Source organism: Drosophila kikkawai, chromosome 3L, assembly GCF_030179895.1.
Source record: "Drosophila kikkawai strain 14028-0561.14 chromosome 3L, DkikHiC1v2, whole genome shotgun sequence".
NCBI lineage: Eukaryota > Metazoa > Arthropoda > Insecta > Diptera > Drosophilidae > Drosophila > Drosophila kikkawai.
In genome coordinates, this window is record NC_091730.1 from 25,210,055 (window position 1) to 26,300,209 (window position 1,090,155).

General features: G+C 41.7%; 73 protein-coding genes, 21 long non-coding RNA genes, 2 other non-coding genes and 3 pseudogenes across 161 annotated transcripts; 59 read left to right on the forward strand and 40 right to left on the reverse strand.

The window, feature by feature from the left end:
* Positions 1-6,800: 6,800 nt before the first annotated feature.
* Positions 6,801-13,640, forward strand: LOC108084807 (uncharacterized). Of its 5 annotated transcripts, none has more exons than XM_017181166.3 (2): positions 6,801-6,823; positions 11,323-13,640. In XM_017181166.3, the coding sequence occupies exon 2, from the start codon at positions 11,334-11,336 to the stop codon at positions 13,470-13,472; it is 2,139 nt and encodes a 712-aa protein (XP_017036655.2). In that variant the 5' UTR covers positions 6,801-6,823; positions 11,323-11,333; the 3' UTR covers positions 13,473-13,640. The 5 variants fall into 5 exon arrangements, with proteins under 5 accessions (XP_017036655.2, XP_017036656.1, XP_070141998.1 ...); XM_017181167.3 differs by lacking the exon at positions 6,801-6,823 and adding an exon at positions 10,507-10,881; XM_070285897.1 differs by lacking the exon at positions 6,801-6,823 and adding an exon at positions 10,912-10,970.
* Positions 13,641-15,470: 1,830 nt separating this feature from the next.
* Positions 15,471-18,331, reverse strand: Liprin-beta (liprin-beta). 2 transcript variants are annotated; one of them, XR_011444821.1, is made up of 4 exons: positions 17,923-18,331; positions 16,902-17,845; positions 15,741-16,843; positions 15,471-15,679 (listed from the first exon to the last, which is right to left on the reverse strand). XR_011444821.1 is itself a non-coding variant. In XM_017181160.3 (3 exons), exons 1-3 carry the CDS (start codon positions 18,121-18,123, stop codon positions 15,946-15,948), a joined length of 2,043 nt encoding a protein of 680 aa, XP_017036649.1. In that variant the 5' UTR covers positions 18,124-18,331; the 3' UTR covers positions 15,471-15,945. The 2 variants fall into 2 exon arrangements, 1 of the variants encoding a protein (XP_017036649.1); XM_017181160.3 differs by having other exon boundaries at positions 15,471-16,843.
* A 51-nt stretch (positions 18,332-18,382) lies between these two features.
* Spt20 (transcription factor Spt20 homolog) lies at positions 18,383-30,120 on the reverse strand. Of its 8 annotated transcripts, none has more exons than XM_070285143.1 (9): positions 29,738-30,120; positions 29,454-29,643; positions 28,375-29,382; positions 26,251-28,302; positions 25,938-26,190; positions 24,281-25,876; positions 23,489-23,746; positions 23,040-23,424; positions 18,383-18,419 (listed from the first exon to the last, which is right to left on the reverse strand). In XM_070285143.1, the coding sequence occupies exons 2-9, from the start codon at positions 29,487-29,489 to the stop codon at positions 18,383-18,385; spliced, it is 5,625 nt and encodes a 1,874-aa protein (XP_070141244.1). In that variant the 5' UTR covers positions 29,490-29,643; positions 29,738-30,120. The 8 variants fall into 8 exon arrangements, with proteins under 8 accessions (XP_070141244.1, XP_070141242.1, XP_070141243.1 ...); XM_070285141.1 differs by having other exon boundaries at positions 23,040-23,427; positions 29,738-30,119; XM_070285142.1 differs by having other exon boundaries at positions 23,040-23,427; positions 29,454-29,630; positions 29,686-30,119.
* Positions 18,768-20,641, forward strand: Vps36 (vacuolar protein sorting 36). Its single transcript, XM_017181165.3, has 3 exons — positions 18,768-19,025; positions 19,082-19,807; positions 19,860-20,641. The coding sequence occupies exons 1-3, from the start codon at positions 18,930-18,932 to the stop codon at positions 20,235-20,237; spliced, it is 1,200 nt and encodes a 399-aa protein (XP_017036654.1). The 5' UTR covers positions 18,768-18,929; the 3' UTR covers positions 20,238-20,641.
* Positions 30,121-33,086: 2,966 nt separating the features above from the next.
* Positions 33,087-48,934, reverse strand: Tgi (Tondu-domain-containing Growth Inhibitor). 4 transcript variants are annotated; one of them, XM_070285147.1, is made up of 4 exons: positions 48,788-48,934; positions 48,086-48,224; positions 34,292-34,600; positions 33,087-34,235 (listed from the first exon to the last, which is right to left on the reverse strand). In XM_070285147.1, exons 2-4 carry the CDS (start codon positions 48,144-48,146, stop codon positions 33,415-33,417), a joined length of 1,191 nt encoding a protein of 396 aa, XP_070141248.1. In that variant the 5' UTR covers positions 48,147-48,224; positions 48,788-48,934; the 3' UTR covers positions 33,087-33,414. The 4 variants fall into 4 exon arrangements, with proteins under 4 accessions (XP_070141248.1, XP_017036633.1, XP_017036631.1 ...); XM_017181144.3 differs by having other exon boundaries at positions 48,824-48,842; XM_017181142.3 differs by lacking the exons at positions 48,086-48,224; positions 48,788-48,934 and adding an exon at positions 39,636-41,052.
* Positions 48,935-50,657: 1,723 nt separating this feature from the next.
* Abp1 (Actin binding protein 1) lies at positions 50,658-53,437 on the forward strand. Of its 2 annotated transcripts, XM_017181156.2 has the most exons (6): positions 50,658-50,738; positions 50,812-51,319; positions 51,394-51,845; positions 51,911-52,087; positions 52,144-52,601; positions 52,670-53,437. In XM_017181156.2, the coding sequence occupies exons 2-6, from the start codon at positions 51,065-51,067 to the stop codon at positions 52,900-52,902; spliced, it is 1,575 nt and encodes a 524-aa protein (XP_017036645.1). In that variant the 5' UTR covers positions 50,658-50,738; positions 50,812-51,064; the 3' UTR covers positions 52,903-53,437. The 2 variants fall into 2 exon arrangements, with proteins under 2 accessions (XP_017036645.1, XP_017036644.1); XM_017181155.2 differs by having other exon boundaries at positions 50,663-51,319.
* Positions 53,420-59,259, reverse strand: stv (BAG domain-containing protein starvin). Of its 5 annotated transcripts, none has more exons than XR_011444754.1 (4): positions 58,375-59,259; positions 54,529-55,865; positions 53,944-54,468; positions 53,420-53,876 (listed from the first exon to the last, which is right to left on the reverse strand). XR_011444754.1 is itself a non-coding variant. In XM_017181151.3 (4 exons), the coding sequence occupies exons 1-4, from the start codon at positions 58,624-58,626 to the stop codon at positions 54,150-54,152; spliced, it is 1,836 nt and encodes a 611-aa protein (XP_017036640.1). In that variant the 5' UTR covers positions 58,627-59,258; the 3' UTR covers positions 53,420-54,149. The 5 variants fall into 5 exon arrangements, 4 of the variants coding, with proteins under 4 accessions (XP_017036640.1, XP_017036643.1, XP_017036639.1 ...); XM_017181151.3 differs by having other exon boundaries at positions 53,420-54,468; positions 54,529-55,693; positions 55,766-55,865; positions 58,375-59,258; XM_017181154.2 differs by lacking the exon at positions 58,375-59,259 and adding an exon at positions 56,116-56,280 and having other exon boundaries at positions 53,420-54,468; positions 54,529-55,693; positions 55,766-55,865.
* Positions 59,260-65,516: 6,257 nt separating this feature from the next.
* LOC108084785 (tyrosine-protein phosphatase vhp-1) lies at positions 65,517-73,801 on the forward strand. Of its 2 annotated transcripts, XM_017181118.3 has the most exons (7): positions 65,517-65,828; positions 70,714-70,798; positions 71,557-71,673; positions 71,740-72,190; positions 72,627-73,142; positions 73,217-73,412; positions 73,481-73,786. In XM_017181118.3, exons 2-7 carry the CDS (start codon positions 70,778-70,780, stop codon positions 73,509-73,511), a joined length of 1,332 nt encoding a protein of 443 aa, XP_017036607.1. In that variant the 5' UTR covers positions 65,517-65,828; positions 70,714-70,777; the 3' UTR covers positions 73,512-73,786. The 2 variants fall into 2 exon arrangements, with proteins under 2 accessions (XP_017036607.1, XP_017036608.1); XM_017181119.3 differs by lacking the exons at positions 65,517-65,828; positions 70,714-70,798 and adding an exon at positions 71,353-71,501 and having other exon boundaries at positions 73,481-73,801.
* Positions 73,802-74,354: 553 nt separating this feature from the next.
* LOC108084784 (speract receptor) lies at positions 74,355-90,352 on the reverse strand. Of its 3 annotated transcripts, none has more exons than XM_070285133.1 (15): positions 89,586-90,352; positions 80,246-80,957; positions 79,880-80,189; positions 78,692-78,942; positions 78,489-78,560; positions 78,279-78,424; positions 78,055-78,220; positions 77,797-77,887; positions 77,548-77,735; positions 77,113-77,292; positions 76,948-77,052; positions 76,801-76,872; positions 76,563-76,737; positions 75,183-76,503; positions 74,355-75,121 (listed from the first exon to the last, which is right to left on the reverse strand). In XM_070285133.1, the coding sequence occupies exons 2-15, from the start codon at positions 80,672-80,674 to the stop codon at positions 74,914-74,916; spliced, it is 3,714 nt and encodes a 1,237-aa protein (XP_070141234.1). In that variant the 5' UTR covers positions 80,675-80,957; positions 89,586-90,352; the 3' UTR covers positions 74,355-74,913. The 3 variants fall into 3 exon arrangements, with proteins under 3 accessions (XP_070141234.1, XP_017036604.1, XP_070141235.1); XM_017181115.2 differs by having other exon boundaries at positions 80,246-81,001; XM_070285134.1 differs by lacking the exons at positions 79,880-80,189; positions 80,246-80,957; positions 89,586-90,352 and adding an exon at positions 79,009-79,062.
* Positions 84,215-85,302, forward strand: LOC108084786 (pancreatic lipase-related protein 3). Its single transcript, XM_017181122.2, has 3 exons — positions 84,215-84,325; positions 84,383-84,500; positions 84,564-85,302. The coding sequence occupies exons 1-3, from the start codon at positions 84,229-84,231 to the stop codon at positions 85,255-85,257; spliced, it is 909 nt and encodes a 302-aa protein (XP_017036611.1). The 5' UTR covers positions 84,215-84,228; the 3' UTR covers positions 85,258-85,302.
* Positions 90,353-92,193: 1,841 nt separating the features above from the next.
* On the forward strand, positions 92,194-97,986 carry Csp (Cysteine string protein). Of its 5 annotated transcripts, XR_011444941.1 has the most exons (8): positions 92,195-92,361; positions 93,699-93,837; positions 93,901-94,053; positions 94,115-94,246; positions 95,340-95,402; positions 95,907-96,114; positions 97,015-97,186; positions 97,533-97,986. XR_011444941.1 is itself a non-coding variant. In XM_070285717.1 (7 exons), exons 1-7 carry the CDS (start codon positions 92,327-92,329, stop codon positions 97,535-97,537), a joined length of 735 nt encoding a protein of 244 aa, XP_070141818.1. In that variant the 5' UTR covers positions 92,194-92,326; the 3' UTR covers positions 97,538-97,986. The 5 variants fall into 5 exon arrangements, 4 of the variants coding, with proteins under 4 accessions (XP_070141818.1, XP_017036621.1, XP_070141819.1 ...); XM_070285717.1 differs by lacking the exon at positions 97,015-97,186 and having other exon boundaries at positions 92,194-92,361; XM_017181132.3 differs by having other exon boundaries at positions 97,015-97,986.
* Positions 97,987-100,631: 2,645 nt separating this feature from the next.
* On the forward strand, positions 100,632-112,501 carry Srpk79D (Serine-arginine protein kinase at 79D). Of its 6 annotated transcripts, XM_070285713.1 has the most exons (9): positions 105,898-106,791; positions 106,910-107,131; positions 107,200-107,651; positions 107,710-108,068; positions 108,282-108,404; positions 110,241-110,345; positions 111,171-111,441; positions 111,506-111,723; positions 111,788-112,501. In XM_070285713.1, exons 1-8 carry the CDS (start codon positions 106,127-106,129, stop codon positions 111,700-111,702), a joined length of 2,394 nt encoding a protein of 797 aa, XP_070141814.1. In that variant the 5' UTR covers positions 105,898-106,126; the 3' UTR covers positions 111,703-111,723; positions 111,788-112,501. The 6 variants fall into 6 exon arrangements, with proteins under 6 accessions (XP_070141817.1, XP_070141816.1, XP_070141814.1 ...); XM_070285716.1 differs by lacking the exon at positions 105,898-106,791 and adding an exon at positions 100,632-100,785 and having other exon boundaries at positions 111,506-112,501; XM_017181128.3 differs by having other exon boundaries at positions 105,901-106,791; positions 111,506-112,501.
* Positions 112,502-113,430: 929 nt separating this feature from the next.
* Positions 113,431-117,267, reverse strand: Hem (Nck associated protein 1 Hem). Its single transcript, XM_017181159.3, has 2 exons — positions 115,870-117,267; positions 113,431-115,809 (listed from the first exon to the last, which is right to left on the reverse strand). The coding sequence occupies exons 1-2, from the start codon at positions 117,047-117,049 to the stop codon at positions 113,609-113,611; spliced, it is 3,381 nt and encodes a 1,126-aa protein (XP_017036648.1). The 5' UTR covers positions 117,050-117,267; the 3' UTR covers positions 113,431-113,608.
* Positions 117,268-120,468: 3,201 nt separating this feature from the next.
* IleRS (Isoleucyl-tRNA synthetase) lies at positions 120,469-124,578 on the forward strand. Its single transcript, XM_017181158.3, has 5 exons — positions 120,469-120,703; positions 120,768-122,019; positions 122,074-122,924; positions 122,989-123,481; positions 123,541-124,578. The coding sequence occupies exons 1-5, from the start codon at positions 120,561-120,563 to the stop codon at positions 124,489-124,491; spliced, it is 3,690 nt and encodes a 1,229-aa protein (XP_017036647.1). The 5' UTR covers positions 120,469-120,560; the 3' UTR covers positions 124,492-124,578.
* Positions 124,579-126,948: 2,370 nt separating this feature from the next.
* On the reverse strand, positions 126,949-474,464 carry Ten-m (teneurin transmembrane protein Ten-m). 6 transcript variants are annotated; one of them, XM_070285182.1, is made up of 14 exons: positions 474,431-474,464; positions 452,563-452,601; positions 438,276-438,632; positions 174,355-174,534; positions 141,566-142,222; positions 140,055-140,909; positions 138,837-139,655; positions 138,094-138,377; positions 137,554-137,965; positions 136,908-137,453; positions 136,634-136,841; positions 135,747-135,773; positions 131,865-135,192; positions 126,949-131,797 (listed from the first exon to the last, which is right to left on the reverse strand). In XM_070285182.1, exons 1-14 carry the CDS (start codon positions 474,447-474,449, stop codon positions 129,506-129,508), a joined length of 10,023 nt encoding a protein of 3,340 aa, XP_070141283.1. In that variant the 5' UTR covers positions 474,450-474,464; the 3' UTR covers positions 126,949-129,505. The 6 variants fall into 6 exon arrangements, with proteins under 6 accessions (XP_070141283.1, XP_070141284.1, XP_070141285.1 ...); XM_070285183.1 differs by lacking the exon at positions 135,747-135,773; XM_070285184.1 differs by lacking the exons at positions 138,837-139,655; positions 140,055-140,909.
* LOC108084758 (uncharacterized) lies at positions 163,610-164,503 on the forward strand. The gene is made up of 2 exons (XM_017181073.3): positions 163,610-164,017; positions 164,163-164,503. Exons 1-2 carry the CDS (start codon positions 163,661-163,663, stop codon positions 164,421-164,423), a joined length of 618 nt encoding a protein of 205 aa, XP_017036562.1. The 5' UTR covers positions 163,610-163,660; the 3' UTR covers positions 164,424-164,503.
* LOC138928493 (uncharacterized) lies at positions 233,057-233,959 on the forward strand. Of its 2 annotated transcripts, none has more exons than XR_011444913.1 (2): positions 233,057-233,535; positions 233,733-233,959. It is a non-coding gene; the product is annotated as an uncharacterized lncRNA (long non-coding RNA). The 2 variants fall into 2 exon arrangements; XR_011444914.1 differs by having other exon boundaries at positions 233,057-233,346.
* Positions 257,649-320,227, forward strand: LOC108084792 (putative phosphatidate phosphatase). 3 transcript variants are annotated; one of them, XM_017181135.2, is made up of 2 exons: positions 257,649-257,743; positions 318,745-320,227. In XM_017181135.2, the coding sequence occupies exon 2, from the start codon at positions 319,129-319,131 to the stop codon at positions 320,164-320,166; it is 1,038 nt and encodes a 345-aa protein (XP_017036624.1). In that variant the 5' UTR covers positions 257,649-257,743; positions 318,745-319,128; the 3' UTR covers positions 320,167-320,227. The 3 variants fall into 3 exon arrangements, with proteins under 3 accessions (XP_017036624.1, XP_017036625.1, XP_070141289.1); XM_017181136.3 differs by having other exon boundaries at positions 257,658-257,729; XM_070285188.1 differs by lacking the exon at positions 257,649-257,743 and adding an exon at positions 317,048-317,181.
* On the reverse strand, positions 260,721-280,745 carry LOC138928321 (uncharacterized). The gene is made up of 3 exons (XR_011444836.1): positions 280,644-280,745; positions 278,051-278,127; positions 260,721-261,089 (listed from the first exon to the last, which is right to left on the reverse strand). It is a non-coding gene; the product is annotated as an uncharacterized lncRNA (long non-coding RNA).
* On the forward strand, positions 284,930-285,802 carry LOC138928534 (uncharacterized). Its single transcript, XR_011444951.1, has 3 exons — positions 284,930-285,075; positions 285,382-285,638; positions 285,695-285,802. It is a non-coding gene; the product is annotated as an uncharacterized lncRNA (long non-coding RNA).
* LOC138928539 (uncharacterized) lies at positions 295,519-297,436 on the forward strand. 2 transcript variants are annotated; one of them, XR_011444961.1, is made up of 2 exons: positions 295,519-295,681; positions 295,739-297,436. It is a non-coding gene; the product is annotated as an uncharacterized lncRNA (long non-coding RNA). The 2 variants fall into 2 exon arrangements; XR_011444960.1 differs by having other exon boundaries at positions 295,756-297,436.
* On the reverse strand, positions 297,387-298,355 carry LOC138928540 (uncharacterized). The gene is made up of 3 exons (XR_011444962.1): positions 298,219-298,355; positions 297,602-298,156; positions 297,387-297,519 (listed from the first exon to the last, which is right to left on the reverse strand). It is a non-coding gene; the product is annotated as an uncharacterized lncRNA (long non-coding RNA).
* On the forward strand, positions 299,626-301,269 carry LOC108084790 (cilia- and flagella-associated protein 45). Its single transcript, XM_017181134.1, has one exon. It carries the CDS (start codon positions 299,626-299,628, stop codon positions 301,267-301,269), a length of 1,644 nt encoding a protein of 547 aa, XP_017036623.1.
* On the reverse strand, positions 302,638-304,009 carry LOC138928319 (uncharacterized). The gene is made up of 2 exons (XR_011444830.1): positions 303,877-304,009; positions 302,638-303,817 (listed from the first exon to the last, which is right to left on the reverse strand). It is a non-coding gene; the product is annotated as an uncharacterized lncRNA (long non-coding RNA).
* On the reverse strand, positions 304,397-306,801 carry laza (lazaro). Its single transcript, XM_017181140.3, has one exon. The coding sequence runs from the start codon at positions 306,144-306,146 to the stop codon at positions 305,136-305,138; it is 1,011 nt and encodes a 336-aa protein (XP_017036629.1). The 5' UTR covers positions 306,147-306,801; the 3' UTR covers positions 304,397-305,135.
* LOC138928635 (uncharacterized) lies at positions 308,466-312,459 on the reverse strand. The gene is made up of 3 exons (XR_011445032.1): positions 310,997-312,459; positions 310,532-310,931; positions 308,466-309,202 (listed from the first exon to the last, which is right to left on the reverse strand). It is a non-coding gene; the product is annotated as an uncharacterized lncRNA (long non-coding RNA).
* On the forward strand, positions 313,087-314,599 carry LOC108084793 (putative phosphatidate phosphatase). The gene has a single exon (XM_017181138.3). The coding sequence runs from the start codon at positions 313,178-313,180 to the stop codon at positions 314,207-314,209; it is 1,032 nt and encodes a 343-aa protein (XP_017036627.1). The 5' UTR covers positions 313,087-313,177; the 3' UTR covers positions 314,210-314,599.
* Positions 314,923-315,864, forward strand: LOC108084795 (putative phosphatidate phosphatase). The gene has a single exon (XM_017181141.2). It carries the CDS (start codon positions 314,947-314,949, stop codon positions 315,862-315,864), a length of 918 nt encoding a protein of 305 aa, XP_017036630.1. The 5' UTR covers positions 314,923-314,946.
* LOC108084760 (putative phosphatidate phosphatase) lies at positions 321,359-322,531 on the forward strand. The gene has a single exon (XM_017181075.3). The coding sequence runs from the start codon at positions 321,565-321,567 to the stop codon at positions 322,471-322,473; it is 909 nt and encodes a 302-aa protein (XP_017036564.1). The 5' UTR covers positions 321,359-321,564; the 3' UTR covers positions 322,474-322,531.
* Positions 354,376-355,158, reverse strand: LOC108084762 (uncharacterized). The gene has a single exon (XM_017181079.3). The coding sequence runs from the start codon at positions 355,156-355,158 to the stop codon at positions 354,580-354,582; it is 579 nt and encodes a 192-aa protein (XP_017036568.1). The 3' UTR covers positions 354,376-354,579.
* Positions 370,119-371,009, forward strand: LOC108084780 (uncharacterized). Its single transcript, XR_001771072.2, has 3 exons — positions 370,119-370,286; positions 370,530-370,781; positions 370,929-371,009. It is a non-coding gene; the product is annotated as an uncharacterized lncRNA (long non-coding RNA).
* Trxr2 (Thioredoxin reductase 2) lies at positions 405,811-407,566 on the forward strand. Its single transcript, XM_017181074.3, has one exon. It carries the CDS (start codon positions 405,928-405,930, stop codon positions 407,482-407,484), a length of 1,557 nt encoding a protein of 518 aa, XP_017036563.1. The 5' UTR covers positions 405,811-405,927; the 3' UTR covers positions 407,485-407,566.
* Positions 409,478-560,690, forward strand: LOC138928320 (uncharacterized). Of its 5 annotated transcripts, XR_011444833.1 has the most exons (5): positions 409,478-409,530; positions 409,584-409,859; positions 412,702-412,890; positions 560,415-560,486; positions 560,558-560,687. It is a non-coding gene; the product is annotated as an uncharacterized lncRNA (long non-coding RNA). The 5 variants fall into 5 exon arrangements; XR_011444831.1 differs by having other exon boundaries at positions 560,415-560,690; XR_011444834.1 differs by lacking the exons at positions 560,415-560,486; positions 560,558-560,687 and adding an exon at positions 517,863-518,112.
* On the forward strand, positions 462,726-463,270 carry ND-B14.5AL (NADH dehydrogenase (ubiquinone) B14.5 A subunit-like). Its single transcript, XM_017181988.3, has one exon. It carries the CDS (start codon positions 462,820-462,822, stop codon positions 463,198-463,200), a length of 381 nt encoding a protein of 126 aa, XP_017037477.1. The 5' UTR covers positions 462,726-462,819; the 3' UTR covers positions 463,201-463,270.
* On the forward strand, positions 503,259-504,771 carry LOC138928600 (uncharacterized). The gene is made up of 2 exons (XR_011445001.1): positions 503,259-503,572; positions 503,629-504,771. It is a non-coding gene; the product is annotated as an uncharacterized lncRNA (long non-coding RNA).
* LOC108072805 (uncharacterized protein PF3D7_1120600-like) lies at positions 515,755-517,584 on the reverse strand. Its single transcript, XM_017164100.3, has 2 exons — positions 515,982-517,584; positions 515,755-515,923 (listed from the first exon to the last, which is right to left on the reverse strand). Exon 1 carries the CDS (start codon positions 517,412-517,414, stop codon positions 516,284-516,286), a length of 1,131 nt encoding a protein of 376 aa, XP_017019589.2. The 5' UTR covers positions 517,415-517,584; the 3' UTR covers positions 515,755-515,923; positions 515,982-516,283.
* LOC108072577 (uncharacterized) lies at positions 519,137-519,604 on the forward strand. Its single transcript, XM_017163787.1, has one exon. It carries the CDS (start codon positions 519,137-519,139, stop codon positions 519,602-519,604), a length of 468 nt encoding a protein of 155 aa, XP_017019276.1.
* LOC108072587 (uncharacterized) lies at positions 520,016-520,483 on the forward strand. The gene has a single exon (XM_017163799.1). The coding sequence runs from the start codon at positions 520,016-520,018 to the stop codon at positions 520,481-520,483; it is 468 nt and encodes a 155-aa protein (XP_017019288.1).
* Positions 520,599-521,202, forward strand: LOC108072596 (uncharacterized). Its single transcript, XM_017163811.1, has 2 exons — positions 520,599-520,661; positions 520,747-521,202. The coding sequence occupies exons 1-2, from the start codon at positions 520,599-520,601 to the stop codon at positions 521,200-521,202; spliced, it is 519 nt and encodes a 172-aa protein (XP_017019300.1).
* On the forward strand, positions 521,424-522,105 carry LOC108072601 (uncharacterized). Its single transcript, XM_017163825.2, has 2 exons — positions 521,424-521,471; positions 521,530-522,105. The coding sequence occupies exons 1-2, from the start codon at positions 521,424-521,426 to the stop codon at positions 522,004-522,006; spliced, it is 525 nt and encodes a 174-aa protein (XP_017019314.1). The 3' UTR covers positions 522,007-522,105.
* On the forward strand, positions 522,177-522,775 carry LOC108072698 (uncharacterized). Its single transcript, XM_017163937.1, has 2 exons — positions 522,177-522,245; positions 522,305-522,775. Exons 1-2 carry the CDS (start codon positions 522,177-522,179, stop codon positions 522,773-522,775), a joined length of 540 nt encoding a protein of 179 aa, XP_017019426.1.
* On the forward strand, positions 522,926-523,289 carry LOC108072610 (uncharacterized). Its single transcript, XM_017163837.1, has 2 exons — positions 522,926-523,000; positions 523,059-523,289. The coding sequence occupies exons 1-2, from the start codon at positions 522,926-522,928 to the stop codon at positions 523,287-523,289; spliced, it is 306 nt and encodes a 101-aa protein (XP_017019326.1).
* LOC108072709 (uncharacterized) lies at positions 523,569-524,155 on the forward strand. Its single transcript, XM_017163949.1, has 2 exons — positions 523,569-523,637; positions 523,697-524,155. The coding sequence occupies exons 1-2, from the start codon at positions 523,569-523,571 to the stop codon at positions 524,153-524,155; spliced, it is 528 nt and encodes a 175-aa protein (XP_017019438.1).
* LOC108072761 (uncharacterized) lies at positions 524,879-525,477 on the forward strand. The gene is made up of 2 exons (XM_017164038.2): positions 524,879-524,947; positions 525,007-525,477. Exons 1-2 carry the CDS (start codon positions 524,879-524,881, stop codon positions 525,475-525,477), a joined length of 540 nt encoding a protein of 179 aa, XP_017019527.1.
* Positions 525,628-526,234, forward strand: LOC108072753 (uncharacterized). The gene is made up of 2 exons (XM_017164026.1): positions 525,628-525,702; positions 525,761-526,234. Exons 1-2 carry the CDS (start codon positions 525,628-525,630, stop codon positions 526,232-526,234), a joined length of 549 nt encoding a protein of 182 aa, XP_017019515.1.
* On the forward strand, positions 526,368-526,959 carry LOC108072619 (uncharacterized). Its single transcript, XM_017163850.1, has 2 exons — positions 526,368-526,433; positions 526,486-526,959. The coding sequence occupies exons 1-2, from the start codon at positions 526,368-526,370 to the stop codon at positions 526,957-526,959; spliced, it is 540 nt and encodes a 179-aa protein (XP_017019339.1).
* On the reverse strand, positions 528,483-529,149 carry LOC108072743 (uncharacterized). The gene is made up of 3 exons (XM_017164014.2): positions 529,069-529,149; positions 528,697-529,014; positions 528,483-528,641 (listed from the first exon to the last, which is right to left on the reverse strand). The coding sequence occupies exons 1-3, from the start codon at positions 529,141-529,143 to the stop codon at positions 528,483-528,485; spliced, it is 552 nt and encodes a 183-aa protein (XP_017019503.1). The 5' UTR covers positions 529,144-529,149.
* A 2,261-nt stretch (positions 560,691-562,951) lies between the features above and the next one.
* Jhbp6 (Juvenile hormone binding protein 6) lies at positions 562,952-564,434 on the forward strand. Of its 2 annotated transcripts, none has more exons than XM_017163862.2 (5): positions 562,952-563,103; positions 563,406-563,498; positions 563,556-563,709; positions 563,771-564,054; positions 564,125-564,434. In XM_017163862.2, exons 1-5 carry the CDS (start codon positions 563,016-563,018, stop codon positions 564,322-564,324), a joined length of 819 nt encoding a protein of 272 aa, XP_017019351.1. In that variant the 5' UTR covers positions 562,952-563,015; the 3' UTR covers positions 564,325-564,434. The 2 variants fall into 2 exon arrangements, with proteins under 2 accessions (XP_017019351.1, XP_070141854.1); XM_070285753.1 differs by having other exon boundaries at positions 563,409-563,498.
* A 6,681-nt stretch (positions 564,435-571,115) lies between these two features.
* Positions 571,116-571,895, reverse strand: LOC108072735 (uncharacterized). Of its 2 annotated transcripts, XM_070285851.1 has the most exons (3): positions 571,698-571,895; positions 571,462-571,639; positions 571,387-571,405 (listed from the first exon to the last, which is right to left on the reverse strand). In XM_070285851.1, the coding sequence occupies exons 1-3, from the start codon at positions 571,773-571,775 to the stop codon at positions 571,395-571,397; spliced, it is 267 nt and encodes an 88-aa protein (XP_070141952.1). In that variant the 5' UTR covers positions 571,776-571,895; the 3' UTR covers positions 571,387-571,394. The 2 variants fall into 2 exon arrangements, with proteins under 2 accessions (XP_017019491.1, XP_070141952.1); XM_017164002.2 differs by having other exon boundaries at positions 571,116-571,639.
* Positions 571,896-571,965: 70 nt separating this feature from the next.
* LOC108072667 (uncharacterized) lies at positions 571,966-573,021 on the forward strand. Its single transcript, XM_017163906.3, has 3 exons — positions 571,966-572,176; positions 572,238-572,552; positions 572,677-573,021. Exons 1-3 carry the CDS (start codon positions 572,111-572,113, stop codon positions 572,890-572,892), a joined length of 597 nt encoding a protein of 198 aa, XP_017019395.1. The 5' UTR covers positions 571,966-572,110; the 3' UTR covers positions 572,893-573,021.
* Positions 573,022-578,894: 5,873 nt separating this feature from the next.
* LOC108072726 (protein new-glue 1-like) lies at positions 578,895-579,290 on the reverse strand. Its single transcript, XM_017163990.2, has one exon. It carries the CDS (start codon positions 579,273-579,275, stop codon positions 578,895-578,897), a length of 381 nt encoding a protein of 126 aa, XP_017019479.1. The 5' UTR covers positions 579,276-579,290.
* A 1,094-nt stretch (positions 579,291-580,384) lies between these two features.
* LOC108072638 (protein new-glue 1) lies at positions 580,385-580,806 on the reverse strand. The gene has a single exon (XM_017163871.2). It carries the CDS (start codon positions 580,766-580,768, stop codon positions 580,385-580,387), a length of 384 nt encoding a protein of 127 aa, XP_017019360.1. The 5' UTR covers positions 580,769-580,806.
* A 237-nt stretch (positions 580,807-581,043) lies between these two features.
* On the forward strand, positions 581,044-581,497 carry LOC121502264 (protein new-glue 2-like). The gene has a single exon (XM_041775467.2). It carries the CDS (start codon positions 581,047-581,049, stop codon positions 581,440-581,442), a length of 396 nt encoding a protein of 131 aa, XP_041631401.1. The 5' UTR covers positions 581,044-581,046; the 3' UTR covers positions 581,443-581,497.
* Positions 581,498-585,002: 3,505 nt separating this feature from the next.
* Positions 585,003-585,390, forward strand: LOC108072711 (protein new-glue 1-like). Its single transcript, XM_017163964.3, has one exon. It carries the CDS (start codon positions 585,007-585,009, stop codon positions 585,388-585,390), a length of 384 nt encoding a protein of 127 aa, XP_017019453.1. The 5' UTR covers positions 585,003-585,006.
* Positions 585,391-586,476: 1,086 nt separating this feature from the next.
* On the forward strand, positions 586,477-586,946 carry LOC108072717 (protein new-glue 1). The gene has a single exon (XM_017163978.2). The coding sequence runs from the start codon at positions 586,499-586,501 to the stop codon at positions 586,877-586,879; it is 381 nt and encodes a 126-aa protein (XP_017019467.1). The 5' UTR covers positions 586,477-586,498; the 3' UTR covers positions 586,880-586,946.
* A 19,261-nt stretch (positions 586,947-606,207) lies between these two features.
* Positions 606,208-607,725, forward strand: LOC108072677 (magnetosome-associated protein MamJ). 4 transcript variants are annotated; one of them, XM_070285375.1, is made up of 3 exons: positions 606,208-606,449; positions 606,573-606,764; positions 606,837-607,725. In XM_070285375.1, exons 1-3 carry the CDS (start codon positions 606,371-606,373, stop codon positions 607,622-607,624), a joined length of 1,059 nt encoding a protein of 352 aa, XP_070141476.1. In that variant the 5' UTR covers positions 606,208-606,370; the 3' UTR covers positions 607,625-607,725. The 4 variants fall into 4 exon arrangements, with proteins under 4 accessions (XP_070141476.1, XP_070141474.1, XP_017019407.1 ...); XM_070285373.1 differs by having other exon boundaries at positions 606,209-606,449; positions 606,822-607,725; XM_017163918.3 differs by having other exon boundaries at positions 606,215-606,449; positions 606,594-606,764; positions 606,822-607,725.
* A 1,894-nt stretch (positions 607,726-609,619) lies between these two features.
* On the reverse strand, positions 609,620-612,294 carry ArfGAP3 (ADP-ribosylation factor GTPase activating protein 3). 2 transcript variants are annotated; one of them, XM_017164086.2, is made up of 7 exons: positions 612,276-612,294; positions 612,047-612,168; positions 611,638-611,961; positions 611,298-611,414; positions 611,047-611,199; positions 610,113-610,983; positions 609,620-610,053 (listed from the first exon to the last, which is right to left on the reverse strand). In XM_017164086.2, exons 2-7 carry the CDS (start codon positions 612,125-612,127, stop codon positions 609,896-609,898), a joined length of 1,704 nt encoding a protein of 567 aa, XP_017019575.1. In that variant the 5' UTR covers positions 612,128-612,168; positions 612,276-612,294; the 3' UTR covers positions 609,620-609,895. The 2 variants fall into 2 exon arrangements, with proteins under 2 accessions (XP_017019575.1, XP_070141447.1); XM_070285346.1 differs by lacking the exons at positions 611,298-611,414; positions 612,276-612,294 and having other exon boundaries at positions 612,047-612,269.
* Positions 612,295-613,905: 1,611 nt separating this feature from the next.
* LOC108072831 (uncharacterized) lies at positions 613,906-616,167 on the forward strand. The gene is made up of 2 exons (XM_017164126.3): positions 613,906-614,254; positions 614,362-616,167. Exons 1-2 carry the CDS (start codon positions 614,180-614,182, stop codon positions 616,150-616,152), a joined length of 1,866 nt encoding a protein of 621 aa, XP_017019615.1. The 5' UTR covers positions 613,906-614,179; the 3' UTR covers positions 616,153-616,167.
* A 32-nt stretch (positions 616,168-616,199) lies between these two features.
* On the reverse strand, positions 616,200-616,885 carry LOC108072839 (uncharacterized). Its single transcript, XM_017164137.2, has 2 exons — positions 616,732-616,885; positions 616,200-616,665 (listed from the first exon to the last, which is right to left on the reverse strand). The coding sequence occupies exon 2, from the start codon at positions 616,641-616,643 to the stop codon at positions 616,257-616,259; it is 387 nt and encodes a 128-aa protein (XP_017019626.1). The 5' UTR covers positions 616,644-616,665; positions 616,732-616,885; the 3' UTR covers positions 616,200-616,256.
* A 31-nt stretch (positions 616,886-616,916) lies between these two features.
* LOC108072648 (zinc finger protein 668) lies at positions 616,917-617,896 on the reverse strand. The gene has a single exon (XM_017163883.3). It carries the CDS (start codon positions 617,821-617,823, stop codon positions 616,996-616,998), a length of 828 nt encoding a protein of 275 aa, XP_017019372.1. The 5' UTR covers positions 617,824-617,896; the 3' UTR covers positions 616,917-616,995.
* A 1,540-nt stretch (positions 617,897-619,436) lies between these two features.
* mael (germ-plasm component protein maelstrom) lies at positions 619,437-621,527 on the forward strand. Of its 2 annotated transcripts, XM_017164111.3 has the most exons (5): positions 619,437-619,556; positions 619,625-619,895; positions 619,948-620,149; positions 620,217-620,776; positions 620,841-621,527. In XM_017164111.3, exons 2-5 carry the CDS (start codon positions 619,776-619,778, stop codon positions 621,351-621,353), a joined length of 1,395 nt encoding a protein of 464 aa, XP_017019600.1. In that variant the 5' UTR covers positions 619,437-619,556; positions 619,625-619,775; the 3' UTR covers positions 621,354-621,527. The 2 variants fall into 2 exon arrangements, with proteins under 2 accessions (XP_017019600.1, XP_070141497.1); XM_070285396.1 differs by having other exon boundaries at positions 619,501-619,895.
* Positions 621,528-622,461: 934 nt separating this feature from the next.
* On the reverse strand, positions 622,462-624,094 carry LOC108072658 (uncharacterized). Its single transcript, XM_017163895.2, has 2 exons — positions 623,827-624,094; positions 622,462-623,769 (listed from the first exon to the last, which is right to left on the reverse strand). The coding sequence occupies exons 1-2, from the start codon at positions 624,009-624,011 to the stop codon at positions 622,842-622,844; spliced, it is 1,113 nt and encodes a 370-aa protein (XP_017019384.1). The 5' UTR covers positions 624,012-624,094; the 3' UTR covers positions 622,462-622,841.
* Positions 624,095-625,796: 1,702 nt separating this feature from the next.
* Positions 625,797-634,764, forward strand: LOC108072788 (transmembrane protein 64). Of its 3 annotated transcripts, XM_017164074.3 has the most exons (4): positions 625,797-626,677; positions 632,217-632,340; positions 633,298-633,459; positions 633,706-634,764. In XM_017164074.3, exons 1-4 carry the CDS (start codon positions 625,998-626,000, stop codon positions 633,823-633,825), a joined length of 1,086 nt encoding a protein of 361 aa, XP_017019563.1. In that variant the 5' UTR covers positions 625,797-625,997; the 3' UTR covers positions 633,826-634,764. The 3 variants fall into 3 exon arrangements, with proteins under 3 accessions (XP_017019563.1, XP_070141093.1, XP_070141094.1); XM_070284992.1 differs by lacking the exon at positions 632,217-632,340; XM_070284993.1 differs by lacking the exons at positions 632,217-632,340; positions 633,706-634,764 and having other exon boundaries at positions 633,298-633,438.
* Positions 626,598-628,848, reverse strand: LOC138928292 (uncharacterized). The gene is made up of 3 exons (XR_011444798.1): positions 628,098-628,848; positions 627,414-627,739; positions 626,598-626,688 (listed from the first exon to the last, which is right to left on the reverse strand). It is a non-coding gene; the product is annotated as an uncharacterized lncRNA (long non-coding RNA).
* Positions 629,915-631,918, forward strand: LOC108072770 (xaa-Pro aminopeptidase 3). The gene has a single exon (XM_017164050.3). The coding sequence runs from the start codon at positions 630,028-630,030 to the stop codon at positions 631,663-631,665; it is 1,638 nt and encodes a 545-aa protein (XP_017019539.1). The 5' UTR covers positions 629,915-630,027; the 3' UTR covers positions 631,666-631,918.
* On the reverse strand, positions 633,597-646,001 carry LOC108072778 (alanine--glyoxylate aminotransferase 2, mitochondrial). 2 transcript variants are annotated; one of them, XM_070284991.1, is made up of 4 exons: positions 645,584-646,001; positions 640,377-640,701; positions 638,538-639,612; positions 633,597-634,348 (listed from the first exon to the last, which is right to left on the reverse strand). In XM_070284991.1, exons 1-4 carry the CDS (start codon positions 645,603-645,605, stop codon positions 634,214-634,216), a joined length of 1,557 nt encoding a protein of 518 aa, XP_070141092.1. In that variant the 5' UTR covers positions 645,606-646,001; the 3' UTR covers positions 633,597-634,213. The 2 variants fall into 2 exon arrangements, with proteins under 2 accessions (XP_070141092.1, XP_041631380.1); XM_041775446.2 differs by lacking the exon at positions 633,597-634,348 and adding an exon at positions 638,054-638,358 and having other exon boundaries at positions 645,584-645,773.
* A 251-nt stretch (positions 646,002-646,252) lies between these two features.
* Positions 646,253-649,796, reverse strand: l(3)04053 (lethal (3) 04053). Its single transcript, XM_017177107.3, has 4 exons — positions 648,858-649,796; positions 647,999-648,801; positions 646,536-646,711; positions 646,253-646,477 (listed from the first exon to the last, which is right to left on the reverse strand). The coding sequence occupies exons 1-4, from the start codon at positions 649,516-649,518 to the stop codon at positions 646,366-646,368; spliced, it is 1,752 nt and encodes a 583-aa protein (XP_017032596.1). The 5' UTR covers positions 649,519-649,796; the 3' UTR covers positions 646,253-646,365.
* Positions 649,797-651,141: 1,345 nt separating this feature from the next.
* LOC121502258 (uncharacterized) lies at positions 651,142-651,692 on the reverse strand. Its single transcript, XR_005990901.2, has 3 exons — positions 651,582-651,692; positions 651,335-651,521; positions 651,142-651,281 (listed from the first exon to the last, which is right to left on the reverse strand). It is a non-coding gene; the product is annotated as an uncharacterized lncRNA (long non-coding RNA).
* Positions 651,152-657,172, forward strand: LOC108081866 (ras-GEF domain-containing family member 1B). 2 transcript variants are annotated; one of them, XM_017177106.3, is made up of 5 exons: positions 651,152-651,290; positions 654,003-655,492; positions 655,559-655,702; positions 655,771-655,973; positions 656,043-657,172. In XM_017177106.3, exons 2-5 carry the CDS (start codon positions 654,083-654,085, stop codon positions 656,326-656,328), a joined length of 2,043 nt encoding a protein of 680 aa, XP_017032595.1. In that variant the 5' UTR covers positions 651,152-651,290; positions 654,003-654,082; the 3' UTR covers positions 656,329-657,172. The 2 variants fall into 2 exon arrangements, with proteins under 2 accessions (XP_017032595.1, XP_070141091.1); XM_070284990.1 differs by lacking the exon at positions 651,152-651,290 and adding an exon at positions 653,702-653,848.
* Positions 657,173-658,056: 884 nt separating this feature from the next.
* SPoCk (secretory pathway calcium atpase) lies at positions 658,057-683,670 on the forward strand. 6 transcript variants are annotated; one of them, XR_001770969.3, is made up of 5 exons: positions 658,057-658,519; positions 675,199-676,912; positions 681,222-681,537; positions 681,593-682,583; positions 683,147-683,670. XR_001770969.3 is itself a non-coding variant. In XM_017177108.3 (4 exons), exons 1-4 carry the CDS (start codon positions 658,223-658,225, stop codon positions 682,290-682,292), a joined length of 3,027 nt encoding a protein of 1,008 aa, XP_017032597.1. In that variant the 5' UTR covers positions 658,057-658,222; the 3' UTR covers positions 682,293-683,060. The 6 variants fall into 6 exon arrangements, 5 of the variants coding, with proteins under 5 accessions (XP_017032597.1, XP_017032598.2, XP_017032602.1 ...); XM_017177108.3 differs by lacking the exon at positions 683,147-683,670 and having other exon boundaries at positions 681,593-683,060; XM_017177109.3 differs by lacking the exons at positions 658,057-658,519; positions 683,147-683,670 and adding an exon at positions 666,040-666,354 and having other exon boundaries at positions 681,593-683,059.
* On the reverse strand, positions 672,788-673,290 carry LOC138928291 (uncharacterized). Its single transcript, XR_011444797.1, has 3 exons — positions 673,161-673,290; positions 672,991-673,085; positions 672,788-672,936 (listed from the first exon to the last, which is right to left on the reverse strand). It is a non-coding gene; the product is annotated as an uncharacterized lncRNA (long non-coding RNA).
* Positions 683,671-689,802: 6,132 nt separating the features above from the next.
* LOC121502265 (uncharacterized) lies at positions 689,803-695,112 on the forward strand. The gene has a single exon (XM_041775468.2). The coding sequence runs from the start codon at positions 689,803-689,805 to the stop codon at positions 695,110-695,112; it is 5,310 nt and encodes a 1,769-aa protein (XP_041631402.2).
* A 917-nt stretch (positions 695,113-696,029) lies between these two features.
* Positions 696,030-696,560, reverse strand: LOC138928384 (uncharacterized). Its single transcript, XM_070285454.1, has one exon. The coding sequence runs from the start codon at positions 696,558-696,560 to the stop codon at positions 696,030-696,032; it is 531 nt and encodes a 176-aa protein (XP_070141555.1).
* A 39-nt stretch (positions 696,561-696,599) lies between these two features.
* Positions 696,600-698,107, reverse strand: LOC138928385 (putative leucine-rich repeat-containing protein DDB_G0290503). Its single transcript, XM_070285455.1, has 2 exons — positions 698,104-698,107; positions 696,600-697,432 (listed from the first exon to the last, which is right to left on the reverse strand). Exons 1-2 carry the CDS (start codon positions 698,105-698,107, stop codon positions 696,600-696,602), a joined length of 837 nt encoding a protein of 278 aa, XP_070141556.1.
* Positions 698,108-708,374: 10,267 nt separating this feature from the next.
* LOC108072864 (putative nuclease HARBI1) lies at positions 708,375-709,924 on the forward strand (annotated as a pseudogene).
* A 148-nt stretch (positions 709,925-710,072) lies between these two features.
* On the reverse strand, positions 710,073-710,727 carry LOC138928648 (uncharacterized). The gene is made up of 2 exons (XM_070286015.1): positions 710,521-710,727; positions 710,073-710,457 (listed from the first exon to the last, which is right to left on the reverse strand). Exons 1-2 carry the CDS (start codon positions 710,527-710,529, stop codon positions 710,089-710,091), a joined length of 378 nt encoding a protein of 125 aa, XP_070142116.1. The 5' UTR covers positions 710,530-710,727; the 3' UTR covers positions 710,073-710,088.
* A 19,375-nt stretch (positions 710,728-730,102) lies between these two features.
* LOC121502266 (putative nuclease HARBI1) lies at positions 730,103-737,086 on the reverse strand (annotated as a pseudogene).
* A 5,917-nt stretch (positions 737,087-743,003) lies between these two features.
* Positions 743,004-746,728, forward strand: LOC138928386 (uncharacterized). The gene is made up of 7 exons (XM_070285456.1): positions 743,004-743,554; positions 743,619-743,708; positions 743,776-743,814; positions 743,880-744,070; positions 744,133-744,286; positions 744,358-744,452; positions 746,312-746,728. Exons 1-7 carry the CDS (start codon positions 743,530-743,532, stop codon positions 746,726-746,728), a joined length of 1,011 nt encoding a protein of 336 aa, XP_070141557.1. The 5' UTR covers positions 743,004-743,529.
* A 19,078-nt stretch (positions 746,729-765,806) lies between these two features.
* On the reverse strand, positions 765,807-767,436 carry LOC108084384 (putative nuclease HARBI1). Its single transcript, XM_017180576.2, is given in 5 exon segments — positions 765,807-766,298; positions 766,354-766,692; positions 766,694-766,781; positions 766,836-766,980; positions 767,421-767,436. Coding segments are annotated over 5 exon segments (1,080 nt in total).
* Positions 767,437-779,373: 11,937 nt separating this feature from the next.
* On the forward strand, positions 779,374-780,662 carry LOC138928387 (golgin subfamily A member 6-like protein 25). The gene is made up of 3 exons (XM_070285457.1): positions 779,374-779,542; positions 779,658-780,134; positions 780,196-780,662. The coding sequence occupies exons 1-3, from the start codon at positions 779,374-779,376 to the stop codon at positions 780,660-780,662; spliced, it is 1,113 nt and encodes a 370-aa protein (XP_070141558.1).
* A 1,479-nt stretch (positions 780,663-782,141) lies between these two features.
* LOC138928628 (uncharacterized) lies at positions 782,142-783,306 on the forward strand. The gene is made up of 5 exons (XR_011445030.1): positions 782,142-782,259; positions 782,312-782,455; positions 782,518-782,693; positions 782,751-782,907; positions 782,963-783,306. It is a non-coding gene; the product is annotated as an uncharacterized lncRNA (long non-coding RNA).
* A 7,232-nt stretch (positions 783,307-790,538) lies between these two features.
* On the forward strand, positions 790,539-795,974 carry LOC138928388 (golgin subfamily A member 6-like protein 26). Its single transcript, XM_070285458.1, has 4 exons — positions 790,539-790,809; positions 794,681-794,854; positions 794,970-795,446; positions 795,508-795,974. The coding sequence occupies exons 1-4, from the start codon at positions 790,539-790,541 to the stop codon at positions 795,972-795,974; spliced, it is 1,389 nt and encodes a 462-aa protein (XP_070141559.1).
* A 3,800-nt stretch (positions 795,975-799,774) lies between these two features.
* On the forward strand, positions 799,775-800,668 carry LOC138928389 (uncharacterized). Its single transcript, XM_070285459.1, has 2 exons — positions 799,775-800,092; positions 800,207-800,668. Exons 1-2 carry the CDS (start codon positions 799,775-799,777, stop codon positions 800,666-800,668), a joined length of 780 nt encoding a protein of 259 aa, XP_070141560.1.
* Positions 800,669-809,472: 8,804 nt separating this feature from the next.
* On the reverse strand, positions 809,473-810,182 carry LOC108085284 (uncharacterized). Its single transcript, XM_017181840.3, has 3 exons — positions 810,003-810,182; positions 809,825-809,946; positions 809,473-809,769 (listed from the first exon to the last, which is right to left on the reverse strand). The coding sequence occupies exons 1-3, from the start codon at positions 810,017-810,019 to the stop codon at positions 809,552-809,554; spliced, it is 357 nt and encodes a 118-aa protein (XP_017037329.3). The 5' UTR covers positions 810,020-810,182; the 3' UTR covers positions 809,473-809,551.
* A 55,319-nt stretch (positions 810,183-865,501) lies between these two features.
* Positions 865,502-868,304, forward strand: LOC138928589 (uncharacterized). Its single transcript, XR_011444993.1, has 3 exons — positions 865,502-865,828; positions 865,898-866,079; positions 866,136-868,304. It is a non-coding gene; the product is annotated as an uncharacterized lncRNA (long non-coding RNA).
* An 18,666-nt stretch (positions 868,305-886,970) lies between these two features.
* Positions 886,971-887,501, reverse strand: LOC138928266 (uncharacterized). Its single transcript, XR_011444771.1, has 3 exons — positions 887,384-887,501; positions 887,188-887,331; positions 886,971-887,125 (listed from the first exon to the last, which is right to left on the reverse strand). It is a non-coding gene; the product is annotated as an uncharacterized lncRNA (long non-coding RNA).
* A 21,617-nt stretch (positions 887,502-909,118) lies between these two features.
* LOC121502268 (uncharacterized) lies at positions 909,119-911,482 on the forward strand. Its single transcript, XR_011444940.1, has 4 exons — positions 909,119-910,104; positions 910,165-910,234; positions 910,292-911,169; positions 911,225-911,482. It is a non-coding gene; the product is annotated as an uncharacterized lncRNA (long non-coding RNA).
* A 28,623-nt stretch (positions 911,483-940,105) lies between these two features.
* LOC138928279 (putative nuclease HARBI1) lies at positions 940,106-940,861 on the reverse strand (annotated as a pseudogene).
* A 72-nt stretch (positions 940,862-940,933) lies between these two features.
* LOC138928512 (uncharacterized) lies at positions 940,934-942,474 on the reverse strand. Its single transcript, XR_011444929.1, has 3 exons — positions 942,285-942,474; positions 941,086-941,229; positions 940,934-941,029 (listed from the first exon to the last, which is right to left on the reverse strand). It is a non-coding gene; the product is annotated as an uncharacterized lncRNA (long non-coding RNA).
* A 21,276-nt stretch (positions 942,475-963,750) lies between these two features.
* Positions 963,751-964,421, reverse strand: LOC121502261 (mRNA export factor GLE1-like). Its single transcript, XM_041775456.2, has 2 exons — positions 964,348-964,421; positions 963,751-964,257 (listed from the first exon to the last, which is right to left on the reverse strand). Exon 2 carries the CDS (start codon positions 964,255-964,257, stop codon positions 963,763-963,765), a length of 495 nt encoding a protein of 164 aa, XP_041631390.1. The 5' UTR covers positions 964,348-964,421; the 3' UTR covers positions 963,751-963,762.
* Positions 964,422-970,072: 5,651 nt separating this feature from the next.
* On the reverse strand, positions 970,073-970,858 carry LOC138928257 (uncharacterized). The gene is made up of 4 exons (XR_011444752.1): positions 970,640-970,858; positions 970,463-970,580; positions 970,243-970,403; positions 970,073-970,183 (listed from the first exon to the last, which is right to left on the reverse strand). It is a non-coding gene; the product is annotated as an uncharacterized lncRNA (long non-coding RNA).
* A 1,702-nt stretch (positions 970,859-972,560) lies between these two features.
* LOC138928390 (uncharacterized) lies at positions 972,561-974,386 on the forward strand. The gene is made up of 5 exons (XM_070285460.1): positions 972,561-972,645; positions 972,704-972,885; positions 973,639-973,769; positions 973,825-974,217; positions 974,273-974,386. The coding sequence occupies exons 1-5, from the start codon at positions 972,561-972,563 to the stop codon at positions 974,286-974,288; spliced, it is 807 nt and encodes a 268-aa protein (XP_070141561.1). The 3' UTR covers positions 974,289-974,386.
* Positions 974,387-1,001,837: 27,451 nt separating this feature from the next.
* LOC108077159 (uncharacterized) lies at positions 1,001,838-1,002,469 on the forward strand. Its single transcript, XM_017170396.2, has 2 exons — positions 1,001,838-1,001,911; positions 1,001,996-1,002,469. Exon 2 carries the CDS (start codon positions 1,001,996-1,001,998, stop codon positions 1,002,467-1,002,469), a length of 474 nt encoding a protein of 157 aa, XP_017025885.1. The 5' UTR covers positions 1,001,838-1,001,911.
* A 7,767-nt stretch (positions 1,002,470-1,010,236) lies between these two features.
* On the forward strand, positions 1,010,237-1,011,282 carry LOC138928553 (uncharacterized). Its single transcript, XR_011444971.1, has 3 exons — positions 1,010,237-1,010,512; positions 1,010,567-1,010,698; positions 1,010,753-1,011,282. It is a non-coding gene; the product is annotated as an uncharacterized lncRNA (long non-coding RNA).
* Positions 1,011,283-1,018,470: 7,188 nt separating this feature from the next.
* On the forward strand, positions 1,018,471-1,020,091 carry LOC138928532 (uncharacterized). The gene is made up of 3 exons (XR_011444949.1): positions 1,018,471-1,018,775; positions 1,018,830-1,018,961; positions 1,019,016-1,020,091. It is a non-coding gene; the product is annotated as an uncharacterized lncRNA (long non-coding RNA).
* Positions 1,020,092-1,035,505: 15,414 nt separating this feature from the next.
* Positions 1,035,506-1,036,248, forward strand: LOC108083311 (uncharacterized). The gene has a single exon (XM_017179049.3). The coding sequence runs from the start codon at positions 1,035,587-1,035,589 to the stop codon at positions 1,036,187-1,036,189; it is 603 nt and encodes a 200-aa protein (XP_017034538.1). The 5' UTR covers positions 1,035,506-1,035,586; the 3' UTR covers positions 1,036,190-1,036,248.
* A 6,656-nt stretch (positions 1,036,249-1,042,904) lies between these two features.
* jim lies at positions 1,042,905-1,055,291 on the reverse strand. 5 transcript variants are annotated; one of them, XM_070284987.1, is made up of 6 exons: positions 1,054,543-1,055,291; positions 1,047,973-1,048,903; positions 1,047,140-1,047,905; positions 1,046,051-1,046,248; positions 1,045,601-1,045,989; positions 1,042,905-1,045,503 (listed from the first exon to the last, which is right to left on the reverse strand). In XM_070284987.1, exons 2-6 carry the CDS (start codon positions 1,048,450-1,048,452, stop codon positions 1,044,913-1,044,915), a joined length of 2,424 nt encoding a protein of 807 aa, XP_070141088.1. In that variant the 5' UTR covers positions 1,048,453-1,048,903; positions 1,054,543-1,055,291; the 3' UTR covers positions 1,042,905-1,044,912. The 5 variants fall into 5 exon arrangements, with proteins under 5 accessions (XP_070141088.1, XP_070141086.1, XP_070141085.1 ...); XM_070284985.1 differs by having other exon boundaries at positions 1,045,598-1,046,001; positions 1,054,543-1,055,290; XM_070284984.1 differs by having other exon boundaries at positions 1,047,056-1,047,905; positions 1,054,543-1,055,289.
* A 23,865-nt stretch (positions 1,055,292-1,079,156) lies between these two features.
* Positions 1,079,157-1,079,239, forward strand: TRNAL-CAG (transfer RNA leucine (anticodon CAG)). Its single transcript has one exon. It is a non-coding gene; the product is annotated as a tRNA-Leu (tRNA).
* Positions 1,079,240-1,084,822: 5,583 nt separating this feature from the next.
* TRNAE-CUC (transfer RNA glutamic acid (anticodon CUC)) lies at positions 1,084,823-1,084,894 on the reverse strand. The gene has a single exon. It is a non-coding gene; the product is annotated as a tRNA-Glu (tRNA).
* Positions 1,084,895-1,090,155: the final 5,261 nt, after the last annotated feature.

A 1,090,155-nucleotide genomic window follows, 5' to 3' on the forward strand; every position in this document is an offset into this window, starting at 1 on the left:
ATAATTATATACAACAAATACAAATACATATACAAGTACATATACAAATATGCAAAATTATCAAACTGATTTTAGCGCCTATTTAAAAGTAGTTCAGCAAGAAACACCCAAGAATTTTGACAGCTTTGAATGAAAATGCTAAGCTAGAATTTTACTTCTGACAAACTCATCCAAATACGAACACACACACACACACTATATGTATTTACGATCTTGTATGAATCGATCTAGTCAAATTCAAGTTAATTATTGCATAAAATAACGAACTTAAAACTTTAATAAATAATATGAAATATAAAGAGAAAGTCCAACTATTACGATAATAATAATTTAACATTATCATGTACTATGATTACGATTACCAACTATGATTTCTCCTGTATTAAAAATACGAACACAAGTATTGAAATGAATATATAAAATTACTATTACAGTTATTATTACTATTATTATCATTATGATTATTATGATTATTATTATTATTATTATTATTGTCTGCTATTATACCAAATATTTTAAATCATATATATACAAAAAGAATCAAGCAACTAATAAATTTAGTGAGATACTGATTTTGGCAAAATATGCAAATTATATTCCAAGAGGAAAGATACTAAACCCCGAAATTATAGTAACTATTATTTCCAACGCATAACACACAATAAACTAAACTAAACCTAAATAAGCAGAACAAATAAAAGCGAAATCCAATTAAAAAAGAACAAAAATACAAAGCAACCAAACTTGTTTTATTTTCTTCTTATTTTCCGAGCCCGTGACGCAACGGTTTTTGAATTTGAATTGGCAGATACCAGGACAGAGACTAGGTCACAAACAAACCCAACTCACCACCCTATCCCATATCACAGGACTGAGAATTTGGCATAACTCCCTTACCTCCGATTCTAATATGGTTTACATATGTCCCCTCCCCCCGTATGAATCATTTTCTAAACTAAAATATGAAAACTAAAACACATGAAGGGCTGTGACATGAACGTTGAAAAATGTGAACAAAATCAAATTTATTTATTGCTTGCGCTTATTTTGTTGTTAACGATTTCATTTTGAAGAGCGGTGATAACGAGCAACCACGAAGCCAAATCAAAAATAAATCGATAAACGAATAAAATACAATATAAACGATCGTTGAAGTCGCTTAATTGAAATTAAAAATGAAATGTGATGAATGAAGAATAAAACAAAAACAAAATAATTAACATAAATAAAAAATAGAAGAAGACAATTGTACCTTGAGCATAAAGTGTAAAAATTGGAACTCGTAAAAATTAAAGCATTCCTAGAAGTAAAAACCATAGATCAACCACCAGACTAACCGAAAATGGATAGGTTTCCCCCATTTCGATGGAGAAAAATTCAATTGGCCATTTCTTTGCAAATTTTGCCAAAATCAATAGGTCTACAATACGCACTTGGCGTGATCACACACCGTGTTTTTCCCCGTCTCCTTGCATGCACACACTCAACGTAACGTACACCTGTCATATCAAATAGGCGGATATCCGAAAGAACGTTTCGGAGCTTGGCACCCTTCCCGGTGATTCTCAGGCTGTTTGGCTGCCAGCTCGGAGACATGAAATCGAAGGGACCCCATTGGCTTTTTACGTTCGTTTCTTCGTTTCCTTCGGATTTCAATTAACGGTTTGAAGTCAGCTAAGAATAGCGCTAAGCTAAGAATAAGCATTGTACATTACTAATTGAAAATGAAGTCTCTTATCGATGATCGTTCCTTAAACTTAATCTGTGCGTAACTCATTTATAGGTACGTACAGATCTATAAATATATGCGAATAGATTTTGTCCTGCGCATAATGTATTTTTATTGTACAAAATGCGAGGGTGGCATTCTTATAGAATGTTTATTACACTATGCGAACCATTACTACTAATACAACCTAACTTCTTTATTTATTATATAAACTATACACAAAAATATATTATACTAGTCAAGGACAAGGTTAGACAAAGTAGTGAATGAAGCTTACGACACTGACACAAGAACAAGAACAAAGAACATGAAGAACAACCAAAAACACTGGAGTCCAAGTTTAGAACTTACTAATCAAAAATATATTTAGATACACTTTTCTGCAGGTATTTAAGAGGAGGTAAACGTATAGCCTATACTAACGATAATGCTAACGATAATTAACTATAGAGACAAGCACTTAACCCCACCATAACCAAGGACTTACCAAAATTGCATACACTAGTTTTCTAACTACACCTACACACGGACACCTAAGCCACTCTTAAAGCAACACAAGGACACAGTTACACGGGCCCAACAAGTGGGGGAAAGTAGGGGGGGACAACGCGTGGGATGTGCGATTGATTAGAAGGGGCGGGAGCAGAGGGCATTTTTTTGCTAAGCCTTAAGCACTTTGCTTTCAACATTTCTTTTGGTTTTGTTTCTAACATAAACGCAAAGGACATATTGGATACAGGGTAATACATGCAGTTAAATTTAAATAGAAAACCGAACTTATCGATATGATGATATGTATATGATAACTCAAACTGATACTGATACATAATTCCTACTCATTCGATATAATTTCACCAAAAGCTTTGCACTGGCATCTAATTCGGTACGATACTTTTAAGCTCGAGGCACATTTTTGAAGCTTTGCTTACCAACTAGATTTTGCTTGGATAGGCTTAGAGATAGATCACTAGAGTATCATCAACCAAGGGCATAGTCGGGACAGGGGAAGGAGGCAGTAGGCAGGTATACATATAAGATATTTATATACACCCATAGGAATATAACAAAACAGCAACAATAATTGGCGGCGCTTGTAAGAAAGCTCAGAAAGTGCATTTAAAATAAAACAAAAATATAAAAACAAAAACAAAAATGAGAGAGTGGAAAACGAGGAAATTTAAACATTTTTAAAAGCAGAACATATTATACTATTATTATGACAATTATTACTATTACTATGGACAAAGAAAGATTTATTAGCGAGCTAAGGTCAACCGAGAATTGTAAACCAATTTTGCAATTAAACAAATCGAATCGGAAGAAGAAGAAGAAATGGTATGGGAAGAATTAAGGGTACGGTCGCAGATATTGGTGTTGAACAGGCCCAAAGTTATTTTTTGTAGATAAAACTGTTATCTTTTAGTACTTAGCCAAATGTTAGATCGAGGTACGAGATACAAAGATATAACCCATGCAGTCGGCTGCAGGCTAAGCTAATAAAACCGAATGGTCAAAGCGAATTTATATTGTATATAGAATATTGCCCCTCAACAGAGCCTCGAACCAGAGGGTTCAATTATTGCATATTGAATACATACATACTGAGTAAACGTAAATAGTTGCTAGTATAGATTTTAGCATCGGCACACATCATAAGGACACACACTTACACCTGGACATTTCTTTGTGTAGCTTGGGATGCGTCTCGGAACCTATTTCTCAGATGCAGCAACGACAGCTTTTTTGTACACTCTATATGCGTTCCGTTTAGAAATCCGTCCGTATTTAGCATTATGCAAACACACACACACTCACTCACTCACTCACACGTAAGCAACTGCATGTAGTTCGATTCCGGTACTCAACCTCACTTTTAATTGATTTGCAATGGTCAAGGTTTTATGCAATAAGATTAGACTTTGCCGCTCCGAAGCCAGATGAAAAAACCCACACGAATACAATTAAGAGCCATTACTACATCAATCCATTATTTGAGATTTTTGAAGAGCACCTTTAACGGAAACAATAAGATATTAGCAGAACAAATTAAATCTAAATCAAAATCGGAACGTTGAAATTCAGAAGAGGAAACGAAACTTTACAAATAAGAGAACTTGCACTTCATATTAGTAGCCTAAATGTAAAAACCAAGAAGCAGATAAAGGATTCCCATTATACAAATATCAGTTGAAGCGAAACTAATTTCAAAGCTCGTCCTCACACTCAACGCAATTAGCAATCAGTTGCTTTGAACACTTTAAAGAACGACTTCAGAAGTGAAGAAAACCAATCGATACGAAATCAATATGAAGAACTCATGATTAAATGTTAAATGCAAAATGGTTTCAGAATCAAAAAAGAATAAAGTATAAATAGAGCATAAACAGGATCACTTAGACTGTGAGCCAGGAGCCGTTCGAGAGTTTTTCTCAAGATTTCCCTTACTTTTTACATTTCTCATTTCAAACATCCCTTCAAGTACAGACATTTAGGATCAGACATCAGCCATAACACTCATTCTTAAATTTTATAATAAATTGTAAAGTAACATAACAAATGTTTATTTACACAAATCAATTGCCGAACTAACGGGAAAGGAAATGGAGAAATGGAAAATGGAAAAATAGTCAAACGTAGTTGATCGAGACAGCAGACAGATAAGAAAATTAAGTACATTATTTATAATACCAACAAATGGTCTTTGTATAACAATATAAATAAATATACGCTATATACAATACATAGGTGTACATTAAAATCTATGAATAATGAAAACCAAAATGGCGAAAAGTGTAAAATTGTGCATTCGTTCATGAAAAAAAAGGATGAAAGTAAACACCGAAAAACATTACAGATATATATCTTATATACTCAATCGGCACTTTCCGCGCCCCTCCGCCCCGCGGAAGGCAGCCGGATGCCCACGACACAAGTAAATGCTATTAAACAAGAAAACTATTAATTAATTATGAACAAAACTATAAATATTTTAATACTCAAAGCATTATTACAAGAAGGTATATTTTAACATTATTTATGCGACATACTGCAAGATACAATATAAATAAATCCAGCGTAATAATAGAAACGTACATACTACAGTAACAATAACTACCGATCGATTAAAGAAGCCGCCGCCATCTGACACTCCCACAAACACAGTAACAGACCCACAAACGGATTTTTTGATCAATTTGTTTCCCCAAGAGCTATTATGTACATCCCAAACCCCAGACACACTGAACCAATGACTACTACTATTGTAGCTCCTGGATTAACACCGCGGCTAACACAACAGCTAACAATAAGAAAGTCAAAGTATAAATCATGATATCGAAAATATGAAGCCTACAGCAGCCCTAGCATTAATTATGGCCAATTTCAGATATGGCAAGCAGTGTATATTTAGTTTCGATAGCCAAACTGGGCGTCGCTAAGGAGCGGCGTACGAGACGGGAGTGGGAGATTAGGGTAGAGGTAGAGGAGGAGCAGGTAATGGGATTTAGACAACTGCAGACGAATGTAAACCACGTTATAATTACAACAATTAAATTATTATTAATTAATAATTATTATACACAAAAACTTATGCAAATGTGTAATAGATATATAAACAAAAAACAACTGGCAAGTTAAATAAAAAATAAAAACAAAGAAAAAATGATGAAAATTAAAAAAAAAAAAAAACAAAAAAAAAACAGAAATATATATTATATATACTTTATAGACATTTAAACATGAAAACAAAACACAAAGAAGAAACTAAAAAATAAAGTTGCAAATAATAAACTTTTACCATAAAACTATTTATTATATGAAGTATTACTGCTGGAATTACCTTGCAGCCTGGCCTGATGAGACTATATTAGCTATGAGCCAGCTTGGTCTGGAAATATCGGGGTCATTTGAGTTGTTGGATTCGGATTCTACGTATTATAATACCCCGAAAGGGTATAACAACGGGTGGTTGCTGGATGCTAGGTAATTCTTTGTGGTACTTGAAATAACAATTTCTTCATACTTTTTTTTAAGCATTTTGTGTATTTCGCTTCAGCTAAACTATAGCAAAATATGTAACATAGGAAGTTAGTAAAATGCTACTGCTATTTGTCAAACTTTGGTACTTGATGGAAACTCTTCAGTCTTAAGTAAGCAATCTAAAGGTGAATTGCATTCAGATTATTAAGCGTTTAGTCTCCTGGGTTCTTTGTCTGTTTAATATTAATATAAATCTACATACTGTATTCTTTTAGTATCGCGTTATTTTACATTGTTGTTTAAGGAAACCATAAGAACGGATATAATTTGGCTAACATAAGCATAGGCTTTTCTGTTTTCACGTATTCAATAATGTATTCAGTACCATAAACAAAGTATATCACCATTTTTGGAGGGTCTTGAACTCACTTCGCTTTCACTTGAAAATACATGACGCTCGTTAGGAGGTTTCGTTATTATTTTGTGGTAAATATTTTACCAACGGCCTACTATTAGAACGGGAACAAGCTGCAGGTGTAGGGTTTCTTTTTTCAGTTATCAATGAAAATAGGGAATCAAAATTTCCCACCGCGTCGGCGCTTGGTAGTGGTGAACTTAAGGCAAGGCCAGAGCTACTCGTACTTAGAAGTCGCAGCAAACATCATTCTGTGTGTGCCTCGGGCCAGTCAAAAGAGTGTGGGCGTCCGAAGTGGCAGTTATGGCCATAAATACAAATATGTTCGTTCGCGCAGGCAGGTATTGATCGAAATTGCCGCTGACTGAGAGTGTCGCTCAATAACATGCTCGCAGATAGCAGCAGCAGCAGTCGCACAGTCACAGCTGCCGAATAGATGTGCAATTTTCAGAGCTCCGCAGCCGCAGGTTGGACGCCGCTTGCCGGTGATGTAAGCCCCGATTCTAGCTCGCCGTACCGCCGTCTGACCGCCGTCTACTTGTAGAATGTAAATCGTCTGCAGGTCGCGCAAACTCGCCCACCCACTGCCACTGGTCGCTGCACGGTGAGGCGAGCTGCGCGAAGTTCTGGCTTGCACGCGATGCGAAGCACCAGTCGAGAGCCGAACGACGGGGAATGTCATTCTATCCAACTCGATACGGGTAGGTATTGCGCGATCAACAGGGTGCCCCATCGACTGTGGAAGTCCAAATGTGTTGTTAGAAGAACGCTGCCCCAGAAGGTGTGTTTTCGCTCATTGACAATGGCTAACGCGAATTGTGCTTTGCATTCCGGATTCGAGTCGTGCCGCCAGTCGTCTGCGACTGCGCAGCGGGAAAGTGATCAACAGTGACTTAATACGCTTCGTTAAGTCATTAAATTCGTCATGAATCATAATTGTTGTGTTGATATCTTAAATATTATGCCAAAATCTCTATATGCAAAAACTTCGGGTTTCAATTTCTCAACACAAAATCTATAACGATTAATAAAGAAAAGTGAAGTCTAATAAAATATGACAAATTAGTGCTATAAAATTGTTCCGCCAGAAAGTATGCAATGAGGTCCGGGTATTCCAAGGTCCGGTATCGCGACTTCCATTTCAAGTCTTTTGCCTGAACTACTCACATATCGGAGAAATATGTAGTTGTAAAGGGATCGACCCCCCCTCTAAATTGTGAACCCAAGCTCAGCCGCAAGACATCAATTTTTTTAAAAATACTTAAGGGGGGACATCTGAGTAACTGGCAAAAAAAAAGCCCATTTTCTAGAATTTTTTTTGGCCAAATGAAGAAGCCAATCGAAAAATTTTAAAGTCGGTTTGATAATGTTAGATGTGAACTACATAATAATTTTTTTTTTTATTAATCGAAAACAAAATGGCGGCTGTGCAGCATTTCTTCGTAGGCCCTATTTTTTTAAAAGGGGTCCATGGCCGAAAACCTAACGTCCTTAGTTTTTGATCTAGAACAAAAAATCAAATTTTGTTAGTTTCTATATCTCAACCGCTATCGACGTACGTAGGATTTTTTCGATATTTTGATTTTTTGCAAAATGGTGAGTGATTAAATAAAAAGTTCAATTTTCATGAAAAAAAAAACGTCACAAAATTGTGGATAAAAAAAAAAGTAAGCAAAAAAAAAAAAAATCCTACGTACGTCGATAGCCATAGGTATTTTGGATATACTGTCAAAATTTCAGATCGATCGGTTAAGATTTGTTCGAGTTATGTTTTCGGCCAACTCAAAAAAAGTGGTTTTGAGAAAAACGCGTTTAAAGTTTTAAAATCGTATATGATTACATGTGATGCATCGCCGCAGAATGGAAAATTTCGACACTTAGAAACTTTTGCCGGACTCTATCTTTTGATATGTTATTTTTAAGACCCTAAAGTATTTTTTAAGCAAAAAAAAATTTTTTCGATTTTTAAAAAAAGTTACTCAGATGTCCCCCCTTAATCATTTAATTAGCAATCCAAAACATTGATGTACTCGAACTTGAGCCACACTGGCTAGCCGACCCCCAGGTAACTCAATGAATGATAATATTGAAAGCGCAATTTTTATGGGAACTTCTGTTTTCAACTGCGATATTTAAAGTCATTCAGTCGTATTAGGAATATCCTGAATATACAAAAAAACAAGAAAGGAAGCTAACTTCGGCACGCCGAAGTTTGTATACCCTTGCAGATTGGTTTTCATATTTATGTCATAAATTATAATGCCGAAAACAGACACTAAACTGAGTTACATACCATTTTACCTATACTTATTATGTTTACAGTTTGACAGTTACAGTTATACATTCCCAGCTTTACATTTTCTCTACATCTGCGGATCGCTTCTATGGCTGCTATATGATATAGTTGTCCGACTTTCATAAAATGTATACCAAAATTCTATAATAATAAGTAAAGCTCATATCTCAGAGTAGATGAAAATACGTTGAAAAACAACGAAGTTATAATTTTTTCTATTACTTTCCCTATCGTTCCTATGGCAGCTATAAGATATAGTCGTCCGATTTTCATAAAATTTTTACCAAAATTTTCAAATAATACCAGAGGCTCATGTGTCAAAGTAGATTAAAATACGTTGAAAAACAACGAAGTTATAATTTTTTTGATTAATTTCCCGATCGTTCCTATGGCAGCTATAAGATATAGTGGTCCGATTTTCATAAAATTTTTACCAAAATTCTGGAATAATATAAAAAGGCTATATCTCAAAAATGATGGAATAATATTGAAAAACAGCCAAGTTAAATTTTTTTTTTTTTTAATTTATCGAACATTTGTATGGCAGCTATATGATATAGTCGTCCGATCCGGCCCGTTCCGACATATATAGCAGTGAGAGTATATAGAAGACTATATGCAAAGTTTCATTCAGATAGCTTTAAAACTGAGGGACTAGTTTGCGTAGAAACGGACAGACGGACAGACGGACGGACAGACGGACGGACAGACGGACAGACGGACATGGCTAGATCGACTCGGCTGTTGATGCTGATCAAGAATATATATACTTTATAGGGTCGGAAACGTCTCCTTCACTGCGTTGCAAACTTCTGACGAAATTATAATACCCTGCAAGGGTATAAAAACGGTGACTTTTTAGGGAGAAAATTAACTAAAACTACTAAATCTAAGATTCTGTTTCTATTCTAACTGTTCAGATTTGGTTACATTTAAAGATCCCTCTAAGAAAATTAGGCCTGAAATAGCGTCAATGTGAAAGGTAACATTGACAGGGAGCCAACTTTCTGTCAAATCTTTTCCTACTTGACAAAAGAACAACTGATTTCAGAAAGCCAACTAACCGGAAAAGAGGACCTTAACTCTGTTTTATAATTTGGGGCTTAAGAGTCTTTTAAACCCAAGAACCGGAATTCGATTTTTGGGTAGTTTTTGAACCGCTGATCTCAAGTCAAATTTAGTTACAAAAATATGAATATATTGTAACATACAGTTTATTCTATGGTCGGGAAAATACTCAACAAATAGATCATTTAAATCAAAAATGTATTATTAAGCCCAAATTAGAATCCTCCGACCTAGTTTCTAGAAAATATAGTTTGTACTCGTATGATGTATTATTCAAAATATGACTGAATACCATTTCGTAGAAAAAACATGCAGAGTTTTTTTATTCAGTATTTATCTTTGATGGAAATTTAATGGTACCGCTCTCCAGGGAAAACGAAAGGTGACCCATATTTGAATGAGATCTGCCCAAAATAGAGGGCCGCCTCTATCAGTTGTCTATTTTGGGAGGTGTTTTTCTTTTCCTTTCCCGAAAACTCATAATCCGAAAGAGGCGCAGTCGATTCTTAGTTGCCCTAACCCGAAGTAGCAGAGAACTATAAATAAAATGCCATCAAACACGCGTAATATAACGAAAACTGCCGGGAAAACAACTCGCACACCTTGGTGGACTAGCGGCCGAGAAAGAGACAACAAAAAAATCGAGGTGGCCGTTATCGGCAAGGCGGAATCCTCAACCCACCCATTATTTCGAATTAATCCCTTAAAATTCGGTTCACAGTGGCCTCTATCCGGAGTGAATGCCAAGCAGAGACTCATTTTTACCCTGATCTGCTGGCAGCCTGAGGGCGGGAGTACGAAGAGCTCATGAATGAAAAACAGCGTATACGTTTTCGAATTCTCCGAGTTTCTGCGGATTGTGGGAATTGGATGTGTGGCCGATCGACCAGAAGGCGGCTATATGGCCGGCAACAAGTTGAATTTTTCTAAAAATGAACGCACACGAAATAGCTTCGTCTTTGGCGTTAAATACAGACAACGACACCGAGAAGCGACAACGCATCTCTGCCGAAGAGCGGAGGAATTTGATTTTCATTTCTGCTGCTCGTCGTGCCCGCTGTTTTCCTCTATTGTGTGTGGGTCGTGCTCTCCGCCGCGGTCCATCTAAGGAGCATATTCCGAAGAAGCGATGCTTTCCGCGACTCGGCTTCCCGCAACTAGTTGCGTTTTGGATGTCAACACGATGTACACGCGTACAGTGGCAGTGCTGGTGATCCGACTGCCAGGGGAGCGTGAACTGAATTGCAGACCTCAACTGCCACTGGTTCGATCTGAGGGGATCCTTTGAGAAGCACCAGCCAGCAGACTTGACAGCCAAAGACTGATTTGAAGCCGGGTCCAAGGCCAATTCCCATTTTTCTGGGCACCTCTCTGTACAAACACAAGCACACAAAGGTAAACTGAACTGCCTCCTACCCACCTCACTCAGCAATCGGAAGCCTCCGGCTGAAAATTCAAAGTCGTTTTCCATCCAATGGGGCCGAGTAATTAGACCATTTATGGGCATTCTTTTAGCCCGAGGAATCGAATTTCATGCACAAAAACAACATTTCTGTTTCGGAGCGAAATTTCCCAGTGCATATGTGTGAGAGAGCGCCACTGGCTGGCCACGTCCCTCTTAGACATTTAAATAGAATCACCGCTGCTCAGGAGAGCAAGCGCGTGCTCTGTCCCCGTGTCCGTCCCCGCCTTCGTCTTCATCTGCCGGCGACCACGATCAGCAGAACAACAAAGCTGAGGGAAAACGTGTGTCTGCCTTGTCACGTATACGTATACGTTATATTGCAACACGGTTTCCACTCTCTCTTCTAACTTCTTTGGCTTTCTCTTTCGCAGGCAGGATCAGCATGCAGGAACTAGCGAGGGCGTGCGAGCTTAACGGCAGCAGTTGCCAAGACGAGTTGGTGCCTGTAGCTCCCGCTGCCAGCCACCTGGAGCAGCTGCTGCCCACCATCAAGCTCGAGCACCACGACCTGGAGTGTTGGCTACCCACCCCGGAGCACGCGCATCAACGATTAGACCTCAACAGCACCCACTTGCTTCTGCAGGGCTCGGACGACCCCCTGATCTCGCATGGCGCCTCTAATGACGCGCACGACGAGGACCATCCCTTCAAGACGCTAATGGCGCGCAAAAGAAACGTCTCTGGGCAGCCCCATAACGGCACCTGCAGCCAACTGACTAAGCAGCAGCTGAAGGCCAATCTTCTGATGGGCAGCCGCAAGTTGAATAAGCAACCCTTGTGTCCAGAAGATCCCCCTACTCCGTCCTCACAAAAGACACCGAAGCAGAACCAAAGCCAGGCCTCGAACAGGTCTAGGAAGCGGAACACCTCCACGGGGGCCATGAAGCTGCGTTTCCATCACCAGGCCTTGCCCGCAGAATATGCCGCCCACTACGAAGCCACACAGTCTCGTCAGCAGCAGCGGTCAGTGCTCCCACAACCACCTCCCCCGCCCAGTCAGGCCCACGAGAACGTACGCAGCTGGCTGCGGAAAATCGCAGAAATCCAGCGCAGTGCGGAACGCCAGCAGCAAAAGCTGCCGCCACAGGCTCCTCGTTCCGGACCGCCGGCCTCACGATTGTCGCCCTTCCCACCCGTGACCCCGACAAAAAGCGCCGAGCTACCCGCAAACCCGAAGCGGAGCTCTCTTAAGTACGCCGATCTGCCCTACATGGGGGAAATCACTCTGGACAACTACAAGCCAAGGCGCGGCCGAAAGCCCAAAAAGGCGGATATCTGCCACCTGATCTACAAAAATTATGGTACTATTGTCCCGGCTAATGTGGCGGCGATGCCAGTGAGCGCCACTCCGCCAACATCTACTGCCACGATTGTTTTGCCTCCAGAGGAGCCTTTGAACCTCTGCCTGCGGGACCAAAGCGGAGATCGGTACTCCATCTCCAGCAGCGACAGCGTAAAGCCCGCCACCACGGCATCAACAGACTGCGGCCTCTCCTCCCACCGGACATCTCCGCTAGATGCAGTAAAGCCCTTGACCCTCGAGCTTGCCGAGAGCGAGAATCATCCAATGTCCACCGCCAAGCTACTTTTCCAACCAGTGGGCCTCTACTACCAACAGCTGGTGGAGTCTTGCAGCCTAGGTGGGGTTACCCTGCCCCTGGAGACCATAGAGAAGGACAACCAGCTTTCTCTAAAGATTCCCATACCAAGCGGGTTCTTTGCCAACGAGGCCACGCCGCTTTCCATGCGCAAGAGAAAGCGCTCGGCCATATTTATACCGCCCGTGCCCGCCGAACACTCGGCCAGCCCTCCCACTGAGGTCAGCATATGCAAGTTTAAGTTCACGGGAGGAGCCAAGCCGACGCTGCAGGAAAAGAAAATGCTTTCGGTGGACGCGGAGGGCAACTACCGCTACTACAACGGCACCGGAGACAAGACCATGCGGGGCTATGAGTTCATCTCCCGAGATCAGCAGCAGCATCTGCAGCAGCATCAGCTTCAGGGCCAGGAGAAACTGTTCGTGGACATACCACCACCATCAACGGACCTAAGCCTGGAGCAACTACACATACCCCCGGAGTCGCCGACTTCATCGATGCTCCTGCCTAGCAGCAACCACTTGGTGCCCGCCGTGGCACCGCACAGTCCCGTCTCGCCGCACTCCAGCTCTCAAAGTCCGATGCCAGGTGCGGTTTGTCCAAGGCAGCCACCGGGAAATCCGCCGACAGAGAGCGAGCACAAGAGGCGATTGTCGCGTCGTTCGAAGCAGCGAGAAAAGCTGGAGAAGACCTTCAAGGAGAAGGGCTTCCTTATCCAGACCCAGCAGCTACAGTCCGCGGAGGGAGCCACCTACTGCAAGTTCAGACAGCTGAAGAAATTCACACGCTACCTTTTCCGGAACTGGAAGGACCACATACCTGAGAGCGATCTGGCCAAGCACCAAGGCGGTGGTCGGGAAAAGAGTGAGGCTGTCGGCCATCTGCTGAGTCAGGAGAGCCATTCCGCCAGCCAGGCCATGTGAGGCTCCTTGAGGACACAAAGCACTGCCAAAGATTTAGTTTAAGATCAGACATGGTTGTGATGGGGTGGAGAAAAGTAAGCCATGCCAATTCCGTCCATGTAGGCTGCCCAACAACGCGATCAATGATCAGCCACGTTTCCTAGTCGTTCATCAGTTTCTCTAGTGCCTAATAAAGTGTTTTTCTTAACAAATAAACTGAGTGTTTGCATGTACAATGGGTGCAGAACTTTGAGAGGTTACAAAATGTCTACTTATGATCACTTCAACACGTTTCGACTGTGTGTGTCCACGGTGCCCATCAAAATCCAAACACTATCAATTTTAGTTGCCAAATATAAGAAATATGAATCCAAATTATAAAATGTCTTGAATGAAATTTTTGGTATTATTTGTTATATTTAATTGTAATTGCAAAACTTTTTTGTTGTTTATCAGAGAAGTTTCTTTTGATTGTAACTTGGCAACTTGTATTTCATTGAAAAGGTAAACATTTAATTTACATTCAAATTAATTGATTCGATTTTTTACCATATATTGAAAATTTCGGTATATCAAAGATTTACAATATTTTATATTCTGTTGTTTATATTTTGTCGAACATTTCCCTTTGATAAACCCCATTTTTATTCATATTCTGCCCTCTCAGAATATTAATAGCTTTAGATGCTATATAAATCTGGACAGAAAATAAAAAACTATTAATTTTGATTCCCTATTTTCCATTCCATCAATAACAAACTCTAACAACTAAAAAAGAGACCACAAAACCTATCGCATGTATGTATTTGTCGTCCAACTGTTATTACCAGATTGAATATCCTAAAGGAAGCTAGTTCTTCCTGTCAGGAAGACCACCAGGGTGGGTCCTTGTTAGTGTTCTTCTCGCTCTGTGCATTGGGCAACACGTTGAGATACTTGAGCTGTAAAAATTTAGACACTATTCGTAATTTTTTTTTTAGGAAATACTCAAGCAATCATCGTGAAACTTCGAAGATAGTTACTAAGGAAATCGGAGATAATAAAAATAATGTTTTTTAAAATATTGTTTTTTGAATAATATTGCAAAATGGCGGACATATAGGTTTATTATAGGTTTATATATTTTATTTGAACCAAAAAAACCCAAAAGAAATTCTAACAAACAAATTAAATTCAATTAAAAAAAAATCGATTTTCAAAATATTTGATGTGAGGAAGGAAGTTGGAAAGGAACACCCTCTTAAAAAGTAACAATACTCATTTTCATTACTACCATTTAGGTTCCAAAAAAAGATAATTTCGTTCTGATGATAACAGTTTTTGATTCACTCCGTATGTTGCTTATTTTTTGAGAATGGTGTCCAAAACATAGACAAAAACGCAAAAATTTAAAGTGGAGAAAAGTGCATACTTGATTTAAGGCCCGCAGAGTTGAAATTCGATAATGAAAGTTACACATATGCGGATATCGCATGAACTAGGATCTTTTGGATAGGTCAAGGAATTTTTTTTTACACTGCAAAATAAAAAAATTCTAAGTAGCGTCAAATTTTTATTTTTCAATATTTTCAAAATATCCTAGTCCGCATTTATCCAGATCCATTCATCACAATGGCATTTAAATTTTTGAAATCGGGCCAACCAATTCGCCAGAATATTGTTGACAATGACAGTACCTTTTTTTTAGTCTAGTACATTGGCTTCCTATATCTCGAAAATTTTGCAATATTTTGAATTACAAAAAATTTTGAAAAATACTTTACACTTTACTTAATAACTGTTAAAGAATTCAAATTGCTGTCTTAGGCGCTTTTCAGGAATTTTTCTAAAAAACGATCCAAAAAACGGCCGTCACATGGGTCAACCTCCTTAAGTAATAAACTAATTCTAAAAAATTTGCTTTACATGTATCCCCCCTTAATAGTTTGCTTAGCTGTGTAGTTGTTTCCTAATTGATTATATCCAAAACAAAAGCGAAAGCATTGCGGATTAACCACGTTGGTCCCAACATTTTTTGTTTCGTGTACATTTGTAAAAGGCATCGTTGTTTTTATTTTACAAAATATCCGTTAATACAGTTACGGGTTAGTACAAAAGATAAACTCCAATATGGGCTTTAAGTCTATAATGTTAGGGTCGCTCTTAATTCAATGCCATAGAAAATACTTCTCGTTTCCACCGTTATGCTGGATGCTAAAAATGTCATTGAGTTCCGGATCCAGATTAGCCTAATTTTTGTTACAGTTAATTTTTAGTTACAGAAGAATTTCCCAAATGATGATAACATACATGGTTGGATTATAGGCTCTGCTCGAATTCATTCGATAGACACTTGGAAGTTTGGGCGTGCCCAGGTTTAGTTTTGCTAATATTGTCGCTTGATTTGTAGATTTGGTCACTTGCTTCGTTAAGTTGGCAGTTCAATTGAGCTTAATTATCTTTTGCATATCAGCAACGTGGCTTGAAATTGATTTGTGCGTCTGCCGGCTGCTCATTAATTCGAACTCATTGAGCCCTCGTGATCCTTGGCCGCATCCACCAAAGAGGATTCCGGCACCCTGGCGTTCATGGGGCACACATACTCTGTCCAGTCAATGTCGCTTTGGCTCTTCGAGCTCTTGCGACGCTTCAACGAGAACTGTGATCGCTTAACCGGCTTTAGCTTAGCAGTAATGCTCAGCGGTTGATAACCAGGCGCTGACTCGGCATCCCGTTTACTAAGAATAACCGGACGACCCACCAGCTCCTTGAAATGCATGGCCAGGTGGCGGCGCAGCAGTGACTTGCTCGGTGGTATCGACAGCAGGTCGGCCAGCAGGTCCGCATTGAAACGTGCTTCGTAGAGCATTAGAGCCCCATGGACGCCGGCACCGCGTAGATTTGGCGTGTACTCGGACAGGTCTATGGTCTGAAGCCAACCCATGATGCGGTGTGCTGTCCACAGCTCCACATTGTCCCTGTCGGGACTGCCCGCGGCCTCATCCTCGCTAGCCGCTTTAAGGGACCGTCGAATCAGACCCTCGGGGTTCCAGGACATGCGACGCATACACAATATGCCTGCTCGCAGCGAGGCTATGTGCAGGCAAGAGCTCACATGCAACTGGGACAGATCCTCGAGCGTAAGGCGGTGCAGCATTCGCCCATCAACCTTGGCCTGCATAAAGTAGTCCTTGTACTGCGGTAGTCCAATGTCGTCGAGCCATCGCAGCACCCAGGCCACATCCAAGCTGGCTGACTTCAAGGTTAGCTCATCGAATTCCTTCCCCGTGATGTCGTCGATGGCCAGCATGATCTTCTTGCGGTGAAGCGGCAGCTTCAAATTAAGCTCACGTTCAATGTCCACAGGCGAGGCGGTGAAAAACGACACCGATGGGTTGGCCCTTAGCCATTTCCTAAGGGAAAAGGTCGGTGAAAATAGCCAATATATGCATCCTTATTTGACCAACTCACCGGCAATTGTCCTCGTAGCAGCCCAAACCCATGTGTCCGAGCCAGGTGCACACCTCTTGTGCTCCCCAAGTGGTCCAGTGCTTTTCATTCTCACCGAACAGAGGCGTCTGAGCACTCCATTCGATGCGTCCGCCTGCGGTGGCTCTGGAGCCGCCGCGTCGAAACTCGGGTTCTGCCTGCTCCAAGGCTGTAAGCTCGCAGTTGCTACTGTTGCTGCGCCGCAGCTTGCCGAGAATGTTGCGCAAGCCGCGGGCAGAACGTTCCCGCAGCTTCGGCGAAGGAGTGAACTGCGACATGAAACTGGATGTCATAGTCTCGTCGGCGTGGTGAGCATTGTCTTCGATCAGAATCTGCTCGTTCGAAGCGAAGGCCACGTTCCGCTGTTTTCCGCTACTATTTGCGTTTACATCCAAGATGCGACTGTTGTTGTTGTTGTTTCCCAGCTTGCCGTGCGATCGTGGCAGGCTGTGGAACTGCGGCTTGATCTGATGGCGCAGCGCAGAGGGTGGGGTCTTCGGGGACCCCATGAAGGCCTTCTGGTTTATATTGCTCAAACTGCCATAGGGCATATTGCCACCTACTGCGGCCCCATCACTGGCCTGCTCCAATGCCGTGCGATGTAGTTTCAGTTCACTTAAGGCACTCATCAGCTCGAGCTTCTGCGTTTCGAGGGCGGACCTGGAAATCATTTGGCGCTGCAACAGCTCCTCCTTGCTGCACAACTGCTGGGTCTTCTCCGTGATCAGCCCCTCCAGCTCGATGATCTTGTCCGCCTGCTCCGAAACGCGCTCTGCCAGCATTTGGTACTGCAGAGCCAGCCCCTCCTTGTCGCGCTGCAACCGCCGCATTCGCTCGTCGGAGTCCTGACGAGGTATGTGCGTTTCCAACCAGTCGCTTATGATGGCCGCGGTGACAGGATCAGGGGCCGGAGCAGCCAGTCCCACCTACGGCAGTAAATACATTCATATGCATGTAAGTGAGCTCGGCCGTGTATAGAGGCGTTATCTCCACCGTGACTCACCTGTTGCAGGGCGAGAGCCAAAGTCTTGGCCGTCGATAAGACATTGGTGGCCGAAATCAAGTTTCGCTCGCTCAGCGTCAGAGAAGCCCCGGCAGCTGCCGCCGCAGCGGAGCCAGCCTGGGTCGCTGTGCTCGATATAAGGCCATCCATTTGCTGAAGCGCCGCCTCCAGCATTTTGCTGCCCTCGGCCACCGCCGCCATTTAGTCCGACTTGAGCTTCGCTAATCCCCGGTAATCGATGTGCGGTCTTATTTCGCGGCCTGTGCAGCGTTACATAAGCAGCTCAGGAAAGGCACGTCATTTCGCATAATTGTTTGAAATTGCATTCATAGTTATTATATTAATTTTAGCACAAATTGGGGAAAAAAACACTATCACAAAAATAGAAGAGCTATGTATTTAGTGTGGCCGTATAGTTTAATGTCCAGATCGCAGTATATTTTTTGGTATTTTTGACTCTTTACTCAGAGCTGACAGTATTTCGAGGTTTAAAATAGCTAAAAATAGTTTTAAAAACAATTTTATATACTTAAACATATGCTAAAAAAAATCATAAATAATAATATGTTAGTAATTCAAAACATAGTTCGATTACCTTCGAGGTGTGAAATAAATAGAAAAACGTTCGGAAATAGTGGGGAAAAATATATCAGTGGTAGCCTAATGACTTTAAAATAGCTATACATTTAGCTATTACCATTTCAGCAAATAGCTTAACCTAGCAATAAAATACTTAAAGTGGCAAAACTGCTTCTTCATGTTGACAAATGGAAGAGTTTCCCAGAAACCGCCGGAAAATGTAGATAACATATATTATACCCTGCAGCATCCACGTATCTGAACACATAGTGAAAAACCTATTATTCCCGCTTGATTACAATATCCAGCATTTTGCTTTTGAAAACCGCCAGATCTAGCGTGCAAAAAGCTAAATCGGCAACGCTGCAGCTGACCAATATTCAGCGATTAAAAAATATTGGGAATAACCAGGAATACAAGTTACCAAAATGAACCGCTTTGAGTATGTGGAGGCCCGCCTCAGTCCCAACGAATCGTTCGTCAGCCGCGACAACAAGGTGAAAATATACGATGGGGACAACAAGGTAAGTGCCGAAAAGCCTTCCCACAATGCCATTCAAACAGTGGTTTTACCTTTCAGACGGAGTTTGAAGAAGGCGAGGTTGTGCTCACCACGCACAGACTGTTTTGGGGACGTCCTGGCGAGATAGCCCGAGCCGCCGTGACCCTTTGCCTGCCCCTCAGCTATGTGATATCGCTCAGCGAAGAAACGACAGCCTCCAACTTCTTTGGCAGAAAAACCCGCATAATAATGCACCTGCGACCGCCATCGCCCGCCAAAGGGCCTGGCCCGCTAGACACCAGCCGTGCTACCCACATCAAGCTGTCTGGAAAGAACGGCTTGAGCGTTGAGTTTCACAGTGCCCTTAGGGAAACCCTCAGTGCGCGCGTCTGGGAGATCTCCCTAACCAGCGAGACCATCGTGAGCAAAGTGGCCAGCAGCCCGAACTCGGACACTGGCAACGACCGGCTAGCTCGCATTCAGAAGAGAACAGGAATCGGAGGCATTGAGCGTCATCTGGAGGCGAAGGCCAAGGCCACGGATGAGAACATAGCGCTGGCCTTTCAGGATCTCAGTGTATTAATGGCCATGGCCAAGGACATGGTTGGCATCTCGAAGGCAATCAGCGGCAAGATTCGCGAGCAGAAAGGCGAGATATCTGATGATGAGACGGTGCGCTTCAAGTCCTACCTCATGAGCCTGGGAATCGACGATCCTGTTACCCGTGACAACTTCACCAGCAATACCGATTACTTCTCCAGCCTGGCGCAACAGATTTGCGAGGTGCTTCTGGACCCGCTTGAGGTGAGAGTTAGAACTAAAAAGACTATCATCCCCACTTATAGTAGTTTCTTAGGAGCAAGGAGGCATGATGTCTTTGGCTGACGTTTACTGCCGCATAAATCGGGCTCGGGGACTGGAGTTACTGTCGCCAGAGGACTTGCTGCACGCCTGCGAGCAGCTGAGTGGACCAATACGCCTTCGCAGTTTTCCGAGTGGCGCTAGAGTCCTGCAACTGGAGTCACACGATGATAGCCTAATTGCTGTCGACACTTTGGAGAAGGTTCAAGCAGCCGAGAGTCTGGCAGTGGAGGAACTCGCCAAGCAGCTGGGAATCTCCCTTCTACTGGCCAAGGAGAGGCTGCTGGTGGCCGAACGTCTGGGCAGCGTGTGCCGGGACGAGTCCATAGAGGGTCTCCGTTTCTATCCCAATCTTCTGTTAAACCGCGACTAGCTAATTGAACTGTGCTAACTACGATAAGCTTGATAAATAAAGGACTTGAATCAAACCTAGCAGCGGTTGCCGAAACCACAGGCCGACAAAAATTGAAAAGGACTTAGAATCAAGAACCGAAATATACTCTTACGATAGTTTGTGATGCGCTGAAGTCAAATCTGGTCTTTGAAAATTTCCTATGCCCCAAGTTTTTAAAATATTCTATCTTAAAGGTAATAAAAAAACGGATTTCGTGTACGCTATCATAAAATATTGTCCTTAGCCTAAAAGTATTTTTTTTTTTAATTTGAAAAAATATTTATTTATCTTTGTTATATTGTTATTTTTCCATGTGCATTGCCCAATTCAAGACACTCAGAAATATATGCAAATATTGATATAAATTCTAGAACCGAACCCAATAATTTTTTCAAAATCTAAAAACTGATTGTTAACAAAAAATAAACGTTTTAAAGATAAATCACCTTAAAAGTAAGAAAAACAAGTCTTTTCTGCTCTTTTAAGGGGGTTGACCCACGTGACGGAGGTTTTTTGAAAAACATTTTTGACTAAGCAATTTGAACTTTTTAACAGTTATTAGGTAATGTAGTATAAAGTATTTTTCAAAAAATGTTGTAAGCCGAAATGCTGTCACGGAATACACAGTGATATTTTGAAAATATTGAAAACTAATATTTTGGAGCCACTTTGTTTTATTTTTTTTTATTTTGCAGTGTAAAAACACTTCTTGACCTATCCAAAAAATCCTAGTCTAATCCACGTCCGTATGTTTTTTGAACTTAAACTGCAAGTTTCAGGACAATCTGCTAAGCCGTTTTTGAGAAATCGTGTTGACCAGTTGGAAAAAGGTGGTTTTAAAGCTGTCGACCTGCGTAGTATTCCCTGCGCCGAGCAGAATCAAATTAAAAGATGCGTAACGTCATACGCAGCGCAATTACCCCGTAAGACACATTTTTAGCCCAAGTTTTTATAGTATAGATTTCACACTTTATTGATTAACGGAGATTTAGCTGACTTTGTCGGCTCTTCATTTTGTTTAGTCGTAATTTGTTTTATTTCCGCTTCGCTTCGTTTCGTCTCCAGAGTTTTCATCGATATCAGTTTAATGAAAAGTTTCTACAGTCAGGTATTTTGATAAGCAGTTAAGTTGTTCAATGGAAATTACACATTTATATTAATAGTGGCTTCGTGTTTACATGTACATATAAATAGCTTATGCGGCTGCTCGGATGCTCCGCATTGCAGTAATAAATCTTTGAATTGCGTTTCAATAACCATTTGATCAGACCACACGTATATCGTTATCAAGTTAAATACAACTTCCGTACTCAGGTTTTCTAGACCAGTTCCTTGCTGCGCTCTGCTTGAGCAACATCTCCCATTCTGACTTTAGATCGTTCGCTGTGCTGGTTACTGCTTACTGTACGGTCTGCAATGTCTTCGTTTTATTCTTCTTAAATCACATTTATTATTTAATATTAACATTGAGTAAATTATGCTTGAGTGTGTCGGGTACTGTGGGGACATCGGGTTGTTGGTGAGGTTAGTTTGCGTTCGTTTTGGGTTTTACAGCAGAATTATCGAATCGAATCGAACAATGCCAAACGAGTACAGCAAAGTTGTATAACATAAATAAAATCGTTGCTTAAATAAATATTTAACTTTATCCTACAAAACTGGCGTAGTCGAAAAACGAATTTTTAGTCAAACAAAGCGTCACGTCACTCTCTACAATCACTCGGCGGCGACTCCGATCCTGTCTCCGGTCTCTAGTTTAATTGTACATTGCGCTATTTAAGAATAAGTTGTTTAAATAAGTGTTGACTTTTGCATAATTGGTTTTGCTTTCGGCTTTTAATGTTTCTGCAATTGGAAGTACTAAATTGGTTGAGGCTATGAATTGTACATTACAAGCTAAAATGTGTGTTCTCCTCCTCTGATTAAATAATTAGCAATAATAGTTTTAATTTATAGTTACAATATACGTATGATTAATTACTAAAATGAACCCCTAGCCTGGTTCACATGCTCTTTCTAAATCGTAATCGTAATAATAAGAATTTCTTTACAATTAATTTACGTGTTTTGTTTTCCCTTCTTCTCCTCGATTATTGCTTTGTTGTTTTCGCCGCCCGACTTGCCCGACAGCTTCGAATTAGCACTGCTGCTGGCCGATCTTAGGACCTAACGAAAGGAGGTTGGGAGCCAGATTGGCAGCAGGACAAATTGAAACAATTTTCATATATATCTGTACATATATGTGTGTGTGTGTGTATATACAACTAGATAAATATGTATGGTAGGAGCTCTACTACACCTAATTCGTTCGGTTAACACAAGCAATGCGAACTCCTTTTCGGGCCATATTTCGCCGCCATGCTGCTGCAGTTTACACTTACGATTACACATCAAAACAGATATATATAGCTATGTATAGGGGTATACAATGTATGTACGATAGTATTGATAGGAGGTAACCATAAAAGACCCTAAAATAACAAGATGTACTCCCTTCACGATCTCCTGAAGTTTTGTTCAAAAGCCCTAGGCCTGACTCACTCCTATTTGCAGCCTACGAGAGTTCTAGATCTCTGCGCACCAGCTTGATCAAGCGCTCTCATCTAGCTAGAGGGACGAACATTTGTCGCCTGCAAAGAAAATGCCTGGGCATGGCCATTCAAATGCATGGCCGTTACGCATCTTGTTATTATAGGGTCTTTGCATAAACTATAATATCAAGCAATGCACATCGCGTAGCACACTCAGTCCCGTTTCGCATATGGCAAATGGCACACCTACTTCGTCGCATCAGTGGTGGAGCGCCGGCGATTGACTGCAGCCTGCTGCTGCTGTTGTTGCTGCTGCTGCTGCTTGGCTGCCGCCAGTGCCGTCAGGGTCCGCTGGCTGATGGCACCCGAAGCGGTTGCGGTCCGTCCCGCGATTTGTATGTGCTGCATCTGCTGCTGCTGCTGCGACACTTGCATCTGCACTTGGCTAGGGCTGTGCAGAGTCTGCGACGATACCGTGGCGGTGCTCTGTTGGTTGAGTATTCGGTGTTGCTGTTGCAACTGCTGCTGCTGCTGCTGCTGCATGGGCGCTTTCACTGTTTTCAGTTGCAGCTTCTGAGTAGACATCACAATGGACGCGGCGCCCAAGTTGGCGCTGCTAGTTACAACATTGGCAGCTGCTGGCAAGAGAGAGTGTGGGGTGAGCTTGTCAAGGACGGGCGGAAGGCGAGTGCTACTAACCATTCACGGGCGTGGTGGCTATCTTGAGCGTGGAGCCGCCTATCTGTCGCTGAGCGGTGATCAGCTGTCTGTTCGGCGCCAATTGCTTGGTGCCCACCACCTGGACGTTGCGGGTACGCGGCGGTATGGTGCCCACCAGCTGGATGGCTGCCGTCGTGCTGCTGCCTCCCGACTGGGCCTGCCCTACACCACCACCAACACCTGAGGTACGTATTGTTTGAGGATTTAGTTTTTGGACACCCGCACCGACTATTTGAGCTGTAAGCAGAGAGAGCAGAACGTGGGTGTGCGGGGAGATTTTTTGGCTGTTTGGTTGTTTCTGGTTGCAATGAGACATGTCGAGGGTCGAGGGTGGTCGGAAGACGGACGATGGACGACGGACGACGGTAGGGTCGTGGTTATATGAAGACAATGGACTCTCCGAATTCAAACTGATGGCATGGCATTTCGGGTTAACACACACAAGAGACACATTGAACGGTTCGGTTTAGTGGCATGAGGGGATCGGATCGAATCGAGTGAGTGGTTATCGGGTTTGTGTTGTGTTATGTTGTGGTTTGTTGGAAACGAGAAACGAAACGAAAACAGAAACAAAAGAGAACCAAATTAAGCATGTTCAATCAAAAGAAACACAAATTACTGTATACATAGATAATATTGTGCAAGTATAAATAAAGATCTCAACGAGAAACCGGATCCCGAGTCACACACATCTTCGGCTTGGCCGAGACACCTCCGCACGGGGCGGAAACTGCACTAAATGGTTTACCTCACCCCTGAGTTTGTACTCACCAATGGGAAGGGTCAGCATGGCGGTGGCTGCGCCTGCTCCTCCTCCACCGCCGCCGCCGCCGCTACCACCGTTGCCACTTGCCCCACTACCGGCAGCACCGGCGCCGTTGTTGGTGATGACCACCGTCTGGGTACCAGCCACTGTCGAGGGCAAACTCACGATGGTGCCAGTGGGTGGCGCGTGTTGCTGCTGCTGCTGGTGCTGGTGCGTCGCCGGCTGGGTTTGGAGCGTTATGGTGTGGGGCAGCTGCTGCTGATGGCTGGAGACCGGGACCGATACAAGGACGCTGCGTTGGTGACCCTGCGTGGTGCCCGTGCCCGGGGTCACGCTTCCCGCCTGCTGCTGCTGCTGCGGCGGCTGCTGCTGGAGGCTGTTCCCCGAAAACTGCAGGGAAATGGGTTGCGTGAATCCCGGGATCTGCACTTGGACATTTTGCAGGCCCGCAAAGTTGGCCATGGCCCCCTGCAGCTGCGAGAGATTGATGCCCTGCAGGTTCAGAGTGGCGGTGGTTTGCGGTTGCTGCTGCTGCTGTTGGGGCGAGGCAGAGGGCTGCGGATGCGGACTAGACATGGGCGAGTGTATGGAGGAGGTGGCGGGGGAGTGGACTATGGTTTTGGTAATGAACTGCGGCGCAGCTGATGGTTGCTGCGGCGACATGTGTGGCATAGACACTGCGGACACGTTGGAGGTCACATTGCTGAGACGTTCCAGCAGCGCCTGATTCTGGTGCGTCTGCGACGATTGCGAGTGATCTGATCCCGACGGCGAGGGCGTGGCTGCGTTGGTCAGCAGAGCGGACAGGGTTCCACCGCCACCACTTCCACCACTTGAGGTGGATGCCAAGTTGTTGGGCACCGCGAATCCGCTCGCATTTGAGGCATTCGAGTCGCTGCCCGGCGATGGTGCGGCCATTCCCACCACAATCGCGTTGGGCGGCACCGTGGTGCTGTCCCTCCTCAGCGAGCTCAGTATGCGCTGCTGCACTGGCCCAGTGGGACTCTGAATCCAGGCCGCCGCCGTGGCGGCATTATTGCCCGAAGAGATCACCGTGTAGCTGGTGGTTGGATTCGTCATTACCGCCGGCGGCGAGGCCAGCTGCGAGGCCAACGCCGACATAGACACGCGGACGGTCTGCCCGCCATCAGCCGCCTGTTGGTGGTGCGATTGCGCCGCTTGGTTCAGATTGACTGCTATCAAATTGCCGGCAGAGTTTGTCCGAAACGTCGTCGTCCCACCACCTATTTTTCTGTTGGCGTTCAGCAGGTTCTGCAGCACCTCGCTCGACTGCTGCTTTCGCTGGGCACTCACCAGCGTGGGCGTGCCCCGGGTGGCTTGTACGTATGTGGCTGTGGCTGCATCGGCTGTGGCGGGAGTGGACTGCTGCTGCTGCACCAGGGTCAGCGTCTGCTGCGGCTGCTGTTGCTGCTGCCCGGTGGTGGAGGATGTGAAAGTGCCGCTGGCCACCGGAGTGCTGGTCATGGCGGCCGGCGCACTGTTGAGCAGGTTCAGAATCGACGCGTTGCTGGAGTTTTTAAGCGTGGCAGTGCTGGTTCCATTGTTGCCGCCCGAGGCTCCTGCATTGTTGCTGATACCCGCTGAAACATGGGAATGTTTGTGAAGACCATCTAGCGCAGGGGGAAAGCGACATTGACTTACATTGCTGTTGTTGCTGCTGCTGCTGCTGTTGTTGCTGGTACTGGTTGGCAGAGTTCATAATGCTGTTGACTATGGCATTTATAGCAGGATTCGGATGTATGGCCGTATTATTGTTCATGTTACTATTATTATTATTGTTATTATTATTAGTAGTAGTTGTATTATTGTTGGTGTTGCTAGTGGCAGTTGTCTGTTGCTGATGTTGCTTCGGCATGATCTGCTGCTGCGGCTGCTGAACTTTCAGCTGCGATTGCTAAAAAACAGGATAATATAATTAGTAAACAAGTCTTGCATATCAAGGTCGTGGTCCTACCAGAATTGGCCCGCTAGAGTTGAGCTGGGCACGCAATGCGGAATTCGCTCCCACCACCGGGGCAGCCTTCTCCTGCTGCTGAATGGTGGCCGGCTGGATGGTGATGCCGGAGTGCTGCAGGGCCTGCGCCACCTGCTGCTGCGGCTGCTGTTGTACTAGGACCAGGGAACCGTTGCTCAGGCTCACTTGATGAGTGGTTGTGGAGGAGTTGCTGAGGCCGGTGGCCAGCTGTTGGAGCTGGATGTGCTGCTGCTGCTGCGGGGCAGTTTGTGTGCCTGCTTGCTGCTGGCCTGCCTCAATGGTGTACGTTTGCTGCTGCTGGGCTGGCTGTTGCCGGAAATTTTGCTGCACGCTTATGACATTGCCTCCGGCAAGATTCAAAGTCTTTTGCATGATTTGCTGACGCGGAAGCGCCACATGGTGCACTGTGGCGGGCAACTGCTGCTGTTGCTGTGACTGTGGCTGCTGTTGTTGCTGTTGCGGGGGATTACTCACAACAGCCACGTGCTGCTGCTGCTGCTGTTGTTGGTGCTGCAACTGAGCTTGTCTCTGCTGCTGCTGCTGTTGCTGCTGCTGCTGCAAAATAATCCGCTGCTCGTTCGTCAGCCCCGTGTGGGTCACAATTGGCACATGTCCGGGCACTAAGTGCGTGATCTTGACCGCCTTGCGCCCCTCCTCAGTGAAGATCTCGCGGAACTGTTGAATGTACCGGTTGGCATGGACTCGCGTTCCCAAGGCAAAGCGGCACGACTCTCCATTGCGCTCGCCCTCCTTGTAGTCCCGGTCCACATAGAGCTCGCCCAAGTATTCGGCATCGGACGGACGCTGGAAGATGGACAGCTTGATGTGGTACAGCGCCCGCCGGCCTTCGGTTGCCTCGCGCTCCGTCTCGAGCACATACTCCTCAACGAGCTGCGGTTGAAAGTTGTGCCGACAATTGGGCTGGCAGCCGTCCTTGCACGCCTCGCTGAACTCGTTCAGGGGCTCGAAGGTCTTGGCGTACTTCTCCACGCTGATCACGTGCTCGGGCACCTTGAGATTGGCGGGATAGTCCAGGCAGGGCGGTCGAATGGGCCGGATGACCTCGTGGGGTCGCCGTGGCACCTTCGAGGTGAACGAGGAGAGCATGGCTCCAACCAGCGGATTGTTGGTGGGCGCAGTTGCGGGTGTGGCGGTGCCTGCGCCGCTGCTGCTCCCCGCACGCGGTCGTTGGCGGAGGCGGGCCAGGTAGTCGCACAACTCCAGGCCATGGTGATGTGTAAACTGGTCGAGCTTGCGCTTCCGATTGATTGCCGTCTGGGTAAACTTCTTCATTTGACGGCGCAGCTCGTGCGAGTTGAAGAGCTGCCGCTGGTGCTGGGCGTTGATGGCCTGCCTTCCTATGCTTGGATCCGGCTCCAGGCACAGCGGCTCCGCAGTCGCCAGCACTAACTGACTCTCCAAGGCGAGCTTGTCCTCCGCCGGCAACTGGCTGCCCATTTGCTGCACTTCCGCGAAGAGGGTGGCGTTCGTGGGCCTGAGCAGGATGTGCTTCATATCACAGATATTCGTTGAGGTGGCAAATGTCTGGCGGAAGTCTCGGATTTGCGCGATGACGCAGCCCGCGTAGAACACGCTTGGCTTCACGAACACCCGTGTCCCCTCGCCGCCGTCCGACAGACTGACAGTCTCCGCGCTGAGCAGATCCATGAGAAACTCGGGTAGCATCTCGCGATCTATGCACTGCAGCAATAGGTCGTTCTCGTAGGGCCAGCGCAGCACCTCCACCAGACCGTAGTCATGCTTGGCCTGGGCGGTTTCCGCCTTGGCTTGGTTCTCGTCGGCACTCGTCGCCTTGCTGCGTCCGCTCCGCTGTCCTCCCTCGCCGAGGCCCTCCTCCTTCGCGCCGGCGGCAGACCATTCGTTTGTTTGCGGGTTCAGCATCAGGTGCTCATCGTAGTGCAGGGCCAGGGAATATCCCTTGTTACCCGGATAGAGGTTGACAACGATTGTGTTGAGTTTCTCCCGCTCCACCAGCCGCTCCAGGGTGAAGGAGCGCGTACGCTGTTTCAGCTGTAATTGGGCAAGGAAAGAGTTAGAATAGTAGCATGGGAGCAAACACGCGTTATGGTAATGGCAACTCACCCCGGTCTCGGCGAAGTAGTTCAGGTCGTTGCTGAGCAGCTGCAGATACAGATCCCTTATTTTCTCGTGCAGGTTAAAGAACTTGCTGCTGCTGCTCGGCTGACCGACGGACGAGGAGGGAGGCTTTGACGAGGAACCGCTACTGATGTGGCTATTGGAGGAGACAGTGCCGGAACGCGCTGTTTGTACCGACAACGCGTTGGCGCCGGAGGATAGAGCTGAGCTGCGACTAGAAGAGCTGCATTCCTTGCTACTGCTGTTGGACTTTTGGCGCTTGTTCGGTGACGACGTGGGCGAGGCCAGGACGTGGTGGTTATGCGACTGGTGGAGATGATGATGGTGCGAATGGTGACCGCCGCCACCGGATGATGAGTTTGCAGAGGAGGGTCGCTTCTCCGACTTCTTACTAGATGTTGCTGCTGCTGTGGCAGGAGTCGCTCCTGTCGTGCTGCTACTCAGGCTCAGGCTGGAGTTGACTCCAGGCGGCGTGGACAGAAGCAAGTCGGGAACCACTGGTGAGGGTGACGTGATCGAGTTGAAATTCGACAGCGTCGTGGTGGATGACGAGCACGACGAAGGCGACGGAGCGATCGCTGTGGGCAATCCGGTGGGCGTGGCCGAGGTGGGCTCCGTGAGTATGCCCAGGGAGCCCCCTGCCCCCACCCCCTCGGTGGGGGAGTCGTCGTCATCGAAGATGCAGATGGGCGGTTGGGCAGGAATCTGTGGTATGGCCTGTAGCAGGCTGGCCTCCAGGTACGACTTGCTGGTCGTCGCAAAGGTGACCGTGACGGGAGACTGCTGCTGCTGAAGCCCAGAGTGTAGATGGTGGTACGACTGCGTCTGCTGCGCCTGCAGCTGATTGTTGGGGGAAGACGCTGTCTGGAACTGGACGAACTGCTGCTGGTGGACACTCGAGCCGTGAGCCTGGACCACAGTGTGCGCTATTCCCGAGGCATGGTCAGCATTGTTGGAGCCCTTGAGCTTCTTGAGCGTGTCATTTATAATAAACTATTGGGGTCAAGAGGTTGGGAGAGTTAGTCGGAGAACTAGTGTCGCTCCAAAGGGAGTCAGGTTCTTACGTCGGCTTCTTGGCATGAGGAGTCCAGGCTTTGCATCGTGCCAGCGGATTGCGAGGAGGGTCCCAACTGAGGCAGCACCAATTACCGACGACATCCAAGCCAACGCTGGGGACTGAGTTTAATCGCAGGGCTGTCCAGGATTGGCGTTGTTCGCATTGCGCTCGCAGGTGTCTGTCCCTGTGAATTACAACTGCAGAACAGAAGCAGAGCAGAGCCCGTTGTTGTCTCTTACTTTCGCTGTTTCGCTGGATGCCCGTACCAGCACTCGCACTCGCAACTCTCACCTGGCTGTGGACCATTCCAGGGAGCGTCACCCCGGCTGCACTGTTTTCGGTGAGCTCGACTCGACCGCCGATGGATTCTGATATTTCTTCACTCTTTTTCTGCTGCTGCTGCTGCTTTGCGTGACATTTTCTCTCTGCGCCCCTCTGCCGTCGACGACCCTTTTTCTGGCGATGCTGCTCGGCGAAACGGAAAGGTCGCTCGCTCTGATGCGGTGGGGAGGCGAACGCTGGGCTGGTTCTCTAATAACACGCCGTAAACTGTTCGCTTTTAATTGTTTAAAAACTTTGTTTTAGGGTTTTTTGCAATGTAAATGTACAGTGTTACCAGATGTACAGTGTTACCAGATTCTCCCTAAAAAAATCTCAAAATTTCCGCTTTCGCGTCAAATATCAGTGTGGCCAGGTGAACATTTGGCTTAGCAGTTCGTGCATGGACGATCTGGTACTTTTGGTCGCTTGTGAACCCAAAGTCTGGCAGTACTGGTGCGTTGCCAACAATCGTTGTCGTTTTGATGCGAATGGTAAGTCCGGTAATCGATATACATGTAGTAAAAACAAAATGAGTGTGGGTACACTGAAAAAATGAATGAAAAAATTAAGGACTTTCTGCCGAACGTGATGAAAGCTTTTAATACAATCAATTTTAATGTATTATGCATAGATTAATCTTCGTAATGTATTTGGTTTGACTTAAAAATATAAAGTAATTCTTTTTAGAAGATGATACCAGCACAAAAGATGGCATTTTTTTTATGATTTTTCTTCACCAAATAATGAAAAATCGCGTTTTCTCTAATTCCCATTTGAATATTTCGAAATATGCTTAAGAATATGCTATATTCTGTCCATGTTGATCAATGGGAACACTTCTAAATATGCCTGCATACATTGAAAACAAAGAAAGACAAAGAAATAATCCAATTGATCAATATAGAAGAATTTCGTATAGTGGGCATTTCCAGAAAAGGTCTACCGCGATGCTAAAATTTAAAGCCGCAAAGTTTACGTTAATTTAATTTATATATAATATGTAAATTTAATGAATATTAATATTTTACGGTATATTTTGGTTTTTGTTTTGAAATATTTTATCCGAAAGTCACAGGTATGATTTTTCCTCTTTTCGCGACCATAAATGCTCTGCTTTTCGTTTTTATTTATTACATATTCGTTTTTTGCTTAAATTTTTGTCTTAATATTTTTGTATAAACAATACAGCAATTGGATCATTAACCAGAATGGATCTATTCTTAAATTAATAGAAGAAAATAAAAGGAAATATATAAAAGTAGTATATTTATACATAGAACTTCGTTGTTTTTCAAAGGTATTTTCATCTACTCTGATATATGAGCTTTTTTTTTATTTCAGAATTTTGGTATAAATTTTAACTATACAACTATATCATATCGCTGTCATGTAAACATAATAAGTATAGGTAAAATGTTATGAAACTCTGTTTTGTGTGTGTTTTCAGAATTTAAATGTATAATATTCATTATATTAGATATTATGCCGAAGTTAGCTTCCTTTCTGGTTTCAGACAAGAATTGCAAACTACAATTTGTTAGGGGTATACGTCTCTGAGAACCTACAGAAGGACATGGCTAGTGTGCTGATCAATAATATTCAGAGGTAGTCAAAAGTATTTACACAATGAATCAATTTCGCACATCCCCACTTCTTTTAGCTTTTATTCTTGCTGACAAATTTCACTAAAATAGCTTTTATCGCGTAGCTTGACCTAAGCATATAAAACTTATGTGGCGAAACGACTAAAGTTAGCTTTATAAATTAAATACCATATAATAACACAACGTTTGAACTTTTTTTTATTACAAAATTAAACAGGTGTACGAGTAACAAGGAATCTCCTGAGCCCACTAATTGTCCACAAAAACATCAAATAAAACAAGAAAGGAAGCTAACTTCGGCACGCCGAAGTTTGTATACCCTTGCAGATTGGTTTCGATGTTTATATTATAGATTTAAATGCTGAAAAGACTCACAAAACAGTGTTTCATTACATTTTACCTATACTTATTATGTTTACAGTTTGACAGTTACAGTTTTACATTCCCAGCTTTACATATTTTATATATTTACCGATCGCTTCTATGGCAGCTATAAGATGTAGTTGTCCGATTTTTATGAAATTTATACCAAAATTCTAGAATAATAAACAAAAGTTTATATCTCAGAGTAAATAAAAATACGTTGAAAAACAACGAAGCTATAATTTTTTTCCTATTAATTTCCCGATCATTCCTATGGCAGCTATATCATATAGTCGTCCGATTTTCGTAAAATTTTTACCAAAATTCAGAAATAATATAAAATGGCCACATCTAAAAAATGGTGCAAAAATATTGAAAAACAGCAAAGTTATAATTTTTTTTCGAAAAATATATCGAACATTTGTATGGCAGCTATATGATATAGTCGTCCGATCCGGCCCGTTCCGACATATATAGCAGTGAGAGTATATAGAAGACTATGTGCAAAGTTTCATTGAGATAGCTTTAAAACTGAGGGACTAGTTTGCGTAGAAACGGACAGGTGGACAGACGGACAGACGGACATGGCTAGATCGACTCGGCTGTTGATGCTGATCAAGAATATATATACTTTATAGGGTCGGAAACGTCTCCTTCACTGCGTTGCAAACTTCTGATTGAAATTATAATACCCTGCAAGGGTATAAAAAACTATGATGCATTAGTTAAAGGATAAGTGTCTCCATGCACTCACGTGGCCTTTTTATTTTGAAAAATTTTCCAAAATGTATTAAAATTGGAAGTCAAACCCCTAATTTTTGACTAAAAAATTAAGTTAAAAAGTTAATTTGTTAGATAAAAAATATAATAAAATGAAAAATTTAAAAAAGATCGACGTGAGTACCTGGAGCATTAATTAAAGAAGTTATTTTCCATATTTGGTCCAGTAGATTTTGAGATATCGTTTACACCGATTTTCAAAATCGCATTTTTTAGGAGAGCGATTTAAATTTTTTGATACTCATGCATTGCACACAAAACGACCTCCGTTTAATTATACATATCTTCGGGAATTATGCTATGATCGATGTAAAATTTTGACCAAATATTCTTAAAATATTGAGCCTTTAAAATAAAAAATAAAATAAGAACAAAATTAAATACCAACTACATATAGGAATTGTAGATGACTCTGTGATGTAGTCTATCCTCTTGATCAACAACAACAAAAATAAGAACCAAAAGGGGTATGCAACAATTCTCTGGTTGTTGAAATACTTTTGACTACCTCTGTATCCAACTATCCCTTGTATCCGACGGGTACCCGTGTAATAAAATGAAAGACCGCCGCCTGTAGGATTGTTCACTTATTTTTAATAGGTGTATATTATTAAGGATTAGTTTCTACCAACTAAGCATTAAGAATACAAAATTTTGTCACTTGTACGTATACACTTTGCAATATACATATATCATATATCCGTTTGATTACCGATATCATTATCGATATAATCAATATTCAATAAAATCATATTTATCAGAAACTTGTAATACACTCGCAGTTGAAGAATTTCCGTTCACATCAGCATGAGATCTATAAACATTAATTGTGTAGTTTGAAATATTTATAATAAAAAACAGCTCTTGAGTTGGGATCGGGATCAGTATCCTGGGGAACTTTTACTCCTTGTGCCCGCCCTGCAGCTTCTTCCAGGTGTCGCCCAGAGCCTTGGCAAAGTGGTCGTCGACAGAGGCTTCAGTCTTGGTGAATATCGAGATGTTCGTGGATGATGTGGGCGAGGCGGGCGGCGTCTGCGTCGAAGAGGCGGCAGCGGCCGCAAGTCCTGGTTCTGCCTTGACACGAATAATCGCCGGCATAGAGGGCGTCGTAGGAAGCTGAGTGGTCGGCTGAGTCGGATTCGGAGTTGCAGTTGGAGTGGGAGTCAGGGTCGGGGTCGGGGTCGGGGTCGTTGTTGGCGTCGTGGTCAAGTTCGGCGTCCCAACGGATCCGCCTGGCACGCTGTTGGCTGCATACGCCGGCGACGGAGTATTGTACCTGGGCGGCGTGTGGTGAGGTGTGGCCGGCTCCATTACCTCGTTGTCCGTCATTGCCAGCGCTGGTCCCGCTTCCTTTGCCGAGGGCGGCGGGGACGGAGGCGCTTGGTTGCGATGCAATGCCAACGACAGGGGCAGCGGTTCGTCCTGCGGCGGTGGAAGCTCCAGTTGCGGTGACTCCGGTCTCGACCTTAGAATGGGCGAGTGCAGCACGGGCAAGGCTAGTGGTGAACGGTGCTGCTGATAAAGGTGCGAAGCCACTGGGGCTGCTGTGCAGCTCACCGAAGGCGGTCCGTGGGCTAGTGGAGATGCCTGCTGCTTAGGGGTCACGCCGGGCGATGGTGTTGGAGTTGGCGTGGGCGTTGGCGACTTCTTGGAGAACAAGGCAGCATAGTTCTCGCCCAGCGATCGCCGGAAATGCTCGTCGATGTCGGACATCGCCACGTCTGCATGATAAAATATGTAAGCTCACGACGGCACCGCTTCGAAGGAGTTCTCTTACCTGAGGAATGGGCCTGCTCCGGCGGCTCCCGCTTCGGAGGTGCCTGGGTGATGACGCTGGGCCTGCTGTTGGCCGCATAGTTGGTTCCGGGCAACGGCTCGCGATAGGGCGGAGGAGGCGAGGCGCGCAGCTGGTGCTTCAACGTCCCGGATGACACCGACATGTCAATAGGACTGTCCATGTCCCGATCCTCCCGCTCCCGCTCCCGGTCGCTGCTGACGGCGTCGTGGACCTGGTATTCGGCGGTACGCTGGCGCCGCTCCCGTCGCCACTTGGTAGTGGGCAGCTCTTTGGCTGTTACACGCATCTCTGCAAGAAAAAGCATGGACAGGACGCGGGGGTCAGACATCGATCGCCGGATAACACGTAAAAATAATAGTAAATATATTTCTAAAGCCGAAATCGCGACTCGATTAATGGCCATAAATTTGTGTTGGCTTTTGCGGTCTATCATCTCGTTTTATTATGCTCCGCCATCGACGAGTGGGCGTAGTGAATCACATGGAGTAGAGGCGAGGCCAACCATACAAAACTCCATCGTTCTCCATCGAGCCCTGCCTCTGTCTCCCAGTTGCCTGTGCCTTTCGAGTTTGTTGCCTAAGTTTTTCGCTTTTTGAATGAACTTCTGCCAAAAGCTCTGCGTGGAACTGGCCCAGAAATTATTATACCAAGACCCCGCCATCGCCGTCGCCGTCACCAGCTAAAAAAGCACGGCGCACACATACAGATACCCAAGCAAATAAATAATAACAACAGAAAACTCACAATCATCGAGAGTCCCAGGTCCCAGTCACAAAAATAAAAATTGGTTTGAGAAAACTTGTTTTGTCTATGCCTGTGTGTGTGTTTGGCGAGTGTGTCAGAGTCTGGGCCTGGTGTACACTGAGCGAAACATCGGGTGGAACGTGCCCGGCCTGCCAATGGGCGATGCCCGCGAGCTGCTGGCCTGGCGTGGGAAGCGGACAACCCGCCGAAGCAACTCATAGCCAGCTGCGTGGGCTGCGGGATCTGGCCACGTCGAATCGGGATGTGCCGCAGTGCTGCAGCGGCGGAAGCGGAGTAGGAGATGGCTACCAGCAGACACATCCACACGGAGGCAAACGTACAGGAAACCAAGTATATATAAATAAAGCAGCAGGCGGCGGGAAGCCAGGTCCCAGAACCCAGTTTTTAATCCCCATCGGCCGAGATCGAAGGGACAAACCAGTCGGACGACTTCTGCACATTTTGAGCAGCGCAGAGAGCCAGAGCCAGATCATGGTCGGGGGCCAAAAGACCAATGCATGAATGAATCAATGAATGGCGCATTGGCCGTACCGTGGATGGACGCCCCGGAGGCTGTAAAGCTAAAGGAGGAGGCGAAGGAGGAGTAGGAGTACGCGGAGGCGAGAGCGTTGTCCTGTTTTCGGCAACGTCACTGCGAGGCTGCAATTTATTATTTCTGCGCCTGCGTCACGAGAGGAGTCGGACCACAACAGTGCGGTGTAGAGAACCAGAGGAGCACGATTGAGAGAAAGAAGCTGGGCAAACTGGTCTGTAGAGTGCGGAGCCCGGAGTGGGAAGGAGTGGCGGGCCGAGGTATAAAAAACCAACAAACAGCCGCAAAACAGCACGGAGGCTGGGAGCGAAGCACGGGCTTGGGCTCAAGCTGCTGCTGCTGCTGCTGCGGATGATGATGAGGATGATGATAATAATAAAGAAACATTCAAATTTTATTGCACATTTCCGGTCGTCGGTTGTCGGCTGTCGGACGTCGGCGTCTGTTGGGGATCGGCGGATAGACGGAGCTTTCTTTTTTAGGCTCCCCCTCTTTTCGCATTCTGCTCTGTTTCCACCTTTCTCCTTCTCACCTCCGTTACCCTTGCCCTTTTGTTTATTTTGCAGCTTTTACTGCAGGCACAGTACCATTTCTGTATGGGTTAATTGGTCAGCGGGAAGCTGGGCTCCATCGATGAGAAGACGACTTGAATTCGGGGGAGTTTCAAACAATTCTTGGAAAGGTATACATTTTTGGTTGGTGCAAGTGTCGTTTTGAGACTTTAAGTATGTAAGACCTCTAACCGGTACCCGTTCGGTAGAGGGGTATTATAACTTATTGGCAACGGATAATGGACTATACGTAACTGCCAGAAGAGGGCCTCTCAGAACCCATTAAGTACCATATATTTATTCTTATAGGGTTTCCAAAATTGGTAACAACAACCCGAAACATCTTCTGTAGTCATGTAGACTATGTAATACCTATATCTGTGCAGGCACTTTTATAAAAAATCGGTTCTCAGATAATTAGCATGAAAGTTATTACACAATAAAATTATTTAATCTCAATTGCGCTTGGACACGGACTAAGAGATGTATATCGAGGGGAAAGTCCGATTATTCATGTTAAAATATCGATAATATCGATAATCAAAGATAACGCAACAGTAAAATATCAATTTAAGTACAAATTGTCCAGTAATTATTTGCAAAATGCTTCAAGACATTTTTATACCCTTTCAGGGTATTATAATTTTAGTCAGAAGTTTGCAACGCAGCGAAGGAGACATTCCCGACCTTATAAAGTATATATATTCAACAGCCGAGTCGATCTATCCATGTCCGTCTGTCTGTCCGTCCGTCTGTCCGTTTCTACGCAAACTAGTCCTTCAGTTTTGAAGCAACTTTGCAGATAGTCTTCTGACTACTCTCACTGATATATATGTCGGTACGGGCCGGATCGGACGACAATATCATATAGCTGCTATAGAAATAAACGATAAATTTTTACAACAAAAATTATATCTTCCCTGTTTTTTAGACAATTTGCATAGACTTTAAAGAAAATTTCATTTTGTATTATTTTTGTGTGTTAATTTTATGAGAATAGAAACAATCGCGAAAATTTGTAGAAAAAAAATTATAACTCCCCTGTTTTTCAACTTATTTTAGCTTTCTTTGAGATATGGTCAATTTGTATTATATTATATATATATAATTATATTACACATATTATGTATATGTATATCTCTTGTTACTTTTCCTTAATGATCCAATTGCAAACTGCAAGGTATAAAAACTTCGCCAAACTGAAGTTCCTTTTCTGTTTTATTTCACAGACAATAATTATAAAAAATTGTATTTTAAATATTTTAAAACAAACATTTAAGAAATGTGTTTCTATGGCTTATAAAAGTTGTACATTTAGTATACAAATATGGTATTTTTGTTTTCTAAAGGGGATTGACCCATGTTGCTGCTTCAAAAAACAAGGACGGCACTGATCGTCAATAGGATACGTCAGAAGATTACAGTTCCAAAAGAAATCTCAATTATGTCAGTACCAAGGCTTGAGTTAAAGATAACAAGAATATGTGAAAGAAAGGAGAAGACCCGGATCAAAGGTGGAAAGTGGGATAGTCATACAACTCAAGTCAAACTTATTTACATCTTCAAGCTTATATGACGTAGTACGAACTGCTATATCTATAAAAACAAAATGGGAGGCTCGACTGTGAAATAAAGTTTTTTTAACTAGAATTAAATGAAGAATAAGAAAAATAAACCATAAACTTCTACTCGAATTATATAATATTTTATTCTACATTTCGGATCGCAGAATTGAATCCTTCATATCTGATCTCTTATCATTCAAGACTTTTTTTATAGGTTAATTTTAAAGAACAACCTTCTTTTGCTTGTTACATACGCATTTACAATACTCGTGTGCCGAACGTAAAAAGCTCAATCTACATTAAGAACCAGCCACATTTGCTGCTTATGCAAACAAGTTGTTGCTGCTCCGGTTGTTGGAGCATTCGTTGCTAGTCTTATACATATTTATTTTTCTATCATCGTCGCTAGCGATTTTCCTTATTTATATTATTTCTCGTGCCGGCTCGTGAGTCATGCCCGAAGCTACGGATCCCCCATTGCCCACCACCATTCAGCGCTATACCCGCATTACCCGCTGCCCGAGTTGATTGCAAATCTGGTTTTAATATGTCAACAAATTAACAAAAGCAAAATAAAACCGAGTCGAGCCAAGCACAGCAGCACCAGCCTCGGCTCCAGCCCTACCCCCTTCCGCTGCAGCACTCCCCAACCATTTTTTATGGAGGTTTAATGTTTAAACAGGCGCTCATTTTTTGCTCTTTCTCTAGCCGTTTTCGTGTTTGCCTGGCGTCGCCATGTAATTGAAAGCATTTGTGTGATTTGTGCAATGTCGCCAATTAACACGAAGAGCGGGCGACGGGGAAACCAGGCGGGGAGTGTGTGACGCCTGGAAGTTGGGAGTGTGTGTCAATTGACGCCAATCGAACGCGACGGAGCCGGTGCGGAGCGTAGTAAAAGTGTTGCCAATTTCGTTACCAATTTTCCAGATCGCACAAGCGAAATGAAATGAAGAAATGAGACGGACGAAAAGACGGACCCTGCTTGCAGCCGGCGTGACCGATTGCCGCTGTTGCCAATACCCTACCCATCACGTCCTAGCCACACGTTGCCCACCGAAGATAAACCGAGCCGAATCAGAGCAACCCGCTTCCGAAACCCGATCCCATACAGCAGAAAAGTGAGTACTTATCATGGTCAGAGGCAAACCTCACGTTCTCCGATCCATTGAACTTCAGCACTGTGTTGGCACCCACCAGGCTCCCTTCACGTGAGCAGCAGGTGCATCAGCTTGGGCAACACCAGAACACAGAATTGAACTTTGTCTGTTCAACTTCATAGAGCTTTAGAGCCCCCAATATTCTTCGTATTCTAGAATAGCTGTGTACTGATCTTAGTCTTAACTTTAACACAGTATAAATATATCCGTTCCTCCAGATTTTAACTGGACCTTAAATTTTCTGGTTTATTAGAAATTACTAGAATTTAAATTTTAGTTTTTCAGTCTTCTAGCTTTTTTTTGTCCAAATTAACTCACGGATTAAGTCCAAGTTCATATTTTGTTTTCAAACAAAGATTATTTCAGGTTCGGCCACCAATAATATCTCCTTTCCTTAATTTTCCTCATTATTTTGGTCAGAAGATTGCAAGACATGTGACATGTGCGACAATATACAGGTTATTCTTCGAATTTCAACAGTCGAGATAATCCAACTCAGCAAACTTTATTATTTAAAACAAATTTCATTTAATTTTAAGCTATTTTTTTATTTTTTATTTATACTCAGGAAAATGGGATTCTACTGTTAATGAAATTTATGAATCTCAAAATAAAATCTGCACTATTCATGAGAATGATGAAACTCGAAATCGCTACATATTGCAACCAATAAAATAGGCTTTACTTTACCAGAGACTTTTCAAAGTTAAATTTTACATTCCGCCTATGTCAGAGGTATGAGGAAAAACGAACCTTTCTGGAACTGCTGCTGCTGCCTGTAGAGCTGGTGATGCATGGCGGCAGCCTGCTGAAGATCGCGCCAGGGCTGCCACAGTAGGCTGTTAGCCATGTTGGAGGAGTTTGGATCCGAGGCTGGCTGGGACTGGGGAGTGACGGAGCCAGATCGTAGTGCGTGGCTCTGTTGGAGCTGCTCCATCTGCTGGCGGTGGTGCTGGTATATCATTCCCTGCCCCTGTCCTTGTTCCTGGCCCTGATAAGCAGCCAATCTTTGAGAGGCAGCGAGAGCAGCGGCTGCATGGGCCACCTCGCGCACAGACGTACTTGGCGAGCTGCCCGTGGAGGAGGCGGTCGAGGAAGTTGACGGGCCATTCAGACAGGATGCGGAGGATGTGGAGGCTGTGGAGGAGGCGGGCGAGGCGGATGAGGCGGGGGACGACGAGGAGGCGGCAGCTGCTGCTGCGGCCAAGCGTTCTATTTCCTTGACGCGGTTGTAGTAGTTCTGCTCGAAGGCATTCAGTATGCAAAGATAGTCCATGGCTCGAGGCTCAAAGATCGCACTCGCTTCCCGCTCTTTAAAACTGCTTCCTTCCTGATTGCAGGCCCTCGATTGCTGGTTGGAGAACCGCTTACATTGCTGCCGCCGAAGCCGACTCAGCTGACTCGCGGCGAGTCGTAAAGCTCTTCTTTTCGGTTTCGTCGGCCTGTCTATCGGTACTCCGCGGCGGCGGTTGGGAGCGGTAGACTTTTTATTTATTTGCTTATCTTTCCCTTTAGTTTATGATTACTTTTTGCGCTTTGCCGCAGACGCAGACGCGGGCACAGAAACACATACAGATGCAGCGAAACGAATGTGCGCACACGAACCGCAAGTCGCGACTATAGATACAGATACAATCTGTTTCTGTTTGTCTGTTTTTTTTTTATTTTTTAGCTTTTTGTTTCTTCCCTGCCGTGGACGGCGACTCGGGTTACAGTCTCTCGCAAGTCTACGTCTCCGCCACCGTCACCGTCTCTGTGTCCGCTGATTTGCTCCGTCGACGTGAGCCTCGAGTCGACATTTAGCAAAATAAAAATAGCACGCTCTTTTTCTGGCCGTCTTTGTTATGGCGGCGGCTCTGGCTCTGGGTTATATGTGTTTCTTTTCCGAGGAATGATTTGCATAGAAATCGACAAATCGCCAACTGAACTTGAGCGCCAGTTTTCGCTTTCGGAGAAGAAACCTACAAACTCGTCCGTAGAGCACGGCTCACACACACTGACACACACGTACTAAGCTCGGCGCACGTTCCACTGACGACGACAGCGACAGCGACACCGCGAGCAACAGCAAGAACAGTAGCAGTAGCTACAGCAGTAACAAGGCAACTGGAACTGGCGACAGCAGCACCAAGACGCACTGGCGGCTTCGACGGACAAACTCAAACTGATCAACGGCGAGCGGCGACTTGAAGACTGCGACTGGGGCCAGCTTTGATCTTCGAAAGCTCCAGGTTTGGCTTCGGCTGCGTCTTCGTGTTCGCCTTCGTATTCTGTGGCAGCCTTCGTTTGCGCTCATTCGCCGCCTCTCGACTCGAGGGCAAGTCTCCACCGGACTCGGCTTGGTGTAGACTTGGGGCCTCAAGAGCCATTTGCACTTGCGCCAACTTCCCCTCGGCCTCTGTCGCTGGGGCTCCTGTTGTTGCTGGTGTTGCGCTCTCGGCCCATTCTGTTGTTTTCTTCTTTTTCTCCTCTTACCAATTTCCGTTTTGGCTCTTTGGCTGGCCCTCTCCATTCGTTCTCGGCGGAGCGACGGTTTTCGGATCTGAGCTTGCTCGCTGATTTGGTAATTGAAAAACTAAAACTGAGCGCTGGCCGAGTACCAGGAAAGGGGTCCATGCCTGCCCGTAGGATGTGGCAGCCAGCCACGCCCCTCCCGCGGTTCGCCCATTCAATTCAGGCTTGGCAAATTGGGCAAAAGGGTAACGAAATGGCAGAAATTGGGAATTGGCCACTGTCGGTACGGTCGGCGCCCCGCAGTTGAGCCTGCTCGGCTTGAATTTGGATTTCGGTTTGGGTTTCTGCTTGGGCATGGAACTGTGAGCTGGCACTTGGGTTGGGCTGGATCCAGGCAGCACATGCAGTGGGCGTTCTTTAATTTGTCTTTCCCGCTCTTTTCTTCAGGGCTCATTATAATGTTTACCCAGACTTTTGTCACAACAAACATATGTACATATGTATATGTTTTTTTTTAACTGAGCAAAACTCCATACACACATATGTATATGTATGTTAAGTATGCTTTTTTTGCGGAAAAGTTCGACGGAACAACGGAATAATTCGATGTTATGTATACAAATTTGGTATTATTAATAACTTATTAACAAACAACAGACCCAAAACGTAAGAAGTTTTATATAAATGTATTCCTTTACGATGAGTAACCAACAGTCAGTTTATTTAAATATGGTCATTATATAATATAATGGGTTACATATAAAATACCGCATACCGGAAACTTTAGCAATTTTCGTTTTTTTTTTATAAAACCGGACCCAATATAGTAAAGGTGCCTGATATATCACAGTTGCAATAACACTTTTTGTGTATTTTATTTGCAGGTTGAATGTGTCGTTGGTTTATTTATGATAAAACTAACTGTTCTTTTTACGATTTAATATATTATACAATATAGTATCAAGTTCGGTAAAAACTAAAGAGAACGTTTCAAGAAAAATGTAGTAAAATTAAAAAATATACATGGGAATTAGAGCACTATAAATTTCCTTTCTTCATCTTGCTCCCTTTATTGGTTATTGTTTACATTCGTAGCCATTCGAAGATTGATTCAGTTCAAACTATATCCATTTCTTTCTTTTTAAGCAAACCATATTCAATTTTTATGTACCAAATATAATGTCAAATTGTTGATCCCTTAAAATTGGGAAAACCGAAGTAACTGCGGCATAGTGTGTCTATCCATTCTCTTGCAGTGTGCCTTGTTCATAGCTGCTACCCGTATTGTTATAGGTCGGGTGTTCTGCACGTTTGCGGCAGTTTTTGGGCTTGGCTCGGCTCTGTTTGGCTTAGTTTGTGGGTCTGTCACTGCAGCAGTTTGGTGTGTGTGGGCCTGATTCAGAACGGCAGCCACAGCAGCTACCATTGATGCAACTGCACCAGCAACAGCAACAGACCCCTACAACTACAGATAGAAAACGGCAATAAAGCGCCGCATACACAAGCTGCCAGAGAGCTGAAAGCAATAACAATAGCAAAACCAACTGAAACATGGAGCATAGAGGAAACTCGTTTTTAATTCAATAGCAGGCCCATGAAATTTTACGCCCGATTTGTAGTACAACTACTACTGTTGCGAGCGAATGAATCGCTACTGCAACTGCAACAGCAACAGCGGCATTAACAGCACCATCGAAGCAACGGGGAGGTGGGATAGAGTTGATGCCAGGCCTCGTACACTCGGGTGCTGATCATATGGCCTGCTTGGCCTGGCCTGACTTGCACAAGCTCAGCTGTTGATCTCGCGCCATCCGCCAATCGATCGATACTTCCCAGCTCATTGTTTTTCCTTTTCTCCATACATCTGTACATACAAACGTACACATTTCCCCATCGTCGTTTGTTAATCCACGTTAAAAATGTGCAATTTTCTGTTGCACGTCTCTGCGAGGGGAAGAAACCGAAAATTAAACAAAATCGAGCTCGAACCATTGGCTGGCTGAGTAATGGACAGACGCACGGATCGAGTGGAGTGAGCTAGCGGGCACAGCGCTCCTAGGCTTTAGCGCGCTTACTCATCATCCGGCGAGCTCGGCCCGTGGTTATTGTTAATGTTGTTATTGTTATTGTTGCTGGTGCCGCGCTATTGTTGTTTTGCGCGAAAATTTGTAGTGTAGCGTGAAACATGCGCACGCATGCGCAACGAGGTCAATCGAATGGCAATCATGGCGAAAAATAAAGCAGCGAAAAACAATGACAACAACGGCATCGGCAACAACAAAAACCAACACTACTAGGGCAGAAGAGTTCACTGGCGGGCCAACAACAATGGGTAGCCAATTATCGGAATCCAAACATTGTAAATCCAAGGGGAGCTCTAATAACCACTCACAAGGTGGGGAAAACTATGTACATACATTTGGGGAAAAAAAGACGGGCTAAAGTCTGTAACATTGGAAATATGTAAAAATATTTAGCAGCAATCTCTGATGAAGTCTGACCTAATCATATTTATTGAGCCGAGAAATTACACTTTTCACCTGATTCTCATTTGGCCAAGAGGTTGCTCAATTCGATATTTCCTAAGCTATTACCCTTCTGGGTCTTCTAGGGAGTTGGCTGAATGACAAGCTAAGCAGCAACCTAATATTACTGCATCGATTGGATACATATTCAGTTTACAGCTTGGCGACTGACTGTGCAGAGCTGAAAAAAAGAACAAAACCGAAAATGCTTCGCTAATTGAAATTTGTTTTGTTTGGAAATCGGCCGTCGGTAAAGTAACATGAGATCCCCTCCCGGCGATTTGGGTCACCGTAATGGCAGTGCGGAAGTAAGCGAGATCTTCGCCTCTATATAGAAGCTTTGCCACCTTATGGATCGTAAAGATGATGACACACAGACGAGATGAGTTCTGTCCAGAACTCGCCGATACCACCAAAGCATATTATGTTATAACCTAGCCGCACTTCCAGTCCCAGTCCCCAGTCCCAGGCACAGTCTGGGCTTGTTGCTGTTTGTGAAATCTAACAATCTAATATATGTATATATCTAGTGGGTACATAATATATACGCAGCGGAGACAACACAAATCAGCGGCAAACCAGTTCAAAATTTAAATAAAACTCGAGCGTGCGCGCGATTTGAAGAGAAACTGGTTTTTGATTGTCCAGAACAGCAACAAAAACAATACGAAGAAACAGCAACATCGACATCAGGAGCGACGGCAAATGGCAAAACTAACAATAACATAAATATAGTTGTCATTATAAAATATCATCCGGTGCTAAATCAGGCGTGAGAAAAATTTCAATTCATTTTTCCGAATTTTTAATCGGTTGTTAACGACATATATGTATCTATTTTATGCATATGTATTTAGATTAAGAGTCTGAATTTTAGAGCCCAACGCTTCCCCGCCAATCTGAGACAACTTAGACACACATATTCGGATATTGTACGCCACCAGTGGACTCTGTCGCTGCACCTTTGCTGCCTGGAGTCGCTGGGAAAGCGCGCAAATAGGCAAATGTTACATTTGTAAATAAATAAAAGTCGGTGCAAAAGTCTTCTCGGCAGTGGCAGCAGTAGCAAAAAGAAAGGTGGTGCTCTAGTCCAAATCTCAGTGCCAGTCCCCATCCCCATTCCCACTGCCATCACCAGTCCCGTCCCGTCCCGATCCTACCCAATCCCATCCTATCCCAGTGCCAGCGTCCAAACTGGTTTCGCTGGCTGTTTGATTTTCTTCTGGGCGAGATTTACGGCAATTATGCGCACCGTTTGGTCGCTGCAAGTAAATGGAAGAGAGTGTTGGCCCACAGAGTTGGAACTGGCGAAAACGGAGAATCGAAAGGCCATGTAAATTACCTGATGAGACCCCAGTCCCCAGTCCCTGATCTAACCCGTAAGTACCCCTTCAGGGGTCGGTGTCCGTCTCCAGCAGTGCCTGGCCAAGCTCGAAATTGCCACAATTTTTCTTTTGTGCGGCGGCCGGTGGAACATACTAACGCACGCTGGTACAGGCCACAATTTGTGTAACTATTTGTTTATTAATTATGGCCTAGAGTGGGCTCTTTGGCGGACAATGGAATGGCAGCTTAATTAACGGCCGATCCGCGCAGATCGGGCCCGCTCTTCTACGCGTGATTTATGAAGAACGCCATCCGTGCCGTAATGCCGTATTCGATTATGACAAATTCATTAATCATGGCCAGGTTAACGACACTGCACTTCGAATCTCTATGCCGCCGATCAATCAAATCGGTCCGAATACAATCCCATTACAGCAGCTAGTAGCTCATCTGCCAACATAACAAAAAGTCGGCAGCATTGAGCATTGGGCACTGGGCCCTGAGCAGCAAAGTGTTGGCCACAGCGGACACCTCAATGAATAAATCGCATGCGATGTTCAAATATTTATTTGAGCATTGGAAGCATTTCTCCTTCTGGCTGACTACGGGAGGGAGCTGTCACATAAATCGCACTCGGTGTGTTGACAGCTGTACGCATACACATATGTACGAATATATGTATACTGGCCGAGGAATTTGTCAAATATTCAGAATTATGGCTGATAAAGCCATCTCCCAATGGGTAAATAAACAATCATAAATTGGGCTTATTATCGGAATTCCATGTTCCCGCTCGCTCTCCCTCTCTTTTTTACTGATTTGCATGCAAGTATAAGGGGAAGTGGGTGAGAAGCCCCGCGTCGGCGCACTATCAGCTGCCCCGCCCCGCTCCGCTCCGATCGGGAACTGGGTCGAAATCAGAGCCCAAACAGAGCCGCCGGACAAGCCGCGGGCTTATCGTCCATTTGTGAGTTGTGCAATTACATTGCTGCCCAGAGAACATGTCTAATCAAATTGTTTTTTGTTTAGCAATTATACACATATTTACGCCCCAGCACGCCAAATACTATACGGGCTCGGAGCGAAGTCTTCTCCGCCGGGAATTTCTTTGGCATGTCACGCGGTCGCGTCGCCTCGCTTCGTGCGCTTGTTTGTCGCGCTGGGGGCGGGCGGTCGTCGGGATTGCTGCGGAGTGGGGTATGCGGTGACGGACGGAGCAGCGAGCTCGGAGAATGCAAATTGCAAGTATTAAAGATATGTCGCGAGTGCACCAGCGAAAAATATGCAAAACCCGTACGCCACACATGTGTGAGATGCGAACATCCACGATTCGTGATCGCCAGCCGCAGTGGCAACTACGGCACTGGTTATTGATAAGAGTGTTCCCGCCCTGCTCCCTGCCTCAATCCGTATATCGGACTTACAATTCAAGCCGTGCATACAGCAGCACTCAAAAAAAAAAAAAAACTTAAAAAAGAATATTTTTAATTTTGTAGAAAATGAAAAACCATAGAATTTCGATAAGATGATAGTAGATACATATAAAAAAGCAACTTAATATATATTTATATATTTTATAATTATTTTCCGATTGTTTCTATTGAAGCTATTAGCTAGTTTCAATGGAAATAAGACTTTTTGGAAAGTTTTTATTTTCAAAACTGAGAAACTAGTTCGCATAAAAACGGACAGACATGTCTAGATCGACTCGACTTGTTATGCTAAGTCAGAATATAGATATATATATAATATTGCATTCTTTATAGGTTCGTACATGTCTCCATAACTATAAAATTCACGTTTTTTTTAACTTGTAACTTTTTTTCAATTACTTAGATTTTGTTTTAAGTAATCAAAATTAAAAATACCCAAAATATAAATATTATGAAATTATCTTATAAACAAGTTTGATTATAACAATAAAATAAAATTGTTAAATTATAACTTAAGGAAACAAAAGCGATTGTGTAAACAATTTTAAAAATGGAAAAATTGGTTTAAAAATGTTTATACTCAACATCAGCTGAATATCTATCCTATGGCTCTAAGAAAAACGGTTAAAAAAAATGTAAATTAAAATTTTAATGCAAATTTTAATAAACAGATACAATTACGTAAAAAATAAAAAAAATTAGAGCTGCAAAAAAAGTTCAAGTATATTTCAGAGCTATTATTTTGCCCGAAGTTGTATTTATTTATGTACATATGTATGTATGGAGGGGCTGACACATGTCTGTGTGTCGCGCTGTGGCCATCGAAAATGCGGCATTTGACACATTTATGAAAATCGGAATCGGAATGCGCCACAAATTCATTTTGTTGGAATGTTTTGTTGTCGTTTTTTGTGCTTTTTTTTTTTTTTTGAAAAAAAAACATATTTCGGATTTGTCAAGTATTTACGCGATCGCACAGAGTCCGACGAGAGTTTTGCATGCCCCAAACTTAATCCTGTGCTGCCCTGGGTGTTTATCCAGCGACCCCAATATCGAAGCCCCGGCCCCCGAGCCAGTAGACTTTTTCTGGTCAATGTCTGAGTAAGCGATCGCAGTTATGCACGAAAAGATGCCCTCCATGAAGGGGCTTTGTTGCAATCGTGAGTCATGCGTTAGGAGGAGAATGGGGTTCAGGGGTAGGAAAGCAAGGAGGACTGAATAGGAAGAAATTCTTTCTTCCTGTTTGACACACTGCTGAATACGACTACGTCTTTAGGTATTTCGGTTTTGTGCGCTGACGGTAGCAGCTTAAAGGTGAAAGCCATATTAGAGTTAAAGGTAACCTCGGGCCAGATCCCTCGAGTGGCCACATTGGCGTTGTCAGTGGTGTTAACTTTCAACAACGATCGCTTCTCTTTCAAATGGTATTGGTTAATGATCAGGGCTCACCCGCTAGTTCACTCACCGCTCGTGTTGTTCTGCACCATGTTCGCCGCTCTGAAGAGCACATCCAGCGCCGATTCCATGCTGGACCCTATAAACGTGGGCTTTGTCTGGTGGTCTGCTGCTGCTCCGCCTGCGACCTGCACCGCATGAGTTTCACACTGAAAATGTAAAGAAATTGACCATGAGCAGGCGCACACAGACGGAGGCAATGGGATGGCTGTGGCTGCTGGGGAACGGGGGCGGTCGCAGGCATGTGCACACACACACGCGCATCGGAGAGCGGTCGCAAACTGGATACTGTGTATCGCGGAGCCTGGCTGCACTGGCGTATATGTAAATGGAACGAAACCAAGCCAATCCCCACCGAACCGAACCGAACAAAGACTGACGCTGGCTCATCGCTCAGATTCTCCAACTGACTTGAAAACAAGTACGGCCAAATCCTGCTGCCAAACGGTTGCCATCTGATGACGGTGGGGGAGGGGCTGGTGGCGCAAGCACGATGCAGTTGGGACAGGTTTAAGAGACCGTGCCGATGACGAGCGCGGTGGGACGGCGGAAATTTTGGCAATGACCAAGTACAGCAGCCAGCAGCACAAATACTGCCAACTGTGATATTGTTGCCAAGCAGGCCGCCAGCCAGATAGCCAGGTCAGCGTCTGCGGCTACCAAAGCATCTCAGTTCCCACATCCACTCGAACCAACAACTACAACTCTTTACCTTTTGACGCTTCCGAGTGGTCGTGGTCCTACTCACAGCTGATTCTTGTTTTTCCTGATCAATCCAAACTATTTTCGCTGGACAGAGCAATTTTTATTTATATACGAAATAAAAATAATCCAAAATACATACTATTAGAGCTGTTAAAACCTCGATGGCACTATCGATAACAATCGGGGGACAGCGTGAGCGAATCACGCCGGCACGTCACTTCATGCGAAACTATCGCCAAATCGAAAAAAATACTGGTTTCTAGAAGATTTCCCTTAACGACTGAAAATATCGAAAAACTATCGCGGCACATCGTGGATATTTTCATTAATTTCGGAGTGAATAACTGAAAATATCGGCAACTGAAAACAGCTGTTCCCGTATAAATTGTTAATACGATATTTTCAATCATTAATACTGTCTTCACACTTAGCGCATTTGAGAGGAACGGTTGGGATTTTTCGCAGATGCGAAACTCGTGTTCCCACAGAGCTGCGTTAAAGTGCATCCGCATCCGAACAGCTGATCGATCAGCTGTGGCTCAAGAAAACGTTAACAAAGGCTGTGTTGCAAAATTGAAATGAAGCATTTACCAACTATTTTGGCTGGTGTAAAACCGCAAAAGCACAGATTGCGTCAGATTTTATCCGCACAAACTTAAAATTAATTAGATGACGAGGAATTTGAGTTTCTCTAATGATTTTTCTCTAACAAAGAGCAAATTCCGAAGAGTGTCTATAGGTGGTATAGGCATCCAAAATCTTTAAAATAAGGTAGAGGTAGGCGGTTTATATTAAATAGTAACAATTGGGGACGTATTGGGGCAAGAATATACAGAAAAAACGCCAACAACTATTTTGGGCATGCTTGTAGCTTTGGCGCCACATTTTAAATACCATATTTCACCTGTTCCTCGCCAAGTTTGTTTACATTTTCGCGGTGTTGGGGGGGGGTTAATTCGATGCAAAAAAGGCCACTTTTCAAAAAATTATTGTGGCGGAATGGCTAAAGTTAGCTTAATGAATTAAGTACCATATAATAACACAACATTTGAATAATTTTTAATAAATTTTGTATTGAAAAATATTTAGAGGTAGAGAAGTTATAGGGAATCTCCCGAGTCGCCTCCAAAAAAAGTTGTTTTGCGGTGTACATCCACAGTCCACAGGATCATCCGATCTAAAAAAAATTATACCTCATTCGTTAAAGGATAAGTGTCCCGAGGTATTCACGAAGAGTTTTTATTTTTAAAATGTTTTCTCTATTTTTTATCAAAATTTTATCAAAACCCCGATTTTTGACAAAAAAAATTAAGTTAATTTGTTAAATAAAAAATATAAGAAAATTAAAAATTAAAAAAAGCTCGACGTGAATACCTGTAGAATTATCCAAAGAAGTTAGCGCTTTAAACTTTGCGATTCTCATGCATTGAACACCAACCGACCTTCGTTCAACTCCGCATAACTTCGTCAATTTTACTCTGATCGATATAAAACTTGGACACAATATTCTTAAGATGTTGATCTTTAAAAATAAAAAATAAAAAAAAAATTTACGAAAAAAAAAATTAAATACCTTACCACCCCCCCCCCCCCCCCCCCCCTTAAGAACATATCCACAATAGGTTTGTCAAAATACTTATGCCACGTTAAAACTCGATGCCGCATGCTTTCCTATTAGCAGAAAGTAAATTCTATCGTAACCAGCATAAAATTTGGCATGCATTTAGATAAACCTACCTTCTTTATTTTGCTCATCGATTATCACCGTTATTCGAAGATTTTGAGCAGGGCGGTTTTGTCAACATAATTGTGCCGACTAGTGTAATCACTGCCTGTATTTTTTAGTATTTTTTTAAGCGGACGTTGGTATATTTAATTGATTCAGGAGCGGTCATGCTGGTCCAAAAAATTGTGTAGGTCGCCGCCCGCGAGTAGTTAATAGAAAATTAATCCAAATTGTATGAATAATAAAGTGCAAATTCGCCCAATATTAGAAACCAAGTTCAGGCGTTGATTAAACACTTTTTGCAGAGAACAGAAGTTTTGGACTTGTCGCCAGTTTCTGGGAAAATCAATCGCCCGACATTCTTTTGTTGTTCTGCTGCTGGTTGTGTGTGTGCTTGCGAAGCGGCTGCAGTAGTCTGGCTTTCAATCAAAGACTGGGAAACATTGGGAGTTGTCGTGGGACATTGGCTTTCACTTGAAGTCGAAGGCACCCAAATACGGCTGCTAGTGAAAGCTGGCGAAGATTTCTTTGCTCCAGGTCGTTGTTTAGACGCGTGCCATGGCCGTTAGCTTCGAAAAGAATCGGTCGCAGATCGTGGCCGCTTGGAAGGATGTGCTGGACGACAAGAGCGGTACTAACTGGTCTCTGTTCGGCTACGAGGGTCAGACCAACGAACTGAAGGTCGTGGGCACCGGCGACGGCGGAGTGGAGGAGCTGACGGAAGACCTTAACAGCGGCAAGATCATGTACGCCTTCGTCCGCATAGAGGACCCAAAAACTGGCCTCAACAAGTACTTACTCATCAACTGGCAGGTGAGTAAGCGCGCAATCTTATCGCCGCACGCGTAATCTCACTCTGTTTGTTTTTCCCGATATCCCATCCAAAGGGAGAGGGCGCACCTGTGCTACGCAAAGGCACCTGTGCCAACCACATCCGCGACGTAGGAAATATGCTTTCAGGGGCCCACCTGACTATTAATGCCCGGAACGAGGATGACATCGACTTGGAACGGCTCCTCAAGAAGCTGAGCACAGTGAGCTCAGCTTACAGCTTTAAAGAGCCGCGTGGAGTATTGGAGGAGCAGAAGGCGCCGGTCGGAACCAACTATACCAGAGTCATTCCCACCAAAGAGCTCAACGCCAGTGTCATGCAAGACTTTTGGAAGAAGGAGGAGGCCGAGGAAAAGCGGCGCCTGGAGGCGGAGAAAGAAGCAAAGCGCGTAGAGCTGCAAAAGCTGGAGCTGGAACAACGCAGCCGCGAGGAGAAGGAGCATAAGGAGCGAGAAAAGTTGGTTATAAGTACCACTAAGCTCCAGCCGGCCCATGTCCCCATAAAAACGTGAGCAAAACATTCCTTAACATGTCTAACATTGATCTATGTATAATGCGCGGTTTTGTTCACAGCTCCCCGCAGCCACTTAGTCCGGAGAAAACTGCACCAGGATTTGCCAATAATCTGACAGACGCGGAGCGCATGCGTCAAGCAAGAAACCAGGAAGCCCGCGAATTGATTGGCTCGCGTGTCGGTGCTGCCAAGGCCATGTTCACCAAGCATACCAGTGAGGGCCAGCTCCAGTCAAAGTAAGATGGCATTTTACCTAACTTATCCCTAACTAAGCTATTCATCTGGAGTACAGGCTCAACACGCAACCACCAGCGAAACCCGCACGCAACTCTATTGCCCAGAGGATAAACGTATTCAACCAAAATCAGCCTCAAGACGCATCTGTGCCTTCGCCACCACGCGCAGTGTCTCCCACCCAACCGCTGCCGGTGGAGACTCCCGCATCAGTTTCTGCTGCTCCTGTGGCCGCCGAGGTTGTCTCGACAATTGCCGAGGCGGAGGAGACCCAGCCGGTGGACGACTTGCCGCTGGCCCACGAGAGCGAGCAGTTCTCGACCATCAAGCGGTCGCCGCACAGCAAAACAAACTCACTGCAGTCGCAGTCCCCCGATGAGACCACGTCTTCCAATGAAACGGACACGGCTGTATACCAGGAGCAGGAGGAGGAAGTCCGCACCAAAGTGTCGGTCACTGTGCAGCAGTCTCAATCGACGAAGACCAGCGGCCTTACCACGTTAGAAAGGAATGCCCGTGAGTTTCGCGTCCCCGTGCGCTGCTATTCAACTAGCTACTTCCCAGCTACTAACCGTATATTGCAGTGACGGATCTGGTGAACGAAGACGATTTTATTTGTCAGGAGAGCCTCGGCGATTTGGGTCTGCGAGCCCGCGCTCTCTACGACTACCAGGCTGCCGACGAGTCGGAGATTACGTTCGATCCGGGCGATGTCATTACACATATCGATCAAATCGATGAAGGATGGTGGCAGGGCCTGGGCCCTGATGGAACCTATGGACTGTTTCCGGCAAACTATGTCGAGATAATAAACTAGGCGAGTTTCCAATTGCCAAGCAGCTGGGAAATCTACACCAACAGCAGGCAGCTTTTAGCCCCTGCATTTTAGATCCGGACTATAGCTACTTAAACACTTTGCCCGTACTACACACTCTTGAACAATAATGGGATACACCTAAAAGAGATTCAACGATGACTATATGCGACTATAAGATTTTTATCGTACATCACGCCTCTGTTTTTTACCACATATACATACATACATATATACATATATCGTATACTCCTGCCAACCATACCATTCATTTGTTGTTCCCACTTGTGTATACATACATATTATACCATTGTTTTGGCTTTGCTTGCAGAAGCCGTGTTGCGTCCTTTTAAAATGTTCTTAAGATATCTAATATATAGGGTCTCGCCACTCAGTCAGTATTTAAGATGCGCTCCATCCCAGATCCGGGGCTTTTTGTATGCATATTGTAATTGGAATACCGATAAACATTATTTAACCTTTCGATAATACATTTTGGTAATTGTGCAACAATAAAAAGTTTGGTCAACAATATCTACATTTATTCTCGCATTAATTAGTAGCATAAATAGTTTAATCTTAGTTGTTCCACAAGTTTTTGTTTTCTCCTTTGTTTAACAATTTAACTGCAGCAAAGCCGTAAGTGGTGCCCCGTTGGTGATGTTGGTGTGTTTTTGGGTGTAAGTGGCGGTAGCAACCAAGCACAATTGCTGTAGATTTGTATGAGATCATACGGCCACTTGCTGTCCCTAGGCGGCTGTCTGACACAAAATACGTATAAAAACTGGACTCGGCTTCAAAATTATCATCATGGTGATATATCGCTTAATCATAATCAGCTCTTTAAGATGCATGTGGGGCAAACGAATTACAACAAAATCACTTCGTTATGTTAACTTCCGAATTACGTTTATGCAGGCACTTTTCTCAATATCAAATTCCTTACTAGCCTATTCTACATATGGGGTGCATGACGCCTGAGGATGAGTGGGATGAGTGTTTGTCGCACTCAACACTGCTGTCACATGAGATTTGCATGCTTACATAGTACGAGTGTGTCGCGTGTGCATCCTGCTGCGAATTTCTAGCAAGGACGCATATTGCTAGCTCCGTTTTCATTCTGATCCACTCCGAATCCTGTCAAGTCAAGTCTGTCCAAATGAGTCGTGTCGATCTCCTCCCTGTCACTTAAATTTGGTTAATTTTCGTAGCTGCTTCGAAACGGTTGTTTTGTAGAGGCGCTGTGTTCATCATTCCGACGTCGATGTGGTCGTCCCTGTCTGGGCGACATTCTGGCTAGCGGCGACCTGCTCTGCAGGCACTGCTCCACTGGTCTCTGGCACTGCGGTGTTTGGTGGCGGCGGCAGGGGGATGGGCTCCTGGATCTTCGTTGCGTCCTGCGGCTGTGGCGTCACTGGCTCCGCAACTTGCGCCACAGAGTCTGAGGTAGCAGCTGCCTCCGTCTGGACCGGCTCTTCTGCGGTGGATGTTGCAGCTGCTGCCCCCGACGCTGCCCGCGCGTTCTCCTCGGCCTTGGCCTCCAGCACATTAATCGACGCCTGAATGCATCTAAAACGAAAAGGCTGCGTTAGTCAACAAATATTGACCATCGTCGTTGGGGGGACTTACTTGATGGCTTCTTTTCTGGCTAGGCGTATGCTATCCTTTCCGTTCGTGTCGATGGTGTCCAGCTTGAGCAGGTTGCGCGTCAGCATCTCGTCTAAGTAGACGTATTCCTTGTCCTGGCGGGTGCCCTTGAACTGCTCCACCTTGCCCATTAGCTCCAGTACATCGCGCTGAATGTCCTGGATCTTATTGATTGAGTCTAGGGTATGCGGTGTCTGCGGCGGCAAGCCAGCGGCTCCCTCAGCAGCAACTCCTGCCGGCAACTCCTGATGAGTGTTCAGTGGCGTGGGCCGCTGTTGCTGCGCGAAGTGAGACTGGGCCTGTGTCTCAGCACCCTCCTGGGCACTGGGAGGTGCACTTTGGGTGGGGATCTCCTTGTGGGCGTTGATAATGGGCTCCGTGCGACCTTCTACGAAGATGGGAATAGTGCGTATATTTGTGCCGCCAGGAGTCTGTGGGGCCGGTGGAGGAGTCTGCTGCTTCTGTTGGGGATGTGTCTGTTGCTGGGGCGCATAGTAAGACTTGAGCGGCGGCTGCGGCTGCTTTTGCCCTGGATATTGGTGTCCCTGAATTGGCGGACTGGTCTGGGTTGCGAATTGCTGCTGCTGAGCTCCAGGCGAAGGCATTGCACGCTGATGTTGTTGCTGCTGCTGGTACTGCAGGTTCTGTTGCTGCTGCTCTGGTGGAGGGGCGGAGTGAGCCCGCAGTCCCATGTCCTGCTCGGCGGCACTCTTAACGCCCATGTCGACAGTATTGCGCAGTCCATGTTGGCTCAAGTTGGCCGACGGCGCACAGTCCACCTCCGAGCGCCCAGCGGGATCCTCAGTCTGGATGGCAGCATCGCAGAGCCGCTTGGAGGGGGACTGCGGCACTTGTTGCTGTGGGGGTACACCGTATCCCGGCTGCGGCATTTGCTGCGGGGGCACATCGTATGCGCCGTATGACTGTTGGGGATATTGCTGAGGGTGCTGCTGTTGCGGCGGATGTTGGGCCACATGACTGGCGCCCGGAGCGCCTCCACGTCTAGCCCCAAATCCGTCAGGAATATACTGGCGGAACTCCGATGGCAGTCGGTTGAAGAAGTCGTCCTCGTGCTCCATGTGATCGTTGGTGCCTCCGGCCATGCGGCCACGTCTCCCCATCGTCGAAAACCTGGGAAAACCGAAGTCTGCGTCGTCGAAATAGGATTGAAAGGCATCGTCAGCATGAGCATTGGGACCGTGTAAACTGCTCCTCTTACGTGAGTCGCCGAAGCCAGCAAAGGGGTCATGCATCCTGCCCAGGTGGGAGCGCGGAAACATATTATCCATGTCCATGTCCGGTTCGAATCCAAAGGTCGGCTGCAATCACAGAGAGACAGAGAGAGAGAGAGAGGTTGAGCTTTATAAGTACGAACGTAAGGGAGGGCAGGAAAAGTGCAAATTGTTTGGCAAAGTGGGCGAATTGTTTATAAATAACAGGTGACTCAGAGCCCCAGGCGGTGTGTTTGTGTGGGCAAAAAAGACAACAACTAGCTCGAATGGCGAGTGATGTCAATGCGAAGTGAATGAACAGCTGTTGGAGAACGATGGAGGAGGGAGTGGAGCCTACCTTCCCGTCTTTTCAAGCACCCGACTTAATTTGTTTATTTTATCAATGAGCACTGCTGCTCGACAATTATTTCGCTACTCGTAGTTTTGCGGTCAGTCCGCTTTGTCTGGCTCTCAGTTTGCGATTTCCGTTCGCTTACGTGACGCACTTTGTCCGATTGTTTGGCTGCGAATGAGGCGAGTAGCCGGCGCAGAAGGTCTTTTAAGGCGGCTGTCGCCCACTCCCGGACCTGCTGGCTCGTTCTGGCTGCTTCTCGCAGTTTCTCTCTCAGAGTCAGAGTTTTGTTCAAGTCTCACTTGGAGTGTCTCCCATGAAAGGGCATTGGGTATGGGGTATGAAGCACACGATTTCTGGGAAACCACAGCTATGTACATACATATATGTGTTTATTGTAGGAAGCAAAAAAAGGTTTTATTTTAACTTGTATTTTTTGATGAACATTTTATGCTCGATCAAGAATAGATTTATTTTAAAAACATAGATTAATAGGCTGTAATATGAAAATGAAAAATTTATTCTTGAGAAAATACATTCATATGGTCTAATTAGCTGGGAATTGAGTAAATTTTACATATTTTGCCTTCTTCACGGTTCTTCTCGACCATCCCACTGTAAAAGCTTGCGGATGACGTTCAAAGTAACGTCAACGTCATCGACGCATCTCGTTGGCCCCCGCATAGGTTGGCCAAAAGTTGAGCAACAAAACACCGCCTACGATTCGTATTAGACAACTCAGAGATGTGCACACACATGGGCAGCTACATCACATATGTCTGTATATTACTGTTCGCCTACAGTGGAAATCACAGTCGTACACAGAACTTAGTCAAGAGCGACACAGACTGAGAGACTCGACGCCGAAAAAGAGGAAAGAGAACGCTTGCCAGAGCGAGCGCCACTTGTGTGTTTTCTTCTAGAAATTTTCAAATATTTTCAACCATTTGTTCTTGATAGATTTGGATGGCTGACTATTAGATTAGGCCCCCAAAAACAGCTGTACTTTTTGACTCTGGTAAAATTCCGCAAGTGTTGCGGCATTAATCATACGCACCGTTGGCCGGTCCAAGAGAGAAAGAGGGAAACAACTTTAGAATTCACCCCCCCCCCCCCCCCAGAAAGACTGACAGCAACTGCTTTTCAGATTTTGAGTAAATTTACGCAATTCCTGCCTTTTATTTGGCGTTGTTTAATGATGCTTTTTTGTATTTATTTATTATCTTCAGCATTTCCATCGCGGTAAGTGTGCCCGCCAGTTTATATATATGCATATATGTACATATATTCTAGAATATTCAAGAATTTATATAGATATTCTGCTCAGTGTCGCAGCGAAATAGACGTACATATATACATAAATACATAAAAGAAAGCATTTTCAATTGCTGATTCGAAATTGGTCAACAAAGAGCTCCCGACATAAAAGCTTTTAAAGTCATACAGCTAAAAATCCAAAAAGTAACTTGATGTCCATGGGTATCGCCAAATTCAAAACTTAGTATTTACGGCCTCTGATCAAGAAAATATAAACTCATTCTTACATTCAAAGTAATAATTAGTAATTATTAATTACTCTACATCACCGTACATATTCGAGAAGATTACCAGAATGGCAAAATGATTTTATAAGAGGCCAAAGCTAACATTTTTGACTCAGTTCATTTTTTATATAATTTTCTGACAATTTTATGAAGTATTTAATTTTTCCTAAGATATGAAGAATTCATTTTGCTTGACTCTTTAAGATATATTTAGCCGAAAAGGCATTGATTGATACTTTATCTGCTCATAATTATTGGGAATATTTTCCCGCTCTGATTCTTAACAATACAACTTTTGCTCCTTTTTTAAAATTGGCTGGACTTGAGGAATAGACAAGGCTATAAATCAAGTATCAAGTAAACAATAGAATTTTAAACTTAGTTATCCTGATAAAACCTTTTTTTAACTATAAATATATTGTGAATTTTATTTTTATTGCCATTATAGTAATTTGATGGCAAAGAAAATAAAAGGTATGCCTTTACATTGCTTTCAAGTAAAGATTTTAAAAGGGGAACCAAGCGATTTCATAGAAGGTGTCCCCTTTGGAGAAGCTCCACTGTGTGAATTTCCGCACCAAAAGCGAGCAACAAAAACAATGACACAAACATGCGATCGAGGTCGAGGTTGGGGCCGAATCTGGAGGAGACGACCTTGCCTGGCGCCAACCTTGGAGCTCTCTCATTCCCCTGGCCCGAACGGCCATTGGCGGCTACTCACCTGAAAGTGCTGCTGCTGCTGGCTGGGGGGAACCTGCTGGAACTGCTGCCTGGGCGATCCGTACGTCGCTTGGGGACTCTGGAAATGGGGGTGTTGCTGATGCGTCGCTTGCTGCTGGGGAGATCCGTAGGCGCCGCCGACGTACTCCCGGTTGACGGGTATGTTGACACCCGATCCGGCGCCTCCACCAGGGGCCCCGTTGGCGCCGGCGTTGCTCTGGGCCTGGCTGGGGGTCATCACAGTGGGCTTCATCTCGCTGCTTCTGCCGTACCTCGTCCACTACCGAATTCGTTTTAACAAAGCGCCTCGCTGCGTAGCGACAATTTTTTATTTATTTCTTTCGTTGATACTTGGCTCTGACTTTTCGTCGGCGACTATTTGTCGTGCCAGTTGTTGAGATTAATTTTTGGACGGGACGCGTCGACGACTAGTAAGCGGGGGCGGGGAGCGGGGTGGTGTGCGGTTGCGCGGGCTCACCTTGAGCGACGACGCGTGCGACTTGTTCTCGTTCTGGTATGTTCCGCGAGGCGGCGCGCGATTTCTCGCTGATGTACTCCTGTTACTCCTGCTATCGCAGCTCTGCTGCCCCGGAGTGTGATGTCACTTTTGGCCACACTTTCTAGCGGCCGCACACAGACACAGGCACTTTTACTTCCACTTTGCCTTTCAGTATTTCCGCTGCAAGCTTTTGCCGCGCGCTCTCGCTCTCTCGAGTGTGTGTGCGTTCGCTTTTCTAAATTCAATTTAAAATATATATAGATTTTTTATTTATGCACATTGCCGCCGACCCACACACACTGGCGCACACACTATGATTTGTTGCTGTTCGCTGTTGTTTGCCACATCCACGGCGATTGCGTCCACGGCGTCTTCACGCTGCCAAAGTTGTTCGTCGACTGAGCGCCATCGTCTCCATTCGCCATTCGCCGTACGCCTTTAGCAGTTAGCCAGCCCCAATGTGGCGCTCTCGGCGCTGCTCTCTGGGCCTCTCCGAGGGCCATGTCAGGCCAGTGTGGCCAAGTGTGTGTGTTCCTGTGCCCGTGTAAGCTTTGCTTGGCTTCCTTAAGGCCTTAATTGGTAAATATTCCACACTGTCTCACGGGTCTCGGGCCTCGCTCCGCGCTCTCCGGATCGGGACGGCGCTCCAGTTCCCGCTCTCTGGGTGCTCCGATCATTGCAAAGATACACACACATCAGACTTATAAATAGACGGATGTGGCTATTGGGCTAGAAAGTTGGTCGAGAGCGGCTCTCTGAGACGCATTCCTCGGCGGCATTCGCATGGCTTCTAGAACCGTAAGCCTGTCGGGCCGCCTACATGTTCGCCAGCACACGTATTCTCGTGTGTACACGTACTGATGTACAGATGTATGCAGATACATATGTATCTTCATCGTCATTGCCGCCAAAGTGCAATTGAAAAAAAGAGATACGATACGAGAAACAAAAGCAGAGCCAGTAAGCAGTTGTCGTCGCCCACTAACGAGTCCAATCAATCGATCAGTGACTAATGATCCACGTTTTGCAATACTCTGCGCGCACTTCGCCAGCGACAGAAAGTCTTCTATAGCCACCCAGTGTCGCCCACCAATCAGCTGATTAACGTCAGTTTGTTTGGCCAGCCGTTCGCCTTACTTACAAATTTATGTTCGTATGTACATACATATGTATGTACATATCTTGTGAGTCATCCAATTGAAAGCACATTTGGGAGACTAGATAAATAATCTATATATTTTTTATATGTGGATGTGTCATAAACAATCTATATTTTAATATGTGCATGTGTATTTATTTTAAACATGATCTTCAACACTCGACATTCCTGATCAGTATCCATAAATATGTAAATACAGCAAAAAAATATTAAAGGGTATAAAACCTTCGTCATGTTAATTTTCTTTGTCGGGTATTTCCGAATCCATACAGTGGCTCAAAGGTAATTCGCTCAAGAATTTCAAAAAATTTTTAAATGTATTTATTAAATAAACTAAAAGTTCCATTTAATTTAACAACATATTCATTAAAAAATAGTGGTTTATATAGGAGTTTATATGCCCTTGCAGGGTATTATAATTTCAGTCAGAAGTTTGCAACGCAGTGAAGTATATGTATGTACATATATTATAAATTTAAATGTTGAAAACACACACAAAACAGAGTTTCATTACATTTTGACAGTTACAGTTTTACATTCCCAGCTTTACATTTTCTCTACATCTACCGATCGCTTCTATGACAGCTATATGATAAAGTTGTCCGATTTTTATGAAATTTATACCAAAATTCTACAATAATAAAAAAAACCTTATATATCAGAGTATATGAAAATACCTTGAAAAACAACGAAGTTAAAATGTTTTTTCATATTAATCTCCCGATCGTTCGTATGGCAGCTATAAGATATAGTCGTGCTATTTTCATAAAATTAAAACCGAAAATCTGAATTAATATAAAATGGCCATATCTCAAAAATTGTGCAAAAATGTTGAAAAACAGCCAAGTTATAATTTTTTTCAAAAAATTTATCGAACTATTGTATGGCAGCTATATGATATGATAGTCGTCTGATCCGGCCCGTTCCGACATATATAGCAGTGAGAGTATATAGAAGAGCAAAATTTCATTCAGATAACTATTAAACATTTTATTAAATTAAAGTTAATCTAAACTCTCTTTTTAGTTTAATTTATGAGGCTATTTTTATACCCTTCCATGGTATTATAATTTTAGTCAGAAGTATGCAACTCAGAAGAAGAAAAATTGTAACAGTCGTATTTTCATCTACTTTGAGATATGGCCATTTTGTACTATTTCAGGATTGGATCGAAGCTGTGAATGTAAAACTGTAAACCCGTAAAAATGAAAAAATATAATTTATATCTAATTGAAAACTGCAAGGGTATACAGCATTCGGCGAACAATAAGTTTCACATTCCAACTTCTTTTAGTTGTTATTCTTGTTGTTTTTGATCGATTTCGAGAAGCTTGATCTTATGTAGAAGCAACTCAAAAAGTATTTATACACGTTTACGTCATAAGTATTTATACATAAAATTAAATTTAGTTTTGCTTAATATTAATCTTCTGTTTAGAAAAAATCTCGTAATAATAAAAAGTATAACATTTAGCCTGGTTAAAAATTGAGATGTAATCAAATTAAAGAGTTAATTTGGACAAAGAGCCTGCTATTTCGAGTACAGGAGCTCAATGTTTTTGAACTTTTCAATAATCTTTCGACCTATAATATAGCAAACTGCTTTTAATAATGTTAATGTCAAAACTAGATAAATGCCATTATAAAACTACAGGAACAGATTTCTTGAAAAGTTTTGTAGGCATCCATTCCCTGTGGTACTGAGTATCATTACGTTGCAGGATCCAAGCAATATTTGGAAATAGTCTAATTCCAAACAAAAAACCATGAACATTCAAAATATTAACAAATCCAGAGTGATTTCAAGTGATATTAACGAGTACCACATCAACAAATCGAAAATTAGATAAGACTACTAAATACTTGACAGAGCCACTGTGCGGATTCAGAATAAATCCTAATGCTGAAATGGTTTTAGTTGCGTGCCTCAGGTTCAGTACCAGTGGCAATGGTCGCCGCAATAAGTACAATACAAATTGGGCTGCGGAGAAGTGAATACGCAAAGAGTTCTTTTCGTACTGATTTTATTGGATACTGCATGGGGTTTATATACATGTTTTCGGGTCAAAGGGTATTTACTTAGGTCTACTTTTGGGTTACATGGGTTTATCCTATAAAAACATAAACAGCTGGATACAGCCATGGGAACTACTTAGATAACTAATTCCTGTGACGTCTGCATGCAAATGGTGTGAAGAACGTGACCGATCGCGGGATTCTTGTTTATGACCCGTAATCACACATGTGTGCGCGGACCTGCGTGACCCGGGTATCGCGAGTTTCCCGAGTTTATTTAGGTAGATGGGCAGCGTCCAGATGCAATCTTATCAATAGATGGCTGGTGGCAGCTGCGAGCAATTATCTTCTTGACGAAATTGTACATTCTCCCGCCCGTTGAACGGATGTTCAACAATCATCAATGTTGACTGTAAACGGTTGACTTGCGAGAGTAGCCATAGTTGCAGACGTGGTATGGCCTCGTTGATTTTGGTGAGTTACTTGCCATTTTTTAACGAAATGAATGATGCTAATAACCATTATGAATATTAGTCCAACATAAATGGCGATATGATGATGCTCAATAGGTGCAAGACTATGTGGTAGCCTGAATGTGTCCTTCGGGAACAGTTCTATTTTTCTTTGTAGCAGCTCATTGACATTTAGAGTCCTTACATCGATGGAATCCGTAGTATTGGAGCTCTTTGTCACAGTTTCTGTTAAGTCGATGTCTCCAAAACGAGCATCTGATGCTTGAAGTTTAATTTCTGTGGCTTCTCGTGTCGTAATTGTCATTAATGTATTTCGAATTGTACAGCCACCTACAAATCTTATAGGTAGTTGGACCTTTTTCTTATGTTCTTATGGTGTATATGTACCATATGTTCTAAATGAACATTTTTAATCATCTAAAGTCAGCCTTCAGAATATTTTGTAGAATTTTAAAAACATTAAAAAAAAAAACTAATTCGTATAAAACACAATTTTTTTTATGTTTAAATATCTAATATAATATAAAAGTTAATTATATATGCTGATCAAAAACAAAGTAATAAGTTATAAATTATTTCTAATAACAACTTTAATATCTATACAAATTATAAATTAATTTTACAAAACGGCATTCTCTCGAAGTAGACAAAAATAGGATGAATAAAAGCAGAGTAGTTATAATTTCCTTTCTATAAATTTTCTATTCTTTTTACTATATGGTCGAAACGGACAGACGGACATGACTAGATCGTCTGTTGATGCTGATTAAGAATATATGTACAGCTGTGTTCACTGAAATAGCAGTGCCCACGGACCTGCACGTTCAAGATTGGAAAATTCTGTTACAAACGCTATTTTCATAAACAATTTTTTCATAAAGGCTTAGTGTATTTAATTATTAACAATACCACAATCATTTAATTTAGGTAACATAAACCTTATAGAAGATATAGCTAATAACAACAAGAAAGGTCTATATTATGCCGATCATTGAAATAGCAGTGAAAAACTAAAATTCTTCATAAATTTAAAAATATCGTATAAGAAACCTATTTCTTCTTAAATTCTAATTAACTATGATCTAATATTTTGTTAAATAGCATTTCGAAGCTATCACAGCCTCATACCTGGGTGGCATGGAGTCCACCAAGTCTTAGCAACGCTTGAGGGGATTATGGTCTCATTCCTCCTGCACAAATCGCCAAAGCTGCGGCTTAGAAGTCGGAAACTTCTTTAATACGTAGCCCTTGATGTCCCCCATAAGTTTTCGATCGGAATAATATCCGGGGACTGTGCAGGCCATGACAGTGCATCCACTTTTTCATTAAGAACCCACTCCTTGGCCACCTTGCTGGTATGATTAGGGTCACTGTCCTGCTGAAATGTCCAAATTAATGGCATATTTTCATCAGGATACGTCTGCAAGACAGTTTTTAATATTTGGACATAAACATAATGGTCTTTGATCCCACCGATCATATATACGGGACCTACAACGTTGTATGAAAAGTATACCCATACCATGATTTTTAGGCCACCGTGTTTTACTGTCTTCAGCGTATGGTTTGGGGGGTACTATGTATTTGGAGGTCGACGGACATATTGTCTTGTCCAATTCCACCAAATAAAACCAGTTTGGAGTCATTTGTCCAAAGGATATTACGCCATTTGAATAGTGGCAGTTCAAGTGGCTATTGGCGAACTCGGATCTGGCCTTGATATGCCTGTAACGAAGCAGTGACATTTTCCATGGACTTCGCGAATCTAAAATTTATTCAATAAGTCCCCGGCGAATGGTCCCATGACTGATTCCCATGTCAATTCCCGCTCATATATCCCTGTAGGATGCAAAAGGACGAGCTTTGCTGAAGCGAAGTACGCGTCGAGCCTATATAATTGTGGTTTTGCGAATCGTACCTCGGTTTTTTTGGGTTCGGTTCATATTTTATGACTTATAAACTATTTTAAAAGAACAATTTGAAAGATTTAGGTGTATTATAGTATAAACTATAATAACGACCGTAATTAAACTCATTTTGCACAAAATTAAAAGAAATTTCTGCACTTTTTGCGAAAGAAAATTAAAAACTGCTATTTCAGTGATCGGCCAAAACGAGCTGCATATGTGAAAAAATATCAATAAAACATAAAAATAGAACAAATCTAACGGAATTTTTTCTCGATTCTTATCTTTATGTTCCATTTTACAAAAACAATGTGCAATAGATCAGCTTGCAAAAAGGAATATGTACAAAAAAAGGTTTTGAAGTTGTTCCTCTTGTCTGGAAAGGTAATTACAAAGTGACAGGACTGCTTCTGTCCCCACTAAGCGCTAATCTTCGTTAGTAGTAAATATATAAGTGCTATTCTACCCAACATCGGCCCAATTAACCGTCCCATGAACGTCTCTGCAAGCGGTGGTTATGGATTTTGGGGTCATACTTTGATTATTGTTCGAGCGTTAATTGCCCACCGCCAGGTGCCACACCATACACAAAAACCTTGCCATTCGCCCCCTCCATTATATAACTGAATCAGAGGTTTTTACGCACTCTCTCGCAGCTCCTTTGTAAGCGAATTACTCTCGCGGCTCTCGTACCACGCTGGGCTTTGAGTGAGTTTTAATTTTGGCGCCCAGGCAAGGCGCAGACTCGGCGCATTTCCATTCATACCCGCGGCCATCGCTGCCGCTCAAGTCCGACTCCGAGTCCTGGCGAGCGCTTTCGTGGCCATGCTCAGCGGGAGCCGTGCTCAGTCTGTGACCAACGCTCGAGCCGATTTGTTTGGCGCCCGTCTCCAGGACACTCAACTCTCGCGGCGGCTGCAGCTCGTTTTTACTTTCCTTCACAATTTTCACTGCGTTCCTTGCGGCCTGGCTTTCCTGTTTCCTGTTCCGCCATCGCTACTGATTCCGTACCTTTGCCGCCCAGCTCCCGTTCCCCTCCGACGAGCTCCGCCCTTCGCTACGGCACGCAAAAATGGCCAGGCCGTAGTCAGCGACAGTTTAACTGTCACACAGTTCGGTTTTGTATTCACACTGAAAGAAAACAGGCGCCGGAACGAAGCCGCGGCAAAGGGGAACGAGTCCAAATTTCGCGTTTGCGGCCGCCGCTTAGGGGGCTCTGGTGCCGTGATATAACAGGAGTTGCCACCCACCTGCTCTGTCCCTTTCTCTCTCTCTCTCTCTCTGGCACCATCGAAGTGAAAGTGGAAGTGGCAGTCGTCGGTGCCCCGTGCCGGGACCCTATTGACCATTGACCAGGAGGCGGGCGAAGGAGACACAACCGACCGCAGTGCCGAAGTTAATGTAAGTTGAGCGATTCCCTAACGGACTAGGTGACTGACCCATGCCGTATTCCCCGTAAACGCAAATGTCTTGAAAATTACAGTCGTATATGGCGCAATTTGCGGCTATTTCGAATATATTTTTTGTTGGTTCTGGCACGCAACTTGGGAATTAGCGGGTAGACCTCCAAAAATCTCCCTTCCGTTTCAAGAGCTCATAAGTGTTTTCCTTGTAAATCGGGCGCCAATGGCCGTGTGAGCTCAGGGCGTATGGGTAATGTGCCGTGAGGGCCAGGTCGTGGTCTGTCAGCCGGTCCTCAAAGCCGAATTGGTGTGAAAGTGCCCTGAAACGTGACTGGGGCCAACTCTGGCAGCCAGACCCAGCTCCGTGCCTGCTCATAGATGCGTTCGGGCTTAGACTAGACTAGATTGGTGGAACTTAATATTAACCAATTGAGATAGCTAAGGTTCTCGAGCAACAAAGTCCCAAAATATTGCCTACTTTTCAGAAGAAATGTCCGAATTGCAAAATCGAGAATGCAAAATCTTTTTAAAATAACTTTATCTGAGTGAGGACTGCATGTTAAAGGTCTATTCTTTAGACTCTTTCCTTTCCAGCAAGTCAACAAAAACAATGCATTTGAAATTTAAGATCACAAGTTTGTGTGTTTTGCGACGCATGTTAAGATCATTTGTTTGCATATCTTGAGTCTCGAACAATATAAAAAATACAAATTGTTAAGGGGAACAATCTACTTAATTTCTTCTTATCATATGAATTGAGATATACATTATTTGTATATGCATTTGTATATGAGATAAGTGGCTCGGGGTTTGTTATTATTACATAATAATTATAAACACTGTCCCATTCCAATCTGATTTCAGTGACAGCCATCAATTCGAATGTCCCATTCGTTTTAATTTCCCTTGTTGCACACTAAAAACATGGCCGACCTTTTTCCGCCACTCTCATTGCATATGTAAAACGAAATTAATATTCTGAGTCATGCACCTCACCCTCCTCCACCTGCCTAATTATTTATTTAAATTGAGTTTTGTCAGCCACGGAAACTTTCCTGGTCGAGTGTGGTTCATTACGCTCAGATTGTCACAATTCGGCTTTCCGAGGCACACGGCTTGGTCGTGAATGCAGTTAATTAGCTGCGACCTGTGCAGAACAGGTTCCGGGGAAAGTCGTACTTGAAAGCAGGATGCATTGGGAAATCAAGGCTGATGTCCCCCGCTTGGCTCAGATTATGTGTGCCATCATGGGTAGAGGTTTACGCCGATGGTTAAAGGCATCGGCGGCGGCGTAGAGGTCAAAATGACTCGGCGGCGGCGGCGTAGTAGTCAGAAAGAACCGGCGGCGGCGGCGCGTCAAATAAGGCAAAAAGGCCATTTTAATGAGTTATTTTTTTTTTTTTAAGTTTTATAAAGAACAATGACACTGAAGGCCGCGCTGAAGCTGCGCCGATGCCGCACCAGCGGCGCGCCGCGGCGCGCCGTTATTTTCATAATTTGGCGGCGGCGCGTCAAATAAGGCAAAAATCGGCGGCGGCGGCGGCGTGGCGCGGCGGCGTATATGTCTAATCATGGGGTAGGTGATGCCAGGCGATCCAATTTCAGTTTTATTGCCTCGGCGATTGCAACACTTTGTCTCTGTCATGCCCGGCGGCGAAAAAGGGTGCGGAAGGGTAGATAGGGGGTCGTGGGATAGCCATGCTGGATGGCCAGATAGCCAGTGGCCAGCTCAGAATAGTTGCTGGTATTTGTTGTGAGTTTGTTTAGGAGCCGGTCCAATGTTTGCCTCGAGCAATGACATCTTTGAAGCTTATGAAATCAACCAACCAACCAAACATCTTTTCTGAGGCCTGGCTCGAGTTCCTATACATGTTAATAAAGCATTTTATGGCAGCACGTGTCCTCCGGATAGAAAGTTTTGCTTGGTCGGCTTCTGGCTCCTGACCCATCTCCACGATTTTTGCCGCCTGTCCTTTGACATTTCCGCAGACAAAGCGGCGCTATTTTCTCGGCTCGGCTTCCCTATCCTCTCAAAAGTGGCAATCATGACTACGCACATCCCGTTTTAGCTATGCTGCTGTTTTTGGGAGTGAAGGAACACCCCTTGAATTTATTTAAAACTGCCTGTCTGGCAGAAAATGAAACACATATTATCGCTTGCCTTTACATACAGCAGCTATCGGTTATTAAAAACCTCAGCTTAAATAAAATTGAGAAAATTCTGGGAATGTTGATATTAATATTTCTATTAAAAAAGTTGAATACCCTTGGTAAGATATAATAAATCAATGGCTTATATCTTACAAAATTAACAGTTTGAAAATATTTTAAGCGTGATAAATTACATGCGTGATATGAATACATTATCAATCATTTTTTCAGGATCAGAGATAAAATTTTTTATTATTAATATTTACACTTTTCACATTGATGTTTCATACATTTAATTAGCTCTTTACTTAAGTTGATTTACAAACTCAGGATCAGGACATAGAAAATTTTGATCTTTTGAATCCGAGAGAGGGATATCGGTATAGAGTCATAATTGCTGCATACAAATTTGAAACAATTTTGTTTAAATGGTGAGGGTTTTTTTCTTGATCGAATTAGTAAGGATAGCTAATCGATTTAATTTATATCTAATTATCTGGTATTCATCTTCTTCGGCCCTAAAGTTGTCAGGGACTTCAACGGTCAAAGCCGAAAGTTAATTACATGCGAATGGCGAGTTTCTACTTTCTGTGTCAAAATTTCACGTTCACATTCCTGGCTAAGATCATTTAGATTGCTATCGTGCCTAACAGCGCTCTGTTCATCTTACACGTTCGGATAAAGTACAGGGAAGGCAGGAAATCGATTTGCTTTATGATAACTTTATCTGTATAGAAACCAGGATTCCAATAATAGTGGTGATTTTGTAAGCAAGTTGACAGATACAATACATATAAATATATATTTGTGTAGGCTTCCTTGAGCTTGTACAGTTTGTGCCCAAAGACAAAACTCCACACAAAAAAGGACTCAATTTCGCAGTCGTTGAGCTCCGCTGTGTCTCCTTTTACCACGTACCCATATGTCGCTTCGCTCCACCACCATTGACTCACCGCGCCAAGTGATGGAGTCATAAAGCGTCACCAGCCCGGGACTATCCTGCCGTGGAAGGCGCGGCTTCTGGTGCCGCTTGCATGTATTTTATTGCTCATGTAGAATGTCTAAACGATATAATTGACTGCCAGCCGTAGGAGGCGGAACACGAAATGGGCTAGGGACAAGGACGAAGAGCCCTACAGCGGCTAATTTATATGCATACACTATACGTACTTGCCCTGCTTCGGACGACATTGAGAGGGGAAAAAAAGCCCGAATTATAAGCCGATTGATGGGAAATGATAGTGAAAAAGTATTCGGAAAAACTCGCCATTTGGGGAAAGCGCAAAGTGAAAAACTTGGCAGCGAAGGCAGGTCCCACCGGGCAAGAGTAGGCGAAAGCGAAAGAGAAAAGAGCGGGAAATGATTTAATTTGATTAAAGTTTTCCATACATTCGGCTCGCTAACTGTCTGCGCCACTTTTTTTGCTGCCGAGCTTAGAAAAAATCGCCTTGGCAAGTGGCCCGGAAATGCAGGAGTGCAGAGGGGCGATCGACCACAATGCGATTTCTGGAGTCGGTCATGAATTGAATGGAAAAATGTTTTTCAATCATGGCCCCCAAATATTTGACCACTGGCTAAACCAATACGCTTCCCCAGACACAGGGACGTCCTCCGCGCACAAGCCAGACGGTTCCAGCTTGCGATTTTCCAGCAAAGCTTTGCTAATCCCAATATGCACAGGGTCCGCCGTGCTGCAGATAGAAGAAAGCGTGGGTGGGAACGCGGTGGCATGCCGAGGCGAGCCCGGTGTCACTGGTGCTCTATTCAATCGAATGCTGGCAGTTGGCGCAGACTATTTATAGGCACTGTGATGCTGATTGGATGCACTTGAAGTCCATGTCGCCGCTGTCCAAAGGATGCCAAGCAGTCATTTGGGCTGATCAATTGCCTCCGATAGAATGTGGAGAGGATAAGGCGATGCATTGACTACTCCCATTTAGTAATTTTTGCCGGCCAGGAAGCGGGGTGTGGGCATCTATTACTTGGCCAAGACAAGCTGACTGGGAAATGACAGCTCTCCTGCTAGCGCGGCACACGTGCCTTATCTGCTCCTGCTCAAGTGTGTCAGTCAATTTAATGGCCGTGGCGCGACGACAACGTGCCGGGAATGAAATTACAACAAGGCAACACTCTCCTCAGTGCCTCAAAGCGAGACACTTATGCAAATGAGGCGGATTCCAAGTGAGCCCATGGGAGGGGGGCGGGGCTCGATGCCCACGTCTTGGCTTTGTGACGAGGCCTTTGCCTTTGTCCTGAACCATAATGGAGAGCGAGCCTAACCAACTGTTGCAAGGCCCCAGCTCGACTCTAGTCGGCTCCTCTGGCCTTGCCTACTTTTGGGGGCCAAACAAGCACACGCCAGGTGGTGGCCTCTGGCATTTCGGCCTAAAGCTAATCCAAATCCCAATACCAGGACATTCCCCGGCTAATTGTCTGTCTGTCCCACTAATGAGATGCAGCTGAGCCACGACAGAGTCAACGTCAAGGCCGGCTTACTTCCGCGACGGAGGTGGCGACAAAGACATCCATTATGTCTCGGCTGCGGCGAAGTGGCGGCCATGGCCGTGGCAACAACTTGCCTCTTGCACTTGCACTTTCACCAGGGGCCCACAACAAATGCAATTCGGTGTCTCGTCCCCTCACATTTCCATTTCCCTCTGGCCTTCGTATGAATTTCCGACCTGAACTTGTCAAATAAAAGGATTCTCTTCCTCTCCTTCTTCTCGTTGCAGCACTGCTTTCAGGCCGATTCGTTTGACAATTGAGTAACCGAGCCCAACCTTTAAATGAAGAAACATGGGGAATGGCATGAACAAGGTAAGAAACAGATTTATCAACAACTCAAAATCAACTTAACTGGCTTAAAAGTTTTCACTAGCAACTACTTCATAATTGTAGCTACATTATCTACAATGCATTTTATCATACATCCGCCTACAACTAATTAAATCTGATTACATTTTCGGTTTTATTTCATTCGATTAAGAAAAAGAGTTGAGTTAGACTACCTAATAGTTAATAGGAACTTGTAGGTCCGAAGAGAGTAGCTCTGTGGGTCAGACAGAGATCGCACATTCTTATATATCTCTCATCTAAAAATAAACCATTTAATGCATTTTCACGCTGACAAACACGAAACTATCGCAAAATATTCGTAAACAAACTTAAAAATAATGTAAATCCAAGAGCTTAGATACGAGCGTTTAGAGTACTTCCAGTGACTTTATTCCAACTCAAAATATTCAAAACTCCCATAAGTATAGTTGTGGATTGAAATACATTTAAAGGTTTGCATATTTTGGGGCTTTCCAATTGATTTAAATCCAATGCCAACCCCGAATAATGACAGTTTTGCCAGAGTTTCTTTACTCTGGTACCACCATTTCTGGTCCGATTGTTGTCACGGCAACTGAAACTAAATAACATGCAAGGCTAATACTTTCACGAGCCTATAAACAGCACTCAAAATCAAACTCAAGCGGTATCTGATCGCCCCAAAATGAACTGGCACATGGGCCAGGTAACCTCGGAGCCTGGAATGTTCGTTAAATATTACCCTGTCCCTTTCATTTCAGGTCTTGCCGGGACTATACGTGGGCAACTACCGCGACTCAAAGGATCACACACAACTGGAGAGGTTCAAGATCTCGCACATCATCGCCATACATGACAGTCCCCGACGTCTGCTGCCGGTAGATATGCCTCTTTGCTGTTTGCCCACCAAAATATTAACGAATTTTACACTCAATTCCTTACAGGACAAGCACTACCTGTGCGTGATGGCCTCGGACACCCCGGACCAGAATCTTTCCCAGTACTTCTCTGTCTGCAACGACTTCATTCATGCCGCCCGCCTGCGCGAGGGAAACGTGCTCATCCATTGCCTGGCGGGAATGTCCCGCTCAGTGACCGTGGCCGTCGCCTACATTATGACGGCCACGCACCTCAACTGGAAGGAGGCGCTAAAGGTGGTGCGGGCAGGTCGCGCTGTGGCCAATCCCAACACGGGATTTCAGAACCAGCTGCAGGAGTTTGAGCAATTCAAGCTGTCCGAAGAGCGTCGCCGGCTGCGGGAGCGCTTTCCATCCTCGGCCCTAGAGCAGCTTGACCGAACGAAGGTCGCCACAGCGCTGGATAACTACCAGGAGCTTCTGCAGAACCGTGACATCTGCGAGGGCAACTGCTCCCGCGGCGAGAAGTGTCCCACAGGTGCGCATATGGTGTTTGTCAGGAACGGGGAGGGAGAAGACGAGGGCAAGGAGGATCCATTGGGTTCGGTCAAGAGGAGCGTGGCGTACACGCTGAGCTTTGCGGCGGAGAAATGGAAGGACAATACCTTTAATTCGGCATCCAGAGATTTGCACGATCCGTTAAGCAGCAGTTCTGGGGAGGACTTGATGGCAAACGTGCGGTACTACGAGGGATCCAGTAAGAACAAGGGCCGGTTCGTCAATAATATTGATTCGGAAGAGATGTCGAGTGGCTTTTTTTGTAACCCCCCGCCTTCGCCGCGGAGTGCTCAGAGACTTAAGAAACGACGCCAACCGAAATCCAGCCCAAAGAAAGCATAATTACAGATAATAAAACTCCAATGAGACCCGCAAGCTTTTAAATCTTTCTCTTTGATTTGCTTTCTATGTTGCAGGCGTCTGCAACATGGACCCCAGCAAGGGCTTGTTCCGACGCCGTCCCTCCAGCGCATCGACCCACTCGCGTCTGCGTGCTCAGTCCTCCAACACCAACGCTTCATCCAGCAGCCTCAGCGTGAGCAGCTTGGCCGCCCAGTCCTGCCCGACATCTCCCAAGCACTCGCCCCTGCCAATGGCACGCCGCTCCGTGGGCAGTGATCGCATCCCCGAAGACGAGATTGCCCTTGACCAGCCACCCAGTACCTCTAGCGAGGCCGCCGAGTATGCCGCCGCCTTCGAGGACGCCCGCCGAGAGCAGGAGCAGCGCTGCCAGCAGCAGGGCAAGAACCAACGATCCCCGCGGCCTGGTGGCTCTGCGACCGGAAACCCTCGTGTGAGCAGCGCCGGGAATCGGAGGGAGTCTACGGCGCGGGAGGATCACAGCTCTGCCCAGTTGCAGCGGAGTGCTAGCACGGTGAGCGGATTCGGAGTACGCCCACGGAGCAGTCCGGCGGGGCTGCACGCCTACACGGGTGAGTAGTGCTTTCATGGGCGTCGGAAGGGCATCTCGAGCCGTTAAAGATAATAATTCCTAGTCCATCGATAGGCTCAGTTCCTTCCTCCGTCCATGGGTCTCGGGTTGATCTCCGCGAGGCCGACAAGGGGTCGGCTATCTACCTGGGCTGCTCGGCGCCGAGGGCCTCCACACTGTCTATATCATCGTCAAGGGGCTCATCTGGAGGTTCAGCTCCGCCTTCCCCCTGCAATACGCCCCCTGCCAGTCCACGTCATGGCGTCAGAAGGTCTGGGAGAGAAGAGTCTCGACATTAATGAAACTATTTTTAACGAATCGCATTGAATTCTCCCACAGATCAACCAGCATGGTTAAGAAGTCAAGATGAAGACATGAGCATGTATTTCCTAAGCTGGACTTAACCTTTAATCCTTGGGCTGGCACACCTTCGCGACCAGCAGACTTGGTGCGAATCAGAGGACGAACTCCTTGCCGGGATTCAGTAGCTCCTCTAGTAAAATAGCTTACAGTTGTTAGACGCCACTAGCCACGGCTGCCGGCCCCTTCGTTGCTGGCTTTGGCTACCTAAAGTTGTTGATCAATTTATAAATGGCACTCGGCACTCGCCCTCGAGTGCAGCCTGAATTATAATCAAATGTTGCGAGTATATTTTTCAGAGACGCATTTAACAAGTACCGACATATATATACACATATTTACTGTATATTATATAGCGTATTTATTTATACGAGCAGATTTGTTGTCGGTCCTCTGGGCAGGACTGCTCCCAGTGGCGAGTGATTGCGGAGGCAGTCGAACAATAACTAAGAATTGTACATTGCGTATTTTTGATTAGATCCATTGTTGCAAGTATTTTGATAGCAAAGAAACCGAAGGGGCGAGACCCGAGAAAAGCGTTATACATTCATACCTAGTTGATATAATATTGACATTTATGAGATTTGAGATTGTTATTTAGAGTTGTTGCATTGTGTAGCATTAAAAATATATAAAGAAAGTTTATTAGCTCACTTCCCACCCTTTCCTCCACGAACACGAACACTCCACAAAATTGGAATCTCTCACGACAAGCAATACAGATCGGACTTTTCTACATTAAATCGTAAACAAAATTGTAACCCAATTAACAAACCGCATTGAAGTGTGCTTTAAAGCTTGTGGCTTATCATAAAAAAGAAAAATAATTAAATTTGTTATCGAATAAGGGCATATAATTATTTACAACCATTCCTCGAATATCGAAAACAATCTTATGGACATTTTCGACATTTTGCAAGCTGGCTTTGACAAAAAGAATTGTTCGGAGATACAAAAGTGCGAATCAAATACTGTATTTATAATGCCTAGAGAAATGCACAAATCGGTTTTAGACTAAAGTTATATAAAGAAATCGTTAAGTTTGTCGAATGAACACAATTACTATACAATAATAAAGGCAACTGTCTCCAAGACACCACTAAAATAAAGTCGAATTGCATTAAATCAAGTGCATAATGCTCTTCAATATACAAACACTTGGCTTTTCTCATTTTCATCTTTATTGATGCCGTTGAGTGCTTAATCAGGCCCTTGACTAAGTGGATTGGCTTCAGGTTAGCACATGGATGTGTTTAAACAATGACTAGATTCATAATCACTTTCACAATATGCTGATGTCGCTAGTTGCTGATACTACAGACCACACTAAAAGCGTTGCAAATACTTGGCGAGATATACTGAACACAAATATTTCTAGATCCCTGTATATGGGTTAAGTACTGACTCTCGCATTACACCTCTACGTGGTTCATCAAGAGCGGCGTGTTGGCAGTGGGATACGAGGAGGGGCGTCGTTTGCTCAGCTGGACGCCCAGCACCTCGATACTTTGGCATGACAGGGTTAGCGAGAGCGTCGTCTCTTCGTAGCGCGATTGTGTGGATCCCCCGGAAGAGCGTCGAAGGCCAGTGTAGGAATCAACCTCCAGCAGAGCTTCGTCACTAAAACAGTTTTGGCAATTTGAAGTTAATTTTAAATCTGAAAATAGTGTTGTTTGCTAACCTGTGATAGCGATGGTGCTCCAGGAGACTGCCAGCGGCGAAGCGCAGCTTCTTGGGAGACTCCAGGCTGGAGGAGCGGGCTAGGGAGTTGCGCAGGAGATTCTTCTGCTTGAGCGAGGAGCGTATACCGTAGTCGTTGCCCTTTTCCTGGGCCTGCTTAATAGTGCCCTGGATGAACTTGTTCAGGGCTCTCGAGCCTCGTCGTTGGGACCGCTCGTAGGTGCGCCGGTCGCGCGCCTCCTCATCCTCGCCCAGCAGCCAGTAGGTGCGCTGCTCACCCTTGCCCTTCATGGAGATTACGCCACGCTCCTGAAAGTGGTAGCCGCCCAGACGCTCCAGTAGTTGCCTGCATTGCCAACTACAGTGTATCTTCAGCGGTACGCCGCTTGACTCCATGCGCGAAGCTGTGTTCACAGTGTCCCCAAAGAGGCAGTAGCGGGGCATTTTCAGGCCGACAACTCCAGCGCAGACGGGACCCGAGTGTATGCCAATGCGCAGGAGCAAGCGGTTAGTTGGCCGGTGGCGGATTTTAAACTCGGAGACGGCGCTTAGTAGGTGCAGCGACATGGTGGCAATCTCGGCGGCGTGCAGGTCACCGTTGCGCAGGGGCAGACCGGAAACAACCATGTAGGCATCGCCGATGGTCTCCACCTTGTAAACGTCGAAGTGCCCGATTATGGAGTCGAAGCAGGTGTAGAGGTCGTTCAGGAAGTCCACCACCTGCAGCGGCGTGCACTCGGCGGACATGGCCGTGAATCCTACAATGTCGCTGAAGTAGATGCTGACTTGCTCGTAGTGCTCGGGGTCCACCTTGTGGCCCTTTTTGAGCTGGTCGGCCACACAGCGCGGCAGCATCTCGTGGAGCAGGGCATCGGTCTTCTTCTTCTCCTCCTGCAACTGGTCCGTGCGGTCGTCGACCAGGGCCTCCAGGTTGTTGGCGTACTTCTCCATCATGGCCATCATGTTGTCGAAAATGTTTGGCCGCATCCCCTTGCGCAGAGGACGCAGCTTGGCCCGTATGGTCTTGAAGTCTGGTCGATCCTCGGGTCGCTCTGCCCAGCACTCGCGCAGGCACTCGCTAACGCAGTCGAAGGCCGTCTCCAGGGGCTGCAAGGAGGGCCTATACGGATGCAGCTGGTCCTGCGGCTGCAGCACCTTCTGCAAGCATTGCATGGGAGTTAGGCCCGTTTCTCCGAAGGGACCGCGACGCACATGCATCTCGTACAGCAGGATGCCAAAGGAGTAGGCGTCCCCGCGCTGGGTGCCCGTGACAAGCGAGGATGGACCTTGTCGGAGAAGCTCTGGGGCGCGGTACAGCAGCTCTGAAACCGAGTGATTACGTTCAGGGAGGATACATAAAGGGGGTGTAAGAGGCACTCACTCAGGCACTTGGCCGACATGTGTTGCATATCGGTGAAACTGTCCTCGATGCCCTGCTTGAAGGCGAACAGGCCAAAGTCCGTCAACTTGACCACCCATCGCGAGTCCACCAGACAATTGGAAGTGCACAAAGCGCCGTGGAAGCGAATGGGAGACTCGTGTAAATAGATGACGCCCTGCCCGAAGGACGAAGGAGGTCAGTAGTCGGCTCGCCATTAGTATAATGTTACAGCACTCACGCGTATAATGTCTGCCACCATGGAGGCAATGAACATGTTGTCCAGCTTGACGTCCTCGTTTTCCAGAATATCCTGCAAGAGAAAGGATGGGTGAGGGAAGGGAGTGAAGGGGAAGGGTCTTCGCTTTGGGTCTTGGTCACAACTGACCTTAAGGCTACCCCGGGTGCAGTACTCGCTAATGATGCAAATGTTGGGTGGGTCCGTGCAGGCGCCAATAAACGCGCATATGTTGTCGTGGCGGGCGTCGCGCAACTGTGAAAAGGACTCGCAGGTTAAGAGACTTCCGGCTGCCATCAGAGCCCACCAACTCACCAGCTTCAACTCCTTCTTCATCTCGCGAGTGATGTCGACGCTCTTTTTACGGACCTTCTTAATGGCGTACAGCTGTCCCTTGTACAGGCCGATGGGCGTGAAGATGGTCGTGTAGCGGAAGTCGGCGTCTGGATTGGAGCTCAGGCTCACCTGGCTGGTCCGGATTAGGGGGTGGGTAGACTGCGAAGGAAGACGACGCGGCATACAATGGCCAGAGAAACGGTTCAGATGGAATAGGGAAAGCGACTACCTTGGTTGCCGACAGATTGGCAAGAAAATAAATTCTTGCAGCAAAAGCACATGAACTTACAACCTCGAACAACCGCATGAAGTTATGCATCTTATTAATTTATATCGTCCTTTGCCCAAACGAGTATACCAAGCACCTAGCTGCAGGATCATTGGGATATAATATGTCAAGGAAGCGAGACTTACGCGCGTTTGCTTCTGAGCCTGCTGTTCCCGCTCGTTCTCGTGCATTTGCACCTCGCGGAAGTCTATCTTCCAGAGCAAGCTGTCTAGTTCCTGCTCATAACGCCAGTTGCGGTAAAGAACCAGTAGAACCAAGCCCAGCAGCAATAGAGCGCCTCCGGCAATGGCCGCCGAAATCTCGCCAGTGTAGTCTGTAGTTCAGATTAGGAAAGTCGGTCAAGGTGCGACTTGGACACCAAACTCTCTACTCACTGACGCACTTCTCGCCGCCAAAGCCACAACTAGGGGCAGCTGCTGGGCGCGAACCACCCACCCAGTCAATAGGCCTGAACAGATTGAGATCCTGCGGAAGGAGGAACCGGATTACGACCAAAGGCAGAGGAAAAGACGTGTTCGATTAGTGGAACCAGGCAGAAGCGCTTACCTGTGGCTGCGCGGTTGCGAGTGGGGAGTAGCAGATGGCAAGTTACAAAGGAAACATACATACCTACAAAAAAGTGTTTTACTTACTGGCAAGGCCTCGGTGCTGCTGCTGAGGCTGCTGTTTCTGTGGCTGAAGGTGCCTACGGGGCGCAGTCCTAGCACCGTCTGGTTGCGTCCGTTTCGGACCTTCCCCCTAGCTAATACTGTGTAATTGCCGGCCGCATCGCCATTCTCGTCGATGTAGACGTGATAGCTGAGACGGACTCGATTTAGAGTGATAGCCGGATTAGATGGCCACGACGAACACTCACCCCATTGCGCTGCGATAGCGCGAGCCCTTGATGGCCGCCACAATGGCGCTGCCGTTTCTCGGCCTGCCGCCCGAATCAAGGACTTCTAGCAGCGCCTTGGCATACAGATGCACGGCATCGTAGAGATAGGCGGCCTCGGCGCTTATCTGGGGAAGACAAGAAATGGAGCCCAGTGAATGGTTTCAGTTTCATGCCATTGGGTGGTCGAACCTGCTTAACGCCACCGAACAGATTCAGTGGATTGGGGAAATTAAATGGCGGTCGCTCCATATATTTGTTAACCTGAAAGCGAACAGCAATGAAATGGGTCAGATACTGTGGTCAATGTAGTGAAAGATCCCAAGCTTTTAAGCAGGGATGATGGCGGATGCAACGCATCAATCACCACCCTGTCAGGCGTGTCAGCTGTTTACCTCGTTGGCGAACGTGGCGAAGGAGACGGACGCCGTGGGAACAATTCCCAGATAGGACTGGAAGGCCTGCACGGCCAGGGGCTCCACATCCTCAAGCAGCAGTCCGCGCAAATACTTCTCAGGCTTAGCCGGCTCATACTGTTCGATGTCGATGCCCACCACAAAGTAGTCGCCTTCCGACAGAAGTCCCCGCCTTTGGAGACTTACCATGAGGCCGACGTGCTCATAGTAGTGTCCTAAGATCAGATAGACTAGTCGGAAAATAAAAAGTGTTAGCTTTTGTCTTTCCTTAAGGAAATGACTAAAATGCAGCACACTCCCAGAGTAACTCCACCTATGTTAAAGTCACTTTTTAAATCGTTTTAAATAAATGTAAATATGTATTACAAATGTCATAAAATATCTATATATCGATACTGTAATGATATTTGATGAGGAATTTCAAATATAATTCGATATTTTAACGTTACAATGTGTGCGTTAAGGCGTTATTTTCGATAATATCGATATTTTGACGTTAAATTCGATATTTTTCCTTTTTAAAATATTGATATAACCAATGTGACATTGTGGGTAATACTTATAATTTTAAAAAGATACGATCCAATTAAGGCAGGATAGGTTTTATTCCTTACTTTTTCTTAAGTGTTATTCTTTTTTGTTTAAGAAAATTATGAAAGGTTAGACAACTGATGTCATCATGATACAATCATATATATCATGATTGTATCATGGATGTCATCAAACATATTTTTTTGCGATCTAATTGCTATAAGGAACTTTCAAAGCGAAAAGTTAAATTTTTTTCAATATAGACTTGTGGTGAAAATGAAAGTACTTAAATGTATTTAAACTGTCATTGCAAGGATAAATTAAAGTTAAATTAAAGTTAAACTTGCCAAAATACACTTCCACAGGGAAGTTTGTCCGATATGTCTGTCTCTTTAGTTAATTTACTTGCGAATTTTAAATTTGTTTATTTGTTTATAAATCCATTTCTGTATGCAGATCAATTGCTACTATAACGTCGACGTGTATTCAAAAACTACACTTTCACTATTCTATAAATAACTTATTCACTAAGAAAACAAGGTAGACAAATGTGGTGGATCGTCTTAACACTAAAGCCATTTCACTAAACGATCCGCCAGATCATAAAAAAACACTTTAATTTGATGCCCGACTTACTCCTTGTGTTGACATAGGTCTGTTCCACCAGAGCATCAAAGGGATTCGCCATAAATCCATGGTGGTAAATGGTGTTCCAGGTGCGAACGTCCCTTACGCTTACTCCAGCCACAGTTATTGTGCTCAGAATCGTCTCAGCCACCGGTTGATACTGACCACTCGAGTCGTCCAAGTACAAAAAGCTTACTTGGGTCCAGTTAAAGGCCAACAAAAGGGCAACCACCGACTTTGAGATTTGCGTGTCCGGCGGTCGGGTCCTTGCAAATGTGGGAAAATCTGCCTTGTTTGAGGGATCCCGGTGGGTGCAGTACTGCAGATGGGATTATCAATAATTGTGCCGTATTGCTGCAAGAATCAGCTACTTACATAGGATATCATAGGGAGGTTGAAGGCGGCCGCCATGCGACCCTCATGTACGCACGTCTCCTGTGGGCCAATGTAGGCGGCCACCTGCTGGGTCCACAGCGCCGCCGTCTGCCGGATGCTGGCCACTTCCTCGCCAAATGTTTCGGCTACAACGAATTGCAGCGAGTGACCTCGGTCACGGAGTGGGCCGGCGTTCACTTGCTCCACCGCTAATGAGATGGCTCCGGAAATAGTGATACCAGGGCGTTGGTAGTCCAGGTTTCCCGGGCGTCTTTGCGAGCCAGTGAGGTAGCCGAGAGTGAAGACCTCTCCATGAACCTGCCCACACTGAGTGATGGCAAGCAGGAGGAGCAGAAGTAGGCGAGGCAGGAGGTACAAAAGTCCTGAGAGGTCGATTCCAGCTGGAGCCCGACAGGGGTGCGCAAACATTACGCGAAGGAGGAGATTGAAGGGTGGCTGGCTGCTCCTTTGGCGGCGCTTAATTTAAACGGACCCGCGACGAATATCGGGTTTGCTCCGCGTTGCAGTATCCTTGGAAACAGACGTTGATCCTTTAACGCGATGCAACATTTTTGTTGATTTTGCATTTATTCCTCCTCGTCTTCCTTTCTCTGTTGTACACGTGCCCTCTCGTTCTTGGTTAATTACGTTCTCGTCGTGGCCAGCTCTGGACCGTCTCTGCCATCATCCGCTTCCTGTTTCCGACTGGATCCTTTAAGTAAGAGGACTTTAATCACGAAGTCGTTTGGCACGAGTCTGTAACAGGAGAGGAACAAGGACTCGGTCATGAAGGACTGCCTCTCACTCCCCCATGTGTACTTTTATATATCCGCCCACTCCGAAAGCTAACACATAAATTAATGCACGCTACTTTGGAGGAGGCTTTCTCAAATAAGTCTGCAGTAATGACGTAACAGATTACTTTAACAATCACGCGTATATTTTACGCACTTATATGTACATTAACTTTAATGCTGCTAAGCCAGACCACCAGAACTCTTTCAGAAATAAGTATGAAAAAATTACTTATATTATTAAATTTTAATTTAAACTAAAAATAATTTAAGGAATTTAGAAATTAAACCCTAGAATAAGAGGCATCCTGGTAGCTTAGCTCCATACAAAAAATAAGGAAATACTAACAATAAAGAAATTAACTTTTCGGAAGAAGCGAATCCTAAGTTTGAAGTTGTTTATCATTGTTTCTAGGGCCTGACTAGTGCTTGATACAACGTGTGTATAAAGTTATTTTATTGTTTCGCAAAGGTCTCCGTGTATATGTTTCAAACCTAAACAATGTACTAAAATGGTCCGGTATTAAACTTCACAGACAATACGGCCAGCGTAATGAAATTTTTATGAGAAATGGGGACGCATTATGTGTGATTTTGCCAGGACGCTGCATGGGAAGTTGCTGATAGAGACGCCACCCGATATCTCACCCCCCCGGCTCCTTTCGGAAGCCTTTGTTTGCCCTTTGTCTAGCCCTCATCTCGCACTCCAGCCACATCCAACACTGTTCTGCTGATTGCTTCTTTCACACGTCCTTCGGATGGTTCGCCCCCTCGAGCCGCTGTCTCCAAGTGAGTACCATTGAAGCAGGGAGCTGGAGCAGGGCGGCTGCTGCAGTCGATACGAGACTCGTATTGAGAGTATTGGCAGAAACTTCTTGCAGCTATCCGAGTAATTTATTATATTGACTTAGTAAGGGCCTCATCTCTTCTCTCTAAAAGTACTTGGAACTTAGGCTGGCATGTTGACTTTCCCTTTGACCCCAAGACGGAACTCGCTGCAGCTGCCGCTGTTGCTACTGCTGGAAGGGATGTTTGTTGGTCGTACTTGGAGACCCCTATTTGGCTTACAAAGCGCTGCGTGCTGACATGCTGTTCTATTTATGCATATACGAGCGACTAGCCCCGCTTTCACCCTCTTCGCCAATTGCCCTCTTAACAACAACTTTATAAATTGCTGCCATCAGCGTTGCCATCGTTTAATAACGCTTCTTTGGTCATAAATCTAGCGTAACCCCGTGACGTGCTCATTGAGCCGGCAAGGAGAGTTTTCGGATCTACGGTTAATTGTTGTACTCCTTGGAACCGAACTCCAAGGGATGGGTGGGAACACGGACTGCACTTGACACAACATTTCGCTTTCAATTTATACGCACTCCGCAGGGCCCCCGCTAGGTTCGAGTTTCCGCTCCAGTTTTCCCGAATACGAGGGACAAACGTGGCCAAGGATACTGTGTCAGATTGTCAAGCGCCTTAAACAGCAGCCACAGGTTCATTCACATATTTTTTTGGATTATAAACTTTACTTCCTTGCTTTTGTTCATCTAAGGTTTGATTGTGCAACAAAAACCCCCATTGCCTGGGAAACTTATTAATCTGTTTATTATTAAAATGTCACATGCAATATAACTTAAAGAATTTGTGCATTTTATAATATAATTTTATTCAACATTTTGCAACGCAGTCAGAGAGTCATTTCCGACCCTATAAAGTATATATACATACCATATATATATTCTTTAAAATATGCATACGTAATAGTGAAATTATTCAGAAGTCTACTAATTTCACTATGACATATGGGCATCGCCAAATGGTAAACCAGGGCCAAAAAATATGTTCGCAATCATGTTTTTTTTTTTGAATGCATCCATATCATATCTCTGTTGGTTTATAGAAGAAATTAGCCTAAAAAAAAGTAGGTAAAAGTGAAAAAAATAAATTTTTTCAAAAAGATCAATTTTTCACTTTTAACTACTTTTAAAGGCGTTTTTTATTTATTACGCTAAAAAAACATATGGTAGTAATAAGAAAAGAAAAATTAAAAAAACAGCGAAATATTATTCAAATAACTGTTAATTTGAATTTTGCAGGTGGATGAAACCTCTTGTATTGTCATTTTAGTAGTTCTATTTGAAATATACAAAAACTTTTAAATTACTTCTACTAAATTACCGAGAGTATATGGTACATTTATTTTTTATTGTTAATGTTTTTTAAATTTTATTAAAACCAAATAATTAAATTCTATGTATAAACATAATTTTAAATGATCCATTTACAAATTGCACGGTATACAAACTTCGGCGAATTTGGAGCAATGGAGCATGCCAGTCTTCAATCACTATGCACGAATTGTGATCTATGAACTCCAGTTTGGGATCTACGCCAACACATAATATAAAGGAGTATCAGGTCACAGGCATTTAAATTGTTTAAGAGTGGAAATTCCTGCACATTAAAAGAGGGAAGGCTAAACCCCAACCAAAATAAAAATGACTTGATTTGCTTAGCAATTTGCAAAAAAAAGCAATATTTTTTAGGAATAAATGTGGGAAAGATATCAATCTTTCTATTGTTGCACTTGTATTATTTTCCAATTTTCAAAATTGATTAAACCCACATAAGATTTATTTAAATGAGGAAGTAAGAAAATTCCTGATTACTTCTTCAGAAATTTACGTTTACTTTTATTATTTTCACTCAGACGCACTATTTTAGCTCGAACTTGGTTAGGCAACGTTATTGTTCTGCCTCATGACATTGACGGAGGCGTGAAGGCTGCAGGCGGATTGGGGAGTGCTAAAAATTTTGCAAACTGCAATCCACTCCGCGTGCCAGCAGCACTCGACTCTTGAGGCTGTCAGGCAATTAAATGCAATTTGTCTGTCATGCAAATACGGCTGCACTCGAGCAGAGACCAACGGGGCGAGGCTGTGGAAAAGGTGGGAGTGGTGATGTTGACTCTGGCTGCGTTTGGCCGTGCTGCCGCTGAATAATTCGACAGTCTATTAGAACCATAAAAACGACTAAGGCGTGAGGGGAAATACGAACGGAATCCGAGCGTGTGAAAATCAGTGGCAAAGTGGATTGAGTGAATTGCCGTCTGTCGATCCAACAGCGATCGTGAGTGACCATCGATAAGTAATCCCTTATCGTCCAGCAATCGCAATCTTATCGAGCTTTTGAGGAATGTCCGAGGCAAAGGGTTGCTCACCCAGCTCAGTTTTATTTGAAATGCAGACAGGAGAACTTCTTGCTTTTTTGTTGACGCTGGCCGTCGCCACGGGTGAGTGATCTCTGCTTCCAGAAACGCAGTTAAAATGGACAATTAACGTGATTCCAGTCCACGCCGAGACCGGGTTCTTGCTACATACGCAGCGCATCAGGGACAGTCCGCAATGGGTGGAGCCGGAGGTGGAGGCGCTGGTGCGCAGCTCATTCTACGCCGCGGATCCCATTGTGTGAGTCACTGGTTAGATTGTGTGTTAACCTTTCTAGTAATGGATTCGCTCCTGCTCCTGCAGCATCTCCATTCCCCGCTGGCAGGGAAACAGCTCCTCGCCCGAGCTATCTGCTGTGGTGTCTGCCAGGCTGGATCAGCAGGCCAGCAATGTGATCAGCGTGGATCTGGAGAACGCCACGAATGAGGCCGAAATCGTGGAGAACGTGGCCAGCTTTGTGTCGATCTTGACCAAAAACTTCGACGTACCCCTGGAGCGTATCCTGCTGGTGGGCTTCGCTGAGGGCGCTCATCTGGCGGGTGAAGTGGCTGCCCAGTTGCACCAGGATCTGGGTCGCCAAGTGCCGCACATCACTGCCCTTGATCCACCCGCAGGAGATTTACTGGAGCACCAGCTCTCTGCATCTGACGCCGAGTTCGTTGAGGTCGTGCACACAAATGCGGGAAAAATGGGCACCTGGGAGCGACTGGGGCACGTAGACTACTTCCCTAATGGAGGCGAGACGCAACCTGGTTGTTCCGGCGACTCCTGTTCGCACGAGCGCGCATTCGAGCTGCTCGCCGAGATGTGGTCCTCTGATAACGACTTCGTCAGCGCACTCTGCGGCTCTGTCGAAACGATGAGTGCCGAGAGCTGCCGCTGGTCCACCCTCAAGATGGGACAAAAGGCACAGGGACAGCCCTCCGGCATCTATTTCCTGGAGACACATCAGTCAGCCCCGTATGCCAGGGGAGCCTACTACATCAGCTTTTTGTGAGGAGCGAAGCCAATAAAGAACCAATCGAAGAATGGTAACAAAGGAGCAACTTTGTCATTAGTCACTGTACTGTTGGGTGCAAATGGGGACAAGGGGCGATGAGCTACTTCCAAAATTTATGAGCGTCAGGCGTTTGGCTCATTCATTATTTTAAAATCAATTTAAAGGGTCTCTTCGCCCAAAAGTTTGACGCATGAAGCTGCCATGACTGAGAGCTGTCCTCGTCTGCGTCGTTATCTCGTTTCTCATGCAAAATGGGAAAGCGGAGATAGAAGAGGCTCCCAAGTTTTTCATCTGCCAGATGCTGTCCAAACCAAGCAGCACTGCCAACGGATGATAAAAGAAAAGTTCATCGGGAATCGGGTTCCTTGGCTTGCCCAGATGGATGGGTGCCATCTTGCATGTACATGTACATTGTAAGGAAATACATATATAGAAATTGTTATTAAAAGATAAAAGTAACAAATGCGTACTAATTAGACCAATAAATATGAACTAGGGGCTTTATTATTTAGCAACCTTTGATCATTTTGTGTCTCGTGGTGTTTAACCATTCCTCCTAAAGGATTTTGTTGTGCCACATATTTCCATTGGACTTATGGAAAATTTCCTTTGTGCTCAACATGCCTTGACTTTTCCCCAAGCGGATAGCTTCGCGTTTAAAACCCTCAACCCACCCACCGCCTTTGGAGCTCTTGCTGTGTGCGTGTCACTTGAAAGTCGCGGGAAAGGCAAACTGTCACAAATTGCATTTAAATGCGCTGTACTTAAGTTTATCTTTCGGGAAAGTGTAAGCGGATGTCTGAAACTACCTTTGACCCTCCTGTTTTCCTGACCCGAAAGCAGACTTTACGGCGAAACCAATTTGCTGCGTGCCCAATAGAAGTTACTGGGCCAATCCTCTCAAGCAATTTGCTCACGTACGGATTTTGTTTTCCCCAAGCTGAGGGACAGATCCATTTCATTGCGAAACCAACGACCAAAACGCCGCCTTTATGACCCTTTGCTCGCGGATATCAGACAATCATCCAATTACGCTTGATGATGATCAACCGTTGACTGATAAGGAGTCACAGTTTCGCGATAGCTACCGCCCAAAAGCATGCCACTAAGTGAGCACTAGCTAAGTTTTTCTCGCGATAATTAGGGCCCAATTAGCGGCAGGATAAGCTTTCCGCATCATGACATGTTTTTTCCCCTGTGATTTATGTTCAACATTCTGTAGAGAGAACTTAAAGTTGCACATTTTTCGCAGAAGCCAAAGTGGGCTAAGCGTGCATTTAGCCCAAAACGTTGACTCATCTGGCCCTCTTCGGGTAGCCTCAATCTCAGTTTCGGGTTTGGATTTGCGCTCTTGGCATTAAATATCAGGCCATAAAGTAGAAGCACCCACCCAACACCAAGAGAACTCCATGTAGCCAATAATGGCTCTGGAGGTGGGCCATTAGGTCGCAAGTCCTGCTATGCGTTCATTGCTTCTGCACTCCGTACTCACAGGGAGTAAGGGTATATGGTATTTGCGAAATCTGAGGAGAGGGAAAATTGTAATTCTTGTGAACAAAATATTTATGGCAGTGTCGCTGATACTACGTTAATACAATTTTTTGCGCTACGCATCTTATGCTTTAAATTGTTTTTAACAAGCACTAAGGTTTCATCAATACTGACAGCGGCATCTTTATAAGGGCTTGGGAATTTGTACATACACAATATTTCAAGATAGGTAAAAGTAGAAAAGCATGTAGTAAAATAAATAAAAAAAAAAATGTATACGCAAAATAGGTTTTGAACTTTTTTGTCTGTCAAAATATTAAACTAAAGAGCCATTCCCGTGCTTTATCAGGTATCTAACCGTCGACCACTCGACACTGATTTTTCCTCTTGTGTTTTTGTGGTTTCCTACGACTCCAAGAGAACTTTGCAAGCAAAATATAGAGCCATTACGGAATGTATAACAGAAATTAAGTCGCAACAATTTCATTTTCATTTCACTTTGTTTCGCTTTGAGCGCTCCTTCGCATTTCAGCTCCCCCCTATTGGCCTGCCTTTCTAACGTTGATGTTAATGAGCACAGAAATGCGTTTGCATTTGGGAAGTTGGAATTGATAAGGAATCTCGCGTCCCAGCTGCCCTCTCTTCATCAATTAAAGTTCCTTTGAGATCCGCACGCACGTTGCCAAGGTGCCTTCCCACTTCCACGCTCTCTCCCCCCTGCCGGTGAGCTTGCGTTTATTGCTATGTTAATTTTTGTACAACAATTTTATGGGATGCCGTTGGAACGGCTCACCAAGCAGGGCCCGCTGCCGCCCCTTGCACGACCACTCTTCCTGTACGAGCCCCATGCCCCATGCCCATAACTGTGCCAACTGTGGGTGCGGCTTTTTGTCGCCAGCTCAACCTGGTGGCTCATTGTTGGGCTGCTTGTGCTGTTTGTGGCTGTGAGCCCTGATAAGCGACAAGCAGAGTGTAACATATGTCGAGCGCCCACCCGCTGCCCCAGAGAGGTGCTTTACATTCGGAGCTGAGTCAAGTGATACGCAGGCGTTTCAACACCAGCGCCAACGCCCACCGGGTGAAGTTAGGGAAACCGATTGAAAAGCCATCTGCATACAGGTTAATTAAATTTACATGACCCACCGCCAGCTCCGCCGCAGGTGGGAATAGCATGCAAGTGCGGACCGAGATGGAAAGACAATTTTGCGGGTAATTTGCGTTTCGCTGAGGGACATCCTCTGCGCGAGGCATAATCTCTCGACCCCGTTTCGCGGCTAATCAGCATTATTAGTTTTATATATTGTGGGTACTTAGCTTTTTAAAATAAAGTGCGAAAGCGGTGACGTGACTGATAGCGCTCTGCTCGGAGCTGGCCAAAAATTTCCAACGCCACAAAGTTCGGGCGCCACCTTAAGGCCGGCTAATGCCCGACTAATGCGAATGCTGGCCAAGAGCATTAATCATTAATCATTTCTGCGTTTGCCGAATGCAATTGCAAAAAGTCACATGCAGTGCGTTCAATGTGAAGCAGATATGCAAATATACGTGTGTATCTATATGCATTGAAATTTAAATTTGGATATATAATCCAACAGTGGGCATTATAATAGTACAAATACATCATTATTCATTATTCAATTTTCATTATTATCATTTTTATACTTACAATTCCCTGAATATTTTATAGTAATAATAATAATACCATACCCATTTCTGTGATAATTTTTTTAAAGCAGTGGTGCCCAAAGTCCTTACTCGCGAGTCGCAGTTAGGTACTTTTAAATTTAAGAAACTATTAGCATAATTTTTTATGTTGCAATATTAAGGAAAATAGTTGCTACACATTGTGTTTCTAATTTCTAGCCACTTTTTTCTATTACTTACAACAATGCCAATGTGCAATCCACTGCACTATGGGGTTTTGACCACATTTGTGGCATTTAGTCATTTTTTAAAATTGTATTAATTGTTTAAATTGTACGTCTTTATACTAACATTTTGTCATTTCATAAATGCACCTTAAGCTGAATTTTGAGAAACAAATTTTAACTTTGGGAAGAGTTTTGAAATAGAAGTTTTACCAAAGCCTAAAAGTAATGACGATAAGCAAAGTTTCATGACAATATCTCCAAAACTGACCGAGTTATTAAATAATGCCACAAAAACAGGTCAAAAACCCCATAGTGCACTGGCTCAAAGTATTTGCAAATCTTAAAATAGAGAAAATCTAATATTCGGTTATTAAGCGGCGCTGTTCCGTTGACCTCAGCTGTGCGGCTGTCGATTCGCCGTTGAGTGTGGTCAGTGACAGAGGAAGGGGCAGCGCAGCCAAATGCAGAGGCCAGGCCAGGCAAGAAAAACTGCACGCCACCGAGGCAGTGGGCCAATGACAGGCCCCCGCTCGCTCTGCACCCCCCTCCCAGCCCCCTCACATTCACACGCACACCAGGCGATCCGCAATTTGACAGCGGCGTGCTTATGACAGCAGCGCAGCCTCTGCTGTACGCGATGGCATGCTGCTGCACCGGCCGCGGCTGCAGCGACGACGCCACGCGACTGAGTCATTCTGCAGCAGCAACGGCCGCTGCCAGCAGATGAAATTTAAATAAATTGTGGAAAAATGACAGTGCTCTGTGAGCCTCTCATTGTTTGCGCTGGCTTTGACTGGGCCACTGTTGCTGCTTTTTATTGCGCTTATCAATTATTTTCCCATTGCATGGGAATTGTATGCAGATCTGGCGGCGGCGGCGGGGTGTGATGCTTTTGTAATTGCGTAAGAACTGTCATACGCACTGTGTGCGCTCTGTTGAGCTCCTAACGGGATTCGGACTCACCTCCCTCGCTCGGCGCTTCGCTGGAGCTCCGCAGCTAATTGAACTGCAATTGGATTTTCTAATTTGGAGGACCGGTATTTACGAGCCACGGAGTTGGCGCTCTGCTGTGGACAGAGCGTGGTTCTTGTTGTTCCACGCGGAACCAGCACTAGTGCTCAGGGAATTTGGTCACGTCCAAGGCGAAGTAAAACAAACGCAGCCGGTGCAAAACTAGATATTTTGCTTCAGTGGCGAGTTCTGCATTAATGAAGCACTCTCGAGTGCGCCCGCGAATGTGCGATAATTTATTAGTGCCACATTTGCGACACAGATTTCGATTTCGGACTCGGACCGCCACGGCGGGGCGGGGGCCAAGTCAATTCAATTTCCCCACGCGCACACTGGCTGACCCCTTTCGGCCGTCTGCAAACACTAATAACGGGCCTATGCCAGTCTATAAACACAATTTCGCCAAATTCTGCCCATCAACACGATCCATTTGTCGAGCCGTCAACGCACTTGCCTCCGCTCGACACCTGTTGCTGAAAACGCGCCAATATTGGATATTCGCGGGCAGCGCGGCATCCGTGATGCAGATGGATGTCAGCTCTGGCATGCAAAAGAGTTCACCGCGCTCCTCCTTTCTCGTTTACGAAACCAATTGTGTTGTAAACAGTCAGCACGCGCCGCTTTATTTGCTTTTCAGTTCGCCTCAGTTCCGACAGTCTGCAAACTCCGCGCACGTCTTGCGTCTCGAAACTCCCGCACTCGATTTCACACTCGCGTCGCCTGAACAGTCAACCGCCAAAGTGCGACCATGCTCAATCAAAAGAAATTGCCCTCAAAAATGTGCTGCCAATAGGGTTGTCGAACATTTAAAAAAATATCGTATCGATGATATATTTTTATCGAAAAATATGATGATAATATTTTAAAATATTACTGCAAAATATCGATATATTATCAAGTTTATGCCCTCTTCTGCAACTGAGATGTTTATACGTTCTATTTTACAGTTTAGTTTCAGGGTTTCAACTCATCTTAAATTAATTGCTTCCCCAATGTCGGATCAGATGTTTTAATAATACTTCTGAGATTTGTCTCGTATGACGTATTGACATTAGGGTAAATAATTTTGTTATTTAATGAATATTTTGCAAATACGGCGTTTGGATGAGTCTTTAGTGCTTGTTAAAAAAATTGATGATACTGCATTTGATAATTTGTGCAAAATTTGTGCCTTGAGACATATTTTATTTGTTGCAGCAATGTTGAAGTGAGGTTGCATATCAATTTTGGTAACCGCAGCCTTAATTGACAGCCTCATGTGTCGCAAACTCGAGAAATTTGGAACGGTTTTTAGCAAGAAATACATGTTAATCATGAACAAGATATAGATATGTACCCTTAACACATAGTACAGACAAACGAATGTTAATTAGATCTCAACAAACAAAAGTATTAAAGTCGAACAACACAAAAACATATTTATGTAGGCCATCTTTAAAATTTCACAAAACAATCTTAAATAATCAACATTTAGCTGACGGATGACGGGCCTATTACTGGCATATTTTTAGTAAAAACTTTTTACAGAGTACAAACAGTAGTAGTAGCTCCGACATCCTTGAAAAAGCAGATGACGAAAACTTACTAGATTTGCGATATTTGCAAAAGCACTTCCCATCATCATCCCCACGCATTCAGGCATGATGCTGTTTTTGCTATAAATCTAAGTCATTTAAAATGTCACTCGCGATCGATTCAAAAATTGTGAAATACCTCGTTAATTATGGTATACATTGGTTTCACAAAAATTTTTATTGTCATTAAAAAAAAATGTATTTACAACATAAAAATGTTAATTTCTAGCCGCTGCTAACATATTTTTCTGCATTACGCATTTGACAAACATGGTTGAGTTACGCCGAGATATTTTAAAATCCTTTCTGTCACTGCTTTTAGCGAAGGTTCAAACCCAAGAAAGGAACTTAAAATTGGTGAAGAGACAACTACAGTGAGTCACAAAAGTATTCGTTGTAAGGGAGATTATGAGAATTTTAACTAACAACTTCAAAATGTGAAAAAAATGTATTTCTATCCCAAAGATGTATATTTTGTTGAACATATGAGGAAAAGAAATTACCTTTAGAAAACGTTTTCAATAACAGGCTATAGTCAAATATATATATACAATTAAGTAGATTTTTATGCTCACAAAAGTATTCTTTTCTGATATATATATATTTTTTTTCGTGGGTTAGTTAATTTTTTTTACGGATTTTGATAGGACTTAAACTCCTTCACAGAGCCCAGACGTTAGCCCTACTGAAAATCTATGCGACCATCTGAAGCTAAAATTCCAGAAATATCGAATTACTTCCAAAAAAGGAACTGAAAGACATAATGCGGAAGAAATGGTTGACTGTAATCTAAAGACATTAAAACATTCATATAATACTAAATATATTTTATGAATTTTTCAATTGAAAAACCGTATTCTGACATTCTGAATTTTTTATTAAACTATCGTACATATCGCTATTGCTATCGAATTCTAAACATCGATAACATTGATGAATTGGTATTGAAGAAGCGATAGTATTGGTTGTGAAATATTTGGGGAAAAGTTTTCATCTGGTAACACTGCAAAGAAATATCAGAATTGGCAAAAACAGTTCGTTTCGGGCGTGTAAAGGCAATTCGAATTTCTAAGTAGCCAGGCAGTGACCCCGCGGCGGATTCGCAACACAGGCATCAGAATGAGTGCACCTGGCATGGACAAGAGAAAACTCTCGTAAGTAGACTTCTCAACGCTGCACTCCGTCGCGTTCTTAGTTTTTTCTTCCAACGCGCACGCACACACATTCTGCCGAGACGTCGGCAGAATACACACACAGCCTTTATGGGCAGCAGCTGCGCGCAGGCCGGGCAGCGCAGTCGTCGTCAAATTGATTTTTCGCGGCAGAAGTTGTACAAGTCGGAAGACATTCCCGCAGATGCATTGGGATAACCATAGAGCGGGATCATCCCTGGCGAGAGAGGGGAGAGGCTGGGCAAATACACAAGAAGCGAGAGAGATAAGGGAAGGGAAGGGGAGAGACAGCTGGCAGGTCCTGGGCAAGGCCAAGGACGTGCCGCTGCAAACTGCCATTTGCAAAATCCGTCAAAGAGAGAATTCAATAAACGCTTGTTTCGTGTTTCGTGTTCCGTGTGCCATGCAACTCAAATCGCGGGATCTGCCGGATTGTGCGATAAGAGCCAGTGCGATCCACTCGCTCGCCAACTATTTCAGAGCTCGTTATCGACAAGAGTTTTATAGCCGCTTCGGCCAACTCGCCGCCGCACCCTTCGACGCCATATGAGTAATGGCAACAGAAGCCGTTTCTATTTGGCCCAGTTCTGCCTGCTGCCCAAGGCAAATGCGAATTGGCGCTGCCTGCGCCTTCGTGACGACTTCCCGCGTCCTTGGCCCTGTGCGGGCGCCTCTTCGGCCCACTGGCCCTGGGCTTCTCCATCCGCTCGAGTCCCTAATCGGCCTCATCAGCAGGCTTCTCATCCACTTCCCCAAGCATTTAGGCAGTGCTTGGGTCCAAGCTCATGCTGCCTTATCAGCTCTTAGATTTCCCTCAGCCCAAGTGCGGGTGTAGACGAAACCCAACCCCCCAAAGCTTATAAATAGCGCGTCACCTGCTCAAAACAAAAAATCCATACAGTGTGCAAGCGAAAGGGTGCAAATTATGCTGCACGCGACCCCAGCTGCCTGCTGCGGCGCCACCAATCCAAGCTGCTTCCGATCTGGCTGCCTCAATGCCATAGCGTTGCCAAGCAATCCCACAGAGCAGAGTTAAAGCTCCCCTTGGAAGCGCTCCCATCGCGTGCAACGTCCCAGCTAACTGTTGCTTTGGTGAGTCATCACCCTCAGGAGAACTTGCTGCTCTGTCTCTGTCTAGGCCCGAAAGTACTATGCGCTTGGTGTGTTGAGGGAATGTCGGCGTCCAAGTATAAGAACGCATGTATTTACGCTGAAGATCACACATGAGTAATAAACAGTGTTATCTGGATGTGGCTTTATCAGCCGCAAGTGCTTCGCTATTATGGACACTGTATTAATAAGAATTTTCCTTCGATTAGCACATCGGGGGACTCGCTTTACGAAATCCTAGGACTTCCGAAGACAGCCACCGGAGATGACATTAAGAAGACATACCGAAAACTGGCACTCAAATACCACCCCGACAAGAACCCCGACAATGTCGACGCTGCCGACAAGGTTATGTCTTGTTATAGCATTAATTCACACAAAACACTTCTAAAAGTCCAGTTCCATTTGCAGTTCAAGGAGGTGAATCGGGCTCACTCGATATTGAGCGACCAGACCAAACGCAATATATACGATAACTACGGCTCGCTGGGCTTGTACATCGCCGAGCAGTTTGGCGAGGAAAATGTCAACGCGTACTTCGTGGTCACGTCGCCGGCAGTTAAGGTGAACCGGGCTGTTTTTTGCCATTAATAGGCAGGTGCTATAGTTCTCTGATCTCTTGCAGGCACTCTTCATCTGCTGCGCCGTGGTCACTGGATGCTGCTGTTGCTGTTGCTGCTGCTGCTGTTGCAACTTCTGTTGCGGCAAGTTCAAACCGCCGGTCAATGAGTCGCACGACCAGTATGCGCATCTCAATGTGAGTGATGTTTGAATTTGCCCAGCCAAGTCCCCCACCCTGTCCTGTCCCCAACTACTAACGGAACGCATTTTGATTTGGTTAAGAGAAACAAAGAACACAAGAAATTCAATCTGGTGCAAAGTCCCCACTAAAGCTCCACTAACGCATGCTTCTATCCATTCACACTGTAATACACCCAACCGAGCACCGAGTCCATGACACATTTTGATGATTTTTGTGAGGAGATCCCTAGCGCAATTCGTTCAAGCAGCTAGTGTTTAGTCAAAAACGTGCTCCTACATATAACATTAACGCTTGATCAATAAATGCCTAACCATTATTTAGTATATGTGGCTTATCAGCTTTCTTTACCCGCTACCTTCTTAGTTTGGGTTGCTTTTTAGTCCGTACAAGCCCTCGAATCTCCGCACTGTTTCTTATTTGTTTAACACTGGGGTAAGTATGTATGGAGTGTGTTTTTCGGCTCGCAGTACCTCATGCGCAGGACAGACGTGAGTGGCTACCACACATAAACTTGTTCGATCAACTCGGGTTATGTTCTCCCTCTTCAAAATTTTATCCCAACTCTATTTGTTTTATAATGTGTACTTCGCGAAAATCATCAAATGCTTCCGACGTCTCTCACTTTCCATCCAATCTTATGTAAACCACAGACCTTGTAATAACAATTTGAGTAACGCCATACTATTTTTTTGCTCTCAAATATCGTAATGGCTCCAGGCTCTCTTGATATTGAATGACGATTCAAACGTATGGGCGCTATGAATCTTGTTATTGTTGGGTCCTTGTGTAAGCAGTAATAACAAATGTTAGAAACTCAAGCTACCAGTTCCCAGACGGAAATTTTAATTTGATCCACGATTGCTTCTCTTGTTTTTTAAGTACTCCATTTCGCATTCATCTTAAGTTTGCACCAACCTCAAAGTGCTCTTCCTTTGTTTGTTTAGTTACAAGCCCCTAAAGAAAAGCCGATGATTTACGTTTATATTTTTATTTAACGTTTTTTTCTAAAAATTCTTTGCGATCGACTCATCATATCCACTACCCACCACCCACCACCACACACTCGCTCTCGACCCGCGTCGACCAGCGCCCCGATGGCAATCGAGATGTCAGCGATCTGCCGCCACAAATGGGACAGCAGCCACGTCTCGTAAGTATACAAATCGAAAACGACACCAGCACCAGCACCGTATGACCTGCAACCCCTGCAACTAAGTAATAAACTAACACGAAGCCACTAACCAAGTCCGAGGGAAGCTTAAACCGTAACCAATCTAAATTTAAATGTTCCGAGGAGGCAAGTTATTTGTTCAAAATTTAGTCGAAACTGAAACCGACGAGTGAAAATTAGCCAAAACGGAGAGATGATGATGAATGGGTTGAAAGGGTTGCTGTAATTGCTTGGGTAATTGTTTTATGATTTCTTGCTGCCACGCTGCTTTCATCACGCTAATTTTGTTTTCGTAGTGTTTGGCAAAAGCCACAATAATAACACTAGTTGCTTAAGTGTAGAATTGTACATATCGTAGACCCGCTGACGACCCACAACACGTTTTTGACTAAACATTGTCGAAGGACAAACTGCTTTTAGCTCTGTAAACAAGAAAAAAAGAAGACATATTTGCTTATATACCCACATTTTGTGTGCCCCCAGGAGGATGTGGATCTGGACGACGTGAATTTGGGTGCGGGCGGCGCCCCCGTAACAACACAGCCACGCGAACAGGCCGGAGGACAGCCCGTGTTCGCAATGCCGCCGCCTAGCGGAGCTGCTGTTGGAGTTAATCCCTTCACCGGAGCACCAGTGGCCGCCAATGAGAACACCTCGCTGAACACAACGGAGCAGACCACATACACGCCAGGTATATAAACAGTCAGTCCAGAAGACAGCCCTAAGGAGAGGTTACCCAACCAACAAAGCGTCTTTGACCATCGAACTTGTTATCTTTGTGCATAAATTGAACCAATATTGTAACCTTCGGTCGGTGTACTCTGTCAGACCTCGGCCTAAAAACACACCAGCAACAATTGCTTGGATCACCAAATTTACTTTTCCACGTGTGTAAAATCTCACAGATAGCTAGCCATACCGACACGTCCAGACAAACAAGGGATCTACCACAATACTCAGATCTCCGATTTGCATATTAAGTCTTTTGTTAACACCTTGATTGACTCAGTCCTCCGCCCTTGAGGTTGGCTGCAGTTGTTCTCAAATCTCCTTAATTAAGGATCCGTATGCAGTCTCACTTTTCTAAGCGAAAAAATAATAATTATTCTTTGAGTGATTAGATGAAACAAAAAAATTATTAATTCAAATTGGTTTAATATATCAAAATATAGATTTCAGCATCCAAATTATACCCGATTGGTATAATTCGTCTTTTCCAAGTGGATGATTTTTTTGATTAAAGAAAACATTGATAATAATTATTTACGGTCCCTGGTATTCATTAAAAATGTAATAACAGGAGTGATTTGTTTTAATTATATTTTAATTTGAAACGATAACGTAATATAATATTCAGACATAATTGTTTCATTATGTAATATATGGACAGCCCCTGAGCCAGTCAATCAGTTTAGTTCAGAGATCAAGAATCACTGCCATGACATGTTCAATTAATTCTGTTTATGTTTGATTGGTTGCTTTATTTCTACCTGTCTCTTCCTTATTGTTTGTTATGCAACGCATGAATTTTGCTTTGTTTTTCTCACTTATCACCGTGTCTTCTATTCTCTCTTTCTTTCCTCGCCTCTAGATATGGTTAATCAGAAATATTAGGCAAGTGCTGCGAACGATTCAGATACAGACACAGAGCCCTAACCCGTAACAGAAAAACATAAAAGCCCGATATGTTTCGTAACTATTAAAGTTGTTTTTAAGATGCGCGATATGTTGAAGCAGTCAACATATGAACTTATGTATTTATTGTAAGCCGTAGCACTTAGCTCTATCTTTAAACAGTCTTATTTTGAGGTGGGCTCTTGGCAGCCGCCCGTCAGGTTGATCTTGGTCCACTTCGAGTAATCTTGTCACCAAATTCCATTATTCAGAAAGCAGCCACCTAGCAAGATCTATTAAGAACTCGACTTCACATCCTGTTACGCATGACCTTGTCGCGTCGACTAAGTTGAATATCCGAAGTTAGTCTCAATATTTGTTGTTTGATCGCTCTCCTTCCTGCGTATGGATTCAGTCGTAGTGGACAAGATTGTAATGATATATGTGTATATGATATGTGTTTCTAGTTTGCATTTGTGTCCTCGCCCAATCTAGCTTAATTGTTCGCGAAATCGCCTCAATCGGTTCTGTTAATGTGTCGGAACTACTTATGTAAAGAAGATGAATTGTCGAGCGACTCCCAAGCAGATTGCTCCGATCCGATCCTAATGCAAATGTAAATAAGTCAAGTTATACAAATAAGCATCACACAGACAAGCAGAGGAGGACGATAAGGAGGACACTAAATACAACATAGGGCGGAACTTAATGGAAAGATAAAATATATATATAAATATAATATTAATCCCCTATTTATAAATATTAAATACAATTAATCAAAAGTTCAATTGTAACCCCCAAAAGTATTGCACTTGCACATGTATTCAAAATTGTTTCAAATTAAATTTCATCCCGTTCGGTTTAGTGTTTTTGTTAACACCCTTAACTGCTTTTAAATGTAAATGAATGCGTGCTTAATCCAACAGTAATTAAATGTTATATCCTAATACCCTGCCCCATTTTAAATCATTTACATCAATTATACAAATTATTGCATCTGGGCTGGCACGGGACTCGGATCCGTCGATCTGTTTTGAAGGCTTTTAAAGGATGACCAACACCCTGGCCCAGCCATGGTATAAACAAAGACCGTATAATAACAAGATGCATAACGCCCATACATTTCAATGGCCATATCGCGCTCCCTGTGCTCGCAACAAGTGGAGAGCGTAAAAATCTAAAAATATATAGTGCTCCCATTTGTGAGGTAGAGCAGGTGCGTATATGTGCTTACAGATCTAGAACGCTTGAGAATTCGTCTGTTGGCATACACTTGATGTTGACTGTCGCGTAGAAGAGGGTGTGTGGTTCTTAAGCAAATACGAGTGCAAAATAATCGTATGTCGTTACTCATCTTGTTATAACGGGCTTGGTATATTAGTGCATACTTACGTACATATATGAAATTCAATTAAAGGTGATTACATCTAACGGTCTTGCGTGTGTATTTATTGTTCAAGTCAAGTCATAAGCAAAAATAATTAGTACTCTACATTTAAACAATTGTTTCCAAATTCCAATTGTATTCTGTATCTATAACACGTTGAAAGCGAAATCAATAAATTTACTATACAAACTCAGCCGGTATGTGGTGTCTTGGCTTCGGGTTGAGGGTATCCCTTAGTCGATGGACTCTTCTGTCAAGCTCAAGAAAGCTCTCGAAGGATGGTAAACAAACCTGACGCCAACCCGCCTGTCGCGCTTCGGGAGAGAGAACTTTAGACGGCGCCAGCTGACTGCAGTTAGCTTTCACTCCTCGCTCGCTTTCTCTCGGTCTCCGGCTCTCCTGTTGTCCGGTTCTCTGGCTTTGTTTTGTTTTCGGGCAGTAACAGGCAGGCAGGCACATGCGCTCTGGCCAAGAGCTCCCCAGCAGCTCGCTTCCGCGGGGGCTCTCTCGCGTCGGCTCTAAACTTCGCCGCAGAGTTGTTCTGGTGCTTCAGAAACCGAAGGGCAGTCGGAAAGTTAGTGCGAAGTGCAGACAAAGGGAGGAGACTTTTCCTGGCTGCTGCTCCTGCTCACCTACAGCTCCAGCTCCAGCTCTAGCGCCTGCTCCTGCCAGCAACATAAAAGTGGAAAATGTGATGTGTTCGCTTTAATTGTCGGGGATAAATCAATTCCGCTGTTAACTAGATTACTGAACAGACCTGGCCGAAAGCAGCAGCGGAAGCGAAGGGGCCAAATCAAAAGCAGGCCGTGGAAAAATATCCGCACTCTTGTGCGTTTGCGTGTGTGTGCGACAGTGTGTGCGTGCGTGTTCTTGTGTGTGTTCGCCTTACTTTTTTCATGCGCAATTTGGGTTACAAAGCGAGAAAAACGCTGCTTTAAATGCATTAAAATGTTTTAGGCACGGGCTTCATTGATTTTCCCACGAACAAGAGTATGCTGCTCGGAGCGAGCCAGCCACCAAGTCCACTCCCGGAACAAAGGAACCAGGCCAGCGATGTGGACAAAGACGCCGCAGCTCTAGGCGCCCCGGAGTCGTAGTCCCAGCACCTGTTCTTAGGGCTAGGACCAGTCCGCCCGCGGACCAGGACCCTCAGGAACACAGGCGGAAAGCAGAACAGGCATCCTGGCTCCCGTACTGCCGAGCAGCGGCTTGTCCGGTCTCGTCGGCGCCGCCAATGGCAAGCACCAGCACCAGCCTCACCTCCTCTCGCCCACGCACACGTCCCTGCCGGCCGGCATATGCAGCAGTGACAGCGGCATTTCCACACTGAGCGCCATCTCGCCGCCGCTCTCCACCGCGACCACGGCTGCAGCTAACGCCGGAGGCGGCGGCAGTCCCCAGCTTCGCACCTCTCCGGCGTTGAGTATGCTGGGCAGTGCCACGGCGACGGCCAGCGCCAAGTTGGCCAGTAGCGGCGGCGGGACTCTTACAGCTGGCATGCTGGGCCCGGCGGCTAGCATCGACCTGGGCAGCTCGCCCCTCTCGCACCGCAACTACAGCAACTCGCTGAAGGGCTTCAGCTTCCGGCGCAGCTTCGACGACAAGATCATCGCGCCGCCGTACTTGTCACGCGCCCACGCAATCCCCTATCCGCACTTTCATGCGCCGCAGCCAGCGCCCACCACAACGCACCACCACCATCTGCATCAGCATGCGACCGCAAATGGCACTGGAACGGGATCATGTGCCGGTGCTGGAGGACTATTCTCGCCGGCACACCAGCAGCCGCTCTCCCTGTCAACGATGGCCGCGGCTCTGCCTCTGGCGCCGCTCTACGGGTCCCCACTGGCGCTGCCGTTGACCTCGTCTCAGTCCACTACAAAGCTCTCCTACCGCGATGACTTTCTTCAGCAGATTGGATACCTGCCAACCACGCGCATCTACAGCACCCCGACCAGCATCGTGGACGAGGACAAGGCTCAGCAGGACTTCCTCTCGCTGTCGCTCTCCCCACCGCTCAACCGGCGCCGGGACATGCCGGCCCTGCGAGGACCCTTCGTCAGCTTGTAAGTATGCACAGAGTTTAACCGTAAGGATTTGCATCCGTAGCAATCTGGGAATAGTTCCCAATGGCTTGGTATCCTTGTAGGCTACAGCACACCTATCCATATCAGCTCAGAGACATAAAATTATTAGATGTTTTCAAAATTTTAAATTAAGGTATTGCTCAACATGCTCTTGGCAATACTTGTCAATACTTTGTCGGTTTTAATTTAACAAAAATCCGATAACTATATATTTCATATACCTGTCCCAGGAGCGATCGGAATTCAAGAAAGGAAAATATTTCGTGATGCTGAAGTATGTAGATCCTTGCAGTTTGCAATCATGTCCCTAGTTCTTCTAGGAAAGTTTATTCTGTATTTTTGTAGAGAAATTTATCTATATTTATTATTATTAAATTATAAGGCTATTAAACAAAAATATTGTTTAATAAATATGAACAAATTAATTAATACATTTTATATTTAATAGTGCTGAAAATATCCATTATTGAACAGAAAAATTAAATATCCCAAATTTTCTTTTTGTACATCGTTAAAATGTGCTTGATTCTAGGGTATATATATCTACATATGTACATGCATATGTATATTGAGTTATGTATATGTATATATGTATATATGTATATGTATATGCGAATGCAATAATTCTCTCCATTTAGAGGATTTATTCCTAATATATTCTTATTATTTTCCGATCGTTTATACACTGCTGGTCTTGGGTTAGACGCACTCAGATTTCCAAACAAATTTGTTATATATTTTTTATTTTAATGATTATTGAAAAAATGTTAATATGCAAAATCATTGCTTATTTAATAATACTTCAATTATAATATTCAAAATTTTATAAAGATATAACATAAGCTGTGTTTTCAATCATTTTCTTCAAGCAACTTAAAATAAGGCACATTTTTCTTGGTCAATAGAATAGACGCACTTACGCATAATATTTTTTTTTTCAGAAAGTAACCTATTTTTAGCTTAAATTTGTAGTTGGTGTTAATATTTGATTTATTAGAAATAAAAAAAAAACATTTCAGTAATGAGTACTGCCTCCTTTGTTAGTAATAACTTCATATATCCGGTCCTTCATAGAATAATACAGGGAATCTATGTAATTCAACGAAATCTCGCTCCAAGCACGTTTAATAGCTGCAGTTAATGTTTCCTTATCTTCGTATTGCTTTCCTCCTTCGTATACCTTTCGCGTTAGCCAGCCCCAAACATTTTCAATTACGTTAAGATCTGGAGAATATGGTGGCCAGGTCATGATATTAACGTTTTGACTCGAAATAAACGACTTTACTACTCGAGCGTTATGAATATGAGCATTGTCTTGTTGAAAAATCCAAGGAATTGGTCCAAAGAGATCATTTAATTTTGGAAATACGGACTCCAACAATGTTTTGAAGCGATCGCCGTTCATCTTCTGATCGATACAAATCAAGTCAAATGTTCTATAAAACGTGATGGCACCCCACACCATTACTCCACCTTCTCGGCTGTGGTGGCGACTTAAATATATCTCGTCTTTTCGCAAATCGTGATAATAATATTGAAAACCATCGGGACCATCTAAATTAAAACGTTTTTCATATGATAGAAACTTAATACACTATAACTATTTTTAAAATTTTAAACGAGATTACCATAAATGAGATTTTGAAAAATACAATTTATTATTATAGTTATATTAAAGTTATATAGTTATATTGTCTTAACATTCTACGATCATTATTATGAGAGGTATATAATATGGTGTTTCAGTTTAAATTAATTTGAAATTATAAAAAATATATATCTCTGAGTTTTCTAATTTTATATACTACCGACTATTGACTATCTGAAAGATTTATAAACTGTAATACATAGTAGTTAGCGTATTAACAAAAGGTGGTCAGACAGAATATTTAGTTATATGTTGGGTCATAAAATACTTTTTCTCTGCGAGTGGGTACCGATGGGCTCCAGTTAGCAGTATAGTGGTATATAGTAACTCTCCAGAAACAGCAACCTCTGCCAAAGAAATAGAAGGTCTCTAAATTGATTTTGTTGAACATAGTTACCCTAAGAAATGCTTGTATTCATCGAATTTGATAAAAAAAAGGATTAGCATATTCTAAAACTAATTCTAACCAACTAATATTGGTAAAAAACCATAATTAAAAAGGTCATATTTTGTTCTGATAACAATTTCTAAAACATAGGCATTAGTTTTGAATTTGGTTTTCGAACATCACTCAAAAACAAAATTCTTGAAAAAGCTATTTTAACAAGTGAAATTATGAATCTAGTTTAACAATATTTAGGGGAACCAAATAAAAAAAAATAATAATAATAACTATAATAAAATATGTGCATAGTATTTTGGGAAATTTGGGAAATCCCCAAAAGTTCATACATTTGCGAGGTGCTGATTTTTTTTCTGGCCCAAGGTGTGTTTACATATGTACATGTCATATACCAAATTCAATTTCAGGATTTTAATACAAAAAAAATATTTCATAAAAACTATTAACAGACAATGAAACAAACGTTTTCATTTTGAAAAAGCCGTTCAAATACAGTTTGTTGCACATCTTTTAAATGTAGTATTCTGAGGTTAGTGATTGGATAAACGGCATTAAACTTTCCCCAAAATTTCCATTTTTCAAAATGTTTATTTTCGCACTTTCACTTTCATTTCACCCAAACTAATACGCCTTAGGAAACAATTTTAAACATCTTATCAACACCTTTTGATAAAGCAATTATTGGGTTTAATCGAAATTGTCATAAAAGATTATTAGTTTTATAGTCTCGTTGCTCACTACACGCATCGCCTCTATGTGGACTACCATATGAATACCGGGTATAAAAATGTCCTTGATTGTATGAACATTGTATAAATATTGGACATCTTGGTTTAAGGGATCTTTTATGATCTGTGAGGGCTTTCTTTTGATATTACTCCCAATTGTAAATCAGCCAGATACAGCGGGGTGTCGATTTCGCCCCACCATCCCCTATGTGTATTTACATAAGACGCCCGGTGCCCGCGCGTCTCCTCCCTGGGGCGTCCGCTTGGTTTGTTTACGTTTTTAATTTGGACTAACCGCAAGTAGGCGCCACGTGACGCCAGTCGCTAACTAACGACCATCCCCTCCCAGCAGGTGAAGTCAGCTTCACACATTCGTACTCACACCAGCGCAGAGGCACTGCAATTGACCGAAACGATGACGTTTCTCGCTGCCTTTCTCTGCCCTGCTTTTGCAGTGATTTTCTCGGTGATTTGTTGTTTTTATACGCTTCTTTGGGCGTCTATAAATAATAATACGGCGGGAGCGGCGAATACGGATTGTGCCATGGTGTGCGAAGGTCCGGAAAAGTGTGTGAGCACTAGAGTGGCACTTGGCGAGTGTTCTTCGCTTCAAAGGAGTCGTTAGCAGCTCCGAAATGAACAAGTATTGAACCCAGTATGTGAAGGGGGCGTGGAAAAATCAATTCACCCGGTTAGTCACTTAGGAACTTAAAACACCACATGTTCGGCAGTGCCATTAAACTATCCAATGGACCCCTGACACCCCAATACTAAAAACCCACTTTTTGTAAGCTTTCGAAAAATTCTGGAATTTCAGGTATGCAAAACCCTGTTGTTCAAACACCCGTATGTATGGTACGAACCAACTCGTGCATACATACATATGTATGTACATATAGGCGAGGAAAAACTTGGCGCTATGCCCAAAAATCTCGAGGAACTCGATGATAATAATGATATCCCCACATGTGTGTGTGATTGTAGTGGATTCTTTCCTGGTGTGGTGCAGTCCATGACCGGCAAAAGTGCCGACCAACATCGGCCACGACATCGACTTTATGAAGTACACATTGGATAATGACGCCAGCAAAGAGGCACAGAGAGAAAAAATTGTATATTGTCCAAAGTAATGGTGTATTATGTTGACGAGCGCCATAAATAGTCAAATACTACTGCCAAATAATTTGTAATTTATTTTGATTTATTTTGTTTGGTTGATCTTTAAGAGATGCAATTTTGCACAATAATACAGTAATTGTAATAATGAAACCTGAATATGGCTAATTCATTTTGTCTAGTTATGCTGAAACTTATTGAAGAAGAAACAAAAAAGGAAGCTAAATTCGGCATGCCCAAGTCTTTATACCCTCTCAGTTTTCAATTGGATCATTAACAATCGATCTAAGACTAACAGGAGATATACATATAATAGACTAAATATTATTAAATTAAATGGCATATAATTATTTTGTTTTGATAAAATTTCAAAAACTTTAAATTTAACAATATTTCTGATTTGAAATATTTATTATAATTTAAATTATAAATATATATACTAAATAAAATGAAAGTAATATCAACATTAAACTATATTTACCAATACAAATATTTACAGTTTTACAGTCACATTTTTTTTTAACCAAAATGGCCATGGCTCAGAATAGATCAAAATATGTTGAAAGACAGCAAAGTTATAATTATTTTTCTTTAAAATTTTCCAACTGTTCCTATGGCAGCTATACAATATAAAGTAGTAAGATAAGTCAGAAGACTATCTGCAAAGATTCACTCAAATAGCTTCGAAACTGACTTCGAAACTAGTTTGCGTAGAAACGGACAGACGGACATGGCTGGATCGATTCGGCTGTGCTGATCAAGATTATATATATATATTTTATAGTGTCGGAACCGTCTCCTATGGGCTGCAAGCTTCTGACAAGAATGTAACAAATTCGAAGACGACTGCACAGGTCTCATTGATCTATATACATTTTCCTTAGACCAAAATTTATTTTAAGTTTTATTAATTTAAAACATGAATCTTGTTACCAACATGTGCATAGTCCCGGTTGGCATTAAGCTGTAATACTCTTGTACCCCAAGACAACAAATGTTAATCCCAGGGTATGCCAAAATACCCATTTGGATGTTGCACATGTGGTTTTGAAACTTATTCTAGGGTATTCCATGCCACAAAAACCATATATTTTCGGCAGTGTAGACTCTCAGGCAAATCGTCTCGCTAACGGCGAACTTGGGTTCTAGGTGATCCGCACACAGTCGCACTCGACCGGACTCGGCTCGGGGGCAGTGGGGTGGAGATGGAGGCAGAGGTGGAAGACTAAACTTAGTTGTGACAAAATAAAAACAGAACAGAAATAACATGAAATACTCGCGCGAGTTGGAAACGGCTGCGCCTTGGCCCGCTCAGGAAGAGGCGGCGAAAACAAAAGTGAAAAGCCATTTCGACATTCTCGCAGACGCAACTGAACGAATCGGACGGGCGAAGAAAGACACTCGCGCAGAACAGATACAGATACTTTTCATAATTCAGATTTTTTCTCTGCGCGATATTTTATTTATTTACCCTGCTCTGTGTCCGGTTATGTAAGGGGTGTGTGTGAGAGCTCGGTGGGTGTACTGCGACCAAGCTTAGTTGGCGGGTGACCGTGATGCAAGTGGGGACTTGAGAAAGTCAAGGTCGCCACCGCTCCACGCCCGTTTCCGCGGCTAGCAGCGTTACTGCAGCGGGGCCATGTAGGCGCGTCGGCCAAAACAGAAGCAGAAGTGAAAATCCAATTGTCGAATTGAGCAGTGAAGCAAATCGGAAATCTAAATGGAAATGGACGGCTGGGGGGCAACCTGCCCCAAGGAGGCCAACGCCACGGCGGTCGTTGGGTGGCAAGAAACCCTTCTGGATCTTTGGCTAGACCTCTATCCCAGCTACCTGCACTACGTCGAGCTTTTCGCAAACGAGGGTGGCAGGGCTCACTTGGTGGGCCGGCATTTCGTGGCCACTCTCGCGCAGGACCAGGTCTTCATGGGTGTGCTTCAGGGCAGTCTGCTGCTGCTCTTCCTCTTCTTGATGCACCAGCTTCGGCTGTGGAGCTGGGGCAGTGCGCCGGAAACCCCGCCCAATGCAACGCCCGATGTGGCCAAGGAGCTAAGCTGTGACTTTAACTTTGTATCCGAGCAAGAGAAGCGCGCAGCTCAAGATGCAGCCACTGAAGCGCTGCTGGAAGTGGAGGAGAAGAAGAGGCGCAAGCGGTTTACCAAGAAGCGTAACTGCGTCTCTGCCGGGCCCATCCTCATTGCTCTTCGCCAGCAGTCCAAGAGACCCAAGCACCATGGCCAAGCTGCTTTGCTTTTTGAGCCTGTAACACCCGGAGAAGTCATCTTGGACACTTACTTGCCGCCCCGGGAGAAGCCTCTAACGATTAAGCTACCCCCGGTGTTATCCGAACCCGTAAAGGAGGAGGAGACTGAACTACTTGAGTTTATGTGGGTTTGATATGGGCTGGACAGGCCGAAAGGCCCTACTTCTAATCTTATTTATAATCCTCTGTTTCCTTGTGGATTCCTAAGAGAATTAACTTACGATTTTCATTTCTCGTTCCAGATCGGAGCCCCGTGGGACGCTGAGTACGACCGACGAGGTCTACCCGGATTCATCCGACAGCAGCCTCTACGTATCGGACGAGGAGCAGGAAGACGCCTCTCAGTATTGCCGTGGTGGTTACCATCCTGTGGTCATAGGAGACATATTCGACAATCGGTTTCGCGTGGTGCGCAAACTAGGATGGGGTCACTTCTCCACCGTCTGGCTGTGCCGCGACCTCAAGTGAGTTTTGGCAACAGCAATTTGCTTTTAGAAATACCGCTTAATTTCCTCATTTCGTTTCATTGCAGAGACGAGAAGTACGTCGCTCTTAAGGTGGTGAAGAGTGCCCCGCACTATATAGAGACGGCAGCGGACGAGATCCGACTGTTGGAGGCGATCCGCGACGCTGACCCGCTGGACGTTAAGCGGGAGCGAATCGTGCGGCTGATGAACCACTTCACTGTACGCGGCGTGAACGGGATGCACACGTGCCTGGTCTTCGAAGCCCTGGGCTGCAGCCTGTACAAGCTCATCGTGAAGAATAACTACCAGGGTCTGGCCATCGCCCAGGTGCGCAACATTATCCGGCAGGTGCTCGAAGGACTGGACTACCTGCACGGCAAGTGCAGCATTATCCACACGGACATCAAGCCGGAAAACATCCTACTTGTAATCGACAACGCCGCGGCGATGAATCAGCAAATCGACGACGAGATCAATAGTCTGCGGGTGAAGGGAGCTGACTTCCCCGACTCGTATAGTAGGTGCTCCCGTATCGATCCCTTTCTGCCGACTAACTGTCTTCCTTTCTCCCCCAGTCAGCTCCATCGAGAAGCAAACAAAGTCGCGTGCCAAGTGGCCGCTGATCGAACCGAATGGATCGACCAACACCAACACGAGTAACAGCACAGCGAACAACTCAACTTCGTCGACGCCACTGGCCGCCTTAATCATTACATCGCTGGACAAGGAGGACACCACCACCCCCTCGTCCACGCTCAACTCGAACACCACCTCCTCGCTCGCCTCTAAATACTCGAGCTTGCTGGGCGACAGCGAGTGCAACGGTGGCCTTGGCGGCGGGGGCGGGCTCGTTAGCGGCGTCGACAGTCCCGTCCTCGGTGGACCCGCTAACCTGAACAATCGCTACCGAGCCGAGAAGAAAATCACTGCCAAGGTGAGTCTGCTCACAGCTCCTCCCAATTCATACACACGATGATGCTGGATAAGATAAACTCCCTTGGTGTGCGTCCGTGGAATAGCATTTTCACCCTCGATATTGTTAACATCTCAGCCAACGCTCACTGCACACCACTGAAACACGTAATTGGTATTCTTTTAATTTCCCTCGTTTCCACATTATCTTTTCGGTTTGGTTTGAAATTCGAAGCAGTCTTCCATCGAACTAGAGGACGACGCCGGGTCCGATACGCAGTGGGAGCAGAGCACTCTGGCCAGCGACACGCCCACCGATCCCGAGCCCGTGGCCAGTCCCAGCGCGCTCCCGGAGAAGGTAACGTGGATGCGGGATAGTCTGGTAGTCGCTAGTGCTAGACCGATCCCTAGACTCGTTCGATGATGTACCTGTTCGTTCCCGGATTATGCTTTCTTTTATGTTTGGAGTAGAGCCGGACCCCGGGACAACTGACACCTTCGACTCCTCAGCGATGTCCGGGTGCGTCCGTGCCCACTCCGCTGCTTAGTTACTGTTACCTATTATAGCTCCTGAGTTATCGTTGATTGACCCACACACACACACACTGAACACGCTAACTCACGGCCAGTTAATCTGTAACCTGTAACCAAAGGCTAAATGCTCGAATGTTTTCTAGATGTTTGTGTTGTTACGGGGATTTCCCCACGTGCTTACCATTGATATTAACACCTATGTATCAACCAGCTTACCCACCCAGCCAAAAATTCTGACATATATACTACAAGATATCCTGCCTATGGATAGACAATTTCTAAACTTTAATATGGTCAAGGCAAAGAAAAAATTACACTTAAATTGTCCCACCGAATTTATCCTGCATGTCTAGTATTCTTAGAATAGATTAGGAATTCGTGATTCTTTTGAGGCGCCAGAGACCAGTTGGTTTACATTTTTAAAGCTTAATCGAAAGAGTTATTTCGTGTCCACCTGTAGTTAAATGCCCACATGCATTTCAAAATACATGTTTCTTAATGTACCCTTGTAGGTATTTTAATTTTATAAAATATGGTAACGCTGTGGACATATGCAAACCTATGAAGTACCTATGTATTCGTATAGCATAAACAGCCTAGTCAATCTAGCCATGTCGGTCTGTCCGCTTATTTGCAAACTAGTCTCAGAATTAGAGCTATTTACATTGCAATGCATTGCTGGTACTGTAGAAATGTCGTAACAATCAGGACCACTTATCTTATAGGTGTCATGGAAGCGATATAAAAATTTCATTTTTAATAATTTCAAAAGTGTGACTACTATATTTAGCTTCCTTTCTTGTGGTTTTTCTTTTAAAATATATACACAAAAAGGCAAAATCTTAAGGAAAACTAAATAGAAAGTACAAAATTAAGTGTGTTTTAAGCTTTTTACTTTTCAATTGCATTTACGCTAAGCTATTGCTGCTCTAACCGCTGTTATATTATTAGCTTATTTATATTGTGTATATCTTATCGAATCCCAGAGGAATATCGATGGGAAGCTTTTCGGTGTTAATCAAAGCACGGATTTCGGTGGACAGGTCCAGCTTTGACCCCGCACTGCTAGTTATTTGTTATATGGATGTACGCACAACCTGATAAACCAACAAAAAACCAACATTGTGTGTTCTTTTTCTTCCTTTCTCTCTTTCTTTGTGTGAAACAATTATATGCAACATTACGATATATCCACACCAACCAGCTGCCCACCCCCAACAACTCCTGCCCCTCGATCAAAACGAACACCAACAACACCTTGCCCAACTCAAATACTCCGAGCACGTGCACGACCTTGCCCAACGACCACACCAGCAACTTCACCAACACGAGCACCAACAGCGAGGCAACGTCCACTTCCGCCCTTCCAACTGCAACTCCTGCCTCCACATCCACACCCGCCTCCGCCTTTGCATCTGCCACGCCCCCTAGCACCCGCACGTACTCGTTCACGCATCTAGCGTCAACAACAACAGCTCCAGCTACCACTACAACGACAGCCGCAAGCACTGAGTTGTATAATGGCGATCATACAACAACTAGCACATCAACAACAGCCGCAAATGCGATCTCCACCGCGCCAACAACAATTACAACAACAACCACATCAGCAACCGCAACTGCTAAACTAAATGTCCATGCCAATACCATTCCTTCGCAGAACCAGAGTCAGAGTAGCCAGACTAATACCTATACGATACAATCGCTCATCAACAACAGCAACGTCCGGGTGAAGATCGCCGACCTGGGCAACGCCTGCTACGACGTAAGTACTCAAGGAACTCTCCACGAGGAAACTCGAAAAACCGTTTACCAACCAATTCACATAAACTTAAGTACACACATTTTATCTAATAAATAAAGAGATGCATAGTTCGTATTGGGAAAGTTATCTCTCCAAGCGGGACCTAGAGAAAAATATATTTGAGGTATATAATTAAGAACTCTGCAGTTTGCCAAACTAAATTAAAATTAACAAAAATGTATATCGCAAGATACAAATTTAAGCTGTACAGAGCGGAGCAGGTATCAGGACTTGTAAATCAAATATTTGACAAAAATTATATTATTATAATACAAAAAAAATCCCATATCCCTCATCAAAATTACAGTTTTTCATGAATGACATACGATCATGGACACATTAGTTTAGGATGTTAAGAGCAGCTCTACGCTGTTCATAATTTAAATAAACTTCACCTGAATAACTTAAATTGATATTAAAAACCAAAAAAGGACATAGGGCTTAGACTTATTTATGTGTTGCGCAACATTCTTTTAGCAACATTTGTCGTTATTTTTCAACATAATCTTCTGTCTTTCGCCCTGTCTAGTTGATGTTTTTCATACATTTTAGCATTAATAGACAGAGTGAATCAAGCCAAAACCATGTTCCTTTTAATATCAAGCACAATCTTTTGGGTACCCAGTTTCTCACAGTCGAGAACACTCAACTAAAGCTCTCTTATTGGTTTTATAATATTTAAAAGCCAACTATTGGAAAAAAAGTACAAATGCATACAGATACCACTCTTAAAGGCTCAATTTATGCGTATTCATAGTTTACGTCTTCTCATTTCTAAATTCCTAGTACCATCACTTCACCGAGGACATTCAGACCCGCCAGTACCGTTCGATCGAGGTGCTGCTGGGAGCGCCGTACAACTATACCGCCGACATCTGGAGCACCGCCTGTTTGGCCTTCGAGCTGGCCACGGGTGATTATCTATTTGACCCGCACGCTGGTGAATCTTACAGTCGCGACGAAGATCACTTGGCGCATATCGTCGAGCTGCTGGGCTCCATACCGCAGTCAGTGATCCTGCGGGGCAAGCATGGACTCAAGTACTTCACCAGCTATGGTAAGCCCGAAGGCAATACAATGAATAGCTAGAGATATAATCGCTTGCGGATTTCCCATTGCAGGCAGCCTGAGAAATATCACCAAGCTCAAACCTTGGAGTCTGATGAACGTGCTGGTGGAGAAGTACGACTGGGATCCGGTGGAGGCCAAGAAGTTCTCCGACTTTCTTCTGCCAATGCTTGAATATAATCCAGTCATACGCGCCTCGGCGGCAGAGTGTCTGCAGCACCCGTGGCTGGAGCAGGAGGAGTTCGTCTAATAGGGGACGTAGCGCTGCTAGGTAGACAGCACTCTTAAATAAAGTAGGCTTAACTTTTATATGCGAACCAGTTTGTAATAAACAGGCACTTCAGAGGAAGATCGGGAAAAGGAATCTTAGCACTAAAGGACTCGATAGATACCATACCCTATAAACATACAATATGTATCGGGACGTTTACGCGTGGAATTTTTTAAGCTTTTTAATTTAAAAACACGATTTTGTACTTGAGAGCTTTAAAATGTAATTGCTGAAGAGGCAATTTTATTTTTACCGGTAAATCAAAGGCGGGAAGTTACGAAAAATAAAATGTTTTTCAAGTTTTATTTGGACTACGTGCACATAAGTTAATACAAACATATATATATTTTATGATATGAGAATCAAGTGAAACAAAAACAAAAGACAATGACGACAATTTTGAAGTCAACAGATGCCTAAACTGACTGACTGAAAGAATAACATTTTCGTGCGAAACCAATTAATTCAAATCCAAACGAATGAAACGGGCTAAATAAATATAACTAGCAACATATTCAGCTGCACATAATTAAAGATATCTTCTATAGATCCAATAAAATGATATGTGTATAATTAAACAAACCTAATTGTAGATATTGATAATTTTCAACACGGATACAAATCAGAAGTAAACACAGATGGAAATTCAAATACCGACAGCTTTCTAGCAGCGTGTAGTGATTATGGTACATTTAACCAAAACAATTATTGTAGACCCCTAAGGCTATGTTAAACGCGAGCAGATTATACAAATACATATTGTTACCTTTCTGTCCGATTTAAGTTTGCCTTATCCATAGTTTCATTTATAGATATTCAACAAATCCATACAATTTTGTGTTGGGTTGCTCATGAGTGAATGAACACTGAGTCGGTGAACACGACCATTTCTAATTATTACTTTTTCTCAATTTTTCTCATTTTTGCTTGATCTTTTTAGCTTATTTGAACACCTTCGTTGTACTACTTATGTTTTCTCAGTTGTTCAATTTTTTCCCACTGCTCTATGAGTGCTGTTAATCGAAAACTATAGTTGAGTTTCAGGAACTTCAGTGAAATTGGAAAGTATTTTAAATCTATCCAGTTTAAACGTAATATATTATTATTTAAGTCTTTGTTTTTTTAAGCACGAGTAAGCAAGTGAGAAAGTAAGCGACCGAGCATTGAATTGTGCAACTTTGCAAAGAACAGTGAACATCTGAGTAGTGAACAAGTGAGCAATACGAGTGAGTTGTCTTTAAAAAAATATATACCAATCTAACATGTTCATCAATTAGCATTATTTACACAAATTTACGGACAATTTATACTTTTTAGTTTCATTTTTTTACAACACATTGTAGGCTTGAAGAAAAGTCTTTAAAGCGGAATTGAAAACCCATTATCGTGTCTATGTAACACAATTAAATTTAGTGAGACGTCGCATAGCCCAGAAGGAAAGCATATTTTACTATTTGCCTACAAGTATTTGTACACAAGCCTATAAGTAATATTGAACGTGACCAAATAATTTAATATTGCGGAAGATTTTTCCCCCACACATACAATATTTAATAAACACATGTGCGCATGTGTCCAAATGAAAGGCGACACATTTGAGCAGAGAAACTGCAGGCTCGACGAAGTGGATACATAACTCGATAAGCGAAAATAAAGAATATACATATATACGTCAAGAGATAATACATTATGGGTGGCATTCTTTCTAAAAGGTTTACATAAGCACTTTATTCGAAGTTTTACGAGTATAAAAATGCAGAGTCTAGAATACAATACGGTACGTTTAACAGCTTTAATATATGGTTTTAGATTAGCATAGTGGTCGACACTCGACCGGCGAATAAACTATATTAGAAATACTCGGAGGAGTACAGCGAGGGCCACCTTAGAGGGCCAATCCCAAGATCTGTTCCTGCTTGTAGACGCCGTGGTAGGCATTGCGAATTAGTACGTAGGGGAAGCAGGACTCCAGCAGATCCATTGTGAGGAACGGTGACTGCTTGACAATTTCATCGAGGAGCAGGTAGATGGACTCCCGATTGCGAGTGGCCTCCTTGTCCGACTCTTGGCCCAGGCGGAGCAGCGAGGAACTGGCCAAGGCCAGAAACTCCTTCATCCGGTCCTCCATGTCGTTCTGCCCGCAGATGGTGAACAGTGCGCCAAAGATGTTGTTGATGGCCGCCGCCATGCAGTGGGTGTTGTTCGAGTGACCATCGATGGTGGCTCTGTAGAAGGAGTTCTCGTTGCGGGCCAGCTTGGGAATTGAGACGGCTACGAACACCATCAGCAGGCAAGCTGTGAGATGTTCGCCCTCATCAAACTCGGGTTTCTTCGACTTCAGGGTGGTGGCCAGAGTGGGATCCACTTTGCAAAGCAGGCCGGCTGCCGAGGCCATATCGGAGGCCACGCGAATCTGGTCACCGCCGGGCAAGTGCTCCTGGAAGTCCTTTACCGAGCTGAGGAGGAAGGGGATGCGCTTGTCCAGCACATCCACGAGAGCCTCGTGTACGAGGTTGCGGAAGCAGATGATTACGCCAATGATCGTCATGCGCTGCAGCACACGGTCCACGTCCTGCAGTCGCTTGAACTGCTCCTTCATCACCTCCGGCTTGTCGAAACTAGTGCGCAGGGTAATCAGTACTTCCTTATTGGTACCCACCAGCGACTTGAGCTCCTGCACCTGGTTAGCTATATGCCACATCAGGGTCTCGTTCAGAGTTTTGATACCATAGGGTCCAACGAGTTCGGCCAGCGCTCTCAACTCGTTGAGATCTGAGAACTCCTGCGGGTTGAACGGCACCCATCCTTCAGGAGAGATCGGGACAAACGCCTTCTGGTTGATGGAGAACACAATGTTGCCGGCGGAGACCCGCCTGAGCAGGACCTCACTATACCAGGTGTTGTACAGCGCGGCTATTGTCTTCTCACCGTGCGAGTCCAAGGCCTGCGTCTGCTGCAGCAAGCAGTTGTTGAAGACCCGCGTTATGTCAATGTGCACATAGTTCTCCACAGTTTGCAAGACGTTCATGTAGGCTCGCACGCTGGCCAGCAGCTCCGAGGGCTTGGCAATTTCCATGGTCTCCTGATTAAACATCACCATGCCAACTAGGTCCCGGGAGAACCGGTGCTCCAGGTTCTGGCAGAGATACTCGCGAGGGGCGAAGGCAAACTCCCAGACGTTAACGGTGGGGCAGTAGTTGATGGCGAAACAGAGCTCGGTCAAGGCCATGTGCAGCTTGTCCATCGTGGTCAGATCCTCGCGCGTCTTCCTGTACGATTCGTCCCCCGGCTTTCGAATGTCGTCGAAATGCTTGGACTTGGACTTATCCTTCTTTTTGCGAGCCGACTGAACAGACAAGATCTTGGCGCAGTGCTTGGGCAACAGAGCATCGGCCATGGTGCACTGTTCGTCGCATATTGTGGTAATAATATTCTTAGCCTCCTTGGCCATTTCCTCCAGGAAGATGTTCACCACGCTCAGAGACCGCTCGCGAATATGGTGGCGCTCCTCCGGGCACATTTCATGGGTGCAGTTTTGAAAGTGGCTGCAGATCAACGGAAAGGCTATGATATACCGGTTTTGGGCGGGGAACTCCAAGCACATGTGGAACTGGTCGTCGAACATTTTGTTGTAGAAGCAGAAGATGCTCAAATCGGAAGTTTCCACCAGTATTTCGTCCAAGTTGTCCACCACACGAGTGTGAAACACCATCGAATCCAGCAGCCGAGCCAGCTCCGCGTGCTCGGTAATCCTGAGGGATGCCTTGCCAACGCTCATGTAGGTCTGCAGTCGGAACCAGTCAAGGCGGAATGGTCGGAAGTAGAAGAGCTCGTTGTCCTCCACCTGCTTCACAGTCAGGGCTGCAGCTGTGTTGTACAACGAGCTGAATATGATGCTCTCATCCTCCGGGCACATCTGCAGGCTCTGCATGCGTATATTCAAGTCCGTTGCATCGAAGCCGGATAAGTATTGCACGTAGTACCGCTGCATCACCTGGCTGTACTTCCGCACCAGCGCTCGGAGCTCTTCCATGTGAAAGAGTAGTTCCGGCAGTTGGCGGTCCACCAGATCCTCATTGCTCTTGCCTGTGAACCGAAAGTTAGTAAATAATACAAATATATTCGATATTTGATCGGTTTACGCACCCTTGTTTTTGAGCAGCGGCGGATTGTCGTTGTGCCGGAGAAGCCAAAGGATCTCGTCGCGGGCCAAGCAAAGGCCAATGAATATGAATATCGCCTTGGGCCCCAGCAGGCCCGGCTGGTCTGTCATTATCAGAGCCAGCTCCTTCAAGGCCGTTCTCAGGAACTTCCGCCTTTCGCGATGCATTAGAGCTGCCTTCTGGACAGCCGTGTTGTAAGCGTCCTTGACCTCGCCGATCCGCTTGCTGTAGCCTTTGATGCCATCGAAGGTGGCCTGGATGTACTGGTGGATCTGAAGAACCTCGTCGCGGAAGAGCGCCACCACCCAGCTGGATTCCAGGGCGGAAAGCCAGATCTTGTTCACCTCCGGGTACTGGCCCAGCATCTGGTGATTTAGTAGCAGGCCAAAGATTATCCAGCGATCCATGGCCTCCAGGGAGATGTACTCGCACGACATGGTGTCCGTTCGAACGGCCTTTAACAGAATGGCGGGGTTGCCAACCAGACTAAGCTTCTGCATTTCCCTCCATTTGTCGGCTGGCAGATTCCGCAGAGCGTAGATGGAAGTCAGCGACCGCAGTGCATTTGTTAGCAACCTTTGGTGGGGAATGAACTCCTCGGCAAGCTTTTTGAGGGGCACCTCGTAGTCAAGAATCATCTGGCCCAGGCGGGGGAAGCCCGTGTCCGCCTGGTTATTCTGCAGCTCGTATGCAGCGTTGTAAAGGCCGAGCACAGCCTTGCGATCCTCGACCCGGGACAAGACAATCATCAGGGAGACATAGGTCACCACCAAGTCCAAGTAGTTCTTGGTAAGCTCAAAATTCAGCGTGATGTCCAAGTGAATCTGACAGGCGTCCATTGTGGTGAGCAGCTCGCAGACGTTGTCCTTAAAGTCCAGGAGATCCACGAACGTATGATAATACAGGGACAGCGACTTTATTATCTCCGCCTTGATGTTCACAATAGCATTCAGTCCCTTGACGTCGATATTGGGGAATCGCTTCACAATGAATTTAATGCTGGACTCCAGCGACTTTTCGGAGAGGAATCCCGGCTTCGATTTAGTGTCGCCGCAGGCCTTCTTTATGTTGTATATCCGCGTGAGTATTCCCAGGCCGCGGTCGTTCAAGATGATTAGTTTCTCAGCTATCTTTTGCTGATTCGGAAAAATTGGGCGTGCCATGTCTGCTGCTTGTTTGGACGATGAGTGACTGAATACAAGTTTCCGGTGATCCCCAGAACACAATCGTGCGCTGGCTCACTGGTCGAAATGGCTTGAGAGTCGATAAGCGCTAATCTGTCCGATATTATCCACTTTTAAGATAGTTAAATTGACTAAAAATATGCGACACAAAAGTGTACACATTAGTCTTCTTCTTAATTCTGCAGTAGTGATGGAACAAATACCGATAAGGGTCTAGCAGCTATCGATAAGAAAAGTAGCTAGAATATATACGGCTGTTTCCACTACAGTTGTGCTAATCTTCATTTTGGGTTTACTTTTTGTATACTCTTTAAATCAAGCATGTCCTAGTTTTTAAGCAAATCCAAATTAAATTCGTATTATTTAAAATATGTAGCTTATCCAGTAATTGATTGCTAATTTATTCGACATTTCTGTCATATTTATTTCTAATAAACGAAAATTTTTGCTGCTGTGCAATAACCAAATGTTGGTAGTAGCACTAAACATACAACATATACAGGCCTGTTCTAGTTTCCACTTCCGCAAAATTTATTCGGATTCGGATTTCCCTGACCTGTTCTAGTGTTCACTTCCGAAAAATTTTTACGGATTCATATTTCCCTCTGTTAAGTCTCTGTTAATTTGCAGACGAAACGCACGGAAACTTTCCGTGTGCCATTTGGCCGGCGGATTCAAATCCGCAAAATCAGAAATTAATTATTTTAAAATACAATGCGATTATGTATATTACAAATGTTAATTGTAATCTATTCCTTGAAGTTTTGGGAACATTATTGCACAATTGAATTAATTAATACTAACTTACTTGATTTAAAAATAATTATTTTCTGGGTGCACCTTAAAATCGGTTCGATTCTAACCTTCAAGATTATTGAAAATCCGCCGCCGCTGTGTCGTATTTGAGAGGGACCATTTAAGGGTGGTCAGCGTTTCAAAAAAACGGCATATATTTAAGATAAATTTTGAACAATTACTTTTTATGTTGTTTTACAATTAAAATATCTGCTATTAGGTAAAGTATATGAAAAAGTGTTTTTCTTTAAAATACCAGCCAATTCAATCCACAAACTGAACTAAATTTTATGCGAAGGGAATTTTTTCTAAACCCTCGGCAACTCTACTTTCCAGCATTTTGCCACCTGAACAGCTGATTGCAATTACAAATATTTCAAAATGTTTATTTCCTGTCTTAATGCTTATTCCTTAGATTTTATTATTTAAATTAGTGCTTCATTACTATCTATGAGTTGGAGACTACAGCGGGCCAAAATTTGATCAGCCTCTTTTAGCAAATCTTAGACAAGGGAATCTCTTTTGTTGAAAGCGACCAGCTGATTTTGTTTGGGAATTTAAGGGAAATTAAAAAAAAATTCCTTAAATCACCAAGGGAAATTCGCTTATGTTAAAGGGAAATCCGCAAATGTTATCAAATTCACTTCCGAGTGGAAACTAGAACAGGCCTGATAGACTGGTCATTTCATACAACGAAAATGGACACAAAAATTTCTTAGCGTACGGTCCCATGTTAACTGTTTGCTGTTAGCGACAGACCGTCTGTTAGATTTGAGCTGTTAGCGACCCGTCCCATGTTAGCTGTCAGCTGTTAGCGTCAGGCCTTTACATGTATGCGTGTTCATGCATTCACGTACACGGGTGCATGTGTGCGACCATTTCGTTTCGGGCCAGCAAGAATATTTGGTCTTTTGCTACTTTTCGCGCTAGGTACCCTAACAATATGGGCATATTCGCTATTGGGTTAATGATACAAATAAGAATGTTATATGTTATAATATATTTCTTAATGTTTCAGCATTCATTTCATATATGTTTACAATTCAAATCAGTGGCAGCAGTGAAATGTGTTGCATATATGTACATATGTATTCGAATAAATAAAAAATCCATCTACTGAGATAGGAACAGGGCATATTGCAGTCGGTGCTCGCGATCAGGGAACCGTGAAGATTTACAAAAACAACGACGCAGGTAGAAAGCACATCGCTGCAATCTCGAGTTTGCGACCCAAGCGACCGAACTCGCACATCGTACCAAAAACAAGAACAATTTTAAAGGGAACTGCGAGGCTGGCGTTGACTTCTGCACTAAAGAAAAAAGTTTGGATTTCTTTTGTAGTCGTTTTTCTTTGGTGGACTTAAGTTCACGCAAAAATGGCTGAAGTTATTGAAAGCTCCAATGAGATATTTCTTTTCAAAAATTAATAATTTGGATCTGATGCAGTGCAATCGATTTTGACGAATTAATAAACAAATATAAATTTTTGACCAATTAATAAACAAATATAATTAATTCTACTCAAAAAGTTTTTGTCAGTGTATTTCCTAGGCTCGCACATTCTGTGTGGCGCGTGGATACCCTGTTCCTATCTCAGTAGATGGATTTTTATTCATTCGAATACATATGCACATATATGCAACACATTTCACTGCTGCCACTGATTTGAATTGTAAACATATATGAAATGAATGCTGAAACATTAAGAAATATATTATAACATATAACATTCTTATTTGTATCATTAACCCAATAGCGAATATGCCCATATTGTTAGGGTACCTAGCGCGAAAAGTAGCAAAAGACCAAATATTCTTGCTGGCCCGAAACGAAATGGTCGCACACATGCACCCGTGTACGTGAATGCATGAACACGCATACATGTAAAGGCCTGACGCTAACAGCTGACAGCTAACATGGGACGGGTCGCTAACAGCTCAAATCTAACAGACGGTCTGTCGCTAACAGCAAACAGTTAACATGGGACCGTACGCTAAGAAATTTTTGTGTCCATTTTCGTTGTGTGAAATGACCAGTCTATATGTTGTATGGTTAGTGGTAGTAGTTAGAGGTAGTAAAATATTTCGTATCAACTCCGTATCATTAACGTATGCTGAAATATTCAGAATTTTCCCTTGACAACTAAATGACTGAAAATAAAGCAAAGTATCGCGATAGTTAGTCAATATTTTCAGCAGTTTGTATGGAAAATTCTGTTTTCAATTGAAAACAACGGCAAACTCTTGCCATGCAACGACGAGGAAATATCCAGATTGTGTAAGTTTTATTTTCAAAGACTGTACTGAAAAATATTATAGATTAGTTAAAAATAAACATTTTTGAAGATTTTTAAACAGTTAACTGACTACTTATTATTCCTTCTAGTCTGCTAATTCTGCAATGTATTTTAATAACTTTCTAATGAATGCTTTTAATTAGACACGCTCTTTTTAAATTTAAAAGAACTTGTAATACATTTCCATTGCACTAAATCAAAAATGTTTACGCCGTGACACGACCTGCTCATTAGTGTACGCAGGACATAAGTTTGCATTTGTATTCGATTGTGCATTCTTATTCAAAACTTCGATTTATCGAGACTTATCGTGTTGTTGTTCCAAGCACGTTGTGCCACGCAAAATTGCCGGATAATTGTTATTTATAAATTAGCTTGCAGAAATACTAAACGTGTGGCATGGGGAAGAAACTGGAACGCAGCGATGTCTGCCGAGTGCCGGAGAATATAAACTTTCCGGGCGAAGAGGAGAACGTACTGCAGCAGTGGCGTGACGAAAATATCTTTGAAAAGTGCAGCCAGCTGTCCAAGGGAAAGCCCAAGTAAGTTTTTCAGCCGATTGCATCAGACTTGATTCCATTACTCATGCGACCTAATTGCTCCCAGGTATACGTTTTACGATGGTCCTCCTTTCGCCACAGGCTTGCCCCATTACGGGCACATTCTGGCCGGCACTATCAAGGACATTGTTACACGGTACGCCTATCAGCAGGGGTACCATGTGGACCGCCGCTTCGGCTGGGATTGCCATGGCTTGCCGGTCGAGTTTGAGATAGACAAGCTGTTGAACATCCGTGGGCCCGAGGACGTGGCCAAGATGGGCATCTCCGCCTACAACGCCGAGTGCCGGAAGATCGTTATGCGCTACGCCGATGAGTGGGAGAACATCGTGACGCGAGTAGGTCGTTGGATCGACTTCAAGAACGACTACAAAACCTTGTATCCCTGGTACATGGAGTCCATTTGGTGGATATTCAAGCAGCTGTACGACAAGGGTCTGGTCTACCAGGGCGTGAAGGTTATGCCGTATTCCACGGCCTGCACCACATCGCTGTCCAACTTTGAGGCGAATCAAAACTACAAGGAGGTGGTGGATCCCTGTGTGGTGGTGGCCTTAGAAGCCCTTACGCTGCCCAATACCTTCTTTCTGGTGTGGACGACGACGCCTTGGACCCTGCCCTCCAACTTTGCGTGTTGCGTCAATCCGACGATGACATATGTGAAAGTGCGTGATGTGAAGACTGATCGGCTCTTTATTCTTGCCGAGTGTCGCCTTTCTTACGTTTACAAAACGGAGGAGGAGTACGAGGTGAAGGATAAGTTTCTGGGCAAAACCCTCAAGGATCTTCACTACAAGCCCCTCTTTCCGTACTTTGCCCAACGCGGGGCCGAGATGAAAGGTTTTCGCGTCCTCGTTGACGACTACGTCACTGAGGAGTCCGGCACGGGCATTGTGCACAATGCCCCGTACTTCGGTGAAGACGATTACCGAGTCTGCCTGGCAGCGGGACTTATTACGAAGTCCAGCGAGGTCATGTGTCCAGTCGACGAAGCCGGACGGTTTACGAAGGAGGCCACCGACTTCGCTGGCCAGTATGTCAAGGATGCCGACAAGCAGATCATGGCGAACTTAAAGGAGCGGGGTAACTTAGTGTCCAGTGGCCAGATGAAGCATAGCTATCCCTTCTGTTGGCGATCGGATACGCCGCTGATCTACAAGGCCGTGCCCTCTTGGTTCGTGCGAGTCGAGCACATGTCGAAGAACCTTCTGGCCTCTAGTGCCCAGACTTATTGGGTGCCCGACTTCGTAAAGGAGAAACGGTTTGGCAATTGGCTTAAAGAGGCCAGGGATTGGGCTGTAAGTAAATCGTAACCGCATTTCCTTGGACAGTAACGCAACTCTTATTCACAGATTTCCCGCAATCGCTACTGGGGCACACCGATTCCTATTTGGCGGTCGCCCAATGGGGAAGAAACAGTTGTCATTGGCAGCATCAAGCAACTGGCTGAGCTATCTGGAGTTAAAGTCGAGGATCTGCATCGCGAGAGCATCGATCACATTGAGATACCGTCGGCCATCAAGGGCAACCCTCCACTCCGCCGGATAGCTCCCGTCTTTGACTGTTGGTTCGAGTCCGGCTCAATGCCGTTCGCCCAGCAACACTTCCCGTTCGAGAACGAGAAGGACTTTATGAACAACTTCCCCGCGGACTTCATTGCCGAGGGTATTGATCAGACCCGCGGATGGTTCTACACCCTCCTCGTGATTTCAACGGCACTCTTCAACAAGGCGCCGTTCAAGAACCTCATTGCGAGTGGACTGGTGCTGGCCGCAGATGGTCAGAAGATGTCAAAGCGCAAGAAGAACTATCCCGATCCCATGGAGGTGGTCCACAAGTACGGAGCGGATGCCCTACGACTCTACCTCATCAACTCGCCCGTGGTGCGCGCCGAGAGTTTGCGCTTCAAGGAGGAGGGTGTGCGCGACATCATCAAGGACGTGTTCCTGCCGTGGTACAATGCCTACCGTTTCCTGCTGCAAAACATAGTTCGCTACGAAAAGGAAGACTTGGCAGGCGTCGGTCAGTACGTTTATGACCGTGAACGGCACTTGAAGAATATGGACAACGCCTCCGTTATCGATGTGTGGATTCTGTCGTTCAAGGAGTCCCTGCTGGAGTTCCTGGCCAACGAGATGAAGATGTATCGGCTCTACACGGTCGTGCCTAGGCTGACGAAGTTCATCGATCAACTGACAAACTGGTATAACTTTTATAACTTTATTGTATGCACTTGAAGATTTAACGAAAGGTCTTCCCGCTAACAGGTACGTTCGACTCAACCGTCGTCGCATTAAGGGCGAGCTGGGAGCTGAGCAGTGCATTCAATCCCTGGACACGCTGTACGACGTCTTGTATACCATGGTCAAAATGATGGCTCCCTTTACGCCCTACCTCACGGAGTATATTTTCCAGCGTTTGGCTTTGTTCCAGCCACCTGGTGCCTTGGAGCACGCTGATTCGGTGCACTACCAGATGATGCCTGTCAGCCAAAGTACGTTCATTCGCAGCGATATCGAACGCTCGGTTGCCTGGATGCAATCGGTTGTCGAGCTGGGTCGCGTCATGCGCGACCGACGAACCCTGCCTGTCAAGTATCCGGTTTCTGAAATCATTGTCATTCACAAGGATGCCCAAACTCTTGAGGCCATCAGGAGCCTCCAAGACTTCATTCTCAGCGAACTCAACGTTCGCAAGCTCACGCTGAGCTCTGATAAGGAGAAATACGGTGTCACCTTGAGAGCGGAACCCGACCACAAGGTAAGGGGATATACGGAGAACGTTGCTGATGTAAAACTTAAATTCTATTTTCTTCTCAGACCCTAGGTCAGCGGCTGAAGGGCAACTTCAAGGCGGTTATGGCTGCCATCAAGGCCCTAAAGGACGAAGAAATTCAAAGGCAAGTGTCTCAAGGCTACTTCAATATCCTAGATCAACGTGTGGAGCTCGAAGAAGTGCGCATAATTTACTGCACTTCCGAGCAGGTGAGCGGCAACTTTGAGGCTCACAGTGATAATGAAATTTTGGTGCTGCTGGACATGACTCCCAACGAAGAATTGCTTGAAGAGGGCTTGGCCCGCGAGGTTATCAACCGGGTGCAGAAGCTGAAGAAGAAGGCTCAACTTATACCGACCGATCCCGTGCTCATCTTCCACGAGCTGACTGCCGACAAACAGGGCAAGAAGGACGTCCTGGAAGCTCAGGCTCAACTGACGAAAGTTTTGACCAACTATGCGAATATGATCAAGGCTGCCGTTAAGTCAGAGTTTGCTCCCTACTCAGCCCAGCAGGCTGCCAAGAAGCGGTTGATAGCCAGCGAGATCGTCGATCTGAAGGGAATTCCCCTGAAGTTGACAATTTGCTCTGCAGAGGAACTGCAGCTGCCACACCACCCTTGGCTCAATGTAACTTTGGCCGAAGAGCTTAAGCCACGATTTGGCAACAGTAACAAGGCATCGTTGTTCCTCCAGCATGGCGTAACCAATGATCTTATCACACTGCCAGCGCTGCGCAGTGAGCTCGAAAATCTGTTTGGCCTGTATGGCGTCAACTTCAACATCTACGTCATCGACCAACATAAAAAGATCAGCGAGCTGAAGTCCGTCGACAAAGTCCTTGCTGGCAGTTTGTTGGTCCTAACTCGTGGCCAGGACACATTGAAGTCGGTTGCGGGATATGAAGCATCCCCGTCTCCATACTCCAAATTTGTCAACCAGCCTTCGGGTTCATCCACTTTTACGGAAAATCCATTGGGAAACATCTTGTATTAGCCGCGGAATTTGCTTTGCATTATAATTGATTGATTCAGACGGAAATAAAATATATATTCTCAACTTTTTTAAAAAGTTGTAAACCAATTAACAAAAAAGTTTATTATGGGGTATTACAAATTTTTCCAAAAGTTCATTTTCAATCCTATGAAGTTTATTCGCCCGTGTGCCATTTTGTATGCAGTCTACGTTTTAGAGATATCTGAATGAACATTTCTATCTATTGCAGACAGTAACGGGGTAGGATGGTAGGAAGAACTACATGTGGGCAATTCACAAGAAAGAACAATCGCAACAAAAAGAATTAAAAGTTCTCTATAATGATTTCTTCAACCTATTTATGTACATTAAAAAATTCTCCAATTGATCAAATTAAATAGAACTTTGCATATTCTACAAAAAAATTCGATATATTCGAATCAGAATTAGAGCAAACGCAATTTTTTATTATTTTGGTAAAAAAAAAACTCATAAAAAAGGTTGTTTTGTTTTGATAACAATTTCTAAAACAGAGGCATGATTATTCGACTTTTGCTTTTTAACATCACTCGAAGAATGCAACAGTAGCAAAAATGTGTATATGTATATCATATGTACAGTATGTTTTTATAATTTACCTAAGAAGTAACAACCAACAACCATCGGAAATTTCGGCCTTTCTGTTAAAAAATGAATTTCAGTGTATGAAGTGGCCACCACAATCTCCAGATATGAATCCAATAGAAAACTTATGGAGTCATGTTAAATCGCAATATGCAGTTCCTCCGAATGGAATAATGGAGCTGTGGGAGAGGACAAAGGACGTCTGGTACGCTATTCCCCCCGAATTTGTGCTACGCTACACCCAGAGTATGCCAAATCGCATAGGAGAATTAAAAAAGTCGAAGGAACTATGGACTCATTATTAAAAAATTATAAATAAAACAAGAAAGGAAGCTAACTTCGGCACGCCGAAGTTTGTATACCCTTGCAGATATTATTTCATAGCATTTTACCTATACATATTATGTTGAGAGTTTGACAGTTACAGTTTTACATTTTCCCTACACCTACCGATCGGTTTATATAGCAGCTATATGATATAGTTGTCCGATTTTCATAAAATTTATACCAAATTTCTGAACTAATAAAGTAAGCTTATATCTCAGAGTAGATAAAAATAGCTTGAAAAACCACGAAGTTATAATTTTTTTTCTTTTAATTTCCTGATCGTTCCTATGGCAGCTATATGATATAGTCGTCAGATTTTCATAAAATTTTTACCAAAATTCAAAAATAATATAAAATGGTCATATGTAAAAAATAGTGCACATATGTTGAAAAACAGCCAAGTTATAATTTTTTTCTAAAAATTTATCGAACATTTGTATGGCAGCTATATGATATAGTCGTCCGATCCGGCCCGTTCCGACATATATAGCAGTGAGAGCATATAGAAGACTATATGTAAAGTTTTATTCAGATAGCTTTAAAACTGAGGGACTAGTTTGCGTAGAAACAGACAGACAGACAGACGGACAAACGGACATGGCTAGATCGACTCGGCTGTTGATGCTGATCAAGAATATATATACTTTATAGGGTCGGAAACGTCTCCTTCACTGCGTTGCAAACTTCTGACTGAAATTATAATACCCTGCAAGGGTATAAAAAACATAAAATTTTAAATATTAAGAGGTCTACGAGTAGTAGTTTTCGGTGTACATCCTATCTGTCCACAAAAACATCAGATAACAAAAAACTAGAATGCATTAGTTAAAGGATAAGTGTCCTGAGATACTCACGTGGCGTTTTTATTTTAGAAGTTTTTCAGATTTTTTTATCAAAAGTCAAAACCCCGATTTTTTACTTAAAAAATTAAGTTAATTTTAAAATTAAAAAAAGCTTGACGTAAGTACCTGTAAAATTAGAATTAGTTAAAGAAGTTATGTTCCAAATTTCCAATCGATTGGTACAGTAGATTTTGAGTTATCGTGTGCACCGACTTTCAACATGGCACTTTGCAGGAGAGCGCTTTAAACTTTTTGATATTCATACATTTAACACCAAACGACATTCGTCAATTTTGCTATGATCGATGTAAAACTTAGACACAATATGCTTAATATATTGAGCCTTTAAAATAACAAAAAAAAATATGTAATACCTTACCCACCCCCTTAATAAATGTTTTTTATACTTCTCCTATTTTTGTCCTATTTTTTCTTTTTCCAAATGAATCAATTCGATCTGCATGGTAGATTATACAACATTCGGTATACCAAGTTTTTTTTTTTTGTTGTTTTCTTTCTTGAGGTTAAATTTGAATATTGAAACCAATATCGGAGAAGAAAATCATTTGTATCAAGCTGCGAATCCATTCAGTACGTGCAAATTACCTGTTATCACATATCATGTTAATCGTCCTTTAAATTATTTTCCCAAATTCATTCAAAAAACCCATGGAAGAGAAACAAGTGTGTTTTTATATTTTCATTTTTATTGAAATCGCTTTTTACTCGTAATATTATTAGTTATTATATATATTGGTATGGATGTATTATCATGTATGTATATCGGCTTGCCATAATTATGTACTTTCTGTATATACGATTTCCTTTGCTGTCTGTAATCGATTTAGTTTATATCCTATCTTTACCCTCATTCCTCCTCGTAGTCTGTTCAATTTCAAGACAATTTTGAACATTGAACACAAGTTTTTTTGCCATTTATGCATGCTCGAACCGTAATTGCACACCTAAACGACCTGGCTGCATTGAACGTGGTGTGTTTTTCATTACAGTTAATGCGCCTAATCGCGATTTTAGTCAATGATTTGGGGTCAGCGTTGCTCCTTCCTGAATGTAAAGAACATAGTCGGGAGTCGGGTTTGCATATCGAAACACAATATAGGTTGAGGTCGAACACCTGTAACCGCAAACGTTTGGTATTCTGTAAATGTTCTTGTTTCAGTCACGATTTAATATGCCTTTGCAGTTAGCTCTATGCTGATTTCACTTTCTGTTGTTATTTGCTTTTTGGTTAATATAATGCTGCTTAATTTTAATACATACACACTCATATAAGTTTGTTAATTTTTACAATCTTCCCTTTCTGTAAGAACCCACTGTGTAAAGAACTAAAAATGACGCGATTTTATACTTTTACACAGCGCTGGCTTTACATCTCGCACAAACGAAAACGAGTTCAGATTCCGATGTATAGACTTAGGTGTAGAGTTAAGTTTTTATCCATTATTAATGATCTCTCGCTTCATTTATAATTTTATTTAATAAAATTACTAACACTTTAGCTAATTTCTACGCATTACTTTCTGCATTCCTATCTTCCGCCCAACATTGAAACAGAATACATCGCTTATTTTCACATTAGTTAGGTGCTAAATCATTCCGCTCTTGCGATCTTTGTCTTTAACCTAATCCTTATGACTATGTGTAGTTATATGTGGTAGTGTGTATATTACAAGGTGTGTTTCGTATGATTATAGGGGGTGTACGTTCTCCGCAAAACTTACATATGCGCTCTAAGTATTATGCTAGTTAATATCTCAATAGTCAATAGTTTAGCTTTTGTTATAAATAGTTCAATAATAATTATAAACACAAAGGGCTGACCGAATGACAGCAATAACGAAAGACGTTAAGAAAGTTTTTAAAATCGGGCAATTATTGAGTATAAATTGAGTATGAACCGAGCATAAAAAGCCAATTAAAGCACATAAAAATAAGAAGTAAACGCTATGTGACACTGCCGTCACGGGTAAGTATTGCTTATACAAAATAACATGGCAAATGGTAAGAACTAAATATTGCAGTGTAAAAACTAATCGTTAAGGACTAAGTTTAAAATGAGTAAAGTACAAGTGGTTGCTTTTTATTTTCACTTCGATTTGAGTTAATTCGATTTCTGTTCGGCACACTTCAAGCTGTGAAATGAAATGTTTAGAAATATATATCACAATTTGTAAAAAGTTTTTAATGCTTTTTGCCCTTGAATAAATTCAACAGTTTAACATTGTAAAATGAGTGGAAAGAGTTGACGTTAAAAGGGGCTGTCTGTAAGAGATTTCTTTTGATTTTTGGCTATCCAAATTAAGCTGACGCGACAGATGAATGTAAATTCGAGCATTCGGTTCAGATACCTGTTTCACTTAAAAGATTGTTAGAGGAAGGGTAAATAAGCGCTGATTCGTTAGTTAAAGCATAGTAAAGTATTCGTTCTTATATACACAAAGCAGTTACAGAGGTGAGGCAGCGACCGACACACCTTTCGTCATGTGAAAGGGGCTGGGCCGAACTTGGGTCCAAGGACTGATGACTGAGGACTAGCGGCATCCTCCTACAGAGAGTGTTAATCTTTTTACATTTAATCAATTCGTAAATTATCATTCATACTTATCGTATGCATATTTTGCTGTTTAATACTCATCGTTCGACTTCGTTATATATGTACCTGGCCAACACGTCGCGTTGGTGGTTAGGCCAATAGCCAAGTCTCCAAATAACCAGTGTTATTCGTTCGGGTTTGTCGGCTAATTCGATTCTTTTCTGATTCAGATTTACATTAAACATTACACACATGGACTAAACATACGCCTATTGTTAGCCTAAACTCAACATCAACATATATATTCGTGTTCCTGTGTACATACATATAAGAATTTCTTCGGTTATTCGAGGGTTGCATTGTGACTAATACTAAACTTTAAGCACGATTAAAGTTTATATTATTTAGAGTGTTTGATGCTGGGTTTTCTTGTTCGTGTTGGGTTGCTGTGTGCTGTGCTGCTGTTCTGGTTTCTTGTTCTCTTGTTTTTGTTGCTGTTGCGCATTTCACCTAATTACAAAATCTGCTCCTCGAGTGCTTCGCTGCTGTCCCTTGGCTCCTTCCTGCCCACGGCAATTAGGTAGTCCTCCTGCTCGCTGTATTCCTCGTCGGTCACTTCACCTCCCTCCGTCTCCGTCTGCGGCCGCTGCTCCGGCTCCAGATCCAGCTCCTCTATATCCGCCTCCACTCACGCACTCTGGTCACCAAATTTGAGCTGACGCCGGTTGGAGGCACTGCGATGGCTGCTGCCGGTCTTGCGACGCTTGCGCTTGGCGTCCCGTTGGAAGGCAACGTTTCCGGGGTCGTCGGCCAGCTGCGGATACTTGTGTATGCTGTGTATGTCAATGCCAATCCAGCCGTCGACGTCGCCGTGCTGGACGAGTTCCTCCTTCTCCTCCTCTGTCCAGTCGCCGCGACCCTGGAAGCCGGCTGCCACCAGCTGCTTCTCTAGCTCCCAGGCCCGCTCCACTGCGCGCTTGTGGGCGTGCTTAAGGATGCGGTGGCGCTCCTGTTCGGGGTCAACACCGTACTTGATAATGACCACGGCGTCGGGACCGTGTAGGCGCAATTCCTTTGCTGCGCTGCCACCGTGATCGCTGATTTCATGCGTTGATATGTTGAACATGCCGCCCAGACGTCGAAGCTCCTCGTTGTCATCGCGCAGCTTCAGAACATTGTCCTTAACGAAGTAGAAGACGTCCTGGTCATGTATGCTGAAGTGCAGGTCCAGGAAGTACGAGTTGTTGAATACGCTGCTCACCACATCCTGCACCACGCTGTTCGATCCGTCGACAACGCTGACCAACGCCCGGCCCCCGATCCGTGACAGCAGCACGCCCTCACCGAAGACCCCACGGCGATAGCTGATGCGCGGCAGCAGGTTGCGCATCTTGGGCTCCATCTTCAGCAGGGGTTTGGGCACAAAATCAAAGTCGCTGAACTTCTCGCTCGTCTTCTCGACGATGCACTCCAGGCCGGAGATGACCCCGAAGTCGGGCGCCAGTGTATTGGACTTGATGGAAGCGTGCGGCGTGTACTGGGCCAGTTTGGTATAGCGGGTGCTTTGCATGTTGTCCAGGTCATAGCCGAAGAGCTGCAGCCAGGAGTCCAGGTCGATCATGTAGTTCTGCGGCTTGTTGGGGTTGATTGGGTCGTTGTTGTGGTAGCGGTAGATGAAGACATCCGTCGGGTGCGACATCTCGGTGGCCAGGGTCTCCCACAGCGGCGTCATCCACTGCCCGACGTGGGGGTCATACTGGCGTTGCTCGGTGTAGACCAGTTTGGTGTGCGGATCGATCAGCCCTCCGTGGAAGTCGACGGGCACGAAAAAGTCGGGCTTGGTGTCCTTGATAATGCGGCCGAAGGGGGTTCGCTTCAGCTCCTTCACGATGCCTCCGTTCAGATCAAAGAAGGCAAGCGGCGAACCGTTCTGGTCGGTGGCAACATAGAAACGCTGGTCGGCATGCTCCAACGCGATCAGCATGTCGCGGTCGTCGTAGAAGAACTTCATGGTGCGACCCAGCTTGGGGAAGTGGACATGGGTCACGAGATGGGGGGTGCGAGGGTTGGCGTAGTAGTACTGGGTGGTGTTGCCCTTGTTGTCATGCCAGGCCACGAGGCGGCTGCGGTCGTCGTAGTAGTACCAGCTCTGGAAGCGCTCCCGCTCGAAGGCGTGGATCAGCTGACCCCTGTTGTTGTAACGATACTTCTGCTCCCCACGCCGCACAACGAAGCCGCGAGCGTCGTAGTTGTTGAACTCCACATCGCCCACCTTGATCACGCGATCGCCAATGTCGTAGCCCAGGTTGAACTTCTCCCCTTGGTCCACAACGCCGACCGTGTTGCCGTTCTCGTCGTACAGATATTTCCAGTTATTGGTGCCCAGGACTTCGATCACGTGTCCATCGGCATTATAGTTGATTTTGTCGAAGGCAGTGGATCGGCCAAAGGTGGTTTTCTGCGACTTGACACGGTTCCGCAGGTCGTAGTCCAGCTCCAGTCGGAACACGTCGATGTTCTTCACGTTCATCAGCACGCTCTTTACTCTTCCGTGCTGGTCGTAGTCAACGATAGTGAAGAACTGCTTGGCCGAGTCCTGGATCACTGTCCGGTTGAAGGCGTTGCGAGTGATCTTCAGGTCCTGCACCACCTCCAGCTGGCCCAGGTTCTGGCTGTACTTGTAACGCGTAGTGGGCAGCTCCTTGTCGTCAATGGCCATCTCAATGCCACTCAGCCGGGCGTTACCGTCGTAGGCGTACTTGTAGTGGGCCGATGCCAGTGAGTTCTTGGAGCCGAAGCGCAGCTTCTCGTCCTTTAGAATACCGGCGTGGTACTTGAACTCGCGCCGCAGCTCGAAGCCCGGCTCCTGGACCTCCACCGACTTGACCAGGCTGGTTGTGTCCTGATACGTGTAGTGGGTGCTGGACAGGCCAGCGAGGATCGTTTCCAGGCGACCGGCAGTGTCATGTACAAACGCAACCTGCGGGAGTAGAATCCAATTAGTTTATATAAAATTCAGAATGTTTGCTTTAATATCGAGCACTTACCTTGCCTGACTGGTGGGGATGGATCTTGGCTAGGATCTGACCCTCGTCGTTGTATAGGATCTCGAACGGATGGCGGTTAATGGGCGAGTAGTATTGGTACTTGAAGAAGCCGAGCGATGTCTGCAGTGAGAACGCGTGAATGTGGCCGCGCGGCGTGGTGAGGCTCTGCAGCGCCCCGGCATCGTCGTACTGCAGCAGGTAATCGGACCGCCTGGGCGTGGTCACCTTCAGCGGAAGCGAGCCAAACATGTCCTTGAAGGCGTACACCATGGTCGATCCATCGCCGTACTTGATTTCGTTGAGCCGGCCATTGCGATCGAAGGAGTAGGCCTCCTGCAGCACACCCCACTTCCAGCTGACCAGACGGCCGAATCGGTCGTACTCCAAGTCCACGTCCGCATAGTCGCCCGACTGCGGTCGGAAGCTTATTGGCCGCGAGGTGCGGTCGTAGGTCACGTTGAGCAGCTCCTGCTTGTCGTCCACCATCACCACGACCGACTGTGTCTCGCGATCGTACTCCAAGGTCAGAACGTTGTCGCCGTTCACCCGCAGCTTGCGACCCACTTCAGTGACGGGACGGGGTGTGCCCTTGATTTGCTTGCCCGCCTGCAGCGGCTGCTGGCGGCGCACAAAGTAGCGCCACTCGAACCGGTTGGCCAAGTCGCCGGCGATCTCAGTGCGCTGCTTGGCTGGCACAGGGTAGCTTTCGCCCAGCAATGGACTCTGCTCGGCCAAAATCGTGTAGGGAGCAACCTCCATTTGCAGGTTGTGGCCCCAAGGGGTGATGCTAGTGGTGGAGCCGTCCATGTCGACGGAGGTGCGGGACTCGGCGGCCCCGTTGCGCACGATCACCGTTGCTCCCTGGATCAGCAGCGACATTTCCTTCTGGGCGTTCTCCGACACCTTAACCTGGGCGCCCTTAACGCTCAGGTCGAAGCTCAGCTCAATCACCCTGCCAGTGGGCGTGACAGCGGAGGTAAGGCGACCGAACTCGTCGTAGTTGTAGACGTAGGAGCGGCCAGTGGAGTCCAGCTTGGTCTTGAGCAGGCCGGTGGGACCGTGGTACTCGTAGGTGACGTTGTAGTTGTCCGGAGTGCTCAGCTCGTGCAGCATCTTCATGCGCGTCATGCGCAGCCGACACTTCTGGCCCTTGGTGTTCTCTATTGAGTTGACCTGCGAGGTGTAGTCGCGCAGCAGGAAAACCTTGTTGCCGGCGGCATCGGTGACGGTGCTCAGCTTTCCGTTGGAGGTGTTTACATTGTAGGTGAACACGTACGTCGTCTCTCCGGTCAGGATGTTTCGCGTGGACACGTGCTGGCCGAAGCGGTTGAAAATGTATATTTCCTGCATGTCCGGCGCATAGATCTCGTACTCGCGCGAGGGACTCGCTTCCGGAATGCTGGACATCACCGAGCGGATGCGGTAGTTGGCTTGGTCCGCAATGTGCACATGCCCATCGGGAGTAACGGCCAGCGCGGCGATCGTGTTGAACTTGGCGCTAGTTGCCAGGTAGTGTTCCGCTTCGAAGCAGTCGCATCCGCGCTCGAGGCAGTTGCACTTGGACTCGGCACCCGCAAAGGGGGCGATCCGTCCGTCCGTTCCGATAACTCGCACTCGGTTGATGCGCTGCGAGTCACTTTCCGCGACGTACAACTCGCCCAGTGGCCCGAAGGCGATCGACTGCGGCATCACCAGGGTGGCGTGGGTGGCCAGGTCAGTATCGTAGGCTGTCGAGGCAGTGGCGCAGTGCAATGGCCTGCCGGAGATGACGCGAACCCTGCCATCGGGGGTCATGCGTAGGATCATGTGATCGTCAATGATGTGCAACGTGTTGTCCATGGGAGAGACGGCCAGCTCCGTCGGCCAGCGTAGGTGCATCTCCTCCAGCTTGAGCGTTCCCTCACAGGGAATGGGCTTCCAGTGCGACTTGTGCATGTGATTGCCGATGAGGGTGCTCACGATTCCATCCCTGTCCACCATCCGGATGTTAGTACCGTCGGCGAAATACAAGATATTGTCGCTAGAAATAGCAATACCCTTGGGATATGCCAACTTGGCGTCCTTGGCCAAGGCTCCATCGCCGCAGTGAGCTTCGTCGCCGGGAAGGCAGCGCTCTCCGGAACCCACAACCGCCTCCCAGTTAAGTTCTGGTTGGGAGTAGTCGCTGGTATCACGCACGCGAATGATCTGGTGCGACTCGGGGTCTGAGACGTAGAGTGTGCCATCGAGTGGACTGAGGGCCATGTGGTAGCGGTAGGAGACGCGGGTGGCGTTTAGTTTGACAACGGTCCGGATGCTGCCGTCGGTCATGATGCGGCGGATATAGTTGAAGTCACCTACAAACAGACTGCCATCCGGAGCCGCCGCCAAGGCGACGGGCGCCAGCAGGCGCTGCTTCGTGGCCAAGCCGTCGCAGTCGGGGCACTCAAGTGGACGTTGGTGTCCATCGCCCATGGTGGTCAGGATGATGCGCGGCTTGTTGCGCAGGTATATGTTTGAGCCATCGCCCTTCTGAAGTATGCCTTCGTGGAAGTTGTAGCGGTGGTGAATGTCCAGGTTCCACCCTCCCACCTCCGATATAGACATATCGTGGCCACTCAACTTTGTAGTCTGGATGTCCCACACGATGTCAGTGCAGTCGGTGTACTGGTAGCCGACCTTCACCACGGCTGTGGTCACGCCGTAGACGCGTTGCCGGTAGATGTTAAGACGGTTCCAAGCGTACGTGAATTTGATTCCCGGATCGGCCTCGAAGACGCGCTCAAACAAAATGCCCTCGATGGTGATACGCAGATGGATGAGGTGCAGCGAGGACGGAATAACATCAGGGGTCAGTTGCAACTTAATGGTGGACAGGTATCCGGCGGCTCGTGAGGAGTGGTAGACGAGATTGAGGCCCGTACCGGGTATCTGGAGAGACTCCTGGATAACCTGCGATTCAGCCAGGATGGCACTGCGATCGGGACAGGCGCCCTGGAAGCCGTGCTTCCATGATGCCAGCACAACGGGCTTCATCAGGTCGTAGTCGTGGGCGAAGCATGTGTGCGTCGCCATAGTGATCAGCCCCTTCTCCTCGGACATGCTCATGACCACGACATCGATGATCACCACTTCGTTCCAGGGCACTTGGACTATGCGTGACTGTGGTCGGAAGGGCGCGCGTCCGAATTGCAGGGTCACAGCTCCTCCGCCATTTACCATTAGGTCGAACCAGCCGTCGTCACGGGTCAGGGTGAATCCCTCCAAAAGGGTGGTGGTCGAGACTCGGACACCCACTAGGCCCATGCCCAGGGAGGTGACCACACGCCCTCTGATGACCGCTGATCGGCTGTTGGAAGGACAGAGATCATGGATTAGTCGGGTCTTGCAGGGATGGGAGCTTCTGTGGCGTCTCTAGGACTAGATTTCGCTAGGTCAGCAGGCAGTAAAACGAAATATTTGCAACTACTTGAGCAATAAATAAGTACAAATAATATAAATTCACACGCACAGAACATAAGACTCGTTTCAACACATAAATGTATTACAAGTTGAACAATATTTAGTATGGTATGTATGGTATATCTCGTTAAGGCTCATGTTTGTGACCTAGATTCGACCTAAGTACCAGTAAGAGTATGATTTTCCATAGCTTAGATTTATTATGTGGTAAACTAAAAACCCAAAGCACTTGGTCTGGTTGTCTGGAGAATACGGTTTGGGAATAAACTTAAAACAAACTACCAACTGAGCTTATAAGAATAAAAAAGTTAGCTACTGTATAAACGAAATGATAATGATAAGGGCAGTGGTCAATGTGTACCAAACAACCATTTAGAATAAGTAGTAGAGCAGAGTAGTATTTGTAGAGTATTATTTTAGTACCGCATTTCGCTTGCTTACCTTGCATTGAAATAATTCCAAAAAATGCTGTTAGTATGATTTTGGTTTCGTTATTTAGTTACAACGAGTGCGGGCAACGAGTACCGAGTACCAAGTACCGGGCAACGAGAGCGTTAAGCAGTCGTTAGGTAATGCAAAGCATTCGAAGATCGTGTTCGTGCCGCGTAGTGATCAGAGGGGTAGAGTTATTTACACGTAGTTATTAGTGGGTAGTAGTATCGAGTAGAACAGGAAAAATTTAGTAGTTGGCATGTAATATTTAATACACGGGTTAGGGAGCGCGTGTGGAGGAGAAAAGAGAGCAGAGAGAAAATAATTGAATTAGCATGGTTGTCTATGGTCTAGTTAGCTAGAATGGAATGCTGATGTGTTAATTGCCCCCACCAGTTAGTTCTGAGACCCTAGCTCCGTTTCGATCACACCGAAATCGCGAGGGACTGCTGCGATGTCGCGCTGCGCAGGACACTTAATCTACCTTATGGCGTTTACAATGCTGCTTAACATTTATGTACTTACAAGCTAACTTAGGATGTTCTGTCTGGGTTGGTTTCAAACAAAGGACATATAGGGTTTATATTTACAAGATTTTAATGGGATTTCGGTATGTGGTGTGGCGGGATATGGTTTTATTTCGGGATTTGTTTTAGACGAGGGCACGAAAACGAAAACGTAAATATTTAAACATAGAAAATCATTAATTATGCAAACTATTTGATTATTTTGTTAAGGTAGTATATGTACGGTTACATTGGAATAACCAGCTAGGCTCTCGTTATTGTACAGGATTTGAGCTTGTCTGCCAATCGTGAAAACTATACACAGCCAGTACGGCCTCGATTTGGATTTGTTACTAAAACGGATGAAATTGGCTACCAGGAAGCACCTACCTCTCGTTAAACGTCTCCAATTTGGCGTAGTTCTGCAGGCTGCTCTCGTCGATAAGGAACTTCATCCGTTCGAAGAACGAGGCGGTGATTGCCGGCGGCTGCTTGCGGAGCAACACGTCGATCGGCTTGGGAGCGGAGACGCAGAGCTGGGAGGTCTTGCACACGTGACTGGCACAGCACTCGGGGTCCTCACAGTCAACCAGGCCATCTAGAGGATTCGGTTGAATAATAAGTTTAGAGGTTCCTGCACCCGCATTCCCAAACTGAAACTCACCTTTGTCGTTGTCTTTGCTGTCTCCGCAGTTCAGCTCTAGAGCGATGCCGCAGTCCGGTCCATCCCAGCCCTCGTAGCAGCGGCATTCCCACTGGCCCTCACCACTTACGCGGCACTGTCCGTGTCCGGCGCAACTATTGGGGCAGCCCTCGATGGTGCAGTGCTTGCCGTTCCAGCCTGTCACGCACAGGCAGGTGCCGTTCTTGCATTGGCCGTGCTCGTTGCAACGGGCATCGCATAACCGGGTGTTGCAATATTCGCCGCCCCACTCTGTGTCGCAGGCGCAGGCGTCTCCAACGCAACGTCCATGCTGGCCACAGTCCAGGTCGCACAGCTCCTTTGAGCAGTCGTCGCCACTCCACTTGGCCTCGCAGGTGCAGGTCTGGGTGTCCAGGTCGAAGGTGCCATGCCCAGAGCAGTCGGGCAGGCATTGCAGAGCGTCCTGGTCCATGGTGGCGCAGTCCACTCCCTTCCAGCCCTTCTTGCAGATGCAGGTGCCGTCGGCGCAGAATCCGTGGCCTGAGCAGTTAGGATGGGGACAATCCACTGTGGAAGAAGAAGACGAAACGGGCGAGCATCAGTAAATTGCTGGAAAGGAACAAACCAGCTGTGATGGGGGAGAGGAGATCCAAGATCCCGTCGCTACCTTCTTCGCAAAACTTTCCCTTGTAGCCGCGCATGCACTGGCATTTGCCGCTGACACAGTGGCCGTGGCCATTGCAGTCGGCCACCTCGCACTCGTCGTGCCTCAGGGAGCACTCCTTGCCCTTCCAGCCCGGGTTGCAGATGCACTCTCCGTTGGTGTACTCACCGTGCTGCGAGCACAGCACGGGACACACGCTCTCGCTGCAGTCGTCGCCACCAAAGCCGGGATTGCACTGGCAATGGCCCAGTAGGCACTGACCGTTGCCAGAGCAGCCGTTGGGGCAGTTCTGGGTCATGTCCTCGGCGACGGCCGCGTAAAAGGTCAGTTCCTGTACGTCCCCGTCGTCATTGTAGAGCGACACAAACCAGTGACCCGGCTCCATGTAGCGCGTTACCTCCCGCGTTATGGAAAGCTGCACGGGATTAGGTGAAGCGAGCGATCGGTGGTGCAATGTGCAGTGGGAAGATGATAGAAACAGGCATGAAATAAACACAGGTTAGTAAACATTCAGGATGATTCCGTGGCTAGCGAGCTACTTACGTGCGTGGCCCGGGCCGTACGCGTGCTGGCGCTGAATCCGCTGAGCACCTCCTTGAAGTGATATTGCGTGTGGGTGGGCAGGGCGTTGCGTCGGCCGTACACTCCGATCGAGGCGCCTCGCGGAATCGTGTAGTCGAACTTGACGTAGGCCGGCTCCGACTGGTAGAACTGCATGTTCCAGTAGCTGTACGGCTGGATTTCCTTGGTCAGCTTCTGGCCGAGCGTGATCTGGCCAAAGGTGGTGCCGTCAGGTGGGAAGCTGCGCGCCGGGAATGTTCGGGCTCCTGGTATAGCAACGGCATGAATGGGTTCGCAGTGTTTCGAGTGTGGTGTGCAATGAGGGGGTGATAGAGATACAAAGATAATTAGATTCGGGTTAGGCCTAAAAGGTTGTGTATAAATATGTTGGGTGTATGTATGTGGGGTAGTGTGGGGCGATTTGTACAGGTCATTAGCCTAGATTGACGATGTATTCTTCCCCCAGATGGTGGAGTTATCACCGACAGCTAAATTATGGAAATACGAGAAGTATACAGTGGCACAGGCTGATGCCTCGTGCTGATGTGATGCCAGATACTTATGCTTGGAGGAGATACTTTGTACAAATGCGGAACTATGAAAGATGAGCAGGTTGGGTTACGAACGATAGGCTAGAGTTAATAAGCTGTACAGCTTTTAGTATGGTTAGATATCCGCATGTTAGACGAAGCGGGTTAGCAACGAATGCACTGTGCACAATTCACCTTCCAGTATCAGTACTGGCATCACATCGGGGCATGCAAGCGCCTCAACCACAGCAGCATCAGGGGGCTCAGTATTGGAGGCGGCAATGTGGTTATCGATCTCAGTGGGGTTAGTAGTAGTGGTGCTTGGGACAGGCATGGGCTCCCCGTTGTCCGGTGACACGTCCCCATTCCTAACCCCGTCCTCGCTGTGGAGGCGGCTCAAAACGGTCGCGCTCTCCAAAGGCGTTGAAGTTGTGGTGGCGGTTGCTGCCATAGTAGATACGCCAGAGTCAATGTCAATACCGTCATCCAGGTAGGTGGGCGCTGGGGGTGGGAGGCAGCTGCAAGGACAGTCAGGCATGCGGGGCGGCGGCTCCGGGACACAACTGTCCGCATAGCTGTCCGGCTGCTCGGCACGATGCTCGTGGGTCAGCACCTCCTTAATGTTGTGCGACCCACCGCCGGTGGGCACCTCTACGTGTAGGGTGTAGACGGAGTCGCTGCCCTCGTCTGTGGCAATTGTCAGGTTGAGAAAGATTCGCTTGCCCGGCTGATCAATGCGCTCACTCACATAGGGCTTGAGCGGCTTAAGGTGAAGGGGTATCTGATCATTTTCCTCTTGCTCTTTGAGCACCTCGTTCTCACTGGCTGAAGGCTGTACCGAAGACAATTTGGGCGGCGACCCCTTCTTGCCTGCCGTCTCGTAAATCTCCTCCTCAAGAGAGCTGTGTACCTCATCTAGTTTGACGATATCGATATCCTCCAGGCGAGAGTCATCGCTCATCATTAAATCGGATTCCGTGTTATTGCTATCCTTATTGAACTTCTGAGTAGTACCTTTGTTACCAAAATGTTGGTAAATAATTTGTACAAATTGAACACGATGGACCGGCTCAGGAAGTGTTTTGAAGTTTGTTAGCCAAGATCTAAATTAAGTATTTAAGAACCTAATCAAATATGTTTAAACTTAACGGGTTTTTGCACCCTTTTTTTACGAATCTTTTTTAGTTATACTCTTTTTGTTTTATCTGCGTATGTTGAGACTAGAAATTTTAAATTAAACATTTAAGTTTGAAATGACATAAAGTAAAGGATGATTTAATTGAAAATCCTTCACAAACATCAATCTCATCAGGCTGAACGCATAGTAAAAACACTTCCTGAGCCTGAACTTGGGTCGTAATTCCACACCACAGGCATGGCTCGTCTCCAAGTCGCCGTCGGCTTGATTTATACCTTGTGGTGGTGGCTCCTTGGTGTCTACCTCATAGTTGTCAGCTAAATCACGCTCATTATTGTTATCATCAGCGGCAGGTTTCTCCTCTAGCGACTTCCCCACCACCTCCGCCCTGATTTGAAAATCATTTTCAATGACGGGCTGAGCTGGGGTAGGGGTTGGGGAGGCGGGGTAAGAGCTCAGCGCCGACTCTGCTTGGGCGGTGTTGATTTCAACAATGTCATCGGTGTCACTCCTTAGAGTCGTCTCCGGCGCTGGGCCTGAGCTGCTGTTGTCACTTTGATTATCGTCATCAATAACAGCAACAAATGTGCTGGGCCCCGGCTCCACCGTTTGCGCCGTTGCCATCCCATTCACCGGGAGACGCTCCGGATCCTGCTGCTCACTGTGCTCCACGTCCTCCGCCTCGACCTCATATTTCCTCTTCTTGTTGACCAGTGTTTTAGCTGCGCTGCGTAAATTGCTGTTTAATGATTTGCCAAATTGTTGCCTAGACTTGGGCCTCCGGGTGGGCGGAGGACTGGTCTCCGGCTCAGCTTCGTCTTCATAGACATAGTCGCTGGAGTCCACCTCGATTCCTTCACTCCCCTGGGGTCCATCCACCTCGACATCGATTCCGCGCGAAGTTTTATCTGAAATGCTTTGCCAGGCGACGGCTGGCAGGCTCCTGGCCGGGGTCGTAGCCGAATACTTTTTGGCCAGCTGCCGGTTGAGGCTTTCGTTTGTAATTAAGTCGCTGAAAGTTTCGGTCGTAGCCACATCATCTTCGAGCCCCCTCTCCATTAAGCTGCGTCGATGTCGTAGTCTCTCAACGCCTGCCCCGCTGGATGACAACGGCGTTGACATTGCTCTTCCTACAGGTAAATAAAGCCAACAAATCGAAATGGAAAGGGGCAGGATATCTGCTGAGGAATACCATCCCAAACAACACCCGGTCCTTCACCTCCGCAAGTTAAGTGTTAAATGTGTGTTTAACCCAATACCGTCTTACTCTTGGCAAGTTTGGAAGCGTCTAAGTGAGCGGGACGCAGTAGAGACCGGGAGAAAGAGATTGATCTCCAGTTACGAGCGTGATTTAAACATTTAATAGAATAGCCTAGGCCCCAAGTATGAAAGGGATCCCTCTGGCTGCAGCTTTCCAGCGCGTCTGGCTGTCAATTCAAGAAAGTAATTAATGCAATATTTTAGCCCGACAAATCCCAAAGAACGCACTCAAGTTTAACTTGAATTGAAAGAAATGGGAGGCGCGCCGAGAAATAATGAAAACGGCATTCGCATAATCCCTATCCAGCGTAGGCGTCTGGCTGTCTGTCAGGCGCAAACTTTGAGCAAAAAACCTACAAAAACAATAAACTTTTTGTCTCCGCCGGAGGGCGCTAAGCGCTAAATACTCCGGCGTCTTGGCTTTCTCTTGAGCTCCGTCTCAATCTCTTCTGCGTCCCACTCCGTAGTTGCCCGGCGAAACTTGCGAAAACTCATTTAAAAATAATTAAAAGTTGTGCATAATTACCTCCATTATTGGCATTCGCCAGGGACGAGGACAGCGATGTCGAAGGCGTCAGCGAGGACTGCGAGGAAGACGTGGCCGCCGAGGATGTGGCCTCCGCGGAGGCCGACGTCGACTGGAGGCCCTGGGCGGTGCCGCTGTTTGATGTGGCAGTCGTCACAGTGGCCGTCGAGGATCCACCTGCTGCTCCTCCGCCGCCCGCGCCACCAGCTCCGATTCCAGCTTGCCCCTGGGCCATTCCGATGCCTTGTCCGTTCTTGGCGCGTCCCGAGTTGTGCAGTTTGGAGAGGTCCGTGTTCGTACTCTTGGCAGCCGTCACCTCGGCCGCCTCGTTTCCGACTAGAACGGTGCAGGGCGCCGACTGGGTCCAGTGCAGGCCCCCGAAGGTGGTCAACAGGATCAGCATGAGCACGCACAGCACCAGCGCCGATATGGCGCCGACGCTCACCCAGGGCGAGGAGCAGCGCGCGGCCAGGTCCTTCCGGAAATTCATCGGCGCCGAGTAGTGGTGCGCGGGCATTCCGTTCATGACGCTACGCGGCGGCAGGACGGGTCCCATGCAGCCCTGCGTGCTTCGCTCGTAGCCCTTCAGCGTGTCTTTTGTGGGTGTGGAACAGGCCGATCCGCTCTTGAAGTCGATGGGTGAGCCCTTGTTGATGTCTGTAAGGAGAGAGTGGATAGATTGTGGTTAATTTTAGTTGTGATTACTCAGATTAGATACTATATGGTAGTGTTATATATTGCAAAATTCGGGGCTAGTATCAATTAGACATTCGAACTTTTATTTTTCCATTTAATTCTCCAAACGAGGACATGGCATGGTTGCCCCTGAATTCCCCCGATCGCTTTCCCGGGAAACCACAAAGCCGGCCAGGGGGAGGGACAAGGAGCGGTCTGTGCACACTATTGTATTTTGCTTATCGCCATTTGGCGCAAATTTCATTTGTATAAAAGGATTTGCACAAGGATAACAAACTGACATTCAACATAACCTCAAACAAACGAGTCGACAGACGGAACAAAGCTGAAAAAACGAACGAACCGAACGAAACGCAACGAAACGGACTAACGGCGAATGAGTGGATGAAGTAAGCAGGGAAAATGACCAGCGACAATGACGTTGGCAAAACAGGAGCCAGCGGGAGAAATCGTAAAAAAGCGATGAGAATGGCGTTCCTGCGAAAGGTTTGCCGGCCGTTGATGGGTCTGACGCAGGGTGAGTGTGGGTGAGGATTTGCCGGAGTGAAGTGAAGTGAAAAAAGGCAACGCTGCGGGGCAACCCGAGCGGTGACAGCGCCAAGAGCGGCAGGACAGCCAGATAGCAGGATAGCCGGACAGCCGGATAGCCGGACAGTCGAGGGGAGCAGGAGGTTGGCGCAAGTTGAAATCATTTGTTGATGCCATGATGATAATTCGATTATGTGACATGGAGCGGCCGCACGGGGCTGCCTTAAATGGGGTTCAGGATCCCCAAGTGGCGAGGAAATGGAAATCGACAACGGAATGCTGCTGAGCTGGACAGGGAAGTAAACATAAATCAACTAGCTTTGGTCCGACTGAGCTGTGTTTTACGTTTTACAGCAATCAATAATTGTCATAGATTCATTTTTAAATTGGCCTTGGGTAAGGTGGGGATAAAGACACGTCCCCATGATATGTGACTCTTTTCTCAGCTCTCCGAGATCGGGGGTTCAACAACTGGCTACTTTCATCATGGTCCTCGCAACAAAGTCCCATCCAACATTGTGAAAATGGTCAAATGCTAGGCTAAAAGGGTCAGTTAAGTAAGCGCCAGAGCAAACTGGTTCTAGAATCTCCTTATTCCAGGTTGCACCCTCTGGTTAATTCCCTGATACGTAGCGGAAACGCTTGTTATCAATGCTATCAATGCCAGACTCGCTCACACATTTCGAGGTCGACGGTCCAACTGGTGTGTGTGGCATGTGGCTTGAATGCGTGCGTGTGAGGGCTGGAAATCAAAATCATTTCCTCGTCCTGCGACAAACGCTCGCGTTCACGAAAAATCGTTGTAATTTCTCGCAAATGGGGCAACAGCGCGGCGGTCGGGAACCTCCATCTTTATAAGAGCATAGTTTGCCACGGCTGCTGGCCTTTTTGCGGGCTAACCCACAATGGGTCTGGTCGTCCTCCTCTTACTTTCTGACCCTGTCCCGGCCGTCGTGTGTGCCCAATGATAGCGTGAATAATGTCTGCGTCATTTTTTTATATATACACACATTTGTATTTGTGTGTATGTGCGGATGAGTATTAAAGATGCCCACTAAGCGTATACGGGATGTTAGATTTATTTAATGTCAAGATCTCGCCATATGTGAGCGGGGAAGCGGGGCTTGGCGGTGAGATGTGGGCAGATGCATAAGTGTCCAGGGAGGAGATCCCCAATCCCCAGTCCCCGGTCTCCCTAATCCCAAATTTCCAAGCTCCGCACCCGTGGAGACATTCGAAGGGGGCCAAGCAAAGGTTAATCCGAGAGTTCTGGGCAAGCTCCGATGTTAGTTGCCTCGTTAAGGGGGCGTGGCAGGCGGGATTCGGGCAGTTTTTATGACCGAAACGTGTGGCAGGGTTGAGGGGTGTCGCCGCCAGTATTTGTGTGTGAATAATTAACGAACGCATAATAGCAGTCAGCAGTCGGTAGTCAGTAGTCAGTAGTCGGCGTTCGAGCTGGGCCAACGAGTGATATAAATTCACACAAGTTAATGGGCGTTGGATGCTTTTAAAAAAGAGAGGCTCCGCTCCTCGGAAGTGTTTGCAGGCTGATGAGATGAGAGTGCTGCGGGGTCATTAAACGTAATGGCAGACACGACAAAGTATGCCACGATAAATGGGAGTCGCCGCCCACCCTGGGTCAATTTATCGGCGAAATAGATCACAAATATGCATGCTTTTATCGTATCTTCCCGCTAACGACCTCAATTGCAGCATCCCGATTTCTTGCTCAATTGGTGCTCGAGTTTTCAGAATATTCAGCTTAGCTGGAGTCGAGCACGTCCAACGATCTACAGCGTTGAATTAGCTAATGTTAGGGCAATATATGTAAATAAATAAAATCCGTTTCGCTTAGGGCTTTTCAAAAACTTCAGGCTCTCTTGGAATTTTGTTAAAATCGAAGAAACCCCTTTCAGCAAACGTCTCTCGCGGAAATGTATATTTTTGCCCGTTACGCATCTTACTCATGTATGTTATCCTGGCTGTCGGTTTATTAATTCCTTTCCATTTTAATGCTTTGACATTTTACACAAAATCTGGATTACGCCTGCGGCTGCCGGTTTATGAACCTGAGAGTAAATCGCTTAAATTAAAATAACAGCGGCCCATCTCTGGGCGCAATTTTAGCAGCAACAGCAAAGGCGATAACAATAAAAAATATAAATAGTGTGGCAAACGCAGCTGGCAGTAATGGCATCGGTATAATGTGTCGCTGTGTGTCAACCCCTGGGCCACAAGTGATGGCAGCAAGCTGACGCCACCAACAACCCTGCCCCGCCAGTGCAGCACAAATGTGATTTATGCTCCGTGCAATTTAACATTTTTAATAATATTAAAATTACAAATTTATACACATCCCACTTGTGTGTGTGTGTGTGGCGGGCCCAAGGTGTTGTAGTCCAATAAACACTAAGCCGTGCCTGCGAGAGAGGTGCCGAGGGCTGAGCAGTGGGCGAGGCCCGGCTTGATTTCATTTTAATTGGCTTTCCAGGCGGCTGACTTTCGTCCCTACTCCGCCCACCAGACAGGGAAAAATATGAGCTCTAAAGTAGGCAGTGGTTCCACTCCTCTCGACGTAATTAAAAATCATTTCAAGTGTGGAAAAGACGCAAAGCTATCAGACCGAGGAATTAGGCGTAGGCCGGCTGAGCTTAGGTTAACCTTTGGCCCAGAAGGAAGAATCTCAATTGGGATTCAATACGTAGTTGCTTTCGAGACTCTCGGCCCAACTTTGCCTCCCTGGGGCACACGCAACAATTGTGTGTTAAGTACTTTTTGAGTAATTGCCTTTTTCGGACTCGGTCCGACCCCGACTACGGCCGACTACAACCAATTTGCATAGCCGTTAATGAACATTTGCTAATATTTTGAGCACTAAAAAACATCGCCATTAAGTGGAGGGTGCCACGCCCCCGCCCCTCCCTGCAGGGCCTTCTGGCTGGGGCGCCAAAGCGTGCGACAATCAAATAAAAGTACATGAAAAACACATAAAGGCACATAAAAGGGGTATCCACGGAGCACGGAGCACGGGCTACGTATTTTTTGTTATTTCTCGCATTTTAATGGCAAAGCGCGACGATTGCTTGAAACAAACAGGTGAGCTGGCAGGGCATGGAAGGAAAGGAAGCTCCCGCCATGTTGGTAATGGAGTTTGCAAACAAACATGGCCGCCGGGGAAAAATCACATAATTTACACGTTTGCATTTAAGTATTAAGTGGGCAGGGGCAGGAGTTGGACAGGGATGGAGTGGAGTGGAATGGGTGGCAAAGTGTTTCGTTTACTTTTACCGCGTTTGTTTGCGAGGCTCAGCAGAGTTGCTCCGCCAACATACAATATATTCGTGTGTGTACGGGTATTTTAGGTTGAGCTCGGCCCGGGCCCGCCCGGCTCAGTTTTATGTGCAGAGGAAGCAATTTTTGGGTCGACTTTATTGCCCCTGTCGCCGTCATCGGTGTTGATGTTGATTTTAAAGCGTTTAATGGCCTCGCGTCTCTGTTTCTCCTCGGCTAAATTGAAAAGAAAACCCCCGAAAAGGGACGGCTGAGCGAAAGATGAAGATTCAGAGGCCGAGGCCAAGGCAAGATCTGGGTTTATATGTTTGAACAAAGTGTTGGGATTTCCAGAGATTTGCCTTGGAATTTGACGGGGTTGTTGTTGCCAGGAGCTGGAGCTGGAGCTGGAGAGCCTGCCATGAAAGGGACGCGGGAAAGGGCTTATGATGGATTGACAATGGGCCGGGGCCGGATCGTTGGGACGGAATGTAGAGCACGGAAATACGATAAGGGCTAGGCAACCCCATTAAGGGATGGCTAAGAGTGTAAACTGTCATATCCACTACACATCTAATCCCGCATTCATGGACAGGTTATTATACTACATAGGCATAATGCAGGAATGGTTGCCTGGTAGGCACTCCGCTCAAATCGCTACGTCCGTAATTACAGCCGTAAGTGGGCACAAATTGCGATACGCCGAATGGCTGGCTCTTCCTTCTGTCCCAACCCATTCCGGCCTCGGCTCAGCCTTGCCTTCTGTTGTTTCGCCGCTTATAATCAAAAATTCCATTTAAAACTTTAAACTCATTACTAAATGTTTAATGTGCGCTCGTTTCACGCTCTCCCTGCTGTTGTTATTTTTATTATTGCCGCTGCCGCTGCTCTTGTTGTGCGATAAATCAACACAAAAAATTCTGCAATTTGTTAGGCGCGCAAAGACAGGGAGACAGTCGGACGGACGGACAGACGGCAAGACAGGGACAATAAAGGTCTAAGGGCGGGCCTGGGGACTGAGCTCTCTAACGATGCGGCAACCTGTCGACGTTCCCGAGGAGACCCAAAAGGGTCGTAGTCCTCGGCGCCATATTGTTTCAAGCAGGCGGCACACAGCGGGCGACCTGAGCACCGCCTCAAGCTCTAATCAAGTGTGTGTGCAGATGAGTGGCTGAGTCGCGGGTTTAGGACTGGATCCGGGTTCCGTATTCCGTATTCTGGATTCCGGATTCCGCATGCCGCTTCCCGCGCCATCGTCTTTGCTGGTGCTTCAAGGCAAAGCCAAGATGAGTGTCACTCGGGAGGGGGAGTAAACTTTCGGCACGATTTGCATGTAAATTAATTGCCCTTGCCCTGGCCGTGCCCTGCCCTGCCGTGCAGCGAGATTTTTTCCCGCTTAAGCAACCCTCAGGGCGAGATAAGTCGTATAAATTATAGCAATTTAATAAGTTTTAAATATACGCATCCGGCTGACTCTCTCTCTTTGTCTGTTTCCCGAAAAGTTGGCTGAATCTTTGCAGCAAAGTTTACCGAATGCCGAGGGGGCGACACTCCAGAGCCCAGACTCCCGCCTCCAGACTCCTGACTACAGGTTGTCCCCGGCTTCGCCCTGCTTCTGGAGCTATAACTCCAGACAAAAACTGTTGCCGATTAAAATTGTCGGTTGGGCATTAATTTTATGTCACGATGCGCTCGCAGCCAACGTGCCGTGTGATAAGGTGGCGACTCCCCAGCTCAGCTCAGCTCAGCTTGCTCCTTGGGGGTGACTGGGCTCGGGATGGCCCGGCATCTGGGTGTTTTGGTGTCTGGGTGGCTCTTCGCAGTTTTGTTCCAGCTCTAAATGGGTTTATGCAAGTGTGAAAATAAGTCTCTTAATGGCCGGGGCGGGCAGTTAATGAGTTGAAAGTGGCGAGGCACGTGGATTACGCTCCTTTGTTCGCCCTTCGCCACCTGCCTTGGGTCCTTCCATTTTTCTTCTCCTTTCCCGGGTCAGGGGAAAACAAAACTTAATTTGTTGTTGCAGGTGAGACGAATAAATTATTTGATAACAGTTTCAGTTTTCCCAGCATAAATAAGATTTCACGAGCGCCACCGTCGCCGCCGTTGCCGCCGTTGCCGCCGCCTTTGTTTGCCGAAGGGGGAGGGCGCTCTTGGGGATCGGGACCTGTTTGCCGTTAGTCGCTTAATGCCCGGCTTAATAGTGTAGCTTGTAGGGTAGCTGCAGACTATAGGTTTCGGTCTATTTTGATTCCGGCTGTGTGCCCTCGCCCAATATTGGTTCAGATTAAATTTTGTGCCGTCAGTCGACACCCGATTCCTCAAGGTCTGGCGTTACCAATCAGCATTCTCACATGTAATTGGACACGTAGGGATGGCCTTTTCGGGGCTCCCAGGCCCGGCAGGACTGCCAGGACGACTGCATGTAATTACAAAGCAAAAGTTTCGCATATAATTTAAACAAAAAACGAAAAAGGAACGAACAAACTTTTTCAATAACAAAAATTTGCACAAACAAAAAGAAAAACGACCCGGGTAGAAAGAGCAATGGGGACGGACACAAATGGCAATGCCAAAAGGCAACTGTGAAAAAGTTTGCAATAAAAACGCCAATGGCCAAAACGACGTCACACAAGTGCACACAGAGGTACGTGATGTGCCTGGGCAATGCAAATGTTTAATAAACTTTTTCAAATAAAAATTTATCTACGTTGACGTGCAATTTTTAGACCAATTAAACCGCTGGCCAGTGCAATTCCATGCGGGGGAGTGGGCCTCTTTGGTGGGAGTTGGCAGACAGGGATCGGCCGTGTGCTACGTGCTCTGACCGGGTTCTGACTCTGACTCTGTCTCTGCTGTTGATCCTCTTTCAGGAGCCGAAATTCGCTTATAATTACGACGCGTGTAAATTAGTGCTTAATGGCACGGGATGCTCGCCTTGTCGGCTGCTTGGCATTTCCGGTTTTAAATTTAATTAGCTCGGTATGCTTGCATAATTCTCACCGCGGGGTCGAGGCGAAGCCCGCGCTTTTGGCAAACTAATAACAATAATTGCGATAAAGCCAGCATTAAATGCAGTGCAATAAACACGCGCGAAAAAAGTCGATTTTAATTACGCATTTAAATTTGTTTGTTTGTTGGTTTGTTGTTATTCGTGGCGCGGAGAAAGGTAAAAATAAATGCTGGGGCTGCCTTTTGTTTTCGATTTAATGAACTGTAAAGCGCAGCCATATTTATTGCGTACTTTTTGCGTTATTGTTTATTTGCACGTTTGCATTTTTTGTTGTCCTTTTTTCTTGGTTTCGCCATTTTTTGCCCTCTGCGTTTTCACCTTTATCATTTTAATGCATTTCATTTAAATTACTATACACGTTGTTTTACCAACGCCATTATTGGTATTATTTTTATTTTGTCCCCTGATTTCCCCGCAAGCGAGGCTCCATTGCCTATTTTATAGTCAATAAACATTGTCGGCCTTAACGCCTTTAATTGAAATTAACTTTTGTCGACTGCCGGGTCCCGCCCATTTCATGGCCACAACTAGACGCGGATAAATGCTATATAGATATAGATCGCTCAAGGTGCCGGTGGCATTTGGAAGCAATCGAAGGCTTAAAACAAGACAGAGGAGTTGCGAAGCTCGTCATATCCATGGCTGGCATTTAATCATTAAACGGCAGCCGCCTGTGCGGACATCAATTATTGTCTCATAAAAAGTAATTTATATTAAAATCAAACCGCTTATAATTTCATTATGTTGATATATACAAGTGAGCGGCGGAGTTGCGGGGCAGCTGGGCGTTGGGGGCGAAATGTGCGGCCATTAAATTTTGCCGCGGCAGACATTTTGTAATAAAGTTTGTGTTAATTAACGCACACAGCTGCAAAAAACATTGGCGCGTACGCATATCTCGGCAGTGGCCACCCCCCCGGCCCCTTTTCCTGCCCAGGACATGCACTTGCAATATTTAAATTCAATTGCATACTTTCGAGCGCACTCGTTTGTTTGGCCGGCCACATGGCGCATACTTAATGAACCATGGCCTGTTCCGCTGCATATTTTATTTGCTCTCTGGCTTGTGACTGAAATACCTGCATAAAAACAACAACAGTAACAAAAACAACAACGGGGAGCAGGAGCAGCAGAGCACAGAGCTCTTTTTCCATCCATAAACGGCGCACTAATAAAAATAATAGCGAAAAAATTGGTTTGCCATTATATTTAATAAAGTTAAACCGACGGCGACAACGAGTTGGCCGACTGTGAGGAAAAGCGAAAGGAAAAACCTGGCAAATCTCTGGCCAGGTGTGAGCGAGAGTGTGAAATCGGCGATTGCCCGCCTGGTGGCGACCGTGATGAGGTCAATTTTAATTTTAATTGGGTGAGCCGCGAAATCAGGGGGGAAAGCCCTGCCGTCTGCCGGACCAAAGTTAATTCCTATTTCGATTCGGCAGCTCTTCCCCTTCTGCGCGTTAGTAAACAGATTAAATTTTGATTAAAATTGTCATTAACATCTCCCTGGACTTTGGTATGTCAATTAATATTGCCTTAATGTTATTGCCAATAATTGTCATAATTCCTTTTTTCTTCATCCTGTTTTACACTAAAACTGCCATTATTTATGACGGCTAGTTGTTGTTGTTGTTGTTGGTGTCGATTTTGTGCCATTTTTATGGCATTTAATTGTTTTAATTGTATGCAACAATGGCCATTAAATATGCGCAACAACAGCAATAAGAGCAGTCCAAGCTGAAATGGATTTGACATTGCGGAATTTATGAAATTAATAATTTTTCTATGCGTGGCTCTAATTGTCAGGCGAATTAATTATATTACAATATGACTTTTTTAGGCCCTCGGATAACGTGTTCACCACTCTAACCCCAAAAAACCCTTTAATTGTGGTCGCACGTAGAGTTGATGGCTTTTCGAATTGCCTTTGAGCCGGTGGCCACAGGGTTATGAGCTCAAATAAATTAATGTAAAATTATTAACTGACAAACGCTAAAATTATGGCAATTTATGGCGGCCATAAAATGGCGGCATTTATCGGCCGATAACCGAGGGAGGGTCTTCTCGCAAGTGTTGGCATATATTAATATTAATTTTAGGGACACTAATTTGGATTATGAATTGCAACGTTAATGGACTTTAAGTCAGATAAACGCTTTAATGTCAAGTTCTCTGATTTTTTTTAATAAAAAGCCGAAAGGTTTTATTATTCGATGAATTTTTTACAACTTGAATGTATTACGGCTTAGACAAGTAAAAATTATTTTATTACCTTTAAATTTGCATTTTTCCAAGCTACCTCTACACCCAAAAAACACGTCTGATGCAAAGAAAAAATCCCCTGATACGGTTGCCTTTTTGTAAACTTATTTATTACGATCAGGGCATGTTCGCCACGAACTAAGCCCCAAACCCAACAGCCTTCCTTTGCACTTTAAAAGCCATTAAAATGGCAAACTGGCTGCCGGAGTTGTCCATGGAACCCGTGAAATGTTTCCCTTCCAAAGTGCTGCCCCCCAGCTTATGGCTAGCGCTGTTAATTTCATCAGAGCTACTGGTAATTGCGTGTATGGAGTTGCAGTTCCCGGCCAGGACGGCATCAGAGGCGCAGCCTCCTCTGACTCCTTGTTTTGCTTTCCGTTTTTGTGCCCAAAATATATATGCATTAACTGGGGGAGAGCAGGGTGACTCTGGCTGAAACTGGCACTGGGCCTGGCCCTGGTCCTGGACTTGGACCGGGCCTTGCGGTCCTGCGGATGCCATTGCCCACCGACTGGCTACAATTTATTATATTAAGTATTTATGTTGGCCGCTGTGTGTGCGTCTCTGTGTCTGTCTCTCTGTGTGTATGCATAATCCGAAAGCCAAAAGTAATTATATTAAGTAATTGATGAATTTGCCTTTTTCCGCGACGAGCAACGCCCACCCCGCGCCCGCCCACTCAACGCGAAGAGCCTGCGGGATATAGACGGCCACTGCCAGACGATTGGCAGACAGAAGGATGTTCAGGGGGGATAGTGTAGATCCAGAACCGAAGGCAAATAAAATTTAATAAAGCGGCAAATAAAAATTTATTGTGTGTCATTTTAGGCGCACTGCGACACAGCGCCCAGTGACATCCCCATCGCCATCGAGCGACAATGACCGACAGTTTTTTGATTTGCTCATCCGATGGGCGGCAATTTCCGGTCGCCGGGGCAGAGGCTTTGCGCTAAGCTTTAAGAGCGTTCGGATAATATGTATCCACGCACTTTTTCGGCGCGCTCTCCAAGATTTATTTGCACATTTTAAATTTGATTGAAATGAATCGGTCTTTTTATGGAGATATGCACTCGCGAGTCGCGAGGGATGTGTGTGAGAGGCAAGCTATTGGGGGTTGCATCTAGGATTTTTGGGGTTGCATGCCCCCTTGATGGATGGCGCTCGAATAGCCTTAAAGTTTAGAAGCAAAAAAAGTGGGCCCGTGATAAATGGAGTTCAGTGTGCACGCCTTGATAGACCGCGCCGCCTCTTCCATGCCCATGCCCAACGGAGTAGAGGGATCCAGTGGAAAAGTCATTAACGAATCGAAACTTGGGAGCCGAAAGTACACACTTCGATAATGGCACTTTTTATGGTCACTTATCGGAGGCGTTGAAGACAATAAACGCTAGTATAACAGTGAGTGAATATAATATTGCCGAGACCAAAGTTTTGGTCGCCGCTTATCGCAAAGGAGTAAAGGCAATAGCCAGACTCGATACCCAGGACCAGGCAGAAACAGAAACAGAACCCAAGCCCGAAGCAGCGGCAAAGCAAAGTTGCGAAAATTTATTGGGGAAATTGGCCAAGTCGAAAGAACTTTAACGAAACGATACCAAAGTTTATTACTCAATTACAAAACCATCAAAATGAAAACGAAATGAAACGAAACTCGCCGAGAGCAGAGCGGAATCCGAAAGATAAATGAAATTGATAAGCGCGTAATTTATGTTTGGATTTCGTTTTATTCTGTCATTAACGCGCAGTTGCCTCGCCCAGTTAGAGTCCGTGGTCCGTAGTCCGTAGTCCACAATTGTGCCCTGTATTTGTGTTGTTCTCAGCCGCGTTCTGGCGCCCTGGCACGCTCTTCACTCCTCCTCCTCCATTTGGGGCAACTTTAGGCAGCGAGGGAAACTTGGTCAAGGCGAGTTGAGGTGGCCTCCGCTCCGAGTTTTCCTCGACCATTCGGGCTTCCATATAATCGATCAAAATCGATGCGATTGCCAAGCGCTAAACGGCATTGAGTATTCAACATTCTATAAAACCGATCGGAATTTTGCATTTTGCGGCGTACGGGGTGCGGGGTGCGGAATGAGAGCATTATGTGGCCCCGCCCCCACCAGCATTGTGCATAAATAATATCGGAGCAACAAAGGCCGCCGCTCGTTGCACATAATGAAAAATTGAAACATGAAAATTGTCAAAAACAGCGAAAAGGGGTTGGTGATGAGCAACGATGATGAGGCGGGGTGTTGGCGCATTACCTGTCGGTCCGGGCCTCGCCGGAAATGAAATTTTGCAATGATAGCTGGGGCAGGGGGCGGGTTCGACCACATCCATACATCCATGCATACATCAATGAATGCATGTTGGGATTGCAGCCACTGGAGCGAGCAAGGCAGGCGCAGTGGCTGACAATTTTGACAATTTTCGTTATGCAATAAAAATGATGTGCGGCAACAAAGCTGTGCTACCCACTCACCGCTCGTGGCCCACGCAAACTGTTATACAGCCATGCAATCGTAATGGCCAGAGCCATGTGACATGTACCCATGTGCCCGGAACCCCGAGTCTGCACGAAAAAATCGGAATTCAATGGGCATTTCATTAATGCTAAATGCGGGCGACCGAGCTTTGGAACTTGGACTGGAGGAGGAGGGAATGGGATTGGGAAGGCGGTCGGCTCGAGCCGGAAGTTAATTGAAAATGATGATAACACATATGGAAATGTAATTGTTTGTGAACTGTAGCATACAAGCCGCGGGAGGATTGAATTAGTCTGCGTGCTGCTGCAGAATTCATTAGCGGCACGTCCGGCCTGCGCTGTTAGCACCTGTCCCACACGAAGGAGGCCGCCAAGAGCCAAGAAGCTATGCGTCCGCGGAAATCCACTAAATCAATTCAATTCAATTACAAAACGCTTTCACCCCCGCTAGCCCGCCAAATGGCAGCAAATTATCCGCCCTGCTTAGCTGGAAGCGCGTTTTGTGTAACATACTTCTGTGGGAAAAAAAATTGGCTTTTAATCAGCGCCCCCGATGTCGGCTTAGCGGCTGATTGGATTGTGGGAGGGGCGGGACGAGGGCAGGAGCCCTCTCTGTTGTCTTTGTATAATTAGAACGGAGCCAAGGCAACCGGCAAATCAAATCGACGACAGCCGAGACGAAGGACGGAGGACGACGAACAAAAACCCAAAACGCTTGCCAAATTAGCCGAGTGCTGAAAAAATCCAGCGTTCTGCGGTAATAAATCTTCGCTACGCTCCCGTTTAAGTAATTTCAATTTCATTTTCAGTTCCAGTTTCGGCGACTTCCGCAACCACATACAAAAGTAATTAGGAGGCTTTTTTCACGTTCTGCTCGTGTTTCTTCCGAGGGAGTTTAATTAAAATGGATTTATTCGTGGCGCGTTATTTATTTATTTGCGCGTTTCCTTGTGATTTGAGTGTTGCGGTAATTAAAATGACATTATTCAAAGTTGCCATGGCGAAAAGGGTCGACCCGGGTCCGGGTCCGGGGCCCAAAGGTCGTTGTCGAGGCTTGTTTGTCCGCCGGATAGGCGTTTATTGCTCAGCGCCAAAGCGGACTATCTAGATGAAAGGGTTGCTGCCTCGCCCACTTTTCTATGCCACTATGGAGAATCAGAAAACGATTAGTCCAAGATTTGACTTTGATGGGGCCACGTTGAGATGGGTTCCTCTCTGCTTTCCATACGGAAACAAGGAAGGAGGGAAGGTTCCTCGAGACGGGGCGTAATTCACGGCTCAGACGAATTCTATTCGCGCCCACATCGGCGACTCAGTTCAATAAACTCTTGTCTAGTCCAGAAATCCATTAACGCCCTGCAGACGTGATCGATGTGCAGCGGCGAGCAAGGGATTCAGTGCCTCGCAAAAACAAACACGCACCGAAGTATGCCAGGAAAAAAGTGCACAGCAGCAGGGAGTGCAGTTGGGAAGTACTATTTTTAATCACTTCAAAAGTTTCATTTTTTGCCGCTGTCGCTCTGTTGCTCCTCTCCATTGTGTGCCTGCCTAAAGAGCCAACACAATGACAACATTTAATAGATTGCCAAAGCGCAGGCCGATGGGCGTAGTGTCTGTCTGGGGGTGGGGTCTTGGCCTGGCCCGGCATAGAAAAATGCCCAGGAAAAACAAACACACAGAGAGAGAGCGCATAGAAAAAGCTCCTGGCGCAGACAAAGAGCCCGAGCTGCCGCCGCCGATTCCCCTGATTTCTTCTCTGAACAAGGGTTAACTGTGCTGTGAGTCACTCGATGAATGACTTGTTGTGGAGGCGGCGTGGGAAAGGGGGTCTGGCCTTTATAAAGATATTCCTCTGCCGGCTGTTTGCTGATTTCGTACGCTGATAAGCACGAAAAGAGCCCGGAGTAACTGCATATCAATGAGGTGAATTCCTGGGGTGGCCAAAATGGGGTTGGGCGCCATTTTAAAGACGTTTAGCGGCATTTTTACAGTTGCATGCGTCATCATCCGAGTAACCTTTCCGTGTGCTCGTGCGTGGCTCCAAGTGTTACACATTTGCATTTGACGTGTTTCCAAATCCCAGCTCCCTCCTCCCATTCTCAGCTCTGCCAACGGAGTGCAAAAATAGTTTGCCTTTTAGTTATGAAAATTGCGCAGTTTTTCCCTAACAATTTGTTGCGTGGCCTTTCCAGACGCTGCTTATAATTGCTCCATTAAAATTTGTTTATGGCTAAAGTTTATGCCGTGCGTCGTGTCCTGTCGTGGCTCGGCTGCCGGTAATTAGAATGTCAGAAGGGCTGGCTGGCATAGTTGGGTGCTATTTTTGGCCCACTTAGCAGTACAAGGTGAGCCGTGCTCCAAATACTGCGAGTGTGTACCGAAACTTTACCAATAAAGGTGCCGGTTGCAGGGCGTATTGATGGATTGCCTTTTTCGACTCAGCTTCACTGACTGACTGGCCTTTCGCTTTCACCATCGTTTTCCGGCTCGCTCCTGTTCCGTCACTCTCCTGTTATTGGCAAAGATTGAATGACCCAAAGCGGTCGCATCATTTGCTAGATGACTCATGCAAAACGGGGCCCTTCAGGGGCTGGGACCCATTCCGGCCCAGCGCCTCCATCAATTGGCAGAGGTCAGCAAAAATTAGCCGGGTTCGGGTCGGGTCGGGGCCTAATGGAGTTTTATTTTAAGCCGTGCCTAAAAGCATGCTGTAAAGCTCTGCTTCCCTTTGTTGTTTGTGCGTTTTAGGAGGAAATTTAATATCATCGTCCTGCGTCCTGCATTGCACACTAAAAGGTTTCCACGACGCTTTTAATTACACTTTAAACAATAGCTGCACGCAGTCAGCCCCTTCAGGGGGAGGAAGGGAGGGAAGGGTGTCTCCACCAGAGCAACCCCTTTTCCCCCGGAAAATTGCGAACGCTTGCGATTTGCGCTTGATTAAATTCTAATTATAAAGCGTGCGTATTTTCGGTTGGATCCCCGCCTGGCCTCCCTCCGCTTTCCGTTTTCCGCTTCCCCTTTTCCCTTTTTTCGCATTTTCGGTTCTGTTTTTCGAGCTGGTTGTTGTTTACCATTTTCCTTGATTTTTACGACTTTTTAATGATTTTCACTGCCAGTCACTCATTTGGCCACCATCGCGTGCCCTGCGTTCGCCGTCCTTCGCCTCCACCAATTTTCTTTGACTTTTGCGTTTTGTGTTTCGACTGTTGGATTGCTTTTTGGGTTTGGTTCGGTTTTGGTTCGCTTCAGTAATTTGCTAGCTTCCTCTCGAACCACTGGATGATCCCTTGCCCCTGCCGCTCCCCGTTTCGTTTACTGCTAATGCGACTTTTAACGCTGATTAATGTTTTCTTTTTTACAGTTTGCCCATCCATTTTCCACTCCCTCTGCTGGGCTGGGCTTCCTACCTGCGTCCGTCCAGTTGCAGGTTATTAAATTCGTTTAAAACGTCCATTGCGACCACAAATAACATTGGCAGTCAAACAATTCGGCTTCGGGGCAAACAAATTGTTTGTTTGGCTGTCACATGTCAATAAAATTAACACTTTAACCGGAGAAAGAGAGAGGGAGTGCACACATACATTACACAATTCACAGTCCGGCCCCGAGAAGAAGTCGTGTTCTCTTTTGTTGTTGCTTAATTAAACCGACAACGTATCAGGACTTGGCCTGGCAGACAATAATTTCCTTGACAGCTGCAAAATGCATAGTTTTCCAGGCCAAATTGAAATTTATACAGGAGACACACAGAGCCAGGCAGGATAGTTTCGGCTTTTATGCAAAATGCAAACACAAAAACATCGGAATGCAAATTGCATTAAGTGCTCTGTGTCCTGGCACTAGAGGGAGACAGCTGTACAAAGCCAGAGAGAGGGAGAGAGAGAGACAGATGACACCGCTAGGTGAGGTCAAATCATTTGCTAGCTGCAACAGCAAAAAGTCAATTTTTAATTGATTATAAACATTGAAATATTCATTTTGACATGAATGCTGAAATTCAGAACTGAAAAAGTTTAAATTCGATTTGCATTCTTTGTGGGCGGCAACCGGGACCCAAAGGGGGATGGCGCCTAAAAGAGTCCTTTGCAATTTTTCGCCTCATTTCCGTGCCGTTTTTATCGCGCTAATTTATTGAGCCGATTATAGGGCAGCAGCCCATGGCAGAACGGCGAGAAGGGGTAGTAATTATTATATTTTCCATAATTTTAATTAGTTGATAGTGCAAAATAATCAAATTGCATTATCTGCGCACGCTGTTCCGGCCAGGCGGTTTTTGTTAAAGCGAATTCGGCCTTTTAAAGCCTTTGTCTGCCCGAAATGCCTCGGGGAGGCACAAAAGCGAAAGACAAATGCAAATAAACCCATTTATGCACCCGAATGTGTGCGCTCATAAATGATATATCAAACGTGCATAGAAATTAGGCAAGTATCTCCATCTGAATCCGTTGGAGGCTTTAATTGATGGCCAGCTTTGGTTTTAATGCCATCTCCAAACAGATATTAATCAACTTTTAGATTATTTATTGGCCCCAAGCAACGAGCGGAGTGGGGCAGAAGAAACCCAAATCAAAGTCGAAATCGAAATCTAAAGGATTGACTTTTGGACTTGTCCCGCAAATTGATTTTCGCAGGGTGCGAAACTGCTTGGCCAGGCGGCACCTGTACACCTGTACACACATGCAATCACATCACATAATGCACATAAGGCCACAAGTCCATTGTCAACACACACACAAGCCCCAAAGTATGTGCAGGCGGCTCTCGACTGTTTGGCAAGAGTTTAGACCATGGCCGTGGCCACTGCCAGCAGAGGATGTGCTACTGGCCTGGCCAATAAAATATGAATTTATGGCCTATTTGCTTGGCTTTCTGCAGGCGAGTCTGGCAAGGCTGTTGACCGGGCATCGCAACAGAGCCAGTGTTTTTATATGTGAAAGCCACATTAGGGCCCCAAATCTTGGAGCTTAATGAGCTTGCTCCACTTGGATATTCTACTCTAATGGATCGACAGAACCAGCTACCGAAATGTGTTTTAAAATTCAAAGACCCACCACACCCCACCACATCACATCGCATCCCTCCATATCCCTTTCAATATGTCGGCAGAGCTTGTTTAGAATCTTGAAGCCAGCCGCATGTTGTTGCCTTCTCATTGGCAAAGCGTTTGCGGTCTTAACTTGGTTATGGCCATGGGTATTTTCGGGGCCAGAACGTTTTATGAATATGTCTGATGGCAAATGCATGGCAGACAAAACTGGGAGAGACTGCATCCAACGATGTCGAGACCAAGTTTGTGCCAGCCCGAGGGCGCCGCATTCCATGTTAATTGTCTAACTCAATTTCGGGCCCTGCGAAGGCTGCGTAAACAACCACCGGAGGAGCTCTGTCAGTTCTTCTAAAAGTTTAGTGTCAAATGCGTAAATTTGATTGTGTTTCCTAGTTGGGTTATGCTAATCGAGTTTAAAGTACTTCAAAGTTTCGATAATAGCGGGGCTGCCATTGAAAGGCTTTCACTTTGTGCCACGGCGGCAGTCGTCATTATGAATGGAACAACCCCGGGTCGAGGCTGAGGTTGGGGCTGAGCCCGAGGCTGCTTTTGGAGCTGCTAATAGCGCGCAAAAGTATGCCATGAAATATGCATAAAATCACTCGCAAATGCGCTAAGCGAGCGACGTGTGGCGTGGCGGCTGAATCGTTTCAGTTTTTGTTGGCGCTGCTGCTGCATTTTGGCAAACGAGCTGCCAAATCAAAAACCGTTGAGCGTGCGAAGTGTCAGTTGGTGGACGAGGGCGGGGGGAAATGCACATTAGACAGCCGACGTTTGGGGAAATTGCCTGGAAGCAGCTCTGCTTCGAGTGGTGGCAACTGCACTTGCCTGGAGCTCCTCCATTCGTTCGGTCTCTGGCAACAGAATAAAAAATTCAGTCCCATAAATGCTGAATGCTGAATGCTGCTCGAAATGCTCAAAATGCTTGTGTGTGCTGGCCCCACGTTTAATTGGCCCGAAGCCTCAAATTATGCAATAGTTGCAGTCGAAATTGACCGCAAACAAGCCAGCAATAATTTGGAAATCATTTTTGTGTGCCATAATTTATGCAGAAATTCAATCTAAATTAAACATCAAACAAAGGCCAACAACGACCAGCTCTCCCTCTCTCGGCTTTGCGTGTCTGGAGGGGCGTGCAATGCTCATTGCGACACATTCGCACCTGCAATTAGCTCAATGAACCTGCCAGTCGCCAGGCGTCCGTCACCCGTCACCCGTCGCCGCCCCGTAACCTGCCACGATGTCAGTCAATGCAGGCGGCAGCTGTCCAAAATGTAATATTTAACGCCATTTTATGCAAATTGAAATTATGTTAATGGCCACCGGCCACCGGATAACGGACCACCGGCAATTGATGATGACGTCTGTCAGTCCGGCTGCAAAAACTGGCACTGGAATGATGACAACAGTTCGGTGCAGCGAATCGCATGTCGATTGGCTTAAAGCACTTTGCATGTTTACTGCTCAGTGTGCATCTTCAGCGCTCGCCGCGATGCTGTCTCTGTCCCCATTTAATGCTTGACAAGTCTGCATGGCTCATTTGCATTTTAATAATAATAATCACAATAATGCACAATAGCAGGCGCTGGAGCTGGCGCAGGAGCGGAGCATCAGCAGTAACGATGATTACAATAAGCACATGAAATCACACATTCATCGGGAGGCGATGCGATAAGCTGTCAGATGCGAGGAGCTGCAGTTCATCAAGTTGCCAGTTGCCAGTTCCCACAGTCACGTTCCGCCTCCTCCAGCGTTTACATCTTGCTTTCCACCCAGCTTCCCCTGGAGTCGTCGCCCAGATCTACTGCCTGTTGTCGTTAGCATTTTGTTTATATTTGCTTAAATGTGCGGCGCATTCTCATAATTAGTATGCATGTGTGCATCTGGGGGGTGCGTATTTGCGCATGTCTCTGTGTGTGTCCGTGTGCAGCCATTGCAATTTACTTTTGTTTGGTTTAAAAAGCGCGTTAAACTTGATCATTGTTGCCGGCGGCATTGTTTGCCTGCTCGTTTGCCGCGCTGTGGGTGTGAAAGAGTTAAGGCCCAGTCCCGACTGATTATCCCCAGCCCCATAAAACCGCAATATCTGCCGGCGTTTCAATCGCTTGCTCACTCACCCGGGGGCCCAGAGTCATAAAATTGCGTATACGTACCTGGAACGAGAGCAAGAGCAAGAAAAGGTTGTTAATTTAGTCGGCAATACTGAGGAAAAAGGGTTGTTTAACGAAAGAGTTTTAGGTTCGGGTTCGGTTCGGGATACCTCCAGTGACAACGCCTAAGTGGGGCTTAAAAATTCAATAAAAAATCACTTAACATTTCCATAAGAAGCTTTCAACGGTTCACATGCCGGCCTCGCATACAGCGACTTAAGCCCAGAGAGAGACGAACGGAAATAGAAAGAAAGAGAGTCGCTGTCAAGTCCTGCACAAAAACTGCAGGAACTAAAGCAATTTCACATTGAAAACTACTGCAAATTAATCAAATGCCTTTGCAAGAGCTGCAGAACGGCCAAGAGGCAAGACTGGCAAGCAAACAGGAGAATGCCAGTTAGTCAGTCACAAAGACAGCGGGGAACGATAAAGGCCAAAGGCAGCCGTCCCTTTTCGAATCCAACCCTGCGACCTCCACACACACACACACACACACACACACACTGTGGCTGGTTACATACATATAAACCTCCTGTTTGTGTGTATCGCAACGCATTAAATCGATAACACGATTTTTCAGCACGCACACAGCCTGAGCCCAGACTGGATCCCAAAACAACTGGCTGACTGTGAGTTAAATTGTCAGTTTCATTACGTGGCAGCTTTCCCCGTTCGCCGAGCTTCCTCCTGCGGAATTTCCTTGCTTTTTAAAGCCAAATCACTACGTCTGCGCGTGAGTCTACCCTGCCACCTCACTACCCTCGCAGTGCGACAAGCGATTTTTCAAGTTGGCGCTTCATCGTTCTCCGGAGCTGGTGTTCCTTCAGTTTTTGTTCGGTTCTGCGGATCTGGGCTCCAAGCAAACTCAATTTTCGATGAGGGCAGAAACGCATCGAGAGCGAAGTGGCGAGGACTCCTCTGGGGACTCCTCGAGAGCTCGAGGACCTCGGCGCTGGTGAGTTCAACAAACATTTAACTGATTGCCCGGGCGTGTGTTCGTGCCCGGCCCTGCCTGATTTTTTGATTTGCAATACACCTGGGAGCGAGACAGCCCTCGGCCACGAAAATGTTTAGCTTATTTGTTAGCGCTGGAAAATAAATTGTCTGTGCGTGCGGTAATTGTAAATTACGTACGGACGGGACGGACACGGCTCCTTGGCAAGTCAGTGTCAGTAAGGCAGCCAAGTTATTGACACCTCTCCGAGCTACGCCGTGCATTTTTGATCGAAACTATCAGGGGAGCCATGTTATGGGAGGCCTGCTCATAACATGCCTGAATAGATGAGAGGCAGAGCACTAAACTAGGCAGTTGATTGGAAATCTTCATCCGTTCCCCGGGTCAATACAACCCAGATTTCGGTGCCTCCGCCCCAAAGCAATTCAATCAGTGGGCTCGCAACTATGCGAGTAATCCACTTTGGGCGCCCAAAAGTATTCAACAATTTCTTTTAAACTTCCTGCTGACACAAATCAGCCCACGGCCATAACTCAAACTATCTCCACCTCCGCTCCACGCCCGTGTCCGTGCCCATGCCCATGCCCAGGCCCAGAATCAATAACCATAAACAGAAAATCCTTATGCTCACGTGTGGAGTGGAGGAGCAGCCGCATAAAAAGTATGCCACATGCTCTGGGAAATCACTAAATTCAGCCCAAGGCAACGTGTACCTCATCATTTATGGAGGCAGTAGAAAGGCAAGCTCGAACACCGAGCACCGAGCAGAGAGCACCGAACACCATGCAATGCCCCCGTTGATAACTGAGAGTGCTTATCACGCCCACTCCGTCCCCGTCTCCATCTCCGTCTCCGTCTCCGGCTCCGACGACTGCATGTGACATTTGCATGCTTACTTAAACAGCAAAAAGCAGCCTCTACGTCAGCGACTGCGGGCTTCTGCCACGTCGAGCTCGGCACGTCTGCGTCAACTATGCTTTACATTTCGGCCAGACTCGGTCTCAGGCTCAGGCTCTGGCTCAGGCTCAGGTCGGGACTCAAACTCAGTTTCAGTTTTGCCTGGCCCGCTGGTGTTGTCAGTAGGCAGTCGCAATCCTGTCGACGTCACATCAGCACACGTGTGTAGTAAAAATCAGACGTGTGGGCGCTCCTCCGGAGTCGGAGCTGTCGTAGTCGGGCCGAGTCCTGCCTCCATGTACTTTGATTGCTTGCACGTTACCCGTACAATTTTCGGTATGATGGCGGCAACATTTCATGATTTCTTGTACGTGTTTCAGTCTGAAAGCACGCGTCCTCCGCCTCGCCCTGTGCTTCTTGCCAAGTTGCCACTGCGCGACCCAACCCCCCAGATCTATTCCGGCTCTGGGGTTTCGGAGTAATGTATGCAAGCACTTTTTGTGTATGACGCCGTTGCGCTATGGGTCGTCGCCGTGTTTGTTTGCCTGGTGACTGATGATGGTTTTGCTCAGCTCCCATTTCGCCATCAGCCACAACCTCGGCTTCCACTTGAGCCACTAGTTTCTCGGAGGGCAGCGATTCGGGGGCTCGTTCTGCTAATAAATCAATGACGCCATTCCGAGACGAAGTAGGCGATGATTTATGCCTGGCGAAAGGGTTCCAAGCACTTTCGGGCCTAATTGAGTTGCCCTTGATGGATCCGTCATTCCTATATACTCCCTTATTTCGGTAAGGAATCCTTTCGGTCAGCAAATGCATAACAAATTGTATAGAAATAATCACAGTTTTATCCCAACAATTTTGAAATATATATGTGTAAATTCATTTGTTATTTGTTCAATGGGAGAATCTGATATAATCGTACCGCCGTTGAGATCGCACTGGTCACTGCGAGTTGTGGACATCATAAAGCCCTTTCCCGACAATGTTCCGGCCAATGTCACCTTCAAGATTGTCCGCTTCTTCTATCCACCTTTCGCCGTGGAATTGGTGAATTTAATCCCTGTGGTCGACAATCCTGAACTGAACCTCATTGACGTTGGACTGTTTCTGACTTTCGTCTTCCTCACATACGTACTCTGTGCCAGGTGGAATTATTTCCTAAAAGCGGTAAGGGTTTAGCTAACCAAAGGCAATATAATAACTAGACTAGGGGAACATTCTGGATACATGATTCTCTGCGTTCTCACATTCCATTTCCTTATCTATTCTCTCCTGAATTTGCTTATGTATCTTATTAATTGTTACTCTACAGAAGCCCTATCGTCTGCCTGAGCAGCAGGCCAAGAGTGCGTCCGAAAAGAAGCAGTTGGCGGGCGACATTAATCTGCCAGACAACGCAACCAATGTCATCATGGAGCCCCAACAGCTGACCGAGTCGGACGACCACTTCATCGACACTGAAGAATACGAGGAGAATGATGATATCTGGTACCGCAGTCAAATGGATCTAAACGGTGACAAGCAGCACGATCTGGCGGGACAACTCAACAGAGCTGTCCGGGAGAGCTTCTAAGAGGCAGAAAGAGTCTAGCCTGTCGGCATTTTCCACTCTTTGTACTCTATACCCAGTAAAAGTTTTGTATCCTTCAAACCAAACAACTCGATTTAAGCTCCTTCAATTTCGTTTAATGATTGGGCTCCCTTTGCCGGCTCCGGAAAGTGTCGGCTTTGGGGTTTTCTCTGTGGGTGCAATAAAATGAAGTGATTTCCCGGTTTTATGCTCGACGCAGACACAGGGAGCCAGCGAAGAAGACACTGCACATGGGATTAGGTCGGGAATGGGGCTGGGGCTAGGGCTGAGGCTTGGGGCGAGGACTTGGGCAATCATTTTGGCAGCGCATGTGTCGGATTATTTTGTTGGCTTGCGTTTTATTTAAATTTGCTTCTTTCGGATGCCTTTTTGCTCGTGCGGTGGTTGTTTGTCGCCCAAATCTGACAGCAGCTGAAAAGCAGGCTAAGCTTTTGCCGCCTCTTTTGGCTTGGCTCTGAGAACAAATTAATGATTTGCCATCAAGCAAATAAATCAAAAGCTTCAAAGCAGATCTCCGGCTTAGCTCAGCGGAGTGGGAATATGTTATATACATATATATTCAAAGGCCTTTCATCTCGCTCTCTGCTCCACTTTAAAGAGCGGACAGCGTACATACATAGTTTTATTTTGCAGCTTTTTCCACTCAACTAAGCGCATGCATTGATGATATATCCCCGACCGTTTGACACCCCTTCCCATTGACATGACATAAATAACCGTGCGAGGCTGTTATAATTTATAATCCTTGCTGTGGGCATCCCGGCACAACAACAGTAACGGCAACAACAACAACATCAACGAGAACAGGAGCAGGAATAACATTGGACTGCCACGGGGAGTGCAAATATTTTTGCTTGCTCTTCTCTTTCTCTATGATCCGGGCTTCCTCTTTCATTTTTGTTGTATTTTATTTATTCGAAACCTGCCCAGGCGGAATCTCTCCGGCTCAGTCCGCCTCACCCAGGTTGCCAGCACAAATATTTTGTTGGGTTCCCTTCCTTCTACACATCCCCAGATCCTGTGCTTGCATTTAGTTTGTGTTTACTTCTTTTTTGGTCGGTAAAATGAGGTCAAAAGTTTATTGGCCAACAACTGTGTGCGAGCATCCCCCTCTGCCGGTGCTGTTTTCGTAGGCATTAATGTCAGACCGAACAGCTTTAATGCCAATAAACAAATTGCATGCACTTAGCTACAGGCCTCGCGGGCGCGAAGGGAGGGATTAGGCCAATCGAAATGGGTTTTAAATGATCGTGCAGCACTCTCATTGGCTAACCACAACAGCGAGTCAGCCTCTATGTGCTGTCCCACTGCCAGCTAATTACAAACCAATCAGCCAACTAATAAATTTCAAATAAATTATGGAAAAATAGATTCGCTAATGTATGGCACAGAAACTACAAAACGCAATAAAGCCAACGAGCACGGAACTGCCAAATGCATTAAATGTTTAAATTATGGGTTTAGAGCAGCGCTGCCTCCGGTGCGCAGGTTAACTATTTTAATTATTTAGAATAAATCTCCTAACATCTTTGTCAGATGCATAAACTATTAATTTTCCCTGCTCTGGCACTTTTAGAGATGATGTGAAAGTACGGGAACTGCTATCGACCCATTCACATGCGACTGAACATCAATCGAAGTTCTGAACATGGAAGCGAGCCGAAGGCTTCGAGTTGGTTTTGATCGGCTCAAGGTGGTTTATCCTTCCCCCAGTTGCCTTGGGTTTATTCCCTCCCCCATAAAAGCATTTGATTCAATGTTTAATGAGGGTGAACTGAATAATAGAGAAGGGCTACCTTAGTCCCGCTGGGAAGCCAGCAGCACCCCTTCCAGGGCACACTCCCTGCTCCATGATTATGACAGCTTCTTTGCCAAACCCTGCTCCTGTCAGGGAGCACCAGCACCGGCTTCCTCTGTGGCTCAGCCAGATTTCCAGGCTGTTCGGGCTTTAATTAAACGGCAATTGTGGTCATCAGTTGTCGGGCTCTCTGGTGCCTAATCAGTTTGTGTGATGAAAGACTAAGCCGGGATTACGGAATGTCTGCCATGCGGGTGCGACATTTGAATAATGAATGTCAACTCGATGCTCGCCTTGCAGGGCAAAAATATAAGCCTGGCCTAAGTCCCCAATGTCACTCAGCTGTCAATTGTGAGCAAACCTAAGGCGCAGGCCATCTAATTGGGGCGTGGCGAACTGACAAACTAACTGACCGGCTAACTGACGTAACCAGGCAAGGCAATTGGCCTGCCTGACTGCCGGATTGTCCGTCTCTCCATCAGTCTGTCGGGCTGTCCATCTGCCAGTTTGGCTGTCCCTTTTGCCTGACCATAAACTAATGCACCTAATTGCTGTGATTATGTCGTTTGTGATTATCTGAGTTTGTGTGTCCTTGCTCCCGTTTAAGCGGGTCCTGCGTTGCATACAATTAGACGCAGCGAACGCTAAATCTCATTTATCAACCGGTGCCCGATGCCCCTTGGCGCGACAATTTTCGATAATTTGCCAAAGACATCACGTAAATCTCAGCTGGCCGGATTCCTCTGCTGATTGGGTTAACTAATAACCAACCACACATCCCCCGTTCCAGTTGCTTTGGCTTGGCTCTGGGAACTTTGACTACCCTTCCTCTGCAACTGAACCGAGTCTGCCAGATTCATCTTCTGGCTGCCGGAAACTTTTTGCTGACAAGTGTGACAAGTTTTAAGGCCCATAACTAAGGCGGCAAAGCAGCCGATCACCCGCCCCGCCCCGACTGTCAACTCACCTTGGGTGAACGGTTCCAAGTGCAGGACTCCCCCCTACCAAGGGCTGTGGTTTCCTTCTGCCCCCGTGCTCTGCCCTGGGCCACATTACACATGTAGAAGGCAGAGCAATAATAGTAAATTTAAGCCCAGCCAACAGGGCGGAAAGGGAGAAATGGAGATGCGGAGGCAGGGGGACTTCACATGACTCGTTAAACTTTTTGCCATTGTAATAGTTCTGCTTGGTTGGTTTCTCTTTCTTTTGAGACAGAGACCGAACAGAAACCGAACCGAGCCCTGGCGAATGAATCCCACAAACCGAAGGAAGGATCCTTGGCTCCATGAGGGTGGTTGCTGTTTTACATGCTCCTGGTTTCTCTGCCACTGGCTGCCGGCTCCTGGCTCGGGTTTCTCTGGTTATGCGCATAATTTATAGAGTGCGACAATATGTTGCCCTCTGTCTGCCTCCCGGCAAACTTTTCCACTCTCGTTCAAGAAAGTAAGATTTCTCTGACCGATACAGCTGCCAAGTCTGGGTGTCCTCTGTGTGTGTTCGGTCCACTTTTGGGGGTCAAAGAGCAGTTGGAAGTCAAGGCTATTACCATAAGGGTACATCCACACATCTGGAAGACGTTCCACGCGGCTCTCTCTTAATTCTGCGCTCCGGAATGGAAGTCCCACGAACACAACTCCCTCCGGAACTGGACGAAAATAAAACTCTGGCACAAGCCTCAACCCCACGCGTTGCTGACGTTTTTTCGCCAAACGTTTGGGGCGATAAAAATGCAGAAACAAAAACATTTGGTTAGCTGCATAAATTTCGTTATGTGTGTGTGTTTGTTGTCGCCGCCGCGGCGGTCCGCTGATAAAACAGCGTCAAAAAAGTGTCGTCGGGGGAGCAACTTAAGTAAAACTGCGCTGTGTAGATCCTGCCAGATAGGAGAACGAGTTTGTTGCGTTGCCTAAACAAGCAGCGGGCCGGCAGGCAGCAGGCAGTAGGAAGGACAAACAAGCGAAAAAGTTTTAAATACACATTTACGTAGGGCAAAGTTCGCCCCTGTCTCTTTCGGTCTCTGTCTTGAAATTTAAATATTTGCCGCCTTGGCATACTTTTGGCTTTTGGCCGCACGCCCCTTGCCACTCATCGGATCCCTTTAATCAAGGACCTCCGGTTCAATGGCCTTCTCAAGACATCGCGTTTGGAGGAGAGCTCGTCGCATGTTTCCTGCACGCCTCATATTCCTGCCGCAAATCCCCTGCCGCAAAATTACACACACATGCAGCCCGGTTGTAGTATCTCTATTTACAATTTATGCCCCACGTAAAGGTAAATAAAGTTGCAACAAGCGCTGCTGTTGCCGCTGCAGCTTGCTCATTGCATGCCACCAAAGTGACGTGCGTCCCCTGCCCTGCCCTTGGCCCTCCTAGGCTTCTCCGCTCATCGGAGCTGCCTCGGCGCGCTTTGGTGGTTTGCCTTACAAATCCCAAAACCATTTCACTAATTGAAATGAATTTTCATACACGAGAAAGAGGAGGAGCAGGATGTGGGGTAAACTTGGGCCCGCATGCATTTGCGGGTGTGTGAGCACCAGACACTCTCGTGTCGCAGCACAAAATTGCAATGACCTCGGGCAACCACAAGAGCGTTGCAGCTAAATATGTGGAATATATATGGCAAAAAGCAGCAGCAGCAGCCGGTGTGCAGGCACGTCACAAGATCCTACGTCTCGCATCGCAGTTGAATGACTTATCATCCGGAGAGGACGAAGAGGAAGCTTTAAGACTCGCAAAGTGTCCCTGGCAAAGCTGTCAAATGAAATATGAATTCGGTGCGCTCTTGGGTATACATATATAATTTATCAAAGTTTTCCTTTTGTGCCACTGACTCTCACTTGCGTTCTAAAAATATTCCAATTAAAAATGCATATACAGTAATTTGGCTGCTGCTGCCTGCTGGGACGGGGAGTGGGAATGAGACTGGGACTGGGACCCTCTGTCCCCAAAAGGATTAAGCCACTCGACACGTCTCAAGATGTCGCCGGAGAAAGTAAATGGGCGGTGGATATACACGGCGTCTTTTTATTATTTAAATAATTATGCAATACCCACGCCGGCAAGTCGGGCATCTTAGCGGCCGCATGCAGGAATTTTCAAGTTCGTAATTATGCGATGGCTGACTGCATTCCCTAAGCTCTCGCCCCCTCCCAGCCGCACTTCCTCTTCCATTTTTAATTTATTTTGAATAAGCAGAAAAGGCACAAAAGACGTTGCCCAGACACTGCCGGCATTTCCCACAACGGAAGTCACTCCTTGTAGCTGCCGCTTGTTTGCATTCCATACGGCTGCCATGCTCTGCTCTGCCTCCGTTGCGTATACGTAATGTCGGGTAATGTGTGCACTGCTGTGAGTTTCTGAGAGGGAAGCCGTCCATTGAAAGGCGTTGAGCGTGGCTTGTAAATACAGAATGGCGATAAGGCGAGCCTGCAGGGAACCCTCTCCTACGACAGAATGGCTATCCTAAGCCATTTTGAATTTTTGTCTTGTGCTTCTCGGGGTAACATTATTTTAATTAACATATTTATGTGGGGCGGGGATAAGCGGCAACAAAAGCCAAGTCACTCGCCCCCACATACGGTTTGAGTGCATTGCAATTTTAATTACACACGGAGGCAGGGAGGCGACAAGAGCGACTGCGGGAATTCTTAGGGAACATGCACTGCAATGTTGCCATCTGAAAATCATTAAAAATTGTTTGCGAACGGCGAAATCATTAAAAGCATATAAATTATGCAGACGTCCTCCAACCAGCCCGCATCGCATCCTTGCAGCCAAGTCGATCCGGGCCTCATAATTATGCAGCATATAAATGCCACCAGCAAGGACAGCCACGAAGGATGAGGACAAACATTGTTTTGTTAATGTTTTGCATGACTTAGTTGCATACTTTCGAGGGAAGCGGCCCAGGATGAAAAGGGTTCAAAGGAAAGCGGGCCTGGGCCAAGTTATTTCGTATGCGCACCTGAAAGTATGCTTTAAGAAATTCAGAAGCCCAGACTTGGCAACTTATGTATAGCAAGCAGCGCCGCCTAATTAAGTCGCAAAAGAAGTGAATTGCTTGTACTTTTGCCAGAGTTTTGGCCCGGCTGGTAGTCTAGTAACCGGAAATTTCAGGTATCTTGGTCAAAGACCGAGTGGCTGGGCAGGCCCCACTGGGGTAGTCCGGTTCAATCGCACTCAATATCAATAAATCCCGCAACAATCTCCATTCAAAAATCAAAGGATACACATGCACAGAGTGCTGGCGGAGCGCAGGGAAGGCTGCAGGCCAGACAGTCGAACATAAAATGCCAATTTCTAGTTGCCAAATGGTTATTGCCTGGTCTATAAATGCAGCAGCAGCAGCAGCAACAGCAACAGCAACAGCAACAGCCACAGCACTGGCTGGACTTAAACCCACGTACGGGGACTATCCAAAATGGCCACAGCTCTTATGTTACCTATGGCCAAAGTCAAGCCCACAGCCAAAGCCATAGAATAGCTATAGCCACATGCACATGTATGCATAACCCCCCGTATGCATATATGTACGTCTGGCAAGTTAAGTGCCAAACGGAACACGAAGGCAATTTGTTGCGTCACAAAAAATGGCAGCCAGAACGCAGATGGAATGGATAGGGGCTTGGTTCCGGGCACGGCTTCCCCCGTTAGGAGATAAAATTAAAATTGTGCGTGAAAACTGTAGAGGATAAAGGATAGCCACATATCCATTCAACGGGCTGGCCCGACTGGCCAAGGAGCAGCGAGAGGGCTCCGTACTTAGCAGGCATAAAATATAAATTACAATGCTGCGCCATAATAAATTTCAGTTTACGTAAAAACGTTAAATTTATATACACTATATGCGGGGTGGGGGCTACTACGGCAAAGGGGTGCTGCAGCCACACCGGAATGGGGCAAAAACCCATTATGAATGAATTTAGTAGCAGCGGCAGTAACCGAAACGTGCCCGCTCTCACTCTATCCATATCTCTTGGCCCCTCCTCCCCCGTTTGCCTTTATATTTATACAAATTTAAAGCACTTTCGGGGGATCCCCAGAACCAGAAGCAAACCGAGGAACGAAGTGGGAAAGGAGGTTAGTTGAGGTTTCTGAAAAATGCCGGCAAATTTACGAGTATTTCCATGGCTGGCAGGAGCGATAAACCAGAACCAGAATGAGAGCCAGTCGAAAGCAATAACGACCGGCCAATAGACACTGAACTAGACTCTCGACTTTGGACTCCTGACTCTCGAGCTGGGCCTGCGACTAGACTGGACAGCACATAGAGAGAGAGAGAGAGTGAGAGAGAGAGGAAAAAGTTGGCTGAAGGACACCCAGGACGGAGGGCTAGGCGCTTGAAATAGGCGCTCGGGCAGGGGAGGACTTTGTCTGGCCTCCTGGGCGAGTTGAAGCGGTCAATGACAGTGGAAAGTTTTTCTGCAAGCTAACCACCAAAGCGATAAAAAATTAAAGCAACAGGACGGATGGGGCAAGGTAAGTAGGCAAAGGCAGCACAGACTGCCGCATCAAAATGCCGCAACGGCCTGTTATTATAATGAAAACGTGGCTCGGCATGGCCAGCGACCACACTAGCCGAGATGTGGCGCTAAAAAGTTGTTAAAAGCGGGGCCAGGCGGCAGACAACAGCGGAAGCCAGTTACATTTGCATGGCCAATGCTCAGTCGTCCTTTTCAAGTGCAGAGCAGAGCACGGCACAGGACGATTGTGTCTCTCACGGGTCATTAACAATTTAAGGTGCCAAGTACGGCCCAATCAGAGCTCGAATCTGGCTGGCTGGAGTTCTATTAAAGCTTTAAAGGGCGCAGCTTTGGGATCGGGATCGGGAGCAGCTGGTGAATCACAGCAGAGCAGGGCACAACCCCGCGGCTCCCCCTTAACATATAGACTTGGCCCCTCCAAATGTTCGCTTTTTAAGCGCTTTCCGTGGCAATTTATACAATTTTTGTTCTGGGAAATACATACACTCGTCCCCATACCCGTACATTTTCAACTCTGGGCCAACTTTTGTTTTGCTCAGCGATAACTCTGGGCGAGTATGCGCGACTGCACCGGGGATTGTGTGCGCGTGTATCCAATCGTGCAGAATGCCCATTTTTATATGTATTTGCATATGGTGCATAAGCATTTTTTCATACCCCATCCATCGGCCGGAGCCGCTCTGCTCCTCATCGCGAAATTTTAAGCCAAAAGCAGCATTGGGTGCGGACGCGGACAAAGTTTTCCTGAAAAATAACGTAGGCTGTCGCACCCGCCGCCGATTCATTCATTCATTTGCGAGTTCTGCAGGCTCTTCCCATTTTTCCAGTGGGTGCCAGAAGTCAACAAATAATATTTTCCATAAAAATTCGCACTGCTGGAAAAATTGAAATGAAAATATCCCCGGCTTCGGGAGGAGAAAGGAGTCAGGGTAGGACCGCTGCCAAATGTCATATGTACATATATACTCGCATGTGTGTGCTTATTCTCCTGTGCGGCTGTGTGGGTGCGGGCAATCTGAATCTCAATTTGATGTAGAATTTAATCAATATTTGTGTTACGATGACAACGAGGACCCCTGCCGGGCATCCCCCTCTGCAGACTGGGCACAGTGTGCGGCAGGCAGGTTAGAATGTTTATCAATTTATGCATAAATGCAAATAGAATTTCATAAATAGTCATTTAATTGCACTTTGGCCAGAAGCAGAGGCGCCGCACGACGGACGCCGGCCTATAAACGATATGCAAAATGCAAATTGGCGGACAGAGAGAACACTTAGGCAGTGTCACATGCAAAATCCATCTGGCGCATTGATGGGCCGGCAAAAGTGTGCAACTGCCAGATTAAAGTGCTTCGAATTGTGGCCAAAAGCCTGAGCACTAAATGCAGCCAAAGCGGCTGAGAAAGTATGCCAAATGCCCGGCACTAAAGTGAATGGTTTCTCTGAAAAAGAGGGGCAAACAGGGGCTGCTGGAAGCTGGCAAAAATTATTTAGCACGCAGCAAAATCAAGACAAAGCTTGGCATAAATACGAAATATGAAAACACGGGGTGGGCGAGTGTGTGCCTGCGTGTGTTTGCACAATGCAAGGGGAAAACAAAAGGCAGCACAAAGCAAATACAGAGGCAGCAGGAGCCCGAAAGTGTGCTACACAAATGTATACACACGAGCCCGGCTGCTTCAGGGAGGGTTGGCATTTTCAGCAGGCCTCTTCTGTGTGTGTGTTTTGTTACTTTCTTGCATTTTGTTTATGCTTCGAAAAGAGAGCTGCCTCTAAAAATCGCTCAAAATGAGGACTGCCTTCGAATAAAAACCCGCTTCGGCTTCATTCAATTAATAGACCCATAAACGCCCCCTTCCTTTCCATCAACTCTTCGTCAGCCACTCTGCGCCGTGTGTGTATGTGTGTGTATGTGAGCCGCAGTTGTTTGTCCGCAGTGGTTCTTTTTTGCCGGGTTTCTGTTTAGGCCCCTGCGGTCGTTTGGCTCTTTTTTTTTCGTTTCCGTGGCCGCTGCCAACTATTTTCACTCCACTTTCGAATGTTTTTATCCCTAAAGCCTGCTTGCGGATATGCATAGAGCGAAAACACAAACAACGGCCAACTCTAACCGAACTGAACGGAGTCCGCAGGAAAAAAGAGGCCAAGAACATTGTTGGAAAAACAATAAATGGCAAATGTATGGCGGCATTTTAGGCGCATGGCGCATCGGAAACAAAAGAGCTGAAAATTTGCAAAATGCTGCGGCCTTTTCCCCCTATTCCGTCGTCCGGTTCGATTTTTTTTTTTCAGTATTTTGCATTTTTATAGCAATATGGCAAATGGAATTTTTGTGCCCGATGCGAGCGCTAAACATTTAAATGAGTCAAGTGGCTTTTTGATGGTCGCCACGGAGCGGGAAGGGAGGTTTTGGGTTGGGGTTGGGGTTTGAGCTCGCTGCGGGTTGAATTTGCATATGGCTGCAAAAATTGCTTTGCGGAGGCTTTTAGTGAGCCAGAATAGTGGGGAAGAGGCGCGGTCTGCCGAGCGGCACACTTTTCAAATGGGATATATATGTAGATATATGTGGGTTGTGGGGTTGTGGGGATGTCGGGTTGTGGGGATGTGGACATGACGATCTATCGGGGTTTACTCACTTAGATTTCCACTGGGAATGTAAACGTTGCCCGATGGCGTTCGCACCAAACAAGATGGCTCAAAGTCAACGTCATTGGGATTGCTGGCGGTTAAACGACCATTTTGCATGCGACTCATTGTCGGATTACGCGGCGGAACGTCCGGCGGAGCCGTTGGCGTGACTCCTTCCAGGAGGAAGCCTGAAAATAGGTGCAAAAATACGGAGTATTAGTCGGGGGCGTGCCACAAAATATTTTCGCCCAAGCCGGGAACCTCTTTTTACCCTAATTGCATTTCGCTACCAGGCCCCGTGAAACTAACTGATGTCAAATCGCGTATTTTATTCGAAATCACTGCGCATAGTCCCCACTAAAAGTATTTCCTGAATTTTTCAACAGCTTCAAATGGATTTAGTGAAGGGGCGGGGACGTCTGCTGCAATCAGTTCGCATTGAATGCTGGGCACAAAAATCAGGCGAAAGGAACAAATCGAAATGAAATTATTTAACAGCATAGAAAATTCAATTTGTCTCCTTCCCTTCCCCATTTTCCCGTCCCCCCATCGAGAGCGCTAAACAAACAAACACGGAAACTTGAACACAGATGCAAAAAAGGCAGAGGAGGCGGAGGAATAGATACAAAACTCTAAAATACCGAGAATTACCAGGCAAAAGGCAATTGCCAAAACGAGAAACCAGATATATATATAAATAAAAATAAGAGGAAAACATAGAAAATGAAATTCAATTTGCGCGCTCAAAAATTTCAATGCCGCTGAGAGGGCGAAAATGAGAACGAGAAGGAGGAGCATGGAAATCGGGTGCCAAAGTGCCTTTGAAACTCATCCCCACACACTCGGGGCGTCGAAGTGTGTCTATGTGTGTGAGCCTCCTCCCTTATCCTCTTCACTTCTTGTGCTGTAATAAATTTCAAAAGCATTCGCATTCACTCGCATAGAAAATTTTAAGCTCATTTGTAGGCTTAAAAAGCATTTTCAAGAGGGAGTGCTGGGTGCAAACAGGATGCCCGACAAATTCAAACGCCAAAAGCGAAAAAGGACACAACAAATGCCTAATAAAAAGCGGCAACGGCAGCGAACGGAAGCGCCAACGGCCAAGGAACAAAATTTCAAATTTGTTGAGATTTGCCGGGCGCGAAATTTATATCCTTCCCCTCGCCCTAGTCCTCGTCTCCTCCTAATCCGCCCTCTGAGGATGCCATGTACGTGTGTGGGCTGCCGCTGGCTTAGTTAGTTAGTCCGGGAAGCTGCTTCTCCTTGGGAGCCCCATTGCCGTAATCGCATTGCGCTAGGCCGAGACCATTCTCGTTTCTCCTGCTGCCAATGTCCTTTTTTGCGCTCTGCTCTAAGCTGGACCAGAGGGGCAGCAGCAGCGGCAGAATCTGGGCGCACAAGTGGCCACTGGCCTGGCTGTGGGATGTTAAAGCTGCGGAAAATATGACACCAACTTGTCTGCCTCGGACGAGCCACGAGAACTCGGCCTGCTGCCCGGATTGCCGCAGGGCCTGCGCATTATCGTAATAATGAAACGCGACCCCCTCTCCCAGGGCAACGGCGGAAACAACAACAAAAACAGGCAGGAAGAAGCCCGGCGACTGCCTGCCAGCGAAGATTATTTCACGCGGTTAAACACAACGGCAAGAGCACCAAAAGTTGCCCCAAAAATGTTCAGCCAAAATTGGCAGCTGTAAAGTTGCTCTGTCGCTCGGTCGCTCGGTCAGCTGTGATTAAAATTGGGCGGAGAATATTTGTGGACTTTTGTCTTTGGCCTGCGTGTAATTAGATTTGAGATTTAAGGCGCTTATGCTCGATGCGGGGTAATTTAAATTGAAAATGTTCGCGGACTCCAGGTCGTATGGGTGATGTGCCGCCTCTAGGACTCGGAGTTGTGCTGCTTCTCACCAATTCATTAGCCAAGGATCTCTTATAGTGCTGCCGTGCAATGCGCTGACCTCCAATTATATCGTCATCAAGAGCACAAGTTAAGCTAAAGTAGCCAAGTGCAATTTGCATGGACAAGCGCCATGGATGGCGTCATTTAAATACACATAAGGCGGGGCGGGGAGTTTGTGACGTGCTGCATGCATTAGTTTAATATTAAGCAAGAGGAGAGCAAACTGTCAATTGTGATACCACTTATTTTGCAGGAATATTGGGACATTTTTTTTTGCTTAAAAGGATTGCTAATTTTCCTAAAATTTGACAGTGAAATTGAATGACCCAGAAGAAAGATCCTTGGACATTTATGATCTACACAAATATACACTGAGGATATTTTTTAAAAGTTTCCCAATGATGGGCATATCCTCTTCGTTCAGTTTTGATGGACCAAGTCAAGGGCTTAGCCAAATGGCAGAAAAAAAGAAGAAAGAAATACAAAAACGATGACAATGGCCACGTTGGGAGCCAAAACGAAAGTGGCTAACAAAGAGGATTCTCCACTAGTCGTGGTTGCCTGCCTGCTTGCCAGTTGGCATCCGCATTCGCATCTATGTACATCCGCATCTACTTGCACATACACAGGCAGGCATGATCTGGGGGCCAATGCGAATGCCAAGCGACCACTTAAAGCGCAGTCAGAGGCGGGAAGAACAAGACCTAGATGATGGACCAGGAGCAGCAGAGGGAAGGGGGGAAAAGGAGCAGAGCCAAACGAATGAACAACGGGCAACTACTGGGAATGGCGCTGATAAGCAGCTTATCTTCATTTCTACAACCCCCAGCGTTTATTTTTCCACTGCCTCGATCTCTGTGTGAGTGTGTTTGTGTGTTGTTTGCTTGTGTTGTTGCTTGTGAAGTCGCTGTTGTTGGTGTTGCTCCTCCTCTGCTGGCGCTGCTGTTGCCATTGTCGTTGTCATTTTGAATGTGAATGCGCTGCTGCTGTTTTTAGGGTACGCAAAATGTGTAATGGCATTTCGTCAGACGGAGCATGAAAAAGCGAGGCGAGCTTAGTGATAACATGGGACAAGGGGCATGGGCAGAGGCAGGACAAGGGTGTGGAGTGGGTGCAGCATTTGTGGCGGTTTTCCCCCAAATGTGTGTGTGACAAAGCGAATTTTCCTGCTCGTGGCCCACTGTTTGGTAAGTGCTCTGCTTTTTTTGGCTTGCATTTAATGTTTTTATAATGCACTCAGCAGCTAAAAAAAGAAAAGGAAACTAGCTACATTCGACAGAATGGAAAATCAGCCAAAATGCTAAAAAGTATTCCCGCCAAATTGAAGGGATTTTAGGGACATGAGGTATAAGTCGGTGGCTGGGCAGCTTCGGCTTCAACTTCAATTAGGGAAACGGTCGGGCCGGGAATGAAAACATTCAGGCGGCATGGGCACGGCATGCGCTGCCGAGTGAAATATGTTAATTAAATTAAGAGATAGAGGAAGAGGGGGATCGAAAGGCGACACCAGCTGCTTGTGGCATGCCAACAATGGGCAATGAGAGCTGGCAAGCGGGGGCATGCCAACACCTTCGGAGGCAGCAGCAGCAGCAGAAGCGGCAGCAACAGATTCTTCCTCAGCTCCTGGCTCCCTTGACGAGAGAGAAATGCAAAACACTTTCGGTATGACAGCTGAAATGTCAGTTAAGCATGAATTGCTGCCAGCATAGGGAGGACGAAGGCGAAGGCGAAACTGGAGTAATGAAAATGAGGCATCCCGAGCCCGTCCGCCTGCCCGACTGCCTGCCTGCCGGCGTTCCCAGGTGGGCAGCAGGGACTGACAACTGCTGAAGCGTTTCTTAACTACAGCTCCGTGCTGCTGCCATGCTCCTGTTTTCCTTTCGCCCGAGTTAAGTGAGTGAGAAACGAAAGATAAAGATGCCAACCGGGAAATTGCATTGCAGTCGTGGCCCGGAAGCGGCGATGACATTCGCTTAATCGATGGAGATCTCCGTTTTCTAGCCCATTAAATTGAAGCACAGTCCGTCGCATCCCGGATCCGGCAGCAGCATCGATAATAACAATAATCAGGGGAGACAGCTATGATGACAGGTGGAGCGAGCCCTGCGTAAATCCAGGTGCCCATGTGGGCCACGCTGCGTATACGCAATATATAGCAGACAGCATGTATGATTTTTTGCCGTCCGCTGCTACTGCTGCCATTTAGTTGATAAGGGATAGAATTGTATAGCGGCAGGAGGGAACGGTGCATGGAGGAGCAAGCAAACAAAAGGCGCCTAAACTGACAATTGGGCGCTTTGTTTGTAGCGTGTCTGTGCATTAGGACCCTGCCAAACTGACTGCATTCAGTTTCAGGCCTCAATGCTCCTTCCCCTTTTCCCTGAAAGGCGGCGGCAGGATAATGCGGGCCATCTGTATGCGTGTACGCATGTCCCTGCCAATGTTTGCACTAATACAACAGCCACACAGAGAAAGAAACAATAGATTAAAAGAATAATATAAATTCTTAATATTCCTGGGTTGGTAGTACATTTGCTTCCTTACATAATCATTTTATATATTTTATAGCTACCACTTCTCTTAAAGGTGGCTGAGGTATTGTTTTTAGTATCAGGAAAGATACTCTTCTGGGAGCAACTGTTTCATGTTAGTCTATAATATTTTTCGCTGTGCATATAGCGCTGTATCTGGGGTTGTATGTTTACGCCGCCTGCGCCTGACATATAAATAGGACCCCGAGCTCACACACTCTCACAGAGTTGTCAAAGTTTAGTGGAGAATTGCTTGTCCTGGGCCGGTCAAGTAATTCCTTTGCATAGGTGAATGTGTACAGTTTATTAAATGTGAGTCCTGGCCGAATCCAACCCAGGGCCTGCCCAACTATTTATGTCGCCTGTCGTGTACCGCCCAAGGACCGCCCACACACACCAGCAGCAACACTAAACACACACCCTCTCACGTGCAGACGGGCCCATTGTGCGTCATTTGCAAAGCCCTGCGCATCCACAATCTTTGTTTGTCAAAGTTTGCGTTCGCCTAGGAGATTTATTTAGTCGGGCTTTGGCACAACTTGGATTTACTTCGACACAATTGTCAGCTTAGTCACGTTTCATGTGTCGACGGATCCGAGCGGTCGGGATGCGATCCGGGGAGAAGTGTGAGTTGCAGGATATGTGGCTGGGAGCCACGCTAATGCTAAACACGACATAAAGGTAAAAAGCCAGAGACACGCGATGCGAATATTTTTACGGGCCGCCAGTGAGGTGGAGCCTGGCGAAGGAAAGCAAGAAGTTTACGCTTTGTTTGCTTGATTTTTAGTTTGTATGCTACTTGGCCTCAACCCGAACTTCGCTGTTGGCGAGGATCAAGCTTTGACTCGAGCCTGTTTCTCTCTGCCGTGTTGATGCCTCGCCGATAAATCCTTTTGCTGCTGCTGCAGCCTACTTTGCGATGGTTCTAATCAAGTCTCAGCAGTGACCCGGTTTCGCCAGAAGCCATCCTGCACCGAAAACTAACTCTGACAGTTTCTGATATGCTGACTTTTCTGCCCCGGGCTTTGTCCCGGGCGAAGCGACACGACGCGACGCGGCTTAATTGATTTTGCGGCATGCAAAGTTCAGAAGACGACGGCCCCAAAACCGCAAGCCAGCCGATTTGAGTTCGTTTTTTCGCCGCCTCTTAGCCTGCTTAGCAGTGGCAAGTGCAGTGCCGGTAGTTCCCTCTCCCCGCTAATCCTATTAGACGATACTTTGTGGTTTCTCCTTCGAGGTAGTGAGTAGTGAGCGCGGCGCCACCCTTTTCTTGCAAACTCTTTAAGCCTTAAAGCGCCCGCTCGAGCGGGTCCCTGGCATAACTTCGGGTTCTTTGTCAAGCGCGAATGTAATAAACGTCAACTGACAGTTTCTGGCAATAGCAAGTTCTCAAGATTTATTTGCTCTGACGCAGCCCAGTAGTCAAAAGTTTTCGGGCAAATGAATGGTTGAACAAGCGGCGAAACTGAAATCTAATTTAACGCTATATTTGGCGCATTTGCCAGTTGCCATTGCTGCGAAAGTGGGTCGACCCTTCGTCCTTTTCCATTTCGATTCGCTGGAATTACAGCCAAATTATAAGTGCTGCTTCTGTGGGTGTAGGAGAGCGGGTGTACGATGTGGAGGAGTAAATGCAGCGAAAAGTTTTCGCCGTATGCCGTCCGAAAGTAGGCTATAGATAACTGACATTTGCTTGCGGATCATTAACATTTCAAAGTGGCAGCCAAGGGGCCAAAACACACACTTTTCCCACTTCTTCTACTTGCTCACCACCCCCTCCCGCTGCCGCTCCACTTTTCCGCGTCTCGTTTTCTCGGCTGGCCATAATTCACGGCGTGTCAGGCGTGCTTAACCTTCTTCGCCTTTTCTGTACGTGTCGTAATGCCAGCCGAGGTGCTTGACATTTTTCGCGAACGCTTTCAGTTATGCAACACATTTTCGCGAGGCACCAGGAAACGGGGCAAGGGGAAGCAAAAGAAAGTGAGAGGGGCAACCATTGTGGCAGGCAGCCACGACACAAAAGCCTACAAACAAATTAAGCAGAAAATAAAAGCTTTATCTCCGCGTGTGTGTGTGCGAGAAGATGGAAGAACAGACCAAAGCCAATGTAAAAGCGAGGAAGAGGAAACTGGCGCAATCGTAGTAGTTTCTTCGGAAAAGTGCAGGCAGTTAAGCACTTTTGTCTCAATGAGTGTCAACAAGCGACCCGAGGAGGCGACGCGACACAAGTCAAGAGTTGGGCGCATACACACGTCGCAGGGTGTACAGCAGAGGTCACAAAACACAAGTTTTACAGACCTTTAAACTATACTAATTAGAGTAGGAGCTCAAAACCAGTCTGAAAAAAACGATATGTATTCGTACGTTTCGTTAATTTCTGTTAATTTCTTAAAAAATATATTCTCCAGAAATAGCTATATACTTAGATGGTCAAAAACTCTTTGATGAAGCTTCGGTCGGATATGTATAATCGAAGACCATATGTAGAATTAGAAGCTTGATAAAAAATCCTAGAAAGCCTGCGTCAGCTTAAGCCACAACAATTCGAGTTAAAACAAGAAAGGAAGCTAACTTCGGAACGCCGAAGTTTGTATACCCTTGCAGATATTATTGCATTACATTTTACCTATACTTATTATGTTTACAGTTTGACATTAACAGTTTTACATTCCCAGTATTATATATTGTATACATCGCTTCTATGGCAGCTATGTGATATAGTTGTCCGATTTTTATGAAATTTATACCAAAATTCTAGAATAATTAAAAAAGCGTATATCTCAGAGTAGATAAAAATACATTGAAAAACAACGAAGCTATAATTTTATTTCTATTAATTTCCCGATCGTTCCTATGGCAGCTATATCATATAGTCGTCCGATTTTCATAAAATACCATACCTAAAAAATTATGCAAAAATGTTTAAAAACAGCGAAGTTATAATTATTTTTCTAAAAATTTATCGAACATTTGCATGGCAGCTATATGATATAGTCGTCCGATCCGGCCCGTTCCAACATATATAGCAGTGAGAGTATATAGGAAGCCTATATGCAAAGTTTCATTCAGATAGCTTTAAAACTGAGGGACTAGTTTGCGTAGAAACAGACAGACGGACAGACGGACAGACAGACAGACGGACAGACGGACAGACGGACATGGCTAGATCGACTCGGCTGTTGATGCTGATCAAGAATATATATACTTTATAGGGTCGGAAACGTCTCCTTCACTGCGTTGCAAACTTCTGACTGAAATTATAATACCCTGCAAGGGTATAAAAATCTTTCAGAGCTACGTATCTCATTCCTTACATTACTTCTAGTTTCATTCTAATATAGAACAATTTTCAAAGTGTCCCAACATAGACCCCAGTTCTATTTTTTCCACCACAACTGTGCATGTGGGTGTGGAAAACGAACAGGAAAAAAATAATCGCTCTATTAATGAGCCCCGGGCCAAGTGCAACAAGCTGACAACATGACCTAACATAACCCAGCTATTTGGCTCGGCTAGCTTGCATCTGTGTGTGTGTGTGTGCTTCTGCATCTGTGTGTGTTTTGGCCACTCAAGGGTTTAGTTTGCGGCCAGATTTGCCGTCTTCTTCTTTTTCTCTCGACTCTTTCTTTTGTTTCCACTCAAACAATGGCAGAGAGAAGGAAAAGCAAAGGAGTGAGTGGGTGAAATTGAGCCTCTGCTAAAGACAAAAATGAGTACGGGTGCCTTTAGAATTCCCAACTGGTTGAAGCAATTAGACAGATTTTAATGCTCTCGTGCTCGCATTTTTTCCGCTGCTGGTTCAAAGGAACTTTTCTATTTTGATTCAAATTCTAATTGGATTCCATCTTTGGCAGGAATCTCATTCAATTTGCCAGCTGACAAAAGTTGCTATGCAAACGCGAAACATGAACTAGAACAAATCATTATCGAAGTCCAACAACAACAGTATAACAGCAGCAGCACCAGCAGCACCAGCAGCGGGAGTGGAAAACTTCTCGTCATGCGAAGGTCGGGGGAGCTGAAGGGAATAATGCGAGCGCACATAGAAAACTTTTCGGTTCCTGCGGGGTGAGGTTATTTTTTTGATGGAATGTCTGCCATGTATACATTACAAGTTTCGCGTTACGAATGTGGGAGCATCTGGGGGTGTGGCGAAATATGACGGAAAGGGGGTTGGGCGGGGATCCATCGTGCTGCTCCCAACTCTGGGCAACTTTAATTGGAGCGACTTGAAAGCGAACTTTTCATTCTATTTCCATGTCGTCTTTCCACTCTCAATTGCCTCTGCCCTGGTCAAGTGGTTCTTTGTGTGGATTTTCAGCTTTGAGCTTTGTCGTTTTGTTTATTTATTATTCGCACTGATGGCAAGAGTCCGAGGAGACCCAGGACCGCGGTCCGTTCGACTCGAAGGCTCTTCATGTTCCCTAATATAATTTAAATTTCCTGCACTGCTCTTTTTTTGAGAATTCATTCCGCTTCGGCTTTTAGTGGACTTTGGAGAGCCGTTAAATTCTGAAGTTCCTTTCCAGCTCCAGATACACACTCGCACTGACCCTGCCCTGCTGGGGTGGAGTTGAAGTGCTCCCGAAATTGAAAAGTGGCGAAACTTTCAGTTTCTTTTTTCCTGCCTTTCAGGGGTGGAAACTTGCGGTTTTATTAATGCTTCTGCTTCTGTTTCTGAGTCCTGAACGTCTTAAGGAACTTTTGCTCCTGCCCAGCATTTTTCGAGTCTGCTCCAGCCTGCTGCCGCTGCTGGTTCTGGTTCTGGTGCTGCTGTTATTCTGCCTGATCCTGTTTATGATGGCGGCAGGAGGCAGGAGGCTGGAGCAAAAAGTTTGTTGCTGGTAATTATGCTGCGCACAGAGCCGGGAAGTTTGCCCTGGAGAGGCTGCGAGGCATGTGAATAATGATGTTGACGAAAGCAACGAGTGCAGCGTGGCAGGGCTGCAAGGCCACACAATTTCCCTGTAATTTGCCTGTCCAATCGCAACACTCAATTCAAGAGGTCTGCCATGGCTTTGATTTGCGTTTTTCATGAAATTAATTTAGCAATCATTTCGTGGGGTTCTTGGTTCACTACATTTTAGTGGCGGCACACACGGCTGCACAAACAATTAAAAATAATGAAAAACTGCAGTGCAGAAACATTAAAATGGAAACAGCAAAAGGCAAAAGGAAGCAGGGCAAAAGTTGCAGCCCTCGCTGTTGCATTATGTAAAGCAATTAAAATGTTGCAGGGGCAGCACAACAGCAACAGCCGCCAAATGTAGCATAACTTAAGGCGTACTAACACACACGCACACACCAGCAGACAAAAAAAAAATAGAAGAAAAACAGTTGACTTTTAATGGCATTGCAGTCGGGGAAAAGGGAAACGGGGAGGCGGGGAGCAGAGCAGCTGTGCCGCTGGGGAGGGCCTGGCTTCTAACCCGTGATTAAGGAAATTGTTGAAAAATGTTAAACAAGCCAACGAGACGGGGCCCGGGCTCCCTCCGCTCTGCCACTTGTCTGCTCCGCTGACCTGGTAAAAAAATCTATAAAAATGCAGCTAGGACGGGCGCCTGCTGTTAGGCAACATATTGCAGTCAAGGCCTCCGCTGCGTGCATTTTTTAAATGCTCTCCGCTTCCTTTCCCAGTCCAGCCCTCCTGCCCTACTGCTGCATGCCTCTGCCAGCCGCATGTGGCACAAACGGAAGCTGCTGTTTGGCTCGCATAAATAATAACAATAGCAGGAGCCGGCGGGCGGTGGGCGTTGGGCTAGTGGGCGTGACAAGCCACCAACACGTGTAGCAAGCTTGTTTGCCGCCGAAGCTGCTCCTGCTGCCTTTATGGCAACTATTTTCACAGAGTTTAAGTCCGTGTGCGGGTCTGTGTATCTTTGTGTACACATGTTCCCGGGTGTTTTCTATCTTGTTTAAAAATTGTTGGCCATTTGGGCGCCAGTGCTGGGACATGTGTTTCCCCAGTTACTTTGGCTTATTGGCTTTACCTGGAAGCCTTAAAGCGAAAGTGAGATCTCCAGGGTAGGAGATAGTTTGCTTCTCTATTCATTAATTATTTTGGAAAATGCTGTTTGTGAACACAATTCAAACTCACGCGTCCCAGAAAATGAGGAGACCATCATCAAACGTACCTGGAATATAGAAGAGAGAGAATTTGTGAGTTTAAGCTCGATTTGAAAATTTAACGTTCGCCGTCATGTCACTTAAATTGCTTTGTCTTAAACACTGTCAAAATGCAGTGTTGCTGATTGCTCGTGCAATAATTTAATTTGTTACACACTGCGGCTAACCGCACTCGGTTTATTTATATTATTTTGCTTATTTCCAGCATTTGTTTCTTTTCGGGCGTTTTTGTGTTACTGTCAGTTGCAGAACTCGCTGTGCATTACAAACAATGGCTGTTTATTTTGGTGAACGTGTCGTCTCTGCACATTTAAAAATATGAACATTTTTTGACGAATTTTATTTTGCAGGCAGGAACTGTTTTTGGCAGCAAATTTAATGGCGAAGTGACAACAAGGATCATAGATATTGAAATTTAATGGGAAGTTTTAAGGGACTCAGTTTTTGTGGAATTTTCTATCAATCATTAATCAATATAGAAAATAAGATGCGCCCTCTCTCATGTGGCAATTATCGAGCGATAATGAACGAGGTCGTCCACTTTCGTTTCACTATCCGGTGAAAATTTAAAAATTAATTTAAATGTCTTCCTAATGAATGCTTACAGCCTTCATAACTCTTCTGCCGCCATTGTGATGCTAACGATGGAAAATTCAAATCAGGCTTACACAACCAAGCCGAGAAGTGAGAAGAAATTAGCTGCAGCGAACAAGATGCCCCGATGCGATATCGGATGCGACTGTGATATGTGAAAGATGTCAACTGTCATGTTGCCTGACACTTTCCGCGCCACTTTTTTTGTCTCAAAGCCCTTTTTTTTTTGCCTCCACGGGCCAATTATCATCTATTTATACTGGAATCTGTGGGTCGCGCAGCGTGAAACTGTGAAATGGTTTTCGAATTGATATGCAAATAGCATATTGGTGGGGAGAAATTTGACTTAGTTATGCATTTGATAAAAATGCAGTTTTCTTCCGATTTGGCGCACAGCAGGTGCTCCCGCCTCTTGGGCGTTGCATAAGCCCAGCTCAACCTGTTGGCCGCCCAGAAAACCAATCAAGAGCAGCAGATTCGGCCAAACATCCATATCAGGTCTCGTCAGAACATAAGAGCGGCCTTTTTGGCAGCCCCTACGAAATCACCAGCTTTGCGTAGGAAACATCCCGCCTTCCTCTTTCCTATCCTCGTCCAGTCGTGCCCAGTAGCCGCAAGCACATGTCAGACAAGGAACAAGCAACTGGCAGCAAGGAACATCGGTTGAGGTCTCCGGCTAATGGCTTTCTGGCTTCGAAAGCCGCGAGTTGCAGGTTGGTCGTTGCCAGTTGCCAGTTGCACAAGTTGCCAGTCCAACAATGAGAGGCGGACTCGCATTTTTTCTTTGTGCTTATGCAATGATAATAAAAACGCAGCATGAGAGAAGGATATATAAATGAAATAAATTACTGCGCAGGCGCAGCGGTTGCAACGGAGCTTCAAACAATGACCACGCCGGGAGGAGCTGCAATTTGAATGAATGTGAACGTGCCTCCGCGTGGGTTCCCCTTCCCAGGGCAGTGAAGATGCGAACGTGAGGAGATCGGGATAAGGCGTTCGTGTGGGGCACTCTTCGGAGCCTGGGTCGACCGTGTCACGTGGTCATCTGTGCTGTTGCCTGGATACCCGCTCCTCATTTGAATGGATGCCTGAATGCAACTCCTACGGCTTCATTTGCCATTATCTCGTTGTTGTGCTGGAGAAACTGCAATCTCCGCCGCGCTGCGGTTAGTTAGTGTGCTTTAATTTATCGCTGCAAACATTTCGCAGACATCTTCCCTGCCTGCTCCCACTCCTGCTCCTGTACACCTACTATGCCACGGGGCAAGTCAATTGTCCAGTTCCCCTGCCATCGTAAATTGCGACTGCCCCGCCCTGCTCCTGCTCCTCTTTAGAGTGCATGCAAATATGACGTGGTTTCGTTCCGTCCCCCTATGCCGCCCCCTTCACATAGTTTATTCGCTTATTGAGTTTTATTGTGCCCGTCGTTATTGCTTGTTGTTGCTGCTGAGGGTTATCATTATGTTCATTGCTGCCATTGCCATTGTTCCTCCCAAGGAGCGGTAGAGTGGGCTCAAGACATGCTTCTGGAGCAGCCTAAATTGATCTTTACGAGGTGCGATCGTCGTGGGCGAGTGGATGATTGGCCTAGGTCCTATAGCTGCCCCAGATTTAGCTCGCTGCCACTTCCTGTCCATGTTTCTCTGTCAATTTCAGAGTTCATTTGTATGCCAAAACAGTTCCGATAGGAACTCCCCACTACCCCTAACCCCCAAGCCAGGCTTATCTGCACATGCCAGGACTGCACCGAGGACTCCGACTAGGTCTCCCAGGCTGGGCATTACTTACTGTGTTGACCAACTTCCGGTCAACGAACTAAAGCATTTCCGAGCAAGAGAGAGGTTCTAGGATTTATGCCTTCTGCTCAGTCCGGGCACGAGCTTATAATCTTGCCACTCGAATCGCTAAGCAGCAGCAGCAGCTGGGGCTGGGGCAGGAGCCGGAGATCCTTCACTCGACCACTACACAGCTGCACTTAATTTAGCCTTAATTAATTGACCTGCAGTCGAGTTGAGTTCTTCCTTCTTCCTGCGGCCCCGCTCGCTTCCCTCCACTCTGGCTCGGCTTGCACATTTTTGCTTCCCGGTTCTGCGCAAATGTTTTGTGTACATGCAAATCGTTCATTCCCCCACTCATTTCATTCATTCATTGAGTCGGTCCGTGGCCAGCTCCATTCAGCTCAGAGTGGCGGTGCCAACCACTCGAGAGGCCCACTTGAGCAGGACCTGGCCCGAGCTCATTTCCTTAGAATGCGAACTTTATTTCTATGTACCCTTACCTCCTCTGTTTGCCGCACGCAGGGCCAACGAGGGTTCAGATATTCATATTGATAAGGGCCAGCGCTACTCTGCTCCGCGGTAAGTAAATCCAACTCGGATAGGTAGGAAATCGATAAACAAATAGCCACCATTTGTTCAGTTTTTTGCCTCTCCGGGACTTTAAACCCTGCACTCTTGATAAATAACGTGTTTAATTAATAGCGGAACCGAGGCTGCGCACAGGATGGGAGGCCGCGGAGAACTGGGTCAACGGTTCCGTGTGAATGCCGCATTATGGCCAGCCGGACAGCGACTAATTAAACCAAGGGCAGAGCTCTGGAAGACAACCAGCGAACTCGGCAACTCGCCTCCAGCTCCAGCTAAAGCTCTGGCTCCTCTTCTTCGTTCAGCTGTTCAGCGAGCTCATCGTGGTAGACAACGATGACAGCGCGCTGCTGTTGAACTCATTCGCAGAACACTTAATGCTCACTAATGAAATGTCAGCTTAAGTCATAACTCAAATGCAGGCCACAAAGTGAACCGGGGAGCCGGGAGCGGAGACTCTTTCTCTTTAACAAGAACCTATGACAAAGCCAAGCCAAGGGCGCCCAGTGCCTTTGTGCGAAAACTCTTGGCCTGGCTATTTGTGCCATTGGCTTTTTAAATATGACACGCATTTGGGGGTTTTAGGCGTGTGTAGTGCCCCCGTGGCGTCCATTGTAATTGATAAGTTTTGTTTCCTGTCCGCCATTTTTGCTTACCCGGCTAAGGGAGATTGATGATGCTTTGAAGGACTCTCAAGAGCGCCCATTCCGCATCTGAACTTGAGCTTTTTCGGATAATTGTAGTCGGGCAAAGTGAAATGATGAAAAGTTATCGCAAGTCCTAGCCACTGCCACCCATCTGTCCGCCGTTTGATTGATGAAATGATAAATATCTAGCCGAGAGCCGGCTCCGGGAGTCCGAAGTCCTGCCAAGATTGCTACAGGCCGACAGATAGAGGCGTCCTTATTATTATTGCGTTATTATTAAAGCGTTTTTAATGCTAAATGTCAAATGCAGGACAGATAAGCAGACCCAAGCTGTCAATGCACAAGCATTCAGGATAAATGGTGCTCCCCAGGACGAAGAAAACATTACTAAATGAGCATGTTCAGGGGAGGACGACCCCTGATAGAGTCCTGCACGAGCGGGAGATACCACGCCGTCTCCGTCTGAGCTGCAAATCCCACTTAAAATCCGCTCCGTTTACGAAAATCTAATGATGATTAATTACCGCCACAGAGTTCGGCCCTCTCCGGTGGCATGCTGGTTGAGGTTTCCCCATTCGGTGGGGCGAGAAGTGCTAAGTACGTCGTCCAGGGATGGGCACGTGACGAGTCACGAGTGGCCAGCTCCATTCTGGCCAGAGCCCGAGGCTATCTCTGGCCCGGGGCGGAGGTCTGGCTGCGGCCTGCGCCTTTCACTCCCGCTGGCCTGGTCATTATCGCAGGGTGTTCTCCTCGAGGAACAGGAAAGTAATTAATATGCCGAACTTTCGATAGCTGTTACTGTCAGTTGGAATGCCCGCCCTCCCCAGTCTCTTCAAGGTTAAGTCAAAGTCAAATGCCCCAGAGAAGGATGTTGGACAAAACTGCAACAAGGGCGGCTAATTCGCTATTCAGGCGAAATAAAATGAGGACGGGGTATGGCCACAGATCATCATTGTCGGGGCCAATCTGCAACTGCCCGCGGAGTGTAACTAACCGGCTCTTTGGGGCTGATTATGTGTCAATTAAAACCCATTTTCATGCTAATGGCAGTGCTAAAATTACTAAATTTATCAAATTTAGCTTTCCCATAATATGCATTCGTTTTACACGCAACCGAAACTAGTATTTGGAATCATAGCGGATATGTGTACATATGTACATACTATATGCTCCCTCCCCGTCGCCAGACGAAACAAATGTTGGGTACAAAACGCTAATTTGTTTTTAATATGCGCCATGAACAAGAAGTAGTGGAACATCGGGCAAGTTCGATTGGCTGATGCGTTGATTAGCTTCTCAAAAATTCACAGACCGAAAAGTGTTTCGTCGTTAACACCCGACCCTTTCAGCCGGAGACTAGATTTTGTTCGACCAAGTCTTAAGCGTGCTCGGGCTTAACAATGTTATTAAAATTAATATAAATGACTCTCCACAGGCAGGGGGTTTGGCTGGGCTCGGTTCGCAGGTAGCGGTGTCTTGGAAACCGTTCAATGTTCGCCTGCTCTCCCTCCGGACGACTGACTGTCTTGCCGGCCATAATAATTAATTATATAGAGCTTCAACCGCAATGGTCTTCTCTTCGGCCCCAAGTTCTACGCAGAATGCGTAAAAAGAAACGGCTTGCTCTCGCGTTCTTCTATTGTCGAAACAATTCTTACAGAACGCTGACTTTGCCTTCTAATGAACATGGAGAGTTCGGTTGTAACGAGTTTTAATAATTAAAATATAGACAGTGCCTAAGTTAGCGCCATTTAAGCCGATTTTGCCAAAGACCGGCGTTCTTTGTTATGTTAACGAGTGTAAATTTCAGGGCAATTTGTAGAGACGTTGATAGATTACAGGTGCAAAGCGCTCGCTAATCAATCGAAGAATCTCCCAGGGAGAAAATCGATAAAGAAACCTCCGAGTGGTGACCCCGACTCCCAACGATTGTCATTTATATTTCCGAAACATTTGTCCGCCTTTGTTTCGGCCTCACCTGCCCCTCAGCACACTCACCTTTAATTAGTCTTCGGCTCGTTCCCACTGCTCCTGAGAATTGCTAATCAGAGATGGAACCCCAAGGGATTGTCCTTGGCAGAAATGGTTAATATTTGAGTGAAAGACCCGATAAAAAGCATACGAAATGCATATACCGCACTATTAATAGCAATAAATTGAATGTGCCTCAAGTGCGAGTTGGTGTACGGAGTGTGTGTGTGTGTCCCTGTATCTCAGCAGGCAATATTTGCCGGCTTAAATATTCATGTGAGATCAAATAATGCCAAGCCATCCAAGGCATCGACGGAGGACAGACAATTGACGGGGCGGCCGCACAAGGAAACCCCCTCCAGCTGTGCTGACGCAATGGAAGACGGGCGGACGGGGAACCACAAGTTCTAACTTCTTATGCAAAGCCACTTAACAAAAAGCAATTTATTTGCACATAATTTGTCAGCACTGCCGCAGGATATGCGAAAAGATGGCGGAACAAGGGACGGCGACGGATCCAGGGATTCAGGACTCGGAGTCACTAAAATTACAAATTAATTTTACCGAGAATTTGCGCAAAAACTACGTTGAAAATATGCTTAGATGCGATTACGATGAATACCAATCTTCCCCAGATTTCTTCTTTCTCTGTCCCCTGTCCCCATTCTCCGTCTCGTCTCCCATTCTCCCTTTCCTTGGCTACATAAGATTTCACGGAGTAAATGAAATGTATTGAATTGACATAAAAGTCGCTCAAGTTAATTCCTCGGATACGTAATTGGTAGGTTTTCCCGGACTCCACCCCCGGGCACCCCTCACATGATTACAGGGTTGTTGTTGGTTGTTGTCGGCTGCCATAAACGGAGCACACTGAAATCCATAGAAACTTCTTCGTCCTTTCTTTGGGCTTTTGGACAATGTCAATTTGTTAGCATTTATTGAATTGTGAATTATTAAAGCGAACAAATTGAAATCGTAAGTGTATGTATGGGCGAGGGTGCTGGCAAAGCTGGGGGTGAAGGTCTCCCATGTGGTCTATAGGTACACACCGTGCTCCCCAAATATCCAACACAAAATACATACATACATGTGTGTACTTATCTCTGCTTATAGAAATTCCATATTGTGTGCGCCGCACAAAGGCAAAGTCGATTTAGTTGGCCAAATAAGCAAGGGCAGAAAAGAAAATTGAAGGCCGAAGGCAGAAGGGAAAATGGGGAAAGCAGGAGTATAGAAGAAAGTCGTAATCAGTGAACAGAGATGGGGAGTTGGGGTAGAACGAGATTGAGTTAGGACCAACAGCTGAGCCAGCTGAGATGCCAAAGGAAAGTCGAAGAGTCTCCTCAAAGGATTCCCGAGCTGGGTTCTTTAATTTTAAGTTTCTTCTGCCATTTGCAGGGACCCTTGAGGACATTGCTTCAAGATTGCCAGCGAGAATGTCGCCCCCCGCTGATGGCAGTTGGAACGCCCACAGCACTTAGCCTCTCCCGCCGGCCTGGCTAGGGGGGGTGGCCAAAATAAATGCCAATGAAAGCGAGTAATAAATGCAAACACAAGCACACGCTCTCGCACAGACACACACATTCGAGGGAATTGATTGAAAAGGAAATTCCCAAACAAAATGTGTTAGTTATGAGGGGCGCGACTTGGTGGTGGTGGCTGCCTCTCTGGCTGGTATAATTTCAACAAAATGTATTAAGTAAATATGAGCGCAACAAAAAGTTGCTAAATAAACCGTTATTCAGAGTGTGTCTCCAGCTTCTCACAAGACATCCCCTTGCCAAGCCAGTGCCTCTCTGCGGCTGGTAAATCGATATCCGAAAGTGGTGGATGATGATGGTCCATCTATGGGTGCCCCGACCCCCGATATTAACAGCTTTTATTTTCTTGTGCAATTTCTCAAATATTTGTCTTTCAGTTTTTTCCCTCGTTTCGTTTGTCCGTCTTCTTCTGGTTCTTGCCAACCAAAACAAATGGCAACTAATGGTGGCAGGGCGGGCTAGTCGCATTCAAGGACCGGCTAGGAATTTGTCACGCCACCACCACCACCGAAGCTCCGTTTCCATTATCAAATCGTTGACATTTATGCCGCTGGCTGGCATCACTTGATTATGATGAGACATGCGACGTGCCTCTGACTCCGGCTTGGACAAGGACCTGATGTCGGACTGGGGGCTGGACCTGGACTTGTATTGGACTCGGACTCGAACTTGGACTGGTTGACTCTTTTCTCGTACGTGTTAAATTATCACTTGCTCCTCGCTGGCTTGTATGACCCGCGGCTTTGTTTGGTTTATAAGTTCGTTAGTTAGTTAGTGGACTTAGCTCATTGTCTCCCATCTATCACCCAGCCCCATTGTTGGCAACTCTCTCTGTTTGTGGGCAGTCAGTGGAGCTGAATCGGTCGATAGTCCTGTGCTGCAGGACACAACTCTGTGGCGCCTAATTGCCAAAGCAGCTTAAGACAATTGAAATTATGAACCCAACAGCAATTGATGCCTGTGCGTCCAGTCAAGAGGTCACTTAGCGATAAGACCCGACGTCCGACCCAGGGTCTGTTCACGGATGGCTTGATCCTGGGCTCAGGACATCTGCCGAATTGAACGTACCTGCAATTAGAATAAGCAAACGGAATAATTTGGTTAGTCGTGTCGCTCAAATGGGTTCGCATGCGGCTTATTCCTAAGTGCTGGCCTATAGGGATTCTTGGCGAGGGCCTTTGGCGTCTTGAACGACTGCCAAATGTGTCGAGGAAATGCGACGAAAGCAATTTTTAGAAATCATGTTTACGATTCTGTTGTCCACCATCCTCCCTTAGAGGCGATTGCCGCATTTTTAGGATGGAGCAGCCATTGAAAATGGATTTGGCTGCCAGGACCCGTTTCGGAGCCAAAACAAACCGAAAATTGCATAAATTATCGCCAGATGGAGCACCCTTCCTTCCTTCGGCGCACGGTTTTTCCACTGCATTTACCGTGCAAGTAATAACAGGCCATAAAAATCACACTCCACCGGGGAGGGACTGAATCATAGAGAAATTATGTAAATATTGGGTGAGGCGGAAGTCACATATTCTGTAAGCAGTTCAGCGAACCCTCTCAAGGACTCCTCTGCAATTGATTGGAAGAAAAAAGAAGGGAAACTATTCGTCCGGTGACAAGGGGAAGCGATATCTCTCTCTCTTTGTCCCTGTCCATTCCTTCTCAACAATCCCTGACTTTGTCGTTATGACAAGTGAAGTGACCGAAAAAAAAAGAATCGAGCAGAAGTACCAAGAGAAATGACACTGGAATGAGCGAAAAAAATGGAAAGAAATAAAGAAATCTGGAAGAAACTGAAATCGTCATTTTGTTGGCAATGCTTCCTTACAGTTCAATTGCTGCGATTTGATGTCCTTGACATCCTTTATTCCAGCAGTGAGTTCTCCAATTTCCAAGCTGGACACAAAAGCCCGTTCCCATCGAAACTCGAATCATATTTTGTATATATATTAACGTCTATATGTCGTGTCCGAGCTTACCTCCAGCCCTGGTCTGTACAAAAATTGCTCCGATTTTTAATCAAGGAGAAACTGTTTATATTGCTCTATAAATACTTGTCATTTCGGCTCTTATTTATTGTTTGTGTTTCTGCCAATGCCGTTCGAACTGCTCCAGTTAGGTAGCAGCAAACAACAAATTGCAGCTAGTAAAATATAAATTTTATTATCTCAAATTTTTGCACTCATCAATTTCCATTGTGGGGGGCTGTGCAGCGTTGGGGGTCCGGGGCATCCATCAATTTTTATGACACCCAAGCGAAAATAAAAACTCGAATCAGAAAACCAACATCCGAATTTTGAATGCACACGGAACCGCGCCAGCCCCTGCCCAGTCCCTTATCAGTTACAAAATTGCAATATATTTTGCGGAATAGAAGGGGCGCCGGAGCGATGCTCCACATTGTTAGCACCAATTTTATGGCTTTTGCATTGTTATTGATGCTCCAGTTAATTTTTATTGTTCACTGCACATGGCCAAAGCCTGGGCAACAGCGAAATGCTACCCATTGTTATGGTTATTGCGGGGATTTGCCCACTCGCCCCAATCCCATCGCCATCGCCATCGCCATCCTGGCTGCCATCCCATTTGGACAAGTTACAGCGTTTAGTGTAATGCAATTATTTAACTTGTGCAACTTTTCCTTGAAGATTTCCAGTGAAGCGTCTGGAGCTCAGCTGCGTTGGAGGAAACTCAATTAAAACATCAGCGCTGCAGCAATAGCCCCCCTTTCTGCTCAGTATTTGCAACATTGCGCTGAGCACAGATGCTAACTGATAATTAAGTTGAAAATCAACTTTTAGTTTGTCGGCGGAGCCCGTTCAAAGCTCAATTCGGAAGCTTGAGACGGTTCCAATAGTTCCACTAATACCCAATAAGATCCTATCGACATAATATTATATATTTAACAAACCAAGTATATACATATGCACATATCGGAGGGCGCTGCGCATATTATTCTTTACATTCTATGTGTGATTGAACTGTAGATATCCATGCATCTGGATTCGTTGCGGTTCCGTGTTCCCAGTTCCGAGATTGTCTCCCACCCGGTGTCATCTCAAGCGCAAACCGTTCGAAAACCTAATGAAGCGTCCCATTTTTTGTTGTGGTCGTAGGTTTCTCTTTGTCTTTCTCACCGAATTCAATTTGCGTTTCGGGTTTTTGTTGTTGCTCCCAGAGTCTGTCTTTTGTCTTGGCACGCCCCATTCTCAGTCAGAGTCCGGCTCAGTCCGGAGCCTCGGTTCTGTGGGCTTTTGACTTTTGGCCTTTTCTATTTTTCCTTTTTTCCCCGTAATGCTCCATCGCGCTTTATAACCCGTTTGTTTGTCTTTCCGCCAGCGCTTCATTCAGCGACGTTCAACCTTCATTAGGGCAGCAATTAATTGTCATTTGTCAGTTTTTGTTAGACGATTTCTGTTGCTCTCGGGGATTTGGTGTGCATATTTATGAATGAGTTTTGACATTGTCATAAAAAATGATGTAAGACCAATCGAGAGGAGCCTTCGTATAGTGTTTGCCCCACAGCTGGGACGGCAGAAGCCCAAAAGCACGCATGTTGCTTGCCTTGCTTTAAAAAATGTATGCCAAAAATGTTCTGCCAGCAAATGGAATGGAAATCGAACGTATGTAAAATTTAGATGCTGCCCGAAAGGGTTGTGGCTGCACAGCTGCAAAAATGGTTGGGAGCCTCGTTATTGTTGCCACTGCAACAGCTGCCACACTTTCTGCGCAGCAGCAACCCAGCAATGTTGCATTGAACTTGGTGCCCCGCCTTCCACGCCCCACCAAGGCAACTAGGCAGCTAGTGGGTGCTGCTTTTGTTGGCATAAAATTTTGCGTATAATTAGAAAATTGTGGCAGCCTTCTCTCGCTCTCTCGTTCATCGTTTTCCATTCCATAGGCAGCTGTTGCAGCCGCCTTGTCTTTAGCTGCATCTGCAGGACGGAGTGTGGTGGATAGAGAGCTCGGCCTGGCACATCAATTAGTGCCGCCCAAAGCCACAGAGGCATGTGGTAGGTGCCCCCACAGCCGTCACCCCCTTCCTGTCAGCTCGAGTGTAAACTCTACGAGGTGTCACCTTCCCCGGCCCCATCCCCGAAAACGCATCCTTACCTCGGTTTGGTTCAACTCTGCTCAGCTCAGCCCAAATTCAAGTTCCCCAGCCTGCTCCCCTTTGTGGCCGCCTTTTGACTTGCGTCGCCTGTAATTGCTTGGGGTTTAATTAAAAAACATTTGTCTCTGTTTGTTGCCATACCGTAAAATTCAAACACGAGAGGAACACTGCACGACCAAATGGATAATAAGCGCAGGCAGCCCAGAGCAACCTCCAGGGACACCTTTCTGGCTAATCATTACTAAAGGTGCATTGAATATACAGAGGAAATGAATGAAGAAATGAAGTAATTAACTAACAAGCAAATCAATGTGCTTCTTATTTTTTACTTCTTCTTATAAATAATGCTATTCAAGCAACCTTGTATATTATAATTATTTGAATGTAACACTGGCAATGTATATGTCGGAGATATCCGTTATTTTATTTAACCGTAGTCGAGCCAGCGAGTTCTGTTCGCCTGCGCAGTCAAATCGAATCTGTCATCACGCCACTTTTCCTGTGGCCCTTTCACCTTTTCTTACTTTTCACTCAGATGTCATTCCTAGACAATCTCAAGCTGTCTCTCTCATTCTCTCCTATTGTTGCGACAGACGAACAGACCTCACTCAGTAACACTCCTGTTACCGACTCAACTGTCATTGCGCCTGCGCGCCAGCGACACCTACAGGCTACCAATACCTGAGCATGCCGAATAGTTCTGTTGCCATAGCAACAAGCTTTCCAAATTTGCACTTAGCAACCAACTCGCCGACACGGCCATCCTGACAATTCACGCGTCCTCGCGTGACGTGTCTTCTAATAGCTCTAAACATAACTGTCATTTTCATTTATCATTCTCTCTTTTTTCTCTCTTTGGTCTCAACTTAACATTTCATTTTATCTGTTTTATTCATGTCAAATAAGCTTTACTTTTATTTCTTCTCGCCACTTCATTCTCTTCTCGTACCAAATCTGTATCTTCTTTCTCTGCTCGTACCACAACTCTTACTCAACATCTCTTCATCAATTTATACAGGCTCTTGCTGCACACTTTGCAACGCTCACACGCACCTCTTGCGTCACGGTCTCTCTGGACCCTCACAGCCTTATAAATGATTCCACCAACGAGTGCCTCAGTCGGCGATCTCTCGCTTACACTTCTAGTGTCTTCAAATGTTAGTTTGGCAGGATAACCTTTCGAAACCATAGAGTACAAGCTCTTTTCGTATTTCAAAAGGCTCCGCTTCACATATTCTGACCATAGGAATAAAGTAGGCCCTGTTTCATGTGATCCGACACGGCCTTCCTGACAAATCACACGTCCTCGTGTGTTAACTTTAAATCACAGTATTCTAAAATTTCGGTACTCGTTACATTTTATTGTCAACAAACATTTAATTAATTTTCTAAACATAAGTATTGAGGCATTTAGACAAAATAAGCATCTTGGTTTCATGATAACATAACAAATTACATCTTCATTTTAATCATAATTTACAATTCAGACTTCTTTAATTACATAGCTTTATCAACTGGTGTATTTCCTTTTACACCCACATACTGACCCCCGCCATAACAATTCCTTCTGTTATGGTGCGGTCTCCACTGACCCCCGCCATAACAATTCCTTCTGTTATGGTGCGGTCTCCACTGACCCCCGCCATAACAATTCCTTCTGTTATGGTGCGGTCTTTATATCCCCTCTTGGGATTCCAAGGCATCAACCGTGCCATCCATATCATCATTCCCCACATGGGAATCAGACGCATCTCCACTTGAGTCGTCTAAATCTTTAATCAACTTTAATCTTTAATCAATCAACGTCATTGCTTATTTTGTCTATTTGGCTATGCCCTCAAAAACTCATGCGCATACTTATAAAAGTTCGCTTACTTGACAGATATCTCAAAACATATCAGCCACCATCAAGCTTTTCTATAAACTCTGTTTGGTGCCGATCTTCATTTTCATTTTCCATCTTCATTTCTTTCTCTTTTCTCTCTCATTCTTAACATATTTTCCATTTTCATTTTTCATTTTAAATTAATCTTGCCCTATCAAAATTAGTGCTCTTCCGAACCAGCATAACGTAACTTTAAATTTCTCTTTCTTTATACTTTTCTCTGTGTCATGTGGTGGTATCAAGCCCAAAGGGTGGGTCCGATTGGCATCTCTTAAGGGCTTGCATTGGTTGCACTACTAACTGTGCAGTTCGCCGCAAGTTGCACCCCGCCAAGAGCATCTTCCCATCACCTCTGCGGTCCTGGTATCCAGCCAGATGACTACTTTACAACTTTACACATGATACAATTTTCAACAATCTTTAAACTTAGTCATTTCCAACAATTCTGATAAATATTGCTGAGTCTATTTTTTCCAACCCAAACACATAACGGATTTATAACCTTGATTAATAACTATCCAACAAAATTTAAGGGACACTACTGGCAGATAACATTGCCTCACACCTCTCTGTATTCTTTAAAATCCCTCTTCGTAACTCAAGTTAATTTCAATTATTTTTAGTTGTTTATAAACTATACCAATAAATCCTGAATCCTGAAGTTGATCAGTCGGTCATTTGAGATTTCCATTCTAAGTTCAGACGTTTTTCTGTCAATTTATTTTTATTTATCGGAGTTAAATCAGTCATGTGAATTCTGGACACAAAAAGAATTCCACAATTGCCTTGCGCTTTCTCTTCCTCTACTCTATGATGCACTTCAGTTAATTTTTTTTTTTAGAAATGATTACATCTGCAATAAGTATAGACTACAAACTCTCATCTGAGCAAACAATGCCAAAAATGTCAGAATAATTGCACGCCAACCAATATTTCCAATTCATACAAAGGCTACTTGGACTCCACAAGACACATAGTTCTACCAATATATCCACCAACATAAGGGTCTCCATTAATTAGGTGTATTAGCATTGGACCATATCCACAAGAGCTTATATCTGTTTCAAATTTGATCAGATGTTTCGAACCCACAAATAACGATTACAGGCTCATTTGTAATAATATTAAAAACGTTCGTTCCAATTTCTGAATATCGTCATTTCACTTAAAGATACTTGAAGCCGAAGAATCTGTCTCATGATCTGAGAAAATCGAGGCACACGTTTTTGAAAATAAGGCACCAATTCAATAAATGGTCTTACGACGGTCTCTTAATTGCACCGATTAAAAGGACGGACCTTTAACGTAAGGATTTTCTAGGAATTGGGTCTGATTTCTCCACCGCACACCTCATAGCTCAGATACTGCGTAGTAGGTTCAAGAAACCCACATTTGGTAACGTTAAATGGCAACCCTGGTACAGTCAACACATTTAATACAACCTTCAGCCTTCGGAAAGCCTTTTCTTCCGAGTTTGCCATGATTAACACGTCATCTATGTAAACTATCGCAAATAATCATGATAAATTCCAAACGCCTTAACAATTGCATGATGAAGGTAGAAGATGCACTCTTTAAACCAAACGGCACGGCAGACCAAACAGACGGCAACTCGTAATTTTTTTAAATTAATTATTTTTCAACAGAAACATTTTTCCTTCACAGGGTCTGACATAAGCGGCAAAGGCCACTGTCCGAAACCATTTTCGAATATTGCTTCCGATAGTCTAAGCACAACCTATCGTAGCACAGGGCTCGCCAATGGGAAGGCAGATGTGCAAACAACACTGCAATCAAACACATCTCTATTCCCATCTTTTAGCCAATTCAGCTCCCAAATCAAAGAATAATTGGAAAGGGCTCACCCGATACTGTCACTGTTGAATCACACAAATCAACTCGCTTCTACATGCAGCTGATGCTGCCGCTCGCAGCCGCTGATACCCATCTCGTGCACACAGATGCAATGTGACCACCGTTATCACGCCTGAAGTGCGTCACTCCAGCTCTCCGCACTTCAGCCGCAGTTCCGCCAGTGTGCTGTTGTTGTTGTCTTCCATTCTTCCCCAAATTTTCTGGCCGACACTGATGACACTTGCAACCGTCCGGCTCAACACGCGACCAGTGCATTTGACTGCCTATCACGACTCCGGTGTCTCGCACCACGCGGCTGCGCAAGCCTTCGATGCGCCACTGAATTTAATATCGACCGAAAATCACTTTATCAGAATGCCCGCGAGGCTATGGTGAATCCCACTTCTGATGTCGGAGATATCCGTTATTTTATTTAACCGTAGTCGAGCCAGCGAGTTCTGTTCGCCTGCGCAGTCAAATCGAATCTGTCATCACGCCACTTTTCCTGTGGCCCTTTCACCTTTTCTTACTTTTCACTCAGATGTCATTCCTAGACAATCTCAAGCTGTCTCTCTCATTCTCTCCTATTGTTGCGACAGACGAACAGACCTCACTCAGTAACACTCCTGTTACCGACTCAACTGTCATTGCGCCTGCGCGCCAGCGACACCTACAGGCTACCAATACCTGAGCATGCCGAATAGTTCTGTTGCCATAGCAACAAGCTTTCCAAATTTGCACTTAGCAACCAACTCGCCGACATATACAAATTGATTACTTTTTCTATAGAAGATCATGGAGAGATCGATGCATTGAAATAAAGGAAAATCGAATGGTGGACTACTAGGGAGAGAAACAAAAACATGTCGCACAATTTAGTTTCTAATCCATTGTGACTTTTGCTCTGTCTGGAATGAAACTCTGACCAAATGTGGGCGGACTTGGGCTGACAACTTCCGGGTGCGATATGCAAATGAAGCTCCAACAACTTTGCGCTATCGAAAGTCTAAGTCCGTTCCGAACCGAAATTCCACCAGTGGCACCCAGTCCAATCCCAATCCCAAAAAAGTGCAGCGTGATTAATGTCCCAACTTTTTACCATGTGGCTGAAGAGGATGGGGTATGTGCTAATGGCCACCTAATCGTGAAAACTTTTGTCTGATTTTAAGCTGCTCCGTACGTGGAAATTTGTTGGCTGACTGCAAAATTGAAAATGCGAGGGGCCAACTTTTTAAGCCATGGAGAGCAAATTAAGGGCATTAAAACAAAAGTTCCCTCCATACGTGATAAAGTCAAAATGTCGAATGCAACTGTGAAAACAATCGGTATCCACCAGACCACTCGCAAGCTGTTAAAACAAAATTTGATGGGGCATTTTTTTCCAACGACAGATCCCTCGGGGATCAAGAAGAAAATGTCAATTTCTCTGTTGATCTTCCGTCCCCGAATCCAAATCCCAAAGCGACTCCGAGTACTGTGCGTGTTAATGACATGCTTTCCCAATTCTTTATGTTTTCTTTTGGCTAAACAATTGTTTTCCCATTTGCCTTTTCTCTTGTCTAATTTATGTCGTTGTCGTTGGCCCAACATCGTCCAGAACAACAGCGAGAGATGCTGCAGAGACAAGCATTAAGTGTCATTAATGCAAATAAATTGTACAAATTCCCGAAAACTCTCTGCCGCAGCAGGGGAGAAAGCTGTTACGAGTCGAATGCCTCGAGCGATTAAAAGTGCATTACTAGAAACGGGAAAGCGGGAACGGCAGTGTCTAAACATATCCATTTCCACGTTCATCCATAAGTCATTTGAAAGTCGCCAGCACCGAGGCAGCAGCGAGGGAAACCCTTTGTGTCCGCTGATTACAGTTCGCGTTGCCAGTCCCGTTGTTGTCATTACCAATTAAATTGAATTAAACAGACACACGCAACAATTTGTTAACAGTAAACGCTATATATTTATAGCCACATACTTATTTGAGGCAGAAAGCCGGCGCGGCGGCTAGGATAACGCTTTCCACTATTGCCGCCGCGGCGGCAATCGAAGCGCATGAAAAATGCATGACAAGGAAACTCAAAACTCAAACACCCACACGTGCGAGGCAAGGCGGGCGACCGCAGCTGGAGAAGGGGACCGCTATCTGATTGACAGCTTGACCGATTTCCATGGGCTCCTGCGGGAAGGTTCAATGATGTGTGTGGAACCAACGCGAGGTATTCAATTACAGGGCGCATACAGGCAGAACCGGCGCGGGGGGGCAGCGCGAGGAGGTGTACGAATGACATATCTGCTGGCCAGTTATATTGCGACTGCCATAACTACTGCGACTAATTACACGCATATTCCCCACAAACCGCCACCGCCACTGCCCACACTAGACTTAGTTGGGCATAAATAATTTCGTATGCGAGTCGACGACGTGTAGAGCCCTGATAGACATCGCGGCCCTATCGTATTACGGTTTATTAGTATCCCATTATGACTTCGACTCGTAGGTAGTATTATATGCCTTATCGCATAACGGGGATCGCAGGATATTCCACATGCGTTGGTAATTGCGTTGACAGCGACTCAGAGCTGGAGTGAAGGCTATGTCCCAGGGCGAAGTCTGCGGTTGCCAGTCCCGGATCTGGTTGCCTTCACTGTCTAGTCGTTCAACTTTCCCTATTCTCTTAGTCATTATATTCGATCAAAGGAGTCGAATATTATTCAATATTCACAAGCCCTAAGACTCACTACCTTATCTAGCGGGAGTCCGAGGCCTGTGAAGGTTCCTTAAAGCAGGTTCACTCGGATACATCCCCTGCTTGGTGGCAGAGCGTCAATAGGTTAATCAGATCGGATCAGTTGCATGTCGCGTTTCATTAACTGACAAAACGGAAGGGGGTTGTCAAGTCCAAAGCTTCGCCTACAACCCGGTCAACACCCACCACACTAGACACACGATGGTTGCATGTGATAAAATTGGAGCAGTTTCCACAGGCCGTGGTCCTACGCCGCTTGTGGCTATATTTAAGCCTCCAACGAGACACACAAACTGGGCTAAGCAGCGTACTCAGTACCCATTGTTTATGGTGTGTCTTGGCACGCTCCACTGGCTTTCACCTAACTCTTGACCCCACGCAACGTCAACAAGAACTATTGTCCGACTACAGCGACAGCATGAGGAGCGGTCTCGCACCTAAACCGTTTTTAGTACTTTACGGCTAATAAAATACAAAAGCCAGCAATGGAGGGCGCAATACAGGAACGATAACTGAACAAACAAATAAATAAGTATATAAATATCCAGCGAGGGATAGTTGACGAACTGTCGTTTAGAGTGCTGTCTTGGAGGCGTCTTCGATTCCGTAGGGGTTTTTTTGTAACCTATAATTTTCGTAAGTAACCGGAAAACGGTTCACGTTCGTCGGCTTCCGTTGACCCAGCTCGGCTTACCTGTTCGCCCTAGTTTTCGAAGCGTCTCCCACAACGTATGTTTTATTGCCGGTCTGGGTCATTTGTCTCCGTTTGGTTCTTACTTATCACCGAGCTGCGTCTGTGACTGCGTCTGTGCCCTTTGACCCGCTCAACAGTGAAATTACCCAGAGCATTGGAGTGCCTTCGATCAGCTTTATCTTGCAAGACGACCTGCTACCCTGTCCCAGCTGGGACTTGCTCAACAGACTACTGCACTTTCCCACTGCACCTACTTGTGAGAGTCTTGGAACAGTTTATTGCTGCTGGTGTCTCTTCAGCGCCCACATTTTAAAGGACTTAATTGAGGGCCTGGCATAACCAATTATTAGGCCCTGCAGGGGATGGATGGCTCCCGCTGAAAGCCCGCGACCGCAACTACGAGAACTGTCTGCCGCTTCCTCGATTTTTATGCCTTGTCACGCTCTGGCATGCCGCCGTAATTTCTCATATGTATGAGCTGTTCTTTTTGTCAGGGCTTTTCTCGCTGGCTTTCTTTGGCTATTTATTATTTAACATGGGACCGGCTGAGTGCGTGTGTAAATCTTGTAAATCTCTTGCTTTCAACACGGCGGCCACTACACCTACATGTAGTTGCTCCTCCTACACCCTCCACGGTCCGATTTTTTTGCTTGGTCACTGCTTTTAAGAGAATTCTTTAAGCGACTTTAAATGCGATTCATGACAGGGGATCGGGGCTTGGTTTGCCGGAGATTTCTCGCCTGAATATTGCATGTTTTAGTTACCGCTTTGTTTCGATTTCGGATTTAGTTGCCATTCTTAAGTGGCCCGTCTTGGCGGCGGCCGCCAAATCCCCACTGTCATCGCCCGACTTTGGGGGAGGCTCTTTTTGAAGCGTCATTAGCCGGAATTTTGTTTACGTTCCGCTCTGAGCTTTGCCCACATTTATTATTAATTGAACGCACAAATAATCTGAACAAATGTTTGGTTACGAAACAGCCCCGCGCCGTGCGCAACTTTTAATTATTGGTTTCACGAAGGAGGACTCGCGGGTTCCGTCAAAGTTGTAACTACAAATTAGTAATATGCATATGAAATACAAACTTTTTCTACATCGGCAGCCGATTACGTGCTCCCGGGGTCCCAATTAGCTCCACATTGATACGCCAGACCCGGCGGTTTACAGCTTTGGCTCTGCGGATCCACGGCGCAGAATAGCAGCTGATAGCTCTGGCGATGGTAGGGGGATTTTTGGGACCTCGATAAGCGGACTCACCCACACCGTAATCGCTCCAAAACGGATACGGATACTGGCCGCTGGATGCTGAACGCTGGACGAACCCGAGGCAATCAGCAGACCGAGCGCGTCGGCTTCAGTACTATGAACGGATGTGAGTCAATCAACGAAAGCGAAAAACGAACACAATTCGAGTAATTCGAGAAAAATAGAAATAATGTGAATATTTCTTGTTGCATTAACTGTTTGTCTGCGCGCTTGTTTGTTGGCCAACTAACTAATTAAACCGCAATTCAAATATGTTGGCCGGCAATTTGAAAAATGAGTTTTGGGCAAATACGCAAATATCCGTTTAAACCACACACGGGGGAGATGTGTATCATTGGGCAGGAAAATCAATTTTTGAATGCGCAGAATTTCCCCTACTCTCAGTCTCTGGGCGCCACGAATTTATTTCAAGGCAACGCGAAATGTACAACTCCGGTGTTTGCAGTGGCCCTCTTGCACGCAAAATAAATTTGTTGCCACAAAAATAAACGCCACACGTTATGTTTATTCGTGATACACCTGGATATTTTGCCGAAGGGTGGATCCTGCTCCTTCAAGTGACCTTCACAGCTTTTTTCCTGTGCCCGAAGCCTTGGTTTTCCCCTCTTCATTTTGACCTGTTTGTCTTACCCTGTTTGCTTTCAATGCATTTTAAAGTTTGAATTTCGGGGAAGAGCTCTCGCCAAAAGAATCCAAGTGAACTCACCAGTTGGAGGCAAGCAAAGTGGGTTGAAATATATGTGTACATACCTGGAAAATAAGAAGAAGGAAAAGTGACATTAGAATGGCGTCTCAGAGAAGTTCGGTTAAGTTTGAAATGTCTTCCCCATTACCCTACTGCTCCAGCTAAGATACTTTTGCTATTGTCACAACTTTGCCCACATATTGCGGCAAGCTCTACTACAGGGGGACAAGCCATTGTTGATGTAATCGATACTTCTTCGAGTTGCGAGCTTGTCGCCTACGACTAAGCTGCTGCAGAGATACCGATACTGAGTTGCTTTCAACTTTTCGATAAGTAGGTGAAGTACGCTCCACAATTCACTGCTGGCATCTGGCCTTACAGGAAGCCAATGCACTTGTTCCGCCATCCACCCACTGCCCCCAGGGCCTCATTGTGTTTCGTAATTAAATATTTTTCATGAGCCAGCTGCTCCACAGAGATTGCGACTTTCTAAAAAACACATTCCATTCATCGGAGTGGCGCACTATCTGAAGAGATGCACTCGCTTATTTTGCTTCGGTTTCCGTTTGATAAAACCCTTGGATTGCCTTCTATTTCTTATTTAATTTGTATTCTCCTCCGCATTCGCATGCAAATTCCGGCCCTCTCAAATTGGTTGCGAGTTCTTTTCAATTTCGATTTCAATTTATGCCAAAAGCGTACAGTGGAGCGGACAGGCGAAATTGTCATATTCCGCGGTGGGCTCTCAAGTCGCCTCCATTGTTCCGCGCTGATGTAGATTACGCAGAACTTCTGCTGCTCATCCCTTCTCCATACTACAGCGATTTCTTGAGATTATTTTTGCATTTCTGATTCGCTTCTCGGGAAATTATTCTGTCGGTGGCTACCAGCTCCCGATACTCGGGCCAGATATAGTACATATATAGAGTCAAGCCCTCTGTATTTATAGACTGGGGAATGTCACTAGCCAGCGATGCCGCAGCCCCCATCTCGGGGCTTTTAACGATGACACTTGAGTCATGTTAATGAGTCTAATATCGAAATTAATATAAATTTTTATGGCGCAATTTGAGCGGCAGAGTGCACTAAAAGCGATGCCAGCTGCTGCGGCAGCCTGTGGGTAAGGGTGTCCAGAGAATTTGGGTCAAAGCCTAGAGTGGCCATAAAGAAGACACAGGCGAGGGGAGTTGGAGTGGAAATGCTCCCCTGCTAATTGATATTCGATGTATCTTACAAATCTTCCCTTTCAAGATTCGCCCAAAAATGTGTTCAATACAGAAACGCATCTCTCAGCTGAGATTACTCATTTAACCTGCACCTGGCGAATGTACATATGTACTTTATAGCATTATTCGTTTTAAAAGTTCTCGTGTCGTTTATATTCGGGGGAAAGTGTCATAAAACATCGACAGGAAACTTATTATTGCCCCGTTGTTTGTCTGCATTAGAACACACAGACTATGCCATTTTTTACGACACTCGGCTGCTCAAACTAATATACTTTTTATGTCTGCGTTGCTTCAAAGTGTCAATAAAAGTGCTGCACCGAAAGTAGGACACGTTCCGGCCGAGATTGACCCGAAACGGGGAGAACCAGGGCACACTCGCACTCGCAGGCTGAGAGAGGGATTAATTAAGCGCATTACTTGGGCAAACTAATTCATCTAAACTGTCATCATCATTTCGAGCAACTGTCAGACATTAGACGTTGACGAAAAACTTAACGCATTACCCAACTCCATTGTGGTCCGGCTAGGAAAAGTCAGTTTTAATTATGTCGGAGAGCCGGGCAAGCTAAATATTAATGAGCCAACGAGGAGCGGAGCACGCACGCCACCCGACCTGGCAACCCTTATGAATATTGCATGGCCCTGGCAGCCCATGTGCTAATCAATCAATTTTTTCGACACTTGCAATTGGTCGGACAGTTCTGTGTGTTGTGTTTGCAAAACCACTGACTAACTACGCGAAGCCACCGCCATCGCCATCGCCGTCGTGCGGATTGTCCAATGGTTTTAAAAGTTATTCCTGGCAGCGCTCTGATTGAGTGGCATGACCTCTCCGCAGCCCTGCCCCCGGTGATGTATGACAGAGATTTGACAGCTCTAATTCAAATCTTGTGTACAATTTACAAGCGGAATAAAGAGCGCTCCGAGCGAAGCACTAATGAACTACATGTGTGCCAGCAGATGGAAAATTACAAAGTCTTGTATCTTCAGCTTTTTAAAGTGCAACATGGCCACCATCCCCGAACATCCTCCCATGCTGTTCCATCCACTTGATGTCAACCGCAATGAATAAATAGACGCTGGAGTTGGGATTCTACGAGTGGGGACTGGGGCACCAGGGCAGGTCTCTTCGCGGAAACATCTTCATAGACAGCGTTTCGGAATGCGGAAGTTGTGCATTGTCTGCGATATATGTATATATTTTTAAAAACAAAAAGCACCGCGAACAAAACAAAACTGCAACAAAACGCATGTGGCACACATTTTAAGTTATTCACCGTCACACACACACTGTGGCTCATGGAAATGGTGGCAACAAAAGGAGCCGCTCCGTGCCACATTTCGCCCGCTCCCTTCCTCTGACGATGGAGTCCATAGAGCTTTCGGGTAGGCCATACAAGAATTACCCGAATTATCTTTAATTGGGCTTGGGTGCCGTTTCGAAATAATTAATTTTGTCAGTTCAGTGTCAGCGAGCCAATTTCAAATGCAAATTGTCCTCCATAAATAACGAAAACGGCCGCGGCCGCGTGTGTCAATATTAATTGGACAGTTATCGCCTCGGGCGGCCGATTTGGTTAGCTGCTTGCTTAACCTCTGAGCCACAAATCCATATCCCGGACATGGCCGGACATGGCTCTGTCGTAGAATCCCCTTGGACTCGGCCGAGTCAATGACCGTGTTGAAAAGTCACCGCAAACAGTGGCTGCAAGGTGGCGGGCGGACAAAAGGGAGAGAGCAGAGCAGAACAGGGACCGGAGCCCGGAGCCCGGTGCCGGGAGCCGAGAACCGCGGTGCATTCACCTACATTTCGCACGCCATCTTGCCCATTCTCCTCCCGTCCAGACCCCCAGCTGGCAGCACAAAACAAAATGGCGTCAGTGGCGGACACAAAAGGAAGTCTGCGACGAATGGCGCACGGCGGAAGCGCGGCGAAGGCGATGGCGAAAAGGGATGGCAAGTGCAAAAGACAACAAAAGTCAACGACTAAAACACTCCAGAGCCCCGAAAGTGTCCGGCAGTGTTCGGGGTTAACTGTTATTCAAAGTGGCTAGGTGGCGCCATCCAGCGGCCAGTTGGGCGGCGGATCAGTTGCTGTTTACAGTTACTTAGCACGTAAAATATTTACCAAGTGCCGGGGAGTCCCCTTTTTTATACCCTTGCAAAAGATATTATAGTTTGGACGGGGAGGTTCGTAACGGCTTTGTAAGATACTTTTAAATTTTTTTATGGGCAGCATCAGACGAATTGATCTAGACATTTATCTATCTATCTGGTAAGAACTAATAAGTAAGCAGACAAATTGTGTCATCCCTATTCTATTATTTATCATATTAAGGCACATTGTCTTTTTACTAAAATAGATGCAATTCTATTATTTGGTTTGGCTTTAAAATATGACAATATCCTTTATATACATATTACAAACTTCGTTATTGGCTTCAACTTCACCTTCCACGACGAAAGGCTGACGCGTTCGGTAGCCACTCTATCGATGGGACCTCGAAGAGTCTTTTTTAAGTTTCTGCCCGATTTCGCTAGCAATTGAATGCATTTAATTTAAACTTTGCTCCCCACTCAAAGGCCAAACTCGGCGCACACAACTTTTCCGGACTCCACTCGTGCTCGCGCTCATATTTTCCCAGCGCTTTGCCTTTGCGGCTTTCCTCGCCCTTACATACCCCACCGCCACCACTGCCTTTTTGCATTCACAGCCTTTGCATTTGCTGTAATATCTCTGCCGAAATGTGGGCGGGTAAAGGGGGGAGGCTAGAGGGCAACCAGCATCGGGCAACTCTTTAGCAATTTTGTAATTTAATTAAAAATATTTTTTCAAGTGGTTTGCGCTGTAAATACAACAAACTATCCAAGGCCCCCTTGCCGGCACTATCCCCCAGCTTTCCTCCCGGCTTTGTCTGTGTGCGTGTGTGTGGAAGAATTTCAAAACTTCATTTTGAGCTTCTGAAGTTTCGAGTACTTCACACTCTGCATGTGTGTGTGTGGGGGCGTAGACTGTGTGTAAATATTTTTTTGCAATTAATTTTGAGCGGCTTATAATTTACTAATTTAGTTTTCCCTTTTTTGTGCGGCGTAAAGTTTCCTGCACCACCGAAATGTTGCAAGAAAAACACTAGTGGCGGAGAGTTAAAAGCTCTTTGCGAATGAGTTTTATGCGGGAAAACTGTCAGATCCTATCCATTTTTGGAATCTTAGGGAATCGACAACAAATTGGGCTTTGAGGGAAGGTCGCGAGTCGCAAGTCGAAACGAAATTAAATTAATCAAAATATATTTGCATATTTTAGCAGCAGCTGGCACAAAACGAAAAGTCCCATGCCCCAAAAGCCTGCTCATGGCAGAACCGAAATTCTAATTTACCAAATGTGGGAAAAGAATTCCGAGTCGAGTCGGGTCGAGTGGGGTTTGTGCGGTGAGCGGGAGAGCTGCCTTTTTGCTATTTATATGATGCATACGTATTACGTATACGTATTCACTCATTCTTTTTCGTCCTTCTTTTTGGTTGCTCCGCACAAACTAAAACTAATTTGCAAAAATCTACCACGCATGTGTTTGCTTTTGTGTGTGAGTGAGCGCTTGCTCATTTTTAGCGCTGGAACCTTTTTGTGCCATTTTATTTACAGGCATGTAAACACACAAGAGGTGCACACACACACACACACAGTCGCTCAAGTACACTGAGCACTTCAGCGGGTGTTTCATGCGTTGGTTTTGGTTTGCGAGCTTGACAGCATTTCAATAGAATTAACACAAACACACACACACCCGCACCCGCACTCACTCTCGCATATAGATGAAAGGACAGCGAGAGAGCGAAGGAAAATTAAATAAAATTATACGAGAAAAAACACACGGGCCGAGGAGGTGGAGGAAGCTGAGGAAGTGAAAAGCTTGCTGGCGAAAGGTTCCACATGAAAAATGCGCATAAATAGTTGGGGCTTCGAGGGGAAGAGTTGTGGGCGGAGGGTGGAGGGTGCAGGGCTACGGAGAGCCCCAAGTGGATCTGGGTCCCGCTCCATGTTTGTATTACACATTTCACCAGGGCTGTGTGCCTGCATCCGTGTTTGCCTGTTTGGTTAGGTTGGCACTTGACAAATTCTTACAGTTTTGCGAGCAGCATTATTTCCTACGCTTCCCCGACTCGCCACGAGAGCCTCTTCGCATCCAGTTGGTGAACCTAATTAAGCTCCCCGAGATACAAGTGCATCCCCGGAGATTGCCATCCCGTCCATTAATTATGTTTTAAGTCTGATTTCCATTTCATAAATAAACATATTTCTTAAAATAAAAGTCATTTCTAGGAGAAAAGAATTCTATTAGAATCAAAATTCTTCTGCTGGTTTAATCTCATCTCAGTGATTCGGAAACTATCCTAGAATTTTCCAAATTAGGTACACAATTGAAGATATTAAATCTGCTAAGGAAAAATAAAAACAGAAATCAGTTTACCAAGTAAATCAAACTTTACTCTAAAATATTTAATAAATGTATACCGAAAAATTCGTGGCAAGGCAACTGGAGTTTCCCTTTATCCAATAGTAATAACTGCAAGAACCTTTTAAAAAAAATCGGTAATCGGCTGTCCATCGACTAGTAACCGAAGGATGGCCAATGACTGACTGACAATCACTTAAGTGGAAACCGATAAAAATCTTCAAGAAGCGAGCAGAACACAAAACACAAAACAAGACAAGAAGAACAGGCAGAAGACCCAAAAGCAGTACCAGCAACCGGACAAAGCCGGCCCGAGAGAGCCAAAGTCATGACCAGGCCCAGACCCAGGCCCAGTGGCCGTCACAGTCCCGGTCCCATGTCCCGGTCTCAGTCCCCTTCCTCTGATCCATTCCCAGTCGAAGGAGAAACAACAGCAATGGCAACACATTCGACATTTATGGATATTGAAGCTTATAGTCAGCCAGTCGCATCGAGCCGACTGAGGGGAGTACGAGGGGACAGAGGCGTTGTGGTAGACAGCAAACCGGATTTTTGATTCTTGGCCAGTTTTTCTCTTCTTTCTTTTTCGAAAAAGAAAAAAATGTTAATACCCGGTACCCATAGAGTGTGCAAGGGAGTAATAGATTCTTTACTATGTATATTTTTTTTAAAGTATATATTTTGATCGGGTTAAACAGTCGAGAAGAACTAACATTACAAAACGATCTCAATTTGTTGTAAATGACTATTAACTAGATTTCTGGAAGAATAGTGAATAGTATTTATATGGAGTACAGGGTATCACATACTCGCAACACTTTACAATAGCGTTCTTTCTGGTTTCCTATGGAAAATTGCGGCCAGGAAAAGAGACGGAGAGATGCGCTTTGGTCAAAAGGTCAGATGACCAAAGCAATTTCGAATTTATTTATGAAGGAATTCATTTGTTTAATTAAATATATATTTCATGCCGCAGCGCAGCGAGCGGAAAATGCATTGGCGATACAAGTCCGTGCCACTTTCTTCTGGGTGTTTGCCAATGTTATTTCCTAAATGGCCTTAGCTATAGAATGAACTGCTGCATATTTGTTACTCTGGCGCATGTGTGTGTGCTGTGTGCTGCCCAAATGGCAAACGATTCTGTTGCAACAAAATGGCAACAATTGTTGCGGCAAAGTATGCAACGGCAAAATTGAAGAAAAAAAGAAAAGAAAAGAAAAATGGCACAACTCAAAAGTGTGGAGCAGGGGTGAAGGGTAGCAACACAACAAGAGCATACTTTTCGCCCCACTGCCGCTCCACCCCTCCGAGCAGTCGGCGGGGTACTTGAGGAATTCCTTTGCCTGGTTTACGCATCACCTGCTCCTCCCACTGCCCCCTAAGGCTGTGAGAAATGGTATCGCTGCACATGTATATGCACGCGATATTTGTCACGGCGGTTTATATATTCTTCGCTGGCCAGTAAACTTTTTCTTCCACAGCAACATCTTTTAAGCGTTTCCCTCCTTACCTTCCATTTCCGTTAAAAGGCATAGTTTACTGGCCAAGTAAGAAAAACGTTCCCAAACAATTTGTAGGCCATGATTTTCTTGCAACTGAACTAATATATTCCTCGTATTTGGCTGAGATTCGAAGCATTCTATTAAATCCTTTCCAGATTTTGTAAATTTCGTATATTCAACCTCATATTACAAATAAGATTCGTAACAGCGGCAGATTTGGATTGCCTTTTGCGAACAGTATTCCAGCTAGCAACGAAATATCGTTACTCATCTTTCAAGAGCAATTATATGTAGTACTCTTGATAAGCCCTAAATGTCAGAGACTTAAACGATAGGCTTCAGCCTCAGGGGATTCTTTAAATAAATACTGTATTAAATAAATATATAAAGAATACATAAGATGTAAAAAAAGGTGGAAGGGAGGTGAAGGGCAGATCCCGAAGATTTTACCACTGCGATCATTTCCAACAGCGAACAAATTGCCCTAAAGCATTTGCAAAATGCATTTCGAGCGCTGGCAATAGTCGCTGGAGAATTGATGTCATTACCAATGTGAATTCCTGCTAGAACATGTGTCCTGCCCAGCGAACGTGCTCCGCACACTGAATCGGAGGGAGCGTCGTTTGGCGATGGAGCAAATAAATTATTGACATAATGCCGAAGGAGAAGCTGCCCAGTTATGAGCACCATTGGTAATTGATTTTCAAAACAGCGCTCAGCCAGCCACAAGGTAAACTTTCGTCTCCAGTGTCAACTCGAGCAAATAAAATATAATTGTAATTGCTAAAGACAAAAGATCAAAGGGATGTGGCCTAGGACCAGGTCCCAGTGCCAATGCCAATCCCAGCACCAGTCTCAGTCCCACTCGAAGTCCAGGCGGAGGGAGGAGGGCGAGACACTTGTCTGTATTCCCAGACCGGCAAAAGTTGCCCATCAAGTCGAGAGCTGCGACGGAATAACCGTCATGATAATCATAACGTGGACGACGATGATGACGTTGGGCTGGTCCGGACCGCGCAGATACAATTGTACCTGTGTATCTTTGTGTCTATCGCATCTGTCGAGCATCTCTCAAGTTTGCGCAAAACACTCGTTAAATGTGCCAAAGTAAGAAATGTTCCTCCTCGTATTGATTTCAAGCCTTGCGTGGAGGGGCATAGGAGCTGGTGCAGAGCGCGGCGAAACGGAGTGGATCTGAGCCTTCCTCAGCTTCCTTTGTGTTTTATGTCGCTCGCCTGTCCCGCCGTACACCTTGCGACTGTCAACTCCGCCAAGAGCAGGACTAGGCCCGATTCCAGCCGCTGCCGTTGTCTAGTGTTTATGCTAAGAGCTGTCAAACAAGTTGTAGTTACACTGATTACATGCCCGACTTGGGGTGTATCTGGAATCTCTACGTGGAATCCCTCCTCCCTGTTACGATTGCATTACTAAGCGGGACAGCTGGGGAGACTCATTTGGGAATCGATACAGTCCCTCGTCCGGGATTTGAGTCCCAATTACTCTCGCAACCTCAAATCATATTTCCTCCACGGATACTTCGACGGTTACTTGGAGTACAGATGCGGGTGGGGTTTTGGGTGCTTCGGAGTTTAACCCTTAACCAGTTATCCAATCCAATCCCGCCCATTACGCACACCCACTGGGACGGGCAATTGCCCAATTTGGCGTGCCAATTATTTTGTCCAACAAACAGCTTTTGTGGCAGTTTGCAGACTGCGCAACTTGCATCAAATTGCAAATCCGCACAAACACATTAAAACACCATTAGAGGCCGAGTGGAGTGAAGTGAAGTGGAGCTGGGTTGAGTCAACTTCATTACTCCAGTTGCGCCCACGTCCCGAACACGGATAGATAATGCCTCAAGATAGTGCGGCGGATACAGTGATAATAAAAGTAGCTCGCTCCGCTCCTGCAGGCGGACACGCAATCCCCACCGAACTCCCTAATGAGACGAGGGCGGTTGCTCCAGGAGCGTGGTACGCGCTGTCGCCGGGCCAACCGGGGGCCCCGTCGCTACATGGGTTTCCATTTTCATAGTTTTTACGGGGCATGGGCATGGGTTGGGTTTTCTTTCCCCTACAACTCAACTTCAGTTTCCCCATTCGATGCCGAGGCAGCACAATGGCAATGTGTTATTTGGCTATCGATAAGCGCGAACCTCCAGAAATCCTTTGCTCACAGGCACGCACATCGCCCTCAATCCCAGCACCAGGTCCAATCTTAGACCCCATCGCAGTCCCGTTTTTCCGGTCTCCTGAAAACACCCACTCGCCGAGTACAATGGGGAGACACGCATGTGAGCATGCGAAAGTGGGCGTTGGATTCCTGTGGCCCATCCACGGATCGATAAATAAATAAAGCTGATAGAGAGAAAACCTTCGAGAGGCTCTCGCCGAACTAATCTCCCAGGTGAGGCCTGTGATCGCGCACTCAAGCTGCTTTCCGAGACCAATTAGAGCTCGCACGGGCAACGGTGTGTAAGTGACTTGTCATTAAAATTGAAACCTCGGGTCATTTTATGGCCAATGTACGCGGCCGTGTTTAGACCCATAAAAAGCATGTCGGCCCGGAGTCGATGCGTGGATAAACACCGCACTCCCTCCCATCAGCGCAATCTTTCCGGGCACGTACCAAGCCAAGCAAAGCACACAAAGAGCCAGAGTTGAACGACATTGGGACGCAGGAAAAATTTAATTTGGCTTTTTTCAGAGGCCTCTATCTCGCATGGAAATTAAAATAAATACACGGCACTCGGACTCGTGTTGTGGCTTTCGGAAAACCTCAACACACTGGGCGAACTGAACGATTTGTGCGCTGGAAGCTATTAACGTCTTCTCGAAGGCGTCACGTGGGTGGACGAGAAGGAGGATGCGAGCGTGAGGAAAGACGGCGAAAGGGTAAAGTTATGAGCGAGAATTATGGGACGACAGGCTAATGGGATCTGGGTGAAAAATATTTGCAAAATTGTATAAGCCGTTGGGAATTTTCCGAGTTGCGCCCGCTGCTTATAATAAATTAAGCGAAATCTATTACAATTCCGGGCTAATATGTGGAAAGCGTGGGCCGTCGCGACGCAGACTTGGGCTAACGGTTTTCCTCTGGCAGCAGCGGCGGCAGCAACAACAGCAATGATGGCCACAATCGATTACAATCTGTTTGCTTGTTAAATTACAAGACCCAAGGAACTAACCCGTTTTCCCCACAGCCAGAGCCACAGCGGAAAGTGGAGAGGGGCTCTAACAATTTTACCATTTTTGCCATTCTGCTGTTTGGCCGCCTCCAAAAGCGGCAAGCGGATGAAGGCCTCCATCTATGGACCAGACCAGGCCAATAAGCCAACCAGCCAGCCAGTAAGCCTGCCACTCAGCCAGCCTCCGAGCCATTCCCAGTTTTGCCGAGTTTCCTTGGCTCCCCATTCGAGGTGGTGGCAGGGCTTTATTCTGGCCAATTTCGTTTTGGGAAAAACTGCGTTCTTTTCGTTCTCCGGCCTGGAATTGTGGTGTGCCCCCTTGATTACGCTTCCGAGCCGGCAAAAAAGGACAGGACTGTGTGTGGGACTTTCGCAGCTGCGGTATCTGCAGTTCGACGCTCGGGTTGCATCAGAGGCAGGCGATCGGCTAAAGGCCTTATGACTGCCTCGCCTTCATCTCTCACGCCACCTCCCCTTGACCCCGCCGGAGGAGCTCATTAAGCCACTGCCGGATCATTTTGTTTTTCTGCTGCGATAAAGCCCACGTAAGTGGCTCCCTCCCGTTAATGAAGTGTTATTTCATTTCATTTTTGTGTTGATACTCGCCTCTCATATAAATTGCTCAATTCGATGCAAACACCGCACCTCGAAAATTAAAATTGCAGGCTGGTGAGAAGGAAGACGATGCTGCATGTGGCACTGTGCTCGTGTGTCGTTGGGTGCAGCACGTTACACGCAAGCGCAGTCGTTGATCCTACGACTCCTACGGTCACCTACGCAGGCCGAAAGTAAATTGTGACAGTGTGCATGGGACTTACTCTCCCCGTGGATGTCGCAATTAAAGCAAACAAGCTGCGGCATGCCACAAGGGAGGAGACACGTCCCACGGTGCAACTAGGGAAAGGCTAAACAAGCAATTTTCGCTCATCAGCGACAACGCCCACGCCAAGAGGCAAAGCGACTGCGGAAAAAGTGGTCAACATGACATCGCTGACATGCGACATTAGCAAAAGGCACAGCGCAGTACAGAGATTCCTTTGCCCGACGGAGCTCCTTTGCCGCCTCCCAGCTCCTCTCCCTTTAGATCGGTGATTCCTTGCGTGTGCTCCTGCCCTGAGAAATGCCCGCAGCACACGCAAAAAATCGCAGCACATTCAAATCTCTGCATGTGCGTGAGCACACGACCGAAGGGAGACGGAGAAAGAGACGGAGCGGAATTGCCGAAGAAACACGTTATCAAATGCTTCGAAGCATCGCAAATTGCCGACGAGGCTGGAACGAAGACCGCGGACCGTGGACCAAAGACCCTGTGCCAGGCAGTATTTGGGAAAGTCGCGACTGGCAATTTGAATAAATAATTAATTTCCAGCAATTAAGCGGGAAAGGAAGCGGCACAGCGAGAAGACGAGGCCACTGTGTCAAGTGCGATTCGAAAGGGAATTTTTGCAAAGATTTCCCACAAATCTTCCAATCACTCTGCGGCTTTCCATCTCCACCTGGCTGTATCCCTGCCATTTCCTATCGTCTTTAAATTGGCATAAAATTAACACAGGCCGGAGTTCGAGTCTCTCTGCCTACTAGAACCTTCTTTAGTCCTCCTTAAATCCGCCATGCAAAGCACATAATTTTTCGCATAGCCTTGATTCGGAGCGCCTTCCGTGGTCAGAGACAGGCTGAGATTGTACGGAGGAGGAAGAGGACCCAGACAGGAGTTGTATAGAGAATGGCTTGTCAAGGCGCTCTTCATGTCGGGATTCGCGAACTTCATCACTGCGGGCATAACCTGACGTTGACTGGATGTTCTTCCCCACAGCGCCCGCCGTCCCATCTCGGCTAATTTTAAATTCAATGCACGCAACAGTCGCCGTCGTTTAGTTTGGATCTCCTCCGACTTGGAGCCTTCTTCCACGAGCTCCGTTCTCCCCGTTCTCAATGGATTTTTTCTGCCTCTCCTTTGTCTGGGACTCTTTTTGCTGCCCCAAAAACTATTCGCGCTGCACATCCCACTCCCGCGCCTCATGCTTTTTTTCCCCTTTCGCACTAATTATGCAGCTGCATAATCCAAGCGGCGGCCCAATCCCAGTTGCCAACTCTGCAGCGTGGGTGGACTTGGCCAGCCGGGCCTGATGCCGCCTCCATGGCTGAGGGCCATAATTCATGCGGCGTCTGTTTTGAAATTGAAAGAAAATAATTACGAGGCAGCGGAAATTGAATTTCTTATTACTAGAGCTGAAGTTGTGCCCTGGAAGTGGAAGTGGAATTGCCTTGCAAATTAATTAAAATCCATAAAGCAAGGCGACCGACCTCGGCTTGGCCAGGCCTCCCAGCTCCTCGAGGCTCTAGTCATAGGTCAAGGCCTCGCCCGATCCATTTCGTTGTTCGCACTTAATATGCATTGTATTTTGATTTATCGAGCTGAAGGGGGCGTGCCGCCCATGCATATTTCATTAGGCAGCCAATGAACACTGAATTTCTCCCGGGGCACCAGCGTCTGCGTCTCATGGTGGGGCTTATCGATTCGATATAGGGTCCAAAGTATTCGGCCCTAATGCTTTTTTAAGTAATTTTTCCCTGTCCACTTCCCCAACAAATTTCCTCTTTCAACTTCTAAACAATCCCCGACGAAAACTTTGCTTACAAGTGCATTCCAAACGGATCCTCCTAGTCTCTTTCTTTATTTCCCTGGCTTTTTCCTAAATTTCTCTCCTCAGTGGAGGGACCGAACCACTGTGGAATTTCTTTGTCTCGACGAGCGGCTGTTAATCATGGGACCTCAAAACCGAAGGCACCCCCATCCATTTACGTCATGGTAGTCCCAGGCGCTGCTTCCCGATTCCCCGATTCTGTGCACTTAACGACACTAAACTCATTAGTATTTTCCATTTTTCAATTTTGCTACCGCAGCAGCAGCCCGGCAAAAAATGGCACCGCCCGAAATAGCGAGTCCTTAACACCTAGCAGGGCTCTCCGACAGCTCTCAGCCCCCAACCCTCTGGTAGCCCTCTGGCAGCCATAGCCACAAATTACAAATTGAAAGTAGTTTGTATCTGCTGTCTCCTCTCTGCCGCCGTCGCTCCCAAAGGCAGTAAAAAATTTAAGTGCATAAGCAAAGTAGCTCCTCCTGGACCTGCTCCCCGCCTGCGGAGGGGCATGTTATGCACTTTTTCCTGCGGCTACCGAAAAATATACAGCAAACGAAACAACACGGAGAGGCAAAAACAACTTCTAAGTGGACGGACGACGGACGGACGACCGGCCGAAAGGAACGAAAGCCAACTGGGCACTTGAAATGCGGATGAACCGAGGAATAGCCACATTCAGGGAGGAAAAGGGCAACTCCGTCATTGTCTTTGGCCCGGTCTGGGCTATTGTTTCATTCATGAAGACTGGCCGGGCTTTGTTTCTTTCAGACCAGGGCTTGCCGCAAAGATTTTTCGTGTCTCTCTCTCAGCCTGGTTGTATTGTATGTATCCAGCATGGCCTAAAGCGAGGAGCGCAGTATTTGGGGACTAACCCATAATTTGTGTTGCTTTCGTGAAATGAGGAAGCAGCCGAGTGAAACATATGCGATGTCTGATTATCTGCCACGACATAGAACGAAAATATCGGAAATTCGTTCAGAGGCTTCTGGCGCACCCCTTCTAACATCCATATAAAAGGAGCCAGTGCCAGTCACAATATTAATGCCACTACTTTGCTTAGCTAATCGCCGATAGTTTGTCTTGCCCAGCGACTTCCGTCCTCGAACATTATTTTTGGGTCATTTGTTTCGGCGAAGCCCCGAGTCCCGTCCCGGTCCCACATAAATTTGTATCCCGTGCTAATCCTTTCTGGTGGAAATAGAGCTGTTCGCCGGCAAACGTCGCATCCATCAGGGCAACCTCAACGGGGATTAGTTGGGTACCGAAAATACCCCGTTCCTGGCAGACATGGCTGAGGCTGCATTCGTAAATGATTATTAATTGCAATACTTATGCGCTGCCAACTTTTATTAATATCGAAGTGCAGCCGCAGTCCGGGGACCCCACACACTCCCAGAAGTCTGACCCGGGTCTCTCTTCTGCTCACTCCCCGTCATCCCTATTCCTTGTAGAATAATACGTGCTATAACTGACTAATTCATTCATTGTGTCTGTAGTGATGGTCGCCCCCGCTGGCAGTAGTTCCCCCATTCCTGTCGTCATCTTTTGTCTATTTTTAGTGGCCGCCACTTTTGTCTCGTTTTGTCAATTCATTCGCTCATTCCCGCCATCAATTGTCTGGCGATAACTATCGATGCTATACATGCCCTTGGAGGATATAAGTCTGGAGGGGATTAGCTTGGGGTCGCATTGTCACAGATCTTTGTTTCATCTACCAATCCCTATTTCGAGCATGTGAGAGAGCCAGTGTAAATATTTTGACAATTTATTGCCGCTCGTTTTTGGGAATTGGATTTCGGGTGAGAGACACTTTTAATGCTGTTTTGCTTAAAATTAGTATTTCACAGATTTCCGGATAAAATCAGAGGAGTAGAGGGAAGGGAGTTTCTCGTTACTCACAAGTCTATTTGACGGCTGGGATTTGGTTTCTTGTACATACCTGAAACAGAAGAGAAGAATATTTGATTAGCATAAACTCACACAGATATTCGCTCATAAAATACATACATATATCAAAATATAATTTATTCCAAAAAGAATCCATTAAAGTTTCATCGCTGGAAGTCAGCGAAGGCGAAATTACCTCAACAACTGTCATTTTGACAGCTCGCTCAGCTGTCAGCCCAATGGAATGGAAGGGAATGGCCGGAGGGCGGGGAAGAACGGCACAAAAGGGAACAAGAGGAAGCTGCGCAATAAAGCCAATAACAAAATGCAAGAATAACAACAATGGAGGGCCAAAGTAACGACGTTTTTGTTAAATTAAAAGTTTATGAGGCATTAAATGGTCAACAACAAAGCGGAGTTGCCAAAAAGAAATACAAGTATATAGAGTCATACGCGGTCGACGGGGCAAAAAGTCATTAAGCCGGCGATGACGACAACAATATTAAATTGTCATGCCAAGCTTCAGCTGCTTCCTCTCTCTGCACATCCTCGGCTTCTCGCTCGGCCACAGGTCATTAGACCCGCGGGCATCTAAATTGCATTATCAACGCCAATAACGGGACACGAGCTACTGGCCCTATGAAGAACAACTTCCCTCCCTCCAACCCTCGAAACGTTCATAAAAACGACATTATTTGTCAACGCCAAAAGCATTCAAAGCATTGTCCAAGGGTTGATGCCACAACAGCATACACTACACACTGTGTGCAACGCGGGGTGTGAACGTTGCAACCATATGGCGATCGCCCTCTGCCGCAAATCTCTTCGGTGCCAAAAAATCGCAATTAATTACTTTTTATTGAGTCTTCGGTAGCGATGAAGTCTCCGATCCTTCCGACTCTACCACTGCTCTCAGTAGTAATCACCGAAATTTGTTAGGTATTATCGCCAATGGCAACTGCATTTGTTTAATTATGAAGACATGTGGCGTCGACAGTTGTGGCTAATGGCATTACGGGCTGCCTGGCCAGAGATCAGACTGAACGGAAGCCCAACATAATCCCCGGCATTTGCGGCCGAGCATTTAGAATTGGATTTATTTTTCAATTTTCCATTGCTTGCCACCCCTTTTCGCCCAACTCCTCCCCAGGGACGGGTTGCGGTTTGCGCTAAACCCGAAAAGGGGAAAACTATTCGAACATATTCAGCAGGTGAGTGCGGCGGGGATTAGCATTAGTGCGGTACCCGGCTCCTAGCTCTCCCGACATTTTGTTGGGGTTCTTGTAGCCTCATTTTGAAGTTGAATATATCCATGACATTCCATAAATTAGGCCTCACACGATGATATATGTGTAGGCAGGCAAACACGACACGACGCCATTTATTTGGGGCCCCTAATAGTGTCTTCGGTTTTGGCACATGACCCATTTACGCACCAGCTGGGCCTGTTGGTAGTTTATAGTTATGGTTATGGCCCAAATCTGTTTATATGGCGTGTGAAATGAGCTGCTACGTAGCCGAAATCAAATCGAAGCACAATTAAAGGCATACGCATATCTCCTACCCGAGACAGTGTTCCAAGAACTGTCCATACAAGCCGTGGCCAATGCATTCGGAACCCCTCTCAGCCCCAGTCAACTCCCGGGAGTGTGGAAACTGAGCCGTGGCCACAGCAGAAACGGATACCGACCAGGAGAGAGGGCACAGCGAAATGAATATGAGTTTGACTGATTAACCAATGCGAATCGATTGTCTGCACTCAATCCCCGGATTATCCTTGTCCGTCCCACGCCGCTGCCATCTTTTGTAACGTAAATTCATCGGGCCAAACAAAAAATAAAAAAATAAAGAATATTCCACATATTTCCCCGGTCCTCTGCTCCGCGGCTCCTCTGCCTTTTTCGTGGCTGTCAGAACTGACAAACGCAAATGATTTATGTGTGTTTGCATGCGTGTAAATGTCATTAAGAGGGTGAGTCCGCTTTGAATGCGGGGGCTCCGGCTCCTGAGGAGCGAGTGGCAAGTAGTAAGTAGTTGGCAGCCAGCTTGGCGCATCGATTTGCTGTCTCTGACTTTCGAACTGCAAAACCGTTGACATTTAACGACGACTATTCGTTCTCGGCCCAGCCCTGCTCCGACCCTCGACCAGATTTGACATTAAATAATGAGTTATGCCGCTGACGTTTGAGAATTTGCAACATGTTTCAGCTCCGCCCCGACGATGGGTGGGGCAGCTGCTTTTCCCTTGACATGTGCTGTCTTAGTTTCGGGATGCGAATTAGTCATCGCAGTAGCTATCTACTCCATTAACATATCGTTAAGGTGGGGTGGGAGCTGCTCCTGCAGCGACTGTGCTGCTTAAATTTGCCAATTCATCATCTGTCTTGGGTTTGCATGTGCTCTTGCTCCTTTCCGCTTGGCTGATTTTTCCCGCCGCTGTCCAAATACTTTCCGCAGATTGCTGATCTATCTTTTGCATAGTTTTTGTCGGTTCCCCTAATGCAAGACATGTGTTTTCCCTGCTACTCATCAGCAACTGTCGCTCAGCTGTCCAGTAGTCGGCTGAGCATTTTGCACAATTCTCAAAATTAACATTTCTTCGACTTACAAGTGTGGCGCCTGCGCCATGCCATGCTTAATTAAGTTGCCCCTTCTAGTGGCTCCACTGTCACCTAAGCCCAGCCCAGCTTGATGTTTACCTTCTATTATGCACCTTTGGCACGCCACATCGCAGCGGCCACAGCTTTTCCTACTGGTTTTCGGAGTGCACACATGTGTTCGCGTTGACAGTCATCTAGCTACCTTTTGGGTGCAGTTTCTTGATAGTTTACTTAACTTGGCTCGGAGCATGGAAAAGCTCTGGCTCCAAAATGGAAAAACTGCTGCGTTTACTGCGAAATCACAGGGATTGTGCAAGCCAATTGTGCAAGATGCGATCCGATGGTGCAGCTGGATAAGTAAGCGTCACCGGATCCTAATTGCTAATTGGCCATGGTCCATCTGTTCACTGGCGCTCCATTCATTTGCCATATCAGTTGCTCATTTGCATGGACTTAACACCCAATTTCAGGTTTTTACCCCCTGTGGCAGGACTGACGTCTGTTTTACCAGCCATTATGTGATAATTTACGGGACACACAGCCACAAAAAGGGGGGGAGAGGGGGAGAAATGTATTTCATATTAGTATCCTCCGCAGTTGTGTTGTTGTCAACTTAATGTCCCTTTCAGACTTGCGCGCCTTAATATCCTTTTTTCTCCAGCCTTAACACATTTAATTAACAAAGCAATTAAGCATGACAAGGCATAAGGCAAAAGCAATGAGAATGGAAATGAGAATGGGACCGAGAATGAGAATGGGAAGCGAGTAAGGAAAGTCTTTTAAATTTAATTTATACTTGTATGGATGTCCCATCTTCCTTTGTACTCTTCCAAGGCTCGCTCTCGGCTCGGTTCCGTTTCGCTCCGTTCCGTTATTATTATAAAATAATGCGTTGAAATAGTGTTTGTGTATGTGAGTGAAAGGACGAAGGACATGATGACATTTTTATTGCATCCCCGCCGCCCGGCATAAAACAAAGAGCCAAATTTATGCATAGCAAGGAATTTTTTAATTAAACTTAACGCACAAACGCTCTTAAGTCAAGGCCAGGAACAGCAAAAGCGGACCAAGAAGTGAACCTCAGCCTCCTCGGGGCTGTCAGCAATTCCCAAACACTTTATCGGGTTACAGCGGCGACCGCCAAAGGTTCTTTTTTGGCCTCCGAGCTGGAATTGGTACTGGGACAGGGCCACAAAACGATCTGTCATATTCTGACAGCTTACAATGTGTTCGACACAGTTGGCATGAGCAGGCGATTGCGTTGGGATGCATGGGGATTGGGATCGGGATATGGACCGGGGTGTTAATTAACTCTGCTCAGAAGGCATAAATCAAAAATTATGCGACGCTTCTTTCACAATTCCAGCGCTGGTTACATCTTTTTGGGTAGGAATTTATTTTTTATTAAGCCAATCTCAAGTCAAGCGCAAAAGTGCAGCTCATATCATCATCGGCGCTCCGCCTGCGAAACGCTGGAAAGTGCAACCTCACTTTGGTGCCATCATCGATCACACACACACAGCTTCCAGGGAGGGCACGACGCAGCACATGTGCCTCGCCGGGCACGGCACCCTTCCCATGTGTTATAGTTTAACCCTTCTTCTCACAGCGATCAATCATAAAAAACGCTGCATATTTCATTTTCCGTTTGTTTGTTTTGTTCGGGTGGGGAGATACTTTTGACATTTTAAATACTGATGGCGAATAATAATGAAAATATTCAGATAATAATGGTTTTCTCTGGTGTGGGCTGCCTGACGGAAATGTTTGATCTGCACTAATCGCGACTTAACGATTAATTATCACGGATGATGGATAGTACCAAGCGCTGAAAATAGAATCTATGTGGGTTCTGTCAAGGCAATATAAAACACTAGATGCGTAACGCTTGCCTTAGCGTATGACTATTGCAAATTCGATGGCCGCAATGACGTGCTGCAAGCTTAATGCGAAACTATGTCAATTGCCAGACCACTCACTTTCACCCTCTGTGTTCGCACGCACGGATAACGCAGCAAGAACGAGAAATCATCAATGAAAATATTGCCTTTCCCACGTCATAGACACACGCAAATCCTGATCCGCTCGCAGCTCTCAGCTCTCACAACTCGCAATCTCCAAGCTGCAAGCTCACAGCCAGTGCAATTGCGGTCTCAGGCCAGCAATCAAGTGAAATATGAGTCGCGTAATTGCATGTGTGTGCGGTTGGAGCGAGCGGGGACTGTAAGCGAATTAAGGCGCGGCTCCGAAGAAAGACGTCGTAACCCCACCTGAGAACCCGTCTCGCTGGGGTTCAGTCTACAGTTAACTCTCCGACACCGCCGGTTCAGGCTTTAAGGTCAATCAACGGCGGGCAGGGAGTGAAAGCCACGTTTAAAATTCTATTTGGCGCACAGCAGCAATTTAGCAGGAGCAGGAGCAGGAGGAGCCAGAGTAGCAGCTTGGCATGCTGATGCACTGCCTGAACGCCAGACCAGACTAACTGCTGGGTAATCGCATGCGGTGCAACTTAAGCATCTCCAGGCAACCTCATCTCATCTCAGCGTCGTGTGCCATCAATGGACTCTGACAGAGCCCCGGACTGTGGACTCCGTAGTTCGAGCCAAGAGCCAGCACCCGATGTATACAGCAAGATAGGGCTGGCAGAGTTCGCTTTCGGGTCCCATCCTCCCGAGTGGAGATTGCCAAGCCAGATATGCAGCAGGATGCAAGGGAGAGGCTGCCCAGGAATTAGGTTCTATGCGGAACGGGGACGGCCGACGCCGAAAGATGCCGCAGCACATGTGTCTCTGCATTGGCATCTTCTTTTGCTTTCCTTTCGCCTTTTTCCCCAACACTATCACTATTTGTTACTCTTGGCTCCACCCCTCCTTGGCATGCGTCGCATATATCACAACTCCCAACTACCGACCGTCAACATCCCTGCTCACACCGAACTTGTGGTTTTCGTGAGCTCCATGAGGATTGGGGACCCGGGACTGGGAACCGGGAATTAGGGAGGGGCCTCGGGTGGGTGGAAATGGCCACGTTGACGATGATGATGCCTCTGATCCCCATGTGCAGTTTTTGTGTTAGCTGGCACAACATCAAGGTTAATGGCTGGGAAGAGAGCAGCAGTCGGGCAGGCTGCCATGGAGTTGTGCCTCCGCTTTGCTCCTGGCCGGCTTTGGTTGGGAAATGTACACCGCTTTACCGTTCGGCTAAACATTTAAGCTGCTCATTTCCTAGGAAATCAACGAAATGGGCACAGCTACAGCTTCAGGTTTGGGTTTCAGCTCGCCAGCTCCAGCTCCGGCACCCATAGCCTTCCGCTGTCCCATGTCCATTCACTCGGATGGCTATTTTTGGGCTAATGATGCTCTCTGGCCATGCTGCAGCATCGAGAACCCAAGGCATCGGCGGCATGGACGGATAAAGCCACTCGATGTCCATCATTCATTTGGCTTCGATGTACGAACCATGTTTATGTTTATTGACTGTTATGGACATGAGTCACAGTTAGACGATGACGACGACCACGACGACTACGACGACGACGAACGATGGACCATGCGATTTTAGCGGAAGTGTTACAATGAGATATTACGAGAGGAGTAGCCAAGGGGACTGACACACAAGATGACACAGGGTGCGAGGAGAAGGGACCTGCCCAGGTCTGGTCTGCAGGTTAAGGTTGTCCGTTGCCCATTACCAGTCCCAACCCATCCCGTCCATGGGCGCTGTCAGTGTCAGTTGCCGTGAGTGGAGCTCGGAGTGTGCGTCCCAGACCCCGGTTATTTGCTTAAGTGCAAATATGAGCAACTATTTGCTAAATGACAGTTATTGCTGATTAGCTGTCAGACATTTTGACAGCATGAAGAATGATTCGCAATTTTCGTTCGGTTGCGAGGCGAAGCCCAGCCAGGTTCGGGCCTGGTCTTGCAGTTAATGATGTAGCATATGGTTAATTAGAACATTAGCCCCCAGCCTGGCCAGCTTGGCCAACCAGCCGGTAGTAAGAGCCAGTTTAAATCATTAGCAGAGCCCGGCTGGCTGTCAAAATCTCCGGCTGCCGGTCTGGATAATGGTTAATGGATAGACGAAATTGGGTGGGTGATATATGGAGCCTGAGTGCGGGTTAAGCGACTGCTTTCGCTCTGCCTTCAGCTCCGATGGAATGCAGTCGGCACCAGCACCTACAGGAGGCTCCTGACTGATCTGACTAGAGCCATACGGTTGGGCGATCAAACCAAAAACAGAGCTGAAAATTACGCATGCCTAAATGGCAATACACAAATTATGAGCACTAAAAAGCTATCGCTTTGCAGCCAGAGATGCTATTGTGCCCAAAGGCGCAGGCCGGTACCTGCATCGATGCCACTCAGGACAGTCTAGAGTCGAATGTGGCCAAAAGCGGCTCGCAGAAAGCTATCACAGAGGACGGGCCGGTGCATTTGCTCCTTCTTCTTGGCTATTTCGCCTTATAAGGTCGAGCACATAAATAAGCGCAGCAAAATGTATTGCGATCTGCGGCTGGGACTGCATCGGCTCTGAATTTGAGTTTAACTCTGAGCCAGAGTCTGAAGTCGGGAGTCTGCGGCCTGAACTTGGGCATCGGCATGCGGCATCTTGACAAGAGAAGCTGCTGTGGGCTATCGCCGTGTTCCAATGGGCAATGGCCCCGGCAACTTGCATCGAGTACCATCAACAATTTCAACAGTCAACTGATGAGAAAAGGAAATGAAAAGTCAACATAGGGCACACAATGCGCACAATGCACGAGAGGCGGGCGCGGAGCCCAGTTGTGGATGAGTCCAGAACGAATCGAGCCCGAAGCCGGAGCTGGTATAAGCTGACCGCAGCGACTGCGCCTCAACCCCGGAGTCAGCTCAATTGGAGGCTCAACGAGCGGTAGTTGAATCGAAAATTACTTCGACCGGCGCGCCGGATTAGAGAAAACCCGAAGCTCTGGCTGATGGCTTTCAATAGAGGGAGGCCCCAAGTGGCGCGTCATTGAGCAATTTGAAATATGGTGGAGGAAAAGAATTAATATCAAGAGTTTGTGAAATGGTTTTGCATTTAAGATCCTATATTATGAGGCGGCCCCACTTTCTCCGTTAGTATCTACCCGAAGCTTTGTTCCGACCCATTACGCTTTGGCCAGCTATCAATCTCTTACCACTACGAGCCCGCATCTCTTTCCAAGAGCTAAACAGGCACCGGAGCACCGGTAGTATCTGCTTCGATCTGAACACTGCACTCTCTGCGATCGGGGCTGCATCTTTTGTCTACTGCGTGATTCGCCTTCTTTGGGATCTTCGAGGGCATCTTCGACGATCGTTCGATTTTGCGGCGCGCTATTAAATTGTAAATTGCTCGGGCAGCGCTGCTGCTGCTGCGGCAAACGTGTCTGAATGCCACATCGTATCGAGGCATAGGCACCGAAGCCGCGAAACCCCGCAGCCGGCTTTCCCTCGATCGTGAGTCGTGGGTAATTTGCTGGCCCAACCCGACTCCAGTCCGACCACTTTTGCTGCTGCGCATGCGCGTGGTGCACTTTGGTTTTTTTGTGGTTTTTGCCGATTGTCGTGGCTACCCTTGCTCCTCCTGCTTCTCGAACTAATCAATTCCTTCTTTTCATTGCCCTCCGCATCCATTTCTGTCTCTCTTTTGCTGCGGTTTATCAACGCTTTATTACACTGACGTTTTGTCAATTTGATTGCCATTGATTTGGCTGCTTTTCCAGCTCCCTTCGAGACCTTGAACTGTCTCCTCACTGTCACCGCGACGACTATTTACTGTGGTAATGGTAATGGCTCTGCTCGAACTCTTAATTGCTTCCCGGTAACGAGGTACGAGCCAGCACTTTCGGTTTTTGACTCCGACTATTTCACTTTCGCAGAGGCAGTGCTTGACTTTTATGCAATCGATTGTTATGATTTTATTTTTTTGGATTTTTTTCGTTTTGCTGGTGGCTGGTGGCCAGGTATCGAAAAATTGTTTCGTATGCTGTAAATTTATTTTGTTTGCCGCATTGTGGGTGTTGGCAGGCAGCTGGAGATTGCAAACTGGAATTGGATTTCGATTTGGAAATGAAAATGGAATTGCTGGCCCGGGGGTAGCTGGGAGCTTTATGTATATGCATCCCAGTGGAGCCGTCGGCGGGCGGTTCACACGCTTTCCTCAGAGGTTCTTCAACCCAAAACACGCCCGCGATGATGCCTTGACTCCGATAACCCAAATGACAACTTCATTTCCAACCCATTCGATGTCCATTTCTATCCCCATCTTGAACCCGTTCCCTGCTCACATTTCATGGCCCTCAGTCGGTCACTTGTAGTGGCCATCATCATCACCATCATCATCGCCGTCAGGGCAAGCAGCAATCGAAGAAACCATCGAAAGCATGTCCAATCTTCTACCTGTCCCAGCCGAAGAGTGTCAGCGAATTGACAACTTTATTGCCTCTAAATATGGTTAATGACAGCGATCCACTCCGACCAGCCGAAATTCTTGTCAACATATCGAGGGCCATTAACAAAAATAATGTCAAAAGTCTTTAATTGTTTCCAAGTGGTTGCCCTCTTGGTTTCCGCCCACTGCCTCCTCACCCCTGACCTGGCCTAGCCTCGTCTGTCTGCGTGGGCTGGAGAGACGCCTTTGCTGATTTATTTAAATTATAAACAAAAAGGCCACAAATCGACGGAGCAGGGGCCCCGAGCTAAAGACCCGGGGCCTTTGAAATGCGCCGCCATAAAATTATTGCTCTTGGCATGGACAGTTGCCACATGTGAGTGCCCCACGCCACATTGCTCGCGTCGCTGATTAATATCTCGCAGATTTTTTGGACTTTTGACGGATTATTTCCAAACTCAGTCGTCGCTCTCGCACACTCTGGCGCTGCGATTTGTTCCACAAAAGCCAAAGAGCAGAACAAACAAATAAAAATCAGCATTTTGCGCAGCATTTCCTTGGACGAGTAGACGGTTTCGGGGTTTTTCTGGTGTTTCTTTTGTTCTCGGTCGGTTTTATGGCTTGCTTAAGTGCGCTGCCGCAGATTGATTGAGTTATTTGCAGACCGGGATCCAAATATAATTTGTGGACTGCGATTTCGACGGCGATAGCCATATCTATGCGCGTATTTCAATTCTGCGAAGTAGCGCAAAATGGTCGTTGGAACCCCATCTTCGGTGATAGCTCTCTGCGTTCGTGGCTAATCAAGTTATCTATGCGTCGGCTCATTTTCATTAGATTCGATTAGAGAGTGTCTGGGTCGCGTTTATGAGGATTAATGACTCAAGTGGGCATAAATTTGCCCAGACTGAGGCCCAGGCCTAGGCCCTTTCCCATTTCCCGGCTAGCAAGCAGTTGCCACAGCAATTTAATTTCCATTTAAAAGGAGAAGCTGCTAGCACTCCAAGTCGATCCATGAGTGGTCTCTTGTTTGCCCCACCAAATGATTAATTAGTCTATCTCCACCCGGGGCTATCTGTATCTTTGTCTCTTGTGTGGTTGCGGATTCCATCTGATGGTTTAATAATAAGACAAAATTGTCTATTGTGCAAAGAGTTTCAGCTCGCTGATGGCCCGAATGAGATGAGTTCAAAATGCAAACTAAATCATATTTTGTTCAAACCAGATGGAACCGTACAAGCCGAGGTGGTGGGAGGGGACTAGGGCAACAGAAATCGCTAATTGTTTGCTTTTGTTCATCTTTCTCCCTGTGTATGTGTGGAGTCACTTTCTACAATTAAACTGAGATGGTCGTCTACGCCTTGGTAATCTGCGACTCGTTGTGGTCAATTGCAAGGGTGATTACCTCACCAGTTGGAGCTTAACTATTTTTGGCCAGGGATAGGAAAGTGAAAGCACTCGGTGGGTGGGAAAATACGTTGTATTACAGTGTCAGATATCGTAAGAAAAATCGAGATATCGATCAGGCTCCAGCCCCTTTCTCCTTACTCCGGTGACCCAATGTACCGCCCATTAGCGTGCCACAATTAAGACCTCACAGCTTATTTAGGGTTGCCAATTTTATTTAATTTCCACTCCAGCTGCCCCCGCTTCTCGTGCTTTCCCCAGAGCCAAAGACCGTCGTCAAACATTTGCACGTAAATTGTCAAGAAAAAAGAAGTAGAATAAATATTGACATTGCGTTGTAATAACGCAGCATTAACAGCGCAAGGAAAACCCAAAATGGCGGCTAACGACGGAAATGAAAAAGCAAAGCCCAGAAAGAACGAGAGCGAAACAGGAACGGAAACAGGAGCAGGACCCGGACCGGGGACCGGGACTGGGACCAAGACCACTCAGCCAGGCCGAAAGCTTAATAATGTAAATTTCGCTCTAAGCTATTTCCAAAGACTAATGGTGCGTTTAGTGTGGGGCACAGCAACCCCTGAAAAAATCACAACGCGGAGACGAGCCAGAGGAAGAAGAAAACTTTCCCTCACACACGTGTCAAGGTGGGGCCGAGGAAACCGTCATAAGGCAACCGCAAGTTCGCGTGTAACGTAGCCACCTCCACCTCTACCTCCTCCACCTCCTTTACCTCCTCCATGTTGTTATTAAGCGCTAAAGATTATGCGGAGAAGCTAACAAGAAAACCAGCATTCAAGTGGAAGCAGCTCGGAGGTATAAGCAGTTCGAGAGGGCACAGAAAGGTCCACCAAAGGCCCACCGCGGTCAAAATATTAAAAAATATCTAAAATAAACTCAACCATTCATCATAAAATTAAATAAAATTGCATTAAAATATTGCTTCTGGATTCGCAGAAATTGGCGATTGAATTGGTCGACCCCAAAAACCACTTTGGTTTTTTGGCCCCTGCGAGTCACTTGAATTTTGCAATTATCTTAAAAATTATAAATTATCTAATACAGATCTTTGCACCAATGAAAGAGCTAACAAAGAGCTATATGTTTAGCAGGAGTTTCCTTTTGACCGTTTTTTTTTTGCTTTGAATGCTGACTAATGACGACTGAAAATGCCCAAATGTATTTTAAATAAGAGTACAGTGTTTAATGATTATGGTAAATATACTAAGCAAGCTAATAAATTATATCAATACTTTGTCAACGTACATTTTAACAGAAGTTGATATATTGACAATCCTGAGTTAGCATCGATTATATATCTGAGGGTGTTTTCCGGATCTCCTGCTGTGTGTCTCACCACCGTTTGTCTTCCTTTTTTTATTTTTTTTATTAAAAATAAAAACAATTGACGGGCACACGCCCTTGGAGCCATTCTTTGAGCAGCTCCTTGCTTTCATCTTTATGTCATCGCATCGATTTTCCTGCGCATCTTCATTTCGCATTTTTCGTTTGCCGGGAGATGCTACCTCCCTCATAAGGATGCCACTTAAGACAACTTGCAACCCCCGCTGGCAGCCCTTCCTCCGGCAGGCTCTTCCTGGCTAAAATTGTTTGTTTGGGGATTTGCATGTTTTACGAAACGTTCACGCCCGCAGCCCGTAGTCCTTTACCCTTCTATTCGTTGGCTCTATGAGAAGTTAACGCATATTTATTTCAGGGTTTTTTTGCACCTTTCGCTTTCTGTTTTCTTTTCCCCTGCTGGCTTTCATGCTTCAATGAAAATGTTAATAAAAGTCGGTGTTCTGTCGCCCCTTTTTCTCCGACTGTCTGTCTGTCTGTCAGTCTGTTTTTCTCTTTGTTTTCCGTTGCAGCGAGTGCCAGGAAAAGCCTTTAGCGCCTAAAATTAGGATTTCACTCAAGAGAAAGTGGCGAGCAAAGCAGGGAGCAGGGTCTGGGTGTGGGTGTGGGAGTGGGAGTGTGTGTTTGCCGGGGCCTCGACAACTCAATCAGCTTGATTAACATTTCACTGTGCAGCCTTGGCATTCGCCTTGCATTAGCCGGCGACGTCTCAAGTGTTTGTTTTTGTTTCGCGCCCTGCGCTGGCAGAGAGAGGATGAAGTGGCTGTCGAGTGAGAGCTGAGCCTGATTTCACTTTGGCCACAATGGATTTATTGTTTGCAGAATACTGGGGAGAGCGAAAGCCCTGCTAAAAGGCTCTTTAGCGGAGGAGCTTAAGCGGAGGCGAGGCGCTTCGATTGCCAAGGATTCCGTTCTGAGCTTAAATAATTTAAGGGCTGAATGAGACAGAGAAATGTGTACGTGACATGCAAAGGAATCCATCCACCATCTGTTCTCCCCGAAGAACAGGTCCCGTAAAACTTTAGGAATCCGAGCCGCCTTCTTCTCAGCAAGGTCAAGATCGCCGACACTGATGACGAATTCCAATGTCAAAATAAAGATTGGGAATTTTATAACATGGCAAATACATACAAATACAGACTCTAAAAGGGGAAAAAAGTGTAGTAGGTTGTTTTTACAGACTGAAGTTCATTAACAAATTTTGCCTTTAACCTAAAACTTGTGCCTTATCGTAAACAAAGCAGGAATGAAACCAAAACCTCATCCACCCAGTGTCGAAAGCCTGAAAACCCGAAACCGATCCCCATACTCATCGATCTTGGCGGACAAAAACTTGACAAGCAATTTGCTTAAGGGAAAAGCAACAAATATGCACCGAAATATATGGACAACGGGAGTTGTATTTAAATTTAATTTCAAACACTCCAACGGTGGTAAGAAACTCTCTTACATTTACCGTTAGCAACAGCAACATCAACATCAACTGAAAAGAGCCCCAAAAGCAGGAGGAAAATAATAAGAACACACGCGTTCCTTTGCAGACCCCGGAGTCCCGAAAACACCGAGCCCGCGGAGGGAGTCTCCCCCTATCGTGACTCCCTTCACGTGCGCTGAAATTTTAAGTGAGTTTTTCTCTGGCGACGTTGCTGCCTTTTGGCTTTTAATGACGTCGACGACGACGACGACGACGGCGACTCTGGGGCATGCTTATGCACATTTCAAGGCACACACAGAGCCGCGCACACACGTGTATTTATACAGAAATTTAAATTTTAAAATAACAACCTTCTTCTTTGCTTCCCCATCATCTTTGGTCGAGGTCTTCGGTCTTCATTCCCTCCCCTGGTTGCCCCATAGTCCGTCCACCTGAGGGGACTGTGCAGGCAGGAAGAGGAAGTCAACGGCCGAGTGGGTGGGTCATGTCTGGACCTCTTTGCTCTGCTTGCTGGAAGCAAAATGTCATTTTATCACGCAGCGGACGAAACTTCATCAGTGGCCCCCTGTATCTGTCCTGATCATTGTGTTTATTAAATTGGTAGTCTGAGACAGCTTTTTATTTTCATGCGACGCAACAAGATTTGCTGTCCTCCTTCTCCGCGGCATAACTTAGGTCCTTGGCACTGCCAAGTTCTTCGTGTGCCAAAAATGATTCCTGTTTCCATTCCGTAGCCCAATTTGCATTTTTCGTGTGTTTGTAGGGCTCACTGTACCTCCCGCACACGCACACACCACAATTGTATGCAGTGGCGCTTATAATGGCTGGCCGACAAGTCAATTAGTCTGGCAAAGCCCCACAGTAAAATAATGTACTGTAGAATAAAATAAATTACGATTCCTGGTAGAGAACGGTTGCTCGGGTTAATAAGCGTTTTCTGGGAACTGCTTTGATTTGATTTTAGCCCGAACCAAGAGCTGAGGAATGTCCTACTTAGAACCCCAACACACATTCATAGAGCTTTCTTATGTTCCGCAAGTAATTAAAATTTGTCCCTGGGTCCCATACCTGCCCACCTGCCGCGTGTATCGATTTCCCAATCTGTCCCCTCGTTCTTCGTGTCAATAAAGTTTTTACAGTCAAAATAAATAAATCTATTTTATTTATATTTCGCCCCACTTGAAGAACTGGTCTCGAGGGGACGCTCGCTCGCTCGCTCGTCATAATTTGCATGTGTCTCGTGTTTTTATAGCTCAAAGGCAAACACCTCCACCTTCGGGCTCCTCGGCGGAGGAAAACAGAAGAAAGCAAATAAAATTCGACTAAAATTTGACAATATCTTTCGCTGGCTCCCCTCCGCAGTGTCTCATTTCGTTTTATATATTTATGTGGCGCTGATTTTCACACACAGACCCCTCCCCTTCGTTAACCCCCTGCAGATGTGTTGTCTATGTTAATTTTTATTTATCTTATTTATGTATTGGCTTCTGCACACACACACACATATGTGCGGATCTAACAAGAGGGGCAAACAGGCCCAAGATATTTTCATATTTTCCGCACAGATTTCCCCGTTTTTTCCACTTTGTTCTGTGGCGTTTTGTTTTGTTGTCGCATTTTATGTTGACATTTCCATTGTGGGCCTTGTGTTTTTTTGACGATGAAGATACTTGGTTATGGGGTTGAAGTCTCTCTGGGAACGCAGCTTCTTTACCAAAGAATACAAGAATTATAACGCACACGTAACCATACGGTTTACATCTTTAAGATGTGCCTTGCAGTCCATTTTCTCACGCGGCTTTTCGGGCAAACCGCAGGGCAGCCACGGAACCGAAACCCAATCAGCCAGCATGCACTCTATACGTATTCTCCGAGTCGGGACTGACCGCAAATTTCAATTAGCATTAGAGGGCGGAGGGCGTGAGAAGTTTGCGCGATTTTTTGACACATTAATTGATGTGTCAATATTTGCATAAATCAATAAAACGACAAAAGTGACGATACGCTCGGCTGGTGACCACACACAAACACACACGCTGACCAGCCCGGCCCCTGCCTCCGCTGGGTAATTGTCATTTTCATTGAACAGCAGCGCTTTGCGCTTTCGATCAATTAACACTCCGAGAACCGTGGCAGTCCCACACAACTCGGAGGCCAAAACCAGACGCTAATTATAGACCTCACACGTCGCGGAAGGGGGAACAGCGGCCAAGTGTTCGGGCCAAATTAAATGTTTCGTTTCACTCGTATAATTAAATAGAAGTTGTTGAACAAATTTGTACAGTAGTAGCTATAAATTTATCAGGCCTGGCAGTCCGAATCCGAGACAAAGTTGCATGTCAGCCCTAATTGTTGGCCCAGGTCGGCGGCTCCACTTGGAAGCGGGCAGGTGTCAGTCCACCCACACGGCATGGCCCACAGCTGGAACGGGCCCCGTGCCGGGGATGATGATTTATGAAAGTGGTCGTCAGACAGAGTCGCGTGGCAAGCCGAGTATTTATATGTATTTACACAATGGAAATAATAATTAGAAACTTGGGGAGGCTCCCTCTATTAAATAGGGGTCCCTTTTCTGAAGTGGAAATCGAAATCGCAAAGTATTTCGACTAAATCGCATTTGGGCACAGCTTGTGGGCCATTTGAGCACGTGTCCTGCACAGACTTGATGATGACGATGATGAGGATGCTGGAGGAATTGTCGCCTCGCCCTGACCCCGGATTTTCGCCGCCGCTTTTCACACTTTTCACACGTAATAAACGAAGCCGTAAAGCGCTGTTCGACGATGACTTTGGCCCAGGGCCTGGCGTAAAAGTTTTTCCCGATTTCCCAGCCCACCGCTCCTGCCGCTGGCCAGTACGCACGATTTGTAGTCGTTCGTGCTGCGCCAAAGTTTCCATCTTTTATTTCGGTCGCCTTTTTTTTATTTTGCTCTTTCTATTTTTCGTTCGCCATGAAATATAAATAACATTTTGGGCGTTGAAAAATTTATGAAATACGCCGCAGCAGCTGACCCCGCTGCCGCACAGCGCCACCCGATCGATTTTCAGGGCCAAAACTAAAACTTCATCTAGGGGCATTTCACACTTTATTAAAGTCCCACTTTGGCGGGCAAAGTAAAAGTCGAAAGTTAGTTTGGCAGTTTTGGTAGTTTATGGAGCAGATTCAGCTCAGTCTCAGCTGCAGGTTGGGACTGTGAACCGACTTTTATGCTAATAAATACGAATGCCTGGGACACAACTTGCGATTAGACATGGAATTTGGTTTATCTTATGATGATCTACGCGCCTGTCATTAGAACTTGCTGTTCCAAGGACGTTGCGCTCTGGAAGTCCCAACCGGAAAAGTTATATTCCCCGGCAGAGACGCCCTTCATCTGCCTCCTGGCGCTTTGTTCAGCCAAGAAATGCAATTGTTTAGCTTGCTGCGTTTCCTTCTGTTTTCCGGGTTTTCGGGGGATTCGGGCTTTTGTTGGTCGTCTTTTTTCTACATTGTTGCCGCAAAATGAAATTGGGGAATTTACTTTAATTTGTTTTTCGTGCCGCCGCAGCAGTTGTGCCACTGCCACTGCCCCTGCTCCCTCCTGCGCTTGCTTTTTAAAATCAATTTCATCTACTTTTCGTCTTCCTCCCCCTTGGGTTTTTTTCTTTTTGTTTTTTCTTTTTTTGTTTTGTAGTTTCGAGCAAATTCAATTTGGCATAGAACTTCATTGCTGACATGGGGAGGAGCGGTGGCTAGTGGCCTTTGTAAGCTCGCATGTTTCAATTGCAATTTTATTTTAGCTCTGCCAGCTTGTTTTTTCCACTCAACCACAAATTGTTGCCTTTGTTTGTTTGTCAGAGAAAATTCTATTAAATTTCTCATCGGTTTGCATATGTGGATGGAAGCTACAGCTGGAGTTGGAGCCGAAGATTGGCGCCGGGAGCTACGCACTCTGTCCATCCATCCATCTTTTTGCGGGCATCGGAGACATCGCTTTAAGGTGCGAAAACATGGCCAAGTCCTGCCCCGCACCACCCAACGGAAGTGGCCCCCAACAGGGTCTTCCCCCGCCACAGGCCCGTTCGGTGCGTGCTTTGTTAGCACAAACAACGGGAACAAAAAATGGCTCTCCAGGTGCCATCCACAGCCACATCCAGAGCCAGGTGAGCGCTGGTGAGCGGTGTGTGCGGAAGGACGAAGGACAAACCGAGAGTTCTGCTCCTGCCTGCGCCGTCTGTCTCTCCACACGACCAACACGAAGTGTTTGGAATTTCATTAATATTTTATTACTTTTTTCTTGCTCTCTTCCTGGGCAGCAGCCGCCTGTGCTGTGTTCTTGAATTTATTAAAAGCAAGAGCGAGGCGAATCGCTGAAAATTTGCCCGCTACTTCAAGTGGTTTGAGGGATTTAAAATGCTCGAACAGACCCCCAGATTCTCACACACATATGTGCATAGGGGGGTTTTCGCCAACTGCCAAGGATAAAAGTTATTATGTCCCGCACTTATTGATGACCGAACCGAAAATGAAATGAAAACAATCAAATGACAACTGTCGGGCATGGAAGGAAAGAAAGAATTCCATCTCAGCTGGAAAAGTTTACCCCGCAGCCAGGGAAATGTTCAGCGGAGCCAAGTGCATGAAAATAGTTGGCGAAAAGTTTTCCCAACAGTCGCAAGAGAGGCGGCAGGAAGCGACAAAAGAGTTAGAGTAAATCATTGTGGGGAAAATCCAGCTGGCGGAAAGGCAGCACAAGTTTTCTGGCTCCAGAGGCTGGGGAAATCTTTTGTGCTCTTCCCATTCCCTGCACCCACCCACTGCGGAGTTCTGGTTCTGGTTCTGGTGCAGCACCTGACAAAGCTGCCATTGTCTGAGACTCCGAGCGTGGCTCCAGAATCAGCCTTGGCACACATCAACTGAATCGTGTGTGTGCCTCGGCACAATGAAGATTTTCACTTTTACAGTTCCAGCAGAAAGAGAGAGAGGAGGGAGCTGCCTTTGGAAGAATTTAATTATTTACCTATTTTCTACATTGACAAATGTTTTTTCCCACATTTATTTTACATTCATATCTGCATTGGACTTCTTGCACTTTCACTTTTGGAAAATCTGAGTTGCCTTCCATCCCAATTTTCATTTTCTTCGGCCAGCGCCCTCTAGCACTTAGTCACTTACCATGAAAGTGTGTAAAATCTCATAAAATCATCAGTTACTCACCTGCAAGAAAGAGAGATGGAGAAACAGATTTATTAGCGAACATTTCCAATAGTAGGCAAGCTCCCCTGGCAAATCACGAACAAATTGTCTGGGGCCCCTCTCACCCGAAATGAGAAATTCCGAAACGAAACGTTCTCCCTATCCCCACGGACATAATCCCAAACATTATTTCCACGAAATTAAAAAATTTACGCTTACACAATTAATCTTGGCAGCCAAGCGATGATGATGGGAAGGACGGCAGGCGGAGTGCCTCCATCGGGGAGGGTCAGCCGCGCAGGGAAAAAAGTAAAAGAAAGAAAATTCCTAGGAAAATGCACGAGACACAAGATGCTCGAACGAGAAAGGAGAATGCGGCACGTAGCGAGCGCTAATCAAATAAAAACATTCAACATTTACACATTGATAGCTGCCCGAAAGAGACGGAGTGCCGCTGCGAGAGCGAGAGGGTCGAGACCTGTTTCGGCCACTATTATTGCTTTACGACACCCGCATGTTGCGATGCTCCTTTGGTCGGCCAGAAGTCCTTTCATTAGGCTCGCCACGAGGGTGGGCGCAGGATATACGATATGGACAGGAGTGCGTTAAAAAAGCGAGGGTACAAGACCAGTCCCTGTCCCGTAACCTGACGCCTCGTCCTGCCGCTCCCGGCTGCTTCGGCCATTGTAAGTCGATATCCTGAAAATGTGCTAAAAATGTGCGGTCGTTGGCCGTCGCCCCGCTACCCGCAAATGTATCTGAGCTGGTGCGTATCCGAGCTGCGTGTATCTGCGTCTCCATGCAGGCGGGCAGGCAGGCCGGCGCCTTCTAATGCATGACTCGAAAAGATACTTTGCCGGTCTTGGCCCGTCTTGTCTTTTATTTCGGCTGCATAAAAATTGTCATCGCAACTATCATAAAATTTCCATTAGCGTGGAGTATCCAAGAGATTCTTGCGCCGCGGGACGATTATGCTGCCACGAAATACGAAATACGGAATACTCATTTCCCAACAAATAAACACAGACGGAGCTACACGGAGAGACTCTTCTCAATTACGGTTAGTCGGTGGCCTTATCTAGCTCTGAATCGGGGCTGTTTGATGAATCCACTCCCTGCCATCCGCTGGTTCCTTTGCTTTTTCTTCCCTTTTCAGCCCGCCCCGCCCTAAGCATTCCCACGTAAATTATTTTTCGCATCGAAACTACTTCAAGTGCTTCAAGTAGAGCCATAAAAGAGGAACAGAGACGGAGGAACCCAAATATCCTGCTCGGTACAGCTGCGACATTTTCCCTACTTTGTATCTTTCCATCTCTGTATCTCGCCTATTTCGCTGCCTATTTGTTTTGGTCTCCAATGTATCTTAAATTTTATTTTATTGTTTTCCTTCCTTTCGCTGTTCCCTACTCAGTTTGTTGTTGGGTTTTTCTCATTCGGTCGCGCTGCGGCATAAAATGAAAATCATTTTCCGAGATTTACTTCGCTCTCATCCTCAGCAGCTCCCTCTCCCAGGCGTTTTTGTTTTGGTTTTCCCGTCTCATTCTGTGTGATAAGGCAAACGCTGTTTTGCTATTTTTATCGCCTTCGCTCCTAATGACGAAACGGCCCGGAGACGGCTTGGTCCTGCCAAAAATTTTATTACTGTTTGCCTTTTTAGTGGACCGACAGATGTCTCCAGTTCCCTCCGCCTTATCTCTTATCTCTGTCTCCTAATTTTGGGCTGTAAGCCGCTTTAAGGTGCCAGATTTTGGGGCATTAAAAGTTTGCTTTCCTTTTCGTTTTCATTCCCCAGGTCTTACGCGTTTCGTTTTTTATATAGTCTTTGCATATGCATAGATACATTCCTAAGGGGAATGCATAAACATAAGTATATCGGTCAAAAGTTCCTATGTAGCCGCGTGATTCTGTGGCCTGCCATTGAGCACTTCCGTCCCGCTGATAAACGGAATCATTCAGCGACTCTGGTTCTCTGAGCCGAGCCATTCAAGTGGCACACATTATGGTCAAAGTATTTATAGAGCCTGAGATATTTTATTAGCGATAGCGACAGCTGCTGCCGAGTGGAGTGTGGGTCGGGGGCGATGACTGAAATGCGGCGACAAGTGCATCCCCATACTGATGGATCGCCAGAGATCTCGTCCAGCCCCAGGCCCAGGCCCATCTCAGAGTCGAACCCGAGTTCATCGCAAACCCCATTAAAGAGCAGCAACAAAATTTGTCATTACGCTTAGTTTTTACAGCTTCTGGAAAACCCAGAAGCATGATTTTATGGTGCGTCTAGGGACCCTTGGGCAACCCTTTGTGCAACGCTGGCAGATGCAATTAAGAAGCAGCCGCAGAGCCGAAACGGAACGGAACGGAACTGGAAAAAATATGTAAAGTGCTCGTAAAGATTGGGGGACGGGGACTCTGAATTTGCATTCAGTTGTGAAACATTCTATAAAAAATAATAAATTTAATGTTCGACAATAAAAGCCAGCGAGAAGTACAGAAAGCATTCGCATATTTTTTATGACTTTTGCGTGAATATTCCTTCGACGCGAGTGGGTGGGGCAAAGCGGGACAGGACTCTTTTTTTCTCCCTACATCAGCAATTGTGCAGCAATTACTGTAAACAACAATCACCAAGTCGGGGCCAGGACGTGCCACATGAGCAAGCACCGAGACAATGTGGGATTTCAACAAATTTGTATGCTACAAAACAGTCATAAAATAGAGCCGAACTCCAGCTACCTATAGAGGATGACGCAGAGTCAGGTTCGACCAGATCATACCATACTGCAAACTGTTACCATCCACGGAGGATATACCATTAGCTACTCAACTTTAAATTTATGTTTTAATGTGCCCTTAATTAATAATTATTTAAAAACTATTGATTCATGTTTTCATAATTCGATTTCTGAATATACTTATACTACGGTTTCTGGGGATATGAAGCTCTCAGACATTCAGAACTAACCATTTGGAACCAGATTGTTACTCTGAGGTGGCAGCCAATACACAAACTCTACTTAACTCAGTATTTTAATATCTTTGCCTTGGGATCGAACTCTTCTGGCTATAAGCCGCTTTTGTGAGGGACGGAAATCGAATTATAATATGAACGGGTGAGTTCTTTTTGATTTTTTTCGGTCGGGGCCAAATGAGGCATGTCGAGCTGGAAAAGGAAAATGCTCTCGCTCGGTTCCCTAACTAATCCCGGAATGACAAAACGGGGCAGCTGATGCAGCTGAAGCGCAGAACAGGCACGTAGTGCGAGCGAGAGGCAGCGAGATTGGGATTTGCAGCCTGTTGAAGCGGGCTCGCAGCAGGTACTCCGACGCGGGACGGGTTCTGGCCAGGTCGGGTCAACTGAACACCTAACAAATTTCGAGACCTGACTGCTTGCCTGCCTGCCTTTCGCTCGTTCATTTGCGGTCCATCCTACGCGCTGCGGCATCATTATCGCCTATATCCCGTCGCCCTCTCGAGTGTGGGCTTATGGTCTTTTGTGCGTCCTCCTCTCTCGTTCCCTTTGTGTGTTATTTCGCAAAAATAAAGAGGAGCGAGAGAACGAGGAGGCATTGTTGGCCTCCTGCTGTTTACATGTAATTTTCCCAGCATTCCGTTGCCATCAATTTCATCCGCTCCTCAGACTCTCGCCATCTCATTCTGCTCTCGACATTTTGAATTTCCCGACGCTGTCAATTTTTCTGTTCTACCTTTTCCACTCCTTTTTTATTTTTTGCCTTTTCGCAGGCTACAAATCGCTTTGATTTACATAATTCTGCGCACATTTCGACGCATAGTTTTTCCAGCTTCGGCTGTGGTTGCCTTTGCTGCTGTTGTTGCTGGGGGTGTTTGCATATTTTTTGACAGCTGTCAGGAAGTAATAAGTTGGAATTTTGCCCGGTGCCGGCGCCTAGTCTGCATCTCCTGACATTGACAGTTGAGAACGGGAGCGGGAGAGTGCAGAGAAATCGGAAAAATCCTTGCAGACATTTTACAAATGCTGGGTGGATGGCCTGCGGGGAGTCCGGATACCGGTATCCGGGAAACCCACCAACAATGGCCACGTCAACGAGCTGAATCAGATTCGAAATCGTAAAGTTTTATTCGATTGGCCCAAAACAGGTTCTCTAAATATGACAGCTGGGCTTTGTGGTGTCATTAAGGGCCTAACGCCAGCCGAGGTCCTCGCTCAGGTTGATTTTGGGGATTAGCCGATGAGCGGCTTAGTTGCCGGCGAAGATTAGCGAAACTGATGGGCTGCTTAGGCTTGCCTATGTCAACAGGGAATCTGGAGCTGAAGTCCTGTGGCAAACCTTCAGTTCGGGAAAATCTAAATACGAATCTCAGGGGTGGCTTTTTTATAACGATTCATGATCACAATTTTCACAATGCTAAATCCTGCTTATATCATAAGCACTATTCTGCTAGATATGGCAAAATAAATGACATATTTTGAGATATTGCACTAAAACTAGTTGTGTCTAAAAAATACAATATACTTAAAGAAAAACGCTATTTGTCGCAACTAAGCTGAGCAATTTGGTGCATCAGGACTTTGGGTACCCATGAAATTATATTTGTTAATTAAACTGAATTAAAACTGACTCATACAATTTATATAAACATAAAACTCTTAAATTATGAAACGTAAGGGCAACAATTTAACCTTTAAATAGTTAAATACTAAAGATTTAAGAATTGAAAAGAAATGAATTTCGAAATAGAAAGGACCTATGCAGTGGTGGGCGCAAACAATCTCTTTCCATATGTATGTAGGGAAATCAAATTGGTTTATATTTTGAATTTCCAATCAAATGCTACATTGGCGTGCAATCCAAGGTTCCCGCTGACTCAGTATTGTTCCTTTCAAGATCTCAATGTCCAACTGTCTATGACGCACAGGAAGCCCCGGCACCCACTCGAAAGCACTCCTGCCCGTCCATTTATAATACTGCCCCCCTTGTACGAAAACCGAAAATAGACGGCACGTCGCGGTAGAGAACAAGTGGGAGCGCGCCGCAAGCACAAAATTGTTGAAACATGCCCATGCCAAGATCCAAGAACAGAGATCCGAGATCACTTTTGGAAGCGACCGCACCCGTGTGAGTGCACCGGCCAACCCAAACAATACGGAATTGCCTCGGTTATGGGCCCAGAAGCAAGTGTTGGGCTGTTCGAAATAATTGTCCGAATGAGATTTCCATTTTGCAAAATTGTAGCCAAGACAAAAATAAACAAAGTGGCCTCATTAAAGCGGCCATAAACTAATCGAACGCAGCGTAAACAAATGATATGACTATCCGCTCGGCTTGGTTATGCTCGGTTCTGCGCTGCAGGAAAAACTGGAAAACTCTGTGTGAAAATAAGGAAATCGCCTTGTACACACTTTAAATAAAAATTAGAACTGAAACTTACAAATAGGACAAATAAAAGAAAACTCCTACAACAAATTAATGGTCCCAAAAAATTTAATAACAAATTTTAAAATCTTTTTAAACTTTTTGAAAAGGTTAGATATTAGGAAGAATCTCACCAATTAATTTTCTTTTATTTTCAAGCAAATGTCAAGGAAATTTCAAAATATTTTCTCAATATCAAAATAGAGTTATTCTGATTTCAAAACCATTTATTTTTCCTAATTTTTGTTCTGAGTGCAGCGTTCCAATCCCAATCAAAATCCAAATCGGAGTCAGATTCCGATTCCGTGGGTGACCTTGTTGAGCTTCCATTTTCGAAATTAGTTGCGTGTTTCTCGCTCTTTTTTCGCTTTCAGCTTTTGCATTGTGATTGGGCTTGCGATTGGCTGTGGAGGCCATCTGGAGTTGGATTGGGATTCGGATTCGGATGTGGCTGGCTGTGGACTTGGTCTAAGTTCAATAAAGCAGAGTGATTTTTTTCCAGCCCAATTTGGCTAATTGGCGGCTGACAAATCGAGCATTGAGACATTTGAAACTTCTGTTTCGAGCAGATTTTCACACATCAACACAACGCCCCCTCCTATTCGCGAGAGAAGGAATTTTCCGCTGCTTTTCCAGGCCCTCACTTTTTTGCTCTTTTCGGTTCTGGGTTCCGACTTTTTGGCCATTTTATGACAGACTGGTGGCGTAGAAAAGCAGGGGAGAAGCGTGTAAAGCGGGAAAAGCTGGTGCCTGGTGAAGTGTTGAAAATTTACGAGCTGCGCCCCTCCCCAATCACACCCCCTTTTGGCCCACTTTATTGAATTTCATTTCTTGCGCCAAAACAGAAAAAAGAAATTCTCCCAAGTCTTCGGGTCTCAGGAATTTATTGTTTGCCAGTTACGAAATTTATTTCTTGCTGTAAATTTACAATTTTTTCGCTCTTCTCCCAGGTAGCGCACAAACACAATAACACATACACGTACACACCCAGGTCCCTCTTCTTCTTGTTCGATTTCCATTTGATTTTTATTTCGATTCAAAGCTTCAATTGTTTGGCAATTGTTTTTATAACACCACAAAAACGCTGATAGGGAGAGGAAGACGAAGACCAAGGCGAGGGCGAACGCGAAACAGAAGCAGAAGGAGAAGAAGAGGGCAGGGAGAAGGAGGGCGGCAAAAGCGCAAAGAGGAAATGCCAGAAATAAAGTTATGTAAATTCCGTTTTATGTGCGGCTCCTAGCCAGCGTGTGTGAGTGTAAGTTCAAATGCCAAAAAGCAAAGGAGGAAATAATAAAACTGAAGCATGTCGGAGTATGTTTGTGGTTAGTGTGCTTGTCCTGGCGAGCCAAGGGATCCGTGAAATGTAGGATAGGTCTGGCAAGTAACTAGCAAGTGAGCCGCGATGCAGGTGCTAATCACCTGGCTTGGGGATAAATTTATAATAAATATACATATGTATGTATTTGTATGTACATATGTATGTATGCACCTGATTTTAACTTCAATATTAAATTTTGTGACGAAAAAAAGTTATGTACAGTTATGTATGTAACTGATTATTTATTATTAGCAAAGTTTAATATTTTTGTATACATGTACATATGTAATAATTCGCCAGGTTACTTTTACCATTACTTTAATTAAACCGCTTAAATTTTTTAGACCGAAAATAAAACCTTTAAAAAAAGGAACATTTTTCCACAACAGCTTAACATTTGAATATAATTTAATTTTTTCATTAAATCCATACATATGATGTATGTATGTATGTATGTACATATGTATACTAGACAAACCTTTATTAAGAAAAAAATCTGCTTTAATTGGAATATAAACGGTATATTTGCTCAAAATAAATGAATAAAATTTAAATGTATGTGTGCCCAAATTAAAGAAATAATATTTAAATAAATACATATGTATGTATGTATGTATACAATGTGTTCAACAATTAGTAATGTATTTTATTCATAATACGGCTTGCGAGATTTCCCGCAGTGTATTTAAGAATAGGCAATTGTAACAAAAAACCGTCAGAGGACTCTCTTTTTCTATTCCAGCCGCAGGCATTCTGGAGGGTTGGGGACACGTCTGGGATTCTCCTAATTCCTGGACTGACTGCCTGACAGAGAAAGTATCCTTTTCAACTTCGCTTTGTGCGCTTGCTATTGTTGAGTTCGCTTTATTAATCAGACAAATCGTGAAAAAGCGCGCTCAGTCGGAAAAAGGGAAATTATGAAATATGAAACGAGAGCGGGCTCAATGTCGGGCCCGGCCCGCTCCACACTTCCAGCTCGGGATGTCGCCTTAATTTGTTTAATTTATGCAAAATGTTTGGCCGCAGTCGGCGATAAGCGTCGTAATTTGTTCAAACTTGTCGCAACTTGCCGGCCCTTCCTCTCCTTCAGCGATTTTAATCGAGAAGCCCAGTAAAATTCCGTACAAGCAAGGAAGATAATTCCAAAATGTACAAAGCTTACTCCCTTTCCTAAACTTGGACAAGTCCCTTTTGTTTTAATTAATTTAAATCGGCAATTGTATACCTTAAATACTTTGTGTTACTAATCGTTACTTCAAATACAAGCAAATTGGCAAAGAAATTGTTTTAAAAAAATGTTCATATACAAGACAATTATTTTCAATGAAACTTTGCAAGATTTTCAATTTAAAAACAAGTACATTTGCAAAGAAATTGTTTAAAAAAATGTATATGCTACTATTTAGTTTAAAATTACTGCTAAACACGCCTGATTCAAATGTAATTAAGTTATTTATTAAGAATATAATGAAGTAGCTGTCCTAGGCCTCCCACGTATATTGGACTAAAGCCGCCCATGGATTCTATAGTTACTGAATTAAAGGGTTATAAGTGAAATCCATCCTGAACACGACATATTTTTAAATACAAAAGGCGAAAAGTCTTAGAGTTTCCTAAAATCCTAGAGGGCGGTAGAGCCTAATTCCGAGCTCCGACTCACCTTGTCTTCCGTGTGTCCGCTGCGCCGTGTTGCTGGCCGTGTCCGGCGGACGGTGCGGCAGGTGCTGGTACTCGTAGTCGTAGTGCGACGACTGGGCGGCGGCGGCGGCCTGCAGATTCTGCAGGTTCTGCTGGCTGTGCTGGCCCTGGTGCTGCAGTGTCTGACTGCCGTGGGCGCCGTGATCTGCCGAGGGGGCGGAGGGCCGCCCGCTTATGGGCAGCGTCCGTCCTTGCGCCTGCTGATGGGCGAGGGCGTGGGCATGGGCGTGGGGGAGACCGCCGCCCGCGTCGCGGCAGTCGAGCGTGGACTCATACTCGTAGGGATTCATGGCGGTCGCCTCCAGGGGACATTCGTCGTCGTCGGTGTCCGTGCCGCCGTCGTATATGTTGTCCGTGTGGCGGTACGCGTGGTGGGCGTGCTGCTTGGAGAACTTAATCTTGGCGGCTTTTGCGGGCCGGGCCGTACAGCCAGACAGCCGGACAGCGACGGAGGAGGAGGAGGAGAAGAAGAAGAAGAAGGAGAAGAAGAGGGGGCGCGGAGCAGAGAAGCGAAGCCGAAGACAGACTTTTCACTGCACGCACAGCACTTCACTTGGCCATTTCTCGGCGGTTAATCAGGGTTACGCTTGCAATCACAATCACAATCGGGGAGCAATTTAATATTTATATTCTCGGGGACCGCAGCTCACCCGGATTCTGGGGGACACGACGGAAACACACAATAAACGACAGGGAGACGCGACGGAACGGATCAAAAAACTTTATCCCTCGATATTTTCGTTACTTGTACAAATGAGCCGAAATAAATTCACATTGCTCGGACTCTGGCGCGGAACAAACACAAGCGACCGACGCGGCTGAATATTTTCGTTTGGAAATCCCCGAAGTTTTTTCCAGTTACGACTTTTCCGTTTTTCCGCGACGGAGCGGCACAACCGCCTTCGTTGAATGAATTTTTCGAAAAAAACTGGCCGATTTAGGTTTGGACTACGGTGTCTCGTTATTCTCGTTTCTTAACTAACTCAGAGGGAGGTTTCTCGCAATTCGGTTGTTGCGCTCTCTCTGGCCCAATGAGACGGTTTTTTTCGCTCTCCGCTCTCCGCTTCTCTCTATGTTTGTGCTCTGAGAGAGCCTCATGAAGAGCGTAAGCCATAAGCACAGCCCGATGAAACAAAAACTAAAAAGGAATAAGCGCTAGAGAGCGTATACTGAACGGGTTCTTCTCCTTCGTTCAGTTTTGAGAGCGCCTCTGCTGGAGGCAGAGAGCGCAAGTGTCGTGGGAGGAGAGAGCAAGAGCAGTGAACGCACACTAATGCATTGAGCGACGCGCTCGCGCATGCTCGCTGTTGCCATCGGCAGCGCTGCTCGGCCGCAGCATCGGGGCAGAGCGCGAGAGAACTGAACGAACCTTTAGTTTGAAGGTTAAACGTGCGTATTTCGTTATCTTCCGGAGGGGAAATACAGGGGTAGCAGTTTCGTTTACATTTATCTTTATCTACAACCAGTAGAGCTGTTAGACGCGGCTACCAGAGCTGTGAAATCGGGATTTCACCAGATAATGCATAGAAATTATATCAAGTATCAGGTTAAAGAAGCTGGGTTGGGAAAACTATTATTTTCAAATTTCCCATCTGGAATCGTTTGCCCACCCTTAATTATTATTATTACTAATTGCAAAAATATGACATTTCAAAATTTTTATGAATGAAACTTAATATTTTCTTTAATTGCAATAAAATGTTTGCCCACCCTAAAGAATTATTAAAAATAATACAACTGTTGTGTATATGAAACATCAAACATTTTCTCCGTTGTACCCACTTCATAAAAGTAAAAATAATCTTTTCTCTTTAAAAATAAATAGTTGACCAAAAACGTTTGCCCATCTCTACTGTGCAGAGAATTCAAATTTTAGTCAAAAGTTTGCAACACAGTGAAGGAGACATTTCCGATCCTATACAGCGGATTTTCGTCGTCAGAGTACTAGGTTTTACCTTAAAAAAAAACAACATAAAAAGTACAAGGGGGAAAAATGTCGCGTGCGACAGGGATTAAAGATCATTTAAAAAAAAAACTGCTTAATATTTTTAAGCTAAACCAAATAAAAAATTAAAATCTTTCATCACGTTTCGCCAAAAACAGTGAATAAACATTTTTTTTAAGGACTTTTGTACGGTAGCGTCCGAATGCCTTACATTTATGTCATTTTCTTTAAAAATAAAATTGTCCTAAATCAATCTTAGCACCAATTATAGGACAAATAAAGAGCTACACATTTTAAATTTTGTAAAATAAAAACTATATAAAATAAAATAAAGTTTTGGTACATGTTTTCTTTTCAGTTTGAATCCGTTCAAATATCGTGTTCGACATCAGAGAATTGACCATATATGGCACATATTTATGTAAATATGCAATTTGTATATTTAGAAGACCAATAATTTTCCAGCTTGGGTGAGTTATTAAAGTTATGGAAAGTAATTTCTAACACATAAATAAATATAATTTTAGGGGTTCCCAATTTCCAAGCGACCACTTTCGAAGGAAATACACAAAAGCCGATTTTCATTTACTAATTAGGCTGTCAGGGTCACGATAAAAAAATATCCTTCGACTTCATTAGCGCTGAAAAGTTCGCCATCGCAAGTTGCGAAACGCTGACAGTGAAGTTGTCATTCGGTGGGCACACAAACCAGAATCGCCCCGACCTGGACCAAAAAGTGTCCGAAACAAATAGTGAGCTGGCGAGTGGAGGGGGCGGAACACATAGCCGAGAAAAGAAGCAGAAAATTGCGTTATAAGCAAAGTAAAGGACATTTCGCTAATGGCTTAACTTTTGAGCGCAGTTCTCCTCCTCCGCCGAGTCCACCGATTCCACAAATTCCCTGCCATGTAGCGGAAGTTGTTGCTGAAGCTTTTTTGACAGCCTTTCGCCGGTCTGGGAAGACGCCGAAGAAATTGTCATTTCTTTCAGGACTCTCGTAGTGTGGCAACGCTGCGTGAAGCAAATTTTTTGAAGTCTGTAAGTATTTGCATCCGACCATGTACTGTCGGAGACTGCGTTCTGCCTGCTCCTGTCAATAGAAAATCAATTTCCTGTTGTACGCAAAATGTTTGAGCCAGATTTCGGTACAGAGAGCAGGGCAAGAGAAAAAATCTTCCGCCTGCATTTGACACATTGCACATTATCTCGGGACTATAGAGTTTGGAAAGGCCTCAGCAACACAGCTCGTTGTCGCCTTGATCTTTCGCAAATAGTCAAAGAAAAACCAATCGCAGACTATCAACTAAAAGACTTGGTTAATTTAATTGACATTTAAAGACTTATTTTTAATTTATGCTAAGCAAAACAAAAGCTGACTATAAATAAATTCCCAAAAAATTGAAGCATTACCAAATAATTAATAGTATATTTTTGCCTTTGTTATTAGAAATCTAGTCAAAAGTCTACAACGCAGTTGTCCTTGTCAGCAACAACCGCCAAGTCGATCTAGCCATGTTCGTTTGTCCGTTAGCTGTCCCTTTACTATATGCAAACTAATACATAAGTTTTCAACATATTTAAATTTACTTTGAGAACTTAATTAATTTAATTTAATGTTTAGAATTCCAATTTAACGTTCGCTCAAAATGCATGAGAAGATAAAAAAATCAGAAAAGATGAAGTGTTTTGTTTTTTGTATCGTTTTTTAATGAGTTTTTCCAATTAATTATAATAGAACGCATTGCTTGCATTCTTATTACGTTTGTACAAAAATATATATAGTTAAATATTTTTAAAGCCTTATACCTATTTAGCCTATTTACCTTACAAAATCAAACGCTTAGAATTTTGTATCCCATATTCTTTTTTTGTATTTATTTGAAAAAAGAAAAGCTTGAAGGCACACATTGATTTTTTCTAATATCCTTGTCTTGGAAGATTTGCTTTCAATTTAAGTGTGGAAATTGTAGATCAATGACATTTTTGGGAGATATTGCTCTCAAATGCAAACCCTATATAGAATCTCAAATAGCAAAAGTATACAAATTTGGTTTTCCCAATAAATGTGGCGTTGTTTTTGTATTTTGCCCTTTGCGGAGTGCCGTATAATTGGTGAATAAAAAGAGTGCGTGAGCTTAATGCTGTTTAAGGTCTTTAAGGACTTCCCAGGCCGAACTGGTATCGAATTTCTATTCCGGACACTGAACTTCCTCCGTTTGTTGAATTTTTAGCTTCAATTTTTGCAATTACCCCCTTCTTCCATTATCTCGCTGTGGGTCATTTGGTGTATCCTGTTTAAGGGCCAGCAGCTGCAAAATGCCTTGCACTCGAAGCTTCAATCAGGAAATTTGATCGCCACTTAAAAGCAGCAGCTCCAAAAAATAAAAATAAAAAAACACCAGCAAATGCGAAGCGGGTGGGGACTGTGGCGGCAACAACAAGTGGCTAGTGGCAAGTTGCCGGCGACGTTGTTGCTGCTGCAGAATAACTCTTGACCTGAAAATCGTCAACTTTGAACCCTCGAACGGCATTTCCTGCCTCGATTTACACAGTGCCGGGCGAGGAGGGCTGCGCTGTCCCACATATCTCCCGATTTTACATGCGTATATACTGGGTATACATCGGATATATGTATGCAACATCGATCGGAGTGCACGCAAGAATGCCCGACCCGACTTTGTGCTGGAATAAAAGTTGAACAGGACCCGCGGACGGCGGACAACGAACAGCGAAGAGCGTCAATGACTGCAGCACTTTGTGTCCTGGCCCACAAACAGCCACGCCCTCGGCCACCGCTTGTAAGTGGTTGGGGTGGGCGGTAAATAAAATTACTCGAGATATTGAATTACGCGTTTTAAATTAAAAATATTTTTTCGCGATTGCATTAAACGAAAGGCGAACTAATTAAAGGCGATTTCTCGTCCTTTCAGCTCTCCCTGTTTCCATAATTTCATCTTTCTCTTGGTCTCCTCCTTTCCCTTGAATTTCCAATGCAATTTGCAGTCTTAAAAGGAGGTTGGTAAGCTGGGAAAGCCTCACAGAGTTGAAGCAACTGCTTTCCTTGGCTGCCTTATATGTCCAATTTAACTAAGGAAATTGTTTATTTGAGTTCTTTTTATGACATCAGACATCAGAGTCATGGTATCCCTCGGAAAGCATCTGCTCCGAATGCGCATCTTGTCCTAGGTCGCCGTCACAGTTTTCGGGAAGTCACTTCCTCCGGTGGGAACACGTGTCCCGCCCCCGTCCTAGGTCAACGATGTCTGATCGAATGGGTTACGATCCGAGCTGTAAGTGCTTTAGCACTTTGCACTCTAATTCCCCCGTCCCTCAGGATGTCCCTCGACACCTCCTGCTGCAGACAATGCGGGCGGGCGTGGCAGGAGTCACAGAGTCGTCCACAAGCCAAAACAAACAATGCATCAATCAATAAAGATTTCCGCACCTAATAAGCCGCAGACAAGCGGCAAGGCAGCATCTGGGCTGGCTGCAGCCTGCAGGCTGAAGGCAGCCAGGGGTGGCCGGAACCGTCATTGACGCCGTTCACCAATTAAAGGCCAATGGTTGCCTTCTCCCCGCCACCCGAAAGGTGTTAATCGAATTACGACCTCGGCATCGACTTTAACTTGTGGCCCCCCCAACTGCATAGCTGCAGGCTCAATGGAGCACGCACGCGGGACAAGACGGAGGGGCCAGGGGCAGGGACAACATCAGCTGCCTCAGTCCATGCCCAATGTCGTTGTTGGCATTTCCATATTTTCAAATTTGAATTTTCTATTCCGACGCTGTTGCCGAGGACGTCCTCGACTCTCGCCTCGGTGTTCGGCTGGATGTTGGTTGGAGCGGGACACTCTGCTCTGAAGAGCAGACATCGTTTATCAGGCAACACTTTGGATCCCTTCACCAGGCCCCTGTACCGCAGCTCGTAAAGAAAATTACACACATGTGTGGCTTTTCCTCCGGAGTTGAGGAGTCGAGGAGCAAGGAGCAAGGAGCCGGAGGCAGCGGGACTGTCGCTCCGTTCGGCTGGCTGCGTAAAATTTGAAAACACGTTAATGTCTGGCTGCATTTGAGCAATTTTGTGGCGCGCTTCGTTTTGGCAAAAGATCTCGTCGTAGCACAGTGGCCGATTTTGCTGTTCTAGCGGCAGATTAAGAATATTTTCAACTGTTAAAATTAATAAAAGTTTTATTTTCTATCGATAGTAATATAATCATATATACAACAAAAAATACTAAAACCGATCATAGCGATTAAATAGATCAGCTGTTAACAATCAAAGTCAACATATGGTAGCACACTATTTTTCAGAGCTTATACCTCGGTTGCTGCACTCTATTTTATATTTGCGACATTTTATTAGATTTCACCTTTTTTGAAACAAGTTCTCTATTTTCTTAAAGCTTAAGGTATGTAGAATAAGAAAATTAATGTTTTGTGACCTGTGAGTCGATGTTGTATTTGTAGTTTATGTTTAAAACCATCAATGTTTGTAGCCCCCTTTTTAAAAGCATGTTTCAGCTTCTGTAGACTAAATCTTTGTGAAGCTCGTCCCGGCCCGCAAAAACTGTATAACTGTGCTAAACTATGGTTCGTCTAGTATGTAAATTAACCAAGATCAGCTGCCCTTACGTGCCCCTGCTAAAGTTTAGGATATTTTTAGCAAACATTACTTAAGAAATTTTCGCTTGAACCATACTCGCAAAAACTCTCGGTCTAACAAATGAAGGATCTTTTGCACTTATTGTTGGTATAGTCGGATCCACTAATAACAAGTTTAAACAAAAGTGCGGCTAATAGTTCGAGCAAAGCAGTTTCATTTGACATTAAAGTTCAAAATCTACTTGTAGACTACATATGCAAGAAGAAAATTCCGATTCAGACTCGGAAAATTGAAATATATTTGTTTGTGGCTTTTTTTTAAATAACATCTTTAAAAACAAAATACAAACTCATTCAATATTTAAAAAAAGAAATTATAAATTAAAAAAAAAATTTTTAAGTTAAAAAAAAAATTTTTAAATAAAAAATAAAAAATTAAATTAAATTAAAGGTGTAAAGTTTAATTTCTTTTTAGGTAAAGATTTGATAAAAATTTCAAACTTGGTAAATTTATCGTTACTTTTTATGAAATTCCATTTCTGCCGCTAGAACAGCCAAATCGGCCACTGTGCGTAGATGCGTCAGGAGACTTTGAGCCGGGGGAAACCCGGTGGTTGAGGGAGAAATTCCTGGAAAATGAGCAATTAAGTTCTCCTATGCCAAACCTATTACGGAGACCTAAACATGCCAAACCCGAAACACAATGGCTAATATACCAGGATGTTCTATATCATTTTAGTTATATTATTTTGAGTTTATATACCCAAAATATCTATAAGAAATAATAAGAAATACAAATAAAAAACTTAAAAAGGTTTATACAGATGATATGCCTTTTCGTAATAGACAAATATAGACTTAATCGTTCTTCCTTAATTTATTGTTAACCTTTTTAGATCGTAAAGCTTTCGGAATACAAAAAACACTGCTAAAAATGTTACACTTCTTAAAGTCTCTCAATCGAACTACATCCCAGATCGACTCCTTTGAGACCTTCCGCGAGGCTGTCGTCAGCTTTGCAATTACGAAACAATTTCGACAGCATGCTGCACCAATTGGAGGACTGAGAACGGAACAGAGCGCGGCTCCTGGCTGTCAACAAAAGATGGCATTCAAAAAGTGGAAATGTTTTGGGCGTAGAATTATGCAGATGCAGCCGGTGGAGGAGAGCCCAGTTCAATGCCAGAGCTCCGACTTTGCGTGGTTCCTCGGAAGGCCCTCATACACGTCTTCAACACCTTTCGGGAACTCACGCTTCATTTGCATGTAGCCATGACTCGGCGGTGGCACGACATATGGAGCCAAGACCACAGACCACCGAAAGAGTAGAGCTCCCTTTGGGTGAGTGACAACCGCAGAGTAAGACCGCATATATCAGAAATAATAATAACCAGCAATGCAGGGCGTCGGGCGCCAAACCAAAACTCAATTGACTGCCTCCTGCTCTCCTTGCCAGTGACTGTGGATCCGAATGTGAATGCGGATGCGGTTGGGAGTGGGTTGGGAGTGGGCGCGGGGGTGTCTACACAATCGAATCATGGCAAATATTTCCAAATGCGAGATGTGTGGAGAGTGCTAACGACGCAGCTGCATATTTTGTCAACTCTGAATGGGGCAAAGGACGTCGCAGGCGGAGTGCTAACGAATGTGTCTGCAGCGATGGCGATGGCTGTCAGTGCCACAAAGGTGATAAGCAATTGGCGAGGATTCGGAAAGGGCTTCCTTTCGCCGCGCAGCACTTGACTCCTGATAATTGCCGGTAAAGGCGAGGCGGTTTCACAATCAGCAGACAAACCGAGACTAATCAAGAGCTCAGGTAAGAGACCTTGGAATAGGGTAGACTCGTCCTGGCCAGATTCGTCAGAGCTTAGTTTTGTTTACTAATTATAATTTAATTGTTTGCTCCGCGCCGGCGAAAATTCAATTTTCACTTTCCCCCAGGGCCACCGGGGATGGTGGTGCTGTTTGTCATTCGACTTTTCTATTAGCATAAGTCGGGGAAAAGTTGAGTTCTCTTTGTGCGAGAAAAATGCGAACAAATATTTATGCAAATCCAGGAGAGAACTCTCGCGCAGCCCCATTCCCTGCCATCGCATGCATCTGAAGTATATCAAGTCATCTCCCACGCCGCCTCCGTCGTCCCAAGACAAATGACCAGCCGCGATCATCAGCGAGTTCATCAGCGGCAGCCGTAAGCGTTTGTTGATTACCCGCAGCCTTGCCACAGTTTTTCGTGCCACACCGAAAGTGAAAAGGCAAGGGGCGACTGCAACTGCACGTTATTTGCATTCGCCGGGGGATCTGTTACACTCCAAGGGCGTTCTCCCCGCTTTTCCACTTTCCAGAGGTAGAGCGATGAAAGTGTAAGGCAGCCGTCGCTGATGGCCAAAGGAGCAAGAGCAACTGCTGTGCTTCCCCACCAGGCCACTGGCATTAAGTCCACACCTGCCCCGGCGTCGTCGTTGCGTCGTCCTTCCTGCTTCCCTGCTGTCCGTCCTTCCGGGAAAATACGGAAAAAGGGGATAAAAATGAAGCTGCTCACAAAATGGAATAGAATTGCAGATTCATTTCACTCAACGGGTGAAATAGTTGGCAAGGCGGGGAATGGCGGAGGATTGTATAACCTTTTAGCTGGTTTATGTTTGCCTTAGCCAAGGGAAAAAGGTCAAAGGCCAAATCAGTTGCCCAGCTCCCAATTCCCAAGGCGACCGCAGATTGGAAAGGAGCAGGAAAAAACCCATTCGGAAATCATCTAAGCAGCGGCTTATTAACCCCACCAAGCTCCAGATGAGGAAATCGGAACGTACCTCACCGGTAAGCCAGGAAAAGCTAGCGCACTTCTCTCCTCCATTATTCCGTACCCAGCAATCCGCTTAAATCAATTAAAATTAGATTTCAACGCAAATATACCCAAAAAGTAGACAGTAAAAAGATCTCGAGGGTCACTATGGGGCCTAATTAAATATTAATTAAAATTAGTTTCAGGACTCTGACATGGCAGGGCATAGTATTTCGTTATTTTCACTAACTCTTGACTCGATTTCCATATTCTTTTGAGGGAAATCTCTGCCCTTTTAACCTTTCCATAAAAAGCTAAGCAATTTTAATTTGCGTATTGAAAAACGAAACATAAATCTAGCAATAATATAATATTAAAATGTGAATATTTTGTAGGTGATGCAAAATAACTTATTGTTTGAAAGATTAAAGCTAAAGGCACCCAAAGAACGAAAGTTAGATGTCAGTGGGAATATTTATCTATATATCCAAATTCGAGCTATCTTATCCAAGAGTATTATTTGCCTCGCAGTGGAGCTTTAAGATTCTCAGCCTGTTTTTGGTTTCCTTTTCATAGGAAATTCGATTTGTCTTTACCCGAGATTTTTCTCAACTCAACTCAACGTCTCCTCTCTTCCCCATGATTCTTTCTGTAGCTGTAGCCTCCGGCAAGCTACTTTATCAGCTCGTCCCCCACATTCCGCAGTCTCGCACTTTCCGCTTTCTCTGGTGGATTCCCCCCCCCCCCCCCCCCCCCCCCCCCGGACTCGCTTGTACTCCTGTCGCTTTGGCTGACTGTGTCTTCTGTATCTTTGTCTTGACGCCTTGCCTAGCGGCAAAGTTTGTCGCGTCTTCGAGTCCTGCAAACAGGGTCCCTCCTTGCCTGGCGTCCCCATGTCCCTCGCTCTGCCAGTGTCCTGTTGGCTGATGGCTCCCGGCTCACAATAAACCACTTTACAGCTACTAGTTTTATTTGCAGCAGCTCCGCTCGTATTTTTCGCAAGCGAAATTGAATTAAAATTTACATTTTTAATCATTTTTCCACAGCGTGACTTTAATTCGTCCGTATTTTTTCATCCTGTTTCCTTGTTTGAAGTGCAGTGCAATTCATTTGTCACAAAGTCCGTCTCTGTCTCATTCGCTATTAATTAGTGTGAAAAGCGCAAATTATTCCCCACCGCCACCCACCCACAGGCGGAGGCTACCAAGTCGCTAATTGGCTTACAGCGAATGATGAGTATTATATATGCAGGCATTATATTTATAATTATCATCGCCCTGTTTATGATCGACTTTTCTCCGCACCTCTGCGTCCCACAATTTACGAGTCTGATGCAATATCCCTAGCCTTTACACCTTCTCTGGTCATATCTACAAGCTGGCACTTGGCTTTCAGTGTTCTCCACGCTGGCGAGCTCGGTGTGTCTCGCCATCCCAGGCAGCTGCATCCGTTTGTCTTGAGGGGATTCAGGTACTCGGAAATGGGTGAGCGACTGAGCATCACATCTCTTCAGATGCAATTCCAAAAGTGTTTCCTCGGAATTCGTAGAATTTTCCATTATTCATCTTTCACACACACACACATCTTGCACACGCACAGTTTCGATTAAATATTTAAGTGAGATTTCAATTATATTGTTAATTCATCATCCCTCCTTTTGCCTTCATCAAATTGCGACTAAACTTGGCAATTTGGAGCGGAAAAGCTTTGCCCAATTCTCTGGAGAATGTTTGCATTGTTTGTTGTTAATGCTGTCGCTCTACACACAACACACACAAGCACACTCAGCGACACAACCCAACCGAGGTTAGTTAATAAACTTAACGTTGATGAGCGCTGAAGACAGAGGGGAGGAGTGCAAATTGGCCATCAATCGGGACTGAGGCAAAGGGACAGGCCGAAAGTAGGCCTCGAAACTGTGGAACTTCCGAACTAAGGGACTGACAAAATGGCAAACTGACAAACTGACAGATGGAAGCCGGAGCCTGGCCCCGTTTGCATTGTTGCCGTAGCTGGTCGGGGCGGCGTCTCTCGTGAGCGCAAATTAAATGCAAATTCAATTAATTTGGAGCAAACAATTTGCTTAAATTAATTAATTGAATGTGAATCTAAAGTGCTTCCAATTTAACGCTGAAGAGACCGGCGATGGTGGCTGTGGGTAGGGAGGGGGCAAAGGGTAAGGTACTCTGTCTGTGTGTGCGAGAGCACGGCATTTATTGAAATTATTGGACAACGGACCAAAGGGTCGACGGGCGGGTGGGCGCTGGACGAGGGCGCTGTGGCAAGCCACAAACTTTGGCAACGTGGCGTATGGGTAATTCTGCATTTGCTTTGCGTTTCGGCCCGACATCGTGCATTAAGCAAACTGTTCACTTCAAAATCAACTCGAAAATAAACAGCAGCAGCCAAAATGCAAATACAGCGATGCGCATTACTGTATGTGTGTGTCCGTGAAAATCGGAGATGGCGCCGTGACTCAATAAAGTTTTCGGGAAAATCTATAATGGGAAAATTGAGGTCTAGTCGGTTTTTTGCTAGTTTTTTTTGTTAAATATGTTACTGATTTTATATTTCCAAAGGCGATGTGGCACTTCTCAATTGAAGGCACTCGATATTAGTCACAGAATCTTATATATAATTACTAATATAAATCATAGCTGACTAATGATGGCTGATAATGCCACGAGGCTATGTGGATTTGGTCATATTTAATTATTAAAAGTTTTCTGTTCGTTAAAATGGGAAAAAATTTACAAAGGGGGAATAAACTTAAAAATGACTGCATAATATATAAAATATTTTATATTTAAGTGTCAGCTAAACAAGTGAGGTATCTTTCTGGTAAAGATGATGATTCCCAAATTGAACCAGAGTATTCATGGAAGATTGGTTAGTTACGGCTCACGCTGACATCTCCCATGGCAGCCGCAGCCATTTTTGGAAGCGCTCTCTCCGAAATGGCTCTTCGTCGGTTAACCGGCAACCAGGCAACAACTGTCGATTGCCGATGACTAACAGCCATTACAGCAGGTCCTCGCTGCCCCACCGGAGACCCATCTAGCCTCCAAACCCACTCCCGCTCCCGCTCCCCGCCGCGTTGGCAGTTTGAATGTTGTTTGCATTTTATATTTGCCAAGTTTTTATCGCTCGTTATTCACGTTGCTCGGATTCGCTTTTTGGCCAAAGGAGGTGGAGGTGGAGGTAGGGGAGCTGCCACGAATTATGCGCTTGATTAATATGCGAGTTCGATCTGAACGTGCCACGCCCCCTACTGCACGCATAACTGTTTATTTTGATAGTTTAATGTGTATGCGAGTACGCGGCTGTTTATTTGCTTTTTGGCCTGGTTGCTGTTGTTGTTATTGTTTGGCCAGCAAATACACACACTAAAATGGCAAATTTGCGCATTGCCAAAGTCAACGAATTGTAAATGATTATAATTGTCTTTTATAATCGCGCAGCCCGAGCGAGTTAAAGCCCAGCGAATGCAGGAGAGCATTGAATTTATTTCTTATATATATTAGCTGCAAAAAAAACAGTTCCCCCAGTAAGTCCGACGATTAATCATCTCATTGAACTCACGAGGAAGGAGCGGAAAATAAAAGGCTCACTTGGCATTTGACAAAAATCCCAGCCCCAAAACAGATTTTCACTTTCGCTGGACAATACCAGAAAGGGGAGCGAGCGGGGTAAACTGGAACTAAGCATAATAAACAGATGCGGTAAGGAAAATATAGCCAATGATAGTTTCATCCAAATTGAGTATACTGTTTCTTACTATTTAACAGAACCTATTTTTGAAATAAATATACAAATAGTATACTATATACTAAAATTAGATTGTAAAGTCAAAAGAAGCTTCAGACCAATATCATTTGGTTGAAATGTTTTAAATTGATTTCCGCAAGGGAAGCTGCGGTAAATAGCTAGTCTATAATATACAATTATATTTCATTAACTTATAATATTATGTGTATATATTTTTGTGTTATTTTTTCGATCGCAACTGTATGCCCAGAGTCTGACCAGGCAATGAAGCAGCCCGAGCGATAATAAATTTTAAATCATTTGTCATTTGACGCATTTCGGGTTAACAAGCAACTTCGACTTCGCCGGCGACCCTCGAGAGCAAATACGGAGACAAAGGCAAAGACAATGGCGGGCCGGCCGATATCGATAAATATCATTTGTTTGCCTGGGACCCGACCTGGCCAACAGCATCTTGGGTCAGTTTTTTGGGTCGCGGCACGGATAGTTTGCCTTTTTGTTCCCCGTTTTCTTTATTTTGGGTTCGCAGTCTATTGACAAATGCCCTGGCCTGAGCTTTAATTGCCACAAGCTACTCCCCCCGCATCCCATAGATTTTATCGGGCCTCATTCAATATACATAATTCTTGTGTGAGCTTGGAGGGAAAACAACAAAACTCGAGCTGATAAAATCGGGGGAAGCTTGAGTCGGAATGCAGCTCGGAAAAGAGAAGAACTTGGGGCTCCCCGGTTTTTCATACACACTCTCCCAGGGCCGAGGCTTCTGAGCGGCAATCTAACTGTAGATAGGCCCCGCTTTATGATTGTTTCTTCTAGATTTATTTTACAGCCCGCCACGGGTTGTTGCTGTGTGCACTATGCCTCATTGCGCGATAATCACAGAATAGGAAAAACACTAAAGCATAGTTGTACAAATCCATAAAGAACCATAAAAAATGTAGTTGCTTTTGGCCTTTGAAGTGACTTTTAAATTGTCTTTGGTTTCCTCTAATGAAGTGAAAATGAATATGTTCTCGGATGATATACTTTTGGCTGGCAGCGGAAACTCCTTGCGAGACTCACCTGAAAAGAAAAGAGGAGAAGAGAACGATAAGTTTCCATTGGATACTCCACGATATTCCACTCCTAAGTGTGGCCGAACCTAATTCTCGGCATCTCCCATCATTCATATAGATTTCTTGGCTGAAGTGCCTCCCCCAGGGAATTGCCATGCCGACAGAGACGGCGACTCTCGGCCATAAACAGTTATTACGGCCGTCATGTCCGAGCCATATGCCAATTAATGTTTGCCTCACGCACCGAGTCGGGCAGGAAGCCGAGCCTAAGTTTGGCAACTAACTGCATCCAACCCAAATGCCACACGGGCGACAAATATGGCTGAAATGCCAGCAGACTTCTCTTGCAGCTGCGCTAAAGACGAAGTCGCTGTGGATGTAGCCAAGGCAATAAAGGCCACATCTATAGCCATAATGGCTCATTACGCGACCCGCTGATGAGGAGAGCGGGTCCGACGTCCCATATCGCGGCAATGAAATCGTTTGTTCCCGCTCTCCATCCTTTTTGGCCAACTTATTAGACGGGCGCAGTCGCAGCGGGGGAGAGGCGCTGCCAACTGCAACTGCAACAGCGATCATCGATAGGCCCACGACGACGACGACCAAAAGTTGGCTGGTAGTTGGCCAACTGCCTGCTAGCTCCAACTGGCCAATATTATTTATTTATTTGGTTTTGGAGGGAACACTGCACAACCTCTTTTTCTTATTATAAAATGTTTTGGAAATATGAAAATAAAATATATAACTGTTTCCCCCATTGGATTCTATGATTCCAAACCTCAATTTGTAGTTTATTTGCTTAAAAATTAACTAATTAATTTGTTTAATGATACAACATAAACTATAAGCCACTTTGCTTTAGACCTCTCTGGAGTTCAGTTTGGTGTTGCATAGTGTGATTGGGTAAATGCTTACCACTCGACTTGACCCTTGCGTGGTTCGCTCGCAGATCTCTCAAGGCTTGTGGCTTGCGTGGTCCCTCCGCCACCTAGGAGTGCTGGACACCTTCTAATGTTGCTAATTTCCCAACAGAGATTTGATCCGCACGATTGGTGAGTGGAGGTGGAGGGCGGGAGCGGTGCTCCGTGGGCAGCTGCGTGTGTTGGCGTTCCCTCCGAAGTTGCGGCTGGTTTTCGGTATCGCTGGGTAATTGGAATATCAATTGCGGTCTCCATTGTTCGCCTCGCGCATGGCGAAATTTACGAGTTTGTCAATTTGGAAATTTGCCTTATATGCGGCACAGCGCAGGGTTCAATTTGCATTGCAAATAAATGCCCAGTGGAAAACGCCTTTGCCGGCGTTCGTCCGGGTTTTCCTCCGCCCGTGCTCCAAATACTCGAACGGACATACGTATATATGGAAATATGGTTGATCTGGAATCTATGGTCCCGGTTCCCCCCATTCGAATTGAACGATTACAGGCGGTGGACGAGAACAAAGAAACCAGCCATAAATGACGCCATAAGCTCTTACGTGTGTGTCCAGGAATGGAGGTCTATAAAGTTATGTTTGAGTGCATCCTAAACAGTTCGGGTCACTAAACAGTTCGTTATGGCTAAAATAATATTTATCATAGGTGGAATGGAATGGCCCTCGTAAAATCGAAGGCACTTTAACGATCACTTAAAAACCAAGCTGATCTAAAAGTCATAAACCCTTGAGCAAAGTGAGGAAGGAAGGAAAGCTTAGGCTTAATTTTAAATGCTCGGGACTGGTGCAATCAGTGAGTAGAGAAGCCAACGCAAAGGTTATCTCTGTAAGCGGAGAGGGAGAATCTGTCGCCGGCTGGAATGACGGGTTATCAATTTCGTTGGCGGGTCAGTCGGCAGTGCCGTATAAGAAACAGTTCCATTGTTCCAGCGGAATTATGACTAAGCTCCGACCACATTGCGATTGACCCCCACACAGCCCCAAATGAAAACCATTGCCGGCCGCTTGCATTCATTCCGCGTTTGTCTTGGCAGTTGTTTGGTTTTTGTTTCTGTTTTTTTTTTCGCGTGTTTACTCATTTTCCTATTCGAATTCATTGCACGTTCTACAAATTTGAATGTGAACTTTGGATGTTGTGCCTCCTGCTGTTGTATTCGTTCTTGTGGAAGTCGCGGGGCAGCTGCAGGAGCGGCAAGTCCAGTGACTCAATGCAAGGCGTTGAGAGATTTAATCGCAGCCAGTTCTTTGGGAGCTGCGGAGGGGAAGTCCCTGTAAATCCAGTTTCTCTGCGGCATTCCAGGCGCTGGAGTTCTTGGTTGCATTCAGTTACATGTAATTATTACTTCTAGCAGTTCATTTCTCCATTAATATTTATATTAATCTCAAAATCAAGAGGTTCTTTACTTCAAGGCAAACAAGCAAAACTTATTTATACAGAACCATGAAATAGCGTTCAATGAAGTGAACTTGAGGTTTGGCTGCTTGTAAACAATTTCCATTGACGTAAATTCATTCAGGCCTTTTGTTTACCGCAAACTGACGAGCGGCAATAGCTGCTTTTCTTGTATAAGTTCCGCGAAATTGGCGTAATCAGGTATTATTAGGGATCTCACCTCGGGCAGGTGGAATTTAAAAAGTTCATTTCGCTCATGACTCATCCCACTTGATCTCGGTTGAATCTGCTTCGCTATCATAAACAAGGATAATCTCTAAGGTAGTGCTCCACAACACACACATAGCCAGCACAGTCACCTTAAGACAACACCAACAATCTCATCAGCCAAAGCTCCCGCCCTCAGAAGTCGCCCCTCAAGGAAAATGTGAAATATGAAAGAGGGAGAAACCAAATAATGAAAAGTGTTTTCAGCATCGCCAAGGAAAATGAAAATATTATGTCAGGCAGCTGAATAAAAGAAGTTGGCGCAGGATGGCGCTCCTTCGCTTCCCTGGCAGGTGACATAAGCCCCGAACACACAAGAACCACCTCCGGGACGAAGTTAAAGTTCCCAGCTAGCAGCTAGTGAGCTGCAGGACTGAATGCAGGCGCTCCAGGATCCGCGGTGTGTCCAAAGCCAAGCTGGCAAATGTCAACACAAACAAAGGAGCAGAATGGAAGTAGCAGAGGCATCAGGGGTGGTACAGTGGTTCAATCTGCTCAGGAAGTGCCCGAAGTCGGCTCAAATTTGTGTAGGACAAATATTTTTTAAATGTAATCTAGTAAATAGTTTTGAGATTCGTTCCAAAATCAGATCAGATTCAGAAAGCCAGGTGTCTAAACCTCATTTATTTCAATCAATGACATTTTGAAATAATAAGATGCGTAGAGCCATAGCACTTTTTTGCACTTATAATTTCTCAGCTTATCTATTTATATTCTCTTCAGTTTAATTCGATTTCCTCATCCGCTGATGCTGGAACCAGTAGAAAAGTCTACTTTGGTTTGCCCCACTGTGCCACGCCTCTGGCTGCCCATGGCTTGCGGCTGGGACTGGCTGTCAGCTTGCCGAGGACAACACTGGAGCATGTTAACTCTGGCGCCCGCTGCTTAGTTAACCTTACTTACGAGTATGTGAGCGGCGGTGGACTGAGGCTGGCGGACGGGACTGTGGTGGAGGGCGGGTCATTGGCAGGTGCATTGCAGCTTTCGCTATCAGCTGTCGCCACAAGGCTGTGGATATGTCCTGGGCGCATCCTTTGTCGCCCGGCACACCAATCCGAACCAAACCAATCCGAACAGAACTGAACCGCCGCCGCCGTTGTCGTTGGTCCTGGCGCATGGAATTTTGCAATTTCTTTGGGATTTCGAAATTGCTTTTTCTACTTTTCGCAGCCCCGTTCAGGAGGCAACCTTTCATCCCCCTCCTTTCAGCCCTCCCTTTGGCAGCCCATCGCCGATTCCCCGCGCAGGACCTCAGCTTTAGCGCCATTTCACCTTTGTGGGGATGCGGCAAGGACTGTGCTCAGCTCAGCTCAGCGCTGTGCCGGCATTGTTGGCCTCTGATTCTTTTGAGGGCGTCCCCACCGATGGGGGCGAGAGATGGAAAAAGCTGCGGAGAAAAAAATCGATCAAGAAAAATGACTTTTGTGGGTTTTCGTAATTTTCATTGCACGCGTAATTGAAAATTTTCAAATTCCTGCTTGCATTTTCTCCCCTCCGTCCGAGGCGAGCTCCCTTGGCCTCGCTCTTTATCAGACTGAAATGGAATTTATATGATGATAAAGGAAAATATCGCCAACGCCGCCTTCCTCTCGTCCAGCTCTTTGGCTTACTCATCTATTCGGTTCGGCGCTCACTTCCTTAGCGGATGTGCCCCGTCTCGTCTACCCCGCCCCGTCCATTCATTACGCTTTCATTATTTGTCGAAATTGTGTTAATCTTTGAGCTTATAAGTTTCCGACTCTCTGGTGGAAAATATTGCACTCAGCGACGAGAAGAGAAGCCGGCAAATTGATGGCAATTTGCGAGGAAAGCCCGATCTGGAGGAGGTCTTTACGATTATTGAATTGGCCAGCATCGTTAGGACCTGAAGGGGGTAATCGAAGTGCTCGGGATTATGCTCCGGGGAAGTTATTCCTTGGCGTACTCCTTCCCCACATCCAGCACTGCAGGCTGATTTTTTTTTTTTTTTTTTTTTTTTTGGAAAAAAAAAATAATGAAATTTTATTTGACTAGTGCACTGTTACCTAGATATTTGGCAACTAAACCTAATTGGAAGTTAATTCTATGTTTACAATGCTTTGTTATGGAGGAGTATTAAGTTAAGTTATGTTTACATAATTTGAAATGATTTTCATGTTTTGTCTGATATTTTATGTCAAGATCCTGTCGGGGAGGTCTTGAGGGTGGTGACGTTTAAGTCTTCTCCTGACTCGTGTTCTGTGTTCAGCGGTGGCTAATCTTCTAGCCAGACTATTAGGGTGATTGATAAGTTTTTCCATGTACTTAGTTGAAACAGTGTGAAGTTTGTCTCCAAGCTTGGGCACCTTTAGGTCTCGTTCAATGTCTCTAGTCCTCATATACCAAGGAGCCCCAGAGATCCTCCTTAATGTTTTTGCTTGAAGAATCCGTATCTTGTTCAAATGACATCTTGCAGCAATTCCATAAACTTGAAGGCCATAAAACAGGGAGGGGGCTAGTATTGACTTATATATCATGACCTTGGAGTAAAGCGATAGTTTGTTGCGGGGTGCCAGGAGCCATGCCATCCGGGAAACTTTAGCCTTAAAAGCATGCTGAATGTTCGCAACATGCCTGCCGAACGTAAGTTTACGGTCCAAGGTAACGCCAAGGTATTTATAGGCTCTATGGTGGTCAATGACTCTACCATTAAGACTGACCCCAGGACAGCTAGCTGCACGGTTGGTGAAAGTCACATTCGCACATTTGTCCGCATTGATGCGCACATTCCAGTTCATAGCCCATTCTTGGTAGGCATCCAGATACTCCTGTAAACCAAATGAAGCAGCCAAAATACTTGTATTTTTCACTAGCACAGCAGTGTCATCAGCGTACGTAGCTATTAGTAAATCATCTTCCGCGACTTCAGTTACTGTCAAGTGACTAGGCATGTCCGAAGCAAAGACCGAATACAGAGTAGGACCTAGAACACTTCCTTGCGGAACTCCAGCTTCAATTGTCTTGACTCTTGACTTATACCCATCAGCCGATACATGGAATGTGCGATCATGCAGAAAACTTTTCACAATCATGTATAGTTGAGGCGGGAAGAGTCGCTTCGCTTTGAACAGCAGCCCAGGGTGCCAGACTCTGTCAAATGCCTGTTGAATATCTAGGAAGGCAGCTACAGCATACTCCTTCTTCTCCAAGGCTTCTAAGGCAAAGTTAACCACTCTATGCAGTTGCTCAGGAGTACCGTGCTGCAGGCGGAAACCAAATTGAAATTTTGGGATCGCACTAGAGACTTCTTCGCAAGAGAGCAGCCTGTTTAGAACCAGCCTCTCCATAATTTTTCCCAGAGATGGGAGAAGGCTGATAGGCCTGTATGAATCCACATCCGACGGCGGTTTTCCAGGCTTGAGAACCATGATTATGCTGGCCGATTTCCAAACTTTCGGAAAGTATCCAACTTCTAAAACGCCGTTGAAAACAGACACAAGGAATTGCAGGGCTTCATCAGGTAATAAACGAATGGTTCTATTGTCAAGAAGATCCTCACCGGGGGTTTTTTTGGGAGACAACTTGGCTACCAGAACTTTCACTTCTTCCAAAGAGACAGCGCTAGCAGGAAGGCACATTTGAAACGGCGACTCCAAATACTCTTCCACTTGAAGACACAAATTATCAGGGGCATAATCAAAGGGCTTAAAACGCTGCTCAAGGTTATCAGCAAACACTTCAGCTTTTTCTAGGCTAGTGCGACACCAGCCCCCAGCCTGATTTCTGATTGCTGACTTTGGGGAGGACTGCGTTTTGAATCGTTTCGTGACACGCCAAAGCGAGTAATTTGCACTCATATCAGGACCCAGGTCTTCCAAAAAGTTGTCTATTTGAGTCTGTTTTCTACGAGCAAGAACTTTATGCAAGCGATTGGCAAGTCTTCTGTGGATCTGTTGTATACGAGGATCTCCTGTTCTAGCATATTCACTACGAACTCTTCGTTTAAGTCTAAGCAGCGCTAAAATTCTGGGAGGGAGTTGGGGAGGTCTAGGGCCCACTACTCCATGTCTATTTCTGGGGGCAGCAAGCTGAGCAGCCTCAGATAATTTCGACATAAAAAGACTGATTGCATTATCAATATCCACCTCCTCCTGAATTTCTAAATTTACATCGCTTAGCTGTTCAAGATGGGATTTAAAAATGTTGATGTTAGCATTATGGGCAAGTAGTCGTGGGCGATGAGGTTTCCACAACGGATATCTCACATATTTTGCCATTCACCCCAGTGGCAACAGCAGAGGTGGCTCTGCAATCATCATTAAATCTAGTTTAAGTCATAGTCCTCTCCCTCATACCGCTAGCAATGATAGACAGATAGCGAGTGTGCTTCTGCACACTTCTGATGGAACAGTCACTGTAGCTGCTATATATCTTCCACCAGCAGAAAGTTGGACGCAATCTAGCTTTATATCCATGTTCGCCACCTTGGGTAATAAATTTATTGCTGGTGGCGATTTTAATGCCAAACATGCATGGTGGGGCAACTCAAGAGCCTGTACTAGAGGTAAACGCTTGCAAGAAGTCATCGCAAATGGGCATTACCAGGTTCTGGCTACTGCAGGCTGATTGCCTGATACATCAGAAGCTCACACACACAGGCGACCACTAAAACTGGAGCATTGTAAATCCCAACTAATAATTTTGTAACCTTATCTGCTCCTGATGTTGTCACATGCCCACAGGACAGGGCAGGAGAAAGGCTGTCTCCGGGTGGGTGTGGAGTGGAAGCGCTGAAAGGACACTGGTAAGCCGAGGTCGAAGGCTGGCCACAGAAAAGCGCATATCCCACAACGATAATGAAAATGTTACACGAGCCTCGCATTTTCCCATCACCCAGCATCATGAGCAGGACGACAACAGCCACATCCCGGCAGAGGATACAAAGACGGGGCACAGTGAGCTCTGGCTCCACCTTTATAAACGACCTACTACGACACTGGGGTGGAGCTGAGTGGAGGGATCCAAGCTCGGCCCCAGCCTCGCTGATTGCAGCGTAGGAACAGGAGCCAGCAGCATCGGCAACAGCCGGAGCACGAGCAGCATCGCCGACAGCGGCAACAACCACGCTGACAACAACATAAAGGTAAATCCTAAATAATGCGCTGCGCTCACTTCACAGCATCTGAGAAGCGACGACGACGACAACGACTACGGCGTCGCGGGAATAGCCCCTACGGGGGCGGTGGCTGGAAGGCGAGGCCCACAAGGAAAACCATGCCGAAAGAGTAAATACTCTGCCCCAGAATGGCTACGAGCAAGGCCGTAATTGAATGATTAAATTCAACTTAAATAAAAGTCAAACTTAAGTCAACTTAACTTAAGAAGAAATAAACAAGAAATTTGCTAATTGAGTTGATTCAATATAAGAAAAATTGTGGAATGACTCTAAAGTTATTATTTCAATTCAACTAATTTATTGTTATCGGTTTTTGTAACTAGTAGTTAGTACACTCTCCCTCATCAAGCTTTGGAAGTAAGAGATGGGATTACAGATCTCAAAAACTAATTAGAATTGATTTTCTGTGATCGTCATCTTTTAGTTCTGTTCAAGCTGAAGTAGGCCTAGTTGCAACGGATTGAAAAACGGCAACCGAATCCATTAACCAAATTAAATGCTATGTTTATTTTAAATCCACATTCTTATTTTGAAGAAATGAGAATTATTTCTTAGGCTGCCCTGAAATTATAATTTTGTGGTTCTTCAACACGGTTTGTCCAGTGCCTTCGACAAGTCGCCAAGTCCTTATCTAGTTCTCTCCAAACCTGTATACAGGTTCCACTTTCCATGGCAATGGCACCTGCATCTCTTCTTGGGTCCAGACCCCATTAGGGTCCCTGGAGTAGGTCTTGGCCAGGTGCTAAGATACAGAAGCTCAGCGCATCCCACGATTCCATTTGCACTGCTCGTCCTGGCATCCGCCCATTGTAATCCCATTCCATCCGGTGCTATCCCCACTTGGCAGGACATTTTGCGGTTAGCTTAAAGTTCCTTACCCGGCAAAGTACAAGACGATTATAGTCCTGGGCTCTGCTCCTCTCCCTGCTCTTCTCTGGTTGCCGCTGCTGCTGCGGACAGTCTTAGTGGCTGTCGTAAGTTCTAATTTCTTATTATTAGGCGTGGCTGGGCGGGGGCGTGGCCAGAACCGCACAAGTTTCTCTGCTGTGGCATGAAATTATGGCACAACTTGCACGGAGCTGCTGCTTCATATGAAAATGGCGGCCTGGTAAATAGTTTTGGACGGAACTATTTCTTTGCTGCAGCCCAGGCAGCTCCTTCGCCTCCACCGACAGATGGTGGCGGTGATGCTGCGGTTGACTTTGCTATGGGACGGTGGTTCTGGTGGTCCCAGTCTGAGCGTTCCTTTCGCTGGCCTACAATTGCTGAGCCTACTTTTTAGCGTAGACCGGCTGGCAAAACTTTTCCATTGCGGCCAAGGAGTTCCGCCTTCGCTGGAATGGATTTAATTAAAACATTCCCACCGGCAGCGGGAAGCCCGAGTGGCCAGGTGGGGGCGCTTACCGACTGCCGGCAAAGTAATTCGTCTGTCGAACCGGAGTCAACCGGAGCCACTAAGAAGGGATTGGCAGCAGCAAAGCTCGTCGAATGAAGAGTGAAAAGTGCAGGGCAATAATCGAAATCAAGTGGGAAACGCAGCGCTCCGGCTCAAGAGCTCCGGCGGATGAACGGAGTGAAGCCCCAGCTCCGTCCTGGCCAACGCTGAAGCCAAAGCCCCAGTCCTACTCAAGCCAGCCCGAGCCCATTATTGTTTCCATTTAACTTACAACATTTTGCACTTTGGCCAAAGAGCTTGGAAGAGCGGCTGTGAAGGGGGAACTCAACGCGAGAGAGACGAGAGATGGATAGTCCAAATAGATAAACGGCCAAAACCAAAAAAAGAAATGGCTAAGAAAATTGTGTGTGAAAATGAAACTGATTGCAGGGAAATTGATGGAGCAAAACAAACAATGGGAACCAAGCCAATGGACGAAGGTGAAGCGCATCCACAAAAAAGGATATGAAGGGCGAGCATTAAAACGGATTATAGCCAATGAAAGGAGTAAACTGGGTTTAGGGCAATTACTGAGGACTCTTAAAGGGCTTTGAGTTGCATTAAAATGCACAACAAGGATGTTGATCTTAAAACTACTAATTGGGAATAAAGCTTCCTAGACAAAAATTATAATCTCGATTTGAAGAAGAATCTGTGGCCTTCAACTCTTCTCTAGAACTAAGATCCTCAACTGAGTTTATCTAAGCTCCTTTGCCTCTTCTGAACTTGCTACCAACAAAGTTTTAAAGCCTTCTCTGCCAGCTGAGCTCGCTTCACAATGCAACATTCGTCGCCAAAGAGCAAAACAGAAACGAAGAAAAAATGGAAAAACTAAACAAATAAAATTGTTTTGCGTAAAAATTGCAATCATGCAATGAAGTGGAAAAGTTTGCACAACGTGCGACGGCAACGGCAACGGCGACGGCTACGTTTGTCTCTAACAAACTTGCTCTTGTTCGCGTGGCTGCTGCTGTGAGCACTAAAATTTAACATAGTATCCAAGAGTGTAGGCCCGAGACCGTTGCTGCAGGCCAGCGCAGGCAGTAACAATTGCAAAAAATGGCGGCGGCGTCGACGTCAGAAGCGGAAACCGACGCCGCCATCATTGTCATGGAAGCAGTGCAACTTTTAATACACGGTACTCGCACAGTGCGAGGGTATACGGCAATAGTAAGACAGAGAAATATTTTTATATTTAATTTAAAGATACATTCTTTTTGACTTCAGTGATAAGATTCCCTTAATTTGAATGAGATTGACATTTACGATCGCATGTAAGGATCATTTTAAGAGAACTGCTTCTTCACCGTAATGTTGCGATCACAAATGTTATCTTAGACTTGGGGAATACCAAGGGTAATTGTTTATTTATTATTTACAATTTACAAACTTATTTAAATAAATAATTATTCAAAAAGCACGCATAAGGTAAAGGAAATAAAGTCATTCCTCTGTCATCCAGTTTCTGCGCAGATCTCACTAGAAATTCCCAAGTCTTAGTAAATCTCTTGGGTAAGTTTAAGTAGTCTAAAGTAGAACCGCTTGTCTAAATTTGACTCTTTCGGTGATACTGATAGAGACCATCTATCCTTTCCAGGCACGAAAATATTGCCGCAATGGTTATGGTTACCCAGGAGTAGTTCAGATTTATAAAGAGGGATGGAAAACTCTATAATGGATGATTAAAAACGACCCTACTCAGTATCTCCTAGTCGAGCGGCTCTGCATTTCTTGTTTACTTTGCCCTGCGGGCGTGGGTAGTTATGATTGGTGCCAGGGGTGGGGGCTCCGGCTGTGGAACCTATCGCCCCAAGGGCGACGCATTGCAGGCACAGACACAGCTCCTGCTGATGATTATGAATAATGATGATGATGTTCATGGCGGCGGTAAAGTTGTGACATTCGGCGCGATAAGCGGAAATGGCGGCGGTCTGAGGGGATGAAATAGTACCCCATTTACAAAATACCCCTAAAAGTTGGTATGCAATTGTAGAGCTCTCCGAAGAAAAAGCAGGTCCGTGGCTGAATTAGTTTTGGCCACGACTTGATTAACACATCCGTAATTTTTTCCTGCCCTGTATTTCCGTCTAGCCTCCGTTCTCCCTTGATGGCTTATTCTTTGAGGACCGTCAATGAATTTTAAAGGCTTCACACTCTCCGTTCTACCTTTTGTTTTTTAGGAAGGTCCAGACGATTTTTCTCAATTTGCATTCTCTGAGTTTTTTTGCCTTCCCATTTTCACTTAGTCCTTGGAGCTAGCTCATTGTTTATTTAATTATCTTCTGTATTGTCAAGTGGTTGATTTTGTCGGGGTTGCGTTTGGGGCTCGAGAGCTCCTTTGTTGCCTGGAATTTCTATAATTTTCTTTATTTTAACTTCTTTTTTCTTGGTCTCCGGCACGTGCAGCTTAAGGGTTAAATTAGTGGAGTGGAGGGCGAAGAAAACTCTTTGAATCTTAATTGACGAATCGCTTAAAATTTCCCTAGATTGAGCCACCCCCAGATCTCCCCACAGGCCCTGGCCAAACTATTCCGAATAAAGGGAACTCTGAGAACTAAATAACAAGTAAATAAAAGAAGGGCAAAAGCAATTTAAAGCACAAAAATTGAAACAGCAACAGAAATGAGTGAGAATTTTCACTCGGAAAAATCATTAAAATGTCTGAGGGCCGCCGGCTCCGGCACAGTCTCCGGCTCTGGCACAGGCCAAAAGATGCCCGGAAATGTGGCAACAATTGTATACAGCACGTGGAAACATCAACAACAACTGAAGCAGGTGAGGCAGATCCTTAGCGAAAGGATGCAATTTAGAGCAAAAGAGCATTAAAGTGAATGGGAAGTGGGGCGAGGACGAGCGAGGCGAGGAAATTAAAAAAGCCGACAGAGAACAACTTCCGGCGTATAGCCCCTTGCAAAGTAGGTCAACGAGGCTGAAGCTGAAGTGCTATATGTCCACACCTCAGCTAGAGATGGTAGCGTGAGGAGATCATCACAAGGTTTGGATGCCGCACTCTTTTAGGGAATACTTATTTTACAGCTGCACTTTATATTTCTTTAATCTATAAGATTAACCGTAACTATTGTACAATCATTTTGTCTTGATTTCTAGTACAATCTTCACGTAGCCCAAAAGGTTTTTTAGTTTAAAAATCTCTGTCAAATATTATGAGGCTCCATAATAAGAAAACAAGTAATTTCTCTCACTGTTTTCGTATCACGCAACTATCTTTAAGGGAAAGTGGGTGAGCAGACGCTTGGGCGACGGTCGAAATTAAATTTTCACCAAGCCAAAGGATAAGTAGATGTGGGGCCAGGGAGACAATCCTTTTGCCTTTTTACGCCTCAAAACTTTTTTAACAAATATATTCGATTAACTGGCAATGGAAAAGGGGGCGCAAGGCCCTGGTGGTGGAGCCAAGGGATTGCTTTTCCTTTTTTGTTTCTATTTATCGAAAACCACTTGATTATGCAGGCTTATCCTTAGTCCTTTGCGGGCCTTGTTTTCTTCGACTTCGTTTTGTTTTTTCTATAATATTTTCCTCGATTTTGCTTGACCACGCGGGGGGGTGTGGAGAGTTGAGTAGAGCCAGGCTTTAGTTTTCATTGGACCGTGAAAATTTGTTTTGAAATCCTTTTGCTCTCTCGTTTTTCTTCTTCTGCAATATTTATGGGTTTCTTTGGTATTGGTGCCTTTTTTCTTTCCTTGAACTGTTTGGCTAATTTATAAATTGTGTTTCTCTTGAAACTTACATGTTTGCTTTGAAATTACATTTTCTTTTTCGACGATTCGGGTTATTTTCGAGGAATCAATTTGCCGGGAATTTATGTCAATTTATGCTAATTTCATTGGGAGGTTTATCGGGTCCAAGTCTGGACTTCAATAGAAAAACAGAATTATTCTTTCTTGTATTACATTATATAAATGAGATTGTAATTACTGGACGAAATCAGTTCAAAGGAACCTTTTGAGCCCTTCAACTTTCGGTAAAACATACGCAAAGATTTATATTCTCTTTGGCTGAATGAACACTGGGTTGCCCCGTCCCCCGACTATATCATGGCTGAGTACATGAAATAAACTTGTTAAAATGCAAACAAAATGCAATAAATTGTATGTTCTTTGTCGGTGGTTTTCACTATTTGCTGTTGTTATCCTGGTTGTGCCTGCTGCCGCTGGACAAAGTCAATCCAATTCTGTAAATTAAATTAAATTTATTACACTTACCCCCCTTAGACCCCCTCGCCGACGGCCTTTGGCAATCCAGTGTGTCCCTGTGGGTCTTGTTTTTAAAAGGATTGAAAAAGTGCATTAAAAAATTAATTTTTATGCAGCTCTGTAGTTGAGGCCAATTTACAATATGCAAAAAGCTTTTGTAATGAAATTTATTAGTCCGGTCGGCTCTCAGGTGAGTCCATAAATCGTGCGGATTATTATTCATTATTATTAGGCTGAGTGAAATTTTTATCGGCTTCTATTTGTGCTTTGATCAACCGCAATTCGGCTGCAAGAATAATGGAATTGTCGCTGCTCAAAGGGCGCGTGACTAAGGCATAAAAAATGACAATTCGGAATTCAATTAGAGGGGAGAGGCAAAGAAAACTTATTGGAAATCCAAATGCGTTCCTAACAACTCGTCAAAAGAGTTGTGTGAGCCCAGACAGCAAATGACAAAGAATACATTCAAATTTCAGCTGTGCCGGAGGAGTGTCAGAAGAAAGACACAAACGCGGAGCGACATCAGTGTCGGTCGAGGGGACGGAAAGGCATGAAATGCAATTAGACACGCCCTGCCATAACGCGTGGCTCTCCTTGGGCTTCTTTATCGCCAACTCTTTATCATCTTCCATAAGTGAAATGCATTAGCCACGAGAACGAAGTATTTCGCTTCTAAATCCTCCCCCAAAATGTAGAAATGTAATGGTAATAGTTTAATTACTCCCTGTGTCTTATCTCTCTAGTATTTCTGGTTTAGTTTCACGGCTCATTTTGAAAACTGTTTCTTGTTCATTGATTTTAGACTCAGGCTTATCTCTTCGCCCGGTTTCAACGAATGGGAATTGCCTTGACAATTAAGTTATTGCAGCTGGGGCTGGTTCAAAAAATTATGGATTCGAGGAGGAGAATCCCAACCCGATGAGTTCCAGTCCATTTACGGCTTGCATCTAATTTTTGTTGCTTTTCGAATGTCAGCTCGGGGAGATCAATCAACGATTGACACCAGAATGTGGGAGACCATCTTGCATCCCCATTTACCCAAGTTACCCCGTCACAAGTACCCTTGCCTTACACCAAACATGAACCCAAACAAGAAACAAAAAAATCCATATAAATGTTTATGTACAAACTGCTGGGCTGCCGATGAAAGATCCGGGGTCTGTCACATTTGCTGCCTAATTTCAAAGGCGCCTCCTCCTTCCTGGGCATCGTTAATCATAATTGAGTAGCCCAACGGGTTAACCGAACTCGGAGTGGAACGATTATTGATGAGGAAGAAGTTGCTGAGGAGAGTAATGCATTTGCAGCTGCATTGATAAGATGCTGTGGGAGATGGAGGTGCCACAGCTGCATTTATCCATTTTCCAAAAATTTTCTAAAGTTCAATCGCGCGTCGTCGCTCGGTAATTGAGGGAAGTCGGGAAAATCGATTAGATTGGATTTAATTTCCTCTCCTGACGCCACTTGAACCGTTAATTGCGGATCTGTGCGGAAAAGTGATTGAGAACAGGGAGTATGGGCTACAGCTGCCCATTGAGTTTTTCATATGTAGATTAGCCTTGAATTACATTAATAAAATTTGTTTTATAACAGGCTGGAATATGGAATAGGAATGGAGTAATATATGATGAACTTAGAGAAGTGACTCATCTTTGCTTCCCCAGCATCACATTTTTATTTCATTTTATTCAGTAATAATTCAAAACGAAATAATTTTATCTTGGGAGGGACGCTGCGTCATAGGAATAGCAACAAAAAAATTATTTCTGGAGGAAATTGTAAGCTTGTTCTGGAAACAGTGGGCTATAAATTTATTAAGAATTGGACATTCAAGTGAATTATCTCGGAATGGATAAAGTTTGTATAACGGAAATTACTGAATAGACTTCAAATTATTTTTAAATCGTTGAGTTACTATTAAGAATATAATAATAATAATAAAACAATAGGAAACTAATATAATTTTAAGAAGATATAAGTAAGAAGATATAAGTAATTATTAAAAGTACTCCAGGACTTATGCATGATCTTGGTACTATGCTTTAAATTTGTGTCAAAGATATCAAAAGAACTTTTTTTGATTAATTAAAGAATTAGATATAACTGTTTCTGAAAAAACAAATAATAGTTGTACAAAATTAAAAGGTTTTCAATCTGGGTGATAGTTAATTTCGGTTTGGGCTTGTCAAAATCAGCTTGAGATAATTTTGTTTAAGTTTTGAACTTTGCTTAAAATTGAACAAATTGCTTATGGAACATTTAAAATAAAAAAGATTCGCCTGTGCAAAAGTTTTTCTCTGTGCAAATCCTTACATCTCTAAAGGAGGCAAAAAACCTTGGAAAGCGAAACAGAAGGAAGGCCGTCTGTCGCTGCTGGGCCTGCAGTAAGGATAAGGCAAGAAGGACTCTTGTAATTCTTGCCCAACATGTGTGCCAGCAGCAGGACGCGAAGGAAGCCGACGAGGGATGTCTGGAGAGTTTATGCCCAAGGTCTGGCCGGCGTTTCAATTGCGGCGAGGATATGCATAAGTGCACTTGAAAATTCCAATTTTTTTGGCCTGTGTGTTTTTCTCCTTTGTCAGTTCGGGGTTATGTTTATGTGGCGTACAAGCAATTTTAAGTACACATTTGGGCGCAGGGACAAGAGGCAGGCTGCAAGTCTTCCCCCCGACAACTATTTACACAACTGCAATAATATTTTTGTCGCCAGATTTCCCATGCGCAGATTCACTTTTCTCTGACTTCGTTTTTGGGGCCTCTCTCTCTCTCTCTCTTCCTCACGCCGATTGCCATTGAAATGTTCTCCGTGGGCTGCCAGCTTGCTGGAGAAAGTGATTTATGGGAGCGAGGAGGAGCGCTTGTCTGCTTCAGGAGGTGACTTTTCCTCTGGCCAGTTTTGCCTTTTCTTCGGCTGGTGGCTGTTGTTGTTTTTGCCGAAATGTGCAATAAATTAGTGTTTTGATTTTGTGCATTGCCGGAGAGATTGCAAAAGAAGTTTGTCGCCATCAGTTGCATGTGCGAAAAGTTTTATCGCCCGCTCTACGGAGTTTTTCTCCTGAACTTTCCGTTCATACAGTGGGCCGCAAAAGTTTTCCCTCGCCGGAACAAAGGCAGTTGAGCTCGTCTGGATGAAGTCTGCGACAGCATACTGGATTGGTCATTAGGGTCTGGGGAAAGGCCGCATAAACACTTGAGAATTATGGTTTTCTTTTCCTTGGGCTCACTCCCCCGACTCCGGTTATGGTTAATTTAAGGCATTTTCCCAATGTCACACAGATCGCCTGAGTGAGCACTGATTTTGTGCTAACAAGCGTGTCAATCCCCGGATCACACACGCAGTTTCCTTCAGGGTAAGGCAGTTCCCAGAAAGTCCCATGAAACTGACTGATCTTCGTGGTCTTCACTGTCAAAATTAAATACCTTAAGGTTTTCTACCATATTGATTCAATTGAAATGAAATTGTATTTAAAATGGTATAAGAAACTATGCTATCTATATGTATCACTGTAAGAATATTATTTATATACCAATTTAAGACTAATATAGACAGAAACAAAAGATGACCTTAGTTAAATGTAAACATGTTTTAAAAACCTTCTAGTTTGCAGTTGTGTCTGAAGTTTTTGCTCTGTGTGGACGTATTAGATTCGGGCTTGGGTCCGCTGGCTTACCTGCAATGAAAGAGAGTAGGAAAAACACTTTTAGTACAAAGGCGTATTCAAGGGCGGGCGGAGGCTGAGCCGTTCCATAACCCCAAAGCCAATAGGAGAAGACTCTCTCAGCCTAAAGACAATCGCTAAATGCGCGACCCAGCACATTCCCCGGGACGGAAGAGACTTGCAAAGAAGGCAACCAGGCAACCCGTCTCCGTGGATCTTGAGGCAATTGTTATTCGGGTCATGAGGCAGCTGTGTCTGCCGCCAGTGCAGCTTCTTCAGCAGAACGAATCGAAGAAAGCCAAATAGGCAGCCTCGTGCGCCGATCACAATGAACGCGATGATGAAGAATGAGAATGGTGATGGTGATGGCGATGTCGTTGGCGGTGACTGTGCCGCTTTGTGGTACACACGACTGCGCATATTTAATTGCTCATTTCGAGTGATTCAGGCGGGGGAATCGGCGGTTAGTTGACTACATTACTCTGACAGTCGGCACAAATTGCCAAGCGACTTGCAACTTTCTTTAACCCGATCCGCAAGCCCTGCTGCATCCTCCTACGCCCGTCGCATGCCTCATTTGCATATTTCCTGCCGTCATGCAGCATTCCCTGCTGCATCTTATTGTCGCCTGTCATACACTCCCGTGTCGGTCAATTGCCGCCTGCCGCTACTGTTTAGCGTTTGAATCCGCCATCAAGGAGGGAAAAAGAAAGATGTTGTACGGAAGAGACAGGCGACTCTTTCCCCATAGATTTTCAGGGGGACAACTTTCTTAAACTTGGCCTTCGAGACCTCTCACTCCCTATTCCTGAGATACAAATCATAATTGTTGCGTAAATATTTGGTCAAGTATAATTGCTGCAACAAAACTATATACTGCTGACCGTTGTGAACGATAATTTACATAATATTTTTCCAAATCACTCACACAATGCCATGGCTTGCCCTCATTGATTTATTATTCACAACATTGTGCCGAATCACGCTGCATCATTATTTCAAATCATCGTAAAAGAACCCCTTGCGTACTGGCTTTCCCTGTTTACATTTCCTTGGGGTATATTGCTTGATGCTTGGATCTACATATGTATTTACTTATTGGTTTTATTTTTTCTTAAATTAGTCAATAATACCTTTAGATTTTTTATTGTACATAAATCGTGTGCGTTTTATTGTTAATTGTAAAGTGATTAGTGCTTTATAGTATTGAATTACTGATTAACTATAATCAAATTGTAAGTCCCCCTAAAATTTTCAGACAATTCATAATTTATAAGTTACTGGTCTTAAAAACTCTACATAATATAAGTCTGTTAGACAGAGTATCTTTCCCGGCGGTGTTACATATGAGGAAAGTGGTGTTTTATCATTTATTTTTCATATCAACGCTTGGCATCAGTAAAGAGTTGATTCAAGGAGTAGATGATCTCCGCTGTTCCTGAGCAGCATCATTAAAGTCAAATGGAAGGTCAGCTGGCAAAGAAGCAGCGAGCTGTGTATGTAAATTAGTCAATGGAACTGGGAATGGAGAAGCAATGGGTATCTGAAAATGGTATCTCTGGTTAAGCATGCTCTTCGAGGGAGGAAACGAATTAATATATTAAAGCCCGTCTAAACACTCAGCCTCTCATATGCGATAGTTCGGGACTAGGCACATTACCGTAAACGATTTCACGCCTCCTCTCGATGTCCCAGCTATCCGCTGCACTCTCTGCTCTGTCTGGGACTGCACATTATCCTATCTAATGCGGAATCCCAACAGTCATTGCCCATTAACATAACTCCGCCATGGCCCACGTCCGCTCATCGACCGTCTCCACTCGCACGGCACTCAACAAGTTCTAATAGGTCGCTCATCTCAGCCGCCTACGTGGACTTTCGTCCACCTCATCGGGAGCCCGAACCCACGCAGAGCCCAGGGGCTCCATCTCGCCACTCTCTCCTTCCCATGCCCCATACGAGTGCGCATTTATTGCATTTATGCAATACGTGGCTTGTTATTGTTCTGACGCTAGCAGGGAACCGCGAATTGAGAATCGGGCCCGAGTGCAGTCGGAAAAACGGATGTCGGACGAATGGTCTGCACTCCTGGAATATGTGTTGACTTCTCTTGAATTTTTTCCAGTGCAGAACACTCCCACTGCCAACTGCCCAGTGTCCACTGTGCGGGGAGCACAGTGGAGCTTTGGCTCTTGCATATAATTTATATGCATTTGACAGCTATGACTGATTTATCGATGCAGGAGCATGGCATACATAATGCGTGTGGAGCCGCCAGCTTTTCCTGGAAATCGAGGATAGTCATGCACACAAATACACCTATACAGCCGCACTAATTTAGCATAATGTGCACACAAAACTTTTCGGGCTTTGACGGTTTTCAAAAATTGACCCGAAGCCTTTGTTCCGGATCACCAAACAAAGCCAGACAAACCATACAAGTAGTCAGTGCTTTCCTTCAGTCGAGAGTAAAGAGTTTTACTTGATGGGTGAAGAAAGAGAAAATATATGGCGAAATTCATACTGACCTCTTTCTTCTGTCTGTTACGTAAGTCAGCCATGATTACCGCTATTAGTGACAACTTGATTTTAGTTATTTATTTTATTTTTACACACCAGAATTTGCTAAACTTTTGCACGACAATAAGTAGAGATCGCAGATCCCCGATATCCTTCTATCGATTTCCCTCGCTTACTATCGATAAACATACATATGTGTCCACTTGTTCGTAATTGATTGCTTACACTTATGCTACATTACATCTTCTTCCTACTATGTTCCTACAATAAATTAAACAGGACACAGTCAATAAGTCAGAATTTATAAGGCTTCAAAGGCGTTGGGGTCAGAATTCTGTTGCTATGATCTTATATTTGATCACCTAAGTGTCAATAACAACCAGACGATGCCCAATCTGTCCAAAACCAGCAAGATAGTGAGTTAAAGTCTTGGTTTATTTGACGCAGGGCGCGTCGGGATGCTCTGTATCCAGTTCCAGGTTGCTGACCATCGTGGCGTGTTGATTCAACTCAGATACTGCCCGACGTTGTGTCCCTACGCGTCATTGTTTCTCGATTTGTTTTTGATTCCTGCTACCGTCTGCCCCTGTCCAGTTTCCACGAGCAAGGTCCCTTTACCGCAGTAATAAACAATCAAAACAAATGCAAAGGCGACGTTTTATTGGCCACGCTTGGTTAGGCGTCCCTTCACGTCCCCAGTTCGCGCCACTCTACGCCTCGTAGATCACGAACTCAATCTGGAGCGGAGTCCGGAGCCAATTCAGCGAGTGGCGTCCAGTTCCGTTCAGGACGATGACTGGACGAGACGTGGGAGTGGCGGAGTGTGTGCTGGCTTATATTTATGGCGTCTGCTGCAACTTTGCAGCCGAAAAGCCAAAACACACAATTCAAACTGTTAATGGCATAATGCCAAAAAGTATTCAAAACAAGAAACAGTTTCCCAGCGTTGGCGAATTACAGTTACTCTTTCATTAGAAGGTTACTTAAAACCTATTGTCTAAGATTTTTCACTACTAATTTTGTCTTACTTACAGTTGGACTGATGGATCTTATATGATTTTATACAATATTATCAACGTGATAACTGATTTCGCACATTGAAGATGCATATCCTCCAAGCCGGTTAGGGTATTTATGTGTTTCGCGTCAACAAAAAAGTTATAAGAAAACATGTTAATAGAAACTTTGCTTGCATTTTTTACCAAATGTCAATAATGAGAAATGAATGCAATGACGGCTAAGGGCGGATGGGTGTCCTGTCGGGATCCGTAACTCAGGCGGCAGAGCCATATTGCAAAAGTTACCGAGTTCATTTTCGATTGCGGGTGCGTAAAATGATTTACCTGCTGCTTCGGATTCGGTTGGGATACTCGCTCTTGGCTCCTGCCTGTCGAAACTTTTCTGGGCTTGCCGAAAGTTCAAGTTTTAATCTCATTATACGCTGACTTTTGTTTTTTGGACGTGGCCCCCCTCCGTCCTGCATAAAAGACCTTGTCTGTCTCAGGCTAGAGGTGTCGGTTGTAGGGGATTTTTCGCATTTCGCATTGCGCAGTTGTCGCAGTCGCAAAGTTGAGACCGTAAAGTTGAGTTGGCAGCCTGGACCGCAATCCAATTGCCAAACGGCCGGCTGTAGTGGGAGTCGGATGGACTTGGAGCTGCAGCTGGACGACGGAGCAGGGCGAGACGTAAATCTGTCTGCGGCGTTCATTAGCAGGAGCAGGAGAGCAAGCAAGCATTATGATGACGACATGGGACGGCCACACACTCAGGTGGTGCTGCTGACGATGATGATGAGATTATGCCAAGGATGCCCCAGTAGAAGAGGAAAGACAGCCGGCTCGGCATAACTTGGCTAACTTCCCACCACCTCGGCGTCCGTCACTTTCGTTTCCGACTCCATTATTTCCCGATTACGCAATCGAACCCAGCTCTCTTCCAGCCGCTAAGCCCTATCAGATTACACAACTTCTCGCCTCTATAGAGCTGCTTTTGATGCCTCCATGGGCATTGATTGATTTTCCCCAGACCGCTAGCCAGATTAGCATACGGTCGGAAAAGTGTCAAGCCCCGGACTGGGCTTTGTCACCCCGGCAAATCCCCGATTGACGCTCCAAGTGCCAAGGTTTGGATGTTTATTACTGAATAAACAGCGCAGATGATGTAAAGAGTTCATTATTGATCTGTCGGTCTGTCGGACGACTGTCTGAAGAGATTACTCATAAACACAGATCCCCCCTGCCGCTTTATGCACCGGAATTAAAAAACAGTTTCGATTCAAATGGGGCTAAACGCAACAAAAGCGGCTTTTGTCCGGCCAGTCGTCTAATAATCCATTAAATGGTCTGCTGTTGGAGATATTTTCGAACGTAAATATTTGGACTGTCGCCGCTTAGTTGCCGATGGCTGGGATTGTTCGAGGAAAAGTCGTAAAGCAGTTGACGACTCGCTTTGATGTGGCTAGTGATGGTGAGTGAGTCAGCCGAAAGAGAGCTCCCACTCGTCCATTCGGCACTTCCGCAAATCTACGGGAACTTCCCCAGACTCCCCAGTAATTCCTGCTATTTTCAACTCGCATTTACCTAAAAGAAATACTGTTAACCCCATCTCGAGCCCAGACGCCTTGACGCTGTGACCTGGGAGTCAGGCAACCGTCTGCTGGCTCCTGCTAAGGCTGCACTTCACATTGACTTATCAATAAAAGGCCGCAATTATTTATGAATTTCCGATTTTCATTCAACTGACACAGGGCAAAATCAGAGGCGAAGCAGAGACATCGTTCGCCTTAAAGATCAGAGAGCAGACTAAGTGGCACCTATTGGTCGAAGACGTTATAAGCCTTAAGATGCGTAACGCTTTTTCGAAAGCTTCATTCCTTCCAGAAATTTGTTGAAATATAATTGGCCGTTATTTGCCTTATTATTTTCTTTACTATCTAAAATTCTGAAGCGCCTTATACAGTAAAGCTGAAGTTTATTAATGTCTCTTACAATTTTAATTTTTATTGAATTTATAAAGAGACTGACTTCAATTTCTTCTGTAGATATAGAGAGACAATTAATAGTATAGGACAGGATATATGTATTCTCACATTACTGCCAGGTCGCAGCATGAGAGCAGGGGCAGACAGGTTGTTCTGATGCGACGGAGTGGCCCCCGGGCTGAATCGGTACAGGGAGCAGGGGCATCTTCTTTGTGCTCTCCACGACTTGTGCGGCGTTCCAGTAATCATGATCAATAAATTCAGAGCTCCGCTCAGCATCGTGATCGCTTTGACCATCGCTTCTCAATGCTATGGGAAGATTTGTGCCTCTTTTCGCGCTTACTTTTTTGGCAGTCTCTCGTGCAACATTAGAGCTTCATACTGGCTTGAAGAGTCGCTGAATGAGCTTCGAAAAAGTTCATTATCATTTTGCGGGTAGAAGTTCATTGCCAGTTCGTGTTTGGCAATGCTTACTCTGCTGGCTATCAGATTCAATTTCAATAAAAATCTCTCAAAATGGGTCGTCAGTGGCACACTGTGTCTAGGAAGATGTCCCGATCAGCTGTGACGAGGGAACCGTTATTATGAACAGGAAATCGTAGACGTATAAGATGGATCCTCCACATTCTGGCGGCACCTCTGCAATGCCCATTCACCTTCGCCAAAGAGTCTCAGAAGGGCTAGGGGAAAGAGGCTGCTACTCGCCCCAAGTGGCAGGTAAGGTTAAGCTATAAAGAATTCATTGTCTGCGGTTCAAAGATCGCAAATTGAAAAATGTATCCAGCCAGAGTGCGCCGAGATGGGAGGGAGGGACGCATGGTGGACGGGGAACCGAGTGGAATATTAATAAATTAAAGGCCGCAGATAAGTCCGAAAGGACAACACAAATAACCCGCGAAGGAGAGGCTGCGGGACGTTTGCAAACGCACGATGCATGTTGCACTTGATGAGATCTTTATTCTGCGGCCAGCTCTGAGGCTCCCAGGTACCGAAGCTTCTTCGCTGCCTGTCTCCACTTGCCCGGTCCCAGAGTCGTGGCCTCGAACCGGTCGCAGAGTGTGGGCAGAGATGGGAATGTGTTCTGGGGTCGCCAGTTGATTGCCTGGGTGCCCCATTGGAACATGTGTGTCTGCCTAGGTAGCGATTAGATGGGCGCGCTTCGGAGCATCGTCCGAGAAGGTGATGCATGGCCGGGGCTCTTGGCCAAACTCGTAATGAACTCTCTTGGATAAATCTCAGCTAGACACGTTCTCCTCACACAATATTCTGATCTGACCATTCCCCGAGTTAGACTTCGAAAGTCCGCAAGTCAAAAACTTTCATTGAATCCCAGAAACGCACAGAAAACAATAAAAATTACATTTTTGGCATGGATGCCAAGAGTCTAGACAACAAGTCCAGACAATACCAACTACCAGCTGGATAACAAATCCGGCAAAGGACAGTTCCGCACAGCAAAGGTAAGCGCAACGCACCTTGAGACATGGGCATGCAAAGAGCTTGAAAGTCGCAGCATTCCAGGGACCGAATCGAACGAATCCGCAGCCTTAAGATGGCCCTTCGGGGCGTGCCAGTCGAAATGAAATCGTGTCGCAATAATTTATAAAGGCGGATTGAAATGGAAACTGAATCTGAAAGGTTTTGTTGGTTGGACCCTCTCCTCCTCGCTTTAAATCGGTTTCTGATGTAGAGGTTTTTCTTGGCTTGTCGACAAGTTCAAGTTTATGTTAACAGCTATTAAATGGCAGCGTATATGTTCTACACAGTTTCGACCGAATGCGCTGTTGTGTGTGGCCTCGACCCATCCTGCAGAATCCGGCCAGTCGGGGGTCCCCTCCGAAGAACGACATCCGAAAATAAACAAACCGACAAATGATAATGAGACATTTCATATTACACCAGACAACGGACAACTGGCGGATGTGTTTTCCCCATTCAATGGGCAATGAAGTGTCTCTGAAGGCTTTAAATATAAAACCAGAGCAGCGACGCGCTCAGAGAGAGAGAGAGAGAGAGGAGACGGGTCGGAATTGGAGGTGGAAGTAGAAGTTACGAATATAAATTTCTTTATTTTTACAGCCGTTGTCGGAGAACGCCGTGATTTTGTGTTTTTTATTAACTCTTTATGGATTCGCAAGTGAGCCTTGCCCGAAGAGGGCTGCAGATAGAGATGGAGACGGAGACGGCGGCGATTAAAGCGTTTTTACGACTTAATGAGCCACTCGCCGCGTCGTTTACTTCGGTGGAGTGGCGCAGCATGTGGGTGCCAGATTGCCCACGAGCTCCGGCTCAGCTCCTTTGACTCGAATCTGGATGACAATAAAACGATAATAGCGATGATATGACGCGGCCCGCTCATCGAGGTGACAAAATCGCTGTACGGACAACCCAAGAGCAGCTCAAATTGGTCTTCAAGAACTCCCCTTCTGGCTATCTAGAGAAGCAGTAGATTAGCATGTACATTAACGAATGAAAACTGAAGAGGTCCTTAAAGGCAAAGTTTTCTAAATTTACCTTTGCAGTCTCTTTTGAAGGAGCAAGAGGGAGTAAAACGTCCTTAATTTTGTTTTGGAGTGATGGGCCAGGTATTACTTATGTAATACTACTTCGTATTCTGAGCAGTAGGTCCCAGGAGATTATTTTCGTATAGTACCTATACCTTATTTTCATATGACTGCAAACATAGATCGTCAACATTTCTATTCTTCGTGAAGGCCTTATTGATTGTTTAAAGGATAAAGACGTTTTTGCTTAGGTGGGGAATGCACTTAAAAGGATCCCTTAACAGGGACCACCCGGCACCTATGTATACGATCCGATCCCCCAAGACCTTTCCCAGTCCCGCAATGCCGGCTTGTTTCGTAGTTGGTTCCGCTTGGTGCAAGTTTAGTTGCTTCAATCAAATCAACGAAATTTCGCAAACTCAATTTAAATCAAATGCTCTTGCGACGCAGACAGGCACACGCAGACACATGTGCACGTCGAATGGAAAGATGCCGGGCTGGCTCTTTTCAGATGCTTTTCGGCTGTTGTTCGCCGCAGCAGTTTTCACTGTCTTTGAAGACTTTGATTGTCAATTTGCGATTGTCTCGAAATTGAAGCCAGCCAGCCAGCCAACAGCCAGGAGGCGTTGGAAGCGGGGTTGGGGATGAGGATGAGGTAGCTGCAGCAGCATTCGACAATTTCCCATCGCTGCTCGCTCTTCCTTCCCATCCGTCCTCCGTTGAGCGTTCTGTCTTGTTCCCTTGTCTATTTTTAAGTCGTTTTTATTCTGCCATTGAACGACTGTTGTGTGGTTTGGTAATTGCAGCAAAGGGCGGCCTGGGCCAGGAATGCCAACTTTAAAATTGGTAACGCACCAGGGGACTCTCTGCCACTTTCAGGACCAAATGCGGAAACAAATTTCCGAGAGTTACGACTTCAGAGAGAAAAGAGAAACCTAAAAACGGGCTGCACTAGAGCTCAAGCTCAGGCTGATTGACAGGCTGGAGGAGGGAGTGTGGCCTGTCGATTGGCACTTGCATTAACTTTGATTTCGCTGTATTCCTAGATTGGGGAGATGCCATTGGAAAATCGTATCCTGCGGCCACGATTTCTCTGCGCTTACTCGCTCAGCCAATTAATAGTGGCCATTGACAGGATGATTTGCTTAAATTGTGGTTGGGCATTAATTTAAAGCCAGTGTGGGGGAAATTGCTTGGGAAAGTCATGCCAAAGATAAGTGGAGGTGCTAAGTGGGTGGATGCCTCGGCCTTCTCAGCCTCCCCGCCCTTTTTCCGGACACAGGCCGAACCAGTCAGGCGGTACTGGGAACCCATAACACATCCGCTTGCAATAAAATTGATGGCCCAAAACCGATCTGAAAAGCATCCCAAATACACAATTTTCATCTGGGAAAACAAGCAGGAAAAGTACTAAGACAAAGTACAAGTTTTTGAGGGGCAGAAGGCCATAAAAGCAGGGGCAAACTTCTCAAAACGAACCGCATTTAATCACACATTTTCCAATGAAACTGCAGCAAATTGTTTATTTAATTTTTAATGTGTGCTCCAGAGACCGGAGTGGGCTGCTGCACCGACGACTGAAGACTGGGGAGGACTGTGGAGCATGGAGTGTGGGGCGGGGAGGAGGCTCTTGAATTGCTTTTTACGGCGCACACGTTTCGCGTTCGCGCATCGCATGGATGTGCGGTGCTGCGCTCACTTCGCTTTATGGCCATTAGCGTATGATTTGTCTTAACAATTAAGCGCGGGACTATTCCGTCAGTGGAGCAGATCAGAGCGGGCTCTTCGCTCTTTATATCTAGTATCTTGTAGATGCACAGACGTTCTCACCACATATGCACTGCCATGTGGCTTGTGGCTGGCACTTCAAAAGGAAAGGAACGAGGGACTGATCCATCTACGACTCCTCCCACAGAATATATGTTTTATTTTCACTTGGGCTCCGGTGTTTTATGGGTACTCCCAACTGATTGATGTGCCTATTATAGGAGTCTCCATTCTCCGGGCACTATTTTGAAGTTCATTGGATTAGATTCAAGTGGAGCAATCGCCAGGGTGTTGGATATTTAATTGAACAATCATTTAGAGTCAACTTTTGGCCAAACTTTTCAGATCTTAACGCGCTTGGCAGCCAAGGGGTGTCTGTGCCAGACCGCAAACAACTTTCCTCCCTACGGCAGCGTCATGTTTTATTAAAGCATTTAATATTTTTGGCAAATAAAGGGAACTCTGCAGTGTACTCCAATCCCCCCTCCGTCGTGGCCCAAACAAATTTCATTAACAAAAGCAGCACACAGACCGCCGTAGTTGCTGTGCCCTTTTTTCATTAAAACAAATTTCCATACAAAAACCCAAATGACATCAAAGATTCATTTTTATCATGCCGAGGCCGAGCCGAGGCTCGGCTGTGTCTGGCCACGACTATAGTCGACTATAGCTACGGCTGTACTACACCTATAGCTATGCCTGTGGTTCTGTCTGGGTCTGGGTCTAGGTCTGGTTCTCGATTCTGTTTGCCCAGCAGCCTGCAGACGAGACGAGCAGCTGTCCCATCTCGTCTATCATAATACTTAAATATTTATAAATTTAAATTCACGTGAAAACAAAAGCGTCTATCCGGGCAGGCGGCGGGGAAGCCTGGCGACTGGCGACTGCTGAAGTTCAGCAGAAATTGAGAAATGCCTAAAGGAAATGAAGTAATTTTGTAATTTGCACTCGAGCAAAGAGCGAATGAATTAATCTTTGGGTTGCCTGCGGGGTGGACTGAGGAGTGCCCACATGCGACACATGCCGCCGGCGGGACCCATGAGCAGCCCCATCTCCAGCCCCAATTCCAGCCCCATCATCGAGCCGGCTTTTGATTTACGTGAAAAATCGCTTATGTGGAAATGTTTTCGCATTAAAATCGCAAAGCGCTGGCAAAAAATACTGCGCGAATAACTGTCGCCGGTTGCGAACTCAGGGCTCCAGATTCTCCCTCGGCCTCCTGGACGCTGTTGCGGATTTGACTGCAAAATTTATTGAACGCATTTCACGACTCCCCGACCATCCAAGCACCCCCTCCCCCGGACGGATCCGGCAGGCTTTGTTCTACGCACTTGCACTGGCAAGAAGAAAAATTATACATTTCCTCGTTATTTTTATTGAAAATGAAAATTTATGGCGTCTTTAGGGCGCGACACATTTGCGCATGCATGTTAAATGGGGATTAGGCCCGGTGCTGAAAGCTGGGGGAAGAGTCTCCGGCTGAAAAAGTCACACTGTGGCACTGTGGCACTGTGGACGCCATAAAAATTAGCTGTCATATCCAGATTAACCTACAAGATTTTCTTAAATTTATGAAGTGCAAGCGAGGGATCGAAGATGGCATTTGATGCTGAGTTTCCGTTGGGATGCTTGACCCATCTTGCCCTCGGTGGAATGCACCTGACAGAGGCTGAGCGCTTTGGTTCCCATTCACATTCCCACTCATGATCTGGGGCTGAGTCATCAAGACAAGAGTCAACATGGGCCCGCATTCGCGGCCTCAGATCCAGGTCTGGGCCTTGTCAGGAAATTAATTGCTAATTCTGTGGCAAATAAAAATAAAAATTTTGCGGATGAATCGATCGAGTCGGCGTCATAAACCAGGCTTAAAAGATCGTAAACAAAACCCCTAACAAACCGCTGTATTTTACGGTTTTGATATTAAAAATTAAAATCAAAGAAATACGAAGCCATACATATATGAGACACATATATGCAAAAATAATCCACATAAAAACAATCTCAGCGAGGGGCTGGAAAGTGTGTCTCGAGTATTCTCGGAATTTCTCGCGAGAATCCGCTGGGACAGGAGGAGCGTGACAGTTTGCCGCGCTCCAAAATTAATTGGCATTTAAAGGCGTTCTTCGGATTGCTGGCGAGCTGAGCTATGACTCGGTCCACTCTGGGTAACGAGGGTTCGACGTCGGCTGTTTGTGAGGCTTAAATGGAGAATTATGAAGTGCTTATATGGTTAGATAGGGAGCGAACCAGGTAAAACACATGTGAGGGCCTGTAATAATCAATATCTTCCGTTCTACAGATCACTTTCCTACCTCACGCCGGCATATATCTATATCTGTTCCGAGTTTACTCACTTTATGGGCGCGGTGAATTATGTCGGCTTGCCATGCAAAATCTTAAGAAGGATCATTAATAAATGTTTCGCTTGTCTCTCTGCTGGAGAGACTACTTTGTACGGCGTCCATTTGCTTTAGCCCTACTCAACCTCCACCTTCTCCTCTGTCTAAAACTCCCGCTTCCACTCTAGCTCCTTTCCAATCCGAGTCCCAATCTCCTCCCGCCTAGCTGTCAGAGCGAGAGGCAGATGCGAGGCCAGAGACAGAGGGCTTAGCGGATCCGTTCGTTGTTCTTGTGCCTGCCGGGGCCTCTGTCAGTCAGCTGGGTGAGCTCCAGTGACGGGACCCACCGAATACCAACCTAACAGAGTCTAAAGTCTGCACCGCACCGCGCAAATAACATGCAAAATCCACTTCTACGCTTTTGGTAATCCGCATTTTAATGACTTATTTTCTCGGCTTGCCTTTTGGCAACAAGATTCCACACATGAGCTCGGGCCGGCTCCTCAGACGAGGCTGGAGCCGGCTCTGGCAGTGGATTTGGGGTGGCATCCTCTTATAAGTAGACAACACCTACAGGGGCGGCCCAGACGAAGCCTGCTGGCAGAGGAGGGCCCACCCCATAAAATTGTCATTTATTATTTTTTTGAATTATATTCCCTTCGAACGGAGTTTGCCGCAATTCGTATTTCGCTTAAAATTCATTTTACGACTCCGAAGGGTCCCTGCCAAGTCTCGCTTAAAGCAGCATACATCCAGTCTCTTCCTGCCACACTTTCATTATTCATTGGGCTGACTCTAATGCAGTTTGCCGTAGAAGTAAAATCGGGAGCTGGCGAATGTGAAATAAATTAAAGCTCTCACACTGTCCGCATGATAGGGTGGCTATTAAAATACTTTACAATATTAACCCCTTCGGACATTAGCTTGAGTTAATTTATGGGCCCGCGCCATTGGGTTTCTATCAATGCGCCGCGCGGAAAGTATGCAAGTGCAACAGTATCTGTCTGCCTGCGTCTTGGCCGGAGTTAATGCAGCCGGGCTGTGTTTGCCTGTTTGCTGATTAATTGCAAATTGCAGGGGTGTCTGCCAGGCAAACCACATTAAAAGGCACACAAAGGTCACGGAGGGAGCCACGTCCATCGATCGCGCACAGTCCCCCTCCACATGCGTATTTCTAGTTTATTATTTTCATTTCTGCTCTGCAGTTCGTCCCCCGCCATTTATGCAAAGTGGCACACCAGGAGCTGCACTCCACGCGCCACCCATCACCTTTAACCTTCCACCATCCACCACGCGGTGACCCAAGCCCTTCGAGTGCCAATCCAAAGCCCTGCAGCCCAGGTTGCACCTTTGATGTGCGCTCCACATCGACGACGACAACATCGAGGGCGCTGGAACGATGTTGCGATGGCAGGAGGGGAGCCCAGCACTTTCATCATTTTGGCTTTTGCCATTTGCGCTCCGGCGCCACTTTTGACCACTTGAGGGTAGCGAAGGGGTTGCCACTTGGCCAGCTCCCGTTTGCCATGCAGTTGCCCTTTGCCGTGGCCCCTTTTCCCAGTCCCAGTCCCAGTCCCAGTCCCAAACAGTGCTGCAGGTCACTCTGTCAGCTCTGTTCTGGTGGCTTTGCTAGCCGTTTCTGCCAAGTGTTTTGTTTTGGCTGCTATCCGTCCATCAGTGCCCCCCGCCCACCTATATGTGTGCAATCCCCTTCCATTGGTGCGACCAGAGCCCCCTTTCCATCTCCATATGCAACCCCTCAGACACAGTCATTTGTTTCTGCTGCCGTTCTCGTTTCGTCTTATAACAGTGGTGCCTTTAAAATTCGATAAAGAGGAGCTGGCCTATGCCTGGCTTTGAGGGAACCGGAAATTAGGATTCAAGCGAAATGGGGCGAGGACGACACGGGTTCAAAAGGCGGAACGTATATATTTTGGTGAATGAATAATCAAGCCCGCGGTCTGACGTATTGGGATACAAGCTAAACTTTATAAGATACTAAACCCATTTAAGAGATGCATTTGGTATCTTATAGGTTCTGAAGATATTCCAGAAACTACTATCGAATAGTGAGTTGTTTCTGCTTCTATTAAATATTCTCTATGATACAATCGTATACCAATTCCAAGCAATTTAAGTTCTAGTTTTTTTTTACGAGTTTGTGAAGCTAAAGCCATAACTATTATATATTTTTGGTATTTGCCTGATTGATTTGAATGTTCACGCCGTTCTCAAATATTTGCGTGGTCGGAAACGTTCGATAACCCCCGATTTGCTACTAAAACCAAATTCAGGGGACTATTTCCTCCACTTGTGGCAATCTAAGCGTCATCGGCTGCTAGGCAGGGGCCAAAAAAGAGGCAGGCGAAAGCATTCATTAATAAATTATCGGACCAGGCCAAACCACAAACTAAAAGCGAGTGCAGAGCACACACGCTCAACGAGGGAGAGCGATAGTGGGTGGAGACTATGTTTACAAACCACTGCTGCCACCATCAGGAGCAGGGAGCGGCGTCTGTGTCCTGGCATGTGAAAGGATGCGAAAGGACGAGGACGATATCATTACGTAAACGTAAAACTTCCGCCTTAGAAATTCAATTAAACTAATAAATTTTCCATTATCCTTATCGATGGCAACGAAGCGAACGGAGAAAAGGGGCTGCAATTGATTGCGTGTGCCCCCTCTAGGGGGAGGGGCTGTGGTGAACGGTGAGGTCCTGGGGCCTGGATGAGACAGAGAATTTAAATTCGTCTAAGGCAAACATTAACACACAAACAAGGGAGCAAAGAGAGGCGGGAGTCTGGCAGGAGCATGGGGCGGAGACAAGCACACATGTAAAAATAACAGCAACAAGGACAACAAAAGCAACAATTTGCATAAATTAAAACTTGAAATCAATTGACGGAGGTCGGGAGGTACCAAGACAGTGGACTGAAAGTCGACTAATTGAATAAAAATATATGCAAGCTGATAAAGGAGTAAATTAATTTAGCATTGAAAGTACGGAGCACTGACTAAGTAAGCAATGTTCCCACTGTATATTTGAAACATCAATAAAATACTTTGAAAGAACTTTTCACTGACAATCACTAGAAGAAAGATTATTTAATATTTAATTACTCTATTTTATATTTATCTGTACGCTCTTGCAAAGGGTATCTTATTTCTTAGTCAGGAGTTTAAAGGGCAAAGAAACTGTACAAAGAATACTTTTCCACCTAACAACATCAACAGACGAGTTGATCCAGCTATGCTTGTCATTTAGACTTTGAAACATTTAAAAATTAATACAAATATACGCTAAATGTAATGTCTTCCCTGAAAAATAATAAATCTAAAGATGCACTAATACTCCCATGATTTAAATTCTGAATGATTGCCCATATTATAGATTTTAAATAAGTTTTGAAATAAAAAATAAGCTACTTAATATTTAGAATGCTTGCAAACCCTTTGAAAATATCTTTAATGGCAACCTAAGGACCAAAGATCCTTTCACCCCTTCGCACAGAACTCCAATTTGGTCTGTCAATTGAAAAATGCCAAAGTATACGGCAGGACGAGGAAGTAGAGGAGCCAACACCCTGAACAGGCGACGTCGGGTAGGCGTGGCTGGGCAGCCAGAAACATCCCTGGGAATATTAAAGCACATTTGCATGGCCACCTTAAATGAAGGAAGGGAAAGCGCTGTCCATTTAAATTTTGAGCATATTAAAGGACACAGCATTTGCATGAGCAGCTTGGATAGGAGCGGCTGGGACGGGAGCTCGGCCTGTGTGGTGGCCACTCCAAGTAAATGCGACGGCGACATGCCTCGGCTCCGGCTTTTTGCATGTGCAACACCGCAGAGGCGGCAGCAGCAACAGCCGCAGCAGCTGATTTCTTTGTCTGGACACACGCAGGGCAAAGGAAGTGGGACTCTGGGTGGCTCCTTCCGCTGCGACGGCAGGACAAACACGTAAATTAATCTGACAAGTGATACTTCTGGCCTCAGGCCTCGTGCCATGCTCCCTGCCCCGTTGCTCGTGCTCCTTGCTCCCTACACCCTGTTCCAAGCTCCCAGAGCCCGTCAAAATGTCGCTACCCCGGACAGCAGCCATGTGGCAAGCATGAAAGTCCTTTGGTCGTCACATGCACACACTTTCGCAGGACAATGGCTGTCTGCCGACTGCTCCCGAGCTGACTTTTTGCTCGCCTGCCAGATGATGAGACGCTGACGGCGGGCAGACACGGCGGAGCACCCAAGTAGAGTGGTACCCCAAGGACTCTGAGCCGGCTGCCTGCGGTGGGCCCTGGCTGCTCACTTTTATTTACATGTATTCCAGTTATTTTGTATGTAATTTATTTTGCAGCGACCCAAGTCCTCCGAGTGCGTTTCCTTTACCCTCCCCACGGCTTGGTTTTTGTTTATTGGTTTTTCCACTCGGGGCCTTAAGCGTCTCCACTTCCCTCCGCCTCCTTTGCGGGAATGTGTGTGTGTTGTCTGCGAGGCGCTTGACGTTGTCGGCTCTGGCGGTCAAGTTTGAGTCTCGGTTTTAATGGCCGGAGATGTCGGGCCGCACAGTGAGATGCAGTGACCACAGCCGTGCTTCAGGCAGGCGACAGCTGCGGCGCAAGGGAATTCGTTGGCCCCTTAAGACTTCAGAAAGCGACTATTTACAGAGACACGAATCCCCGTTACCGATAAACTAATATTTTTAGCTAATTTATAGGGAATAACCGTTACCAATTCCAATGTAGATGTTGCAGAACTTAAACATACACAGAAACTGTTGTCTAATAACATCCGTGTTTGTTATAAAATTTTACTAATTTTAGCTAATTTATTATGTTTCGAAATCAAAGTCTTTTGTATGATGTATGTACTTTACTTTATTTTAAGTAACGCAATTCCTTAATTAAAATTTCTGAATAAACCCCTTCGTTGCCTGCTTCGTCTGCCAATAATATATGCTTTTGGGCGATTTTTTTTTAATATTCCGTCGAATATGAAATGACAACAGTGAAAATAAAGGGAGAAAGGGAAACGGGAGAAGGCAGAATGCTGCCCGGCACACTTCTCCGCTCGTTAATCAATTAAGGCATTTGTGAATTTGCATAAACATTTTCGCCGGCGCTTCTGCCATCATTTTTGCACTTGCCAGCCTCGGTTTGTTTACATGGAAGCGTTCCGCCCCCTACCCCATCCGTTTGTTTTCTTCGTAAATTTGCAAATGCGGCGAAGAAAAATTGATTAAAACATCACGTAATCGCATTCGCAATGCCGGCGTCGTCATCGACTTCGGACTGGGACTTGGAACTTGGGCCACGAGCGGCGCCAACGTCAACTTGACATGGCATCCACAGGCGAGATATCTCCGGAGTGCGGACCCCGTCGGAGCACCGCACGTACGCATGTGGTCGCGTATGAATATGAATTCAAATCGATTCAATTGATTCGAATTCTGCGAACGCAGTGAGTCATCTGGCAGGCTATTCGAATCGGGGCAATTATCCATTACTTATAGCCAAGTCTATTACGAGCCGCAGATTTTAATGACAAATTGCACATCGATGAGGTGGATGTGGACCAAGTGACTCACTGTGAGGCACCGAACCTGACATCTTATCAACGCTGCCATAAATAAGCCAAAGGGACATCCAACGAATGCCATCTGGCAGTTGGGGATTCCGTGTCCCGACAGAGACACCGTAATTCTTTGTTGCAGTCTTCATAAATTTCGTTTTTACACGCGGCACACTGTGTGCCCTTGGTTTTGGGCCATTCCAGCCGCGACCCCAGCCCCCCGTCTTCTTAATAACATGTTTGTGTGCTGGATTAAATATAAATTATATTTTTGCGCTGTCCGTGCGAGCGAATCTTCCCCGGAGAGAACAGAAGGAACGAGTTCGCCTTGCGAAATTAATACAGTTTTATTCCAATGAATTTTTGGGCGCGATCCCGCTGGAGAAGGAGCTGCTTCATGGGAGAAGAAATGAAGCTCGCCAGCCTCCCACGCGGGTCTCGATAGATTTCCATAACCAGAGGGCATGTGGATCTGGGCCAGAGTGCTTAATGGACAGTAAGTAAAGAGGGACAGCTCGAATCAAGTCAAATCATATTTTTCCCGAGCGGTACTTGAGCATTTTAATTAGTCGTCTGTCTCCTCGAGGGGCAGAGTAATTGGCTCGATTGGGGAACTTTTGATTGGATCTGATTGCCGGGCAACTGCTCTAGTAAATAAGCCCATCCAGAGCAGAGTTCTGTGTGTCGTTTGGATCAATCAATCATGACATTTGGGTTAGCGTGAGCTCTGGCCCAGAAATATGCCACACATAAATCAACCGAGGAGCGGCAAAAAGGTTGTCCATAAAATATATGGCAAGGCCCGAATTAATTTGCAATGAAAATGTGCGAAAAGATGCAAAGTGCTGGGATTTGGTGTAAAAAATTGACCAAAGCATAAGTTTAACTGGGCGGCTACGAAATATGTATTCAAATAAATAAAAAGAGCAAATGCACGAAAATAAAATCCAGGACGAGGGCCGTGCATGTGTGCGACTCCTCCATGTGATACAAATGTGAGGTTGTTTGTCCTGCCCGGCCTCAGACGATGACAGGAAACTGTATGAAATTGCTTTGCTAGCAGGCAGGCAAAGGGCGGGGAGCGACGGCTGGGCTGAACTTGAAAGCTAGCAGCCGATCAATATTTCATGCAAAGTTTGAAAAAATCTCTCTCGAGCATGTTTATGAAAATGCAACCGGAAATCGAATGCCTGTCAGGGCAAATATTGCTTTAAGCTGAGCTGGGAGTCCCGAGATAAAGGAGGAAGCCGGCAAAAGTGGTGTCTAGTAGCTTACTCGCTCCTCCGTGAATTATGCAAATAAGTCAACACTAGGCGAGAGGATGTGAGTGTGTCTGCTGCAAAAGTTTCCCCAACGGACCTCAAATGAATCATATGCCAAAAGGCATTTGAAGGCCTCAAGCTTTGTAATGGGCCCTTTGGGTCCTCCTCCTGACAGTCGCCCTGCTGCTGATGCGTAACATGGCGTATGCGTAACGTGGCATTAGACTCCCGTAAATGCATATTGGGACGGAGAAAGTTTTGTGCTCTGGTCTGAGTCCTGTCAATTTCAGTTGCCATCTTCGACTCCGTCTTGCCGGATGATTTTGCGAGATTTTCCCAAGTATGGCATTTGTCTTGCCTGCACTTTGATGTGATTAAAGAACCAAGTGCTGTGTTGTCCCGTAACAGCGCTTAAAAGTCCTCTTTTGGGGACTTCATGTGGAGAGTCACCTGCACGGCTACGGACTGGGATAGAAACTTGTTTGAATCCTGGGAAGACTTAATCTATGCGTGGCTCTAACTAATCCCAGGCCACAGGCCGACTTACAGGGTTTAATTAACGACGAAGGCGTGCTGCGAAGGGGCGGACTAAACTTAACCGGAACACAACTTGAGCGCATAAATTACAGCCCGAGCTTGGACTTAGGAATGCTAATGACGCCCTCCGGCTGTCCCTTCTCCATGCGTTTCCCGGACCGGCTAATAATGCCCTGCATATAATCAAGCCCATGCATGACTATTCCCGGCTCCGGCTCCGTCTCCTTGGGAGGCTCACGGTGCTAATCCAACAACTTGACTGCCATTACCCCCGGATCCGGCTGGGTGGCCGTAGCCGGAGTCAGCGTAGGAGGAAAAAAACGTTCATTTGCTCAATCGTGCACTCGAAAATGTCAATTTACATTTGCGGACTGGCTGCTGGCAGCGGATTCTCCCAGTGGGCGAATCGGAATCTGAGTCCAACCAGCTTAAGTTGACTTTAACGCCCCAATGCATCCAACTAGAAGAGCCATCTGAAGGCGGGCTGAAAAGCGAAGGCAACGAGGCAGTTCACATAGGAGAGAGTTTGTATGCGTGTGTGTGTGAGCAACGGGAAAAAGGAAAACTTTTTATTAAAGTCAGCAGAAATGACTGGAGCCCGCTTCAGCTTCGGATTTCCATGCTCACCGAAACTAGCCCCAGTCCTCCTCCGAATACAGAATACGGAATACGGAATACCTCCATGCCCCGTGTGGGCGTGGCGCCGGCTCTGTCTGTTGCTTTGGTCAAGTTAATTTGTATGTGTGGCCGTAAACTTTGGCCAGCTTAGACTTTCCAGCACGCCTCGCTGGTCAGTGGGCGTCCTGGTCCCAGATGGATGGATGGGTGCACCCAAAAAAATAAAGAGTATATTTTAAGAAACAACTTGTTTTAATGTAAGAAGTTAAACATATAGTTTCAGACAAAGGCAACTCAATTACATAAAAAAAATTTATAAATATTTAGACATAATTGAAACTATTCCAAGTTGGAATTCTGTTATGTGGGGGGATATTTATATAATCCGGGATAACGGATCTATATGCTATCCAGAATATGAACCTTATAAATATAAATATAATAAAATGGAAAAAAGTTGTCAAGGAACGATGGAAGAAAGCCACCACCTTCATCTACTTTCTACTCAACCCAATGCCTGACGATAAGTTGATCTCTAAATCAAGTAAAATTCAACATAATTTTAAATTCTGTTTTTTCAATTTTTAAAGGGATTCGATTCGCTGAAATGTACAAGCTTTTTCTGAGTGTGGAGGGATGCTGCCGCAGCGGACAGCTGAATGGTTGGGTACCGGAGCGGGATTTCCCCTGATATCTCAAATGTCCAGTTCTGGACTCCGTTCACAATGTGTGAATTTTGTTGGCTTATTGCTTTTCTATGCCGCATAATTGCTGGCTTCTTTCACACATTCACACACATCATTGGACCGACCGGTCCGGTCTGAGCCTTACTGGCCAGGATGAGGGTGGGGGCGGCAGAATGGGATGTGTTTGCGACGTTTTGTCCTTGAGCAGGGGGCATAAATCATTGGGGACTGCGGCCCAGCTCGAAATTTATGCTCGGTTGCATTTTTGATCCTCTGTGGTGGTCAGGAGGAACTCGGTCCCTCCGGCTCTGACTCTTTAAATGTTTGTGGCCCAGTGTGCGGGAGAGATAAGAGCAGGAGCAAGCAAATATAAGGAAGCGCTTCCGGCAGAGCGTTTTTCAATTCAAGGCTGTCGGATGCTCAGCCCGCTATCTCTATTTTGGCAACCCCTCCCCTACCCACTCCGTCCATCCGTAGTTGGGGCCATAGTTACCCAAAGTGTTTTTTAAATAGTTTCGCACTTCGTTTGGGGCTGGGCCTAGCAACTCGACGCGCCACCAAGGCTACCGGTGCTTGTTATGCAAACACACTGGAAGAGTCGCCCAGCAACGCCGAGTGGTGTCGCTTTCTCGATGGCTCCACGCAGCTACGAGCCACTCCGAGAAGATAGTTCTCCTTGTCTGTTCCCGCGATTGTCGCACACCTCATTACCCCGATCACTGTACCAAGGATGCCCTGCTTCTCCGCCTCCAATGTGCGGTTCGTCAGCGCCGAGTCGCAAATGCAGCAGAAGTGCCAGGAGCTAAGGGCTCGGGCTCGGGCACAGACTGCTGCCTACCGCCCACCGGCCGGAGGCTTCCGGCCCTTCACCTCCACTTCCACCCCAATGGGGATGGGCTACGTCTCCTTCAGGACACCGGCCTGCGACCAGTCGGCGGCCTACGACCAGAAACAGCTCAAACGCAACGAGCGGGAGCGAAAGCGCAACCAGGGAACCAAGCATGCGGTGCTCCGCGCCGGTGAGCTGCGGCGCCTGAAGGAGCAGGGCAAGATAGCGACCGTGAGCGAGAAGCTGCAGGAAATCGAGCGGCAAGAGGAAGAGCACCGCAAGCAGTTACAGATGGTGGAGGAGACGCGGAGGCACTTTAGGGCCATTGACGAGTCGAGAGGAAACGGCGAGGAAGTTGGGGAGGGCAAGACCAGCTTGCTCAAGGAGATTCTGGAGGAGAAGGACTCGGTTTTGAGCCGCGCCTTCTTGGCTCGCCAGGAGCAGGAGGAGGAGGTAAAGCAGATCAATCGCATGATTCTCGATGCCAAGTGCAAGGCGGTGCGGGAGGCGCAGATCCAGGAGAAGCACCTCCTGTCCAAGGCTCTGCGCGAGGACGATGAACGGCTGGCGCGCATGGTAAACGAGCGGGCGCAGAAAGCTCTGTCCGCCGAGGACGAGCGCGAGCGCCAAGAGGTCGAGAAGCGGAACCGGTACGCCCAGGAGATACGACAGCAGCTGAGCGAGCGGGAAAACCTGCGCTACCTGGAGGCTAAGCGGGTGGCCGACGAGGCCAAGGACATTCGCCAGGCTACTGAGCTGCTGCGCGAGCAGGAGGAGCAGCAGCGCTCCTTCGCACAAATGCGCAAGCAGCGCTTCCGCGAGGAGCTGCAGCGCATCAGGGACATGTCCAACGTATTCAAGACCATGCTGAGCGAGCAGGAGCGGCTGGCTGACCTGCGGGTGATGGCCTACATGCGCGAGAAGCAGGAGAAGGAGCGCCAGTTAAAGGAGCTGCAGCGTCTGGCCAAGAAGGAATTTGAGCGCCGTCAGCAACGCATCTTTACGGTGGCCGCAGAGGCCATTGAGACCCGCCAGACTAACGAGGAGCTCAAGTATCTGAAGGAACGTGACCGCGTCGAGCGCGAGTACCGCCAGCGGGAAAAGGAGGCGGTCATCGCGCGGCAGGAGACAGAGCGGGACCTTCTCGAGTCGCGTGCCCAGCAGGCCAAGGAGATGAAGCACCGCCTGGCCCTGGAGATCGCCCACGCCGGCGAGGAGTTCGCCAAGGTCATGGACCGCATGCGAGAGGAGGAGGACAAGCAGAAGGCGCTGGATCGGCAACGCGACGCCCAGCGACAGCTGTACCGCAAGGACTTGAGGCAGCAGATGACCGACAAGCAGGCGGAGCGCCGCCGCTTGGCCGACCAGGAGGCCGGGCGTGTCCAGAAGTGGCTCGACCAGGAGAAGCAGCGCGATGCGAACATCCAACAGGTGATCAGCGCCAAGATCGCTGCCATGCGGGAGAACTGCCTGCCCGAGAAGTACCTGCGGGAGGTGGAGAAGCAGCTGAAGAGCATACAGGGCACCCGCAACCGAATTCGCTAGACTAATCACCTTGTGGTTGCATAGGTCCAGGCTGCTGAGAATGATGGTAATTGGGTCCCATCTTGCCCCCGAAAGTATGTCTGCTAAGCTGAAAAGATAGTTAACTAAGCAACGTAAGTTGGGAAAAATAATCAATATAGGGACCAACAAACTGTTCCAATTCGTGCTTTGCTGGATTTTTTCTTTAGATTTATGCTTTGTTTCAAATATATTTACGGCCTACCGAGTAATATTTGTCGAGAAAATGATGTGTCTTAGCCATTGGGTTTACTATTACAATGTTAAGCTTCCCCCCCTTACTTTTGAGTGCACTGTATCCGATATAAGCATAGACTAAAGTTAATATTCAATAAATATCCTTTGAATGGATTTCTAGACTTCTTCATTGACCACTATCTTTATTTTTTACGGCTTTCGGTTGTCGTCCCTCAAGGTTCGGAGCTGATCCACCGCCATTCCCTCGGCAGCCTAAAAGTATGCCATAAAATTGCCAACTAAAAGTAACTGGCAAGCGAAATCAAAGAACCTCCATGATGACGATGCGACATTGTTGCGCGTGTGGCTGAAATGCCCGCCCACGCGTCACGCTAATTTCCAACTATGTGGGCGTTTAGGCCACCTATCCCGCCTTTAGTTCTTTCCCCGCTTATCCCGTTTCGCCAGCGGGTGGCAGCCGCCCAAAGGCAACGCATACCGCAAACAATTACTTGGGGGATGGAAGACTGGAGACGGGGAACGGGAAAACTACGGCCTCAGTGCCATGGAAAAGGTGGTAGCCAACTTTTGGCTACAATAAAATTTTATTATGCCGCACACACGCGCGCTGCACACACACACACAGGCAAACAATGGAGCTGACGAAGATGAAGCTGAAGATGCCACCGACAACGACAACGGCAACGACGAACTCTTGTGCATGGTTCAATTATCGTATTTCATGATTCGTTAAATTTTCGCATACGCCAAAAAAATACGAAAGACAAGCCCCACACCTCCTACCTCCCACCGCCTGCCGCCACCCACCAGGTTGCGGGCAAAGAAAAGCCAAGGCAAGGAACAGGTTTTCCCCTGGCAACCATTGTGATGTCTACCTTTACTGGGACCCGTGTTTCGGAGATGGACGGACTCGGGTTGGGGATGGCCTAGCATGCACAGAACAAAAATCTAGCTAAAACAGATTTCTGGTATTTTTGAAAAGTAAATAAGACGTTACTTTAGGCATTCCAATTTAAATATTAGGATCATAATATAGATGACCAATTTATTTGAATACAATTTAATTTTAAAGGTGTTTCGATTAAAGTTGTTAGAGGTTTTTTTAAATCATTAAATATATACGTGTTTATTACGCAAATAAAAAGGAAACCATTTTGTATGTAATCCCCTATTATATTTTTATTGAGCAATATATACATAGTTGTGCAGAAATCATATATAGTAATGCCATGAATGTTTACAAACTTGAACAAATTTACTGAAATATTAATTTTTAATCTCTATTAATCACATTTTGCTTAATAAATTAATTCACGAAATATTATCTTAGCAACGTTTTTCGCTCCGTGTGCGCCTGGGATTGCCTGCCACTCGCATATGGCTGTAATAATTCCAATGACAATAAACGTTGTCGTATTTACAAGTACCGGCACACACACTGCGACGTGAATTGATGAGAAAAGTTTTTGAGGAAATGTCAATAGCGGAGCGGAGACAAACTATGCTCCGATGTGCTAGGGAGTCTGCGCGCACAGTGGAGCGAACCAACCTAAGCGCAGAGCCGGAACGATCCAGCATTTCTGACTGCTCTGCAACACCAGTGGGCCCACTGTGTCTGCTGCGGCATCTTTGGCATTTATAAATATCGTGCTGGAGAAAAGGTAAGACGGCAAAAATATCGATATTGTAATTGGAGGAAAGTAAGACGCAGCTGCCTCAGCATGCACTGCATTCCCCCGCCTTTCTGTGCCCCGTGCCGCCCTATTCCACTCCGTACCCCCCTCAAGATGTATCTGCAAGATTGCACACAATTGTTTTGTATTAGCAAAGTGATTTCTTGCCTCGTTCTGGCTTCCTTGTGCGCTACCTCCGATATGTGTGCTTAAAAATAAATTGCGCGGCTTTAGTTTTGCGTTTACTTCAATGGCTTTCTTTTGTAGTTGCGGTAGGGTTTATCTGCCGCAGAGGCACTCCGCCTTCTCGGGTTCCCTTTGTTGTGCTGGAAGGTATGTTATGTGGTTCAAAGAGGGGCCAGGCAGGGCAGATGCGCAGAGTGCCTTCGGTATCTGTATCCGCCAAGAATCCCTCGCATATCTAGGTGACTGGGTAATGGGCCTCAATTGCGCCTCGAATTTAAGACATCAATCGTGCCCCTATTCGCATACCAATGCGCTGTGTGGGCGGCAGAATCGAAATTGAAAATCAATATAAATGAGGAAGCCGCTTGATTGGACCGCCGCGCGTCGGGGAGGTGTCGCCGCAAAATGGATTTGTGGAGGTCACTGGCAGGAAGCCGCGCATTGAGCGGCAGATTGAGCGCAAAAATGCTGCACTATAAATAGACGAAATTCGGTTTAATTGAACAAGGTCGATCAATAAGGCTGTAGCTACAGATGGAGGCATGATTGATGGCCTGCCAACTGTCTCTCTGCCATCCGAGGAACCCTTTTTACGTTCTAATCCCGCCGATAAGGGGCAGCACGCCCTGCCAACTCACCTGCCTAAATAGGCGCCAAGTAGTAATTCCCAGGGAGATGAAGACCAAGAAGCCGACACCCGACGAACCATGCGAATCTTGGGCGTGACCGCGCGAGGGAACAATTTCTGCGATTAGGAAATACATTGCTCCGATTAGATACGGGACACGCTTGAGACCTGTACAATTAGTCGGCCCCAAGTCTTTTTACTTCGCATTCTGCTAGCCGGAATGTGTTCGAGTGGAATTATGGCCACAATTACATATTTATTTATCTATCTATCAGATAGGCAGTGTTATCTGGCCTTTGTTTACGGACAATCCACGCCAGAAGTCGCCACCAGACCCTGCCTCGATAATGGGGCTTCCTGGAATTGTGGGCGTGATCCGACTGGAATGTCGGGAACCGAAACTTAAAAAATTCCAACTCGTAAATCACTTGGGCAATAAATATTTAATCAGCCTGCAGAGCAAACACTTAGATTAAGCCAAACATAATTAACATAAAGCAAGTAATAATAATAAACTCGACTCAATTGATTTGTTCATAAATCTCGCGCCTCGCTCTCATCCTCGCATGCGAGCGCTAGCCGGGACCGTAAGCTCCCCCTCATTATTTATATGGCATTATCGGCCAGAAAGCTGTGCAGTCGAGCAGCCGGCGTCGCTGCCAAGAGATTGTCGCAGCTGATTGGGAGCGCTGCGAGCTCCACGTTGGCGGGCTGCCCACTTCAAAAGCGGCAGCGGCGGCGACGTGACTGCGGCATTGTTTACAAACAAACTGCAGTTGGAGTCGGAGCCTGCGCCAGGCGGGATGGCGGGTGGTGGGGTGTGGAGTACCAGTAGCCAGCGGAAAGACACAGTGGCTCAATCCGTCTCTGAAATTGCCTCCGAAAAGCGAACTCCCAACTTGGGCTGGTCCCACTGTGCGTTGCACAATTGATCGCCGCACGCCGCTCGCCTCGGATTTCGTAAATCGCTGGCGGTGGAGGTGGAGGAGGAGCAGGGGTGGACAGTGGCATATCAGGTAGAGAGTGCGCCGCGCGCTTATCACATATTTCTGTTTGCGTCGATTTCTAAATGGAAAAATAGTCGAAATAGCAGCCGCCGTCCGATAAGTCCCTGATTAGTCCCTCCTGCCCGCGCCTTTCAGCTTTGTGGCTCCACAGCTGTCTTAGACGACATGGGCCAGGTCTTTGGGAGGCGGAGAGGGGCGTGTTGCAGGCTCCTTGTAGAAGTCGTCGTCATCGTCCTCATTGTGGGAGTCATGGGAATCTTCAGAGTCGTGGGAGTCCTCGGAGACCCGCGAATCCTCCTCCTCAGAATCGTGTATGTCATCCAGCGGGGTGGTGGTGGTCATCGAGGCCGAGGCGGTGGTTGCCAGGAAGTGCACCTTGGCGGAGCCTGCGGAGTTGTTGTTCTCTGCCATTAGCTGGTGATGGTGGTGCATGTGTTGGCAGGCTGTGTAGCCTAGCGGGGGCGGGCATCTGGAGGAGCCTCGAGGTCGGTGGCGCAGCAGATCTCCCACATAGACTGCGGTAAGGGTGGCGTAGGTGGCGCCCAGGATGGCCCCAGCCAGGACGTCGGACCAGTGGTGCCAGTAGTCGGCAACGCGACTTAGCGACACACATAGGGCGGCCATCAGGAGCAGGAATTGCAGGACGTGCCGCAGCACCCGCACGCCGCCTCGCCCCCGCCACACGCCGTGGACGTAGAGAGCCAGGAGCAGCATCGAGTAGAAGCTCAGACTGCTGTGAGCGCTCGGGAAGCTCACGTGCAGCTCCCGGATCTGGCGCGCCGAGAGGTTGCGGTTGGTGCAGAGGAAGTGCTCCATGTAGAGGCCAGCGTTCTGGGGATCTGAGCAGCTGGTGCCATCGCTCAGGCTGGGCAAGCAGCCGTGGTAGAAGTGCGGCCTTAGGCGCCCCACCGCGTCCTTGGCCAGCTCCGTGGTCAGGTAGGTGGCAATGAAGCCGAAGCTGAAGGTGGCCTCTGCGCGCCACAGGTTGCGCAGGTAGAGCCTGGTGCGGAAGCGCTTGCAGATGCGCATCACCTCCACCACGGCCACAAAGAGCATCGGCAGCAGCAGCATCATCAGCAGCAGCATCGGCACCGTTATAGTGCAGTCCTTGTAGGGGTAGCGCAGACTCAGGTCCGCGCAGAAGAAGCCGCGCTTGAAGGTGTGCATTGTGGCTGTCCGCCTCCCGGCTTGCGATTCTGTTTGGGTTTCTATGTTTTTGTTATGACTGGACCTATTCCCACTCAAGTGGCGTTCTTATCGCGTGGGCCCAAGCCGATCGCTTGACACTTGGCACTAGCCGTTCCGACAGTACATTTGTCTCTGGTTCTGCGCGGATTAATCAAACTTCACGCCCAATCTCTGGGGCCATGTGCTCACTCACTGTATGCTGTGTGCTGTTTGCTATTTATTTTCGGCTGTCACACGAATTGCGCACTTTCGAAAAGACCGCGCACGACTTCCCAGGCCGGGTTCAAAGGCGATTTTCTTCGCGGGAAATTAGCGAATTGCGGGCAGCAGCCGTCACTCAGGGGGCCGTCAGTCTGCGCCGCCTTGCAGCCCATGAACCAATGGCAGCGGACTCAGCGAACCACGAACGAACCGCCTCGACCGCGCTCTGATCGGTGTCTATAAAGCGCTCTGGGTCGCGCTGACGTTTTCTTTGGGATCGGCGATGAATGTGACTAGCTCGCTGTGACTGCGACCGAGACTGGGACTGCGACTGAGAGCAACTGCGAGTGCGACGATCGCTGCCGAGCTGCCGGTAGCGACTGCCCGTCGACTTCGAGGCAGGCGCTTGCCTCTGGCCCGGTGGAGTGTCTACGGTCTCCAGCCTACGGTCTTCGGCCCGGAGAACCCACCGCGTCGAAGGTTCCCAGCGCTGTGTACATTTCGCATTGATATTGGATTTCAATGGTACTTGTACTCCTTATCACGACCGCTCTTCTCTCAGTTGGCCCGTACACTTGAAAACAAATTTCGTACATTGTCGACAGCAAAAAAAAACTATATTTAAATAAATTAAATTAAATATTCTAGCTTTATTTCAAAATTTCTTTGTATGTATATTTAAGAAGTTTTTTTTCTTCTATTTGGGCTTATAAGAACATTTTTTCGTATTTATATTTTAATGAAACTGAAAGGGTATGCAGTCGTCGACTTCGGTAATAAAGATTCCTTACTTGATTTTTATTCTAATTTTTTTTTTTTTTTGTGTCTTAAATTATTTTTTTCTTTTCTAGTATAGCAGTGATGGCTCGATACAACAAGCTTATAAAACCAAAAGTGGTAAAATAAAGCTAACTTCGGCGCGCCAGAAACCGTTCTAAAAGTTTATTTAGATAACTAAAAAACTGAGGACGAAACGAACGCTAAATCGACTCAGCTGTGGACGCTGATCAAGAATATCTATACTTTATAGGGTCGAAAATGACTCCTTCACTGCGTTGCAAATGTCTGACTAAAATTATAATACCTTGCAAGGGTATAAGATTATCCATTTAATTCCCCATAATACACATATTTTAGTTCCTGCACATTGCAAGGGTATAGAAACTCCGGCTTCTCGAAGTAAGCTTCCTCACTGGTTGTTAATAAGTTCTTTAATAATTTTCACAATTGTAAATCAAGTCCCTGGGGACCCAGAATAGTTTATTGAAAAAAAAAAATGGTTTTCTTTTTATAAGCGGCAAAACTTTTTTAAGTAAAAATGTTATCCAAAAGCGCAATTTAAGTTCGACACATTGCTTCGATATAATAACTCCTTGGGGATTTCAATTCCCTTAAAATAGTTTTAAATTTTAATGTAATGTTGTAATTGAGAAAATGAATGAGAAATCCCATCGGACTTGGTTCGATTTTTAATGTTCTGTAATCTGATGAAAGAAAAAAATGTAAAATGCCTAAAACGAACGATTCAACAAAGCACCTTTCCCAAGTTCAAAGTTAAGTAATCAAATTCTGAACTCTTGTTAGCAGCATAAAAGTGTTTGGCGAACATGATTGATTTCCGCATCGTTCGTATGCCAGTTATATGATAAGTTGTCCGAATTTCAAAAATGTAATATTTTAATAATACAAATTCTCAAATCTCAAAGTAGATGCAAATATGTTGAAAAAAAAACAGCCAAGCAATCCTTTTTGTTTTGTTCTAAAAATATTTAATCTGTCTTATGTCAGCCAAATCTATAGACGGACATGGCTAGATCGACCCGGCTGTTGATACTGTTTGCGTGGGGCAAATTATTTCGATTACAGGATTTAAAAAAAATTAATTTTAAATCTCAAAGTAATTTGAAGATCATTTGTTTACTATGGCAATGAAGTATATATTTTATGGCAATTTTTGTATAGTATATGTAAATGTCAAACAATAATCATAACCATGGTAAAAATAATACAATATGGAAGTAATATTTTATTAATTTCATATAATAATTTTGCAAGTTCCTAACTGTTCTTTAAAGTGGACCTCGTTCTGCGGACGCCATTGGCTGCGGCACGAATGTTGCTAATGAGGAAACTATTGAATTGTTTCAAGGTTTGCTCTGCTCAGTTTGTTTAGGTTTGTTTGCCAGCGACTTGGCATTTGCGCATAATGAAAGAGTTGCATTCGAGTCGCTCGAAATGCGGATGCCCAGGCAGATGGATGGGGATGTGGTGATGGGAGATGGAAGCGGAGTGGACCGCAGGAGTTCCTTCGGCTGCCTGCGGTGGCCATTGGAGTAGGTCATTCCAACGTGACTTAAGACGGTTGCTGCTCCGCTGCGTGCCTTTGTGGCATTTGCGTTGATGTAGGTCGTTGCTCGGGCCCCAGTGAGTAAGCGGAGCTCGAGGGGGCCCATGGAGAGGGTCGGTAATGGAGGCGAAGGCAAACACTGGCCGGACTCCGAATGCTGGAGCTGTGCTGGAACTGAGGCTGGATCCGGCCAGAGTGCATAAACTGCAGTCAGTTTATGGCCACTTCGTATTTGCACTACGAATCGGGCTCTTTATGGCAATTTTCAAGTGCTCAATTTACATCGGAATTGCTGGCTTGCAACTATTTGCTGTTAATTTATGCTAATTTTGGAGTCCCACTGAAAGGAAATTACTCCGCATTGGTCGGACAATGGACAATGTGTCCCAGGTTTATGCAAATGGCCAAGGCGAAGAGAGTTCCTTGCTGAGTGCATACAGAGCCGTCACCTTGGTTTGTTGGGGGGTTGCGGTATATTCAAGCTATTCTAAAATAAGAACTTTCATGATTTCATCATAAATATAAATAGTTTTAATGAATAATAATGAATAATAATAAGTAAGTAATAATAAAGTAACGTTAAGAACAGAAAAACTCATGTTGTTCCTACTATACGCATAACTTTCTTATCACGTAAATATTTTTAACAAACTTAATCAAGTTTAAATGTAACTTGTTAAACAGAAAAAGTAAATCAGCTGTATTCTAATGACACATACTATTTTAATTATAAATATTTATCGGTATCTGGTAAATTTAATTGGACTTTTGCCTTTTACAATTAGAATATGACATAAACATTTAAAAGTAAGCTCTTTCATAGTTCAAGTTCATAGTCAACGCGCAAGCACTTTTTACTAGAGGGTCACCGGATGTCATAATGGCAGAAAAGTAAGTGAAAAGTAAGAATTCCAGAATATTTACGGTAAGAATAAGCAAATAAATGTGTACATTATTTTTTTGAAACTACAACGAAAGTATAATATATAACAGGTGCTTATACACATGGTATGTACATATATTACATTACTTGCCTTTTAATAATCGATCTAAAAGTGATCTGGCACAACGGAGTGTTCATTTATGTCTAATGAACAAAAAACGAACTAATTTAAATCAGAACAATTGCGAAATGTAAAAGGAAATGTAATTTATGTACCGAGTGCTTAACCCTAGACGGTCATGCTTATTTTTCCTACGTTAAGGTTATGCTTCGTCGAATCGACGACGCCAATTTTAAAATAACTATAATTGTTAAAAAACAAACAATATTGTAAAAAAAAAATTGTACAGCTTTTAATTCATAATTATAACAGTTCAAAATTAGAAATAATAATTCATTCTCATTTTTCGATTATATGTGATTTTGCGTCGTCGAATCGACGAAGGATGGCCGTCTAGGGTTAAAAGCTTGTTTTTTTAAGTAAATTATTATTGTTATTGAATTCAGAAAGATATATGCAGCTGCTATACCTTTGATGCAGTTGAATACATATATTTTTTTATTAAACCGAAAGAGTAATTCATAATTTTAAAATGGCTAAAAAAATAAACATTTTCAAGTATCTATAATTTATTTCTACACAGAGAGAATTACAATTTGTTCAGATAATAAAAAATTTAATTTTCAAGATTTGTTCAGAATCTTATTTTTTACCTACCGAACGTTATACTTCCTTTGTGTAAAAAATCTATCAAGTTAATGTTTCTTTGGGTTTAAATTCGAATAGAGTTAGTTGTTCATCAAATTATAATGATAATTTAAAACCGTCAAATAAATAAACATAATCAAGTATCTATAATTCATTTCTCTTACATCGATAGTTAATTGGTCAACCTACACAGCGCAGTCTGGTTGCACTGCCCCAGTTATGCGCTTCGTCGAACTCAGCTCAGGTTCCCTGTAAGCTGGGCCAGGTGCGCCCCTTTTGCCAATGGCCCCCTGTGCCCAGCTGTATCAATGACCGACCGCAGCACGCGCCAAGAAACCAGTATTCGATGATGATCATGATTATCATCTTTGCACTGAGAAGCTGACTGGCGATCGTAAGGCTTCTGGTTTTATTAGCTAGTGGGATGTCCCCTCCAGTGACACCTTCGACTGGGGCGACCGTAAATCCAAATTTATTATTGGCATTATTTGTTAAATACGCAGATCCAGCGGGTGTTCGCAGATTACACAACCCTGCAAATAGTCTCAGGCCTCAGGCCCCTCACTATGAGGGGTAAACAAGAAAATCTGACTTGGCACATATTCAAAGTTGGCTCGGATTTTACGAACCTAAGAAGCACTTCCTGTGCTGTCCAAGAGTCAAACCGCTGACACAAACGATTTCGGAGCAGTGTAAATATAATAATTTTCTCTTGTGGATCGCACGTTTCCTGGCCGAGTCGCCAGTTGATGATAAGCCAAAGGTGCTGAAATCAGCCGAGCGAGGTGTGAGGAGGGATCGATGCCCAGCTGATACCGAGACGGACGCCACTGCGGCGTAGTAAGCTAATGAGGAACTACTCGCGATCCGATCCGCTGGAGTTTGCCAGCACCTCCTCTCATCCCGGGGACGCACTTGGCATTGGCGTTCCGCGATTAGCATGGAACACTGTTCGTTGTTTGCTGTGTGACAACAACCCGCTGTTGGCATACCCCGACGCCGCGAGTAATCGCGAATTCGATTTGCGGGGGACCTTAGGTATGCAGCTGCAGTCAGGTGTAAGGAGTGCGATTGCGACAGGAAGTAGACCTGGTTGGTAACTCGTTGGAGAGCAACAATTAGCTATCAGCTTTCTTCAAAGTCTACGAACCTATCCTATCCTAGATGCTCTGGGGACGGACCAATTTAGCTGAGATCAACCTGAATTGATTTTAATTCTGTGCACGTGCAGTGCACTCAGAGCGATCGAATCCCAGAAACCCATTTGCGGATAACACTTTCTGTGAATAATGAATGTGTAACGAACAGTAATTAGTCACGAGATATTCTTTTTATAGAAGCTGTTAAACCCTTTTGTAATTCTATATTTATAAACGATGTATTTTCATTCATCATCGAAGATGGGAAGTATGGTTTCTGTTTACGATTACATCGCCTTTGTAGAGGCATTGCCAAACTCTTCTCTTTTGAACATGAATGTACACATAAAGTGTTTACCTGTGATGGAATCAAATTATCATAATGACTAAATTAACACGCAAATATCGAAAAAAAATTGCTTTAAAATAAGCATTGAATTACGGCTTAAGTCTGGTGTTGATTTTACAAGCTAACGAGCCGCATCGCATCCCGCTTCTGACCCGCTCCAGCCCTGTCTGCCGGGCGTTTCAATTAGCAATCCCATAAAAATAAGCAGCGGAAAGAATCTCGACGCAAACCAGTTTCGCCGCGGCGTTATCACTGAAAAAGCTTTAAGCTCCGGCCGAAGTCACAAGCGTCACAGCGCGAGGAATGCACTCAGTAGCTACATACGTCACGGAGCGGGGATCGAGCAGGTGCGGAATCACCTGCCTTTGTTGAGGGCGCTATCAAAGCCTTCGGGTGAATCACTGGTCGAGAAATCCCTAAAAGTGAAAACCCCAGCGATGGACAACTCAGCAAGCCAGCTTCAGGCTTGAGTGGTGCCCATTGTGGTTTGCATCGACTGGGTTTTCCATCGCTTCTTGTCTCGGTTCCAGCCGCTGCTCACTAGGAAATTATGCACACGCATCCCAAAAGGAGCACAATCTGCAGCGAAGACTCTCTCCGCAGAAACCAGTTTCCATCGGCCCGCCTCTCCGCCTACGGAGCCTTATCCGAGTTGGACTTTGCCAGCATTTTCTCTTGGCTCATGAGCAATAAGTGAAACCAGTTTCTCAAAGTGTGCACAATGGGGTCTGCACTCCACCACTCTTTAACACTTGGCGGAGGTGGGTGTGGAGCTGCGCGATCCGTTTGTTTTCGCGCAGATTATGGATGAAATACGAGCACTGGGGGAGTTTGCATTTCTGGTACCTGCAGCGGGAGAATATCCGTCGCCGTTTCGCAACCCCCTGCGGCTTTATTGGCTTTTGTCTGCCAATTAGCCAGAGGTTTCTCGGACTGTAGGCGCAATGAGAGAATTCACTTGTTTGTAATTAATAAAATAAAAAAAGCAAACATCCAACAAATGTTTATGGCATGGGAGGCTCCGTCGTTGCCCGGCAACACCAGCAATAACAACTGTCTGCTGGGGAGCGGGTACTGGCGCTGCCGGGGGCGTGGCACGCACCGCCTGTGACTGACGGACCGCAGAGCGCTGCGAAGAAAGAGAACAGCTGGCTGGTCTGGGTGAGCTGGGCGAGCTGGGCGAGAGAGAGGAACTGAAATCACGGCCAGGTTGGGCGACTCACCAGCTTCGCTCGGTTAGTTAAGCGCGGCTTTTCAATCCGTCGAGTCGACTCGCTTGCCATTCGTTCAGCAGCCATCGCGGTGCGTGAATCCCGTGTATCATGTCCAAGTACACGAAGCTGGCCCGCGGGCTCTGCGACCTGCTCATCTGGGCGGCCCTCAGCGTGGCCAGTCTCCTGTTGCACAAGCTGGTGCGTCCGTTCCGGCGTGGCTTCTTCTGCGGCGACGAATCCCTGGGCTACCCGTACCGCGAGAGTACCATCGGCCACGAGCTGCTCATTGCCATTGCCCTCGGTGGACCCACCGCTGTGATCGCCGTAGTGGAGCTATTCAAGCAACTGCCCGGTGCGCCGCCGCGGGACTCGGGCGAAAAGCGCGATGGCTGCCGGATTGGACACCGCCTTGGCCAGCTGTATCGCCAGGCCATTTTCTACCTGTACGGCCTGGCAATGGTCACGTTCACCACGATGCTCTCGAAGCTGTGCATCGGACGTCTGCGGCCGCACTTCTACGCCGTGTGCCAGCCCATGCTGCCGGACGGGACTGGCTGCCAGGACGTCCAGAACCTGGGCCGATACATCGATAGCTTCACCTGCAGCAACGCCAACATGTCCGACTTCCAGTTCAAGCAGCTCAACCAGTCCTTCCCCAGCGGCCACGCCAGCATGGCCATGTATGCCATGCTGTACCTGGCCATCTACCTGCAGGCTGCGCTTAGCACACGCGTATCGAAGCTCCTGAAGCACCTGCTGCAGTTCCTCTTCGTCATGTTCGGCTGGTATGTCTCGCTGACGCGGATCACGGACTACTACCACCACTGGAGCGACGTGCTAGCTGGGGCGGTGATGGGCGTGGTGTTCGCCTGGCTCACTAGCGCCTACGTGGCGGACCTCTTCGCCGGCAGGCGCTGGGTCAAGGCCGGCTACTCGGCCAATACTCTGCGAAAGCCGCAGGTGTCACCAAAGAACTCTACGAAGTCGCAGGCGGGAGCAGCAGCGGTGGCCTCCGGCGGCGGCCAGCCACCACCTCTTCCGGCCTACACCTTCGGCACTCTGCCCTATCTGGCGGCGCATCCGGCCCAGGCGCAGGCGCAGTACGCCCAGACCTATCACAACTACGGCTACGTGCCATGAGGCTGGCTGGTGCTTAGCGAATCTGAACTGGGATAGCCTCACAATCACTCACGTTCAAACCCAGACTTGCACGAAATTCTTGTTCTGTTGTCGGTATTCTAGCAAAATAAATATTAATTACGATACGATGACGCGACTAATGACTTATCGAAAGCTGGCGGCGTAGAATGTGCTTCATCGGGGGCGATTATCAGATATTTTCGAAAGTTGCGGCATCCCATCTTCGAGCCCCATTAGTTGAGTAGCAGTAGCACCTTGCTTACCTGGAAAGAGAAAGACACAACTGTTAATTTTTGTTACAACGACTTTAGCACACTCCAAGGGTGTTACAACGGAGGCAAAAATAAATGACAAGGTATATGACTTTTCAATAAAAATAGATTGCAAAGATTTACAGTTACTCGTGCTATTCTCCGGAGGGACACAACAAGTTCATAGCGCGCAAAAAACCACCTCAACACCTGCCGGAGTGGGTCGAACCCCCCGCCCGATTAGTGGATTCCAGCTTTAGAAATTAGGAATAAATTATCGAGACCTTAGCATATTTGAGCTGTCTATAGACGAGAGAGACGAGAGCCACGGCCAGATCAGGGGAAAAGCAAAACAAAGGTTTGTGAAACAAGTTTGTGTGGCAGTAACCTCCAACAATACTGGGCCGATGGAGATGCAAATGAGCTCCGCTGCGAATGGGCCAGAAGAATCCAAGACCTTCCGTCCGCCCATTATTCAGTGTGAAAATGTGCGGCAATCCAAACACGCGTCTGCTCTCGCGGCTAGTCATCGACTTCCTCATCCTGCTGGGCATCTATGGCGTCGCCCTGGTGGTGCTGCCCCAGCAGCTGGCCACCGCTCAGCGGGGCTTCCACTGCAGCGACGCCAGCCTGCAGTACCCGTACCGCCAGCCCTGGCTGACCAAGGTTCACCTGACAATCGCTGTAGTGATCCTCCCCGCGGCCTTTGTTCTGGTGGTGGAGATGCTGCGCGCCGCCTTCGTGCCCAACTCGGCGGAGCTGAAGCAGCGCTTCGTCTTCGTGGGCGCCCGCATCCCGAGCTTCATCAGCGAGTGCTACAAGGCTGTCGGGGTGTATCTCTTTGGGCTGGGACTGACCTTGTTGGCCATCAGGCTGACCAAGCACACGACTGGCCGCTTGAGGCCCCACTTCTTGGACGTCTGCCAACCCACGTGGGGCGAGGAGGACGTTGAGAGCTGCTCATCCGTTTCGGGGGGAAACTCCACCGCCTATGTCGAGGAGTTTGGCTGCACGGAGTTTGCCGTCTCCTCAGAACTGCTGGCTGTAGTACGCCACTCCTTTCCCAGTGGCTTCGTGACCACAACCAGCTACGCCATGGGCTTCCTGATATTCTACGCCCAGGCCAGGCTCGTTGCACCCTGGCTACGACTCCTGCGTGCCACCCTTCAGCTGGCCTGTGGATCGTTAGCGCTAGTGGTTTGTTGGGAGCGCATCTCTACTTTCCAGAATCACATTACGGACGTGGCCGCAGGAGCCGTCCTTGGGGGGCTAGTGGCCCTCTTCGCGACTGTGTTTGTAGCCCACCTGTTTGCAGAGGTTCGGGTGAAGAGGCGACAGTGGCCTCGGAACGAGCAGATTTACGGGTACGCGGGATACTACAATCGAGCTACATATGGCTACTGAACGATATAGGGGATTACTTTTAAAATTAATAAAGTGCCTTTAAAATATACAGTTCATAGTTAATTTATTTAACTGCGTTTATGCATGGTTTTGACTGCTAGATTTAAAGAGGTCTTTGATGACGACTACAACTGAGGTTTTCGATATCAATTATATGATTGAAAATATTCAAAGTTCCTTTTGCGAGATTGATATGGAGAACAAAGGGGTTTGATTACAAAAAACTTGCAAGCATTGTTAGTAATATTGCTGAAAAAAGGTAATAAATAAATTAAATAATATATAAAAAAAAATTCGGTGGGTGTAATGGCAAAGATCGGGCAGGCATCACCTACTTTTATGAATAAAATTCTTAGTGCGTCAATAATATGTTTGTGTAAACAATTACAGCTATGCAAATATTTCCTATTTGGCACGCTGCAAAAAGACGTGTAAAAACTTAAATGTTATGTTGTGAGATAGAAGAAGTACATTTGTAACCATTTAGAGCACGTTTTTCTAGCCTTAGTCGTACCCGAACTGTCAAGCTTTTAGGGCTTATCCCGCGTAACTATCGTGGTTTTTGAATAGTGTTTAAATGACCGCTTTCTTGCTTAAACAATAAAGAAAACTAACAATAAACGAAAAGTAAGGGCCGCTTTGTTAATGTCAGGTTTATCTAAGTGACTGTGGATTGCTCAGATATTGTATATATTAAAGCGATATTTGGGGGCTACATTTACTACTATTTACCTTAAAGAGAAAAGTTAACCTGACATTAAAAAATCCAAAATGCCGGCTTTAATTTCTAAGAACTGGGGCTTGGCTGACAACTTCTTTGAATGATTAAGGGGATAGTATTAGTAAATATTTTACAGCTCACTTTTGGACACATTTCAAAACTGCCCGCTGCTAGCCAAGTTCAGAACCCAGCTGAGGCTAAGCGAGCCTCTGAACCCATGCTTGCGATCCACAAGTGGTTGCCATCGTCACTCGCTGATAAGAGCGCTGACCACTGCTCTCTCTCTCTCTCTCTGCCGCTTCTTCTCCGCTCGATCTCCTACCCTGATCTCTCACCGCAAGATCAGCTTCGATCTGTTTACCACGCCAGCGACGGACGCAGCCAGCCGTGGAAAGCGGGGGCTTTCGTCACTGCCTCAGTCGCGATCGGGAAGCGGCGCTTAAAGTTTGTGGATCGGGCTAGAACGGCTTGCGAAAAGCGTTAAATAAATAAACCCATAGTAAACAGCCAAGAGAACGCTTTATTTGTTTACACAGACGGAAAGCGAAAACGAGAGGCAGTAAAACTATAAACCGATCATAAAAGTTCAATTAAAAGTGAGTAAAGTGGCTCAGGAAGCCCATAATAAGGATTAAAGGAGTGATCCTGGGAAGCCTTTAACCGAACTTGAGGTTTGTGTGTGGACTTCGAAACGGGGCACTGTGCAGGGATGCACACTCGCAGAGACAGGCCGCCTTAATTCAATCAAATGTCGCTTATTCATTCAATTAAAGGTCGCGCCATTTGACGTCCCACTATTAAGGCGTCTGTGAATACGATTATGAATGCCAGAGCGAGTGCACAGAGAGAAAATATAAAGGAATCTGATCTACGTTTTCAAATTGACAGGGTTATGTCAAAATGTTTCCTATAAAAGAGGGATTGTGGGTATATTATAATTTATTAGTTTTTATTGTGTTTAATAGATTCGTAATAAGGCTAATAATGACCCTTTTTCCCGCCACTGCACAATCGATTTATACAAATATTTAATTTGAAATAAAATATTTTTTCAGATTAATGTAAAATATTAATATTAATGTCGCTTTGTTTTTTCTGCGTGCAAGTGGAGGGCGAGCGAAGGGCCCTCGGGAGCCCGCTTTGAATGTTTTCCATTTTTTAATGTAATTGACAGTTAAACTTTGTGCACATGCTGGACGCAGAAGCCCCTCTCTGCACCCCGGCGGGGATGTCGCGCAGATCACAGAGCAGCAGTCCAGCAGAGGTCCACAATGGGGGCCATTCTTGGGCGGGAGATTAGCGACTGCTCAAGTGTGGCGCTCCAGTCAAGCACAACAGCCAGTCTGCGGCCCCGATAGTGCGAATATCGCGGAGAGTGCCCTAGAACAATAGGGCTCCACTCAGTGAGTAACCTGTGAGTCACTCCCCTTGGAGCCTGCTAGGTGACCCCCTCTTATCGATGGCTTAAGGCTCCGTTATGGTCCATTACTGCGCAGAAAGCCTCTTATAATCTTCCGTAATGGAGACACTGAGTAATCACAAAAGCGCTGAATTGCAATGATTTGACACTAAGAAGAAGCTCGGCAGGCGTTCCTAGCTATCTCGTACACTCTAATTTATCTTATCAAAGTGATCTTGAGCTTGTTTGAGCTACTGCACTGTCAGAAATTATCAGTCAGTCGTTCGTTTCTCACTACAAAAAAATAAAACCAATCTTAGTATTTTCCGGAAATATTTCTACTATTTCACGCACACACAAGCTTATATTTACGAAACAAATTAAATTATAAAGAGCGGAAGGCAGAGGAAAATATTGGAAAATGAAAACAAATGAGGACAATTGCAAAGAACTTTTTCCACAAGATCCAAATAAAGACAAATTCTGCTATGAAAAGGTTGAGCACCACCAATTGACGTTGCCAAAACAAAATAGCTTAGATTTCCCCTATTATTAGTATCTGCTTACGCTTACGCATATAGCTAAATCAACTCGACTGGTGATGCTTACCAGGAATTCGTATACGCCTTTCTTCGCCTGATACAGGCATTCCCTGTTGCCATTAAGCTATAATAAATAGTTTTGTACCCAACGGGTTTCGGTATTCATCATATCAAATATTAATAGTGCATATTTAATGGAATTCTACTTTTTCTTTCAGTGTCCAGCGGCTCTTGTCTAATCTAGGCATATGCAGAAAACAAAACCGCAACCGTACTGAGATCCCCGCAGACGGCCAACTGCTATAAAAATAGGCAATAAAGCAATTCCTCTGACGCAGAGAAGCTTAAGATTGGGGAAGAGCGCAGAGCTCTGGGTGGAGAACGGAGAATACCATGCTCGGAGAGTCTCGCCCACCAAATGAGCGTTAAATTAAAAGAACGTTATCCAAACGAAGCAGACTCAGTCAGTCATTGACAACGAACCCGAAACAACGAACGACCGCGGCGGGTGAAAACCACGCGAAGCGAAGAGTTAATTGCCGGCGAGCATAGAGCCCATTTGGAATATTAACTAATTAAAGCCAACGCGACCCATCCCCGAAATGCGCGACGCCGCCGAAGATCAATCCGTGTCCGTCCCGATGCCTGCCTCCGCTTCCGCCTCCGCTGCAAGCTCTCCGCCGGTAGCAGCATCAGACCGCCGGCTGACCCAGCGATTGCTTCTGGAACTGCTGGTGATCGTGGTCCTCCTCATACCCATCTGCGTTTACGAGTTCGCGGTGGATCCCGTTCGGCGGGGCTTCTTCTGCGACGACGAGAGCATCAGCTACCCGTTCCGGGACAACACGATAACCCCGGTGATGTTGGGTCTGATCGTGGGGCTGTTGCCGCTGCTCCTCTTCGTCCTAGTGGAGTATGTGCGCCACCTGCAGGCTGGAGAGATTTCTACAACTGTTGACCTGCTGGGATGGCGCGTTTCCACCTGGTATGTGGAGCTGGCCCGGCAGTCCACCTACTTCTGCTTCGGCATGCTCCTCACCTTTGACGCCACCGAGGTGGGCAAGTACACCATCGGCCGCCTGCGTCCGCACTTCCTGGCCGTATGCCAGCCGCAGCTGACGGACGGCAGCCTCTGCTCGGACCCGGTCAACCTGCACCGCTACGTGGAGAACTACGAGTGCGCCGGCGAGGGCTACTCCATCGAGGATGTGCGCCAGGCGCGGCTCAGCTTCCCCAGCGGCCACTCCAGTCTGGTCTTCTACGCCATGGTGTACGTGGCGGTCTACCTACAGCGAAAGCTCACCTGGCGCGGCTCTAAGCTCAGCCGCCACTTTGTGCAGTTCGTGCTGGTCATGCTGGCCTGGTACACGGCACTCAGCCGCGTGATGGACAACTGGCACCACTGGTCGGACGTACTCGCCGGATCGCTACTCGGCGTGGCCGGGGCATTGATCACCGTCCGCTACATAGCGAGGCTGTTCGACCTGCCTTTCGACGGGGGTGTGGGCACCATACTGGGCGGTGGGCTGCGGCGGGAGAACACCGCGGCCACCCTGCAGGAGGAGGTGTGCCCTAGCACGCCGCCACCCTACTCGGCGACCAGCAGCTACAACGACGATCAGTATTGTACGAAGGTCTGAAAGAGGCCAGGAGCATGTCCGCTCGAAGCATTCCAAAGATAGCAATAAAGAATAGACCGAAGATCGGCCCGAGTTGAATATGTAGTATCTACACCGCGTTGCATAGTATTAGTTATAGAGCCCACCCGCAGCATTTGTATAATTCCCATTAGTGTGTCGTTACAATCCCATTCTACGTGTAAGTCCCCGTATTATTATTTGTATATTCTAACTTCTAAAAACAGCTAAAATTATAATAAATAAGTCCACCGCATTTGTTCACAGTGTTCACAGTCTTAACCTGCCCCATTGTCTGCATACTCGCTTATCAGTTTTCGTTCTGTTTTTTACTCGTAATAATTTCACATTTCAATGTCAGCCCACCCACATTCCCCTACCTAGGGTGCAGCTCACTTGACACAGTTTTTCGCGCAGTGTTGTCATACCTGGCTGGCTTCGGCTGGAATGTGTGCTGGCCATGCATGACTCATCAACATTTCGCACCGGCGGCAAGTGCCTCTTATGCTGCGTCACCCGAGAGGCCGGCCTCCCGAGAAACTCTTATTCGCCGATCGTGTGAAGGCGCCGCAGCTCCCCGAGTGGATTCAATTGGTGCGCTTCTGGTGAATCAAACGGGGCTAATCTGATTTTGATGGACCCCTGACCCATCAATTAATGAGTCTCCAGAGAGAGCCCCGAGAGTGATCTGGCGAGCTTTGTCGAGCTTTTCGGCTTCCGGGGCTTTCTCGGTGACTCCGGTCTACGTCAGCCGGGGATCTTGGACTCGGGAGCGGTCAACAGCTATCGCGTGTTTTGACGCTGACCGTTTCAGGGCCAGACGCGGACAAGGTAGCGCTATCGCCGCCAGCACGTGCGTGGCAACAAGTAGACAACCGCGCAGTTGTTTACTATATGTCTGTAGCGAATGCACAGATCAGGGGAAGCACTACATATAAGACACGCCCTCTAAGAGAATACTATACACGTATTCAATAAGCTCCCTGATAAATTTGACTTACTTCAAAATGAAAGGACTTCCCCAGAGTATTACTTCTATTAATATCGCAGCCTTAATTTGAGTTATATTTCTTGTTTATAAATGGTAAGTATATATTTCGGTTCCTATTTTTAGCTGATTTCACATTCACATACTCTCCGATCATTCAGTAGGTATCGCACATAGATCCGCTGACGGCGGGCAGAACAAATATTTTTGACGCAAACGGAAAATATTTCTGAGTATTATAATGTAATCAGAGGCAACAATGCGAATTGTTTATTAATAATCCCAGTCGAGTGGCTCTGAGCTCAGATTGCTGGGGGCTGTTGTCCGCTTTCGGCCCGAGTCGTAGATCAGTGACGTGTGAACAGTCGGACCGATCGCACAGATTCCGGACACAAGCCAGCCCTCAACCGAAAATGAGCTTCAGCCTGCGAATCCGGCCCCCCATCCGCCTGCTGGTGGACCTAACCCTACTGGGCATCCTGATTGTCCTCGTTGAGAACTTTGGCTTCTTTTGGGGGCCAACCACCAAGCGCGGATTCTTCTGCACCGACGAGTCCCTGAGGTACCCGTACCACGAGAACACCGTGAGCCCCACCCAGCTGCACTGGCTGGGCCTCCACCTCCCACTACTCAGTGTGGTCCTGCTCGAGAGCCTGCTCTGCTGGCAAGGCGGCGTCAGCCACTGGGGGCACCTCTGGCCGGTGTACAACACGGCCCGCTGGTACCTCTACGGCTATGTGGCCAACGACCTGATCAAGGGCATCGGGAAGCACACCATCGGCCGCCTGCGCCCCCACTTCTTTGCTGTCTGCAATCCGCACTTCCCGGATGGAGGCAGCTGCACAGATGGGGTGCACGAAGATGACCTAAGCTACCACGAGGACTACTCCTGCCGTCCTGAGCTCACGGGAGCCAGCGAGGAGGTACTGCGGGACGTACACGTATCCTTCCCCAGCGGCCACTCGGCCATGGCCTTCTACGGCCTGGTATTTGTGGCCCTGCATCTTCACCGCCGCCGCTTGCCCCTGCCCGGCTCTCTGCTTGGCCCCGTGCTCCAGCTGGCCTGTGTGGCCCTCGCCTCATTCGTGGCCCTCAGCCGCGTCATGGACTACAAACACCACTGGTCGGATGTTGCGGCCGGCTCGCTGTTGGGCGCCGGCGCCGCCTTTGCGGTTGTCCGGGCAGCCGCTTCTGAGGAGCGGCAAAGGTCTCTGAGTGCAAGGGAGGATGACAATGCCAGAGAGGCGGAGGCGCCCACGGCGAAGGACAGCCAACAGCTAGGTCGTGATTTGAGCATTGTTACTAGCCAGAGCCATAATTAGTCGAGCTGGCGGTTAAGTTGTAGTTGATAATAAATTTAGTGACGAGATAATCTCGAAACGTGGCTTTATAGCTGACAGGGGAAGGGTGGCTGGGTCGCTTATTAACAGAGACGCATCTCGTGCCGAGTCGGCGGAAACTGGTATTATCAGGGTTAATCAAGCAACTGCATGGTAATAACACAGCTATTACCAAAGCACTATGAGGCTCGTTTCGATTTTACTAAGAGAATGACAGACAAAAGTTATTGGCCCCGCAATAAAGTAAGTAATCGTACATTTTCCAGTGGGGATTTCTTCTAGATTTGTGTACAAAAATAGATTCCGCAAGAACGTCTGTGACTGCCGTAGCCTGATCGGGCAGAAACCGCCGCCGGTATCCGTGGAAGCACAAGTCCAAGAGGCTCGATTGTCGCCAACAATTAGCGGCTCCTTTGGATTCATTAGCAGCATATTTTCGAGCGATTTAACCCCAGTCAACAAGCTGGCAAGGACCTACTTCCATCGCCCCAATCACGGTCGAGCCGAAAAGAGATATAAATAAATTTTGCGCGCCGCCGAGCAGAATCCAGTGAATCTCCATCGCTGGTGATGATGCGCAACACCTGGACCCGGCCAATTCAGCTCGGGGATTTGCGAATGGGCCCCACTCCGCGCACCCTCATCAGGTGGGCCAAGGGCGCCTTTGGCCGCCGCTTAATTGGCTCATTTATTTTGATGGCAAAGAAAATGCTGGGAAATTGTGGTTATTTTTTCCTCGCCGCTTTGCCTAATTCCCGCGCCCTATTCCCCCTCCTCGGCCCGCATTTATTATGATTAATTATGGCCCGCACACACTGAGAAACTGACCCAAAGCTCCACTTTCTTGCCAACTTCGCAACTGTGTCAAGTTTTTGTTGCCGCTTTCCTGCTCCTGCCTTCTGGTTGTTGTCTGGCTCGAGGTTCGAATGATAAATTTCCATGCAATTTATTTTAATCTGCAGCGACGCTCCCTGCCACACTAGCCCCGTCCTGCGGCAGCTAGTTTTCATGCGTTAATTAAATGGAAAATATTTGCATGGCCGGCACCGCCAAGGGACGCAGAGATTGGATTCGCAAAGTTGAGCTGCAACCCAACACAATGACCTACATCCGGCATTAGGGAAAGTTTTGTTTTGTTTTGAGTTTGGCCTCCGAGGGAGGAGAGGATGCAGTGGCTCAGCTCCAACTTGGAAACGAAGTTCCTTGGGAGTTCATTAGGCAGCGGTAACTGGGGAACTTTTGCCTGTGACAGTCAGGCTAATTGCAGACAGTCAGGCCATCTGGAATTGGTTACCAACGGGGTAACCCGGACCTGTGCTGGTTAAATCCCACTCTCACCTCTGGCCGGCATCAATCAAAGCCGTCGCCCGGCTCGCACTTTCAATCAATTGCAGCAGCACGTGAAATTTAAGAGCTCCGTCGTCGTCGAGTGGAGTCTCTAATCGCCATCAGGTGCGATAATGCGGCCAGTCGGGGGCCCGGTCCGGTCCAGTCCGGCAGTTTGTCACTGCGCAATATCACCCACCCACCGCCGGGTGGCCATCGCTCCGAACAGGACTTCATCGTTCCCAGAACAGGAACATCGTTCTCGCACCGTCTGCTGCATTTTTGCATGGTTGTTTGCTCAACAAAATACCCCAAAGCATTTCGGGGCTTTCCACTTTTCCTGGCCCGTGCTCCCTGCCACATGCGCTTCATATTTCTGCGGTTGCCGTGTCCCGGACATCTCTCCTGTCTCTCCTGGACAGCAGTTTGCCATCAGCAGTCATCAGTGTCCCCCGGCTCAAGCTCTCCTCGGCACCGTTCATCTCTGCTTCAATCGTTGGCTTCATGTGTGTAAAGACAATTTGATAATCGCAAAATGCAGCATAGTTTGAGTTAATGAAGCTTGTGTGCCATGTGTGCCACCTTCGGATGGCATCCCTCGGCAGTCGGAGCCAGAGCGAAAGCCAGACGACTGGCTTCTCCTCTGACGTTGTGCCCGTGGTTGTCGTTGTTTGTTGGACAACAACCGGAGCGTTTTGCTTGCCAATTAGTAATTTGCCGTCCAGGGAACGGTTGGCAGACCAGACCAGACTAGACCAGAACACCTCGGTCTGTCCCTGACAACCAGAGGGAGTTTTAAAATGCTCGTGGTGGGTCCCAAAGACCAGAGCTCATTTAAGGACTGTCCGATTGGCACTGCTTTAATCCAAAAGTTGTGGCAAATTACGTGCTGGCTGTCACTGAAGAGAGGAACGTCACCTGGAAAGCCTGAACTCTTTTGCAATTCAGATTGATTTGAAAGACGACACATTGCCGGGCTCAAAGATGTTCGGCAGTCTGTTGTGAGAGTATTGCATCGTTCATTGTCCATCGAATGTAATGTGTCAGGACAACAATTTGAATGAAAGCAGCGGGACAGGATGCCCAAGGACTCGCTGCTGTCCGGCGTGAAAACAAACCGTTTTCGCTGCGTGCTCCCTTTGTGCAGAATGCGCTTTCGCTTCAATGTCCTGTCGTAGAAATCGCACGCAGCCTCGACACGTGACGTCGGGGAGCGAGAAGATGCGCGAAATAAAGGGTCGGCGGCCATTTTGTCGGCGCCATCATTATTAATAGGGCTACACAGAAAAAATGGTAGAACGAAAAAATCAAGAATATTTTTCTTGATTTTTTCGATGTGGTGGATTAAAATTTTTAAGTACTATTCGGGGTTAGACAGTCGAGTTAATCCCGTTTCGGGATTAAATGACAAATTAAGCCTAAAAATTCTTGAATCAATCCCGTTTCGGGATTAAATGACAAATTAAGCCTAAAAATTCTTGAATCAATCGCGTTTCGGGATTAAAATGACAAAATGAGCGTAAGAATTCTTGAATTAATCTCATTTTGGGATTATAGAGGCATAATAAGCCCAAACATTCTTGAATTAAGCCTAAATATTCTTAAAAATTTGGTGAGAGCAGCAAATCTATTTTTAGCTCAGAGAGAGAGATAACATTTTTGCTCTTTCCTTGAAACTGTATGTATTCGGGTTCCCGACATTAGCTTTTGATTTGACTCAGTGGCCCAGTTGGTAAGCGGACGGTCTGTGATTTCTGAGACATGGGTTCGAATCCCGACCGGGAACTAGGAAAAGTGAGTTTAAGTGGCTTTTAATAAGATTTATACATTAATATAATTAATTTAATAACCATTTGTAGCTTTATAATTACAGATTTAAATAAAAACTTCTTTCACTTCTCACTAAGAACTTTAGAGGGATTAAATCAAGGGTTTTTGGGATTAAAATAATTAAGAATTTCGGGGACTAAATCGAGAAAAAAAAATTTTTTTTTTTAATTAAATTTAAATTTAAATTTTTAAATTAAAATTTAAGAATGTTTGAGATTAAATTAAGAAAAATTGGGATTGAAATTTTTAAGGTTAGCGGGATTGAATCAAGAATTTTCGAGATTGAAAAAATTAAGTATGTTCGTTCTTATATTAAGAAAATCCGACCTTAGCTCGAAATCATGCCCACTTGGGATTGATTTTGGCGACTTTATCCCGGATTTTTTTTTCTGTGTAGCAAAGGACGGGAGCCAGAACCAGGAGCTGGACGGCAGACAGTAACATCCGATGCGTGGCATTCCCGTCGTGATTTTTTCGCTGCCATTCGCCCTTCCGTACTCTCTTTTTCGATGGCTCTGACAATTTTGATTGTTGTCCCCAGATCCAGGACCTCCGACTGCAGTCGAAACAGGTGTGCCCGTCAACTGGCAATCAACTTTCATTTAGCAGCATCATTTGTCACGCTTGTTTATTGCCCGGTTACGTGTTGGCCACACTTAATGGCTGTTATTGTCCCTCCAGCAGAGACAGCCGGATGCAAGACGCCACCAGAAGGAGTGCACCAGTCTGGTCCGTGGGTCCGTGAGGTGCCATTTAAGACGTATTGATTTAAAATCGGAGCGAGCTGCCAAAAGGAGAATGTTTGCCTGTCCGTATGGTTCGCCATTGCCCCACCTATGACACTATGGCCGAGTCAGCTCATAACTAAAACATAACCCCAATTATGCCGCAAGCTGCGATGCTGATTCATTGATGAGCTCCGGCAGAAGCCGAAAAACGAAATGAAAACGCAGCCATGGCTAATGCCGCGTTGATTATGAATATTTTAGGGCCCGAACCGCCGCAATGATCATTCCGATGCTGCTGGCGAAGGCAGCAACGATGGCGATGATGATGATGGGGACCAGGCCCTTTGGCTACGCGAGCAATAAATTTATACGCCGGGGCCGGGCCTTGCCTGTCGGGCATGCGAGAATTTACATTTTGGCAATTTCCAGCTGTCGAAGCCTGGCTCCTGCTCCGGCTACGGCTGCAGTGCCGATTGCAGATCTTTGGCGGAGTGGGCTCCAGAGCAGTATCCGTGTTGGAGTGCATCGCGTAAATTCCGTTACGACGCTGCCGGCTCGTTTTGCCAGCAAATGCAATTTCCTAATTTCTCACTGGGGAAATGGCGCTAAGACCTGGACCCCTGGACGGGGACTGCTGACCACTCAAGCCCGGGTCGGGTCGGCATAGCTGATTGGCCGGACCGGACCAGACCGGACTCCCCGGAGGTGGTTCAAGAGGTGTTCGCTTCCAAATTAATGACCCGACGCCGCAGACGATGAACAGCACAAACAAAACAGGAAGTGCAGCCGGAAAAAGGGAGCGGAGTGGCCGCAGACAAAGGCGCATAAATGCATAAAGCGAAGTCGGAAAATTGCTGCAATTGGAGAGGTCTCACCAGGAGTGAGGCCACCTGTCCCTCCTGCCCCCCTGTCCTCCTGGCCGTGCTTATGCCCGGCAAATTGGTTTATGCATGAGGCCAGGCGAAGCGCAGTAAATGGGATGTAAGGAGCTTCACACTAAGCAGCCAAAGCGGTGGCTGATATGATGGAAACACCGGCTGGCTGCCTCCCCCATCCACCACGATGAACCGGATTCACCGGGGTCGAGGGTCGAGAGAGCCGGGCTAAGTAAATTGTTGGCTCAGCCCTTGATTAGCTTAGTCGAGTTCGGAAGGGAGGGAGGTCAGTGGCTGGAGGAAGCTGTTGCCGTGGCCGTAATGCATTTTGAAAACCACACGAGCGGAATTTATGTATGTGCATCCGCTCTGTTCTGAAGAAGGGCTCCCCTGCCCGGTGGCCTTTCATTAAAATTTCAATATGCAGCTCTTGTTTTATGCCGCATTAAAGCTAAGTGCAACGCCCAGGCTCCCCCGGGGGCCATCCAACCTATCAATGAATACGCCAGGAAAAAATGAAGTGTTTTTGAATTTCCGTTAAAAGGCCATGCTTCAGGCCACGTTCCAGTGGCTAATGACAACCACATATCGTATTCTATTTTCCTCCTCTGGACCCAATCCCTTCCAGGGTCCTTCAGCTCGGGCAAAATCAATAAACGACTACAACGAAAATGTCGACGGCTTAGCAGCCAAATTGGATTCGAAAGGGATCGAGGGACTAGAAAAAAGAGTACCCTTCCTGGCCCGGGTCTAAGTAAGCACATAATATGACACGGACGGGGAGAGCAGGGCCGCATAAAAGTAAAAGTAAGGGCAGAGCGCAGATTGTTTTCGGACCCACCCGGCGGGGATTAAGATCTGCTGCAAACGGCAATCGATGATGGCACTTGGAGCGGGAAGGAGTCGCCCAGGCACAAAAGCAAGCCCCGTTAAATGTTATGGAAGCCGGCCGCTGCAATGGCCGAATGAAAGCGAAAGAGTGAACGCATAATCATCACTTTTAACGGCAGGAAGGAGGCAACGGAAGGGAGGCCACCACGGCCCCCGTGAGTGTGCCGTTCTGAAAATCGCGCGTATGACTTTTCAAATGAATGACAGCAATTAACGCAGTCAATGATGGCGCGGCCATTGTTTGCCGTAGCCGCGTCCTGCAGCTCCTGTTTGCCTTTCGCGTCGGCCATTAAAGGCCGCCAAATATGTCGGCGTCCATTTCTGTGTCTGTGTCTAGGTTTGCATTCTCGTCCGCTGCCACCATGGTTATGACACATAAAAAGCAACTGGCCCGGCCGGCCTAGCCTGTGCCAGGACAACAGGGCGGCGGTTTCGTTATCAGCGGGCTGCCTCATGGCTGTTGGGCGAAGGGCTCAGGGCTCAGAGCTAAAAACAAACAAACACAGAAGCCAGTCTGAGCGAGGACTGAGGCCACTAAATCTTTTATTTATATGACATCAACGGGTAGTCGCTGGCATGGGCGATGCGTTTGCCGGGCATATTTTAGACATTTTTATGTAACCGCCAGACTGCCACAGTGCCAAAGGATGTGTTGGCCAAGGGGCTGGCATGATAATCTTTGAGTTGAGTTCAGCCTGCGATCGAAGAGGCCAATATTTAAGAGTTTTTTTGAGCATCCTTTAAAGTAAATGAAAAGCGACAACCGCGCCTAAAACTCGTCCTCCTGTACAGGACTCCCTTTGACCACTTTGCCACTCATTTTCACACGCACCCGGTGCCGGAAACTAGCCTTTCGCTCTTTACCGTCACCCGTTCCCTGTCCGGTGCTATATGTCGATGGCAATATGCTAACCCCGTCACAAACCGAACGAGCCCACACGCGGATCTGTAGCCCCGGGACTTCGGCATCTGTTGACCCAAACGCGTAACCAATTTTGGCCAACGCCAGCGAAGTTCGATGCAGTAGTAGTCGCAGTGCCCGACGGCCATTCTCTCTTCTCTGCAGTCGCTGCACTTCATCATTACCCGGTCGTTATCGCTTTTTTGAATTTAAATAATGTGCCCTGGACAGGGCCGAGCTGTGGCCGTTGCGCCAAACTGATTTGAAATGTGAACCCGGCACGTATAGTGAGTGGGTCGCAGTCATGTCGAGGGGACAGCCGTGGTCCTATCCACGCTCCTTGCCGATTCGCCTGATTGTTAATGAGATGATGTTGTGGCCCAGAGACCCCGAAAGTCCAGCCCGGACTTCTGCAACCCCACCATGCATGCAGAGGGGGGCGGCACTCTGCGCCCAACCGCACTCGAAAAGCTCTGGGGGTTTTTATCACACATACGACCCGTGTGTCGACGCGGCCACATGCATAATTTGCAGCACGGTGGCCCCTCGCCGCGGTCTGCCCCGCCCACCCCATTTCCCGATTCCCGATGGCTGCCCCGAAAATGTTCATTAAAATACGCGTAATGTTGTAGGCGAAAAATGTTTTCGGTTTGCCTTTGAAATGTCATTTTCGGTTGCCGCCGGTCGCAAGTTTATATCGATGTGGTGCCATGTGAGTGAGAAAATGATCGGAGAGTGGGACAATGGTCGCCAAATGTCCATATTGTTGCGGTGGCTGTTAATATTCTGTATTTTATGCGTGACTTTTGCACAACTTTTGGGGCAATAATAGGCGCAGAATAATGTTGGAGTATTGATTTATCGACAGACATATAGAGTTGCATTCAGATAGCTGCGGAGTCATGACTTAATACCGAAGTGAAGAAACACGGCCAGTGCTTTTTCCTGCGACTCCCAACTGCTGCATCAGCAGAGCCAGCGGTTCCGCAGTGCTAACTGACCAGTTCAAGATGCCAAACACGCTTTTCCCACTCCGCCTTCCTCCACCACACTGCGAGCGTGTGTGTGGACACTCAAAGCTGTTAGTGAAGTGCCCATTGGCCGAACGTGGAAAAGGGCAAAAACGAAAACGGACAAATTTGAAAAAGGCGAAAAGCGCAGAGGCGAAGAATTCGCTGACTTCCAATCAGTTCGTCAGTCGGCTCATAAAAAGGAAAGCGAAAGGCGAGGGAAAAACGTGCGGAGGCACAAGGGACGCGGGCAATCGCAAAGGCCAAATGTCCATCATCTGCAGCGGCAATAAAACTGGCCAAAGGCAGGCGAAGGATTCACTGAGCAATGCAACGCATATAAAATATTTGCCGCAGAGCGGGGCAAAGTGGGATGGATGTCCGGGCTGGCGAATATTATGCTGAGTGAAGCATGGCCAGGGACCAGGTGGAGGACGCGTCAGAGGTGCAGATTATTGTTGCATACTTCTGCGGCCGCGTGCCCATGTGTGAGTTTCTGCTCGGCATACTTTCCGCCTGCCTGTGGCTCACAAAAATCCCGACCACCTCCCACACTCGATGCATATCAAAATCTCATAAAATGAAGCGAAAACCCGGGCGCAAACGTTTTGGAACCCTTCCCAAACCTCGGGCTCCCCTTCCATTGTTAATTGTTCCCCGCCCCGACTCTTTAGTATTTGCCTTGCTGCGCTTGCAGCAACTCTTTCTCTCCTTCTTCGCTTTTGTGCATGCCATTTTTTAAGGATTCCGGGCGGATTTATTGTTTCCCCCTGGCTGTGTTGTTTGGGTCCTTGAAGCCATTGTTTACACGGAACATTTGATGGGAATTTGATGTGTCAGTTGCTTAATTTATAACTGCGTAGATTTGTTGAACGGATCACTCCCGTTCCCATTCCCATCACGCCCCACTTCATCAATACTGATCCTTCAACTGGCAGCTTGCCCAGGACTAGTGCCAGGACGAAGACCAGGACTGGTGGCTGGCTAGTTTTATGCCTTCGCCAAATAAACTGTTAAAAATGCTGAGAACGCGCAATGTGTGCTGGCCAAAGAGGAACTGGAAGGGAACTGGAACTGCAAGTGGAAAAAGAGCAACAACTGGCGCCAGAAACAATAAATGCCGCTGAGCACTGCGCTGCCAGTGCATCCGCAGCGAGTGAGTGGCGAGGCAAGTGGGCTAAGGAAAATACAAAATAACAGCAGTGCCAAATGGCCAACGGAAAATGGAGAAAAAGTCGCAAGTAGCCGGGCAAAGCGACGGGGGCGAGGAGCCACTCGGAAGAGTGGGGAACCATGTTTATGCAGACTCGGTACGTGGAGGAGTGGTTCCTTCCTCGCAAAGGTTCGCGCAGCACATCGCAGCACATGTGGCAGCAGCGGCAGCGGCACAGATACAGCACTCGAAAATCGACGAAAATCCTTTTGCATGTTGCTTCGCAAGTGGGCAGCCTCCTGCTCTCCCCCTTGCCCCTTGTCATTTCGCTGATGCAGCATTCTCTGGCTCTGTGTATCTTGGCTCCGCTTGCTTTTATTTCGGCTGTATCTGTAGATATTTTTGCAACACTTCATAAACCATAAAGGCAACGCCAGACGGAAAATTTAATTTGAAGCTCATAATTTTCGGGTTAACGTGTTTTTGCTTCAAGGAAAGCAAGCTACGAAAAGAGTGACAAGGGGGAGTTTTTTGTGGGTATTTTTCTTCGCTCTAGGTTACGGAATAATTCTAAGGATGGAAGGTCTTACGTCTTAGTCAGCAGTTAGGAGATTTGGCTCTTAATCTAGCTTTTCAGAAATTGTGTCCATTTCCATTTTTATTATTTATTATTAATTTTTTAGGATATTCCTAGACTTTATTACATAACAGGCCTTCGATTCGCTTTAAAACGCCAAGTGAAGCCACACCCGGGAAAAGGATGGTCTCCAGTTTATTGCTGGATGCCGAAGCCAGGTGAAATTTAATTAAGACTAATCAAGGCGCAGCGTTCGGCCGGAAGCGGGAATGCGCTCCATTCAACGCCACTTCCGGTTGCCTTCCCGCGCGCCTCTATTCCCGCTGCTCGGACAATCGGATGCCGAGTGACACGAGTGGCGAGCAAACATTTCATTAGAGCGACTTTCGAGCGCACTTCTTTTCTTTTCTTGTCACTGAGCAGCTGCTAATGAGAATTTCTGGGCTGGCGTGCGAATCCTTTCAAGGCACCCGACTGCGGAAATGGCGTGAAAATTAATTAAATTTAGCAAGAGCAACGGCAATAAAATGGAAGCCGGCAACGTAAGGTGAGCTCAGCTGGGGAGGCCAGAGCTAAACCCGAAATTGGCGAACAAATGCTCGGCTAATGACGGCTGATTTTGTTTGGCGATGATTTTTGAGCACAGCTTGGGTCGCCGAGCTGTCTAGCAGTCTGTCTGTATGTCTGTCTATTTGAGGGTGAGTCTGTCAGCGCTGCTGTCTCCCAGTCAAATATTAAAAAATATATAAATCATAAACAGATGACGCCGCTTTGCATTCAATTTTTTGTCGTTTTTGTGTTGTAGCTTTTGCTACTTTGCGTATTATTTATTCATAATTTCTTTTTATTGTGTTTTATTGTCAGGGGCTCCGCTCTGTTCCTCCTTCCGCCGCTGGCTCTGCTCCTGTTCCTTCGTCACACGCACAACGAGGCGTATGCGTCACGTGCAGGAGTCGAGGCGAGCCGAGCCGAGTGGAGTCGTGTTTTTTACGCCTGCCTAGCTCAGCGCAATCAGTTGACACTTCCCTTAGCATGTCGTCATTTATCTCACAATGGTCTGCCCTGCTCGACGCTCTGGCCGGGTCTGCCCTCTGCTTATTTTGCAAATTTGTATTTCTTGTACAACTGTCACTGGAGGAGGCGTAGTGTGGGAAGCGGGACGGTACTAGCACTGGGACTGACAGTAAAAAGTAACATCCATGTCTCGTTTGGCTTTGGCTGCGTTCTGCTCCGTCCGTCCATCTCCATTCACAGTCATCACACATGGTTCCTCCCTGCTCCAGTCTCAGCTCTACTTTCAGTTACCGCTTGGCTGGCCCCACCAAGGCAGTTGTCATCAAACGGAGAGGCCCCAGATGCCCGGCCAGAGAGAGGTGGCGGCGGGGCGGGGACTTCGTCAGCAGTGAAATCATTGTCATTATCATATGTATCATGATTTCTTTCCGGGACGTCAGTCAGCCAGTCATTCACTCGACAGACTGTGATGACATCTGCATGGCCGTCACAGTCATAGACCGTGGGTGCGAGGATGTGGATGCATCATGTGCGCCCGAAGGTCTCCATGAATTGAAGAAAACTCTTTAATGATACTTGGATGGAAGGATCGGATCTTCAGCTAATGCGAAATTAGCAGCATGTTCACCCCAAAGAAGAGAATTACTCAAGGATTCATTCTTGCACGCTCCCCGCGGCAAGGGGCTGGGTTGCATAAGGAGAGCATTTCACAGCACTTAATCCATGTGTCGCAGGGCGACATCGCAGCCCTGGGAATGAATTATGTGCGACATGTACGAAAAATTACGCGCAGAAATTGCAATGATGAAAAATGAAATTTATTGTGAGCCGCGGTGGGCGGGGTGGCTTAAGCTCCTGGTGGCAGCAGGCGCGGATCCGCACCCCTTTTAACACGCTTTTTAAATTTATAATGACGCAGGATACGGGGATGCAGACGAGAAAGAGCAGAGGAGTCGGGGTCGGACTCGGCGCTCGGTTCCGTTCAGTCGAGCAGCCTAATTTTCCGGAGGTGGGCTAAAGTTTTTGCGCATTTCAGCGTAGAAAATGCAATAAATTAAGCAAAATACTTCAGTCACCTTGAGCCCTGAGTCCCTGATCCTTGAGCCCCCGGCAAGCGGCTGCTGAATGGATGGGCGCTGCGGCAAGGGGGTTGATGCTCGAACGTCGTCCTTTGGGCGACAACACGGCAGCCGTTGCCGAAACTTTTTTCTGCCCTTTTCAGTTTCGTCTTTTTGTTTGACTGAGCGCGTGATTAAATGTAAAATTGGATTTTTATTATTTGTTTGCAAAATATCCCTCGCTGTTGTCCTCGCCCGGCGCAGCCTTTTGGCAAGTTTTCAAATTGCGTGGCAAATGGCGAATACTGAAGTGCCGAGGGAGCGTTCTAGTGCGCATATTTTGCGCAATTCCCTCCAAGGGGTTCGGCAAAGTCCTTATAATTCGACTTCGAAGCCCGCTCTGCTCCGGCTCCTGCGTCAGCTGCTCAGCATGCTGCTGGCATTTGTAATGAGTGCACTTGGGCAGGGTCTCTGTCTCTCTACTCGGCCCTACATTAGTTTTGGGAATACATAGATCATAGGGTGGAGCACACGTCAGATGTGATGGGAATCGAAATTGAAATCCAGCCTTCTGGCTTACACCCCTCAGCGATTAGCAGGCGGAATGCATTCATTCACTCAGCCATTCATTTTGCGCTTACCAACTGCACAAGCACTTGGCGCAATAACTAAAAACCCCGCTAATTGACACAGCAAACAGGGATCCGATAATCATGGGCAGCAGACAACAAATGAATGGAGAGAGCTTCAAACTGCAAAAACATTTGCTGCGAGTAATTGCAACAAAATCGACAGCGGCCCAGTCAATACGAGTTGGGGTACAGCCCGAACCAGGCGCCAGTTCAGATTCTAACGCAGCTGGAAAAACTGAGCTCGAATCGGCCATCAATTGTTGCTGTGTGCGGCCGGAAAATTATGATTTTGCGTCCGCTGATTGGCAATTGGTAGCCAGGACGTAACCAAATATTTAGGCGCTCTAATCAATGCAGCTTCAGTTCGGATTGAGTTCAACAGCCAAACAAGATTGGCATTGAAGTTAATATGAGCTGGACCCTTGATGCCCAACTAATTCCGTCTCAGGGGAGTGCAACTGTCGTGGCGGCGCCTTGCAATCAAACTGTCGTATCCCTGATGTCCTGGCGTCGGGCGCCAACAACACAAAAGGCGTAATCAAATTTTGTCACATTTAAAGCACTTTTGACACATTTTAAAATCAAATTTTATGGCCAGCAAATGTTCGGCTATAAAGCGAAGCCTTCCAAAGCTGCCGGGGAGGAATACGCTCTGTTTCTCTGGTCCGATAATAGGCAAACAATTTCCCCAAATTTGCGTTGGGGGAGCGATGAAGGCAATCTCAGCTCCGACAACCAGAACCGAGATACAGAATGCTCTGCTGTCGGCGTTGCTGCTATCGAGTGTACTTAAATCCAATTGACAATTTGAAATTAAAATGCCAAAAAGTACAGCACACACGACCGCAAGCGAGCCAGCGAGCAACTGCAGATACGTAGATACAGATACACAACAGGCTTGTGTGTGCAGATACAAATGCAAAGGTACTTCCCCTTGACGGCGCTGGCAGGGAAGCTGAGGTATGTGCATATTAAACGACGGATATTCCAGAATATTCGAGTCCGTAGAAGGACAGGCTGCAGGTTGCGCAGCGCTAATCAAGCCCACTGTTTTCTTCCAGTGTATAATGAAATGCAACGCTGCACACTGCACACGCAGCACATCTGGGAGTGTGTTTATCTAGGGGCGTGCGTGTGTGAGCCCGGCAGGAATAGAAATTGCAATGTCAGCAATTGGCAGAAGCAAAATCTAAATAAACATTGTCACAAAATGCAACCGAACCCCCTCCTAGTCACCAGTTAGCATCGGCATCAGTTGGAGCGGGGGAGCGAAAAGGGTTGAGCCCCGTCCCACACTCCACTGCAGGGCTGTCAATAAAATTGCCAACAGCTACACGACTGGAGGGTCCTTCCTGGACGTATCTGTGTGTCCTGCCAATAGGTATGTAACTAGTTAGACAGCAAAACGCAAATGCAACTCCGCATTTGCGCCAGGTACGCGACACGGGACCGAGGAGCAGATGGCAGCGATACCCTCACAGATGCGCAATCGGATACGGATACCGATACATCCTGTTGCTCCTGCCTGCCCCGGCACTTGGGGCCTCCATCGTTCGCTCCACAAATAAATGCATTTTTATTTCAACTGAACGGTGTTAGGGTGCTGCCCTTCACTTTGCTTGATTTGCAAGCTTTACGCCCTCTATGCCTTCTACTTCCCAGCTCAGCTCCTCGCCAATTGAATCGGCGTCCTTCTTGGCCCATCCTCCCGTTAGAATTTCCATTCTGTTTGCCTTGCCAGTTTTTACACACACCCCACAATGCAGAGTTCTCGGTGGCTCCCTGCTTTCATTGTCATCTTGCACATTAGGCGACTCAACGTTCCTTTCATTTGATTCCGATCCAATACAACCCTTTCACTGCCCCACAGTTCGCACGACGAGTGTCTGCAAATATCTGCAGGACATCATTTTAATAAACTTACACGGTATCAGCTGGCTAGCGGCAAGGAGCAGGGGCAGTCCTGTATGTCCAGCAGGTTGATTAGAAAAGTTCTGTTATTACAACAGTTTTCTATTGTCAGAGTGGAACATGCAAACTGGCTGCCATAGGAATGGGGATGGGGAAGTGGAGGGTGATGACACCGTGTTGGAGAACGGTAAAGGAAAGAAGAGGTGGAGTTGGAGGTGACAAGCTCAAATTTAAGCTCACAATAAAAATGTAAAAAAAACCTTAAAAAATAATTATCTTATAATAAATATTAAGTAGAACTTTTATCATAATATAAAAACATTATCAAAATTATCTCCATATCATTATTATCATTAAATATCATTATTTAATTGTACTTTCGATCCTCGGAGGAAAATCATGAAGCATATTACGACAAAATTAAGTATGCAGAATTGAAGTTGTGATTAAAATTTTATTTTTTCATCTCAGATTGGATTTCGCTTTTATAAGTAGCGTTAATAAAAAGCACAAAAGCCTGATTTGTGGCATGCCTAAAACTATATCAAAACAATACGACATGTATTTTTTATCTACTCTGACATGAGTTTTTTTTATTATTTCAGAATTTCGGTTTTAATTTTATGAATATTTTATATCTGCCATAGAAACGATCGGTAGATCGATACTACACTTCATGATTTTCAAAAAGCACGGACTCCAATTTATAATTTATATATGCATGTTCTGCATAATGTGTCACGCCCACCAATTCGCCTTTTTATAGGGTAGCAATAGCCGAGACGATAGCCTTATTAGCTAGTTACTACCCCCTAAATTAGTTATTATGTTAAAAACGCTTTTATGCATTACATTTAATAAAAAAAAGGGTCGACAAGCTAAATAAATATGCGAAATTATGATATTTTAAAGCTGCTCACACACTGCTTAAGGTTGGGGTAAGGTTAATTCGGTGCAAAACGGAAACATTTTCAAAAAAAATGTTGTGGCGAAAGGGCTAAAGTTAGCTTAATGAATTAAAAGCCGTATAATAACACAACGTTTGGTCTGCGAGTAATAGGGAATCTCCTAAGTCCCCTTTAAAAATATGTTGGTTTTCCGTGTACATCCTAACTGCCCACGAAAACATCCGATATCAAAAAACGAGAATAAGTCTCCCGAAGTACTCACATGGCGTTTTTATTTTTAAAATATTTTTTTCGATTTTTAATCCAAATTGGAAGTCGAACCCCCCCCCCCCCCATTTTTGACTAAAAAAATTAAACTAAATAAATAGAATAAAATTTTAAATTCATATAAGCTCGACATTACCTTTAGAATTTGTTTTAGAAGTTATGTTCCAAGTTTCAAACCGATTTGTTCATTAGATTTTGAATTATCGTGTACACCTTAATTTCATAATGGCATTTTTCAGGAAAGCAATTTAAACTTTGTGATACTCTTACTTATTTTTGTTCAACTCTCCATAACTTTGTCAATTTTGCTTTGTTTGCTGTAAATCTTGGACAAAACATTCGTATGATATAAGCCTTTACAAAAATTTACGAAAATTCATTTTAATACCTTACCCCCCTTTAAGCTTGTGTTGGGTAGCTGGAGTAAGTGAACAAAAAAAGAGCGGTTTACTTCAATAAGCAAGTGAGCATGATCCTTTCTAATTGTTTTTTTTTATTTGTTCTAATTCTAAATTGTTCTAATTTCTCCAATTCAATTTTTCATTTGCTTCACTTATCCTCCATCCTTACTGTTCTTTTAAAGTGCTGCTGATCATCAAAATGATTCCATTCCGTATTACTTATCCAAAGTTACCATGAAAGGTATAAATGTGTGAATTTGTTCCTTTTTTAATTCCCACACTAACTTAATTTGTTTTAAAATGATTACTGATACTCGTTTTCTCTCTTCTGGTCTAGTAATTTCAAAATGTTTTTTCTGGTCTGAGACTGAAACTATTTATAAAGTTTAATTGTATTTAGTATTAATCTGAAATGTTTTAAGAATAGTTTTTAAAAACATAGAATATTTATTTTTCGGGATATTTATTGTAGTTTTTCATACGACCCTCCTTTTGTGTGGGCACAAGCATTGAACATAAGCAGATTAAGGAAATTACTTATTTCGGAACGTCCCAGAAACTGCTCTTGTGACTGCCACACGCATTTTCCGCTTGGAGGGGCGGCACTTAAGCCAGCGAGTGGCGGGTGCAATTTCCCAGCTTGTTACTATTACTTTTTCCACTCGCTGCGCTCTTGCATGCAGTAATTTCCACAATTAAAATGAAAGGCGAACACAAAAACAGAATCGAGGCCATGACAAAGCAGGTACCGTGGCCCCGGAGGGGTGGGGCTGGGACTAAGGGGTTAAATTTGTCACCCCTTCGCCTGTTTACACGTGTTCGTTGTTGTTTCGACAAACCAGCGACAATCACAACAGCAACACAAAAGGCATTAAAAGTCACCTTTCGTGGAGGGACATTTCTCGTTTTCGTCCCCGTCAACGTCCCCCTCCCCTCCGCCGTGGTCCTTTCCCAATTGCCATTCACTTTTGTTTTATGTGACTGCAGTTATTGCCGTTGTTGTTGTTGTCAAACTAATTGTACGCAACAAAGGGCAGGGAATGAACATTTTTGTGTGTAAAACATTTGAAAAATTCTTGCAAGGGGCAATTGTGCTTGCCGTGTGTTTTTTGTGCTTCGCATCCAGGAAGGATTTCAAGTATATGGAAATGAATTCGAAATGAGCCAGCCGAGCTGCAGATGTAATAGTTGTCCTGCGGACGTTCTGCACGCTCTGCAAATTAAGCCACATAAATAAGAATATATTTTTATTGTTCGCCGGCCATCATCTCCTTCCCGCTCTCTCTGCGATTCTGTTCTATTTTCATTGCTCCTGGCACGCTGCGAAATTTAAATTAGATTTTACAACGGACGGGAGGGGTAGGGGAGGCAGCAAATGAAACGCTATAAATTATCGCATCCTTTTCGGTGGTTGGTCCTGTTCCCGGATCCACTGCCTTTCCCATTCCCGTTTCGCCTTGGCAGGTAAATTTAAATGCGATTTGTTACGGTTTTGGCTTTTGTCGAACTTCGTCGAAAGTCGCGTGTCCTCGCAGGGGTTGCGGATTTAGATCCGCACATGGGTGTGTCTATTCCGTGGGGTAGCTACATATTGCGACAGGTTTTCTTAATTTGTATCTTATGGATGCCAGTGGGGCTCTTATTTCAGCCAGCGAAATTCTGTGGTCAGAGGGGCTGTCAGCCTGTTAGCTGGGATTATTCACTTCATGTCCGTCCAGCTAGCATTTCTTTTTCCTCGAAATGCTTGACAAAAAAATCGTTTTAGAAGAAATGGTTACAAATCTGACCCAAAAAGCCGCCGCTAATGACCCAAGGACCAGCATTTTGGCTTTAATCGCGGTCCCCAAACACACTTCATCTCACCCACTGTGCGTTCCACCCTGTTGGGGACCATCCAAGTAATGAAATCAACGCATGGGAAATGCTAGCTAAAAAAGAATGTAAAAGAAAAGAAAATGAGTTCTCAAAGGGCGCTATCGTAATGCCCTTTCCGAATTAACTTTAAACTAGCACTTTACTCTATATTTCATATAATATATATTTACTGTACATTGACTATCTCAGTTATACTGAGATAAAAAAAATATCCAATGCCATATGTTCATTTTCGTCATCGCATTTCCACCGTATCCCATAATTCGTTATACCCTAGCAAGGGTATAAAAATGGTAAGGTGATAAATTTAGAGCATAAATGACATAAAACCATAATGCCGACAACAACAACAAAATATACTTAGGGAGCTGATGACAGAAATTGTTGACTCTGGATGGTTGACCATAAAAAACAATGCTACAACTTAAACTTGCTGTGATTATGCAATAATAAAAAAGCACAAAACTAAGATATATTTGAATAAAGTATGATTTAGCTTAAGCACTTTAAATATCTCAAATGTCGCCTGTCCAAGCTCTGTGGGGAGTATGACGACGGGACCTGCTTAATAGGAGTCCTCGAGAAGTATTTTGCTAACGGAAATTTGTGTCAAGTCCATTGGTTAATTGCTCGTTTTTATTTTCATACGAAACCCGCGGCAAAAAAAGTCCCAAGCTGTATTTAATGTTAAGTATGGCCCTTCTATTCATTCATCAATAGCTTTTCAGCTTCAGCAACCACATAGATACTTGCTCTTGACACAAATCCTTAGTCACTTACCAGTAAACAAGTTGGCATGAGGAGCGACACTTACCTACAAAAAGAGAAAACAAAAATTTAATTTAATTAAATTTATTTAAAATAAATAACCGCTAGGATGCGTCTGTTTTATAAATCTCGAAATATTAGTTAAGAACCATTACAACTACAGCTATTTAGATATTTTATTAATGGAATTTAAATTTTATTAAGGGGGGACATCTGAGTAACTGGCAAAAAAAAAGCCCATTTTCTAGAATTTTTTTTGGCCAAATGAAAAAGCCAATCGAAAAATTTTAAAGTAGGTTTGGTAATGTTAGATGTAAACTACAAAATAAATTTTTTTGTTAATAAATCGAAAACAAAATGGCGGCTGTGCAGCATGTCTTCGTAGGCCCTATTTTTTTGAAAGGGGTCCATGGCCGAAAACCTAACGTCCTTAGTTTTTGATCTAGAACAAAAAATCAAATTTTGTTAGTTTCTATATCTCAACCGCTTTCGACGTACTTAGGATTTTTTCGATATTTTGATTTTTAGCAAAATGGTGAGTGATTAAATAAAAAGTTCAATTTTCATGAAAAAAAAAGTCACAAAATTGTTGATAAAAAAAAAGTAAGCAAAAAAAAAAAATAATCCTACGTACGTCGATAGCCATAGGTATTTTGGATATACTGTCAAAATTTCAGATCGATCGGTTAAGATTTGTTCGAGTTATGTTTTCGGCCAACTCAAAAAAAGTGGTTTTGAGAAAAACGCGTTTAAAGTTTTAAAATCGTATATGATTACATGTGAGGCATCGCCGCAGAAAGGAAAATTTCGACACTTAGAAACTTTTGCCGGACTCTATATTTTGATATGTTATTTTTAAGACCCTAAAGTATTTTTTAAGCAAAAAAAAAAAATTTTCGATTTTTAAAAAAAGTTACTCAGATGTCCCCCCTTAATGGAATCTTAAAATTTTTGTTTCAAACTTCTAATAATTCATTTATTCTTTTAAGTAAAAATGCCACAAATTGTACCATACCATCAAATACTTTCTTTGCTGCTGTAAAGAAAATTAGACTTACCTCTAGCAAAACCTACATATATAGCAAAAAAAACATCAGAGTTCAGACTATTTTATTAATTTATTTGTAACAAGAAAGGAAGCTAACTTCGGCACGCCGAAGTTTGTATACCCTTGCGGATTGGTTTTGATATTTATATTATAAATTCTAATGCTGAAGACACACACAAAACAGAGTTTCATTATATTTTACCTATACTTATTATGTTTACAGTTTGACAGTTACAGTTTCACATTCCCAGCATTACATTTTCTCCACATTTACCGATTTTCATAAAATTTATACCAAAATTCTATAATAATAAAAAAAGCTTAAATCTTAGAGTAGATAAAAGTACGTTAAAAAACAACGAAGCAATAATTTTTTTCCTATTCATTTCCCGATCGTTTCTATGGCAGCTATATCTTATAGTCGTCCGATTTTTATAAAATTTTTTCCAAAATTTAGAAATAATATAAAATGGCCATATCTAAAAAATGGACAGACAGATGGACAGACGGACAGACGGACATGGCTAGATCGACTCGGCTGTTGATGCTGATCAAGAATATATATAGTTTATAGGGTCGGAAACGTCTCCTTCACTGCGTTGCAAACTTCTGACTGAAATTATAATACCCTGCAAGGGTATAATAAACTAAAGTAAACTCATTTGTGATTTAAATTGATATTAATAAAAAAGTTTAAATAGTATTTTTATACTCTTGCAGGGTTTTATAACTCAAGTGAGAAGTTTGCAACGCAGTGAAGTAGACATTTCCGACCCTATAAAGTATATACTATATATTCCTTTTTATTTTACCAAAAGAAATTGATTCTTTCTAACCCAATTGCAAATTTTACGGGTATACAAACTTCGGCGACCCAAGTTAGCTTAATTTCTTGTTTTTTGTTTTCTAATTTCAGCATTATTTACTGGATTTGATATACATACATATAATCCGTAAAGCCCGATCTCGGACACGTTTGCCATTTGTATACCTTTGCAAGGGGTATATGAGGTAACTCTACCAAAACATTTTTTTTTTAACAAACTTTTAGAGCGGTGTTTTATTTTAGAAGCTATGTAATAACAACATCAAACCTAAGCAGAACAGTTAGCATACAAAACATACATATAGCGTAACCTACCTGCAACTGTCGTTAATTCTGTTCCTTGGAATTGTCCTTTGGACTTGACTTCTAGCTTCCAACAGAAAATGCAAATATTTACCCGTTGGCCGACTATTTTTACTGGCTGGAAGCCGGGAGGTTTTGCCCAGTAGACGGCAAGGACTACTCACTCCTTTTCCCTTTCACCATGCAAAAATGCTAATTAAAGTCAGAACGCAATGTTGCGGAAAAATGTTTACAGCCCTACAGAGGGCTCGGGAGCAGGGGAACTACAAGAATGAAAACTTAAAGGTCCGCCTGGGCATCTCCCGCTGCCTCTCCTCGGCTTGTTGGGTGCGGTGCTTTCGTTACTGGCATCAAAATTTAAAGCAGCGTGTCACCCGAAAAAATTATACTCGATTTAATTTTCCAGTTCAGTTCTTTTCTGCCTTCGGAAATGTCCTTCCTACGGCCGGCCATCCCCATCCCTTTTCCGCCGCTCCGTCGCCCCTGCCTGTGCGTCTATCTCTTGCTCGGGCTCTGTGTTTGGTGTCAGGTTTGACTGGCTCCGGGTCCGGGCTCTACGGGTATTCGGTTTTGAGTTTGGGTTCCGGTTTCACAGTTGACGTTATGCATTGAAATTAATTAAATCACAGCAAGCGCAGCACTGCTCCTGTTCCCACCGCCACCGCCGGCACTAGGCTTGTCCCCGGACTGATATCACGGCTCTCAACCGTACACCAAAGCAGGAAGGACCGCGTTTTAAGCCCTTTAATTAGCTGGCACTGTGCCCGGATCCTCGATGGAAAGCGGAGCAGGCCGGGCGAGAAGCTAGTAATTTGCAATCGTTGACTTATGGACCGTGGAGTGCCGGCAGCTTTAAGAGCCCTCAAATCCAATTGGAGTTTAAGCACATATAGCCCACAATCATTTAACCAGTCGAGGACTGCCCTGAAACTCTCTATGCCGGACGAAAATGCAAACAAATTTCCACATGAAAATCATTTAAAATGCAGAAAATGTATTGAAAATTCAGCCAGGCACTTTGGAGTCTACACTAAACAAACTAAACAAAGTGACAGAGGGCGTTCGGTGTCCGGGGGGAGCGGAAAAGTTGTCCTATCTATAGAAATTATGCAGGCAAATTTATTACAGCACAGAATTTAAATGAGTTGAAATCGTTGTCATTGTTTTATTTATACAAAATGTGCACTTTGTTGTTGTCGTTGTCGTTGTAGTTGTCGCTGTCGTTGTTGCTGCAATAATGAAACTTACTCAATCGGAATATTTCAACTTATGTGCTTAACAGTCTCGCAGCAGCCACACGCCCGAATACAAGGACAATGAGAATTGAGCATTTGGCAATGCAGGACTCTGCCCCGAGCCCGTGCCCCGTGCCCGCTCTCCCTGCTGCCCATCGATTGCAGTCCTGTAGCAGTGTACCCATGGGAATCGCCAATTTATTTGTCACTCTCACTCGACCCTGGGGGCATTCCCCGCCCCCAAACCCTCCGCATGTAGTCCCTCAGTTCCCCTGTCCGTTGGTCCGTTGGTCCAGAGTTGGCATCCTTTGTTGACTTCATTCAGTTTTGCGGTACATTTGATTTGTATTTCGCTCTACTTCCCTCGCTTTGTTTCTTCATTGGCATTTTGTGCTTTCCTGATTTCCCCAGCAGACGACGAGAGCCAAAATCGAATTCCCTCCACCCCGGTCCACTCCCTTCCTCGACCGAATTGTCATCATTATTATGTCATTGCTATGTGTGAAGGACGTGCGAAAAGGGGTAATATGGGACAGAGATATTGGTCTAAGCATTACTGACACTGGCCAGGACGGGGAGGCTGGCATGTCCTCGTCATTGCCAAGACTAATGAATGAGGCTGGGCTGGGGCAGCTAACTGGAAGAGTGATGGGCGGGAGGGGTACTCGGACGCTTCCGGCGAGGAAATCAGTTCCCTGCTCATCTCTGGAGCAGCTCACTTCACGTTTAATTTCCACACAAGTCGCATGCAAAGACAATCGAAAGTGTCGCCCGAGAACTCTATTAAAAATCTTTTAAAGCTCTCGAGATGAAGCAGATGATGAAGAGGAACCTGCAGAGTCGCCTAACTGAAGAGGTGGGTGGCGCAGGCAACACAATGCCGGCTTTTGGCCCCACTGACTGGAGGAGCTCCAGCCAGAGCCCGGGAGCGGAGAGCGCCAGGAGCAGCCGGGGAAACAACAGGAGAGACGGCTGTGGATGAAGATATTTATTTTAGGGATAAAAGGAATTCAGTAGGGCTTAAAAGTGCGGATGAGTGCCACTTCACGAGCTGCGCAAGGAGCAAGCGACGCCGAAGGAGCGACTAAGGAGACAGGCAAGACGAGCAGGACACACACGAGCGACAATGACGAGGACCGAGATGGGACAATGGCCGCGTGGAGCGAGCGGGGCCCGGGGAAAAGGGCGCGCGAAAAGTGCTCAAGAAAACACCGAAGAGTTGAAAATGACGTTAAAGTAAACAAGATGAAAATTAAAAGCGCCGAGGACAACAGGCAGAGAGAAAAGCGGGAAAACAAAAGCGGGGCGTAAGCGGAGGCTCAGGGCCTGGTGTCGGGATTTGATTTAAAAATGGAGTGACATTTAAATAAAAATCTTGTTGCATATTTACGGGCGCACAACCGAGAACGCAAAAAGTGGTAGGGCGCGGGAGCTGGCCGAAAGCAATTTGAGTGCAGCTTAATTGTCACTGCCCACTGATGGGCGATGGAGGCGTGGCTACGTCGGCTTTTGACCCCGTCCCATGCCCCCTCAACCCACTTCCCTCCCACGGTCAAGGGAATTCTGTCCGTTTTGCTCGGCTTTTGTGTGCACTCTCTGAATAATTTAAAACTGCCAAAAAGTATGCAAATGCTTTCCTGTTTCGCTCGCTGCCTCTGGCTCCCTCCCCTTGGCGAGTGACCCCTCCCCAGGACCTGGCCTCGGCACCTGGCTCAAACGTACTCAGAGTCATAAGAGAAGTTAGCACTGAAGAATACCCCTGAATTCGTACTGGAATAGATGTGACCCGATTCGGATTTTGGGAAGTGCAATCAATTGAGCTAAACTTAAGTCACATTAAAGCTTTAGTAAGCTTTAAAAACTTGGGACAATTGTTCCGCAGTCTTGGTAAAGTACACCGCACCCGAATTTTCGGCCACAGCTCGCTGCATTGGCCTGCAATCTGGACACGGAATCATACAACGCCCAGATCCAGCCACATCAGCACATTCCATATCAGCAACTTCCACTAATGCCCTACATGCAACATGCCAAACTTGGAAATTATTATAATTTCAGCCCGTTTTCGAAGTCCTCGAGGGTCGGACGGCCTTCAATCAGACACGTGGAGCTCAGCGCCGTGGCAGTAGCCGTAGCAGTTTCGCCATGTCATATTCAAATGCAAATTTATGCAAAACGTGTCAATGTGCTAACAACAAAAACAAACGAGCGCCGCACTAACGTGTGACTAAGGCCGAAAAAAGTGCAAGGAAATCAGCACAGAGTAATCCAAATCCCCATCACGGGCCCTTCGACTGACTGACTGACTGACTGACGTACGTGGCGAGTCAACAAGGGGCGAAGCTACATGGCCTCGGCTCTCGGGGTTCTTCTGCTCGTGCCTGATTGACGTGGCCAACGCTCGCTGCGCTCTCTAATCCGTTAATAGAAACATTAACGAGGCATTTTCCGAAAATTATTTCGAGCACGCGATACGGCTAGCCATTCCATCCAGCTCGCTCCGCTCAGCCAGCTCAGACGGCTCAGCAGGCACAGGCAGCTGAGCTCGAATGAAGTCAAGTCGGCCCGTCAGTCAAGTTCAAAGTGCACCAGTGGCTGGTAGCTGGTAGTTCAGGTCAGGGAACAGGGAGCAGGGAGGCGGAAACTCTGGGGAGGTCTCTCGCCTCGCTTTAATTTCCCGTCGATCGTTAACCCTTCGTGTGCGTACGAGGTCCTGGGATGGGGCTGCTCGAGCACCCCGGGCTCGGGGTGGACGAATGCTACTCCACAACGGCGGCAATCAGTGCACGTCATGGACTGGTGGTTGCTTCCAGTTCAAGCAGCCCGAAATAATTGCATTGTAATGTGCAGTGTCTGCCACCCAGCAGCCGCCCGTCTTGGCCCAACCCTTCTGGCGGACCCAAGACCAGCCCTGTTGTAGAGTTTGCATGTCGGGCTGTTGTAATTTTTGCACGTTCATCTATGCCGGGACAGTGGTGGAGGTGTACTAGAAGGCACCGTGGACTGTAGGGGAGTGTGTGTGTTTATGTGTCGGTAATTTCCAATCTCACTGTGCAATCGTTTTACAACATTTTGCTTTTATTTTACGCCAAATGCCCTGCCAGCAACTTTTTGATAGCCACCTCTCGACCTCCGCGCTTCTGCTTCTTTTTATGGCTCCGTCCGCTCCCTGCTCCCGGTTAGCATTTTATTGCAGCTCACTATTTATGTGTCTGCTGCAATTATAACGGAAACTAGTTGAGTGCCACAGTGGGACCATTCGGAGGCAAGTCTGCTCCCATGCCCTGCTCCCTCCCTTCACTCTTACCTCGTCCTCGACTTTCGGAATGCAACTTACTGCTAATTAGCCTTAGATCGATGACCAGTGCCACAACGAACGTACAGGGCCATGGTCGTGGTCGTCGAACGGAGTGAAAAGTTTCCAGGGCTGCAGTCAGTTATTACACCCTTATGTAGTTTTCATTTATGGATTAATTTTATTTTGATGATGTGTTTTAAAGCGCATTCTTCTTTCGTTTCGTGCCAGCTGTGAATATGGATTCGAGGACTTCGTCAGCCTTTGGCCCTCCTTTATGGCCATGTCGAGTCACTTGCCGAGCCGCACCAATAAGTCCTAATAAAATAAAGTGTCGGGACTTTTCGCCCGGCTTCCGCTTCAGTGGCCCGAGTTTTGAGTGCACGAGCAGACAGGTATCAGTATCCACCTGCACAGAGTGTTGGTGTGAAGAATGCAAAAGGAAGCCTAAGCGGACTACGGAAAATCGATTCAACAAAAAATGGGCTCACCTAGAGGAGGAGGATGTGGATGAGGGTGGACTGCGCGGATTCGCAATCCCAACTGGTGCTGTGCACAGTATCTGCTGGTCCGTTCTCCCGGGCGAGACTTGTGCTCACTTGTGTTTTATAGATTTGCTTTTATTGTGCGGTATTTATTGCGGTATTCGTCGGCAGGCCTTTCCTCGCCCCACATCTCTGGCGGGAGAAATCGCGTGGCTAGCGAAGGACTGCTGGGGTAAGCCGCTTAAATTGGCTGGCTGGCCCTTTTTGCGCCCCAATTTTTGTGTTTTCCTTTCATTTTTGCGCTGTGCTTTGGATTTCGACGGCTGTAAAAATTTCAGCCGCTCAGGTTATAAAAATTGTTAATTAAGTTAAGTTTGAAATGTTGTTTTATGGCTCTGTTGCGCCCCTTTTTATGAGTGTGGTTTGTTCGATAATGAAGGCAATGAAGCGGGAATGCGGTTTCAATTTCATTTTTGCCCGGATTTCCTACTAACACGCCAGCCATGGTGGAGTGCCTATCAAAATTGGGTTATTTGGTTATTTGGCCAGCGCCAAGACCTAAGATCCCGCAAATATGAACAGGATATGCCCCCTTCCTTATCACTGTGATTATTTAATCCCTTGAGCACAGAGCTGTGTGCGGGATGATCTCGGTGTGGGTTGTGGCAACATCATTAGAATCTTCTTTGTACACTAGCAACACATGCCGTGTGCGTGTGCATCTGCCTCTGCCCGCGCTCAAGCCCAGCTTTCATGGGCGACCATGTCTTTGTTTGCTTGTTTACCCACGACGGCACCTTTTCCCGACCAAAGCGGGCGAAATTCTCGCAAATGGCGTATTGTGCTCCTTATCTGGCGGAGAAAGGCAGCAACGCATCTTGGAGAAGTGCTTACATTTGCGCAAATGCAGCACAACAAACACCGGCAAACAAGAACAAACACTGCGAGCTGAGAAAGACGTTGGCTCTGTTATTTAAATAAATCGTTGCATACTTTGTGGCCCGCTTAGGGTGTGAGGGCGGTGGCCCGGAAGGGAGGGAGATGGTGTTGATGATGGGAGGAGACGCGAAGAACCGGAGGGACAGGACGAGGAAGGGGAGCCAAGTGGATCCGGACTGAAACTTTAAACCTCATTTGAATTATGATGGCAGAAAAAACCACCCGACAGTTGTGATGTTCGCTCTTTGTCTGCATTCTGTTGCATACTTTATGGCGTTTTAAGTGCTGCGACTTTTTCGCAAATGCTGCAGAATGCGTTACTGTTGCCACTGTCGCCTGTCGCTGCTGCCTGTCAGCCGTAATGCGCCCGGCTCCATGCAGCTATGCAGCACTCAGCATTACAGCCCGCTCCTGACCCAGTTCCGCCCGCCAGAGAGCGAGCGAGTAATTAAACGTGTGGCGATAGGCCGATCCTTTGGAACACGAGAAACAGGCTAGTTTCCAGCGAGAACGCTAGCCGGAATGTCGGGCCCCGCCACTGAAACCCAAGTCCTGGGGGATAGTTAATTGAAATGATATGCATATGGATTCCAGCTCATAAAAAATTCGAGTGGCAAAGTGACACCTCACCCGAGCCCTCCTCTGTAATTTCATCCAGAGGCCGTCACTTGATTGCCGTGAAAACAAATACCCTTAATTTTATGGAGTGCTCCTCACCATAAATTATAAAATTCCGCTTCGACTCTCATTGATTTCCACGCGCCATTACCTGCCCGTGTGACCCCAAAACGGTCTCGGGCCACTATCCGACTGCTTTAAGCTTTCGGCAATGGCACGAAGCGTGGCGGCACAAGTCAGAACGCCACTTGATCATTAGCAGTAAACCGTGGAAAGGAGCGAGGCTCCCAAGAGCTGCGCTATTTAGCGGCGCCGAGCAATTGCCAACGTAAATCAAATGCCATTCTGCACTGGCAGCGTAGCGGTGCCGATTCAACGCTCCCTCCAACGCATATTTTACTTTCGCCATTTTTAAGACATGAAATTTCTGCTAGGTAGCAGGGCAGAAAGGCGCTTCAGCAAAGGGTGCGTGACCAAAGACGTTCTTCGGCGATCACGGACCTTAAGGTTAGTGCTGCCAACACAGTCGATAGTACTACCAAAGAAAATAAAAACTTAGAGGATATGTAAGGGACATATGTACCTTCTCATTAGCAAGATACTAATAGCGATCTGGCACAAAATTATAAAATAATAAAAGTGCGTACAGATCTAGAATATGCGTGAACATTTTCAGTCTTCGGTTAGGGAGCAGTTGACTCAAGAGAGGACTCTCTCCTGGCCTTTCAGCAAAATTTCTACAGAGCAATTTGAAACTTTAAGCTTCCATTGAAGTTTACTTATTCGTTGGGCTAAGAAAATTATTCAATTTTTTAGAAGACATAATGTCGTACCGGTTTGCTATTTCCCATCTCTAGATTTCTACAAATATAGACAACAAATTTGAACTACTTAAAAAATTAAAGAGACAAACTCTATTTTACTGTTTGGGGCGTACACTGTCAACCTTCAACGTGTCACGATTGCAACTCCGATGCCCCAAGAATGGTACAGTGTTGGCAGGGAAAACTTGGCTGGGAAAAGCAGGAAGCTGGAGGAGTTGCTGCCAACTGTTGGCTGCTACTTGCTGCACACATGCACAATTTTGATTTATTATTTTGATTCCTGTTACTTTACTACCTGCTAGGATGCAGCCCGGACCGGCAACTGCGCTTCCCCCAGCCACCTCATTGTATCCAGAGCTCGGTCGTCGTCGAAGCTTTTCTTTATTTTTATTCACACGGTTTCTGGTTTTATTGCTCCAATTACTTCATGTACTACTCGTTTTTCCGCCGTCCCTCTCCTACCTGGTTGATGGGTGGCACTCGAGTAGATTTAATATTTTTCTTCCGCACCTCGCCAGTTTTCGTTTTACTGATTTAATTTATCATGTTTGCAGACTCTGCGTTGATTTCTGTTGCCCAACATTCAGGAATATTGGTTTAAGCATAGCGATAAGCAATTCAAGATTTCCGTGATAAATATTGGGTCTTCTTATTTTAATCTTACTTCAGTCAATAGAATAATATAATATGTGTTACATATGTAACAGGGCCCTTGGATTCGTTTTATGCTGACTTCAGGCAATCTTTGAGAGTCCTCCATGCAAGGAACTCCTGTTTCCGGCCAACCACGACTTGATACCAATTAAGCACTCACGATCATATGCTGAAAGGATGGAGCTCTTAGCTGGCATAACCCCAACTCCTTCACATTGGTTTTTTATGCTGGGTTTTTGCGACCCACTCGACACCTGTTCCTGCCGCTGCTCCCCCCTCCTGAATGCGAAATGCAAAACGCTTAACTGCACATAAAATATACAAAACTAACTTAGTTCGCGCATATCGCAGGACATAACTCATGGCCACCCGGCGTCACCTTCTGCCTCCCCCTCCCGAGCGCCACTTGCCATTTGTAACTGACTGCACAAAAACAAAGCCAGTGACAATAAAAGAGCGAGAAGGCGCAGCAGCGCACAGTCAGCTCCTAACAAGCTTCGCCGGAGCAGGGCGCCAGAGATCGTCCTGAAGCTGAGGTGAGGCTGCCTACCTGGTGAAGGGGTGCAATTCAGGACACAGATAGCACTACCTCGAAATCTCGGAACTATAATTTAATTTTAAATTTGTTCTACAAACATTGAAGGAAGTGCTGAGATCTTTGTTTATTAATTTTAAATGTTTAAATAATACTCTCCCTTAAATCTCAAAATTACTACTACTTATCTAAAATAACACAAAAATATTTTCAGTATTCAGAGTTTTGAAAACATCTAACAAACTTGGCTTAAAAAAAACAAAGCTGGTTGCTCGTGGATCTCTTCCATTGTTCCTAAGTAAAAAAATTTAGGTTTTACTATGACTTTTCAAAGATTTCATTCGAATCATTCGTGCCGTGGACATAGCTCATATCACCTGTGCATTACCATATCATATGTGCGAGTATTTGTACCTTCCCACTTAGCTTGCACGCCCTTTGCTGCACTCCGCTAATGGCAACTGCTGAGTGGATGCAACAAAGCGTGTGTGCTTCGCGGGGTTTGTGGGCGGTTGAACGGCAGAGAGGGCGGCTGGGCGGATGGGCGGGTGCAGCTGTGGCGGGCGGGCTATGTATAAATTCATAAAGAGAGCCACAGTGCAACGGGAAAGGCAGCGAGAAGGGCGACTGCGGCAACATGTTGTAATTGCGTATTTTATAGATATGCGCGGCCCTTGCGAAAGATGGAAAAGGGGACTGGGACTGAGACTGGGTGGTTGTTGTATCTGCCATTCGCTCTGTTTGCTTTTGTTTGGTGCGGAAATGGCAGCCGGTGTGCAGCGAAATATGCCAGTAAGAGCAACAACATCACGCATACGCCATGTTGCGCCATTTGAAGTTGTTGGCGTATACGTAATTTTTATTTTACAAGCAAGCAAAAACAAAAAACAAAGAAAACAGAAAACATTGAGCGCTGAAAAATGCATTCAGAGCCACAGCAATAACAAAAATGGCACACAGAGCACAGAGAAATTTTAATTGCTCAAAAAGCGTCAAGAAGGGTTCGAGGCGGGGAAAGAGCACATATACATGAGCATATGGATGTTGGCCATAGGAGAGCGAGGAGCAAAAACTAAATTTGCGTCCGTTATGGCGACTTTTATGACTTTTAATTCAATCAAAGTTAAATCAAATTACAAAAATGGGAAAAACGTACAGCTGGCGATATATGTTTATATTTCTGTTTGACAGAGCTTGCTTTGACAGATTTGGGTTCGAAATGAAAGATCAGGACTGGGATCCAAACTATATCTCTTAATTCGGTTAGCAAAAAGGACCTCTAAAAGTGTCCTTTTCCATTCTAGAATGTCATGTCATCTCTGCTGGTGCATTTAGCACAAACAGGCGACCCATTTCGGTTTTAAGTTTCCGAAGCTATAAAAAGGGAAAGGCTGCTTCAAAAAAATTAAAATGAGTTCCACAAAAAGTCGCACGCAAATGCGCACTTTGCTTTGTGTGTCCTTTCTAGGTCCTGTTTTGTGCGCTGTGTCGCGTGGGTACATTATCAGCCATGCGTGAAAATCAGGACATGCGCGTGAGAGGAAAGGCTTTGTTCACACGATGCCACGAACTAATGATGATAACGCAGACCCGGCGGAGGAAAACTCCCCTCTTGCTTTCCTGAATTTTTAATATGATATTCATCACTGGGGCTTCTTCAGGATAGACATTCGATGTGCAGCGTCATTTGAGTGTGAATGTTTTGATAAGCATTTGGAATTGGTTCTCTATGTGTTTCACTTTAAATGTGATTTGGGCAAGTATTTACGGCTAGAAAATAGGTTACTTTGAAAATAGTTTCAGTTCTGTGTGTTTATTTTGGATGATATGTATGTTGACTTTTAATGTTCAAATACTTTTTATCATAGTAGCTATGACTTTACGGTATTTAGTGGTCGCAAAGAACTGGCAACATCACAAGCGCTCTCTTATATACTTTACAAATCTGCATGCCCCTGGAGTTTCAAGGACATCCACTTTCTGCTACAGTGCTTCAATGGGTTGTCATTGTTATTGATGAACTCTCCCTCTTTGCACGAATTCCCAGACTTCTATGTGACGAAGTTTTGTGCGACTGCACCAGAGTCTTCAGATCCATCGCCCAACACGATCAGATATCAAGCGGGAAATAAAAGATGACCTTGAGCCTTCTGTGGAGTGGTCTCGTCAAGGAATCTCCGTGCTCTACGTGTTATTTTTCGGACTTTGGAACTTTCCGGGCTATAGTCTCAAATTCTAATTCAATAACCAGTAGAAAGCAAAATGCGATTCTGTTCCATGTTCGTTCTTATTTATATAGTACGCAAAGTGGAGAAGCCCACGGAAAGTCGCAGCCTTGAGGGGAGAATGGAGATGGAAAGATCCTCGACTGGACTGTCGCAGATCGGTCTCTCCGCAGGGCGACGAAATAGGGAGCTTTTCCGTCTCGTATTTAAAATTTTCCTTAGGTGATTCGACGTGTGCCTCTTGGCTGTGTTTCTCAACCAATAAAACATTCAATCCGTTTTTACTCCATAGTGGGTCGTTAAAGAAATAACTGGGCTTAGCTTAAAGCCTCCTCCGAGCGCCCCTGCAGCTCATGGGCGGCCAAAGGACAATATGGTGTCAGTCCATATAAGCACATAAATTACACCGACGCCAATGACAATGATGACAATGAAATGTGACACTCCCGATTTTAGCCCCAGTCACCCCGCTGGTTACGAGCTTGAAAATGCCAGTTGGATGTGCGACTGCCTATGCCTGCATCTGTCCGGCATTGTTGGCTGTCTAAAATTTCATGGCACAACAGCGACACAGCAGCAGTTGGCCAACTACAATGGCATCGGCTGAAGTGTTTGTTGAAGAATACGCCCATTTTGTTAATCCGAGAAAAATAATATGCTTTGAGATAATGCACGCAATCGCAGGCCGATAAGGAAGAGGTGTTGTCATCGACGGATATATGCTTATAGCAACGATGTCTGTTGGACCAATTACATACTCTTAAAAAACATATTGAGTGTTTATAAGGTTTTGCTTTTATATAGAAATCTATGCAGAATTTTTTAAGGGCTTTCATTAAGCTAACATTATTTACAAAATATGAATTTACACTTTGTCGGTTTGCCGCCAGTAGACTCTAATAAAGTTGAAAATTTGATTTGACTTCACTTGACTGATCAGATCCATTTATTTACATCGTCAAATACCAAACAACCGCTACTGCAGAATTGTGACCACTAAAGCAAGGACTAGGACCGCAGTGGAGCACTTCGCGCAGACCCCCGCCTCAACCGTCATCTTCACATTCTCGTTCATGTAGGCGATGGCCACCGATAAGGGGGGCGAGTCTGCGTCGCACGCCGAAGGCGCACAGGTGTTGTACAGATCGGTGGTGTAGTGGAACGGGAAGTCGATGCAATGGAGCTGGGCAGGCATCGTGTCAGGCAGGACATAGTTGCGCCCGTCGCAGTACAATTGCTGGTTGCTCAAGACCACCGTGTAGCAGCTGAAGAGCGGCGAGTCATAGAAGGCGATAAGCAGGTAAGATGGGCGGTTGGTGTCCGTTCGTCTCCAGATGGCGTACGGTGTACCGATGGCTGGGATGCGGTCCTTGTGCTGATAACGGATGTTTTCTGCGTAGGTGCTGTGGCAGACGTACTCTAAAATATGTCCCTCGATGAAGCTACAGCTTGCGTTCTCACAGGCAGCCGGCGTTGGTCCCATTAGTATCAATGTCAGCAGCAGCAGCACCGCTTTATTATTCAACTTTTGGGGGCTGGAGAGGCGCACTGGCATTGCTTATAGTCAAATGATTCTGGATCATTTTAGAAAAATTTGACTGGGACGTCTAGGAGAATAATCCCAGAGCTTGTTTGACAGGAGTTTCTTTCGTTTACCCCGAAACCGGCGTTACCTGATCTAGCACCGCCTCCGACTCCGACTCATATCACAGTGCCTTCTGTGGCTACTGCACATTGATGTTATAAGGTGAATCTGAAGCAGGGGATGCTCTATGGCCTGATGTAGATGGCAGGCTCATCGGTGTCCGTGCAGTGCAGACAATGATTCGAGGGCGACGTTGACGCAGAGCGAGCTGGGCGATTCATAAAGGAAGATGATCAACAACTGCGTGACAACTGACGGCTGCAGCCGCCTCCAAGCCCAGAAGGGGCGCGTTTACCTTTACCCATCTGTCTCGGAAGATCTGCTTCACCTCGGTTCTTTACTGGGCTTTGGGCCTTAGGCTGGTTATAATACAGAAAGAATTCGCTGTTGTGGGAGGGCTCTCTGACGTGACCAGAATACTTCGGAGTCGCATGGAATTAGTTTTGACAGAAAACACCTGGGTCAAATCATGATAGAATTATAACATGAAGAAAATAGTCCAGAAATATGTTCCCAATTCCTTTATGACATAATATTATTAAAATCACTTTTTGGATTCATCAATAATTAAAACAACAAAGCTAGTTTATTATTAACTAAGCTTCATTGTGGTGTCTCGTCAACCAAAAATAAAATACTACCGTCAACAGCCTTTGCAGAGTTTCAATACCAATTTGTAAGTTAAAGCTACTCATTCTCATTCTCATAATATTCTCATTCGTCTTATTCCACTATTCAGTATTCAGTAAAATATATGCTTTAAGCCTCCAAAAGTATATCTCGGATGGCTCTGGACTCAATACCAATCGCTTTGGCATCCAATCAGTTTCTCAGGCCCAATGCAGCAACTACGTGCCACGGGAGATGCTCAATCGAGGGCAACGCTGAGAAAAGCTTTCGGAGGAGACCAGCGAAAGTTAAGAAGAAAATTCCACATTAAATTGATTTACATGCGGGTACTTGTGTGCGCAGACACTGAAGGAGACTGCAGCAATAAAGTGACGAAGAAAAGCGAGGACGAGAAGCGCACAAATAAAATAAAAGATGCCGACGTATGAGGAACGAATTTACTTTCAATTTCGCCTCAATGACAATTTTTCTGATTTAACTCCTTTTTATGAGAGCCGAAGGACCGGAGTACTTGCCAGGCTCTGCGTCCTTCGTTACCTGCCTTTATTACGTTTCAATAATAAATTGTATTAAGTATGTTTGCGCAATGGCGCTGCCGGCACTAGCATGGGGCCGGGGTGCTCGGGTGATATCGGAGATTGTGTCGCAGGTGTTTTGTCTGGCCCACAAGAAGGGCCAAAGAAAAGAACTGAATTAAGTGGGAAAATGCCAAAACAGTCCCTGAATGACATTCTTGAACAGAACCCCTTCTGGCACACATTCAAAGCTGAAATTACAATTCCATCTTGCCATTCGCCCGACTCTGCCGCTGGCAGAGCTCACCAATATACCCGCCACCCTCTCTCATGTCTTTGCCATCATGCATTGGGGCGGCCTTTGTGCCAGCTTCATTGTAATATTAATACATGTCACGTGATTTACAGCTGATGCTGCCTTCGGCGCCTCTATCGCGCCACAGCTCCACCAGGTGGTGACAGCGTCGGCTCTGCGTGGTCCTGACACATTGTCAATAAGTGTCGAGTAAAAGAGCTAGAGTCGAGGGTGTTCGACTGTAAGATACCCTGTACAAATTACTCTGCACATTCTATTATAGGATAAAAGCGTTTTCAGTAGCATGTCCTGGATAATCTTCCCAACAGTCTTCAATACATTTACTCCGATGGAAACTTTTAACACAATCTAGAAAGCCGACAGTTGGAGATGGCTATTATTCCCGTATACCAAAGACTAATATAAAAGTAAAAGAGACTTGCTTGCATATGACAATGCAAATGCATGGTCGTTGTTGATCTTAAACAGTCTCTATAGGTACTGGATTTGATAAAGCTACGACGGCAGCCAGATACCTTTAATCGCCGGGTCACCAGTCACGCACTCATCGACCCTCTCTGGTAAGCTATGATAAGCGACTTGGCATTGAACCCCTTTCCATCGACATTAATTAGAGCTAATCGCAGGGTACAAAAGAAGGCACGTTAAACGAATGCTACTCAATGTTAATGCACGGACGAACCTCCGCATCCACCAGTCTGAGGATGACGGTTGAATCAATGCTCGGCACTACTGGTGCAAGAAATAATTCCATTAGTAAAATAAATATACGAATGAATGATTGAGCAGCACCAGGGGAGTTTGTCGGGGAGAGAACTCAACCGCCCCTCCGCCGAACAAGGCCTAAACCTGAAGAAGAGGAGCGCTTCAACCAAATACGAAGGGCCCGGCCCACAAAAGCACCCACACCGGGGTCTCCGAAGATGTCACTCGACTGCGGCTGGCTGTATACATATTACATGAGCCGCTCGAGTACAGCACACATATTGACCCATTTCGATGTCACAGACAAGTCCCCACACCACACAAGCATAGACACCACGCCACCTGTCCTGAGGAGCCTCAGAGTAGTTCTGGTTAATAAAGTCAAATGCCACCAAAATCAAAAGGAAGACGCCACTTACGCCTAATGGCATCACGGCATCGGAGGTAAGATGCCAGAAGGACCTTCTCCTGTCACAACTGTCCTCGCTACAGCAGCCACAAGAACAATAGCCCAGGACATCCGCCACAATCGTGGGGCATTACTCTGGCAGGAGGGCAATCGGTGGATTTTTAATTGTATTAACATCCCTAAACAGCCGTCGATCCTGGAGCACCTCTGGCCACCTCGATGGAGTCCGCTCTATGCGGCACTTAAGTGCGTACCGAAGCTGCCAAATATTTGATTTGGCTCGCAGCTTGAGTGTGGCTTTTAGGCAGCTACGGCTATGGCTGTCCTTTGCAGGAGTTCAACATCTTGTGAATAGTTGACGAATTTGAGCTCATAAAATTAGAAAGATAGGAAAATGGATATGTTGGCATGCTCCAGTACAGTACTATCAGCATCAATAGTCGAGTCGATTTACCCTTGCAAACTAGCTCCTCAGTTTCAGAGCTATCTAAAATAAAACTTCCTTTCTTATTGGTAAATAAGTCGGTAAGGGTCAGTATAAAAATCTGCATTACCAAGAAGTACTGGTATATGTTTTTTCCCAAATCTCCTAATAATTTTCAGTTCACCTCCGGAAAATTGGGCAAGTCGGGGGTAAGCTCACGTGCTGGGGCAACGAAGGAGCCACCAAAAGTCAGCCCGAGACGGAGAGCAAGGACGTGGGGTCCTATATAAACGACAGCAAATTATTCGCCGTCAGCGCAGGACAACGGAGTAGCAGTCGTAGCAGTCACAGGAGTCGAGTGTGCGTGTGGGAGATTCCGCAGGACAGTGCAGGGGATTGCGTGTCTGGCAAGTCGGCGACCGAAAATCAAAAGAAAATTGATATTAAGAAATTGCACGGAATGAGTAAATGGAGCGTGGCCGCCTAATGGACTGACGTCTGAGCCGAAGGAAGGCGGTCGGTCGTCTGATTGCCACCTCAGAGAAATATGTATTAAAAATTCCACGAAAACTAATCAATGTCAAATGTCGGTTGATTGCTCCACGCCGACGGCACAGATAGATAAGGCCCGAGTCCCTGGTCCTGGGTCCTGGGTGGTTTTAGGCAACGCGTGGTAAGCTGAAATTAGAAAATAATTTGCTTTGTTCCAGGTAATTTATGTGCTGCCATAAATTGGCCAGGGCGTGTCGTGAGGAGTGTCATCAAATGGGTGGACAACTCCGATTTTAGAGCTGGCCTTTTAAAGCTTTTGCTAATCCCGCAAACATGTATTCCATGTCCATCGCGACTGAAAACTTAAGTAATTACTCATCTTTTGCTCAATGAGACAAAGTGCAAAGCACTGGCAATCAATGTATGTGTATTATATTTTGCAATAATCTGTTTATCACTACTGCCAGAGTGAGTTAATAGAAAACTCAGGGCAAAGCTCTACTAATGGACAAAGGGCATAATTTCTGCTCCTTATCCCGTCATAACGCAAGCTATTCACCAGCTGTGATCTCTTTCGAATGCTGCACCTTTCCCACAGGGATAATGTGCGGTATTGACAAACAAAGTTGAAGCGGTGTCCTGGGAAAGGCACTTCACACTCCATGCAACGCACAGCGTGCTCGCTTCATCCACCGAGCAGATGTCATATTGACATTTCTACTTAACATCCTTGCTCGCTGCTCAATTTTTAATCGGCCTTTCAAGCCGCTTTCACGTCCGCAGAGAAAGCGGCAAACTCATTATTTTTATTAATATGATTTCGCTGCACTTCACCTCGCTGCACTGCTGCTCGTCAGTGCAGTTTGTGCATTTTGTAATTTTAATTTTCATATTTAAGGGCAGGGCCTGCGAGGCTGGTGCGATGAAGCTGACAGAGGGCGCCGGTGTCAATACATCTCATTGTTCCCTCCAGTGAACAGCATTTATTTGCAATTATTTGTTTTAAGCCTTAACCCAGGAGCCGGCAAGGGGGTGCGGTGCGAAGGAGTCTGTCGAGCTCTTCTGGGTAAATTGCTTTAAGCCCCTCGGGACCGAGCCGAGGCTGAGCGGCTCAAATGAGCAGACGACCCGAACCGTCCTCCCACCCCGACGGTCTGTATCGCATTGCGATGGAAATGCGTTTTTAATTGCTGTCAGAAAGGTTCGCGTCGCCGACTGCGTGTTGAATTATGTCAAACAAGTTGTCAGCCGAACGGGCGGAGACCTCGTTGACACACTTTACGGATTTCGCTTAAACCACTCTTTATTCTCTCGCCCTGCGGCGTTATTGTAAGTTAATGCTGCGGACCGGAGGCGTGGCCTGCAAAGGGCAATTTGGGTGTAAAGTGGGAACCGTGTGCAAGATCGAGGCGGACTGCTGCATTTCTTGCATTTCCTGGTGACTGGCACAATGCGAAATAATTCCGGAGCCAGGTGAAAAAGTCGCCGGAGGCCCTTGTCAGACACAACACTTGGGAAGCTGCCCAGAGTTGACCAGCAAAGCTCACTCCCTGGAGTTGACAGGCTACCTGCTCGGCACCTTAGCACCTGGTGAGATGTTGCTAAATGCTGACTGTCAACTGCTAACTGAATAACTGACACGCTTTCGGGCCATTCTGACTGGGGGATGTCAGGAGCAGCTCCAGTTCACCAATTGCATACGGAGTACGGCTGACGGCAGAGAGTCTTGCCTTTTAAAGGCAATCAATTTGACCATTGGCCAGGCCAGGGTCCGACTGATGCATAATTTATGCAAACTCCCACTGCAATGAATAATAATTCGCTGCCAAGACTCCCAATTCCCGGCGCCAACTCCCCGGGCTCTAATCCGCCGGGCTCGACTCGGGCTTATTGAGCTGCAATCGAGAAGCGACATCAGAAATTGAATAAAAATCGAGAGCCAAAGGAGCGAAAATATGGCAGCAAAGGTTGAAGTCGCCGTCTGGTCTGATCGGGCCGCAGCCAGACAAGGGCTGGGAGGACGGGACAGGACTGGAAAACATGGCAGGAAAAGTTTTGTGCAGCTTCCTTGGCCATGTCACTGGCCTGTCCGTAAATCTTGCCGTTGTGGTTTGCAGTCAAAGTAGAAAATTGACTTGATAAAAAGTTTACTATTTTCCTAGTTTCTTTCTGCCCTTTACGGTTGCTCCGTTAGCTATCCCTGAATCCTTTGGCTGCGTCAGTTGTCAGACGCTCTTTTGTGTCTCATCCACACGCCTTATGAATTATAATAAAATTTCAAGTCAGGAGTCTCTGTCTGATCCCTGCAGAGGCCTAAAGAAGCAAAGCTGTCCAGGAAATCAGGAAACCTAAGTCCTGCAGGTGTTTGTGGGTATACATATGTACGGGTTCCTTGGTACTTTTAGATCTCAAAATCTAAAATAACACAGGCAGACTAAATTGAAAAAAAAAAATCGCTGAACCAAGAACCGAAACTATAAGAACCTTTTACAATAATCAGGTTTTTGAGATATTCCATCTTAAAATGCTGTAAATTCAATACTTTTTACTTTTCAAAACTATGGTTATGCTACCATGAATTACTGTTCTTGACCGTAAAATTATATTTTGAATATCAAACTTATCCTTGAAAAATCCAAATTCGCTGAATAAAAATAAACGGGAAAAGAAATAAATCGTTTGTCTGGAGCGTATACAAATATTTAAAATGGGTTTTAACCGATTTATGGCTTTATATGTGCCCTTTGTACGACTTTCAGACCCATCTGCACTTATGCCTCCTCGAAATGGCGACCACCTGCAGTTATTTATATATGTTTGCTTTTTATTCGACGTTGGGGCCCTGCTACAAATTGATATTTATTCACCGAATGCGGACCGAGCGAAAGTCATTTCATAAAGGCTCAAAGCCAAATCCCCGCAACCTCGCATAGGCTTTAAGGCAGTTAAGGTAAGAAATAGCCTGCGGCTGGGCATGAGTTAATTGGTTGCATTTCAGTACCAGTACCAGTAGGGGAGCCCTAGGCACACAATTCCTGGCTGAGAGCCGCCGTGGAGTCCAGCCAGATTGCCGGTGTATGTGTACCGGTTGTTTTCACAACTCATTAGTACTTTAAGCGCCTACAGTCTGATAATACTTGGATTACTCGGCGTTCAGGTCTACTTATACTGGTTAAGTGACATTTCTCGACATGCTAATACACTCCTGCCCACAATTATACGACACCCCGAAAACTTTAGTTTCGACCCTCGTAGGAAAGTCGGGAAGCATATTACAACAAATTCAAGTATGCAGAATTAAAGCTTAATGAATTCTGCTTAAAATATGATTTTTGTATCTCTGATTGGACCACCCGTTTTTAAATAGCGTTAAAAAAAGCAGAAAAACCCGATTTTTGCCATGCCTGAAACTGTATCATAGCTATACGACACATGTCAATTTTAACGGCTAGAGGTAATTATTTGGATTCAAATAATTTTTTTTATGTTTCTGGTAACATTTTAATGATTTGGAAATAAAATGCCAAGTGGATGTTTGTTATCCGACGAAAAAAAGGGAAGAATAAGGGCTTACAACGATGCTGGCTTTAATGTAAGCGAAATATCGCAGAAAATGTATCAAATACGTTGTTTTATCCCAAGTTTTTTTTAAATTCGGATTAATATGGAGTGAAGCAAAGCTCTGGAAGGATCCCAAGTTGCCCGACCGCCATGAACGTCGCATAATTCTTAGATTTAGCTATTCGATTGCTTGGAGCGCCACACTTGCCGCTAGTTGCAGTCAGCCTGTGTCACGAATGACTGTCTGGCGGACACTGAAATCATCGTAGTACATAGTCAGAGTAGTCTTAAAGACGGCTCCATTCTTAAAAATGAGCTACAAAGCAGAACAACTTAAATTTTTAGGAAAAAGTCTTGGAGACACTGGCCTCAGTATGACATTTTAACTTATTTTTGATTATACAGTTTTTTTTCCATATTTTTTTAGGTAGATAATTTTTTCTGACGAAAAAAATGTTTATCTTGACGGCCCAGATTGGTTTTGACACTATTGGACAGATTTACATGAGGTTAAACTTATTTTTTCAAAACGCTGTTTTGGGGGAGCCTTTCATGCGTCTTAAGCGCTTGATCTGTGCTTCCCAGATCCAAGATGAATAGTGGAGAATACAAAAAAGTATTTCATGATCGTCTTCTAACATTTTTGGAACAACATATGGAAAAATATCATGTTTTTATGCAGGATTCACCAAGTTAGAGAGACCCAGCGCTTCATAAATAATCACAATATAAGAGTTTTGGGTTGGCCACCGTGCTCCCCTGGCTTGAATTTAATTTAAAACATTTAGTTTACTTAAGTCAGGCGAGCTTAGGCCAATAACAAGAAATTTTAGAGTGTCAAGACCCTTAAAAGTGATATTTTGGGTCAAAAGTTTCCATTACACCAATATTTACCAAAAAAGTTTGTTAATTCAATGCCTATGAGACTTTTTGAGGTTGCCAAGGCTTAAAGTGGCTCTATTAATCATTAAACAATTTTTTATATACCATTAAAATTATAAAATATTAAGTAAATCGAAAAAATTGACATGTGTCGTATAGCTATGATACAGTTTCAGGCATGGCAAAAATCGGGCTTTTCTGCTTTTTTTTAACGCTATTTAAAAACGGGTGGTCCAATCAGAGATAAAAAAATCATATTTTAAGCATAATTCATTAAGCTTTAATTCAGCATACTTGAATTTGTTGTAATATGCTTCCCGACATTCCTACGAGGGTCGAAACTAAAGTTTTCGGGGTGTCGTATAATTGTGGGCAGGAGTGTATATCTCACCTGCACGCCTTTAACTTCCTGCATGAAATTTACTTAAACTTTTTACAGACTTTAACATAACGAAGTTAGCTTCCTTTCTTGTTTTTAATTCATCAACTTTCCATGTTGGATCTCCATTGAATGAAGATAATGTAAAGGTTCCTGGCAAATATATAAGATCTAGACTTCCGACAATTTTCCTACTCATATTTATTATTATTTAAAATATCCAAGAAGAAGTGTACCATAACTTTTGATAGAATAAAAGATTATAACTGATTACTGATAACGTGGCGCTAGTGAAAAAGAAGTTAAGGAAATAGATGATTTAAAAGCTCACATAACGGTATTGTGAGAATTTGTTGTTCATAGTTTCTTTCATAGTTTATGTAGTTATTATTATGAACTTATTTATATATAGTTAATTTATTTCATAAATTGTTTCCCTTTCTTTTTGCTTTACATTTTAAAATAAGTTCTTTAAATTTAAAAAATTTATTTTAAATTATAATGAAACCACAATGAACCATTCCTAAAAACTAGGAGTTAAGATATTATTTACCTTTATTTTATACATTTGCTTATCTTGAGGTGCTTCTTTTTATAGATTTAGGAGATTAATTGTAAATAATTTAAGAAAAAAATTACCTTAATATTATATATTTATAAATATTTTAACTCGCTTATAATATCTGTATGTAAGCTACAATTTAAATTATATCCACTTTTTAGGGGTTTTGGCGTTTAACTCATTCCGCCTACCCCCCGATCTTAAGTACCCCGTTGGGCTTGGCCCATGGACTGACGTTTTGAATTGCCTGCTAGTGCCGCCTTCTGTCAGGCTCAAGGGTTTCAGGACTCCGGGAGCACAGGACCCTCGTCGCCGGGCCTTACCTACGCTGCACTTCATTTTGCAACTTTCGAGTGTTGCATGCACGCCGCGCTGTGTGTGCGTGTTTACAAAATAGTTTTGTACTTACTTCTACTTGAACTTTTCAGTTGGCTTTCTTCCCCGCCCCCACTGGACCCCCTTTCGGCTCCTTTTCAGCCGGAGGGCTACAAAAATGTTGCCGCAACTCTTTTGCCTGCATTGTTTTTGACTGCAACCCCCTTTGCCGCTGCCTCGACGGCTTTTACTTTGCGTTAGTTCCTCCTATGCAGCTGTCCCTGCCTAGCCCGGCTCTGTGCCGCCTCCTCCCTCTATCTGTGTGTCCCGCTCCGTCTGTCCCTCTCGCTTTCTCTGCCAGTGAAGCCTGTAATTTATTTCTTGTTTTGATTGAAATATTGCTTTACAAGCAAAAAGACACAAACACACACACCAAGTGGGCTCTACTCGGGCTGAGCAGCAGGGCTTAGCAAATACGCAGCACGGGCTGGATCAAGGGGTATGCCGAGGTGTAGAGGAGTGTCAGCCTGTCTGCCAAACGCATACACTTCATTACACGGCGGAGTACACTGAGGAAAATACCGTCCGACTGCCAGTGGGCGGAGCAGGGTCCATGCCATTCCATTTCTCCCGGTGCACCCGGGCCAACTACTCGTAGAAAGTTATTCGTTTCAGAGCACGAGCCCCCTCCGGATCCCTGGATCTGCTTGTCTCCCGCCTATGCGTCTTTCTGGATGTGTGTACCAGGGCTGGGGCTGGGGGCTTCGCAAACAGGCATATTTCAATCAAAATTACATATTGAATTCTCACAGCAACCGACCGAAAAACTCCCACCGAAAGCAAACTTTCGGCCTCAAGAGTTGTTTTTGTTTTGCTCTCGCTGTTGTTTTTTGATAGTTTGCAAGTTTAGAAAATGTGCAATTAACTACAGGAAATTAGTGTTTACAGTTAAATTTTGCTACTGTTTTGGGCTGTTGCCAGGCAACCGTATTCGGTTACTTGTTTAGTAGTATAGCAGCTCGGGCTCTCTTGGAGTGTCGCCTGTGAAGGTGCTAGTGCTATCTCCCCGGTTGATTTATGCCAATAATCATGCTAATAGTAGTCTTACGTCTGGAAGCCGAAGCCGTCGCTCGACAATGCGAAATTAATTCCGAGTGCTTGTCATTTTAATACGTCCTCAAATCCAAACGATTTTCAACGGCTTTTGTGCGGCAGATGATGCCGGCGATGGCAGGACGAGCTATCCTTGCAGCAGAAGTCAAATTGAATCAACAATATTAGCAACAAAGGACGACGCCCGGCTTTGCTGGCTGTGAAACCCTTGCACAGCTTCATCATCATTATCATGCTCAATATCTCCGAGGCGGCGGCTGCCATTTTATATTATAAATTGCATTATAATTCAAATTCTGCAATAAATCTCAATTTCGAGCACAAAGGCCGGGCGCAGGACGACGGGCCGGGCGAGGGCTCTGCGCAGGAGGGCAAAGGCAAAAGTTTACAGCCTCGAACGCACCTTGAAGACGTAAATCGGACGGAATCACCGCCCAGGCAAATCAATCGATTACGCGACTTAACTTTTCAATGGCCTAAACGACGGGCGAACAAGTTGGAAATGGGATGCGGCAGGTGGGCGAAAGGGTGGCCAGGAAGACGAGACTTCTTTATGTTTATCATAATAATGGCAGGGCCTGAACGCCCGGGATGGACTGTCAGACGCGCTTGCTCTCCCCGGTCTTCATGCCGGATAAGGAATATTGCCAGGGAAAACCCGTTGTCGATGTTCGTCCAGCCCAGCAGCCGGGATAAGTTTATGATTGTGTTACTAATCGTGGCTGGTTGGCTTTGACTTTGAAATGACAGCGAACGGAGCGAAGCGCCTTCGTTATGGCCAACTTTAGTTGATAAGAGGTTTAATTTAGCATACCGTCGAGAGTCCAACCTGGACAGAGGCTCTCGGAGCGGGTAAGCACCAACTGGATTCCTTCTTTAATCATCTGCTTTTGAGGCATAAGCCGCTCCTTTCTTCCTTTCGACACTAGGATGCTTTCTAATAAGCGATAAATCTGTGCCAAAGCTCGCAAAAGAAAATTGAATCAGGCACAGCCCGCCCCAGACCCTGCTCCACCCTCGGCAGGCAAGTGCCAATGGCAACGATATATATTAAATATTTAGAGAGACACAACAGAGCACAGAGCACAATGCTCATGTATGCCGTTGTCTCTGGCAGGGTTGCCATTGTTGTGTCTGAAGCAATAACTTTTGCATGAGCCCGGCACAAAAAGGGGTCACGGAACAAAGACAGGCTTCCTGGCCCCAAATCGAGTTAAAGTGCAAAAAGAAATGGTGAGGCCTCGCTCGGTCCTTCCCGTTTCCCGTTTCCCCTTTCCCAATTCCCAGCTTTTAGGCTGCACACTCTGCCAAAACTTTGACCCGCCTGGCAATTCCTCAATCAATTTCGGGGACAACGGGCATAATGATAATGGCAGGTGGCAGGAGTAGGAGGAGGTGGTGTGGGTAAAATATGCATTAGAGCTGCGAGCCAGCAGGCCCGGCAACCTTTCAATATTCCTACCCAGAGGAGGTGTTGGGGGATTAACATAATTTAGCAATTTTCATAACCTCAGAGGCGTCCTTAACCCTTGCGCGCCAAGGTAATGACCATTTGGCAATTTAATTTCTCGCACGCACAATCGACGAACAGTTCGCTCCAGTGCCCCCCGTGCCCCCTTCTCGCCTACACCCAAGCACACACACACAGGCGGGATGCTTGGAGAAAATCTTGCTCTTCGCAATATTGCCAGCCATAAATCCTGCTTAAATTGTGCATGCAGAGGATTTTTGTTCCAGAACAGGGAGTCCCCGTCCGAGCCCCTTCAGTCCCCTTTAACCTCCGAGCCACTTAGCCGCCTGCAAATTCCTTCCCTGGCCCATTCACCCCCTCGCTCAGCCGCACGTCGGCTTGTCTTTGGTTCGTGCATATGTTAATAACCGTTAGCTTTGGCCCCTGTTCCCCACTTTTTATTTGATATTATTACGATAATTTATTTGGGCAATAAATTTGGCAAGGAAAAATGCATTTACATTTCCCTTTGTGCCATAATTTCCAACTCCCCTCCGCCGCGGCAGAGTTACGAGATTACGAGGGGTTAACCCACTCACAGCCAGATCGAAGCGAATCGATGCGAATCGGCGATTCGGTGCGAAACTATTTCCGCCATAACTCTCTATTAAAAGCTCATTTGAATCTTCAACTTTGCCATGACTCATTGAAAAACGGGTAAACAGAAGGAACTGGGAAAAAGTGCGATTGAAAATAAGCTTCGGTCGTAAATTTTCGATGGGGTTTCCACACAATTGCAGTTGGATGCATTTTTACGATTATCACCGTTATTAATATTATTACTGCGGATATTTGATGGCCTGCAAATCAGGAAGTTTGTTACAGAGTTCTTTGCAGAACCAGAAAGAAAACAAAAAGGACAGCTATCTTTGGGAATCTGAAGTTTGGATTCCTTTGGAGTTTAATCCCCGATTCTCACATATAGTCCTATAAATTGTAAAACAAATGAAAAACTTAAATTCATAATTATTATGAAAAACATTGAAGTTATGTTTCTTCTCTATTCCCGTTTGGAAACGCTTACAACTGTAACGGGATAGCTTTTCCGAGTGGTGGAGTAATTGTATTGAGTATGTTTAACGGAATTTAACATGACGAAAACATATAGAATTATCTCTGCGTTTTTAATCCAGACCGCGTCTCGTTGCTCATCTTCTTCTCTTCTGTACCGGTATCGTTGTCGCATCGTTTTCGAATAGTCGATCGCCTAATTATCGCCTATCAGCTATCGGTATCGTATAAGACCTATACTATAGGTAGTCTCCTGGACACCAACCCGCTCGTCATACAACTATCTAAAAAAAACTAGAGGAATAGTGTGCCATTGACATGGCAGATCCATTCCATTGATCCATTGATGATGCAGAAACTTCAAACGAATCTTATTATTATATCCTGTGAAGGGCTTAAAGTACTATAACCATATATGTATGTATAAATAAAGACCGTTTCTCGTTGTCACGAGATAACTTAAGAGCGGCTTTACCGACTAGGCTGACATTTTTTTTAGTTTTCTAATACTGTCTTCCCACTCAGTGCATTTGTGTGGAACGGTTGGGATTAAAAAAAAAAGAAACTCGTGTTCCCACAGAGCTGCGTCAAAGTGCATCCGCATCCTTTTACAGCTGATCGATTAGCTGTGGCTCATGATAACGTAAACAAAGATGGCTGAAGCGGCCGATGTGGGAGTAAAATGAATAGTTTATCAACTATTTCGGCTGTTTAACAACAGAAATTTAAATGAATTAGATGACGAGGGATTTGAGTTTCTCTAATGATTTTTCTCTAACAAAGAGCAAATGCCCCGAAGGCTGAGTATAGGCTTCCAAAATCTATAAAACAAAGTAGAGGTAGGCGGTTTATATTAAATAGAAGCAATTGGGGACATTTTAGGGCAAGAATATACAGAAAAACACCAACAACAATTTTGGGCATGTTTGTAGCTTTGGTGCCACATTTTAAATTTCATTTTTCATTTGTTCCTCGCCAACTTTGTTTACATTTTCGTAGTGAATGGTCTAATTTTCACTATTAAGAAGAAGTAATCAGAGTTGCACCGAAAAACTATAGCCTAACTATCGTAAACAAACGGTGATTAAGGGGGTCTTCTCATTGGGCAACTTTTTTTTCGATTTTTTTTTTTTTTTTTGCATTTATTTATAGCTTGGGATGGTGTGTATATGTCCCCAAAAGGATTTTTAGAAATTCGAAATACTTTAGAAGATACGGCCTTTTTTGTAAAGCAAGATCTATGCAAAATGAGCTTTTTTCAAACTTCAAACGCGTTTATCTCGAAACCACGTTTTTCGAACTGGCGGCCATGATATCTCCAGTTCAACTCAACCGATTTTCATGAAACAAAGTGGAATCGACGCAGAATTGTCACCATTTTCGGGTGACGGAACAGATTTTTTTTTTAATTTTTTTTAATATTTTTTTTTTACACTAAACTACAAAAAAAAAACCCCGAAATCGAAATTTTTTTTTTGAATAGCCGCCATTTTGTTTAAAAAAATTAAAAAAAAATCTGTTCCGTCACCCGAAAATGACATCTATTCTGATTATAACCCCGTTTTTATTTTTCATTTCGGACGCTCTGGAGACCCGGAATCGTGGCCGCCAGGACGACACCTTTTTTTTCGACCACCAAGTTTGAAGTCTCATTACTCTTTGAACAACCCTCGTATCGAGGAAAGAATAACTTTTTTAGTTACTTTGAACATTTTTGAATACAATAAATAAAAAAAGTTTTCAATTATTCTTTGCGTTTTCAAATAAGAATTTTATTAAAAAGGGTCCAAAAAACGGCTTTTGAATGAGAAGACCCCCTTAAGTTTAGATGCACTCTAATGCCGGTCCAAAATGAGAAAATTCGGAATGGCAAAAGCTTATGGGCAGTTTGTTCAACGGACGGTGGATGCAGATGCAAGCTCAGTGGGAAGACCCTATAACTATTATTATTATTAACATTGCGGTGTGGCTATCCCATTTTATTCGATTCCTTTAATTTCTTGAGCAAATAAATAGCAAGGATTAAAGCTATCGATGACACATCGAACCAGTAGACAAATGAAGGCACAAGTAATAATGTATATTTTTTGCCGATTTCTACTTGCCAAACTCGTTCCGCTCAACAATTAATATCCTCGCAGATTCGAGCACACTGCAAGCCAGAAGGGGACAGAGCACATGCACATAGAAAAACAAGAAACGTAAAACAAAAACGTACGTAACAGAACGCTAAAAAATGTAATTTAACAGAAACGGGAAGGATTTGATATATTGAATGCATATAAATTTAAGTAAATAGCTTGCAAAATGCATAAATCAAAGCGTTAATGGCAGCTTCTTTTATTACCGCGCTGTCCCCGCCAACCACGGTTCACTGTACACCTAGCAGAGCTCACTGTACACTGCACACTTTGCACTGCCAATTTATCACTTTTCACAAACACTTTTTGCCGACAGCTCTCCGGTTTTTCTGCTGCCCGGTTCCGGCACTGTTGACACGCTAATTTAAGCGCGGGCAAACAACGTAAATGGTTCGGAGTTGGAATGCCGTTAATAAATCATAAAACAAAACAGGACGGTTCCAATAATAAAGAACGAAAGAGAACTCTGTATTGCAATGTGATCGAGCATTTGTTTGCAGTGTTGTGTTCTATTTGCGAAATTTAATTCGCATTTTTTCTGTTGCATTGAATTTCTGTGGTATATCGGGTAAGTATATCGAGTAGCTTGTTTATTGGTTTCGAATACATTCGTTTTCTGCATTGTTTCATTTGTTTACTTGTTGTGGTGAAATATGATGGCGAATATCCTTGGACTTCGTGACGAATCAAACAAATACCAAATTACTTGAACAAGAATGCACCAAAAACCAAAGTCAAAATATAAATAATCAGTTTTTTTTATGTGAGAACAGCAATAAACATGAATTAAAAGGAACGCGCTGCGTGGTTATAGCTTTTTACTTGGTTTGGTAGACGCTCACGCCTCACAGTTGGCCTCAGTTTTGGACGGTTTCAATCGGAATAGAACTCCCCAGCACACCAAAACACGTCGAAAACTAAGGTTCATTGTGGACATCACTCTGTATGGAGATTTGTTTGGATACTCGGACCGAGAGGCACTTTATTTGCACGGCTTTGGGGACTTATTGGTCGATTAGTGACTAGAAAAATAATAGAAATAATACTGGGCTACTGAATCATGCAAACCGAAACACAGCTCCCCTGACATGCAACAAGCCAGCGACCGAGGTCCATAGACTGCTTGGATTTCAATACTTTACCCTTCCGCAAGCTCATTAAAAGTATTCAACGAATGTTTAAGGGTAGAACTCACCTGCAACGAAAGGTAAAAACAAATTAATCAGCAAATCTGGCACATTATCCGCAATTAGCTAGGCACCAACAAAGCAACCGCACAAACTGCGTTCGGTTTATCCATAAAACTTGTCCAACTTTTTAGCATAACGACCCCCACAACCACCAACCGAAAAAATCAACCTCCCACTGTGCAGCACTCTCTCCGGCTACATCCTGGTAACATAAAAACTTTTTTGCTTTGTGGATATTTACACTTATAGGGTAGAAAATTACTGGGTTATAATATCGCAAAAAAATATTAGTTTCATGCAGACACATTGGATAGAAACGGACAGACCAGGCATGGTTAGATCGACTCGCCTGTTAAAGATTATAAACATTAAATTATTAATTAAATTCAAAGGGAAAATCTGGATGAGGAGATATATTGTTTTGTAGAGGTTTCACGATTTTAAAAGACTTCCTTCCTTCTCGATCAAGATTGACATTTTAAAACGTATAAGTGTTACTCCTATTGTTTTGTAGACGACTGCTTTATAGGTCGAATAGCTTTAGGCTTTCGATTATTTTTAATGGAAATATTGCAATGGCCTTACAGCATTGAACTAAAATCCTTAAATGGAATCACAGAAGACACACAGGTGTGAGATTCAGGGAGAACTCGTGTATAGATGCCAAGAAAACCACATCTGATGCAGGCACTTAGAGCCGATTAATTAATCAATGCAAATTTTTCGACGCTTGGCGTTCGCCTGGCTGAAGCTCTCGGTTGAGGGCAGCACTCCACACGGCCCCAAGTGCCATCGAGCCTCACCTAATACAGCTCCCCACCGCCAGCCTACTCGGCATTCGCAGCACTCAAAAGCCACACAGCACTTTTGGCCAAACGAACCCATCCCGGTGCCCCGACATCGGACTAAATTAAAAAGTGAATTGAATTATACAAATGTGTGTGCCCGGCAAAGAAGCACGGAATGCGAGCTTCGGCTGAAATATGCACGTGGAAAAACCGCACAAGAGGCCACTCTCCGGGTAAGTTGACCGTATTTAATGGGCTTGGTGGGCCGAGGCAGACCTCTTCAGCGATGCCAGTGCATGCGTTTATGCGATGCCCAATTCAAAAAATGCAAGTATTCGAATAAACATGTCCAAAGAGCTCAAAAGGTCGGTTCTCTTTTTACTGAGAGTACGAAGAAATATGTTTTCCCTGGACTCAATTGAATATGGAATCAAAGAAACTTTCCATTTACTATCGTTAATTTTTAAATTTCATTTCATCTTCTACACAATAACGAAGCCAAGTAGTAATGAAATTCTTAGTAGCGATCGAAAAAGATTTGTTGGGTATTTTTTTAAGGAAATTACAGACAACACAAGTGTCGGTTTTGGGAAAGAAAGATAACTAACCAAAAGGGTTGAGACCAATGTCGTAAAACGTAGCACCTTGGATCTCATGAATTGAGTCAACGCTTCATAATTCATAATTCATCAACGCATAAACTTAGGAAGTCTGCGAGTGGAACTTGCTCATATTTTCAATAGCTTAGAATAATCACTCGGCGGGGTGAGCAGAATATATGGCACACACGCACAAGTTCTAATTAAACAAACATTTTGTAATTTTCGTTGAACGGCAAAACGACGACACGTGGTCCACCGAGGAGGGGCTGGGGCACGGCCAGTGGCTGAGGGATGCGACAGAGCACAAACCACTTAAGTACCAAAGCAATTTAAAGCCGAGGCCAAAATGCCAAAACGAATTTACCTCGCAGACAGAGAAAGGAGGTGGGAGGGGGTGAAGGTAACGCATGACGGCTCTATACTCGTGCCGGGCTGAGGCTGAGTGTGTGTGAGTGTGCGAGCTGCGCTTACATATGTACTTTGTGTAAATATGTGCCCAGCATATTTTGCAAAAATAAACATTGCCTCAAGCTATAGACCGACTGTGTATAAACAACGCTCCCCTCCCAGCCCGCTTCGCCCATCACCTTTCACCTTCACCCTGTACCGAAGTTCCCGATTCTGCCGGGTCAAATTTGCACTGGGCAACCGTGCTGGGACACGTATTTTAAATTTATTTGTTTATTTATTAACTGCATTTTATTTATTTCTTCATTTGGGCCGCGGGCTGTGGGTTGATTTCCGGCATTATAACATCCTCCGCCCACAGATGGTTCCGCTCCCCGGAAAGATGAGCCAGTTGTCTCAGGCTTGGCAATCTGGCCAAAAATCGAGCACAGAGGGATAAATAAGGTATGTATGTATTTAGCAAAAGAACTATTGAAGCATTTTAGTTCGATAAAAAAACGGTTATAGATATTGTAAAAAAAGACAGTAAATATTTTCCACTTATAGGTGCCGAGATCTGAGAAAGAGATCTGGAAAAAGGACAGTGGCAGCTGTGAAAATGGACTTTCCTTATCATTTAGTTCCTTGAGTTGATGACTCGACTTAATGAACCCCGCACATCGGTTTACGGCCTGTCCTCGATGCAAAACAGTAATTGCTACTTCGTCATATTGCCAACCAAAAGGTCGCCCCCTTTCTCCCCTTCCCCCACCACACCACCACTACCAATCAATCAAATTACTCGCAATTATTGCACGGCAACTTCAATGCAAAAGGCTGACAGCTGTCGTTAAAACAAAACGAGGACCAGGGGCAACGGGACAAATAAACAAACGGACACAAGGACAATTAAAACAGGGCCAACAGGCATGGCAAAAGGCTGCTTTTGTCCCGTTGCAATAATTATATATGTAAATAAAAGGAATACGCATAAAAGTCATCATCAAGTTGGCCCGAATGGCGGTCGAGGTAGAACTTTCGCTTTGGCAGCGCAACTGTACACAGTGTGTTACACAGTGGTTGCCCGAAGGAGTCCAAGGAGTCCTCTGGCCGGCGCAGTTTTTAATAACTTGGAAGTCATCAAGGAAATTAAAAATTATTAATAAGGCAAGAACTCGCCGCCCATTTGATAGTTTATTGCACTTGCTATTTGCTCCACGACTAGCTGGTAACTTTGCTGGCGCTGGGCACTATAATTTTACAGTTATAGCTTTTTAGTGTGCAACTATTTTTCGTGTAAAACTTTTAATGGAATTCAGCAGGACGCAGCTCCCCGGCAAAGAGCAGCCGCCCACCACCCCCAATTCGATAGTGTGAAGGGAGAAAGCGCATCAAAAAATAGACACCAATTTGTGAGAGGGAGCCCGAGTGGGAGTGGGAGTGGTTCTGGGTCGAAGCCCGGCGAGGAAGTCATAGTAAAATGAGCGGAAATGAATGGTTTTAAATAACAGCAAATTATGAGTTAAGTTTTCCCAAGTAGAAGCACAAGAAATTGGGCGAGTTGCTGGGGAAAAGTTTTCGGCTTCAGTTGGATGGCTTAATAAATAATTTCTGAGGATGCTTTGAGGATACTTTGGCCACCGAGTTGCACTCGAAACACGGACCTGAGATGCCTTGGTTACCCCAAATATGCTGGGGCAAACGTTGATTACTATCTTGTACAGATTCCGGATCTTCTTTAAAATTGTGAAATTAATTATCGCACGTGTGCTCTGTCGGGACCAGCAAATTGACAAGCTGGGGTCCAGAAAGATCTCGTCGGGCTGCAAAAACTTTGGCAAACTAACTGCAATAACTCAAAAAATAATTTCGATTTCCCCTACGGATCCCCGGAAAAGTCGGAGGACAGACAGAGAAAAAGATAGCGGCAGCCCTGCGTTGATGTTGCACAATGCCAAAAACGTCATTTGTCAAATGCAAACAGCTCTAAGAATAAACATCAACGGAAGTAATGCAGCCACAAAATACATAAAACAAGCTGCAGAAAGAACGAGGCCCTGCCAGGAGGGGCAGCAGATCTTGTGGAGCCCTTCTGGGGCAGGAGGAGCAACAGACAACAGACAGTGCAGCTAATTATCAGCAGCCAGAAGAACTCGACAACTCGTTGGCCAATGCAAACACGGTCAGCAAGGGGCTCCGAGGGGATGCGGCTGGGCAGACCAAGGAGGTTCGAGCAGTTGCAAAAACTAAGAGTATTAATGAATAGCAAACGACTTTGACTTGGCCCTCAGCAGACCGCTCCTGGAAAGTCCTGTGGACTGTTTTGGCTGTGTTGAGTAATTTACCCAAAAAGCTGACGATGAAGCTAACGATGATGAGACCGCCCCGTTCCCTCTCAAGATGATGATGATGATAATAATAATGGAGATGATGCTGATAATGGAAATGCATCGAGCTCTGCATCCAGCGACATTGGCTATTAATCATCTTTAAACAAAAGACAGGCTCCTACAACTACTCCGGCAAAACAACTAAAACATAAACAACGGGTTAACCCTTTCCGACGTCCCTGCATTATCGTTAAGTAAAAACGTAGCTGGCACAGTGGGCCCCGCTCTAGTTAGGATTGAACTTCAAGAATTTATGTATTAAAATATTTTAACAAGGTCATTTTTCCGTTGTTTTCGGGTTAGCTTGATTAGTTAAATTGATTTGCAAAAATATTAAGGCATTCAAAATTAAAAAAAATATAACATATATTGTAAATTTATAGAACAATAATTATTTTTTAACAATTTAGATGATAAAAGGAAGTTTTCGTACGTTTTTCTAAAAGAAGAGAGAATTTGTTATTGGAATGCTAAAATATTGGCAAAAAGAGAATAAGGTTCATGTGATATTTTGTTGAAAAGCCTGGAAGAGCGCCCTAGAGTCATCCGTCAACGTTCTCAAGCATTCTAGATCTGTATGCACACATACGCAGATGCTATTTTGATGCGTTGCACACATGGAAGTGTAATCAATTTAATTTTACCCGAGCGAAAAGTTCCTGCTAGTGACCGTTCTCTGGTCCCACTGTAGTTCAATGCGCTCGCCGCCTGCCCGTGAGCACAACAAGTGCAGTCAACAGTGACAGACGAGCAAATGGTCTGATGTACGATGGCAGCCTTGCCCCCTGCCTTGGCCGGGATGCACCGCTGCCGATGCCGGTGCCGGTGCGATCCAAGGCAGGGCTCTTCTGGCTGCTGGGGGCTCTGCTCTGGTCTGTTGATATATGTGGCTTGGCTGGCTTGTTTGTTTGTCTCCCCTTCGATGGGGCATCCCATGTTACTTGTCCTTGTCGTCGTCGTCATCGTTTGTCGCATTGTCAAGAAGATGCATGTTGCTTGTCTTGCCAAAAGTGCAGGCCTCCTGTCCTCTCCGTCCCACTCCCATTTCCCTTCCTCCTCCCCTTCTCCTTCCCCATCCCGTTCACGTTCCCGTCAGGTTCACTCCCTTGGGGCGCCGCATTAAATCAGCAATTGAAACAACATCACTCATGACACGTTTTGGTTGGCCTGATGTCTCGAGCCGAGTGGCTGGGTGGTGAAGGGGTGGAAGCAAAAGTGGGAGTGGGTGGTGTCCTGGCGGGAGGGCTGCCATTTTGTGTGTTCGTCGTGCTTAATTTGCGTATAGCTCAAACACACACTCACGTCGACGGCCCCCTAAAGTGCATTTAGTTGCAAGCATTTATTGTTTGCGGTCAGATGTGCCGTCCGTTGTCCTTCGCTCCTGCGACCAGGACGAGGCCCTCATTGTTATAGCTCTGTGGAAGTGTGTGTGCCTGAGTGGAGGGCGTGCGGGCGGATGGGGGACATATTGCAACGACATAAATGCATAATTAATTTGGCTTTCCCTGCTTCAGGGTCCGATCTGGCCCTTCCCCGACCACAGTCCGCTTCTCGCTTTGCACTACTTGAACCCCGGTCAAAGGTCCCCCTGCCACTTCCTGGCTATTAACTGTTAATTAGCCTCGACATGGGACCTGGGCTCGCAGATATGGAACAAAGATCGCGGCTGTCAACTCTAAAAGAAGCCGTTTGATTTTCCGCCCATAAATATCCGCTGCAATCGCAGTCTGCCGCCAGGGCCAATTAAATTTTTAGCCCGGTTTGCCGAGGTTCTCCCCATGAGAAATAGCAAAATTTATAGAAATCACAGAGGGCAGAAAATGCTTTATGACTGCACACAGAGCTCATTAGTATCCATAATTTATGACAAACTTCTTTATGTGAAGTGCCAAAGACTGGAACGGAGTCGGCAGCCATTCCCACAAATAACTTCGCCGCAGCAGTCGGGGGCAGGGGCTGCCTCGTAAAGCCGGGAACCTCATATAATACTTCCACACTCGCTGGGGCAAGTTGCAAGTGCGTTGCAAATAAATTTTCGTTATGACTTGAGATCGCGCTGTAATCGTTCCATTTAATGGGAAGCACGTGTGAAAACTGCAATTTCCCGGCGCAGACGAGGAGCTGCCAAACTAAAATTACTTTCTGCGGAGCGGAGCGGGACGAACTATGTACATCAGCAGCAGCAGCAGCTCATTAATGTCGCGGCGACATCTCGCCGGCGAGGTGGATGCGAGTTCGGTAGGGACTCGGCCGTCTCCTTGGTCACCTCCTCGATTTCCGCCGGGAGAAGCGCTCATGCAACAGATTCGCCAATGATTTAGCTGCAGCCAGGCGTCGAGTAAATCATAAGCCAGGCAGAACCAGAACCGTGGCCCCCGCCTCGGCAGTCTGCATAATTTATGCGCTTCGCTTTAAAGTGTCACAAGTCGAGGGAGCGCACAACTGTTTTTCAATTAGGGCGGTGCAAATGCAAATTTATGCAAATCCTTGGCCAAAAACTAAGCAACATCGTTCTATGCGGATGTTGCTTAGTTTTTGGCCAGCGGCTGGGCTCCAGCGGTCTCCCGCTCCGCTCCCGTTTTCCGGAGCAGTTGTGGGAAGGAGGCGACGCCATTTTGTGTCATTGTTTCTTGCATAATTTGCACCTCGAAGAAGCCGATGGCGAAGTCGAAGCGGAAGCGGAAGCAGGAAACGAAGCGGCAACAGAAGATGGCTACCGGCAAGCCACCGTTACATTTCGCAGTTACTCTTAGTGCCGGCACTAAATTAATAAAACGTGAAATTTCCCATTTTAATATTTATGAGACTCCGCGTTGTGCCCAACACAATTTGTGTGCTGGGGAAATTGCACAAATACCCAGCTCTCGGAAGGAGCTGCTGGTCCCGAAAGCGTTTAAACTATCAAAAATGTTGTGAAAGCTACCTCAGAGTCGGGACCATTCAAGCAATGCTCCTCCGGAGGCTTCGAGAGGTGGATCAATCATCTTGCCCAGGCCAAGTCTGAACCACAATCGTTTTGGCCCGTCAACCAGAAACCCAGAAACTTGCCCTTTTCCCAAACTCGATTTGCTCTGTGCCATTCGATTCGTCAGCAATGGAAGACAATCTCGGCCTGGGTTAAAAGGAGAATGCCAAAAAAAAGCGAATCCAGAAAACTAGAACGAATTCACCTGCCCGGCCTTCGGGGCCATCGTTTTTCATCCTTCTCTTTCATTCCGGCCTGCCTCTGCGCGGCTTTCTTTGTGGGTTGTGCCCATTGAGAGATTGAAAGTAAACGTGCGAAAATAAAAAGTCATTCCCACGTCGGCGCCCGAGGCAATGGACACCGCCTGGACCTGGCTCCTCGACAAATGCAAGGAATGCACGCAACAAGACAGAGTTGGCCGGAAAACGGGGCTGGGCAGGAGCAGGGGATGCTGGCGCCCGACTAAGGGCTTTCAAAGTCAGCCCCAATCTCGGAGCTGCTCAATCCAACTGATTCGCCCCTCTGCGACTCCGGCTCCAGGTTCGGCCCGTTATCGTCTGTGTTATGTTTAATTGAATGCGATTTCATTACGCCGAAGCCCCGCCCTCCTCCATGCCCTCCTCCATCGTTGAACGGTCGAGTTGGCCTGCACTCGAGGATTCGCAGCCTCGGACCAACGGAAATTGAGGCATTATTGTGATTCAGTGATTTTGCTCTTTCCCCAGCTCAGCTGCCAGAGTGACTGCACTGGGGAGGAGACGGAGTGGGGCTGTGGAGAGTGGGACACTCGATGGTCCGGTGGCCCGATGGAGCGGCGGCTCGGAGGAGTGTCGTGGGTGAGGCACACTGCCCTGTTGATTTTGGCATTTCAATGGGTTTTGTGTGTTGGCGATTCGATCAGGTTATTAAGTGCACACACGCATACAGAGCGGACGGCGAAAGAAAAGCCCGACTCCACCCAGGCCCGCCCATCAATCTGGACGGGGGCATTCCGCTCGCCAGTCGCCATCCGCCATTCGCCATTCAATTGCTTTGTCGTGTCGTTCTATGAGGTGCGAAACTAATTTGCGCCGAAATTAGTTTTCTTTCTCTCGGCACAAAATTGCGCTGCAACCCCAAAAACGGGTGCTGCGTCCGTGCAACGAAGCTCCGGTCAGTTCTGGCCAGCTCTGGTAAGCCTTGGTAGCTGTGCGATTGCCGGATTCGCACATTTTTTGCAGCCAGCGCCACTTTAATGAGTCGCACATGTCCGGCGAGTGCCGCTGGCCTTGCTGAGCATTTGGATGGGAATTAACGAGGCGTGTGACATCATCGGATGTCAGTGATTAGGGGCATACGTTCAGGGATTTGCCAATGGACGTAAGGTGGGGTGTCGCTAGTTCCTGAACCGAGTCTTAACAGTTGCCTGGCTCATCCAGGTGGAGCAATTTAAATTGTCACATACAATATACCGGAGGCAGCGAAGCGATCCCCTCATTAATGAAGACACTCCCGTCACAGCTCTGGCAGAGGAAATCCATACGCTCCCAGCCCTGAACGAAATCCAAGAACACTCAACTCGGAATCGTACTCAGACTGCGGGTCCCGCCCCATCTGGAGACAAAGGAAACGGAAGCGACTGAGCACACTTAAGTGAAGCGCGTAATCCGAGCCACACAACAAATGCCACAGCAGCAGCCAGTTATGCAGCGGGCTGGGGGGAGGCAGCCCCAGCAGGAGCAATGAAAATGCTAAGGAGAAAAAAGGATCAACGACAGCTTTGCACGTTGCCTGAAACCAAATACACACTCACACTCACACACCAATGTCGAACCCAGGACTGACCAACAAGGCGAGGTATCCTTAAAGGAAGCGCCGGTTACGTCACTCGCTGGAGGAAGAACTCCTCCGGTAGCGCATGTGACAAGGTTGAGCTGGAAATCATTGCACGGTCACGTGTCCATCATTAATGGCCATTCCCCAGGCATTGGCCCATCCACCCTGGACTGTCATAAGGCATTTGACTTGCCCGGCTGCTGGCCACGCTGACGAAGTGATTACCTGGGAGAGCCAGGAAATATGGCTGCTGATATGTGAAAAGTTTGCCGAGTTTTGCTGGAATTTTGCCCGGAGCTCCTGGAACTTCGAACAGAACTTTGAAATTAAAGGCAATGGCGCAGGAAAGTCAACCTAACTGTAAGACACCCCAAGTCCTAGTCCGTTAATCCATTGAATATTTAACAGCTGAAATCTCCCAAGATGGCCTCATTAGCATTCGAAACAGTGGGGCTTGTAATCCTACTCCTCTACCAGATCCCTCCAGCACTGTGATAGCCCGAAACGAGGTTATAAATGGCACGGGCGATTGTCTCTCCACTAAGACCCCACCCCAAGAGTTGGCCGAAAAGGACAAACACTTAATTTCAATTGCTGCAATTAAGAGCAACCCACACGAGTGGCGAGCGCCCATAAATATGCCTTAAAGAGTTAAACCGAGAGACTGAAAAAAGCGACCCAGACCTCTCCCCCTCACTCACGTATCTAATTAAGCAGCCCGGCGAGAGCAGGGGCCAAAGGTGGCACACATGTCACCGACGAAGCTGGCCGACCAACTTTTGCCGGATGACCTTTTTTTCTAAATCACTAGCCACAAAAGCCGTGGCTCTCAGGGCCACCGCCACCGCCACTGACACTGCCATGGCCACAAGGGCCAGACGGCGCTCCCAGTTAGCAGCAGACAGCCACGCCCCCTCCTGCCAGAGCAGCCATAACCCCATAGTTGGAGGACTCGCCAGGTCCTGCTGGGCAAATCATTCAACCCTTAAATTGGTACGCAATGTCAGCGATGAATTATCTGCAACCTGCTAAACAAGCGCAAAGAGCCGGCTGCCGGGCAGCCTTTGAGCCATTTACATAACGTTGCTGCTGGGTGGAGTCAGGGGCAGTCGGGGAGCTCGGAGCGGAGGAGAAGCGTGGGCAGAGTAGTGCTAGCAGAGCTCTTGTCAAACGTCGGACGGTGTCAAAGCAGCTCGCGACGCGGCCATAAATCACAAGCCAGCCCGGTCCGCCGAAAAGTGGATGGTTTAAAGAGGGACTAGGACGAAAGGGTCGGACGAAATGGCTTTAAGGTTCAGTGAACTCGACAGGGCTTAAAGTTTAAAGCCGCTGACGCCCATATCGATTAAAAGGCGATGCATGGGGCCACATTGGCTCTAATTTACTGATTTTGGCCTCGGCCGCTCTTCTTGGTAGAGAGGTCGACTGGCCAGGGTGAAGGGAGCAGTTGCTCCGTCGGACTCAACTCAAGTGTAAAATTAAAACTCGAGCAATGAAAAATCATCAACGTCAGACCCACGCCCACACTTTCGAACGATTGTTGGGGAGTACGAAAATATAAAAACAGTGGCAAAAATACTTCTTAGCTGCTAGCCGGGGTAGAAAATGGCCGGGACAATACGTCTGCTGACGGAGTACTGGGGGGGACAAAATATGAGCTACAAAAACGCCAACGATCAAAGGCAGCCCACCAGCTGCGGGCATCTCAGCCATCAGGCATCCTGCCAGCCTGACACGCCCCTCGCACCGCTTGATGAATGGTGAAAAGGGGACATAGTCAAGTCGAGGAATCCAGGAGACAGGCAGACGATGACAATGTCAATGCCGACATCGAAACCGGAAAATTGCTGCGGGTCTTTGCCAATTTTATCAGCTCCCCGAATTCGCAGCCCCTTTCCGCACTCGCATTCCGTATTTCGCATTTATTGATAATTTTTTAGGGCGGGCCGGCACGGTGGCTCGGGAGAAATCGAGAAATCCATGCCTAATTGAGACGATTAGTGGGCCGACTCCGCAGAAAGTGTCGTGTCAGGCAACCTCTGACAGGAGAGCGTAGTGTAATTTGTAAACTAAATTGCGTCTTGCCGGGCGGCGGGCGGGTCCCTCCCTCCCGGGAGATCTATTGAGTGCCAGCAGGCTTCAGCCTGTCATTGACATATTGTACATCATCACAAAAATATTAACTGTTCATTGGCAGTTGCCTCCTTGCCCTGCTCTGCGCCGCCTGTCAACAGCTCCTTCCTTCCAGCACTGGCCGTTGTCCGTAAAAAGTTGAGAAATTGCGCTAATAAAATTTAAGTCTCAGCTTCCATCCTTCGCTTTTTACTTACTCCGCCTCCTGACAGACAATCGACGATGGACAGCGACAAGTGGAATCGAATCTGTCCGGACAACAATTTAATGAAACGTTAAATTGCTGGCCAGTCGGTGATCGGAAGTTTATGTGTCACAGGATGTGATGAGTGAGGGGTTCTGGGCCTGAGACTGGTCCGGATACCACCGACAACTACTTAGCCAACAGTGCCAAATGCAGGCACCAAATGCAAACCATTTTCACCCACCAAAACTTAATTAATCCGCCCAGCGTTCGTCTTTGTGCCGTGTTTTTCAGCACTCTCTCCCGTCGTTATTTTTTTAGGCAAAGGGAAAATGTCAATAACACGAAACCCGCGACTCGATCCGAGGCAAACGGCAGAAAAATATGCGAAAACTAAAGCGGACTGGAAGACGCAAAGTTTCGCTATCGTCGCTGTCGTCGCCGTCGCTGGTTAGGATATTACAAAATCCATTAAAATTCTATTTCCTGCCATCAAACTGCCCAAAGTTAAATAAAGCGCAGCTTGAGAACGGTTAGTGGGCAGTGGATGGCGGGCAACCGAAATAATAATAATAAACGACAAACAGCCAGCCAGAAAACAAACAAGCGGCAAAAGTTTTCGCTTCTTCTCGATTTTGGCTGTTGACAAAATGGCACGAGGACTGTGCCGGAGCTCTCCGGCTCGCAGAGGTCCTTGAGCCGGAGCTTGAGGCACTTGGCGATGCAGTCGACAAGGGCTGACTGCATTTTAAAGCAGCAGCTTCCGAGGCAATACGGACGAAACTAATAATCCCATGGAGTGGTCTAGCCCGCCCCTGAGCATTATGGAGGTATAAGGCGCAGTTAATAAAGTTGCAAGTGGTCTTTCAGTCTGGCTCCGAGACCTGGCGATCCGCATCCGCATCCGGATCCGGATCCGCTTGACTCCGCTCTGCGGGCGTAGCATCGTCGCTTATTAATCCCGCGTGCAAATCCCGCCCAGGAGCTGCGGTGGGGTGGCGGCCATAATGCCAAGCCAAGCATCAATAAATGTTCAACAACCTCGCAACAGAAGTGGCGGCGAGGGGCGATGCAGTTGACCAAATAAAGCATAGTTTAGAACATAATGAAGGCAGCTTAACTTGGCTAAAATGAGCTGCCAAGCACGACCTCTCCGCATTTTGCTGTTGTTTGCAGTTAGCCCCCAGCTCAGGCCCGCCCGCGAGTGCATGCGTTTGGCATAATTTCCATTGCCATCGCCATTCGGTTGGGTGCGGTGCTGCAGAGTTTCTTTTTTCGCCAGAGCACACGGGATTTATGTTTTAATTTTCGCGGATTTGAGCGAATAATTAAAAAATGCTGCCTTGGCCGGAGCGTCGCAGAGTTATTGCCGAGCGTTTCAGAATTTATGGGATGCAATAAGCAGCTCATAATGAGGCGGCTAAATCGCTTTCCAACCCAATAATTCCGCACTCCGCACTCCAGAAAGGTCCCACTCGCGGCAATCACCGAACAAATTCAATTTGCAATAAATTCGCCGGCAAATACGTGCTTTTTGAGTAAATTCTGCATCAATTATGGACGAGGACAACGACGACCCTTCTGGAAAAGCGCTCTGTTCACTTTGGCGCGTAATTGTTGTGAAAATTGTTTTCAATCGTCGCTCTCGTCGATTCTGTCGCAGGCTTATTTGCGCCACACTCGTAACTTATTCAAAAGCAACTAAATGTTTCCGATTGATTTTATCCCTCCGGAGTGGTAGGTGGGATAGTTTCCGAAGGAGCTCCTCTCCCGGCTGCGATCGATCCCCGGCCCATCTCTGGCTATTTCAATTATGCAATTCTCAGCATAAGCACACACATTACTCAATATGAAGGCCCCGCTTATCCTCCTCTGCATTTATTGTTTTACTGTGGAACATAAAGGAGGGATGGCGGCAGAGGGAGACGAAGATGGAGCCGTATGGATAACAAACAACAAAAGCGGAATCCTTCCGAGTAACTGTTGAAATGAATTAAAAACATGCGCCATCTGCAATTTGTTACGACAACGAAGGACACGGTTGGGCAGCGAGGGTGCGGTGGAGCTGGGAGCCTGCATCCTGCCCCATCTCTTCCTCCTTCCTTCGTTATTTGGGCTGGGTTCAGCCACCACTTCCCGGCCGAGTCCAGACTGGAAAAACTGCAATAATGTTGGATTACGTGTGGAAATTACTTAAAAAGATTTTCAATTGTTCCCGGAGGGAGCTGCATGGGAGATGTGCAACGGCTGCTGTTTATTTTCGGCTGCCCGGAAGAAAAGTTGCCCAAGACTGCAGAAATAATGAACTTTTGTTGCGACAAACTATGAATTTATGGCCGCAGCCAAACCAGCTGCCCGACCGGCTACAGGACACACTTGGGGGGAATTTATTAACCGAACAGGCAATAAAAGACGGACGCCGGATCCTCTGCTCCAGATCACCCAAGGTTGCGTGCATTTATAATCCCATTTTGATCCAGGGAACCGAAGGTCGCCCCTCAATTTGTCTAAAAGACAGTGGAGGAGGCGGATCAATATTTAATGTCCAGGACAGGGGCACCTCCCAGCCACTGCCAAGCTCATCTACATTCACCACTCCGCTCAGCTAGCCGCCCTGTTAATTACGCTTAACTAGCGCCATTGCCGGTGGAGCTGAGACTGCCGGCGAATCCAGTTAAGAAGCGAAAATTAAACATGCGGAGCTCGGGGAGTGGAGCCTCAGGATATTCGGAAAGTTGATAAGGCCGACCAACAGGTACCCATTACAATAGTGGCATCGTTATATTGTACTCGTAAAAATACTTTATCAAGTCAACTGCCCAGTTTTTCATTCCCAACTGCTTTTAAACTACAGCCATGTACTTGCCCGAGAGAAACTCTTAAGCTATGCACACATCCAAGACACCCCTAGATATCTTGACTTCAGGGTACCAACAGACACCGGAAAGGCCCAAGAAGCTGCTACATAAACTTAGACACGTCGAAAACAATGAACCCATGAGACAGCCAAATGACACTTAATTTTTCAAAATAGTCGACGACACCTCTTCCACGACGCCAGCGGGTCCCTGGAGAGACTCAGGGTCGTCTCCAGCCGAGTGTTATCCTGTCGCCCAGCGCAATTTGTCGCCCAAGTAATTAGTAAGATTTAAATTGCTTCCAGCTACCTTGCAGCCCTCCTCCGTTCGCCGTTCGCTCGGCTTTATTCACATGTTCTTCCCTCTCCGGCAGTTGTATTAAACACATTAAGTGCTTGTCGCTCCTAACTTTTGTCTAAGCGTTTCAATTAATTTTCATAGTCGCAACTTTTCCTTCTTTTTATCCTGTCGCAGTTGCAGGTGTTTCCGTGATTCGCCTGTGCCATCTCTAGGCCCGTAATTAGTTGCTGCTATATGGAGCTACCTTCTTCTTCGAACGAATTCGCTCTCAGCAACAATATTTGTCGACATCCTTTGAGGATGCTGGAGGTGGAATGGGCGAGGGCGTGGCCCGTAATACGAAACAAACGCGCCAAATTAGCACAAATTGGATTTTAATTACAATAAATGTAATGTCTCTTTCAAGCCAGACGGATGCTTAAAATCACAAGTAACATCGTACCTTTGAATACAGCTTGAATAATTTTTTTGCTTACTGTACAAGTCACAAAATTCAGACCTAGAATTTTGTAATCTTTCGCTCACGTTAATTAATAGTTGCTGAAGGAGAAATTTTTATATCCACGCTCTCATATGTGTTTTTTCTGGACTATTCCCGTTTGTTTATAATAGTAAGAGTGTTTTGTTTTCACATTTATGACTCTAATTCTTCTTTAGATGACATTTATTACGTTAGGAATATTAACTTTAGATCATTATAGAAAGTAAGGAATATGTTTTTATGAATACAGTCTTCTAAAGTTTGAAAAATTTGTCAAGGACAATGCGTCCTCTCTTCCACAAGTGAGTTTTCAACTGCGCAACATATGTCCTATACATATTAACCACCTTGGGAGAAATATTTTCTAGGGTAGGGGTAAGGAATTGATGACGTAGGACTCACACACGTGCCACCTGCAGCTACGCAAATACAATCATAGCCTGTTATCGGGAGTTTTTGTTTTACCGTGCCACGTGCTGGTTCGCAAATATTTTCCTAATCTGAGCCGTACACTTGCCCTGCTCAAGGGTTAATGGCAAGCGGACCGCAGTAACTGCGTCCTTAATAATTGATACCTATATATTGGGCTTCTTAAAATTTGAGCGCTTGCGGTGGCAGCCTTCAATTAGGAATCCTGCAGGGACCCTTTGCCGTCACTTTAATGAACTGCCAAGATGTCCATGGACCCAGGGGAAGAAGGCACCGGGCGCGGACTGCTCGCAATTCGGTTTTAATTGAAAGCGCGTTTAATTAGTAAAACTTACTTTGCCCGATTTCATGTTCGGCGAAAATGCTGCGCTAATTTGGCCATTAATTTGCCAAATTGCGCATTCGCTTTCATAAATGCACAAGCAGTGAGGCCATGCATAACCGTTTCGCATGAAATGTTGATTTGGGCCAAATCGCCGGCCTTGATGTCGAAGCTGTCGCAAATGTCGAGGGTCCCGCTCCCGCCGCACACTTGTCAAAAATCCAATTAGGCGACGCTCTCGACATTTGCAAATTTGGCCATGATGAGCTTGGCAGCTGGGAAAATTACCGCCATTTTAAACATTCCACTAATACGAAATTCGGGTTCATTAAAGAATATGAAAATATATTATTTGGTGTTATGCTATATCACTTTTTGTACCAACGAGGCCTTTGTTATGGCTATCTTAAAATCATTTTGAAAACTTCGTTTTGAAAGCTCCTTCACCATTTAATATTAATGTACGGTTGCGGAATTATTAAGAGGGCCTTGGGTAGGCGAGGCGACCTACTTTTCAAGCATTTTTCCGCATTCGAGGTTTCAAAAGAAGCTGGAAAGAGTGCCAACTGTCAGAAAAGATACAAATTGCGCAATTGCCAGGCGCCGTTGAAATATTTAACTGCGACTGGGGGAACGGAGCACAGGGCAGTGAATCGAAAAGAAAGTTGCATTCAAAGGCAAAAATGCAAGATGTAAGCAGTGGCCCGGGAAGTGGTGAGGGAAAGTTCGTGTCTCGTGTCGTCTGTCTATCATTTGGTCAATCAGTGGCAGCAGCGGTGCCACGCCCCTAAACTGACTCCCACCAGCAGCCCAGCGGAGCAGCTAAATGTTAAACGCAATTGCTCAAATCGTCTTGGCGGGATTGGGAACGACGCAGAGGCGGGCGGCTGGCTGGTCTGCGGATGATTTGGTGGCATGGCGCGTGTCCAACGAAATGCTGTCATTTGCCAAAAGCTGCTGCAAAGTCGCCGGGATCTGGGCTTCTGTCTCTGCGAATTCAACTTCTTTCGGCTTCTTTAGCTTCGTTTTGGTCATAAACTTTGCTTACGTGACAACTTTAGTTTATATCTTAGCGCGTTGCAGCAGCAGTCGCCGGAACTCTTGCAGGACCGAGGTTCGGACTGTTGGGGAGCACTGAGAGCCGGAGGGAAGCCAGCAATTTGCGCCAATGAGCCTCGGCATAGGCGGATCCTCCAGCCCCTGCCGTATCTTGGGAGACCGGCCCGACGTATCCCAAACCACTTAGCCGGAACAGTGCTATCCCATATGCTGATGGCAGGCCAGCCTGCCCCGGGTGTTCAATGTCACATTAGCATGGCAGGGATAACTGCCCCACCGCACTCACCCTCGATCCTCTGACGGGACCCATCTGCCCTGCCTGTCCTCGAGGATGAGCAAACAGAGCTGCTGCGAATGGGGAAGAAGCGCTTGTATAACCTAGATTTGTTGTGACATAAAATTATTACGAAAAATGGTTATTACCCCGTTTACGTTTGAGTGAACGCATTTGTACGTGTTGACAATTTGTTAGCTTAGATAATGGTACAAGCAGCTACGGAATGGACCACGGATGCCTGGCGGGGAAGTCATCATCTAGCTGTGTGTGCCTTTAATGTTTGCGTTCGCCTTGCTTTCCTGTGCCCTTTTTTCTCCTGGCAATTTCTGAAAATTTTACTTCGCAAAGATTTTTGCAAGGGTTAGACGCACACACACATGCTCAGTGGGTGTGACAGTTGGTCTGTGCGTGTCACCGGGCTGTCATTTTGTTGGCCACGCCCCGGCCCATTCCCCGCACCGCTTCCGTTCCCCGCTGGCAGTCTGACATGTTGGAATTTTAAAATTCTTCCGTCGCACTGCGGGGTCATGGAAATTGTCAAAGTTTTAAAGCTGCCCCAGTTCGCCGCCCTCCCGATGCCAGCTGTTGCCAGCGTTTAGCCTCGATTCCAATCTCAATCCCAAGCCCAGGCCAAGTCCAGATCCCCTTTGAGTCCCCGAATTCGAATCCGAGTCCCAGAATCCCAGCATCCCAGCTCCTGGGCGCCAATTTTATTGTCACGCTGATTGTCACAATCAGTGGTATTTGCCTTTGACCAGAGCTGAGCTTCATTGTTTGAAATTCTTTGGGGCAAGGCCTGCCTGCCCCACTTGCCCGCCCCAAATTGGCAGCATTTGTGCAGCAGCTTTCGTTCTTTTTCCCCCGTTCGTGCCTCAAGTTTTTAAATAAATTTGGTTATGGTTATGCGGACTGTGGTGGTGGGGGCTATGAAAAGACAGAAGTGCAATGGGAGCTAACCCAAATCTGTTGTGAAACGAATCGAGTTTAATTGGCGGTTAGGTCTCCCCACCCGTCACAGCCGGACTGTGGACTTTGGTGCACTTTAATGAGTTTTCCGATCGCCAAAAGCAGTCCCGGTCGGCAGGAAGAAAAGTTTCAAGGGCTCGTTTCGATTTCATCTCAATAATAATGCCACGGAAAGTTCTCCTGCTACGGAAGGGCGATAGACTGAGCGTGGCATGGCGGCGTCTCTGTCCCGCGGGCATCGAATTAATGACAAATTATACTTCAAAATGCGTGCAAATTTTACGCGCGATTTCAAATGAAAATTATACCAGAGGAAAAAACAGACAGAGGAAAACCGCAGCATCAGCAGCAACAACAATGCTACAAATTATAAACCCCCAGGGGGCCACCGAGTGGGATTCGGGCAGGGGCTGCGGGGATCCTGTCAGTTCCCCGCCGACTCCGCTCATCACGCAGCATTTTTTGCTGGCCTTAGGCCAACTTTGGCGCTCTGCAACAGAAACAGAGTTTCCCGGGCTCAGTCCGCAACGAAAGCCCTCCTGCAGCCATGGGCGGCCGAGTTGGGACTGGGAGCGTGCAGTTTTTAAAGTGCTGCCAGTTTTGAAGCTGCTCCCATTTTTTCTCGACTTTGCCTGCTTCTGCCACTTTTTGTTTCGCTGCGTGTCTGATGTTTTCGGGATCATTATTATCCTCCACTCCCGCCCTCGACGGGAGCCCTGCGGCCTTGTTGTCATTGGTAATGTGCAGGCAAATTTCCCGTCACTTCGCCCTCCATGCTATGTTGTTCAGTGTAGTGAAGTGTAAATCTGCGTGTCGCCCGCTCCTTTTCTTGGCTGCGGGGGTGTGGCTGTGTGTGCTCCAACAAGCGTTTCTGCACTTGTTGGGTCTAGCCGCTGATTAGGCTGCAGGCAGAGCAACAGTCATCGACGGGCTGTGCAGGGACGCAATTAGAGACCGGTGATCCACCTTTTCCAAAACTCCTACTTTATTTTACACATGCGATATTTTAAAAGTAAATATTTAATTTTTAGTATTCCCCCTTCAACAAAAAAACTCTTTTGATGTTTATGTTCTTATTTTAAAATAAATGTTCCAATGTCTATTGCCAGTAGATTTGCCACTTTGGAAAGTAGCTCAAGAGCTCTGAAGTAAAATTCCCATAAAACAATAACACAAGTTTATCGGCTTTATGTCATGTCATTACCAATAAAGTGTAGATTTCTAAATATTAATAATAAATAATTAATAGTTTATTTTATTAATAGTTTAATATTGCTAACTGATGATTTTCTTATTTATTGATATTTTTTTAGTTTTAGTTTAAGTCGAGCAATTAAAATAATCCAAGCAAAAGCCAAGCGCTCGTGGTCTTGATAATAATCCGAATGAAAAGCTAACAAAAATTGCATTTTCAATGAGCCGGGAAAACTCAGGGAAGCCAGCTAAGATGCCTCAATCCCGACGTCAGGACTGGCGGGGAGGAGCGTTGAATGACAGCAATGTCCCAAAACGAAGACATTCGAGAAGCATCTGCACGGAGGATAATGCTCGGGTCCTGGGGAGCAAGTCAGTGTGTGAGTGGGTCCCTGTGTATGCTGTGTGTGCGCGGTTACCAAAGCTGCAAATGCGCTTTCAGTTGATTAAATTAAATCGCTAAAGCAGCAGCGGCTATGAAAAATGCAGCTGGAGACAGCCCCTGCCCCTCCGCGGCTCCATCATCATCCTTTTGGGAGCGAGTGGGCGTGGCCAGGGCCAGTGCACTCAGCGTAATGGCGACAAAAGGCGAAAGGAGGAAAACCACAAAGTATTTACCTATTTCTTTTCGGCTCCCAAGCATGAGGAAGACATAAGCCAAGCGAGAGCGGTTGCAGCTTGAGCAGGATTCACCTGCCTTCCGATTGCTACACACACACACACACATAGGTATGCATACGGAAACAACATTTCTCTCCCGGTCCCCCTTCCGTTTCCGCCGAGCTTCCCTGCCCTCATCTGTTATTCCAGCTCAATTTCATGCATGTGTCCTCTTAGAGAGAGAGAGAGAGAGAGAGAGAGAGAGATACAAGGACCCAAAGATTCAATTTCTGGCAAATGACTTACTTTTCCCCTTATTACTCATCAATCTTGGGGCAAACTTTTAACTTTGACTCCCGGCGCATAGTCTGTTAGCCTTAATCCCATAATATTTTAAATGATTTTTGACAGCCATTGATACATGTCCAATTAAGTCAATTCTTTTGGATCCTAATAGCTCAATGAAAGAAAAAATAAATGCGTAGAATAAGATCAAGATTATTAAGATTACCGGTTAAAAGTCAAATTTTTTATTCTTATGCTGGAATTCTCCAGTTTTTAAATAATTTAACGTTTTCTAAAAATACTGCAACTTTATTATTGTCAAAAGCATATAAAAGCTTTTCTTAAAGCTCAAATAGTTTTGGTTGCCAAATTAATTTTTATTCGACTGCTTGAAGACAAAAATAAGACAGCAGGAATCTTTTATTTTTAAAAGGTTTTTCAACAGTTTTTCACATAACTTTCGCTATTTAAATATTGTCACTAATCTAATTAATTTATAAAATGTATGTAACGAAAAGATATTTCTGAATTTTATTATGTCGAAGAGGATTTACATTTCATTTCGCGTGAACCGTAGCACAAATTGTAAACTGCTAAAGCAAATACCAGAGACAAGCTAAAAACTCTGGTTTATTTTCATGGTATCTTAAGGGGGGATATACATGTAAACCAAAATTTTTTGTGCAAATTTTTTTTTTGGTTTAAAAAATAGTTTATTATTTAAAGAATATAGTGTGTAAGTTTCATTATCGAATTCCAACTCTAAGTGCCTCAAATCAAGTATGCACGCAAGGTTCACAAGTGTTAACGTGGGCGCATCAAAAACTTTAAACGTCTTTTTCTCAGCTTCTAATTTTTGCATTTTTACCTATGCTCTGGACACGATTCACAAAAAACTATGTAACATATCGGAGTGAATCAAAAATTATTATGATCAGCATGAAATTATCTTCTATTTGAACCTACATGGTTGTTATAAAACTGAGTATTACTATTTTTTAAGAGGGTGGGAAGTGAAAACTGATCACCTGAAAATGACATTTTTTCCTTCAAATCAAAATTTATTTTTTTTTGCCTTGATTTCTTTTTGGTTTTTTAGGTTCAAATAGAAGATAAAGGTGTAATGAATACAAAAAAATTTAGTTTACGGATTTCGGACAGGAATTACGAGCTCCATCGTGTCCATAGCACGGCAACTCAAAGCTCGAGGCGCTACGGCATATGTTCCATAAGTCCGCCATTTTGTAAAATATTGTTTATAACTAATTTTTTTTATCATCTCTGATTCTACTTTTAACTATATCCAAAGTTTCACGACGATTGCTTGACTATTTCTTATAAAAAAAAATTCACGAAAAATGGCCAAATTTTGACCGCTTACATGTATATCCCCCCTTAAGGCTAGACTCGGTTTTGCTGAGAAAAGTTCCACATAATGTCCGTATTTGAAAATTGTATTTAAGATGTTTTTAAGGAAAGCGAAATTAACATTTTCAGTTCCTTCATCTAACTGTTTTCTTAAAAAATCCCTTGGTTTATCTTCTGGACATCTAATATGTGCAAGACATCTAAAAAATGCACTATAGGACGACAACAATATGTTAATCAGAGCTGCGCCCTGCATTTAATCCGAGCACCTGAAACTGATCCACTTAATGCAAAGATGCAAATTACTTTATTAACTTTGCCCATAACGCAATCAACAACTTGCTCGACGGCAGGACCGGAAACAGACAGAAGACGAGTAGCAGGATCAGCGGCTGGCAGGAATTAACTTTCATCTACATGGCCACAGAAATGGAAAAGGAAAAGGCTGAAAACGAAAACGAAACTAAAGTTCGAATGGGGGTGGGAATGTGGGTGAGCCGCGGGGATTATCAGTTGGTTAAATTAATGCTAATTAGTTAAAAAATATATGGGAGTCGGTTGGTCTTCTCCGAGTGGAGGAAAAATGCCAACGTTTTGTTGCATTTCCGTTTGGCGCAAACAAAAAAATGTATGAATGCATAAAATATGAAACAAATGCGGCGCAGACATGACAAACCCGGAGTGGTCACCGTGCTTGTGGTTGTCCATAAATCAGGTAAAATTTTCAACGATTTTATTCGAAGCTACAAAGAAAGAATACTTTCTTATTATTGAAAATATAAAAATATAAATATAAATAAAATGAAATACAAATTAAAATATCAATGGATTTTAATGATAATTTTTTCATTATATTCGAAAAATAATTTTTTACTTCCTGCCCTTTGTTTGTGGCTTCCTTTGGCTCTGAGCGTTTTCCCTGACTCGTCCTAGGAATCAAATGGCACACATGTAACGTAAAATACTAGAAGCATATCTAAATCGTTTCGCCTGGTGATGCCTATTGACGCCTTGTCAAAGCTAGATTACCTTTTAATAATGCAGAAGAGGTCCTGCATTTAGTTTAGCACATATTGCGGCCCACTGTGCAAGCTGAGTTTCCTGGCTCATAATGAATAATCATAAAAATTGCATAAATTATGTGCCGACGCCGTCTTGCTTAACGCCTGCCTGCGGCGGCAGCGACGGACAATAATAACGCAGTCAGAAGAGGCTGGGAGGCGGTGAGGCGGGACTAACAGAACGGGCAGGACGAACGAGGAGCAGCGAGCACAAATGAAATGCAGAAATGTAAATCTAAAATAATTTACGCGTCTTTGTTGACTGCAGTTGCCGTGACCATAAAAACCTGCCGCCTGCCCCGTCCTTGCGCGCCCTCATCGCCCCATCTCCTGGCACCACTTTCTTTGTTGTTTCTTTTTCCAGCCACATAACTGTTGCTACACAAAATGGCGTCATCGTTGGTAACTGCCTGAGCCCTGTCCGCTGCTCCCGCTCACCGCTTTGCGCTCCTAGCCAGCATGTTGCCAAGAGAGAAGTTATGCGCCCTGGCCTGCATTTGCATTTATGGCATGGAATAATCCATTATCAGGCATTTTGCAGGTTGCCTTGGCAAGTAATGCAGCATGCTAAACCGGCAGGAGCAAAAAGGAAACGAAACGGGATTGGTCCTGGGACAGGGAATCCTCCGACATGTAAGGGTAGCTAAGCCTTTTGGCTCTAGTTTAAAAGTGGCTCGGACGCTGCAGATTAATTTGCCCTCAGCTTGCTCCTGAACGTGGATTAAGACATTTAAAGTTTGCTGCAGTAAAGAACGGGATACGGAAACACGAATGAGAATTAACTGAACAATGCCATGATACATATCGTGATTACTGTGTAAGCTGAGCCCCATTCACACACACCCGACGAAAAGTTGAAACAGTTTGGCTGCAAGGGTATTCTAGTCTTAGTATACCGAAATAAGTCTTTTGTTAATTTAACTATCATTTTATAGTAATAACTCGTTGTTGAGGATGAAGAAATATAACTTAAACCATAATATATTCCTTTATATACATATATACAATATATCAGTCGGAAGTTTGAAACGCAGGCAGGAAGCCATATCTGCAACTTAACTTCAATAGGTAAGCCATACCTTTGACTCCTATATAAAGCCGCTCTATTTTATTTCAAAATAACGATTGGAATTTTAAGGATAACCTAAGATTATTTTGTATATTATATTCAAAGAGATTAATTGTATTTTTATTTTATTTAATTTACATTTAAATATACCTGAATGAAGTCCATACTTGAAATAGGAATGAAACGAATTGATTAATTAATAACAATAATACCTATTAATAACAGCTTTTCATCAACTCAGAAAAAACATGCCCCTCAAATCACTTTGACGTCAAGGCAATATCTCTAATTTAGATTAAACTACCCAACAAATGGCTTTCCAATTAAACTCAATTAATTTTAGTTAATACAATCATAAGGGATTTCTCCGAACAACTTTGTATCCTCTGGCTAGCAGGTATAAATAGGTAATGAAAAGGCTGGTATTTAAAAATTATCAAACGATTTGTCATTTAAATCACCCTGCTCAAATTGAATAGCTAATATTAGAAGCTAGTGTATTCTTAATAAAGGAAATAACTTAATACTGCTAGTTTCAGTGAATTTCCAAAGTGCCCTTACAGGGCACACACCCCGCAATGACCAGTGGGAGCGGAACTAGCGGTGAAGGGAGACAAATCCTGTGAGAGGTTTGTGTAATTATTTTAATTGTTTAATGTCATGCGGTCAGGTGTCTGGCTGTGCGTGCGTGGCTGTGTGTGAAAAATCTGTGCAGAGGCAAGCGCCGCACCAAAGGCAACACGTGCTACACCTGGGATTGTGGGGCGGGGACTCCGCAGTGGATGTGGGAAGGGAGCGACTGACGATAAAACAAATTGCGTTCCACTTGCGTTTGTTTGTTTGCTTTAAATGATTAATGAGACAAGAAGCAATGCACCACCCTCGCCCACTTCCTCCTTCTTCTTTCTTTTACTCCGCTAGGTAAGTTGACACTATGTGAATTTTCCCATACATGAACGGTACTGCCGGAATGTGGGGCTGGGGAGCCCGCATAAATAGTTTCTTTGGTAAAAGTTTCTGGAGACACAGCCAAGCGAAACCCTAATGAGATGTCATTAGTTGGCCAGCGATTTATAAACGAGCTCAAGGTCTGGAGGTCTGAGTTTCGCTCAAATAAATGCCAATAAACGGTCATAATAATCCCCAGTTTGCCTTGGCTTATTGTATACCCCGGTGCCCTTGGCCGCAATCACAGAATGCCGCAAATTCTAATTACTGAATCCTCTAAGATCAAACCAGATGGAGGGAGAGAGCGCGAAACACAAATGATTTTGGTTTTCATTTTGCCAGCGAAATTAATTATCAAAAGCTCATTTGATGCAAAATAAAAACATATTGTGGGCGGCTGGTGGCAAACTTTTAGAAAAATTCTAAATATTTTCACAGCGGAGCGGCAGGGGGCGATAGGCGTACGAGCACATGCGTGGGTATGTCCTTGACTAGCTTTTGGTGCCATGAGCCGCATGTCCTCGCCGCCTTCTTCCTTCTTCTCCGGCCACTTTCGTCCTCGCTCTCATTTCGGGCTGTTGGGTTGTCAATCATGCAAAAACTGCAACCGCCGCATAACCGCTGGTTTATAATAGTTAGCCAGGAGCACGCAGCACTACGAAGGAGAATGCAGGAGGGGGGAGCAGGCTTCCCGGTTGTTGCCTGGTTTCGGCAAAAGCTTTTCAAACTTTTTAATTATGCAGCAAACAGAAAACTTTGTGGTAATTTCGTTGCAACAGTTGGCCAGGACTGCAGGACGCTGGGACGCTCAACGTCAGGGACGTCAACGTCAGCTGCAGCAGGACTCGCAGCAGCAACAACAACAGCAGCCGGCAGGTTGACTAATTGAGTTAGGCAGGGGAGCGGTGGTGCCAGGTTAGGGGCTGGCGGCCCCGTCATGCCTTTTGGCAATAATAATTTGCCAACAATTTTAAAGTGCATCAATCACAATTAGTGACCGGAATGTCCTCGTACCGGGCTGCGTGGGTGTGTCCTTAGAGGAGGAGCAAAAGCCAGGCACAAGGACAATGAAAATTCATAATAAATTGTGTCAAATTTGTAGGCGTTTAGTGAGTGACATTTGGAAAATGCCTCAAATCGGTTTGGCAGATAAGTTCCCGAAGTTATCGAGTATTTCTCGGAATCTGAGACTCGATATTGCTTACTCTGTTATCCTCTTCATTAGATTACAGATGATTATCCTTCTTCCCACCGGCTGACCCTTTCCCCCCAGAAGCAATCTATGCGACTATAAGCAAAAATTTGCTTTAAGACCCATAAAGGAATTTTCCTTTTCGCATTTTCTTCTCTCGAGAAAAGGTTTTAACTCATACACACCCAAGTTCGTATATATACATACACGCACACGACATGTGTATACGTACATGTTCAATAAATCTAAGCCGATTTAATAAAAGGCATTAAAAAATATCTATTTTGCCCAATGAAAAATATGAAATCGGCACAAAGTCAGCATCAGCAAGAAAAAGGACAAGGGAAAGGACTCTCAAGTTGATTGGAAAAGTGCCCATCCCTGGCTGGGAAAGGATAAAGAAGCCCAAAAGTGATGTAGCCCCCAAATGGACACACATCCCTCGGCGCCAGGCAGGCTTACGGAAGCGGGGGAGGAGACCATCCTTTGCAGATGATGAGCAAACACGAATCAAAGGCTAACTGACCACCCCCCACGCATGATTAAAAACTGGGGTTTTGGGATCTTCTCAGGGGGAGGCACATGGACGCAGGAAAGGGTCGGCCAGGGCACCTTTCAAGATGAGTAAATGAGCACTGAACCGTTCAAGATTATCAATATGCATGAATGGGGCGACCAAAATGTAGTTAAGTTCAAGTGGACACCCCATGGGGAATGCGATAGTATCTGAGGCAGCTGTGATATGGGTCTTGTGTGATTAAGTACGGCAACTAAAAGTGGGCTTTTTAGTTGGATGTGCAATAGCCAAATGAAGCGTTTAAACGCTGACTTAAGGTAAAAGCACAATCAATAAGATTTCAAAAATCAAATACGATATTTTTAAAATTTGTGACTGCTAATGCCGTCGTACAGAACTCATAGGAGACTAGTAGTAGTAGTCGGTCTAAGGAGGTCCAAAGCGTCACTTTATTGTGTGGAGGCAATGTCCCTGGCCCACGCATATTAAACTTCAGCACACCTGTCCATTATCACATCGGTAGTTGGCTCCAGCACTTCGCCATCACATTTGGCAGCGGGAAATTTGATAACCACAGAAACATGCAAAAAGCATTTCAACTTTTGCCTAGGCAGTCAGGTAATTCGGAAAATAGGTAAACTGCTTACCAGAAATACATACAAATTCCCTCTGGTTGGACGGAGAGGAACACTCAACTACACATCGCACTCTGTGTCATTTACACGGAAAACTTCTTCATGTAGAGTCTCTTCCTACAAGGAAACTTTTTCAAGTTTTACGATGATGTAGATGCCAGTGAAAATTATTAAAGTCCTCCGAGGAAGTCCCAAATTATGTGAACAGAATGCGAATCATATTCCCATGCAAACTTTGCCAGTCTGGGTATTATTTATTCATGGCAATTGACCTGCCTTGCCAAATCCGATTATGCGATTAGTCGAATTGGTATTTTGCGGCTCGGGTTCAAAAGATACGGAACAAAAACTGCAATTGATTTTTTTGTGTCAATTAATGGCATTAAATGCGCAATTAGAGCAACAACATTACAGCCTATCAACATTAGGCATAAAAACTGGGATAATTAAATGCCTGCCAAAACACTTCGCTGCCTAAGTCCACATAACCAGCAGACAATCAAAACCGGTGTAATTAGCCATTGAATGAAATTCAAATTATATGTAGTTTATAATTGTTGTAGAGGACGTTAAGTCGTGTCTGGCTGACCTATTAATGCTGGTTTTATTAGAATCATAACTAAAATGTTTTGTTACTGGCATTTTTATCGTGTGTATATGACTATTTATAATTATAAATTTTTCATCATATTAGCGGATTAACTAACGATATGTAGCCAACTTAATTATTATGACGTGCAAGAGACATTTGTTTTCTTACTTGTTTTTTGGATGCTGTTCTTAGCCACAAGTCCTTTATGTCTCTTCCACATCTGGCTTAGTCACAACTAGCTATGCATACCCAATGAGCAAAGTTTCAACTCGATTTGATTTACATTATGCAGCTATAATTAATAAATCGATTGAAAATTACGATTGAAGCAGCTCCATTCAGTTCCCACCTCGAACATCCGACCAGGGCATTTCCACTTCGTCGGTACACAAAGCAAAACAAGGTTTTGGTTGAGTATCGTTCTCCTAAAAGAAAGCCACAATCGAGATCCCGGCAGGAAGTGTTGTAATTCGCACTTTACCACACACATAGAAATGTGGCCATCGTGTCGTATACTTGATATCGAAGAGACTAGAGAAGAGGGAGGGTAGTATCTACGCACAGCATTTTGCCGAGCTTGCCATGGTTTAATTGCGGCTGCTGTTGTTTCTGGCTGGTCCTAACAGAAAAATATATGCAGGATACGAAACGGTTTATGTGGCATTATGGAACAGATATCCCACTCTCTTTTTTTTTTTTTTTTTTTTTTTTTTTTTTTTTTTTTTTTTTTTTTTTTTTTTTTTTTTTTTGTATTCTTTTATTTGAAAAAACATAAAACATAACATTTAAGACTATAACTACATAAGTAACACAGGGTTGATGGGAAGGACAAACAGAAACAGTGTAGAGGGCCGTATCGCGCGGTACCGCCGCTAGGCATTGCTTCGCGCGATATGCAGGCCGCCTACTCCGCTCGCGTCCTCCTCTCGTTCTCCATGGTCCTCAAGGTCTTCAAGACGCTGGCCACGAACATGGCTGTCGCGTCCCAGGTCACCTGGCTGACCAGCATGGTGGAAACCAGGTTGTCCACTGAGATGGCCGTACCCACGGCTTCCTCCAGCGCCTGCCGCTCATGGTGGAAACGATGGCAGTCGAATAGTACGTGGTGCGCATTTTCTTCCACCCCGGTCCCGCATTCTGGGCAGTGATCCTCGGTGTCGTGACCGAATCGCTTCAGGTAGCTTCTGAAGCATCCGTGACCACTAAGAGCCTGAGTCAGGTAGAAGTCGACTTCTCCGTGCTTCCGACTTATCCAGCTTTTGATGTCTGGAATCAGGCGATGGGTCCAGCGGCCTTTGGTGGATCTGTCCCACCTGTCCTGCCACCTGGCAACGCTTCTGCTCCTGGCACTCCCCCTGGCCTCGCGCCTTGCCGTTGGATTGTCCGGTACGCTATGGAGGCGGGCTTCCTGGGCTTCCTGCACTAGGTCGCCTAGCGGCACCAGCCCCGCAATGACCAGGGCCGCTTCGTCGGAGACGGTCCTGAAGGCGCACGCTACTCTCAGTGCGCTCAAGCGGTAGGTTCCTTCCGCGCCCCTCACGTAGCTTTTGACCTTCGCTGCCTCTGCCCAGACTGGGGCTGCGTAGAGAAGTTGCGAGGTTATCACACTCGTGAGGAGCTTCCTCCTGCACTGCTTAGGGCCTCTGGTATTAAGCAGGATTCGGGAGAGAGATCTTGCTGTTTCGCTGGCCTTTTTGTGTATATACTCCAGATGCTCTCTGAAGCAGAGGCGTGTATCCAAGATGACGCCCAAGTATCTTATCGCGCGCTGCGAGGTGATTGGGAGGCCGCCTACCCGTATCTCGGCCGTCTCCACGCGCTTCCTGCTGGAAATCAGTACTGCTTCCGACTTATGCGAGGCAAGTTCTAGGCCGGCGACTGCCAGCCAGGACTCGACCGCTCTGATCGCGCTGTTTGCCGCTGACTCAGCCTCTGCCAGCTCTTTCGCTACGACCACCAGTGCCACGTCGTCGGCAAAGCCGACTATGGTGGTGTTTGCGGTTAGCGGAAGGTTAAGCACTCCGTCATACATCGTGTTCCAGAGCAGAGGACCCAGGACGGAGCCCTGCGGGACTCCGGCTGAGACCTCATGCGTTCTGGAGCCCGAGGAGGTATCCAGGATGAGCGTCCTTTCGCTGAAATAGCTGCGGATGATCCTCAGTAGGTAACCGGGGATGTTGAAAGCTTCCAGGGCCTCCAGTGTCCGCCTCCAATCCGCAGAATTAAAAGCGTTTCGGATGTCCAGTGTTACCACTAGGCAGTACTCTTTGGCGCCATTTTTCCATCTTGTGCCTGCGATGGCGTTCGCGGCCAAGTTGGTGACCATTTCGATGGCGTCCAGAGTCGATTTACGTTTCCGAAAACCGAACTGTTTTGACGAGAGTCCGCCCGCGCGCTCTATTGCAGCCTCCAGCCTCGCGACGATCACCTTCTCGAAGACCTTCCCGATCGTGTCCAGCAGACAGATGGGTCTGTACGACGACGCCTCTCCCGCGGGCTTCCCCGGCTTCGGCAGAAGAAGGAGCTTCTGTCGCTTCCATCGCTCTGGGAACGTACCTTCCGCCAGGCACTTGTTAAAGATCTCGGCGATCACGTTGGGATGCAGGGAGAGCAGCATTTTGGTCGCCCTGTTAGGGATCGAGTCGGGACCCGGTGCCTTCTTGTTGTTTAGGGACCTAGCGGACAAAACAATTTCCTGCTCCGAGACCGGGCAAATCTCCAAGGACTCTCTGCTCACTGGGTAATGCAGCGGATGACCAACTGGAAAAAGCACCCGAACTATGCCTTCCAGGGCCTCCGGGTCCGATGGTGCTTTGCTGCCGGCGTTCACGCGCTTCACCACCTTTTTGTATGCCCCGCCCCATGGGTCATCCTCGACGTCATCGCAGAGCTTAAGGAAGCACTCTCTTTTGCTGGTCCTTATCGCCTTCTTCAGGGCAGCCCTTGCGATCTTATACGCCTCGCTACGGGCTGGAAGATCCGGGGAGCCGCGCGCTCTCTGGGCTTGCCTTCTAGCTCGGAGGCAAGATGAGCGTATGGTAGCTATGTCATCGTTCCACCAGTAGACAGGTTTGTGGTGCCTTCGGAACGTTTTCCGTTGCCGCATGCTTGCGTCACATGCACGCTCGACCGCTACCGCCAGCTTGAGCGCAGCGACATTGGCACTGTCCGCTTCGTCGGTGGCTAGGCCCGCTAAGGCACCCGAGAACGCTTGGGCGTTGAACGTGTCCTGCCGGTACGCCTTGTTTGCGCTAGGCGGAACCGATCTGCGGGGTGGGTTATCGCCGAGGGAAACGAGGATGGCCTCGTGGTCGCTGGCTGTGTAGATTTCGCTTATTCTCCACCTGGCTTGGCAGGCTAGTGCGCTGCTAGCGTAAGTAAGGTCGATTATGGACCCTGCTCCCGCCCTATTGAAGGTTTGCTGGGTACCCTCGTTGAGCAGAGCAATGTCCAGGGAAGCGAAAGCCTCCAGGATGGTGCGGCCTCGGGCGTTGGTTCCCACTCTCTAACCATTTGTGTGTGGGCGAAGCATTTTACGAGCGAGGGCCAGCTCTCGAATGCTAGTTATGTAATCTGCCCAAAATATTCCTCTGCAATTAAAAACATTTTCAAGTCATTTATTCACGCTCCGGGCCCCGGACTTTGTGGAGGGTTCGAAACATGAGAGTGAGGAAGGCTCGTAAAGACAGCGTTTGGGCAATGTCTGGCCAATTTTGAGGATTTGGGTTTACGCATTTATTGGAATTTTTATGGCCTACATTTATAGTCTCTGCAGAATAGAGAACCGAACGGGGAACCCAAACGGAGAATAGGTTTATGAATATTAAAAACAAATGAGTCTAGTTTATTCTAAGATAAGTCCCTGATCTTGACTCCTTATTAATTGAAGTCAACGCCAAAGGGCGTTCTCCAAATCGAGCAGACCCAAGCAAAATCAATTAAAGCGGAAACTTTCCCGCAAACAAATTTGGATTTGAAAGGCAGCCTCGAAATCAAAGCTATCCCTTGCACCTAGTTTGTTTCAAAATAATTTGCCTATAAAAACTAATCGAACTCGAAGCCGTCCCTAACTGGAATCCTTTTTGCTGGCGCAGCCAATCCTGGACCCCGCCACAACAGCGTCAACAGCAACCATTTCAAATTAATTAATAAAATTTTTGTTCCAAGTGGGGCCAGTTAGCAAACAAACATTCAACTGCAAATAAAGCCCGAAACCGGCCCAGGCCTTCCGGATTTGTAAAGACTTGGCTCGGAACGGAATGTTGGTCAAGAAGTTGCGTGCGGCCAGGCACGTGTGTGGTCCAAGTCACCCCCTTCCCAGTATCCCCTCTAACATTCACCCTCACCTCATAAACTGGTCGAAAGCCAAACCAAATAGCAAATACTTCAATAAACGAAATTAAATATTTGTGCATGGAATGAAACATTTTGCTCGGGGAGCGAGGGAACGGCGGACACAACAGGGGGAAATTGAAAAAGAATCGAACACTTTATGTCCCACATTGGCAACAAATTAAATAATTGCTGCGAAAGTTTGCTTTCTGAAATATATGAGCAAACAAACTCAAATAAACTATTGATTTTCATTCGAAACTTTTTCAGTAATGTTCGATTTTCTGGCCTTTGTTAAGTTGCTATGAATATTCGATTTATCCTAAGATCTGGCCACCCACTTGTTAAATATTTGGCTTGTAAAATTGTTTAACTTTTGACCCGAGCATATACATTTACCTTCTCGCCATCATTAGACGTTAATTGGGCAATTGTGCCATCACAGGGGTCCCTTCCAGAGATGAGCCCTTTGCTCGCGATTTTGGCAGAATTGCGCCTCGGGCCCGGAGCCAACACCTTTTTGATGTCCGTCCCCGGGCAAAAGGCGGCTGAATCAAACTAATTAGGCGCAAACTTAATTAATATTTGATGAATTATTTGACCTTTTGTCTGATTACGCTTCCAAAGGGCGGGCGACTCGTCCAAGAACTCGTCCTCCATGGGGCCCTCGACATTGGCCTGGCAACAGACAGAAATATAAAGATAACTTTTCGGGCTTTTCCGAAATTGAGCTTCATTCGGTTTGATAAACTTGTCGCTAGGCAGGTGCCACCACAAAAAGAGCAGGCCTGGTGCGTGCGGAGCGATTCAAATCATAAAATGGAGAGGTGGGTCGAGGCGCAAAAGTTTTTTTTAATGTTTATTGGCGAAACTTTTTCATTTTTTACAACTTTTTCAAAAGTTTTCTTGCTGATTCTCCGCCCAGCCTAGTGCCATTCTCGTTTCCCTTTGCAGCATAGGCCCATTTCTGGTCATTCTCAAGTTTAAATTATACCAAGAGCTCGGTCCAAGTATGAGTACCTGGAATCCCACGATTGTCAGCACATTAGGTCTGCCGGCCAAGAAAGCCTTACTTTGAATTAAACTTTTATCGCATCAATTCCAAGAGTTTTCCTCGTTTCCTTGGCAAAGTTTCTTTGTTGGATAATTTTTAAATTTTAATTCGTTTATTTAAATTGCTTCTAGCCCCAGAGATATTGTAAATAATCGTCATTGTACTCACCCAAATGAGAGTGAAAGTCACTTACCTGCAAGAGAAAGCAATCAAATTAGTTGGTAGTTTATAAACTCAAATGTGTGTAAAGTAAGTAAGCAAATGTGAAATATAAAGGTCACCATACCTATCATTACCATACCAAAATTGTTTATAGGATTTTGTTATACCCAACATATAATTACAAGGTCTATGTGTTTATATCTATAAAGATAATAAAAAATTACTGAATATAGAATAGGTTCTTAACTTATCTCAATGAATCATTTCACCCTATCATGTACAAAAATGGGAGACTTCAGCTACAGGACGACTTGGTGGTCTCATCCGCTGTCTCATCCGCTGCCGGGTGTCCAGTTCCCTTCAATGCCTCCTACTCAACAGCGGAAACAGCAGCAGATTCCCAGAGCGCTGGAGGTCGAGCTGGATGGCGATGACCCGGAATGTTGGGCGGGAAGAATCGGGGCACTAACTGCTGCAGCTGGCTGCTCTGCCGCCTTTAACTGGGTCGCCATCAGTCAAGGACTTAACCTTGCCGCAGCTACAAATACTGGGTCGTTGGGTTCAACTAATAAATATGCCACAGAACAGCAGACGCATAGATACCCAGCACGCTCACACAGCCGGGCTCACTTACACACTCGCACTCCAGGACATGTACAAATGAATCGCAGCTGAGGGCTGTCCAGGCATCGGAGAAATAAAACCATTAAATATTTGCGGTTAAACGCACCAAAAACAAACCGCAAAAGTAAATCATAGCCAAAGCAGGCGACGGACATGGCCGAGCATCGGAGGCAAGGAATTTCCTAGCAAGCCCGCCCGTTGCCCCGGCGCTCGTAGGCAAAAATATTAGATTAGAAATTAGGATAGCCATGGACATGGTCTTGTATTGGGTGAGAGTGTGGGTTGGGATTGGAATTGTGACTGGACAGGCAGCAGACCAGAACGCCATTTACTTGGAGGGGAGAGAACAGGAAACTGGTTACCAACGGGACTGCCAAAAATTCCAAATGGTCCATGGCCGAGGAGCATAAATCATTGGAACTGACATTTCACCATTTCACTGGATTTGTATATGTGTGCTGAGGCACGGTCTTGAAGGCGGAAGGAAAGTGTTCTGGCGGCTAAAGAAAATTTGAGTAAGATATTCGTCGATTGAGGCCGAGAAACAGTGGAGTCCCCCAGCGCGAGCTATTAGTTTCGCTGAACTAGTTCCCCGATGAGCCAATCATGGTAGCAGACTAACCCCACTTTTCTGGCCCAGAAACCCACATAAATCATTTTGAAATTGAATCGCCCGTTCGTCCGGCCAGATTCCTGACGGACTCCACAAAAACTCGGTGGCCGGCCTCATATAGGGGTGGAATCGCGTTTGGTTCCATTTCTATTTCAGATTTGACTGCCAACCGAGGTGTGCAATCGTTCAAGTGGGCTAAGGGAACTTCAGTCGATTTAAAGCTCTCACCCGCTGTCAGTGCTGGATCCAAAATTTGAAGTTTTTCAAACACTTATCAGTAACTCCGAACCCTTTTAATCGGAACACACCCCAAAAGGTAGAAATGTCGCTATTGAAGGTGCTGCGAGCTACCGACCTCATACGGAGCCACTCCGCCCTCCGCTGGTGCCGCCACACAGGCTCTTTTCCGCGTTACGACTACGACCTGGTGGTTCTCGGAGGTGGCTCGGCTGGCCTGGCGTGCGCTAAGGAGGCGGTGGACTGCGGAGCTCGCGTGCTCTGCTTCGACTACGTGAAGCCCACGCCGGTCGGTACAAAGTGGGGTATCGGCGGCACCTGCGTGAACGTGGGCTGCATCCCCAAGAAACTGATGCACCAGGCATCGCTGCTGGGCGAGGCGGTGCACGAGGCAGTGGCCTACGGCTGGAACGTGGATGACCGGAACCTCCGACCCGACTGGCGCAAGCTGGTGCGCTCCGTGCAGAACCACATCAAGTCGGTGAACTGGGTGACGCGCGTGGACCTGCGCGATAAAAAGGTGGAGTACGTCAACTCTATGGGCGCCTTTGTCGACAGCCACACCATTATGTACTACCCAAAGCCAGGCCAAGAAGGCGACAGGCGACAGGTGACCGCCAAGTACGTGGTGGTGGCAGTGGGAGGGAGGCCGCGCTACCCTGACATTCCCGGAGCCATGGAGCTGGGCATAACGAGTGACGACATCTTTAGCTACGAGCGGGAGCCGGGGCGCACGCTCGTGGTGGGCGCCGGATACGTCGGCCTGGAGTGCGCCTGCTTCCTCAAGGGCCTCGGCTACGATCCCACAGTGATGGTGCGCTCGATCGTGTTGCGCGGCTTTGATCGGCAGATGTCTGAGCTCCTGGCCGCCATGATGTCTGAGCGCGGCGTTAGCTTCTTGAACACCACCGTTCCCAGCTCAGTGGAGCGGCAGTCGGATGGGCGGCTGCTGGTAAGGTACCTAAACACCACGACGCAGACCGTCGGCAGCGATGTCTTCGACACAGTGTTGTGGGCCATCGGACGACGGGGTCTGATCGACGACCTCAACCTAGGGGCCGCCGGAGTGAAGACTCTGAACGACAAGATCGTGGTGGACGCCTCGGAGGCCACCAATGTACCACACATCTTCGCCGTGGGCGACATCATTCACGGGCGACCAGAGCTCACACCAGTGGCCATCCTGTCGGGCCGTCTTCTCGCCAGACGCCTATTCGCCGGCTCCACGCAGAGGATGGACTACGCAGACGTGGCCACGACGGTGTTCACTCCTCTGGAGTACTCCTGCGTCGGTATGTCCGAGGAGTCTGCCATCGAACTACACGGCGCAGACAACATCGAGGTTTTCCATGGCTACTACAAGCCCACTGAGTTCTTCATCCCCCAAAAGAGCGTACGCCACTGCTATCTAAAGGCGGTAGCGGAGATGGCAGGAGACCAGAGGATCCTGGGTCTCCACTATATCGGCCCAGTGGCCGGCGAAGTGATCCAGGGCTTCGCCGCGGCGCTCAAGTCGGGCCTGACAGTGAAGACCTTGCTGAACACGGTGGGAATCCACCCGACAACAGCCGAGGAATTCACGCGACTCTCGATCACCAAGCGCTCGGGTCGCGACCCCACACCCGCCTCTTGCTGTAGCTAGGAGCTACTTACATACATGTGTAATGTTTGTAAGTACATTGTGGATCGACATTGAAAATATAGCAGATCGGTTCAATAATCAATTAATACCGTTTACATTTAATTTTTTTTTTCAATTCTCGAAAATTCTCAAAATTCTTAAAAATGATTGAGATTTGGTCATTTTTAATTTCTTAACGAGCCAAGTTAAACTATTATAAATTTATTGATAAGTGCTGTCAAGGCGAAGCCCATAATATGGGATTTAACCCACAAAGGCCATTTTAATGCCATATTTATTAACACATTTGTTTAGAAATCTAGTGAGACCATGGTCATGGTTTTTGCTTAATTTCTTTGGTCACACTGGTTATCGAGCAAAATATATAGCGGTTGTGCTATAACAATTGTTACAGCTGATTTTCGTCGTCTCAGTACTAGTGAAACATGAAGCTGTCAGATGTTTTTTCAAAAGCGAAAATAAAATATAATTTGCTTTGAAAAAAACCATATTGCCCGCTAGCCACTAGTTTTCAATTTATCCCGGATTTTGCGTTAGAAAACAGCCAGATATAGCGGAAAAAGTCTAAAACGGCAACGCTTGTAATAAGCCTGATTAGGCTATTAAAAGTAAAAACTTTCAGATTCAATTTATTTGCGTGGCGCCTTTATTTGCAGTCAATCCGGAAGTGCCTATTCTTAGGGATGGTATTTCTAATACATACATGTCGATAGTTCTTATTCTATATTAAACAAAATAGCTTGTTTGCACTATTATTACAACGCTGGTCTCTTTTCAGCAAGGTGGACCTGGCAAAAAATCGATGTTTTCCACTATCGATTTTTCAATGTGTTTACGAGCGAAACATCGATAGTATCGATTATATATATATATATATAGATATAGATATATATATATCAAATCATTTTAATCAGGGACCGTAATCATTATAAGTAATATTTTAAAAAATTACTTTGTAATGATTACTTATCGATTTTTAGTTTTTTAAATCAAGTCTAATAATTATTTTTGAGCAAAAAAAAAAGTAAAAATCACAAATAATCATCATTGAGCTTGAGCAAAAAAAAATAGAGCTCAAAAATAATGATTATTCGGGATTTATATTCTTTTTTGTTCAAAATAAAACTCACCTTATATTAAATAATTGCAACAAACACAGGTAAAATACATTTTGTTGTTGTTGTTGTCAATTGTTGCTCTAGGGTCCCTTTATAAGGACATAGGGCAATATTGGCAATATCCTTAAAGGATCAAAAGTTGTGGCTTGGGGAGTTTTATTTTGAACAAAAAAAAAATAAAAATCACGAATAATCATTATTTTTGAATTTTAATTTTTTTGCTCAAGCATAATGATTATTTGTGATTTTTATTTTTTTTGCTCAAAAATAATGTTTAACAATAGAAGAATTTATATAACAATTAAAAATTAAAAATCATCAAGGATATTCATAGTGTATCCTTAAAGGATAAAAACGTGCTAGTCATGCTTGTCCTATGTTGATTGGAAGTGATTGATTTACTCATTTAAAAATAGGGACAATAATCATCATCCCTGATTTTAATAGTTTAATTCTCTATTTTATGACAACAAATCGTCTGCCTTATTTAATTATTTTAATGGTAAAAAGCTCGAGTTTGTTTGAACATTTTCAATATCCGGATTTTCCTACTTTTTGGAGGCTCCCTTCTTCGTCCGAATTGGTGTGGTTTTCTGCAAGCACACACATTTATTCACAAAAGTAAATTTGCTGGTTCTAGACAAAAGTAGTAAAATTTTATAACCCTTTGCTTTTTTCACAAAATAAGAATTTCGCTAATATATAAAGAAATTCATTTCAATTTTTGGTTTAATTTAAAGACTTTTACGCCAAAAAATATCGATAGTGTAAAAACACAAAATCGATGTTTTGAAAAAAAAAAATGTCAAACATCGATAGTATCGATAGTGCTCTGATGTTTTGCGAGCACTACTGCAAGGCGTGCTCGGGTTCAATTATTAGTTCCCGAACTTTCTGTCGAAGCTATTCGTTTTTGAAAGGCATTTTGGTTAGTGCTTATTATACTTAACTTTTTACTGTTAAGTAAAAGTGCAATTCCAGATTTCTTCTGTCTGACTCTTATTGTCAGCACAGTTTATGCAACTAGCGTTGCTTTTACCACCAGCATTGAGGAGCGGCGCGATGCCCCGCGGCCATTCAGTGAAGCTGCCTCAAAATGATCAATTGTGTTTTTACTTGACGATTAGTAGATGGGACTTGATTACTCGTTAATTTGTTTTAGGCTGTGGAAGACTGTATACACTATTTTACTCCATTGAAATTAAGATTGTCAGCTTGCAATCAGTCATCAGGCCTGCTGACGGCGATGGATTCCTGGTAAGTACGGCATAGAAATTCCACAGTCGTTTAATTTTATAAATTACGCTCATTTATAATCGCATTAGCTGAAGCTAAAATATAATCATAATCATAAAATAATTATCGTAAAAAAAATTTATTAACCAAAATGTATTGGATATTAATCCAATTAATCCACAAATTATTCGACACATGACAACGTCAACTGTGCAATATCTTATTAAATAGCGCCTAGGAAGGAATGTAGATAAATATTCTGTCACTTGGGTTCTTGGCTGAGTTCTGGTTAAGAATTTTGAGTGCGAGCACTGGTCCCACACATTCCCAAAAGACTCTGAACTGCATATTCTTAAGGACATTTCTGAAATTTGATAGTTGAATATAAATGATTCCAAAGAGCGCTGGGCGCTCGGGTCCTCAGACGTTGCCATTTCTGACGTATGAAGCTTTAATTTATGAAGTTCGTGGTGAAAAACACTTTCTACGCCTTTCGGAGGTGGCCTGTGTTTCCGTTTCCGATTTCGGTGTCGTATCGGTGACCCAGAATCTAGCGAGTGGCGCCAGAAGCTAGGCCACTCCCACACACACCAAGCCTGCACGTGGCACAGGGCAACAACAAGCAACAAAGGATAAAAAATTTGATTAATGTTTACTTCCGATTTGCATAAATCTTACTTTAGCGTTTTTGGGACCGCTCCGGCAGCCTCTTTCTCCTGGCCGCTTTGTTATAAATTATTTTTTTATTGCAGCCTCCCGAATGCTCGTCCTCGGGGGACCGTATGCTCCCCGGCTAAATTGCTTGCTTCGGCGTTATTTATTCGTTTGTTTGTGCCGGTCATCGTAGTGGACACGTCCAGGTGGACTGGGAACCAGGTCAAGGCGGTGCATCTGCCGAGATCTCTCGCGGCAGCTCCCAGAGTGTACGCCGTAACTTTTCGATTAGCTTTGCCAACTCATTTAACAAATGGTCTGGCTGACAGTAAGAAAATATAACAAATTTACCCCAGCAATCGCAGCAGAGGGCGGCGGGCGCTCGTGTTCGTACTTTCATTGCAACACCTTAGAATCATAAATTGTGACCTGACCGCCCAGTGGCAGCTGGGTGCAGGCAAAGTTTTGCTCATCCGAAAGTTCGGCTGTAAGTTAAAGCCCCCGCGGGTAATTCGATAAAGCGTAAAATTTTGCACTTAAACTATTTTCTTCTGCTGCTGTTCCGCCGTCTGCCACCTGCAACGGGCATTTGGCAGTTGCATTGTTGCTCCCCTTATTATTGTTCTCCGGTTTTCGGTTGTTGTCAGCTTGACCTGCTCGGGCCAGTCTTGAATTACAGCACCGGCGAAGCGCGTAAAGTTTCCTCTGATTGCGGCTGAGTCAGAAGTCGCTGCTCGATTGAGAGCTTTCGAGTTTCGAGGCAACACAGAAATTGTTTTGGCACTGCATTCTAGAGGTCGGACAGTTGGACCATCGGAGGCAGCCAGGCTGTTGCGGGGGTGTTATGAGGGGCCATAGAAACCCAGGTCCTCAGCCATACCTCTCCACAGTACACAAGAGCGCACAAATGGTCTGCAAGACAGAGCCATTGGCGGGAGAACAAAAGGCCCCCGTCAACTGCCTCAACAGACTCCAGTAAATTAAAAATATGATTTAAATTAATCCTCGTTAAGGGCACTTGTGACCCGCTTTTACTGCGCCAGAAATGCTGTCGTTCCCACCGACGCATTACAAACAATTCCACTTTGGGCTCGCAACCACAGCAACTTGTGGCTACAAGGATGCCAGGCGCCCAGGGGCGAGCACACACACGAACACAAACCCCTTCGAGGGGGAGTCTTAAGTCTTGTTTAGCAATTTAGAATTTTTAAATCCTATTAAAATTTGCAATCACTGTTTGATTTGCTCTCCCAGCCCATGCAGGACGAGGGAAATCTGAGAAATCGGACCTGGACACGTTCCACGCATAGCCCGAATCAAAGGGCCTTCAATGATTCAATAGTTTAATTCCGAATTTCCATGCAAATAAACAAATATCCATTGGAGAAGGAGACCGAGGCAGAGACAGAGACACAGACAGAGACAGGAATGGCTTTCTATTTAGTTTAGTTATTAAACGTATCCATTTCCATTTGCCAAATTACGCCACAATTGTTGTTCGGTCTGTCCATCTATTTGTCAGTCAGCCCTGTTTGTCGATTCGCATTGTTGGGCTTTGTATGGGCTGCCTCCGCATCTGCCGAGATCCAACTTTATCTGCATCTGCATCTGAGGCTCCATCTGCATCTGTATCTGCATCCTGCATGTGTAATTACGTAAAAGTTGATAATGTGTTGATTATTTGAGGTATTTATGTAATTTTCAAGTTCCTTTAGCGCCCGTTGCTCATGTTTAATTGCAATTATTTAATTACATTTGCAGCTTTAACTTTGGCATGTGTCTATTGAGTTTTGCGGTCATTTCAGTCTCGGAACCAAGGGAAAAAAGCAGGCGTAACTCAAAGGAAAGCCGAATTTCAGCTTGTGTTGATTGCATTACAAAGAAGCCTCCAGTCTGGGCTCCTCTCTCCCAGGCTGCCAGACACTTGACGATAATTTTATATGAAATCTTCATTCAATTACTCGAGTAATTCAAATTAAAATGCTTATCGATTGCGATGGACATTAATTGATTACTTTTGGCCATTTAGGAGTGCTTCCTTTCATCCAGGACTTTCTTTAGATTGCAGGATCTCACCGGGTTTATTACTTCCCTGAGACCGCATAAGTTGCCAGTTTTCTTTTCAAACCTGCCCCTTCCCCGACCCCTGTTCTGAAAGCTTAAATATGTGTGTTGTAATTTAATTTCATAAAAGCAATTGTACTTCTAGCCGTGCACCCTGCCCGCAGCTCCAGACCCACGGCAAAGTTTGGTCGCATTCACCGAATGACAAAATCATGTGGCTAGCAGGAATGTGGCACGAGCTCAACTGACGACAGTAGTGCGTGGCAGCGGTGGCCTCGTGATTGGCGATTCCTGGACACAGTTCACTAGAAGCTGTCTCGTAATATATCCCAATGTAAGTAATTGAAATGCTTATGTAAATAGCGCTAATTAAATTAGTTTGAGTCCAATACCAACTTGATTTTGAAGACTAGAAAAGCAAGTTAATCTTTTCGAGAATGATAAACTGATTCACCCGTTCGCAGTTCTATTTAATTAACAAATATAATCAATATTTTAATTAGTATTTAAAATAGAAAAAGTTTTCAAATTTGTCTATTGAAGCTTATTTTATATCATCGGTTTGTTGTTACATCTAAAAACAAACAAGTAAACTGTAACAGTAGCATTTTTGACGTAATTTTTGTATGTTAAAAACGCTAAAGATCTTAAGAATATCAATACGAAGATTTATAGTCGAACGACTGTACATATTTGTACCAAGATGTGCTTGATTGTATAAATCATTTGACTTTGACTTTAGCTATTCTAACTTTCGATGTCTCGTGGCTAGCCTAAATGTAGGATTATATTAATAAATTAGGTAGAGTATGGTATCTCTGGGGCAGGACTCGACTCGCATCACGCTCGCATCTCTGGTGCGTCCGAGCCAGTTTACTTTGTTTTTTAAAGCCAACGCCGAGGGCTGACGCTGCCGCCGGCAGACGAAGCAAACATCCAAGGGAACAACTGAGTGGCGGAATGGCGGACAGGAGACAGATGGGGAAGTATTTTCATTGTCTTGTTTGCCAACGTCGTGAGTCGAGAGTCGCATATTTGACATTGGACTTGTGTGCGCTCTGATAGCGTGCCAGCCAAAACATCACAAATGGCTGGCAACTCTGCAAGCCGGCCGGCAACCGGGCACATGCACATGAAGCCAGTTCCAGTTGCGACACATAATTGCGAGTGTTGACTTTGTGCGTCTGTGTGGGGCTGGATTTTCCTTCGTTTTTGCGGTTTTTTGCGAGGAGCCAACGCGGCGTATGTGCAACGTTCAGTAAATACAATGGTGCACTCGCACACAGGGACAGTCCCATCATTTATGCACAAACGTTGCCAACTTTGCTTGCAACAAACGCAACCAAGTCGCGACTTTCGACTGCCTCCTCACTTGTCTGCTCAGTTTGCTCAGTTCTCAGTTCGGGGAAAGATATGCTCCAGCCTCAGCTCGGGATTTAGCCCCGTGCTCACTGGGAATGGGGTGCCACAATGTCATGGTATTCTAGAAACAAAGGGAAACGCGTAGACAAAAAGAATTCAGCATTTTAAGCATTTTCAAATGAAATTAAAAACTGCACCAAACTGCCGAAAGCCCTAAAAAAGGCCGGCTGACATCGAGGAGAGCTTTGGCGGTGGTGGAGTAGGAAAAGCCACCGTAAACGAAAAAAGATTGAGTCGAGGGGGAATGGAAAAGGAAAAGCCGACTTTGAAGTTTTTTCTGATGCTTGAGCACTTTCAGTTCCTTTTGATTGTGTGCAGCGGCTGGCTCTTTGGCTTTCAGTTTTTGTTTTGTCGCTGGCTGAGGTTTTTCCTTTTTTGTTTTTTGGCTTGACAAAAGAGCGACTCTGAAGCTGCATTTTCAAGTTGCCTGCCTCAAGGTTTCAAATGAAATATGGATGCGGCAATCTGATTTTCGCCCAAGAACATCCGCGCCTTCCAGCCCTTTATATACGATTTATGCACCGCAAAGCCCCTCAGAAGCGCCTGGTAACATCAAACTAACCAATTAAATAAAGCAATCAAATATAACAAAAAATTTAGAACACAAACAAATTTGAAAATAATGAAAAGTTCACCTTAATAAATATCAATATGCGAATTGTTAGATATTTCTTTTCACATACATATCTTTACAGTAAGTTTACTAGAATAGTTTTTAAATATAAAAGTCCTGTTTTTAAGGCACTTTTACTTATAGTTTCAGACTTTAAGATCCTTTTTATTTCGGTAAACTACGACCTTGCATTCTTTAGCCTCCCATTCACACATTATTATTAAAGATAAAGGCAAGCTCAAGTCATAGTTTAAAGCCGAACTATTAGCGAAATATACGGGATTCCCTTTTCTCGACAAAATAATAATGCCATTAGCAAGGGTTCAAAAATATGTCTGCATTTAAAAGCTGGTGTTATTCAAGTATAGAACTCTTTTTTGTCCTTTATCCTTTGTCCGACTGAATATGCTCTGTATTATTGCTGCTGATGGCTGCAGTTTTCCAAGCGGAAAATTTGTCATTGTTGCCATTGCGTTTATTAATTAATTTGGCCGGCTGTCTGTCTGTGTGTGCGGGTAATAAAATATTTGCACATGAATGAAATTGAATAGTTTCTTGCTGTTTTGGCTGCAATTCTGCATAATTTGCAATTGCCATGGCATCGTTCACTGAATTATGCATGGAGGGGTCGAGGCGGAAGCAGCTAGGGCTGGGTTTTTTAGGCCTGGCTTTAAGGCCGGTGTCCTCGCCCGGGCTGTGCATAATTTAATCAATGCGACAGTCGCCGGAGCCTGCTGCAGCGCAGGATACTAATTGAAAGCCCCATCTTGTTTTCCATCAGGCATGTCTGCCAATCGAAAGTCAACAACCTATTAAGTCACATTGCTGCCAACTGTAGACAATGATCGCTGTTGTCATGTCATCAAAACTTGCACCGCACACATGGTCAAAAAATCCCTGCTCAGTTTCCCAGCTTCCTCCTTTTTTTCCTCTCTTTTCCCTGATGAAAGGACCACAAAACAGAGCAAAAATAGAATCCTTCGAGTCTAAAAAGTTTCACCAACTGCCCCTCTGACCCCTGCTGCGCCTCCTTCCATGCGGACTGCGAGCAAGCCTTTTGTTACACGAGAAGCCCAGACACATGGTAAACATGTCAAATTGACGGCCTGCGAAGTGAAAGCGACGACAGCCAGCCCCCGATGACAAAGGCTCCGATGGCCGCCCATCCGCAAGAGGACATTTCCCTCCTCCGCTTCCGTCCCCATGTCCAGCCCTCGCCGTGGCTGCTTTCCATTTTTTAACCCATTTTCCTACCGTTGCCACCATTCGGTTGCTCGTCATTGTCTTCGGGGTGTGAATTATTAAAAGCCACAGAGCACAACGTCTGAATTAGCAAGGCCGAGACTGCCGGAGAGCGCTGCTTTCAGCTGTTTCACTTTCAGCAAATGCAATCATCGTCATCATCCCCGCCGTAATTATCGTCATCAGCGCCGTGATTATCATTGTCATAGGCCCCCATCGCGCCCCTTCGCAGCCCTTTTGCGCGACATCCCCATGTCCTTTCGCTTGTCACTCATTCGCATAAACAGTTAATTATGCATAATATGCATTTTGCTGTCATGTTGTGCAATTTTTACCCCCAAGTTGGCCCCGGCCCCCGCCCGGCCCATGCACTTTTATTACTCGCCCTTTGTTGTTGCTGTCGCCCAGCGCGGTAATGTTTTTAAATGCGCTCATTTGTGTTGGTGTTGGTGTGGCTGCTGGTGTTGGTGTTGGTGCTGATGTGGATGTGGCTGCTGATGTCGCTGGCGGGGCCACCAGCAGTATCTGCGTGTGCCTGCTTATCTATGGCCGTGTTTGTGTGCTTTGCGGTGCGCTGGGTAATTGGCAGCCGGTAATTTAATGTAAAGCGATGCAGCGGGAACAGCAGGACCAGCATCAGGAGTAGCGGGGACAGAAGGACGATAGTTGAAGGAGTTACCAGCTTAATTAGAAGCGAGCGACGGACAAAGGACCTGGGCAGATGTGATTAGTAAGACCGATAATCGAACCCTGCTAGTCCCTGCGGATCCGGAGATCCACCCAAAAGCATTTCATATGCCAACACGCCGAAATCTATTCCGGAAAAAATTCAATTGGCACAGCGATTTGCATAACGGGGAGCGGGAAACGGGGATCGAGTGTGTTAGCATAAAATTCACTTTAGCATTTCCGATGGCTGGCAGTTTTTGCGTGGGTTGCGTTTAAACTAGCACCGCAAAACTGCTGCTGACAATTATTACATCCGCAGGACATTCGCCCGGCCAGAGACCGAAGGACACAGGAAGAGGGAGCACATGCATATGCGCACAGCGGAAGTGGGAGTAGAGGAACGGATCGGAACGGAACGGAGGAGAATGAAAGGGGGTGGCTAACAGCTAACACGCCAGGACACTCCCCTCAAAAACGTCGGAGCATTGGAACGAGCAAATTAAAAAGGAAAAGGAAACGCATAAAAAATGGCGACGATTGAATTTAAATGCCCGGCCACTTGAGCCAGAATTCGGTCGTCCTGCTGACTGTCATCATACGTACGGGCTCATAGTCAGTTTCCTCCATTTGCTTATGCCTCCCAGGACCTAGCCCCCATCTCCGGCCATCCTGCCAATGTCCATTTGAGTAAGTCACGAGCCCGGGCTCGCTTTGGCCAGTTGGGTCGCCCCGACATTACGTGAAAGTAGGTTGTTAATATGCATGGCCGTATCCTTTCTTTCGTGCCGGGCAGCCCTGGTCCTTCCCTTAAGTCCGTTTCCTTTCAGGTCCCTGGGTGTCTTCTCCTTTGAGGTGAAGCTGACTTGGCAACCAGTCCGAAAGCCAGCTTTCCCAGCCCGCCTCGCCCCCAAAACAACCCAATTAGAAGTATGTCAAAGCAAACATGTGCTCGCATATTAAGCACTCGCCACTTCCACTTTCTACGCGCCGGGGCCAATCAAGCAACGTCCTCAAAACCAGGTCCCTCCAGGCCCCACTCGCTTTTCGGAGGCCATTCATTAAGTGTCGGAAAGTTTTGCGTTTTGGTCATTCCTCGTTCAGCTCAGCTCTGTTCTGTTTCGGCGTTTCTTTTTCAATTTGCATACATCGAGAGTGGGGTTGGGCTAAGTTAGTTCTCGGCTGAAAAGCCAATGAAAGCCAAAGGAGTGATGCTTGAATGGATCGCACATGGAGCTCAGCTCAACCTTGGCAGAACAATGCCCGGGCCTGGTAGCTGGTTGATGTGGGGCGACGGTGTCCATTGTATGAATGACTGAAGAGACATTGAATTAAATTTATTTGAAAACGCCAAGCAAAGTCTCCGAAAACTAAAGTTTTGCCACTCCCCGCAGCCTGATTTTCCCTTTGGCTGACAGCAAAAGTTGGACCATGGCTTCGACTTTTAGCCAAGACCCGTGTCCACCCTCGTTCCGTGCTATTCCTCATGTTCTGTTGTCGCATGAATGTTTGGATATTCTACGCTTCTCTCAGTTGCAGTTTCTGTTTTTACTGTTGCATATTTGGCTTGTAGTTTTCCTTTCCGACGCCAGGGCGAAATTAACTTTGACAATTTTAATTAAATTTTTTGGACATTTTGGTTTGCAGATACATAATCAAGAAATTTTCGCCGGACATGGCACGAACATTTGTTGTGGACTCAAAGTATGCCGGCAAACATGTTTCTCAGCAAATAGTTGGGTATTTTCCCATTTACCTGATCAGCGGGGAGGCCAAACCGCTTCCCGGACTGGCTGGAGACTCCCATCTGCGCCAGGGTCTAATTAACTCATTGTCAGCCGTCAGAGATTACCGTGAGCTGCACAAATGCGACTGGCGAGAGGGGGAAAAGTTTCCACTCATATTTCCATAATCAACTGGGAGTTGAAAGGCTCGCAGGGAGGCTCCATTCGAGATGTAATTTTATTACTTTTCCTCTGAACGAGGCACTCAGACAGAGCCTGCGACTAGCCACGAGGCTTCGAACTCTCCGCCAAAGGAATGAACCGAGAGGGCAAAGAGGGCTAGTTACGGAAATAAAATAAAAAATATGTTGCATAATTTCGAGCTTTGTTCCGACTTAGTACCTTTCCGCACGCACACTCACATGCCGGGCTTGCGGGCAGATCCTGGAGATCCTTTTGCGTCAACTTAACAGCGTAGAAAATATCCAAGGCAACAATAAGAACAATAGTTCCCCTGGGAGCATCGAGTCCCGAGACCCGAGTCCTGGCAACCAGGAAACCCACACTGACGTACAGATACACGCATGCAAATCCTTTTGGCTCTGCTGCTCCTGCTATTGGCTTTTCTTTATTCCTTCTCTGGCTGTGTTTTTTAACATTTTTATTTTATTTTCACGACGCCTTTTGTGAGCGTCTTCTGGCCTCTGCTCGTGCCACGCCTTAGCGCCTGCTTTGCCAGCTTCATGCGCCACATGCCTCGTCCCACAGCACACACACTGCTACTGCCGCGCTTGCGATGTGGCGGGGGATAACATTTTTACATATTCTCCTTACCTTTAAAAGATAATTTTGCAGGCACTCTTCCGTTGCCTTTATTTTTCACCCGCTAACTTGAAACGGAATTCAAATGTGTATTTAAATGCGAGGGGGCGCGGGCACAGGAGAGGGTGCAGAGAGGGAAGCGGAAGTAAACTGCAAGGCAGACGACACAGCCCAGACAAAGGAACGGCAAATGGCAGCAGGAAGAAGAGACAATCACAAGAGCAACATCTCATTCGTGGCTGCGGCCATCTCTGCTCTGCCAGCCCACTCCGCCACTCCCAGCCCGATGATGCTCCTTTTCCTATGCAAATCGCATGTGGGCTCCGGCCCAGGTTCCCCTGTCATCCCGGGCGGCTTAGGCGTGCGTATGAATACGTCTTCATGTGGGTTTTGTATACGTAATATGCGAGCGAATAAAATGAAATAAAGAATATGCGAGCGAGCTGCAAAATTGAAAAATTCCAGCAGGCGACGCTCCTGTCCCGCCAGCCGCCATCTGGAAGGGGGATAACCCTTTCGAAGCCCTAGAATAGGTGCGGAAATAGTCTGACAACGAAGATCGGGATGCAGGTTGAATCTTCAAGTCGAACCCATAAAAACGGGTGACCACAAACTCCTTGCCAACCCTCGGGTTCCACTTCTTTTGCAATATCATCATTGTCAGTGCTCTGCCCTCTTTGATAAGTAATGTGCGGCATGAGGACTTTCAAAACAATAGAGGAAAATATGTAAATTGTGCACAAAGGAAAGGCTGTGCAAAGGCGTATATATTTATTCACCATACGGGGCGTATGTGTAATATGATTATCATAACGCCTCTCCAGTCGTTTGCTGCATGGTTTCTTAAATTCATTGTACGACTACTTCCACGAACCGGCAACGACGGAGCAAACAAGAGAAACCACTGCCAGGAAACCCATTGCCACCCAGCCAGGACCAGGACCAGGCACCCCAGCAGAGGTTTCCCATGGCTTTCCGAATGTTTTCTTTGCTCCTCGGCATTTGCTTTCCTTTTATTCTCAGCTGCATTATTGACAAAATATTTGCAAGCATTTCCTCGTGTTTTCTTTTAATATATAATAGCTCCCAAGGAATGCTCCAGCTGCATCCACACTGCGGCCGTTGAAAGCCATCTCAGCCCAGTCCACACAAGAGCCAAGTCACACGTGGTATGGATTCTTATAACTTAAGAGCTCGTTTGCAAGGGGACACTTCAGCAACAAGTGAGTCCCCGTACCGATGATTGAAAATAATGCTTTCAGATAATGCTACAGAGATCATAAGGACGTAGGCCTGTGATTATATTGTGTGCTGTAAAGCTCACTTACCTTTTGGACAGTCAATTTCATTGTACATTTAATCGCTACCATTAACGTAGGCGGCATTCGTCGGACTATAGCTACGATAATAAACTTGCTTCACCTTTTTACCGGTTATTGAGAACAAAATGTGGAGTTTAGGTAGTAATTTTCTCACTAATACTATTTGCTTCGTTTGACTGCTTCCGATATCGGTAGTCGATTCCAACTGCTGTCGCGGCTAGAGCGTAATGGAAGCCGTAATGTAGTATCTTTGCTGGCTAATTGTTGATTATCTCTGGCAATATTCGACTTATTCATCCAATCCGGCGGATTTGAAGTGTCTTCCCTTCACCGTTCTGGTTCCCCACTCTCACACATGTCCGCCCGGCAATGCGAGGCGTGGTGTTTGCATATTAATTTGAATTCTGGCAAATATTCGCGCTGCGCCGTCGGCTGTTTGGAACACTATTTGTGTTGTTTTAGTTTTCAAGTATTTTGGCCCGCCAAACGGTGCCAGAATTTGAGGCTTTCTTACAGCTCCCCGCCTCTCGCAGCTTGCGGCTGTTTATGTTATGGTGAAGATGCGATTTATTCGCAGATGCGCTCGTGAGCTGATTTGATTTACACTTTGCGTGGATGGAGTTCCTAGGGGGAGGTCTCAGTTTCGGATCGGACCACAGGCTGTTATTGTTTAATTACCAGCTATTGTCTTGGCTTGAGTCAGCCCCACTTGTCTATTTAACACGCACTTTACTAGTAGTGTTATTGGGAGTATGGATAATCGAAGTAAAGTGGTTTTAGTCGGCGGAAGGATAAATGATACAATGGAATTTGGTCAGCTCACCAGCTGTGAATGGCGCTGGCTGAGAGCAGTTGGCCGGCGATGGCGTTGTTTGGGCCACTAGCTTGCCAACTTGTTACACGCACATATGCACACACTCACAGATGCGTTGCGGACCTTTTGGCGCCAAAAGCGAATTAACTTGTGTTTTATGGCCCATTGGCTCACTGGCAGCTGCCGAGTTCGATATAAAGTTTCTGTGGCCGCTCACACAGGACATGCAGGCGGCAAGTGCCGAAACGCGCTGGCTGGAAAGGTTCGCTAAACTGCAGCTAAGCTGGTCGGCCGAGGCGGGAAACAAAAATTAATGCACATTGCATACACACGACCGACGAACGAACCACGGTAACGACGGCGACTACGACGAGGCCTGTGTCGATAGATATGGCGCAGGATATGAGCAGCAGAAGCAACTGCGGACGCAACAGCAGCTCATTGTTGCGCTTGCCACATTGAATGCGTTGCGTTTTATGGCGGCGTTAGCCAGATGCGACGATGCGACTACCGGCCGCATTGCCAGCTCCAGCTTTCAGGACACCGCCACAGACACAGATACACTCACAGACACGGACATGGACACGGACACATGCACGCGCACACGCATACCAGAGCACACACAGGACAATGGCGTCGTCGGGAGATGAGCAACAGTCGGCGCTGGCAGCGTCGAACGAGCGGCCTAGCTTCCGCGTTCTCCTCTCGTCGGGTCATCGAGTCCTCGGGTCGAGGACGACGACGCTCTCCAGCCGAGCTCGGAAAATTCGGCCAGCTGTGTTTTCAACAATAAAAGTTATGCAAAAGCCGAAATAGCGGCGCAGCGCCTAAAAGTGTGCAGCACGAGTGTAACAGCCGCAGCAGCCATCGCTCATTGTGTGTAAGTCCTCGGCTTCCGCTGGATGCGACGCCGGCGCCGACCGCGGCCTCGCAGCAGCCCTTAATGAGAGCCATTGTATAGCTCCAGCTGCAGCTCCAGGAGACTCTCCCGGAGGGGCCCTCCCTCCACAGAGCTTTCGGGACAGCTTTCCGCAAGGAGCTGCCCCTGCCAGTGCTGGAAAGGCAACTCTGTTGAGTAACAGGGTGCGAGAGCTTAAAGCTGTTGGTGAAACTCGGAAGCTTCGGGAACTAAGCTAGGCTCCAGAGGATACAGTATAGGGATTAGCTGGAATTATTTCAATATTTCGTTGAATAAATTCAGCATTTAAACTAGTTTCCTACTAGTCATACCTACCTACATTGACAGGCTTATGCCGATTTTCCGAGTTTTCCCTAATTTACACGCAGTTTGGTGTAGGAGATTGTGTAAAGGAATGTCGCTGTTGACGTTTACAGAAAAGCTCCAATAGCATAGGTAACATTCAAGCTGGAGGGTTTTCAGCTAAGGGTTTCTCCTTCAAAAAGTATCTCAGGGGAAGCGCTGTTAACTAGCATTATCTAACTACCCCTGAGCCGGCAGGGGCAGGCGAGAACTTGACGAAAGTCGCAGCAGAGAAAGCGGGGTAGTTTGCTAATACGATAAAAGTACAGAGTGCTTAAGGGAGGACACATTTGGAAACGCTGTTAGCAGGCGGGGTGGCTAACGGTAAGCGGCCAGAGGTATCCTTTAGATGCCCAAAAAATCGGCTGCAGAGCCTGAACAGAACAATGAGCTCATGTGAGTGGCGCGCAGCTTGCAGGAAGTAGTTCATAGTTAACTGTGAGCCATCCCCTCCCAGTGGCTGTAACGCGACTTTGTGGCAGCTGATATCAGACTTTTATGGCTTAGCTTTTCAACAACAGCAGCTAGAGGAGCAGAGCTTTGTTCACGGGCCCCCCGATTGCAGCTATCGTAAAACGCTCGTTTTATAGCCGAAACTTGCACCATAAACTGCACCATAATGAAATTTGCACTGAACTACATTAGGGTCTCCTTGGTGGCGGGAATTAGGAACTAGGATCCCCTGCCCTGTGCACCCCATTGGGTCAAATCTATTTCTCGTCGCGTGCTTAGCACCTTCCTCTCAGCAGAGCCTCAGTTTCCCTGCTCTTGAGGTATTCATGACTCCTGGGATTCCCCCGCTTCCGTGCCCGTTCCCGCCCTGCGAAGTCCCACATTCCTCGCAGGTTGCCGCCGTGCGAGCAGCTCACGTATAAATATTTTACGACGTCCTTCAGTCATTTACTTTTATTGCAATATTTGCTCACTCAACGTTTATGATGATCATTTTAAGCCATTTTTATGGCCAGCTGCTGCCGCTGCTGCTCTGCATGAATCACAGTCGGGCCGAGCTGCCATGTGAGTGGAGTGCCGATGCCCCGAGTCCCTTTCGCTCTGTGTGTCTGTCTGCGGGTAGGAGTGCGCCAACGTTGCTAAATATTTGTCTACCTCCAGCCATCTGCCTCCGGCTCCCCCGGCACTCGGCTGCTGGCACTTGGCTACTTTGCTGCTTTTTATATAAATGGCAGCTCATTAAATTGCTGGCATCGTTTTCGCCAAGCCAGCCGAGGGGTCAAAAGCGCAAATTGGCCAGGTGTGTTCGGCGAGTGGGGCGCTGCGTGTGGATCCCCACCTCCCTCCGGCCTGGCTACCCCGCCCTGGCGGCGTACTTAAGGTATTTCGGTCGCAAGGACTCTAATTTGCACACAATACTGCTGGCCGGCCACTTCTCACCTCGTTTAAGCTGCCGGCCACGTAATGAGCGGCAACTTTCGCACTTGCACGTGCTCTGTCCGGCCGTAACTATGTCAACGGCCGCAGCCCAAACGGAGCTCAGCGTTAAACCCAAAAAGTGTGCTAAAGTTTCCGGGCACTCGACTTAACGCTCGATTGCTTAGCCCCGAGCAGTTTGTCCTAGCAGAGGCTCTCGAGTGCAGCCGGCCTCCCAGGGCCCACAGCATGGGAGGGCACAGAGTGCACTTCATTTGATTTAAATTGATACTATGTCAGCTAGAATTTCATTTGCGAAATGGAATGACTAAAAAGCGGACTGCAGCAGGCCCGGCCGGACCAGTAAGTAAGTTATAATGGCCTGGCCACAACATCCCACTTGACAACGACCAAAAGACATGCTCAAGTGCTTGGCCGGCAGTTGAAAGCAAAATTTTGCCATCTCAATGGAGATTGAAAACTCACTTTGTGCAAGTGCAAGTGCATCTCCCTCGCACTCGCACTCCGTTTCACTCTTGGGCAAGAGTGTGTGGCGTACTTGAGATTACCAAATTACTGTTTCGCAACATTTAAGGCATACACTTAGGCGCACTTTGGGCCGGCAGTCACTTCCGAGTTATCGATAACCCTGCAGCTTGGGAACTTTGCCATCGTCGCCCGTTTGGGGGCCGCTATGGCCGTCGAAGCGCCTAAGAGGCGGCTGCACTTTTTGTCTATTACCGTCATTTTGTTTGTTTGCGGGCGCACACGGGGATTTCCGGGGCGTGGGCGGCTCTGCTCCGCTAAACTTCGCCGAATCGACAAAAGCAAAGAGACTGCCGAAGTAACACATGATTGGAGATGGCCGTGCTCGGATGGAAAAGCCTGCAAACTTGCGCCAAAGTTGAACAGAGAGAAATCGGGTTTTGTTTCTAATTCAATTTGTCAAGCAACTTTGGCCCCACGAAAGTTTGCCAAACTGTCCACAATAATCCAGAATTGACTAGCCACATAGAAATCACACACTGAGGCAGCAAAAGAAAAGCAGCAGAGCCAATGAAGCGTTTACCCATGTTATTCAATTGAACATTTGCGAAAAATTAAACACAGTCCGCACAGACAAATGCAAAGCGCGCCCCTCCCCCCACCCTTGGCCGGGCTGTATCGACAACAATTGCAATTGCAAACCCCAAACCCAAAACGCCACCCGAAACGCAATCCGGGGCAGGACCAGGAACCCCTGCAACGCACAGTCCATTGCACACACATCGACAATGACAACAATGACAAGTACATGGGCATAATAAAGTCTTGGAATTTATTTTTATGTGCATATAATGGAGGGCTGCACCCTCGACTCCCACCCACGCCCTCGCCCAATCACACAGGCCAGTGGTCCCCCCGAGACGCATTTCATCCGACAATGCGGAACATTTTACGAGCCCTGAAAAACACTGCAGCGAGGAACAAGCATCAGGCCATCGCCAGGACCCCGCTTCCACGTGTTCAATGCGACTAGACCCGTGCTGGAACGAATTTTCGATTTTGGCCAATATTTGCGTAGTCATTTGGAGATTATCCTAATTGGGAATCTCTGCGTTGAACTTGGATCTGGAGGGGTCGTTATGTCGTATCCTGACCCGCAAGGGGTTGCAGGGGTCGATGCCCCATGTCAAGACTGGACTCAGATAGATGTATGTCTTATTCTGAGACCATCCTGCCAATGAGGCGGATGCATGAAATTGTCTCAATCAAAAGTGGAGTACACTGCAAGAATGGGACGGAGGCCCTGTGCTTTATTCGTGGCATCGCCAACACGACGGTTATATACACTTCTTTCAGTGCTCTTCCGCCCCGGACTCCTGGCAAATGAAACTCAAACAAAGTCAAATCTTGACCACTTTCTCCCCATCTGCCACTCTCCTGTCACAAATCATTACGAGCCCTCATTGCCGGGCAAAAGAAAACATAAATAAACTTTTTGTTTTAGATTTCGTGACAAATGTACAGAAATGACAATTTCCATCAGCCGTAAGACCCAACCCTCTCAGTCCGGGCCCGGAATTATCGCTGGAAAGAAAATATTTGCACAGGCGAAAGGTCCGAGGACTCCGGTCAGGCCGACAAGTGTACATCGGCCTGAGACCCACACAGGAAGCCCAATGTCGGGGCTAAAAAGGATTACTTATCGCATATTTTGACATAAGTTAAGTTCATCAGTGAAATACGAGAGTCAATTGTTCGGTTCAAAACGGGGAGCGGAAAGGGGAACGGGGTACGGCGAACAAAGGGAGCGGGGAGCCCTAAACCAATGTCCAGACAGAGGACTAGGCCGAAGTCGTGTGATGGGTCAATTGTGATAAGCCGAAAGCCCGAGCCACCCTGACTGCTCCTTTGTTTCAGGCCCACTTCTGGGCGGCGTTTATTTGCATTCGGCTTTGTTTGTGTTTGCAGTGAAATCGAGGCAGGACGAACAGAGTGAGGCGAAAGCCAGGACGACTGTAAAATTGGCAAATATCTATCAAACAATTGACAGTTTTAGGGGCGGATCCCTTCAAAAAACCGACAATTGACGGACAGCATTCTGGACATATGCGAAGAACCAATCCCCGCCTGTGTTATTTACAATGTGATCTGGAAATAATGCCCAGATTTGATATAGGAGGAGGCGACTTAATTCCGGCATGTTTTTAGTCGGCATTCTATGGTATGTATGTATGTATATAGGTTTCTCATATCCTTTTCACAATTTCGCAGTTACCTACCGAAGATGGTGAACAAATTCAAAATAAAATGGTTTTCACATTACAAAAAAGAGATGATTTTTGTAGGCTTTAATTAAATGTTACACAATGTCCAACCAGTCTACCAATTAATCTGCTCCTAATCGAATTTTTCTACGGAATAAATCTCGCATTGTGCGTAATGCTTTCTAGAAATTTTAATAGAATCTGAGAAATATTTATATTCATATAATGCGTTATATATAAAATAAGCTAATTAGTGTTGGTAAGGCGTGCATTGTGCCTTGCGATTTGTAACTTGAAAAGATCCCTTGATATTAAAAAAAAATATTAAGAACACACCCGAAAAAAAAATTTTAAAGCCAATGCTCCTAATATGAAATTGATATTTTCTTACTACTATTCTACTACTCTACTTCTACTATTTGGGTAACAAAAGTAAGTTTTTTGAATAAATGTAAAATTACAATTTGGGTAAAAACTGATACCGTCAATTCTTAACTTTGGACAAAAAAATAAAAAAAAAGTTCATCTTTATTCCTAAAACTTACATTTACAAATTTCGGATTAAAGTTGTGCGATAGTGAATGAGTCCTACTGATGTGCAATACCAATACACCAATAGCAAATATAATTATTCGGTGGTTTTAAACTAAAATATTACTAAGTGGTCTTCATATTAAAACAAAGTTGTTTTAAGATAAGGCCTCTTGTTCTTAAATATAAGACCGCTTTATTCTTAGACTAACGGTATAAAAACCCCTACTTCAATTAATACCATAAGTTCAAAATATAAAATAAATATAAAACTAGATTTTTTTGGGCATATTTACATAAGCTTAAAACATTAAGAATCATTAAGAATCGAGCCATTCTAGTTAAACAACAAAAATAAACAAAATAAAAGATATTTATTTTATAAATTTAAGTGCTGAAAACACACACATAACAGAGATTTACAACATTTTACCCATACTTATTATGTTTACATATGGGCATATCCGCCAAAAGGTAAACCACGGCCGAAAAAAAAAATCTTCGTAATCCTGGTTTCTTTTGGTGTATTGTCATAAAGAAATGTCCAAATTTTCATAATACAATGGATCCATATCATATCTCAGTTGTTTTCTGGAAGAAATTAGCCTGAAAAGTGAAAAAATGTATTTTTTTCACTTTTTACTAGTTTTAAAGGCATGTTTATTTTAATTTATTTCGCAAGGAAAACGATGTTATGTTGGGACTTTTTCTACCAAATCTCTTTATTACAATCTAATAAGAATAGAAAAATTCAAAAGAGAGCGAAATATTGTTCAATTAACTGTTAATTTTAAGTTTACTTCTTATCTATGTTTAAATCGTACGTTCGCGACCCAAAACATCATGTTTTTGTCATTGCTTTGCGGTTAGTGCAAGCAGGTAGATAAAACCTCTTGTCTAAAGTCATTTCGGTAGTACTATTTGAAATATATAAAAACTTCTTAGTTACTACTAACCATCGATTTTTCAAAGTAGCGTACGTTCGCGACCGTGAATATTTTTTTTTTAACTTTTATATGTTTTTTTTTTGCTTAACAAGGATATAAATATTGTTAGATGGCTAAAATAAAGGACAAAAGTAAAAATGTATAAATTAAACACAGTTTAGACAGCCCATTATTTATTTAAAAAAATATGAATATATTCATAAAAAAGTCGTATTTAAAAAAAAATTAAACAAACACAGCATGTTGCTTATTTTTTGTTTAGCACTACATTTTTATGAATAACTTCATATTTCCTTAAATAAAAAATAGGTTTAACTAAATTTTATTTTTTTTTTTCCATGTTGGAAAAATCGTACGTTCGCGACCCGTACGTTCGCGACCAGTACTTAATTCAATTTAAAAAAAACCAATGGAGATATTTCTTTGGGAATGGACTCAATAGAAAGCTACATGATTCCATTTTGAAAGTAAAGTTATTGCTTTAGAATATTCCGTCCCAATTCGCAGATTTCTTCATTTTACTAGATTAAGCCAAAGTCGACTTCCATTTTTCGTACGTTCGCGACCGCATGTTTTTTGGCAATATTATGAAAATGAAAACTCAACGAAGCCCATCATTTTCACTAAGCAAAGAGCTAACAAAATACTATCGAATGGCAAAAAAAAAGTTTCGGAAAACATTTTTTTTATATTTTTTTTTTGCACTTAAAGCGTACGAACGTACGTTCGCGACCCGTGGACATGCCCATATATGTAAGGAGGTGTTATGGGCATCAGTTGGCAGCCCATACAAATATCGGCAGGAGTCGTGTCTTCAAGAGGGAGTCGCTATCGTACATCACTAGAGAGAGGGAAGCCGTCGTAAAAAGTTGCAGAAGTCGTAGCGTCGTTTATAGAGCAGTTAAAATAAGTTGTATAACCCTTCAAAAGTCGCGATAATAAGCTGTCAATATTCTAATCAATCGCCTAATACTTTGTAAACCTAAATATAATCCTTATAAACATATAAATATAATAAACAGATAATCCAATTATCTTACATGGGGGCTCAACCGAAGCAGCAATTGAAAGAGTCGAAAAAAGTACAGTTGTGTGTGTGAGCGTCAGTCGAATACAGAGGACAGAGACATAACAAGAACGATCAAGTTGCAGTTTAATAAAACGTTGTAATAATGATTCGGTCTGCAAAAAAGAACAAAAATCACAACCAGAATAATCAACCCAAAACCCGAAGTGGACAACAGCATGTATCTCAAGATCCAGTAAACGCAGAAGTCAAAGAGATGGATTTGAATACAACATTTTTCTTGCCGCCGAACGAAGTAGAAGACCAAAGCGAAAGGGAAGAAATCGGCAGGAATGAGATTGAAAACTTTGCAGGTGGCGGAGCAGCAAATTCAGAATTTCACCACACGCTGAAATTCACAACAGGCCATGGAGAAGTACCCAACAACAACGAACTGAGCGAAGTGCTCAAACTGCTTGCAGCGAAAATTGGACAAAGCGATTCCAACAGGAATGCCATTCCAATTGAAAGCTTCTCTAAAGTTGTGCCAGATTTTGATGGAGTTTCAATCCCAATTAAGCAGTGGCTAAAATGTTTTGACGAGAACGCGGATGCCTATGAGCTGACCACCAAGCAGAAATATGTGAACGCACGTATGAAGATGAAGGGCACAGCTAAGTTATTTCTCGAATCTACAACCGTGTCAACGTATGAGAATTTAACTGCTGTATTGTTGGATGAATTTGATAAATCGCTAAGCAGTGCTGAAGTGCACAAGCAGTTGGGAGAACGAAAGAAAAATGAGAACGAGAACTTTCATGAATACGTATTGCATATGCGAAAGATAGCAGCTCAAGGATTGGTTGAAGATGAATCGGTGATCCGTTATATTGCAGATGGACTAAAGCTGAGTAACGATCTTAAATATCCTCTTTACAGTGCGCCCAGTTTTAAGGAGTTGCGCAGCCGATTTGAAACGATCGAAATGATGACAAAACCAACAGCCGGACGAAAGCAAGTAGTGCAGCAGAGTGACGCCGGCAAAGCAGTAAAACCAGGGAGGCGATTCGAGCACCAACAAAACCAAAACAAAAGGTATTGTTTTAACTGCGGCTCACCCGAGCATATGAGAGCTGAATGCAAAGAGGAGACTAAATGTTTTAAGTGCAGCGGCAGTGGGCACACATCACGCAATTGTAGAGGAGAAAATCCAAACATCGGTGTGATCAGCGAGTCAAGGGAGAAGACCCTTACCATCAACAACAAAAGCGTTTCCTGTCTAGTCGACACTGGTGCTGACGTGTCCCTTATGCGATTCAGGACATATAAGGAGAAGTTCGCTGAAAATCCACTGCAGAAAAGTTTTGCTAAACTGTACGGTCTCGGAAATATTGCGACAACTGTACTAGGTGCGTTGAATGCGCAAGTGGAGGTGGATGGAATGGCTACTCATCATAAGTTTCTCATCGTCCCTGATTCCAAAGTCAATGTCAACGTAATCATCGGCTTTGATTTCTTGAAGAAGTTCACAGTTGTGCTGGAGAAAGGCAAATATGCTTTCACTGGAGGAGATGACGCCGAAGAAGCTCGTGTACAACATAATATCTACAATGTTGTAAGTCAGGATACAGAACTGGATGTTCCACACAAATACAAAGCAGTCGTCAAGCAGCTAGTTGATAATTACAAACCGTCGAGGGAGCTAACCTGTCCAGTAAAGATGACAATAATTCCGAATTGCAACAAAATGGCATTTAGGGAGCAGCCTAGCCGATCATCAGCAGCAGAAAGAGAGATAATTCGCAAACAGGTCGTAGAATGGTTGCAGCAGGGTATTGTACGTGAGTCCCATTCTGATGTTGCGAGTAAAGTTGTCCTAGCTAAGAAGAAGGATAACACATACAGGCTTTGCATAGACTACCGCGTTTTGAACACGATGGTTCTGAAAGATCGATTCCCAGTTCCACTCATAGAAGAAGTGCTTGATAAAATGCAAGGTGCAAAGTATTTTTCAGTCTTTGACCTCAAGAATGGTTTCTTCCACGTCGAAATTGATGAAGCCAGCCGAAAATACACAGCGTTTGTGACAAAGGAGGGACTTTTCGAATTTAACAGAGCTCCATTTGGATTTTGTAATTCGCCAGCAGTATTCGTGAGGTATGTTACATATATTTTCCAGCAGCTGATCAATGAAGGTATTATGGAGATGTACATAGACGACATTGTTATTTTTGGACGTACAGTCGAAGAATGTCTAAACAACATGCAGCGAGTCCTAAAGCAGGCAGAGCAGTACGGCCTCGATATTAAATGGTCGAAATGCCACTTTTTAAAAGAGCGTATTAATTTCCTTGGCTACGAGGTGGAAAATGGAGAGATTTGGCCTGGGAAAGAGAAGGTTAAAGCCGTTAAAAATTTTCCAATGCCGATAAATATCAGAGGTATTCAAGCTTTTCTTGGTTTGACGGGCTACTTCCGTAAGTTTATTAAGAATTACGCCCTCATCGCTAAACCCCTAACGCAGCTGTTGAAAAAAGATTCGGCTTTTAAAATAGAGGGAGAACAGAAGCAAGCAATAGAACAACTAAAAGCAGCCCTAATAGATGAACCTGTTCTCAAGATTTGGAGTCAAAGCGCTAAAACACAACTGCATGTGGATGCATCTAAGCATGGATTTGGTGGAACGCTGCTGCAGCAACACGATGGCAAATGGCACCCTGTTTTTTACTGGAGCAAGAAAACAACGCCACAAGAAGAAAGGCTTACAAGTTACGTACTTGAAGTAAAGGCAGCTTACCTAGCAACGAAGAGACTTCGACATTACTTGTTGGGAACACACTTTGATTTAGTCACTGACTGTGCAGCATTTAAACAGACAATCTCCAAGAAAGATATTCCTCGAGAAGTGACGCCGTGGCTGATGTATCTACAAGATTTTACCTTCAATGCAGAGCACCGAGCAGGAACCAGAATGCAGCATGTCGATAGCCTGAGTCGTTTTCCTGTGATGATCGTTACGTCGGAGGTGCACGCACAGATCAGAAGAGCGCAGCAGAATGATGAACATCTAACAACAGTGAGGGAAATTTTGAAGCAGAAGGCGTATGCAGATTATGTAATCAAGAACGACATAATTTTTAAACAAATAAATGGACAAGATTTGCTCGCAGTACCAAAATGTATGGAGAAGGAGATAATTCAGAATGCACATAACTTTGGCCACATGGGAACTCAGAAGACCATACACGCAGTTCAGCAGGATTTTTACATACCACACTTGGAAAAGAAAGTAAAGCAGGTAATTTCGAACTGCATTGAATGCATCACTCACAACCAAAAGCTGGGTAAACAAGAGGATTTTCTACACGCAATAGATAAAGGCGACATACCACTGTCAACATTGCACATTGATCATTTAGGTTCGTTGGACTTGACGTCGAAAAGCTACAAGTATATCTTCGCTGTTGTCGATGGTTTTTCGAAATATACTTGGATATTCCCTACTAAGTCGACAAACGCAGAAGAAGCTATCCGCCATCTGGAATCGTGGATTTTAATATTTGGCAGTCCTCAAAGAATAATCAGCGATAAAGGAGCTGCGTTTACATCACATTCTTTTAGAGAATTTTGCACTAACAACAAGATTGAACATATCGAGACTACAGCAGGCGTACCAAGGGGCAATGGCCAAATCGAACGGGTCAACAGAGTTATTATTTCTGTACTCTCAAAAATGTCAGCAGCAGAACCAGCAAAGTGGTATAAGTATACATCCCAAGTGCAGCAGGCTATCAACGCACATGTCCACGCATCGACTAGTTTCACACCCTTTGAAGTTATGTTTGGTCAACGAATGAGAAATAACTCCAGTCCTGAGCTAATGAGGATCCTACAGGATGAAATGCTTTTAAACCTACAAGACGAACGCAATCGAATTTGGCAAGAAACTAGGCTACAAATCGAAAAAGCTCAAGAAACCTATAAGAAGAACTACGACAAGAAGAGAAAGGGACATCATGGCTATCAGTTGGGTGATCTAGTAGCCATCAAAGCAACGCAGTTCATAACCGGAAGAAAGTTGGCTAATAAATACATCGGACCATATGAAGTAACTCAAGTAAAACGAAATGGCAGATACGATGTCAAAAAAGCAGCAGAATTTGAGGGTCCACTACAAACATCTACAAGCGTTGATTTTATGAAGCTGTGGCGCTATTCTTACTACGAAGAAGATGACGATCTGAGTGCTGAGGAGGATGATACATCTGGGGCAGATGTTTTGCAGGATGGCCGAATGTAAGGAGGTGTTATGGGCATCAGTTGGCAGCCCATACAAATATCGGCAGGAGTCGTGTCTTCAAGAGGGAGTCGCTATCGTACATCACTAGAGAGAGAGAAGCCGTCGTAAAAAGTTGCAGAAGTCGTAGCGTCGTTTATAGAGCAGTTAAAATAAGTTGTATAACCCTTCAAAAGTCGCGATAATAAGCTGTCAATATTCTAATCAATCGCCTAATACTTTGTAAACCTAAATATAATCCTTATAAACATATAAATATAATAAACAGATAATCCAATTATCTTACATATATCATTCATATATGTAATATTTTATTTATTTTTATATATCTCAGAGTTAATACAAATACGAAAAACAACGAAGTTATAATTGTTTTAATTTCCCGATCGTTCCTATGGCAGCTATAAGATATAGTCGTCCGATTTTCATGAAATTAAAAACGAAATTATGAAATAATAAGAAATAACCATATCTTAAAAATTATTAAAATATGTTGAAAAACAGTCAAGTTATAACATTTTTTCTAAAAATTTGTCGTTCATTTGTATGGCCGGTCTGGCTCGTTCCAACATATATGTATGTATGTATAGCAGTGAGACTACATAGAAGACTATATCGAAGCATTACCGCGAATGTATCGTCCCTGCAGTACCACAATTCATCAATAGGCCTTTTCATCAACAATTCATCAAAGCGCCGACTGCGACGTCGACAGAATCGACGCTCTGCCGACTGCTACTTGAACCCGAACTCCCTTCGGAGACCCGAACTCCCTTCGAGTCCGATTTGTCGGTGCATGCAAAAAAAAAACAAAAACAATTTGCATGGGCTTCGTTTTTTGAAGTCCGAAACAAAGTAGAAGACGCAATTAAAATAGATTCTCGAAGGTTCGACTCCATATTTTCGGAGCAGCGGTTTTCGGTTTCGTCTTGCTTCTTCTTATTCCCTTTGCATTACAAGTTGAAGTGTTCTCCACTGCAGAAGTGTCGTGTGTTAAAAATGTTAAGAAATCAAATAATTCAATAATTACGTTCCGGGCCATATTGGAATATAAAAAAAGGTGAGTAAAAAGATTGTTCTTAATGAAATAGAAGCCTATAAATGTACATATGTATATTATTTTATTTATTATATGTATATAATATATTATATTTATATATGTATGTATGTATTTTCTTTTCAGACTGCAGTAATGACCAATATATTGGGTAATTTTATTTAATGAAATTATATTTTCCCTGGATTAATTATAATTTTTTCTGTAGATGCAATTTCCCAAGTGACTAAAACTGAGCCTCCAGAGAAGATACTGCGCAATAAATTTGGTCTTCATGAATAGAAAGCGGAACACCAAGGATCAAAAAGACCTTAAGGCCTTTTAATATATGGATGTTTAATCTTAATTTTTAATATTTGTGTTTTAGTTTTGGTATAGAATTAGTAAGAATAAATCATATTAATAAAAATTTAAGAGTTTTATTTTTATATATGAAAAAAAAAATCATAAACAATTCATCGATGAATTGATGATGAATTGTTGATTAAAGGCTGATGAAATGTTGATGAATTGTTGATGATTCATCAACAATTCATCGATGAATCATCAACAATTCATCAACATTTCATCAGTCTTTCATCAGTAATTCATCAACAATTCATCGATGAAATGATGATTAATTGTTGATGAATTGTTGTTGATGAATGCCTATGACATGCCCATGTTAAATTCATCAGTAATTTGCATGGCCATTCATCGATGAATCATCAACAACACCCCTTCGGCTATTGATGAAACGTTGATGAATTGTTGATGAATGGTACTGCAGGGGTATGTTTAAAAATCCAATTTTACAGGAAAAGCTTTTTTGTGATTTAATCTCTTAGGAAGCACTATAGAAAAGACAAAATTGAAACTTAATTTTTATCGGAACTATAGGGTTTTCAGTTATAATATTTCACAGGGTAGTCAGACATTAGGTGCCTAACAATTTTGCATTAAAATCTCAATTTCGAAAAAAAGCGACACACGATACACGAAATGCGTCAATATGCAAAGATTCATTCAGGTAGCTTTAAAACTAAGGACTAGGTTGCGTAGAAACGGACAGACGGACATGGCTAGATCGACTCGGCTGTTGATGCTGATCAAGAATATATAGGTCGGAAAGGTCTCCTTCACTGCGTTGCAAACTTCTGACTGAAATTATGGCCATATCTAAAAGGATATTAAAATATTTTGAAAAACAGCTTTCATCCTATACCATCTGCAACGTTTTATTTAACTTTGGCAAATATTCAGGCCTGCTCCGGTAATCGTATAATTTTTTCGTTTTCGTTTTGGGCGAAATCGTTCGTTTTGGTTTTTAGCTTCTCCGGTTTTTGACAAATTTTTGCAATCGGAATGTTTCGTTTTCTCATCGTTTCTTACTGCTCAAGCAGTTGACTTGATTTTTTTGGTAGAAAAGCAAACAACGTGAAGAACTGCTTTTTATATTTACAATTGCTTATTTTGAAGCCAGGAAAAGGCAAAAAATGCTGAAGTTAAGCAATTCTAGGCATCTAAGATGCTGCTACAGTTTTCACATTTTTAATTCCGGTGGTCTCAATTTGGTCAATTTTTTGTCAATTTTGGCCATTTAAGTAATCAAATTAAATAGCATTATTTATAAACAACCATTTTCGCGCTCCTTTTAAGTTATTAATGTATTCATTTATATTTTAAAAGTATTTTTATTGGCTCTTTCGTTTTACTAACAGTAGCAGTCTTGGCGATAACTTTTTGCGATGGACTTATGGACCTATCGCCAAAACGAGAAAACTTGTTGTGGGGTCAGAAATACATTCTTTATAAAATACCTACCTGCCAGAATAATCTTGTGGTGGTGTGATTGGCCTGATTATTATATCATTTTTTTAAACCCGAATAAGTCAAATGTCCTCGAAACTTAATGCTTCATTCCGCTCTTCCCCAAGAGGTTTTCTTAAAGTTTGTTATAGGCTCACCTATCAGCAACAAAGAAATTAAGTATATGAGTTGCTGATAAGCTTAAATTTAATTGTTCAATTTACCAATAATTTTAATTACATTTTTCTGTTACTTATTAATATCTTCCTATTGATAAAGAGTAGAACCCACCCACCTATTTAAACATGTCGGTAATATAAACGACAGATGCGTATTATTCTGCTTGGGGAAGGCTCTTTACGAACCAACTGCTATTGAGTCATATAAAGTTAGACTGCGTTTTTTTCATAGTTATCTGCCGGCATCTCGCCTACATCTAGGCTGATATCCTGGAGTCTAACAACTCAGCCCCAGGCCACACAAAAGTCAAAGCAAAACAGAACCAAGCATCCGACAAACAACAGCAGGACGAACTCCCTTCTGGGAGGTGGACGGGGCCAGGATCTCGAAAGCGACTCTGTATGCTCATCCACAGCCGCGCCGGATTGTAAAGATATAAAATCAGACATTTGCAACAACACAACAGAACTACAACGGAAAAAGCACGGGAAAAGGAGCGGCGAGATGCCCAAGGACAGGCGCTGGCTGCGTCCTAGTCCTCCGGGTTGTCAGCTGCAGCGGCGGCGATTTGTAGCGCCACAAGGATAATCACACTTTTAATCGTGATTTAAGTTTATGGCGCTGGGCGCTCGTTTAGTTTCCTGTTACTTGTTACTTGTTCGTGGCTACTACAACGATGCATCTTGCTGCGTCTGCGAGGGTTTTTTCAATTCTGTCTCATGGCTTCATCAGCATCGTCCTTCGCCGGGTGGTGGATCCTTGTTAAGTTTGCCGCTTTCATTTTTATATATTTTTTAATGATTTTTATTGCATAACTGGCGGCGTCTGCTCGACCTACGGCCCATCTCTGGCCTGCCAGGCAATTGCACTTTGCCACATTTTATGGCCAGCCCCAAGAAGGAAGCCAGCCAACAATGGCTCGGAAAAGGCGGAGTCCTGATTTGATGTCGGTGCTCGACGGGCAAAGCCAGCGTTAGTAGCCGCTTCCCACATTGGGATGGCTTTAAGCTGCGGCCAGTCAAGCATCCCGAATGGAAACTAGATCCGGGGTTGCTGCGATTCAATTCAGCTTCGATAATCACGCAGGATCCCCACTGATCCGCTCGCCCCTAGCCCCATCTTCACTCCCTTCGCTGCTAACTGCACCCACATAAATCTCGGGACCGCACACCTTTTCCCAAGCGCCCGGCGTAATTTGTTGCTAAACAAACTCTCATTTACCTCTTGCCCGACACTGGTCCTGGTCTGGTTGCGCTCCGGTTCGTTTACTTTTACAAATTATAAGCACTCACATAAATTTCACTTACTGCCGCCGGACTGGGTGCTAAGTTTGAGCCTCTTTTCGGGCTCTGAGCTACGAGTCCTGAGCACTGGGCACTCTTTACGAGACGTAATTAGAAGGTAAGACCGGCTACTGGCCAACTTGAGGCGAGGCGGAAGGATGGGATGGGAATTGGCCACTTGAAATGCAAATTGCGTGCAAATTATGCCAAGCTGGCAGTCAACCGGCAGGTGAACAAGTGGCCCCTCTTCCGTTGCTCTCCTGATTCATTGCGAGGGCACAGGAAAAGGAAATATTACCTAGGAACCCCGGAAAGTTGTGTTTTTAATTTTTCAAGTCTTAATTCAATTTGTATCCGTGCAGTTTGTGCATCCAGTTCCTTGGGGATCGGATCTCTTATCTCTCATCAGACCCTTGAAACAGGCGAGGGAAGTCTACAATCACAGTTGATTAATTGGAGAATTCTTTCCACTTTTTGTGTTCGAATGTCATAACATTTTAAGCATTCTAGGATTAAGTCTGTGTGATAATTGATAATATATTCAAGATAATACCTAAACGAACCTTTAAGATAAAATCATCAAAGTACAAAATATAAAAATTGTAAAGTCAAGCTGTCCCACTTACCGTTATTATGAGTTAGAAAGGCGTTCTCCGCTTCCGAAGACGATGATCCCTGGTGGTCATTATTGGCGTTGGAGGAGGACGACGAGTTGGAGAAGTCGTAGGGATGGGTGAGACTGTTGCTTCCGGCAGCAGAGGCAGCCAAGGCCTTGAAAAGGTGCGCAGTTCGCTGCTGCTGCGTCTGCGTCTGCTGCAGTGGCTGCTGCTGAGGTGGAATGTAGGGGTTGTTGTAGATATTGCGACTGTCATTCGACGATGGCTGCAGGTTAAATTGCTGCTGCTGTTGCTGGTGCTGCTGCTGCTGCTGCTGAAGCGTGTTATTGGCACTGAGCCCGTTCACCGTAAAGTGACGAGATTTAGCTGAAAGGAGAAGATGAAGCGGTCAGAACAGCATTAGCTTGGTGCATAAGAGTGCCTGAAAAGTAGCAGAACTCTTTCAGTGGCATGGCAGTGGCTGCTCCTGCTCGGCCCGTCCTCCGCGCCACTTACGCCTAATTGCATACATTGAAATATGCAAATGAGGACTCTGCGTTTTGTATGTGTGCTCGCCTCAATTAAAGCATTTTCGTTGTCATCTCGAAGGGACTGTGCGGTGAGGTTTTCACTTTTGCTCCGCCTATTGTTGCTTTTCTCATATGAATTATGCATGGCAGTACCAAAAACAACAACTCAGCTCCTCCCACCCCCAGCGTGTGCTGTTGCTGCGGAAACAGCGTTGACGCGAAAGCTGTGATAATGAAGCTGGCAGAAAGCAAAGTGTCGCCTCGACTCCTGAACCAGCCCTCCTTCCAGCCCCCGGTCGATGGCCGCAAAAAATGACGCTAACCCTTTCAATTTTCCACAAGCAGCCCGCCCGGAAAAGTTTCTCCTTTCCGGCTGCTCTTTCGTTGTTGTTGCTGCTTTTTGCATATTAATTATGCATGTTTTGGTTGGTGTGAAGGCATCAACACATTGTTTGAATTTTAAACAACACAAGCGACAAAATTAGGGGTAAACTCCGGGTGGAGCGGAAGGGGTGTTGGTCTTCTTTCTGGCTTTCGGCTTTTGGCTTTCACACTGATTTGTTCAGCTTTTGGTAGCCGACTGTGTAAATATTAAGTGCAAAAGATAACGAGCTAATAACTCAGTTAATTCGGCCCTTTTGTCTGCTTCTGAGTGTGTGGGTGAGTGTGGGATGATTAAAGGGTATTCTGAACGCGGAATGTGGGTGATAAGTTATTGCTTTACTGGAATGTCACTTCTAAATGTTGCAAGTAGTAACCTTATGCCATTATATATATATATGTATATATAAAGATAACTGGTTTAATATAAAATCAGGATCACACCAAAATGCTATTACTCTGTTTTTTTTTTTTTTTTTTTTTCTTTTTGGATATATATTTTCGCCGGAAACGTTCAGTGCCATCTAAACTTTACCTGGCGTTTATGAGGTTTTGTAAAATATGGTACATATTCCTATGGACCTAGACTAACTATTACTCTGTGAAAAAGAATAGATGAAGTGATTTACTTGATTATATTTCTTTGCCTGATCTTTGTGTTCGTCTGAATATGATATTTTTATTTAGATTTAACGCGGGTTATTTAAGCAGCTAGGGTACTATGTCCCCCAGTTAAACCTTCCCTCCCTAATCATACACCAAAATGGTTTCACATTGTTGTGACTCAATCGCTCTCGCTCAATTACCCTATCGAAGTTGCGAGCAAATATCTTCCTCTTTAAAGGTCAGTTCCATCGGATCGAAGACAAGCCTTCAATGTCAATTTCCCGCCAATAAAAAAGTTGGGGCAACACGCGTCGCGGTTTAAAAAGCAATGCTCATAAATTTTCACTAGAACGAATTTATTGGTAAATCCCCACCGAAGGCGGCTTTATGACACGGGCCAAGCCAACTGGAATCAACTCGTTGAAGCCGGGACAAATCTGCGTCGCGTCTAAATGTCAATAAAAATCACATTCGGCCGCCCTAGGATTTCCGATGGGCGACGGGGAAGAGTCGCCCGTTTAGCGAGGAAATAATGACATGAAATCGCATAATTCGACGATGCAGAAGGGGTTCAGGCCGGGTCGACGACGAGGCCCACAACAATGGAGCCAAATTTGCGCCCCAGTGAAAGTCAAGGAAACAAACTCCAAATGGCCTGATTTAGTAGGCACTTGGGGCATCATCTCCGCAGAGGCGGCAAAATATTAGCAACAACAAAGGAATAAAGCATTTGCAAAGGAAAACTAGCGGCAACAAAAACAAAATAAATGTGTAAAAATTGTGCGGCAATAAAATTTGCGTAAATAGTCCAATTTGCATTGAATGTGGCCCTTATTTATGTGGCTATGGCGCAATCAGGCCGCCCTGGAAATGGCCGGGGTGTCTACGGAATTGGGGGATGTGTTGCCAGTAGGGTGCCGGAGTGGGATCCGTTGATGTGCTGTTGTTGTTAGTGGCCCCACTGGCGAAGTGTAAATTTGCCAAATTTTGTTGAAAGGAGAATAAATAAAAATGTGTATTCGGGCAATGGCTGGAAGTTAAAATGGAAAATGGAATTGGGTCTGCTGTTGGGACTGGGAGGGCACTGGGGACCGTGTCGAATGGGATTCTATTTTTCAGGATTATCGACGGCCCATTTTAAAGCGGAAGTGGGGCACAGCTTACGTGCAGCCCCAGAGAGAGAGAGAGAGAGCGAACTTCAAGTTTAGCCAGAATCCAACCAGGAGGTTGGGATGAACGGCCATGGGGGATTATGTAATCTTGCGCAATCCTCGCAATTAATTCACCAACCAATCAATCCGCAATCGAAGCTCCCTTTGTTTCGCCGCAAACTTTGGCCAGACGAAAGCACTCGAAACTTTTCACTCACAATGCCCCAATCAGGTCTCCACCAACAACAACGCGCACAATTAACAATCGATGCAGCCAATTAACAATTAACAGCGAACCGAAAATGGAAGCCAAGGAAAGTTTCAGTAAAAGTTTGTAAGAAATAAATCCCTGCGAGGGCGAAACTTTTTAAACCGCTTTGCCCATGCTGACAACATTTTATAAATAAATTCCCCAGGCCCTATAAATATTTGAGGACCGCCTAAATCCGGCTATTGATCCTCATTAACATTTCAGGACAGCCTGATGGCTTCGCTCTACACTTGCACGCACGCCTCAATTAGGGCCAACTAATAATAGTCACACTCTTTAAATGGCTTTAAATTAGGCATTCAAATTGCGGCAATTATGGGAGAATTAAGTGCTCGGGCTGCGGATTTTAGGAGAGCGGGAACAGGGGCCAGGAATCACAGCTCTGCAAGTTTCTCGCCACTCAGCAGCTACCCCAAACTAAGCGCATTAGCCTCGCATGGGGATTGGGACTGATCCCTGAGACACTTGAACAGATGTCCTGGCATTTGAAATTCACAAAACTAAAAGCAAATGGGGAAATTCGAGTGCGAATCCGAATACAAATGCCGCTGACTCATCCGCGCCGGCAAGACAAGGCCGAGGACTCAGCAGGGCCGGACCCAGAAGCCAAAACACCTTGTTGTCCCGCCTGGCAGTGACAGTTAGCTGTTGTCACCCCGGCGCATCCTCTGCAGCCGGGAAAATTCGCACAGCTGAGCGAAGACGGCGCAGAAGTTGGCTGACTGAATAATTCCGGGCCGGGCTTAGAGGTGAGAGGCGAGGCAAGGGGATAGGGCGTCCGTTGGGCTCTAATGCATGTTTGGCATTTACATAATTCCCAGCGGCGGAGATGGGTTGACTCGCCGGGGTTGAAGGCACTTGACTCGCACCAGCCGGAAAGCCCAACCATACCAAATATCAATTACAATCACGCAATCTGAAGAGCCCGGGCAAAGGATCGGGGCGACACAACAAGCAAATTAATTGAAATCAATGCAAATGCCCAGAGCAGGACCGCGCCGGGCTCGGCTTAAGGGTTGCTGCAGTCCGCTCGCGGGCTCTGTTCCTCCATTTCTATGGGCAATCGCATTTGTCAGCGGCTTAAGGCCGCCGTCCGCCTTCGTCCTCCATTGTTGTCAAACATGTCAAAGCAATTGCAAACATTTGGGCTGCCTTTCATTTATCAGCGCGAGTTAAATCAGTTTTATTTTTTCACTCGTTCGCTTGATCTATGGATTCGATTTCGCGGTTTGCTGAGCACCGGCAGCGGAAAGATAACGCTCCGATAAATAGAGTCCTGCCGGCAGCTCATCCTTTCCAGCGGCGGCGGCTTCCAGTGTGATAAGTAACCCATTTGGGAGGTGGCCTTTGTGCAATATGTCCTCGTGTTTCTGGTGGCTTTTGCGGGCATTCTCTGGCCTAGAGATCTGGATTGGTCCTTAAACATATGGCGTAATTAAACGTGTCCCTGAAGGGGATATTCAAACAAGCCAAGTGCGTTTTACAATACTTGGCTCCCTTGGGAGGACACACATTTCTCTAACAAAATCAAAACATTAAATTAAAACTTTACAAAAAGTAAGGAAGATATTGAAACTTTCTTCAAATAGATAACAATAATTTTTATACCCTTGCAGGGTATTATAATTTCAGTCAGAAGTTTGCAACGCAGTGAAGGAGACGTTTCCGACCCTATAAAGTATATATATTCTTGATCAGCATCAACAGCCGAGTCGATATAGCCATGTCCGTCTGTCCGTCTGTCCATCTGTCCGTCTGTCTGTTTCTACGCAAACTAGTCCCTCAGTTTTAAAGCTATCTGAATGAACTTTGCATATAGTCTTCTGTATACTCTCACTGCTATATATGTCGGAACGGGCCGGATCGGACGACTATATCATATAGCTGCCATACAAATGTTCGATAAATTTTTAGAAAAAAAATTATAACTTTGCTGTTTTTTAACATTTTTGCACCATTTTTTAGATATGGCCATTTTATATTATTTCTGAATTTTGGTAAAAATTTTATGAAAATCGGACGGTTATATCTTATAGCTGCCATAGAAACGATCGGGAAATTAATAGGAAACAAATTATAACTTCGTTGTTTTTCAACGTATTTTCATCTACTCTGAGATATAAGCTTATTTTATTATTCTAGAATTTTAGTATAAATTTCATGAAAATCGGACAACTATATCATATAGCGGCCATAGGAGCGATCGGTAGATGTAGAGAAAATGTAAAGGTGTGAATGTAAAACTGTAACTGTCAAACTGTAAACATAATAAGTATAGGTGAAATGTAATGAAATAATATCTGCAAGGGTATACAAACTTTGGCGTGCCGAAGATAGCTTCCTTTCTTGTTAAAAGACAAATCTGTTTAAAACTACACGTATGCAAGCTAGATTGATATGGAATAACTTTATTTTGTAATAACTCCAATGAAATGCGCTCTCCAAAACTTCTAAAAAACAAATTAAAAACATAAACATCTAAAGAACAATTAAAAGTAAAAACATATATATATATATATATATATATATATATATATATATAACATTTGAAATTATAACATATATAAAGAAAAAAAGTATATATTACATATATATATATATATATATATATATATATGTTTTTACTTTTAATTGTTCTTTAGATGAACCGGCAGGATTTAAGACCAGAAACTCTTTACTTAGCATTAGTTAATATTAATATATATATATATATATATATATATATATATATTATAAAAGTCATATATGCAGAATTTTAAAAACTATTATTTAATTAATTGTTTAATTTAATTTAATTTGATCAATACTCTTCTTCCAATTTGTTTTATGGCAGTGCATGGAGTAATCCAAATTGAATTTAGAATTTATAAAATATTGATTCTGAAATAACATTTTAAAATTAAGATAAAAAACATAATCTCCTTTCGTTGTCAAGTATTTATGGCCAAATACTTTATATTTATATACGTTTTTATTAGTTTTTGCAAAAATCCTTAATTTTTTGTATTTTTTTTTTATTGGCAATGTATGATCCCATTTGGGATCCCTATATATTTTCTAAGTGCAGCAATAAGGTTCTTAAAAACAGACTTACAAACAGATTTAACTTTTAACATAATTAAAGAGAAATTTGACTTTTAAAGCAATCTCACGTTCAAACCAGAAATGGATAAGAAAGCTCTCCAATTCCGTTCCTGAATTAATCGAAAATTTCATTAAAACTAGGCTACCAGGAATGTCATAGACATTGTGGACTAATATATCTGAAACATTTGTAAGGAAACCATAAAAATGCTACAATTTCTGGGTATGAGAACCAGGGCACAAAGTCGATTTTCTTCCACCTCATTTGCAACCTAGCCTGCGGCAGCCGCAGCACTGAAATGTCATTTTCTTCGCCATGTTTCATTTTCCTTTCTGCAAATATTTTTGGTAATTTTCAAATGCTAATGACTATATTGCAGCCCCTGTCAGAAGCACAGCATTCAGCAGGCACCATTGACATATTCAACTCATTAAACCACCATTCGCCGATGCCAGGCACAATAGAATCCAACTCGGCGCAATACGCAGTAGCTGGAAGGGCCCAAAAAGGATCGCCGGCTGCCGTTCCTGCCTCGGCGTGCGGATGTATTTGCCTGGCTAATAATAAACACCCAAACGAAAAAAACGGAGCTACGCAAATGATGAATGCGGAGTGCGGAACAATGGCCACAATGGGTAACAGGATCAAAAATCAGCAACAAGAGAACCCAGAACCCAGCCAGCAGGGGCGGGGTGCGTTCATTAAAACTGCGTCTCGTCTAGCGCGGGGTGTGGGGTGCGGACTTTTTGTGACCCGTCGAACTACCCCGGAGCGGAGATCAAAGCGAACTGCAACTGCCATCGACATGACCATGTGCTTCCTCTTTTTATGGTGTGTAGTAGCCGGCGTAAACTTATTTCCGAAGTTGACATTGTGTCAAACACGGCGTAACGAGCGAGCGAGAAGCGGCGACCACACCTTTCGGCAATTCCAATCCCAATCCCAAACCAAATCTGAGCTCCGAGTCCTGTCGAGCGCCGTGCGGTTCGCATTCGCAATTATTGCGTTTGAATTGTCAACACCCCCGTAGAGAGCTGGCAGAGTAACGGCTGAGGGGTTCAGGGAAGGAGTGGTGGTCAAAACCGAAATACGCCACGGGCCATGCGGGGCCCCGAACCCCGACCCCGTCCGTAATCATTCCGGGTGAATATGTGTGTTTTTAACGCGTCGGGTGTCGATTGTTACAATAACATTGCCCATGGCGCAGATTTGCGCCTCTAACGACGATGATGACAACGGCGGCGGGCCACGCCACCGTTCTGCCTTCCCGTCGTCAGTGTGTCATTACTTTTAAACATTTTCCCATGTCCGTGCGAACCTCGGCACCTTCTGTAATTTATGACGGACTTCTGGACTCTGACGCTGCTAATGGGGGTCAGAAGCTTATTGTCAGCACAGCAACGGACAGGTTGACCCCTAACAATTGTTGGTTTATCTCGCATCGATATCCACTCAAGCTGGATATCCACACCATAGTTGGTCCTATTCACCGGCTTTTAATCCCGTGCTTTGCGTCTATGCTCTGAAATTGCCCACAGAAGATATTGACAGAGCCGCAGTGTAAACCTTCCACCAACACTTCGTCATAATATACACCGAAAAAAAGGATCTAGGTTGCTGGCGATTTGGAGCGCAGAACAGGAGCAAAGCGAAGGCGGCCAATAAAGCTGATTTATTGGTTTTCAAAACAGATTTTCAGAGGCAGGAGACCGAAGCCAGAGTAGGACTACAGCGAAATGAATGCAGTCGCTCTGTCCGCGCGGCGAAAGTTGCCATGACACTTGCGACCATATGGCCCGAATGCCCGCCGTCCGAGGGACGGATACAGCAGCAAAATCCATCACAAGTGGCGGACGCAGTCCTCGCACTGATGCCACAAAGCGTGGAAGGATTAAGCCGCCGCAGTCCGGCGAGGGGACAATGGAAGTTCATCAGGGACGGAGGACACTGCCCGGCACTTGGTCGATGCTGGTCGGCAATTTGTCGCTCGTTTAGTTGAGTTGTGCGACAAAAATAGAATAAATGGCACTGATAATGGAAAAAATGGACAGCTGGATGGGACGGGATGAGCATAAACCGCCGTCCTGAGCAGCGGCCACGTCTATGGTTCTGCAGCCCTTGGTAATCCGACGATTAATTAAAAACGTTGTCCTCCGTAAAGGGCTTAAAAATTGAAATTGATTGCCAGCGTAGCTTGCCTCGACCTCGGCCATGCAAAGGTTTTTCCACTTCCCCCCGCTTCGAATCGCCGTTCTTTAGCAATTTAAGCAAAGTTCTCCGCGGTAAATAGGAATAAATATAAATACAATCGCAGTTATTACTGTGGAATTCCCCTGGGAGCCGAAGTAAACAGCGACGAGCGAACTCATCATCATCATCACCTGCGGACCCAGAAAATCGCTTAGCAAGCTCCAGAGAAGTCCCAGGGGCCAGTACCCGGGCGGGGAAATAAAAACAAAATAAAAAGAAAGCTAAAATGGAAGCACTGCAGAAAAGCCCGGGAAATTCATTTAGAAAAGTTCACAAACGCTGCTTGCAATTACCTACTTCAGTTATTACTTATAATCGAGTTTGCCTTGCTGTCCTCGGTAAACATGATAGCAAGAATTCACATGCAAATCGGAGTGGATCTCGGAACTACCCCGTGCATTGAGGCACACGCGTCCGGAGCTTGTCCAAGTCATACCCTCTCCCTGGAATCTGGGAACGGCGTCGCTTTCTCATATCAATTAGTTACAAGCGAGTACACTTGATTCATTAGAGTGATAATTACGACCAGACTAGCAGCCATAGCAGGCAAAAGGACGATTCTGACGAGAGCTTGACATGCTCCCGGAAAGGTTTCCCACGAGCGGACCAGCCAAAAACCGAAGCCAAAACATATGTGTCACAATGTGCGGGGAAGGGAGACGGCTGAGATATAAGAGTCGCAGGACGACAAAAAATAATGCCAACCGTCTGAAGCAGGGAAAGTCGAGCAATTAAGGCCAAAGGTTGGAAGTGCAAGCAGGAAAAACCCCAGAGAGCACCCAGCCGGAAAGGGGAAAGTGAAATGACAAAGTCAACTGCCGCGAAAACGAATTGCCGAGCTAGCGGAGCAGGAAAGTCATCTCGTATCTCCAGGTGGGATTGGGAATGGGACTGGGATGCTGAGCGAAAATATACCCTAAGCCAGGCCCCACACCAAGCGGCCATAAACTGAATCCTTTTGGCGGCAAACCCTTTTAATTGGACTACAAAGAGCAGACGGGGTGTAACTGTGGAATTCTTTCGCCTTACAGTGCAGGAGTATTGCACAATGGAATGGCGCGTCTGTTGTCAAGACAATTGATTTCGTCTGCCCCATAACTCATCGCCTGGTTCAACTGCCTACCTACCCCTTGCCTTTCCAGGCTTCGACGTGTTCGATTCGAAATTCGCCACACATTTTCCCTTTGATTTGTGTTAAATTATAACTTATTCGCGGCTCGAATCGATGTCAATCCGCCTCCAGCATCCCCTAGCAAAACTGCCATATTTAGTGCACTATGCGTTTGTGTGCGCTAATTGCAGTTTGTTCAGTTGTGTTTGACCCAACTCGGAGGATCAGGCTTAGGGTATTTGCTGGGAAGGATTTGTCAACTAGCTCAGGAGACAGTTGCCGATGTGTTGTTGATGCTTTGAAGTGATTCAAATTGAAATGTAATGTAGGGAACAAACGGGAAACTGGATAATCTTTTGGATAAACACCAGGTCCTTTGACCCACTTAGCGCCTAAGCTCGGGAGCAATCAATAGGAACTCCAATCGAATCGCCAATTATCACATAACAATTTCCCCCGACGCTCAAAGCGTCTCATTTCCCTCCACTCAATGTTTAATTTCCTTTCAATTTATGCTGCAAATCGACGACGCCTTCCCATCGCTGGCAGCCAATTTTCCAGGGTCAGCTACGGAGCTGTGCCAAGTCGAGGGCAGGCTCCCCGGAGCAGTGGAGTTATGTGCGGGTGCTTATTACGGGAGGCATGTCCCGAGTGGTGGGGCGCATATCAATGGCACCAGAGATGCGGGTGCGGCAGGGAAGTTGGAGCAGCATCAGCATTAGCTTCGGCAAACAGCAGCCAGCGAGGCAAGCACAAAAATCGCTTCAAGTGTCAATCAGTGCCAACACAGACGTCACACACAAGCACTCGACCCACACACACACATGAACTGAAGCACAGCCTGATAGAAGCTAATCGATTTATGTTGTAATATTCAAAAAGTTCCCCATAAGGACTTGGCCCAGGCGACGACCTAATCCAGTGCGACTCCCTTGTGAGCCATCGCCGCTATAATTTCCCAAGCCCAGCCAGCGCTCCTCTGGATCACACCCCATCCAGGCCACGTGTTCGGGCCAGGGGCTTCGGGCCATGTGTGTCCTCCGAGTTGTCGCCTTTTTATCTGCCTGCATTTGTCGCATTAAAATTGAATAAAAAATCAATCTCAATTCTAGCATAATTTGATTCCTGCCTTCGATTATCGGAGCGGGAGGGGGAGGGCCATGAACCTTGGCAAATGAAGAGCAGAATGCAAAGAAAACAGCAAATAAATAAATAATGATCTGTAAGGGCTTTTGCCTGTTTAGCCGAGATATTTATGCGACAAGCTCTCGGGCCAACGAGGTCAGGGGAATCCCCTCGACCCGTGCTGAGGCTTCCGCGAGTGCATTAGCAATCCGTTTCTTGCTGGCGACGAATCTCTTACCCGGGCTTAGCACCAAATTCACTTAGCTCAAAGTTTGTCCCTCAGCCGCTGCCATATGTGTGGGGAAACCGAGAGCCGAACTTCCGCCCAGCTCCCGATCCGTGGCCACGCTTATTCCAATGCATTTAATAAAGTGTTTATTTCGGTTGCAACAAATTTGCCAGCTCAGTGCGGCGAGCGTGGAAGACAATGCCAGCCGAAAAACCGAAAACCTGGGCACGACACAAAGGAAAATTGCTTTTCCGCCGCGCAGACACACAGTCAACCGAGGCAGACACAGACCCAGCCACATCCGCACCCGCACATGGGGGAAATACTTCGCACGCTTCGTAGCAACGAAAATATGTGGCCATTTCCACATCCACAAAAAATAGAACGCCACGCGCTCCTGGCTCAGCCATCGAAGTGCTTTCCGATGACGCACGGCCCTGTCTTGCAGGCAAGGATGCGTTCGGGCCACCACATTTTCCCCGGGTTGCCCCGCCCGAGGGCCCTGGCTGGGGAGCACTTCCTCACGGTGCCATCTCCGGATTCCAGCGAATTCGGCGCCCAAACTTTTGCCATCCACCCAGCTTAGTTTTATTCCGCTCCCAAGTTGCCTTTTACTTTTCTTTTCTATTTGTCTTTCCGAGGATTCAACTACTGTTCGAGGGGCGGGGCGGGCTTGAGTGGCACATTATTTGATGATGCTCTTCGCGATTTTTTCGCACTTGAATGCCTGATTTTTATTAGTTGAATTCTTTACGGTTTTACGGCGCTGCTCCCGCCGTCGAAAAGTTTCAGTTTCTTTGCTTTTCCGCCTCTCTGTCTGCGGGGAAAAACTTTGGCGTTCCGAGATTTTGAAATATGGCTGGAAAATCATCTCGGTTCGATAATCGAAAGTTCCTGTGCTGGGCAGTTGATCACTCGGTCCCGGCGCGTGGATAGAGCGAATCGTCGGATATTATCATGGCGGAATCGGCTCTTATCTCTCTGCGAGCGGGGCGTCACTCCTCGAAAAGCGTACAAATCCAGAAGAATAAAACAAACGAAGCAACCAGCTAAAAAACGGAAATGAAAGTCAATTTGAATACATTACCAATTCTAATTACGATTTTCAAGTACAGCGAACGGTGCCGACGGAGGACGGACACGACCGGAGGGGATCGTTAGAGGAGATTCCGCCAAACGCGATGGCTTGAATAATATAATATTGGCTGCTGGAAGGGACGTCCGAAGGGGCCCGGGGAGAAACCACCAAGCATTCAAATTGGAATTTCAAAAAAGCGAATAGACAACAGGGCGACAGACACAGCGGGCGGGGCGCAGTCAGAGTTCTCGCTGACCAAAGATTAGCCAGAAAATCGGAGGAAAAGCTGTGAATTTTCACAGCCAGTGACAGGAAAATGGCGGCCACGAATCGTATTTGAATATATCAGCTCGATGGCTGAGAGGAGCTCGGAGGAGGGTATCACCGAAGCCCCTTCTTGGCCAAAGCCACGCCAGTGGCAGATGAATTGGAGGACGGAGAAGCGCGGTATTCACATTTCGTTTTATTAAAAATTCAAATAATTTGCGTTATCGCTTTAGACGCAGCTTAAGCCACCTGCAAGAATCAACAGCCCCCCATCCAGCCAGAGGGGCTTCAGCATGAGTCCTGCCATCACTTTCCCCAAAAAAATTCGACTTTGTGCCCACAAACAGCCAAGTTGGCTGTGAGGCTTGCTTATTATGCGGGTTTTCCCAATTTTTCTCTCTGCCCCCGTCTGCCAGTGCCAAGGTCTTGGCCAACTCCTCGTCTCGAGTAGCGATTTAATATGCCTCATGCCCCCAGCCGAAGGAAGGAAAGGCGCCCGAATTAGAAATGAAAATTAAGTAAATATTATAATATGTTGCCACCTGGCAGTGGGATCGCCCCCAGTTGCCACTTCCTAGACACCAGCGGCTTGGCAAACAAATGATAAGCATTTCATTTGATATTCATTATTTGATATCGTGCAATATGAAATAAAAGTAAAAACGCCAGCGGAAATGAAAATGTAGCCTCCGCGCCTGCACTCGGAACGTGGTCGTGGTCTATGCCCAGGTGGGGGAGGCGGCAGCCAGACAAGTTGCCGGATTAAATGTTTGCCTAAGTGAAATATGTTAAATGTTATGATATGTGCCGTTTCCTTTGGTGCCCCTGTCCGACCTCGGAGGGCTTCCCCTGGCCCTTGATTTATGAGATTAAATGGAGTTTCCTGGCGGCGGCAGCAGGAGTTGGGCTTCTGAGTCTATGGCATGACTTGCAGCTCATCTCTGCAGGAAGCTCCAAGCATAATTATGAAGGGTTCAGCAGGCTTCGGCTTCGGCTTAACTTCAGCTTCAGCTCCAGCTTCTGTCTCCCGCATCCATTTATCACATTAGCCGGCCAGACTAATTCGCTTAAAAGCATATGAATACCCCGAAATGAATCCATTCAATGGCCCCCAAGCATGCGATGAGTATTATTTTTTGCGCTGCCTCTGCTTCGCCGAAAGTCAAATCGCAACATTCATCAGAAAGTAATAAAGACAACAGCGGACGGGGATGACCAGGCGAAGGACTCCGCGCCGAAGTTCGTCCAATCTCCTTGGCCAAGCCGGAATCGAATTTGATTTATTTTGGTTCCCTTTCAAAGCACAGCAAAGTCATGTGGGAGTCAAGCGCCTTGGATCGGGCTGGAGGAAAAACTGATTCGAAACGCAGTTCTGCCCGAATCCGCACTCAACTTTATTGCATTTCAGCGATATCCTTGGCGACCGCACTCCGAAAACTCTGGCTTGGGACGGGCTGGTGGCGAAATCGTCCTCGTGGAGGCCAGCAGTAAAGGTAGAGACGCGTGTGTGCTCGCCTAGCGTGAAATTATGAGAGCTCTCCAGGCCAAGCAGCAACTCGGCAAATGCCAATGACAAGCTTAAGCTCCTTAAAACAAGCCATTGCTGGAAGTGGAAGGGTTGGGGGCTGGCGAGGTGAATCGGCACTGAGGGGAAAAAGTGAAAGTGTCAAGGATGCGGCAAGCGTTTCATAGCCAAATTAAATTGTCCCTGGGAAGGAGGCAGGGAAAGTGCCAAGACGAACCGACGGCGCCGAGTGAAAGGATAATGCGCGCATAAAAACATTTTTAATGAAATCGAGACGACGACGTCTAAGACAGTAACAAGTGCGTTTTAATTTAAACCTTGGCTTTACCTTTGCACAACCCTTTGGCATCTAGCGGAGAACGAAGCGCTGCCGTCCCCCCTGCCACGCATTAATTTCATATCCCGCCTGAAAATTTTAATTAATTTTCAGCTTGATTGCGTTTTAAAGAGCCGCTTGGTTTATGTTTTAAGGGGCTGGGGCGGTATTGCGGTTGCCTGGGCCTGGGAATTTATAGTTATTGTGGCGAGCGGCTGGGCCGGAGCCAGTGTGTGGGCTGGAGCTCAGGAGCTGCAGTGAGGAGCCTTTGTTTCGGTTACTTTGTGTCGAAACGAAACAAATTTCGGTTTGTAACCATCACAAAATTTACATCTTCAGTGGCTTCTTAATTAATTTTTGATTCGAAAGCACTATCGGTGCCCCAAACTCACCTTTACTGGTGTGTCTGTCCAAATTTGGATCCTTGAGGCCTGCAACGAAGGGAAACGGAGTTGAAAAAGCGTTGCTCACGTTTAGAGTAACAAAACTACACACATGTATAGTAAATATATGTAAATAGGGTGCCTGAAATTTGAAATTAAAAACTAAAAGTACAAAGTACATCAACTGCTGGCCTCTAATTACAGTTGTTTGCTCAAGGACTTCAAAGTATGACACATAAATCCTCGACTTCTTCGACCCTGCCGAATCGGAAACTCTAGCTGCAAATAGATACGAATAACCCAAAAATGTTGGCGAATTGGCCAATAACTCGCAGGAAACGAGGGACCGAGGTAAAACAAAGAAAAGCTAACCCGCTCACGCTATCCACGAAGCCCGGTCGCGTGTGTCGGTAAACTTCTAATTAATTCCTCGCCTTGGATCTTAGCTCAGGCGGAAATGAACTTAAACTTTTAGAGCGGAAGTCAAAAGTTGCTATTTTTCTGCTGCAATGGCTGGCCAGAAAAGGAAGTTCTTCCATTACCGCCCACTCGTCCCTGGGTTTGTCATTGTGTCTCGAAGTTATTGTTTATGGCTTACTCGTAGGTGTCTGTCTGGGCTGGAAACTAAGCCCTGCTTATTCAATTCAACTTATCCTCTTATTACAAACCCTAATAAACTAACGACTTTTACGTTAAGCTACACTTATTTCGCATTAAGTTGCCCTCCAGCAGCTCTCGACGTTTTTATTTTAATTTCACTCGCCGCGGCATTTAATTAATTCCCAGCTATCGCCACAAAGCAGGAGACAGTCAGGCCCTTTGTTTCCTAAGCATCTTTCTTTCTCTCAATCCAAAGGATGTCTAGCCAATGGTGAGGAGAAAAAATACCACAAAATGTGTAATTTCGGACCAAAAAATACCCTATGAATGCGCTAAAGAAAATGAGTAATACGAAAAAGAAAAAATTGCTCCAGTCGAGAGTATGATATTGATTTTACATATTTTGCAATTATTAAATAAAATTTAATGCAAACAAAAAATAATTACTGATCCTGTAATTCTAATGATTTAAAAACAAAAAGATCGTTAGTCAGATTATGTGTACAACTATTTCTAGTAGAAATTTTCTATGCCAGTAAGCTTTTGTGAGAACTTTCTCGAGAATCAGTCTCAAAAGAGTGGTATTGAACCATTTTTACCACCTCTCTGACGTCAAATTTCAGTGAGATTATAAAATTAAACATTTACGTATCACAAATAACTATATTAATTATAAACTATCTTTGTGCTCGTTATGAACAAATTCAAATCTTTTAAATACTCTATAAATATATACGTTTATATATAATTACATTCTTAAGCAAAGAAAAGTGCAAGCCCTGATACACTCAGCACGAATTTTCACCCAAAAACGGATGTGCCTTTTTAACAGGACAGAATTGCAGTCTTATGGGAAAATTCCCCACATGCCGCAGACATTGCGGTATTGGTCGACCGAAAACGAAAAACTTGTAATGGGGATGCTGAATATCAGAGGCAGTTGGAGATAATGCGGTTAGGGTTTAATTGCGTTGAGTTGCTAGGGTCAGACAAGGCGTGGAAACGGAAAATAAATGAGAATAAACACACAATTAAGCTATTTAAAGGCGTACCGAGTTAAGGGCTAAATAATTTCGTAACTGAAACTATCAGTGTATTTATTGCCGTCAGAAATGACGCTTCAATGGGCCATGTTACAGATTTTATTAACTTTGTCGCGATGCTCATGTAAATATTCAGATAACTGTTAAAGTTTTATGTGCCCACTTTCCCTCCTCTACCCTTCACAACAAATCTCGATTAATTACGGCCTAGACATCATAAACTTTGATGTTAGCATCGTGTAAATCGTCTCGGAAGCGTGTTAGCTGGGGGAAGGCGGATAAGTAAATTATCACTTCATGCGGCAAAGCTGGATCCGGCAAATCCGTCTGAAAGTTTTATGTTGGCTACGTGCCCATAAATTTCGATGCACTTTTTGCTCGGGAATATTTGTGGGTGAATCATTTTATTGGCGTCTCAAATTAGCTCCAAATGGGGGGGATGGTTCTGAAGGCTTCAGAATGCGGCTGTTTTTGTTGGCATAATTAGAAATGTGGCCAACTCTCGGAGCTCATTCCATTCGGGGGTTCATCGAACTGGGAGGCTCTCCATTAGCTGCAAGTCCTTCAGCCAACTTTAAATATGCATAGCCCTCGCTGCAAGTGCGAGTTGTGCTTTCCCGGATCCCACAATCAGCTCATCTCAATTGCAATCACTTAATTCGTGCCACCGCCAGCCCACCCCCGACCAGGCCGTGGGCCTTTGGCAAACATTTTTGCGAGAGCTCTCGCAATCCGCACACTTAAAATATTTACGCAATCAAAATTAATGCAACTGTCATGTTTTTCCGCCCGCAGGCAGGATCTCTCCCGCCACTCGCCCACCGCAGGCCCTGCCGGAATGCATTTAGCGTTAAATGCAAATACACTTTAGAACTCTAGCCTCGTCCGGAGGCAATCCCGTGGACCTGCTTCCCCTGCCGGCACCGAGTACGTTTAAATTTAAACAGTAAAACCAAACTCATTACCAACAACAAGTGCAGCACTAGAGGCCAGGAGTGGATTTGACTCTGTGTGGTTATAACATTTAGACTTCTAGGTGCTTTTTAAATAGTACCAACTTTTAGTAAGATATAGCTTAAAGCTAATTGATTTGGTTCTTGTTAAAACAAAAATGGTTTTTAAATTTTTAATTAAATTAAGTAATACATATGTAATTGTTTATTTATCAACAAAAGACAGAAAGTCAAAATGATCGACAAATCAGGTCTTGCTTTGGTTTCAAACCTCTTCAGAGCAAAGTCCGCTCCTGGCTGCTGCAGAGGATGACGTCGTTGAAATTACCAAAATGTCCTTTTGCGCAATTTTGTGGACATTGGAAATCGCTTTGATTGAACCGCATGCCAGGGCAGACAACAGATACAGTCACATGTCCATGGGCCGCTGGACAATGGTCACACATAAAACAAACACGTACCGAGCCCCCTTCCCGCGGTCGCCCCCGCCGTGCTGCAGGAACAACTCCGAAATCCACTTGGCAATTGCAGCTGCAAATGCGCTTCACTGCACTTACAATGCGCATCAGGGAGAGCAGCGGTGCTGCGGGATGGGGCAGGATCCACAGTCTGTAAACTGTCCGGCGAATGCGGATTGGGAATTGGTTTTATGTCGCTTGCGCCTCAATGGAGATGCATTTTACACTGCCCTGCTAATCTCCGAGTGCGGCGAAAGCGAAAGCCGGCCGAGCCTCCCACAGGACCGCCCCTTTCCCCGCCCCCGACGCACGCAAGTTGACTTTGAAAATCAATTAACAACATCAAACAGAAGCCGGATGCTGACGTGGACAGCTGTCGGCCAGCGCCAGAGGACCCGGCCGCACCCACTCCCGATCCCGGCACTCCTCCCTCGGAAAGTGCGTAAATTGCAACTGTAAATCAAATATGACAACGCGGACGGCGGCAAAATCTGCATGTGTGTCAGTCACATTAATTGTCCACGCCCCCCGGCGGCGTTTGTATTTTATTGTTGTGTTAATGAGTGTGCATAGGCAGCTCCGTTGGCCGTGCAGCGGATTGCAATTTGCTGATGTGACATAAAAATGTGTTACCCCGGTCGGGCAGGGGCCGGAAATTTAATTAATTGTATAGAAAGTTGTTCAAAATATCGAATATTAATTGGATATTAATTACGTAGATAATAAATGCGCTCGCTGCACAAACTTCGCCGGCACTCCCGGGGGTGAAAAGCGATTGTATTCGATTTCCCTTGGCTTCCTCTCAGCCTCGGCTCAATTGTGGCCTTTAAACGCGGTACAAACAGAAAAGAAATACAAATAACGGAGGAGGCTAAAGCAGAGAAAAGCTTTTACTCAGCACAAGGACACATTAAGCTTGTTACTGTCTGCCTTTTAATTGTGCCCAGTTACCGAGGCATTGCCAATCGACCAATCAATAAACTGTTATAACTCAAGTTCCATATCGAATGCAATTTTATAAAGACAAAGAGACATTGACCCAAGGGGCACGGCAGCTTTCCTTTTTGTTTTAAATCTTGAGCGAACAGATTTTTCTCGTTGTGTGCGTCTCGTTTATGTTTATTAAATATTTATTCGGTGACATTTACTGAGCATCTGTGCAGGGCAAAAAGTAAACTTTGAATCCGCCCTGCAAGTCGGAACTAATGGACATTGGACATTTTATGTTAAATGGCGTAGGCTGACCTTGCTCTCGAACATCCTCGGGCTCTTCAGTATGCAGAGTCATGACCCGGACTCCACTGCGTATTCGTGATATGCAGTCCACTTCCGCCTGGGTTTGGGTCAGCACGCCTTCGACATGTTTTGCATATTGTTTACTTCTTTTCGAGTTCCGGCCCCTGCTTCTGCTCGTCTTGCTTATGCCAACGGGAAGGTAAGCAAGAAACAGGGCAGATTCCAGCTTGACCCGGGCCCCCATCTGACCCAATGGGCTTCAATATCAAATTGATATCACAGTTACCTTATTTCAATTGCTCTTACACAAATGGTTTTCTGTTACATTTTGTTGTATGCAAATTTTCTTTTATTAGGCCTGCCCCTGTCTCCTTTCAATTTTCGTTCAAGTGACATTAAACAAACTTAATAAGTAAATGAATTCGGAAAAGCTAAATAAACAAAGGAATTTTATAAATGGGCAACCGAAAGGTCCACCGCTGCCAAAAATTAAAAGTTTTTCTCGATTTTTCATTATTTTACATACCTATTTTAAGTCGCATTAAATATCTACATATATAATATGTTTATGCATAATCAATAAACCAAAAAAGAAGTCATACAGATAAAAAGAAGAGGAATAAAATAGCATAAGTTTCGAACTGACTAAATTTTTGAAAAGTAATATTGACATTTAAATTTGATACAATTACTATTATTTATCTATAATGTTTTTTAATTTGTATTATTTAATTATTATTATGTTTGATATTTAAAAAAATTATAGAGTAGTAACAGATTCTTGATACCTTTTTGATAAAAAAAATAACCTTTCTTTTTACTAAAATATTAAAATACAACTCGAAATACAACGCTTTGTTTTAAAATTTCAATCGTTCTAAACGTATATTGGAGTTTAAAAACTAGCAGTTTTTCTTAGCCTTGATAGACCCTGATTTATTGCAATTTAGGCAGCAAAGTGCATCAAATAGAGAAAAAGGTACGTAGCCCCGTTGTTGTTAAGAATCCAGAAAGAATTCGCTCTTTAGTGAATCGTATGCATTTTTAAGCATTCTAGTTCTGCCTTAATAACCATATTGTTCTACGCACTTTACGCACCTTACGATTTTGGCACTTCAATTTGGCTGCTAATTTTGTCGCTAGCAGAAAAAGAAGAGAACTTGCCAATTAAATTTAAATTGTGTGCTTTGTGTCTTTGATTAAAGTGTATTGATTAATATCAGTAAGCAAGCTAATGGCAGGTACAGGTACATCCACCTGTGTATTTTAATGTCCGTAGCAATCGGACAAAACAAAGTGACTATAGAGAAAGTTTAGGCTGTAGAAATCTTTCATGCTTTAGACAAAACGTGTGTCTGGGTGCGCGTAATGCCGAAAACCATTTACACGGGGATTGTGTTCGGTGTCGACTTAATTTCTAACAGCAACAGCAACACGGCAACATGGAAGTCGGAAACACCGATCAATTGTCAGATTGTTGCCTGCGAGCAGGAAGCAACTGGGTGCGCTTAAAACTTTTCCAACAGCCACTGGGAAGGAGGAAGCGAACCAGGACAGACCAGGCACCCAGCATATTGCGCAGGTGGAAAATTTATAATTTGCGAAATTGCCACTCCACCCACACACACGGCTCACGCACGTTGGGAGCATGTTAAATGGGCAGTCAGTTGGCCCCTCCCACCTCTTTCTGCCAGGAGCCGGCTCTGCTGCCTTAAATTATGTTAACCTCAAACGAGACGATCCGGCCTCCGACCCGGCACGACCCGTGTACAAGGTTCGATTTAAGGCCTCGTTTATTTTGCCATCCTTGCCTGGCTACCACTCACCAGTCGGGGAAGGGCGGACCGGTCGTCTGGTTGCATGTTGCAAAAGTTGTTGGCGTTGCACAACCGCATGCCACAACATGTAGCCCGACTGGACGACCTGCAGGCTGGGGTTACTCCCCGTGCCGGGAGTTCCGTCCGACATGCCCCACTTGGCAATTGCCAAAACTATTTGTTTACATATTTAGAGCTGGCCGAAGAAGAAAGCCGACAAGGCATGTTGTCAAGTCATGTTAACTGTGAAATATGCGCATTTAAATGAAGCGGCAGGGGTGGACAGGGTGGGGTGCGTCAGGGAATCATTTGTTAGCACCTGGAGCAGGCGGCGTGCATATATATGCATATATCGATTGCACAAGTACTACACCTTGGTGGCATATGCAACAGTGCATACAGGACAGTTGCCCCCCGGTTCCATCGGCCTTCATGCGTATAAGCAGCCAGAGTATCGGACTCCATCTTGAGTCCTGCCACCCCAGAAAACATCTGGCCATATCTTCGCGGAGCCACCCACACGAGTCAAGATCAAAGTTCATCTCTTCGGATGTAATTAAGCCATTTGCTGCACGTTTTGCCAATTCAAAAAATGTATATCCCTGGACCTCCCTGCTCGAGTCCCAGACATCTTCCTCTTATCGCTGCCAGCCGCCCAATGCAAATTCCTCGTTCAAATGCCCGAATAGGGGAGAAATATGAATAGCGCCACGCATTTTCATCCCCCTTCAGTGGGGGTGAGCGCCCGCTGGGCACAGAATTCGTAGAAAAATCACGCGCACTTATCTGGCATCGTAACCTTAACCAAACCAAGCCCCCGCAATTAACGCCCATTGGGCTGTCAGTGTGAAAAATGAGCGATGGGGGAAGTCCCCGGGGCCCGAGAAGGCAGTCTTGAGCAACTGCGAAATGATTTGCAAACGACGAGCCAACGCAATCGAATTCCGAGTGCCAAACGTTCCACTCCGCCAATAGCTACAAATTTTAATTGCTTCGCCGATATCTGGCTGAAGGCTAGAGAAGGAGGCAGGAGGCGTGGCAGGACAGCCCCCGAAAGAAGGCAGCGTCCTGGCAGTAAGTCGCATTGATAAGAGAGTCACGTTCTGCTCCTGGCGGAGTACGAGAATGTTGTTGCTGTCTTCATTATCATTGACAGGAGAGGACGGAAAGGAGTTGGGTCAGGAAACAATGGTTACTCTTTTATTGCCCGCGCCCGTGCCTGCGAGTCAAATTGATAAGATGCTGAAAATGACTTGGAAAACAATAAACGTGGGCATGAAAGGGGGCAGGCCTCTGTTCACTTGCCAGTGAAATCAATGCGTGAATGGAGAGGGAGGAGTTCTGAGGAAAAGGGCACACTCCTCGGTGCATAAACAGAACGATTGAGACATTTTAATGAGCGGCAGGAGGCGTTGGAGGATTCCTCGATAGGTTCGTTAGGTTAGGGAGAAGTGTAGCTTGCTGGAAGCTGAAACTTTTGTGTCGAAAACAATTTCAGGCACTCTCAGAATAGAAGAAAACTTTACCGAAGATATCTGGGTAAGCTCCTGAGCTGAAATATGAGCTGCATCGCTTTCCCCGTTTCCCTTTTACACTGTTACACTTCATGCTTCGAGACCACCGCTGGCTCCCCCATCATCGCTTTAAGGTGACCCATTTGCTTAGTCAGCCGAAGCAGGAGCGTCCCTCAGCAGGAATCCGCCAGCAGCACCTTGCTAATTTCACAGCCAAGTTAAGTAGCGAAGAACTTGACAGTCATTTAATAAAATTTCATTTCTACCCATCAGTTCAGCACCGAGAAAACCGTTCTGCGTCAAAGTCGGAGTCCGCTGCAACAAAATTTTATGAAATACTTGGAGAGCAAATTTTATGTGTGTTGGCGGCTATAAAATTTTAGCGCTAGCAAAAGTCTCCGAAGCGCTTCCAGCGGTTTGGCTTACCCCGGACTCCCGCTTGGCCTGTCCTGTCTCTCGGTCCCTGGGCTCGCCTTTGGCTAATAATACCAGGGCATTTACACCTTTATGGGGCGTACTTAGAAGCGTTTATTTATGCTAATGGCGGAGGTGAGCCGGCGGTGAGGGGAGGCGATGCCTGCCACTAATTCTACCCCGAAGCCCTGTAAAAGCTGCGGAGGCAAACAACAAGGGATAGTGAGCTTAAGATTTGAGCAGGTAAAGTTGGAGATTGTGCGAAATGCGTATATTTCATCATGGCGTTCCGAAACTTCTGGGCCCACCCTCACATCTTGACCCAACGCCCTGCCCTAGATCCTTCCCCTCGTCCGACGGCCAACGACTTTTGTGCTTCACATTCTTGTCTCGAATGTGTTTGTAATTTCCCTGGAGTGTGTTTGACTTTGACGACTTAAGTTGTAAAACTTTAACATTATCATTTTCACTACACGAGGCCCGGAGACGCGCACAGGACACACGCAGGACACCAGCGGATCCTTGGCACATGTGAGTGCTGCTGGCCGGGAGTCTGCTCCTTCAGATGTCTGTCCCGGGCCCAGACAGACATTTTGATGATGTTGACCTTCGCTACTTTTACTTTCGCCCCCGGCACCGCCATCAGTGCCGTTCGCCTTCTTTTAAAGTTTCCAGCGACCTTAGGATATTGTTGACATATCGCATTACAACAACTAGACGGACAAGGAGTCTGCGATAGAGCCCGACGAAGAGAGAGAGAGAGAGAGAGTTCAGGGAGCTTGCCACCTCATGTCTAACCTTGGCTCGAGTTACCAAGTCCCAAACCGATATTTTGGCTGGCTTTGCCTCACATGTGTCAATTAGTTCAATCAGAAGTCGAGCTCCCAGCGACCGCACAAAGCACCCCCGCCGAACCACCCCGATTTGGCTTGCAGAGCATCGAATGTCACTTTAAAGGTTTTCTCCAGCCCATTTGTCTCCCCAAAAATACAAAAAAAAAAAAGAAACATAAATTGGGTAAATCACGTCAGTAACAACCCTCCTTGATGCAGCTTTTCAGCAGAGCACGTAAGAATATATCAATTAGAAAGATGTGACGTGTTTGAGTCTTCGCATTTCAATCTGTACTATGACCTTATAAAAAAGTTTGATAACTTTTTAAATACATTTCGTATCATTAGTATTTAAAACTCTTTTAGCTTAACTTCTTGAAATGCCCCCTTACAAAAGTAAGAAAGAAAAACTTGTACAAACATTATTAGTATTCTTTTGCCAAACTAATCAGTATATACTTCATGCTCCATTCGAGAACCAAGATTTTTTTCTCACACATTCGAAAATCAATTTTCCCGGATGTGCTAGGCCATATAAATGTTAACCTGATATTTAGCTTATCGCGAACATTTTCAACGTGCGCCGTAAATTATAATCAAATTGGGAGAGCAGTCGAGCCTATTCATGCATTTCCCATAGCCAAAAACGTTATGCAACCGGAGTAACTACCCCCATTTTCCCGATTTCCTTCTGAAAGCCAAAAGGTAAACACATCAGCAGAGCACCCTTTGACACGCGTTGAAGGAGTCTCTGCCTCACAAAGACATAATCAGCTCGATTTCGTAAATCTCGACAAGCTGCTTATCTGATGAAATGTGAGCGGAGTTCCAAGGATCTGCATCCGTGATTAACATCTCCAGCCCGTGTTCCGGGGCAGGCATCCGGCCATGAGCTGCTCCGGCTGTCAGGCTGTCAGCCAAACGTGCTGTACCACTCTAAGTACAGTAAAGCCCGACGCGTGCTCCTGTCACTGCCCAGTCGTTGGGGGAGGTCGATCTGGGATCGCAGCCCTCGCGTCGGCATCGGAAATTGAAGTGTTTTTATTAATTCCAAAGTAGATTTTGCACTGTCTACTTGGCCTGGAGGATTGTTACGTTTCTGGTCAAGTTGTCAGTAGCTTTGTTTCCCTCATGCGGCCATAATTGAAATTCATCGATGGCAGATTTCGTTGCCAGGCTGATTGACAGCTGCGAGCGTGCAGAGATTGACGCTTATTGAATTGACTCATCCGGCGCGGCAACTGTTGCGCCGAGTCGTGTGGAAACTGCGGAAGGGATTGCCGGGATGTGGGTGGGGGCAGCTAAGTGTCAGTCGACATTGTAATCACTCAGGCCTGTCTAAAATTCAAAGTGCTCCATCGACCTACAAACGAAAAAATAAAAGAAGAAAACCCAGAGATGCCACCCAAGATCCAGCACCGGGACGTGGCTGGGTTCCTAAGCCGCGTTCGCGATTTCTTTCTGGGCCGAACTCACAACACAGCGCACCGCTTCGCAGACACTATCTCTCCACGCACCCAGCCGGCCCCCGATATACCCCGGGGTCCGTCGCAGAGTCTCTTCGCCAACTATTACTACATGAGGGATCCTCGGGGACAGCTGAAGCCGCTCGTCGACTTGATGCAGGAGCAAAAGCCAGAGCCGGTCAAGGAGAAGGCAACTGAGGCGGCCAATGATGCCGAGCTGGACTCCGATCAAGAGGATCAGGGAAAAAGCAATGACAAAGCTAAGAAGCTTCCCACACCCGGAAGGGTTCACTCCTGGGAAGGACCAGACTGACCTCTCTAATTTCCTAGTTATGTATTGGCATTCCGTCGAAATGAATTAAAGTATTTGTTTGCAAATCCGATTCGGACATAATTACGTCCTTAGGCAAAACAATTAAGAGGCTGCGCAGTGGAGTAAATGCAGGTGGTCGTAAAAATGTAAATCTAATTAGACGCCAGGGCGAAAATCATTTATGGCACCTGCATGAAAATTTAATTAAGCACACACAATTATCGGCATCAAGCTGCTGGGATAGCTGCGATTCGACGGCCAAAGGGTTCGTCACTGGCCACAACAATAAATTTGCGGGCTTAATAGCATTTAATGCCATCCAAATTTATATTTACAATTTAAACAGGCAATTTGCCTTGCGCTGAGTGGATTATGGGCCATTGTTAATGATGATTGCAGGTCGATTGTTAATTGTCTGGCACTGCAAAATTTATGCTGATGGCCCTGGCCCATCGATTTATTGATTGGAGTTTGACTTTGGCGCAACATTGTCCACCCTCCCCCGAAAGGACTGCCATCATTCAAACGCGGAGAAATGTAATCAAGTTTTGTGTGTTATGCAAAAAGAAATATTCTCCGTGCCGATGGGGGCGGTCCTCCCCGATTTATTGAAATTACCCTTATGAAGCGGAGACCCAGTTCGACAAGGAGGGTTGAGCAGCGAAACTGGAAAAGGGTGTCAATTGCCTGGAAACTTCAGAATGTCAAGTCAACATGTTGCCGGGCTCTTCATCCGCCAGCAGTTGGCGAAATATGAGATTCGACTCAATGCGAAACTGTAGCACATTTTTATGCGATTGTTATCCGCACTTATTTTCTCGAGTGTGTGTGGGCGTGGGGCCCTGCTTGGCTGGTTTTTATTACCTCATATGAATGGCAAAGTTCGGCACAATTTATGCATTACGTCGTTGCGACCACTGTGCCACTTTGGAGGCCAGCTTTCTGGCCAGGATGGGCAATCAGCAATGCTAATTCCCCAGCATTCCGTCTGGGCGCACTCAGAAAAATGTATCCTAAAAATCCGATGCCCACCGAGCACACACTTCCGCATCCTCTCAGCCCGCCCTCGAAGCCACATCCTCCCCAATGCCAACCATTGGGGGTAACCGAAAAATTGCCTCTCAGATGACGACAGCTGTGCGGCGAAGTCGCAGGATGTCAACGCTCCCGCCGCAAAATGCTTCCCAATCAGAGACGCGTAATTAAAATATGTACAAACAGACCGAAGGGAAAATTCCCATGTAAGAAAACACCGAGCGGAGCAAACTTTGTTTGCTTTGCGTGTTTTCCTATAAAACCGAGAGCAAAGCCAAAGCAACAAACAGCAGCAGCGACAGCGGGAATCACGGCCACGAAATAATAACAAGAAAAACATTTGCATAAAGAAACAAACAGTGAGTGGAGGGGAGTGGGTTCCGCGCCCACCTCGAGCTTCAAGCGGAAGTTAATGAGAGCTGGACTCTGAGATGGGAGCGTGACACGGGCTGCACGAGTTGGAACTGAACCTTTGATTATTTTTTAAGTATTGAGTCTTCTAAATATTTTGTGTCATTTTAAAAGTTTATTTTCGCAATTTAACTTACCTCTAATTAAACACTTTCTTATTCTATAGACTCTCCAAGTCCCGAAGCTTTCGATCGTGACACGGTTGCATCTCGGCCTAAGGCTGAGGGGCAATCTGAAAAGTGAAATGCTCTCATAGCAAAATCACTTCATTAATGCGACATTTGTAAGGGGAGCCTGACTGGGCCTTGGCCAGAACAGAACACAGCTATTCGCCATATGCAACGTGGGCCCCGAGGCAATACGGATGTTGTCTCCACGCCCGGCACCAAACTTTGCGAGGAACTTGCCGCCGTGGAGCAGGCCAGGGTGGGTGACAGTCGCGTAAAAGTTGATTATTTTTTAGCAGGCGTTGCGGGCTGGGAGAAGCGCGGAGTGAGATTGTCGCTAGTACAGTGAATAATGACTTTTGCCACCGTTCGCCAAGCGAGCTGCCTCCGGCCAAGTTAACGTGTTTTTTTATCTGTCGCCCGCCCGAAGTCGGGGGAAGGGCCTTAGCTTTTGGTTTTCCGGCTCCTGGCTCTCGGCTTCTGTGTCCTGGGCCGTGGCTCCCCCTCCACCTCGCATTCCCCCTGCGCTGTTGTCGCAAAGTTATGCAGGCTCATTAAGTTGTTGAACAGTTTAGAGAGAGAAAATTGTCAGCTTGCTTAATTTGCCCGAGTTCGGCTACGGGCCGAGGGCGGCAGGGCGGGGGACCGGAACTCGAGTATAAACAAAAGACTTTCTCGCTGCGGCCCGCCTTTGTCCTTGTCCTGGTCTGGGGGTAGTAGCTCACGGGAGTGTTTAATGAAATGAATTTTAAGAGAGAATTTATTATTTTGTCCTTAAATGAAATGGAAAGTGCCAGGCGCCCATTGACTCAAATAGAATGCGGATGTAATTAAGCCAGGATTTCCATGGGTCCAATACCTGATAAAAATGATATTTGGACCAAGTTGACTTTTAACCGCCAAGAATGCAGATATCAATAAACTGAAAATTTAATTAAGAAGTCTTATCGAAAATCTATTAAACTCCAGGGAAATGAGGTTGCATATGTGCAGATTGATAACCTGCAATCAGAATATATGGATTTCTAAATATTGCAAATGAATGCAGAGATGGTAAACAAACTCAATATGTTCAAATTAAGGTTTTGAGCCCTATTTTTTCCTTGAACTTATTTAATTTTGAAAATCATAAAATTACCAAAATGTACTACGTACATACATAGAAATACTACAGTAGAAAATCTCGGCTAAGACTCTGTAAAAAGCAAAATTGTAACATTAAATTTTAATTTAATGAAACACAATGTTATGGCGATAAACCACCACACCAAATAAAATAAAACACAATAGGGTATGTGTCCAAAATTGACAGTTTTCACAATATCGCGGAGCACAAAAACAACAATTAAGTTATGCCCATTCTAATGTAGTTTACGTTTTAATTATCTAGTAAATTATGATATCATTCGAAACAAAATGGAGTTTTTAACATCTCAAACAACCAACCGTATAAAATGTAAGAAATATTCTAGCAAGCTTTGTAGTATATTGTGTCAGGTTGTGGAATCAATTGCCAAGTCCCATAAAAATTATCAGACGCGCGCCACAATTTAAAATTCAGAATATAAAAATAACACGTCATAATATTTATAATATTATATATTTTAATTTAAATGCTAGCTTTTTACTTGGCTTCTTAGTTTAAGTGTAATATAAATCAATGTATTAATATAAGTCATTAATTTAAAATATAAATATGCCTGTGTCCGCTCACTTTCTTAAGTTCTTTTTTGATATACATAGTGTAACACTTTAAATATGTAAACTTTTAAAGATATATTCTTTCAAAATGAAGAAATTATCCAGCTTTTTTTAAAAAACAGCTGAAGGAGTTTCAATGCTTTGATTATTTCAGGCTTATAATACGGCTTCACATTTGTTCCAAGCTGCTTATTTTCTCCATCACTAATCCACCCCCGGATCTAGCATAAGTAATATTATCCTTCATTGGGATAACTTTGTGCGGAACTCTTACCCCGAAACGGTTGACCACATCAACTTTTTCTCTTCCGCTCTGACACAATTTCACCTTCAATTAAACTTGAGGTAATTGACAGCGATGCCGAGGAAAGAAATCCCCGATTGGTAACCACAAGTCGGGGGAAAGTAGTACAGGTCGTCCTCCCCTCTGCCGGTCGAAAGATAAATGGCGATGCCTTAAACTGATTGTGTGGATTAAATTGCCATATTGGCGAAATTGGTACAGACACAGTCTCTCTGCGAGCTCTCTCCGACAGAAGTCAGGCCAACAAGTATCGAAAACTTATTTTTGATAAGCGCAATTATAATTGGATTTGGGGGAAGTTGCTCCCGGAGCGAGCAGGTAATCGGAGTTGGGGCGCATAGGACGGGGACGGAGTCAGGGCAATGATTAATCTACCTCCCGAGTATTTAAAAGCCAAACCGAAGACGACAGTGGAGGAAGCAACCCGAAAAGAAAATTGGAAAATGCGTTGTTTGGCTGCGATAAAGACGTGTTCGAGTTGCCCCCGCCCAGCCCCACGGTGTTTTTCTTTTGTAAATGTTTGCTGTCAAGATAAGGACAACACAGCGTGTGGTTTGGTGCGATTCCCCGGCCCCTCGAGGCTTCTTGGGAAGTATCAGGGTGAAAAGGAGTTTGTCAGGAGTTTTGGTTGCTAAGCCAGGACCCGTCTTAACAGAGACAAATGAAGTTGTTAGCGGGTGGCCCCAGAGAGATGTTTTCCTTGCCGTCCGGTTTGTGGGGAACCGGGGGAGCAAAGGTCGCTGCATTTCCCCGTTGTCTTTGATGTGTTCTCGCTGTGCCAGTTGACTGGTCATTCGGCCATTAATTGAGTTTAATTATTGGGGCGTTAATGAGGGGGTTGACGTTGACCCGGCCCCCAGCCGAGTGCACCCCAGAGTAAGTGAAATGAGCCAGGCCCTTAAGAGAACCAGATTAATCGATTCCCAAACAGGCTTTGAAACATATATCCAAGACTTGATTAGTTGGTGAGCTATGTGAACTCTAAGGGAGGACTCTAGACCTCCGTGGAACGCATTGAAAAATGTCATTTAGCATGGAAACTAATTCAGATTTAAAATAAACATTTTGGTTCTTAGTTATAGTAATTTAATCAAACTAAATAATTGTATAATTCAGTATAATAAATACATAAATAATAAATATTTTGCAACAGATTTAATATTTTTTTTTTTGATAAGAAATAAAATGAAATTGTATACTTTTCTTTCTCTGTGATTTTCAACCTTCCACAGTCACCACCCGCCCGACCAGCCAACAATGTCAATAGCTCATTAAAGCCCTTCACATTACTCAAGGCAGGGGGAGTCCCCTGGACCACGCAACCCGAAATGATAGACATTTATTTACACCCATAATTAAACGCAGACAATGGCAACGAACAGTGTTTGGGGCCGGGCCATGCCTGCCCTGTCAAATATTTCAGGCCCGTGTTGGCAACAATTTACAAAATGCAAATGGGCGATGCTTCCGCCTCCGCCTGCGGCGCTTTCCTCCGAATCTTCTAATGAGGCCGCTGCCAAGTCGAGGGAAATTTCGGATGCCGTTGCCTGCGCCTTGGGCGTTCAAAACTCTGGCCACATGTGACTCGAGTTTGTAGCGTTTTATTGTTGATTTTTCTAAATGGAAAACCAACAATAACAACTTGCGAACGGAAGGCATTTCTCTAAATAATTCCCCCTTGAAGTCAATTAAAAATGGCCCAAGACTCCCCCAGCTCATAGTCGATCGACCCTTTTCAGGAGCAAAATGGGTTCGTCTCCAGGCAGCGCCCTTTGTTATATGCAAATTAATAATGGCGATGATTTGTAAACTTTTCCCTAAAAAGGTGTTTGAAATTTGTTTCATTCTTAGTTTCGATTGCAGAAGAAATTACCGAAATAACTGAAAGCAGAATAATTCTATTGAAATACTCCGGTTCAATTTTTAATATCCTGCTATCTGAAAAGCCCGACCGTAGCGCTAGATCCCACAGTCGAAGCTGCAAAGTTTTTTCGAGCCCACGCCCATCAATCCCCATCAAGACAGACACCCACGTCAAAGTTGCACACTGCGCTTTTATGCAGATAAATTGTCGGTTATTCCCACTCCGCCCCAGAGTTTCATTTGGTTGCCTCTGGATGCCGCCCCAGTTGCTTCGGGCCGGGCTCAGGACGGGATATGCAGGATGCCAATGGAACCAGACCCGAACCCAGAACTGAGAACCCATCCCACACCCTCGAAGAGCAGCCTTCGCCTGATTGTTTCATAAAACTTTTTGGCTGCAAGCCCGGCCACTATTGTTGGTGCCGTATTCGAGCCGCTGCTGTTGTTGTGATTTGTGCAAATTAATTTGCTTATAATTTTTACGCTTAGTTAAACACAATTTTGAGTGATTTTCACACAGAGCCCAGAGCCCGGGAGCTGAAAGTTTTCCCTTCCGGGGATGGCGCACAGTGGGTCCTGACAAAGTGGAGAGCGGTCCCAGTTGGGCACTACGGGGATTTGCACGGGAATCTGCTTTAAAGTCGCCCGGCACAATCCTCATTTAAACGGGGAGCACAGGAGAGAGCTTCCAGTTGCATTCCCCCGGGGGCTTCGTTAGGCGCAACTGGCGGCCATGCAAATGTAGGCGGATTCAAAATGTGGTGGTCGGGGACATCGGATACAAAAAAGGTACATTTAAATTTTATTTCCCGATGGCCCCCACAATGCCACAGACTTTTCCACCCATTTGAGCGTTTTTCATATTTTTATACCCTTGCAGGGTATTATAATTTCAGTCAGAAGTTTGCAACGCAGTGAAGGAGACGTTTCCGACCCTATAAAGTATATATATTCTTGATCAGCATCAACAGCCGAGTCGATCTAGCCATGTCCGTCTGTCCGTCTGTCCATCTGTCCGTCTGTCCGTCTGTCCGTCTGTCCGTCTGTCTGTTTCTACGCAAACTAGTCCCTCAGTTTTAAAGCTATCTGAATGAAACTTTGCATAGAGTCTTCTATATACTCTCACTGCTATATATGTCGGAACGGGCCGGATCGGACGACTATATCATATAGCTCCCATACAAATGTTCGATAAATTTTTAGAAAAAAAATTATAACTTGGCTGTTTTTCAATATTTTTGCATCATTTTTGAGATATAGCCATTTTATATTATTACAGAATTTTGGTAAAAATTTTATGAAAATCGGACGACTATATCTTATAGCTGCCATAGGAACGATCGGAAAAAGAATAGGAAAAAAATTATAACTTTGTTGTTTTTCAACATATTCTTATCTACTTTTAGATATAAGCTTCTTTTATTATTTCAGAATTTTGGTAAAATTTTTATGAAAATCGGACAACTATATCATATAGCTGTCATATAAACGATCTGTAAAAGTGGAGAAAATGTAAAGCTGGGAATGTAAAACCTTAACTGTCAAACTGTAAACATAATAAGTAAAAGTAAAATGTAATGAAACTCTGTTTTGTGAGTGTTTTCAGCATTTAAATTTATAATATAAACATCAAAACCAATCTGCAAGGGTATACAAACTTCGGTGTGCCGAAGTTAGCTTCCCTTCTTGTTATAAATTGCTATAAATTGAGATATTAATACGATACGCGACAAAAGTCACGGGATCCGGAGCCAGACCGGTGGCGGCTCGAATGGCTGCTACTGCTGTTGGCCGCTTGGTTCGCTGACTCTGTTGCGAACATGCGGCAAAAAGTGTCGGGACATTAAAAAATGTGCGCGCAAGTGTGGCGCAAACAAAATGCTCAGTTATTTGTACAAAATGCGATGCGACAACTTTTTCGGCGGGCAACATTTGGCCGCCAGAGTCGCCCGCGATAATGATGAAGTTTTGCCCGACCGGAACCTCGATCTGGGGCTGGCTTTAAGCCGTAATTTAAACAGGGACTCTCCCTCCGATTTGGGCCTGCAGTAAGTGCGTCGCCTCCTGGATGGCCTTTGTGGCAGCTTAAATATTCCGGGCACACGTTCCCCACACATTTCGCCAGCCGCTTCAATTGGACTGATTTAATTGAATCAGTTTGGTCGTCTACTGCCAACTCCGCTCCCCCACCACTTGGCCAACCAATTCCGTGTCTTCGGTCTTTCAATTTACTACCCCTGTCATTGTTGTTCCTCCGTAGTTTCGGCTCTACGTTTGACTATTCACTCCTCTCTAGTGGTTTTCTTTTTTGCACACGTTTGCGTGCCATGCACGGCATAAAAATTTTGACACAAACCCGTTGCATACGATTCGGCTGGGAGCAACGGCGCGCACCGGCGGCCTATTTGTCTGTGTCTGGTCCTGGTCCTGGGCCTCCCTCCTCGGTGGTTGAGTTTTTTTAAGAAGGAAATTGTATAGAAAGGGCTCGCCATAACCACGCAGAGATATAGAATTCGTTCGAACATTCCAAAACTTCTTCACACAAATTTTCCTTGGACAGCATACAAAGGTTTTTCTATTAATTGAAGTCGCACACAGACTCTACTTGGACCTACATACTAATAGAAAACACTTTCTCCGTAATCGATTTATGCCTGAAAAAACTTTGGAAATAATGCTAAATAAATTACCCCGCATGGAAAAACAATCATTACACTTCCGAGCCATAGGCAATTTCGATTAGGTAGGTCTCTACCCGTTCTGGGGCAGAAGAAAAACTAACTTTTGCTTTATTCATAAAGCAAATGAGTGCGGGGAGGGGCCCGAAGTCAGCTGTATCCCACGCACGTATGAGATTTCTTATTTACGATAAGGAGACACACAAAAAATAGCAAAACAGAAAAGACAAAGGCAGAAGAAAGCCCAGCTAGCCCCATCCTTAAGCCACCCTTGAACTCCCCGCAGCAAGTCAGGCAGAAAAAAGGCAGACGCTGCAGAGACAAAGCAGCCAGTAAAAAGGCCAAATATTGAATTGTGCGTAATTTACGATAAAAAGGGGAAAATTGGAAAAGTTTTCGCCCAGATTCAGTCGTATGTGCGCCGGAGGAACGGGACGGAGGCCTCGTCTTTCGCTTTCCCTTATTTATGTAGTTCGTGTTTGGGGCAGCCAGGCACGTGTTTTATACGACAGAACCATGTAAAAAATTCTGATTGCCCGAATTGAGACGCACAGTGGTTCATATACTTTTTAGAATGAGTCGATTTATGATATCAACCAAAAACACCTCTTATATAGGTTTTAAATCAGTTAAAGGTACGGTTATGGCATAAAAGGGTATAAAACGGTAACTGAGCTGGAATATGAAATTTTGGGTTAAAGTTTTAATTTGACAAACATGGGACTTAATTCAAAGTTTCTAAGTATGTAGGACTTCTACAATATCGAGAGGCATCACCCAATGGGTATTGCTAAACAAGTTACTAGCAGCATTTGGCATTATTTCAGAGTTGCGCAACATATTTCTAGCAACATTTTACTATTCATATGACTGCAGTACTGTTAAATTACATTTCTTTAATCAATTTTAACATAAGACAGAACAGGGAACTTAATAAAAAAAATATATTATATAATCCTTCAATAAAGAGAAACCTTTAAGAAATATAAACTTAAATTGCCAATGTTAATTATAATCATATAACATTTGTAATAATAATATATAATAATAATAATTTGTAGTATAACATAAATTTATCAGCAAAATGTTTAATTGTATATAAAACGTAATACTTTTTTTGACTTTTAATAATTATATTAAAATTCAATTCAAAATAGATACCTAGATTCTTATACAGCATAAACTTTTTGTTAACATAATGGAATTGTCATAGGCCAACATTAAGACATTTTTATACCGTTGCAGAGTATTATAATTTTAGTCAGTTTGCAACAGAATAGACGGTTACGACCATATTAAGTTTATATATTCTTGATCAGCATCAACAGCCGAGTCGATCATTCTATCCTCCTGTCCGATTCTACCTTTGAATATACATACATATGTAGTCTTCTGACTATTCTCTCTTTTATGGATGTCGGAACGGCCGACTATATCATATAGCTGCCATAGAAACAATCGGAAAAATTATAACTTCGTTGTTTTTAAGCATATTTTCATATATCTTGTATTCTTGTATGTATGTAATATTTCAGAATTTCGGTTTTAATTTTTTGAAAACCTTTGACTATATCATATAACTACCATTGGAACGATAAGGAAATTAAACAAAAAACGAACGATAAAGTAAAGCTGTGACTTTAAAAATAAATAATTAATATGTAATTTAAAGGATATTAAAATCGGTGTGCCGAAGTTAGCTTTCTTTTTTGTTTAAATTTGTTTTTTCTCATGAATATAGTTATAAATATATTTAACCCATTTAAAAATGAAATATAAATAATACAAATTTATAGTATACAACTTGAGTTTTATTGCTGTGGAACCACTGTGCAGCCTCACCGAGAGCGATTGTGTATATTGTCCTGCCTCTAGGACCAATTGAGACGTTTTTATTAAATATTACAAGTAGCTAAATAAATTAGTCAAAGGACGTTGTTGCGTTGCCTGGGAATGCGAATTGGCCTCTTGCTATGGAGCCCAGTTGGCTCGGTGATAAGGGGCCCTTGCAGATGTGTGAATAGTTTCCGGGATAATAACTCCTCTGAGCCCCGCCTACAATCATCGCCATGCCCTATTTTCCACCACGTTCTATGGGTGATAATGCAAATTTATGCCTTAATTGCGGACTCCCTTCGGAGGGCCCATTTTCCATTGAGCTGCAGCTGTTTCAGTGGGCACCATTAAGTCACATTCGGTTAGCCGACCGGGGCGGCTGGGTTTTTTGCATTGCAATAGGCCCGGCGACAGCTCAGACGCGTCCACCTCCAAACTGATGCCATTAAAACATTTATGTAATTGCTGTTATCGACAGCGGCTGGCTCTGCAAAATGGCCTGGCGGCCGCATCCAGGATCGGGAATGGCGGCGGGTCTGTAAACGGACCTTTAATACACTTTTGATTGGATTGTCGCACAAGTTAATTGAACGGCGCAACATCGGCTACGGCAAAAATTTCCCAGCCGGGCGAAGCCTAAGCCACTGAGCGAACAGTGCTTTTAGCCGGGTCAACGCGAAAACTGGTGGCAATTAATTTTGAAACTAGCTGGAGAGGCGGCGGCCCAACCCGCGGCTCCAATTCATGTCGATTCATGGAAGCTCATTAGTTGGCAGACTGGCAGTGGACAGCCCCCGAAAGTAGACAGCAGTGTCCTTTGTTCGATTGTATCGTATCCTCTCGCCCTCTGCTCGAGCTGCAACTTTTGCTACTGCCAGGGTGGCTGTGTATCGCAGCCGGACTCGGTTCCATTTTAATGCTCGAACGCATTCTTATCTTCTGTTGTCCTCGGCGAGCAAATTGTTTGAGAATGACCCGCGTAAACTTGCTTTCTGGCTGATTTACTGTAAATTGTATTGTGGCAGTGATTTGCCGCAATCCCATATAAATCGTACGCAACGTGGCAAGAAATGCGCCCGACATGCTTACAAATTGATTGACCTGCGAACGAGGTCGCAGAGCGTGGATTTGCCTAGTGGTTCCCTTGATTGTGGACCTTGCTAATGGATGGCCGGCAATTTGGCATGTGTCACGGCCAGAAAGGTAATGAATACATCCTCTGATTGGAGACTTACCTTTTTGATAACTCATCATTCCAACTTAGTTGCGCATAGATGAGGGGGATTAGACCGGGTTCAGTACAGCACAGCCCGTGGATATCTGAAAAACGAAGGGAGTGGAATAATCAGCTTTATGGATGACTTATGAGTTGCTATACATTCCCACAGTACCCCGATGCAATCACCGTAATAGGGGGAAAACTTCTTGCCAGCCCATCGGCAAACACGCCATCATCGTCGTCTTCTGCCACTTTAGCACATTTTTACTTCTGCGTCTACTCGAGTCAGTTAAAAACCTTTTGCATTCGTTTGTTTGACTTCCCCGCCCAGCCGAGAGATGGAACCATTCTGATGTTTACCGAGAACTAAGCCCGCATCCCAGGAACAGTTAGAGAAGACCCAAAGACGCTGTAGTGGGCCTGGAAGGAGGAGCGTGTAAACAATCTCAAGTTTTCTTCGCGTTAGTTTTGTAAATTGCAGGTTGCAACATTTTCATTAAATTAAGTCAAACAGCAAACAAGTGGAGAGGAGCTCGACCGGCACAGGCAAACAATCAGGACTCCCGCCGAGAGTCTTGTAAACAATAACAGCTAACTGTCATGCTCGAGCCGAAATTACGGCCGTAAAGGTGAGTCCTTGCGGAGGATTGTGCCAAAGGATTTCGGCGTTGCCAGGCGATGACTTTGACGAAATCCCCAATAACGATTTCAAATGCTCCAAAATTATGTCTCCTTTGTGAGTCTGCCCTCGATTAATCTGCGGAGCATCATCATCTGTCATGGAGAGCGGCTCCTGGAGCAGAAGCAGGAGCAGGAGCCGGTAGCCGAAAAACCAAGCGTCAGCTGAAGCTGACAGCGTGTCCTGGTTGCACATTTTTGCCTGGCTCGGCAAAAGTCAAGAGCTCTGAACCGAGTGGAGCAACCCTCCCTCCCCGGCACAGCGCAGCATTAATTAAGTTTGTAACGACAAATGCCAACACGACACGAGACGTAAACACTCGCTCAGAGACAGACACGCGCCCTCCCGTAAATCAGACAAGCTCCATGCAAATGCGGAGCAACAACGGGCTCAAAGGATATTCCAGAGAAGATGGACTGAGACCGGGAACCGAGACGAGGACCCCGAGTGCGAGTGCAGTGCAGTAACGGCGTCTGCGTGAACGTCATGACGATGTTAATTTTATAAACTCTTCAGTTTTTAGACCCTTTTCGGTCCCCGCACGCCTCAGCCAGCTTAAACTATTCCCCCTCCTGTTATTGTTGTCCTGCGTGTTTGTGTCCACGCTAGTTAGCGCCTGCGGTGGGTTTGTGTCTGTGCTGTGACGGATGTGCGTTGTGGGTGTGTGCGCCATGGACGTGTCGGTGTGTGTGTGTGTTGTAGCTGGAGTTTGTGTTTGTGGGTCTGGCGTGTTTATGTCCTTCGCTGTCTCGTTAACAGGATTTGAGGGCCGCTTTAGCTGTCGCCTCCGTTGCGGTTGCTGTCTCCCTTTGGATGCTTTAAAAGCGAAATTCAGACTTTAAATTCTAACTTGTGCCCAATTAAAAATTTGTATTTATATAAAGTGAATAAATATTTTTGGCAAAATGGTCACGTGACTTCCTTGTAAAGAGACTTTATACTTAATGAGAACTATGTAAAATCCTCAATCCCCGTGCATCGTTATTTAAAATTTATTAAAAGGCAATGAATGCATTTATCTACGACGACCTTAATTTTTGAGTTTACCTAACATACTCGACACCTCTTACATCTGTTTATGCCTTCAAGTTGTGGCATTTATAGACCTTTAATTGTTTCCCTCTATTTGTTTTTTAGGCATCTTTGCAGATCTTAAAGCCTTGCCAACTCTGATTTATTTAACATTTTCCAGCCACGTGCAACATTTTTCTATTTGTTTGACGCGCCGCATTTTGCAGGTCGGATTTTGTAGTTTTCAGCCAGGCGCTCTTGGCATGGAAAACTCGAGGAGCCAGCGAAACGTAGCCTAGCAATTGAGCCTTGGCATAAGGTGGAAAATGGGGGGGGCGGCGGTAAACGCCGACTTTGCTTTGTGCAACAGCGCGTGAATCTGTATAGGAGGTAAAAATGCAATGTCTAGGCAAACACAGAGACATTTGCTGGGGGTGGGGAAAATATATACGTACGTATGTATACGTACGATATATATAATAGATGGGGGGTCTGGAAAAAGAATTTTATTTGTTTATAGCGCAGCAAGCGGCCAACAAAAAGTGCAGCGTGGCAGCCGGGTAAAAGAAGCGAAGGAATAAAAAAAACTTTCAAAAAACCTGCCAGGTGCAACAGACTCAAGCATTGTCAATATGGGGCACGGAAAGTTGGAGACTGCGAACGCGCATGAGAGTGTCTATTGTCGCTAAAAAGGTGTCTGTGTGTTTGTTAAGGGTCTTTCCAACCACCTTGGCATGCATTACGATATGAGTAAGAGGTCCTTCTAAACAAAACAAAAATTACACTACATTTTTTAAAGATAATTTAGGCTGAAATTAAAACTCTACTGATCTTTAAATCGATTTGTTTTATACACATTTTAAAATTTTTTTTGGAAAATAGTTTAAGATCAATTTAACAAAACAAACATTTATTTAATTAATTAATCGGTTTATCTGCCACCGAATCTAAAAAACTATACAGTTATATTAAATAAAATACTTTTTGTTTAATTGCCTTATAAAATTTTGCTATTTATTTATATATACTCGACCTTTTTTGCTTTTCTGTTTTATTAAACTGTATTAAGCTATATATATGTATAAATTATACTTCATCGTTCCTAATTGTTTCTTACCAAAATAATTTTCGTCAACGTAAGGATATTCTGTATTCAATACAATACAATGATACCCCCCTTTGGAGCATTTTAGTTTACAGCAATTATAGATTTCATAATTCCATTCTGTACGCCCTAATCCGCAATCATAGTATTTGCCTGACTATTTGTCAGCGTTGGCCATCGTTAGCCGACGCTGGCCTCCACTCGCATCCGCTGGAAAGGCGCCACATCCGACAGCGGAGTACATAATTTAAATGGCAACTTTAAAATGTTTACCGAACGCTTCATCGTGGTTGTAACGAGAATTTACGGGCCAGCAGCTAACCAAACACACTCCTACACCCACCGCAGACCCTCTCCCACACGGACGCGGACACACAGACATCCTGCAGTGTCTGTTTGTTTCTATTTGCGCTTAACCCGCGAGGGGCGAGCGCTGAAAAGCAGGCACCTTTTTTCTTCTCGGATCCACAGGCGCGAAAAGATATGCGACGAGGGGACGGGGTGGTGGGACCGAAGCAAGTTCACCATTCGACACTCTGTCAGTCGGATAGACAGACTTTTGTGCTCATTACTGTGGCAAATTTTTTGTTCGCCTTCCCGCTGGATTTTAATTAAAATTAATTACATTAAGTGCAACCGGCAAACAACAAACATCAGCGTAGGAATCCGCAATCGCCGTCCGAGAAACTGAAAAATAAAATCATCCCTATATAAAGACCAAGAATTGCAAAGAATGAACTCGCTAGATGCAGGCTTTAAAGTGCTTTAATCGGCTTCCCTCAATAATGGGGAACAGTAAAAAGATTTGATACCCCTTTGCGGGTATTACAGCTTGAAGTCATCCTATACATTACTATAAGAATTTATTATATTTTTACTGTTTAATATGTTGATATATTAGATATAATATAAATTTATAGCATTAAGTATTCATGTATCGATTTACGTGTCAAATGGTTAGTGGAGCTAAGCCCGGTTTTTTCATTTTTTTTTAACTGGTGCGGATAATGAAAGAATGAATAAACCTTATGTTTGCTTTCATATATTAAATTTACGTTATTTTTATAACTTAAACTTTAAATTTTTCTTGGGTACCAAGTATTTCTTAGTCGAGCACCCTTGACTCTTGCTTTTCTTATTTGTTTTTTCAATTTTTTGGCATTCATACGTTGGGTCAAATGGTAATTTTTTCACACAGCATTCTCCACTCTGATGTTTATATTACAGCAGACGGAATTATTTTGGTTGCTAAATGGTTTGTTTTTTATGAAGCCTGGAATTGAACTTCCACACAGTGTAAATAGTGCATTTGGGATCGGATTTTGTAAATAATTTAAGATTTATCTTATTACTTTACAGATAAGAGTATTCCATATCTAACATAAATAGTTTAATGTAAATAGAGAGTAAAATAACTATGGTAACATCTAATGCACATTGAATTCCCTAACAAATATAAAAAGTTTTCAAGCAAACTTCAGCTGACTACGAAATCTAAAATACAACAAATTGCTGGAGTGCTTACCGAACTCTCCCCTCGGCTGATGACTTTTAAGCAACATCATAAAGTACAACAATTGACAACATTTTTATTATTTCGTCTGCGTCAGTTTTCATTTTTTGGGAAATATTTTTCTGAGCAATTAAATGTTGCCACTTGGCAGCAAAAGTTTAGCGTAGAAAAGTTTCGCAGCTGAAAGTTATAGCGTAAAAACTCTTCAACCAGAAGGGCAAAAGTAAAAGCAAAATCAAAGCCAACTTCCCTGGGCAGGGGCGGATCCGAAAGCACAAATAAATGACAATAAAAATAAGCCATAGGGAAACATTTGGTAATACCAGCGAAGAAAATCATAAATAAAACGCATGTAATCCTCGATTGAGTGCTTAACTTGATGCTCTGGCGGGCGAGGGGTCCGGAACAGGGCTGGAGGGAGGGAGTGGGAGTTGCGGGTGCGCGATAAGGGCGAAAGGCAAGTATTTACATTTGTGGCTGATGCGGTGGCCGCATTGAAAAGTCATCAATCATCCGGGCTCGCTCAGCCAGCGGAGCAAAAAATTTGTCAGTTTAGCAAAAATTCAGTGCTGGCTTGATATTGATCCGACTGGCTGAGGTACATCCACACAGTTAACGCTCCCAAGCACCCAATTTGCAGGGAACTTTAAGAGCCTTTAAGTTTGCGGCCCTTAAAAAGTGCGCCAGGGAGGAAGGTGGCGGCAAGCCGTGCAACAAAACATCTGAAACCGGCAAATGAATGGCTGAATAGATAGGAACCAGTCGAAGAGAGTGGCAGGAAGAGGACGAGTGGCCGTAGAGCAAAAGTTTACATAACATTAAACAAAGCGCACAATGGCACGAAAGCAGACTTAAGGACCCTGCTGATGAGTGCGAATGGACAGGCGGCCAGGCGATGGTGGTTCGAGCGGGGAATCGCAGGCAAGAAAAGAAAATTTGTTTAGACTTTCTGCCCCTGCCAAGTCAAACAAAAACGAGTTGCGCATAATGAAGCACAAATGCACAAAGGACTCCAAGGACTTGGGATACATTTTATAAATGTAGCCACCTCTCGAGCTCTTTGCTCTTTTTGCGCCCCCGGAATCTTGCGAGGCTTGGGAATCGAAGCGAAGTGCAGCAAAAGACCGTTGAATCTATGCCAAATTATCAGGCAGGCAACCGCAAACTTAAACGCTGAGTTTCACTTTCCCGAGCAGGCGGGCCGGCCACCCCTTATAAGAAATTATTTCATTAACAACTTCAATTGGCAGTCGTTAGCGGGAAGTTTCCCTCGGCCCGGGTCAAAGTTTTCGGGCAAGTTTGCGAGTTTTATTTGCAGCAAATGCTATAATCGTGTTAGTAGCCTAACTTGCGGATAACTGTTTGCCAATGAGTGAACTGCAGCGCTCTAATTGTGCCAAAGTTGCCAATCCCTGGCCCTCCCAATTCGCCCCCGGGTAGATCTCCAAAGCCCCGATTTGCATACTCGCAAGCAAAAAGTGTGCTGCGTCCCACTAATCCCTCTTTATGGCCGACTGAGCCATAAACTGTGCGCACTTAATATGAAACACGCTTAAAAGCGGCTCCCCTCCTCCGGGCGGCCATAAATAAATTATGAAAAACGCTTAACTACTTTCGACAGCTTATAAACGCCTACAAAATGGGACGCCCCCTCAACTATTCGCTGTCTGTGCGCCTGTGTGTGCCGTGCTGGGTGTTGATTTACAGTTGCATATTCCTTAAGCGGCCCCAGCGACTCACGTCCTGCCGTCGTCCTGGTCGTCGCTCGAGACTGCGGTTGCTCGTAAAGCAATTCATTTCCCTTATGCATTTTGTATGTGCGGGCAAAGAGCCCAAGGAGGCCAGGTATCCTTCGGCCCGCGAAAGGTAGCAAACGTCTGGAAATGGCGCAACGGAAGCGCTTTTCAATGAAATTTATGACGCATGGAAACATTAGACGATCGTTGACGTTTACAAGTCGCGGAGGCAGCTCCTATAGCCCCACGGCCCTATAGCTGGCTGGCTGGCTCCGACTAATGCCCTGGCACACAGCGATTTATGAGTTCAGCCAAGTTGGGCGCTGTCTCATTCGGCCTCCGCTGCCTGCTAATTTCGAGGGGCCACGGGTGTCGAAAGAATTTCAATTAAATATAATTTATGTAGCCCCAAAAAGTTGTCAACTTGACGAGAGCCACAATAGCGGCCCGGCGCGAACTCCATCTTGCCCCAGCTTTAAGGTCCTGCGCTCGTTTGCTGCTTGTTAGTAGTTAGGCCAACGGAGCGGAGGAAAGCCGAACCTTTTTCCCTTTTTTCGCTATCTCACTCGCAGGCGGAAGGGCTTTGTTTTTGCAGCCGTTTACCGAATGGCCCGCCCCCGAGCTCTGCTGGTCGTGTAAGCAGCCAAGCAGCGGAAATGATTCGTCGTAATTTTCCTTTGTGTAATCAACTCCTTTGTAGGGAATATTTTGTATGTTCATATGCCTTGCCGACGCCGTCACTCTTGAGTCCCGAGTCCCGACTCCCGAATCCAGACTTTTTGCTCCCTACTCCCTGCTCGAGGGCCAGAGGAGTCGCCTCCTCCGACGCCCTGTGAAGTGCGCTTTTAGGCGTGCTCCTTTATAGTTTTATTTCTCTCTTCTGCTGAAAACTTTTACACTCTGCCGCTGGATTTTACGCTCTTTTGAGTTTCCTACATTTTAGTGGATCAAGTCCATTGCGGGCGTTTGTGCAATTTAATGAGATTTCCCATCGCCAGCGGAGTTGATAATTATGCAAATATTTCAATTATTGAATGCCAGCCACTCGCTCTCCAGCCCGCCGGGCAACTTTCAGAGCCTGACAACCCACATCAAGTCGGGCAGGTGAACCTATTATCGCCCATCTATCCGGTTCTGATTATTATGAAGTCTGGCTGTCAGCGGGTTTAAGCAGCCCACTTAAAGCCCAGGATGCTGCCGTGGGCAAAGTTTCGCGCCATCAATTGATCATTATTCACTTTGTCAGGGGACTTGTTGTTCGTGAAAGTTGATTATGCGTAATGGATGTGTAAATATGGCTGTCAGGAATTGGAAAATATCTTTGCCGTTGACTTGAGTTCTAGTTTAACAATATGTAAACCGTTCAGCATAACCTCCCACAAAAATAATTTAATGATTTTGATGCTTCCAATTCTTTTCTACCGGCTTATTTATATACCCATTCATAACCGAAAGTCTTTCAGACAGAAGGACCTTCTCTGGGGTCCGAGAAGTATGTGTTCCGTTTTACTAATTGCCTCCCCTTTTCTTTATTTATACAAGTTCGGTTAATAAATCGGTTACTAGGGTAAAGGGCCATTTTTGGAGATAAACTATCATTAAAAGGATAGATGTATAAATTGATATCGAATAAGCCCCAAGGGTTTTTAAAAAACAAAGTTTCTGTGTGTGATGAACGTCTGCAAAATATGTATACTTTTGAGTTCACAGCTCCAAGTTTCTAGCAACTTTTTAACTTCTGTGAATTTTGCATTTTTACAAATTTAAGCTTAACTAGACTTAGTGAAATAGCCATTTACTTTGGGTATCAAGTATCTCACAGTCCAGCCTCTATACCTTTTGGCTGTCATAGGAAAATTGTTTTAATGCGAAATATTACATGTTTGTTTGAATGCGAACATAACATAGATTACATAGATTTTTTCAACTTTAATAGTGTTATTGTTTTAACTATAAGGGTACGTTAAATTTAGCAAGTCAATTTATTATTTCTGATTGAAGAATATTTCGAGCGCTTTCTGATTACGGAAAATAGCGTTAATGATAAGAAACACTAATAGGAGATATGTACAAAATACATATATTTATATATAAGCACATAACAATTTGCTTTTAATAAAATTTCAAAATCGTATTTTTAAAATCATATAAAATAATCGTATAATATAATAAACATTAAAATTATAACTGCTGAAAAAACCAAAGTAATATAAATTTGAATTACATTTACTATTCTTATTATATTTACAGTTTGACAGTTACAGTTTTACATTCACAGCTTTACATTTTTCGCGACATCTACCGGTTCTTTCTAAGGCAGCCATACAATAAAGTCGTTCGATTTTCATAAAATTATATTAGAAATTCTTAATTAATATAAAATGGTCATATCTCAAAGTAGATAAAAACATATGTTGAAAAACAGCGACGTTATAATTTATTTTCCGATTGTTTATACGGCAGCTGTATATTCGTCCGATCCGGTCCGTTCTGACTTACATAGCAGTGAAAGTACGCAAAAAACTATATCCAAAGTTTCATTCAAATAGTTTGCATAGAAACAGACAGACGGACAGACAGATGGGCGGACTACGGACATGGCTAGATCGACTCTGCTGTTGTTGCTGATCAAAAATATATATACTTTATAGGGTCTGAAATGTATTTTACTGCGTTGCAAACTTCTGATTAAAAGTATAATACCCTCAAAAGTAAAAAAACTTTATTTTTTTGTACAGTACTAATAGCACGAAAAGGAAATTATGCACGAAAATAATATAGTTCTTTTTAAAGTATGTGTGGGATATTAGTATTTGCTTTAAAGATTTCTAAGAATCTGACGACAATATCTCTAAACACGACCCACTTATTACTAATAATTAATTATTTTGTCTTATACATTTTAAAGAATAATACTGTTTGCAGAAATGTTTTCATCAAATTTACCTCAAGTTGTTGTACGTTTGCAACGCTTTGTGTTCTTTTGTATTTTATTATTGTATTATTCATCACGTGCTTTCTGGAACTCTTAATTGTGACTATGGCCGCCAGAAAATACAATTTCTGCGACCGTGAGAGTGCGAAAAAAAGTTGGAAAACCCAAATCGGGAGCTGACTGCAGGTTACCATGCTAACATCAAAGCGTTGGACAAACATTTGAAGATCAAAAAGCCAAAACCCCATTTAACCCTGTCCAATGGGAACAACACTCTGCAAGCATGTGTTTCTCCATGGTCAAACGGTGACCCATAGGCCGGGGTGGAGTGGCTGTGTAAGGCGTGTGCTGCCTGCTCGTCGGTTGCATTAATAAAAATGTTTCACCATATTGGTAAATCCATTATGAATATTACGGGGGAGCAAAAGGCAGACCGTTTACCAGCGGCAGCTGGATGTGGATGTGTATATGGGTGCAGGGATGGAGGGATGGAGGGCATTCGCCGAGGGCAGTGATGTGCTGGAGTGCAGCCTGAAAAGATTGAAATTGAAAATTGTGCTTCTGCATTGGAGGCTCGCTGGTCCTTTCGCGTTTTCACCGCTCCGGCCGAGCCTCTCCCCGTCCCACTCCCGCCCCGTAATTGTGGGCGAAAAGCAAAGCAAATGTTTACGTAATAAATTTACGTGATTGAAATATGTCGAGTTGGCAACAAAAATGGCCAATGACTGCCCCCGCCCAGCAGTCTGGCTAACGAGTCCCCGGTTCTCCCCGGCTGTGGTGTAAATTTTTACACATGTATGGAGTTGAAGCGAGTGCCCGAGGGGCGAACCGGGAAGTTGCTCATTTTTATTAGTTGCCAAAGCGCTTGGCGGCTGTTGTTGGTCGACGTTCGTTGCCTGAAAAACCGCAATTTGTGCAAAAATTATGAAACGAGACTTTGGGCAAACACAATCAGCGCTTGGATAAGTTTTTGTGCATTTAAATTAGTGGCTCCTTGTGCTGCGGCAAATAGCCGGACAGGATGTGCCGAAGGACACAAAGGCCTGCTGTCCATAAGTGGATGTGTGAGGCGGATTTGCAGTAATTGAAATGTGCGTGCGGCCTAATTGCTCTCTTAAATGAAAAGCCAAATCGGAAAAGGACCACACTTGCGTTTAATCGGGAGGCGATTGCCCCGAGCTGAAGGCATTTTCCACACATCCGCCAAATCCTTGCCGTTCGCACCTGTCAGACGTTCGCTTGGCCGTCATCCACTCCAAGTGCACACGCCCTACCCAGAAGGGATAAAGGATGGGCTCCAAAAGAAAAATCTAACCACGCGCAATTTGTCGTTTGTGGATGTGGAAATTGATCCGAGTGATTTTCCTACCCACTCCAGGGCTGTCTGAAAAGTATTTACTGCGTCGTCAGTCATTCAATTTATCGCATTTCTTTGGCCCAAGCCGGGCCAAACCGAACTAAACCAAACAGAGGAATCTGTCAGAGACCCCGACGTTAGCGTCTTCCCGGGGTTGGCTCTAACTTCGACCTCGAACCAGACTCTGGATAGGGCTTCCTTCACCGGCTCCGGGAACGGCGACAAGTTCATACGTCTTATGACTTCCCGTTGACGGAAGGGAGCTCCGTGTGTGTGCGTCTGCTCTCGGGTCTCGGGTGCAGCTTACATCGAAATCACTTTTATAATTGGCACGCAGCCAGCCAAAAGAAAAACTCCGAAAAAAAATCCTGAGAAGGGAACGAGGTGAGTCCAAAGATAGACAAGCCCAACCGTCTGCACGGTTTTTCCCCAAGATCTCCGGCAGTGATGTCTGCAGATACTATTTGTCAGATATGACATTATATTAATTGAAATTGTTTTTGGGATTGAAAATAAACCGTTGGACAAGCGCGCTTCAAAGTCTATTTAATTCGTCTATGAAATGTTAAATGACAAAACGGGGCGAGGCACAAAAAACTCACCCTAATTGAATTGGTAAATATTTAAATAAATATAACCGCAGATAATTAAAACAACAAAAGCAAAGCGACAGCGTCGGATGGACACGTCTAAATTAAGAGCTCAACAGCAGTAACAGAAAAAACTGTGGGTCGATAGGACTGCGCCAAGGTGAGCGAAGTGAACAGGTAAAAGGGCGGTCATGTCACATTGCTACCACAAAAGCAATTAAATTTCCAATTAAATTGCATTCACTTTGCAACATTTTGGTTTGCTGAAATGCGACGCGATTTATTTAAATTGTTAATTAGGAAAGGCAATTGCAATGACAAATTGATAGGGATGCCTCTCCGAGAGGACCGTAGCCCAAAGTGGGCTCTAAAACCCCCAACCAACTCGCACTTAATAACGTTAAAGTATTTAAAGCTTCATTCCGAACTTAATTTCCTTTTTGTCCATACATTTTTCACAGAATGCTCACATCCCGAGGCACACATACAATTACTGCGATTCCATGAGGGGAAAATAAACGAGGGGGAGAACTCCGGAAAAAAAGACATAATTTTTCGTAAACGTTTTTATAGTGTTGTCATGTACGATTAATTGCGGCTCATTAAACTTTATACGGCTGCAGACACTCAAACGATTTCCGTGCCAGCTCGAGCCTTCTATCTTGGGGTTTGGGTCACGATTCAGCCAACCGAATCGACCCTTGTCCAGGACTGTGCCTACTTTGACCATACCCAAAGGATTCGCCTAATTTATTTTTTCTCTGTGTGCTAATTGTAGCCTTGTTACGGGACTCACGTGTCTGAAGGTAGAACACTGACTCAAGAGGATATACGTATTTTCATTATAAAAATATATTGAGCTTGTTTTGTTATAATATTTAAAGTAATAAAAAGGTTAAACTTAAAAAATGTTGATTAAATAAACCACTAGGATTCACAAAGATACGATTAATAATTTTTTTTTTTTAAGATTAAAAAAACTCAAATCGTGTGCTATTGTTTGTTTGATTTTTATTCAAAATGTTTTTCTATATTTATAAATCATATGAAAAGGATAATTTGTAATTTGTCCAAACTATTATTATTCAGCTTAACAATATAGTCTTCCGATTTCGATTAAAGGAAAAGAAGAATAAGAAAAAGAAGAATTTTTGGATGCATAAAAACATACTGATTTTGCAGGTTTCATAAAACGCGGTTTCTAATGGTTTTCATGGCATTTACCTATACATTTTATATTAACAAATGTATACCTAGATTTTTATATTTCCTTATATTTACCGATCGATAGCACCTGCATAAAACATTGGTTTGATCTGGCCTGTTGTGGGTCACAACTTGTAAAGTTTTATTCAGATTGCCCAATATTTGGAATTACCAGTATCAATTATTATTATCAATAATATTAAATAGATATCTATTCTTGAATATGCAATTTCAAAATAATTTAACAAAGTTTTAAATGACTGAAAATATAAACCAGAAATAAAAAAAAAATGTTGAATGTTAAAATATTGATATGCAAATCATTAGAACAAGAAATACACGTATAACAAACTTGTTTAGTTTTAAGAAAGATGTGAAAATTTAACCCTCTAGTGCCCCAAGATTTTTTTTCAAAAAAAAAAATTATTTTTGGATTCAGTATGTATCAAAAGTGAATGTTTGTTTTGGAAAAAATTTTACTTTTGCTCGGATCGAGTTTTATATGACTAAAACCTTGGACCGCATGAAGGCAGTTCTGGGAAGATAGGCCAACAAAAAATTAGGTAAATTTTTTTTTTTGTTTAAATGTTTATTATAAATGTTATTGAGACTGTCAGCAACACAGTACAAATTTTTTTTCTAATTTTTTTCCAATTTTTAAAAAAAGTATTTACATGTATTTCCTACAAAATAATTATTTTGTCCGATTTGCACAAATTTTCAACTTCAAATGAATACAGCAGCTTGCGCTGGCTCTAGTATGCATTCCAAACGCAACGAACTTAATTTTTGGACTTTGGAATGAAAATAATAAAATAACGGTGTTTTTAACATTGCCCGTCTAGAGGCGGTCTTGGGCACTAGAGGGTTAAGAATCAACCCTTTGTAACTAGCGCACTAATTTATAAGTTTTTTAACTTGTTGTATTAGAAATATATTGACCAATAAATTAAATTAAATATATAGATCTTAAGCTAAAATTAAACAAAACAAGAAAGGAAGCTAACTTCGGCACGCCGAAGTTTGTATACCCTTGCAGATTGGTTTTGATATTTATATTATGGATTTAAATGCTGAAAACACTCACAAACCCGAGTTTCATTACATTTTACCTATACTTATTATGATCACAGTTTGACAGTTACAGTTTTACATTCACAGCTTTACATAGTCTATATATTTACCGATCGCTTCTATGGCAGCTATATGATATAGTTGTCCGATTTTTTTGAAATTTATACCAAAATTCTAGAATAATAAAAAAGGCTTATATCTCAGAGTAGATAAAAATACGTTGAAAAACAACGAAGCTATAATTTTTTTCCTATTAATTTCCCGATCGTTTCTATGGCAGCTATAAGATATAGTCGTCCGATTTTCATAAAATTTTTACCGAAAATCTGAAATAATATAAAATGGCCATATCTAAAAAATAGTGCAAAAATGTTAAAAAACACCCAAGTTATAATTTTTTTTCTAAAAATTTATCGAACATTTGTATGGCAGCTATATGATATAGTCGTCCGATCCGGCCCGTTCCGACATATATAGCAGTGAGAGTATATAGAAGACTATATGTAAAGTTTCATTCAGATAGCTTTAAAACTGAGGGACTAGTTTGCGTAGAAACAGACAGACGGACAGATGGACAGACGGACAGACGGACAGACGGACATGGCTAGATCGACTCGGCTGTTGATGCTGATCAAGAATATATATACTTTATAGGGTCGGAAACGTCTCCTTCACTGCGTTGCAAACTTCTGACTGAAATTATAATACCCTGCAAGGGTATAAAAATAATTTTGTTGAATTTATTATCCAGGATCCTAATCTGTTCCCAGAGTTTTAATGTAATAAACCAATAAATTATAAGATGACTGTACTATCCGTTGCATCCTTCGCTGTTCAATCAGAATTTTCTAAGAAATAAGTAGTAGTATAAATAACATACATCTAAACCTTTTTTTTAACAGTCTAATAAATTAAAAAAAATAAAATAAAATTATTATTTTTGCGCTACAATTTACGATTACTTTTATAATAACAACAAAAGATTGGAAAAAAAATAAATATTTGTATATGCTGAAAAAAAACAAGAAAAAACATCAATGTTACGTTGAATTAATAATTATTAAACTTAAATTTAAACTGAAATTAAAGAATACAATGAACAATAGATTCAATGAATATTTAAAATTAGTTCCATATAAGATTTAATTCTCAGAATTGTTTTTTCATCACAGAAATTTTGAAAATTTTGGGAGTTTCAACTTTGGCGTCGAATTCCAAAGACATGGGCAATGGTCCACGATTGGGACTATTTTTTAGTAGTGCCGTGATGTATTGAGAGTACGTCCCACCGAAAATAATAAAGGTAAGTCCGATTATATAGGCCACGTAATTCAAAATGTCGGCAAACATCGGTTTTTTGTATTCTTAGGTATACCGCGGAACCTGTAGGTGATGGAAAATAATTTTGTATGGGACTTTCACTCAGGAGCACCCAAATATCATGGAAAACTTGAAATGGTTCGTGGAAATTTTTGGCTGTGTACCTGTGTTATTTGTGTCACATTAGTTCTATATATCAGTTTTCTAATAAAAGAATAACCAAGTTATAAAAATATATATTCAACAAAAAATTTAAAAAATCTGAGACCAACCCCAAAATGTCCTGCTCACATACTTAAGCCACCTGGAAGAAAATGATCCGAAAAGTTAAAATTTGCCCAATATTCCTTATAATTTTAATAAATTTAGTTTAATATTGAGTGGGATGACCTTTCTGATTAAGAACAGCGGAGCAACGCTTTGGCATTAAGCCCACAAGACGTGCGCACTGTTGAGGGGTGATTTTCTTCAACTCTTCCTGCAAAATATGCCAAAATCGTTTTTTTTTTTTTGCTGTTTTTTTTGGCCAACGACTTGTTTAAGATCATTTTCTTCCAGGTGGCTTAAGTAGGTGAGCAGGACATTTTGGGGTTGGTCTCAGATTTTTTTAATTTTTCGTTGAATATATATTTTTATAACTTGGTTATTCTTTAATTAGAACACTGATATATAGAACTAATGTGACACAAATAATTGGAGCTGTGGAATAAAAACTTTTCTTAATTTTCGTTAAAATTCTTGGATGAAGTCTTGTGGCTTAAGCCCATGAGCACCACTGTAGTTAGCATAGACCAAACGGCAGATATAGAAAGAAAATATAAAACTGTGAATGTAACTGTAACTGTAAATCTGTAAAAATTAAAATGCATAATTATATATTTAAAATTTGACGTGTCGAATTTACCTTTCATTCTTGTTTTTAGAGAAAAAAGTCATAATTGATGAAACCGATTTTAATTTTTGAAAGACGTTACATGGGCCACAGTAACTATTTTATACGTTTACTGACTCCTACACTGCGCTATGAGCTTTATACAAAAATAATAATACACTCTGCAAGAGTTTAAAAATATATTCTTTTATTTTATAATAGTTTCCTTTTTGATGAGGTTTAAGCATGGGAAGATCATTTTATATCTCCCTCCTTGTCAACTTAGTCTGAAAAGTAATATTAATAATATTTCTGCTTAAAAGTGATCTATATAAATTATGTTTTTCTGATTATAGTGGCTGTTGCTCATCTCTAACATCGCAAAAAGAGCATTTTGTCGGTAAATAAGAACGAGTTTCTCAGCGACTATGTATAATTTTTCTTAATGGTGCAAAGTGAAATATCTAACCAACGAGAAAAGAACCTAACTTCGCCATGCCGAAGATTGTATACCCTTGCAGTTTGCAATTATAATTATTTGTATATTTTGGAAAACAAAGTAATTTCAACTTTCGGTAACTAACTTAACCTATAACTAACCATTACATATTAATAGTGTCAGTTTTACATTCACAGCTTAATATATTTTTTTACATGTGCCGATCGTTCCTATGGCACCTGTGTAACGTAGCCATACAAAGTCAATATAAAGTATTTGTTTGTATTAAAAAAGAAGTTAACATTGCTGTGCACTTTTTTATTAAGTCCAAATCCAGTATCAATTTCGTGCGCCGACCTTTTTTAAAATATTCTGATTTATTTATTAAAGATTAAACGATTTGCAAACTGCACTTGTGTGGGATAAGCATCAACTGCTCCAAGTATTTTGAAACACTATCTAAGCAACTAATAATGTATGCTGATGCCGGCTTCTGAATTCCTTTGTGGCCAGCCGAGACTCGCATCAGCATTGAACTGAAATGTCGCCCTTCAATTAAAACATCGAGTGACAAAGAGGCAGCAAAAATTACGAAAAAGGCAGAAAAATATCAAAATGTCTGCATCCAACTGTAATTGTTGTGCCGATGGCAGTCATTTATTTATTTGCAGCGATCCTTGAAGCAAAACGCGCCTGATGACGATGACGAGCATTCAAAATAGAAGGGAAAATGTATTCGGCCAGCGTTTTCGGAATGTTTTCAAATCAAATATCGGTAGTTGCCGGAGGGCGGAGGGCCGGCTGCCGGCCATGGCTTGCTAGCTGACGTTGATTGCCTTTGACTGCGTATTTATTTGTATGGTCTGTCTGTCGCGGGTCCTTCAGTCCGCCGGTCAGTCGGTTCGGTTGGATTTTTTCCGAGCTTGATGCTACTCTCTTTGTTTTGTTTCAGCCCTTTGCATGTTGCGTCATTTTCCTTTTTATTTTGTGCACTATTGAGTTGTGTGCTTTACGCTTTTTGTCAACATTTTGTTTCCAGCTGCTTTTGTGTACTTTTTCGCAGTGTGCGCTGCTGCCTTTAATGAAATGTTTTGACTTCGTCCTGCCCCAGCCCTGCCGGACACGGCCGGATGCAAGAGCTCGCTGGGCTTGCTGCGGGATTTGAAATTAATATTAAAGAGGAGTTAAAGTGCTGCAATCAAAGTTAATCGGTTTTTATTACATGCCCAGCAGCCTAATCAAAACATCCACTTGAGGAGACTTCGCTGGCTGGCATTGCAGAAATTTGAATTACGTCTCCTGCTTGCAGTATGCTTAACGTAATAAACACGTATGCCTCCGCCCGGAGTCCTGCACGGCTTCCTCAATTGATTTAATGACGCAGCAAAGTATGCAACAAAATAGCTCAACGAGCAGGCGAAGGGCCAGGATCCGCAGACACCGTCTCGTTCAGAGTCTTTCACTCGAAATCACTTGAACAGCTTGCACATTTATGCAACTCACTTCACACAAATGGGTTTGGATTTGGGCCCGGATCACTGCAAAAATCACTTCCCTGCAATGCATTCGGCCGGGCTCCCCCTTCTCGCCACCGCCCATTGCAATGCAGTCAACTCTGAAATTGCTCAGATTGACGTTTGTTTAGCAACTGTCGCAGGCCTTCTGCCCACTTCCCTCCTCTCCCGGCGAAAATTTGCCGATGTTGCACTTGACCAACTGGCAAAAAGCAATTTTCCTCCCAAAAATTTAATTGAATCTGAAGTGTCGAATAGGCGGAAAGAAAATCAATAGGAATTTTAAGCGTGCTCAAGGCTGAACAGCAGTTGTACTGATAAGCAACTGTTACTAATGAGAGTATTTTCCCATATTTTATTCATATTTCTTGGATAACCTAACTAGTAACTCTGCTTCCAGATAATGCGCTTTGATTTATTAGGGAGCAAATTAACAAAATTGTCAGCTTCAGCTTAATATAACCAACTTTATGAACTAACAAATATGGTCTGCTTAATATCATATAAATCATTCAATCCTGATTTTTTCATAATAAGTCCCCATTTATAGATGATTGTCCTTTTAGAGAATTAAAACCAGAGCTTGCAAATAACAATGGATTGATTTTATCAACAAAGAGAGAGAGAGGGAGTTGCACCGTTTATATGATCTTTTGAACCAATCGCTTTTCTCTCTGGTCTCAACCGTTGTCGTTAATCTATTCTTCTGGTTATTTAGTAACAGTTTGCACGCGAAGGAAGCAAATAATTTTCTACTTATTTCCAGTAATTCAAGCGTTTATTTTCTTAGGCGAACAAAAGACAACAACATGAATGACAAATATAAGAGATTGATTTTGTTGGGCATTTTTGTGTCGTGCCTGTAGATTCTCAATAAGAGAGCGCTCAAACTAATCTCGAATTATAATTATGAAGAATAAAACCAACAAGTTAGGAATAGAACAAAAACAAAAATAAACGAACTGTTTTGAAACTGCTGCTAACAACACTATATTTTGGCCAGATTTACATAAATGATTCAGAAATTTTATTTATGAAACGAAGAACGTTGGGAACTTTTTAAAGATTTAGTTTTCTTTATATTTTTTATTTTTATAAGGAAGACAACACCTTAAATTATCTAAAGAAGATTGTTTAAACTTTTTATAGTACTATCTGAATGTTTTGTTCACCAAGATCACTTAAGTAAACTTTTTTTTAATGCAATCCTAATATTTATTTATAACTATTATTTACTTATTTTTTTGCTGTGTGTATATATTAATTTTTGTATGAATCACAAGGATTTAGTTAACCTGGAAGCTCATCCCATATTTCCGGTGATTTATCTCAGTAGCTCATTTATTTTCATTCATTTTATTTTAAGTCGGTTCTTTAAATTAAACTAAAAATCAAAATAAAGTAGGATTTACTCGCTTACCATTTGATTTATTTCTTAAAGAGCTCAAAGGTTTTATTTTATTGATGGTTTCTTTCACATTTCAAACACTTTGGATATATTTAGAGATATGGATTGACTTTAGTGTTCTAATACACACTATTTCCATTTATTATTCGGAGATTCTTCAAAACTTTTCACTGCTCACTAATCGATATATAAATGTAAATACCACCTTCGATTTATTGTATATTCGTACGTCAATGTCTTAGCTTTTTATTGATACTAAATACTGGAGAAGCACAACGAACTATCGGATTTTGCCCTTTAAGTCCTGCTCAACCGTTTTGATTCTTTACATACTACAGTTCACAACCATTGATAGTTTAAGCGAGCGATATTGGGAAAGGTCTATGGGTAATTGCTGTAAGCTTATATTCAATAGCGTCCCGGAAATGGTGGGATTCTTGGAATGTTCTAAGCATGTACAACCGGCTTAAGAATTTCAACAAAAGAGCTTGCACTACAAACTAGGTTATCGCACTTCTACCACTTATAAGCTATTTTCACAAACTACGTAGTCTCTAAAAACGAACCGCTTTTCCGATACAAATCTATATAAATGTGCAAAAGTTAATCGATATTTGTCTGGTTTTGGTACCGTCTTCTTAGTCTTGACTCAGGTCAGGTTCATTCCCAAAATCTGTCCTAGGTCAGTTTCCGGAGGCGGTATGATTCCCATTCCTTGTTTTGGGTCTACAATAAAAGCTGTCAAAATCACGGAACATTCTCACACACACAGAGAGAAGGACTGCTTGATTTTGTTACTGGGAAAGTGTTTCTTTCGAACGCCGGCTCTTTGTCGTCAGCAACCTTTCGTGACCGTAATTCGCGCAAAACTGATCCTTAACGCATTCCGAAAAAAATCCAAAGCTTGCCATCGCTGGTGAATTGTGCAACGAACACGAACCTATCCAAATGCACGAGTCCTTGTGGCAGCCGACGGCACCTGCAAGCGAACACGATGACAAGGACGAGGACCAGGACGAGGCGAGATTTCACAGCCGACGAAGTTGCCCGAGGAGCAGGCAGCTACGAACCGCAAGCCGGCAAATAAGGAGGCAACACTAACACAGACAGCCAGGACCAACATGTCTTTGGCCAAGAGTAAGGTGCGTTTGCAACTAAGCAGTATTTGGCTTTTACCATATAATAAACATACATAAATGGTCAGCTTAGCTTGAGCGAGGTAATAAGATCGAATTAATACGCATCCCGTAATTTCATGTAACTGCATTTTAGGCGAGGAAAAGAACCCTCAAACATGTTGCGTTTTCGAATTCGCCTCAAACAACAACAACGGCAACAAGTACAAACCTCCCATCCGAAACTCTACACTGCCTGAGAGCTTTTGTAAGGCACTGTGAGAATGAAAGCAAATGCTGGCTGACTGCCAAAAGCAATCAGATAACCAAATATGAATATTACATTTATTGTTGGCTTTAAAATGAGTTTAAAATAAATGTGTATTTAAAATATATATTTACTTTTATAAGTCTACAATGACCAAAATGTATTAACTAAATTCAAAACAAGGAAAAATACGTGTCTTTTTTATTATTTAATTATTTTTTTTTCTTGAAACCTGTTAAAATATGTAAAAAAAAAAACTAACCTTATTTTCTCACAATGCTTGAAAGCTTTCGTTATTGCCAGAACTACGGCGAATTCAACCCCCCTTTGTGTAGACTTTTCCAAGAACAAAAGTAATACGACTGAGGGAGAGAGGCGATATGCGAACGAGAGCTCAGAAAGAAGGCAAAGTCTACACAAAAACTCGGCCCAAGGGTATTACTTGGGCTTGAAACAATAAAATAAGGGCTAAGCCCCTTTCATTGAACTAAAGTGTCAAAACGCTGAACACAGCTAAGGAGACGCCGGATGAAAAATGTAAATATAATTCAATGACCGCTAATGCATTTTCCAATACCAATTTAAAGTAAATAGGCTCTATAGAAAATTATTGGCGATGTCCCAATGAAACAAATTGCACTGCAGTCAATGCGAAACACCCGAAAAGAGAATGCAAATACAGACACACAGTAACAACAACGCCGAGGACGACGAGACAAAAACATTCCAATGCAATTAGTCCACACATACTGGTTCGCGTAAAAGTGAATGGTCATGAAACCACCACCACTGCAGAGCGGATCCCTGCCCATTTTCACCACGCGCAGAGCTTTAATCGCTTGAACACACACATGGACACACGGGAAAATGAAAATAAAATGCCATTGCATGCCGCACGGCGCTCTTCTATTTGCTGAGCAAGTCCCTGGCGCTCTCTCGCCGCGCAGGCGCACGAGGAGCTGCCCTTAAGTGTGCCCTCGGACCAATCCGGTCCGCTCCTGCAAACTTTATGAGCATGTCCGGCGTCGGCCAATCGCGGCGTTGCACATTTCCAGGCCGGCACTGCACTCTTGCCCCTACAAAACTGCATGTCGGTAGGCGCAAACTCGGTGCTGGGAACTCGAAGGGGGCCCCGAGTCCTGTTTGCCTCGCCCAAGTGTCGATTACTGGGAATACTCGTTGGTTGCATATCTGTAGGCTCCATTACACGAACAGGCGCATGCACACACGCACACTGTAGACTGCACTCGGAGGTGTTTGCTCTGCTAGGTGACAAATTTTCATGACAACGCCTGTAAATATGCAGGGATTTTTCCAGCTTTTCGCCCCCTTCCCATTCACACTGCAAAACGAGGGTAATTGGGGTCGTTCTCGGCGTTGTCCTGTGTTGATTTTTCGCATTCGCATTGCATACTTCCAGGCGCCTGTGATTGCGGCTCTTTCTTCTGCCCCTGCCCCAGCTCCTATTATCTTCAGAGTCCTTCCCTGGGCATTTATGATGACGTTTTCCTTCGCCTCGCACGAGTGCCACTGCACTGGCAGCTTGTTTGCTCTGAGGGGTCAGGTCAGCATATTTGCCAAGCAAAATATATTTCTTTCATGCCAAGTGTGAAAATTGTCTTCCTCCGCTGCACTTTTGATTGCCGTCTCAAATTGAAGTGGCAGGAGAGGGAGCACAAGGAGCAACCAGTCACACTGGAGGAAGCATTTTTGTCGTGCAAATCAGAGCAATGTGGTTGAATTCGTTGACGAGGCAGTCTCTCCAATGTGAGTCACAAGGAGCTCATGGGGCAATCAGCCTACACCAAGGTATGAAAGCAGATACTGAAGGATAATGCTACCAAGTATGACTCCCCAATGACGTGGTTAACTATACTTTTACTATAAAAACGACCATAAATAAGTTGTGTAACAATTAAAAGAGCATTTCGAGTTTTAGGAAGATCATATTATGAACAAAACCTTGTTTTTTAAGAAATCAAATCATTTTGGGTGCATCAACAGCCAAGTCGATCTAGACATGTCCGTCTTCCAGCTTCTACCCAAATTAGTTTCTCAGTTTTGAAGCTATCTAAATGAAACTTTTTAGATAGTCTTCTGACTATTCTCACTAGTCGGATTTGATGACTATATCATATAGCTGTCATAGGAACGGCCGGGGAATGTTGAGAAAATAAAATTATAGCTTTTCCTTTTTTTTTTTTACTTTTTTTAATCAAATATATTTCTAATTCATATTATATTATTATAGAGAATTCAAAAATAAAATATAGTTATTTTTTATGATTTCAAAATAATGTTTTTACTGATTTATTATGTCAATACCCGGTCGGGGGATCCTGTGTATGATGTCGCTTGAGTGTCCTTTTGACTCTGTTAGGGTGTGCCCTAGGGTTGTCGAAATATTTAAAAATATCGTATCGATGATTTTTTTTTTTTTTTTTAAATATCAAAATGATATTTGATATATCAAAAAAAAAATATCGATTTATCAAATATTTTTGATATTTTTGTTTTATTATTATTTTTTTTTAATTTCAATAACCACTAAACATTAACTCACATACGATCTTAAATTATATTTTTAGATTTTTATTTTATATTTATTACTAAATGAAAGAAAACTATATTTATTTTTACTTTCTTTTGCTTTTATTTATATTAAAATCAAATCAGAACAAAAATTTATCTTATATGAAAGATAATAAAAACATGCTTAAATAATAATAAAGCAAACGTTTTCATTATACCCTTGCAGGGTATTATAATTTCAGTCAGAAGTTTTCCAACGCAAGAAAGGAGACCTTTCCGACCCTATAAAGTATATATATTCTTGATCAGCATCAACAGCCGAGTCGATCGAGCAATGTCCGTCTGTCCGTCCGTCTGTCCGTTTCTACGCAAACTAGTCCCTCAGTTTAAAAGCTATCTGAATGAAACTCCGCATAAAGTCTTCTATATACTCGAAACGGGCCGGATCGGACGACTATATCATATAGCTGCCATACAAATGTTCGATAAATTTTTAGAAAAAAAAATTCTAACCTGACTGTTTTTCAACATTTTTGCATCATTTTTTAAATATGTCCATTTTATAATATTTCAGAATTTTGGTATGTTTTATGAAAACAACTTCGTTGTTTTTCAACGTTTTTTCATCTACTCTGAGATATAGGCTTATTTTATTATTTCAGAATTTTGGTATACATTTTATGAAAATCGGACAACTGCCATATATCTGCCATAGAAACGATCAGTAGACGTAGAGAAAATGTAAAGCTGGGAATGCAAAACTGTAACTGTCAAACAGTAAACATAATAAGTGTAGGTAAAATGTAATGAACTATACAAACTTCGGCGTGCCGAAGTTAGCTTCCTTTCTTGTTTTAGGTTCAGTTTCATTTTTTCCGCCGAACTAAGGCTTTAACAGTATCTTATATGAAAGATAACAAAAACATGTTTTCTTTCCTTGTCCCGATAAAAAGTGTAACCGCCTTAAACATCAAAAAATATCTCAAAAAAATATCGATAAAATATGATAATTTTTCAAAAAAAATATCACGATAAAAATATTTATTTTTTCGCAAAAAATATCGATATATTGATATTTTGATATATTTTCGACATCCCTAGTGTGCCCCTTAGCCGTTCCATTCATTTATGGAGGTAGTCGTCGAGTTAACAATGTAAAATATTGTTATGTTATTTTTGATACCTCTTAGGGGCTTTTTAAAACCGCAGAGGTTTAGGTAGCACCCACAAATAGTACAGTCTAATGAAGAGATGTTGAATGAATGGAAAATTTTTAATTGTTATAACCATTCAAAAGAATAAGGGAATTGAATTATTTAAAAATTGATTTTCGTCTTACTATTGTAAAGGTTTTTCAAATTTAATTTATGTTTTTAAATTGTTGTTATATATTTATGCTATAAATATGTATGTAGAATATAAATATATCTTAATATAATATATAGTGCAATTTGTGTAGTTTATAGCATTAAGTAGAAATACTAAAATACGAAATTGTGGAATTTTAGAATTAAAAATACTAATAAGAAAGATGTTTTGAATTACTAACCAATTACTAATCAACAAACTTACTTTTCTAAGTATATTTATATAATACCGACTGAATGGTCTTCGAAACTTAACATTGTTCCCATTAATTTAATTAATTTAGAGAGCTCCATTCAAACACAAGATTATCTTAACCAATTGTAAAGTGCAGCCATCCGAAGCATGTCATTACGGTGAATCTGCCAAGGAATTTTGAAAGCATTAAAGAACCAGCTCCTCTTGGGCAGCCCACATAATCCGGAAGCTTCAAGAAAGAAAAGTCACACATCAGACTATGGCCACGGGCCCAAGATCCTGGCCACCTGGCGACCTACAGAGGGGCTAAATGTGTATTCGAGAGCGAGTGTGCTATTTGCACAGCCCGCAAGAGGCGGAGCACGTAAATGCATCCGCAAATACATAAAGCGACACACAACCACATTCCCACAGACAGACACAGACTGCAACCTGTACCTGGACCCCCTGACAGCTGCGAGGACTAAAGCTTCACGGGGGAATTGAGTTAGAAGAACCAAAGAGCTTAAAATCAAAAGTCAGGCCAGGCCTATATAAATAAATGCAATATGCAGGCGGAGGCAGGGAGAGTGGAGGATAGCAGTCAGGCCAGGAGTGAAAGCGGAGCACAGAACAAACGGAACAGAAAGGGAGCACAGAAAAGCGAAGGCAAGACATTTATTTGGCCAACACCAGAGCTCAGGCAGGAAGTAGGCACAGTCCTGGGCTACCAATGGCTGGACAATTGTAAATGGCGCCTTAGTTTCGACAGAACCTATTCTGATTAAGCGTATAGGTCGTTGTCTGACATGTCCTCTGTGCTCCGTGCTCCGTGCTCGGTCCTCCGTCCATCCATCTGTCGGTGAGTCACTGCGTCTGGCCATCAGACTGTCGCAACCGCAGAGGGGCAGCTGAAGGGGTTTAGGGTAAGAGAAATTCAGAAAAAAGAAAACGCTAAAAAATGGCAGGGCAGGTCGCTTTTTTGTCTGTTTTTGTCGCTGTGCATTGTTGCAATGTAACGGCGTAAGCAGAATTACGTGCGATTGTTTTCTGCAGTGGTCCGTGCACATAAATGCGGCACTGGGAATCCGGGCTGAGTTCCACGCCGGGTAAACATAGGCACGTTGACTGCATCTTGGATGAGCACCACGGATGTCTGACAGCCTTGCTGTTTGCTTTTAAGAGCAGAAGTCAGTGGAAAGCAAACATCAGCCTCGGCCTACAAAACAAAAAGATAGCAGTCTTCAAAAGGCGAAATGGCTTCTTATTATCACCAAAACTTAAGGCACATCTGAGGCACTTCACCATTTATATTTAAACTCATCTGGATGGAGAGGTTCTTTAAGCAATTAAAGTTTATGTTCAGCTTGGCTTTTTTAATGTTCAATCAATACATACATAAATACATTTTTTCTGATTACATCAATTGAGATATGACCTCACATTCGATCAGAATTTCATAGGAATCCGACCCTAAGCTTCCAAGGTAGATGATAATTTTGCTTCTGTAGAGGCCGACGACCACGAAGGGTGGCATGAGATCTTTACTTAACTGCCAATCCTTTAGATAATATTCATCCACCTGCCAGGGGCAACTCTTTGGCATATGTCCGTGCTTGTCCAAGCTAAGAAGCCAGCGCTTGAATAAGTTGTTCCGATAGCTGATCACCTTGCAAAAGTCAATATCATATTTAAAGAATGTGTTGTAGGGGCCGGCACGGCTCAGTCCTCTCTCAAGGCTTATGTAAAACTTCACATCCGCAGGGATTTTTATTCTGGTTCGCATCGCACAATAAATTCTGTTCTCTGCCATTGATAAGTTAAAGCCTTCGACGTACTTCGTGTTATGCTGACATTTGTGACTCAGTAGGTCCAACGTTTTCTATTGTGGAAATTAATTAAATACCAGTTGATCAAAACACACAATACCCACAATCGCCATCGTGTCCGACAACACCAGCCACCACAGTGGCACGAAAATTGAGAAATACTTTTGGAGTTTCATACGGATAATTGGCCCAACTATTTGCGACTAATTCAAAATTCAGTTTTGGTTTTCTAAACAAGTTAAGCACCCAATATAAACCAAAATTAGTTAAGTTGCTGATTTCTCGTTCTAGCCGACTAATGATCCCCATCATTAACATAATCGTATCAGATAACTGCTTTGGCACCCAAAAAAAAAGTAAAATTACCCACTTTTATATATAATAAACTTATTTATTTATTTATTTAGGATAAGGTGGGGTAAAGCCGACAGTGTGGGTAAACCCGACCTCCCTCTGTTTTCGAAAATCGGAAGCACTACGCAAACTAATATTAGTGTTGTCGTGTAGAGCATTGAAAACAATCAAAATGGTGGCATGACAGCATTTTACTAGTCAACATTGAGATGCTCAAACGACAACATGTTTGTTTTAACAATTTTGACTTTCATTTTTGTGCATAATTAACTGCAGGATATTTCTTTTTGTCAAAGTTATCGCATGAAAAGGTAAGTGGATTTAGATTCTTTTAATAAAGTCCTACAAAGTGCATATACAGCTGTGTTCACGGAAATAGCAGTGCCCAACGACCTGCACGTTTAAGATCGGAAAATCCTGTTACAAACACTATTTTCATAAATTTTTTTTTCATAAAAGCTTAGTATATTTAATTATTAACAATACCGCAATCATTTAATTTAGGTAACATAAACCTTTTAGAAGATATAGCTAATAACAATAAAAAAGGTCTATATTATGCCGATCATTGAAATAGCAGTGAAAAACTAAAATTCTTCATAAATTTAAAAATATCGTATAAGAAACCTATTTCTTCTTAAATTCCAATTGACTATGATCTAATATTTTGTTAAATAGCCTTTAGAAGCTATCATAGCCTCATACCTGGGTGGCATGGAGTCCACCAAGTCTTAGCAATGCTTGAGGGGAATATGGCCTCATTCCTCCTGCACAAATTGCCAAAGCTGCATCTTAGAAGTCGGAAACTTCTTTAATAAGTAGCCCTTGATGTCCCCCATAAGTTTTCGATCGGATTTATATTCGGGGACTGTGCAGGCCATGGCATTGCCATCCACTTTTTCATTAAGAACCCACTCCTTGGCTACCTTGATGGTATGATTAGGGTCACTGTACTGCTGAAATGTCCAAATTAATGGCATATTTTCCTCAGGATACGGCTGCAAGACAGTTTTTAATATTTAGACGTAAACATAATGGTCTTTGATCCCACCGATCATATTTACGGGACCTAAAACGTTGTATGAAAAGTATACCCATACCATGATTTTTAGGCCACCGTGTTTTACTGTCTTCAGCGTATGGTTTGGGGGGTACTATCTATTTGGGGGTCGACGGACATATTGTCTTGTCCTATTCCACCAAATAAAACCAGCTTGGAGTCATTTGTCCAAAGGATATTACGCCATTTGAAAAGTGGCAGTTCAAGGGGCTATTGGCGAACTCCAATCTGGCCTTGATATGCCTATAACCAAGCAGTGACATTTTCCATGGACTTCGCGAATCTAAAATTTATTCAATAAGTCCCCGGCGAATGGTCCCATGACTGATTCCCATGCCAATTCCCGCTCATATATCCCTAGAGGATGCAAAAGGACGAGCTTTGCTGAAGCGAAGTACGCGTCGAGCCTGTACAATTGGGGTTTTGCGAATCGTACCCCGTTTTTTTTGGGTTCGGTTCATATTTTATGACTTATAAACTATTTTAAAAGAACAATTTGAAAGATTTGGAGACTCTTTACATGTTTTCCCCTTCTTTCTAGGCTAAATTATCTGATATCTTTCTCTCATGGAGCAGTGAGGTCCTGCGCCCACTAAAATAATTTTATTTTGCGTTGTAAAGGTGTATTATAGTATAAACTATAATAACGACCTTAATTAAAGTCATTTTTTACAAAATTAAAAGAAATTTCGGCACTTTTTGCGAAAGAAAATTAAAAACTGCTATTTCAGTGATCGGCCAAAACGAGCTGCATATGTGAAAAAATATCAATAAAACATAAAAATAGAGCAAATCTAACGGAATTTTTTCTCGATTCTTATCTTTATGTTCCATTTTACAAAAACAATGTGCAATAGATCAGCTTGCAAAAAGGAATATGTACAAAAAAACGTTTTGAAGTTGTTCCTCTGTCGCACTGCTATTTCCGTGAACACAGCTGTAAGTTTGGTTCATTTTTATACCCTTGCAGGGTATTATAATTTCAGTCAGAAGTTTGCAACGCAGTGAAGGAGACCTTTCCGACCCTATAAAGTATATATATTCTTGATCAGCATCAACAGCCGAGTCGATCTAGCCATGTCCGTCTGTCCGTCTGTCCGTTTCTACGCCAACTAGTCCCTCAGTTTTAAAGCTATCTGAATGAAACTTTGCATATAGTCTTCTATATACTCTCACTGCTATATATGACGGAACGGGCCGGATCGGACGACTATATCATATAGCTGCCATACAAATGATCGATAAATTTTTAGAAAAAAATTATTACTTTGCTGTTTTTCAATATTTTTGCACCATTTTTTAGATATGGCCATTTGATATTATTTCTGAATTTTAGTAAACATTTTATGAAAATGGGACGACTATATGATATAGCTGCCTGTGGGAATCGAGCCAGTGTGGCAACTCGATAAGTTTTATCGCCCACATTTTTCAAACAACCGGGCTGTTAAAGTTACGATCCTGCCAAATCGCTAATATGCGATAGGACCTAAAAAAGACCACAAAAATTCGCGAACAGGATTTTTGCAAGCCACGGTCACATTGGATCCCCTCACTTCCGTTCTCTTTCTCACAAGGCGTCCCCGAGTTCGGATTAATTTTTGTCGATCCTAAATCCGCAAGCATCGTGTCGATCCGACAGTATTTGTTAAAGCGAATCATACCCATATTAAGTAAATTTAGTGCTCTAACGTATATTGGTAAGCTTGTGTGAATAATCGATCGCCGGAGTGCTAATTTTGCCTTTTCAAAACAGCGTCAGCCGTATCGGCAGAGTCGTCCAAGCGACCGGCATTGTTTTTGCCAGCAATTGCCCACCACGTGAGGTGGCAGTCATTTGTGGCATTCATCGTTGGCATTGTCTGTGGCTTCTCAGCGGGATCAACGCCACGTGTCATCGGAGCATTCGCACGCACAGCGTGGGGCTGCGCTTCCCATTTCGGCGGCCATACACGTGCCGATTGCGGTGATCCTCGATTTGGATTTTCTTTACCGCCTCGCTAACGTGTCACCGTTCCCTCACACGGCGCGCATATTGGATCGCCGTTCCCTCACACGGTGCACATATTGGATCACCGTGCTTTTCTTCGGCGCACCTATTGGATCGCCGTGTGTCTTTTTTGTGGCCACATCGTTCTTTGCCACATCGCCGTGCATCTTTGCCACATCGCGTGCGCTCTGCCGCATCCACACCTTGGCGGGCTGGTCTCGTTCCGCTCACGCCTCACGCAAGGGATTGCGGCCATCCCTGTCGCACATAGTGCGTGTCATCTTCATCAGCGCGAACGACGGAAGTAGCATTACATATCCGTATTGAGAGCTGGTGGCTGATCCGGCCCACACTCTGCTCCAGGAGCGGATAAACATGAATGATAGTGTCTAAAATATAATTAATTTTGCATATAGGAGCTTTTGATTTAAGAATTCGTACTTATAAACCTTTTCGGTCGTAATTTAGCAATTTTTTTTGGGAGATTTGGCAATTATAATATCGTTTTGTCCCTCAAATAACTTAAAACACATACAGCTACACATCACCAGTCATCAGGCCTGCTGACGTCGATGGAGAAAGCGTGAGTACGGCCTAGCCGCAAAACAACAAAATAAAACTGAACCCATCCTTATAATTTCGCCAAGACTTCTGAAATAGTTTGCACATCTTAATTAATTAATTGATCCAAAAGAATATTAATAAGTTAATCTATTTAATGTAAAGTAAAAAAAGAAAAAGCGTTCTTTCTTATCTTAAATTTTATTTCCTTTCATTTGATCTAAAAACAAACTGACTCAATAAGAGGTCTCGTAACGTAAATAACGTAAACTTAGGCTTAAGGATTAGATTTAGGAAAATGTCTTTCAATATTATCTCAGCCTGCAATTATATGACTTTGAAAATGAACTAATTTGATATCTTGTTGGGCACCTAAGGGGATGTAGAGCATTGGTTGTATAAGGGTGGAGCCTGAATGGACTTCACAGGTTGGGAGGGTTTAGATTGAGGCCAATAACATCGGAGCCTCATCTTCAATAGGTACACTTCCTTCGTCTGATTCATATTATTTACCATATCCCCAGCTAGAGTATCTCTGTCTACAATATTAGTTATGTAGCACCATTGTTCATGTCAACACAAAACCCACGCCCATTTTCCCTGAGCCTGCCGAGCAGAAAAAGTAGACAGAGCGTGTTGAGGTGGACAACGCTCGGTGAGTGTGTTTGTTACATAATTAATTGGCGCCCAAACGTTAAGGCCAGCCCGATGCCTGATTAGGCACCTGTCGTTTGACAGCCGAGCTTCCCGTTAATATTCAAACCATCCACTTCTAGTTTCCGTTTAGTATTTCAAATTCTGTCCTGGAATTGATGGCATCTGGATAGGTTCGGAGCCATACCGGAGGAAATGTAATACTTTTAACTGTTTTTTTTCTATCAGTTCGGTAATAATCGAACATTATAGTTAAAAGAACATTCCAATTTGAGTAATTGATTCCTTGGAATTATAGTTCTGATTCAAAGTCGGTTCTATACCAGGATTTCAATATTCAAACACTACCTTCTTATCAGTTAGGATCGAGATTTTATCTGGCTGGATAGATTCGGCTAGTTACTCTTCTAATTGGTAAGACAAAATAAATTGATATTTATTTTACTACCCTTTATTTACATTCCGTTTACAACATTTGTACCTATTGAATTACACAACCAATTGCTATACTACCCAGGGTAAGACCTAAACTGCATTTCTCATTTATCGTATATCGTATTCATCTCGAACGACCAGTTTGTTTTCGTTATATCGTATCTTATCTTATCTTACCGTATCTCATTTCGTTTGTTTGTTTTATATTTCGAAAAGCGTCAAAAATGTTGACACACAGCAATGAAAATTTAGTAGATCTTCAGACTGATGAGTCTGCAAATTGCATCATCTGCAACGGACCAGTGAGTAATCTGGATTTAATTGAAGCCCGTTGCAAGCATTCTTTCCACAAGCTTTGCCTTGACAATTATAGCAAGAACAACGACAAATGCCCCAGGTGTGGCCAAACTTTCTCTCAACCCGAGGTAGGACCTCATTCGGCTCCTCTTAGTAGATCTCAGGGACACAAGGTACAGACACGTTCAGCGTCGCGAAATGCGGCAAAGCAAAACGGTGGTTCTGAGCAAAATTCACTGCAGGAAATTCGTAGCGAGGGTAACTCAGACTCGAGGGTGGTAACGGAAGATCACGTGGAAAAATTGATTCAGAAGTCAATGCAGACCTTCCAAGCTAACATGCTGCAGTCAGTTACAGAACAAATAACTTTGGCGTTCACACAATTGAATAGGTCCACATTTGCCAATAATGGACAAGGTGAGCCGCAGCGAGATTTCAGTCGAGACGGTTCCGATGCCAACTCAGATCGAAACAACATTCAACAGGCTAGGAATTCACCAGATTTTCGCAGTGATCGAAGTGATCTCTCTCTGGATCGACCAGACAGAATTTCGAATATTATATCCAATTGGCGTATTAAATTTAGTGGTTCAGCTAACGACATTGCTATAGAAGATTTTATTTACCGTGTCAATTGCCTCACTTCACAATGCCTGAACGGCAACTTTGAACTTCTCTCCCATTTTGCTAACTTACTGTTCGCAGGCCCTGCATTAGCCTTTTACTGGCGCGTTCATAGATCGGCAGATAACATGAATTGGAACTTGCTTTGCAGGCGTTTAAAGGAAAGATATCAAGATCAGAGATCTGATCGTGAGATTAAATGTGCCATGCGTAGACGCAAACAGGGTAACACGGAAAATTTTGATGACTTTTTGGATGCAATGCTTTCCATCGCAGATTCCCTTCGTGAACCAATGCAGGACAGTGAAATTGCGGTAGAAGTTCGTCATAATCTCAGACCGGAGATCAAGCACGAATTATTGCACATTGACACCCCAAACTTAGCAACATTGCGAAAGGAGTGTCACAGGCACGAAGAATTCTTTCTTAACACCCGAATGAAGCCCATTCAACGTTCGAACCCAAGCAAGCGTTTCGTTAACGCAATTCTGCAGGAAGAAGATTCAGAATCTCAGTCGGAGGAAGAACGTGAGGTCGAGGATGAAATTTGTGTAGTTAAGACGGCTGAGAAAATTAAGTGCTGGAACTGTGAGGAAACAGGCCACAGTTACCACAATTGCCTTAAACCTCGTCGTATTTTTTGTTATGGTTGTGGAACACCGAAGGTGTATAAGCCCAACTGTGCAAAATGTAATTCGGTTTCGGAAAACCCCAAGAAGGACATTCGTTACGCGAAGAAAACGGATGTCCGCCGCTAGCTTCGAAAATACCAACAGAACCAGATTTTGTGGCAAATGATGTTCATTCCATTTTGCCTACCTTTCAACCAGACATATCAGAAACCAAACCTTTTAACCCATACCATTTGCGGGTACAGGAGTACGCAAAGCGTAGATCCCAAATTTTGCAAGCTAATCCTGTTTATCGTCGCAAACAGCGATCTTCACGGCGAATTCGTAAATTTTGGACTCGTAAGCGATCATTAAATCGTTTTATGATTTCCTCAATCGCACAAAACAAAAGCGATATTCGGCCTTTTACAAACATAGAAATATTTGGTCAACCGTATTTAGCTCTCTTGGACAGTGGCGCCAACAAAAGCGTTATAGGTGGTGAGCTAGCAAAACAAATAATTTCAGCTAAGCCGTTTAATAAATTTAAATCGGTAGTGAGAACCGCTGATGGGCAATCGCAATATGTTGCAGGCACGATACACATTCCCCTGACTTATAACTCAATTAGTGACAACTTTGAATTCCTGATAGTACCTTCGATAAAGCATGAAGTTATATGCGGAATGGATTTTTGGCAAAATTTTGGCATTTCGATCAAGCAAACAGTTGCGATCAACGAAATTAACTGTGAACCGGAAGAACACTCGAATAATGTGAGATTGTCCGATTTACAAAAATCAAAATTGCAGAAAGTAATAGACTTTTTTCCATCATTCGAGAACGAGGGCTTAGGATTAACTAGGTTGTTAGAGCACAATATCGACACATCCAATGCAAAGGCAATAAAGCAACGATTCTATCCACTTTCACCAGCTAAAGAAAAACTTTTATGTGAAGAAATCGACCGCATGATTAAAATGGATGTCATCGAAGAGGCTCCTTCATCGCCTTGGTCTTCTCCAGTTATCTTGCACATCAAGCCTGGCAAGGTACGATTTTGTCTCGATGCAAGGAAATTGAATGCAGTCACGGTGAAGGACGCATACCCCATCCCTATAATGGATGGATTGCTGAGTCGACTTCCACCCGTACACTGCATATCCAAAATTGACCTCAAAGATGCCTTTTGGCAGATCTGTTTAGATCAAGAATCTCGTGCCAAAACTGCTTTTACCGTTCCGAATCGTCCGCTATATCAATTCAAGAGGATGCCTTTTGGATTGTCAAACGCTCCACAAACCATGTGCCGATTAATGGACTTGGTTATTCCCTATCAATTAAAATCGCATGTGTTAGTCTACCTCGATGACCTGCTTGTTTTGTCAAACAACTTCGAAGAACATCTTCTGCATTTATCCGAAGTAGCTACCCAATTGCGTAAGGCTGGATTAACAATAAACGTTCAGAAAAGTCAATTCTGCCTGAAAACTGTAGACTACCTTGGTTACCTGGTGGGTGAAGGTACTCTTCAAATAAATCCAAACAAAATCGCAGCCGTGAGCGAATTTCCGGTTCCGAAGACCCAAAAACAGCTCCGAAGATTTCTTGGTATGACTGGTTGGTACCAGCGGTTCATATCCAACTATTCCACAGTCATTTTCCATCTGACGGAACAACTACGTGGCAAAACACTAAGTTGGAACGATAATGCCCAAGAAGCTTTCGAAAACATCAAGGCTAAGTTATGCTCTGCTCCTTGCCTTGTTCATCCCAATTACGACAAACCATTCATTTTGCAGTGTGATGCTTCACTACATGGAGTGGGTGCAGTTCTAGCTCAATGCGACGATTCCGGTTGTGAGCGTCCCATAGCGTTCATGTCCAAAAAGCTAAACAAAGCCCAGCGTAACTATACAGTTACGGAACTCGAATGCATGGCTGTAGTGTCAGCAATTAAAAAGTTCAGAATGTACATTGACGGTCATAGCTTTAAGGTAGTAACCGATCACTCAAGTCTTCGATGGCTAATGAACCAATCGGATCTAAGCGGTAGATTGGCAAGATGGGCTATCAAGCTACAGGGTTTTTCTTTCCAAATCGAACATCGCAAAGGAACCGAAAATGTGGTGGCAGATGCTTTGTCTCGATCGTTCGAAGAGATTGACATCTCTGCAATAGACCTTGAAATTTATCCCGAAATTGACCTATCATCAAGCGCTTTTCAATCGGAAGAGTACTCCGCTCTCAGAGACAAATTCAAATCTCTGAAATCACCGGATTTCAAAGTCATAGATGAGTTCATCTATCATCGTGCAACGTTCCCCAATTCTTATGACGTTTCACCAGACGATTGCTGGAAACTTTTCGTTCCTGAGTCGTTGCGTCAAAGTGTAATTAGTTCGGCTCACGACCAACCAACATCTGCTCATTGTGGAATGGCCAAATGCCTAGAGCGTATCAGACGACGTTTCTATTGGCCAAACATGGTTATCAACGTTCGCGATTACATTCGAAATTGCGAAACATGCCAGACCACAAAATATCCTACCCATTCTTTAAAACCACCAATGGGAGCACAAGTGCAAAGTGAAAGGATATTCCAAAGACTTTTATAGGACCATTTCCGCGCTCCAAGTCCGGCAATATAGGAATATTGATTATTCTTGATCACTTTTCCAAATTCACCTTTCTAAAAGCTGTGAAAAAGTTTACGGCTAAAGTGGTCATCAATATATTGCGCGATGAAATATTTTCATGCTTTGGTGTACCCGAAACAGTCGTCAGTGATAACGGAACTCAATTTAAAAGCCGTGATTTCTCTGACTTCCTTTCGAAGTATGGCGTTCGTCATATGTTTACTGGTGCCTATGCTCCACAATCCAACAGTGCTGAGAGAGTCAACCGTTCAATCAATGCTGCTTTAAGAGCATATATTCGCACCGACCAACGCGAATGGGACACATTTCTCAGTAGCATCAACTGCTCTCTTCGTAACTCGATTCACCAATCCATCGGTTTATCGCCTTATCATGTTGTTTTTGGTCAACACATGATATCCCACGGTCATGACTACAAACTGCTGCGTAAACTAAACCTTCTTGCAGAAGGCGAAGTAAGCCTGACAAAAACTGACGAATTCCAAAGGATTCGTTCTAACATCGGCAAACATTTGAATAAGGCTTACGAGGCAAACCAAAAGTCTTACAATCTTCGAACAAGACCCCGTTCTTTTGAGGTTGGCCAAGAAGTAGTCAAAAGGAATTTTGTACTTAGCAACGCAGCAAAGGATTTTAATGCGAAACTCGCCCCTGTAGGTATCAAGGCCCGAGTGAAGGCAAGAATTGGACAGTCAATTTACCTCTTAGAGGACATGAACGGAAAGGAACTGGGTAGATTTCATGCCAAGGATATCTGGTGATTGCTCTTGATTCCTTTTTCAGCTTTTATTGTTAATCACAGGGACTAAAAATCAAAGCTGTGGTTGTGGGAATCGAGCCAGTGTGGCAACTCGATAAGTTTTATCGCCCACATTTTTCAAACAACCGGGCTGTTAAAGTTACGATCCTGCCAAATCGCTAATATGCGATAGGACCTAAAAAAGACCACAAAAATTCGCGAACAGGATTTTTGCAAGCCACGGTCACATTGGATCCCCTCACTTCCGTTCTCTTTCTCACAAGGCGTCCCCGAGTTCGGATTAATTTTTGTCGATCCTAAATCCGCAAGCATCGTGTCGATCCGACAGTATTTGTTAAAGCGAATCATACCCATATTAAGTAAATTTAGTGCTCTAACGTATATTGGTAAGCTTGTGTGAATAATCGATCGCCGGAGTGCTAATTTTGCCTTTTCAAAACAGCGTCAGCCGTATCGGCAGAGTCGTCCAAGCGACCGGCATTGTTTTTGCCAGCAATTGCCCACCACGTGAGGTGGCAGTCATTTGTGGCATTCATCGTTGGCATTGTCTGTGGCTTCTCAGCGGGATCAACGCCACGTGTCATCGGAGCATTCGCACGCACAGCGTGGGGCTGCGCTTCCCATTTCGGCGGCCATACACGTGCCGATTGCGGTGATCCTCGATTTGGATTTTCTTTACCGCCTCGCTAACGTGTCACCGTTCCCTCACACGGCGCGCATATTGGATCGCCGTTCCCTCACACGGTGCACATATTGGATCACCGTGCTTTTCTTCGGCGCACCTATTGGATCGCCGTGTGTCTTTTTTGTGGCCACATCGTTCTTTGCCACATCGCCGTGCATCTTTGCCACATCGCGTGCGCTCTGCCGCATCCACACCTTGGCGGGCTGGTCTCGTTCCGCTCACGCCTCACGCAAGGGATTGCGGCCATCCCTGTCGCACATAGTGCGTGTCATCTTCATCAGCGCGAACGACGGAAGTAGCATTACATATCCGTATTGAGAGCTGGTGGCTGATCCGGCCCACACTCTGCTCCAGGAGCGGATAAACATGAATGATAGTGTCTAAAATATAATTAATTTTGCATATAGGAGCTTTTGATTTAAGAATTCGTACTTATAAACCTTTTCGGTCGTAATTTAGCAATTTTTTTTGGGAGATTTGGCAATTATAATATCGTTTTGTCCCTCAAATAACTTAAAACACATACAGCTACACATCACCAGTCATCAGGCCTGCTGACGTCGATGGAGAAAGCGTGAGTACGGCCTAGCCGCAAAACAACAAAATAAAACTGAACCCATCCTTATAATTTCGCCAAGACTTCTGAAATAGTTTGCACATCTTAATTAATTAATTGATCCAAAAGAATATTAATAAGTTAATCTATTTAATGTAAAGTAAAAAAAGAAAAAGCGTTCTTTCTTATCTTAAATTTTATTTCCTTTCATTTGATCTAAAAACAAACTGACTCAATAAGAGGTCTCGTAACGTAAATAACGTAAACTTAGGCTTAAGGATTAGATTTAGGAAAATGTCTTTCAATATTATCTCAGCCTGCAATTATATGACTTTGAAAATGAACTAATTTGATATCTTGTTGGGCACCTAAGGGGATGTAGAGCATTGGTTGTATAAGGGTGGAGCCTGAATGGACTTCACAGGTTGGGAGGGTTTAGATTGAGGCCAATAACATCGGAGCCTCATCTTCAATAGGTACACTTCCTTCGTCTGATTCATATTATTTACCATATCCCCAGCTAGAGTATCTCTGTCTACAATATTAGTTATGTAGCACCCTTGTTCATGTCAACACAAAACCCACGCCCATTTTCCCTGAGCCTGCCGAGCAGAAAAAGTAGACAGAGCGTGTTGAGGTGGACAACGCTCGGTGAGTGTGTTTGTTACATGCCATAGGAACGATCGGGAAATTAATAGGAAAAAAAATTATAGCTTCGTTGTTTTTCAACGTATTTTTATCTTTTCTGAGATATAGGCTTTTTTTATTGTTCTAGAATTTTGGTATAAATTTCATAAAAATCGGACAACTATATCTTATAGCTGCCATAGAAGCGATCGGTAAATGTATAGAATATGTAAAGCTGGGAATGTGAAACTGTAACTGTCAAACTGTAAACATAATAAGTATAGGTAAAATGTTATGAAACTCTGTTTTGTGTGTGTTTTCAGCATTATAATTTATAATATAAATATCAAAATGAATCTGCAAGGGTATACAAACTTCGGTGTGCCGAAGTTAGCTTCCTTTCTTGTTTTTTATAATACCATTAATGTACATATATACAGTAGCCACTACAAATTCTAAGGATATAATAGATATACATATTATAGGCCTTTATATATTGCAGTCTTTATATTTTTATTTTACACCAAAAGTTGCGCACTTCTTTTAACAAAACGCCGACAAAAAGTAGAGATCGCAGTCTCTCCGTATATATCATTAGAAACTATCGATAGCCTACATTATTTACAATCGATATAATATATTGCTTCCACTTATTCTACATGGTGTTCCTAATATTTTTTCCACTTATACTACATGGTGTTCCTAATATGTTCCTACAGCTCGGCCGTCCTGACTTTTAGGATCTCCTGATCCTTGCCGACGTAGCTCTTGTTATTCTTTTATATACAATCTTTGTTTCTTTATCCTCTTATCATTTTTACAATTGTCTTTACATATATAATTATTCAGATTGCTTCGTAAATTAGGTTTAATTCTATAAATACTTTTTGTTCTTGTTTCTTTCTCTATTTCTTCATTGTCCCCATAATCTTTACATTTTTCACAATTTTAATTTACATTTAATTCATTATTCGTTACATCTAATTCATTATCTTCTATATTTAATTCATCTTCTTCTATATTTAATTCATCTTCTTTATTATTATTTTTTCTTTCTGTATCAATCCAAGGCTTCAAATTATGTACTGCCCAAATCCCCACATATGGTTTTTGTGTTTTCTGTTTTTTCTCTTATCAAATATCTATCATTCCCTATAGTCCCCTACTTGATACTTGTGTGGTTCTCTACGTTTGGCATCAACATATTTTTTATTATATTCTTGTGCTTTTATTTGTGCTAATCCCGCCTTTTCTCTAATTTCATCTAAATTGACCTTTTCTTTAATTTGTTCTCTCTCAATTATGTTTTCCTTCACGTTATAAATTACTTTCCCCTTTTGTCGTATCCCAAATAACATTTTACTCGTATATTCATTTATGCTTTTGTGAAATACATTATTAATAGCAAATTCTACATCAGACAGTACCTTGTACCATTGTTCATTCTCTTCCGTATTTATTAGTTTGCTTATCATCGGTCCCAGTTCTCTATTTGTTATTTCTACCTGGCCATCTGCGGTTTTCCGAAACAAAACTCTCAAACTCTTGTGATGTGAAACATGTTCCTCTGTCTGAAATAAGAATCTTTGGTCGACTTTACGCTCTGAAGTAATCGTATAATGCATCTATTGCCTCTTTTGATTTCGTAGTTTTTGTTGGATACAATCTTACAAATTTGGTAAAACCATCTATTACTACCAGAATGTGTTTTTTTGCAGCATTTTTGCTTTCAATCGGACCATAGTGATATATGTATAGAATGCAGAAAACCCTCCTGTCTCGTATTCTTAGCCGTAAATGCAATACATTTAAGACAGTTTTTAATGTGTTCCTCTATCTTACTTCTCATATTTGGAAACCAATAACTTTTACTTATTATATTTGCCACTTTTTCCGTTCCCCAATGTCCCATTTCGTTATGATATTTAAAAAGAATGTGAGTTTCCATTGATTCTGGAACATAAAACAATAAGTTATCATTGTTTTTTCTATAAACTACTCCGTTCCTCATTTCATAAAAACTATGCTCTCTCTCCTTCAACATCTCTTGTAGTCGAATTATTTGTTTGTCTTTACTTTGACAAAAATTGGATGAAACTTTCCGTCGCCTTTTCTTTGTAATAATATCGCCCCAAATCCAATTGCACTCGCATCGCAATGCAGCTCTGTTTCATCTTCTGGATTATATATTGCCAAAATTGGTGTTTCCATTTCATTTAGTCAAAATTCGAATTTTTTGTCCTTTTTCGTCAAATCGTGGAGCGGTTTTGCAATAAATGAGAAGTCTTTAATAAACCTCCGGAAATAGGAACACATTCCTTAAAAACTCTGAACTTCTTTGACCTTAGTAGGAATTGGAAAATCATTTATTGGCCGAATTCCTTCCTCATTTGCCTTTCTGAAATAACATATCCGAGATATGTTACTTCATTTTCTAAAAAACTGCACTTATCCATTCTCAATTCAAGATTGTTTTCTACCAAAAGTTTAAAGACCTCTCCCAAAATTTCTATATGTTCTTCGTATTCTCGTGTAGCAATCATTATGTCGTCCAAATATACTACAACTTTTCCTTCTCTTATCATTTTCTCAAACACTTTGTTTATAAATAGTTGAAATATAAATGGTGCATTTGTTAATCCAAATGGCATTCTTAAGTATTCAAAATGTCCTAGTGGAGTTTTGAAAGCATTAACTTAATTAAATCAGGATGCATGTATACATGGTTATAGCTATTTTTCAGATCTAATTTCGTAAATATTCTTTTGTTAACCAGGCCATCTAGCAAGTCATCTATCAACGGTATACGATATTTTACTTTTTAGTCAGTTTACTAAGGCGTCTATAGTCTACACACTCTCAGACCACCAGTTTTCTTCTTAACCAATACTGTTGGAGATGAATATTTGGATTCACTAACTCGTATAATACCATTTTCTAAACCCTCATCAATAATTTTTTGAACATTGGACTTCTCAGCGTAGGACAATCTTCTAGGAGCACTACTAAATGCCTTGTTATCTTCAACCTCTAGTTGCACTTCAGTTTTTATTTTCGGTTCAACCGGCCTTACGCATTTTATATAACCACTCTCAATAAGATTAATTAACTTTATTCTTTGCTTGTAATTAACGGATTTTCCAATACTATATTCATGTTTCTCATCTGGAATATCATACTCAATTGCTAATATTTGATTTTCAAAACTGTTTTCTTCTGTTTTTTTCTATACTTCGTTTTTGATTCTTTCCCGAACATTTTCCCTCACTTATAATACTGACTTTTTTATTCGTGTCATTATTTTCATTCAGTTCCATAATATTAATTTCTTCGACAGCTTCTTCGGTTCTCTTTCCGATAGTCAGTTTCATATTGCATTGTTTTAAGAAATCTCTACCCAAAATAATCGAAAAACCCATAGATTCATTATCCACCACCATTAACTCGCACAATACGTCTTTATTTGAAAACGAAATTAAACATTTTACACTTCCAAAAATCTTCGGTTATTCATTTTCCTTAAATGTATTTGAGGTGGAACGTATGCTTGTTTTATCAAACTTATGGGGCTTCCTGAATCTAAGAGTGTTTCTATAAAAATGGGTTTACAATGAGTATCCGATAAAAATATTACTTTCATATAACTTACATATTCATTTTGTACAACTATTTTCTTATACTGCTCACAATCCTTAGCTTGATGTCCAGGTTTTCCACAAGCGAAGCAAGTACCCATCTCTCGTTTCGGCTTTCGACATTCGCTTGATATGTGCCCCAAACTGTTACAGTTGTAACACTTAACATTTCGCCTTTGAGTTTTTCCAGTACCCTTCCGTTCCTGTGCGTTTCGTTGTATGAATGCTTCTAACATTTCGGTCTTCGTCGAGAAATTTTGTAGTTTCGCAATGTTCCGAAGATTTACATCCGGAATTCCCGCTATCATGTACTCGATCAGCTCATCTTCATCCAGGTCAATTTCATTTCCCAGAGATACCATTTCTTGGAAATATTCGTCGAAGCGTTTCCCTCATTTCCAGGTGCATAATTGAAGTTGATAATAAGTTTAGACCCTTTCTTTTCAAAATGTTTAGCCATTTCATCTAGCAGAAAATCTACAGTTTCTGCCATTAGTGTAGGATTTGCAGTCATCCATTCCAATGCTTTGCTTTTAACTTTGTTAAAAATTACTGCTCGCATCACATCGTCATCTACGTTGTAAGTTTTCCGAACATTGTTGATCATTGTACGCCAGTTGAAGAATTTATTGTCACATTCAAAAACGTATACCAGCTCTTTTAGCATTTCCAGAGATATTTTATTTCTAGCACCCTCTGCATAACTTATTTGATTTTTAATACTAGTCAGTTCTTCCTCCAGTTTATGTATTTTTTCATCTTTCTTAAAAATTTCAAAGCGTTGTAGAATAACATCTAAGTCGCATTGCTCTTTCATATTTCCTGGCTCGTTAAAATCTCCATTGTTTTTGCCGACCGCTTCCCTTACGTTGTTGTTCGGCCTTACGTTATCATCTTGCTTTATATTGTCGTTTAGCATTACGTTTTTATTTCCCTTTACGTTGTCGTTTCCATTTCCATCTTGCTTCGCGTTGTATATCTTCCTTACGTTTTCATTTTTCTTTACGTCGTCGATTTTCTTTACGTTGATTTTTTCCATTACGTCGTAGCTTTTCTTTACGTTGTCCTTTCCTTCTTCTTTGTCGTTGTACTGGTCGTCGCCATCTTCATTTTGCATCTTCTCTCGTCTCTCGCTATTCTGTTGCCCACTCTCGTTGTTTCTCTCTTCTCCTTCGCCGCATTTCTCTACGTTGTCTTTGATTTCTGTCGAAATGGCGGCGTCGTTTTCCGTCCCATCCGAAAGGTTTCTCGAATGTTCCATTTCGTCGAATTTACTAGATTCCCAATTCCTTTTTAATTTTAGCACGCTCTGCCCAATTTGTGGTTTCGCTATTCGTTGCAACCTCCAAATCAAAATGTTTTTGGTGCCGGTAGCATCCAAACTATTCCCGACGCACAAAAATTGCAATTCTTTTTTAAGCAAATTTTTTAAGTTTGTCGATGGCATGTATGTACATCCACACACATGTATGTGTGTACTTCCAGATTTGTTAATTTGATGATGATGACACAGTTCACTTAAGGCGTGTTCATGACCACTTCTGAATATTATAGGCCTTTATATATTGCAGTCTTTATATTTTTATTTTACACCAAAAGTTGCGCACTTCTTTTAACAAAACGCCGACAAAAAGTAGAGATCGCAGTCTCTCCGTATATATCATTAGAAACTATCGATAGCCTACATTATTTACAATCGATATAATATATTGCTTCCACTTATTCTACATGGTGTTCCTAATATTTTTTCCACTTATACTACATGGTGTTCCTAATATGTTCCTACAATATCTTAAGTATACTTTATTCTTACTTATATATATTAAACTTTCTTTGTATATAAAAGTTACATTTATTTTACTTTAATTACTACTTTACTTTTATTTTTACCTCAGATTATATAAACAGTTTCTTCCCAAAGTTTTTGTCCTCTTGCTTTTCCCACGAAAATCCAATCCATCTCCGAGGGAATCCAACAGAAGGAAACTCCAACAAAATAATATACTTTCTTCACAAAACCAATCTTATACACAACATTTAATTTATAACTTCAACATGTAGCATAAACACTTCTTTTGTTAATACACAATCGAGCGGTAAGCCACAGCAGCCAATGCTCGTTAATCTTTTTAAGTTTTAGTTTTAACTAATTGTTTAGCATTATATAAATAAATAAATGTTTTTGTTTGTACCCTATTTTATACGTTTTAATATTAAGAAACTCTAGAACTTTGCGTTCATAACTGACCATATTTAAGTAGACTTTCAGAATATTCAAGAAGTCTACATTCTAAGATTATTTATAATTAATTTAATTGTATTAAAACTACTATTGCTCAGAAATACAAGAACTGTGTTAGTATTTATTATAATTGTAAAATATAATAGAAGACGAAGTATGGTTCCCTTGTGACCAATTTGATCGAATGGGAAAGCGATCGATCTCAGTGGTGTATAACACATTTATATAAATAAAATTTAAACCTTAATTCTGAAATTGTAGAAAATGAATACACTCTGAGAAGTAACAAAATATTGTATGTTTATTAAATTATTTCTATATATAAGAAATTACCGATCTATCCCGTCTCGGCTTACGAAAGAAAAAAGTCTAAGTACTTGCAAACTTTCATTCAATTATAAAACTGAGAAATTAGTCTTGCGGATAAAAGAACTTAGCAAAATCAATTCGGCTGTTGATGCGGATCAAGAATAAATATTTTTCATTGGGAGAAAAATACCTCCTTCACTGGCGTCCCGAAGTAAGCTTCCTTTGATACTGTTTCAATAAAAGCGATGCGTTCTAATCCCCGGATGCTGATTGTTTTGAACTGCAAAGACTAGAGAAATATCGAGTGAATTCGACCGTTTAAAATAAAATAAAATTTAAAAAAACATTTGAAATTTTATTTTAACTGGTCACTTAACAGAACTCCTTTTTAATTGGTTGCGGCCAATTATGATAAACGGTTATTGCCAAAAACAAATATTTAAGTGTCAATAACTTAAAATCCGCGTTTAGTGAAGGTTGGCGGCTCCATCAAACTCAAATTTAAGAACTTCAATGAAACGTTGTATTATTTTCGTGTTCTGCGTTTTTATACCATCCGTGGTAAATATCACCAGATTTTAAAACTTTTGAACAAACGTCACTTCTGAGCCTTCCTAGATGGATAAAATCATAATACTCGAAAACAAATGTGGGGATTACAACCGGAGTTATTTATCCAACGTTTCACTATGGATAAAAAATTATCGGTTAAATTTGGAGATATACTTGATAAGTGACCTTTTCGCTGGCGTTACGATGGACTTGGAGTTCCTTATCAGCATGCCGAACTCAGTAAAGTATCAGAAGATCTTCCAGTACTCGCTAGATATGTGCAGCCTGCTGGCCCAGAGGAGGAACAACATATTCAAGAGATGGGTTTCGACCTTTTTTAATTCTGGTAACTTTAAAAAGTACTGCCCGGTGGAGCCTGGCTTATACTACCTGAGGAACTACAACTACAACACTCTATTTATTCCAAAGTTCTTGTACGCGGGCAAGTACCGAGTGAACTTCGACATGTTTCAGTTAAGGAACAGCGACCGAGACTTCGTTATGGAATGTACCTTTGAAGTTGAAATAAAGTAACCGATTTGTGACCTGTATTCTATTCATATGATGCTGATCGTGTTGACCAGCAAAGAAAGAATACAATTTTCTTGCTTTGAGACAAATCGAGTGAATCCGACCGTTTAAAATAAAATAATATAAATTATACATATGTATTATTATTTTAAATGCTCATATAACAAGCTCCCCTTTAATTGGTGCGGTCAATTATGTTAAGCGGTTATTGCCGAAAACAAATATTTAAGTGCCAATAGCTTCCAATTCTCTTTTAGTAAAGGTTAACTGCTCCATCAAACTCTAATTTCGAAAATTCAATGAAACGCTATAATATTATCGTGCTGGCTTTCAGCTTTTTGATCACTCCAGTGGTAAATATCAACAGATATTTAATCTCTTTATACATCAACTTTCACTCCTGAGCTTTCGTAGATGGATAAAATCATAATGCTGGAAAGCAAATGTGGGGACTATAACCGGAGTTATTTATCCAATGTTTCCCTATGGATAAAAAATTCTCGGTTAAATTTGGAGGTATGCTTAATAAGAGGTCTTTTCGCTGGCGTTACAATGGACATGGAGTTCCTCATCACCATGCAAGACTCAGTAAAGTATCAGAAGATCTTCCAGTACTCGCTGGATATGTGCACTATGATGGCACAGAGGAGGAACAACATGTTCAAGAGATGGTTTTCGACCTTCTTTAGTTCCGGCAACTTTAAGAAGTACTGCCCGGTGGAGCCTGGTTTCTACTATTTGAGGGACTACGACTACAACACTCTATTTATTCCAAAGTTCTTGTACGCGGGCAAGTACCGAGTGAAGTTCGACATGTTTCAGTTAAGGAATACCGACCGAGACTTCGTTATGGGATGTGCCTTTGAAATTGAAATAAAGTAACTGATGTGTGACCTGCATTGTAAGCTTCAATTAAAACTAGTTTAGTCAGAGTGCGAAAAGCGGCTGGGTGAATCGAGTTTAAAAACAACATTCTACTCTCGACATTAGCTTGGAAATGTCAAAAGCATTAACAATAGTTTTCGCACTCTGTTTCCACCAATTGGTGGCCACTCGAGCAGTAAGTGATTTTCATATAATTTCTCTAACGCTCAGAGGCCTCTTAACCTTGTGTCCTTGCGACATAGTCCTCGTTTATTTTTCAGACTGGACGATACCGTTTCGGTATCACACATTTTAAAAACTTCACCCTGGAAATTATCAACAACACTCTCTATATGGATATGATAACCGCCAAGACGATTCACCGCGGCCTAAAGGTCCTCATAGACGTCCAACTCAGCCTCGATAAGGGCAAGAGCTACCAGCGACTTTTCGCCCACATTCTGGATTGCTGTGCCGTAGTCTCATCGGTGAAAACCAACCTCTTCAAGAGTTCGTTTGAAAGCATGCTCAAGCGCGGAAACTTCATGTACAACTGTCCAGTGCCCGCGGGGGTCTACTTCCTGCACGACTGGAAGCTCGACTCCCATTTGGTTCCGCACTATATGCTGCCCGGTGACTACTGCGTGACCGCCCACTTCTTCTACGGCAAGCACAAGTCGAAGCAGGAGGATGTCGTGCTCGACCTTGATGTCTATGCTCTGTTACGAGCAAAATAGGTGCCGATCATCTGTACTCTGACTACAACTGATTCACAATCATGAATAAACCGTGAATTTTTACTCAAAATAAATATTCTAAAAATATCCGCTTTCCAACTGCGCCATTTCGGGGTAATTTAAAACCGATTAGCGGATTGGATTCGCGTGCAAGCGGTCACGAAGATCACCGCTGACGGTGGAAAGCAGTTGCATTTAGACCACGAATCAGAAGTCTAATGATGAGGGAAGCTCTTGTCCTTATTGCAGTACTTGTGCCGCTGGCAGAGGTAAGGAATTCTGTGGAAGCAAGCTGATCAATGATCTAATATACTCTGGCGCCGTCAGCTCAGCTCGATAAGCTTGACTCGCGTCGAGTGTGAAAAGAATTCCAGATACTTTAAAACTCTGAATGTGTCGGCCGTAAACAGTACAATCGCAGCTGATATTGAGTTGATTCAGACCCTTAAAGCCGGATTCCGGGGCCACATCGATGTGCAGCTACGCCTGAGTAATGCCAAGAAGTTTCAGAGCCTGGTCCAGACCGACACCGACTACTGCGAGCTGCTCTCGACCCTGAAGGACTCACTCTTCCGGCGCTGGGTGAAGAGCGTGACCAAGAACAGCAACTTTATGGAAAACTGTCCGATTTCCGCTGGCCACTACTATCTCAGAGCCTGGCACGTGGACATGGGTCTGGTTCCCTCATATTTGCTAAGTGGAGACTACCGTCTTAGAGCTCTGGTTTACTACGGGAAGTATCGCTCCAAGAAGCAGCTGTTCCTAGTCCAGTGCATCGTGGAGGCAACAATGCACAACAAATAGGTACGAACTTAACTGATTTGTTCGTCAGTAATTATCGAGTTCGAGTGGCTTCAAGCCTGACCGATCGCTCAATCAATCGCGCAACTTGAACGGTATAACAAACCCATTAAATGGCTTTAAATGGCACAATTCGTTGTTAGTGGTTGCGTTCGGGCTTACAACACCCTGCGATGCTTTGCGCAAGACTTGTACCCACGGTTGTGCGCTGGTTGGTTGTAACTGCCCTCATCGGTGAAAGCGTGGTAAGTGGTATCGATAATCGTTAAAGGGATGTGTTAAGAAACCAACTGCCAATTAGGCCCCCAAAATGACATTTAGGACCGGTGCTTGCAGATACGACAAATCAATTTTCTCCAACTTCACCATTCAAATTATAAAAACCAAACTAATGATGGACATGATTCTGGTGTCCACCCTGCGGCAGGGCCTGAAGGCCCACCTAAGCTTCGAGTTCCGTCTGTCCAAGGGTAAGCCGTACCAGAGCGTCTACCAGCACGATATGAACTACTGTGCGCTTATCAAAGGGGCTCAGGAGTCGATCTATCGGCGCTGGTTTACCTCAATGCTGAAGGTGGGAAACTTCGCCACGAGCTGCCCGATCTCAAAGGGTTACTATTACCTTCATGGGTGGACCCTAGATGCGAGTATTGTGCCATCTTTTCTCTACATTGATGACTACCGGATTGGAGGAACGTTCTTTTATGGCAGGTTCAAGAAGCAGATGGAAAATCCTCTGCTGGAGTGTTCGGTGGAAGCCGTGTTGGACTGAGGTCAGGATTATGGTGATAAGCTATCATGGGCAGTTAAACTGTACAGTCGCTGTATACAATCGGATGGTCAGGGTCCAATGCATTGAGTAATTAATATATTTCGTACAAAAACATTTATCGAACCAGTTTTCTAGTTTTTGTGGACAGCGATGGCACGGACATTGCAGCTTATAAGGTGTGATATACAGCTATGTCTGGCTATGTTTATAGTATTTGTCAAGGCGGTGAGTGAACAGAGACAAGTTCCTTTGAGTACTCAACTGTCTTAGCTGGTCTCCTTAGGAACGCAGTATAAAGTTCATCGCCGGAGAAAGCAGGTTTAAGCGCGAATACTTTAAGAACTTCACCTTCACGATCCGAGACGATCAGATCTTCCTGGACATGTACCTCCGAAAGCCGCTGGTTAAGGGCTGGAGGGCCAGGCTAGACTTCCGACTGCACGTGGGAAACTCTAAGACCTTCCAGAGTCTGTTCTCTACCAATATAGACGTCTGGTTCCCTCATATCTGCTAAGTGGAGACTACCGTCTTAGAGCTCTGGCTTACTACCGGAAGTATCGCTCTAAGAAGCAGCTGTTCCTAGTCCATTGCATCGTGGAGGCCACAATGCACAACAAATAGGTACGAACTTAACTGATTTTTTCGTCAGTAATTATCGAGATCGAGTGGCTTCAAGCCTGACCGCTCAATCAATCGCGCAACTTGAACGGTATAACAAACCCATTAAATGGCTTTAATTGCGTTGTTCACAATTCGTTGTTAGTGGTTGCGTTCGGGCTTACAACACCCCGCGATGCTTTCCGCAAGACTTGTACCCACGGTTGTGCGCTGGTTGGTTATAACTGCCCTCATCGGTGAAAGCGTGCTAAGTGGTATCGATAATTGTTAAAGGGATGTGTTAAGAAACCAACTGCCAATTAGGCCCCCAAAATGACATTTAGGACCGGTGCCTGCAGATACGACAAATCAATTTTCTCCAACCTTACCATTCAAATTATAAAAACCAAACTAATGATGGACATGATTCTGGTGTCCACCCTGCGGCAGGGCCTGAAGGCCCAGTTCTGTCTGTCGAAGGGTAAGCCGTACCAGAGCGTCTACCAGCACGACATGAACTACTGTGCGCTTATCAAAGGGGCTCAGGAGTCGATCTATCGGCGCTGGTTTACCTCAATGCTGAAGGTGGGAAACTTCGCCACGAGCTGCCCGATCTTAAAGGGTTACTATTACCTTCATGGGTGGACCCTAGATGCGACTATTGTGCCATCGTTTCTCTACCTTGGTGACTACCGGATTGGATTAACGTTCCTTTATGGCAGGTTCAAGAAGCAGATGGAAAATCCTCTGCTGGAGTGTTCGGTGGAAGCCGTTTTGGACTGAGGTCAGGATTATGGTGATAAGCGATCATGAGCAGTTAAACTGTACAGTCGCTGTATACAATCGGATGGTCAGGGTCCAATGCATAGAGTAATTAATATATTTCGTACAAAAACATTTATAGAAACAGTTTTCTAGTTTTTGTGGACAGCGATGGCACGGACATTGCAGCTTATAAGGTGGGATATACAGCTATGTCTGGCTATGTTTGTGGTATTTGTCAAGGCGGTGAGTGAACAGAGACAAGTTCCTTTGAGTGCTCAACTGACTTAGCTGGTCTCCTTAGGATCGCAGCATAAAGTTCATCGCCGGAGAAAGCAGGTTTAACCGCGAATACTTTGAGAACTTCACCTTCACGATCCGAGACGATCACGATGCACGTGGGAAAATCTAAGAGCCTGTTCTCTACCAATATAGACGTCTGGTTCCCTCATATCTGCTAAGTGGAGACTACCGTCTTAGAGCTCTCGTTTACTACGGGAAGTATCGCTCCAAAAAGCAGCTGTTCCTAGTCCAGTGCATCGTGGAGGCCACAATGCACAACAAATAGGTACGAACTTAACTGATTTATTCGTCAGTAATTATCGAGTTCGAGTGGCTTCAAGCCTGACCGATCGCTCAATCAATCGCGCAACTTCAACGGTATAACAAACCCATCAAATGGCTTTAATTGCGTTGTTCACAATTCGTTGTTAGTGGTTGCGTTCGGGCTTACAACACCCCGCGATGCTTTCCGCAAGACTTGTACACACGGTTGTTCGCTGGTTGGTTGTAACTGCCCTCATCGGTGAAAGCGTGGTAAGTGGTATCAATAATCGTTAAAGGGATGTGTTAAGAAACCAACTGCCAATTAGGCCCCCAAAATGACATTTAGGACCGGTGCCTGCAGATACGACAAATCAATTTTCTCCAACTTTACCATTCAAATTATAAAAACCAAACTAATGATGGACATGATTCTGGTGTCCACCCTGCGGCAGGGCCTGAAGGCCCACCTAAGCTTCGAGTTCCGTCTGTCCAAGGGTAAGCCGTACCAGAGCGTCTACCAGCACGACATGAACTACTGTGCGCTTATCAAGGGGGCTCAGGAGTCGATCTATCGGCGCTGGTTTACCTCAATGCTGAAGGTGGGAAACTTCGCAACGAGCTGCCCGATCTCGAAGGGTTACTATTACCTTCATGGGTGGACCCTAGATGCGAGTATTGTGCCGTCTTTTCTCTACCTTGGTGACTACCGGATTGGAGGAACGTTCTTTTATGGCAGGTTCAAGAAGCAGATGGAAAATCCTCTGCTGGAGTGTTCGGTGGAAGCCGTGTTGGACTGAGGTCAGGATTATGGTGATAAGCGATCATGGGCAGTTAAACTGTACAGTCGCTGTATACAATCGGATGGTCAGGGTCCAATGCATTGAGTAATTAATATATTTCGTACAAAAACATTTATAGAACCAGTTTTCTAGTTTTTGTGGACAGCGATGGCACGGACATTGCAGCTAATGAGGTGGGATATACAGCTATGTCTGGCTATGTTTGTGGTATTTGTCAAGGCGGTGAGTGAACAGAGACAAGTTCCTTTGAGTGCTCAACTGTCTTAGCTGGTCTCCTTAGGATCGCAGCATAAAGTTCATCGCCGGAGAAAGCAGGTTTAACCGCGAATACTTTGAGAACTTCACCTTCACGATCCGAGACGATCAGATCTTCCTGGACATGTACCTGCGAAAGCCGCTGGTTAAGGGCTGGAGGGCCAGGCTAGACTTCCGACTGCGCGTGGGAAACTCTAAGAGCTTCCAGAGCCTGTTCTCTACCAATATAGACGTCTGCAACATTGTGAACGCTGCCAAGATGAACCTGTTCAAGAAGTGGTACAAGAACCTGCTCAAGTACGGAAACTTCCTGCGCCAGTGTCCGCTCAACGCCAGTCATTACTATCTGAGGGGCTGGCAGTTCGGAGAGGGCTTGGTGCCGCCATTCATAACAAGTGGATCGTATCGATTGGAAACCTACAACTTTTTCGGAAAGTACAAGGGCAAAGATGAGGACTTCATTATGAGCTGCACGGCCGACGCCATTATACATATCTGATGGCACACTCGGTGGCTAATGGCTTAATAATAAACAATTCTTGTTAGTAATCGTAGCTTGTGGGCGAAATTTGTGACCGTAATTTGTAATTGATTTCAAAAGCTCTCATTTGAGTTTGGTCACGGGCATTGAAATGTGGAAACTGATCTTTTGGTCCGTGACTGTTCATGCAGCCTTTCAATTCAGTCCAATTGTGGCGGTGAGTAACTGTTTGACCCTAGTGGGATATTTTCAATCTGATCCTATTTCAGGAGCGCAGTGTTCAGTTCCTAACCGGCAACTGCACCTTTAACCCAAAATACTTCACGAACTTCACCCTGACCATTGTCGACAACATGATGAACATGGATATGCACCTGAACAGGCCCATTCAAAGGGGCTTCAAGGCCAACCTCGACATTCAGCTGCGTCTGGCCAACGCCAAGAACTTCCAGTCCGTGTTCAACCAGAAGAACGACGTGTGCGCCATGATTGCCAGTATGAAGAACAGCCTGTTCAATATCTGGTTCAAAGATATGACTAAGAACAGCAACTTCATGTACAACTGTCCGGTGGAGGTGGGCCACTACTACATGCACAGCTGGCGCATGAGAAGCTCCTTGACCCACAAGTTTCTCATACCTGGCGAATATCGCGGCCTGATAAACTTCTTTTATGGAAAATATAAAACCAAATCCTACGAGGAGGCCCTGAGTCTGTCGATTGATTCGATCCTTTCGAACTAGGTGCAACGAGCATAGGCAAATAAAAGAAAAAACTCCTCAAAAGAGGGATAAAACTAAAAACTCTACTCTGGTGCAACACTGTCTAACATTATGTTGACATTTTCCGCAGTCAAGCAGCTGGCAGATATCGGCTGCGACTCCTTGCAAGAAATAATCATATCCTGAACAAGGCAGCAACATATTGCAAGGCATGGCGTTTGCGTTGATTATCAGTTTAGCAGGACGACACTGCTTCTGGCAGGGGGAATTTCAATTTAACACTCATGTCCTCGTCGCGTATACGCAGTGTCTTACGGCAGAGCAGCTGTCGCATGCAGCAAATGAAACTTGCAGGAAAAGAATACATTAGACGATACATCGTCTGCCAACATGTGACTCTGAGAGCGTTTAACTTTATCGCTTCCTAATTGTCGCTTGATGTCAGCTGGCCTCACTCTTTCTTCCCGGGTGGCCTGGCTCTAACGTGCCTTACTACCAGGCCTCCCCAACGATTTGCCGCCGGCCTCGGGCTCGCCAATTTGTTTCGATTCCCGCTGGTATAATTATAGGATGTGTAGATGATTCGCCCCGCTCCACGGCAGCCCACATACAGCTAGCTGCCGGTTCTGACAACGCCTACGGACATGTCTGATGACTAATGAGAGTGTGACGGAGAATGAGTAAAAGTCAGGTGAGCTCTGCTTAATTAGCTCAAATGTCTATCCACCCACGTAATTGGGGCTCTTTGAAACAATACCGAAGAATGCCTGGCAGTTGATTTAATTTATTGAAAACCCATCTGGACTAAGGCAAAGCTCCTAAGTCCCACTGGATGTGTTTTGAGTGGCGACATGAATCCCTTCTGCAAATCAATTTCACGCCAAACAAACATTAAACGTTATTTAACACAACTCACGGCAACTGCGACAAGTATAATGATGGCAATTTCCTTGAGTACACGACGCCACTTCTTCAGTCATCCGCACTTGCCCTTCGCCTCGCCGTGTTCCCTGCATCGCTTCCAGAGATGCTCCACTGACTGCCCTCGACTCCCACTGCCATGGTCCGGCATTTGTTCTCCCGACAAAATACAAGAAATTGCTTTCTACCCCATCACTCCAGCAGCGGATGTGCAATTGATGGCAGAGGCGAAGAAAAACCCGGGAATCCTCAGGAGCGCGTGCGAACGTGTCGAGAGGAGTTGGACCAAGGACGCAGAAAAGCAAACTTCTTATAGAAAAATAGTTTGTCCGCCAACTATTATTGACAGTGTTTAAATTATTTGCGCTTAGATTGTGCACTCGCATAAATCGCAGCCTGCACTTCGGCCAGCCACGTCTGTGTCTCCATTCTAAGGCGGATCCGTGTCCTTGTTGAGGAGCTCATTAATTTATTTATGGGAAATGCACGTGCAACGGTTTACTCGGCTGGAAGTGAGAAGCTATGTTAGCCGGGCAGTTTTGAGCTCTTCAATGATTCATTGCATTTTAATGTAACCAGTTGCGCGGGCTCCTATTCCGGTTCATAGCCACCGGACCCTTCAATTACTTCATTTTGATTTCAACGTAGAAGACGGTGTTCGTCAGGTTGTCGTTGTGCCAGTCCCTCACGTAAATGTTGGAGTCTATCCGGAAGCTTCCGGAGCGGATGAACCGCGGAATGGTCTCCTTTTCCGATCGAATGTTGTTCATATAGTAGTGGCCCTGTGAAATGGGTTTAGAATCATTCACAATCACTACCACTTGAATATTTAGGTACCTCTTTAAAAGGGCAGCTCCGGGGCAAGTTGGATTGTCTTAGGATATTGTCCAGCCAGTAATTGATCAGGCTGTTGCCCTTGCCCCTGCCCATGACATGGCACAGGTTCACGTTGTAGGTGAAGATGTCCCTGTATGAGTCCTTGGATACACGCTGGGCAATGGTGGTCTTGAGCCACAAGTCCGCGGTGATGTCTCTCGCAAAGTGTAAGGTGAAGTTGATCGTGTAGTGGTCCTCACTGATTCCCACTTCATAGAGCGATATGTACTTGCTGTTATAGTCGGTGGTGATCTTCCGAAAGAGCAGATAGTTTAGGGACTGCAAGAGAGTTAAGATAAGAATAGAATTGTTAATTTGTATGGTGGAACTTACCTTGTGGCTCTCAAAAAGTCTCGGAGCAGAGCAGATCATGAGCCCGAAAAGAAGAGTTCTCTGGATCAACATCATTGTTTGTAGTAAGCCGTTTCGTTCGTCGTCAGACTGAGCTCGTTGGACTCGATTATGGTCAAGTTTCTCGCCCTAATGGATGTTCCATTAAAATCTCATCAGTTTTCCATTTGCAATCTATAGTAAAGAGATCCATTGGGGCCGTATTAACTTTGGGACCCATTTTTGGGCTGTAAAAGTGTGCAGATCCACTTATGTGGCTCTCAGGCAAAGACTCCCAGCGTAATTAAATTGCATCCTCAGTCCCTGCTTAAAGCTCTCTTTCATGTCCTTCTTCGCCCATACAATTTGTTAGAAGCAGACGCTAAAAATATGATAAATTACCGCTTTACGGGCAGCTGAAGATGCCTGCCCGGCAAGGTAACATAAATTAAAAAAGAGCCGCTATTTGCTGCTAACCAAATCTTAATTATAAATCAAAAGGAAGCACTTGCAACCGAAAAAAGGAGAATGAAATTACCGCAAGCGCAGTGCGCCGAAGGAAGCGCAACGGCTGGACGGGGCTCAGAGTGAAATGATGATTTAATAGAATGGTCTGCGGGCACCGCCAGCTGGCTGCCCTGCCGTCCGGATGTCCCGCTACCCGGCTGAGCCGAATGAATGGAAGCTGCTGGGCAGCGGGGGAAGCAGGCGGAAATGACTCCATAAGCTGCTGTAACCATAAACCGGAAGTTAACAGACTTTCGCTGATGTGGCACTTTTCATAGGGCTGCTGCTGCAGGACTCCGCCAGGACCAGGCGATGCGGAGGAAGGAGGACACCCGAACCCAGCCTGGACCCAGCCGACACGCTCGGCGGGCAGTCTGCGAAATTGTGACAGCGCATGGCCGCAGGATAATCAAATAATTTTTTCTCCACACTCTCCCATCCTTAGCCGAGGGACTTCAGCATTTTTTCCTACTTTCCTCTTTGCCAACTCCTGCCGGTCCGTTAAATTATTGTTGCAACATTGCCACAAAATGCTAATTGCCCCACACGATAAGATCGAGGCAAGCTAGTTTTGCGTCTGGCTTTCGCAGCGACCAACGAACTTTTTCAAATTGCAACTGTCATTGATTTGCCTCATTTTGACAGTTTCCATTTTCTCCTGCCGTTTTTTGCGGCTCTTGCGCGCTGCTTATCGCCATTTGTCAAACGCTGGGAAATTGCATTGGCTTGCCCATTAATAAATCACCCGCAAAATGTTCGACAAAAGTTTTCCCACCGGACGAAAGGTGCGCGTGCTCTTCCTGCAGCGTATGGCAGGCCGTGTGAATTATGATGTTCCCGCAGCAACTGATTACTGATAACCGATCCACTAGCAGACCACACTATTTTCTTCAAGAATAATAGCAAAATATTACGACAATTTATAATCGAATTGTTAAGAAATTTAAAATGCACCAGAAAAGCTTAAGCACAACTTTAACCGCTTCCCAGCTCGCGAAGAGTTAATGAGGAGCCAGCCACGTGCAGGACCCAAAAAAAATTGTTTCCAAAGTACCTTCTCCACGCCATTCCCACTTCGAAACATTCTTCTACAGGGGGAAAGGCCCTGAACGGATTGGCGTGCAGAGACGCCTGCTGTTCGGAATAATGACGATGATTCCGTTGATTTGAATTGTGATTAAAATGCAGCGTATAATTTCAGCACAGCACCCGTGCCACTCTCCAGCAGCCCGTTCCAAATTCCTGTTGCCTGGGTGTCTGAGGCGCTGTCTCCGGGCTGGCAGCATGTGCGCTGGGCGGGAGTCCTGGGACAAGTTTGTGCCTCGCTTCTCACTTTGTCTGACTGTGCAGAAATTCTACGGAGAAGAATTCGGCTACTTGGTGGGGGAAGTTGAAGAAAAATTGCAAAAACCGCAACTCGTGTCGACTTGATGTTAGAATAATGAAGAGGCAAAACTTTTGCGCAAGGCATGTAATTTTTCGCAGTGACAGCCGGCCGTGCCTCCACGAACGGCTCGGGCTGCTCGGAACCCCCTATGCCCCCCGGAACCGGAAGTTGTCATTCGTTTTGTGCATTTGTTAAAAAGTTACAGCTGAAAACAAAAACAGCAAAAAGATGCAAAACAAAACCACAACAGAGTGAAGCGAAAACTGCATGGAAACTTCTGTCGCAGGATCTCATTTGCAGCAGTTTTCTTTTCTTAATTTTTTCCCTGTTAGGCCTAACACTTGGACCGCCTCTGTCCTCCGGCCGGGCCGCAGCCTCCCACATAAATCAGGGCGGCCCGAGCCCCAGACAGACGCAGGATCAGAGCCAGAGTCCGAGAGGTCGCGTAATAAATGCGAACAATGACACAATTGATTGGCCAATTACGTGCGCTTCGGGGTGATTATGACGTTACGTACCGTTAGTCGACGGACATTGCCCGGTGGGTGGTCCTGGCTTCGGGAGGCGGCAGTGGCAGAGGGAGTGTGTGTCTGTCATGCCTGGCTAAATTTACACAATTAAATGCGTGAAATTGGTTTGAATAATTGAGCAATTTTTCGACAACTGTGTGGAAACGTAAGGCATTGGGGCACAGGGGAGCTTTAAGCGAGACCAGCTTTAAGGGCACGAATAAAGAAGTCATTTCTTTTGTTAACTCTTCCAATCGAATTTCGCAGCATGGCCATTAAATATGTAAGTAAAAACTCAACTAGCCGTCGAGATAAACTTGTCTTAAATTCCAGCACTGGGCGGCAACGATATCGTACTGTAAAAAAATTGGCGAGTCCGGCAACTTTATGGTCAGTGGCAAAAAGGCGAGAGAAAGCCGCAGCTAATTTATTTGCAACCCGGGCCATTTATGCGACGCAGCCAGGCCAAGGGCTTCGCCAGGGAACGGCAGAAGCAGCAGCAGGAGCAGGCACTTCATTGCGCAGTGGCTCGTTTAAAGCGGTGATTCAGTTTCATCATTAACCAGATTAATATGGCATGTCGTTGCCAATGACAGCCCTCCCGTCCGAAGACCCGAACGCCGTAACCCCTTGCCGGCAATGGTAATCGATGCGGATGCGGCGGGCCACGTTCTAGTCATTGCCCTTCCAAACGACGGCCATGTGGTCGCGGTCGCCCGTTGCAGGCACTTGCAGTTTATCGCCTGGAAGCTCTAGCGCTGCGCCACGCGGCGTATGCGCAATATTCGAGGACATGAAATTTTATGCGCCTCCTGTGTGCAGATCGAACGGGAGCTCAGAGGGGCTCTCGACTAATTTGTCGGACACATTGCGCTGCCTAATTGCGCCAGGAAACAGGACTGAGCACCGTTAGTCAGTTCGATTTAGGAATGGATCGATTTTCCGGTATTACCCTTCCGTATCCTTCGCTGCTCTTTGCCAGATTATGAATGAACGCCAAGAAGCAAAATCCGCTGCCCCAGCCCGCGCTCCAGTCAAGTTCTTTTTGATTGCACTTGCAAGATATTTCCTTCAGCTTCCTTTCCGACTGCGACCCAAGCCAACAGTTTATTTAGTATCTCTGCCAGCAGCCGCGTGGAATTGTGATAATATTTGCCAGGAAAAGTATTTACATTTGACTCAAAGTTGGTAGCTGAAGTAGTTTGTGTTTCTGCAACGAGCCGGGGCAGCGAGGAGTAAGCCCTTCTGCCTGCCACGCAATCACAGTTTTCGACATTTTACGAAATTGTATCGGCGTCGAAGTTTTCTTTGCCGCTTATTTGTTTGTTGTTGCCTCTGCTGCACACTCGTTTTTTCTTCATTCGTGAAAAAAAGCTTTGCGCGAAATAAGAAAAGTTTTCTTTTATTTAAACAAATTTTCGGCACAGACATGCGTGGCAACGCTTTAAAAGTTTTGGAGCCAGTTCTATATTGGACTCAACGAAAGCGGTCAAATGAGTTGATTTTCCCCTGCAAAACAAGCAGCCGCCCTCCACCGCCCTTTCAAGGGGTCTAATCTGACTGGGACGCTACGCCAACTCGTTAGTCTGGAAAAATATTATCTAATAAGCAGGCCGGCTGGGGCTGCAGGGATCTCATCGACAGACAGAGGCAGGGCGACCAATTAAATTTCACCCGCATCAATAATCGTGAAAGCAACAATTGCCAAAGGCTCGACATGCCCGAGAAAAAACAGACTCCACCCAGCCATTTAGCGGGCATATCCAACTGAAATGCCATATAAAACGGCAGCGCGAAATTAAACGCCAGAGGAGCAGCAGGAAGATGCCGCCGTCCTCGGCAGACTCGAAGTCGACAAGCGTGTAAATGATATAAATTCAATTTAATAAAATTGTTAAAATCGCAACGACGAACGGAACGAGCTGTGGAAATGCTTTGCGCGCAGGTGAGCTGAAAATTGCTCTGAAATGTTTAGTGCCCAGGCGGAAGAAGTCGCTTCCAGGACTGCCTTCAACCTGGCGGAAGGTGATGGCGGAAATACGCGTGAAAATTCCTAGCAATTATTTCACACAAAGTACAGAAGTGAGAGTCTCAGTCTCAGGCGGGCTGCTTGCTTCAAGGCAGACCTATCGTCCCTTCGTCTAGCTCGGAGACTCCTTCGTCGTCACTGAGCATTGTGTTGTCAGTTCGGGGGGACTGGGGCGGTTGGGCGGAAGCAACAGGAGCAGCTCGAGCCAGACGGAAGCCCTCGACCAATACAGCTTTGATAGCACTTTAAGCGGCTTGTGTGGGTTTTATTCTCTCGCCTTAATGTCACGATAATCGCATAATTTCGAGTCCCCCTGGACACTTTCTGGGACAGACAGAGGTTGGGCCGTCCTGGACCGAAAGGATTTCCTTCCTTCGGCCTATTAAGACGACTGAGGGGCATTGCCGCCACTTCCGCCTTATAGCATATTATTTTTCGTCGAATTGTCTTATTAAATTGTTTTTGAAATTGCGCACGTGACTTTTTCTATTTATTTCCTGTGGGTCACAAAATGAAATGCAATAACTGAAGTCTCATGATTACTACAAGGCAGGCTATTACCAATTAATTTCCAGAATATATTTTCAATTTTCCGGTTTCCACCCTTTTGGTTGAAAGAATTTTGAATTTTCTACAATGTCATTGTGAAAAATAACTTAACGGGGATCCCGACTTCCAGTCGAATATTTTCCCACCCGGCAAAATAACAGGTAATTTAAGATAGCTGCTTTTGAACACATTTCGTTGCCTAATAGCACTATCTTTCTTTCACTGACAAAGACCTTTTCTCATAGATTGAATTTGAGATTTCTCTTAAAACGAAGTTTCTGATCGTAACTTCATAGGCGTGGTTCAAAACTCAAACTAAACCTCTTAGCACTTCTATAGGAAGCAACTGGATAAAGCGTTCTTAGACAGGGTGAAAAGTCCAACTGATAAGGCCATTACTACAAGTTGGGGGAATTCAGAAGATCAAGCGGCAACAGATCCAGTGGTGCTTCACTAGTTCCCCGAAATATTCGATGTTGCCTCATCGGTGTCTGTAGGAGCAACTCTAAGTATTACTAGAATTTCTTCTAAGGTGCAGGACCTCGTAATTTAAACTGGCTGTTCGAATCCATAAATTTCATACCAAAAGACATAAATTTGTATATAGAGCTAGAGATTTAATATTTAGGAAAAAATTTTCTTTACAAATGGAACTGAATAGTCCCCGTTTTATACCGAATGCACTTATCGCTCCCACATACAATACATACATAGCTCAATTAGTTCGCCAACTCTACATTTATTCCTCCAAGCAGAACCTGAACTCAAAGTGACCCGTCCCACCACTTCCGTAGATTACACTGGCGTCTTCCTCCGACCCTTCGACTGCGGTTGTCTTCATGTCTAATTTAGCGACATTTTATTGTACTTTTCACCACAATCGCTTTCCATTGTTGTAATACAATTTTCTTGTCGCATTTTGGTCAAGTTATTCTATTCCATTCTGTTTTAGTTCATTTCATTTGGGTTCATTGTTGTTGTGCTTCCCGGCGCCCACTTGTGTTGGGCTTAATGTTGGCCGCAAAATGTTGTTTTTCTTTGCTCGGGCCCTCCGGCTGGGCCGCCTAAAAGCCTGCTACATTTTGCGAAATGTTTTGTGTCGCTTGCACATTTCGTGTGCTCCTTCGAGAGTGTGTGGCCGGAGGCGTGGTCGTGCAGCGCCCTCTGGCCCGGCCCGCCCATAACTCAACCGCAATAGCGAGCTGTGACTGTGGCTTTGTCTGCACTCCTCGGCAGGCGATGAGGTCGCTCCTTCGGCATGTCCTTGGGCCTTGTTCCTGCGCCAGATAGTGCCAGAGTTATTGGCAAGCGACAGGGAGTAGGAATGCCCCAGGTCGCAGGACGGTCTGTAGGCGGGGGCACCGCATATGCTTTATTAAAATGCGCTCACATTTCGCTTTCAATTTGCAGACAATTTTGTCTGTCTTTGCATGCGCCTTGCACTACTTTGGTCCTGGCATTGTATTGTTCTTTATGAAATGCTTTGTGGCCCACACAATCATTAAATATGCTTAAGCCAGACAAGGAAAGTTTTCAGTTCGCGCCTGAGTAGTTCCCACAACTGCGTTCGGGGCCAGCCAAATTCGGAAACTTGAGTTGGCCCCAGAAGAGTGAACTATATTTCACACAGTAATTACAACTTTTTCTAACAATTAAAGCACGAATTTCCCAGAACCACAATTCCCCTCCTCCCTCTGTACTCATTTGAAAAAACTATGCAAACTAAATCACAGTGCTGTCTGACAAAGAAACGGAGTTCATTAATATTTGTAACAGCATTCGAGCCCACACAAAAATACTCGCCCATGTGCGTGGCTCGGAATAAAGAACAATGCGGCCAAATTAATTTAACGCCAGCGGTGCCACAACGAGAAAAAAAAAATCTAAGAACTGCTAAATCGAACGGATGTTCATCCAAAGAAATCAACTGTGGCCAGGGATACAAAAACGTATCCTTTATTCCTTCTTCAAATTCAATGGAATCTACAGATGCGAGAAGAGCGGGCAGAGATGCTTATCCTAACTACAATCCAATACTAGTGTGCTGCCTACCACACTTGATTGATTTCATTCTATAAACGAAGCGATTTTCCAATTACAAAAGCGCTAAAATCAGCACGAAATGGAAGGTCCCAGACAGTGGGAAACGGATTTAGAGATTGAAAGTCTGCCGCTGCAGCCTTTTCGTTGCTTTTTACTGATGACCATTTTCTATCCTCAATGTTAAAGTCCCTGATGTCTATCTGACCAGATAAAATAAATACCAAAATAACTTTTTGTAAAGCAAATCGGGTTTCTAGACCCTTGCTAATTTATAAGAACGCTAATTATTATGAATTTGGTACCTCAAAAATTGCATTGGATACTTTTAGACACCTTTCTAAGGGTTCTACAAATTGTGCCGATTTTTGGAGCACCCTAGTATAAATTGAATATCATAAAGTTAATAAATTACTGAAATTAGTTATAGCTTTTCATCAAAATTCTTTTGCGACTTTTATATCACATAATTGGCATTGTTACGATCAGCCCAATTATCTTGATAGCTCTTCGCTGTTTAAAAGAAAATACTAGAGGATTTGAAAATCAATAGGGTTTTAAGACACTTAAATGTGTAAAATGAGGAAACCTTATTTTGTGAAGTAATAATTTGTAGACTAAGCTCAGCACCTTTTTACCAATTTCCGTACATTTTCAATTAAAATTGGTTAAATCATTCTATGAGGTGTGTATTTTTCCGATGAACTATTGTAAAATAAAGTTAGAACAAATCTACGATATTTTGTTAACTAGCCTTAAAAAGCCCCATCTTAAGTGAATATTATTACTGGCTAGGACCTGACCTTCGCTCTAGCTGGAGAGATCCCTGAATTGACAATGTGGCATTTCGTATTCGCAGTCTCTCATTTCACCCCACTGTGCCGGGCCAGAGTGGACTACCGATGTGGGCGTACAAAATAAAATCATTTGGGCACAAAGAAATACGGGAAGGGCCAGTGCTAGCCTAATTGCGGAGGCAATGTGCCAGAGAATTAGTTTCTCTATCACACGGGCTGTACACGTAATACGTACTCCGATGATTTTAACTTATACTCCTGAAGACCGTCCGGAGCTGCCTCAGTTGACTGGAAAACGGCATTAAAATGGCAATTAGCGTCAAGTCTCCGCCAAGACAGTGGGCGGGTCAAGGCTGAATTAATGAATTAACATGGCCAAATGAGTTTGGGCAGTACTGCGAGTGGAATTTACACTGGCCTAAGTACAGCAAGGAACCTAGCCTGCTTGCTTTATGGGCAAAGTTCAGCGTGGGCAAAGTTTTGCAATAAAAATTCAGCAGAGCCACGTGTTCGGCATGGAGAGCTCAGACAATTAGTTGCAGAGAAAGGGTAGATTGTGGGGCCCCTCCCTCCCATTGCTCCATTTCAAATGCATCCGCGCAATTTGGGGAATCAAAGGCCGTTAAATTGTACGATGGCGCATAACAAATTGGTTTTTTAGCCGGCAACATGCGCCCAGGCACTCCACACAGTCCTCCTGGCAGGCACAGAGTTGCGTTGTGAAAACTGTCAAGCCAGCCGCGACAAGCGCCGCCTTTGTTGTTTGGTGGCTGCTGGAGTCTTCTTCGGTGGCCTCGCCTCGCTGTTCGTGTCGTGTCTGGTTGATATATTGTTATCATTTTGGCAATGCAAATTATTTCATTACATTGTTTTAGTACCCTTTTATTATGTTACACATTCCTACCGTCATCAACCGCTACTTGGTAGGTGGCAGTAAGGTAGTAACGCCACCCTCGGTCGTATTCTGCTTTTCCAGATGGAAAACCTTTCACAAGTTAAGAAACCGCTTAAGCGAAATCTATTTTTTGTCGGGCCTCTTAAATTCAATAAATCTTTTGAACCTTCCTTTGAAGTTCTCATTTTGCAAGCTGTGCCAAAACACAAAATAAAAACCAGGAAAATTTATATACCCACAGATGGAAGGTGCTCAACGATTCGCTTGTGAATTCGTATTTATCTCATTTGCATTTAAAATGAAACGAAAATCAGACCAGCATAAAATTATGTACGCCGTTCTGGGCCGATATATTTGGACATCATTAAAAATGCCACATTTGAGTGGAGACAACTTGATCGGGGCGCCAAAGACGGCTAAGATGAAGACAAGACCGATGTGGCTGGCAAAGTCGTTTCGCCTTTTTGCTTGATATGCATAAATGTCAAAGTGATTACAATGCAGGGCCCGCAATGTGTTTATCGTTTTGTCCTCCGCCAGCCCCCGTTTCCCAAAAAGGAGCGGAAAAAGGACAGCTCGGAATAGCCCGAATAGATATTCAGTCATTCATTCGCTCACTCACTGCTTACACGCTCATCGAGCACGAGGACGTCGAGGAACACTGGGCCGCAGACCGCATTCCTCATCCCAGCTCAAGTCCTTGAGCACCCGCAGGGATGGAGGCGGGCTGTGATACATCTTGATGTACGCAGGTGCGCTTATTGACGCTCGACTGCATTTTGTTTGAGGACAAGCCGAAAATCTCAGGCAGACAGATCAAAGCGAGAGGACCTCGTCCGCCCTCCGCCCTCCGCCCTCTGCCTTTTTCCTGGTGACGACAGGCTGTCTTCATCGCTTTGCATAGAGCGAGGGAAAAGGCTGCGTTTTCATATTTTTGTGGCCCTTGAAGAAACCATCCCGGCCCATTCTGAGTCCGGCTACAATTGCGCCACAAGTATCCATTCGTGCTGTTCGTTTGCAGTTTTCACGGTGAATTAAGGCGATAGCTGTGAGTGATTCGGTGACTAACACCACCTTGAGTTTGGAAGGCAACGAAGGATGCACTGAGACTCCACTCAATCCGCTCAATGACAGCGAACGGAAAGCAAGCTGAACAACGGACTCGCTTGGAAGCTCTATTTCCATCAGAGCACCCTACATGGTCTGCAAAACACTTTGAACTTTTTAAATTTTTAATGAATCAAAAATGTTTTCACACTTTTTCGCATTCCCCCGTCCACCTGTGCATGTGTGCTGCCTGCTGCTGGGCTCGAAAAATGCTGCCGTGGCTGGGAGTTCATTTCCATTTTCACCGGGGTGGCGGCCAAAAAACTGTGGCAGACTCTCATCGAATGGGTTAGCCCCAACCCCACCCGCCTTTGCTGAAATGTAATTGAACTTAATTCGATTTGGAGCGAGACAAGTTTTTTGACAGCTGCTCAAGTTCCCAAAGCTCCCAGGGGAGAATGCATCTCCTTTGTCTCTCATTAAAGGCCCACGAACGGGCTTTAATCGAATGGCAGTGGGCTAAGGGACGCGCACCTTGTTTCATTCTCAGATTTAGCATTTCTTTTAGCAATTATATTCCCAATTCTGCCCCAATCCAATCACCCAGTTCAGCTTATTTTATTTGAGTCCTTAGTGCCCAGGCTGCTGGGCTACACCTTCTTTGAAGTGGAGTCCTGGTCAAGAGTTCGAGCCAGCCCAGCAGTGCACAGTGGCCCAATTCTGAGGTGAAAGCCACATAACTGTGAAACTAAGGTAGAGCATATCAACAAGAGTTGAAAGAATTCGGATTTCATTAAATATATCGTATCTTTGAGTAGATTGAAGTATGTATGTAAAGTAGAAAATATATTAGTTAATTTGAGTAGATAAAACCACGAAAAGCGTAGAAAATATCTGCGAAGTTTTATTCAGATAAATCGAAATCTGAAAGACTAGTTTACATAGTAATAGACGAACAAATAGGCAGACTGATATGGCTAGATTGACTCGGATGTTGGTGCTGATCAAGAATACCTAACAAGATAAACGAAAGGGTCTTAAAAAATTTTTTTTTGTTTTCCATTGGGACATTTTAACTAAACTTAAAGGAACGGAAGGAAGAACATATTTTTACTGCCCGATTTTGGAAAACGTCACAGTGTGCGGTGGAGGTCAATTTTTTCGCATATGTTGCCTTGAAGCACTAACCATACAACATATAGACTGGTCATTTCATACAACGAAAATGGACACAAAAATTTCTTAGCGTACGGTCCCATGTTAATTGTTTGCTGTTAGCGACAGACCGTCTGTTAGATTTTAGCTGTTAGCGACCCGTCCCATGTTAGCTGTCAGCTGTTAGCGTCAGGCCTTTACATGTATGCGTGTTCATGCATTCACGTACACGGGTGCATGTGTGCGACCATTTCGTTTCGGGCCAGCAAGAATATTTGGTCTTTTGCTACTTTTCGCGCTAGGTACCCTAACAATATGGGCATATTCGCTATTGGGTTAATGATACAAATAAGAATGTTATATGTTATAATACATTCCTTAATGTTTCAGCATACATTTCATATTTGTTTACACTTCAAATCAGTGGCAGCAGTGAAATGTGTTGCATATATGTACATACATATGTATTCGAATGAATAACAATCCATCTACTGAGATAGGAACAGGGCATATTGCAGTCGGTGTCACTTAAAACAGAGTCGGGCACGAGATCTAACGGTTTGGGTAGCAGCTCGGCCAAAAAAAAAAAAAAAACAACAACCCCCAGCGTCTCGACGCGTTGCAGCACACAGAATGTGCAAGCGATCGCGAGCACCGACTGCAATATGCCCTGTTCCTATCTCAGTAGATGGATTGTTATTCATTCGAATACATATGTATGTACATATATGCAACACATTTCACTGCTGCCACTGATTTGAAGTGTAAACAAATATGAAATGTATGCTGAAACATTAAGGAATGTATTATAACATATAACATTCTTATTTTTATCATTAACCCAATAGCGAATATGCCCATATTGTTAGGGTACCTATCGCGAAAAGTAGCAAAAGACCAAATATTCTTGCTGGGCCGAAATGAAACGATCGCACACATGCACCCGTGTACGTGAATGCATGAACACGCATACATGTAAAGGCCTGACGCTAACAGCTGACAGCTAACATGGGACGGGTCGCTAACAGCTAAAATCTAACAGACGGTCTGTCGCTAACAGCAAACAATTAACATGGGACCGTACGCTAAGAAATTTTTGTGTCCATTTTCGTTGTATGAAATGACCAGTCTATATGTTGTATGGTTAGTGCTTGAAGTGAGCACTCAAGTACAGCAGCTCGAGCTCGGCACAACAGCTGCAACAACTTCGCGCAACAATGCCAAGTACAACAATTTTACATTTGGCCAGAAAGGGCAGGCACTTGGAAAATAAAAATGAGAATAACATCATCTAAACTGCACCCCGAGGCAACTTGGCTGGCTGCGTCCTAACAAGTTCGGTTTTCTGCCAGTCAGCCCAACAATTGGCTCGCTGGAGTAGGAGCGAACTCGTGGTACTTGGATTGCTATAAATTGAAGAATATGAAGAATATGATTTTACTTAACAATTACAATTGATTGGATCTCACGGCAGCAGGTAGGATAAAGTTACCTTCCTTTTTAATTGGTAATAAAAGATTGCATCAGATCCTTATTCACCATTGAGTACCGAAGCTCCCGTCGTGTGGGGTTGGTATCAATCGATGGCGGCTTTAGGTGGAAGACACAATAAACATAAATCTGGAGAGCTGCACTTAGGTTGAGTTTATTTAAATACCCACAGACTTTTTCGTCTGCTCCTGTCGGCATTTAAACCCGCTCCTTGTGCAGGAGCCATCCGTGGTAACTGCACCCGAAAACGTCCCCGACAGCGAGCAATATTTTTGCATTTAGCAATATTTTCGAGAGCGTTGTTAATTTCATGCCCGAATGGTCCGTGTGAGTGAGTTAGAGTAGCTTTTCCAACTACTCCTGGATGAATGCTGGCTGGTGGAGGGGGCTCGGGGGTACCAAGTAACTGAAAACGAGACAACGAAATGAAAATTGCGCATAACTTTGCATTACTAATCTTTAATTCTCTGGCAACTTTTTTAATAATTTCCTCACCTCAGCCAGAAAGAAGGCCTTGCCCAGTGCAGATAAAGAGCTTCGACTAAATTAAAAACTTTTCGCTTCAGTCGGGCGATTTATTCTTTTACTTTAGTTGTTTTTCGCCGCGCTAATTGCAATAAATTTGCGTTAATAAGCTACAAATGAAACCGAAACCGAAATCATGGAAAATTGCCAGTAGCAAAAATCCCAAATGCAGGGTACACCTAAACAAGGGCTTTCTAAAGTGGCTTAAAACACAATTTTGGTCATAATTAAAAATATATTAAAAGCAACTCTGGAATTGGAAAGCGCCACAAATAATTCTGGAAAGTTGTTCTCCATTAAATGGGTACGTATGATGACAATGCTAATGAACTCTTAACTGGGAAACGGACAAAATAAAAGTTTGCATGCTATGAATAAGCTGAGTTATGCCGACGTTCGCCCCGAAATCCTTCACCCCTGATTAGTTGGACTAAAATGGACAGCTTCAAGGGCCAAGGGAGAGTCCAATTACAGCTTGGCAGCTATTAGCACAGAGGACACTAACGGCAATTGGTTGACTTTTGCGCCGAGGCTTTCAGAGTGATTAAAATCGCACAATGGACGTCCACAAGATGACCAGCGAAGACAGGGGGCTGAGGACCATGGACCACGGACCTCGGGAAAGGGACTACGGGACTGCGAACGGTGAACGCCTTCCGGCAAAAGTAAAACCACACAATGCCTCACATTTGCATTCCACTTTGAACTGGCCAACGGGGGAGCGCACGTCGGCAACAGGGGGTGGAAGTGTTAACCCGTTGACTCGACAATTTTGCAAAATTAACCCCAAACTCGACAACGGCCCCAGGTCACGTTGCAACGACCACGTAAGTCACTTGGGTCCTTGGCGCCCTCTCCTCGGCCCCAGCTGCGGCGTTGGCATAAATTTAAAGAGCGGACAATGGAGCGACGCTGTCCGGGGGCAGCCACTGCGGCCGTAGCCTCGTCAGCTAACTAATGATGCCCTAAATTGAATCTAATCATCATTAACAATTACACAACGTAGCTGACTCGAGTGATTAGGCCCGGAACGAGAAGGGGCCAGCAGGCGACCGAGTCTCACTCGACCATTAAGTCTAATCATATGCAAATAATTAAGCACGGGTGACATGGGAGCGGGGCGCCAGGAGGCGCTGCCAGTACATTTCAGGATTGCATGTCCAGTTCAGCCGTTGAAGCATTTCCCCTAGGTCCCCGGCGTGCACTTCTCGACCATACTTTCTCCGCCCCTGCCCACAGCCTAACCATTGGCTTTCGTATCTGCAAGTGCGTGCTGGGCGAGATAGGGAAAAGGACTGTCTGCGGCCTGTCCGCCGCCCCGCGCTCCTTTGTCCTGGACACTCCCCTCGGACGGTGGAGTGCCTGCTGATAATGCACACACTCGGTTCATAGGTGGCTAATAAATTTGAATATTAATTGTCAGTGTCTGCTGCTGCGGGTGCCACTGAGGCCCCATCCTTCTGAGATTAAAACCCGCTGCTGCAGTTGGGGCATCCGGGTCCAAGGATCCCATCGAATTGGTAATTACAAACGGAAATGGTCAGGTGAACTAATTGGATATTTTCCCAGCACATCAGAAATGATTGCCAGCGAGTGGGCACAGATTTCCTTTTTTTTTCAAGCTCAGCCACATTCGATTAAGCATTAAATTCGACTTAAGTGCGATGAAATCAGGTTTAGAAATAAATATAATATAGTATATAAATATATAAACTCATTAATAAACAGTTAATTGCCGAACGCTAACAAAAAACCTCCGCAAAGAACAATTCCCGCTCACTTATTTAAGATTTACATGGGCTCAAGTTAATAATTTAAATTTTGATGCCACCCCAAGGACCGACGACCGAAAAAACAACATTGACGATAAAAGTGCAAAAATTGCAGGCAACTCGAAAAGCAGGACATGGCGGAATATCGCATGGTGGTGTCCGTAAAAAATGGGCTCAGCATACATATCAAACCACTTCTCCTCCTGTTTCCCACCCACCGAGCTGCGCCTCTTCGACGATTAATTGTGCACTCCAATGTGCCAAGCTGTTGTTGAAGCACGGGCCAAATTTCTACACCGGAAACAAAGCGTTGAGAAGGTACCCGTGGCGAAATTGGCTCCAGAAAAAGAACAAATATAATCATAATATAAACATTGTTTTTTAAATTTTTTTTTAATTATCACACAATGCGAATATTTATTTTAACTATTTAAAAACTTAGACAAAGGAGATAGGTATTTTAGACAAAGTTTTATTATTTTCAATATATTGAAAATGTGTTATAGGGTATGTTTGTTATTTTTTACGCAAATACTTAATTAGCATTTAATCTTTATTTTCTACCATCATCAATACGTCGCCTAGTGGGGTTTAAAGAACGAATAAAAATTCAGAATTTTAGTGTGCACTTATATTATTGTTGGACGTCCGCCCACTTACTGAAAATAAGCATCGAAACTGTTTGAAACTACTATACATAACGCAGAATTAGTTTGTCAGATTGTAAAAAATCCATTGGCTTGGGGGAAAAGTTGGTGAAAACACCAAAGAATTTTTTTAATTGTAACAAAATCCTTAGGTTCGTTCTATTCTTGTTTACAACATACAGTTTTAATAATTGAATTAGTTTGGTTTTGGAACTAAGCTGCAAATCATCTAGCCTTGAAATGCTGATAGTTTCAGAATATTATGTATATCACATAACGATCGCTAGATCTTAATGTAAAACTGTAATAAACTGTATTTGTCTTTTTTCCTGCTTTTTTTAAAGTTGTAAATAAAGGTACCAGTTGTTATATAAGTATTCCATGACATCCATTTGGTAAAGTGGGAAAACGTCTTGGCATTTCTAAATTTTGGATCGAGTTTTACACGTACAAGGATTCTGGTGGCAACTGGAGATTTCTTGAAGTTGCATCTTATCCTTACAAAAGTTGTGCTTGCCGTGGTCCAACGCAGAACGGGTATTTAGGCAACATTATTTTGTAAAGAAATAGCATTCTTAGATTAAGGTGTCAGAGGTTTTACAGATTTTTTGTGCTATTTTACTCTACAGATATGGCTTGCAAAGACTGGGAGAAATGCTGTTTTAATTATGAATTGCCTCAAATTTTGTATGTATGTACATATCTCCGGTTTGTTTTTCTTTTCATTTGACTCATTTCGTGATTTCGATTCTTAACGATACAATTGCAAACTGCCAGGGTATACAAACTTCGGCGAGCCGAAGTTAGCTTCATGTTTTATTGTAAATTAAGTGCTGAATTACGGTATGTTATTGTGATTTTAACTTATTTGTATTCCTTAAACTTTGCGACTGGAAAAATCTCAGCCTGTGCCTTTTAGATTGCGGTGAGGCCAAATTCGAGTTCAAACTTTACCTTCTGCGGTTCCCTCTACCCAGCGCTCAAATAAAAGTTCTAATTAATAGCTAAATTACGAAAACGTTCGGCGAGGAGGAACGAGGGTTCTAAAGGAAGAATGCGGAATTGAACGTCTCTGCTGCAGTAGGCAACATTGTGCATACGTCCACCACCAGTACTCTCTCTTTGCAGCTTTCCACTGATTGCAGCGTCCACTCGTGCGCCGATTGACAAGACCATTGTGAGGGTGTGGAGCGTGGACAGTCCTGCCAACCAAATATGCAGTAAGGTCCACCTTTAACGCGGCTTAATTGCATTAAATAATAAAGAAACAATTCAATTCAAAGACAAAATACATGGATAGGTTTCTAAGTATCCTGCAACTATCCAAGATAATAGGTAGGATGCAACATCATTTTATCAGGGAACTATTAGTATATTATGAGGTAACAATTTCAGGCAAACATTTACCATTTGAAATCATTAGCCTGCACCTCATTGGAAAAACCATGCAGTCCGTGGAGTGGACATAATATAAAAAGCTCCTATACTGATTGATTGATTTCCTAGCACACTCTTTTCTTGTTTTTTATTTAAAGTATATATTTTCAGCCTTGGCGTAGCATTTTTAAACTCCTGGCATTTTTTCCGTTCCCCTCTTTCATTATCTGAGCCGCGTCCTTCTAACCGACCACTAAATTGCATTCACTGCATGCTACCGTTATCGCAGCTCTCAATTTTGCTGTACCAAAAAATATCCCATAGAAAAAGTCACCGGAACGAAAAACAATCTGAAAAAACGCTTATAGAAGTTGACAGGCGTGCAGCGGACAAAGTTTACGACCAACTCAACTCGCTGGGCGCGCCACAAATTTGCAACGGGAACGATGCTCTAGCAAGGCACCCACCAAGCCACCAACCAACCCATCAGCCCAAGGGCCGCAGCCACCGCCCGGGCAACAAACATTTACAATTTATTGCACATTTGCCTACGAAATATCACCCAATTGCGGGCCAAAAGAGGGGCGCTTAGTGAAGAGAAGGACTCCGCATGCGAGCACACGGATGGGGCCGTGGGCGTGACATTACAGCATGTTCCATTGCACATTTGATGAATTTATTGCAGTTTAGAATTTTTTGCACATTCTGCAGCAGTTGCAATAGCGTCCACATAGCGCCTCACACCCCCTCCCCGCAGCGCACAAGGAGCGGCAAAAAACTTTGGCTGCGATGCGACAAAGTCACCCGAGGCGGAACCGTACCTTCTCCTCCCCACTTCCTTCACATTTTGAGCCGATGGAGCTGTCAAAATGAATGTTTAGGAGCATATTTATTGCTCGGTCCGTGATAAGCGTCCCATGAAATGAAGTTCGGGCTCCTAGCCGGTTCCATCCGGTGGCAGGCCTCTCCCTCTCCCCGGCCCACGTATCCTTCTGCGCGCAGTCATTAAATCAGGCTGCACAAATTAAGCAATTTCAAGGTGTGCTGCTCACTTTTCGCTCCTTCGCCTAATTACCCACTGATTACAGACAGCCAGCGCGGGCACTTGCTTTATAGCCCGGCTAAGTGGTATTTACGTTTTAATTTAACGCTTCTCTCGGCCAGCCCTATAGGGCTTCCACCGTCCTTTTCGGCAGCCTGGCGAGTGTCCAATGCGCTTTCGGTTTCAAGAAGTGCAGCGCACAGACAGCCGCATAAAAGCAGCCAAAAGGAGCCCGGAACCCGGCCAAGGCGAACAGGAAGCCGGATCCAAAAGACTTTAAGCCAAATCCGAAGGTCCAGGACATTAACGTCTGTAATTGCTGCGGCTGGCCCAGACTACCCCTAACGACAGGGCAGGACACCCGGCGGGTGACTTGTGACGCCTGCTTCCGGCTGCGCGGATCCCCATTCAAGTGGTTTTTTATGACAAAATGAAAGGTAATTTCAGAGCAGCTTCGCTCTGATTTTCGCCGCTGAAGGGTGTCCGAGGCAAATGACAAGTTATGCCAGCGGCAGGACCTGCCGTCAGGAAGCCCAGACGGAACCGTTGAGTAGGCCTTTGTCTCGCCAGGAGGCTGTGTCTGCCCGAATTGCCCGCGCCAATGAATCCCAATCAGAAGTGGGCAAAATGATTGTGAAAATGTTTTTCGGACAACAGGAAATTGTGGCCGCATTAGGGATAAGTGGATGGCTCAGGCCAAGAAAAGAGGAAGCGTGCTCTTACCCCCATTCGCCGATCTGATATTACTTTGTGTATCTTAAAGTAATTATTTCTTTTCTGCCTTATCCCTCATCGACGCTGCTGCAATACCCGGTGCATCCCCTCTGCGGGAGCCGCCTGATGCAATCCCTGGCTTTAATCAGCGAGCCTGCGGCCAGGCGGAGTGCTCCCATTAGGAGCGAAACAAAACAAAGGTCCCTGGGGTCGGGGGCACTCGCATCTATATCTCCAACTGTCTAACTGTTCGAGTGTGTGTGTGTGTGTGTGCTGGTCTGGGGCGGTAAATCTGTATAAGCGCGAATAATTGGTTTCCTCATTTAATGCGAATGGCTGGCGCTACTCGGCCGTAAGGGCAGAGGGCCACTGCAATCGCCATAGAAAATGCTCCACAATAAACATTTCTTTTGCCGCTTTTCGCCCCACCCCGGACTCAGCCGGCTGTCGGTTCAAACAGCAGGAGTCATAATATTGCAACAGCAATGTACGAGCTAGAGTGGGCCGGTGGAAGCTGGCAGGAGACGAGCTCTCGGACGAGGCGTCAGCTTTTACTCTACCAAGGCAGGGGTCGGAGCTTGGGGCTGAAAAGAAATGGCTGGAAAAAATTAATTGCATTTTCATTATGTTGACTGGCAGAGTCAAAGGGGAGCGAACGGCAGCGAGTGGAGCAGACAGACAAATGACATGGATATAGGCGCTTATTTTTTATCCTGAAAGGGGGAGGACTAAACTGTCGTTAGCTTCAATTTGGTATATGGCATTGAGTAAACGAAAGTGGACCATATGCAGGGGTCCACCTACGTTTCGCCTTAGCTTAGTTTTCTTGGTTAGTTTCTTCTGTACCTTACATAAGCAAAGAATGAATTAACGTAGACATTATATATGTACATATACTCAAAAAAGTCTTATCGAAAACCCCTCGAAGTGTTCAATAAAGTACGTGAAGAAGTGCGGTTACTTATCTATGTATATATAAAATTGATTTCATCAGTACAGGTTCCTATAAAAGCCGTCGCTATAACAGTGATAAGCGGCCCGGCCGTCACATGGTCCCCAAATAGGGTTATGTGCACGACAATGAGATCAGCGGAGAAGCAGCTCAATTCGACGGGTTGCGACCCCACCCTGATGGGGTAATAATGACTCAGCCGAGTGCACGAACTGATAGGAGGAAAATGAGCCACAACCTCGGGGAAAGATAAAAAGTTCTCGGTATGAAGCGAGATATGAGAGAGCTCTCGCGTTCACTCGCAGTTAGTTACCTGGAAGCCAGCTTCGTCTCAGCCACACCTGGGTGATGTTAGCGGGTGTTTGTCGAAAGTAGAATAGAAGAATCTCACAGCAGATTGAATGAAACATGTGATAAGCCTGCTATTCTACTTGCCAAAGACACACCGTTCGCGGAAATATCCTTGGGGATACCACTGTACGCAACACTATAATCCACCGAACCAAAAAGGAACCAGAAGCCACATATCCACAATTACCAGACACACGCATCAAACGCACTGCACACTCTGGAGTTCAATAACGAAATAATGACATATATTCATAGATATTGCTTTTTATACGATACGCCTTATCTGGCCAGCGGTTTTTATTTGCTTTACCTTTCAGGTGCGAGTGTGTGAGTGCTGGCAGATAACTGGATTTGGATTGGGACCTCTTATCGATACCTCGGCGAGAGCATGAGTAGTGGGAACCATCGACTGCGCTTCGAGGCAGATATGACGAACTTATGACGAATGTGTGCTGGACAAACACGTCTAATACACCCGGCAGATACGGCAAACAGGTTGAGGAGTCCTCTAGGGGCCCAAGGGACGGGTTGAGGCGACCGTCAGGAGCGGGAACCCAGCCGATAAGCGAGGTCCGAGAACCGCGCTCCGTAAGTTTCTTCATCTTGATATAGGCTGGGATCGGAAGCAAGTAAACAGAAACCCGAGAGAACAAGCGCTGCTCGGTGATAGAAATTGTGTAAAAGGTCTTCGATAAGAGCCCCGAACGAGGATGTGCAGTCGGTTGTGTACATGCTTCCACCGAGGCACCTACCAGGCATACTTCCGAGATAAGATAGTGACGGGCACCTTCGATAAATGCCAATCGCATGAGCGCCCGCCGTATTCGGGTATTGGAAATTTGATTTCATGGGATAAGCAAATATTGTAAATTTCCAATGCGCCCACGTTGCTGGCCATGATCCTAATCTCTCGCTGTGGCATGTCGCGTCGTTCCTGAGGAATCGTATCAGCTTGGGTCTTTCGATCCATCGCCATGACTTTCTTCTGGCCCGAAAGTATTAACCCACATTTCTTGTCTTATCAGCTGGCTTGGCTATTTCCGCCTCCACAAACTTATACTGTAACTATGTCGTTATATAACCCACAACTTAAGCCACATGGCCATCAAATACGAATTCCAGGTACGCAAGCGACGAATTTCTTCATTTATGATTTCGTTGCGAACCGATTTCGGGTGTACTAAAAGTATGCGGCCCTATCTTATCGCGATTCGAAGTAAAAATATTATATACCATTTTATTATTGGCTCCCCGTCAAAGTTTCACCGCCCCGATAAGCCGCAAGTAAACTTCTTTCCTAGGTGGAACCTAACCGGGTCATCGGTGTCACAAAACCCAAGGAAAAAGAGGCCAGATTTTGAGGCCTGTGTTTGGACATTTCTCAAGCATTTATTTTCTTTAATTTGATACTGTATTTAGTAGAAAGTCATCATTGTTTTGTGATATTTCATGCAGGTTGTAAGTACTTTTCTATCGGAAGTTACAGCCGCTTACGTCTTTAAGACTCTAGAGTTTAGACCCTTCCTGAATGACGAGCTTTTCGGTAACTAATTCGAGTTCGTAACTTATCATCAATATTGCAGGGCCTTTGTCCTTGTCACCAAGAATTTAATTAAGTTTTTTATGGAGAAGGAAAGCCCGCTTATTTTCGGCAATATTCGCACGTAACATTGATTAAAAACTACGTGTTCCTATTGCATAATGAGTGCTGAAAACTGCGCTGGCTACGAATGCAACATTCATAATGCAAGCTCTGGGGGAGTGGGACGGCTGCCAAAAGTGGGGCCAGGGCCGGTAAGGAAAAGTCGTCAATAAAGAAATAATAATTTCCGCTCCAGGTGAGTTGATTTTCAATTTCCGGGCAAGTGGAGAGCAGAAGAGAAATGTTTCGCCTCCCGCATCACAAATGCGATTCAGGAGGTTAAAGTGCAAAAGGTCGTGGACCGATAAAAAGTCACACATACACACAGCCCGAGCACATTTCACCTGCGGCAGCTTGCAGTGAAAAATCGTTTAATGACACCATTCACACAGTCAGCTCGGCTCTATTCGGCTCGGAGGGGTTTCGAGGGAGGCCGGAGATCCCAGGCTCCCGGGGGGCCGAGCCTTCACATCCAGGGCCCTTTGACTAGGCCGCTTGGCGCAGTCATTTCGACAGTGTCAGTCTGTCAGCCGGGCGAGAAAAAGCCTGCAGGCAGTATTTGTGTGGACGGGAAAGGGACCGGCGAAAGAGCTGGCATGGGGAGGACATTCAACGGCGGGCAGCATCATTTGTCAGGTTCATGCCACGGCAATTAGATCTGCTGCGCGACTGTTTCTATTTCTAGTGCGATTACAACGCAGATGGAAATCTGGAGAGAACGGCCTCAGAGAGAAGCCTTGCCCATTCAATCGCATTTTAAGTGCTCCTTGTAGGGCCCATCAATCATATGGCAGGCTTCCTGACCTGATCGAGCCATCAATCAGGAGGCTGGCCCACTGGGAAAGTTCCAGGAACACCTTGCCCCGGCCACTTTGAGAGCTTTCCTGCGATGGCGACACCTGTGGGTAAAGCTTAACCCTTGAGGGACTGTACTCGCGGGCGCTGTCTTGCTTATATACCTTTCCAACTTATATTATATGCGATCGGCCGAAAGTTAGTTTAATTTAGAGCCGTCCGAAGCCCCCGATAAGATATATGGGTATACAATGTGTCGCCGCGTTCTACTTTTAAACAAGTGATTTCGATTTATGATTAGGCATTTAGACATAGGCAAACAACTTATGCACCCAGGGGAAGATAACGTCGGGGCCTCGATTAGGGTGACAGGCCCAAGGGACCGAGGGGCCGACGGAAGGAGGGCCCGCACAAAGGTCGAAAGGTATAGCCACCTCCACCTCCAGAATGGGGAACAATCTTCCTGGATATCGCCCTGCAAACGTTTGCTAATTGTCCATGCATCTCGTGTGTCAATTTCGCATTTGGCCAGCCATTTTAATCAATACACAAAACCGCACGAAAGTCAACCGACGTCCACAACGAGCTAATAGGCGTGGTCACGGGGAAGTCCGGCAGGCTGCCGCCCCCGGGCTGGATGGCCGAGGTGGGAGGCAGACACTTTTGAGTGGCGCAGCACGTAGAGCTCGTTAGACATTTTCTTAAGCTAATATTTTCACAGCGAGCACGGACATCGACGGTATTGAGGACAGAAGATGGAGGCGGATATGGAAATGGAGGACAGGACAGCCATCCAGGAGGAGATTATTCAAATGAGTGGAAATTATCATGTGCTCGCATCCATTTTCGGGGCTGCCAGTTGCCGGGCTCTATGCTCCTGGTCCAGGTTCGGTGTGCAAACAACAAATTGCATTTGTCATCTGCTGCATAAATAACGAGATAATACCGTAACATAATAACTGTCAATGGGTGGCCCTTCTCTAGCAGCAATGCAATCGTGAAATGCGGTCGGACCGACCGAGCAAGTTGCCAAGAATCACAAAGCCGTGTCACCAGAGATGAGTAAATCGAGGTAACTGGTAAGTTATAGAAGTACCATAATAGGTAAAATTAAAATAAAAAGTAATATTCTTAATTGCCAAATGGTGGAAATGAATAATAAGAAGCTTTACATTTCTAAATACAATTGACAATACTAAGCTAATAATAGCTAGTATAATTTTGTATTTTAGCCTGTGTCAATTTCAGTTAAATTCTGAGAAAGGTTCGTGTCACGCTCCCAAATCTTCGGACTTACCCAGCGACCCTTTCCCCCCCTAAGGTAATCTACTCGCACGTGAGCGGCCGTCTCTCCCTGCGAGTGGGCGACAAATGCGAATTTGTATCGTCGATTTGCATATTTAATCAAAATTAACATGACCGATAAAATCAATTACACCCTCAGACACATGCGTGTGTGCTGCACTGCATGGACGAGATGCAGATACAGAGGCACACACGGACACAGGCTCCGCTGCCGCACCTCGCACACACGAGCAACAATTGCATTAGAACATTTCATACTCCGCCGCTCATCTCGCCTCATGTCGTGTTCGCTTTTCGGTTCGTTTGGCTCCGCAAATCCCTTTTGCCGGGAATATCTACGACCATGTCCCGATGGCAAACTGTGTGTAAACTGCAATGCCCCGCCTCAGCCCTGCGTCCTGCGCCCTGCATCTGCATTGCTGCATTGTCCCAGACACCTTGGCATTCTATGGGTCTCTCTCAAAAGGCTTATCCTGTCCAACATGCTTAAATTGTTTCTTCCTGTCACACTGATTTTACTCGATTTATTTCATTTCGACTTGGCTGCTGCGCTTGCTGCTAGCTGCGGACTCTGAATTTATTTCTACTCCCTGCACTTACGGGCTTTAAAATCTGAATAAATATCTGAAGGGTGCTCAACGAGAACGGAGATGGCATTTAAATTTATTTAATTGCATTTCACTTGCAAGCAGTCCGATGTATGATATGCTATTCTCGCAGCGGAGTCCTCGAAGATTGTTCGAGAGCCGTTAACACGCATAAATATTCATTGGGGGTTACGGTTACCACCGAAGTGGCAAAGACCTTTTTATTAACCCTCCACTCCTGTCCAAAATGTCCGACTGCGCATTCCGTGCATTTAATTACGGCTTTTGGACCCTTTTCCTATCCCCGGACCCCCCTCTAAACAGTTCCCTCAATTGAAATCCGAAAGGTAAAGTTGATTTTTCTTTTCAGTAATTTCTCGTCAGACAAATTAACGCCCATAGCCAGAGACCTTTGGAGCTGGTGGAGCCGAAGGCACGCAGGTGGTGGATCGGTTTGTGGGAGGCACATCGGGAGAGTTATGAGCTTTCATAAATTCGCATTGATTGTGTTCAATTAAAATTCAGTTATGCTCCGACGGCGCTTGGCACTTACAAGGGAATATTTTAATTAAATTTCCCGCGCTCAGCACAAAATTTTCGATGCCAACCGAGAGTAAATCTTGTGCGAATTGCGTTTTAAATTCCACATTTCAGTTTGGTATTTAGTACACTCTTGAATACCATTCCACAAAAATAAGCAACGTAGATTTTGTTGATTATTTAATTTAAAAATTAAGCGATCTCTGCAATTATATTGCATCAGAAGGTACTTCCACTGGAAAACAGCTACGAGCTTAGACTACCAATATTGTTCAAATATTTATTCCCAGAAAATACATTTTTAAATCTTTCAAACCATTTGATTTTCTATTTTAAAATTTAATTTTTTTTTAATTTAAAAATCTAGTAATATCGGATATATAATGTGTTTATTATACATTTACTTATTTACAATTTGTTAAATGTTTAATGCTGTGTGGGACGAGGAAAGATGTGGCAACATTTGTTAACAAAATGGATTTGCGTGCAAGAGTTAAGAACTTCAATCACAATGTCTGATATCTGATGTTACCCGGTGATGCTAATCAAAATATATACATAGCTCGAGAATATGGGATAATATATCTCCAAACATTTTTGTTATGTTCATTCATTCTCGGTTGGGACAAAATTATAATACCCTTATAACAAACCTATGTATATAGGGTATACAAGAAACTTGAACGATAATTAGAGAATAATAATTATTTAAACATTTTTTTAGATGTCTGCCTTGCCATTAGCTTCAGGAGAGGAATCTTCGCTCTTTGGTTGTAACAATTCATATTTTATCTTTTACTTTAAAAGCGTCAAACAAAGTTAAAATCTTTAACCACTGTTAATACATGCCAAGAACTACATTTTGACTCCTGTTCAACAAATTTATCAAAGTTACATTTGAGCCTAGAAATCAGGTCGGAAAGATAGTTAATTAAATAAACTTTGATTATTTCTTTACCCCATTTTCTTATCATATTTGATTGTGCTCTACAAATTTCTCATAAAGTTATATAAAACCTTTATCAAACAGTTGGGATCATAAATAAATAAATAAAACTTCAAGACAAACCTTAAATTCTAAATGTAAATAGTATTTAAATCTTTACGAATCGTTTCTATCTTTCCCCTACAAAGGTAATATATCTTGTCGATTTTAAAATATAAACTTTACATTGGATTTATTCGAAGTTATTAATTCTATATTTGCCACCGTATATTTTATTTATTTTAAGTTATTTATTTGCCACACACAAATTTAATAAAACTATGTACATAAGCAAATATTTACGTCGTTGCAACGAAAAAATCGAATTTCGGCCTTTACGAGGTTAAGAAATTGTGTTGCACACTTTTGGGCCTTCAATTTTACACCCTCAACTGCGTCCTAGGACTTTAAGTTTAACTAAGAGTTGGTTTAACTCTTGAAAAGAGCATTGATTTGCTTTGAAAGTATCAACAGATCCCCTGCGAGACACCCCATTTATATCCATCATCTATCTGTGGCAGCCCCCACAATCATCGTCAGACCCCGTCGAGCCGCATGAAGATACTTTGTCTAGCCTTCAATTGGCAAACACAATTGAGCTTTGGGAACTACACGAGCTTGAAGCCGAAAGGGAGCACAGAGACACCGCACTCGCCGCCAAAGCAAACAGCATCCCGCGGTATGGGCTCAGGTCTACGCACCGGCTGAAGCCAAAAGCCTTTTATCCACTTCAATGCTCAAGCAGCAACAATTGCACGATACACAAACAAAAACAGAGCAAAGTGCGATTTTCGAAATGGCAAAAGTATGTTTTCAAATCTGACTTTTCAAGGCCAACCCATCGCTGCACCAAGTGGGCAATGAAGTTTGCGTTTGGCAGGGTAGGGGTGGATGTGAAAGCCAAGCAAACTTTCACGCAATTTCGGGCTTCTGGTGAAAATTGTCGCCTGCGTCGTCTGGATGTCAGATGTTGATTTTTCAAATTATTTGCCTGGGCTTGCCGAAAATGATGATGCACGCCTTGATATTTCGCCTCCCTCCTTCCCAGGCCATCACAAGTCGGCGTTGATGACTTCGGGAAGACATTTGCAGGATGCTCTCCATGAGGCAAACACACATATGTATGTTTGCTTGCGTGTATATATCATATGAATTTAGAGACATAGAAATCTGAGCCCTGTTTACCCGAGCTGCAGTCGGTGTTTATTCTAAACTTTCCCTGCCTCGGCTGGTCTTGGGCCGTCCGTCTTTCGCTTGTTCCAAAGGGTAAATTTAAAGTTTTAGTTCTCAGTTCAGCCCGACGGTTTCATACAACACACAACTAATAGGTTTTCTTTAGGAATATACTTACAAAAACTCCATTGTTTGGTCTGGAAAATTTACTTAGCTTTCTGGTTTGGCTTCTGTTTGGACCAGAAGGTTGGCATCATTCTTGTAAATAGTTTATGTGTACATAATGGTTGGCCTGAAAACTTAACAATGTTTAAACTGACAAGTATGAGCTCTTTATATTTTTGTAATTTTTTGTTTACCAGAAAATTCCTTAATAAATTAATACGTAACCTAATATACATATAACCCACAGTAGGCGGCCGAAGAGGCGATGAGCACCGAAAGTTTCTATTTACGAAGAATTTAAAATCCAATAGAAATAGGAATATGTATATCAATTTGTCTAGCGTGGTCGTTCATCATCTTAATCTATGTGAACAGTTTGAGCATGAAAACTTTTTTCCGCCATTTTTATACCCTTGCAGGGTATTATAATTTCAGTCAGAAGTTTGCAACGCAGTGAAGGAGACGTTTCCGACCCTATAAAGTATATATATTCTTGATCAGCATCAACAGCCGAGTCGATATAGCCATGTCCGTCTGTCCGTCTGTCCGTCTGTCCGTCTGTCTGTCTGTTTCTACGCAAACTAGTCCCTCAGTTTTAAAGCTATCTAACTCTAACTGCTATATATGTCGGAACGGGCCGGATCGGACGACTTTATCATCTAGCTGCTATAGGAACGATCGAGAAATTTATAGGAAAAAATTTAACTTCGTTGTTTTTCAATGTATTTTCCTGTATTTTAAGATATAAGCTCTTTTTATTATTTCAGAATTTTGGTATAAATTTCATAAAAATCGGACAACTATATCATATAGTTGCCATAGAAACGATCGGTTGATGAAGAGAAAATGTAAAGCTGTAAATGTAAAACTGTAACTTTCAAACTGTAAACATAATAAGTATAGGAAAATGTAATGAAACTCTGTTTTGTGTGTGTTTTCAGAATTTAAATTAATTATAAAAATATCAAAACCAAATTATTATATGCTATGTATGTATAAATATACAACTTTTATATATATCCTTTTATCTTTTCTACTAATTTAACTAGAATGGCTCGATTCTAAATGATCCAATTGCAAACTGCAAGGGTATACAAACTTCAGCGTGCCGAAGTTAGCTTCTTGTAGATAATTTTTTCAGTAGCGATGAAATGGTGTCGATATAATATAATATAATAATTTAATTGACTGGCACCTCTTTGATACCCATATACACATCCGATCATAAGAGGCGATATACCAATCAAACGGTGTTGCTTTAAGAAATGCTTGTGAGTTCTTGAACTTTTAAAATATGGTTTAATTAAGAGTAACATTAACCAAAAATAAATTGCGCTAAGCTACCAGTACCTTGCCTTGAAACTAAAGCCATTGACAAGCCTGCTTAAACTAATTAAATTATTTGCAATTTATTATTTGGCTACTTACCGTTACTCATCGTCGTTCCTATCTCACCTCGTTAAGAGCTACTTTTGATTTAAGAATGTATCAATGGCCGAACGATTTACATATGTTTGAAAAGATTTCGTCTAGCTTAGCTCAAGCGTTACCCTGGAACTAGTGCCCCATTTTTTTGGGTGTGCTTTATTATTTTACAGCGAATTAACTCACTGGGAGGTTCTTAGTATTATATTGTGTCATAATTAGATAATAAGACAATAGCTGTCGCAATATAAATAATTATTTTCACTTGAAAAAAGTCACTAGGGTTCCTTTTGGGCATCCTTCGAACCTCATATCTCTATCGTCTGGGTTGGGTCCAATCCGCAGAAGGGTTTCCAGCACATCCGACGAAATTTCTGGCAAGTTAATTTGCATGAAGTGGAGTGGCAAACAGAAAAGGGCAGCGAGACAAATAAAGGCGCAACCGGTGAGAGAAAACCCCGACAGGGAAAGCAAATATTAATCCGCAAAAAGGAATTGTCACAAATTGTGTGTTCGGGCTTTGCCTTTGCCCAGGGGCGTAGTCCCTGTTGCTTTCGAAGGGGTCGTATAATCGAGTGCACGCGCCCCCTCTTTGGGCAGACTGCTGTCTTTGGGGTTCCGGCCCTTCTGTCCCTTTTGCTGTTGAGGCAAACAACAGCTGCAGCTGGTCCAAAAAGGACAAAAGGACTTTGCAGCTCTGCAGAGTGGGTTCGAGCTCACTGATTGTTTCAAATCGCAAGTTTGGCTTACCTTTTGGGGAATTAATTTGCCAAATAAACGCTGACAAAATTCAGGAAACTGGACAAGGGCAAAGCCGGGAGCGCCGGCCGTGAACAGAGATCCAACTAATAGGATTTTGATGATAGTGGCCCTGTTGTGCTTCCCTTTGGCCTAAGCAAGGTCCTCATCCTGGCACTGCAGTGTGGCCGCCGCAATCAATTTTTGGCCAGTTTCTCTTGGCTCTGCGGAGCCGCAACGCAGAGATGATTGTAGCTCGTGACCCATGAAATGAGTTTTGCCATGTGTGAGAGCACCGAGGGGGGTGAGTGAAAATGAAATGGGCAAAGAACTGCCAACTGAGCCGAAAAACCAAAAGCTGCGGCACATTTTGTATTCATGACTTTCTTCCCATTCCGCAGCGCAGCCCTTCAGAGCACGAGTGCCAGGGATGCGAGCAGTCATATATTCATTAAAAGATAATTTTGATAGTCCTTGTTATAGTGTGAACTAAAGTTGAAAGGTTTGTAAATAAAGGTTGACCTAGTCATTTGAATTATTGCCTACTATTAAATACTACCATAGTTGTACTAAAATTCTAAAGCAAGTATAATTTTTTTAGTTGTGAAGGTATCGATATCGGTATAGCCTACTACAATACGTACATAGTTCGATACTCATAGATATACTACTCAAGATCATTTACAATTGACATTAGCATGATTTGTCCATATGTGTTTCAACATTTTGCAACAATCGACCTTCTCACACCGGAGCTTTTTACCCCGGAATCTAGACTTGAGAATTTTAAAATAATTACCTTAAGTTCAACTAAAAACCACCCAAAATAAAAAGTTCTATTAGTTACATATCATAGCAACACCCATTTAGTACTGGAAAAAGCAATTCCAGCTTGGAACAATTATATTGGAAACTGTTTGGACTGTTGTCCTGCAGCCCTGAAAATATGTGCTCGTCCCATCCCTTTCCATTCTTTTCCGCTTGCTCTTTTATGTGCCTGAGATTGCGGTGGCATTATAATTAATTTCGGTACCCCAAATATGTAAATTTTTGATTACGAGAGCAGTAAACAGAAATGGAAAATAATATGCATAAATATTTTGCATACGCACTGTTGCCGAATGCAGGTTTCCAAAAAAAAACTGTTTCTGCTTCCCTAAGCGGCTTAAATTGACAGGTTTCCGCCAAGTGAGGTACAGGGGAGGAGAGGTCAGGAGATTGACTGCTCTCATCCAGGGCATGTGTGACCATGTTCCGGTCGGCGTCCGGCGTCCGAGTTCATCAACTGAATTGCAACTTTGACTAGTCGTGGCCGGCAAAACTTTCGTCTGTTCTCTTTCGTTAGGGGTTTTTCCGCGACTTTTAGACTTAAACTTTCTATGAAATTTCATAATAGTTTTTGTGAGCGCTGTCCCGTCAACTTTGCATAAATTAGCTGCAACCGGAAAGCAAAAAAAAAACTAAAATAAATCACACTAACGAGAGTGAACTTTTTTCTGGCATAGCGGAATGCTGTTTGATGGTTTATCTTACTTCCCCCAACGGATTAACTGATTAATTAATTTTTTTGTTATATGTATTTTTTTTATTTTCTAAAAGGGGCAATATTTACTACGGTGTCTATAGATCCATATCCCTAAGAAAATTCTATGGTATCGTGTTCTATACAAAGGTGATAATGGGTCTAAAAAACTCCGAGCAGTCCGCATTGAACATTTCTCCACATTATCGACTATGATGTTTTTTTCGTACAAGCCAGAACTCAGATTTACAAATGGAGCCAAGTGAACAGTGAACCGGCCAGATCTGGTACCCAGAGGACACTGGAGGTTTTTTTTCTTGGATCAGAAAATGGGCAACGATTGGGGAACACTACGTTCTTCAATGGCCATCCCAAACATTTCCAACGATATCCGATCCGTTTTCATGTTCCACATTAGTCGAAACAATGCTGTTCCAACTGTGACAGCCTTTTTTCAACAAAGGCAGCCGTATGCCGTGTATTTCCCGGAGCCAAAACCCCTCGCCCAGCTTGTTGCCTTGTACGATCCGATGAAGTCTTATATTTTGTTCGCTGGGGCCGTGAGCCAGACTATCGGGGCAGGATATAGTTAACTGTGCTCTATTGGGGGCAATCAAATGAAGCCCGACGAAAGATATATATTACCATTTATTACCATTTTCATCCTTTAACTTTATTTGCCCCAGGTCGCGACTACAACTGGATTCTACTCACCTAACCGCTACCGCCCACAACAGAACGGCCACGAATCTCTGGAGGTCAGTCGACATTTGCATACCACTCAGGTGCCATTCCCGTTCGCTTTCTTGCTGAAGTCTCCTGCTTGCAGCGGATCGTGTTGTGCGCATTCTGCTTCTCCGCCTCCCTGTCGTAGAATTCGTCTTAATGTGAAGCCGTGGCAAGTTGTTATAGCTCGAACTGATTTTACTGCTTTGAACGTCTACCGATTTTGGTTTCTTATCGCCGCCGTTATGGCAAATGTTCAATGAATTTTTAGAAAAAAAAATTATAATTTGGCTGTTTTTCAACATTTTTACATAATTTTTGAGATGTAGCCATTTAATAATATTTCAGAATTTCGTTTTGAATTTTATGAAAATCAGACGACTATATCTTATACCTGCCATAGAAACAATCGATAGATGTAAAGAAAATGTAAAGCTGGAATGTAAAACTGTAACTGTAACTGTAACTAAACATAATAAGTATAGGTAAAATGTAATGAATTTATTTATAATATAAATATCAAAACCAAATTGGTATATGCTATTTATAAATATACAAATATTATATATTTCCTTTTATTTTTATACCCTTGCAGGGTATTATAATTTCAGTCAGAAGTTTGCAACGCAGTGAAGGAGACGTTTCCGACCCTATAAAGTATATATATTCTTGATCAGCATCAACAGCCGAGTCGATCTAGCCATGTCCGTCTTTCCGTCTGTCCGTCCGTCTGTCCGTCCGTCTGTCCGTTTCTACGCAAACTAGTCCCTCAGTTTTAAAGCTCTCTGAATGAAACTTTGCATATAGTCTTCTATATACTCTCACTGCTATATATGTCGGAACGGGCCGGATTGGACGACTATATCATATAGCTCCCATACAAATGATCGCTAAATTTTTAGAAAAAAAATTTTAACTTTGCTGTTTATCAACATTTTTGCACTATTTTTCAGATATGGCCATTTTATATTATTTCAGAATTTCGGTAAAAATTTCATGAAAATCGGACGACTATATCTTATAGCTGCCATAGGAACGATAGGGAAATTAATAGAAAAAAAAATTATAACTTCGTTGTTTTTCAACCTATTTTTATCTACTCTGAGATATAAGCTTATTTTATTAGTTCCGAATTTTGGTATAAATTTTATGAAAATCGGACAACTGTAACTGTCAAACTCTAAACATAATAAGTATAGGTAAAATGTAATGAAATAATATCTGCAAGGGTATACAAACTTCGGCGTGCCGAAGTTAGCTTCCTTTCTTGTTTCCTATTCATTTAAGCAGAATGGCTCGATTCTTAATGATCAAATTGCAAACTGCAAGGGTATACAAACTTCGGCGAGCCGAATTCTTGTTTTTCTTGTTTTTTTTGTAATAAATAATTGTTAATAAATATTAATAATAATATTATTTTTTGTCGTTGTATTACAATGAAAACCATATTGTTATTGTTTATTAACAAAGGCGGCCAAAATGCTAATACTTTTGGTGTTGCCAAAAGAGACTTGATCTTACTAAGATTTGGCCGGCCACTGACACACCATGTCAAAGATGTTTGAACCATTTGGGAAATTTATTCGGACGCGTGCGAAATTTGTCTCCCCAAAATTTAAACCGAATTTAAAATAACGAATTTCGCGCCGTGCCCTAAATTTAAAGAAAATAGAAAAGTTAACCGTAACCATTTTTATTTAATGTGGCTTTTCTTCATTTTTTGGTGCCTGCCTTAAATTAATATAAACGTTTCCGTAATTTTCGTAGTTTAGGGCGATTTTTCTAAAATCTAGCAAAAAATTTAAGAAATGTAGCGGAATCAGAAGAAAGCCCGAAAAGCTCGATCAGGATGTTGACATTTTTTACTTAACTTACTCGACTCCGTTCAAAAATTGGATATTTTTTTTAAGTTTTATGTATATTTTCATGGATAAACCGTACAGCTGTGGCACATATCCTGATCTTGGCTTGACCTCGTAGACACAAGGCTTCCAGTTGAAGGACAGTAATTCCTACAGTCTAGTTGGCCTTCTCCCCATTACCCTTTCCAAAGGTTACTACTTGGTATATGTCCAAGTCAAAGTCACCTCCCCAGTCGATGCTCCGTGTTGCAATCGGCAGACATTGCAGCAGTCAAGTGTCAACATCGGTTCAACTCTACACTGGCGCGATTAGTTTTCATTGAAGACTTTCCCCCTGTTTTCCTCCGCAGCCACCCGATCCGATCGATGATGAAACTAAACCGGCAGCTTCGACTGCTGCAGCAGCAATTCGACTGAGACTGCGAGTGCTCAGCTACTGTTCTCTTGACTGACCGACAATTGGCCAACTTGCCAACTGGCCGACTGTGTGCGATGGCGATGACGACGGCGGCGGATTGCGAAATTATCGCAAGCCACTCAAATCAAGTTTTCCCGCCGAACGAAAGCCGCGCTGAAAATATGGAAATGGCAAGTGGGGCTTACTTCAGTTTTTATTTGTTACTCGGCGACGTTGGTCGGCATTGTGGTCAATTCCCCAAATATTTACCGCAAAAACGGATAAGTTTGACTCGCAACGAGATGGGATTGCTCTTGGAACAGATTTCGCTGCTGGTGGCCTTGGCCATATGTGTGGTTCGAGGCGACGATGGGTTCTTGACAGAGCCGCGTAAGTGCTGAGGACCTTCTTTGGTCGTCCATGAACAACAAAATCTTTAAATGGTTGCGGAGCCATAAGTAAAATTGCCAAATCATAAGATTCTCGGGCCTTGGCTAACACACAATTGTAACTAACTATTTGGAATTTGTTATTGAATTCCTCAAAAAATATTGCACCACTAAACCGGACTTTTTTCTTTACCCTCTCTGTGTGTATTTTTGTTTGCCTTACTCGCACTCGAATCGATCCAATCGAACCCAAATCCAAACTGATATGAACTGAGCTGAACTAAACTTCTAATCGAACCGCAGCAGATTACATCAAGGAGTGTAGGATAGCCGACAAGGACTTTGTCAACTGCTCGACCCACAGCATCCAGCAGCTGTTCGACAAGCTCAACGACGGTGGGTAGGGCCTTCCGATGAGTGGGTCTTCGCTAATATTCCGGAAATGATTCTCAGGCATTCCCGGGCTCACCAGCATCAAGAGCTTCGACCCCTTTTATCTCAACCGCATCCGGATCACGCAAGGCAACAGCAACGCGATCAACCTCAAGGTGGAGCTGGCCAACGTTAAGATCATCGGATTTGGGCATACGCACGTGCTGGAGAGTCAGTGAGTCTAGTCCTCGTGCGACCCTGTGCCTAGTTAGCCCTGAATCTTTCTGCTCTTTCAGGGTCTTTAAGAAGGACTACAGCTGGAAGACTACATTCACACTGCCCGTTATGAAGCTGCAGGGCGAGTACAGTCTGTTTGGTCGCATCCTGCTCATTCCACTGAACGGAAAGGGGCAGGTGTTTCTGGACGCAGAAAACATGACAGTGACGATGCACACGAAGACGCGGCTCTACTCCAAGGGCGGATTCACGTTCTACAATGTGACCAGCCTACACGTGGACTTCAAAATGGATGGCCTCAAGTCGTACTTCTCCAATTTGTTCAATGGCAACAAGCAACTGGGTAAGTTAGGAGCAACTTGAAGTTCTGAAAGGTTCCATTATCTACCTGTGACTCCGATTTCTGTGCACAGAGGACAGTACGAACAAGTTCTTCAACGACAACTGGCGGATGCTGGCCGATGCCCTGTACACCGTCATCACCCAGACCATCGAGGACATTCTGCTGGACGTGCTGAAGAAGATATTCCACTTTATACCGGCCAACTACTTTGTCAGCGATATTCCAACGCCGGAACAACTGTACGGGAGAGCCAAGCCGAAGCCCAAATGAGAAAATTCTGGATAGGAACTGGTAATGGGTGGTGCATCAGGGAATGGTAACGCTATAGTCCAGACAATAAAGAGTGTGGGAAATCTTCCACCGACCGACCCTTATTAAGGGAGCAGCACACATGACACATTGACTGTGGAAGCTAAAAAAGCATAGGAAAAACCTTTCTGTGGGCGGTCCTCACTCTCTTCGGAGGCATTAGTGTCGTTCAACTGTTGCCTTAGTCCCCGGCCAAGTCTGGCCAAGAAAGCGGACTAAAAACTAATGGCGGCACCTTAGTCAGACATTGTCCGGTCGTGTTCAGGAGAATATATCAGGATAGACGTCACTGCGCAGACAGGCGGACAGGGAAGGCCAGGCCGATAAAAAAGCGGCCATTGCACAACTGCATTCTGCAAATAAAGCTGTCGGCCGACGAGGGGCAGGGGGCTTCCGCTGAGGGTAACCGCACATATGGCAAAGTCAAAATCGGAACCGGAACCACAAATAAAGGCGTCGCCGCGTGTTCGAATTAATTGCCGCAAAAACAGACCCAGACCCCAAATTAATTTACACTTTTTACGCATGCTTTTTCCTTTTGGCCCGCTAATAATTCGCCGTTGTTTCTGCACTTGCTGATGCTGCAGCCATAATTAAACCGTTCAGCGCAGCGCCGGCCATTACAAATGCCAAACAATTAGTTTAAATTTCATGCGCAATGCGTTTTCGGCCTTTTAGTTACAACATTTTGCGGTTTGTGGTGCTTCCCTCACTCCCTGCCTGTGTCCAGATTTTCCTTTTTTTCCAGCGAGGCGGGCAAAAGCCAAAGCGACAAATCCCGTGCGTGATTGCAATAAATTCACTAACTCCTGGACCGAAGGCAGCTCCAAAATGCAGCTTGCACACAAGGCAAACAAACAATGGCATGAGTCCATGCCAGAAAGGTAAAGGGGTTTCCCTGGATGAAAGCACCGGCAGACAATGGCGGAGCTGAAAAAAACCAGAAGACAAACACGAATCGCAAAAACTATCCTGAAGTGGGGTGAGGTACAAGGGCTCAAAGTGCGGAAACAGTCGCCGAAAGTATTTCAATATTCGCAGCCAATGTTGTTCAATATTTGCAGTGACTGTGCACCAGCCTCAGCCCCATTCGAACGCCGCCGCGTGCCCTGTGGGATGGCCTCTGAAGCACCACCATCGTAGTAACATGACCAGCCTAAAAGTATGCGGCGAGTCTTTAAAAAGCCCGCCAGAGTGTGCGACTTAATAAGCGGGATTTGCATGGGTTTCATAAAAGTCTGTAATCATTTGTAATTTAACTATATTTCAACATACTACTTATCACTTACTCTTCACTAATATCCTCTTCGATTTTATCTTAGAGAAGCAGGCCAGCCATCGCAAGGATTTTCCGAAAAGCACACATATTTAAATAAACGCTAATTGTGCAACTATTTCTGCGCTTCGCTTGACTAACGGCCCCATTAGAAGCCATAAATTAAATATTTAATTATAATGTCCACTGCTTCTGGCCAATTAATTAATACATAATTTCAAATTAAATGCTGTCAGTTGACAAGGGTTAATTCCCATGCAGCACAGCAACATCGGAGACAACAACAGCACCAACAGCAGGGTAAAAATGTGCCGAACAGAAGTGCATGAACTTTAAGGCCCGAATAATGCGAATTTATGACCAAATAATTGCAATCTCATTAGGACACTCGGCCGCCAAACCGAAACACGGACATGATACCAGCTCCAACCGGGCCAATTTGCCGTGTTAAAATAAATATGCGCATTTTGTGAAATATTTAACAATAATTGAGCGTAAAATAATCGCCCAGCCCCACGGCCCGCCCCATCGAAGATACGGCTCCCGAACGACCGGACACGCCAGCCCCGATACTGCGCTCCCAGCGAGAAACATCCTGAATACTGCATTTAACAGCATCCACCAGGCAGCTCCCAAAGGCCGAGTGCGTTAATTGCAGTTGCCGTTGCACAGGACACGGATTGCGGCGACAGCGACAATTGTAATTAAATAGACACCACACATGAGCTTCCCCGCACTCGTCGTTTCCCCCAGCCGCTGTAGGATTGGATGCGGATGCGAATGCGGCCGAGGATGGGCACAGCCGGACGACAGTCGGTTGTACAGAGTGCAGTGGAGTTGCCAGGATAAGGATTCCCCAGGGAGTTTTCAAAAAGTATTATTTATAAACGAAAAACAAAACTAAGTAAAAACAGTGCATTCAAATACGAAGCCAAATGCTGAAGCAATACCAAATAATATTTTGTTTTAAACTTTATAAGAAAGAGCGTTAGTTAACTCAAGGTCTCATCGGATTGATTAAGAACTCTTCTTATCAGCAGGAGGAGAGAATTCATTTCCCACCTGGACTTTTATCGTTAAACTCCTCATCTAAGGATAACCTTACAATAACTACATACATTTTTTATGGACTCGATTTTTGTGTATTTCCAGCATTTCTAGATTTTGTACTAGGGAATAATTGGTGGCATATGGAAATTAAAATGTATAAGCAAGATTTCCATTATATTTAATTCCTAATAATTTTAGATATGTTTACATTAGACAAAATTTATCACTAATTAGTAATTCCTTAGGTTAGCCATTTTTATACTCTGGCAGGGTATTATAATTTTAGTCAGAAGTTTGCAACACATTCTTGATCAGCATCAACAGCCGAATCGATCTAGTCAAGTCCGTCAGTCTAGTCCCTCAATATATAAGCTACCAGAATGAAACTTTGCCGATAGTCTTCTGACTACTCTCACTAGTATATCATTTAGCTGCCATACAAATAATCGAAAAAGTTTAAGAAAAAAAGTATAACTTCCCTGGTTTTTAACATATTTTTATATACTTTGAGATATAGGAGGCATTTCTATAATTTGTTTTGTTCAAGTAGTATACATTTCAAATCAAAAATGTAGTAATATTATTCGATTTAGAAATAATTACAAAATACTTTTGACTAGAACCAAATTATTATACATATGCTTTGTATTAATATATATATAGTTTATATATCTCCTGTTAGTAATTCATTTGGCCAAAGTTGATTGATTCTTGATAATCCAATTAAAAACTGCAAGGTTATACAAACTTCGGTGCGCCGAAGTTAGCTTTCTTTCTTTATTGTTAGAGTTTATTTTATAAAAGTACTTTGCCCGCTCTTTTTGCCACAGAACCCACTGTGCACTTGATCCGTACCTATGCACATATATTGAAAGTTATGGAATTGTTGGCATTAATTAAGCATACACGCATAGGTGGAAAATAGAAGCCATCAGTTGTGGTTCATTGGCGATTTCCGAGCCAGTTTAATGAGTACTTCCGCCTTAATGGCAGCCTCGTAAAAATAAGCACCGTTGCGCGGAAAACGATGGCGAGCCGCCCGTTAGGCCCAATTTATGCCAATTTGGGCCCGATACGGATTTGAACGAATGGGAATAAGTCTTCCCGAAGCCAGTTTCTTCTAAATTCAGAAAGTTCTTTGCTTATTTGCACAAATTTGTTGACACTCAGATCACCCCAATCGCTAAAGGAACAAACAATCAAGATGCTGCAGCAGCTTACAGACTTCCGCAGCGAATACAACAAAAAAACGCCAGGGATGCCGGAGGCAGTCGCATCGCTTTACAAAATTTTATTTACACCTTCTGCGAAAATGTTTACACTTCAGCAGGCAGCGGCAATAAGCAGTGGGGCCTGTCCCGTTCCGCCCGCCGTAACTCCCACGGCGATGAAATGAGCAATATGTAAACCTCCAGAACGCCGACGGCAGATCCCCAAACAATTGAAAGTGGATTTCCACCTGGCAAAAAATTACTCAAACAGAAAGCCAAAAAAGCTCATAAAAATAGGGAAAATGATAAAGGTTCTGCATAATGCGAAATAGGGGGAGGGTGAACTAGAACTAGCAAGCGGAGTCCTGGCGGTGGCAGGGCGAGGAGCCGGAGTGAACGTTGTCGTAGCGTAAATTTATGTAAAAATTTGTAGCAATTGCAATAAGTTGGTCGTTGCCGCCGGCACTAAAAAGCATCAAATTTGTGTGCAGGAACAAATAAATTCTTTCGATTCAAGCTAGTCCTTTATGCGCATTTTAAGTCCGACCCACTCGAGTCCCTGGGGGAGGGCTTACCTCAGGCGGGCGCTGCGTTGAGGACTGGCTTAATCTCATAAGGCCCGAGATATCACTTTATTTTAAATGCATTAAGAACTTTAGGAAAAACTGATTACGAAATTTGCTTAGCCTTTGTTTACCGAGCCCTTCATGGTGTCTGAAGTCGAGCCAGCCAATGATATACAAGACGAAGATGCTGGGACTGTGAAAATTATTGCTCAGCTGGAAAACGCTTCGGATTGCAAATATTGAGCGGAGTCGCAGGCCTTTGACTGACTCAATTCCGTCCCATCTCCGTCCAACATGACGTCGCGCCAAGCGGGGTTTCACAGTAGGAAAACTGCAATTTTTGGCAATCTGTTTGTTTGCCGATTGTCTGCCAGTTATGCTACTTAAGCCCCACCCTTTGTGGAGACTCGGCCAGTCTGATTTAATAAGATTTATTTTCCGGTCTCTCTCTCTGTCTCTTTTTGTTCTTTGCAATTAACATAATTTTTGTAAGTGGATTTTCATAGAAGAACAGATTTCTGCCAGCGGCCTTTCGGAAAACTTTAAATTTGAATTCACTAAAGCCTGCGCGCGATGGAGAAACTTTTCGCCAAGCCATTGAACCCGCAGCAATCCAAATTCGCGCAATAGGTCTTCGAAAAAACTGCGCGAAGACCCGGAGAGACTTCAAATATAGTTTAATACCCCTTTGCCTTTCTTTTTGCCGATTGTGCTTGCCGCCGCGAGGGCAGTATTTGCATTCCAATTGTGTGTGGCAGATTTGTGATTTTGATTTTTATTTTGGATCGCCCCTGAGCAAAGTCGGCCAGAACTGGCTAACCCTAAGAACTGAGTGAGACTCCACTCTTTTTCGGGGTTAAGGTCTTTGCTGAATCTCAATTGAAATGTAGCGATCGTCGTCGCAGGTACCGTGAGATTGCTGTACTGGCGTAGAAGCCTTTGAAGAGCAATGATGTAAGCGATATAGTAGAGAGCTTTCGCCATCACACTCTACGGAGTTCATCGAACTCGCCCAATCATAACTGGGAGCGGTTTTTCCCATAACTTCCCATAACTGAAGAAACTGAAACCAAGCCCAGACAGGCGTTTATCATGTTTCCATCCTATTTTGCACTCACGTGCGGCTCATCAATATTCTTGCCCCTATTCCCCCTTTCGATCGATTAGCATTTGTAATCCGATTTCTCAGTCTCTCGTCGAGTTTTCTCTGGCTCCGATCGAGTCTTTGGATTAGACGGACCCGTTTCGTTTGCTCGCATAATGTATGCGCCGGTAATTCCAGAAGAACTCTATTTAAATGCAATTTGGAAACGGATTTCAATCGCCAATGCCAATAGAATCGGGTTGTTCGAGGGCACCTGATGGGAATCGAAGATGCGGATGAATAAAAACCCGTCCTCGCGCCTTAGAAGCTCCCACCCGAGAACCCCATCAATCTGCGACAATGTGACAATAATAATTGATAACCTTTTAGCAGAAAAACCGCGAACTCTCGATTCCATTTCATTGGTAAGGCAGGCGTTGAACAGACGCCGAAGGTGAAGCGGCCAAATAAATTCAATAAAAGTCACTCAAATGTCGATAATTGAATTGCGTATACAATACCAGCACTGCAGCGGAGGAGAAACAAAACGGAGCAGGAAAGTAAAAATTACCATTTTTATTTAACAAATTTCATTTGAACATTTTCATAAATTTTATTTGCAGTGATGGAGGCAGGTGCGAATTCGGGCGCAGGCGAAAGGGACGCGCCAAACGTGATTCGCTTTAATAGGCCTTCACCTGGCCGAACAGAAAAAGAAGCTCAAGTGCGCATGGGAATCTAACAGCGATTTCCAGCCTCTAAGTAAGGCTCTGACGTGCCCTGTTGGAGCAATTAAGATCGCGCCTCGGAACCTTGGACGATACTACACACTTCAAAGGAGCCGCTGCTCTAAATTATTGCACTTTTCTACGCAAGATTTATGGCCCTGGTAGCGTGAGCTCCGCTTAGATATACAGTGTGGGTAAAAACGCCTCTCATCGAGTGACTCAGGGGACTCGTCGAGTCTGTGGCTGCTGTCATCGACTCTCAGCTCGAGTGATGTGCAGCGCATCCTTAATTACAGTTGCGATATGATGAGGGGAGCAAGCTCAGAGACATTCTAGGACTTGAGATAGGGAAAAATGTAAAATATTCTCAAGAATTTATTGTCGCCTCCTTAGTTCTGAGTAAAGTTCTAAATAAAGTTCCAAGTTCTGAAAATGTACATGCTTCTATCGCTCTACACAGATATCAGTCCAATCAGCCCCGACAGTCTTCACATGCACTGGAAGTGCGAGGAACTCCAGCTAACACATACCACATACCTTACCCCTAAATCATTGTCGTCTGTTGCTCATCAGGCAGCCATCCCCATCACCTCCATCGTCGTCATCAATTGCGCTACCGCTGGCTGCCTGCAGACAGCTTGTCACCGTCGGGTAAACATGCGAATTTCGCAGTCGAGCAGGCAAACACGTGACGAGGCGACGACGGTGGCGGAGGAACTGGGGCGACTGGGGGATGCCGAGCTGGATGCCGAGGACAAGATGAGGCGACAATGACGACGTCAATCGTGCGACAAAAGGCAGTTTGCATACTAAAACACATCAGACTTGGACGCGCATTGTGGCTTTATTGGATCTCAACCCATGCTGAACCGCTTGAGGTTGTCGAATCCCTTGGACTTATCTATGCGGCCATAGATGACGGCCCTGACGATCCTCTCATTCTTGGGCCTCGTAATTAGTAGCCTGAAACGGAACTTTGCTTCCGGAAGAAAGCTGGGCAGCATTTCCTCGTCTACCTTATATTTGCTGAGACTGAACGTCCCGCTCCTAATGGGACACTCCTTGAACAGGTTGCCGTGCTTCAGAAGGTCGTCGTAAATGCCGCGGACCAGGGGATCAGAGTTCCGCTGCTTCATAAGTTTACAGAAGTTGAGGGTGCGGTTGATAAGGGTGGAGAAGTTACCCTTGTCCGTTTCCAGGCCCACGTCGACCGCCAATTGGACATCCTCAATGTCCTCATAAACTGTGATGTCCACGCTGAGCTTTGAGTCGCCGGCGTCATTTTGCAGATCCATTGTGAGGTTCACAATCTTCTCGTTGGCCTCGAAATCGACATGTGTAATGATGACCTTGAACGACCGCTATTGGAACCAATAAATTAATTAGTTAATCTAGCACACGCTTTTAGTTTGAACTCACCCAAGCCCCGGTCATGGGGATGAGCACCACTAGCATGAAGCCCAGGGCACAGCAGCTTTGGGTGAGTACTTCCCGCATCTTACACCAATAAGCCAATGACCACTTTTTCAATTAGTCGGTTTTTATATAAATACTCCTATGATTAGTCAGGCCCCAATGGTCGACAAAGTGCCCAGGGCATTAGGCCCAGATGGGCGATAGAATCAGGCCAATAGGGTCAACTGGCAGGTGGCTATGGTGAATTGAGTCAGCTAAGTGGATGGACTTTGGAAAAGCACTCAGGCAAAGCAAAGTCAATACAATTTCCGATTAGATCTATCCCAAAATTACCCGTCCGCAGGCTTTAGCGATATAAATAGAGCTGAAACTTCCGAAAGCAGACAGTGAAGTCGTCCCTTGAGCGCCGGTTCATCATGCTGCTGCACACCGTACTGCTGGCTCAAGTTCTCCTGGCCATCTGCCATGTCGGCTTGGCTGAGGTAAGCATCCTAGAGTGGGCCAGAGACTGCCAAGCTGATCCCTCGACTGACTCTCCTGCAGAAAATGATGCGTCCCAAGTTTAAAGACATCAAAATATGGAGCGAAGAAAAGTTTATCAGTCACAAGGTGACCTACGACAGCGCCGATCCCCACCTGAACTTCTCCATGGAGGTTCACCAGGATCTGCACGACGTTGATATCCACCTAGAGGTGCGCATTACCAATAAGCAGGACCCGCTTTACACAACCACCATGAACACCACGCTCAACGTGTGCCGCATCCTGGGCTTCGCGAACAAGTCCCCGGTGGGTCGCTTCGTGCACGGCTTCATACGCGAGTATGGCAACATCGTAGATAGCTGCCCGATCGCCAAGGTGAGTAGGGCGCCAGTTCAGGGCTTCCAGCTGACCACCACAAGCATCCACCATCTCGGTCACATTCTAGGGCCAATACCATTGGCATCGAAACCTCCGCTTTCATATTCACCGTCCATTACAGGGCTCGTACTTCATCAACAAGTTCTGGTGGCCCGAGGACCCGACCACGGCCATCCTGCCCGAGCTTGAGTTCGAGATCATCTGGCAGGCCATGCTCCTGGACTCTAGCAAGAAGCGCACTCTGATTATGAACGATCACTTTGGCGGAGAGTTCGTCGTGCAGGACGTCAACAACCTCAAGCCCGGCATCTTTGCGATGCTGCCAAAGATCGCCTAGAAGGGCCGAAAGGGGTGGCTTGCTGCCTTGCCCTAGGAGAAGCCATTCTAAGTCGTCGAGTGTCTCAATGGTATTTAGTAATATTTATTCAATGTCACCCGCAAGCAAATAAAGTTGCCTCAGAGCGCAGTTATGACTAGATTCGTGGGAGGTGGGAACGGGCTTGCCCAGAATGCCCCAGAATTGTCTATTGGCCGCATCCATCAGTGTCAATTTGAATTAAGTCTCAGTGTTTTTAAATTCCGGAACCAATACGTGCTCGAATTTGACACTCGGCACTTGGCGTTTTTGCAGAATAACAAAATTGAATTAAAATTAGCTGCTACTGCGATGTTGATGGGGAAAACAAAAAGGCCACAGCAGCAAATTATTATTCAATATATTCGATTTGAAATGTTTGTGACTTGTGTCGTGTTTATTGTGATCCGGCAGTGACAGCTTGCGAATTTTAAAAACGCATTCGGCTATTTTTTAGCCCATTTAAGGTGCCACTCGATATGATTTATGGGAATTTAAGCTTGGATTTGGTTATTTCGATATTTTTGATTGGCACATTGACGCGATTTTGGGATTCTTGGGGAAGCAGCAAAACGGAACAAATAATGGGGAATGGCTGAAAGCCTCTCGTCACATTTCTCGTTAATTGGCTATAAAAATTTTAATTTCAATTACCGAGCACAATGGACCGATAGGAAAACAAATCTCTGGCCAAATCTGCACCGAACAACTTTTATCAATTACTAGAGCCGAGGCCACGAAAAAGAGGTGTAAAAGGTAAATCCCGTCCGCACAATGCATTTGTTTTCACTTTGTTAAACTTGTAAAACTTTTTCCCAGCCGAGAAAAAGTTCAAGGGTCAAGCCAACGGCCATTTAAGGTCCATTAGACAGGCACACAAAGCGACAAAGCCCTGCGCTGCTCAGGGAGAAATAGGGAAATCCATTGTCCACGTCGCCCTGCCTCGACCCCTTTCCGCTCTTCCTGCTTGCACAAGGATCCCGAAAGGGTTGGCACAGTAAATCTTTAAAAATTACTATTCAATGCAAACGTTTTGAAAACATTTATCAATAAGTTGGCTGCGACACAGCCCAAGCACGAGCAATTCTCGAACATGGCGGTGGGGGCTCCACTGCCAGAAAATATTTACGTTCAACTTGATTCGCAGAGAAGCTATTTTCGCATATTATTTTCCACAGTGCCAAGCGGAAACCTCACATATGCTACGGGCCACTAGCCAAGCCCGAGCCAGCCAGTCAAATCTGTCCATTTGGCTAATAAATCCTTGAGCAGCTTATTGAGCAACGTCTGCGCATAAATATCCAGGCTAGCAACTGGTCAGGGAGCAGGAGGTTTCCCAAGGACCACGAACGAGACTAAGGGTTTAGTCACATTCACTTTTCAATTGAATAGGTCCCGTCTGCTTGTGTTTTTTATTTGTCTCTGGTCTCCCCGGTCAATTTCTAGATTGCCGTGAACGTGTTAAATAAATGGAAATATGACATTTAGGACACACTACTTTAAAATTTAAAAAAAATGTATATCTAAGACCCTTAAACTCGATTTAAAAATATTCATCAAGGCTTTTAAAGGAAAACGTCAACGATAAACTGATTTATTACGGATAGCCCAGTGCAAAACCACAGTTTAAGACTCGGTTAACAATCTGACACATCTGAGTCCCAGCGTGAGTGAAATGAAGATAACAGAACTTTATTGTGAAAACAGCAACACAATAATATTATACATTTTGGAAAGTATTATAACTTTGGACAGATATTTATACCCTTTCGGACTAATTTAAATCAAAAACATAGCATTGAAAACTTTAATAAAACATTGAGTTACAACTAAAAATACTTCATACAAGACAAAAATTGAATTGTTCTTGATCACATTTTTCATAGGTCCTGCAAGTCGTTCAACCCACTTTTCTGATGCTCCTCTTCACTTTTTCTGGTTTTCCTTTGGTTGTGTTTATAAGCAAATTGTCATCCTGGAAAGTCATTCGAAAATGTAAAAATGTTATATCAAAAATGTAATTTATTAGTGAGCATCTTTGACCAAAAATAAAGCATTAAATAGAAACTCAAGTTGATAAAGTCAACGTCATAAGTAGGGACTTTAATACTTCAAAAAAGCTTCATACATTTTTGTTTAGAAATTACATAATTTATTCAAATTTAAATAAATTATTAAAATTCTATTACAATTGATTTAATATTTTCAATCTATTCTTCTCAATATGATTAAAATTACTTTAAGTTTTATAGGTGTTTTGAAGTGACAGCTTGACACGTCAAGCAAGACCTGATCACTACAACATTCTTGAGCTGCCATTGTACCTACCAGTTGGCTGTCGCGTTGGTATGCCTTTCCAGGACACTTTGGCCTGCTGCGATGGAGGTTGTTGATTTTTTAAGTACACTTCTTGCACTAAAAGGATATGCAAATTGTTTGAATAGCCAAGAACATGCTAAGCCATTCCAGAGCCCCGAGTCTATAGTTTAACAAACAAAAAACGAAACTAAGCTAAACTAAACATTTCTCTTCCCAGCTGGGTGTATGTTTTTTTATGGCTTTACTTTCTGTTCCTTTAGTTCTGTTCTTTTGGTTTCTGGACGGCGGCTTGTTGGCACGCATTAAGTTGTTGCTATTTCTACTGTATGTATGTTACTACAAAACAGGACAGAGCAGCAGGAAAATTGTTTTGTTGAACGTTGCTTGAAATAAATCACAGAGTCCCATGTTATTAGGAATCCAACTGCCATTTTTATTTTCGTATCCATTCCCTGGCACTGTTGTTCTGCTGTAGGTTTATTGAATTACTTGATTATGTCTTGAAAAGCACAAGGCCATTTTGCCTTCCCTGTCGGAGCAATAAATCTCTTGTTGCCATGGCTAACTCTTACGATTTCAAGCTAATTTAAATCTCTAACAGGGCCGATGTCATGTCGTGTTGCGGTGGAAGTCCGTTCCTGTAATTGGTGGAACTCCCTTCCTTCCTCGCTCACACAAGACCAAAATAGTTTCTTAAGTTTCTTTAGTTGATAAAAAAAACAAGAAAGGAAGCTAACTTCGGCACGCCGAAGTTTGTATACCCTTGCAGATATTATTTCATTACATTTTACCTATACTTATTATGTTTACAGTTTGACAGTTACAGTTTTGCATTTCCAGCTTTACATTTTCCCTACATCTACCGATCGCTCCTATGGCAGCTATATGATATAGTTGTCCGATGTTTTTCAAATTTATACCAAAATTCTAGAATAATAAAATAAGCTTATATCCCGGAGTAGATGAAAATACGTTGAAAAACAACGAATCTATAATTTTTTTTCTATTAATTTCCCGATCGTTCCTATGGTAGCTATATGATATAGTCGTCCGATTTTCATAAAATTTATACCAAAATTCAGAAATAATATAAAATGGTCATATATAAAAAATGGTGCAAAAATGTTGAAAAACAGCAAAGTTATAATTTTTTTTCTAAAAATATAACGAACATTTGTATGGCAGCTATATGATATAGTCGTCCGATCCGGCCCGTTCCGACATATATAGCAGTGAGAGCATATAGAAGACTATATGCAAAGTTTCATTGAGATAGCTTTAAAACTGAGGGACTAGTTTGCGTAGAAACGGACAGACGGATAGACGGACAGACGGACGGACAGACGGACATGGCTAGATCGACTCGGCTGTTGATGCTGATCAAGAATATATATACTTTATAGGGTCGGAAACGTCTCCTTCACTGCGTTGCAAACTTCTGACTGAAATTATAATACCCTGCAAGGGTATAATAAAAGCACCTTATAACACTCGTACTCTCCTTCCCTCAAAAATATATACTATAATTCATCATTAATTTATCAACATACGGATCGATGTTGTTAATGAAACATCGATGGCAGTTCATACAAATTACTGGTGAAATTTTCATGGGCATGTCATCAGTTAATAGGTCAAAATAAATGTTTTGACTTTTTTTTTAATCTAAAAATATACTGTAAACTATGTATATAATTAAGCTCGTTATTTGTATGCCCTTGCAGGAAATTATAACTTTTGTCTAAAGTTTGCAACGCATATAAGCAGGCGGTTTCGACCCTATAAAGTACATATATTCTTGAACAGCCGAGTCGATCTAGCCATGTCCGTTTCTACCCAAACTAGACCCTCGGATTTGAATGAACCTTTGCAGACAGTCTTCTGACTATTCTTACTACTATATACCGGATCGGCCGACTATATCATATAGCTGACATAGAAACGATTGGAAAATTTTAACTTCGCTGCTGTACTTTGAGATATGGTCAATTCATATTATTTCCGTATTTCGGACGACTAGATCATATGCTAAATGTAGAACAAAATTGAAAGCTGTCAATGTAAAACTGTAACTGTAAACTTGTAAAAACAAAAATATATACATACATATGTACTTATGATCCAATTAATACATGCAAGCGTATACAAAACTAGCGGACAAAAGTAAAAGAAAGGTTTATTTCTTTAAAGAAATTACAGAAGTACTTGCAAATGGAAGACATTACTTTTATTTGTTTTCCATTTGCATTTGCTATAAAGCGAACACTCATACTCTAATTATAATTTATTTAAAGAATTAAACCTTTAAGTTGTTTATACATTTTAGCATATTTAAAGACTGTAAATTAGCCATATTCATGCCAAACCTCATCCTCTAAATTTGCTATTTATATCTCCTTTGAGGAAGGAGTCTGTCAAGGAAATATGGGAACATCTCCAGAAAATATATTTGGTCTTTTTTTACGGCGTGTTTTTTTCATTTATAAATTATGTGCTACTTATCAAATAGATAACTATTGCTGTTCTTCTTTAAATAAATTGATCAATGGTTACTTTTCTGTTTATACGTAGCACATAATTGACTTTATCAGTTTACTAAGCAATCAGGCTAAAAGTTCCCCAAACTTTTCAAAACGCATTCCTAAGAAAAAAATGTGGGAAATTGTATACATTATTTTCTGTCTCGTATTTACAATTGCCTACAATGGCAGATTGCCAAGGTCCAGGAAATATGACAACAATAAGGGATGACCTCCTCCCCTGCTGTCTTTCACCTTTTTGCCGCCGGCCTTTATTTTTTTCAAGTTTCTCCACGGCTGTCCTCTCTGCAAAATAAGTTTTCTGAAATGCAATTTGGTAGCGAGCAAATCTGATAACGCAGATCCAAGGGAATGCAAGGACTAGATATTGCGAAGGAGGACGAACCAGTTCGAAAGTCTCTAAAGCGGAGGAGCTAAGCAATTAACTCACAACAGGACCATACAATTGGAATATAAAATTGTTAGCTGAGCGCAACTTAACCCTAATACTGAATCCCATTCCCTGAATTGTCTGCTCCACTTAATCTTGGATTCGAATCACAATAAGCCAGCCCACGGAAATCGCTTTCCTGCCCCTCCTCTGCGATTGCTGTCTGTCTGCGGGTACGAAAAAGATGATGAAGTGCCGTCGTCAAACCGCATCTTTTATATGTGCTCGTTTACTTCTCAATTTTGTTCGCATCCCACGGATAAGTATGTGAAATCTGGGTGGTTGACGATGCTCTGTCCGTCAGGCAGCAGGCTACATATTTATGCACAGTTCAAGGATCAAAATGAATATTTTATTTGATTTGATTCCCCAGGCTGCTCACTACTGAGCTCGGCTACAAGAAAAGCATTTTTAAGCGTTCAATCTCTGGCATAATAAACTCCTTGGGGAGGGCCAATTGTCTGCCGCATCAGAAACCCCGCCTTCGTCTTTCGCCTCGCTGATTGAATATGGATATCTAACCGCCATGGAATGGCGATGTTCGAATGCGCTGTAGCTGAGCCCAAAGAGTTTGTGCGGCTCTACGCTTGAATCATTGCAGTCATTCATTCATATTAGTCAGAGTAGCACCTTTATTTTTAAAATTTAGCTACTAATATTCTATTATACATAATATAACAATTTCCTTTTCGCACTTATCCCTGGAGCTGCCGGATCAGTTGGCGCTGCCTTTGGAGCAACTGCTGCATCCTGCGCCTCCTACGCTCCTGGCGTTGCCGCCGCTCCTGCCGGCGACGACGCTCGCGACGCAGGCGGCGGCGACGGGCACGGCGCCTGGCCGCCGCAGATGAGGACGAAGAGGAGCTAGTGGTGGTGGTGTCCGAGGAGGAGGAGGAGGAGGCGGTTGTGCTAGTGGTGTCGGAAGTGGAGGCGGCGGTGGTGGTCGTCGTGCCAGATGAGGCAGCAGTCGTCGTCGTGGCTGCCTCTGTAGTCGTGGTGCTGCTAGCACCGTTGCCCTCCTGGGCCAGGAGGAGGCACCCGAGCACGCCAAAGACTAAAGCGAATACGAAACGCATTGTGATGTGTCTGATCTGGGTAATTGTACCGGCTTATATACGCAATCTGGCTCAAGAATAACTAAGCCTTGTAATAGGCAAATAGTTTGGCTGGTTCCATAATCGGATATGTTTGTACAGCTTCTCGATATTGACTGAAATCGACTTCAGGCTTGATAAGGTCATTAAGACTAAATGCTGTTGGTACCTAGTTTCTGTTTTTAACCTATTCAAGGTCGTAACCTTTGAAAATGAGCTCTGAAATTAATAAAAAATGCAATTCTTGATTCCCATTTCTAGACTTATTTGAAAACATTCGTTCAGATAGCTCCAAAACTGCGAGACTATTTGCGTAGAAAATGTCAGGCGGACGGACAGACGGACTGAAATTAGAATACCCTGCAAGGGTATAACAAGAAGGCTTAATATTATTTTCTATTAATTTTCCAATACTTCTATGACAGGCTTAATGTATGGTGATCCGGTCAGACCCGATTTGACACCAACCGCGACACAAAATGCAAAGTTCTCTAAAAAAAATTTGCATTATGAAAGGCTCCAATTAATCAAATTTGAAAGAATTAAGCATTTTCTACAACAAATTTGTCGTTTAAATTAGAAAAATTGAAAGTATAAATCGGATTATTAACATGGGATTTATTAAGTAATTAATTTTATACATAATACTGAACTTTAGCTACTTCCACATGTGGGTTGGCAGCACCAACTGGTGTATCTAGCAACATTGTCTTTATTTGGCTTTTGCGCAATATGTTCTAAGTGAGATTGTTGGATTTCGGCCGAATACGCTTAGGTGTAAAGGTTGTTATATAATTGGTAATTTTTTTCGGATTTCATAAGTACTATATTTTTTGTGCAGGAAAGCGCAGTACTCAAGCTCGCGCTTGGTTGCCTACTCTGACAGCGAAAATTCGTACGTTATTGTTTAGTAACTCGCATTATTTTTGTAGAAGTGAGCGCAGCATAAAAAAAACTGGATCTGTGTAAATTACGATCTTTTAACTCAGATACCATCTTCTAAGCAATTAAGAGAGAGCAAAACATAATTCTCAATATTTATTTTTTAGTTCAAAAGTTTTACTTTACTAAGGTTAAGCAGCGCCTCGCTCTCAGCCACGCAGCTGGTTAATACGACGTCGCTGGCTCTGGAGCTCCTGGCGGAGCCTCTGTGTCTGACGCTGCCTCCTGCGCTCACGGCGCTGGCGTTGGCGGGCAAGACGACGGCGGCGGGCACGCCTGCGCCTCCTGGCAGCGGCAGAGGAGGACGAGGACGAGGACGAGGAAGAACTGGTGGTGGTGGTGTCGGAGGAGGAGGAGGAGGCAGCGGTGGTGGTGTCGGAAGTGGAGGCGGCGGTGGTGGTCGTCGTGCCAGAGGAGGCAGCAGTCGTCGTGGTGGCCGCCTCAGTAGTCGTGGTGCTGCCAGCACTTCTGCCCTCCTGGGCCAGGAGAAGGCAGCCAAAGATGGCGAAGATCAGTACGAACGAGAAGCGCATGCTGAATATCTCTGACGGATTCAATTATGTGTCTGGGCTTTTATACCCAACTTATAAAATTCGGCTTGTTTTAATTGTTATTAAGTCAATAAATAGTCTTTTTTTATTTACTATTACTTGGTATTGTTTGTATAGCTTGTACGAAATGTACTAAGCAGAATTTTGATTACATGTGCACATGTATTTGTTAACCTGCGTCACACTGGCTGGTCTTAGTTTCCGGTAAAAATTTTATTTAAAATGATTCGCACACGGTTTGTCGTCAGAAAAGACTTACAATGCGCTTGTCGTGTGTCTTGATTTTGGGCCTTTTGGGCTGCTTACTGCTCGCCCAGCAGGGATATAGTCAGACTTCGAGTTCCACGGAAAGCACAACCTCGTCCGATTCCGACGCTACCTCTACCACTGCCGCCTCTTCATCCTCCTCCTCGGACACAACCGCATCCTCCGCCGCCTCCTCCTCTGACGATGACGCTACAACGGTGGCGTCGTCCGCCACCACCACTACCACAGCGTCGTCCTCTTCCTCTTCAAGCGCGGCTGCCAGGCGGCGCAGGGCAGCTGCCCGACGACGACGCCTAGCCCGCCAGCGACGCAGGCGTCAAGCGCGCCAAAGACGACGCCGCCAGGCGCAGAGAAGAAGGCAGAGGCAGCGTCAGAACAGACAGGGATGAGCGTCTGGCTGTGTGTTGGGCTCCTCGCGGGAGCTGCAGTCTGCTCTTCTCTAAGGAACGGAATAGTAGATCTTAGAATTACATAAAATAAAGAACATTTAAAAGAACTATGAAAATTGCATATTTTGCAACTAATATGTGAACTCATTTGGAGAAGAATCAATATGGAAAATCGGATTAAAAACTTTATACTAAACAAGGAAGGATGCTAATTTCGACACGCCTAAGTTTGTATACCCTTGCAGTTTGCAATTGAATTATGAATCGATCCATTCTGGTCAAATTAATAGAAAAAAATTAAAAATTAATAGAAAAAAAAAGAAAAGATGTATATTTATACATAGCATATAATAATTTGGTTTTGATAATATTAAAAACAAAGAAAAAGTTTATCGTATTAAAAAAAACAATATTTTAGTATCTAAAACAATAAATATTATAAATTTAAATGCTGAAAAACACACAAAACAAAGTTTCGTTACGTTTTACCTATACTTATTATATTTACAGTTTGTGACAGTTAAAGTTTTCTGTACATCTTTACATTTTTCTGTACATCTATCGATCCCTTCGAGGGTAGCTTTAAGATATAGTCGTCCAATTTTTATCAAATTAAAACCCAAACTTTAAAATAATAAGAAATTGCTATATCTCAAATATGATGAAAATATGTTAAAAAACGGCCAAGTTTTATTTATTTTTCTAACAATTGTCGATCATTTGTATGGCAACTATGTATATGATATAGTCGACTGACATATAAAAAAGTATTCCGAAGAATATACATATGCAAAGTTTCATTAAGATAGCTTTAAATCAACGGGAATAGTTTGCATAGAAACGGAGAGACGGACATGGCTAGATCGACTCGGCCTTGCAGTTTGCAATTAGATCATTGAATATCGGGCCACTTAAGTAAAATTCAAAAAAATAAAACATAACAGGAGAGTTAAAAATACATACATATGGGCATTTCCACAGAAAGGTCCACCGCGGCCAAAAAACTAAAACTTCCATGCATATTCGCGCAAACACGATTTTTCATTATTTTGATGAAAAACATCATGAAAATGGGCCTGTTTTCTTTTGATAATTACATCCAAACCGAGGCATTATGCTTTGACTGTTGTTTACTAACATCACAAGAAGAATGCAAAAAAGTCGAAATAAAATGAATATATGCTCGTCCAATTTACTTATAATACTAAAAATTACATGCAAAGTATGATGATAAACAAGAAAGGAAGCTAACTTCGGCACACCGAAGTTTGTATACCCTTGCAGATTGGTTTTGATATTTATATTATAAATTATAATGCTGAAAACACACACAAAACAGAGTTTCATTACATTTTACCTATACTTATTTATATGTTTACAGTTTGACAGTTACAGTTTTACATTCCCAGCTTTACATTTTCTCTACATTTACCGACCGTTTAAATGGCAGCTATATGATATAGTTGTCCGATTTTCATAAAATTTTTACCGAAATTCTGAAATAATAAAAGAAGATAAGATAGATAAGAATATGTTGAAAAACAACGAAGTTATAATTTTTTTCCTATTCATTTGTCGATCGTTCCTATGGCAGCTATAAGATATAGTCGTCCGATTTTCATAAAATTTTTACCAAAATTCTGGAATAATATAAAATAGCTATGTCTCAAAAATGATGCAAAAATATTGAAAAACAGCCAAGTTATAATTTTTTTTCAAAAAATTTATCGAACATTTGTATGGGAGCTATATGATATAGTCGTCCGATCCGGCCCGTTCCGACATATATAGCAGTGAGAGTTTATAGAAGAGTATATGCAAAGTTTCATTCAGATAGCTTTAAAACTGAGAGACTAGTTTGCGTAGAAACGGACAGACGGACAGACGGACATGGCTAGATCGACTCGGCTGTTGATGCTGATCAAGAATATATATTCTTTATAGGGTCGGAAACGTCTCCTTCACTGCGTTGCAAACTTCTGACTGAAATTATAATACCCTGCAAGGGTATAATAAACTACTCTATATTTCTGATTGTAAATTAAAGCATATGAAACTGGCATTATTGCATCACATTTTAAAATTTGTTTCATTAAAATAATCCCTGCCGTTTCGCTGAAATCAGTGTTTAAACAGCTCGCCGCGAAAGTGAAGTCACTTTTTGTCGCGTGCGAATCCTTCAGTTTTTTTTTTTAATTTTCTTAAAATTGAGCAAACACTCGAAATCATCATTTGCACCAATTATAGTCCTAGGCAAGAGCTATAAGTTAACATTTATAAAAAAAAAATGAAATGTAACATACTTTTTTTTTGTTTTGATACGAATGTCGCGTGCGACATTTTGGAAATGCCCATATGTTCAATCACCGAGCTTTTGTTGATTTTCCTAGGATCTTATATAATTTGGCAGCTATAAGATATAGTAATCAGATTTTGACAGAATCTGAAATCATAAAAATTAACAATATCGCATATATGTATGTACATAAATACAATTTTATATATATTTGTATCAAAAAATGAACGAAATAATTTAAATTTTCATTAAACCATTTTACATTTTTATATTTTAATAGATTACAAAAAAGATGATTTAAAAACTGAAAGAAAAGTTTTCATAAAATCGAACATGGCTAGATCGACTTGGTTGTGGATGCTGTCAAGACTATCTTTACTTTGTAGGGTCGGAAACGTCTCCTTCACTGCGTTGTAAACTTCTGACTGAAATTATAATACCCTGCAAGGGTATAAAACAATCAACATTTTTGCATCATTATTGAAATGAAATGAACGAACGGGAAATTAATAGAAACAAATTATAACATCTTTGTTTCTCAACGTATTTCCATCTACTCTAAGATAAGAGCTTTTGTTATTATTTCAGAGTTTTGGTATAAATTTTATGAAAATCGGACAACTATATCATATAGCTGCCATACAAACGATTGGTGAATGTAGAGCTGGGAATTTAAAACTGTAACTGTAAACATAATAAGTATAGGTAAAATGTAATGAAACTCTATTTTGTGTGTGTTTTCAGCACATAAATTTATAATATAAATATCAAAACCAAATTATTATATGCCATGTATAAATATACAACTTTTATATGTATATTTGCTTTTATGTATTTCTATTAATTTAACCAGAATGGCTCGATTCTTAATGATCCATTTGCAATCTGCAAGGGTATACAAACTTCGGCGTGCCGAAGTTAGCTTCCTTTCTTGTTTTATTCTAAACTCAAAGGCATTATAAACCAGTGTTTAAAAAATAAGGATCTTAAGAACATTAAAATATAAATCATACAATATCCGAAAACCCCTTAATATTATGTAAAAAACATCTAAAATACATATGTACAAGTGCGCACAACTAACAAGTATTTCGGCTATGAAAGAAACTTTTGAAAACATTTGCTCAAGTTCAGAAAACAAATTTTATCAAAAAGCTGTTCAAACACAGTCGAATGTCAAGTGTAAGATGGCGTAGTTACATTAACCACAATTCTGTGGATATTGTAGTATAAAAGCCCTGGCGTACAGCCAGATTAAACATACAATCATGCGCTTCTCGTTCGTACTGATCTTCGCCATCTTTGGCTGCCTTCTCCTGGCCCAGGAGGGCAGAAGTGCTGGCAGCACCACGACTACTGAGGCGGCCACCACGACGACTGCTGCCTCCTCTGGCGCGACGACCACCACCGCCGCCTCCACTTCCGACACCACCACCGCTGCCTCCTCCTCCTCCTCCGACACCACCACCACCAGTTCTTCCTCGTCCTCGTCCTCGTCCTCCTCTGCCGCTGCCAGGAGGCGCAGGCGTGCCCGCCGCCGTCGTCTTGCCCGCCAACGCCAGCGCCGTGAGCGCAGGAGGCAGCGTCAGATACAGAGGCTCCGCCAGGAGCTCCAGAGCCAGCGACGTCGTATTAACCAGCTGCGTGGCTGAGAGCGAGGCGCTGCTTAACCTTAGTAAAGTAAAACTTTTGAACTAAAAAATAAATATTGAGAATTATGTTTTGCTCTCTCTTAATTGCTTAGAAGATGGTATCTGAGTTAAAAGGTCGTAATTTACACAGACCCAGTTTTTTTTATGCTGCGCTCACTTCTACAAAAATAATGCGAGTTACTAAACAATAACGTACGAATTTTCGCTGTCAGAGTAGGCAACCAAGCGCGAGCTTGAGTACTGCGCTTTCCTGCACAAAAAATATAGTACTTATGAAATCCGAAAAAAATTACCAATTATATAACAACCTTTACACCTAAGCGTATTCGGCCGAAATCCAACAATCTCACTTAGAACATATTGCGCAAAAGCCAAATAAAGACAATGTTGCTAGATACACCAGTTGGTGCTGCCAACCCACATGTGGAAGTAGCTAAAGTTCAGTATTATGTATAAAATTAATTACTTAATAAATCCCATGTTATAATCCGATTTATACTTTCAATTTTTCTAATTTAAACGACAAATTTGTTGTAGAAAATGCTTAATTCTTTCAAATTTGATTAATTGGAGCCTTTCATAATGCAAATTTTTTTTAGAGAACTTTGCATTTTGTGTCGCGGTTGGTGTCAAATCGGGTCTGACCGGATCACCATACATTAAGCCTGTCATAGAAGTATTGGAAAATTAATAGAAAATAATATTAAGCCTTCTTGTTATACCCTTGCAGGGTATTCTAATTTCAGTCCGTCTGTCCGTCCGCCTGACATTTTCTACGCAAATAGTCTCGCAGTTTTGGAGCTATCTGAACGAATGTTTTCAAATAAGTCTAGAAATGGGAATCAAGAATTGCATTTTTTATTAATTTCAGAGCTCATTTTCAAAGGTTACGACCTTGAATAGGTTAAAAACAGAAACTAGGTACCAACAGCATTTAGTCTTAATGACCTTATCAAGCCTGAAGTCGATTTCAGTCAATATCGAGAAGCTGTACAAACATATCCGATTATGGAACCAGCCAAACTATTTGCCTATTACAAGGCTTAGTTATTCTTGAGCCAGATTGCGTATATAAGCCGGTACAATTACCCAGATCAGACACATCACAATGCGTTTCGTATTCGCTTTAGTCTTTGGCGTGCTCGGGTGCCTCCTCCTGGCCCAGGAGGGCAACGGTGCTAGCAGCACCACGACTACAGAGGCAGCCACGACGACGACTGCTGCCTCATCTGGCACGACGACCACCACCGCCGCCTCCATTTCCGACACCACTAGCACAACCGCCTCCTCCTCCTCCTCCTCGGACACCACCACCACTAGCTCCTCTTCGTCCTCATCTGCGGCGGCCAGGCGCCGTGCCCGTCGCCGCCGCCTGCGTCGCGAGCGTCGTCGCCGGCAGGAGCGGCGGCAACGCCAGGAGCGTAGGAGGCGCAGGATGCAGCAGTTGCTCCAGAGGCAGCGCCGACTGATCAGTCAGCTCCAGGGATAAGTCCAGCTGAGCGGTTGTTATCCAGCTAAAGCAGCAAAACATAAATAAATACAAAAAAATAAGTACAGTACCGAAACAAAGTGCTGGCATTTTTAACAAGTCTACGTCAGGGCGTGGCGAAATTAAAATGTTGGGCAAAGGGTTCCCTGGCATCCTCGCTCTGGCCCCGTTTGGGGCATGAATCCATCAAAGAGGCGCTAGCTTCAAGGCCTAACTATGCTGTGCCGCATTTCACACGCTTCGCTGGAGTTGTGCAACTCGAATTGGCACAAAGGCGGTCGGGCAAGTGGAGACAGTGACGGGGGACAGACTGGAAGCCCGATTCCACTGCGACCGAGGCGAAAGTTTTGGTCTGCAGCGCTGGCATAAAAGTTTTCAAGCCGGCGCTGAGGCAGCATAAAATTTGTGCCCAAATATGATTTCTGTGCATGAATTGCAGTGAAAGGCTTTAAGAAACCATGCCTGGATTTGATTTAAACGCTCGTTGGGCATACTGCGATCTCGTCCTTTCCACTAACTGCCGCCTAAATGCGCCTAAATGAAATTTTGACTAGTTGGAAAAACTTTTCTTTGCCTTACCTTTTAGGCAAAAGTTTGCCTCAAGTTCTGCCTCGGCGCCAGACACCGCCAAAGCCAACAAACATGACTCTACCCTGAACTTTTTATAATTATTTGATTTGCCAAATGGTAGGGGCTGTTGATAAAAATAGTAAAGGTTATTCTTTATGTAGCTAAAAATGCATTATGCGACTCTGAGCGTTTACCATAATACTAATGATAAGTTTATACCGCACTAAAGCAGATAGGCAATGAGAATACAATACAACAATTAATTGCTTGCACTTGGCAATTCATATGATCATTCTCCATCTTGTGATCAAATAGTCTTTGTTCAGTTCTCTAGAGTTTGCATGCTTTAAGGCTCCTCCTCACACTGCTTCAAGTTTACGGTGGATAAAATATTGTTCAGCAAAAAAGGTAATAACTGCAACTTTAAACATTTTTAAATTAACGACAAGCCCTAATGCATTTTAGAAATGTAGATGGAATTAAGTACCTAATATCTGTTGCGTAGATAGATATTTAACCACCTCGAATTTCTTCAAGCAATTTCAGCATTGCAATGCTAATCATCAATCAAAACCAGCAATGCGTTGTTGATTATGTAGCATTGAAGTATTAGGTAATTCTAGGTAGGTAACTTTGAAATTGTTCATATAAAAGAAAATACATTTTTTTTCATAGAGTGAACTATTTTTAAAAGCCAGAACACAGAAACAATAAAAAATGGCTCTTACAAGAGGAGCTATTAAAAATATACGTCAATGTTCCACCACGTCAGCTTTCGTAATAAGACGTCATCCTATTCTATTTATCATATTATGCTACTTTATTATATGTCATATGTACATCTGCTAGCTTAAACAATTAATTTTAGCTAAAAGACCTAAACTGAATTAAGACTAGCGTTCACGCCAAAAAGGCGCTTAATTTCAGGAGGTAGTGTGATCACGTACGCTCTCTCTTTTTTTCCCCACCGGACTTCTAGTCCATAGAGCTTCCAAAAGTTCTCTGCTAGGCCTCAGCCTAGTACATAGTAGTAGTAGTGTGGTAGAAAAGAATACCGAAGTCATTTGTTTACAGTTCAATTAATTTAAGAAAACAAAATTATTTTAGCAGGTATTTGATTTATCTTAATTAATGTTGATTAAATCTTTAAATCGATTGGACAGCTTCTTGATTATCCATTTGAATCATATTTATTGTTAAACTGCAAGGTATTTAAATTTCAAATAAAACATATAATACTAGCGGACCCGGCGAACTTTATCTCGCCCCAACTTCGACTGATTAAAACAAATTAAATTGAGACGTTCCGTTTCTACTTTGACGTACATGTCGAAACAGTACTGTTGAAACATCATCAATCGATACGCATAAAAATTCATAGAGCTGACCTAATTCCTATCTTCCCCTAAAAATTGTATTCAAAATTAGTTGAAAATCAAAAAGAAGTGATGACTTTTAAACAAACCTGTCGTTGGATTGACAAATTTTTTTGACTTGAAATCAGTGGAGAGCGATCTGATAAACCATATTTTTTGTTTTGTTATCCGGTGCAAAAATAAATAATGATGACGGCTTTCCCACACGCGAACAGGCTACGTATAGCTGGCCATGTGAAAAACATGGATATTCCAGATTTATCCCGCAGACTTCCAACGATTGGCCTTGCGGTTTATTGATTGTCATCGCAATCGCCAATCGAACTGGGAACTTAATCCTCTTGAATTGGAATGGAAGATCTGTTGGAATAATCGGAATTCGTGGGATAAGAACTTCCTCTCCTTTAAATTTGCCCTTGCATATAGCACGGACTTCCAACATAAGTAGCTGGGAGATTGGTCAAACAACCTATGTTGGCCGCGTGTCCTTCAGTAGCGATGGCGTCACGCAAGTGAATGTACTCATCTGACCGCAACTTCGACTGATTAAAACGAATGAAATTGAGACGCTCCGTTTTTACTTTGACGTACATGTCCACGCAGTACTGTTGAAACAAACGGCGGTATCTTAAGAGATGATTGTCAACATCTAGTCAAATCATCAATCGATACGCATAAAAATTCATAGAGTTGACCTTATTTGTTTCTTCTCCTAGAATTTGAATTCACACTTAGTTGTAGAATCAAAGAGAATTGATGACTTGTAAACAAACCTGATGTTGGATTGACCATCTTTATGTTGAAGTGATACCCATCTTTTCCACGACAGAACATCAACGGGTATTGAAGAGCATTATATGACCGATGAGTCTCATAAACTCGCTGCAATTGGCCATTATCCCGACGCTTCAAAACAATATCGCGTCATTCCACATTCTCGCCAAAAATCACCACTGCGACTTTATTGATGGTGGGAGCATTAAATTGTCTTGCATGGCTACCAGTGGGTCTTTTGTCAGCGCTGATAATGATTTTATGTTCGTCATAATGCATTATATCCAATGAAGTTTTGAACAATCTGACCAATTCATTATGCACATAGAGAAGATTTTGCAATTGTTCGACAATTTCACGTTAAGTTTCAGTAAAAATTGCACAGCGGTGATTTAGTTCAACTGCCGAATCACCAATGAAATAGATCTGAAGGAATTTAAGATCTTTGTTTTGTGGTGATAACAAAGCGCCCGCTCGGTGTTGAATTTGCCCATGAATCTGAATGTTGGAATGCAATTTTAAAAAATGTGAGTTGTTATTTTTGATAATTAAGAGACGCCATTACCTTATAACTTGGATTGTAGCCTGATTGATGAAAAACCTCGACTCCAAATGACGTAATTGGAAAGCATCCGTTATATTTTTGTGCAAGATTTAGGAAACTGTTTGATTGGGCTGAATTTCTATATAGTAGCGAATACAATGGCCCTGGTGGATGAGCCAAAACGGGCAATTTAATTTTGCCACCTGCACAGCATAAGCCGGGGGTTTCCAACCGAAACTTCAGTGCATTGCAATCCTAGACAATGAACCAATAACAACGCAGGTAAGATCCTTGTAGGATGTTTCAGGATTGTATGCGAATGCAGCGCGATTCAAGTTTTCATTTGCGGCTCGTCTTTCTCTATTATTATGTCGGGCTTGAGGTGATCTTTGTGGAGCGAGAAGCTGTGCCATTTGGGCACGTATCGATGCATTTATTTCTGTACGTTCCTCTTGCGTCCGACTATTACGGGAATTCTGAATACTTATTGCATTGCGTGAACGCCGTCCAAGTCTTGATCGTCTAACAGCAGGCATTACTTCCAATTGCTTCGTTAGCTCGATTTTTTTGTTTAAATATTTTTTTACCGAGTTCATTGATACACAATTTCAACGCAGCTATGATCTTTGTAGGGTGTTTCAGAATTTTACATACAACAGTGTGTCCATCTGTTGAGCCGCTAGCGACTTTTCCGGAAGGTCTTCCCAAAATTTTCTTACCTTCTTACCTTCTTACCTTCTTCTGACAATTACAAACAACTGAAAAAAATTTGAGCCAAATCGGCCCAGCCGTTCTCTTGTGATGCCATTAGTAACATTTTTTGTCTCCATTTTTATATATATAGATAATAAATTTATTTTAAAATACACCCCTTCATCTGTTGTCAGTGTAGTTCCTTGACACATCACTCTAGAAATTCATTTTATAAAAACCGTATCGAGAGGTCAAGTCATGGGTTTAGCAAAGGGCCCTCAAACTAGATCCAGAAACGAGCACAGTATCAAAACATCTGTGAGGTATGCAAACAGAAAACAGAGAACCCGCTCTCTTTGGGTTAGATCATTGCTCGCTCCGCCGCTTCCACAAAAGACGTTCTCCAGTTGATCTCACACTGCTGGCCAAGAATAACACTCTGATGCGGGAATGTCTTTAGTGTGGCTCTTCCTACTGGATCTGATGCTTTTGTCCGCCCTTGGCGGCGCATCCTCAGCTTCGGAGCTCCCGCCTATGAAAGCTCCTGCCTTTGCCCAGGTCACATCACGCAGAATCGTCCACATAAGCAAAGGGCCATCAGATGGAGTAGCGGTGGATCGAAAAATTAAGTTTATCGAGTCTTTGAACTCCTCGATTCCGGACCCGCATTGGAGGAAGTACAACATGTGGCAGGCGCTAAGAGCTGATGGCAGGACCAACTTCTGCATACTGTTCTTTGCCGTTTATATCAGCTACCTAATTTATGTGTTGTTCTAGGTGGATATTTCTATGATTACAGATCCAAGGAGGCTGTTATCAATTTTTCATTAGATTTTACTCCAATGATTCCAGTCAAAAGTTTTTAAATAATTTTAGTACTGCTAAGATGTATGAAAATAGTGAAGTTGTGAATAAAGTTGCGTGGTAGCTTGTGATATAGTCGCTCGATTGAATGCAATTATATATTAATTACTAAAATCTAATAAATATCAATCCACAACTTCAACCTCAAAAAAAGAAGTATACCAATTGGCTACAATTAGGACGTGTCAGTTAAATTTGTTTTAAAGTATGCCCTTGCTCAGTAGACATTAAATTACTGTATAAAGTAACCCAGAATATACATTTATATACAATCTCTGAACATTTCGTTCTATCTCTGTACTTAGACCCAGATGCTGTGTTTACCCGAAATCTCACAATAAAACATACTCAGGTGAAGCTCTAATCCATTTTTTTAGAAGATATCGTGGATTTTAAAGATATCTCTCTTTGCCACTTTATCTCTTTACTTTGGTAAACATTGATACATACATATATCGTATTCAACTTCCATAATATTTCTCTAGTTTATATATAATTTCGAAATCCTTTCCTTTTGAAAAGGCCTCTGTTTACACATATGCTAAATGACCTCGCAGTCTGAACCCCTGCCATGGGAGCCCCGTTCGCAGACGGAAGCTTCGACGTTGCTTTCGTCAACTACAACATAATTTATGACGCTTTCATTAAAAGCGACAAGCGAGACAAACGCCCACACAATCACGGCTGGGTAACGAATGTCCGAAGGAGTTTCTCGACTGGGTGTCCTTGTGTGGGCGGGTGTTTGGATTTAAAATTTGTTGCGGGGCGCAGGGAGCTGACAAGCGAAATGGCAGGGAACCCGGTTACGTGTGCCAGACAGTTGTCAGAGGCAAAAACATAGGTCTGGCGAGGGTGCGAGGCGAAGATGGAGGGGGCCGGAACGTCGCCGACATTTCACCCCAAACGGTGTCAATTTTTTAATGTCAAGCGTTTAACTGGCATACCGTTGAACTCAGGCTCTGGTCGGAGGCCTTCCGTCGCGCTTTGACATAATTAAAGGCCATTAATCACGTGTGCTGATTCAAACACGCCCACGCGGTGAACAGACCGGCAGCAATGGAGTGCCGGGGCGTGGGGATCCCCGACGACCTCTCAAGGGGTTAATAAAGCCACTTGAGCCTCGCTCTGGCTTGGCTCACCTCGGATCGCATCGGCTTGGGTCGCGGGAGCGTTTAAATTCACCGAGCTCAGGAAGGACACCGAGCCGTAGTGTCCAATCGGACCATTTCTCGTTTGCGCTCCACCGGGCAGATTCGGTTTTTATGTTTTTTATGGAGCAGCATTTTGGCGTCAATTAACGTTCTTTGTTGTGGCGTTACATCGGACCAATTTTTTGGGGTTAGAGACATGGCCTTGGTCACACCGCTGGACATGGCCCTGTGTATAGATGCCGCATAAATTGGAAATGTCGCGTGGACGTTTCGCTTCATTGCGCCTCAGCTTGTGGTGATTTCCATGCAGAATTACGGAAAAAATGCAAAGCTATCGGACAAGAGTGACTTGCCAATGCCCTGCACACTTGGTTCAATATACATTGGTTGGTCACTTGCCTGTCCAGGAACTCTTTTTCTTGTTTTGGGTTTTCTTGGATTCTGGAGTATAATATTTATTGGACATACCCTCCTGTTGAACAACAGAACAAGCAGGACATGTAGCGGAACGGAGGGATGCACAGATATGACAAAACCATTCCCATACATCCACAGTAGCATTCGGACAAACACATACAGCCTGAAGCCTGACAGTCCTTTAGAGAGGGGAGAATATATATGTACGTAGATACCAAAATGACGGCTGCACCGCCGCCTATATGGACTTATAGTCGCGCATATTGACCACGAAGGGCACAGGCCGCCGGGACATGGCCAGCGACACCTACGCCGAACCGCTCGCCCCACCGGGGGATTGATTTTTAACGAGCCTGAACTCGTGCGCTATCAATTCGTATTTTCTCCCCATTTTGCACTTCAATGCTGACAGTAAAAAATTATGGAAAACCATTTTTAATGGAAAAAATTGCGCAAACTCGAAAGCCATGTGTACGGTATTAAAGGGTTAAGAGACATAAAAATTGAGAAATTATTTCCGAATAGTCTGAATTGAGCGCGAGTTTGGTTTTTAGTGTTCTTTTTGCAAATAAAGAGCTCTGAATTGTCAACTTTATTAACTTTATTTCAAAATCAAAAAGGAAGCTAACTCCGGCCCGCCGCAGTTTTGCATACCCTTGCAGCTTGCAATTGGATCATTAAGAATATAAACATAACAAATAATATTTTGGTTTTGATAAAAAAAGAAAGCAATGTCAACTTTTTGAACTAACTGTTATTAACTAACTACTAACTAACCTATTACTAACCTATTACATTTTTAGTTTTACAGTTACAGTTTTACTATCACAGCTTTATATTTTTGTCTGCATATTCTAAATATCGTTTCTATAGCATAGTCGTCTGATTTTCCAAAAATTTTAACCGAAATTATAAATACTGATACCAAATGGACATCTCTCAAAATAGATGAAAATATGTTGAAAACCAGCCAAGTTAAAACTTATTTTATAATATTATTCGATCGTTCCTGTGCAGCTATAAGACATACAACTGTGACACGGTGATGATTTTTAAGAGAATTGTTTTTAAATTCCCCTTAATTTTGCCAGCGGTTTTTGCAGCCCCATAACAGATTCGAGATTCGGGATCAGACGATAGTTTAAATTTCGTTATTCTAAATTAAATAGCTTAGCTAACTCCAATTCAACCATTTGAGTGAATTATTGAACTTTTTTAAAGTTCATGGGCTACACACTTTAATTTACAGGTTCAATAATCCGAAATTCAATAAATAAACAGGCGACCCTCATAACGAGAATATTTAAAGGCAAGGATTTCCCTATCCCAGGACAACTGATATTTTAATTTTAATACAAACAATTTAATACGATAAAACAAATGCAGTATTGTATGATTTTGCACCCTATTTTTCAAAGAAACTAACTGGAACACCTGTTTTTCAGAGGTTAGGTTATGTCAGAGGTTAATACCTTTAAAATTAAACGTCAAAGAAAGTGCACACAAGTTACAAATTACACATTTCATTACACAGCTTATTTAAGATTTTTCCTGCATTTAAAACTTGCAGAATAAAGAAGTGATATAATAGCTCCTAGGAACATTTGTCTTCACTTGAATGTTTCGCATCATGATCCTTTTATTCTCCTTTAGCACTGCTTAATTTAATTTTTTCATAAATTGAGCTTACATTTTTTATTTGTTTATGCATAGTTTATTATTTTGTTGCTTCACTTGGAATTTAATTCAGATTTAATTCTTTAATATTTATGCTCAAATGTACAGATATTATCTGCACAGGATTATTTACAAATTTCGGGGTACGAAATATTTCAAGTTTTAAAAAAATGTTCATTTATTTAAAAGGTTATTACATTTTTTAATTAGGCATCTGTTATTGCACATATGTTGGAACCAATGAAGCTTGTTATTCCAAAATGCACTATTTCAAAAGTCTACAAACAAGCACCTGAATGTCCACAATTCGACTTAGGAATCCCATCCAGAACCAGGCGCTCCCGAAGCAGAAGTGACACAGAACCATAATCTCTAGGCAAAACAATCAGTTCTTGAAACAATACACTAAACACCCAAAAGTATACAAGGGGCTTGCCTAGAATGTTCCTCGGACTAAGCCAGGCCAAGCCAAGCATTTAAATTTCCAGCAAGCGAAGCCACTTTGCGGCTTTAAGCAACAACAATGGCCCTAAGTAGCAAAGTAAACATGGCATAGATGTCGCACCCTGTCCAAAGGAACACCCGAGTGAGATGGGGCAGCGAGCCGGGCGGACTACCAGCCGGGATCCTGGTCGCAGAAGGACCGCCCAGCTAGGAGGAGTCTGTGTGGAGAATGCCTCGCGGCCATCCACACACCCCCCTGCCTTGCGCCCGGTGTATGTGTTAATTTGGTTCGGCGAAATTGTAACTTGACATGCACACAACGACGTTGGGCGGCAGCTAGGGGAATTAGGGGGCGAATGGGGGAAACCCCAAAGCTGGGAAAAGTGTTTTAATTGAATTATTTTCATTGTCGCCCCAGCTCGACTTTGCCTGCTGGCATTATTAACTTTTCTTGTTGCTAAAATTTATGCAAACTTTACGCAAAAAAACTCACTTGCCCCCACATATACACTGTTACGCTAACACAGCCCGAAACCCAAGCACAAAAGTTAAATGAGTTAAACGAGCAATTCTATGAGCCCGACGAAAGTTTCGCAAATGCCCCCAAACATAAGAAACAAAAAGAAACATCGAAGCGTTCAGTAGCAGTTCGTGGTGGAAGGCAAACATTTTGTCAGGGTTTAAACGTATTCTTTTCGATACATTTAGACCTGGACGACAATTATAAGACTATGTAAATCTAAAAAACTTTCTATTATATTTCTATAAGATCAGAATCAAGAAACTAAAACACAACAAAATTTTTGGTTTTTAAAGATTCCTGGGAGTTTATTGTATAAGAAGTTTATCTTGTATGCATTTAAAATTTAAATTTATGCAGGATGACTTCAGAAATTCAATCATCCAAAAGGAAACTCATGAGTAATAGTTTTTTTCCAAAACGTAAAACAAATGTAATTTCAAAGCTATAAACTTCCGCCTCTCGGTCAAACTCTTCTAACACAATCGTACTCATTTTTATCGCATCAGTCAGAAAACATTTTCGATTTCAATAGCCATAAAGAGTTGTGTTTCCATCGGGGTGCTCCCTTTTGCTACGTATATTGCCTGAAGCAAGCGTATGAAAGTGTTGGCTCAAAAAGGCCAAATACAAATTTCGAAATTCGGCCAAAAAGGCAACACGGAAATAAGCCATTTACACTCGGCTGATATGGAGTGCCAGAAAGGGAGAGGGCCAGGACGTGTACGGGCTCTAATTCAGAGGCCAAACAGCAGCCACAATGCCAACATCAACACTCCCACACACAGAACGGTCTCAACCCAGAAAAAAAATGTTGGCAATAGGAAAAGGGGAGCGCAGTTAGAGCAGCGCACAGAGGAGCACGATGTGCAAAAGGTTCTTAATTCTCAATTCATATGCAAATTTATTTTATCGGCAACGCTAGCGAATGGCTGCCTGTAACAACAATGAAGGTTTGTGGTCAGGAGGAGTCCTCCGAGTCCCCTCCCGTACCGCCTGATGCCTGTACAGCCATTTCAATCATGCAACCCCTGTTCCGATTGGAAGTCTGCTGAGCTGTTATGGCCTGGTCAAAGAGTTCGAAGTTCGAGTTTGCTTGTAACAGCGAATTTCATTGCCAGTTTTAAGCCAGCACGTGATAATCGCATATACTGTTTGTTTAGACCTAAACTTACAAACCTATTAGGAAACGTAAAAACTTATAAAAACAAAAACTTAAAAAGTAGGAGGCAGGGAAAAAAAGATAAGTAATTATTTTTATGATATTTTTAGTTTAGTTTTGTTTAAGTATTACTTTCAAGATTAATAGTGCGATTCAAACACATAATTGCATTCTCTGGGTATTTCCATATTTCTTCATAGGATCTGCTATAATGAAAATGTTATAATTAAACGTAAGAAAGGGAGATAGCTTCGGAAAGCATACCTACCTACCTTACAATAATAACACTCGGAAGATACAGTAGAAACAATAATCAATGTAACATGGATGGTAGTTTTTCAGTACCCTTCTTTTCTATAAGGTATCCAAAGTATGAATAAAATCAAACTTAAACGCAAGATAAGGCGATAGTTCTTAGCTCGTAGCAGGAATTTATTTCTGCTATAGGGTTGGTACAGAATAACACTCACATTTTCTTTGTAATTCAGGGCTCCGAATCTTTAGGCTTAACAGGCCCCTTTCGATGCTTCTTTGATGAAATATGTATAAATAAACAGTAAAGTGTTCTCAAAGACTTTTAAAATTTTAGATATTAAAAGGAACGGGACCCAGAACAGAAATCTGTTGTTGGTAAGTCATTGTTTTTCTGGAAGCCAACTCGTGTATTGGATCCTTTCTTATATATAAAAACTCTGATGGTGACAACGCCTATCCATATTAGCTGTCTGGAAGAAGGTAAGAATAAAAACATTCGTCACCAGAAAACCGAAATTATTATTATAATATCTTGAATAACATACAGCCCGCTTAAAAATTAAGAGAAAACATTTCGAAAATAGTAGTCTGTGATTACTCATTTTCGCAGCAATAATACTAGTTGGAAAGGCGGGAAAGGATGAAAGGATGATTAGGGTGTTCGGAGAGTGTGAGCCAGAAAAGGCACTTGAAGAGCAGCTGTGTCCGTGGCACTGGGCTGTGAATTGATTTCTCTTTGGGGCCTCCATGCCCCTGCAAGTCGAATCGGAAGTCATGTCGTGCTGCAATGGCTGCCGCCGCCGCTGGCAGACAATTTTTTTCCCCATGAGCTCCGGACCAGGTCTGGTCACGGTCCCTGCACGTCTGCGCAATTTCAAAGCAATTGCAACGTTTATCAAGGCGCACACAAAAATGAAACGAAGTAAAGCGGAAGTGTTTTCCTGCTTTCCTTTGCCGGATTTTCTCTGGCTTTTTGTAGTGGGTGAAAGTCTTTTTAATTGAAGTGGCTCCGTACACACGCCTGCTGGACGTTTTGAATTCAATGATGCGGCAGGCGGTCAACGCCTTTGACTGTTTGCAAGGAGTTGGCTCCTTCAAAAGGACACCATCCCAGCCGACACAAAAAGGGCAAGGACCGGGCGGAAGCAACTATGCCGTATATGTCATTAAAATTTACTACAATCTATTTTGCTTGCTAATTGGCACTTGGCCATGTCCTTCGTCGGCTCTTTGTGCCTGCCGCAAGATCCAACTCCTCTTTTTCCTGGCCATAATCGTTACTTGCACTGACAACTCAGGCCGGGCAATTAGTGCCAGGCCTAGGCCAGACATGGCAAATGCAACTCAATCCCCTTCAATGCTCCGTGAGCGTTTAACGTCGCCACGGTACTTAGCACTTGCAGGGCCCATCCTCACCCACAGTGCAGCCTCCGCGTCTCATATGGGCTTCGAGATCCAGGTACTTGCACTCTATATCCATTTCAAATTCTCACTTGCATTAGCCAAGCACGGGCGTCAAGTGTAAGGCCGAGAGCGACTGCTAAAATATTTGAAGAGCAGGCATCCCGCTACTCGTCGCTAAGTTTGCGGCAGAATCTTCCAGAGGATCAAACGAGTCGTAGGACAAATAAGTCATGAAACAGTGGGACATGGGAGTTCTAAACATTGACTTCAGGTACTAATTATAGTTAATCTAAGACAGTTTAAGACACAGCAAGAAAGCTACAGTCAAGTGTACTCGACGTTGAGATACTCCGGAGCCCAAAGCTCTGAGCATTAAGTCAAAAGATATATAATTATTATCTTTCCAAGGGATGTGGCTAGCCGAGTTTATCTTTGACAAGAAGAAGACCATCATCACGGAGCAACTGATTTTCCAACCCCTATCCCACCTGACTGCTTTTGAATCCGAACGCTTCACTTCCGGCAATGCAGGAGCCATCTGATAAGTTCGCTCAGAAAAGGTGCACGACAGTGCTCAAAATATCATTTGATTCCGCTTACCAAATGTCAGCATGGCTCCCATCCGTGGTCTCTGTCTCGTAAACTACGCCATCAGCCTAGCGTACACGCCTGCAGAAGATGACCCTGCTGCACGCCAAGTCAATGGAACCGCACATCCTCTAAAGCAGGATCATCGATAGCTTCCTGGAGACGGGCAGCTTCCTCAAGAGCTCGGGTGTGCAAGAGGGGGCGATATACCAGAATCAGCCTCGGCTCTATTCTGTATTTTTTAGTCACTTCTTTGATCTCCATTCTAGGTCTTTTATACTTTTCAGCAAGACCCATATTAGCAAAGGCTTGAGCTTTAGAGCCAGATCTGTCACCATGAAGTCAAGCTCAAAAGAACATTCAATTTTCTGCATTTTGTTTTGATTGTTGACGAAATCGCAATTATATCGATATGTGACTTGTGAAAAGATAGTCCTCACAAATTTCTATGCTATAAAAATGATTAATAAAAGGACCCCTGGTCTGAACTGCACTGAATCTAAAGGACTTTTGAAAAAGTACAAGTTTATGGTTACAAGGTAACTCCCAAACACTGGAGATATCGATATATGTAGTTGGTAAATGTATACCTATGTGAAAGTTTCATGATCGATATGATCGATATTGAATTTGGCGAGCAATTAAATTAAACAATAGTATGTGAAAAAATTTACGCAGTTTATACAATACCTTAGGCGAAATGTTACTAGTGCATGTAGTACATTTAGATCGGATGACTTATCAAATATCTGCCATAGAAACGTAACGTATGTAAGGGAAATGTAATAAGAATCGACAATCCTTTGTTGTTATTAAACATATCTACATAACCCCTGATATATATATTATTACGATAAAATATCTGTGTTATGATTATAATTTGTGTCATTTAAATAATCTGCAATAGCTTGATGATTTATAGATGACTTTTTTACCTCTATGGATCGATTTTTAATGACACCATTAAACACTTTAACGGTGCCCCGCAGTTATTTTCCTTTCTTGTTCTTTATTGTGTTGTATAAATTTGAATACCTTGGAGCAGAAACTTTAACAATGCAATTCCAAATAGTTGTCAGTTCCCCCTAGCTTATGTCCCCGCCCCCACATGTGGCTAAACATTAGCGGTCACTTGTTGTTCCCGCTGCCCCGGGGGGCTGGGTCTGCGGCTTTTTGGGTAAGTTATTTGTTTTGTGCCAAAATCGGCATCCGTCCGTGGTCCTTGCCGCCGGCTTCTGCTGCATGGGTTCTCCGGGGACCGGGACCTGCCACAAACCAGCAGCCGTTGGGCAGGGCACTTGCCGCAAAACCGATTGCGACTGTCCCATTGTTGTCACACTGCAGTTGTTTTGTTTTTTGGTGCGACGACTTCTTCTATTACTCCACCTGGCCATGCTTCCTGACCGGCCCTAAGTCAATTTATTTCGAGTGCACTCTCTGAGGCCTCCCAAAAGCAAAAAAAGTTCCTACGGATTTGCGGTTTTAATAGATGGATATTCCCGGTTCCAATCTGTTATTCCCAGGACTCGAGCTCATTGTTGGCCCTCAAATTATTTACACATTATCTGCGGCAAAGGGGCAAGCAGAGCACTCAGTGTCCTCGGAGGACATCCCCATCCATGGCGCAAGGAGTCAGACATAGCTATTTTAATAGTTTAAGTAACCATAATATGTTGAGGACTTTTTAATAAACTCGAGGCGTGTGCAAGCGTGCGCTACAAGGACACCAGGGACCGGGACCACTACAGTCGGGCCAAGATTTATGCAAACCAAAATGTTGCCAAAAATTACAGTTTAATGGAGTAGACTCGGTGAGGCAGAGTGGCCCGCCCATAATGAGCAGCGAGAAACTCACAACAAAGCTAAGGAGACGGCTGTGAACAAAGACGGGGCAGAACCAGTTCGCGCCGCCAAGTTAGAGCCCAGGGCCAAGAACAACTCGAACTATAAGCAAAAGTAACTTCTCTAATTTTGCAGGAAATATGAAGCCATTAAAGTGCAGCAGACAAAACATGGCAACATCTTGGCTACTGCGGCACTCACATACTTAGCAGGGAGGACAAGGCCCGTCCCGGTGACTGAGCCACAGGCGCTGGGGAAACTGGAGCAGGAGTTAGGAGCTAGGACGAAATGGACGGACACAACACTCCTGGGCCATGTGGCCGCCCAGCAAAAGTTGTCCTCGGGAGTGTGAAAATAAATTCTGAAAAAGTCGCAGAAGTGAAAATGGCAACTGGTTTGCATGTATTCCGTCGGTGCAGTGCCAGTGCCCTTCTCCGAGCCACATTACCACTTCGGCTTCCCGTTCCGCTCCGGGGAAAAGCGGTGCACGGCGAACGGTGAACGGTAAACAGCTGTTGCACGTTTTTCCCTATTTCTACAATTTATTTCCACAAAAAATAGAAGGAAAGGCCCAAAGCGGCCAGAGTCCCGTATACATATCTTTAATTGCCAACTTGGCCAGTGACAGCCGGCGAGAAAAATGAGCACTGGTGAGGTCAGCGCGGGATTCTGGGCCAGCTGGTGTCACATGTACGGCTCCAGTTGCACTTAATCACTGCCGAGGACAGCCGGCAGCCTGAAGTCGGGCATTCATGGGATGATCTGCAAGGGAAAGATGCGAATATTCGTTACCTTGTAAGTTAACAAGGCATCACAGGTGGGGGGTAAAAATGAAAGAACTTTGAAAGCACCGCATAATCACTTTTTATACCATAAAATCTAATAAAATATATTATGCTTATGATTTCGAGACCTGAGAGCTTTATAGGATAGATAGTTAGAATATCAAATTGAGTGTACAAATATTTAAGCAATATCTAATCTTCTGAATTTGTATTTCAGCGAGAAAGAAGAAAAAGGAAATTTAAACCATTGCATAAAATTAAGCTTAGAAAACCTTGAATGTTGAATGTTTAAAGTTCTCCAAGCATTAAAAAATCATCACAAAAAATGTTTATTTAATTCACAAACATTATGAAATAAATGTTTAGTTATAATCTTCGATGTGAACAATTTTTAAAAAATTTTATTAAATCACATATGTACACAGAAAAAATGGTAGAACGAAAAAATCAAGAATATTTTTCTTGATTTTTTCGATGTGGTGGATTAAAATTTTTAAGTACGATTCGGGGTTAGACAGTCGAGTTAATCCCGTTTCGGGATTAAATGACAAATTAAGCCTAAAAATTCTTGAATCAATCCCGTTTCGGGATTAAATGGCAAATTAAGCCTAAAAATTCTTGAATCAATCCCGTTTCGGGATTAAAATTACCAATTAAGCCTAAAAATTCTTGAATCAATCGCGTTTCGGGATTAAAATGACAAAATGAGCGTAAGAATTCTTGAATTAATCTCATTTTGGGATTATAGAGGCATAATAAGCCCAAACATTCTTGAATTAAGCCTAAATATTCTTAAAAATTTGGTGAGAGCAGCAAATCTATTTTTAGCTCAGAGAGAGAGAGATAACATTTTTGCTCTTTCCTTGAAACTGTATGTATTCGCGTTCCCGACATTAGCTTTTGATTTGACTCAGTGGCCCAGTTGGTAAGCGGACGGTCTGTGATTTCTGAGACATGGGTTCGAGTCCCGACCGGGAACTAGGAAAAGTAAGTTAAGTGGCTTTTAATAAGATTTATACATTAATATAATTAATTTAATAACCATTTGTAGCTTTATAATTACAGATTTAAATAAAAACTTCTCTTTCACTTCTCACTAAGAACTTTAGAGGGATTAAATCAAGGGTTTTTGGGATTAAAATAATTAAGAATTTCGGGGACTAAATCGAGAAAAAAAAATTTTTTTTTTTTAATTAAATTTAAATTTAAATTTTTAAATTAAAATTTAAGAATGTTTGAGATTAAATTAAGAAAAATTGGGATTGAAATTTTTAAGGTTAGCGGGATTGAATCAAGAATTTTCGAGATTGAAAAAATTAAGTATGTTCGTTCTTATATTAAGAAAATCCGACCTTAGCTCGAAATCATGCCCACTTGGGATTGATTTTGGCGACTTTATCCCGGATTTTTTTTTCTGTGTAGTATGTAAATAAATTTCATTAAAAGCTTAATAGTGTTGTACTCGCATAAACTTTATTCCCGAATCAGAATTTATTTAAACATTTAATCCGGAATACACACTTAAAAATGTATCGCATGCTTACATCAAGAATAAAATTCTTCTCTTATTTCAATCCGCTTCGCGGGCAAAATGGCCGATTTGGAATATGACCAATATCGGGCCAGAAGCACATCTTTCGAAAGGCAGCATCGGGGGACCCGCGGCATGACCGCAATGTCGAGCTGCCTTGAATTGAGTTAATTTTAATTTGAGTTGATTAATTGCATTGTCAGGCTGGGTGAAGTGTCTTGGCCCTTCTGGTCAGGACCAACTGAAGGCACGCTGGTACCGCATGCCAAGTGTTAAATGTCAGATCAACGCGTTTAACCAAATTTGGTGACACATGAGCGGGATGGAATTAAGTAGAGCTGAAAAGCGACCATCATGCATGGATGGTGCGGAAGTGCGTTTCGAAAATATAATTACTCGCCGTATGGTAGAAATTCGTATAATCAGCTTCGCTCTTTGTACGGTAGCTGGATTGGCGATGTCCAACGCCAATCGGTCACAAATTGCCTTTTAAGCAAAAATCATTAAAATTCCGTTGGCATATCGGCACTAATGTCGAGCATTAGGTAGTTTGTTTTTTCCTTGGGCTACTCTGGGGTCTTCTGTATCGGATTTCGTCTATCTAGTGCCGTGGACATTCGATTTAATGGTCTTGGGTGTTCCAAATTAGGGAATTAAATGGAACGTAAAAAAATAGAAACGAAAAAAGCCACCAAAAAACATCTCACAATTTGCATAAACAGCCGTAGCCGGGAGCTGATAAACAGGTGTCGAACAGGATATAAAAGTCGATTGGGTTTTATTTTTATTTGCTTGGTTTTTTCCCCATTTTTGAATGGGTTCTTCCTTGTCGGGTATGCTGATAAAAATGTGCATTAAAAGTTTAATGTTTGTTCGCCTTTACAATAATTTAAAAAATGATGTTATTAATAGCACACTTCAGAAAAGTTAAGTCTTACAAAAAAAAAATTACAAATAACTAAACCAGAAGTCAGAAAAAATTATATCATCAAGATGACCCAATTGACACAATTGAGTAGTCAAATTTAGTTTTATATGATTATTACTAACTATATATGTTTAAAAATATATTATGTTACTTTTCGGATGTATAATGTTATACTCAAAAAGATCAATAAGCTCTTCCACAATATTTTAAATATTTCGTATTAAAGGAAAAATATTTCATAATTTATTTAGTAATCTGTTTTTCTTCTCTTATAGAATTAAAATTATGTAACATTTTTGTTGTATCAAATTGATCCCAAAACTTGTATAAAGACAGTATTTGTATGTGCAAGTGAAGGAGAAGAATGCACACAAACCATCGAACTGTACTCAATTTTTCAGAAAATGTGTGCACAAGTCTATCTACAATCTACATATTTTTGTATAACAATTGTTTTTAGAGTTACGATGGCTCCTGTAGAGGTGAAACAATTGTAAAATAAATTGGATTTGCGTGGGATCTATACACATACATTTTTCTATACAGATTTTATAGCTCCGGTACCAATGGTCCCGAAGATTAAGGTATACGAACCGATGGATACAAAAACATTGTAATTCTAATCTTTTTTGAGCTTATTTATTTTAGGTTGTCGCAAAATTCTACCCCCAGGATCCTTGGCTTGGCCACTAGAGTAAAAAGGAAATCGGTTTTCAAATGCTGAAGCCAGAGCATCCAAAGTTCGCTACGTTAATGTAATTCAGCTTTGTTTATTAGTAAGTGAGGGCTATTGTCATGCGAAGCACAGTCATTTTTGGCCCAAGAATTATGAGGCATTTGCATATAGAATTGATATTTTGGAATATGTTTTGGATAATTATAAATCCTTTTGGAAAAAATACAAAGTGTGAATTACCAATATGAGTGGTCCCCAACTGGCTAAGCTGGATGAAGTCATTCCCCTAGTAAGCGCTTGATACACTTCCTCATAGGCTTAGAAATACTTATCTCAAAACACTGCTTTTTGCTATTCGAAAAATGAAGTCAATTTAAATTGCAATTCTGCTGCAGATGACTTTTCCATCATTCATCCGGGTCTCATCAGAAGTTAACAGCGACAGTTGAAAATATTAAACAAAACGGCATTTTGACAGTCTGCGCATCCGGGCGTAAGATTAATGTGAACGGGCGACAAACGGTAGGAGCTTCACGGTGGCCGATGCAAGGAGAAACCCCTCCGTAATGGACATTTAAGAGGCCCATCTGGCACCCCCACAGGAACTTTAGCTGACGTCAACTATCTTCTGAATCACCGCCTGGCTTCATGCTGATCTACTCTGGATTGCTCATGCAGCGCATGTCTTGGGCTGGCTTTTTAATTCACATTGCGGCGCACTTCTATCAGGGCGATAAGGCACACACGCACCCATAAACCTGGGTCCGCCTTTCCTGGCTGTGGGGCTTCGGAATGACCTTAAAATTAAATTGCCAATTGAGATTTTATGGCCCACATGTGTCCTCACGGCTGCATGGATATTTTTGGCGGTCCGAGTCCGATCTTTGGCCCAGTACCACTGTCCAATTCGGTCCACCGGTCGACGGGCACTTTGGTAAAACGAACTCCGCAGTGCGACGATCAGCGTCGCCAGCAATTGTAGTCGCTAGGCGGATGGTTCGCACGTTCCCGCGATGATCCCCGCTGCATATTAAGCAGTGATCGGTCGCTGCCTTTGGGTATATCCGATTTTTTGCGAGCGTCTCTCATTATGCTGGCCTTTTTGCGCCGCGCCGCCTATATAAATCTAACTCGCTGCCCTGAACAGACATCACTTCTTTGGTGGAAACTTCAGTGACAAGTTTAGCTCCTGTCGTGATCAGTACCCGCAACCCCGTGTCCAATCTCTCCGACCCCTCCAAGGATTTAATTCAAATTCGTTCGCCCAACCGTATCTTAAAGCAGCCCGAAATGAAGTTCAGTGTGGCCCTGGCTCTGATGCTGATCGCTGGGATTGTGGCCAGCCTCGATGCCCTGCCCGCCAGGAAAAGTGAGTCTACCGCCAAAAGGATTACGCATTCGCAGCCCCTTGAATCACTCACAAACCTCACAAATTTCACAAATCCCACCCATCCCCGGTTCCATTCCCATTCCATTCGCTCCACTACTGAAGACCGGCAATTCCTCGTTCCAGGAATGGTTTACTACCAGCAGCCTGCCGCTGCCGAATGGTACGGAGGAGCGCCCCAGCAGAGATTCATGTACATGCAGTATGTGCAGCCTGGCCGAACCCACGCTCGCTCCACCCAGGCGGCCAGCGCCCTTGTGGCCGGCGAGACCGTCGCCACCGGCACCTACCTGAAGGGTAAGCAGTACCATCATCTATGCCGGCCAGCACTAACCATACACTCCCTAACCAAAGATTGCAATCACGCAGAGTCCGACCTCAGCGCCGAGGGAGTTCAGGGCGAGGACGTTCTGGCTGCGGCCGGAGCCCACGGCGCTAGCTCCGTGGCCGAGGCCTTCCCTGACCAGGCCCCTGTCGTCCAGGTGGCCATCGATGCCGATGTTGTGCCTCAGGCCGAGTCGGAGGCCGAGCCGGAGCCCCAGCCTGAAGCTGCTGATGATGCCGCTAAAGTGCCGCGTGACTTCAACTTTGCTGCCGAGGAAGCCGCTGTCGCCGCCGTTGCAGCTGAAGACGAAGCCGTTCCCCTGCCAGTGGCCGAGGCCGAGCCCGCACCCGCTCCGATTGCTCCGGTTGCCCCCGTTGTGCCTACTCGCTACTTGCCAGCCAAGAAGAAGGTGATTGTCGAGCTGGATCAGTCGCCCGAAGAGGAGGAGCCCCAGGCCGCCGCGATCGAGGATGATGAGGAAGCGGAAAACGCCGTGGCCGACGATGTCGAGGAGGACGAAGAGGAGCTGGCAGTGCCCGCAAAGCCCGTCAACCCTGTCCGCGTGCCCAATGCCCGTCGTCCAGTTGCTAAGAAGCCGGTGAAAGCCGCCGCTCCGGCCGGAGGCAAGCCATCAAAGAAGCCCGCCGCCCCACTGCCTGCCGGTACCTTCTTCCCCATCGACTTTGGAGGCACCAATGGTGGCGCCATCGCTATCGCCAACTCCTTTAGCACAGGCGAGGGCGGATCCGCCACTAGCCACGCCATCGCATACGGTTCCCCCGACTCCGCCAGCCGCCGTGTTCGCCCCAACCCCAGCAAATTCCGTCACTAAGCATCTCCTTGACGGCCATCCCCATCACTCCGGGCCTCAGCAACTCGCAATCAAACCAGTCTATTAAGATTCTCTTGTAATTAGTAGGAAAATTGTCCATCCTTGAGAGCATTCAAATAAAGTTCTATTTCTGTTGTTTTCAAAAGTTATGTCTAAAGTAATTGACTCGGGGATATTTTCGGAGTACAAATGCACCACACAATGGGAAGGACAATGCAGAGTTTCGATAACATATTTAGGAAATATTCTCCAATAAAGGCTGTCTCAATAATCACCTTTCAACCAGGTAAGATAATCAAGTGATTACAGACATACGATATATGTTCAAAATAATAAAGCTGCGCATAGATGAATTTGTACCAATCAAAATATGAACTTGTTTCATAAAGATATTTTGATGTTTACCTTAAAAGTTCCATTTTACCTTTTATATAGGTGTTTTGATGTTTTTATTTTTAGACAGCATTTGTAATATTCTTGAAAGCAATTATAACAAATCATAGGAAAATAAAGGTCCTATATATGTTACGCTCTTAATGTTCTGAAATACAATACCTGCAGGTAGTCTATGAAGATATTTAAGCATGTATAAACCATCATCAGTTGGCATCGAATGCTAGTCAATTATATTTTTGCATGCCGTGATAAATGAAACTCAGTTTTAGAAACGTATTTCTAAATTTTTTACAAAAATTGTTTGAAAACGTAGCATCAAAATCCAAATCTAAAGTCTTGTTTTGAGAATCGTTTGAAATGCCGAAATTCCTGTTGATGTTTTGCATATCACCACGGTTCAGGCGGATCCTGTAAATGGACCTAACCTTGCAAGTCGACAATTTTTAACCCATTTGACAAAACTATTTGTCTTAAGAAATACTCTTCATTAGTAAATTAATATCATAATTTCTATGAGCATTATTTTCAGAAAAAAAACCTGATAATAAGAAGATAAGTAACGCAAACAAATTTTTTCACATAATGAATTCATATAATGAATTCGGGTGCAGAGCTCCCTCCTGCTTTGAGCAGGAAGGTGCTCTTACGAATTGAAATCGTGACTGTGTTTGGCGCTTCTTAAGGCTCGTAAAAGTAAGCATTTTCGCATTCTAAGGGTATTTGATTGCCCTCCTGGTGAATGCAATGACAGCGTCGGCCCTTTGGATTTGGCCTCTACTTTGACGGGGCGTCTGAATGTTTCCCTGGTTTTTGAGGTAAGACGGATGTGCCGGATTTTCCATCTTGTTGAAGAGGCAGCTCTTGGCAGCTCTAGGTTAAGCGCCCTAGGAACTCGTGATTCACTACGACCATTCATTTAACCTGGGAAACGGGTGACTAATAATTCCTCTCAGCTTCTCAAGGGCTATAAGTACCTTTTGTCTGTGGTTTGCTGGGGTCCCATTAGAGGTCTGGTACAGGCGCCTTGCTCAGTGAGATTTGTCGATGAAGCTGTTTCACCAGTAGACAGGATGGCTGCTTATTTACTTTTAAAAGTCCCTTGACTGTTTTTAATTAGGATAAGGAATAAAATACCTACTGCTTGCACACCGAACGTTTTCTTGCACCCGTTTCAAACTTTTGCTATATTTAACAAAACAAGCGTCCTAATAGGCTTCAAAAGTTAAAGGTTATTAAAAATAAGCTCGATAAGTATTTTAAATTTTGAAATGCCTCTAAAATTCGTTTTTATTACTGAAATTTTATACGTATTGATTTTAAGGCGATTTATAGTTTAGCTAAAAATAGTTCCAATTCAGATTTACGGGCCGCAACAGATACAGCTTTAGAAATATTCATATTTACACCGTCAACTTAATTACTGCAAACCCGTGACTTTTAAAAAGCAATAGTATTGCACAGCTAAGTTGAATCAGTCACCCACGCGCCATGAGAATTGAAATGAAATTGCCTTAAGACGCTTCTTTCTCCACATATACATAATATCTATATATACCATATATATGTTTTCATGATTGAATATTTAAAAGACACTGGGCGTATTTTTACAGCTCTTTTCACTGCATGGATTTAGTTTCATTTTCTGCCGTTGTATTTCATATATTTAAGAACGATACGTGGTAAGCAGAATGCATACTGCTCCCCTGATGCTAGGCTAAGTTTCTAACTGCTTGGAATCCTTCATAACTTTCTGCATATTTGCTAAATGTGTGACTAATATATAAAAACGTTAAAATTAGTCTGCCCTCCGGCTCCGCTAGTGGTCTTCTTCGCGATGCCGCTGTCTCCTAGGGCAGCACGGGCATCTAGCCGATATCAGTAGCCGTATTTGTCCTGCCACGAGGTCATCACGTCGTTGGCCAGATTGCTTAGTCGACCAGCCACTTTGTGCACGCCTTGGCGCACGCTCTCCTTTACGCTCTCCACATCCAAGTCAGGAGCACTGAAATTTACCGATGACGAGTAGCCACCGCCTGCAAAAGTACAATTCTCAATCTGCGTCCCAGACGAAAGAAACTCAAGTGTGACTCACCCCTAGTGCCAGCACTGCTGCCCGGAGTGCCGTCGCCGAAATAGTCCGACGATGATATGGCTCGCGATCCCTGGAAGCGGTTTAGGCTAGCGCTAATGTCAGCTGGTGACTGTTCGCTGGCGAAGTACTGGTCGGAGCCGAAGCCCTTGGAGTTGCCGAACTTTTGCTGGGCGATCACGGGATCATTGCTGACAGGGCCTTTACTTTTTCCAGTTGATTTCGTGGCGGTTGTGGCAGTAAATCCACTGCTAGATCCGCTCTTTCCCGGAGCCGACGCCTTGGTGTTGTCATAGGCATTGCTGGTGGCGAACATAGACGTTATGTTGCTGTGGGTGCCGCCAATGGGCTCTATTGTCTCGTAGCCCAGTGAATCCAGTTCAAACTTATCCAGCTTGCTGGATCCGTTAGCGGAGCTTTCTCGCTTCTCGCTGGAACCAACTGCCCCACCGCTGCTGCTGTTTCCATACAGGGAATAGTCGGTGAAAAAGTTGTCGTTCTCCAGGGCGGAAAGCTTGCTCTTAGGGGCCGCCGTTTGCTGTATGGTCTCCATGTCGGCAATGGCTGAATGGGCCACGTCTGAGCCACGCAGGCTAAAGCCCATGCCCAGGCGCTCCATCTGCTTGGCCTTGGCTGGATCCATGTTTTTCAGCTTGGCTTCCTCACGAGTCTTCTGCAAAGAGAGCTCCTGGTACGCTAGTCGCATGCTGGCCACCGTCTCCAGCTCCTCCTCGGCCGTCTGCGGTTTGTCCGCGGGCACTGCCTGGGCGATAGATGTCTTCATCTCGTTGGCAGCGTTTGCACGTGCTTCGATGTCTGCGAAGTTGGTCTTCACCTTGGTAGCTCCCAGGCCTCCAACTTTACGAGCACCCAGCTAAAAGGTTAAGCAACAAATCGTTATAGATGGTCTGGGTTGTTATGCAGCATAGAAACGTACTCCTCCCTTCTTGGGCTGAATCTTGCGAACCCCAATTGAAGATGGAACTGTTGGGGCCGCGACCGAATTGAGCAGATCTACGCTGGGGGCACCTCCACACAACTGTGCCTCTAAGTCGGCAACTGGAGCAGCGGTTGTCGGCTTTCGATCAGGCTGGAAATAAATGAAAACGTCAGTCCTATCCTGGTCCTGGGCGTCCGGAAAAATCAAGAGAACTTTGAAGGCAAGCGGGTGCGTGTGCGTCCTCCTACCTGGCTGAAGTTGTTGTTCTCCACATTGAAGTTATCCTCGCTGTCGCACTGTGCAAAGAAGTCCTCTTCCTTGGCGGCCTCGTTGCCTTCGCTCTTGTCTAAATGCTCCAGATGCAGCTGTATTGTATTGGACATGGCGGGGGTCGAATTGGAGATTGGAAATCAGGAGTGGGTGGCAAGCAGGTTGGGTAAGCAGAAGTCGGGGCAGCAAAGCAAATGTTAATTAAGTTGTTCGGTCTATAGATCTCCATGCAAGAGCATAAGTATGTAACGGGTAACTCAACTTCATCATTTTTGTATCCCTTTTTCAGACATACAATAAGAAGAATACAAAGCTCACCTTGTTGCTGTGCACCTTCATGGCCTGCTGGGCCTGAGCTACCAGCTTGTCCCGGTAGAGCTGCGCCGCCCGCGAATTGTACTTGACTTGGGCGTCTGTGCTGCTGCAGTTGTGCGCCCGGAAGAACTGTGCCGCGTTCGCATTGCCGCCCAACTGCATCTGGCGCAACTGCAGCCATGTCCAGTTAGTGTCCAGATTGGTGCTCCGCACAAAGGTCAAGTGCACGCCCAGATTGCGGTGAACTGCCGAGCAGTCGATACAAATGAAGATGCCATAGGTAACCGATGACCAGGTCGGAGCCTTGGCCGCGCAGTCGAAGCAGGACTAAACGTCGGAACGGCGCAAAGTTGAACAAAGTAGGATTAGCATTGGAGGCCCAAGAGCAAACAGTTCCAAACGTGGCACTCACTTTGTTGGCTGGCTGGGAGCGCAGGCGACTGAAGACGGACTCGATCTCCTGCTTGGTTGGGGCAGCAGCTGCGGTGGCCATAACGAATCGTTGGATCTGATCGGAGTGGCTGGTACAAGGCACTAAAACGGGGGACGTTTATTTATGTATCTTTAACGCGCTTGTTTTGCACTTGACAAAATACTGGCCACAATACCAGAAAAAAAGTCTATTTTTTTTCAGAACGTACGTGGAAGTGTTGTCAAAACATCGATGTTGCTATCGATAACATCGATGTTTTTTAAGTTGACGATACACCGATGTACATCAAGAACTATCGATAACTTCAAAAAGTCGGCGCTACCTTGAATGAAATGTCTCGATCTTACTATACAAGCATAAAATAAATATCCTTTCGAAAAGTTCAGAGCGAAATTGCTACATATTTATAATATGCTAATATTTTAAAGAAATGGCAGAAAAAGGATCACAAAGGGAATATTAATTCAAAGTTGTTCTTATTTTTCTCTGCGCTAGGTTTTTTATATAAATTTTTGCTGCTTTTAGAAAATTTATCTTCTGTTAGTACCAGCTTATAGGAACATGTATAATAATATATTACATTAATATTAATACTGGCATGACACTGCCGCATTAATTAGAGACTTCATTAAAGATTTGACAGCGCTATAGAGTTTTACACAAGTGCGAGCAAGACGACTATATGGCGCTCTAATGCATTAGAATAATGCATTAGCTACTTCATTGGCGCGATAATCGATAGATCTACATATTATATACTCGATAACAAAATACGGGTTTAATGAAGAAAATTGTAATTGAAAAATGTATTAGCCAGTTCATTGACAGTATGGTCTCACAATGAGAATTTTATTTTTATATCATTTCGCTTGTTTTTTGAACTGAAAATATATTAGAAAATTAGCAAAAATAATATGTTTTGCGGTAGCAAGGTTCTTGCGCTGTAAAATTAATTAAAATTATTTTTTTTGTAATAATTTTAAAAAATTTAAGCATTATAGGTTAAAAACACAAATTTAAAGGATTCTGCATTTATTTATGCAAGAATACTTCGACGAGGAATTCAGAAATTCATAATAATACGTCGCGAATGGCGGCCGTTTTTTTTGTTTACCTTTTACGGTCGGTGTGACCGTAGTCGTATTACCAAAATAATCCAAGCAAAATCCAACCAAAATGACAATATAGTTGACTCTTTCAAGGTTTTAATGAAGTAGCTAATTAATGAAAACTGCATTACAGTATCATATGGGCATAATCATAATAATTAAAGATTATTTAGGATAATACAAAAGGTTATTTCCGTGTATTTTGACTGTGTTTTGGTTGATAGTTTAGCGTCCGACTGAAAATATCGGATAACTATCGTGACACATCGTCGATATTTTCAGTAAAACAGTCATTCTGTCCTATAGAGAATTCCCTGATGGATATCCCTTTTGTATTCCCCTATATAATCTTTAATATTTTGAAACTACGGGACATTTAACAATTCAAAACGACTATATGACTAAACAACTGAAAATATCGGCGATGTATCGCGATAGTCAGCTGATATTTTCAGACGCAAAGGGAACAACACAAAAACTGAGCCGTTTTAATTTAACAAAAAAAATCGTAGTTGCAAGACAAGAATTAACATTTTGTATTCTCCCATATAATCTTTAATTATTTTAAACTAATAGATCTTTAATTTACTAAAACTATTTAGCCATTCTGGCTTTTCTGTCATTCAGTCGATATTTTCAGCGACATTTGAGTCGCTAAATGATATAAAATATCGTATAAGCAGTTTCTATTGGATAATTTGTTTCAGCTGCCGATAGTTTAAAGACATACATTTTATTAAGGCAAATATTCTACACTCTCCACCTCCACCCTTTTATAAGACTAATATTGGGTATAATTATATTAAAAAAAAGGGTAAACCGATATATCTGGCTGGTATAAACTTTAATTCCCTAACCGAATTTGAGAAAAGGCTAGATTTGACGTGAAAGAGGACGAGGCCTCACAACTAGCAACAGATGCGTTTAACGGATCAAAAATGTGCTAACGCCAGCGCTATTTTGCGGCCCATCAACTAAATTTATTCAAATATATTTCAAAATAATGAAAAAGGACGATTACAAAGTGTTATCTAAGGAGGATCCTGCGCTCCAAACCACAATAGCGTCCCCTAGGCATGTACGTATTTTGAAATATTCAGCTACTGTCGGCAATGTGTTTTCCAGCAAATGCTCAGTATTTTGAACCCATTTGTGTTCTTCTTCATATGTATGTATGTTCAACAGCTTCTCCAGCCTAACGGACACACGCTCCTCCGCCAGGGCTTTGAGCAAACACCAGAAACATGTGAACAGAAAGCGCACGTAAAGGAAGTTCACATCAAAACCGAACCGAACTTGGAGCTGTTCTGCGAGGATCTGTCGGATGTCTTGGACGAGCTAGGAGAAATCCTTGAAGAAGAGCAAGCGGACTCTGCGTTTGACACAGAGATCGCGCCGCCACCACCTTCTTTCTGCCTGCAAGATGACACATCCCTGTTTACCAGAAGAAGTAACCCTGATCACGATCGTTCCCCCGTGAACATCGACGATTCCTTAGAGACCTCGTCAAACGACAGTGCAAATAAATCAAAAAAAGATGAATTCTTTGAGAAGGGAACCACTCAAATAATTCAATCGCCTGACTCGAAGAGCCCCAACAAGCCTAGGAGTGGTACACTCATCCCTTTCCAGGAAAGAAAGCCTAGAACCCGAAAGAGTTCCTCAAAAGACACAGTCTCAAATAAGGCAAACCGGGTAATCGAGGCAAATCCTCAGAGTCCCCGGCCAACGCCCGATGATCGTAGAAGTTCTTATAGAAAGTGCAAGACTCACGGCTCAAGCAGCGGTGGCCACAGGCTTAGATCTAAAGATGTTCGAAGTGGTTCCGACAGGCAGAGAAACTCCCGGAGTCCGTCCAAGCACAAAAAGAGCCCAGTCCGATCTAGAGACAGGAGGAGAAGTGTGTCCCAGAACTCTAAGTATTGTAAGCCGGATCAGAAAAGGCACCGAAGTAAATCCAGCGACCGGGTAAGAGGTCGGACGCGGCGAAGAAGTTCCCCGCGGGAGAGGCTGGACCGACGTCCTAAATCGAGGTGCGGGTCCCGAAGCCCGCATAACATGCGCAGTTCCGATTACATAAGGTATCCGCACAGAGAACGCTCCAGAACGAGAATTCATCATCGCCGAAACAGTTCCTCTAGTCCTAGAAGATCCTATGACTTTCGCAGGGGGCACTTCAGAGGATATTCCCCATCAGACCTGCCTCGATACCGTTCGAGAAGTCGATCCAGTTCAGGAAAGATCTCAAGGAGTCGTCGTTCCAGAAGCAGATCCCCTCGATTGAGGGGAATCCGGAGGTTAAACCAAGCAAGGATCCTGACTCGCGGTCGATCTAGGAGCACAGAGCGCTATAGAAGCAGGTCTGTGTCCGTAACGAAAAGTATTGACCGACCATCGAACACCAAGAAGGGTCCCCGACTCGGAAGCAGGCCTCCAAGTTTGAGAATTCAACTCACCTCCTCAAGAAAATCCCCGTCTGCACAGAGCCCGCCTCTGCTGGATGGGACGATGACAGCCGTACATGTAGGTAGCTCCTACCAGGCCAGTCAATCAAGAGACCAAAGACTTCAGCCTATGGAAAGTGTTTCCCCTGTGAGCATCTCGCCCCAACCCATCTCCCCAATGGTTACACTTCACGACAATAGAGTGAGCCGAAGGCAACTACTTCCCACGCCAACGCCTCCTCATATGTTCCACATGCAGGCACATTTCTCAAACATTGAATACAGGACTTCGCTTAGCTACCAGGCGCTTGGGCCGCCCTATAACCCAGCTCCGGCTAATTTGGGTCCCTTTGACTTGCGCCACCGTCTAGATACATCGCGCTCCCTATGTTACCTAGGGCCGAACGATCTGCGCCACCGGATCCAAGGCCTTTGCCTTCAGAATACCTACCTACCGCCTCCAGAATTCGATACCTATGCGCAGTGGCCGCCGGACTATACGATCGATTACAGCTCCAGCGGTTACTACTGAAAAATATACGTATAAACAGAATATTCTGTCCAATTTGTATTGAATCTTTTTAATTATATGTACGTAAGAATCATATCGGACATGTTTCTTCGGATGTTCTTAGCTTAGGGAGTGGGCTGCCCCTGTTGTTCGCGAGACAGTCCGCGTCTGTGACGCCCAAGTCCTCGCTTGGGCGTTCGGCTTGGCTGAAGCGAAAAAATAGAGTGCTTGAAGTTGCGCCCGCAGCACCTCATCCAGGGGTGGGGATCGGTCTGCTCCAAGGGAGGCTTATCGTCTTCCTGGGCGCTTTCAGGGATCGGAGTTGCATCGTGATCCTCCACTGACTTGGCACGCATGAACGCGATTAGGGCACCGTTCATGCTGAAATCACTGTCCGCCGGTGTTTTCATATGCGGGGGCTGGCCGTGATCCATGAAAGACCGGTTGATGAGCATCTCAAAGGGGCGCTCCATTTCCGGCTGTCTATTGTCCTTCCCGTCATGGTTGCTCATAGCTGAGGTAGCAGCTGAATCGCTAAAGTAAGCGGTAGATTTAAGCCATGGGAAACAAGTTTTGTTTCGAGCTTGGAAAAAAACTTACAAATCAAAACAAACTTTGAACCTAAATGTAATTGACGAACATATATATGCAAATGGAATGTAAATGTTGTGTTTTGCAACAGTATGGTAGAAGATTTTAGTAATAAAGAGTATGAATTTAACACCCTTCACCCACGCTAACTACAAGCTCCGAAAAGTTGCCAGTGTTGAAAAACGCAAGTGCGGTAAATCGATAAATTCGTTTATTTAAGCGTTACATATAAACATATGTACATATGTATGTAGGGGGGAAAATGGCGAACGATCAAGACTCCTGGATCTCTTTGAGAACCGGAAGCATTTCTGCAAGTTCCTTGAGCAATGGTGGGTCACAAATAGTTCCGTCTTCTATGCTGCTCAGCAACTGAAGCACCTCATCCACAAAGATCTTGTCCTCCACCCGTAAGCTGTGCGTTGATCTTTTTATGTGAAGCTCCAAGGCCGATTTGCAGTAAAAGACGCGCCCACACTTTGGGCATGGGTGCTCACTGCATCGGTGGCGGACAATATACTTCCTCTTGCACTGGGTGCACTTCTGCATTTGTCTTCCATTGGGACTTGGTTTATTCTCCTTAGCATCCTCCTGGTTAGCATGTTCTTGGTCCACAGCCTTGGTGATATTTCGATACAATCGCAAAGCACTTGGTGAGCTGTATTCTTTTCCATCATGGCGCTTGGGGACTTCTTGGTGTGGAACGTGTTCAGGGATCGCACGTTGCTTAGCAGTGACTGTATTGGGCCGACGGCATATATGAAGGAAAAGCTCGCGCTCCAGCCCGAACTTCCGCTGACAGACTGTACAAATGAAGTTTTTGGACAAGTGACTTCGCTGGTAATGACTGCGAAGCTGGGCGAGCTCGCGGAAAGCTATGGCTCCCGGGGTATGCTGGTGGTACCGGCAATCGCTGCATGGGCAGTGGTAACAGTTGAACGAGCTTTTGTCCGGTTCACTGGTAATATGGTGGACACTCTTCAGATGGGCTTGATAGCGGGAGCGATTCTTATAGACCTTCCCGAAGCACCACTGGCAGCGAAATTCTCGAAACGGCAAAAGGTCGGCGCGATTGGCGACGGTGCAGCTTCTGTCCTCCATTTGGATTAAACCCCCCAACCGATCCTTTCTAACAAATAGGTGCCAGTCCCCAAGTTGGTAATACTATGAACAAATACAAAACCTAGTGCTGGATAGCGGGCTATGTGAAAAACTGGTGTTGGGTAATACAAAAAAATCGAAAGAAAAATTAACAAACTACAAATTTAATTTAGTAGATAAATGTTGAATACTTAAACCACCTGTGATAGTAAAAGTCGGGTTACATTTAGGGAACCTTGACTGTTTTTAACCCTTTTTTTTTGTAAGTGAAATGAAATCGGAAGACAATAAAAATAACGTGACTTCAGAGTATTCTTTTTAAAATTTATTTGTTACAATTCTTTGTTTTTTATTTCGTTTATCGCTACCTTCCTTCCTACTAAGCAATCATATTGAAAAATACTTTAAAAGCAATGAGATTAAATCAAAACTTTACTGTTTTCAATTATTTTAAGTATTGTTTATCACCAATCGCATTTATTTTAGTTATTAAAAAATGTGCATATGTTGCTATTGCTGTCAGCTTTTTCAAATTGACCCCGGATTGAATTTGTATTTTAAAAATATTAGAAAAACATATTGTACATATGGGTAACTCCTTAGAAACAGCAACCGCGGTCAAAACAGTAAAACATATCTAAAATCTTTGTTTGAAATATAGTCATATTTATAAGTGTTCCAATTGACAGAGTTCATGTTCTAAAACATATTTCTGAGTATACAATTGAGAATTTGAGCAAAACGAGAGAATTTGAAAAACATCATAAGAAAAGGTAACGTTTTGCTTTGATAACAACTTCTAAAAGAGAGCCATTATGCTTTGGCTTTTTAACATCACTTGAAGAATGCAAGAGTAGAAATAAAATGCTAACATGTTATTTTAATCTACCTAAAAAGTATCAACCAAAATAAAAGTTAGATATAAAAAATACCGCGTGCTACATGGATTAAAATTCAATTAAAAAAAAATACTTCATATTTTTAGGTCAAACCAAATACATAATGAAGATTAATCTTTGCATAATGCATTATAGTTGATTGCATTAAAATCTTGCATCACGTTTCGCAGAAATCAGTGTTCTTGTAATTATCTTGGCAACGAACAAGTGTCCAACATCGATCTCAGCACCAATTATAGTGCTAACCAAAAACTATGTATAATTTTCAAATTTTGTAAAATTAAAATAAAGTCTTGGCACGTTTTTTTTTTAGTTTCATGAGAGTCACATCACAGTTGCCCATATATTTATATATTTAAAACTTACTAAAATATACCAATTATTACTTTTTATATAACAAACAAATTTATTTTCAAATATTATTTTATTACAAATTCCCACCAGAACTTTACTTGTTTTTATGGTCGTTTGTTTGAATGTTTATAGTTATTATATTTATTTTTTAATTGTTTATATATAGTTCAAAAGAAACTAAACACAAATAATATTTTGGGTGCAATTTATTCTGTCAGTAATTGATATTTAGTCAAATATAAATAATTATAAATTATACAAAATATATTCAAGTTTCGATTCCGTTTCTGATAATACCGCTGGGTTGAGACGTGTCACCACAACTATCGATCGAAATGCCATAATGTATTGTTGAACGCGCCCGTTTCTTTCCTGCATTTTCGCTGCGTCGGCATCATTGGTCCCGTTTGTTTGATTCCCATTTTCGTTTCATTCTTGACTGGAGTAACATTACTCAAGGCAAAACATTTGTTTATAGTTGTGAGTTACAGTTGGATTTTTTTTGTCAATTTTGACATTTTAAAGAACCCGGACGATTTTCCATGCAGTCAGAGCTCATACGTTCGGATAATTCCTGCTCTTTTATTGGTCGTGCTCGTTTATCTGCCTTCTCGCTCACTCGCACGCACGTGCTCGGTTACCTGGCACCTACCCCGTCGAACACCTACATAGTTCACCACGCCCAGCCAGAGCGTCGAGATGGCTCCGAAGAAGCACAGTGGTTTCATGATGTTCGTCAACGAGTGGCGCCAAAACAATTCTCAAGGCAGGAACATGACCTTGGCCCAGGCGGTAACACACTGCGGCGACATGTGGAAGGTAAAAGCCGAGTTCGCTCTTCAATTCGCATGTCTAACATCCGCCTTTGCAGAACCTGACTATGCAGCAGCGCGGCCCCTACAACTCGAGCGCGAAAGACGCCGATGTGCAGGCACGCGCCACTAAGGAGCGTCTCAACTGTTGCGGCCAGGCGATCTCGGATGTGGACAAGGCTCAGCGGGAAATGACCGACAGCGTCCTCCAGATGAAGCGCACTATCGAGCGTATGGTTATGGACGCAAAAAAATCGCATGGTGAGCAGCAATTCCTAACCACATCAAACGAAGAACTGGTTACTACCTACACATCTTTGGTTTACAGATTTGGAAAACACCAAGTTCGTTTTCTGCGCGTTTAACTATTTCACCAAGGCCTTGAAAAGCGACGTCTACATGCCGGCCGAGTTTGCCGCATGCGAGTACTCCCTCAAGGAGGGTATAATGTCAGTTTACAGCACTTTAATAGATCCGGGTCACATCATTTTCGGGCAGGCCAGTGACGCCCAGCAACATGCATCGACTACTCACGGCCTACCACTTCCTCCCAAGGCGTTGGGGGAAAAGAACATGGAGAAGCTATATAGCCAAATCGTTGCATATTTGACCAAGTGCCATGGCAATAAGCCGCTAATTGTGTTCACCCCCACGGAAAATATGGCAGTGGTCAAGTCGTGCATGAGATTCTTGGCTTGCGAAAGTGACAAGGATGCTCTGGACGGCTTGAACAAAATTATAGTGTATGACATCCAGTACTTGTTCTTAGTTCTGAAGAAGGAAGTGTTGAGCATAGCCGGGCTGCCAGATGACAAAATCAACATATATGTGACTGATACCATTTTCCTTAGGGATTTTTTTGAATTTACACCTGAAATAGCTTGCCAGGTAAGCGAAGGCAGTTAAAATAACTTTTCCCAGAATGTGAACTTTCATTTGCGGCCCCTTTCAGTTTCACGAGGTAAACGACCGCGCCAAGTACTGCACCCAGAGCATGGTGAAGCGCTGGTGCTTCATCTTCAGCGATTATATGTGCGGGGATCTGGCCATCACCGTCAAGCCAGGGAAGCATATTCCGCCCAAGACTCGGCCCAACTACAAGGTCATTCCAGCAGACGGCTCGTCGCTCTCCCGAGAGTCGTCGTTTGACTCGTTCTACTCCCTTCCAGGCTCACGATCCACGCAGGGAGACAAAAACCGAAACGCCTCTCCCACCGGCAGTCAGCGTTCCACTGCATCAGCTTACGTACCCACGGACCACACCGTCTTTGCCAGCGGGTTAAATGAAGGAACTGAATTTCCAAGCCTCGGCGATCGTCGTCCTAAAGGGCGCCGTGCTCCAGCCGGTGGTGCTGGTCAGCGGGAGTTGGGTGCCTGGAATCTGCCAGCGCCCTCGCGCACACTCAACGAGTTCTCGGACGATGATTTTAGCGTAGTTGGCGCTGGCAATCGGAACCGTCACTAGTTTGCATAGCCAATCTCTTCCTTATTATAAAACTGTATTAACCCACTTGGAAAATTTGAAGAATCTCAAAATATTTTTGTTAACTTGGAGAGCAAGACTTCCTTACCAATGTAAAAGAGAATAAAATCAATGCAGTTTTCAGCACAGCATTTAGAACTTAACAATTCGCCCAAATTTAAACCTTTTCTTACTCCTAAAATTGGGAAAATTGAGCAACAGAAGTGTGGTCTAACATGTAGGTTTAACAAATAAAACTTTCATTCGGTTTCTTTTGAATTAAAATTTAGTTATTTTAATTATCTTATAAGACCCTTAAAGCAAAGGAAGACATGATTCCTTATCGAAGAAAAATTATAAAAAATTTCAGATTAAAAGTGAATTCTATTCTGGAAAATTAGAAATGTATTCTGTATTGGGAATATTGAGAAAAAGAAGTGTATGATGTAGGCTCAACAAATCAAACTTTCGGTTCCTTGGTTTAGTTTCTGCACTTTCATATGTACATACATACATACATAGTAACTTTACTCTTGTTACAATTTTGTAACAAAACAATTAAAACTTTTATAAACCATTTATTAATACTACAATTTAAAATATTGAGGAAAATAATGGTGTTCCAAAATGTAAAATTAATCAATAAAATTGTTGGTTTCTTTGCTTAAGTTGCTTTGTAACTTGGAAAGCCTTTGTTCAAAATCCACACTATAAACTTGTGCCTTGCGTATGTGTGGAAATATGTAAACTGTGCGCTAAATATCGAATTTATTTAAGAGTCGAAGAAGTACAAAATAAGAATAGAATGCAAACATGCAGTCAATGTTAATCACTATTCAGAATTACAATTGGAATGGTCAAATAAAGCCGTGTTCAATCACCCCTAAGCCAAAAAGTAACATTCTTATTACTGATTTTACCCTTGCACTCTGCAAAATGTTGACCATAAGACAGCTCGTCTCTCTATGAAACTTTGCAGATAGTCTTCATTATTCTTCTATAAGTATACAAGTCGGATCTATGCGTATCATAAAGCTATCACAGAAACTATAGTTAAATATATAGGATAATCTAAAAGAGTAATGTAATAAAAGTTTATTGTAAATAAAATAACTCTATATAGTCGTCAAAGGAACTATTTTTATAAGAGCATATCAGCTAATGTTCGAGGTTTTTACATGTAAATATTTTATATCTGTTGTTAGGTTCTTTTTATTTGACAGAAATGGATCTATTCTCAATGTTCCCATGGCAAACGGCCAGGGCGTACAAATTTTCGGCCTTAGATATATGCTTTAATGTTTAAAATAAATTAATTTATCATATTTTTTTTTCATGAATTCAATATTATTTATAGTTGAACATAGTTTTTAAATATTGTCATTAAAAAATTACATAAATATAACGATTTCCTCTCTTTGAGGAGTCTTTTTGGCGATCGATTAGATAAGACTATGCAGATCGTCCCATATGTATGCCCCTGCAGTCTATTTAACTTGCACGGGGACTCTTCGAGTGGCGGGACACAGAGGTTATGCTGGTGGGGTCTCTCAGGAGCACCAAACGAATAAAGGCTAGATTAAGCAGAAATGCTTGACCCAGAAAATCTCGTTGGTGCCGCGCCAGCTGCGAGAATAATTGGCGAAGATCGGCAGGAAAGTGAACTTGGTTGAGCAGGGTTATCGCCTGGGTGTCGGAGGTCTTATACTCAGAGTAGTTGTCGTTTCGCATCATGGCCAATATGGTTTCTTCAGAGGTCACGCGCTCCGTTCCAACCAGGTGGTTAAAGAGGCGGGCTGTGAGAAAGCGGCGCATATAGTAGACGTTTTTCGCTTTGTTGTCATCGGGGTACATGCGGGACATGAGGGCATAGCTCATTATGGCAGAAACCTGAGCCTTCTGAATATTTACGTTCTGCTGATCTATACTGCCGGGGTTGTTGCTGACCTGCGCCATTTGAGGGCTCTCTAGGACGTAACAGTCAGCCTGCGGTATCTGGTGCGTGGCATATAGACAGCGCTGGACAAGCTCGGCCAGGTGCATTTTCTTATCGTTCAGCTCATGATGTTGCCAATTGGTGAGACGGCAGGAGGAATCCTGTCTCCCGATCTCCATTCGCGCCCAGCTCACGCTGGTCACACCGATGCGAACACCAATGCTGGACACGATCTGCAAGCGCCGCTTATCGTCCATTGCCGGAGTTATAAAGGGCGCGGTGCGCGACGCCTTTGGCTCCTGCCCGGGAACTACCTCACTGCTGCGCACTCCGTCAACCTGTTCGAGTAGGCTCTTGAATAGTTTTGTTGCAACCTTCAGGCTGAAGCCCTCAATGTGCAAGATTTCACCAAGCTCCTTCATCGGACCATAACGTGTTTTCCAGTTCTGCAGTTTGGCGGCCCTTGCCTTCGTTATGTCGAAGCTGGAAGACACGTAGGATTAGGGTTTGATTCGTCACAATATGTGCATTCAAACCAACTTAAGCATCTGATCAATGCAGCTCCCGTTGATTGCTTCCAAAATCTTGAGGCGCTGATCATCGGAGTACGCCGGCAAGATGTTGTGGCTGCTGTCCTGCTCAGTGCCGTGCTGCTTCGCACTCGTGATTGATGACCATCTAAGGGACCGGCCCGTTACCGCCACTGCCCGACAGCAAGACAGCATATTTGCCCTGTTTTTGTTAAAACTTCAGCCGGCGAACTTCTTGACCACAACTTGTTGCTGTACACAGAACAGCTGAGCGGTTGGTGTGACCACGGCAAGGTTGCTGAAAAATACCGAAAGCGAAAAGACAGCGAGTTTTTCTTTCTCTATTCACACAGTATTTTTTATATGGAGTTTTGCTGCTTTCAAAAAATGTTTCTCATGTTAGTACCAGCTTTAACAGTGAAAATCACCGTATCGAGAGAGTAAAAGCTGTGAGAGAGAGCGGGAAGCAAATAGTTACAAACGGCTGGTTCGCGAGCGCCGTTTTAAAGGCCTGTATCGATACGCGAAACCAAAATACTAGAAAATTGCATGATACTAGGGGATTAGGCGAAGGCACATTTTTAGTATTTCCAGAGCGGTGATAAGGTGTTCTCGACTATTTGAATCTTGCTTTGTCTTGTAGTTCCATTTCCTTTACGTATTTAAAATTATTTTCGGAAAGGTGTAAACAATTGATTATATTAAACTGCGAGAGGCACATACAAAATTTTTAAATTGGGCAATTATATTATGTTTTTGCAAGGAAGAGAGGAATCGACCAAAGGAAAAATGTAAGAACAAATATTTTAGAGCAAACTTACTATGCTGTCTCCAATTAACGGACATTTAACTATTAAACAAGATCGTTTTACAGAAATGCTTATTTTTAAAACGTTTGAGTCTTAAAAATATATGTAACAAGAAAGGAAGCTAACTTCGGCACGCCGAAGTTTGTATACCCTTGCAGATATTATTTCATTACATTTTACCTATACTTATTATGTTTACAGTTTGACAGTTACAGTTTTGCATTCCCAGCTTTACATTTTGTATACATCTACCGATCGGTTTATATGGCAGCTATATGATATGAGTTGTCCGATTTTTTTGAAATTTATACCAAAATTCTAGAATAATAAAATAAGCTTATATCCCGGAGTAGATGAAAATACGTTGAAAAACAACGAATATATAATTTTTTTTCTATTAATTTCCCGATCGTTCCTATGGCAGCTATATGATATAGTCGTCCGATTTTCATAAAATTTTTACCAAAATTCAGAAATAATATAAAATGGTCATATCTAAAAAATGGTTCCAAAATGTTGAAAAACAACAAAGTAATAATTTTTTTTCTAAATATATATCGAACATTTGTATGGCAGCTATATGATATAGTCGTCCGATCCGGCCCGTTCCGACATATATAGCAGTGAGAGTATATAGAAGACTATATGCAAAGTTTCATTCAGATAGCTTTAAAACTGAGGGACTAGTTTGCGTAGAAACGGACAGACGGACGGACAGACGGACAGACGGACATGGCTAGATCGACTCGGCTGTTGATACTGATCAAGAATATATATACTTTATAGGGTCGGAAACGTCTCCTTCACTGCGTTGCAAACTTCTGACTGAAATTATAATACCCTGCAAGGGTATAAAAATGTAAAAAATACTGAATACAAGTTACTAAGTGCATGTACTCATACTAATGGTAAATGCGAGCATATTTATTACAGAAGACAAATTTTTCAGCTGTATGAGAAATTCGGTCGGGATTTCTTTTCGAAACAGGGCGTAAGACGACATTACCCTAGTGGAGTTTACGGTTTTGAACCACGCTTTTACGGTTTAAAACTTCGATTTTTTTTTGGTTTGAAACACAAATACTTGGTCGCTCATGAACGAAACGTCTGGCAACGCTAGCCAGTTCTCCCAAAAACAAAGCAGACAACGTTGCAGTAAGCAGTAGTTGCAGTGTCCCGCCAGAAACTGCTTGCTGCTGCTTGCCGTTTCTGCCGGCAAGTTGGCAGCCTCGCCGAGCGGCGGCACATATTGCAATATGTGCACATGTGTGTGTGCAAGCAACCACAACACCGAACAGATGTTTCAGCGCGGGTCATAAAAGTGAAATTCCGTGGCCTTATCGAAGTGGGAGACTAACGGTATTAGCCGGCAATGACGACGATGGACTACGAGTGCAACAGCAGCCACGCCAACTATTTCGCCAACATTTATGTGAACAACAACGGCAGCACGCAGAAGCCAGACCCCGCCACCACAGCAGTCTCCGCTCAGCTGATCCAGGGAAACAGCTCCAGCGGACTGCTAGAGACTGACATTATGGTCGGAGCCAATGGCCAGGCCACGCCTGCCCCCGATCCCTGCTCTGCTTGCCTGCCCACGAGTGAGCCGTGCCTAACTTTGGACGACGATGAATGCGATTCTTTCCTCATCAGCAGCTCCAGCAGTCGAAGAAATGTCCGCAGCCGAATGCGAAACTCCTGCTGGGTACGCGCCCACGCCTTTGTGACCCGCAACTGGTACCTCAGTTGCCTGGTTCCCGCGTCCGTTCTTGGCGCCCTGATTTTTGTGGGCTGGATTTCGCGCGACTACGCCCGCCAACTGCTCTTTTGGATAGAGACGCAGGACTCCTGGATGACCTTTGCCGTTTTCATGGCTCTCTTCACATTGGTCAGCTTCCCGGTGGTTGTCGGCTACTTTGTGCTGCTCATTACCGCTGGCTACCTGTTCGGCTGTCTGCGCGGGTGGCTCACAGTGATTCTAGGCGCCAATCTGGGCATAGCGGTCGCCCACGTCTCGATTCGGAGCATTCGTCACCGCATCCCTGTGCAAAAGTGAGTGCATACTGAAATAAAAACACCTTATTACTGTACATTTCCAGTTAATGGAACCTAGCATGATCAGGAGTCCTTAATATTAGTATTATTTTGTTACTAATTAAATTTTTAGTGGTCAGGGTAACAAAGATATGGACTGATTTGCAAATCAATGTACTACTACATAGAACACTAAACAGCATTGGCCCATTCCGCGGAAAGAAAATATCTCTGCGTCCAAACGCAATATGAAAAAGGCAGAAAAAAGAATCAATCAATCAAATCAGTCAATATTAACAATAGCCAGATAAGATCGAACATTTTGTCTTTTTGTCAGTTTTGATCAAACGAAATTTGATCATAGTTCGTCAACTAAATTATCGGTTAATTTTATCACACTGATTTTATTCGTAGCCACTGTATGCACTGTCTTAGATAAAATAATAGAAACAAGCAACATGCTTGAGTTTGGAGCTCGATTATTAACTTCTTAATAAAAAAGAACTATAAAGGTTTTTATAAAAATACTAGCGGACCCGGCGAACTTTATCTCGCCCCAACTTCGACTGATTAAAACAAATTAAATTGAGACGTTCCGTTTCTACTTTGACGTACATGTCGAAACAGTACTGTTGAAACATCATCAATCGATACGCATAAAAATTCATAGAGCTGACCTAATTCCTATCTTCCCCTAAAAATTGTATTCAAAATTAGTTGAAAATCAAAAAGAAGTGATGACTTTTAAACAAACCTGTCGTTGGATTGACAAATTTTTTTGACTTGAAATCAGTGGAGAGCGATCTGATAAACCATATTTTTTGTTTTGTTATCCGGTGCAAAAATAAATAATGATGACGGCTTTCCCACACGCGAACAGGCTACGTATAGCTGGCCATGTGAAAAACATGGATATTCCAGATTTATCCCGCAGACTTCCAACGATTGGCCTTGCGGTTTATTGATTGTCATCGCAATCGCCAATCGAACTGGGAACTTAATCCTCTTGAATTGGAATGGAAGATCTGTTGGAATAATCGGAATTCGTGGGATAAGAACTTCCTCTCCTTTAAATTTGCCCTTGCATATAGCACGGACTTCCAACATAAGTAGCTGGGAGATTGGTCAAACAACCTATGTTGGCCGCGTGTCCTTCAGTAGCGATGGCGTCACGCAAGTGAATGTACTCATCTGACCGCAACTTCGACTGATTAAAACGAATGAAATTGAGACGCTCCGTTTTTACTTTGACGTACATGTCCACGCAGTACTGTTGAAACAAACGGCGGTATCTTAAGAGATGATTGTCAACATCTAGTCAAATCATCAATCGATACGCATAAAAATTCATAGAGTTGACCTTATTTGTTTCTTCTCCTAGAATTTGAATTCACACTTAGTTGTAGAATCAAAGAGAATTGATGACTTGTAAACAAACCTGATGTTGGATTGACCATCTTTATGTTGAAGTGATACCCATCTTTTCCACGACAGAACATCAACGGGTATTGAAGAGCATTATATGACCGATGAGTCTCATAAACTCGCTGCAATTGGCCATTATCCCGACGCTTCAAAACAATATCGCGTCATTCCACATTCTCGCCAAAAATCACCACTGCGACTTTATTGATGGTGGGAGCATTAAATTGTCTTGCATGGCTACCAGTGGGTCTTTTTTGCGCTGATAATGATTTTGTGTTCGTCATAATGCATTATATTCAATGCAGTTCATGCTCATGGAGAAGATTTTGCAATTGTTCGATAATTTCACGTTAAGTTTCAGTAAAAATTGCACAGCGGTGATTTAGTTCAACTGCCGAATCACCAATGAAATAGATCTGAAGGAATTTAAGATCTTTGTTTTGTGGTGATAACAAAGCGCCCGCTCGGTGGTGAATTTGCCCTTGAATCTGAATGCAATTTCGAAAAAATGTGAGTTGTTCATTTTGATAATAAAGAGACGCCATTAGCTTATAACTTGGATTGTAGCCTGATTGATGAAAAACCTCGACTCCAAATGACGTAATTGGAAAGCATCCGTTATATTTTTGTGCAAGCTTTAGGAAACTGTTTGATTGGGCTGAATTTCTATATAGTAGCGAATACAATGGCCCTGGTGGATGAAACAAAACGGGCAATTTAATTTTGCCACCTGCACAGCATAAGCCGGGGGTTTCCAACCAAAACTTCAGTGCATCGCAATCCTAGACAATGAACCAATAACAACGCAGGTAAGATCCTTGTAGGATGTTTCAGGATTGTATGCGAATGCAGCGCGATTCAAGTTTTCATTTGCGGCTCGTCTTTCTCTATTATTATGTCGGGCTTGAGGTGATCTTTGTGGAGCGAGAAGCTGTGCCATTTGGGCACGTATCGATGCATTTATTTCTGTACGTTCCTCTTGCGTCCGACTATTACGGGAATTCTGAATACTCATTGCATTGCGTGAACGCCGTCCAAGTCTTGATCGTCTAACAGCAGGCATTACTTCCAATTGGTAATGCTTCGTTAGCTCGATTTTTTTGTTTAAATATTTTTTTACCGAGTTCATTGATACACAATTTCAACGCAGCTATGATCTTTGTAGGGTGTTTCAGAATTTTACATACAACAGTGTGTCCATCTGTTGAGCCGCTAGCGACTTTTCCGGAAGGACTTCCCAAAATTTTCTTACCTTCTTACCTTCTTCTGACAATTACAAACAACTGAAAAAAATTTGAGCCAAATCGGCCCAGCCGTTCTCTTGTGATGCCATTAGTAACATTTTTTGTCTCCATTTTTATATATATAGATTAGACATATAGCCAACTGGTCCCAGATAGCCCAGAAATAATGGAAATATAAATTAAAATAGAAACGCACTAAATTTTATACATATTTGACAATAAACTTATGTGCTTAATATGTTTAAAAAAACGTTTCACTTCAGCTCCTAAACATTACTTGGATTTATTTTAAGGTGCATAGTTTATTATGACTAAAACATTATAATAAATTATTCTAAAAACATTTTATATGTTATAAAGTATCTAAGTAATGTCATATTTGTACAACAACATAGCGCATTTCTATTTTATTTCCAAGACTAGTTTCTCATATCTGTCATACTTTTATAGCATCTTTTCATTTCAAAATTTGTATATATAGAGTTATTATGGAACATTTTTTAATAAATGTGCCCTTTAAGAATTTAAATATAAAGATATTCGAATCTTTCACAATTGTATCATGACCTGTCACAGCAAAGACGATTCAAGTCAAGGTAGCCCTTCGCCTAATAGTCTCCGGGTCACAGTTCCCTTAGTTTCTGGGTTTCGCACACAATCTCCTTTTATCCTGTGACCGCGCGCTTCTGCAACTCCCCAATGCTACGTTTAACAAGAAATTTAAAGTGTTTAGGCTTCAGTGCGGGAGTGCGCTGTAGATGTACCGCACTGGCAGAGGCTCAGCGTAGTGATGTCCATTTGGTGTTACCCACGGTCCTATCCTCCGAGTTTGCCAAGGAAATTGCTCCTCTTTCAGTACCCGTCCTGATCGATAAGTACTCCCACCATGCCCCTGGCGGCCAGTTTGCCACCGTAGCGGAGTACCTGCACAGCGATCCAAAACCCAGCGAAGCTCTGGTGCCGGGCGAGATCGATCTTCATCGGGCGATGACCCTGGACGGCTTCAACGCCTATATGCAGGCAAAGGCTGCATTCTATGAGCCGCGACGCAAGGTCCTCAATTTCGCCCACGTTCTCGTAGTGGCCGGGGCAGACTTCCTTCGTGGTTGCCCGTTTCGGCAGCGATCTGAATTTCTCTACCTCTGCGACTGCTTGAGGCCAGGATCGGCACTGTTGCTGCACCGCAGCCGGAAGCAAAAAACTGGAGCCCTGCTCTTCCTAACGGAGAAAGTAGACCCGGAGCTGGCCAGAGTTTTCAGCCGCATGCACCATGTGGACGAGGTTCTGCCCCTCGACATGCTGAAGAAGAGCTTGTCCTGGATACTTAAGGACCAGTCCCCCGAGCTGTGGCACACCTTGGAGCAATCAAGTGAAGTCAGCCGAATGGTGAGCGAGGTATCCGAGGAGGCCAACACCCCTCTGTCCAACCCTCGCTACATTCTACAGTATACCCGAACCTTTAAAACGGACCGAGAGCTGAGTGTCCTGCGTCGGGCCAATGGTATTGCCGCCGAGTCAATGGCGGAAGTGATCGCCTACAACTTATCACATCCACACAAGTGTGATCCTCGGGGAATGGCTGCACTGTTCGACTTTAACTGCCGGCGGCGACATGCTCACCCGGACCACCCCTTCTCAGCCAAGGTGGCATGTGGCTCAGATGGCACTGGTCTGTGGCATATGGATGCTGGTTGCCAATACGGGGGCTACCATGGTGGTCTGGTCAGGAGCTGGCCAGGCTCAGGCCGCTTCACACCACCTCAAAAAATGTTGTATAGCGCACTCTTAGATATTCGACGCGATCTCTGCGCACTGATCGAGGCTGCCGGAGACGGCGGTGCCGTGAGCACGCCACAGGAGCTGCACGCTGCCTACCTGATCCTCCTAGCCGGGCACCTAAGGGAGCTGAGGATATTGTCCAACACCAAAAGGAGTCCAGCCGAAACCGTTGAGGCGGCGCGCAAGTACAATTGTACACCGGTTGTCGTCTCTCACGTGGGCATCGAGCCGCAGGACACCAGTGGAAAGCTACTTGGTTATCCCCTTGCACCCCGAAACGTTTTATCGCTTCGGCTATCCATTTCCATACCAGACGACTGCTGTGAGGCCTACCCAGAGTTTAGAGGCATACTCTGCCAGCTGGGCGACACCCTATATATCCGGGATGACTACACTGTAGAAGTACTCACCGCCATTTGCCCCAGCAAGCACCACCCAGCTGCAGGCAGTGTGCCTGCGTCTGCCCGGTGGCTCGACTACCCACAGAAAAGAGAAACCGCAAGGACAGAGGGGCCTAACGAAATCTGCGGTAATGCAAGCCATTTTCACAACGTGTAACCTGTTCGTGTAATTATACAAAAAATATAATTACAATAGAATGTCTTGCTCTCTGGTCATTTTTGATATTTCAACGTCCGATTCGCCAGTTCACCAGAAGTACAATGTGCAAAACTTACACATTTGTGAGGGCAAAGACCTTATAATAATAAGATGCTGAAATCCATCTGGAACCGTCAACTACAAAGCAAGTGCTGAACAAACTTGAGATCGAGAAAACTAAAGAATAATATAAATTGAATGGTGCTACCTATCTTGTTATTAAAAGTTATTCGGTTATGGGCTTCTATTTATTAGGAGGTACTAGTCATTATTCGTGTACCGATTACACTATAATGTAGCCCATAGCACACCCATTTTGTTCCTTAAAACTCAGCGAGGGCTATTAATTGATTAGCCATGTCAATAATTGATAACAGTGCCCACCGTTTTGTTTATGGCGGCAGTCGGCCTACCGCTTTCTAATGTCATAAAAATGAATATGTTAGTACAGGCCAACTGAAATACAGTTCTATGAAATCTGATCACATCTTCTTTTCATATACTTTCAGGCTGATTAAAAATAAGACTGGACTGGCCATACTTCGCGTGATTTCTGGCCCGAAGGCCTTTAAGGTAGTGCTCTTCACACGACTTACACCCATTCCCTTCGGACTGCAGAACCTGATTTTCGGAGTGAGTGATTAAATACTGTACAGATTCTAGCCAGATTAGAAATATAATAAATTTATTATATCGCAGGGAAATTTTATTGTACAAAATAATGCTAGAACTCTAGAAAATGTTTGTTTAGCTATCAGACCACGTCTTTCCTACGCCCCCATGCTAATAAGAATCTATAGTCGTAATGTTACCATCGGTCCTATAACAGATATTATATATGATACAGATGTCCGTTTTTGATAAATTGGAAAGAATTGTTGTTTATATATTCAGAACAAATATATCTCGATGTATGCGCGTATATATTTAAAATCAACAAAGTTTATCATTTTTATACCCTTGCAGGGTATTTTAATTCTAGTCAGAATGTCCGTTTTTATGCAAACTAATTCCTAAGTTTGAAGCTATCTGAATGAAACTTTGCATATATGTATGTATGTTCGACTAAAGTTTCTTTTTTTAATTTTATCAAATCCAAATTATATCCTGTGTATAAATATACAACTTTTATTGTTAAATTCGTATTAAATTGAAGCTGAAAGTGCTCAGTCAAAAATAATGCAGATATATTGAAACCGACAAATTAATTGTCTTTACACCGGGTATGAGGCCTTGATTGGCCAATGAGGCTTTGATTGTATACAAATCGGACGGATATATCTTATAGCCTCTACAGGATCGGTTAAAGTATAGGAAAATGTAAACGTAAATATAAATTTTAAATTTTAAATATAAATAGAAAATAATTAAAAATACCTGAAATAAAAAAGCGATTATTAATAAAGTTTTATCCAGATAGCCTTAAGATGAGAACCATACATACAATTATTCAAATTTCGTCGTTTATTCTTATAAAACTTATTTACAGAATCGAAAGTCCTACGACCCTACTATAATTAATTTTCTAAAATTGAATGTATTAAACATAACATACTGCCGTGTTCTATAATAGAATCTTTTCGCTTTCAGATAAGCTCCGTCGGCACAAAAGACTACCACGTGGCTACAATGCTTGGCTTGCTGCCAGCACAGACTATTAACGTGTACCTAGGCTCCACGCTGAGGTCTATGCACGAGGTACTCAACGACAACGAGACCAAGCTAACCGGCTACATCAGCTTTGTTTTGGAGGTGAGTCTAGGGAATAGTCATCAGAATATAATATAATTACAAACAAGAAAGCGATCGTCCTAGTAGTCATAAATTGCTATATTTTACTCCCTAAACGAAACGTTGACTCGTCGGCAAAATAAAACGAAAGATAGATATACTATTGTAATACTCTATTGTGCACTTGATCATGGTGCTTTTTTATTTATTATTTTAATTATTTTAAAACTAAATACATACGTTCTAATGCCATTGGTAATCTAAAAGGTCATTTGCGGCGTGGTTCTGATGTTTTGGGTGGTGCAAAAGGCGCGAAAGGAGCTATCCGAAACGCTTATATCCGTGGACTACAACAGTGACGGGAAGCACACCGACATAGAAGTCTAGCACAAGCCATATTTGGATGAAACACTCTACGAAAGAGGTTCCAGTTCGACAAGCTCGGAAATCCCTAGCAGCCAGACAAGACTGCAACTGTGCATTAATTACTCTAAGATTATATTCGATTTAAGTTATTCTAAGCTCAAGGCATTGCCGTTGATACCAAACAATATGCTAGTTTAAGTAAAAAGTTAAACATCTCAATTTCCGAGTTAGCCCTACATCACTTAAGCTAAGGATTGTCACAGCTACGGATTGTCATCAAAAACTCAAGCCCTGACAGTATATAAAGGCGAGTAAACGAAAAGCAAGATGATTACAACTAAGTCACTCCTTGAGAGTGATTTGATTTTCGGTCAGAATGCTCCATAAACGCATTGGGATTAGATCTTGCCTAGACTGTCCTCTTGCTATTCCTCCAGCTGCGAAGTTCTTTGGTCATGTATTGCTTTAAGACTGTATCTAGCGTTTCCAGGACGAGTTCAACGTTCTTGGTATCCACGCAAAGGGGAGGTCTAAGGGTTAGAACCTGGTTTAGGGGAGAAGAGGTGGCAATGGATGCCGATTAGTTTAGGAAAGGTGCTTCTGCTCAATACATCGTCAAAGCTATGAGATCGGGTTAGTTAGATGATACTTGTATTATTACCATTATTTAATTATTAATATTAGTACTTATAATATTACACCTATTATTTTTAATATTGTTATTATTATTATGAGAATGGTAGCTGATGGTAGTAGTTGTAGTTAGTAATGATTGCTACTTACAGTTGTACTATTACTATTATTTAATTATTAACATTATTATTCTTATTATTGTTATTATTTTTATTCCTATTACTATGATGATTATTATTATTATTATAAGAATGGTTATTAGAATTATTTCTTTCATTGTGAGTTAAAATATTTTCAACTTGTAGAAAATAAAATATAACAACATTTTATGGAAGCATTTAAATGATGTTGAAACAAAACCGTGTTAAGTTTACAACACCTGCTCAGAGATGCCTTTTATCCACCGACAACTTCAAAGAGTGCCAAAAGTGGTTCAGTTTGTTTCCAGTTAGGTTCTGCAAATATGTATATTGGGTAACACACCGTGTAAAAAAGTTGATTGCAGAAGAAAAACATGTATTATCACCAGTTTCTATATAGAGACTGCCCTCATCTTCTTGAGAGGCACTGATTTTCTCGCCAAAAACCTGAACTAAATAAATAAATAATTTATAATGTAACATTAAAATTTGGTTTTTTATACCCTTTGGTTTTGGTTTGTATACCCTTTCAGTTGTAAGGCGACTGCTCGAAACAGTAAGGAAAAAAACATTTTTTTTTAAGTGGTTCCCTCATAACCCTGTGCATGTTTTAAAACATTACTTATGTGGCGGCGCACAGTAGCGCCTTTTCTCATTTTACGTTGCAAAAATCATAACTTTTGAACAAAACAAGATAACTAAATAATTTAAACGCCATTTGATAGGTAATTATTGTAAAATTAACATATGTATTGGAAAATCTGCCACGCCCACTCATTCGCCTTTTTAAAGGGTATCAAAGTGAAGAAATATTTTTTTCTCAATGAAGACCATTTTTTAAAAATATTTTTTATTTAATTTTTTATCTTTATTTTAATGTATTTTCTTAAATAAAAATAATTTGAAAACTGGAAAAAAAAATTTTTTTTTTGTTCTATGTTTAACCGCCACAGAACCGTGAGCGCTACAGTTAGTATTTTTTGTTGGTTTGTATGAAATTGTGTCCGTATTTTGGTATATTTTACCCTGAGTTGTTTCAGTGTTTTGCTTCGCAATGCCAGAGTCGCAGCTGGACGCAGACTTTCTAAACGGATTCTGATTCAGGAAAGATACACGCAGTGCGTAGTCATAGTGTAGTCGCCGGCTCTGGGCAGCTTCAGAAGTTATAGACTACTTTAGCCAGAAAAAGGTGAAAAAAATGGACACCTGGCAGGTAGCAATTTACCTGTACAAGCCCACACAAAACTACCCTTTCTTTTAATTTGAATAAGAGGTAATGAATATACCTGCCATTAAAAAAAAAAATCAAGACCATTGGTTATGTAGTTTTTGTATAATATTACCTGAAAGTCGACTAATTTACCTATTTTTTGTTGTATGACGCATACACGGAAAACAATTTCGACTTTGAATGCTCATATCTTCCTCAAAAAAAATCTGAAAATTTTTTTGGTTACAGATTCGGAATCCTTGGGAAATTCTCTGTCGATTTCTTATGGTTTAAATCGATTTGGCGATTATGACTTTCGATTTTTGCAACGGCTTTTGTTCGAGAGGCGCTACTGTGCGGCGTTTCAAATCAAATTCAATGAGCCAATACTTGAGGTTTCGCCACAACTTTTGAAAAAAGGTTAGGTTTGCACCGAATTAAGATGTAATACTCTCTTTGGTGTTAGCCAAGAAGCACAAAAAATCGATGTTCCAAAACTAAAGGAAATTTTCTTTGGTTAAATGAGAGCAACGTTCTTGTTTTCAGCAAAAACCTTAATACACCACACCGAGGCTAACGTGTAATAAAATAGAGTAGGCAAAAACCCATCACCGATCAAAACATGTACATATGTACATACATACTTCACAGAAAAGAATGCTTACCTTTGCAAAGTGTAAAATAGTACATATCTTATTGATATTAGTCCCACAGAACCACGCAGTGGACCCAATCGAATCCTTTTGGAAAGCAGTTAAAGAGTGTTGAAGTAAGAATACTGAAACTTTGTTGACAACACGTAAAGATGCTATGTCGCTAACGAGATAAAAGGATACACAACATCATATCAGGTTCGAAAAATGGACTTATCACTGTGGACAGACGTCATTGTGGCAATTAGCCACGAGAATGTGCTCAAACAAACAATTATATATAGCGAAATTAAATTGGAACTGGCCGATAGTAAAAAACGATATACTTATCAAAAGGTATCCCTTTTCATAAAGGTTTAACATACATGGACTTTTGAATCGATTAGTTGAGGATGAATGCGAAAAAACAGCAGCACAAACAGACTACTAATGCTACAAAAAACAATGCAAAGGTAATTAAAAATGCTAATCTGCCTTAAGATAATGTATCTAAATATAATAATTTGTAATTTATAACTAAAATTATTCTGAAGTCACTTGAGACTTGATCAAATTGTGGTATATAAAACTTTATAGACATTATCCCATATAATTATATTATTAAAAAAAAAACCTTGCAAAGTGTTTTTTTTTTATTTTTACAATGTTATTTTCAAACAACAAATTTAATTTTAAGGGTATTGTCCCATATGACGGCCGTTTTTTGAACCGTGCTTTGAAGAAAATTTCTGAAGAGCGCTTGAGACTCAGCCATTTTAATTTTTTAACAGTTAAGTATAATATAAAGTATTTTTCAAAATTTTTTGCAAGTCAAAGTATTGCCAAATTTTCGAGTTAAAGGAAGCTGGAAGATTTCAAAAATTTAAATGCAATTATGATTTGAATGAATGTGGACACGGAATAGACTAGGATATTTTGAAAATATTGAAAAAATTGGGTGTTCTTGAAACACACTTATATTTGTCTATTTTGCACTGTAAAAAAAAACTTCTTGGCCTATCGAAAAGATCCTAGTTCGTGTCCGCATGTATTCTAAACGGTTCTGCAAATTTCAGAACAATCGGTTAAGTCGTTTTTAAGAAATCATGTTGACCAGTTGGTTTCGAGAAGAACGCAAAAGAAATAATCATTGCAGGAGTAAGCAGATCTGACGAGCATGTCTTTTCAGCGATGTAACTTTGTATCGACATCGAATATCGAAAAATCCTTTCAAGCACTTATAGCAAATAAGTTAAGGAAACGATTTATGTAAAAAAAAAAGTTTTTGGTTTTTTTTAAACCTTCCCCTTAATATTAAACAAAAACACTGCCTAACGATGTATGGAAAAAGTGAAGATATTATTTCAAGTTGTTGAGATTAATAATTAATTCGAAAAAAAATTGATCTAGTTTCGTTTCATTTTCGGCACTAAGCTGCAAAATATCTATGTAGCCTTGAAACTAAAGAATTATAAATTCGTGAAATTATCTGTAATTTGTAAATAGGTATTTTTTATATGTTAATGTTAATTAATGTTTAATACCCTTATGTAAATATGTTTCACCCTCAAATATATCAAGTGCTTCTAGAAGTGGAAAATGCACTTTATAGTTTAAAACAAAAGGCTTAAACGTTTCCAGTTCGTATGGCAATACTTGTTTTGCCATTTACTTATTTACTTTTATATTTCTTAAAAATTTTAGTATTAGTTTTGTTTCGTAACTAGATTACCACCTAGCAAGACGGTTGGGGAAATTAATCGGTTAGTAAATGCATGAGACCATCCACAAACGCTCTCTCTCCGATCGATGTACTTTCTCCATTTAGAACTTCAATATTTTACTTGTCCAGAGAATCAGTGATGGCCCGAGCCAGCACATCAACCGCGAACTTTACGTCTTGCCGGTTGATGCACATGGGAGGCTTGATGCGTAGAACCTGTGAAGATGGACGAAAGGATGCACGGATGAGATAAATAGTAGGCGAAAGGACCTCCTGAGAGACTGGCTCGCCTAGAGTCCCCAGTGGACCGATTTCTTGTTAGTTGGATGGGCGCGCACGTGGACGAAAGACCCCAGATGAGGATGTACTTAGCCACACGAAAGACTTCTACTTACATTGCCGTGCAGGCCGCCACGTCCGAAGAGCACGCCCAAGTCCTTGCACGTCTCCCAGATTTCCAGCACATGAGGGGTGGCCAGTGGAGTGCGCTTCTCTCGATCACCAACCAGCTCGACGCCAATCATCAGGCCCTTGCCCCGGACGTCGCCAACAATATCAAAGCGCTGCTGAAGGTCTGCCAGACTCTCAAGGAAGTAGGTGCCGACCTCCAGGGAGTTGCGTTGCAGTTGTTCCTCCTCGATGACATCCAGAACGGCGATTCCGACAGCACTGGCCATGGGGTTGCCGCCGTATGTGTTGAAGTGTAGCGCCTGACCCAGGGATGCAGCGATCTCCGGAGTAGTGACCACGGCGGCTAGGGGAAAGCCATTTCCAATGCCCTTGGCCATGGTAACGATGTCTGGTACGTAGTCGTGACCCTCGAAACCCCAAAAGTGCTCGCCAGTCCGGCCAAATCCCGTCTGGACCTCGTCGGCCACGAACAGACCTCCGTTGGCGCGGACTAGGTCGGCGGCCCGTTTGAGGTAGCCCTTGGGAAACTGGACCGTGCCACCCACGCCTTGAATGGATTCGGCGAACATGGCCGCAACCTTGCCGCGCGGCAGCGAATACTTGAAGGTCTGCTCCAGCTCATTGTAGTAGGCGTCGCCCGCGTTGCAGCCTTCCTGGCATTCGCAGTTGCGGGTAGTTTGCACGGGCGAGTCCCGACAGGCTGACCCGCCCCATATGCCCTGGTAGGGGTCAGGGTTCATCACATGTACCAGTCCGTTGTTGACTCCCGGCAGCGGGAAGCGCCATGTAGAGTGTGCCGTCAGACCCATTGTGTACGGCGACATGCCGTGGTAGGCATTTCGGAAGGAGAGAATGTCCTGGTTGCCTGTATGCAGCCGTGCCATCAGCATAGCCAGGTCGTTGGCCTCCGAGCCGGAGTTCACGAAGCACACGCTTTTCAGGTTGCCAGGGAACTTCGCCACCAACCTCTCGGCGTACTCGTGGATCTTGGGGTGCATGTATATGTTCGTTGTGTGCCATAACTTGGCGATCTGCTCGCTCAGTGCCTGATTTACTTTGCTGTGTAGGAATAAAACGGATATAGGCGATAAGGATCTCTGAAGTAATCATTAAATCATTTCTCATTCATCCAATAAAAGTCAAGTAAGAATGCTTTAATCAATTGATCTCGACTGCGAGATACTCGGTAACGAAAGCAATGTTTTTTAGTAGCAACACCAGCCGAAATTGCCTTGAAGGACGAGGCTCTCCTGAGCTATTACTCCAGGCTACTTTATAAATAAACGTTATAGTAATAACTTGGTTCTATTATTTAATATTTATTTTAGGAAGCAAGGACTAATTAGCAGTCGACTCGTTTTTAGTCATTATAAAACACATATATTTTTTTTTATTAATTTGGCCTGTTGATAGTACTACATATTCATCCTAGCCCAAACGAACTGAATTTTCCGGGTTCTTCCTCCTGTTTTTCAGATGAGTCTGTTATACTGTAGGTTTGATTCGCATTGCATGATTAGGAGGCTAACGAATGTCGAACATCTTAGTATAGGGAAACATCCCTTGCTAAATCAAATAATCGTTCTAAAAATAATTACAATATAGATTGTAGATTGGTCCGATGCTTTGCTCCTGTGTTGGCGTTTAAAATGAAGGACTACTTTCGGGTTTCGGGATGAAAAAGGATTTCGCTGCAAGGCAACAACGCAACAAATTACTACACTCACAGTCCCGAACATTGCTCTTCAAACTATACTCAAACATCTTTCGAATAGATCTCAAATCATAGACTACAGCATTTCTTACTTGCTTATGTTGCTTACGGGTGACAATGTCCCACGGACACAGTGACTATGCCGCCAAACATGTCCAGGTATCGTCGTCCCTCGTGGTCGTAGAGCCATTGCATATGTCCTGCATGGATGACGAGAGGTTTCTTAAAGTGCGCCAGCAAATTGGGCGTTAGGTGGGTGCGACGCGTTTCGAGTATCTTCTGGTAGCTGGGGCCGTCGTATGCGGCCTGATTATGATCACACTCGGGCATTCCGCTCTGGCCATCATTCCTCGTGACTGCAGCCGTCGTCGAATGCAGTTTGGAGCTCCAGCTCTGGCCGGTAGTGGATCGCAGAAGGACCCGTTTAGTATGAGCTAAAAAATAATAAGTTGAATATTTAAAATGAAAGCGTTTCTAAAAAAGCAAGAAAATACTGAACTAAGTTTTAACGGAGTATATGTACATATCTTCTATGTATTGCCGAGAATTCGTTTTGGATAGCTTTCATTTTATGGAAATATCCTCGTAAATTAAGCGAAATGCTAATTAATTGGGACTGGGGCTTTGGCCTGTTGGAGTGCAAGAGCAAGGTTGAAAACACAAATGAAGGGAAATTTACAACGAGTATTGTGATTAACTAACACAAAAAAACTACATAAATAATTTGTTTGTCACCCGACACCCATTGAATAGGATTGGATGCTGAGAATCTGACTGGGGCTATCGATGTTTATGAAGGTGCATCAGTTTCCTTTTAATAAACTGCGAATTAAGAGTAATAGTCATCCAATCCGATCTGTTCCGTATATATGTGTGTATATTAACTGCACTATATTACATATGTTTATCCTCTATGGGCATTCTTATACCCTTGCAGGGTATTATAATTTAAGTCAGAAGTTTGCAACGCAGTGAAGGAGACGTTTCCGACCCTATAAAGTACATATATATATTCTCGATCAGCATCAATAGCCCAGTCGATCTAGCCATGTCCGTCTGTCCGTTTCTACGCAAACTAGTCCCTCAGTTTTAAAGCTATCTGAATGAAACTTTGCATAGAGTCTTCTATATACTCTCACTGCTATATATGTCGGAACGGGCCGGATCGGACGACTATATCATATAGCTCCCATACAAATGTTCGATAAATTTTTAGAAAAAATATTATAACTTGGCTGTTTTTCAATAGTTATGCATCATTTTTGAGATATAGCGTTTTTATATTATTCCAGAATTTTGGTAAAAATTTTATGAAAATCGAACCACTATATCTTATAGCTGCCAAAGGAAGGATCGGGAAATTAATCGAAAAAATTATAACTTCGTTGTTTTTCAACGTATTTTAATCTACTTTGACACATGAGCTTCTGGTATTATTTCAGAATTTTGGTATAAATTTTATGAAAATCGGACGACTATATCTTATAGCTGCCGTAGAAGCGATCGGTAGATGTAGAGAAAATGTAAAGGTGTGAATGTAAAACTGTAACTGTCAAACTGTAAACATAATAACTATAGGTACAATGTAATGAAATAATATCTGCAAGGGTATACAAACTTCGGCATGCCGAAGTTAGCTTCCTTTCTTGTTATACCCTTGCATTATAATTTCAGTCAGAAGTTTGCAACGCAGTGAAGGAGACGTTTCCGACCCTATAAAGTATATATATTCTTGATCAGCATCAACAGCCGAGTCTATCTAGCCATGTCCGTCTGTCCGTCTGTCTGTCTGTCTGTCTGTCTGTCTGTCTGTTTCTACGCAAACTAGTCCCTCAGTTTTAAAGCTATCTGAATGAAACTTTGCATATAGTCTTCTATATGCTCTCACTGCTATATATGTCGGAACGGGCCGGATCGGACGACTATATCATATAGCTGCCATACAAATGTTCGATATATTTGTAGAAAAATAATTATAACTTTGCTGTTTTTCAACATTTTTGCACCATTTCTTAAATATGACATTTTATGTTATTTCAGAATTTTGATAAAAATTTTATGAAAATCGGACGACTATATGATATAGCTGCCATAGGAACGATCGGAAAATGAATAGGAAAAAAATTATAACTTCGTTGTTTTTCAACATATTCTTATCTACTTTTAGAAATGAGCTTCTTTTATTATTATTTTAGAATTTTGATAAAAATTTTATTAAAATCGGACAACTATATCATACAGCTGCCATATAAACGATCGGTAAATTTAGAGAAAATGTAAAGCTGGGAATGTAAAACTGTAACTGTCAAACTGTAAACATAATAAGTATAGGTAAAATGTAATGAAACTCTGTTTTGTGAGTGTTTTCAGTATTTAAATCTATTATATAAACATCAAAACCAATCTGCAAGGGTATACAAACTTCGGCGTGCCGAAGTTAGCTTCCTTTCTTGTTTTTTATTAATTTCCCTATCGTTCCTATGGCAGGTACATATGTATATGATATAGTTTAGTTTTTTTCATAAAATTAAAACCAAAACTCTGAAATAATAAAAAATTACTATACCTCCAAGAAGATGATAATATGTTGAAAAATAGCGAAGTTATAATTTTTTTTCTAAAAAATTGTCAATCATTTCTAGCAGCTATTTGATATAGTCGTCCGATCCGGCCCGTTCCGACATATATAGCAGTGAGAGTATACATATAGAAGACTATGCATAGTTTCATTCAGTTTTAAAACTCAAAGACTAGTTCGCGAAAAAGCGGACAACCGAACGGACAGACGGACATGGCTAGATCGACTCGGCTGTTGATGCTGATCCAGAATATACATATATACTTTATAACTGTAACTGAGTTTCAAACTATTATATCAAATGTTATAATACCCTGCAAAGGTATAAAAATAGAGAAGTCAGAACGCTCATCGTTGCTTTTACATATACATATGTATGTACAGCTGTGTTCACGGAAATAGCAGTGCCCAACGACCTGCACGTTTAAGATCGGAAAATCCTGTTACAAACACTATTTTCATAATTTTTTTTTTCATAAAAGCTTAGTATATTTAATTATTAACAATACCACAATCATTTAATTTAGGTAACATAAACCCTTTAGAAGATATAGCTAATATCAACAAAAAAGGTCTATATTATGCCGATCATTGAAATAGCAGTGAAAAACTAAAATTCTTCATAAATTTAAAAATATCGTATAAGAAACCTATTTCTTCTTAAATTCTAATTGACTATGATCTAATAATTTGTTAAATAGCCTTTAGAAGCTATCATAGCCTCATACCTGGGAGGCAAGGAGTCCCCCAAGTCTTAGAAACGCTTGAGGGGAATATGGCCTCATTCCTCCTGCACAAATTGCCAAAGCTGCGGCTTAGAAGTCGGAAACTTCTTTAATACGTAGCCCTTGATGTCCCCCATAAGTTTTCGATCGGATTTATATCCGGGGACTGTGCAGGCCATGGCATTGCATCCACTTTTTCATTAAGAACCCACTCCTTGGCCACCTTGATGGTATGATTAGGGTCACTGTACTGTGGAAATGTCCAAATTAATGGCATATTTTCCTCAGGATACGGCTGCAAGACAGTTTTTAATATTTGGACATAAACATAATGGTCTTTGATCCGACAGATCATATATACGGGGCCTAAAACGTTGTATGAAAAGTATACCCATACCATGATTTTTAGGCCACCATGTTTTACTGTCTTCAGCGTGTGGTTTGGGGGGTACTATGTATTTGGAGGTCGACGGACATATTGTCTTGTCCTATTCCACCAAATAAAACCAGTTTGGAGTCATTTGTCCAAAGGATATTACGCCATTTGAATAGTGGCAGTTCAAGTGGCTATTGGCGAACTCCAATCTGGCCTTGATATGCCTTTAACCAAGCAGTGACATTTTCCATGGACTTCGCGAATCTAAAATTTATTCAATAAGTCCCCGGCGAATGGTCCCATGACTGATTCCCATGCCAATTCCCGCTCATATATCCCTAGAGGATGCAAAAGGACGAGCTTTGCTAAAGCGAAGTACGCGTCGAGCCAGTACAATTGTGGTTTTGCGAATCGTACCTCGGTTTTTTTGGGTTCGGTTCATATTTTATGATTTATAAACTATTCTAAAATAACAATTTGAAAGATTTGGAGTCTCTTTACATGTTTTGCCCTTCTTTCTAGGCTAAGTTCTCTGATACCTTTCTCTCATGGAGCAGTGAGGTCCTGCGCCCACTAAAATATTTTTTTTTGCGTTGTAAAGGTGTATTATATAATAAACTATAATAACGACCGTAATTAAACTCATTTTTTACAAAATTAATAGAAATTTCGGCACTTTTTGCGAAAGAAAATTAAATACTGCTATTTCAGTGATCGGCCAAAACGAGCTGCATATGTGAAAAAATATCAATAAAACATAAAAATAGAGCAAATCTAACGGAATTTTTTCTCGATTCTTATCTTTATGTTCCATTTAACAAAAACAATGTGCAATAGATCAGCTTGCAAAAAGGAATATGTACAAAAAAAGGTTTTGAAGTTGTTCCCTCTGTCGCACTGCTATTTCCGTGAACACAGCTGTACATACATATCCATACGTAAATGAAAGATCTTGCTATAAGACTAAGCTACTGGCTTAAGAGGTGCAAGTCTGTATCTGTATCTTCAAAAGAAGAGATTTAATCCGATTAAGTGGCTGATTTATATACCTATATATACATATATATGTACATACATATATATGTATATTGTTTTGATAGCGGACGCACGTCACGTTTCCAAAGTTTGTTTAGAGCTTATTGCATTATATGAAATACGCTATTAATAGGACAACTTCTGGTCCCACTCCAGCAGATAAGAACTGGGCCCCCCACTGACAGCCTAGGCCACTCGAATTTCTGGTGCGCTTACGACCCGAACTGTTTATTGCCACCTGCCGAATTATCAAGCGCCTTATCAGGGGATATACTAGGTTGGATTCAACGTGGTACAGGTGGTCACACAACACAACACAACACGAATAAAAGTATAAAGCTCTGATTTATATATATTTATATTTACTAAGTGCATGATGCTTCTCAATGTTGTCAATTTCACGCTATATTCTCATATTTGCGAGTGATAATCAGGCGAAGTTTAACAATATTAATGCTTATTATTATAGGTGATGAGGGGACGGATGCTTAGCCGCGGAAGAATCATTCAGAATCAACTGGAGATAAGGGGTCAACGGTGGATAAAGAAACCAGCTGATGTCAGGGATGCAGAAAAGTGCCTTCTTCGCCCAGTTAACTCACCTACAAGTCGGTTGGGCATCATTTTCAGTTCCAAGTTCCTTCCCGATGTCGGTCTCTCTAATAAATTTTCTTTACAATTCTTTGCTTGGCTTATTTGATGAACGAACTAAGATATAGTTGTCGATCTCGCACGCAGGCAGGCTAAACTGCGTCCGCGCGTAACCACGTCTACGAAGCAACTGGTCGAAGAGCCGCCGACACACGAACGACGGAGAAAGCTCTGGTAACGGAAAAAGCTTTCGAGCGACGTTATCAGGTGGGAGGGCAAAGTCAAGGCTGCGTGAAAGCGTGTGTTAGTTTACCCCCCGGCGTGGGGAAACGCTCAGCAGGGACGACCATGCAGCGGGTTATCTTCTAATGTTTTATTTCAATTCTGGTCTGCTATGTACTGAAGCACAAACTACTGAAGTGCACAGGTAATCTTTTGTTTACAACAAAAAAATATATATCGCGTTTATCGCTGCGCCGATCGTTTAATTCTTGGCCCAGTGCGTCGTCTGTTTTCTGTTGCAATGGCTCAACATTGTGGCATGTTTACCCGTAAATATTCTGCAGGCTTGTCGAATATCATTAAGTTATTTTATATATATTTTGCCTTATCAACCAACATCACGAATTTGCGCTTTGATTCTAACATTGTCTCTTTCCGCCCAGCATTTCTTAGCCCAATGCAACAGAATATATGTATTTGTATGGACACGAGCCCGCTAAAAACAAGCTCTAGCACAATGATTACACAAACAACAATAGCCGAGCTGAATTCATGAGTCCCCTTCGGGCGTTCAGTTTGAGTCGCTGTACAGATCGGGACTCCGAGGCGTTGTCGTTGGCTGGACTGGCTGCTCCAGATTGGCAGCCATCTGGCGCAGGTTTTCAACTCCAGTCAGCAGTTGCCTGCAAGAAATCGAGTGTTTTTGAAAATTCTCGGCTTATTATACCGACCCTGACTCACCTTAGGTTGTGCTCCGCGGTGTCGGCTGCCCGGACCAGATCCCTTGATAGCTGACGCGCTCTAGAAGATCGCGCAGAACTGCTGCCGCTGTTGGTTGCGCTGCCAGGATTGGCTGTTGAAACTCCGCCAGCAGCGCCATCGAAGCTGCCACCGCTTCGTAGGGTAATGAGTTCTGCCTGTAAAAAATTATATTATATTATAATTAGTAGCCTTCTCATGGCGCCGAAAATGTATGTAGGAGAATCAACCTGCAGCTTAACTCTTTCAATTTTTTGAATAGACTTCCAAGCTAAAGTTAAGCTCAATATCGACTGACATCAATTTCAGTGTCTTATGTGTCCTGGTTCAAGAACTACAGGCTACGCAACACAAAATTTAAAAAGTATTACAAAGGAAATAATATTTTCATGTGTTTCTTTTTAATTCACAATTACCTATTAAGTTGTTAAACTTGGTTTTAGGATAAAATAAATATTTTAATGCTTTTTAACACTTTTTTGAAACTACCTTTTTCCCTCAAATATTCCTCATATGTTCCTAATATATTCCTCAGATATTCCGCATATATTTTTCATATATTTCACACAAATATTCCTCATAAATTCCTGATATATTCTTAATTTATTCTTTATATATTCCTCATATATTTGTTGTTTATTTCTCATATGCACAATGAATTTGGGCAGCTGACTACCGGAAAATTAAGTGTAAAAATATATATATATATATATATATATATATATATATATATATATATATATATATATATATATATATATATATATATATATATATATATATATATATATATATATATATTTCTGCGAAAGGTTAAAAAAAAATTAAATAACGGTAGTTAGAGGCTAATAAATACAAGGTTGCGTATATGCAACAGCGGGGATGAGAATGTTTTTTTTGCCTTGTAAATGAAAAAAAAACTAATTCGCACTTTTATAAAGAAGAAGTACAATTATAAAAATATATAAATTCATGGTAGTATGCATATACTTTGGAGCAAGATCACCGCCATTCCCTCTGTAGGAAACAAACTATCTCATCTATCAGATCTTATAAGCTATAGCTATTACATTTCGTAAAAACATTCATATTTATATGTAGTAGTTTAAGATTGCTTTACATTTTTGAACTATATAAAATGTATACAATTTCAGTACAAATTAACTGCTTACAAAAAGAATTTGCAATTTAATTGAATTCACTAATTTTGTTCAAATTTCAGAGAAATTTATTATATTTGTGTGATTTTTATTTAAAGAACCTTTGCAAAGAAGCGCAACTTTACAAAAACGCACACTGTTCAGTTCGTACGCTCCAAAGATCGCCGCTGACACACATTTAGCCTTACTTTTATAAAATAAATAAAATAATCGGAATCTTCGAATTCAAAACCTTTAAAATATGTTGGTATTCTTAGCCCCAGTCACTTTTTCCCTCAGACTCACCTCTAATTGGGCTATTTGGAGCCTTAGGCGCTGCGTGGTCTGTGTGCTGGTTGCCAAGGTCAATGCTTCCCGTCGCTCGGCGGCTTCTGAGAGCTGGACCAACTGCTGCTCAAATTCACTGGCCCGTCTGGTCTGCGCATTTAGCTCCACGCGCACATCCTGCAATTCGCGCTGCAGGCGATCGTTCTCCTGACGCAAGGCAGACAGTTGCAGCGTTCCGCCAACATCCTGGGGCGGCGAGTCAATAGAATTGGAGGGCAGCCCAATAGCTACGTCAGCCAGGCGTTGTGACGAATGAATTATGGATCCATCGGACAGGAAATCAGGCAGCACTTTGACGGTGGGGCCAGCAGGCGGGTCGCCGAGAGGACCTGGGAGGGCGACAGCACTGGGCAAGCCCATAGACGCGAGGGCAGATGGCAAGAGACAGGCTGCGGCACTCGGTGCTTGCGCGGCGCCCAAGGGGGTGTTTGGGGGAGAGCTAAGCTGCGCGTCCTGGCCAACACACCAAGCGTCCGGCAGATGGTCCTGCACGAAGTCGGGCAGAGTAGCCGCACTGCCAGCGCCTCCACCAGCTCCCGCACCGGTCGCAAGAGGCGCATCTAAAGGCAGATCAAGTTTCATTTTGGAGCCGCTAGATAGAACTAGCCGGTTGGGGCGCTGGTCCCGGTTTCCAGACGGCCGACGTCGTGGCGAGGAGGAGGGACAGGACACTTGCGGCATCTCGTAGCTGGAGTAGGAGCGCGGTACGTAACGCGTCCCAGAAGAGGGCTGCAGGTTGGATGCGGCCGATGGGAAAATATCTTTGGAAAAACAAGTCGTTATTAATATTATCGAAGAGCAGCGCAGACACAATTACCGTCATCTATCCGTTCGTCATAAAGCCTGCTGTTGCGCACCTGCGCTAGTGTCACATGGTCATCATCGTCGTCGTTGTCCAGGGCGGCGTGTAACACTCCATGGCCCACTCCTAGCCGCTGGTCCGGTCGTAACCGGTGTTGAGTTCCTCCTCCGCAAGCCGCAAACTCAGCCAGACTCGCCTGCGAGTCGAAAGAGCTGAAGCGCGGAGAGCGCTTCATTTTTGATGAGGAGCTGCTTCCATTTACATCTGGGGGCTGCATGTGGGAGGCGGAAGCCGATTGAGGCACTTTGGGCCGCGCCCCGGTGGAAGTCTGCACCGCTGCTGTCGCATCCACAGAAGTCACGGTGCTCGAAGGAGCAGTCACAGTGCCTGTGTTGCTTAGAAAGTGCTTAAAGGAAAACGAGGACGTGGAGGTAGCTCCTGTCCCAGCTCCGCTCGTGGAGGCCCGCATGCTGGTGAAGTCTCCACTGCTTCGGTCGTTGAGACAGAGGTCCGCCACGAGATCGTTTACTCCCAGCGTAATGGATGCGGGCTCTTTTAAAGAATCGGTCGCCACAGTCAGGACCGCTGGCTGGGCGCTCTGTGGCAGCCGCTGCTCCTGCTGCTGTGGGGTGGTCGTGGCCGTGTCGCTTGCATTGCCGTTGTTCCCATTTGCCATTTAATTGAGAACGCTCTGGAGAGTGGGGAGCGCTAGGCGGTTCTTAAGGCCGTGGTTGCCTGCCCTGTTGTCGTCCTGCTTGGGCGGTGCGTCAATGTCCTAGCTGTCTACTCGACCTGCTGATTCTGTACCTTCGGTGTTTACTTTCTCTCTTCCAACCGAGTTATTTTCGCTTTTCACTTGGGCTTATTTATGCAGTGTTGGATAGCGGTATTAGGCGATATGTCATTTTACAATACAGGCTGAGTGATATAGTGCGAGCTATCGATTGGCACTCGAAGCGCCGAATTTGAATCTAAAAACAGGCAATAGAAAAAATGTAATACAAAGCTCGCAAGGTTTCCCCGTGATTTACATAAAGTTCAAAATATGTAACACGCACAGTCAAGACAAGATATTTTTCTACGTCGGTTCGTGTGTTAGTTATTTGTTGATAAATACAATAAATAAACAGATCTAAGATAATAAAAAATAAAAATTTTACAAAAATTGGAAATTATTTGTCATTACAGCTACTGTAAATAAAACGGAATGACTGAATGACCGAAAATATCGGCAACTGCAAACAATTTATATATTTTCAGTGTAGCTAAAGAGTTCTCTAAATCAACATCAAATATCGGCAGATATCGCGATACATCGCCGATATTTTCAGTAATTCAGTCAAGGGAATACCCTGATATATTATAAATTTCACACATTATTTTACAAATAAAATAAAACTTAAATACAATTAAAATAAATGCATGAAGTTTGTCAAAGCAAAAACCTTGAAAGAAATTTATTAACCGAAACTGTTGATCCCATTTTTCGAATTGTGCTGTAAAATGAGTCACAGATCACTGATTCTGGTGTTCTGTTGAACGCGGCCATTATTATTAGTATATTTCCGGTATATTTTACAAGTTCAATATACCATTTCGTTATCGGATACGCGGTCACACTTTTACCAGTGTTGTTAAGTTCGCAAAGCCCAGCCATAGTAAACAAAACGCGACGTTGGCTCAGCTATCCAATTAAACGCATTTTAACGTAATAAACGCAAACGAACAAGTGAAACCAACTAACTGGTTGCCGCACCGCGTATTGAGGCCAAGTTTCAAGAAGCGGAAGGCCCCGGGTCAACTGTATCCTAATATTGATACATGAAAAATTCTGCGTAGCAAACAAACCGGTCACGGCTCGTATATGTATATAGCCACAGACACCAGTGCACCCACGTACATACATGGACGGGGAAAAAGCGTCGCTGTGCATTTCGTCTGACAATTGCACTCCGTGTGTCTGAAGAAATTGTGCTTAATTGCCATATTCATTTATTTATAATTCTTCGTTGGCCAGCGGGCGGCCATATGTGATCGCTGTGTCCCTTTTCGGCCCGAGCCTCTGCTGCGGGGGTAACAGCGCACCACCCCGTTAACCTTGCCTGTGTGTGCGAAAGTGGTGGTGGTGAACCGAAGCCAAAAGCTGAATCTGAAATGTTTCCCGTTCTCGTATTTTGAATCGCCCGTGCAAACAGCCTTACAACGTTCTCTGCGGCCCGTTTACCCCGCACCATTCTTAACGTGTGTTCCACTTTTTATTGCAACCTCCGCCCACAACGCGGCAGCGACTCGACCCGCTGTCCTGATTTCCTCAACACCAAGGCAAGTGCAACCAGGACCGTTTTTTCGGGGCGTATGCTCAGCCCTGTCCTGGCGTTTGCGGGAGAGAGGCGGGATAGCTGATCGGAGGACACTGAGTATTTGCAATATGTTTGGGAGCTGTGGGAGGTAAGCACTGAAGCCTGTTCCGATTGGATATTCCTTTTACCCACTGCAACGTGTCTGCTGCGCTTCGAACGTGGAAAACAGCATTGTTTCGGTCGTGGTCCCATTTATTGCTTGTCTCCTCTTGCTATCATTCCTCCTATTTCTCGTTACCTTTTTCTCTCGTCGCGTATTTTGCTGGCCTCTTGGCTTTTCTCCCTGCATTTCCACATGCGTCGGGGGTTTTCCTCTCACCTTGCACATAGGAGCGTATAAAGTTGTGCTGGCTTAGCAATACGTAAACTGAAATCTTACTATATTAATTTATCGATCTCTGCACTGTGGCATACGTCCACGATTTTGTATCGCAAATATATTAACAGATTTGAAATCTGACAAATATATGTCAGAGACATTAAAATCAATAGTCTCCCAATTAAGTGGCAACATGCATTCTAATTGTATTGTTTTTATACCAATCCTATAAAGTATACATATTCTTGATCAGCATCAACAGCCGAGTCGATCTAGCCATGTCCGTCTGTTCTGGACAATTCTCTGATGCCAAAGGCGACATTTGTACGCAATTAAACTAAACACATTATTTAAACTTTACAAAGTTTGAAACTTATAGCTCTTGGTTATAATTGGTGCTAAGATTTTGGACAATTGTTCGTTTTGAAGATAATTACAAAGTTAGCTTATTCAATTAAATACCATTTTGTGTTTAATATTGTATTAATAAATATTTAAAGGTATATGCGTAATAGGAAATCTCCCAAGTACCCTCCAAAAAATTTGGTTTGTGGTGTACATTCCAACTGTCCACTGATTCATCCGATATCAACAAAAATAATTGAATTCTTTTATCAAAATAGGAAGTTAAAATCTCGATTTTTGACTCAAAAATTAAGTTACTTTGGAATGAATGTTCCAAATTTCAAAACGATAGTAGATTTTAGGCTATCGTGTACACCAACTTTCAAAATGGATCTTTTCAGGAGAGCGCTTTAAACTTTTAGATACTACGCATAACTTCGTCAGTTTTGTTTATGATCGATGTGAAACTTAGGCAAAGTATTCATAATATCTTGGACATTCATAATAAAAAATATACGAAAAAAAAGCTTCCTTAAATATTGAAAACAAGAGAGATTTTCCCATTTCTCCTGTTAGTTTTCTTTTATGTTGTCCGAATGAATCGATTCTTAATTATCCAATTACAAACTGCAACTGCAGTCCCTGCATTAATGTTGTTAGTCTTTTTATTAATTATTTTTCTTTTTGTACGTCGGTTTAAGATTTTTTAAATTTAAATGTAATAAAGAAAATAAGTCACTTACGCTTTAAGTAGTAGTAGTACAGCTTTCTTACTTGTTTGGGAGATAATTGTTCGATTTGCCCCATTGTACACCGGCCTTGCCTCTCCTTTTTTGCTTCTTGGCATTTTGTGTACAAATTATGGTGCTCTGCTCACGCTTGTTGTTGTTTTTAGCTTTTATGGACAGTGCATTCCCCTCGATTGTTTTTGCTGCCATTATATACACATACTGTAAGTGTGATAAATATAGACTTTAATTTTATTTTCGCTGAGGTTGGTTAATATTTTTGATGAATATTTGAAAATTGGATTGGCCTCCATTTATTAAATGATGATCCCGTCGCGTAACCCAGCTGTAAGCCGTGAAATGTGGCAGGAAAAGTAAAAAGTGGTCGGTGGTTCACGTGCTGGGACTAGTACTGCAAATTGCTACCCATATTAGCAATAATACCCTTGCAGGGTATTATTTAAGTCACAAGTTTGCAACGCAGAGAAGTATATAAATTCTTGATGAGCATCAACAGCCGAGTCGATCTACCCATGTCCGTCTGTCCATTTCTACACAAACTAGTCCCTCAGTTTTTAAGCTATCTGAATTAAACTTTACATAGTCTTTTGATTATTTTCACTACGATATATGCATACATGATACATACATATGTAACATAGCTGCCATAGAAACAATCAAAACATTTTAAGAAAAATATAACTCGCTGTTTTTCAACATATTCAACAATTTCTGAAGGAGAATCAGAATTAGTTTCTGGATTTAATGTAGAATATAGAAGAGAAGGAATTGCTTTAACAAATTATACTTTGAGATATGGTCGTTATGTATTATTTCAAAATTTCGGTTTTATTTGATTGAAAATCGGACGATTATATCAAGTAGCTCGCATAAAACGATCGGCAGGTAAAAAATTAAAAGGTGTGAATGTAAAACTTTGACAGTAAACCTTTATAATTATGAATGATCTAATTGGAAACAGCAAGGATATACTTTTTATACAATATAAACTTCGGCATGCTGATGCCTTGACCTGAGCTTTTGCTGCTCCCTAGAAAACTTTACATTTTTTTCGGAAAAACGTAGTCCCCTGTTGCTTTTTTATCTGATTGCCAAGTCTTACCTTGATCAATGCATCTACCTTGAGGTGTACATAGAAAAGGAAAACATTAGAAGACAAGATAAAAAATATTTACTTCAATGACATAATTAACCTGATATTTAAAAATCTTTTTTAAAACGTTTAATCTATAAGTACGTAATCCTCACGAAATGTAAATTATCACTAAATATTTTGATATATACATATTTGTTTCAGGACAAGAATTTAAAAAAGTGTTGTAGTGTTGTAGTATTTATTGTATTGCTTTCGCCTCACCTAATGTATCCTGTTTATTCATTGCATCAGCTCTGTGATTGGATCCCGGATGTGCCCCCGGCAGGACCAGAACGCTAACTGCCAGGCCTAAGCAATTGGACAGTGGCCAGATGTCGTCTAGCAACGGTGGACTCAGTAACGCCACAAATGGCCGCAGCGGCAGTACCGGCAGCGCGAACATCAATCTCAACTTTAACAGGCAGGACCGAACTGCTGGAGAGGAGACTGGTGCAGCAGAAGTCATCACATCCACGTCAATTACACACAAGGCATTGCCGGAGCTAAAGACCCAGAGGAGCAACAGTGCCTGTCAAGCACACGATTCGCTCTCCACCTTTCGCCGCAGAGGTCAGCCGGAAAAATCTCCAGAGAAGCCCTATAGCTATGCGGCTGCCCAGAGCCGGTCCTTGGACAAGTCGCCTAAGGAGGGCCACTTGGTCTACTGTGAGGGCCGGCTGCATTCGGGTCAGTTAGAGTCGCTGATCGCCCACATGGTGCCAACCCACGAGTACTATCCGGATAAGGGTTTTGTGTTTGCATTTCTGCTCAGCGCACGGCTGTTTGTACGCCCTCACGAGCTATTGGCCCAGATTTCGAATACCTGGGAGCAGCAACAGCAGGATGTGGGGGCCGGCAGCGATGTCGTGGACGATGTCGGACAGATACCCGGACGCCAGCAACTTCTTAGCATTAACTCGGCGTCGCCACTGACCCAGCGGAAGGGTTCTGCGCTAACGGCCGCGCCTGGTTCGGAGCTGGAGCCGCGACCACAGCAAAGGACCAATGTGCAGCGTTCCGCCCAGCACTGCATTCGGCTACTTTCAGAATGGATAGAGATCTTTCCGTATGACTTCAGAGATGAGCGGCTGATGCAGCAGGTGCGGATCCTGGCAAGAAAGTGTGTCTACATTGACAACTCCCTGGGCAAGCAAGTGTCTCGAATTCTTCAGCTGCTCGTCTCCCGGCTGACGGCCCTCGAACAGTATGAGGAGTTTCTGCAGACTCTTAGCTCTGAGGAGGCGCAAAGTCAGCAGCAGCAGTTGCAGCATCCACAGCACCACCACAACCACCATCATCACTTGCAGAATGCCTTCCAGTCTTTTCTGGGCAATTCATCTCATGCCAACGGGGCCGGAGGCATGCCTTCCAGTGGGGCCCCTAATTCCTCTTCTAGCGCTCAAACCTCCTCAGCCTCTGCTTCAAACTCTAGCTCCACAACGCCTCAGCCGGACGAAGTGTTCGGTATCATGGACATGTGTCCAAGTTGCGCCCATCTGGCGCACCAACTGACGGCCATCGAGCTGGAGCGTCTGTCGCACATCGGCCCAGAGGAGTTTGTTCAGGCGTTCGCTAAGGACTACCAGTCGCAGGGCAACGACGGTGGCAAGGAGGGCAGCCGGAGTAAGGGTAGTGGAAGTTGTGGCGGATCCTTGAACGACATGAAGAAGACACGCAACCTGGAGTCGTACGTGCAGTGGTTCAATCGACTCAGCTACCTAACGGCTACAGAGGTGGTAAAGGTTCGTGGGCAATAAGGCCTCATTTAGCTGGATATTAATGTACTTTTTTTTATGTACCCCTTTCAGTATCCGAAGAAGAAACAGCGTGTGCGGGTCATCGAGTATTGGATTGAGACGGCCCGAGAGTGCTTCAACATTGGCAACTTCAATAGTCTGATGGCCATAATAGCAGGTCTAAATCTGGCGCCCATAGGCAGACTCAAGAAGACGGTAAGCTGGTCGTCTGTATATTGCGACTCTGGGTCTTAATTTGCTCCAATTTCAATCATTCTCGGCAGTGGGCCAAAGTACAATCGGCCAAGTTCTCCGTGCTGGAACATCAAATGGATCCAACATCAAATTTTAACAGTTATCGCTCCACGCTCAAAGCTGCCATGTGGCGATCCGAGGGGGCCACAGAGGAGCGCGAACGCATAATCATTCCATTTTTTAGTTTATTTGTTAAAGATCTGTACTTTTTGAATGAGGGCTGTTCCAATCGGTAAGTAGTTGCTGCAGTTTCGTACGCTTCCTACGATTTGCTAATATCGTGCCCTCTTCACCTGAACAGTCTGCCTAACAATCATATCAACTTCGAGAAGTGTTCTCAGCTGGCTAAGCAAGTGATGGAGTTCAACGAGTGGAAGAAGGTTAGCTGTCCCTTTGAGAAGCTGGCGAACGTCATAGCCTATCTGCAGCACAGCGCAGTGCTCAATGAGAACACTTTGTCGATGGCCTCGTTTGAATGCGAGCCGCCGGAAAATACGGAGGAGAAGGACCGCTACAAGACGGTGAAGGCGGAGACGAAACAGCAGCTGCTGCAACAGCTGCAAGAGCAGCAACTCCAATCGCAGTAACCGCCATTTAGATGGTTGACTAAGCTACGCTTAAGTGCTTGCCATGATTATTTTTCAATTAGATTCGTAAGTCCGTTATACCGGTCGGAATTCGCTAGCGTAAGATGATGCAAAGGATGAGAACAAACTTGAGGCGACGAGTAGGAAAGCACTGCCTAGTGCTGGGCTCCTTTCTGCAAAAGAAAAGCTTCTGAAGCTTCAGTCATATATTGCCAATAATCTGGCTTACTTAGTGATTTGGTTTCCAGACTTCTTGCTAAGCTCGGCAGGTGCCCGGAAACAGCTTCGAAATGTTGCCAGTATTTTAAATTATTTAATTAGACTAGTGCAAATGGTGGCAGATAACAAATGTACTTAAAGCATCTTATTTTTAACAGCTAACGCAAGCAACTTAATTGTTAATGTGTATTTTGGTATTGCAAAAACATTTTTTATGTCATAATTTATGTTCAAAAACTTTTGACAACGCTGCCCGGGTGCGCGGTATTCGTAAGTGACCAGTATTTATATTTATACTTATATGTACACAATTTTATAGCTAAATGAAATATTTTTAATGCTCCCCAATAACCATGTATTTCCGGGTATATTCCGGCGGATAGTACGGTGCATCAGTCCCGAGGCTTTTTTGCATCAGTAACACTTAACACCAAGTAAGCAGTCGCTGAGCAAAAACACGTTCGAATAAGAAAGGCCGCACAAGTGACTTTTCACTATCAACATTGTGCGATTGCTGAGGAAATCAATGATATTTACTATAAAGAAACTAAATACAACATAATTGATTCAAAACTGCTTTCGAATAAAGAAATGAACGAAAAACATCTCATAAGTATAAAAACAATTGGCATTTTGTTTGATTTATTTGTAGTTTGTAAGTTAACGCAGAGCAACACGGGTCCGGGGCACAGACACAACAAATAAAAAACAATTATGCATATATGAATTCTCAGTAAAATGTATTCATTTATATTTTAAATATGTATATGTTAACTAAAAGCTTTTTCCCATTCGCACGCGACAAAAACAGAAGTCAGTTTCGCAGCGATCTGTTTAACAACGGATTTCTGAAACAGGCCTGTGAAAAAGGTGTCGAAGTGATAAAAAAAGGCATTCGGCAGAGGAATCTAAAATAAAAATCTATAGTTTTATAGTGGATTTTGAAGCTCCGCGAAGGTTGCTGGAGACATCCTAGCCAAATCCCTGAACTTTATCATGGTAACTTTAAGTTGCTCCATTGCTGATATAATCATTGTTCATTTTCGTAAATTTGTCAAGCTGTCAAAATTTAACGTTCTTGCGTTAATTTCGATTTCGATAGGTAACTCAGGTCGGTGTAAGTATGAAATTAGAAACAAAGTAATACCTCGTTTTGAGAGTTGTTATCCTTTTTATATCCTTGCAGGATATTATAATAATTATAGTGACTGTCATGGTACAATTAAATTTTTATCATGGTGACTGCTACAATTTTTACTGACAATAATCAAAACCATTGCATTATTATCGTCTGAGGGAAATGTATTGTTCGCTTTGGTGGAAACATACCATTTCAGACATAAAATGGGTTGGGACTTTGCTGGATTCTTAGTCGAACTGTAAACCAGGGAATGTGTTCCAGATAAACACGCCCTGCTTTTTTTATTAAAGTCGATTAAAGTCGTGCCTAAAAAGTTTGGTTTATCGATAAATCAGATCCTGACAGATGCGAACACGAAGAAACTCGCACTTTGTTGTTTCGAAAGCCATGTTTAGTGGTCCGGACCGCTGTTAACGCGGCAAAACGAGGCGAAAAAAATCGATTGTGTCCGTGTGATTATTTTTGTTTTGGTTTGGCAGCCGTTTTCGTCGACCCGCTCGGCTCCGGCCACATGACTCATGCCAGGCTGCAACAATGAAAAACCACAATAAGTACGCCAAGTTGCCCCAAGACCTAGATCTGAGTTTTCACAACGATTTGGACCTGCTGCCGGACACTGCGGCCGACATCGACCTGGAAATAAATGCGGACGACTCGGATGTAGCCGCCCTGAACCTGAACGTGCCCCCGGCTCTGGAGCTGGGCGAAGAGGAGACTGTCATCTTAACTGGCGAGTCGACGGCAGGGGCCGCGCGTAGACAGCACTTTGAGCCGTTAGAGTTCCTGGGCAAGAACAAAATCTGCGGTTTGGGCAGCGACAGTGTCGTCGAGGTGAGTTTGTTCTGCGGCTATCTGCCCTATGGCGGTTGCAACTTGTGGCTGGTTGGGATTCCATTTTCCCAAAAACGTCTCCAGCGAAATGCAAAGAATGTGAACCAGCAACAAAGCAAAACAAAGGGCAGCAGGCTGCGAACAAGGCAGCCATGGGGGTGGGTACTGAACGAAGGCGAAAAAATCGATAAGCGCCAACGAAATATTCTGCCATTTGTCGCAGCCCCGTTTGCCCACCAGGACGGTGGGCAGCAGTATGCGCGGACCGGGAGCGGGTTGCAAGTTATCGCTAATGCAAATGTGCTCCGACATTAATGGAATTTGTGTTGACGCGGTCGGGCGCAGATTATGTATGTGGAAGATAAGAACTATGTAGCTAGCTTTACAAGAAGGCCAATGTTCCGTAACGAAGGATTTCGGTGCCAATCAGTACATTTTTCAAAAATTTGTGACGAAACAGCTGGTAATAGCTAGATCATTAATGGAAATGCCATAATAACACAATATTTAGTTATTTTTTTTGTAAATTTGTTGCTGAGGGTCCTGTGGATTATAAAAAAACAGTTGGTTTGCGGGGTACGTCGGGTTTCATTCGGTTTGTTCAATAAATATTATAATAAATTAAAAATAACTCCCTATCTTTCAGTTTTAGAGTTATCTCAATAAAATTTGGTAGATAGTAGTCGTCTAGCCTTGGTATATATGTACATATGTATGTACATATGTATGTACATATGTATGTACTTATATATAAAAGTAAGGACCAGAACATACAACTATATCATAATGATCGAAATGAAATTAAAACTTTACCGTTTGTAACATATTTTCATCTATTTCGAGACATGGAAATATTTCAAATATTACATATATGAAAAATTGTTTTATACATATGTATCTCCTATAAGATTTCATTTTTATTTGACCAAAATGGATTAATTCTTAATAATCCAATTGCAAACTACAATGGTATACAAATTTCGGCGTGTCGAAGTAAGTTGCCTTTCTTGTTTTAAATGCCTTTTTATAACCGGTACTCTAAGGGTACAAGGGTTTTATCGCTAAGTGCCAATCGAAAATGTATGTAATATCCGCATCAGCATCACCACTCTAATAAATTTAGCCACGTCCTTCAGTCCAGATCTCAGAGACAATAATAGGTAGAGGTATATTTCATCGAGGATAAATTAATTATAAAAAAGTTTTTTTTAACCATAATTTAGCTTTAAAATATCTTAATATATTTAAGGGTTACGCTTAATTTATGTGGAACTAACAAACAAAAAATTGTCGTGACTATACCTTACGTTATCTAGTGAGATAAGGCTTAAGATGTAGTGAAAATTTCAGGTGAAAAGAGTAGAAAGACACGAAAATTCAACTTTTTAACAAGACCATGTATCTATCTATCTTGAATCTATCAAAAACATCAAAAAGATCAATTGCCGATTTTCTAAGTTTTCTTTTGCCTCCACATCGACGCTTAGAATTCCCAACGGGTTCTAGGTTAGGTCTAGTAGTTGTAGCTCCTATTAAGTACTGTGGTTATAAGAAGCCATTTATGCATTAACCTTTTGAACTGGGAAAAAAGTACTCTTCATTTTCTGATCGGGAAAGATACAAATATATATAATATGTCAATAGGTTGTGGGGCTGTTTGTGAGCTCGGCTCTCGAAACACCGCCTTTTCCGATCGCTGTAGTGCTAACAAATACTTGCACCAAGTACGGATGTTTGTATGTTCCTCTGACCTCACTCTACTTAGTCTATTTTGGCCTTCTTTCTAGGGCACGTTGACCTATTTTTACTTCTCGTTACCAATTAAAGTGCATTCATGCCCTTTCGTCTGGTACACCTCATTATTGTTGGGTTACACCGATATAACCCAAATTAGTAGAAACGAGCATTCATTGCTAGCTTAACATGTGTATATAGTATATACTATATACATAGTTTGTATATAGTATATACTATATACATAGTTGTTCTTATGGTTTTACTAAGTTTCATATTGAGGCCAAGAGACTGAGCTGAGGTGTACCTGGTGTTGGGCGGTCTTTTGAGAAAGGAAAAATGCTGGGGCCGATGTCGAAGCTTGGGCGCAACACTGTCACATGGCTCCGTTGCGACATGCAAATTTATTCACAAAATGCCTTTGTGCAAAATGAATTTATAACACGGCCACGGAAATAGAATCCAAACCCCTTGCAAATGAATTGTTGTAAAATGCTGAGATACATTTAAGAGCACTTATTTTAATTTTAATATATAGACTGCATTAAACTGAGCGTGCTGGAAGGATGTTAAAAAGGAAAGACGGAGGTCTGCTAAGCAAAAGAACGAAAAGTGTTCTTGCTGAATAAATTTATTTATTTGGATAACTTGACTATGTGTAAAGCTTTGCCAAGTTTAAGACGCTTTCAACAATCGATGGATGACAGCTATCAGGGTTTAAATTCACGGTTAAAAGGCCCTACCGCCGCCTTGCAAAGGGAAGACCATAGGATTCCTTGTTCTGGTTTCTGCAGTAACTAGATGATAAGTCAAAACCCACGGATGCTCATATTTTGAACATTTTTGCAACAGAATTCCAAAAAAATTTAACTAAAATTTCATTTTAACTAAGTGTTTATCCCCTTCAAGAGCAAATACAATCAAATAAAATTCAATGTAAAGAAATAATTTCAAACGTGATTTCGGAATGGTGATGCAGAAGTTAAATACTCTTCTATATTTCTTCTGAAAATTTATAAATGCGTGATCAGCAACATCTGACTAGCCGATGACCATTTCTAAAACTATAGAATCAAATGTAAATTCAACGATATACCGGTTATAAAAGTATGCTATTGACCAATCTTGACGAACATTTTTCAGTATTCCTTTTTCTCGTTTTTTTTTTATTAAAAAAGTTTGAGAAAATGAAAATATATTGAGATAAAATAAAATTGTATTTCTGTTTCCAAAAAGGGCCATGAAATGAGATTAGATTAGAACGGTCAGAAAATCATAGCGCCGTTTACAAGGGTATACAAAAATAATCTTTTTATTTATTTATTATTTAGAATAGCAAATATCTGCCATAAAAAACCTATATCCTTACCTCTGACCGGAGAAGGAGTGTTTCTTAACAATATGCTCCGACTCACATCAGGTGACCAGAGGCAAAGATAGGTGTCTTAGGATATTATTTTTATTAAAATCTAACAACAAATCTAACAAATCGTTGTAAAGAGAACATAAATCGCGAAAAGGATCATGTGCCTCAAAATTTGTTTTACAAATATCCAAAGCTATAGGCCGAAAGTAACGTGATGGCCTTGAAGGAAGGGATTAAGAAGTTGACTGGAAAAAATGTGTTCATTGATTAGTTTATAAAAGGAACATCACGCTGTGGTAGGTCCGACGATCCTTAAGAGAGGACAGTCCCCAAAGGCGTATTCTATCGGGATAAGAATGTCTGTCTAAAACCCGAAAAGCGAACATAAGGAATTGTTTCTGTACCGATTCAATAAGGTCTTGATACTTTGTATATGTAGAGATATATAGAAGTTTTGTGGTGTAGGGGTCATCAAATTCCTTAAACCATCATTTTACAAAAGCAAAAATCCCTTTAGCTTTACATACAATTATACAGATGTGATCGGTGAAGCTCAAGTTGTGGGTAAACAGAACTTCAAGATCCGTTACAGAATGGATACGTTCAAGAACACTCGTCCCAATGGAATAATTGGCATGGAAACAAACAAGAGTTGTTAAGAAACAACAAATTGTGAGTGCTACATATTAAAAAAAAATTACCTTTTTTATATGGGAATCATAGGTTATAGCCTTGTGTCTACTTTTCGATCAATGTTTTCAGATTGCAAGTTTCGTATCTTAAGATGCGAGTTGTGGGTTTGATATCGGTTGAGGCGATCAACAATTATATTTTTTATTGTGTATTTCTACAATAAAGTATATTGTCATTTATTATTTAAGTCAAGTAGAATAAAAAGGTATGAATATAGGGCCGTGGGAAACTTTGCATATTTAGGACGTTGCGTGTGTCTGAGACCTGGAGACATTAACTAAAAACAAACTTTAATCTTGCTTAATTTTGAATATCCGCGATAAATCTATTTTACAACGAAATCCTAGTGCAGTAGTCTTGTTTACCCATTGATTAATTAGTTTTCAGCATTGGCAAAATTACCTTAATATAAAAGTAGCTGAACTTATTTCAAGCCAAAAGAATAAAATACGCCCGGCTCGAGGACAGAAAATGGCAAGGCAAATGGGAAAGGTGTATCTGTGGCGCAACACAAGTTGCCAGAGAAACTTTGTTGACGACTAAAGGATACAAATGAATTTATGTTTGCCCCTCTCTACGGCCAATTAAAAGTGCAAATTATATTTGCCAAAGCAAATGTAAAAGTTACCACAAAAAAGCTTACGCTAAATTTAAGCTACAATTTACCTTGCAGCTTGCAATTGTTGGCCAACCATTTCGAGCTGTAAGGTACTGTACACAAATGGTATAGCTGTACGATTTTTAACCAAAAGTGTACTTGTTAAAATTTTAACTTTAAGCTTAGTAGGTATACTTATGTATGTATTACTTATATACATGGGGAAATAACTGGATTCTATTATAAATTCTGAATTGAAATTCCTAGTAATAATTATAAGGTATAATAATAAAGTGCATAAAATAAATTGCTGGTCCTTAAAGTCTATAAAAAAATATAAAAAAGACCTAGTAATCAATGTGGTGGGAATGTGTCCCAGTTAGAGCTCGTGTCTTAGACAGGTGACAGCTGTCGTCTTAACTGACATTTCACAATATTATGTTGAGCAATGAGAAGGCTGTTCACTCACTTCCCTTCGCAGGAATTCAATTGTGACGCACACATCAAATGAACACACGAAGGGAAGAAAGCTAACATCGGAAAGCCGAAATCGGCATACCCTTCAAGTTAGTAACGAACGATGGGCCAGTTCATAAGGAAATACCTTCAAAATGATATTAGAGTTCTTCTAATTTGTGGTTTCTGCAAATGTCACAGCACTAGCTAAAGTCTTGTATAGCCAATAAACGATTTCGTACTGTAAAATCGAGGAACTTGATCCTCAAAATATAGAGAATATTATTTTCCTTTCCCATTATCCAATATTTTCACTAAGAGGGCTAGTATTCCACCTTCTGATGTAGTCCCACGCTTTGAGACTATCTTATATTTGCTTCATTGATTTTTCGAGTTTGGGTTTTTCGTTAAGTGTGCCTCGAAAAATGTATTGTATAAAGCATCAATACGAAGGCAACATACACAAGGCACAGTCTTAACTGACGTGTACTGTGTTAGTTACCGTACCTAAATCAATTCAGCCCCATCCCCATAAAACACCAGTTCACTCTACTGCGTATGACAAAGCACGCACAAGGAATGAATTCTGCACTTCCGCTGATAACTTTTGGGTGATTCTGAGCCACGAAATAGTTCAAACGATGCCACTGGAATACATTAACATTTTGTTGAAAGCTCTTAATTTGTCCTATTTAATTTGCATTGAATTTGCATATTTTATTGACTGATTCTGAACAGTATTCAAACAATGAAATAGAGAATACTGTCTAAATTGTCCAGAAAACACATTGGCTGTCATCGAGGATGACAATGATTGCATGCTTTATGGGAAGTTGAGACTCAGTCGTATGGCAGGCCCTCTTTCCTCCTGTAAACTATGAGTATCATGTTGGTTAACGTTTGGAAAAAAGGAAAAAAAAACTTTTAAAATTGTGGTCGCTGAAACGTACAGAGAAGAGAGGATGAGTAACATACCTCTGCAAACACCGTTCATCATTTTTTCGCTTCGCAAAGCAGTCTGCCAGCTAACCATTCCCTCCGGTCCCAGGTTGTTGTTATGTGGCCATCTGGATCCGCTTGTGACAATAGCATGAGTCTCATCTCATGTGCCAGGGACAAATCGACCACTCCCCGGCTCTGTTTCACTCTTATCACCAACTGACAAGCACACGGAAAGCTCAGGCACCACCAGAGCTACAAGACCTGAATGAGTACCCGATCCTCGTGCACAATTTCTGGTGACACTCTCTGAGGGAATTGCCTGAGGGCAGTAGCCTCCCTTGTCAGCAAGAATTCGTTTTGGGCCAAAAGTATGCAGCAGCTCTTTGAACTGTAGCCCAACCTTAAAGCACGGAGTGAGTCTTGAGCATAAAAACTGCCATTTTATTTGTCTCCCCAAATGTAAAACTTGCCTTCCTACTAGTTCGGAATTAGAAAAACGAACACCGGATAGGGCACGACGGACAGGACGAAGCAAAGCACAGTTTATAAAAATAATTGCGGTTCGTATTTGCCAGACACATCACCTTCCTGTGGCCCCGACCTCCATAGAGGAAAATTCCACTTAAAGCCCGAAGCTTCCGCAATTTTTGTATGCACTAGATTCGGAGGGAGGAAGTGGTCGAATCCTGGGAGACGGAGGTATAAGCCGTGCTAATGTCGGCCAACCGCATGCAGTCTGGGAAACAGATACCAGTTCGGTTAGTCCTGTGGGGAGGAAAGCAAACTGTGCATGGCAAGATTTACCTCGTGTACAGGCACACATAATATTTGAAAACACTTTGGCAACGAAGTTTAGTTAGAGAGTCGATTATGAACACTGCCTGTTAATGCCCAAATGTATGCGGGAACAGCTGGCTTCAAACTCTCGCAAATTAGATGCTTTGCTACTTTATTTTTATTTTCGGGTTCCTTGAGCTAGGAAGAGGTCCATTCACACAGAAAAACGGTTACTTGTCACCACGCCCCTAGTTCGTGATTAAAAAGCATTAGGCAGCTTCGTCCGGAGATGGCCAACCTTATGTCGGTTTATAATTTTAAATTGGAAAAGTTATTTGGCAAAGTTATAACTGGCGCTGCTATTCTCCGCCGGCGGCTTAAAAGTTATTCTTCATAGCTTAAAAGGTAACATATAAAGCAGCACTCTATTCAGTGGTTGTTTATTTAAAAAGCAAAAAGATCCCACTGTTTATCAACCAAAAATAATAGTTTCGAGTTTTGATGAATGAAGTTTAAAAAATCGAGAATTTTATGTTTACTTTAAAATAGAAGTAGTATGATTTCCTACTTTTAAAATGATTACTTAAAATTAAGTTGTAACGGTCCCTGATTTTTGTAATCCCAATCGGATTATTAGATCAGTGGAATTATATGGGCGGAAATGGAGTCCCTGTTATATGCTTGAAATTGAGAAGTTCAATTTCGAAATGTAGGATATTCAAAGATATGTAAGAAAGTAAAACACTGATTGGAGACTGATTTGCTCGAAACATTTTATTTAGAAGTACTTGCTGGTTCGAATTGAATCGATAAACTCCCGTCCGAATAACAACTCTTACATGTATGATCCTCAGTTAATTGTTTCATTTCGGTTCGGTCTCTGAAAAATTATATATGCAATATCGACAGGACTACAAGCGCAGATGATTAATATAATGATTGGTTTCCCAACAGTCATTACTTCATTGAGTCTTACTTCAGTCAAAATTAGTTGAAATGTTCCAAAGCGCGCAGGCTCTCCGAAGAAGTCGCAGGGTTACGTTGGCAGGTACGAGCTCAACAGTTCAGCTTGACCAGGTCGAGGAAGCAGTTACTTCGAGTGGGCTCCGAAATCGCTGTCATAGTGCTAAGATTAAGGACGACAGTCAGCTGAGAGCGCAGCTGTCTAGCGAAAAGCTTCAGCAGCAGAGATATGTGGAAAAGGATAAGAATTCTGGTGGTGCTGAGGACATACATAATGATACCGATGTAGAGGACTCAGACGACCAGGTGAGAGGCATCGAAGAGCCAGCTGTATGGGGTTTGATGTGACGTAAGTCGTTTGACGAAGATAACTCGTTGGCCGTGTCTCTGCATAATTTAGTAAATAATATGATGGGGTAAGAAATGGATTTAAAAAGGGTCTTATAAAAACCCCTAAAAGACTATGAAAGATACCGAATTGTGTTACGTCTACTTCCGGCAAATAGAAACCTAAACATTTGATTAATAAATACCCTTCTGCCGACGTTTTCCTACATTGGAGACTAATTTAATTACATATAGACGGTCTCATTGTATTAATCCCTTCTTCTCTTAATTCGCCAATTACTTAACTAATTATTAAATAATTTATTATTTATATTTGGTTTATATAACCTATAACTATAATTCTTCACGAAAAATAATATCGGAAGTTCTTGGTATTAATGGTGCAATCTTCATTTTTATCTCGCCTTGCTAAGAGGAATTTTTGTTGTAATTTTAAAAGGAATGTCGGATTAAGATGATTTAAGTGTCGCACGACTTTAGTATGTTTAGACCGTTCGCAATGATAGTTAGTGAATATCATATCATACCTTTACTCCTTCGTTTACCCTAAGAACAAAGCTTCTGAGCAGTTCAATGTGCGCTTTAGGAATTAATTTGTTTTGAAGAGAACAAGACAAAAATGTTCTTACCTATTTTTTGATTATCGGTTGCTCTCACCCAAAAAGTGATCGCCTGGACCCAAAACTTGACAAAACTGAATGATAATATTGATTTTTCAATAATTTGTTTAATTTTGCAAGCCGCCAAATCATTATTTGCTTCTCGTCGAGGAATTTCTTTTCGGTCCGGCATCCTGATCCACCACTGTACTCTTTAGAAAAGGCCTCCTTTTAAACATTTTACTCTTTGTGGCTTTCCGCCTTGCTTCCCTAATGGAGAACTTGTGGATTCTGAGTAGGTTGCTGGGAACCACTTAACAGCTTTCGTTGCATTGAATGACTGACACGTGGGAACGAACTTTCTAGTGTGGCAAACATATTCCAGATGCTATAAGTAGCTGCAGCGTCAGGGCGTCTCGATTTGGATGTGTCTTCCCGAAAGAAAATTGATTTTTCTACATCTTTCTTACCTGCAATTCCATGACCTGGATTTAACATTTACTGCTTGGTTTGATTTTTATTCGTTTACTTTAATTAAAGCCTGGGAAAAATAGTTATCTGGTATACTTTTGCAAAGCGTATAATAATTCTAGTCAGAGGTAGGAATATTTTGACCTCAAAATGTTTATCATCGTCAAAACCCGAGTTTGCATTGACAGGACTTTTATTCATAAGTCTCTATGCCCTTATCTACGCTAATTAGTCTGCGTTTACAGCTACACATAAAAAATGAATACTTAAAATCGAAAGCAGCCTTTAATTTATGGTTAAATCGTAGACTTTAAAGTATATGTAGACGGCTTTATCATATAGTTGTCAGAGCAACGATAGGTTCCATTTCGTATTTCACCGGTGCGTTTTGAATATCTAAAAATAGATATTAGATCTGAATGTCTATTAGTATGCATACCCTGGTCTGGTCGCCTATGCGTGGCGAGAATGCGACCTCAGGACAAGACGAGACCAGGACCACACCACCCTTCTTGCCTCACGACAAGCAGTCTACAATTTTTATCTCGTTTCGACTCTCGAGTGTCAATGTGGGGACTTCCTCCCTTGTTGGGAGGCGTCGTAAACTATTATAATGGTCCTGTCCCTCACCCAGTTTTCTTTTTCGTTTTCTCTAAAAAAGCTTACGTAGAAACTTGTTTGTTTTTTTTGTTTCATTCAGCGTACAAACTCTTGTATTTGGACTGCAGCGCATGCACTAAATAGGTATTTAGCCTTCGCTTCCATTATGGCGGCTGCAGCGCATCTCACATGGCCCATGGGTCGGGTGTGGCTGCCCTTATATATGCAAATGCCATACTCACCCCATATCGAATTTGATCAACCCCAATACATTGGGTCTCGCTCTGTATACCTTCTTAGATATACATATATAAGTAGGGAAATAAGAAATAAAGTCTGAGTAAAAATGTAGTCAAAAAGAAACCAACGACATATTTTTGAACGTTGAGATGAGTTTGACTCCACGGTGTTCACTTCAATATGCAATAAGTACGGAGATAATAGAAATTGGAGAAAATTGTTTAAGGTCTTAAAACATAGTTAAAAAAACGAATAAATCCACAAATGCACCAATCTTAAATAATAATAAAAAAAAAGAAATCATCTTCATCATGAGACAACATACTATCTCAGAGACTATAAAAAATCCAGACCTTAATAATCTTAAATTCGTTAACAAGAAAAACGGATATCTAGTACATTTACTCGACTGTGGTAGGTTTCTTAGTTGCTTTAACAAGATTTAGTGTCAAGCCACCTGTTTTATCGATACTTTGATATGGAAACTATGTTATAACTTTCCTGTATTCGTCCGCTGCAGTTTTTTGCCTAAGCGCGTAAAATTGTTCTTGTTTTCAGAGTCAACGTCGCTTGACATCTTAAACATGACTATTTGCTCATCATTAGGGGTTAAGCTTTGGTGTCTCCTGTTAAAAAAATTAACAGTTTTTCCTCTTACGCTCACTCCTTTTGCCTTATTTTTGAGCTTATACAAACTTTGTGAGCATTCCTCTTTGTGCATCCGGAAAGCTCGTTAAAATTCTCATCGTCTGCGGAAGCTCGTTTTTGCAAGAATAAAACGAGGCCCTGGCCCTCAAGCACATAGCCCAAGAATAATGGCGAGCACTTGTTCACCATCTATGGCACCCACAGCAATGTTCTTCTGCCATTAACTAAAGTATTGGTCTACGGTTTTTGAAAACGCCCTCAGCTGCATCTACTGCTTCCCATCAACACGGTCGGAGTGGTCCGCTGACCATGATAAATGCGTCTCTGGCTAATAAAGTCAATATATCAAAACTTTTAACTTTTTAACTTTTAACTGGTTTAACTTTTTAATGCTGAACCGAAAGTTTTTTATCGTGCTTAAATAAATTACCTTTTTACCTTAATTAAAATGTATTTCAATTTTGTCTTCCTGTGTAAGGGCGTACTTCCAAAGTCAATTTTCTAAACACATGCATAAACACAACTGAATTCGGGTACATTTAACATTGCCTTCGAATTCAAACTAAATATATAGGAAACAAGCGCCAAAAAACAAATTTTACATTATAATTGAATTTCTCATTCTATTGTGTTTAATTTTTTAGTTCTTATTAGTTTTCAGCCTGGGCTAATGAATGTTTTGGTTTTTATTTAAAACAAATTAATTAAATGGAACACATATTATGTGCTTTATATTTGTTTCGGATACTAATTCAAATTCTATTGTTAACTTGAATTGTTGGGACAAAGATAAATTGTTATAGAAAATGTGACGCCAATTTCTGTTAAGCAGCTCCTGCTCTATTGTGTACTTTTTAAAGTTCAACATCGATTTAATGAAGCAACCAAGCATTTTTTATATATCTACGTATAAATGTTGAGTTTAAAACTTTAAAATTTTCAATATGTATAACATAAGAAAAAAAAAATAAGAATAATAATAATAAAAAACGAGCCAAGATCTATATATTTCGGTCCAATGGCCGAAGGTTCCGAGGGTCTTATAACTACTATATATTTAGTAACCCGTTAAAAGTTAAACCATAAATCGTAATTAAAAACTATACTTTTTTATTTTTATATGGTTGAAAAACAACGAAATAATTTAAATTTTCATTACACTTACATTAATTTTACATCTTCCATTTACATTTTCCTATAAATTTACCGATCGTTTCAAGATAAGATTAAGAGTATTGATCAATATATTTTACAACTTTCAATATCTTTTCATATTTTACTCACAACAACAAAAAGTTCCCCGCAGTTTTAAGAAGGGGCCCGGAGAGACTTTCCCCAAAAAACATTCACTTTAATGACTAATTTGCCTGTTTGCATAAAATTAATCAATATTATAAACTATTAGTACATTTAAATACATAAATTAGAAAAAAAATTCACCACAGTCGGAAACAGCTAATTTAGTTACAAGGAAGGGAGGGCGCCCGAATGTGGATACTTTCAGGCCCTCATTTTTGTGTAGTCTTATTAATTAATCAAATTCCTTATATCGATATTTAACGAAAAAAAAATTAAAGCCCATTATTTTGACCTTATGTGTATATATCCTTACGAACGTATTTCAACCGGAAGTCCAAAGATTGAGAAAAAGGTTTATAAATACATACTTATGTATGTACTATGTACATGTGTACTTACATAGAGTGACTTGGAAATCCGATCAGGAGTTCTCGCACTGGGGTCCAATTAGAACATTAGCATATATGCTAATTGAAGGGCGATACAATAGAGAGCGCTTACCGAAAATACCGCCCGAGCAGCGATCGCCGCAGATAACGATCATGTAATTGAGTAATTAACGGTGGCGAAACAATTGTAAGTGAAACCTCCAATAAGTACCCATCACATCCCAGTGAAAACTTCCGATAGCTGTGGGATCCGATCATTATCGTCTGAACTTGAGCCCAACAAATACATACATCCATATGCAAAAAAAGTACATCAATGAGAGTCTAATTAAAATTAGCGCGCTCTTTATTTTCTCTCTCCTGAACTTCAGGTCTCGCGACGCACTATGGTCAAGCTGACCACTTTTTTGGTCAAAATTAATAACTCTGTCAATTTAAGAGATATCAGTTTGAAGTTTTACCAATCGTAATATTTTAACTATAGGGTAATATTGGATCAAAATTATTCGGATCAGAAAACTATATCCCATAGCTTTCATAGAAACTACTTAGAAAATTTTCAGATAAATGCATGAAACTTCGTTTACTTCAAGATTATGTCATTTTAACTAAATTATAAAAATTTTATAGAAATCGAAAAAAGTGGAATTTTCTTTATAATTGAATAAAAAATGGGATATAAAAACTTTCTACCATTCTAAATTTTGTTTTGACAATGTATCCTATTAGAATAACTATATTTGATCAATTTTGTTTTTATATTTATCAGTTGGCATAAGTTTAAAGACGTTTTTACAGAATTCAAGAAAAGTGGTCAAATATGGCATTACTCACTATATGCTGTTAAACAAGAACTAATTACTCTACAACACATAATTGGTTTGGGACTAGGTGGGACTCTCTTTATCTACCTTTTAAAAAATTAAAAATTTTAATTTACGTTTTTTAATACTTTTCTTTTATTTATTCTTTATTTACAAAAATTGTGTTAATTGTGTTTTTGCCTAGTAAAGTGGTTGGCTGGACCATAGTGCGCCTTAACAGCACCATTCGTGCTGTTAGTGCGCGTCTCTCACTCTCAGATCGTACACGTCGCTAGATCGCGCATTGTTCTTGCATTTTTGCGCGTGAGTGCCACAAAAGCTTACAAAAGAAAACAAATAAAGGAAACAAGGGCACCGCGTTTTGTTAATCGAAACAACAGTTCTATGTGGCACAATCAATAAAACCTCCCTTCCAGTTGTTCCGTGAGTGAAAAGAAAGTGTGGCGCTCAACTGCTGTTCTGTCTCTACCGTTCTTTCTCGGTTATTGTTTGTGTCGCTGCTGGCGTTTTGTGTTGTTGTTGTGATCGTCGAGCTGTGTGTCGGCCCATCGTTTTTTTAATCTGCCGCTGTTACTTTACCTGTCCGCATATCTGTTGTCTCTCACAGCCACATCCACATTCACAGCCATATTTACATGCATTCAATCAATTCATTTTCCTAACAACTACCTGATAACTTTTTGTTTAGTCGTGTTCCGAACTTCCGACGCCGGTGACTTCGATCCGTCCTCTGCGTCCACCTCCACTTGACATACTTCATGCTAAGTGCACTGATCATAACTTTTCGGTTTTACAAACTCAAGTGTGTTCTTCAGATTGAAAGCTGACCATAACCACCGCCGCGCCCGGGCATCCATGGCCACGTTATCGTTTTCCTAATGAGAAATGAGAAAATAAAACTTGCTCACCGTTCTCCAGCAACTCATCTCCCCTTACACGCGTCTGCCCCTCAGTCTCGTTGAAAGAATTCATGATCAGTCTATCGGACAAGCGAATTACAGTGGTGTGATAGTGCTTTGGGTCTTTTAATGACCTGAAGCGAGACTTAAATCATTAGATGCTTAAGGCGAACTTGCACTTGAATGTATATTTTTAAACAGATAAGACATAAATTTGTTAATTAGATCAGGTGTTACTCTTTTTATCAGTACAAACATGGACACCGAAGTCGCACCTATAATTAATTTTCTGGTGCTGTAGGGAGAAGAGTGATCTTAAGAAAAACAACATTGTTATCCTACATTGAAAAATAAGAATAAAGTCTTAAATATTTATTATCCATGCTGAGAATCTTTAAAAATAAAAATAGTTTTTTCTTGAATACACTTTCAGTGCTATTATTTTGAGCACAACTGTGAATGTTTGTATGCGTCAACCGACAGCTTCTGGATTCTAATGAGCCACAATAAACATTGTGGCCAAGTTTTGATTTCCGTTTTAATAATTTGCCATCATTCCTGATTTGCCCATCTATCCATAAATAATAGTGCTGAAATATTATAAGGAAAAAATAAGCATACCTACTGGGTGACGAGGAGTCTGGAGATCTTCCCGGCTGTAACTCTGGGTCCCGTGGCTTTGGGTAGTCCGGCTCGCGATCCCCGCGCACGTCCCATGTGCTGTAAGATATTGGTAGCCAAACGTTAATATTCATGCTGACATCTCGAGCGTGACAGATAAAACAAGCCACTAACCCAAACTACCGCGCGAACGTCAAAGGCCGGAATCGATTGGCGTGCATTCCGGCAGGCATCCACTCCCGCGCGCTAATGATAAGAATTCACCCCGTCGTCGATTCTGTTCCACGAAAATGATAGTCATCAATGCTTCTGACGTAAGTGGTCCCCACTAACTTGTACATTGCACACATGTATGTTTGGGTTGGCTGGTGTGGTTTGAACCTAAGTGATTTTGTAGTTTTCTGATATCTATAAGTTCCCTCTCCTTACAGAAGCCCTGAATAATGCTCAGAGCCAGACATGCCATTTGTGTGTACATTGAAGATCAGGTACACATATAAATATTCGTTTTGTGAGCGTCCATATCCGATTCAGCTTTCCGCGGGGGCTGGGGAGTTCAAGTTGCTATAGTAGAGCTCGGGACTTGGACAATGCGAATTGTTGAAGTTCTTGGTAAAGCATTTGAATTGTTAATCGGACCAAACTTGTTAGAATTTATGGCCCAAGGCGGGATTGTAAATTACTTGCAAATTAGCTTATGTAATTTGTATCTTCGCTGAGAGGTTGAAGGGATTATCCGCTTTCGAGACGAGAACTACATTATAGAGCTGCAAACTGGCATAGCTACTTATAAATGCTTTAGACAAAGATTTAGTTTCTTTTCAAGTTTTAAAAATGATTTTCTTTATTTAAATAAGGCCGGACTGAAATATTTTTTAAATAAGATTATATCTTAACTGATACCTAAAAATTTTAAGATATAAGCAGTTTTTATAATTAAACAGTAATTTATTTAATTCTATAAAAAACGAAGCATTTAATAATTTAGTAAAAATCGGCAAACCTTTCCCTGTTTGGATTCCCTAAAATAATGTTTATAGATTGGGAACGACAGGGCTACTTTGCAAACTGCATGCGCATACAACATAAGGCTTGCCTGTATTTTTTATGTAAATAAGGCAAACTTCAATAAAGATTTATAAGAATTGGTATATAATCATATAATATGTAATTATTATATAATTATTATGTTTAAAATAAGTATTCTAAGCGATTGCAAAAAAAAAAAAAAGGATTGAAAAAATAATATGCAGCTGCCGAGCACATAATTTGTCCTGTTGCCTATGCAGGTCTGGGGCTCTGCAATGCCTTTGGCTGTGTGGATATTATTATAAATTATAATTAGCGGGCAACAAAATCAACAAAAAAGAATTATATTAATTATTTTGCAATTATATATGGATTATTTTCGTGGGTAACAACTGCTCATGTGCTTAAATAATGCATTACGTTTTATCCCCCATGGCACAAGTTGGCCAATTTGGATTTAATGAGAAATTATTGTCGTTTCAAAATTCCAACGTTACAAATGACTTTATAAGTCACAGGCAAAAGTTGTATCAAATTTCAGACCTCATGTCGCATTTTTGATCCCATTTAGGGTGAAGTAAATAAATCAATAGATAACATGGAACACGTTAGAAAAGTTAACTTAAAGGTGCCCTTAAGGATAAGGATTCAAATATATATATATAAACTTTAGTTGAAATACTCTTTCAATTAGAACAAATAAGAAACAAAACCTCCGAAACGAATGCTTTAAATGTTAAAAAATAAAACGATTCGATTGTGTCAGTTCAATATTCTGCACTTGTGGTATACTACTTTTAAATAGTCATAAAAGTGGAGTCTAACTCATTTTTTACCAAATATTTTACCTTTAGCTTTGGGCAGACTTCCAGCTACCATGTTGAGCATCTTTATATGGGCAATTCCTAATGCAAATGTAAATCCTTATGCAAATGCAAGTGTGCGTCTGCAAGAATGCTAATTACAACAAAACATTCTGAGCAACCAATTCACATTACATTTTAAGGTATCTTTCTAGCGGGTATGTTCGCAAGAAAATAAGATTATTCATTTTTCAAATTTAATTTACAACTAGTAAACAGTAAATAGGTTTTGCTTAGTTTATGCACTTGGTAATATAATATACAGAAAAGTTTCAATCGACTCTGACAAACACCTCTAATCTATCTTTCTCTTTTGACAGACGGGTCATACCCTCACACCTGAAATGCTGCTATCCACGTCGGAGTCATCGACCCACAGCGCCTCCGAGGTGGCTGGACGATTGCAGGTCGACGTGCGGACCGGCCTAAAATGGACGGAAGCCAAGTACCGGGCAAAGATTATCGGTCACAATGAGTTGCTGCTTGTCGAAGAAGACCCAACCTGGAAAAAGTATATTGAGCAATTCAAGAACCCGCTTATCCTACTGCTACTCGGCTCGGCCTTGGTCTCCGTGATAATGAAGCAGTTTGACGACGCCGTCAGCATAACCATAGCCATTCTGATCGTGGTCACGGTGGCCTTTATCCAGGAATACCGCTCGGAGAAGAGCCTGGAAGAGCTTAAGAAGCTGGTACCGCCCGAGTGCCACTGTCTGCGTGAGGGTCGACTTGACACGTTTCTGGCTCGAGAACTAGTCCCAGGCGACGTAGTTTACCTTAATGTAGGCGACCGCGTTCCTGCCGACATCCGGCTTTTTGAGGCCGTGGACCTATCCATTGACGAAAGCAGTTTTACCGGCGAAACGGAGCCGGCGCGCAAAATCACTGACGTCCTACTGAACAACACGAACGTCAAAGACCACAGCAACATGAAGAACATTGCCTTCATGGGCACGCTTGTGCGTTGCGGCAATGGGAAGGGCATAGTAGTCAGCACCGGGGAGCGCAGCGAGTTCGGCGAGGTCTTCAAGATGATGCAGGCCGAGGAGGCTCCCAAGACGCCGTTGCAGAAGTCAATGGACATTCTGGGGGCCCAGCTGAGCTTCTACTCCTTTCTCATAATTGGCGTGATTATGCTGCTAGGCTGGCTGCAGGGCAAGCCGCTCTCGGAGATGTTTAACATTAGCGTATCATTGGCCGTGGCCGCCATACCAGAGGGTTTACCCATCGTAGTCACGGTCACGTTAGCGCTGGGCGTTATGCGGATGGCTAAGCGCAACGCAATCGTTAAGAAGCTGCCGACAGTAGAGACACTTGGGTGCGTAAACGTTATTTGCTCGGACAAGACCGGCACCCTTACGAAAAACGAGATGACGGCCACGATTATCATCACTTCCGACGGCTACATGGCGGACGTGACTGGAGCCGGCTATAATGACCAGGGCGAGATTCACATTCGACACTGCAACAATGTGGAGATGGCCAAGTCGAACATCACGAACCTTCTTGAGATCGGGGCCGTCTGCAACAATGCCTACATCCAGAAGGGCACCTTGTTGGGTCAACCCACCGAGGGAGCCCTGGTGGCAGTGGCCATGAAGAACGGCATGTACGCCACAGCCGAGAACTATGTGCGCATCCAGGAGTACCCCTTCAGCTCTGAGCAAAAGATGATGGCCGTCAAGTGCATCCACAAGTACAACAACAACAAGGAGGAGATCTTCTTCGCTAAGGGCGCGCTGGAGACCCTGCTGCCGCAGTGCACAAAGTACCAGTTCGGCACACAGACCGTGCCGCTAACGAAGCAGAATGAGTCCGAGTTTCTGGCTGAGGCATACGAGATCGGGCGCAAAGGCCTCCGGGTACTAGCACTAGCTAAGGGACGGTCCATGCAAGACCTCATTTACTGCGGCCTGGTCGGCATTACTGACCCTCCAAGGCCCTTGGTGCGTGAGTCCATCGAAATGTTGATGCAAAGCGGCGTGCGGGTCAAGATGGTAACTGGAGATGCGCAGGAGACAGCGTTGGCGATATGTAAGTAACTGGGGATTAGTGGTGTCTTGGCTAAACTAGTAATAAAATTTTAGTTGGAGGTTTGCAATAAGCAAACGAGTAGATCTAGACATGTCCATCTATCTGTCCGTTTCTACCCAAGCCAGTCAGTTTTGGAGCTTTTTAAATTTACGTTTGGAAAAAGTCTTTGTTTTATTATCCATCGTAGTCGTAACAGCCCATTTGATGGCTAGAAAAAAGATATTACTTTTGTTTTTAGCATTTGGGCATTTCTATTCTGTCTAATGTGACTGATTAAAGTATTCGAACATGACACTTTCTCAGCGAGCTGTTTACACACTAGTTTCAGTGAAACACCAAGGAGTATTTTAATGAAACAAATTTTCAATTGGGCATGCGTTAATGTCCGTTTCTTGTGATAATAATTTCAATCAGAAATACAGATGATGTTTTTCACTAAAATAAAATTCAAATCACGTTTTCTGGAACGGTTCAAATTTTTTTAGAAATGCCATGTTTTTATCTACTCTGAGATTAGGCCATTTTAATAGGTAGAGAGATCGGATCACAATATAATGTGCCATAGAAATGGCAGGTAAATGTATAGGAAAATCTATGGGTAAATGTAATTTACTTTTATAAATTTAATAATTTGTATAATTTATATTATGAGGTATATTTTAACGCTGAGATTTAGATATTTTATATGATTTTATAAACATTTTTTTAATTTGATCAAAATGATATTTTCGTATGTATAAATGTTTATATATCCCCATGTTTGGAGGGGGTGGCTTTAAGTTGAAATGCACTCGATATTAAAACACGGAAATTTTCGGGGTTTTGCGCGTTGTGCGTCGGATGTGACTATTAAATAATGTAATTTGGAACTAAATACAAGAGACTTTACCCTGGCTTAAAAGAGCGGATTGGAAAGGTAACAAACTTCGGCTAGACAAAGTTAGCTCCCCTCTTTTTTTTTTTTTGCTCATATTTAATACTATGTCTGAGAAACTAAATCCTGTTTCTTTTCCGTTTCCGAAGATTACCCTGACTCAAAGTTCAATTATAACCTCTTTAGGGTGCTTGTTGTTAAAGATGCCTATGATAATTCATTTAAGGGACGAGCTTTACCTTTTACAAAAGTAGAAGTCCTCTTAGAGAGAGGGAGCTCGGGAAATACAGTAAACATATAAAAAAAAACATTGAATAATATTCAGTGAATATCGTTTCTACTATTTCTAGTCCCCAAAGTCGTTCGTGTTAGTCATGGTTTATTAGGAAATGTATTCCCATTTAAAAAGAATATACTGTAAGGTTGGGACTTAAACGATACAAATTTTAGCATTAGAAGGAATCTATAATAATTACTTGCTGAAATAAATGTGGATACGTATAAAGCTTTTGTGTACATAGCTCAAATGATTCCCTGAACGTGGAAAGACGAAACGGGAAGCCATGCCCAGGTGACTATTCCTCTTTGATTTTCAAAGTTGTGGGACCACATCTAATATCCTGAGACAAAGAAACGAGGAAATCCACATCATCGTTGTCAATAGTCAGCAGACAAGAGTGAAAATAATAAACTGCAAGGAGAGTTCAACCCCAAGTCCGTCATCTGCATCCTTCTCATCATAGTTGCATCTGTCGTGGACGGAGACCCGTCCTCTGCATCAACTGCGAACATTGTTCGGGTGCTCTTTATTAGGTAAAGGAAAATTAATTTCTCTCTGCTGCTTTATTGAATCCGGTCGGTTTCGTATTTTTTACAATTTTTACTTGTTTACTTTACCCGACTAGTAAAGGAGCCAAACTCCAACGCTAATTCAAGGAATCCTGTTCGTCTAGGAAGAAACACTGGGGCTGGGTGGGGATAGACATCATTTGGTTTCGCTCTGGGTATTCGTCTAAAATGGATATATTTTCCTGGGCAGTTAAGCTTAGTGATGTGCAGGGAAAATACCGAGAACGGATACACAATGGTTTTCCATTCATGAATTAAAGCTTAATCACGAGTTCCAGAATGAAACATCGTTCAAAACTGATATCAAAATGTGTATACTTCGAACGACAATTTAGACAATAGATACAATACAATACAATACAATAGGTACAATAGATTGAAAGCTTTTTATTATTATTATTGTCGTTTGTTACAAATTAATCTGTTGTTATGCAATATAGCACTATTAGCGGAGATTGTTTATTAAATATAAATTATTTTATTTATTTTCCAACAGTGCCATTTAATGCCTATGCGATAAAAATAGCTATAAATAGCTATAAATATGCGCTATAAATAGCTACAACCTCGGTTGTAATGCTCCTATCGTTATGAATTTTTGTGAGAGTATTCTCTATACTCTTGAGAATACTTTACTTACTTAAAGAATATGCAATAAAAAAATATTTTTTCATCTATCACAACTGTATATAACCCCTTAACGGCAAGACAGATAGCATTTTGAACTAATATTAAATAATAATATTAGTAATAATAAAAGTCCTCATCACCGCTTCAAAATTAGGGGCCGATAGCGATACTGGTGCTTGCCATCTTTGATATCTTTTGCCGGAGGAGGACCGTACCTGAATAACACCAATGGCAGTGACGAGCGGCTTATAATTGTCTGAAAACCGGGCAAAAGACGAAGCTGGGGATGCAAGTGGCTGAATGCGTTTTAATTACAATTTCCTTTTGCTCATTTTGCCGCGTATCTCCGTTGTGTTCACCCTGTTGCTTTTGCTGTTTCTGTTTACTATTCAGTGCCCGCGTTGACTGGAACAATATTCTACAAGGCACCTGGAATAGAATGGGCTCCCTGCACATTTCGGCGAGACAAATAAGCGGGCGCCATAATGAAAAATGGCGACGAAACTTTCACAAAGGTTATCATGGGGATGTTGTTGTTGCTTTGCATCTGCTGCATCCGGTTGAGCTCACTTAGCGACGAAGCAGGAAATTAAAATAGTACATCCAAACAAAAAGTCATAATCTTTAATTTTCAATAAAAAACTGAACATTCTAATCGAAATATTATATTTGTTATTCTTCTACCAATTTTTCAAAAGCCTATTAATTTGTAAATTATTTTTTTTTATTCGTAATTTTTTTTATTTTTTTTATTTTAAAGGCTCAATATCTTAAGAATATTTTTACATCGATCATAAGAGAACTGACGCAGTTATGAAGAGTTAAACGAAGGTCGGTTGGTGTTCAATGCATGAGCATCACAAGGTTTAAAACGTTATTCTGAAAAATGCCATTTTGAAAATAGGTGTACACGATAACTCAAAATCTACTGAACCAATTTATTTGAAATTTTTAACATAACTTCATTAGATAAATCTACAGGTACTCACGTCGAGCTTTTTTTAATTTTTAATTTTATTATATTTTTTATTTAACAAATTAACTTAATTTTTTAGTAAAAAATCGGGGATTTGACTTCCAATTTTGATAAAAAATCGGAAAAAAATTTTAAAAATAAAAACGCAACGTGAATGCCTTGAGACACTTATCCTTTAACGAATGAGGTATAATTTTTTTTAGATCGGATGATTCTGTGGACATTTATGATGTACACCACAAACCAACTTTTTTTGAAGGCGACTCGGGAGGTTCCCTATAAATCCTCTACCTCTAAATATTTTTCAATACAAAATTTGTCAAAAATGTTTCAAAAGTTGTAATATTATATGGTTGTTAATTCATTATGCAAACTTTAGCCGTTTTGGCACAAAATTTTTTTGAAAAGTGGCCCGTTTTTCACATAATTATTATAATTTTAATAATTAACAAGAAGGAAGGAAGAAAACACACACAAAACAGAGTTTTATTACATTTTACCTATACTTATTATGTTTACAGTTTGACAGTTACAGTTTTACATTCCCATCTTTACTTTTTCTCTTCATTTACCGATTGCTTCTATGGCAGCTATATGATATAGTTGTCCGATTTTTATAACATTTATACCAAAATTCTAAAATTATATGAAAAGCTCATATCTCAGAGTAGATGAAAATACGCTGAAAAACAACGAAGTTATAATTTTTTCTATTACTTTTCCTATCGTTCCTATGGCAGCTATAAGATATAGTCGTCCGATTTTCATAAAATTAAAATCGAAATTCTGAAATAATATAGATTGGCCATATCTCAAAAATGATTCAGAAATGTTGAAAATCCGTTATATTTCATAAATTTGAAGATTTATATGTCGACCTTTTCGTCAAAAATTAATACAGTATTGATATAGCGATATTTTCGACCAATTCAGCTTGTTATGATTTTAATACATTTTTTCTTGTTTTTTTTTTTTTTTAGCGAATCTCATTGGCATTGATACAATACACCACCAGACGCTGTCTGGGCAGGAGATAGACCAAATGAACGAGCATCAACTGGACAAGGTAGCCAACAATGTGAGCGTCTTTTACCGCGTATCACCGAGGCACAAGCTGGAGATAGTAAAGTCCCTCCAGCGCACCGGAAACATAGTTGGCATGACTGGGGACGGCGTCAACGACGGAGTGGCTTTGAAGAAGGCGGATATTGGTATTGCAATGGGCAAGAACGGCACTGACGTGTGCAAGGAGGCCGCGGATATGATTTTGGTCAATGACGATTTCCACACCATCATGTAAGTATAGTCATAAATGGAGTGAGAGTCTGACTAATATATCGACATTTTACAGTGCTGCTATCGAGGAGGGCAAGGGCATTTTCTACAACATTCGAAACTTTGTTCGGTTTCAACTGAGCACCTCAATCGCTGCACTGGCCCTCATCGCCTTGGCTACTCTGATGGACATTGCCAACCCCTTGAACGCTATGCAGATTTTGTGGATCAACATCATAATGGACGGCCCCCCAGCACAGTCACTTGGCGTGGAGCCCGTGGACCACGACGTGCTGAAGCAAAAGCCCCGCAATGTAAAGCAGCCCATGATAACCAAGTCGGTGGTGGTTAACGTGCTTCTAAGCGCCAGCATAATAGTCTTGGGCACGCTCTGGGTGTTTCAACGAGAAATGGCAGACGGGACGCTGGGCAAGACCAAGCGAGACACGACAATGACCTTCACGTGCTTCGTGTTCTTCGACATGTTTAATGCTCTTTCCTGCCGCTCGCAGACAAAGAGTGTTTTCACCATCGGCCTAACTACCAATCGCATGTTCCTGCTTGCCGTCGGCTTTTCAATTGTCGGCCAAATGCTGGTCGTCTATTTCCCACCGCTCCAGATGGTCTTTCAAACAGAAGCCCTAACGCCCTACGACATATTTTTCCTGGTCTCGCTCACCTCCTCCGTGCTGGTGGTTTCCGAAATAAAGAAGTGGTTTGAGCGCACCATGGAACGCAAGATGTACAGCACCCGTTCCGAGCTGGACTTTGTATGACACAGCGCAAGCGCTAGAGATGAGTTGCAAGTGCACCCCAAAGCCGAGTAACTTGAAAAACTTACCACGAAAAAACCCACAAAAAAACGAAAAACGAAAACTATGCCAAATAAAAGCGAGGTGCGTGGTGAATGTGTACATCTGGAGCAGAAGCATGGGCCGTTACGGATGCAACAGGGTACCGGAGATGTGTGTGTTTATCCTTTTGATTTTTGAACCGACAAGTCAATAAGAATTTAAAAACGAAAGCTGCTGAAGCTGAGTCACGACAAGTTTTTCCAAAGCTTTCAGGTTTGTTCTTAGCTCTCTGCTGCTTTTGCCTCTTAGTCGTATACACTGCAACATTTAATTTTCTTTAATTTTATGTAATGACACTGTATTGTGTTGATAATGTAAGTAGACAAATTGTGTTTCCAACTATTCTTTGCATACCTCACTTACTACGACTATAAAGTATTTACAAATTTGTCCAAAGGTGTTTCTGATATCTCAGCGTTAAGCGCCACACTGATCACTGGATCAAGTTCTCCCATTATTTGAAATTATACTTTTTCGCTCACTCCCTCTTTCCAATTATATTCTAAGTTCTCTTTTAGTTTTAATCGCTTCTTTAGCGTTTACAAATTAAGGCAATTGAAAGTGTTAATAATTTATGAAAAATGCCGGAAAAACAAGTTATTGTGATATTATTTTAAGCACATTGACCAGCTCATCCCATACGTTTATGTTGATTTGCATCCGAGCTTGTGGAACCGTATACATTTTAATTTTGAAAAATAAAAACTTAAATTTTTAATTCAGAACTATTTAAACATCGTTTTTCTGTATTAACACATTCTTGAATTCTTTCCCAGGAGCGAAGCAACCGATTAGTGATCGTTTAAGAGAATAAAGCTAAATTCAATGCTGAAGACTTTCCAGCAGACAGACGGCAAGGCAAGGACTATAAAGAGAAGCTAGGCGTAGTGGAGAATTTCCAGCGGGTTTTTTTTTTTTGGTAATTTTGATAACTAAGTTATTCGGTATTGTAACAGCAAGCAACAAATTTGTGTACACCAACCGCAAATCAAATCTCTAGCGTGTTATCAGAACAAATACTTTTTGGCAAAATCAGCTCCAGTTTATCATTAACTGGAAACTGAAGATCATTAAAGACGTAGTATACATGCAACAACAAATTTATTCATTTATTCAATTATATAATGCAAAATAAAGGCTACATTTTTACCATTAATTAAGCGATCCATTTTTATTTCTAAATATTTCAATTTTGTTTCATAAAATGCAATCGTAAATCATTCAAACAGGATAAACACTTCATAATTCGAATAACTCAATTTCCTTATTCCTTTATTTCATAAAATAGGTTCTGTTAACTGGTCTTTACGAAAGGCAATTATGGAACAACTGTCAATTTATGATTTCTTGATAAGATGATAATCTTAAAGCATAATTTATTTTTACTTTTACCCATAAAAATCTCACTCATTTATTTTTAGCCAGGGCATCTAATCATTACAAGTGAAAAAAAATAATGTTTTATTGATTTTAATATATTTTGCTTGCCATTAAAAATTATAATTTTATTTACTTTACTTCGCTCAAACAATAATTATTATTATTTTGAGCGAAAAAATATCGGTCAAAGAATAATGATTATTTTTTGAGCGATATCTTTTTGCTCAGAATTTACCTCAATGTGTATTATCTTCTTTCTAAGAGGTTTCTTTAAAAAAAATTTTACCCGATCCTATTAATCGAAAACAGACGAACCAAAAAACACATTAAGCGAAATTCGGATCAAAAATAAACAATTAAAATTGGTTTAATATATACAAATCTAGATTTCAGCAATCATTGGTTATCTTGAAAGAGCATTCAAATTGTAGCCGATTGGTATAAATTGTCTTTTCCAAGTGTATGATTTTTTTGTTTAAAGAAAACAGTGATAATTATTATTTACGGTCACCGTTTTTAACCATTTCATGTTTATTTTAATCACAATAGCAATATGCACACGCCCAGTAGATACATATACATAATTATAACGGAAATTTCTATAGAAGGACATGAACATATTGTGGGCAATTAAACTGATTCTTTTTATTTTACGTAAAACCCAAATACATATTGTTGAACTGTCAATGTCATGGGCATTCGATTCATATCATACCAGCTCAAAGGCCATCAAAAGAGACATTTCACATTAAAGAAATTTTAATGATTTTCTTGTAGCATATCACATTTGTACTTAAATCGCAAGGCTTTCTCACTCTCGACCAGCGTGTGTTGTTCTCGATCACACAACGTTCTATTTAGGGGAAATTTCAACATTTTTTCACGACGCTTTTTGCAACCACTAGGAAAATGGACCAATACAAAAATGAATTAAAACCATTTGAAACACATTAACATGAAGCTAAGCTCCACACAAACGCACGCTCATATATCAAGGCAAAAAAAAAAAAAAAATCGAAAAAAAAGAGAAACTTAAAAATAAAAAAAAAACTTCTTTAACAAAGCATCCTATGAACACAAATATGGCTCATTACTATACCCACTCATAAAGACATACTTAAAGTACTCAGTACAGATATACACAAATCTACACCTACGCGCATTCATACACATCACATCCACAATGGTAACAATAATTAGAACATTAAGAGTATTTAATATATAATTAAAAACAATCGTAAAAATATCACCGTACTTGAATGTTTTACTAAATACAAATCAACTAGTATGAATATATAGTCGAAGCATTAAATTATAAATCAAAATTACTTACTGGAAAAAAGTAAATAATAACTAATGATATTCTAATATCCCTGACACAGAAGTATTTGTAATCAGACTATGGAAAATATGTGGCCCTCATTTCTTATACGTATGCTTTTGTAAATGTCTATCCATATAATGTGTATGATGCCTATTTTCAAAAATCTATTGATCGTTTCCATAGGGTTCGATTACCCGAAATGTACAAACTGATGGAAAGCTTACAAATCTGTAATTGTTTATTTGAACAACGCTTAATCTAAAACTAATTAACTATAACTATCTGTGCTATTAAAATGTAAGCTGAAATAATATATATATATATATATATATCTACATATATATGTAGATGAATACCAAGCGTAGCGCTGGCATAAATAGTTCGAAAATATATATACATTTTTCCTACTTCTTTCGCAGCACGAGACACATTTAAGTTGGGACTTTTACCATTTCGTCTCTTGACTATTTAATATGAATAATAAAAACATTGCAGTTACAGGGTTAATGTCTCGATTTAGTTAAAGAAATAATATTAGGTCATAAAAAATCGTAAATTAAAATTATACTATGAAATTTACAATACTAATACATTTAATATTTATCTGCGGAATATCCCAATAGAAATATTTACTGAATAAAATAAATTGTATGTAGTATGTACTTAACTCCGGATTCACTTACTTTTCATCCGATAAATTGATTCTAACTTTACTGGTTTATGGCTATAAGAAGGTTTGTAATTAGTTTATTTGGTTATTAAAGCAGCAGTCGCTGCCGTCTAAGATCCCTTGCGAACAAGCACGAACGACATGTGTGTTGGCTTAAATATAAACAAAACAAGAAAGGAAGCTAACTTCGGCACGCCGAAGAGAGTTTGATAGTTACAGTTTTACATTCCCAGCTTTACATTTTCTATACATCTACCGATCGTTTCTATGGCAGCTATAACATATGGTATAATTGTCCGAGTTGCATGAAATTTATACAAAATTTCTGAAATAATTAAAAAAGCTCATATCTCAGAGTAGATGATAATACGTTGAAAACAACAAAGTTATAATTTTTTTCTATTAATTTCCGGATCGTTCCTATGGCAACGCTAAGATATAGTAGTCCGATTTTCATAAAATAAAAACGAAATTAGAAAAATATTTTAAAGTGGCCATATTTTAAAAATGTGTTGAAAAATAGCCAAGTTATAGGGTCTTCCCACACACCGTCAAAGCGCATCTGGCATCCGTTGAACAAACGGTCCATAAGGTTTTGCCGTTCCGAATTTTCTCAATTGGACATGCATCAAAGCGCATCTAAATGTAACGACCGTTTGTTTGGCGATAGTTAGGCGATAGTTTTTCGGTGCAACTCTGAAAATTTGACCATCACTACGAAAGTGTATACACACTTGGCGAGAAACAAATGAGATATGGAATTTAAAATGTGGCGCCAAAGCTACAAGAATGTCCAAAATAGTTGTTGGCGTTTTTTCTGTATATTCTTGCCCCAATATGTCCCCAATTGTTACTATTTAATATAAACCGCCTGCCTCTACCTTATTTTGAATATTTTGGATGCCTATACCACCTATAGACACACTTCGGGGAATTTGCTCTTTGTTAGAGAAAAATCATAAGAAAAACTAAAATTCCTTGTCATTTAATTCATTTAAATTTAGTGCGGATAAATTCTGACGCAATCTGTGCCTTTTCCTGTTGTACAACAGCCAAAATAGTTGGTAAATGCTCCATTTTAAATTTGCAACTGCCAATTCGACAGTCTTTGTTTACGTTTTCATGAGCCCACAGCTGATCGATCAGCTGTTCGGATGCCAGATGCACTTTGACGCTCTGTGGGAACACGAGTTTCGCATCTGCGAAAAATCCCAAACGTTCCTCACAGATGCGCTGAGTGGGAAGACCGTATTAATGTTGTGTGGGAACACGAGTTTCACATTTGTGAAAAATCCCAAACGTTCCTCACAAATGCGCTGTGTGGGAAGACAGTATTAATAAAGGTTCTGGCGGAGCAGGTAGAGAGCACGACTTTTCCTGCTGCGCAGCACATACCGGCCGTTTCATTCCGAAATTTAAAAGCCTGACAATATTGACATACTTTGTCCATTCCACCGATAGCAATTTTTGAACGAATGATGTACGAACTAATGAGCGACTGTTCCGCTGCCTTTGTCGTTCTTGTGCTCGTACTATATCTATGTTTCGAGCTCGAGCCGCCCTGATTCTCGTAATATTCTGCTGCAGACGTTCGCTACGCTGTTCCTGGGATTCTTGTGCACGACCTTCTGCTGTCCTAATTCTTTGAGCTGTATTTCTTGTATTGACTTGTTCTGGAAACTGATGAGCTCTTTCGAAACGTCTGCGTCGTGCCACTCTGCTGATTACGTTGTTGAGATTCGATCTTTTCGGTGGCATTTTACTGAAAATAATATCGTACCTTCTAATGTATTGAAAATGAGAATTTAGAGACTCACCACTTATAAACGCAAAACAATAATTATGAATGATAAATGACAATAATAGAAAAGACAATCTGACGAAATGCGATTTATTGAAATAATTTCTTAAAGAATATGTAATACGTGAAGAACCACTCGACCAATTTTGTGCAAATTCATCGACAAAATAGCCCGAGCAAAGCATAAAGATTTGGTTAAATAAGCACACTAAATTTCATGAGAATCGGTAAAGCCGTTTCGGCGGAATGCATAAAAAAAGACGATTCTCCTCCTTGTCCTGCCGAAACTGCCATGATGAAAAAGATCTAAGCTATCCTATCTCTCAAGTTGAACCAAACTGCATATTGCCTGCAAATTTGAACGAAATCTGTTAAGCGGTTTGGGAGTCTATAGCGACCAAACATAGTGACAGGAGATTTTTATATATTAAGATATATATATATATATATTAATTAATTATATTAAACTATTTTGTGCTTGAAAAGACTTATTTATAAGAATAATAACATTGCTGAAAATATTGGGTTCATAGTAATAGGCGTCGTGTACGATTAAAGATGCAATAATAGAAAATGTACCTCATTACTTGATGTCACTAATAAAAAGCCTTAAAGTAAAGTATCTTCAATAATAAAAAATATTATATGTTTAATGGCATTCCGCATCTTTCCAAATCTTAAAGAAATAATTTACTAAAAGCCAATCTTGAAAGGGATTAAAACAGGAATCAATAACGAGAATTACTAAATTATGCGGGTAGGTTTGGCAACCCAGACACTCTGTCATACTGTTGCATCGGCAATTAAGGCTTGCAGCCAAAACAAGCAACTCCATCGAAATAGTTTCAAAGTGACAGTCCTGCTACTGCTGCATTTGTCCAAAGAGTTAATGATTACTTTGACTGCTTGAATAGCTGAGTTTTAACTGACAAAAACCCCTTTGAAATGCGCACTTTAAATTGATAATGTTGTTTGAAATAAACTGAAGGAAATGCAGCATTACCTAACGAACGTGAAACTAATGAAGCTATGTTTGGACTAATCATAGATCTATTTAAGGACCACACGGATCACTTTGTCTTTTCAACTAGTCGAGTTAACCAGGATCCGCTTGAAAATATATTTGCGTGCGTTCGTGAAAAAGGTGGTAACTGTAGAAACCCCTCAGTTAATGAATTTAATATAATAATTGCCAAACTTATTTCTTTGCACATTTTTAAATTTTCCCAACTGTCAAATTGCGAATCAGATGATGTTGTCATGCTGTAGAGTTTGATTTAATTATATATCAGCCTGGCACTAAAAAAAAAAAGAGATACAGCAGCAAGAATATTCTACATCATTTTCAGAAATTGTACAAGACAATAAGAGGTACTTTGACCAAAACATAGATAATTTTTTTTGGCAATAATGTACCCATTAAATTAACCTCGAGTAGATATTCGCAGTGAAGGAGACGTTTCCAACCCTATAAAGTATATATATTCTTGATTAGCATCAACAGCCGAGTCGATCTAGCCATGTCCGTCCGTCCGTTTCTACGCAAACTAGTCTAATAGGGTCTTCCCACACACCGTCAAAGCGCATTTACCGTTCGTTGAACTAACTGCCGATATGGTTTGTCATTCCAAATTTTCTCAAATGGACCGCGGTTAGAACGCATCTAAGTCTAACAACGGTTTGTTGGCGAAAGGTAGGCGATAGTTTTTCGGTGCAACTCTAATTTCTTCTTCTTAACAGTGAAAATTTAACCAACACTACGAAAAATGTAAACAAAACTGGCGAGGAACAATTGAAAAATGAAATTTAAAATGTGGCGCCAAAGCTACAAGCATGTCCAAAATAGTTTGTTGAGCTAATGAGCTTTTTCAATAGCTCAACATTTGGTGACCCCGACGTGATCTTGGCTAGTAAAAACATTAAACATTTCGGTTTAATAATTGCGCCAAGCGCGTAAACAATTTCGTTTAGTGCATTGCTTGTGGCTGTACTTTGCCGCGCCGCGCTAGGCAAACGTACATACATACATACACATATATGCACCGGTACTTTGGCGTGTACTCTTTGCTCTCGTTCTCCTGCTTGCTGTTCATTTGCCGTCGGTAACAGCTATTCGAATTCGCTTCCCGCTTATTTTGTGCAGTAACTCTGACAAAATAATTTCGCTTGTGTGCGGGCATCATTGCGGTACAAAGAAAAATCTGCAGTGCATGTCAAACTGTTGGCTGCAGTTTATATTGTGAGCTAATAAAATAAAATGTCGACCCCAGAATCTCCTCAGATTTCGTCGCCCAATCGAGTTACGTTTTTTAAGCGTAAGGCAAACGCGATAGCTGCCCATGCTCAAAAAATTGCTTCTGGCCTTACTGCCGATAGGGTTAAGGCCGTTCCTGAGGAGGAGCTCACCCTGCAACTTGAGCTTATAAATAAAACCGAAGCCTCTTTCTCATTGGCTCATGATTCGTTGGAGGAACTCGATTATGAGGAAATTGGCAGCAAAGCGCGGGATGACTTTGAGGAGTTGGTGTTCTCCATGAGATCGGTGGTGCTGCAAGAGCTGGGAAAGCGCAAATTCCAAGGAGTTCCGTGTTCAACCATGCATCCAGAGGTGGCCATGGAGGCCGCTGCGCCTGCTCCAAGAAGATCGTGCCTTCCTGAGCTTAAGTTGCCAACCTTCAGCGGCGGCTACACTGAGTACGCCGATTTTATTTCAATGTTCCTGACAATTATTGATAGGAATAGTGATCTGGCTCCAATTGAGAAGCTGCAGCACCTGAAATCATGCCTGAAAGGTCCAGCTTTAGATGCCGTTCGTTCGCTGGAGATCACTGACTCTAACTATGGAGTAGCGCTGGAATTACTTGACAATCGCTTCAATAATAAACGCCTTATTTTTCAGGCTCACATAACAGATATTTTTGGTTTGTCAAAGGTGGAAAGTGCATCAGCTGTGAAGCTTCGTGAGCTCTCCGATAAGCTCAATGCCAATCTTCGAGCGCTTCAGAGTTTAGGAACCCTGGAGGAGATCGCTGGTTGCATTCTTGTTCATACGCTGCTGCAAAAAGTTGACCCGACTACCCAGGCTAAATGGGAAGAGTCTGCCTCTCTGGACAAAATACCCACCTGCGCAGAATTTACTAAATTTCTGGAGAAGCGATGCCAGAAACTGGAGAATGTGGAGCATGCTGCTTTATCCAATGGTGTCAATTCGCAAGCTTCAAGGCCCAGGAGGTTCAACAGTCATGGGAGAAGTTCGTTTGTCGCCACTAGCATCACAGCCTCGACCAGATTGTGCGTTATGTGCCAGGGTGCAAATCATGGCATTTATAATTGCGCTCAATTCTCCAGCCTTTCTCCTCAAGCTCGTCTGCGTGAAGCTAAACGGCTAGCCTTATGCCTAAACTGCCTCAAATCTGGACATCAATTGAGGAATTGTAGTTCGGGCTCCTGTCGAGCATGTGGATCTAAGCATCATAGCCTTCTACACTTTCCCGCACCGCCTGTAACAGCGCCCCCACAACCTGCTCCACCTAACGTGCCATCTTCGTCAAATGCTGTTCCAAATGTATCGTCAAACTTCTCGCTCGCTTCGTCGTCATCGCAATCCGCTGCTTTAGTCGCTCAGAATCTTGATACGGATTGTGTTTTGCTTGCCACTGCAGTCATCAGTGTGCAAAATCGCTCTGGTTCGTGGGTTCCTTGCCGCGCCTTGCTCGACTCGGGATCTCAGTTGCATATCATTACTTCTCGCCTCGCACACTCGCTTCAGTTGCCGAAAGTCAAATCCACGGCCACTGTATCTGTACTTGGAGACTCTAAATTTTGCTCGGATGGTTTTTCGGTAAATATTACTCTAAAGTCTCAAGCTTCAGATTTCGTCTCCAGTATCTCGGCTTTGGTTGCGCCTGCCATCACGGACGACCAGCCTAGCTTCACCGTCAGCCCAGAGGACTGGAACATACCTTCCAACATTCGCCTGGCCGATCCACAGTTCTTCAGATCACAAAGAATTGACTTATTAATTGGAGCAAGTCTATTCTTTGAGCTGCTATGCGTTGGCCAAATTAAGTTGTCTGATGGGCTCCCGTTGTTGCAAAAAACTCGATTGGGATGGGTTGTCACTGGCGGAGGATCAGCGCCACGCCAGTCAGCGGCCTTGGCGGTCCAAGCTACTGCAGGGACGTTAGTCGGAGATGACGCTCGTCTGGAGAGCGTTGTGCGGAAGTTTTGGGAAGTTGAAAACGTTGGAGAGTCTGGATCTCAACGTACCAAAGAGGAACTCGATTGTGAAGCTCATTTCAACGCCAACTTTACTCGGCTGCCGTCAGGAGAATACTCGGTTCGCCTGCCAACCAAGCATAGTGTTGAAATCCTGGGAGATTCATATCAACAAGCTTATCGTCGTTTCGTTAACCTGGAGAACAAACTGGATCGTCATCCTCATCTCAAAGCTCAGTACTCGGCATTTATTCGTGAGTACCTCGATCTGAATCATATGTCTCTTGTGGATTTAGACTCACGGAATTTATGCAAGTTTTATTTGCCGCATCACTGCGTCATTAAAGAGGATAGCACAACTACGAAGCTGCGTGTTGTCTTTGATGGGTCTGCCAAATCATCGTCTGGATACTCATTGAATGAGGTGCTCATGGCAGGGCCCACCTTGCAGCCGAGATTGTTCAACACATTGTTGCAGTTTCGCACATTTCCTGTCGCCCTAACCGGCGATATTTGCAAAATGTATAGATGCGTTCGGATTGCTGAGCCGGATAGTTACTTGCAGTGCATTTTGTGGCGTGATTCACGGCAAGAGGAAATTCGTGTTTATAGGCTGGACACTGTCACCTATGGAACTAAACCTGCCTCGTTTCTGTCAGTTCGAGCCATGCATCAGTTGGCAGAAGATGAGAAGGCATCGTTTCCCCTTGGCGCCAAAATACTTTTGCGAGACTTCTACGTGGATGATCTCATCACAGGAGGCAACTCGACACAAGACGTCTTGGAGATCATGCGGCAGACCACTGGACTTCTCGAAAGGGGCAATTTCAAGTTGAGAAAATGGTGCTCAAACGATCCTGCGTTGCTGCAGCAAATCCCAGAGGCCGAAAGGGATTCATTCTTGAAGTTCGACGATGGCAGCGACATTACAAAAACGCTTGGACTTGCTTGGGATTCGTCGTCGGACGTTTTGCTGTTCTCCACATCGCCAATGAAAATTATTGCCAAACCAACCAAGCGCTCAGTCTTGTCTACGATCGCTTGCTTTTATGATCCTCTAGGTCTTATTTGTCCTGTAATTACTAAAGCCAAAATATTTTTACAGAAGATCTGGAGAGAGAGACTCGACTGGGACGAAAGCTTGCCTGCAGCGCTTAATTCATCGTGGCTAAGTTTGTCGGCCAATATTTGTGAGACGCAAAAGCTCCAGTTTCCTCGACTAGCACTGAACCCAAACAACGTGATCGAAGTCCACGGATTCAGTGATGCCAGTATTGACGCATACGGAGGCTGCATTTACGTCGTGTCCATGGAGGATGACCGAAGGATTGCCCATCTCCTCTGCGCTAAATCTCGTGTGGCGCCACTGAAGACTCTCACGGTCCCTAAGCTGGAGTTGTCTGCTGCCGTGCTGCTGGCTCAACTCATTCAAGAAGTACAACAAATGGGGCTATTCTCGTGCTCCTACTACTGCTGGTCGGATTCTGCAGTTGTTTTGTCCTGGATTAGAGATGAGTCGTCACGTTTTCAAATATTTACTGCTAACCGAATCTCTTTAATTCAGTCTATTACAATTGGAATGGAATGGCGCTACGTCCCTACGAGCTGCAATCCAGCAGATATCCTGTCAAGAGGTGCTCTTCCCAGTGAACTGGTAGCTTCTTACCTATGGGCTCATGGACCTGACTATCTTCAAAAGGAAAAATCTCAATGGCCAGAGTCCTGCCTTGCAGTGAAGACTCTTCCTGACCTTAAAAAGATTGCTTTGGTTGGCATCTCGGCAGCTGCTGATGTATCCTTGTACTGCAAATTCTTCAACTCGTGGGAAAAATTAAAGCATGTCTTCGGCTACATCTACAAGTTTCGCCATCGTATCAGGCAACCAGGTCTCACTTCGGAACATGTTCGCTGTGGCACCCAACTGCTCATCCGGTCCATTCAGATGGTTCATCTTAATGACGAATATCATTGCCTGCTTCGAGGACGGCCAATAAGGGCCTCCAGCTCCATCGCATCGCTCTCGCCCATTATCGACGAATTTGGGCTTTTACGTGTTGGCGGCCGACTGAAAAACTCTGCTCTGGACTATGAGGCACGCCATCCACTGATATTACCTCGTCAGCATCCAGTAACTCGCGCAATAATCCTGCATTTTCATCGGCGCAACCTACACTCTGGACCTCGCTCCCTGCTCGCTTCAATCCGGCAGCAGTTTTGGCCAATTGGTGGCCGCAAGACGGTTGCGAGTGCTGTGAGCAAATGCATAATTTGTTTTCGGGCCAAGCCACATGTTGCTGGCCACATTATGGCGGATCTTCCGGAGGACCGCGTCAGCGCATCTTACGCCTTCCAGGTGACTGGACTGGATTTTTGTGGCCCTTTCTATCACAAGTCGGAAGTTCGGAATAAGGCACCCATCAAGTGCTACGTCTGCATTTTTATCTGCTTTTCCACAAAGGCTGTTCACCTCGAGCTGGTCCAGGATCTCTCCACTTCAGCGTTTCTTAGCGCATTGAGGCGCTTTATATTGATTCGTGGCAAGCCTGCCCGCATATGGTCGGACAATGCGACTAATTTTGTAGGCGCTAAGAACGAGTTGGCTGATCTAAAGCGATTGTTCCTGAATGCCAGCCACCAAACCGCAATAGATGAATTCTGCTTGACTGACAGTATCGAATGGCGATTTATTCCTCCTCGCTCACCCCACTTTGGAGGTCTATGGGAGGCGGCTGTGAAGACTGCGAAGTACCACTTCTACCGATCTGTTGGACCTGCGATACTGCCCGCTGATGACCTGCGCACTCTCGTTTGCCACATCGCGGCAATCATTAATTCTCGTCCTTTAGTCTCACTTTCAGAACACCCTGGCGATCTTGATGTGTTGACACCGGCGCACTTCTTGGGTACTGCTCCTCTGGCCTTGTTTCCTGAGCCTGACTACACTAATTTGAACCTCAATCGGTTGGATCGCTGGCAGAAAATTTCGTTTTACCAGCAACTGTTCTGGTCCCGCTGGAAAAAGGGATACCTGACGCTCCTTCAGCAGCGCTCCAAGTGGCGCACACAGAAGACGGATGTTCAACTCGGTGATGTCGTTCTGGTTAAGGACGAAAACCTGCCCTCCCTCAAGTGGCCACTAGCTCGAGTGGTCAACCTCGTCGCTGGATCCGACAATGTGGCTCAAGTCGCTGTGCTGAAGACCGCCACTGGCCTCATCAATCGCGCAGTTGCTAAGCTGTGTGTGCTGCCGAAGCAGGATGAAGTTGAAAGCCCTTGTCTTCCAACGGGGGGAGAATGTCTGGTTATGCAGCCCGCACCTGATGACCCAGCGGCTAAACAACAACAATAAATTTGCTCTGCGTAGCAAAGCTTTACCTCTCCTCCTGCCTTCTGCATAACATAAACTTTATCACTCTCTCGCTCTATTTGCATAGCTGCCCTTGGCCGTCCGCTAACTGCAGCAGAAATTCTTTTCTCAGTTCGTCTTCGTTTGTCTTCGCCTATGCCTGAAAACGATCAGCTTAAATATTTGCCTATAACCATTTTCGGACCATTTCGGGTCATAAATATCCGCAGCGGCAATTCGGCTGGCCTGCGCTGATAATTGATAGAAAACTTCGTGGCTTAATAAATATTGCATTTAATTTATAACGTTTTAAAACAAGTGCGTATTTTTTGGGTCAAAAAGAAATTGGACAATTCGACAGCTATTGAAAAAGCTCATTAGCTCAACATAGTTGTTGGTGTTTTTTTGTATATTCTTGCCCAAATATGTCCCCAATTGTTACTATTTAATATAAACCGCCTAACTCTACCTTATTTTAAAGGTTTAAAATGCCTATACCACCTATAGACACTCTTCGGTTTATTTATCGAATTTATCGATATTATTTTAATGAAGGTGAAGATGTTTGAATAGAAATTTATACAAGTTTGACAAGGAATTAAATTGCCTGGGAAGACCCCACTTTAAAGCAATGAAAGAAGAAGTACATATTTGTTCTTGAGAAATACATGCTCAACACGTCAAGTTTTTTAAGAGATGTACATAAATAGAACTTAAAAAAGGGTTTTCCAAAACCCACTGAACTTTAATGAGATTACCTTGAGGTAATCTGTAGTTACTTCTTACTAATTATTTAGTGAAATAAATGGAAAGTACATACATATTGTAGTCAAAATACTTCAGCGGCTTTCCTAAATGGTGCCCTTCTTTAAAGCGTCGAACACATCGTTTTGGGGCTTCACTACAGCCAAATTTTCACGTTAGGCAAATACCATTTTGAGCGGTAAGACATCAGCCTCGCTTTTAGTATCCGACGAGTATATACATATTTTGTCATTTGGCTCTTTGGCGGGGCTCGAAGGCTTATTGACAGCGGGCTTTGTTTCTGGCTGCGTCTGTCTTAGCAGCCTCTTCGAGTACTTTGTGGGCTGCGACGACTTGGCTGTAGTTGAGGCAACTATTGGCTGCGTGACGGTACTGCAAATTGTGTTCATTTTGGTCTTCAGCTGCTTTATGATGCCATCCTTCTGGTGCTCGAGAGCAATTAGCTTGGTATCCTTTTTCTCGAGGTCCTCCTGCAGGGCGATCATCTCATTCATTTGCTCCTTTAGTTTCTCCTCGTACTTTTCCTTAGTAGCTGCCAACTGATTGCCCATCTGCTTCTTGTCATCCTTGAGGCTGGTATTAACCTTCTTAAGCTCATCAAGTTCAGCCACAAGACTTTGCATCTTCGCTTGCTCAGCACTCGATGCTCTGTCCATATGTTCAAGTGCAGTTTTGAGGGCAACCATATCGGCCTGATGGCGCTCTTTTTCGCCATCTAATTCAGTTTATAGCCCCAGACTTTGATGGTTGACCTTAGCTAGCTTTTCCTGCTCAACCTGCAAGACTTGACCTTGATCCTTCAGCATGTTCTGCATGCTTTTGATTGTATCCTGCAACTCCAAGTTTTGAGCCTCGCACTTTTGGCGCTCTGCGCTGTGCAAGAAGGCCTGCTGGATGTTTGCAAATTCGAGCATCTCCTGGCTCTCTTTTAATTTCGTGAGATCCTGTGTTTTCTTGTCCAAAGTCCACATTAGGCTAGAAATGGTTTCTTTGTGGGCGTTATTTTGGGCATTCAGTTCCACTGATTCCCTATCGAACTCTTCGTTAACCTCAACCAGCGAGGTTTGAGTGGCCACCAGCTCTTCAATGCGAGCTGCCATTTCGTTGTTTAAGAACATCAGCTCTTCAAAGTCCAATGCCCGCTGGTTGAGCCCATCGCACTCCAGTGTCTTGACCCTCAATTCGGCATTGAGCTGATAACATTTATTCTCAAAATCTGCAAGTTCAGCAACTGTATCTTGCAGCTTAAGCTTTTGCTCTTCCAATTCTGCCGCTTGCTTATTATTTTCATTTAAGAGTTTAGTCGCAGTTGCTTCAGTTTGCTTAAATTTCTGATGGAAATCGGTGAATTCACTTACTATAATGCTCAACTCAGCTTTAAGACGATCGTTCTCCGATTGGTTCTTGTCGAGCTCTACATTTTGCAGGTCAACAAGTGTCTTGGCCACTTGAAATTGTTTCTTGTAGTTCTTTTTGATATCTACACGCATCTTTAGAGCGTTTATATACTTCTCGAGCCACTTCATGCCCAGCTGCTCCTGCAGGGCCAGCACTCGCTCTTTGTTAGAGAAAAATCATTAGAAAAACTAAAATTCCTTGTCATTTATTCATTAATATTTAGTCCGGATAAATTCTGACGCAATCTGTGCTTTTGATGTTGTACAACAGCCAAAATAAAGTGGTAAATGCTACATTTCAAATTTGCAACTGCCGATTCGACAGTCTTTGTTTACGTTTTCATGAGCCACAGCTGATCGATCAGCTGTTCGGATGCGGATGCGCTTTAACGCAGCTCTGTGGGAATACGAGTTTTACTTTTTTTTTTAAATCCCAATCGTTCCTCACAAATGCGCTGTGTGGGAAGACAGTATAAATATAGTCGTCTATATAGTCTCACAGCTATATATGTCGAAACGGGCCGGATCGGACGATTATATCATATATATCATATATATCAAATGTTCGATAAATTTGTAGAACAAAAATTATAATTTTAATTAAATATTAATTTTAATAAAATCGGAAAATTATATCTTATAGCTGCCATAGGAACGATCGGAAGATTAGGAGAAAAAAAATTATAACTTCGTTGTGTTTCAACGTACTTTTATCTACTCTGAGATGAGTTTTTTTTATTCAGGCCTGCTTCGGTAATCGAAACCCTGCAGTACTGCGCGCTGGTTCGTAGCTGCTGAAATAAGCGCTTACCAGCAGACCACCCCTACTTACCCATCGGGCCCTAGCAATGCGATCTTTCATTTCCGTTTTTGTATGAAATGTCCGCAAATAGGGTCAATCGCCACCGTGTCGTATACCCAGGAACTAGTGAAATAGTGCTCCATATTAAGGGAAGTAATGTAAGTACTTACATGGGACCCCATAGAATGGTTGGTAATGTAAGTACTTACATGGGACCCTATGGAATGGTCGGTAATGTAAGTTCTTACATGGGACCCCATAGAATGGTCGGTAATGTAAGTACCCATTATTAATTAAAAAATAATAGAAGTAGCCATTGTTGAAATGCATTATTAATGTACTTATTTTTTATTTTTAAATAAATTCATTTTCTTATTTTTTTTTTTTTTGTTAACGCTAGACTTTTTAAAGTGCCTCTTTTTTTGGAGCTGCAAAGCCTATCGCAGCTGGTCCTCAGCTGACCCAATACCTCCAACTGCATTTATGGAATCTGAGAATAAGAAAAAGTTAATGATTATTAATTTTAATTCAAATTTAACCGGCCTGATTATAAATACCTACCAATCATAACACCATAGAAATCTATTTCCTTTCTTAAGGCCGCTTTCCCCTGAACACCATCTATATTATAAGCCAAAACCACCTCATTAGCCATACGATTTCTCAGATTTTTTAAAATTCCGCCATTGACAATTATGTTTTTTATTGCATCAATCTGTTAACGAAATAAATACGAATTGCGGTTAAAAGAAAATTTTTGTCGGTATTTATACATACACAGAGCTCTCGGTTTGCAATGTTTATTACTGAGTTCAGGAACAGGAAACTTGCTAGCCACCTTCTGCCTTTCTCCTTGTTGCTTCGTCATCCCCTTGACAGTTTCTGTTTGCTCTAAGGAAGCTTCTACTAGTACCTCGATTTTGTCCTGCGTCACTTTTTGGTCGGCTAAGTATAAATATTGCATATATTAATGCTTATTTTATTAAGGGATCATTGACACGATCTTATACCTCTTAAAGCATGAACTTCATCGGCAATTTTATCAAGAGTCACTTTTGTTTCGGCTGCAAAAAAAAAAAAGAAAGAAACATTTTATTCAAAGCTCAAATTAAACAATAAATTAGACTCTTACCTCGTGAGGTGCTAACTAGTTCAGTTAGATCGACTATCATCTTCTCAAGGCGCGCGATGGTTTCCCCACATTTGCAGTCGGCTTTCTTATCTAAAAATGTAAGGTTTTAATACTTAATTTATTCAAGATCTTAAAAAAATTTTTTTTCTTCATTCGCTTAATTTATCTGTCTGGGCTGTCTTACATATTTTTCCTTTTTGCTTGTTTTGTGTTTCTTGGTGTCTTTTTTATTAAAATATAAGAAATAGTTTAAAAAATAAAATTGAAAATTTCTTCTGAAGATGAGGGCTCCGCATCTGCTAGGTAAATACCCATATCACACGAGTTTAAAGGGTCAGTATAAAAGCTCCGCAGATTTTGAAATCGTCTTGCCCTAAATTGATTTTCTGAATCTTGCATAATTGATACAATTTCTACTGGAACATCGCCTTTAATATAACAATAATTGTTAGGTTCCTTCTGCATTAATGTGCAACCTTTAAATATTATCAAATTTTTTCTTTTTTCATTTTTTTCTTCGTCAATTCTCCGGTGAATTTTCTCCAAAATTTTTTTTGGCTTTTGGACATATTTTTATACCATTGCAGGGTATTATAATTTCAGTCAGAAGTTTGCAAGTTGCAACGCAGTGAAGGAGACGTTTCCGACCCTATAAAGTATATATATTCTTGATCAGCATCAACAGCAGAGTCGATCTAGCCATGTCCGTCTGTCCGTTTCTACGCAAACTAGTCCCTCAGTTTTAAAGCTATCTGAATGAAACTTTGCATATAGTCTTCTATATACTCTCACTGCTATATATGTCGGAACGGGCCGGATCGGACGACTATATCATATAGCTGCCATACAAATGTTCGATATATTTTTAGAAAAAAAATTATAACTTTGTTGTTTTTCAAGATTGCACCATTTTTTAGATATGGTAATTTTATATTATTTCAGAATGTTGCTAAAAATTTTATGAAAATCGGACGACTATATGATATAGCTGCCATAGGAACGATCGGAAAATGAATAGGAAAAAAATTATAACTTCGTTGTTTTTCAACATATTCTTCAGAATTTTGGTAAAAATTTTATGAAAATCGGACGACTATATCATATACATAGCTGCCATACAAATGTTCGATATATTTGACTACAAAAAATTATAACTTTGCTGTTTTTCAAAATTTTTGCATCATTTTTGGGATATGGCCGTTTTATATTAGTCCAGAATTTTGGTAAAAATTTTATGAAAATCGGACGACTATATCTTATAGGTGCCATAGGAACGATCGGAAAATGAATAGGAAAAAGATTATAACTTCGTTGTTATTAAACATATTCTTATCTACTTTTAAAAATAAGCTTCTTTTATTATTTCAGAATTTTGGTAAAAATTTTATAAAAATCGGACAAGTATATCATATAGCTGCCATAGAAGCGATCGGTAAATGTATACAATATGTCAAACTGGGAATGTAAAACTGTAACTGTCAAACTGTAAACATAATAAGTATAGGTAAAATGAAATGAAACTCCTTTTTGTGTGTTTTCAGCATTATAATTTATAATATAAATATCAAAACCAATCTGCAAGGGTATACAAACTTTGGTGCTTCCTTTCTTGTTTTAAATGCTGTAAATAATTTTCAAAAGCATAAGCAGAGCCTTTAACTGGATCGCCAACATACTCCACAGTTTCTTTTACATGGAGTAAACTATGTATATTGTACGTTACACTATTTTCCCCAAATATTCTTGGAAAATTTTCAACAAAATATGTTAACATGCGCTGAGAGGTTTGCAAATTTAATTGTCGTTGATATGGACAGCACAGAATCCTATACGCGCAATGCAACAACAAAAATAAATAATATTGGTCATCAGACAATTCATTTTTAAATACGCAAATTCCTGTATAAAGTCCAAAATTGTCTAAATTCAGTCACTTTCCAGCTATACAGTTTATTTAGAGATCTTGGCTTCCTTACGAATTCTCAGGGCATTTTTTTGTGTAAGTCAATTAATTTTTTAGACATTTTTTTTTTGTCTTACGTCAATTTATTATAAGATTTATTAGTCATCAATCGAACAAGGAATTTGCGCATGACTTCTAAATCAAATAAATGCATGCAGTCTAATGGAATTTGCGTAACCATTTTAACATTTAAAGTTTCAAAGGGTGTAATTTTTGTCAAAAACTGTTTTAAATGGTGGTCAGAATACTTTCTATTTTTAAAGTCCTCGTCTGTTATTAAATCTCCCCTTGTTGTTTTGTATGTTAAAACACCATTTATTTTTCTGCCGACTTTAGATTTTGAGCATCCATGCGAAGATGTATGTCCTGGAGTCCCACTAATGTAAGCCCTAGTAGGGGCATCACAAACAATAGCTCTCAGTTTTATTTTTCTCTGTTATTTGTTTCTTTTAATTCCGTTATGAAATAAATGTTTTAGCTCAGAAGTAAATTGGCTAAGAAATTCGTCGAGACTATGAGGCTTAGATTTTCCTAAAAATATTCCAACAGGCACTACAGGGCAACTTGGAATATTTGTCAATTTGATTAAAATCGGCCAAAGTTGTGCATTGGAACTTTTAAAAAGCGGAATTCCATCAATATTTACGTCAATAATTATGTTTTCATTATAATTAATTGAATTCAAAAGTTTATCTAATTGTTTTTTAATGCCAATGTTTAAGTTACGACAACCATCCATTTGCGTTATTTCGGCTTTCTTTGGCGCACTGTATTTATAAAATGGGTCGACATGTAAATTATTTTTTTTCAGTATATGAACTAAGTCAATTACACTGTCACGGTTGGGCCTATGCTTTAGAAACCACATTTTCAAATCCTCGTAATAAGCAAACAACGTAAAGTACTGCCTATTATATTTACAATTGCCCTTTTTTTAAGCCAGAAAAAGGCAAAAAATGGTAGAGTTAAGGGGGACATCTGAGTAACTGGCAAAAAAAACCCATTTTCTAGAATTTTTTTTGGCCAAATGAAAAAGCCAATCGAAAAATTTTAGGATTTTTTCGATATTTTGATTTTTAGCAAAATTAAATAAAATGTTCAATTTTCATGAAAAAAAACGTCACAAAATTGTTGATAAAAAAAAATGTAAGCAAAGAATAAAAAATCCTACGTGTGTCGATAGCCATAGGTATTTTGGATATACTGTCAAAATTTCAGATCGATCGGTTAAGATTTGTTCGAGTTATGTTTTCGGCCAACTCAAAAAAGTGGTTTTGAGAAAAACGCGTTTAAAGTTTTAAAATCGTATATATTTACATGAGAGGCATTGCCGCAGAATGGAAAATTTCGACACTAGACACATTTGCCGGACTCTATCTTTTGGTATGTTATTTTTAAGACCCTAAAGAATTTTTTAAGCAAAATAAAAATTTTTCGATTTTAAAAAAAAGTTACTCAGATGTCCCCCCTTAAGCAAATCTAGGCACCTAAGATGCTGCCACACTTTTCACAGTTTTAATTCCGGTGGTCTCAAATAATAATTCGGTTAATTTTGACCATTTAAGTAATCTCATTAAATAGCATTAATTATAAACAACCATTTTGGCGGTCCTCTAAAGTTATTAATGTATTCATTTATATTTTATAAGTATTTTTAACTGGCTGTTTCGTTTCACCAACAGTATCGCAACCTTGGCGATAGTTTTTTGCGGTGAACTTATCGACCTATGGCCAAACCGAGAAAACTGGTTGAACACGGCAAAAATGTTGTTGTCAAATCTGAGGTGGGGTCTGAAATAAATTATTTATAAAATAACTACCTGCCAGAATGATCTTGTGGTGGTGTGGAATAAACATCAATAGACCACTGAGTAAACTATTTTTTGTAAATTGTAAATAAGATCTGATTTCATATAAAAAAAGCCATTTACTTTTCATTCCGACCAGAAAAATGTGCCCGTTTTTCAAATCGAAAAAATCTTTCGTTTTCGATTACCGGAGCACCAATTTCTCGTTTTCAAAAACGAAAACGAAAAAATCTTGCCGTTTTCGATTACCGGAGCAGGCCAGATTGTCATTATTTTCACTAGGTACATTTTGTACCATAATGTCACAATTTTCAATGTTCACTGTATCTGCTTTTTCCAGTATAAGCCTAGTACTCTGACGAGAAAAACCCGCTGTCTAAATTAGACAGCGGAATCGCTGTTTATTTCGCTACCGAGCTAGTGTGACCAAAAAAAATTAAGGAAAATCCTGAAATGCCATGAAAATGTACTTTTTATGGCGTTTAAGGATTTTCTTTGGTCACACTGGACAGCTGTTTGTAAACAAATATTAAAAAAAAATATTAAAAATATTAATAAATATGGCATTAAAAGCGTGGCTTCAGTGTGATCGCAACTTTTCTAAGAGATTTTTACAATTTTGGTGTGACCATCACCATCTGCAGCAAGTAAGACCGTAGGCGGGCGCACCCAAAGGATTTGAATTTGAATTTTCGTGGAAGAAAAATTTTATTTTTAATGGACACTTGTGTTTTGATTAAACTGACTAAATTTAAATCGCTTAAGATATATTTTTTTATATTGAAACTTTGTTGTCCCTTAAAACAGTTCTATCCCAGCAACTGAGGTGAGCAAACGCCAAAACCAAATAGGACAACAGCGCCCGATACTTCACCAAGATAATATTTAATTAAGGGGTTATATACAGTTGTGATGATGAAAAAATCGACTTTTTTTATTGCATATTCTTCAAGTATATACTGTTGAGAATATTCTTACAAAAATTCATAACGATCGGAGCATTAGAGCCGAAGTTGTAGCTATTTATAGTGCACGACCTGCACATCGGCTTGAACAAACTTGAAACTTTAAACGCGATTATCTCAGAATCTTGTTTTTTCGAAATTACCTTTGCGGTGGAGACGTCTACTAAAAAACTATAATTTCCGATCAACGCCAAATTTTGACCACATATTTATTATAATAATAGCTAGTCCTCTAACGAAGAATTTAAAATTAAAAAAAAATTTTTTTTTTAGAGCATAAAAATCGAAAATCGTATACTGAAATAAGATTGTTCCGAAGTTCCAGGATTCCCAAGTTTTTATTGATAAGACTTTGGTATTTAGGTTTTATTTGTTTATTAGTTTTATTTTAGTGTTTTTAATTGGAGCAGCTATGGTGCTGCTCCAACGCTCGAAGAGTTTCTGATTTTTACAATATTCCTTAAGTTTTACTTTAAGCTAGGTCTCGTAGCTGCGCTGCTCGCAGGCGGCGGCAGATATATTTTTTCTTTAAACATCTGCTGTGCAGTTTGTAAATTTTGAAAAAGAAGTTAGAGCACATAATAACGACAATGATTATGAGGAGTATATGCACCCAATATAGATCGATGTTACTCGATTCTACTTTGTTGATGACGTTTGCAGTGGAATCCACTGTTTTGATATCTAGCGTCATTTTTGTTGTTATTTCATATACTTTGGGTTCATATACTGTATTATTTTGACTCTATAAAAATGTTACTGATCCTATTAATTCCATTAAGACAGGTTTTTGGTTCTATTGGAAATTTGCAATTTTTATTGAATTTACTTTCGTCTTCTGTAAAATGTTTGCTGATCGCGTTATCGCGCATCTGGTTTTACAAAATTCCTACCTAATTTTCCGCATAGCTTTACAGTCTACACTTCTAATCGGGCAGAAGAAATTCCGCTCAAATGTACAAATTATTGTTAAAAAATAAGGTGCATCGTAGTGCACTCGCAAAAAAATATGCAACGCAGTGCAAAAAAGTTAAAAATATTTGGGCTGCGTCAGGGTCCAGTGTTGTCTGCGTCAGCTGGTCGTCGCCGGCCTGGCTTTGCTGACGCTCCCTCGTAGGTGTAAGAGGCGGCCTGCCACTCACACTGCTGATGTTTTCAGCTGCTGATGTCCTGGGCCTATGGGCTCAGGCGGTACCGGTGCTGGTCTTCGCACAGGTCTTCATACATGCGTATTTGCATGCCGCAGAGTTGAGTGGTCCGGGGCAGTCGATCGGGCAGGTTTGCGGTTTCTTTGGGATTGGCTTCGGAAGAGGAGGTTTTGTTGTTTCGTTATATATTGATTTTATTTGCTTGGTGGCGAGGTGAGTTTGGATTGGGCTTTTTAGTGTTGGCTTTTTCACTTCTGTTTTCAGAAAATCGAGCTCCGCTTCAAGTTTCTGGGCTGTAGCCCACGGCGGTCGTGGCATATTAGTGTATAAAAGCCACTTTAAATGGGCTATTCTCTTCTTCATGCGATTTTTCACGCCGGCCCTTCCCATCACAAATATTTATTATTTCACTTTTTATTGTTGCTGTTGTTGTTGTTTGTTATTGCAGATCCTATGTCACGGTCGCCATGAAATAAGATTGTTCCGAAGTTCCAGGGTTCCCAAGTTTTTATTGATAAGACTTTGGTATTTAGGTTTTATTTGTTTATTAGTTTTATTTTAGTGTTTTAAATTGGAGCAGCTATGGTGCCTCTCCAACGCTCGAAGAGTTTCTGATTTTTACAATATTCCTTAAGTTTTAATTTAAGCTAGGTCTCGTAGCTGCGCTGCTCGCAGGCGGCGGCAGAGAGACGGCTGCATATATATATTCTTATGTATAAAAGAATGTACTTATGTACATTGGCTATGCGCACTCAAGTGGTGGCGCGAGGGGTATGGGTGTGCAGTCCGTTCGTTACAAATAAGCCGACGCTAGCACTTTCTGTGTGCGGGCTAAGCCATAGCGATCGGTTCATATTTCGGCCACTTAAGGTTTATGACCGGGACATTGAAATACGAAAACACTGCAACAGAGTATTACAGTGCGCACCCTTTAAGTACAGTGCGTATTCGATATGTGTGCATACTACAATACCTTGAAGAAGTAAATTTTTTGTTAAAAGTGTCACCATTTTTTTTTATCAAAATTTTTACAATCCGTGGTCTAAACGACTGGACAATACAATATACTAACGAAATTTTTTTGAATTTTTGATTTCGGATGAACCGTTCTCGGGATATGATGTCCACCGCAAGTCACCACCGAAAAAAAGACGATCTTGGAATTTTTATAATTTTTAATTTTATTATTTAATATTTTAATATTTAATATTTTTTATTATTTAATATTTTTTTATGAAAAAAATTTATAAAGTACCCAGAAACATGTACTAATCAACGCCGGCAAAACATTTTTAATAAATATTTTTTATGATGTCAAAAAAAAAAAAAATCGACAAATTTGCATTTTTTTGCGCGGTACAACTGTATATAACCCCTTAAGTGATTATAGTCCAGAAATGCTTAATCTATTAAAAATTCACCAAATATAGGTAAGCATATATTTAGTAATAAGTATTTAAAATTAAACAACAAAAAATACTAAAAATTTTTTCAGTGTTCAAAATAATTTTATTTGAAAGAAACAAAAGTAAAGCAAAACAATTTATAACTTTAAAAATTCGTTTTCAAAGGAAAACAAATATTTATTCACTTTGATACCCTATAAAAAGGCGAATTTTTGGGCGTGGCACTTTATGCAGTACATATATACATTTTTAACAAGTACCTGTCAAATGCCGTTTAAATTCTTCTATTATCTTATTTGGTTCAAAAGTTATGATTTTTGCAACGTAGAATGAAAAAAGGCGCTACTGTGCGACGCTTTGGTTTGGGCTCATTATCAGTATCGTTTTTTTAAAAACGAAAGGTGATTAGGTTGGAAGTTACATTAAAAAAAAAAACATACTTTTTGAAATTGGCAAAATGAATTTAACTGGAAGCGAAAAAATATTGGCAAAAAAGCTTCTTAACAAAAAAAAAAAATAGAGCAAATATGAGATGGAATGATTTCGAAAAGTTGTTCGCTCAGAGCATTTATTACAGGTCTACTTCAACTTAAATGTTTTTGAGGGGCTCTTTGAAAATAAATCTTCCTAGTCTCTCATCATTACAAAAGTGGAATAGCATAAAAAAATTACAGCTGGGAGACAACGAATCTTTGTACTCAGCCCTTAAAGATACTATAAAGGAAATTCTGAATCTGAAAAAGAATGCATAATAACTTATGATGAAGTTGCAAAAAAAAGAGTGTAACATACAATTTCTCTGTTGACGTTATTGATGGCTTAGAGCATTTACTAAACGTCCAAATAAAATTGGAAGCGACATTTGCGTTTTTGTTATATATATATGTATGTATATATTTACATATACATATATATATAAACTGAAACTATTTTGTGTCTGAAACAAATATAAAAGGAGAATGCTTGAAAAGACTTATTTATAAAAATATGAACATTGCTGAAAATATTGGGTTTAAAGTAAGAGGCGTCGTGTATGATTAAGGAGGCAATAAAAAATGTACCTTACTTTATCTTCAATAATAAAAAATATTATATGTCTTATGACATTCCGCATCTTTTAAAATCTTAAAGAAATAATTTACTAAAAGCCAATTTTGAAACCCCTGACGGACTTGTTGATTTTTATGTTATACGAGAGGTATATGAATTAGAACAGGGATCAATAACGAGAATTACTAAATTAACAATAAGTCACGTTAATCCAACTATCCAATCCAAAAATTTTTATGAGTGTACCAGTGATTCTGTAACCTTTTTGTTGGAAAACACGTGCGCCGAATTTAAAATAGATCAAATTAAGTGGACAACTCTCACGACAGACAGCTCAAGCAACATGAAGTGCGCTTCCAAACTGTTTCTTGGATTAAACAAACATGTGCCGTGTTTCGCCCACAGCATTAACCGTGTAGTAGATGCAACTATTAAGGAAATAAGTTCATTTTCCACTAACGTTGATAAAATAAAAAAGGGTGGTCATGCATTTTAGGCACAGTCCAGCTATGATGGACCAACTACGAAAGGCCCAAACGAATGAGGGAACACTCCCGATGGAAAAATCAAAACCCTCATACAAAATGTAGACACCAGGTGGAATTCTTGCCTGGACATGATGGAGTCCTTTTCAGGCTTAGCGAACTAGGTGGCTCTTATTTTGCTACAGAAATCAGAACGTGTCAAATACTTATGTAGTCGAGACTTATGTGGTCTCATTCAACCTTTCCAAAAGGCAACAGGGCAAATAAGTGGAGAACATTACGTAACTGTAAGTATAGTAATACCACTTATTTCAATGTTAGCAGACAAATTTAAAACTCTGAAAATGGAGACGATGGAAGGTAAACGAGCCAAGGAAGCGCTTATCAGAATTTCTGAAAAGAGGTTTCAGCTGTTTCAGAAAAATCCCATTTTGGTTAAGTCAACCTTTTTAGACCCTAGGTTTAAAAAAATGTATTTGGAGCCCTTAACGCTTAAGGATGCCATTAAAGATATTACAATTGAAATCAATAAGCTTACTGTTGAGGGAAGGGTATGCCATCAAGTGAAAATTTTGTTTACATGAATAACTAATTGACTAATCAGTAAAACCAATAGGTTTAATATTATAACATTTAAAATTTTGCTAATAATCAGGCCTGCTCCGGTAATCGAAAAATTTTTTCGTTTTCGTTTTGGGCGAAAACGAACCGTTTTCGTTTTTAGCTGCTCCGGTTTTCTGCTATCGTTTTGCTAAATGTCTATTCTTACGCTCAAACAGCTGATTTGTGAGTTTGGTCAAGTAAACAAACTAAAAAAATGCCATTTCTATTTTCGATTGCGTGTTTTGAAGCCAGGAAGAGGCAGAAATTGCTTCAACTAAGAAAATCTGGGCATCTAAGATTCTATACATGTATTTTCAATGTGACCGACGAAAGGTAAATCACATTTACTGATATTGAACATTCCGCCAGTAAATTTTTGTTTTTCAGCTTTGTTAATTTCTATAGGATTGACAAATATATATTCAAAAGGATTTTGGAGACAGTCAAGCCACATTTGAAGGTTACGACATTGCCTATTTCAATCCAATTGGCTGCTGTATTGCGATAGCTAGATACTGGCTGCTACCAGCTTGCAGTGGCCAAGGATTATCAGATAAACTTTGGACGCTGTACATTCGGGAAGATTCTGCATGTATTTATTCCGTTGCTAGACAGGCTTCTCTGTCAGGATGCGATAAGCCTCCAAATGTCTAGGCAACAAATGCAGATATCTTTCGAGTACTTCTTAAGAAAATATCAACTGCCAAGAATAGTTGCCTGTTTGGATGGAACTCACATTAGAATACAAAAGCCGTTAAATAATTCCTCTGTTTTCTTTAATAGAAAGGGGTATTATAGTTTAAACGCCATGGTAGTAAGTACAATAAAGAAATCTGTTATAAAAACCTAAAAACCTTTTTAATTCCTAAGGTTTGCAACAGCAACATGGAGATCATCGCCATTGATGCCACTCACCCTGGGTCCTGCCATGACTCTTTTATATGGAATCTTTCCAGTGCCAGAGAATACCTCTCTAGCACTATAAACCGTCATTTTGTTTTGGCGGACTCCGTATACGCGCTAAAGAGCTTGGTTTTAACTCCCTACAGGAGCCCAGAGTATGGAACATATCGGCCTACAACGATGCTCAATATATGAGCCATTGTTTTGTTGCAGAATAGTAAATGTACGCTGTGCTTTGCACAACTTATGTAGAAGGCGAAATTTGAACATTTCGGAGGAATATCGATTTGACGACACACAAGATATTTTATACGACAATGAAGTAGAAGGAGATGATGAGGGAGAATCTGAACGAGATGAAATTGCTCATACATATATGAAAACATGAAAAAAAATAAAAATTTCTTCTTCACAACTACTTATTTACCTTAACAGATGTTTTATTTCTCTAATTTACTTAGAATATCATTAAATTTATTTAGAAGCTCTTTCTATATCCTCCTTCTGAACTGCAATTGACTCCTTATGCAGCTCCTCCATATTCTTAAAGTGCTACGTCATGGAAGAATTGAGCTGACTAATAATGTTTAGCTGAGCCTCGCACATGCTTTGCAGGTCGAGAGAAGCTGCAGGATTCGGGCGACGATGCTTTGGTTTCGGCTCATTATAAGTATTCAGAAGGGAGGGTGCTTCTGCAGGTTCTTCGGTTTCCTCCTCGCTTCCTTGATCCAGCTCATGCTTCATGGTGGGTGGAACTCCATATGCTGGACCGTCAACTCCGTAGAGACCGCATAACTTTGCAATCTCCTCCTCCACTTCGCTTATTGCGAGCTGGGAGTAGGGACCCCCACCTGTAGCCCTGATCTCGGCCTTATTTTTGGCAAGTTTCTTACGAATTGTCGCCTTCCAATCGCACCAAATCTGGAAAATATTATTATAATAAACAACTTTTCTTATATTCGTTGGACAATACCCTTTTCCAACCTCCAACATCTTTGGTCGGAGGGCCAACGTCGTTCAAGGCGCTGCAAAGTTCTGCCCACTTCGCCTCTCAAGCCACCTTGTCGCCCTTACTGAAACCCCTGGCCACGTCTGGGTTGCTCTTCATAAACCCCAGGATAATCTCATTCTGGAAAGTTGATTTGTGCTTTCCCCTGAAATTAAAAGCTGTTTAATTGAAAATAAGCAATTAATATTTGTGCACTTACATTTTAAAAAATGAACTCAACTTAAAACAGCTGATTTCCACAAGAGCGGGCTGCCACATTTTTCAGTTTTAATTCCGGTGGTCCCAATTACTTTTTTGGTCAATTTTAACCATTTAAGCAATCAAATTAAATAGCATTATTTATAAACAACAATTTTGGCTCTCCTTTAAAGTTATTAATGTATTCATTTATGTTTTATAAGCATTTTTAACTGGCTGTTTCGTTCCACCAACAATATGGCAACCTTGGCGATAACTTTTTGCGATGGACTTATCGACCTATCGCCAAAACAAGAAAACTTGGTAAACACGGCAAAAATTTTGTTGTCAAATCTGAGGTGGGGTCAGAAATAAATTTTTTATAAAATTACTACCTGCCAGAATGATCTTGTGGTGGTGTGGAATAAACATCAATAGACCACTGAGTAAACTAAATAAGATCTGATTTCATATAAAAACAGCCGTTTACTTTTCATTCCGGACAGAAAAAGGTGCCCGTTTTTCAAATCGAAAAAGTCTTTCGTTTTCGATTACCGGAGCACCAATTTCTCGATTTCAAAAATGAAAATGAAAAAATCTTGCCATTTTCGATTACTGGAGCCTGAAATTTATGTTCATTTTTTTTTTGTAAATTGTTTGGTGTTATGTTTTTATTTGAAATATCTATCAATTTTCATGTATTCTATTCATTTTCAGCAATAAATGCATAATTAAAAATTGTTAAGGTCACCAAGTTACCTTCCCAATCCACTCCAAAAAACAGTGGATTGATAACACAAAGATTGCCAAATTAAAAAAACGCGATCGAATTTGGCTAAAGCATTTTAAGGCAAAATGTATTGTGGGCACAATACTCAGAAAAGGTAGCTTGCCCACAGAATACTTAGGGTGGCCACCAATGCACGACAATGAATTTCAAATTGGCAAAATTTCGTGTTTTGTTGCATTAAAAAATGAAAGGGGAAGAAAATGACCAAAGTGGTAAAGGATGATATCATTACAAATATAATGATATCTCAGTCCTTAACCATAAAACAAAAATGTAGTTCAGATAATGAACTAAATTTTTGTAAAAAACATCGCGATCACCTCTCAAAGTATTGTAATATAGAAAATGTGCAAGACATTTATGAGAGTAGCGATGAAGCCTAATGTTCGTCAATAAGTACAAACTGGGCATCAGATGGAAGTGCCATAGAAGAGTCACCATCGACGAGTGCTATATACGCACCGTCAGGTCATTTGCCACTCAAAGACATTACGCCTGGTTTTGAAGGGCAAAATTTCTTCCAACTAAAAAGTTTGGTAGAAAAAATGAATGCATCCGACAGGAATTGCATTATAATATTTGATGAGATGCGCATTAAAAGCGAAGTCAAATATGAATATCTTACTGACAAAGCGGTGAGGCTTATTGATCTGGGTGATGGCAAGTCTGATAATTACTTGTATAGTAACCCAGCAAATAGAATGTTAGCTTTTATAGGCACTGGGCTAAACTGTGAATTTACAGCTTTAATAGGCGCTGCTGCATTCATTTGCAGTGTAAATCAAGGTAACATAATTGCCGATTTACTTGAAAAAGCACAAGGCTTATGCAAAGAAGCTGGGCTCTTAGTGCGCGCTGTTGTATGCGATCAAAATAGCTGCAACATTCAAGCGCTAGAGAAATCACACTCGAACAGAGATGACTTCAGAAATATATGCAGTACACAAGTATTTCATGATATTACACACTTGTTTGAAAGTGTTCGTAATAATTTAATTACCCATGCCGAAATTTGGCAAAACCGCATGGCATTTTTTCACTCTTGCGGACGTGATCAAAGATAAATAGTAAACGTGTGAGCGCACGGTTTACTTCGAGACTGTGAGTTTTCAAGTTCAAGTTCACGGGTGACAAACGGGACTTTGTCTGCGCGACGGAACCGGCGGCAAACGTGTGAAAATCAACAGATTGACAGTGACAATTATTTTGGATAACCCGAGACCAGCCAGGAGGTGGTGCTCGACGTAGAGTGGACAAGTGTGAGTGACGTCAGCAGAGTTGCGACAAATTGGTGACCAGCAAAGGCATCTTGGAAGCGGACGGAGACCACGGCGACGGAACATCAGCCACGTGCGTGTTTGTGTGCGGACAACTGAGACGGGCGAGTGATTAGGGTGAACCGCATTCTGGCCAGCAAGGGTATTTGAGAACTGTTACAATTTTACCCAATAAAATAACGGGTACACAGTCTCAAGCTATATGCATAAGAGGACTTATAAAAGCTTCCAATTACATAGATATAATTGGCAACAAGCTTTTTCAAAACGGCATCATCGTACCCTTAAGCCGTTTCAATAAAAATCCGATTGATTATTATTTTTATTTTATTTAACCAGTTTGGAGAAAAAAATTCCACAGTTTCCCAACTAATAATGAAGGAAAATAATTTAAACATAAATTTATTATCTAACGCTCCACAAGAGCGCCCATTTATCTATCTCAATCCAGTTGAAAGTGAGATCGCAGAAGATATTGGGTTAAAAAATGCGATTTCGCTTAAATTGGGTAAAATACTATATGATATTTTCCCGAATGGAATTCAATGCAAATGCGAATACAAAAGCGAAAGCGAAACTGAACAAAGAAAAAAATCAATTCAGTTATTTGAATCCGAAAAAGAGTCTGGAATAAAATTGATAAACCCTTCAGTTGCTTTAGTAGAAGTTACAATGTTACACACTAAAGTGTTTGATAGGGAGTTTAAAAAATCTCCCCATCAAAAAAATAGTTTAAAAAATATTGTTGACAAATGCTTTATTGAAATAAACGCAGAATATGGATACTGGTTTGGGCTATCCTAATTTTGCGCCACATATAGGCATAGTTTTAAAGCAATACATAAAAGAATTGCTTTATGAGCATTGTAATAGTAGATACAATGAGAGCTGGCATAAAAATAAAGCCAAGTCAAGAGAAATTGACAGAAAAATTAAAGACATATAAAGCCTTAAAAAATAAGCAATTTATCTTTAATGAAAGAAAAAACACGGATTCTGCCTTAATGGTACGCCACGATTACCCGGCTCCCGAAAAGCGACTTCCGCCGATTACTACGGAGCTTAACTCGACCTAATCGCAGCCGACCGAATGATTTCCTCTGGGCTGTGGCCCGCTTTATATAGATCCTGGTGCGATCCAGTGTGCCCAATCGCCTATGCTGGATTTGACGGTAGTAGTGTGGCCAGCCTTCGTTCCGTCCAGTTGACCCTCTGGTCGGAATCTGTGGCGCGCGCGCGCATTCTATTCAAATAACTTTATGATGTCGCTAATTCATTGTCCTATGTCGCTGTCGTATTCCTATTCTTTATACTGGTTCTTACATATTTGTGCGCGTATGCGTGTCACAAATTTACCAAATCTGAAAGACCAACGAAAAATTTCGAGAAAGTTACCCACACACCGTCAAAGCGCATTCACCGTCCGTTGAACTAACTGCCCATAAGGTTTTGCCGTTCCGAATTTTCTTAAATGGACCGCGGTTAGAACGCATCTAAGTCTAATAGGGTCTTCCCACACAACATTGATACTGCCTTCCCACACAGCGCATTTGTGAGGAACGTTTGGGATTTTTCACAAATGTGAAACTCGTGTTCCCACTCAACATTAAAACGCATTTAGCATCCGAACAGCTGATCGATCAGCTGTGGCTTATGAAAACGTAAACAAAGGCTGTCGAATTGGCAGTTGCAAATTTGAAATGGAGCATTTACGAACTATTTTGGCTGTTGTAGAACAGCAAAAGGCACAGATTGCGTCAGAATTTATCCGCAATAAATTTAAATGAATTAAATGACAAGGAATTTTTGTTTTTCTAATGATTTTTCTCTAACAAAGAACAAATTGCCCGAAGAGTGTCTATAGGTGGTATAGGCATTCAAAATCTTTAAAATAAGGTAGAGGTAGGCGGTTTATATTAAATAGTAACAATTGGGGACATATTGGGGCAAGAATATACAGAAAAAACGCCAACAACTATTTTGGGCATGCTTGTAGCTTTGGCGCCACGTTTTAAATTCCATATCTCATTTGTTCCTCGCCAAATTGATTACATTTTCGTGGTGAATGGTTAAATTAAGAAGAAGAATCAGAGTTGCACCGAAGAACTATCGCCTAACTATCGCCAAACAAACCGTGGTTAGATTTTAATGCTGAACTAACGCCGGGCCATTTGGGAAAATTCGGAACGGCAAAACCTTATGGAGCATTTGTTCAACGGATGCTAAATGCGCTTTAATGCTGTGTGGGAAGACCCTATAAAGCGCATTTAGCATCCGAACAGCTGATCGATCAGCTGTGGCTCATGAAAACGTAAACAAAGGCTGTCGAATTGGCAGTTGCAAATTTGAAATGGAGCATTTACCAACTATTTGCGTCAGAATTTATCCGCACTAAATTTAAATGAATTAAATGACAAGGAATTTTAGTTTTTCTAATGATTTTTCTCTAACAAAGAGCAAATTCCCCGAAGAGTGTCTATAGGTGGTATAGGCATCCAAAATCTTTAAAATAAGGTAGAGGTAGGCGGTTTATATTAAATAATAACAATTGGGGACATATTGGGGCAAGAATATACAGGAAAAACGCCAACAACTATTTGGGCATGCTTGTAGCTTTGGCGCCACGTTTTAAATTCCATATCTCATTTGTTCCTCGCCAAGTTTGTTTACATTTTCGTGGTGAATGGTCAAATTTTCAGAGTTGCACCGAAGAACTATCGCCTAACTATCGCCAAACAAAACGTGGTAAGATTTTAATGCTGAACTAACGCCGGGCCATTTGGGAAAATTCGGAACGGCAAAACCTTATGGAGCATTTGTTCAACGGATGCTAAATGCGCTTTAATGTTGTGTGGTGTTACGGAACTGCATATTCCTTGGGCAATGCCGGACTAGCTCAGTGGATGCCCAGGGGGGGGTAGGAACCTATGCCCGCAGTCCGCACAACAGAACACCGATTAATCGGACGTCTCAACAAAACTCCTCACTAACAGATAACACATCTCTAACAAACAAAAGTAAACAAACCAAAAATTGACGACTTTTGCGGAATGGTGGCATAGATGGAGTCGCCACGACGCTCCCGCCCAACCTGTGGTGCCTCCGGTGTGTCTAGGGGCACCACCCATCTATGCCACCATTCCGCAAAAGTCGTCAATTTTTGGTTTGTTTACTTTTGTTTGTTAGAGATGTGTTATCTGTTAGTGAGGAGTTTTGTTGAGACGTCCGATTAATCGGTGTTTTGTTGTGCGGACTGCGGGCATAGGTTCCTACCCCCCCCTGGGCATCCACTGAGCTAGTCCGGCATTGCCCAAGGAATATGCAGTTCCGTAACAGTATGGCGCCCAATGAAAAGGCAGCACTATATCCTGCTCAGAAGGAAAAGAGAATAAATATTTCTGGTCAGTGGGTCTGGATAGGAGCGGGTGATCGCTCGAGAGGTCTCTCGCCTGGAAGAAGGACCCACGAACCAGAAATGTGGTGGCAGCACAATTTAGATCATCTGTGGTATTTGCTCCTGAAACACTAGGACGACATCAGCGGCTGTAAAGAAGCTGATCTTGCGAACTGTGATATAGGGAACAATTTAACCATATGTGATATAGATCTGTGATATAGCCATAAGTAGAATAGTAATAGGATTAGATATTTGTTTTTGGATACAATTAATTAAATACAAAAAAAAAAAAAAAACAATGCAAAAGCAGACGACTGTGCCAGAGATTTTAATCTGGGCATATTGCGATCAGCAAGAAGGGAGGGGTCAACTGCGACATTAACCAAATTAAAAACTTGGAAAATACGCGCAGTATGACAAATGATAGGGAATAATTGATATAAAATTTTTTTTTTTTTGAAAATTAGTGTTCAGATAGCAGCTTGTTAGGAGGATGTTAAGAAACTAAATTAATAATTAAGGGGGGAAATAAAAAAATAAATAAAAATAAAGTACAATTACTGATTTTTCGTTTTTGAGTCAGTCAAAAAATCCGGTGACATCTGGCGACCCAAGGTGACATTGTCGTGAGCCTGTGGAAGCGACCAGATGAATGGGTGAGATGGCCTTAACTATCAAACATGAGGTAGGGAGTGGCATCTTATCCGTCGCAGGACGAGTCCGGCTGAAACAAAGAGGAAATAATTAGTTTTATGTTTTCTGGCGTACTTGACTACAAATCATCAATACAATTGATGATTGAAGTTAGTCGACAAGTCAGACAGCGTTTGTTTATATTTTGTTTGTTAGTTACTCACACATAAAAGACATGAATGTTTATTGTTACAACACACACATTCTCCAGTACCCGGGGAACTTCTTTCTTCCAATTAATGTTAAAATTTGATTGGAAATCCGTCGAGTTTTGTTTGTTTTAATATTTTTGTGGTATCTGTTTACTTTAGTCGCATTTTTTCTGGTTTACGTTTGTTGGCATTTCTCTTTTTTTTGGTAATATTGTTCTTCTCTCAAAAAAATGGCAGAACAGGAGAATGTTGAGGCAGGTCAGGGAGAGATAGGTGCTGAAGGGATGAGACCAGGGTCGGACGGGAGCCGATTAAGCGTCCAGCAGAGGAGGATAGTTCCACGCAGCCTAAACCTGGATCCAGAAGCCACTCCATTCGGATATTCAAACATCCAGCTAGACCCGATACAGGAGCAGTACAGCATGGAGAACGCTGAAGCGTACAAATCCATGAACAAGAGGGAGATGCAGGCGATGATTCATGCCTCCCAGGAGCAGATTCGGGTGCACATGGCACACCTGATGGACATTCGGATCGACCAGTGTATCCGGGCAGGCTTCGCAGAGATGAGCTAGAGCGTCGAGACGCTGCTTCTTCTTCGTCGTCGGTCGGATCTGGGGCAACACAGACTGGCCTAAAGGAAGGTCAAAGGCAGGAACTAAACCGGGAGCAGGACCAAGGACCCGGACCGGCCCAAGGAGTCGGTGCTGTCCAGACTGAGGGACGGAGCGACCCGCAAAGGAATTCCTGGCAAGCCTTCGGACAGAATGTGGTCCAAAATTCCACATTCCACGGAAATCAACGACTGCAAGGAAGACACAGCTACGGAAGGATGCAAGGAGCTCCACAGGCACAGGGTAACTATAACTTCCCAGGACCCGGGAACAGACACCGACCACACAGCGTTGACCCTGAAGGAACAGGTGGAAATGGGCAAGGAAGGAACAATGGCCAATGGAATCTGGATGGACGACCCATAATCCGCACCCGACACGATGTGCCATTGGACAAGTGGGGGTTCCAATTTACAGGAAATTCTCGGGGCATAAATGCTGAAGATTTTTTATTCCGAGTGGAACATCTCCAGCACCATTACGGGATGCCGTGGCCGGAGTTGTTGAGGGACTTCCATAGATTGCTAGTGGAGGATGTATCGGAGTGGTATTGGCTCCTAATCCGCACCAAGCAGCCAAGGTCGTGGGAAGAGCTGAAGCAAGCTCTCGAGCGTCGCTTCTGTGATAAGCGGAGCGACTATGACCGGATCCAGGACATAGCCGAGAGGAAACAGAGGCCCGGAGAGACGCTGGATGAATATTTCACGGCGCTCAGGAGACTGGTGGCTTCCATGGTCGGAGGTGTAGATCCGGATTGGGTTATAAAAACGGCCAAACGGAATTTAGCCGAGCCCGTCAGGCAATGGGTGTACCCGATCCGGTTATATACTCTGGAACACCTGCACGACGAGTGTAAGGAAGCGGAAAGAACGTTGGATCCGGAGCACGGGAGACAGCGGACGCGACTGCCAGCCTCCTATAGGCCCAGACAGGAACAGCGAGTCGAAAGAGTCGAGGAACTCCGCGGCACTTTGGGGGATCTCGAATCACAGCCGGATTCCGACGCAGTGGTGGAGGCAGTAGCCGGTGCAGCACCTAAGAAGCTCCTGGTTTGTTGGAACTGCCAGCAAAGCGGGCACACTTTCATGGAGTGCGAGGCAGTGCAGCGAAAGTTGTTCTGCTACAAATGCGGGTTGCAGAACACCGTGACACCGAAGTGCCCGAATTGCAGGGCGGGAAACACCGGGAGGAACACGGCTATGACGGGCGAACCGCGTTCCACGAGAGAGTCCGAGAGGAGACCCCGAAATTAAAAGATGAAGCCAAACAAAATACTCAACCAAGCGTGCAGGGACCAGGCAGGCTGTATTTAACACTAAGCGAACGAGTACGCCGATATAAAGAAGCACGCGAACGGATATTCGGGAACAACCGGCTAGCAGGGATGACGCTGGTATCGAGGAGAGTCAAGAAGGCCAGAGACCGTTTCCAGAAAAAGGAGGCAGGAGCGAGCGAAAGTTCAGCAGTCGGTAAACTCCGTAGGGAGATATCAAAGCGTAGCCGATCCACGACCTTATGCGGAAATTCAAATCTCTGGGAAGACGGTACGAGGGCTGTTGGACTCCGGTGCATCGGTGAGCCTCTTGGGACGAGGTTGCAGAGAACTTTTAGAAACGCTGGATATCACCTGGAAGCCATATTACGCACAGGTTAAAACCGCAAACGGAGCGACACAATCGATCCTGGGCAAAGTCAGCATACCGATGACGTATAGAAATGCCACGGTGATGATAGATTTGTTTTTATGCCCATCGCTGGAACAGGAGTTGTACCTGGGAGTCGACTTTTGGAAAAGTTTCCAGATAGCGCCGGAGGTGTTCGAGCTAGAGTCGATTCAGGAGGAGGTAGTCCAGGAAAAAGAGCAGAAGGAGGAACCGGAGCCGCATAACCTGACGGAAGAGAAAAAGCAAAGGTTGCAGGAAATCCACGAGTCCTTCTTGACGTTCGAAGCGAACGGTCTAGGAAGGACGAGCAAGATGAAGCACGCTATCGACCTGGTGGAAGGAGCCGTACCAGTAAAGGATCGGCATTATCCAGTGTCACCAGCAGTTCAATCCCTGATTTACGAAGAAGTCGATGAGATGCTTCGACTTGGGGTAATAGAGGAAAGCGACAGTGCCTGGAGCAACACGATAACACTGGTAAGGAAACCCGGGAAAAATCGTCTTTGTTTAGATGCCAGGAAGCTCAACAAAGTCTCGGTTAAAGATGCCTATCCACAACAGAGCATCGAGGGAATACTTAGCCGTATTAATACGACAAAGTATATATCCAGTGTAGATCTGAAGCATGCTTTCTGGCAAATTGAACTGGAAGAGAAGAGCCGGAGGTATACTGCCTTTACTGTGCCAGGACGCCCCCTCTACCATTTCGTGACGATGCCGTTTGGCTTGACGAATGCGGCGCAACGCCTGTGTCGGCTCATGGACAAGGTGATCCCACAGAGGTTGAGGGAGAAGGTCTTTATGTACCTGGATGACCTGCTGGTTGTTTCGCCAACGTTTGAGGAACATTTGGAGACGCTCCGAGAGGTGGCAGATCTTTTGAGAGAAGCTGGCTTGACTATTGGGTTGAAGAAGTCACATTTCTGCTTTAAGGAGCTACGATATCTAGGCTTTCTCATAGGCGGCGGAGTCCTGAAGACAGACCCCAGGAAAGTAGAGGCGATCCAGAACCTAGGGATTCCCAAGAGTACGAGGGAAGTGAGGAGCTTTTTAGGGACGGCAGGTTGGTACCGGAGGTTCATCCGGAACTTCGCGGACCTCGCAGCGCCGCTGACAGACACGTTGAAAAAAGGGCAAAAATTCAAGATGACAGCGGAGGCTGAAGAGGCGGTTAAGGCCCTTAAAAGTGCACTCATGACGGCGCCGGTATTGGCTCATCATAACTTCGCCAAAAGATTCTTCGTGCAGTGTGATGCGTCGGATTCCGGAGTTGGAGCAGTATTGTTCCAGGAAGAAGAAGACGGCGGCGAGCGACCTATAGCCTTCATGTCACAGAAGCTCAATCGGTGCCAGCGGAATTACAGCGTCACAGAGAAGGAATGTTTCGCGGCTGTTCTAGCGATAAAACGATTCCGGCCCTATATTGAGCTCATGCCGTTCACCGTGATCACGGACCATGCAAGTCTCAAGTGGCTAATGTCCTTGAAGGATTTGAGTGGAAGGCTGGCCAGATGGTCGCTGATACTGCAGGCTTATGACTTCTGCATTCAGCATCAGAAGGGGTCGGAAAACGTCGTGGCCGATACCCTGTCAAGAATGGTGGAATCAGTCCAGGAAGTAGAAGACGACTGGATGCTGGGGTTTCAGACCATAGAGTTTGAATCGGACGAGTACCGGGAACTGCGGGAGGCAGTGGAAGCGGAGAAGCGGCCGGACCTCAAAGTGGTGGATGGGTGTGTCTTCAAACGGGTCACAACAAGCAGCAAGCCAGAGCTCGAGGAAAACAGCTGGAAGTTGTGGGTTCCAATGTCATTGAGCCAGACGTTGATCGAGCCAGCACATTCACCACCAACGAAGTCTCACGGAGGAATGGCAAAGACCCTGCATCGTCTACGGCAAAGTTTCCATTGGCCAGGCATGGTGGCTCAGGTCCGAAACTTCATCAGGGACTGTGACGTTTGTAAAGAGACAAAGCCATTGTATGGAGGTCCTAAGCCAGGACTGGGTGGAGAAACGGTCACCTACCGACCATTCCAAAAGTTATATATTGATTTCTTGAGAAAATATCCGCGTTCTAGGAAAGGCCACGCATATATCTTTATCGTGGTCGATCATTTTTCCAAATTCGCATTCCTGAAAGCGATGAAGGAGGCGACGACGGTGGAAGTCATCAAGTTTCTGACCAAGGAGATCTTCCATACTTTTGGAGTGCCAGAAACTATCCACTCGGACAACGGGAAACAGTTCGTGGCGAAGCGGTTTCAGGAAATGATCGAACAGTACCGAATAAGGCATGTCAGGACAGCGGTGTACTCCCCTCAATCTAACGCGGCGGAACGGGTAAATCAATCGGTGCTGAACGCAATCCGAGCCTACTTGGAGGATGACCACAGGGATTGGGACGTATACCTCCCGGAGATAGAGGCGGCATTGAGGAGTTCGGTTCACCAAGCGACAGGTGTGACGCCGTATTTTGCCTTGTTTGGGCAGAACATGTTCTCAAGTGGGGCCGATTACCAGTTGGCACGAAAGCTGCGGGCACTGGAGGACAACGAGCTCGAGGGCTTAGAACCAGGGGACAGGATGGCGTTGCTGAGGGATACCATGAGGCGGAACCTGCATGAGGCGCATGAAACCAGCGCAAAATATTTTGACCGTCGAACACGAGCGGTAACCTTCCATCCCGGACAAGAGGCGTTCCGAAGGAATCATGTGTTAAGCGACTTTGGAAGATGCTTTAATGCGAAGTTCGCTAGAAAATTCGTGAAATGCCGGATTCGGAGGCCCATAGGGAATCACATGTACGAGGTGGAGGACACAAATGGAAAGCTCGCAGGTGTATTTCACGTCAGGGACCTAAAGCAATAGGAAGCGGAGGACGGATGGGGACAGCGGCCTAAAACTGAAGAAAGAATGGACAACCATCGAGGAGTACCTGAAAGAGATAGGAGGTATAAATCAGAAACTTCAAGACGGATCGCCAGCTCACGCCGATTTATGCAAGGCAGACGCCCATCGTCCTTCTGGATGGACGTCGAGAGGAAAGGATCGAATCCAGAGTCGTCAGTGGGCAGTCTCCCTCGTTGGGCGCTTTGTAGGCATCCAATATGGCCCTGCGTGGACGTCCTTCGGAAATATAGGTCGTTTAGGCCAGTTTTTCACTGCCAATTCAGGTTCTTGTAAACAATCTTTGCTTGTCAGTGTGGTTGTTATGGCCTCTCTAAAAAAATCCGGATAACCAATCGATAGATCGCATAGCGATCTATGCGAACTATCGGATCAGGGATGCCACCCGGTTCCGAAGAGAGGAGCTCCACATCCAAGAGAATAGGTTCTTGACCCGGAATGGTTTGGGAAGCTGGAATACGCGGGTGTAGGAAAAAAGAGAAGGAGAGAGAGATGGATATAAAGGAGGAAACTTAAAGGCGCGGAAAGAGTAACGGCTGGCGAAACGTTGAGATTAGATCGGGGTTCACGTCTTAAAAAAAAAAAAAAAAAAAAAAAAGGTTTCGCGGGTGACAGTGAAATAACATTTAAATTAGAAGACCAAGGAAGCCAGGAGAAAAAACCCACCCAAAGAGAAGGACCGCGAGGACGGGAAGCCGGATCGAGAAAATCCAAAGGTGAGTGGTCGTAGTCCGGAGGTGAAGACCTAATCCAATGGCTATCATTTCCAGGCTCGACGAGACCCAGTCCTCGCAGGACGAAGTTGGCCAGGTCACCAAATTGGCCTGGCCCAAGAATTTTCGGGGAATCCTAAATCCAGGTCAAAACGCCGGTAGAGGGCTGTCTGTCCCGCATTGCATGCGTATTGGGAGGCAGCACCTTCGCCATAACCCCAACGGCGACCTTAGTGTTGTTTTTGCTGGCACATTTTTTTTTTTTTTTGAGCCCCTTTATATCCACTCTGCCACTGAGGAGACAAGACTCCTCCCAGCCTAAAAGTTATATCCACGTCGACCAGGAGGACCGACACGCCTCCCGAGTGGCGACACCGGGAGCCAATAGGCTTCAGCCAAACTTTTTTTTTTTTTATTTTATTTCGTTATAATTTTTTTTGTTAAGTGTTTATTTAATTTTTTTTTTTTGTATATTTATTTAATTTATTTATTTATTTATTTATTCTATTTTTATTTCATCCATTTATTTATATATATATTTTTTTATTTATTTATTTATTATCTATTGTACCATTTTCGTAAACATTTATTTATTTGTGCATGTGCGAAATTCACTTATTTCCATATATATTTTTTTTTTGTTTGGTGTTTAGGCGAATTTTTTTTTGTGGGTAATTTTGTTTATTATTTATTTACATATCTTTTCGTCCCCTCGACCCCCTTGAGAGCTCTTACGGGTAGGTTTTTTTTTTTTATTTGAATTAAATAGGAAAACATTTAAATAATTTTATTACAAAAAAAAAAATCCGCAAAGAATCCGCCAGAAATACCTGTAATGGAAATAAACAAATGTAATAAACATAAGTGAATTGAAATAGACATGGAGTAATATATATTTTTTTTGGGAGAAGGAAGGGAACCGGGGAAATGAGTGGGTGATCGTGTGAGTGTGTGTGCGTTAGGGGCAGCTGCATATATATGATTACTTGCGAGCAGACGGCATGGTAGGGAAGGGATGAGCAGGTGACCTCCAGTCCATCAGGAGGAGAATTCGTGTCTGTTATGTGTGTGAGGAGATAGTAATGTGAGGAATTTTTGTGTGTTTAAGTGTAAACCGCGCGGGTTAGAGTGTTGTGACATCGAATATCGATATTTATTGTTATATGTGTGGTGGGCAGGGTTAGGGAGCCCACGGCCCGATGAGAGAGCTAGCCGGAGCCAGCCCGAAAACCACGCAGGTCCTTCGTAGGGACATAACAGTGGGAAGACCCTATAACCCTTCTTGCTGGAAATTCAAATGACTCCAAATTATTTTTGCGTAACATACGCAAATTTAATTCTTCCTTCCAAATGACGTCATTTGGGGCCACTAAAATTTGTGATTTTGCATCCGATGGACGTAATTCTCAAACTACATTCAAAATTCAAGGCCAGGTGTACCACAAAATTGGATCATTGATGCCAATGCCTGATGATAATCCGAAATTTCTTCAAATATATTTTATGGGTAATTGTGAAGAGCGCGTAACGACTCGGTGCCAGTATAATTTTATTGAACAAGCAGTGGAAGCGGTTTAGGAGTCTATAGCGAACAAACATAGTTACAGGAGATTTTTATATATAAACATTACTGTTCAAGGCATAGTAGAATTATACAAGGTGTCCAGTCGGAAAAAATAAGCCCTAGTTCGACTCATCAAAGTGTGCGTGAGACGGGTATAGTCTCAAAGTTTGAGTGAAATGTCAATAGTAAGTGTGTTAAACACACTATGTTTATAAGATTGTACATTAGGGCTTAAGATGTTCAATCTCTTTAAAGTTGTTGTTGAGGCAGCTCGTCAATTTTGTTTTGGTTTTTTTTATCATGATATCGGGTGCTCATAGGCAACCGTCTCCAGGGCAATTTTTTTTAAACGTCCCACAGTAGCGCTTTTTCTTATTTTACGTTGCAAAAATCATAACTTTTGAACAAAACAAGACAACTAAATAATTTAAACGCCATTTGACAGGTAATTGTTGTAAAATTAACATATGTATTGGAAAATCTGCCACACCTACTCATTCGCCTTTTTAAAGGGTATCAAAGTGAAGAAATATTTTTTTCTCAATGAAGACACATTTTTTTAAAATATTTTTTATTTAATTTTTTATCTTTATTTTAATGTGTTTGCTTAAATAAAAATAATTTGAAAACTGAAAAAAAAAAATGTTTTGTTTGTTCCAAGTTTAACCTCCACATTCCAACATATTTTATGTTGGTTTGTATGAAATTGTGTCGGTATTTCGGTATATTTTACCCTGAGTTGTTTCAGTGTTTTGCTTCGCAATGCCAGAGTCGCAGCTGGACGCAGACTTTCTAAACGGATTCTGATTCAGGAAAGATACACGCAATGCGTAGTCATAGTGTAGTCGCCGGCTCTGGGCAGCTTCAGAAGTTATAGACTACTTTAGCAAGAAAAAGGTGAAAATAATGGACACCTGGCAGGTATCGATTTACCTGTAGCCCACACAAAACGACAATTTTTTTTAATTTGGATAAGAGTTAATGAATGTAACTATCATTTAAAAAATCATGACCATTGGTTATGTAGTTTTTGTGTAATATTACCTGAAAGTCGACTAATTTACCTATTTTTTGTTGTATGACGCATACATGGAAAACAATCTCGACTTTAAATGCTCATATCTTCCACAAAAAAAATCTGAAAATTTTGTTGGTTACAGATTTGGAATCCCTGGTATTCTCCCTGGAATTCTCTGTCGAATTTGTATGGTTTAAAACGATTTTGCGATTATGAATTTTCCTATTTTTGCAACGGCTTTTGTTCGAGAGGCGCTACTGTGGGGCGGTCGAAAGGGAGAAATTCGGAACGGCAAAATCTTATTGGCAGTTGGTGTGTGGGAAGACCCTAGGTAACTTTCTCGAAATTTTTCGTTGGCCTTTCAGATTTGGTAAATTTGTGACACGCATACGCGCACAAATATAGAAGATCCAGCTTACGGAATAGGAACACGACAGCGACAAAGGACAATTAATTAGCGACATCATAGAGATATTTGAATTGAATGCGCGCGCGCGCCACAGATTCCGACCAGAGGGTCAACTGGACGGAACGAAGGCTGGCCACACTACTACCGTCAAATCCAGCATAGGCGATTGGGCACACTGGATCGCACCAGGATCTATATAAAGCGGGCCACAGCCCAGAGGAAATCATTCGGTCGGCTGCGATTAGGTCGAGTTAAGCTCCGTAGTAATCGGCGGAAGTCGCTTTTCGGGAGCCGGGTAATCGTGGCGTACCATTAAGGCAGAATCCGTGTTTTTTCTTTCATTAAAGATAAATTGCTTATTTTTTAAGGCTTTATATGTCTTTAATTTTTCTGTCAATTTCTCTTGACTTGGCTTTATTTTTATGCCAGCTCTCATTGTATCTACTATTACAATGCTCATAAAGCAATTCTTTTATGTATTGCTTTAAAACTATGCCTATATGTGGCGCAAAATTAGGATAGCCCAAACCAGTATCCATATTCTGCGTTTATTTCAATAAAGCATTTGTCAACAATATTTTTTAAACTATTTTTTTGATGGGGAGATTTTTTAAACTCCCTATCAAACACTTTAGTGTGTAACATTGTAACTTCTACTAAAGCAACTGAAGGGTTTATCAATTTTATTCCAGACTCTTTTTCGGATTCAAATAACTGAATTGATTTTTTTCTTTGTTCAGTTTCGCTTTCGCTTTTGTATTCGCATTTGCATTGAATTCCATTCGGGAAAATATCATATAGTATTTTACCCAATTTAAGCGAAATCGCATTTTTTAACCCAATATCTTCTGCGATCTCACTTTCAACTGGATTGAGATAGATAAATGGGCGCTCTTGTGGAGCGTTAGATAATAAATTTATGTTTAAATTATTTTCCTTCATTATTAGTTGGGAAACTGTGGAATTTTTTTCTCCAAACTGGTTAAATAAAATAAAAATAATAATCAATCGGATTTTTATTGAAACGGCTTAAGGGTACGATGATGCCGTTTTGAAAAAGCTTGTTGCCAATTATATCTATGTAATTGGAAGCTTTTATAAGTCCTCTTATGCATATAGCTTGAGACTGTGTACCCGTTATTTTATTGGGTAAAATTGTAACAGTTCTCAAATACCCTTGCTGGCCAGAATGCGGTTCACCCTAATCACTCGCCCGTCTCAGTTGTCCGCACACAAACACGCACGTGGCTGATGTTCCGTCGCCGTGGTCTCCGTCCGCTTCCAAGATGCCTTTGCTGGTCACCAATTTGTCGCAACTCTGCTGACGTCACTCACACTTGTCCACTCTACGTCGAGCACCACCTCCTGGCTGGTCTCGGGTTATCCAAAATAATTGTCACTGTCAATCTGTTGATTTTCACACGTTTGCCGCCGGTTCCGTCGCGCAGACAAAGTCCCGTTTGTCACCCGTGAACTTGAACTTGAAAACTCACAGTCTCGAAGTAAACCGTGCGCTCACACGTTTACTATTTATCTTTGATCACGTCCGCAAGAGTGAAAAAATGCCATGCGGTTTTGCCAAATTTCGGCATGGGTAATTAAATTATTACGAACACTTTCAAACAAGTGTGTAATATCATGAAATACTTGTGTACTGCATATATTTCTGAAGTCATCTCTGTTCGAGTGTGATTTCTCTAGCGCTTGAATGTTGCAGCTATTTTGATCGCATACAACAGCGCGCACTAAGAGCCCAGCTTCTTTGCATAAGCCTTGTGCTTTTTCAAGTAAATCGGCAATTATGTTACCTTGATTTACACTGCAAATGAATGCAGCAGCGCCTATTAAAGCTGTAAATTCACAGTTTAGCCCAGTGCCTATAAAAGCTAACATTCTATTTGCTGGGTTACTATACAAGTAATTATCAGACTTGCCATCACCCAGATCAATAAGCCTCACCGCTTTGTCAGTAAGATATTCATATTTGACTTCGCTTTTAATGCGCATCTCATCAAATATTATAATGCAATTCCTGTCGGATGCATTCATTTTTTCTACCAAACTTTTTAGTTGGAAGAAATTTTGCCCTTCAAAACCAGGCGTAATGTCTTTGAGTGGCAAATGACCTGACGGTGCGTATATAGCACTCGTCGATGGTGACTCTTCTATGGCACTTCCATCTGATGCCCAGTTTGTACTTATTGACGAACATTAGGCTTCATCGCTACTCTCATAAATGTCTTGCACATTTTCTATATTACAATACTTTGAGAGGTGATCGCGATGTTTTTTACAAAAATTTAGTTCATTATCTGAACTACATTTTTGTTTTATGGTTAAGGACTGAGATATCATTATATTTGTAATGATATCATCCTTTACCACTTTGGTCATTTTCTTCCCCTTTCATTTTTTAATGCAACAAAACACGAAATTTTGCCAATTTGAAATTCATTGTCGTGCATTGGTGGCCACCCTAAGTATTCTGTGGGCAAGCTACCTTTTCTGAGTATTGTGCCCACAATACATTTTGCCTTAAAATACTTTAGCCAAATTCGATCGCGTTTTTTTAATTTGGCAATCTTTGTGTTATCAATCCACTGTTTTTTGGAGTGGATTGGGAAGGTAACTTGGTGACCTTAACAATTTTTAATTATGCATTTATTGCTGAAAATGAATAGAATACATGAAAATTGATAGATATTTCAAATAAAAACATAACACCAAACAATTTACAAAAAAAAAATGAACATAAATTTCAGGCTCCGGTAATCGAAAATGGCAAGATTTTTTCATTTTCATTTTTGAAATCGAGAAATTGGTGCTCCGGTAATCGAAAACGAAAGACTTTTTCGATTTGAAAAACGGGCACCTTTTTCTGTCCGGAATGAAAAGTAAACGGCTGTTTTTATATGAAATCAGATCTTATTTAGTTTACTCAGTGGTCTATTGATGTTTATTCCACACCACCACAAGATCATTCTGGCAGGTAGTAATTTTATAAAAAATTTATTTCTGACCCCACCTCAGATTTGACAACAAAATTTTTGCCGTGTTTACCAAGTTTTCTTGTTTTGGCGATAGGTCGATAAGTCCATCGCAAAAAGTTATCGCCAAGGTTGCCATATTGTTGGTGGAACGAAACAGCCAGTTAAAAATGCTTATAAAACATAAATGAATACATTAATAACTTTAAAGGAGAGCCAAAATTGTTGTTTATAAATAATGCTATTTAATTTGATTGCTTAAATGGTTAAAATTGACCAAAAAAGTAATTGGGACCACCGGAATTAAAACTGAAAAATGTGGCAGCCCGCTCTTGTGGAAATCAGCTGTTTTAAGTTGAGTTCATTTTTTAAAATGTAAGTGCACAAATATTAATTGCTTATTTTCAATTAAACAGCTTTTAATTTCAGGGGAAAGCACAAATCAACTTTCCAGAATGAGATTATCCTGGGGTTTATGAAAAGCAACCCAGACGTGGCCAGGGGTTTCAGTAAGGGCGACAAGGTGGCTTGAGAGGCGAAGTGGGCAGAACTTTGCAGCGCCTTGAACGACGTTGGCCCTCCGACCAAAGATGTTGGAGGTTGGAAAAGGGTATTGTCCAACGAATATAAGAAAAGTTGTTTATTATAATAATATTTTCCAGATTTGGTGCGATTGGAAGGCGACAATTCGTTAGAAACTTGCCAAAAATAAGGCCGAGATCAGGGCTACAGGTGGGGGTCCCTACTCCCAGCTCGCAATAAGCGAAGTGGAGGAGGAGATTGCAAAGTTATGCGGTCTCTACGGAGTTGACGGTCCAGCATATGGAGTTCCACCCACCATGAAGCATGAGCTGGATCAAGGAAGCGAGGAGGAAACCGAAGAACCTGCAGAAGCACCCTCCCTTCTGAATACTTATAATGAGCCGAAACCAAAGCATCGTCGCCCGAATCCTGCAGCTTCTCTCGACCTGCAAAGCATGTGCGAGGCTCAGCTAAACATTATTAGTCAGCTCAATTCTTCCATGACGTAGCACTTTAAGAATATGGAGGAGCTGCATAAGGAGTCAATTGCAGTTCAGAAGGAGGATATAGAAAGAGCTTCTAAATAAATTTAATGATATTCTAAGTAAATTAGAGAAATAAAACATCTGTTAAGGTAAATAAGTAGTTGTGAAGAAGAAATTTTTATTTTTTTTCATGTTTTCATATATGTATGAGCAATTTCATCTCGTTCAGATTCTCCCTCATCATCTCCTTCTACTTCATTGTCGTATAAAATATCTTGTGTGTCGTCAAATCGATATTCCTCCGAAATGTTCAAATTTCGCCTTCTACATAAGTTGTGCAAAGCACAGCGTACATTTACTATTCTGCAACAAAACAATGGCTCATATATTGAGCATCGTTGTAGGCCGATATGTTCCATACTCTGGGCTCCTGTAGGGAGTTAAAACCAAGCTCTTTAGCGCGTATACGGAGTCCGCCAAAACAAAATGACGGTTTATAGTGCTAGAGAGGTATTCTCTGGCACTGGAAAGATTCCATATAAAAGAGTCATGGCAGGACCCAGGGTGAGTGGCATCAATGGCGATGATCTCCATGTTGCTGTTGCAAACCTTAGGAATTAAAAAGGTTTTTAGGTTTTTATAACAGATTTCTTTATTGTACTTACTACCATGGCGTTTAAACTATAATACCCCTTTCTATTAAAGAAAACAGAGGAATTATTTAACGGCTTTTGTATTCTAATGTGAGTTCCATCCAAACAGGCAACTATTCTTGGCAGTTGATATTTTCTTAAGAAGTACTCGAAAGATATCTGCATTTGTTGCCTAGACATTTGGAGGCTTATCGCATCCTGACAGAGAAGCCTGTCTAGCAACGGAATAAATACATGCAGAATCTTCCCGAATGTACAGCGTCCAAAGTTTATCTGATAATCCTTGGCCACTGCAAGCTGGTAGCAGCCAGTATCTAGCTATCGCAATACAGCAGCCAATTGGATTGAAATAGGCAATGTCGTAACCTTCAAATGTGGCTTGACTGTCTCCAAAATCCTTTTGAATATATATTTGTCAATCCTATAGAAATTAACAAAGCTGAAAAACAAAAATTTACTGGCCTAATGTTCAATATCTGTAAATGTGATTTACCTTTCGTCGGTCACATTGAAAATACATGTAATGCATCTTAGATGCCTAGATTTTCTTAGTTGAAGCAATTTCTGCCTCCTCATGGCTTCAAAACACGCAATCGGAAATAGAAATGGCATTTTTTTAAATTTGTTTACTTTGACCAAACTCACAAATCAGCTGTTTGAGCGTAAGAATAGACATTTAGCAAAACGATAGCAGAAAACCGGAGCAGCTAAAAACGAAAACGGTTCGTTTTCGCCCAAAACGAAAACGAAAAAATTTTTCGATTACCGGAGCAGGCCTGATTATTAGCAAAATTTTAAATGTTATAATATTAAACCTATTGGTTTTACTGATTAGTCAATTAGTTATTCAAGTAAACAAAATTTTCACTTGATGGCATACCCTTCCCTCAACAGTAAGCTCATTGATTTCAATTGTAATATCTTTAATGGCATCCTTAAGCGTTAAAGGCTCAAAATACATTTTTTTAAACCTAGGCTCTAAAAAGGTTGATTTAACCAAATTGAGATTGTTTGAAACGGCTGAAACCTCTTTTCAGAAAATCTGATAAGCGCTTCCTTGGCTCGTTTACCTTCCATCGTCTCCATTTTCAGAGTTTTAAATTTGTCTGCTAACATTGAAATAAGTGGTATTACTATACTTACAGTTACGTAATGTTCTCCACTTATTTGCCCTGTTGCCTTTTGGAAAGGTTGAATGAGACCACATAAGTCTCGACTACATAAGTATTTGACACGTTCTGATTTCTGTAGCAAAATAAGAGCCACCTAGTTCGCTAAGCCTGAAAAGGACTCCATCATGTCCAGGCAAGAATTCCACCTGGTGTCTACATTTTGTATGAGGGTTTTGATTTTTCCATCGGGAGTTCTCTCATTCGTTTGGGCCTTTCGTAGTTGGTCCATCATAGCTGGACTGTGCTTAAAATGCATGACCACCCTTTTTATTTTATCAACGTTAGTGGAAAATGAACTTATTTCCTTAATAGTTGCATCTACTACACGGTTAATGCTGTGGGCGAAACACGGCACATGTTTGTTTAATCCAAGAAACAGTCTGGAAGCACTTCATGTTGCTTGCGCTGTCTGTCGTGAGAGTTGTCCACTTAATTTGATCTATTTTAAATTCGGCGCACGTCTTTTCCAACAAAAAGGTTACAGAATCACTGGTACACTCATAAAAATGTTTGGATTGGATAGTTGGATTAACGTGACTTATTGTTAATTTAGTAATTCTCGTTATTGATCCCTGTTCTAATTCATATACCTCTCGTATAACATAAAAATCAACAAGTCCGTCAGGGGTTTCAAAATTGGCTTTTAGTAAATTATTTCTTTAAGATTTGAAAAGATGCGGAATGTCATAAGACATATAATATTTTTTATTATTAAAGATAAAGTAAGGTACATTTTCTATTGCCTCCTTAATCATACACGACGCCTCTTACTTTGAACCCAATATTTTCAGCAATGTTCATATTTTTATAAATAAGTCTTTTCAAGCATTCTCCTTTTATATTTGTTTCAGACACAAAATTTATTTATTTATTTAATGCTAACTAATAGTTATAAACTAAAAGTTAACAAAGGATAATGAGCAATGGCTACCGAGGCCTTCCGCTCTACAGTGTATTAACAAAGATATGTGTGTGGAATATGTTATAATTAAATTTTATGTATGAGATTCATTTTGTGTAGAAAGTATATAATTTTATTTGAGTTTGCTGCTGTTGGATTCGCAAGGAGATGGATTGGGTTATCATTGGAAAAGCAAATTGTTCTAACATGTGAAAGTGCAGTGCAGTCTATTAAAATGTGTTGGATGTCTATCGCTGAGGTGTTGCAAAAGGGACAGATACTTGTTAGGGATCTATTCATATAATGGGCGTTTGTGAGTTGTGTGTGTCCTAGTCGTAGTCTATTTATTATAATTTGTTGTTGTCGGTTGAGGTTTGTGGTTTTGAAAGAGAAGTTTGCTGGGGTGTTTAGTAAGATCTGTTTGTACCATTGGGTAGTTTGTGATTGAAGACTGTTCAGTTTATCGGTATAGTGTTTTTTAAGGAGTTGTGTGATGTCTTTGGTGTTGAAGTTGTCTGTAAATATTAGAGGGTATTTGTGTGTTTCTTTAGCTGCTGTGTCTGCTCTCTCATTGCCTTGTATACCTATGTGGCTAGGGATCCAAATTAGTCTGATTTTGGGAAAGAGTTTGATAATAAGTGATCTTATTGTATTAGGGTAGTAAGAGTAATTGTTTATGTTTGAAATGGATTTGATTGAGGAAAGGGAGTCCGAGCATATAGCATATTTGCCGGGTGAACCAGAGCAAATTTTTATAGCTTCATGGATTGCAATTAACTCACTAGAGATTACAGAGGAGTACTGGGGAAGGAGGCCATATTTGATTATGTCAGTATTGTTGGTTACACTGTAGCTTACAGTGTCATTTGTTTTTGAGCCGTCTGTGTAAATGAATTTGTGATCGTGTAGGGAGTTTTTAATAGAGTGGAAGAGCTGGTGGTATGTTATAGGTGAAGTTGTGTTTTTGTTGTATAGGGAAAGGGAGGTGTTTGTGGCTTTAAGAATTATTCCCGGATTGTATTTTTTTGACGTGTAGAATTTGGCGGGAGAGAATGGAAGGGAAAATGATTTGCAGGAGTCGATGATTCTGTCTAATGTGCTAGGGTATCTGTAGTTTCTTTTTGTTTTGACTATGGATTTGGATAGTTTGCCTATTGGGGAGTTATGAGAGAGAATAAGTTTAGTTCCGAGCTTGCTTGTTAAAAGTTTACATCTGTTTTCTAGTGTATTAATTTTAGCTTCAATTAGCAGGTTATAAATAGGAGTTGTTCTAAAGGCCCCGAGGGCTGCTCTTATAGCAGAGTTTTGGGTCGATTTAAGGCAGTTTAAGATGTTGGAGGTTGGAAAAGGGTATTGTCCAACGAATATAAGAAAAGTTGTTTATGCTATATGCTCGGACTCCCTTTCCTCAATCAAATCCATTTCAAACATAAACAATTACTCTTACTACCCTAATACAATAAGATCACTTATTATCAAACTCTTTCCCAAAATCAGACTAATTTGGATCCCTAGCCACATAGGTATACAAGGCAATGAGAGAGCAGACACAGCAGCTAAAGAAACACACAAATACCCTCTAATATTTACAGACAACTTCAACACCAAAGACATCACACAACTCCTTAAAAAACACTATACCGATAAACTGAACAGTCTTCAATCACAAACTACCCAATGGTACAAACAGATCTTACTAAACACCCCAGCAAACTTCTCTTTCAAAACCACAAACCTCAACCGACAACAACAAATTATAATAAATAGACTACGACTAGGACACACACAACTCACAAACGCCCATTATATGAATAGATCCCTAACAAGTATCTGTCCCTTTTGCAACACCTCAGCGATAGACATCCAACACATTTTAATAGACTGCACTGCACTTTCACATGTTAGAACAATTTGCTTTTCCAATGATAACCCAATCCATCTCCTTGCGAATCCAACAGCAGCAAACTCAAATAAAATTATATACTTTCTACACAAAATGAATCTCATACATAAAATTTAATTATAACATATTCCACACACATATCTTCGTAAAACTATGGCAGATTCTTTGGCAAATTTCGCACGCCTGCGCATACAATTCCCAACTGGTCCAAACGTCTCTGGCATGAGGTGACGGTGGCCGGCTGACGGCCAGTTTATATATATATGTATATGTAAATATATGTATACATATATATATAACAAAAACGCAAATGTCGCTTCCAATTTTATTTGGACGATTAGTAAATGCTCTAAGCCATCAATAACGTCAACAGAGAAATTCTATGTTACACTCTTTTTTTTGCAACTTCATCATAAGTTATTATGCATTCTTTTTCAGATTCAGTAATTTCCTTTATAGTATCTTTAAGGGCTGAGTACAAAGATTCGTTGTCTCCCGGCTGTAATTTTTTTATGCTATTCTACTTTTGTAATGATGAGAGACTAGGAAGATTTATTTTCAAAGAGCCCCTCAAAAACATTTAAGTTGAAGTAGACCTGTAATAAATGCTCTGAGCGAACAACTTTTCGAAATCATTCCATCTCATATTTGCTCTATTTTTTTTTTTTGTTAAGAAGCTTTTTTGCCAAAATTTTTTCGTTTCCAGTTAAATTCATTTTGCCAATTTCAAAAAGTATGTTTTTTTTTTTTTAATTTAACTTCCAACCTAATCACCTTTCGTTTTTAAAAAAACGATACTGATAATGAGCCCAAACCAAAGCGTCGCACAGTAGCGCCTTTTTTCATTTTACGTTGCAAAAATCATAACTTTTGAACCAAATAAGATAATAGAAGAATTTAAACGGCATTTGACAGGTACTTGTTAAAAATGTATATATGTACTGCATAAAGTGCCACGCCCAAAAATTCGCCTTTTTATAGGGTATCAAAGTGAATAAATATTTGTTTTCCTTTGAAAACGAATTTTTAAAGTTATAAATTGTTTTGCTTTACTTTTGTTTCTTTCAAATAAAATTATTTTGAACACTGAAAAAATTTTTAGTATTTTTTGTTGTTTAATTTTAAATACTTATTACTAAATATATGCTTACCTATATTTGGTGAATTTTTAATAGATTAAGCATTTCTGGACTATAATCACTTAAGGGGTTATATACAGTTGTACCGCGCAAAAAAATGCAATTTTGTCGATTTTTTTTTTTACATCATAAAAAATATTTATTAAAAATGTTTTGCCGACGTTGTTTAGTACATGTTTCTGGGTACTTTATACATTTTTTTCATAAAAAAATATTAAATTATAAAAATGATATGGCCAAATTCCAAGCTCGTCTTTTTTTCGGTGGTGACTTGCGGTGGACATCATATCCCGAGAACGGTTCATCCGAAATCAAAAATTCAAAAAAATTTCGTTAGTATATTATATTGCCTAGTCCTCTAGACCATGGATTTGTAAAAATTTTGATTAAAAAAAATGGTGCCGCTTTTAACAAAAAATTTACTTTTTCAAGGTATTGTAGTATGCACACATATCGAATACGCACTGTACTTAAAGGGTGCGCACTGTAATACTCTGTTGCAGTGTTTTCGTATTTCAATGTCCCGGTCATAAACCTTAAGTGGCCGAAATATGAACCGATCGCTATGGCTTAGCCCGCACACAGAAAGTGCTAGCGTCGGCTTATTTGTAACGAACGGACTGCACACCCATACCCCTCGCGCCACCACTTGAGTGCGCATAGCCAATGTACATAAGTACATTCTTTTATACATAAGAATATATATATGCAGCCGTCTCTCTGCCGCCGCCTGCGAGCAGCGCAGCTGCGAGACCTAGCTTAAATTAAAACTTAAGGAATATTGTAAAAATCAGAAACTCTTCGAGCGTTGGAGAGGCACCATAGCTGCTCCAATTTAAAACACTAAAATAAAACTAATAAACAAATAAAACCTAAATACCAAAGTCTTATCAATAAAAACTTGGGAATCCTGGAACTTCGGAACAATCTTATTTCATGGCGACCGTGACATAGGATCTGCAATAACAAACAACAACAACAGCAACAATAAAAAGTGAAATAATAAATATTTGTGATGGGAAGGGCCGGCGTGAAAAATCGCATGAAGAAGAGAATAGCCCATTTAAAGTGGCTTTTATACACTAATATGCCACGACCGCCGTGGGCTACAGCCCAGAAACTTGAAGCGGAGCTCGATTTTCTGAAAACAGAAGTGAAAAAGCCAACACTAAAAAGCCCAATCCAAACTCACCTCGCCACCAAGCAAATAAAATCAATATATAACGAAACAACAAAACCTCCTCTTCCGAAGCCAATCCCAAAGAAACCGCAAACCTGCCCGATCGACTGCCCCGGACCACTCAACTCTGCGGCATGCAAATACGCATGTATGAAGACCTGTGCGAAGACCAGCACCGGTACCGCCTGAGCCCATAGGCCCAGGACATCAGCAGCTGAAAACATCAGCAGTGTGAGTGGCAGGCCGCCTCTTACACCTACGAGGGAGCGTCAGCAAAGCCAGGCCGGCGACGACCAGCTGACGCAGACAACACTGGACCCTGACGCAGCCCAAATATTTTAAACATTTTTGCACTGCGTTGCATATTTTTTTGCGAGTGCACTACGATGCACCTTTTTTTTTTAACAATAATTTGTACATTTGAGCGGAATTTCTTCTGCCCGATTAGAAGTGTAGCCTGTAAAGTTATGCGGAAAATTAGGTAGGAATTTTGTAAAACCAGATGCGCGATAACGCGATCAGCAAACATTTTACAGAAGACGAAAGTAAATTCAATAAAAATTGCAAATTTCCAATAGAACCAAAAACCTGTCTTAATGGAATTAATAGGATCAGTAACATTTTTATAGAGTCAAAATAATACAGTATATGAACCCAAAGTATATGAAATAACAAAAAAAATGACGCTAGATATCAAAACAGTGGATTCCACTGCAAACGTCATCAACAAAGTAGAATCGAGTAACATCGATCTATATTGGGTGCATATACTCCTCATAATCATTGTCGTTATTATGTGCTCTAACTTCTTTTTCAAAATTTACAAACTGCACAGCAGATGTTTAAAGAAAAAATATATCTGCCGCCGCCTGCGAGCAGCGCAGCTACGAGACCTAGCTTAAAGTAAAACTTAAGGAATATTGTAAAAATCAGAAACTCTTCGAGCGTTGGAGCAGCACCATAGCTGCTCCAATTTAAAACACTAAAATAAAACTAATAAACAAATAAAACCTAAATACCAAAGTCTTATCAATAAAAACTTGGGAATCCTGGAACTTCGGAACAATCTTATTTCAGTATACGATTTTCGATTTTTATGCTCTAAAAAAAAAATTTTTTTTTAATTTTAAATTCTTCGTTAGAGGACTAGCTATTATTATAATAAATATGTGGTCAAAATTTGGCGTTGATCGGAAATTATAGTTTTTTAGTAGACGTGTCCACCGCAAAGGTAATTTCGAAAAAACAAGATTCTGAGATAATCGCGTTTAAAGTTTCAAGTTTGTTCAAGCCGATGTGCAGGTCGTGCACTATAAATAGCTACAACTTCGGCTCTAATGCTCCGATCGTTATGAATTTTTGTAAGAATATTCTCAACAGTATATACTTGAAGAATATGCAATAAAAAAAGTCGATTTTTTCATCATCACAACTGTATATAACCCCTTAATTAAATATTATCTTGGTGAAGTATCGGGCGCTGTTGTCCTATTTGGTTTTGGCGTTTGCTCACCTCAGTTGCTGGGATAGAACTGTTTTAAGGGACAACAAAGTTTCAATATAAAAAAATATATCTTAAGCGATTTAAATTTAGTCAGTTTAATCAAAACACAAGTGTCCATTAAAAATAAAATTTTTCTTCCACGAAAATTCAAATTCAAATCCTTTGGGTGCGCCCGCCTACGGTCTTACTTGCTGCAGATGGTGATGGTCACACCAAAATTGTAAAAATCTCTTAGAAAAGTTGCGATCACACTGAAGCCACGCCAGGCCCTATATAAAAAAGCCCAGCCCGTAAATTTTTTCCTGTTGATCGACAGCGGTCGATTTCCGGAGCATCAATTTCTCGTTTTCAAAAACGAAAACGAAAAAATCTTGCCGTTTTCCTGCAGTACTGGAGGTGGCGAATATGTATGCACACGAAAGCATAAACGAAAATTCATAATAAAAAAAGTAAGCATCGCCTTTGTTTTCGAAATTTTGAGCAAAAGGGCAAAGTAAAAGTTGAAAGCAAAACTTCGATTACAGTTAGTTGAAACGCATTTGTGTTTGCCGGTTGTCAAACTTATTCTAAGCATTGCAGTTAAGTGGAGAGATTAATTGTTAAGTAAAACTAATTATATTTAATACGTGTGTGTGTATGTATGGTATGTATTAATTGAATTAATAATAAAAGTACGACAACAAATTTAATTTTGAAAATGTATAGTGAAAGACATTTAAGGAGGCTGAAGCAGCAGCAAAAACAGAAATATAGGAACCAATTAAATTCTAAAGCCTAGTACTCTGACGAGAAAAATCCGCTGTATAAATTTAGACAGCGGCCAAACTCCATATAAAAAAACGGTGTCGAAAAAAGAAGAAGAACTTTTAGCCACGTCGTTTTTTCCGGTACTCTGACGACGAAAATGAAGCCTGCGAAAATTGAATGGCGTTGCCAGATCAAGATAGTAAACAGCTGATATCGCGCTGTCTAAATAATTCATTTGATTTATTTAGACACCCCTAATGGAGGGAAAGTTGAAGAAAAAAGGTGGCATCAAGGGGAAGCCCATAATATGGAATTTAACCCACAAAGGACATTTTAATGCCATATTTATTAATATTTTTAATATTTTTTTTTAATATTTGTTTACAAACAGCTGTCCAGTGTGACCAAAGAAAATCCTTAAACGCCATAAAAAGTACATTTTCATGGCATTTCAGGATTTTCCTTAATTTTTTTTGGTCACACTAGCTCGGTAGCGAAATAAACAGCGATTCCGCTGTCTAATTTAGACAGCGGGTTTTTCTCGTCAGAGTACTAGGCTTATACTGGAAAAAGCAGATACAGTGAACATTGAAAATTGTGACATTATGGTACAAAATGTACCTAGTGAAAATAATGACAATCTGTCCTGCTCCGGTAATCGAAAACGGCAAGATTTTTTCGTTTTCGTTTTTGAAAACGAGAAATTGGTGCTCCGGTAATCGAAAACGAAAGATTTTTTCGATTTGAAAAACGGGCACATTTTTCTGGTCGGAATGAAAAGTAAATGGCTTTTTTTATATGAAATCAGATCTTATTTACAATTTACAAAAAATAGTTTACTCAGTGGTCTATTGATGTTTATTCCACACCACCACAAGATCATTCTGGCAGGTAGTTATTTTATAAATAATTTATTTCAGACCCCACCTCAGATTTGACAACAACATTTTTGCCGTGTTCAACCAGTTTTCTCGGTTTGGCCATAGGTCGATAAGTTCACCGCAAAAAGCTATCGCCAAGGTTGCCATACTGTTGGTGAAACGAAACAGCCAGTTAAAAATACTTATAAAATATAAATGAATACATTAATAACTTTAGAGGACCGCCAAAATGGTTGTTTATAATTAATGCTATTTAATGAGATTACTTAAATGGTCAAAATTAACCGAATTATTATTTGAGACCACCGGAATTAAAACTGTGAAAAGTGTGGCAGCATCTTAGGTGCCTAGATTTGCTTAAGGGGGGACATCTGAGTAACTTTTTTTTTAAATCGAAAAATTTTTATTTTGCTTAAAAAATTCTTTAGGGTCTTAAAAATAACATACCAAAAGATAGAGTCCGGCAAATGTGTCTAGTGTCGAAATTTTCCATTCTGCGCAATGCCTCTCATGTAAATATATACGATTTTAAAACTTTAAACGCGTTTTTCTCAAAACCACTTTTTTGAGTTGGCCGAAAACATAACTCGAACAAATCTTAACCGATCGATCTGAAATTTTGACAGTATATCCAAAATACCTATGGCTATCGACACACGTAGGATTTTTTATTTTTTGCTTACTTTTTTTTTATCAACAATTTTGTGACGTTTTTTTTTCATGAAAATTGAACATTTTATTTAATCACTCACCATTTTGCTAAAAATCAAAATATCGAAAAAATCCTAAAATTTTTCGATTGGCTTTTTCATTTGGCCAAAAAAAAAATTCTAGAAAATGGGATTTTTTTTTGCCAGTTACTCAGATGTCCCCCTTAACTCTACCATTTTTTTCCTTTTTCTGGCTTAAAAAAAGGGCAATTGTAAATATAATAGGCAGTACTTTACGTTGTTTGCTTATTACGAGGATTTGAAAATGTGGTTTCTAAAGCATAGGCCCAACCGTGACAGTGTAATTGACTTAGTTCATATACTGAAAAAAAATAATTTACATGTCGACCCATTTTATAAATACAGTGCGCCAAAGAAAGCAGAAATAACACAAATGGATGGTTGTCGTAACTTAAACATTGGCATTAAAAAACAATTAGATAAACTTTTGAATTCAATTAATTATAATGAAAACGTAATTGTTGACGTAAATATTGATGGAATTCCGCTTTTTAAAAGTTCCAATGCACAACTTTGGCCGATTTTAATCAAATTGTCAAATATTCCAAGTTGCCCTGTAGTGCCTGTTGGAATATTTTTAGGAAAATCTAAGCCTCATAGTCTCGACGAATTTCTTAGCCAATTTACTTCTGAGCTAAAACATTTATTTCATAACGGAATTGAAATAAACAAACAACCGTTAAAAATAAAACTGAGAGCTATTGTTTGTGATGCCCCTACTAGGGCTTACATTAGTGGGACTCCAGGACATACATCTTCGCATGGATGCTCAAAATGTATTCAAGTCGGCAGAAAAATAAATGGTGTTTTAACATACAAAACCACAAGGGGAGATTTAATAACAGACGAGGACTTTAAAAATAGAATATATTGTGACCACCATTTAAAACAGTTTTTGACAAAAATTACACCCTTTGAAACTTTAAATGTTAAATGGTCACGCAAATTCCATTAGACTGCATGCATTTATTTGATTTAGGAGTCATGCGCAAAATCCTTGTTCGATTGATGACTAATAAATCTTATAATAAATTGACGTAAGACAAAAAAAAAATGTCTAAAAAATTAATTGACTTACACAAAAAAATGCCCTGAGAATTCGTAAGGAAGCCAAGATCTCTAAATGAACTGTATAACTGGAAAGCGACTGAATTTAGACAATTTTTACTTTATGCAGGAATTTGCGTATTTAAAAATGAATTGTCTGATGACCAATATTATTTATTTTTGTTGTTGCATTGCGCGTATAGGATTCTGTGCTGTCCATATCAACGACAATTAAATTTGCAAACCTCTCAGCGCATGTTATTTTTTGTTATTTTGTTGAAAACTTTCCAAGAATATTTGGGGAAAATAGTGTAACGTACAATATACATAGTTTACTCCATGTAAAAGAAACTGTGGAGTATGTTGGCGATCCAGTTAAAGGCTCTGCTTATGCTTTTGAAAATTATTTACAGCATTTAAAACAAGAAAGGAAGCTAACTTCGGCAAACCGAAGTTTGTATACCCTTGCAGATTGGTTTCGATGTTTATATTATAGATTTAAATGCTGAAAAGACTCACAAAACAGTGTTTCATTACATTTTACCTATATTTATTATGTTTACAGTTTGACAGTTACAGTTTTACATTCCCAGTTTTACATTTTCTCTACATCTACCGATCGGTTTATATGGCAGCTATATGATATAGTTGTCCGATTTGTATGAAATTTATACCATAATTCTAGAATAATAAAAAAAGCTTATACCTTAGAGAAGATAAACATACGTTGAAAAACAACGAAACTATAATTTTTTTTCCTATTTATTTCTCGATCGTTCCTATGGCAGCTATATCATATAGTCGTCCGATTTTGATACAATTTATACCAAAATTCTAAAATAATATAGAATGGCCATATCTAAAAAATGGTGCAAAAATGTTGAAAAACAGCCAAGTTAGAATTTTTTTTCGAAAAATAAATTGAACATTTGTATGGCAGCTATATGATATAGTCGTCCGATCCGGCCCGTTCTGACATATATAGCAGTGAGAGCATATAGAAGACTATATGCAAAGTTTCATTCAGATAGCTTTAAAACTGAGGGACTAGTTTACGTAGAAACAGAAAGACAGACAGACAGACAGACGGACAGACGGACATGGCTAGATCGACTCGGCTGTTGATGCTGATCAAGAATATATATACTTTAAAGGGTCGGAAACGTCTCCTTCACTGCGTTGCAACTTGCAAACTTCTGACTGAAATTATAATACCCTGCAAGGGTATAAAAATATGTCCGAAAGCCAACAAAAATTTTGGAGAAAATTCCCCGGAGAATTGACGAAGAAAATTATTTACCAGTCACACATATATTAGAAACTGAAAAAAGAAAAAATTTGATAATACTTAAAGGTTGCACATTAATGCAGAAGGAACCTAACAATTATTGTTATATTGAAGGCGATGTTCCAGTAGAAATTGTATCAATTATGCAAGATTCCGAAAATCAATTTAGGGCAAGACGATTTCAAAATCTGCTGAACTTTTATACTGACCCTTTAAACTCGTGTGATATGGGTATTTACCTAGCAGATGCGGAGCCCTCATCTTCAGAAGAAATTTTCAAATTAGACCAGTTAATTTGTAAGGCGATCGTTATTCCCTACTTAAATGGTTTAATTATAATGCCTTTTCTTCATCATATTGAAAATATGAATGTTTTTAAACTATTTCTTATATTTTAATAAAAAAGACACCAAGAAACACAAAACAAGCAAAAGGGGAAAATATGTAAGACAGCTCAGACAGACAAATTATGCGAATGAAGTTTCTTAACACCGGTAAGTTAAAAAAATTGTTGTTAAGATCTTGAATAAATTAAGTATTAAAACCTTAAATTTTTAGATAAGAAAGCCGACTGCAAATGTGGGGAAACCATCGCGCGTCTTGACAAGATGATAGTCGATCTAACTGAACTAGTTAGCACCTCACGAGGTAAGAGGCTAATTTATTGTTTAATTTGAGCTTTGAATAAAATGTTTCTTTCTTTTTTTTTTTGCAGCCGAAACAAAAGTGGCCGATGAAGTTCATGCTTTAAGAGGTATAAGATCGTGTCAATGATCCCTTAATAAAATATGCATTAATATATGCAATATTTATACTTAGCCGACCAAAAAGTGACGCAGGACAAAATCGAGGTACTAGTAGAAGCTTCCTCAGAGCAAACAGCCACTGTCAAGGGGATGACGAAGCAACAAGGAGAAAGGCAGAAGGTGGCTAGCAAGTTTCCTGTTCAGACAGTAGGCGATCTAATTGATCTGAACTCAGTAATAAACATCGCAAACCGAGAGCTCTGTGTATGTATAAATACCGACAAAAATGTTCTTTTAATCGCAATTCGTATTTATTTCGTTTACAGATTGATGCAATAAAAAACATAATTGTCAATGGCGGAATTTTAAAAAATCTGAGAAATCTTATGGCTAATGAGGTGGTTTTGGCTTATAATATAGATGGTGTTCAGGGGAAAGCGGCCTTAAGAAAGGAAATAGATTTCTATGGTGTTATGATTGGTAGGTATTTATAATCAGGCCTGTTAAATTTGAATTAAGATTAATAATCATTAAATTTATCTTATTCCCAGATTCCATAAATGCAGTTGGAGGTATTGGGTCAGCTGAGGACCAGCTGCGAGAGGCCTTGCAGCTCCAAAAAAAGAGGCACTTTAAAAACTCTAGCGTTAACAAAAAAAAAAAAATAAGAAAATGAATTTATTTAAAAATAAAAAATAAGTACATTAATAATGCATTTCAACAATTGTTACTTCTATTATTTTTTAATATATAATGGGTACTTACTTTACCGACCATTCTATGGGGTCCCATGTAAGAACTTACATTACCGACCATTCCATAGGGTCCCATGTAAGTACTTACATTACCAACCATTCTATGGGGTCCCATGTAAGTACTTACATTACTTCCCTTAATATGGAGCACTATTTCACTAGTTCCTGGGTATACGACACGGTGGCGATTGACCCTATTTGCGGACATTTCATACAAAAACGGAAATGAAAGATCGCATTGCTAGGGCCCGATGGGTAAGTAGGGGTGGTCTGCTGGTAAGCGCTTATTTCAGCAGCTACGAACCAGCGCGCAGTACTGCAGGGTTTCGATTACCGAAGCAGGCCTGAATAAAAAAAACTCATCTCAGAGTAGATAAAAGTACGCTAAAACACAACGAAGTTATAATTTTTTTCTCCTAATCTTCCGATCGTTCCTATGGCAGCTATAAGATATAATTTTCCGATATTATTAAAATTAATAATTAATTAAAATTATAATTTTTGTTCTACAAATTTATCGAACATTTGATATATATGATATATATGATGTAATCGTCCGATCCGGCCCGTTTCGACATATATAGCTGTGAGACTATATAGACGACTATATGCAAAGTTTCATTCAGATAGCTTTATACTGTCTTCCCACACAGCGCATTTGTGAGGAACGATTGGGATTTTAAAAAAAAAGTAAAACTCGTATTCCCACAGAGCTGCGTTAAAGCGCATCCGCATCCGAACAGCTGATCGATCAGCTGCGGCTCATGAAAACGTAAACAAAGACTGTCGAATTGGCAGTTGCAAATTTGAAATGGAGCATTTACCAATTTATTTTGGCTGTTGTACAACATCAAAAGCACAGATTGCGTCAGAATTTATCCGCACTAAATTTTAATGAATAAATGACAAGGAATTTTAGTTTTTCTAATGATTTTTCTCTAACACAGAGCAAATGCTGGCCCTGCAGGAGCAGCTGGGCATGGAGTGGCTCGAGAAGTATACCAGGTGTGTTAGTTGAAGTTTGCCGGTTTTTTCGATAAAGAAAACACTCAATTTTCAAGAGAATGTGATAAATTTGTTATTTAAAGTATTGACCATTGGCTTCTACACATTTCGCCTATCTTTCAGGCAAATTATGGATACCATTCTAAAACCACTTTTTTTCTTACGAGGCAAACCATTCGACGAGCCATTTTTCGACTTCTTCAAAATTGGCGAAGTGCTGCTCTGCCAGTGAGTGTCCCATCGATGCAAAAAGGTGATAGTCGGACAGGGCGAGGTCTGGAGAGTACAGCGGGGGCGATAATATTTCCCAATCAAGTCCTTTCAGTGTGTCCTTCGTCAGTTTAGCGGTATGAGTCGGCGCGTTGTCATGTTGCAAGATAACTTTGCCATGTTTTCGGGCCCATTCGGCCGTTTTTCGATCAACGCATTATTCAAATTGATAATTTGTCGTCGGTAGCGATACTTTTTAACAATTTGACCAAGGTTTTAATAACTCGAATTTCACGACAACACATGGGTCCCGCAAATTCGATTTACTTGGAACAAAACTCGACATACTCACTGAGGTAAAAAAGTATGAAGTTTTTATTTTGACGGAATGCGACTTGTGTATTTCTTTAGGTTAATGTCAACAGAAAAAAATGACACATATTCCGAATGATACAAATGTATATAGTACTGCTAGCGGCATCAACAGTAAAACCGGCAAACTTCAACTAACACCCCTGGTATAAACGCTCTAAAGATGCGTGTAAACTACAAGAACCAATTTCAAGTGGCCAAGACACTTGTTGACCTGCAAAATGTAGAGCTCGACAAGAACCAATCGGAGAACGATCGTCTTAAAGCTGAGTTGAGCATTATAGCAAGTGAATTCACCGATTTCCATCAGAAATTTAAGCAAACTGAAGCAACTGCTGCTAAACTCTTAAATGAAAATAAAAAGCAAGCGGCAGAATTGGAAGAGCAAAAGCTTAAGCTGCAAGATACAGTTGCTGAACTTGCAGATTTTGAGAATAAATGTTATCAGCTCGATGCCGAATTGAAGGTCAAGACACTGGAGTGCGATGGGCTCAACCAGCAGGCGTTGGGCTTTGAAGAGCTGATGTTCTTAAACAACGAAATGGCTGCTCGCATTGGCCACTCAAACCTCGCTGGTTGAGGTTAACGAAGAATTCGCCAGGGAATCAGTGGAACTGAATGCCCAAAATAACGCCCACAAAGAAACCATTTCTAGCCTAATGTGGACTTTGGACAAGAAAACACAGGATCTCACGAAATTAAAAGAGAGCCAGGAGATGCTCGAATTTGCAAACATCCAGCAGGCCTTCCTGCACAGCGCAGAGCGCCAAAAGTGCGAGGCTCAAAACTTGGAGTTGCAGGAAACAATCAAAAGCTTGCAGAACATGCTGAAGGATCAAGGTCAAGTCTTGCAGGCTGAGCAGGAAAAGCTAGCTAAGGTCAACCATGAAAGTCTGTGGCTAAAAACTGAATTAGATGGCGAAAGGTTAATACCAGCCTCAAGGATGACAAGAAGCAGATGGGCAATCAGTTGGCAGCTACTAAGGAAAAGTGCGAGGAGAAACTAAAGGAGCAAATGAATGAGATGATCGCCCTGCAGGAAGACCTCGAGAAAAAGGATACCAAGCTAATTGCTCTCGAGCACCAGAAGGATGGCATCATAAAGCAGCTGAAGACCAAAATGAACACAATTTGCAGTACCGTCACGCAGCCAATAGTTGCCTCAACTACAGCCAAGTCGTCGCAGCCCACAAAGTACTCGAAGAGGCTGCTAAGACAGACGCAGCCAGAAACAAAGCCCGCTGTCAATAAGCCTTCGAGCCCAGCCAAAGGGCCAAATGACAAAATATGTATATACTTGTCGGATACTAAAAGCGAGGCTGATGTCTTACCGCTCAAAATGGTATTTGCCAAACGTGAAAATTTGGCTGTGGTGAAGCCCCAAAACGATGTGTTCGACGCTTTGAAGAAGGGCACCATTTAGGAAAGCCGTTGGAGTATATTGACTACAATATGTGTGTACTTTCCATTTATTTCACTAAATAACTAGTAAGAAGTAACTACAGATTACCTCAAGGTAATCTCATTGAAGTTCAGTGGGTTTTAAAAACCCCTTTTTTTAAGTTCTATTTATGTACATCTCTTAAAAAACTTGACCATCAAAATGTTATTAACCAAACGTGAAAATTTGGCTGTGGTGAAGCCCCAAAACGATGTGTTCGACGCTTTGAAGAAGGGCACCATTTAGGAAAGCCGTTGGAGTATATTGACTACAATATGTGTGTACTTTCCATTTATTTCACTAAATAACTAGTAAGAAGTAACTACAGATTACCTCAAGGTAATCTCATTGAAGTTCAGTGGGTTTTGGAAAACCTTTTTTTAAGTTCTATTTATGTACATCTCTTAAAAAACTTGACCATCAAAATGTTATTAACCAAACGTGAAAATTTGGCTGTGGTGAAGCCCCAAAACGATGTGTTCGACGCTTTGAAGAAGGGCACCATTTAGGAAAGCCGCTGGAGTATATTGACTACAATATGTGTGTACTTTCCATTTATTTCACTAAATAACTAGTAAGAAGTAACTACAGATTACCTCAAGGTAATCCCATTGAAGTTCAGTGGGTTTTGGAAAACCCTTTTTTAAGTTCTATTTATGTACATCTCTTAAAAAACTTGACGTGTTGAGCAAGTATTTCTCAAGAACAAATATGTACTTCTTCTTGCATTGCTTTAAAGTGGGGTCTTCCCAGGCAATTTCATTCCTTGTCAAACTTGTATAAATTTATATTCAAACATCATTAAAATAATATCGATAAATTCGATAAATAGACCGAAGAGTTTCTATAGGTGGTATAGGCATTTTAAACCTTTAAAATAAGGTAGAGTTAGGCGGTTTATATTAAATAGTAACAATTGGGGACATATTGGGGCAAGAATATACAAAAAAAAAACACCAACAACTATTTTGGGCATGCTTGTAGCTTTGGCGCCACATTTTAAATTTCATTTTTTAATTGTTCCTCGCCAGCTTTGTTTACATTTTTCGTAGTGTTGGTTAAATTTTCACTGTTAAGAAGAAGGAATTAGAGTTGCACCGAAAAACTATCGCCTACCTTTCGCCAACAAACCGTTGTTAGACTTAGATGCGTTCTAACCGCGGTCCATTTGAGAAAATTCGGAATGCCAAACCTTATGGGCAGTTAGTTCAACGGACGGTGAATGCGCTTTGACGGTGTGTGGGAAGACCCTATTAGACTAGTTTGCGTAGAAACGGACGGACGGACATGGCTAGATCGACTCGGCTGATGCTGATCAAGAATATATATACTTTATAGGGTTGGAAACGTCTCCTTCACTGCGAATATCTACTCAAGGTTAATTTAATGGCTACATTATTGCCCAAAAAATTATCTATGTTTTGGTCAAAGTACCTCTTATTGTCTTGTACAATTTCTGAAAATGATGTAGAATATTCTTGCTGCTGTATCTCTTTTTTTTTAGTGCCAGGCTGATATATAATTAAATCAAACTCTACAACATAACAACATCATCTGATTCGCAATTTGACAGTTGGGAAAATTTAAAAATGTGCAAAGAAATAAGTTTGGCAATTATTATATTAAATTCATTAACTGAGGGGTTTCTACAGTTACCACCTTTTTCACGAACGCACGCAAATATATTTTCAAGCGGATCCTGGTTAACTCGACTAGTTGAAAAGACAAAGTGATCCGTGTGGTCCTTAAATAGATCTATGACGAGTCCAAACATACCTTCATTAGTTTCACGTTCGTTAGGTATTGCTGCATTTCCTTCAGTTTATTTCAAACAACATTATCAATTTGAAGTGCTCATTTCAAGGCGTTTTTGTCAGTTAAAACTCTCCTATTTAAGCAATCAAAGTACTCATTAACTCTTTGGACAAATGCAGCAGTAGCAGGACTGCCACTTTGAAACTATTTCGATGGAGTTGCTTGTTTTGGCTGCAAGCCTTAATTGCCGCTGCACCAGTCTGACAGAGTGTCTGGGTTGCCAAACATACCCGCATAATTTAGTAATTCTCGTTATTGATTCCTGTTTTAATTCCTATACCTCTCGTATCACATCAAAATCAACAAGTCCGTCAGGGGTTTCAAGATTGGCTTTTAGTAAATTATTTCTTTAAGATTTGAAAAGATGCGGAATGTCACAAAACATATAATATATCGCTATAGACTCCCAAACCGCTTAACAGATTTCGTTCAAATTTGCAGGCAATATGCAGTTTGGTTCAACTTGAGAGATAGGATAGCTTAGATCTTTTTCATCATGGCAGTTTCGGCAGGACAAGGAGGAATCGTCTTTTTTTATGCATTCCGCCGAAACGGCTTTACCGATTCTCATGAAATTTAGTGTGCTTATTTAATCAAATCTTTATGCTTTGCTCGGGCTATTTTGTCGATGAATTTGCACAAAATTGGTCGAGTGGTTCTTCACGTATTACATATTCTTTAAGAAATTATTTCAATAAATCGCATTTCGTCAGATTGTCTTTTCTATTATTGTCATTTATCATTCATAATTATTGTTTTGCGTTTATAAGTGGTGAGTCTCTAAATTCTCATTTTCAATACATTAAGAAGGTACGATATTATTTTCAGTAAAATGCCACCGAAAAGATCGAATCTCAACAACATAAGCAGCAGAGTGGCACGACGCAGACGTTTCGAAAGAGCTCATCAGTTTCCAGAACAAGTCAATACAAGAAATACAGCTCAAAGAATTAGGACAGCAGAAGGTCGTGCACAAGAATCCCAGGAACAGCGTAGCGAACGTCTGCAGCAGAGTATTACGAGAATCAGGGCGGCTCGAGCTCGAAACATAGATATAGTACGAGCACAAGAACGACAAAGGCAGCGGAACAGTCGCTCATTAGTTCGTACATCATTCGTTCGTCTTGCTTTTGAATATGCACCAGATATTAACTACTCTGCGCATTCAAAAATTGGTATAGGTGGAATGGACAAAGTATGTCAATATTGTCAGGCTTTTAAATTTCGGAATGAAACTGTCGGTATGTGCTGCGCAGCAGGAAAAGTCGTGCTCTCTACCTGCTCCGCCAGAACCTTTATTAATACTGTCTTCCCACACAGCGCATTTGTAAGGAACGTTTGGGATTTTTCACAAATGTGAAACTCGTGTTCCCACACAACATTAAAGCGCATTTAGCATCCGAACAGCTGATCGATCAGCTGTGGCTCATGAAAACGTAAACAAAGGCTGTCGAATTGGCAATTGCAAATTTGAAATGGAGCATTTACCAACTATTTGCGTCAGAATTTATCCGCACTAAATTTAAATGAATTAAATGACAAGGAATTTTAGTTTTTCTAATGATTTTTCTCTAACAAAGAGCAAATTCCCCGAAGAGTGTCTATAGGTGGTATAGGCATCCAAAATCTTTAAAATAAGGTAGAGATAGGCGGTTTATATTAAATAGTAACAATTGGGGACATATTGGGGCAAGAATATACAGAAAAAACGCCAACAACTATTTGGGCATGCTTGTAGCTTTGGCGCCACGTTTTAAATTCCATATCTCATTTGTTCCTCGCCAAGTTTGTTTACATTTTCGTGGTGAATGGTCAAATTTTCAGAGTTGCACCGAAGAACTATCGCCTAACTATCGCCAAACAAAACGTGGTAAGATTTTAATGCTGAACTAACGCCGGGCCATTTGGGAAAATTCGGAACGGCAAAACCTTATGGAGCATTTGTTCAACGGATGCTAAATGCGCTTTAATGTTGTGTGGTGTTACGGAACTGCATATTCCTTGGGCAATGCCGTACTAGCTCAGTGGATGCCCAGGGTGGGGTAGGAACCTATGCCCGCAGTCCGCACAACAAAACACCGATTAATCGGACGTCTCAACAAAACTCCTCACTAACAGATAACACATCTCTAACAAACAAAAGTAAACAAACCAAAAATTGACGACTTTTGCGGAATGGTGGCATAGATGGAGTCGCCACGACGCTCCCGCCCAACCTGTGGTGCCTCCGGTGTGTCTAGGGGCACCACCCATCTATGCCACCATTCCGCAAAAGTCGTCAATTTTTGGTTTGTTTACTTTCGTTTGTTAGAGATGTGTTATCTGTTAGTGAGGAGTTTTGTTGAGACGTCCGATTAATCGGTGTTTTGTTGTGCGGACTGCGGGCATAGGTTCCTACCCCCCCTGGGCATCAACTGAGCTAGTCCGGCATTGCCCAAGGAATATGCAGTTCCGTAACAGTATGGCGCCCAATGAAAAGGCAGCACTATATCCTGCTCAGAAGGAAAAGAGAATAAATATTTCTGGTCAGTGGGTCTGGATAGGAGCGGGTGATCGCTCGAGAGGTCTCTCGCCTGGAAGAAGGACCCACGAACCAGAAATGTGGTGGCAGCACAATTTAGATCATCTGTGGTATTTGCTCCTGAAACACTAGGACGACATCAGCGGCTGTAAAGAAGCTGATCTTGCGAACTGTGATATAGGGAACAATTTAACCATATGTGATATAGATCTGTGATATAGCCATAAGTAGAATAGTAATAGGATTAGATATTTGTTTTTGGATACAATTAATTAAAAAAAAAAAAAAAAAAAAAAAAAAACAATGCAAAAGCAGACGACTGTGCCAGAGATTTTAATCTGGGCATATTGCGATCAGCAAGAAGGGAGGGGTCAACTGCGACATTAACCAAATTAAAAACTTGGAAAATACGCGCAGTATGACAAATGATAGGGAATAATTGATATAAAATTTTTTTTTTTTGAAAATTAGTGTTTAGATAGCAGCTTGTTAGGAGGATGTTAAGAAACTAAATTAATAATTAAGGGGGGAAATAAAAAAATAAATAAAAATAAAGTACAATTACTGATTTTTCCTTTTTGAGTCAGTCAAAAAATCCGGTGACATCTGGCGACCCAAGGTGACATTGTCGTGAGCCTGTGGAAGCGACCAGATGAATGGGTGAGATAGCCTTAACTATCAAACATGAGGTAGGGAGTGGCATCTTATCCGTCGCAGGACGAGTCCGGCTGAAACAAAGAGGAAATAATAAGTTTTATGTTTTCTGGCGTACTTGACTACAAATCATCAATACAATTGATGATTGAAGTTAGTCGACAAGTCAGACAGCGTTTGTTTATATTTTGTTTGTTAGTTACTCACACATAAAAGACATGAATGTTTATTGTTGCAACACACACATTCTCCAGTACCCGGGGAACTTCTTTCTTCCAATTAATGTTAAAATTTGATTGGAAATCCGTCGAGTTTTGTTTGTTTTAATATTTTTGTGGTATCTGTTTACTTTAGTCGCATTTTTTCTGGTTTATGTTTGTTGGCATTTCTCTTTTTTTTGGTAATATTGTTCTTCTCTCAAAAAAATGGCAGAACAGGAGAATGTTGAGGCAGGTCAGGGAGAGATAGGTGCTGAAGGGATGAGACCAGGGTCGGACGGGAGCCGATTAAGCGTCGATCAGAGGAGGATAGTTCCACGCAGCCTAAACCTGGATCCAGAAGCCACTCCATTCGGATATTCAAACATCCAGCTAGACCCGATACAGGAGCAGTACAGCATGGAGAACGCTGAAGCGTACAAATCCATGAACAAGAGGGAGATGCAGGCGATGATTCATGCCTCCCAGGAGCAGATTCGGGTGCACATGGCACACCTGATGGACATTCGGATCGACCAGTGTATCCGGGCAGGCTTCGCAGAGATGATGGGAAAGCTAGAGCGTCGAGACGCTGCTTCTTCTTCGTCGTCGGTCGGATCTGGGGCAACACAGACTGGCCTAAAGGAAGGTCAAAGGCAGGAACTAAACCGGGAGCAGGACCAAGGACCCGGACCGGCCCAAGGAGTCGGTGCTGTCCAGACTGAGGGACGGAGCGACCCGCAAAGGAATTCCTGGCAAGCCTTCGGACAGAATGTGGTCCAAAATTCCACATTCCACGAAAATCAACGACTGCAAGGAAGACACAGCTACGGAAGGATGCAAGGAGCTCCACAGGCACAGGGTAACTATAACTTCCCAGGACCCGGGAACAGACACCGACCACACAGCGTTGACCCTGAAGGAACAGGTGGAAATGGGCAAGGAAGGAACAATGGCCAATGGAATCTGGATGGACGACCCATAATCCGCACCCGACACGATGTGCCATTGGACAAGTGGGGGTTCCAATTTACAGGAAATTCTCGGGGCATAAATGCGGAAGATTTTTTATTCCGAGTGGAACATCTCCAGCACCATTACGGGATGCCGTGGCCGGAGTTGTTGAGGGACTTCCATAGATTGCTAGTGGAGGATGCATCGGAGTGGTATTGGCTCCTAATCCGCACCAAGCAGCCTAGGTCGTGGGAAGAGCTGAAGCAAGCTCTCGAGCGTCGCTTCTGTGATAAGCGGAGCGACTATGACCGGATCCAGGACATAGCCGAGAGGAAACAGAGGCCCGGAGAGACGCTGGATGAATATTTCACGGCGCTCAGGAGACTGGTGGCTTCCATGGTCGGAGGTGTAGATCCGGATTGGGTTATAAAAACTGCCAAACGGAATTTAGCCGAGCCCGTCAGGCAATGGGTGTACCCGATCCGGTTATATACTCTGGAACACCTGCACGACGAGTGCAAGGAAGCGGAAAGAACGTTGGATCCGGAGCACGAGAGACAGCGGACGCGACTCCTATAGGCCCAGACAGGAACAGGACTCCTATAGGCCCAGACAGGAACAGCGAGTCGAAAGAGTCGAGGAACTCCGCGGCACTTTGGGGGATCTCGAATCACAGCCGGATTCCGACGCAGTGGTGGAGGCAGTAGCCGGTGCAGCACCTAAGAAGCTCCTGGTTTGTTGGAACTGCCAGCAAAGCGGGCACACTTTCATGGAGTGCGAGGCAGTGCAGCGAAAGTTGTTCTGCTACAAATGCGGGTTGCAGAACACCGTGACACCGAAGTGCCCGAATTGCAGGGCGGGAAACACCGGGAGGAACACGGCTATGACGGGCGAACCGCGTTCCACGAGAGAGTCCGAGAGGAGACCCCGAAATTAAAAGATGAAGCCAAACAAAATACTCAACCAAGCGTGCAGGGACCAGGCAGGCTGTATTTAACACTAAGCGAACGAGTACGCCGATATAAAGAAGCACGCGAACGGATATTCGGGAACAACCGGCTAGCAGGGATGACGCTGGTATCGAGGAGAGTCAAGAAGGCCAGAGACCGTTTCCAGAAAAAGGAGGCAGGAGCGAGCGAAAGTTCAGCAGTCGGTAAACTCCGTAGGGAGATATCAAAGCGTAGCCGATCCACGACCTTATGCGGAAATTCAAATCTCTGGGAAGACGGTACGAGGGCTGTTGGACTCCGGTGCATCGGTGAGCCTCTTGGGACGAGGTTGCAGAGAACTTTTAGAAACGCTGGATATCACCTGGAAGCCATATTACGCACAGGTTAAAACCGCAAACGGAGCGACACAATCGATCCTGGGCAAAGTCAGCATTCCGATGACGTATAGAAATGCCACGGTGATGATAGATTTGTTTTTATGCCCATCGCTGGAACAGGAGTTGTACCTTGGAGTCGACTTTTGGAAAAGTTTCCAGATAGCGCCGGAGGTGTTCGAGCTAGAGTCGATTCAGGAGGAGGTAGTCCCGGAAAAAGAGCAGAAGGAGGAACCGGAGCCGCATAACCTGACGGAAGAGCAAAAGCAAAGGTTGCAGGAAATCCGCGAGTCCTTCTTGACGTTCGAAGCGAACGGTCTAGGAAGGACGAGCAAGATGAAGCACGCTATCGACCTGGTGGAAGGAGCCGTACCAGTAAAGGATCGGCATTATCTAGTGTCACCAGCAGTTCAATCCCTGATTTACGAAGAAGTCGATGAGATGCTTCGACTTGGGGTAATAGAGGAAAGCGACAGTGCCTGGAGCAACACGATAACACTGGTAAGGAAACCCGGGAAAAATCGTCTTTGTTTAGATGCCAGGAAGCTCAACAAAGTCACGGTTAAAGATGCCTATCCACAACAGAGCATCGAGGGAATACTTAGCCGTATTAATACGACAAAGTATATATCCAGTGTAGATCTGAAGCATGCTTTCTGGCAAATTGAACTGGAAGAGAAGAGCCGGAGGTATACTGCCTTTATTGTGCCAGGACGCCCCCTCTACCATTTCGTGACGATGCCGTTTGGCTTGACGAATGCGGCGCAACGCCTGTGTCGGCTCATGGACAAGGTGATCCCACAGAGGTTAAGGGAGAAGGTCTTTATGTACCTGGATGACCTGCTGGTTGTTTCGCCAACGTTTGAGGAACATTTGGAGACGCTCCGAGAGGTGGCAGATCTTTTGAGAGAAGCTGGCTTGACTATTGGGTTGAAGAAGTCACATTTCTGCTTTAAGGAGCTACGATATCTAGGCTTTCTCATAGGCGGCGGAGTCCTGAAGACAGACCCCAGGAAAGTAGAGGCGATCCAGAACCTAGGGATTCCCAAGAGTACGAGGGAAGTGAGAAGCTTTTTAGGGACGGCAGGTTGGTACCGGAGGTTCATCCGGAACTTCGCGGACCTCGCAGCGCCGCTGACAGACACGTTGAAAAAAGGGCAAAAATTCAAGATGACAGCGGAGGCTGAAGAGGCGGTTAAGGCCCTTAAAAGTGCACTCTTGACGGCGCCGGTATTGGCTCATCCTAACTTCGCCAAAAGATTCTTCGTGCAGTGTAATGCGTCGGATTCCGGAGTTGGAGCAGTATTGTTCCAGGAAGAAGAAGACGGCGGCGAGCGACCGATAGCCTTCATGTCACAGAAGCTCAATCGGTGCCAGCGGAATTACAGCGTCACAGAGAAGGAATGTTTCGCGGCTGTTCTAGCGATAAAACGATTCCGGCCCTATATTGAGCTCATGCCGTTCACCGTGATCACGGACCATGCAAGTCTCAAGTGGCTAATGTCCTTGAAGGATTTGAGTGGAAGGCTGGCCAGATGGTCGCTGAAACTGCAGGCTTATGACTTCTGCATTCAGCATCGGAAGGGGTCGGAAAACGTCGTGGCCGATACCCTGTCAAGAATGGTGGAATCAGTCCAGGAAGTAGAAGACGACTGGATGCTGGGGTTTCAGACCATAGAGTTTGAATCGGACGAGTACCGGGAACTGCGGGAGGCAGTGGAAGCGGAGAAGCGGCCGGACCTCAGAGTGGTGGATGGGTGTGTCTTCAAGCGGGTCACAACAAGCAGCAAGCGAGAGCTCGAGGAAAACAGCTGGAAGTTGTGGGTTCCAATGTCATTGAGCCAGACGTTGATCGAGCAAGCACATTCACCACCAACGAAGTCTCACGGAGGAATGGCAAAGACCCTGCATCGTCTACAGCAAAGTTTCCATTGGCCAGGCATGGTGGCTCAGGTCCGAAACTTCATCAGCGACTGTGACGTTTGTAAAGAGACAAAGCCATTGTATGGAGGTCCTAAGCCAGGACTGGGTGGAGAAACGGTCACCTACCGACCATTCCAAAAGTTATATATTGATTTCTTGGGAAAATATCCGCGTTCTAGGAAAGGCCACGCATATATCTTTATCGTGGTCGATCATTTTTCCAAATTCGCATTCCTGAAAGCGATGAAGGAGGCGACGACGGTGGAAGTCATCAAGTTTCTGACCAAGGAGATCTTCCATACTTTTGGAGTGCCAGAAACTATCCACTCGGACAACGGGAAACAGTTCGTGGCGAAACGGTTTCAGGAAATGATCGAGCAGTACCGAATAAGGCATGTCAGGACAGCGGTGTACTCCCCTCAATCTAACGCGGCGGAACGGGTAAATCAATCGGTGCTGAACGCAATCCGAGCCTACTTGGAGGATGACCACAGGGATTGGGACGTATACCTCCCGGAGATAGAGGCGGCATTGAGGAGTTCGGTTCACCAAGCGACAGGTGTGACGCCGTATTTTGCCTTGTTTGGGCAGAACATGTTCTCAAGTGGGGCCGATTACCAGTTGGCACGAAAGCTGCGGGCACTGGAGGACAACGAGCTCGAGGGCTTAGAACCAGGGGACAGGATGGCGTTGCTGAGGGATACCATGAGGCGGAACCTGCATGAGGCGCATGAAACCAGCGCAAAATATTTTGACCGTCGAACACGAGCGGTAACCTTCCATCCCGGACAAGAGGCGTTCCGAAGGAATCATGTGTTAAGCGACTTTGGAAGATGCTTTAATGCGAAGTTCGCTAGAAAATTCGTGAAATGCCGGATTCGGAGGCCCATAGGGAATCACATGTACGAGGTGGAGGACACAAATGGAAAGCTCGCAGGTGTATTTCACGTCAGGGACCTAAAGCAATAGGAAGCGGAGGACGGATGGGGACAGCGGCCTAAAACTGAAGAAAGAATGGACAACCATCGAGGAGTACCTGAAAGAGATAGGAGGTATAAATCAGAAACTTCAAGACGGATCGCCAGCTCACGCCGATTTATGCAAGGCAGACGCCCATCGTCCTTCTGGATGGACGTCGAGAGGAAAGGATCGAATCCAGAGTCGTCAGTGGGCAGTCTCCCTCGTTGGGCGCTTTGTAGGCATCCAATATGGCCCTGCGTGGACGTCCTTCGGAAATATAGGTCGTTTAGGCCAGTTTTTCACTGCCAATTCAGGTTCTTGTAAACAATCTTTGCTTGTCAGTGTGGTTGTTATGGCCTCTCTAAAAAAATCCGGATAACCAATAGATAGATCGCATAGCGATCTATGCGAACTATCGGATCAGGGATGCCACCCGGTTCCGAAGAGAGGAGCAACACATCCAAGAGAATAGGTTTTTGACCCGGAATGGTTTGGGAAGCTGGAATACGCGGGTGTAGGAAAAATGAGAAGGAGAGAGAGATGGATATAAAGGAGGAAACTTAAAGGCGGGGAAAGAGTGACGGCTGGCGAAACGTTGAGATTAGATCGGGGTTCACGTCTTAAAGAAAAAAAAAAAAAAAGGTTTCGCGGGTGACAGTGAAATAACATTTAAATTAGAAGACCAAGGAAGCCAGGAGAAAAAACCCACCCAAAGAGAAGGACCGCGAGGACGGGAAGCCGGATCGAGAAAATCCAAAGGTGAGTGGTCGTAGTCCGGAGGTGAAGCCCTAATCCAATGGCTATCATTTCCAGGCTCGACCAGACCCAGTCCTCGCAGGACGAAGTTGGCCAGGTCACCAAATTGGCCTGGCCCAAGAATTTTCGGGGAATCCTAAATCCAGGTCAAAACGCCGGTAGAGGGCTGTCTGTCCCGCATTGCATGCGTATTGGGAGGCAGCACCTTCGCCATAACCCCAACGGCGACCTTAGTGTTGTTTTTGCTGGCACATTTTTTTTTTTTTTTGAGCCCCTTTATATCCACTCTGCCACTGAGGAGACAAGACTCCTCCCAGCCTAAAAGTTATATCCACGTCGACCAGGAGGACCGACACGCCTCCCGAGTGGCGACACCGGGAGCCAATAGGCTTCAGCCAAACTTTTTTTTTTTTTATTTTATTTCGTTATAATTTTTTTTGTTATGTGTTTATTTAATTTTTTTTGTTGTATATTTATTTAATTTATTTATTTATTTATTTATTCTATTTTTATTTCATCCTTTTATTTATATATATATTTTTTTATTTATTTATTTATTATCTATTGTACCATTTTCGTAAACATTTATTTATTTGTGCATGTGCGAAATTCACTTATTTCCATATATATTTTTTTTTTGTTTGGTGTTTAGGCGAATTTTTTTTTGTGGGTAATTTTGTTTATTATTTATTTACATATCTTTTCGTCCCCTCGACCCCCTTGAGAGCTCTTACGGGTAGGTTTTTTTTTTATTTGAATTAAATAGGAAAACATTTAAATAATTTTATTACAAAAAAAAAAATCCGCAAAGAATCCACCAGAAATACCTGTAATGAAAATAAACAAATGTAATAAACATAAGTGAATTGAAATAGACATGGAGTAATATATATTTTTTTTGGGAGAAGGAAGGGAACCGGGGAAATGAGTGGGTGATCGTGTGAGTGTGTGTGCGTTAGGGGCAGCTGCATATATATGATTACTTGCGAGCAGACGGCATGGTAGGGAAGGGATGAGCAGGTGACCTCCAGTCCATCAGGAGGAGAATTCGTGTCTGTTATGTGTGTGAGGAGATAGTAATGTGAGGAATTTTTGTGTGTTTAAGTGTAAACCGCGCGGGTTAGAGTGTTGTGACATCGAATATCGATATTTATTGTTATGTGTGTGGTGGGCAGGGTTAGGGAGCCCACGGCCCGATGAGAGAGCTAGCCGGAGCCAGCCCGAAAACCACGCAGGTCCTTCGTAGGGACATAACAGTGGGAAGACCCTATAACCCTTCTTGCTGGAAATTCAAATGACTCCAAATTATTTTTGCGTAACATACGCAAATTTAATTCTTCCTTCCAAATGACGTCATTTGGGGCCACTAAAATTTGTGATCTTGAATCCGATGGACGTAATTCTCAAACTACATTCAAAATTCAAGGCCAGGTGTACCACAAAATTGGATCATTGATGCCAATGCCTGATGATAATCCGAAATTTCTTCAAATATATTTTATGGGTAATTGTGAAGAGCGCGTAACGACTCGTGCCAGTATAATTTTATTGAACAAGCAGAGGAAGCGGTTTAGGAGTCTATAGCGAACAAACATAGTTACAGGAGATTTTTATATATAAACATTACTGTTCAAGGCATAGTAGAATTATACAAGGTAGTCCAGTCGGAAAAAATAAGCCCTAGTTCGACTCATCAAAGTGTGCGTGAGACGGGTATAGTCTCAAAGTTTGAGTGAAATGTCAATAGTATGTGTGTTAAACACACTATGTTTATAAGATTGTACATTGGGGCTTAAGTTGTTCAATCTCTTTAAAGTTGTTGTTGAGGCAGCTCGTCAATTTTATTTTGGTTTTTTTATCATGATATCGGGTGCTCATAGGCAACCGTCTCCAGGGCAATTTTTTTTTAAACGTCCCACAGTAGCGCCTTTTCTCATTTTACGTTGCAAAAATCATAACTTTTGAACAAAACAAGACAACTAAATAATTTAAACGCCATTTGAGAGGTAATTGTTGTAAAATTAACATATGTATTGGAAAATCTGCCACACCTACTCATTCGCCTTTTTAAAGGGTATCAAAGTGAAGAAATATTTTTTTCTCAATGAAGACAATTTTTTAAAAATATTTTTTATTTAATTTTTTATCTTTATTTTAATGTGTTTGCTTAAATAAAAATAATTTGAAAACTGAAAAAAAATTTTTTGTTTGTTCCAAGTTTAACCTCCACAGAACCGTGAGCGCTAGAGTTAGTATTTTATGTTGGTTTGTATGAAATTGTGTCGGTATTTCGGTATATTTTACCCAGAGTTGTTTCAGTGTTTTGCTTCGCAATGCCAGAGTCGCAGCTGGACGCAGACTTTCTAAACGGATTCTGATTCAGGAAAGATACACGCAATGCGTAGTCATAGTGTAGTCGCCGGCTCTGGGCAGCTTCAGAAGTTATAGACTACTTTAGCAAGAAAAAGGTGAAAATAATGGACACCTGGCAGGTATCGATTTACCTGTACAAGCCCACACAAAACTACAATTTTTTTAAATTTGGATAAGAGTTAATGAATGTAACTATCATTTAAAAAATCATGACCATTGGTTATGTAGTTTTTGTGTAATATTACCTGAAAGTCGACTAATTTACCTATTTTTTGTTGTATGACGCATACACGGAAAACAATTTCGACTTTGAATGCTCATATCTTCCACAAAAAAATCTGAAAAATTTTTTGGTTACAGATTTGGAATCCCTGGTATTCTCCCTGGAATTCTCTGTCGAATTTGTATGGTTTAAAACGATTTTGCGATTATGAATTTTCCTATTTTTGCAACGGCTTTTGTTCGAGAGGCGCTACTGTGGGGCGGTCGAAAGGGAGAAATTCGGAACGGCAAAATCTTATTGGCAGTTAGTTCAACGGACGGCGGATGCGCTTTGACGGTGTGTGGGAAGACCCTATAAAGTAACTTTCTCGAAATTTTTCGTTGGCCTTTCAGATTTGGTAAATTTGTGACACGCATACGCGCACAAATATATAAGATCCAGCTTACGGAATAGGAACACGACAGCGACAAAGGACAATTAATTAGCGACATCATAGAGATATTTGAATTGAATGCGCGCGCGCGCTACAGATCCCGACCAGAGGATCAAACTGGACGGAACGAAGGCTGGCCACACTACTACCGTGAAATCCAGCATAGGCGATTGGGCACACTGGACCGCACCAGGATCTATATAAAGCGGGCCACAGCCCAGAGGAAATCACTCGGTCGGCTGCGATTAGGTCGAGTTAAGCTCCGTAGTAATCGGCGGAAGTCGCTTTTCGGGAGCCGGGTAATCGTGGCGTACCACCAAGGCGAACCCCGTTTTTTTTTCTTTCATTAAAGATAAATTGCTTATTTTTAAAGCAATGGCTTTATATGTCTTTAATTTTTCTGTCAATTTCTCTTGACTTGGATTTATTTCAATGCCAGTTCTCATTGTATCTATTACAATGCTCATAAAGCAATTCTTTTATGTATTGCTTTAAAACTATATGCCTATGTGTGTCGCAAGATTCAGATAGCCCAAACCAGTATCCATATTCTGCGTTTATTTCAATATCGCATTTGCCAATACTATTTTTTAAAATATTTTTTTGATGGTGAAATTTTTTAAACTCTATCAAATACTTTAGTATGTAACATTGTTACTTGTACTAAAGCAATAGAGGGATTTATTAAGTTTATACCCGACTCTTTTTCAGATTCAATTAACTGAATAGATTTTTTCTCTGTACTTTTGTATTTGCATTTGCATTGAATACCGTTGGGGAAAAATATCGTATATTTTCCCCAATTTAAGCGAAATCGCATTTTTTAACCCAATATCTTCTGCGATTTCACTTTCAACTGGATCGAGATAGATAAATGGGCGCTCTTGTGGAGTGTTAGAAAATAAATTTATGTTTAAATTATTTTCCTTCATTATTAGTTGGGAAACTGTTGGAATTTTTTTCTCCAAACTGGTTAAATAAAATAAAAATAATAATCAATCGGATCTTGATTGAAACGGCTTAAGGAGGCGGTGATGCCGTTTTGAAAAAGTTTGTTGCCAATTATATTTATGTAATTGCAATCTTTTATAAGTCCTTTTATGCAAATAGCCTGAGACTGTGTACCCGTTATTTTATTGGGTAATATTGTTCCAGTTTTCAAATAATTCTGAAAGCTTTTTAGTTTTAAACTTGTATCTTCATTGAAGATACCCTTGTTTAATACGGCGATGCCTTCGTTCATTTTTCTGAGGAACGAGGCAGTACTTTTGGCGATTTGATCATTTTTGAAACTACTACTAATAATTTCAATCGATCTTGCCAACTTTTCGGAAAATATTTCGAATGCTAATTCTGCATTCATATTGTGTACCATTCCTGCTGGATAAACATGGTCGTTTGTCATTTCTGAGACCATTGGAACGGTTTGGGGCTTGTTCCACTTTATTAAATTCCTCTATGATTTCCGAGGACACTATTTCAGTGCCGTTTGGAAATCATGGGTAATTAAATTATTACAAACACTTTTAAACAAGTGTGTAATATCATGAAATACATATGTACAGCAGCATATATTTCTGAAATCATCTCTGTTTGAGTGTGATTTCTCTAGCGCTTGAATGTTACAGCTATTTTGATCGCATACAACAGCGCGCACCAAGAGCCGAGCTTCTTTGCATAAGCCTAGTGCTTTTTCAAGTAAATCTGCAATTATGTTGCCTTGATTTACACTGCAAATGAATGCAGCGCATATTAAAGCTGTGAATTCACAGTTTAGGCCAGTGGCTATAAAAGCCAACATTCCATTTGCTGGGTTACTATACAAGTCATTATCAGACTTGCCATCACCCAGATCAATAAGCCTCACCGCTTTGTCAGTAAGATATTCATATTTGACTTCGCTTTTAATGCGCATCTCATCAAATATTATAATGCAATTCCTGTCGCATGCATTCATTTTTTCTACCAAACTTTTTAGTTGGAAGAAATTTTGTCCTTCAAAACCAGGCGTAATGTCTTTGAGTGGCAAATAACCTGACCGGTGCATATATCGCACTCGTCGATGGTGACTCTTCTATGGCACTTCCATCTGACGCCCAGTTTGTACTTATTGACGAACATTAGGCTTCATCGCTACTCTCATAAATGTCTTGCACATTTTCTATATTACAATACTTTGAGAGGTGATCGCGATGTTTTTTACAAAAATTTAGTTCATTATCTGAACTACATTTTTGTTTTATGGTTAAGGACTGAGATATCATTATATTTGTAATGATATCATCCTTTACCACTTTGGTCATTTTCTTCCCCTTTCATTTTTTAATGCAACAAAACACGAAATTTTGCCAATTTGAAATTCATTGTCGTGCATTGGTGGCCACCCTAAGTATTCTGTGGGCACGCTACCTTTTCTGAGTATTGTGCCCACAATACATTTTGCCTTAAAATGCTTTAGCCAAATTCGATCGCGTTTTTTTAATTTGGCAATCTTTGTGTTATCAATCCACTGTTTTTTGGAGTGGATTGGGAAGGTAACTTGGTGACCTTAACAATTTTTAATTATGCATTTATTGCTGAAAATGAATAGAATACATGAAAATTGATAGATATTTCAAATAAAAACATAACACCAAACAATTTACAAAAAAAAAATGAACATAAATTTCAGGCTCCGGTAATCGAAAATGGCAAGATTTTTTCATTTTCATTTTTGAAATCGAGAAATTGGTGCTCCGGTAATCGAAAACGAAAGACTTTTTCGATTTGAAAAACGGGCACCTTTTTCTGTCCGGAATGAAAAGTAAACGGCTGTTTTTATATGAAATCAGATCTTATTTAGTTTACTCAGTAGTCTATTGATGTTTATTCCACAACACCACAAGATCATTCTGGCAGGTAGTTATTTTATAAAAAATTTATTTCTGACCCACCTCAGATTTGACAACAAAATTTTTGCCGTGTTTATCAAGTTTTCTCGTTTTGGCGATAGGTCGATAAGTCCATCGCAAAAAGTTATCGCCAAGGTTGCCATATTGTTGGTGGAACGAAACAGCCAGTTAAAAATGCTTATAAAACATAAATGAATACATTAATAACTTTAAAGGAGAGCCAAAATTGTTGTTTATAAATAATGCTATTTAATTTGATTGCTTAAATGGTCAAAATTGACCAAAAAAGCAATTGGGACCACCGGAATTAAAACTGAAAAATGTGGCAGCCCGCTCTTGTGGAAATCAGCTGTTTTAAGTTGACTTCATTTTTTAAAATGTAAGTGCACAAATATTAATTGCTTATTTTCAATTAAACAGCTTTTAATTTCAGGGGAAAGCACAAATCAACTTTCCAGAATGAGGTCATCCTGGGGTTTATGAAGAACAACCCAGATTTGGCCAGGGGTTTCAGTAAGGGCGACAAGGTGGCTTGAGAGGCGAAGTGGGCAGAACTTTGCAGCGCCTTGAACGACGTTGGCCCTCCGACCAAAGATGTTGGAGGTTGGAAAAGGGTATTGTCCAACAAATATAAGAAAAGTTGTTTATTATAATAATATTTTCCAGATTTGGTGCGATTGGAAGGCGACAATTCGTAAGAAACTTGCCAAAAATAAGGCCGAGATCAGGGCTAGAGGTGGGGGTCCCTACTCCCAGCTCGCAATAAGCGAAGTGGAGGAGGAGGTTGCAAAGTTATGCGGTCTCTACGAGATGGTGAACGGAGTTGACGGTCCAGCATATGGAGTTCCACCCACCATGAAGCATGAGCTGGATCAAGGAAGCGAGGAGGAAACCGAAGAACCTGCAGAAGCACCCTCCCTTCTGAATACTTATAATGAGCCGAAACCAAAGCATCGTCGCCCGAATCCTGCAGCTTCTCTCGACCTGCAAAGCATGTGCGAGGCTAAGCAACATCATTAGTCAGCTCAATTCTTTCATGACGGAGCACTTCAAGAATATGGAGGAGCTGCATAAGGAGCCAATTGCAGTTCAGAAGGAGGATATAGAACTTAAGAAAGAGCTTTTAAATAAATTTAATGATATTCTAAGTAAATTAGAGAAATAAAACATCTGTTAAGGTAAATAAGTAGTTCTTATTTTTGTTCATATTTCATATATGTATGAGCAATTTCATCTCGTTCAGATTCTCCCTCATCTCCTTCTACTTCATTGTCGTATAAAATATCTTGTGTGTCGTCAAATCGATATTCCTCCGAAATGTTCAAATTTCACCTTCTACATAAGTTGTGCAGAGCACAGGATACATTTACTATTCTGCAACAAAACAATGGCTCATATATTGAGCATCGTTGTAGGCAGCGAACTCCAATAGTCCGTTCGACAATGTTTCTAGCTCGAGAATGCCTTAAATTAAAGGTATGGCGATATGTTCCATACTCTGCGCTCCTGTAGGGAGTTAAAACAATGCTCTCTAGCGCGTATCCGGAGTCCGCCAATACAAAATGACGGTTTATAGTGGTAGAGAGGTATTCTTTGGCACTGGAATGATTCCATATAAAAGAGTCATGGCAGGACCCAGGGTGAGTGGCACCAATGGCGATGATCTCCATGTTGCTGTTGCAAACCTCAGGAATTAATAGGTTTTTAGGTTTTAATAACAGATTTCTTTATTGTACTTACTACCATGGCGTTTAAACTATAATACCCCTTTCTATTAAAGAAAACAGAGGAATTATTTAACGGCTTTTGTATTCTAATGTGAGTTCCATCCAAAAAGGCAACTATTCTTGGCAGTTGATATTTTCTTAAGAAGTACTCGAAAGATATCTGCATTTGTTGCCTAGACATTTGGAGGCTTATCGCATCCTGACAGAGAAGCCTGTCTAGCAACGGAATAAATACATGCAGAATCTTCCCGAATGTACAGCATCCAAAGTTTATCTGATAATCCTTGGCCACTGCAAGCTGGTAGCAGCCAGTATCTAGCTATCGCAATACAGCAGCCAATTGGATTGGAAATAGACAATGTCGTAACCTTCAAATGTGGCTTGACTGTCTCCAAAATCCTTCTGAAAATATATTTGTCAATCCTATAGAAATTAACAAAGCTGAAAAACAAAAATTTACTGGCGGAATGTTCAATATCAGTAAATGTGATTTACCTTTCGTCGGTCACATTGAAAATACATGTATAGAATCTTAGATGCCCAGATTTTCTTAGTTGAAGCAATTTCTGCCTCTTCCTGGCTTCAAAACACGCAATCGAAAATAGAAATGGCATTTTTTTAGTTTGTTTACTTGACCAAACTCACAAATCAGCTGTTTGAGCGTAAGAATAGACATTTAGCAAAACGATAGCAGAAATTTTCCGAAAACTGGAGCAGCTAAAAACGGAAACGGTTCGTTTTCGCCCAAAACGAAAACGAAAAAATTTTTCGATTACCGGAGCAGGCCTGATTATTAGCAAAATTTTAAATGTTATAATATTAAACCTATTGGTTTTACTGATTAGTCAATTAGTTATTCAAGTAAACAAAATTTTCACTTGATGGCATACCCTTCCCTCAACAGTAAGCTTATTGATTTCAATTGTAATATCTTTAATGGCATCCTTAAGCGTTAAAGGCTCAAAATACATTTTTTTAAACCTAGGCTCTAAAAAGGTTGATTTAACCAAATTGAGATTGTTTGAAACGGCTGAAACCTCTTTTCAGAAAATCTGATAAGCGCTTCCTTGGCTCGTTTACCTTCCATCGTCTCCATTTTCAGAGTTTTAAATTTGTCTGCTAACATTGAAATAAGTGGTATTACTAAACTTACAGTTACGTAATGTTCTCCACTTATTTGCCCTGTTGCCTTTTGGAAAGGTTGAATGAGACCACATAAGTCTCGACTACATAAGTATTTGACACGTTCTGATTTCTGTAGCAAAATAAGAGCCACCTAGTTCGCTAAGCCTGAAAAGGACTCCATCATGTCCAGGCAAGAATTCCACCTGGTGTCTACATTTTGTATGAGGGTTTTGATTTTTCCATCGGGAGTGTTCTCTCATTCGTTTGGGCCTTTCGTAGTTGGTCCATCATAGCTGGACTGTGCTTAAAATGCATGACCACCCTTTTTATTTTATCAACGTTAGTGGAAAATGAACTTATTTCCTTAATAGTTGCATCTACTACACGGTTAATGCTGTGGGCGAAACACGGCACATGTTTGTTTAATCCAAGAAACAGTCTGGAAGCACTTCATGTTGCTTGCGCTGTCTGTCGTGAGAGTTGTCCACTTAATTTGATCTATTTTAAATTCGGCGCACGTCTTTTCCAACAAAAAGGTTACAGAATCACTGGTACACTCATAAAAATGTTTGGATTGGATAGTTGGATTAACGTGACTTATTGTTAATTTAGTAATTCTCGTTATTGATCCCTGTTTTAATTCATATACCTCTCGTATAACATAAAAATCAACAAGTCCGTCAGGGGTTTCAAAATTGGCTTTTAGTAAATTATTTCTTTAAGATTTGAAAAGATGCGGAATGTCATAAGACATATAATATTTTTTATTATTGAAGATAAAGTAAGGTACATTTTTTATTGCCTCCTTAATCATACACGACGCCTCTTACTTTAAACCCAATATTTTCAGCAATGTTCATATTTTTATAAATAAGTCTTTTCAAGCACTCTCCTTTTATATTTGTTTCAGACACAAAATAGTTTAATATAAATTTTCAGTTTATATATATATGTATATGTAAATATATACATACATATATATATAACAAAAACGCAAATGTCGCTTTCAATTTTATTTGGACGTTTAGTAAATGCTCTAAGCCATCAATGACGTCAACAGAGAAATTGTATGTTACACTCTTTTTTTTGCAACTTCATCATAAGTTATTATGCATTCTTTTTCAGATTCAGAATTTCCTTTATAGTATCTTTAAGGGCTGAGTACAAAGATTCGTTGTCTCCCAGCTGTAATTTTTTTATGCTATTCCATTTATTTTCAAAGAGCCCCTCAAAAACATTTAAGTTGTAATAAATGCTCTGAGCGAACAACTTTTCGAAATCATTCCATCTCATATTTGCTCTATTTTTTTTTTTGTTAAGAAGCTTTTTTGCCAAAATTTTTTCGTTTCCAGTTAAATTCATTTTGCCAATTTCAAAAAGTATGTTTTTTTTTTTTAATTTAACTTCCAACCTAATCACCTTTCGTTTAAAAAAAAACGATACTGATAATGAGCCCAAACCAATGCGTCGCACAGTAGCGCCTTTTCTCATTCTACGTTGCAAAAATCATAACTTTTGAACCAAATAAGATAATAGAAAAATTTAAACGGCATTTGACAGGTACTTGTTAAAAATGTATATATGTACTGCATAAAGTTCGTACCCAAAAATTCGCCTTTTTATAGGGTATCAAAGTGAATAAATATTTGTTTTCCTTTGAAAACGAATTTTTAAAGTTATAAATTGTTTTGCTTTACTTTTGTTTCTTTCAAATAAAATTATTTTGAACACTGAAAAAATTTTTAGTATTTTTTGTTGTTTAATTTTAAATACTTATTACTAAATATATGCTTACCTATATTTGGTGAATTTTTAATAGATTAAGCATTTCTGGACTATAATCACTTAAGGGGTTATATACAGTTGTACCGCGCAAAAAAATGCAAATTTGTCGATTTTTTTTTTTTTTGACATCATAAAAAATATTTATTAAAAATGTTTTGCCGGCGTTGATTAGTACATGTTTCTGGGTACTTTATAAATTTTTTTCATAAAAAAATATTAAATAATAAAAAATATTAAATATTAAAATATTAAATAATAAAATTAAAAATTATAAAAATTCCAATATCGTCTTTTTTTCGGTGGTGACTTGCGGTGGACATCATATCCCGAGAACGGTTCATCCGAAATCAAAAATTCAAAAAAATTTCGTTAGTATATTGTATTGTCCAGTCGTTTAGACCACGGATTTGTAAAAATTTTGATTAAAAAAAAATGGTGCCGCTTTTAACAAAAAATTTACTTTTTCAAGGTATTATAGTATGCACACATATCGAATACGCACTGTACTTAAAGGGTGCGCACTGTAATACTCTGTTGCAGTGTTTACGTATTTCAATGTCCTGATCATAAACCTTAAGTGGCCGAAATATGAACCGATCGCTATGGCTTAGCCCGCACACAGAAAGTGCTAGCGTCGGCATATTTGTAACGAACGGACTGCACACCCATACCCCTCGCGCCACCACTTGAGTGCGCATAGCCAATGTACATAAGTACATTCCTTTATACATAAGCATATATGTATATATGCAGCCGTCTCTCTGCCGCCGCCTGCGAGCAGCGCAGCTACGAGACCTAGCTTAAATTAAAACTTAAGGAATATTGTAAAAATCAGAAACTCTTCGAGCGTTGGAGAGGCACCATAGCTGCTCCAATTTAAAACACTAAAATAAAACTAATAAACAAATAAAACCTAAATACCAAAGTCTTATCAATAAAAACTTGGGAATCCTGGAACTTCGGAACAATCTTATTTCATGGCGACCGTGACATAGGATATGCAATAACAAACAACAACAACAGCAACAATAAAAAGTGAAATAATAAATATTTGTGATGGGAAGGGCCGGCGTGAAAAATCGCATGAAGAAGAGAATAGCCCATTTAAAGTGGCTTTTATACACTAATATGCCACGACCGCCGTGGGCTACAGCCCAGAAACTTGAAGCGGAGCTCGATTTTCTGAAAACAGAAGTGAAAAAGCCAACACTAAAAAGCCCAATCCAAACTCACCTCGCCACCAAGCAAATAAAATCAATATATAACGAAACAACAAAACCTCCTCTTCCGAAGCCAATCCCAAAGAAACCGCAAACCTGCCCGATCGACTGCCCCGGACCACTCAACTCTGCGGCATGCAAATACGCATGTATGAAGACCTGTGCGAAGACCAGCACCGGTACCGCCTGAGCCCATAGGCCCAGGACATCAGCAGCTGAAAACATCAGCAGTGTGAGTGGCAGGCCGCCTCTTACACCTACGAGGGAGCGTCAGCAAAGCCAGGCCGGCGACGACCAGCTGACGCAGACAACACTGGACCCTGACGCAGCCCAAATATTTTAAACATTTTTGCACTGCGTTGCATATTTTTTTGCGAGTGCACTACGATGCACCTTATTTTTTAACAATAATTTGTACATTTGAGCGGAATTTCTTCTGCCCGATTAGAAGTGTAGACTGTAAAGCTATGCGGAAAATTAGGTAGGAATTTTGTAAAACCAGATGCGCGATAACGCGATCAGCAAACATTTTACAGAAGACGAAAGTAAATTCAATAAAAATTGCAAATTTCCAATAGAACCAAAAACCTGTCTTAATGGAATTAATAGGATCAGTAACATTTTTATAGAGAGTCAAAATAATACAGTATATGAACCCAAAGTATATGAAATAACAACAAAAATGACGCTAGATATGGATTCCACTGCAAACGTCATCAACAAAGTAGAATCGAGTAACATCGATCTATATTGGGTGCATATACTCCTCATAATCATTGTCGTTATTATGTGCTCTAACTTCTTTTTCAAAATTTACAAAAATATATCTGCCGCCGCCTGCGAGCAGCGCAGCTACGACACCTAGCTTAAATTAAAACTTAAGGAATATTGTAAAAATCAGAAACTCTTCGAGCGTTGGAGCAGCACCATAGCTGCTGCGTTGGAGCAGCACCATAGCTGCTCCAATTTAAAACACTAAAATAAAACTAATAAACAAATAAAACCTAAATCCAAAGTCTTATCAATAAAAACTTGGGAATCCTGGAACTTCGGAACAATCTTATTTCAGTATACGATTTTCGATTTTTATGCTCTAAATAAATAATGCGGCCTATTTTTTGACTACTTTTTGAAATAAATTTTTTATAAAATAACTGCCTGCCAGAATGATCTTGTGGTGGTGTGGAATAAACATCAATAGACCAATGAGTAAACTATTGGGAAACGGCATGATTTTTTCGTTGTCGTTTTTGAAAACGAGAAATTTGTGCTCCGGTAATCGAAAACGAAAGATTTCTTCGATTTGAAAAACGGGCACTTTTTTCTGGACGGAATGAAAAGTAAATCGCTTTTTTTATATGAAATCAGATCTTTTATTTATTTATTTATTTTGACAAAATTAGCCCAGTGCTACAAGTATAAAATACTTATTATTAATGCCCTGGTCTTATTTACAACAGGAAACAAATAGTTTACTCCGTGGTCTATTGATGTTTATTCCACACTACCATAAGATCATTCTGGCAGGTAGTAATTTTATAAATTATTTATTTCTGACCCCACCTCAGATTTGACAACACCATTTTTGCCGTGTTCAACCAATTTTCTCGTTTTGGCGATAGGTCGATAAGTTCACCGCAAAAAGTTATCGCCAAGGTTGCCATACTGTTGGTGAAACGAAACAGCCAGTTAAAAATACTTATTAAATATAAATGAATACATTAATAACTTTAGAGGACCGCCAAAATGGTTGTTTATAATTAATGCTATTTAATGAGATTACTTAAATGGTAAAAATTAACCAAATTATTATTTGAGACCACCGGAATTAAAACTGTGAAAAGTGTGGCAGCATCTTAGGTGCCTAGATTTGCTTATGCCCATATGATACACTAATGCAGTTTTCATTAAGGGGGTCTTCTCAATCAAAAGCTGTTTTTTGGACCCTTTTTAAAAAAATTCTTATTTGAAAACGCAAAGAATAATTGAAAACTTTCTTTATTTATTGTATTCAAAAATGTTCAAAGTAACTAAAAAAGTTGTTCTTGCCTCGATACGAGGGTTGTTCAAAGAGTAATGAGACTTCAAACTTGGTGGTCGAAAAAAAAGGTGTCGTCCTGGCGGCCACGATTCAGGGTTTCCAGAGCGTCCGAAATGAAAAATAAAAACGGGGTTATAATCAGAATAGATGTCATTTTCGGCTGACGGAACAGATTTTTTTAAAAAATTTTTAAAACCAAATGGCGGCCATTCAAAAAAAAAATTTCGATTTCGGGCGTTTTTTTTGTAGTTTAGTGTAAAAAAAAAATAGAAAAAAATTTTTTTTTTAAATCTGTTCCGTCAGCCGAAAATGGTGATAATTCTGCGTCGATTCCACTTTGTTTCATGAAAATCGGTTCAGTTGAACTGGAGATATTATGGCCGCCAGTTCGAAAAACGTGGTTTCGAGATAAACGCGTTTAAAGTTTGAAAAAAGCTCATTTTGCATAGATCTTGCTTCTAAAGTATTTCGAATTTCTAAAAATCCTTTTGGGGACATATACACACCATCCCAAGCTATAAATAAATGCAAAATAAAAAAAATCGAAAAAAAAAAGTTGCCCAATGAGAAGACCCCCTTAATTAGCTACTTCATTAGAACCTTGAAAGAGACCACTATATGTGTAATTTTGTGTAATTTGGCTTCGATTTTGCTTGGATTATTTTGGTAATACGACTACGGTCACACCGACCGTAAAAGGTAAACAAAAAAAACGGCCGCCATTCGCGGCGTATTACTATGAATTTCTAAATTCCTCGTCGAAGTATTCTTGCATAAATAAATGCAGAATCCTTTAAATTTGTGTTTCTAACCTATGATGCTTCCAATTTTTTTAATTATTACAAAAAAAAATGTTTAATTAATTTTGCAGAGCAAGAACCTTGCCACCGCAAAACATATTATTTTTCCTAATTTTCTTATATTTTTTCAATTCAAAAAACCAGAGAAATGCTATAGAAATAAAATTCTCATTGTGAGACCATACTGTCAATGAGCTGGCTAATACATTTTTCAATTACAATTTTCTTCATTAAACCCGTATTTTGTTATCGAGTATCTGGTATATTTTATGTAGATCTATCGATTATCGCGGCAATGAAGTAGCTAATGCATTATTCTAATGCATTAGAGCGCCATATAGTCGTCTTGCTCGCACTTGTGTAAAACGCTATAGCGCTGTCAAATCTTTAATGAAGTCTCTAATTAATGCGGCAGTGTCATGCCAGTATTAATGCCCATATGATACACTAATGCAGTTTTCATTAATAAGCTACTTCATTAGAACCTTGAAAGAGACCACTATATGTGTAATTTTGTGTAATTTGGCTTGAATTTTGCTTGGATTATTTTGGTAATATGACTACGGTCACATCGTCCGTAAAAGGTAAACAAAAAAACGGCCGCCATTCGCGGCGTATTACTATGAATTTCTGAATTCCTCGTCGAAGTATTCTTGCATAAATAAATGCAGAATCTTTTAAATTTATGTTTTTAACCTATAATGCTTAAAATTTTTTTAATTATTACAAAAAAAAAATAATTTTAATTAATTTTACAGCGCAAGAACCTTGCTACCGCAAAACATATTATTTTTCCTAATTTTCTAATATATTTTCAGTTCAAAAAACAAGCGAAATGATATAAAAATAAAATTCTCATTGTGAGACCATACTGTCAATGAGCTGGCTAATACATTTTTCAATTACAATTTTCTTCATTAAACCCGTATTTTGTTATCGAGTATCTAGTATATAATATGTAGATCTATCGATTATCGCGGCAATGAAGTAGCTAATGCATTATTCTAATGCATTAGAGCGCCATATAGTCGTCTTGCTCGCACTTGTGTAAAACGCTATAGCGCTGTCAAATCTTTAATGAAGTCTCTAATTAATGCGGCAGTGTCATGCCAGTATTAATGCCCATATGATACACTAATGCAGTTTTCATTAATAAGCTACTTCATTAGAACCTTGAAAGAGACCACTATATGTGTAATTTTGTGTAATTTGGCTTGAATTTTGCTTGGATTATTTTGGTAATACGACTACGGTCACATCGTCCGTAAAAGGTAAACAAAAAAACGGCCGCCATTCGCGGCGTAATACTATGAATTTCTGAATTCCTCGTCGAAGTATTCTTGCATAAATAAATGCAGAATCCTTTAAATTTGTGTTTTTAATCTATAATGCTTAAAATTTTTTTAATTATTACAAAAAAAATTTTTAAATTAAATTTACAGCGCAAGAACCTTGCCACCGCAAATTCCATTAGACTGCATGCATTTATTTGATTTAGGAGTCATACGCAAATTCCTTGTTCGATTGATGACTAATAAAACTTATAATAAATTGACGAAAGACAAAAAACATAATATGTCTAAAAAATTAATTGACTTACACAAAAAAATGCCCAGAGAATTCGTAAGGAAGCCAAGATCTCTATCTCCATATCAACGACGATTAAATTTGCAAACCTCTCAGCGCATTTTAACATATTTTGTTGAAAATTTTCCAAGAATATTTGGGGAAAATAGTGTAACGTACAATATACATAGTTTACTCCATGTAAAAGAAACTGTGGAGTATGTTGGCGATCCAGTTAAAGGCTCTGCTTATGCTTTTGAAAATTATTTACAGCATTTAAAACAAGAAAGGAAGCTAACTTCGGCACACCAAAGTTTGTATACCCTTGCAGATTGGTTATGATATTTATATTATAAATTATAATGCTGAAAACACACAAAAAAGAGTTTCATTTCATTTTACCTATACTTATTATGTTTACAGTTTGACAGTTACAGTTTTACATTCCCAGTTTTACATATTGTATACATTTACCGATCGCTTCTATGGCAGCTATATGATATACTTGTCCGATTTTCATAAAATTTTTACCAAAATTCTGGACTGATATAAAACGGCCATATCCCAAAAATGATGCAAAAATTTTGAAAAACAGCAAAGTTATAATTTTTATACCCTTGCAGGGTATTATAATTTCAGTCAGAAGTTTGCAACGCAGTGAAGGAGACGTTTCCGACCCTATAAAGTATATATATTCTTGATCAGCATCAACAGCCGAGTCGATCTAGCCATGTCCGTCTGTCCGTCTGTCCGTCTGTCCGTCCGTCTGTCCGTTTCTACGCAAACTAGTCCCTCAGTTTTAAAGCTATCTGAATGAAACTTTGCATGTAGTCTTCTATATACTCTCACTGCTATATATGTCGGAACGGGCCGGATCGGACGACTATATCATATAGCTGCCATACAAATGTTCGATAAATTTTTAGAAAAAAAATTTTAACTTGGCTGTTTTTCAATATTATTCCATCATTTTTGAGATATAGCCTTTTTATATTATTCCAGAATTTTGGTAAAAATTTTATGAAAATCGGACCACTATATCTTATAGCTGCCATAGGAACGATCGGGAAATTAATAAAAAAAATTATAACTTTTATTTTAATCTACTTTGACACATGAGCTTCTGGTATTATTTCAAAATTTTGGTATAAATTTTATGGAAATCGGACGACTATATCTTATAGCTGCCATAGGAACAATAGGGAAAGTAATAGGAAAAATTATAACTTCGTTGTTTTTCAACGTATTTCCATCTACTCTGAGATATGAGCTTTACTTATTATTATAGAATTTTGGTATACATTTTATGAAAGTCGGACAACTATATCATATAGCAGCCATAGAAGCGATCCGCAGATGTAGAGAAAATGTAAAGCTGGGAATGTATAACTGTAACTGTCAAACTGTAAACATAATAAGTATAGGTAAAATGGTATGTAACTCAGTTTAGTGTCTGTTTTCGGCATTATAATTTATGACATAAATATTAAAACCAATCTGCAAGGGTATACAAACTTCGGCGTGCCGAAGTTAGCTTCCTTTCTTGTTTGTAGTCAAATATATCGAACATATGTATGGCAGCTATGTATATGATATAGTCGTCCGATTTTCATAAAATTTTTACCAAAATTCTGAAGAATATGTTGAAAAACAACGAAGTTATAATTTTTTTCCTATTCATTTTCCGATCGTTCCTATGGCAGCTATATCATATAGTCGTCCGATTTTCATAAAATTTTTAGCAACATTCTGAAATAATATAAAATGACCATATCTAAAAAATGGTGCAATCTTGAAAAACAACAAAGTTATAATTTTTTTTCTAAAAATATATCGAACATTTGTATGGCAGCTATATGATATAGTCGTCCGATCCGGCCCGTTCCGACATATATAGCAGTGAGAGTATATAGAAGACTATATGCAAAGTTTCATTCAGATAGCTTTAAAACTGAGGGACTAGTTTGCGTAGAAACGGACGGACAGACAGACGGACATGGCTAGATCGACTCGGCTGTTGATGCTGATCAAGAATATATATACTTTATAGGGTCGGAAAGGTCTCCTTCACTGCGTTGCAACTTGCAAACTTCTGACTGAAATTATAATACCCTGCAAGGGTATAAAAATATGTCCGAAAGCCAACAAAAATTTTGGAGAAAATTCACCGGAGAATTGACGAAGAAAATTATTTACCAGTCACACATACATATATTAGAAACTGAAAAAAGAAAAAATTTGATAATATTTAAAGGTTGCACATTAATGCAGAAGGAACCTAACAATTATTGTTATATTAAAGGCGATGTTCCAGTAGAAATTGTATCAATTATGCAAGATTCAGAAAATCAATTTAGGGCAAGACGATTTCGGAATCTGCGGAGCTTTTATACTGACCCTTTAAACTCGTGTGATATGGGTATTTACCTAGCAGATGCGGAGCCCTCATCTTCAGAAGAAATTTTCAAATTAGACCAGTTAATTTGTAAGGCGATCGTTATTCCCTACTTAAATGGTTTAATTATAATGCCTTTTCTTCATCATATTGATATTTGAGGATGTTGGCGTGCTTTTATTTTTTAAACTATTTCTTATATTTTAATAAAAAAGACACCACGAAACACAAAACAAGCAAAAAGGAAAAATATGTAAGACAGCCCAGACAAATAAACTAAGCGAATGAAGAAAAAAAATTTTTTTAAGATCTTGAATAAATGAAGTATTAAAACCTTACATTTTTAGATAAGAAAGCCGACTGCAAATGTGGGGAAACCATCGCGCGCCTTGACAAGATGATAGTCGATCTAACTGAACTAGTTAGCACCTCACGAGGTAAGAGTCTAATTTATTGTTTAATTTGAGCTTTGAATAAAATGTTTCTTTCTTTTTTTTTTGCAGCCGAAACAAAAGTGGCCGATGAAGTTCATGCTTTAAGAGGTATAAGATCGTGTCAATGATCCCTTAATAAAATAAGCATTAATATATGCAATATTTATACTTAGCCGACCAAAAAGTGACGCAGGACAAAATCGAGGTACTAGTAGAAGCTTTCTCAGAGCAAACAGAAACTGTCAAGGGGATGACGAAGCAAGAAGGCTAGCAAGTTTCCTGTTCCTGAACTCAGTAATAAACATTGCAAACCGAGAGCTCTGTGTATGTATAAATACCGACAAAAATTTTCTTTTAACCGCAATTCGTATTTATTTCGTTAACAGATTGATGCAATAAAAAACATAATTGTCAATGGCGGAATTTTAAAAAATCTGAGAAATCTTATGGCTAATGAGGTGGTTTTGGCTTATAATATAGATGGTGTTCAGGGGAAAGCGGCCTTAAGAAAGGAAATAGATTTCTATGGTGTTATGATTGGTAGGTATTTATAATCAGGCCGGTTAAATTTGAATTAAAATTAATAATCATTAACTTTTTCTTATTCCCAGATTCCATAAATGCAGTTGGAGGTATTGGGTCAGCTGAGGACCAGCTGCGAGAGGCCTTGCAGCTCCAAAAAAAGAGGCACTTTAAAAACTCTAGCGTTAACAAAAAAAAAAAATAAGAAAATGAATTTATTTAAATATAAAAAATAAGTACATTAATAATGCATTTCCACAATTGTTACTTCTATTATTTTTTAATTAATAATGGGTACTTACTTTACCGACCATTCTATGGGGTCCCATGTAAGTACTTACATTACTTCCCTTAATATGGAGCACTATTTCACTAGTTCCTGGGTATACGACACGGTGGCGATTGACCCTATTTGCGGACATTTCATACAAAAACGGAAATGAAAGATCGCATTGCTAGGGCCCGATGGGTAAGTAGGGGTGGTCTGCTGGTAAGCGCTTATTTCAGCAGCTACGAACCAGCGCGCAGTACTGCAGGGTTTCGATTACCGGAGCAGGCCTGAATAAAAAAAACTCATCTCAGAGTAGATAAAAGTACGTTGAAACACAACGAAGTTATAATTTTTTTTCTCCTAATCTTCCGATCGTTCCTATGGCAGCTATAAGATATAATTTTCCGATTTTATTAAAATTAATAATTAATTAAAATTATAATTTTTGTTCTACAAATTTATCGAACATTTGATATATATGATATATATGATATAATCGTCCGATCCGGCCCGTTTCGACATATATAGCTGTGAGACTATATAGACGACTATATTTATACTGTCTTCCCACACAGCGCATTTGTGAGGAACGATTGGGATTTAAAAAAAAAAGTAAAACTCGTATTCCCACAGAGCTGCGTTAAAGCGCATCCGCATCCGAACAGCTGATCGATCAGCTGTGGCTCATGAAAACGTAAACAAAGACTGTCGAATCGGCAGTTGCAAATTTGAAATGTAGCATTTACCACTTTATTTTGGCTGTTGTACAACATCAAAATCACAGATTGCGTCAGAATTTATCCGCACTAAATTTAAATGAATAACTGACAAGGAATTTTAGCTTTTCTAATGATTTTTCTCTAACAAAGAGCGAATGCTGGCCCTGCAGGAGCAGCTGGGCATGGAGTGGCTCGAGAAGTATATGAACGCTCTAAAGATGCGTGTAGATATCGAAAAGAACTACAAGAACCAATTTCAAGTGGCCAAGACACTTGTTGACCTGCAAAATGTAGAGCTCGACAAGAACCAATCGGAGAACGATCGTCTTAAAGCTTAGTTGAGCATTATAGAGAGTGAATTCACCGATTTCCATCAGAAATTTAAGCAAACTGGAAGAGCAAAAGCTTAAGCTGCAAGATACAGTTGCTGAACTTGCAGATTTTGAGAATAAATGTTATCAGCTCGATGCCGAATTGAGGGTCAAGACACTGGAGTGCGATGGGCTCAACCAGCAGGCGTTGGGCTTTGAAGAGCTGATGTTCTTAAACAACGAAAGGGCTGCTCGCATTGAAGAGCTGGTGGCCACTCAAACCTCGCTGGTTGAGGTTAACGAAGAATTCGCCAGGGAATCAGTGGAACTGAATGCCCAAAATAACGCCCACAAAGAAACCATTTCTAGCCTAATGTGGACTTTGGACAAGAAAACACAGGATCTCACGAAATTAAGAGAGAGCCAGGAGATGCTCGAATTTGCAAACATCCAGCAGGGGTTCCTGCACAGCGCAGAGCGCCAAAAGTGCGAGGCTCAAAACTTGGAGTTGCAGGAAACAATCAAAAGCTTGCAGAACATGCTGAAGGATCAAGGTCAAGTCTTGCAGGCTGAGCAGGAAAAGCTAGCTAAGGTCAACCATCAAAGTCTGGGGCTAAAAACTGAATTAGATGGCGAAAGGTTAATACCAGCCTCAAGGATGACAAGAAGCAGATGGGCAATCAGTTGGTACTAAGGAAAAGTACGAGGAGAAACTAAAGGAGCAAATGAATGAGATGATCGCCCTGCAGGAGGACCTCGAGAAAAAGGATACCAAGCTAATTGCTCTCGAGCACCAGAGGGATGGCATCATAAAGCAGCTGAAGACCAAAATGAACACAATTTGCAGTACCATCACGCAGCCAATAGTTGCCTCAACTACAGCCAAGTCGTCGCAGCCCACAAAGTACTCGAAGAGGCTGCTAAGACAGACGCAGCCAGAAACAAAGCCCGCTGTCAATAAGCCTTCGAGCCCCGCCAAAGAGCCAAATGACAAAATATGTATATACTCGTCGGATACTGAATGCGAGGCTGATGTCTTACCGCTCAAAATGGTATTTGCCAAACGTGAAAATTTGGCTGTGGTGAAGCCCCAAAACGATGTGTTCGACGCTTTGAAGAAGGGCACCTTTTAGGAAAGCCGCTGGAGTATTTTGACTACAATATGTGTGTACTTTCCATTTATTTCATTAAATAACTAGTAAGAAGTAACTACAGATTACCTCATGGTAATCTCATTGAAGTTCAGTGGGTTTTAAAAATCCCTTTTTTTAATTCTACACTCATAAAAATAATTTTCTATATTTAAGAAAAATCGCCATACAAAATAAACGCCCTTAAACTAAGAAAATTTTTCTGGAATTAAGAAAAGGTTTTCATGAATTTAAGGCAGGCACCGTAAAACCAAGAAAAGCCGCCATAAATACACTTTTTTAGGGTTAATTTACATATTTTCCTCAAATTTAGGGCAAAATTTTCGGATTTGCTTCGTTTAGTTTTTTTCTAATATTACGGGCGAATTGCCTTATTTTGGTGTGTTACTTTTTCCTGAAATCATGGCGAATTCGCCTTGTAACTACAGGTTACTATTTACTATTAAGGTTAAGTCAAACATCGATAGTATCGATAGTGCTCCGATGTTTTGCCAGCACTACTGTGCCTGCATTTTTTATTATGAGTAAAAAAGTGAAGGAGTGCGTGTGTAAAAAATATGGAGTCGTGGTTGAAGGAGGTAAATGGAGAAATGTTTCTCAAAATTTTTGAATGTAAGTTCATATTTATGATTGTTGTTATTGGTGTCAGTTATCTTAATCTAAAAATCTAACCTAGAACGCAATTTTACAATTAATGGAGTCAAGTGCCTCACTTGGGAACAACTCCGTGGAGAAATTCCAACGGAGCTTGTGGGTGCGGCGGTTGTTTTTTTAAATAATTTAAAACAATTAAAACAAAATGTGAGTACATATTTTAATATTTAATATTTTATAAGTAGTCAATAATTGAACACGTTGTGTTGGTGCCTCATGTTCAAATTTTTTGCGACGCAAAAACAAGAACAATTTTAAAGGGAACTCCGCGGCTGGCGTTGACTTCTGCACTTAGGCGGACATAAATGCAGGCGGACATCTCTGATGTAAAACATACACAAAGGAAGCATGCATAAATACTAGCGGAGGGCACAACAACAACAACAACAGCCACGCGCCACACAGAATGTTCTCGAACGCGAATTGCGCATCCCTTAATAATTGTTTTTGCATGGTTGGTGTTGTTGCAAGTCTCGAGATCGCGACAAAATGCCTGCTACCTCCCCCAGTAACATTGTTTTTGTAATTCTGCTTTTTTGAGCAGCGTGAGAAAATTAGGTGACGGCGTGCCTCTTATTGTATAAGATTTATAGTTAAACTATAACTTTTTTGTTCAGAAGCATATATAATATTAAAACTTTTTTTTCAGGACGAAGTCAGTTTTGCTCCACAGCCCGGAACTGAAAATTTTCATCCATCAACACAAACATCAGGCATTGAAATAGGCACAATAATTGCACAAAGCCAGAAGGGAAAATTAATTCTTAATAATTTTCGAATGCTTAAAACTCTAAACGGAAGAACAAGAAAAGAGTTAAGCCGCGTTATTATTGAGTATTTTCTGGCACGCAAAATACAGCCGAAGCAAAATCTCCTAGAAGTAGTGTCGAACCAAATAGTGCAACTTTTCCCTTCGGAGACAACAGTAAGATAAATATTTTTAAAAGTTTTACATTTGAAAAAATTTTATTTTTTAGGAAACTTATTTTATTAAAAATAAAGGAAAAAACCGGGTGGATTATTGTATAGCCACTTTTACAATTTAAAGGCAAAGTTCTGTGCACGAGAAAAAATATCTGAAAACGTGGAAAACCTACCCCCGAACAGTTATGCCGATGAAGGCAAGTTTTTATAAACAAATTAATTTTAATTCAATTTAAATAACATATTTGTAATTTTGTAGGGAAAGCCGATGTAGGAAGGACCTGGCTAAAGTTGAATGTCGAGCCATTCGATGCGGTTTTAAAATATTGGCAGCTTACTTTCCAGTGGAGGACTTCGTTTTTAAAATCGGAAACGAATCTTTCGACTATTTTGGAGGAATTTCCAATATTATATGAGTCCTTCGGATATGTATTGGTAAGTTCTTTTTATATCAATATATAAAATTCTTTTTTTAAAACGTTTTCGTTTAAGATTGAAGACGACTTTAACAGGTTATATCCCCGCCAAGCCAATAATTTCATTGACAGGTGGGATGATTTTAAGCGGAAAATAGTACCACTGCTAAAATCAAAAATTAATGAACAGCAAAGTTTAAACCTGTTAAAGGACTTCGAGCGGCAGTCTGAAGGTACGTATGAATAAATTGTAATCTTGATTTTAATAACATTTTTTTCTTCCTTAAGAATCCCAGGAAATAATTGTTTGGATGAGCATTCATGCTGTCCTTATTCCAACAACAAGGACAAAAAAAACGGAATTCGGACGGATAGCAGCGAAGCACACGATCGCAGACTCACGAGCTAAATTCATCGTGTGGAAAAACACCTTAGCTGAGCTGAAGACATTTATAAAGGAGCAAACTGAAGACTGCTATTCGGAGAGGACGAAACTTCAGCCGTTTGTTTGTTGCATTGGGACTGATGTTCTACATTTTACAGATTTTTTTGTGTATATGTCAGGTATTTTTTATAGGTTGCCAAGCTTGAAAAAAAGTATCGATATTTGCTTTAAGCTATTTTTTGTTTTAAATCTAGAATACCAAACAGAGTGTCAATTAGTTTGGGCATTTTTCAAAAGCAAATTTTTGAAATCGATCTTAAAACAGACCCTAAAAACAAAGCTCTCTTTGAGCTGTTAAATGATTTTAAGAATTTAGATTATACCAATATTTAGATTTTTCAAATATTCTATTTTTTTCTTTCTTAACTTGAATTTCATTAAACACTATGTAAAATTTAAGATTTCTTAGTCCTTACGTTACATATTCATACATTTATCAGAAAAATATCTAATTTTAAGATTTATAAATTTAAATTTAACTGCATTAGCATGTGACGTAAAATTTGAAGACTTACGAAACGAGAAAAATTACAAAGAGGATTTACAAAAATCAACCTTTCCAATTGAATAATTTAAAAAAATTTAATATAAATGCCACTGCCCGTGAGCTGCTTACATTTACAACATATTTCCCATTAATGGTCGGTGACTTAGTTTCCAACAATGATGAAGTTTGGAAATTTGTAAAAAATTTGCTTAAACTAATTGACATAATAACCTATTCTGAGTATTCAGTAAATGACTTAAAGCATCTAAAAGAAATTATTGCATATCATAATAGGGAATATATTAGACTATTTAATGACACTCTTAAGCCGAAACATCATTTTTTATTACATTATTACAATATAATTCAAGAGTCTGGGCCAATTAAGGATTTGTGGACGTTTCCTTTTGAGGCCAAGCATAAAAAATTAAAAACGTATGCTAAAAATATAGCATCCCGCCAAAATATAATCACATCTTTAGCAAAAAAAATGTGCTTAAATTTTGCAGGTTTTGTCCAAAATTTTGTTGTTAAAGACTTGATTGTGAGCAAGTCGAGCTGCTTAGCTACAAGCTCCTTATATTACAGTGATCTCCAAAAATTTGTTTCACAATTAGAAAATGTAACTTGTTATGCATATATAAAAAATAGAAATGTCATTTACAAAAAAAATATGATATTATATACATTTCAGCCACATATTGAAGTGTACGAAATTTTAGAAATATGTGGTCAAAACAACAAAATATCCTTCTTATGCGAAAAAATGGAAATACATTTTAATGACCACTTTATGAGCTACGAAATTATAAAAAGAGTAGGAAAAAAAATGTTAAACCAGTGTGATATTAAATTCCCCCCCACCGAAACACACAAACTGGGGAATAAAATGTATTTTAAGCCAAAATTTTATTTTTAAGAGTAAATATGTATGTAAATAAATATGTAAATAAAAAAAAAATAAAAATATGTAAATAAAAAAAGTAAAAAACAAAAAACAAATCGTATTTTTTTATTGAGGGCGACTAACCCTAAAAATCGAAAATTCACCCGTAAATAAAAAAAAATATTTTCTCATATTTAGGGTCAATTTTTCGTAATTCAAGTAAGCTTGCCCTTAAATTAAGAAAAAATTTGTCTTTTTCCAACGGTCAAATACCCTAAATCCAAGAAAAATGTTCCCTTATTTTAATAGTTACTTGCCCTAAATGTAACGTCTATTTTTCTTAAATTAAGAAAAATTGCCCTTGAATTTAGAAATAAATTTCTTCTTTTAATGGTCAAATAGCCCTTAAACTAAGAAAAATGTTTCTAAATGTAAGAAAAATTCACCCTTATATTAGGAATTTTTTTATCACATATTTAGGGCAAATCGCCTTAAAAACAAGACAATTTTTCTAAATTTAAGAAAAACCGCCCTAGATTTAGGAAAGATTCTTTCCTCAAATTTAGGGCAAATTTTCTCAAAACTAGAGCGACTCGCCTTTGGAACCGTTCCTAGGGCGAATTTCTAAATACAAGGGCGAAATGCGGGTTTTTTAGGGCGATTTTAGGCAAACATTTTTATGAGTGTATTTATGTACATTTCTTCAAACAACTTGACCATCAAAATGTTATTAACCAAACGTGAAATTTGGCTGTGGTGAAGCCCCAAAACGATGTGTTCGACGCTTTGAAGAAAGGCACCATTTGGGAAAGCCGCTGGAGTATTTTGACTACAATATGTGTGTACTTTCCATTTATTTCACTAAATAACTAGTAAGAAGTAACTACAGATTACCTCAAGGTAATCTCATTGAAGTTCAGTGGGTTTTGGAAAACCTTTTTTTAAGTTCTATTTATGTACATCTCTTAAAAAACTTGACCATCAAAATGTTATTAACCAAACGTGAAAATTTGGCTGTGGTGAAGCCCCAAAACGATGTGTTCGACGCTTTGAAGAAGGGCACCATTTAGGAAAGCCGTTGGAGTATATTGACTACAATATGTGTGTACTTTCCATTTATTTCACTAAATAACTAGTAAGAAGTAACTACAGATTACCTCAAGGTAATCTCATTGAAGTTCAGTGGGTTTTAAAAACCCCTTTTTTAAGTTCTATTTATGTACATCTTTTAAAAAACTTGACGTGTTGAGCAAGTATTTTTTAAGAACAAGTATGTACTTCTTCTTTCATTGCTTTAAAGTGGGATCTTCCCAGGCAATTTCATTTCTTGTCAAACTTGTATAAATTTCTATTCAAACATCTTCACTTTCATTAAAATAATATCGATAAATTCGATAAATAAACCGAAGAGTGTCTATAGGTGGTATAGGCATTTGAAACCTTTAAAATAAGGTAAAGTTAGGAGGTTTATATAAAATAGTAGCGTTCGGGGACATTTTGGGGCAAGAATTTACAGAAAAACACCAACAACTATTTTGGGCATGTTTGTAGCTTTGGCGCCACATTTTAAATTTCATTTTTTAATTGTTCCTCGCCAGCTTTGTTTACATTTTTCGTAGTGTTGGTTAAATTTTCACTGTTAAGAAGAAGGAATTAGAGTTGCACCGAAAAACTATCGCCTACCTTTCGCCAACAAACCGTTGTTAGACTTAGATGCGTTCTAACCGCGGTCCATTTGAGAAAATTCGGAATGCCAAACCTTATGGGCAGTTAGTTCAACGGACGGTGAATGCGCTTTGACGGTGTGTGGGAAGACCCTATTAGACTAGTTTGCGTAGAAACGGACGGACGGACATGGCTAGATCGACTCGGCTGATGCTGATCAAGAATATATATACTTTATAGGGTTGGAAACGTCTCCTTCACTGCGAATATCTACTCAAGGTTAATTTAATGGCTACATTATTGCCCAAAAAATTATCTATGTTTTGGTCAAAGTACCTCTTATTGTCTTGTACAATTTCTGAAAATGATGTAGAATATTCTTGCTGCTGTATCTCTTTTTTTTTAGTGCCAGGCTGATATATAATTAAATCAAACTCTACAACATAACAACATCATCTGATTCGCAATTTGACAGTTGGGAAAATTTAAAAATGTGCAAAGAAATAAGTTTGGCAATTATTATATTAAATTCATTAACTGAGGGGTTTCTACAGTTACCACCTTTTTCACGAACGCACGCAAATATATTTTCAAGCGGATCCTGGTTAACTCGACTAGTTGAAAAGACAAAGTGATCCGTGTGGTCCTTAAATAGATCTATGACGAGTCCAAACATACCTTCATTAGTTTCACGTTCGTTAGGTAATGCTGCATTTCCTTCAGTTTATTTCAAACAACATTATCAATTTGAAATGCGCATTTCAAGGGGTTTTTGTAGGGACTGCCACTTTGAAACTATTTCGATGGAGTTGCTTGTTTTGGCTGCAACCCTTAATTGCCGCTGCGGCAGTCTGACAGAGTGTCTGGGTTGCCAAACATACCCGCATAATTTAGTAATTCTCGTTATTGATTCCTGTTTTAATTCCTATACCTCTCGTATCACATCAAAATCAACAAGTCCGTCAGGGGTTTCAAGATTGGCTTTTAGTAAATTATTTCTTTAAGATTTGAAAAGATGCGGAATGTCATAAAACATATAATATTTTTTATTATTGAAGATACTTTACTTTAAGGCCTTTTATTAGTGACATCAAGTAATGAGGTACATTTTCTATTATTGCCTCTTTAATCGAACACGACGCCTCTTACTTTGAACACAATATTTTCAGCAATGTTAATATTCTTATAAATAAGTCTTTTCAAGCTTTCTCCTCTTATATATGTTTCAGGCACAAAACAGTTTAATATAAATTTCCATATATATATATATATATATATAACAAAAACGCAAATGTCGCTTCCAATTTTATTTGAGCGTTCAAGTAAATGCCTTACCCATCAATAAAGTCAACAGAGAAATTGTATGTTACATTTTTATACCCTTGCAGGGTATTATAATTTCAGTCAGAAGTTTGCAACGCAGTGAAGGAGACGTTTCCGACCCTATAAAGTATATATATTCTTGATCAGCATCAACAGCCGAGTCGATCTAGCCATGTATGTCTGTCCGTCTGTCTGTCCGTCTGTCCGTCCGTCTGTCCGTCCGTCTGTCCGTTTCTACGCAAACTAATCCCTCAGTTTTAAAGCTATCTGAATGAAACTTTGCATATAGTCTTCTATATACTCTCACTGCTATATATGTCGGAATGGGCCGGATCGGACGACTATATCATATAGCTGCCATACAAATGTTCGATAAATTTTTAGAAAAAAAATTTTAACTTGGCTGTTTTTCAATATTATTCCATCATTTTTGAGATATAGCCTTTTTTTATTATTCCAGAATTTTGGTAAAAATTTTATGAAAATCGGACCACTATATCTTATAGCTGCCATAGGAACGATCGGGAAATTAATAAAAAAAATTATAACTTTTATTTTAATCTACTTTGACACATGAGCTTCTGGTATTATTTCAAAATTTTGGTATAAATTTTATGGAAATCGGACGACTATATCTTATAGCTGCCATAGGAACAATAGGGAAAGTAATAGGAAAAATTATAACTTCGTTGTTTTTCAACGTATTTCCATCTACTCTGAGATATGAGCTTTACTTATTATTATAGAATTTTGGTATACATTTTATGAAAGTTGGACAACTATGCCATATAGCAGCCATAGAAGCGATCCGTAGATGTAGAGAAAATGTAAAGCTGGGAATGTATAACTGTTACTGTCAAACTGTAAACATAATAAGTATGGGTAAAATTGTATGTAACTCAGTTTAGTGTCTGTTTTCGGCATTATAATTTATAATATAAATATGAAAACCAATCTGCAAGGGTATACAAACTTCGGCGTGCCGAAGTTAGCTTCCTTTCTTGTTTTTATTGCAACTTAATCACAAGTTAGTATGCATTCATTTTCAGATTCAGTCATTTCCTTATTAGTATCTTTAAGGGCCGAGTACAGACACTCGTTGTCTCCCAGATGTAATTTTTTTTATGCTATTCCACTGATGAGGGACTAGGAAGATTTAATTCCAAAGAGTCCCTCAGTCGTTGAGGCTAAGTATTTATCGGACCACCCTCGTATGATACTGTAATGCAGTTTTCATTAATTAGCTACTTCATTAGAACCTTGAAAGAGTCCACTATATGTATCATTTTACTTGGATTATTTTGGTAATACGACTACGGTCACACCGAGTAAAAGGTAAACAAAAAAAAAAACGGCCATCATTCGCGGCGTATTACTATGAATTTCTGAATTCCTCGTCGAAGTATTCTTGCATAAATAAATGCAGAATCCTTTAAATTTATGTTTTTAACCTATAATGCTTAAAATTTTTTTTAATTATTACCAACAACATTTTTTTATATAATTTTACAGGGCAAGAACCTTGCCACCGCAAAACATTATTTTTCCTAATTTTCTAATATTTTTTCAGTTCAAAAACCAGCGAAATGATATAAAAATTAAATTCTCATTGTGAGACCATGTCAATGAGCTGGCTAATACATTTTTCAATTAGAATTTTCTTCATTAAACCCGTATTTTGTTATCGAGTATTAAGTATTTTTATGTAGATCTATCGATTATCGCGCCAATGAATTAGCTGCATTATTCTAATGCATTAGAGCGTCATATAGTCGTCTTGCTCGCACTTGTGTAAAACGCTATAGCGCTGTCAAATCTTTAATGAAATCTCTAATTAATGCGCCAGTGTCATGCCCGTATAAGGAGATTAAGTATAAATTAGAATTAGCTTATAAAAGAGCTAGAGTTATGTTAGAAGCAAATAAGAATAGGAATAAACTATTATACGACCATAGAGTAAATGATATAGATATATCAGTAGGTGACCAAGTTTTGCTAAAAAACTAAACAGGTCATAAGTTAGATGTTAAATATACAGGTCCGTATATAGTAACGGAAATAGGAGCTAGAGATAATATAGTAATATCAAATGATAAACGTAAGAAACAAACAGTTCATAAGGATAGGTTAAAAATCTTTATTTCATAAATTGCATTTAGTATGGCCATACATAGGTAAACATACTTAGATAAACACCAATACATAGATAAAAACACATACATAGATGCAAACCCATATTTACCTAAATACATAATTACATAAACACATTAATACATTATAATAACACAATACACAAAAAAAAATAATAATAATAATAATAAACAAAACAAAATTAAAAAAAAAAAAGCAAAAACAATTAAAAGTGTATTAATTATAAACCTTATTATAAAATAACTTCACTAAGTTACGTTATTTTTCAGAAGGAGGGAGATGAGAATACGCACTGTACTTAAAGGGTGCGCACTGTAATACTCTGTTTCAGTGTTTACGTATTTCGATGTCCCGGTCATAAACCTTAAGTGGCCGAAATATGAACCGATCGCTATGGCTTAGCCCGCACACAGAAAGTGCTAGCGTCGGCATATTTGTAACGAACGGACTGCACACCCATACCCCTCGCGCCACCACTTGAGTGCGCATAGCCAATGTACATAAGTACATTCCTTTATACATAAGCATATATGTATATATGCAGCCGTCTCTCTGCCGCCGCCTGCGAGCAGCGCAGCTACGAGACCTAGCTTAAATTAAAACTTAAGGAATATTGTAAAAATCAGAAACTCTTCGAGCGTTGGAGCGGCACCATAGCTGCTCCAATTTAAAACACTAAAATAAAACTAATAAACAAATAAAACCTAAATACCAAAGTCTTATCAATAAAAACTTGGGAATCCTGGAACTTCGGAACAATCTTATTTCATGGCGACCATGACATAGTATCTGCAATAACAAACAACAACAACAACAACAATAAAAAGTGAAATAATAAATATTTCGGCCACTAAAATAAAATAAATAATAAATGGATTGGCCGATAATGGGAATACGGCATTGCAATATGCCTTTGGATCTACAGCGGGAAGCATTTAAGGTCGCGTACGACGCAATCGAGGGAATCGACGAAGACGACACCAACAATGACATCGCGAGAGAAATAAAGAATCACTTTGATGAGAATCATGGTCCATATTGGCACTGCATCGTGGGAAGCAAATTAGAATCCTCATTGAAATCCACGCCGGGGACGTTCATTCATTATTTCATTGTAGAACGAGAAATAATATTGTTCAAGGCAACAGAGGACAGCGTGGAAAACACGCAGCAACAACGTCAATAATAAACCGAGTGAGTAGAGTGTGATGGGAAGGGCCGGCGTGAAAAATCGCATGAAGAAGAGAATAGCCCATTTAAAGTGGCTTTTATACACTAATGTGCCACGACCGCCGTGGGCTACAGCCCAGAAACTTCAAGCGGAGCTCGATTTTCTGAAAACAGAAGTGAATAAGCCAACACTAAAAAGCCCAATCACAACTCACCTAGCCACCAAGCAAATAAAATCAATATATAACGAAACAACAAAACCTCCTCTTCCGAAGCCAATCCCAAAGAAACCGCAAACCTGCCCGATCGACTGCCCCGGACCACTCAACTCTGCGGCATGCAAATATGCATGTATGAAGACCTGTGCGAAGACTAGCACCGGTACCGCCTGAGCCCATAGGCCCAGGACATCAGCAGCTGAAAACATCAGCAGTGTGAGTGGCAGGCCGCCTCTTACACCTACGAGGGAGCGTCAGCAAAGTCAGGCCGGCGACGACCAGCTGACGCAGACAACACTGGACCCTGACGCAGCCCAAATATTTTTAACTTTTTTGCACTGCGTTGCATATTTTTTTGCGAGTGCACTACGATGCACCTTATTTTTTAACAATAATTTGTACATTTGAGCGGAATTTCTTCTGCCCGATTAGAAGTGTAGACTGTAAAGCTATGCGGAAAATTAGGTAGGAATTTTGTAAAACCAGATGCGCGATAACGCGATCAGCAAACATTTTACAGAAGACGAAAGTAAATTCAATAAAAATTGCAAATTTCCAATAGAACCAAAAACCTGTCTTAATGGAATTAATAGGATCAGTAACATTTTTATAGAGAGTCAAAATAATACAGTATATGAACCCAAAGTATATGAAATAACAACAAAAATGACGCTAGATATGGATTCCACTGCAAACGTCATCAACAAAGTAGAATCGAGTAACATCGATCTATATTGGGTGCATATACTCCTCATAATCATTGTCGTTATTATGTGCTCTAACTTCTTTTTCAAAATTTACAAACTGCACAGCAGATGTTTAAAGAAAAAATATATCTGCCGCCGCCTGCGAGCAGCGCAGCTACGAGACCTAGCTTAAATTAAAACTTAAGGAATATTGTAAAAATCAGAAACTCTTCGAGCGTTGGAGCAGCACCATAGCTGCTCCTATTTAAAACACTAAAATAAAACTAATAAACAAATAAAACCTAAATACCAAAGTCTTATCAATAAAAACTTGGGAATCCTGGAACTTCGGAACAATCTTATTTCAGTATACGATTTTCGATTTTTATGCTCTAAAAAAAATTTTTTTTTAAATTTTAAATTCTTCGTTAGAGGACTAGCTATTATTATAATAAATATGTGGTCAAAATTTGGCGTTGATCGGAAATTATAGTTTTTAGTAGACGTGTCCACCGCAAAGGTAATTTCGAAAAAACAAGATTCTGAGATAATCGCGTTTAAAGTTTCAAGTTTGTTCAAGCCGATGTGCAGGTCGTGCACTATAAATAGCTACAACTTCGGCTCTAATGCTCCGATCGTTATGAATTTTTGTAAGAATATTCTCAACAGTATATACTTGAAGAATATGCAATAAAAAAAGTCGATTTTTTCATCATCACAACTTAATTAAATATTATCTTGGTGAAGTATCGGGCGCTGTTGTCTTATTTGGTTTTGGCGTTTGCTCACCTCAGTTGCTGGGATAGAACTGTTTTAAGGGACAACAAAGTTTCAATATAAAAAAATATATCTTAAGCGATTTAAATTTAGTCAGTTTAATCAAAACACAAGTGTCCATTAAAAATTAAATTTTTCTTCCACGAAAATTCAAATTCAAATCCTTTGGGTGCGCCCGCCTACGGTCTTACTTGCCGCAGATGGTGATGGTCACACCAAAATTGTAAAAATCTCTTAGAAAAGTTGCGATCACACTGAAGCCTCGGCAGGCCCTATATAAAAAAGCCCAGCCCATAAATTTTTTTCTGTTGATCGACAGCGGTCGACCAGACTATGCGGCCCCGACATTTTGTGCGGATATTTTTTTTTCGGTACTCAATTTTTATCGCTTAAAAATAATGCGGCCTATTTTTATACCCTTGCAGGGTATTATAATTTCAGTCAGAAGTTTGCAACGCAGAGAAGGAGACGTTTCCGACCCTATAAAGTATATATATATTCTTGATCAGCATCAACAGCCGAGTCGATCTAGCCATGTCCGTCTGTCCGTTTCTACGCAAACTAGTCCCTCAGTTTTAAAGTTATCTGAATGAAACTTTGTATATAGACTTCTATATACTCTCACTGCTATATATATCGGAACGGGCCGGATCGGACGGCTATATCATATAGCTCCCATACAAATGATCGATAAATTTTTAGAAAAAAAAAATTATAACTTGACTGTTTATGAACATTTTTGCACCATTTTTCTGATATGGCCATTTTATATTATTTCAGAATTTAAGTAAAAATTTCATGAAAATCGGACGACTATATCTTATAGCTGCCATAGGAAGGATCGGGAAATTAATAGAAAAAAAATATACCTTCGTTGTTTTTCAACCTATTTTTATCTACTCTGAGATATAAGCTTATTTTATTAGTTCAAAATTTTGGTATAAATTTTATGAAAATTGCCATATAAATCGATCGGTAGATTTAAAAAAATGTAAAGCTGGGAATGTACAACTGTAACTGTCAAACTGTAAACATAATAAGTATAGGTAAAATGTTATGAAACTCTGTTTAGTGTCCGTTTGTGGCATTATAATTTATAAATATAAATATATATAATAATATAAATATGAAAACCAATCTGCAAGGGTATACTAACTTCGGCGTGCCGAAGTTAACTTCCTTTCTTGTTTGACTACTTTTTAAAATCAGGAAAAGTTGATTTTGGTGTTTGGCCAAAATATACATCGTGCGGTAAGCTTTATGTTGATCGACAGCGGTCGACCAGGCTATGCGGCTCCGACATTTTGTGCGGATTTTTTTTTATCGGTACTCAATTTTGATCGCTTAAAAATAATGCGGCCTATTTTTTGACTACTTTTTGAAATACATTTTTTATAAAATAACTACCTGCCAGAATGATCTTGTGATGGTGTGGAATAAAAATCAATAGACCACGGAGTAAACTATTTGTTTCCTTTTGTAAATAAGTTCTGATTTTATATAAAAAAAGCCATTTACTTTTCATTCCGGCCAGAAAAAGGTGCCCGTTTTTCAAATCGAAAAAATCTTTCGTTTTCGATTACAGGAGCATCAATTTCTCGTTTTCAAAAACGAAAACGAAAAAATCTTGCCGGGCACCTAGATTTGCTTAACTGCATTTTTTTCCTTTTTCTGGCTTAAAAAAGGGCAATTGTAAATATAATAGGCAGTACTTTACGTTGTTTGCTTATTACCAAAAATACAAGTTAGCTGCGTGAGAAACGATGAGAAAACGAAACATTCCGATAGCAGAAATTTGCCGAAAACCGGAGCAGCTAAAAACGAAAACGGTTTGTTTTCGCCCAAAACAAAATCGAAAAAATTTAACGATTACCGGAGATAGCTTTATACTGTCTTCTCACACAGCGCATTTGTGAGGAACGATTGGGATTTAAAAAAAAAGTGAAACTCGTGTTCCCACAGAGCTGCGTTAAAGCGCATCCGCATCCGAACAGCTGATCGATCAGCTGTGGCTCATGAAAACGTAAACAAAGACTGTCGAATTGGCAGTTGCAAATTTGAAATGTAGCATTTACCACTTTATTTTGGCTGTTGTACAACATCAAAAGCACAGATTGCGTCAGAATTTATCCGGACTAAATATTAATGAATAAATGACAAGGAATTTTAGTTTTTCTAATGATTTTTCTCTAACAAAGAGCGAATGCTGGCCCTGCAGGAGCAGCTGGGCATGGAGTGGCTCGAGAAGTATATGAACGCTCTAAAGATGCGTGTAGATATCGAAAAGAACTACAAGAACCAATTTCAAGTGGCCAAGACACTTGTTGACCTGCAAAATGTAGAGCTCGACAAGAACCAATCGGAGAACGATCGTCTTAAAGCTTAGTTGAGCATTATAGCAAGTGAATTCACCGATTTCCATCAGAAATTTAAGCAAACTGGAAGAGCAAAAGCTTAAGCTGCAAGATACAGTTGCTGAACTTGCAGATTTTCAGAATAAATGTTATCAGCTCGATGCCGAATTGAGGGTCAAGACACTGGAGTGCGATGGGCTCAACCAGCAGGCGTTGGGCTTTGAAGAGCTGATGTTCTTAAACAACGAAAGGGCTGCTCGCATTGAAGAGCTGGTGGCCACTCAAACCTCGCTGGTTGAGGTTAACGAAGAATTCGCCAGGGAATCAGTGGAACTGAATGCCCAAAATAACGCCCACAAAGAAACCATTTCTAGCCTAATGTGGACTTTGGACAAGAAAACACAGGATCTCACGAAATTAAGAGAGAGCCAGGAGATGCTCGAATTTGCAAACATCCAGCAGGCCTTCCTGCACAGCGCAGAGCGCCAAAAGTGCGAGGCTCAAAACTTGGAGTTGCAGGAAACAATCAAAAGCTTGCAGAACATGCTGAAGGATCAAGGTCAAGTCTTGCAGGCTGAGCAGGAAAAGCTAGCTAAGGTCAACCATCAAAGTCTGGGGCTAAAAACTGAATTAGATGGCGAAAGGTTAATACCAGCCCCAAGGATGACAAGAAGCAGATGGGCAATCAGTTGGTACTAAGGAAAAGTACGAGGAGAAACTAAAGGAGCAAATGAATGAGATGATCGCCCTGCAGGAGGACCTCGAGAAAAAGGATACCAAGCTAATTGCTCTCGAGCACCAGAAGGATGGCATCGTAAAGCAGCTGAAGACCAAAATGAACACAATTTGCAGTACCATCACGCAGCCAATAGTTGCCTCAACTACAGCCAAGTCGTCGCAGCCCACAAAGTACTCGAAGAGGCTGCTAAGACAGACGCAGCCAGAAACAAAGCCCGCTGTCAATAAGCCTTCGAGCCCCGCCAAAGAGCCAAATGACAAAATATGTATATACTCGTCGGATACTGAATGCGAGGCTGATGTCTTACCGCTCAAAATGGTATTTGCCAAACGTGAAAATTTGGCTGTGGTGAAGCCCCAAAACGATGTGTTCGACGCTTTGAAGAAGGGCACCTTTTAGGAAAGCCGCTGGAGTATTTTGACTACAATATGTGTGTACTTTCCATTTATTTCATTAAATAACTAGTAAGAAGTAACTACAGATTACCTCATGGTAATCTCATTGAAGTTCAATGGGTTTTGGAAAAATCCCTTTGTTAAGTTCTATTTATGTACATTTCTTCAAACAACTTGACCATCAAAATGTTATTAACCAAACGTGAAAATTTGGCTGTGGTGAAGCCCCAAAACGATGTGTTCGACGCTTTGAAGAAGGGCACCTTTTAGGAAAGCCGCTGGAGTATTGTGTGTACTTTCCATTTATTTCACTAAATAACTAGTAAAAAGTAACTACAGATTACCTCAAGGTAATCTCATTGAAGTTCAGTGGGTTTTAAAAACCCCTTTTTTTAATTCTATTTATGTACATTTCTTCAAACAACGTGACCATCAAAATGTTATTAACCGAACGTGAAAATTTGGCTGTGGTGAAGCCCCAAAACGATGTGTTCGACGCTTTGAAGAAGGGCACCATTTGGGATAGCCGCTGGAGTATTTTGACTACAATATGTGTGTACTTTCCATTTATTTTATTAAATAACTAGTAAGAAGTAACTACAGATTACCTCATGGTAAACTCATTGAAGTTCAGTGGGTTTTAAAAACCCCTTTTTATACCCTTGCAGGGTATTATAATTTCAGTCAGAAGTTTGCAACGCAGTGAAGGAGACGTTTCCGACCCTATAAAGTATATATATTCTTGATCAGCATCAACAGCCGAGTCGATCTAGCCATGTCCGTCTGTCCGTCTGTCCATCTGTCCGTCTGTCCGTCTGTCTGTTTCTACGCAAACTAGTCCCTCAGTTTTAACGCTATCTGAATGAAACTTTGCATATAGTCTTCTATATGCTCTCACTGCTATATATGTCGGAACGGGCCGGATTGGACGACTATATCATATAGGTCCCATACAAATGTCCGATAAATTTTTAGAAAAAAAATGATAACTTTGCTGTTTTTCAATATTTTTGCACCATTTTTTAGATATGGCCATTTTATATTATTTCTGAATTTTGGTAAAAATTTTATGAAAATCGGACGACTATATGATATAGCTTCCATAGGAACGATCGGGAAATTAATAGGAAAAAAATTATAGCTTCGTTGTTTTTCAACGTATTTGTATCTACTCTGAGATATAGGCTTTTTTTATTGTTCTAGAATTTTGGTATAAATTTCATAAAAATCGGACAACTATATCATATAGCTGCCATATAAACCGATCGGTAGATGTAGAGAAAATGTAAAGCTGGGAATGCAAAACTGTAACTGTCAAACTGTAAACATAATAAGTATAGGTAAAATGTAATGAAATAATATCTGCAAGGGTATACAAACTTCGGCGTGCCGAAGTTAGCTTCCTTTCTTGTTTTAATTCTATTTAAGTACATTTCTTCAAACAACTTGACCATCAAAATGTTATTAACCAAACGTGAAATTTGGCTGTGGTGAAGCTCCAAAACGATGTGTTCGACGCTTTGAAGAAGGGCACCATTTGGGAAAGCCGCTGGAGTATTTTGACTACAATATGTATGTACTTTCCATTTATTTCACTAAATAACTAGTAAAAAGTAACTACAGATTACCTCAAGGTAATCTCATTGAAGTTCAGTGGGTTTTAAAAACCCCTTTTTTTAATTCTATTTATGTACATTTCTTCAAACAACTTGACCATCAAAATGTTATTAACCAAACGTGAAAATTTGGCTGTGGTGAAGCCCCAAAACGATGTGTTCGACGCTTTGAAGAAGGGCACCATTTGGGAAAGCCGCTGGAGTATTTTGACTACAATATGTGTGTACTTTCCATTTATTTTATTAAATAACTAGTAAGAAGTAACTACAGATTACCTCATGGTAAACTCATTGAAGTTCAGTGGGTTTTAAAAACCCCTTTTTTTAATTCTATTTAAGTACATTTCTTCAAACAACTTGACCATCAAAATGTTATTAACCAAACGTGAAATTTGGCTGTGGTGAAGCCCCAAAACGATGTGTTCGACGCTTTGAAGAAGGGCACCATTTGGGAAAGCCGCTGGAGTATTTTGACTACAATATGTATGTACTTTCCATTTATTTCACTAAATAACTAGTAAGAAGTAACTACAGATTACCTCATGGTAATCTCATTGAAGTTCAGTGGGTTTCAAAAACCCTTTTTTAGGTTCAATTTAAGTACATTTCTTCAAAAAACTTGACCATCAAAATGTTATTAACCAAACGTGAAAATTTGGCTGTGGTGAAGCTCCAAAACGATGTGTTCGACGCTTTGAAGAAGGGCACCATTTGGGAAAGCCGCTGGAGTATTTTGACTACAATATGTATGTAAAAAGTAAAAAGTAACTACAGATTACCTCAAGGTAATCTCATTGAAGTTCAGTGGGTTTTAAAAACCCCTTTTTTAAGTTCTATTTATGTACATCTTTTAAAAAACTTGACGTGTTGAGCAAGTATTTTTTAAGAACAAATGTGTACTTCTTCTTTCATTGCTTTAAAGTGGGGTCTTCCCAGGCAATTTCATTTCTTGTCAAACTTGTATAAATTTCTATTCAAACATCTTCACTTTCATTAAAATAATATCGATAAATTCGATAAATAAACCGAAGAGTGTCTATAGGTGGTATAGGCATTTTAAACCTTTAAAATAAGGTAGAGTTAGGCGGTTCATATTAAATAGTAACAATTGGGGACATATTGGGGCAAGAATATACAAAAAAAACACCAACAACTATTTTGGGCATGCTTGTAGCTTTGGCGCCACATTTTAAATTTCATTTTTCAATTGTTCCTCGCCAGCTTTGTTTACATTTTTCGTAGTGTTAAATTTTCACTGTTAAGAAGAAGAAATCAGAGTTGCACCGAAAAACTATCGCCTACCTTTCGCCAACAAACCGTTGCTAGACTTAGATGCGTTCTAACCGCGGTCCATTTGAGAAAATTCGGAATGGCAAACCTTATGGGCAGTTAGTTCAACGGACGGTGAATGCGCTTTGACGGTGTGTGGGAAGACCCTATTAGACTAGTTTGCGTAGAAACGGACGGACGGACATGGCTAGATCGACTCGGCTGATGCTGATCAAGAATATATATACTTTATAGGGTCGGAAACGTCTCCTTCACTGCGAATATCTACTCAAGGTTAATTTAATGGCTACATTATTGCCCAAAAAATTATCTATGTTTTGGTCAAAGTACCTCTTATTGTCTTGTACAATTTCTGAAAATTATGTAGAATATTCTTGCTGCTGTATCTCTTTTTTTTTAATGCCAGGCTGATATATAATTAAATCAAACTCTACAACATAACAACATCATCTGATTCGCAATTTGACAGTTGGGAAAATTTAAAAATGTGCAAAGAAATAAGTTTGGCAATTATTATATTAAATGATGATGATGAGCAAAGCAAAGCAAAGAGAAAGACGTGAAATTTCGACCTCCGCACACAACTCAAAATATCAATACAAAGACACCAATTCTATTGCTGAGTTCCAGCACAGAGCTAAATAAAGCAGTGAAATATAAGTATTTTGTGCATTTAAGACAGTGTGTCATCTTAAAAGCTGACAAAACTTAATTTCTTTAAAACCAAGCCAAATCAATAACACAAAAGTTAAAGAGTAGAAAACAAACTACACCGGCACTTTACAAAAACAAAACAATTAAAACACTCAACCAAAACACAAAGCAATAAACGCGAATCCGAAACACTATAATATCACTCAATTCAACAAAAACACTCAATCTACAAAACAACAACAACATGTCTGCTGCTAAGAGACTGCGAGAGCGTTCCAACACGGAGTTGAAAGCGCCCGATGCCACATCGACTCAAATGCTTCAACTCATCAATGCGAGGTTTGATGAGCAGAAGGATATCCTTTCCAAGGAGCTGCGGGAAAGTGAGGCACGCGTTCTCCGCAACCTTCAGGAGAAGTTCCAGGCGATGGCAGCAGAGATATCCAACCTCACTCAAAGAGTCACTCAACTTGAGAATGAGGTAAAGAAGGTAGACGAGCTGCAGCAAAGGGTCCAGGAATTGGGGAGCCAATTGTCAGCAAAGGACTCTGCCAGTGGCCTAGTAGGATAGTTGAAGCAGCAAGTCGTAGACTTGGACGCAAGGCTGGCAGCCAAATGCAACGCAGAAGAGGAAGCTGCGGTCGCAACCAATTTGCGTTGGCATGGTGTCCCACAGGTCGAGGGCGAAAACCACAAGCTGTGCTTCTCGCTGAACTTAACCCCGCCCCCTCCTGTAAGGACCATTTTCCGCACACGGCCACGTCGATCGGGTCAAACATTTGTAGACCCGGTCATAATTATAAAATTCGAGCATGTGCTCGCCAAGGCGGAGCTACTGCGAGCAATAGGGGCATACCGGCGAAATAATAAAAAACAACTAAGCCTGCAGCTGATCGGGTTTGAGTCGCCAGCTCTAATATATCTAAATGAGCAGCTGACAAAACCCAACTACGATATATTCAAAGAGGCCATGCGATGCAAAAAGCACAACCAGCTAACAGGTGTTTTTACACGGCGTGGTGTGGTGTACGTGAAGCTGAGCGACGGAGGGGAACCTCGATATGTGCAAAGCTCACATGAGCTTTCTGAGCTGATCAACGATGCTGGCGGCGCCGATAAGAGCACATTTCGAGATTAAGAAGCTTCACTCAATTTTGTATCTCCTATGTTTACACATAACTATAATATTTATTAGATTTAAAATTAATGTAGGTCGCTATGTTTTCTTTATGTCCTTTTCAGTATGTTTCAAATGCCTTAATTTATGCATAATATCTGTGCAACAGGTAATTTTTCTTATATACTTGAAATGGAAGGCAGTGTAGATGTATCCCATAGCCATACCTTGCTGCGCATACTTGCAAAGCAGAGATCGGGCCTTAAAATTTTATATAGCAATTTTTGTGTCTAAAAAATTAAAGACAAAGTTCGTATGTAAGCATCCGGATAATAGTCAGATAGAGTATATTTTCCTAGAGATAAGCAATAAATTTGCATCAAGTAAAATCCTTATTGGATGCATTTACCGCCCACGATGTGATATAACTTATAATGAAATAATTAGTTTGCTAGGAGATATATCGCTTAATTATGCAGACATTATAGTAGCTGGAGATCTGAATAGCAACATGCTGAGGGAAACGCATCTTAAAAATGAATTTGAATTTATAGGCATGCACTTGATAAACTCTGTATTTCCAACACATTTCAGCAGAACTTGCAGCTCTTTGTCAGATGTCTTCTTTGTTTCTGACGTTAAAAAAGTATATCTGTTTGACCAACTCATCGTGCCTTCGTTCTCAAAACATGACCTTATATATTTGACCTACAACTTTGACCTCCAATACAATGACGAATCGATAGTATTTAGAGACTTTAAGAACCTTGACTATGGCTTGCTTATGACTGAATTTGATAAGTGCAACTGGAATAATATTTTCGTATCTCCAACAGTAGACCAGCAACTTGTACAGTTTCAAAACAACATCAGCTATTTATACGAAAACTTTGTTCCGGTCAAAACAAAAGTGATTAAACATTCCGTCAAATCTTGGTTAAATAATGACATTAAGCTAGCAATAAAATCCCGAAATGACGCATACCAAAAGTGGAAAAGGTATAGGACGCCAGAACATTATGGACGATTTAAATTACTGAGAAAGACGGTGACCAAACTAATTGACTCTGCAAAGACTAACTTTTACAGCAGTAGATTCCAAACAACAGCATCCACCTCACGCACTTGGAAAGAAATAAAGTCATTAGGAATAGGCAGGAAACCAGCAGCGCCGGAACTGGTTGTTGACATAGAGGAATTAAACATAAGTCTGTCGAAATGCAATGTACCTGAAATCTGCGAAAACAATATGTACCTGAGATCAGTACCTCGAAACCTCTGTGATAGTAGATTTAGATTTGTTTGTGTCAATCAGTGTGAAGTGCTCGTCAATATTCTTAAAATCAAATCAGACGCAGTTGGACTTGACGACATGAATCCTAAATTTATAAAAGTATTGTTACCAAAAATCCTAATATACATAACATATATATTCAACACGGCCTTTACAACTTCCACGTTTCCAGACCGTTGGAAAATCGCGAAAATTATCCCTGTTCCAAAGGCAAACAAAGAATATAGGCCCATTTCTATTCTCCCGTACCTATCAAAGGCCTTTGAGAATATAATGGCATCTCAAATTAACTCGTTCATCCATGATAACGCTTTACTGAATAATAACCAATCAGGATTTAGGAAACACCGCAGCTGCACCTCGGCAATTTTAAAAATAGCAAATGATATACGAGAATATGCTGACAACTCCAATGTGACGCTTCTTGTACTACTTGACTATTGTAAAGCCTTTGACACCGTTAATCATAATGTCCTATGTGCAAAATTAGTAAATCAGTTCAACTTCTCAAAAACTGCTGCCAAACTAATGACATCATATTTACAAAACCGTCGTCAATCTGTCGTAGTGTCAAATGTGTCGCCTTCTTTTGCGTTTACAAAACGCGGTGTGCCGCAAGGTTCTGTACTTGGTCCGCTTTTGTTCACCCTTTATGTAAATGATCTTCCCTCCATGTTGTCAAGTTGTGATGTCCATATGTATGCAGATGACGTCCAAATGTATGTGAGCCGTCCCCTACATAGAATAAATGAGTGTGTAGACATATGTAATAATGAACTGGTCAAAATAAGCAACTGGGCAAAAGAAAACGGACTAGGACTGAATCCGTCAAAATCCAAGTGCATAATTATTTATAAAAAGAAACTCAGTCTTAACATTGGGCCCTTACTTTTCAATGACAGCCCTATTGAATACGTAGAAAGAGCGACCAATTTGGGTTTTATTTTTAATAATACGCTAAACTGGAGTGATCACATTAACACCGCGGTTGGGAAAACGTATGGATTGCTAAGATCGCTTTATTTGGTTAGAAACTTTCTACCCCTAAATGTAAGAATGTTGCTTGCGAAAGCTTGCCTGATCCCAACATTATTCTATGGGATCGAATTATTTGCTAATTGCGACTCAAACAGTCAGCACAAACTTAAAATGGCCTTCAATAGCATTACAAGATTCGTATTTAATTTGCGACGATTTGATCACGTAACTAGACTATCATACAATATATTTGAACTCCACTTGGCAGATTGGATAAAAATGAGAGTGCTAGTTTACTTACAAAAAATAATTTTTTCCAAATTACCAATTTATTTGTATGAAACACTTAGATTCTCCACTTCACGAAGGTCAAATATTATTATACAAATAAGGCACAGTTCCCTGCTTTCTGAACGACAGTACTTTATCTATGCTATAAGATTATGGAACCAATTACCAAGCTATCTAAGAAATATTAGCAGTGCCGCGCAGTTTAAGGCAAAACTTATTGCACACTTTCAAGAACAAAATGTGACATAAAATAAAACAAAGCGACCGTAGTTTTTAATATTAGTATAAGAATAACTAAAAATTGTATAACATATTGATGTGATCTGATAAGGAACTTGTCCTGTGTGACTAGCGCATTAACTTATAAGTATCTTGTACTTGTAGCGTTAGGAAGAAATCTTCAAATAAATAATAATAATAATAAGAGAAATTCATTAACTGAAGGGTTTCTACAGTTACCACCTTTTTCACGAACGCACGCAAATATATTTTCAAGCGGATCCTGGTTAACTCGACTAGTTGAATAGACAAAGTGATCCGTGTGGTCCTTAAATAGATCTATGACGAGTCCAAACATACCTTCATTAGTTTCACGTTCGTTAGGTATTGCTGCATTTCCTTCAGTTTATTTCAAACAACATTATCAATTTGAAGTGCTCATTTCAAGGCGTTTTTGTCAGTTAAAACTCTCCTATTTAAGCAATCAAAGTACTCATTAACTCTTTGGACAAATGCAGCAGTAGCAGGACTGCCACTTTGAAACTATTTCGATGGAGTTGCTTGTTTTGGCTGCAAGCCTTAATTGCCGCTGCACCAGTCTGACAGAGTGTCTGGGTTGCCAAACATACCCGCATAATTTAGTAATTCTCGTTATTGATTCCTGTTTTAATTCCTATACCTCTCGTATCACATCAAAATCAACAAGTCCGTCAGGGGTTTTCAAGATTGGCTTTTAGTAAATTATTTCTTTAAGATTTGGAAAGATGCGGAATGCCATAAAACATATAATATTTTTTATTATTGAAGATACTTTACTTTAAGGCTTTTTATTAGTGACATCAAGTGATGAGGTACATTTTCTATTTTTGCCTCTTTAATCGTACACGACGCCTCTTACTTTGAACCCAATATTTTCAGCAATGTTAATATTCTTATAAATAAGTCTTTTCAAGCACAAAATAGTTTAATATAATTAATTAATATATATATACATATATCTTAATATATAAAAATCTCCTGTCACTATGTTTGTTCGCTATAGACTCCTAAACCGCTTAACAGATTTCTATCAAATTTGCAGGCAATATGCAGTTTGGTTCAACTTGAGAGATAGGATAGCTTAGATCTTTTTCATCATGGCAGTTTAGGCAGGACAAGGAGGAATCTTCTTTTTTTATGCACTCCGCCGAAACGGCTTTACCGATTCTCATGAAATTTAGTGTGCTTATTTAACCAAATCTTTATGCTTTGCTCGGGCTATTTTGTTGATGAATTTGCACAAAATTGGTCGAGTGGTTCTTCACGTATTACATATTCTTTACGAAATTATTTCAATAAATCGCATTTCGTCAGATTGTCTTTTCTATTATTGTCATTTATCATTCATAATTATTGTTTTGCGTTTATAAGTGGTGAGTCTCTAAATTCTCATTTTCAATACATTAAGAAGGTACGATATTATTTTCAGTAAAATGCCACCGAAAAGATCGAATCTCAACAACGTAAGCAGCAGAGTGGCACGACGCAGACGTTTCGAAAGAGCTCATCAGTTTCCAGAACAAGTCAATACAAGAAATAGAGCTCAAAGAATTAGGACAGCAGAAGGTCGTGTACAAGAATCCCAGGAACAGCGTAGCGAACGTCTGCAGCAGAATATTACGAGAATCAGGGCGGCTCGAGATCGAAACATAGATATAGTACGAGCACAAGAACGACAAAGGCAGCGGAACAGTCGCTCATTAGTTCGTACATCATTCGTTCAAAAATTGCTATCGGTGGAATGGACAAAGTATGTCAATATTGTCAGGCGTTTAAATTTCGGAATGAAACTGCCGGTATGTGCTGCGCAGCAGGAAAAGTCGTGCTGCAACCTCTACCTGCTCCGCCAGAACCTTTATTATCCCTTCTTGCTGGAAATTCAAATGACTCAAAATTATTTTTGCGTAAAATACGCAAATTTAATTCTTGCTTCCAAATGACGTCATTTGGGGCCACTAAAATTTGTGATCTTGCATCCGATGGACATAATTCTGAAACTACATACAAAATACATGGCCAGGTGTACCACAAAATTGGATCATTGATGCCAATGCCTGATGATAATCCGAAATTTCTTCAAATTTATTTTATGGGCATGGATAGTGATGTTACTAGAACATTGTTTTTTAATATCAGAATCAACTAATTCAATTAATAAAAAGAGTTTCGCCACGAATGCAAAATGACAACTATCAAATAGTCATAAAAGCCGATAAAGTACCATTAGGTGAATATGCTGGGAGATTCAACGCTCCAACTGTTGTTGAGGTTGCTGTTATGATCCAGTTGACAAAAGATCTATAAAAATTACACGGCGGGACAATACTATCAGTACGAATTCGGATCTTCACCGTTCATATGATGCACTACAATATCCATTGATATTTTGGCAAGGACAGAATGAATATCCGATTAGTGCTAAATTAAATGGAATTTGAAATAATTTATACTTTAAAATAATAAATATTCTGTTCAAGGTTTAATATTTTTTTACTGACAACTCTGTAATATGCACATTGTTTCCTTATTGTTTCCTACAAATAATATACATGACAAAACAGTGTGTGCCGGGTCAACTATAATTAGTTCGGGCCCAGCAAAGCGGGTCGAGTCTGCTAAAATATATATATATATATATATATATATAACAAAAACGCAAATGTCGCTTCCAATTTTATTTGAGCGTTCAAGTAAATGCCTTACCCATCAATAACGTCAACAGAGAAATTGTATGTTACATTTTTTTTATTGCATCATCATTCATCACAAGTTAGTATGCATTCTTTTTCAGATTCAGTCATTTCCTTATTAGTATCTTTAAGAGGCGAGTACAGACACTCGTTGTCTCCCGGCTGTAATTTTTTTATGCTATTCCACTTTCGTAATGATGAGTGACTAGGAAGATTTAATTCCAAAGAGTCCCTTAAAAATATATATGTATGTATGAGGCCTGTTCTAGTTTCCACTTCCGGAAAATTCTTAGGGATTCGTATTTCCCTCTGTTAAGTCTCTGTTAATTTGCAGGCAAAACGGATTCAAATCCGCAAAATCAGAAATGAAATTTTTTAAAATTCAATACGATTATGTAAATTACAAATGTTAATTGTATTTTATTCCTTAAGGTTATAGGAACCTTATTGCATATTTGAACTAGCTAATACTAACATACTTGATTTATAAATAATTATTTTGTGGGTGCACCTTAAAATCGGTTCGATTCTAACCTTCAACATTATTGCAAATCCGGCGCCGCTGTGTCGAATTTGAGAGGGACCATTTGAGGGGGTTGTCAGCGTAAAAAAAAGCCGCGGAATATGTTTGATGTTAATTTTAAACAATCGTGATACTAATAGGTCTATTATTATACACTGACGAGCAAAACTGTAACACGAGTTCAATGCTTGAACTTCAAAGGTCTGCATCTTCTGTTCTAATCTATGGATTCTAAAAATTCTAGTCTTGTTTTGTTGGTATGTGTATACACTACGAAGTCGTTCGATAAAGGGAGAAACATATGCTGGAGCTAACTGTAAAAAAAGTCAAATGTTACAGTTTTGCACCCATTGTGCCAAAGCTTTATATTTTAGTTTATAAGCTTCTTTTACCGTTGAAATTAATTTGTTTACATATGTTTCACTAAGCTTTGATGCTTTAAAGTCACATTTGAAAAGAAATTATTATGGACAGTCTGAAAAAAAAGAAAATTATTGATTTGCTGTTAGCAGGTGAATCTGTTCGAAATACGGCTGATAAATTCGGCGTTAGCCATATGACAGTGGATTTCCATTTGGAAATTGGATTTCGAGACAAAAATGTCAGTGTATGAAGTGTCCACCACAATCTCCAGATATGAATCCAATAGAAAACTTATGGAGTCATGTGAAATCGCAATTGGCAAAATATGCAGTTCCTCCAAATGGAATGATGGAGCTGTGGGAGAGGACAAAGGACGTCTGGTACGCTATTCCCCCCGAATTTGTGCTACGCTACACCCAGAGTATGCCAAATCGCATAGGAGAATTAAAAAAGTCGAAGGGGCTGTGGACTCATTATTAAAAAATTATTAATAAAAATATTTAATCGAAAATAACCTGGGTGCAAAACTGTAACATTTGACTTTTTTTACAGTTGGCTCCAGCATATGTTTCTCCCTTTATCGAACGACTTCGTAGTGTATACACATACCAACAAAACAACACTAGAATTTTTAGAATCCATAGATTAGAACAGAAGAAACAGACCTTTGAAGTTCAAGTATTGAACTCGTGTTACAGTTTTGCTCGTCAGTGTAAGTACTGTTATTAACTTATGCTTAAAAATAGTTTTTGTTCCAAATATCTCTAAAATTATTGTACAAATTGTGCGTGACGTGAAGGGTATTTTTTTCCTTTGCAAGCTTTCTGCAACTCTTTTATGAGCTCCTTTTTACAACACTACCTGTACAAAATTTCACAACATTGCCTAAGAACAAGCAGACTTGCACACGCAATTAAATTTCAACAATGTAATAGTACCTATATTTACACCGATCTGAGTTACCTATCAAAATCGAAATTAACGCATAAACGCAGGACGCTAGTTTATACTACAAAAGTTGCGTTATTGCGATAGGTTTTAACAGCTTGTTTGAAATTATTGGGAACAAAAAAAAATCCAAAAATGGAAGACGAAAGCATTATTATATCAGCTGTAGAACAACATAAAGTTGCCGCAATAAAGGTAATAGATTTGGCGGGGATGTCGCAAGCCACTTTTGAGGAGCTCCAGAAGTTAGGTCCTTATCGCAGCGTTTGGACTCTTGTAAGACAATCAGCGAACTCATTAAAAAACAACACTATTATTTAATAATTGTATCTAATTAAAACAGCCACGATTCGGCTCATTTTGGGAGAAGGATGTTGCCAAAAATTCAGACGAATTTTTTAAAGAAAGTTTCCGTGTGAATAAAAGCACTTTCAACATGCTGGTTCAAGGGCTTCCAAATCATTGCAAGCAAGATACAAATTTCCGGCTATTCCTTTGGAGAAACGAATTGCGATTGCATTATACGCCTTGGGTTCCTCTGCGGAATACCGCACTATAGCCAGTCTTTTTGGCGTCTCCAGAGCAATAGTGTGCCAGACCTTATTGCAGTTTTGCAGAGAGGTTATAAAAACATTTGCTGGAGAGTATTTACCACCAGATTTTCTCACCCAAGAAAAAGTTACGGAAAACGTTAAAGGTTTTGAAGACATTGGGTTTCCACAATGTTTTGGAGCAATGGGGAAGTCTTTAATAATACAAATACGTTCATAATTTAATTTATTTATTTATAACTAGATGGGTGTCATATCGAGGTGCGGCCGAGAGCTGGGGATGCAGTGGACTACAGAAACTACAAGGGTTGGTACTCAACAGTGCTATTTGCTTTGGTAGATGCTCGGTAGTTATTTTCCCTTTGTGCAGAATGAAATTCCTGCATTAACATCATAAATAGTTACAGATTCACGTATGTAAGTGTGGGGAACTGCGGTCGAAGCCATGATTCGAAAATATTCGAGAGTTCCAGTTTAAAACGGAAATTGGTAGAATCAAGGATTTTACAAGATAATGCTAAATGTATTAATGGAGTCCAAGTACCGATATTAATTTTAGGAGACTCTGCATTTAGGTTTTCCAAAAATGTGATGAAACCGTATCCATTTTCGGTTGATACAGCTCCTGAAAAGAAAGCATTTAACTATCACCTGTCCAAGGTCAGGCGCGTGGTGGAGAATGCGTTTGGGCACCTTAAGGCAAGATTCCGACGAATTGGAAAAGGTTTGGACAACCACATTAAAAACACAGCGCCGATAATAGCTTGCTGCTGTGTTCTGCACAATATGTGCATAACCAACAACTGCGTGGTTCCTGACACCTGGCAAAGACAATTGGAGTCTGGTCAGCAAAGGGAACAACCTGATCAAGATACTTGGATAGGAAATACAAACGAAAGTGCTGAACGCATTAGGAGAGCGTTGGGCCTCCATTTTTTAGCTGAAAACTCTCTCACTGAATAAAAACTAATTAATTTGTTTGTTAATTTTAAAATTTGTATTTATTTTTTAATTATTTGTTGTGTTGTTTTTTCTGTTTTCAAAAATAGCTAGTATGCCATCTTGAAATTTGTTGGAGTCCTCCACCATCCTCTCCATGACGGCCAGTTTTTTCTTTTCCACTTCTAACAGCTCATTAAGTTGGTCGGAACGTCTCTTTCGAGAGCAAGTCGATGGCGCTGGAATCTGGCTTTCATCGCTGAAAACGTCCGTCATTGTCGAAAAATCTTTAAAATAATGCATTAAAAATTATGAATGCGAATTTTGGTATTATCTTATTACCTGTGCTCTCTATCGGAGACCTCTCAATCTTTTTTTCTCCCTGCAATATATATTGCACCGCTTGGAAATGTTCCCATCGAGAGGGACTTCCTCCCGATGACCCCATCTTGGTCAGCTCGCTTCTGAATATTTAATTACGGTTTATATTGCAATAAAAGTGCGGTATATTTTTTCTTACCTGTATTTTTTCGTCATGTTATGAATTTTATTTTTTATTTCTTTAGCGGTTGGTCCATACTCTTTGTGGTTCTCTGCTATTTCTTTATAAATGTGGGAGTTCTTGCGAACTCCACGGAATCCAGTCACATTTTCCTGCCACTCCTCCAGAAGTGCCCCAAGGGAAGCACTGCTCCACACAAATCTGTTCTCGGACATTTTTGATTTCAGATTGAATTATTTGAATTTGAATCGTAACTTTTTTTTAGTTTTTTTTCGATTTGGTGGTGGAACTTTTTCGATAATCCGAATATCGAGTGGAATATCGAACAAATGTGTTGTAATCGATATGAAAATCGAACAAATCTGTTATTATAGATATGAACGCAACTTGGACGCAAATTGGACGCAAATTTTTCCCACCACTAAAAACTACTAGTAAAAAAAACTACGACTGAGTTAACGCAATAACGCAGCCTGGTGTAAATAGACTATAAGTAAAAATGACGCTCAAAAGTTTATTTAATTAACAATTTCTATTAGGAGAAAGCATAAAAATTAAAAACCAGGATGAGATTTTCATCCTATTCATAGAAAGAAATGAAGATAATGCCAGAGGGTACACAAAGGGTGACCGAGTGGCGGTGGATGCCAAATGGGTGGAACTGGAAAATGATCTGAACGCTGGAGGTCATCCAATAAAAGACGTAGGCGGATAGAATATGGTAGGATTTTTTTCAGTTTTTTGAGAAGTTCACATTGAAACTCACAATCATTTAACCTTAAAGGCTTGGGCTGACTGGAAGACCTCCCTATCAAAAATAAGCTGGCTCATTTCCATTTAACCCAGTGACCCTATCTGATATCGAAACCAAAATTGCCGATCTCTGAGGCTTGTTCCCTGGACGAGTTGAATGCGACGATGCGAGCCCAGAATCAAATCATGGCAGAACATAATTCGGCTATATTAATCATCGAAAGGAAAAAAATTGGAAGCCATTAAAAGCCATTATAATAAGAAATATTTAAGTTTCAATAAGAAATAATAGTAATAGATGTGGTCCTTAATGCAATAAAGTGAGACAATAAAAATTAAGTTTAATAAACAACAAAAATTAGTTTATATAATTAATACGATTAAACAAGCTTCGTGCAACTTTGTCTCCAACTTCAGTTGCATTTTCTAATTTTCTAATACTCCTGATCCATATCAGGCATTTCTGCATTGCAACAAATTGATCATTTTGCACATAAATTTTGGATCGTAAGGCAAAGTGCCTTGAAGACATCTAAATCTACTTTTTAGTAGGCCAATAGTCCTCTCTGCAATGTTTCTAGCTTCTGCATGCTTTACGTTACAGAGAGTTTGCATACTTTCATTTTGTGGACTACGGTAAGAAGTCAAAACAAAAGGTTCTAACGCATATCCGGAATCTGCTAGTACAAACGAATGACTCGACCTATAGAAAAATTCTCTCGTATTGCTGTTGTTACAAATGGCAGAATCATGGCTTGCTCCGGGATGTGTAGCATCAATTGCGAGAATCTACATATTATTACTGCTATTTTATTTAAATAATAGGTAATAATAGTACAGACTTACCATAATTGCATTAATGCTAAAGTATCCTTTTCGATTTAAATACAATGATGGTTCTTGAACTGGCTTTACAATTTGAACATGCGTGCCATCTACGCATGCAATTATATTAGGAAGAGAAAACTCTTCCAAGAAGTAATTCTTAGATTCATTAATCTGAACTGACGTTTGCTGGGTGGATATGTTTCCAGAGCACAAGTTTTCCAATGATCCTATCACTCCATGTAGTATTTTAGAGAATGTGCTTCTTCCTATGGTGACATCATGGTCCTTTGCCACCCCCAATGGGTAAAACCCGGTTGCAAGGATGAACTGCATTAACCTGTGTGACATGAGAAACTAGGGGATTCCCAAGGTAAGGTCCAATTTGTTCGATAAGAACAAAGAACAGTTCCTTGTTTACCCGGTAGGATTCTACAAATCTGCAAGTCTTACAACTTGAGCTTTCAGTTTTTTACAATTGCAATTAATGGTGACTCACTGTCTATCTAGCAAGTCCAAAATCGTAGAATTGTTTCTCAAGTGTTGATTTTTGCGCTAAATGCTTAATAACTGTCGTCTCCTTATTTGGTTAGTCGCCAATATGTGCAAAAACATTTTTGTAAAATTGTAACATGAAAATCTTTGAATTGGGACAAGCAAAACCGCTGATATCCGCACGAGTTTTCCCAATACTTCTTAACTAACATTACCAGTACTGTGCCGAAAACAGATGATTGAAATTCCAAACATTTCAAATTAACATTTTACGGTCAAGAATTCTTGTACCTTTAATATTATGTAATAAGCTAGAATCCCATTAACCTACTTTGGTTGGACGCTAAAGCGGGCCAAAATCTAATAAGCCTCCTATTGACAAAACTCGGGCAAAATAGAGCAAAAGGACCAAGGGGAAATTTAACAAAAAGTCCCTAAATCAACAAAGGAAATTAGCTTATGTTGAAGGGAAATCGGAAAATGTTATCCACTTCACTTCCGAATTGAAACTAGAACAGGCCTGATAATAAATAGATAAATACTCTGAGCGAAAAACTTTTCGGAATCATTCCACCTCATATTTGTTATATTTTTTCTTTAGGAAGCATTTTCGCCAATGTTTTTTCGTTTCTAGTTAAATTCATTTTGTCAATTTGAGAAAGTATTTTTTTTTTATTTAACTTCCAACCAACTGCAATATGCCCTGTTCCTATCTCAGTAGATGGATTGTTATTCATTCGAATACATATGTATATGCATATATGCAACACATTTCACTGCTGCCACTGATTTGAATTGTAAACAAATATGAAATGTATGCTGAAACATTAAGAAATGTATTATAACATATAACATTATTATTTTTATCATTAACCCAATAGCGAATATGCCCATATTGTTAGGGTACCTAGCGCGAAAAGTAGCAAAAGACCAAATATTCTTGCTGGCCCGAAACGAAATGGCCGCACACATGCACCCGTGTACGTGAATGCATGAACACGCATACATGTAAAGGCCTGACGCTAACAGCTGACAGCTAAAATGGGACGGGTCGCTAACAGCTAAAATCTAACAGACGGTCTGTCCCTAACAGCAAACAGTAAACATGGGACCGCATGCATTTTTGTGTCCATTTTCGTTGTATGAAATGACCAGTCTATATGTTGTATGGTTAGTGGTTATATACAGTTGTACCGCGTAAAAAAATGCAATTTTGTCGATTTTTTTTTGACATCATAAAAAATATTTATCAAAAATGTTTTGCCGACGTTGTTTAGTACATGTTTCTAGGTACTTTATAAAATTTTTTCATAAAAAAATATTAAATATTAAATATGTTATGGCCGAATTCCAAAATCGTCTTTTTTTCGATGGTGACTTGCGGTGGACATCATATCCCGAGAACGGTTCATCCGAAATCAACAATTCAAAAAAATTTCGCTAGTATATTGTATTGCCTAGTCCTCTAGACCATGGATTTGTAAAAATTTTGATTAAAAAAAAAATGGCGACGGTTTTAACAAAAAATTTACTTTTTCAAGGTATAAGATTTTTGATTTTTATGCTCTAAAAAAAAAGTTAAAAAAAAAAAATAAAAAATTCTTCGTTAGAGGACTAGCTATTGTTATAAAAAATAAGTGGTCAAAATTTGGTGTTGATCGGATTAATAGTTTTTTAGTTATCGTGTCCACCGCAAAGGTAACTTCGAAAAAAAAAAACGATTCTGAGATAATCGCGTTTAAAGTTTCAAGTTTGTTCCGGCCGACGTGCAGGTCGTGCGCTATAAATAGCTACAACTTCGGTTCTAAAGCTCCGATCTTTATGAATTTTTGTGAGAGTATTCTCAATAGTATATAGTTGAAGAATATGCAATAAAAAAAAGTCGATTTTTTTTAACATCACAACTGTATATAACCCCTTAATGAAGTCTCTAATTTAATGCGCCTGTGTCATATGGCTATTAGAGACTTTATTAAAGATTTGACAGCGCTATAGCGTTTTACACAAGTGCGAGCAAGACGACTATATGGCGCTCTAATGCATTAGAATAATGCATTAGCTACTCCATTGCCGCGATAATCGATAGATCTACATAAAATATACTAGATACTCGATAACCAAATACGGGTTTAATGAAGAAAATTGTAATTGAAAAATGTATTAGCCAGCTCATTGACAGTATGGTCTCACAATGAGAATTTTATTTCTATATAATTTCGCTGGTTTTTTGAACTGAAAAAAATATTAGAAAATTGCGATGGCAAGGTTCTTGCGGTGTAAAATTAATAAAAATTTTTTTGTTTGGTAATAATTAAAAAAAAAATTTTAAGCATCATAGGTTAAAAACATAAATTTAAAGGATTCTGCATTTATTTATGCAATAATACTTCGACGAGGAATTCAGAAATTCATAGTAATACGCCGCGGATGGCGGCCGTTCTTTTGTGTACCTTTTACGGTCGGTGTGACCGTAGCCGTATTACCAAAATAATCCAAGCAAAATGACACATATAGTGGACTCTTTCAAGGTTCTAATGAAGTAGCTAATTAATGAAAACTGCATTAGAGTATCATATGGCTATTACAAGCAGCACTTACGGCCAATTGCACGGAATGGCATACATACTTAATCAATACTAACGACGGCACCGACATCTTCAATTCTACAAACAAACTTTTCTTATTACCCACCATTGCATTGACATTATCAGTGCCAATTCCAATTAAATTGTCAATGGGAAGTTGGAGAATTTTTAATTTTTCCAGTAGGCTATTTGTAAGGCTTTGCGCGTCTGCACCTTCAATTGAAATTAAGGACAATGTCAAAGTGATGTCCAATTGCTTTGCGCTGTAGTAAATTATAGCAACACCTACAAATATTTAAATAAATTAATTTGGTTTAATTATATAAATATCGAATTGCATCTTACCGAGAACTTTAGTGGTGCTTATATCAGTCGATTCATCAACAAGCAGGCTGTATTTTTCGTCTCCAATGTCATTTCTTAGGTCCTCATTAAAGTGGACTGCTAGCACGTTTTTAATTATATTCGTGCACTTGGTCCTATGCAGCTTCAAGTCTGTGCAACAAACATAGCCAGTGCCGCTTCTGCATTTGTTGCTAACGGCTTAAAATTAATTTTATTTCCCTGGGCATAAGGCTGCGCATTTTGCATGTGCTTTTTCGTCACCACATGTGCACGGATCTAGTCAATTTTTGGGGCGGCTTTAACCTGAAATGCACTCGATAAGAAAAACACGTAGACTTTTCGGGGTTATATGCGACGTGCGTCGGGATGTTTAATAATTCGTAGGTAAATCGTGTCTTTTTGATCACGACACATCCACTGCTTCAGATCCGGCTGATTTAAACTTTTTTTGACATCTTTCCCGCACTAATTTCACAATAAAATTAACAACCGATAGCACTGTATATCGATATATACGATTTACGATTACAACAGGGCTGCATTAATTTAAAAGTGCTGCTATCGATATAAATGTAATGTACATTTGAATTACTTTTCAGCACTTTACACAAAAATAAAAAGCGGTTAAAAAAGGCCAGGCTAAAATAAAAAAAGGACAGATAAAAGGCTAGGGGATGTTTTAAATTTTTACCGGCTGAGGCAGCTGAAAACCGGACAGATCTGTTCGGAAAAAGGCTAACACGGCAACCCTGATGACCACCCTTATTTTGAACCACATTCGCGATTCTTTTTGGCATACTAGGAATAAGATTGCGACAAGTCCTCTACTGGAATTTCATACCAGATTTTCTCCACAAATCTTCAGCATTTTGAAAAGTTTTGGTTCCTATACGACGTTTTAAGTCTCCTCACAAATTATCTATGGAATTTAAGTCCGGAGACTTACTTGGCCAATTCATAACGTTCACGTTGTTGTCAGTAAACCAGGCCTTGAAAAACCCATCGCAAGGGCATGTTTTCCCATAATATTATACTTCCCCCTCCGTGGTTAACTGTTTTTTTCGTTGCCTTTGGGTCGTCGAAAGTAACGCCTTGAATCTTTTCCAAAAAGATTTATGTATTTTCGTTTCATCGCTCCACAGTATATTGTTCCCCTTTTTTGACCCTTCCGATCCAGACCATTCCAAATGATTTTCGCCAAACTCTTGCCTCATCTTCAATTTTTTTGCTCGGAGTAATGAAACTTTTGGGGATGTACAGTGGATCCCATTAATATTCGGTTTTTTGTTTTTTCAACTTCAAACCAGAGAGTCAAGGGTGTCACTTTTTGGCACCCGAATCACACTTATAAGTTTGGAGTGCTTGTCGCACTCACAAACAACAAGAATAGAATAACACACCCAAACGCACAAATCGCTTTCCGTGTTTCGTGTTTTTGCATTTCGTCACTCACTCAAACAGTATGCGTAGATTCTATTTCACCAGACACTCAAAAATTTTGCGCAGATAAGTGACCTGCACAATGCACTCACAGCAAATGTACCAAAAGCAACGGTAGATCACAAAAAGCAATGCGCAATAATGCGCTGTGAGCGAAACACTTACAGTGACGAACTTAATTTTTGGCACAGTTGGCATGTCTGACTTTGGCACCGATTTTCTTCATTAAATATAGCGATATTTACATGAAACAAATTTTATTTAAATATATTGATCAATTTCCAGCTTAATGAACTTAGTTTTATCCTTTTATATCATTCCATTAATTTATAAAAATTAAAAAACTAAAAAATACTCCTACATTTCCCTGAACAAAATTATTGGCACACCTAACCAAAAACATTAAAAAAGTTCAAAATGAAACGGTTTATAGTATAAATTAATATTTTGTGTCTAAGCTCTTATGTTTTATGACCGTTTGGGGTCGAAAAAACCAAAGTTTGGGTGGTTCCCATTCGTATTTTAAGCCACCCCCCGGTAAATGTCACCTTAAGCTCGACCTTTGTTGATATATTGTATGTTTTACAGTTATGATTTCGCGTGTCTTTAACTTGAATGTATGCATGATCGCTGGTTTGTTTTTTGGTCGCTTGATTTCAGTTGCTAGTTGAAGCCTTAGAAGGAATAAGCAAAATGGCTGAAACGCCGGACTCTATTAAAAATAAAATTGATTGTGGAACGTACACTTTAACACAAAAACATAAAGGAAGAAGTGTTATGTGGAACATTTTGCATTCTATTCTTAAAGAAGACGAAAGTGCCGTGGAAGGGTGGCTATTTTGCAGCACCTGTCGAAAAGTTCTCAAATTTGTGGCTGGCCACATATCAAACTTGTCTCAGCATAAATGTTGTATGACATTAAGGCAACCAAGAGAAGTGACGAAAGTGTCTGCAACAGACAAAGCAGAAGCTATTGAAAAATGCAGTCAATGGATTGTCCAAGATTGTCAGCCGTTTTCATCAGTAGCCGGGCCCGGATATAAAAGCATGGTGCAGTTTTTTATCAAAATTGGTGCCGCCTATGGGGATCACATACAGTGGGGAGCAAAAATGATTCCATGAGCAACTTTTTCATGTTTGAGCGCATACAAAAATTAAACGAATAAAGTAAATGACAAAAACTTTTTTTTATTGAAAACCTTGTTTATTGTTTACAATTAGGCATACGTAGCAAAATTGTAGAAGAAGAAATTAAAAAGTTATGATTAAAAAAAAAAAAAAAACGCTTGTACTCAGTTTTGCACCATCCCGTATTCGTTCCTTTTTTTTGCTCTTCTTATTTTTTTTATCAGCAATTGACCTCTAGATTTATTGTTAATCCTAGACGGTCATGCTTCGTCGATTCGACGACGCAAAATCACAAAAGATCGAAAAATGGAAAAAAGGTCGTTTTTTATTTTTAGTTTTTAAGTATATTCTTAATATGAGAATGAATTATTATTTATAATTTTGAACAGTTAAAATGTTGAATTAAACGATGTAAAATTTTTTTTTACAATATTTGTTTGTTTTTTAACAATTATACTTATTTTAAAATTGGCGTCGTCGATTCGACGAAGCATAACCTGAACGTAGGAAAAATAAGCATGACCGTCTAGGGTTAAATGCCTTTTGCAATTATTATTATTTGTCAGAATTTAGAATATCACCCTCTTCCCCCAGTTTATAGTTGTTCTTTGCATTTGTAACCTTGTCAGTAACTATTTCCTGAAAAATTAAGATCTTATGATAAAAATAATATTATTGTTTCCCTTACTAAAATTGGGTGTTTGACACGCACTATTGATGAGAAACTGAAAATTAGTTGATATGTTGCAGAAAAGACACAATGTTTGTCCTAAAAGGAAGTTGAATGGTCGCCGTCGCCTTCTAACAGATGCTGACGCTCGACTTATGTTGTCTAAAATAAGAAAATATAGACTTTTAACGCCAAAATAAGCTTATACGGAAATAAGTTAAGGTGTAAGACGATGGATAGCTAGAAGAGCGCTAGGTAGGATTGGTTACGAGCCAGCAATGAAAAAAATGAAACCAGCTTTATCAGAGAAAAATGTTATGGCTCGGGTCAAATTCGCTAAGGAACACAAAAACTGGTCAATAGAAGACTTGAAACGTGTTGTCTGGACGGGAGAATATAAGTTTAATCGTTTTCAATCGGATGGAAAACAGTATTGTTGGCGAAGACCTGGTGACAAGTTTCAAAGGCATCATGTGAAGCTAACAGTGAAACATGGAGGCGGCAATATAATGGCATGGGGCTATTTCACGTATTCGCACGTTGGACAGTTGCTCAAAATTTAAGGGATTATGAGAAAGGATGTCTATTTGAACATTTTGCAAACCCATCTTCTTAATTTTCTTAACCAGTGTGCGTACCCAGGGCCGGAAATCACTTTTTAGCAAGATGGGGATCCCAAGCACACAGCGAGTATAGTTAAAAAATGGCTCGGAAAGAACAATTTTAGGATGATGGAGTGGCTAGCGCAAAGTCCCGACCTCAATCCGATTGAAAACCCATTGTCAATCATAAAGCGACGGCTCGGGCAGTATCAATCAAGCCCATCCAACTTGGACGTTCTTTAGGGGCGTGTAGAATTAGAGTGGAATAATATTTCGAAAGGAATTGTCGAAAAACTAGTTGAGAGTATGCCAAAACGTATAAAAAAATCAAAGAAAATAAGTTTCTCTGGACAAAATATTAATAATGAATTTATTTTGTATTTTTTCTTCAATGGTGCAAAACTGAGTACATGCCGCTAGTTTTTGTTTTTGAATTATAACAATTTAATTTCTTCATCTACAATTTTGTTACGTGTGCCTAATTGTAAACAATAAACAAGGTTTTCAATAAAAAAAAGTTTTTGTCATTTACTTTATTCGTTTAATTTTTGTATGCGCTCAAACATGAAAAAGTTGATCATGGAATCATTTTTGCTCCCCACTGTAGATGTGCTGCCTAGTCCATCAACGTTAAGTCGAAAGGTCCACAAAGACGCTGAAGAAAAAAAAGGGATTAGCTGCCACCGTTGATATGTGGTCCGACCAATATCTACAACGAAACTTCTTGGGCATCACAATTCATTATCTTAAAAACAATGTTCTTTGAGATTTAATTTTGGGCCTTAAGTCAATGGAATCAGAGAAAAGCAGCGGAGAAAACATTTTAACTAAAATTAAAAAAGTCTTCTCAAAATTTAATATTGAAAACATTGACGAGATCATTTTTGTAACAGATAGGGGCAGCAACATGATAAAAGCATTAGAAAACAACATCAGGCTTAACTGCAGCAGTCATCTTTTAAACAATTGTTTGGAACAAGCATTTTCAGAAACAACGGATCTAATCGAAACAGTGACGACATGCAAAAAAATTTTTTAGGTACTTCAAAAAAGCCAATTTGCAGCATAAGTTAAACACATCTCTAAAGAGTTCATGCCCAACAAGGTGGAACTCAAACTACGCAATGCTGAAATCTATCGACGATAATTGGGTGGCTGTCTACAATATATTAAGCGAGAAAGGGGCCGAAAGATTGATGGATGTCAATAGGTCAACATTAAAAATGTTAGTTGAGTTGCTGGAATCCTTCGAAAGGACAGATAAAAGGCTAGGGGATGTTTTAAATTTTTACCGGCTGAGGCAGCTGAAAACCGGACAGATCTGTTCGGAAAAAGGCTAACACGGCAACCCTGATGACCACCCTTATTTTGAACCACATTCGCGATTCTTTTTGGCATACTAGGAATAAGATTGCGACAAGTCCTCTACTGGAATTTCATACCAGATTTTCTCCACAAATCTTCAGCATTTTGAAAAGTTTTGGTTCCTATACGACGTTTTAAGTCTCCTCACAAATTATCTATGGAATTTAAGTCCGGAGACTTACTTGGCCAATTCATAACGTTCACGTTGTTGTCAGTAAACCAGGCCTTGAAAAACCCATCGCAAGGGCATGTTTTCCCATAATATTATACTTCCCCCTCCGTGGTTAACTGTTTTTTTCGTTGCCTTTGGGTCGTCGAAAGTAACGCCTTGAATCTTTTCCAAAAAGATTTATGTATTTTCGTTTCATCGCTCCACAGTATATTGTTCCCCTTTTTTGACCCTTCCGATCCAGACCATTCCAAATGATTTTCGCCAAACTCTTGCCTCATCTTCAATTTTTTTGCTCGGAGTAATGAAACTTTTGGGGATGTACAGTGGATCCCATTAATATTCGGTTTTTTGTTTTTTCAACTTCAAACCAGAGAGTCAAGGGTGTCACTTTTTGGCACCCGAATCACACTTATAAGTTTGGAGTGCTTGTCGCACTCACAAACAACAAGAATAGAATAACACACCCAAACGCACAAATCGCTTTCCGTGTTTCGTGTTTTTGCATTTCGTCACTCACTCAAACAGTATGCGTAGATTCTATTTCACCAGACACTCAAAAATTTTGCGCAGATAAGTGACCTGCACAATGCACTCACAGCAAATGTACCAAAAGCAACGGTAGATCACAAAAAGCAATGCGCAATAATGCGCTGTGAGCGAAACACTTACAGTGACGAACTTAATTTTTGGCACAGTTGGCATGTCTGACTTTGGCACCGATTTTCTTCATTAAATATAGCGATATTTACATGAAACAAATTTTATTTAAATATATTGATCAATTTCCAGCTTAATGAACTTAGTTTTATCCTTTTATATCATTCCATTAATTTATAAAAATTAAAAAACTAAAAAATACTCCTACATTTCCCTGAACAAAATTATTGGCACACCTAACCAAAAACATTAAAAAAGTTCAAAATGAAACGGTTTATAGTATAAATTAATATTTTGTGTCTAAGCTCTTATGTTTTATGACCGTTTGGGGTCGAAAAAACCAAAGTTTGGGTGGTTCCCATTCGTATTTTAAGCCACCCCCCGCTAAATGTCACCTTAAGCTCGACCTTTGTTGATATATTGTATGTTTTACAGTTATGATTTCGCAAGTCTTTAACTTGAATGTATGCATGATCGCTGGTTTGTTTTTTGGTCGCTTGATTTCAGTTGCTAGTTGAAGCCTTAGAAGGAATAAGCAAAATGGCTGAAACGCCGGACTCTATTAAAAATAAAATTGATTGTGGAACGTACACTTTAACACAAAAACATAAAGGAAGAAGTGTTATGTGGAACATTTTGCATTCTATTCTTAAAGAAGACGAAAGTGCCGTGGAAGGGTGGCTATTTTGCAGCACCTGTCGAAAAGTTCTCAAATTTGTGGCTGGCCGCATATCAAACTTGGCTCAGCATAAATGTTGTATGACATTAAGGCAACCAAGAGAAGTGACGAAAGTGTCTGCAACAGACAAAGCAGAAGCTATTGAAAAATGCAGTCAATGGATTGTCCAAGATTGTCAGCCGTTTTCATCAGTAGCCGGGCCCGGATATAAAAGCATGGTGCAGTTTTTTATCAAAATTGGTGCCGCCTATGGGGATCACATACAGTGGGGAGCAAAAATGATTCCATGAGCAACTTTTTCATGTTTGAGCGCATACAAAAATTAAACGAATAAAGTAAATGACAAAAACTTTTTTTTTATTGAAAACCTTGTTTATTGTTTACAATTAGGCATACGTAGCAAAATTGTAGAAGAAGAAATTAAAAAGTTATGATTAAAAAAAAAAAAAAAACGCTTGTACTCAGTTTTGCACCATCCCGTATTCGTTCCTTTTTTTTGCTCTTCTTATTTTTTTTATCAGCAATTGACCTCTAGATTTATTGTTAATCCTAGACGGTCATGCTTCGTCGATTCGACGACGCAAAATCACAAAAGATCGAAAAATGGAAAAAAGGTCGTTTTTTATTTTTAGTTTTTAAGTATATTCTTAATATGAGAATGAATTATTATTTCTAATTTTGAACAGTTAAAATGTTGAATTAAACGATGTAAAATTTTTTTTTACAATATTTGTTTGTTTTTTAACAATTATACTTATTTTAAAATTGGCGTCGTCGATTCGACGAAGCATAACCTGAACGTAGGAAAAATAAGCATGACCGTCTAGGGTTAAATGCCTTTTGCAATTATTATTATTTGTCAGAATTTAGAATATCACCCTCTTCCCCCAGTTTATAGTTGTTCTTTGCATTTGTAACCTTGTCAGTAACTATTTCCTGAAAAATTAAGATCTTATGATAAAAATAATATTATTGTTTCCCTTACTAAAATTGGGTGTTTGACACGCACTATTGATGAGAAACTGAAAATTAGTTGATATGTTGCAGAAAAGACACAATGTTTGTCCTAAAAGGAAGTTGAATGGTCGCCGTCGCCTTCTAACAGATGCTGACGCTCGACTTATGTTGTCTAAAATAAGAAAATATAGACTTTTAACGCCAAAATAAGCTTATACGGAAATAAGTTAAGGTGTAAGACGATGGATAGCTAGAAGAGCGCTAGGTAGGATTGGTTACGAGCCAGCAATGAAAAAAATGAAACCAGCTTTATCAGAGAAAAATGTTATGGCTCGGGTCAAATTCGCTAAGGAACACAAAAACTGGTCAATAGAAGACTTGAAACGTGTTGTCTGGACGGGAGAATATAAGTTTAATCGTTTTCAATCGGATGGAAAACAGTATTGTTGGCGAAGACCTGGTGACAAGTTTCAAAGGCATCATGTGAAGCTAACAGTGAAACATGGAGGCGGCAATATAATGGCATGGGGCTATTTCACGTATTCGCACGTTGGACAGTTGCTCAAAATTTAAGGGATTATGAGAAAGGATGTCTATTTGAACATTTTGCAAACCCATCTTCTTAATTTTCTTAACCAGTGTGCGTACCCAGGGCCGGAAATCACTTTTTAGCAAGATGGGGATCCCAAGCACACAGCGAGTATAGTTAAAAAATGGCTCGGAAAGAACAATTTTAGGATGATGGAGTGGCTAGCGCAAAGTCCCGACCTCAATCCGATTGAAAACCCATTGTCAATCATAAAGCGACGGCTCGGGCAGTATCAATCAAGCCCATCCAACTTGGACGTTCTTTAGGGGCGTGTAGAATTAGAGTGGAATAATATTTCGAAAGGAATTGTCGAAAAACTAGTTGAGAGTATGCCAAAACGTATAAAAAAATCAAAGAAAATAAGTTTCTCTGGACAAAATATTAATAATGAATTTATTTTGTATTTTTTCTTCAATGGTGCAAAACTGAGTACATGCCGCTAGTTTTTGTTTTTGAATTATAACAATTTAATTTCTTCATCTACAATTTTGTTACGTGTGCCTAATTGTAAACAATAAACAAGGTTTTCAATAAAAAAAAGTTTTTGTCATTTACTTTATTCGTTTAATTTTTGTATGCGCTCAAACATGAAAAAGTTGATCATGGAATCATTTTTGCTCCCCACTGTAGATGTGCTGCCTAGTCCATCAACGTTAAGTCGAAAGGTCCACAAAGACGCTGAAGAAAAAAAAGGGATTAGCTGCCACCGTTGATATGTGGTCCGACCAATATCTACAACGAAACTTCTTGGGCATCACAATTCATTATCTTAAAAACAATGTTCTTTGAGATTTAATTTTGGGCCTTAAGTCAATGGAATCAGAGAAAAGCAGCGGAGAAAACATTTTAACTAAAATTAAAAAAGTCTTCTCAAAATTTAATATTGAAAACATTGACGAGATCATTTTTGTAACAGATAGGGGCAGCAACATGATAAAAGCATTAGAAAACAACATCAGGCTTAACTGCAGCAGTCATCTTTTAAACAATTGTTTGGAACAAGCATTTTCAGAAACAACGGATCTAATCGAAACAGTGACGACATGCAAAAAAATTTTTTAGGTACTTCAAAAAAGCCAATTTGCAGCATAAGTTAAACACATCTCTAAAGAGTTCATGCCCAACAAGGTGGAACTCAAACTACGCAATGCTGAAATCTATCGACGATAATTGGGTGGCTGTCTACAATATATTAAGCGAGAAAGGGGCCGAAAGATTGATGGATGTCAATAGGTCAACATTAAAAATGTTAGTTGAGTTGCTGGAATCCTTCGAAAGGACAGATAAAAGGCTAGGGGATGTTTTAAATTTTTACCGGCTGAGGCAGCTGAAAACCGGACAGATCTGTTCGGAAAAAGGCTAACACGGCAACCCTGATGACCACCCTTATTTTGAACCACATTCGCGATTCTTTTTGGCATACTAGGAATAAGATTGCGACAAGTCCTCTACTGGAATTTCATACCAGATTTTCTCCACAAATCTTCAGCATTTTGAAAAGTTTTGGTTCCTATACGACGTTTTAAGTCTCCTCACAAATTATCTATGGAATTTAAGTCCGGAGACTTACTTGGCCAATTCATAACGTTCACGTTGTTGTCAGTAAACCAGGCCTTGAAAAACCCATCGCAAGGGCATGTTTTCCCATAATATTATACTTCCCCCTCCGTGGTTAACTGTTTTTTTCGTTGCCTTTGGGTCGTCGAAAGTAACGCCTTGAATCTTTTCCAAAAAGATTTATGTATTTTCGTTTCATCGCTCCACAGTATATTGTTCCCCTTTTTTGACCCTTCCGATCCAGACCATTCCAAATGATTTTCGCCAAACTCTTGCCTCATCTTCAATTTTTTTGCTCGGAGTAATGAAACTTTTGGGGATGTACAGTGGATCCCATTAATATTCGGTTTTTTGTTTTTTCAACTTCAAACCAGAGAGTCAAGGGTGTCACTTTTTGGCACCCGAATCACACTTATAAGTTTGGAGTGCTTGTCGCACTCACAAACAACAAGAATAGAATAACACACCCAAACGCACAAATCGCTTTCCGTGTTTCGTGTTTTTGCATTTCGTCACTCACTCAAACAGTATGCGTAGATTCTATTTCACCAGACACTCAAAAATTTTGCGCAGATAAGTGACCTGCACAATGCACTCACAGCAAATGTACCAAAAGCAACGGTAGATCACAAAAAGCAATGCGCAATAATGCGCTGTGAGCGAAACACTTACAGTGACGAACTTAATTTTTGGCACAGTTGGCATGTCTGACTTTGGCACCGATTTTCTTCATTAAATATAGCGATATTTACATGAAACAAATTTTATTTAAATATATTGATCAATTTCCAGCTTAATGAACTTAGTTTTATCCTTTTATATCATTCCATTAATTTATAAAAATTAAAAAACTAAAAAAAACTCCTACATTTCCCTGAACAAAATTATTGGCACACCTAACCAAAAACATTAAAAAAGTTCAAAATGAAACGGTTTATAGTATAAATTAATATTTTGTGTCTAAGCTCTTATGTTTTATGACCGTTTGGGGTCGAAAAAACCAAAGTTTGGGTGGTTCCCATTCGTATTTTAAGCCACCCCCCGCTAAATGTCACCTTAAGCTCGACCTTTGTTGATATATTGTATGTTTTACAGTTATGATTTCGCAAGTCTTTAACTTGAATGTATGCATGATCGCTGGTTTGTTTTTTGGTCGCTTGATTTCAGTTGCTAGTTGAAGCCTTAGAAGGAATAAGCAAAATGGCTGAAACGCCGGACTCTATTAAAAATAAAATTGATTGTGGAACGTACACTTTAACACAAAAACATAAAGGAAGAAGTGTTATGTGGAACATTTTGCATTCTATTCTTAAAGAAGACGAAAGTGCCGTGGAAGGGTGGCTATTTTGCAGCACCTGTCGAAAAGTTCTCAAATTTGTGGCTGGCCGCATATCAAACTTGGCTCAGCATAAATGTTGTATGACATTAAGGCAACCAAGAGAAGTGACGAAAGTGTCTGCAACAGACAAAGCAGAAGCTATTGAAAAATGCAGTCAATGGATTGTCCAAGATTGTCAGCCGTTTTCATCAGTAGCCGGGCCCGGATATAAAAGCATGGTGCAGTTTTTTATCAAAATTGGTGCCGCCTATGGGGATCACATACAGTGGGGAGCAAAAATGATTCCATGAGCAACTTTTTCATGTTTGAGCGCATACAAAAATTAAACGAATAAAGTAAATGACAAAAACTTTTTTTTTATTGAAAACCTTGTTTATTGTTTACAATTAGGCATACGTAGCAAAATTGTAGAAGAAGAAATTAAAAAGTTATGATTAAAAAAAAAAAAAAACGCTTGTACTCAGTTTTGCACCATCCCGTATTCGTTCCTTTTTTTTGCTCTTCTTATTTTTTTTATCAGCAATTGACCTCTAGATTTATTGTTAATCCTAGACGGTCATGCTTCGTCGATTCGACGACGCAAAATCACAAAAGATCGAAAAATGGAAAAAAGGTCGTTTTTTATTTTTAGTTTTTAAGTATATTCTTAATATGAGAATGAATTATTATTTCTAATTTTGAACAGTTAAAATGTTGAATTAAACGATGTAAAATTTTTTTTTACAATATTTGTTTGTTTTTTAACAATTATACTTATTTTAAAATTGGCGTCGTCGATTCGACGAAGCATAACCTGAACGTAGGAAAAATAAGCATGACCGTCTAGGGTTAAATGCCTTTTGCAATTATTATTATTTGTCAGAATTTAGAATATCACCCTCTTCCCCCAGTTTATAGTTGTTCTTTGCATTTGTAACCTTGTCAGTAACTATTTCCTGAAAAATTAAGATCTTATGATAAAAATAATATTATTGTTTCCCTTACTAAAATTGGGTGTTTGACACGCACTATTGATGAGAAACTGAAAATTAGTTGATATGTTGCAGAAAAGACACAATGTTTGTCCTAAAAGGAAGTTGAATGGTCGCCGTCGCCTTCTAACAGATGCTGACGCTCGACTTATGTTGTCTAAAATAAGAAAATATAGACTTTTAACGCCAAAATAAGCTTATACGGAAATAAGTTAAGGTGTAAGACGATGGATAGCTAGAAGAGCGCTAGGTAGGATTGGTTACGAGCCAGCAATGAAAAAAATGAAACCAGCTTTATCAGAGAAAAATGTTATGGCTCGGGTCAAATTCGCTAAGGAACACAAAAACTGGTCAATAGAAGACTTGAAACGTGTTGTCTGGACGGGAGAATATAAGTTTAATCGTTTTCAATCGGATGGAAAACAGTATTGTTGGCGAAGACCTGGTGACAAGTTTCAAAGGCATCATGTGAAGCTAACAGTGAAACATGGAGGCGGCAATATAATGGCATGGGGCTATTTCACGTATTCGCACGTTGGACAGTTGCTCAAAATTTAAGGGATTATGAGAAAGGATGTCTATTTGAACATTTTGCAAACCCATCTTCTTAATTTTCTTAACCAGTGTGCGTACCCAGGGCCGGAAATCACTTTTTAGCAAGATGGGGATCCCAAGCACACAGCGAGTATAGTTAAAAAATGGCTCGGAAAGAACAATTTTAGGATGATGGAGTGGCTAGCGCAAAGTCCCGACCTCAATCCGATTGAAAACCCATTGTCAATCATAAAGCGACGGCTCGGGCAGTATCAATCAAGCCCATCCAACTTGGACGTTCTTTAGGGGCGTGTAGAATTAGAGTGGAATAATATTTCGAAAGGAATTGTCGAAAAACTAGTTGAGAGTATGCCAAAACGTATAAAAAAATCAAAGAAAATAAGTTTCTCTGGACAAAATATTAATAATGAATTTATTTTGTATTTTTTCTTCAATGGTGCAAAACTGAGTACATGCCGCTAGTTTTTGTTTTTGAATTATAACAATTTAATTTCTTCATCTACAATTTTGTTACGTGTGCCTAATTGTAAACAATAAACAAGGTTTTCAATAAAAAAAAGTTTTTGTCATTTACTTTATTCGTTTAATTTTTGTATGCGCTCAAACATGAAAAAGTTGATCATGGAATCATTTTTGCTCCCCACTGTAGATGTGCTGCCTAGTCCATCAACGTTAAGTCGAAAGGTCCACAAAGACGCTGAAGAAAAAAAAAGGGATTAGCTGCCACCGTTGATATGTGGTCCGACCAATATCTACAACGAAACTTCTTGGGCATCACAATTCATTATCTTAAAAACAATGTTCTTTGAGATTTAATTTTGGGCCTTAAGTCAATGGAATCAGAGAAAAGCAGCGGAGAAAACATTTTAACTAAAATTAAAAAAGTCTTCTCAAAATTTAATATTGAAAACATTGACGAGATCATTTTTGTAACAGATAGGGGCAGCAACATGATAAAAGCATTAGAAAACAACATCAGGCTTAACTGCAGCAGTCATCTTTTAAACAATTGTTTGGAACAAGCATTTTCAGAAACAACGGATCTAATCGAAACAGTGACGACATGCAAAAAAAATTTTTAGGTACTTCAAAAAAGCCAATTTGCAGCATAAGTTAAACACATCTCTAAAGAGTTCATGCCCAACAAGGTGGAACTCAAACTACGCAATGCTGAAATCTATCGACGATAATTGGGTGGCTGTCTACAATATATTAAGCGAGAAAGGGGCCGAAAGATTGATAGATGTCAATAGGTCAACATTAAAAATGTTAGTTGAGTTGCTGGAATCCTTCGAAAGGATTTTCAAAGAACTTCAAACTTGCAGCTCTCCTTCAATTTGGTTTGTGCTGCCTTCAATTACAAAAATTTGTGTGCTATGCGAGCCGAATATATCCGACGTCTCATCAATTGCAACATTAAAAGAAACAATAAAAACAAAAGTTGTTGACATATGGACAACAAATTTGACCATATGGCACAAGGTGGCGTTTTTTTTATTTCCCCCGGCTGCACATATGCAGGATACAGACCTGGCCGACATTAAACAGCAGTGTGTTTTAGAAATGTTTAAAATTGATACAACCCATGTTTCTACTCCATATACGTCCTGCACAGAAATGTCTACTTTATCAGATCCGTCACCAAGCATAACATCTGTTTCAAAATCAGAATTTTTTTCCCAACCTTAGTTGCTGCACCATCTAATAAGAACTCGAGAGAATCCCTAATATAAGAAATAGAACAATATTCTAGAGAAAGGGTAAATTTAAGTCATGATTTCGATGTACTGCAGTGGTGGAGTGTAAATGAAAACCGGTACCCTCTTCTGTCAAAGGTGGCATTGAAGTTTCTTTCAATACCTGCAAGTAGTGCCCCGGCTGAAAGAGTGTTTTCATTAGCAGGCAATGTCATTACTGAAAAGCGGAATAGGTTGGGACCAACATCTATTGACAGTTTACTATTTTTGCACTCTTATTACAAGCATATTAAAAAATCAGAATAAGTTATACAGGGTGACAATAAATAACCCGGACAAACATTTTTGATCATAACTTTTAAAGGAACTGTATTTGAGAAAAAATGCAGATACACAACTATTAAATAGGTATTGTGTTAACATATATTCAGGCGGTTTCGAAGTGGCTTCCTTGGGCTGCGATGCAGAGCCCTAAACGTTTCTGGAAATTTAGCGCAATGGGCCGCAGGTCTTTCTCCGATAATCGATCCCATTCTTGGAGCAATGATTGCTTCAGCGCCTCCAAACTTATGTGGCGTTTAGCACATGCCCTGGACTCCAAAAGAGACCACACGCTGTAGTCCATAGGATTAAGATATTGCGAGTAAGGTCCATTCACTAGATATGATAAAGTCCGGAAAATTGGCTTAGCACCAGTCCTGAGTCAATTTGGCTCTCTAGGCTGGCGCTGAATCCTGTTGAAACGTCCACTCCGTATCAGCGAAGTGCTGCTGGGCCCAAGGAAACACAACAGTTTCCAAAATGTCACGGGCGGTACACTTCTTGAATGATTTTGACCCCTTGATCAATGAAAATAAGGGGTGTTTTGCCGGTGGCGCATATTCCTCCCCAAACCATTAAGGACTGCTCACATTGACGGCGCTCGATTATTGCAGAGGTACCTGGAGCTTCAGCCGACCAGATTCCGTCATTTTGGTTATTGTGCGCCTGTTGGATGGTGAATATCTTCTCGTCCGTGAAGAGAATATGCTCCCATTTTTGACCTGCGGCCCGACGCTTTAGCTGACGGCATCTTTGGAGTCTCACGCGCTTATTGGTATCCGTAAGAAGGTGCACTTTTTGGAGCTTGTAGGGCTTGAGATTAAGTTCATTTTTTGCAATCAACCGAACACTTTCTCGATTCACTCTGATTTCACGGGCTATTTTTCTGGCCGAGACTCTGCAATTCCGAGTGATCCGCTTTTTCACGATCTGGCGAATTCTGGAAGTTTTAGCGGTGCATGGTCTGCCTCGTCCGGGACGGTCACCTTCATGGCCAAGCTCATTAAATCGCCGGATAGCATCAGAGACCGTTTGTTTTGGTATGCCAAGCAAACGAACAATGTCGCATTGGCGATTTCCTTGTTGAAACAGTTTTAAAATTGCACAACGATTGTTAGACATCCCAAAACAAATATCAAATTGATGGAAATCACAAAAATGTAAATATATTTGTTTCAGAAAAGTACAAGCTATCTATAAATGCATTTTAAGGGCTGCATCATAACACATTTATAATCGATTGCTTCAAAATTTGTCCGGTTTATTTATTGTCACCCTGTATTTACTTTTTATAATTCACATGCTCAATTTCATTCATTTTTTTTTTTTTATTTTATTTAATACTAGTCATTGGAGACAAAATTTCATTATCATATTTTTAAGCATATTGTAAGACCTAGTCATTGAAGACGCATTCACTTGTAATAATTATAAGCAATTGTTATGACTTTCTAAAAAAACATTAAAATTAAATACGCGCAATGAAGCAGCAAAACACGGCTTTTATTTTCTTCTCACAAATATATATGCATGTATGAAGCTAATGCAAGAATAACAACAACGCACGTGTCTCTCACATATTGTTTGGCTTAAGAGTTGTTCTCTCCATTTCGCCCATTCCTTTTGCTTTAGCATACTGATCGGCGTCAACTCATGTATACATGCAGAAAAGAGCACGAAATCGTTTTGCTAGCATGTCCGAAAATGTCTGTGCAAGGCAACACACCTTATTTAAGAGTGCCGATCACACTCTAAGTGTCAAAAACGCTAAAATGATTCGGGTACACTTATTGTTTGGGTGTACCCTTGCCGTTCTCTGCTTCAAACCCGAATAAAATGTATAACATAAGGAAAAAACAAGAAAGGAATCTAACTTCGGCACGCCGAAGTTTGTATACCCTTGCAGATTGGTTTTCATATTTATGTAGAGTATTTATTATTAAAAGTATGTTTAGTATTATATTATTAACAATGATAGAAAATGATGTTTAATTGTGAACAACTGCGACAACTTATTTTTCGACTTTCTGCTGCAACTTCTCACGATCGACGACTTCAAGTGTGACCAACCTCCTTCTAACGCTGCTATCTCTTGTCGCCTTTCGTTCTGTGGTGTTTTTTGGGTTCCACAAACTCTGGCCACACTGCAAGTGTGTGCCTGCCGCTAACCAGTGTTACCACTCTTTACATTCGGCCCTCCTGATCTTCATCATCTGACCCAGATGATAATAGCTCGTCGTTTTCGGCAATATACCTCCACAGCTTCATATTGTCTGAACTGGTACATGTTTTATCAGGTCCTTCGGTGTCTGCAGCTTTGCGTACATCATAGCGGCCGTTTCTCTTTGCTTTAGTTACTTCGTAAGGACCCAAGTAGCAGGATGCAAGTTTTCGCCCGGCAACAAACTGTGTCCTCTTAATAGCAACCAGATCTCCTATTTTGTACTCAAAATCGTTTCTTGTCGTGATTTCGTTTATAGGTCATCTGAGCTTTTTGAATGTTCTTCTTGGCTGTGTCACGCATCTCGGCGCGTTCGACGTTGAACTGTTGGACAATCTCTTCGTTGATTACTTCTAGGAGTCGATCCTCAGCTTTGGTGAACATTTTTGTTCCAAACATCAACTCGAATGGTGATGACTTCGTTGTCGAATGCACTTGTGAATTTAGTGCCCTCTGTACTTGTGGGACGTATTTGTACCACTTGCTCGGCTCATCTGAGGATAATTTCGACAGAATGGAGACAATCGACCGATTGACTCTCTCGACTTGCCCATTGCCTCTTGCAACACCCGTCGTGACCCATACGTGCTCGATCATATTTGTTTTCACAAAGTCCGCGAAAGCATTGGATGTGAACGCAGAGCCTCTGTCACTTATGATTCGTTTTGGGTAACCAAATATGTCTACCCATTCACCCAGCTTTCTGATAACTTCTTCTTGTCCCGTTGTCTTTGTTGGGAACAGCCAGACGAACTTTGAGAACGCGTCTACAGCAGCTAGAATGAACTTATACTGCTTTGCTGAGGCTTCCATCGGTCCGAGGTGATCGATGTGCAATGTGTGCAGAGGAACGTCTCCCTTGTCGATGCAATGCAGTAAACCTTCTTGTTTACCCAACTTTTTGTTGTGGATAATACAACTGACACAATTGGAAATCACTCTGGCTACTTTTCCTTCAAGGTGTGGAATGTAAAACTGCTGCTGGATGTTATGCATAGTCTTACGAGCTGCTGGATGACCTGCTTCGTGAGCGCTAACTATTATTTCCCGCTCCATCAGTCTTGGGACTACTATCAGTTCATTGCCTTCTGCTTCTTTGAAGAGCATCCCACCTTTGAGCTTGTAGTTATCAACAGGCGAATTTTCAAGAATTTTTATAATCGCTTTAATCTGTTCGTCTGCTTGCTGTGCTTTCTTCAGCCGTGTGGTGATTTCTGACGCAACCAGAAACACGTTCAAGGGATATCTGCTCAGGTGATCGACGTGTTTGATACTGCTTCCTGATCGGTGTTCCATGTCAATGCTGAAATCCTGTAGATAGAGGACCCACTGTGCAACTTCTCTTGGTACATCTTGCTTTGTTGTAGTTTGTTTGAACGCAATACAATCTGTGACCAGCTTAAAACGGATTCCAAGAAGATAGTGACGGAACTTCTTCAACGCCAGATATGCTGCTTTCACTTCTAAGATGTAACTGTGCTGCTTGGATTCTGCTGCCGAAGTCTTCTTGCTCCAGAAGTAAATAGGATGCAACTTTCCCTCGAAACTCTGCAACAATATGGCTCCATAACCTTCCTTCGACGCATCAGTGTGCAATTCAGTTGGGGCACTTCGTGAATATATATGAAGGACTGGCTCCCTTGTGAGCAAACTTTTCAGCTGATCTATCGCCTGTACTTCTTCTGGTCCGATCTTGAATTCGACGTCTTTCTTCAACAGGTTCGTAAGTGGACGAGCGATTTGGGCATAATTCGGCATAAACTTTCTGAAAAATCCGGTCAGACCCAGGAAAGATTGGACTGCTTTGATGTTTTTGGGCATACGGAAGCGGCTTACTGCAGTGGTTTTCTCCGTTCCCGGCCAAATTCTACCATTCTCGACGAAATGACCCAAAAAAGATATTCGCTGCTGAAGAAAACTGCACTTTTTCCACTTCATTTTCAAATTGTATTTGGCAGCTGTTTCCAAAACCTGCTGAGTCTTCTGCAAACATTCCTCTTCGGAGACTGCGTACACAATTATGTCGTCCATGTAAAGCTGCATGATGTCTTCGTTTATCAGGCCTTGGAAAATGTGGTTTACAAATCGTATGAAAGCAGCTGGAGAGTTTCGAAAACCAAACGGAGCTCTATTAAACTCGAAGAGCCCTTCACGCGTAACGAATGCTGTATAAGCACGACTACTTTTCTCAACTGGCACGTGAAAGAATCCATTTTCCAAATCCAGTACTGTAAAAAACTTCGCTGCTTGAAGCTTTTCGAGAACTTCCTCGACCATGGGAACTGGAAAACAATCTGGAAGCACCATACTGTTCAGCTTTCTATAGTCCACGCAAACTCTGAGTGATTGATCCTTCTTCTTGACAACGACGACTCGGCTTGCTACGTACGACGAAGATTTGGTAACAATGCCCTGCTGGAGCCACTGCTCAACTTGTTTCTTTACAGCTTCTGCTTCTTCTGCAGAATGGCGACTTGGTGATTGGCGAAACGGTTTGACGACTCCATCCGGAATAATCTTCAACTCGATAGGACATTGGAATCGCTCTACGGGACTCTCATAGCTTTTTTCAATCAACTGTTCCACGCTCTTTTGAAACTCGGGAGGAGCGGAGACTACATGCTGGCTCTCAAATACGCTGTAAACATCTGCATCACACTCACCTACTGATTCAGTTTCTTGCTCAAGGTATTGAAAAAGAAAACCACTGGAGTCGGCCGAAAACTTGAACTTTTGAAGAAAATCGTAGCCCAGAAGCGCATTACAGTCCATTGTAAAGTTGTCTACGACCAGAAACTTGTGATCAGTCTGCAGCTGATCAACGACTACGCTAGCGTTGAAAAATCCGATTGGCTTGGTGCTTTTGTTACCCAGGCCTCGCAAAACCGACTCGCTTTCCATCATTTTTACGTTTTTTAAGTTCTGAAGCACGCTTTTTCTGACTATCGAGACATCTGAACCCGTGTCGACTAGGCACTCAACATCAACGCCATTTATTGTAATGTTCTTGAGGCGGCTGCTGCTTGTCACAACCCGAACTGTGTTTTCCTGTTGTTTTTTACACTCCCGTGAAATATGTCCAAACTCGTTGCAACGAAAGCATTTTGTTTGCGACTGGCAGTCTTTTCTTTTGTGCTCCGCAGAGCCACAATTAAAACAGAAGTCCTTCTTCTTCTCAAACACTTTCGGCTTGACACTCGCGTTAACTTTGCTTTTTTCACAGCTTTTTTCATCCGAATCTTGTACCAACTCGAAAATGTCGTACTCTTCTTTTAGCGCTTTCAGAGAATGGCAACGATACATAGCAACTTTATATTCGTTCTTTATTTGTAGCCCATTCACAACATGCCGTATTAAAGCAGATTCTTCCACGCTACCGATGTTCGCGATCTTCTTCATTTGAAGCAAATACTCATGAAATGATTCCGACTTTTTCTTTTTACGTTCGCGCAACAACTGGTGAATATCGGCACTGTTTCGACTGCATTTGAACTCGACGCTTAATTTGGTCTTCAGTTCCTCAAAATCGCACACGCACTCGGATTCTAGGAAAAGTTTGGCAGCTCCGCACATTTTTCCTCTGGCATGCACATATTTTTGTTTGTCCGACAACTCGTACGCATCCGCATTGCGCTCAAAAATTTCAAACCACTTATCAACAGGAACCGAAAAACCGTCAAATTCATTGATAATTTTTTCGAAACTGTCTACAGAGATTTTTCCGGTGCTGCGATCTTCTTTGCGCTCATCAACTTCGATTTTTAATGCCAACAGTTGAATTAACTGCTGCAATTGGTCACTTGCACCGCTGTTATTTGTCACTTTCACCTCACTACTTTTGTTTGCCGCCATTATTTTGCTGCCCTCTTCGTCTGGCACTTCAATATCCAGCAAATTAAGTTGGTTGTCTACTTCTTCGTCAGCTTTAACTTGATTGTTCTTGGCTGGTGTTCGCCTTGTTCGCGTCATGCCTTTTTTCACAATACAACTCACAAACGATCTTGTTTAAACGTGAATATTCCAAGAATGAATTTCACAACGACGCTCGCTTCTGTCTACGTATTTGCCGTCTCTTTCACGCCAACGAATTTCACAACGACGCTCGGTTTTTTTCTACGAATGTATTTGTGCACTCCTTTACGCCAACAAATTTCACAACGACGCACGCTTCTGTCTACGTATTTGCACGATCCTTACTGAGAATTCTGAAATTCACTGGAACTGTACTCAACTTTGCAACTTCCCGCAACAGAATTTCACAACGACGCTCGGCTTTTTCTGCGAATGTATTTGTGCACTCACACTTTCCGAGAATTCTAAAATTCACTGGAACTGTACTCAGCTTTGCAACTTCGTTTCCAACTTTTTTGGCAACTTTTACGACTGTTCGGTTAATAGAATTCGATTAATAATTTCCCGACTGATCAACTTCACAACTTAATGGAAAAATTAACGAATTAATTGGCTCCGACAACTTTCAGCTTTTTCTGCCACTTTTCAACTGTTTTCTTTTCACAAATCACCTTCTAGTTCATTGGACCGGCGAGCCCCCAAATGTAGAGTATTTATTATTAAAAGTATGTTTAGTATTATATTATTAACAATGATAGAAAATGATGTTTAATTGTGAACAACTGCGACAACTTATTTTTCGACTTTCTGCTGCAACTTCTCACGATCGACGACTTCAAGTGTGACCAACCTCCTTCTAACGCTGCTATCTCTTGTCGCCTTTCGTTCTGTGGTGTTTTTTGGGTTCCACAAACTCTGGCCACACTGCAAGTGTGTGCCTGCCGCTAACCAGTGTTACCACTCTTTACATTTATATTATAAAATTTATAATTTATAATATATTTATAATATAAATTATAATGCCGAAAACGGACACTAAACAGAGTTTCATAACATTTTACCTATACTTATTATGTTTACAGTTTGACAGTTACAGTTTTACATTCCCAGCCTTACATTTTCTCTACATCTACCGATCGCTCCTATGGCAGCTATATGATATAGTTGTCCGATTTTCATGAAATTTATACCAAAATTCTGAAATAATAAAAAAGACTTATATCTCAGAGTAGATGAAAATACGTTGAAAAACAACGAAGTTATCATTTGTTTCCTATTAATTTCCTGATCGTTCCTATGGCAGCTATAAGATATAGTCGTCCGATTTTCATAAAATGTATACCAAAATTCTGAAATAATAAAAGAAGCTCATATTAAAAAGTAGATAAGACTATGTTGAAAAACAACGAAGTTAAAATTTTTCCTATTCATTTTCTGATCGTTCATATGGCAGCTATAAGATATAGCGGTCCGATTTTCATAAAATTTTTACCAAAATTCTGGAATAATATAAAATGGCTATGTCTTAAAAATGATGCAATAATATTGAAAAACAGCCAAGTTATAATTTTTTTTCCAAAAATTTATCGAACATTTGTATGGCAGCTATATGATATAGTTGTCCGATCCGGCCCGTTCCGACATATATAGCAGTGAGAGTATATAAAAGACTATATGCAAAGTTTCATTCAGATAGCTTTAAAACTGAGGGACTAGTTTGCGTAGAAACGGACAGACGGACAGATGGACATGGCTAGATCGACTCGGCTGTTGATGCTGATCAAGAATATATATACTTTATAGGGTCGGAAACGTCTCCTTCATTGCGTTGCAAACTTCTGACTGAAATTATAATACCCTGCAAGGGTATAATAACCTAAGCTGGTGGGAAGACGTAATTTTCTTGGATGAAAGCAAATTTAACCTTTTTGGCAGTGACGGCAAGACCATGGTTTGGCGGAAGCCAAATACTGAGCTGTAGAGGAAGCATCTTAGGCCAACCGTGAAACACGGCGATGGAAGTATGATGTTCTGGGGCTGTATTTCCACCAAAGGAGTCGGGAATCTTGTTTTCGAAAGAGTCGAAGTGTTGAGTTTAGCGTTGTTCTTCAGAAGGAACCAATTGATTTGGCGAAGGCATCAAAAATTATTGGGACGTTGCTTGCCACGTTGAAAAAAAAGAGGCAAAAAGTTGATCAAATATTCCGACTGATTTATTCAGATGCCAAGAAAATGGCGGAAAAACTCGATGTTGATGAAGCAAAACCGAGAACATGTGGTCGACAAACGAAAGTTTTGGATGGTTACCAATTGAGTGTGTTGCTCCCAGAAAAAGCGAGTCTTTTAAAAGAAAACGAAATCGATGATCTAACCGGATGCTTGATAGAAAGATTCGGGAATCTTCTGGATGGTGACAAGAGCGTACAAAAATTGAAATTCAAAGGTGAATTGAGTTACTGGCAATGTCACTGGCAGCAGCAACAAAAAATTGAAGGCAACGAAATTCCAACTTCTGCACTGGAAACACTAAGAAAATGTGATGTCGACATATTCCCAACAATCCACACCTATCTCCAAGTATTCTGTACACTTCCCGTAACAAACGCGAGCTCTGAACGTTCTTTCTCTTATCTTCGCCGCATCAAAACATGGCTTAGGACGACCATGCTTCAAGAAAGACTAGTTGGATTAGCGTTGCTTCATACGCATCATGACATCGAAATCACCGGCGAAGTAGTCATCGAAAGATTCGCAAAACGCCATCGTTTTGCGTTATGAAACACACAATGTAAAAGAATTTTTCTTTTTGAATTTCGAATAAAATGAGCCACTCTGTAATACATGCATATGGTTGACTTTTCAAATATAACCTCTTTGTTTACCTAAAAATTGGGATGGATACATTTTGTTTTATAATTTGTACTGTATTTCTCTCGCAATAGGAATCGTCCCTGGATCCGCCACTGTTTTACAGCATTTTGCACAACACAAAGTGAGCGTCCAAGACTTTTTGCAATTTCCCGAAGGCTTTTCCCTTCCTTTTGAAAATGAATTGCGATCTTTCTTTCTACAGGAGTACAGTGCGATTTACGTCCAATCTAAAATTTTGTTTTTTACAAACAAACCTTTGCTCAAAAAGTGATTTAACCCTTTCAAACTTATTTCAACTAAAGCTTTCAACCAAAAACTGACCGTTCAGGGCCAATTTAAGCTTAGCATTAGGAAGTAGTGATGCTGAAAACAATGCATCGAGCATCGATGTTTTTTTTTAGCGCTATTTTCCGATATTTTTCAATGTTTTTTTTATACCGATGTTAAGTTATACATCGATGGTCTATTTTGAAAACATCGACATCGAAGCATCAATATTGATATAATTTTTAATTATGTCATTTCATATCTAAAAAAAATAGAACAATATATATAATTAATACGGTAGCTTGTTTGGAGTTTTTATTCACAAATAAGATAATAGAAATAAGCCCTTTGTAATTTATTACAAAATTCATCGATGCATCGAACATCGATGTTATTTTTAGCGCTATTTTCCGATATTTTTCAATGTTTTTTTTATACCGATGTTAAGTTATACATCGATGGTCTATTTTGAAAACATCGACGGGCATCTACATCGATATTTTTTGTCGAACTTGCATCACTAGTAGGAAGTTCCCCACGTTCAGGGTATTCCTTGCAGGGTATTATAATATCAGTCAGAAGTTTGCAACGCAGTGAAGGAGACGTTTCCGACCCTATGTTGATCAGCATCAACAGCCGAGTCGATCTAGCCATGTCCATCTGTCCGTCTGTCCGTTTCTACGCAAACTAGTCCCTCAGTTTTAAAGTTATCTGAATGAAACTTTGCATATAGTCTTCTATATACTCTCACTGCTATATATGTCGGAACGGGCCGGATCGGACGACTATATCATATAGCTGCCATACAAATGTTCGATAAATTTTTAGAACAAAAATTATAACTCGGCTAATTTTAATTAATTATTAATTTTATTAAAATCGGACAACTATATCTAATAGCTGCCATAACAACGATCGGAAGATTAGGAGAAAGAAATTATAACTTCCTTGTTTTTCGACGTATTTTCAACTACTCTGAGATATGAGCTTTTGCTATTATTTAAGAATTTTGGTATATGTACATTTTATGAAAATCGGACAACTACATACATATATATATCATATAGCTGCCATAGAAGCGACCGATCGCTTCTAAAATGTAGAGAAACTGTAAAGCTGGGAATGTAAAACTGTAACTGTCAAACTGTAAATAATAATAATAAGTATAGGTAAAATGTTATGAAACTCTGTTTTCAACATTTAAATGTATAATATAAATAACGAAATCAAATTATTATTATAAGCTATATATAAATATACAACTTATATATATATATATATTTTTTTTTTATTTGTTTAACCAGAATGGCTCGATTCTTAATGATCCAATTGCAATCTGCAAGAGTATACAAACTTATTTAAATTGTTATTTACATAGTTTTGTATTGTGTGTTTTGTTTTGTTTGCCGATGATTATTTGCGTGGTTGGCTGGCGATTGGTGTGCGGTCTATTTGGGTGAAGTCGATTGACTCCTCACAACAGCCACAATAATGGGCTGGACAGTTTCTCCTCTGCCTCAGACAATTGTTTCTAATCCGTTGAAGTAGAGAATCAATGTCGTTAACAGCTTTTGTAAATTACAATTTGTCTTTTTTGTTGTTGTTATTTGCGGACGCAGTGAAACTTGAAGGAGTAAGGCGATAATATATCGGATCCTATGATCAATTTTAACGAAGGTTGTGAAGTAATTACTAGTAAGTATTAAGCACACCTTTATCATTCACATTAACTAAATATAGCATTTGTAAGTCGGGAATGGCAGAGATCTGTTCATTTAATATTTCAACGAATTTTTCTTTTAAAACCTCCCACTTTTGCTTTAATGAAGGTGCCTCTGGATAGATGTATTTAAAATCAATGTTTTTGCTTTCCACTACTTCAACTGCGAGCGATATTATAAAATGAAAACAATCATTCTGCTTCTGCTTCTGAACAAATCAGAAGTCGCAGTCAAAGCATAGTCAAAAATCAAACAGCGACCAAAATCAAAAATCAGCAGCCGTTGCCGCTTTTCGTTTTCTTGCTTTCCGCTTTGCTGTTGCTTTTGTCGTAGACGTAAGTCGACGCTGTGGCACGCGTCGACTTTCGGGAATCGTCGGTAGCTACAGTCGCATAAGTCGCTGCATTCGACTTTTTGCTACTTTTGATTTTTGTAGCTGTTGCTTTCGATCAGCAGCGTAAGTCAAAATTAGCAAGAATATGCAGATCGTGGAAGTCGCCCGTTGTTTTCGATCGTCGCGATTATTTCGAAAACAACAGCTACCAAAATCAAAAGTAGCAAAAAGTCGAATGATTCTGATTTGTTCAGAAGCAGAATCAAAATCATGCGAAATGAAACTTACCACAGTTTTTTAAACACTGCTTCCCACACACCGTCAAAGCGCATCCACCGCCCGTTAAACAAATGGTCCATAAGGTTTTGCCGTTCCGAATTTTCCCAAATGGACCGGCATCAAAGCGCATATAAATCTAACGACCGTTTGTTTGGCGATAGTTGGGCGATAGTTTTTCGGTGCAACTCTGATTTCTTCTTCTTAATAGGGTCTTTCCACACAACGTTAAAGCACATTCACCGTCCGTTGATCAAACTGTCCATAAGGTTTTGCAGTTCCGAATTTTCCCAAATCGACCGCCGCACAGTAGCGCCTTTTCTCATTCAGCGTTGCAAAAATCATATCTTTTGAACCAAATAAGGTAATCGAATAATTTAAACGGCATTGGACAGGTAATTGTTGTAAACTGTATATATGTACTGCATAAAGTACCAGGCCCACAAATACGCCTTTTTAAAGGAGATCAAAGTAAAAAAACAATTTTTTTTTCAATGAAAACAATTTTTAAAAATTATTTTTTATTTAATTTTTTATGTTTATTTTTATGTATTTGCTCAAATAAAAATAATTTGAAAACTAACAAAAAAAAAATTTTTTATTTCAAAGTGTAACCGCCACGCGCAACAGTTAGTATATTCCCGTTTTTTTGGGCTTTTTTTGGCTTTTTAAGTTGTCCTTTATTCAGTTTAAATGATATACAGTTTGCATACTTATTTTATACGTAATACTAGGTGGACTAAAGCTAGTTTACAGAGATCTTGGATTTCTATTTTGCCTCGCGCTATTTGCATTTCAAGGTGCTAGTCTTTTTATGTTTTGTTTATATTATATTTTGCTTGCGTGTTTGTACTGTTTGTTTTAGACTTATGCTCATTATTTTTGTTGCGTATGTGACTGATGATAAATACTTATTTATAATCATTTTGAATGCATTGTTATTTTTTACATATTAAAGTTAAGTGTTAATAAAATGAATTTAAAACATTTGTTGAATTTTTACCGTACAAGTATCAATAAAGGGAAACCTATCATATATGAGCGGCTAGGGCGTGGTCAGATCGGTATAAAACTGTACATATATTTTCATATGTATTGAAGAGACTAACTTAAAAACTTTAATTTTCGTCGAAATATCGGCTCACTGGCCCAATGTGCAGTGGTCTATTTATGTTTATTCCACACCACCACTAGATCATTTTGGCAGGTAGTTATTTTAATACAATCGATTGTATCGATATTCATGTAAAAACATCGATAGTGCCCCTACTCGATGTGTTCGATAGTGATAGTCCAAACCATCGATATTTTCGATAGTATCAATCGAATTATTATTTAATTTTTTATTTTGTATTTTAAGCGTATTTGCTTTTAATTTTTTTAATTGCGAGGTATGAATACATCTGCGACAAAAGCCATACAATGTTTTAAACTATTAAACACACATAAAAACAAATAGGTTAAAAATTTAAAAGATTTTGACTATAATAATAAAATATACTTTTTTTATTCATAAGTTAGAAAACTTAAAAATTCTCGTATGTTTTAAAAAGTCGTTATAAGATCGTTTGCCTTCTGATGCTAAAATCGAGAACATTAAAACTATTTGTAAACCCCTAAATTTTCATATGGCGCGCCCTAGTGTGACCAACCATTGTATAGTTATCGATAAGAAACCGATCATAGAGTTAAGTTGGATTTTGTAAAACAGAAAGGACGGTCACTTTGGATCTTGGCAAAAAAAAGCGACGACAACGTGATTCGGATCAACAATTTAAAAATCATTAAAAATAAAAGCCATCCGTTGTAAATATTATTTCAAATAAACTAAGGAGTTTACAAATCAGGTGTGGGGTTCGCCCAAAACATTATTTCGTCAAGAAATACGCCGACATACTCAACCTGACGATGGAGGAGTTATCTAAATGGCTTTCTGAGAAGCACGTGCCGCTGGCCGGGAAGGAGACCATTCACCAGTTGCGGGGAATGGTAAAGACTATGTTCGACCAGGATGATGCCGCCTGGATGGAAGCGGAGAGCGTTGCGAATAGCGTGGTAGAGAGCAGAGCGGAGAGCGTCGTGGGAAGGGAGTGCGAGCAGGAGGATCGAGGGCCAAACGAGATGGCCGAAATCATGAGGCAGATGGCGCTGTATGCAGCACGAAAGGATCTTGCGGAGCTAAAGGCGAAGGTTGCCGCCTTGGAAGGCAACTCGCTGGACGGCAGGCCCGTTGTTGATGCCAGGGACCTTGAGACTAGTTTGCGCAAATTTTCTGGAGACGATAACATGTCTGTGCACGTTTGGATTCGTGACCTCGAGCTTGCTGCAGTTATGCACGGATTAAGCAACTCCCAACGTTGGCTGTTGGGCAACCGAATGCTGGAGGGCTCGGCCCGCTCGTACGTGATGCTCGAGAAGCCCGCTACTTGGAAGGAGTTATGCGAAAGCCTACTAAAAACCTTCGGATTCCGGATGACCAATCACCAGGTGGCAAAGCAGTTACAGAGTCGTTCAATTCTGGAGAACGAATCGTTGTTGCAGTATTTTATTGCGATGCGTCACATTGCGGAGCAAGGAACCTTTGAGGAAACAGACATCATAAAATACATTGTTGATGGTCTGCAGGACAAATCCGGATGCGCAGCGCCATTGTATTATTGCGTTTCCCTAGACGAGCTGCGCGAGAAGATGATGCGTTACCAGATGGTACACCCGGAGGACAGGCAGAAGACATCGGGAGTGGTACGTCCAGTTGCACCTTTGCGGCAGGTGCCTGCAACAAAACCTACACATGCCGGAGGAGATGTCGAAAACGTAAGGTGCTTTAATTGCCGAGCGATGGGGCACTTCAGCAGCCAGTGCGAAAAACCGAAGCGACCGGAGGGAGCTTGTTTTCATTGTTTCGAGACTGGACACCACTATCGGCGGTGCCCTAAGCGTGTGCGAACAGCCGCCCTCAGTGCTGGTGACGGGCAAGACGAGAAGGAAGACGACGACGACGCCAGGGATGGAAACCCATACATTCAATTAGTAAGCCTAAGAATACTTAGTGAAGAGGGATGCATTGATGTTGATAACATTTTTGCGTTACTAGATACCGGAAGCCCCGTGAGTTTTGTTAGTAGAGGAGTTATTCCACAAGCAATAAAGAATGAACACCTAGTAAAGAGTAGATTTCGCGGCCTAAGCGGCCAAAATATTTTGACATTTGGAAAAATTAAGATAGTCCTTTTGTTTCAAGAAGAATATTACAGTATTGAAGCTTTTGTTATTCCTAATTTTATTTTACCTACGCCGATACTTCTAGGCAGAGATGTACTAAAACTTTTATCGCTTAAATTAGTCAAACGCAAAAATGTTATAAAAACAGATCTTAATAAGTTATCATTAAACAAAACTATTGCATTATCTACCGATTTAATTTGTGCATCCCTATTTACTAGTACACATAAGTTAGATAACAACATAATGCCAAGTAGAGAAAATTATTTACGTGTAAACGCACCTGCAACCCCGGCAAAGCCTCAGCTCTTTCAGGAATGGATGCAAGATTTCGCGAATTGTAGGGTACCGAATGAAGATGACGTAGTTAATGTAGGCAGTGAGTTTGGTGGTGCCTCAATGCGAGAGTGTCGTGAAATAGTATATACACAATACATTGATAGGTTTTCTAAAAGCTATGGTGTACCAAAATGCAAAATGTGCATTCGACTTACTGATTCTACACCATTTTATTGTGCCCCTAGAAGGTTGTCATATCGTGAGAGAGAAATAGTTTCCGAAACAGTTAGTGATCTTTTGGCTAATAGAATCATCCGACCTAGTAATTCGCCATATGCTTCAGCCGTGGTTTTAGTTAAGAAAAAAGATGGAAATGTGAGAATGTGTGTTGATTATCGTGGATTGAATAAGAAGACCGCTAGAGATAATTTTCCGCTACCCCTTATTGAAGACTGTCTAGAATATCTGGAAGGTAAATCCGTGTTTTCCGTCATTGACCTTAAGAGTGGCTTTCACCACATAGGTGTTGAAGAGGAATCTGTTAAATATACCGCCTTCGTGACTCCGGACGGGCAGTTCGAATACTTGAGGATGCCTTTTGGACTTAAAAATGGACCCGCTGTTTTCCAAAGATTTATTTCCGACGCCTTGAGAGATTTTGTAAGAAACCGACAGATTGTTGTTTATATGGACGATATTATTTTAGCATCGTATTCAGTAGAAGAGCATAAAAAGGTATTAGCTAGGTTGTTAGATCGACTCGTGGAGTTTAACCTTGAGATAAATTTTAAGAAAAGTAGTTTCCTGCAGAAGCGAATAGATTACCTAGGTTATGACGTTAGTGTTCAAGGAATTCTGCCTAATGATACACATTTAACTGCTATAAAACAATATCCGGAACCAATTAATAGCAAAACGTTACATTCCTGTCTTGGTTTATTTTCCTATTTTAGGAAGTTCGTCCCCAATTTTTCGCGTGTAGCAAAGCCTTTGACCGACCTTCTTAAAAAAGGGGGACCGTTTCCCATGTCGGATTCCGAAAAAGGAGCATTCCTGCAGCTAAGGACAGCGTTGTCGAGTCCCCCTGTGCTGTCTATCTTCAATCCGCAGTATGAAACCGAATTGCACACGGACGCAAGCTCTCACGGGTTTGGTGCTGTTTTGATGCAGCGACAGCCGGATAAGAAACTGCACCCTGTTTTCTTCTACTCGAGAAAGGCCACTGCAGCCGAGTCTCGCTATCACAGTTTTGAACTCGAAACCTTGGCAATCATATACGCCTTGCGTCGTTTCCGAATATACTTAGAGCATAAACCCTTTTTAATAGTAACTGACTGTAGTTCCTTGGTCCAAACTTTAAGTAAAAAGTCTATAAATCCTCGTATTGCCCGTTGGTCCCTTGAGTTAGAAAGTTTCAATTATTCGATAGCCCATAGGCCAGGGTCAAACATGGCCCATGTAGATGCGCTTAGTAGGCAAACAGAGATGCTGAAAGAATTGGAAGGAATTTCTGATCCGTGTCCTATTTCGTCAAGAGATGTTTCACCTCTTCGACCTTGTAGCCCTATTCAATCCCGTGTTTTTTCTGATCCGTGTCCTAGCTCGTCAAGAGATGTTTCACCTTGTAGCCCTATTCAATCCCGTGTTTTTTTTGAGTCTTGTGATCCTACTGCACCTTGTGTAGTTTCTGAACCCGTAAAATCTTGTGAACCGCGTGAAACTTTTAAATCTCGTCGATCTACTGATTCTTGTGAACCTAGGGAACATGATGTGCCCTGTGGTCCTGAGAAACGAGTTAAATCCGTTAGGTTTTCCCCTGAGGTTGAAGAGATTGTTGGAATTGTAGGTGCATCCCCATATGATATTGATTTACTTTTGCAGACCGAACAGATAAGAGATCCGGAAATCCGTCGAGTGCGAGAGAAGTTAGAGATTGGTGAAATGGAAAATTTCGTGTTGTTAGATGGGATCGTGTATAGAGCGAAGGATAGTGAGAAACTGTGTATGTATGTCCCGAGCCGAATGCAGGAAGATCTAATTAGAAAATTCCACGAGAAGTTGGGCCATTTTGCAACAGATAAGTGTGTGAATAAACTGAGAGAAAAATATTGGTTTCCTGGTATGAGGAGTAAGGTCGATCTATTTATAAAGAACTGCTTACCGTGTATCCTACATTCAGTTCCGAGAAGTATTCACAATAGGACGCTTCATAGTATCCCTAAAGCCCCGGTCCCGTTTGATACAATCCATATCGACCATCTAGGTCCCCTTCCGTCTATTAGTTCAAAGAGAAAGCATTTGTTGGTAGTCATTGATGCGTTCACCAAATTCGTTAAGTTATATCCCGTCAATTCAACCAGTACTAAGGAAGTTAATTGCTCTCTAGAAAAATATTTCGAATATTATAGCCGGCCTCGTAGAATCATCTCCGATAGAGGCACCTGTTTTACTTCTTTTGAGTTTAAAGAGTTCCTTGAGTGTAGAAATATTGATCATATTAAAGTGGCCACGGCGGCCCCGCAGGCAAATGGACAAGTTGAGCGTGTGAACCGGGTCCTGACACCAATGTTGGGAAAGCTATCAGAGCCCTTGAATCAGGCCGATTGGTATAAATTGCTTAACCGTGTTGAATTCGCTATAAACAACTCCGTTCAGTGTAGTACCGGAAAGACTCCTAGTTCCTTGTTATTTGGTTGTGAACAACGTGGTCCAGTGGTAGATGAGCTCACCGAGTATTTGGAAGAAAAATTTGATCAGGAGAAACCGCGATGTTTGGATACAGTAAGGGACGAAGCACTTGAGAATATATGTCAATCACAGGTCCGAAATGAAACCGCATATGGCTTAAAGCATAAGGCACCTACGTTGTACCAGGTCGACGATTTTGTTGCTATTCGTAACGTTGATGTGACCCCAGGGCATTGTAAGAAGTTTGCACCCAAGTATCGTGGCCCATATAGAGTGAACCGTGTTTTCCCGAACGACCGTTATGAGATTACAGATATAGACAATTGTCAGCTTACGCAACTCCCATATAAGGGAATCCTTGAGGCTGCTAGGCTAAAACCGTGGTTGCAAGTGTGTAATAAAACCATAGGAATGTGTATATGATCGAGGTCGATCAAATGTCAGGTTGCCCGAATGTAAACCCCTAAATTTTCATATGGCGCGCCCTAGTGTGACCAACCATTGTATAGTTATCGATAAGAAACCGATCATAGAGTTAAGTTGGATTTTGTAAAACAGAAAGGACGGTCACTTTGGATCTTGGCAAAAAAAAGCGACGACAACGTGATTCGGATCAACAATTTAAAAATCATTAAAAATAAAAGCCATCCGTTGTAAATATTATTTCAAATAAACTAAGGAGTTTACATATTAATGAAATACCAAGCACATTTCATTAACATGTTTTTCTTTTGATTATAATTATAAGCGAAAACATGATTATAAATTAAAGTTAAGAACTAGTTAAGATAATAATGATTATAATGAAATTAACAAAAGAGAGATCATCCGTTCCTCGGGAATTACATGATATTGATATAGTTGATTATAAATTAAATAAAGTTAAGAACTACTTGAGATTATAATGAATATAATGAGATTCCCGTTTCGCGGGAATTGTTGTTGATTACGAATTAAATAAAGAAAACGTTTGATAACAAAAAAAATAGCAAGTTTAGATAATCTATTCTTTGGAAAACTGCTCTTAATGACTTTGTACCACAAAAAATTTAATCCAGCAGCCACTGATTTCTGTTAAGCATAAGGAGCGTGTTTAAATGCTTTGGCTTCAAAGAAGTTCGTCTATCTGATATAATTGTTTTTATTAATTACCTTCCAATACGTAAGAGGATCCAGAGACTGCATAGAGTTAGGCTTCTCTGTGTACTGCCTAAGTGCCAAGATTGAGTCCACCCTCTTGTTTTTGATTTTAGTTTGACGTTTTTCTTGAACGTACCCAATTAGGGACAATCCGTCGACCTCTCTTTGTGATTGTTCTTCTGGCTCTACTTCGATTGTAGGAGAAATTGTTAGCTCATCCTGTAACGCCTTCATGGCCTCCGCGGCGTTGAAAGGACTTCTAAAGGCCTCCTTCTTAAATCTCGGATCCAACATAGTGGTAATCCAAGTTACCGTCCTTGTCTCGAACTGAAACAATCGAGCTTCAACTCCTTTCTTTAATAATTCACAGACTTTAAGTCCTTCTGTGGTTTGCAATTTGGTTGTAATTTTTTCTAGGTTTAAGTACAATCTGCACGCCACCGGTATTATTAAAGAAATTGTCACCTTTGTATCGCCAGAGAAATAATGCGTAGCATCGTCAAAAAATTTTAAAAGCTCGCAAATGTCAGTCAGCAGGTTTATTTCATCTGCATTTAACATCTGCTCCGACTCCGGAGTATTTAACAAAACTGAGCTGATTTCATTTTTCAATTTTTTAAAATACGTCACAATTGCTTTGCACTTACCAAGTGCCGACTTGACAAGCGATGAGGACAAAACATCTTGTACAACAAGATTTAGGGTATGAGCGAAACATCCCAAATGACGCTTCTTAAGAAGTTTGCACGCATTTAACATCGTAGCTGCGTTGTCCGTGACTATAGCAACCACTTTGTTAAAAATATGCCATTCATTCAACGCGAGCTCCAAAGTGTGTGCAATATTTTTACCGGTGTGATTATGTGCAACTAGTGATGTTAAATAAACGCGATATATCGATGGTGGAAAAAAATCGAGGTTTCGCGCAGCCCAGCCACTATCGATAATATCGATAGTACCATCGATGCTTTTACAGTTTTACTTCGCAGAGTAGGGAAAATGAATTTTTCAGAAGAGGAGCAGATGCCGGGGCCATCTCAAGCTCGCTGTTCGTGAGGTTATTCGAACAGAGGTCAATCAATAATACTTTCTTCCCACACAGCGCATCTGTGAGGAACAGTTGGAATTTTTCGCAGATGCGAAACTCGTGTTCCACACAGAGCTGCAAAGTCCATCTGCATCCAAACAAATGATCGATCAGCTGTGGCTCATAAAAACGTAAACAAAGGCTGTCGAATTTGTAACGCCTGATGCATGGGCAATATAAAGATACTTCCCTGGCGCCATCTAGGGAGTATCAGCGCAGTTCCAATCTGGGTGCAGAGCGGAGCTAAGGGGCGAAACTCACCTCTAACAGGGGCATGTGTCAGCGATCGGCTGCGACCCGAAGGAGGGTGAGAGCTAGGGAGAGAGATCCCGCGCGATTCGCGGCGGAGTCCGCTTTCTTTTGGTTTTTGGCAGCAGAGCGAATAAGTTCGACTTCAAGAATAAAATTAACAAATAAAGTTCGGAAAAAGTCACGCGAGTGGAAGCTGATTTTTTTTTTTCTACGCGTTGCCGCTGCCAAAACAAGAAGAAGTTAAAATAAAAGCCTTAGGAAGGAAAAGTGGTTTCCAGTTTTTAAGATCCCCAACAAGCTCAGCGCTGAGTCCCCCAGGGTGAGTTGTGGAAAAAAAAGGAAATAATAAGGAAAAAGTATACTAAAATTAAAAAAAATCTATACAGGGCCCGGCGCTTAATAAAAGCCCAATTTTTCCCCACCTTTTCGGCGAAGAAAGTGCGCTCATTGGATGGAAAAAGTAGCGGAGCATAAACCAACCGCCTAAAACTTAGCTACAGATCCCAACAACACCGCCAACGCAGCAGCGAGCGATAAAAGGGAAAGGAGGAGCCCCTCAGCCCCTTGCCCCCGAATCTTCACCGTTGGTTTCTTTTCTTTGGGTCGGAGCATAGCCAGCATAGAAGCAGCATAGGGAAGCATAGAAGCATAGAAATTTGCAGCAACAACAAAAACTAGCGGGATGAGCGGCGACTAGCGGCGATTCTTTCTTATTGGTTTTTATCCCGCTCCGCGGTTCTGAAACAGTTACATCGAAGCAACCGCCAGCGCAACTCAGAAAAAATTGTTTCCGCGGAGCGCGCCTTCGGAAATCCGGGGAAGATTTTCAAATGCCGCGATCGGAGTTATCGCAGTCAAATTTTAGTGATTAAATAAATTTAGTGGTAGTTAAATTTTTTTACATTTTCTTTTGTTAATTACAAGAAAAAAGGATGAAGTAGTGAGCTGGGAAAAAAGTGATTAAATGTGGTTCGATCTTGGTCGACAATAAATTTTCATGTGTGTTAGGGCGAACCTTTGTCTTCCTGTTTCCCCCCTTAGTTTCAGCTAGCTCGTCGAAAGCGCTTTCGCCGGTGGATCTGCAACAAGGGTGAGTGAGTAAGAGTGGAGGATTCTCCAAGAAATAAAACGAAAAGCCTTATTATGCATGTCGCCAAACACATAAGAAAATAAAGAATAAATACAGAGAATTATACAATTAATGGAATATCGTATCAATCGGCAAGGCAATCAGCCAAGTTTTTTTGTTCGGTTTAGCCCACTGTACGCTGACTGAAATGATCTGAAGTAATCGTTTTTTTTTAAACCAATTTTTTGTCACTTTTATTCCTGTCTTCGCCATACTAAATCTATATATTAAAGTCCGTCAATAAAAATTATTTCGTAAAGGATTTAAGTGTACTCAGGAAATTTGGTAGTCTTTAGCATTATTTATTTATTATTATACCGTTATTTAAATTATGTTCAATATCTCAATTATATGTTCGTGTTTAATTAGGAAATAAATCACCTTTTATAATGTTTTAAAAAAAATTTAATTTATTAGCCTCCACCAGCATGCCGCCCCAGTAGAGCCAGCAATGGTTCATAGGGGTCATCAAAAGAAAGTATAGGTAATATCGGATTAGATGGCCAAGGTAGGGAGGGCTGACAAGGGACCTCGACAACATCTGAGGATCCCAAGCCCTTAGTATGTGTTAGTGAGGGAGTAGCCAGTCCGTGTGTGTTGTGATTATTTGATTTCCCTTCCCCCCTTCTCGTCGCGGCACGCAAAAATTTAGTAAGATACTGATTGCAAAAGGCCATCGCGAGATTCAGGCAAGACCACCACCACCAATAGCCGAAGAGCATAGCCGAGTAAATTGGCGTGCGTCTGAATCTTGCCTCAACATCTAGCCTGATCGTTACATTAATGATTATTTTAAAATCAGTATAATTATTATGGCGCCCAAACGTGTTGTCCAAATCAATGTTTTGTTTTGAATTTAATGTTTAAAATAATGTCACAAAACACATCGTTCTCTTTTGTTTCTCTTTGTTTTGTATCGGCTCTCTTAGTTTTTGTCGTCAGACGCATAGGAATACCAGGACAGGAGCGGTTCGCCGTCGGTCAAGGGCCACGGATGATGACGAAATCTGAGAAAACAAAAATCTTTTCGGTACATTTTTTTCGGGGACTCAGCTTTAACTCAAATAGACGCATAGGAATACTGGGAAAAAAATTATCAGTAGTTTTTACCAGGCCACGGATATTTGGGGGCAAGTCGAGATCTCTTACTAAGAGATAGCGAACCATGTCACGTCCATCAGTCGCATAGGAATACAGTACGAGTTTTTTTTATAAAATGAAACGACTGGCCACGGCTGATGGCGAAACAGATATGCCGTTCGCAAATGTAGGGTGCACTAGAGCCGCGAGTTTTCAAGGCAAAGGCGCATTGTTGTTGTGCTTCGGAGCGAGCAGTCAAAGCGGACGATGCGATTGCAGCGCGCTTATCAGAAGACATAGCTCCAGAGTAGCAGCAGTTATCTTCCCTTCTCTCTCTCTCATTATTCGCATAATTTGGGGTTTTAGTAAACAAAGCTTTACTGGAAACGCTGCTTGGTTGGATGGCAATAATAAATGTCGATATTTCCGTTTATTTGTTTATTTATTTTTGAATCTATATCATATTAAATTATTTATTTATTCATATATGCATTTATTTTTTTTATATCTTATATCATAGGAAATTATTTATGCAATATTTTTAGCAAAAATTAGTTCTTAAATTTCGGATAATCAGATTGAAGTTTGTTTAGCGCTCAAGTTTATTTGTTTACTACCGTCCGTATTAGCGGTGAAAAAAAATTTTCTCTCAATATCAGCAGCCAGCTTAAGAGGGAAAACGAAAGAGCGGATCAGCCGTTCGCACAGCTCAAGGTCGTTGACCGAGGAGTTTAAGAGAGCTGTTTTACTTAAGAAGCTGTTGATGTAGGTCAGTGCCAGACCAAAAAGAGAAGATCAGCTGTCGCTCATTCGAGGTCGTTGACCGCTGCTGCTAAAGAGAAGCTCTTTGCATTTGTAATTAGTAGGGCAGGTCGGAAAAGAGAGTGAGAGGATCAGCTGGCAAATGTATTTAAGCTTATCGAGAACAATCTAAGCGTTATCTCTGTTTGGTTATCTGTCAGATACTTAGGCTTCGGATTTGTTTACTTTTTTCTAGCGAGGTTTTTCGAGAGTTTTGCGAAGGATTTGTTTTGCGGGGAAAATATGGCGGATTCCGAAAGGGAAGATGTTGGTCCAGAGCTAGAGCCAGAGTGCTCGCTTTGCAGAAAGCCTTTGTCCACAGGCACGATTTTCAAGACTAAGTGCAACCACGAATTCCACAAAAGTTGCATAGTAAATTATTCGAAAGCCAACCAGAAGTGCCCAACTTGTGGAACTCTCTGCTTCGTAGCTCCCGCTGCGACTCCAGCCTCAAAGAGGGCAGCGAGTGCGGATACGCCATCAGGTAGCAGAGATACAGTGACGTCGGCACAAGTCAACAACATTGTGTCTCAGGCAATGCGTGGAATGCAGAACGAAATCCTGACGGAATTGTCTCAGCAGATGGCTGCATTAATTCAGACTAATCTAGCTGTGTATTTGCCCAGAAATTCGCCAACTCCTATAGATCAAAATTTAGAGCGTCATTCGGGGGCTAGCCAACCGTCGTGGCAGGCAACAGGCGCTGCAAATAGGCGCTACTCAAATGGCTCTCAAGGGGAGGCCAGATCAACTCCTGCAAGCTTGGGGTCAGATTTGATGTACAGGCCCGACAAAGTTGGAAACATAATGAACAGCTGGAAATTGCGTTTCAACGGTAACCGAGATGGAATTAGTGTCGATAATTTTATTTATCGTGTCGAGGTACTGACAAGGCAGACATTAGGTGGACTCTTTTCGGTATTATGCAACAACGCTAGCATCCTGTTCGAGGGTAAAGCTCGCGAATTCTACTGGAGATTCCATAAGTCGACCCCCGAGTGTAATTGGGAACTCCTTTGTCAGGCGCTGAGGAAGCAATTCCGCGATACTCGGACGGATGTTGACATTCGTGAGGCTATCCGCGATCGCAAACAGAAAGAAAAGGAATGTTTTGATTCTTTTTGGGAGGCAGTCGTAGCCCTTATGATTGGGTTGGAAACGCCAATGTCTGAAAAAGAGACGGTGGAGATCCTCCGCAGGAATCTGAGGCCAGAAATTCGCCATGAGTTGTTGAACGTAAAAATAAATTCCGTCGAACAGCTAAGGGAAGTCTGCCGAAAGCGTGAAAGTTTTCTGGAGGACGTCAGGCGAAATTTTGCCTATCAAAAGGTCGTGCCGTTCAAAAAGCAGGTTGCCGAAGTGGTGGAAGAGCTACTTTCGGATGACGCCACCGAATTTTCTGAGGTCGAGGACGAAGAGGAAATTGGTGCTATGGCTCTCGTGTGTTGGAACTGTCGCAAGGAGGGACATAGGTATCAGGATTGTGATGGAAAGCGTAGGATATTCTGCTACGGCTGCGGAGCCCCAAATATATATAAGCCGTCGTGCTTGAAATGTCAAAAAAACGCGAAGGGGGACACGCAGCCTCGTCAGCAGTCGGGTCTCCAACGCCATCGACCGACGAAATCCAGCACCAATCAGTAGATTCTAATTTTAGTACTCAGAGTCCAGATGATACTCTCTTGGGGCCGAGCCACAAAACAGTTTGGCATCAAATAATAAAACTTAATTCGGAGCAAATAAATATACCTAAATTAAAACCTCAGAAGTCATACTCTCGTAGTTCCAAACGATTAAGGGAATATAAAAGAGCCTTAGAAGTGGTAAACGCTATCAGATATAAGTCGGCAGATAAGCGTCCCTACGCGGAAGTAATAGTGTTGGGCCGACAGGTCATGGGACTGTTGGATACCGGAGCTGCAGTCAGCGTAATAGGCGGTAGTTTGGCAGAAGAAATCATAAGAAGCAAAATTCCATTTAAGAAAGGAGGTTCTTCTGTTAGCACGGCCGACGGCAAGTGCCAAGAAGTCATAGGCCGAATAAAAGTTCCCGTCCGATATGACCGACAGGACAAGAATATGAATTTCTTTATAATACCTTCTCTCAAACAAGACTTATATTTGGGAATTGATTTTTGGGAATTATTCAAGCTATTGCCACCAGAGATGGTAATCTCAGAAATTAATTCCGACGCCTACGACTTATCAGCGCAACAAAGCGAAAAGTTGCAAGAAGTTATTCAAAAGTTTCCATCTTTTGCGGTATCTGGGTTGGGGAAGACGTCCAAATTATCGCACTCGATAGATATAGGAGATGCCAAACCTGTGAAGCAGTAGAAAAGCTTTTATATGATGAGGTGGATCGGATGCTAAAGTTGGGAGTAATCGAGGAATCCGAGAGCGCATGGTCGTCTCCGGTAGTATTGGTCCAGAAACCGGGAAAAGTTCGGCTTTGTCTCGACAGCCGCAAGCTTAACGCTGTTACCCGCAAGGACGCGTATCCACTCCCACAAATAGATGGAATTTTAGGCCGCCTCCCTAAGGCAATGTACATATCGAGCTTAGACCTCAAGGATGCCTACTGGCAAATCCCGCTCGAGCCGGAATCCCGAGACAAGACTGCATTTACGATACCTGGCAGGCCTCTATACCAGTACCGAGTAATGCCTTTTGGCCTTACAAATGCGTCCCAAACAATGACCCGTCTTATGGACAAAGTCATCCCTGCCGAGTTGAGAAACGAGGTATTCGTGTATCTCGACGATTTGCTGATAGTGTCCGATAGTTTTGAATCGCATATAAAGGTTTTAGGGATGGTTGCTGGCCATATAAAGGCAGCAGGCTTAACTCTTAATGTTGAAAAGAGTAAGTTTTGCAGAAAGTCAGTCAAATACTTGGGACATATCGTTGGCGAGGGAGTTATTCGAACAGATCCGGAAAAGATTTCCGCTATGAAGGAATTCCCGTTGCCGAAGTCGCTTAAAAGCTTGAGAAGATTTCTGGGGATGGTCGGTTGGTACCGGAAATTTGTAGAAAATTTTGCATCGGTGGCAGCGCCGCTAACAGACTTGTTGAAACCAAGGCAAAAATTTGTCATGACTCCTCAAGCAGAGAAAGCTTTTGAGGATTTGAAGGAGAAATTGTGCTCAGCTCCAGTACTTCGGAGTCCTGATTTTACGAAGCCATTTTTTGTACACTGCGATGCCAGCCATACCGGTGTGGGAGGAGTTCTGGTTCAGAAAACTTCTGAGGGGGACGAATATCCCATTGCGTTTGTGTCGAAAAAATTAAACAAGGCACAAAAGAACTACTCAGTAACGGAACAGGAACTTTTAGCAGTGTTGGTGTGTATCAAGAGATTTAGGGCATACATAGAAGGACACCAATTTACCGTGATCACCGATCATGCTTCCTTGAAGTGGCTTATGTCGCAGACCGATCTGCACTCCAGATTGGCTCGTTGGGCATTAAAACTGCAGGGGTTCGACTTCAAAATCGAGCACAGAAGTGGCAAGCTTAATGTCGTTCCCGACGCTTTGTCCAGGGTCAATGAAGAGAATTTGGCAGCTTTGGATATTAAGCAGGGGTTGTTTGTGGACCTGGATTCCGCTGAGTTCAAGACTCCGGAATATTCAGTGTTTCGAGAGGGAATCCAAGCAAACTTAGATAAGCTGCCCGATTTGAAAGTTGTTGACAACTTTGTGTACAAACGGATGGAGCATGATACGGGGGAGTTAATTCACGACCAATTTAGCTGGAAGCTGTGGATCCCGCAAAGCCTGATAAATGAGGTGTTAAAAAACGCTCATGACCATCCTTTAGCATCTCATGGTGGAATCCACAAGACGCTAGAGCGCGTAAGGCGTTATTATTATTGGCCAGGACTTGTCAAAGATGTAAAGGCGTACGTCTCAGGTTGTGAGACCTGTAAGACTACCAAGGCTCCCAATATGATTCAGAGACCCCCGATGGGAAATGCTCCGGAATCCAGTAGATTCTTCCAAAGATTATACGTGGACTTTTTAGGACCTTATCCTCGATCCAGAAGCGGTCATATCGCTATTTTTATTGTCTTGGATCATTATTCCAAATTTGTTTTCCTGAAGGCAATAAAGAAGCAAACTGCAGAAACAATTACCAAGTATATGGAGCAGGAATTGTTTCATACCTTTGGATTCCCGGAAACGGTCGTCTCGGATAATGGTTCGCAGTTTAAATCTGATATCTTTCGCGATTTTCTTAGGAAGCACAAAATAGGCCACACTCTCACAGCGGTGTATTCGCCACAAGCAAATGCTTCGGAAAGAGTTAACCGATCGGTGATCGCGGCCATCAGGTCGTATGTAAGGCCGGATCAGAAAGACTGGGATGAGAAACTTAGTAGTATTTGTTGCGCTCTAAGAACCAGTGTCCATTCGGCTTTAGGAACGTCGCCGTACTACATGGTATTTGGTCAGCAGTTTTTAGGCTCGGGAGCTACCTACAAGTTGTTGAGGGCTTTGGGATTGTTGGAGGACAAAACTATGTCTTTGAACAAGGAAGACTCCATGGATATAGCGCGTGCCAAGGCTCGTGAGGTTTTGCAGAAACAAAACGAAAAGAATGAGCGGCTATATAATTTGCGGAGCAGACCAGTAACATACACGGAGGGCCAAGAAGTATTTCGACGAAATTTTAGGCAAAGCAATTTCCAGGCAGGATACAATTCTAAATTGGGTTCTGCGTATCTAAAAGCTCGAGTTCGCAGAAGACTTGGAAACTCGTATTATGAGTTAGAGGATCTGCAGGGTCGACAGATTGGGAAATATCATGCCAAAGATATAAGGCAAGGAGTGGCTGCCTCAGGCTTTGGTGTATCAATCTTGGGAGTCTGACCCCCAAGTTTGATATTTAGCGGGGGGCATTTGTAACGCCTGATGCATGGGCAATATAAAGATACTTCCCTGGCGCCATCTAGGGAGTATCAGCGCAGTTCCAATCTGGGTGCAGAGCGGAGCTAAGGGGCGAAACTCACCTCTAACAGGGGCATGTGTCAGCGATCGGCTGCGACCCGAAGGAGGGTGAGAGCTAGGGAGAGAGATCCCGCGCGATTCGCGGCGGAGTCCGCTTTCTTTTGGTTTTTGGCAGCAGAGCGAATAAGTTCGACTTCAAGAATAAAATTAACAAATAAAGTTCGGAAAAAGTCACGCGAGTGGAAGCTGATTTTTTTTTTTCTACGCGTTGCCGCTGCCAAAACAAGAAGAAGTTAAAATAAAAGCCTTAGGAAGGAAAAGTGGTTTCCAGTTTTTAAGATCCCCAACAAGCTCAGCGCTGAGTCCCCCAGGGTGAGTTGTGGAAAAAAAAGGAAATAATAAGGAAAAAGTATACTAAAATTAAAAAAAATCTATACAGGGCCCGGCGCTTAATAAAAGCCCAATTTTTCCCCACCTTTTCGGCGAAGAAAGTGCGCTCATTGGATGGAAAAAGTAGCGGAGCATAAACCAACCGCCTAAAACTTAGCTACAGATCCCAACAACACCGCCAACGCAGCAGCGAGCGATAAAAGGGAAAGGAGGAGCCCCTCAGCCCCTTGCCCCCGAATCTTCACCGTTGGTTTCTTTTCTTTGGGTCGGAGCATAGCCAGCATAGAAGCAGCATAGGGAAGCATAGAAGCATAGAAATTTGCAGCAACAACAAAAACTAGCGGGATGAGCGGCGACTAGCGGCGATTCTTTCTTATTGGTTTTTATCCCGCTCCGCGGTTCTGAAACAGTTACATCGAAGCAACCGCCAGCGCAACTCAGAAAAAATTGTTTCCGCGGAGCGCGCCTTCGGAAATCCGGGGAAGATTTTCAAATGCCGCGATCGGAGTTATCGCAGTCAAATTTTAGTGATTAAATAAATTTAGTGGTAGTTAAATTTTTTTACATTTTCTTTTGTTAATTACAAGAAAAAATGATGAAGTAGTGAGCTGGGAAAAAAGTGATTAAATGTGGTTCGATCTTGGTCGACAATAAATTTTCATGTGTGTTAGGGCGAACCTTTGTCTTCCTGTTTCCCCCCTTAGTTTCAGCTAGCTCGTCGAAAGCGCTTTCGCCGGTGGATCTGCAACAAGGGTGAGTGAGTAAGAGTGGAGGATTCTCCAAGAAATAAAACGAAAAGCCTTATTATGCATGTCGCCAAACACATAAGAAAATAAAGAATAAATACAGAGAATTATACAATTAATGGAATATCGTATCAATCGGCAAGGCAATCAGCCAAGTTTTTTTGTTCGGTTTAGCCCACTGTACGCTGACTGAAATGATCTGAAGTAATCGTTTTTTTTTAAACCAATTTTTTGTCACTTTTATTCCTGTCTTCGCCATACTAAATCTATATATTAAAGTCCGTCAATAAAAATTATTTCGTAAAGGATTTAAGTGTACTCAGGAAATTTGGTAGTCTTTAGCATTATTTATTTATTATTATACCGTTATTTAAATTATGTTCAATATCTCAATTATATGTTCGTGTTTAATTAGGAAATAAATCACCTTTTATAATGTTTTAAAAAAAATTTAATTTATTAGCCTCCACCAGCATGCCGCCCCAGTAGAGCCAGCAATGGTTCATAGGGGTCATCAAAAGAAAGTATAGGTAATATCGGATTAGATGGCCAAGGTAGGGAGGGCTGACAAGGGACCTCGACAACATCTGAGGATCCCAAGCCCTTAGTATGTGTTAGTGAGGGAGTAGCCAGTCCGTGTGTGTTGTGATTATTTGATTTCCCTTCCCCCCTTCTCGTCGCGGCACGCAAAAATTTAGTAAGATACTGATTTCAAAAGGCCATCGCGAGATTCAGGCAAGACCACCACCACCAATAGCCGACGAGCATAGCCGAGTAAATTAGCGTGCGTCTGAATCTTGCCTCAACATCTAGCCTGATCGTTACAAATTGGCAGTTGCAAAATAGAAATAAAGCATTTACCAACTATTTTGGCTGTTTAACAACAGCAAAAGCACAGATTGCGTTAGATTTTATCCGCGTTTACTCCATGTTCATCTTGATGTTTTAATTCGTTATAATTTTCAGATTCTTATTGCTAACATTTGCTGGCAGAGGTCGAGATAAACGTCAGGGATTTGTGCAACACAAGCTCTGCACAATTAAAGAGTCTGCGTAGAAGAAGTTTGGTTTTGATGAAATCATACTTACCCATCCCCATTATTTCTTTTGGAGCTCCAGTAGGGTCCATACACTAACAACTTTGCGAATTCTCTTCATTCTCCGCGTCTTCGGCTTCGTCCTTACCTCGCTTGTCCGAATGTAAATTGTTGTTGGATCGTCGAAAAATGTACATCGCGAAAAATCCTTTGTATTTTGCGTTGCAGGCAAGATGTTTGATATTGCAGAAACTAAGGTATGTAATTTTTTTTTTTTTAAATTTTTTTTATATTTTTTATTTTTAAGGCCTAATATCTTAAGAATATTGTGTCCAAGTTTTACATCGATCTTGGGAAAATTGACGAAGTTTTGCAGAGTTGAACGAAGGTCGGTTGGTTATAAATGCATGAGAATCACAAAGTTTAAAGCGCTCTCCTGAAAAATTCAATTTTTCAAATCGGTGTACACTATTACAGAAAAACTACTGGACCGATAGATTTGAAATTTGGCACACACATTCTTTAACTAATTCCTCAGGTATTCACGTCGGCCTTTTTTTAATTTTTAATTTTTATATATTTTTAAAATAAGAAATAACGTTTTTGTTTTAGTCAAAAATCGGGTTTTTGACTTTCAAATTTCGTAAAAAATCACAAAAAAACTAAAAAACAAAAACGCTTCGTGAATACCTCGGGACACTTATCCCTTAACGAATGAGGTATAATTTTTTTAGATCGGATGATCCTGTGGATTGTTAGGATGTACACAAAACAACTTTTTTTGGAGGCGACTCGGGAGATTCCCTATAACTTCTCTACCTCTAAATATTTTTCAATACAAAATTTATCAAAAATTATTCAAATGTTGTGCTATTATATGGAATTTAATTCATTAAGCTAACTTTAGCCGTTCCGCCACAATAATTTACAGCGCTTGCGTAACGATTGTTGCCGTTCCAAATATCGGCAAGCTCGCTGTTGGTAATCGCAACAACAACTACAAGTGCATTTTTTGTATAAACGGGGGAAAACGGGGAAATGAGATTTTTACCAAATGAAAATAGACATTTAAGTAAGTAACTTGCCATTATTAGTTGCCTGCTCTTGCTTGCTCTTGATATAGAAATACTTCACGGAACACGATTACAATTGTTAAAATTTTAGTTCAAATACAACCAACAACAACACTGGACAAAAACAACAACACAAATATTTATGTACTTTTGTCATAACATACAGATTATATATACCTTGATCTTTGTTTTCCATACTAAATATATATATTAAACTGCATAAAAACATACGCACACTGATCAATTGCAGAAGTAAAATTTTCGCGGTAACTTTTACAATCGAAAGCTGCTTGCCATCAGCTGACTTTAAGAGGCTGCCACATAAAGAGAGTTGCCACCCATCAAAAAAACAAAATTTTTTTTAAGCTTCCTGAAGTGTTTAATATTAATAAATAACAAGGTTTTTTTAATATTCTATCATACATTTTTTGACTTTATGCCACTTTTTTGGGAAAATCGCCCAATGTGCATTGTTTGCTTTTACGTATTAGTAAATAAAAGGAAGTTTAATTTTCAAAGGCATTTCACAACATATCGACGCATTTCCGCGAAAGTATCGTATGTCGCTTTTTTTCGAAATTGAGATTTTAATGCAAAATTGTTAAGCACCTAATGTCCAGATCATTAGCACCCCGCCAGTTGGTGCGGATTTTTTTTTATTTATTTATTTTTTTGTATATATATATATTTTATATATATATTTTTTTTATATATATGTATTTTTTTTATATACTTATTCTGAATAGCACGCCGCCAATTGGTGCGGATTTTTTTTTTTTTACTAATTTTAATTATAGTGCCTTGGATATGAGGCCTGTATTGTCAATGGCGTGCGAGTATGTAGTGTTGCGGTCATCGTTGATCTCATCGTAAACTCTGTCCTTGCCTCAGAAATTACAATTGGTCCTTGTTAAAGGATTTAAATTGAGAAAAACTATTACATTTGGCGAAACCGGCAAAAGAAGATGTATCAAATGCAAACACCATGATTGCCCAAAAATGAGAGCCCAATTTATGTGCTATTGTGGGTATTTGAGTGACAATGAAATTGTTTCTTTACAGACTAAAAAAATTAACAATGAAATAGTTACTTTAGAAACCGTACAAAAAAAAAAAAAAACAATGAAACAGTTACATTAGAAACTTGTCCAGAAACCCAAATGGATGAGTTTCAAGAGTTATATGATATAAAGCCTAGTACTCTGACGAGAAAAAACCGCTGTATAAATTTAAACAGCCGCCAAACTCCATATAAAAAAAAAGGTGTCGAAAAAAAAGAAGAACTTTTAGACACGTCGTTTTTTTCGGTACTCTGACGATGAAAATGAAGCCTGCGAAAATTGAATGGCGTTGCCAGATCAAGATAGTAAATAGCTGATATCGCGCTGTCTAAATAATTCATTTGATTTATTTAGACACCCCTAATGGAGGGAAAGTTGAAGGAAAAAAGTAGCATTGATAGGGGCTGTCAAGGGGAAGCCCATAATATGGAATTTAGCCCACAAACGACATTTTAATGCCATATTTATTAATATTTTTAATATATTTTTTGAATATTTGTTTACAAACAGCTGTCCAGTGTGACCAAAGAAAATCCTTAAACGCCATAAAAAGTACATTCTCGTGGCGTTTCAGGCTTTTCCTTAATTTTTTTGGTCACACTACATCGGTAGCGAAATAAAGAGCGATTCCGCTGTCTAATTTAGACAGCGGGTTTTTCTCGTCAGAGTACTAGGCTTAAGACGTCAATAACATAAATGCCTTAAGCCTAGTACTCTGACGACGAAAATCCGCTGTAACTCGTGTTATAGCGGAATCACTCTTTATTTGGCTACCGAGCTGGTGTGACCAAAAAAATTAAGGAAAAGCCATGAAACGCCATGAAAAAATGTCAAAATGTCAAAATGTCGGCAAACATCGGTTTTTTGTATTCTTAGGTATACCGCGGAACCTGTAGGTGATGGAAAATAATTTTGTATGGGACTTTTACTCAGGAGCACCCAAATATCATGGAAAACTTGAAATGGTTCGTGGAAATTTCACAAAGTTTAATTTTGTGTTCCTGTGTTATCTGTGTCACATTAGTTCTATATATCAGTGTTCTAATAGAAGAATAACAAAATTATAAAAATATATATTCAACGAAAAACTTAACAAATCTGAGACCATCTCAAAAATGTCCTGCTCACATACTTAAGCCACCTGGAAGAAAATTATTGAAAAAGTTAAAATTTGCCCAATATTCCGTATAATTTTAATAAATTTACTTTAATATTGAGTGGGTTGACCTTTCTGCTTAAGAGCGGAGCAACGCTTTAGCATTGAACCCACAAGACGTGCGCACTGTTGAGGGGTGATTTTCTTCAACTCTTCTTGCTAAATATGCCACAAATCGTTTTTATATGCTGGTTTTTTTGGCCAACGACTTGTTTAAGAATTCCCCACAAGTTCTCTATAGGGTTCAAGTCGGGGCTCTGCCGTGGCCATTGCAAAACATTGATTCTCTCTTGGCTAAGCCACGACTTGACTATCTTGCTGGTGTGTTTCGGGTCGTTGTCCTGTTGAAATATCCAGGCAAGTGGCAAATTATCTTCATATTCTCCAGATAAATTGTTAATAAGGATGTCCCTGTACATTTCGCCGTCCATAATGCCTTCTATCTTCACTAGGGGACCTACGCCCGATGCGGTTTAACAGCCCCAGACAATAATCGAAGCGCCACCGTGTTTAACGGTCTTCTACGTGTATGTTTGATTGTTTGGAGCGACGAACCCAAGTTTAATGTCTTTGGAAGTGATGGTAAACCATATGTACAACGTCCTCCCAACAAACAATTGGACCCCAAATACACCTCTGAACACAGAACACGAGTCAGAAGAAGACTTAAACGTCACCACCCTCAAGACCTCCCTGACCGGGTCTTGACATAACATATCAGACAAAACATAAATATCATTTCAAATTATGTAAACATAACAACTTAATACTCCTTCATAACTCAGCATTGTAAACATAGAATTTACTTCGAATTAGGTTACCAAAATTAAAAGCTGGGAAAAAACGTTGAAAGCCCACGTTAACACTTGTGAACCCTGCGTGCATACTTGATTTGAGGCACTTAAATGCTCAAAGTTGACCAAATTATTTATTGAGACCACCGGAACTAAAACAGCTTCGTTTTCATCTTCATCTTCGTATCAGCGCGCACTATGTCTGCAGCCTTACTTGCTCAAGCTGGCGATGGTCACACCAAGAAGGTATAATCTCGTACAAAAGTGGCGGCCACACTAAACCTCGACAGGCCCTATATAAAGAGGGCCAGATCGTCGCCCGTTGTTCGGCAGGGTTTAGCCAGGCTTGGCGGTGCAGCATCCCCGCCAATTGGTGCGGAAATAATCTCCTCTGATTTAACGTAGATCTGGAATGCTCTTAACCATTTCTCCCACTTACAACAAAGAATGGTTTAATGAATAACTCGGCGTTCATGTTGGTCAACATTGATCAAGATTTATACACATGTATCTGCCTATTGGCTACTGCCCTTATTTTAGTTTTTCCTTGAGTTCTGACCTGACTCATAAACAAAAACAAACCGTCTTCTAGCAAAAAATATCAACAGAATTTAAAACTACAAATGATGACTACCGTTCAGTCCACTACACATTCACTGGATACCAATACATGTGTAATAGCTGATATCGTTGTTGATATTGTTTTTGGCACAATAAAATTTTATTCAGTTTGCGATTGATCTCGAAACTAAGTGCACGTGAAATGGAATCCGTTTATGAATATAAAATTGTACCTGGACTTAGAAACAATTCTAAGTTGCTGCTTCTTACAAGCCAGCAACAATTGTTTAAAATTAAAAGTGTTTTGAAGGAAAGTTCGCGTCATATTTGCTACATAAAAGACTGTAGTGTTTCAGTGGCCTTGTCCAATAGTGATGTGTGTACTTAAATGAGTCTCGAGAGCAGCCACAACCATGCTTCTCGCCAAGACATAATAAAAAGACTAGAGCTAAATAACAATGTCAAAAGTCAATGTGATAAAAAAAAATTAAAAAGAAAAGGCGTGCGCGACATCTTCCACGAAGAATACATCAAAAGCGGAGAAGCGGCTTCTTCAGTTGATTTTCCTTAAATAAGACGGCAATTGTTTAGGATCCGGAGTAAAAACGCGATGCAAATCCCCAAGTCGCTAAGTGAAGTCAAATTGCTATTTGAAGATGACGCTTTCCAGGAAGAATATAGCAATTCTAAGCAAAATCAGCTACCTTTTTATAGGTCCACTATTGTGGAAGAAAACTTTGCTTATTGCATTTTCCTATCGCCAAGCATTGTGCAGAATATTGAAAGTAGGCCAGGAGAACGCCACTTTTTCATAGATGGAACTAGACATATACGCCGCCGCGCCACGCCGCCGCCGCCGCCGATTTTTGCCTTATTTGACGCGCCGCCGCCGAATTATGAAAAAAACGGCGCGCCGCGGCGCGCCGCTGGTGCGGCACCGGCGTAGCACCGGCGCGGCCTTCGGTGATATTATTCTTAATATAACTTAAAAACAAAAATAAATAAATCATACAAATGGCCAAATACTCGATATAAATAATCGATTAATCGTTAGGATTGTCTCATCTCCCATCTCCCTATGTCCCATCTCTAGAACAGCTATTTGGTGTGGTTTACTTTCTAAAGCTGTGTTTTTTGTGCGTAAATATGCAAAGTAAGTTTTAAAATACTATTACTAGTGTTAGGAACATATGTATTAATTAAATATTCTCTAAACAAATAGATGGATCAGCCATTGAGTATGTACTCAATTAAACACAACCATTACTCAAATCGAAAGAGCAAAGTGTGGGAGTTTTTCGGCGCATTGCAATTAGAGAACAACTGCATTGAAGTGGACAAGGTGTTCTGCCGATTATGTTTGGATGTTCAGAAAAAAGACGACGAAAGAACAATCTTTTCATGGTAATAATTAAGTTCCTTTTTTTAAGATTCAAGTAAGATTTTGTAAATTGTTTCAGTGCTAAAATTCAGTCGTATTCCACGAACTGTTCCACAGGGAATTTAAGTCGACACCTCAAAAATGAACACAACATTCGAGATATCGACAGTCCGAGTACTTCATTGGCTACACGTGGATCAATATCAAATTTTTTCAAAAAATCGACGCCAATTATATCTCCAAAAGATAGTAAGTGGGCGCTGGGACGAGAGCTAGCTTTGTGGATGGCTAGAGATTTGCTACCATTTCATATAATTTGTCACAGTGGACTTAAAGACTTTTTAAAAAAATATAGAGTTGTGGCAACTGATGCTGACATTCCACACTACAAAACGCTGTCAACAACTGCACTAGACGATGTGTATGAATGCATTTTACGAGCAGTTACACGGATAGTATCTGGACAAAAACATTTTGCCTTAACTTTCGACTTGTGGACAGATAACTATAGAAGAAGAAGTTATATAACGTTCACCTTCCATTTTCTGTCAGCGAATTTTGAGATGAAGCATTTAACGCTGGAAACAAAATATTTGTCAAAATCGCACACGGCAAGTAACATTTTAACAGAGGTGGAAGAAGTTACTCAAATGTATAATTTGCAAATGGGATCTAATTATGTCGTAACCGACCAAGGCAGCAATATCAAAAAAGCTATTAATTTGGGGTGTATAAAAAACCACTTCTGCCTTGGACATGGACTACATAATTTGCTAAATGTTGATGGTTACAATTCAGAGCCGGAAATTAAAAATTTGATTGTGAAGTGCAAAAATATTGTGAGTGCCTTACGATTCAAGACACATGTTTTGAGATGTCAAGCTGACGAACTTCAAAAGGAAGTTTTGTCAAATATCGACAATTTAGAAGAACTGCTGGCATCCGAAGATAATGAATGGGTCGACTACGATGATGATTTTGGCCCGTTAGATGATGTTCCCTTGCAAACTTACAAGAATATTAACAACCCTAATGACTTACAAAGTAGTTTGGTGGACAAGAGAAATGTTTCACTTAAGAACTCGGTCCCAACAAGGTGGCACAGCGTGTTAACAATGTTAGACAGTCTTGGGTGCCAAAGAGCCGCATTAAATAAGTTGCTCACAAGCAGCAATAAGACTCATTTAATATTATTAGAAAATGAAGCACAGCTTTTATATAAATTATGCGACTTCTTAAAAAAATTTAAAGATGCAGTTACCGTTTTGTCTGGAGATTTGTATCCATCAATAAGTCTTGCGTTAGTGATAAGAACTGAAATCGTCTCAATATTGGAAGAACCTGAGAACAATGAGCCGCTTGCTTTGACTCTCATGAAAAGCCATATAAAAAATAGATTTGATTCAAGGTTCCCGATATCGGATATACTAGTCTGCGCATCCCTATTAGATCCGCGATTCAACTCACTTGATTGTGTGTTGGAGTATTGCGAGAAACAAAGTTTAAAAAGAAACGATTTTTTGTTAAAAATGTTTAAAGAGCTGATTGGAGATGTTGAACAAGATAGCGATCAGCAGCAAGAGTCTCATTCTGCAAGCAAAATCTTAAAGCTTGCTCAACGGCATTCGACCAATACCAAAGATAACAATTTGGAAGCTGAATGCCATCTACTCCTAAGCTTATCTTCATGTCAAGACGTATTGACATTTTGGAAGGAAAAGGCACCTGCAATGCCCTTACTTTCGATGCTGGCACAAAAAGTGTTGTGTATTCCTGCAACGAGCACTCCAAGTGAGCGAGTTTTTTCTATTGCTGGTCTTACAATTACGCAGAAACGGTCGCAGCTCAGTCCTCACAACGTAAATAAAGTAATTTTTATACATGACAATTACGACACTTGCAAAGAAAGTTTAACTTAAATTTACAAATTGAAGAGATAAAAATGAACTGAATTGAAAACTGAACATTAATTATGTGAATTATGAATGAAACTTATTCAAGTCAAGGAAAAAGACTGCTATTTTTATGTTTATTTTTATTTGTTACTTAATTTTTATTTATTTTCATTTCATTTACCCAATTAATTTACTCACTTATGTTCATTTTATTGTTATTGTTAATAAAGGCGTTATAAACTGATATAATACAATAATACTAATTTTATTTAATTTGAAAAAAATCTGTACGCCGCCGCCGCCGATTCTTTCTGACTACTACGCCGCCGCCGCCGAGTCATTTTGACCTCTACGCCGCCGCCGAAGTCTTTAACCATCGGCGTAAACCTCTAGATGGAACATTCGATACGGTGCCTTCTTGCGGCTTTAAACAATTGCTAATTGTTTATTATCAATTCAGGGACCATATAAGTATATACATAAATATATACAGTTTGTGTGATATTTAACCAAATAAGTTCATGTCCATTTTTATTCGAATTGCAGACTTTTCCATTTATTTACATTTTGATGACGAGAAAGAGGTCTACGGGCACCTGTTCGCATTTTTGAATGCCAACTTTTTTAAGTTTCAGCCTGAAAGCTTTACCACAGATTATGAGATAGCTCTGAGAAAAGCGTTAAAAACTGTGGTCCCAACGGCAACGATAGATGGCTGCTGGTTTCATTACTGTCAAGCTTTGAGGCGCAACAGCTTAAAAATCGTTAATAAATACGGACTGCTACAAATGGTACAGGACGTTTCTCAGCTTGCCATTAATTCAACCTCCGAAAATTCAGGAAATGTTTACCATTTTGAAAGACCAATTGTTGGAGCTGCCAAAAAATAGGGACGACATTTTGAAACGTTTTTTAAATTACTTTGAAAAGGAATGGATGGTTAAAGTAAGATTATTCTTCTTTTTTAATAGTTTTTCTTATTCATGTATTTTTACTTTTTTTCCCCAGACCCGTGGGCGCTATGACACTGGGCGTTATGCCATGCACCCAATCGCTACATTGACCAAACCTGTTCAACAGGATAAAAACAACAACCAATACAATCCTGATGAGAATCATCCCGTAAAGCCAAATAAGAGGCGCACCGAGGCTGCCCTCCTGAAGCAACACACTGAAGCTATAATGGTTCAGGACTCACATGTAATCGGCGGCAAAGAAAACTTACGACGATCATCACAGCGCTAATCTAAAACGCCTCGCTTACAGCTTACACTCTTATAAAAATTACTAAGGCATATAAATGTCATCTCTCCTTTCCGGCCCTTGCACTGATTGGGCTTGTGATAATACCACAAATTGGGCATTTTTTACGTTTTCATTTTCTTCATTATTTATTTCATGCATAAATCAGTTATGCGATGACAAATTACCCTAATTTCGAAACACGAAGTTGCAATGTTGGCACTTTAGATACGGCCGAGCGGTTTTTTTTTATTGATTTTTGATTTGGTTCTGGTTTTTTTTGCTTTAGTCTTTATTCTTTTTTTGTACGAATATTGTGAGATAATTTCAAGTGTTGCATATATTCAAATTCATCATTTGTGATGAATGTGCAATACATACATTTTTTATTATTTGTAGTACTGGGAATACTATGATTTAATCCAATATTATTATGTCTAGTACTGGGAGTACTATGATTTAATCCAATATTATCATTTGTAGTACTGGCAGTACTATGATATAATTCAATATTACTATTTGTATTTTGAGGTGCAGAACGCCTGATAATCGTGACAGGCAGCCTAGTGACAGGTAATGGTCGCCTCATAGGCGTGACAGGCTGGTCAAAGGTAGCAAACTGGTCATGGGTGGCAAATTGGGCGGCAAGTTGGGCATGGGTGGCAAATTGGGCAAGCGTTTCAGGCTGGGTGGCAGGCTGGGTGGTAGGAAATAAATAGTAAAGGATGAGAGGAAATTATTACTGTGCTGCCGGATTGGTTGCTTGCATGCGTATTAAGTGGGTTAAGATTAAAGTTTTTATCATAGGAAGGATATCTACATTAGATGTTTTGATGTACAAATTCTTATAATTTCCACAGAGGACTCTAACTTGCAGTGTTCTACAGTGGGGCAAAACTAATGGTAAAAAGGATCTAGTGTTTCTTATTGGTACGTTAAAATTAAACTGACCCAGCAAGTCAGCACTTTCCACGTCACCACGGATTAAGTTATATAAGAATGTAATACGTAGCATGGTTTTACGATTAGATAAAGAGGGTAAGTTCATTAGTGGGAGTCTACTAGTATACGACGGTAAACACTGCTTTGCATTCCAGTTTAAACAGCGTAAAGCAAAAAGTAAGAAGTTGATAATATAATGGCAAATAGCATTCGTAGTTATTGTTGATAGGATGAAATAGATACATCATGAAGTATTGAATCCCAATCTAAGAAATGCAAAAGTTCACATGCTTTAAGATAGATTTGACCAAAAGAAATAATTTCAAAACAACCCATGCAGATACCATCAGCGGCGAAAAATCCGGATTCCGGAGCAATTGGCGGCTATGCTAATGATCCGGAGCACACCGCCCAGCCTGGTCGACCGCTGTCGAACAACAGGCATCGATTTACGGTCTGGCCCTCTTTATATAGGGCCTGGCGAGACTTCAGGGTGCCGCCACTTTTGTACGAGATTATACCTTCTTGTTGTGATCGTCGCCAGCTAAAGCAAGTGTGATTATAGGCGGGCGCGCCCAAATTATTTGAATTTTTGTGGAAGAAGAATCGCGGCGGAAGGCTTCTCCGGTGCCTGCCGGCGGGGATGTTAATTTTGTATATTATATTTAACATTTATTTATAAACAATTAACAATTTTAGTTTTTTCATTATTGGCGTCTTTTCTCGATCAAGTAACGCTACCTCTTTTTATACCCTTGCAGGGTAAAGAAAAGCATGCCCAAACATCCTATGGTCGGATGAAAGCAAAATCGTGCTATTTGGAGGAAGAGGATCTGGATCCTATGTACGGCGACCCCCCAATTTGGAATACCGCCCAAGTTTCACCTGCAAGACCATAAAACACGGTGGAACGAGTATCATGGTTTGGGCATGCTTTTTTTTTATTACGGAGTGGGTCCAATACATTGGATAAAAGGTATTATGGATCAACATGTCTATTGCGATATTTTGCAAACAGTGATGCTGCCTAATGCAGAATACGAAATGCCGTTGTTGTGGGTCTTCCAACAGGAATAGGATACCAGCAAGAAAGCTCGTAAGTGGTTTCAAGACAGATCCCTTCACCTAATGGATTGGCCTGCTCAGTCTCCAGACTTAAACCCGATAGAGAATCTTTGGTCTGATGTAAAAAAATATGTTTCCAATGCAAAACCAAGGAATAATCAGGAGCTCTGGGCCACCATTCAAGAATCATGGAGCAGTATTCCACGGGAAAGGTGCCAAAATTTGGTTAATTCTATGCCGAGACGTTGTGCTGCTGTCATTGCTGCCAAAGGTTTTACAACGAAATATTAATACACTATATCGATAAGGAATACAAATGAATACAAATATTCCAGAACTTTTGAAATAGTGCTATTTTTGTTGCCGCCTAAAATGTTCAACGTTCACATTCTTAATGTAAATATTTCAATTTCATGTTATTATCGACGACACTTGCAGTGTATTTCGATAAATTAGAGCCTAAAGTAAAAATAAAAGCCTTAAACAAGTTAAATATATGAATATTTATAAAACAAATTATCAATAAAGAAAAATATATGCCATGGTGCTATTTTTTTTGCCGCAGCTGTAGCTGCCATAAGAACGATCGGGAAAATAATAGGAAAAAAACTATAACTTCTTTGTTTTTCAACGTTTTTTCATCTACTCGGGGATATAAGCTTATTTTATTATTCTGGAATTCTAGAAACGATCGGTAGATGTAGAGAAAATGTAAAGCTGGGAATGCAAAACTGTAACTGTCAAACTGTAAACATAATTAGTATATGTCGGAAAGTTGGTTGCTAAGTGCAAATTTGGAAAGCTTGTTGCTATGGCAACAGAATTATTCGGCATGCTCAGGTATTGGTAGCCCTGTAGGTCTCGCTGGCGCGCAGGCGCAATGACAGTTGAGTCGGTAACAGGACAAGGACAGAAGACTGTCTGTTACTGAGTGAGGTCTGTTCGTCTGTCGCAACAATATGAGAGAGTGAGAGAGACAGCTTGAGATTGTCTAGGATTGACGACTGAGTGAAAAGTAAGAAAAGGTGAAAGGGCCACAGGAAAAGTGGCGTGATGACAGATACGATTTGACTGCGCAGGCGAACAGAATTCGCTGGCTCGACTACGGGTGAATTAAATAACGGTTATCTCCGACATATACGTAAAATATAATGAAATAATATCTGCAAGGATATACAAACTTCGGCGTGCCGAAGTTAGCTTCCTTTCTTGTTTTATTTAATATCATATAGGAATTGGTTTTGGCTGCTCATTGCTGGAGTGTTTGGATAAATAATTACTCATAAAGCTTGAACTCCAGAGCAATTGCTGCCTGATCGGCATTCCGGCTCGACAAAAATCCCATTCGATGTTGTAAGGATGTGTCTAGGGCCGGGGTAAACCTCAGCGGCCCAGGATTCCTCTCCAGAAATATTTATATTTTTAGAGACGGCCAGAACATGGACGCCGAATTTTAATGAATTTTCTAGGCAAAAGGGGCTCGTTTTTAAAGGCAAATCTTACTTCGGGAAAAATGGGAATCTAGAATGGTCAGCCTGGCGATGGCCAGGTGCTCCTCCGTTTCCTGCGCCCGCTCGGTTGCCCAGCAGCGGCGCCTCTTTCGATCGGCAAAATCTCCGCCGCCCGGGATAACCCAGCGGCGATGGCGGGCAAAATGCAGATCGAAAGGGAAAGGGAGAGGGGAAGAGGAAACCTAAAGCGCGCGATCACCCTGGCGGTGGCCAGGTGCTCCTCCGTTTTCCTGCGCTCGCCCGGTTGCCCAGCAGCGGCGACTCTTCCGATCGGCAAAATCTCCGCCGCCCGGGATGACCCAGCGGCGATGGCGGGCAAAATGCAGATCGGAAGGGAAGAGGGGAATCTGTGAGCACGTGCCGGCGGCGAGGAGCTCGTAGCTCGGGAAAACCCAGCAGCCCCGATGCCCACGCCAGATCTGTGCCCGGGAGCACCCAGCGGCGACAAATCCCGCTCCCGCCCCGCTTCTCCGGCACGGAGCTTGCCCAGCGGCCACGCGAAGTTGGTGCGGGAGAACCCAGCCACCAGCTCGGCGAGTGAGTGAGCGGGAGGGGAACACTTTGGCACGCGTCAGAATAAGGGTTGACTGTTGCTACGCGGAGTTCGGTGTGAGAGAGAGGGAGAAAGAGATACGACTTTGATCTTTATTTTTATTGCTTAACTATTTTGTACATTTATTCCTTTATTTTTATTGCTTAACTATTTTGTACATTTATTCCTAACTTTGGCTACGGCTACAATACCCTGCCTGGCCCTACGCCACACTCCAAGAATCTGCCCTCACATGGCGCTCGGCCGGCTCACCCGCTGTTATCGGTGGACTGGGACACGTGTCCGGCAGCCAGGATATGAGTTAGCACTCGCGTGTCCTTTTTAGGACTTGGATGTTGGCTTCGATTTGTTTCCAGTCCTTTCGGACTTATCGCGGGGACTAGATTCGACCGATCGCGTTTGCTGTCGCCAGAGAAGTGATCGCGGTCGCAGCTTGCAAAGCCCTTGTCGCCTCGTCTCTGCCAAAAATGTCCGGGCAGCGCAGCTTTCGGCCGTCGGCTTTGTTATTGTTATTGTTTATGTTTTGATCGGCACGACCAAAACGTAAACACGCACGATCGTCGGAGGGGAAACGTCGCTGCCTCTGCCGCTGTCGCGTCGGCAGCGGACAGGGGAAATGTCTTCCGCGCGGTCGCTACAGTCCGTCTTGGAAAAAATGTATACGCCTGTGCGTTGCGGTCTTAATCTAACTCTAATTTGGCCCTTCTTGGGCAAATTAACTTTGGGCTTCATGCCCGCTTAAGTGTACAGTTGTGTGTGTGAGTGTGTGTGGGGTGTGGGTGTGTGGTATGGCTAATCCTAACTTACTAATTGCTAAACTTAACTATAAACTTAACTAATATTTACATTATTTACAAAATAGGGTTTTGTGACTTCGTCACAATGTTGGCCGATTGATGTTTGTTCCAGCACTACTGTAAGCTCGCCTCCACGAAAAAGACACCGCTCACAGTCACCTGCTAAAGTTTGTCGTTAGTGCCATAAAAGTAAAAAAACACTTTAATGTTTCCAAAACAAATATTTGGCTTGAAATAAAAAATAAAATTTATAACATGACGAAAAAATACAGGTAAGAAGAAATATACCGCACTTTTATTGCAATATAAACCGTAATTAAATATTAAGAAGCTAGCTGACCAAGATGTACTATGTGGCATTTGACCGATATTTTGGAATAAATTAATAACTCGCGAACTATGTAACATATTTCAATGAGGTTTTTTTTATAGTGTTCTACATACCCTTACACACATGTTGGAAAAGTAAAAATACCCCCCCCCCCCCCCCAAAAAAAAAAAAAAAAAATTTTTTTTCTTTTTATATAGCAAATTTTTCTATATATATTTTTTATTTTCAATTTCAATGTTGTAGAATATAATAGGATACATATCTGCCTTCCTGCTCTTTGCGTCCTCTCAAATTGCAGATTACTGCTCTTTGGTGAAGCCTTGTTCAAGTTTTAAAGCCAACGTCTCCTCTGTCGAAGAACGTACAGGCTGCTCAACGGGCTTGCATTTGAACATTTTGGTTTGTGCTGGATTTAAGCTAGTAACTTTAATATAACAGGCAGATATGTTTTTTAATTTTTTCGAGCTTCTGTGCCTGCTGCTTAAATCAGATAATCGCTGAGATATAGTTAGCTTCATCAATTTTCCCTCTTGAACATTTTATTTGCTTGCATTTCCAATCAAATTTAAGCTAAAATTGCCTTCCACCCACTTTGAATATTTTTTCGATAACTTATCCATCTTCCTCTGGCATTTTCGCCATTTTTGTAATAAGTTTACGGAAGAAATTCGGGATATTTCTTTTAAAAAGCTTTGATTTATCTCAAAAAGAATGAGATCAACTTGCTTGCTCACTAACGTCTCAAAGACCCTTTTGCTTATGCCACACATCCAGCAACGTTCTGTTTCTGATCAAGAGATTGGTTTAAAAGAAATTAAATTACGCGAAAAGTCGCACGAAGCGCACGATGACACAAAATGTTCTGAGTTCGCAATTAATGACTCTACTAAATGGATATAGACACTCACTAAACAAAGTTAAACATTTTTTTTAAACTCTACTGAAAGTTGAACTTTCTTTCCAAAACCCAAACGAAAACATCACCTGCTACATTTACAAATTGTTAGTATTGGACGCACACATCAAGCAACATATTAGTATTTACACAAAGTACATACCTGAAGAATTCCTAACCAATTTAAATTAGAATTTTTCACTTAATTTTATTAGAGAAATACTGTTTTCAAAATGAGCTTCAAAGTTCGGCAAAAAGTAAACAAACCCTGTGCGCTTGCAACAGCTGACTTTAACAGTTGGTATTTAAATACTAGACTGTAAAGTTAACATTTGCGGTATGTTAGAAAACAGCTTGATGTTTTCTTAATACATTAAAATAAAAAAATCGAAAATCGGCATACTTTTGAAAATTACATTTATTGCAAAAAATCGGTCAAACGCCCCATAGTGAGATGGGGTCATCGGGAGGAAGTCCCTCTCGATGGGAACATTTCCAAGCGGTGCAATATATATTGCAGGGAGAAAAAAAGATTGAGAGGTCTCCGCTAGAGAGCACAGGTAATAAGATAATACCAAAATTCGCATTCATAATTTTTAATGCATTATTTTAAAGATTTTTCGACAATGACGGACGTTTTCAGCGATGAAAGCCAGATTCCCGCGTCATCGACTTGCTCTCGAAAGAGACGTTCCGACCAACTTAATGAGCTTTTAGAAGTGGAAAAGAAAAAACTGGCCGTCATGGAGAGGATGGTGGAGGACTCCAACAAATTTCAAGATGGCATACTAGCTATTTTTGAAAACAGAAAAAACAACACAACAAATAATTAAAAAATAAATACAAATTTTAAAATTAACAAACAAATTAATTAGTTTTTATTCAGTGAGAGAGTTTTCAGCTAAAAAATGGAGGCCCAACGCTCTCCTAATGCGTTCAGCACTTTCGTTTGTATTTCCTATCCAAGTATCTTGATCAGGTTGTTCCCTTTGCTGACCAGACTCCAATTGTCTTTGCCAGGTGTCAGGAACCACGCAGTTGTTGGTTATGCACATATTGTGCAGAACACAGCAGCAAGCTATTATCGGCGCTGTGTTTTTAATGTGGTTGTCCAAACCTTTTCCAATTCGTCGGAATCTTGCCTTAAGGTGCCCAAACGCATTCTCCACCACGCGCCTGACCTTGGACAGGTGATAGTTAAATGCTTTCTTTTCAGGAGCTGTATCAACCGAAAATGGATACGGTTTCATCACATTTTTGGAAAACCTAAATGCAGAGTCTCCTAAAATTAATATCGGTACTTGGACTCCATTAATACATTTAGCATTATCTTGTAAAATCCTTGATTCTACCAATTTCCGTTTTAAACTGGAACTCTCGAATATTTTAGAATCATGGCTTCGACCGCAGTTCCCCACACTTACATACGTGAATCTGTAACTATTTATGAAGTTAATGCAGGAATTTGATTCTGCACAAAGGGAAAATAACTACTGAGCATCTACCAAAGCAAATAGCACTGTTGAGTACCAACCCTTGTAGTTTCTGTAGTCCACTGCATCCCCAGCTCTCGGCCGCACCTCGATATGACACCCATCTAGTTATAAATAAATAAATTAAATTATGAACGTATTTGTATTATTAAAGACTTCCCCATTGCTCCAAAACATTGTGGAAACCCAATGTCTTCAAAACCATTAACGTTTTCCGTAACTTTTTCTTGGGTGAGAAAATCTGGTGGTAAATACTCTCCAGCAAATGTTTTTATAACCTCTCTGAAAACTGCAATAAGGTCTGGCTCACTATTGCTCTGGAGACGCCAAAAAGACTGGCTATAGTGCGGTATTCCGCAGAGGAACCCAAGGCGTATAATGCAATCGCAATTCGTTTCTCCAAAGGAATAGCCGGAAATTTGTATCTTGCTTGCAATGATTTGGAAGCCCTTGAACCAGCATGTTGAAAGTGCTTTTATTCACACGGAAACTTTCTTTAAAAAATTCGTCTGAATTTTTGGCAACATCCTTCTCCCAAAATGAGCCGAATCGTGGCTGTTTTAATTAGATACAATTATTAAATAATAGTGTTGTTTTTTAATGAGTTCGCTGATTGTCTTACAAGAGTCCAAACGCTGCGATAAGGACCTAACTTCTGGAGCTCCTCAAAAGTGGCTTGCGACATCCCCGCCAAATCTATTACCTTCATTGCGGCAACTTTATGTTGTTCTACAGCTGATATAATAATGCTTTCGTCTTCCATTTTTGGATTTTTTTTTTGTTCCCAATAATTTCAAACAAGCTGTTAAAAACTAACGCAATAACGCAACTTTTGTAGTATAAACTAGCGTCCTGCGTTTATGCGTTAATTTCGATTTCGATAGGTAACTCAGATCGGTGTAAATATAGGTACTATTACATTGTTGAAATTTAATTGCGTGTGCAAGTCTGCTTGTTCTTAGGCAATGTTGTGAAATTTTGTACAGGTAGTGTTGTAAAAAGGAGCTCATAAAAGAGTTGCAGAAAGCTTGCAAAGGAAAAAAATACCCTTCACGTCACGCACAATTTGTACAATAATTTTAGAGATATTTGGAACAAAAACTATTTTTAAGCATAAGTTAATAACAGTACTTACACTGACGAGCAAAACTGTAACACGAGTTCAATACTTGAACTTCAAAGGTCTGTTTCTTCTGTTCTAATCTATGGATTCTAATTCTAGTGTTGTTTTGTTGGTATGTGTATACACTATGTCCCACAAAAATTTGAAGTTGTTCGATAAAGGAAGAAACATATGCTGAAACCAAATGTAATAAAAGTCAAATGTTACAGTTTTGCACCCAGGTTATTTTCGATTAAATATTTTTATTAATTATTTTTTAATAATGAGTCCACAGCCCCTTCGACTTTTTTAATTCTCCTATGCGATTTGGCATACTCTGGGTGTAGCGTAGCACAAATTCGGGGGAAATAGCGTACCAGACGTCCTTTGTCCTCTCCCACAGCTCCATCATTCCATTTGGAGGAACTGCATATTTTGCCAATTGCGATTTCACATGACTCCATAAGTTTTCTATTGGATTCATATCTGGAGATTGTGGTGGACACTTCATACACTGACATTTTTGTCTCGAAATCCAATTTTGGACCAAATGCGACGTATGCTTTGGGTCATTATCTTGCTGAAAAATGCATTTTTCAACAGAAAGACCCAAATTTCCAATGGCTTCTGGAAGATTTTCTTGCAATAAGGTTAAATATTGTTCCTTCCGCATTATTCCATCAATTAAAACCAGGGGACCAACTCCGTTTTTGTGTATGCACCCCAGACCATAATTGAGCCGCCACCGTTCTTGAGGGTCTGTTGCACGTTACTTGGTGACAGGATTGTGGGGTCTCTAGTCCAATGCCAGGAGCGACCATCTGACTGAAATCGATTAACTTTTGTTTCGTCCGACCATATAACCTTGAAAACAGAAAAATTTTGCAATAGTTTTCATCTTTTAGACGAAGGTATAGAGACTTACATTATCCCAATCCGCTGTAGTCCAAATTTTATGACTTGCAGCAAAGTTTCAACGCAAACTGATGTGCCTTTTTGTCAGGGCTGGTTTCTTTTTCATTACCTTTGCTTTTAAGCCCAGTTTATTCAGACTGCGTCGAATTGTCCAAGCACTGCCATTTAAATTGAGCACCGCCGCCGCTTTTACTGGCGTTATGTGGCGATCGCTCGTCACCAAGTTGGCCACATGGCATGTGTCGCGATCATTTAAAATTTTTGGTCGCCCACCAGAATTAACTGGAATGCTATCCGGACAGTGTTTTTTTAATCGCTGCACTGTCATATGGCTAACGCCGAATTTTATTCACCTGCTAACAGCAAATCAATAATTTTCTTTTTTTTCAGACTGTCCATAATAATTTCTTTTCAAATGTGACTTTAAAGCATCAAAGCTTAGTGAAACATATGTAAATAAATTAATTTCAACGGTAAAAGAAGCTTATAAACTAAAATATAAAGCTTTGGCACAATGGGTGCAAAACTGTAACATTTGAATTTTTTTACAGTTAGCTCAAGCATATGTTTCTCCCTTTATCGAACGACTTCGTAGTGTATACACATACCAACAAAACAAGACTAGAATTTTTAGAATCCATAGATTAGAACAGAAGATGCAGACCTTTGAAGTTCAAGCATTGAACTCGTGTTACAGTTTTGCTCGTCAGTGTATAATAGACCTATTAGTACCACGATTGTTTAAAATTAACATCAAACATATTCCGCGGCTTTTTGTGTACGCCGACAACCCCCTCAAATGGTCCCTCTCAAATTCGACACAGCGGCGCCGTATTTGCAATAATTTTGAAGGTTAGAATCGAACAGATTTTAAGGTGCACCCACAAAATAATTATTTATAAATCAAGTATGTTAGTATTAGCTAGTTCAAATATGCAATAAGGTTCCTAAAACCTTAAGGAATAAAATACAATTAACATTTGTAATTTATATAATCGTATTGCATTTTAAAATAATTAATTTCTGATTTTGCGGATTTAAATCCGCCGGCCCAATGGCACACGGAAAGTTTCTGAAAGTTTTGCCAGCAAATTAACAGAGACTTAACAGAGGGAAATACGAATCCCTAAGAATTTTCCGGAAGTGGAAACTAGAACAGGCCTGATACATATATGTTTTTAAGGGACTCTTTGGAATTAAATCTTCCTAGTCCCTCATCAGTGGAATAGCATAAAAAAAATTACATCTGGGAGACAACGAGTGTCTGTACTCGGCCCTTAAAGATACTAATAAGGAAATGACTGAATCTGAAAATGAATGCATACTAACTTGTGATTAAGTTGCAATAAAAACAAGAAAGGAAGCTAACTTCGGCACGCCGAAGTTTGTATACCCTTGCAGATTGGTTTTCATATTTATGTCATAAATTATAATGCCGAAAACAGACACTAAACTGAGTTACATACCATTTTACCTATACTTATTATGTTTACAGTTTGACAGTAACAGTTATACATTCCCAGCTTTACATTTTCTCTACATCTACGGATCGCTTCTATGGCTGCTATATGGCATAGTTGTCCAACTTTCATAAAATGTATACCAAAATTCTATAATAATAAGTAAAGCTCATATCTCAGAGTAGATGGAAATACGTTGAAAAACAACGAAGTTATAATTTTTCCTATTACTTTCCCTATTGTTCCTATGGCAGCTATAAGATATAGTCGTCCGATTTCCATAAAATGTATACCAAAATTTTGAAATAATACCAGAAGCTCATGTGTCAAAGTAGATTAAAATAAAAGTTATAATTTTTTTTATTAATTTCCCGATCGTTCCTATGGCAGCTATAAGATATAGTGGTCCGATTTTCATAAAATTTTTACCAAAATTCTGGAATAATAAAAAAAGGCTATATCTCAAAAATGATGGAATAATATTGAAAAACAGCCAAGTTAAAATTTTTTTTCTAAAAATTTATCGAACATTTGTATGGCAGCTATATGATATAGTCGTCCGATCCGGCCCATTCCGACATATATAGCAGTGAGAGTATATAGAAGACTATATGCAAAGTTTCATTCAGATAGCTTTAAAACTGAGGGACTAGTTTGCGTAGAAACGGACAGACGGACGGACAGACGGACAGACGGACGGACAGACGGACAGACAGACGGACAGACATACATGGCTAGATCGACTCGGCTGTTGATGCTGATCAAGAATATATATACTTTATAGGGTCGGAAACGTCTCCTTCACTGCGTTGCAAACTTCTGACTGAAATTATAATACCCTGCAAGGGTATAAAAATGTAACATACAATTTCTCTGTTGACTTTATTGATGGGTAAGGCATTTACTTGAACGCTCAAATAAAATTGGAAGCGACATTTGCGTTTTTGTTATATATATATATATATATATATGGAAATTTATATTAAACTGTTTTGTGCCTGAAACATATATAAGAGGAGAAAGCTTGAAAAGACTTATTTATAAGAATATTAACATTGCTGAAAATATTGTGTTCAAAGTAAGAGGCGTCGTGTTCGATTAAAGAGGCAATAATAGAAAATGTACCTCATTACTTGATGTCACTAATAAAAGGCCTTAAAGTAAAGTATCTTCAATAATAAAAAATATTATATGTTTTATGACATTCCGCATCTTTTCAAATCTTAAAGAAATAATTTACTAAAAGCCAATCTTGAAACCCCTGACGGACTTGTTGATTTTGATGTGATACGAGAGGTATAGGAATTAAAACAGGAATCAATAACGAGAATTACTAAATTATGCGGGTATGTTTGGCAACCCAGACACTCTGTCAGACTGCCGCAGCGGCAATTAAGGGTTGCAGCCAAAACAAGCAACTCCATCGAAATAGTTTCAAAGTGGCAGTCCCTACAAAAACCCCTTGAAATGCGCATTTCAAATTGATAATGTTGTTTGAAATAAACTGAAGGAAATGCAGCATTACCTAACGAACGTGAAACTAATGAAGCTATGTTTGGACTCGTCATAGATCTATTTAAGGACCACACGGATCACTTTGTCTTTTCAACTAGTCGAGTTAACCAGGATCCGCTTGAAAATATATTTGCGTGCGTTCGTGAAAAAGGTGGTAACTGTAGAAACCCCTCAGTTAATGAATTTAATATAATAATTGCCAAACTTATTTCTTTGCACATTTTTAAATTTTCCCAACTGTCAAATTGCGAATCAGATGATGTTGTTATGTTGTAGAGTTTGATTTAATTATATATCAGCCTGGCACTAAAAAAAAAGAGATACAGCAGCAAGAATATTCTGCATAATTTTCAGAAATTGTACAAGACAATAAGAGGTACTTTGACCAAAACATAGATAATTTTTTGGGCAATAATGTACCCATTAAATTAAGGGGGGACATCTGAGTAACTTTTTTTAAAAATCGAAAATTTTTTTTTTTGCTTAAAAAATACTTTAGGGTCCTAAAAATAACATACCAAAAGATAGAGTCCGGCAAATGTGTCTAAGTGTCAAAATTTTCCATTCAGCGGCGATGCCTCACATGTAATCATATACGATTTTAAAACTTTAAACGCGTTTTTCTCAAAACCACTTTTTTTGAGTTGGCCGAAAACCTAACTCGAACAAATCTTAACCGATCGATCTGAAATTTTGACAGTATATCCAAAATACCTATGGCTATTGACACACGTAGGATTTTTTTTTTTTTTTGCTTACTTTTTTTTTATGAACAATTTTGTGACGTTTTCTTTTCATGAAAATTGAACATTTTATTTAAACACTCACCATTTTGCTAAAAATCAAAATATCAAAAAAAAATCCTACGTGTGTCGATAGCGGTTGAGATACAGAAACTAACAAAATTTGATTTTTTGTTCTAGATCAAAAATTAAGGACGTTAGGTTTTCGGCCATGGACTCCTTTCAAAAAAATAGGGCCTACGAAGACATGCTGCACAGCCGCCATTTTGTTTTCGATTTATTAAAAAAAAAATGTATTTTGTAGTTCACATCTAACATTATCAAACCTACTTTAAAATTATTCGATTGGCTTTTTCATTTGGCCAAGAAAAATTCTAGAAAATGGGCTTTTTTTTTGCAAGTTACTCAGATGTCCCCCCTTAACCTCGAGTAGATATTCGCAGTGAAGGAGACGTTTAAAACCCTATAAAGTATATATATTCTTGATCAGCATCAACAGCCGAGTCGATCTAGCCATGTCCGTCCGTCCGTTTCTACGCAAACTAGTCTAATAGGGTCTTCCCACACACCGTCAAAGCGCATTCACCGTCCGTTGAACTAACTGCCCATAAGGTTTGCCATTCCGAATTTTCTCAAATGGACCGCGGTTAGAACGCATCTAAGTCTAACAACGGTTTGTTGGCGAAAGGTAGGCGATAGTTTTTCGGTGCAACTCTGATTTCTTCTTCTTAACAGTGAAAATTTAACCAACACTACGAAAAATGTAAACAAAGCTGGCGAGGAACAATTGAAAAATGAAATTTAAAATGTGGCGCCAAAGCTACAAACATGCCCAAAATAGTTGTTGGTGTTTTTCTGTAAATTCTTGCCCCAAAATGTCCCCGAACGCTACTATTTTATATAAACCTCCTAACTCTACCTTATTTTAAAGGTTTCAAATGCCTATACCACCTATAGACACTCTTCGGTTTATTTATCGAATTTATCGATATTATTTTAATGAAAGTGAAGATGTTTGAATAGAAATTTATACAAGTTTGACAAGAAATGAAATTGCCTGGGAAGATCCCACTTTAAAGCAATGAAAGAAGAAGTACATACTTGTTCTTAAAAAATACTTGCTCAACACGTCAAGTTTTTTTTAAAGATGTACATAAATAGAACTTAAAAAAGGGGTTTTTAAAACCCACTGAACTTCAATGAGATTACCTTGAGGTAATCTGTAGTTACTTCTTACTAGTTATTTAGTGAAATAAATGGAAAGTACACACATATTGTAGTCAATATACTCCAACGGCTTTCCTAAATGGTGCCCTTCTTCAAAGCGTCGAACACATCGTTTTGGGGCTTCACCACAGCCAAATTTTCACGTTTGGTTAATAACATTTTGATGGTCAAGTTTTTTAAGAGATGTACATAAATAGAACTTAAAAAAAGGTTTTCCAAAACCCACTGAACTTCAATGAGATTACCTTGAGGTAATCTGTAGTTACTTCTTACTAGTTATTTAGTGAAATAAATGGAAAGTACACACATATTGTAGTCAATATACTGCAACGGCTTTCCTAAATGGTGCCCTTCTTCAAAGCGTCGAACACATCGTTTTGGGGCTTCACCACAGCCAAATTTTCACGTTTGGTTAATAACATTTTGATGGTCAAGTTTTTTAAGAGATGTACATAAATAGAACTTAAAAAAAGGTTTTCCAAAACCCACTGAACTTCAATGAGATTACCTTGAGGTAATCTGTAGTTACTTCTTACTAGTTATTTAGTGAAATAAATGGAAAGTACACACATATTGTAGTCAATATACTGCAACGGCTTTCCTAAATGGTGCCCTTCTTCAAAGCGTCGAACACATCGTTTTGGGGCTTCACCACAGCCAAATTTCACGTTTGGTTAATAACATTTTGATGGTCAAGTTGTTTGAAGAAATGTACATAAATACACTCATAAAAATGTTTGCCTAAAATCGCCCTAAAAAACCCGCATTTCGCCCTTGTATTTAGAAATTCGCCCTAGGAACGGTTCCAAAGGCGAGTCGCTCTAGTTTTGAGAAAATTTGCCCTAAATTTGAGGAAAGAATCTTTCCTAAATCTAGGGCGGTTTTTCTTAAATTTAGAAAAATTGTCTTGTTTTTAAGGCGATTTGCCCTAAATATGTGATAAAAAAATTCCTAATATAAGGGTGAATTTTTCTTACATTTAGAAACATTTTTCTTAGTTTAAGGGCTATTTGACCATTAAAAGAAGAAATTTATTTCTAAATTCAAGGGCAATTTTTCCTAATTTAAGAAAAATAGACGTTACATTTAGGGCAAGTAACTATTAAAATAAGGGAACATTTTTCTTGGATTTAGGGTATTTGACCGTTGGAAAAAGACAAATTTTTTCTTAATTTAAGGGCAAGCTTACTTGAATTACGAAAAATTGACCCTAAATATGAGAAAATATTTTTTTTTATTTACGGGTGAATTTTCGATTTTTAGGGTTAGTCGCCCTCAATAAAAAAATACGATTTGTTTTTTGTTTTTTACTTTTTTTATTTACATATTTTTATTTTTTTTTTATTTACATATTTATTTACATACATATTTACTCTTAAAAATAAAATTTTGGCTTAAAATACATTTTATTCCCCAGTTTGTGTGTTTCGGTGGGGGGGAATTTAATATCACACTGGTTTAACATTTTTTTTCCTACTCTTTTTATAATTTCGTAGCTCATAAAGTGGTCATTAAAATGTATTTCCATTTTTTCGCATAAGAAGGATATTTTGTTGTTTTGACCACATATTTCTAAAATTTCGTACACTTCAATATGTGGCTGAAATGTATATAATATCATATTTTTTTTGTAAATGACATTTCTATTTTTTATATATGCATAACAAGTTACATTTTCTAATTGTGAAACAAATTTTTGGAGATCACTGTAATATAAGGAGCTTGTAGCTAAGCAGCTCGACTTGCTCACAATCAAGTCTTTAACAACAAAATTTTGGACAAAACCTGCAAAATTTAAGCACATTTTTTTTGCTAAAGATGTGATTATATTTTGGCGGGATGCTATATTTTTAGCATACGTTTTTAATTTTTTATGCTTGGCCTCAAAAGGAAACGTCCACAAATCCTTAATTGGCCCAGACTCTTGAATTATATTGTAATAATGTAATAAAAAATGATGTTTCGGCTTAAGAGTGTCATTAAATAGTCTAATATATTCCCTATTATGATATGCAATAATTTCTTTTAGATGCTTTAAGTCATTTACTGAATACTCAGAATAGGTTATTATGTCAATTAGTTTAAGCAAATTTTTTACAAATTTCCAAACTTCATCATTGTTGGAAACTAAGTCACCGACCATTAATGGGAAATATGTTGTAAATGTAAGCAGCTCACGGGCAGTGGCATTTATATTAAATTTTTTTAAATTATTCAATTGGAAAGGTTGATTTTTGTAAATCCTCTTTGTAATTTTTCTCGTTTCGTAAGTCTTCAAATTTTACGTCACATGCTAATGCAGTTAAATTTAAATTTATAAATCTTAAAATTAGATATTTTTCTGATAAATGTATGAATATGTAACGTAAGGACTAAGAAATCTTAAATTTTACATAGTGTTTAATGAAATTCAAGTTAAGAAAGAAAAAAATAGAATATTTGAAAAATCTAAATATTGGTATAATCTAAATTCTTAAAATCATTTAACAGCTCAAAGAGAGCTTTGTTTTTAGGGTCTGTTTTAAGATCAATTTCAAAAATTTGCTTTTGAAAAATGCCCAAACTAATTGACACTCTGTTTGGTATTCTAGATTTAAAACAAAAAATAGCTTAAAGCAAATATCGATACTTTTTTTCAAGCTTGGCAACCTATAAAAAATACCTGACATATACACAAAAAAATCTGTAAAATGTAGAACATCAGTCCCAATGCAACAAACAAACGGCTGAAGTTTCGTCCTCTCCGAATAGCAGTCTTCAGTTTGCTCCTTTATAAATGTCTTCAGCTCAGCTAAGGTGTTTTTCCACACGATGAATTTAGCTCGTGAGTCTGCGATCGTGTGCTTCGCTGCTATCCGTCCGAATTCCGTTTTTTTTGTCCTTGTTGTTGGAATAAGGACAGCATGAATGCTCATCCAAACAATTATTTCCTGGGATTCTTAAGGAAGAAAAAAATGTTATTAAAATCAAGATTACAATTTATTCATACGTACCTTCAGACTGCCGCTCGAAGTCCTTTAACAGGTTTAAACTTTGCTGTTCATTAATTTTTGATTTTAGCAGTGGTACTATTTTCCGCTTAAAATCATCCCACCTGTCAATAAAATTATTGGCTTGGCGGGGATATAACCTGTTAAAGTCGTCTTCAATCTTAAACGAAAACGTTTTAAAAAAAGAATTTTATATATTGATATAAAAAGAACTTACCAATACATATCCGAAGGACTCATATAATATTGGAAATTCCTCCAAAATAGTCGAAAGATTCGTTTCCGATTTTAAAAACGAAGTCCTCCACTGGAAAGTAAGCTGCCAATATTTTAAAACCGCATCGAATGGCTCGACATTCAACTTTAGCCAGGTCCTTCCTACATCGGCTTTCCCTACAAAATTACAAATATGTTATTTAAATTGAATTAAAATTAATTTGTTTATAAAAACTTGCCTTCATCGGCATAACTGTTCGGGGGTAGGTTTTCCACGTTTTCAGATATTTTTTCTCGTGCACAGAACTTTGCCTTTAAATTGTAAAAGTGGCTATACAATAATCCACCCGGTTTTTTCCTTTATTTTTAATAAAATAAGTTTCCTAAAAAATAAAATTTTTTCAAATGTAAAACTTTTAAAAATATTTATCTTACTGTTGTCTCCGAAGGGAAAAGTTGCACTATTTGGTTCGACACTACTTCTAGGAGATTTTGCTTCGGCTGTATTTTGCGTGCCAGAAAATACTCAATAATAACGCGGCTTAACTCTTTTCTTGTTCTTCCGTTTAGAGTTTTAAGCATTCGAAAATTATTAAGAATTAATTTTCCCTTCTGGCTTTGTGCAATTATTGTGCCTATTTCAATGCCTGATGTTTGTGTTGATGGATGAAAATTTTCAGTTCCGGGCTGTGGAGCAAAACTGACTTCGTCCTGAAAAAAAAGTTTTAATATTATATATGCTTCTGAACAAAAAAGTTATAGTTTAACTATAAATCTTATACAATAAGAGGCACGCCGTCACCTAATTTTCTCACGCTGCTCAAAAAAGCAGAATTACAAAAACAATGTTACTGGGGGAGGTAGCAGGCATTTTGTCGCGATCTCGAGACTTGCAACAACACCAACCATGCAAAAACAATTATTAAGGGATGCGCAATTCGCGTTCGAGAACATTCTGTGTGGCGCGTGGCTGTTGTTGTTGTTGTTGTGCCCTCCGCTAGTATTTATGCATGCTTCCTTTGTGTATGTTTTACATCAGAGATGTCCGCCTGCATTTATGTCCGCCTAAGTGCAGAAGTCAACGCCAGCCGCGGAGTTCCCTTTAAAATTGTTCTTGTTTTTGCGTCGCAAAAAATTTGAACATGAGGCACCAACACAACGTGTTCAATTATTGACTACTTATAAAATATTAAATATTAAAATATGTACTCACATTTTGTTTTAATTGTTTTAAATTATTTAAAAAAACAACCGCCGCACCCACAAGCTCCGTTGGAATTTCTCCACGGAGTTGTTCCCAAGTGAGGCACTTGACTCCATTAATTGTAAAATTGCGTTCTAGGTTAGATTTTTAGATTAAGATAACTGACACCAATAACAACAATCATAAATATGAACTTACATTCAAAAATTTTGAGAAACATTTCTCCATTTACCTCCTTCAACCACGACTCCATATTTTTTACACACGCACTCCTTCACTTTTTTACTCATAATAAAAAATGCAGGCACAGTAGTGCTGGCAAAACATCGGAGCACTATCGATACTATCGATGTTTGACTTAACCTTAATAGTAAATAGTAACCTGTAGTTACAAGGCGAATTCGCCATGATTTCAGGAAAAAGTAACACACCAAAATAAGGCAATTCGCCCGTAATATTAGAAAAAAACTAAACGAAGCAAATCCGAAAATTATGCCCTAAATTTGAGGAAAATATGTAAATTAACCCTAAAAAAGTGTATTTATGGCGGCTTTTCTTGGTTTTACGGTGCCTGCCTTAAATTCATGAAAACCTTTTCTTAATTCCAGAAAAATTTTCTTAGTTTAAGGGCGTTTATTTTGTATGGCGATTTTTCTTAAATATAGAAAATTATTTTTATGAGTGTAGAATTAAAAAAAGGGATTTTTAAAACCCACTGAACTTCAATGAGATTACCATGAGGTAATCTGTAGTTACTTCTTACTAGTTATTTAATGAAATAAATGGAAAGTACACACATATTGTAGTCAAAATACTCCAGCGGCTTTCCTAAAAGGTGCCCTTCTTCAAAGCGTCGAACACATCGTTTTGGGGCTTCACCACAGCCAAATTTTCACGTTTGGCAAATACCATTTTGAGCGGTAAGACATCAGCCTCGCTTTCAGTATCCGACGAGTATATACATATTTTGTCATTTGGCTCTTTGGCGGGGCTCGAAGGCTTATTGACAGCGGGCTTTGTTTCTGGCTGCGTCTGTCTTAGCAGCCGCTTCGAGTACTTTGTGGGCTGCGACGACTTGGCTGTAGTTGAGGCAACTATTGGCTGCGTGATGGTACTGCAAATTGTGTTCATTTTGGTCTTCAGCTGCTTTACGATGCCATCCTTCTGGTGCTCGAGAGCAATTAGCTTGGTATCCTTTTTCTCGAGGTCCTCCTGCAGGGCGATCATCTCATTCATTTGCTCCTTTAGTTTCTCCTCGTACTTTTCCTTAGTACCAACTGATTGCCCATCTGCTTCTTGTCATCCTTGGGGCTGGTATTAACCTTTCGCCATCTAATTCAGTTTTTAGCCCCAGACTTTGATGGTTGACCTTAGCTAGCTTTTCCTGCTCAGCCTGCAAGACTTGACCTTGATCCTTCAGCATGTTCTGCAAGCTTTTGATTGTTTCCTGCAACTCCAAGTTTTGAGCCTCGCACTTTTGGCGCTCTGCGCTGTGCAGGAAGGCCTGCTGGATGTTTGCAAATTCGAGCATCTCCTGGCTCTCTCTTAATTTCGTGAGATCCTGTGTTTTCTTGTCCAAAGTCCACATTAGGCTAGAAATGGTTTCTTTGTGGGCGTTATTTTGGGCATTCAGTTCCACTGATTCCCTGGCGAATTCTTCGTTAACCTCAACCAGCGAGGTTTGAGTGGCCACCAGCTCTTCAATGCGAGCAGCCCTTTCGTTGTTTAAGAACATCAGCTCTTCAAAGCCCAACGCCTGCTGGTTGAGCCTCCAGCCTCGCACTCCAGTGTCTTGACCCTCAATTCGGCATCGAGCTGATAACATTTATTCTCAAAATCTGCAAGTTCAGCAACTGTATCTTGCAGCTTAAGCTTTTGCTCTTCCAGTTTGCTTAAATTTCTGATGGAAATCGGTGAATTCACTTGCTATAATGCTCAACTAAGCTTTAAGACGATCGTTCTCCGATTGGTTCTTGTCGAGCTCTACATTTTGCAGGTCAACAAGTGTCTTGGCCACTTGAAATTGGTTCTTGTAGTTCTTTTCGATATCTACACGCATCTTTAGAGCGTTCATATACTTCTCGAGCCACTCCATGCCCAGCTGCTCCTGCAGGGCCAGCATTCGCTCTTTGTTAGAGAAAAATCATTAGAAAAGCTAAAATTCCTTGTCAGTTATTCATTTAAATTTAGTGCGGATAAATTCTGACGCAATCTGTGATTTTGATGTTGTACAACAGCCAAAATAAAGTGGTAAATGCTACATTTCAAATTTGCAACTGCCGATTCGACAGTCTTTGTTTACGTTTTCATGAGCCACAGCTGATCGATCATCTGTTCGGATGCGAATGCGCTTTAACGCAGCTCTGTGGGAATACGAGTTTTACTTTTTTTTTAAATCCCAATCGTTCCTCACAAATGCGCTGTGTGGGAAGACAGTATAAAGCTATCTGAATGAAACTTTGCATATAGTCTTCTATATACTCTCACAGCTATATATATCGAAACGGGCCGGATCGGACGATTATATCATATATATCAAATGTTCGATAAATTTGTAGAACAAAAATTATAATTTTAATTAATTATTAATTTTAATAAAATCGGAAAATTATATCTTATAGCTGCCATAGGAACGATCGGAAGATTAGGAGAAAAAAATTATAACTTCCTTGTGTTTTAGCGTACTTTTATCTACTCTGAGATGAGTTTTTTTTATTCAGGCCTGCTCCGGTAATCGAAACCCTGCAGTACTGCGCGCTGGTTCGTAGCTGCTGAAATAAGCGCTTACCAGCAGACCACCCCTACTTACCCATCGGGCCCTAGCAATGCGATCTTTCATTTCCGTTTTTGTATGAAATGTCCGCAAATAGGGTCAATCGCCACCGTGTCGTATACCCAGGAACTAGTGAAATAGTGCTCCATATTAAGGGAAGTAATGTAAGTACTTACATGGGACCCCATAGAATGGTCGGTAAAGTAAGTACCCATTATTAATTAAAAAATAATAGAAGTAACAATTGTGGAAATGCATTATTAATGTACTTATTTTTTATATTTAAATAAATTCATTTTCTTATTTTTTTTTTTTGTTAACGCTAGAGTTTTTAAAGTGCCTCTTTTTTTGGAGCTGCAAGGCCTCTCGCAGCTGGTCCTCAGCTGACCCAATACCTCCAACTGCATTTATGGAATCTGGGAATAAGAAAAAGTTAATGATTATTAATTTTAATTCAAATTTAACCGGCCTGATTATAAATACCTACCAATCATAACACCATAGAAATCTATTTCCTTTCTTAAGGCCGCTTTCCCCTGAACACCATCTATATTATAAGCCAAAACCACCTCATTAGCCATAAGATTTCTCAGATTTTTTAAAATTCCGCCATTGACAATTATGTTTTTTATTGCATCAATCTGTTAACGAAATAAATACGAATTGCGGTTAAAAGAAAATTTTTGTCGGTATTTATACATACACAGAGCTCTCGGTTTGCAATGTTTATTACTGAGTTCAGGAACAGGAAACTTGCTAGCCTTCTTGCTTCGTCATCCCCTTGACAGTTTCTGTTTGCTCTGAGAAAGCTTCTACTAGTACCTCGATTTTGTCCTGCGTCACTTTTTGGTCGGCTAAGTATAAATATTGCATATATTAATGCTTATTTTATTAAGGGATCATTGACACGATCTTATACCTCTTAAAGCATGAACTTCATCGGCCACTTTTGTTTCGGCTGCAAAAAAAAAAGAAAGAAACATTTTATTCAAAGCTCAAATTAAACAATAAATTAGACTCTTACCTCGTGAGGTGCTAACTAGTTCAGTTAGATCGACTATCATCTTGTCAAGGCGCGCGATGGTTTCCCCACATTTGCAGTCGGCTTTCTTATCTAAAAATGTAAGGTTTTAATACTTCATTTATTCAAGATCTTAAAAAAATTTTTTTCTTCATTCGCTTAGTTTATTTGTCTGGGCTGTCTTACATATTTTTCCTTTTTGCTTGTTTTGTGTTTCGTGGTGTCTTTTTTATTAAAATATAAGAAATAGTTTAAAAAATAAAAGCACGCCAACATCCTCAAATATCAATATGATGAAGAAAAGGCATTATAATTAAACCATTTAAGTAGGGAATAACGATCGCCTTACAAATTAACTGGTCTAATTTGAAAATTTCTTCTGAAGATGAGGGCTCCGCATCTGCTAGGTAAATACCCATATCACACGAGTTTAAAGGGTCAGTATAAAAGCTCCGCAGATTCCGAAATCGTCTTGCCCTAAATTGATTTTCTGAATCTTGCATAATTGATACAATTTCTACTGGAACATCGCCTTTAATATAACAATAATTGTTAGGTTCCTTCTGCATTAATGTGCAACCTTTAAATATTATCAAATTTTTTCTTTTTTCAGTTTCTAATATATGTGTGACTGGTAAATAATTTTCTTCGTCAATTCTCCGGGGAATTTTCTCCAAAATTTTTGTTGGCTTTCGGACATATTTTTATACCCTTGCAGGGTATTATAATTTCAGTCAGAAGTTTGCAAGTTGCAACGCAGTGAAGGAGACGTTTCCGACCCTTTAAAGTATATATATTCTTGATCAGCATCAACAGCCGAGTCGATCTAGCCATGTCCGTCTGTCTGTCCGTCCGTTTCTACGCAAACTAGTCCCTCAGTTTTAAAGCTATCTGAATGAAACTTTGCATATAGTCTTCTATATACTCTCACTGCTATATATGTCGGAACGGGCCGGATCGGACGACTATATCATATAGCTGCCATACAAATGTTCGATATATTTTTAGAAAAAAAATTATAACTTTGTTGTTTTTCAAGATTGCACCATTTTTTAGATATGGTCATTTTATATTATTTCAGAATGTTGCTAAAAATTTTATGAAAATCGGACGACTATATGATATAGCTGCCATAGGAACGATTGGAAAATGAATAGGAAAAAAATTATAACTTCGTTGTTTTTCAACATATTCTTCAGAATTTTGGTAAAAATTTTATGAAAATCGGACGACTATATCAGCGATGGGCACGCAGTGGCTCAATTTGCTCACGCTGCTCAAACCGTTATCTTTTTTCGGAGGCGCCAGCATGTCGCACAATTGCAGACGCACAAGTGCAGTGCTCGCGACCAGCGAACCGTGAAGATTTACAAAAACAACCACACTGACCTTTGGCGCAGGTAGCGAGCCCATCGCCGCGATCCCGAGTTTGCAACAACAAAACACAAGCGACCCGAACTCGCACATCGTCCCAAAAACAAGAACAATTTTAAAGTGACCTGCGCGGCTGGCGTTGACTTCTGCACTAAAGAAAAAAGATTGGATTTTTTTTGCAGTCGTTTTTCTTAGGCGGACATAAATGCACGCAAAAATGGCTGAAGATATTGATCTACTTAAAAAGTTGTTGTCAGTGTATTTTCTCGGCTCGCACATTCTGTGTGTCGCGTGGGTGCGACGCTTCGCGACGCTGGTGGTTGTTCTTGTTTTTTTTTTTTCAACGAGCTGCTGCTCAAACCGTTAGATCTCGTGCCCATCGCTGGACTATATCATATACATAGCTGCCATACATATGTTCGATATATTTGACTACAAAAAATTATAACTTTGCTGTTTTTCAAAATTTTTGCATCATTTTTGGGATATGGCCGTTTTATATCAGTCCAGAATTTTGGTAAAAATTTTATGAAAATCGGACAAGTATATCATATAGCTGCCATAGAAGCGATCGGTAAATGTATACAATATGTAAAACTGGGAATGTAAAACTGTAACTGTCAAACTGTAAACATAATAAGTATAGGTAAAATGAAATGAAACTCTTTTTTGTGTGTTTTCAGCATTATAATTTATAATATAAATATCATAACCAATCTGCAAGGGTATACAAACTTTGGTGTGCCGAAGTTAGCTTCCTTTCTTGTTTTAAATGCTGTAAATAATTTTCAAAAGCATAAGCAGAGCCTTTAACTGGATCGCCAACATACTCCACAGTTTCTTTTACATGGAGTAAACTATGTATATTGTACGTTACACTATTTTCCCCAAATATTCTTGGAAAATTTTCAACAAAATATGTTAAAATGCGCTGAGAGGTTTGCAAATTTAATCGTCGTTGATATGGAGATAGAGATCTTGGCTTCCTTACGAATTCTCTGGGCATTTTTTTGTGTAAGTCAATTAATTTTTTAGACATATTATGTTTTTTGTCTTTCGTCAATTTATTATAAGTTTTATTAGTCATCAATCGAACAAGGAATTTGCGTATGACTCCTAAATCAAATAAATGCATGCAGTCTAATGGAATTTGCGGTGGCAAGGTTCTTGCGCTGTAAATTTAATTTAAAATTTTTTTTTTGTAATAATTAAAAAAATTTTAAGCATTATAGATTAAAAACACAAATTTAAAGGATTCTGCATTTATTTATGCAAGAATACTTCGACGAGGAATTCAGAAATTCATAGTATTACGCCGCGAATGGCGGCCGTTTTTTTGTTTACCTTTTACGGACGATGTGACCGTAGTCGTATTACCAAAATAATCCAAGCAAAATTCAAGCCAAATTACACAAAATTACACATATAGTGGTCTCTTTCAAGGTTCTAATGAAGTAGCTTATTAATGAAAACTGCATTAGTGTATCATATGGGCATTAATACTGGCATGACACTGCCGCATTAATTAGAGACTTCATTAAAGATTTGACAGCGCTATAGCGTTTTACACAAGTGCGAGCAAGACGACTATATGGCGCTCTAATGCATTAGAATAATGCATTAGCTACTTCATTGCCGCGATAATCGATAGATCTACATATTATATACTAGATACTCGATAACAAAATACGGGTTTAATGAAGAAAATTGTAATTGAAAAATGTATTAGCCAGCTCATTGACAGTATGGTCTCACAATGAGAATTTTATTTTTATATCATTTCGCTTGTTTTTTGAACTGAAAATATATTAGAAAATTAGGAAAAATAATATGTTTTGCGGTAGCAAGGTTCTTGCGCTGTAAAATTAATTAAAATTATTTTTTTTTGTAATAATTAAAAAAATTTTAAGCATTATAGGTTAAAAACATAAATTTAAAGGATTCTGCATTTATTTATGCAAGAATACTTCGACGTGGAATTCAGAAATTCATAGTAATACGCCGCGAATGGCGGCCGTTTTTTTGTTTACCTTTTACGGACGATGTGACCGTAGTCATATTACCAAAATAATCCAAGCAAAATGACAATATAGTTGACTCTTTCAAGGTTCTAATGAAGTAGCTAATTAATGAAAACTGCATTACAGTATCATATGGCTATAAGTAACCAGACCAGAAAACTTTTATTCGACAGGAATGTCGTTTATAGTATTTTTTTTTGTCTTATTTAGGTGATTTTACTCAAGGCGCTATCGAGATATTTTAGTAAATCATGAATTGTACACCGCTATTTTAAAGCATAGTATTACAAGTTAAAAAGCAAACCCCACAACTTTCCCCCTGAAAATTCCCTCTAGGACATCAAAAAACCCCTAAACCTAGGGGGAAAACCCTAAGGCTGCAAACATAGTGTGCGCTGAGACGAAGATGAAGACGAAGACGATCCTGAAGACGAATTGCTTGCGATGCGAGTAAGCTAATAGGTTTCATAGTGCAAGACGAATTTGTTGCGACTTTGTGATGTTAGTTCCAATGGATTTCTCATCAGACGATGACCGGCTGTTAGAGGAAAGTTTATTTTTCAAATTAAAACGGAACAAACAAGTGAACGAAAGAATTCACCCAATGAATTTGGAAAGAAATGAGGCAAATCACAACTAAAGCTCCACCTAATGGTGGCAGTGCTTTTTATAATTATGTATAAGGTGAGACAAAGTCCTTCTTAAGCTGACATAATAATATTATTAGCCATATGTGACGCATCCTGCAGATTTACGTTTATAGACGTTGGTGCATATGGAAGCGAAGGAGACATGAAGGCATTCTCAAAGTCTTGGATTGGAGGGGAGCTACTTGACGCTAACATGGAGTTTCCTGAAGACACCACGCTCGGTGAAGTTCGGACTCCGCATTTCTTGGTTGCAGATGATGCTTTTCCGCTACACAAGCGGATCATGAATCCATACGGCTCCCGCATCCTTTCTAGAGAGGAGAGAATCTTTAATTACCGCTTAATCCGAGCCCGACGGTGCATTGAAAATACTTTTCCCTGTGATTTCGGTGGAGACTACCGATTCAGAAACGAACCGTGGGCGGCCTCGCGACAATCCGATGTTTGTGCGAAATAATTAAAAAAAATTATGTAAATTCGGAAATGGGATCTCTACAATGGCAAAATGATTATGCAGGCATTTTAAATAATTAAAAAAAAATAAAGGCATTTATATTTGTATTTTCATTTATTTTATATTTTGGCCAAATTAGAAATAAATATGCAGTGACCTTATTCATAGTCTCTGGCTCATCTTTTTAACTCCCACAGCACTCCCACTTCATTTTGGAGTTCTTTTGGCAGATCTTTCATTATATCGCCCAGTAGGTGACCAACGACCAAATGTTTGTGGTCTGCGATGCTAGGGTCTTCTGCAAGTCGACGTACTCCGGAAACTTCTGAGTTAGCACACAGCTCTCAGCCGCCGCAGTCTTGCGCTTCTTAGTTGCTGGCTTCTATCAAAAATAGTTATTTACAATTAAATATTATAATTTAAAATTAGCCAGATTCCCTATTTACATAGGAATAAGTGCTGGAACTCTCCTTCTCCATGTCCTCTATTCCCTTCTGCAGCTGTAGCTCTTGCTCCTCTAACATGCTCTGGCCGAATGAGCTGCTCGGCTGACTTCCGTCGAGGTATTCAGCAAACATGTCTTTCGGTTCCTCGAAAGTTTCGCAAGAGGTTGACGCCTCTGGTGGTTTTGGTAGCGTGGTCGTTCTGTGTATTTATGAATTTAAAATTATTCCAAATTTGGAAGCTTGACCCAAACTTATTGCCTTTTGTCCGAGAGGTCCGGCAAAAAAGTAATTTCTGACGCAAAGTCCTAATCATAGTCATCATTTGCCTTCGGACCAGGAACAACAGACCCTCCAGCACTTCCACTTGGTTTCTTTTCTCTGAAGATCTTTTGGTGGTAGCGCATGCTGGCCCGCAACGATTTCCATGTGCTTTTGCAATCTTTCACTATAAAACACATCGATTTTTGAAACTATTTGATTAAATATTATTTACTTACCGTCCTTTTGTAACTCCGCGGCAACAGCCTCCCAGACATTGTTCAGGAATATGACATTAAAATGCCCTTTGTGGGTCAGATCCCACATTATGGGCTTTGTCTTGACCGCACTTATCAATGCCAACTTATCCTCGCGAACAAAAATTTGTTGGTTCTACAATTATACTTTTCCTTCAGTTTTTGCTCCATCTGAGGCCTGTATGAATAAATCAAATGAATTCTTTTTACAGCACGATATCAGCTGTTTACTCTCTTGATCTAGTAGTATAGTAGGAGGCTGTTGCCGAGGAGTTACAAAAAGTTAAAAAAGTTCCTCCTAATACTGGCATGACACTGCCGCATTAATTAGAGACTTCATTAAAGATTTGACAGCGCTATAGCGTTTTACACAAGTGCGAGCAAGACGACTATATGGGGCTCTAATGCATTAGAATAATGCATTAGCTACTTCATTGCCGCGATAATCGATAGATCTGCATAAAATATACCAGATACTCGATAACAAAATAGGTGTTTAATGAAGAAAATTGTAATTGAAAAATGTATTAGCCAGCTCATTGACAGTATGGTCTCTCAATGAGAATTTTATTTTTATATAATTTCGTTTGTTTTTTGAACTGAAAATATATTAAAAAATTAGCATAAATAATATGTTTTGCGGTAGCAAGGTTCTTGCGCTGTAAAATTAATTAAAATTATTTTTTTTGTAATAATTAAAAAAATTTTAAGCATTATAGGTTAAAAACATAAATTTGAAGGATTCTGCATCTATTTATGCAATAATACTTCGACGAGGAATTCAGAAATTCATAATAATACGCCGCGAATGGCGGCCGTTTTTTTGTTTAAGCCTAGTACTCTGACGAGAAAAAACCGCTGTATAAATTTAGACAGCGGCCAAACTCCATATAAAAAAACGGTGTCGAAAAAAAAAGAAGAAGAACTTTTAGACACGTCGTTTTTTTCGGTACTCTGACGACGAAAATGAAGCCTGCGAAAATTGAATGGCGTTGCCAGATCAAGATAGTAAACAGCTGATATCGCGCTGTCTAAATAATTCATTTGATTTATTTAGACACCCCTAATGGAGGGAAAGTTGAAGGAAAAAGGTGGCATTGATAGGGGCTGTCAAGGGGAAGCCCATAATATGGAATTTAACCCACAAAGGACATTTTAATGCCATATTTATTAATATTTTTAATATTTTTTTTGAATATTTGTTTACAAGCAGCTGTCCAGTGTGACCAATTTCATGGCATTTCAGGATTTTCCTTAATTTTTTTTGGTCACACTAGCTCGCTAGCGAAATAAAGAGCGATTCCGCTGTATAATTTAGACAGCGGGTTTTTCTCGTCAGAGTACTAGGCTTTACCTTTTACGGTCGGTGTGACCGTAGTCGTATTACCAAAATAATCCAAGCAAAATGACAATATAGTTGACTCTTTCAAGGTTCTAATGAAGTAGGTAATTAATGAAAACTGCATTACAGTATCATATGGGCATAAGCAAGTAATCGTTTGTATGGGGGCAACGACCAGTTTTCTTTTTCTCCTTCAGCTCTTTAGCGGCGAAATACATTAAGAAAACACCAAAATCCAATCCGTTTGAATTCATCTTTAAGCCTAGTACTCTGACGAGAAAAACCCGCTGTCTAAATTAGACAGCGGAATCGCTGTTTATTTCGCTACCGAGCTAGTGTGACCAAAAAAATTAAGGAAATTCCATGAAAATGTACTTTTTATGGCGTTTAAGGATTTTCCTTGGTCACACTGGACAGCTGTTTGTAAACAAATATTCAAAAAAAATATTAAAAATATTAATAAATATGGCATTAAAATGTCCTTTGTGGGTTAAATTCCATATTATGGGCTTCCCCTTGACAGCCCCTATCAATGCCACCTTTTTCCTTCAACTTTCCCTCCATTAGGGGTGTCTAAATAAATCAAATGAATTATTTAGACAGCGCGATATCAGCTGTTTACTATCTTGATCTGGCAACGCCTTTCAATTTTCGCAGGCTTCATTTTCGTCGTCAGAGTACAGAAAAAAAACGACGTGTCTAAAAGTTCTTCTTTTTTTCGATACCGTTTTTTTTATATGGAGTTTGGCCGCTGTCTAAATTTATACAGCGGTTTTTTCTCGTCAGAGTACTAGGCTTTATTGTTTACAAACAACAAATAGCTGTTCAGTATTATTCTTTTCATGGCGTTTTCCTTAATTTTTTTTGGTCACACTGGTTTCCGAGCCAAATAAACAGCGATTTCGCTATAACACGTTACATCGGATTTTCGTCGTCAGAGTGCTGGCTATAAGTACAAGCTCTGGTAGTATGGGGACGCAGTTCATGATACAACTATACAAGGTAGTCCACTCGGCAAAGTCATAGTCCATTGATATAAGCGCGAGGCAAATAGCATTCAATAGTTAGTGTGAGTGAAATGGCAACATAGTGCTTCGATTAACCCGTGCACGGTGCATGGTTCTAAAAGTTTCCTTATTTATGATAAGAGTTGTATTGTTTATAATTTTATTTTTATAAGTTTTGAATTTGACATAAGCTAAGCTGTCATCAAAATCAAATTGGAGATTGCAATCTTCAGGCTCGTTCTCTTCGTTTTCAATATTTTAGACGGCTTGAGAAAAGTAAGATTAAACCACTCATCAGAATCGTCTTGCTTGCCATTCAACAATGAAGACATGAAGGACAGCACAAAATACAAAGCACAATACAAACATAGAAGCATCTCTGAAACATATATCTAAACATTTGACAATTAGTGGTGTTAATATTAATTAAATATTAATCGGTTGTATTTGTTATACCTGTTATAAATTTTGTTAATCTATACTTGAACTGCAATGGAGTCGGATGGTCGTACTGTCCACCTTTCGACCGCATAGCTCCAAAAAAGTTTTCAAGAATATCTTGATTTAAACGACTCATTAAAATATACTCCAAGCCATACTTTTCCGCCAAGTAGCTATGCAAACCGCCGAGGGATACATTGCTTACCAAAATGCCTTTTTGAAAAGGCACCTTATGATTGCCAACAAGAGTATTTTTGATTTGATTTGATTTTATTTGCCTTCCTAACGCTACAAGTGTAAAACTTATAAATTAGAGCGCTAGTCACAAAGGGTTACAATACATACTGTCATAAAGCTTAAATCTAAACAAAATTTGTGCATATGATATTCTTAATCTAACAATTTAAAGTTTATTATTATTATTATTATTTAGTATATTTTGTAGTTAATTTAACTTAATCCTAATCCTATTCCTAAGTCGCTGTAATTTAATTTAATTTATGGGACTTATTTAAACTGTGAGAGTACCTTTTCTTTGAATTGCGTAGCATTGCTAATGTTTTTAATGTTGTTGGGTAGCTGATTCCATAATCTAATAGCATTAATAAAAAATTGTCTCTCGGATGTCAGGGATCTGGGCCTTATACAAATTAGATTGTTTAGTCTTCTAGACGCAGTAAATGTTAATTTTTCAAATAGGTATGCTGGTTCTTTCTTATATATTAATTTGTGAAGAAATGTCAATATTCTCATCTTTATCCATCCGCTAAGTTCTACGTCAAAAATTTTATAGGCATAAGCCGACACATGTTCCATTCGTGCCAAATTAAATATATATCTTGCGATGCTATTATATACTATTTTTATTTTATTTTGGCTAATCGAGTCACAATTTGAAAAAACTTCTACACCATAAAATAAACACGGAACTAAACATGTTTTTGCTACTAACATACGAACATTTATAGGCAGGCAACCCTTAGTCACAGACAATGCTCTCAGCATTCCAAATACTTTTCCTATTGCCTTTGCGATGTGATCGTTCCATGTAAGAGTCCTGTTGAATGTAAATCCAAGATTTACGGCTTTTTCGACATACTCTAATGGACTGTTATTAATGTGAAGAGGTTCGATATTGTCTAGCTTTATTTTTTTTCTGCTTATTACGAGGCACTTAGATTTATTTGGGTTAATGCCTAGTCCATTTTTGATTGCTCATTCATTTACTCGAGCAAGTTCACGGATACATACATCAATACATTCACTTATTCTATTTAAAGGACGACTCACATACATTTGGACATCATCGGCATACAGATGCACATTACATTCTGACAACACAGATACAGTGTAAACAACAGTGGACCAAGTACTGAACCTTGGGGGACACCACGAGTGACATTTCCAAATTCCGACGATACATTAGATAGAACAACTGATTGACGACGATTATTTAAGTACGAAGACACAAGCTTAACAGAAGTTTTTGAAAAATGGAACATATTACGTAACTTTGAACATAGAATATTATGGTTTACAGTGTCAAAAGCCTTGCTATAGTCCAGTAAAACTAAAAATGTGACATTCTTATCGTCCATTTGTTTCCTTATGTCGTCAGTAATCTTTAATATAGCTGTAGTACAGCTTCGACCTTTCCTAAATCCTGACTGATTATTATTTAGCATTTCATTGTCAGTGAGAAATTTATTTATTTGTTTTGCCATTATATTTTCTAATATTTTAGAAAGGTACGGCAGGATCGATATAGGTCTGTAGTCAGTATTTGATTTTGGAATCGGAATAATCTTGGCCGTTTTCCAGCAGTCAGGAAAAGTCGAGGTTGTTAATGCTTTATTTAATATATGAGTTAAATAAGGCAGAATCCTAGGTAACAAAATTTTGATAAATTTCGGATTAATGTCGTCAAGTCCAGTCGCATCACTCTTAATGTCAAGTATAGTCTGTAGAATATCACATTGATTAACAGTCACAAACCTAAACCTATTATCACAGACGATTTCAGGTGCAAGTTGTAAGTATTGATTGTCAAGAACTTCAGGTACTGAGCATTTTATAAATTGTTTATTTAGTTCATTCACATCTATGTCCTGTTCCACCCTCCCTTTGGATTTTCCTATTCCCAAACTTTTTATTGTTTTCCATGTTTCTTGAGTAGAAGATGTTCTTTCAAATTTACGGGAATAGTAGCTGCTTTTAGCAATGTCAATGAGCTTAGTTACAGATTGTCTCAGCAAACTAAATTTCCTGTATTCATGTGATGTCCTATACCTCTTCCACTTTTTGAAAGCTTTGTCGCGTTCATTGATCGCATTCCGAATGCCATTATGAAACCATGGTTTCTCCGATGCACGAATTATTTTTCTACGAACCGGAACGCAGCTGTTATACAAGTTAAGTATATTATCCTGAAAGTACTTTACTTGATCGTCAACTTCTGCGAGTAAATATAGGCCATCCCAATTACAGCAGTTAAAGGTTTCATTTAAATGTTCATAATTTATATTTCTAAAGTCCCTAAAGACTATGGTATTGTCATGATATAGAAGGTCAATTGCGTATGTCAGAAAGATGAGGTCATGTTTCGAAAAAGACGGGACGATTAGCTGGTCATATAAAGCTACTTTGTCAGTATTAGTCACAAAGAACACATCTAGTAATGAGCTGCGAGTATTGCAAAAATGCGTAGGGGAAGTAGTGTTTACTACATTTAACCCTAGCGACTCCATATTATTTGTAAGATGTGATTCTCTTATTAAATCACTATTAAAGTCACCTGCAAGAATAACATCTGCATATTTTGTTGACAAATCAGCTAGGATACTTGTAATGTTGTCATAGTTGGTCCGACAATTAGGCCGATAGGCGCACCCAATCAGCATTTTTGCAGTGTGTTGTAACTTATATTTAATTTCTACAAATAAATATTCCACAGAACTACAAGCAGGATGTTTACATACAAATTTGGACTTCAATTTTTTGTTCACATACATTGCAACCCCTCCACCATGACTTTCACGATCAGAACGATACAAGTTAAAGCCGTCACATTCAACTAAGACATCACAAATATTCGGGACAAACCATGTTTCAGATATACATATAACATCTATTTCTGAGTCGATAAAGAGATACCTAAATTCTTCAATTTTTTTAGTCAGGCTTTGAGCATTTATATGACAGATTTTTAGACCAGATCTCTGCTTTCCAAGAATGCGCAGTAACGCGCGGCTATTTTGACTATTTTGATTTATGTTGTCTTCCATGTTATATTAATAAATTTTAAAATTATTAGCATTTTATCAAGAATTATTCTAAATTTAAAGACTCCCACAATAAATATAAGCTTCCTATTACAGCGACTGTTTTTAAATATTACTAAACTTTTTAAATAAAAAATGCATTTTAAACTACGTTTAGGCGCGAAAAGAACTATTTTGTAAAGCTCCAACACTTGAAACTTCTAAAGTAAGGGACTCATTACCGAGCCCCATCTCCAACTCCAGATGATCCAGATCGCCAAAGCTCTGCAAGCACCTAGCCTCTGCACCTACTCGTTCCTTCACGAATATCTCCCCTCGCCGAGTGAAAACAGCTGATAAGCGCTTTATCCGTTTGAGATGCATTGCTCGTTTGAATATTTCATATTTCGGTTTCGTCAGCTGCTCGTTTATGTAGATAAACGCTGGCGAGTCTAGGCCTATAAGCTTTAAGCTTAGTTGCGTTTTATTATTTCGCCGGAATGCAGCCACTGCACGTAAGAGCATCGCTTTATCGCTCACGTGGTCCAACTTTATAATTATGATCGGATCAACTATAGAATGTGCGGGTTGTTTTGGTCGCACGCGAAAAATATTTCGTATTTTGGGCGGAGGAGTTAGCTCAAGTGAGAAGCAGAGTGCGTGGAAAAGTGCCCTCAGGTTCTCCCCATCCGTTTGTGGGACTCCATGCCAGCGCAAGTCGCATGCGATTTCTGCCTCTGCCTGCGCATTACAAGTTGCCACTAGCCTGGCCTCGAGCGCCTCGACGCGTTTATCGCTTTGGGTATCCGCTAGCTTCTTCTCCAGCTCCGAGACCCGCTGCTTCAACGCGCCCATCTCTCTCACCTCGTTCTCCAGTTTGGCCACCAGCTGGCATAGCTGGTCGTATTTCTCGGTCATCGGTTGAAGTTTCTTCTCCAGGAAGCCAGTCAGACTCTCCTTTAGGTCTGCGAATTTCAGGTCGAATTTCTGCAGCAACTGGGCATCTGAGGGCCGGGATCCGTCCTGGTCGAGCTGAGTCTCCTTCCTGGATCGCTTTGCCATCGAACTCATTGTGTTGTTGTTTTGAGTGTTTTGTGCGCGCGCTTTGTGTTTTATGTTTTGTGTATGTGTTTATGTGTAGGCGAGTGCACAAGCGGTTTGCTTCGGTTCGATGTAAATGTTCTATGTTCGATTCGCACGACAATAACAAAATGCACAGCGTTTAACAAGCTTTTTAGTTGTTAAAAAACAATGTAAATAGTGCAAATTATTGTTTACTTCGATATAATCGCTGCAGAACAATGTTTGTTTTGCAGGAAAAAAGCAAAGTTATGAGATTTTGACGATTATTTCGATTTATAAAATGGATTTAATGCGGAGTAAAAGTAAACACGTCCGTGTTCCAAGATGGTTCCTCTTCCTCTGACATTCCATTATTATTGACATTTCCATTATTTTTGACATTTCAACAAAAATGCCTTGTTGAATTTTAAGTTTTCCGTAAGGCTGCGTCGTTTCAATAAAATTTGCTGTTGAAATTTTTGTGTTGAACATATCGAACCAGTCAATATCAAAGAAATCTGCTGTTTCGCACGGGTTCTCTATTACATTCCCCAACGCATAGCAACGTTTATTAGAACTGGCGCTTGTATGGGAGAAAAATTGCATTGCCAGTTTAACTTGGCTATCGGTTACCTTAAACAGTATCGACACGTCGGACTGAGCACAGTACCGAATTGTCTGTTTGATGTGCAAACCTTACGTTGGGTCCGGCTAAAGTAGCGCATCATGAGGCACATGACTTTAGTTGTGTCAATGGATGTTGTCTCATCCACAATTAATAAAAGGTGAGAGTCTCCAATGTCTTGTGTAAGTTGTTTCAAAAGGCATGGCGACAAAACATTCATTATAAGTCCTATATGTAAATATATGTGAACAATTTATGCCGAAAAAAATTTCAATAAATTTATATACATTTAAAAGAAGTTGAATATACCTGTGCAAGCTGTGCGGTGCAGCTTGACATTTTTCAAAACTTGAGAGGTTTTGTCAAAATCAGCAATCACCTCACACAAATGACCCACTGCAAGAATACTGCAGTGTTCCGAAATAAATGCAGCTATATTAAGCTTAGCTCTCTTCCGATCTTTGTCAATTTTTGCTTTCACAAATGTATCCAAAACTGAATTTCTTGCAAGAGATATTTTTTTCTCCAAATGTTTTTTTTTTTTGCTGCATGCTCGTCTAACCCTTTGCGATGTGTACCAATTTCGGTTTTGCAATATACACAGAAAGCCTTGGAGTTACTACCAGTCGATGGTATCAACTAATCTAAAAAAAAAAACATACACGTAAATTTAATATACATACAGTGGGCCTCCCATCCGATCCAAACAAATTGAATTTGGATTCGTCCGCAAATATGACGTCATCCCAAAACGAAATGGGATGAAGGAGATGCTCCTTCGAAAATTTTAGTCGAGCCGCTATATTTTTCTTGCTAATAAAAGGCTTCTTCCGTGCTACACGACCATTAAAGTTGTGATCGTGTAGCACGCGGCGCACCGTATCAGCACTGCACGTTTTGCCCATTTCTTGGGCAACTTCCGACACAATTTTTGGGGCGGATAACTTCGGGTTCTCCTTAATTTTTCGTATTATCCGGCGCTCCTCGTGTTCGGTAAAAATTTTGTTTGGCGCATTTCGGCCCTTATCCTCTATCCTATTCTCCCGAACAAATCGCTGGATGATGTACTGTACAGTACTAGCAAAGACAATAGAGCTATAAGATAAATAACGCCATACGATTTTTTTGCACACGATTTTTTCGTGCTGGCTTTTGAACTGGCTCCAGGCTCTCTGAAATTTTGTTCAAAAGCCAGCGAAGAGAGCGCTCTAGAGCCAGCCGTTCTCTTGTACGCATTCAGCGACGCCGTCGGGTGTTTGTGTGCAAACGGGCCTCAGAAGGCCAATTTCGCAAATAAATTTATTTTTTATTTTAACATCTCTTTAATTTTATATACTTATTGATTTATAAATGAATTTTTTATAATGTATGAATCATAATAATATATTGTTAATTTATTAGTCAATTGAATTAGATAATTGTAAATACATATGTAATTATGAATGTATTTAAATCAATTATATGTATTATTTTGCATATTTATTTAATAATAAAATTATAAAATATACATACAGATGAAAATAAAATTTAGTTAACTGATTTTCTGGATTGAACTTGTATACAAATACAATCTATATTCGAGATCAGCTGTTTTTGCTGCCGCTACTATCGCACAGTAGCGCCTTTTCTCATTTAGCGTTGCAAAAATCATATATTTTGAACCAAATAAGATAACCTAATAATTTGAACGGACAGATAATTGTTGTAAAATATATATATATACTGCATAATAATAAAAAAAATATGCTAACTGTAGCGCTCACGGTTTTGTGGCGGTTACACTTAGAATTAAGAAAAAAATTTTAATTGATTTTATTACAGATTCTCAATCTTTGAGAAATGTTCTGTCAAATAAGTATGGTTAAAATCGTTTTTGCGAACATGACTTTTTCGATTTTTGCAAAGCTATTTGTTCGAGAGGCGCTACTGTGCATCGCCTCCTAACAAGCGGTCGCCAGCACAAAACATAAAAATTTGATTTTTTGGTGCTTGCGCGCTGGCGCACACATATTCTCGCACACATACGCGCTTGCGTGTTCTTGTGTTTACTCATACAAGCAAACGCATTCTATTTTTAGAACGCGATTGTCGTTGCCATCAAAAATGCAGCCTCATATTGCAAAACGAATGTATGGTCGTAAGGCATCTTGTTAAATCTATTGTCTTTGGTACTAGGACTTAAGGATACGATCTCAGCAATGGCACGCTGACTTTTGCCACTTTTGAAGTGGTGCAGGACGAGTTCACGCTGCTCTATTGTTCTACGTGGTGCCATTTTAGTTTTTCCCCGTAATCTTTTGCATTTAGAGTGACCAATCCCCGAGATGGAGATTATATAAATACTTAAAGTTATATAATACCAAAAATCCAAAAAAAATTGAAAGTTTGGCTTTAAATTTAATTTTTTTGGTATATAAATATGCTGCACGAAATAAGCTGCGGCCTTAAAAATGACTGTTAATTTGTTTTTTGGTATGTAACTTTTTTGTTTTTATGTTTATGCAGTTTTTTTTAGTTATTAAATATGTTAATATCCCAAATTAAAATATTGCGTTTAAATTTTTGAAATATACCTATTCGTTCAGCGGCAATAACGACTTAAACATTTTTTATTCCCCTGCACGAAATAAGCTGCGACCCACTTTATGTAAACATGATGAAAGTACGTTTGCAATCAGCTTATATTGAGCAGAAAGCTTATTGCAAACTTTAAATGCAAATTTAATTCACCTTTAAAATATGCTTCGGTCTCCCACTCCTTTTTATATTTTTGAATATATTTTGTTTTTTGAGGCACTGGAGGCATAATGAATGCAAATATTAACAATGGCGTTGCAAAACGAACAAATTTCGGGGGAATAACAGTTTACAAAGAATTCGTTATAGCCATATGACACAGGCGCATTAATTAGAGACTTCATTAAAGATTTGGCAGCGCTATAGCGTTTTACACAAGTGCGAGTAAGACGACTATATGGCGCTCTAATGCATTAGAATAATGGCGCGATAATCGATAGATCTACATAATATATATTAGATACTCGATAACAAAATACAGGTTTAATGAAGAAAATTGTAATTGAAAAATGTATTAGCCAGCTCATTGACAGTATGGTCTCTCAATGAGAATTTTATTTTTATATAATTTCGCTGGTTTTTTGAACTGAAAAAATATTAGAAAATTAGGAAAAATAATATGTTTTGCGGTGGCAAGGTTCTTGCGCTGTAAAATAAATTAAACATTTTTTTTTGTAATAATTAAAAAAATTTGAAACATCATAGGTTAAAAACACAAATTTAAAGGATTCTGCATTTATTTATGCAAGATTTCGACGAGGAATTCAGAAATTCATAGTAATACGCCGCCAATGGCGGCCGTTTTTTTTGTTTACCTTTTACGGTCGGTGTGAATGTAGTCGTATCACCAAAATAATCCAAGCAAAATGACACATATAGTGGACTCTTTCAAGGTTCTAATGAAGTAGCTAATTAATGAAAACTGCATTACAGTATCATACGAGGGTGGTCCGATAAATACTTAGCCTCAACGACTGAGGTGTTTCAAATCGGTTATTGATATTACTATCGATTAGAATATTCTTTTGGACGACTACTGTAAAAATTTCAATCGAATCGGTCCCAAAGCTTTTTTAAAACCACGTGTGGAAGTTGACAAACTCGTGAATTTTAAGGAAATGGAAAAAGAGCAATACCGATCGATGATAAGATTCCTATTTTTGGAAGGGAAGTCGCGCTCCGAAATCAAAGAGCGCTTGGATGCTGTGTATGGTGACTCTTCTCCTTCGATGGCGACCGTCAAAAATTGGTCAATGAATTTCAACATGGTCGCATATCCGTTTTTGATGAGTCACGCCGAGGTGCCCCAAAAACGGCTAGTACGGAGGAAAATATAAACAAAATCCACAACCTCGTATTGGGAGACCGCCGATTGAAGGTGCGCGAGATAGCCTATGCAATAGGCATCTCAAAAGACCGCGTGGGCTATATCCTGCACGAAGTTTGGGGGATGAGAATGCTGTCGGCGCGATGGGTGCCGCGTTTGCTTACTGCAGACAACAAACGTAACCGAGAGACCACTTCAGAGCAGTTTTTGACGCTCTTTAAACGCAATCCGAAGAAGTTTTTGCGCCGTTTTGTGACCGTTGATGAAACGTGGATCCACTGGTATACACCAGAGACCAAGGAACAGTCGAAACAGTGGACTTCACCTGGCGAACGTGCTCTGAAGAAGGCGAAGACAGTCGGTAAGGTGATGGCCACTGTTTTCTGGGACTCACAAGGTGTGGTTCTCATCGACTACCTGGAGAAAGGCAAAACAATTACAGGGTCGTACTACGCTGAATTACTGGGCCGATTCGATGACGAATTGCGGAAAAAACGGCCCCATTTGCCCAAAAAAAAAGTTATTTTCCACCATGACAATGCACCGGCACACACCTCCGCTCTCGCCACCTCAAAGTTGGTCGAATTTCGGTACGAATTGCTGCCCCATCCACCATATTCGCCAGATTTGGCTCCGTGCGATTTTTTGTTCCCAAACATGAAAAAGTCACTCGCCGGGCAAAATTTTCGATCAAATGAAGAGGTCTTTGATGCCACGGAGGCCTATTTTGCAGACCTTGAAAAATCATATTTTTTAGAAGGGTTAAAAAAGTTGGAGCATCGCTGGACTAAATGTATAGACCTAAAAGGAGACTATGTTGAAAAATAAATTGGCACTTTTCCAACATTTTTGTTTTTCTTTTGTAGGCTAAGTATTTATCGGACCACCCTCGTATGGGCATAAGCAAGAAATCGTTTGTATGGGGGCGACGATAGAGCTGCAAAACTATCGATGGTACCATCGATAGCATCGATGTTTTCAAAATGGTCTGATATATCGATGTTAAAAAACGATGAATGAAAATGAAAAAATGAAATTGTGACGCTTCAAGCTACGCGTAAGTGTTTGTTGATTTAAAAATGTGTATAATTTTATAAATTCATTTTTTTTTTAATAGTTTCTTACTGCAATAATATATGTTAATTGGCGGTTCTTCTATATAATGGATAAGTTTTTGTGCACATCAAGTAAGTTAAAACCTTGATAGCAGCAGTGTATATTATTACAAATCTATTGCGTTTTAGACTGAAGCATCAATGAAGAAAGCATGCGAAATATTAGGCAAAAAGCACATTGGTTGCTATGCCCACACTTTAAACTTAATTGTTCAAGAGGCACTGGCATTAAGCGAAGTATATGCGATTTTGAAGTGTGTGAAAAACATTGTTATCTATTTTAAAAACAGCAAATTAAAAAAAACTCCAGATGTTGTAAAGCCGTTAACTCTGATCCAAGAAGTTCCAACACGTTGGAACAGTGGGTTGCATATGCTAAAGCGAGTTCTCCTTGTAAGGGAACACATTTGCACAGTCCTTTTAAATACATCAAAGGCACCATTGCCCTTAAACGAGGATCAATTTGATTCCATGAAGGAGATATGCAGCGTATTGGACCATTTTGAAGCGACTACATTAAACACTTCGTCTGCTAAATCCACCACAGTAAACTTAATTATACCCACGACACTCGGCCTTATGATTAAGGTGGACAGTGCCCAGGTATGAAAACAACTGTGGGGGTCGAAATTTGCCATTTTCTACAAACCCGTCTGAGGGAAAGACTCGCACCTTATGAAGCCCGAACAGGTACGCGACTAGCGACTATGCTGGATCCACGCTACAAAAAGGAGGGTTTTCGCGAGCAGAGTAATGCTGAACATGCAGCCAAACTATTGGAGACAGAAGTTGCGTGTGTATTGCGAAATGTGCAAAAAAGCAGTATTCTACCTACATATGAAGAACCGCCGGTTAACAAGGAGGACGCTAGTCATATCTACTGTTTTATAACTACTAAAATTAAGCAAAAACCGAAGACTGTTCGATCTGACGCTATAATTGAGCTGCGTCAATATTTTGAGCAGCAGAATGCCATGCAAGAAGCAGATCCGCCAGAATATTGGAAGGTAACATTTAAAATATAAATCTTTTTAGCTATAACCATTTTCGAATTTTTTGCAGAGCAATGAAGCCCACTTTAGTTCACTAGCGCATTGTGCGTTAAAATATCTGTGCATTCCCGCTACTTCAGCTGAATCAAATAAACGTGCGGCTCTAAAACAAAAAGCTGTCAACGTGCTAATTTTTTTTACAAAAAAACCAATGGTTAGACAAAAATAATTGAAGTAATGGAAAAGACTTAATTATAATATTTAAAAATAGTTTTTGTGAATTGAAAAGACTTACATTTTATGTTTATTAAGTTTTAAGAACCACTTGATGAAGCAATTGTTTTTGTTTTTTAATTTTAAAAAATGAATGATATATGATTATTTTTATTGTTATTATTTTTAATATTAAGAAAAAAAAGCTTTGATTTGTGAAGACATTATATATTTTTTTTTAATTTTAAGAAAAAAAAGCTTTAAATGTGAAGACATTATATTTGTTTTTTAATTTTAAGAATAAGCATTGAATATTTGTTTTTTTAATTTCAAGAAAAAAATTTGAATAAAAAAAGCTTTGAATTGAACAAAAAGGATGTTTAATTAAATTTAAACAAAAAAAGAAAATATAAACTTGGTTCTTTTATTTTTAAGAAATTAATAACATTATTTTGCACATACAAAATTAATGATTGCCTTTTATATATTTTACTTAATATAGCATAAAATGTATTGTATTTATCGCAATGTAAAATATTTTAAAAATTTTCGATGTTTTAACGATATATCGATGTTTTTTTGAAAAACATCGAGGTTTTGAAACATCTAAGTTGAAAACTATCGATGTACCCACTATCGATAGTTTTGCAGCTCTAGGTGACGACCAGTTTTCTTTTTTTCCTTCAGCTCTTTAGCGACGAAATACATTAAGAAAACACCAAAATCCAATCCGTTTGAATTCATCTTTATTGTTTACAAACAACAAATAGCTGTTCAGTATTATTCTTTTCATGGCGTTTTCCTTAATTTTTTTTGGTCACACTGGTTACCGAGCCAAATAAACAGCGATTTCGCTATAACACGATACATCGGATTTTCGTCGTCAGAGTGCTGGCTATAAGTACAAGCTCTGGTAGTATGGGGACGCAGTTCATGATACAACTATACAAGGTAGTCCACTCGGCAAAGTCATAGTCCATTAATATAAGTGCGAGTGAAATAGCATTCAATAGTTAGTGTGAATGAAATGGCAACATAGTGCTTCGATTAACCCGTGCACGGTGCATGGTTCTAAAAGTTTCCTTATTTATGATAAGAGTTGTATTGTTTATAATTTTATTTTTATAAGTTATAAATTTGACATAAGCTAAGCTGTCATCAAAATCAAATTGGAGATTGCAATCTTCAGGCTCGTTCTCTTCGTTTTCAATATTTTAGACGGCTTGAGAAAAGTCAAGATTAAACCACTCATCAGAATCGTCTTGCTTGCCATTCAACAATGAAGACATGAAGGACAGCACAAAATACAAAGCACAATACAAACATAGAAGCATCTCTGAAACATATATCTAAACATTTGACAATTAGTGGTGTTAATATTAATTAAATATTAATCGGTTGTATTTGTTATACCTGTTATATATTTTCTTAATCTATACTTGAACTGCAATGGAGTCGGATGGTCGTACTGTCCACCTTTCGACCGCATAGCTCCAAAAAAGTTTTCAAGAATATCTTGATTTAAACGACTCATTAAAATATACTCCAAGCCATACTTTTCCGCCAAGTAGCTATGCAAACCGCCGAGGGATACATTGCTTACCAAAATGCCTTTTTGAAAAGGCACCTTATGATTGCCAACAAGAGTATTACCCATTTTCTTTGACATTTCAACCAACATTCTTTGTTGAATTTTAAGTTGTTTTCCGTAAGGCTGCGTCGTTTCAATAGAATTTGCTGTTGAAATTTTTGTGTTGAACACATCGAACCAGTCATTGACAAGATCAAAGAAATCTGCTGTTTCGCACGGGTTCTCTATTACATTCCCCAACGCATAGCAACGTTTATTACAACTGGCGCTTGTATGGGAGAAAAGTTGCATTGCTAGTTTAACTTGGCTATCGGTTACCTTAAACAGTATCGACACGTCGGACTGAGCACAGTACCGAATTGTCTGCTGGATAGTCGCCTTTGTCAACTTTTTTCCGTTGATGTTTAATCCTGAGCCGATATAGTGGTTACGGATTAACTTCACTAGGTGTAGAGTGTCGGAAAAAACAAACACTTTTAAGTGTGCATCCGCTGGATGGCTGAACCAGGTCTTTGCTAAAATTGCAAATAAGTTAACATTTATGTTATGCACTCATTCATACAAAAGACTTACTCTCCGATATACCAAGCTGTTTCCAAGGCTTTGATTTCCAGGATCCAAGTCTGACACAATAGCTACTACTGGAAAACCTTTCTTGTGCAGTTTTTTCAAAATGGAGTGCAGGGTTGCTACGTTCATTGGAGCGTTGTAATCGAAGAATACTGGTTGCTTCCACGATTTCTTCAAGCCACGTACTATAGCCACTTGAACGTAGTTCCTGGTGTAATTTGTACCTTTGCCAACCAATTATACAGCGTTGACCGACACGGAAGAGGAAAGCCTTTCTTGTATAAATGACGGTATGCGCGAGGGCCCTCGGTATGGAGGCAAATTACTTCAGACATGTCAGCTGCATTAAAAACTACTCTTTTTCCGCCACTCTTCAAAATATTTATTTGAGTACTAGTAAATATTTTGCCTAGACCCTTTTCAAGATCATCAAGTTGCTGGCGTAAGGACTGCTTTTCCATTTCTAAATCACTTGTCTTTTTTTCAGGCTTTTGTTCTCTATATTAATTGCCCGATCTATCGCTTTGTTCCTAAATCATAAATAATTTCTTTTTTATATACATAATATTTTTAACAGTTAACTTACTCTGTATGCGCGCTAAATGACCATTGGTTTTATGGTTTTTGTGTAATATTACCTGAAAGTCGACCATTTTACCAATTTTTTTTTTTTGGTGTGGTGCAAAAAACGAAAGAATGTTCAACTTTGAATGCTCATATCTTCTACAAAAAATAAATTTACTTGGGAAATTTTCTGTCGAATAAGTATGGTTAAAATCGTTTTTGTGAACATGACTTTTTCGATATTTGCAACGCTAATTGTTCGAGAGGCGCTACTGTGCGGCAAAAGAAAGTCTGCAACACTAAAAATGTTAGCATTTTAACAACCTTTGTTTAATACAAAATAATAATATTGCTTTGTTGTAAGGCAACAACAAAAATATTATTGTATATTGATTGATAATTATTTGCTACAACCAAAATAATATTTTTTTTCTTTATTAACAAATACTGTAGCAACAAAATAAAATTGCAGTTTTTACCCTTAATACAAGAAAAATTAGTCTACATTTTGGAAAAATTTACCCTTAATTTTAAAACGTTTTTTTTCCAAATTTAGGGAAAAACGCTTTCAAATTAAGAAATTTTCTCTACATTCAAGAAAAATTGCCTTTGATTAAAAATAGTTTATTTTATAGGGCGTTTTTAGGTAAACATTTTTATGAGATTTCCATTAATGCTTTATCAAAAGTTTGATTTCGCAAAGACTCGACACCACTTTAAGTGGTTTAAGTGGTGGTACCATGACTGTAATTTCGGCATTGTGCTGGCCAACTGACGGAACTGACAGCTGAGCTTATAAGCTCTCTTATACGCTTGCAAAAACGCCACTACTTGTATGAGAGCGGCCACACTGAAAGCGGAGCGGAGCTTATCAGCTTTAAGCTCCACTACGCTCTGCTCTGCTTGGTTGAACAAACGTGTTTCATTTTTTTCAGCAGCTGACTCAGCTTGTTTACTTGCGTTTTAGAAATGGATTGTGAAACATTAATAAGTGAGATAATGGAAAACCCACCATTGTGGGATACAAAAAATAAGAACTATTCCAATAAAATAGTAACCGAGAACATATGGGATTCTATTTCAATAGTGATGAATGCACCAAGTGAGTATAAATTGATGTACTTATAATGCCGTATTATTCATATATGTATGTATGTAAGTAACGTGTATGTAACTTTGTATGTATGCAGTTAAATAAAGAGAGAGAGCGAGAGAGCTTTTAGTTTTTCAAATTCGTTCACACGTTTATAAAGAGAAACTTTAAAAATTCAGAACATATGTACATATGTATGTATGTATGTATGCATAAGATTTGTATATTTGCTTTAATATAAAAGTATAAAACAATAAATAAGAACATACGCTCAAATTAATTATTTGAATTACTTTACAAAATGTGCCGTATATTTTTTTTATCTATGTACATACATACATATGTATGTACATATATGTACTTGTTTCGATTTGTTCTTGAATCACAAAAGAATATATATGTATATGTACATATATACACAGATATATGTAATCATTGATGCGTTCTATGTCAACAATTGTGTAGCGCAAAAGATACATACATTGTTTTTATCAGTAGGATTGATGTATGCGGCGAAACATAAATTTCTCCCTTCAACAAAACGCTATTTTTCAGCTAAAATTTGAAAAGCACACCCGTCGCAACATCTGGCAGATGAGAGCCTTTGATTAAAAAGCATATCGACGCATTTTTGCGAAAGTATCGTATGTCGCTTTTTTTCGAAATTGAGATTTTAATGCAAAATTGTTAGGCACCTAATGTCTCACTACCCTGTGAAATATTATAACTGAAAACCCTATAGTTCCGATAAAAATTAAGTTTCAATTTTGTCTTTTCTATAGTGCTTCCTAAGAGATTAAAGCACAAAAAAGCTTCTCCTGTAAAATTGGATTTTTCGACATACGATACTTTCGCGAAAATGCGTCGATATGTCTAATTTTTTTGTGTGAGAAGCCGCGAAAATTCCACTGTCACACAGTAACGCCCTCTTCTCATTTTGCGTTGCAAAAATCATATCTTGTTAACCAAAGAAGATAATCGAATAATTTAAGCGGCATTTGAAAGATAATTGCTGTAAATTTGATATATGTACTGCACACCACGCCCAGTGGAAATATAAATATAACATGTAATTTATATTCTACAATTTCAGAGATCCAATGCAAAAAGAAATTTAAGTACTTAAAGGACGAGTACAGGAAGGCGCTGCGAAAGGTCCCTCAACCAGGAGCTGAAGCAGAGACTTTCGTTTCAAAATTTAAATACTTCGAGCTGATGAGTTTTTTAAGAGACGATTTCGCGGTGGCAGGATACAGCCACAAGCGTAAGACAGACTTGGATGAATCATACGTGGACACAGAAAAGAAAAATCTAAAACCTTTGGAAGCAGAAATCAAACGAGCATATAAGGAAGACTCGGACGACTTGCAGTTTTTTAAAAGTTTATTACCATATGTTAAAAATATTTCACCCCTTCAAAAATTACAGTTTAGGTCTAACCTAATAAATAATATTATTGAAATAACAAAAGAGGAGGGGTTAAATGAACTAAATGTACATATCTGAAACACACAAGCTTACAAAAAATAAAATATTTACACGAATATGTAAAAAACTGAAATAAATAATGAGTGAGAAAAAACCATTGATTTAATTTATTACAACAAAATCCGAAAGAGATTGACATTCTGAAGTTAGAGCTTTTTCAATTTGTTCTCTCACACGATCAAGTATGTATGTAAGTAATCAATCGTTTATTTTTTCATTTTGATGGCTTCCAGTTTCTGTGTGGGGTGCTGAAAAATAAGCTCGCTGAAAAGCTCAGCGCATATAAGCTCGCTAATAAGCTCTGAACTTGTAAGCTCATTCAGTTCCGCTCTCAACCGAAAATGCGCGCGCGGCCTTAGGAAACAAATAAACCTAAACATATTTTTAATTATTTGTTTAAGTTCATTGGTTTTTTTACACCTGTCTGTCCTGCTGACATCCAAGAGTTTCCATAACGTTTACCTTTTTTGCCTATATGTACACAGATACACCGATTTTGGGCACTTTATCCCAAGTAGGTATGATTTCTCCCCTAGGTCGGATTTTCTTAATATAAGAACGAACTAAGAAAAATTTCAATCTAAATTTTTCTTAATTTAATCTTAAATTTTTTAATCCCAAAAATTCTTGATTTAATCCCCAAAATGATTAAAATTTGTTATCCCAAATATTGTTGTGCTTACATTTTTATTTTTTAATTTTAATTTATTTTATTATTATTTTTTGTTCTTATACGCTTAATATGAGATTTAATTAAATTAATTACAATGTATACATTAATATTAAACTTATTTACACATTTTTATACCCTTGCAGGGTATTATAATTTCAGTCAGAAGTTTGCAACGCAGTGAAGGAGACGTTTCCGACCCTATAAAGTATATATATTCTTGATCAACATCAACAGCCGAGTCGATCTAGCCATGTCCGTCTGTCTGTCCGTCTGTCTGTCTGTCTGTCTGTCTGTCTGTTTCTACGCAAACTAGTCCCTCAGTTTTAAAGCTATCTGAATGAAACTTTGCATATAGTCTTCTATATGCTCTCACTGCTATATATGTCGGAACGGGCCGGATCGGACGACTATATCATATAGCTGCCATACAAATGTTCGATAAATTTTTAGAAAAAAAATTATAACTTGGCTGTTTTTCAATATTATTCCATAATTTTTTGAGATATAGCCATTTTATGTTATTCCAGAATTTTGTTAAACATTTTATGAAAGTCGGACCACTTTATCTTATAGCTGCCATAGGAACGATCGGGAAATTAATCGAAAAAAAATTATAACTTCGTTGTTTTTCAACGTATTTTAATCTACTTTGGTACATGATCTTCTGGTATTATTTCAGAATTTTGATATAAATTTTATGAAAATCGGACGACTATATCTTATAGCTGCCATAGGAACGATAGGGAAAGTAATAGAAAAAATTATAACTTCGTTGTTTTTCAACGTATTTTCATCTACTTTGAGACATGAGCTTTTAGTATTATTTCAGAATTTTGGTAACAATATTATGAAAATCGGACAACTATATCATATAGCTGCCATAGAAGCGATCCGCAGATGTAGAGAAAATGTAAAGCTGGGAATGTATAACTGTAACTGTCAAACTGTAAACATAATAAGTATAGGTAAAATGTTATGAAACTCTGTTTTGTGTGTGTTTTCGGTATTATAATTTATAATATAAATATCAAAACCAAATTAATATATGCTATGTATATATATAAAACTTGTATATATGTTTTTTTTAAATTATTTAACCAGAATGGCTCGATTCTGCAAAAAAGCCCACTTTTCAATAAAATACTGTGGCGAAACGGCTAAAGTTAGCTTAATTATTAATAATTAGATTTAATAACCATATAATAACACAACATTTGAACAGTTTTTGATAAATTTTGTATTGAAAAATATTTAGAGGTAGAGGAGTTATAGGGAATCTCCTGAGTCGCCTCCAAAAAAAGTTGGTTTGCGGTGTACATCCTAACTGTCCACAGAATCATCCGATCTACAAAAATTATACCTCATTCGTTACAGGATAAGTGTCCCGAGGTATTCAAGAAGCGCTTTTATTTTAAAAATTTTTTCCCTATTTTTTACCAAAATTTGAAGTAAAAACCCCGATTTTTGACTAAAAAATTAAGTTAATTTGTTAAATAAAAAATATAAGAAAATTAAAAATTAAAAAAAGCTCTACGTGAATACCTGTAGAATTATCTAAAGAAATTATGTTCCAAATTTCAAACCGATTGGTTCAGTAGATTTTAAGTTCTCGTGTACACCGATTTTCAAAATGACATTTTTCAGGAGAGCGCTTTAAACTTTATGATTCTCATACATTGAACACCAACCGACCTTCCGACTCCGCATAACTCGTCAATTTTCCTATGATCGGTGTAATACTTGGACACAATATTCTTAAGATGTTGAACTTTCAAAATAAAAAATAAAAAAAAATTTACGAAAAAAAAAATTAAATATCTCCATAAATATTTCAAAGGACCACATTTTTTTATAGCATAATGAACAAGAAAATGGAGCTTTGGCTTTGATCATGTACTAATTGCAAGTAATCTAAATCACTATATGAATCAATACCAAGTTTATTAAATCTATTAATAAAATAATAGCTTGCCAGCGTTCATTACCGACCGGTATTAAATCTCTCATAATTAGAGGCAAGAAATGAATAAAACAAGCTGATTCACTTGCAGTCATTCTTAAATTATTTGAATTTAAATGATTAATAGATAAAGGAACCGATAAAGTAGTCATTTCCGTTTCAACAAAAGCAAAAAGGTTTTTTTTCTATTATTTACTAGTGTAATTATTTTGCTGTCTATAAACTAAAACTTTGCACACGTCATAAAAGCATACGCTCTCTTACAAATCGTGCATCCAATGAAATGGAAAAATTTGAGTCGAATCGAAATATTTCAAGCATTCTTTACGCCAGTTTCTAAATAATTGTGTTCAATAAAATCATTGTAGTATATGATTATATTTCTAAGGCTATTGGTTATCTTGGCAACATCAAATTGCATCTCGCACTTAGCTCATTTACAAGCGCGACAATATCGCTTTGCATTTAAGGATTGAACAAAACCTAAAATACTGTTTACAGCTAAATTTACGCCTACTATCACTGCTAAAATCACGGATCGTAACAGCTATAATTTTTAAAATACAAATTATAAAATAAGAGTTATTTTACAATTATATAGAAAAAACAGGAAATTAATTCTTATTATTCAAGATTTATAAAAAAGTTGTAGAATAATTATTATTTTTCAATTTGTATATAAAATTTGAGCTATAACAATTATTTGCAATTTTTAAAATAATAATTGAAAATTAAAATTATTCATTTAAAAACATCAGTTTTTTAATCGAGTCTGAGGAAAGCTTGCACCTTAAGTCACCAACTTCAGTGCCGAAAAGGCTCTTTCTACAGAAACCTCCGAAGCAGGAACACAATGAACAACCTTAGTCAGAGCTTAAAGGCATGGATAAGTGTATTTTTTACTCTCCCAATACTCGATTATGTTCGCATTTGGGTCTAGTGACTTGGGAGAGTATCCATTAATTTCCATTTCCGACAATTTCAGTTCAAGAAATTCCTGGGTAATTATCTCAGTATTCTTGTTTGTTTCTGAAACGGTGAATTTTTTACTATATGCACTTATGTAGATGTACATATTTGTGCACATGCAATAACCACAATATATACATCAAACGAAAGGTATTGAACTGTTATTTTCAATTTTTAAAATAAAAATTGGAGAATAATTTTATTTTTCAATTTTTTTTGAAAAATTGAAAATAACTGTTATAACTATACTTTTATATACAAATTGAAAAATAATAATTATTCTTTTTTTTTTTTTTATATAAGTTCAAATTTAATTATACGTTAATCAACCAAATCAATGATTATAAAACGTAGGGACTAACACTAACAACAAACATAACATGGAAACATAACAGTAAACGGTAAACAACAATTTATAATTTACAAAGGCATTTCAGTTATTGGTGTAGGACTCGGGTTCTTTGCCTCCCTCTTAACCAAAGGTCACCTGGATGTCGTCTCTTCAGTCTTCGTCTGGACATGGGGATGGCCAATGATGCCGCTAGGTGGTTGGTGTGGGCCAGAAGCCGTTCATTGTACCGACTTGAGTGCCTGTTGATCTGCTCCCTCACTGGTAGCATTTTGAGGTCGTTAGCGATGTCTGCATTCCTAGCAAACCAGGGTGAATTTGTGATTGTGCGCAGCGCCCGGCTTTGGACCCTTTGCACTTTCATAACGTTAGAGTCGGACGCAGTACCCCATATCTGGATGCAATAGGTCATAGCAGGAACAACTATTGCTTTGTATAGCAGCACTTTGTTGCTGAGGCTCAGCTTGCTGGTGGACTTTAGCATCCAGTTTAGCTTTCTGAGTTTTCCACGGCATGCTGCTGCTATTTTGGTGGTGTGTTGCCTCCACGTGAGCCGCTTATCCAAGATCAATCCCAGGTATTGGGCCTGAGGAGATTGAGGAATTAGCGTGTCCTGAAATTTGACCCTAGGGAGGATTTTGTGTCTCAGGGAAAAATTGCAGTGTTGCGATTTATTTCCATTTATGGATATGTTCCACCTCTTCGTCCACTCGCTATATGTATCCAAAAAGCTTTGCGTTTTTCTAGAAGCCTCGATTCGACACGCTGAGTTTGCGATAAAGGCTGTGTCATCAGCATACGTTGCAAGAAGTGTCCCCGGTTCTCTGGGATTGGGCAAGTCAGAGGTGTAAAGGGTGTATAACACAGGACCCAAAACACTCCCTTGCGGTACTCCAGCTCGACTGCTTCTAATGGATGATCTTTCACCTCTCACATCAACCATGAATTTTCGCTCCAGCAGGTACGATTTCAGAAGGAGATATTGAGCAGTTGGTAGGAGTGTTTTTAGCTTAAAAAGCAATCCATTGTGCCACACTCTATCGAAGGCTTCCTTTACGTCAAGGAAGATAGCAGAGCTGTACTGACCGTTTTCAAAAGCATCTAAGATATGCTGCGTTACTCTATGAGCCTGTTCTGGCGTTCCATGGTGATTCCGGAAGCCAAACTGGTGATCTGGAATGGCATCCTGAACACTTCTCTCGAATATTTTAGAGAATGTTGGCAGCAAGCTTATTGGCCGGTAAGACGCAACAAGGTTCTCCGGTTTGCCTGGCTTAGGTATCATCGATATCACTGCGCACTTCCATTGTGTGGGGAAGTGGTAAATACGTAACATGGAGTTGAACAGGAGCACAAGGAATAATATGCCCTTTTTGGGCAGAGCTTTGGCAACTCTATTATCGATTCCGTCAAATCCTGGTGCTTTACTAACGTGCAGTTTTTTAATTTGGAGACAAACTTCTTCCGGACTTACATGACGAATGGGCTCTACATCTGGGCAGGAAGTATTAAGAAATGCCAGTGTTGCTTCCACGTCCTCACTCCTAGCAAGATCAAACGGCTGAAATCGACCTTCTAGTTCGTCAGCAAAAGCCAGAGAAATATCTGCATCCGATCTGCACCAAGTGTTGTCAGCACGCTTTATAGGGATTCTGCGTGGGGGCTGCCGTTTAACTGACTTTGCTGCTTTCCAGATGTTAAATCCATACGGTTTTGTGGGGTCTGCATTGCGTAGTAGATCTGAGAAATAATCATTTTTCGTCTTATGCAGCAACTTCTTTAGATCGTTCTCAGCGCGACGATATGCTCTTTTGTCGGCCGGATTTTGCGACCGCATGAATCTGCGACGCAAGGCTCTTTTCGACCTCACCAAATCCAGGACCTCAGGTTTTAAAAGAGCATGAGGTGGATCTGATGGGTTTATTGCGCCTTGTCCACTGGTTGAAGATTCGGCAGCAATGTGAATGTTTCGCACAAAGACCTCAGTGGCATCATCAATGTCTTCAGGGGATCTCAGGACCATGTTGAGGTTTACTAGCTGGTTAATTGCTGCCTGAAACCGTGGAATATTTGCGTTTCGAGGGAGAATATGTGTTTTTTGGGAGACCTTGAAAGCAGCACTTCTTAGCTCAATTAACAATGGGATGTGATCAGAACAAAGTTCCAAGCTCCCTGAGATGGATAGGAGCTCAGAGCGAATCCCCCCATATATGGCAAAATCAATTGCAGTTGGCGTACGCTGGCTGTACGGGTAGTGGGTAGGACCTCCGGTTGCAAGGACTTGAATGTGAGAGCTGAGGATATAGTTTGCCAATACTCTTCCACTGACAGAGGAATTTCGACAACCCCAAAGTCGATGGTGTGCATTCCAATCACCGGCAATTAGAAATTTGGGTCCTAGTTCCTCAAACAGTGTTCTAATGTCATCATAGGAGCGCTGGAAGTTTGGAGGACAATAAATAGAGGCAATAGCAATTTCACCTTGATCCGTATTGACTTTGACTGCGACACATTGAGCACTTTGATGTTCCATTGTTAAAAATTGGTAGTGTTTGAGACAGGACTTTATGATGACTGCAGAGCCCCCACGGTGGCGATCGGCGGGATGGTTAGATAGGTGAACGTCATATCCGTGTAGTTTGTAGTATGAACGAGAGCAGAAGTGTGTTTCGCTGACCAACATAATATCTATGTGATGTTTATGAACAAAAAGCTCTAGCTCCAGTGCTTTGTTGGCCAGCCCGTCGGCGTTCCACACACCAATTTTGAGTCCAATTTGACTCATGGTTGGATTGGATAAACTGGGAGACGTCCAGAACTTGGTTGAGTAGATCCTGGCGCGTTTTGTGATAAAAGGCTAGTGACGAGAGTCATCATTGACATCATCATCTGGAACATCTTTTCTAGTTGTGTTACGAGAACTGACATTTTTTCATCAGATCGCATGAACATTTCTTCTTGCCGCTGCCATTGCTGATTATTCTGGATATTACCACTAACCATACAACATATAGACTGGTCATTTCATACAACGAAAATGGACACAAAAATTTCCTAACATGCGGTCCCATGTTAACTGTTTGCTGTTAGCGACAGACCGTCTGTTAGATTTTAGCTGTTAGCGTCCCGTCCCATGTTAGCTGTCAGCTGTTAGCGTCAGGCCTTTACATGTATGCGTGTTCATGCATTCACGTACACGGGTGCATGTGTGCGATCGTTTCATTTCGGGCCAGCAAGAATATTTGGTCTTTTGCTACTTTTCGCGCTAGGTACCCTAACAATATGGGCATATTCGCTATTGGGTTAATGATAAAAATAAGAATGTTATATGTTATAATATATTTCTTAATGTTTCAGCATTCATTTCATATTTGTTTACAATTCAAATTAGTGGCAGCAGTGAAGTGTGTTGCATATATGTACATATATATTCGAATGAATAAAATTTCATCTACTGAGATAGGAACAGGGCATATTGCAGTCGGTGTCACTGTAAACAGAGACGGGCACGAGATCTAACGGTTTGGGTAGCAAAAAAAAAAAAAAACAACAACAACAACCCCCAGCGTCTCGACGCGTTGCAGCACACAGAATGTGCAAGCGATCGCGAGCACCGACTGCAATATGCCCTGTTCCTATCTCAGTAGATGAAATTTTATTCATTCGAATATATATGTACATATATGCAACACACTTCACTGCTGCCACTGATTTGAATTGTAAACAAATATGAAATGTATGCTGAAACATTAAGAAATGTATTATAACATATAACATTCTTATTTTTATCATTAACCCAATAGCGAATATGCCCATATTGTTAGGGTACCTAGCGCGAAAAGTAGCAAAAGACCAAATCTTCTTGCTGGCCCGAAATGAAACGATCGCACACATGCACCCGTGTACGTGAATGCATGAACACGCATACATGTAAAGGCCTGACGCTAACAGCTGACAGCTAACATGGGACGGGACGCTAACAGCTAAAATCTAACAGACGGTCTGTCGCTAACAGCAAACAGTTAACATGGGACCGCATGTTAGGAAATTTTTGTGTCCATTTTCGTTGTATGAAATGACCAGTCTATATGTTGTATGGTTAGTGATATTACGCAGTTGCTGGGATAGATTTTGCTGTTGCGGTTGTTGCTGTTGCTGGGTTCCTGGATGTTGCTCTGGCCTTGGGATTGTGTCCAGCATTGGTTGTTGGGGTTGCCGGTTGTTTTCCCTACGTTCACTTTGTTGGTTCTGCTTCCGGTACCTACTTCCTAGTGGTGGGAATTGTTGCAGCTGCTGTTGGCTTGTAAATTGCTGAGGGCTAGCCTGTTGTGTTTGGCGAGATCCCCCGGCGACGTACCCGTAAGATAGCGAGGGCTCAATGCCTCTTCGTGCAGTTGGAGCCGTAACTTGTTGTTGTTGATGGGGGCTACGATGGGATGTAGCAGTTTTGCGTCGACTTACTGTCTGCTGGTATACGATACAGCCCTTATAGCTTGCAGTATGATTACCGCCGCAGTTGTAGCATTTAACTGGATGTACATCTCGTTGGCAGTCTTCAATGGAGTGTTGCTGACCACATCTTACACAGTTAACTTCCTTATGACAGTTATTTTTTGTGTGATTGTAAGATTGGCACCGATAGCATTGCACGACAACGTCCTTTTTGAAAGGAAGCTCAACTTGTATCCGTTGACGACAAAGCGTTTTAAGCTCATGTATTTCTTTGTTGTTGGCGGCTGGTTCTAATTCAACAAAGACAAGGTTGACGAGCTTTGTTTTATCGAACCGGCTTCTGGGTCTATTGATGAAGCGGATAGTATGGCCAAGTGAAGTAAGGCTTTCCTTAATATCTTCATCCGGAATGGAGTGATGCACACCTCGGATGACAATGCGGTAAGACCTTTCCTCTTTAAGTTGCCAGGTATGAAATGGCACCTTTTTTGAGGTAAGCGATTTAGTAATGGCTCTGTACGCATCTGAATCTGAAGCCAAGATCGAAACGGAATTATCTGAGTGGCATTTAATGGAATATTTGGTTGGGTGAACGACCTTATCTGTGGATCTGATAAGTCCGTTTAAGTTTTCACAATTTTTGACCACAATTGGTGGTGGTTTGTGAGACGGTGAGGTTTCGTTGTTGTCTGAGGGCTGGTTTGGACTACCATTGCAGCTAGTCGTATTGCTATTATTGCTGCTACAGGTGTTGCCGCTGTTGCTTAAATTGTTGGTTAGAGTGTTGCTGACTTGGTTGCTGGCGTTGGTGGTGTTGCTGGTGTTGGTGGTGTTGCTGGTGTTGGTGGTGTTGCTGGTGTTGCTGGTGCTGATACTGGCTTGGTTGGATCTATTTTGACCGACTGTTTGTGGTGATTTCATAATTTCATCGTCCGTGTCCATATCTGACAGATCCGAGAACCGATTGTCAGATGCTGCTGGTTTTGGGCTATTTGAATTCCTAATAATTTTCGAGCTTGAGTTGTAAGGGCTTGATCTTAAACGGCGTTTATTATTGGGACGTGGGGTCCACCAATCGTCGTCATCAGCCATAGCATCTTGCTCAGAGTCTTGAGTTGCTACTGGCCGAGCATTATTAGAGGTCGAGGCATAAATGGCGTTAAATTGGTTTATCGAGGAATTTAACGCCTCTCTCATTTTTTTCTGGGCCTCAGCCGCAATCTTTTCGATGTCAAGATCCGATTCAGCAGACATAGTGAACTTGCTTTACCGACTACGGGACCTTTTGGGAAGGCTTCACAAAGGCGATTGAGACCGAGTGGCGAATACGCGCGACCCGCAACCGGGCGGCACCCGGAACTATTACAGCTATTAGGCTTGTCTTTCGTTTCACTTTGTTTTCGCAATTGACAGAAATAGCGGAACGTGGGGGCACTGACACCACGTCCTTAGAAGTCGGATTTAGAAAAAACACAGTCGCTTTTGCCACAAAGGTGGACTTGTCTATAGACTCTTTACAATGCAAAAACGCGTCTGCACTCCACGAAAGCATAAGAAAAATTTGTATTTTCCCCTTTTTTCTTTTTAATAGCCGAAAACACGTCCGAAGCCTTTGACAGCTAACGCAAAGCTAATAATTATTCTACAACTTTTTTTTTAATTTAAAAATGAGAGTTATAGCGCAATTAAAAAATAAAATTGGTTATAAAAGTTTATTTTATTTTTGAGAACTCCTTCAAAAATTGTGGTATACTCAAATATTTTTTCATATCTTTCCAGCTCAAATTTTTGGTAGTAACTTTTATTTTACTCATAACTCTTATTTGCGATCCCTGGCTAAAATGAAACGCACTTTACGCACGATTCCAGCTATTTCTATTTCAATGCCATTTTCTAATAACGTCAGATCGTTTTATTTCATTTCACCACCTTGAAAATGATCTTTCATTTCCGTAGTTATGTACATTTAATGAGGATATATGTTTAAGCTGCAGGAAAAATAAAGTCTAGCGTTGATAAAAGATGATTAATATAACAGACACATATTGAATACGTGTGACTACCAAGGACGATGTTAATTTAAAATCATCAAGGTACAATGAATACGGAATTACTAAATCGAATTTGAATTGAGAAATTAACTTTTTAAATATCTTTCCGTTTGCAAAATTGATCAAACTTTCGTTATTCAAAACTGCTTTTAACATTTTCCAAAGTATAATCCAACAGTTTAGGAATTTTAAATGTGGATTTAAATACAAAGCTTAATGGCATAAAAATAATACTAAATTTTTTACTATCTAATGTAGGATTTCCATAAAATGTTATTTCAGTTATTTTTTCATTAATTAAAATCGACTTTGGGTCTTCAAACAAATGTAAGCTTTTTAACTCTTTAATAAGCATATGTTCAGTGGCTATATCATTAAAAGGATTTTAGGAAAAGTTTAGAATTTCTCTTAATTCATAATTAATAGAATTGTCGCTCAAACAGCTTTCAATTAAGGTGGCAACAGATGAAAATAGAGATGATACAGTATTCTGCAATTCGACTGCATAATTTCTAGGCAATGAACTTTTGTCAAACAAACATAGAAATTTTAAGTGCTTCAAATTGCAATTGAGTTAAATTAAACGGAATATTTTGTCTTTTGGTAGGTAAGGTACGCAGTGAAGGAGACGTTTCCGACCCTATAAAGTATATATATTCTTGATCAGCATCAACAGCCGAGTCGATCTAGCCATGTCCGTCTGTCCGTCCGTCTGTCCGTCCGTCCGTCTGTCCGTTTCTACGCAAACTAGTCCCTCAGTTTTAAAGCTATCTGATTGAAACTTTGCATATAGTCTTCTATATACTCTCACTGCTATATATGTCGGAACGGGCTGGATCGGACGACTATATCATATAGCTCCCATACAAATGTTCGATAAATTTTTAGAAAAAAAAATATAACTTGGCTGTTTTTCAATATTTTTGCATCATTTTTGAGACATAGCCATTTTATATTATTTCAGAATTTTGGTAAAAATTTTATGAAAATCGGACGACTATATCTTATAGCTGCCATAGGAACGATCGGCAAATGAATAGGAAAAAAATTATAACTTCGTTGTTTTTCAACATATTCCTATCTACTTTTAGATATAAGCTTTTTTTATTATTTCAGAATTTTGGTAAAAATTTTATGAATATCGGACAACTATATCATATAGCTGTCATATAAACGATCGGTAAATGTAGAGAAAATGTAAAGCTGGGAATGTAAAACTGTAACTATCAAACTGTAAACATAGTAAGTATAGGTAAAATGTAATGAAACTCTGTTTTGTGTGTGTTTTCAGCATTTAAATCTATAATACAAACATCAAAACCAATCTGCAAGGGTATACAAACTTCGGCGTGCCGAAGTTAGCTTCCTTCCTTGTTTAAGTGTAATATCAGCAGATATGGAGTCTTGTCGATTTTCTTACAACGGAAACAAATGTACATGTTAATTCATTTGTATTCAAATAGTTAATAAGAGCCTTGACATTTGCATTTTGACGATCATACTTGGTATCTATATCTCACAAGCTTTTGGGTACTCAAAGTTAAGGACTTGAAAAATATTAAAGCATATCTCAAGGCTTTGAATAAGACTCCAATTTTTTTTTTTTTTTTTTAATATATATTTTTGCCGGAAACGTTCAGTCTGTTACTGAGTAAGGTCTGTTCGTCTGTCGCAACAATAGGAAAAAGAGATGGAGACAGCTAGATATTGTCTAGGATTGTAGTATGAGCGAAAAGTGAGAAAGGGTCAAAGGAAACTAAATCTGTGTGTGGCTTCGTTTGCGTTGCTAGGTTTGGTCACACTCGCCTTCCTTCTATTTCTAGTTTTAGATGTGGCGAGTTAGAATCAAGAGATAATATGGACAGCAAGGACGGCAACGAAGACTCGCAGCATCAGCCAGAACTCGGTGCGAAGCAACAGCGGCAACAGAAGAGCAACATCGACGACTGGCTTAGAGGAGATACAGTGGACAAATAAAGTTTAAGTACTAATTATACTTCTCTGTTTTTTGGTCAAAATTAGCAACAAGACTTATCAAAATGGATTTTTTTTTAGGTTTTCATTAAGTAAGCTTTTAAGATTTTAAGTATAATAAACCAACATTTGTAACTTCAACGTAATGTTAAAATTCCTAAAAATGGCAAAAAAGAACGCCAACATAGTTTACGTACGTTTGCCATCTCTTTCTTTCCATGGAATTTTGATGGCAAATCAAGCGGTGATTGTGCATTCTTCCGTTAGTCTACTTCTGGTGCTGTTGTTTTTTATGCATTTTAAGTTCATTTCATTTGGTATAGCTGTCGTAAAAAGAAAGATGGATCGAGGAAGCGAAATTCCACTTCAACCGCGAAAAATAATTTTAAAACATTATTTGGAAGGAAAAGGAGCACGTGTTATTGGAAGGATAATTCAGAGGCCTCCATAAAGTGTCCAAACCATAATTAATTCCTACGGAAACTCTGGAACTTTGGAAGTAAAGGCAAGATCGGGTCGTCCAAAAATATTATCTGATAGGGACGAACGGCAAATCCTGGGCTCAGTAAAAGCGAATCCCATAATTATGCACATAAGTTCCTTGGCCACATGGCAACGAATGATACACACAACGCATGTAAACAATCGACGGGAACTGGAAGGGGAGCTACAAGTATTCTGAATGCTGAAAGAGCGTTCTACTAACATCAAACTGGGAACCCGAGACCAAGCGTGTTAAAACTCAAATGTTACCAGTGTGGAAAATTGGGACATAAGAAGCAAGACTGTAAATCTAGAATGGGACCTTAACCTTCGCCGACTGGAAACGAGTGGCGTGCTGGACAGCCTCGTCATGGAAGGGCAAATGTGATTTGCTACAGATGCCAGGAGCCGGACACATTGCACCTAATTGCCAAAAAAAAAGTGCAGAATACTGGAATGGGAGTGAGATCGGAAAAAAAGAGTGGGGCTGTGCGCTATAGGGGAGCTTAAATCGAGTATGCTGGTTCATAATGAGAGATTTCCAATTACCTTTGATCCGGGAGCTGCGTGCTCATTAATTAAGGAAATAAGTTAGTTGGTAAGAGGATTCATAACGTTATCTCTTTAAGGGGAATAGGTAATGTCAATACGCACAAGTCGAATCAAACATCATGGTTGATGGTAATTCCTTAATAGTTTTGTTTCATATAGCTCCAGACAATTGTATGAATAATAATAGATTTTTAGTGGAAGTTCTTTACGATAATTTTAAGATTGTTCAAACTAAAGTTGTAAACATTTGTGAGACCGTCCCACCCACTAATTTTGATAACATTGAAACTGAAATGGACGGAAATGAAAAATAAAGTTTAATATCATTACTAAGGCAACACTCAAAATCCTTCATCGAAGGCACCAGACAAACGCGTGTGAATACTGGGGAAATGCATATTCGTTTGATTGAATCGACTAAGACTGTGCAGATACATACAGATTTAGTCCAAGTGAAAGGAAGTTAATATGCGCTAAAATTAATGAATTAATTAGTAGTTCGCCATTTGCTAGTCCTGCATTATTGGTAAAGAAGAAAAACGGTTCAGCAAGCCAAAAATTTCACTTCCCTTGATGGCTAGCGGATATTATCAGATTTCAATGCATCCTGAATCAATTGATTATACTGCTTTTGTTACTCCTGATGGGCAGTACGAATTTCTTTCGATGCCCTTCGGGTTGAAGAACACACCCTCAGTGTTTCAAAGCGCTGTGTAGAAAAACTTGGCAGTCTTTCTCATTCGTTTGTAACAGTTTATATGGACGAGATACTAATTGTGGCAGAAACGAAGGAAACGGTTGGAACTTGTTTTAAACGTTTTAGTGAAGGCGGGATTTTCAGTTAACATTTCAAGGTGCTTTTTCTTGAGATCTAAAGCTACCTTGGTTATGAGAAAAAAGCGGGGGAGCTACAAACAAAATAGAATCGGTAGTGCCGTTGCCTCCACCGAAGTCAGTTGCTACTCTAAGACAGTTCATAGGGTTAGCGTCATATTTTCGTCAATTCATTCCGTATTTTTCACAGCTGATGAAGCCTTTATATTTTCTGACATTTGAAAAGAATAGTTTTGACTGGCAAACACAGCATGAAAAAATTCGCAGTAAATTCATCGGTGTATTAACAAAGAAGCCTGTTTTGAAATTTTTTTTATTCACAGTTTCCGATAGAACTACATACCGACGCCAGCTTTATCGGGTATGGTGCTATCCTTTTGCATGGCATAAACTCTAAGCCTCATGTAGTTGAATACTTACTCGTTTTTTACTGATTGTAATGCAATCAAAGCTTCCCGAAATAAAGTCGAATTGCCACCTAGGGTTTATCGTTGCAGTGTCCTCTTTCAGTAAAGTTGTAACGCCGACTTTAAATAAGGATATTATTTATTTCACTCGACTTTAACTGGTAACATAATTTTACAAAAACATAGATTGGTGATTATTCGAAAACGTGTGCGATCGAAGCGAGATTTTGGCTGTAAAACACTCCATGTCGCGAAACAGGTTTGAAAAAATCAAAAAATACTTCTCACAGCGGAATGAGAGTAAGCTAGTCAAGAAAGGCGAGCCAGGATACGATTCTCTGTACGAGCACGAGCACGTTTTTAGATCACCTGAACCATAGGTTTGATTCTGTGCCAAAGCAAGCACGACTCTGTGTCGATGAACAAATGTGCAGCACACAAATGAGACACCACCTTCGGCAGTATATGCCCAATAAGCCTGATAAGTGGGGTATAAAGCTGTTTGTGTTGTGGCATTCTTTTGGTTATGCTTACCGATTTGAAATCTATAGTGGTGCAGGTTACGTTATCCAGATCTTGGAGCTGCGACCAATATTGATGTACGCCTGACAAATACGGTAGAAAGTTTCAAAAACAATATAGTTTATTTCGACAACTTTTAGGTTAAGAGACAAGACATGAAGTTAACAAATGTAAGGAATAGCACAAGGGACAATAAATGAAGTCATGAAAATAAGAGAAAATAAAGAAAGAAAAGAAGAAAGAAATTAAAGAAATAGAAAGACAAGAACGGGCACATCGAACGGGCACATCGGACCGCGCAACCGCTGGCCACACTGGTTCGGACAAATTCCCACATCGACTGTGCCCACAGTGAAGCCTCACCAAGGCCTACATAAAGCTGACTTTCGAGCCAATAACAACAACTTATCTGAGCTGACTTTCGAGTCCAATAATAACAGCTTGTCCGGGTGATGGTGCTGTTACGCCATCTGTTGCTGTGCCGCCTGCTGTGCCGTTCCAATGCCTACCACAATCCGATCCAATTGCTTTTCAATTCCCACTACAATTTGATCCAATTGCTTTTTAATGCTCACTACAATCCGATTCAGAGTTACTCATTAGAATGTTAAAATCTTCTTGTAAACTCTCTAAGTCGATTGTTGCTGCTGTTGCTGTGGTTGTTGTTGTTGTTGCTGTTGCTGCTATCAACAATACCTTCTTGCGTTTGGGTCCGGTAATTTCAAACTCATTATCCATTTCGTCTATAGAAGGTTTTCTTGTATTTAATTAAACTGTATTGTTAATTGTTGCTGCTGTTGTTTTTTCTGCTGCTGCTGCTGCCAACTCTGCCTCAAAGTTAAGATCAATTTCCTTGATTTTTTTTGCTTTTTTATCTGAATGGAATGAATTCATATGATTTGAAATACTTCTTTCATTATTTGATACATAATTGCACGTATCTATTTTACAATAGTATGTTGGACCATTGGAGTTTATAATTTCTCGTTGTTTCAATGCCCTTTTAATATCCCTTAAGTCTATCACGTTGTGAGTAATTTTTAAATGTTCTAAAAATTCAGACTTAGTTTATGTGATAGTATCACATTTGGCGCATTTTGTTATGCATTCAATTTATGCCTATGTTTGATATGATTTACCAAATTCCACTTATTTCGACAAACGAAGTTGCAATGTGGGCACTTTTCATGTGGATCAGCTGATTTTTTTAAAGCCATTTGATATTCCATTTTTATTCTTTGTCTTTTTGTACGAATATTGTGAGATGTTTTTAAGTGTTTTATATATTCATATTCATCATTTGTGCTGAATGATATGCAATACATACATTTCTTATTACAAATAATATTATTAAATTCTATTTCATTTTCAATATTATTATGACTAGTAATGGGAGTACTAAAATTTAGATATTTAAAATTGGGCACTTTATTTCCCTGAAAAAAAAATGTATTAATTTTTTACCTTAACGTTACACTTAACCTTCCTGCAGCAGGTATAACTGTTTTTTTTTTTTTTAATTTGTCCAATTTTTAATAATTTGCTGTTCAATTTTTAACAGAATGTAATCCACCTGTTTGTTCCGTTTTAATTCGAAAAATAAACGTTCCTCTAACAGCAGGTCATCATTTGATGAAAAATCCATTGCGACTAACATCACAAAATCGCAACAAATTCGTCCTGCACTACACAACCTATTAGGTTGCTCGCATCACAAGCAATTCGTCTTCAACTTGTGCGTAGTAATACCGTCGATATAGTTACAAAAATAATTTAAAATGCGAGATATAGCTAATTTCCCCCAAAAGACTGGACGGATTTTGACCCACCAAATTTCTTAGAATGGCGATGTCGTTTATTGGGTAGTTAATAATTTAATATTAAGTTCCATAAATCGCTAATGTTTATAAATCTAGTATTTCTTTAACATGGCTCCGGTGTCTGGTTTGGCAACTGGTTCTTTGCAGGTTCACAGCTGGTTCCATTTTCAAAGTTAGCACCTTTGGTATCAGGCCACCTAAACCACACACTGTTATGTGATTTTCTCAAAAACTGACCAAATATTCTCTAAACTTTCCTTATGCCCATATGATACTGTAATGCAGTTTTTATTAATTAGCTACTTCATTAGAACCTTGAACCCTTTTCTTGGATTATTTTGGTAATACGACTACGGTCACACCGACCGTAAAAGGTAAACAAAAAAAAACGGCCGCCATTCGCGGCGAATTATTATGAATTTCTGAATTCCTCGTCGAAGTATTATTGCATAAATAAATGTAGAATCCCTTAAACTTAAAATTTTATTAATTATTACGAAAAAAAATATTTTTAAATAATTTTACAGCGCAAGAACCTTGCTACCGCAAAACATATTATTTTTGCTAATTTTCTAATATATTTTCAGTTCAAAAACCAGCGAAATGATATAAAAACAAGAAAGGAAGCTAACTTCGGCACGCCGAAGTTTGTACACCCTTGCAGATTGGTTTTCATATTTATATTATAAATTATAATGCCGAAAACAGACACTAAACAGAGTTTCATTAAATTTTACCTATACTTATTATGTTTACAGTTTGACAGTTACAGTTTTACATTCCCAGCTTTATATATTTTATACATTTACCGATCGCTTCTATGACAGCTATAAGATATAGTTGTCCGATTTTTATAAAATTTATACCAAATATCTATAATAATAATTAAAGCTCATATCTCAGAGTAGATGAAAATACGTTAAAAAACAACGAAGTTATAATTTTTTCTATTACTTTCCCTATCGTTCCTATGGCAGCTATAAGATATAGTCGTCCGATTTTCATAAAATTTATACCAAAATTTTAAAATAATACCAGAAGCTCATGTGTCAAAGTAGATTAAAATACGTTGAAAAACAACGAAGTTATAATTTTTATACCCTTGCAGGGTATTATAATTTCAGTCAGAAGTTTGCAACGCAGTGAAGGAGACGTTTCCGACCCTATAAAGTATATATATTATTGATCAGCATCACCAGCCGAGTCGATCTAGCCATGTCCGTCTGTCCGTCCGTCTGTCCGTCTGTCCGTCCGTCTGTCCGTCTGTCCGTCTGTCCGTTTCTACGCAAACTAGTCCCTCAGTTTAAAAGCTATCTGAATGAAACTTTACATATAGTCTTCTATATACTCTCACTGCTATATATGTCGGAACGGGCCGGATCGGACGACTATATCATATAGCTGTCATACAAATGTTCGATAAATTTTTAGAAAAAAAATTATAACTTGGATGTTTTTTAACATTTTTGCACAATTTTTAAGACATGGCCATTATATATTACTTTTGAATTTTGGTAAAAATTTTATGAAAATCGGACCACTATATCTTATAGCTGCCATAGGAACGATAGGGAAGGTAATAGAAAAAATTATAACTTCGTTCTTTTTCAACGTATTTTCATCTACTTTGAGACATGAGCTTCTGGTATTATTTCAAAATTTTGGTATAAATTTAATGAAAATCGGACGACTATATCTTATAGCTGCCATAGGAACGATAGGGAAAGCGATAGAAAAAATTATAACTTCGTTGTTTTTCAACGTATTTTCATCTACTTTGAGACATGAGCTTTTAGTATTATTTCAGAATTTTGGTAACAATATTATGAAAATCGGAGAACTATATAATATAGCTGCCATATAAGTGATCCGTAGATGTAGAGAAAATGTAAAGCTGGGAATGTATAACTGTAACTGTCAAACTGTAAACATATTAAGTATAGGTAAAATGTTATGAAACTCCGTTTAGTGTCTGTTTTCGGCATTATAATTTATAATATAAATATGAAAACCAATCTGCAAGGGTATACAAACTTCGGCGTGCCGAAGTTAGCTTCCTTTCTTGTTTTCGATTAATTTCCCGATCGTTCCTATGGCAGCTATAAGATATAGTGGTCCGATTTTCATAAAATTTTTACCAAAATTCTGGAATAATAAAAAAAGGCTTCATCCCAAAAATGGTGGAATAATATTGAAAAACAGCCAAGTTATAATTTTTTTTCCAAAAATTTATCGAACATTTGTATGGCAGCTATATGATATAGTCGTCCGATCCGGCCCATTCCGACATATATAGCAGTGAGAGTATATAGAAGACTATATGCAAAGTTTCATTCAGATAGCTTTAAAACTGAGGGACTAGTTTGCGTAGAAACGGACAGACGGACAGACGGACAGACGGACATGGCTAGATCGACTCGGCTGTTGATGCTGATCAAGAATATATATACTTTATAGGGTCGGAAACGTCTCCTTCACTACGTTGCAAACTTCTGACTGAAATTATAATACCCTGCAAGGGTATAATAAACTTCTCATTGTGAGACCATACTGTCAATGAGCTGGCTAATACATTTTTCAATTACAATTTTCTTCATTAAACCCGTATTTTGTTATCGAGTATCTAGTATATAATATGTAGATCTATCGATTATCGCGGCAATGAAGTAGCTAATGCATTATTCTAATGCATTAGAGCGCCATATAGTCGTCTTGCTCGCACTTGTCTAAAACGCTATAGTGCTGTCAAATCTTTAATGAAGTCTCTAATTAATGCGGCAGGGTCATGCCCGTATTAGTAAAGGGGCCCATCCACAGTAGAACATGTTGGCCGAGCATGTTGAGCTCGACAAAATTTTCATCGTTAGTGGGAGTGCTCGCGTACAAATTCAGTGTTGGTCGAGCCGCTCGAACGAAATAGAAATCATTCTATCCTATATAGAAATCTAAAAGAGCCCACATTCCTTGGAATATTGAGTATTATGCAAAAATACTATCCTTTGTTTTGAAAAGTTTATTTGCTTTCCAAATTTGTGTCTCGAATGGTTCAGGTATCCCCACCCGTGGGGATACGTGAATGGTTCAGGTATCCCTACCCGTGGGGATACGTGAACCACCCTATCGGGATAGTTGAACCACCTATCAGGATAACACAAAAACTACAATTGTATAAAAAAAGTGTAATTTTTTTCTTTGTGCATGCCTTCTTTCTGTTCGAATATAAACATTGCACCTTTTTATTCTTATTTTTGTTTTTATTCTTTCTCTTTTCGATGGTTTTCTTGAGTTTTCTGATTGTGTTTTTCTGCGATCAATTTTTCTGCGGTGAGTCTGTAGCAATGATACTCCTTCCTCGTTTTCTTCCCCGAGTCGTCTGTTTTCGTGGTTTAGCCTTTGGGTACCCTCGTAAGTCCTCTGGCGATTTTCCTGGCAAGAACCCACGCATTCTGATCGCCAAAGGAACATCATCCAGGTCAATATTGGGAGACATTGCGGACTCGACTGAGTTATTGTACCTCGCAGGAGTGTTCAGGAGCACATTTTCATCTTGTACGATTGCCATTTGTTGAGAATTTTGATTGTGAGTGTTTTCTGTGTTCATGTCTCTGTTAGTGTAATCACTCCCAAAAAAGTCAGATGCAGAAAACTTTTGTGGGTTGAAGGGAAAAATTCCACTCTTGATTTGATATTTTGTTTGTAGTTTCTCACCATTTTGACAGCCTGCGATGGAAAATTTTGAAAATCCAATTTGGAAAGGTGGTTCATGTATCCCCACAAGTACTGGTTCATGTATCCCCACAAGTCATTAGCCAATTAGAAGTGATTTGAAGATAACATGAAATATTTAAACTGCGTGAGCTATCCGTGGAAATATCATTATTTGCGTCCTCTTACGATAAAATACAATTTTATGAAGTTTAATGCCACTGGCAAAGCACGATAAAATTTTTTTAAGAAAACGTTAGGTCACAATTGAAGCTGCAAACGGCGAATACAAACTTCGATTAGCGATAAAAACGACAACATTCGTTTGACGCGACTGTGCGTGGGTGTGAGGTTAGGATATCGACTAAGTAAGCAACACACATATAGATGGCTCACAAAATCATGACAGAAGGTGAAATATTTGCAGGGGTTCATCTATCCCCATGGTTCACCTATCCCCACTCTCCCCTATACTTTATAGGGTCGGAAACGTCTCCTTCACTGCGTTGCAAACTTCTGACTGAAATTATAATACCCTGCAAGGGTATAAAAATATGTTCTTCAGCTCTTTTATTTGTCCCAAGAACTGGACAGAGGGTTTAATAAGCCCTACGTGGGAAACTTCATTTACGTAGGTAAATGTCACATCTTCCACCTGATCAGAAATGCCCAGTTTTTTTTAAATTATATAACCGACATATAGCATCGCCTAACGGAGCTGGCAGTGGTATTTGAAAACAGCTGTGTTGCCAAATTGACCTTTTGTCTAGCAATCGGACCAACATGTAGGTGATTTTGTGTAACTTTATACAAAATCGACACATCCGACTTAGAGCAGTGGCTCATTGCCTGTTGGACAGTAGTCTAAGTCAATTTTTTTTCATTGATGACCAGTCCACGGTCGATATAATGGTTACGGACCAACTTTATTAAGTCTGGTGTATCCGAAAACATGTCATCCTTTAATTGATCATCCTCGGAATGGCTAAACCAGGTTTTTGCTTAAACAAAATATTTATTTTACACTTATGTAAATGTAATTTAAAAAAACTTACTCTCCGAAATTTTAAGCTCTTTCCACAGTCCTTGATTTCCAGGGCCCAAATCTGAAACTATAGCTACTGTAGGATATCCCCGTTTGTATAGTTTCCTTATGATTGTATATAGGCAATTTGCATCCATTCGAGTATCAAAGTCGAAGAACACTGGCTGTTTCCAAGACTTTTTAGACCGCGAACTATGGCCATTTGGACGTAGTTAGATGGCTCATAAACCACATCCATTCGGCTGCCATACTCGAAGCCAGCAGTTACCTTCATTTCATCGAAGCATAGTACGCATATTTTGACTTCTTCAAGCATGTCTTTTGTATTTTAGCTAGCCAATTTATAATGTACTCCGACACGGCAAAGGGAATCCTTTTTTATATAGGTGGTTGTACGCACGAGGTCCCGCGGCATGAAGACAGATGGCTGCAGATATGTCTCTTGAATTAAAATTGGACCTTTTCCCTCCACTCTTTAATATTTTTATTTGGGTTTCAGTAAAAATTTTATGCAGAGACACCTCCAATTCCTTCTAGTTATTAACCTGCTGGCGTAATGAAACCATTTCATTTTTCAATATACGAATTTGGTTTCTTAGGCTCTCGTTCTCCATAAGTATTGACGATGGTATTGCTTTATTCCTTCAATACAAATATTTTGCTTGTATTAAGTATTTCCTAAGATCACGGGAAACTTACTCTGTCTGCGAGCTTGCGTTGGCGTAGCCTAATCTTTCCACTAGGTATCTTCCATTGTGAAGAATTAAAATGCGTATCACAAATTCTAGTATTTCCATCAAGCCTGCATTTAAGAATTTGCTCCCACTTTTTTCGCCGAAATTCACATTTAGGTGTTCTTATCAATTTTGCTTTAACGTTTGTGCCACAAAAATTGCAGTAAGACATTTTCTTTTATTTTCTTATTAACTCAGATTGACAGGAATAAAATGTGTACACACTATCTACTCAACCCATTGAGTTCATTTCAATGAATAAACACGAGCTGTCAAAATAAGCCCTAAAACTCGAACATTTGGGACCAGACTAGACTACCTTGTATAATTCTACTATGCGTAGAAGGTATAATTCTACTATGATTCTATCTAGCTTGTGTTCGCAACAACATGCTCGACAATGGATGGCAACGCTGGCACGAACATCACTTGAAGCAACAGTTTGTAGCGACAACACCTAGTATCGGAGCTGTAAAATGTCAAAACAATTTATGCAAGAATTTATTTATTGCTTGCAAAATGAGCAATCTTTGTGGCACACAAAAAGCGATGCGTACAAAAATAAGAATTTAAGGAACTCTGCGTGGGAAGTGTTTCTTAATAAGTACAAGGAGTTCGATGAGCACGCAACAATTGATACCGTTAAGAAGAAGGTTAATTCGTTGCGGGCATCGTATAGACGCGAACTTCAAAAAATAAAAAGAAGCGAGAAATCTGTTGCCGGGGCGGATGATGTTTACCAGCCAAGCCTCTGGTATTTCAACGACCTTTAATTTTTATATGAACAGGAGGCCTCGATGGATGGAATCAATTCATTTGATGACGGTCCGGAAATTGAAATAGTAAGTATTTTTCAAATGAAAACAATTGTTTATTATGCATATAAAGAACATAGTTATTTATTAAATTCTTTCATTCTGCCAAGATACTGCTCCAATCGTGTTGAAATATTCGCAAAATTTATCACGAATTTCTTTGGCATCTTCAGGATAATTGCCACCTCTTAATGATTCCAAATCGTCCAGATGGTTGGAATGCGTTCCTCCAGTGGAATTGGCGGGATCTGCTGAACCTCTTAAATATACTGCGCCGTTCTTTTTTGATAAATAGTTGTGCAAATAGCAGCAACAAAGAACAATCACAGAAGCCTTTTCCGGCTCTAGAGCAATAGTATTCAGAAGGATTCTAAATCTGTTTACTATTATGCCAAATGCATTCTCCACTATACGCCTAGCTCTTGAGAGGCGGTAATTAAAAATGAGCTGCTTCTTTTCCAGTTTTTGGCGACAAAGGAAAGGCGTCGTCCCCTACTAACACGTACGGCAGTTTATATGAAACATTTTTAATTTGGCGAGGCTTCGGAATGAACAGTGATTGTTCATCGTAGCGTCTTTTTTATTCAGACTGGGCAATACTCCAGCATCTGATGCCCTGCCATTTGCTCCAGCTTCGACACAAATAAACTCGTACTGTGCGTTAACTATCGCCATGAGTACAATGCTGAATGTCTTTTTATAATTGAAATAAAAAGATCCCGACTATATCGGCTTCTTTAAGTGGACATGCCTTCCGTCAATAGCCCCAATGCAGTTGACAAAATCCCATTGCATTTCAAAATCATTTGCAACTTCCTTCCACTCTTCTTCATTTCCAGGCATCTGAAATAAAATAAAATAAAATACATTTTTAATTGAAAACTTTATTTTCCAGCCAAAGGCGCCGAAACGTAAACCGGATGAAGGATCCCAGTTCCTGCAGAAGGCAGTAGCTCATTTGGACAACATGAACGCCAAGAAACCGAGAGACGAAGCTGCAGCAGCTATACGCTAAAAAGGGTATAGATGAGATCCTCATGCAAGGTCGAATGAATATGCTCTCATACCAAGGAGTGTCAAACATTGCCAATATACCAAACAATCTAAGTCCTCAAGTTCAGATGCCAACGCTTGTCTATCCGCGACAACACATTTATCACACGAGCACTCCATTATTACGGATAATAGGAATGTCAGTCCCCAATCATTTGCTGAATTGTTCAACAGGAATGAATACGCGTAACGATAAATATAAATAAAAAAAAATTAAATAAAATATAAATAAAAAATAACAAGAAAGGAAGCTAACTTCGGCACGCCAAAGTTTGTATACCCTTGCAGATTGGTTTTCATATTTATATTATAAATTATAATGCCGAAAACAGACACAAAACAGAGTTTCATTAAATTTTACCTATACTTATTATGTTTACAGTTTGACAGTTACAGTTTTACATTCCCAGCTTTATATATTTTATACATTTACCGATCGCTTCTATGACAGCTATAAGATATAGTTGTCCGATTTTTATGAAATTTATACCAAATATCTATAATAATAAGTAAAGCTCATATCTCAGAGTAGATGAAAATACGTTAAAAAACAACGAAGTTATAATTTTTTCTATTACTTTCCCTATCGTTCCTATGGCAGCTATATGATATAGTCGTCCGATTTTCATAAAATTTATACCAGAATTTTGAAATAATACCAGAAGCTCATGTGTCAAAGTAGATTAAAATACGTTGAAAAACAACGAAGTTATAATTTTTTTCGATTAATTTCCCGATCGTTCCTATGGCAGCTATATCATATAGTCGTCCGATTTTCATAAAATTTTTACCAAAATTGTGGAATAATAAAAAAAGGCTTCATCCCAAAAATGGTGGAATAATATTAAAAAACAGCCAAGTTATAATTTTTTTTCCAAAAATGTATCGAACATTTGTATGGCAGCTATATGATATAGTCGTCCGATCCGGCCCATTCCGACATATATAGCAGTGAGAGTATATAGAAGACTATATGCAAAGTTTCATTCAGATAGCTTCAAAACTGAGGGACTAGTTTGCGTAGAAACGGACAGACGGACAGACGGACGGACAGACGGACAGACGGACAGACGGACAGACGGACATGGCTAGATCGACTCGGCTATTGATGCTGATCAAGAATATATATACTTTATAGGGTCGGAAACGTCTCCTTCACTGCGTTGCAAACTTCTGACTGAAATTATAATACCCTGCAAGGGTATAAAAATACCTTGATGTACGGCTTTAGCAATTTAATTATTGCTCGAGACGTTTCTTCCAACTCCTTCAGTAGATTCGTGTGGGTGAATCTTTACCTCTTTGCGTACCCCTCTTTCATCCACATATTGTGCTTCCGTTTTTGCGCTTCATCTTTCTTTTTTTTCTTTTCGAGGCAAACATTAATTGCCCAAAGTGCAATTACAGTGGCGTTGTCGTCGTCCGTTGCCGTGTTCACTTCTCAAAGATTTCCCAGCAAATGATGTTTGGAAGCATGTTGACACTAGTTGGTAGCAAATGAAATTTTTGCTCGACGAGCGGCTCGGCCAACATGTTCTACTGTGGATGGGCCCCTTTAGCCAGTATACCGTGCACATTGACACAAATTCGTTAACTGGAGTTATAGGAGTTACAATTTTTTCTGCCCTATTTTGTATGAAGCGGAACCCGAGGTTAGTTTACTGTTATGCAATTTTCTCAAAAACTGACCGATAGAATTTAATAAAACCTTGCAGGGTAAAACAACAATTAATTTCCCTTATCCTGGCATACTGGGTATATCTGCACAAATTTTTTGACCCGAGATATAAACAAAATTGCGAAGTTACGATTTTTCAAAATCTTTTTTTTAATAGACTTAAAGGTCAAATCCTCTCAAACCCAGTAAAAATCAATAGTAAAGTAATAATTGAAGAAAGTCATCATATTCAGGCCTGCTCCGGTAATCGAAAACGAAAAAAAATGTTATTGATGTTTATTCCACACCACCACAAGATCTTTCTGGCACGTAGGTTTTTTATAAACAATTTATTTCTTACCCCACCTCAGATTTGACCAATAAATTTTTCCCGTGTTCACGAGATTCTTCGTTTTGGCGATAGGCCGATAAGTCCATCGCAAAAAGTTATCGCCAAAATTTGTTAATAGATGTTTTGTTGGCCAACAAATAGGCCCAAAAGGAATTGCTGGTGACAAAAAACAATTCAGCGGCAACCAAAATTATGCAACACAAACAAAATTATGCGGCAAAAAAATATTTGCGCCAACAAAAACATTCGCTAGGCCCGAATCTTGGCCTGGCGTTCCTCCTCTGGAACCTGGTGTTGGTCGGCTTCTCTCGGGCTCGCCGATCCGGCTTCCCAGGTCCGTACTTCCGAATATTTTACATGTTCTTTTTTCTATTAGATTTTTCCACTTTTTATTTTCTTAAAATATTTGGGCGGCCGATTCTTAATTCATTTTCGGTTTTAAAATTAAACATGACGCGGAAACGTCGCGAACAAAAGCCGTTGCAAAAATAGGAAAATTTATAATCGCAAAATCGTTTTAAACCATACAAATTCGACAAAGAATTTCCCAGGGATTCCAAATCTGTAACCAAAAAAATTTTCAGATTTTTTTTTGTGGAAGATATGAGCATTCAAAGTCGACATTGTTTTTTGTGTATGCATGCGTTATACACAAAAACTACATAGCCACTGGTCATAATTTTTTTTTTTTGTAATGACAGTTACATTCATTAACACTTATCCGAATTGAAAAAAAATTTTAGTTTTGTGTGGGCTTGTACAAGTAAATCGCTACCTGCCAGGTGTCCATTATTTTCACATTTTTCTGGCTAAAGTAGTCTATAACTTCTGAAGCTGCCCAGAGCCGGCAACTACACTATGACTACGGACTGCGTGTATCTTTCCTGAATCAGAATCCGTTTAGATAGTCTGCAACCAGCTGCGACTCTGGCATTGCGAAAACCCGACAATTTAGGTTAAAATATACCAAAATACCGACACAATTTCATACAAACCAACAAAAAATACTATCTGTAGCGCTCACGGTTCTGTGGCGGTTTAACATAAAACAAAAAAATTTTTTTTTTCTAATTTTCAAATTATTTTTATTTAAGCAAATACATTAAAATAAAATAAATAAAAATTGAATAAAAAATATTTTTAAAAGTTTGTCTTCATTGAGAAAAAAATATTTCTTCACTTTGATACCCTTTAAAAAGGCGAATGAGTGGGCGTGGCAGATTTTCCAATACATATGTTAATTTTACAACAATTACCTGTCAAATGGCGTTTAAATTATTTAGTTATCTTGTTTTGTTCAAAAGTTATGATTTTTGCAACGTGAAATGAGAACAATTAGCGTTGCAAAAATCAAAAAAGTCATGTTCGCAAAAACGATTTTAACCATACTTATTCGACAGAAGGATTCAGAATCTGCAATAAAATCTATTTTAAGATTTTTTTGTAGAAGATATGAGCATTCAAAGTTGAACTTTTTTCGTTTTTTGCATCATACCAAAAAATGGGTAAAATGGTCGACTTTCAGGTAATATTACACAAAAGCCATAAAACCAATGGTCATGGTTTTTACTTTAAATGATAGATACATTCATAAACTGTTAATTAACCCAAAAAACGGCACTTTGGTTTGGGCTTGTACAGGTAAATCGCTACCTGCCAGGTGTCAATTTTTTCACCTTTTTCTGCCTAAAGTAGTTTATAACTTCTGAAGCCGATGAAAGCCACCGACTACACTATGTCTACAAGTTACGTGGATCTTTCCTGGACCAGAATTAACTTTCATCGGCTGCGTCGAGCTGCGTCTGCGAAAATGCAACGACATAAGCCAAAACTACTCAGGGTAAAATATACCAAAATACCGACACAATTTCATACATTCCAAGAAATATACTAACAGTAGCGCGTGGCGGTTACACTTTGGATTAAAAAATTGTTTTTTTCAGTTTTCAAATTATTTTTATTTGAGCAAATATATAAAAATAAACATAAAAAATTAAATAAAAAATATTTTTTAAAAATTGTTTTCATTGAAAAAAAAATTATTTTTTCACTTTGATACCCTTTAAAAAGGCGTATTTGTGGGCGTGGTACATTATGCAGTTTAAATTATTCGATTACCTTATTTGGTTCAAAAGATATGATTTTTGTAACGCTAAATGAGAAAAGGCGCTACTGTGCGTCGCACAGTAGCTCCTTTTCTCATTTTACGTTGCAAAAATCATAACTTTTTAACAAAACAAGATAACTAAATAATTTAAACGCCATTTGACAGGTAATTATTGTAAAATTAACATATGTATTGGAAAATCTGCCACGCCCACTCATTCGCCTTTTTAAAGGTTATCAAAGTGAAGAAATATTTTTTTCTCAATGAAGACAATTTTTAAAAAATATTTTTTATTTAATTTTTTATCTTTATTTTAATGTGTTTGCTTAAATAAAAATAATTTGAAAGCTGAAAAAAAAAAATTTTTTTTTCCAAGTTTAACCGCCACAGAACCGTGAGCGCTACAGTTAGTATTTTTTTGTTGGTTTGTATGAAATTGTGTCGGTATTTTGGTATATTTTACCCTGAGTTGTTTCAGTGTTTTGCTTCGCAATGCCAGAGTCGCAGCTGGACGCAGACTTTCTAAACGGATTCTGATTCAGGAAAGATACACGCAGTGCGTAGTCATAGTGTAGTCGCCGGCTCTGGGCAGCTTCAGAAGTTATAGACTACTTTAGCCAAAAAAAGGTGAAAAAAATGGACACCTGGCAGGTAGCGATTTACCTGTACAAGCCCACACAAAACTACCGTTTTTTTTAATTTGAATAAGAGGTAATGAATATACCTGTCACTTAAAAAAAAAATCAAGACAATTGGTTATGTAGTTTTTGTGTAATATTACCTGAAAGTCGACTAATTTACCTATTTTTTGTTGTATGACGCATACACGGAAAACAAATTCGACTTTGAATGTTCATATCTTCCTCAAAAAAAATCTGAAAATTTGTTTGGTTACAGATTCGGAATCCTTGGGAAATTCTCTGTCGGTTTCTTATGGTTTAAGTCGATTTTGCGATTATGATTTTTTCGATTTTTGCAACGGCTTTTGTTCGAGAGGCGCTACTGTGCGTCGTCGCACCCGGTCTCGCTCTCGAAGTTTCGTCCTCTTTTTTCCCCCGTCTTAAAACCTAACGGAGGCAGCGAAGATCGAAAGCATGCCATTCGAACTCCCTTTTCGAATCGACCCCAGTTGGCAGCCTTGGAATCTGTGCAGCCCATTTCCAACCTATCGATATTTTCGGGACCATCGATACGGCGGACACAAACAAACTCCAGCATATTTTACCTTTTCCTGACTTCGAAAAAAGCAATTGTAAATTCAATTTGAATTTAAAGAATTAAAAGAAGAAAGAATTGTGGCTTGCCTCTTGGTTTTCTTTGTTCGTTGTGGCGCGACACACAGCCGAGTAATATAGGCAGAACGATCGGACAGTCTTCTGAGATCGTCGGCCTAGTTAAGTTTGAAACGCACTCCGCTTGACATGGAATGCGAAAGTAAATCGACATGTACATATGTATGTACGTATGTTTATAATTTTTCTTAATTTAATTTTTTAAACTAGATTAATTTCATTATCGTCTTCTCATTAATTAAATAAAATTAAAAACCTTAAAAAAACAGCTTCATTTGCAAGAACAAAATTATTGGCACAGTTAACAAAAAATTAATTATTTGCAACTGAATTATTTATTTATTTATTCGCCAACGGAAGGACTCCTTAACTGGCTACATTAAACTAAAATTAATCCTAAGTTGTGTTGTGTGGTAAATACAAATACAATTGATTTTTGCCAAATCTCTGGGGGAAGTTGGGTCCAATCGCATGTTAGGCGGTAATTTGATAAAATATATTAAAGCCCTAGTAATGGGCTCATTTAGGGCATAATTAGTTCTACAGAGTGGAGTAGAAAATGGTTCCAATGATCTTAGTTGTCTACCCGGAACACAAAAATTGACGAGGCTTAGTAAAGCGGGGCAGTCAATTTGGCCAGAAATCAGGTCGAAAATTGTTAGAATGGCTGATACAGCTCTTCTATCTTCTAAAGAAGATAAATTCACTAATCTGCATTTAGCGGAATAAGAAGGGGCGGGATCGTGGAAATGAAGGGAGTAAAGGGCGAAGGATAGAAATTTTTTTTTGTATACGCTCAAGTCGTTTTGTGTGTATGGCTCCTGAAGGATTCCACATAAATGAGGCATATAAATATAATGAAAAATAACGATTTTTAACAAAAAATTAATATTTAGTGCCTAAGCCTTTATGTTTAATTACAGATTCCAAGCGCCTTGCCATCGAACAAACCAAATTTTGGGTGGTTTCCAGGACAATTATATGCCACTCCTGTACAAGCGCCACCTTCAGCTCCGCCTTAGTCGAAGTGGAGCGTTTTTTTTTTCTTTTAGACTTTATGGTGTGTTTCCGGATCTTTCGCTTTAGGAGATCCCACAAATGTTCAATTGGCTTGAGATCAGGACTCTGTGGAGGTGTTTGCAGCTGATTTTTAGCATTATATAGAAGCCAAAGCTTTGTATTATGCGCCGTGTGCTTGGGATCGTTGTCTTGCTGGAAGCGATTTTTCAGAACTTTTTTTTAAGTTTTCATTCAAAATGTTGATATATGTGCGTACCTTGGTCCATAATTGACTCGCTTCCTCCATGCTTTACCGTGCGCACTAAATTTTTCATTTTAAAAGCTTTTCCGGTTTTTCGCCAAAATGTAAATGTGGGAGGTAAATTTAAGTTTTTTGCATTTTTATTTTTTAAATTCTCTTCAGAATATCTAAATAATATTTCTTGTCCATTATGCCCTCAATAAATTCGAATAAATCCGACACCAGCAGCGGACATGCAACCCCACACAATGACGCTCCACCACCATGTTATACCGACATTGCAAGGGTCTCTGATTTCAGTTCGGTTTAGGCTTTCTCCACACCGTTTGGCGGCCATCCGATTGAAAAATATTAATCTTGCTTTTGTCAGAAAAGATTACATTGTTGATTGACTTTTGATATTAGTAGTTATCGTCTAGCAACGCGGCGCTTGTAGCGTAATAGGGTAAATATCCTTCCTGAAATCATGTTTAACTTCTGCTGCGATCTGCGTGAAAGAGATTTTTGGGTTCACCTTCACCTTTCGGATAATACCTCAGTAAAATTAATATATACATATGTGCATCGTGTTTTTCTTAATTTTTTTGAGTTATTTACAAAAATAGGATTATATACATTTCTAATATTGCTTAAATGTGTTTTTAATATGAAATAGTGTCTCCAGCTCACTTTCAAAGAGATCCGTGTATATTTGCGCATTCATGCGTACAAAGCATACTGGCGATTTCCCAAAGAAGCTAAAAGCAGCCCAAATCATTAGAGAGCCACCACCGTGGTTGCGTCTGTGGCAAGTTAGCCGGGGATGCCTTGGGTCTCGCCAATACTTTTGGTTTCCATCAGGCCCGTCTAAATTGAACTTTTTCTCATCACTAAAGATGACATTATGAAATTCGCTGCCCCAAAATTTATATTTTTCATAAAAGGCAAGTCGAGCCATTTTATGGCGTCGCAACAACTTTGGTTTTGGCACCTTTGATTCGGCAAATTTGTTGCAATCGTTGCCTAGTTATTGGCAACTTCAGTTCTGCTTTAATCTGGGCGCAACTCATACTTTTGGCAGTTGCCAAAACTCTAATGTGTCGTTTAGTCCGGCCGTCAACTTTAGGAGCTGCACCTTTGCGGTTGTTCTGGGCATATTTTTGCGGAGACTTCAGGAAATTTGTTATTGTATTCCGATGCCGATGCAGTGTTTTAGCAATAACACCCACTTTGACGCCACATTCAGCCATAGTTTTTATTTTAATCTGCTCTTGCGTTAATTCGGTTCCCCGTGGCATTTTAATTAAAGAGTGCCGTTTATATAGCCCAGATCTTTTCAATATAACTTAATATAATTTAGAATATACTTTTTGTAAATGGTAACACAAATTTAATTTATTTGTTCAATGAGAGTATGACCGGGTCGCACTCCAAACGTAAATGAAGCATTTTGCACATATATCAACTTTCTATTAAAAGAAGTTATTCGCGTTCTTCTTTATGCTAACGGTACTACAGATTGGGAGCTGATAAGAAACCAATGTACGCCGCAATATTAGTATATATAAGAGAAAAAATGTGTGTACTCAAAACCAAATTATCCCTATTGCCTATAGGCAACATTTGTCCATCCATATATGTAAATAAGTACGTACGTATGTATGTCATACATACAAAGATATGTATAATATTTTCAACATTTTTACGGGTATTATTGTATTGAGAAATTGATTCTTTTTGTCATAAAATTGACAGACCCAATCCAAAACAATAAAAAAAATTAAAATAAATTAATTTAATTTAAATAAATAAATAAATTTTAAATTGACTACAAATTTTAACTCACGTTTTTTCCCTAAAGTTTAAACTTCACATTTATATCTATGTATGTATATGTATGAGCAATATTACCTTTAAAAGCACAAACAATTATTAGATTTTTGTTAACAATCTTTACTTTTCTGTGTTAGTATTAGTATGATACAGTAATTTTTATTTGGGTTTGAGCACAAATGGACATTACAATTCGAACATTTTGACCTGGGAAAGCCTTTAGTACGCATTCTACATCTACCTTTTAATCCCCACTGAACCCAGTGACCAATTTGGTCGTATCTTATTGCCTTTGCTGGAGCCATAATATAAGACCTCTTTGGAAATGAAGATTTTGGTAGTTCAATCCCTTTGGAAGAAGCTGGAGAACTTTGATATACAAGATCGGTTGATGAGCTTGGAGAGTTAAAATTTAGTAAACCAAATGCAGGCCGACCCCTTTTTCGGGATCTAACCACATTAGCATTAAGTAGCTCCATGGCAATGTCTAGTTGAAAACTTATAAGTGGCATATGTTTTGTTCTTTAAAATGATTGCTTATGATCTCGGCGGTACAGTAGCCAACTATTCACCACTGTCACATTTATACACCAATAAACGATTCGCATGTACCATTTTTTTGAGCGATGATTTACTTTGTATAATTCTAATAGCATATCTGATAGATCAACGCCACCCATGTTTCTATTATACCTATCTACAATAGCTGGACGAGGTATTTTAACCATGATTTTCTCTTTGCGGCACCAACGCATGCACTCAGAAACTGGTGTATCAGCAATATAATTTGAAATTAGCTGAACACATTTGTTATCATACCAGCGACACGAGACCAATTTATAGGTTGCTTCGACCTTTATGTCAAAAGATCCCCTGCCTTTGTCAGCTAACTGTTTTTCATTAAGAAGATTGACATTTGTTAGACGGTTATTGCGAATAGTGCCAACTGCTAAGATACCTCTTTCCTTAATGCTATCATCAGGCTTACTGAAGTAAACCAGTTATCAAAAAATAGCTTAAAATTTTGATTGTTAGGAATGTTTGAAGCCAAATGCAAAACAATATCTGAAGACAGTACAAGTCCATAAGATTTACAGGTTCCTTCTCCAACGTAAAAGCAAAAATCATATATAATGCCAGACACCCCAGCTCTGGAAAACATTTTAAAGCCCTACTTGTGCGGCTTTTTAGGGAGATACTGCTTTAAACTATGATGACCTGAAATAGATATTAAATTAAAAACTCATATATTGCAAAATAAATTAAACTAATTTTACCTTTAAAATCATCTGTTCATCACAGCTTTGATATTCCTCTTGAGATATTTCATTAAACTTCTCTTTTAATTTATTTAGTAAGGGACGGATCTTATAAAGTTTGTCATAGTTATCTTCCCCTTTTCCGGGTTGCTTATAGTTATAATTTATATGAAAATTTGATTTTATTTATTCAAATCTATTTCGTGGCATTGCGTCTGATATTGCGGATAACTTAAAAATAAAATAAAATATGATCCCCTCCCAAGAGAGTATAAAAAATTGGATGTACGAAGAATCTGTCGCTGCTCGGGTGAGGAAGAAATTCTGGCCTTTTGAAGAAATTCTTCCTCCCCAGAGAGTATAAAAAATTTGATATTGGAAGAATTTCTTCCTCCCCAGAGAGTATACAAATTTATAAAATAAATCATTAAAACTTTTTTATTTGTTAATTTTTAATTATAATTTATTCCAATGGTTATTATTATTAATTTCTTATATTAATGTATAAATCTTATTAAGAGCCACTTAAACTTACTTTTCTTAGTTCCCGGTCGGGATTTGAACCCATGTCTCAGAAATCACAGACCGTCCGCTTACCAACTGGGCCACTGAGTCAAATCAAAAGCTAATGTCGGGAACGCGAATACATACAGTTTCAAGGAAAGAGCAAAAATATATGTATCCCTTTATCTCTCTCTCTCTCGCATTAAAAATAAATGTGCGTATCAATGCGGACAAATGTGCGAATGTGACTTTCACCAACCGAGCAGCTAGCTGTCCTGGGGTTAGTCTTAATGGTAGAGTCATTGACCACCATAGAGCCTATAAATACCTTGGCGTTACCTTGGACCGTAAACTTACATTCGGCAGGGATGTTGCGAACATTCAGCATGCTTTTAAGGCTAAGGTTTCCCGGATGGCATGGCTCCTGGCACCCCGCCACAAACTATCGCTTTACTCCAAGGTCATGATATATAAGTCAATACTAGCCCCCTCCCTGTTTTATGGCCTTCAAGTTTATGGAATTGCTGCAAGATGTCATTTGAACAAGATTCGGATTCTTCAAGCAAAAACATTAAGGAGGATCTCTGGGTCTCCTTGGTACATGAGGACTAGAGACATTGAACGAGACCTAAAGGTGCCCAAGCTTGGAGACAAACTTCACACTATTTCAACTAAGTACATGGAAAAACTTAACAATCACCCTAATAGTCTGGCTAGAAGATTAGTCACCGCTGAACACAGAACACGAGTCAGGAGAAGACTAAAACGTCACCACCCTCAAGACCTCCCCGATAGAGTCTTGACATAACATATTAAACAAATCATGAAAATCATTTCAAATTATGTAAACATAACTTAACTTAATACTCCTCAACAAAGCATTGTAAACAGAATTAACTTCGAATTAGGTTTAGTTGCCAAATATCTAGGTAACAGTGCACTAGTCAAATAAAATTTCATTATTTTTTTTTTCCCAAAAAAAAAAAAAAAAAAAATTAAAAATAAAAATCCCCAAAGGGAGTTTTCGTTCGAAAAAATCCCTCCCATTTCCACAAGAATTTCATCCTCCCCTGGTCGCGTCCTCCCGAAATGTCCGACTGGGTGATAATGAGCCGAAACCAAAGCGTCGTCGCCCGAATCCTGCAGCTTCTCTCGACCTGCAAAGCATGTGCGACGCTAAGCAACATCATTAGTCAGCTCAATTCTTCCATGACGGAGCACTTCAAGAATATGGAGGAGCTGCATAAGGAGATAATTGCAGTTCAGAAGGAGGATATAGAACTTAAGAAAGAGCTTCTAAATAAATTTAATGATATTCTAAGTAGTTGTGAAGAAGACATTTTTATTTTTATACCCTTGCAGGGTATTATAATTTCAGTCAGAAGTTTGCAACGCAGTGAAGGAGACCTTTCCGACCCTATAAAGTATATATATTCTTGATCAGCATCAACAGCCGAGTCGATCTAGCCATGTCCGTCTGTCCGTCCGTCTGTCCGTCTGTCCGTTTCTACGCAAACTAGTCTCTCAGTTTTAAAGCTATCTGAATGAAACTTTGCATATAGTCTTCTGTATACTCTCACTGCTATATATGTCGGAACGGGCCGGATCGGACGACTATATCATATAGCTCCCATACAAATGATCGATAAATTTTTGGAAAAAAAATTATATCTTGGCTGTTTATCAACATTTTTGCACCATTTTTTAGATATGGCCATTTTATATTATTTCAAAATTTTTGGTAAAAATTTCATGAAAATCGGACGACTATATCTTATAGCTGCCATAGGAACGATCGGGAAATTGATAGAAAAAACATTATAACTTCGTTGTTTTTCAACCTATTTTTATCTACTCTGAGATATAAGCTCATTTTATTAGTTCAGAATTTTGGTATAAATTTTATGAAAATCGGACAACTATATCATATAGCTGCCATATAAACCGATCGGTAGATGTAGAGAAAATGTAAAACTGGGAATGTAAAACTGTAACTGTCAAACTCTAAACAATAAGTAAAATTTAATGAAATAATATCTGCAAGGGTATACAAACTTCGGCGTGCCGAAGTTAGCTTCCTTTCTTGTTGTTCTTGTTTTCATATATGTTTAAACTTTATACTGGGAGCGACCGAGCAATTTCATCTCGTTCAGATTCTCCCTCATCGTCAAATCGATATTCCGCCGAAATGTTCAAATTTCACCTTCTACATAAGTTGTGCAGAGCACAGCATACATTTACTATTCTGCAACAAAACAATGGCTCATATATTGAGCATCGTTGTAGGCAGCGAAAACGGCTTTTACGAACTCTAATAGTCCGTTCGACAATGTTTCTAGCTCGAGTATGCCTTAAATTAAAGGTATGGCGATATGTTCCATACTCTGCGCTCCTGTAGGGAGTTAAAACAAAGCTCTCTAGCGCGTATCCGGAGTGCGCTAAAACAAAATGACCGTTTATAGTGGTAGAGAGGTATTCTCTGGCACCGGAAAGGTTCCATATAAAAGAGATATTGCATCTGATAACTGCCCGGTCTAACAAAGAAAAACACATTTTTTTGTCAAAATTCGTTTTTATTATTCAGGGACGGCAAATAGTTATTATGATTTTAAAAAAATTGAAGCCCAAAACAGTCTCCAAAAAAATTTGAAAAAATTTTCATAAGTTAAATTTTCATGGCGAATTCAAAAACAAAAATTTTTTATGAAAGAAATTGATTTTTAATAATTAAAATTAATTTTAATAATTGAAAATTAGTAATAATTATTAATTTATTATATAAATTGAAAAATAAGAATTATTCTATAACTTTTATTTTACAAATTGAAAATAAAGATTGAATCTATATATCTTTTGATTCGTAGAAGCCAGGTCCAATATATATGTATATATGTATATGATCTACACATCAATACCTTTCAGTTGGTATATAATAAGTATGTGTGTATATATATATATATATATGTATGTTTATCCGCTTATGTCCCTGTGCAGTATTGTCTTATTACACAGCTGCACAGACTAAACATTGTGATAAGAAAGAGACAAGAAAACAAAATCTAGTTTTAGAATTCGCTTTCCGATAAGAAGTGCAAATTGGTCAAAATTTTAGTATGCGTTGATCTTTGCTTCACAAGTAAATTGGTTGTCATGGGATATTAAAAGGTCCAAAAGCTTCTCTCTCAGAAAAAAGAAGGCTGCGCGATGAGTCCAGCAATATCTCCTCAATCCCATCGAGTCAACACCCATCCAGTACAAAGGTTTAATCTTATTTAAATCAAATTTAATATTTCCTTTTTATTTCAAATCTTTTCGTCGCACTGCACTTTATTTTATTTAATGAAAATCAGATAACACGTCTTCTCAGAAGATTAAAAACGGAAGAGGAAGTGACCACGCAGAATATAGTGTGCACGTCTTCCATTAGTTGTGTTTTTGCCACGACACACTAATATCGATATCAAGGGTGTTCTTCAAATGATATATTGATATTAAGGGTCTTCTAACATGGGACGTAAACGTGATGCTATTGTGCGCAATTTTTTCGTCTTTAATTTGGAAAAAAATGAATCGAAGTGTAAAATCTGCAACAGCCCTTTTCAGGGCTCATACTTTACAAACTTAAGGAGGCATCTTCTAGACCGGCATGCCGAAGCTTACTCATCTGAGTTAAGCCAGCAGAGCAGTGAGCCTGTGGAAAAGCAAAAAAAAATTGTCATAAAGATGTCGGCCAGTCAAGTGAAAGAGGCTTGCGTGCAATTTGTGACAGACGAAAAATTGCCATTTCAAATGTTTGATTTCTTTTAAGACATTGCAAGACGGAGCAAATTGGACATGACTCCCATAACAGCGCGGAATGTGATGCAGCATGTGTCGGAAAAGTATGAACGCGAAAAGGCCTTGTTAATAAGGCGACTAAAAAATAAGCTCGTTTCGCTGAAAATTGACATCGCTTCACGGCATTCCAAAGGCATACTGGGCTTGTGCAGTATTATCATAATAAAGCCATTGAGATCAAGACGTTAGGTGTTATTGAGCTGCATCAAAAACATACTGGGCTCAATTTGAGCAGTGAAATTGAAAATATTTTGGCAGATTTTTCAATTTCTAAGCAGCAAATCTATACCATTACGTCCGACAATGGCAAAAATATTTTGAAGGCAATAGAGCACTTAAATGAAGACCCCGAAAGTGTTCTAAGCTTCGAGGATGAAAATAAGGAGCTGGTGCAAGAAGTAAGAATTTTTTCCATCGCTTCTATACGATGTGCTGCTCACACCTTGCAACAGGCCGTCAAGGATTTTTTAAATAACGATGAGAGGAGCGAAATTGTGGAAAACGCGCGAAAACTGGTGAAGACATTGCGAACACCGACTTTCAGGTAAGATTTGCAAAAGATTAATTATTTTAATAATAAATATTAATAAATAAAATATAATAAAACATATACTACATTTAGGTTAGCAATTGCTGCAACATCGTTACCGCTTCCCATAAATGATGTGCCAACAAGGTGGAGCTCGACGTACGAGATGCTGAGAAATGTATGCATTTATGAGGAATTCATACACCAACTCTTGCCACCAATTTGCCAACTAACGGACCAGCAATGGACTGACATCAAAGCACTGCTGTCTGTGCTGGAGCCGATATCCGTGGCTACCAAAAAATTGCATAGCGAACAGCTTTATTTTGGCGACTTTTTCAAGCTTTTGTTGGAGGCGAAACTAATGATTAATTCTATGAGCAGCAATATTCATGGGGAAAATCTTGTCGAAAGCTTAGAGAGTCGAGAGAATATTCTTATAACGAATGAGGTTAATCTCTCTGCAATTTATTTGGATCCCAGACTTCGGCGAATTATAGTTAAAAATCCGATTCAGCAGGCAGCCGCGAGGAATCATTTGTTGGGACTAATGCGAAAAATACTTGCAATAAGTATACAAGTAAGCTGAATGATCTTTCTCATATTTACTTTATAATTAATTACACTCTTTTTCTCGTTTACTAGGAAAACCCAATTAATGAAGACGAAGAAGCAGCTGATACTAGTACGTCTGAAGCATCGTTTTCACAACCGAACGATGGCCCTGAACTAACGTCCCAGAGTACATGCTCATTATTAAATGAATATTTAAATTCATTTGCGGTGAGCTCTGGATGCGAAGACTCTGAGGACGATGATGAACCCGAGCTCAAATTGGCGGCAACAGAAATAAATGAATATTCACCAAAGCCCATAGATCCAAGCGTGAATATCATGAGCTATTGGGAGTCGAAAAAATTCACGTATCCACGCTTGTACCGCCTGGCTCAGGTAGTACATGCTGTGCCTGCTACGCACGGGATTTTTTAGGGGGGAGAGCCATATTTTCATCTGGCAACAGTGTCTCCTATCCATCGTCTGGTTACACTGTAAATATAATACGTGTTTGAAAGTTCAGAGTAACAAAATGGAAAAAAATTTAGAATTACTCGAAACCGTAGAGTAGGCCACACCGACGTAAACGAATGTGCATACGTACGGCTCCCGGGAAAAAATCGGCTAAATCGCATTTACCCCCATATAGACAAGTCCACAATAGTGGCATAAATACCTGTGCTAGCCCAGATGGCAAATCCGAAGTGCAAGTGCTTGTGTTGACTGGCCGGCCAGCGACTGGGGACAGGCCACAGTTCGCGAGTTACAATTGGACAAATCCTGCAAGTACAGGTATAAAACAAATCTTCCGTGCTCCGCTGATCATATCGAATCCTCACAGTGACTCTAATAGCTGCAAAACGATTTTTAACATTGTGCAAAAATTATAACCTCAATTATTTGTTTTGTAAAAATCCCAAAAATGCGCTGTCAATAACGCATCATCGGATACAATGGATACACCTCTTCAACAACAATCCATCAATTTGAAATCGATGAGGGAGATTGCTGAACCAACTCCTGCCGAACTACGAGCTAATCTGCCAGAGAGTTTAACGGAAAGCTGCGTAATTGCTGGCAGTACAATCAGATGGGCTCCTACAAGCTGCATCACAACTTGTACCGTAACATCCTCGATCTCATCTCCACTGACGTACACAACAAGCTCGAATGGCAGTTTGTGTTTAGCTGCAACTAGTACGAGGCAAGATCCTGCTTCTACTAGCGCATCATCATGCAACTCCACCCCAGGGTGGCAGCAAGTCACCGCAAAGCCAAACAAAGGAGCAGCAAAGAAGAGAGCAGGTACCGTTCTCTCTCCCAAGATAAGCCACAAGAAGACAAGCTATACCGCCAATTCTGGAAACCGCTTCATACCCCTAAGCGACGAGGAAGAAATGGACGTCGAGCCTTCCACTTCGCAAGCCGCGAAAAACCGCGCCGCAAAAGAGTGCGATGCAACTTTACAGCCAGAAAATTCCAACAGCTCAGGACAAGTCCAAACAGTCGCATCGCAAGCGGCTCGATCTCCCAAGGTCCCAAGGATTATGGTTTCCGGTGTGGTCAGCTTCTCTGCTTTCCGCAGTGAGCTGGATGCTCTTTTTGGAGACGCTTACTCCATCAAAGCGCTGAACTCAGGCGACTGCGTCGTTCAGTGCAACTCCTCCGATGCCTACAGGCTCGTGGCCAGACACTTCCGCGAAAAAGGAACTGTTTTCCACCACCACCAGCTGCCAGACCCTTTCGCATGGTAATGGGGAACATTCACCATGACATCCCATCGGAGGACATCATTGAGTGCCTGCAGGAAAAGGGTCATTGCGTTTTGCGCATCTATACCCCTCGTAACAAGGCAACAAAGCTTCCGCTCAACATGAGGTTTGTGGACGTTAAGAAGGCTGACAAAAAAATAAAAAGTACATTTTCGTGCCGTTTCAGGCTTTTCCTTAATTTTTTTGGTCACACTAGCTCGGTAACGAATTAAATAGCGATTCCGCTGTCTAAATTTAGACAGCGGATTTTTCTCGTCAAAGTACTAGGCTTCAGTTGAAGCAATTTCTGCCTCCTCCTGGCTTCAAAACACGCAATCGAAAATAGAAATGGCATTTTTTAAATTTGTTTACTTTGACCAACCTCACATATCATCTGTTTGAGCGTAAGAAACGATGAGAAAACAAAATATTCCTATAGCAAAACGATAGCAGAAATTTGCCGAAAACCGTAGCAGCTAAAAACGAAAACAAGACAAGGGCCGAAATGCACCGAATAAGGTTTTCAACGAACATGAGGAGCGACGTATTGTTCGGAAAATTAAGGAAAATCCTAAACTATCTGATCCAAAATTAGCTGTAGAGATAGAGCATGAAATGGGCAAGAAGAGTAGTGCTAATACAGTTCGCCGTGTACTACATGAGAACAACTTCAATGGTCGCGTTGCCCGCAAAAAGCCATTTATCAGTAAGAAGAATAAGGAGGAACGGCACAAATTCGCAAAGGAGCTTATAACTCCGCCAATATCGTTCTGGAATGATATAATCTTTAACTTATTTGGTTCTAATGGGAGGCAATATGTGTGGCGGCGGCCCAATACAGAGCTTGAAAACAAACAGTTAAACATGGCGGGGGCCATGTCATGGTTTGGGCCTGTATGGTGGCCTCTGGAGTGGGTAACCTGATTTTAATTGATGGGATAGATGCCAGATGTACCTGACCATATTGAAGGAAAATTTTCTGCAAAGTCCCGAAAAGCTGGGCTTCGGTTCTATCAGGAATACGACCCTAAGCACGCAGCATCAATTGTTAAGTATTGGCTAATCTACAATTGTCCTCATGGGGTCAAGACACCAACCCAGTCTCCAGACTTAAACGTCATTTCTCAATTTGTGGCAAAAAAATTGGTTGAGTTCATGCAAAATCGCCTGAAAACTGTGGAAAAGCAGAGAGGTGGACACACAAAATATTAGATTTCGTGACACAAAAGTCGTGGCACAGTTACATTATTTATTTGATTTATTTTTGTCTTAAGCCCTATCTGGTCATACTATTTTATGAACATCAAAACGGCACTTTATTTTAGTCATATGGCGTCAAGAAGTTTTCAAAAAAAGTTCGACTTTTCGAGAATTCTTCGCTGTTAGCGTGATTGTGGTAAAAATGGAGAACAAGCGCAAGGAATCAAACATAGCGCAAAGAAAAATGGTCCTTCACCTGCACAATGAAGGCAAATCCTATGGCGAAATAGCCAAGATAATGGAACTTAGCCGATTTTCAATCATAAGCATAGTGCAGCGCTAGTTTGGAGAGCGCACCTAGATCGGGGCGTCCCTAGGCTTTAAGCGACCGGGAACGCAACACGGTGATCCGAAAAGTCAAGGTTGACCCTAAGAAATCATCCTCCCAGATCGCCGCTGAGGTTAAAACCGAGTTTGGGAAGGATATCCACCCGACGACTGTAAGAAGGGCCCTGCACGATGCCAACTTCCATTGCCGTTCTGCTAGGAGAAAACCCTTAAAATCTGATTTCAACCAAAAAAAGCGTTTGGCCTATGCTAAGGAGTTTCTAAAGAAGCCAGTCGTATTTTGGGATCAGGTGCTCTTCTCGGACGAAAGCAAATTTAATCATTTTCGCAATGATGGCCGCCAGCAAGTATGGAGAAAACCGAACACCGAGCTGGAAAAAAAGAACTTGGCACCAACAGTAAAACACGGCGGCGGAGGCGTGATGGTGTGGGGATGCATGTCATCCGCTGGTGTAGGCGAGTTAGTATTTATTGAGGGTATAATGGACAAAGTGTAATGCCTTAATATTTTAAAAGAGAACCTAAAAAAAGCGCTGTAAAGCTCAATATGACTAAATCATTCACATTTATGCAGGACAATGATTCCAAGCATTCTGCCCAGAATGTGCGGCTATGGCTTACATATAATACAGCACATGTACTGCTACATTCACCGCAGTCACCGGACTTAGATCCGATAGAACATTTGTGGGAGGAACTCGACAGAAAAATGCCCTAAAAAAGGCATTATGTGACGAATGGAAGAATATTGGTGCAGAAGTTAGCAAAAAATGAATGCATTCAATGCCAAGACGTCTGTAAGACGCCATAAAACAAAAAGGACTACCAAAAAAATATTAATTTTGTTATTTAAAAAAAAAAATAATGTTTTATATGAAGTGTGCCAAGACTTTTGTTTCAAGAAATTAGTTCCCTTTTTGTTAAAGAATAAAAGCTTTAAAATCGTTTTTAAAAAGACAAAAAAAAGCGCCTCTGTTTTAACAAATGCTTAATTTACCTATATAAAAATTGTTTTTTTTTTTCATTTAAGTGCTGCATACGCTTTATAACGACATTTAAAGTTCATCTTTACAACAGTGCCAAAAGTTTAGTGCGGGACTATCAGGCCTGCTCCGGTAATCGAAAACGGCAAGATTTTTTCGTTTTCGTTTTTGAAAACGAGAAATTGGTGCTCCGGTAATCGAAAACGAAAGATTTTTCCGATTTGAAAAACGGGCACCTTTTTCTGGCCGGAATGAAAAGTAAATGGCTTTTTTTATATGAAATCAGATCTTATTTACAAAAGGAAAAAAAATAGTTTACTCAGTGGTCTATTGATGTTTATTCCACACCACCACAAGATCATTCTGGCACGTAGTTATTTTTTAAAAAATTTATTTCTGACCCCACCTCAGATTTGACAACAACATTTTTGCCGTGTTTAACCAGTTTTCTCGTTTTGGCGATAGGTCGATAGGTTCACCGCAAAAAGTTATCGCCAAGGTTGCCATATTGTTGGTGGAACGAAACAGCCAGTTAAAAATACTTATAAAATATAAATGAATACATTACTAACTTTAAAGGACCGCCAAAATGTTTGTTTATAATTACTGCTATTTAATGTGATTACTTAACTGATCCAAATTAACCAAATAATTATTTGGGACCACCGAAATTTAAACTGTGAAAAGTGTGGCAGCATCTTAGGTGCATAGATTTGCTTAACTCTACCGTTTTTGCCTTTTTTCTGGCTTAGAAAAAGGGCAATTGTAAATATAATAGGCAGTACTTTACGTTGTTTGCATTTTAAGCCTAGTACTCTGACGAGAAAAACCCGCTGTCTAAATTAGACAGCGGAATCGTTGTTTATTTCGCTACCGAGCTAGTGTGACCAAAAAAATTAAGGAAATTCCATGAAAATGTACTTTTTATGGCGTTTAAGGATTTTCCTTGGTCACACTGGACAGCTGTTTGTAAACAAATATTCAAAAAAAATATTAAAAATATTAGTAAATATGGCATTAAAATGTCCTTTGTGGGTTAAATTCCATATTATGGGCTTCCCCTTGACAGCCCCTATCAATGCCACCTTTTTCCTTCAACTTTCCCTCCATTAGGGGTGTCTAAATAAATCAAATGAATTATTTAGACAGCGCGATATCAGCTGTTTACTATCTTGATCTGGCAACGCCTTTCAATTTTCGCAGGCTTCATTTTCGTCGTCAGAGTACCGAAAAAAACGACGTGTCTAAAAGTTCTTCTTCTTTTTTTTCGACACCGTTTTTTTTATATGGAGTTTGGCCGCTGTCTAAATTTATACAGCGGTTTTTTCTCGTCAGAGTACTAGGCTTTACCAAAAACACAAGTTAGCTGCTTGAGCAGTAAGAAACGATGAGAAAACGAAACATTCCGATAGCAGAACTTTGCCGAAAACCGGAGCAGCTAAAAACGAAAACGGTTCGTTTTCGCCCAAAACGAAATCGAAAAAATTTTACGATTACCGGAGCAGGCCTGTATATATTATTTACAGTGCAAAAACCTACCGGCGCGCCGGTGAGTTAACGTCGAAATGGAACGGTGGGAAATGTAACACGGAGGAGGTTTTTTATTTTTTAATTATTTCGTTATTAAGGCACTAATTCGAACAAAATAAAGTACCAACATGTTAAGAATTAAATTTACTATTGATTTATTTTGGGTTTGGGCAGTTTTGAGCAACGCTGGTACCTAAATTTTCCATTGGAAAAATCGAGTCCCCACCTTTTTTAAGATTTCGCACCCAGAGGATGTACCGCTAAGCACTGTAAGCCAGGTTTTGGGACACATATTCAAGTATAATCCCAGAAAATATCATTAAAATCCTAACGACAGTTTTTGAGCAAATCGCTCAACAGTGGTCAAACCTATGGTTCCCCTCCATACAAAAACTGGCAGCAAAAGTTTAAGCCTAGTACTCTGACGAGAAAAACCCGCTGTCTAAATTAGACAGCGGAATCGCTGTTTAGTTCGCTACCGAGCTAGTGTGACCAAAAAAAAATTAAGGAAAATCCTGAAATTCCATTAAAAAAGTACTTTTTATGGCGTTTAAGGATTTTCCTTGGTCACACTGGACAGCTGTTTGTAAACAAATATTTAAAAAAAATATTAAAAATATTAATAAATATGGCAATAAAATGTCCTTTCTGGGTTAAATTCCGTATTATGGGCTTCCCCTTGACAGCCCCTATCAATGCCACCTTTTTCCTTTAACTTTCCCTCCATGAGGGGTGTCTAAATAAATCAAATGAATTATTTAGACAGCGCGATATCAGCTGTTTACTATCTTGATCTGGTAACGCCATTCAATTTTCGCAGGCTTCATTTTCGTCGTCAGAGTACCGAAAAAAACGACGTGTCTAAAAGTTCTTCTTCTTTTTTCGACACCGATTTTTTTATATGGAGTTTGGCCGCTGTCTAAATTTATACAGCGGTTTTTTCTCGTCAGAGTACTAGGCTTTAAGGTCGCCAAGCTTAGCTCTCAGAGGATGTACCACTATAAGTGGTATATGGGCATATTGGGGAGCGCAAATAGAATATTTGGTGAACTTTTTATTAAAAACAAAACGACAGATTTTGAGAAAATCGCTTTACAGTTTTCCATTCAAAATGGCTGTTAGGAAGGCGAGAACTCCGGAACTAAAACCGGTCGTGAGCCAGTGGTTCAGCGCGCCACAGAACCGAACTAACTTTTAATAAATCGATTAAACCCCGCCAGAAAATATTTCTATTGTCAATTTGAACAATTGTGTTAATTATGAATGCCCAATAAACGACATTGTCATTCTAAGCAATTTGGTAGGTGTTTTATCAAATTCCGTTCAGTCGTTCAGGAGAAAACGTCAATTTTTCATTTATTTACTTTTATGTATCAGCAAAGAAAACCACCGATCGCCAAACGTGTGACGTCACACAAACCATGTTTTTAACCAATTGAATGCGCCAACCATGTTTTCGATGCTAAATTTCAACAAATTATTTCCAGCTTAAATGAGGATATGCAGATATGCACGGTATATCAAAAGAAAGGGAATTCTATTCTTAAATTTCTATAAAAATCTTGAGTCGATCTGACCGACAGATTTTGAGAAATTCCTATTTTCCTTCTCCGACCTTATTATTAACACTGTCTGGTCATACCTCAAAAAGGATAAAAATAAGTTAAAAAACAGCCAAATTATAGTTTTTTCGTTTATTATTATTTTTTTGTGTTTATACATTGTTTTGCAGCGTCTCCTGCTCCTGTTGGGGCTGCTCCGACTCCTGCTCAAGTTGACGCTGCTCCTGCTGCTTCTTGCCGGATATAAAGGCCGACACCGCCGCCTCTATCTCCTTTTGTTTCTCTTCAAGTAGGTCCTTTAAGACCTCCTTGAGCAGCTGCTGCTGCTCCTGCTCCTGCCGCTGCTGCTCCTGCCCCTGCGGCTGCTGCTCCTGCCCCTGCGGCTGCAGTAGGGCCAAAAAGGCCCTTTGCAAGTTTTTGCGCTCACCGGCGGACACGGGGACGTTCCTGGCCGCCTGGAACGCCAAGAAAAATCGTTGTTGCCGGTTCAGGCCGCCGACTCCGCGGCCACTGACCCCGCCACGTCCAGCGTCGCCGCCATCTCCACCACGCCCGCCTCGTCCGCCTCGTCCTCCTCGTCCGCCACGTCCACCACGTCCACGACGTCCTCTGCCAGTCTTATCAATTATATAGACGTTTTTTACCATCTGCAATTTAAATAAAAAACATAATATGTAAGAACATAATATATAATAAAAGAAAACCATTGTCGAAAATGGTCAGTAACATATACTTACGTTGTTTTATTGGAAAATGTTGTATATAAAAAAATAGCTTTCTGTAGCTTCACTTTTGTTCGTTTCGCCTGTTTTCGCAGAATTAACAATTACAGGAATAGCGGGCTTTTCGATAATTTGGTGCTGCCAGACTGGGATTAATCGATAGGGCGGATTAATCGATATGGGATTAATCGATATGCAGCCAGTGTTAATAATAAAGTCGGATAAGGAATATAGGAATTTCTCAAAATCTGTCGGTCAGATCGACTCAAGATTTTTATAGAAATTTAAGAATAGAATTCCCTTTCTTTTGATATACCGTGCATATCTGCATATCCTCATTTAAGCTGGAAATAATTTGTTGAAATTTAGCGTCGAAAACATGGTTGGCGCATTCAATTGGTTAAAAACATGGTTTGTGTGACGTCACACGTTTGGCGATCGGTGGTTTTCTTTGCTGATACATAAAAGTAAATAAATGAAAAATTGACGTTTTCTCCTGAACGACTGAACGGAATTTGATAAAACACCTACCAAATTGCTTAGAATGACAATGTCGTTTATTGGGCATTCATAATTAACACAATTGTTCAAATTGACAATAGAAATATTTTCTGGCGGGGTTTAATCGATTTATTAAAAGTTAGTTCGGTTCTGTGGCGCGCTGAACCACTGGCTCACGACCGGTTTTAGTTCCGGAGTTCGCGCCTTCCTAACAGCCATTTTGAATGGAAAACTGTAAAGCGATTTTCTCAAAATCTGTCGTTTTGTTTTTAATAAAAAGTTCACCAAATATTCTATTTGCGCTCCCCAATATGCCCATATACCACTTATAGTGGTACATCCTCTGAGAGCTAAGCTTGGCGACCTTAAACTTTTGCTGCCAGTTTTTGTATGGAGGGGAACCATAGGTTTGGCCAATGTTGAGCGATTTGCTCAAAAACTGTCGTTAGGATTTTAATGAAACTTTCTGGGATTATACTTGAATATGTGTCCCAAAACCTGGCTTACAGTGCTTAGCGGTACATCCTCTGGGTGCGAAATCTTAAAAAAGGTGGGGACTCGATTTTTCCAATGGAAAATTTAGGTACCAGCGTTGCTCAAAACTGCCCAAACCCAAAATAAATCAATAGTAAATTTAATTGTTAACATGTTGGTACTTTATTTTGTTCGAATTATTGCCTTAATAACGAAATAATTAAAAAATAAAAAACCTCCTCCGTGTTCCATTTCCCACCGTTCCATTTCGACGCTAACTCACCGACGCTAATTTGACGGACATCAAAATAAACGCGTTTGTCTTTACCGACCAGCTGATATTCCTTGGGAACAAAAGGCACCAGGGGGAAATTTTACAAAAGGTTCCTGAAAACCCCAAATAATATGAGAAGTTTTCATATGCTGAGTTTTTGTAAGAAACTGATTTTATTCCATTCAAACCCTAGCTTATATAGCTAACATGAGAATGTACATTGTAGATCTTAGTTCTAGACCCACGCATCGGACAGTTCCCGATCGTGGGAAGTATTTAAAGTACGATAAGAGTGCAAACAGTCACCCCGAAAGAACATATCTTAAACAAACCCAGACCGCTCGCAGGAGGTCATATTTCGGGTTACTTGTTACATAGGCTCAAGTGGCGGTTGTATTAATAGATAGATATGGTGCTAGGCCGTGCTCTGCTGCTGGGACTTTATCGCTAACAGATGCTTCTTATCTAAAACCGTGTTCATGTTTGAACAGTTCCTAAATTAACAAGGGAAATTCGCTTATGTTAAAGGGAAATCCGCAAATGTTATCAAATTCACTTCATATGCATGCTTGTTCATGCATTCACGTACACGGGTGCATGTGTGCGATCATTTCATTTCGGCCCAGCAAGAATATTTGGTCTTTTGTGACGTTTCGCCCTAGGTACCCACTTTTCAAAATTATTGTGGCGGAACGGAAATACCATATAATAACACAACATTTGAATAATTTTTGATAAATTTTGTATTGAAAAATATTTAAAGGTAGAGAAGTTATAGGGAATCTCCAGAGTCGCCTCCAAAAAAAGTTGTTTTGCTGTGTACATCCTAACAGTCCACAGGATCATCCGATCTAAAAAAAAGTATACCTCATTCGTTAAAGGATAAGTGTCCCGAGGTATTCACGAAGCGTTTTTTTTTTAGTTTTTTTGTGATTTTTTAGGAAATTTGAAAGTCAAAAACCCGATTTTTGACTAAAAAAAAACGTTATTTCTTAATTTAAAAATATATAAAAATTAAAAATTAAAAAAGGCCAACGTGAATACCTGAGGAATTAGTTAAAGAATGTGTGTGCCAAATTTCAAATCGATCGGTCCAGTAGTTTTTCTGTAATCGTGTACACCGATTTGAAAAATTGAATTTTTCAGAAGAGCGCTTTAAACTTTGTGATTCCCATGCATTGAACACCAACCGACCTTCGTTCAACTCCGCATAACTTCGTCAATTTCACTCTGATCGATGTAAAACTTGGACACAATATTCTTAAGATGTTAAACTTTAAAATAAAAAAAAAATTTACGAAAAAAAAAATTAAATACCTTACCCCCCCCTTAATGATAACAATAAGAATGTTATATGTTATAATATATTTCTTACTTTTGCACCAATAACCCAATAAATAAAAATAATAATCACACCGTTTTTGTTTTTATATAGAGTTTGACCGCTATAACACGTGTTACAGCGGATTTTCGTCGTCAGAGTACTAGGTTTAAAAATTCAAATCAGATGGGCGCGCCCGTCTACGACTTAATTTGCTCAAGCTGGTGATGGTCACACCAAAAAAGTATAATCTAGTACAAAAGTGGCGGTCACACTAAGCCTCGCTAGGCCCTATATAAAGAGGGCCAGACCGTAAATCGTATTTTGGTTATTTTAGCTCCTAGGGAAAATGTTATCCGATTTAGTTCCGATTTGCTATATCGCATTAAAAGAGCAACAAATTTCAGCTCCTTAAATTTCATTAATTTTTCTTAAGTTTTACCCGATGGTTTCTATGGGAGCAATAGGATATAGTTTCCTGATCCGAACGATTTTCATACTATATGTGCCTAGAGACAAATAATGATGATTGGTAAAGTTTCATGTTGATATCTCCAAAATTGACCGAGTTATTAATTAATGCCACAAAAACTAGTCAAAAACCCCATAGTGCAAGGGTGTAGCAAGCTCACACACACACACATACATGCATTCCAAATGGCGGCCATGATTGACGCGCAAATAAAGAATAAAGGCAATTGATTGGTACGTACATTTATTCAAAATGATTTACAGATTATTGATTATTATTTAAGTCTCCATAAATTCAAGGACGTCCTCTAGGACTGATTCTTCCAGAGAAGCGGCCGGAGCTGCCTGAGCGGCCTGAGCTGCCGGTGCTGTCGGAGCAGGTACTCCCCTTGGGCCTCTTTGGCCACGCGGGCCTCTCGGACCAGGTGGCCCAACTCGTTGAATTCTTCCCTCACGAACTGCGCCACCTCCCCTTGCGCCACCACCCCTAGCCAGAGGAACGGGGATGGCGGCATTTGACAGCGGTCGACCAGGTTGGGGCGTATGCTCCGGATCGGTAGCATCCGCCACTTTGTACTGGCGGAATTTGGCACCTTGTAAGTTCTGATAACTATATTGGTGGCATTTTTTATTTTCACCGGATTCGTGGTGATCGTACTGTGGAAAAAATAAAATGCAGAGAAACCAGAGTTATTTTGAATGTTAGAGATTTTAGCACTCTCATTCCACGCCACCTCGGAGGTTGTAAGGGTTGGCGCGTTTTTTTTGAGTGGTTTCCCCAGGAGGCCTACTCCACTTGTAATATTAGTAAATGAAATTAAAATTAAGATATTAATAAGAGATTTTGAACTAAATATTAATAACTAAAAACTACAACTAAATACTACCACTACAAATAAGTAGAAAAAGTCGCCACTTTTTCCATATATCCTCAAGAATGTCGTTACTGAGGAAGGCGGCCCCAAAGCTAGCGGATTCTGGGCAAAGGGAAAAATAACGTTTAGCTATGGCGTATACTTTATATATTTCCTCCAAACACAAATCCCTAGTACTGTCATTGCAGTACTTCTTAGCATATTCCTGAATAGCTCGAAACTCTTCTCTTACGTTATTTCTGAGGAAATTAAAATAATATCATTTTTTAAAAATGTAATTTATTATATTTACGTTATGTTTTTGAGCCAAAATGACCGTACCATGTCTGCAATCCCACAAAGGAGGGACTCTGAAGGATGAACAGGAATCTCTTAAATTTATTTTATCATGATCACTCACAAAGGCCAACAAGTATTGATCCAATTTCCAAAAATTTTAAAATTGTACAATAAAATTGTTAACGGACTGAATTCTTTCAAATGTTTGTTTCCTTATATCTACATAAATAACTTGGTAACGCAATCCATCATTGGATTGCAGGGAAAAAGTGTAAGCATTAAATTTTTTTTTTATGACAATTGAAAAGTATTAAATTAATTTAATTAATAGAAATAAATAAAAGGAAATATATAAAAGTTGAGGTTTTGATATGTCAAAATGGCAACATGGCATGTCATGGCAATGGCAACATGGCAATATGGCAACACACAATACGCGCATGTTGAAACATGCACATTTTATCAAATAAAGAAGCACGATGTTGCTCTCTTTCTCGCGCACAATTTAACAATACAACAATTAGGAAGAATTTGTTTCGTATTTCTTTTTGGAACTTACCCGCAAGTTGAAAGCGTCGTAGCACACGATAAACGGCACCTTCCACGTCTTCGCATCCACCATCGACGTAAGGTTTATTGATAGCCCAACAAGGTTATCCTTGACAATTTTTAACACATCGGAAGCCCTGTCTTCCAAACTGTCTTTGTCCCTCAGATGTGGAAACGATTTAATAATAGTTATTAAATCATTTTTCCAATCTTTGGGAGGAAACGCTCTTGCACTTTGAGACATTTTGAGGGGTTTGTCTTTTTAGCGCCTAGAGAAGGAAAAAACGTTTCTCTCTTGAAATATATTTGCAGAAATTGATGCGGTTCATTTGGTGTTGGCACCAATGAACCATGCAAATAATATATTTGTCCTTGTATCTGTAATTGCAAACAATCATTTGTTGAAGAATCGTGTGATGGTGTAGTCCGTAGAGTATATGTTGTTATTATGTGTTGCAATTCTTGGTGTTTGTGTAAGTGATTGTAACTTTTATCTTGCAAGTCGGCATGAAGCCGCCTTCTCGAATGATATTAGCTCCAAAGGAAGTCATGCGAGAGCAGTTATTGTATTCAAGAATGTGTTGAAGAAAATGGCTGGAATCTGGATCACTTCCATCGAACAATGCTTTCAGTGACTGTGGTGGTGTAAGCAATGGATCCCGTTTTTTCTTTTCCACTTGCGCAGCACAATCCAGCAGTTTCTCTTTTAATCTTTAACGCATTGCAATATCGGCTTTTAGTCGTCATTGGTGCAATATCTAATTTTCTATCATCTCTATAGTTCGCAGTGGGATCATATTGAAATACCAAGCGATTGTATGATGCCAATAATCTTCGTGTGCATTTCGTATTTCCTCGCTTAAGTTCTGTGAATACACTTGTTGCTTATGCGGAGACCGATGTTCAAACGTCGTGCTCTAGGCATTTTGGACAATAGGCAGAGCGGTTTATTTAACCTCTAATCTACATAATTTACACAGTTCAACTTACCACCCTAAATACAAATGCTGGTTTCCAATTGAAATGTTAGGAAACGAATAACTTTCTTTTTTTGCAATACCGTGGAAATCGGTTCGTGCGTTCTGGAGTTATGTATATGATCCGGGTCTATAGGCAGAGTGGTTAATTTAACCTCAAGTCCACATAATTTACACAGTTTAACTCACCACCTTAAAGACAAATGCTGGTTTCCAATTGCAATGTTATTCTTCACAATTTCATAAAATTGAACACAATTTCGGTTTGCCTCATGAAATAAACTGAGCACAGAATATTGGCTTGCTATGTATCACTATCCGGGGAATTCTGGATTGGTCTTGATCAAGGACTATGGGCAGAGTGGTTAATTTAACCTCAAGTCCACATAATTTACACAGTTCAACTTACCACCCTAAATACAAATGCTGGTTTCCAATTGAAATGTTAGGAAACGAATAACTTTCTTTTTTTTGCAATACCGTGGAAATCGGTTCGTGCGTTCTGGAGTTATGTATATGATCCGGGTCTATAGGCAGAGTGGTTAATTTAACCTCAAGTCCACATAATTTACACAGTTTAACTCACCACCTTAAAGACAAATGCTGGTTTCCAATTGCAATGTTATTCTTCACAATTTCATAAAATTGAACACAATTTCGGTTTGCCTCATGAAATAAACTGAGCACAGAATATTGGCTTGCTATGTATCACTATCCGGGGAATTCTGGATTGGTCTTGATCAAGGACTATGGGCAGAGTGGTTAATTTAACCTCAAGTCCACATAATTTACACAGTTCAACTTACCACCCTAAATACAAATGCTTGTTTCCAATTGCAATGTTAGGAAATTAATAACTTATTATACCCTTGCAGGGTATTGATCAGCATCAACAGCCGAGTCGATCTAGCCATGTCCGTCCGTCTGTCCGTTTTTACGCAAACTAGTCCCTCAGTGTTAAAGCTATCTGAATGAAACCTTGCATATAGTCTTCTATATACTCTCACTTCTATATATGGAACGGGCCGGATCGGACGACTATATCATATAGCTGCCATACAAATGTTCGATAAATTTTTAGAAAAAAAATTATAAATTAGCTGTTTTTCAACATTTTTGCATCATTTTTGAGATATGGCCATTTTATATTATTTCAGAGTTTCGGTTTTATTTTTTTGAAAATCGGACGACTAACAGGTTAGCTGATAAGTCCCCGGTCTGACACATAGATGACGTCGCTAGTATTGAATGCATATTATTTTTATATAGTACTAACCTTTAAATGATTCGTCTCAAAATTTGACGTCTGTCAGTCAATTAGTTTGTGAGATAGAGTGTCTTTTGTGAAGCAACTTTTGTTATTGTAAAAAAAAATTGAAAAAAAGGAATTTCGTGTTTTGATAAAATACTGTTTTCTGAAGGGAAAAAATACAGTGGAAGCGAAAACTTGGCTTGATAATGAGTTTCCGGAGTCTGCCCCAGGGAAATCAACAATAATTGATTGGTATGCAAAATTCAAGCGTGGTGAAATGAGCACGGAGGACGGTGAACGCAGTGGACGCCCGAAATAGGTGGTTACCTTCGAAAACATCAAAAAAATCAACAAAATGATTTTGAATGACCGTAAAATAAAGTTGATCGAGATAGCAGAGGCCTTAAAGTATCAAAGGAACGTGTTGGTCATATCATTCATCAACATTTGGATATGCGGAAGCTCTGTGCAAAATGGGTGCAGCGTTGCCAATTTAGCTATTTTCCCACTATATCTGGCGGGTTTCAAAACCTAAATGCGGGATATTTTGTGATCTAGCGGCTAGCGGGAGTTATAGCTATTTTCCAAGCAATATTGGCGTAATTTTAGCTTTTTAAAAAACATCTGCCATCTTCATGTATTTTTGTGTTTTACAATGCCACACTATAACACTTATAGTATTTTTCCATTTGAATGGCAAAAAAAAAAACATCGATATGCCAAACGGACATTATACTTTTGCTTATCGATTTTTACTATGATCGATTGAATTGAGTTTTATACCATCACTATCGAGGTAATTCACAATTTTTGCAACGAGCGCGAGTGATATGTGTATAAAATGCCGAAAGTTTATAAGCAAAAACCGAGAAATGCGTGGATGCAAGACCCTGTGTTTAAAGATTGGCTGAGTGTAGATGCGGCTGATGATGGCAAATGTTTTTGCAAATATTGCAAATCCAGCATAAATGCAAAACTTTCAGATTTGCACGCACATGCCAAGACAGCCAAACATAAGGCATCGTCCTCTGCATTTACACAGACAAACAAACTACCATTTGTTGCGTCTGTTTCTGTGAAAACTTGCCAACAAGAGGCGGCATTGTGCTTGTATATTGCCGCGCATTCATCCGTCAGCCCTATTGACCATTTAGGAGTGTTGTGCACAACAAAATTTTAAGACTGCAGTTCTATGAAGCTTCATAGGTCCAAATGCACAAATATAATAACAAATGTGTTGGCTCCAAGCTTCAGAATGCTGCTAAAAGAGGACTTCGGCGATGCCAAGTTCAGCTTGCTACTTGATGAGAGTACAGATATTAGTGTCTGCAAAACACTTGGTAAGTTATAATGCTAAAAATCCTATAACACAATCAAGCTAAGATACATTCTATATAGGTGTTGCCATAAACTATTTTAGTTCGGCACGGAGCGTCATGGTTTCCACATTTTTATCCCTAATTCCGCTGGAGGAGGGAGACTCAAAGACGATTGTAAACAGCCTCTGCCAGGAACTAAGCAGCTTTAAATTAAACCTTGCGAATTTGATTGGAATCGGCACGGACAACGCAAGTGTTATGGTTGGTTCTAAACAAAGTGTTTACAAGGAGTTGAAAAAAAAGGTTCCGTCCTTAATTTTAAATAAATGTGTATGCCATTCGCTACAATTGGCTGTTAATAGTGCTTGTAAGCATTTTCTTCCCGAGGCATTAGAATATCTTGTTTATGAAACATATAATTGGTTCTCAAAAAGCGCGAAAAGGCAATCAGAGTAAAAAAAAAATTATCTGGTTATAAACTCCAAAGAGGTAAAACGACCTATGTGTTTGTGTTGTTCGACTTTAACATTTTTGTCTGTTGAGATATAATTAACATGTGTTTGTCTGTAGTATGTGTATAGTGGTATTGTCCTTTATGTTCACATATTTATTTTTTCTATATGAATAACGTGCATTTTTTGTTAGGAACCACTCAAAATACCGCGAGTTTGCGACACAAGGTGGCTGTCCATTGAAGCTGCGGTGACCAGAATTTTGCAGCAGTGGATTGAGTTAAAACTCCATTTCAACCTTGCTGCAACAAAGGAAAAATATTTTAAGGCCCAAACGTTACACAAACTATATAATGCCGAAGAAAATTATTTGTATCTGCTGTTTTTGCAGCCAGTGCTAAAACAAATGCAGTTAATGTGCACAATTTTTCAATCCAGCACTGGAGACTTCAGCAAACTTTTAAATGATATCGTCTTTGCGATTAAATCATTGAAAAGCAAAATTATTCCAGAGGACGTCAATATTGATATTCTCAAAAATAATTTTGAACATTTGGTTCAGCTCAACTGTAACTTGGGATATGCCTTCGAGAAAAAGCTCAAGGAAGTCAGTGAAAACATTTCAAACGAGGCAGAAATTCGACTTAAATGTGTCAACTTTATAGTTTCATTAATAAATGAGCTCAAACAGAGGTAAATGATTATAAAGTAATTATAATATTTTGTATTAATTACTAAATTCTTTCAGATTGCCAGACAACATTGAAATTCTGCAACAAATCGATGTATTTTCTGTCGAGAAAATATTATGTCCCAAGAAGGCGGAAATTGTTCACATCCTGGAACATTTCAAGTTGGATTCGGATACAATTGAAGAGATTTTGTTCCAGTATAATAACGTCCATCTCATAAGATGGACAAATGTAATGGAAACAACAAGCTTTTGGGCCGAAGTTTATAATTATGTGGATGCAGCAGGGAACAAAAGATTTTCGGCACAGGCATCATTTGTTCTAAGTTTATTTTCGTTGCCATGGTCGAACGCAGAGGTGGAACGAGTTTTCAGCCAAATGAACAATGTGAAAACCAAGCTTCGAAACAGAATGGGAGTTCAAACATTGAACTCAATTTTACACATAAGGTATGTTATCTGCTTATATTTTAGAATTTTAATAACAATAAATTTCATTTTTTAGATACGGACTACACTGAGAAAACAAGTGCTGCCACAATTATGAGGTGCCAGCCGAATGCCTTAAGAAAATAGGTACGAACCAAACCTATGTTAATTCAGCTGCAGAAGAGGCAATAATTGACGAAATTGATGATCTTTCAAAAATTCTTTAATAATTAATAAAATATAATTGATTCACGACTCTAGCGTTATTTTTTAACTATCATTAAAATTTGTTGGCTATTTCTGGCTTTTTTCGAAGGTGGGTTTAGCTTTTTTAAGCCCTGAAGAGTTGGCAACACTGAATGGGTGCCGCGCGAGCTCACATTTGACCAAAAACAACCGTGCCACAAGTCATTGAGAACGATGGCAAAAATTCATGAATTGGGCTTCGAATTGCTTCCCCACCCACCGTATTCTCCAGATCTGGTCCCCAGCGACTTTTTCTTGTTCTCAGACCTCAAATGGATGCTCGCAGGGAAAAAATTTGGCTGCATTGAAGAGGTGATCGCCGAAACTGAGGCCTATTTTGAGGCAAAACCGAAGGAGTACTACCAAAATGGTATCAAAAAATTGGAAGGTCTTTATAATCGTTGTATCGCTCTTGAAGGGAACTATGTTGAATAATAAAAACGAATTTTGACAAAAAAATTTGTTTTTCTTTGTTAGACCGGGGACTTATCAGCCAACCTGTTATATCATATAGCTGCCATACGAACGATTGGGAAATGAATAGGATAAAAACTATAACTTCGTTATTTTTTAACGTTTTTTTATCTTCTCCGGGATATACACTTATTTTATTATTCTAGAATTTTGGTATAAATTCCATAAAAATCGGACAACTATATCATATAGCTGCCATATAAACGATCGGTAGATGTAAAAAAAATGTAAAGCTGGGAGGGCTAAACTGTAACTGTCAAACTGTAAACATAATAATATACAGTGGCTCACAGCTTATTTGACCCACACCAGAGAACTGCAGCATGCCACCGGAACTACAAGTGCACCGGCCAAACACCGGGTGTCTCAGACACCCGGGTGTTTAAGGCACCCTATTTGCTTGAATAAGAAACACCCGGGTGTATTTGGCAACCGATGGTTTTTTGTTACTGCCGAAAGGGTGCGAGCGAGTGATTCAAAAAATGCTTCGGGTGATCCCACACACAAGCATGGATCGGGCGCAGGCCATTTTTTGTATCCATAAATATGTTATGGGTGTCTGAAAAGGCAAGCTAAAAAAGGAAGGGTGAAAATGGGTGATCGGTTTCACTCTTCTTTTTTTAGGTTGTCTTTTCGGACACCCATAAAAAATGTATACATACAAAAAATGACCTACGCCCGCCCTCAGTGTGTATTTTTTTTTACAATTTCGTGTTTTTTTTTAATTTTTAATGACCTTACTGATATAATAATAATTAAGAATATATAAAATGTAAGGAACTTCATTTTTGCTTGGCAAATTTTAAAAAGTCTGTTTTTTAAGTCTACATTTTTTTAAATGTATACTTATTATATATTATATTTTGTTGCTTTTTTGGGTTGTGGTTTTTTATTTTTTTTTAATTAAAAGTTATAAATTAAGAAAGTTATGAAAAGAGAAATAAAAATTTAAAAATAAAATAATAATAAAAAAAATTACATAAAAAATTATAATTATTTCGTTATTTTAAAATTTTTATAAAAAGAATGCAGAAAAGGAGTCTGTCTACAGCATAGCTTGCAAATAACTGTTAAAAGTTGTTTCCCCTACGCTCTACTCGTGCGAAAAACAGAAAAAAATCTTGATTCTTCGCTCTCGCATTTAACAGCCGACGCACAGTAGCGCCTCTCGAACAAAAGCCGTTGCAAAAATCGAAAAAGTCGTTGTCGCAAAAACGATTTTAACCATACTTATTCGACAGGAAATTTCCCATGGATTCAGAATCTGCTGTAAAATCAATTTTCTTTTTTTTGTAGAAGATATGAGCATTCAAAGTTGAACTTTGTTTCCATTTTTGCATCATAAGAAAAAACAAGAAAGGAAGCTAACTTCGGCACGCCGAAGTTTGTATACCCTTGCAGATATTATTTCAATACATTTTACCTATACTTATTATGTTTACAGTTTGACAGTTACAGTTTTACATTCACACCTTTACATTTTCTCTACATCTACCGATCGCTCCTATGGCAGCTATATGATATAGTTGTCCGATTTTCATGAAATTTATACCAAAATTCTAGAATAATAAAATAAGCTTATATCTCAGAGTAGATGAAAATACGTTGAAAAACAACGAAGTTATAATTTGTTTCCTGTTAATTTCCGGATCGTTCCTATGGCAGCTATAAGATATAGTCGTCCGATTTTCATAAAATTTATTCCAAAATTCAGAAATAATATAAAATGGCCATATCTAAAAAATGGTGCAAAAATTTAAAAAAACAGCAAAGTTATAATTTTTTTTCTAAAAATTTATCGATCATTTGTATGGCAGCTATATGATATAGTCGTCCGATCCGGCTCGTTCCGACATATATAGCAGTGAGAATATATAGAAGACTATATGCAAAGTTTCATTCAGATAGCTTTAAAACTGAGGGACTAGTTTGCGTAGAAACAGACAGACAGACAGACAGACGGACAGACAGACAGACGGACAGACGGACATGGCTAGATCGACTCGGCTGTTGATGCTGATCAAGAATATATATACTTTATAGGGTCGGAAACGTCTCCTTCACTGCGTTGCAAACTTCTGACTGAAATTATAATACCTTGCAAGGGTATAAAAAGGGAAAATTGGTTTACTTTCAGGTAATATTACACAAAAACTATATTACCTATCGCCATGATTTTTGCTTTAAATAATAGACACATTCATAAACTGTAACCCAATCCAAAAAAAGGGGAATTGGGTTATGGCTTGCAAAGGTAAATCGCTACCTGCCAGGTGTCCATTTTTTTTCACTTTTTTCTGGCTAAAGTAGTCTATATCTTTTTTGGATGGGCTGAGCCACTATACACACTATAACTACGACCTTTGTGGATCTATTCTGGACCAAAATCAACTTACATCTGCTGCGTCGAGCTGCGTCCCCGGAAATGCAACAGCATAAACCAAAACTACTCAGGGTTAAATATACCAAAATACCAACTCAGCTTCATACTAACCAAAGACAAGAAAGGAAGCTAACTTCGGCACGCCGAAGTTTGTATACCCTTGCAGATTGGTTTTGATGTTTATATTATAGATTATAATACCGAAAACACTCACAAAACAGAGTTTCATTACATTTTACGTATACTTATTATGTTTACAGTTTGACGTTACAGTTTTACATTCCCAGCTTTACATTTTCTCTACATTTACCGATCGTTTATATGGCAGCTGTATGATATAGTTGTCCGATTTTCATAAAATTTTTACCAAAATTCTGAAATAATAAAAGAAGAAAAGAAAAGAAGATAAGAATATGTTGAAAAACAACGAAGTTATAATTTTTTTCCTATTCATTTTCCGATCCTTCCTATGGCAGCTATGAGATATAGTCGTCCGATTTTCATAAAATTTTTACCAAAATTCTGGAATAATATATAATGGCCACTTTCACTTTGACACCCTATAAAAAGGCGAGTAAGTGGGCGTGGCACATTTTTCAGTACATTACGTATGGCGCGCTCTTCTACCGCTCTTTTACCGAGGACTGATGCGACTGACGCTAGATCTTCTTGTAATTTTTAACCAGAATGAAACAAATAATGACGTGTTTGTTTAATTCATTTATTCTGAATTAAGTTTAATAACTAATAATGCGTTTAGGTTATCCGAATTAATTGAACTACGTCGTTCAGTTAATATAAAATGCAATGCTAAAAATGCTCTTTCAACAGACACTTGAGTAGCCGGTGTCGCCAATACTACATGAGCCAGCGCACTAATGTATGTCGATTTTAGCTTTACATTTCCAAAAAATTGTAATATGTCGTCTGTTAACTGTAAACGATCATATATTTTGTCGAAATTTTCCACATCAAAATAGATCTTTTGCAGCTTGTCTGAAATCGGCTCTGCTGCTGCTTTTGGAACAGTCTGCTTGTCATCCAAAAATGCTGAAAAAAGCGACTTTTTCTCTGGCAAGGACGAGGAGGAGGATTCCATATGCAGTTCAGCTTCATTCATCTGCGATGCAAAAGTTTGTTGGGCGTGAACCTTTAATAACAAAGAATATTATGTTGTAATTTATGGTTTGCAATAATAACTTAAAACAGTTGTTAGTGTATGACGAGGACAATTTTAATTATTAAACTAAGAACACATATCTAAAAGCAGCTATAACATACAGAAAACAGGACCAAAATTTCAACCACATTTCTTCTTACATGTTTTTTAAATTCTGCTTTGCCACAAATTTTTGGTGATCTGTTAAAGCGCAGTTCACTCGCGGATCCATATAAATAGCCGATAGCAAAGCTTGGTTTTCGAGCAACATACTTTCTCGCAGATTCATTTGTGCCAATAATTTTTTTTGAATGAAATTTTGGCTCGTCTGGCACTGCAACTTCAGTTCCATCCATATTATGTAAAATTCAGTGTAAACTAAATTTTTCTCCTGCATCTTTAAGGTCGCATCATATGCGTCCTTAAAGGCGTCGACATACGTCTCCATCCAGTCCCATTCTATGTCGGTATCAATGCTACACTGAGTGGACAGGAACTCTTTTAGCTCAAGTAGTTTTTTAACCATTAAGTATGTCGAATTCCGCCCAGTGACAACGTCGAGCGGCGGTATATTTTTGTTGTGCTCGGTTAAAATACGTCTGTGCGGGTTACATATTTCTTGTATATATCATTATCAAATAATTTATTCCATTTACACGTTACTTACCTATAGGTTTCTGTGCGCAATTTTTTACATAATTTGCGGCAGATACTAATTTGATCGCTTATCTCGTTCAACTTATTAATATCATAGACACACAGCTGAATATAATAATAATTAAGAATATATAAAATGTAAGGAACTTCATTTTTGCTTGGCAAATTTTAAAAAGTCTGTTTTTTAAGTCTACATTTTTTTAAATGTATACTTATTATATATTATATTTTGTTGCTTTTTTGGGTTGTGGTTTTTTATTTTTTTTTAATTAAAAGTTATAAATTAAGAAAGTTATGAAAAGAGAAATAAAAATTTAAAAATAAAATAATAATAAAAAAAATTACATAAAAAATTATAATTATTTCGTTATTTTAAAATTTTTATAAAAAGAATGCAGAAAAGGAGTCTGTCTACAGCATAGCTTGCAAATAACTGTTAAAAGTTGTTTCCCCTACGCTCTACTCGTGCGAAAAACAGAAAAAAATCTTGATTCTTCGCTCTCGCATTTAACAGCCGACGCACAGTAGCGCCTCTCGAACAAAAGCCGTTGCAAAAATCGAAAAAGTCGTTGTCGCAAAAACGATTTTAACCATACTTATTCGACAGGAAATTTCCCATGGATTCAGAATCTGCTGTAAAATCAATTTTCTTTTTTTTGTAGAAGATATGAGCATTCAAAGTTGAACTTTGTTTCCATTTTTGCATCATAAGAAAAAACAAGAAAGGAAGCTAACTTCGGCACGCCGAAGTTTGTATACCCTTGCAGATATTATTTCAATACATTTTACCTATACTTATTATGTTTACAGTTTGACAGTTACAGTTTTACATTCACACCTTTACATTTTCTCTACATCTACCGATCGCTCCTATGGCAGCTATATGATATAGTTGTCCGATTTTCATGAAATTTATACCAAAATTCTAGAATAATAAAATAAGCTTATATCTCAGAGTAGATGAAAATACGTTGAAAAACAACGAAGTTATAATTTGTTTCCTGTTAATTTCCGGATCGTTCCTATGGCAGCTATAAGATATAGTCGTCCGATTTTCATAAAATTTATTCCAAAATTCAGAAATAATATAAAATGGCCATATCTAAAAAATGGTGCAAAAATTTAAAAAAACAGCAAAGTTATAATTTTTTTTCTAAAAATTTATCGATCATTTGTATGGCAGCTATATGATATAGTCGTCCGATCCGGCTCGTTCCGACATATATAGCAGTGAGAATATATAGAAGACTATATGCAAAGTTTCATTCAGATAGCTTTAAAACTGAGGGACTAGTTTGCGTAGAAACAGACAGACAGACAGACAGACGGACAGACAGACAGACGGACAGACGGACATGGCTAGATCGACTCGGCTGTTGATGCTGATCAAGAATATATATACTTTATAGGGTCGGAAACGTCTCCTTCACTGCGTTGCAAACTTCTGACTGAAATTATAATACCTTGCAAGGGTATAAAAAGGGAAAATTGGTTTACTTTCAGGTAATATTACACAAAAACTATATTACCTATCGCCATGATTTTTGCTTTAAATAATAGACACATTCATAAACTGTAACCCAATCCAAAAAAAGGGGAATTGGGTTATGGCTTGCAAAGGTAAATCGCTACCTGCCAGGTGTCCATTTTTTTTCACTTTTTTCTGGCTAAAGTAGTCTATATCTTTTTTGGATGGGCTGAGCCACTATACACACTATAACTACGACCTTTGTGGATCTATTCTGGACCAAAATCAACTTACATCTGCTGCGTCGAGCTGCGTCCCCGGAAATGCAACAGCATAAACCAAAACTACTCAGGGTTAAATATACCAAAATACCAACTCAGCTTCATACTAACCAAAGACAAGAAAGGAAGCTAACTTCGGCACGCCGAAGTTTGTATACCCTTGCAGATTGGTTTTGATGTTTATATTATAGATTATAATACCGAAAACACTCACAAAACAGAGTTTCATTACATTTTACGTATACTTATTATGTTTACAGTTTGACGTTACAATTTTACATTCCCAGCTTTACATTTTCTCTACATTTACCGATCGTTTATATGGCAGCTGTATGATATAGTTGTCCGATTTTCATAAAATTTTTACCAAAATTCTGAAATAATAAAAGAAGAAAAGAAAAGAAGATAAGAATATGTTGAAAAACAACGAAGTTATAATTTTTTTCCTATTCATTTTCCGATCCTTCCTATGGCAGCTATGAGATATAGTCGTCCGATTTTCATAAAATTTTTACCAAAATTCTGGAATAATATATAATGGCCACTTTCACTTTGACACCCTATAAAAAGGCGAGTAAGTGGGCGTGGCACATTTTTCAGTACATTACGTATGGCGCGCTCTTCTACCGCTCTTTTACCGAGGACTGATGCGACTGACGCTAGATCTTCTTGTAATTTTTAACCAGAATGAAACAAATAATGACGTGTTTGTTTAATTCATTTATTCTGAATTAAGTTTAATAACTAATAATGCGTTTAGGTTATCCGAATTAATTGAACTACGTCGTTCAGTTAATATAAAATGCAATGCTAAAAATGCTCTTTCAACAGACACTTGAGTAGCCGGTGTCGCCAATACTACATGAGCCAGCGCACTAATGTATGTCGATTTTAGCTTTACATTTCCAAAAAATTGTAATATGTCGTCTGTTAACTGTAAACGATCATATATTTTGTCGAAATTTTCCACATCAAAATAGATCTTTTGCAGCTTGTCTGAAATCGGCTCTGCTGCTGCTTTTGGAACAGTCTGCTTGTCATCCAAAAATGCTGAAAAAAGCGACTTTTTCTCTGGCAAGGACGAGGAGGAGGATTCCATATGCAGTTCAGCTTCATTCATCTGCGATGCAAAAGTTTGTTGGGCGTGAACCTTTAATAACAAAGAATATTATGTTGTAATTTATGGTTTGCAATAATAACTTAAAACAGTTGTTAGTGTATGACGAGGACAATTTTAATTATTAAACTAAGAACACATATCTAAAAGCAGCTATAACATACAGAAAACAGGACCAAAATTTCAACCACATTTCTTCTTACATGTTTTTTAAATTCTGCTTTGCCACAAATTTTTGGTGATCTGTTAAAGCGCAGTTCACTCGCGGATCCATATAAATAGCCGATAGCAAAGCTTGGTTTTCGAGCAACATACTTTCTCGCAGATTCATTTGTGCCAATAATTTTTTTTGAATGAAATTTTGGCTCGTCTGGCACTGCAACTTCAGTTCCATCCATATTATGTAAAATTCAGTGTAAACTAAATTTTTCTCCTGCATCTTTAAGGTCGCATCATATGCGTCCTTAAAGGCGTCGACATACGTCTCCATCCAGTCCCATTCTATGTCGGTATCAATGCTACACTGAGTGGACAGGAACTCTTTTAGCTCAAGTAGTTTTTTAACCATTAAGTATGTCGAATTCCGCCCAGTGACAACGTCGAGCGGCGGTATATTTTTGTTGTGCTCGGTTAAAATACGTCTGTGCGGGTTACATATTTCTTGTATATATCATTATCAAATAATTTATTCCATTTACACGTTACTTACCTATAGGTTTCTGTGCGCAATTTTTTACATAATTTGCGGCAGATACTAATTTGATCGCTTATCTCGTTCAACTTATTAATATCATAGACACACAGCTGAAGAGTGTGCGCAGCACACTGTACAAGATGAATGTTCGCCAAATCCAGGTCATCAAGCTTCTCCATTACATTTTCCCCTTCATTGTCATCAATCTCAAAAAGGGTCTCCTCCATGTCGTCATTTAAAATTTGTATGGCTTTGACCATGTTTCTCCCGTTATCAGAGGTAACACTGTGTGCATAAATTTTATTTTCTATTCAATTAGTTTTCATATTAAAAATTAACTTAATTTTTACCTGAAGATTTGGTCAAGACTTAATTTCCAAAATTTTGTCCCTTATATATGTATTCCCCAGTGTGGGCACGGGTGAGCTGGATCATGCCCAAAGTCTTTACTAGGATCTCTCACTTATTTATACTGGTGTGAATCATTTGCAGATTGACACCCAGAATGGTTTTATCCATTCTGGTCGCTACGTCAATTTTTAGCGACAATAGCTTTCTTTTCACCAGAGCCCTTATATCTTCTTTTATGGCCTGCTCCCTAACAGAGACGAAACTCATTATGTTTCTCGATGTGATTGGATTCATCCCCAGGGCATTATAAATTGGATTCAGAATTACCTTAAATCCCTCGCTGTCCAAGAAAAGAAATGGCTTTCCGTCCGTTGTAACAATTTTTATAAGTGAATTTACAATCGCTTCTTCACTTGATTCGTATGTAATTTTTTTCTTCTTAACAACTTTTGAATCGGTGCTCTCTTCGTTGTCGCATTCTCTGAAGATTTCTCCATGTTTTGTTGTCAAATGCCGCTTCAAATTTGTGGAATGATTTCCTGTTAGTTTTCCTCCGCACACTTTGCACTCTGATTTGTTTTCTAAAGTATTGAACTTATAAAATTGATGAACTTTTTTATTTGCTTCACGTCCCATTTTAATACCTTTATACAGTGCACTGCTCTCACGAAATTTATAAAGCGAAGTGACGCGAAGAATCTGTAAAAGTTCGAATACGCATGTGCGTTTTCGAAGGAAACTTCACATACACACATACATGCGCAAAAGGCTTTTTGACTCTTCGCTCAAGAGCAAACGTACCGTGAATGGGCACAGCAAAAGAGAACAGAAAAGCTGTTGGTCAGCTGATCGCGAGCAAACTTTGTATAAAACCAATTCAATCGGTTGCTCTTAGGATCTTCGCTCTAATGCTAGGAAAAAAACAGTTTTTTTGAGATCGCTCGAATCTGTTAACCGTTATTTGCGAGCTATGGTCTACAGACATCCAAACTACATAGAATGAATCCGATCGCTAACAAGTGTTTAAAACAAAGAAGGCGATCATGTCACAAATAAGGTATTTAATTTTTTTTCGTAAATTTTTTTTATTTTTTATTTTAAAGGCCCAATATCTTAAGAACATTGTGTCAAAGTTTTACATCGATCATAGGAAAATTGACGAAGTTATGCAGAGTTGAACGAAGGTCGGTTAGTGCTCAATGCATGAGTATCACAAAGTTTAAAGCGCTCTCCTAAAAAATGCCATTTTGAAAATCGGTGTACACGATAACTCAAAATCTACTGATCCAATCGGTTTGAAATTTGGAACATAACTTCTTTAGATAAATCTACAGGTCAGTGATGTCATTTCCGCTTTTTTCCCGTCAAATTCAGCTGTTTTTGAAGTGTGATTGCGGGACAATTTTTAAAACAGCGGGCAGCGGGAATTCCAGCTTTTTTAGAAAATTGAGATTCTTTTTTCTTAATTTTAATTTTAATGCATTTTAAGTGCTGATTTAAATGTGTTTATTGTTTTTAATTTATATTGCAACAGTATCTAACAGTATCAACAGTATAACATCATCCAAAAGTCCACACCTATATTTGACGTGTCTTCCATGATGCCGTTACGGCATTATGATGACATAAAACCAAAGACAATACAATTTAACAAGATGCCTCACGCCCATACATTCGTTTTGCAATATGGGGCTTCATTTTTGATGGCAACGACAATCGCGTTCTCTTGCTCTCACAAAGTCGAGAGCGTAAAAATCTAAAAATAAAATGCGTATGCTTGTATGAGTAAACGCAAGAACACGCAAGCGCGTGTGTGTGCGAGAATACGTGTGCGCCAGCGCGCAAGCACAAAAAAATGTAATTTTTATGTTTTGTGCTGGTGACCGATGGTAGCGTAGCGGCACCAAAAACACCTAATCTCAAATATGGATTGTATTTGTATACAAGTGCATATCAATGCCTTTGTTTGCTTTGATTTTAGTTTGCTTGAATGCCTTCATATTTATTTTTGTATGTAATACAATATTTAAATTCTATATATATCTTTATATTTATGTAATAATACTTATTGGCTTAAGTCGTTTCCACACCACCATAGAGGTAGACTTTCTGGCGCGTTTTTTTATTGTGGTATTCCCCAATAGGCCTACTCCACATTCAATATTGAGTAATTCTCCAGAAAAAACAACTGCGGCCAAAAAATGAAAAGTTCTCTAAAGTTTTTGTTTTCAATACAGTTACATTAAGAAATGTTCAAATTCATCAAATTTGAAAAATATCGGCATATTCTAAAAAAGTTTTCAAAATATTCGAATTCTCAAATTTGATGAATTGGAACATTTCTTAATGTGACTTTATTGAAAACAAAAACTTTAGAGAACTTTTCTTTTTTTGGCCGCACTTATTTTTCTCCGTTTACCCATACAAATTATCTTTATAATCACAATCTTTGCTCTTTCTTACTTATGAGACAGAATGCTAAGCTTAGCTTGTTTTTTCTGTCTATCCGCTATCGCAGTCCATTTGCAATGCTTAAAAAGTAAAACTTTTATAAGTTTGTTTAAAAGTTCAATCTTATGCACATAACATTCATTATTTTTATCAAACCATAATGAGTATTCTATACTTTCATTTGTGCATTGGATACATTGTTCCACAATGAATTTTCTAATTTGAACTTGTTTTTTATTATTTTTAAAAATATTTTCAAAGTCTGAGGAACTCGAGTAGTTTTTTTCATGTATAAAAAGCTCAGATGGAGCTGTTAATTGCTCGTTTTCTTTTATGAGTAACGATCTGCAATTATCACAAGTGGATGCCTTTGCAATATATCCACAGAAATATCTACTCGAGGTTAATTCAATAGGTACATCATTGCTCAAAAAATTATCTATATTTTGGTTAAAGTACCTCTCATTGTCTTGTACAATTTCTGAAAATGATACAGAATATTCTTGTTCCTGTATTTCTTTTTTTTTCAGTGCCAGGCTGATATATAATTGAATCAAACTCTACTGGCAACATAACATCATCATCTGATTCGCAATTCGTCTGTTGGGAAAATTTAAAAATGTGCAAAGATATAAGTTTGGCAATTATTATATTAAATTCATTTACTGAAGGGTTTCTACAGTTACCACCTTTTGCACGAACGCACGCAAATATATTTTCAAGAGGATCCTGGTTTACTCGACTAGTTAAAAAGAAAAAGTGATCCGTGTGGTCTTTAAATAAATCTTTGACGAGTCCAAACATAGCTTCAGTAGTTTGGAGCAAGCCATCAAGACAATATATTATATTTCCTTGGTATTTTATGTTCTTTAGGTATTCCTGCATTTCTTTTAGTTTCTTCCAAACAACATTATCAATTTGAAGTGCGCATTTTAACGGGTTTTTGTCAGTTAAAACTCTGCTATTCAAGCAATCAAAGTAATCATTAACTCTTTGGACAAATGCAGCCGTAGACTCTGCCACTTCATAACTATTTCGATGGAGTTGCTTGTTTTTGTTGCAAGCCTTAATTGCCGCTGCAACAGTGTGACTAAATGTCTGGGTTGCCAAACATACCCGCATTAGCTCAAATCTAGTTGGATTAACGTGACTTCTTGTTAACTTAGTCATTCTCGTTACTGATCCCTGTTCCAGTTCGTATACCTCTCGGATAACATCAAAATTAACAAGTCCGTCAGGGGTTTCAAAATTGGCTTTCAGTAAATTATTTCTTAAAGATTTAAACAGATGCGGAATGTCATAAAATATATAATATTTCTTATTATTGAAGATAAAGTAAGGCTTATCATTAGTGACATCAAGTAATGAGGTACATTTTCTATTATTACCTCCTTGATCATAAACAACGCCTCTTACTTTGAACCCAATATTTTCAGCAATGTCAATATTTTTATAAATAAGGCTTTTCAAGCATTCTCCTTTTATATTTGTTTCAGGCACAAAATAATTTAATAAAAATTTCCATTTTTTTAAAATACCCCGTATAACAAAAACGCAAATGTGGCTTCCAATTTTATTAGAGCGTTCAATTAAATGCTCTAAGCCATCAATAACGTCAACAGAGAAATTATATTTTAAATTTTTTTTATTGCAACTTCATCACAAGCTATTATGCATTCTTTTGCAGATTCAGTCATTTCCTTAATAGTATCTTTAAGGGCTGAGTACAAACATTCGTTGTCTCCCGGCTGTAATTTTTTTATGCTGTTCCACTTTTGTAAAGACGAGGGACTAGGAAGATTTAATTCCAAAGAGTCCCTTAAAAACATATATGTTGAAGTCGACCTGTAATAAATGCTCTGAGCGAACAACTTTTCGGAATCATTCCATCTCATATTTGATCCCTTTTTTTCTTTAAGAAGAATTTTTGCCAATATTTTTTCGTTTCCAGTTAGATTCATTTTGTCAATTTCAGAAAGTAGGTTTTTTTTTTGATTTTACTTCCAACCTAATCACCTTTCGTTTTAAATTCGAATTTTCTTTTTGCAGCATTTTTATTCTGTTTTGCCTATCATCAGCTAATTTTTTAAAAGCTACGTATTTTTTTTGGAAACATTTTAGTGTTTTTGTGCTTTTATGGCACTGGCGACAAATTTCAGCAGGTGACTGTGAGCGGGGTCTTTTTCGTGGAGGCGAGCTTACAGCATTGAAATCAATTTCAACATCGCAACTGTTCTCTTTGACTAGGTTAAGATCCGGGATTGTTCCTCGCCTCAGATATTTTATCCCAATATCATCTGGGCAGAAATGATCTTGGCATAAAAACAGTGATGAAGTGTTAGCCACATAATCTTCAGTAAAATGGCATTTTTCTGCCCATTTCATTAAAATTGTTGAGTCCTTTTCTGGGAACTTAAACAATTTAAGGGCGGGAAAATCACGCCTGGATTTTTGGCAGTGGGGCAGGCTGCACTTGTTTCCGCTGATCTGTGCTCTTTTTTTATCTGCCATTATCATACAATCAATCAATCAATATATAAAGACTCAAACCTGTGGCAATATTCAGCAGCAGCAGCAACAATTTATTCAGGCTTCTATTGCCACTTATGTCACTGTTGCAGCGGCATTAATTTTGGGCAATGGAAAAGCGTTTAAATAATAAAAAATCGTAGAAATCGGCACTCTATGAACTTGTAGGCTTTAAGCGAACGCAAGAAGAGAAACCAAAAGGGGAAAGAAAACAGTTGGCGCGCTTTTCTTACCCCGAATTTTTGGGCGCGCAAATCAAAACAAATTTGAATTCCAGAAAATCATTTAACTACATTTTATTTTCATATCGATTACTACAAATGGATAATTTACATAATATGTACGTACATATAGAATACATAAATCTGTATGTATATTATATATTTTAATTATTAAATAAGTATTGTAAATAATAAAAATAGTTAATACATAATTATATGTATTTACAATTATATAATTCATTTCATAAATTATAAAAAATAGATTTATAGATCAATAAGTATATGAAATAAAAGAGATGTTAAAATTAAAAAATAAATTGGCCTTCTTGAGGCCCGTTTGCACACAAACACCCGGCGGCGTCGCTGAATGCGTAGAAGAGAACGGCTGGCTCTAGAGCGCTCTCTTCGCTGGCTTTTGAACAAAATTTAAGAGAGCCTGGAGCCAGTTCAAAAGCCAGCACGAAAAAATCGTGTGCAAAAAAATCGTATGGCGTTATTTATCTTATAGCTCTATTGTCTTTGATAAAACTAATCCCAATGCAAAATGTCGACGACACTGTTAGCTTTTGGAATGAAGTGCTAACTTAAAAGGACAGTGGCGGAAACGTTTTAAGGGACAGGCATTAGTTGCGTTAGAAACGCTGACCCTTCCCTGGTCAAATGCCGATGTTTTTCGGGTGTTCAGCCAAATTAAAGCCTAGTAGTACTAGGCTAGTACTCTGACGACGAAAATCCGCTGTAACATGTGTTATAGTAGAATCGCTGAATATTTGCTCTGTAACCAGTGTGACCAAAAAAAATTAAGGGAAAGCCATGAAACGTCATAAAAATGTACCTGCTATGGCGTTTAGGGCTTTTCTTTGGTCACACTGGACAGCTGTTTGTAAACGAATTTGTTAATTAATATGGCATTAAAATGCCCTTTGTGGGTTAAATCCCATATAATGGTCTTCGCCTTGACAGCCCTTATCAATGCCACTTTTTTCCTTGAACTTTCCCTCTATTAGGAGTGTAAGAATAAATAAAATGAATTATTGCAATAGCACCATATCAGCTGCTTACTTTCTTGATCTAGCAACGCCATTCAATTTTCGCAGGTATCATTTTCGTCATCAGAGTACAGGCAAAATCGACGAGGCAAAAAGTTCTTCCTTTTTTCACAGAGTTTATTTATATGGAGTTTGGCCGCTATCACAATTGTTACATCGGATTTTCGTCGTCAGATTAGGCCTAAACAAACAAAAAGTGGTTTTTAAAAAATCAGCTTTTTTCTTAGTTTTTTCTTTATTGAATTCCGCTTTTTTCAGCTTTTTTTTTGTTAATCCAGCTTTTTTTGCTAAAAAAAATGACATCACTGCTACAGGTACTCACGTCGAGCTTTTTTTAATTTTTAATTTTATTATATTTTTTATTTAACAAATTAACTAATACACTTGGCCCTCGCTTAACACGAACTCTTTTAGCACGAACTCGGTCTTACACGGTTTCAAATTTGCTCCCATCCCCCTTTTAACACGCTAAAAACCTCGTTCTTAAACGATTTCAAAATATCGAAACAATCAAAAATTACTGATTTTTACAAGGAGCCACCAAAAAAGAAACCATGTTAAAACAAACTGGCTTTAACTATAAATGCCACCAAATGCATTTCATATTATGAATTATGAATTTATATTATGAATTGAAATTATGAATTAAATTTATGAATTATGAATTAAAATTCTAAATTATGAATTAAAATTATGAATTATGAATTAAAATTATGAATTATGAATTAAAATTATGAACTATGAATTCAAATTATGAATTATGATATGAATAAAACATATGATCTCCTTACTTTTTAACATTTTTTAGTTTCTATAAAATTTAACCTATTAATTAATTATAAGAAGCTACTTTTTTAATAAAATACCAACTTGTAAGTTTGAAAATATGAATAGTATGCTTTTATTAAAGGCATATACATAAAAACTTTTGGTTAATTTTGAACAAATGTATGAAACTTTAATAAAAACATACCAAATTTGAACAATAAAAAATTTTTTTTGCTGCCAATTTTGAATTTTTAGAACGTAACCCCTTATTTTGTACTGAATCCATGTTTCGCTTAACACGATTTCGCTTAACACGAGGTTTTCTAGGAACGTAACCCCCGTGTTAAGCGAGGGCCAGGTGTATTTTGAGTCAAAAATCGGGGTTTTGACTATAAATTTTGATAAAAAATCGGGAAAAAAATTTTAAAAATAAAAACTCTTCGTGAATACCTCGGGACATTTACCCTTTAACGAATGAGGTATAATTTTTTTTGATCGGATGATTCTGTGGGCAGTTAGGATGTACACCGCAAACCAAGTTTTTTTGGAGGCGACTCGGGAGATTCCTCATAACTCCTCTACCTCTAAATATTTTTCAATACAAAATTCATCAAAAACTGTTCAAATGTTGTGTTATTATATGGTATTTAATTCGTTAATAAATTGAAAAGTGGCCCGTTTTGCACCGAATTAACCTTACCCCCCGTTAATTAATTGCTTCTCTGAATGGGCCCCTCCTTAGCAGGGTTCTTGGTCCACATTGGCAATCTTAAGTTTTGGTTTTCGAAAATCGGGTTTGAGATCAGTTTACATGATTAGAGTTTGATAAACATCTGGTAACAATGGGTGGGTCTTGTGATGAGTCATATGATTTAAGGGGCATCGCCGCACAGTAGCGCCTTTTCTCTTTTTACGTGGCAAAAATCATAACTTTTGAACAAAACAAGATAACTAAATAATTTAAACGCCATTTGATAGGTAATTGTTGTAAAATTTACATACGTATTGGAAAATCTGCCACGCCCACTCATTCTCCTTTTTTTAATTTTTTATCTTTTTTTTAATGTATTTGCTTAAATAAAAATAATTTGAAAACGAAAAAAAATATTTATATATATTTTTTTTATTCTAAGTTTAACCGCCACTGAACCGTGAGCGCTACAGTTAGTATTTTTTTGTTAGTTTGTATGAAATTGTGTCGGTATTTTGGTATATTTTACCCTGAGTTGTTTCGGTTTTTTGCTTCGCAATGCCAGAGTCACAGCTGGACGCAGACTATCTAAACGGAGTCTGATTCAGGCTCTGGGCAGCTTCAGAAGTTATAGACTACTTTAGCCAGAAAAAGGTGAAAATAATGGACACCTGGCGTAGCGATTTACCTGTACAAGCCCACACAAAACTACCATATTTTTAAATTTGGATAAGAGTTAATGAATGTAACTGTCATTTAAAAAAAAATATCATTACTATTGGTTATGTAGTTTTTGTGTAATTATACAGTGGCTCCAAGCTTATTTCGTGCAAGAATTATTAACAATTTTAAATCGGCCCTGCCGGATAACTAGCAAAGATATCTCTAAAATTTAAACGCAGTATTTTGGAGAAACACTTTGTTTATTTAACTAACAAAATTTTATTTTCCTAATCTTTAAAATAAATTAAAAAATTAAATAAATAGAAAAAATGTGACAATTCTCACACCCAAGCTTATTTCGTGCAAATATTTTAAAAACAAAAAACAGCTATTTTAGACTTTAAAATCGAAATTTTTTTTCTATATTACTTTTTTAAGTACTAGTCAATACATATTTTATTGGTTTTAGATGCTGGCCCTACATATTTAAGGATATATAAGAAATTCTTTGTGGCAGTACCATGTACCATGAGTGATCAATGGAAATTACTCCAAAATCACTTTAAAAGTGACAAATATCATCGTGATTTTTCCGATATGGTTTCCTTAACCCCTACTGCATTCCATTACATAATTAAATCATTTTTTTGTAGGAGTTTCGTGGCAGATTGGGGTCGAGATAGACAAATACTTATACATTTTTCAGTGAGCTGTGTTGTATTATCCTTATAATAAAGGAACAGGAGATACTTTCAGTTCCCAAATTAGATGCATTATATTGAGCACGAAATATGTAACAAATGTAGTGTGAAATAGGTGCGCCCTATGTTGCAGGATCACATATTAAGAGGTCAAGTAGTATCAAAACAGCCATTTATAAGCAAACATTACAGCAAGGATCGTCTAAAATCTGCATAGAAGGTTATAATTCACTCGATTTTCTTTCGGAATGATTTTATCCTTACATATAAGTAAAAAATTAGCCAATTTAGTTTTGGATGGACTTAAATATGTGCTGTGGTGACTGAATTCCGGCCTGTAAAATAACCACCTCAATGCATTTGTGAAGCAAGCCGGATTCATTCCATTGTTGGACCTGTATGGCGTCAATTGGCGTGACGAAACAATTTTTTTTCTATGAAATAGTAAATGGCGATATGTTTCTTTAAAAATTAAAGAAAAATTTGCTTAAAATGGCAGAAGAACTGCGCCTACGGGGTCGTTTTTGGTAATATCAGACTAAGATCATACGTGCTCGGCAGGCTTTGTGAGGGCGTGGCTCGTCTGGAAACGAACAAAATTTATAAAAAACATTACAAAAATCAACATTTTGAAGTGTTACTACAAATTTTAACCAAAAAGTAGACTCAGTCATTATAAAAAAAGAGATAAAATAAATATTAACTCAAAGGTGCTATAAGGAAATAATGGCTTAATAGTCTAGTAGAAATATATATAAAAAAAATTTTTTTTCGTATAGAATATTTGGAAAGTTGTTAAAGAATGAAGATAGGTAAAAAAAATATGGTAAAATCTAAAAATAAAAAAGTTATTTTATATTTTCTGAACTGCACGAAATAAGCTTGGGTGTGAGAATTGCACTCTTTTTCCTATTTATATGATTTTATTATTTGTTTTAATTATTAGGAAAATAATTTTATGTTAATTAAATAAACAAATACTTTCTCTAACATACTGCGTTTAAATTTTTAAAATATCCTTATTAGTTTAGCGGCAGTGCTAATTTGAAGTTGTTGTAAATTCTTGCACGAAATAAGCTTGGAGCCACTGTACCTGCAAGTCGATTAATTTACCTATTTTTTGTTGTATGACGTATACACAAAAAACAATTTCGACTTTGAATGCTCATATCTTCACAAAAAAAAATCTGAACATATTTTGGTTACAGATTTGGAATCCCTGGGAAATTCTCTGTCGAATTTGTATGGTTTAAAACGATTTTGCGATTATGAATTTTTCTATTTTTGCAACGGCTTTTGTTCGAGAGGCGCTACTGTGCGCCGGCTGGCCGGCCGCCATCACCTTGGGCTCTGCCCGGGCATGCCCCGCCATCACCTTGGGCTCTGCCCGGGCATGCCCAGATCGTAGGACCCGTACAAAGCACGGTGGCAGCGTCCCCGGGCCAAGCACGCTCCGGACCCAGTCGCTGCCCCAGGCGAGGATAAAGGCGCTTGTCCACCGCCAAATTGATGGTGCCCGGTGGGTGCGTCAAGTTCAGGCCCACATTGTACTGGCGTTGCATCGCAAGGGAAAGGCGTTTCTGGAAAGGAGCAGAAAGGTTTAAATCAATTAAAGAAATTTTTCCGCTTTGAAGGGTCTTTACGTCGATAGTGCCACGCCACTTTGTGACGCGTGTACGTGCACAATATAGCTTATAGGGTCTTCCCACACAACGTTAAAGCACATTCAACATCCGTTGAAAAACGGTCCATAAGGTTTTGCCGTTCCGAATTTTCCCAAATGGACCGCCGTTAGATCACATTAAAATCTAATAGGGTCTTCCCACACACCGTCAAAGCGCATCTGGCATCCGTTGAACAAACGGTCCATAAGGTTTTGCCGTTCCGATTTTTCTCAATTGGCCCTGCATCAAAGCGCGTCTAAATGTAACGACCGTTTGTTTGGCGATAGTTAGGCGATAGTTCTTCGGTGCAACTCTGATTCTTCTTCTTAATTTGACCATTCACTACTAAAATGTAAACAAACTTGCGAGGAACAAATGAAAAATGGAAGGCGCCAATGCAACAGGTTGTATATTAACAGGTTGTTTACATTTTAATATTGATAATTGTTTTTAATTTGCAGATAATTCTAGAACCGCAGGTGGGAAGCTGAGGTGGACCCTGGAAATGGAGTGCCTGCTCATCGATGTATGGCAGGAGAACATGGAGCAGTTGCGAGGATCTCGGAAGAACTCCCATATATACATGGAGATGGCCCAGACCTTGATGGAGGCTGGGCATGATGTATCTTGGAAGGACATTAAGACGAAGCTGGAGAACCTGACAAGGAAATACAAGTAAATATGAGTACCAGAATATATTGGATTAATTAATTCCGCCAAATTATTATTATTTGCAGACAGGAAAAAGACAAAATGGGGCCAAGCGGTGGAGCTCCATCTGCCTGGCAGCATTTTGAGGCGCTGCACGCGTTCCTCGGTTCGTTCCGTGTCCACAATATGGAGCAGGATACGGTGGACAACGAGAGTATGTTCCCTCCCAGATAGTTTTTGTGTACACTCAATAATTAACATGTTTTTATTGCAGATACGACGGAGTATTTTGAAGAGGAATTTTTGGAGGACCCGGAGGCGTCTTGTACGAGCGGAAGTCGACGCTCCGGCAGTTTGCCTCCAGCAAAAAGAGCGAAAGTAGACCAGAAAAGCGAGCTGATCGAAATTGCTCGAGAGAGGCTGGAGGAGCAGAGAGCGCAGACGGAAATTCTGCAAAGAATGGCGGACAGCCAAGAGAAGTTCCAGTCGGAACTTCTCCAATTTTTGAGGGAGTCCAAAAACTAAATAGAAAAATTAATTAAAATACTAAATAAATAATAATAAATTATAAAATCAATATTTATTTAAAAATTTGTGTTTCCATTAAGACAATATTGAGCAATTGCTGCTCTAACTTTTTCAGCAGGCTGGCTAAAATCTGCAGACATATTGGTTCGATTGGGTTGTTCCCGAAGGTCACTGGCAGCCAGTTGCCAATTATCATTAATAACGCTGTTGTGCTCATTTAAAATGTTATGCAAAATACAACAGGTTAGAACAATTGCATTATTGTTTTTGTAGTGGCTGTCAAGTCCCTTTCCAACAAACCGAAACCTGGCCTTTAAATGCCCAAAAGCATTTTCTACAACTCGCCTAGCTTTGGACAAATTGTAATTAAATGTGCGCTCTTCTATGCTCGCGGTCGTCGAAAATGGGTATGGTTTCATCAGCGTTTGGGAAAATCGGAAAGCCGAGTCTCCAATAAGCAGCAGCGGAACTTGTACGCCACAAATTTCCTTTGATTTTTCCCAAATTAATGTAGACGACCCCAATTTCCTTGCAAGGCTAGACTTTTGAAAAATACTCGAGTCGTTGCAACGCCCTGCAGAGCCGATGTTTACATAGGTGAATCTGTACCTATAGTTAATATACAATTAGCAGATTATGAAACATCTAAAGAGCAGGTAACTTGCCTGTAATCCACAAGAGCGAATAGTACGATTGAGTACCAACCTTTATAGTTGTGATGATCGACTGCATCTGCTGCCGATGGTTTTATTTCGATATGACAACCATCTAGAATATAGATATATATATTTTATATATGTACGTGAACTGATTAATGAATTGATTTATTACCAATTGCTCCTAGACATTGGGGAAATCCAATTTGTTCAAACCCCCTGACACACTCCTCAACTTTTTCGAGAGTTAAATAGTCAGGGGACATGAATTCACCGGCAAACTCGGCAATGACAGCCCGGCAAAATTCATGGAGGATTTTGCACACACTGTTTTGTGCCACACCGAATAGCCTTCCAATGGAACGATACTCCGACGATGATCCCAAGGTGTACAAGGCGATAGCAATCCTCTTCTCCAAAGGAATTGCAGTTCGCCAGTTGGTATCCTTCTTTCGGAGAACTTCTAGGCGATCCACCAAAAAGGAAAAGGTACGCTTCTCCATCCGAAAGCTCTCTTTAAAGAACTCATCGCTGTTTTCCGGTATATCCTTCTCCCAAAATGTTCCGAATCGCTTCTATTTAATATACAAATCATATTTAATCTGTATTTAATTAAATTTTGGTAGCACCTACCACCATCCACACGCTTCGTGGCATTTGCTCTTTGGTAGAGTAAAGGACTTCAAGGAGAGCTTCCAAGTCGTCGTCGTCATTTACATTTAGCGACATGAAAACCTGTCGCAATCTAAGATTTTGCTGCTGTACAACAGCCAAAATAGTTGCTAACTTCTCCATTTTAATTTTTGCTACAGCCAATTCGACAGTCTTTGTTTACATTTTCATGAGCCACAGCTGATCGATCAGCTGTTCGGATGCAGATGCACTTTGATGCAGCTCTGTGGGAACACAAGTTTCGCATCTGCGAAAAATCCCAAACGTTCCTCACAGATGCGCTGTGTGGGAAGACAGTATAAACACGATTTGTTTGGCGATAGTTAGGCGATAGTTTTTCGGTGCAACTCTGATTCTTCTTCTTAATTTGACCATTCACCACGAAAATGTAAACAAACTTGGCGAGGAACAAATGAGATATGGAATTTAAAACGTGGCGCCAAAGCTACAAGCATGCCCAAAATAGTTGGCGTTTTTTCTGTATATTCTTGCCCCAATATGTCCCCAATTGTTACTATTTAATAAAAACCACCTACCTCTACCTTATTTTAAAGATTTTGGATGCCTATACCACCTATAGACACTCTTCGGGGAATTTTCTCTTTGTTAGAGAAAATTCATTAGAAAAACTAAAATTCCTTGTCATTTAATTCATTTAAATTTAGTGCGGATAAATTCTGACGCAACAGCCCAAATAGTTGGTAAATGCTCCATTTCAAATTTGCAACTGTCAATTCGACAGCCTTTGTTTACGTTTTCATGAGTCACAGCTGATCGATCAGCTGTTCGGATGTTAAATGTGCTTTGCCGTTTTGTGGGAACACGAGTTTCACACTCAGTGCTGCCAACTTTTTCCCAGCAAAATAAGCTGTTTTTGACGGGAAGAATTCAGAAAAATGCTAAAAAAATATTCAAAAAAAACAAAAAATGTATAAAAAAAACAAAAAATGTCAAATAAATAACAATTTATCAAGGTAATTTTTGCTTAAAATATTTCCATAAACTTAATAAGATCTTCTTGGTCGTCCTCATTTGCGTATGACATATTAGTACCTATCATGCGCAGATATTTTACAGGCACTTCATAGTCGACGCACCAATACTTCGCAATCCTTTTCTGTATATTAAAATAGAAAATGAATACAGTATATCTTTTGCTTGTAAATAAAACTCTACGTTTTGCTTAGAATTTTGTTAGACGTGCTGAGGCCTATCGAGTTCCTTAATTTGCATTTAATTACATAGGTTAACCTGACTAAAAACGCTTTCAATTTCCGCGTTTGACCAGGGCAAACATAATATTTGGATGGCCACAGTTGCAAACTCAAATCTTCGGTTTCCACCAGAATCTTTAAACTAGAGCACCTCAAACCAAAATTTGTTTGTGTCGCTGATGTTTTCCCACTTTATCAAATTGACGTTATTGTATTGACGTTCAATTTCTGCATTATTCATACATTCCAGGAACTCTACAATTTCTGTGATGCTGACACTTTTGCATATTTTGTATTTAAGAGTTAACAACACAAAAAAGTCGGGAAAAAGCCAACTTAATTTCTAAAAAAGCCAGAATTCCCGCTTTTCACAATTCCCGCAATTCACAAATTTTTCCCGCAGTTGGTCTTCAAAAAAAGCCTGTTTTGACGGGAAAAATCCAAATTGGCAGCACTGTTCACACTTGTTAAAAATCCCAAACGTTGCTCACAAATGTGCTGTGTGGGAAGACAGTATTAGTAAGAAATAGAATGGAACACGAACAATTAGCGACATAGGAAATGGATCGGCGACATAATGGAAAATATTTGAATTGAATGCGCGCGCGCCAGAGATCGCGAGCGGAGGGTCACACTGGACCGAACGGAGGCTGGACAGACTATTTAGGCAAATCCCGCACAAGACTCTGGCCACACTGAAGCCTCGCCAGGGCCTATATAAAGCGGGCCACAGTACTGGAGAAATCACTTAGCAGCCGACTGCGATTGGGTCGAATTAAGCTTCCCAGTAGTTTGCCGCAAAGTCTCTTTTTAGGACCCCAGGTTCCTATAAATAAATCGTAGTTAGAATTAGGGTTGTAAAAATAAGTAATAAAAAAAATATATATCGTATCGATGATATATCATATTTTTGAAAAATATCAAATTGATATGTAAGGAAGCGTCTGGGTGGCCGGGGTAAAACCTCAGCGGCCCAGATTTCCCTCACAACATTTATATTTATGAGACGCCCAGAACGTAGAGCGCCAATAACTATTTAGGCAGATGAGGGGGTTGAGGGGAAAAATATGGGTGAATGATTTGCCGGCCGCGTGGAATTTTCCCAGCCGCGGCGGTTCGGCCTAGAGAGATAAACTGCCACTGTCGTCCTTGCAGTTCCTTGGCCAACTTAATACCTGCGCTACTTAAAATGCTTCTCTGTCCGGCCACATAGAGACAACGCAGATCCACCAACTGCAAGCCTATTGCAACAACAACATTGCCAACATTCAACTCTGCCAAATACACACGTCCTTGTACACTCATACATAATTTTGTAATAAATATTCGGTCTTATTCTTTCCTCTCGTTTTCGACATGAGCTTCATTCTAGCATGCTCAATGTTTCGCAACATTATTAGTGAGATTTTATTAAAGGTGGTATCCGCTTTAGGCATAATCCACTATTTCAAAGAACTCATTTCTTTCATTCTATAGAAATTGTCTTTTCAATCATTTGGAAATTTCGATTCATAATATGCAAAAATTGCCAACAGCCGAGGGTAAACTGTTTCCGCTACACACATACATACATGCATTCCAAATGGCGGCCATAATGGACGCGCAAATAAAGAATAAAGGCAATTGATTGGTACGTACATTTATTCAAAATGATTTACAGATTATTGATTATTATTAAAGTCTCCATAATTTTAAGGACGTCCTCTAGGACTGATTCTTCCAGAGAAGCTGCCTGAGCGGCCGGTGCTGTCGGAGCAGGTACTCCTCTTGGGCTTCTTTGGCCACGTGGCCCAACTCGTTGAATTATTCCCTCACGAACTGCGCCACCTCCCCTTGCGCCACCACCCCTAGCCGGAGGAACGGGGATGGCGGCATTTGACAGCGGTCGACCAGGTTGGGCGGTATGCTCCGGATCGGTAAAGGTGAGATTCCGTAGTTGTAGTTTGCCTCTTCGGTTGTTGAATCGTCCAAGCTTTCGAAATTCTTTTGCGTTTTTTTGCAAATCGGGCATGTTAAAGTCGATTTGGTATTTGTCAATTCATTTACCACTTTTCCATCGACCATGGTCAAGTGAAACTTGAAGCTGCATTCGACATATTTGCCTTCTTTGACCTCCAGAATGATGGGTCTAATAGCGTCAATTTCTCCTTGGATTTTTGCCACAGTTGTCTTTATAAGTTCCGGTGATTCCCTTGCGAATTGAAACATTATTGGGCGGCAATAATGAACGAGAAATTGGTGCTCCGGTAATCGAAAACGAAAGATTTTTTCGATTTGAAAAACGGGCACCTTTTTCTGGCCGGAATGAAAAGTAAATGGCTTTTTTTATATGAAATCAGATCTTATTTACAAAAGGAAAAAAAATAGTTTACTCAGTGGTCTATTGATGTTTATTCCACACCACCACAAGATCATTCTGGCACGTAGTTATTTTTTAAAAAAATTATTTCTGACCCCACCTCAGATTTGACAACAAAATTTTTGCCGTGTTTAACCAGTTTTCTCGTTTTGGCGATAGGTCGATAGGTTCACCGCAAAAAGTTATCGCCAAGGTTGCCATATTGTTGGTGGAACGAAACAGCCAGTTAAAAATACTTATAAAATATAAATGAATACATTACTAACTTTAAAGGACCGCCAAAATGTTTGTTTATAATTACTGCTATTTAATGTGATTACTTAAATGGTCCAAATTAACCAAATAATTATTTGAGACCACCGGAATTAAAACTGTGAAAAGTGTGGCAGCATCTTAGGTGCCTGGATTTGCTTAATTCTACCATTTTTTGCCTTTTTCTGGCTTAGAAAAAGGGCAATTGTAAATATAATAGGCAGTACTTTACGTTGTTTGCATTTTACCAAAAACACAAGTTAGCTGATTGAGCAGTAAGAAACGATGAGAAAACGAAACATTCCGATAGCAGAACTTTGCCGAAAACCGGAGCAGCTAAAAACGAAAACGGTTCGTTTTCGCCCAAAACGAAATCGAAAAAATTTTACGATTACCTGAGCAGGCCTGTATATATTATTTATAGGGTCTTCCCACACACCGTCAAAGCGCATCTGGCATCCGTTGAACAAACGGTCCATAAGGTTTTGCCGTTCCGAATTTTCTCAATTGGCCCTGCATCAAAGCGCATCTAAATGTAACGACCGTTTGTTTGGCGATAGTTCTTCGGTGCAACTCTGAAAATTTGACCATCACTACGAAAGTGTATACACACTTGGCGAGAAACAAATGAGATATGGAATTTAAAACGTGGCGCCAAAGCTACAAGCATGCCCAAAATAGTTGGCGTTTTTTTTGGAAATTCTTGCCCCAATATGTCCCCAATTGTTACTATTTAATAAAAACCACCTACCTCTACCTTATTTTAAAGATTTTGGATGCCTATACCACCTATAGACACTCTTCGGGGAATTTTCTCTTTGTTAGAGAAAATTCATTAGAAAAACTAAAATTCCTTGTCATTTAATTCATTTAAATTTAGTGCGGATAAATTCTGACGCAACAGCCAAAATAGTTGGTAAATGCTCCATTTCATATTTGCAACTGCCAATTCGACCGCCTTTGTTTACGTTTTAATGAGCCACAGCTGATCGATCAGCTGTTCGGATGCAGATGCACTTTGATGCAGCTCTGTGGGAACACGAGTTTCGCATCTGCGAAAAATCCCAAACGTTCCTCACAGATGCGCTGTGTGGGAAGACAGTATTACAGTGCAAAAACCTACCGGCGCGCCGGTGAGTTAACGTCGAAATGGAACGGTGGGAAATGGAACACTGAGGAGGTTTTTTATTTTTTAATTATTTCGTTATTAAGGCACTAATTCGAACAAAATAAAGTACCAACATGTTAAGAATTAAATTTACTATTGATTTATTTTGGGTTTGGGCAGTTTTGAGCAACGCTGGTACCTAAATTTTCCATTGGAAAAATCGAGTCCCCACCTTTTTTAAGATTTCGCACCCAGAGGATGTACCGCTAAGCACTGTAAGCCAGGTTTTGGGACACATATTCAAGTATAATCCCAGAAAGTTTCATTAAAATCCTAACGACAGTTTTTGAGCAAATCGCTCAACATTGGCCAAACCTATGGTTCCCCTCCATACAAAAACTGGCAGCAAAAGTTTAAGGTCGCCAAGCTTAGCTCTCAGAGGATGTACCACTATAACTGGTATATGGGCATATTGGGGAGCGCAAATAGAATATTTCCTTATCCGACTTTATTATTAACACTGGCTGCATATCGATTAATCCCATATCGATTAATCCGCCCTATCGATTAATCCCAGTCTGGCAGCACCAAATTATCGAAAAGCCCGCTATTCCTGTAATTGTTAATTCTGCGAAAACAGGCGAAACGAACAAAAGTGAAGCTACAGAAAGCTATTTTTTTATATACAACATTTTCCAATAAAACAACGTAAGTATATGACCATTTTCGACAATGGTTTTCTTTTATTATATATTATGTTCTTACATATTATGTTTTTTATTTAAATTGCAGATGGTAAAAAACGTCTATATAATTGATAAGACTGGCAGAGGACGTCGTGGACGTGGTGGACGTGGCGGACGAGGAGGACGAGGCGGACGAGGCGGGCGTGGTGGAGATGGCGGCGACGCTGGACGTGGCGGGGTCAGTGGCCGCGGAGTCGGCGGCCTGAACCGGCAACAACGATTTTTCTTGGCGTTCCAGGCGGCCAGGAACGTCCCCGTGTCCGCCGGTGAGCGCAAAAACTTGCAAAGGGCCTTTTTGGCCCTACTGCAGCCGCAGGGGCAGGAGCAGCAGCCGCAGGGGCAGGAGCAGCAGCGGCAGGAGCAGGAGCAGCAGCAGCTGCTCAAGGAGGTCTTAAAGGACCTACCTGAAGAGAAACAAAAGGAGATAGAGGCGGCGGTGTCGGCCTTTATATCCGGCAAGAAGCAGCAGGAGCAGCGCCAACTTGAGCAGGAGTCGGAAATGAGATTTCCTCAGAAATAAGATTTCTATAATAAGATAAATTTTCTTTTATCATTTGGTCATTGCCAACTAATGCCCTATTTGTACTGGCTTTCTTTATTATCCTATTTCTAAATTCAAATGCTGTGCTGCCCTTAATTTCTTGTGAAAGACCCCAAATAATTGAGAAGTCTTCATCAGCTGAGTTTTTGTAAGAAACTGATTTTATTCCATTCAAACCCTAGCTTATATAGCTAACATGAGAATGTACATTGTAGATCTTAGTTCTAGACCCACGCATCGGACAGTTCCCGATCGTGAGAAATATTTTAAGTACGATAAGGGTGCATACAGGCAACCCGATAGCGCATATCTTGAACAAACCCAGACCGCTCGCAGGAGGTCATATTTCGGGTTACTTGTTACATAGGCTCAAGTGGCGGTTGTATTAATAGATAGATATGCACATACAAGTGCTAGGCCGTGCTCTGCTGCTGGGACTTAATCGCTAACAGATGCTTCTTATCTAAAACCGTGTTCATGTTTGAACATCTTGCTTGGCAAGAAACCGGTTTATGGCCCTACACTGTGTAGTCTTTTTTGAGTTAATGGAGTGAGTCAAGTTTAATTTATTTGAAAAAACTTTAACTGATCCATTATAAGACCCTTTAAACATGTACAAATTACAGGATGGATCTGTGCAGTAGGCATAGGCTACAAAAGATTTTTGATTAAGTCGTATCGACTTAAAATTTATGGAGCATGCATTATTAAAGGAGTAAAAATTCTCCCTTAAGACATGCTCTATGCTTTGTTTTTTGGAAAATTTTGAACAGCAATCTTCAATTATTTCCTCAAAGCTCTGCATTTGTAGCTTTGCAAATAATAATCGGCATGGCTCTTTTACTCGAACCCGATTAGGACTGCATTGAATCATTTCTACATAAATATTTAAAGAGGTATTACCATCCCGACAAGCCTTGCGAAGACATTTCAATTTCGCTTCAATAAGGCTTTCGTCTATAGGGTCGGAAGGATTGGAAATAATGCTGGTCGAAAGATTTTGATTTATTTGGCTATTGTGATTTAAAATATCAAATCCTTCGGGAGTATCGCTTTTTGAAATCGGCGAAAAAACATTATTATTTTCACAAATTGGCGTCAATACTTTAAAGTTACAGTTCTTAAGAACTCTTTTGTAACTTAATAAAACCATTTTCCGCCAGTTTTTTGGATTATTTTTAAATTTATATAAATGTGTTTTTTTTAATAAATATATTTTGTTCTATCACATTAAAAATATATTTATAATCACCCTCTTCCAACCGCCCTGATAGGCTTATAGATCCAATCTCTACAGCCTCTTCAATTGCCCTTGTTATGTTATATCCTTTGGACCTGAAAATATATTAAATAAGAAAATATTATACATTTTTTTTATCGCGTTTATGAAGTAAAATTTAAAACAAGAAAGGAAGCTAACTTCGGCACCCCGCAGTTTGTATACCCTTGCAGTTTGCAATTGGATCATTAATAATCGATCCATTCTTGTTAAAAATAAAAGAAATCATATAAAAGTTGTATATTTATACATAGCATATAATAATTTGGTTTTGATTTTATACTATATTAAAAATTTTAATTCCCAGTTTTACATTTTCTCTACATCTACCGACTGCTTCTTTGGCAGCTATATGATATAGTAGTAGTAGTAGTAGTAGAATGCACAACAAACCCCTGCGGTTTGCAATAGGGCAATTAGAATTACTATATCTACTTTAAGTTAAAAACAAATATATTAAATTATTTTTTATCAATTTCACGATTTTACTTATGGCAGCTACATATGGGCTATACCTAGTAGGCCGATCTGACCGTTTCAATATACATATATGTATACTATCTGCAATAAATGAAATACTATCTCCAAAGTTTTGAAAACAAATATAACAAGAAAGGAAGCTAACTTCGGCACGCCGAAGTTTGTATACCCTTGCAGATATTATTTCATTACATTTTACCTATACTTATTACGTTTACAGTTTGACAGTTACAGTTTTACATTCACACCTTTACATTTTCTCTACATCTACCGATCGCTCCTATGGCAGCTATATGATATAGTTGTCCGATTTTCATGAAATTTATACCAAAATTCTAGAATAATAAAATAAGCTTATATCTCAGAGAAGATGAAAATACGTTGAAAAACAACGAAGTTATAATTTGTTTTCTATTAATTTCCCGATCGTTTCTATGGCAGCTATACGATATAGTCGTCCGATTTTCATAAAATTTTTACCAAAATTCAGAAATAATATAAAATGACCATATCTAAAAAATGGTGCAAAAATGTTGGAAAACAGCAAAGTTATCTTTTTTTTTCTAAAAATTTATCGAACATTTGTATGGCAGCTATATGATATAGTCGTCCGATCCGGCCCGTTCCGACATATATAGCAGTGAGAGCATATAGAAGACTATATGCAAAGTTTCATTCAGATAGCTTTAAAACTGAGGGACTAGTTTGCGTAGAAACAGACAGACAGACAGACAGACAGACGGACAGACGGACATGGCTATATCGACTCGGCTGTTGATGCTGATCAAGAATATATATACTTTTTAGGGTCGGAAACGTCTCCTTCACTGCGTTGCAAACTTCTGACTGAAATTATAATACCCTGCAAGGGTATAAAAATTGATTTGGCTGGTTCATACATCTATATATGCACACATATACACACATACATTCATACATATGTATGCACTTTATGACGTTGTTTTATTCTGTAATATAAAAATCAAGTTACAAGCAACAATGCAAAATATTATATTATATATAATATAAGGACTTATATAATATAAGGGACTTACTTTTTTTTTGAGAACTTTTCATTCGCTTTATGTTTCCAGGAATTGAAAACGATTTCTTCAGCTACAAACATGTAAATTACATAAATAAGTTAAAAATAAAACTATAACGTATTCGTATTCCACTTACCCATTGCTGTAACTTTATTTCACTTAAATTAAAACTTAAAAAACAGTAGAATTGTTGCGGAAAGATAAAACCAAGTTGTTAGCTTCTTCTCGCGGCAACAGGAGTTTTGGAATGTTGCCAGACCGTCGACAATTACGCTTGTCGATCAGTCAGGGCTGCAGAAGCCTATGAATACAATTGGATCTTAAAAACTAATTTTCTTAACAACTACTGGCTTAAACGTTTGGATATTTTTACCAAAATTTATTCAGAATTTTCGCTGTGACTTAGTGTACAGTGTTTGTTGGTACAAGCAAAAAAAAAACGCTACTTGTACCTAAATAATAATCGAAAAAGCAAGAAAAATGGATTTTCTGCTAAACGACTGAACGGATTTTGATGAAATATGGATTATAATGTTTAGAAAAACGATGTCGTCGTTCCCTTTGCATAAGTCGTATCCAAAAGATAAAATGAAATTTAATTATATATAGGCAGCCAGGGCTGCCGTATACATATATTATTCGCTTGGTACATATATGTAAATAAATAGAAAAAAGGTGTTTTCTCCTGAACGACTGAACGGAATTTGATAAAACACCTACCAAATTGCTTAAAATGACAATGTCGTTTATTGGGCATTCATAATTAACTCAATTTTTTAAATTGTCAATGGAAATATTTTCTGGCGGGGATTCATCGATAGGGCGTAGCGCTCCCATCGATATAAAATCAGTGTTATTTATGAAAATAAGAGAAACACTTGAATTTCTCTAAATCTGTCGTTAGGATCTCGTTCAAATTTATATAGAAAATCATAATTAATTTTCCCATTCGTTTGATGTACCATGCATGTTGGTACATCCTCTGTGAGAGTTGTAATAATAAATTAAAAGTTAGCGTCGAAAACATGGTTGGCGCATTCAATTGGTGAGAAACATGGGTTGTGTGACGTCACACGTTTGGCGATCGGTGGTTTACTTTGCTTACATAAAAGTAAATAAATGAAAAATTGACGTTTTCTCCTGAACGACTGAACGGAATTTGATAAAACACCTACCAAATTGCTTAGAATGACAATGCCGTTTATTGGGCATTCATAATTAACACAATTGTTCAAATTGTCAATGGAAATATTTTTTGGCGGGGACTAATCGATTTATTAAAAGTTAGTTCGGTTCTGTGGCGCGCTGAACCACTGGCTCACGACCGGTTCCAGTTCCGGAGTTCGCACCTTCCTAACAGCCATTTTGAATGGAAAACTGTAAAGCAATTTTCTCAAAATCTGTCGTTTTGTTTTTAATAAAAAGTTCACCAAATATTCTATTTTCGCTCCCCAATATGCCCATATACCAGTTATAGTGGTACATCCTCTGAGAGCGAAGCTTGGCGACCTTAAACTTTTGCTGCCGGTTTTTGTATGGAGGGGAACTATAGGTTTGGCCACTGTTGAGCGATTTGCTAAAAAACTGTCGTTAGGATTTTAATGAAACTTTCTGGGATTATACTTGAATATGTGCCCCAAAACCTGGCTTACCGTGCTTAGCGGTACATCCTCTGTGGGGGTGCGAAATCTTAAAAAAGGTGGGGACACGATTTTTCCAATGGAAAATTTAGGTACCAGCGTTGCTCAAAACTGCCCAAACCCAAAATAAATCAATAGTAAATTTAATTCTCAACATGTAGGTACTTTATTTTGTTCGAATTAGTGCCTTAATAACGAAATAATTAAAAAATAAAAAACCTCCTCCGTGTTTCATTTCCCACCGTTCCATTTCGACGCTAACTCACCGACGCTAATTTGACGGACATCAAAAAAGCGAAGACAACGTGATTCGGATGAACAAGAGAAAAATCATTAAAAATAAAAGCCATTTGTTGTAAATATTATTTAAAATAAACTAAGGAATTTACAATTTAATATATAACATAACAGGAAGGACCTGACCGCATATCCGTTTTTAAGAGGTCGACAAGAACAACAAGCGCGGTTGAGGCCTACAACTTAAATTTGGGGAAAAAAATTCACTCGAAAGGCCATTTTTTCAAGTTCGTCAAATTCTTAAGAGATGCTGAGTACGAAAAAAGCAGGGAATTTTCCCTTTTATTTCAAAACGGTGGAGTGGGAAATGCTCCACAAAAGCGCCATTTAAGAGTAAGTTCGCATATATTGGTTAAATTTTAAAAAATATAGAAAAATAACTTTTTTATTTCTTTCTTACAAGACCGTTCTCAGAAAATTATGGATGCAATGGATCTTCTGGGGATAAAAGAAATTGATGTTCAAGGCTTTCTAGCACGAACTCTTGCACTAAATAATAGATTTCAAAGTCACGATGTCTTTGGGAGAGTTCAGGTTGAAGGTGAAGGAGAATTCGGATTGGAAGAAATGGCGGCCCTGAGTGTTTCCGATTCATCTCTTTATTCTAACGATTTAGACATCAGTCAAATCTCACAGTTTGACGTTGTCCAGCAAAACCCATGTAACGTTTGCCTCTCGAACCCATAGTCAGTTTTGTTGCGCCCTTGTAACCATCTGAACGTCTGCGATGACTGTTGGAACTACATAGCTCAAGACGCAGAAGCAAAAGGGAGTCGAACTTCAGTGCCCCACGTGTACTCAGCATGTAACGGAAGCCATTCGAGACATTTTTATTTATACATAAAATATAAGTAAAGTAATTATTGAGGACTGAAAAAAATTTTCAAAAGTTAGCGTCGAAAATATCGAATGAGGCACTCCACGTGGTGAGAAGGTCGATATGAGCCAGTGTTAATTAATTGGGGTCGGAAATATAAACACCTGATTTTCTCAAAATCTGCAGGGTAGAATTCAATAAGACTTAATTCGAAATTAGAGAAAAATGTCCCCTTTCGTTTGATATATCGTTAACTGGAGTTATAGGAGTAACAATTTTTCCTGCCCCATTTTGTATGGAGCGAAACCCGAGGTTAGTTTACTGTTACGCAATTTTCTCAAAAACTTACGGATAGAATATAATGAAACTTTGCAGGGTGAAAGTACAATAAATGTCCTTTATCCTGGCATACCGGGTATATCTGCACAATTTCGTTGAGCCGAGGTATAAACAAAATTGCGAAAACCCGATTTTTCGAATGCTTTTTTTTAATAGACCGAAAGCTCAAATCCCCTCAAACCCAGTAAAAATCAATAGTAAATTCATTTTTAAGCATTTATAAACTTTATTTTGTTCAAATTAGTGCCTTATTAACGAAATAAATAAAAAATAAAAAATCCATCAGTGTTCCATTTTCCCACCGTTCCATTTCGACGCTAACTCACCGACGCTAATTTGACGGACATTTATTTTTTGTAACGGGCTGGTTGTTGTCCAGGAACAACCTTTACGATACCGATAGTATGTAAGCGATAGTTAGACTAAACGATACGAGACGATACGATACCGATACCGACAGTACAGAAGAAGAGCGACGAGAAAATCAAGCGGACGCGACCCAGATTATTACGCAAAGATAATTTCCTAAGTTTTCATCCTGTTTAACCCCTTTTAACATAATCTATAAACATTACTCCTCCACTCAGAAAAGCCATCCCTTCACAATTGTAAAAGTAGAAAATTGTATTAGTAATTCATAAAAGTTAATATAAGTTATAAATAGTAAGAAGAAAGGAAGCTAACTTCGGGTAACCAAGTTTATATACCCTTGCAGTTTTCAGTTGGATGCACTTCGATCAAATTAAAACAACTACCGAAAACATTTTACATTTTAAATTTTACATGTATAATTTTTAATTTTCTCATAAATTTACTGATTAACGGTGCACTAGTCAAATAAAATTTCATTATTTTTTTCCCAAAAAAAAAAAAAATAATAAATAAAATAAATTTACTGATCTATCCTATGGCAGCTATATGATGTAGTTGTCCGATCTTAATGAAAATAAAACCGTAATGCGGAAACCGTAAAAGATTGCTATATAACGAAATTCGTTCATATGGCAGCTAAAAAAAAAATTTAAGCATGCTGTTATTATAATATAAAAAACGCATATATTATAGGCCTTTATATATTTCAGTCTTTATCATTTTATTTTCACCAAAAGTTGCGCACTTCTTCTCTTTACAAAACGCCGACAAAAAGTAGTGACCGCAGACTCTCAATAAACCATATTACCCACTATCGATATACATACATTATTTACAATCGATATAATACATGGTGTTCCTATTATGTTCCTACAATATGAGGTTTTATTAGGATATCTTCAAAAAGTGCGAAAATATGCAATTTTGACCCGATCGTTCCTATGGCAGCTATATGATATAGTGGTCCGATTTCGGTTCCGACATACATGCTTGCAAAAGAAATAAGACTATGCTAAAACTGAGAGACTAGTTTCCGTAGAAACCGACCGACAGACATGGCTAGATCGACTCGGCTGGTGATGCTGATCAAGAATATAAGTATACACTTTATAGGTTCGGAGATGCCTCCTTCATTGCGGTGGCAAAATTACCTCCCTCCCTCCTTTACCCTCTGCAAGGGTATAAAAATGGCAACTTTGAAAAATTCTATAAATATTTACTTACTGACTTAAGCCTGTAACGGCGCCTGTAGCGTCTGCAAAGTAAAATATTCATTGAATAATTTCGTTTGAGAAACGAACAGAGTTTGTCTCGATTTGTGCTTACCCGATTGGCTAGACCAGAATTTGATTAGTATTTTATCTCAGATTTAAACCAATTGCGATTAAAATTTGAATTTGAGATCCTGAGGTTGATGTTACCAGATCTGACATAGATCAGTGTGGCCATATCGAGTAGGTATCGATATTAAGCTTAGAAGCGTTACCAGATCAGAAATGGATCGGTGTAGCCATATCGATTAAGTATCGATGGCAAGCTTAAAAGCGTTGCCAGATTGTCGTCCTTTGACCAGGCTGTCAAGTGCATTTCCTGCGGCCATTCTTTTTCATTGAACCGGCAGCAGAAGTGGACGTGCGTCTCTCCGTTTGAGAAAATTTAGTTAAAAAGCTTGCAAAGTGCGAAATATTGAATCGCGAAGTGGCATCCAGCTAGTTGAAGTGGTGAACAAGTGCCACAAGTGATTTTTATAAAGTGAGTAAGCTTGCGTCTGTATTTTGGGTAAATTTAACCTCGAAATTTCTACAGATCGCAAACTTAACTTTTTACCGGCGCTGCCGAGACCCAGACGGGGCTCCTCGCCGTCGTTGCTGGCACAGTGATCCTCATCAGTGGAGAACCGAGCAGGAAACTCCCAGGATTACAATATTTGGGGCACAGGTACGCCATAGCCGCCGCCAGTGCGACACGGTCTTAATTAAATTACATTTACAGATCGTGCCCTACGTAATGAACTCATAACGAGTTAAAGAATTGTCAACTCGGAACGCCGTAATCTCGTAACGAGTTAAGGAGCTTTAAAAGGAGCTAAAGAGGGTTCAGGAACAAGCATCGAGAACTTCTGCTGAACTCCAGAGCGTCCTAAGGAGCACCCCTCTCGGGTGGCCTCCTAGGAGGGGCTTGCGAGCCGTAAGGATGTCTAATTAGCATGGCTGCGCTGCTGAACTTCGAGGGAGAGTAATCCTGCAGCGCGTCGTTGCCTGATCGAGCAACGCATCTCTACCAGGAGCCGTTTAGGGATTTCTCTGTGTTTTCATGGTTCCTGTAGCGAAACTTTGACCTGCGAGTCATGTCAGATTTAACCTCACTTCCATATTTTTGTGCTTTTGCCGTGGCCGATCAGATTTAACCTCACTTCAATATTTTTGTCTTTTGGCATGGCCTAACGAATTTAGCCAAACTTCTTTTTCTCGCTTTTGTGGCAGCCGATTTGATTTACACGAATTAAAACAATTTAAATGTGCTGCGAAGCAGAGTTATTTTTGAGAGACAAATGCGAATCAAATGTCAACAAATCAAATACAATTTTGGAATACTGTGAAGAAAGTGCCCGGAGGCAAACCATATTTTGAATTAATGTGTGAATTTCGAATTATTTTAAATACTTCGAATTAATTTAGTTTTAACTATCTATAAAGTTTCTTCAATCGAGAAAAGTTAAAGTTAGAGTACCGATGAATTAAGGCCAGTTCTAAATGGCATCGAAAAGTTATAAAGCTAAAGGAAGCAAGGGTCTGTCGAATTTCTTTTTCAGTGAACCACGCCGGAGATCGATCTTCTTCGTTGGAATTATCCTGAGTGAGTTACATAACCAATGGTATTGTGTTCTTTCGACAAATTGAATGAGAGAAGTGACCTCGACTTAATGCTTTCCTTAAATTGAAATTGAAATGAATTATGTTTTGCAACTTTTCGAAATCAGAACGGAACTTAGCTTACATTTTTTTTCTAAAACAATTACGTTAACTAATAGAAATAAAATCTAGATTACGGAATCTATTATTATTGATCTCGATTAAAATGAAGTTTAGTTTTGAAACAAGTAAATGAATTTCAGCAATAATATTATTTTTTTAAAACTTAATTACAGTTAGTTAAAGTGCATCTAAATATAGCTGCGAATTTAGTATAATTTTGTTCATTTAAAAAAAATGATTACCTCTTTAGATCAGCTACACTTAGAGAAATTTCGATTAAGTTTTATTTAAGGTCAATATTAATACATCTATTATCCTTTAATTATATCTACACTTACCTTACAATGTTCCTAGATTATTCTAGCTATAAGAATATTAGAAAAGACGATTAAAATCATGAATATCTGAAACTAAAACTTTTTGAACTCTGCTGATGAATCCGTGAGAGTAGGGTATCCAAAGGGGTCACCGGAGTTATGCCTCCGAAGGAAGGTGATCATAGGTTGGGTGGGCATACCGCGAGCACAACAACAGCCGTGTTCTCGCAAAATTAGCTTTCTCAATCCTTTATTTTCTTTCTTCTAATCTCTAATCTTTCTCTCTCTCTTTTCTTCTGAATTTATTTGTTTTCTATTCCGGTTTAGTTCTAGTTCCTTTTCTTTTGTCGCAAGCACGCTCAATTCTCGATTCTTTTAATAATAAAGCGCAGAGGTCTGGGTCAAGCAAGACCACCACCCCAAAGCCGACGAGCTAGAGCCGGATACTATAGCGTGCCCCCGCAGCTCAGATCCTCAGTAACCCGTCAGATTTACTAACGTTACACGCTACAGTTATAATTTTATTATTAATAAGAAAAAAAGTGGCGCCCAACGTGTGGGGCCTCAGTGAGTACAGTAATACCTCATTGAGACTCACAGATAGATACATTCAAAAATCTTTTCTATACTTTCAAATTTTCAACTTTAATTTTCTTCTCAAAAATTTTTTTCGTTCATTTGTTAATTGATTAGGAAAACAAGGAATGAGAACTTTGGGTTTTCTTCTAGGCCACGATTAAATTTTAACGGTAAAGATTTTCCTCATTACGCAAAGGTGAGAAAGAATTGGGTGGAGGAAAATACAGATGAATCGAACCTTGGTTGATCTTCTGGCCCTGTCTAAATTTTTCAAATCGTTGCGTAAACAAAACTCTGGGAATTTAAATTTTCTTGTAAGATTCAATCGCTTTGGAATATAGAGTTACTGTCATATAGACGTACTCTATCCACGAATGACTAACAGTAAGATTTAAATTTCATTTCTCCTCAGAGGAGTTAGATTTTGGTAGAGTTATAATAGGAATACAAAGGTTTTGTTTTCGAATAAGCCGTTGTCCGTTTGATATTTTTACAAATTTTAGCATCCTCTCTGTTGGTTCAATTTTTTTTTTGAAAGATGCGAACCACACCACTCTGTTTCTTCAAATTCTATATTTTTCGAGTAAGTTCACTAATAAAATCGGTACCCTACGACACGGGGACATCAAGCATTGAGTTCAAATTTCTAAAAGATTTTGTTATATATATTTTTTGTAGGTTTTACGACATACTATTATCTTATTTCGTTGTTGGTTTGAGTTATTGTATCTTGATTATCGCTATTTGAAATCTCTTATCTCTTATCTCTATCGTTACCTTATCTTAAAATGGGAGTAGATCACTCTCCAGACAAGGGCTCTCAGGGAGTAACCAAGCCAGTCTGTCCGTTGTGTAAACTTGAGATCAAGTCTGCAACTGACATTTTTAAAACGTCATGTAAACATGAGTTCCACAAGAAGTGTACAGAACTACACTTTAAGAGAAGCGAATTCTGTCCCGTTTGCGAAACCGCTTGTAGACCAGTAGCAGAAAATAAAGGGTTACAAACACGATCGCAATCTAGAAGTCGTCAAACAGAGGTTTGCGAAACTAGAAATCCATCAGAGGAGATGCCTAGTACGTCAGTTAGGTTAGATAGCAACCAAATTAATAACGTTAATGCTATTACTTTACTTGCCATGGAGCGTAGATTGCTCGAGATTTTATCGGAGAAAATGACCGAGTTAGTGAAAACTACCGTGGTTGAAAGTGTTAAAAGTATTATTGCAACACCTACTAATTCTGCTGCTATTGGTGACGAAAGGTCAACTACGCCTACACCGTTAGCAGAAGCCATACAACCCCAAACTAGTGGTGGTGAACAAATACCTAATGTAAATAGGTTTATGACTAACACTGGATCGCCAGTTTCTCATAGAAGTTCTTCGTCTGATCTCATAAATAGACCCGACAAAGTAGTTCACATCCTGAACGGATGGAAAATCAAATACTCAGGATCAGGTGTAACTATAGATAATTTTATCTACAGAGTAGAAGCCCTCACGCACCAAACGTTAGAAGGAAACTTCCCAGTTCTCTGTAGGCATGTTAGCGTTCTCTTTGAGGGTAAAGCCAACGAGTTTTATTGGCGCTACCACAAATCAGTTTCCGAAGTTCATTGGGACAGGCTATGTTCCGCATTACGGTGTCAATTTCGTCAAAGAAGAGACGATGTGGACATAGAAGAGTTAATACGAAACAGAAAACAAAAGCCTAATGAGACATTCGACAGTTTTTATGACAGTGTAAACGTTTTAATTGATCAACTGGAGACACCATGGTCCTCCCGAAAACTTGCACGTGTTCTTAAGAACAATTTAAGACCTGAAATAAGGCACGAACTACTGAACGTAGATATTGGAAATGTTCCCGAATTGAGAGAAATATGTCGTCGACGCGAAGCTTTTCTTGACGATGTCAAACATTCGCACGGTTACACTAAAGTAACTCCTTTTCGACGAGAAGTCTCGGAGTTAAGTTCGAAAGTAGATTCACAAGTTGAATTCGAATCCGATAACGATTTAGAAGTTGACGCATTTTCCTTGGTGTGTTGGAATTGCCGCAAAGAGGGGCATAGATACCAAGATTGTCTGTCTGAAAAGCGTGTCTTTTGCTACGGCTGTGGAGCAGCTAACACTTACAAACCGAATTGTGTTAAGTGTACAAAAAACTCGCAATTCGGCATTACGAAGTTGCAACACAAAGTGAAGACTTCGAATGCCGCCCGTCATCAGTCAACAATGACCGATTAAAGGTTGTTGCAGATTTAGAAGCAACACCATCTAAAACACTTGACGTTCCAATTAACAATGTCAGTTTACTGCATTGTAAAATCAAAGATATAACTGAAATAAAAATACCTTGCTTTTACCTTGAACCTTGTACTCAGAAATCTACATCTCGAAGTTCTAGGAGAATCAGAACGTTTTGGCGGAATGTCAAAAACTGTACACTCGGATTGCAATATATATGTGGTATTCCCACTGGAACTAGAGATCTTCGTCCATTTTTGCCTATTCGGGTACTCGATTGTACTGTTTACGGGTTACTCGATTCCGGAGCTTCTATTAGCTGTTTCGGCGGTGAATTAGCTAAAGAGATAGTCTCGACAGGAAAAGCGTATAAGTCGCTAAATATTAGTGCTACCACGGCAGATGGAAGTCCACAACGTATTATAGGCAGAATGAAAACTGATGTAGAATATGGTAGTGTATCAAAGACTTTAAATATCTATATATTGCCTTCTCTAAAACAAGATCTTTACTTGGGTATAGATTTTTGGAGGCTGTATAATCTTCTTCCGAAGAATTTGCAGATATCAGAACTCGAATCGAGTGATGTTGGCAGAAAGGTCGGAGTTGATCAACACGACTTATCTGAAGAGATGGAGTCAAAGCTAGCTAGTGTCATAAAATGTTTTCCGTCGTTTACCGATGAAGGTCTTGGCAAGACCAGCTTGATAACTCATTCGATTGATGTAGGGAATGCTAAACCAATAAAACAACGTCATTTCCCAGTTTCGCCTGCAGTGGAGAAGAGTATGTATGAAGAAATTGACAGAATGTTAAAACTAGGCGTGATTGAGGAATCAGATAGCGCGTGGTCTTCACCTATTGTCATGGTCACTAAACCAGGCAAAGTGAGAATCTGTTTAGATTGCCGCAAGGTCAATAGTTTCACTGAAAACGACGCGTATCCACTTCCCCAGATCAGCGGAATTTTAAGCCGCTTACCTAAAGCCGAAATCATAACAAGTCTTGACTTGAAAGACGCCTATTGGCAAGTGCCACTTGAAGCTCAGTCTAGAGATAAGACTGCTTTTACAGTCCCTGGTAGGCCTCTTTATCAATTTAAGGTGATGCCATTTGGGCTATGTAATGCCACCAGTACCATGTCTCGTTTAATGGATAAAGTCGTTCCCGCGCATCTTAGGAACGAAGTGTTTGTCTACTTGGATGACCTTTTAGTAGTTTCTTCTGACTTTGAGAGTCACCTGGAAGTTCTCAGAGAGATAGCTGTTCAAATCAAGCGTGCTGGATTGACGATCAATATTGGCAAAAGTCATTTCTGTATGCGGAGAGTTCGCTATTTAGGTCACATAATAGGAGATGGTGGTATTCGAACCGACCCTGGAAAGGTGAAGGCTATTACTGATTTTCCAGTGCCGAAAACACTGAAAGGCTTGAGAAGCTTTATGGGTTTGTGTGGTTGGTACCGCAAATTTGTACCGAACTTCGCAACAATTGCTGCGCCGTTGACCGATCTGATGACAACAAAGCGAAAATTTTCCTTGACACCCGAAGCGTTAGAAGCATTTAAAGTGTTAAAGAGTCGCCTTAGTCAAGCTCCGGTTTTATGCAGCCCAGACTTTTCTAAACCATTCGCCATTCATTGTGATGCTAGCAAGTCTGGAGTTGGTGGAGTGCTAGTGCAAGTATCCGAAGAAGGAGACGAGCGCCCGATAGCATTTATTTCAAAGAAGTTGAATAAAGCTCAGCGCAACTATACTGTGACTGAGCAAGAATGTTTAGCTGCGATAGTAGCGCTGAGAGACTTCAGAGCCTATGTAGAAGGTCATGATTTTAAAATCATAACTGATCTGCTTCGTTAAAATGGCTCATGTCCAATCACGACCTTAGCTCACGCTTAGCTCGATGGGCATTAGCTCTGCAAAGATATCGTTTCAAAATCGAACATCGTAAGGGTATTTTGAACGTTGTTCCTGATTCGTTATCGCGTGTAAACGAGGATGAAATAGCAGCTGTAGATCTGCAAGAAGGTTTACTCGTTGATTTAAACTCAGAAGAATTTAAGTCCCCGGAATACCAAGACTTAGTAGCAAAGGTTAATGCTAATAAAACAAACTTTCCGGATCTTAAAGCTGAAGACGGATATGTATACAGAAAAGCAGGACATCTAACTGGTGAACAAAAGCATGATGAGTATGCATGGAAGTTATGGATATCTAACGGTTTAGTATCTAAAGTTCTGTTTCAAGCGCACAATAGTCCTTTAGCGTCCCATGGAGGAATACATAAGACTATTGAACGAGTGAGAAGATACTATTTTTGGCCTCGACTCGTGCCTGACGTAAAAGCGTACATTAGTTCTTGTGAGACTTGTAAGTCTACGAAGGCACCGAGTCATGTTCTTAGGCCGCCTTTGGGAAAAGCGCCAGAAACGGTTAGACTTTTTCAGCGAATTTTCATTGATTTTCTTGGACCGTACCCACGTTCTAGAAGTGGAAATATCGGAATATTTATTGTTCTCGATCATTTTTTGGAAATATCGGAATATTTATTGTTCTCGATCATTTTTCTAAATTTATTTTCTTAAAACCGGTTAAGAAGATAAATGCGAGTGTCGTAGTTAAATATCTCGAAGGAGCGCTGTTTATGACTTTTGGAGTTCCGGAAACAGTTGTGTCTGACAACGGTTCTCAATTTCGTTCTGAAGCATTTCAAAAACTGATGCGGCAGTACGAAATATCGCATACATTAACGGCTGTCCATTCGCCGCAAGCCAATGCGTCTGAACGCGTTAATCGTTCTGTTATCGCTGGCATAAGAGCTTATCTACGTCCGGACCAAAAGGACTGGGACGAGTACCTAAATAAGATATGTTGTGCCTTAAGATCCTCAATTCATTCAATTATAGGGACTACCCCATACTATATGGCTTTTGGTCAACATATGGTAACCACAGGTTCTACATATTCCTTGTTGAGGAAGTTGAACATGTTAGACGATCGTTCATTAATGTTCAATCGGCAAGATTCGTTCGAATTGATTCGGGAAGATGCGACTAAGCAAATGCAGAAAGCACACGAACAGAACGAAAAGCGGTATAATTTGCGATCGCGAGAAGTATCTTTTGCTGTAGGACAGGAAGTTTTCCGTCGCAATTTTAAGCAGAGTTGCTTTCAAACCGGATATAACGCTAAATTCGGGCCCACATTTGTGAAAGCTCGGGTAAGGAGAAGCTAGGAAGTTCATATTATGAATTGGAAGACTTGCAAGGTCGAGTCCTGGGAAATTATCACGCAAAGGATATTCGACAGTAAAGTCGCTCCAGGCGGTATCAGCCTAGGGAAAAAATACCCTAGTCTGATTGTGGCAGGGGGGCTTTGTAACGGCGCCTGTAGCGTCTGCAAAGTAAAATATTCATTGAATAATTTCGTTTGAGAAACGAACAGAGTTTGTCTCGATTTGTGCTTACCCGATTGGCTAGACCAGAATTTGATTAGTATTTTATCTCAGATTTAAACCAATTGCGATTAAAATTTGAATTTGAGATCCTGAGGTTGATGTTACCAGATCTGACATAGATCAGTGTGGCCATATCGAGTAGGTATCGATATTAAGCTTAGAAGCGTTACCAGATCAGAAATAGATCGGTGTAGCCATATCGATTAAGTATCGATGGCAAGCTTAAAAGCGTTGCCAGATTGTCGTCCTTTGACCAGGCTGTCAAGTGCATTTCCTGCGGCCATTCTTTTTCATTGAACCGGCAGCAGAAGTGGACGTGCGTCTCTCCGTTTGAGAAAATTTAGTTAAAAAGCTTGCAAAGTGCGAAATATTGAATCGCGAAGTGGCATCCAGCTAGTTGAAGTGGTGAACAAGTGCCACAAGTGATTTTTATAAAGTGAGTAAGCTTGCGTCTGTATTTTGGGTAAATTTAACCTCGAAATTTCTACAGATCGCAAACTTAACTTTTTACCGGCGCTGCCGAGACCCAGACGGGGCTCCTCGCCGTCGTTGCTGGCACAGTGATCCTCATCAGTGGAGAACCGAGCAGGAAACTCCCAGGATTACAATATTTGGGGCACAGGTACGCCATAGCCGCCGCCAGTGCGACACGGTCTTAATTAAATTACATTTACAGATCGTGCCCCACGTAATGAACTCATAACGAGTTAAAGAATTGTCAACTCGGAACGCCGTAATCTCGTAACGAGTTAAGGAGCTTTAAAAGGAGCTAAAGAGGGTTCAGGAACAAGCATCGAGAACTTCTGCTGAACTCCAGAGCGTCCTAAGGAGCACCCCTCTCGGGTGGCCTCCTAGGAGGTGCTTGCGAGCCGTAAGGATGTCTAATTAGCATGGCTGCGCTGCTGAACTTCGAGGGAGAGTAATCCTGCAGCGCGTCGTTGCCTGATCGAGCAACGCATCTCTACCAGGAGCCGTTTAGGGATTTCTCTGTGTTTTCATGGTTCCTGTAGCGAAACTTTGACCTGCGAGTCATGTCAGATTTAACCTCACTTCCATATTTTTGTGCTTTTGCCGTGGCCGATCAGATTTAACCTCACTTCAATATTTTTGTCTTTTGGCATGGCCTAACGAATTTAGCCAAACTCCTTTTTCTCGCTTTTGTGGCAGCCTATTTGATCTACACAAATTAAAACAATTTAAATGTGCTGCGAAGCAGAGTTATGCGAATCAAATGCGAGTAATGCGAATCAAATGTCAACAAATCAAATACAATTTTGGAATACTGTGAAGAAAGTGCCCAGAGGCAAACCATATTTTGAATTAATGTGTGAATTTTGAATTATTTTTAAATTCTTCGAATTAATTTAGTTTTAACTATCTGTAAAGTTTCTTAAATCGAGAAAAGTTAAAGTTAGAGTACCGATGAAATGAGGCCGGTTCTAAATGGCATCGAAAAGTTATAGAGTTGAAGGAAGCAAGGGTCTGTCGAATTTCTTTTTCAGTGAACCACGCCGGAGATCGATCTTCTTCGTTGGAATTATCCTGAGTGAGTTACATAACCAATGGTATTGTGTTCTTTCGACAAATTGAATGAGAGAAGTGACCTCAACTTAACGCTTTCTTTAAATTGAAATTGAAATGAATCATCTTTTGCAACTTTTCGAATTCAGTACGGAGCTTAGCTTACATTTTTCTCTAAAACAATTACGTTAACTAATAGAAATAGAATCTAGATTACGGAACCTATTATAATTGATCTCGATTAAAATGAAGTTTAGTTTTGAAACAAGTAAATGAATTTCAGCAATAATATTATTTTTAAAACTTAATTACAGTTAGTTAAAGTGCATCTAAATATAGCTGCGAATTTAGTATAATTTTGTTCATTTAAAAAAAATGATTACCTCTTTAGATCAGCTACACTTAGAGAAATTTCGATTAAGTTTTATTTAAGGTCAATATTAATACATCTATTATCCTTTAATTATATCTACACTTACCTTACAATGTTCCTAGATTATTGTAGCTATAAGAATATTAGAAAAGACGATTAAAACCATGAATACTTAAATCTAAAACTTTTTGAACTCTGCTGATGGATCCGTGAGAGTAGGGTATCCAAAGGGGTCACCGGAGTTATGCCTCCGAAGGAAGGTGATCATAGGTTGGGTGGGCATACCGCGAGCACAACAACAGCCGTGTTCTCGCAAAATTAGCTTTCTCAATCCTTTATTTTCTTTCTTCTAATCTCTAATCTTTCTCTCTCTCTTTTCTTCTGAATTTATTTGTTTTCTATTCCGGTTTAGTTCTAGTTCCTTTTCTTTTGTCGCAAGCACGCTCAATTCTCGATTCTTTTAATAATAAAGCGCAGAGGTCTGGGTCAAGCAAGACCACCACCCCCAAAGCCGACGAGCTAGAGCCGGATACTATAGCGTGCCCCCGCAGCTCAGATCCTCAGTAACCCGTCAGATTTACTAACGTTACACGCTACAAGCCACTGCTTATGATAATAAGCTACAAAGTGTGAAAAAAGTGTCTTGTTCACTGCAAAAGCTTCAGTTTTCGGAGAGCGAAAGTCTCAAGAATCAAATTAGGTGGAAGCAATGGTAGATGCAGAAACTTCATAAAAACTGCGTAAAAAGCCTTGTTACGTTTCACCTCAACTTTGAATCCAGGTATTTTCTTTGCATTTTTTTTTCATGCCTGGCTGAAATGAAAGCAGCAAGCGACGCCAACGCATTTCAGCAGCACCTGTGATACCCTACTTGACCTATTTTTTATAAATGACCCCAGCAAGATTTTACTTTATGACCAGGTTTCAGTACCAGTTTTTTCTAGACACGACCTAATTTTTCTGACATATGACACGTCCTTAGACTATAAAACAAACTTTTTTGCCTATAGAGACTTTAGGAATATTGACTATACTGGACTTCAATTAGATTTAGGTTTATGTGACTGGGAAACTATTTATCTCCAACCTAACGTTGACATTCAACTCCAAATCCTAAATAGCAATATACAGTACCTGTTTGAGAAATTCGTACCCTTAAAAACCAAAACGCCAAAGCCCAGACAGACCCCCTGGTTTACTATAGAAATTAAGAATCTTATACGACAGCGTGATGCCTCTTTTAAAAGATGGAAGCGTTATAAAACTAACGAACTCCACAGTCATTACAAGACAGCCAGGGAAGCGGTTACCAAAAAAATAAAATTGGCTAAACGTGACCACTACAAACAAAAATTTGATAACTGTATATCATCAAAACACAGATGGACAGAACTAAAAAAGCTAGGGATCGGAAAGTGCGTACAGAAAACCGAGCTCAACGTTAATGTTGAAGCACTAAATCAACAGTTCACTACAATTAATGTACCTGAAGCAAAACGTAACGTGTACCTGAACAGCGTAGCCCCCTGTGATAATATATTTAACTTTGTGTGTGTTAGCCAATGTGATGTCCTTGATTGTATACTTAAAGTTAAGTCTAATGCGGAAGGTCTAGACAACATAAATCCTAAATTTCTGAAATTATTGTTGCCATGTCTACTGCCCTATGTTACGTATATTTTTAACTCTATTCTTACACAATCCTCATTCCCAACCGCGTGGAAATTGGCTAAAATACTACCGATTCCTAAACAAAACAATGAGTACAGACAGATCTCCATTTTGCCATTTCTTTCAAAAGTGTTCGAAAACGTACTAGCCGGCCAGATACAAGGTTTCCTGGATAGAAACCTCCTCCTACACAATAAACAATCTGGCTTTCGTAGGAAGAGAAGCTGTTTAACAGCAATAACGGACATCACAGAGGACATCAGACAACAACTTGACAAAAACCATGTTACAATCTTGACGCTACTTGACCATAGCAAGGCTTTTGACTCCGTGAATCACAATATACTTTGTACCAAGCTAAAAAACCTATTCAACTTTTCGGATACCTCAGTTAGACTGATTGCGTCTTATCTTACTGATAGACTTCAAGCAGTTTTAGCAGGGGCGGTGACCTCCGCCGTAAAAAAACTGACTCGTGGCATTCCTCAGGGATCAGTCCTTGGCCCATTACTGTTTGCAATATATGTCAATGATTTACCAAATGTCCTGTCCGATTGTGAAGTACATTTGTATGCCGATGATGTCCAGATTTATGTCAGTAGTCCTGTTCGTGAAATAAATGTATGTATAAGTACTTGTAACAGAATGTTGTCCTTAGTGCAAACGTGGGCTGAACATAACTGCTTGAGTATAAACCCCAAAAAATCAAAATCTATTTTAATTAGTCGCAGGCCAATTGATACAAATGTCCTTACAAAACCAATAATAAATAATATACCTATAAGCTATGTCGATCATGCAGTTTATCTGGGACTAACGTTCAACAACACCCTGTCTTGTAGAGCTGGGAAAAAATCGATTCTCAGCGAATCGATTTTTTTCGATTTTTTAGAAAATAAAATCGATTAAATCGATTAAATCGAAAACAAAACTTTTTTATTTTTTACTTCAAATAAATTCAGAAAAAACCAGAACTTAAATTTATTTACATAATCATTCTTAAACAATAAACCCAAAATGTATTCATAATAAATCAAATTAATTTTTCTGACCATAACCAGTGATTAATTGATTTTTTGTTTTAATAAAAATATTTTGTTTCTTTATTTTAAATAAAATTATTCAAAGCCTTTATTTTAAATATAGTAACTTATTTTAAACAAAAATATTTAAAATAAAGGTTCATAAAATAAGAAGCAAAATAAATATAAAAACAAAAAATCAAAATCAATTATTTACTGGATATTTCCAGAAAAATTAAATTAACTTAAATGAGATCACAAAAAACCAAAAATATTTTCAAATTATAAAAATATCAAAATTCGACTAGCCAGTGGTTTTTGTTGGCAAAAACGAGCTTATTCAAAGTTTTGGGTTTTAAAGCCGCACGTTTATCGGTTATAATACATCCAGCCTTACTAAATACTCGCTCTGCTTCTGTTGAGCTAGCTGAAACGCACAGATAGAGCAAAGCATGGACCTTGTCGATTAATCGATTCTTTCTAAACCGAATCGATGCATCGACCGAAAAGAAAGAATCGATTTAATCGATGTTGACATCGATTTTTTCCCAGCTCTACTGTCTTGGGGCAATCACATATCGAAAGTAACCGGTCGAGTCTATGGTATCTTGCGTCAATTGGCAAATACCAGAAACTTTTTACCCGAACACATAAGAGTCCTGATTTCTAAAACCATTCTGATTCCCACCCTGTTTTATGGTATAGAAATATTCGGGTTTTGCGACAGACGGGACACGAGAAAATTAGTCACAGGCTTAAATTCTATTGTTCGTTATGTGTTTAATTTAAATCGTTTTGACCATGTATCACACTTGACTACTAAACTACTTGACTTAAACTTAAACTCCTGGATTAATCTTAGAGCCCTTTCATTTTTCCACAAAATAGTGAAAACCCATGAGCCTTCTTACTTGTATAATAAATTAATACCGGCAGCCTCGCAAAGGACTAAAAATTTTATATGCCCTCGAGTCCAAATGCTCAACTCCGAGAGGCAGTTCTTTGTCAACGCTATCCGTCTATGGAACCAATTACCCCATGAACTCAAAACTATTAGGAATGCAACTCAATTTAATTCAAAAGTAAAACTATATTTAAGAAACAACGCATAACAAACAAATAAACAAACAGCAAACTTCATATTAATACGTAATTAAAGATATAAAAATAAATAAAATAAAATAAAAATAACTAAAAAAAAAATAACTAAAAATAATAATATAAAATAAAATAAATAAATAATTAGTTCATATAATAATTAATGTACTAGGTATTAAGTAGAAATCCTGTCTAATTTTAGCTCAAGTGACCAGGGCATTAATAATAAGTATTTTATACTTGTAGCACTGGGCTAATTTTGTCAAAATAAAAAAAAAAATTACGCATCGCTTTCTCATAATCCGAAATAAATGAAGCACCCCCCAAACTACAAATGTTATACTCAATATATGTGAACAAATGTTTTATTGAAAAATGAAAGGGTTTAGATAAAAAACAATCACATAAAACTAATTTTATAAAAATATTAAATAAAAAGAATTAAAATGATTACCTTTTCCATATACTTGATGTATGTGATAAGCAGCTGCTTAAAATCTCCGAGCGGGCATACCTTGAATGTTGCATCTATTAAAAATCTATAAAAAATCTTTAACGCAGATGTTTTCCTCCATTAAGGAAATCGTTTTTTCCGAAACAAAAATGACATAGGAAAACGATTCAGAATGATGCAAGTGTTTAAAAAAAACTTGTCGTTTTTAAGAAATCGTATTGGCCAGTTGGAAAAATGTGCTTTCGATAGAAACGCAAAAGAAGTAATCATTACAGGAGTAAGCTGCTCTGAAGAGCATGTCTTTCCAGTGATGTAACTTTGTAACGTCATTGAATATTGAAAAATCATTTTAAGCACTTATAGTACATAAGTTAAGGAAATACAATACAAAATAGATTTCTGATTTTTTTAAAATTTTTTTTAAATAAAAAAAAAAAAAAAACACGAAAAGAAGCTAACTTTGGCACGTCGAAGTTTGTATACCCTTGCAGATTGGTTTTGATATGGCAGCTATATGATATAGTCGTCCGATCCGGCCCGTTCCGACATATATAGCAGTGAGAGTATATAGAAGACTATATGCAAAGTTTCATTCAGATAGCTTTAAAACTAGGGACTAGTTTGCGTAGAAACGGACAGAGGGACATACGGACATGGCTAGATCGACTCGGCTGTTGATGCTGATCAAGAATATATATACTTTATAGGGTCGGAAAGGTCTCCTTCACTGCGTTGCAAACTTTTGACTGAAATTATAATACCCTGCAAGGGTACAAAATATGATATGATATAGAGAAAGTATTCCACATCGTTTACACCAGTTTAAAAACAAGAAAGGAAGCTAACTTCGGCACGCCGAAGTTTGTATACCCTTGCAGATATTATTTCATTACATTTTACCTATACTATCTGACGTCAGGATGTTTAGAAGAACCCTGGAGGACTCCATACACCTGCATATGGAGATTAACTCTGCCGAGGACGTAGATGACGCTGCCATACTTCTGGAGGATAAAATCAAGGCTGCAGCAGAGCTCGCAATGCCCCCGGACAGGAGCCGCCACACCGCCTTCCTCTACCACCGGACATCAGGGCACTGATCGACACCAAACACAGGCTCAGGAGGGAATACTCCAGGACGTATGAAGCCAGGGTGCTGAGGGTGTACCGCAGACTGGCACACCGTGTCAGGAAGCTGCTGAGACTTCTACGCCAGGAGCGCATTGACAAGGAGCTGGAGGAGGCAACACCAGACAGGGACACGGACTACGCGCTTTAGAAACTTGCCGGGCAGAGTAAAAGGCAAGTAACCCCCAAGTTTCCTGTGAGAAAAGCGGATGGAAATTGCGCAAAGTCACCACAGGACCGAGCGGAAGCCTTCGCCGAAAGTCTGGAGGAGCGATTTACCCCTTTCGCAACATCCTCTCAGGAAAGGACGGAAAAGGTCCGTGCTTCTCTAGAAATACCTCACCAAATGACACCTCCCATTTCACCGATCCTGCTTCCAGAAGTGCGGGCCAGGATCAGGAAGTTGAAGAACCGGAAGTCGCCAGGAGCGGATGGCATCACCAATAGAGTTGCTAAACTCCTTCCGGTTAAGGCACTCCTCTTCCTGGTCCTGGTATACAATGCTGCCTTAAGACTCGGACACTTCCCGCTCTCCTGGAAAAACGCAAACGTGGTAATGATCCACAAAAAGGGGAAATGCTGCAACAACGTAGCCAACTACAGACCGATCAGCCTCCTTTCCACGTTTGCCAAGACGCAATTCGCAATTCGCAATTCGAAGCCCAATTCATGAATTTTTGCCATCGTTCTCAATGACTTGTGGCACGGTTGTTTTTGGTCAAATGTGAGCTCGCGCGGCACCCATTTTGCACAGAGCTTCCGCATATCCAAATGTTGATGAATGATATGACCAACACGTTCCTTTGTTATTTTTAGGGCCTCTGCTATTTCGATCAACTTTATTTTACGGTCATTCAAAATCATTTTGTTGATTTTTTTTATGTTTTCGAAGGTAACCACCTCTTTCGGGCGTCCACTGCGTTCACCGTCCTCCGTGCTCATTTCACCACGCTTGAATTTTGCATACCAATCAATTATTGTTGATTTCCCTGGGGCAGACTCCGGAAACTCATTATCAAGCCAAGTTTTCGCTTCCACTGTATTTTTTCCCTTCAGAAAACAGTATTTTATCAAAACACGAAATTCCTTTTTTTTCCATTTTTTTCACAATAACAAAAGTTGCTTCACAAAAGACGCTCTATCTCACAAACTAATTGACTGACAGACGTCAAATTTTGACACGAATCATTTGAAGGTTAGTACTATATAAAAATAATATGCATTCAATACTAGCGACGTCATCTATGTGTCAGACCGGGGACTTATCAGCCAACCTGTTATATATGTCGGAACGGGCCGGATCGGACGACTATATCATATAGCTGCCATACAAATGTTCGATAAATTTTTAGAAAAAAATTATAACTTTGCTGTTTTTCAACATTTTTTAAAAATGGTCATTTTATATTATTCCTGAATTTTGGTAAAAATTTTATGAAAATCGGACGACTATGTATATGATATAGCTCGGGATCGGGAAATTATTAGGAAAAAAATTATTGCTTCATTGTTTTTCAACGTATTTTAATCTACTTTGAGATATGTATAAGCTTTTTTTATTATTCTAGAATTTGGTATAAATTTCATAAAAATCGGACAACTATATCATATAGCTGCCATAGAAGCGATCCGTAAATGTATAAAATACGTAAAGCTGGGAATGTAGAACTGTAACTGTTTTTTTTTTTTTTTTTTTTTTTTTTTTATTCATTATTAACTATTATACATAAACGTATTTATAATATAATACTTAATTTAAAGATAGGGAGTAACTAGCTACTGTGGCCATCGACTCGACAATTGATATTTATATTTTCATGGATATTTCTGGTTTTAAACTTTGTAAGAGTGGGAATTATGTAGGGAAATAGATAGAGCTGTTTAAATTTGGTGTATAATTTTACATTTGCTTAGAAAAGATAATATTAAATTTGAATTAATGGTTGTTAGGTTAGCTAAAAGATTTGAGGGCGGTGTTGGACCGAAGAGTTTTGTTCTGATGTTATGAAAGTGTCCGCATTCATCTAGTATATGTTTGACTGATAGTTCGTTCCCGCAGTTAGGGCAGTTCACCTGCTTTTCGCCGTTGAGGATGTGCTTATGTGTGAGGTTTGTGTGTCCAGTTTTTAATCGGGTAAGAATGGAGCATTCCCTTCTAGTGCACGATACTGGTAATTTGGTGACTTTTTTGTCGGGGTTAGACTTTTTATACCAGTGCACTATGGGCAAAAAATCGATTTTTTTGGCATCAATTCTAATTTTGAAGATAGAGGCATGAATCTTTGCAGATATGCCTAAAATATTATGCCTGAATTTCGGTTTTTTTTTTTTTTGCAGTTTGACCAAGCCTTCCGTTCCTCCCCCTTAAAGCTTTGGGCAAATAGTCTTTGATTTTTAGGCATGAAGTCTGATTCCTAGAATATTTAAGATAGACGATTAAAACTTTCAACATTTAATTGTAATTGAATTTCCTATGTATTTCTTTATGTTAGTTTAACCACGCCTTTTGTAACGCCCCTTTTAAGATATTTTTAAATAAATTAAAATAGTCTTCATAATACATAGAACAATTTTAATTTTACTAATTTCGGAGCATATTCTATATTGTACAATTATATTTAAAAATTTAATTTTGTCTATACCCCTGTAAAATAAAAAAAAATTTTAACTACACCTTAAAATCAAATTATACCATCAAAGCCATAGGTGGCAATTAGTTTACAATGCGTGTTCTGTAATTGACAAATTACTTCTTTTTAACTTTCCAATATGCGGTCAGCAGTATGATTTAATAAATCTTGAAGCGATACTTTTGCCTCTGTTTCAGTATAAATAATTTGCTTGGGTCTACATTTTAATTTTATTTGAGTAAGCGCAGAATACGGTGAATAGATATCGCATCCATGATGCTGAGATATGGCTTTTAAGTTAATGTATTGCCTTTTTGTTAGCCCATTTTCTATTAAAAAGGCTAAGGCCTTATCAAGACTTATTTTTATAACAGCATTCTGCTTAGGTTTCTTTACATTTCCGCTAATATTTTCGTTTCGTAGCGAAAGTGCACTATCCATTTGTTTGGTTTTTCTTTTGCCGAGACTGAAGCAGCATGCAAGAATAATGGCACATTTTCTTTTTCTTTGGCGAATTCAGATGATAATTTTCTTTTCAGTCTTGGTCCTGCCACAGCATACGTCAAGAATTTTCGACCAGGTTTATCATGGGTCACGTCCTTTTCCATTACAACAATTTTTAAATTTGACGCGAGCCACTGTGGATGTTTTGATTTGAAGCGGTCTAGATTTCTGTTGCATTTCGCCAATTTCTGATTTAGAAAACCAAAAATCTGCTTCAGTTTTTGTTTAATCAATATGCACTGAGCATCGTTTAAAACGATTTCGTTCATATTTTCCATTATAAGGTTATGTACTGGAGCTTGTTGCCTGTTGTTGTCATTCCATACATCAAGCAACGTGAATGGCAAAACTCAAATGCAACGGCAACATATCAAATTATTGCGAAATGGAACAAAAAGGAGCAAAAGAGCTTTATGTTATTGTGTTCAGATAATATTAGTTGTTAAGTTTCAGCTTCCACCTTGCGTTAACCCTCGTCAACTTGTAAGTTTCATTCCATGAAACACACATCTACATTTTATAGTTGGGACATAAAAACACAGCAACAACACACTGAAATATTGGACAACACAACACATATAACAAAATTTTCGAGCTTATAACTTTTTTGACATACCATGACTATTAGATTCCATATAAAACAGTTTTAATTTAATTCACAGTTGTTAAGTTATTAAACTGCAAAGATAAACAACTTTTTCGCCATTTTTCCTTAAGGTGTGACCAGATCTCAATCTTTCGACTTCGTTAAACAAAAAAGTACTAAAAAATAACATTTAAAAATGTTTAAAAATTATATTTGGGGTCCTGAAAGTATTGTTAATCAGTTGAAATAGTTTATTGTTTAATACAAAACAACAAAAAAAATGTAAAAATGCCAAAATTTCTGACTTTTTGCCCATAGTGCAGTGGTTAAAAGACGACCAGTCTTCCAATTCGATATCTAGTAATATCTTTTTGATGTTATTCCAGATGTCCTGTTGTACTCCAGGTATGATTGTTAGGCTCGGAGCCAGTCCGGCTAGCTTTGCTGCTTTGTCGGCTAACTCGTTTCCAGTTATTCCTATATGCGCCGGGACCCATAATAGTTTAATTTTGCTACGATTTTTGATGCACAGGTGACGAATTTCGCATAGAAGGTTGTTGTTGTTGTAGAAGTTTTGAACACCTTGCAGGGTGGACAGGCTATCACTGCAGATGATATATCTTCCTTTATGTTCGAGGGCGAATTTAATTGCTTTAATAATGGCTACTGCTTCTGCAGTAAACACCGAGAAGTGGTGGGGTAGCTGCCCCCATGAAACAGTTAATCCGCGTTCGTCCACAACTGCAAAGGATGTTGTGGCGTCAGATTTTGAGCCGTCTGTATAAAACCATTTCCGATCGGAGTACTTGTGCGTAACTTCTTCGAATAGCTGCTTAAATATTGTGATTGGAGTCCTAGATTTTTGAAAATCGTGGAGAGAGGTGTCAATTTCCGTGGAATGTAATTTCCAAAACGGAGACGGGATGACTTTATTCCAGCGGTAGGGTTTTTCTATGTGGTGTCTCTTCATGAAGTATATACACCTGCGTATCGCAGATTGGACTTTGAATTTCCTACGATGCTTTATGGCTACTTCGAGGTTCTTGAGAAGAATCGTGTTCGTCGAGCACATGAGTTTGGGTATTAGTTTGTAGGTGGTTTGCGAAACTCTGGTTTTAACATCTGGTAATCCTGCTTCGGCCAGGATGCATTTGGTTGGGGTCGTTGGGTAAGCACCAATGCTGCGCCTAACGGCCGCGTGATTTTCTTTAGATTGGATGGCGCGCACCAGCCATAGATAGGAAGGGCGTACTCGATTTTGGACAGGATCAAAGCTCGCGTCGCTTGTATTAGTGTAGTCGGGTGGATGAAAGAGCGCTTAGATGTTAAGAATTTAATAATGTTAAGTCTATTGTTTAAATTAATCCTAAGTTCGTTACAATGTTGTTTAAATGTGAGTCGTTTATCAATTGTCAGGCCAAGAATTTTAATGTAAGGAACGTTTTCTATATTTATGTTATTGTAAGATAATGTTGGATATGTACAGCGTTGTTTTTTACAAATATGAAAGAGTTTACATTTATTTACAGCAAGGGTCGCACCGGAAGTGTTCCCCCAAATTTGAATATCCTTAAGGTTTTTTTTTCAACTGACTGTTTAATGTAGTAGTGTTTTTACATTTGCTATAGATTATGGCATCGTCTGCATAAATTGAAAATTTAATTTGTTTATATCTTAGAATAATGTTGTTTAAGGACTGGAAGGCGATCATGAACAATACCACAGAGAGGGGCGATCCTTGTGGGATGCCATTGTGGAGAGTATAGAATTTAGATAGAGTGTTGTTTACTCTTACTCGGATTGAACGGTTGATCATGAAAGCCTTCGCTAAGTTGAAGGTCTTTTGACCTACCCCCCACCGGGAAAGTTGATCCAATACTGTGTGCACCCCTATGCGATCGAAAGCCCTTTCAAAATCAGTTGCCAGTATGGTAACATGATTTTTGGTAGAAAGGGCATCCGATGCATAATGGTGGAGATGCAGGAGAGAATCAAGAGTGCTATGCTGTTGTTTAAAAGCTGTTTGGTGGGGGCTGATGAGTTTATGTTTTGTGATGAACCACATAAGTCTTTTAGCTAACATTTTTTCTAGGGTCTTGCTTAGGCAGGGGAGTAGGGAAATAGGTCTAAATGATGTTATTTCATTGGTTGGTTTATTTGGTTTTAAGATTGGGATGATAATAGCGGATTTCCACACATGGGGGTACGATCCTTTAGCGAGCATTGCGTTATATAGTTCTAGTAGGCGGTACTTAGCTTCGGAAGGGAGCTGTTTGAGCATTGGGTATGAAATTCGGTCTATACCGGGTGTTTTTCCTTTTGCATACTGAAGGGCATATTCGAGTAAAGTTAGAGTCCAGATCTTTAGAAGCAGTGGAGAGTTTCGTTCTTTCGTATTGCTGAGACAGGATTTCTTTTTTACGGGTATTGTATTGGTGGGAAAAATTGTCGTCCTTTGAGTAGTCCGACCAAAAATTCCCAAAAGCGTCGCCCATGTCTGCAGAGTTATGTAACTCTTCATTTTTATACTTTATTGTCCTGAGACTGAGACTATTTGATGAGTTCCCAATTAGGCGATTTAAATCTGACCAGGTCTTCTTAGTAGATGCTTGAGGAGAAATATTTGATGTGAATCTTTCAAAAGATTCTCGTTTTGCTATTTTGGATTGGTATCTAAATAGAGCATTGGATTTTTTGTAGGATATTAGAGCGGCAGTGCTCCGAGTTTGTTTGTAGGCATGCCAAAGGGATTGCTTTTGCTGCCTCAGATCTTGAAGCGTTTTGTTCCACCAAGAAACATTTCGCAGATGTAGGGAAGGTTTGGTTTGCGGGATTGCAACATTAGCAGCGGCTTTAATTCCTTTTAATATTTTGGCTGCGAATAGGTTTAAATCATTGGTAGCAAGAAAGTTAAAGGTAACTTTGCATTTGTCGCGGTACAGGTTCCAATTGGCTTCATCTACTTTAAATTTAGGAGGAGGTGGTATGCGTTCAGAAATTGTACTAAAATGAATGTCTGTGCTTATGGGATAGTGATCACTTCCATAAAGAGAGTCTTTTACGGACCACTTACAGAAAGGGAACAGCGATGCGGAGACTAATGTAAGATCAATTGCCGTGAAGGAGTTGTGAGTGGAATGATGGGTAGTGGAGCCATCGTTGAGGATAGTTAAGATTGATTTGTTTATGACATCTTCTATTTGGTGTCCTCTAGAGTTATGCGAGGGAGACCCCCACATTGGACTCCAGGCATTAAAATCTCCGACATATAGGATTGGTTTGCTAGTGAGGTCTATAATTTTAAGAATTTCGTTTGCTACTAATGATTGAGAGGGAGGTATATATGTATTAAAAATACAGACATTGGGTTGTGTCAGGATTTCAATACCTAAAGAGCATGTACTGCCATTTATTGGTATGGGCTTGTGTGGAATACTTTTCCGAACGCGTATGCAAACACCTTGCTTGGCATAGGTATTAGAGATAAAATTATAGAAGTAACCAGAAAATGGCTTGGGAAAAGCTATATTCGTTAGGCTAGATTTTAAATGAGTTTCCTGGAGGCAAATAACATCCGGGTTGGTGTCGTTTATCAAAAGTTGTAATTCGTGGTAATTGTTAAAATAACCATTCATGTTCCATTGTACTAGTTTAATAGACATTAAAAGGAAGAGAGGGCAGGTGTTATTTGATTTTTGTTTGTTTTAATAATATGAATTATGAATCGCTCATAGCTTCGTCAGAGGAGATGCTGTTTGTTTTTCGGGCATTAGAATTATTTTTGTGTGAGGCTGATTTATTTTGAATATGAGAAGTAGTTGGGTTGTTTTCTTCATGCTCAGCATGAATTTTATTTAAATGTGCAAGTGATGCAGGAGATAAGTTATATTTGTTTTGAAGAGGTAGAGCAGAGTGATCTACCTGATAAGGGCTTGGTGGGATAGGGGATTGGGAAGAGGGAGTAGGAGAAGGGGTGGGGGAAGGGGAAGGGGAAAGAGAAGAGGAAAGGGAGTTATTGGGGACTTCGTCAGTGGAAGATTTTTTAATTTCGTTTTTGTTGTTGTTTGCGTTTTCGCTGCGTTGATGTGTTGGTGTTGTTTTAACTACTAAAGAGTAGGAAGCGGTATTAACCGTATTTTGTGACGTTGTTTTGAATATTGTTTTGGCCTCACGCATGGTGCATTTTTTAACAGTTTTTATTCTTAGTATTTCTTTTTGTTCTTGGTACTTGGGGCATTGTCGGGATGAGGCCGAGTGCTCGCCAGAGCAATTGGCGCAGTTAATTTTCGTGCATTTGTTTGGGACATGGGGGGGAAGGGCGCATTCAGAGCAACGGGGAGAGTTTTTGCAGTGCTTGGTTGTGTGTCCAAGCAATTGGCAAGACTTGCATCTCATGGGGTTGGGTGTGTATTCGCGGACTTTTACAGAGTGCCAAGAAATTTCGATTTTAGTTGGGAGATTATAGAGTTCAAAGGTTAGTAGGATGACTCCACTCGGTTTGGACACACCATCATGTGATTTCATAAATTTGTACACGTCGGTCACTTTTTGTGACTTAAGTTCGTCGACGATTTCTTTTTCGGGGATGTCACTGAGGTACGGGGCATAAACAGTTCCTTTTACAAAATTGAGGGCCTCGTGGAGCTTGCACTTAATTTTGCATATACCAGTAAGCTCGGTAGTGTTAATAAACTTTTGGGCGTCGGCTTGAGATTTAACTAGCATTAGTAAATTTCCGTCTCTGAGGGTCGAAATAGACACTATGTTTTTAGAGATCATTTTTAAGGCACGGTGAACGCCAAAGCATGAGAATTGGGAGAGTGTCTTGTCGGTGTTGGTAGAGGCAATTACAATGTACTTCGGGTTGTCGACTGCGGTTGGTGGAAGGTCAGGAAAAGCAACATCCAGTTTTTGGGGTTGTCTTCTTTTTTTCGCTGGGGGGCTGTTGACAAACGGTGCAAACCGGTTGTCGCCCAGGTTGGGGGCCCTGGGGCCATGTTGGGGCTTTTGCATTGATATTCCGTTAAGTATTTTATGCAATTGGTGGATGGAAAATTTGTGGAAAACGAGAGATGAAGGAGTATGAAAAATTAGGACCACGTGGGTCCAATAAGAACGAAGACCGATTAAGAACCGCTGATGGGAGATAAGCGACGTCCGCTCGCGACGAGAGATAGTCGAAGACTGACTGTAACTGTCAAACTGTAATATAATAGGTAAAACCTATTGAAACTCTATTTTGTGAGTGTTTTCAGCATTTAAATTTATAATATAAACATCAAAACCAATCTGCAAGGGTATACAAACTTCGGCGAGCCGAAGTTAGCTTCCTTTCTTGATTTTATATTAATTTAACTAAATGGCTCGATTCTTAATGATCCAATTTCAAACTTCGGCGTGCCGAAGTTAGCTTCGTTTCTTGTTATTTCAGGACTCATTAATTTTTCTTTTCTTCCTAGTAACGAGTTCATATATAAAAAAATGCGTGATGCGACGGCCCCCTAGGTTGATACGGTAGAGCTGGAAAACAATCGATGGCACTATCGATACCGTCGGTGTTTCTTAAATTTTGTAAACATCGATGGTTCTTGGGCCGCTATCGATTGTTTTTATTGTATTGAAGTAGCACATAAAGGAGAAGGAGTGAATCAACTTGAGTATTGGACGGTAATAATGTTTTCTCTGTTTTTTTAGACGCATACAAACGATACAACAGCCTTAGCAATGCTGTCTAAAAAGGTCTTATGCGTGCCAGCATCTTCCTGCGCTTCAGAGCGAGCGTTCAGCAAAGCTGGACAAATTATATCTGACAGGAGATGCGCATTAAAATCAAACATTGTTGATCAGTTAATGTTTTTAAATAAGAATTATGATCTCAAATAAAAAAACTACTTAATTGATATTTTTATGTTTTATTTGAAAACATCGATGTTTCATCGATGGTTTCTTCAAAAACATCGAAAACATCGATGGTCCTAAACATCGATTGTTTTCCAGCTCTATGATACGGCCCTTACAATAACACATTAAATTTCCCTTCACAAATTGTGAAGGGGCCTTAGATGGTGGAGCTCTGTCGAACTCACTCTGAAGCCCGCTGGATTGGGAATGTAGTGGAACGAATTGTTTACCACGGCAATACGGAGCGGAGAAGGTTGGGATTAGGTTGCCAAGTTTTGTATTTCATATGTATTAACCAACGCACTGGAACATATTAAAAATTTTCGTTAGTATTTTCTTTTTTTTTTTTTGCGCGCGAAATGGAATTTACAACTAAAAAATCGCTGACGGACGACATGGCCTTTACTCCATACGGCACGGCGGTGCTTATTGGCAACTGGGCAGAGCGTCGTTTTGCAGTCGAGGAGCAAAGCAACGCCATCCTGCCCGGCATTCGGGTGGAAGGCTGCGAACGTCATCAGTCACTCAGCCAGGATACGTACACGGATGCGGCTTTTGTGCGCGTCGAGACCGTCCCCAATTTCCTTGAGCAGCGCAAGTTGGCTTACCGAAACTACTTAAAAAACAGCCGGTCAGGCTTGAAGTTCGTAGACCATGAGTCACTAAAACGCAACTTTACCACGACCCAGACCCTGGACTTCCAGGAGCTACCGCGACAGAGTCTTAAGCTCGCCAAGGGCGAGGAAGGGTGTCCCCCAAAGCAAGCGGCAGAGATTGACAGGCTGAAGGCCTTCGGAAATCTTACAAAAACCCACAACTATCTCTGGCGCTTTAAGTGCGAGAAACTCCTGGAGGAACTTAGAAGCAAGCAGACTACTTATTCCGCCTCCTACAACCGTCCATGGAGGAGTAAGTCGGTCGATGAGTATGGGACAGATTACGATGGCGACATGCCATGCTAGAAATTGGCGGGGTAGCAAGCCCTTAAAGATAAAATAAACGTGTATATTACAAGATTCAATTTATTTCAAATCATTTTCTTGTGTAATAATATAGGTTCGTATTTTAAGTAGTTTCTATATTTTAGATGCCAGAAAATCAATGGGTTTTAATTTTTTTGGGTGCACATGCCTTGGCATTAGCCTTTTGTTTCTTTTTCTTTTGAGAGCTATTTTTTGGCTTGGTTTCGGTTTTCGTTTTGGAAATTAGTAAGTCGAAAGACGTTTACAATACATTAGCGTTTACCCTTGATTTTTGCCTTGTCATAGAATACATATTTTAATATTAATTAATTATTACAAAAAGTAAAATTTTACGACATTAAACTAGACGACGCAACGTATTGCATATGTATGTATACTCGCTTAAGTACTTTATTTTTGATTCGGTAATATAAGTATGCCTTAAACACTTTTTATTTTGAATAATTTTGGACTGCCGTGATAGGTTGCTTTCTGTACTTTCTTATATTTTCCCTTTTTAGGCTGACGATTATATTAAAAATTATGCTTAAAATCTAAACCAATGGAAGGTGTGGGGCTGAGCGTGTGGTGGTGTAGGTTTGTGTGTACTTTGGTGGTTGCTTTTTTTAAATCGGTTTCACGGTTTTTTGTTTTTTTTTTTTTGTTTTGAGTGTAGTGTACGTGTGTTTAGGGAGTCGCTTATATTTAGCTTGGGTTGTGTTATAAATGTTCTGGATATATGTATGTTTGTATATATATTGCTTACAACAATTACAATTTTGAATTTTTGCTTGTTTTTGGGTTTGGTAATTTTTTCTTAAGAGTGAATTTGTTTTTTGAATACTTCTCATATCGCTTTTCCGCTTAAACTTTCTCATTCCATTCATATTTCAATGCTTTATCTTTTACTGGGACTTTTTCGTGTTTTTATTTAATTTTCTCTTACTTTTAATACCTAAAGTATGTATTTTAGTATTACTTAATTTGTATGTAAAAAATGATGCTTATACAATTGGCTTAAATTTAAATAAAACTTTCTTTTTTGGTTGCTCCGAAAAATGTAATTAAATTTGACTTTGAATAGTGCCGTGACTCGAGTGTTCCCTGTTAATGCAATCAATTTTGATATGGCCGAGAGTATTTGTTTTAGCCGAGATTTATTTAATTTGTTTTTCTTTTCGAATTGGCCGAGAAGGTATACATACATACAGATGTATTCATATTTTTTATTTTGCATTTCTTGTATTTTATTTTTGCTTTCATCGCCATTGGACAAGCCACCATTTCTTATTTAGATTTGGATATCTAAACTTATTTCCATTCGCTTACGTGCGAGTTTTAGTCACCAAACATATGTCTCGTAACATACTTAATGTTCTCTTGAAAGTTTGCCCTCTAGATAATAATGTAAATATGGTTTGTGGTAGTTTAGAGAAGAGTTTACTGTGTCCAAAAAGGTGTATGGTATTGTAAACCTTTTTTTGATTCAGCCGAAACTAAGGTAGTTATAATTAGGGGTTCTCTTTAAAGACAAATATTTTTTAAACTTGATTCACGAAACTTGCATGCCAGTGTTGATGTATTCTTGGTTAATTGTTGCCGCTTTCGGAGATGGTAGTTTTTCAGTGTACAACCAAATGCGATTTTTCGAAAAACAACTAAGGATTGGTTTAGATAGGAAAGTTAGAACAATGTAAGAACCTAATTGGAATACCGTGTATCTTTCTCAACGTTGGGTAGCCAGTTTTATTGTTTTGCTTCAAAATCTTTATCGCTCACGTTGTAACAATTAATTCAGTGTTTACCAGGAAAGTGAGATGTTTTATTTCATGTTTGTAAATCTGTGTTTTGTCTCTTGTAATATAAAAAAGTTTTCCTTTCCATTTTGAGTTTTTGCTTTGATTTTCGCTGCTTTGTCTTTGTTGCTTTTCACACATATGCATATATATTATATATATATATATTATTTTACATTCAATCGATTGGAAATGATACAAATTCAAATATCAAGATGTTTAACAATTTGTAGCTATTGTTAGTTCTGCCTCTTTAAAAAATATATGTATATAGGTAGTTGGCTTGATCTTGGTTTGTCTCTGTTGTATACTTAAAATCGTCCTTCAGTTAATCATCTTTTGATTTGGTTCAACATGCGTTTAATTAAGCAATGTATCTTCTTCCGCCTTCGTTTTTTCGGGTTTTCATGTGGTCTGTTGCACAAAAGACGCTCAATAAGAAAAAAGTGTTATTGTACTATGGTTGCTGCTGCGGTATCCGTTGCATTTGTTGTATGTATATCTTGTAAATTAATAGATTCTTGGTTTATTGTGGTTTAATTGTATCAGGCTATTGGCTGGCTCAGGGCAGGTACGGGTCCTGATCCTGGCAGTATTGTATCACTATTGCTTTTCATTGTTTGATTCTATTTGGTTTCATTTGATGCGGTTTCCTCTGCTTAACAAACTAAAGATCTTCAAGTCTCACTTTATGGTGAAAACAAATTGAAAATGGTTGCTTGTGGTATGTGGAAAAGTAACTTAATTGGCTTTAGGAGCGGTTCTCATACTTCGATGTGGATATGTTGCGTTCAGCTGATTAACTCAAAGCAAAAACTCTTAAAAATCGGTCGTTTATTTCAAGTCTCCGGTTCCCTTTGAATGCCTCTGCCCATCTATCCTTCATTAGCCCTATGCATTCGTTATTAAATTGAGTGAAATAATTGATTTACTTACTTTGGTACTATTGCATTTGCAGTTGCAGTTTGTGGTTGCCTATGTACAGTTAGAGTTGAGTTACATTTAATAATAAGTGCACGTTCACTGTCGGAGCCGACGCCGATTGTTCCATAAATAAAATTTGTTTCTATTGCCTCTGCTCAGTTATTATTTCTATGGTAGTTATTAAATGGTAGTCCCTGTCAATTGTTCATAATAATTACAAACGCATACTTTATCAAAGGAATGTCAACATAACAACAAATTGCATACTGTTCGATCTCTCATCTTATCTATTGTGTCCTTCGGGTTATTGAACTTATCGTAAATTATTTTCATCTGATGATCTCCTCGTTTAAGTATTTGCTTTACACATCCATCGGCAAGCGCAAGTTTTAAAAATATTTGTTTGCAATCGCGTACTTCACTTAACACTTAATCGAATATAGCTTTATGTCCGTTAAGTAATGTTCCTATATTTTCTCAGTTTTGGTTTATTTTTTCGGCTTTTCCGTCGATCCATGTCGACTTTTACTATTTTTTTGCATTTTTTTCTGTGTATGCTGTCTGATTGATTTATTTAAGTACTGTTCTATGGTTTACTGCCACCTGGTTTGCGTATCTATTGGTTAGCTTTTTAGCTGCGTTTATATCTTGTTTGTCGGTTGCTTGTAAAAAGATCTGTAAAATATTTCGGTACTATTTCATTTGGTTTGTAGTTTGTTCATGTTGCAAAAACAACAATTCGTATATATTATAAATAATTCATTTGATTTGTGTCTGTTATAAATTACTTGTTCTATGGGCACATTGTGTGTATTGCATAAGGCGAACCCTTCTAATAGGCATAGATCAAGGCTGGAACCCATTTAAATTTGTTTAAATTAATTGTAAACAGACGTCCTTTGGGGTATTTTAATACAACTTGACATACATGTATGTACTTTTCCGTGGACTGTACTTAAGAAGATATTGATAGAGAAAATTCAATAAATTATTCGCAATAAGTTTATAAGCTGGGAACACATTGGGACTTGCTGATCAATTAGAAATCAAAATTCTCATTTCAATTTGAGTGAGATAAACGGGAACAGAACTGAATCTATGCCTACGTGGTTCGACTTTTTGTAATAATTTCAATAGAGATATTTCGTTAATATCGCTGTTTCAGCTTGGTAAAATCTAACGAGGCTATCGTTTTCGGATTCCCCAGGTTGCGCTTGAGTTACTTAATCTTGAATCCATCTATAGACTGTTCAATTCAACGAAAAGTCTGTAATTCCTCCTATTTATCATCTGACTGCGCTCACAAACTTTGTGGGTTACTTCAAATATAAGTAGATATATCGTATATATAGGGAGTATTTGTTAAATACGTTACAAAATATAATACACCATACATATAATTTAAGAGTTTAGGGGTTTTCATATGCACTGTATGCTACTTTGGTTTGTTTTTTTCAATGTTTACATCATAATCATTCTTCATTCGCGTTTTGGTTTATTTTCTTGTTTTAGACATCATTTAAAAAGACAAGATTCGTTTTCATCCTTTGGTAATCGCTTCCCTTTTTGATACTTGGAAATTTCAATTTAAACATATTATCGGACTTTGAGATACGTCAATTAAATTGTGTACTACTCACAATTTTCAATCAAATTAAACAAGAAGCTGGTGATTGGGCTTTCATATCTTTAAAAGTATTATATATTTCTCACTTTTACTCCGATTGGTATTATTAGTATTCTTATTATTTCTGTGGTTCGCTTTATTTACTGTTATTTATCTATGTTTCAAACACTTGCTGATTCTCTTGAGTTATTTATGTATTACTTTGTTAGTGGTTTCTTTGATGCTTGGTGGTTGACTTAAAAACTATTATCACTATTGCAGAAAGCGGCTGTACTGAATTATAATGCATTCGCTTCTGGAAACTGTGGAATGGATGGTCGAGGGACCCATGGATTACTCTGCCATCCATTCCTCACCTTTCTGTTTCGAAATTACTTCATTGTGGTTTGATGTTTGTTGTAGGCATTCCTGTAAATTTGGTTTGTATCTGGGCCTTGATCGTTTTCTGAGTGTGAATTTAACGCCGGAAAAGTGTAAATTTTAGTATTATTTTTATTGTTTGTTTACTGTTATCATATTTATTATAATTCCCTTTTTAGGGTTTCTTTTATTTAATTTTAAGAAGAAAGGATCTTACTTTGGGTCTTTACTATCTTTTTCGTCGTGCAGGGTCTCAAGATTTCTCACCAAAACATTGCCGAGATCTATTCACTTTTCTCACGTTTGATTTTTGCATGTTGATTTTGAAGGGCCAAGGATTGAAAATGCCATGCCTTTGCTATCTGTGTTTCTTGTGGTTGAGTTATAGTTATGTGTTACTTATGTTTACTTATTAGGGCTTTTGATACTGCAATTAAAATTTCTGCTATAAAAATTACTTGTATTTGTACTCTTGGTTATTTAATTGGGCTATTGTTGGTTGTTAGGTATGCTGGTAACTTTGTGTCTTACTTATTTCCTCAGCAGCTTTTGATTTCTGCTGTCTGTATCTGTTGCTATATATCTCCCACGACATTGTAGTTTCGTGGCTTCCTATCGTTTGATTCGGTTACGGTCTGGTCTGGTCTGTTCGGTTCTGTCAAGTAATAGCCCCTTTTTCGGTCTAGGCTTTCTGTCACTTCAGGGATTTCCCCAGATTGATGACTGGTTACATATCCGATATACATTTTGGTTTGTCTCGGCCGACGTGGTCCTGAGCTCTGAGACGCATTCAAAGAGCCAATTCCACAGTAGCAGCTGGTATACACCATTTTCAGCTTTCTTCAAACTTATCCTTGCTGTGAACTTTTATAAACAAATTGGATAACTTTCAATCAATTAACAGATGAAAAACAAACCGAAAAGTTAAAAGAAGAAACCAATCCTAATGGTGGAACATAAAGTGAAAATAAAAGTCATTTACAGAACATTGTTGGAGAATAAAAGATCTCCGGGTTAGTCTGCAAAATGTTTTTGGAGCGTTTAAAATTTTGTTTTAGACTTTGTCTTTATGCTAGAATTTGTTGCGCCTAAATTTATGTTTTTGTTTTTGATTAGGTGTATGCTTTAAATTTTGGTTTTGTGTTAATGCCTAAAATGTACAAAAGTTTTACGTTTTAGTTGTTTTGTTTTAATTTTGCATTTATCACAGCGACATTCAGTCTAAAGTTTGCTTTTATTGGAATTATAGCATAATTTGCCATAATTTACTTTGATATAATCGTTCTGGTAAATTTTTCCATTACTTCGTTTAACTAAAACTAAACATAATTTTGATTTAAAGCCAAAAGGTTCGTGTATGTATGTTCGTGGTTTTTCTTTTCGATTTTCGCTTTTCGATTCTCGATTGGTTATAGCCAAAAAGAATTGTTAAAATTTGGTCTACAAGGCCTAAAAGTTTGCTACAGCTTAGTGTTAAACTTGAGTTACATATAGCAAATCATGCTGATCATTTCGATCATGCAGATCAAGTTCCTTAATCTAATTCCAATAAAAGCCACCATGGGTTACAATTCTTTTGGATGTTGGTTGCCTTTGTGCCAAAACATGCAATTTTTGGTGTTTAACTTTTGTGTTTCTTTATAAATTTTGATTTAGATTTGGATTTTCAATGTGCCTAAAGGGTGTTTTAAAAATTTTGACTAACTTTATCGTAACCGTAGTAGTTAATACATATTTTACAATGCCAAACAATTATAAAACTTTTGCTGCAAAATTTACATTCTTGTTATGCCAAAACTTGCTATGTACAATTTTGATTAAGCCGTGGTTGCCAAACATTTCCTATAATTGAGCCCCATTCGTATCACAAAAACAAGACGCTGCCCAGCCTAAGAAGTCCATTTGTGGTTTGTTTGTGTAATGCCAAAATGTTCAGAGTCGTTCCGTGTGTAAGGGCTGAGGGCGGGGTAAGACTAATGGCAACTGAAAATGTAACTTAAACTGAAAGTCAGATGAATCATTGTTTTATTGAAGTAATTAAATAATATATCCAAACATAATTGATAAACTGTAGGTTTCAAACGGTAAACACAAAATCGTATTGCGAGCACTTGCTTTGATTTCAATAGAAACTTAGATAATTGGCTACATACTAAGTGTATTAAATAATGAGTAGATACTTGGTAAAGTGAAACGTCTATGCTAAAAGTAAATCCTCGCTCCGCCACGATCTTCTTTACAATACATAAAGTGTATGTAGTTTTATACATAAATATGTAGGGTACATATGCTATAATATTAATAACAATCATAAATGCTTTGACGGTACATTGGAAAATTTTATAAGAAACTAAGCTTTCGGTTATATCCACACTGAATTGGTAGGGGAGAAAACGCAGGAGGTGGGTGGTCAAATAGTGCTTAGTCTGCTGTGGTTCAGATTCAGTGTAAGTTGAGAGCATTAGGGGAGAGTTGGGTTGGTCTGTTACCTTTTTGACTATTGTTCGATTGTATGGCACCTTAAGAGTCACATTGCCTGCCTTATAAACACGTCTGAATGTACATATATTGATCCTGCCTATTTACTTTTGCCTTGTCTGCTGGTTGTGCCTGTGTATGGGTTTGTCCGGGTTAAACGTGTGCATGTCTAATTACTAAATAAAAACTCAACATAAATTACACATGATTAGTTGGGGAAGACAACAAATGAATCCCAGCTCGAATTACGCGGGGACTCGTAACTAATTATGGGTATTTAGTATTTTAAAATTGCATTCCGTAGTATATATTACACTTTAAGAAATCACATATGTATGCTTTAATCGAAAAAAAGGAGAAGTTCGAATTCATATTTGTGTGGCCCCCGTAAAATCGTATTCTTCAACAAAAGTTCGAATCCATTAACATATCCGAAGAACTGAACTAAATCTTAGCTGCTGCCTGTCACAATAAAAACAAAACAAAAACTCGCTCAACGCCAGCACCTCCTCCTCCATTCGTCCTATTCCTCCTCCGACATCCACGCTTCCTCCCAAATAGTGTCTAGCTGCCCTAACTATCACTTCGCACTCGTTATGTCTGAGCCATCCTATCTTTACGCCTAATCGTATAACTCCTGTGGGTCGAACTCTGCGTGCACATACTTACTTCTCTGTGACCGTGTGCATATACATGTAAAGATCTGAAGTATCTCTGTAGTCTTTTAAATGTGTGTGTGTGGGGGGGGGGTCCTTAAAAAATATTATGTCAAAAAGGAATCGTATAACGTTGTGTTTTGGCTCTCGTTCCTCCTACATTCTGCTTTATCCTTTCCTTGTAAAACATCGACCATTCGCATTTCATGTGTATGGGTTGTGTCAAAGGAGTTTAGAGTCCTTTTCAAAAAGACTAGTACTCGTCCTGTGTTCACGTGTTCGTTTGCGTCTCCTCTGTCCAGCTTTGTTCTCAGTTGGTCGACGTCTGCCAGTACAAAACTGTGTTTTGTGGTTTAATTTAAAGATCCGTTTTAAAAACTAGGAGAATTTGTATGCGTCTAATACTAATAAATAAACTTATCGAACCTATCGGATATTTTGTGAATAGTGTGGGCTCCTCAATTTTGATTTCCGCCAGGGGCTGCTGCTCCTGGTCTAACTGTCTCCTTACTGATGACATCATAGAGATCCGAATATCGAGTGTATGTGTGGATGTATGGGTATTGCGTGCGACAGAGTCGGCGGTGGCGGGGGAGGCGCAGCTCCGTTGGCCACCCCGGGGTGGCCCGGATGACCCGGGTGGACTGCGTGCGACGTTGGCGGCGGGGGCAGCGTGATCGAGAGCGTTACGGTTTGCGGCGCCGCCACTGGAGAGGCGTGTGCGGAGGAGGGCGTGGCCGCTGTGACAGCCGCTGCCGCTGCCGCGATGTGGTGAGCAGTCGTTGTTGGTGGAGGAGGCGGGTGCGAGTGGTGCTGCTGTTGGGCTGCCGACGACTGCTGCTGCTGCTGTTGTGGTGCTCCAGTTGATCCAGTGGTGGGATGTCACTGGGCCACCACGGAGGCAGACGCATTCTGCTGAACCACTACTCCGGGGGCCACAGGGTTGGCCACTGTCACGGTCACCGGCGGCGTCGGGCCCCCGTTGGCGTGCGCGACACTGGGCTGCTGGGCCTGCTGTTGTGTCTGGAAGGGATGCTGGAAGGGAGGGCCGTAGCACTGCGGGAAGTACAGTTCGTTCTTCACCACAGACTGCTGCACCACAGCGGCTGCTGCCGCATTGGCCGCTATGCTGCGCACAGGCAGGATGTTTGCCTTGTTGTCCACCGCCGTCGGGTTGTTATTGTTGAGGAATTGCTGCGCCGCCAAGCTCTTGACGTCGTTCATCAAGTGATTGGCCACCGAGGCGACTTGAGCGACAGCATTGTTGTTGTTCTGCTGCTGTTGCTGTTGTTGCTGTTGCTGCTGCTGTTGCTGTTGCTGCTGCTGCTGGTGCTGCTGCTGCTGTTGCTGCTGCTGGCGACGCACCTTGGTGGTGTTGGGGTTCATGTGGTTGTCTATGTGCTTGGTCACCTCGTTCTCCGTGGCGAAGCGACGTCGACAGTTGGGCATCGGGCAGCAGAATGGTCGATCGCCCTGAAAGACAAACGGAAAGAAGGAGAGCAAAGAATGCTCGGGTTAGGACGTTGTGTCAATTACAGGCTTCTGAGGGCTGTGGCTAGGCTACAACTACCTGGTGGGTACGAGTGTGCTGGTCCAGAATGGCCTTCTGCCGGAAGTCCTTGCCGCACTGGGCGCACTTGTACGGCTTCTCGCCGGTGTGGATGCGCAAGTGCTGGTTGAGGATGGTCCGCTGACGGAAGAAGCGCGGACAGTACATGCAACCGAAGGGCTTCTCGTTGGTGTGGATGCGCAGATGCTGCGTGAGGTGCGACTGCTGGCGGAAGCGCTTGCCGCACTCTGGGCAGGGGTAGGGCCGCGACTCGATATGGATGCAGCCGTGCTGGAGCAGAGTCGTCTTCTGCTTGAACTCCTTGTCGCAGATGGGACAGCGCACGTAGAGCGGCATGTTTGCCGGCCGCACTCCGATGTGCTGCAGAACCTCGGGCAGTATCTTTTGGCCTGCGCGTTGATCTGATTAGAAGGTAGCCGTCTCCAAAACCCACGCCACTCGACTACTCACCCTTAACGTCCTTGAAGTACGACGGATAGTGCATGCCGCCGCTACCATCCGGGGTTCCCTGGGAGTCCTCGTCGTGGTAGCCGCCGCCGGCACTGGCAATGTCGCCCTTGGTGTCGTTCTCTTCTCCCGGGAATGGAACGTCTGAGGGCCACAGCGTCGGGTGTGGCCCGTTCTTGAAGATGAGGTGTGGGGAGACGTCTGTGTGGGGGACGTGTTGATCCGCATCCGACGCACCAGTTGATCACACATAGAAGTAGTCAAGCGAGAGAAAGACACTGTTAGCAGCGCTTAAACTTGGCACGCAGCCGAGATACAAATCTTCGAAGAAACTACCTAGCCTCTTTCTCTAATCTAAAGACGGAAATTGTTTTTGCTATACCCTTGCAGGACATTATAGTGTCAGTAGGAAGTGTGCCGCGGTTTGTATCTTTGTTTTATATATCTAAGCTATCAGCATGAAGCTTTCCAAATAATTATAGTTTAACTAAAGGTAGCTCAAGAGTAATTATCACATTCAGATGTTGATATGGTACAGGTGCCATAGAAACGATCGGAAAGTAAACTTAAACATAATTTGTAATGTTTTTTAAAATACTCGCATATACTGAATAGCAAAGATTGCAACTGCAAGGGTATACACACTTCGGATTGCCGAAATGAGCTGTTGTTTTTTGCTTGGTTTGGCTTTGGTATAGCTTAGGCAAATCATTGGAATTAATAATCCAGATCGCCTTGAGCGATTCCAATACCCAAAACAAGGGAAACAGTTAAATATAGGGACAATTTTGGACATTGGCTACAAGACAATGGAATGGCAGAGTTTTAAATTTTGCAGGGAAGGAGTTCAGTTGCCAAAAGGACTCAGACAAGCCGAGCGTTATGAACGTGCTGTGGTTGCCCCTAACAAGGGTCGGGTCCTCCTAGCACTAGCCCTATCGACTGCCTGTTCGAATCTGTATCTGCATCTGCATCGTAAGAAATGAGTTATCTGTATCTGTCGCTCGCCTTGGTGGGTGCGCACATGCTGATTGAGGATGGCCTTCTGGCGAAAGTGCTTGCCGCACTCGGGGCAGGCGAAGGGCTTCTCACCCGAATGGATGCGTATGTGCTGGTTGAGAATGGCGCGCTGCCGGAAGCTGCGCGAGCAGTAGGGGCAGGTGAAGGGCTTTTCGTTGGCGTGGATGCGCAGATGCTGCGTGAGGTGCGATTGCTGCCGGAACCGCTTGCCGCACTCGGAGCAGGGAAACGGACGCGCGTCCGTGTGGATTCGGTCGTGCTGCAGCAGCGTGCTCTTCTGCTTGAAGTCCTTGCCGCAGGTCAGGCACTTGAAAAGCCGCAAGTCGCTGTGCGGCTTGTTCTTGTGCGGGCGTCCTGGCCCGTTGCCAGTGCGCCCTCCGGTCGGCACGCCGCCGCCAGGGCCTACGCCCGCGCCCGATGCCCCGCCCACTCCTCCGCCGTTGACTGCCGCCGCGCCCTCATTGGCATTGGCGTTCGTCGGACCGGCACTCTGCTGTCCGTTTTGCTGGCCCGGTAAGAGCTCGGGCAGCGAGTAGGACTCGCCGGCGCCCCCGCCTCCGCCACCGCCGCCAGACTGCTCCATGGGCAGCACTCCCTTGTTGAGATAGTGGAGTGGCGGAAAGCCGGGTGGCGCCAGCATCGCTCCTTGCGGCGCAGCGTGACGGGGAGCATAATAGTCGGGCGTTTGGAAGCTGTTGCCGGGATCGCCCTGAGGACCGCCGCCGCCTCCGTTTTGCTGCACATGTGGGTTACCGGGCTCCCCCGCATTAGGGCCCGAGTGCTGGGGGTCGGTACTGCTTTGGTTCTGGTTGGGCGCAGGGTTCTGCTGGTTTCCGAGCTACAAATGAAGAACGGAGAAGTGCATTAAACTCGGCCCAGGCCAGCTGTTTGCTATAAAGACTTACCTGGTTCATGGCATCTTCGTCGGCGCCCCCGTTTGCCCGCTGCTGTTGCTGTTGCTGCTGTTGCTGCTGCTGCTGTTGCACCGAGGGATATGGGCTGGACGAAGGCGACACCTTCTGCTGGCGGCCGTCGCCGCTGCCGTTGTCACGGGGCTCTTGGGCTCCGCCCGGCGGCCTCTGCGGCTGACCCGCTGCCGCCGCTGCGGCTGCCGCCTGGGCAGCTGCCTGCGCCGCGTTCTGCTGCTGCTGCTGCTGGGCGGTGAGATGCTGCTGGGCCTGCTGCTGGATGTTGGGGTACATGTCGCTGCCCCACTGGGCGGGACTGGCTCCGATGGCGCCCGGGTTGCGCTCTGCGTCCTGCGAGTCCTTGTAGAGCACGTACGGCTGGCCCGTGTCCTGTGTGATGCAGTACATGATCTGGCGGGGCACCTTCAATCCGGCTGCTATGCAGGCCGCGAACGAGGCCGAGAAGTTGATGGCCATTCTCGTCGCTACTGCTGTTCTATTGAATCTGTTGGCCGGAGGTCCTAGCTGTGGCTCGGTTAGGGATGCAGGTGCTGCTGCCTGGCCGTGCTTTGACTTCGAAGGGAAAGCTCTAGGGTCGCTTTCGTTTCTTTCTGATTTCTTCCTTTATTATTGATTATTAAAACACATTTTAGCAGTAGTGGTTTGGTTTCCTTAGCCGTACTCTTGCTTGTTGTCGCTGCTGCTTCTCTTGTTAGTGTTTTCATTTGTTTCTCTTCATGTTGGTCAAATTTAAAATTCCTTTCTTCTTAAGTGTCTCATTTATTTGCTTATTTATAAACTTGTTTTGCCGTTGATCTTTTCGCCAGTATTTTTTAATTCAAATTAAATTTTACCTCTGCGCTTTCTTTGTTATTCCAAATCTGTTTCCAAAGATATTTTAAGGGATGCGATTTTTCCTCTCGTTCAACTGCAATGGGAAATGGAAAGATTGATAATTAAGAAATATTTTACATTACCAAATATTTATGGGTTTAGATTCAAATATAAGTTTTTGATAGATTATTTTGTGTGTCAAAGTAGGTTATTAATAGTTTTTAACTGTCTGTATAGAGGGTATTTTTGAGTCTACTTTTAACTATTGCTAATAATCCCTTTTCATCGCTTAAAAATTTGTAACCTTGTTGCTCCCAGGGTATACCCTAAACAAGGTTTAACATAACCGCTAGCTCTGATGTGAGCATTCTGCTAGAGGTGATAGGATTTCAGGGCCAGCTTCTTACACTATTTGTGCTGAAAGCCAAATGCCTCACCTGCGATCTGCACAAACTGCAAATCGCATTCAGCTCTTCACTTGGAAGCTCTGCGAAGAAAATGGAAGAGCCATTAACAGAGATGCCTAGCGAATTAAAAACAATGAAGATCATCAGCGGCTGATTGGGAGGAGTGGCGCATAAACCGTCACCGCATGCCAAGCAGCCGAGCTCCCGCTCCACATCCTCCGCCTGCCGACCTCCAAAACGGTTGTCCACATGGTACTCCTGTGCCGCCGCCCTGCCGCTTGACTCAGCTCACTGCCTCGCATGCCTTTCGTTTCTTGGGTTCGGTTTTGGCTTTATCGTTGTGCTTCGCTCTTTTGTTGTCCCACGACGATGACGCCGACGTGCCAACTTTTTAATGCGGGATCAAGGTCTCCGAGAGCGTGCGCCATAGCCACTTCCACATGCCCAGACAAAGGCTGGCTCTCAGATACACACTGCAGCAGAAAAGTATCCCCGCGAAGTGCCGAGTGTGGAACAGCAGTTCGTATTAAGATTCCATAAGAATAGGTCTATTTGATATTTGGGTCACGAAGCACCACTCAATTTCGGCATCGAGTTGCACTTTTAGAGAACCTAAAACTTTCATAGACGGATCAAAAATAAGAGCAAGTCAGGCTTCCTTAAACCGGGCAAGGCGAAGGAAGACGGAGATTCAGGGGGACAGAGCTCTCCGGCGACGCTGTCGACACCGCCGCCGTTGCTATTTATGGCGAACTGCGCTCCAATGGCAGAGCAACAGCAATTACAATATATATATGAGTTCGTTGTCCATGCAGGTCTCCGAGAACTTCGATTTCGAGTATCACTATCTGTACGCTCTGGAGGTTTTCTCCGCTGATTGTCAACGCCTCCGCTCTTCGCACAGACCCTTTCCTCACCCCCTTGGAAGACACGTAGTGAGCACTCCCTCTTGGTAGGCACTCAATCTTGACATTGTGGAAATGTAATTCAATTTACTCTAATATATATAAACATAACAAGTTTTCAAAATATATCTCTAAAGCTATAGAAAACCTCTCCTTACGTACTAATCATGAACTAATGGGACCCAATAAAGGATACCAGCAAAATGGCTTGATCAGTAGGATTTTTAAATGAAAGTCTGATTTCTAGAGAGTTAACAGATACAAATGAAATTTGGGAACTCGCTGGCATGGTTTAATTGCAGGAAGCTCGTTTTGCGGCTAGCTGCGTTCATGTAGTACCCGCATCGCCAATGAAACATAGTTTAAGCTTGTGTTTGTTTGAATTTGTAGCATGCATATGCTCCACTTTTCGGGGGCTTATCGCAGACCGAATTGGAGTTGCCAATTTCTGGCTCACGCTTCGCTGGCAGTGAAAGTTGTCAACCCAGCACCCAGCACCCAGCCCCTAACACCTAGCACCCAGCCCCCAAGCCAACCACCCAGTCCCCGCACCACCCACAAGTCGTGGTCCACTTAAGCCGGAGCTTGATATTTCAGTTTCCATTTCTATTGGAATGGCGTCCGCAGCGAGTCAGCCAATGACGCCGTTGCACGCTGCCATTAGCGTAGCTTGCAGTTTTCGTGCTCGTATCTCGTGGATATGTGCATGTGGATGGCCATGTGTTTCTGTGTATCTGGAGTGCTGGGCGAGTATCTGGTGTCTTGTAACTTGTATGGTGTCTTCAGCTCGTGCCTGGCCGTGTGCCTGAGCCGTCAGGTGTAAAGTAGGTGGAGTCTGCAGTCTGCCTGCAGATATACCACTCGTTTGGGTCTGCTGACCATCTATTCAACTCCTTGGAGGGTTACGCCACTCTGGCGGCCTCAAAACAGAATTCTTTTCATAAGAATTTATACAAATATGTATTATGTTAATACGACAAAAGAAAACAACACCAAACTTGTGGACAAATGGGTAATTTTGTGAACAATTTTTTTTTTTTTGCAATCCGTGAATAATTTAAGATGGAATAATCTCTTCTTATCATTAGATTGTATTTTTTAATAAAAACTATTTAAAAGGGTATGGAATTTTGATCAAAACGTATTAAAAAAAAGTATAGGGTAATATAGAGAAAGTATTCCATATCGTTTACACAAGTTTCAAAATAGTGGTTTTGAGAAAGAACTCGGTTATCAACAGGAGGAGAATGCCATCTAATCCGATAGATTGGCTGCACAAAAACTTTGATAGTTTGTTCGCACATTAACTCTTTTCCCGTTATATATGTGCGTGCCCGATTTTGTTGTCATAAAAAAAATTTAATTTGCGCTGTACATCCTAACTGCCCCCGGGATCATCTTATATTAAAAAAAGTATAATGCATTTGTTAAAGGATAAGTGTTCCGAGGTAGTCACATGGCGTTTTTATTTTCAAAATGTTGTCCTGGTTTGTAATCCAAATTGATAACCAAAACCCCGAGTTATGACTAAAAAAGTGAGCTATTTTCTTACATAAAAAAATATAATTAAAATATAATATAATTATAATTAATATAATTAGCATAATTAGTTAAATTTATGTTGCAAATGTTCGCCCAGTAGAGTTAGAGTTATCGTACTTTGACTTTGAAAATGTAATTTTTTAGGAGAGCGCTTTAACTTGTTGATAATATTACTGCGTATAACTTCGCGTTTTTTTTTTCTATTATCGATGTAAAACTTGGACACAATATTCTTAAGATATTGAACATTTATAATTACAAATAAATATTAATATATGAAAAAATTAAGTTTTTTAATTAACCCCCCTTAAGAGAGTTTACCCATGTTGTAGTCTGCAAAAAAGGGAGTTGAATATAATTTCTTTCACCGATCTCCGTGTACGCGGGGAGATGGACACATTTTTAGTTTGTGTATTCCCGTGACAATAATTATTTAATTTTGATAAAATAAAGTTGGACATGCATCCTGCTTGCGCTACTTCTAGTATCTAGTAGTATTTAGACGTACCGGGATCTACGGACAACATATCCGAATCTTAACCCAAAACTCCCAGGAACAGTTTCACTAGTGCGCAAACAACGCATAGCGACCACATAGAATCCAGCTTCAAGGTTAAGGCAGCACACAGAGAAAAAGAAAATACTTAAATTGCCAAAAGTTGTTTGCGCTTGTTGCTCCACCAGAAAGCACAAAAAATGAGCGCCAAAACATTTTAGCGTAATTTGTGTAGCTATCTAATTCAATGCACAAAAGCTTTGCCAACGACGAGCGAATTGTGGACCAGCGGGGCGAGGCAATAAATGGGGATAAAGGGGGACGAAACAGAAAGATAAAGAGAAAAAAAGAGAGGTAGACAGAGAGAGCTACCAGGGGGGAGAGCACTTGGGGTAAACTGAGAGAGGGAGAGAGCGTGCGCTAAAACTACAACGACGGGTATTCATAGAGATGGGAGAGTTACAAGTAAATAAAAACAATTCGCGCCACAAATATAAAAAGAAGGCAAAAAAGTGACTCACAAAAACATCCAAGTGAAAAATTGTTCCTCTATTTATATGCTTTTAGAGAGTGCTTCGCAAAAATTGCTTCTGCCATGGGTTATCTGTGTAGCTCGTACATTTGAAGCCCACCGAAATATTTTAATAGGGGATTTCAGATAAGATCCCTGTGCGGTTGGCTTTCTCTGCTATCTCTTAGGTCGTTTAGAGCGCTATACAACTCCTGGGTTCGTTCTTAAAAGGGCACTCTAAGCTTTGGCGGTGTTCAATTCGTGTTTTGGCTATAACTGTTCATTTAATTAACGCCTGACTATGGCGGGCTCGTCGTGTGACAAACACAATCTTTACCGGAAAAAACTCACGGCAGATGAACGGATTCCAACACGTTACACATGCATTAGGAGTCGGAGATGTATCTGTTAGATACACAGGCCGAAAAAAATGAAGTGACTGCTGCGACAGAGAGCCACACAGGCGCACACAGACAATTAAGTGATTTCGGTTTTTTTTATTGTGGAACATTGTGTGGATTTTAGTTTTTTGCACAAAAAACGTTTTTGCTTATAATTCATCATATTCCCTTATGGCCTGACATTCGCACACAACATTCATAGATACGCACGAACACGCACACACCCAGCTCGGGGCACTCACACAGATGCCCTACTCATTCGGATACCACACTTCCCTCCCCCTCTCGTCTTCACTTCACTCCCACAGACACCAAAAATATAAATGAATTTAGCCCCAGGGAGAATTTCGCAAAAAAAAAATCGGAGAGCGAAAAAGCAAATAAAAATTGCAAATGATTTGTGGCGAATTTTGTTGTTGGTCTCGCTTTCAGTTTGCGCCTTCTTCTTTGAGCTTCTCTGCTCATTAGTGTCTTTTTGTGTACCCCCCCCTTCTGGCCCCGTGGCCCACCCCCGGTCCACGCCAGGCGGATCTCATTTGCATTTTGTCAATTTGATTTACGCGCAAACATTTTTAGTTGTGTATCTTTTTATTTTAAGTTTAATTTAATTTCCATTCGATTTTTGCAACCTCTCTTCACCTGTTTGACCTGCGAGTTCCGCGCTTAGCTGACTCTCATTATTTATTTTTCTAAAAGGGTTTTACTTGAAAACTTTCGTAAGCTTCACCAATTTTGTTACCCAGAATTTATGTATTTACTTAAATTCTCCATCATCTCCTACGCACCGTCGATCCGGATCACTGTCGTTTTGTATGAACTGCATAATCTCAGGGACTACAACAGCTATAACAAAGTTTCTTAAAGGTTATTCATTTGTGATCTTCGGAGGCATCACCCGAGGGGCACTCACCGAACTTTTAGAATTGTAAACTTAACTTCTGACATATCATTTTCATTTCTTTCGTTCGTTTTCGTTTTTATAACTAGGGAGTTCCTGTAATGGCTTTTAGTATATGTGTTATATTAGCTAATCCGTTTTCGGCTTAATAAGTGGTTAGATCGTAAAGAGTGCAGGACTAGATCGAGACGTCTGGTGCTGCTGACATAAAATGTAGTAAGAGTATGTCAGAGAGGCAGTCGAAATATAATACCCTCTGCAAGGTAAATAAAAAGAATAAGTACTGAGAACTCTGGTACCCAAACTTGCGAACTTTTGAATAAGTCGATGCCACCCTAGAGATCCCATGAATTTCTCCGATGCTGCTGATCGAACTCATATGCATCGGAGGGAGGCGTCACATCTCTTTGGGGGCTCGCAGCTCAGCTGGCTTGCACTGCTCGCGAGGAATTTGAGGACAACTTTTATTCAGCCTGAAAACCATCGACATTCTCGACTCCGCAAGGCGGTTGTGTGTGTGTTCTTATAAGTGTGTGTGTTCCCAGTATGTATGCGGTGCATGAAGACACTAACCTCAAATGCTGATTGCGGCAGGCAATGGGCACACTCGTCGAGGCTCGGAGCGAGGACGCGAGGGCGGAGACGCGAGCTGGAGATACTAGGGGCAAAACTGCAATTGCAGCGGCTCGCGAACACTGGCGCAGCTTTCTGCACACACTGACGCACGTGCTCACACAGACACCCCCGAAACTAACCGAAATTCGTGGCTGGCGAATGCATAGATATGTATGTATGGTGTATGTATATGCCTCCAGTGCAATGCTCGGCAGATACACAAAGACACACCGCTGGACTGCAGTTGCAATGTTGCAAAAAGCAGGCGATCACAAAGCAGTTTCCGTTGCCAAAATGATAGTTTCCACTGCTAATTTGGCGCTTCTTCGATTGGTTGTTCTCTGGCTGCTGCTCAGCCTCTTCTTCTTGCTGTGACAACGTTGCGTATACGCCTCGTTGTGGGGCACACATGCAAATGGGCAAATTAGCGAACTAGCGACTGCTGATTCCACACTTTCCTGCTCCGCGATTGTTTTCGGTGCACTTTTGCGTTTTATTTCGGTTTGTTTCGATGGCCGACTACATTTTTAGTTATTTTCGATTGCTGCCTCACAAGTTCTCGATGGGAGCGCTCTCGCCCGTGTACGTACGACTGTGTACAGCTTTTTTATTAGATGTCGTCGACGTCGGCACGAAAAATCGAACAAAATGCCAAAAAATAACAAACCGACCGTACGCGAACGCAAACGCGAATTCGAGTCCGAATCCGAAACGAGACTCAACCAACTCAATTCGACTTGCCTCTCAGCGATGCCTCAGTCGTCTGTTTCAGTATCTGTGTCTTGCCTTCGCCTCTCCTCTTTCTCTTTTTTTGTCCCTGCTCTGTGCTTACAGACCAGCGATAGTGGATGTGTGTGTGAGAGCAAAGCGCGCCAACACTTAGCTTCGAAGGCGGCATCCAAGAGAGAACGGTCTCCACAGGCAGAGAGAGCCTCTCTAAGCTATTTTAGTCAAAACATTTGCGAATTTTTTCCCCTTTTTTGCCGGCGAGCGAGCGTGTGCGTGCGGTTGAGTCCAGCGTCTTACACAATCGTCTAGGTGTTAGTGCAGTCTCTCGCAAAGCTCCCGCTCGCGCTCTGTTGTGGGTTTTCTAATGTTGGGGCAGCGACGCCACTGTCGCAGTCGCAGTCGGCGTCTCAGCAGAGCTACAGCTGGGGAGCATGGCGACACCGCGATGCCCCCACTGCCACTGTTCCTCGGTGACTCGATTTATTTTGTGTACAATCTCAAAAGTTTTCGTTTTGGACCAATATTTTAAGAATGTATTACCTTACACCTTATTTTTCGGAAATTCAGCAGACGGAACCGCATTTAAACATGATTTTTCAACTCACAATAAAAAATAATTCATATTTTTATTCCACTAAAATCTTTGTGGTATTTTGAAATATTTTGTTCAAGTTTCTCATCGATCATAGTAAATTCGACGAAGTTATGCGTAGTTGAATGGAGGTCGTTTGGTGTTAAAGCGCTCCATTGAATAGTGGAACATAACCGTCAGACTTCTTTATACCCTTGCAGGGTATTATAATTTTAGTCAAAAGTTTGCAACGTAGTGAATGAGAAATTTCCGACCCTAATAAGTATATTGTATATTTTTGATCAGCATCAATAGCAGAGTCGATCCAGTCATGTCCGTCTGTCCATCTGTCCGTCTGTCCACCTGTCGGCTTCTACGCAAACTACTCCCTCAGCTATATATATCGGAAAAGGCCGGATCAGACGACTATGTATATGATATAGCTGCCATAGGAACAATCGGGAAATTAATAGAAAAAAATTAGAACTTCCTTGTTTTTCAACGTATTTTCATCTGATGTGGAATATAAGTTTTTTAAGCAAAATGTAAAGCTTCTAGTGTAAAACTGTAATTGTTAATTTGTACATTTAATAAGTATAGGTAGATGTAATGAAACTTGATATTACTTTTTGTTAAGCATTTGTATTTATGTTAATTATATTAGATATTTCAATTCTATAATAAAGTTATTTTATACGATTTAACATTTTGTTTTAATTTTATCAAAACGTATAAATATACAACTTTTATATTATTTTCTGTTATTATACCCTTGCAGGGTATTATAATTTCAGTCAGAAGTTTGCAACGCAGTGAAGGAGACCTTTCCGTCCACCTGTCCGTTTCTACGCAAACTAGTCCCTCAGTTTTGAAGCTATCTGAATGAAACTTCGCATATAGTCTTCTATATGCTCTCACTGCTATATATGTCGGAACGGGCCGGATCGGACGACTATATCATATAGCTGCCATACAAATGTTCCACAAATTTTTAGAAAAAAATGATAACTTTGCTTTTTTTTCAAGATTTTTGCACCATTTTTAAGATATGGTCATTTTATATTATTTCTGAATTTTGGTAAAAATTTTATGAAAATCGGACGACTATATGATATAGGAACAGTCGGGAAATTAATAGGAAAAAAATTATAGCTTCGTTGTTTTTCAACGTATTTTTATCTACTCTGAGATATAAGCTTATTTTATTATTTTAGAATTTAGGCATAAATTTTATAAAAATCGGACAACTATATCTTATAGCTGCCATAGAAGCGATCGGTAAATGTATAAAATAAATAAAAAGCTGGGAATGTAAAACTGTAACTTTCAAACTGTAAACATAATAAGTATAGGTAAAATGTAATGAAACTCTGTTTTGTGAGTGTTTTCAGTATTTAAATCTATAATATAAACATCAAAATCAATCTGCAAGGGTATACAAACTTCGGCGTGCCGAAGTTAGCTTCCTTTCTTGTTTTATTTAAATTTTATATTTAATTAAATACCTCGAGACATTTATATTTCAACGAATGTATATTTTCTTAATATTGGGTAATTCTGTGGACAATTAGATGTATACCGCAAACCAAGCCCCACACCTAACAATACTCCCTTGTCGAAGACAAATTATTTTTTTATAATAATAATATAAATATTTGTGTTATGTTAAAACCGCTCGTTCTAATAATGTGAATATATATTTAAAATAATAATGATATATATATATATATATGTATATATATATACATACATATACATACATATATATAAAATCAGTTAACTTTAAAATGTGAAATATTTATATATATTTATGTATATATAAGTATGAACTAGTTACATACATATAATCAACAAAATCAAACATTTTCTTATTTCTCAAGATCCTGTAATCTAATTGATCTTTAAACCCTGCCGTGAAATACCCGTGAAAGTCTTTTTAATTAACTCCGCAACCGTAATGTAGTTCCTCAAAGACATAACAATTAGAATTATAATGTCTTTGGTATGACCGTGTCCCCCTGTTGACTTTAGTAAAAAGACTTTAATTTTTTAAATCAGTTCTGTAATTTCTGGCTTTATTCTCAATTGGGTTGCGGGCTAGAAAAGGGTCGACAGGTGCGGTTCACCACACGAGCGAGCGGAAAGTGAAGCATTTACAAATATCAGATACATTATTGTATGATGCGTATGCATTATTGTATAAATAAACAGAGCTTTTTTATTTCTGTATAAACAAAAGACCAAAAGCGGGGAACGGAACCCCCCCTTACGCTTTATCCGGAGATATGACCACGACTGCAAGTGAACTATATTTATGCACATATACACTGCTGACATCGTGTCTTTTGTGCCGTTTTTGCTAGTTGTTTACTTTGTCGGGTTCTTGCTGTACTCTGAGGTTTCTGCAACGCTGCAAAACACTAAAATGTACAAGGTATTTTTTGTGTTACTCGAAATAAAAAAATCGAAATGTCGCTTTGAAGAGAATGCCAGTACAAGTACAAGCAAAAGATATTTTCAGCATGTAGAATCACTGTGGACGCCTGTCCAAGTAGTGACGATGAGCACCGAGAGCCGGCGCAAGGCAACTATGGACTTTTCTAAGAATTGAAAATAAACTTACTATTGTCCATTCGTAAAAGAGACCAATGAAAAGGTATCGCTTTAGGAAAATTAACGGGAAAAAATGCAAAGAGAGGATCATGGAGGATTGATCAAACTATATAATAGCCTGGGGAAATCAGCCAGAGCCTAGTTTGTTTCTTCATTTGACCGAAATTTTAACAATTTTATCTTACATTTTGTATTGAAGAATAGGGAATCTCCCGACTGCCCTCAAAAAAAGGTGGTTTGCGGTGTACATCTTAACTGTCCCCAGGATCATCCCGAGGTACTCACGAGGCGTTTTTATATTTTTATTTTTAGTTTTTTTTCCTGATTTCTTATTAAAATTGGAAGTAAAAACTGCGAATGTTTACTAAAAAAAGTAAGTTAATTTGCTAAATAAAAAAAAAATAAAATAAGTAAAAATTAAAAAAGTCCAACAAAGTACCTGTAGAACTAGTTCTTGCGTACACACACTTGAAAATCCCACTTTTTAGGAGAGCGCGTTAAACTTTTTTTGTACATATATACACTAAAAAAAAATCGGTCTTTTCTAAATACTCAAAACTCTCGGTTTTGGGATAACCAATTATATATGTACATATGTGGGCATTTCCACAGAAAGTTCCACCGTAATGCAGCTACTGTAAGGCCTGTTCCAATTGATCAAATTTGACAGAATCTAGCATATTCTAAAACAGATATCAAAATATTTAAATACTTCAACTTTTGCTTTTAAACATCACCCAAAAAATGTAAAGATTCGATGATTAATGCAAATGAAATATGTGATTATCGATAATAGAAAAATTTTGATTTGCATTGTCTCTTTGGGTATTCCCTTGACGACTAAATGACTTAATTACTGAAAATATCGACGATGTATCGCGATAGTTAGCCGTAAAGGGAACCACCTAAGAAAGTCAGCCACTGAATTTTCAAAAACCCTAGTCTTTTTAACTATTATTGGACCTTTCTTTTCTCAGTCCAAACTTTGATTTATACGAACTCTTTATCCACAATCGATCTGTGTCTTTTTCCATCTCACCTCACTTCGGGCTTTTTACTTGTTGACCTTCATTATTAGTGAGTCGCTGTATCGATCATTCACTGTTATTCGCCACCAGGTTCCCTCCTTCACACTCTTTTTTGTTTGTGCATCTGTTGTGCATTTTGTAGTTTAAATTTAGCATTTTATCGCATAGTTGCCAAGATTCCTGCTCATTTAGGTCTCTTCGTGGTTCCTGTGTGTTGTTTACCCATACATACAGCAGTTTTGCCTTTGTAGATACAATTTATTTGTATCTTTTTGTGTGTAGGTGTGTTGCCGCTTGCCTTTTGGTTCAGTCACCTATCGATTTGATTCCATTTTCCTCTCAGAATCAAAAAGAAGGAAAGAAAGAGATTGTAAACATTAAGACGAATGTGCACTGGGAGGACTAAAGGGGAATCGCCTCTGAGATGCACGCTTTCGTCCGATCATTGATAATAATCAAGCATTGACGTTTTGTTGTTTTCATTGCCTTCGATTCAAAACAAACCTATTTATATGCCGGCTTGCCTGATAAGGGAAGTTACTGTCGATAAGGACAGAACTTTCGATGATTTTCTATATAAGTATGTATGCATAGACAATATATGGAAAGGCTTCTCTCTCGCGCCTCTGAATCTGCTTCTCTGCTTCAGTCTGCCACCGGAAAGCTCTCCCTCCGCGAACTAATGCAGCATGTCAAACGAGTCTAATGCAATTACCTTAAATGACTGCAAAAATGCAATTTAGAAAAATATGCTGAGATCTGGCGGTAAAGCAAATGGCCAACAGCTTAAAAGCCGCATGAATTATAGCACGGATGGCAGGTGTAAGCAGTAAACTTGTGCGTAATTCTAGCCCGCCCACAGGCAACTCTTGTTTCGCTGTCCCCCGCCGATCAAGCCATGCGTAAAGTGTGAAAATCCGCACGCACCCAGGAAAAGCCGCTCACCGCTGGCCCCCACCTCGTCTGCTCTGCAAAGCTGCTTCTTTCCGCTCCTCCTTCTCCACTTACGGGTCTCTTCGTTTAATGGAATTTATGTAAGTAATAGGATTAGTTGGGACCAAGGGTCGCACACCTTTTCACCGACCATAAGTAACTGACAGACATCGGCCATCACTCCGCTCTCTGCCAGCCGCCATTCGCCATTCGCCTCCGCACAGCTACTCCCGCCCCGCCACCGGAAACACTTTTAGATGTTGTGCCAAACATTTCCTCGGGAACTAAATGAGTTTTGACATAGTTTTCCAGCCTGAAGTGGCTGAAGCAGGGCGCCTTGTACGTCCGTCTAGCAACTTTTTTAGGGGCCCTTTGGGGAGTGTGTCAAATTCAAATTTAAGCCCGACTTGTGGACCTCCATTATTCGCACGGATTTGTATTTTCCATTTTATTTGTTTCTCTTTTCTGCTCACTTCCGTTTCCCGCCTCTTCAGTCCGGCTAAATAAACTTTATCCCATTTTCCGCCTTGTTTGCCTGGCTTGAAAGTGAAAACTATAAGATACGCCATTGAAGGCGTCTCTTCGTTCAATTCGCCACAACTCGGTGGAAGGCACGTCTTTTATGGGCAAAAAGTTTTGGCAGACAGCAGCCAGACAACAAATGGTATTTAAAACAGTAAATTTCTGAGAAACGGAACCACCACCGAATGCGGGTGAGAGTCTCCCTTGTTCCCGTTCTAGCCGTTCTAGGCGTTTCCCAATTATCGGCTCAGAACCGAATTGCTAAACTTGGGCTTCATCAACAACAGACCGTAAATCAACTCAGCCAAATTTTGTGGCAATAATGCAGGGAATGAGCCATGAGCATGGAATTGGCTGCTTACAAAGTTTCCATTGCAGTTAAATGCAGTTGCAGTTTTGAAATTTTATAGTTGCGTTGCCAACGCCCCCGAAACGACCCGAGACCCCGCCACCCCTTGGCTCTAGCCGTCAGCGGGCTCTGAGGCAGGTTAGTGGCCACCTTATTGTGTGTACATTGTTCCTCGGCAATGCCTATAAAAACGAGTATTTCGCATTGTTTCTATTTTCCTGGAGCTGGTCGAACAAAAAGTGTACTTGAGCCAGCATTCATAGTGGCTGCTCAAATGCTAAATGTAAATGCAAGTTTTCGTCCGCTGCACAGGAGTATTTGTGCCCATTTGCTCCAATGGTACGTTAAATCCTGCAACAGTTTATTTGTATAAAACATTTTGATAGCACCATTGGTGATTGCACTTTTTTCTAGGACCGAAAGCCTATCTGCAAAATCAGTCTAACCTTACGGGGTAGCTTAATAAACATATTAATACAGCGAACTTTCAAACGAAACTTTTAGTGGTCCTTACCTAGCAATTCCCTCAAGCAAACCCATTCTTAACTCAACCTTTAGGCCAGGCGCACACTGCGAGCGGAAAGCGGAGCTGAGAGCGGAGCTGATAAGCGAGCTGATAATTTCAGTGCAAATTTTTCAGCTCAGCTCCGCTCTCGGTGTGCGCGCTCTCATACAAGTAGTGTGTTTGTTTCAGAGAGCTGATAAGCCGTCAGCCGTCAGCTCCGCTTTCAGCTGCCAGTGTGCGCCTGGCCTTAGAGGAAGACAAGTGGCTGGCTGAAACACAGGGCGTATGAAAATATAACGCATACGCCCCGTATGCCGCGTAATAATTCCAAGCCTTTTCTTCCCGTTCAAATAAGGCTCTTAGTAGCTAAGGTCATCCTAATTCCGTCAATGTTTATGGGGAGCAGTATTTGGACACTGTGACACGCAGAATATGCTCAAGCTAGTAGTAGACTTAAACTCAATTGGCAGCTATGTCATTAATTTAAAACGACTTGAACAATTTTTCATTAATGCCATACGTTGCGGAACAATCTGCCACATGGTTATAAGACAATTAGAATCCCAATTCAGTTTAAATCTCAAATTAAAGAGTATTTAAAATCAAAAGAAAACAAAACAAGAAAGGAAGCTAACTGCGGCACGCCGAAGTTTCTAATCTCTTGCAGTTTGCAATTGGATCATTAAGAATCGATCCATTCTGGTCAAATTAATAGAACAAAATAAAAGGAAACATATAAAAGTTGTATTTTTATACATAGCATATAATAATTTGGTTTTGATATTTATATTATAAATTTAAATGCTGAAAACACACACAAAACAGAGTTCCATTACATTTTACCTGTACTTATTATGTTTACAGTTTGGCAGTTAAGTTTTACATTCCCAGCTTTACATATTGTATACATTTACCGGTCGCTTCTATAGCAGCTATATGTTGTCCGATTTTCATAAAATTAAAATCGAAATTCTGAAATAATCAATAATATAAACATCAAAACCTATCTGCAAGGGTATACAAACTTCGGCATGCCGAAGTTAGCTTCCTTTCTTGTTTTTTAATGGGACCGAAAACTGTTGATGTATATCATCTCCTCAAATGGAATCGGTCTCGAAGGGAAACATCTAGCGCGCATATAATAAGTTAGTTCTCCGTTCGTGCTCTACTATTCAATGGCTATTCTCCTTACTTACTAGGGTAAACAAGCGTTAAAAAGGGGTATTTTTAACTAGGCCTAATTTTAAATATACCCAAGATGTTTTTGAACTTACTTTATAGACTTTGACTAGTTCAACGGCAACTCGGGAATGCGGCGACATATATATGTACATATGTACGCAAAAATACATATGCAAACTAGCCTTTGCAAAGGCTTTCATATTGGAACACTTAATTGGATGAGAGGCTGGGATGTCACCCGACTTCCGGCCTAGTTGTCACGAATACACGTACTAATCCCCTCCCTTTCTGGCATTTACTCTTGGTACCGCTCTTCTACCTTTCCAAGGCCAAAGGATGTCGCCCATAAGGATTGCTTGGCGCCAGCCGATCTAGCTGACGACCCTTTGCCTTTCCTCTCCATTCTCGAACCCCTGTGAATTCACCCCTGTGATTGCCGTTCTGGTTGCTGCTATTCACAACATTCACTCGCTTCAGCTGGAGGGTGTTCCCATGTTAAGCAATGAATAGAGCTTTAGATATGGCAAGGTATAATTAGTGGAAATGGGGCCAGAGCTTAGCATAGAGCCACCTCGTTGCAAGCGGCAGAAGAAACCTTCTGCAGCTCAAAAAGCTACAAATGATTATGATGTTATAGACATAAACTATCCCCGACCCATCGCTCCCCCCGGTAATGATATGTCACGTTTGCTCTGTGTACTCCAGAAACTACATTCAATGACATGGCGAAAAAATTCGCAGAGACGGAACAATTTTCGCAGCCACTGCAATAAAATGAAGCGAAATGACATGGAGAAGAATGCAACCGAAAAATGCAATTTCCCTGTGGTTCTGCGGGTTCGGTGGGTGGGCTGCTTGGTGGGTTGAATTTGGGCTGGACTGCAACTTCCACTGTTGCCAAGTGCAGGCGCAGCAGTTTGCGAAAAATAAAATAAAACAGCTCGACGAATGTCAATTAAACTTGTCATTAATGACATCGCCCCCACGTACGTGGTCCTGCCACTAATGCAGATCCAGATGCACGGAGAGCGAATACATATAATGGCGCTCTTGGGCGACCACCCATCGCCAGCTTCAACGCATTAAAATTGCAGCTACTTGCTGGCCGGAGAAGGGCGGAGTTCGGGCCAGGGTTGGGGCTGGAGTTGGGGTTGGGGTTGGGATTGGCAGACGCGTGCTATCCTTATCGCTCGCATTCGTGTGAACGGCGCTCGGCAACTGACCATTCGGTCAGACAACCCCTTTCGCAGGCTCCCACTCTCGCCCCCCATCCAATCCCTTCGCTGCCTCTGCCGCGGTCGCTGTGACTACTGCCAGCCTGCCATTTTCCGTTAAAAAACGTGTGGAGTCAACTGTACTTCGACGTCCACACACACACACACTGGCGTCACAGTTTTTATATACGAATTTCATTTCAATTCATTTAAAATATGTGTAATGGTTCGTTTTTCCTGCTGCTGTTGCTGCTGCTGATGCGGTCGCTCATCCTTTGGTTTCGCCCACCGACGCAAGCACCCCACTCTCCCTCCCACCGCCCACCACCAGTACTTTAACGTCCAGCCAGGGACGAGGCTGGGAGTTGTTTCGCGTGGTCTTTTGGTGTTCGAGGCGCATTTTTTCAATAATTAATTTTTTGCGCGTAAATGAAATTTGCATGTAGATGAGTGTACGAGTATATGGACTCATGTACAATGGGCTTAACGTGGGCACATATAGGGGACTTTTACGCACATGTGTGTTTTCATGTGAGCGGTATACACGGGCACCCACACATGGTAAATGGCCGGCATTAAAATGAGGCCCATTGCATATATGACGCGTGCGCTTGTCCTCGTATGATCTGCACTTAAAGGATACTAGTTCTAGGCTCCAACTTTTGCAATAGCAGATACTCTGTAGTATAGAGTAATACTGGGTAAAATGTAATCGATTAATGAATTAGTTTCATTGCACGGGAGATAAACAGAAGTGGGAGGGACATTCTTAGGTAAATGGTATCCAAGATCTGTACTCACCGAATTGATACGCAAGGATTACTCAGTCAGAGGATTTTGCTCGCTTTCCACGATACTAATGGGTGTGTGGGGAATGTTGCCATATGCCAGATAACGCCTTCTTCCTGTGACTGTGACCCCTTTATACTTTTAAGATCCTCGAATACTTGAGTTACGTGTTAATGGTAATATAATTAAATTTTTAGCTTAGAACGTGTTTCTTATCCGAATGGAATTTTTTCACTACTAATGTTAGTTTAGTTTTTGTTTTTTTGTTTTGTTTTTTGTTTTCTGTTTTTAAGTACGAAATGCGTTTGATAACGGTTTTAACATGCGTTTTAGATCATTTTTTTTGCTTTTCCACGATATGATAATTTGAAGATAATTTTTATATGGATATATATTGATATAGTGATTTTCTTGAATCCGATCTGTCCGCACCACGGGAAAACTCCAGCTGCATGCACGCACACACACGTGACACGTGCCACACACAAAATACACCTGTGGTTGCGCAACTTTGGCACAGTTCGCTTCCCTTCACTGGCGAAATGTTTATTGCCGCTTCCTTCTTTATTTCAATTTTTTCACCTCTTAAAGTTTATAAACTGTTTCTCAGCTCGTTTCTCTCAAAGACTTTTTCAGAACATTTTCTCGACCGCTTTTTACGAACGCAAAATTTAATGACTAAGACGAAAATGTAAACCTCAACCGAAGAGTTCAATTTTTTAACGACAAATACTTTCTGTTGCTCGTTATTTATTTCCGTTAGATTTGGTATTTTTTGTTGCTTTTCTCCATTTAAAAACACACGAAAGAAATTTAACAAATCTTGGCTATTTCCGTTTTTGTTTTTCTCTTTTTGTTACTTGGAATTTGCTGTTGAATTTCAGTTTTCACTTCTGCTGTTGTATTTTCTATAGCTGTTTCTGTTCCTGTTACTGTTTCTCTATTTTCTATTTGTTATCCTGTTATGGGCTTCTGATTTCAGTTATATCCTTTGTTTTCTGCTATTGGGGTCTGATGGTTAGGCTATTTCCGATTCTGGGTTTGATGCTGTATCGATTCGGCTTGTGGTTTCTGGTTTCTGGGTTCTGGGTTCTGGCTTCTGTTGCTGATTTATGTTTTATTGATTTCAGTTGCTGTATCCTGTTTCTATTTTGTGTTGCTATTTTCGTTTGGTTGCTTTGATTTATTTTGCTGGCCTGTTTTCAGTTGGGTTTTATTATTTGTTTTCTTGTTGCGCTTTGATTTGTTATCGGTTTATTTTATTAATTAGGCTCTCTATTATGGTTACGATTGTTGTTCTTATTATTTTCTCTTATATTATTTATTTGTTTATTTTATTTTGTTGTTTTTCTGGTTTTGTTGTTATCGGTTGGTTGTTTGTTGCAGTGGTTGGAATTGTTGCTGTTATTTATGTTGTTTGTAGTTGTTGTTGTTGTTGCTGTTTTTTGTAGTTATTGTATTCCAAATTTTGTTGTGAATTTTGGTTGTTAAATTTTGAGAAACTAACTAAAAATCACTTTTTGTTTTTTCCATACAACTGAAAGTTAATTTTAATTTGTTGTACTATTTCCTGTTGTTGTTGTTGTTGTTGTGGTAATTGATGTTATATAAATTTGTTTGTCGTTGAATTGTTTTTCGAAATTATATGGAAATCATTGAATTATTTATTAATAAGAAGATTTAAATCAAAATTGAAATGATTGCACTTAAGTTTTTATCGTTGTCGCTTATTATTATTATTACATTTGTATTATAATATGGGCTCTGGGTTCCCCGTTCGTTGGTATTATACTCGTATTATAGTGATTATATTATGATTTGATTTAACAAAACAATATTTCAGTAAGTATCAACAACGTTTTAACGTAATGTTTAAAAATGTTCCAAACAGTCAAAAAGCACCTGTGAAAGAGAATAACAAATCCATTTAGATTTCCACGTGCATAATTAGTGAGTATGGTATATGATGCCAGCAGATTTCAGAAGTACGTACGTATGTATCTATAAGTTAAAGTCTGTTTAAAAATCCTAAAATTGGGAATTGACATATCCTGATTCTATAAAACAATTTCAACTTGATTAATTTATCAATTGATGGATACATACATATGCACATTTGAATATACATACATATGTTTTGTATCTGAAAACTGCTGCTAACATATTAGAAAAAAAAGTCATATAAATAGATGCATATTTATATCGCAAAGAAAGTGCAGTGTCGGGCTTTTGGCCTGGGCTCCCGTTCCCGTTCCTGTCCCTCGCCTTTCGCCGTAGCCTTGCCGCGGTTCCTGTTGCCAAAATAAACTTTACAGGCGCACACACAGACACCGTTGCAAATAATACTCCCCCAACCCCCATCCCCATTTCCTAAACCTAGACACGCGTGTTTTGTGTAGAGGCACGCATTGTCTAAGCGGCAAAGAGAGCGCAGAGAGAGCGTGGCGCGAACCAGAGTCGTCTCGGGAGAGAGTGGGAGGATGGCAAGTGGGAAGTGGGAAACGGAAAATAGCAGAGAACTAGGCGAACAACAACATTTCAAGTTCAAAGCGCCGCCAGTTGATGAAATCAAGGGGTGGGAGTGGGTGGCGCAACTAACAAAGCGAAAGCCGAAACCAAACAACAACTAAGCAAAACAGACAATCAAACTGCGATGTGATCTAATGCAGAGAACAACGAAAACGCTGCACAAAATAAAAGTTAGCCGACGGTGACTGCACTTCGTGCCGGGCAGATTTACGGATAACGACAGGCTACTTATACTCCGTTTATGCGTTGGCCAAATTTCTGCAATTATCTCATGTGCATTCGTGTATTTATAAACGGGCGAGGCACAACCAATTTCACTTTGGGGCAACTACTACTATCATATTCCTCGGTATCACACACACACGGGTTGAGTTAGATTTCAGGTATTCATGTATATAAGTTATTATCAAAAATTAAATGCATTTTGCCTAATTTCATTGGCTCTTGTGTTCACATTTCAGATCACAAATCACCGCACTTAGCTTATTGGAGTTTGTTTACTTTGATGTTGGCGTTTGAGTTTCTTTTCACTAATCTCGGGAATATTTTTGTACATTTCTTCCAAGCTTCTACAAATGAATTATCAAAGAGGTTGATTTTTTCAAAAACGTTTGTGACATTGTTTTTTTTTTAAGTGTAGACTTTAGTGCTATGGTTTTATGTGTAGAATTATGTACAATCACCAAGGAAAAGTGTATATTTTCGAGAACCAAGAGGTCATTCTGACTTCATGAATCTGCGAATTCATAAAGTAAATTGCATAAACTACGCAACACCTCACACACACACACACACAAGCTGCAGTTTTGTATTAGAGCACTACGGGAACTATGGGTATTAACCGCCGGCATCACCAACTTCCGCCCGCCGAACGCGGAGTGCAAAAGTGGCAAATAGTTTGTGTTTTGTGAGAACTGCTGAACCGCATCGGGGAGAGTCGATATCCGTTGATGCAGCCAGATATGTATGTACAATAGCTCTGCTTTCGGGATGGGCAACTGACGAGATAGAAAGTCTATCTATCAAATCGTCCTAGACTTCCTCATGGGGTCCGATCGATCCTCTCAAGACCCCAAGGCTCCTAGTGCCACTCCCGAATCGTATTCCCCGCGAGACACACACTGCAGCTACGGATACCCTGCACAGACACATCTTCTAGTTCGAGAAGTAGGAGAAGAAACCGGCGGTAGAGCGGGCCAGGCACAAAGGCAAGACACTGGACGGAACCGCAGCTAGGAAGAATCCTAGCATTCTTTTCTTTGGGCGCGGAAAATAATGGAAATTCGCGCGGGCACGCTAAGAGCCATCGAGCTCCGCGAAACGCACCGAAAACGGCCAAAAAGATGAATATGTGCAAAAATCTTTTGCATACGCTCAAGAACCCCATGGAAGCGCGACGACCGCAGTCGCGGCCGGCGTCGACGTTGGCGTCGCAGACCAGCAGCACCCGCGAGAGTTGGGAGCTGAGAGAGTCGAAAAGAAATCGAAAAAGCCTTCGGTGAATGCGGGGCGTGTGGGGTTTGGGTGACGGTGGGCGGGCGGTAGGGGCGGGCAGTACGGTTGGCGCACAAAGCTTTTTACGGACACTCGCGCTCAGACAACAAAAACGAAGCGAAAATGAAACGAAGCGGGCACAAAAGACGACGCTAACCCCGTTCCTCTGGCCAGCCCCCAGCACAGTCTCCAAACGAGAGAGACAAGTGCTGCGAGAGCGCTGCTTAAGATGCATGTGTGCGTATGCGTATACGTGTGGGACTGACAGAGAGGAATGGCGCGAGAGAAGGAAGGAGCGAAAGAGAGGGACAAGCAAGGCAAAGCAAACAAAAGTGTCGGCAAAAAGTTCGCAAAAAGTCATTTGGCGGTGGAGGCTCGTGTGCTGTATCTACATCTGTGCACCGTGAGCAGTATCTGTGTGCGCTGCGTATTCGTAGCTCTATGTATGCATGCTTGTCGCGCCGCGCTGCTCACATGAGTTCCGCTGCCGTCGCTGCCGACTGCGGCTTCGGCGTCGCGTGCCTTTGCAGCTAAAGTTTTGTTTCAGCAAAGTGCGAGAGGGAAGCAGGAGAGCCTGGCATGCTCCGCTCTTTTGGGAGAGGGCGAGTGGTGGGCAGGGCAGGAGGAGCAACTGCGTCTGGCCCACAGACCTGGGGGGTGGTCCAAACTTCCCACTACCCCGCGCCCATGGTCTGATGCGGACTGTCTGGCTTTATAGTTCCTTTTGGCGGCAGGGCGTGAAAGTGTTACGATTACAAATCCGACCGACCGAGCTTAGAAGTGGGTAAATCAGTCGCAGTCCCAGTCCCAGTCGCCAGAGGTACAGGAGCAAGGAGCGTAGTTTAGCGCACGGCCGCCACGCGCCTTCCCCACTACCAGGTTACTCAGCAGTTTCCCCCGTCCGGCATTCACATTACTCAGTGTAAAGTATGCCCCACGTCAATTACACTGATACAAATTGGGCAGATATTTAAATAGCTCACTGAAATAGAATGGTATACAATTAAATTTTAGAAAATCGACGTCTTATTTTAAACCGGAATTATTTAAAATGTGGAGGAAATAACGTTATGAAAACAATGACTAATATTATATTAATGCCGAAAACCGAACCAAAATATCATGAGTATCTTTATAAATAAGATTACATTTTAAATTTCAGGAGCATCTATAAAAATATTTTCTTTTTTTTAGTGCATATTCATACATACATACATGTACATATGTATGTAAGCATTTCCACAGAAAAGTCCACCGCGGCAAAAAAATGTAAAGTTCTCTAAAATATTTTTGGGAATATGGTATAGTTTATTTTGAAGTGTTACAATTCATCAAATTTGACCGAGTCTAGAATATTTTTTTAAACAGATATCGTTATATTAGATTCCAATGTAGCGCCAACTTAATTTTTGAGAAAAAAATTATAATAACTTACAAGATAGAGGCTTTGGACTTTTGATTTCCAACATCACTCAGGTAACTAAATAAATGCAAAAGGAAACATGCGATTATTAACAACGGTACAATTTTGATTTGATAATTACTTCAAAGGGATTTAATAAAAAAAAATTTAAGTAATTTTTTTAAACATTCATAACCATTTATAAGAGGTATCTTTCCACAAAAGATTAAATTTAGTTGCATTAAAATATAGCCGCTGGATTCGCAGAAATTTGCTATTGAATTGGTCGTCCTTAAAAACCCAACTCTGTTTTTCCCGTTCGAATCCCTTTTGGGAAATTTTTCTTTTCTTAAGAAATTTAAATTTACAATTTCAATAATTGTACTAATGAACGAGCTAATAAAAACTACATGTTTTTTTTAACTTGAATACGTACGAATGTTCCGTGCGCGATTTTGGAAATGCCCATATGTATATAGCACTCAAGTTATAAACATTTCTCTATCGGCTTTGCCAGTTTAATCAGTTCCTCTTGTTGTTGCTGCTGGGCGGTAGTATCAGTAGGAAAACAAAAGTGATCATTTATATATATATATATTTTAAAAACAAAGCGATGCTCATGTAGTGTAGCCAGTCATCCATATTTTGACTTCTCCACTTGTCCGGGAGTCACCCACCTCTTACTTAACCCAGAAGTCAAAGAGGTTTTGAGGGATTGAAATGCCTTCCCGGACCTAGAGACCTTGGCTGAACGGAAACAATAAGATAAAATACATCTAGAGATGCCAAGTACCAGTTCCTGGCTCCAAAACTCACTAAACGGCCAGTATCGTAATCTAAACGGTGAAGCACGGCAACGTCGCAAAGCCACCAATAGATTCTCCCATTTGGCGCCAATACGAAAAGATAACAAAGCAAAAATTCTACAACACAGAGAGGAGAGCATACGATTCGAAGCCGGAGCGGGATTGGGATGAGCACGAAGAGCGGGCACACATCAACCATTTGCCGGCTGCTTAGGTTTTGCCGGTGCAAAAAGTTGGCGGCGAGCGAACGCCAAAAGCTTCAAGTCCCCCTCGAACTCTGCTCAGCGTTGTGTGATTCGATTCCGATGTTGTTTCATATTAAGATTCAGATGCAGAGACTCACATCCAGATTTCGAGAGCGATTTCGACCTCCCCCTCCTCCTGGAGCTCTGGTACCCCACCGACGTCATCATCAATGCCCACGCAGACACCGACACAGCCGGAGAGCACACGCGGCGTATGCATAATGGAAATAAAAAGTCAACTCCAAATAGTTTATGTTGGTGTTTGTTGACTGTAGCAATGGTTAGAGTCTGGATATAGGGGCAATGGGAGAGAATTGGCCAACAAAATGCTGTGTTTTTGTTGAATAGGTTAGGAGGCACCCATAAACATAAACCCTCTGTCAATAGCTGTTTGTTCTCTAGCTGCTGTTGCATCTGTTTCTGCGGCCGATAAGAAGCCGTTTACCTATACCGACCCGCTCGGGTCGATTCGGCTTCAATCTTATCGCCTGCGAGAATCGCACTTCATGAAGCACACATTCCCCTGCGCGATATCGGCTCGCCTCTTTGGAAAAGTAGTTAGCTCAAACCAAATATTAGGTCACACAAAAAGCCGGTTATGTTTTGCTCGCTCGCCTGTGCTTGTTGTTGGCGGCACTGTTATCTTGAGTGGAGCTTGCATATGTGGGTGAGCTTTGTCCGCGGGCCTGTGCCTGTGTGAGCGAGCTGGCAAGCCGGTTTGGGCCCTGTGTTGCTTTTCGCAACTCGGTCGACTGGCTATGGCTATGTACATAAATTCCAGCCGGCCTCTCCCACCGAGCATATGGTCCAAGTGCCGGTCGAAAGAGCGGCCCGAGAAATATAACGCAATAGATGTGAATTAGGCGGGAGTTCTGCCACTATGCCCCTCTCCTCCCTGTCCCAGCCCAGCAGGCGCTGGGGTTTCCCTAATGGCCTTTCGTCTGAATCCGCACGAATGTAAAGATTGGGGCAGAATGGGGTAGAACAAGATATTCATATCGGAATAGATCAGCTATGCCTTTGCTTCAGCCACCAGTTCTCCTGCAACCCATTAACAATTTTTTTTTTTAGCTATCTGATCATAAGATAGGCAATATGGCATACAATATGTATGTGTGTTTTAAAAATGTCATTCCGCAAAGGCTAACGATGAATTTATTCTCTCCGCAACGAAAGTTAGTTATCGTGAATTTTTGGTCGCAACGGACAAAAAAACCGAGTTTGACCCAGGGAAACTACAATTTGTTTTAGTTCAAGACACTGTGATGAAAAAAGCCTTTAGCTCCAATATGAAAGATAAATGACGGAAGATGGTTCAAATATTTTTCTCCAAAATTTAACATTTGAATTTTGGCATGTGCATATATTTTTTAAATTGAAAGCCATACAATGATTAAAATATTATAAAGTTACTTGGTGCATCACTGGACTAGAAATATAACGGGAAGACACATATCGCGGCAGCGGTGTATTCTTGTCCTAGGCTGATCATATTATTTCCCAATATAAGTTAGCACAAAATATTCTTATTAAACTTAAAGAAATTTAAACATAGTTTTCGGTAGTATTCTTCTGGTTACAACTGTAAGTGATTAGAATGTTATAAGAAATTATGGTCCATGTATGTACATTTTGTTATTTTCTTGCAGTGCTTTTATCGCAGGACTCCTGCCAAAGAGCATCGATTAGCCAAGAGCGAACTTCAATAGAGCCCAGGTGGACACGACATGCATATCTGTATGTACATATGTACATATTTACATATAGACAGGCGATTACCATTTTTGTAATTTGCTATGAAAATGCTTTTAATTTGATGGAAGAACATAAAGGATTCGTCCAGGACACAATAAGGCGTCGCGTGGACCCTGTATATATGTACATACATGTATGTACGTAGTTGCCTCGGGATAATGCCATCCCCACAGTACCTCCCACCTCAGGCTCTCGCTCAGGATATGCAGATAACTGTAAATAACCGATTATATGCATATATACATAGGTATATGTGCACACACTTGCGCACATATGTATGCAAGTTCATATACTCAGCACATTTTTATATGTGCAAGTGTTTATTTACCTATGTATGTACATATGTACATATGTATGTATATGTATGTCCGGGCCAGAGTTTAAGCCCGCTCGTTGTTGCTATTGCTTAATTTACAGCCTTATGTCACTTTTTGGTGCATTACACTTTTTCATTATCGCCCTAAGAGAGCAAAGGAGAGAGAGAAAGAGAGGAGCCTGTCGTGCGTCCTCTCTGCGGTGGCTTTTCTATGGCCATCTCGCTCTGGCAGTGTCCGAGGAAAAACTAAAGAAGAGCAACAAAATCGCCCGCACACACATCAAAGGTAAATGAGTTTTCGGTGAGGCCCGCACAAAAGCGGAAATGAATCGAAATAAATAAATAAATTGCACCTGAATCCATCCTTCGCTTCACTCCGCACCCCCTTGTCCCACCCACCATACACCCACGCCTTTGTGCAGCATCTACGCGAGTAACCACGAAAGCGAGAGGAGCACATGCGCAGAGAGAGAGAGCAGGGTCGGCGGGGCAGCGGTCGGAGGAGCAGGCGGAAGAGCGACTGCTAGAGAAGTGCAGCAGAACTCGCGTCCCTTTCACACACGGCGTGCATTCAACCCGCCAAATACAAATACACCTGAGCAGCGCAGCGCCACCCATGGGGCGTTCTCGTTCCCCTTCTCGTTCACTTTACCGCTCCCGTTCCCGTTCCCCCTTCAGGGTGCACTCTCCTCGGTCGGAGTTTTTCTTTCCGTCTTTTTGCAGCGAAAAGCCAAACTGAATCCGTTCCCTGTTTGTTTTTGCCGGCGACAGGCCCCCGGTGCCACCCCTGCCGCACTGCACCCCCGCCCCGAGCATGGGGTTTTGTTTTGCTTTGGCCTTATCAAACTTTGGCGCTCTTCGGGCCTATTCTCTCCCCCCGCCGCGCCGCACGCTTCGTGCTTTTCGATTTTGTACTTTGTTTAGGTTTGTGTTGTTTTGCCGCTTTTACTTTGACTTTCATTCAAGAACAGTCTTCGGCGCGTCGGGAATCTGCTCTTCGCGACACAGAAACACCGCCCGACTGTCGTCCGATGCCACGGCCTTACCGCACCCCACCCCGCTCCCGGCTCCACTAGGAGCAGTCCGTGCTAGAAAATAGATCACAAAAGGGTTAACAAAACGCCGTCGAGGTCGTGGAACGCTGTTAAAGTTAAAGCGAACCACACAGGAAGGATGCTCAGAATTAATTCACTCTGCGCGTTTTAAAGCTGATTTCATGAGGGAGTTGGGTATATTATCGGGGTAAATGGAATTATGGACTAGAGTTTCTATTTGTGTAACTTGACTTTACGCTAGAGTATTTTGTAGCTGCATGATGTTCGAGATGATTGCATGTTAACATTGGTGAAAAATGCAGACTAGCCTTTAACTTATATTTACTTGTACTTTACTCAGTGGTTCCATAGAAATCGTCAAGCTTAAATCTTTGCATACTTCCAAATCAATTTAAATGCATTTGAAAACATTGCAGTTTATTGAAGGAAACATTAAACATATAAAATTGTTAGTCCAGAAAGGTGCTATAAAAATGGCTGCGAATTTGAGATCGTTAAAAACACTATAAAAATAGACTTTTTCAATTTTATTTTTTAAGCGAAACAAATTTTTTTATAACTGAGGATTTCGACTAAAGTGAAAAAATACATATAATATTTTTTTTTCTATAGTTCCTGTTCTGATATTATTCCAAAAAGTATGGTGTTCTGAAATATTTAAGAAATATCCAACGAATTTAAGACCTTAAATATTTCGTTGCATAGTTTTCGACATATTTCTAATGATTTTAAATCAATTAGAACCCTATAATTGTGTACATATTATGTTGAATTTTGCTTGCACTGTAGTATAAGTAGCTTTAAGATGAAATATTGAACTAATAATTCACAATAAACTATAATATATTAAAAAAAAATTTGGCACCCTTGTTAAGTACTTATACACTCTAACGTAATGAAGCCTTATTTTAAGTTTGCTTTTCTGTGAGTTCGTTCTTCTATGAACAAATTTGGTTTTTAAGTGATTAGAAGTCTGAAATACACATATGTAAGTATACCACAGAAAACCATGGCTAATGTCTTCGGCACTGTGCTCCTTGTATTCAAACACATATCCTTTGGCTTGCATTTTCAAAAATGATTTGGCATTCTTTTTCAGTTAATTTTTTTTTTTTTGGATTATCAAAATAAGCGAACACATTTTTGTTTGTTTCGAACGCGAGAGCAGAGTTTTCTAAACTAATTTTGTTAATCACATCCATCGGCCAGAGCAGCTAACTAGCGACAACAACAAAACCACGAAATAGCAAACGCACCAACAACAGCGGCCTCGACGTCGACGCCAGCGTTAGAGAAATAGGGCAGGTGGTGGAGGGGGCCTCTGCGGTTTAGGGCTGTAATAGGGGTAGTATTTGCATAATTTACACCAAAACACAGCACACACGCGCACACGAATCAACACACTCGCAACCTTCCCCATGGCCCGACCGCTGATTATTTGGGGCTGGTCACACCCGGCGTATGCTTAATCTGGTGCGCTTAGGCTTAGGCAGGCGCAGGTACTCGCATCCTGGACCGATGCACACTCACTCACTGGTGTTTAGGGACATCCCTGCTGGACCGAAAATCAGGAGAATTTTCCAACACAGAATCAAGTGGCGAGCCAAAGTTGTAATGTTGTACTAAATCAGGCAAAATAAAACTTATGCGACTAAACCGAAAATTTTGAATGTGTGTTGCTGTTGACAAAGCATTTTCGAAACTGATTTTGCCCCGACACGACGCGCTGCCGCATTTGCCGCTGCCCCTACAACAACAACTGCGGCCAGAAAAAACTCATTGCGAGAGCGCCCAGCCGCAAAAGTGGGTCGGAGTTTGGGGCAGGAGCTCGGTCCGGGCCCGTGAATAATTAGCAGCCCTATTAATGTGGAATCAGACTACTCAGAGCCACCCACCGCCCCTGCTCGCCGCACCTTCTGGCCTCGCCCAGTGCGTGTCGATTGAATTTGGTATATTTCTCTTTTTACATGATAATTTATTCGATTATTTTGTTGTTTGCGCACCGTCATCAACATAATCAGCAGCAACAACAGCAACAGCAACAGCAACGGCAGCCTGCGCTGACTGCGACTGCAGCGCCAACTGCAACGGCAGCAGCGCTTTAATGCAGCCCCCAGCCCACCCCTTGTGTCGCGACATTCGGGATGCAGGTCTCCTACTGCGCCTCCGCCTGCCGTTTCATTCGCCGCCTGGTTTTTTATTCCTTTTTAGATGCGTCCACTCACAAAAAGCGCACTCATTACTTTTTCATGCGGCGAATCTGAATCCCGCCGAACTGCATCTGGCTATCGACAATGTGAACCGGGACACGTGCGGGGGCTTTCGGCTGCATCCCCCCCAGACCAGCGAAAAAAAGAAATTATAATACAATTTATTATTAATTTTTTTATCCGTGTTTTATCCGCAGACCCGCGGACCAACCAAATTGCGAACGCCACCCTCCTCTGAAGGGGCGTGTCAACCGCACGCATGCATCAGCAGCCACGCATTATTTTCTCGCCTGTCGGACCATGGCCAGTGCAGCGCTTTTGTTCGCCGTTTTTCATAGAGTTTTATGCGATTTCATTAACATTTTGCGTAGCCCACACCAGCCATGGTGCAAATGAGATGGCCCCCAAGCTATGTATGTACTCGATTCCGAATGGGAAATTAGTGGTCAGGACATGGGAGGGAGCCTGTTGAGCAGAACGGAAAACAGTGCAGTCAGATAGTCCTTTTTCTGGACAGACCTTACCTTTTATAAATGGTCTGTGATGGCATAATGTATCCTGCCAAATAAACATTTTTGTAATAAATTTAGTTGGTAAAAACCAAATTGGAAAAGTTTTTCACAAATTATAAAAGGTTTAAAATACGCTGTATTGTATGAATACACCAATGCAAAATTCGTTCAGAAGTAAATTGAAATGTTATAATTATATTTCTGCGCACCGGCTTTTAAAATTTGATAAAGATCGAATATGTAGTTTAGCGGAAAATCAGCTTAAAACGGAAAATATCCCAAGAAAATACTTTGTAAACGAATTGAGTCACGAAAACGAATCATTATTAGTAATCACTTTCGATGACAATATTTAAATTTAAAATAAGAAAGAATGCTAACTTAGGACCGCCTCATTAGTTTTCTATTGAATCATTGAAATTCGATCAATCTCGATTCAAGTAGGAAAGCTACAGTGTGACCGTCTGTGAGTACCCGGTACCGGAAGCATTTTTGACAAAACAAAAACAAGGTTTCTAGGTGCTGCCAAAAAAAATGTAAATATTTCATATGAACGGATTAACATATACATATATAGCTCTTTATAAGCTTTTTCATTAGTGCAAAGATTGGTGTTGGGTAATTTTTTATTTCAAGATAATTGCAAAAACGAAAGTGGTTTTTGAGGTCGACCAATTCGATCGTTGGATTAAATATTCAATTTTATTCTTCCAAAAAGAAAGGATACATTATGTATTATTACATTATGTTTTCTATTAATAATACATTATTATATATTATTGATCAATAATATGAGATCTAAAGTTAATACTATAAATAAAGAACATACATAGGTATCGTGTCTGTTAGTATGTATATAAATATATTCTTGACCAGCATGACCAGATTTTGGGCTTTTAATTGGTTTGCTGCAACTATGTATACATACATATATTATGTTGGTCATGCGGGATCTCTTATAATTTACAACCTTTTTCACCATCTACCTTCTAATCACAGACGCGTACCATTAAAGATCGCCTAAACCTGGTGAAAACTAAATTATTGCTTTTACTTGTTGTTTATCTGTCCCTTTTTAAAGTTATTGGCAGCACTGAAAGATGGATCCCACCACCCAAAGGTCCTGTTCGATGACCATAAATTCACACGTTGCCCACAATCTATGAGTACATAAATTGCCAGTACTTATACAGTGAGCAACGTGCCTACGCAATAATTGAATGATGCAGGGCTGATTTATCTGAGGTGGGGAGAGTTGAAAAATATTTTGTCGCAAATTTATATATTTCTACGGTTTCGCGCCCAGCCGCAGTATGTCGCAATACATATTTCATTCTGTATCCAATCATTGTGCGCACATTAATTGAATAAATATTCTGAATTATTCTCGCAATCGGCAGGACATGATAACCCGCATTAACGAAAACAAAGTCGCTCATTGGCTAATTGCAACTATTGAAATTGCCAACTGATTGGCTGCCACATTCTTTCGGTTTTTAATTTAATGGAATATTTGAAAATTATTTCTAAAGTTAAATTCCAGTGTTTTATTAGTTTCTTCTTGAAATGTGTAATGAAACTACATAACTCGATTATATGCCATTTATTTGTTTTATATTGATCATAAGTACATAATCCGCCTATATCCGAATATGGTGTCTCGATTCGAATCCACAACAGGCATTTACTTATATGTATATTTATTTGTTTTACTTGAATATATGTATGTATGTATTCAGGGGCGTAGTTCCTCCCCAAGAACTTTGAGTGATCGAGACTTGGTGAGTGACCATTTGGCACGCATCTTTCAAGAGTCAGGATGGCCGAGTGGTCTAAGGCGCTGCGTTCAGGTCGCAGTCTACTCTGTAGGCGTGGGTTCGAATCCCACTTCTGACAAAATTTTTTCCTCTTTGTGTTTTTTTATTTTGACGTGGTTAATGTATTTTTAGCGCACAGCCGCACTCCCTCCATCAGAAATAATGAAACAAAAATAAATTTTACATGCGAAAAAAGGCCGTGTACATACAGTCGCTGGTATTTGCTGCCCTTATGTACACTTGCATTGTTACCACTTACTGCAAAAAAAGCCTACAGACCAAATTGATTTTTATACAACATTTTCGAATGCTTTTATTTCGCAAACAATTTGCAACCCTTAAAAATCCCCACCAAGTTTCACATATGCGAATTTCGCGTTTTTCTTTTTTAATGATGCGAGCTCTCGATGTACGAAATTTTCATTAATACGCCGGCCGGCCTCCCCTCCGGAGCGATGGTGGGAGTGTGACAGAGACATCCAACAACAGACACTGCGACGCGCCCGGTTCGTCCGGGTGGTGGGAGGGCAGTGCGCTGGGCTGTAGGCTTCAAGTGCGTCATGTACAGGTCAGAGCATTGGGAGCGGTAGTGGGAGGTACCCCATGGACATGATGGACCATATGCACATACATATGTATGTACAATACTTGTATGTAGAGCCTGTTATATAAGCACATGCACCCGGCTATGTAGTACATGTACTCGCATGTTTATGCAATGCGGTTTACGGCCAGCAGCGGCCCGCACCTTCGCCCGGTCCACATCAGATCTTTGTTTGTTGTTTCAGTCCTTTTTCGAAAATAATTGAATGTTATATTCAATTAATTGTTCGTTAGTCGGGAGCACCTATTGCCATTCCCACCGCTGACACAGCTGCAGACGAGCATCGAAATAAATTGGCTCCAATCGCATTGCCTTTCGATGAACAGTGTCTGATAGCTAATGGATAATGTGACCCCTTAATTGGATTATCGGCGGCTGAATGACCCGCCAAATTCCCTGTCCTTCTGGTTACTCCGTTCAGACCATGCATTTCTGTTAAGTAAGGTTCGCAAGCGCAGCAATTCCCGACCTTATGGGGTGCCCCTGTATTACCAAATAGATAGCTTTATTAACTTTTAAAATAGGTCTTAACATGTGAATGGAATTGAGAAAAAATATTGAGAGTCAAGTTTATGTCACATTCCGTGGTGAATAGGATATTTTATCCAAAACCCACTCCACTCAGTGGGGTTCCGAAAGCACAATTATCAGTAAAACTCTCTTATGGAAGGCACCTTAAGCGTCCGACTTTGAGTCCTTGAAATATTCGAATTGTTTGAAGGAAATGTACCATTTTGTATTAGGTCACAAAGAATTAGAAGATTAGAATAAAACTTCGGTTACTGGAAATACTCAATTACTTTATGTATTATCCATTTAGTTTTAATTTTTTTATTAGCAGTATTAAAAATAATAACGTTAAATACATTTGCTTAAAGATTGTTTTATATTAATTATAATTGATTGGTTATAATTCTGAATATAGAGGGCCTTTACTCAAATTCCATAGTGAAAAGCAAACACAGATATTTTGTATTTCAGTCTATTTCAATTTATTTCAATCTGATTTCTAAATTTTGTAGAAAGCTGTGGGATAAATAATATTTTTACCTTACTTTTTCTTTCTGGCAAAATAGAAACAAAAACCACGAAGAGATTAAGATTTACCTTGCAACATATCGATTGTCAATGCAAAAGCCAACCGATCTGAAACTGAATTTAAATATAACATCATATGAAATTATATACATTTTTGGGATGATGACTTCATCTCCTTTAAATTTTCATCACATTGTTCATCAGTATCTTGACGGATAACAGCCTACAGTTGCAGGGACGTAGATTATTTCGATTCCTCAACATAATAATGATGCGGAAGATCCAGTTCTGTCCGAGAGTTCCTGGCCTTATCCACATTGGTGTCTTACCTTTCCACTATATCGAGTACAGAGCTGTAATTATAAGATATTATAAATGTCAGGACAAAAGCCACACGACAATTAAACATCACCTTCGACTTTTCGATAATAAAAAACAATATACCATAAAAAAGTATTGCTTCTGGAAAACCATACTTGGATTTTGAAAAAAATTATTCGGATCAGGAGAGATGTGGGTAAAAAATCAAACAAGTTTTATAAAAAAAAATTTTTAATACTTCTATCGTAATCGTAATCAAACATCTGAATCCGACAATCCGTCAAAAAAAAAAGTAAAAACAAGAAAGGAAGCTAACTTCGGCACGCCGAAGTTTGTATACCCTTGCAGATTGGTTTTCATATTTATGTCATAAATTATAATGCCGAAAACAGACACTAAACTGAGTTACATACCATTTTACCTATACTTATTATGTTTACAGTTTGACAGTTACAGTTATACATTCCCAGCTTTACATTTTCTCTACATCTGCGGATCGCTTCTATGGCTTCTATATGATATAGTTGTCCGACTTTCATAAAATGTATACCAAAATTCTATAATAATAAGTAAAGCTCATATCTCAGAGTAGATGAAAATACGTTGAAAAACAACGAAGTTATAATTTTTTCTATTACTTTCCCTATCGTTCCTATGGCAGCTATAAGATATAGTATTCCGATTTTCATAAAATTTTTACCAACATTTTGAAATAATACCAGAAGCTCATGTGTCAAAGTAGATTAAAATACGTTGAAAAACAACGAAGTTATAATTTTTATACCCTTGCAGGGTATTATAATTTCAGTCAGAAGTTTGCAACGCAGTGAAGGAGACGTTTCCGACCCTATAAAGTATATATATTCTTGATCAGCATAAACAGCCGAGTCGATCTAGCCATGTCCGTCTGTCCGTCTGTCTGTCTGTCCGTCTGTCTGTCTGTCCGTCTGTCTGTCTGTCCGTCTGTCCGTCTGTCTGTTTCTACGCAAACTAGTCCCTCAGTTTTAAAGCTATCTGAATGAAACTTTGCATATAGTCTTCTTTATGCTCTCACTGCTATATATGTCGGAAAGGGCCGGATCGGACGACTATATCATATAGCTGCAATACAAATGTTCGATATATTTGTAGAAAAAAAATTAGAACTTTGATGTTTTTCAACATTTTTGCACCATTTTTTAGATATGGCCATTCTATATTATTCTAGAATTTTGGTATAAATTTTATCAAAATCGGACGACTATATGATATAGCTGCCATAGGAACGATCGAGAAATAAATAGGAAAAAAAATTATAGTTTCGTTGTTTTTCAACGTATGTTTATCTACTCTAAGGTAAAAGCTTTTTTTATTATTCTAGAATTATGGTATAAATTTCATAAAAATCGGACAACTATATCATATAGCTGCCATATAAACCGATCGGTAGATGTAGAGAAAATGTAAAACTGGGAATGTAAAACTGTAACTGTCAAACTGTAAACATAATAAGTATAGGTAAAATGTAATGAAACTCTGTTTTGTGAGTGTTTTCAGCATTTAAATCTAAAATATAAACATCGAAACCAATCTGCAAGGGTATACAAACTTCGGCGTGCCGAAGTTAGCTTCCTTTCTTGTTTTGATTAATTTCCCGATCGTTTCTATGGCAGCTATATCTTATAGTCGTCCGATTTTTATAAAATTTTTACCAAAATTCAGAAATAATATAAAATAATATCTAAAAAATGGAGCAAAAATGTTGAAAAACAGCAAAGTTATAATTATTTTTCTAAAAATTTATCGAACATTTGTATGGCAGCTATATGATATAGTCGTCCGATCCGGTCCGTTCCGACATATATAGCAGTGAGAGTACATAGAAGACTATATGCAAAGTTTCATTCAGATAGCTTTAAAACTGAGGGACTAGTTTGCGTAGAAACAGACAGACGGACAGACGGACGGACGGACAGACGGACATGGCTAGATCGACTCGGCTGTTGATGCTGATCAAGAATATATATACTTTATAGGGTCGGAAACGTCTCCTTCACTGCGTTGCAAACTTCTGACTGAAATTATAATACCCTGCAAGGGTATAAAAAATTTTAACTTGTTCATGAGTTAAGTACGGATTACAGCTTACTCTAAAATGATTTTGCTTTTCTAAATACTTTTGAAGCGAACAAAGCGCGTAAATAATTTCCTCAACTTACATGCACCTTTTCTATTGATTTTAGTATTATCCTATGAAGGCTTTATTTAGCATTTCTCATCTGCTTTCCACAACTTCTCTCGCCTTCTCTATGGTGATTTCATGGGAGCACCCGAGACTTGGGATTGCGTAAGGAAGTAGGCTGGATAAGCCCAAAAAAGAGCAAGCAAAAACAATGGAACCAATAGAGTGGATTTTATATTAGGTAGCTATCGATTTTCATAGAGTGAAAAAGGTAGCTCGAGTTGTGAGAGAGCTGGATAGCGAGAACTCCACTGCTCGTGTACACATATCCTCACTGTTGTTTATATGTATGGTACAAGCATAAAAATGCAAATGTGCCCGCCTACCCCACCGTCGTCCCACACACCCACCCATAGCTCATCCATTTGCAAAGCCGAAACAGGCAATGCAACAGACCGCGGCCTGGTCCACTGCCTCAGCCTTGAGTGCACCCATAAGGGTTGCGCCGGCGAGTGCTCCTCATTGATGGCCGGCATCTGCTCCTTCGAGCAGGGAGATCCGTACGTCCAGGCAGACGCCTAATGAAGTTGAAAGCCGCTTGTCAGCTGCACCTGACAACCCTCTGTCAGGTGATATGGGGCTCTGGGATGGTGCGCATTGGTTGCTGGCCGTGGGTGGGATGGGTCTCGTTCGATGTATTGTCAGCAATTCAACCGCACACAGACGATTACCAATTTGGGATGCACGTCCCGGGGACGGGCATACAGCATGCACACATCCTGCGTGTACAGCCAGGTGCAATATCCGCAACAAGAGAGCTGCTCATTTTTAAATAATATTGCAAGCGCCCCATCCTCTCCTCGATTAAAATTGCAAATGAATGGTCATTTCGGCGCTGAAGTTTGCGGTTTCTCTGAAGAGAACATAAAACAGAGAGGCAGGGGAAGGGCGTATAATATAAATATGTATATTTGTCAATAAACCTACTACAATTAATATTGTATGTATATTAATGCATTTCGCGTTTATTTCAGCTACTTTGCTGGGGCAATCAGTTGCAATGGTGTAATGGCAGCCGCGGTACCTGTCAACAGCCCCACTTCCCAACTCTGCCTGATAACATGGCGACTCCCAGTGCCGCTGTCCATCGAAACTCTGATGATGGAGCTCATTCGGGAAATCATTCATCAGAAACGCGCAGAGAGGGAGATAGGCCGACGGGCATGGTGACAAACGGACCAACGGACAGAACCACACAATGCTGGAAAAGAATATGGAAACTCGCATTAGGGACGAAACGGTCATGTACAGTGCATCAAAATAATCAGCGTTAGCACAGAAGTAAAGGTGAAAGGTGTACCGTAAACCTAATTGCTCTGATAATTAAGTAGTAATAAATTTAAATACTATACTAAATTATATTAAAGAAAATTTTAGATAAATATTAAAATGTCCATCTATTTTAATAGCATAATGTTCAGAGTAATAAAATATTATATTAAAAAATAATAAATGTATAAAAAAAAGAAATCTCTGATTTCCCATACCGGGAATTGAACCCGGGCCTCCCGGGTGAGAGCCGGGTATCCTAACCACTAGACAATATGGGATGGACAAGCAACGTTTGCTAAACTATCAACACATGACTTTCCTCGTACCGAGTTATATGGATATTCTAAAAATAGAAACCCAGCCACAGGGTGACCCGCTACTCAGTGTCCATCGTTGCCACATGAGAGGCGCAAGCCGATCAGCGGGCCATTTATTCATATATTTCGTCTCTTGCTTTAACGGAACATTTTTATTGTGCGTATGATATATCAAATTGTAGCCTGTGGACTTACCACACTTATGTACATGAAAAAATATATATACATTTGCATATTTACATATGTGCATCCATAGTCGCTCGTCCGCATGCAATGCATATTTCAACAGAACATAAGGGATGGCAATATAGGGAATGGAGAGCGAGGTGGGGGTGCGGGTGCCGGATATGCGCACCTTGCAGGGGTTGACTTTCAAGAGGCGCTCGCTGTGCCTCTCGACATATTAAAGGATATTAATTAAAAACATTTCCATTTATTAAAAGAGCAGTCGACGTGGGGGCACCTGCAAGCTCAGCAGTAGCAAAGGGGAGGATTAGCGCCAGGCATTGTTTGGCCGAAGTTGCCAAGCTAATCTATCACCAATTGCCGCAGGCATTCGCAGCCAAATTAGCTTCGTTAGGCAGCTATTCCGGCCAGGCTAATTTGTCCTCGATCTCAGATAAAGGCTAGAACAGGACGGAGGAGAGCCCGAGGCGGTTCTTGCGAGTATGTCAGGCCCACGATCGCTATTGGCGGAGAACAGCAATCACATAATACGTGTGCAGGACCATAACATAAATTTAAATGATAATAGCGAAAACATGCATTGCCAGATACTTTGTTGCTAATTGCGAGCGAGGACGACTGAGGTCTAATTGAAATACAACACGTCGCGTACTGGACGTACTGGAATGGGCCTCCTCTCCCGCGGAAGACTGCAGGCTGAAGAGGGCTTCTGGTACGTCTTCTGGCAGGTGAACTTGTTTCTCTTTTGGCGCTGCGCTAACCAGACACCATTTATCATTGCTGGCCGAACGGGGAAAACTAGATTTCTCTCTGACCACGACCGCAGCTACTAGAGTTGACTTGGAAACGCTGGAAGTCATCGATGATGCTGATGGCACTGCTGGCTGGTCGCTGGCGCTGTTCACTGTTCGACGGGGTTGAGATTTTACGAAAATTAATTTTAATTACCCAGCGATGTTGTCGCCAAAAGCTGCTAACGTTTCTGTCCCGTCATTTTGTAGTAGACAACTAATCAATAACAATTTTCCATGCATTTCCGCTTTTAATTACACGCTGATATTCTACCAGTATTTTGGATAAGCATCTAGTCATTTGAAATATCAAGACAAGATACAAGAGACTACAGAACTAATTAAGGTTACCCGACATTTTGCAAATATAATCTATATTGTAATGAAATAAAAATGAATAAAACCAATGAAAGAAATTTAATATGATCCGTTCTTAACAATTTGCGTATACTTTTAAAGAACTAAAATGCGTTAAAATACTACAACATTTATCTATTATATATTTAGTAGGATTAACAAAATGTTTATATTCAAAAAATTTGATTCTATCAAGAAAGGAAGCTATCCTTGCAGTTTGCAAGTGGAAAAAAAGAATTACAAGGGATATATAAAACTCTACGTATAATAACCCAAATTAAAAAAACAACGAAGAAATGAGAACTTTCATTACTAATGTATAGTACCGACCTGAGTTACCTATAGAAATCGAAATTAGCGCAATAATAAATCTTGCGTTATTGCGTTAGTTTTTGACAGCTTGTTTAAAAACGAACATGAACAACGACGAAAGCCTGATAATATCAGCAATGGAGCCACATAAAGTTACCATGATGAAGTTCAGGGATTTGGCTAGGATATCTCCAGCAACATTCGAGGAGCTGCAAAATTCAGGGATTGACCTGAACGTCTTGAGATCCACTGCGGAATACCGCACTATAGCGATTCTCTTGCCGTTTCCAAAACAAAAGTGTGCAAGACCAATAAGGAGTAGAGAAACAATTAAAGTTGTCGAATTTTAAAAAAAATATCATATCGATGATATTTTTTTTATCAAAAACTATAATGATCATATTTAAAATATCACTGCAAAATATCGATATATATGATATTTTTGATATATTATCAACAACCCTAGGGACAACCTGATCAAGTAATTTGTATATGAAATGCAAGCGAAAGTGCTGAACACATTAGACAAGCGTTGTGCCTACATTGTCAATAAATACTTATTGATTTGCATATACATTTTAATTAAATTTTTTTTATGGTATGTTTGTTTCTGTCTTCCTAATGAATAAATATAATAATTTGGTTTTTAAATTTGTATTATAAATTTAAATACATAAAAAACACACACAAAACAATGTTTCATTACCTTTGACCAATACTTATTATGTTTACAGTTACAGTTATAGTTTTACATTCCCAGCTTTACATTTTCTCTATATCTGCCGATCGTTTCTATGGCTTTATATAACAGAAGTCCGATTTTCATAAAATTTGTACCAAAATTCTGTAATATTAAAGAATCACAGAACATACGTTGAAAAACAACGAAGTTATAATTTTTTTCTAAAAATTTGTCGAACATTTCTGTGGCAGCTATATGATATTGTCGTCCGATCCGGCCCGTTCCGACATATATATAATATCAGTGAGAGTAGTCAGACGACTATATTCCAAAGTTTCATTCAGATAGATCCAAAACTGAGGGACAGAGAAGCGGACGAAAAGATGAACGAAGAGACAGACATGTCCAGATCGACTCGTCTGAAGATGAAGTTGATGAAGAATATATATATACTTTATAGTGTCGGAAATGTCAGCTTCACTGCGTTGCAAACCTTTAACTAAAATTATAATACCCTGTAAGGGTATAAAAACACCACTTGAACTCAATATTTATTTGAGTTAATGAATTCAAGGCCACTGAAAGGCAGTCAAAAAAATTACAATTAAGCGATTCAGGCATGGCATCCTTAGAAGAAAGCTCCAAGAGGACACCAGGCGACCAATTGCCTTCGCCAAGAATACATTTTGAAACCGCTTAACAATCCAAACAACTAAGGGCCATAATGTCCTATGTGTGACCCCACGAACCCCGTCTGGTTTAACCTGACATTATTATAATATTTAAATTTATATAAATATTTTAATAATTAATAAAAAAGAATAATAAACACAAGACAAAAGAGTATTAAAGGTGTTTCCAATTTTTCTCAAAAGGCTGCATTTTGGGAGGAGTCGCTCTCCCCACGAGGCGTGCCGCTTTGGCAAGCAACCAACTGACTCAGAAACGGGTTCCGTTTCAAAACCAAAACAAAAGATTCTGTTGTTCGCTTTTTTTCCAAACTCACAAAGCTCAAAATAAGAGCATCAAAATACATTAATAAAAGTAAAACCTGTTCCCTAGGCAAATATGCAAGGCATTACACGGAAACTGTGAATCAGGCGCAGAGGAGGCACGAAGGCAAACAGTACACGGAAACCAAACAAAAAGAGAGAACAGAGCGTCCAGGCCCACAGTGGGGGCGAAATAAAACAAACTGCATTCCGAAAACTCAGTCAAATGCAAAAAAAAGCAGTAAGCCAGCTCCGCAGCACGAGACAACTTTAAACTTCTAAAGAGGGCAACAAAACGAAGCGTGGCGTGGCGGGGAAAATCAACCAAAAAGAAATCCGGTTTCATTTTCAACCAGAGCAAGGGCTCTGGAACGTCCCTCTGCGGTGCACTGCAGCTTTATTTATTGCTTCGCTGGGGCTCTTCGCTCGCTGCGCCGACCTGCGAATAGATGCAGAAATTAACCGCCGATGCGCGGGAGGACAGGAACGCGGGGACGAGGTTAACCGAAACTCTGCCAGGACGGATTGCCTGAGAGACGAACTTGAAATTTAGATTTCGAGAGCGCCGCAGCGAAGTGCTTTCGCAGTCGCTGCGGACAGAGTCGGAGCCGTCGCAGCGTGCCAGCAGTGGAGAGTCGAAGTGGAGAGCTTAGCGGCCTCAGAGGCTCGTTCCAGATGGCGTTCACGTGTTCTCTCTCGCCGGTACAAGTGTTGGTGAGAGCGCTGTGTCCCTCTGAATGCAGTGTCCACGAACCCCGCTGCAGTTTTTCGGCCGGGCGAAGGGTGAAGTTGAACTTGTGGTTGTGTGGCCACCAGCTCTCTCCCTATTTTCTGGGAGTGTGGCCATGGAGAGTCTTATTGATTTTTATTGTACATGCACAAACGGCCGAAATCGCATGCGAGTTTCCTCACTGAACTAAAAAACCAAAACTTAATCTTTGAAGGTGATGTATCTAATGCTGCCGTTAGACAACTGCATAAACTTTGCTAGATGCACAGCAAACGAAGTTCGAGGTCATTGATCAATCGAATATTGTACATACTTCGCTCTTATAGGCACTTCTCCACGTTCCAAAGAGTTTCTGGCCAAAATCTCAAATATATAGTACAGTAGGAGGAAAAGATAAAAAAGTGAAATTTGCACAAATATGTGCAAAGTGACTGCAGCTGCGCACTTTTTGTAGCTGCCTTGGGCGGTGGAGTGGTGGGCCTTTGGTTTTTGGTGAATTAGTGGAAATGACGCTGAGGAAGCGTTGCAGGCTTGGCAAATGACGAAGAGCATAAACACAACCCATAAGAACAACAGGATCGGCACGAAAATAGGGCCACGCAAGATTGATGATCTCGTTAGAGGGATTCAAGAGTACTCGTCAGCTAAAAGCGAGAGCCGAGAAAACAAGGACCTCAGCCATTAGAGTGAGCGGACAGCAAATTATGCGTGACTGGGTTTTAAATGCCAATAAAACATCTTTAAAGTATATTTTATGCTGGTAATGTAAAGAAGAATGGAATTTAATAACCCATTCACGCTAGTATGTAATATTTATAACCATATCCTGGCCACCCTTCCACATGATCCCGTAGTATTCCAAAAGGTACTGCCGCAAAAGCCTCGAGTACTACTATTAGCACCTTTTTGGCGTAATATAATATTGTAAAACACCTATTTTTTTATTAAGATATAATCGTTATGTGATACAGAAGAGCAGGACACAAATGTCTAGCCCATACACTGACGACACTTTGATATGATAAAGAATGAATCATACTTTTGATTTGTTTTCCATCGAAAATTCGAATCCAAAATCTGACACGGGACTAATCTACATACGTACAGAGAAATTTTTGACTACTCTCTTAGGCTTTTAAGATGGACCTTAACGACGACCATGTCGCAGTAGA

Bases quoted from the DNA above. Each gene is read 5' to 3' on its own strand.
- stv (XM_017181150.2), bottom strand. From the start codon at position 58,626: ATGAAGCCCACTGTGATGACCCCCAGCCAGGCCCAGAGCAACGCCGGC. The intron at 55,866-58,374 runs GTGAGTAGCCGC...CTGTGATTGCAG, and splicing joins AGCAGCAGCAGCACTTTCAG to CCGACCTTTGGATTCGAACC. The intron at 54,469-54,528 runs GTAAGTCCCCCC...TTTTCGTTTTAG, and splicing joins GCCAGAAAAGAAGCCATCAA to ATGCATTCAGGCGTCGATTA.
- LOC108072667 (XM_017163906.3), top strand. From the start codon at position 572,111: ATGCTGCTGCACACCGTACTGCTGGCTCAAGTTCTCCTGGCCATCTGC. The intron at 572,177-572,237 runs GTAAGCATCCTA...ACTCTCCTGCAG, and splicing joins GCCATGTCGGCTTGGCTGAG to AAAATGATGCGTCCCAAGTT. The intron at 572,553-572,676 runs GTGAGTAGGGCG...CGTCCATTACAG, and splicing joins ATAGCTGCCCGATCGCCAAG to GGCTCGTACTTCATCAACAA.
- LOC108084793 (XM_017181138.3), top strand. From the start codon at position 313,178: ATGTCCAAGTACACGAAGCTGGCCCGCGGGCTCTGCGACCTGCTCATC.
- LOC108072743 (XM_017164014.2), bottom strand. From the start codon at position 529,143: ATGATGTTGATCCAGAGAACTCTTCTTTTCGGGCTCATGATCTGCTCT. The intron at 529,015-529,068 runs GTAAGTTCCACC...ACTCTCTTGCAG, and splicing joins GACTTTTTGAGAGCCACAAG to TCCCTAAACTATCTGCTCTT. The intron at 528,642-528,696 runs GTACCTAAATAT...CCCATTTCACAG, and splicing joins GGAGCTGCCCTTTTAAAGAG to GGCCACTACTATATGAACAA.
- Spt20 (XM_070285141.1), bottom strand. From the start codon at position 29,489: ATGCAAAGCCTGGACTCCTCATGCCAAGAAGCCGAC. The intron at 26,191-26,250 runs GTAGGACCACGA...CCTGTTTTTTAG, and splicing joins ACTCTAGCGGGCCAATTCTG to CAATCGCAGCTGAAAGTTCA. The intron at 25,877-25,937 runs GTAAGTCAATGT...CCCATGTTTCAG, and splicing joins GCAGCAGCAACAACAGCAAT to CGGGTATCAGCAACAATGCA.
- LOC108084760 (XM_017181075.3), top strand. From the start codon at position 321,565: ATGAGCTTCAGCCTGCGAATCCGGCCCCCCATCCGCCTGCTGGTGGAC.
- LOC108083311 (XM_017179049.3), top strand. From the start codon at position 1,035,587: ATGGAATTTACAACTAAAAAATCGCTGACGGACGACATGGCCTTTACT.
- LOC108072610 (XM_017163837.1), top strand. From the start codon at position 522,926: ATGGCACGGACATTGCAGCTTATAAGGTGTGATATACAGCTATGTCTG. The intron at 523,001-523,058 runs GTGAGTGAACAG...TGGTCTCCTTAG, and splicing joins TTATAGTATTTGTCAAGGCG to GAACGCAGTATAAAGTTCAT.
- LOC108084762 (XM_017181079.3), bottom strand. From the start codon at position 355,158: ATGCCAGTGCGCCTCTCCAGCCCCCAAAAGTTGAATAATAAAGCGGTG.
- LOC108072698 (XM_017163937.1), top strand. From the start codon at position 522,177: ATGCTTTGCGCAAGACTTGTACCCACGGTTGTGCGCTGGTTGGTTGTA. The intron at 522,246-522,304 runs GTGGTAAGTGGT...ACTGCCAATTAG, and splicing joins CTGCCCTCATCGGTGAAAGC to GCCCCCAAAATGACATTTAG.
- ND-B14.5AL (XM_017181988.3), top strand. From the start codon at position 462,820: ATGCCACCCAAGATCCAGCACCGGGACGTGGCTGGGTTCCTAAGCCGC.
- LOC108072658 (XM_017163895.2), bottom strand. From the start codon at position 624,011: ATGCTGTCTTGCTGTCGGGCAGTGGCGGTAACGGGCCGGTCCCTTAGA. The intron at 623,770-623,826 runs GTTGGTTTGAAT...CGTGTCTTCCAG, and splicing joins TGCATTGATCAGATGCTTAA to CTTCGACATAACGAAGGCAA.
- LOC108072831 (XM_017164126.3), top strand. From the start codon at position 614,180: ATGAAAAAGGACGATTACAAAGTGTTATCTAAGGAGGATCCTGCGCTC. The intron at 614,255-614,361 runs GTACGTATTTTG...TATGTTCAACAG, and splicing joins CAATAGCGTCCCCTAGGCAT to CTTCTCCAGCCTAACGGACA.
- LOC108072788 (XM_017164074.3), top strand. From the start codon at position 625,998: ATGACGACGATGGACTACGAGTGCAACAGCAGCCACGCCAACTATTTC. The intron at 632,341-633,297 runs GTGAGTGATTAA...TTTCGCTTTCAG, and splicing joins TGCAGAACCTGATTTTCGGA to ATAAGCTCCGTCGGCACAAA. The intron at 633,460-633,705 runs GTGAGTCTAGGG...GTAATCTAAAAG, and splicing joins ACATCAGCTTTGTTTTGGAG to GTCATTTGCGGCGTGGTTCT.
- LOC108081866 (XM_017177106.3), top strand. From the start codon at position 654,083: ATGTCGTCTAGCAACGGTGGACTCAGTAACGCCACAAATGGCCGCAGC. The intron at 655,493-655,558 runs GTTCGTGGGCAA...TACCCCTTTCAG, and splicing joins CGGCTACAGAGGTGGTAAAG to TATCCGAAGAAGAAACAGCG. The intron at 655,974-656,042 runs GTAAGTAGTTGC...TCACCTGAACAG, and splicing joins AATGAGGGCTGTTCCAATCG to TCTGCCTAACAATCATATCA.
- Liprin-beta (XM_017181160.3), bottom strand. From the start codon at position 18,123: ATGGCGGCGGTGGCCGAGGGCAGCAAAATGCTGGAGGCGGCGCTTCAG. The intron at 17,846-17,922 runs GTGAGTCACGGT...TTACTGCCGTAG, and splicing joins TGGCTCTCGCCCTGCAACAG to GTGGGACTGGCTGCTCCGGC. The intron at 16,844-16,901 runs GTGAGTTGGTCA...CTTTTCCCTTAG, and splicing joins TGCTACGAGGACAATTGCCG to GAAATGGCTAAGGGCCAACC.
- LOC108072587 (XM_017163799.1), top strand. From the start codon at position 520,016: ATGGATAAAATCATAATGCTGGAAAGCAAATGTGGGGACTATAACCGG.
- LOC121502261 (XM_041775456.2), bottom strand. From the start codon at position 964,257: ATGGTAAAAAACGTCTATATAATTGATAAGACTGGCAGAGGACGTCGT.
- LOC108072648 (XM_017163883.3), bottom strand. From the start codon at position 617,823: ATGGAGGACAGAAGCTGCACCGTCGCCAATCGCGCCGACCTTTTGCCG.
- Trxr2 (XM_017181074.3), top strand. From the start codon at position 405,928: ATGTCGCTATTGAAGGTGCTGCGAGCTACCGACCTCATACGGAGCCAC.
- Csp (XM_017181132.3), top strand. From the start codon at position 92,327: ATGAGTGCACCTGGCATGGACAAGAGAAAACTCTC. The intron at 92,362-93,698 runs GTAAGTAGACTT...TCCTTCGATTAG, and splicing joins ATGGACAAGAGAAAACTCTC to CACATCGGGGGACTCGCTTT. The intron at 94,247-95,339 runs GTGAGTGATGTT...CGCGTCGACCAG, and splicing joins ACCAGTATGCGCATCTCAAT to CGCCCCGATGGCAATCGAGA.
- LOC108072735 (XM_017164002.2), bottom strand. From the start codon at position 571,775: ATGCGGGAAGTACTCACCCAAAGCTGCTGTGCCCTGGGCTTCATGCTA. The intron at 571,640-571,697 runs GTGAGTTCAAAC...TGGTTCCAATAG, and splicing joins TCCCCATGACCGGGGCTTGG to CGGTCGTTCAAGGTCATCAT.
- LOC121502264 (XM_041775467.2), top strand. From the start codon at position 581,047: ATGCGCTTGTCGTGTGTCTTGATTTTGGGCCTTTTGGGCTGCTTACTG.
- LOC108084758 (XM_017181073.3), top strand. From the start codon at position 163,661: ATGCATAACAAATTGTATAGAAATAATCACAGTTTTATCCCAACAATT. The intron at 164,018-164,162 runs GTAAGGGTTTAG...GTTACTCTACAG, and splicing joins GGAATTATTTCCTAAAAGCG to AAGCCCTATCGTCTGCCTGA.
- ArfGAP3 (XM_017164086.2), bottom strand. From the start codon at position 612,127: ATGGCCACCGCAGCTGCTGCCCCAACCAAGCAGGAGATCGAGTCCGTC. The intron at 611,200-611,297 runs GTAGGAGGACGC...ATTTATTTCCAG, and splicing joins AGAACAACAACTTCAGCCAG to CCTGATCGAAAGCCGACAAC. The intron at 610,054-610,112 runs GTGAGTCACACT...GTACTTTTGCAG, and splicing joins CAGCAGTGCTGGCACTAGGG to GCGGTGGCTACTCGTCATCG.
- Tgi (XM_017181142.3), bottom strand. From the start codon at position 40,158: ATGGACTATCTTTGCATACTGAATGCCTTCGAGCAGAACTACTACAAC. The intron at 34,601-39,635 runs GTTCGTTTTTCC...TTTTTCTTGCAG, and splicing joins GCAGCAGCAGTTCCAGAAAG to AGATGCGTGTAACAGCCAAA. The intron at 34,236-34,291 runs GTAAGAGAACTC...TTTATCATGCAG, and splicing joins GGAGCAGGCCCATTCCTCAG to ACGTGGCGATGTCCGACATC.
- Jhbp6 (XM_017163862.2), top strand. From the start codon at position 563,016: ATGGGATTGCTCTTGGAACAGATTTCGCTGCTGGTGGCCTTGGCCATA. The intron at 563,499-563,555 runs GTGGGTAGGGCC...AATGATTCTCAG, and splicing joins GTTCGACAAGCTCAACGACG to GCATTCCCGGGCTCACCAGC. The intron at 564,055-564,124 runs GTAAGTTAGGAG...TTCTGTGCACAG, and splicing joins CAATGGCAACAAGCAACTGG to AGGACAGTACGAACAAGTTC.
- LOC108072601 (XM_017163825.2), top strand. From the start codon at position 521,424: ATGAGGGAAGCTCTTGTCCTTATTGCAGTACTTGTGCCGCTGGCAGAG. The intron at 521,472-521,529 runs GTAAGGAATTCT...TGGCGCCGTCAG, and splicing joins TACTTGTGCCGCTGGCAGAG to CTCAGCTCGATAAGCTTGAC.
- LOC108084792 (XM_017181135.2), top strand. From the start codon at position 319,129: ATGCGCGACGCCGCCGAAGATCAATCCGTGTCCGTCCCGATGCCTGCC.
- LOC108072709 (XM_017163949.1), top strand. From the start codon at position 523,569: ATGCTTTCCGCAAGACTTGTACCCACGGTTGTGCGCTGGTTGGTTATA. The intron at 523,638-523,696 runs GTGCTAAGTGGT...ACTGCCAATTAG, and splicing joins CTGCCCTCATCGGTGAAAGC to GCCCCCAAAATGACATTTAG.
- LOC108072778 (XM_070284991.1), bottom strand. From the start codon at position 645,605: ATGATGCCCAACCGACTTGTAG. The intron at 640,702-645,583 runs GTGAGTTAACTG...ATTATTTTTTAG, and splicing joins GATGCCCAACCGACTTGTAG to CTCATACTAAACGGGTCCTT. The intron at 639,613-640,376 runs GTAAGCAACATA...ATTCCTACACAG, and splicing joins TCCGTGGGACATTGTCACCC to CAAAGTAAATCAGGCACTGA.
- LOC108072805 (XM_017164100.3), bottom strand. From the start codon at position 517,414: ATGCCATCGACAAACTTAAAAAATTTGCTTAAAAAAGAATTGCAATTT.
- LOC108072619 (XM_017163850.1), top strand. From the start codon at position 526,368: ATGTGGAAACTGATCTTTTGGTCCGTGACTGTTCATGCAGCCTTTCAA. The intron at 526,434-526,485 runs GTGAGTAACTGT...ATCCTATTTCAG, and splicing joins AATTCAGTCCAATTGTGGCG to GAGCGCAGTGTTCAGTTCCT.
- LOC138928387 (XM_070285457.1), top strand. From the start codon at position 779,374: ATGCTGGCCCTGCAGGAGCAGCTGGGCATGGAGTGGCTCGAGAAGTAT. The intron at 779,543-779,657 runs GTCTTAAAGCTT...CTGAACTTGCAG, and splicing joins GAACCAATCGGAGAACGATC to ATTTTGAGAATAAATGTTAT. The intron at 780,135-780,195 runs GTCTGGGGCTAA...AAGGATGACAAG, and splicing joins AGCTAAGGTCAACCATCAAA to AAGCAGATGGGCAATCAGTT.
- jim (XM_070284983.1), bottom strand. From the start codon at position 1,048,452: ATGGCCATCAACTTCTCGGCCTCGTTCGCGGCCTGCATAGCAGCCGGA. The intron at 1,046,002-1,046,050 runs GTGAGTAGTCGA...CCTTCTAATCAG, and splicing joins GTACTTCAAGGACGTTAAGG to ATCAACGCGCAGGCCAAAAG. The intron at 1,045,504-1,045,597 runs GTTGTAGCCTAG...TTTGTCTTTCAG, and splicing joins ACACTCGTACCCACCAGGTA to GGCGATCGACCATTCTGCTG.
- LOC108072753 (XM_017164026.1), top strand. From the start codon at position 525,628: ATGGCACGGACATTGCAGCTAATGAGGTGGGATATACAGCTATGTCTG. The intron at 525,703-525,760 runs GTGAGTGAACAG...TGGTCTCCTTAG, and splicing joins TTGTGGTATTTGTCAAGGCG to GATCGCAGCATAAAGTTCAT.
- LOC108072717 (XM_017163978.2), top strand. From the start codon at position 586,499: ATGCGTTTCGTATTCGCTTTAGTCTTTGGCGTGCTCGGGTGCCTCCTC.
- LOC138928388 (XM_070285458.1), top strand. From the start codon at position 790,539: ATGCCTTTGGATCTACAGCGGGAAGCATTTAAGGTCGCGTACGACGCA. The intron at 790,810-794,680 runs GTCAATAATAAA...TCTCTAACAAAG, and splicing joins GGAAAACACGCAGCAACAAC to AGCGAATGCTGGCCCTGCAG. The intron at 794,855-794,969 runs GTCTTAAAGCTT...CTGAACTTGCAG, and splicing joins GAACCAATCGGAGAACGATC to ATTTTCAGAATAAATGTTAT.
- LOC108072711 (XM_017163964.3), top strand. From the start codon at position 585,007: ATGCGCTTCTCGTTCGTACTGATCTTCGCCATCTTTGGCTGCCTTCTC.
- LOC138928390 (XM_070285460.1), top strand. From the start codon at position 972,561: ATGCTGCTAAAAGAGGACTTCGGCGATGCCAAGTTCAGCTTGCTACTT. The intron at 972,646-972,703 runs GTAAGTTATAAT...CATTCTATATAG, and splicing joins TAGTGTCTGCAAAACACTTG to GTGTTGCCATAAACTATTTT. The intron at 973,770-973,824 runs GTAAATGATTAT...AAATTCTTTCAG, and splicing joins ATAAATGAGCTCAAACAGAG to ATTGCCAGACAACATTGAAA.
- LOC108084790 (XM_017181134.1), top strand. From the start codon at position 299,626: ATGCCCTGCTTCTCCGCCTCCAATGTGCGGTTCGTCAGCGCCGAGTCG.
- LOC108084784 (XM_070285133.1), bottom strand. From the start codon at position 80,674: ATGTTTGCGCACCCCTGTCGGGCTCCAGCTGGAATCGACCTCTCAGGA. The intron at 76,504-76,562 runs GTGAGTGCCTCT...ACTCGGTTTCAG, and splicing joins CATGTCGGCCAAGTGCCTGA to AGCTGCTGTACCGCGCCCCA. The intron at 75,122-75,182 runs GTTAGCAAACAA...AAACTGTTTTAG, and splicing joins GAGCACCATCGCTATCACAG to TGACGAAGCTCTGCTGGAGG.
- Vps36 (XM_017181165.3), top strand. From the start codon at position 18,930: ATGAACCGCTTTGAGTATGTGGAGGCCCGCCTCAGTCCCAACGAATCG. The intron at 19,026-19,081 runs GTAAGTGCCGAA...TTTACCTTTCAG, and splicing joins TATACGATGGGGACAACAAG to ACGGAGTTTGAAGAAGGCGA. The intron at 19,808-19,859 runs GTGAGAGTTAGA...GTAGTTTCTTAG, and splicing joins TGCTTCTGGACCCGCTTGAG to GAGCAAGGAGGCATGATGTC.
- SPoCk (XM_017177108.3), top strand. From the start codon at position 658,223: ATGAAAAACCACAATAAGTACGCCAAGTTGCCCCAAGACCTAGATCTG. The intron at 658,520-675,198 runs GTGAGTTTGTTC...CTCTTTTGACAG, and splicing joins GCAGCGACAGTGTCGTCGAG to ACGGGTCATACCCTCACACC. The intron at 676,913-681,221 runs GTAAGTAACTGG...TTTTTTTTTTAG, and splicing joins GGAGACAGCGTTGGCGATAT to CGAATCTCATTGGCATTGAT.
- LOC138928389 (XM_070285459.1), top strand. From the start codon at position 799,775: ATGTCTGCTGCTAAGAGACTGCGAGAGCGTTCCAACACGGAGTTGAAA. The intron at 800,093-800,206 runs GTAGGATAGTTG...GGTGTCCCACAG, and splicing joins AGGACTCTGCCAGTGGCCTA to GTCGAGGGCGAAAACCACAA.
- Ten-m (XM_070285182.1), bottom strand. The intron at 142,223-174,354 runs GTGAGTAAACCC...CTCTCCTTACAG, and splicing joins CATTCCCAGTGGAAATCTAA to ACATCAACAAGGGCTCACCC. The intron at 137,966-138,093 runs GTAAGTAGCTCG...AATCCCGTGCAG, and splicing joins GTACGGCCCGGGCCACGCAC to CTTTCCATAACGCGGGAGGT.
- LOC108084786 (XM_017181122.2), top strand. From the start codon at position 84,229: ATGTCCGAGGCAAAGGGTTGCTCACCCAGCTCAGTTTTATTTGAAATG. The intron at 84,326-84,382 runs GTGAGTGATCTC...ACGTGATTCCAG, and splicing joins GACGCTGGCCGTCGCCACGG to TCCACGCCGAGACCGGGTTC. The intron at 84,501-84,563 runs GTGAGTCACTGG...CTGCTCCTGCAG, and splicing joins TACGCCGCGGATCCCATTGT to CATCTCCATTCCCCGCTGGC.
- LOC108085284 (XM_017181840.3), bottom strand. The intron at 809,770-809,824 runs GTAATAAGATAA...ATTATTTTAAAG, and splicing joins GTCTCCGATAGAGAGCACAG to ATTTTTCGACAATGACGGAC.
- LOC108072638 (XM_017163871.2), bottom strand. From the start codon at position 580,768: ATGCGCTTCTCGTTCGTACTGATCTTCGCCATCTTTGGCTGCCTTCTC.
- LOC121502265 (XM_041775468.2), top strand. From the start codon at position 689,803: ATGTCGACCCCAGAATCTCCTCAGATTTCGTCGCCCAATCGAGTTACG.
- LOC108072677 (XM_070285373.1), top strand. From the start codon at position 606,371: ATGAAGTTCAGTGTGGCCCTGGCTCTGATGCTGATCGCTGGGATTGTG. The intron at 606,450-606,572 runs GTGAGTCTACCG...CCACTACTGAAG, and splicing joins TGCCCTGCCCGCCAGGAAAA to ACCGGCAATTCCTCGTTCCA. The intron at 606,765-606,821 runs GTAAGCAGTACC...CCCTAACCAAAG, and splicing joins CACCGGCACCTACCTGAAGG to ATTGCAATCACGCAGAGTCC.
- LOC108072726 (XM_017163990.2), bottom strand. From the start codon at position 579,275: ATGCGTTTCGTATTCGCTTTAGTCTTTGGCGTGCTCGGGTGCCTCCTC.
- Abp1 (XM_017181156.2), top strand. From the start codon at position 51,065: ATGGCCGTTAGCTTCGAAAAGAATCGGTCGCAGATCGTGGCCGCTTGG. The intron at 51,846-51,910 runs GTGAGCAAAACA...TTTTGTTCACAG, and splicing joins GCCCATGTCCCCATAAAAAC to CTCCCCGCAGCCACTTAGTC. The intron at 52,088-52,143 runs GTAAGATGGCAT...TCTGGAGTACAG, and splicing joins GAGGGCCAGCTCCAGTCAAA to GCTCAACACGCAACCACCAG.
- LOC108072770 (XM_017164050.3), top strand. From the start codon at position 630,028: ATGCTACGTTTAACAAGAAATTTAAAGTGTTTAGGCTTCAGTGCGGGA.
- LOC108084785 (XM_017181118.3), top strand. From the start codon at position 70,778: ATGGGGAATGGCATGAACAAG. The intron at 70,799-71,556 runs GTAAGAAACAGA...CTTTCATTTCAG, and splicing joins TGGGGAATGGCATGAACAAG to GTCTTGCCGGGACTATACGT. The intron at 73,143-73,216 runs GTGAGTAGTGCT...GTCCATCGATAG, and splicing joins GGGGCTGCACGCCTACACGG to GCTCAGTTCCTTCCTCCGTC.
- LOC108072596 (XM_017163811.1), top strand. From the start codon at position 520,599: ATGTCAAAAGCATTAACAATAGTTTTCGCACTCTGTTTCCACCAATTG. The intron at 520,662-520,746 runs GTAAGTGATTTT...TTTATTTTTCAG, and splicing joins AATTGGTGGCCACTCGAGCA to ACTGGACGATACCGTTTCGG.
- LOC108072839 (XM_017164137.2), bottom strand. From the start codon at position 616,643: ATGAGCAACCATGACGGGAAGGACAATAGACAGCCGGAAATGGAGCGC.
- IleRS (XM_017181158.3), top strand. From the start codon at position 120,561: ATGGGGAAGAAACTGGAACGCAGCGATGTCTGCCGAGTGCCGGAGAAT. The intron at 120,704-120,767 runs GTAAGTTTTTCA...AATTGCTCCCAG, and splicing joins CTGTCCAAGGGAAAGCCCAA to GTATACGTTTTACGATGGTC. The intron at 122,020-122,073 runs GTAAGTAAATCG...TCTTATTCACAG, and splicing joins AAGAGGCCAGGGATTGGGCT to ATTTCCCGCAATCGCTACTG.
- LOC138928386 (XM_070285456.1), top strand. From the start codon at position 743,530: ATGCGAATGAAGTTTCTTAACACCG. The intron at 743,815-743,879 runs GTATAAGATCGT...ATTTATACTTAG, and splicing joins TGAAGTTCATGCTTTAAGAG to CCGACCAAAAAGTGACGCAG. The intron at 744,287-744,357 runs GTAGGTATTTAT...TCTTATTCCCAG, and splicing joins TTTCTATGGTGTTATGATTG to ATTCCATAAATGCAGTTGGA.
- LOC108072761 (XM_017164038.2), top strand. From the start codon at position 524,879: ATGCTTTCCGCAAGACTTGTACACACGGTTGTTCGCTGGTTGGTTGTA. The intron at 524,948-525,006 runs GTGGTAAGTGGT...ACTGCCAATTAG, and splicing joins CTGCCCTCATCGGTGAAAGC to GCCCCCAAAATGACATTTAG.
- LOC108084795 (XM_017181141.2), top strand. From the start codon at position 314,947: ATGTGCGGCAATCCAAACACGCGTCTGCTCTCGCGGCTAGTCATCGAC.
- Srpk79D (XM_070285713.1), top strand. From the start codon at position 106,127: ATGGAAATGGACGGCTGGGGGGCAACCTGCCCCAAGGAGGCCAACGCC. The intron at 107,132-107,199 runs GTGAGTTTTGGC...GTTTCATTGCAG, and splicing joins TGGCTGTGCCGCGACCTCAA to AGACGAGAAGTACGTCGCTC. The intron at 110,346-111,170 runs GTAAGTACTCAA...CTAAATTCCTAG, and splicing joins TGGGCAACGCCTGCTACGAC to TACCATCACTTCACCGAGGA.
- Hem (XM_017181159.3), bottom strand. From the start codon at position 117,049: ATGGCACGCCCAATTTTTCCGAATCAGCAAAAGATAGCTGAGAAACTA. The intron at 115,810-115,869 runs GTGCGTAAACCG...TTCGGTTCACAG, and splicing joins GCCGCTGCTCAAAAACAAGG to GCAAGAGCAATGAGGATCTG.
- laza (XM_017181140.3), bottom strand. From the start codon at position 306,146: ATGCACACCTTCAAGCGCGGCTTCTTCTGCGCGGACCTGAGTCTGCGC.
- LOC108077159 (XM_017170396.2), top strand. From the start codon at position 1,001,996: ATGGTAAAAAACGTCTATATAATTGATAAGACTGGCAGAGGACGTCGT.
- mael (XM_017164111.3), top strand. From the start codon at position 619,776: ATGGCTCCGAAGAAGCACAGTGGTTTCATGATGTTCGTCAACGAGTGG. The intron at 619,896-619,947 runs GTAAAAGCCGAG...CCGCCTTTGCAG, and splicing joins ACTGCGGCGACATGTGGAAG to AACCTGACTATGCAGCAGCG. The intron at 620,777-620,840 runs GTAAGCGAAGGC...GGCCCCTTTCAG, and splicing joins CACCTGAAATAGCTTGCCAG to TTTCACGAGGTAAACGACCG.
- LOC138928384 (XM_070285454.1), bottom strand. From the start codon at position 696,560: ATGGTTGCCCTCAAAACTGCACTTGAACATATGGACAGAGCATCGAGT.
- LOC108072577 (XM_017163787.1), top strand. From the start codon at position 519,137: ATGGATAAAATCATAATACTCGAAAACAAATGTGGGGATTACAACCGG.